We start from the raw sequence: 1,017,160 nt of genomic DNA, 5'->3' as shown, positions 1-1,017,160 counted from the left end.
TTAACATTTGTTTGGTTTACTTCAAACACTGTTGCCTACATTTAGGCTGATATTAAATTGGCATTCGAAGATTTTTTTAAATATTTTATATATTTTTTAATTTTATTTAATTCTTTTAATATTTTTTCATTTTTTTAAGTTTTTTATATTTTAATTTTTTTTTTATTTTATTTAATTTTAATATTTTATTATATTTTTATTTTTTTATATTTTCATTTTTTTTTATATTTTTTTTTAATTTTTTAATTTTTTAATTTTTTTTTTTATATATTTTTTATTTTATTTTTTTTTTATATATTTTATTTTTTTAGTTTCTTTTTATATTTTATTTATGTTTTATTTATTTTTTTTATATTTTATTTGTTTTTTATATTTTATTTATTTTTTATATTTTATTTTTTTTTTTATTTTTTTTTATATTCTTTTATTTTTTTTATATTTTTTTTATATATTATTTTATTTTATTTTTTTAAATATTTTATTTTTTTAATTTTTTTTTTAAATTTTTTTTTATATTTTATTTATTTTTTATTTATTTTTTTTATATTTTATTTTTTTTATTTTGTTTTTTTTATATTTTATTTTTTTTTTCTATATTTTATTTATTTTTTTATTTACTTTTTTTATATTTATTTTTTTTTTTATATTTTATTTATTTTTTTAATTTTTTATTTTTTTTTTATTTTTTATTTATTTTTTTAATTTTTTATTTTTTTTTTTAATTTTTTTTTTAAATTTTTTAATTTGTTTTTATTTTTGTTTCTATAATTTTTTAAAAATAATATTTAAACATTTCAAGAGTACACCCAACCAACTTGCCAACGTCAAATTTTTTTTTCCAACTCCACCAATGAAAATCTGAAAGCCAAAAAATATGTACATTCGAAAGTCATACATACTTACATTTAAATATATAAATATATATAGAAACTCTGCTTCAAAGAGGACTGCAATACACGACTATGCTTTTAACACTTATTTCACTTTTTTACTTACAACTATAATAATATTATCTGACTGTAAATGTGTAGTAGTGATAACACAAATCTAACGACTAGAGAGGACGAGTCGAAATGGAGATTTTGTATTTATTTTCGAATTTTACACTGTTTAAGAGGAAATTCAAGAGAAACTAACAACAACAACAATATTTATACTGTAATTTATAAATGTCTGCTATTTCTACTAAACGTGCAAAAAAAAAAACAAAAACAAAAATAACAAAAAAATGAAAATGTCATACAATTATAAGCTGATACTAAACACTTACAATAACAACCAGCAACAACTAAAAATGTAATTAGCAAGTTTTTTAGTAACTTTTATAACAACAACTACAAAATGTAAAATGAAACTAACAATAACAAAAAACACACACACATGAAATTTGTGCGCAGAGTTATCACTGAAAGTCATAGCTGAGAAGAAGAAAGGAGAGCAGAAAGCACACGGCAAATATGTATGAAGAGATAGTTGTTGCATAGCTGGACATTTCTAACAATTACTTGTAATAATCTTTTTTAAATGTACCTAAAACTAAATGAAAACAAAAAAAAAAAACAAAAACAAAAAATCTATGAAAAATAAATTAATGAATAAATATATGAAATATTAATTAGCGTAATTGCGTGCAGAAAAAGCAGAAAAAGCGTCAATAGTAATATAATAAATGAATAAATATAAATGAAAAATGGAAAAAATAATGAAAAGTAGCAATGAATGTGTATACATACATACAAACAAAAATATTTAATATTGATGACTTTTCAATTTATACTTAAAAAAAATTAAGCTGCAAAAGCAGCAAGAAAATAATTTAATAATTATATAAAAAAAGAGAGTAAACTAATAACAACACTAACAAACAATAAATACAAATGTAGATTTCTTGTGTACTGTGTGTATGTGCGTGTCGATAGTTGCTGTAGTTGTAATACCCTTATGTGTATGTAAATCGAATATATAGTATATATATGTGTTTAAAAAGGAATATGCATAAATATGAAATGCATTATATTGTATGTAACTGTATGTTGTTGTGTGCAACAACAACAAAACTAAAACTAAAAAAAAAATGGAAAAAGCTGCAAAGCACAAAATACAGTCAAATTAGCGAAAAAGTGTGTGTAAATTAAAAAAAAAAAAACAAAAATTAAAATATATATACATCTAAACATACAAATTTATTTATTTATATATGCACATACATACAAACAATTATTTTGTATATGATTTTTTAAAGAAAGAAACGTTTAAGTTAGCATTTAAATAATTTGTATTAATTGTCGTGGTGGCACAATCAATTGTATGTGTGTAAAATAAAATTTGCATTACATTGTATTTACTACATATGAATAATATGTTGTTGTTATATAAGCTTAGCATAATTGTTTGTTGCAAAAAAAAAAAAACAAAATACAATATATGTGAAAAATGTATAACACACATACATATTTACAATGTTTGTGTGTATTATAATATAAATTGATATTATTGTAATGCATACATACATATATATTTTTTTAATTTAAATTAATATTTACTAATTTTATTAACATTTTTTTAAACTTAAATTATTTACTTGCAAAAATCAAACTTAATAATTTTATATTTTGTGCAAAAACACAAAAAGTATTAAGTTCCATTTTGCATTTATTGTACATACATACAAACACATTTATTGTTTATATCCAATTCGGTTGATTGCAATTTTGAAAACTTGTGCTGAGTTATAAAATAAATAAAACATAACAATAACAGAAAAACAAAATTACAATGTAATTAAAAAAATATTAAAATATATGTATGCCAAAATCTTAAATAGTGGGTTAACGAGATATTTATTTTAATATTAATATTTGAAGCCACTTGTATTTTTATAAATTTTTTGTTTGAATTTATTTTATTATTTTAATTTATTTTATTTTTTATTTTTATTTATTATATTCTTTTTTTACTTTTTATAGTTTTTTTAATTTTTTTATAATTTTTAATTTTTCCATATTTTAATTTTTTTTTTTTAATTTTTCCATATTTTTATTTTTTTTTTTAATTTTTTCAATATTTTTATTTTTTTTTTATTTTTTTTAACTTCTACATTTTTTTAATTTTTTATTTTTTTTTTTAATTTTTTATTTTTTTTTTTTAATTTTTTATTTTTTTTTTAATTTTTCATTTTTTTTAATTTTTTATAATTATTTTTAAATTTAAAATAGCGGTGATTTGTTTTTTGTTATTTTTTGTACTAAAAAGAAATTTATTTCATACATAAAAATGTACATTTTTAAATAATTATTTACAATAACAACTGTTTACCTGTATAAAGGTATATTTTTTAAGCGGCAATTGCTTTCCTGTTTCGATAAAAAAATAATTGTATAATTTACACGTAATTATTTTTAAGTTTATTAACAATTTTTGTATATTATTATTATTATTTTTTAATATTAACCATTTTTGTACATTATTTTTTAAAATACTAATATAATTTTATTTTATTTTTTCAATATTATGATTATTATATTATTATCTATCGTGTGTGTAAAAAGTGTAGGAATATTAAGCTACAATAGCAATATGTCATAACAATAATTGTAGATCAAAATATAAGCCATGAAAAAATTTTTGAAAAGCAAATTCGCAAATTAGCAAATTTAAACTTAGAAAACAGTGAGTGAGGAGATATTTTTGAGTAGAGATTTCAATATTTTTTTGAAGTGAATTGTGTTCTTCAAACGGAGTTAATTATGAAAAAAAAAAAATTTCATAAGTGTGGCAACACTAATTTTGTAAAAAAATTTTTTTCTTTTCAAACTGCAAAATTGACTTATTTCTCGAAAAATATTTTATTCGAACTTTTAATATATATATTTTCAAGTTTAGTTTCTCATTAAAATTTATTATATAAAAAAATTTTCGAAAATCTGAAAAAGGTTTCGCAATACGTTTAAATTTAAAAAATCCATTATCAAGTTTCTGAGAACAACAAAATTCTGAAAATAGCATTTAAAAGAGTGTTCGAAAAATGTTTACTTTTCGAAAATGTTCGAAAAAATTCGAATCGAATTTCGAATATTACTTTTTATTAAAATAAAAGCTTTACACTTTATAATAGTTCGCAATTATCTGCTACATTGCACAGACATTTTAAATTTTGTTTAGAAAAATTGATATTTGTATTTTGAAAATTCAATATTTCCGTTTTTCAAAAAAGAAAATTTCGAATATTAAAAATGTTCGGTGTATTTGCGTGTTCTAATTAGAAAACTCAAAGAACTATGCATAGTTAGTGTTTTTTTTTTGTGAATATAATTTTTTTAATTTTCGAAAATTTTTCTCCCAAATTTTTCGAAACACATTTAAAAAAAATATTGAAATCAACGCAAAATATAGAAATGATCACTCACAAAAACGAATATTCAATGTGAAAATAATGTAATTGAAAAGATATGAAGTGAAAACACTAACCACCCGGTAATGAAATAAATAAATAAAACAAAATATATAAGAGAAATTATTTATACATACAATATATTGGTACATATATAGTTATAATTAATATACAAGCATATATACATACATATAAATGTCTAGTCGTATTTTCAGTATTATGAAAATGTATAAAAAGCAAACAAAAAAATATCAAAAATTAATAAAAAAAATAATTAAAAAGCAAATATGTGAAGTAAAAAAAAAATTATTAAAAGAAAAAAAAACACACAATACAACAAAAAAGAAATCTCATGCATTGCAGCAAAACACGTGTCAACTGCATAACAACAATAAAAGCATATTGCGTAATAAGCGCTAAGCATAAAAACTAACCAATCAAGCCAGTCAAACAAAATAAAATTCTACAACAACAAAAACAAAAAAAAAACACAAAAATATATATACATATATTAAAAACCTTTTTAGAAGCATTTTTTAACACAAAAACTTTGTCTATAAAACTTAAAAAATAAAAAACAAAAGAAAATAGATTTTTCGAGAAAAACATAAAAACAAAAAATACAACTTATTTAACAACAAAGAAAAATCTATGCAAAAAAAAAGTATGTGAATAAAATGGATGTCTGTATGTTTTTTAGCTATTAAGTTTCTCGCATTAACATTAAAATAATATATGATAAATCATAAATATAAATAAATAAAAAATAAAACAAAAATATATATATATATTTGCATGCGTACATCATTGTTGTGAGCGTTGAGTGGCGTGCATAAAAAAATTATTGGCAGAATTGTAGTATTGTACATGTAATACGCAACAACAAAAAACAATGTACGCGCATACAAACATACATCTTTATATATATGTACATGCGTGGCAACAGTCCTACCGGAAGACACATGTCTCCAGTGAGCGCTCAAGTGCGCAGGCGCAAGGTGCACCATTTAAACAAACAAAAACAAACATTCATTATTCATACAAAAATTTATTTTATTGTGTATATATATAAAAATATATTTTTATGTTTTTTTATTTAATTTAATGTATTTAAGTTTTTCTTATGCATTATTATTTAGTTATATGATTTATTATATAATATATATGTATGTACATGTATATGGTTTTTATTGTCATTTCACTTGTACCAGTTTATGCGTTGTATTTTTGATTAAAGTGAACAAGTTTCAATTTGAAAATGGGGTTTGTCTTTATTATTTTGTTAAATACCCTTAATTTTATTTAAAAAAATATATATTCCATTACTAAATTTTTTAATAATTAATATTATTTTTTTCTGATCTGGTAACTCCAAAATTATATGGTTTACATTTGCACAAAAAAAAGATGAAATCTAAATTTTTTTCTTAATTCAATGGTATATAAAAATCGTTCGACAAAATTATATGACAAGTGTTATAAGGTTACGACTTAATCTCCTGAAAGAATTTAGTTTGGTCCAATACCCAAAAAAATGTCGATTTTGCCGTATAGTGTTATATTTTGAGGAGAGTAATGACATTTTAAGAGGACTCGGAAAGAATCGTATAGAAATCCAAGCCAATTATTGGGCCTAATCATTGAATCCGTTTCGAAAATAAAATTTACGATCACATTGAACTCACTTACCGACTCGTAAAATTACTAAATGTCGTAAAAATAAATGTCGCTAACTGCGAAATCATTGAATCCGCAAAATCGAAAATTTTGAAATTCGAAATCTATCCGTTGGTGAATGAGTTGCGGAAATGTGAAAGAAATAAACAATTTGGAAGCTTTTATCTAAATAATTACTCATGACGGACTAAATCATGTTTTAAATGGGTATTTTAGAGACTAGAGACAAAAACGGGCTAACAATAATAAATTAAAGATGTTTAAAAGCGATATAAAGTTGCCCACTCGAAATAGCGAAAGAATTTTTCTTAAAGAGCCTCAGGCGAATTAAATATTTTTATGGAAGAAATTTCACAATAGTTAATTGTCAGTTTTAATTTTTTTTTTAACAAAGCAAAAAGCACAGACACTTTATCAAATTTGTCGCTAAAGGTCGATAAAACAGCTTACGTTCTCACTTTGTGGTAAAGCAGTTTATCGACGGAATCAATGATTGCATGCACATTTTCGATCGAAAATCTCTATCGTATCGAAATCGAATTCGCTGCGGATTCAATAATTAGACTCATTATCTTTTGTTCTCTCTAGAAGACTAGTTAGAATCTACATTCAAGTATACATGTTGTATTATTTATTTATACCGAATAATCGAGCTGAACACCTAACCCGGTCAGACAGCAAACCATTGCTATGACGAACTAGCCCTAAGCACAAATAGCGTTTGAACCGATTAATAGAACAATTCGAATTTTTAATCCGTTTCTCATAATTTCTTCTCCTTAATTGGCGTAGACGAGGTTACATTCCACTCGTCCTTCCTTGTAGTTTAGTGCCAATTGGAAATCCCAATGTTTACATCACTACTTATGACATTAGATCATAGTCTTCTAGGAAGGTTTATCTTAGGATTCTGTATAATCGGTGAAATTTATAACCCCTTTTAGTAAAAACTGAGAGCCTCATATGAAATATGTATATCAAGCATTACTTCTTCATAGATTCCTGGTTCGTTTCCTTTTTGCTTTAACCTCAACTACACTATGTGTTCGGCCTAAATCGTTTTCTCAACAAACATAGAAAATTTAATACTGTACTATCCATTCTCCAAAGCTTCACAGTCGAACATGGTTGTGCTCTCTTCAATTATCTGATGGAATATCTAATATATAGGCACACTGTTTAAGGAGTTTTATTGGCTAGTCAGTAAAAAAAATCCCTTGAGTCACTAAATTGAATATTTATATTCAGCATTATTCACGATTGATCTTTAGATTGTTGGATAGTAAATTCTATCAGATTTTTTTTTTGTTATAATTATTTTTTGAGTTGTAATGAACATTATATTCTAGAAAAACTTATTTCCTTTTTTGATTTTCTAGTCAACTTAGACGCTTTAGATATTAGATCATCCTCGAACAGGTTCAGAAGATTGTTAAGTAATGACAAAACTGAGGTTAGGTATACCTAATCTTTTGTCCAAAAGAAATCGAGGAGTTCTTATAGTTTTATATTGCTCCCACTTTCGTTGATTATTTAAATATACGATTTAGAGAGGTTTGGAAAGCCTTTAAGAACACAAAATTAATCTATAGAAGAGCGTATTCGATTTAAAATTGCTATGAATTCAAATCGGTGATATTTTAAAGAGAAAAGGTGCAGAAAAAATTAAAAAAAAAAGTTTGATGTTTTGTAATAGACTCATAACATAAGGATTGAGTTTATTTTCCAATTCAATTAAAATTATTTAGTTCCACAAGAAATACCTTTTATAAGAAGATAATGAGATTCTCTTAAGTTCTGGAATTATATTTTGAATTTCTTTTTTAAGTTTTTTAAACATTTTTTTATTATTGTTTGTTATATAAAACTTTTTTTCCATTTTTTTTAGATTTCCATTCTTTCGAATTATTTATTCGTTGTACCAAAAACTGTGATGCATTGCATGCGCGTACAATGTTTTGCGTCAAATAAAAACAAATTGAAAACAATAATTCGTAACACTCAGCAAAAGCAACAACAAAAAACTGTAAACATATATATATATATATATATATATATGTATATATTAGTCAATGTCATTGGTCGTGATATTATCGCATCATTCAAACTTAGTAAATAATTTTCCAATGTGAATGTGAAAAAATAAAGTATTTATTAAACAAAACAAAAAAGAAAAGAAAATTCGATATAACAAACAAATAAACCAAGTGAGAGAAATTAATAATAATAAATTAACTACTAAATAATGAAAAATGAAATTCTAAGCTATCTTTTACCATTACTTACTGTCTAAGTTAGTTACGATTATTAATTATAATTCTTATGTATTACTATTATGAATGAAGCAAATATTTCTGATTACCAATTGTGATGCTAAATAAGTAGACAGTTGAAGAATTCTAACGATTGTCTATGGAAATAGAGTTGATAAATATGTATGTAATAATTATGGTGATTATTGCGTTTATGCGTATTATTTGATTTTTTATATGTAATTATTATTGAGTGCATTACAACAACAGAGTAATGTTGATATGTGTAATGATATTTCCAAATATATTTAAACGAAATACACAAGCATAATTAATGAAAGAAAATAACAAAGTAAAGCTGACACAACAAACGGTAAGATAATTAAAAATATAATGATAATTATATAAATAAATAAATAAATGAATGATGAATGCGATAAAACATTGAAAAACTTATTGAAATAAATACACACACATATATATGATAATATTATTGAATGAATAAATGAAATCGTCATTAATGAAAAATTTTAAATGTAGTGAAAATCAAATGTTTCGCTTTATTTATTGCTATGCATTTACTGATATTGTGGTGGAGTTCTAGATGGGGGGTATACAAATTTAATCAAATTTTATTTTGATAAATTTTCATACAAATTCATATTGTTTTCTGTACAGAATACTTTCTAAGTTGCGATTTGATGTGGTTGTTAAATTTTATGTGGATGAACGTTGGATCACTTCATTGAGGGGTTAGGCCGTTCTAGAATACTCCAACAAGATTTAAATTGTTAATTTATTCGGAAAATGACTAGCATTTCTCTCATTCATGCAGAATTATATTGATTTTATTGAAACAAAATGGCTGCGCAATTCGGAATCCCTGTTTTCGGGAGAGGGACCACCGGCGAGTGATTCTAGGAACTCGTGCTATCTGAAATGAAATAAAAAAATGGAACCTTAAACGACGAATATTTTTCTTTCACTATTTTGTTTATTGAATAATGTTTTTTGGTCCTAAGGAGTACTTTAGGCCAAAAAACGACTTTTGGAAAATCTCAAACTGATCTCAGACTTACTTATATATTTTTTGAGACGGTTAGCTTAAAAAACTGTCCGAATCAACATGCAATTAATGAAATGGTATTAATATGCATACTATCTAATGAGCCGCAGTACAAGACCTTTCCAACGTCGATAAAATTAGTGCTAAGCCTGTCGAAGCACCTTTTTTCGTATCACCAGTTTGAAAGCCTTTCAATTTGACATTATTACCCAGCTTCGAGTCCGCGTCGGTTCCAGTCACTTCGGTTTTTTAACTTTAGTCTGCCGAATGCTGGTCATTGAAGGAAGAAGTGCTTGGACGATTCTTTTTCGCCTTCATCTTACTCAACTTTAGCAACTAGTGTCTGGCTTGATTCCTAATAGCACCGCATGTGTGTCTATCTATTGGACAGTGACCGGTAAGCGCACCATTATTGATTGCAGCGAGATGAGTCTTCCTAAGCAACAGCAGCTGGAAGCAACGTTTTCGGTCCACCGCGGGCCAGAAGGATACCGCTACTGCACAGGTGTTGGCTGTTGTCCAGCGTTTGATGAGCTCATACGAAGCCAGTATATCCAGCACTCTAGAGCAAGTTGACTACGAACTAACTACCCGCTTCCACTCCGACAACAATGTTACCACGGTACACTCTTTTGCAAACTGGCCCGCTTTGCAGTTTCAAGTGTTTCCGCGGTGACCGGGTACCCACACAAGTCGGTTTGCAAAGTAGTTCGAAGCTACTGATAAAGTTGATTATTGATATGGATGTATATCAATATAACAAAAAAAATTACAAAAGCGCGATATTTTGAAATTCCCGTTATTTTTTGAACACATTTCGTACAACGCCGACGAAGCTACGGTTTGGAATGCAAACGCATTTTTGGTGCGCCCTGTTTCAGCAATCTTTGGAAGGTAAAGCGTTTCATTTAATTAGAAATTTAAAAAAAAAGAAATAAATAAAAAGGTCAGTTGAACCTCAGACATTTTTTCCGTATCAAAAAATTAGACCGTTATATTATTTATTTATTAAACGAATATACTTTATTTTTTTTTACAAATAATATATGTAGATATATATATGATACAATAAATGCGTATATTTGTATATAAACATACCCTCATACATATATAGTATATATGTATGTTATTATATATGTACATTATAAAACGTAATTATTTTGTGCATATTTAACATACAACTATAAACATACGCCACATTATTATTTACATAATGGCATTAAAATATACATACATACATATAAAATAATATTTTAAGCTTCTCAAAAGCTATAAGTACTATATATTACATAAATATTTACTGGTATATATATAAAAAAAAAAAAACAAACTTATGGTGTAAATATATGGATTCGTCGATTGCTTTACAAACATATTTTTATATTTCAAAAATACTTATATACCATATAACAGTAATTTTTGTAGTATTCATATATTTTAATTAATTTTTTTTTAAGTTCCTTCAGTTGTTTTGAAAGCGCTTTGTCTTAACTAAACTTTATTTTCCCCCAAATAACTTTTATCAATTTACATTTTAATATTGATATAGAAAAATATTTTTTAAATTTTTTGCATATAATTTACAGTTAACAAATATTTTCCATAACCCAGAAAATAAACGAAATTATTGCGGCATGCAAACTTAAATAAAAAACTGTTAAGAAAAAATCGCAAAAAAAAATTCAATTTCAACTGAAAATTCTTTTGTTTCCTTTCTGACAATAAAAGAAAAACAAAGAAATAAACACACAAACAAATATAGTAAAAAACATAATAATAATATATTGTCTATTTAGTTAAATGAATATTGTATGTGAATGCGGAAGGATTTCACGCCAAACGCACAAAATGGCCACCAATGGAGTTTTTTTATTTGCTGCTTGCTTTTGTTGTGCTTCAGAAGATCTTCGCTAAGCTCGGCGTGCGTCTGAAGGGATTCCATGAACTCGATGACAGACTGCCGAGACGACTCTTCGGCGATGTGGTCTTGAAACGTGGTTTTGGTTTTGTTGTGGTGCCCGTTGGACTTGATGAACCGGACGAAACGCCGGATGAGCTGGCAGCAGAGAGCGTGGATATGGAGCCTTTAGACGAAAGTGGCTGTGTGTTGAAAATAAAAAAATAAATTTTATATAAAAAAGTTAAAAAAAATATTGTGTTTAGACCTCACCTTCAGATAATTCCTATCCATTGGCGTAATGACTTTCAGCTCCAGCGTACTGCCACAGGATTGTATTAGGCGCACTACCTGTTGGTGTGAATACCATTTCACATCGATACCGGCAATTTCCACTATGAAATCACCCTCTTTAATGCCGCCCAACTGTTAAAAAATGATAATTAAAAATCATTCTTCATAAAAATATTTAACAACAAAGACTTACATCAGCTAACGAATTGATTTCGACATGCGCTATTATGACCGGCGCATCGCCACGCACATGAAAACCAAAACTCTCCACATCCTCTTTGTATTGACTGCAGCCAACTTCATGGCCCTCATTCGGCGTTGGACAATGACAGCGATAGTGTGCGTGCGCGCTCTCATGATAGATGGACGAGCCTTTCTGCAGACGCACACAGCGTGGCGCAGTCCAGTGACGACGTGCCGAGAAAATCGCTATCGGTCCAAGGCGCTTGAAGGGGTCCTCCACTTTGTATGATGTGAAATCGGGGCCGGTTAGGGAGAGTGTGAATTTCGAACAGGCTATGAAGTGGAAAGTAAAAATTAATTGTAGAAAATTACTCAAAAAATTACTAAATTCTACATTTAAAAAATCCAGCAGTTTTAGATTATGTTTTTAGTTAGACCAAACTTTTTTAAAGTTTTTTATATCAAACTTTTCGAAAAACGTACCTTCTGTTACAGCATCTATCACGTGAAAATCGTCTTGTATGTCATTCTGTGGCGCTTCTTCCAAAAATTTCTCATATTCGTCTTGTGTTTTGTAGTGGGCTTCTTTAAGAACCTGCGTCAGACTTAGTTTGTTCTGGGAAAATAAGAAAAAGTTATGAAAACTTGTAATAAATTTTGGAACGTTTTTCTTACACATAGAATCTACTAAGGGTTTCCAAAACAATAGAATAAAAGTGTATGAATACTGTATGTACGCATCTTAAAATAGGAATAGTGATTTGAGTTTTTATTTAGTAAGTCTTAAAAAGGATTTGGAGCTCTCTATTTCAGATAGATTTTATTCTACTAGCACTAGTTTTGGTCTAACTAATGTTAGCTAAAGCACTCGGTCAGTAGCATTTTTACCATCAAAAAATTCTTTCAAATAATAATTATTAAAATGACCGCATTGTTTGGTACTAGAAATGATACGGTCTTATTCGAGGCTTTTCGCGACTCTTCGTAGGACCTGTGACCGTCTTTACTTTACGAATCCCTAGCTTAGCTCCGAAATGTTGACACCGAGGGCTCAATTTAGCATTAAACAACCACTGGTAGCATCTAGTGCAGGTTGCGGAAACCAATCCATCCACATGGTTCTGGTTTACGACTAAAAATATGGAATCGGCAAATACGATACCGCATGACCACTAACCACTATAGGTTCTAGAAATTCTAAAATGCCCATACTTCGCAATTTCGAAATTAGTATGTATACATAAATTTGAATTTCGAAATTAGAAAATTTGGACAATTCGAATTCGAAAAATTTCGAAGTATAATTTATTTTCGAAAAAAACGTATAAATTTATTAACCGAAAATAATCAAATTTAAAATGAATATACATAAATTTTTATTTCCAAATTTTAGAGAATTCGAATTTGAAAATTTTCAAAGAATAATTTATTTTTGAAAAAAGACTAATATATTGATTAACCGTTAATAGTCCAATACGAAATACTTAAATTTTTATTTCGAAATTTTATTTAATTTAGAAATTCGAAATTTTATAGAATTCGATAATTTTCGAAGAACAAATTTTTTTCGAATTTTTTTTTTATAAATTTATTAATCGTAAATAATCGGATTCGAAATTAGTATATACAAGTTTTTATTTCGAAATTCAAACTTTTATGAGAATTCGAATTCGAAAAATTTCGAAGAAAACATTTTTTTACAGAAAAATCAACTGCAACTATTTATTAAGCGTAAATAATCAAGTCCGCGCATCTGCATAAATTTTACTACAAAGCGCGCGCATTCTTTCTCAAAAGATTTACAATTTCTCATAAACAATCAAGGCCAAACGATAAAATAGACTCCACAACAGCATATTTCAATAAATTACTTGCGCCTCTACAAACTTGGCAATGCACAGCGATGCGCGCGCATCAAACGTTGGTGGGCGTTTTGTGGTGTGCCATCAACAGACATGCTGTGTTATGTGGTGATTAACTAATGTCAAATGTCAACAACAATGCTGAATATGGCAGCACTTTGTGAATTGAAAGCAATGCGCAATTAGCAGCACAACAGTGATTTTATATAATATTTATATATACATATGTATAATCTAAGACTCACCTTCAAGAAACGGCACATGCGCTGCAGGCGTTGCGTTTCTTCATGACTAGCCAGCGCCTCCTTGAGATGGGCGCGTTTCAGCGCCGTCGCGCTCGCCGCATCCTCCTCGCTCTCTTCAATGGCAGCGGCGGCGGCGCGTAACGCCTCCCGCGCATTACCGATAAATGACTCGTTGGCGGTGCCGCCATGTGAGGTGGCCTGACTCTTCTTGGTGCTTAGTGACGACTTATCGGCGGCCATGTCAACGCTGCACGCCTCGTAATGGTGGGCTAGAGCTGCAGCGCAAATAAAAGCAGAGAAGAGAGAGAAGCGTGAATAAATAAAGAAGGTGACGAACGATTAGTAAAGCTTATGATTATGATTATTATTGAAATGTGCAGCGCTGCGTGAACACGTGCGCCATACATCTCTGATGTAAGTGTGTGCGCGCAAGGTAAGCCAGTCGCATTCCAAGCACGCCACAGCAACACAACAACATTCTCAGCTGCAAAAACGGCAAGTGCCACAACAACACCAACACCAACAACAATTGCTTACCTTTATAGAACTCCGCTTTGAGCGGCACCAGCCCAGCCCAGCACTCCGGCAAGTATGTGTGTGTGTCATTCATCTGTATATTTTTGTGCATTTCATTGTATTCGAGCGTCAGCTGCGCTGCCTCACCTGCCAAGTCTTTGAAGAGCTGTAAATATAATGCAAAATAATCAATCGGTGCATTAGCAACACTGGTGTCTCGGCACTTACATGACTGGACTCGGTGAGACCGAGCGCCTCGATTTGCAGCTGCAACTTCTCGAAGAGACACTCGCGTGCCTGTGACAACATCAGCGAGACGAGCACGTCGAGCACCTGCGGTTTCAGATCCATAGAGGGCGCATTGGTGAATGTGTCGTAGATGTGTCGGAAAATGCCGGCGGCGCGCAGAAAACTGTCCACAGCCGCATCCAAACCCTTCTCGGTGGTGCGATCATGGCGTGCACCGATTTGTGTGTAAATGGCGCCCAAATTGAAAAGCGTGCAGGCCTTCTCGAAGGCAATGGTGCGCTGACAGGAGGGTACACCTGTGGTTGGGAAAGCATACAAGTGAAATAAAACTCATTAGAGGCAAATCCTTAATTGAGTCGATTAACAAATCTATGCTTAATTATGATTGTACCGCCCACTTTTACCAGAACTTCCGTATTTGAGCAACTCATCGACCAATTTGAGCCAATTTAGTTCATATTATTTTCTTAACATCCTTAGATTACAGTTATAAATCGCACTAAGACCACGCTTACTTTCCCTATAACATAATACTAAATTTCATCCGATCCCTGATCAATTAATAAATCGGAATAAATGCCAATTCTCACCTAAAAAATGGTCGTATTTAGACTTTACATTTTCAAGACCCTCAGATTCCGAATCTCAGGATTTAGCTTATAGTTGTTTTTATACAGAAAATATCGGTCAATATGTAATATGAGTATGACCTGAACCGCATATACCTAATATAATAATTTTGGACCTTCTGGTTGACTTTAACGGTCTCGGATTGACTTTATGCTGAACGTTTTTTTTTGTGTATATAATTTTAATGCGATTCATTTGACATATTTCCTTTTCCACAATGTGATTTTGAATCTAAAATGGATGAGATTGGTCAAGACCTGGGTCAAGTTTCTTATATATCTACTATAATGATTTTCGCGCCTCATATTGACTCTATGACATTAAGCAAACATTTTATTTTAGGTAAAATTTGATTTATTGACAGAAATAGAAGAAGTTGGTTCATGAGTTCCCCTAACCTATATTTTCCCAAATATTATACATAAATATTGTATAAATTATTGGTTACTCACCAGTTAACGAATCGTACCACTCAAAGTAAACGCCCAAATTCCGATCTGGCGGAAAGAATCTCCGCTCAACATAGTACAGTAAATTGTAGTAACGGAAGAGAAGTGCAACGCCTTGTGCATCGCGTGATGGTGTTCTGGAAGCCTGGAGAGTATAAATATGAGAAAAATATAGTTCATGCAAACAAGTTCGTTGCTTAAGTCTTTGGTTTGACTGCAATGTATGTGGACTAAGTAATTTACCTGTCTGGTGTCTGTGATGTCGGCGATGGCATCCAAGTATAGCGATGGCTCCTCGCTATAATGTTCCAAAATTAAATCGGAGAAGGGTTCCATAAAACTGATCTCTTTTGTTTCCTTCAAGCCAAGCGGTATCATTGGCATGAAATTTTCATGGCTGTAAATGAAATGAATAAAAGGAGATTATTTAGCGCAAGAAATTTGTTGGTTTCTAAGAACTTAAAGAAAGGAGAATATAAACATAAAATCTGTTTCTTCTTCTTCTTCATTGGCTTTGTGTGGATTTTTCATTAATTTTTTATTTTATTTTTTATTTTTTTCCTTTATTCTTTAATTTTTTATTTAGTTTTTATTCCATAACAGCAATCAAGTGCCATTTGGCACTTTGACCCCAATCGCCTGCAGTTATTTGGGCCAACGACACAGTCCATACAAATTTCGCCGGCCGCAAATGTTCTGAGGCGCATTAGCCAAACAGAACAAAAGCAACAAAAGGCGCAAAGCTTTAATGCCATAAGACGAAACATAATGCGAATGTAATCTGCGAGATTTTCTCTCGCCGCGGCAGGCAATTTAGTGAGTACACCGGAGAGCTAATGCAGAATTGTGGTTTTATGTTGTTGTTTGCGGCGCGCAATTACCGCCTGTCTGTATATATACACATATATGTCCGCAAACTGTCGGACAGTCGTGACACGCTTTTTATGAACAACTCAACTGATAATACAAAATATCAAAAAAAAAAATTCTTAAAGCAATGATTTGCCGAATTCTCTAAATGAAGCTGTGCTACTCCACATACAAGCATGCGCGCTGCCAAAATTGTGACAGCACCCAATTGTCACAATCGCAAATAAATAATATTGCGCATGACATACATTTCCCATTTGTTCTGCTCCTAAATAAAGTCGCATTCTTTTAGTTTTGTATGAAGTACTCTTTCTTTGCTGTAGAGAAGAAGCTTCATTAAATTAGGCTGTGAGGAGACAAAGCTCAGCGTTGAAGCATTTTATTCGCACCTATTAGGCATCTTGGGCACACCTCTTTTGTTGTGTTATATGCTGTTGTTGTCAGATTTTAAGCTGCTGTTTTGTTGAAGTTGTGATTAATAACGGTGACAACTGACACACATCCGCTGAGCGTGTAACACACCTTGAAATTGCGCGGCATTGATTTGATTATGGCGATAATTAAGAGAGATGCACTTACAAAGGCAACAATGGAATTAATATTTTGAAAGAAGATGTTTTAAAGCTTTTATATATTTATTAACCTCCATATGTAGGGTTCTGAAAGTCTTAAGAGGTCTATGAACTTTTTTCTACTGGATTTTTAAGACATTTTTGAATAACAGAAATATATTTATAAATTTGTCATGGTGTATTTTAAAAACAAAAACAAAACAACTCAACTCAACTCTCTTCCGGTCGCAGCCAACCTGTTGACTACGAAGGATGTTTAATACAGTCTAAGTATTTTAGGAATCACGTAAGGAGAACATGCTATAATTGATTCCATATGTTCTGAAGTTAGAACAAGCCTTCAAAAAACATAGAGTATTCAATGTCAGATTACTTATAAGTAAGATATATCATTTTGATAGACGTAAGTGGTTTTATTATAAGAAATATTTTATAATAAGAAATTTAGTGGGTTAATTACCACTAAAAAGTGGCTTGAAGTGACTCCGGGCTCTGTACCAGGCGAAACATACATTCTTTAGCGGTTTGATATTTTCCATATAGATCATATTTAAATGAAGACAATTAATGTCAAAAGAGAGACGAAAATATCTTTCTAGATTATTGTAGGTATAATGAAGTTGAAATTGATGAAGTTAAAGTGAAGAATCCATCTTACCATCATGGGTATATAGTGAAAATGTGGATATAGGAATTTTCTGGATAAGCTGGATGCTGTATGAATTGAAGATTCTGAACAGTGCTTGGAGCTGTTTAATCGAAATAAAATAGGATTTTGGAATCGATATGTGACAACTGATGGAACTGGTGTCTGTTATTCGAATGAACTACTTGGATGAACCAAATACAAATTTTGAGTTGACGCAACAGTTAGCTGACATATGGTAGCTTTGCCATTTTGGTATGCGCATGGCAGAATTTGCATCGACTGTTTTGAAATGGACTATTTTATATAAAGCTATTGGAACCGTTTAAGGACAAAACGTCAGGAAACCACAGGTGATATCAAAATAGCAAAAATCGAACTTCGATTTGGACCCGGGTTCACCGTATTTTTTAAAACTGGTTTCAACACGTTTTTACTGTCCTTAGATCTCAAGAGAATCCTCACTGGAAGTAAACCTCGTGACTAGAACCTATTTTGATCGCTATAAATCAATCGCGTATCATTCTCGAGTGTTGATGTCTTATAAAAATATTTATTTTTCTTTAAAATATTACGCTTAACATAACTGTAAGCTATTATAAAACAATAATTTTATTTTTTATATTATATGAGATCATGCTACTGTTTAAATACCAAACAAGTTGAAATGCAATAACGGCAAGTCAAAATAAACCATAATTTAACCACTTGTGTGGTAAACAGTTTTGCTTAAATCACCTCATTGACCGTTCATATTGATTCTGTAATGCATTTATTGGCTACTACTTGATTGTATAATAACAAAAAAAAGTGAAAAAATAATTGCAGTGATAAATTAAAAAAAAAAATAGAATTGAAAAATACCGCAATGAATATGCGAAAACAATATCGACAAATGAATTTAGAAAATGTGAAGAAAAAAATTGTTTCACGAGCAGCAAAGTATTTATGAGTGTAATTATAATTGCAAATGTGCGATTGTTTATACAACAATATTATTAGTAAATGTAATTGTAGTTGTTGTTGCAAATGCTGTTAAGTAATCACAACTGCAGTGGCACGCTGCTAAACAATAACTAACAACAAAAGCAACAACTTGGAGCTGCAGCAATAAACAAGCAGCACCTTAATATGGAAAAAATAAAAAACAAAAATTAAATTAAAATAGAAAAAATAGTTGAAATAGCTAGAAAATGAAAAAAATGCTAAACATCAACAACAACAAATTGAAAATGTTAGAAAAATCTAAAACACCAGCGCGTGTCAAGCGGTTTGCAAGTCAAGCATGTAATCACAATAATAATAGTTGCTTAAAAAGCTAAAAAGAAACAAAAACAAAAACAAAAAGCAACAACGCTTAAGCAATTAAAGCGCTACGCAACGAGCGCCAAAAACGAAAAACGTTTATATATATATCTCTCTGCCATGAAAAAAACCGACAAAGCCTATGAAACACGCAAGCTCCGCGCACTTTGCGGTTAAGCGATAAAACTTAGATAAACAAAAATGTGGAAAATGCGAAAAAAGAAAACGTTGAAAAAAATTCCTAATTAAAAAAGATATGCACGTAAGAGATCAGACAGATTAAGTGAAAACAATGCAAAAAGATAACGGAAATTAATTTTTCATGCTGCAAAAGCGTTTAAATGTGAGATTTCGAACTCTTTTTTTTTTTTTTGCTGGTGAGCAATTTTTGGCATATTTCTAAACTATAAAAAAAATAATAACTATAACTATAAAAAAATGTAATCTTTAATTTGTTAGAAAATATAATTAAAAATAAATATTTTGTTATGTCATTAACCGTTGCAAAATGCGAATATTGAAAAAATTGGTCTAAAAAATTAAAGTTTTTGAAAATTTTCAACCCATTTTTTATTGTGAAAAGCAAAAATTTCCATTAGTTTTTTTTTAATATTAATTATTAATTTCAAATTATGAGTTGGTGCACATGTTACATATGAAATATGGACAAATAGACTATTTTGGATTCTACAGTTTTTTTAAGAACGGAAAATTTAAAACTTGAATTGCCAAATGTTATTCGAAAAAGGTTGAAATAAGTGGTGAATTATGTAAGAAGATAAATTAATATGACACTTCTATTCAAAAATACAATATGTTTAACTGTATTTTAAATAATTATGGAGTTGTATTCCGCTACGCCAACAACCAAAACGTGTTTTTTAATCCTTCAAAAATAACTTGAGAACGTTTTAAGCGGTTAGAGGAAATACTTAGTTATAAATTGTACTGAAGGAATTGATAAGTAAGAAGAAAAGGGTTGCCACCTGTTTGAAATCTTAATCAAAAAATTTATTAAAATTAAATAAATTTAAGAAACTTTTAGGTAAAATATTTTATTAGAGGTGTTGCCAGACATTTCAATTTTTTTAGTAAATTTAAGCTTATGAAATAAATGAAGTATTTGAGTATTAGTAATAAACTAAAAAATGTTTAGTATAAGAATTTATATTTAATTTTTGTTGTAGAAATCTTTGATTTGAAAAATATATATTAATTCCAATAAATTAATTTAAGAAAAACTAATAAAAAAAACTGTTTTTATTTCTAAAAAATTTATATAAAGAGTGTTTTTTTCAGACGTGTAGTTTTTCAATTTTTTTCGGAGTTGGTCTTTTTGACGGCTGTTACATGATTTATACTCAGTTTAGTTTGTCATTTCAATGTTTATGCTGACAAAAAGTGGTCAAAAATTAATACTCTCGGCGAAATTTATTTATTCGAGCCAGTCACTTGCCCGAAATCAATTTTAATATAAAATTATTTTTTTTTTAATAATAAAGTAATATTATTGGCCATAAAATTAAATTATATATCTGAGAGCCCCATGCCAAGAAAACACCCTTTACTTAAACAATTATTTTTATCGTTATGGACAAAAATAAATATAAATGAATACAAAGAGAAAATAGAAAAAAAAAATTTTTGTAAAAAAAAGTACCGTTAACAAACTAATTATGAAAAATAAATATTTTTTTGTTGAATGACAAAGTCAATAATTTATTTTACTCATGTACCAAGTTCACCGAGACGGCTATTTATAATATATTGAATAAACTTATCTCATGCTATAAATATATAAATACTCGTACATGCAAATTATCGCCAATAAGCCTTTACTTCTAATAAACGCCACACAAAGTACAAGCATTGACGCAAATATATTTATGCAGGTGTGCCGGCATGCCGGTATTTGTTCCTTATAAACACACATACACACACAAGAAATGAGAGAAATTTCGCGCAAACATTTAAATTCGAGATTCCAATAACAATAAAAAAACAACAAAAAGCACTTGTTATAATCAGCAACAGCACAAATATTAGCAGGCGCAATGAAAAATAAACAGAAGAAAAATTAAAATAACAACAACAAAATATATAAAATAACAACAAATTATATAAAATAGCAAAAAAAAATATTTTAAATAGCAACGGTTGGCAGCTTTTTGGAAGTTCCGCATGGTTGAGCGAAAACGCGCTTGACCAGAAATTACGACGCAAATGAGAAAAATGCGAAATAAATGTAGATAGGAGTATGCAGAGGAGACAGTGCGAAAAATTTAGTTGTGAATGATTAAATATATAATTATGGTTTGCTAGGAAAGTAAATTTGTGTTGAAGGAGTACACTGCGTATGAGTGACTTTCTTAACCCTTCAGGATTCATGTGTAAATAATTAGGTAAAAAATGGCAGTGGTCTCTAGAATTTCCTCATTTATAAACAATCAGTATAGGCATTTCCTCGTTTTGATACATATATATGTATAACTGTTATAAAATATAAGGTAGTGAACAATAACTTTTTTTAATGATAATTACCACAATTAAGTGTAATTGAAATAACGAAAGCAAAAATATCAGCAATTTATATGAGCAATTATGAAATAAATCGATAGAATTAGAACAATTACACAAAATAATATGCTTTTGTTGTTGTTATAAAGTGAACAGCAAGAGTTTATAGATGAATAGAGCTCGAGAATTTATTAAATCAGCTGTCTAATATATTATTTTACTATATTTCGCCTCTTTTTTCAAATCAAATATATTTTAATGACTTTGAAAAATAAACGAAAAAAAATTTATAAAAAAATATGTTATGGAAAAAAGTTTTTATGGAGAATTTTTGCGGAAAACAAAGTTTTATGAAAAAAAAATTTCGGAAAAAATTTGGTTTTTTTTATATATATTTTTTTATACTCTCGCAACAAATGTTGCTAAAGAGAGTATTATAGTTTTGTTCACATAACGGTTGTTTGTAACACCCAAAACTAAACGAGTTAGATATAGGGTTATATACCAAAGTGATCAGGGTGAAGAGTGGAGTTCAAATCCGAATGTCTGTCTGTCCGTCCGTCCGTCCGTCCGTCCGTCTGTGCAAGCTGTAACTTGAGTAAAAATTAAGATATCTTGATGAAACTTGGCACACTTATTTCTTGGCACCATAGGAAGGTTGCTTTCGAAAATGAGCAACGGACCACTGCCACGCCCACAAAATGGCGAAAACCAAAAACACATAAAGTGCCATAACTAAGCCATAAATAAAGCTATGGAAATAAAATTTGGTATGAAGGATCGTAGGATCGAAGGCCATATTTGGATGTAATTTTTTTGGGGAAGTGGGCGTGGCCCCGCCCCCTACTAAGTTTTTTGTACATATCTCGCAAACCAATAGAGCTATATAAACCAAACTTTCTGCAGTCGTTTTTTTAGCCACTTCCTAATACAGTCCAAAAATGAAAGAAGTCGGATAATAACCACGCCCACCTCCCATACAAAAGTTAGGTTGAAAATTACTAAAAGTGGGTTAACTCATTAACGGAAAACGTCAGAAACACTAAATTTCACATAAGAAATGGCAGATGAAAGCTGCACTCAGTTTTTTTTACAAAATGGAAAATGGGCGTGGCGTCGCCCACTTATGGGGCAAAAACCATATCTCAGGAACTACTCGACCGATTTTAATGAAACTTGGTTTGTAATAGTTTCCTTACATCCCAATGATATGTTGTGTCGCTTCACAACCACGCCTACTTCCTATATACCAGAACTTTGAAGACGATCTGAATCCTTTACTTTACAATATATAAAGTAAGCACTAGTGAAGATATCGGTGCAGAACTTTGCACAAATACTATGTTAATAGTGTGCCAGCCCCATTCTAAAAATCGCCGAAATCGGACCATAGGTTTTTAAGGCCCCATATATCGAATATGTGGGTCAAATTGTGTATTATATAATATAAATAAAGTTAAATAAATAAATTGCGAGAGTATAAAATGTTCGGTTACACCCGAACTTAGCCCTTCCTTACTTGTTTTCAATTTATTTTTTTACGAGAAAAATTTATTTTTTTATATTCAGTTTTTTTACAAACAAAATTTTATGAAAAAAAAATTTTCCGGAAAAGATTTACTTTTTTATATATATTTTTCAATTTATTTTAATTTTATGGATAAATAAATTTACGGAAAAAATGTATTTTAAATTTATTTTATTTACGAGAAAAATTTATTTTTCTATATTCAGTTTTTTTACAAACAAAATTTTATGAAAAAAAAATTTACGGAAAAAATTTACTTTTTTATATATATTTTTGCAATTTATTTTAATTTAATGGATAAATAAATTTACGGAAAAAATGTATTTTAAATTTATTTTATTTACGAGAAAAATTTATTTTTCTATATTCAGTTTTTTTACAAACAAAATTTTACGGAAAAAATTTATTTGTTTTATTTTTAAGTTTATTTTAATTTTATGCAAAAAATATTTTATGCTTCATAACTCTTAAAATTACCGTTGTCTATTACATTTTATAAACCACAAATTTATTTTTCCGTATTATAGTCAAACATTTATTCACATTAAGTCAACCACAAGTTATGCATAGAAGTACAGTAAAAACGAGAATATTTTTATGAGTCATTATTATTTACGGTACTTTGGAAATATTCGCATTTAGCACGCGCTATGGCTTACAACAACAATCGTTGTAATAAACGTGTACATTTATTATTTTTGCACAGCAAATTCCTCGTCTTAAAGTCAACAGCTAATTACATGGCTTTGGCTATGGGTTAAACTTATTACGACACTACACTATAGTATAATCGCATATTAACACGTTTTGGTGATTGGCGCAAAAAATTGAAGCAAATTACAAAAAAAATTCCAGCCATTCTCATACAAATAACTAGGTGAGTTTTAAATACCATTTTGTTCTATTAGTCTGTTGTGGAATTTATTTGATTCACGTGAGCCGTATTGTTTTGAAATTGATACGAACATAAAATGCCATTTATAGATAATAAAATAGTTGTAGTAATAAATTTTTGCAATCTCAATGAAACACTTCCTGGAATGTATGCCAAACAATGTGACTATAAATAAAATTCTTGGCGTGACAAGCGAATATTTAAATTTCTATACGTGTGTATACATATACTTATTTCACCCGTACTCACCTATCACTCTGATAGATTTCAACCGAAGAATTTAACTCAGCCAATTGTTCTTTCAGCAACTGTAAATTGGAATTGACAAAGCTCAGCTCGAGGGCAACTGTGTCGCGCAGCTTGCGATTTGTGGTGGCCTACAAATACAAATAAATAAATAAAGTAGAGGATTACTAAATTCTGCTTAATACATGCGAAAATACATATCCATATACAAAAATAAGATTACTCACTTTAAATAGGTTTTCAGCGCCTGCGCGCAGTCGCAGCTCCTTATTGATTTCCTGATTCAATTTGCAGCGACGATTCTGTAATTTTCCACGGCATGTGGCCGCACGCGGATCGGAGCCCTGAAGAGAGGAAAAAATTAAGAAGAATTAATGATTAGTCAACTGATTTTTAGAAGAAGGAATTTCAAGATATTTTATTATTTTATATATTTGTAGCACAGCAATGAGTCATACAATTAAATGAATACGCGAAAATGTAGCATAATAAAAATTCAACATCTTATGGCAGATTAGATATACATACATACACACATTCAATTATACATTATGTTCTGGGTTCTCAAACATACTAATTGGACTTGCTGGATAAATACTTAATTGCATCATATAAAGTTAATCTGAATTTTGGTGAAAATAATTCGCCTGATGACTCAGCTGAAATAGTTACAGTAGAAATAGTACAATCGGTGGGAAATTGGAATGTATATATAATATATAAGTCAGATTTATGTTGCTTTCCACAATTCATATTTAAGAGCAATGGTATGTCATCATATGCATGATTATATGACAAAAAATGTACAGCAAAATACTTAAGCAATTTAAATAAATTTGTAGCTAGCCATTGTTCTACCATAAAAAAATCGTTTCAATTTTTATACTCTCGCACCCTGTTGCTCAGAGTATCATAGTTTTGTTCACATAACGGTTGTTTGTGTCACCAAGAAATATAAGAGTTAGATATGGGGTTATATATACATAAATGATCAGGATGACGAGTGGATTTGAAATCCGGATGTCTGTCCGTCCGTCTGTCCGTCTGTCCGTGCAAGCGATAACTTGAGTAAAAATTAAGATATCTTAATGAAACTTGGAACACATGTTCCTTGGCACCCTGAGAAGGTTGCTTTCGAAAATGGGCAAAATCGGTCCACTGCCACGCCCACAAAATGGTGGAAACCGAAAACCTATACAATGTCATAACTAAGCCATACATAAAGTTATGAAAATGAAATTTAGAACATAGGATCCCATTAGGGAGGGGCACATTTGGATGTAATTTTTTTGGAAAAGTTGGCGTGACACTTATGGGTCAAAAACCATATCTCAAGAATTATTCGACCGATTTCAATGAAATTCGGTATATAACTCTTTTATGACACCCTGATGACACGGGTGGAATATGGGCGAAATCGGTTCACAACTACGTCTACTTCCCATATAACTCAATTTTGAATTCCATCTGATTCGTTCACTTTATAATGTATTCATAAGGAATCAATGAAGCTAGCGGAATAAAACTTTACACAAATACTGTATTTGAGCTGTGACATCACTTGTGGAAAAATTGTCAAAATCGGACCATGACTTTTCAAGGCCCCTGATATCGAACATGAAGAACTCAGTGCCTAAGGTTAATTTTTCACCGAAAATATAGGTAAATCCCTCAGATATTTTAATGTAATTCATTCCCTCTGAATTTTTTTCTTATAACAGTTTCTCTCTGTACCTGAAATGGTAAAAATCGGGTCATAACTTCCCTCAGATCCCATATACCTAATTATAAGTAATATTAAATTAAGTGAGCGTATAGTCTTCGATACATTGTATCTTGGTGGTGAAAACGAGTGAAATCGGTTTAGGAATTACCTCAGTCCCCATATACTATTTATGATGATTTTCGTTATTCTATTGAACTTTATACCAAATATATGGGTCGACTTGTGTTATCTTTATAAAATTACATCAATAAATTGCGAGAGTATAAAATGTTCGGTTACACCCGAACTTAGCCCTTCCTTACTTGTTTTTTCTTATTTTACACGCTATATTATTCTAAAGGAATTTTTTTTAGATACAGTATGCAAAAAAACACCCAATGTTTTCAGCGAAAATAAACATTTTCAAACCAATTTTGATAACAAAAACTAGATTTGGATGAAAATTTACTGCAGAATGTCAAATGTATTGATTTTTATATAAAAGTTAATAATATTTCCACAAAAACGCAAAATTCGTATTCGTACACCCCCAACTGACACCTGTAATCAATAGTTTAAATTCAAATTAGTACTTAGTGAGATATAATTTTTGTTTAATAACTTCGTACAATCGCCTTTGCATTGATTTCCTCAACTGTAAGTTTTGGGGCACTTTTGGCACTTTTTTCACAAAGTTGTTTCCGTCCCTAATATTGTAAATTTTCAACCCATTTTTAACGATAGACCATAAACTTTCAATTTGGTTTATATCTGGACTTTGAGGTGTTGTCTTTAGGTAGAATGGACAGTAGTAGAAATCCAAAGACGAATATCCAGAGTTGGTGAAACAAATATCGACCCCTCAATCCAAGTTTATCTGCACTTTGGTTGACATTTTTTCTTAGAATATCAATGTATTTCTTGGCACTCATTATTCCAGTGATTGGGATAAGTTTTCCTACTCCAGCTTCAGCAAAACATTCCCAAAATATGACGGAACCTCCACCGTGCTGTGGTGGGCAACCTAATGAAACGTTTACAAATTACTAGAATGCACAAAAATAAAGATTTTCGATTTTGGAGACATGTAATATTAGCAGATTAATCTAAATTTAATATTAAATATAGTTATAGAAGTGTAAAAGTATGGCATGACAAAAATAAATGTCTTCATCACATAAAGCTATTGCCCACAGTTAGCGTGGCATTAACAGTCTCATACGTATTATGAAGACCAATTTTGTACCATAACATAGTTCACGAATAACGTCCGAATGTTAATTTTTTACTGACTGTAAATAAATATCATTGGCTTAACAGAAGAAACATAGTCAGATCATATTACTATATGATCACCGAACAATTTTTTTCTTAATATGACTTGTTCACGGAAAATTATTCTAATAGAGAGACCGTTGTATGGCTTGGTGCATCACCCCACTGGAACAATTAAGTCCTCATGCCCTTCATATTGGATATTGGTATCGAAAAGCCACGATTGATAAGCCTGCAAATGATAATGAATTCGGCGTGCAACTATATCAAAGCGATTTGGTCTGAGGAGTCTCTTCAAGTGTGCTGGTACTACATATATGGCAATTTTGACTTCTAACATAGGTGAAGACATGAAGATATAAATATAAATAAATAAAAATATAAATATAATGTATAAGATGTAACAAAAAAAAAAAAGTATTTCTATTCGAAGTATAAGAAAAAAATGTGTCTATGAAACTGTTAAATATATAAAGAATATATTTTTTTGCATAAAATTTTAAGTATTTTTTTGCAATTTTCTTTTACAAGGTATAATAATAACATAAAAGCAAATGTTTTAGTAAAATTATAATATTTTATTCAATTCAATATTAAAGCTTTACGTTGTAATTAATTTACTTATATACTCACTTATAAATATATATCACAGCCCAATTAATGCTGTCCCATATAAAGTGAGTCTCCAAAAGCGGCCAATTAATGCAGAATTAGTTTAAATGTAAAATTATGGCGAACAAAACTCAACTTTTGGCCCACATAACAAAGTTGAATGGCATAACCATATTAGAGTAAACACTCACAAACTTACATTTTATGTATCTAGTATATCCACATAACGTATTATGGCATGTAAGCGTGCTTGCGGATGGACAGAAATGTCAACTGCCAAAAATGATGGACAACAAATGCTGAAAAAATAGGTGCATAAGCTTCATATGTAAATGTGTATGTTTGTATAAAGGTATTCATGTATGTCTGCAGACAGTAGGAAGAAGCAGAAAAGTGGTAATAGCAACAACAACAACACAACTGAGAGCCACCAACTGACTGACGAATGTCATCGCATGCAAATGGCAATCAAAGACACTGACAACGGAGGCGACACTGACAACAAAAGCGATGTGCTATAAAACAAAAACAACAACGCTACACACCAGAAACCAAGAGCAAGTCAACCGCACAAGCAAACTGCCGACAATTGTTTACAGCGAACCATGAAAATCACAATGTCGGATTGGTAAAGCGTAAAATGTAAATAGAACAACAATAGCAACAACTGTGGTACTGTGGTATGCAAGTAGTTGAACAGCGCGTCAAACAAAGTGTAACCGCAAGTACCAGCAAACATATATACATACAAACATATGTATGTATGAGTGTGTGTTTTTGTGTTGTCTATTTGCTTTCTGTTACACCCATTTGTATTACTGGTGGCTGGCAGTTTGTTAAAGAGTTGAAAAAAAAATTAAATTGGCGTCAAGACATCAAGCAAACACAGTTAAGAACACAAAAAAGGTTGTTGACACTATTTACATGCATGTTGTTGTTGTTGTTGTTGTTGGCGAAAAATGCTGTAAAAGCGGCAATTATTGACATACAAACAGAAATGTGTGTGTTTATTCATAAATTTCTATAAATTCATGTTATATAAATGCATGTATGCTTGTGTAGATATCTAAGTGGGGAACATAGATTATTGTGTTCGAAGCACCCACAATGTCGTTTGTAAGTATGTAGCTAGGTACATAACACATATTTGCTAAAGCTGTAAGCTCCAAGCGCAATAATAATTTCTTTAGCAAACAATATGGCAATATAACAAATAGCAAACAAGGCGCTCGGCAGAGGAATGGCGATAACCACAATACAGTATAGATACTAGTATATTGTCTATAGCCTCAATAATGAATATGGAAAAAAAAATTGAGCAAATAAAATATATTATATAAATATATATTTCAAGGTATCTATTTTAAAAAATCGGAAATCATAATTTCATAATCGAAATCAAATCGAAAGACAAAAATCCTCCTTATTTTCGAAGTCAAAGCACTCATTTTCGAAATTCGAAAATTAAAATTTTCAAAATTCAAGCACTTATTTTTGAAATCAAAACACACAAAGCCGAAAATTATAAAATCCGCAATCAAAGCACCTATTTTCGAAAGTCAAAAATCAAAATTTTCGAAATAAAAAAATTGCTTCTAAACTCTATCTCTTCATTATTGATGCCAATCATCTACAACATGGGACCCTTCCATCACAGTGAGGACATTCCTCTTCCTCTGTTGCTATCAGCTGACATTTCATTGAATTCTTCCCAATAAAATGCTCGACAGCCATTCGGACGTGATGTTCTAGCTTGTATAACTGCTGTGTTCTAAGCAACCATCAATCCACCTATTTTTAGGCAGAGTATTTCTCTAAAACAAATTAAGAATTACCGCCTGTGAATTTATTATTGTCGAAACTTCTGCAAAATCGTCGGAAAACTGAGAAATCTATGAAGATCAGGTACGAGGGCTGCTATATATATTTCTGACCTAGGCAACACTAAGTGTTGCCAGGTGCAATCTGGCATTTCCATTGGAAAGTTTGACATTTTTTAGCATAACATCACTCAGAACGTTTTGTCATTTTCGTGCGATCATTTTTCACAACTTTCGACGTGGATTATCGCGACAAGAGTGCATCGATGAACTAAAATCTTTGTATGGCCATCCTATAGCACTGTGAAAAACTGGTACAACGAATTCAATCATGGCCGACGCTCGCTCAAAGACGAATTCCGTGAAGGTCGTCCAAAAACAGCCGTTGTGCCAGAAAACATCCATGCCGTACGTGAACTGATAATGCAAGACCGTCATGTAACATAACTTCAGATAGAGGCATGCCTATGCATTTCTCCCACCAGCATACATTCGATATTGCATGAACACCTGGCCGTAAAAAAGGTTTGTTCTCGTTGGATCTCGCACAATTTGACAATCGCTCAAAAAAGGCTCAAAAAAAGTGCTTCGAAAATTGGTTTGAGCGCATGCAAAAGTGTATAAATCTTGATGGAGAATATTTTAAAAAGCAATAAAACCATTTTCGTTGATAAATATTCCTATTTTCATTATTAGGCCAGAAATATATATAGCAGCCCTCGTATACCGAATTCAGGCAGGAAGAGTTAAACACAGGTCTATTGGTTATATTGGAAGTGTTTTTCCAATTCTCTGGACGATTTGTCAAAACTTAAAGTATGGAAGTAAAGAATGGTATCTTTAAATTTGGACTTTCCTTTTTGAAATCCACATTAGTAAGACCGGTTCGTTCATTGATAGTGATATATAAACATTAATGAACTTATGGAACGCTTTATAAATGTCTAGGAACAACATTATTATGTCTATAATAGTTCATACAAACTAAGTTAATACTATTATTGAATCCAGGACAAATAGTAACCTTTAAAAATGATTTTGATAAAAAGTTCTTCCAGGGTTTAGAAGTTACATATACTCGTATGAAATTTGTAAATATATACATTTGTGTATATGTAAGCATAAATCACATTTACATAAAACCCCCAGATATTGACCTAGGAGCTTGAAAAGAGCGCTGTAAACAAAATCGCCATCAGCGCTTGTGCCACATAGTTAGAAGTTAGAAATGGAAAATGTGAAATGAAAAGCTACAAACAAACTGCTTTTGCAATAAAAAGCAAAGCAAAAGAGAAGCGAACAAAGAACAAGAAATCAGTCCGAAAGCGAGGCCAGTTGCCGCCACAAAAGTTGCGGCAGTGTCACTCACTGGCTTGAATGGAAACGGCGACTGTATGCGCGCCATCATCATCGTCGTGGCCGTCGACGGCCGCCAATACGTGCTTACCGCAAATGTCACGTACCCAGAACTCAATGCGCCATTGTTGCAAGCCAACGCTGGTGTTGGACGCTATGCCGCCAACGTCAACGTCATGACCAACAGTGTCATCGCCAGCACTATCGAACGCCAAACGGTGAGTGCACCCCACCGACAGCGACCGCCTGAGCTGTCAATGCACTCGTTTGTGGTGGCCAAGAACTCATGGAGTTTGGTCGGTCGGTCGGTTGTACGGTTAGTTGTTGTGACGGACGGTTGATCGTCGTTCGGTCATCTGTTGTGTTGATCGCTTTGTGGCCATTTATTTTTCTGTGTTGCAAGCAAAGTGTTGCACTATGCATTTGTCTATCTTTTCAAGCTAGATTTGTGTATTCTACACAAACACATACACCAGCACTCACATATTTACTTTATGGTTCACCCAGCACTTATTGCCGCATTTCATGCGATCGAAATGGTGGAAGCATTTAATGTTGCTTTTGTTTTGCTTTTTGTTGGCGGTGGCTTGTACTGTTTTAGCATGCTTTGTGTAGGCAGGAGCGCGTAGCTTCTACATCGCCCCCAACAATGTGATGCATAGTGCATATACGCGTATATGCTATGGTGGTAGCGCATTGGAGTTTGTTTTTCTCTAAATACATGCGCTCACGATAAGCTTCTCCAATTTTATAACATTGTCAGTTGCATTTAATTGCGGAAATAGTTAGATTTAATTAATGTTTGGTGTGAAGAACAGACTTTTCCGCTTTCCTGTCGCTGGCGTGCGCAGTCCGTTTAGAATATTTAATGGTAGCGTGAAGCATTTGAAGTTGCGTGTAACTTCGTGACGACTTGCAACGTCTTCCACAAAACGTGAGTCATAATTAAGACGCATGCGTTAGTTGTCAATTAGAACAAATTTATTTATATAAACAACTTTTTGTATTAATTGGAGAAGGCAGATTTATATTTCTAAGTTAATTTTTGAATTTTAGATTACAAAAAATTAAATTTCTTGGGAAAGTGTTTTTTTTAATTTAAATATTTTTTAAGTTTATTTATCTTCTATAATATAAAAATGAATCGCAAAATGTGTTGCTAAGCGCATAACTCGAGAACCGCTCAACCGATTTCGCAAATTTTTTGTTTAGAATTATTTTAGAGGTCTCGGGATGGTTCTTATATATATATATATTTGGCGTAGGAACCGTTTTAAGCGATTATAGCCGAATCCACCAGAGCGCGCCACTCATTCCTCCTTTTTGCTTTCTGGCGCCAACTGGAAACACCAAGTGAAGCCAGGTCACTTTGCACTTGGTCTTTCCACCGGAGTGGAGGTCGTCCTCTTCCGCGGCTTCCTCCAGCGGGTACTGCATCGAATACTTTCAGAGCTGGAGTGTTTTCTTCCATCCGTACAACATGACCTAGCCAGCGTAGCCGCTGTCTTTTTATTCGCTGAACTATGTCAATGTCGTCGTATAAATCGTACAGCTCATCGTTCCATCGTCTGCGGTATTCGCCGTTGCCAATGTTTAGAGGACCATAAATCTTGCGCAAAACCTTTCTCTCGAAAACCCCAAGAGTCGTCTCATCGGATGTTGTCATCGTCCACGCTTCAGCGCCATACATCAGGACGGGAATAATGAGCGACTTATAGAGTTTGATTTTGGTTCGTCGAGAGAGGACTTTACTTTTCAATTGCCTACTCAGTCCAAAGTAGCACCTGTTGGCAAGAGTGATTCTGCGTTGGATTTCAAGGCTGACATTGTTGGTGTTGTTAATGCTGGTTCCCAGATAAACGAAATTATCTACAACTTCAAAGTTATGACTGTCAACAGTGACGTGGGAGCCAAGACGCGAGTGCGCTGACTGTTTGTTTGATGACAGGAGATATTTCGTCTTGTCCTCATTCACCACCAGACCCATACGCTTCGCTTCTTTATCTAGTCTGGAAAACGCAGAACAAACGGCGCGGTTGTTGCTTCCGATGATATCAATATCATCGGCATACGCCAGGAGCTGTACACTCTTGTAGAAGATTGTACCCTCTCTATTTAGTTCTGCAGCTCGTATTATTTTTTCCAGCAATAGATTGAAGAAGTCTCACGATAGTGAGTCACCCTGTCTGAAGCCTCGTTTGGTATCGAACGGCTCGGAGAGGTCCTTCCCGATCCTGACGGAGCTTTTGGTGTTGCTCAACGTCAGCTTACATAGCCGTATTAGTTTTGCAGGGATACCAAATTCAGACATCGCGGCATAAAGGCAGCTCCTTTTCGTGCTATCGAAGGCAGCTTTAAAATCGATAAAAAGATGGTGGGTATCGATTCTTCTCTCTCGGGTCTTTTCCAAGATTTGGCGCATGGTGAATATCTGGTCCATTGTAGATTTTCCAGGTCTAAAGCCACACTGATAAGGTCCAATCAGTTCGTTGACGGTGGGCTTTAGTCTTTCACACAATACGCTCGACAAAACCTTATATGCGATATTGAGGAGACTTATACCACGGTAGTTGGCGCAGATTGTGGGGTCTCCCTTCTTATGGATTGGGCAGAGCACACTAAGATTCCAATCGTCAGGCATGCTTTCTTCCGACCATATTCTACAAAGAAGCTGATGCATGCACCTTATCAGTTCTTCGCCGCCGTATTTGAATAGCTCGGCCGGTAATCCATCGGCCCCCGCCGCTTTGTTGTTCTTCAAGCGGGTAATTGCTATTCGAATTTCTTCATGGTCGGGTTCTTACGGAGAGAAAAATTAGAAAATTTTCCTGAAAAAGTCTTAAATCCACAATTTTCTAATCACCCATACAAACAATTTGTGTCGTTAGTTTCGAAAAAAGTCGAGAAGGGCCATACCGATCTGGCTAATTTTAGTTTTGAAATATTTATTGAAGGCCAGGGAAGGATTAGAAAGTAAGTATGTATCGAAAAATTATGAGGAAGATAACAAGAAGATGATTTTATTTGAATTGACAACAAAATTATAAAAAAAAATACACAAAACAAAAAATAATAATATTTTGAAAGTTGTCATTGCTGCTTTGTTAAAATATTTGTATCATTGTTCAATTGTATAAGGCTGTGTCGATAGCCCAAAACAATTTGTAACAAGTAGGGAAAGGCAACCGAACATTTTATACTCTCGCAATTTATTGATGTAATTTTATTACACACAATTTGAAATAAAGTCCAATAGAATAACGAAAATCAGCATATGTAGTACATGAGGGTTGAGGTAATTCCTGAACCGATTTCACTCATTTTCAACGCCCAGTTATAATGGGAATAGGTGCAACTTGGCACCTGTTAGTAGACAGACAAACGGCAATTCGGCCTTGAAATTACTCATAAATTGCAAATCAACGAAACACCGGCCTGCAAAATCGCCAAAAAAAGAGCTATAAAGAAGATTATGTAGATATTCAAGTCGCTGGAGGCACTGCACAGGACTTTAAAAGATTTACGCGACAATGAAAATATTTTTGTTGAAGCCATGATTCTGTTGGCAGGTGATTTTCGCCAGACTATTCCTGGATCAACTGTTGCTGACGAACTAATCACATTCCTAAAATCATTTAATTTGTGGCGACACATAAAGAATCGCCTATTAACTAATAACATACGAGTGTTTTTCCAACAATATCATACTGCGATTGTAGAAATAGTTGAAAGTGGTAGCGACGCAGTTGACACCTCGATGGATTAATAACATTTTTAACGGGTTTCTGTCTGTCACTTCATGGCCTCGAAAGAGAAGTTTTCCTGACATGAAACCTCAATATGATAACCATAAATGACTGATTGAATGACCTATATTGGTGGTAAAACAAATATATCGATGACCTTAATGCGACAATTTAGAATTTCGGTCCAAGAGGGTTGACACAGCTACAAACCAGTATGACGTAGTCAATTATCCCAAACTGTTTAAAATTGCCTGAACTATCACCACTCACTTTGCAATTAAAAGTAGTGTGAGTTGTCATCATGCTGCGTAACATAAATAAACCTCGAGTAATCAATATCGTCGCCAAGATTGGACCAACTTAATTTAATGTATACCTTAGCCACAAAAACGTGTGGCCGGGTCTGCTAGTTTATAATAAAATGAAATCATACTTTTAAAATATAATATTTTATAGAAATTAGAGTTCTTGAAATCCGAAATTTCGATAGCGGCAGTGCATTTTTGCTTCAATTAACCTATTATAAAGACAAAACGAATGTCTCTTATTAATGCTTAAGGCAAAAAAAGGTTGATTATAGTCTTTTATGACCGATCTGTGAACTTTGGATAATCATAAAAATCTTAAAAAAATTCACTATAATATTAAATTTTTTGTTGATAGATAGACCTGTTGTATTCGAATATTGTATTCTAATCAATTAGAGAAAGCGGCAGCATCGTTTTTTAGGGAAATGATATCGATATCATTAGTATATAAACGTTTTCTTATGATTTTATATCTGAGACGCAAGCAATCGTCAACATTCAGGAAACATTTTTTCTCAGTAATTTTCAAAGTAACTCAACCACAATTTTATAGACAATATTTAATAAGCACTTGTCAACACTACTCTACTTTATTATTCTACGATATCCATTCTGTAATTATTTGCACTGATTTGAAGGCGTAGTGAGAATAAGAAGAATGTTCACACAGCTGTTGGAAAAACTACACTTCTAATCGTAGTAATCATCATAAAGTGCTTTAACTATAACAAAGTAGTATGACGACCATTTTGAGTACATAGATATGTGTTAAAATGACAATGTCAACAGCTGTCATACATTATGGAAATTCTCATCACCCCCCTAGTAGGGGTGTTAACAGGTCACTATCTGATTAAAAGACACGCACGCAGACTAGTAGTAGAAGAAGAAACTATAACAAATCTTCTATTCGGATGTAAGGCTCTCCATAGAAAAAGCAACTATCGGACACGGTTTCCTCGACGATTTGGCGGAAGTTGTACATATTAAAGTTTGTATGTTATTTAATTTTTTCAATCCCACTGGGTGGCTCAGATAAGACATAACACTGTGAGAGAGTTCCAGTTCTGGTGGTTTTACAATGGGATTCCCAAAGGCTTTGGTGCGTCGACAGACAACTACTAAACCTAACCTAATCTAGATTAAATAATTTTTTATGCTAATACGCTAGACAGACGGCAAAGTTATCCCCGATTAACTGCGCTTTTAATCAGTTCCAATTTTGTGGGTGACAGACGGCAGCAAAGCGAGTTATAAACTCGCATAACAGCTAATTGGCAATAATATTTCCATTTTGGTGAAATAAAATTGGATAGAAAGCAATTATTGCGGTTGTTAGCCGCACAAATAGTACAAAATCACTAATCATTAAAAAAAGAGATATAAATATGTTATTATTATTACTTCCATTATAGAACAAAATTAGAATGCGTATGTTTTTGTTTACATTTATTTGAAAAACATATGTCAGTATTGCATAAATTCATTCACAATAGATAAAAAGTGGCCATGTTTAACAATGTTGCCAACGAAAATGCCACGAACTCCCACTAACTCTCTAAAATTTTGAGAATTAAATGGGAGTTAGTAAACGGAGTTAACTGAGATAACTCTCGAATTAACCCCGATTAAAGCAGTTATTCCGAGTTAACGCCGCCGTCTGTCAGGGGTATAACCAAGATGCCCTCAACCCTCAACTATGGTCAAGAGTTTGCAATTTAGGTGCTTAATGCCTTTATACAACCACAAGGGTTAATTCCTTCTAATCTCTTTCTTTGTAAAATAGTACGAGTTTATTTGAAAGCAGTTATTAATACTAATAATCTAGTTTTAGCTAAAATAAAAGATATGCAACTATTAAAGATTCGCCAGAGTGACGGAACAGCATGACTTGCTATTATTTAATTTTAATATATTTTTAGTGTAAATAATACATTCAAAAAGATAACACTTCATATGAGCTCATGAGTTAACATAATATATGCAGTAAGGTACAAAAAAACAAGTCACTATACAAAATCGCATAAGCCTCTATATACTCCACATATAAAATACAAATATAGTTCAACTGCATTAAAAATATTTATTTAACTGCAAATAAACTAAAAATGAAACGCGAGTTGATAGGCGTATCTTAATCTCTTGCGAATGCTCGACTTATCGCTGAGGCTTTAAGCGAAATGCGGACGCGATAGTGAACGGTGCGATAAACGACGATTGCTTCATTTCCAGCAGCAACAACAGCAACAATATGAACAACAGCTACAACGACAACAGCAACAAGAACAACCTACCGCGTAGGCATAGAGAATAACAGCAACAACAGCGTATGCATACAAAACAACAGTGGCTTACAAAGTCAAGTAAATTTGCAACAATTGCAAACAATGCGATAAGCGAAGAATACACAAGTCGACAGGCGCAACGCGGCGTTACAAATATTGGCTGCTGGGCGCTGAGCGCTGATACCTACATACCAGAAATATACGTTTGTATCCATGTGTTGTTGCTAGTGCCATGTTGCTGAAGCGGAAACAATTCGCTCAGACACGTGATTGTGTTGGCATTCTACGGTAAAATATCGCAAAGAACGCTAGGTAATATGGAATATATGTGTGTGTTCAACACAATATTGCAATATTGCTGAAAAGGGCGTATAAACAGCGCCAATGTTGCAACAGAATGCCACATCGCTTCGCTGGCGAATCGCATACGCAACAACAACAACGATTGTACGCTTGTCAGGCACAATCAATATTTTCCGACTTTCGTTGGATATGTGTGTGGTCTTCTGTTTAACTTTTTAGACTTGGATATTTATTATACCCCATGCATCGATTTTAGTTGTGAAATTTGAAGAAAAAATTAGAATAAATTTTTTCAGAATATAATTTTCAAAACTTTCACAAATTATTTACAACTGTAAGCCTTCTTTAATAACTTTAACTTATATGATTGATATTATTTATTTTTAATTTTTGTACAGGTGGCAACTCTGCACAAAATTAATTTTAACTTCTTAAACTTCTAGTAATACCCATATTTCAAAAATTCGTTTGTTAAATTTTGTAGAATTATTTATTTTTTGGACCAGCTGGCAACTCTTCACTAAAATAAATTCAACGGAATACCTTCTTATACTTCTATTAATACCCATATTGCAAAAATTAGTTTGTTATATAAATTTTGTAGAAATAAATTTTTTGAACAAGTGGCAACTCTTCTCAAAAATATTTTTAATTTTCAGGTTTTTAAAGTTTTATTATTTCTATCGCGTTGTTTCAACAATATTCTTTTGAATTTAGTGTTGCCAACAGGTGGCAACCCTTTTAATTATATTCATTATATTTAACGCATTTAAGCACTTCTCAAAAATTTACATCAGATTTACCAATTAAGAACACTTATTGAGGGTATAATCCTTACTATATATTCTTTCTCTAATATTTTCGTATACTCAGACTGCAAGGTGGTCTACGTCACCATCGCAAGGGGAACTGAGTGGCTCGTCTATACTCGTATCGGAAGAAGGTTGTCAGCAGAATTCAGTTGACAAGCTCACCCAGCAGGCTTCGAAAATTTCAAAAATTTCAACACAATGTTTTTGTTGTTGTAGTCAATTAAAATGAAAGCTTAAGAACTGGGGTGTAGCCACAGCTAAATTAATTTAATAATAAATAATGTATGGCATACCATAATTAAATTAGCATTTTAACATGCCACCCTTTTACTTGAATGCACTTGTATATGCGCCTGTGCCTCTATCTAGAGGTTAGAATTTTCTTTCAGCTGGCTAACTGCATTGACTCAATCTGCATATATTAATTTACAACAAGACAACCTTTCTTTCCATTCAATTTGTTATGAGAACTTTTGATCATGAGAAGACTTGTAATTATATGAAGTATACGCACATGCGCGTTGAGAAACTGAGGAACAAATTTGAAAACTCTCACTGCTCATAAATAAATAAGTAATCTTTTGAGATAATTTTAAGTAGGGTAAAGAAATTTCATATAATTTATGGTATTAAGTTGATTTTACTGAGAAAACTAATGCTTTGGGAAGTAAAGAAGCTCAGATGTGTGATTTAAATGTGGGTCCACAAATTCATATTGGCAATTAAATTAAATTGAACTAAGCTTTGATTTTTTATTTTATCTTTGCTTTTTTTGATTTTTGAATCAGCCTCATTTTTTAAGATATTCGATTCAAGCTTGTACTCATCTTGTTATTTAAGCTTCGCGCTGAAATGTAGACAACATTTATTACACAAAATTCATACCTCGAGTTTAAAGAAGAATCACACATATACTCGTACTTTTAGTGCGTCATCAATCAATTTTTGCTTACTAATAATAACAAACATCACTGCTTTGAAGGTCTTTCTTTTTTTTACAATTATTTAATTGCTTATTTCTTCACTTTTAATACAATATTTCCTAGCTGTAGCCAACCTGTCTACACTCATATAAATATGTAATTAAAACACACAAATTATGTTAAATTAAGAAACAATAAATTCCTATTTAAAAGAAGAAACAATAAAGGAAGCAGCAAAAAAGAAGCGCGGAGCAAGTTAAAAATAACAGCATACTCGGTAGACAACTCTCGATTACGCAGAAGGAGTTGATACTTGATACAGTCAAAGGCGATTACCACGTCACAGCATGTAGAGATTTATGCGCATGAGTGTTGTTTATGTGGCACTACAAAATAAATTAAATGTAGTGAATAGAACAGGCCGGACACACCTACACTGCTGGAGTGCGGCGGTGTGCACGTGTTGTGGCGCGGAATGCGGCATGAAATTGGTGGTCGTCTATTGACGAAGTGATGAGCTAAGCAAGTTTCTTATATTTCTGTACTTATACTATGATTGTTTAGTACTCATGTACTGTGGTTTATTTCAAGTATTACCTATTTCAAATAAGCGTCTACTATCTTTACGGAGCTTGGTATTTTCAAAATCTGTTCTGTTATCCTTATTTTTAGACCCTAAATAACAAAATGAACCTATATTTGTGAGAAGTTAAGTGAAAATATAAACTTTTTGACAAAAGAGCACCGCTCAAAGATAGCATGCTGAGAAGTAGCGAATCGAACACTGCTAATAAGATATTAGATAGTAGGTTAAGGAACTACTATGACTGTTTGTTTAAAAAAATTAAGTATTTTTTAAGAAAAAATATAATTTTTTGAAGAATATTTGATGTGAAATAAATATCATTGAAACTACTTTCATTCATATTCATAGAAAATGTCTATAAGTGGTAGAACTGCCCCACTGTGCTTGAACTCATCTTTATTGTCGATTTGATTAAAAATTCCACTTTTTTATTACAATTGTTTAATTATAATTTTTTATATGCACAATTTGTTATTTGAATAATAAAACAACGCCAGAGAACCGGAACTCACAGCAGTCGTCGAGGGTAATTGCCAAGTACTTGAAGTGAATGAAAATAAATCGCATTAAATTCAATACGAAGATATTAAAAGTCAATTAGAAAGAATGTATAAAAATAATAATTTTTTCACTTTAAATGCGATTCTACGCAAGTAATAAATGTAAATCCACGGGCAAAAGTAATGAAAATTCAAATTAATAAATAATGGAATATTACGCAGTGATGGGAAAAAAAGCTTACGAAACAATCAAGCATATTTAATTACGAAATTAACCTTAAGGTGGCTTAAAAACCGATGAACATTATTTACAAACGATTTTAATGTGGCCTTTTCCGAAAAGGTTAAATGCGCATTCGGGCATAAGAAATATGGAGAAGATAAATTCACAAACCGTAATTAAACAAAATTGCTGAGAATTTATTATCTAAAAGTTGCTTTGGGCTGGATTTGGCGATGGAAAATCGTACTAAATCATTTAAGTAAACTCTAAATTCGGTCAGAATATTTAAATTGCTATCAATTCTTCCAAAAAAATCCATTAAATTTGTACTAAAATTTAATTTCAACCCTGTGAATAAAGAAGTTCCAGTAGCTCCTCAAAAATGCCAATTACCTTGCAAAAATGCTCGTGTCGTTCATTGAGTTATGAAATCGCGGCAAATCAGCTACTTAGCATTCCATACTAAACGTGATCAGTAATACATAAATCTGTATGTATGTGTGACTGTGGCTCATCAGTCGAAATTCCATTGAAATCGAAACTGTTTTACCGAAGGCTTTTCTGCTTTTTCGCCGCTTTTTTGCCGATAGTAGTCGGCGCTGAATAGCAAATAAATTTGGGCGCCTGCGTGGAATGGGCGCTTATTAGGCGGTTGTCTTTTTTTTGTTGGCACTCGGAGTGGAGAAAATGCTATAAATTTGTATGAAGTAATCTGAGTTAGCAGATAATACTAGTGCTATATTTATGCAGGTATTTTGTATGCCGTCGAATGTGAAATAAATAGAAATCACTCACTTTGTAGAAATGGGTGCTTGAATTGAAATGAGAGGTTACTTTGTATATTTTACAAGGGTTACTAAATTTGTTTCGAGATTAATAATTTTTTTTTTTAAATATTAGATATAAATTTTTGAAGCCTGGGTGGTACTTTTCTACTATCAAAACTACAGTGTGCTTCAAAAACATGTATATGCTTCAAAAGATTAGAAAAAAGTTAACCTAAACCTTTCGAGTATCAGAATGTCTCAGCAACAGTTACTCATGCCTTTCCAGTTCCTGAAATTCAAAAGTCAAATAATATATTACATATTCTCCTCTCATTATAATCATTCCAAGTCCAAACTCCACAACAAAAAATTCGGTAGCCACCCTCATATTATACCACACATAGTTATATGTATAATATAATTCCATATGCACTCGCCCCCATCACAACTGCTTGCTTTCATAAATAGACACATCTGTACACACAACACGTGCTGTATTTGTGATTTAACTTTGGAGACTTTAAAATTTAGTAAGACAAGTTACAAATTGACTAAAATTATAATGCATGTCATTGCCCGTCGTTGCTGTCAGCCATATTGATTAGATGCGATAAAGTTGTTGACCAACACGAAGCGTTTCGTAGCAAAACAAAAAGTGCCGCTGTCAACGCCAAAAACCACAACAAAAGCAAAAAAGGTGAAAAAACGTGAAAAGAAAAATGAAAACTAAAATAGGAATTAACAAAATTAATGATTGGCTTGGCCACAAAAGAAAATTATATGCAACTGCGAAGGTAATTGGCAAACTGGCTGCAATGACCTCGCCAGGAAGAAAAGTGAAAAAATATGTCAAACTCACTTTCATTGATTTCTCAATAGTTACTTTCATAAAATGATTATGGCTTTCACCCTAAAGGTTTGCTAAGGTTATTTTCGCGATAAGCACTTTTGACTTGTGCCTTCGGAAGTAAATGTATACCACGGTATATTAATATTCGCCGGTAATAAATTTGTTTAAAATATGATGAAACAGGAAGATGGAACTTTAGGTGAGATTCTACAGACACCGTTGTCACCGCTTTATTCAGTTATCATTCTATTAAGCTGAATAAGCCCTAAATGCCAAAAGAACCGGAAGAGTCGCTTATGAAGAAGTTCTCAATATGATTTATTCTGTTCTGTTTTTTTTTCTTAAAAAAGGTCGGCATTTCAATATTATTTCTTGGAAGGGACCGGTGAATGATTGGAGATAATGAAGAAGATAGTTTCTGAATGGGTAAAATGTCATAATTGAAGACCTTGTTTTAATCTACGCATGTGGATATCTAAAGGTTGCTCGTTACAGGGGCGAAGTCAGTTTGAAATCATTCCACCAAACCAGCGTCGAATAAGATTAAAAAGTGGTAACCCTAGATTAATAGACTTGCGAATGTATGATGGGAGGTGACTTTAACCACCTTTTATTAGTTTTAATTGTGTGCAAGATAAGTTTTAGGTCGAATCTAGGTAAGTAGAATACCAGTCTTTGAACATAATCGCTTCAGTACTCCGACAACCGTTCTTTATTCTACCAAGTTTAGTTATATCGACGATTTTTGATGATTTCTAGATCGTTGGGTATAATAAGGTTAAGATAATGAATAGTCTTCTGTACTGTCCAATCACAACTTCAGGGAAGCTAGACCTAAAGTTCATTTGCTCTTATTTGCTGTTCCATCAAACTTGTTCGATAAACTTATCGATTGGGTCCTCGAGTTATACCTAGGTTGGTCCGTTAGAAGATCGTTAGGTTTTGAATAGGATGCAACCGACTTGGCCCAAGCGAGTCTTTCTTTCAACTGTTTTACCTATGTATATAGGGAATAGTGAAAGAACGTGTGCTTGAAAATCGTCGTGTTAGAATAGATAAACATATAATATATAATAAGATATGGCCTCGAAAGGCAAATAAGAGTTATCGTTCATATTTGACGGGGAGAACTAAGGATTATTCCCACCGGAGTATGCATGAAATATTCTATTAATTGTTGGTTGTAATTACATTTAACCACTCAAGCTACGAAAATTATATTAAAATTCATTAAAATCCATTAAAATCTCGATTGTTTTCTTAACAATCATGTTTAAATGTGTTGAACCGTTAAACAATAATAAATGCATAAAATCTCACCGCTTATCTATTCCGAAATATGCATACTCATAATAGCAACATTATGTTACACTAAATAAATTTTTATTAGCGGTGTAAATGAAGCAGTGAAAATTATATGCAAAAACGTTCAACGACGTCTAACAGCTTTCCATTTATAGAGAGGCGGCGCCAACAGCACATTACATTGGCCTTTAATGCACGATAACTGCACTAAGTCCACCGTCACTTGAACGTCTCACGACAACCATACATACTCATATATCTTAAATTTATGGTATATACTTAATAATTCAGTGCACTTTCTTCTACACTACAGCCATCACGAGTCACAAATTTTTCAACACCGCCAATTAGCCATGCCAAAATAGAAAATTCACAAAAAAGCGGGCAAAAAGCGCGAAATGAATGTAAGCAAAATGCAAATTTGAATATTTATGGCTCGTTTGCTGGTGAAATGGACCCTTTCTGGCAAACACTTGCAGCAGCAGCAGCCACAGTCTGGCATCATGCCGTGCATCGTTAGACCGCATTGTGTAGTGGAAACACGAGCGATTGGGCTGCTGCAAATATGCAGATGAAGTGCAATGTGCATAAATTACAGCAAAAGTAGGGGACTTCGAAATTTGGTTGAGGTGGCATTCTATGCTAAGTTATTTATGTAGTTGCTTTGAAAAGTGAGGTTAGGTTAATGTGCGTGAAATTTCGCCTCAAAATTGAGAAATTTTTGAAATATTCCGGTTTAATTTCTTCAGATTTTACTGCTTGTGACTTCACATGGGCGTAAAATATAGACTGTAAAAATATAGATTGTATAAAGCCATCATCCGTTAAATATCTTCAACACTATGACTGTTGTCATTGTTCTGAGTTATATTGGCTGCGGTTGCTAACAAATTTTTAACTCCCTAGTATTTATTATATATTAAACTATTCCCCTAGTAACCCCTGAGTTGATTGGTGTCTACAAAGTACTTGATTTCCAAATCAAACATGTACATATAAGAGGTGTGTTCAAAAAATAACGGGAATTTTGGTTTTTTGAAAATATGATTTACATTAATGTTGTTTATATCTAAATAATAAAAATAAATAAATTATGCAAAATTAGAAATTTTTAAATTCCCGTTATTTTTTGAACACAGCTCGTATCAGTAAGTAGGCTGCCCAAAACCCATTTTTCAGATCATATTATAATACTTTTAAATTTTTAGATTATGAATTATCAAAAAGATCGTTAAATTTTCGAAACAAAGATGCAAATTTAAAAAAAATATGTAGTTGAAAAACCTGAGAAAGCCGATCTCCTGGGTATAAAAAAAAAATAAAATTTCAGCAAGCGTGACAAAAACAATAACAAATTTGATGTAAAATACGAAAAAAATTTAAATCCAAAAAAAATTATAAATGATTAATAAAACCAACAACGAGTGCATTGACCACAGCGACTATCAACGACAACTAATTTTACAGCCGGATGTCTTGCAGTCATTGCGGCTAAATTAAACAATTATCGGTAAGGTAATGCAAAGTAAAGTTGCAGTGAAATAACGAAAAAAACCGTTAAACGAAATTAGGATGATTGGTTTTTCCAAGCGAGGTGCTTGAATATAATAAAATTGCAAAAACAATTTGAACAGAAATATTTGTAAAATGAAGTTGTATGAAGAAATTGAGCAAATCAATTATTTACTCATGATTGTGTCCAATAATAGTAGCAAAAAACTGCCAAAAAATCATTCAAACTCACCGACCTCAACTCACAATTCAAGCGCGAAAAAATTGTGTGAAAAAATGCGTAAAACATTAACCCACAAATGTTTGCTTATTATTTAGCTGAAATGTTGTTTATTCGTTATTCCAGTAGTTGGTAAACCATTTGCATAGACCATCTTTCAAAGTTACTGCGACAAAAGCCGAGATTTTGCAAGGCGCGTGTGTCGCGAGCGTGTATGCCATACAATAACTGTTGTTTGCTGTTTTGTTGCTGCAATTTGTCGCCGTTTGGCCGTGAAGTGTTGGCGTTGTTGTCAAATAATGCCTCAAATCATTCGTAGTTTTTTAACCATTTAACCCGATCACATCACACACCACAATAGACATGGACCGGGCAATATATTTAAGCTGCGAACGCCACCGAAACAGCAGCAAACGCTCGCAGTGCTCAAGCTGTTTGTCGGCGGCAGCTTTTACAAAGCAAATTTAATTTTTTTCCTTCTTTCTCACTTTTCTTCATAGTTATTGCAACAAGTTGGCCGCATTTATGCAAAAATGCAAGGGAAAACACTTAAAGGGAGTGAGCGTATAAAAGAAAGCATTTGGCGGGTTTCCAAATCCGCTTTGGTTGCTAAAATGAAACGAAACTTTTCCATATTCCATTTGCATGGATAGAAAAATACACAACAAAAAACATGCCCTATTTGCTACGGTTTTTCTTTGGCAACAGTTATTAGCGCTATGGGAAAGAAAATTATTGTAATTTATACCATACTGACAGGCAGATATACTCGTATAAATTATATAAGCGGATTTTTGCATGTTTCTTGCGAAGAAATTGCAAATCTCGCAGTTGAACAGCTTAAATTTCATTTTGTAAACCTATTTATTGCTGCGAGTGGTATATGTATATGCTGTTATTTAGAGTATGAATTTTAAGCTTGAAATAAAGCAGGGCTTCCTGGGAGTCTTAGTTTTTTCTTCGATATAAATATTTAATGTTAGAATTGTCGAAATCTGATATGCAAAAGAGATTTTTCCTTATAATTTAGCAAACTGGGTCTCTAACTCGAGTTTAAGAATAGGTGTTTATGTAGAATTCTCAACTGTTTCATTGCTGTGTTTGATAAACTTAGAGTTTATATATTCATACTATGATAAACTGGTAAAACAATTTACAGTGTTGCCACATTTTTAAATTGAGATCAAAATCTTTCCACATAGAGCTGTAATCCTATAACAAAAGCGTTGTATTCAAGGCGATTTAGTTAAAAAATAAAAAAAAAACTGTATTTGGTAACCTCCGTCTTTATGAGTACAGTTTAATCTTAAACACAAAAATTATTAAAAAGAAAGATTATTTTCATTACAATTGATTTTCATCGCTTCACTTCACCTCAAAACGAATTTTTTTGATAATATTAAATTGCTTTATTTCTTAACTTCAGGCAACACTGACAATTGCATTGAGTTTCCATAGGAATTCTATGACTAATATACAAAGTTTGCACTACTTATATTAAAAATGAATTACTCTCTGTCAAATTACAAATCATTTTGGACAGTAATGGCAATTATACCAAAAAATAAAATAAAAAGAAAAAAAATACAATTTCATCATTTCGTTGTATTAGCAATTATTGTTATTACATTTCCATCAATTGAAATAAATGATAAGCGCATTAAGCATTTTGCACAAAACTAATAGAACTTTCTATTATTGCCGAGTATTTTTGTTAGCAAAAATGTCGTACAAATAAAACCGAAATGCAATTTGTGCTAATTTTTACCACAACTGAGCGATTTTATATTGCCAGAAATAATTTCTCTGCTCCTTCCACTTCCAAAATGAGTGCAAAAATATACGAAACGATACAGAAGTCATTAAAAACGCATTAGTTGGCAGTGATTGGCGTGTGGATGACCAATATTTTGAGAGCGCAGTAGTCAATACATATATTTCATCATTAAATGTTCACTGAGAACTAAGCAGCTGGCGAAGGGAAAGTATAGAATTGAGCGCTACACTGGCAAATTGAAGACAGAAAGTGATGGAATTGAGTTTGAATTGACTGAAGGGAAAACGAGTTGAGGGAAATTAGTTTACTTATAGCATAGCTTATTTATACAAAACTATTATTTTAAAACATTCTACGCTAAACTCCTTCAAATAAGTTCTTCGCTCAAATTAATTAAAAAAATTGAACAATTCCCACTTTTTAGTAAACAGTGAATAATAAGCTCAGTTAGTAAAGTCAGTTTAGACAATATTCAATGAAAAAGCTAAAACTCATAATATTATTTTAATATTATAATTATTAAACTCCATGGTAAACAAACGAGTTAATGAAAAATAATTTATTTATAGCATACCTTATGTATCCAAAACTATTATTCCAAAACATTTTACTTTAAACTCTTCAAAATTATTATTTTTTTCAAAGTGATTAAAAAAATAGTGAACAATCTACACCTTTTTTTATTAAATAGAAAATAATAAGCTCAGTTTATAAGACAATATTCAATGAAAAACTAAAACACATAATATCATTTTAATTTTATAACTATTAAACTCCATGTTAAACAAACGAGTTAATGAAAAATAATTTATTTATAGCACAGCTTATGTATCCAAATCTATGTATTATTTCAAAACATTTTACTTTAAACTCCCCCAAATTATTATTTTTTTTTCAAAGTGATTAAAAAAATAGGGAACAATCTACACCCTTTTTATTAAATACAAAATATTAAGCTCAGTTTATAAGATAATATTCAATGAAAAACTAAAATTTATCATTTAATTTTATTAGTATAACTATTAAACACCATGTTAAACAGACGAGTTAGTGGAAATTAGTTTACTTATCGAATAGCTTCTATATTCAAAACTATTATTAAAATATATTTAATGTTAAACTCTTCCAAATAGGTGACTTTTTCAGTTTTTTTTCCATATAGCAAAATAACAAATTCCAATCAGCGAATATTAACCATAAATATCTACGTTAATATAGAAAAATATTTATGATTTTAATAAAAATTGAGGTTACAGCACAAATAATTAATTTCCGTTAAATACCAAAACTCATTTGTGAACACAAATTCCAAAAGAACATTTCAATGCCATTGAAGAAACTTCTATTTACCAAAAAATATACATTATAACCATTGTCAACGCAAAATATGAAAGAAAATAAGTTAGTAAAGCACAATGGGTTGACATTAATTGCCACTTGTCGCTTTTATCTGCAGTCACAACAACTTTACACACTCGGATACATACTAATTATACACACACACAACAACTACACGTGGGTATTTAAAAATGCGAAAATGAAATGGGTGAAAGTAATTTTTTAAAGCGTTCGCAATTATTTAGCATATTCACAGCATCAATGAGTGTGGCTTTTGACTTCGCTTTGTTTACAAAAAAACATATATACATGCTTACATATTATCTTCTAGCTTTTTGTTTTGCGGTTTTGTCTATTTCGTGCTTTGTTTTAGTTTTGTCACTGCCGTTGTTCATTGGTTTTTGTTTAATGCATTCATAGCTGCATTGTTTTTGTTTTTCCCTTCTTTTTCTATTTTTTTCTGCTGCTGGGCATCATGTAAAGTTCTGCAGACTTATGGAAAAGAAGTAGAAAGTTATGCGTTTCTAATGGGGCAACACACACTAGCATAGCGCACAGTCATATGTGAAATGAAGACATAATTTTTTTTACAAATTAAACGGCAGACGTCAAATGGCTTAAAAAGCTTCAATATTGTGGCGCAGTGAAAAGGTAGCCTCGAAACTCATTAGCATCAATTTGAATGTAGCGAAATTTGAAACAAAAGCTGAAAAGTTGACCTATTGCCCAGCTGCTTGTTAAAGCAAAAAGAGGTCTAAACCGAAATATATTTATGTTAAATGACTAAATTATTAATTTGACCTGTATTTGAGCATCTCAATATTGAAATCGGCTAATAAAGTAGAAAAATATGCTATAAATGTCCTATAGTATATTTATGTATTAATTGTATAATACATATATATGTATTAATATACATAAGAATACTCGCTAATTGAAAATACATGTTAAAATACTAATATTGAGTTTAAGGTTTTGTGTCTAAAAAACTGCTAAGTGTTCTCATTTCAATTCGAGTTATGTTTCCATGGACACTAGAAAAGTGATGTTGCTTGAGAAGAGTTAAAAAATGTTTTTTGTATGGTAAACTCCGAAATGGTCTATAAACTCGAGTTTATGAAGACCTTCGATTATTATATCAGCCTTTATAGAAGAATTGAGTAGCTAAGTTTCAAAATAGAAAAAGTTCGAATAAAATTTTTTAATTTATTTTTAAAATTTTTCCGTTAAATTTTTTAATTACTGATTTGAGAAGGTTGAATCAGTTTTCTGATGATTATCGAGACATTTAGCTTATCCAAGAGCTGTTACTCTTAAGTCTTGTACATAATATTATTGTAAGTGGGGTAACAGTGGCGTTAATGAAGTTTTATTCGAGTTGAATATTTTTTTATCACTAGAAGGATCATTGAGTTTCAACTTTCAGTATCATAGGAGTCAACAATTAGTGCTATTGAAAAGTGCATGTCTAAAGAAGAACCATTTAAGAACCATACAAAATCTAGAACTGTGACGGATGAAGTGCTGCTAACAGAAGACTTCTTCTCGAATCTAAAATAGCAACTTTCAAGTCACACTTAAGCCGTCTGAATATCTGCTTATTCACATTAGTTCATTCATATTTAACAATCCATTGAAGTCATTTACTTAAGATCAATGTAAATATCATTAAATTTACAATAATTTTTTTCAGTGTAAGTAGTGTTATAATGGATATTTCCTCTAATCTAACCTACCAATTTGGAAGTATGACATAATTAATCTTCACCTCTTCTTATTCAATATTAGGCAACGCACTGATGTCTTTTACTCAAGATCAATGTAAAACTCATTAATTTTTCAGCAATTTTTTTCAGTGTAAATAGTATGAAAACTGCTCTAAAAATGTAAAATGCTATAAATAATGATTTACTGGCAAGAAAAGGCGGGCATCAACAGTGCTAACTAACTTGCTAACTAATTTTGACTATATACACATTATATATGTAGTATCTACTTTATTATATGTGTATGTATATATAAATGTTGTCATGAATATTTATGGTAAAAAACCCAACTACCGAATTGCGCAATTACCAGTTTCTACACATATATACATACATCTAAATATCAGAGCAAATACGAGCAAATTTATCATAGCAAGTAGTTCTATTTCTCATTTGCCCACTCTAATACCGGTAGGAGGATGGAGTCATATGTAGAAGTTCACGTAAGTGAGGAAAGTTTCTGACTGCCATTCACTTGGGAGTGGCCAGGAACGATTCTTTTACATGTGGCTCAAGCAGCTCACAACTTCCGGTCTTAGACCAAGTATCCTCTGGGTAGCCAACAGACATCCGTCTGGAAGCGAGCTAAAGTGAGAAGGCGAATCCCGCTTATGCGGTTGTGCGTAGGGCTTGGGACCCACCACATAAAAACGAATAACCAGTGAATAAGAAACACAGGCCTCGGATGAGAAACCCCCCTTTTGATGACGACCACGGCCTCCTGTCATCAAACAAACAGTCAGCGCATTCGCGTCTTGGCTCCCACGTCACTGTTGACAGTCATAACTTTGAAGTTGTAGATAATTTCGTATACCTAGGAACCAACATTAACACCGATAATAATGTCAGCCTTGAAATCCAACGCAGAATCACTCTTGCCAACAGGTGCTACTATGGACTGAGTAGGCAATTGAAAAGTAAAGTCCTCTCTCGACGAACAAAAACTAAACTCTACAAGTCCCTCATCATTCCCGTCCTACTTTATGGTGCAGAAGCGTGGACGGTGTCAACATCCGATGAGACGGCACTAGGAGTTTTCGAGAGAAAGGTTTTGCGGAAGATTTACGGTCCCTTAAACATTGGCAACGGCGAATACCGCAGAAGATGGAATGATGAGCTGTATGTGTTGTTCGACGACATAGACATAGTCCAGTGAATAAAAAGACAGCGGCTACGCTGGCTGGGTCATGTTGTTCGAATGGATGAAAGTGCCCCAGCTCTGAAAGTTTTCGATGCAGTACCCGCTGGTGGAAGCCGAGGAAGAGGGAGACCTCCACTCCGGTGGAAGGACCAGGTGGAGAAGGACCTGTCTTCACTTGGTATTACCAATTGGCGCCAAACCGCCAAAAGCAGAGATGCGTGGCGCACTGTTGTGGACTCGGCTATAACCGCGTAAGCGGTTTCTACGCCAGTTAAGAAGAAGAATACCGGTCGTGACTCCTAGTGACCGAAACAGCACTACCATTACATGCGCTTTAATGTAAATATATGTATGTATATCAAGTAGTTGTAATTGTTTATATGTAAACACTTTATAAATTTGTATGTATATTTAACTGAAAATTCCTAAATCACCAAAACTAGTCTAGCAACTACTGCGAATTTTGCGGCTAAAAACTGGTATTTTTTCAACGAAAAATCTTTATGATGCTCTTATAAATCAAACAGCCGATATTTAGAATTTATGTAAAATATATTTGGACCCATTTAATAGGCAGGTGAGTACTTTAAAGTATATATGTATGTGTATCATAAGTTAGTTAGCCGAAATACCTGTTCATGCCATGTCGCTGACATAACTAAAATTCATGCTAGGAAGTTTATATGTATGTATTTACATATATATTATATGAGAGTGTTATATATGTAAACATGCTTTTATAAACAAAAAAAATTGCGGCTCAAATTTGCCATAGTGCCTGTGTGACCCACTTACACTATCAAGAATAAATGTTTTGCTCAGCCGTCGCCGCTTGGCTTTGGGAAACTAGAAAACTTGACTTAAAATAAAAAAATACAGCAACAAATAGTATACAGGAAAGCTTGTTGGACGAATACCCTGTAGGAAAATACGAATCTTATTACACATATTCGACCCAATTAAATTCGGCTAATTACCAAAGAGATTTTTCAGTTACAATAGAAATATTAATAGATGAAAAGCTTTATTCATCTGCTTTGTAGATTCTTATGAGCAGTTCTTAAAGCTCAAAAAATAATTCAAAGGTTTTGAAACATCATCCAAGCAAGCCTTATCTTGAACCTAGTCTTAAGTCTTGACATTGAAACCACAACTCTCCTCTCAACAGTTGGGTACTAAAGAGCAATTCTCTATACCATTCCTTCTATTTGTTCTTCTTCTCCAAATACAGCAAATTTCCTAGAAACATTTCAGTTTGAAATACTCGATTTTCCAGTCTTCTAAGTAACGAAATGTGTTGTTGCCAAACGAAGTGTCCGGACGAAGAGCCATAGCAATTGCAAAATGCAAACTAAAATATTTCTACTCGCATACTTGCGGTTGGCTAATAACGCTTGGAATATGCAAATAAAAGTGGAATGACAAACCAAAAAAAAAAAGAAAAATAATTTGCAAGCACTTCACAACACTGGAAATTGTCAATGCACAAGTGAGCAACAGTTGATGTTGCTACTGCAAACGGCGGCACAACAGAGGCCGCTTTAGCAGCAGATAGCTGTTGTAGGAAGTGGGTACAATTTGTTAACTGTTATTTGAGAGGAAAATAAGTGCCGATTTTCTCATGCATATTTGAGTTATGTGTGCATGTATAAATATATTATTTATGAGTATTTTCTGAGCACTTATATTGCATTTTGAGTGTGCAAACAAATTGGGTAGATAAGAGTTTGGAATATTTAGTTAAATAAATATTGTTGTTGTTTTTATTTATGGAAGGCTTTTTGAATATTATTTACAAGTAGTTTGGCCGTTTTATTATATAAAATAATAAAAAAATAAAAAATAATAAATTAAAAATTTCAAAATATTTATTTTTTAATTTTTTATTGGTTTTTACCATCAGTAAAAAATGGAGTATTAATCAATTTGCACCATAAAGTTAATTTTTGGTATAAATTTTGACCACCTATAGTTATTGGACTTCATGAAAACACTCAATCGTGGCATAATTTACCGCATATAATATTTTTTGAAATAAGTGGCAACTCTGTTTCAAAACTTTTGTGTCTAAATATTTCTGAAATACTTTTTTTGAGAACTGTAGTACAATATTTGACTGAAATAATATATTTTAGGGAATAATTTCCATATTTTATATTTTATTGATGTGGCAACTCTGCTTAAAAATATTTAGAACCAAGTGTACTGATGTATGCCTTCCTATTTCAATTTATTTTTAATCACATATGCTTTAAAAAATATTTTAGGCATGATTGCCACCTTTTTGTATTGAAAAAGTTTTTTTAATATTATAAAACTCTTATATCTATAGTTTCCTTTGACTAAAATATATACAGTGCTTTCTACAGCCTAATATGTAGTCTATAAACAAAAATCATTTAAAATCACTTTCAAAACATTAAATTTGTATTGCTACAGCAAACAGTTTCGTCATAATGCGCCGCAGCACTGTAATTCAGCAGCAAAAATTTGAGAAAAATCCACAAGAGACCAACTCATGAAATGCCAGCTTGTTTACCAAATAACACTAAAATAAATTTTAAATATATCTACACATGTCTCTATGTATATGTATGTCTTTATATACACCCGTATATGTATGTTGTGTGCGCATGCCTAACTTGTCGTAAAGTATTTATTTAGCGAAATTCATTGCTGACATTCGGTTTAGAAAATTATGTGGGTCAGTTGGATGCCACTTCCAAGTGGCTGACGCTAAGCGTTTGCTGCAGTTGTAGCTGTTGTTGTTGTTGTTAGTGCTACCGCTGTCGCGCTATTTTATCAGCAACAGTGAGGCCGTAATGCAATGGCGGCAACTCAACTCAACCGGCATGTAACGACAGAGTTGCCAACACAAAAGCACACACGCAGCTGCAAAGCTAAATAAGCACATAGCGGCAAAATGCTGGCGCACAGCGCAATCGCACATAATATAAGCAACACACCTTATGTTTATATACAGATGTATATATATTTAAGTGTTTGAATGTGTATGTGTGTTTGTAGGTAACACTTTTTTGTGTGTCGACTTATCGCAACTGAATAAGAATATTTGCTGCAATGTTGTATGCTATACAGCAATAACAACAACAACAATGGAAATATCTAGTAGCACTAACGCATGTTGCCACAAAATGTGGCAGCGTCATTTGTACACGAAACTCTAACGAACATATTGTTGCCAAGTCGATTTTGTATATTTGTATTCATTTGTTGCTTTGCGTTTGTTTTCCCGCTTTGGCACCTTCTTCGTGTGCATTATTCGTGTGGAATTTGTAGTTGTGTGGTGGCGCAACGGTAAACTATTTGGGTGGAATTATTTAAATGTCTATGGCTATTGAATAGAATAACAAAAACAAAAACAAAAACAAAGCGCATTTGCATATCAGCTGTATAGCTGGTACAACTTGGAGCCACTGAAAGCGTTGCTAAGCAAACGAAAGACTTAAGCGACGAACTCGATTTTGATATATGGATGTCAGTTTGAAGCTACTGTGCACTGAAATGAATATTTGTTGGTGCAACAACAAAAAACCATTAATATAGATTTATAGAATTGAATTGCTCGGAAATTGTATAGTTTTTGTTGTAAAATGTAAGGTTAATTAATTTTTGTTCAAAAAAGAGGTATGGAAGTAAGTCATAAGCTTATCGGCAGATTATGGATATTGATTTTTATTGTATTATTTTTTAGTGTAATTTTCAGAGTCCAAACATTGTCAATCGTTTTAAATTGTTAAGTAAAGAAAATTAGAAAATAATCTAACACAACAAACTGAAAAAAGTTGGAAATATTTTTTTGAAGAGTTGCCACCTGCATTAAATAATACTCAATATTTTGTCAAATTAAAGTGCTAATAATTTAAAATAGGATATCAAATTAAAATTATTTAAAAATATTTAAATTTTTTTGTAAAGGTTGCCACATGTTCTACATTTTTATTATACAAGGAAAGTGGGAAATATTTGATATTACTGTAGATATTTGCGAAGAAAAAGTAAAATATTTATAATTAATTTTGTAGTAACTGTCTCAGCCCTCATACCTTGAGACAGCTTAATTTTCAATTCTAAACAATTATGTAGTGATAAGTTGGGAAATTTTATTTTTTAAAATGATATAATTCTCCGTGAGACAGAGACTTCCACAAGTTAGGGTGTTTCATCATCAATTTAATATTTAAGCAAAAAATTTTGGAGTTCCTATGAAAAAAAAAATTAATTAAAAAGTCAACAAACTCAGTTATTACTATTTTTCAAAAAAATTTAAATTTATAAAAAATATAAAAAAATTTAGATATTTTTTTTTTGCAAAAATGGTGTTAAAAATAAGAAATATATAAAAAAAAACCATTTAAATCAACAACAATAAATTTAAAACTTTTTTTAAACGGTATTCATGTATTTAAAAATTTTTTTTTTGTCTGTCGATTCTTTTTATCTTTTTCTGTACTAAAATTTTATACAATTGGAAAAAACAAAATTTCAATTAATTGAAACGAGTTTATTTTATTGCCCAAAATATCAATTAAACCACATTGCTGACATAAATTAGATTTTGGGGCAGCATTTTTGTTATTGTAAACCAATAAAAAATCTCAGACAGTTTATATGGATACAACTAGACATAATCAACTCAAAATTCGACTTGGACGCAAATATTTTTACTGTAGAAATTAAAAACAGAAATAAAAATAAAATAAATACTTGAAAATCAACTTGTTTGGCGCAATGAGTTTGCAAATGAAGTGTAAATCCATTGATTATCCATATACGTCAGCCGCCGAGTCTCTCGACTCACTGCTACTTACTCAATGAAACGCAAAATTAACGCTTTTTAAACAATTAGAGCCAACAACGCCAACACAAATATTTGCACAGCCAAGAATTAAGAATTTGAATGAAATATTTGAGCTGAAAAGAAACAAAAGAACCACTTCCCACACATAATTGCATACACACACATACATATGCAGTAGCAGAAACACAAGCGTTTTGCCGCATTCTATTTGCTTGTGCGAGTGTACACCTGTGCGCATGCGCAAAATTGCGTTGTACTTTTGATTACTCAGCGCTTATTTGCTTATGCTGTATGTACTTCTAGAAAAACAAAACGTTCGTCGTCTTTCATTAACTCAATAGGCATTTTATCAACGAAAAAAAGAAAAGAAAATGTCAGTTCTGTTTCTGTTTCTGTTTCTATTTTAGTTCTTTTTTGTGTGGGTTATTTTGACAATTGTCTGCTGTATCTAATGACCTGTTGTTAGTTGCGTTGACAGCGTGACTATAATTGGCGTTCCTAAGAATTTTCAGCGTAATTTTCTTTTGCAAAACAATGTACTGAGCAATTTTCATTAATGATTATATTCATTTTTCTTAAGCGTTTCCATTTAAATGTCAGCTGTGGCACAGAAAACAAAATTTAAATGATTTCTGCGCAATTTTTCGAAGACGAGGTCAAAGCAATTTTTTTTATAGATTACTTTAATATCAGTTTTCTCATAAACAATTTTTGAAAATTTGCTACAGTAGGATAGTAGAACGAACTATCATATGTGGTAAAAGGTGATTCAAATGAATTTGAAGAGAAACTGATTTTTTATTTTACTATTAAATATTATAATAGAAATGTTCATACATATTTCAGGTTGAAGACATATTTTTGAATAAAAAATAATATTTTGACTCATTTGAGAGGATATACACAGCGAGAAGCGATATTTTGTTGATTAAATTTTTAGTAAAATCTCTAAAACTCTTCTAATAATGTAGTAATGCTGTAAGTTGAGTTTAATTCTATAGAATTGTCTGCATTTTATAAACATAATAATTCAAAGCATCTTGATTGCAGAGGATGCTGGGAATAATGTTGATTTATTGATAATAACTCTTCAAATGGACAGAAAAATTGAGAGTAACTTTGCTACTAATACGATTCTAATAAGTAAGCAGTATTAGTTTGAAGGCTCTTAAAGGAGAGGATGGCAACACTGGCTTTTATATTTTATTAACCTCTTATATCTCATACAAATGATTTTCATATCAATACAATTTTCTCAAATTACTATGCCATAAATAACAAGCAAAAGAGCTACTCCAGTAATATATCAAGGCTACAATAGACCAAGGGCCTCAGTATACATTTTTAGCTCTTTTCTCCATAAGAGGCCTGATGAATGAGCTTCTAAACCTACAATATAATCACCTGAAGAATATTATAGTCTTATTTTGCGCAGTTCTGAATACCGATATATAATTATCGGAACTTTTCATAGTAACTACCGGAATTCTAAGGAATCGATCGTAGCTGAGGCAAAATATTGGGCTGCACATTTTATATTGCATGTACAGAATACAACAATGAATCAATCACAAGGCAAAATGAGCATTCAGATGGTAAACTCATGCAATCTTGGCATAATACATAAAATAAGCCACACAATGTTAATCTGGAAAGTGAATATGTTGTTGCACTTAGTCTCTTGAACACTTCTTTAGTAGTACTTCTAGTCAATTAAACAGCTTTCTTTTACTAATTTTAAAGTATACGTTTGCCGTTTAGCATCTATTCTTAGTCTGGAACCGATTTTTCGTTAATTCGAGCACTAACTTAGAGGTATGTTTTTCAATAAAAATTAGTTAAATATCCGTACAATGGGAGTTTCATAAAATGTTTTATTAATTATTTGTTAAAAAATGAAAAACCAAAACAAAATAATTCAAATGAGATAAATTCTTCTAAAATGGACCAATTTTGACACTTATACTTCAATTTGGTGCTGATCAAAAATTTTAAGCTTTTTTATAAAATTCAACATTTTTTCAATTTGCACATTTCTTTTGAATTTTTTCAAGTTTTATTTTTAATTCTGGTCCAATGTTATTTTATTTTTTTCTCATACTTCATATGTCTTCTTTATGTTGTTCGTTAAACCGAGTACTTACAAATCCCCGATGTTCGTTATTTACGGTACTCAATGTAACAAATTTGCTTGTTCGTTATAAGCGGTTTTCGTTAAAACGAATATTCGTTATTTCGGAAAACTATTGTTTATGAAAAAATTAAAAATATTACTATTCAAATCATTTCTGGCATATTTATTTAATAATATATCAAGCTTCAGTAAAGAATAATTCGGTATAAACGATCAAGCGAAGAGCTTAATAGCAAGATTATAAGCACTACTGAGTGTTCAAATATAGCTAATTTAATTGTTCTAATACACTGTTTATAAGCAAGAAGAGCACTAATATTATAAATTAATGATTATAAATCAATTTGCGCTTACCATTTGCTCCAGTTTTTGTATGTAATCCTTATTCATCTTCAGAAATTTATCATCAAAACACTTTTTACAAAATATTTCAAATAACACTGTTTTGCAACAAAAAAAAAACAGCAAGAGCTAGTATTGCAACAACAAACAAAAAATTTTGCTTTTATACTAATAAAACACCACAACTGATGAAACTAATAACAAAAGACTTAAGAAACGAACTTGATTGCAAAGAAATCACTTTTCTACAGAGTCCACAGCCGTTGTGACAAAACCGTTATATGCACACACACACAGAGAGATATATACGCAACATGCGCTATAAAATCACCACACTCATTTTGTATTATTGTACAATAATATTGTTGCATTTAAGCATGAACTCTGCTCAACTGAGTTGCAACAAAGTTACTGACATCACAACCGCCGTCGACGTTGTTTCCGTTGCAAGCGGACACTGCGGTCACTTACACTCCGATTTAACCGGGCAATTGCATTACGTTGCAACTGCCACTTAAATACAGTTAATTTCGCAAAAAAGGCAAACAGACAAACAGATAAGGAAGGTGCTAATTTTCAAAGTAAACACGGCGCACTGATTTTATTTATTTTTTTATTTAGGCGCTTATTAACAGACACAGCGCGTTCGTTTGCTTAGGCACTTCTTTTTTAAATATTTTTTTATGCAAAATATGATGCGCACAGCACAAACGTTACGTCCAGTCGGCTCAAGCGGCGAATTGAGAATCATTCTTGGACCAGCCTAATGCTGGCTGAGTGTGGCCAGCAAACCAGAGTTAGCGCGCTAAGCTGAGTCAAGAGCGCCAGAGCAGCGTGTATAATAAGAACCTGCAGCAGACACGGGAAGAACGGGAAATGGGAATGCATGTGTGTCTAATAAACACACACACACATATACATATGAAATTCTGTATGAATCTCTCTAGGCTTTGTTGAGCATCGAAGAAAGTTATCAATGGACCGTTGGCTTGCGCTTATTTCTTTTCTTTCTTCCTCAAACGCTTGCTTATTAATTTCGATGCTCGCCGCTTTGTTTATACACATATCATCTTCATTTACCTCTTTTGTGTTGCTCATTTCTCCAAACACTCTTCAACACTTGTTGGTCTCCTATTTTCTTCAAATGCAAACACAAAGCGTGGATAAGCACAAAAGCAGTGCGGACGCCGACCAAATCGATGAAGAGTGTGGCGAGAAACAGGTGGGCCGGCCTGCTACACTCTTAAATCGGCGCTAAAGAAGTAATTATCGTTGAGTGGCAGCGTTGGCGGCGCGACGGCAGCAGCAGTGCGCGGCGGACTGTCATTTAAGGCCTTTTAATAGTTGCCTGATTTCCCAGTTTCCCAGCGTTTAGGCTTACATCATGTGGCAACGCGGGCGCGTGGCTTTTGTTGCAATGTTTATAATATAGTGTATGCATTTCACCAAGTAGTGAGCAGCACCGTTGCATGCGTTTTCCGGTTCTTGTAAGAAGAAGTGCAAGCAGACATACATACTTATATACATATATACATAGAAACTTAGAATCATACATACATATTTAGATAATACATATGTACAACCACACACACAAACATATCTACAATAGAAGTACATTAGTACCAGTAATACCTGCAGTTTCATGCCGGCATTTATTTTATGTTTTATTATTATTGTTATTACAGCATTTTTCGTATGAACATATACATACACGTCTGTTTATGAGTGTGCATAAATGCTGTTTATTTCTTATTGTTGTTGTTTTTGATTTTTTTTTTGTTTTTTGCTGGAGCCATATTTAGTGTGGCATGTTTGGCATGTTGTTTGTGGCGTTAGTGATGACATTGCATTAGAGGTGTGGCTGTTCTTTGCTGAAGTAATGCAACATTGCAGCACAAAAGAACAATTATGAAAAGTAAATAGTGAAAAACATTTAATTTGGACAACTTATTTGTACAACAACAACAATAACAATTCTGACATGTACAGAAAACAACAAGAAGAGCAAATGAGCCGATTGTTTAACTTCATGAAGATGATTTGAGGTCATTTGAGTAATGCAATATCATCGTGGCATTGGTTACGCATTAACGGTAAAATTGTATTTTTCTTTGTTTTTAGTAAAAATTATAACAAAAAGTAAATTTTTCATAATAGTTTTATTTTAAATTTTTTTATTAAAAAAATGCGAAATCGTTAAAATTAATACTTTTTTGTAAAAATAATTAAGAAAGTTTATTGCAAAAATACTAGTTTATAGTGTTGCCAGCTGGTATGAAATTAAAACTTTTTCAAAGTATATTAAAAATTAATTGAAATATATATCATACTATGTACGTCGGTAGAAAATTTTAAGTATTTCACAAAACTTAAATTTACCCGTAAATTGGAGCGTGGTTGCCACATTACTTAAATTTTGTAATGTGGTTAAATTTTATATTTAATATACATATTATAACTTCTCCAACTCGAATCACCACAATCCATAAAAAAACTTCGAGTTAGAGAGACTTCGAGTTATAAAATTTTCATTGAAACATATAATTTTTCAAAAAGCTGTAAAATAAGATTTAGACACTGTTTTATTTATTTACTTGGCAAAAATTTTGATGGACATACGTTAAAAGATGTTTCCTGTAATTTTGTTTATTGTGTTTTACAATTGTTTGGCTCTTGGCGTCTATATCCCATGCCTTTGTTAGATGTTTTATGCAATCCATAAGTGTAATATCATATTTTTTGTACTCCTCCATACGAAATAGAGGGTTTCTTTTAAAACTCTGCCTCGATAGTAAAATTTTAAATTTTGTATTATGCTTTGACCAAAAAGTTCAATTTATGGAAGAAAATTTGTATGAAAGTTGCCTTCTATTGCCACTTCAAGAGTTCGAGTTATGGAGAACTTCGAGTTATAGAAGTTCGAGTTATGGAAGTTCCACTGTATATTCACAAAAAATTAAAAAAAAAGATATTTAATGAAAATAATGTTTTATTGGAAAACTCAATTTTTAGAGTTGCCAGCCGATTTCAAATTAAAATTTTTTGAAAGTGTAAAAAGCAAAATATTATCATTTTCAAAATAATGTGAGATGATATTATAATTAGGGTATTCACAAGGTGTCATATTGTGTCATATCGTCATATTGTCATATTTTTTTATGACTGTCATACCAACACTGTTGTTGTTTCACATGCAAAATTAAAATATGACTTATACAACACTGCGTGGTATGTTTCTTGAGTTCGCTATTCTATACCCCTACCCACTTGCTGCCGAATTTTTTCGGTTTTTTGCGGCATATGCCTAGTATTGCAGTAACCGGTTACTTTTTGGAACCGGTTTTTTTGGGACACACTCGTGGTAGTGTGGGCGGTCGGTGGGTGGGGCTTTGGGGCGTTTTGGGACAAAATTTCGACGAGTGGGTAGTCGGTTTTCTGTGAAGAACCGGTTTTTTTGGGTCGGTCAGTGGTCGGTTTTGCTCGTGCCCTTCTGCCGGAACACTTCTCAACCGATTTATACCGCACATTGTATATATCTGGAAAATACGGACATATATCTGGTTCTGGCCTCAGCCAAAATCGGCTGATCGCATATATATATTGATGATTTTTTATCGCGGATCGCGGATATATAGCATTTCTGTCTTCTTAATTTTTCACTACCAGCTGATTAATAGCGTTTTCTTTTCTCAAAAAAATGTAACATTTATACTGCCCTGTATTCGGATTTTCAAATTGTGGATGAAAGTTGACTAGCATAATAGGAAGACATTTCTCTGTTCTTTTATCACGTAAAAAATGGAAAACATTCAAAAAGGTAGTACAGCATTTGTATAATGTTGAAATATAAAAAGGCAGCATTTTCATTGAGAAAAGAAAATGCTATAAGTGTAGAAATATGACAAAATATGGCATACAACAGTTAAGGGTGCTCACAAGTGTCGTATTTTTTAAGAGTATTAAAATATGACATAAGACATAAAACAAAGCTTGCCTAAATGATTTACAAAGGTTTGATTTTTAATATAAATAGGAGCGAGGTTGCCACTTAAGCAAACCTGTAGAAAACGATAAAAAAAAAGTTTATTAAAACATTATTATTAAAAATTATCAATTAAAAAAGTATGGCGTTGCCACTTGATTTAAAATATTTTGTTATCATTATTTGCGAGAACATTTTTTCTACAAAAATTACTAAAGCCTGTAAAACTATAAATGTAAAATACACAGCGTAAACTTCTACCGCTAACTAAAAGAAAAATTGTTATAAAAAATTAAGAAACTTACAAGATAGAAAAAATAAGTTTATAATTTTTTTTCCAAATCTCATCGCTCATCCTACTACTAATCGAGCAAAGCGCTTTCAGCAGATTTCACATAAGAACACAATCACCAACAAATGTTAATGTAAATATTCAGATTATAAAAAAAGAACAAATTTACATTGACGAAAAACGATAAATTTTATTGCCTGTTATTAAATTCAATGGTTCACACGTCGCTGTAGCTCTTTCGTCCGTATTTTAAATCCATCCAGCTTTCACACATCGAGTTTGCTGCTTAAGTCTTTAGTCTTTAATGGCTTTTAGGTCGTATTCTACTTGTGTCTGCTGTTGCGCACTCCCTATTCGAGGCACATTAGCATATTTCTACTTCTATTTCAACTTCTGCTCATAAATCATGCTAGTAAATTATGCTTTTGATAATTTTGTGGCACAGATTCTTAGCCTCTAGGGAGTTGGTGAGAAAATAGTGAACAGATGTGAGAAGCAAGCTTCTCTAATATGTTGATAGTGTGTAAGTAGTTAGGGGAATATGCAAATTAAATTTATATATAATATGCCAACGTGTTAATTTTTTGGAAATTTATGTCTATAAAATATTGGTTATTAAGTCAATGAAGATATAAAATTTGGGGAAATGGTATTTGGTACAAATAATTAAGATTTAGAGAAGAATAGAATAAGAGAAGTTGTGATCCAGAAATGTACTTTTAGCAAGTTGTACATAAAATCATATTCATCGACTTCATTATTAATAGTTGAATCAAAAAATTATTATAACTAATATAATCGGTTACAATATTATGAAAAAACTGAAAAATTTTAAAAATATATGTGAATCCTATTGTCATTTCGGGATCCCGAAATAATTTAATTTTTAGCGATTCATAAGAATTGTGTTTTAATTCATTCATTCGTGATATATGCCGCAAATGATTATTGGAATTCTAATAAAATTGATTACAATTTTATATAAAATCTGTTAAATTGCGAAATATAAGAAAGCCCGAAATTTCGGAATTGAGATTTCGGGATCCCCAAATATACACTCTTCTCTCAAGTAAGAGGAAAATATAGAAAATGAAAAATATTACCAAATAGTTGTTGGATTTTACTTCACACCTTGAAAAGATGCATATTTCGCAACGCCCTAAAATTTTGAGTACAAAAGTCAAAAAACCAGTTAATCACACAAGTTTAATGTAATCAGAGCATAAAATTCAATTTTTGGCAACATATATACTTACATACATACATTTGTCTACAAAGCAGCTACCAACTCCCCAGCGTCTTCACCCAAGTTTCGCTGTCTGTTGACGCTCCCAAAGAAATGTAGAAATAAAATCTCAAATTGAGTTTATGCGGCAAATTAACGCATCGTAAACAGGCCGCCACCGTACATCAGCATAATTTGTTGCGTGCACAGACACATCTACAGCTGCGCATAGTGCTGTGTACAAGCAACGCATGCAGAAAGTTAAAGCACTGTTAATGATCTGCAGTCGCGTTTCGCATAAATATCTTTTACATTGCTTTGAAAGGAGAAGTGGAAAAGGCAAACTAAGCAAACTGGCAGGTCGTTAGATGCGTGAAATGTTTTTTATTTACATTTAAAAACACATGTGTAGCTATTTTACAGTGGGCAGTGACCATAGAAGATTTATGATTTTTTTTTAATATTTTAGAGTCCATATTGAAACGAAAAGAATTCTAAAACATTTGGAAAAATAATAACTTTAAATATTTTATTTTATAAAGATTTTAGAGAGATTATAGAGCTATTAGGGAGAGAGATGAGGGAGATAAATTATGAAGTTACTGCGTTCATTTGTCACCAACTGAATTTTGAATCTTCTTTCTTGTGACATTAGACGTTTTCAAACCGTCTTTACTCCTCTTTTTATAATATTAAATATTATTTTTTTTTATTTAAGCTCTCCTCTCTTGTCACAAGGATACCTCTTGCACTAACCACTTTCTTCCTTTTAATTTCATTACTCCATCTGTTTATTAGATTCACCACTCTCAAAATTGTGGCCAATAGAACGAATCATATAATTTCTCATACTACTACCACCTAAAACTCCCTCCCACTCTAATTTTCTTACGCACATTTCCATTTCATTACACCGTGCAACACCACACTGTATGTTTATGTATGAGTCTCTGTGTGGACCAGTGGTGCGTGCGGCCTAAATGCGCCAAATTACCAGACGCATAAACATTTGCAGTCGCTTGTGTGAATTTATGTTGGCGACGTTATATTTTTACGCTGCAAACAAAATTAGCAAGCCACACATACATATCTCTAACTGAGTGCCAAATAAAAAGACATGAATGCGAGACAACGCGCTTGCAGACAAATCACTTACAACACATACATACATACTTATTTTTAAACGAAATATTTGATTTGACTACATATATGCTTTGTAATATATCTTTGTTTGAGCCATTTAATTTCTCATATGTCTACTTAACATTTTTCTCTTCATCACCTTCTGCATCTACAAATATTTGAAAACTTTATGCTCTCTTCACTTCACATTTATTTGAATTTGTTTTTGTTTTGCAGTTTGTATGCGACTTTTATTTATTACTATTGTTGTTTTTGTGCTCTTTATTCGCACATTTATGATTTGTAGTATGTGCAATATTTCCCTTATGCCAAGCAAATATTTATGACATACAAAGCGCTATTTAAAATATCACAAATAATATCGCTTAAGTGTAAATTAAATTTATTGCTTGACATAAATATTTCCTAATGAGATTTCGAGTTGAGTTGTAGCTGTGAGTAAAGTGACTTTGATGCGCGGCGAATGAGCGGATTTTGCATAAACTTCACTTGCGTGCTCATATGTAATTTGAAAGAGTATTTATGCATACATACATATGAATGTAAATATTTATAATAAAAACTCATATACTTTTGCAAATTTGACTGCTATTTCTGAGCAATTGAGGTGTTGTATTTAAGTACCATTAAATGAAATTGAGCTGAGCCGGAGTTAAATTCTATACTCACGCTACATAAATTATAAAGATACTTGACAGATATTAGAGTGGTTTAAGTGCTCTTTCATTACATCAACTGTTGGCATTAAAATGATTTTGTAATTGTAATTTTAGCTTCATAGTTTACTCTACGCATACATTAAGCTATCAAATTTTTGCATAATTTAAATTATTTTGAATATTAAATATCGTTAATTCCTATCAGAGATAAAGTATTTCGTTTGTGGTTATTTTATGCATGACTTTGCCTAAGAAATTGCTAACAGAATGAATTTTTATAAATATCACGCGAATTTTTTTTTTGATTATCTGCTTAATCTTCTCAAACTGAAGTATATTTTCAAAAATTGCTAGTAATTTTTTTTTTAATTTTTTTTTATGAAAAAAAATTATAAAACATATCATGTAATTTTTTATATAATATATATCGTGCGACATTTTTTATCATTATCAAGACGGAATCTATAATTAACGATGGAATGTTATGGAATAAATTTTTTTTTGTTATTTGTCTGTATAAAGAAAAATACATTTAACGAACAAATAAGGAAAAGTAAGGCTCTAACCTTAAAATTATTATATCTACTTCACTCTTAACGGTGATTTTGCACTTAAAGAAAAAATATCTCAGACATATTGGGTATCGCACTCTCCAATAACAATTTCAATATTACAGTTGAACTTCCATAATTCTATAACACGAAGTTCTTCATAACTCGTACTCTGGAATTGGCAACAAAAGTAAAATTTCAAACAAATTACCTTCCATAACTTGAAGTCTTTCTAGCTCGAAGTTTTTTTGTGGATTATGGTGATTCGTGTTAGGGAAGTTCAAACATGAAAGAAACAGCCATTGCCTACATTTAGGGTAGACAAAAAATTCTAAAAACGTTGTATACATTTCGGAGTGCAAATTAATTGAAAAATGGGTTCAAAAAGGAGGTAGACTATATAAATAATTAAGTTACAAATCTAGAAGAGTATAAAAACATTTTATTGCAATATATTGACAATAAAAGTGTAATATAAACTGTGATAAACTCTCATAGAAGATGTTTAAAAGAAAATCTAGGCAAATATTAATTAAAAACCCTATATTTCAAAGATATATTAACAAAAGTTAACATTGTGAAGATTTTGAAGAGTTTGAAGATTTTAATAAAAGATCTATCCAAAACCTTACCATATTATTTCGAAGAAACTTATATTGGGATCCTACTGTAAGTTTTTATAATTAAAGTGGAAACTTATCACATGTTGATGCTCAATAAGTGAAAAATAATTTGACGTAATTTCAAAAATTAGGGAAACTCACGGAAATATGAAGTAAGCTCCATTAGCTAATTTTTTTTTTTACAATTTCAACTTCCCTTCCTGAAGGTTGCTTTAAAACAATAACAAAACTTGCATTAAAACAATTACGGTAAATTTGCTAAATGCCACAAAATAATCGATTTGCAATTTGAGAGCCTCATCATGCTCAATTTAGAACAATTGCAAGCACTGCACGCAATATTATCTAATATAACGGTCGAAATCCACAAACTGTGTATAAAAACTGCAGTTGCGATGGATGGACCACACAGTGTACCTAAAATCAGTATACAAGTGACACTTGAAAACACTCATCAACGGTAAAACAATAGACTTCAAAAGCATGTTGCGCTTCATAGCCGCAACGGCGCTCATTTGCGCTGTTTATCATGTGGCAACTACAAGTGCTGCACCGCATCCACCAACTACAGCAGCGCCGCTGGTGGGCAATCAACCAGCCTATGACACGAAATTCGATAACATCGATCTGGATGAGGTCTTGAATCAGGAGCGTTTGCTGCGGAACTACATCAAGTGCTTGGAGAATACCGGTCCTTGTACGCCCGATTCTAAAATGTTGAAGGGTATGCAACACATAACTGTAATCTTCTTCTTATTATACATACATATGTATATTTTGAGGTTTCGCCAATTTCAGAGATACTCCCCGACGCTATATCAACCGATTGCGCCAAATGCTCGGAGAAGCAGAAGCTTGGCTCAGCGAAGGTGACACACTTTTTGATCGACAATCGTCCGGAGGATTGGGCACGTTTGGAGCAGATTTACGATCCGTCCGGCAATTACCGTTTGGCCTATTTGGCGGTGAAGGACAACAAAGGCGATGGCGCGGAGAAACCTACGGAGGCGGTTACTAAGGCAGAAGCCTGAGAAATCAAACTATGATAACTGTATGAGAACATGGACCGTTTTAGGACTCAAACGAACTGCGTTGCATTTTTCGAGCTTATACCAATTAATACCTTATTATATGAAAATATAAATAGTTTAGACTGGCATTCCAAAAAGTACAAAAAAATATAAAAAGTATATCAAAAATCAAGCAGAAAAAATATTTTAACAAAATATTGCAAAACTCCTAGTTTTAGTGGTGAGCATGGTTGTCACCTCTTTGAAAAAACATTTTAAATTGAAAACTTATTTTATTTCTCCTAAGTATTTAAATTTTTTTTTTGTTAGAGTTGCCATCGGAATTATTAATTTATAAAATTCTTTTTTGATAGCAGTTGGTTGAGTTGAAGAATATTTACTTCTTATGAAAACCTCTATCTCAGCCTAAAGGTATGCTACAAAGCCTAAAGATATACTTCAAATATAAGTTAAATGTCAATCTTCACTTCCAAATGTGGAAAAAAGTTTTTTGAACTTCGAAAATAGCTTTTATGAGAACGTAGAATGATTTCGAAAAGAGTTGCTATATAGTAAAAAAAAAATTGGCACTTTTCGTAAAAAAATTTTCCTTTGAGAAAGCTGTATGCCGGTATTCTTGCAAACTGAGTTGCCATAAAATATAAAAAAATTAGTGTTCAGTTTTAATAAGGTAGGGTAATAGCTTTTATAGCCGGATTTGGTCTATCAACAATATACTCTTCATAGAAAACAAAGATCAAATAATGAAATTATTAAAACAAAAATTTAACTTTTACTACAGGGTGCCGAAAGTTACTTATTAGTTTTCGCATTATGAATGTACAAAAAAAGGAATTTTGAGGTTATGTGTTATTTGTGTTGAATAAAATCAATTCTAAAGTTATTAATTTAATTTACGGTACATTCAAATCAATTCTAAAATTATTAATTTAATTTACGGTACATTCTCTTCGCCAGTTGTATAAAATCAAACTAAACTCTACAACAACAATAAAAAACAATTAATATCTCTTCGCTTTTATTATGAAAAAGCGTAAAAAACAAATCAAATCTACAAAGAAAGTAGACATTTCCTTGAAAGCATATCGAATTGCTCACACAACGCAATCATTTAGAATTAATTATGTTTTTTTCATTGCAATTAGCAGTTGTAATTAATCAAATGGAAAGCATAATAAACACCTAAAAATCTGAAAACAGGTCCAAGCGGTCCGTAGAGATGCACAAAGACACGGCTGTGCATAAATAAGCAGCTTGATTAAATACGAAATGGGGTGCATACTAAATTATAATAAACTCAAATGAATTAATATACGTGTGTATATAATTAGAGATGAATATAATTGGTGGTTTTCAACAAAGCTGCTGGGCAGCATGCGCGCTTCCCAGTAGAAGTTGTGCCCAATTTCGCTCACACGCTGAGCCTATCTACTGCTAAGTGTAGTTGTATTTATATTTGTTGTTGGTTTTTTACTAATTTGCATACATCAACAAATATTGTTGTTGGACTTTAGTTGATATATGCTTTTTATTAAGATTTCGGTCACCAATTTTGTTTTGTTATCATAATTTTTTCTTCTTGCTTCATCTTCTGCTCGATTGCTTTCATTTCTTCAGCTTTTTGAATTGCCACATGCATACTATTATATATGTTTATATACGAGTACGCATATTAGTCTTAATATTTGAATTTTTATAAGCAATTTGAAGGCCATTAAATTAACACTATGCCAAAATTTCTGAGCTACGATTGTCTTTTGAAGTTTTGACTCTTTTATTTATTTAGTTTTTATTATTATTTTTATTTTTTTTTAATCTTTGATTTTATTGTTGTTCCTATTATCTGTTGTTATAAATTCCTCTGTGGAAAGTTGGTCCACACTTTAATGTGTTGACTGAATTAATTGATGCATTAGCAAACTATCTACGGTGTATTAAACAAACTTATTAGCATTTACATATACTACGTGAGCTCTTAAGACATACACACACATGTACATATGTAATTAATTATTAACGGTATAACCGTGTAGTTCACCATGTAGCCCAGCTTCTAATGTATCAAATTTACAGCGATTTTATTGTCTTCGTTTTCATTTGCCCAGTGAAGCTGCACAAATACTTATTGATATGTGCTCGAAATGAAAACCTGTAATGACTCAAGGAAAACTAGCTTACCTATAGACATTATAAACACCATAAACATTAATGGCAATAAATACATGTAGCGCTGTTTAAAATAAAAACAAAAACTATAATACTATCCCGTACCAATTAGTATTCCATTGGAACTATATGAGATGCTGTTCTTACTGAACTGCACTAGTTTGGATCGTGAATGTGATTTTATAATTTTTTTGACAGATGTGGGGTAAATGTCATATTAACAGCTTTGCAACTTCAAAGCTGTCACAATTCGACAGATTTTTGACAGTTGTGAGAAACATTTTTTCTAATTTTATTCGTCCTGAAATGCGTATAGAATATTACTAATATTATTTTTAGGGCAGCTGAGTTCAGTGCTGATTTCTTTAAAACCGTAAATAAATTTTTCTACTTACTGTAAAATATTTTTCCATTTAGGAAATCTTTGTTATTGAGTTATGTCATTGTGATGCTTACCTAGAAAAAAAAAATAATAAAATTAGTAAAAATATTTCAGTGATAAAAAAATCAAGTAAATAGAGTAGACAACTAAGATAAATTATAAATATATTAAGATTGATAAAAACTGGTAAATGTATAATTATAAGCAATGAATTTATGATGACTAGTAAATGAGTAAAAATAATTACTTAAGTAAAGAGAACATATATAAGTAGAATTTCGTGACTATTAGCTCATAATTACTTAAGAAAGCTTCGGAATGTGCAAAAAAAAGTTGCAACAAAATATGACTTAAAAACTTTTACGAAAAAACACATTAATTAACAATTAGTCGCAATTATTTTGTTGTTGTCAAGTGTATGGAGTAACATAAAATGCGAAATAAACATTTCCGCTTGATACTATCAAAGCTTAATGACGCTTATCTAATAATTTTAATACAAGCTTACGTCAACGTACAACTGACCGTAACTGTGTAATGCAAATTTCTATATATACTAGTACTGCTATCTATATATTTATGTAATATTTTTATAGGAATTCGTAATCGTTTATTTTTTTGCAATTTCTATACTATTTTCCTATTTTCTTAATCGCACATTAAGTTCCATTGGAGGCAAATAAAATAATTACACGACTAAATATGCAAAGATTATTGTAATCATAATTAAAATTATTTTTTTTTGTAAATATTTATTATGAAATGTTAGAACCCTTTTTTCTATGAGCTTTCATAGTTGTAGGTAATGAAGTGATTTCCGGGGATATAATGATATCATTAGGAAATACACATGTGAACTAAATGGATTAAGCCCAAAGAACATTTTAAAAATGATTGGAACGCATTTCAAACGATTGTAGAGACCAAAGTCTCTATTGAAAGAAATATGATTTGTCAGGAAGTGTATAGAATGAGCTTTCAAGCACAATAAGTGAGCTTTCACTATAATAATTCATTAAAATAATGTGAAGAAAACAATTACTTAATAAATTTAAAGCCTTTTAAAAGCTTCAATAATTTTCAGAGCTTTTGTACAATAATCCAATTTGAAGCTTTGATCTAAAGTTAAATAAAAAATCGAAGCTTTAATCATTTTAATTTTTTTTCAATAACCTTTGCAGCTTTAATATTAAAGAAATAATAAAAAAAAACAAGCTTTTATAATTTTCAGAGCTTTCACCATTAAGCTAATTAACAAATCATGTGGCTTTTATTGTACCTAGTTGTTGCTACCATATAAAATTGTACTTCAAGTTTCCTCATTTCATAAATGAGCTAAATATTCATTTTTGTTAAGAACCCTATTATTTTTACTATCCACCCTTCCCTCATTGCTTGCCATTCACTCAGGCTTGTCAATGCAAAGGTAAAAGGTGACAGGTTGTTAGACTTCTTAGCGTCAGTCATTGAAGACAGTATTTCGCAAAGTATATGCAAATGCATGCAAATATAAACAGTCATGTGCAATTTAGAATGTCTCAGTTATATTTTAAGACGACCATATTATGCCGTGAATAATATAATGAGAATTGAAAGGGCAGTTGTAGGGCTTCAGACCAGCAAAATAAGCAGCTATGTAGAGGGTTGGTTTTTTCTTAAGAAGCTTTTTACGCGCCTTTTGAGCTCAAGCTAACACATGTGTTGAATATTTGATTATGAAGACTTGCGCAATACTTATAAGAATGTAATTTGAAACATACGTAATGCCAATCACTTATGATTTATTGTGCTGTGCGGAGCTTATGGGTGTGATTATGCATATAAGTGAACATTTTTTCAAAGGGCTTTTTTTAAACCGTTTTACAATATAAGGTACATAAAGCAAGGAAATTCAATATTTCATGTTTTATGCCTAATAGAAGTCGGATAATTTGAGTTGCAAGCAAATTAGTCGAACGTGATATTAATATTGGATGAATGGCTGGTAATCATTTTATCTTTTCCAACGTGAAACCGTATACATATTTTAGTCGTATCACTCTAAACTTTATATTGGAAGTTTTTTCACCTATAAATATTTATTTATACTGAATATAATCACTCAGATGTGAAAAATTAAAAATAAAAGTTGTGAAATTTAGTAGTTTTTAGTATGCAAAAGGTGAGCTTTCACTTATCAAATTCATTAAATCAATTTGAAAAGCATAGCTGACCTAAGATTTAACAAATTTTGAAGCTTTCACAAATCTTAAATGGAGTAATATGCCGAATTTTTAGAGCTTTTCTCTATAAAACAATTAGAAAAGTTCTACTGCCTAAATTATAACAAAATTTGAAGCTTTCATCCTTAAGTTCAAACAAAGAGCTTTTGAAACCGCTTTGAGTTATAATAATATTGAGAGCTTTCACTCTTAAGTTCAATAAATAAGCTTTTGCAGCTGTTAAAAAAGTCGCAGTTAGAAGAGAAACGATTAGCGAAACCATTTTTTTCATAACTGAAGGTTTAACAGTTTTGATTATTGTATGAAAGAGTTTTGTTGGTCACAAAATATACGTAACGGATTTTTTGTGGTTCAAAAAGCCTTACTCAAACTTGTGGCAACGTTAATTACTTTAAATACGATAGATCCCTACAAGTTATTAGCCTTTAGTAAAGCAACCTTTGTACAATTGTATATGGACTCATTTATGCTAATCATATATAAATAAGTTCCGGTAATTATGGCGAACGGAAAGTGTAAGTGCGAAAAAGTGGGAAATTATAGCGTCAACAGTTCAATAACCAAACGCTAACGAGGTTACAAGCATGTAAAAAATGTGTTAAATAAAAGCAACAACACAAACAAACAGGTGTAATAACGTGTACCTTTATACATACATATAAGTATATGTAAAGTACATATTTATTTAGGTAAAAGTACATATACATTGGGTTATATAGCTTTACAATTTACTGCTAAATACCCAAGCGTAGTAGCGGAAACATTTTCAGCTTTTCTACTACAAACTGACAATATCCTTATACTATATAAAGTTGTAAAATAAGAGATGTAGGATATGCAGAAACGCCTAGAAATACAAATGATTAGCTTAAATTGAGGTCTATATAACAACAGCTTATATACTATATAGTAATATATATTTATAGTGAACTAAATAAACTATAAACGTACAAACACACTCACAGCTAACTTTCGTAAACGTAGCGACCTGATTCCACAAATGACGCCGTGGAAATGAGAACAATGGAGGAAAAGTAATTTGATAAAAATGATATATTACAAGCTATATACAATAGCACACACTATGTAGACATACTTTTCATATACATATGTAAGTTAATTGTATATGTGTGTTGCTCTATATTTATGGCGCTGCCTAGTAAATGCGCTGTATTTAGGTACCACACTGTTTCCCACTTGTCACAGGAAACCAGAAATATGTAGTTGGGGACGCACAAGAAACCTGTTGTGCCACAAACAGTGAAATTAACTAGGATTGCATTGCCATAACTTTAGTCACATTGTATACTTATCAACTATATAAATGTATGCACGTTTTTCCACCACACTTTTTTCGAAACATTTTTTCAACTCCACAACCCTCCACTACTGTCTGGTGTTTTTTGCGAGACCAATTCACACTCAATGAAATATTGTTATTGTACGTCTTGAACGAGAGCGCTTGAAGCGAGTTACAGTTTATTGGCTGAAGGGTTCGGTATCAATTAGCATAAATTTGAAGCGAGTCCCTTTTCTTGTTGGCAATTGAACGCTTGACGGATTACTTTATGGTTTCCGTGTTGAGAGGGAGACGAATTGCAAGACACTTGTTATAGAAGATAACTAGACTAAGGGTGTGGTTATATACTTAATTAATTAGTCAGTAGATTTGAATTTAACTTTTTTATATATCCTTTGTAAGGTCTATAAGTTTTCAAGGAAAAGGGAAGAAACTGTTTTTCAACTATTAGTTGGTAACAAATCAGTAGAGAACTTGGAAATGGTATTATTATCCGTATGACTTCACTTGTCTTATTTACATTTCTGGCTATTTAATGTGTCTATCACTCTCTCTCTTAGCGATCCTGACAACTCATGCTGTCTTCGCTCACTTTTTTACAAAAAAATATTGTATTACCTTAGGTGATTTTCTTGACGATGTCTCCCAGATTGCATTTATAAAAATTGTTAATTTGAACAACTTTATCAAGACCACAGGATGGTTCAGTAAGGACATGGTAGTGTGAAGGGATTCTAGTCAGGGTGGAGTCCCAATGGGCCTAAGTGCGTCATGCGACATCCACTATACCTACCTACCTAGGTGTTAGGTTAACACCCTAGGTGGCGCTATATTCAAACAGATTTATTTGAGGTTAAATTACTAAACTTCGATTTTGACAAACTCTCCACTTTAAGTAAAAAAATATTTCACCACATTTACAGTTTACAATTTGAGCATAATCAACACTATTTTAACTTCAGAAATTTCTTGTAAATTATTACAACATAATAAAGGAATGTATACCTCATTTGAATCTCTTTACATTTGCAGATTTGCATTTTCATTCCCCTTACGAACAACAACAAAGCCGACAAACAAACTTTTGAAATAAATTGCATTGAACCATGACGCGTGGAAGCTATAGGAAATGAGCGGAATATGCAATAGACGAAGAAGCGCATAGTAGCTGGAGTTATGAATAAAAAATTCGAGCAGTAACACATATTTAACAGAGTTTGCAGAGTTTGCAGAGAAGGTGAATTCGAAAAAAATTAAATTGGATTTTTCATTTGAAAAAATTATTTAAGTCTACAAATAAATCGTCAAATTTGGGCTATATTTCTAAATCAAATAGATCTTCTGCTAGTCAAGAGAAAAAATAACGGTAAAATATGTTAATTGGTCTCATTCTCTCTTCCATTGTCTCTCTCTCAACAATTAATTCGAACATACCACAAAATCTCTACTGATTCGGTATTGACAGACATAAGTTCAATCCAAACTAAATCTCATCAATTAAGTCTAACACTAGAGAAACTAAAACTGTTCCACATATTTCGTTAAATAACACTCTCAATATGCATAAATATTTAGCCCCAAACTCCCCTCCTCGAATGGTATGCAATCGCAATCATGTTGGCGGCGTTCATGTGGTTGATGAAAGAGGAGTGTCAGCCTGAGTGGCAAGTTGTTTGTAGTCAGTGAACTGGTTAGTTCAATTAAGAGCGATTGGATCGTGCAATCTACCATTGACGCTCACGCTGATGATTATGATGATGATGATGGCTATGGTGGTAGTGCTGCTGATTATGATTACGGTGCACCGCAAAATCGCCCAGTGACAATGCACCAAATGTTAGCTGTTTGCTGTGGAATGTGGCACATAATAAATACTCTGCGCTACATTGGCGGAAAAAAATAGAGGTTTCTTTGCGCTACTGCAGCAGTCAATGATAAGCCTATAACCGCAAGAGTTTTGCGCTTAAATTACTCGTGTTTTTCTGCAGCAATTTATGATTATTGAACGAGTTCGAGATTTTGCGTGTGTTTATGTGTATATACTTCTCATGTATAGAAGCTACTAGTTATATGTGGGGCATGCTAGTGGGTTGTGATTTGATGTTAATTTTATGTGGCAATAAAAGTGTGCTTTCAATATTTTATTGCTGATACATATTACAAATAGACTTGATTGAAATAGAAACAATAATTTTGGTTGGAAACATATGCTAATACTCTCTTAATTATGTAGTAAACTGTTTGTTGATTTTTTAAGTTTAATAGGTCAAACTTGGAACAACTACTTGACTCGTCTTATAATTCAAAAATAACTGATATTATAGACATCGGAGACTGAAAAATATAAAGTGTAAGAGAGAACTTCTCAGGAGTGACTCACCTACCTCCTCGGTAGGTAAGTTTATATAAAGATCTCGGCAAATTTTTTACCCGCCTGTTTAACAAAAACATGTCTTTTTCTCGGTAGGGTGTCAACTACCGAATTAAATTGACCTCTATACCCCGATCTACCATTCTCAACGGTTTGAAAAACACTTTCAATATGCGGATATGACTCCATATATTTAATAATTCCACCAAAGCTTTCAAATACTAAAATTTTGTAAACCCCTTAAACCAACACCCGCCATTACCGCATGTTGTGCCTCGCCTCGCCTCTGTAAAGGTTCGCTGAATCAAAACAATACTTGTCAAGTGAATTGATTGGCAAACTATAAATATTACAGAAATCGAAACTTCAATGTGAGATGCAATATTCAAATACGAGTATGCGTGTTGGAAAAACAGCGAAACGCATATAATTGACAGGTTTTTCGATGAAGTGCCGCGACGCGACGCTTTGACTACTGCGAACCGGAAACGCGATCAAGCGTACAAAAATGGTGAAGTAAAATATGAAAAGAAAAATAAAACCGATTTTTCGACTTTTAAGCATGAATACATATAAAAATATTATTTATATTTTTTGGTTTCAGCTTTTGTAGTATATATATTTTTTTTATTTTTTCTTTATGAATTTTGTGACAATTATTATTACGATTTTTAAAACTTTTTTTAAATTTCATGAATTTTAAATAATTTTTTTTTTATTTCAACAATGTAAAATATAATTTTTTTTTTAATTTGTACCATTATAGTTTAAAAAATTCATTAATTGTTAAAAAATTTTAATAATTTTGAATTTAAATAATTTTTTATTAACTTCTATGAAATTCGGATTTTTCATTTTATTTTTTACCTTTCTTAATTATCATGTAAGTAAAGCCTGTTTTTTTTTTCATTTTATTTTTTTGAATTTTCATTTTTGCGAATTCGAATTTATATTTATACTCTCGCAACCTGTTGCACAGAGTATCATAGTTTTGTTCACATAACGGTTGTTTGTGTCACCAAGAAATATAAGAGTTAGATATGGGGTTATATATACATAAATGATCAGGATGACGAGTAGATTTGAAATCCGGATGTCTGTCCGTCCGTCTGTCCGTCTATCCGTGCAAGCGATAACTTGAGTAAAAATTAAGATATCTTAATGAAACTTGGAACACATGTTCCTTGGCACCCTGAGGAGGTTGCTTTCGAAAATGGGCAAAATCGGTCCACTGCCACGCCCACAAAATGGAGGAAACCGAAAACCTATACAGTGTCATAACTAAGCCATAAATAAAGTTATGAAAATGAAATTTGGAACATAGGATCCCATTAGGGAGGGGCACATTTGGATGTAATTTTTTTGGAAAAGTGGGCGTGACACTTATGGGTCAAAAACCATATCTCAAGAACTACTCGACCGATTTCAATGAAACTTGGTTTGTAATAGTTTCCTTACATCCCAATGATATGTTGTGAAAATAGGCCAAATCGCTTCACAACCACGCCTACTTCCTATATACCAGAACTTTGAAGACAATCTGAATCGTTTACTTTACAATATATAAAGTAAGTATTAGTGAAGATATCGGTGCAGAACTTTGCACAAATACTATGTTAATAGTGTGGCAGCCCCATTCTAAAAATCGCCGAAATCGGACCATAGGTTTTCAAGGCCCCATATATCGAACACAAGGACCTCGGTGCTTCTAACCTAATATTATGGTTTCCAACTTTCAATGGACTTTATACAATATATATGACGAATATGTGGGTCAAATTGTTTATTATATAATATAAATAAAGTTAAATAAATAAATTACGAGAGTATAAAATGTTCGGTTACACCCGAACTTAGCCCTTCCTTACTTGTTTTTCATTTTATTTTTTGAATTTTCATTTTTGCGAATTCGAATTTATATTTTTTTTTACTCTCAATTTTCGAATTTTTTTATTGTTTTCTTAATTTTCTTTAATTAACTTAACTTTCATAAAGTACGATTTTTTTACATTAATTTGAATTTTCAACTTTTGAATTAGAGTTTCGAATTTTTAATTTTTTTTCTTAACATTCACGAAGAATGAGTTTTTTTTAATTTCTTTGAAACTTAATTTTTGGAACTCGATTTTCCAATTTTTTATTTATTTTATTTTATTTTATTTTAATTTTCATAATTAATCTTATGATGTATTATATGATTGTTTTGTTTTAAATTTTTATTCACATTCATTTTTTTTAAATCTCAGTATTTTATTATTTTTAAATAAAAAATAATGTTTTTTCTTTAAATTGAAACATTTTAAAAGCAAATATTTAGTATAATGCAAAAGCTTATCACACCATTTTGCACTTCAGTGTCAACACACAACATTCATAATAATATACTTGTTGTAGTTGTTATTATCACTGTAGAACAAGTTAATTTAGTTTGTACGGTCACGTACAGATTGACACACACGCACACGCACGCACAAAGATTTCTAGATACATAGATGGTCTGGTTAGAAAAGCACACAATGGCAAAGCAATAAAAACGAACATTAAGAATAAAAGCAACAACAAAAGCGGAAGGAAGACATATATAATAAAATGTTAACCGTTATGTATACGTATGTTTAACTGGCAGTTAAGAGATATGCACCGTTAGTGTTTGCACGTTTACAGACAGATATATATATGAACACACATACAATGAAACATACACTTATAACATACATATATAGAATAAATGCTGTCGAAGCATTTTGTTAGCGGGTTATTTATTATTGCAGACCCAGAGATATAGCTTCCCACAATTAGTGACATTGAGTATGATAGTATTTTATGGTCAGTCGGCCAATAAAAAATATATATGTAGGTAAGGCGAAAATGAATGGTGCTAAAGCACTAAGTATGATTAAGAAAAGGTCTACTGGTTCTTTATGGGTTCTGTCTATTCTAATGTGTTTTGTTTTAGAAAAATTCAATATATTTAAAAGCGTATGAATTAGAAAATGAATTATAACATTTAAAAAAAGGGAAAATTTCCCCAATTCTCGCCCAATTAAAATTACACCTCGAACGAAAATCAATAAATACCCTCGAATCGAGTATGTGTCTCAAAATAAAGCAAACAAACCGCAAAAATAAAAAAAATCTAAAAATAAAATTTACATAAATATTCGCAAAGTCACAAGTAAGGAATTAGCATTGCTCCGAGTCAAGTCACAACGACGTCAACGCTTACGTAGATGGCATCGAATGGCGCCAAATATTTAAGGGCATTAATGGCAATGAGAATGAGCAGCAGCAGCTAAGGCCTTAAAAGGCTATTGACAATAGTGAGTAATGTCAAACGGAGTTTGTTTGCATAATTAGATTGGTGCTTGGCGCTTGGCGCTTGGCTGTGACAACAATTAATCACAATTACGAAAAACTAATATTAAGTGGTCTATTTATAAATAGCTGTAGTAAATAAAATCTGATTGATTGTTTATGGGTATTTATTTTTAGAGTTTTGAAGCATTGGGGAAAAATTATTTATGACATATATGAGCTGTATATGATTCGCCACTACTTTGCTTACTGCTGTGAGCTCTACTTTTTAATAAAAAAAAATTACATGAGAGATCAAAAAAAAATGGTTAAGTTGAATACTAAGCCAAAGAGTAGAGTTATGGTTTGTTCTTTTCACCACTCTCTAAACATTAAGTGCATTAAAAAATGTCGATGTCATAAAGCTAGTATTAAAGTCGATATTAAGTTCGATTGGAATATTCTACGATTTTAGACCTAGTGTTTTTGTAAAAATTTTATATATCGGAAGTTTCTTACTAATATATCATAACAAATTCGTAGACTTCTACCTTTTATCTCTATTGAACCCGACTTCAAAATGAATATATTCCGATAAGATATCTGCTCAGAGAAAAAATATGAAATTGCTGTTGAAGTAAAAGAGTGGAGTTAAAATGTTTACAATATACATAGACTGCAATAGATTGCACTTCACACCCTAGTAGGTTTATTAGACTCTCAGAGAACTTCCAACTAGATCATAGAATCATTTATCAGAAGCATTAAGTACTTTAGAAGTTAATTTTTTTCATTTTTATACCCTGAACAGGGTATATTAAGTTTGTCACGAAGTTTGTAACACCCAGAAGGAAGCGTCAGAGGCCCTATAAAGTATATATATAAATCAGTATGTTGAACTGAGTCGATTTAGCCATATCCGTCCGTCTGTCTGTCTGTATATATATGAACTAGTCCTTCAGTTTGTATACTCTCGCAACAAAGTTGCTAAGAGAGTATTATAGTTTTGTTCACATAACGGTTGTTTGTAACACCCAAAACTAAACGAGCTAGATATAGGGTTATATATACCAAAGTGATCAGGGTGAAGAGTGGAGTTCAAATCCGGATGTCCGTCTGTCCGTCCGTCCGTCCGTCCGTCTGTGCAAGCTGTAACTTGAGTAAAAATTAAGATATCTTAATGAAACTTGGAACAATTATTTCTTGGCACCATAGGAAGGTTGAAAATGAGCAAAATCGGACCACTGCCACGCCCACAAAATGGCGAAAACCGAAAACACATAAAGTGCCATAACTAAGCCATAAATAAAGCTATGGAAATAAAATTTGGTATGAAGGATCACACTATGAAGGGGCATATTTGTTTGGGGAGGTGGGCGTGGCCCTGCCCCCAAATAGGTTTTTTGTACATATCTCGGAAACCAATACAGCTATATAAACCAAACTTTTCTGCAGTCTTTTTTTTAGTCACTTCTTAATACAGTCCAAAAATGAAAGAAATCTGATAATAACCACGCCCACCTCCCATACAAAGGTTCGGTTGAAAAGTACTAAAAGTGGGTTAACTCACCAACGAATAACGTCAGAAACACTAAATTTCACATAAGAATTGGCAGATGGAAGCTGCACTCAGATTTTTTTTACAAAATGGAAAATGGGCGTGGCGTCGTCCACTTATGGGTCAAAAACCATATCTCAGGAACTACTCGACCGATTTCAATGAAACTTGGTTTGTAATAGTTTCCTTACATCCCAATAATATGTTGTGAAAATAGGCCAAATCGCTTTACAACCACGCCTACTTCCTATACACCAGAACTTTGAAGACGATCTGAATCGTTTACTTTACAATATATAAAGTAAGTACTAGTGAAGATATCGGTGCAGAACTTTGCACAAATACTATGTTAATAGTGTGGCAGCCCCATTCTAAAAATCGCCGAAATCGGACCATAGGTTTTTAAGGCCCCATATATCGAACACGAGGGCCTCGGTGCTTCTAGTCTAATATTATGGTTTCCAACTTTCAATGAACTTTATACAATATATATGACGAATATGTGGGTCAAAGTGTGTATTATATAATATAAATAAAGTTAAATAAATAAATTGCGAGAGTATAAAATGTTCGGTTACACCCGAACTTAGCCCTTCCTTACTTGTTTTACTTACTTTTTCTTCCGTCTTTAGATTTGCTTAAACACATAGTTACTAAAAGAAATGCACCTGTGAAGGGTATATTAGCTTCGGTCCAGCCGAAGTTAACGTTTTTTCTTGTTTTTTATTAATTTTTGGTTCATCTTATATGAGAGTTGTACCGAGCTCTCTTGTGTTCTCCAATAAACTATTACTTTATGTCTTCTCAGAGAGCGAATTCAGGTTAAAGCGCCAAAAAAATTTTCATAAAAACAACCATACTTTCACTCGAAATCAGTTACGAATTCTTACTTCTTACATGAAAGTAAATAATTCACAAATCACCCGGCAACCTTGAACTGCTAATATCTACAAGCGAACAATATAATTAACTGCGCCTTTTATCACTATTATGACTTTTTTTGTTAAAAATACGAAATTAAAACATATATTTAAATGCCCTTAAAACGTGCAAAGTCCCTGAAACGCAATTGACAGTTGTTGATAAAATCGTTGTGGCATGAGTACACTGAGGTATTTACTTAAATGCAGTGTGTGTTTATTTACAGACCGACTTACCTTTATACTCATTTATATTATATATAATACTTATATATTATACTATATAGATAAACACACGAATACTAGTCAGCTGGTGACGGTGTGTCGTAATTCTTTTTTTTTCATATTTACTGCTGTAATGCAAATATTTCGGCGCCTCGACCACGTTTTGTTATCTATTTGGTATTTTACGTTTATTTTTATTTTTTACATTTTTTTATTTCATTCTCAAGCAGTGAAGCTAGCGATTTTCCAGTCAGTAAATCACAGCAAGCATATATACATACTCAAGTGCTAGTGAACTTTTACTGCACTCGCTCTTGAGTATGTGTCTGTTTGTAGTTGTTTTAACAAAATTTTTATAATTTAATTGTTCGCTCCAAAAAGCAAGCAGCCAGCGTAGTGAACTTGACATCTATACTAGCTTTTCTTTCGAAATGAGTTATTACAAAAATGCCGCAACGACGAAAATTCAAGTTCCACAAGCATATTTATTTAAACAGCTGTACACATATTTAATATACTTTATATACATGTATATATATTTTCAGTTGGTATATATATGTATATATCGAGGTGAGTTGTGTTGCACATGTAATGCTCTTGTAAGTGCGTCTGCTCAATTAGCTTGTCTGCCCTTTATTCGGCAATCTACTTGCATACTCTTATAAATAATACTTGTACTTGTACCCGAAAAGTCACCAGACCAGATAAGTGAAGGTTGGGATCGCAAATTTAAGATCTTGTAAGCGATCTTCAACTTTAGCACACTTAAATTTATGAACAAAGTATTTACAAGTAAGTATTATAATAATTTACAAAAAGTAATTATTGCAATGCGTGAATACGTGCTTGGTAGTTTTGAATAAGCTGAGATGTGAAATTGGGTAAATAAAAAAAATTAAAATTAAATTAATGTTCTGTAATAAATATTAATATTGTAAAAATTAAATTTTTATATTAAACATAAATAAAATGTCTCAAGAACTCATATTTAACGAAAATGTTTATATCAGAATGTCAATTTTATTATAATATTTTTTTATTATTTTTCGTTTTTAAAAATGTACTGGGAAACTAATTAACAACCCCACCAGTTGTCACATCCTCAGATATTATTTTCAAGTATATGCTTTATTCAAGTACAAGTGTATAAATTTGGAACATATAGTGAGTTGTGATCCCGAACTTATCAAACTGTCAAAACTATCTAAAAACGAGTTTTTACTCAGCAGGAAAGAATAAAAATACTTTTTATTAATTCTTCAGATACTTCAAACTACCAAAAATTGTATTTATTATAATTTATTTCATCTGTTAAAGACACTAGAACTATAAAGTTCTCAGATTTATCAGAACTTTTCAGAAATTCTTCGAACTAAAATTTATAAAATTTTATAAAGAGAGAAAGGTTCTCATTTATTCGCTCAAATGAGCTCTCTTAGTATTTTTTCGAGTACAAGAACGCTTTATATTAATGTTGCCATAAATTCGAACTCGTACCGGATGGCAAAACAATTGAACCTGTTATACAATGCGGTCATAAAGTCGATTACGTATACCAGTTGAATACGACCTGTACAACTAATATTGATATAATACAGAGCATCCAATCGAAAAAGCTTAGAGCAATCACGTGCTCACCATGAAGATACATTCGTAATGAAAATATCCACGAAGATCTTGGTATCCCAATGGTAAGGAAAAAAGTAGGGCACAGCAGAAAAAATATATATCTAAACTCCGTAATCACCCAAACCCATTGACTAATGCATTTTTGTAGTCAAACACGCTTAAAAATATGAGATCTATCTGCCTACTAAAGAGCATCGATTCATCAAAACATGCTTATCTTGTCTAGTTTTAAGGGGCACACCTAGTGTGAAATTTCAAAAAAATCGATTTTCGTATTTCGGTATTTCACCTTTAAAAATAACATATTAAAATTTAAAATCGATATCTCAAATAGTTTTTGAGTTATAGCAATTTAAAGAGCAGCCGCTCGGTAACAGTGAAAACGATCATTTTATCTTTAAACGCGTTTTTCTCGAAACAGCATTTTCGAATTTGCTGCAGTGATTACTCAAAAACAAAGGATCCGATGAATATCGAATTTTTTTACATGTTCTAACTATATATAGTTTCCGTACAATGACCTATCGATTTTTGATCTGATCAAAAAATCGAATTTTGGCAGGCCAAAAACGACCAAAATTTTAGGTAAAATTCGTCAATATTGTCAATTTTTGATTTTTTTTTATCGTAGGTCATTGTACAGACAATATTATCTAGTTTAACGAGAATTTTTTTTTTTTTTTCGATTTCATCCACGGAGAAGGCCGGAATCACTGCAGCAGTGAAGGACCTTTTTTTCGCACCGTTGGAGATCGACTATAACTTAATAAATATTTAATTTTTTTCTTCAAAAATTTCACTGTATATTCTTGAAACATGTATAAATATATTCTTAAAATTTTTAAATAACTGATAAAGTATTTTTTTTTTAATAAATAAATAAATTAAATAAATTTAAAACAATTTTTGGGTACCGAAATTTATAAATAAAAGCATATAGTGCCTATTGAAAGAGCTACTCCAAACCCTATTTGAAAAAGTTGTAAACTCCACTTTTGCACCTAACACAATATTTATAGCTTTGTTTTCTGTTATTATCGTTGTTGTTTTTAATGAGCGGCAAAGTTCACACGCAACTCACAAGCGCATGTCACATTCCACAACTTCACAAGTGTTCAATTAATCGATGGAATGTGCATCTACGTGTTAATTACCAGCAAAGGTCGCGTCAAATAACATTTTTAACGCAATCAAAATTAATTTTATTTATACATACATATGTACATAAAAAAAAACAAAATTAAACATAATAAAAAGCGCACAAAATTGTTTGAATTGAACATTTTTTGCTTATCTCATGCTTTATTAACGAATTTCGAGTTATTTTTGGAGTCTTTGTTGTCTTAAGTGCTCGAAAGAAAACAAATAAAGAGACATACCAGGGGTATATTTGTTTGTGTAAATGTATGTACGCGTGTGCAGCTAAATTGGCAAATCTAAAAAGTTGTCAAACCGAAACTACGATTTTTTTCTCATTGAGGTAGGCAAGCAGGTTTTTTCGATTTTGATGGGTGCAAGTGAATATATGTATATACATACAGTACTGATCACATATTTTCGCTCTTCCACACACCAAAATATTTTCAGTAAATCGCTAATAGCGATGCAATCTCTCTTCTTGTGTGCAACCACTTAGCCACTTAGCGCTAAGTTTGCTTACATATAAGCTTGTAGTAAGTACGAGTACACAGTGACATTGTAATGCTTATCAAATTTGTTACGAAATTTCTATGATTTTTTTTTCATAAAAATTATTTTTTTATCTTCATTTCACAATAGGCAACTCGTATTTGTAGATAAAAGGGAGATATTGCAACACATTTACCGTATTTACTAGTAATTTAATTGACTCAGTCAGCGGCGGCTGTTAATGCAATAGGGTGCCGGCTAACAATTGATAGACCGCTAATAGGAAAATAACTACAAGCGTACATATGTACATATGTATGTACTTGTAATGTATGTATGTATGTACCACTCTTGTAAATGTTTGTTATTGTAATGGTGTTATGCTGATAAGATAATTACAAGCATTTCCTCATACAAACTCAAATTGTTATCGATGTTAATATGTAATGGCCTTTAATTGGCTTAGGAAAACTTTCCATTTCAATGGTTATATGTTTACAACAGATATGCTGTTTATATATATATATATGTATATTGTTAATTTTGTTTACCTTAACGGCTTATGTAACCTAGTTGTTTAATATCGTTTGTTATCAAAAATTCATTTCCGCATATTTCCCACATAGCGTCTAGCTTTATTAATGTGGTTTAAGCTAGTTTTTTGTGAATAAGCAACTCCTTTAAATTATGTATATCGACGAATAACGAATTTGTGGCTTATTTTTAAGGATAATGTGATAAAAAATTATTCACTAAGATTACAAAAATTTTCATCGCTATTGATGCCACCAAACTATATTTTTGCTAATATCGATAAGGCGCATTGACCTAGATATTTATAGTTTTTTTGAAAAATATGTTCACTGTTTTTTTTTTATTCAATTCAATTTCTATAAATTTCATAATTCATAATTCTAATAAGTTCATTTCAGTTTCTCCTTAGCATGCTTTCAAGTATCAATTTAAAATGTAAGTTATCTGGGAAATCCAACAATACTATAATAATAATTACAATAATAATACTGGAAGTTTAATCGTGTAAATTCGAAGACTTCTAAAAGCTCTGCTTTTCAATAAAGCAAAACGTATTCAATACAGTTGGACCCAACTATATTTGGGCACCAGGTTCCTTGAAACAAACAGATCTCATGCGTAGAAAAAGCCACTTAAGAGAGTACCTCCAGCTGGCAGAAGTCTATCGTTAAAACATCCTTTCAGTTTATCTCATCCAGAAAGTACGCCAATAGTTCTCAATATCTCCAGTTCCCTACTACTACATAATACATACCAGTTTGATGACTTTTTTCATATGACTAAACTTATTGGAACCCCGACAAAACGTTCTTTACATCATCATAAATTAAGATCAACCAATATCGGTGAAGATCCTATTGATGTGGTTGAAATGAATGTACCTCTGCTTTTAAAAAAAGTTCCAAGTCCGACCACAATAAAAATAAGACTTGTAAAGCGATCATTCCTTAGCAGACGATAGACAAAATCATATGTGTATGTGATTGGCGTTGCAACCGTTTAGCCGGTTATAGCCGAATCGACGATAGTGCGCCACCTGTCTCTCTCCTTCGCAGTTTGGCGCCAGTTGGAGATCCCAAGTGTAACCAGGTCGCTCTCCACCTGGTCCCTCCAACGGAGTGGAGGCCTTCCCCTTCCTCGGCTTCCTCCGGCGGGTACTGCATCGAACACTTTCAGGGCTGGAGTGTTTTCGTCCATTCGGACAACATGACCTAGCCAGCGTAGCCGCTGTCTTTTTATTCGCTGAACTATGTCAATGTCGTCGTATAACTCGTACAGCTCATCGTTCCATCGTCTGCGGTATTCGCCGTTGCCAATGTTCTGAGGACCATAAATCTTGCGCAAAATTTTCCTCTCGAAAACTCCTAGTGTCGTCTCATCTGATGTTGACATCGTCCAAGCTTCTGCACCGTAAAGCAGGACGGGAATGATAAGCGACTTGTAGAGCTTGATTTTGGTTCGTCGAGAGAGGACTTTACTGTTCAATTGCCTACTCAGTCCAAAGTAGCACCTGTTGGCAAGAGTTATTCTGCGCTGGATTTCGAGGCTGACATTGTTCGTGTTGTTGATGCTGGTTCCCAGGTATACGAAATTATCTACGACCTCGAAGTTATGACTGTCAACAGTGACGTGGGAGCCAAGACGCGAATGCGCCGACTGTTTGTTTGATGACAGGAGATATTTCGTCTTGTCCTCATTCATCATAATGTATCATAAAATCTCTCAGTATTTCAACAGCGATTTAAAAATTATAATAGATCTGTAATCTTGTAGGAACATTGATAAAAAACAAAATAGAATTTCTACAATGAAAATATCTATGGTGATTCCATTTAAATGTTCGAGTCAAGTATACTAAAGCATTCTTTTAGTCTTTCTAACTTAGGAAAACTAAATATTTTGGGGATGCTAATTGGAAAGTTTATCTTCTGAAGAACGAACTTGAATTTCTTATACTACTAACTAACCATTATAGTGTTTTCTAGTAAGATCAAGCGGCAAATTTTTAAAATTGGAGGAAGATTGTTTACGGATAAGAGCACGTAGATAGGACGGGGTTCAATCTGTCTAATAAGGTTTCTCTAAGTAAGTGGATGGGGTCATAAAAGCACTCATGTATATTCATGTATATTCTTTCTAGTATTTATATCTACATTTCCAATTATAAAATCAGAATCACTATTCTCCATGCCGCTCAGCGTGTTTTACATGACATTAATGACATTTCGATATTGCGAAATTATGTTTCTTTCATTTCGAAGCCGCAAGTTATTAAACAACTGTCAATAACAAAAATCTGCAAAAAATGTAAAATGTCTTTCAGACCTCCACAGCGTAGAAATTCACCAAACGCTTTCTGCTTGTTAGCTAAGCTTGTTACGCCTACTTTATAAGCAACATACTTTGTATTTGTTTGCTTTGTTTTTATCACGACGCATTCGCAACAGCAACTACTCTGCTAGAGTAGCAGCCACCAACAGGCAACTGACTTGTTTGTCAGGCGATTTTCCTTTTAGTAAAAATTTGTACACCGCACCATATGTGGCGTGAAAAACCTGAGTGAAATTCCTTTTTACGCTTGCGCACGCATCGCACGAGGCAGCCGTTGGCCAGACAGTCAGCGCTGGCGAACTATGCATATGGCGAGCGCTTTTGACAACATTGTTGGGCGCAATCAAAAGCGGGAAGTGGGGCTAACCAAAAGCAGTGATGGCCAGACTTGGCAAATCATAATGGCACGACACCAACGTGTACCTGTAAGTGCCGCACGAGGCGGATATGGTGGCGATGCTGCGCTGTAGCAAACGTTGAAACGCTGGAAAGCCAAGCCTAAACGGGGCTAATAGCGTTTCAAAGGCGGCATGGGCGGTACGCATTTATGCCGATATACGATACATTACGCTCATACATATGCATGTAGTGCAACGCCTCATATGTTCATGTGACAGCCCTTTTTATTATCTTCGCTGTAACTCCAACCATTTTAATCAAAAAGGGCATTACTTTAAATGGCGCTTGGAAATTATGGCACTCTATTTGCGATTGTAATTATAAGGATACTGGAAACACCCAGCTGGAATTCTTATTAGTTTTTACAAGACAATATTATATATATATACTTTACTAGAAATAGTTTAAAGAACTATCATTATCCCACTCACATCGGTTCTTACAATTACTCATCACCAATTTGAAACTACAACCTGGTGTCGGTTTTGGCCGACCACTACAATTATATTATATATGGTTCTTTTCGTAAGCTTAAAATATTTTTGAATTATTAATGATAATTCGAGACACGAAGTTTTACTGAGTCAAATGTTAGCCAAAGATATATCTTAATAGTTACATGACCTTATTACACACACTTATTACTAATTGTGATCTACAGTTGGATCATCTCGGTAGTTGGCGCCATAATTGCTATATTCAAAAAATCCACATTTGAAGAATGAGACTCGTTGCCAGTTTGAATGAAACAACGTCGTTGAATCACAGTTTAATCATCTCGGTAGATGGCGCCATAATCGAGATCTTCAAAAAAGTCCACAATTTTGAATTAATTAGTTATAGTTTAACTAAACCATTTCAACGGTTCCTAAACTGTGAATCTCTTGGGAACGAAAGTTACTTAGAGGAGTTTCATGGTATTTATTGAAATTTGACTATTATCGATTACAATTTTCATAACATCGACAACATTTTTATCAGTTGTTGGCCCCATGATTTGTTTTAAGAAATATTCGCCGAACTAGGAGAGATCTCACTAATGGTGTGGCTGCTGTTTTAAGCATAGAAAGACACTTAGAGACCAATTTAAGCTCTTACATTGGATGACATAACCTCATAAAATGTCTGAATATTTGAAAATGATGTTGGAATAGATTAAAATCGTCCTACCGATAACATTTCGGATCCTATTAAGTAAATTAACTTCCGTAGTTTCACTTTCAACCTTTCGAAAATAGAGAATTCATGAAATGTGCACTAGGTTAGGGAAATGGTGGAAAACATGTTTGTGATTATGAAATAACTCATTATCTACAATGCACTCATAGAATTCTCTACAACAATAATAAAACATAAAAAAAAACACGCACAAAATCCCTATAGTATGTGAACAAAACAATTTCGTTTTGCTTGTCAAGCTAGACTAAATGCGATTTTAATAGATTTAACAATTAACTACGCATGTACACGCGCACCAATTGGTCAAAATCGGTACACACCCCTGCAAACATCTTCACTACATTCAAGCACACTGAGAGACCGCCGAACAGCACACGACCTATGCAACAGTCAAACAATTGTCTAAAAAAACTTGAATCAAATATTCTTAGTGTTGTTGTTTTAGTTTTACGTAAACCGGTTACGCATAAATGACAGCGATATCGATCTTGCGTCCAACCGATAGCCGCCGAACACCGAAAACTTTCATTTGAAATTTACAAAATTTCTCTTTACGGCATTTTGGTGGCAGGCAGCAACAACAACAGCGATAGCAACAGCAACTCACCTTTGCTGACGGGTGACAGCCGAAATGCATTGCGTAACATGACAGCAGGGCTCACCGTTTTTTTTTTTTTCATTCGTAGGCACTCTCGTTTTCATTTCTCCGCTTCACTGCTGTCTACCGCTTGATTTAAGAGAAATGCCAAAATATTGATAGCTGATATTGGGTTATGCGTTGTTGTTGCTGTTTCGTCATACGAAAGTGTGCTTACATGCGACGCATTGCAACCGAAACAAGTGAAATCTCACTTGGGAGTTATTGCCGTGAAACAAAGGTTAAAACAAATGTGTTAGCTGGACGGACAGCATTAGCATAACAAATGTTGGCGTAAGGAAGTTAGTCATTCAAATTTTGGCTAGAGGGGATTTCTTGACGGCGAAGTATTTGGAATATTATTTTAACAATTTGAATGAAACGTGTGTGTAAACTCCCTTTTATTATAGACTTTTTTGGAAGGCAGAATTGCCAATCTATCGCCACACAATCGGGAATTGACTTTGCTTACGCAAAAACATTTTTTAATTATTTTATTCCCCACTTGTTATAAAATGTGACGTTCTTTATTGTTAGAATACATCTAGATAAACGAGGCAATTAATTTGAGGTTGAATAAAAATTTCCATTCCAAAATTCACCACACCTATTTCATTTCAAAAAAAAAAAACACCACATATGGATTCATGTTATCTAACACAGATGAACTCACCACTATTACGAAGCATCACAAGCCCTCAAAAGAACCTTAAAAAAGGTAACGGTAGTTTTAGAGTTCAAATAATGTTTGAAAGGGTGACATTTAAAGGGGTTCCGGCTTAGTATCATTTGAGAAAATACTTTTATTAATCTATAAATACACCATACCAAATTTTTTCAACCAAATTCTTGGGTGCAGTTTTCGATCGATTTCAAGAAATATTAATTTTATATTTTAAGAAAATTTAATTGATTACAGTAATTGGCAGTAAATATTTTTATATCCTTTTCAAAATAACTTTCAGCCACTTATTTTTGCTTCAACTAACTTTAGTCACCTTTCCATACTTCCCAACCACCAAAAAGCACGTACCACTTATGTATATAATCACTTCTATTTCTGTCACTGGCTGCGGCGCATTCCTCGAAAATTGAATTTGAATTTTTTTTGGTCAATTTTCCACACAGCAAAACAGGTGCTTGCGTCTTAGGTCGGCGCTACTTGTTTTCATCTCCGCCAATACGACGACTTTCACCCATAAATGCGACTATAGATTAGCAAGTCTTGCTACTCGCCTATGCCATTACTGGCAACAGTTAGCGCGGCTTTAAGTTTTTATTTACAAATGAACACACCTTTGTGTACATACATAACGACACAGTGGATAAACAGTCGCGGCGACGGCGACAAGCGACAGCCTACAGGCAAAACGCCCAAAAATCATTTACAACCGGCCAAGCAACCAACCAACCAAGCGGAAAAGTGACTTTTTGTGCATTTCAATAAAATCGATTGTTGCTATTTTGCTCGGTGTCGCTTGCATAGTTCATTGCTTGTATTTTTATTTTCAGTGAACATATTTACATAGAAATAAACTTACATATATATACATATATGTACATACATATAGGCATAATGCTCGGTCCATTTTTTAAGATTTGGGTATTTTAATTACTAAAAATGGCAGGTGTAATGGATATGCTCGATTTGCTTTCAAATCATTTGCGCGGTAGCTGCTTTAATTAGCAGCACGCAATTCAAATACCTCTCTAGTATATCATCTCTGGTAGTTCAGAATAGCAGATTGAGTAGTAAGTTTTATGATTCAGCTGATTTTATGGAACTTCATTAATGAGTCCTAAAATTCGTCTCTATCCAAAATCAATATATTTATTGTCTATATTTTAGAGATTATACCCAATTGAAACAATTCTCGGAGCATAGCGACAGATGCCTTTAATGGCAATATTTCATCTATCACAAACCTATTAGTTAACACAAACAAAAAATAGGTCCTCTCAGTAAGATTTCTTCAAACTAACTGGGTTCCCGAAACCTAAGTCTAAGAGCGAATTTCTTATTTTTATTGAGAGAAATTGTCTTCCGATCGAAACCCCACAGAAACTATCATAATTATATTGAACATGCTACAATAAATTTTTTTTTGTCCCAAAAAGGTTCACATAATTTCCAAGAGCAGCCCGTGATTTCATTTTATAAAATAGGTTCCCTCGGTGTAATATCTTAAACTTAACTAGAATTCTCAACACCTTGGATCTAAAAGCAAATTTCATATTATTACTATTATTAAGTGTTAAAATTATATTTCGAAAAGGAATGATCATCCACTGGAAACCCCACAGGGACTAACTTACATCCATTGAAGATTCTACAATACATTTTTCTTATTCATAACCTAAAAAGCTTCACACAATTTACCACTGTAATCCATGATCATTGCATACATTACAAATCTAGTCCCCATATCACTAGTACAATCTCTAGTACTAGTTTTTCCTCTACAACCCTACTACGCCGCTACGCATTAGCTTATCTTAGTGTTTCTTTGCATTAATTGAAATATGTACATATGCGCCTCAGACGTCAATTGCAGCCGCAAGTTACATTCTATGGCGTAAAAACCCAACCCAACTGTTAGATTCTAATTACTTTTTAATTTTAATTCGCCAATTAAAAAATTGTCCAACCACATGTGGTTGCAAATGGTGGAAAAATTAAATGCAATTGCCAGACACCGTTGGAGAAACCATCTAAAAGTCATCGTGTGCCTGCGTTTTGCGCAGTCGAAGTGCCAACACGCCGAGATAGTGAGGCTGAGATCGACTAGCAAGATTTACTATTTACGAATGCAATTTACGCAATATGAGGTGTCTAGCGGAGTATGGACATGGAAATTTTAGTTTATATGCGTGTTTGCGTATCTCAAGTGTGTTTAAAGTGCATGTGAGAATCACCTATTTGACTGGGTACACAGGTGTTTCGAATTCCGCGACACGCACCTAAAAATATTTACCGAAATAAATAGAAATTGAAATAATCAAGTGGAAGAAACCAAAAACTTGAGAAAAACTTGTTGACTTTTTGAGATTTGTGTTCAACAGAGGAAATAGTGATACTATAATATTATCGAAATTTAATAATTGAAATGATTAAAATTAATTAAATCCAAGAAGAAAGGTTCTAACAGGAAGCTGCGTAAATCGAATCGACCTATATAGGACTTGAAGAGCCTCCGAAAACTCAAATGTTTATTTATGACTAACCTTTATTGAGTTCTAGAAGGCCATCATCAGAATTAAATGAGTCTTAAACAATGATCAAAAGTTCATAAATCCATAGTGAAATAGTCGTATACTGAAACAATACGTTTAAGGACAACTCTGTACTCAGCACGCTTATTAAGAAAGATGCTTTATGTGGGTTGATCTGACGTATGTGAGAAACATTATTTCAAAAGTTCTATAAGATTTTTATGAATTCAGGTCATATAAATTAGAGCATTGTAAAATTGTCACCTACTAGTAGAGCTTATTATCTGAAGACTATTGTGGAACCAAGTAGTTGTACTCATTTTAAAACAAGTAAGGAAGGGCTAAGTTCGGGTGTAACCGAACATTTTATACTCTCGCAATTTATTGATGTAATTTTATAAAGACAACACAATTCGACCCATATATTCGGCATAAAGTTCAATAGAATAACGAAAATCATCATAAATAGTATATGGGGACTGAGGTAATTCCTAAGCCGATTTCACTCGTTTTCACCACCAAGATACAACGTATCGAAGACTATACGCTCACTTAATTTAATATTACTTATAATTAGGTATATGGGATCTGGGGGAAGTTATGACCCAATTTTTACCATTTCAGGTACAGAGAGAAACTGTTATAAGAAAAAAATTCAGAGGGAATGAATTACATTAAAATATCTGAGGGATTTACCTATATTTTCGGTGAAAAATTAACCTTAGGCACTGAGTTCTTCATGTTTGATATCAGGGGCCTTGAAAAGTCATGGTTCGATTTTGACAATTTTTCCACAAGTGATGTCACAGCTCAAATACAGTATTTGTGTAAAGTTTTATTCCGCTAGCTTCATTGGTTCCTTATGAATACATTATAAAGTGAACGAATCAGATGGAATTCAAAATTGGGTTATATGGGAAGTAGACGTAGTTGTGAACCGATTTCGCCCATATTCCACCCGTGTCATCAGGGTGTCAAGAAAGTGTTATGTACCGAATTTCATTGAAATCGGTCGAATAGTTCTTGAGATATGGTTTTTGACCCATAAGTGGGCGACGCCACGCCCATTTTCCATTTTGTAAAAAAATCTCAGTGCAGCTTTCTTCTGCCTTTTCTTATGTAAAATTTGGTGTTTCTGACGTTTTTCGTTAGGGAGTTAACCCACTTTTAGTAATTTTCAACGTAACCTTTGTATGGGAGGTGGGCGTGGTTATTATCCGATTTCTTTCATTTTTGGACTGTATAAGGAAATGGCTAAAAGAAACGACTGCAGAAAGTTTGGCTTATATAGCTTTATTGGTTTGCGAGTTATATACAAAAAACCTATTTGGGGGCGGGGTCACGCCCACTTTTCTAAAAAAATTACATCCAAATGTGCCCCTCCCTAATGGGATCCTATGTTCCAAATTTCATTTTCATAACTTTATTTATGGCTTAGTTATGACACTGTATAGGTTTTCGGTTTCCTCCATTTTGTGGGCGTGGCAGTGGACCGATTTTGCCCATTTTCGAAAGCAACCTCCTCAGGGTGCCAAGGAACATGTGTTCCAAGTTTCATTAAGATATCTTAATTTTTACTCAAGTTATCGCTTGCACGGACAGACGGACGGACATCCGGATTTCAAATCTACTCGTCATCCTGATCATTTATGGATATATAACCCCATATCTAACTCTTATATTTTTTGGTGATACAAACAACCGTTATGTGAACAAAACTATGATACTCTGTGCAACAGGTTGCGAGAGTATAAATATACCAAAGGGAATGCTATATATTAAAGAGTAGTGTTGAAAGTTATAATTCATCATACTTTCGCAGAAAAATCTGCGTTCACATTTTCCCACTACCAAACAGCCCCTCAAGCTATTAACCAACGTCACGCCAATGCACAGCCCTAACGCTTTATATTGTTTTTCTCTCGGCATATTTTACACTAAACAATTAAATATTTTTCTACACAAACCACACACAAATTAACAACATTTTGCAAAAACAACACGCCAGCAAATTGCCAATAAAAGTGCGAGTGAAAAACACTCGCTATGCAAACAGTGCCACAAAACGCGGCAACAACAAATCTTAAAATTGCAAAAATAGCAAACAAAAAACGAGAAATAGCACTAAAAACAGCTATAAACAATGTTTATAACAAATGTGAGTAGCTTTCACAAAATGCAACAAGTTGCAGCGGCGAAGTTGCAATGTGGCGAAAAAATGTACATATATACGAGTAGGTATGTTGAAGCGGCGACAACAAGTTTGCGTTACAGTATGCCAACATTAAAGGTAAAAATAATTAAAAAATATTTATTTATTTCGCGGAATTTAATTGTATACATTTATATTAAAAATGTCTGTATGTATAGTCAAGCGTATAAATGGATTGTTGATACTAATTGGTCTTTGAAGACACTTGTGCCTATGATATAGAAATGACTGTTGAGGTGAGATCTAACCGCCTTAGAATTAAATTTCATTCATGAAATCGCGATGATTAATTGTTCATTGCTGACTGATAACCATTTTGATTTATTTATTTAAGTGTATTTGTATGTCTCTATGATTCTACAATGTCGTTCTTTAGAAAGAAAGCTGAGTTGACCGAAAAAAATTGTTGATAAAACGTTATTTACACAATTAATCACGCATAAAAAATATGTAAAAGCCAGTCATCGAGGTAGGTCAGGCGACAGGAAGACAGGTGTAGGCTCTACTTGCCCTAAAATTTCATAAGCTTATCTCTTTCTTTATCTTTTTTTACGCGAACAAGTGAAAATGTCTTATCTGAGAAATTTTTTGAATGTGGCTAAAATCATTTTTCATAAAAATATATTTTTGCTTGTTCGAGGGTGTTCAAAAAATAACGGGAATTTTAAAAGTTGAAAATGCAAACAATTTTTTAAACGTGTTTATGTATGGGCTCGGCGATTTTCACCCTGAATAACATAGGCTACATTTATTGCTAGAATCTCAACTTTATAGAAACAGTTACCAGGTAAGGGTATCAAAAAGACTCCGTGATTGAGAATCTTAATCTGAAACTGAAAATCGTCTTGCAAGTCATTTTCTTCGCATCGCAATCGCCTGCCAGAGAGTCGATCGTCTTTTGAAAGGTTTAAACCCGTGCGAAGCCGGAGCGGTCTGCTAGTATCCAGATATAAAGAAAACTTTAAAGAGCCGTCGTTTTACAAGCATGCGAGAAATCGTTAAGTCAAAGGATACCACCAAGAAGGGATACCATTTAGAAAAAAATATAACATTGAATGAATAAATATTTTTTTCGAGAAACAAAAATTCTCGTTATTTTTTGAACACACCGTATATGCGTTTGTATGATGAATATGAGTGCTTTATTTCTGTTGCCATGTCATAACTTAGCCAACAAGTTTTCGTTTCTCATTTTTAATGCGGCAAACAAAACAGTCAAAAAAAATTGCTTAAAAACTCTTTCGCGTGTGTTTTGTTTGTTGTTGTTGTTGTTGGCAAACCGTGCTTATTTCTTCAAACAATTATTTTCCAAACAAAACGGCTTAAGCATATGCGACGCACCATCTCCCCACCACTTCAGAGCAAATGCTTTTGCATAGCGAGCGCTGCTGCTGGCTTATGCAAATCTCACCTGTATTTCGAGATACGCGCACCATGCTTAACCATAGCTATGGTATAAACATACAAACAGACAAACATTTGTCTGCATATAAATTTATGACTCGCCGTCGACCCTCCGCTTTGCATTTGCATTTTTTTCACAACCCGTTTTGCTGCTCATTTATGCTTAGGACCACATACTCGTACTACAGCCAGTAGAGTAAGCTTTTCTTGGCCTGTTTTGCCGCTTTTTCGAAATCGCTTAACATCGAGCAGCAGCATGCTTGGCTGTTGTCGTTTGTGACGCGGCTATTGTTCCACAAGCTTTTGTCGACATTTTTCACTGTGATAACACCTTTTAGGGTTTCATGCTATTGTTTTTGTTGTGTTTTGGGTTTCTGTATGGATTCCAATGGGGAAATGTGTGATATGTAAATATTAAACAAAAATTTCCCCAAGCTTGCATTTTCAATTTGAAGTCATAAATGCATTTGAAGAGCTACATTGTACTGCCGGAGTTTCATCTTCATTTATTACAAAACCAAACATTTCGTTTTCATTTTGAGTTATTGAGGAAATCGCTCGTTATTTTTACATATTATATAAGATAATGGCATTGCAATGCGGACCTATAACTATATGTCTAGTGAAGAACAAGGAACTTCCATTTTTCTTATAAAAGTTACATACGTAGTCTTTCATCTAGTCTACTCTAGTTCTGATAGCCGAATGGTTGTAATATCTCCGCCGAGGTTCCAGAAGGCCTATTCGAAACTTCGTTAAGGTTAAGTTCTGATAGATTAGATTTTGAGGTCTGTCTGCTTAGAATCATTGATGTTTTAAGAAACATTATCCCTAAAAGAACACACGAAGTGCCATATGAATGGTTAGATGTTTTAGGGTTAATTCCTACAAATGAAATATTGTTGAATCGGCTATGTTCGCTGAGAAGGCTGTGAGACGGTAAGATATTCAGATTTGTCTTTGTTGTTTGTGAAGCGACAGAAAACCATTTTTCCAATCATTTTAAGGAACAATGTCGAGACGATAGACATGGACTGAATAGGAACGAAATCCGCGTACATTTCGATTATATGGCTCAGACGTCTTGAAAATGGTTTTGTTGTTATAGAACGTTAGTTGTGTCAAACATCATGTTTCCAAACAACAATGAGTTGGCCAAGAAATAGCTTCGAATAAGATTTCTAACGACAAAGTTTTTGTCGAACCACATAGAGCAGGATCCTTGAGTATTCGATCAAATCTACGCATATTCCTGAGTCTTAACGAGGATATAATTGATCATTGTATTATAAAAGCACACATTCAGTTAAATTTGACCTCGTGTTGGCTCAATATGAAATTGTATAGAGGTGATAGCGTAGATGTTTTAGAATGTCGAACTCTACTAAAGAAGTAAATGATCTTTCAAACTCCGTTTATTGTCGGATATGGAAAGTTTGCAATTTTTTTTAGGACTTCTGGAGAGCTTCCAAAATGAGTTACTGGCCTTACGGAATCTGTTCGACGGAATATATAGAGTTTCGGTGTATTGAGTAAACATTCTATTGTACCTCGAAGGTAATTTGAAGATCTATATAAAATATCTAGCATAACAAAGACTTTATCGTAAAGCTTTTCATATTTTACTGTAGGTACTCCAGAATGCTTTCTAAAATTTTTTATTTCCCACAGTTTTCTCTTTTGCTTATTAGCACGCAAATATGTAAAATAAAGCCAATTAAATATGTTAAATGTCATTATAGTTAATTCAAATGGCTAATTTGTTAATAAAGAAATAACGAAATGGCAAAGCAGGTGGAAGAAGAAAGAAAGTTCTAAAGCAGCGCAAATTAATTGTGGAGACATAAAGTTATTTTTGTTGAAGAGCTAAAGCACGGAAATCATAATTACAAAAAAAAAAACAAAAGCAAATGTCAAAAAAGTAATTTTAGCTATTTGAAGAGTTATTTTTTGATTTTTTAGCGTTATTGCTGTTAATAATTTTGTCACGCAACAACGAATAAAGAACAAAGAGCAAATTATGCTAAAAAAAGATTTCATATATTCTATATAGTATGCTATAGTAAAAGAAGCAAATGTGGCCAACTACAAAATGTTTACCGAAAAAAGTAGCGACACAGTGAACATTTAAGACTCAAAGAATAATAATAAGAATAAAAAAATTAACAACAACAAACCAAAAATTATGATTTAATGCCAGCACAACTGCCAGCGGTCTAAAAGTCACCTCAAACTCCAAAGTCACCAGCAACAAGTTAAAACAAAAACAACAACAATAACAACAACCGCACTTAGTGGTTAATGCAAGTAAATTCATACGCCAAGTGGCATGTGTTGTTGTTGCTGTTGTGGCTACGCGTCGGTAACTGCACGCACACACGAAATTGGGCATCACGTAATTTCGGTGTTCGGTGTTCATTGCTCGGTGTTTATGTTATCATAATTACGGTGTGAAGTCGCTCGAAGTCGCTCAAAGTTGGTGATGCGTTGCAGAGGAGCAACAGTGATGAACAAAAAAAAAGAAAAAAAATAAAAAAAAACCAATAGAAAATAAAAAAGCAATGCAATATTTTTTCCCAAAAAAGGCAGCGAAGTGCTTAAAGATTGTCGGCGAATTTGAGAATACACGCAGTGTCTAAAACACATACATGCCCTCAGCTGTGCCTCTGCGTAAGTATGAATATATAGGGGACAATGTTCAAACACCCGGTATGCTCATAAGTAAATTAGTGTCAATAACCGGGATACATACATACTCCAATGTAGATGCTCAGCATTAATAATACTTAAGAAGGGGGTGAAATGTGCTTGAAGGTGAAGTTTAAGTTGAAGCAGTGACCTGTAGGCAAAAGTAACCCTACAAGAATTCCTGAATTAGTTTCAAGTAGACAATTTCAGTGATTATTTAATTTAATAATCAGTATATTTGAAATAGTATGTTCAAAAAATAACGGGAACATTAAAATTTCCAAAAATTAAAAAAATAGAGTTTGAGAAGTGTTTCGACGATTGGAAGAAGCGCTGGCATAAGTGCATAATATCGAATGGAGACTACTTTAAAGGCGACAACGTTAAGACGAATGAACAAATAGTTTTCTAAAAAAAAGTCCCGTTATTTTTTTTGAACCTACAAATCATTAAAGGTAATACTAAGACCTTTATATCTTTAAACCTATTTTATAACTCTTTTGTAGCTTTTTTCCGGATGCTCTCCGACCTTTTTTATATGTGAGCAATGTTTTATTTTTCTTAAATGAAAAAGTATTTTCAACAACTGTTGCCTACATTTAGGCGCATATAACATTTTAGCCAAGTCACATACCTATGAGCCATTTTGAATTTCCTTCTTTCACTAAGCAAAAAAAGTATCCTCTTTTAAAAAGATTATTCCTATGCAAACTATTTAATTAGGCTATTTCCCTACAGGGTAGATCTCCAACACCAAACCAACCATAAATGCCACCGAGATTTATATAGATTTAACTTGACTTTGTTTTCTGGACGCATCAAACGGGACGGGAAATGTGCCAGTAATTTGACTCACATTATTGTTAGTTTTTTTTCAAAATTTTAAGCCAAGAGGCACACGCATAATGACGCAGTTTGGCTTTTCACAAAAGGGTCAATGAATCATGTAGTTTGTCGCCGGGCATCAACACCAATACCAAACAGCAACAGCGACACGAACACCAACTGCGTTAATGGCAGCGATGCGGCGCACACAAGTGTTTAAGACCCTTATAGGAGCTTGGCAGCAGGCAAAGTGGTAGTCTGTAGACTGCCGGTTGTTGATGTTCGGCTGTTTCAACGACATTTTTGTTGTAGTTATTGCTATTGCGCTACTGTTCTTATGCCCACAAGCGTAACCGAGACAATGAATGAATGAATGAGTTCTGAAGTTACCCGTTGGCCGTCAGGTAGGTGCCACACTTGAAAGCACTTCACCAGCACAAAAACTGTCGCTGCGCTAGCAGGAAGACACCTACAAGTACAAGTATTGTATTTACATTTTTAATTTTTTTTCCATACTTTCTGCGGGTGTGATTCTTTTCACTTGCAAGTCCCTACGCTTCAGCGGCTGCGGGTGCTGCGCAAAATTAAGGAAATGCTTAATAAGTGAAAAAATAAGTCGGGTAAAGAAAACAAGAAATGTGCATTTCAAAACTTTATAATTAGTTTCGAGGTGGTGCCTTACCGACCGCATTGTGCGCATGCGCAGACGGCACTTGTTATTATCATATGTAATTTACGATATATGTTAATAATATTCTCTCACTCGAGACTTGTACGAGTAAAAATAGTTTGCGAGTGTATAATTACGTTTTCGTGTTCTGTAACATAAGTACATATAAATCCAGAAACAACACCAGACTACATTTCTAGTAAGTGTTTTTCTAGATTTAATTGCCCGCGTTCACGCTCGGCTGAGTTTGGCGCTGAAGCGTTCATTTGCGCTATATGAAAAGAGGGAAGATCAGAGCGAAGACATTGAAAGATTTCCAGGAAAACTATTTTAATTGAAAAATAAAGCAGATATTTTGCAAAAAATTGAAGCAGATGAATAAATATTATTTTTGTTCTTATCGTCTTGAGTCTTGTCTGAGCTCTTGATCACTTCTACAGAACAACAAGAGATTTTTTGTAAAGCAAAAATTCAAATGTGAATAGTTATATAAAAAATTAATTGATTTATAAAATCATTTAATTATTCCTTTCAATTATCGATAAATCGATATCGATTTTACTGATCTTTAAACACTTTTTATTTCAAAAATATTTAAATGACATTTAAAAACTGCCGTCTCGATAATTATGAATTACATTCTAAAAATTAAAACTAACTAACCAAATTCTAATTTTCTTCAGCTTCAGATTGTTATTGACACCTCTTAGGAAATATCGAAAAGCTAAGTTATATTCAAATATATTGACAGAAAATATATTTTAATTTAAATCACAGAGTTTGAGTTAATTTATCGATAAAATTATGGTATCGATCAGCTTAAAATTGTTATCGATTTTTTTTGGAAATATCGAAAAGAAAATCAAATATATTTTTCAACATTAACTGGAAAATATGAGGTATTCGTGATTTATCGATAACATTTTGGTGTCGATTTGCCATTTTTCTTTCCAGACTCTAACTTCCTTCAACTTAAAATTGTTATCGATAACTTTTTAGGAAATATCGACAATTGAACCATGTTTCAAGACTAACTTGCATTAAAATACTTTAAATGAATATAATTCTTTCCACATAAATTACAAAATTTGAGTTGCTCAAGATGTATCGGTAGTCTTTCAGTGTCAATTTGCTATTAACACCTACATTTATGTCTTCAATTTAGCAAATGCGCTCGGAAATATTGTGATTAACGTTTCCTTCATACAAAAAATTATTTTATTTTTTAAGGTTTTTAGTTCTTTCTTGAAGATTTGCCTTTCTTCTTCACTTATATCGTCAAAAAAATTGTTCATTGATTTTTCTAAATCAAACAATTATTTTCAAAATATTTAAAGGAAATTTATTATACAAATATTTTCATACAGAAAATCGAAAAACCAAAAAATAATATAAATATTTTTGAAAAATATTTTCCAGCTAAAAAAAGAAAAAAAAAATGGTACAACAATTAGTTATATAACATATTTATAAGCTGATCGGTACACACATTGCACTAAAAACAACATGTCTGAAGTATATTTAAAATCATTTGAATAACATTATCTTGCTCTCAAAAAGTTGAAAAACATTTAAAATAGCTGAAAAAGTGTCTCACTTTATATAAAACTATTTGATTAGCAACAAAAAAAACATAAATAAATAAAATGCATTTAATTTTCTTATAGAGTTGTTTTTTATAATCAACTGCCACAACCTGTTTGTAGTTGCCACCAAAAACCACCTAAAATATTTTAATTGCACATTTATATACAAAAAGTGCACTGACGAACATCAAATCTGTAAATAACCCAAACTCATTCATGCGACTGTTAGCCGAACGGACGGAAAACCACAACGTCAAAAAGCTCGGATCGTTCGTATATACATACATACAAACAAAGATATATTTATATCTACATACATATAGACATACGTCAGATCAAAAATCATTTGCTGCTAAACAAAATAGGTAACAATAAAAACAAAGCCAACAATGGACAACAACACACACTCATAAATACCCCGAATATATAAACCTGCATGCCTTATATTATATATGTATGTACCTATGAACATTGTACTATACTCGTACTCGTACTCGTACTTGATATGTGAATGTTGGAGTACAATCACAAAGACTGGTTTTTTCGGTAGAGATAAAAAGCCCCACAGACTGGCTGGCTGGCACGCCGAATGGCGCATAAACCAATACTTTTAGAGCCACTGCTCGCCATTGGAAACTGAAATGAATTTAAAATAATAATAATAACAATAAAAACAAAAACAAAACGCGTTCATGGCGGAAAAACAGTGAGTGGCACATTTTTTGTTGCTGTTGTTGTTGTTGCACACATCAACATTTCAATCGCCTGCTGCTGCCACCAAAAGTGCATAAAATGTGGAGCTGAAAATGCTGAATGAACGTGTACAACGCTTGATTCCCCTGGTATTACGTTTATTGGTGTGTAGTGAAAGGGAAAGTGCGTTTATTGTTATTATTATTGTTGTTATTGTTTTTTCTTCTTTTATTTAATTTTTAGTTGTATAATGTTTTATTTAGCCTTTGCAAGTTAATAAAAGAGTCTAGAACAAGCAGCTAGTAATTGGCACTTTCGCGAATTTTGCCTCAAGGCACTTCAAATGGTTTGAAGTGAGAAATCAAGTGCGTTCTTTGTAAATACATACAAATAGCTTTAATGTAAGTGAAAGTGTATAAAAAATTTTATTCTAAAATATGTCCAAACAACTTCTTAACGTTTGTGAAATTAAGTTATGGTTATTTTGCATACATGCAGTGCCGTAGCTGAATTTTTAATAGAGGGGGATAACTCAAAATTTGTTTCGAACGGTCTCTTTGGCAATACAAAGTCGTGTCACGTCGGGTTTTAATGAGTCAAGCTCAGATGCCCCATAAACGATTACATAAAGCATAATGCGTCGAGCGTTCACAGTCGGTAGGCATCTCAAAAACCGTGTGGATCATAATCTGCATGAAATATTGTCCATAAGAATGGCTTTGGCCCGTTGGATGTCGTGTTTACTCCCTGCGGATCCGTAAGAGCACTTCAAAACAGTGTTTCAATATCTCCAAGTACTATTCAAAGAAGTTTCTGTGTCGTTACGTTACCATTAACGCAACATGAGTATATCGAAATATACTAAAACAGTCAAATTTGTGGATCTCAGCCGGCGCACTTGCTCCGAAGATGAAGAAGGCTCTTCTATCAGCCAAAAATGGAGTTCGGAACCTTTTTATGGGGTTCTCAAGATGTGATCTACATCGAATATCTAGAGAAAAACGGTAACAAGGATCTGCTATATGAAATTATTGGACGACACCTATTTAAACCCTCATTCCAAAAATAACGAGAACCATGGTATGGTTAAAGAAGTGTCTAATGTAATGATCCTGGTACTATGTTGAGAATAAAATCGAAAATCTTTTCGTTTTTGTAGGCAAAATACTTATCGGACGGCCCTCTATAACTTACTTTTATAAAATTTCGGCAATGAAATTGCACTTTTTACAGCAAATAATGGAGTTTAGAAAAAAAGCTGCTGAGATTTAAATAGTTTTAGTCTTTTCTTAATAATATTAAAATTGAGTGAAACAAGTATTTGTTGTAGAATTTCTCAAAGAATGACACAAAAGAATTATTAAATCTATGTACTTAGTATATAGAGGTCTAAAAAAATATTTATAAAAAATAGTTTTACTTTACTTCCCATAATTATTTCACTTCGCAATCATTTTGTTACTACATATTCCCATAAATTGTTCATTAACTTTTTTCAAATATGTTGGCAATCACTTTTTAATAATGATTAATGAACGATAATTACGAAAACTTTTTCTAATTCAAAGCCATTTAATCGATTATTGTTCTTCCTGCAATTTAACTGAGCTACAAATTACAAATACAACACACACACACACACACATTGGCAGTAAGCAAAAAATTCCTTTTCCCAAAATACAAATACACAAACACAAGCAAACACTACAGAGTGTTAATAAAAAGTGAAACTCACCCGTACAAAACTGAAAGATAAATTGGCATCTGAGTTGTTGCTGTTGCTCTTGCTGCTGCTGCTGCCGCTGCTACTGTTGGCCGTATCGGCGGTGCTGCTTGAAGATGTGTTATCCATATTGTTGGTTTGTTAAAGTACACTCACGGTACGGTTGGAGAAGATGCTGTTACCAACACCGTTATGTTATTCTGTTGGCGCTATAACGTACTAAAACAACCAACAACAACAAAAAAAATTCGCATGTAAATACGAGTGCTTGTTGTTGTTGTTAATTTTCTTGTGTTTTTTCTTTTTGTTGTTGTGCGAAAGCAGATACCTCTAAGTTCCGCAATGGACGTTGGTTTTTCACTCTCACTCGCGCACCTGTTCACGTCTTCCTCGTTGCGCGGCGAGTATTTATGCACTCACACACTCTAACAACTACTCAAACACTGACACACAAAGTGTATATGTGTTTGTGCGATAAAAAATATTCACTTTCAGCGTGTTGCACAGCAGTTGCAATTTTAATTTTTCGCTTTTCAGATTTCTTTGCTTTACCGCTAAAAATGCATAAACAATTGTTAGCTCGCTAATTTCTGCACTGAAAACTCACTTAATTCTCGTTTTCGATTGCTAATAATTTTTTTCAATCATTTATATACGCTTGCACCGATTTTTAATTACTTTCCATAAATTTGCACAAAATCAAGCAATGAAAACACACGAGCTGCTGCCGCACTTGTAAATGAAAACCGAAAAACATGCACTGGAACCGCGGAAACGCGCACGAAATGGTCTAAACACGAATGTGTTGCGTATGACTTTTTACACTGTTGTTGTTGTTTAGCGGCTTTTCTTGTTTGCCAATTTGTTAATTTCTTCCGAATGGAGATCACAACAACTACCACACATGTTTTAAGCTGCAACAGCCATTGAGTTGTTCTTGTGTGGTGATCTGGAAAGTAAAAAGTGAAGAGATTTGTTAAAATAAGTGATAGTAAGTAATTAATTACTATAATGAGTCGTTAGATATCGCTAAAATTGCAAAAGAACAAAATGGCGAATAGACAAACAACTGGTATAAACTAAATTAAATGGCATAAATCAAGTAAAATTGGAATAATTTGTCGTTATACCACTTTAAATAACTAGTATCCCTATAGTCCCACTGATTGAGCACAATTGCATAGTTTTCAGCTAATACGAGGTGTGTTAAAAAAATAACGGTAGTTTTCGTTTTTGAAAAAAAAATTATTCATGCATCTACATTAATCTTGTCACCTTCAAAATAGTCCCTATTCGATAATATCCACTTATGCCAATGCTTCTTCGAATCGTCGAAACATTTCTCAAACTCGATATTTGGGAAAGCCTTTGGCTCTTTCAGCGATTTCTCGTTTGCTTGTTAAACGACTGCCCTTTAAGGTTTTCTTTATTTTTGGAAATAGGAAACAGTCACACGGAGTCATGTCTCGGAAATATGGAGGATGCGGCTCCGTTACAACATTGTTTTTGACTACGAATTCCCGAACAAGCCACGAAGTGTAGGCTTTTAACAAACGATAATCGCGAAGTACATAAAAACGTGTCTAACCTTAGCGGCTGCTGCAGACAAAGTAAACAATGAACACTTTGTTGAAAAATGTATCGTACTTCAGGGGACAAATCTAAAGGTATGTCCTTTTTATACGCCTCTCGGTAAATCGTAATCCTCTGACTACGGAAAATTTTCATAAGCTTCTCTTAGAGAATTTAATGAGATCATTTAATTTTTGAATTATCAAATTTTTATTTTATTTTTTACAATTCCGAGTTGGATAGCATCTGTCATATAGGCTTGACCGAAATTGTTATATACCTTTGAAATAAGAGCAAAACGGATGATGCGGATGATACTTTTACTTTTTTAGTAAATTACAGTTAGCTCAATATCGAAATTCGAAAAATGGAGAAATTACTTTTTACACATTTTTTTTGGCTATTACCCTGTAAGTAAAACAGATGTTGGAAATGTTTACACTTCCTCTCCAAAAGCTTAATGATGATTTTTTGCACAAATTTCTGTACTTTTCGATATATTTAACAGTGAGGGATTGTAAACTTACTTAAGTTCTCGGCCATCTCTAGCCCAGACTGAAATATTACTAAAATATTTATAACCTCAAAGAACAAATAATCATAATATACATATGCACTGTGTTTCGTAAATTCAAGTCCGAACAACTGTTGAAGCTTTAAATACTTGCAACCGAGTATAATTGGAATTTTTATAGGTTATGGCCTTAGCTAAGAACTGATAATTTTTTTTTAATTTTTAATTTTGGTATAATAAAGATAAGATTCTACAACTTTGTTGCCAAAAGGTTTAGTGTGTGTAGAATGTATAGCAAAACTTGGCTGTCAATGGAATGCTGAAAAATATCGAAAACGCTAAAAATAAGTGCAATGATTGTCGTACAATGTAAGTACTCACAAATAAATGCGCCGATAAACTCCAAAGTTGCTGTTATCAATTTCTTATCATATAACAAATATTCGAAATAAAGTTAATACTGACTGCCAGCAAGTCAAACAATTTACTTTGATGATCAAACGTTATTTGAATTTATTTTTAAGGTAATTATGATAAATCAAGGTTGCCACCTATTTCGAAATTTTTAGTTAAAAAGTTTAAAAATAAAAAAAATACTACAATCTAAAACTGTTTAAAGAGTAAAAAAGAAATAATTTTAAAAGGATTGCCACCGATTAACTTTTTTAAAGTAAATTTAACAACTTAGAATTAAAATATAAACATCATAGTTGTCGAAATATGAATAAAGAAGTTGGTTACAGAAAAAAATAATAAAACTTCGTAGACTTTTTGAATAGAGTTGCCACTTATTTGAAATTTGCAATTCAATACAATTTTTAATGCAATATAAGAAACAAATTAAAGATATTCAAGAAGTTTAATAATTTTTATTCAAATTTAGCAAAGATTTTATATCCATTTAAATAGAGATTTTTTACATCATACTAGTATAGAGGTTTAAGAACATATTTTTGTGAAGGATTGCCAGCTGACACACACTTGTGAAATTTTTAATTTTATCATACGGTTTAGTCTTTCATTTTCTATTGATTGTCCTTTCTAATTTAACATTCAATTACTAAAGTGTACTTTAAACCACCTTCAGTTAAAATAAACACTAATGTCTACCATTAAGTGCATTCATGAAGTATTCTTATCATAAGATAAGCGAGTGAATGGCATCGTCGCTTCGATCTCCACGACAAAACTACACAGGTACTTGAACCATAGTGTCGGTTATCGCTCCTAAGTAGTAAATAATACGCACATAAACTTCAGATCAATGGCGCAATCACTTTAATTGTCATTAAAAACGAACGTTTAAACACATTAAATGGCACAAAAGACTAATTACGTATGTATATAAAGATACGAGTATCTACTAGTCATAGTGGAGACGAGTATACAAATTTATTTTAATGATTTTTCCCAACAATCAATCAACAATTTAGAGTCCAACCACCTCACATTAAGTATTGGCGATAAATCACAGCAAAACAAAAATGAAGCGAACGGACTACTCATCCGCAGTGGACCACACCCACCCGCCTATAACTATAAAGGCGTTTTAATTCAATACAAAAACAAAAACAAAGCGCAGAAATGTAAAAAATAAAAATCACACACGCACGTAGACACAACTCAAATAGGCAGGTAGTTAATACCCGGCAACCGAAAGCTTCGTGTGAGGAAATATTTGTTGTAAACGTGTCAATATGATATGCCTTAACCCTTACTGCATGATTCGCCTTGAACTTGCTTAAATAAAAATTGTGATGCGTCAAACACTTTATGCTCATTTAACTAAAAATTTTTTTCTTTGAAAATATTTTATCTTGCTGCAGATCACTAGCAAAAGTTTACGTTTGAGATTAAATTCTTCTTCTTAAAGCATTAAAGTATTTTCAAGCATCATTGCGCCTGCGTATGTGTGTGTGTGTGTTGATTGTGATGTATTGTTGCTTGTACCTACAATCCATTAAGTTTACTTAAAAAATTTATGTTAGCTACAGGCGCCAACCCTTCTTCAGATATTTTTGTAGTGTCGTCATTGAATTTCTGATGAATCAAATTAACACTCAAATAATTCGCACAAATATACAAAAACAAATTTAGGTACATATGTATTTTTATTTCTAGAGTGACCACCATAGGAGTGTCGCCGTGATACTTCACGGTTATGACCCGCAGGCGTTGAGTTTTTCTATCAAATTGTAAGTAGGAGTATGGAGCATAAAAAATATTCCATAAATGACTTGAGGCACTTTAATAGAAAAAATATTTTGTATTTTATATTGTTAAAAATGAACGAAAGTCTGGGAGAAGATAAGAACTGAGAAGCTCAGGGTTGTGATTATAAGTGTTCCCTTGATTACTTCTATTGCAAACCCGGGTTTTTAGAATTTGTCACAGTTTATGAAAGCCTTTTGAACTAATACGTCCTTAGTGATCTGATGATGAAAAGCTCTCCGAAAGAGTTCTGGGATTTTATATGTATTTCAATGAAAAGCTCTCCAGATAAGAATTTAGAAACTTAGACTTATAAGTGTTCCCTTGATTACTTCTATTGCAAACCCGGGTTTTTAGAATTTGTCACAGTTTATGAAAGCCTTTTGAACTAATACGATCCTTAGTGATCTAATGATGAAAAGCTCTCCAGAAAGAGATCCGGGGTTTGATATGTATTTCAATGAAGAGCTCTCCAGGAAATCGTCAGCTTTATATTAAATTAACTTTGGCATCACAAATTTCCTTTTAAGGTAAGTATTTCACTTGATAATACCATTTAGACCATATATGATTAATACAATTTCCGCATGACTCATTTTTTATATTTTAGTGGTGTTTATACGGTAATTAAATAAACACTTCTACTATATTATCATTTGCAATATCATTTATGTAATCCTTATCAACAATGCTTATCTCACATTCATTGTTGGAGAATTTCGTCTACATATGCATGAATGAAATGATGTGTAATTCTAAAATTTCCAAATCATTTCCATTTTTTGTGAAATTATAATAGATATTTTGATAACAAATTAAAGAAAGAAGAATTTATGATTACAAAATAGATATCAAGTCTCAAGAGCAATTAAATTCAGCAAAAATGGAAATAGATTCTACTAAAACGGAGATCAAAATCCGAATGACATTAAAAAAAAATAATGAAGATCCGATCAAAACAATCCCTTTTCACGGAAAGTAAAGTCCTTCCGATTTTCTATAATACAACTTTGCCCCCGCCGTTTTCCAATAGATGTCTCTAGGGTCAAGCACTGGTCGATTACATCGTTTTATATCGATCTTGGACATTTGTGTCAACATTAACCCAACAAAATATTTGTAGAGATCTGTTTGCATCCCAAACTTATTCTCAACTGAAAATGTCACTTTTTGAACCGAATTCTCGACATTTGCGGGAAATTTTGCCTTTCCTTTTTAATTCGAAGAAAAGTGCGGCTGTGCCTCATCGACAATTGTAACCGTTTTTATACAAAAAAAAAGCCTTAAATTTACAAAAAACGGCGAAAGCAAAGTTGTAGACCAATAGATTCTGTCGGTCGAAGATCATCACTAAAATAATATATATCTATGCATATATGCAAATGAGTCCAAAATGACAACTGGTTGGTACCAGTAAATAATATAATAATATAGGAAAGAATAACCTTAACCACCAAGGAGTAATTTTCAAAAATTTAGTATTTTTTATATAAAAAAATGTAATTTTTTTTTCATAGATCCAACTTTTACCCCTTATGGCATCTAGCATATAAGTTTGATCGAAATATGTTTTACACAATTGAAAGAAGAACAAAATTAAGATTATATTGATATTTTGAATATTTATAAGATTTATAAGCCCTTATTCGAACTTCGAAGGCAAGTTTTCGATTTTGGAGACTATCTTCGAAAATCGGAGAATGCACCTATTTTACTTATGACTCGATCTCCCGGAAAAAAGTAGTTTGATCCAATACCCAGCCGAGGGTTGTACAGTGTTATTTATATATAATAATAACCGTATTATTTATGACTTTCTATTGTTAAAAATGTATTTATTGTTAAAAAAATATTTTTTTTTTAATTATTAATATATTTATAATATTTTGTATTAAAAAAATGAAAATATTTTCAATCAAACCTGTTTAATTATTTTTAATTTATATTTTTACTTTTATTAAATTTTTGTTTGCATTTTTCACTATACAATTTATTTATTTTTTTCTTAAAAAAAGACTTGCTCTAGCGTTTTCAACACAATTTCCCATAAATATCAACACATCTATTCTCAAAACTTTAAAGTTTGAACAACACAAACACTTCTTCGCATAGTAATTTTTTGCTTTATTGTTGTTGTTGTAGTCTAAGCATCAACATTCCACAACACTGGGGATCAACCATTCACACCCACAACTGAGTTATTTGCACCGAGCGCGCCTTAAATAACAAATGTCGGTATGTTTACTTGCATACATATATACATACATACACACATATAATATATGTATCAAACTTGATTTATTTAAATTGCAGCCTATTTTCACTACAATTAAGTGGGTTGACTGCATTTACACAGCATACATACATATACGTATGAACATATCTATATACATCATATATATTTATTTACCTTCCGGTGAGTTGAAATAACTCTTCCCAAACGTTCACAGTTATTATTACACGAGTATGTGTATTATATTTATTTATTGTTTGTTGTTGCACTCTTTTCCACGTATTGTTGTTATTGCCACGCTATGTTAGACACAACTAACTGTTATTGTTGTTGTTATTGCTTTTGATTAAACATACGAATTGTTGCACAATGTATTTGAATTTTATACAAAAATCATAATTTATTTATATTTATTTATTGTTGTTGTTCACTTTTTTCGAATCGAAACTGTAACACGACTCAATCGTGGAATTTGACACCGCCTCAGCACTGAGCAGTGCGCCCGTAACTCTGTTTGAAAACCACTTGTAAATAAATATGCTACGAAATATGAATTGGGATTTGGATTATGAGTGGGTTATATGTTGATACAACCGCCGCGTATCGAATTTTCACGTCCGCAATTGTCGCTGATTCGTTAAAAACTAAACCGAATTCGATGGCTGGCCATGTTAACTGTGGTGAAATGTCAGTTGAATTAAAGCCATGCACGTAAAAGCAACTCACCTGGTGAGTTTCCAGTAGTTAAAGGGGAGCCAACTAGACAGAGAGTGGTAGAGTACGTGAGTGAGATACAGAGAGCGCAATAGTTGGGTGCACCTGTTGTATGTCGACAGTTTGAAGCTCAGTGTAGTACTAACTGCTGCAATTTTGTATGCAGTTCGTTGTGGGAGGACTTACTCTCTTTCTCACTCAAGTTATGCTACACTTTTTGGCAACTACATAGTTGAAATATGTGAGTAGTGATGGAAACATTGTTCAATAAAAGTTTTAATACTGTTTTTTTTATCATATTTATACAAGGTGTGTTCAAAAAATAACGGGAATTTTAAAGTTTGACGGGTTTGGAGAGTCCAATTGTCAATTTTTTTGCATTGTTCCTGCATTCTTTGCCAAAAACTGTAACGATGCTCCAGCATTCATACTTGCCACACATGGCTCCGTGTGACCTTTTCCTATTTCCAAAAATATAGAGAACTTTAAAGGGTCGCGGTTTGAGTGTTAAAGTGTTTTGACGATTTGAAAAAGCGCTTGCAAAAGTGTATAATATTGAGTGGAAACTATTTTGAAGGTGACAACATTAAGACGAATATATAATTAAAAAAAAAATGCCCGTTATTTTTTGAACACACCTATATTGTATGTATTACTTACTAGACGATAAAGGATTGTATCCAATAAATATGCGGAGAGAAAGAAGAGACCATTGTTAACGGCTTGTTCTCAAGGACCTTCTACTCTTGATTTTCTTGGAGTGGTTATAGAAAATCAAACGGTGAGGACGATACAGACAGATGTGATCAAAAAAGGTGATTCGATAAGATCCAACGTTTTATTTGCGTTTTATTTTATGAAGACCACTTGAGCAGTTTTCCATAATAAAGATATCTAAAGACAGATTTACCAGCTTTATGAGATTCTTGGCACCTAGTACATCCTATCAGTTTGGTAAATGCATAGAGACTCTAACAGACTTGATTAATTTTGATGCATTGCTTTTAATCACAGCTTTTTTGACGAGTCTTGTAGATGTGGGGGAAATTGTTTTTTGACTAGGATATTGCCATAGTTTTCAATGCTTGCCCAACCCCAGCTTTTTTTTTTTTGATTCATGATTGTTTCGTAAATTTCAATTTGGTCAAGGTCTAACGGTGTCTGCAAGTCTCAACGCTTCGAACGGAAAGCTCATCCTGCTTTCGTGGACTCATGAAGCGGGCATCCATCACCACGATGGTGACATTTGCTGTTGTGCCTATGAGAAAAGGCAGTCTGTATTAGGCGATCTTTGTCAGAATCGATTCCTTGAAGATCTCTAATACATATTTGCTTAATTGAACACGAACTTTTTACATCCGATATAGATGTCGCTGCTGTTGTCCACAGAAATTACACAGCAGTATACGATAGTGGGTTGGTTCCTAAAAGTAACACTGCAGTCGTGGAGCGTGTATCAATGGAGAACTGTTGTACCCAGTTTTGAGGTCTTAAGGTACTACTAACCGTCACTGACAATTAAAACCTTCTATATTTTGCACTGTAGGATAATTTTAATTTTGAAGCGTGAATTTTAATTTATTCTATAATGTAGTCTATTTAAAAAAACTCAATTTTTTTTAGAAAAAAGGATTTTTGTTTTATTGAATTAATATATATCATTTATACAAGCTCTTGCAGCTTATAACGTTACACAAATATCTGTTGTTGTTTTATGTAGAGGCAATTGTTTTCTTTTCTTTATGTATGTTATGTCTGCATGCATGTAAGTATGTAAATCAAAAAAAAAGTTCTTAAATATTCGAACAAACACAATTTTTGCATTTTTTGTCTTTGCTAATTTGCTTTTCACACAATTTCTTTAATATAATTTTCAATTATTTATTTCTTATTTTTTTGTTTGTTTCATTGCATATCTAATTAAAATTTTTATTTGTTTATGTCGCTGCTGCTGCTGCTGCTGTCGCTGCCGAACCAATGCACACAAAGTGACGCCACAACGGTGTGGTGTCAGAGGATGGCAGACGCAGCATTTTTAATTTATTTTTATTAATTTTTTTTTTTGTTTTAAGTCAGTCGGAATTATTTACGAGTAAATACTACATTTGCTTTATTTAGACTACAGCATATAGCATATACGAGTATGTATGTATGTATAAAACTTCAGTGAATACAAGACGCGGCATAACGGAACGAAACATAAGAAAAGCTTATGTTGCACGTACGTTGCGTAGTGTGTGTGTGTGTGTGTGTGTGCAAAATTGTGTTTTAAATAAAAGTTTAATTATTTCTTTAATTATTGTAATAAATTCGCAATTCGTAGCGTTTTCTATGTGTTTCAACATTTTATATGCGTACGTATTGTATGTGTGTATGCGTGTGTGTTTCGTAAATGGTTTTGCGCCTAAATTTACAGTTTGCTATGCATAACGGAAATTTTTGCAATTCTATGTATGTATGTATATGTGTTCAGACAGTTTTTTTATTTTGCTTATACATATATGTTTGCAAGTATGTATGTATATATTTGTTAATGGTTTTAATTCTAACGGTTCATTGTGGTGAATAACTTGTATTTTGCATAAATATTCATATTATTAATTTTCACTCAGTGCTTTCGTATGTAACATTGCTGCTCAGCAAACGAGTAGTTAAATAGTATGCTTATAATAAAGTTATACAGTTAATTTTTTCGATTTTATGAAAATTTAATATTCGAATTTCGTGTTGGCCGTTACAGTCAGCCAAAATTACTATATTTTTAGTAAATATTTTATGGTGAAAATGAAAACATAATTTGAAAAGACATTTGGCTAAAATGTTTTGAAAAATTTTCAGTTAATTTTCTTCCAGTATCTGATTATTTAAAATATTTACATTATTTAAATATTTTTTTTATAATTTTTTTCATTATTTCTTTCTCAGTTTTTGAATATTTAACTTTTAGATAGTAATCCTCTATTTTGTTTTGAATTAAATTGCTTGCATTGAAAATTTATTTTTGTAATTTGAGGTTAGGTAAAGAAATTAATGTTTATTTCATTGAAAAACAAATACCATTAACTAATTAAATTTTGTTGTATGCTTTTATAATGACTATACAACAAAATATGTATTAAATTTTTTTTTTAATTTTTTTATTAAAAACATTATTTGTACTAATACTTTTGCAAATTTTGATGTAATTCTTTTTTATAAAGAACAAATTTTTATAACTACTTTTTATTTATTTTTTTGCAATTCTTTAATGAACAAAAATTTGTAATTCTTTTTTTATAATGAACAAAATTTCAATTTATTTATTTTTTTTTTCAACTTTAAATTAATTTTTTTTTTGTTCAAATTTTAATTTATTTATTTTTAATAAGCAAATTTGTGTTAATGCTATTTTTTGTAATGAACAAATATTTTATTGAATTTTCAGCACAGTTCAATTAATTTTTTTTCATAATTTACATTTTTTCATTTCATATTTTTCCAGATTCGTAAGGTTAGGTGAGGCACTCTTTGAAATTTCTCTCATTCTATCAACAAAATGTTTGAATTGCATAGAAAAGAAGTTTGCTGATAAATATCTATGTATATAACAGAGCTTTAATAAAATTTGATGCATTATACAACAAATATTAAAAAAATATAGTTCGCAGAATTATTATTTTTACAACCTAAAAACCGTTTTTACCCTTAAAACAAATATTTTTTATAGTAATTAAGTTGAAAAAAAATGTTTGGTAGAATTATTATTTTTTATAGTTTAAAAACCTATTTTAAGCATAAAAACCACTTTTTAATTTAGTAATTGTTGTAATTATCAAAAAAAATATTTTGCAGAATTGTTATTTTTAACAATTTGAAAACCTTCTTTTACTCATAAAAATATATTTTTTGATTGAAATTGTTGTAATTAATTTGAAAAAAAAAAATTTTCGAAGGATTAGTATTTTTTTACAACTTAAATTTTTTTTTCATAAAAAACATTTGGTAACAGTAACTCTTAAAAAAATTAAATAGTTTGAAAAAAATTTTTTTTGCAGAATTATTTTTTTTTTTTAACTTTAAAACATTATTTTTACTTATAAAAAATATTTTTAATAGTAATTGGTGTAATTTATTTGAAAAGAAATTGATTTGATTATTCTGCAGATTTTGTATTTTTCCAACATAAAAACATTTTTAACGCATGAAAAAATATGTTTTAATAGTAATTGTTTTTAGTAATTTTTTAACTAATAATATTTAATAATTTTTTTATGAGTTGTGAACCACTTAGACTGTCAGAATTGAATACTCTTCGCATAACATCATTTTTGTGTTTGACTTCAAAATTTAAGAGTGTATAATCGAAATCAAGCGTAAAATATTTTAATACCAAAATCAAATCATCTAACAAATATAATTATATTAAAAAACACTACATTTGAAAAAACAATATTTTCCACCAATAAGTATGTATGTTTGTATTTCATCAAATTTCCTTTTTTTTAATTATTAAACGCAGACTGAGCAGCAATGTTTACAAGCTAAAAATTAATTAATATTTATTTTTCCAAAATTTGTGCAATATACATATTTTCATTTTTGTAGGTTTGTGTTTATATGTAGATATATGGGTTTATAACTTCAATATAATTATTGCATAAATTTCTTCTTTCTTTAAATACCAAACTAAAGCATACAAGTTTGGTTCGCAATTCTCGCAAAGATACAGGTTTAGTTTAATAAACTTAAGAAATACATATTCAAAAAATTTAATATCGTTTTAATAGCAAAATATTGTATATAACAGTTGTTGATTATTTTTATTTTCAGTTGCTTTTTTCTCCGATTTTCACACTGAATATAAATTATATATAACGTTTGATGAAATAGATTTGCATCTACCGTTAGCGAACGGCAACGTGAAGCTAGCTTTGATATTACTATTACATTTGCATTTTCATTATATATGTATGTATGTTTGTAAGTAAGGATTTTTCAGTATTATTTTTAATAGTTATGTTTTTCTTCTTGTTATTATTATTTCTGTAATTTAATTTTTTTATTAAGGAAACAAAGTATTGAATCACGCGGCAGCTTCACATTTAATGAGTTTAAAAAAAAACTGTTGCCGGCAATGCTTAATACATTTTCTATTTAAAAAAATACTATTTTTTCGCAGAATTTTTTTTTTGCCGATTTGCGCTTGAAATGTACGAATGAGTGTTAATCACAATTTAATGCTAATTATTTGCATATGTATGAGTGAAATTATGAAACATATACTACATCACTATAATATCGTTTCTTCTTATAAATTTGCAGTTATTCTATTATATATTAATATAAATATATATATATTTATATATATATGTATGTAAGTATGTAAGTAAGTGTGGGCGACACTACTGAGCATGTGGTTAACTATGCATTGCTTGGCGAACTCAGAGCGCTACAAACGCTAGTGATGCTGGCTTGGTGTTAGTTGTGATTGCCGTCTGTTGTTATGTTGAAAATTGGTGTATTGAATTGGTGAACTCAAGGTGACAATGCTTCAATGGTTATTTCAAATGAGAGTGTGTTTTAGGTGATGAGTTGAATATTGGTGTTGTCTTGCTTGCGGGCGGTAGTGGTCTTGGTGTTGTTGTTTATTTTGTGATAAGGTTTGTGAGTGGGGACACTATTACGCAAAGTCTTTCGCTATGCAAAGATGCTAGGGTGGTGGTGGTGTGGGAGGATGTTGGAGGTGGTGTAAGAATTCGCTTTCATTCTACTTTAAATGCCGAGACTGCAAAAGAAAAAAAAAAACAAATAAGAAATAAGAAAATGCATTAAATTTCAATAATTTATAATTTTATGGTATGTTCACTAAAATACTACAATTTTATACACAAACGCACACATAATGGTTCACTACACTACGCAGACACGCGCTAATATTAAAGATAGGACTCAATGTAGGTATGTTTAATTTATAATGAAATAATTTTCATATTACGATTGACAAAGCCTTTTTTGAAGTCGGGAGATGAGCTGAAGATTTTTATTTTGAAAAAAAAAAAGAGTACTAACGGTATAAAAGCAGTGATGTTGTTGTGCAGCTGCAGAACTGATTAAAATGCATAACAGAAATAGAAAATTTCGAAAAGAATGATATTTAATTTCATTTTATAAACGGAATGTGAATTTTTTTTATGTTATTTTTTTTTTTTTTGTGAGAATTAATTTATTTGATTTAGTAATCAATTTTAATTATTTATTAGCTGCAAGGCGCCTTCAGGTATTTATTTGTGTTGAGATCATTTTTTTTTAATATTGAATTTGTAGTTGTTGCGGTTAGGTTAAGGTTTATCATTTGAACACTAATAAATTTTTAACATTTTAAAGAAAAATCTGCACTTCAGCAATTATTTAAAAAAAAATTAAAATAATAAAAAAACACAATACAAACATATGCCTACCGGACATATACTTTCAAAGAAAAACCTCAAACATTAACGCATTTAAAACTAAAAAGCGGTGAGTACATACTAGCATTGCGCATAAAACATACATGTCACTCAACCACACACACACACACATACGCTTAAACATACAAAATAGCTATAAATCACACACACAACTAGCTATACATATATAAAATATATACAACATACAATATATGTATACAAATATACGTAAATTTAGTCTTCAAATTATTGCTTTTTTTGGAAATTATTTTGAAGTTTTTAAACGAAAATTAATTATTTCACATTTTGCTATAAAAGTGTGTGCTCAAATATAATAACTTTCTTTTTGTGTTTTAAAGCGGGTTTAATACGTTTATCGCCTATAAAAGCTGAATAAAAGCAGCTGGTTGCCAGATTTAACACGTACATATGTATATTAGTTATTGCATATATATACCTATATATATATATTTCCTACAACGCTAAGACAACTACAATGTAGTGCTGAATAATTGCTCTCTTGCTCTTAATAATTATGTATTTTATGCAACAGATTTTTTTATTTGTTGCCTTAAATATACATATATTTGAGTACATATTTCTAGTTGAGTATATATTAATTTGTTATATAGATAAATTGAATATTTTCACGTGTACATGTCCTAACTTATTTGCCTATATATTTGCTTTATTTATTTCAATTTATTTTTTTTTTTTTAATAATTTATTTATTTTTTTTAATAATTTTTTTATTTTTTTTAATTATTCCAGAAAACAATTATTATAAAAGAGGCATTTACTTGGAATATTTGTGCGTACTACAATTACTACTCCTCCCGCGTTAAGAATCATTTATTTCATTCAACCGTTATTAAATATAAGAAGAAGAGCTTCAAGCGGCAACCATTTTATATTGGATTTAAATGCCATACGTCTTTTATGAGAAATTGTATGAGAATTTATTGTTATGTCCATAGCAAATGCGTTTAAATTTTTGAGTTTGCCTTAATTTGTAACAAAGCTTTATTTATATATTTTTCACAAATTCCCTACTTATTTAATAATAACCCACCTAACGCATTTATATTTAAGAAACACACACTAGAATGTTCACGGTTGCTAATTGTTTCAACATATAATTTTTTTTTACCACGTCATCGGTGGGGAACTAATTTTGGTGGCATTAATCGTATTCAAAATTTAATTATTCTTTGTTTTTGCATATTGGTTTTCAGTCCACATTTTTTTTTAAATATCAAAAGCGATGATTGCAACAGGGTGCTAAGGCTACATTTTCTGTGTTACAAAAACAAGGTGATTTAACTGACTTTATGTATTTGATAAAGTCAATGTAATAAACAAATGAAATAATTGCTTTTTAACAAAAATTAATGAAATGCTTGTGTAATGATACGAACACTTTAAATTAATAAAAAAATAATAATTAATAACATAACCCGTTTTTCCAAATTAGTAATTAAATTAACCTCAAACAAGACATATAGTTAGTGAGTGAAAAGTTAACTGAAGAAGTTTTAAGCGATGAAGTGCGAATCTAAATTGATAAGCAGTTGGTTACTACTTTTTACGCAGTATTTAGCTTACCAATACCCGTCATTATAACAGTAAATACAAATTCGCACAATTCACTAAAATATACGTTTGAAAGTGTTACCTTTCAGTCGCGATTTTTTCCTAAATACGTGTTGCAATTAATAATCTTCATTTATCGACTAAACATTAACACACACATAACACGTATGTATGTATGTATGTACTATATAAAAAAAACTTGTTTACTTAATAATAAATACATATATACGACTGCAGTGATCAATTATTAATTTGAATACGCAAATTCTTACATTCTAGAGCCCTTCTGCTGTAGCACTTTGGCGCGATCGTTCAGTTCCAATTCACGACCCGACGTTGTGCCGCATTCCTTCGAGACTACGCATAAAAATTCATTATTTTCGAATGGTCCATAATTCGTATATTGCATTCCGACACTAATTAATTGCTCAAAACGCCAACCATCCGATAATGTTGAGATCATCTATTTAACAAGAAAATTAATTACATTTTATTACTCAACATATAACTAATTATAGTGCTTTGGCATTTACCTGTGTTAACTCTTGCTCACGACACTGCAATACACGATATACACGCTTTTTATCGGCTTGTGGACGCTAAAGTGATTAATAAGTATTATTGCATTGCTATTTAAATATATTAATGACACTCCCACCTGATCTCTATGATTTATACACTCCTTCAGTAATGTTATCAGTTGTGTGACATTATAAAATTCGGCTTCCTCCAGAACACCTTCCTCGGATACACCGTCTAAAACGAGTTTACCATGTCGCAAATAGTTCAACACTGGCGCAAAATATTTCGGGTCTCTATCAATCAGGTAAGCACCTGTTTCATCCTACAAACAGACCAAGCGATAAAATACACAGTAAACAAATATAGCAGAAATGAACTTATGAAATAGCCTTGTTGCAGTGGTGAAGGTGCATTGAATGAACACTATCACCACGTATGTATGTATATAATGTGTGCAGGTGAAGTAAAAAACCAAAACAGAAATAATCAAAATCATTATTTTAGCATAGTTCGTTTGACTTTGAACTAAATAGCAAATTGGGGCGCATTTTTGTTTATATGCGCTGTTACATATAAGCTACCCCTGCTACTTATTTGCACTGAATATAATGACCTGCTTAGGTGCAGATAACTGCACGCATATCTATGTGGTATTAACAGTCGCGTGCAGTTTTTCGAACTGTCAAGGAATCCAATTTTAATCAATAAGCAATATTGGCATTTTCGAATAAAGTTTTATACTTTTTATACGCCAAATTGGTTTGTTTTCTTTTTTAACACTTGTTTTTGCTGCTTACCCGATCTGATATTAAATCACAATCTTCTTGTATTAGACGTGATAGAAAAGAATTTGGGTCACGGGACAGCGTTGTCTTTGTTGTAAGGAAATATGTGCCACCCACATTTAGCTTCACCCACTGGTCTGTGCCCTGCTTTTTCAGCATTGGACTTTTTCGTGAATTTATATTTATTGTGGTCATAATTATATCGGAAAGTATTCGAATTTTTCCTTTTTAAACTTTGAACTGGAAATCTGCAATTAAAAAAATAGGTATTAATTAAATTGAAGTACATGAGCTATACAACAAATTCCACATGTATGCGCACCTGGCCAATAGCTGTGTATATTTTCTGGACCACGTACTGTTTTTGTGAAGGATTGATTATGTACCACAGAATTCGTTGCAACTGCGTTCTAATAGAGCAATAGGTACCAGTTAACCTTCAGCAGAAATGGAACGTTTACCCCGTTTTTATAAACCGAACTCTACCCGGACAAAGGTGCAATTTATGGAGCAATTATTTGCAGCAATTTTCCTTTACTTATAATTACTTCAAAATCTCTGGCACTCAATACTGCTCTGCCACTTTTTGTTATTCTTCTCTTTACGAATATATTATCTTTTAAAGGAAATATTCCAATTTTATCTTATAATTCTTCACAATCAATCTTAGTAATCAATTCCGACACAAATTATTTTTACTATTTTAATAATACAGATTACATTCCTATTCACCACTCTTCATTCAATAATCACTCGTTTACTTCTTTTTCCTTAAAAAATGTTTTTCTTTTCTGCCATTCATTTCCTTATCGAGTTCATTCGCAGTCATATACTGCTCTCGCTCTGACTCAGAATATTGCAGTGTTGCATTTTAACCAGTAAAATAAATTCAGATCCATAATTCGATAGATATTATTTTTTTGTTAAATTTTACTATTATTTGTAAAGAAATAATTTCAAAAGTTGTTTAAATATTATACAAGAATCTACTATTCAGTTATAATATATTTACTTTAATTAACGCTTAGAATTTGTAAATTCTTATAAAACTCATCTGGCTGCATTGTCCAATTCACACACATGGGAAAGAACTCACCGGCTAAATTCACTTATCAATTATACATCAGACGTTAAGCTCACAGCAGGTACATTTTTTATACGTGTACGAATATAAGTAGTGAAAATATATATACATTATTTGTTGCTAATAATTCATAATATTTTTTTGCAGTTCAAGTTCTACAAAGTATTTAACAGACTTCAAAATGGCCAGCCAAGAGGTAAATATACTAACGGTTAACAGGGTGCGGCCAATTATGGCCTGATTTGCATAGCCACAACCTGTACTTGTTTAAACTTTGACCTTGTAACTTTCTTTATAGGATTTTGATAAAGCCGCTGAGAATGTAAAGAACCTCAGCTCTACACCATCCGACAATGATTTATTGGAACTGTATAGTTTATATAAACAGGCAACAGTAGGAGATTGCAATACAGGTATGTCAATTTATACATTTACATATACATATATATTTTCCCAAAGTTCCTAGGTGGAACCCAGGGCCTCAATAACTATTGATAGTAAATAGTAATTATAATTCTTATCTTGTTCTAGTAATTTTAAAGCTATTACGATTAAACTAGTAAATTGATAATGTTAATTTATGATGTTATTTCTAATACATTTCTCTGTACCTTTAAAATTTGTTAAACTCAAATGCATATGGCGTGACTCAAGTTTTCAGTGCAATATTATCGGTTCTTATCTCTTATATATATGCATGTATTTGAAACTATATTTTAAGTGGTACTATTAATAATTTTTCTTTTTTTTTTTGTGGCATACAGATAAACCCGGTTTCTTGGACTTCAAGGGCAAAGCCAAGTGGGAAGCATGGAACAATCGCAAGGGTACATCCCAGGATGACGCCAGAAATGCTTATGTGGAGAAAGTTAAGGCTTTAGTACAAGCTCATGGACTGAAAGCTTAAGCATATTATAATAACAAATATACAACTGAAATTTTGAACCAAAAACATGCTATTGAATAGCAACTTAATCATTTACCAACAAATTATTGCATTTGCTATATATTGGTATCTAAATTTTGCAAACATTACAAACATTAAGAAAAAAGCCGTCTATTTTCACACGCACTTTAATGCACAAGTTTTTTTGTAGTTTATTAACATGAAAGTAGATTTATATAAATCTTTGTATGCTTTAGTAAATTATAATAAAAGCAACTATCGAAAATAAATTACGTATACATTATTGTAAAAATATTTAAAAATAATAATTCATTGAAGGAGGAATGTGTAGCATATTGACAGCATAAATGCCAATTCCATTACATTGTTGACAAAATCTCATGGTTGTGAAGGAATTGTGACAAATATATTCAATAATGACACGTCATATTCACGTTTATACTTATAATACAATACAATACTTTACACTTTTAGTGTAAAAATACCAATTCAGGTGAACATGCTATGTCATAAAATTATAAAAGAAATGTAGTTACTTTTTTATAATAACAATATCGTTATCCTTATATGCGTTGTTTAATGTATAACCAATGCTATTATGATTGTAAGCCTATTGAGGATACCTCCTTTTGTCACGATATTTATACACATATAATTAATGCTTTTACAATGCTCCATTAAGTCGTTTCTTTGCTTTTTGCGGCGTCCTGCTGCAATTCTCTAGAAGCTCTTTGCCTTTCGTAGAATTCCCGTTGCAGTTCTCGTAAGTTGAGTTCTAATGTCTCCACTACCTCGAAATTCATTTCTTGACGTGCTTGCTTTATGTAGCCCTTAATAATATTTATTTGTTCAATCAGCGGATCTTCACTTTGTGATATATTTACTGGTTGCGCCGACCAATTATCTAAGGAACGCAAATCAGACTGCAAACGAAAATTAATTAGCAATTAGTATATAGTCCACAAAATTAAAAACAAAAACTTACCCCGTAAGCATAATCATTCTCGTTATTTACTCTAGTTTGAGTACCACTGGCGTTGTTTGCCAACGCTTGTCGTTCATATGCTTCCATTGCTTGACGCCGTTCAGTTTCAATACGCTGCTCGGCCTCCATTCGTTTGCGATCTTGTATTTTTCGTATATCTTCTTCCGCTGGTAGCGGTGGTATCGATAGAATTTTGTCTTTGATTAGTTGACTGCATGATAAACGTATTGATTTTTTTAAGGCCCCTTCTCGGCTACCTTCTTGACAAGGTATAGCTAATATACGTTTACTGCGCAAATCGATAGCTTCAGCTACATGTCCAATTTTCCCTCTTAACGCACTAGCATCGGCAATGGTGAAGATTGACTCTCCCTCGTACAGACTGCATACAATTTTTGAATACATTTCTATGTCGGGCAACACGTTCTTGCGCAATTTTTGTATATCGGCATAGATTTGAGAAATCAGCGGACGGCATGTACGACTTTCATGCATTTCTTGCCGAATTTCTAAAAGCCACAAGCAATGATCACAGGAACGAATACCTTGGTGCTGTGGATTTGACTTATTAGCTTCAGTTGAATTTTGCACTTCTTTCGTAGCTTCGCTTTGGGACGTAGCCAAACTGGCCAGTTGCACTATATAATGAGCGTAATATTAATTTTAGCATAAAAACAAGGAGCATGAATTACTTACATGCAGTTTCTATTGGAAGGAACTTTGAGCAATCATTGCACATAATACTTCCGCACAAACGGCAGTGATGTTGGCGACGTGCAATGTGGAAATTTTTAGCACAACTTGGGCATAATTTCACTGAGCTTCCATCCAACCATGTAACAATCTGTAAATTCATAATTAATAATGAGTAAATAAACTTTATTTACTAATTAAATATTAATTCCTACATTCCGTTCATGTTGTTTTCGCAGCACTGGATCCATTGGTAAATTTGTTAATAACTTATGTAGTCGTATAATCAATTTATTCGTTTCACTTGCATATCGCTCCAGTCGTGGGTTTCTTATCGATTGAAAATACTCTAAATGGTTATACTCCGCACCAACTTCTTGGCGATCCATAAAATTGAAGACATTCATACGTGTGCGCGCATTACTCATCTTCATCCCATTATTATCCATACCCGATGTTGCATTGGTCGCAACATTAACTGCTGTACCGCCACTACTTCCGGCACCACTAATTGTCGCATTTTTGTCGAAGCTTCTGGACAGGTCAAATGTTTCATCGAAATTAAGGATTTTATTTTTAGCCTTGGAAATTATGTCTTTAAAAACTGATTTAAGTGCGTCCTGTTGTTCCGCATGCGATCTTTCGAAATGCACAGTTAAGAATTCAGCTGATTTTAGATCTTCTCTACAAATTGGGCAAAGGAAACCTTCCAAGATTTCGCAAGATTCGTCATCATCTGGTTCTCCAAAAGGATTTGACATTTTTTATAACTCACAGTTCGGTTCTTTAACTTATTGATTTATAAAATTATTAACCGTATAAAATTATAGAGGCAAACACATTTATTCGGAAGTAAATAACAATCAATCGTATGTGGGCGTTTAATTGCAAATTTACAAGCAAATCAGCTGTTTGGCGTATTAATCGAGAAAATATCGATGCGTTGTTTTTGTTTGCTATCGAATTTGTTTGTTGACAATTGATCAATCTCAGGTTCTAATAACCTGCTGTTACTTGCAATTATGAAACCGATAAGCTTTTCTACAATAAATGAAATCTTAAACAAAATGTAATAATTCAAAATAACCTTAGGAAATTGCAATTAAAAAAATTTCTTTATAACTGATATTTGTACATCACCAGCGAGAACCAATCAGCAGAGTCTATTGTGAACGAGTGACTTTAGTCACGGACTTTCTTTTTCCTCTATTCGGATGGTTGATTAAAATTTTGCTCGTAATAAATATGGTTTTAAAACGTACTTTAATTAAATTTTAATACTGTATTATTATATTGTTTGGACCAAATCCCGTGTCCGTTATCGAAAATGCACAAATATTTGCGATTTCCCAAGTGAAAAGATAAACGAAAAATTGTTATGCTGCTGTAGAAAAACAACACAGTGTAGTGCGAATAATAGAGGTGGAGTATTTTGATACATCAAGAGGGGCTGGTGGGGCAGTGTATAAAGATTTAGTACGCTGCTTGATGAAGCTATGCTCAAATATAACTACAATTTCAAAGCGCAAATATCTGTAATGACACTGTAAATAGATATCAAAATAAGGTGTACTATCCATATTCGATACTGGCCACATCAACATTGTACTAAATGATAATAGTGGATGATAACTGTGCGTAAATGTATGTATCTGTGTTTGTATAAATGTTTATGCTACCTTGACAAGTGTATTTTAAAATTTTCCTTAAAAGTATTGGACTAATAATTTACATTTTATTTTTAGATTTAAATAGTTTTTTCAAATGTACAACACGTCAAATACACAAAAACACTGCACAAGTGCAAAATTTTATTCACATTTGTGACTAATATTAAATTGATAAGAAATTCCCAACAGAGGCTAAGTTGATATCTTAAGCCAACGACAACTACTGCGTTCAATTATCTATAATTTTTAAATACATACTAAATGAGTTGGCTACGTTCTAGCCCGCTGCGGCAGAGTTTAACACGCAACAACGGAAATGGTATATCATTTCTTTCTTCAGCGAATGGTAATGGTGCTAGTGGCTCTGGCACAGCCACAGCGCTAAGGCAGAGACCAATAGACGCCGCAACAGATTGTGATCCACGAGCATGTTACGATAGTTTTTGTAAACATTGGCAGCAGGCCTACGAAATCATACAACGTTCAGAGCCCGGACAACGACTGCCATCACACGATGATGTATTAGGCGTTGTGTCACATTTAGACTTTATGGTGACACTGCTGCTGGTGGAACTACATCATTGCAACAAAGTTACATTACCTACCGCTGATGCAGCACCACCACCTGCGCCATGTTTGGAATACATGTTGAGTGAAAATCTACTGGATAAGTTATATGAATGGGGCTGCACAACGGGACGATATGCTAATGCAGTACGCTTGGAACAATTGAAATTATATGAACTACTTGTTAGTCACTCCCGACATCAATTACTCTGTCACGAGCCTTTCTTAAGGCCACTTTTGAAAATACTCGCCTCAAGTCAAGGTGAAATTTTTCCACCAGATTTGGAAAAACGTTTAGTAATATTGCTCAATCAACTGTGTGTAGTATTAATGCAAAATGTGCACCTGCTGGACTTATTCTTTTTCTCGGCGGAACAGGAGCAGCACAAACAAACAACCAGTGGTGAAGAGTTACAGCGCACAAACAGAAGCAGTTCTGGCACGAAGTAAATATATTCAATTAATTTACTGTTTTTAAGTGCTAACTTTTATTTTTCTATATTTTTTACAGTTTCATAATATTTTCCTTACTTATACCATACGTCCATCGTGAGGGAAGCATCGGTCATCAGGCGCGCGATGCACTATTGCTGTGTATGTCACTGTCGCAGAAAAATTCGAATGTCGGCACCTACATTGCTCAGTATTCATCCATGTGCCCGCTATTGGTGACCGGCTTAGGCGGCTTGTATTCACGCCTACCGAACTCCATAGAGATAACCTCTATAGATTGGCATCGTATAACGCCGGACGATGTGACGGAAATACCCGAACTGACATTGTTTATGAATGCTTTGGAGTTCTGCAACGCCGTGGTGCAAGTGGCGCATGAGATGATAAAGAATCAGTTGCTCGATTTTCTATATCAGGGCTTCATTGTGCCGGTACTGGGACCGGCAATATTACAGGTAAGCATATGCGTTCTATCTTCACATTTGTCGAATTGTCTTCGATTTGTCTGTGGTGTTGGTTCATGAACAATTTTATTACTTTTTATGTATGTTAGGTAACGCTTTGTGTTACAATTTATTATCTTATTGGTTCTAAGTAAATATATTTAAGGCAGAATTCACCTATGATTGTATATACATACAAATATATAAATATATGTAAACATTTGCTGTACAAATTTGTAACAAAATATTTGCTGAATTTTTTGTATGTGACTCACCCTGTTAAAAACAAAATTGTCAAGCAATAAATTTTATTTTATAATGTTGATTGTGAGTTACTAAGAAAAAACAAGACAAAAATTAATTTTTATTATCTAAATGTTTATTTCAATGTAAAGTGTTTTTAATCACATCAATTTCATTGCTTATATTTTCTTTTTGTATTCATTTAATTTTTTTTACTTTGCTAACTCCGCCGTGATCTTATGTATGTTATTCACTTTTATAAGTTTAATCAACACCAAGCGAAAAATCGAAACAATTCATTAATAATTTTTACAGACATTGAAAGGCAAACATTTCCAGACAAACATAGAATCACAAATATCGGCAATGTCCTATTTGGACCTCATACTCAGGTCCGTCACCGAACCAGGTTTAGTGCGCGCTTTTGTTAAATTCCTTTTGGACACGGAAAAATTCGATGGTGAACGCATATTAGACACACTAATCGACCGTTTGGGCTCGACGGATGCGAATTTATGTATGGTAACCATGGCGTTGTTCGATACATTGATCGGGTTGCATTGTGAGGATCTAATGCTGGAACTGTTACTGAAGTACATACTGCCCGGCAAGCATGTACCGATTTCCCATCGACACAAGATCAATAAGATCGACCCTTATATAAATACTGTCGAATTCTTTTTAGACCTAACGCCGGACGTAATGAAACGCGCACGCGAATTGACCAAGCACAAATCACTGGGCGACACCGTGACCACACAACCGGCACACGCAGCGCTGCCGTCACCCACGTCGACAATGAGTAAAACAATTGGCGCAAATTGGAACTACTATGGCCTGCATACGGGCACAAGTCTCTATGCCAACTTTCATGCGTATCTGTTCGAAGCGCACTGTCGCATCGCACAATGCAAGAACGCTTGCGCCAAATGGACGAATGCCTACAAGTATCAGAAGTGGCCGCCAAAAAATATGCGCGCACAACAAGCGCAAACATTGGAGCTGGTAAAACAGTTCTTCACTGAATTTAGTGTGGGCGCGTTGTCGGATGCTACACATGTCTTTGATAGTACGAATGCTATGATGAGCACAAGAGGTGCAGTGGAAAAATCAGCACAACCAGATAGCCTGCAGTCCATTGGTGAATCCAGTGGTTATGAATCGTTCAGATGGCGTCCCGTGGAAGATGATGGTGGCGAATGTAATGACTCGGCTGCCAATTCTACGATGCAAATGGTAAGCACAATTACGGGTGATGGTGAGTTGGACCACAGTGGTAGCAGCAGCAGCAATGGCAATAGTTTGGGCACATTACAAAAACAATATAGAAGAGAAGTTTGGCGTGTCTCCAGCAATAATAACGAACTACTACTCACTGACTTGGACTTTTCGGAGGATCTATTCGCGCAAGGGACAGTAAGCTTAGGTATGAAAAAATGAAAACTTATATTATTTGAAATTCAAAAATTGTTTTAAAACGATAAAACTTATTTCCTCTAGGTCCCTTCTTAAATGCGATATGGGGTAAACTGCAAACGTTCACCAGCAATACGTTATATGTAAATCTGCATCTCACTGGTTTGATAACGCGTCTCTCCTGCTATCCACTACCCCTCGTGCACTCCATATTATTGCGTCCAGATATAGTTATTACTTCGGATACACCATCTTTCCACCAAATGTTGCGCATACTGAAGCAACAAATCGATGCGGAACTGCCCATGTGTGAGGATTCACTTGAAATTGTTGACGTGGCGCGCTCTTATCTCATTGATCGTGAATTCCGCTTGATAAATGTACGTAAAGCCAGTGACAATTCACCAGTGCATATCGCCAAAAATACGCTGCCACCACAGCATCCCCAACAACGACTCGGTCAGCAAACGACATTTGCAAACATATCATCAGCGTCGCCGGTACAAGTGACGCCCTCCTCGTCGTATGATCCCTTCCGTCGTAATGATAATAAGCGTAAAAGCATCAGCAAGTCCATAACGAATATGTTTAGTCGCAAAGCTAACGGTAAGTTGTAAACGCCCACACAATACGTTATATTTGCCACACATATAGACAGCACACATCACAAAGTTGTCCGCGTCTCAATTGAACTAATTAGCAGCGCAATAACTTTTTGTTAATGGGAATTAAAGTTTTTTATTTTGTTTTTTTTTACATATTACCGCTATTAATTTTACTATTTTTTTATATTTTTTTTTTTTGGTTATGGATCTCAGTCATAATTTTTTATTTTCATTTCCATTATCATTCGAATGTATAGTTTTATTTGCATTATATTTTTCACTTACAATTAATTTAAAAATACTGAATGTATCACCATATGGCTTGGTGTTTTCTTTTAATATTAGTTCATTCATTTTCCATTTATTCTACATTAAATGCATTTTTACACATTGCACACTTTTGAATATTGAGTTGGGGACTTGACGAGATTCTCAATACAACAATTTTTAATATTAATTTAATAATATTTATTTAACTGTGAATCTTGTGAAGCCACCTATGTGACACATAAATTCTTTTGAACATCCAAAATACCAGTGGTAAAATAGTTACTTATTTTTATTATTTCTTGTATTTTCTGAATTCCTAGCTTCATCTGGCTTATCACAAATTTACGCATTCTTCACCGGTAAATATTTCACAGAAACAACAAATTACGTGATTTATCTTTGTACATATATGCATACCTATGTAAAACGTTCGCAATTTTGTTATTTTTATATACTTTTCACTTTCTTACGTGTTTGTAGTGTATGTTTGTTAGACTGTGTTTAGTACAAGTATGATTTGCTGTATATATATATTGCTTACTTTTGTGAATTTTTCTTGCGTTGTTAAACAATTGAATTTTGAAGTTCAACAAACCAACGAATTGTTTGTCTTTACTACAGTACCTATCAAATTGTCATACATAGCGGGAATGCGCAAAATTCTTGCTTTACAGTTTGAAGTGCACTCCATCCAGATTGATTTAAATGTTCTAAAGCAAAACAAAAACGAAAATGTATTTAAATTCAGTGATTTATATTCGATTGTAGGGAAAAAGTTGGCATTCGCCATTCTAATTTAATTTTATACAAACATTTTACTAATCATTCGTGGGAATGTAAATATCCTATTGTTTCTCTGCTTACTATTTTTTTAAGTGCCTTAATAACTTAGCTGGTGATGGTGTTTATTTAAAGTAATTAAAATATTTAATTTAATCAGAAGCTTTAGCAGATATAATTCTTTAATAATTAGCGTGGATATTTATTGATTTACAATGCCATAATATTTATAATAAACCAATTTGTGTTCTATCTGAAAAGTAATTTTCAAAATAGTGTAGTGCTTGCTTGAAAATATTAATTTTTAATATATTCTATAAACTAACTACATATTTAATAATGCATGTCCTTCTAGTTTATTGCTATATATTTTCAATTATGATAAAATTAGAGCTAAAAGAATTATCAGAGCTCATGTAAATTTTCTTTTTAGAAAAAAATTGGAATATTTGTAGAAATCTTTAACTAAAAAAAATAATTACAATATTTTCTGGTGTTGAAGCTCAATTAATAATTTGTTTTTAAATATTTAATAGCTATAATATACTTGTTTGTTGTTATTTTGCTCATATCTTTGATAGCGCTTAACTGCCTAACCTCTAACCTTCATATTGCACTTGTTAACTAATCACTATATTTGAATTGCGAATATCTCCCACTTTTGCACATACCCGTGATTAAAAAAACTTTGTCCACATACATATCGCTATCATTTTAACGCCCGCCGGTTTATTTTAGGCGGTTCAACGGGATCACCTTTCTCCAATAACGGCAGCAGCACAACAACACAACAGCAAAGCGTTTCCAGCACGCGTGAAACAAGTTTAACAACGATACCCTCAACTACGGAATCCGCTGAACAATCCCATGAAGTCGCTGGCGCGCACAGTAGCCAATTGGCGAGCAGCACAACACCGTCCAACAACACGCACAATACGCATACAACATATACAACACTCGTATCGAATAGTAGTGTCGCAACGCTTGGCGGCACCGGTTCGGAACCTGTCTCATTGGACTCGCTCTCATCTATGGGCGCTATAGCGAATACAAGCGGCACCGAACGCACACGTGATCTAGCCTTATGTGCGGTATTACTTGACGAATGGCTGAAGGAGTTGGCGGCGATTGCACAGGAGCAGAGTGTGGTATTGATTAATGAAAATATTTGATGGTTGTGTAAACGGCGTCGCGATCGCAAGGTATGTTGCTGACTGGAAGTGTTAGTTGTGCGCTCTAAATTAATAAACATACATATATAACTGTATATGTACTATAGTATGCATACGATTGTACAGATTCGTATAATAAAAGCTTTATCCTTAAGGAAGATTTTGTAAATGGTTGAAATGAACAATGCCAATTAAAAAATTATGATATACATAAATACATATATATACATACATATACTAAATTGGTTGAAAAGCAATTTCCAGTTACATTGTACCTATATTATTTAATTTTTATTGTATATTCCCATTTTTATAAAAAACAAAAGTAAATAAATATTAATTGTAAGTTTTAGCTACACAAAAAATTTGTACACAAAGTTAATGATGCTTTCATAAATAATTTCTGAGATTCTCCGCAAAGTATTTTATTATGCTGTTCAATTATTATTTTAATATTTGTTATAATTTATAAACTTTATACAAATGCGATACTATTGGTAACGAGAAGAACAAAGAAAATGCTTTCAAAAATATATTCTATTTATGATTTGTATATTGTTATAGAATAAAAACAAATTAAAATTAGGCGCAAAATATTAAGAAAAAATCGAACAAAGCAGAAAGTGCCTCATAACTCCGTGTGTACTTTTTTCTACGCATACAAACAAAAAACAAAAACTAAACAAAACTTTAAATTATGCTGAGGGCGTGGTGTTGTCAAATATAAAGAAAATGTGGTATTTTTTGAAAAAATTGCTTATACAAAACAAACAAAAAATTAATAAATAAAGTAGAAAAAAAACATTTACATGTAATATAAATATATTTATATGTAGTTGTAATGCAATTTGCTGTAAATCCGAACAAGAAAATGTATCCATACAATCCCATACATAAGCCAGATTTATCATGATTTTACATATTGTATTATATATATTATTATTGTGTGAAAATTAGTTATACTTGATTATTTTGAAAATGCATGTAAAATGTATATAAAAAAAGATTACATCGATTTACTAATAAAATCCAAAATAAGCAAGTAGTATGAACCCTGGTCCGATAAACAAATTGTGTTTCTAGTTTGCATATTGATCAAATTACATTGTTGAGTTTATCATTTCGCTGCTTCTTTGGTATGGCGCCCAATGATGTGTCTGTATTACGGCGTTCCTGCAGTGATACATCATTTACATCGTTTGCAGACGGTTTTGTAGCACGTGCAACCGTTGAACTAATAGAAAAATTACACATATTAAATATATACTAAAAGCCAATACTACCAGATATGCAACGCAATCGAAATTAATCACACATACTTACCGCATTTTATTTGCCGCGTAAAATGCGCCCTCCACAGTGGTTAGTTGCTCCCTCAACTCCAACTTCAGATATTTTGGCTCCACAGTTGTATCAACTGCATTAGTATTGTCTTCTTTATCCTGGAAGACAAAGTGCACAACGGCGGTAGGTACGAAATCCAATTCCAACAGCGTTTTATCCAAAGGCAAGATATATTTCGGCGGTATGGTAACTATAAAAATAATGTAGCATTAGCACATTAATTTTACACAAAATTTTGTTGTCACAATAGCAATTTGCCACCATATCACCAACTAGTAATAATAATGCATAACAAACACTCACACAAATGAAAATCTGATCGATCGTCATGCAAAAATTTTCGCACAAAATCCATGACGTCTGAAACTTTATCGATGGGCTTGAAAATACCCTGTAAAACAAGTCGATCTGGGAACTGAATTCTTATCACACAATTCTTGTACTGCGCAATTTTATTTAACATGGTTTTCTGTCCTTCCAATTGACGTAGTCGTTCCGTAAGTAGCGGTGCATCTTCTTCACCTCTGGATGCCTTCTTTAAATCACGTAATACCAATTTAAGATCTTCAACTGTTAGATCGAAAAATGAATCTGGCAATTCCTCAGCTTGAGTTTGTGTAGCGTCAAGCGAATATAGTACTGCATTCCGTTCGCCGATCTAAATACACAAAATTCATAATTAAAATTGATATAAAATTGAGGTTTTGTAGTACTTACAATATTTATTTCGGGTTCTATATCCATTTCGGCATGATCGTCTTCATTATCATTGTTGAGGTCCTTCGCCGAATCCTGTTCATGCCTTGAACTTTGTATGGAATAACCAATACCTGAACCCCAGTCATATTTCGGCTTTTCTGGTTCACTCTCTTTAGCCAGCGCTGTACTTGCGGTATTTACTAGTGTTGCGTCATTTTCAGTGTTTGCATCAGAAGTTGATTTCTTTAAAGATTGCACTAAATCTTTTGTAATTTTGAAACCACCACCACCACTGCCACCATCTTTGTTAGCATTTGGTTGTGCAGTTATTGCCTTTTCTTCATCTTCCTTTGGCTTTTCCTTAACCGTAGGTGGTATGTAAACGTTAGCTTGACTGTGGAAAAGTGAAAGGCTCAATAAATTATTTCAACTAAAATTTTGTTACACACTTACGATTTCAAATCCTCAGCGGTTTTATCTATTACACGCACCATAGCACGTCCCTCAATAATACCTAATGATTTCAAAGTTGTTTCCGCCATACGTTCTTTTCCGATAATTTCTTGACGCATATAAATTGCGACTGGACTTGCATAGGTTTTTAGTACCTCGGAGCCAAGCTCTTCTATAACCTGCCAGAGGCTATTGCTTGGTTTAAACTCACCCTGTACACGAGAACCATCTTCTAATTGTATGCAAATGTTCACCATTGACTCGGTTCTTCTGCGTTCAGTTTGTGACATCTCCAATAAGCAATTGTTCGGTAGTCCACTGAACCGAAACATTTGCGTAAGACCAACCTCTTTATTATGATGTTTTAAACAATGCTCATGACTGTCTAACCCATGTTTTTGGCAGACCTCTTCCAAAATCTAAAAATGTTTTAGTTGAGCAATGGATCTTATGGAATGTGATTGCAAATAATATACCTGTAGAATGGTTGTGTTAGGTGTAACTTTTACATTTTGTCTCCGATTAGTTGGTGTCAGTACGGTAACTTTTCCTTCCATATTTTATTCACTTGTAATATATATGTATATATTTAATTTTACAAACCACGTCAAATTTCGCCTGCCGGCTTAATATAAATTGCACTCAGACAAAAGGTAGAAACATAAAAATTCAATGTCAAGCAAATTGCATATATTTGTGATTGTAAAATTCGAACTGTAATGTTGTTATTGTTTCATTAAGAACACTTCAAAAGAAACATAATAAAAATATCATAAGCACTACAAAGAAGGAGTAAAATGTCGTTTTACAGCTGACTTTAGTGTTGAATAAGTTTTAAAATTCTTGTAGTTTATTTGGAAATACATATATATAATAATGGATATGATTTTAAAAATAAAACAATTTAAAAAATTTTAAATTAAAAATTAAGTTATATACAGCTTTAACTTAAAAATAATTATCAAAAAATGTCAAATGCTTAAACTAATATATTATTTTACAAAAAAAAAAAATATAAAAGATAGCTTTACTTTAACGTGAATAACTAACTTCGTTACATTTAGAATAAAGAAAACAGATTTTGTTTAAATTATTTTATAAAAAATTTTAAAGTTTGAGAGCATCACTGTAAATGCAAATCAATCGATATTTAAGAGCCCGAGGTCAATCACATCTTTGTTTTTTCCGTAAACAAGCAGCAAAATTTTCTTCGCATTACTTTTGAAATATTAAAATTAAAAACGTTTAAAAAACTTGTAGAAAAACATAGCGCAGCAATTCGAAGAATGGCTTGGCGCTCAGTTGGTGCAGACAATGCAGATCTAATTAGAAAAATGAGGGGTAGTTTGAAATACGAATTTATGGAATTAGGATGTACATACATTGTATATGTATATTCTACTTGTTGCAGATTTTGGAATCATTGCTACTGAAACAGTAGCTCAAGCAATGATGAAAACAGACAGAAAGTATTACTCTCCACGAAATCCGTATGTGGATGCGCCACAGTCAATTGGATTTGGTGTAACTATTTCAGCTCCTCATATGGTAAATTAGTAAAACTATTATTCATAAAAATTTTGTTTAAATTTATGTGTTATAATAACAATAATTTTTTATGCATATTTTTATTCATGTTTATTTATTTATATTTTTTATCAGCATGCTTTCGCATTAGAATATCTGCGTGACCACCTACGCCCTGGCGCTCGTGTTTTAGATGTTGGCAGTGGTTCAGGATATTTAACAGCTTGCTTTCTGCGATATATAGAAGAGAAAGGTAATGATCCCAATACAAAAGTTGTCGGCATTGAACATCAGCCAGAACTTGTTGAGCAATGTGTACGAAATCTCCACACTGATGATCCAAAAATGCTAGATTCTGGAAAGCTGATTATTTATGGTGAGTATAAGAAAGCTTTAAATAAATTTTTCAGCAAAAATCTTTAACAAATATATATCCAGAGGGCGATGGCCGTAAAGGTGTCCCAGAACACGCTCCCTACGATGCCATCCATGTCGGTGCAGCTGCAGCTGTAACGCCAACCGCTCTTTTAGATCAATTGGCAAATGGAGGGCGGTTAATTGTTCCCGTTGGTCCAGAAGGTGGGGAACAATATATGACTCAATACGATAAGGATGCTGATGGCAAAGTAAAGGAAACACGTCTTATGGGAGTTATGTATGTGCCGCTTACAGATCTACATCGATCTTGACGCGAACTAATTCTAAAAGTGGTCGCTGTAATGCTTATTACGGGACTAATTTTTATCAAAATATGGTCGAAGCTACCAAACGAAGACAGAGCTTAAATCTCGCATATCGCTATATCGCTATCAGCAAGTATTTTGGTCTAATATAGTATGAACAGGCTTTAGTTGTTGCACCATCAATGTGAAAACATCTCTACACCAAAATGCAAAATATATGTATTAGCTGTATCACTTAAAAATATATGTATGTATTCTGCTGGAAAATAAGTTGTTTTTATTGTTCTAGAAAATTATCTACATCAGAAAGGAAGTACCTTATTCTGATTTTTCATCCCTTGATTTATTTAATGGCGTTCAATAACCACTTGTTCTTAGACTGGTTACTGGAGCAGTCTTTAATGAGTGTTCCCTTTAGCAAGATATTTAAAAATATATCGATACTAAAGGTCAACTATAAATAATCCGTTGCTAGTAGAGACGTGCGCTAAGATTTTGTAGGCAACTCTGAATATCGGATTTGTTTATATTATTTTGATTTTTGTTATTCTATGAATGTAAATGGAATATCAATGTTTTCTTTTTCTCTACTCTATTTGTTAAAACCGGCAGTTTCAGTATATAATATAACAGTAGGGTAAATGCTCGCACATTCAAATATTCTGTAAAAGGTAAAGACGTCCATCGCAAACTAATTAGTTTAATTAAACAAAAACAAATAAATTGTTTACACTTTTTCAAGTAAAAACTTTAAGACGTCCAAGATGAAATTACCACAGAAGGAAGTTGAATGTAAAGTTCAAACGTTACCACCCTCTCCGGAAGCAGCTGATGCTCCTGAAAGCACTGAAGATTCAGAATTATTGCTAAAAATGCTTTTGGATGCTTTCTGGAAATTATGTATGTTCTTCTATTGATGCTCTTTCATCTTTTCTACTTGTATGTAATATTGGTTATACTTATAGGGGCCCAGCTAAAGCTTGTAATATCATTTGTAATGTTTGATCTTGGTGGTTATCAGTTGATTGATAGGCTTGTGCAATGGAGTGTCCGAAACCCTCATACAGCCATTTGTATAGTTGCAGCATTTTTGGCTTTTTTACTGCCATTTTTGATAATGTTGGGAATTGGACTTTCAACTCTATTGATGACACTTACCGGATTTTTAGTTTTAGAAGGTATACTCTACACTATACTGATTTGTATTGACCCGCATTTTAAAATTCAATTTATCTCTTTAATTTCAAGGTGTAATATTGTCCATAATTGCAATGCTACTAATTGGTTGTTTGGGATCTCTGATTCTAGTAGTGCTATTTTTTAAACAATTAAATAGAATAAAATAAAACTACATTAATGACATTATATTTGAAATCAAAAGAACTAATGGAAAGAATGTTACTATTAAAAAAGAATTATTAGGTTGTCAAATATCTGCCTTTTTGCTTTTTATTCAATGGTTTATAAAAAGTGTTACAGTCGGATTTACATGGACAGGAACAGGTGGTAATCACTTGGCGCGATGTCCGGGCTATATCGTGAATGCGATAAAACCTCCCATCCGAGCTCCCGTAGCTTCTGACGAGTCATAAACGAAGTGTGGGATCTGGCGTTGTCCTGGTAGAAAACTACATCTTTCCTGTTGACCAATTCTGAACGTTTCTGGTTGATCACCTGCTTCAAGCGGTCCAGTTGTTCGCAGCAGATGGTAGAATTAAGCGTCTGGCCATATGGGAGTAGCTCATAGTAAATGATTCCCTTCCAATCCCACCAAACACACAGCAAAACCTTCCTGGCCGTCAAACCCGGATTGGCCAATGTTTGGGACGATTCACCGCCCTTCTAGCACATCTGTTTTCGCTTGATATTGTCGTATGGGATCCATTTTTCCTCGCCAATCACCATCTGCTTCAAAAATGGGTCGAGTTCATTCCGTCTCAGCAGCATATCGCAGACGTTGATTCGGTCCAGAAGGTTTTTTTGCGTCAAATCATGCGGCACCCAAACATCAAACTTTTTTGTATATCCAGCTTTCTGCAGATGGTTTAAAATGGTTTGGTGACTAACTCCCATCTCCTGGGCGATGTCACGAGATGCCACATGCCGGTCTAACTAAATGTTTTCCATGATTTGATCGGTATTTGTCGTCACAGGTCTTCCGTCGGCTGGCTTACCCATGGTGTCGTTTTCACCCGCTCTGAATCGTCGAAACCATTCCTCCGCAGTTCGAAGTGATAGACTACCATCCCCCAAAGCACCATTAATCTCACGGAACGTTTCTCTAGCGGTTTTGCCTTTAACGAAGGAAAACATTTAAAATAGCGGGAATTTCGGCGTTAGTGAACTCCATGTTAACATGTCTATAACTGTTGAACGCAATATCCAAATTAATCATGCATAGCGTCGTGCATAGTCTGTGATGTCAAGACCTTTCAAAGATATATAGTATTGTCAGACACGAGCTCTGTAGCGCTTTATACATAGACGAGAAATTCAAAAAACAAAAAAGCGGAAGGGAGATATTTGACAACCTTATGTTAAATTATAAGTATGATTGGAAATTTGTTCTGTTTATTGAAAAAGTATTTGAAAAAATAAAAGTAAAAGTATAATGAATTTGTGAGTGATTTCTTCAATGAATTCAAATCACAAAATTCAATGAACAATGAATTCAAAGGATTAAAAAAATCAGAAAAGTAATTGAAATATAAACAAAACATCAAATGATTTGATCTAATCAAATTTGTAAGGCCTTTGATATTATTTACCGACACTTTTAATATTAGTTATAAAAAAAATAATTTGACTGAAAAGTTGTATGAAAACGATATTTCTACACCATAGTTATCGATATTAATAAGAACTCAAAATAAACAGCGTAAATGCAGCTCTACCTATTCAGCACTTTCACGAGCGACGTTGAATATTTCAGCAAACCATTCGTGTGGTTTGCGTGAACTCGTATTGTCTCAAAAATTTTCTCCTCCGTGAAAATTTGTTTTTTATAATAAATAAGTGCATTAAATTAATTGAAAAGTGTGAAAAAGGGTGTTCTTATATTAACTAAGCGGTAAGTTAATAAATGTGATAAGCAATATATGAATTTTCGTTTTGTATCGATTTGTAAATAGTTGGGTATTTGGATGTGAAGTGTATTAGCTGGAGGTGTGGTGCATAAAAGAGGTGTAACGAAGTCTCGCACTTGATGTTGTTGCTGCCTCTGCTGGTGCATTGCTTCGTATGTATACATGTGTAGTCATATATTTGTTTTTACTTGTCAAAACGTTGCATTCACCATTTCTTACACATTCCAAAAGCAGTTCTTTAGAGAAAACTTCTTCAATACGTATTAAATAGTTCAGTTCGCTGATATAGCATTATATTTTTGAAATAATGACGCATAAATACACATGTTCATGGATTTGGAATATATTTTGTGTATTTACATTTTAAAACCAATATACTCTCAGCTATTATTTGTTAAATATACGTCTAATTTAGTATTCACATCGGTCTTTGCCTATTTCTACCTGTATAAGAAGAAATACAATACACATAGTAATTAACCTGCGGCAAGTCTTACTGCATTTGAATAGTAGCCATCTTGAAAATACAAGAGATAGTAATCGCTGCCATCTTATAAACAAAATTAATCAGTTCAAGCTTATGTGTAAGGAGGATTATCATTTTGTTTACAATTGATAAATTAAAAGTTGAAAAATCTAACTGGAAGCTATGATTGAAAGTTCATTTTATTTATGTAATTCTGTATTGCATATTTCTTTACATAGGTTATTCATAGATAACTAACGTTCCACAAGTCGAGACTATTTCCTGCAGGTAAATAAAACCATGCAAGACAATAGAAATGGATTGACTACTGTATGCACTATTCTTTAACATGAACCGTCTTAAATAGAGTTGCCATACATAATGTCGAACCATAAATATTATGTCATACTCTAGATATAATATAAACACAAACTTTTTGACATTCTTCTCAATTAAATATATTTAGTTAAAGTTATTTATAAATGCTCGTTTCTGCATGTCTTTGATTTTCTTATGAAAAGAAATGTAAAAATTTTTATATAATCGTATTGGTGGTAACTCTTTCGTTGTGCTGACCTGCGCTTGTGCACAATTCTTGCCTGCCTCATTGTCTTGCAAGGACCGATTGCCTTTTGAGCTTCTATGGCATTTTTGTGTTTTACTCTGCAGTTCGTTGTCGGCTTGTATACATCAATAAACAAACATATCGCTAAAACTTCAATTAGTGTAAAAGTGAGTTAGATTTTATTATTATACAGCTAAAACCAATAAACAAAAATACAAAATAAATATCTGGATACACATATACACAATTAAGTGTATGCAAGTATGTTAGCATAGTATGTGTGAAAACGGAAATACCTTAGTGGTGCTGAAATTAGTTGACAGTATTGCTTTTAAAGCTACTTTAGTGAATTAAAGTTATTACTTCGGTGAAACGTGTTCCTAAATACAGTGGAACTTTTCTAATTTGAAGCACCATAATTCACAAACAACTTCGTGTTAGAGAGACTTTGAGTTATAGAATTTTCATTAAAACAAAAAGCAGTAAAATAAGATTTATACACAGTTTTATTAATTTACTTCGCAACAATTTTGATGGACATACGTTAAAAGATGTTTTCTGTAATTTTGTTTATTGCATTTTGCTAATGTTTGGCTATTGGCGTCTATATCCCATGCCTTTGTTAGATGATTTATGAAATCTATAAGTGTAATATTATATTTTTTGTTCGCCTCCGTACGATATAGAGGGACTCTTTTAAAATTCTACTTCGATAGTAAATTTTGTATTATGCCCTGACCACAAAGTTCGATTTATGGAAGGAAATTTGTATGAAAATGGCCTTCAAGTGTTCGAGTTATGGAGATCTTCGAGTTATAGAAGTTCCAATGTATATAAAAGTGTGGATGGATGATTCCTTTTGGGTTTTATAGTGTATTTATTTATGGTTATAATTATTAATTTTAATGTTATTAAATGTAAATTATTTTTACCTTTTTTTTAGGTGTGGTGTGCTCTTCCTAAATCACCAAGATGAGTTACATGCCAGCGCAAAACCGTACAAGTAAGTTAAAAATTATCGAAACTTTAAACGCCTAACTGTAGGCTTAGGATTAGGTGTATGTAATTCTAATAAAATATATATGGTACTTACATTGTGATAGTTATTTAAAACATGCGTATATAAATACATTTAAAGAGATGTGCATTCAATTAGAATAAAATAGACATTTTAATCAAATTTCCTGTTGCTTTGTATATTGTTTACCTTTTTGGCATCTCTCAGGCGGTCAATCACAGGGTTTTCCCTTAAACATTATATGTATTTCAAAGATAATTTTAGAAATTGCTGATATTACATCCCTATAAGTAAAAAGTCACTAAATTGATTACACATTCAATTTGTTTTCCGGAAGAGTATAAAAAAGGGTTGTAGTGTTTACAATATGGACAGTTTCGTTCATGAAAATAGCAGCAACACGCATTGAGTATGGTCTTAAGGGCTAAAAGATCTCTCTTTAACCTATGTAACAAAAAATATATAAAAGATACAGTAAAGATTGGAATTTATTATTTCATGTGATAAAATATACAATTTTTATATTGTATTTTAATATTTCAAGAAAATGTATTAATTTCAAAGAAGAAAATGTATTAATTTCAAAGTATTGCAAGTATTCAACATGTGTTGCTATTTCCTCCAATCATATATATTTCACTTAAATATATGCATGTGTATGCTAACAACATATGTGTGAAAATTTTAAATTTTATACGACAAAACGCGAGTGCTCAAACATTCACACAGTTCTTATAAATTCTAAAAGTGCAGTATGGAATATATCGGAGTTCTTATAAATTATGTATATATATATACGCCTACTTGTTAATATTGCAAACGCATTTTTTTAACAACGTTTGGTGGAACTGTGTTTATACTTGACACGAGCACAGAAGTGGATAGGATACATATGTACGTGAGTGCATGTGTGCGTGCCACCCCCATTTTAGTTCGATGTGAATTTGTGCCAATACTTTATTTCAAAGGCAATTGATGTGGACTTTTGCCAGCAGACATTTTAAATTAACCACTGTCAATGAGCGAAATGCATGCGCATGCACGCGTACAATTCTGAAATCTTCGTACATATTTGCATATGAGTCTAAAAGTGCTTTGGGTGGCATATGTCGGTTGGAAAATTTTCTTTATTGCCAAGCTATCATTAAGCCAGCTGAAGTGCTCTTGTTATGCCAGTAATTTGATGAAGGCGCATTGCCAGCCTCAACTGGAGTATACAAAGGAAACTTATGCCTATATATTACATTGTGCGCTCTTTAGATCCTTGTTGGCCATTCACACTGCAATGTCTGCGCTTTTGACATGCCGTAGTGTTTGCTTTTTGCTGCCACTTTTTTCGGTGGTCCTATATACGTACATACATAAATAGGATTTTTTTTACCCATTTTGTATTCACATAGTTTTCCGCCTTTGGAGTTGAATATTACACATACATACGCATGCATCTAGTATGTTCATGTTTGATTTGTCGTTTCTACCCTGATTGGTGGCTGGTAAACTTTGCCGGTACATAATCGTATGTATGTAAGCATTTATACCCCAAATAAAAATCATTTAAATAAATAAAACCGACAAATTTGTTTAGCTAATGCTTTTAATTTGACTTAACATATTCTCAAATATTTTCCGTCCTTCCTTTTGGATACATCAATTTAGAAATTCATTTATACTTTAGATTTGAGAACAAAATTATTCTGCTTGAGTTAATATAAGAGAGTAGTAGTGAAGCTTAGTAAATAGAATTACTTTTTTATTGTTGTTGTATGGGATTTATACTAATTGCTGATCTGATTCTCCGACTCTCCAATTTTTGTAGAATGGAATGCTTCTTATATTTATTAATCCTGGTCTTTTTGATTAATGCCATTTGTTACTAAGTCAATTCAAATAATTTCACAACCTAGTGATATGAATAAACCAGTTTTAAAGACAGCATATAGAAATTTGTTTAATATATTTCTGGCACATCAAATTTCTACAGAAGATTTCAAAAGTCGTTAAGAGACAACGATAAACTTTACAACACACTATTAGACCTGGCACTATAAAATACATTAGAAATGTAATATGTTTAAATTAGAAAAAAGTTTACTCTTTAATAATCATTATCTCTTCTGTGTGTTTTTAAGAATATTAAAAAGTAAAAAAAAAAACATTTGTGAGCTTTTAGGGTCCATTAAAATTCAATAACACAAATCATACTTTTGTCGCAATTTTTTTTATGCCCTCGATATACACTCACATCACCACACCACAACGGTGCGTCCTTTTTACAGTTGTGGTTTCATTCATTTGTATGAATCGTTGAATTTTAAACTGTCTGGCTTTAAAGATTTTCCTTCGTTTCAAGTGTCTGGAACAGCAGCAGACCAATATGTCTGACAGCATCAATATCATCATCAAACACTTTATATGCGCACAAATGGCTTTGCATCAGCAAAATTGTTCTTTTGATGGCAATTCAATATGTATAAATGTAACTGAACAAGTGTTTGAACATCACAAGGCCTTGGATATGGTTAGCGAGAGACATCATAACGAATATGAAAAAAAATCATCGTCATCATCATTATCATTGCAATAATTTTGCGCTGTTCACTTTAAACGCTTAAAAATGTACACAGCTTCACGCTGCCAAATCTTCTACTTCGATTAATTTTTTTTATCTCGCTTGCCTTGCAAACAACCCCCGTTACGTTTGGGGTGTGGGCTGCCAGTAGGCGGTGCGGTTGCCAGACCTTTTGTCAGCACAATGCAACTGTTGTCATACTAACAAAGTGTGACGACTCGACTGCCGGCTATGCTCACTTACTTACAGACACATACAAACCAACCTGACCAATGCACTTTGGTGTACTCTACCGTTAATATTTACATACATATTTTTATATATTTTTTCTTAACTTTTTCCTAAGAAAAAATTGTTTATGTCTGTGTGTAGCAATGCTGTCAACATATCTGTTACCGTTGTTTTGCATTCTTTTTGCTTTGTAATTCGAGTTCTTGTCACCGCGCTTTGTAATGTTTTAATGTCAATGCTGGTTGTGTTCCTTTCGTTGTCATTTTGTGACAATGTGTCGTAATATCCGTAGTCAGTCGGCCCTTCCGGTCATTTAGTTTACTTTAAAATAATGCTCTCATTCACACTATTCGCATTTTACCTATGTGAGTTTGGTTGAAGAAGTGTCAGTGACTGCGCCTACACATTTCTACCTTATTGTTGTTGTAATTTTTTTTCTTTTAATTTTTCTTGCTAGAAATTTAATGTGTTCACTTTGCGAGATTCTGCAGTATAATAAGTAATTAAGCGAAGTAAAATGTTCCTTAAAATGCAAACAATTAAACTGTTCCGGTTCCGTATCGGTTGCATAGATCTAAATGAAGTCCGAAAGGTACATGTTTAATCCTAACGAACTGCTCACTGCCTATTTATCACATGTTCAAATAAGTTTCGTTAGAAATATTTCTTGAGATGCTCTGAAACTAAATTTATCAATCAAGTGTTGCCTACATTTCGGCGTGCACATCAATTAGACATTGTTTAATTTAGAATGACAGAGATAAGCAGGACATGAATAGGATTATTTTAAATAACATTAAGGATTTAACTAAATTTATAACAAAGAATTTGAAATAAAATAATATTTGAATTGTTTTTTAATATTTTATTTTTCATATTTTCTTTTTTATTATTTTTTTTTGTATAATTTTAATATATATTTTTTTTTATTATATGAAAATTATAATAGATTTTCTAATAATTTATTTTAAAATTTGTAATTTAAATCTTTCTCCTTTTTGCCCGCCTAATTTCAGTGTCGCATAACAATCAATACAATCCTCCGGACCTGCCGCCGATGGTCTCGGCCAAGGAGCAAACATTAATGTGGCAGCAGAATTCGTATCTCGGCGATTCTGGTATTCATTCCGGTGCGGTCACACAAGTACCATCGTTGTCGGGCAAAGAGGATGAAGAAATGGAGGGAGATCCACTTATGTTCGATTTGGATACTGGCTTTCCGCAGAACTTCACCCAAGAGCAGGTGGATGATATGAATCAACAGTTGAGCCAAACACGTTCGCAGCGTGTACGCGCCGCCATGTTCCCCGAGACATTGGAGGAGGGCATCGAAATACCATCGACACAGTTCGATCCACAACAGCCCACTGCAGTGCAGCGCTTGTCGGAGCCATCCCAAATGCTAAAGCATGCCGTAGTAAATCTGATCAACTACCAGGATGATGCCGAGTTGGCCACACGTGCCATACCCGAATTGATAAAATTATTGAATGATGAAGATCAAGTGGTCGTCTCACAGGCCGCCATGATGGTACACCAATTGTCGAAGAAAGAGGCTTCGCGCCATGCCATCATGAATAGTCCCCAAATGGTAGCCGCTCTAGTGCGTGCTATTTCCAACAGTAATGATTTGGAGAGCACCAAAGCTGCCGTTGGCACGCTACACAATTTGTCACATCATCGTCAGGGCTTGCTGGCTATCTTCAAAAGTGGTGGCATACCGGCTTTGGTGAAATTGCTCTCATCACCTGTTGAGAGTGTGCTCTTCTACGCCATTACCACGCTACATAATTTGTTGTTGCATCAAGATGGTTCGAAAATGGCCGTACGCCTGGCTGGCGGTCTACAGAAGATGGTCACCTTATTGCAGCGCAATAATGTGAAATTCTTAGCCATAGTTACAGATTGCCTGCAAATTTTGGCCTATGGCAATCAGGAGAGCAAATTGATCATACTGGCTTCGGGCGGTCCGAATGAGTTGGTGCGCATAATGCGTTCGTACGACTATGAGAAGTTGCTGTGGACCACTTCGCGTGTGCTGAAGGTACTCTCCGTATGCTCGAGCAATAAGCCAGCCATTGTTGATGCTGGTGGCATGCAAGCTTTGGCTATGCATTTAGCCAACCCGTCACCACGCTTAGTGCAAAACTGTTTGTGGACATTGCGTAATCTGTCCGATGCAGCCACCAAGGTAGATGGACTCGAACCACTACTACAATCCTTGGTACAGGTACTAGCCTCGACGGACGTCAATGTTGTCACTTGTGCCGCTGGCATACTTTCGAATTTAACTTGCAATAACCAACGAAACAAAGCCATCGTTTGTCAAGTTGGTGGTGTCGACGCACTCGTACGCACCATTATAAATGCCGGTGACCGCGAAGAGATCACCGAGCCAGCTGTTTGCGCTCTGCGTCACTTGACTTCGCGTCACGTGGACTCGGAATCGGCACAGAACGCCGTGCGTCTCAACTACGGACTGTCGGTGATTGTGAAGCTCTTGCATCCACCATCTCGTTGGCCGCTCATCAAGGCCGTCATCGGTTTGATACGCAATTTGGCCTTGTGCTCGGCCAATCATGCACCACTGCGCGAACATGGTGCCATACACAATTTGGTGCGCTTGCTAATGCGCGCATTCCAGGACACTGAACGTGTAAGTAGTCAAAGAAATTGCCGAAAATATTAAATTTAACGAAAATTTATTTTATTTGCCTGCAGCAACGTTCATCTGTTGCCACGACTGGTTCGCAACAGCCAACCGCTTACGCTGACGGCGTTCGCATGGAGGAGATCGTCGAAGGCACTGTTGGTGCTCTACACATTTTAGCACGTGAGTCGCATAATCGCGCTTTGATACGCCAACAATCTGTCATACCGATATTTGTGCGTTTACTCTTTAACGAAATTGAAAATATACAGGTAAGTCCACAATGCGCCTATTGCATTTGGAGCACAGTTATCTATTTCTAATGTCTCTTGCAGCGCGTAGCCGCCGGCGTACTCTGTGAGTTGGCCGCCGATAAAGAGGGCGCCGAAATGATCGAGCAAGAGGGCGCCACTGGCCCGCTCACTGATCTATTGCACTCGCGCAATGAAGGTGTTGCCACCTATGCAGCCGCTGTGCTGTTCCGCATGAGCGAGGACAAGCCACAAGATTACAAGAAGCGTCTTTCTATTGAATTAACCAATTCATTGTTGCGCGAAGACAACAATATGTGGGGAAATGCTGATTTAGGCATGGGTCCGGATCTACAGGTGAGTCGTCAGTGTAAACTCAGTGCACTGTAGCACCCTTTGTGAGTTTTTAGCGTGTAAAAGAAAAAGAAAAAAAATCGAAACCCCTCAACTAGCGTAGCGTAAATTAGACGCTAATCTCTATGTAAGCTTATCTAAAGAAAACAAAAACAAAACTCGAACGAATTGGTCTGCTCAAAACTCTCTGTATGCGTATTTAAAGTATTACAACTGTTTACTTGTGTACATACATACCTACATAAATAAATATAACCCCAGTTCACAATTCTTTATTTCACTTCAACATACATTTTGTTTAGTAACTTTATTTACTTAGCGCATAGCGGAAACTGTAAATATACATATTGTAAGCGATTGTGCTTGGAAATTATGATTTTTATTTCATTAAACAATAGAAAACATTTTAGTAAAATTATAAATAAAATCCCACGCAAGTAATAGGCGGTCCACAAAGAGGTTCACTGTCGCGGTTTTTAGTGAATTTATGAATATTTTTTTTTTTAACTTTTATATGAAAAATTGGCTAGTAAAAATGCATATAGAAGATAAATATTTAGATATTAATCTTCTAAAATTAAGGTTCGAAGCCCGGACACCTTCCTCATGGTTTCTTTCTAAATTACTAATCCAAAGCACTTAAGTTAACAGTGAGCCACTAAAAAATATCCTTACAGGACCACTATAGTTTCATTGGCATAGCGTAGTTATTTGTTGGTTTTGCAATAATTATTTAGCTTTTATTTTATTAATTAAATTAATTTGTTTTTAATTAATCATATTTTTTTAAATTAATTATACTTTTTTTATTAATTAATTTATAAATTTTAATTTCTTATTTGTTCTTTTTTTATGTACTTCGTTTGTAATACACAAATCACAAAAACAAAAAACAACCGTTCACCTAACTACCACCACACCGTTGCATTTATGTTGACAAAACACCGAAATTTGTGCTAAAAACAAAACGATGCAAATTCAAAACAAATTCGCATAAACGAAATCACGAAAATCACTACTACCATCGCTACAAAACAATTAATGAAATTTGAAAAAATAAAAAAATATCACCACTGCAACAACAACCTTGTCCAAAACACCTGTCCAATTGCACATCCTTGGAAATCATTTGTATCCTAACAACAACAACTTTTTGCAATTTTCGCAATGTCACACAGGATATGCTTGGACCCGAACAAGCATATGAAGGTTTATACGGGCAGGGCCCGCCGAGTGTGCACAGCTCACATGGAGGTCGAGCATTCCAACAAGGTATGTATGATGAGTTCCCAGACCCTCTCGCCAGTTAAACTAAAAACAAACAAATAAAAAAAAACAACAACTAAATTAAATAAAAATACAAGTTGCAATATTTTCCGTTAAATTGCGGTTGTTTTCGTAAATAACAAAAATTCGTTACAACAGCATGACGTTCGTCAAACTAATACGACACGAAGAAATACGAATTACGAATTACTAAAAAATATCAAAATTCATTAACAGCGTAATTGCGTAACTGCGTTTGAAAGCTGCCAAAAAAAAAATATATATATAAAGAAATTGTTTTTTTCTTACATTTTCTTCAACTCACACACATTACATTGCCAGATTTCAGTAAACGTCTAATTACCCCATAATCATCATCAAACCCCGTTTAATTGAATGTTATAAACAATTTGTAAGGAGTTTATATAGTATAAGCTTGTTTGACGTTTTATCAAAATACCAAAGAAATAAGAAAAAAATATTTGAAAAAACTGCTTCACATCAACCGAAATTCGGGAAAAGCACAGTAACATAAAATAATGCACACAAACCCGTTGCTAAATATGCGTTAAACCTAATGAATATACACACAGTTTTGATCCTGAATATTCGGCAACGAAGTGAAATATTTTTACTTTAGAGTTATATTTTAAAAATAAGCAATGATTTTGATATTTTTCAGTGGTATTAATTGTTGCCTACATTGAAGAAGATAAATGTCGAAATGTATTAAGAAAGAGTAATAAAAAAATGTAAATACATAAAATAAAATAAAATTAAATTAAAAAAATAAAATTAAAATAAAAAACAAAAAAAAATAAATAAATAAAATACATATAAAAATGAAATTAAAAAAATAAATAAGATAAAATAAAAAATAAATAAAATACATAAAAAAATAAATAAAATTCATAAAAAAATAATATTAAAAATATAAGTATAAAAATAAAAAAAATAAAATCATAAAAAATAAAATAGAAAAATAAATAAAATAAAAAAAAAATAAATAAAGTAAAATAATAAAATAAAAAATAGTAAAAGTTTAAAATACAGTTCATAATATTAGAAAAAAAACTTAAAAAAATAATAATAAAAATTAAAAAAATAGTCATTAAAAATTAAATAAATTAAATTAAAATATAAAAATTATGATTATTGCGCTCTAGACATCTAAAAAAAAATAAAAATAAATAAATAAATAAAATACATAAAAAATAAAATAAAAAATAGTAAAAGTTTAAAATACAGTTAATAATATTAGCAAAAAAAATCTTAAAAAATAATAATAAAAAGTAAAAAAAAAGTCATTAAAAATTAAATAAATAAAATTAAAATATTAAAATTACGATTATTGCGCTGTATACATCAAATATAAAATTCAAAATATATGCTTAAAGTTCGTAAAGTTCTGCTTTCATATCATAAATATTTCACTTCAATGTGCTTTTTTAATCCCCGTAATAATATTTTGAAAAAAAAAAAATGATAATAATAATGATAATAAAAGCTTGTTACCATCCATGCATCCTAAACCACGTTACAAATTCCAACGCAAGTTGTAGTATTGCAATTCCCTCAAAAAATCCGAGTTCAATCATCCCAAAGTTAAATGCGTTATCTCCATTATTTCTATATTTTCAGTTGATTTCCACGATTTTTTCAGTTATTAATCAATACAATTAAAATAATCATATAACAATTAGTGCGTATGCATAATTTAGAAAGGGTTTAACTAATAATAATTCATATGCCAATTATGCTCACTCATGCCATGCTTTACCATGCCATGTATTGCCATGTAGAAGTACGCTCTCACAAAGCTAGTAGTGTAGTGTAAAACCAACCAATCAACCAACATCCATCCATTCACCAACTCACTCATCCAAACAAAGCAAAGTTTTAAGCAAACGATTCAATTACCTAATAAGTAGACGTAAAAAATGTGCAAATAATATCGTAACGAAGAATTAACCAAACGTTCTCTCTTTCTTTCTCTCTCTCTCTCTCGATCGCTCGCTCGTTTACTCTACTCGCTAATTCTCAACGGATCGCTTGCTTGCTCGTTAATAAATGTAAACTAAAATGCCTATTAAATACTTAATGATTATGCTAAATCTGAATCTAAATCTAAATCTGATACTAAAACGAAACAGTTAAGCCAGCCTAACATATATCATCACTAAAAATAAATACAATCTCTGAACGATAAACGAATTTAAAGCAAGAAACAAAACCAAAAAATTTACATAATTATTTTAACAAATATTAATTTAAAGATAAAATATGAAACAAAAAAAAGTCGTAAAAATTTTAGTCAAAAAGTTGAGAAAAATAAAATTTATAGAAAGCTAAGTAAAATGTATTAACTCGTATACATGTATACCTTACTCAAAGTATTCGTAGTCAAGTAAGATTTACAAGTTTTGCATTGCGAGCAAGCACAAGTACACACTGCATTTCGAAAACAAAAGCAAGAAAAAGTACATAACAAAAAACAACTGTAGCATACCCGTCGAATGCTGTAAAGCTAAGATTACTCATTCGAAATCTATAAACCAAATCAACAAAGAAACAGCCAACCAGCTTAGGAATGGCACACGCTTAGCGCGACAAGCAATGACAAATTCCCCAACATAGGTGACTAAAAAACAAAAATGAATTTGTTGTGCTTTTTTTTCAAACGTACCGTTATGAGATTATACTTTTGCTTTCGTTTTATAATTTACCAATTTCATAGACTTTCGGTATGTAATTTAAATTGAATTTAGTGTGTAGTAAGTTGGCAGTAGATTTATTTCGAATATTTTTGAATTTTAATTTACCTCCTTTGATTTCGAATTTAAAGATTTAGCATAGCATTTTAGTTCTTCGTTAGTCTTTTTGCAGTCTTATTTTGTGTACATTTGACTTTTGCACACGTTTTTGTTAAATTTTTTAAATGAAATTTGTGTACATACTTATATACATATATACACAAGTATATTATATATTTGTTTAATCCCTTAGTGCTTAAATTGTAGCAATTTTTGTGCATTCATGTTTTGCATGGCTTTTTGACACTCGTTTTAGTTCTTGGAGGAGCTTATTTGCTGTTTTTTTGAAAATATCTACACTGAAAGTGAATTTTTCGAAATCTAAAACAGTATTCGATTAGAAGTTTAAATTTAATAGAAACAACCCACAGAATTCATTAAAATAAATAAATTTGGTTTTAATTTATTTTAGCTCAATCGATTACTGATGATTAATCGATAATTGACATCACCATTTTTATACTGTAATGGGTTTTCATAAAATAAAAGTTGTAAATTAAGAAAAGGATGTGCAATTAAATTATAAATTAAAAAAAATAATGTGTTGATGTGAATTCAATACTTAAGTTTTTTATATAACTACCGATCACTAGCCACTAGGGAAGAACACTATTATCCGTTCGCAAGACATTCGTTCTACGTAATTGGAACGGACCCGGATTTCTTTTCGGTCAAGGGCTGTCAAACCGGCAGCAATTCTCAAAATTATTTGGAGAATGTTTTATGCTGCTACAACAATAACAACAACTATTCTATTCTCAAAGTCACAAGCCAAATGAAGTGATAATTCTTGTTGCTAGTTGTCAAACAAATTCAAATTTTTCATTAAAACATTCCGAGTTCAAAAATAATTACATATGTACATGAAAATATTTTCCAATACATTTTAACAGTTCATCACACGATCTAAATATAATAAGACTTCATCCCAAAGTGTTTTTGTAAAATTGCATGAAAATACTTGAACTGATTTGTTTTGTTTTTTTTTATATTTTTTTTACGATGAAATCAAATTATATTTTACGCAAATGATACCTGATTTTTGCATGAGTTTGTTATGTAACCAAAAAACCAAGTCCACTTGTATAGAAAAATGTGAAATTAAATTTAATGTAAATTTTTTAACAATATTTGTATACTCACACACTATGCCGCTCTTTTTCCCCACAGGATATGATACTTTACCAATAGATTCAATGCAAGGCTTGGAGATAAGCAGCCCAGTTGGCGGTGGTGGCGGCGGTGGTAACAGTGTGCCACCAAGCGGTGCACCAACTTCACCATATTCTATGGATATGGATGTCGGTGAGATCGATGCTGGGGCCTTGAATTTTGATTTGGATGCAATGCCGACTCCACCAAATGACAACAACAACTTGGCCGCTTGGTATGACACCGATTGTTAATAATCTAATATCAATAAGATTATGAGAAAACAAAAAAACAAAAAAAGCAAAAAGCGAAAACAAAAACAAATTTTAAAGTCGACTCAACTGTTCTTATTTGATTTAATGAGTTTGTATTCTTTATTTACGATAGTATTAAGTTTCTGCTTCCATACGAGGATTAAGCTTATGAATTACTCCTTTTTACATTCATACATATATACATGCATACACTATTTACATTTTATAAATACAAATTGCTTTTTTTCTTTATTAAAACACAACACATACAAATTTTTTCGGCATCTAAAAACCAAAAAAAAAAAAAATGCATTTTTATTTACATCTACCACAAACTGTCGCATAATTAAGAAAGTATAGTTACACAACAACAACAATACATACATACATATAAACTAAACGCATTTAGAAGACTCAAATATTTAATGGGCTCATTCATGTGCATCGAATCTTAAGTCTTAAAAAACATATAGTTACATATACAAAACCGATTAAGTCTTAAAAAACATATAGTTACATATACAAAACCGATTAAGAAATTGAAAATTTGAAAATTAAAAATTAAAATAAATTACATAACAAATAAACGACACATCAATCAATATCTATTGAACAAAATCAGCCACGAATTGAAAGGAGTATTAACAAGAATTTTTGTAGTAGGAATAAAGTGAAGAATTACTTAAATGTACAAGCATATCCGCAGATAAGTGACATACATACATACATAATTATTGAAGAACTTACAAATTACACATTTGAATATGTGGTATTTTTTTCATGCAAACAAAAGAACATTCTTATCTGTAACAAGTGCAACCGTAAGCGCGATATGAATAAATATGTGAGTGTTTTCACATTTTATGGAATTACAACTCAAATTGTGTTTAATTAAAGGAAATCGTAAGTATGGGTTAATGGAAGGCGATGAGACGATAATGATTCTAAATATTCCCATATAAACCAGATGAAGTGAAGAGTGGTTACAACAACTTGTAACACACCCGCTACTGGACGTTCCCACTAGAGTCAGGCTTATGTAGTCTAAAGAAATATTCAACCGAGGGATTAACCTGGGCATCTTTCTACAACATTTTTTTAGCGATACAACACAAAATTAGCCAGGAATTCAGTCGAGTATTGGGATTTCAACAATTGCACTTTCTGGTGCCTTGATTTTACTAAAATTGTTTTATTAAAATATATCTGTTATACCATTGATACAATGTTAGCGTTCTCTTCGTTAAAACAAAATTATTTTAGGTAGGAATATGTACCGTAGATTTTAAAAACTAATTTGTAAAATAATTTCGGTATAATAATATTTGTAGTTAGGTCACCCTGTGTTTGGTTTCAGTCTATGCTTATAATTTGGACATTAGATATTATTGCCGCATTTATACAAATTAAAAAAAAAAATTACAAAACTGAAACCACATATTATAAATACAATTACAATAAAGTCTAAAAAAGAAACACACATTTTTTAAATAGTTCGATATTTAATATATACATTATGTGTAAACATAAATGAAATTTACACTATTTCACATTTTACAAAATTCGTTTACAACAACTAATTGGCAACCCTTTGCGGCACACAAGTGCTGTTCGCTTGAAAAGAAATGGCCCCACGGATTTTGACGTTAGTCATCGCCGCAGAAAAGAAGTAAAGAAATTCCAATTGTCCACGAATTTGCGGCTGACAATATAAATTATATTATTTTCAACTATTTAACTGTGAAGCTGAAAGTGAAATAGTGTATAAAAACAAGATAAATAACGCAGTGATTGGTTCTGCAAGAGAAGTTATTGAAAGCAGTAATCGTTGGTGGACAAGTCAACATTACTACAAACAGAGGAAATGGATAGCAAGGGACGCAATGTTATCGTGTGCGATAATGGAACCGGTGTATGTATTATGGTTTATAGGTCTGACCACACCTATCCAGATTTCGTTGTTACGCGTAGTGCTTCAAAAATGCCAAAATAAATATCACTTAAACTTATCACATTTAAGCCTACATTAGTGACACTTTGCATTGAAGTGTTTGTTTGGTTGTTTGTGTGTGACAACTTGGCCCTGTGGACATGCAAAGATGCCCATAGCAAATTTTGTACAATTGCTTTGATACGTGTGGCCCCAAATTGCCTCTTGTGCAGTGTTAATAAATGTTTTCTGTTTTTGCTTTATGCGTACATATGCAAGTACCTATCATGCTAATACAATGCTTGAAATCAGTTATATTGCATTAGTCACGCCAAGTGGTTATTGAAAGCACCCATAAATGGGACTTTCTTTATCTGCTTTTTTATTATCTATGTCTTTGGGTTTGCTTACAATTCAATAAATATCTGAAGTGATGGCTAATAACATGCTGTTGTCGCTCGTTATAGGCATGTAAATTCCATTGTTCATTACAATTCGCAATATTAATTAATTATTTATATTAATAAAATTAATAAGTTATAGAGTTGTGTATTTTAAATATGCTCTTTGTTATGTTAATATGTTGTTGTGCTTATTGGTTTTATAAGTAAACACGAACACAATAACATTTTTCTTAAAAATTTAAAGCTTTCACGTACCAAAGTTTTTGTATTGATAACACTCGCTTTGCTGGTCATAAATATATTTACATGCATACATATGTATTTATGTACTTTTATATTACTCAAATATTTTATTTATCTTTTATTTATACTTTTAATTTATTTTTAATAATTTCTTGCAGTTTGTGAAATGCGGCTATGCTGGCAGCAATTTCCCTGCGCACATATTTCCCTCCATGGTTGGCAGACCGATTATACGCGCGGTTAATAAAATTGGTGACATAGAAGTGAAGGTAATATTGAAATTGTTGTATGAAAAATTTAATATTTACGGCATTAAGTCTTTAACATATTTAGAAGTGATGTTTTTATCAACAATTTGTTAATAACAAATAAAATGAATTGTTGATAAAAAACTTAGTATTATCCAGTATGTGCGCTATAGTTTTTCTTATTACATACATACATAAATTAAACATTAAAAAACTGAATGTAACTAAAAGTTAAGCAACTATTACAATTATATTAAAAGACTATTCTTACGTATTTTTCTGTTCTTTTCATTGACTTTTTTATAAATATTTTTACAGGATTTACATGTCGATGTAAGTCTCTAGTTTTAGTGACACCATTAACTATAAAATGTGAACAAATTAGATTACTTAGTTTAATTTAGAACTGCCTTTAGTATATAGTATAACTGCAAAATGTCTTGTTAGTTACTAAAATATGAAATGTATTATATATGCAAGTGTTAAGTGTAAACGCTACGCAAACCTCTGCAGCTCTTGTAAAAAAAATTGTTTGCTACACAAATTTCTACACGCTGAGCCTACCTATTGACTAACTCGTTCACCTTGCATATAAAGTCTCTGTTAGCTAGAAGCATCTCTTATTGTTTACTGAATGTTCCAACGATTCTAATATTATGCTAGTTTGTTTATCTCTACTGTTACTGTGTTTCAATTCGTGCAAAATATTTTTCGTGTTTTCATTAAAGTGAATTATTTTATTTTATGGTGTACAAAGACGTTTAAAATTTCGTACTAACAAATTTGCTAATACTAACAATTTTTCGCATGTCAGTGTTTGTTGCAATCGCAGCTTGTGTTTGAAAGAAGTGAAATAATTTTTTTTTAATAAACTGAGTTATTAGATAAAATAGAAATTAAAATAAATTGTTAAATTATAATTTTTTTGTGACAAGATCAGCAACCTTAACAATCATATGGCAACCTTAAAAACTTTTGTAAAGTGTTATTTGAAATATCGCTACTAAATTATTAAATATATTCAATTAAATATATAAAATATAAAGTGACCTCATATTGCTACTAGCTTAAACTAGTATTTGAAGGAGACTTATAAAAGTTCGTACGTACTGAAATTTTCAACAAAAATTTTGCGTTCTATCTTGCTCTCTCATATTTAGACTCCCTCCAAGTCTTACTTAGCTTAAGCCAAGTGATTCTAAATGTATATATTTGTAGTTGCAAATAAGCGCAGCTGAAATCGCGACTTAAAACTAGCTAAACGCGTTATATACATACATACATGTATGTATATTGTTTGTACAGTGTTTCAGCATTTTCCCCCTTGATTGATTGATATTTGTTATGCGTTCTATAAATCGTAATTTATTGTATGGCATGCTACGTTTACTAAATGCTTCTATTATTGGTGTCGCACAACAAAACTTTTACAGGATCTTATGGTGGGTGATGAAGCGTCACAGCTGCGTTCGCTCTTAGAGGTGTCCTATCCCATGGAGAATGGTGTGGTACGCAATTGGGAGGATATGTGCCACGTGTGGGACTACACTTTCGGACCGAAAAAAATGAATATTGATCCAAAGAATACAAAGATACTGCTAACAGAACCGCCCATGAATCCACTGAAGAATCGCGAAAAAATGATTGAAGTGAGTCCTCTATTATTTTGTGAGACGGTGATTTCTGCAATTTTAAATATTATACTCTCACTTCGCAGGTAATGTTTGAAAAATATGGCTTCGATTCGGCTTATATTGCAATACAAGCGGTGTTAACGCTGTACGCGCAAGGTCTGATTTCGGGTGTGGTTATCGACTCGGGCGATGGTGTGACTCACATCTGTCCGGTGTACGAAGAATTCGCATTGCCACATTTAACCAGACGACTGGACATTGCCGGTCGTGACATCACACGTTATCTGATTAAGGTTAGTTGTGTTTAATACTTTAGTACTAGATTTAGGAAAAATAATTTTGAAAAAAAAAATTTATTTTGAAAAAATTAGTTTTGAAAAATCAAATAATTTTGAAAAAAAAAAGTGTTGAAAAAAAAAAATTTTTGAAAAAAAAAATTTGAAAAAAATATTAATTTTGAAAAGAAAATTATTAAAAAAAAATGCATTTTTATTTCATCCTCCTTATAGTTACTGCTGCTGCGTGGTTACGCGTTTAATCATTCCGCTGACTTTGAAACTGTACGCATGATGAAAGAGAAACTCTGCTACATAGGCTATGACATTGAGATGGAGCAGCGATTAGCGTTGGAAACCACTGTGCTTGTTGAGACTTATACGGTATGAAATACACACCAATTCCAATATAATTCTTACAATAATAATTATAAACTTTTTTCGGATTTCAGTTACCCGATGGTCGTGTGATAAAGGTAGGCGGTGAGCGTTTTGAGGCGCCCGAGGCGCTATTCCAACCGCATTTAATAAACGTTGAGGGGCAAGGCATTGCTGAATTAGTGTTTAACACAATACAAGCGGCCGATATCGATATGCGCCCGGAATTGTACAAGCATATCGTGCTATCTGGTGGTTCAACCATGTATCCAGGTCTTCCTAGTCGATTGGAACGTGAAATTAAGCAATTGTATTTGGAACGTGTGCTCAAGAATGATATAGATAAATTAGCGGTACGTAATTGCAAATGAAAGAGTTAAATAAATAAAAGTTAAATATATTTCTTTTTGCAGAAATTCAAAATACGTATTGAGGATCCGCCACGGCGAAAAGATATGGTGTTCATTGGTGGTGCTGTTTTGGCTGAGGTGACAAAGGATCGCGACGGTTTTTGGATGTCGAAGCAGGAGTATCAAGAACAAGGACTTAAAGTATTACAGAAACTTACGAAGAGCACACAGTAGTAGCAAGGGCCAAAAACAAAAACAAACAAACAATTATGGAAAACTAAAATTTAATATTGTTAGCAATACAAGTTATACCTACAGCTGCGTTTTGTATTATGTTTATATAACTTGTAATACTACATATATGTATATTTAAGTTAAAAAATGACAAGACAGTACTGTTATCTATAATTAATACTTTCAAACAGTCTATTATTAACAAATCTGTATTTATAAAATTGATTATTCCTCACTCGCTTTTAACTTAGGAGTTTCTAATCCCTTTCCTTTTCTTTTTCTATTTTAAAATAAAATGGTAAACATTCGTTTTTTCTATGACTTGCTCGCCACTATTGCCGTAAGATACAAATATTTACATATACGCTTTGTGTAGGAAGGTAATTTAAAAACAAAAAAATGCATTTAATTTTTGTGTGCGTAAGCTATGAGAAAAACCATTTTTTTAAATGTACTGTAAACTGTAAAAAATTTACTACTACTTCTATCCCATTGTATGCCAATTCAAACTTAGCACGAAAACAAATTTTCACTGTTGCTATAATTTAAAAGATAAAAAAAATGAAATATTTTTATTTAAACTAATCGGACATTGGTTGTTTATTAACTAATTGGTAAATAGTCTAAAAAAAATAAATGGTAAGCGGGTTTAACTAGTCGTTGAAGTGGATTTGAATTGAATTTACACTGTAAAAATAATAGTAAAATAATAAAATTGAAAGTAGTTTAGGTCAATTGAAACTATTTTAACACAATGCCATAGATACATACAAACAAACGTATTATATAGTAAAATTACATATTTTCATTTGTTAGCTTGCCTAAATATTTTCCCAAAACACCTTTTCGCAAAATATTAAAAAAATGTTTTCCTCAGTTAATTGAAGTTCCCACAACATTAAAAAAAAGTTCGACTAAAGCTTTGAAATTTTTTTTTATTTAAAGGCAGTAAATAAAACAGCGGCTGCTGCTGTTAGACTTTGATTAATATAAACAATAATAATAATAAAACACTTAATAAATGAATTTTAGATATTTGAAATAAACTTTCATTCGAAAATCACCAAGAAATGCAATCTAAATGCATACGTGAATCATTCATTGTCGTCGGCATTCAAGTTTTGACGATTGTCTTTAAGGGGTCCTTGTCCTTTTCGGAAATAGTCACTTCACAGTCACCTTTAAGCATATCATAGAGTTTGGTCTCAAATTTACGCAGGAAGCCGCGCTCCGAGTTGCTGTGATTGCACAAAATCACTGAGGTGTTTTGATGATTGGCATCCAGTAAATCGTGATGAGACATTTCGCCAGTTATGTAAAGATCTGCTTCGTAGCCTTTTAGCACAGATGCACCAGAGCCGGCACAAACAGCCACCACTGTGATTGGTGTTTCCAAAGTATGATTTGTAGCCAATGACAAATGTACATCGAGACCAATATGCCTTTGAACGCTGGCCACAGCCTGACCCAAAGTCAGCGATGTGGTGAATGTACGTCCGGCGCCACCAAACTCACCACCCAAGGGATTGGGCTGGAAAGAGAAAATATAAAAAAAATTATTTCGTTAACCATTTCAGTATATGAGTATAGCACCACTGTTTATTTGAGCTTCAAGAAACCATACATCATCACCACCAAAAATAACACAATAACGCACAGTGTTTACATAATTCATTTTTTATATTTATTTATTTTAGATAAAATAGGCTTTAAATTGGAAATACATATTTGCATAAAATTAATAACCGCCACGTCCCGGTGGTGGAGCGCGCATCATGCCGGGTGGTGGTCCGCGTAGTGGTGGCCCACCACGACCCATACCACCGGGCATGGGTGGCATCACGCCGGGCACCATACCGGGTAAGGGCGCACCAATCATTGGATTGCGTGGTACACCTCTACCCATTGGTGTCATATGTTGTTGTGCCGGACCGCCTACACCGCGCACAGGTCCTTGTAAACCAGCTGGTGCCGAAGCAATATTCACAGGCACACCACGTCCCGCAGCACGTCCTAAACCAGGTCCGGCAACTGCACCGGGCATGGGTACACGCGGTAATCCCTCCTCTGGTGGTGGTGGTCCTTCAACGGTCAATGAGACTATATTATCACCACGCAAGAGTACAAAACCTAAAACTCGTTTCTCTTCACGTTCTGGCACTTTTGAGTTTTTCGAACGTATTTTACGAAATTCCTCACAATCTCCAAGTATTAAATTCATGTGTTTGTCGAATGCTTTGAATGTGCCAATAAAAGTGCGCGAGTCTTGCAACATGATCCGCACCCTATAGTTAAGGTGCTGGATCATTTTGTTATTCTTTCCAATCGTCTGCAAATTAATAATATTGTAAATGCATTTATTTATAATTTGTTTATTGTATATAACTTACCATGGCTGCTAAATTATTGTAGCAAAAGCAGCGAAAAATAAACGATTATATGCCGAATTTTTGGCGTTTTGTGAAAGAGCTGTCATACACACCGCTTTAATGAAAATATATAGTGTTGCCAGCCGTAAGAAAATTGTATTTGCACAAAACAATTCAAACAGTGTTGCATTCACACTTGGAGCTGCCACACGTATTTTGATTTGGATTGTACTTTTACCAACACAGGATATAACGGCTTTGCATGTATATGTGCATCTTTGTATTGTAAAATATTAATTCGTAATTCTTTTCGAAATTGCTTTTCTTCATTTTTTATTTTTGTGGTTTAGATTGAGTTTATTAAGAGTGAAATTTATATAATTCTACTAATTGTAGTTCCAGCCGCATGATGTTGTTATTGTATCGTTAGTAAATGTGTTTCAAATAATGTGTGTGAATTTTTAGTCTTTGTCCAGGTACCTTCCGGTTTCGTAGATCCGACTGTTCTTGTGTTGTGTTTTAGATAATACACCCGCCTTTAGTTTGGATTTGGAAGTAGACAGCTCAAAATGAATCAATTTTCATGCTTGTATAAATTCAATGACAACAATAAGCACAACAACATATAAACATCTATTGATATGCTTTCTTTCCATCCAGCAGACCAATGCGGAATAGTGGTTAGATTACGTACGCAGAAACAGTGTTCCAAACTAATTCCGACTAACAGCACTCAGAGGACTCGATTATCATAAATACAGCAAGTCACGATGGACTCGATTATCATAAATATACTGCACAATGAGGAAAGTGCAAATGTCTACCGCTGCATGTTTTGCTCTTCAAAGTCGCGGGGAAGCGGATGATATTCGCAACTACAATAAATAAACACTTCCTGTTTGTTTGTTCGCGAAATCTAAGAAAATAACTGTTATGATTCAGTTTATTCTGCTTAATATGCGCCAAATGTTGTAAACAAACTCTTCAAAACAATTCGAATGGCGGGCGGCATGTGAGTAACCCACGTACCCGTACCCAAATGCGATTATTACTCACAACAAACAAGCAGAAATCTATATGTACGCGAACATACGTATCGGTCGTGATTATTAAATTGATAAAATAGTGCAATAAATTATTTAAAAAATTAATCTCTGCGATAAATTCAGTAGATGCATGTACTATAGGCAAAGAATACTAAGACATGCCTACACCTGCTACTGGAATTTACTATTTTTCCCAACAAGACGCGCTACTTAAAGCAACGTGGTAATCTTCGGACCTAGACATGGGCGTCGGGCGGTGATTTGTTGATTTAGAAGTTAGAGGAAATTTGACTTTTCTGAATAATATTTCGAAAAAGAAAGTTGAAAAAATCGAAAAGTTGGTGGTAAAAAGTTTGGGGATATATATACACTGGTCTCCTACATGTGGAGGGCATTTTGATTCACTATAAAATTGGATATTTATAGAATATTCGAACGCCTATGACATTGGTTTATATGAGAGTACGACTTAAAGTTCGTGGAGTCAATTTTGTAAAGATAACGGTCCTAAAAATATCGTCTTTGTAACCTAAACGAGTAAATCTGAGAGATACGATAGCAAAGATTTCGTTCAAAGTGTAAAAGAAGTGTTAAAATCAGTTAATAGGAAATCTTGAAACAAGATTACAGTGACTCATTTCAAGACGACACACGACTTATCGACGTCATAACATCGGAGAAAACTATTTGGAAATCATAAAGCTACGACTTAATCCCACGCAATTATACAGCTGAAATTCGTGATGGAATCGCTGCGTATCAGTCAAATGGCTAATCTTCAGCCGATTAGAGCGGGGAACATTTAGCCATTGAGGCCCCTCTTGCAGATATTTATTGACATGCCTGTAGTTTGTAACCATATGCACATCATATATAATATCAGTTGGCATACATTCATAAAAATAAGTTCAATGGTTCTTAGGATTTTGACGCTCGATAAGGTATACAAAACGTCTGCGATTACTGTGAGTGCTCATTTCGAAGTGAAAACAACATGAAACAAGACGTTAATTTCAACAGCACAGCGCTGATATTTATGGTCATTATTTGTTTGACCATACCGAAGTGTTACAACAGCGAAGTTCAAGGACAATATGGCCAAATCGTAGGCGTGTGGAATATTACCTACCAAAGTGGTGGCAACGAGCAGCTCCTAACCATTTCGAAAGAAATACAGTACGTGGATTTAGTAATATACGATGTGGATCTAAGTTCCGGCAAAGACTTCTACTTCGAAGTCCACGCGGATAACCCGAAATTGGCGTCGATCGAGAAACGCATCGAGCGTAGTGAGCTAACGGGTACGCCAGCCTCATGGCAGGGCGCGGTGCCGGTACAAACACATCACTTCGGTTTTACAAATATCTATGTGACGGTACATACGAGCGATGGCGCCAACGTGGAGCGTTCACCGAGCGACTTAACACTTATCATTGCGCGCCGAGAGCGCTTGGATGAGAAGATTTTCACTTACACCGCCTCGGCGTTGTTGTTGTTGATGTTCTTGAATTTGGGTGGCGTGTTGGATTTGCAACGTTTGAAAGAGATTGTTTTGCGCCCAATTGCTGTGTCCATTGGCTTTGCTACCAGTTACATTTTAATGCCACTTATCGCTTTGGCGCTCGGCTACTGTTTTCTGTCGCAGTATCAGGAGCTCAAATTGGCGCTTTTCTTCACGGCGCTTTCGCCCAGCGGCGGTTTGGCAAATATTTGCGCGATTTTCCTCAAAGGCAATGTGAATCTCTCGATTGCCACCACAACCATCAACAGTCTCATGTCGCTGGCGATATTCCCGTTGTGGATACTTATACTCACACAAACGATCTTCACAAATACCGAACTGGACGTACCGTTTCTGGATTTAGCCGGCAGCGCTTTGGCTTTAGTTTGCGCCATTGCCTTGGGTATGCTGTTACGCTTCTTCTTGCCGAAGACGACTTCGTTGATTTTCCGTTTCCTCAAACCGTTCTGTGCGTGCCTCAGTTTGTGTCTGATTGGCATGACGGTGGGCATAAATGCGTTCGCATTCAAAGAGCTAACGGGCATGGTAAGTAAAAATAATTGAGACTTCATTAAGTTAATTGTTGTCTAATAAGTTCGTTTCTTTTTCAGATTTTCTTAGCGGCGCTCTTCTTGCCCATACTCGGTTATTTGCTCTCGTATGGTATTTCAATATTGCTGCGTTGCACCGCAGCTGACGCGCTGACGATCTCTATCGAGACGAGTGTTCTAAATATGACCGTGCCCATTATGTTGTTGCAACATTGCTTCGACGAAGTGCGCGCCGACTTGACGCTCATTGTGCCGATTACGGCTGCGCTGATATCGTTGGTCATGATGATTGTCATTTACACCATTCGTCGTATGTTCGGTCTGAACAAGAATCTTGATGGTGATGCTTTTGTGTCACAAGTGGAGCTCATAAGTTTCGAGGACTATAATAAGGAGGAGGAAGTCACAATAGGACATATAACATTTCGCAATAGAAAAAGCGTATTTTAATAGGCAAAAGTTAGACCATATAACTACTGTATTATTTATTGTTCTTAAATTTTTTTAAGCAAACGAAGCTTGCAATCACTTGCGGGTTCAAAATTTACGATACGATTTCCGTTCAGCATACTAAGCAAGTATTTTTGCTATATTTTTGATTAATTTATAATCGACATACCCTCATGAACGGTAATTCTATACTCTTTAGTACAGTTCGAGGTATACAATTTATACGATTAAAATAATATATACGAATTTTTCAATTATAGCTATTAAATATCTATAAAATTATATAGGCAACTAAGTAACGATAATCGATTTTTATATGCAAAAACAGTCTCTGTATACTCTTAAGACATGGCAAGAATTAGAAAATAAAATAATTTATTGTAATTATAAAAAGAAATAAAAGTGAACGAGAAACCACAACAACAAACACCTTAATTGATTCAATTAGCAAGCTTTTCCAATACTTATGCGAGATGTGTTAAAAAAATAACGGGAATTTTAATTCTTTTGAAAAAAAAAATTTCTATATAATGTGGACGATTAATGTTGACGCCTTCAAAATAGTTCTCATTTGATATGATGCACTTAAGAAAGCGTTTCTTTCAATCGTTGAAACACTTCTCAAACTCGGGACTTTTGGAATCTCTTTCGGTTCTTTCAGCGATTTCTTGTAGGCTTGTAAAATGACGGCTTAAGGATAAATAAAAATAAAATGATAAAATTCCCGTTATTTTTTGAACACACCACATACGTGATTATTGACTAAATTAGTGAGCTGTCTGAAGCGCTTGATATTTTCCAATACAAATTTTCGATCACGTACAATTTTCTTTGAATCATCTGATAGAGGATTTTGGTAAATTTTCATTATACTGCAATTCACTTAATGATCGATATATGTATGTGGTAAAAGGAGAACCGGGTACTCTGCGCACTATGGAAAGATATAGGTCGATTTGATTATCAACTAAATTTGGTTCAAAACGGTTGAGTAGTTTGTAAGCCAAAACAAGGACTATTACCACGATATTATCTATTAATTTTCCCCGCCAAACAATCTCGCCTATTAAGACGTCGTTAGGTACACAAAATTCAACTTAATTGTACCATGAGACTATAGTATTTTATTAGTTAGCTGTAATGGTTTGTTTATATATATTACGTACAAAGCGTAATTCAATAAAGCTAATTTAAAAAAATACAAATATATAACATGTAGACACACATAGCTAATTCATAATAATAATGAAGTAATTGAGATCTTATACGCGGGCTGAATAGTTAAATGAGCGTTTAGTGTTTTCAGTAGAACACTATCAAAAATAGGTGTGATCATGTTGGCGCTGCTGGTAGTAGTAAGAACGCTTTTGTAGAAAATATTTGTTTCAGTTGTTAATAACAATGAAAACAATACAGTGGATACTGATTAATTGGACTCACATTATTATTTATTACTAGCTGTTTTTGATTTGTCACACTTCAGAAAGTGGAGAATCGAACAAACAAATGGCATAAATCATATAAACTGGCATAATAGAGAAAGAGAGACTGGTTAACTCTGATTGGGACATTTTGGAGAGGTATCGAATCGAACAAACAGGTGACTAATGAAATATATAGATTGGCATAATGAAGATAGGGAGAGAGAGAGAGAGAGGAAATAATATTATTTTAATAAGGCATACTTAATTTTAATTACAACATAGCAAAATTCAAAGTAAATGAGCAGAGAAATGACGAATCGATTACGGCTTTTATTATATTTGATTCTACCAGATAACTCTGTTGTTGCTATGTTATGTGAGAAGTGGCGAAAATGTGTTAATTGATTAACGATATCTTAATTTTACTATTTAATCGTGAAATTTACAATACATGAGAGTATTTGTAAGAAAACGAAATCATATACAAACATATCTGTTAATAGATTACACAAATTTAGATTAGTTCCGTTATCCGGTGAATTCTGTACATTAGTTCCCTGAATTCAGAGCATATATTCAAATGAGAAAAACTAAAGGAAATGCATTAAAAATAATTGTAATTTCTACGAAACAAATTAACATGCATTTATGCGGTGTAATTAGTCTTTGTTTACATTTGTCGCTACCAAAATGAATTTTAATGTACGTGGGTTGCCGCTCATATTTGTGGTTGTGGGTAATTTCTGTGTTATTTTATATCATTACTGAGTAATTTGACATGTTTTACTGTAAAAGCCTTCAGGATTATTTAATAATTTTTGTTTTTAACAATAAAAATATGAATCATAAATATTAATTTTTCTAAACTTAGAACAGAAATACAACCAGAAATCCTCGTACACTTAACATAAAGATAATATGCAGATTATTTTGAAAACATCAAGATCCTATAATCTATCGAAAAAACACAACTAGAACAGAAGTTGATTGAGCAACCCTAGTACAAAGTATACGAACAAATAATAATGAGGGATATGATAAATGTTCGTAGCTTTATTTGAAACATAGAATCGAGAATTCTTAATCAATTATTTTAGAAAGAATATGTCGGCTGATCAAATTTCATACACTTCAAAATCTAGATTATAAAAAACGTTTTTCTTTTTTATACTCTCGCAACAAAAGTTGCTACGAGAGTATTATAGTTTTGTCCACATAACGGTTGTTTGTAAGTCCTAAAACTAAACGAGTTAGATATAGGGTTATATATATCAAAGTGATCAGGGTGACGAGTAAAATTCAAATCCGGATGTCTGTCTGTCCGTCCGTGCAAGCTGTAATTTGAGTAAAAATTGAGATATCTTAATGAAACTTGGAACACGTGTTCCTTGGCACCATAAGAAGGTTAAGTTCGAAGATGGGCGGAATCGGACCACTGGCACGCCCACATAATGGCGATGACCAAAAACACATAATGAGCTATAACTAAGCCATAAATAATGTTATGAAAATAAAATTTGGAACATAGGATCGCATTAGGGAGGGGCACATTTGAATGTAATTTTTTTGGAAAAGTGGGCGTGGGACCCCGCCCCCAAATAGGTTTTTTGTATATATCTTGCAAACCAATACAGCTATATAAACCAAACTTTCTGCAGTCGTTTCTTTTAGCCGTTTCCTTATACAGTCCAAAAATGAAAGAAATGGGATAATAACCACGCACACCTCCCACACAAAGGTTAGGTTGAAAATGACTAAAAGTGCGTTAACTCACTAACGAGAAACGTCAGAAACACCAAATTTACATAAGAAATGGCAGAAGGAAGCTGCACTCAGATTTTTTTACAAAATGGAAAATGGGCGTGGCGTCGCCCACTAATTGGTCAAAAACCATATCTCAAGAACTATTCGACCGATTTCAATGAAATTCGGTATATAATACTTTCTTGACACCCTGATGACACGGCTGGAATATGGGCGAAACCGGTTCACAACTACGCCTACTCCCCATATAACTCAATTTTGAATCCTTCTGATTCTTTCACTTTATAATGTATACATAAGGAACCGATAAAGATAAAGCGGAATAAAACATTACACAAATACTGTATTTGAGCTGTGACATCACTTGTGGAAAAATTGTCAAAATCGAACCATGACTTTTCAAGGCCCCTGATATCGAACATGAAGAACTCAGTGCCTAAGGGTAATTTTTTACCGAAAATATAGGTAAATCTCTAAATAAATTGCGAGAGTATAAAATGTTCGGTTGCACACGAACTTAGCTTTTCCTTACTTGTTCAAATGTATTCGTCCCTCGATATTAAATGAAAACCCACAAAACGACGACTTCCAACAAATCAAATAGTTTATCAGAAGTTTTTAAATCTCAAAGCATCCTATATTTCTTAGTCATCGGTCATAATACAAAGGTCAGAAGAATATATATAGGACCTGATATTTTTTCTAAATTTTCTTTCAGAAAGCTAGAGTTAATAAAAACTAAAAAACACCTTTCGTGAGTCCCTCCTTTATGCATTTTTTTAGTTGTATGATGTAAAATGCACTTAATTTGGATTCGAAACGAGAATGAAATGAGTTTGAATTTATTGAGCTCTCCCTGCTCTCTTTGAAAGCTTTTGCAGCTTGCTCTACAAAAACAATATGTTTCTTATATGCACTTGAAAAAAAAAAGAAAAAAATGTATTAAAAGCTTGGCTAATAAAATTGCGAGCTTTTCCTTGATTATCAGCTGGTGTATAAACTTGATTAAATTATAAAAACGCTAGTTTTGCTTATCTCCGAGAGACATGTGGTAAATATGCATCAATAAACATGCCCAGTGGGTAAATTGAAGTTTTACCCGTACTAGCCTCTTTTTGAAGTGTAGTGCCTTTAGTCTTCAGCTTTTATATGACCTATACGAATTTTAGAAAACCACTTAAGAAACCAAGACAAAGTTCGACTTTAAATAAATTTGTCTAAAAAAGTATAGTGGTACATATATATATTCGAATTTAAAGATTATGTAAGCGCAGTGGTAAACTGTAGTTTGTGGCTTATATCTTAACCACTTCAAAACAGTCTAAGCGGGTCCCAACTAGGTAACGATTCGTTACTATTTCACGTCGGAATATTATAAACAAAAAATTAGATAAATTTTAATATTTATTTCTATTAAGCTTTATATACCTTCACATGCACACACATGCATCCACACATGAGAAAATTATGTCGAGCTTTATTTTGTGACAGACTTTATTAAAATGGAAAACAAACGGGTTTGATATTTAGTTGCGAAAATGCACTGAAAGCGGTCACCGTCGGCTTGTTCTGCACTACCGAGATGCAGATCTGTATGCAAATTGGATAAATTATACATTTAGATTTATTGTCAACAAAAGTGCCCAAGTTTTTTTGCGCGAATTGAGTGCGAAAACTTACGATTAATTATACGAAGTGATTTTTTATGTTTTTTTTTTATAGTGGAAATGAATACAAACAAGTAACAAGTAGTAAAAAGTGAAATGTAATAAATAGTGTTCAAAATAAACCTAAAATTAATACAACAAAATTTATATAACCGGAAAATTTTAAACATATTGAATTAATCCTTAAATTATTTTAGGCATTTTTTTATAAAAATATGTTATTAGGTCTACAACTTTGCTTCCGCCGTTTTTTTGTTTTTGTAAATTTAAGTTTTTTTTGTATAAAAACGGTTACAAATGTCGATGAGCCTCAGCCGTACTTTTCTTGGAATTAAAAAAGAAAAGCAAAATTTCCCGCAAATGTCGAGAATTCGGCTCAAAAAGTGACATTTTCAGTTGAGAATAGGTTTGGGATGCAAACAGAGCTCTACAAATATTTTTTTGTGTTAATGTTGACACAAATGTCCAAGATCGATATAAAAAAAATCGATTTAATCGACAGTGCTTGACCCTAGAGACATCTATTGGAAAACGGCGGAAGCAAAGTTGTAGACCTAATAAAAAAATATAACGGTACAACAATTGTGAGTTTTTTAATAAGTTGGTTGTTGGTTGTTGGTGATCGTTATACTAATTAGAGATACAGTTACTTTTTGGATTGCAGTAGGAAGTGGTCTTGATTTTTGACCAACTGACTGACGACAGCATTCTACGAAGATATTATACTGTCGTTACAACAACAAAAATACATCATCCATTTCCTTTTTCCTGCTTTTTGAGGTTATATCTTCCATACGGTTATCTTGACATGAGATATAGGGCTTTTCATGGATTTTACTCCAGTAAAGTGATTCATATTTTGTACATATTTTTTGTGGGTACTAGAATCCACTAGAATTTTAGAAAATAGGGGATTCTAAAAGGTAAATGTATAAACAAATTCAAACGGCTTTACGAAGCTTTTTTTCTGATAATAATAAATTTTAGTTCTTGATTTCTTTTAAGTTCCTTTTTTATATGGGATTTGTTTTGAATAAGGTTTTTTTTAAACTCTCGGGATTACTTTATGATATTTGTAGGATCGTTTCGAAAGATATGGAATATATAAACAAGATATTATGGAGTCTAATTTTAACAAAAATAATTATAATACAGGGTTAAGATTTCCCCAGTGTAGGCACTTTGAAATTTTTGAAGGCTATTCGACCATTTTTGTACAAGTTTGTATTACTATCTGTTGATTAATGAATTTATTTTTGAACTATATAAGCAATACTGAATGTTGTTATTGCTTGAGAAAGGTGTTTATTGATATAGCTAAATTGATGAGATTATTTGATTAGACTCTCGTGCAGTTTAAGTAATTGAGTGTGACAACAAAACATTATAAGCAACGAAAGCTTAGATCAAAGCGAACAAAAAACTTTACAAGTTTTTGAGTGGAAAATAGTTAATATTTCATTAAAATATGTAAAAGTAAATATTTTATATTAAAAATGGTGCTAAAATTCAGTACAACTTATTTTCAGAACAATTTTGCAAAATCACCATGACATAAATGTAATCTCAAATAACGCGGAATAATTTCAGTGAGCCATAAATACATTTGAATACAAACAAAGTGTGCGTGTGCAATACAAATTTATTTATGCATGTTTATAAACTAAAAGCCAACTGGTTAGCCAATGGTTAGGGAGACGGCAAAGTGTTTAAAGTTATCGGAAAAAGTTAAAGTTAAGCCGCAATAATGATTAAATAACCAACACATACACACAGCAATTGCGGCCGGTGTGCTGCCTACAACTACAAGAATCAAAACGTGCGCACTTTAAACGGCACAATATTATGAACTGATCAATTAACAAGTTATTCCATAAGCGATCTCGAGACGGTGAACACTTGCAGCGCGCTTGGCTTGGCGTTGGTGTAACCGCAGAGAAATTGTGTGTGTGCGCTCTTGCAAATCCTTTTGCCGAAAACAAAATTATTTAAAGAAAGCAACAACAACAACAAAAACGAAAAGTGAAAATGCAGCACTTGCTGCGCTACTTAATGCTAGTCGCAATCGGCGCGGCGCATGCTGTCAGCGGTGCGGTGAATAAAGCTGATAGAGATCACTTGCAGCCGCCACTTTGGGCTGTGCAATTTGAATATGAACAGTTAAATATGACAATGCGGAATGCGCAAACGGTTGCGTTCGTTATCACGGCCGTTGAACCGGCTTTGGGTAGCACTTACGAATTTCATGTGCTGAATGATAACGAAGAGGTCGCGCGCTTAGACGCCGTCGAGACGGTGTTGAGCAATGTGAATGGCGTTGTAAAGGTCAAAGGTAATTTCACTTTGCATGCGACGCTTTTGGGATATACGCACGTTTATGTGGAGTTGAGACGCGCTGGCCAGGAAACGGCACGTTCTCAGGAGGTTTTGAGAGTTATTGTGACGCGTTCCATGAATTTGGCCGATATCATTTTCAATGTTGCCATTGCCTGCTTTGTGATGGTTATTTATGTGAATTTTGGCGCCGTTTTGGATTTGGAGGATCTCAAGCGCATCGTTATACGTCCCGTTGGACCGGCTATCGGCTTGTTTTGCCAGTTTCTGGTGATGCCTGTGCTTAGTTTTCTCATTGGTTACTTTCTCTTTCGCGAAATGATCGAATTACGTTTGGGCTTGTTCTTTTTGGGGGTGTCACCAGCCGGCGGTTCGTCGAATATATTCGCCGTGCTGCTGAATGGCAATCTCAGCTTGTCCATCACTATGACTGCCATAAGCAATCTGGCGGCTTTCGGCATGATGCCTTTGTGGATCTTTACGCTGGGCGCTTTGATATTTCATGATGGTAATTTCGCGATTCCTTATAAATCGATAGCCTCAATCTCTTGCACGTTGGTTGTGCCGATTGCTATTGGTGTTATGCTGCAAAAGTATGCACCAGAGCTAACTAAAAAGATGTCCAAGTTGCTTAAACCTATATCATTGGTGCTTATATTGGCGATAACGATTTTCGGCTGTGTGCTCAATTCGTATATGTGGAAGCTGTTCACGACGAAGGTGAGCGAATTACCGTTTTTATATGAAAAATATATATTTTAAACTATATTATGTATAAATTATTAAACAGATTCTCATCGGCAGCTGCATTTTGCCATGGTTGGGATATGTAATTGGCTGGCTTATTGCCACAGTTTTGCGTCAGCCACCTAAAGATGCCATCACGATTGCCATTGAGACGGGCATACAGAATATTGGCATTGCAATATTTATGCTAAACTTCACTTTGCCACAGCCACAGGCCGATATGACGAGCGCGGTGCCAATGGCCAATTCGATGGTGACACCGCTGCCACTGCTACTCATCTATTTCTTGAAATTGTGCTTCTGCCGTAAGAGCGAGAAAACAGTGGACGCCGAGGCAGCAGCAAAGGAAGCCAAAGAAAGTGAGCTAGTTACATTTATAGAGAATTGGGTGGAGAAGGTGAATTCGAAGTATCCACAGTGAATTGCGTCAGTCGTTTGTGATCAATATAGTTTTTTTAAGTTAAATAGTTGTTATTGTCATTATCGTTAACTTAATATAAAAATGTAGTCATTACACTTTTTATAGGGAAGAACTTGTTCTCTACCGCACAATTTACATAGACAATTTTAAGGCACTCATTTAACTTATTTATCAGTTCACTAAGTCATATAAATTTTGATAAACAAAACTGATATTATTTTTTATAATACCTCGTTGAATTATTTTTTTGTTTTATCTGTGGGATTTGAGTGTCAATAAACAACCGATTGCTTGTACATACATACATACGTAGTAAAATTGTTTTGCATTATTGTTTTTGGATAAATTTTGCAATGCGATATTTCTTTGCATTTATTTATATTTATATTAAAACGCGGTATGTGAAAAAACAATATTTGTTTTTGCATTGTGAGTAGAGAAAGAAGTATGTGCTCATTTTGAGTAATTTTGCTTTAAAAAGTTTGTTGTTTCTACGAGTATAATCTTCATTGAAATTGAAAGCACGTAGAATGCAGTATACACAGAAATAAACATACATTAAATTGAAGAATTTTTGTAAAACGAGTCACAATATTAAGATTACACACATTTTTCACAAATTTCACATTAGCTTGATAAAGACTTTGAGAATACACTTTTTTTAATTCCATAAAAAAATACTTTCTCCAGTAGGATTTTTTAAGATTTTTAGAAAACACAGCTTTGTCTAATTATATGAAAAAAACCTTTATATGTTACGTTCTTTAAACTTATCTTACCTGAATTGGCTGCATGTCAACACATGGCAATGCAGATGAAAGCCAATCGTTTACTCCACCAGGAACGGCATCCCAGGCAGTGTGCGGTGAGTATAAAGCAATACCTTCAGCCAAGCAAATGGAAACGATGCGTTCCTTCCAGTTTCTATAAAAAAAAAATGTGTTGCAGGCTACATAACACAAGCAAAGAATATGTGTCAACTCACTTTTGTGTAATACGTTTAAGTGGCGCAAATATTGGCGGATGATAAGACACAATTAGGTCAGTACCTTGATCGACAGCTTCTTGCATTACACTCTCGGTCAAATCATTGGTCAAAAGAATGTTGCGTATGGGTCTAAAACAGAAATAATTTATATATTAGATATTGAGTTGAAATCACAACATTCAAGCACATTACCTTGCTTTATAAGGCTCGATCAGCAGACCAACATTGTCCCATTTCTCTGCCAAATTGCGTGGAGCAAACTTCTCCAACTCCGATACGACGTTTTGCAGTGTTCTTCCGCGGGGCATTTTGGATAATGTGCGTTTAAAAACCAAAGACGCAGTGTTATTAAGTAGATTGGTAAGCATAAAATAAACTCAACGTATGCCGAATTCCACTCAAATTTCTTAAAAAAATAAATACAAATATGTACACGATGATGATCTCACTGCAAAATAAAAAACCGGCAAGGGCAAACAAAAACAGCTGTTGCGTGCTAGTGATGAGAATAAATGGTAAATGCAACAATTAGCATTGGAGTTATCGATTGTTGAAAGAAGTGTTTTTAATGAATACTGATGTGGTATAATGGTAAATGTATTTAGGGGAGGTGGTTTGGAAAATATCTTTTAATTGTGGTTTACATTTATTTAATAACAGCTGCATTTTTGACATTTCTTTTTGGTTGCAATATTTCACAGCATAACATCGATGGCTTGTTATCGATAATAATGCATTGCTCAATCACTGCTCTGCAGATATAATATTGCGCAATAATATTGATGATATATTGCAGTTGTCCAATTGTTTATCCAATAAGATATGTTAAATTTGGCACTGTAAACGTTCATAATGTTATGGCATTTTCATTAAATTGATGTTAATGGTATTTTATTAACATACTCTGCTCTGTTGAATTATAACAAAAAAATATTAAACAAAAAATGAAAAAAAGATTGCGAATTTAGTTTTTATTAAATATTATAAATTTATAAAAATTTATTTTATGAAAATCAATATTTTTCGATCGAAAAAATGCATATAGGGAAGTTGTTTATGGTTTCTTCCTTGGTTTGAGAAATAAAAACAAATTCTCAAATTTTATTAATTTTCTGTGTTTATATGTATATGAATGTATTTTAAATTCTTCACTAAATTCAGTAATTCAACCACAAGTGTTTTTTCGTTCTTTTCAAATAATTTTATTAAGTACTTTATTTCAGTTTTTCTTTACGTACATTACAATTTCAAGTAATTATTTAATTTTAGCTTAACAAATAAATAGTATATATATTTTATTCAAACTCTGATTTATGTATATAACCTCAGATATATGGTTTTTGTAAATTCTAATAAGATTTTGACAAAAGAATACTTTGGTTATTGCTGTATATAGCTTTTTTTCTTTAATTAGACTTCTACTTGTTATTGAGTAATTTAAGGCCATATTTTGCGTTTCACTCACTTATTAATTTATAATAAATATATAAAAATTACATGTAATCGCAACGAAAGTAAAACATCAATATTATTAACACTAACAACTACAAAGCGACATTTAATATTAATTGTAATTGATCCTTAGAGCATTCCATGCAGCATTAGCGCGCGCTAATTGCCTTTTAATTAACATTAGTTTAAGTACTTTAAGTTTGTGTTTTTGTTTTTGCTTTTTTTTTTTTTGTTTACTATACTACTATTTTATAAGCCACTTTGCGGTTTGAAGGCCACACCCAAATATACAAAATTGTAATTCAAGTGTTTCGTCATAATTAAAAACAAAAAAAGTAATTATATTTATATTAATTAATAATATATTCATTTAATTTAGTATTATATTAAGTACATGTCAATTGTATTGAAGGCATTTTACAGTTATTCGTTGCTTAAATATATGTTTATATGTATTTTAAGTATTTAACTATGCTATACTTTAGATTTAAGTCTTTTGTTTTGTCAAGCATAACCTCAAAATTAGGCAAAAGTCTATGAAAATGTGTAAAATTACAATTAATTGAGACAATTAATGACTTACATAGATGTATGTATATATGTATATGTACTATGTAAGTGCAAAAATAATGTCTGCTTTCGTTTTTATGAATAATATTTTACAATGTTATTATGTAGAAAAGCTTTGGTATATATTTTGTGGGGTTATTTGATAAAATAATTAAATTTAATATTTTAAAATATTATATTATAATGCTTAAAAGCTAACAGTGCTTATATATTTTTGTTTTGTTTCACTAGTAGCAACAGTGGTGGCGTATATATTGTAAGCAGTTGCTATTTAATTATATAGTACATAGAAATCAGTTGGATTTGCTTTGAATATCAGAGCAGTATAATTATTTTCGTTGTTGTATTTTAATAAAATATTTAATAAATATTTTTTTTCAGTTAATTTTACGAGCGTCAGTAGTAGTTTGCAGGCAAAGATCGTATCCCAGTTGACCGTTAGTAGTTGCGCCGTTAATATTTTCCAAATAAAAATGCTTTGCAGCGAGTTCTGCAAGCATTTTTGTAAGAAAATAATTTTAAGCGCCACTTATGACAGCTGGCAGAAGATCTTTAGAAGATAATTTTCATAAATTTATATGAATTTTTTTCTTTTACTGAAAAATACAATAATACATCCTTTTTCCAGGCTGCCTGCCTTGCTGCTTAACGGCTCCAAGTTTATAGCCGACTTCCTTTTTTACAAAGAAAAATATACACATCCTTTTTGTAATATTTTGTTTAACCGTTTTGACTAGATCAAGTCGAGCGTAGCGAATGCCGTGCGTTGGCTCAGCTACAGCTGACTTGCAACCGAAAATGTTACCATAAACCCGACTGCACTGAAGCAGTCCCACCCATAGCGCCTTACTTCTCCACACCCAACAGTTTGGCCGCTTCATCGGGAGATGAGAGTAATTTATTGAGTATACCTTGATCGCTGATGCCCAACAGATTCCCAATCAAATCGCTGTGCAGCCCATTCGGTTGTTCTTCGCCGATATTCTCCTTTTGTTCGCCAGCCAAGTTTGAGCTGCGCCATTCGTTGGTTTTGCTCAGCAGCTCCTGTATTTTGTTGGTACGCTGCGCGGCAGCTGTCGCTGTGGGCGCCGAAGTTGTCGTAGTTGCTGTAGTCGCGTTGGATGAGGTATCCGTCGAAGTGGAAGTTGGTGTTGGCATTTGTTCGTCATCCGAGAAGTCCGAGCCACTGTTACCCAATGCGCAGGTGCCATCACCACCGCCGACGCCATTTTGTCCGCGACTTGTGTGCTTCTTCATGTGTCGCAACATGCTGTGCTTCAGCGTGAATTTGCGCAGGCAGATCTCGCACTGAAAGGGCCGCTCACCAGAATGTGTGCGCATGTGTCGGCGCAAGTCTTCGGTGGACCAGAAGCGACGCACGCAGAAGGCGCAAATCACTTTTCTGTTTGTGTAGGCCGGTAGTTTTGGCAGTAGCGCAAAGTTATTCGCTTCTTCGCCCACACGTCGTTCCTCCTCTTCGAGCAGTTGTGTCTGGTTGGCTTCGGCATCGCTGACGATGGCACCCTTGCTTAGCAGTAAGGTGAATTCGGGCGCATGTTGCTTCTTGATGTGCTCCAGGCAGTTGAAGCGCTCGGCGAAAGAGTTTTCACATAAATGACACTTGTATGGCAAATCGGCGTTGAGCTGTGAGAGATTCTCTTTGGCGCGTGCATCAGCCTCGGCGCTGCTGTTCGCGTTTGCGGCGGCGGCGCTCATTGAGACATTGAGCTGTTGTTGCAGTTGTGCGACAGCCAATTGTTTTAAGAGTTTATTTTGTTGTTCCTTCTCCTGCTGTAAGCGCTGCTCCTTCTCACGGCGTTCACGCTCCAATTTCGCCTCTTCAGCTTTGCGTTTGCGCTCCTCTTCTTCGCGTTGCCGTTGCTGTTGTTCGATCTCCTCCACTGATTTTGGCACCGGTATCGGCTCGCTGACATCTTCGGTTGGCACATAGACCGACACCGCGGACTCAACGTCGCCATGCTTGCGCAACAAATGTCGATCACAATTGCTTTTTGTGGTGAAGAGCAGTGGACAGTGCGAACACTTGAAGGGTTTTTGGCCGGTGTGCGTTAGTATGTGGCGTCGCAGCGAGCTGGACCAGGGGAACATGCGTTGGCAGTAGGGGCATGAGACACGGTTTGGCGCCAGACTATAGGCTGATTTCTTTTTCGGCTCGGCCGGTGCAGCGACGTCTTCGGTGCCAGAGTGATTACTTTCACTGGCGCTGCCGGAGGCCACCAGTCCCTCTTCGTCACTTTGTTCCATATGATTGGCTACATCGCTGGGACGGAAATAATTGTTGAATGAAACGGCATTGCTGGTAGCATTGTCTACCAGTTTGGCAACCGGCACCAGATCTTGCGATTCATCTTTGAAGGGTGAACTGGCCACCTCTTTCAGAAACTTGCCCACGGACTCGGCTCGTGCGATCATGGCTTTCATTGTGTTGGCTGGCGTGACAGGCGCCGCTGGAGCTGCCGGTGTGGTAGCTGTTGCAACGGTTTTAGTTGTTGTGGGCTTGGCGGCAAAGTTGGGGTTGGACTTGCTAGTGGTTTGATTTGGCTTCTGACCAGTTTTCTTCGCCTGTTCCAGTATGGTTTCGGCAACCTTTTTGGCGGTCTCATTGTTCGACTCACTGGCGGTTGAAGGTGCAGTCTTCACTTCCTCCACAACGGGTGCTGGCGTTTGAAATTTGCGCATATTGTCGTAGTGTTCATTTGACAACTGCAACTCTTCGTCTTCTTCATTGTCGTCAAGTATCTCCTCGACATCATCATCTTCGTCATCCTCGTCAATAATCAATTTGGGCTCATCATCTTCAGCGGTGCCGTTAATGTTCGTGGACTGACCCAATTGACTGAATGGAAACTGGAGCGCATTAGGAGGGCCCAGTGGTCCGAGTGCAGCGCCGGCAGCATTCAACAACATATGATGGCTATTGGCGATGCTACTTGAGCCGTGCGCTAGCGCTTGTTGCAGCAAGTCGGTGTCCTTGTGTGCCTTCAGCTGCTGCGCCAATATAGCATACTTAACCTGCTCCGATATGGGTGAAGCACCGAGACCATTCCCTTGTACCTGATTGGCGGTGTGCGCTTGCGCAATTGCCGCCTGCAAATGTGAGATGCTGTTCATGGCCGTTGCGCTGCTGGCGCCGCGTCCGCGCATGCTGTGGTGACCGGTGCGGTGACGTTGTGCGTAGTACTGTGGGTGTTGTTGCTTGACATGACGCTCCATATTTGAGCGGAGTGTAAAGCGTGCGGAGCAATGCTCGCAGGCGAAGGGGCGTTCGGTGCGGTAACGACGCTGCTTCTGCTTCGGCATGAGTACGCCGTTCTTGATCACCATCTTGACTGGGCCACCTGGCAATACCGTTGGTGGAATGTGCGAATGACGCGCCATATTCATGCCGCTATTCGGTGGAGGTGGCGTCATCATTGACGTGGGCAACATTTGATTCATCAGATTGACATCTGGTGTGCTATGGGGATGTGTGTTTAGCTTGTCTGCCATGAGCGAGTTCAAATTCGGTAACATTGGTGGTGTCATGTTTGGCGGTGCTTGCATACCTGCTTTATTCAAGTCCAAACCAGGTGGTAGAAATGGAATAGCAGCAGGGTTGCCGCCAAACATTTGGCTCATAAGTGGTCCAAAGTCGGGCATGAACGGGAGTTGCGTGGACAAACTCCAGAGTTCCAGCATTTTTGGCATATTTAAATTCTCCTTCACGTAAGAGAATAAATCAAGCTTCTTCTCCGGATCAATAACATTTTCCGTTACTTGCGGCGCAGACGCAGTAATCGTCTCCTTCTCGACTGGCTTAGCTGTAGGTTTCTTGCTAAGATCCAAAACATCCATGCTCAAATCGATAGGTGCTGTCTCGTTGGACGACGCTGCTGTGCGTTCTTCGAAGGAGTCATTGTAGCTACCAACCGAACCGGTTGATTTGTCCAACAATTGCTCTAAACTCTTAACTTGTATCTTTAAGGGTTTGGCAGCAGGACTTTCGGCGGTTAAGATTTCTTTAAGATGTGACACGGGAGTTGAACGATCTTTGGGATGATGCTGCTGATACTGCAACTCCATATCGTCATCGAAATCGGGCGATGAGAACATATGCAGCTTCTTCGCGGGATCATCGCAAGTTGAGTCCTCGGATGGATGATATATGATGGCACGTTTGACCTCGTCGCGTGTAGTCTTCGCATGTCTATTACGTAAATGGCGTTCACAATTGGCCTTCGTGGTGAAGGCATAATTGCACTCGGCACATTCATAGGGCCGATCGCCATTGTGTGTACGCATGTGACGCACCAGCGCAGCCTTATCGCATATGGAATAAGGGCACATGTTGCAACGGAATGGACCAGCTGGTCCAACTGCGCTCAAATGCACACGATTGTGTCCTTTGAGTGCACGCAAGTTCGGAAAGACCGCTGTGCAGAGCTTGCAAGGAAACTCACCGCGCAATTTCATTTTACGAAACTCGGATGTGAAGGCATCTTGCGCCTCCTCCTCGTCTTTATCCAAACTATAATTGCTGGATGGTGTGTTCACCGATTGTTCGAAGTTCTTCAGAAAATTTGATGTTGATGACGACGAAGTCATATTGAGTATCGACTGTATGTCTGCAAGATCTTTCGAGTCATGTGACTGTTGTGACAGCAAATTACTTGTTAATTGATCTGCTGGCTCTGCGTCTGCTGCCTCGACTTTGATATCGGTATTGCTCACGTTCAGCGAATCCACTTCATCGTGTGTGGAATGCTGCGGCGAGGGTAGCGACATCAAACTCTGCGCGCAGAGTGGCTTCTGACTCTGCAGATACAACTGACGCAAGAAGTTATTGCGTATTTGGTTGGTTTTATCCTCAATTTCGGCTTCCGTCAAATGCGCCGGTGCAAAACTGTCGCTTAGACTGCGACTACGCCGCGCATGGCGCAGCTCGTTGGTATCGCAGTCGCGTGCATGCAGCTCCAAAGCGTCGCCATTTTCAAAGCTCTGACCACACTTCACACACTCCACCAACGGCATTTGACGACTGCCGAGCAAGCGCTGCGTGCACGGATGCAAGCTCAGCTGGCGGTGTGTACGAAAGACGACCTCGCAATGACGGCACTTCGCGGGTATATCGGCGTGCTCGCTGTCCAAATGATTGTCCAGCGCGTGTGTGTCGGCAAAGTCGCCCGCATTGCAGACCGGACAGACGGGGCAGGCGAAGTATGGCTTCTGCTCGACGTCCTCATCATCGTCAACATCGTGGTCATCCGCCGACATGACCGATGCGGAAGAGGATGCGCTGGTTTTTGTCGTTACCATTGCGCCAGCGTCATTATTGTGACCGCCGATGCGCGCATCAACTTCATCCACATCCTCGCCGATTATATTGTTGTTTATGGTGGTCTTCATGCGTCGCTTCGCCGCTGCCAGCTCGTCGGCGTCGCCATCCGCTTCGTCATGTTGTTCACTGCTCTTTCGCTTAAAATTACCTAAACGATTACGCTTCGCGTTCATATTGTTGTTGTAATTATTTGTGGCATTGTTGTTGATATTGTCGTTGTCATTGTTTTTGTTGTTGCGTTGATTATTATTTGAGCTATGGCTGATGGCACTTGATGAGGAGTCTGTTGAGCAACCGCCATCACTTTCGCAACTTTCTACGCCGCTACTGTGTAAGCGTTTACCATTAACACCTACACCGTTGGCTGTTGGCACAGTGGTGGCAGCAGTGGCTAATGCCTCGGCAGATGCTGTTGATGTTTTGACACCACCTTCACCAATCAACAAGCCATTACTTAATTGCGCATAAGTGTTGGTGGCTGAGGCGAAAGCGTCGGTTCCGCCACTGCTTGTGAGCATACTTGCTGTATTGTTGTTGTTGTTGTGACTATGACTGCTTTGTTTGGTTCCATTCGAGTTGCGGCGATGATGATGATTGTGCTGATGCTGTTTGTGTGTGCGCATGTGCCGATGCATGTTGCCGTTGGTGGTGAAGGTGAGGTGACAATATTTGCAATTGAATGGTCGTTCGCCTGTGTGCACCAACACATGCCGATCAAGTGAGGAGGCCGAGGAGAGCACCTGTAACGCAGAGCGCAGAGAGGAAGAGAAATGATAGAAAAGAAATTTAAATAATTGTTTAATTGGTAAAATGGTTGCAATAGAAATTATGTTGGAACCACCAGAAATAATGCCTTATGGCAAATAAGACGCGTGATCTACTTGAAATTCGTTCCATTCGAGTTGGATAGAATTCTCAACTGTTTCATAAATTTTCGAATTTTGAAAATGTAGAAGAGACTGTTGTAGACTCTTCAGTAAGTAAAGGAACCCCCAAACCTCCTTTTAGTTCTGTCTTCTTTAGAAAAACTTGTAAAGAATCATTCATGAGACTATTCCCTGCTCTGCTTCCACCACTTTTCCCTTTCTTTCTTATAACTATTACACCCCCAAAACTCCACTTACCTTGGAGCAAATAGCACATGTGTAGTTCTCCGTATCTCCGGAGGCGTAATTGTGACAGCGTATATGATTCGTGAATTCGTGACGGGTCGCCGACACCACATCGCAGATAGTACATACGAACTTCATGTCCTCACGATCTCTATCGCAAATACCCGATTCGGGACTGGATACCGAGGCGGAGGAAGCAGCCAAACCGGCACCGCAGCCACGCGGCGAGGACGCAGCCGACGACGAACTGTGCGAACCTGTCGCCGAGACCGAACCCGAGCCTGATACCGACGCCGATGAGTTATGCAGTGCCGGCGTCATGCTAATTGCCTTTGCTGTGGTTGATGGTGTCGTCGTCGTTGCCGCCGCTGCAGCCACTGCTGCTGCTGCCGCCAAAGACACAGCCGACGCATTTAGGTAATGACTACTACAGCTGGCGTCCACAAAACCAGACTCATTATTATTGGACATTTGTTCGGAGGCCGAGTGGCTGCGATTGAAACGGAACTTCTTGCGCAGCGAATTCGGATCGTCCGCATTGAATTCCAAATGTACGCTGGTGCGTTTGTCTAGACGTGGCGCTGTGCTGCGACGCTTGTGATGACGCTGTGATCGCGAATTGAGTGCATTCAGTTTGTTGCCGCACTGTTCGTCATCTGGCGACTCCTCATCGTCATCGTCATAATCATTCGCCTCATCGGAGTCGTTGATGTGGCCGTGCTGGTGATGTGGCAGTAATGTTGTGGTGGCACCACTCACAGCGGTGGTGGCAACTTTTGTAAGCACATCATTGCTGTTAATTCTGTTGTTGTTGTTTGTGTTGTTGCTGGTGCTGTTGGTGTTTGTATGCGGCGTCGATGTGGCCGATGAGTGTGAGCTTAGCTTCTTCGGTGTACGTCCCAAATCCAAGTGTTCCAACGATGATTCCGATGTTGTCGAATCACGTCGTTCCATCTTTGTGACGTTCGTTTGTATGGCATCCAGTGCGGATTGTGTGCTAGCGGCTGCTGTGGCGAGCATTTCGTTGTTCTTATTCGATAGAATTACGTTACGTTATGTATATGTATGTATGTGTGTGTGTGTGCGTTTATATGCAGGCGCGTGCCGTTCGTTGGTTGGTTGGCTCGTTGTTGCAGTTTTGTTGTTCAAATAAATATATTTGATGCATATATATTTATTATATATATATATTTATATTTCTGCGAAACTGTGATATATGCGAGACGAGTCTGAAATAAATCTGAAATGAGAGCAGAAATAAAACGGTAACGTGATTAGTTTCTTCGATCTGTATGCGTTGAGATGAAAATATATCTAAAATGTGGAGACAAGTGTGCGCTAACAAAGTGGTGAAATTGTAAATATGTATGTATATAAGTAGGTTTTGCCATTATGTAATTTTGGCATTAAGAAAATATATGTTAACCTTATCGCCTTTCAATATGACCACAAAAATTTATATGTATGTCACGCTTTTGGCGTCCGGATTCTGCAGTGAAAGAGCGCTTGCTGTTTTATTTTTAGAGTTATTATTAAATATATTTTAATGCAAATTTCAGATTAATAAAGTGTAGAATTTAAGGGAAAAATATTTATATTAAAATTGAAATTATAACGGTAAATACCAGAAAGAAACAATTTTACTTAAAAAATTTATATTCTCATTTATAGCGTGCAGATTTCAGTAAAAAATTGTTTATATAAAAATAAAAAGTATAACGGTAAATACAAAAACCACAAAATATTTCTTTTTAATCGGCAATGATAATGGTAAATAAGAGAAAGAAACAATCTTACTTAAAAAATGTATTTTCTCATTTATAGAGTGCAGATTTCAACAAAAAAATTATTTACATAAAAATTAAAATTTTAACGGTAAATAAATAAAAAAGATTATTTTACTTTGTTACTTATGCTTAGGGGATTTTTTCGTAAAAAAAGTCTCTTCCTTCAGAAAAAATATTGTTTAAAATTTATAATATACCGCAAATAACGGTTTTATGTGTAGAAAATATATATTTAAACAAACATATGTAAATACCTATGTAAATTCATATACAATATATATTACAACCATACACACTATAAAAAGTACCCACTGTAATACACATGTCAACATCTATGAACATACATACATACATGCATACATATGTACAAAAAAATATGTCACAATAAGCCCTCTAACAACCATCGTTAAAACAAACAAACAACACAAACGAATATTCGAATCGTTGCGGCTGTGTAGCCATTGGCCATCATCGACAGCCGTCGCAACGGTAATGTCTTCTGCGACTTCTTCGTTTTATATTTCTTGCTTGCATACAAACAAACACACATGCTAGCAGCAGATACACGAGTGTGTGTAGCAACAAATAAAATAAATACAATATCAAGTTTGAAATCTACGAATGCGACGAATTCGATCGGGTACCAGCTATTTCATGTTTACATACATACATATGTTACTTGTGATTAGACAAGAGAGAGCGAGCTGCTGTCGGCCTATGAGTGTTATCTTGTTGGCTATTTTTCGTGTCATATGTTTGTGTATGTGTAGTGGCGTTTGTAGATATGTATATTTATGCTGACATACAGACATGTACGATTGATATAGAGGAGAAATAAACAATTAGAAAATTTATTAAGGAATTTTGATAGGATGAAATGTGAAATCAATTTAGATGAATGTATGTGCAGTTACAGGTAACGTTTAGAGTTTTAGATATTTATAAGAAAGTGTGTATGGAGCTATATGTTAATTAAAGTTCAGATAGTTAAATTGCCAATAATTTAATTGATATTTTAATTAAAGTTAAAATAATAAATAAAAAATAATTTGAACTACATACAAAATATTTATTACAATTAGGAAGAAGTGTACAGATTTAAACTCTTCTACCGACGGAAAAACCAAAAACAAAAAAATATTTATCATTTAGCTTTCTAAGCTATTAATTATTAATTTATAATGAATTTTAAATGATTCAGACTCATCAACAATTACATTATATATCTATATGTATGTATAGATATATACATTAATCTAGTTATGTTTGCTACTCCAAAGCATGTTCTGCAATACATATTTTGTTTGCCTCATCAATATCGCTGATAAGCATTTATCGATTTACATACATACATATATCTAAGCAAATTCTTATCTTATTACATATGACTGGGTATTAACATACACACGTACATATACACCTAGCTAAGATTATGACTACCGTTCGCAAAAAGTGGAGCGCTGAGTCATGTGCAAGGTAAAATAAATTAGATTAGAACTAATTACGTATATTGATTTCCCGCTGTAAGCACGATTATGAAGATGTATATATATAACAGCTTATATACAGGTATAAACTCTCAATGGCCGCTGGGCGGATGCAATTTTATGAGTAAGTCATAAAGCACAAATCGCATTCTTATTGCTCTATATTAGCGGTGTGTGATGGTTACAAATTTATTTGTGTATGAGGACTCGATTGCAGTAAATAGAAATGTATATATACTTTATATATCTTTGTGTTTTTATTATTGTAACAAGTACATAGCCAAAGCCGCTTTGACAAGCGTAAAGTATTTTGTATATTTATTGGGATTTAGTCGTAGAGTTTCATTTATAGGATAATATTACAATAACTGTTTCTTTCTCACTGCAAAAAAAATTTTTTTAGTGTGAAAAATTCATACGGGAATATCGCACGAATGCAGAACTGATTAGAAAGGGATATTCATAAGCTTTTAAACTAGATACTTTGGAAAAGAGTCTACTTTTCTAAACCCTAAAAGGTTTCAAAAAGATTTCAAGAGCTTTTATTAAATTGGTAAAATGCGTTTCTACTCTTTTTATGCTTATTTCGAAATTGAATGAATTTTTAATTTTAAAATTGAAATATAATTTTGGGCGATAAATAACGTATTTAATAATAATAAAATATTAAACAAAATGGATGTATATTTAATTAAAAAAATATGTAATTTTAGAAAAAAACGTATATTTATTTCTAATTTATATCTTCAAGAGTTATAAATATTTTACTTTTTTAGTATTTTTTATACATAAAACAGTTTTTAATAGTTAAACAAAAATTTTAAAATATGTTAAAAGGATAGCGTTGAAAAACACCACCAGTAAGATCCCAAATTTGTAATTGGAACTTGTAGTTCTCCTAATTTTTTTATTACACCAGATTATCAAATGAGTTAATTTCAACATTTTAAATATTTTTTTTAGTTTTGTTCGTAACATTTTTCCAAGATATATTGGATATTTCAATATTTTACCGTTATTTTTAGAAATATATTTTATAAAATTTCTTATCATATTTTTAATATCTATCTAGAGTATTAAATGACACTGATTTAAAAAAAAAAATATAAATCTTAAATTACCTTTTTGTTCGCTAAGCTTTAAAAATATCGTTCCAGATTTTATTCCAGCTTGTGTGTTTGAAGTGCAATAAAAAAATATTTTTGTTCGTTTTCACTTAAAAATGCGCTTAATCACAGTTAATAATTTGTTTATATTACTATTTTTCTTTAGTAATAGTTAGCTGTATTTTTTAGCTGTCTTAAAAGCGCAAAACTGTTTGGTTATCCTTTGGTACTACGTTGCACAACTGCACTTATATTTTTCAAAAAATTTTGTGTTTGTATATTTTTGTTAGATTAATTTTTTTATTCAATATTTTTTGAATCTTAATTTTTTATTTAACAATGTTGTTCTTGTTTTTATAATTTTTAGTTAAACTTATTTGGTTTTTTAGTGAGCACTCTCGTATTTGTTTGAAAGTAATTCAGTATTGCAGCAGCGACGCACAATTTGCAGATGAACACTTTATGCTTACACAAAAATGTTTTTTAAATAATTTTTTTAAATATATTTTCTTAATATATTTTTATGGACAATATGATGTGTAGTCTTATTTATATTTTATTATTTTATAATTTATTTGTGAGCATCCACAGCACTTAATAAATATTGTTTTCCAATTTATTTTTTGTTTTATCAAAGTTCCAATGTGTTCACTTCACTTCTTTCATTTATTTGGGCAACTTCACTTTACATTACATGCCACTATGAACTCAAGACTGTAGCTGAAGCTGTCTGTTGAGCAAACCCGATATTTCGATCGATGGATGTAACCACGTTCACGGGCGCACACGGAATGATACATTCGCTTCACGATGAGTTTGATTGAAGTCGCGCAGCTGGCACACGCAGCTCAGCGCAGCAGCAGAATGCGCTGCGGTTCAGAGTAGAGCAAAGCACAGGCAGCGCAGTGCGTCGCGCACGCAATGAAGACTGGCTGCAAGACGATTGAACTAACAAAAAGACACGTTACACACGACCACAAGAGATGGGCCGGAGACGCAAGCAATATGTCTGCTTATCTTTTATTTGATGTTGTTGTTGTTGGTATTTAACAGTGCGACCTAAACGTAAAACGGTTATAACGAAAATTTGTTAAATATTTCTTTTTTAATATATCACTTTATAGTTGTTGTTGTTGCACTTTATTTTATTTCGTTCGTTGAATTCACAAGTTCGTAAGTGCATCCGACGGTTGTATCACAGAGTGCGCAAGCAATACTTCCTTTACCGTTTGCCAGATGAAAGACGACTGTTGCGAGAGTCCATCCACGGAGTAGTATTTAAAGAAAATTGTAAATGCGAGTCAACGCAAGCTGAGCTGAGCGCATGGGTGAGGTGGTTGAATTGCGGCAGCGGCAGAACCACAGTGGGAAGCAGCTCTTTTTCTCAGCAGCAGTAGCAGCAGCACACCAACAAATCTAACTAATCCCAATTGAGAGTAGTGTGAATAGCAGCAACAACATCACTACACAGCAATAACAACAAACAACCGCAGACCGAGTCGACTGCTGCCGACGTCCAACCCCAATTGAACTGTTGAGCGCGACTGGTGGCTGCTTGGATCTGGCTGGCGCGCAGAGCCACAGCAAATACACTACACAAACAACACACACACACACACAATTATGTGAAGAGAGCGCGCTCGCGTATGCAATCAAGTAACCGGAAAAAGCGAACAAAACAAAGCAGAATTATCTACGAACCAACACACACTCATACGCTTTAGCTCGTGCTTGTGTTGGTAGGATGATTCTCTGTGTGCTGAAGACTGTAGATAAACTGCTGTTCTCGCAAGCAGAGGAAGCAGTTATCGGTTGTGTTGCTCGCAAGCTGGCACACGGAAGGGGAAATAATAAATATCAGTGAGTATGAGAGGCAGAGAAGCAGCCATCATTGGAGCTAATAGGCTCGCTGAGCGAAATACGAGCGCGTCAGAGAAAATAGGATTAACTTTTTGGCGTTGGCATCACGCGGTGGAGTATGCGCTCCTGGGATTGGGTAGGCTGTGAGGAGTTGCAGCAGCAGAGGCACAGCAGATGCGAGAATGCCTACGCGCACACACATGCAAAGCACTCAACTATATTTACATATTCATTTAGTTTGAACTGCTATGCCTTTGTTGTTTTTGTTGCTCGATTTGTTTTCTATTTGCTTTTGGTCTCCACCGCGTGGAGATGGTGCAAGCTGGAAAATTTTCATTTTGCCTCATGATTAGGCATTAAGTAGTGCAGGAGCAGCATAACTGCTAGCATGCTGCGCTGCGGCACATAGCCAATGAGGCGAAGCGAGACAGCAGCAACACCAATGACGTGGCCGCGTCAGGAAATGGAGGATGGTAATGCCCTTCGTTTGCGGATTAAGAGGGCAGTGTCTTCTTGATTTGCTGCTGGAGAAAAATGGAAAATGTAAGAAGATTGTTTGTTTTTGTTTTTGCAGATATTCCGTTAATTATTGATTCTTGCATTTCTGTTATATATTGTTGTATTGTTGCGGCATTAGAAAGGTACTTCTTGAGGGACTATAAATAGCCTATATTGATATTATTTGATTGAACTTAATTATTTTTTTTTTTAATTCTGAGTAAAGTTGAAGAAGAAGCACATACCGTGGCATTCACTTGTTTTACATTTTTTTACACTTATATGATAAATTTATTTTCTTAAAGTATTTTTTGTATTAAAATATAATATTAGGTAACTTTTAATATTTATTTTTTTTAATATTTTTTCCGAAAGCTTTATAAAATTATTTAATTGGAAAATTATAAAGTTTATAAAAATAACCTCATTTATATAATATTAACTTTAAAATATATATATATTTTAATATCTTTTTCTTTTAAAAAGTTATTTTTAATATAAAAACCTAATAAAATATTTATAAAAAAACTCAATAAGTTTAAAAAAAATATTTGTTTTCAAAAATATGTTTCTCGTGGAAAAATTTTATGCTTGTACTAAAAATTTTAATTTTCTAGTTTTCAAAACAGTTCCCTTGCCCTTTAGAATAAATAGTATTTAACATTTACATTTACGTTTGAAAAGGGACCACTGACAATTAATGACTTCTTTTCAATACGGTTATCTGCATAAAGAGATCAAAGTTTCAAGGTCAATGTGTCTCAAATGTGTCTTCACCGAATGCCTTCAATTATGAAGGGGGGTTGAATTTGAGTGAACCGAAACTTTTATACAAGTATTCACGACGTAATTTCATTATTTTGCATTTATGCATTTGAGTAAGTTGAATGCAATATTTTAGTGCATTTCGTGAAAGTGAAAAATAAATAAAAACAAATTGGCGCACAATTTGTATACAAAAGTTTATTAGTGTAGATAATATGTGTACATATGTATATGCATCTATGAACTTATGTGCTTATAATTTTTCCTGAATTGAATTTTGTTTTGTATTTACGTAAGAACTAGCGGTAAATGATTTATATTCAAAACTATTTATATTCATTTCTAACAATTTTTATTTGCATTACAAATGTATTAGAGTCAAAAGCTATAAGTTAATAGCTTTTGCTGAGAAAGGTGAGTAGATATGATATATAAGTTTTTTTGTTTCAGATTAATTAGTTGTAGCATTTTATTCTCCGTTTCTTACTCAGTCTCCAGTAGTATTGCATCACCAGACTTATTATATTTCTTTTTATATTCAATCTATATTTAGATTTAGACTAAAGATGGAACTAGTAAAGTGACTTTTTATTCCATTGACGTCGATTTTCTTAGCAAATGCCAGCAGACATTTTATTTATTATTACCAATTTTGATAGAGTTGACTCCGGACCGCCAGGCCTCTTTTTATTTTAAATTTAAATATTGTATCGCCTGTTTCATAACAAAGAAGCTCTGAGCGTCACACCTTAAATTGTAAAGACGCTCTCTTCTTAAGATATTAGTGGATTTTCAAGCTATATTTTAAATGGTGACTACAAAATAGCCCAATCTAGCTTTGAGATCTAGGCTCCACATTGGTTGGTTGCTCAATCTTATAAAGATTGCACGAATACTTTAGAAGTGGATTTTATTCCACGCTCCATCACAATTATTTCTCCAACCATTGAATAGACTCTCTTTAAGCTTCACACCTTTGTATTTTTACATCAAAAGGCCTCAAATCCAGTACCACAAAGAAACACAAGACTCACATTTCAAATAAGAAACTTAAAGAATATGAGTAACGCTGCAATTTGGAGCGCTAATGTACCGTTGTTCAACTGCGCCATATTCTAGCTGCCAATTTTTCTGAACGTTCCCAATAAATTCCAACCGATCAAATTAACAATTATAATATTTAATTCAAGACGACACAAAACAAAAACAATAGGCGAAGAAGAAGCAGAAGCAATAAAACATATGAACGCTGACGGGTTCATTACACCCAAATGGCAGTCGCGGCGAAGGTGATTTATAGACCGGCTACTATAACACTTACTGAAGACATGTTTGGGACAACAAAAGTGTAGGCGAGTGGGCATTCAAAGCGGGGGGAGGGGTGGTGCGATGGTGGCGCAAGGGAAGCGAAAACTTACATGCGTGTTCATTTCCCATTAAAAAATTGCAATTATAGCACAAATTTGCGGCATGAAAAGCAAGAAGAAAAAAAAACCGTAATAACAAAAAACAGCTAAACGCTTTCGATTTCATTCGCCGCGGCGATGCGCTTTGCAATTGCTTGGGTGGGCGGGTAGGCAGGTGAGCGCAATTTGCTTTGTAGCCGCGGAGGCGGAAGTGTGGCTATGTTTATGTACGCCGTCGCTAAATCGTGGCTATAACACGTGTGTGTGTGTGTTTGTGTTGTATATAAATAATCGCACACAAACCTGCGGTCGCATATTTAAATTATATTAAATGTGTGGCCGAAGTGTCAATGTTTTCACTGTTATTTTCAGTTGGCTATTTTTTTAATGTTTTTACTTTTGTTTTTGCATTTTTACTTTGCCGCGTAATAAACGCAAAGTTCAAGTGCTCGACAATTTGCCATAGTTATTGCGCTTTTTGCTTTTTGTTTTGTTTCAATTTTGTTTTTTATTGCACTCGCTGGCGTTTCTACGCAAATTCCATGCCATTCCGTTGTGTCAGGCGGTAATTACAACCCGTTTAGCCATTTAGCAGCGTTTAGCCGCGGCATAATCGTCATTAAAGTCGGTAATTATGATTTTCGTGAGAAGAAATTCACTTTCGTTCCCATTCATTCAGTCATTGAAACTGGTATTCATCTAAGCATTTGGCCTTTCTTTGTGTATTTTCTTTTGTAGTTTTTGTGCTTTTTTTCGCGCAATTTAATGCAATGATAGAAATGTTTTCCGAATTACAAGTGCACAGTGTGTAAAAATAGTAATTTTTGAGAGATTTTTAATCTTATTATGACCATACAGAATATATTTTAATGCTAACATGTCTGTTTATTCTTCATTGCGTCAAAATTTGGAAAGTAGCGAATCGAACAAAAAACTGATATAACTCGTATAAACTAATATATAATCGGTTGTACCAGTTTAAAGAGGTTTATTTATTATTCGCCTAGTCTTCGTCGTTGAAATTTAGAAAGTAGCGAATTAAACAAACTAGTACAAGTCGGGTAAACTGGCATAATCGGTTATACCAGAGTATAGAGGTATCCATATATTATTTATTAATGAATTTTTTTCGTTTCATTGAAATTTGGAAAGTAGCGAATTAAACATACTACTGGTATAAGTCGTATAAACTGATATAATAATATATTATATATGTATGTACGTATATTCTTGGTTTGGAATTGCAATGGATAATATTGTTGTTGTTTTCTAATCCGAGATTTTTACATGAGAGCGGTGTCAAAATAGCTATCAGAGCAGAGTTGCATATTAAATAAAACACAATGTAGCTGTCCCCAAATATTTAATGTTTTGCAGCCTAGGGACTGGAGTAAATAATAATCGGGGTGGATCCCAATTATTTTTCTTTCCAAATGATGATGAAAAGTAATCTAAATTTTTCGCATATAACATTTCGTAAAAAATATATCGCTAACTGTTATAGAAGGAGTTTCCATATTTTTAAATGTTTGCTTCTAAGCAAAGTGGAAAACTGGACCGTTTTCGAGAATACATGTTTGGGACTTCTTAAAGTTTTAGGTCGAAATTTGGTGTAATATTATTAATTCTCTCTATTTCATATACCTTGAACTTTTTTTGACGAGAAATCTCCACAAGCTTCAACTAATGAAGTCTCTAGTAAACTATTTCTAAGAATACTTTCGAAAATTTAAAGAATTTTGAAGAGTATGGAATTTTTAACTTTTGTTGTTGTTTTATTACTTTATGCTGCTGTTGATATTATTTTTTGTTCCACTGTGCGGCATCATAATTATAACTTTTTCTTGTTTTCTTTTCATTGTTTTTGCATTTCTAATTCACGGCAATGCTTTCGTGTGCCCTTTACAGCATTGTTGTTGTCGTTGTTGTTATATGGTGTCGTGTTAATTAATCTAATATTTGGTATTTAGCAAATGTGAAGTACCCAACAACAGCAATGAACTCCACCACCTCAGAGTCACTTCATTTCACACCTTCAGCGCAAGTCTGCTCTGCGTCTGCGCATAGTTAATTTACTGTCGAGTGCTGCGGAGCGTCAAATTGTAATCTGAAACTCGTGAGCAGTTGAATCTATTGTCTTCACTATTACGGTAAATAGTGTAGCGCCACCGTGCGCCGACTGTTGCTTTGGCAAATTGCTAAGTGCTTCTTTCATACTTCAAGGGCTAGATGAGGGGGAGAAGTGCGGTGAGGGAGTTTGTTGGGAAAAAGTCACTCTCTGCTGTATTTTTTTGTCACTTTTCATAAGTGTTTCCTTTTTTAACTATTTTTTCTAGTCACACATTTCTACTAGTAGTTAGTAGTAGTTGTTGTTGTTGCTGCTGGTGTAATTAAATCGCATTGATAGTGATTTTGTTCAATTGAAAAGTTGCCATTAAACTTTGTACTTTTGATTTGTACATTTAATCGCAAACGGAACGCTCGTACGCTGTCTCCGCCCGTGTCTCCGTCCGCGTTTGTGTGTGTGTAGGCGTGTGTTTGCTGATATTTTGTTTCGAGTGCTTTTGTTTTGTAGTTTTTTTCGCAAGCATGTGCTTTGTAGCTATAGCTATCGACAGCTAGATGGGTAAAGTTGAGCGTGTGAATCAGCATTGTTCAATTTTTTTTCGTTTTAGTGTGACGTTGTTTGATTGAAATTGTTTGTTGTTGCTTGTTATGTGTTTGTTGTTACATAATTTATTGTATTATAGTGTTTGGTAATGCTTTCATTAATATGTATTATTGCAATTTTTTAAGATACGGCAAGAATTTACTTTCAATTATAGAAATATTTTTCAAAACTTTTTGAAAGAGGCAATTAGGCGAAGAATTTGAGCTAAAATACTTAAATTGGGAGAGAGAGAACTATGTGCATCAACAATTATATCTAAAAATATCATTTTGTTTCCTTGAAACTCTTCTGGAACTTTTCAAAATTTTTTGTCTTCTTGAATTCCCAAAGCTTCTTCTTAAATATATTTTGTACTCTAAAGCATACCGACTAAGTTATCGATAACTCATTATGTTTCAGCGATTTTGAGATTCAAAATGAGATTATTTCCCTTCTCTTCACAAATCTTATAAAGAATTAAGGCCTTTTTAAAATGTGAAACGTCGTTCAAAAATTCACAAATTCGACAAACAATTCGACGAGTAGATGACTTTGTTGTTGTTGTAGTATCATAAAACGTTTTGTGGCATACTACTGACTTTCATCAATGGAACGTAAACCCGCGTTTTATATTTCGCAAGGATCCAAAAATATTCCAAGCGCAGTCAAATCATTCCACATTTCAGCTTTTATACTCAGTAGATATTCCATTCCAAACTTTTGGTTCTAAATACAATCGGAACTTTTCAGCCAGCACAATACCATTCATCGCCATCTTAGACCCTGGGCCTCCGTATTGGCTGATCGGGTATTGATGAAGGGAAGAAATAAGCCGAATGAAGATTTAGTTTCAAAAAGGAAGCATTCAACGACTAATCTTTATGTAAGTTGATAAGAAACCCATAAATTTCAAAGAAAATTTGCTAAATCTGAGGGACTTAAGGAAAGATATATATATTTTGCCGATCCCACAATGACAGATCTTAATATTTGCTCCAACATAGAATCTATCAAATAGTTTTAATAGTCAGTTCTTCGCCTGAAAATTTCCCAAAAAAAAAAAAAAAACTAAGTATACGATCTACGGACTCATTAATTTTAAAGTATTTAATGCTACTAGCACATTTAGTGGTCGTAGAGAACAATGAAGATATCTTCTTGAAAAAGGACAATATCATAAGTTCCGACGAAGAGAAGAAACTACTTAAAGAGCTTTCAGCTATCTTCTTCAAGAAGAAATATTGCATAGTTCTCATCAGCTTGGCTCCTCAAATTGTCAGATTAAATCTTATACTCTCCCTCTAAAATGCAATTATAATTGCCTTTTTGAAAATAACCTCCAGAACTTAATTTGGTGTGAAAAGAGTTAAAGGACTCACAGGTCAAATAAATACATAAACAAACATTCAAATTACCCACAACCAAAGATAATTCAATTATGAGCAAACGGACACGCTGCTGCCGAAAGTCTGCAGTGTAAACAATGCATGAGACTGAGCACAACAACCAGCAACTGGCGACAGCCAATAAAGAACACGCTCGCAGCTCAACAACAGGTAGACCTGAGACGTGTTAATTAGCACGCACTGCAACGCAGAAGATGCAATTGTTTGGCTGGCCTACACGCAATTAGCGTACAAAGCAACGTCATCTACGAAGCATCCCGACGCGTCGACATGACGGCTGCATATTTGCCATTATCAAATTGAGACAAGAAGTCCGTCGTCATGGAGGCCGGATGGCGGACTGCGGACGAGTCATCTACTACTGTCGCGATGCTGTCGACGCTGACGCCAATAACAGCCAATGCACTAGCTGCTGGCGCTGTCGCTGCCGCTACGACTGCACACGTATGAATGACCAAACAAAGAGGCGTGACTTATGTATGAACACAGCGGGGCAACTTCGCATTTGGCGTCCCGCCACTCTCGTGCTAATCACTTGTTTTTGTATTTTTTTTTTTGTAGTTGCATGTTAAGTGTGTTTATGCCATAACATTCCGGCTACTTCGGGCTACTTAAATGTATTTATATGTATGTTTGTATGTATTTATTTGTTGGTATTTATCGCATTGCTGGCACATTTCGTCTAAACAGTCGAATGGCCGAAATTCCGAAATTCCAAGTTGATCGATTTATGAGCAGCAAATATCGAATTGGGTAATGTTTTCTTTGGTTAATTTACGAGTGATTGCGGAGAAGCCACACACACGCTGGCCGACGGCTGCAGATAAATATGTTTGTATGTGTGTTGGTTGTATGTAAGGTAGGCAATTATGATGCCACTGTGTACCGGATATGCAAAGGAAGGACAACAGAAGCTGATGTCTGTGTGTGGATCTAATTGACTCATACCCAACGCCGGAAGGTCGCATTGATTGCGTAGTAAAACAAGCAAAAAAAAAAGGAATTCCGAAAAATAAAAATAAAAAAAAATTGGAAAATAAAATCGAAATGGTCATTAACAATTTTATTATGTTTGTTTTTGCGGTTGACTATGTTTACGACATTAGTATAATATTTTGTTTTTTTCGCTGATAAGATACTTTGCGCCCTCCTTTTAAATGCGCATGCTACGACACATATACACACACAAAAATATACATACAAACATGTATATATCTATTATTGGCGCTGTATTTGTGACTTCATTCATATGTTTTAATTTCTTATTCATTTTCTTTTGCATTACTTTGGGGCTTATTGACAAGTGTGTACATACATATCTATTGATGTGCAATACCTATGTATGCAAGGTAAGACTTTTTAGAATTTCTTATGCATCACTAATGATTGCTTTGCCATAAAAATGCACGCAGATATTTTGTAAGTATGAATCAGACGCGGGTATTTTTTGTTGTTGCTGTTTTTTTTCTGCCAAATGCCCTGATGTCTATGCGAGATTGTTATTGTGTAAAACAATTACAGTTTAATCTGTGGCGTGAGGATATATTATTCAAGTCAATAATTGATATATCCTTTATTTAAGACAGGAAATTATTTAAAGTATAATAAGTAAGGGTAAAATGAGGAAAAGAGAGAGTGGAGTAGTTTAGAAGAGTTTAGTAGAGAGTTAAGTAGACGCTAGCAGAAAGTGGTTTACTTGAAACAAATCTCAAATCTATCAATTGAGTAGATCTGGAATCGAGGAGCTAATGCATTATTTAGAGACAAATGTTTCTATGTTATTATTCTCTCCAAATGAAGTTTATACAGTCAGTACACGAGGTGTCTTCAAAAAATAAGAGGAATTTTCGTGTTTTTATTATTTATTCATTCGTCTCCATGAATGTTGTTGCTTTCAAACTAGTTCCCATTCGATATCGTGCACTTATGGCAGCATTTCTTCCAATCGTCAAAACACTTCTGAAATTCAATTTTTAGGATAGTCTTTGGCGATTTCTCATATGCTTGTAAAACGAAGGCCCTTTAAGGTTCTCTTTATTTTTGGAAATAGGAAAAAGTCACACGGAGTCAAGTTTGGCGAATATGGAAGCTGGGACATCGTTACAGTTTTTGGCAAAGGATTCAGGAACAAGCAAAGAAGTGTGAGGTTTTAACGAACGAAAATCTCCAAGTTCATAATAACACGTCTAACTTTCTGGGATATGTATGAGTATATCAACATAATAAAAACAAGCAAGGAAGGGCTAAGTTCGAGTGTAACCGAACATTTTATACTCTCGCAATTTATTTATTTAACTTTATTTATATTATATAATACACAATTTGACCCACATATTCGTCATATATTTTGTATAAAGTCCATTGAAAGTGGGAAACCCTAATATTAGGTTAGAAGCACCGAGGTCCTCATGTTCGATATATGGGGCCTTGACAACCTATGGTCCGATTTCAGTGATTTTTAGAATGGGGCTGCCACACTATAAACGTAGTATTTGTGCAAAGTTCTGCATCGATATCTTTACTAGTGCTTACTTTATATATTGTAAAGTAAACGATTCAGATCGTGTTAAAATTTTGGTATATAGGAAGTAGGCGTGGCTGTGAAGCAATTTGGCCTATTTTCGGAACATATCATTGGGATGTAAAGAAACTATTACAAACCAAGTTTCATTGAAATCGGTCGAGTAGTTCCTGAGATATGGTTTTTGACCCATAAGTGGGCGATGCCACGCCCGTTTTACAAAAAACGCCACGCCCGTTTTGTAAAAAAATCTGAGTGCAGCCTAAATATGCCATTTCTTTTGTGAAATTTAGTGTTTCTGGCGTTTTTCGTTATTAAGTTAACCCATTTTTAGTAGTTTTCAACATAACCTTTGTATGGGAGGTGGGCGTGGTTACAATCCGATTTTCTTTGGACTGTATAATGTAGTAACTAAAAGAAACAACTCTAGAAAGTTTCCTTGATATACCTTTAGTAGTTTGCGAGATATGTACAGAAAACTTAGTAGGGGCGGGGCCACGCCCACTTCCCAAAAAAAATTACATCCACATATGCCCCTTCATAGTGCGATCCTTCATACCAAATTTTACTTCCATAGCTTTATTTATAGCTTAGTTATGGCACTTTAAGTGTTTTCGGTTTTCGCCATTTTGTGGGCGTGGCAGTGTTCCGATTACGCCCATTTTCGAACTTAACCTTCTTATGGTGCCAAGGAATACGCGTTCCAAGTTTCATTAAGATATCTCAATGTTTACTCAAGTTACAGCTTGCACGGACGGACGGACAGACGGACGGACAGACAGACATCCGGATTTGAACTTTTCTCGTCCTCCCTGATCATTTTGATATATATAACCCTATATCTAACTCGTTTAGTTTTAGGACTTACAATCAACCGTTATGTGGAAAAAACTATAATACTCTCGTAGCAACTTTGTTGCTAGCAACTTTGTTGCGAGAGTATAAAAATTTACAATTGGACTTTTGAACAATTGGAAATTTTAAAATTCTCGTTATTTTTTGAACACATATCGATCTTTTATTTCAGAAAATATTTCTTACAAATAAATGTATCAAAGCGATTTCGAAAATTATATTTTTATCACACAAGATTGGATTTCATTTGAAAACGTCCTAAAATTTCATATTTTTAATTTATATGAAAATATTTCTTTTTACTATCCCTCTTTTAACACATATGATTAAATTTTTATGTATGAATAAACTTAAAGCTTATAAGAATGGTCGCTACACCCTTTTTGGTTTTTAAGAAGTTTCGCTGTGAGTTCTCTGTAGGAAAAATACAAACTAACGAAGAGAAATTGATCAATGTCTGTTTTAAAGTGGGAATTCTTTAGTATACATATATGTATATCAGTGACTTACTCTCCTGCCCAACTCACATGAGAGCGTACAGTTCGCAATTTTTAAGTAACGAGATTCAAAAAAGCTCTTCTTAACTGGCGTAGAAACCGCTTACGCGGTTATAGCCGAGTCCACAACAGTGCGCCACGCATCTCTCCTTTTGGCGGTTTGGCGCCAATTGGTAATACCAAGTGAAGACAGGTCCTTCTCCACCTGGTCCTTCCAACGGAGCGGAGGTCTCCCTCTTCCTCGGCTTCCACCAGCGGGTACTGCATCGAAAACTTTCAGAGCTGGGGCACTTTCATCCATTCGAACAACATGACCCAGCCAGCGTAGCCGCTGTCTTTTTATTCGCTGGACTATGTCTATGTCGTCGAACAACACATACAGCTCATCATTCCATCTTCTGCGGTATTCGCCGTTGCCAATGTTTAAGGGACCGTAAATCTTCCGCAAAACCTTTCTCTCGAAAACTCCTAGTGCCGTCTCATCGGATGTTGACACCGTCCACGCTTCTGCACCATAAAGTAGGACGGGAATAATGAGGGACTTGTAGAGTTTAGTTTTTGTTCGTCGAGAGAGGACTTTACTTTTCAATTGCCTACTCAGTCCATAGTAGCACCTGTTGGCAAGAGTGATTCTGCGTTGGATTTCAAGGCTGACATTATTATCGGTGTTAATGTTGGTTCCTAGGTATACGAAATTATCTACAACTTCAAAGTTATGACTGTCAACAGTGACGTGGGAGCCAAGACGCGAATGCGCTGACTGTTTGTTTGATGACAGGAGATATTTCGTCTTGTCCTCGTTCACCACCAGACCCATTCGCTTCGCTTCCTTATCCAGGCGGGAAAAAGCAGAACTAAGCTCAAAAAAGCTCAGTTACAGTAAAACAATAACAGCTCGTGTTTAGAATTACATTATGTGAATTTTTCGGAGAGTCTGGCATCATAAATGCATAGAATATGAGTAAAAGTTGTTATTTCGAATTTTCAAAACTAACTAAAAATAAACTATTTTGGAATGATTATAATAATTTATCATTTTATGAAAATTCCTACAGGCCACATACCGACATCGTTAATACGATTTCTATATTATTTGTGCAAAAGTAATTATCATTTGTGTAAACAAGTAAGACACAACAACGCGCATACCTTTTTCCATCTAATGACGAAGTGATATAAAATCTCCATGTCGGCAATTTTCTGAAGTTTTTATCCGACTGTTCGTATCTACATATGTCAATAAGCGGCTAATAAAGCTGTTCCCTTTAGAAAAAAATTCCATTCGAAGAGCTTATTGAGTTAATTGCAGACTTATTTATACAATTATGAACTTCTTTTTTAGACATTTTAAACATTCATCTAAGATTTCTTCATATTCAGCCAGTATTTTATTAATACTCACTTTTTTTGTATCCTAGGAAGAAGACCAAATTAATTTAGTATATTAAGGGCGAACTTTCTCAACTTTGTTGTTGTTTTTGTCATTGCTAACTTGGCCTAGACGACGGAAATTCGAAATTTCGAACATTATTGTCATATTTTATTGTGAAGTTGGATGCTAAAGGGAGAAATATGGATGAAGGAGGAAAAAAATTAGAAAATCATATGAAATATGGTTAAAAAATATATTTTCGATATCATTAAATGGCTTTCGAATAGCTGATGACTTTTATGAGAAACTTATTTTAGCTCGAAAAGTTCGATGGAACTAACCTGAAGTGATGATAGAGCCATTCAAGTTACTCGAAGCTATAATTTTTATCAATAACACAGTTACTTTTCATTTCGTTCAAATAAGTGAGAGTTTACTGTATAAATATATATGTATGTGGCACAATCGGATTTCGCACAACAGCGCTTGAGAACACTAAAAACCATGAATTTATGTATTTTTATAAACAAAACTTTTTATTTTATACTACAATTAAATCTACCATAATTACCGTTATTGTTTTAAGCCATGTGGCAGTCGAACAGTTGGATTCTGCAGCCACAAATATATACTTACATATATAAAGCTCTGGTAGATATGTGTTTGTTCTGTCTGATCTCACTTCTGGTAAGCGCACAAAGTACAAAGTCACGGCTAACTTTTCACGTTCAATCGAAAGATACAACTGAGAAATGATCTCGACGCGTTCTCAGCTTTCAATGGAGATTTATCAGTCGCACAGACAAAACAAAAAAAAAATATGGTAATTTGGATGCGCGATTGTGAGCTTCAATACACAAGCAGACAAACAGTTGTGGATATACATATGTACATATGTACGAGTATATGTTGTGTTTATTGTTTTAGTTGCTGTTGTTATTTACCTTTTTTTGCGCTACGATTATTATTGTCGCTCTGTTTGCTTAGTATGTTTGTTTACACAAGTGTAATTGCAATTGTAAAACGAAAACGTGAATGATGAAGATGGAGATGGAGATGGAGATGGAGAAAAGCGCGAAGGTAAGCACTGGAGACTGTGAAATGAAAATAAATTAAAAAGGCAAAATAGCAAGCATCTAACACAAAACACACATACAAATATACAAACATATATACAAACATATCTCTTTATGTAAATGCCCCAACTGTGTGTTGAGAAAAGTTTTGGTCAAGTCTAGCCAGGCCTGGGAAAATGCGATCTCACTGATCTTTCATCATAATATAATGTCAATGTGTTCGAGCGTGTGCTCGCGTTTCAACTAGGCCTTAAGCCCTGATATATTTCTATGTATGTGTGTTTCTGTGTTTATTTGTTAGCTTGTTTGTTTGTGGTTTTTTATTATTATTTTAATTAAGCCCCAATTAAAGTAATTCGAGAGACGCGCATTTGAGTGATTTAAATCAGATAAAAATGAACGTCAATTTAAGTGGAGGAGAGTAGTGAAAGACACTTAAAGAAGATTTATAAAAGGTATTTACATACATATGTATGTGTTTGCAATGCTTGAAATGCTTAAAATATCTGCCATAAAGCAATAATTTCAAACACATATTTACAAACATATGTATATCTATACTCTATATGATTTTATTAAAAATGCAAAATTTTTAGAAAATTTTTTTATGGAGAGAAATCTTCTCATAGAAATCTCCTTGGAACATTTCCTTTTTTTCTTATTAAAAAGAAATTAAAGCCTTGATATTGTTGTACTCTCGCAACATGTTCACATAGCGGTTCTTTGTGGCAGCACTTGTTGTCAACAGCCATATCTTAGGACTACTCGACCAATTTCAACGAGCATTGGGGCGTAATTTTTTTTACATTTTGATTTTAGGTCTTGAAAATGGGCGCAATTAGTTCATAATCAATTTAGAGTAACACAATTTAGAGTTCTATCTGATTCTTTCACTTTGCAATATATAAAGGAAGTACAAATGAATAATCCGAATCAAGGATCTCACTTGAACTACTTCCTGCCTTCTGTGGAGACTTCAGTAGTTGGATCTCTTGTATAGATAAAGAGCCTTGAACACATATTTATGTTGGTTAGGTGTTTTATTTATATATATTCTCGCTAGTTCACCAGATTGTTTGAGGTTGTGAGATCCGAGATGTTGTAGCTTTGACAGAATTGTTGCGAAGGTATCCACTGGCATCCAATAGTGTTTTTAACTTTCCTGCGCGGGCATCCATTCCTAATATTGTTGAGGTTCAAAATCTCACTCGACCTGTGTCACTACTTATGACTCAATTTTGAAACTGAACTGGTTCAATATTACCCTTGTCTCCGAAATTTACCGTAAAAGCGCCATTATTTCGGAGATTATCATCCTTGTATCTTCTATATTCGGACGATTCAAGATATTTGACATTAAAATTCTGTTCATTTGCTTTTTATTACACCCGTTACGCCAGCAAGCATCAACAAAAATTATTAATATTTACCTCTTGCACTCCTATAGATAAATTGTAGATAATATTTCTATATTGATCCTTTTTAAAGTCATTTACTCATTGTTATTGTTGAAGATACCAATGTAAATGCAAAATACTAAATACATACATATGTAAATACAATATGTTGCAACATCATGGAAAGTCCAAGTACCAACAGCAATTACAAACTCTTGTAGTATTTGCAGTGCAAATAAATATATTTAAATACGAATGATGAAAATGATGAAACAAAAGAAAAATGACCAAAAACAAAAGGTAAATACTCGTACTACGGGCCAAAACTGATAAGCGCTCGCGTTTTTGTTTACAAACACTTATTGCCATATTGTCTGTCATATGTCTGTCAGCTCATACATAAAGACACATGGATGTACACATGTGACATCACTTATGCAACGAGATAGCCGAGATTAATGTCTGCACCCGCTTTAGCCGCATCGCCAGCAGCAGCGGCGAACGCTTTCATCATACATACGAGTATGCTTAGCGCAAGCGAGCTGATAAGACAGGAAGTGTGAAAGTGAAAATCTCATTTTGACATTTACAGTTCCATGTACCTGTGGAGCAATGAATGAGTTTATCTTGCAAGTAAATAAATATTTATTTATACGTCAACCTCAACATCAATTGCATGCTGGTAGACATACATATGTATGTACGAGTATGTGCGTCTATATATGTATGTATGTATTTTTGTATGAATTTATTAACAAATATTTCACTGTTAATACACATATTTGTCTGTATAGTGAAGGTAGTTTAAAGGAGATGCTAATAAAATATATTGCACGTCGGTTATAGCTGTTTTCCTTGCGTGATGAAGTTCAGCGATTTAAAGAAATATATGATTAAGAGACCCCTAAAAAGTTCAAATATAAATACGGAGATCGGAAATAGATTATATTCCTTTTTTTATTCATGTATTGATATAAAATTTGATTGACGTTTTTATTCCATTTCCGCTAGTTCATTTTTATATCTGATGGTGTGAGATTCGATGAATTTTAGCCAATTTTATCCAAAAATATGTTAGATTAGCTTCGGCGGCACTTATGTACACTCTCTAAATCATCTTCTATAGTGTTGATATGTATGACCGAGGAAGCCATGACTTCAGTTTCAACAGTCCAACATTGGACCCCTAAAATTGGCAGTTAACAAATCGGTTTCTATCTCAGATATGAAATTTATCAGAAGACCCTACAGCTAAATTCATGGCTTCAAAGAAATTAATTTTGATTGGATAATGCCAAAGCACAAGACTGAGAGTTCCTAAGAGAACGCTAACAAAAGATTTTCTTTCATGGATTTTCTCAAAGTTTAGATTTTTCAGTAGGCATTGTTTGATACTACTATTGTCTATAAGTTTTTTTTGATAAATATTCTAGAACTCATCTCTAAGAACAATAATTTAAACTTTGAGCTACTCATATGAGAATTTGAGAGATCGGCAATTAAACTTAATGCCCTACGGGACAGACTGAGATAGAAATTAAAGTAAAGAGAGAAAAGAGAAAATGGCTGAAAATGGTCGCATTTACGGTGAAAAGATCATCAACAAAGAATCGAAAGTGGCTTAAAGAGTAGGGGGAAATGTAGATTTGACTAAGAATTACTTCCATAACAGCACCAAATATGCAAAATTTAAAATTTTGGAAAGCTAATGAGATCCAGCAATTATTACAAGATATGTCTCAAGCCGAACCAGAAAACAAAGAAGAAACCAAAGTAGAATTTGTGAGCAGATCATATATTTTAGAGCCTTCTCCGGGGATTGTGAATATCTATGATAAGCAACGTCGTAAACGAAATGGTTTTTCATATTTTTACAGTGATTGTATATGACGCCTTAACCTTCATTCATCCATGGCGTCGTGAACTAATGCATTTCTGTCAAACGGTCTCCATAAAAAGTAACGCGGCGATCTATCTTCATCTCTATTTTAATAATAACAAACACGATTTATAGTAAAATAATAATATTTTGGAATTTCGATCAGTTTACTCTAACTTAATTTTTTCTAAACTGTCCTCCATTATTTGACGCTTCATTTCGGCTATTCATAATTATTTGCACAAATTTCCAATTTCATAGATGACTTTATATTTCACCGTTTTGCAAGTTCCTTATCTAATCTTGTTAAACGGAATCGTTTGGAATTTCTTTGCAGAGTCTGATGAGATCAATTTTATAGCGATCATGCGTAGTGCATAAATAAAGATAGGCAATGGGTATAAAATCGAAATCTAAAATTCATACCTACATATATTTCTAGGAATATTCACATACTCTAATAAAGAAACACATTGTTCTCGACTTTATGAAACAACAAATTTTTGTAAATACCAATCATATCTGAAGGTCTATATATTTATACATTAATATATATATATATGTGTATGTCGAAAGAGAATAAATGTCATGCAGTAAGCAGGTGATTCTATAGCTCTCTCTTACGTAAATCGATCGATTTTGCTCGAAACGTCAGTAAGCCTTCCTGCTTCACAAACACCCGCACCCGGCTGCCCCACTGTCATTGAAGTTTTGAGACTTTTATCTCGAAATAATTTTGAGAAGTTATTTACCTACAGAATTTACATTTAATCCATAGCAATTTATCATTCTTAAAATCAAATTGATAAATAAGCTGAGTCAATAACTAACGGGAATGTGTGTACATTCGTAAATACATAAAGAGATACAGCTCATGTGGCGGCCTAGAAAAGAGATACTTTTTTTGTTTTATTACACTCGAATTGCTCTGATGTTGCCGGCCATGATTTCTAGTTGGCGACAGGTGTCGGTGGTGGGGTGGTGTATAATGCGGGGGAGGCTTCGTGGGCTTTAAATCGAGGAAATGATGTAGACAAATGGAAAATGCGAAATAAATGATCAAACTTGGATAAAGTTGGTAAATAGAGCAAACATTAGTAATAGTTAAGTACACTCTCTTGTACAATCATCGAGTGGGTCGCTGTGTTACTAGGTCTTGTGAAGGGAAACTTTAAAAAGTTGTATTTGCTGAAGGATTAGAAAATATATGAAATTTTAAGGCGTTTTATATCATTGTTTGTGTTGCCAGCGAGGAGTTTTTAAAATATTGCCCTATATCTTTGGTATACCGATATGCAAAAATGATCAATAAATTAAGCAATTATTAGGTATATCGGAGCTAAGAAGAGTTCTGAACAAAATTTATTCGCTTTAGCAAGATGTTCTCTTAATTTCATTTAGATATCCGACAAGTTCGGCATCATCTGATGTTTCCATATTCGGTGTCTTGGGCCTCGAACATTTTTAGTTCGAATTCAGTAATTTCCAAACAGTCTTTTAAGAATATCAAGTAAATGCTGTGTACGAAATTTGGTTCAAATTGGTCGAGTAGTTGCTAAGTTTGCTGAGGTATGGAATTTCATTTAAAGTGGGTAAATTTTTAAACGGATTCAATCCCTTTTAATTTTAATATATATGATGTTTTTCTTAAGAGAGATCTTGTAATGATGAGCTAAAGAAATTCCTAAACCGATTTCACTCAAGGTACACTATATACAAGATATACAAGACTATATGTTTGCTTAATTTTGCTGAGATATCTCAAATATTAACCGATATATGCGGAATAAAGCCCGCACAAAATTAGGTATATGGGAGCTAGGGGAAGTTCTGATCCGATTTTAATCATTTTTGGAACAGAGATGCACAATTAGGAAAAAAAAATTTCCTCTGAATTAAATTAAAATATCTGAAAGATTTGCCGATATTTTCGGTGCAAATTTACCCTTAGGCACTGAGTTCTTCATGTAGATATCCGGGGCCTTGAAAAGTTATAGTCCGATTTCGAACATTTTTCCATAAGTGAAGCCACAGATGATATACAGTATTTGTGTAAGGTTCGATTCTATAACAAGATGTTCTCTTAATTTCGTTCAGATATCCGACACGTTGGCATAAAGTCAACCATATCATCTGATGTCTTCATATTCGGTGACTTGGGCCTTGAAAATGTATAGTCCGACTTCAGTAATTTTCAAACTGTCTTTTAAGAATATCAAGTAAATGCTGTGCTCTAAATTTGGTTGAAATTGGTCGAGTAGTTGCTGAGTTTGCTGAGGTATGGAATTGCATCTTAAAGTGGGTAAATTTTTAAACGGATTCAATACGGTTGATTTTAATATTTCTGATGCTTTTCTTAAGAGAGAGCATAATTTTGTGATGAGGTTGGGAGTGGTTATTAAAATGAATTGTTTCCACGAATATTCACTAAATATTATTTTGAATTAAAATTTTATTTTTATATGAGGTTCCAATCGAAACCAGGCTCTCCTTACTTATTGTCATTTCATAATTTAACGAAATGGTACATTTGCCCGATCCACAATAACAAAGTGAAAGCATGAAATACCCAAATAAATATTTGAATTTATATCTTCGGAGGTTTGCGGGTTTAACTAACGAATATTAGTGATGGTGACTTGCAATTTTTTTGTTGTTATTATTAGTTATCAACTACGTATCTGCCTTAACGGTAGGTGTTGACGTCGCATTGATGTTTTTGTTGTTACATAGTGCTTATCTTTAATTCCAAATTTGTCGATTTCACACCTCCAGATGCCCCATATACGTAAAGCAAATTTCCTATATATATTTGTATGTTTGGCAATAGTATATAGGTGCATAAATATATATTAGGCGTGTTCTCAAGGTTATGATGACATTACAATTTATGACTCTGGGTGTCACGAAACTAATTTAAGTAAAAAGTGAAGTTTGACTAATTTTTGTATAAATATTATAACTTTTTATCTTCTTTTTACTTTTACGTCAACCGGATTTCTATAGCCGAAATGTACTCGGGTTATTTCCTTAAAAAAATGCTTGATAAAATTCGAAGCTGGACTTTAGATGGACCTGTTTTGTTAGACAGCTTCTTTGCCAAATATCGTGAGAAGCAGTCAGTATTGGACTTCTAGTTTTCAGTTCTCAGTAACTGTATCACCCCTAATGTACCCCGAATATTCGCACCTGCACACACTTAGAGGCTGTTGATTGCTCGTGGGTAAATCCCGTAATATCGATCATGTACATCAACACGATCTACTTTCTCAAGAAAAAAAATCAAGAGATTGCAATTCGGTAATTAAAAAACAACTTCGACCATTGGTTCGTTGAGGAATGGGGTATGAGGGTGTGTTCCATATGTGTACTACTTGCATTTTATTATCTTTCGAAAGCGGTGGCTGTCAAACGTATGGCCTTCTCATTTTTTAGTCACTGATGATTGATAAGTACTGAGACATACATACGTTTAAAGAATTATATATACTGACATATTAATATCTTTAGCTGATGGACCCTCTAGGAAACACTGTGAGTTTGTGTAAATTAATATAAAGTTAAAAATTCATCAATTTTACTTCGCTTCAATATTCAGGGATTGAGAAAATACAGTTTTTACTAAAAATGCCGAAACATTTCGGGATCCCGAAATTGTAAAATCAAAATACCGAAATTTCGACTTAAAGCATCAAAGTTAATCAAAATGTATAAATGTTTGAAAATTTAAAATTTATCGACCTTTAACTCGATGCAATATCTGAGGATTGGAAAAATAGATAATAGCTGTCATCGATTGGCTAACTGCTATAGACAAGCCAATCGAACAAACTTTCCAAATTTCCATACAAACTGGCAGCACTGAAATCGAATTGTATATACTTGGTCGCACTGAACTCTTCAACCACCGTCTATATCTAACGTTTTCTGCAACAAATTTAATTTTTATTAAAGTTTTTTATTTAATAAATTCAATACCAAAATACTAACGATTTATCTTCACCTGCACTTTTCAATTTCAAATTTGTGTATAACAATTTTTATTATTTTGACAGTAATTTGTCCTTTGAGCCGTTCACAATAGTAAAATGGTTCTAAAATGAGTAAAACAAAACTTGGTAGCACTCAGCAAGCGACTATTGAAATTTTAATGAGGTATTCGCATACTCTCCAGAACGAATTCAACTAGATATCTTTGTTGTTGCTTTCACATGTAAAATTTTTGACAGGCGAGCAGCGCTCAAAGATAGCGAGCAGAGAAGTGGCCAATCGATGGCAGCTAATGTTAGTATTCATTAATCCTGAACATATTCGGGGTCTCGAAATTGAAATTTTTTTAATTTATTTAACTATGTTCAAGAAGTGAGTAAATATAATTACTACAACAAATCCCGAAACTTTTCGGGATCCCGAATTCAAAAATTAAAAATCCTAAAATATTTTTGAATTGAAAAACTTTATGTATTAAAGTTAATTAAAAAGTATAACAGTTTGAAATATCTACATATATAAATGTTTTGATATATATAGCACTCTCTTATCTCCAGACTTTCCCACTGGGTCTGTGGATATTAAAATCTTATGGGTTTTTCGTTGTTCTATTTTATTTATAACTTCAAATGAATTACGTTTCGAAATCGAACAATGTGACCAAATCATAAGCGATGGCAAACGAACAGAGAAATATAAAGATAGCAAAGACGTGGACTTGGATGGACATTGATTAAAAAGCTATGTATGTACATATGTACGAGTATATAAATTGACATTTTGCACGCTCATCGCCGATAACAGTTTAAAATAAACCATTGATAGAATGCCGCAGAAACTGTGACAAATTTGCAGGTGAACGACGATTTATCATCTTATCAGTAGATTCCGCCCGCCTTCGGGTCGTCATGAAAAACGATTGCGAGAGTACAGAATTTCAAGGAAAAAAGTATTAACCTGGAAATCTATTTATTGAAAATACATTTCTATTAGATCTGTACGAATGTACTTACTTGTAGATATATACATATGTATGTATGTGTAGTGAGCAGGAAATAGGGTGGGATGTTTATGGCTACAAATTTATTGCCTCATAGTCGTTCAATCTTTATTTACTTAAATATTTATTTTAACACCTGCAAGCACAAAGACAACAGTTATTCTTTAAAAAATATACTATGTACTTGCTCTGCAATACATATGTATCTATGCACATACATTCATACATAGATATGTATTTATCGATTTTCGGTATTTGAAAGTAAATCACCCCTTCAATCTGTGTGACGTGTTTCAAATGAGTAATTCTATTAGATTTGGTTTTTTTGTGGGATAATGTGCTCATACTTGTACAAATATTGGAGTTATTGCTGGAAATGATTTACTGGCGTGGTATTTTGAAAGCCATTGCTCAGGTTAATTAGTTATGTGACTAAAGTCTTAGTAAAGTTCTGTGCTTATGGAGATCTCAATACCCTCTGGAACATTTTATGGGTTCTGAGCATATTTTTGTGAATCATTTTAAGTCTATAGCTCCTAAAGAAGTTTTTTCTCGTTTTTTAAGAAAATTACGTAGGATTTGAAACAATTAACATTGATTAAAACTCGATTTTAGAAAAATAAACCAAAGTATGTGTAATTTCATTTGGAAGATCCTGGTATCAATGTATATGAAATTTGAAATTCTCTCAAGAAACGGTTATAGCTCTTTTAAACTTTGTAACAAATTGAGCTTCTAATGGGGGAGTCATAACGACGATTTGAAGACCGCTCACTTTTCATTCCTCGATGTTTCGCCTCGATTTGGCGCATATGGAACTTGTATACCCGATTGCACTAAGGGTCGATTGCATACTAGCATAAGTTCTGAAACTATGGTAATTTATTGTTTAGCATACAAAATAGAGAATCACGCTTCAGGGCAAATCTAATTACTAATGAGCATGGAAACATCTGAGACAAGAGGAAACATTCGAAGATAATGTAGTAGAAGTTGTAGATTATGATTTTTAAATACGAATGATTTGAATTGAGATTTTAATAGCAGATCGGAAACCTGAAAATATATAGTATATAGTATATATATATATGCTATATAAAGCTTCTTCTAAGCTATGCGGATGCTGAAAGTATATGAAAAACGTATGAAGGACCAAAAAGATATCCAGGTTAATCAAATGAGCAACTAGAGTGCGGGTTTACAAACGAAATATATTTATTGTTGATAGGCTTGTGAAAGAGTTATCTTGAATCAGAGCAAGAAACTCGGACTTCGGTAGAGACAACAAGGTTTAACTTAACATTAACGATGCTTCGCAGCATAAGCTCACTCCTTAAAACAGACTCAATGATATTTCTGGGGTATAGTAATTTGAGGCAGGGGGTTTCAATGGATTACCATGACAGTGACCGCTATAGGAGTACTTATAACGGGTGTTTTATTTTAGATGCATGGTTTTTAATGTGACAATACTTTTTTCGGAGTTTTTCTGTTGACAGCTTTTACGTTTGCATTTCATAATGATCAGTCTTATTGTTGCTGACATACGGCCCCAATTGCTGCAAAGAGTGGTCGGAAAGCTCTCGGTTGGAATTTATTTGAGCCAGTCGCGGCGATCACATGTCCGACATCATTTTTAAAATATAATGGCAAACCCTTATCTTTATCTTTAAATGCCATAATTATTCCTTCTTGGAAACCACTTGTCTAAAAAAAAAACACTATTTATAGAAATTACCACTAAAATGATCTCATATTAGCTTTTGATTTCTTCTATTGAAAAATGAAAACTTTTAATTTTTTTTTGATAATAATTTCTGGTGTGAGAGTGCCAACAGTCTTTTCAGGCTTGCTTCATATTTGTACCTGACAAAATTAATACCTTTTAATAAAAATTGTCCATATATTCCAGTGAATTTGTACCGACTGAAATCAGTCGTGTAATACAATTATGTAATTAATTTTATCAATATGTATATATTATATATACCTTCAGAATTATTGCAATATTTTATGACTGTATTACTTGTTTGTGCAGTTAGATGAGAAAATTGTAAAATTGGTGCAATTCTTTAATGCCACATTGACATTGTGATAGCAATAAATATATAATGGACACACTAACATATAACTACATTTATACATACATATATATGTATGTACTTATGTGCACTAACAACACCGAAACGTGTGCAAATCCATTTGAAATTTATGGCGCCTTTTATGGATCCACCGCCAAAGTCCCAATCAATTCGAATGTGTGGAGTTATTGTGCATCTCGGTCGATACGGTCCTATCGCGCAGTTTGTTTACCCAATGTCCAAGCGTCTCTGGCTCTTGCGCGCGGAATTTATGCATGGAGGAATGCAGGCGCTATGTTTGTAAGTGTGCATGTGTGTGTGTGTGTTTGTGGCTCCGCGTGCTGATTGACTTTGAGCGACGCCCCATTTGTGCTTTTTCTATTATTTATTTACACTAAAAATGAGGAGCAGGAAAATTTATTATTTCTAAAAAAAACATCAAATGTTTGTATGTATGTACCCTAAGCAGCTTTGGTTGTGCTTTTAAAGTGTCATTTTTGTAGTTTTTATTGACCATTGACGGCGCTAATGCGCCAATACGTTGCACTAACGCTGGCAATGAGACGAGCACCGCTAACGTTCGCTGTCGTCTTCAAAGTCGTTTCTCATTTCGGTTATCAGCTCGTACGTGCCTCTTCTCGAGTAGACGAGAGTGCGATGGCGTTGTATTGACTTAGCGCGCATTGGCGGTTACTGAAGCTACATATATACTTACATAAATATATATTTACCGGTCCGGTGCCACCATCAGTAGTCGCCGCCACAACAACAACAATAACAACTATAATGCCAACAAAGAACACATCACTCTTGTGTTCTTAAATACCGGTCTCGTTTAGTGAATTGATAGATTGTCATTATTGAAATTCAGCTCCACTCCACTTGCCATTTTCGAATTTAAGGCCTTGACGAGCAGCAAGTCATGTGATTTGTTGGTGATGCGCCGTCCATTGGTTGGTTGTGTAACATTCAATTCCATTGCATTTACAATACAATTCTCGGTTGTTTATTAATTACGTAAATGTAATGCACGATGATTCTTCTGGGCTCCACGTGAGAGTGTATATATAAATAAATATACATACCTACATATGTACATATATATTTCCGAGACTTTGCGGTACTCATTTTTCAAGCAAATTGAGACAGATCCAATCCGCTTGGTGTGCATATGTGATCATCGAGCTAAGCGACAGGAAGCAGTATGTGCTTGGTCTAATATTTCGCTTAGAGACAACAAATTTTTGTAGAGTTCTTTTGCGTTTTCCTTGTAATTACGGAGTGGAAGTGACTGGTTGTATTTCTTGCAGACTCTGGGTATTGTTCAGTTTAGGCCGTGGTTCAGCCGATGGTTCGTTAAATCTTTTCAATAGCTTCTGTAATGGAAACCAGTTTTGAGCTTTAGTCGATCGAAACACTTGCCATAATTGGAAATCGATACAGCTCAAGCGTGTAGCAAATCCATTTTAAAACACCACGATGACTATTCCATCGAGAGTTTTGTAGCGAACTATGCTCCATTTTTATTAAGATCTAAGCTACGATTCTCGAGAGCTTTTCGAAAAATCGCGATTAATTCTCGAAACTGTCTTCAAACAATAGCTAGCCTCTATGTTTTCAAACTGGGATGCGATTCTTGATTTTGCAATGCTGCACAATCGACTTTTTTACTCTTTAATCATCTTTGTTCAAGCGATTGCTGCTGCTTGTTCTCTGTAAGATATAGTTGCCAAGATATCGATAGTACCTCTGAGTTTGCTTATATTGATATCGATACATTTTTCTGTATTCTTTTCCCCCAACAAAAACATAATCTTTTTTATCTTCAAGAAAATCTCAACGCCTATGAAAACTATACTTTATGAACATTCAAAGATAATTTTTGAACTTTTGACAAAGTAGTTCCAACATTTGAGACAGAGGTTTTAAACCACAGATCTTATCACCTTTGTTATATATATTTTTTCCCGTAGTTCCTAGGTGGAACATAGGGCCTCGATTCGGTTTCGTTAATTAGAGGGTTTAAGATGAGTAGGTGATTAGCCTTCTGCATACGAGCCTAGTTCCGGAGCTGCCGGTTTCGCCTCTAGGCAGGCAGTGACGTAGAAGTTTCCTTCTAGCGGGTGCTTAGGTTATACCGCCTTTACTCGGTTGTCAGAGCCTCGTTCGTAGTGACGTTTGGGAGGGTTAGGCTATGTTTTCGCATCACCAACCACATTTGCCCAATTTTTGGTATTAGCTGAAATGGCCCCCATCACCTTTGTTAAAATAATAAAATTGGGTGATAATTTGAGGTGGAGTTTAAGGTTGTATGTGTATGTGATTGGCGTTGCAACCGTTTAGTCGGTTATAGCCGAATCGATGATAGTGCGCCACTTCTCTCTCTCCTTCAAAGTTCGGCGCCAGTTAGAGATCCCAAGTGTAACCAGGTCGCTCTCCACATGGTCCCTCCAACGGAGTGGAGGCCTTCCCCTTCCTCGGCTTCCACCGGCGGGTACTGTATCGAACACTTTCAGAGCTGGAGTGATTTCGTCCATTCGGACAACATGACCTAGCCAGCGTAGCCGCTGTCTTTTTATTCGCTGAACTATGTTAATGTCGTCGTATAGCTCATACAGCTCACCGTTCGATTGTCTGCGGTATTCGCCGTTGCCAATGTTCTGAGGATCATAAATCTTGCGCAAAATTTGAGTTTAAGGTTAATTGCTTAAAATTGGGTGATAGTTTGAAGTGGAGTTTAAGGTTAATAGTTTAAGTGTTCAACTAAATAGTGAGGCTTGCAGACAATGGACTGGAGGTATTTCTCAATGTTCTGCATATGTCTTGAAGAGAGTAAGACATTTACAGAATCTTCGTAATTCTTTTTGAATCCATATATATAAAATCTGAATTTCTTCTCTACTTTAGAACATCCTTATGATTGAGGCAGCGTAATATTCTCACTGACTTTAACTGTTATATTATTAAGTTATTCCAAGAAAAATTATGGTTATCTGCTAATAATACTAATCTATATTAAGAAAAGTGTTGTTTTGAATGACTTGGCGAGAGATAACAATTATATTAGGCAGCGTTCTTCGCATTGGTCATTCATGAATTTTTGGTGTCGGTGTGATCGTCTAAAGTTTTTGGAAACAATAAAATTAGTAAGATTTGACGCCAATAGAAATGGTGATTTACCCGCCAAGGCATGTGATAAATTACTCTCGACATGATAATGCAATACTTAGAATTTAACAATTTCTCTTCTGAGGAATAACAGTACTGTAGTTTTCTTATCTAATGTATAAAAAACTTTTATTAGATGTCAATTATCGATTCATCGACAACTCAGCCAAGGGCTGTGCCAGGTTTTATGATCTTTAGAGGGTATGTAATCATATACTATACGTATGAAGATCACCAGATATACATATATATATGTATGTATATGATTACAGGTGCATATATGTATATAAATAAATAAGTAAATAAATAAGGGAATGATTATATCCCTTGCGATTGTGTGGTGATTTTCGAAATTACAGCTATGCCGTAAGTCGAAAAGTAAACATTTATTTATATACATATAAATAACTATATTTGTATATGTGTATATATAATTCGCACTTCCTTGTGCTCTAACTGTCATTGTCGGCGCCTTGACGCTGCAAGTAATTCCCCTTTCAATGCAAAAAATCGAAAATCTACAAAAAGTGGGGCATATATACTTACATCCATATATACATTTGTATATAGTATATAACGAAAAACTTTAACACTTTCTGTATAATTCTGTCAAAGCTGCCGATAAGATATTTTGACTGATGATGTGTTTTTTTCCGAAATGCGAGCCGCTGCTCTGTGCGCTCAATGGCAATGACTGTCTAGTCTACTATACACTTAAATGTATGTACATAAATATCTACATATGTATGTATTTAGTGTAGACTCACCTCGCTGGGATTTGCACGGCATTAGATAATATCTGTGCGATTCGAAATGTTCAAAGTTTTCTGTTTTCTCTGCTATTTGCTGTAAATATGTATGAGTTTGCAAAAGGGGTGTGCGACGAGAGGCGGCTGTCTCAATGACGCCGCTGTCGAGAAGTGAAATAGTCGTGCATATTTGTATTTCTTTATGTACTCATGAATTTGTCGATTTGCTCTGGAATTCATTTACAAAAACTTCGCTACAACAACAACATACAAAAAAAAACACAAAAAAATAAAGCAGAGCAACAAAAATATAATTAACACAAATTTAATTAACTTAAATATTGTTGTCTCAAGTATTTGCTCAAAACGTGTCCGTGGTGATGAATAGCTTCTGTGATGTTGTGCTTAAACGATTTTAGTCATTACGGCGTGATCGATTAGAGCGAGAGCAGCCATTGTGCGATGATAACCGAGCAAATGGAACACAAAGCAAATAACATACATCACATAATGTATTAGAGAAATAGCTGCAATACTTTAGAACAACAAAAAAAAAACGATTTGAAAAATTTATCTTTTCGAGAATTTTTACTGAAAATGTATTTCACAAATGCTCGTTATTGCTCACGTATTTATTATGTTTATTTGTTGTTGGTGTCAAATGATCACATTACCAGAATTTACATTTTTCGATGGACATTTCCAGTTATATAACAATATTTCGACGCCTATTCATTTTAACGATCACATTCTGGGTCTTATTAGCCTTTTCAAATTTTGAATAGATGACTTAAGCATCAGCAACGATAAAAAATAAACTTCAGCATATTTTTTAGAGTGAGTAAGACAGCTTTCTAAGAATCTAGTAACCAAACGTATGATTTATTATATTTTCTAAAGTTCAGTCTAAAAACAAAAGCCGTTTTCTAAATGTTATGTCTTTGACTTACCCTGTGTTTTTTTGGTCTTATCTATGTAAATGTAGTGGATCAGTTGATATGATCATTTATCAATGGAACGGGTTTCTTCTCATTTTGCCTGCGTTTAAATTTTCTGATCAAATGTTTCGTTATATATTTTTGCCGATAGAATCTTCGTTACAGCAAACATGAACTCTTTAGAAAACTATATAGTCTCCAGAACTTAAGACCGTTATATTTACGAAGCCATCCTCTGTTACAGTGTAAATTATGGCGTATAATATCAGTGGGAAGAGGTCGTATGTAGAAGGCCACGACGATGAGAATTTTATATTTGAGTCTAAATCTTCCCGTGAACGCGGTTCTTCTTTTCATTACTCCCAATATTGCATATGGGATCCTGCAAATTTTCGATTGTCCTTATATGGTAGGTGGTATGCTCATAAAATAACGGGAATTATTTTAGATGAATGAATAAATTAAAAAAAGAAGAAAATTCCCGTTATTTTTTTTTTAAATATACCATATACATACATATATCAACATGTCTGGATAATATTGGAAGAATATAAAATGTTTTACAGTGGGGCCCATATTTAACAATTAATAAAACAATCGGCTCATATTTCTTCATATATCCTATACTTCATATATCGTTTATAATGATTTCGCTTCTCGGTCCTGACCGGATTCGGTCGAATCACAATATAGAAAAATTGGTTAACATCACCTCCCGACCCCTATACATATGGTGTGTTTACTGACTATAATTGGACTATTTAACTAGATATTCAAAGTATTAAGCTAGGTGATTCAGTGAAAATAAGTATATTTGAGTTAATTTCAATCAGTTCGCCTAATAATGAATATTGATTTTTTACGCAAGATATGATTAGTCACAACTGATAAAGTCTCAAGTAAATTGAAATTTTAATGAATTTCGCATAAAAGAAAATTTAATAACTCTCTGTGACACTAGTCATGCTTTTTATTTTTAGTGTCATGTAGTCAAATGTATTTCAGTGTATAACTATGCAGTTTGACGTCAATAGTAAAACGTGATTAAGTTAGAATTCTTAAAACAAAACTGTTTATCTCTTGTCAAACACTTAGGCTGTGATTTTCAGTTCAACCTGGAATTAGGAACTTATATACATTATATATTTACATTCTCATATTTACAGTAATACAAAAGTATATACCATTGATGCCATTTTGCTTAGAGAATAACATTTCAATTTGATGCATTCTAACTGCACTCATGACTACCCCTTCCTCCTCCCCCACTCTCTCTTTCTCTCTCCCAACTCATGTGATAAAACTAATCCCCATTGACATTCGAATAAATTGTATTTTCGTTTTGTTGTTTGCTAGGAAATCACATTGAAATCACTAAGTCTAGACAACAAGCATGCTCTTTTATCATCGCCAACAAACGATCATCAGGTGCTCCAGCTGTAAAATCTAAGTACAATAAATAATGTGTGCATTTGTTGTTGTTGCTTGTTTGTTTGTTTATGTAATCGCCTGTTGCAAGTGCCGTTATATTATTTATTTTATTGATTATTATCACATGATTGTCGTAAAACTATTTATTACAAGGCACAAGATCATCAGTTCGATTGATAAGATCATAAAAATAGTCGCAATGAATTTCGCATTTACGCTGACAATGTATGGACAACCATCTGATTGCCATTTGCAATGGAATATGCAGTCATATTTATGAGTTATTAAATAATAATAGATAAACGTTGAGCGGTGCAACACTCACGGGTGTGTAAAACTGAATGAAGGAGGGACAATAAACCTGAGTCAAAGCGAGCGTCGCCATATAACATGTACTATTGTGGCATACTGTTATGCTGGCAAGTCAAGGATGCCTATAAAATGGGCGAGAAGAGGGCTCGAAGCGGTACGAATTTATATAGTTGGGTTCTATGATTAGTTGGGTTATAGATTCTGAAAACACTTTAGTTTACATCGATTCTGTTTTATTAAAAAATGGCGTCTCTCAGATAGTAATAAAAATTTCTTTGTATCTGATCAGTCTTGTGGTTCATGTAAAAAATCGTGTTTTCTTCATCTATGAGACAATTTCAGAAAGAAGATCCAAAGATCATATTTTTCGATGACTATTCGTCTATATACCAATATTATATATTACAACTAGGAACTATCGTTTTCAACGAATGATCTTGGAGTACTAAACTTCACTTAGCACTTGATCCAATGTAAATGTATCCCTAGATTTGTCTGAAGGTTAAACCTAGGAGATATGAACGCAAAATATGTATTTCCGTCGTCCGTTCTATAAAATAAGACACAGCATTAATGTCATCTCACATTTCTTCGAGCAACGCTGATTAGAGCTCTAAAGTCCTTGTGTTAATTTGATCACGTAAGCTTTTGAGCTGAGATCGTTATCTTCTTCCTTTCATTTTTATGCGTAAATGAGACTGTCCTGTTTGCTTGATATGGAGTAGGTCTTGGTTGGGTTCAGTTTAAATGAGAGTTCAGTTTTAAGAGAGTCTTGAGAAAATTTGAAGTTTCTTCGTCGTAACATTTTAAATTGCAGTTCTTTCTGAAAGCTGAAACGTTATATAAATATTTAAGAATGGGAGGGCCATTATGTGGATTGCATACTATATAAAAAATTAATAGAATCCCGTTATAAAACTTAAATATTTATTCTTTCACTTAATTTAATACTATAACCCTCACTAGTCATTCGGTATTGTCAAAGCACATCCATGTAAATACATACATACTTACTTAAGTACATGCATTCTGTTAAAACAAATGGCCGTGATATATTCACATTCTCTTCATCATGGTGGTCATGTGGCATTGAGGGTGGTGGGTGGCAACTAGGGAATGACTACGTGGATTCTATGTAAATATGTAGATGTATGTAAATAAGTATGTATTCATGTGTGTATGCTTTTTCTCCCCTACGATGCCAGCAGTAAGCAGCAGTTCATTTGAATGTCGTTGCGATGGCGCTGACCTCGTTGTTGCTACAATTGTTTCATACTTTATTCTGGGTACCACATACATATACATAGTATATATGTAAATATATATGCACCTATGTATGTATATATGTATATAAAATGAATTCTATATATGTTACTAAGTTTTTGCTTTTTCTGTTGTTTTCGTCGTTGAGATGGTGCGCATTTTAGTTTAGTTTAAGGTTTCCACTTACACATACATTTGTACATTTCTAAGTATGTACACATGTATATGTATTTAAACATATTTACCGACTTCTCGACGTGCTCATCACTCAGGTTGAATAACAACGTCGAGAAATAGGGGTTGCGGTGGAGCATCTGAAATGAGTGCATGAAATGTTGGGCGAATGTTGATTGCTAAGCAATAATAACAATAACAGTATCTACTGTGTGTTTGTAGATTATTCTGAGTGTTGGCATAAATCCCACTACTGATATCATATTGAAGATTTGAAGAGTTAACTTTTTAGAAAAAATATATGACTTTTTTTAATATAAATAAAAACAAATAAATAAATTAATATAAGTAAAAATAATACAATAAATACCTATTTAATCAAAATTATAGTATTTTAAAAGATTTTTTTTAAGGAAAATATTTTATATTTTTTCTAAATCAAAAACTTTTCTTTAAAATGAATTACATTTTCTTTTCTAAAAAGACTTGACTTAATGATAATCATAATATTAATAGGTTTAACTTTTTCATTAAAAAGTCTCTATTAAAAAAATCATTAGAACTTATTGACAAAGAACGGCGTTTTAACTTTGAATGCTAGATTCTCGTGACCTCTGCGGAGCGATCGGTTCTGTAGCCCAATATAACCTAAAATAATTATATACAGTCAAACCTGCTTACCTTACCTTTAAGCTTATCACTTAATGACAGTACTTTGATTTTACTTTTTGACATGATGCAGAGCAGAACTTTCCTTCGCAATTGATAACTATAAAATGAGTGAGTCCGACAAACAGGACGGTAAACAAGCACACGTGTCCATTCGAAAAGAATGCCATAGAGTAACAGCATTTTTAGTTCGTACGAAAAAAAATACAAAACAATGGTCGGAAGTTTCACAAAAGCTAAGAATAAGTAATAAAATTGCAGATGTTAAACTTGTAAATATAGTTCCTCTCTCGCTTATAGAGACCAGATAAGTAGCAGTCTCACTTAAGAAGGTCTATGAGGCAAAAACGACTCTCTCTTACAGAGGTTTTTGTTTCTCACTAATAGAGGTTTTGGAAGCTTAAAATGACGGGTCCTAGCTATTACTCCCACTTATAGAGTTTTCTTACTAATCCAGTTCTCACTTATCCAGGTTTGACTGTATATGTTGTGTAGGGTATATTGAAATAATCCCACAGTAAGAATTTTCACATTTTGGTTCAAATAAAGGAGAAAAGCTAGTGAATAGCCCATGAATATTTTATCTGCTATCAGAGAAGTCGTCGTTACTCGTATATGGCAACATTGAGTTCAATACATATACTACCCACACATATATGTTTGTATATACTAATATATACTAAGGGATGCACCTCATTGGTGACAAAGGAAGCAATACAATTGAAAATATGTGACTTATTCCAAGTAAAAACATATATTTCCATATAATCATAAATAATAAATGTAACTTTATTATTCTTAACAAATAAGTGAAACCTCTCTTGGACGGACACTCATCGTAGAGCGATTTTTGTCGCCCAACAGCGGTGTCCGACTAAGAAAGGGTCATTTGTTCTAAAAATTTAACTTGGTGCATGAAAAAATGTCCGGTCAAGGGTGGTGTCTGTATAATAGAGTTGTCCGTTAAGAGATATTTCGGATTATATTTTTAGTTTAGTGAAAATGAATTGGAATATTTGAGGAATATGACTGTGCTAATGGATAAAAGCGAAAGCTACAAAAATATATTCTCTGAACGATATGGACCCTTTCTTCATAGTGAAAAGAGGTACATTGACCGGAATACTTTAAAATCTCTTTATTTGTATTGTAGCAATATTCCATTACAATTATTTTAAAGAAAAATCGATATATTTTGAAATTTAATGTTCGATAATTCCACACAAAGTATCATCGTTGTAAGAGAATAACAGGAAAAACCATAAAATGAAGTTGACCAAGATAGTTGACTAAATGTTCTAAAACTATCAAAAGAACTCGTTAAACATATTCTTCATAGATTCATTGTATCACAAATAAAAAAAAAACGATGGTAAAATTGCCTGGATTAGGCTTCGAATTGCTTCCTCATCCACCATACTCTCCGGGTTTTTGGACTCAGACCTCAAGTGAAGGCTTGTTGAAACGCAATCTTGAGACAATGAAGATGTATTCGTCCTGGTTGAGGCCTATTTAGAAGCAAAATACAAATCATACTACAATATGTCATCGAAGAATATGTATTGGAAGAACGTTCTTATTATTCATGAATGAAAAAAAAAAATATTTTGAAAAAAGAACTTTTGAGTCTTCCTTGTACTTGCATGATATAAAATATAATACAGATCAGATCCTTACATTTCTTTCGTATCTGGATTCAACTCCTAGTTGCCATATTTGTAGTTTTCCTTTGGGACTTTAAAGCAGCAATATTCTAGAGGAGTTCAATGACATCCTCATATTTCAGAAAATTACAGTAAATAAATTTTAGAGTAGAATATAATGTAGAATATACGAACAGGGGTTAGTATCAGGGCGCTATCAGCCGTCAGAGCAAATCAAACTCATTTCCTTGCTTCATTTTGAAACAACCAATACCCGTACACATATCATATACAAATATACATACAAACATATGCACATATATAGTTACATTTAAGTGTACGTATCCACCTTTGCGTGAAGGTGAACGTCGCTAACTGTAATTGTATGCCACCGAGAGAGATTCACATCACAGCAGGCAGCAGAAATCTAAAAAAAATATTGATTTTCTCTGGCCATCACGTGCTTCCACCCCCACACTCAAGCGCCGCACAAAACTACAACAAACAAGTAAGGTACTAACTAACAAATCCCCTTGATGATTGTGCTGTAGTGACAGCGGTGGTTGTTTGTTGTTTGCGTAGCGTCATGCTACAGTTGAGAAAAACAGCGATGGCTAAAAGCTGATACCAACGAGCAGCAGAATTAGTCAGCAACCAACATACAGCACAAGGGGCGTATAACACAGCCCACATCATGAGGAAGAATATCAACAGCAACAACAACAACGCGACGAGTAGAGCAGCCATCAGCCCACAGCAACCCCCAATGCAATGCCACTTGCCACAAGCCACACGCTAGAGGATAGCGAGAATTTATCACAGAAACATCAGAAATTCAGAAGAACTTTTGTACATAATGTACACACAGCGATATACATATATACAAGAGCAGCATATAAGTATATATAGCAAGTACATAAGTATATATATAATGTTGATGTGGTGGAATACATAATCATAGCTCACACACATATATACTTTCCAAAGAGAATCGGCCAAGGCAACACAAAACTAACAACAACAACAACAGCAATAAAGCACTACTGATGTCTACAGTTGAAATCATTTCGGCTGAGGACGCACTTGTAAGGGCGTCTAACCGAAAGCAGCGCTGTGGCAGGTGGGTTGAGCTCTGCGCCTCACTTCCATATACATATGTACATACAAACAAACATACAGCTAAATAAGTGTGCGACTATTTTTAGTGTATCTGCAGACTGTACGTCCGTACGACCGCTAACGAATTCATAGATTTTAGATTTTTTCTTAGAAAAGCGAGAAAATCCAATTAGGAACGCGCGTCGAGGGAAAGAATTCACCTGTCGTAATTCTCGTAATTTCCTCCGCCAACGCGCTGAGGGTGCTGTCGCTGCTGTGTGCGTGCTAGCTGTTGGGGTGCCAAGGGGGAGGGCGCTGAACTGATAGTTGTCAAGGCCTGATGCCATGACTGATAGTAATGTAGTTCAGCGTTGAGGGAGAAATTGTGAAATCCGAAATGTGAAGTAGGCGAGATAGAAAATCTGAGTTTATGCGGTGGAGTGAAATGTCTGTGGGTTTTATTAATGGCGCGTTCTAATTTTATGGATTCTAAAAAAATCTTACTTAATGTTCTAAAGGATAACTTGTCTTACTAGTATATACAAAATCTCCGAGAAAGCCTCAGCAAAATATTTATGATAAAAAGTTTCTAAAATAATATATCAGTCCGAACCTAACTTGCTAAAGCTTCATGGAGGGAAACTTGGGGGGTATTAAAACTACAAGAGAAGCTATTAATGCTGACCTTGGTCCTTCCTTAACTGAGGACAATTTAGCACCTACTAGTAGATACCGTATTAAAAAATGAGACTCTATTGAAAATTATGGTTCCTGTATCAGTCCAGTCTTTAGATACCACTTTCCTGTATGGACTTCAATATAAGGTTTTTACAGCTCATCGTTCCTTCTTTTGCGAGTTTCACCATATACATCTTCGGTAAACACTTTCTCTGGAACTCCTTGAAATCTGTTCCATTCATCAGTGTCCCCGTTTATCAGTTATAAGGATAAGTTAAATGATGATTTCTCGAGAGAGGACATCATTTCTCCATTTAACCAGTCTAAGAAGTACTAGCTTGCGAAGGTGATTCTACATTGCGTTTTTGGGAAATATGATTGCCAAAGTTATATTTGAACCTCGAAACGTAATTCTGATAAGAGCTACTGGTGATACATGGATTATCAAATTTATCGCTCGAGGGATTGATTGTGGCAAGGACTTTGTAATGTGAAGGTGAAGATCGTTATCTTTCTTTAAGTTCCTCACCGCATCGAAATAGCTTTTTAGGTAGCTTTTTCAAAACAGTATTATATGACCCAAATTGAGAAGCTACTGGTTTTTAGAACCAAAAAAAAGTCCGCAATCGTAAAAATATTAAGCAATTTTGAAACTTTCGAAATTTTAGCTACACAAAATCAAAACCAAAAGACATCCTCAGCACGCTTTGTGACCTGCACTGTATAGCTAGATCGATATAATTTGCATATTGAGTAGCCGATAAAAGTAACTTGGTAATCTATTGTTTACTCCGACTTCCTGCTGTCATCTGCTGTTCTCCGCTCGTGTCACTGTCAACGAAAAACAGTCACTACAAATAGCGTCAAGGATTTTGGCATGGATTCAAGAAATTTCTTGGAACAACTAGCGACGGCGAAAAATATTAAGATTTGTTATTGGTGGGGAAAATTTAACCATACACAATTGTGTGCGTATATGGGCTACCCAGTTAACCAATGAAACACTTGAGAGTGAAAAACGAAATGTATGAAAGCTTATTGAAAGCTTATGGTGAAGTCAACTATATAGGTTATTTAAATTGTGTGGGACATCTTAGGGTAATACTCAGGACCTTAGTTTAATAGCAGTTTCAATACAAATTAAAAAGTCGAAGCCCAAAATGAGAACTTGTTTTCATTCGTTTTGATTAGCTATTTAGAAGCGGCTTAAAAATTGTCGGTCCCTTCACTTGTCGTATAATACGAAGGCGCATATCCATATGAAGTAAGAGTATTAATCGTTTAACAGTGATGTAGTGATAATTATATACATATATATTCTAAACATTTCATCGTCATTCTTAACCTATTGTCATTGAGAACGGGTCCCAACTAAAAACTTTATATAATATAGTTCATTTTACGTGAAGTTATGGAAAATGGGTTCAAAATTTACATAAGGAGTCTATTTTGATTTTGAAGAATCTATTGAGGTCTTCGAAAATATTCGCCGCGTAGCCTTTTCAAGTAATGACACAAGCTTTATGCCTACTGGGTGACGCTATACTTAAATACACATATTGTCGTCCATATTTTACTGCGCCGCCCCTGTTTGTACCGCGCCCCCCCCATTGGTTTGTATGCAATTTCATCTGCAAGGATTATGCAACAAAGTTTCTGCTGCCATAAAACGGCAGTTGCGACAGTTTTTGTTTTTTATTGGTGCAACATTGCATATTGCAGCAGCAATAAATTCTGAAATATCTCGGCGAATTCTTCCGGCGTTCCGATTGTGCGCACGATGGCCACACACCGCGCGCCCTCTGCCCTAAGCCACACAATGCCGACTCCGACGATGGCGGGTAAAAACGCCTAAATGCGAGCCAAATGTTGCGCAACGCCAACGAACACAACTTAACTGCGCTGAGCCATGGATTTCCGCGAACGAACGGAGGCGCAAGTCAAGGTAAAACAGCATATACTACAACGAACGGATGGCAGATACGTGCAAGGGGAGTTGAGGACGCAGCTCGTTTGTTGTTGGTGGCGTACAGCGGCGCGAGGAAATGCAGTTGCTGCAGATTGCAGTTTTTGGAATTTTCTCAAATTGCAAATGCGATAAGTTGGCACAAAAATTGTTTTGCCAGAATACACTCTCCTTGCCTTGTGGCCCCTTGCACCCTTTCCGTTGTGCTCGACGGCAGGTAATTTCGCCTGATGGCTGCATTTGCATTGAGTCCGTGTATTCGCAGATATATAGTATGTATATATATACAGCTACTTCTATATCTCGCAGATACACACGTTCGGACTTGATTACAAACTTTGTGGCTCACACACACACAAACACTCGAACAGATATACAATGGCACACAATGGTGGCAATAAATGCACTAAAGCGCGAATGACAGCTAGCAATAACAACAACAAAAACTGAAAATAGCAAATGCAAGCAAATAACAAGAATTTATTTTTTGGTGGTTTCGTTTACCCTCGATTGGTTGTCGTGGCGACGTTGATTTTATGGAACTTTCGCATCAAACGAATGCGGGCGCTTAGTACGCCATATGCTGTGCGATGTTGCCAGCTTGTGGGAAAATGAAATTAAAGGACTTAAATTATACATTCAAATAAGACAGCAGTTCACGATTCTCTAAGTGAAACGAGATAAAGAGCAGAAGTTAGAGTGGTGATAAGAAGACTACAAAATTGATTGAGTTATGGAGGCTAGGATTCACTTTCAATCGTCCAAAGAGTGATTTCAAAATATATTCTTTATGGAAGAACTATAATATTACGTTCACGTAAAGATACCGTCTTAGTTAAGAATCTATAGAAGTGGACATGAATCGAGAAACAGAAGAGGAAATCGTCAAACCGAAATGTCTGTGATCGGAAAAAATTGAAATTGAGACGTGGAAACGATAAATAATTTCTATCGCTTTGCCTTTCAAATGTAAAGACACCTGCTGCCTTATCTTTTCTCTGTTTTAATGAGACAACTATAGGTATTGTTTTCTGGAGGAGCCAGTCGACGGTATTAGGCGAACAAAAGTGAAAAGGTTGACTCAAAATTGGTACCGCGTAGTACGGATTGAACCCAAAATGTTTCCAAAAATCTGCAATGTAAAATTCAATTCAATAATTATCCTTATATTTCATCTCTATTTACGTAGCATCGCAGAAAGCAGGGTAGTCGTCGAAATTTTCTAAAATATCTTTTAAAATAACCGCCTTCACACGACTAGACTGGAAAATGGGATAGAAAAAGGCTCTTTGTAGATCACAACCCTCTCATGCTATTGGCAATTGGGCAAAATTCTAAGATCTTAGAGATGTCTTTAGAAAAATAAATAACAAAAAATGGTGTGGGGGTTAAGGCGAATTAGAGCAAAGTTCATTATTGGAAACCAAAAAAGTGGGCAAAAAACTCCAGTTATTGGAGCTACGTGAGAGTAATCTAAGAAGCTTTCTTCATTATTTTCCAACGATTTTTCATTTTAATGAATACTAAAGGAAGTAGTTACCAGTAATAGATATTATTATGGATATTATTTAAAATTCTCAAAAGATTGATGAATAATATTTATTATTTTATAAAATAAGATTTTTAATTTAAAATTGTTTAGCTGGCAACTCTGCTGCCATCATAAGAAAAACCCATCACATACAAATACATTCACACACACACACACGACTAAAATATGCAGACATCATTGGCAATACGGGTGCAAGTGCTCGTTGGATTGGGTGAAGTACGATTGGCGGTGAGCAATTTAGAGCAACGGCAGGTCGCGCTATCGACATCATCCATCGCCTGTGCCATCCAACCCCCCACGCTATGGCCATCAGCGTAAGTGCGCCATCAACGAGCTCAACACTGTACCGAATTTAATGCGCAACAGCGATTCAGCAATAAACTGCTGGTGCTGCAGATACGAGTATACTACATGGGGAAGACAAACACACATATGTATGTACATAAATGTATGTTTATATATTTGCATATATGAGTATACATATGTACAGAATTAAATAAATGTTTTATGAAGTTGTTTGTTTGTATCGCTGTGGATGTGGAATTTCCAAGCATACGCAACGGGCTTCTCTCTATTGTACAACACAATTCGAGGAAATGATTTCACTGGTATGTGGTATATAACATATGTATATACACATTTATATATTAGTAAATAAGATCGAGAACACGCTTTTTGTACCACCCACCAAGCCAACAGCCACTATTCAACCAAGAGACCTTCCACCACCCTTCTCAAGCTTCCACTAGGCCAGCCAAGACAATCAATGGAGGACATCAGTGCGCAATAAATTTCTGCAAATTTCCTACCAACAACTTCGGCTTTCATGTGAGTTCTCCCACCACCCAACACCCACCACTAGAAAGTAGATGAGCACCATTGCACCCACCCAATAGCAGATGACACAAATCTGACGAAGAAATGAGGGTTTTCACGAATCAAAGTATGGGCTCATCAAACCAACCCTCAACCACCCATTTGTGCCATTAAATGTAATATCCGTAGCAAATGCGACGCAATTCAGTTGTGGCTTCCTTTTTTCCTTCTCGTAAGAGTAATCAAACACTTGTCATGTGAAGTGGGGGTTGCGGAAGTGGTCATTAAATAAAAATCATTGGTTTCAGGTCATCACAAAAAAAGTTGTATAGACTTCGTCATTATGCTGATGATGACATGTATATACAGCAATTTGTTTGAGGGTTGATTACTGCAGCAGGTGTAGAGTGGAAAGTGGTGGCGGCATTAGTCCTTAATCAACTACAAAGTATACATGGACACTTATTGAGGTTGATTAAAAATGATCTCTGTGGAAGCCTACTCTATGGCAAGCTCAAAATTTATACTGAAAATTCGTTTATTTCCTTACTTATTTAGGAAAGTTTCACATAAGGTCTAATGCATTCCAAAAACTAACGTTATTGAACCATTACTTCTATCATATGAACTACTAAAGATCTCCGGGTATGATTTTATATATAACAAGTAAGGAAAGACTATGTCGCAATTTATTGCTATACTTTTATTAAGATAACAGACAATTTTACCTATATATTCGGTATAAAGTCCAATAGAAAAACGAAAATCATCATATATGGTATATAGGCTGAGGTAATTCCTGAGCCGGTTAAACTCATTTTCATCACCAACATACATTATATCTAAGATTATATGCTCATTTAATTAGGCTAAGAAATTTCGTATATTACCCGAGTTATAAGCTTTAAGTCCATTGTATTTTTGAAAATCTTATAATTAGCTATATGAGAGCTAGGGGAAGTTATGACCTAATTTTAACCATTTCTGGTACAGAGACACACTATAAGAAGAAAAAGATTTCCTGTGAATTAAATTAAGATATCTAAGAGATTTACCGATATTTTTGGTGAAAAATTACCATAAGGCACTGAGTTCTTCATATTCGATATCCGAGGGATTGAAAAGTTATAGTCTGATTCGACAATTTTTTCTGAGTGCAGCTTCTTTCTAGTATTTATTCTGTAAAATTTAGTGTTTCTGGCGTGTTTCGTTAGTTAGTTAACACACTTTTAGTAATTTTCAACCTAACCTTTGTATGGGAGGTGGGCGTGGTTATTATCCGATTATTTTCATTTTTGTACTGTATTAAGAAGTGGTTAAAAAAACCGACTGCAGAAAGTTTGGTTTATATAGCTATATTGGTTTGCGAGATATGTACAAAAAACCTATTTGGAGGCGGGGCCACGCCAACTTTCCCAAAAAATTACATCAAAATATGCCCCTTCATAGTGCGATCCTTTGTACCAAATGTGTTTTCGGTTTTCGCCATTTTGTAGCCGTGGCAGTGGTCCGATTTTGCCCATTTTCAAGATATCTTAATTTTTACTCAAGTTACAGGTTGCACAGACGGACGGATGGACGGACAGACAGACATTCGGATTTTGAATCGCCTCGTCGCCCTGATCACTTTGGTATATATAACCCTATATCTCGTTAAGTTTTGGGTGTTACAAACAACCGTTATGTGAACAAAACTATAATACTCTCTTAGCAACTTTGTTGCGAGAGTGTAAAAAAGGTAAACATCGTCTTCTATTAGATAAAAAATTCCAAAGAATATTCCTTAAGGAGTTGATAAACAGTTTAGAACTTGGTTTATAGAGTTTAAAAAACGTTTATCGAGTTCATTGTTTTTTTTTTTCAAAAATTAATTTTCCCACCCAATGCATTTGGGATGTACAAGTGGCGTGACTTCGCAAAGGATAGAGGCAACTGACGAAGTTTTGTGTTCTTGGCCAAGATCGACCCACGGTTGCAGTGCAAAAAAAGAAGAAGAAAGTATCCTAAATGGTCTCTCAAATATCACTACAAAAGGTCCATGTTCTGATTTAAATTAAGTGTTAAACTATGGTGATGAGTCTCGGACTCAAGTTAGTACTGTTGCCCACTTTTTTGTAAAGTCTTTCTTGAAGACTTCGGTGCCAGTCCTCTATCTTAAGTAGTTTTAATTTAGCTAATATTAATCGACGTCTGAACTTAGAGTCAGAAGCTCAATTTTAACTAAGAATCAATTTAGCTGTCCAAGCTAAAGTCAATTAAATTAGTAAATGCGCTTTAAAGAAGAGCAGATGCACACAATATTCTTAAATACATATATATACATATTCAAATCATCATGTTTTTCGAAAAGTTCCACAAAATACCTGCGAAAAGTAAATAAGACTCGGAGGGGAAAGATAAACAAAAAACAACAAGGAGCTTGTCTTGCCAGTTCCTTTGTGGCAATGGAAAAATTACATCATACAACAACAACAAGCAGGTGACAGCCCTCATAAGTACATAAGAAGACCACAAAGTAGGAAAATACCGAAAAAACGTAAACACCAACAACAAAGTGCACATAAAGAACGCAGACGAAGAATTGGATAAAAGTTTAAGTTATTTTTAGAGGAAATCGCCAGCAGCATTAACAACAGCAACAACAACACCAACAGCAGCAGCAATAAACCGCGGCCGGATGGATGGGCAAGCCGAAGAATAGACGGATCGCGGGCGTCCATCAAGAGCAGCCAATCGGAACGAGTCCCGCACAAACTCAACGTCATCCGAATAAAGTGCTAAATTATGTACAAGCACGTATGCAGCTCACACATATGTAGCTATATAATGTGTATGTATGTTTGTTTGTGTGTTCGAGTATTTATGGCCGCGTATAATGAGATAAAGTCGGGAAGACGCACTAAAAGCAGGAGAAAAATTATTTTTAGATGAGCTATACAAGTCTGCTAAGCCTGCCATGTGAGTAATGGAGGGAGGAGTAAAGTAAGTTGTTTTTGTTGTTTTTTATTATTTTTTGTTTTGTTTTGTTGTTACTTGTTTTGTAAAAGAAGACGAATTATGTGTCTGCATGTGTACTATACTTAGTCAAAGACGGGCAGACGATAATGTATATGGAGATGAGAAGATATTGTGTGTAGATATCAGACTATTTGTATGAATGTTATAAATGGAATACTCACATATCTTGAATCTTTTATATAGTTGGGGTTATCAGGTACAGTACTCTTTTTTGGTTTTAGTTAACACTGATCCACAAGATTGCGAGTTGTATATGGAGATGAGAAGATATTGTGTGTAGATATCAGACTATTTGTATTTATGAATGTTATAAATGATATACAAACAGATCTTGAAGTTTTTATATAGTTGTGGTTATGAGGTACAGTACTCTTTTTTGGTTTTAGCTAACACTCATCTACAAGCTTTCTTAAAAACAAAGGAGAAGTCAAAGGGGAAGGTGTGAGATGTTTGTCTATGAAAGTAAGACTCTGAGTTCGGTATTAAAAAAACAAAAAATCGTATACAAAACAGTTCTGTAAGACTCTAGCTGGAGAGTATCCAAAGAACTTTAAAGCTAATGTGTCAACCAATTGGTTTGAATTAAACATATTCAGCCATTTTGAGGAATTTTTCTTCACAGTTTCATTTATACTTACATACATATGTATATACGAATATGTAAATACATATGTACTTAATTTCAAGATGAGTAAGATTTCAAGAAGAATTTCGCTTTCTCACTTTGAGTCAGCAACCCGAAAAAAAATCAATAACCACACACATGCTGACACCCATGCCAAGCAAATCGGTAAAATAAATCAGCAAAATGCTATAAAAATCTACATAAAAGTACGCGACTATAATGAGATCGTGCGCCCGGCAAAATTGAACGAAACAAAAAATCTGTATTGCCAACCGGACAAAAAGCGCACACGATTCTGAAGTTCAATGGTGGCGCGAAAGCGGCGATGAGGCAGAAAGCGAAAAGATCGAAAAAACAATGAAAAGAACCAACTGAGCAAATAGCAACAGCAAAGTAATCCACAAGCAACAACAACGAAAAGCTGAAACAACAATAAGAGCTAAAAACAACAACAAAAGCTGGTAAATGGCTTATCGTATCTCATTGCTGACAGAGATTGATCGTGATTTCGTTGATCATTATTAACAGCGTCAGCACGATCTTAACGATCGGGAGTTGGCGCTACAGATCGCTACCACTAACTGACAATGTTGCAGTTATTATTGTTTTTTTCAGTCGATTGCTACCGGTTAGTGGGACCACGCCGGCGAACACACGACTAACCGGCTAGACTGAGATATATACATACATATACAGATACATATGTATAAAGCCACGCGTGAACCAATCGTTCATTCACTTGCTGTGCGCACGCGGAATCAACGGCAACAGCAACAACAGTAGTAGCAGCAGCCGCCATATATGTATACCACCCGCCTCCGGCAGTCGCCATCGCAGCAAGAGATTTATACACACGTACATACAGACATACAGACATATATACTACATATGTATATATAGCTACTGATTTGCTCTCAGACGCGCCAGCGTTATTTTTAGCGTCGTCTGTTGGCGTTCGTGTGCTAGCAGAATCAATTGTGAGCATGATCATCTTCATGGCTTCGCTGGCCTCAGCATATGTGAGAGAATCTCTGTTGGCTGATTCTGCGTCACTTTCGTGTGTGTAAATATGTGGGTTTCAGTGTGTGTTTAATTATATGGGCGTTTGTTGTCATGAGCCACCATCATCCAGCCGGCCGGCCGGCCGGTCACCGGCTCACGAATGTGCTGCGATTTATTGTGTGCGCTCCACCATTTTCTCCCCTTTTTCTTAATCTGTTTCCGTTTGTATTCATCTTATTACTTTTATTTTTATTTTTTGAATTTGTTTATTTTTTTCTGTGATTGTTGTTTTTGTTATTGCTGAAGCTGCTGGTGTTGTATTATTTATTTGTTGTGTTGTGAATGGTTGTTATGGTAATGGCGGTTGTGCATGTGGCGGGGCTTGGAGTAGAGCTATTTATGTACATATGTACTTATATACTCCCAGCGTGATCTGTGTTGATTGTTCTTCTTCGTTTGTTGCTTTTTGGCTTTATTTGTGCTCTTTAGCAGTTTGTTGTTGCTGCTATTGTATGTATTAATGAGACAGCATGTAGACATTTGCAGGTTTTTTAAGTACATACATACGCATGAATTTGTGTACATATGTATGTATGTATGAATATGAATTTAATTCAATTTACATACATTATAAAACGAATTGGGGTGCTGCGCTTGCTCCTAATATACATAGTTAGTAGACTACAAAGTATCTGAACAATTACACTAGGGTGGGTCGATTTTGTGGTAAGAATTTATTTTTGGGAATTGGTTCATTTGAAATATTTCAGCAAAAACTACGCAAAGGTAATAGATAAATTTAGTATAAATAGTTCTGATAAAAGAATTAAGCTAAAGGTAAATTTTTGATCAAAACTTTTCAGTGGAACTGAAGCGTGGGGAGTTAGGTGTATGAGTATGCTATTTTGAAAATTATATATGATATAAGCAGTATTTATAATGGATTACTCATCATAACCGTCAGGTCGAAAACTTACCCTTGAAGTCTTTAGAAAACAGAATATATCACGATAATTGTTGAACCTTTATAATTTTTTAGAGTACAAGAAGTCTAGAAATTCATCTCAGTAGGAAGTATTAATTATTTAATGCGTCAATGCCTTATACAAGTCAAGCCGCTATTGAAAATATCTGATTTATAACAATATATAAGAGGAAGTAAATAAGTAAAAAAACTATTAAACCTATTTTGATCAAGGTGCAAGTAATTTTCAATACAAAATTTGCCCCACCCTACTGTTTATAGCCACAGCACCCTCCACACATACCATATTTATACAAATTATTACTCGCATACCTTAGTTTTAAGTAGATATTATTAATTTTTTCGTATTCTTTTTGCGTCAGTCTTCTCATCTCAAAAGATCTTCGCAGCAAGAATTCTTTTTCTCGAAACAGTCATACTTTTTAGCTGGACTTTTTTTAAACATTTTTTAATTTGTAGTTAGCATACAAATATATTAATTACAGTGGTGAACATTGAAATATGAACACATAAGAAAATTGTTTTTTTTTTTTTTTTTTTTTTTTTTAATTTAGTCAATTTACTATTTAAAAATAATCTATTAGAACTTTGTGAAGAATATAAGAAAATTTTATGTGATAATGTGGGACCTACGAAAAATATGTTTATTATAAAAAAAATAATTTTAAATTAAATTAAAACTATTTTTTACATTTCTCTTCCTCAATTCAATGCCCAGCACTGTATATACCACCTGTACTCCTAGCATTTCATCACATACATATTTACATATATGAATGTTTTTGTATTTACGGATACACCTGTGTCCACTCGCCACCGCATGCTACGCGTTGGCATTCATTGTTCTTGAATTTTTTTCGCATATATTTCTGTGTTTTATCTACTTCTTCTGCTTTGGCAAGATCGCTCAAAGCTTTATAGGCACTTTGATCTTGAATTAGTTTGCTTGACTTGCTGCTAACTGCCCGCACGATCGTTCGTACATTCGTTCGCTCTGTACTTACGAGTACCCCGTTCGATGTGTGATGATGATGCCTCCAGCGAGGCGGATGTGTATGTGGACAAAAAGAAAACAAGAAGAGGAAGACGTACATGTAGACAGACCATATCAACGTTAAAGGAAGACAACAACGAACAATGGGCCACTGAGATTACAGTGACGCTAATGAAATTCAATGAAAGATGACCATAAACTTTAAAATTGTTGCTTTGTTTTTGTTGGTTTTTGTTGGTTTTTTATGCGTTTTTTTACATTTTTATTCTCTTGATTCTGCTGCCACACGAACGTGTTTTCGTAGCGTGAGAAACCGGGTTCTCTTCTCTGTAGGATGTAAATGCAAAATGTACCAGAATGTCTACAAAAACAACAGCAATAAAAAAGAACTTTTATTTTCGCAAATGTACCCACTAATTTTCGGTTATTAAAAGTTGAACAACAACAACAACAATGTGTTTGGTAAATGTTTTGGAATGTAGCTAGCATTAATTAAATTGTGTTTATTTCGCACAAATTGTTGCTCATCATTTTAGAAATATTATTGTAGAATTGCAATTGCTTTAAGACTGAATTGCAATTGCATTTTTTGGTATTTTAGTCTTCTTAATTTTTATAATAATTTAATATTTTATAAAGGTTTTTATTGCCCACATATGTTAATGTTTAAGCGAATAAAACGGTACTAAACCAGCAATACACTTCCAGGGTTAAACGAGTGACATTAGATACTGATTATATGCTATGTTCGTTAACCTCACCATTTCTCAGATACATTTCAGTATTTCAGCTTGAAAAGACTGGATAAACAGAGAAACAGCTAATGAAAGTTATTGTTATAGAACTAATAACGATACTTGTAAATAATAAAAGCTTTATAAGAAGTCCTTGCGGAATAATCTCTCAATTTCGGTAATAAGAATCCACTCGTGTATTGTACGATTTCGTAACATGTTCGTTTACAAGAATAGAATACAATCAAAATCTTTATAAATACCGATCCCAACCGGTTCAGGTCGGGGAAAGGAAAGCCCTTGGCCGGATACAATCCGATCCAATTCCGATACCGCAGATCCGGCTGTCTTGCGAATTGGCCCTCTCGTTAGCTGACTTCGATGAATAGATTTGTTTTTGTCTTTTCAACCAGGTCTAGATAATCGATACAACAACAACGAAAGGTCTTTGTGACTTCCTCATTTCCGATATTTCTGATCTTCTCTCCTTTTCTTTTGAAAGAAAGTAGAGGATTTTCCATATGATTTATACTCCTATTAATCTCATGTCTTTACCCTTCAGTATCGTGAGATCGGTATTCTTCCGTATAATATTATCTAATAAAAACTCGCTGATGTTTTCAAAACAGTAGAAATAAATGATTCTTTCGAATTTAACCTTAAATAACCTTTAAGACCCTATAGGAAATCACTACGGTTATCGCTCTATTAAATATAATGTAGTGGGATTTTTAAGGTCAAATTGAAATCAAATATGCAGAATATGATCGAACTGATCTAGTTTTGTGATTAGTCATTATTTTCGATCTTTATTTTGAGATTAGATCGTATCTGGTACTAATTTATCATTGTAAGGCTGTAATAACTTGTATAATTTGATATAATGAGCAATTGACGAAATTGGATTTCACGGTCTCTATTGTGTTCATATACAAGTATAAACATACCTAATAATAAATACATTTACAGTCTTAACATAAGCATCAAACTGTCAAACTGTAATTTCATTGTACTCCTACAATAAAGAGCAGCGCAGCACATAACATAGCATAGCATAGTTACTTTTGACGAGTTCAACACAGTTAATTCAAAAATTCAACAACCGACAAAGAGGTCTATAATCGTTTCTTAATTAACGCCGGGGCCCATGAACGACAGTTTCCAACAAAAATAATAAGTGAAATTACCGTTCCGCTTGGCTAAGGATCAGCAGTAACAGTAGCGCACGAGCAGCAGACTGCCAGACAACAAAGAGCTTATAATGTGAACCAAAAGCTAAAGAGGCCAAAGAAAGTGTGACCAAGAGGGAAGACATGATGGAGAATACCTATACATTAGAGGTGGGGGGAAGGGGGAATCAAATTAAATAAAGTAGACGACTTAAAGATGAGGCCAGAAAGAAGAGATCCACATATACATATTTATATATCAAGATGTACATATGTATGTATCACTATATGCTATAGGTTTGACTCATATGTAAATGCTTTAAAGTTCAAACGCAATTGGCGAGCACCCAAACGCATATAAACAGCGAGTAACTGTGAGTCTGCGCACAGCGAATTCGATCAAGCGCGCGGTATTGTAGCTGCGTATATATATATATGTATGTATGAGTTAAGTGCAACACGCGCCATAAAAGCACACACACATGCTGCCAATGGCGAAAGCAAACGTTAAAGTGCGAGCGCAAAACGAGGCAAGTGGCCCGGCAGTGGCATCATCATCATCAGCAACGCCAGCATGGCAATCATTTACAAAAACAATGACAACAACACCAACTAGTCATCATCGCAATGCCAAGTGTACGGTTCCATCAGTTTTCCACCTCAGTCCCTGTCGCCGCAACATGCCCCCACCGACATCAGTGTAAGCACACATGCGCTTACCTTTCGTCCGTCCGTCCATGCACGTAAGCATCTCAACGCTTCAACGATTTTCCACTCTGCGCCAACAATAATGGCTTTTCACTGCTAGCAGACGTGACGCACATAACCTCAACACACAGTTTGTTGCTTGCACTGGGAAGAGACCAGCACCACCATCAGCACCACTGCGGACCGGCTTTCCATAGAGCCTCAACAAAGATGCATCAGCGAATGGAGATTAAGCGGTTAAACTGGCTGGCTAACTGACTGCCCGATTGCCGTTGCTCTCTGGCTTTCTATGCTTGACCAAATAGCCAGCCGGTCGGTCACCACACAACGGCGCCATTCAGCCACGGCATAACCCGGCAGCCGTCCAGCACCAGAGGGACAGCAAGCCAGCCACCGCACTGAACCCAGAGAGATGCAATCATTAAACTCTCTGCGGCTTTGTTGTTGTTTCTTTACATCAATGATCACTGAACCGTTTACGTTTTTGAACTGTTTCAAGGTCTGACTGTAAAGCAAGAGCAGCAGCAATGTCGGCCTGGTAGACAACCACTGTTGTAGCCATGAAGCTCGTCAGTTGTGACTGCGTAGCATCTCCCCTTCCGCAAATGAGTGAAACATTAATGTGAATCACATATGATTGTTGTTATGTAAATGGTTTGTTGTTGGTTTTGCTTTTTTAGAAATGCGGTAGATGCTTTGCGTTAGCTTAAAATGTAGCGGGGTTGCCATTTAAAGTTTTTTTGAGCTCGATGAGTTCACTGGAACTATGATAATTATTGTTTTCGATAGAGTTCTCCAAGGAATAATCACTTTTTGGAGGTTTTTAGCGATTTAGATCTGAATTATTCCTACATATGAAGAGTCTTACAGTATTTAAGCCTCTTCGAGACAGTCCACATGTAATTCATTTGAGAAAAGTAATATTTAACACTTTATTGCTTTAGTAAGAACTTCAGCCTCGGTCTGAATATCCAGTTTTACAGCATTTAAGCCTCTTCGAAACAAATCTAAAAAGATGAATAATATTTCAATACTTTATTGCCTCAGTTCCTAACGATCCAAACAGTAGCAGGTGTCCATTTAATTCCACTTGAGCAGTGGTTGAGTTTCGGGAAAGTAACCCAAAGCTAAGGTTGTACAAGTTCCAGTAACACTGGTCGAAATGCATGTGGAATTCAAACAATTTTGGCCGACACGGCAAGACTGTCGCATATGCCATAGTGGGTTCTGTCATCAATAGAGAAAGGGGAATATTTCTTACGCTCTCAGCCATAACTGCTCAACATCTATGCAAGCAGCAGTTTCGAACGCTGTAACCAGTAATTGCATGAAGAAAGTGGAAAGAGGGAGTAATGCACAAAAATTGTTGTGTCTTTGGCGAGAGGGTACAATGTAATTTATAAACTAAGCCAGCTTTTCTACTAAATTTCCAACTGATAGAGGGGAGGAGTCTTCTATAGTAGCGCACCTCGTTTGGTTGATGTAGCCATAAACGAGGTTAATTTGTATGCTTTAATAAAGTAACCAGCTTCTAAAGACTCAACTAAATTTGATCTTAGTGTACTGACCCAGTCACAGCGAACTTCTGGTTGGAGATTTTTTTACGAGATAGAAAAACTATGGAACTATTTCAATAATGTCGCCATTGAAGTAAGGATGAAAGGTTGTTCCATGGTTGTTCCTGGATTCGCTGTCGTAAAGCCTTTAGCTTAACATCAATTAATTAAAGACTTTTAATTAGAAACTTCGCTTTGAATTATTAGCAAAGGTTTATAAGGACCATGCTGAAATGCCTTTGGATTCATAATGCTATTCACTATAACTTATTTCTTATTAGATCAATAAAAAAGTACCATTTTGTTACAATGAATCATGAAAAGAAAGCTCTATACATACGTACATATATAATAGAAATAGTGACAGTAAGTGTCCTTATCTCACCGACCAAAACCGCCCCAAATAGGTTTTTTGTACATATCTCGCAAATAAATAGAGCTATATAAACCAAACTTTCTGCAGTCGTTTTGTTTAGCCATTTCTTAATACAGTCCAAAAATGAAAGAAATCGGATATTAACCACGCCCACCTCCCATACAAAGGTTAGGTTGAAAATTACTAAAAGTGGGTTAACTCACTAACGAAAAACGTCAGAAACACTAAATTTCATATAAGAAATGGCAGATGGAAGCTGCACTCAGATTTTTTTACAAAATGTAAAATGGGCGTGGCGTCGCCCACTTATGGGTCAAAAACCATATCTCAGGAAGTACTCGACCGATTTCAATGAAACTTGATTTGTAATAGTTTTCTTACATCCCAATGATATGTTGCGAAAATAGGCCAAATCGCTTCACAACCACGCCCACTTCCTATATACCAGAACTTTGAAGACGATCTAAATCGTTCACTTTACAATACATAAAGTAAGTACTAGTGAAGATATCGGTGCAGAACTTTGCACAAATACTACGTTTATAGTGTGGCAGCCCCATTCTAAAAATCACTGAAATCGGACCATAGGTTGTCAAGGCCCCATATATCGAACATGAGGACCTCGGTGCTTCTAACCTAATATTATGGTTTCCAACTTTCAATGGACTTTATACAATATATATGACGAATATGTAGGTCAAAGTGTGTATTATATAATATAAATAAAGTTAAATAAATAAATTGCGAGAGTATAAAATGTTCGGTTACAGCCGAACTTAGCCCTTCCTTACTTGTTTTTGTTAGTATTTATTATATCTACATCTATCTCTATCTATCATATTTATGCAAGTTGTTGGTTCGATTGGGTACTCTCATTAAGAACATAAGAAGCTAAGTTCTATGAGATGGAATAAATTCCGATATGCTTAAATTTTCTAGTCTCTGAAACATGTTTTAAGAGACTTTTAACCCTCCAATGAACCAATCAAGAATATGTTATCCAAAAAAAACTAACAAAGGAAAAGAAAATTGGGAATTTCATACCAAGTAGATTCTGAGAAAAAATATCAAGATTTTGATGAATCTGCCGAAAAATAGCTAAGGCAGTGGACTCCACCCCGTATAAAAAAATCGTACATATCGTAATTACAATTTGAAACACAACTATCTATGCTTACATGCATACATTTGTATGTAAATGCATAAGCGAAGGTGTAGGTGTTCTAGACTGACCGTGGATGATTCATTAAAGTGAGTCATTACCAAGTGAAATCGTTGATTTGCGCTTCCAAAATGAAGTGGATCTGAATTATGCGATTGCACATATACAAACATACATACATACTTACATACATGGACACAAGAATACAAAAAAAAAATTCTATGAAATTTAGTAATTTGTAGCAATTCATATGAATTTATACGCTTATATACTTACATATATGCACACTTATATACACACACATACATGCATGGAAGTACCTTTGCATAACACGTTTTAATATCGGAAGCAAAATCCGCACCTTCACAGTCAAGAAGGTCAAAAGAAAATTTCGAAACGACAGGACAGAGACTTGACAAAAAGGAAGAGAAGAATGAAACAATAAAAAACGGGGGGCGATATTAAGTGAATGTGTGTGAGTGCACTGCGTTTTTGAGGCTGAAAAAGACGTTAAAGGAAGTGAAGCAGAACGTTTGTGTGGCTTCCTTTTTTACTTCCAACTTCCAAAAGCAACAACAACAACAAAAAGAAGTTAATGAAAAAACCGAAACATCTTCAGTGCTGGCGTTCCTATAGCAGTTACTCACACACATCTAAACATACATATGTATATATATTATATGTAGAAGTATATGTATGTAGATTAATGCGCAGTGAAACGTTTGTGTGAATGTGGTTAAGACAAAGAGCAAATGCAACAAGGGATAATTACATTTTAGCCAAGTTATTTAATATATGCAAAGGCACAGTTCCTGTCAAGTAAATTATGCAGCTGCGGAAACAAACAATGCTCTATAAACATATTATACATATATGTACATATTTTACATAAATGAAAATAACTGTACATAAGACTTTTAACGCATCAATACATACATTTTGAGAATTGGTGTTATTTGAAATATTAAGAAGCTTTTACACCTTAAATGTGAGAAGGAACTCGAATTTGACTAAAGATTAGTTAAGAAGAAGAAAGGATCCGAAATTTATTTTTTTTTATTTATTTAATTTTATTAAGATAACACATCGTTTGACCCATATATTCGGCATAAAGTCTAATAGTATAGCGAAAATCATTATTTGTAGTATTGAAAGCTGGGTTAATTCCTGGGTCGATTTTAACGATTTTTGCCACCAAGCTATAGTATACCTAAGATTTTATGTTCACCTACATATGTATCTATACTACTATTATAAAGAGAAAGGATTCGTATGTATGTTTGTAATGAATAAACTCAAAAACTACTGTGCCGATTTCAAAAATTCGTTCACCATTTGAAAGCTGCATTCACATCGCGTAACGTAGGCTATATTTATTGCTTGAATTTCAATTTTCTGGAAATAGTTCCCAGGTGATGGTATCAAAACGTCTCCGTGATGGAAAATCTTAATCTGAAAATCTTAATCAGAGAGCCGAGTAACAAGCGCTCGCAGCTGCTTGCTGAACAAGATTTCAAAATCACCCAAGTACCACCGAAGCGGTCTGCTAGTTAACTTATATATATACAATATAAAATACACCGAAAAAAATCTAATATTAGGAAATTAAAGAACCGTTTTTTGGCACAGAGACCCACTATTAGAAGAAAAAGATTCTCACTGAACTACAATAAAATATCTGAGAGATTTACCGATATTTTCGTTAACAAATTATCCAATTGTACTGAGGTCTTTATGTTCCATAAATGGGTCCTTGAAAAGTTATAGTCTGATGTGGACAATTTTTAAACGAGTATTATTTGAATTTAGTTTTATTCCGATATCTTCATTGGTTTTTGATTATACTATATTGTCAGATTTAGAATAAAATTGTGTTATATGGGAAGTAGGCGAGGTTGTGAACCGATTCCGATTTTCAAACTGTATCATCAAAATATTAATAAAAATAGGCCATCAAAATCTGGTTCACATCAGTTCAGTGATTCCTGAGATATGGTTTTTGACGCACAAGAAGGCGGTATCACGCCAATTTTAATACTAATTTGAGTGTAGTAATATTAATTTGTTGGTGAGTGTAATAATCGCAGCGAGAAACATTGGTTTTAAAAACATTACCACCACCACAGGTTCTAGGTATTACATTCAGAACTCAATATATGAATTTGGGAGTATTTCGAGATTTTTTAGTTGATACAATATATCAATTTTATATATGGTTCTAATAGAAAATTTATTTTATTTTCTTCTTGTGGAGTTTAACTAACGATATATAACTCTCTCAGGGTACATGCACCGCTGCTTTTCTAACTAGACATTCTATAACAGTGGCTCATCCTTTCGTACGGAATAGTAGATTTGAAAGAATTGGATCTTATATAGTAGTGGGTAGGGAACTTTAGCAGTATATCTGAAACTCCTACGAATTTTTCAAAAGAAGTATATTTTTGAGCTCAATAATATGATTATAATATGAGAATTTGATACTACAGCCTTAGTGATTTCTTCAATCTTTTGATAAATGATATACAATTCTCAAGTATTATATATTAAAAAACAAACATAAATCATATGTTCACAGACTTCGCTCGACTCCAAAAACAGAAATGATGAATTGACAGATTACACGTGTAAATATGTATGTATGCCATCCATATGTCAGTATGGATGTATGTATGTATGTACACAAATTAAACATAATACTTTAATAAAACATTTGAGATACTTTACGGTAATTGTATCTAAATTTAATGTCAGCATATGGGATGGTAAAAAGAATACAAATAAATGACTTACAAACTGCAGTCATTTATATAAATATACAAAAATATATGTACATACGAATGTGCATATGGTCTCTACATACTTACATAAATGCTCACCACCGGAGACGCGCGGATCACCTTACTAAGTAAACAGAATTTGCAATTTTTTAGCGTAAGACAAAAACAACAACAATATTGAAAGCATTCCCAAAGTTTTTAATCGCACTTGCAAATACAAATGCACATCTACATACACACATACATATAAACAAAAGTAAAAACATAGGTACATATGTACATATATAAATATATAAGCATTCATATTTAAGTTTATGCAGGTTGTGGGTGTGCGGAAAAAGCATCTGTTTGCAACAAGATGCGGCCCAGATATACACACATACTTACAAACAAACATAAATAGAAGAATTGCAGTCGCTATAGTGCTCAAAACAGACGCAACAACAGGAGTACGCCAATAAAATGAGAATTTCACGCACTTCCTCTGCCACCGCCGTAGTCACCGCTTCTGGCGCTAAGTGAGTAATATGACACCGTCGACGCAATGTTGCAACAATGCGCGGCAGCCGCAGGCAGAGCGTGCACTAAAAAACTGTCGTGTAAATATAAACATCTCGTTGGAATGTGATCGCTTGCGGATCGATTAAATGCATCATCTGTGCTCCACACGCGTGTGTCTGGGTGTGTGTCCGTCTGTAACGCAACTGCTGTTTGAGTTGCTGTTGTTGGTGTTGTTCTTCATCGGCAAATTATATGAAGCGTGTGATGATGTTGAAACACCAACAACGGATGAAATGACAGAATCAATAAAGCCAACCGTCAACCGATAAAGTCAATGTAACCCCAAAAACAAAGGCAGTTCGCGGCGTAATGATAATGTTAACAAAAACAAAAGCAACATGAATTTCTGCAAAAAAGTACGGAAAATGTGATGAGTGGGAAAATTGAATTTTTTAACAATATTTCGAATTATGTAAATATTTGTGTATGCACTGAAAGAAATTTCGAGGATTTTCTTTAATTTTATGTTCTCAAGATTAATGTAGTATTGCTTAATACCAACAGTTCAAATTAAAAATCAATTGAGCACAGTCAATACCAGTTTTTCATGGCTTCTAAAAAAGTTTCGTTCCTCATAAAATATATCAAGTATATATTTTTTTCAGTGTACTCAATAAAATCCACGAAAAATATGCCGAAAATGATACTGAGTAGTAGAAAATGTGAAAAATATCCCTTCATCATTCTCAAATGGTCGCGTGATGTTTACTTTTTGGCATACAAAGTCAGTGCACGTGACATAATTTCGGTTGAAAGCGGAAAACATTGGAGTTTACTTAGTGTTGCTATGTCATTTATGTGGGAAGATATTTTTAAATACACCAACTTATATACTAAGTTTAAATGGGGTATATTAAAGTGTTAATCATGAAACTGATTGATTGAAGGTCAAGCGAGGTCAAACGATAATGAAAGAGATACATATAACAAAAGGACAAAAATGTATATTTTTAGCGATGAGAAGAATACAATGGAACTTCTCTATCTCGAATCACTATAATCCACAAAAAAACTTCGAGTTAGAGAGACTTCGAGTTATAGAATTTTCATTAAAACCAAAAATTTTTCAAAAAACTGTAAAATCTAGATCACAGTTTTAGTTATTTACTTTGCATAAAGTTTTATTTAATTCGTTAAAACATGTATTCTGTAATTTTGTTTGTTGCAGTTTGCTACTTTTTGCCTCTTGACGTCTGTAACACATGGCTTTGTTAGATGATTTATGAAATCTATAAGTGTAATATTATATTTTTTCTTCGCCTCCGTACGTTATAGAGGAACTCTTTTAAAATTCTGTTCGATAGTAAAATTTTAAATTTTGTATTATGTACTGATCAAAAAGTTCGATTTATGGAAGGAAATTTGTATGAAAGTTGCCTTCTATTGCCACTTCAAGAGTTCGAGTTATGGAGAACTTCGAGTTTTAGAAATTCGAGTTACGGAAGTTCCACTATATTCTTTATTTTAATACTTATTCGTCCTTTCAATAAGTTTTCACATTCTCTTCCTTCAGTTTCTTTTATTATACCCTGAACAGACAGGATATATTAAGTTTGTCACGATGTTTGTAACACCCAGAAGAAAGCGTCGGAGACCCTATAAAGTATATATATAAATGATCAGTATGTTGAGCTGAGTCGATTTAGCCATGTCCGTCTGTATATATATGAACTAGTCCTTCAGTTTTTAAGATATCGTTTTGAAATTTTGCAGATGTTATTTTCTCTTCAAGAATCTGCTCATTTGTCGGAACTGCCACTATATCATATAGCTGCCATACAAACTGAACGATCGGAATCAAGGGCTTGTATAGAAAACTTCCGCATTTGACGTGGTAGCTTCACGAAATTTGACATGGATTAGTAAAATGTTTTCTTTTTTTTTACTTACGTCTTTAGATTTGCTTAAACACATAGTTACTAAAAGAAATGCACCTGTGAAGGGTATATTAGCTTCGGTACAGCCGTAGTTGACGTTTTTTCTTGTTTTGATTAAGAAAGGCTATACAGAAGCTTTGAAAGTCATTAATAAGTATTCAGTGCGATCTCAGATATATTAGAGTTAGCCTTAGTCTAACTAAAAACTTTCCAAAACGTAAAAAATAAAATATTAACCCAAAGCAATGAGCAAGTTGTTTACATAATTCAGAGATCAATATTATAACACTAGATATAAATTTTCCCATGCATGCGTAGGAATTCACGCGTTCAATATGTTCGTAATGGGTCGAACAAAATCAAAATAACAAAAATGATACTGTACGGTGTAACAATGCCCCAGCCTCCATATTCGCCTGACATGCATCTGTGTGACTTTTTACTATTTCGAAAAGTAAAGAAAACCTTAAACGATCATCGTTTTGTAAGCATACGAGAAATGGCAGAAGGAGTCAAAGACGATCCCAAAATCGAGTTTGAGAAATGGTTCGACGAATGGAAGAAGCGCTGGAATAAGTGCATAATATCGAATGGGGACTGTTTTGAAGCCGACAACACTCTTGTAGACGAATGAATAAAATTTTTTTTTCAAATAACGAAAATTACCGTTGTTTTTTGAAAACACCTCATATATGAAATCTTTTGTCAATTTGTAATCGTGGTGGTTGACACGAACATTTCAAATGGTACCTCCATACTTACCTTGCTTACATATTTCTGCATACATATTTCCGTAATCAAGCGTAGAAGAACATCAATTAACTGGCACCTTAAGAAATCATCCACCAAATTACAAACATTAAAATAGAAAAAACTTGAATTTGCACCATAAAATTAGAAAAAAGAAGGCATTACGAATGTTCCCTCGTGCCACAGCTTCGCAGTAACCCACACATTAAAAAAAGAAAAATGTCTAGAATGCGCGCCTACACCGTGGCGAGTGTTGAGGCAGGTGTTTTCCAATTTCTTCTGACTTTTATTTCTTATGACTCTGCAGACATTTGAATGATTATATACACACATTACTATTTACATGCAAATGCATTTAATTACAGTCATACATATATACAGACACTCATGTGTGAGCGTTTTGCAGCCGTTTAAAGCTATTAATTTGTTGTTGTTGTAATTTTTCTTTCCCCATCTTTGGCATGTGCTCAAACAGCAACGTAGGTTGATGTGTTTGGCAGCCAAGGAAAATAGTTTAATTAATTGAATATGCATACATACATATATATTTACATAGATTATTCAAATTCACAGTTCACAGTTCACTGTTCACACATACACATGACATTCATAAATATATTTGCAATGACTCAAAAGAGGGTCAATAAACTCACAGAAAAGTATTTGGTGATTCTTCAATCTTTCTTAATAAAAGGGAGGGGGTAAAACAACTGTAACCCAGAGTACGAGGTGTATTAAAAAAATAAAGCGGATTTTAATTTAAAAAAATATTTATTCATTCATACATCTACATTCATGTTGCCTTTAAAATAGTCGCCATTCGATATTATGCACTTATGACAATCTTCTTCCAATCGTCGACACACTTCTCAAACTCGATTTTTGGGGTATCCTTTAACTATTTCAGCGAATTTACATATGTTTATAGATCGACGGCCCATTGGTATTATCTTTTCTTTTGGAAATAGGAAAAAGTCTCTGGCGTATTTGGAGGCTGAGGCATCTTTACAATATTGTTTTCGAGTTCCGAAAACTCGAATGTTTGTTACTCCCACTAGTCGCATATACATATATATGAACAATTGCATTCTCTATATAAATGACACCCACAGAGGATTCACTACTGACTCATGAACAAACTTATTATGTTTTTATGAGCGCAAAATATTATTAATATTCGTAGAATTCAAAAATTGCAGCAAAAATTTTATTTCGGAAATACCCAAAAAAATGACCGCTTTTTTGCGTTAGGTCAGTTCTTCTGCCTCTAAACAGATTTGCGTGTTTGTTTGTTTGTGTTTTTGTTTCTTTGCATTTTTAACTCGAAACCACAAAGCTAGTGTTTTCACCTGTTGGGAATTTAAAGTACGTATTTATAGATGTATGTGTGTAGATACATTTATAACCACATATGTTGACAACAAGTATATGTATGTGACCATGCAATATTGAGGCAATAAAAAAATGATATACCTACTCTTATGAGAGTTTATTACTAACTCACAATTCATTTCTCTTGTTATTTATATCCTTTTTGTGGAATTTCTTCTTGCTCAGCAGCCCTTTTCACAGCAATTAGGACCAATTATTAATCATTCTCCAATCCAATGAAATAACAACGCCTATATATTGATTTTTATGAGGTCTCACGTAAAAGTGATTAGCTGTTTATTGGTATAGCTGACCAGTAAGGCGTTGAAGAACAACTTCAAACGGTGAGTTGTGGTTAGAAGAACTTGTTGCTAGCCTATAATGCAATATTCAAGCTTTTATAAAAAATGGTTTGTTTCAAAATAAGGAAATTAGAATAACCCAAGCAATACTAAGATTATTAATTCAGTGGAACTTCCAAAACTCGAACTTAACTCGAACTTTATAACTCGCAGATATCCATAACTTGAACACTTGAAGTGGTAATAGCGTTTAGAAGCCAAATTTCATACAAATTTCCTTCCCTAACTCGAATTTCTATAACTCGAAGTTATTTTTTTGGATTATAGTGATTCGAGTTAGAGAAGTTCCACTGTATATAGTAGAATATTAGTCCTTTTAATATCTGAAAGTCTTCTCCATATCAATTCCTGACTGGGTTACTGCTTCGTAGTCGTTAACTAATTATGATTCTTGTATATTATTATTAATAATCTGAGAAGTTCAATGTTTAATCACATACGAAGAAAGAAACAGGCAATTTGACTCTGCGGTTGCGAAAATTATGGTTACAAAAAACTGGCTAAAGACTGTGTGACAAAATCATGCACAGCTTCAATACCAACCCTCTAGGGAATAAATTAATTTACACAGTGTGGGGAGTAAAAGTTTAAAACTCTCTGAGAGGACTACGACCTTCGATTTTTGCAACTCACAAGCCATATCTGATCCGATATTTCTGTAGTTTCATATAGTTTCAAGAATCAGGATGCCAGGATTAAATTATCGGGACCCGGATTTTTTAAATTTCTCAGGGTATTTTCGGGCTTTTGCGTTTAATTTTAAATTAGAAGTGTGATATTTAACCACAGTGTTCGTAATATTATGTTTTCTGCCTTCAGGGAATCGTTCGTATAGATTTTCAGGACCCCGACATCCTTTGATATTTAATAGTTAGTTATTAAATAACACTGACACTCATATATTTAAGTGTGATTTATAGTTTACTTCAGAAACAGTTTCAAACAAATTTAATACTTATTGATAAATGTTAATCCCGGTTTAAGTTTAGGCGATCCCGAGTCATGTTCCTGAAATGTGGGAATATAATATCTCGGGATCAACTATTGAATTTAGCAATAAACATTTATGGTATTTTACAGAACAGAAGATCACAGACATACATATAAGAAAAAAGGAATTATCGGGATCCCGAAATTATAAATTATAAATTTCATGATTTATTAGACTGATCCAGGATTGCGTGTCCTTGTTGATCCTTGTTGAATGCATATTCACTCAGTAAAATTTATGCAGTAGTTAATTTATAAAAGTTGAACAGCTGATGCAGCAGCTGACAGTAGCCGACTAATTGGTTGGTTAAGCGATTTCTGTATTGGGGAAACGTTGGACCACAGCTTTGCGGTCACTTTTGGCTCATCAATGCAGTCATTTGTGGAGATGCGCAAGATTGTATGCCAGCTTTAACTGTACACATACATAGACACATACACCTTGAAACAGGGTGGCCATTAAGCCTGAAATCAATGAATGTGCAAAAAAACGCAAGCTGTCGAACACTTCACAAGACACAGCGAGTGGTTCAACTCAAAGCTGCATAAATTCAACTTTCGCATCTGGCGATTTTTTCATTTAAATAAAACAACAACAACAAAAATTTAATATGAGTACACGCAAATTTCTGAAAACGAAATATCAATACCAACAACAACAACAAACACCAAACGAAAATCGAATCAATAAAAAAATGTAAACAACGCCAGCAACAACAATTGCCGCAAATGCGATAACAACAACAATCGTAACAATTTAACGCAAAGGTTTTCACGCGAAAATTCGTGTTTGGAATTTCAACGATTGACTTTGTTTGTTATTATCACGTTTTGTTGTTGATATTTGATTGTATGTACCTAGTCGCTATCAATATATTGCGTTAGTGACTAACTTTGTTGTTCGCGCTGACTGCCATCGTACAAAATTCGCAGCTGCCGCCTTGCTGTTGTTGTTGATGATGGTGGTGTAACTACTGGTAGCGTTTAGCCCTCAATGAAATTTATTTCATTGGTTGTTGATGTTTAGTTTGGTGCTAATATCTGTTAGTTTTTATAGTTACACGTATTAAATATCAGTCCGGTTTCTAACTAGTTCAAAATAGAACAAAAATCTAACCAGTTGTTTAATAGTGCAAAACAACTTTTTTTATATTACAAAATAGGTAACTGTGAAAAATAGTAAAAAAAAATGTCAATTGCTCCAAAACTCATCTTTTCGGACTAGTTAGTTTTCAACCCAAAAGTAACCAGTTGTAAACCAGTATTGTGCAATCTGCTGTTTCATTTGTTGTTGATGTTTAGTTTGGTGCTAATATCTGTTAGTTTTTATAGTTACACGTATTAAATATCAGTCCGGTTTCTAACTAGTTCAAAATAGAACAAAAATCTAACCAGTTGTTTAATAATGCAAAACAACTTTTTTTATATTACAAAATAGGTAACTGTGAAAAATAGTAAAAAAAAATGTCAATTGCTCCAAAACTCATCTTTTCGGACTAGTTAGTTTTCAACCCAAAAGTAACCAGTTGTAAACCAGTATTGTGCAATCTGCTGTTTTAGTGCCTACTTTGTTTATATGTGTTTATTTTCGTACATATGTAATTTATGGCTGCTGTTGTGTCTTATGTACATATTTTGCTGGCATCATTGCATCAGTGTCACAGCCAAAATTAATCGAACAACAAACTCAACGAGTAATCACAATCAAAGCGAGATTTCTCAATAATTCGTTGATCGCTTAAGCGCATATTGATATCGACAAAATTTGTTGTTGTGTTGTATGTGAGGGTATATACATTTGTGTTTGTATCCATTAGGGTGACTCTAAAAAATAAAAAAAAAAAAGTTTGATCAGTTTTCAGAGAGATATTCTTTTTAACTTGTATAAATATATAGATATTATTTTCCAGTTCAGAGACTATCGGTCTCAGGGGTATCAAGTTCGCTGAGTATCTTAATGGTCGGATTGATTGTAAAATGAAAAGTCAACAAAGGTGTTTTTTAGACATGAGGTTTTCAAGAAGTAATCAAACGCATTTAATTAAATCTTATGACCAAGAATTTCGATCTATTATTATTATAAGTGTGACGCAGAGTGACCCCCGTGTCGGGATCGGATTAATTCCAGCCAAGAGATCAATCATTTTCTTTTTGCAGCATTTATAGTCGTATATCAGGATCAAACGTTGTTCCGGGATAAGTCTTTTCAATATGAAATGGCAAACCGAAATCGAGCAACAGCAACAACGGTCACGATGGCATCAACTTTGGACATTGGGTTAGGTTAGGTTGGTCTGGTAGGCCTGCAGGCCACGCATAGACCAGTTATGGTTCTTTGCGATACCAGAATAGAGTGCCTTCACATGTTACAACAACTTTGGACATTCTTCTTCTTCTTTACTGGCGTAGAAACCGCTTACGCGGTTATAGCCGAGTTCACAACAGCGCGCCACGCATCTCTCCTTTTGGCAGTTTGGCGCCAATTGGTAATACCAAGTGAAGACAAGTCCTTCTCCACCTGGTCCTTCCATCGGAGTGGAGGTCTCCCTCTTCCTCGGCTTCCACAAGCGGGTACTGCATCGAAAACTTTCAGAGCTGGGGCACTTTCGTCCATTCGAACAACATGACCCAGCCAGCGTAGCCGCTGTCTTTTTATTCGCTGAACTATGTCTATGTCGTCGAACAACACATACAGCTCATTATTCCATCTTCTGCGGTATTCGCCGTTGCCAATGTTTAAGGGACCATAAATCTTCCGCAAAACCTTTCACTCGAAAACTCCTAGTGCCGTCTCATCGGATGTTGACACCGTCCACGCTTCTGCACCATAAAGTAGGACGGGAGTGATGAGGGACTTGTAGAGTTTAGTTTTTGTTCGTCGAGAGAGGTCTTTATACGTTTGCTGTGGTCGTCATCAAAAGGGGGGTGTCTCATCCGAGGCTGTTGCTTCTTATTCATTGGTTATTCGTTTTTATGTGGTGGGTCCCAAACCCTACGCATAACCGCATAAGCGGGATTCGCCTTCTGATGTCTGTTTAAAATTTTTTTTTGTTTTTTATTTAAAATTATCACGTACTTGAATCTAATCTAAGTAATAATTAAAAAAAAGCAAAAACCAAAAAAAAACAAACAAAAAAATTTGAAAAATACAAAAAAATTAAAAAAAATATTAAAAAATAAAAAAAAAAAACAAAAAGGGATTAAATGTCTGCTACGTCCACGTCGTTAATCCTGGGTTACGCTAAATTCTGATAATAATAGTGCACAAATCAATGATTTTTCATCATGTTCTGACTTGGTTTTTTATTTGTAGCTCATACAAATATTGCTGTCCCAAAATTCCCTTTGGGGGGAAAAAAGGTGATGAAATAAGGAACATTTTAAGATATTTTCGAAAAAAATCGAAGGGGGCATAAGTTGTTAAAAATCCCAAAAAAAAATTTTTTTTAATTTTTTGCTATGAAATATTAATTTTAAAAATTTTTACGATATACAGTTTCAAAGTTTGAGAAATTCTGTACCAGAAAGTCACATGGTGTTTTAAAATCTGTTCATTAGTTTTAAAGTTATGGCGGTTCGAACATTTTTTTACAAAAAACTTTGGCCCCTGATAATATGGCAACCCCGCGTTACACAGACCTAAAACCATATGTTTTATTTTAGGTTTTACATGTACTAACTATAAGATATATAATTGCCAAAGAAAATAAAGAACTTTTTTTTTCAAGTGGCTTTTTTTTCCAGAGAATGCCCCATATGACTCCATCTTCCATATGTCACTTTGGACATTGAAAATAAATTAACCTTAGACTCTCCTTAGAAGAATTTGAACTTTTATTTCCAAACGAACCACATTCAGCATTTCCAATGAGCAATAGCAATAAACTTCCTATGTTTAAGGTCCACCCTAATATATTTACATGCATTGATATCTATACATTGTATATACGCTAACTTTCGTTAAAAGGTGCTATAGATACATACATACATACATAAATGTATGTTATAAGTAAAATTATAGATATGTATATGAAATTAAAACTTTGCTATATTCGGGTGACTATTTGCTTAAACATATTTCTATATATGTTTGTATGTACATACTTACTAGTACGAAAGTGCCTACTAATTATAATTATATCACCGTAAACAAATTATTTATAGATACCAATATTTATTTTGGTGATTTCTCAGAATTTAATCGGCGGTTTGTTTTGAAACTCGTACTTAATCACATATATGTACATATATATGTTGGTATCATATATATGTATATGTGCATGTGTATGTATATATAATTCTTGTACATAACATACACCTGATATGCATATTGAAGTAATGTAAAGCATATTGTATGCTTACACTTGATACATTTGTTTACAATTTTATTTATTTTGTAAGTTTAGTCTCCAAAGCTGAGTCAATAATCCAAACCACTGACTCATAAGCAACGGGTTTTTTGTAGATCATAGAACGATTTTCTTATTTTGTTCGACTAAAATGTTATTAGTATTAAAATATATAAATTTCCCAAACAAGTAGAGTATGTTTTCAGACATCTTTAGGGCCTATGAAGCTAGGTTACGTTTTCTGGTTTTAATGAAAAAAAATAAAGCGAGGTTAGAAACTCAAATTTATATTTTGAGGATCGGTCTTCGTTTTTTTCAAAGATCAGTTAAAGCCGATAACCTAAAGTATTGTCTTACTGGTCAAAGTTTTTCAGAAAACAACTAATTCGAGCACAAAAAACAATGATCCGAACTTATGTTCGTGATTTGCCTACAAACAATTCAAACGAGTGTTAATTTTCCCACGAGTGCTGAGGGACTGAGTAGACTTTGTATTTACAGATCAAAACAGGGTTAGATCGTCGAAAGGGCAGCCTTTGACCGGATAAAATCCGGGTCAACTCCGGTAACGTAGAATCAAGTGCAGTGGGAGTTGAAATGCAATGAGTCCGCGCATGAAACTAATCACCTCTTTGCATGCCCAACGAACCTCACTCATCTAACACCCCTTTCCTTTTGGTCGAACCCCATGAAAACAGCATGGTTCCTAGGCTTATGGGCTTATGCTTTCCATATAACAACAACAACAAGGGACTGAGTAGAAGATAATGAGATAGAAGATGAGTAGAAGATATGAGTACAAAGGTTAAAAGAATATGAAAGGCTCCCAAATCATATGTACAAAGTCCCATAACCACTCTTAATGGCTTACGTCGTCCTATTGGATTTGCCACTACTTTGCTCCCTAGTAGTCAGGTTGCCTCCCTTGTAAAAAAAAATTGCATATTAGAGCGGAAGTAACACAGTTATTGAATTGACTTCAATACATGAGAGTATGCCGATAGAGAAACACCCTACTAAGTATCATTATTGTATTCATCCAGTATATTTTAGTTATACCAGTAGTGTTTTCGATTCGCCAATAACTCATATAAGTTGATCTTTACAGATGAATGCTCACAAAAAAGTCGCTGAACACAAAAATGAGCACAAAAGTATATCTGAAAATATTCTTTGCACCATATAACATCATTTTCATCATAAAAACTAAATAAATAAACATAACCTCAAATCTACAATTTTTAATTACTAAACGGTGTCTCAAATCTTAACTTGCCCTAGAAAGAGTTGTAAAGTTCACAAAAAGATATCTTCATCCACAACATGCTGACTCATTTATGCGCTACATTACATACTCGCATATACAAATGTACATATATGTACAAAAATATGCATGTATATATGCAAAAGTGTATTCTTCACACTTAAAAAATGTTTTCTCGCTGCTCCTACCTTTGTCTTACTCAACTCACAGTTATTGCAAACAATTGATTGCACAAATAAATTATCATATTTCAATAAATTTTCCTCATTCCACCATCCACTTGAGCAATTGCCCAATGACGACGCGCTGCACTCCGCTCACCTGCCGCCAGCCATGCAACGGACATCTGTATTTCGCGCACAATTACAACTCAGCATACATATAAACACACATATATGTACATATATACAGATACATATGTATGCATGTATGCATGTGTGCGCTTGGGCCGTTTGTATCAGATCTTCTTGCATGATCATCACTTTATCGCCGAGTGACGGGCGACTCAACTCAACTGATTGGCGGTGATTGCATTCTGAGCTGCCAGGTTATTGACATATCGAAATGCAAGAGCATTACAAGCGACACACAAACCTCTGGAAATGCTATACATATGTATTATATATAATGGATGTGTGTGTGTGTGTGTCTGCATAAAGGTATAAAAATATCATATTGTTTATGCGAAAATACTCGTATTAAATAAGCGCATATTTTCTTTGTCTCGCCAATTTGCTCTTGTTTTGCGTCGTAATTATTTTTTCTTAATACCCATCACAATTTTGCTGATTGATTATTTTGGTCATCCGCTATAAATTTGCTATGCAACAAAGGTTGATTGAACTCGCGATATTTTGGTCACACTATGGATGTGAGAGGGGGATTTCTCTTTTTTAGAGGGGTTTCGACAGGTTTCTGGTTTGAAAGTAGTTATGGCTATTAAGAGCAATCTACGAGGTATCTTCGAGGGGGATCTTTGACATACTCGAAGTCGTATTTCCCAATAGTCAGCTCAAAAAGTCTTTCTGATATATCTTCTACGAATTTTTCCAAAAATATTTCGCTTTTTGTATCCAACTAACTTCCTTATAAGAATTATATGGATGCCTGTTCACTATCATATAGTCATTGTACAAACGTCGTTCACCGAGGTTAACAATCTTACCGAATGCCAGTTATGGAAGTTGTTTGATAGAAACCGAGACAGAAACCTTCTACTTGATTTTCCCTCATTTGTGAGATCAAGTCTGAAACACTTTGGAAACCTAATGTACGTGAGTTCAAAGGTACTAGATCTAGTCGCTAGAATCGTCGCTTTCTGTCTTTAACTGAGGAAATCCTGGACTAAATATTCCTCCATTATATAGAACCTCTCACTGTTTCGTAGTTTTTTTATTCATCTCCATGTGTTCCGAACTCATCATATAATGCTTTAAAAACTTCATTACAAACTATTTTTACATCGAAGAGTTACTCTCTTTTCCAGAAAGCCTTCTTAAATGCCTAATCATTGGCATATTTTTTAAATATTTCTCAGTTGTAACGCTGTCGAGTAAAATGTTCCTTAAGAGCCTTTCTCAAAATCAGACTTCGACTTAGAAGATTTGAATTGACCTTTTGAATTAAACTTGAATAGAATTGGGAAAATGGTAGAAAAGTTTCATAACTTTTCCAGAACCAGATGAACCGAGACGGAAAAATGATCATAAGACTAACGCTGGAATAACTAAAGCTAAGTCAATGATTTAGTTCCGAGAAAACTGATTCCTTGCTCTCGTAGACTACCAAGTCGAGTAAAATACCAAAGCGCCTCAATGTATGTATCAATCCTTAAAAAATTAGGAAGCTCATTCCACTAGGTTACCAATCATATAACTCACCGTTAACACATAAACACACATTTTTCTTGTCTAACAAGCCTACTCTTCTAACTTAAATAATAATAAAAGAAAAATGTCATCAAATTCCTTATGCAAACAGCTTTCATAATCTTAGAAATGTTGTTATTTCAATTCGATACGCAAACAAACGTCTGCTGCATAATGGCAATAAATTCCGACAAAATTTCATATTGCGCCACAATTTAAAAATATATCGACAGAGTCAATGGCGCAAACATGAGAACAAAATCCCTCTTAAAATACCAATTCCACAGAATACACATCCATCTTGATTAGATAAGAGACGATTTGAGTGTCGACATGTATGGTCAGCGACACCCCGCCTCACCTGCTGCTACACCTTGTGGTGGAGAAGAAGCAGAAGTAGAGAAAACGTAGATATTGCTTAGAAAATCGAATCGATTCATTGAAAGCACAAGGCGAGAGCACGAAGCTATACATACATATATTTATTTACAAATGTACGTATATTTGTAGTTATTTACTATATGTGTACATTTATATGTGCTATATTATTTTTATAAAGGGTGTCTTTGAGGAGGCACTTAAGCTATTTAAAGTATAACTAGTGTTTGATCAACTATGAAAAATACTCGGACTGAAAGAATATTCAGCGTAACCCCGAGTCTCGTTTAAGATGTAGATACTTCTGGTAAGGAAAAAACTTACAATAAAAATCCGTTAGACTTCCGGAAAAGTTTTCAAACTAGTATGTCGAAAAAAAAAATCGGATAAAAGGTGTTCGCAAATACTCTGAATGATATTCTCAATTAGTAGTCCAGAATAAAAATTTAGCCTCGATTCATCGAGAACCAAGCAGAGAATCAGGGGCATGAGCTGTGATAATAGAGTTTATCTCAGATTCTGGAATAGGTTTTAGTGGCTTTTTTCGTTAAAATGCAAGTCCCTCCTTACGAACCCCAACCTGAAAATATCTTAAGATGATCGCTAGAAAATTTTAGACCACCCCCATACCCTCATAAAATTGAAAGAAGGAGAGAGGGTATATCTGCATCAAGAACTAGTAGATTTCCAGAGAAGAATTTTTATATATTGTAGATATTAAGATATTGTAGACACAGACTTAGCGACTACTTCAAAAAATATTTAAGAAATCAAACACATACCTCAAGTGCCTCTATAAAGTGGCCCTATATAATTACGATAAGAGAAGTAGAAATACAAAATTAGGAAAGATAAAAAGTGAACGATTAACTCGAATAGATGGACTAATACATACATATATACATATATAGATACCATACATAGTATCCATTCAGAAGCGATACTTCTGCTGAGAGCAAGCATTTTGGATGAACTCCATCAAATAAGAAGCCTGCATTCTAGTTCAATTTTATTTATTGTAGATATGTATAAGCAATAACAAAATGGTACGCACCTATGTAAACCCTACTATACCAACTCTTATTTCAGCGTCTCTGTTTTCTTATCGCCAGAAATGATGGTGATTGCTGGAAAGAATTCTGTTTGTCTGCAATGAGGGTCTATAACTGTGATGAGGTGTTACGCGTGCAAATACTGCGTTCTTATATTGCCTCGCAGTGGATATGATGGCCGTAGCAGCAGCGTCACCCGATGCCGGCACACACCTATACACAGAGTGGCCACTGCGTCGCGCAAGGCGACTGGCGTTGGATTTCACACGCGAATGCAAATAAACGCACAAATACAAATATACAAACATATAATATACATAGTAACATAGTATATAAAAATAATGATGTCGAAAAAAGTATTTATTGTTTTGTATGTGTGTCTGTGGGTGTCTTCTTGAAAGTATAGCATTGTCCATGCAGGTGTGCAGCAGCCAAAGGGGCTACGTGTGAGCATAAATGGGCTCATTAGTAATACTTGGAGGTCTTTGAATATATTATACATATGTACCGACATACATATGTGAGTACTAAGCATACTCTGTCAACATTATTACGTTCATTCAATTAGGTTTTTGTTTTTGCTAAACTACAATATATAATTAATTGAAAAAAAGCTGCGGGTTTGATATGACAGTACTGGAAATCCCCGTACGCACAAGATTAGCAAACACAAACATATACAGACACATAAATATATTGTATTTGCTCGACATAACATTTACTTGTTGTTGCTTTGGGTTTTACTCTTATTTTGTAAAGCTTATTTTTTATATTGACACTTTTTTGCACTCAAATAATCTCGCAAAAAAAATGAAATGTATTACTCTTAAGTATGTATCATAATTATTTTTATTATTTTTGAATATTATTATATTTTTGAATAAATGGAAATTTCTTCAAGAATCCAGTTATATAATCAATAGTAATCAGAGGCACAGAGTACTCGTACGATCTTTAAGATAGTAGTAAAATAAGAGTCCATATTTTTACGCTTTAGACTTTTAGATGCCAATCCTAAACAATAGCTTACATCAATTGGCATTTCGAGCAATAAAATGGTTGAAATCATATAAGCTGCATATTATCAAATATAAATTTGTGGACTACAGAAGGAAATATCATAACTCAATGACGAACCGATTACATAGAAGAGTTGTATTCATAACATAGACCATAGCGAAGGAAGTTATCTGAACGAATTGGATTGGAAGAAAGGTCTTGAATCAATCTTGATCAAGGTATTATAATATTAATTCTCAAATTCGGTCTTATGAATTTTCACAGAATCCAGAAACATTCAGAATCTCCAGATCTGAGATTAAAACTATTCTTACAAAGCTCAGATAACTAACTCATATAAGCTAACAGATATATATCTAGATGACTCTTAAAAACAATGAGAGTAAAAGAAGCTCTTCCAAGTATGCAAGAAATATAAAGTGCAAATTTGTACTGTTATTAATCGATACAGAACGTGAACGCTTTTTAGTTATATACATAAGTACATAATTATATAACTCATCTATACCCATTACCAGTGACGACCAGCTCGAGATGTTGCTAACTGTCTCCAAATTCAAGTTATCACATCTTCAATATCAGCTTGTTAATAAGAAAATAATATAATAATTTAAGTACGTTATCAACCTACTAGATTCTCTAAATCAAAATAAGAGTAAGTATTTTCTCAGTCGCCTGCAGCTCGAGCAAAGTCTAGCGCTAAGTGTATGTAGATGCCATCAAGCTTACTAGCTGCTCACCAAATTCACACAGATACGCGTGATAACTCACATAGATACTCAACCAACACACACAAAGAAATATGCGCAACTGCGCTTGCTCTCGCGCTCAGCGAACGCTGTTCCCCTGCTCAGCAGCAGCGGTAGCGCAGCGTTCATTCGACGCTCAACAGCGCTGCGTCGGTTGACTCTCGCTGGCTGCGAGCATCCCAAATAGCAAAGCGAACAAAATCAGAAAAGTAACAACAACAAGCAAAGAAGTAGCGACAACAACAATAAGAGCAAAGACCGCTGTTGCGCGCCGCGCGCTCCACCAAATGCTGATAAATTGCTGCTTGGCAATTGGTGGACGCGCAAGTCACCGTAAAAACGGAAAAAGAAACAAGTTTTGAGATAGACTTCGGCTGAGCGCAACAATTGGGAGATGACTCGGATTCTAGTTCTTGAGGTGGCTTGGAGGCAGTGCTATTTCTTTACATTCTTGTTGTTGCTATTGTTTTCATTTCATATTTTTTTAACATTTTTTTAACGATTAGTTTTTCTTCAGTCTCAGCGCAGGATGTTGGGGGGCGGTGATGTTTATGACTGGCAGCGCAGCGCTCATAGCAGAGGTAGCGCGCAGTTTCTAGCTTCGGTTGGCTGCTGGCCAAATCGGGTTTTTCAGGGCGACGTCCTGCGCCCGAACACCGCTTACAGCGCGACCCCCCGCTCTTCGTTCTAAATAAGGCGAGTTTTTTAGAATGTGGCGTCAGCAAACGGATGTGCTGTGCGAGATGCCTGCTGCCGGCAAATGCTATCCCTCTTCAGCAAACGCTAGTACATAACTCCATACATATATTTATGATACATACATACATCTAGAGTTATATAGTTCTATCAGTGCCTCTTCTTGTCTGAAGATGGAGCACCAAAGACGCGGATGGCTCTGTAGAACTAACAGGGAGCGGTTCTACGAGATGTGTATGACCAAACAAAAGCGTCGGCTCTTTCTATACATACATATATACAAGAAATACTTGTCATTCTGCGTGTCATTTGGCTGCTGTCGTCGTCTTGGTGGTCGTTGGTCCTTGTTTCGCTCAGGTGAGCATTAGATACATATACTATATAGTATGTAGATATACTAAAACGAAATATCCAGCACGCGTGTGGAGCGTATTCACAATGCGCATGCGTTCTGCTGCATACATAACCTCAACGGGTGGTTTGCACTCGCTTTTTGTTTGCTACTTTGTTGAGTGTGGGTGTGTGTATATGCAAGTAACTATGTATGTGTATATGTGCTCTTTTATGTATCTCTACAGATGTTGAAGACATGGCCGCAGGATTTTCGTCTCATTTCATGCTTCAGTGAGTTATGTGTATGCGGTAGATACATATACATATATAGCTGGGTGTATGTATATATGCGCTTATATTTACTTTTATGAGTCAGTTTACAGAAACATATGTTTGTATGTACATATGTGTATAAAATATAGTTATGTTACCTTATTTACACATATGCAAGATTTGTGGATGAATATCTGACATGTGAAATAGAATAGTATATGGCATTTAGGGTCGCAGCTTTATGCGGAGGGTGTGGCACACGAGTATATAGTTTAATACTGTAAGATAAAATTTATGCTTTCATGTGTGTATGCTTATACTTAATAAAAAATAAAGATAATAAAGTTTTCTAGTAGTTTGGTAGTCGAAGCATTTGTGCTATGCGCTTTGGTGTATTCTTCAAATGGAAAGGTCCTTCATGCTTAAAGTAATTTTTAAACACTTGATGACTATTTTGATTAATTGTGAATCACATATATGGATCTAATACTCGAACTTATGAACCTGCAAGTGTTGGTCACATAACTTCCAACTCTCATATAAAATTAAAAAAATCTTGTGGAAGGGTTCCAGATAGAAAATTATTCACAGTGAAGTATTACTGTTAACTCAACTCGGCTTCTTTAATTATTATTTTCGGGCAAGGTAACTTCAATTCTGTGAAGCAAGTGTCTTACTCTTTATTTTCAATTATTGAAACAATCAATTCTTGCAAAAAAATACATTTTGTTTAAAAACTGTTTTGGTATTATTTTCTTAAAACTTACAAAATTTACGAAAACTATAAAATAAAATTTTTGATAATGTAAATAAATTTTTGAGAATTTGAGATTTAAAAAAAATATATATTTATTATTTCAAAAAAAATGTTTACATAAAAAAAATAATTTTGTTTCTAAAAAAAATTAGAATTTTTATTGGGGAAAAACGTTATAGGGTCTTTAATTCTTAAAATTATTAAATTAAAATTATTAATTTTTTAAAACAATTTTTTTTTTTTTTGATAATGTAAAGGACTTTAGCAAATTTGAGTATTTTTCAAAAAAAAAAAATTGTATACAAAATATTTTTTTTCCAAAAAAATTTTGGAATTTGTTCATACACTTTTGGGACTTTTGATTCTTAAACATTTAAGTAAATTGCATAATATGCAAAGATTTTTCCAAAAACAGTTTCATGTTTTTCAAAATTATTTAATTTTTTCCAAAAATAACATTTTTTCGAGGTCTTTAATTCTTAAATGGACGAACAACTGAAGTTTGAAGCAAAAAAATAACAAAATTTTTAGAATAATCTACAGTTAACAGCTGATTGAGATCTCGAAATTAGCACTTATATGTAATAAATTTCATTAAAAAGAAATTGACTCCCTTCCTAAATTATTTAAAATCGTATTTGTATGTACATACGTATGTACGTATCATATACTCCAAACTCTTGCTATAAGTGATGCATTCAGGTAATCATGCTGACGTATTCAATGGAGGGCAAACTGCTATGCATGTATAAAAGCATAAATAAATACATTTACATACATATCTTTTTCTCATTTCACTTCACGCTTTTTGTTATGTACAACTTGTGCTTTACCGTTACCTTAGCAACTGACCACCAATACTACAATCAGACCAAAAAAAAAAACAAGCCAGTATCCAATCATCCAGCCAGTCATGATGGGTCGCTCTCTCAATTGGTACACCAGTCAGTCAGTCAGTCATACTCAGTATTTATCCCAACCACGAATATGTTATTGTGTTGTCTTCTTTGCACCAACATTCGCATGCGGCAGATAAATGCTGAAATGCTGAGCAGTTGGCGCTGTGGTACATGAATAATTTAGTGAACATTTATTGATTGATTTCAAATGGCGTCACGACGCAGCAGCGGCCAATGAGTGGTTATATACATATTTACTGACATATAAGATACTTCAGTGGTTAAGTACTATTTGAAGAATGATTGGAGAAGAAGTTAAGATTGTTTAGTGAAATATTTTGGTAAGAAATAATAGTATATATGTATATGTATGTATGTATTTATATAAGTAAAATTATATATAATCCGCATGCCTGTCCATGCTGTGACTCCACCCAAAAATTTCTACATACCTCTAAAAACGCTTCGGAGAAAGTGATGAAAGAAAATCATTTGAATTCGAAATACATTATGAATGATAAATTAAGCAAAAAAACTCACATTTAGTGACCTAAGCCTAACTTAGAGTTAAAGCTTAGCGCTTAAGCAAATGAGCACAAACAAAGCTATAAATATACATACATACATACCCATGCGAGTCCAAGTGGTTCTACTCCGAAGTGCGTTCGCCTTGTGCTTATAAGAGTTTATATGTATATTTGTCTGTCTTTTATATCTTCATGGATCCATAGTGGACGCAGCGCGTTTCACTTTGCTGCTATTGTTTGGCGGTGCTTTAAGTGCGTGTGTCTGTATGTATGTATGTGCATAAAAGTATCTATAAACACCTAAGCATAAATACTTTATAGCTATTAAGTACCTTTTGTATACTGTGTGTATGTATATATGTACATATATGCGTGTGCTTGTGTACAATTGCGACTTCTAATGCAAAGCATGAACAGAAGTATCCATAATAATTTTTTAATGGTCAAGAGAACGGTATGCTAACATTTTTTCGGCATTTCGACTACAAAAGCAGCACGCAGCAATGGCCACAGTAATAACAACAACAAGAAGAACAATAACAACCAATATAAATAGCTTACATAGCTGTAGCAGTGACTGACCGTTGGCTGTTTGGCTACAATGGACAATATTGTGTGGCATATTGCTTGGTGACTTCGATGGTGACAGTGTTGCCACTTAGATAAAACTGTTTAAAATAAAAGTGTTTAAAATATTAAAAAAAAAATTGGAATTTTTTTATTAAAAAATTTTGTATTTATTATTTGCATTTAATAAATTTTTCGAAAAAAAAATAAATTTCCAGAATATTTTTGGACGACGAATTTTATAAAAAAATCTTTATAATTCTTTTTTATCCAATTTCACCCCTTTTTTGAATTTATTCTAATCTTTTAAACCAGAAAAGACTCTAAAAAATATCATTTTTATAAATTTATTAACAAGGTCGTAACTATAGGGCTGTGAAAACTGAAAAAAAGAACCTCACAATTTATATATATTTTTTTATGAACCAGCGAATCTGTCTAGACCTTTCATAAAAGCATTTAGTAGATTCCAATTCACTTATCAAGGGTTAAAATAGTTTATATATCCAGAAGTAGGGCTTTCATAAGGATATTTTATTAGTCAATTTAGAATTTAATAAATTTTAAATTACTAGAAGACTATTTTCAGAAGCTTAAGAAGCTTTTATTGAGCTTGATCTAAACTTTATATCCAATAACCTCACTTTTTTTAATTTTTAAAAAGTAGCTTTCAGTGGCAACACTGTTCCGCAATTGCGTGACTATACTTAACCATTTCTGCTGTTCTTATTTTTGTTAGGTCGCGAATAACATTATGATGTTTCATACACAGCCCCACATATAATACATACATACATAGATACATACCCACATTCAAAGCCGATTTATATGAAAAATGTTTGTGCTTGTTGTTGCTGGTGTCCAAATATGTAATAAACCCGCAATAGACTTTAATGATCATTCTCAAAGGTGATGTGTATGTACATATGTATATACATATATACGTATATAGTTATGTACTCTTATATATGTATATATCTGCAACTGTTGATGGCCCCTCATATAGTTGGTTAGTCATTATCGGTTACTTCGATACTTTGATGAGGCATAAAATATTTCGTTGAGATTTGTTTTGTTTTTGTATCTTTTTCTCCATTTCAATGGTGCGTTTCTTTATTTTGTAGCATAAATCTTTGGACAATTGGCAAACAAGTCACGTGCTGGCATTTGGATGCCAAATAGTAAAAGCGTACATAATTTGTCAATAGCAGTATGTATGTATGCATGTGTAAATAGCTGATAGTACACGAATATGTGGGGGAATATGCTGAGTAACTGAGGTGTATGTACTTGCATACATATAAGGCTGCTGTGAGCTTCATTCAATAGGCAAATATTTATGTATTCGAAGTAAAGTTTATGATTTTCGTTGCGATATTAGTGAAAGGTGGTCATAAATAAAAATCAAATAGATAAGAAGATGATAGCTGCTTGTTTTTTATACATATGTATACATATATTTATGAAAAACGATTTGGGAATTAAAATAAAATATTATTTTTGTTAGATTTGAGGAAAGTAAATAGCAACCTTAGGATTTCTTTAAGAAAAATGTTCAAATTGGTTTCTATATTAACAAATATAGTATGTTTAGACACATTTGGAGAAACAGTCTTCTATGAATGCTTATGTGAAGTTAAGTGAGTAGATATAAGGCAGCTTTCACGCTTCGACAAAAAACGCTTTTTTATGTCACTTTTTATTATAGTATCTAGCAAAATGTGATTAAAGCCTCAACCAGAAATCGAATCAAAATCCTAAAGAAAACATAATTTTTTTTAATAATGTGTGTTTAAAAAATAACGGGTATTTTCTTAATTCGTTCATTCGTTTACATTATTGTTGTTGTCTCCGAAATACGATATTATTTACTTATGTCAGCGCTTCTTCCAATCGTCGAAACACTTCTCAAACTTGATTTTTGGGATAATGCTTGGTTTTCTCAGCGCTTTCTCGTATGCTTGAACCACCGCCCTTAAAGTCACACTGAGACACAGTTTGAAGAATACGGCGGCTGGTATTGTTTTTACCAAAGAGTTCACGAACAAGCAACGAAGTGAGAGCTGTTTGTACACGAAAATCGCCAAACTCATAAAAACATGTCTAACCTTTGCGACTGCTACAGACAAAGTAGCAATAGAAAATTAAAAATCTTTTTGGGTACTTAGAATTGCAAAACAAACAAGTAAGGAAGGGCTAAGTTCGGTTGTGACCGAACATTTTATACTCTCGCAATTTATTTATTTAACTTTATTAATATTATATAATACACAATTTGACCCACATATTCGTCATATATATTGTATAAAGTCCATTGAAAGTTGGAAACCATAATATTAGGTTAGAAGCACCGAGGTCCTCGTGTTCGATATATGGGGCTTTAAAAACCTATGGTCCGACTTCGGCGATTTTTAGAATGGGGCTGCCACACTATAAACATAGTATTTGTGCAAAGTTCTGCACCGATATCTTCACTAGTGCTTACTTTATATATTGTAAAGTACACGATTCAGATTGACTTCAGAGTGGGAAGTAGAAGTCGTTGTGAACCGATTTGGTCTATTTCCACAACATATCATTGTATGCAAGGAAAATATTACACACCAAGTTTCATTGATATTGGTCGAGTAGTTTCGGAGAAATGGTTTTTGACCCATAAGCTGGCGGAGCCACACCCACTTAAAATTTTGTATACCGATTTGGGTGGGGCCCTTCTGTACCTTCTTTATAATGAAATTTAAGGTTCCTGGTATTTTCCCTTACTGAATTAAAGCATTTTTAATGGTTTTCAACATAACCTTTATATGGGAGGTGGGCGTGGTTATAATTCTTATCTCTTAGCAACTTTGTTGCGAGAGTATACAAATTATATAAGTTATGTTCGATTCGCCATTTTCCTGCTCGCTAAGTTTGAGCTCCTCTCTCTTTTAAAATACCTACATATAATATATATCTTATTAAAATAGAACTGATTTCTATTTAATTTCTAACATATTATATCAGTTTAGACCAGTTCCAATTTTTGGCGAATAGAACACAGCTTTTATAACTTCTGTTAAACAAATGAAAAACTATATCTATATGAAGCGCTCTTCCATGTGATCAATGCAATTAAGATTAATGAACGCAAAATACTCCAACGCAACTTCAACTCAAGCACACAATTCGTCAAATAGACTAGGCTAATTTCCAAGAATTCCACTGATTACACAACTCTTAGAGGATATAGGATGTCACAAACAAATCAAATAAGACACATATTTATTTGAGCACAACCATATATGTATATATGCATAAGTATATAATTATGTACAAACATATTGTATGTAAATATGCGCAATCTACGAAGGTGTTTGCCATTATAGTTATACTACACTTTCAATATGTGTGTGATTCAAGCATCTGCACGAGAGTGACGGTAATCACGCGCAGATACCTGGATTTTCAAGCACAAACACACATATACATATATGTATATTATACATATGTGTTTATGACGTAAATATGTATGTGTCGCATAAATAGATTTTGTTTGCTTTCAGATAAGACTCGGTTATTTGTTTAGTGACAAAAGAATCTGTCAACACTAATATTATTTTTTACAGCTTGCTTGGTTGATGCCACAAACAACAGCAACAACAACAGCAAATATAACTATTATACATACAGACAGCCGCAAATTGTGAGCCATCGATAACTATTTGCCAGGCATTTGTGGGTGTGTATGTATATGACCACATACATGTATCTCTCTAAAACCTCATAGCTCCAAAGACACACCAACACACACAATCACTTGCCTTCATATATCCACATTTATTTGCTCACTATATTTGAACTGATTAAATTGTTTACCGTTTGTGGTTCAATCGAACACCTTTACGCTGCGCTGCGCTGCAACGGTCGTCCAACCTCCGCCATCCGCGCGCCGCACTCTCGGCTCCACTGCATGAGAAGAGCGTCTATGGTGATTTGCTTAGAGGCGCGGCGTCGGCTGTGGTGTTGTGGGCCTCCCAAGCTGTCGCGCCAGCGTTTTATAGCTTTATGTTTTTTTTTCTATTTGTTTCATTTATTATTTATACTTATTACTATTTCACCTTTTAGGTGGAGTTGACGCTGTCGCACGAGATAAGTTTCGTTGATATTTCTATGTTCTTTCGCCTCAATTTCATTATTTACTTTAATTTCAACGGTTATGGATTGATAGCGAGGCGATATATTTGGTTGTATTCTATATATGTATATATTATATAAGAGTATTTGTAGACCGCTGTGTGGCGTATTAGAAGTTAGACCTTTTTTATAGCCTTCAATCAGTTAAGCCATCTGCCCCAGATGCAAAAGTTTCATATCTCCACTTCAATTTGATTTTATTGAGCGTTCAGTAGAAGCGCTAGATAACAGTTTTGAAGTGCTAGAGAATAAATACATACATACATACATATATTATATGTGGTATATATATGTATTAATGATTATAAGAAGAATTCTAGTTTTCTTTTTAAAATTTATTAATTTATTTCATTTTATTTTTTATTGGTATAAAATATATTTTTATATTATCAATGAGATTTAAATTAAGAATAGATACTACTAAAGTACCTCGAGAACATAGGTACATCGTTCTCATACCTATGCGGGATATGTAGGGGGACGAAACTGGTAGAGAAGAGGCAAAATGAACATTTTCACGGCTGGATTGGAGTTCAGAGGGATGGTTGGTGGTGTAGTCTTCTGTAAGAAGCTCGCCACTAATGGCAGTTTTAGGTTATCGGACCACAGCAGAGTGTTTCAGTGTGTGTTCAGGGAGCCGTTCATTTACTCTGAAAGCGGAACGTCAACACTGGCTTTGCAGTCAAGAGTAGTGAAGAGGTCCTTAACTCACTTTCAATATCATCGGAATACTTTAGTATTATACTCGTCTGTGTACCGGGTAACAGTGCAATCGCAGGGAACTGCAAAGCGGATGAGCTTGCACGTAAGGCTCTAACCGCTATCTCTGCGTACTGGGATCTGACCTCACGATTAACCAGCATCTGAGCGCCTGAGTTCTTTCGTAGGAGATCCATTGAACTACTTGCTCTCAACAAGACGATATTGAAACATCAAACCACGTCCTCCTTTGCCGTCCAGCTTTCGTCAGATGAAGGCTGAAATATCTCGGCAGCATTAGTTTTGTCAAATCGGATCATAAAGAACGGCCATTTTTGATGGCCAAGTGAGATCCATGGACTACGCCCTTTAACCTAACCTAACCTAACTAATAGATTAGCATTTTAACACTTATGCATAGTCGAAGGTTCATGGTGAACTATGCACATAATAGTGGCAGAGATAAAGAGAAATCAAGAAATCCATGAAGGAAGCAACAATTGTCTCATTTATTCGAAATTTTCGTCAAGCAGATCATCCTCAAAGAAAAAACTGTGAACTAACAAAACTTAAGCTTTCATAAGCTTTATTGCGTGGTATTCCCAATAGTGAAATAGCAGAGAGCAAATATCCAAAAAACCGGAACTTGGGTGTAAACTTACCAAGTAAATAATAAACGACAGCGTACAAGTTTCCGGATAGTCTAAAAAACTTGTTAATAAACATAAAGACGTAAAAATATGATTCATAAATCGATATATCAAAAGTGCCGCCAAACTTTATGGACTCGGAAGAGCGTCATCTCAGAGTAAATATGTACGCACTAATAACTTAACAAGTCCATGCAAACATATAATATAAACCACAAGTCAAAAAGGGGAACTTGTTAGTTTCTACCGTCGAACAGCATCCGGCGAGCCGAAGTTATCTCTTAACTTGTGTCTTGTGTCATTTAATATTTACTTTGTGTTGTTGTAGTACTTGTTGACATAATGTGACACACACTAAACCCAAGTCTCAGCATAGCAACATGTTATAGCCGTTTTTCAGGTGAATTTGTCATTTTTTGTCCAAAACGTCAAATGCTCTCTAAACTCACACACGGCAATAAAAGCACGAAGAACAAGCAAAACAACAACAAATAGTAAATAAATACAGAAATATTTGTAAAATTAAGACTTTGGTGTTGCTACCGTTTTTTGTTGTTCTGCTTTTTATTTCACTTTTATTTTTTAACACTTTTGTTGTTGTCGTACTTGAATCAGCGTTTAAGCCACTTCATGATTTTATTTCTTCATTCATGTTCTAGTATTTTTTTGTATTTGGCTTCCAACATGTTACTTTAAGTTAAACATGTCGAACGATTTTTAGAATCCACCGGATGAGCATTGAAGATCTCACAACCGGCACCTTACTTCAACGCAGATAACTCATTCATAAATCTGGAATGAATGAAGTTGCATTTGTTGTTGTTGTCGGTGTTGTTAGTCGGCTAAGATGAAACGCTAAAGAGTAATAAATGTCAGGCGTGTAGAGTGAGCCATTTCTTGCGAAGTGTTGTGAGGTGTTCTTCGAGAATTGGCTTAGTTTACTAACTTAGATCAAAGACTCGCTCTCAAAAGTCAGATGTTTATATGAAGCTAGGAGGAGAATTCCAGTAGACTAAGAAGAAAGAGAAATTAGTAAAATTAAGCATACCCTCATTAAACCACAACGTAGAGTAACAGAGGTTAGTTCGTTGGACACAAAATTGAATTTAGATGTGGAACTAGAGTCTATGTTGAACATAATGAGCTCCAAAGTTGACTTTTTTCGTGGAAAGAAACTTCTTTGATTAAGTTAGGTTAGGTTCAAAGGCTGACCCTTGCGATGGATCTCACTTGGACAGCTTAAAGCGCAGGATAGTGATGCCAAAGGACTTCTGAGTATGGATCGCAGAGAAGACCCTTACAAATCGTCATAGCGCTTTGAATCTATCACAAATTGCATGAAGCGACTAATGTTTTTTCCGGCAAGTTCACTTGTTTCGCCAAAGGTAGAGCTACCGATATGCTTCAACCTCAAGCATGGGACCGTTGGACAGTGAAGGAGGCCTTTATGTTTTCACCTCGCCTTCATATGTCTATTCTGCTTTGTCCAGTGAGTACTTCCACTACTGCGACAATACTGATATTTTGAGAATTTTGAGAACAATAGATTTGTAGAAATTTGTACATCTCAGTTGGTTATTCAGACCAAATTTGGCAAAATTGACAGGAGCGATCGTTAGATCTTTGAATCTACTATATTTAATAGGACTTGTTTGAGTGTCCCCTGAGGAGCTGATGGATTTTTTTATGCAGATCCTTCGTGAAAACAAGAGGTCCATTGAAATTTTACAACTTCTGCAAAAGAACCAGTGTTGTAACATTCATCCATACATTCCATGCTGAAGACAGATCCAAGTATAAAAGATCTTAAGATGTTAGGGGAAGAGGACTCGGATTACATAATTTTTTCATTAGAAGAGCGACGGTAAAATATATATTAATTAAGCTCTTCGAACTGTCAACATAATTTTAAAGGTTTCTCAGTCGTGATATTACAAATGAGAGGAAATAGTTAATTTTGGTAAAATATACCTTACTTAACTTCCTCTAATTTCAATTCGCTGAAACAAAACTCCCAAAAAATATGAATAAATTAATTCAAATGAAATTATATTCCAAGGGTCATCGATCAAATGTGACCTTTGCTGCCAATGCGTTGCTCGCAAACCCACACAAACTCTGAGAAAGGTCAGTGAATACCGTTTCTACGAAGCACAAGCGAACTAAAAGTCAATATTTCGGTGTCTTCAACACTTCGATGAAATGACCAGCTGGCAGACGCTCACGAAAGTACACTGTTATTTGATACACACGCTGATGCAACATTGTCCACAGTTCGATACTGCCACAAAGCTGTCCAAAGAAATACGGACAAGTGAATGAGAGAAAAGAGACAAAACTACTGAAGCATTATTGTCATTTCCGACTTCCGATCGAAGTCTTGAATTACCCGCTAGTAAGCTAAACCGCATGCAACTGTGTCAAAACGCTCGCACAGAAAAGGCAAAAAATTAAAGGAGCAAAAAAAGGGTGCGGTAAAAAATTGGACCAGACCGATCATTTGTGCTGACCGGCTGAGTGTAATCGATGCGTTGAGCTGAGCGTCTTCGGTTGCGTATGATTTCCACTTGATTTAACGCTTTTAGACACTTTTAGTCACAAGAAGATAGTGGACTGAGAGAGAGGAGGAATGAGCGGGGTAGTGTAAGGTACATATAGGCATAGAGGTGATGCGTAATTCGATGCCGTGCATTTATCCCTTGCTCACACACTCAACTCAACACGAACTCGAACTCGTAGAGGCGAGCTGACAACGCTACATCTCGTTACAGACACCCGGCCGGGACGGGACAGATGATCGCCGCGTATTTTTTGTAATTTTTTTACTGTTGCCAAGAGTCGTTAGCCGGTTCGTTAACTTGTACTGTCGGTCAATGGACGTGCAACGCAAGGAAGCGCAAGTGTCTGAACGACAGGTGCTGCGGCAAGGGATGCCACCACCAATCAACAACAACAACAAGAAAAGTTGAGGAATTGTATTTGTTGATGTTGTTGGCGTTCTTTGTTGTGCAACAGCAGCAGCGTGTCGGTTGCAGTGCGTGGATGTTGCACCTTTCTGCTGGCAAGTGCAGTGTTGCATGTAGATGAGGGTTGTTGCTGTGGTTGTTGTTGGTCATGATCAAAGGAATAGGCTCACTCACATACAATCCAATGTTTTGTAAAAAGGACCTGCTGCAGTTTGTTTGCCGCTCATTGTGCTTGCCACATCGTGCCTCCCCGCTCCACACCTTTATTGGCTGCCACAAGGAAATGTTGTCCGTGTTTATCCAATGTATACAATTAGTTTACTCGCTAGTTGTTTGTTGTTATTATTACTATTATTTCTGTATTCTCCGTTTGTTTGTGGCAGGTCTGGATAATACCGTTCATTCAACCGTTACTAGCCGTAAATGTTTGTATGTGTCAATTGTGTGGCATCTGAGCGGGTCACAACACTTGTTCTTCTGAGTTCAGGATGCGCATTCTTTTTTCGTTTTGTTGTTGCTTTTTTCTTCCTCTCCGGTTGTACGTCAGATCAATGAACCGTCTGTCGTTTGGTTGTTTAATTTTTTAATAACACATATTTTTTTCTACTACAAAATTACAATTAATGACAGTCATAGTTGCTAAGAACGGGCGGTCAATGTCAGCTGTTGGTCTTTTTTCTTGGCGGCGAGTTCATTAACTTGACAGTGGAGTCTCCTCCATACACTTGTTACAAGCTATAAGAACGTTCACCTGTTGTAAAGGTTTTATGTAGAGCAGCTGGAGCTGTAGTACTTCGAAACACGTGCCTTTGAAGTCCATCTTACGAGGAACCCTGTCAATATTAAACAGTATTCTATACGACAAAAGTTCCGAAGACTTCATTTTCGTCACATTTTTTTTGAGACACTACAGTCCAGGGGTGACTGACCATACGGACACGGCTGGAAACTGTCAAACCGTTGAGCTTCTAAAGAAGAACACTTTCATAGTCGGAGCTCCGCTTTCTGACGGTCTAGTGCTGACGGAATGCTGAACTTGGCAGCTTCGGTCAACCGCGAATCCAGTCGCCTCAATGGATTTTGGATCGAGGCGAGATCGAGGATACAGGAGGATCTCTTGATCCATAGACCGAAGTTTCTGGCCTAACAATGGACCGGTGTTTCGACTATCTATGTGGTATTTCCGTACTCTCCGTCCAGGATCAGCGCCTCATGTTCAACTTACAGTTCATCACATTAAAAACGTTGATCGGAAACAACAGTATATCCAAAGTTTCTCTTAAGGAATTTTATTTATCAAAGATGTCTCACGATATGTCTTTTCAATGGAAATAATCAGAATCTATATATAAAGAGTTCAATAGTATGAGATCCAAACGTACGGTCCGCAAAGATCTGGAGTCTGCATTTGTAAATCGGTGCCGGTGATGGAGGTCGTGCGATGCATCTGAAACAGTCGTACCAATTTTTTTTTTTAATTTTTGTAAGTTTCTTTTCTTTAACTAAAAAAATACCGAAGAAGTTATAAAATTACAAATTTTTTCCAAGTTTGAAAAAAAAAACTTTTTTAAGAAAAAAATTGACTTTAAGTTGCAAAAGAAGTCGTTTAAATAATATTTTTATCCAGATCACTTTGGTTTTTTTCGATCGGTCATATATTATTTTTGCTATCGCCGGTACCGTTTACTAACACTTGTGAAAATGAAAACTCAAGAAAACGCGCTTTAAAGTCTGCCTGAGCATTCGCACCTGCTCGACGCTCGGCCACTAAAACTGCTCTAGCTTCGAAGGTATGTCGAATTGGCCTCTGGAATTTTAAAGACATATTCTTGGATAGTTTTGAAAGAGATTTAAAGCAAAACAAAAAAATCGATTTTTTGAAGCCTTTAAAGCAGACTACTGCCTTAAGGTAAAGTTTCTCATAAGATATAAGGATATACGACTGTTTTCGCTGGATGATCTCTAATATGTAATGTGTAAAATTCTCAAGTATGCTGTATAGAGAATATTAAAAACAACTCTCTAGTATTATTATTATAATATTATAAGAATATCCTTAGTCCCAAATTACAAGTTCCTTCCACAGGAACGGCAATGATTCAGCACATCAGTATTCTCTCATTATTAGGGGGATGGGGTCATATGTAGAAGTTCACGCAAGTGAGGAAAGTTTCTGATTGCCATTCACTTGGGAGTGGCCAGGAACGATTCTTTTGCATATGACTCAAGCAGCTCACGACTTCCGGTTTTAGACCAAGTATCCCCTGGGTAGCTAACAGACATCCGTTTGGAGGCGAGCTAAAGTGAGAAGGCGAAGCCCGCTTGTGCGGTTGTGCGTAGGGCTTGGGACCCACCACATAAAAACGAATAACCAGTGAATAAGAAACACAGGCCTCGGATGAGAAACCCCCCTTTTGATGACGACCACGGCAAACGTATAAAGGACTATGATTTGAGGGCATGCACCTGGAATGTCCGGACTCTTAATTGGGAAGGTGCCTCTGCCCAGCTGGTTGATGTCCTCATACAACTAAAGGCTGACATCACCGCCGTCCAAGAAGTGCGATGGACGGGACAAGGACGGAAGAAGGTGGGTCCTTGTGACATCTACTACAGCGGCCATATAAAGGAGCGCAAATTCGGTGTTGGATTTGTGGTGGGAGAGAGACTACGTCGCCGAGTCCTGGCATTCACCCCGGTGGATGAACGTCTTGCCACAATCCGCATCAAAGCGAGGTTCTTCAACATATCGCTGATTTGCGCCCACGCCCCAACGGAAGAGAAGGACGATGCGACCAAAGATGCTTTCTATGAGCGCCTAGAACGCATCTATGAGCGCTGCCCCCGCCACGATGTCAAAATCGTGCTTGGCGATTTTAACGCCAGGGTGGGTAAAGAAGGTGTCTTTGGCACAACAGTCGGAAAATTCAGCCTCCATGACGAAACATCGCCAAACGGCCTGAGGCTGATCGACTTCGCTGGGGCCCGAAATATGGTTGTCTGTAGTACCAGATTCCAGCATAAAAAAATTCATCAAGCAACGTGGCTGTCCCCTGATCGAAACACGCGCAATCAAATCGATCACGTTGTGATAGACGGAAGACATGTCTCCAGTGTTTTAGACGTGCGTACGCTCCGAGGACCAAACATTGACTCGGACCATTATCTAGTAGCAGCAAAGATACGCACTCGCCTCTGTGCAGCAAAGAACGCCCGTCAACAAACACAAGGAAGGTTCGACGTCGAAAAGCTGCAATCACAACCGACAGCCGAACGATTTTCTACTCGACTTGCACTCCTGCTCTCTGAGAGCACTCATCAGCATCTCGATATAATGGAGCTGTGGAACGGCATCTCAAACTCATTGCATACCGCTGCAGCCGAAACAATTGGTCTCCGGCAACGCCAAAAAACCAGTTGGTACGATGAGAATTGTCGTTCCGCAGTGGAGAGAAAACAGACTGCCTACCTCGCAACGTTGCGATCGACCACAACACGTTCGGGGTGGGATAGATATCGAGAACTGAAGAGGGAAGCGAGACGCATTTGCAGACGTAAAAAGAAAGAGGCCGAAATGCGTGAGTATGAAAAGCTTGAAAAGCTGGCCGACATGGGTAATGCTCGAAAATTTTATGAAAAGATGAGGCGATTAACAGAAGGTTTCAAGACCGGAGCATTATCATGTAGGGACCGAGAAGGTAATCTGGTAACGGATGTCCAGAGCACACTGGGATTATGGAGGGAACACTTCTCCGACCTGCTCAATGGCAGTGAAAGTACAACACCAGGAGATGGCGAACCCGATTCCCCAATCGATGACGATGGAATAGATGTTCCATTACCCGACCATGAAGAAATTCGAATAGCAATTACCCGCTTGAAGAACAACAAAGCGGCGGGGGCTGATGGATTACCGGCCGAGCTATTCAAATACGGCGGCGAAGAACTGATAAGGTGCATGCATCAGCTTCTTTGTAGAATATGGTCGGAAGAAAGCATGCCTGACGATTGGAATCTTAGTGTGCTCTGCCCAATCCATAAGAAGGGAGACCCCACAATCTGCGCCAACTACCGTGGTATAAGTCTCCTCAATATCGCATATAAGGTTTTGTCGAGCGTATTGTGTGAAAGACTAAAGCCCACCGTCAACGAACTGATTGGACCTTATCAGTGTGGTTTTAGACCTGGAAAATCTACAATGGACCAGATATTCACCATGCGCCAAATCTTGGAAAAGACCCGAGAGAGAAGAATCGATACCCACCATCTTTTTATCGATTTTAAAGCTGCCTTCGATAGCACGAAAAGGAGCTGCCTTTATGCCGCGATGTCTGAATTTGGTATCCCTGCAAAACTAATACGGCTATGTAAGCTGACGTTGAGCAACACCAAAAGCTCCGTCAGGATCGGGAAGGACCTCTCCGAGCCGTTCGATACCAAACGAGGCTTCAGACAGGGTGACTCACTATCGTGCGACTTCTTCAATCTATTGCTGGAAAAAATAATACGAGCTGCAGAACTAAATAGAGAGGGTACAATCTTCTACAAGAGTGTACAGCTCCTGGCGTATGCCGATGATATTGATATCATCGGAAGCAACAACCGCGCCGTTTGTTCTGCGTTTTCCAGACTAGATAAAGAAGCGAAGCGTATGGGTCTGGTGGTGAATGAGGACAAGACGAAATATCTCCTGTCATCAAACAAACAGTCAGCGCACTCGCGTCTTGGCTCCCACGTCACTGTTGACAGTCATAACTTTGAAGTTGTAGATAATTTCGTTTATCTGGGAACCAGCATTAACAACACCAACAATGTCAGCCTTGAAATCCAACGCAGAATCACTCTTGCCAACAGGTGCTACTTTGGACTGAGTAGGCAATTGAAAAGCAAAGTCCTCTCTCGACGAACCAAAATCAAACTCTATAAGTCGCTCATTATTCCCGTCCTGATGTATGGCGCTGAAGCGTGGACGATGACAACATCCGATGAGACGACTCTTGGGGTTTTCGAGAGAAAGGTTTTGCGCAAGATTTATGGTCCTCTAAACATTGGCAACGGCGAATACCGCAGACGATGGAACGATGAGCTGTACGATTTATACGACGACATTGACATAGTTCAGCGAATAAAAAGACAGCGGCTACGCTGGCTAGGTCATGTTGTACGGATGGAAGAAAACACTCCAGCTCTGAAAGTATTCGATGCAGTACCCGCTGGAGGAAGCCGCGGAAGAGGACGACCTCCACTCCGGTGGAAAGACCAAGTGCAAAGTGACCTGGCTTCACTTGGTGTTTCCAGTTGGCGCCAAAAAGCAAAAAGGAGGAATGAGTGGCGCGCTCTGGTGGATTCGGCTATAATCGCTTAAAGCGGTTCCTACGCCAAATATATATATATATATATTTTATTACAAAAAACCTCTAATACCACGCAATTCTTATCTATTAAATACTCATTGGCTTCCGTTACATATTAAGAACATTGAAGGTGAGTCGGAAATACGTAAGGTCATACATGAAGGTCAGTCAGCAAATGGGCACAAAGAGAAAAAATCATTGGGAAATGGTGATAGGATATGCAAATGGATTTTATGGCAACTTCCTTAAGGACTTTTATGAGATTTTCAAGCAATAAAATTAAAGCAGCGCAGAAAAGCAGATCAAAGTAGACGGATTTCCGGTCACTACGTTACGCTTTCTACTACTCTACTACTACCGTTTAAGTAGCTCGATTAAAAATCTATAAAAACTGAACTCAAACACATCCGCTGCCAACTCACAGTGCACTTCATAAATACATGCGCTGCCACGGCTTATAAATATTCAAAATTGTCACTTAGTCACCGTGTGTTTAAAGGCAAATAAATAGTTCCGAACATCATTAGCTCATTGTGTGTGTGTAACCTTACTTTGTGTGGCGAGTGAATGTACGCGCTTTAAATGAAATAAGCGAATGCATCTAATTAACCCTTAGGTGATCCTTGCGTCCGAGCGCATTGCCTTACAGCCGCATAATAATCACACACACACACACACACACACCCATATTGTATAGGTATTACTCTTTCTCCACACACACTAGCTCGCTCCCTAGATGGCGTGTGATCGCTGTGAGACAAATATTTTTTCCAACTTTATAGAATCGCAATCGTTTCTGTTATTTCAAATTGTTCCGTTTAATTTGTCTCCATTTCATTTTAATTATTTTGCATTTTGTTATTGTTTTTATTTCTCGACATTTCACAATCGTCGTCGGTCTCATGTAAGCGTCTGCATATTTATGACGATCGTTTGGATTTAAGCTACTCGTTAATATAGACTTGCACTAGGCTGTTTACTTGTATCTCGCCTAAAGGGGTCGTTTAAATTAAATGAGCGATCGCATAATCTATTCGAATTTGCATAGTTTAGTTGAAGTGAAGCTCCACTCAGCTCAGCTCAGAGGGTTCGATAGTCTGACTTCTAGTCGCTCAATGTGGCGGGGATGTCTACGGGTGCACCTCTCAATCGATGCCGTTCGTTGGGGTGAAATTATTCCGCATTGATCGTGCAGTTGAGGTGTGATGAGTGCGTATAAATTAAGTTCTATAGAAAGAGGAACGCATAAGCGAACGAAGTACAACAGAGGCATTGAGTTGTCGAGGTGATAAAATTACTGTTTTAAATTTATCAGCTGTAATGAGTATTCAGTAGTTTAAATATGTAAAAATATAGACAGTTTATGAGAACTTATCTGAAAGCGTTAATTTTGTTTTTATGGTCTCATATTTTCTTCATCGTCGTTCGGCATTTCAACTATATGAAAATCCCCTGATTACATATAATATTCAGAGATTACTAGAAAGTAGGCGCTGACCCCTAAAGCAATGATAAGTGAAATTAAACTAACTCAAGGTCTAAGGAAAAGATACTCACGATATTAGAACGCATTTGATTCCCGCAGAGCTCCTGTCATATACCTTCTTTATGAGGAATCGTATGTCCTGGTATGTCTGAAATCGTTCGTCACCATAGTGAAATTTGTACCCGATGAATATTTTTGGTAACATACTCTCAAAATGAAGTTGTCTATAATGACCAACTGAAATGAGCCGATGACGTTCCGATGCCAAGCCATAACATAACCCAAGTAATCTCGCAAATAAGCCGGATGAAACTTATCGATACTGGGTCAAAGGGACGTCGCGACGATTGGACACGACAGCTATTAAATTTCTTTAATGACAGCTATTTCCGATAAAAATCGACCGGACTGGATCGACCGAAAATACGTAGGCTCTTATAATATTCTTCAGTGGACATTATTTCCACTGTAACGTAGGTTGCAGATAGTATTCCCTGTTAGAGTTCTTGTTCCTATAACCGAAATTAATTTTATGAAATCGCGATCTTAAGAAGAAGAACCGACAGTTTTCGAAATACAAAAGTCAAAGTTAACTCAGCAGTATTACTTGAGGCCAAAAAATATCGAAACAAATACATAGGACTTTCTCTGAACTTGGCTCCCATCTTAATATCCTCGGATTCATTAGCAAAATTTTGAACCTGCTTCTTGATGCCTAAAAAAAAGATCACTTTAGATCACACTCCAGGCAAAAAATTGGCTGCTGAAGTATAATGAGCTTCATTTGAAAGATAGTTTCGACCAACCGAGCTTGCATACTGGTAATCAGACAACAGCCCATTTCATATCAAAGCCTCGATCGTAATTTAACCAGGATTCTTGAAACTCTAAGGATTCCAAGGATAATTTCGTGAAACTCCCTTAATATTAGGGAAGTCGGATGGTCTCACTAGTTAGAAATGACTGCAGAAGCCAAATGGTTGCTCTTGAGAGACATTTTAAAGATCCGCGGAGTGTTCTGCTAGACACCTCGTCAAGGAAATACAAAAAACAACGACAGAAACTCTCTCGATAACATTTACGAATGTCAAACATGCAATCGACATGTAAACCCGAGGGTCAAGAACCGCAGTTTGGCTGCGCTGCATACAAAATTTAATGGCAGCTGCGCAAACTAACTCAAATGGCATAAGCTCCACAGTCACATGAAGAACGGAGGGACTACATGTTGCAATCTTCCGGCTGCTGGCTGCGTAGGCGTATATAGATGAATATCTGTATGTAAGTAAGACTGCATAGCGCACTACCTGCATGTATTTGTACATTCTAAGTTCATGCTCGAGCGCAAAATTTATCTCAAGCATTTCCTCTTCTTTATGATGAATTCGACGAGATCGGCATACAAATCGTCGAATACGCTGCGCAGCGCTTGAGCTGGCGCATTTTTATGCATGCGGGCGTAAGTAAATCTCAGTGCGCATGCGCATTAGGATGACAAGCGAAACAACAATAAAACAACGAAATGATAAACAAAAACAAAAAAAATAAAAATAAAGAAAGAAATAAAAGAAAAACTTTCGAATAAATCTTGACATGAGATGCCATTAAATTGGTACTCTCGTTGACTATGAAGACCGCGACACGCGTAAATCTTCGCACTTTGTTTGCTGCGACGCGGCTTTGTGGCCGCTTTTCGGGGTCGCACTACATGTGGTAGCCGCAAGACGAGCCGAGACGCGTCGACGCATCAATGCGGACGGGACCACTTCTGGAGACGCGTCTCGACAGTTTTTCCGTCACTTGCTGTAGCCGCTGCCGCTGCTGCCACATTAAGTGGCGCATACAGTGTTGCATACTAATTACGCTGCGACGTTCGGTTATTTGCGTGACGCGAAGCGTTTGCGGGTGTTGGGAAGCGTCTTAATAGATGGCTGACTGCGCTAGTTGACTCTTGCTGTGATTGCGACTGTGACTCTGTGTCTCTGTAGCTCTGTGTCTCTGCGGCTCTGTCGATGTCTACTACGAGGCATTGAGATGTGACCGCGTCTCGTATTCGGATGATGTTGATGGCGATCGGCACATGATCAGCGAACGTGCATGTAAAATGGTAACAGTTACAGCAAAGCATCTCAAAGTGTCTACTAATCGCCTGTCATCTCTGGTGCGAATTCGAAGCGAAAAATAATGAAAACAAAAACAGTTAAAAACGAGGCAAATGCTGCGCATGCGCGACACTTTTGAATGATCGGTAGCCATAGTACAACAGCAATAATAACAGTATGTACGCTCAAGAACGCCCGCTGTGACATTTGTGGGAATAGGATGAAGGCCTAAAGCGGAGTAGCATTAATTTTATGGCCAAAACGTGAGGATGCCACATGAAATGTTCACAAGGCAACACATTTTTTGTTTTTGTTGTTTTTTTGCTTTTTTCAGCGTTTTTGCCTACCTCTTCAACGCTTTATTGCTATTGCACTTGTTGTTGTACTTTTTTCATTGTTGTTGTTGTTGACGCGCAATTGAAATATCAACTCGCTTTGCTTGTTGTGTGTGCCTTACGTTCACATTTGGTTTATGACGACACAATCGATTTACGATTTGAACGAAGGTCTTTTCACGCTGCTCACTCCGCTGTAGTTGTTGTTGTTGATATTATTTTTTTTGTATTTTTTTCTCTTACAATTATTATTCAGCACTTGTGACCAACACCAACCAACATGCGTATATGATGCAACGCTGCCAAGATTGTTCGTCGTAAGCAATCGTACGCCCGAGATCCAAACCGATCCGTTGCGTGGGCACACGAACCGACGTTGCAAGTGAAATGCGTTGCTGCACACATCCTGGAAAGAGGTCAACATGCTGCTTGTTTTCATAACTTTTTATTGTCATGTTGTTGTTGTTTCCTTTTTTTGTAGCCCCACTCTTAACAAATTCCTGTCAGGTCGTCTCGGCTACTCGGCAGTGTTCATTGTGTTTTCTCATCAGGTGTACTGACTGCTGCTGCACTCACATTGTGTTTATTGTCGTTTGTGGTTAGGCTGTGAAATATGAGACCTTCTGTGAATTTCATTTCATCCATGGGCATCCCATCCACTACTTGCTTCAATCGGTGCCACCAGCCTCACTTCGTGTAGTGTAAATTTTTACAGTTTAACTGTTTTGTATGTTTTTTTTATTGTCTCTTTTTTATGTAACTATCTCTATATTCTCTAGATTCGCCTGAGTTGCACTTGTTTGCGGTTGCTTGTTTAGGCATCCTGAGGAAGTCAGGTGCTTAATTGTTTCCGTTTAAATTGATATCTTCATTTTTTTCACTCTGGTTTATTCTGCTTAAGCTCATATCTTTCCAATTGATTTTTTGTGTCAATTTCTTTGTTATGTGGTTGTTGTATTGTTTGTTTGATTTTATTTCTTTTTTTTAATTGGAGATCATCTCATATTTTTGGCTTCTTGAGAACTTGTGAGTGAAAGTGTAGTGGAATTCAATAAAAATGTATAAAAACGAAAGGAAGACGTGACTGATTTCGGGAGTAGCCGAAGATGATCTCGCAATTTGTAAGAATTAAAGTATTTATTTTTAATATTTCGAAGAGTCTGCGAGAGTCTTTTTAATTTTTATACTCTTGCAACAAAGTTGCTAGAGAGTATTATAGTTTTGTTCACATAACGGTTGTTTGTAACACCCAAAACTAATCGAGTTAGATACTCGTATAGAGTTATATATACCAAAGTGATCAGGGTGAAAAGTGGAGTTCAAATCCGTCCAAATCCGTCCGTCCGTCTGTGCAAGCTGTAACTTGAATAAAAATGAAGATATCTGGCACACTTATTTCTTGGCACCATAGGAAGGTTGCTTTCGAAAATGAGCAAAATCGGACCACTGCCACGCCCACAAAATGGCGAAAACCGAAAACACATAAAGTGCCATAACTTAGCCATTAATAAAGCTATGGAAATAAAATTTGGTATGAAGGATCGCACTATGAAGGGGCATATTTGGATGTAATTTTTTTGGGGAGGTGGGCGTGGCCCCGCCACCATATAGGTTTTTTGTATATATCTTGGAAACCAATAGAGCTATATAAACCAAACTTTCTGCAGTCGTTTTTTTTTGCCACTTCTTAATACAGTCCAAAAATGTTAGGTTAGGTTAAAAATTACTAAAAGTGGGTTAACTCAAAAACCATATCTCAGGAACTACTCCACCGATTTCAATGAAACTTGGTTTGTAATAGTTTCCTTATATCCCAATGATATGTTGTGAAAATAGGCCAAATCGCTTCACAACCACGCCTACTTCCTATATACCAGAACTTTGAAGATGATCTGAATCGTTTACTTTACAATATATAAAGTAAGCACTAGTGAAGATATCGGTTCAGAACTTTGCACAAATACTATGTTTATAGTGTGGCAGCCCCATTCAAAAAATCGCCGAAATCGGACCATAGGTTTTTAAGGCCCCATATATCGAACACGAGGACCTCGGTGCTTCTAACCTAATATTATGGTTTCCAACTTTCAATGGACTTTATACAATATATATGACGAATATGTAGGTCAAAGTGTGTATTATATATATATATATATATATATTTGGCGTAGGAACCGCTTTAAGCGATTATAGCCGAATCCACCAGAGCGCGCCACTCATTCCTCCTTTTTGCTTTTTGGCGCCAACTGGAAACACCAAGTGAAGCCAGGTCACTTTGCACTTGGTCTTTCCACCGGAGTGGAGGTCGTCCTCTTCCGCGGCTTCCTCCAGCGGGTACTGCATCGAATACTTTCAGAGCTGGAGTGTTTTCTTCCATCCGTACAACATGACCTAGCCAGCGTAGCCGCTGTCTTTTTATTCGCTGAACTATGTCAATGTCGTCGTATAAATCGTACAGCTCATCGTTCCATCGTCTGCGGTATTCGCCGTTGCCAATGTTTAGAGGACCATAAATCTTGCGCAAAACCTTTCTCTCGAAAACCCCAAGAGTCGTCTCATCGGATGTTGTCATCGTCCACGCTTCAGCGCCATACATCAGGACGGGAATAATGAGCGACTTATAGAGTTTGATTTTGGTTCGTCGAGAGAGGACTTTGCTTTTCAATTGCCTACTCAGTCCAAAGTAGCACCTGTTGGCAAGAGTGATTCTGCGTTGGATTTCAAGGCTGACATTGTTGGTGTTGTTAATGCTGGTTCCCAGATAAACGAAATTATCTACAACTTCAAAGTTATGACTGTCAACAGTGACGTGGGAGCCAAGACGCGAGTGCGCTGACTGTTTGTTTGATGACAGGAGATATTTCGTCTTGTCCTCATTCACCACCAGACCCATACGCTTCGCTTCTTTATCTAGTCTGGAAAACGCAGAACAAACGGCGCGGTTGTTGCTTCCGATGATATCAATATCATCGGCATACGCCAGGAGCTGTACACTCTTGTAGAAGATTGTACCCTCTCTATTTAGTTCTGCAGCTCGTATTATTTTTTCCAGCAATAGATTGAAGAAGTCGCACGATAGTGAGTCACCCTGTCTGAAGCCTCGTTTGGTATCGAACGGCTCGGAGAGGTCCTTCCCGATCCTGACGGAGCTTTTGGTGTTGCTCAACGTCAGCTTACATAGCCGTATTAGTTTTGCAGGGATACCAAATTCAGACATCGCGGCATAAAGGCAGCTCCTTTTCGTGCTATCGAAGGCAGCTTTAAAATCGATAAAAAGATGGTGGGTATCGATTCTTCTCTCTCGGGTCTTTTCCAAGATTTGGCGCATGGTGAATATCTGGTCCATTGTAGATTTTCCAGGTCTAAAGCCACACTGATAAGGTCCAATCAGTTCGTTGACGGTGGGCTTTAGTCTTTCACACAATACGCTCGACAAAACCTTATATGCGATATTGAGGAGACTTATACCACGGTAGTTGGCGCAGATTGTGGGGTCTCCCTTCTTATGGATTGGGCAGAGCACACTAAGATTCCAATCGTCAGGCATGCTTTCTTCCGACCATATTCTACAAAGAAGCTGATGCATGCACCTTATCAGTTCTTCGCCGCCGTATTTGAATAGCTCGGCCGGTAATCCATCGGCCCCCGCCGCTTTGTTGTTCTTCAAGCGGGTAATTGCTATTCGAATTTCTTCATGGTCGGGTAATGGAACATCTATTCCATCGTCATCGATTGGGGAATCGGGTTCGCCATCTCCTGGTGTTGTACTTTCACTGCCATTGAGCAGGTCGGAGAAGTGTTCCCTCCATAATCCCAGTGTGCTCTGGACATCCGTTACCAGATTACCTTCTCGGTCCCTACATGATAATGCTCCGGTCTTGAAACCTTCTGTTAATCGCCTCATCTTTTCATAAAATTTTCGAGCATTACCCATGTCGGCCAGCTTTTCAAGCTTTTCATACTCACGCATTTCGGCCTCTTTCTTTTTACGTCTGCAAATGCGTCTCGCTTCCCTCTTCAGTTCTCGATATCTATCCCACCCCGAACGTGTTGTGGTCGATCGCAACGTTGCGAGGTAGGCAGTCTGTTTTCTCTCCACTGCGGAACGACAATTCTCATCGTACCAACTGGTTTTTTGGCGTTGCCGGAGACCAATTGTTTCGGCTGCAGCGGTATGCAATGAGTTTGAGATGCCGTTCCACAGCTCCCTTATATCGAGATGCTGATGAGTGCTCTCCGAGAGCAGGAGTGCAAGTCGAGTAGAAAATCGTTCGGCTGTCGGTTGTGATTGCAGCTTTTCGACGTCGAACCTTCCTTGTGTTTGTTGACGGGCGTTCTTTGCTGCACAGAGGCGAGTGCGTATCTTTGCTGCTACTAGATAATGGTCCGAGTCAATGTTTGGTCCTCGGAGCGTACGCACGTCTAAAACACTGGAGACATGTCTTCCGTCTATCACAACGTGATCGATTTGATTGCGCGTGTTTCGATCAGGGGACAGCCACGTTGCTTGATGAATTTTTTTATGCTGGAATCTGGTACTACAGACAACCATATTTCGGGCCCCAGCGAAGTCGATCAGCCTCAGGCCGTTTGGCGATGTTTCGTCATGGAGGCTGAATTTTCCGACTGTTGTGCCAAAGACACCTTCTTTACCCACCCTGGCGTTAAAATCGCCAAGCACGATTTTGACATCGTGGCGGGGGCAACGCTCATAGATGCGTTCTAGGCGCTCATAGAAAGCATCTTTGGTCGCATCGTCCTTCTCTTCCGTTGGGGCGTGGGCGCAAATCAGCGATATGTTGAAGAACCTCGCTTTGATGCGGATTGTGGCAAGACGTTCATCCACCGGGGTGAATGCCAGGACTCGGCGACGTAGTCTCTCTCCCACCACAAATCCAACACCGAATTTGCGCTCCTTTATATGGCCGCTGTAGTAGATGTCACAAGGACCCACCTTCTTCCGTCCTTGTCCCGTCCATCGCACTTCTTGGACGGCGGTGATGTCAGCCTTTAGTTGTATGAGGACATCAACCAGCTGGGCAGAGGCACCTTCCCAATTAAGAGTCCGGACATTCCAGGTGCATGCCCTCAAATCATAGTCCTTTATACGTTTGCCGTGGTCGTCATCAAAAGGGGGGTTTCTCATCCGAGGCCTGTGTTTCTTATTCACTGGTTATTCGTTTTTATGTGGTGGGTCCCAAGCCCTACGCACAACCGCACAAGCGGGCTTCGCCTTCTCACTTTAGCTCGCCTCCAAACGGATGTCTGTTAGCTACCCAGGGGATACTTGGTCTAAAACCGGAAGTCGTGAGCTGCTTGAGTCATATGCAAAAGAATCGTTCCTGGCCACTCCCAAGTGAATGGCAATCAGAAACTTTCCTCACTTGCGTGAACTTCTACATATGACCCCATCCCCCTATGACGAATATGTAGGTCAAAGTGTGTATTATATAATATAAATAAAGTTAAATAAATAAATTGCGAGAGTATAAAATGTTCGGTTACACCCGAACTTAGCCCTTCCTTACTTGTTTTTATTATTATTTCTTATTATTATCGTTGTCGAGTTTATGAATTTTTTTACCTCATTTTTTAATATACAAAATACTAATATATAGCAAATGAGATCCCTTTCCAGTTTGATTTTGATTAATAATGTAATATCCCAAATATTTACTCTATAGTCCACCTATCTAACAGAAATTATATGAGCACTAAAAAATGTTAATGGACCCATGTCTTCGTTTTTTGATAGAGAATCATATGCTTTCCAGAAAACATGTTCCGTTAAGTTTATCTATTTATTTATAGACCTATATGATCTCTATAAAGTCAACCATGATTTGAACAGATTTCTTCCCATTTTCCACCAAACCCCCCAAACAGGATCATATGAATTCTCATCCAATTTTTAATGAATATATGGAGTTAAGAGGAAGTTATTGACCAACTTCGATCAATTTTCGGTAAAGATCAGATCGTTTCATTGTTGTTGAGAGAGTTAAGTACGCCCATCAAAATAATAAAGCCTTTAAAAAAGCAGCAAGTGGGTGTGGTTTGAGTCAGATTTATCCCGATAGTTTTTAGAATGTGAAATTTTACCAAAAAGTTAATAATACGCCGCTAGTGCAATTTTTGAACCGATACGCACTTGGATTATTATATTATTATTCATATATAATATCATTCTTATCAAAATTTGTCGATCCTGATATTGTTTTCTAGATTTATATCGCAGTTTCAATATTCTATCACATTATCGGTATATGAGAGTTATTATGAAAACTCACACACTTTAAATACATCAATATCAAATCTGCTCTATGCTCTGAGCCATTCCATCAATGTCAAATTTAAGTTTCATATCTTAAGGGTGTTATAGTTATATCTCCATCCATACATAAGTACATATCTTTATTTTAGAAATCAGTATCATCCCTGTAGATGCTCCTATCCAAGGATTCCTACCTGTTAATATGTATCCATCGCCTTTCATTATCATTCATTTAAACTGTCAATAATAAAGTCTAAAGTCCTAAATAGTATATCAACGTACATAAAATTTATAAAAAATATACGTTTGTATATACTTAATGACAATTATTCACTCAAATAAGTTAATTTATGAAATCAAAAGCTCAGCAATGCTCCGCTGAAACTGGGTTAATTCATTAATTTGTAAATTTATTACCGCGTTGATATGCCTAAATTATTATGTTTCTTATCTATCAAAGTATTCACATTTATAAAGCTACTGACAATTCGCTCCATTAATATACAAAGTGCGAAATCAACTCACTCACGACGACGACTATACCAAACCGAATTGTGCGATAATATCCAAAGATTGTACGCTAATGTACAGTTGTGGACAGCTGATTGGGGATGTAAAGTGAATTTGTTGAAGTTGAATTTGATAATTAATAAAATTACGCAAAGCAATTTAAGTTGTACGTATATTTTATATGAGGTCTAAGCTTTATAAATTGATAAAAGAGGTTAATGGTATTCCTAATAAAAAATTCTTCGATGCCAATAATGATAATAATTATGGGGTTCATGTAATTAAGATCATATTGTCATGGCTAGTTAATCTAAAAATAACTTTAGAAACGGCTAAACTACCTTATATAAATATGAGTTAACTAGATAGCATCATTCAGTAGTCAGATACCTATTGGTGCTAGTCTTTTAGGGCGATATCTGGTTTATTCGATTCAGCATCCAAATTAACAAATATCTTCCAAGTTAAAGTGTTACCAAATCCGGTTTTGAGGCGTAATAGGAAAGCACAGTTCCTTGTTTCTTCATATGAATATGTAAATTCTTATTTTGACGACTATTGTTCTGCCACCCGCCTTCAAAAGAACAAGCAAATGGACTCAAAAAATTTTGAAATCTTCAGACAATATCCCTTATAAACTTAAAGTCTTCCATAAAGGAGATATACCTGAAATTCTGAGACCATATCTTCTTTTAAGTCAATCTAGTCAATCTAGCATCTCAAAATTAATTTTTATAAAAAAGTTGTAGAGATATGAACTTGAAATTTGGCACGATCGTTAAGGAGATATGGTGAAAGACAACTAGTTACAACTAGTGTCAAAGGGGACTAGTTCCGAACTATCCTCAAAAACACTAGTTGGGGACAATTTTTTTTACACATTTATATTGAAAATTTCTTCTTTTTTTCTCTTCTAACTAAAACTAGTCGATATATTGATATAAGCACCCACATGCCATTTCTATAAAATTCTTCAAGTTTCGTACTTTAGTTTTCGATGATTCTTTGCAAATGAGAAAAATAAAAAGCTAACGTTGTTTCTATGTTAAATTTATTGATATCTAAAACATAATAAAACGAAAAACTAAAACATTCAACGAAAGTTCTTAAAAGAATTGAAAATATTCAAAACAAGATATTAATATTTGCTGAGTCTCTTTTTCCACAGGATCTCAGATACATTGCGGTAGCCATAGTTAATTGTTCCGAAGCTACATTTGATATTAACTCTTTGCATTTCCGTTTTTGTGTACTCGAAGCACTTTCAGCAAACTGTTTTTCTCGTCTTCCGCGTTGAGGTATTTGTTTTGAAGCTGATGGTGCGTGATCAAGAGCAAAATCAACAGCAGAAATTTTTGAACTTAGCCAAATAGCATTGTAATGCATAAATCTTGCTTTATCACGGTGAGATTTGCTCCATCGCGTTTGAAATTGGAAGCAAAGCTTTTTTATACGATCTTTAACTTTGGTATCGTCAACATCTGGTCCAAAAATTGATATAACGTGCTTTTCGACCGCTTCTGTTTTTTCACTTTTCACCTTGCTTAACCAAATCCAAAATAGCTCCTCTCGCGATATTTCACTCATACTAAAAAAGGCAAAAAATGGGCAGGATTTTATTTTTTAAATTTGTTTTAGGCACATTAACAAAGATTCTGCTGGCATTCCCATCACGGAACTCCGTGGGACTTGGAAGTTCTAGTCTATCAAATATTTGAAAATTTTAAAATTTGTCTTACCTTTCAGGTGGTTATAAAACAATTTTTTCAAAATACTTGAGTGCAAAAATAAATATTGTATAAAACAAAAATTTTAAGTTTAAGTAATAACCTTCAATACAAAAAATATTTTAGGCCAAAAAAACCACTCACAACTCAAACTTTTGTGATCAATGCAAGCTTGCAAATCAATTGTAGCATGCTATGCAATTGCACGTGTTTGATAGGTGTTATCACGCCAGTAACATTTTTTTTATTCTCTTTTGTGTTTGTTTTCGTAACAATTGGGGTATCTTCTCACGTAAAAAAAAATATGAGCGAGTTACGAAAACATTTTTTTTTTTTTAATTTCGAGATGCTAGATTGACTAAATCTCACACTGTGCAGCGGCTACGCTGGCTGGGTCTTGTTGTTCGAATGGACGAAAGTGCCCCAGCTCTGAAAGTTTTCGATGTAGTACCCGCTGGTGGAAGCCGAGTAAGAGGGAGACCTCCACTCCGATGGAAGGACCAGGTGGAGAAGGACCTGTCTTCACTTGGTATTACCAATTGGCGCCAAACGGTCAAAAGGAGAGATGCGTGGCGCGCTGTTGTAGACTCGGCTATAACCGCGTAAGCGGTTTCTACGCCAGTCAAGAAGAAGAAGATAAAATGCAAAATTTGAACTGGAAGGTTCTTATAAATGTATGATATTTTGGATATGTAAAAATGTTTCCTGAAAACCATAAAGAATCTATTATCAAAAATTGTTTTCCTATTAAGCTACCCGCAACTGTGCTCAAACGAGCAACGAGTACATATGTAGATAACTATGCAATTCTGTGTAAAAAAAGTACATTTGAAAGCTGGCGCTTTTGGCGTCGCCTGATAGTCAAGGAAATGTAAATAGAAACCAAGAATGAGGAACGAAGAAGAAGAACGACATTTGAAAACCACGAGCAAATAATTTTATTTCTTTCGGTTTTTCGCCTTACTGAAATAACAAATGATAACACAATTTGAGTAAAATGGAAATAAATACAACACTGTAATCTGCGCTTTCCCACGGAATAGCGCGCCACACGCCGTGGCCTCCAGCGCAAGTAGGTACCGTTGCGCTGGCAGCAGATAAGACGAAGCGTTTAGCAGTCATTTAATTACGAACAGCACAGCACAGCGAAGGCTGATCACTTGGGCGGCCTAGCAACGCGATCGCCGGCCGCATGCAGATCGGCTGGAAGGGGTGCTGCAAACACACACAGACACTCATAGATATGGGGATGGGAATTTCAGTGCATTTGTGGAGCTGCCGCACTGAGACTATATATGGGGCGCGCGGTGAGGCAGGAGAGCGGCATGCACATCACGATACCGCGACTTGGTGACAAAGTGTCACGTTACGCGCTGACTCGTCCATGTTCGTTACCTTCGTACGCTTTCGGTGTGTTACAATTTGTTAATTTATGCAAATTAAGTGATTGCTGCACTTTATTTACGACGACTACTTAGCTACCACAGAGCTTCGCTTCACATCACAGCGCTCCGATGCGCAAACCCTTCACCATGGCCACGGCGTTGGAACTCCCCCAAACGAACGGTGCTATTAACCAGTGGATTTACCTTCAACGCTGCAACTTGCATGTGTAAGCATGTACACATATTTATAGATAGATAGGTAATGAACGAGTGACACGGTCGCTTAGTATTCATTGGCAATCAGTGAATTTTGCTCTCAATACATTTTTATGACTTTTTATTGCATTGAATGCAGCGCTTACGGTTTTGTTGTTGTTGAAAAACAATAAGAAAGTGTTCTCAATACATAAATTATATTGAAAATGTGTAAACATTTTTTTTAAATAATTTTAGGCAAAATAGTAGTATTTAGTCTAAGAGAGTAGAGAATCGAACAAAGAACTGGTATAAATTATAGAGACTGGTATAATCGGTTAGTCGGTTATTGAATTCGAAAGTAATATTTGAGACCCTAAAACTCCAGCTCACGGATATCATAGGCGTATCTTTAAACCAAACTTGAGGTTGATCTTTAATCGAGAGGATATCTAAAATTGTAGACCGGGACTGAAAAAGCAGATTTCCTACAAATCTAACAAAGTTTCAGCTACTTAACTTCTTTGTATGGTATTGACAAGCTTTTGATAGTTTTGGTAACTGTAAAATAAAGCTTCCGAATGTTAAAGTTAGAGATCACCAATCTCGCCATTAGATTTATTTCTTCTTAATTGGCTGGAAAGAGAGGCCACTCATATTTTAGAATCATTTCTGGTAATGGAATATTCTTTAATGATTTCCCAATCAGTATTAAATTATTTTCTTTCGATTTTGGACTAAGACCCAATCTCATCTGTAAATATCGAGTGATTCATGTAGAGGTACTTGTTTCAATAGCCTGTTTTTGACCGATCAAGCGTGAGTTGTGTCAAGCTGTTATGTTATTCAGTGTTGTTCGGCATTTCATCATGGAAATATTTACACCTGAACAACGTTTTCAAAAACACTCTATGAGCTCTTGAAAAGTTCCAAGAAAACCCGACGTTTTCGAGCCAAATTCTGTTCTGCGTTGAGGCCCATTTCTGGGTCAATGGGTATGTAAACAAGCAAAATTGCCTGAAGAGATTCAAGAGCTGCTATTTCATCCAGAAAAAAACAAAGAATTGATGTGGTTTGTGGGACGGTGGAAGCATCGGAAATGACGCCGGTGAGAACGTAACCGTCAATGGCGACTGTTGTCGCGCCATGATAATCAACTATTTGATGCCTGAAATTGAAGCTCGTGATCTCGGCGACATTTGGTTCAACAAGACGGCGCCACCTTCCCACAAATAGCATCAATCAATGGATATATTGAGCGAACACTTCGGTGAGCAAATAATTTCACGTTTTGGGGCGGTTTTTTTCCTGTTGAGATTTGTAAGTTCTAAAATCTATACGCACAATTCCGCTTCGATTCAGGCCTTGGAACAACACATCACGGGTGTCAAAAATTGGACTCAATGGATGGACCATCAGAGACGTAGCCGCGGCCAACATTTGAAAGAGATAATCTTTAAAAAATTAATGCCAAAGTTTTTTCTTTCAAATGATAATAATTTCTATTAAATTTTGTTCTGTGTTTATTTTTCTTAAAAAAAGTAGGAAATCTCGATACAGATCACTTTTTATCTACTAAGACCATTAAGCGTCACTGCCTCTAACTGACATACTTTATTTAACGATCTTAAAACCTCTTATAAGTCATTGCTTCTTGTGGTTCTTCATTAGATGATTGTTCTAAAATCGAAACAACTTTTAGTTCTTCAATCTCAAATATTTATTATTTTTGCATCTCAAGCACGATGTCCATAATGGAATTTCATGAGGCTTCCAAGACTTTAGCACTCAATTGCAGTCATATTGAAATGTACTTACGCACATATTAATGAGCCACCAGCGGCGATAAATTATCCACAATTAATAATCTAAATTTCCCCCATTTTGGGTTAAAAGAGAAATTTTCGAACGGCAACCTTAAACGCAGACGACCTGGTTGAAAGTTCGATGACACGCCCATATGTGGACACAAAGCATAATTTCACCAAATAGTCAAAGCAACCGGCCGACCAAGGCACAGTAATGACTTAATGAATACGACATCTCATACTCTCACCAAAAGAAAACGCAACAAAAACAAAGAATATTGTTGTTGTGCTATTATAAGCTTTTAATTAATAAACCAACATATTCGAAACCAAAAATCATGCGTCGTCGGAAAAAGACGAGAAAGACAACTGTCTATGGGCGACCAAAGACAGACGCTCAACCAAATAAGCGACTACGACGTATCACTTGGATCATATTAATTTTTTAATAACGCACAACGCGTCAATAAATTTCTTTTTCTCAATAGTTTCAACACGATTTCCAAATAAATATTAACATAACTGTAAGTGCGCGCACACACACAACGATCGCCTGAGTGGTAGCAGCGGCGGCGGTGGCTTGGTGGGCCGTTGTCTCGTTGGTCTTTTGCCGCTGGCCTCATCCGCCGCAGACATTCCAATGCAGCTTTCGGGCGAGCGAACAGCCGCCAAAATGCCAGTCAAACATACCAATCGCCATAATAGCTTGAGCTATAGAGACACGGCTAAGGCGTCTAAGCATGCGTGTGGCTGCGTAACATGCGCAGACCGCGGGCGGGTGGAGCCACATAAGCGCTACAACAACAGTGACTCAAAGTAAAATCGAAGTGAAGAAAATGTGTGTAGTCTCGCATTCATAAGAGCCACAGCCGTCCAATGAAGCTCACAGCTCCGACAACCATCCATTCAAGTATCCGCACAATCATCAACAAATCTCCAAATCGATACATTGGAATGACGGCCACAGCATATACGGATTTCTTATGCTCCCACTTCTGCTGCTGCTGTTAGTCAACGCGCCCAAGTTGGTGTGCCCGCCTTCATTAGAGATTCATCAGGTGTCCAAAACGAAAATGTGAACATGCCAGCCGCGACTGCGTGGATGGCCTTAGTCGGGGCGCTGCAGGTAGCAATCATCCGATCACGACAACAACTCAACCAACAACAACAATAACAACGTACTTCGATGGCTCTTGCATACATACGAACATGGCCCTCTTGAGCAGAGCTCCACCGCCTAGCCAGCCATCGATGGTAAGCGGCGATGCACACAAGAGGTAGCGAGTCGAAGCGACCAAACAGACTCGAGAGGCAGCGTGAATACACGACACCGAAAACCAATGCGCATCGATTGCAAGTATGGCTGCTGCTGCTGGAGCTGGTTTCACCGAGGTTGCAAGCCCTGCAAGCACAGCCGCGCATGCACTCACGCATTGCTGCGTGGATTTGTCGATTTCGACGACTTTCTTTTCGGCTGCGTTCGCCCGTCCGTCTGTCCCCAAATGAGGTGCACACTGAGCTCGCGACGCCAAAAGCTGTGGTGCTCAGTTGAGATTCGAACAGTGATTGGCGTTTGATTGGCGCGTCAGCGTATGGATGTGATCGTGGTGGTGGTTAGTGATGGGCTCTCGGCCCTTTTATGGCTAATGGCCATTTCGTTGTGGCGTCGTTTATCGTTTGTTGTCTTTGTTGTTGGTTTGCTGTGGTTGGGTTTATGATAACTGTACGTTTGGTATGTGATTGCTTCTGCTTCTTCTTCTCCTTTCATATCGCTACTCGCAAGACGTACGCAAGAAAACCTTCATGAATATTAAAATCAAAGCTGTGCCATGACCGACAAATGGCTAACCAATAAACGCGTCTCGAACACACACGAACTCACAGCAATGAATGAGCAATGGAGTCCGTACCATAAGTGAATATGAAAGTTGTAAAGATTTGTCGTACCAAAATGGTTGGTTGAACTGAAAAAGTTTCGGAAGTCTTACATCCGCTTGTGGAACCTGAAAAAAAATATATTTCTGTAGACCACATCATGACCTAAAAAGTATGAACATATGTTATAAAGTCTGGGTAATAATTCTTTTGTAACGGTAAATGCACCGTTAACTGTAAATAAAAAATAATAAAAATAATTAAATTATTTGTGTTGCCTATTTGAAACCAGTCAATGAATTGGAAGCATCCGCCAGATATTTTCGAAAACAGCTCATGTCTTGGACTGGTTTTACCACAAATAAGTAGATCCTTCATGCCTTTGTGATTACTATCAAGCTCAGATAATAATATTCTGGGAACTGGAAATCTATCAGGCAGTTCAATTCCTCCAGACAGGTCATCTCTGAGAAGACTGTTATCTCCTCTTCGTAAAAGTATATTAAATCTAAGGCAAATTAAGGTTTCTCGAAACTGCAATTCGTTCGAACGACCGGTTTATAAAAATTCAAAGCATTAAGACAAAATAGTTCTGGAAGTCAATTTACCAATTAGGATCTGATATGCCTAGATCTCAACATCAGTTAATTCTATCAAAAATAGTTCTGGATATACACGTATTCGAACTGAACTAGACCTCTTCAGAAAAATATCTGCACAGAAGACTTTCTTATATTTGGAATAAATTACCAAGATTTTTCAAATTTGTTTAATACCACCCACATCTAACATTTCCACATTTGCATACTTTAATAATAACCACCAAAACATACTTAAAACCCCATAATTACATCCATTAACAGTTAATCCATACCTTTCATGGTGTTTCCATATTCTTTGGTTGCCTATGATCCGCCGCCGCTTTTACAGGAAGTGAGTACACAATGTATTTGCCTCTTTATTTTCCATATTTGTGCGTGAGCAGCCGTTAAATGGCTATGCGAAGAGACGCGTCTGCGCGGTGGACACGTGTGACGACTGCATGCAGTTGCCTGCTGGCCCATTGACTATCCGCTTCTTAACGATTGCGGCTAATCACGACAATAGGTTAATTGCGTTTGTTGGCCTCAAGAATCGCGTAGAAACGGCGAAGAGCGGAACTGTTGAGCGGTGATTGATTTTGAATATTTATTGTTTATTTTCGATTTATAACGGATTTTATGATTTTTATGTTTCTGGACTTCCATCAATATTAGGAAACTTATATATGAGTAAGCAGAAATGTAGTTTATGTAATGGCTTCTTCAAATGACTCGAGTATTAAAAGCTTGAGGTGGTATCGAATATCGAAGATTAGTAAGTTATGAAAAATGTTATGGATAATGACATCAGCACAAAAATCTTCAGCACATCGTAACAAATCGAGGATGTCGCCAGAACTCTGGTACATGAGTCTTAAATTAACAAAAACGATGTCGAACGACTTTAAATACCATATTCTTCATATTCTTCCCATTTGACCTCATTATTCCTGTCCTCAAACCTTTAAATAATGCCAGCTGGAAGGCAATTTAGCGGCAATCAAGTTATCATTGTTAGAACTGACGCATTTGTTGAAGAGAATAAGACTTTGACTATAAAACCGGTATCGAGAAGTTGGAAGATCACTATAATCGATGTATCGATCTCGTTTAAAAAAATGTATTTTCTTTAAAACGTTAGGAACTTTTAGGTTCATATTTTATAATTAAATACAACCTGAAGAATCCTCAGATACATTGGATCAGATGCGACAGGGAATGTTGAGATATCATGATGTAAAGTCTGTTTTCGATCCGAACCGAACATAAAATATTGGGAGGAATACTGTAGAAAGACAACAGAAGAGATGGAGACCAGAACGACTTATTATTGAAACGCCAAGTATAAATGGCGTATCTTTAATTACTATAATCAAATTAGTCGAAAAGACGGATCTCATTATATTCGATTCGTAGCTCGACAACAAAAATCGATTAAATCGGTCAATATGTAAGATATGCTTTTACAATTTGGAGAGAACTTTTACTGGCTTTATTCCCTACATACTAACTCTTCAATAGATTATCCAAAAAGGAAGAAATCAATGTGAAGGTCCACACCTTGTTACCAGAAATATGTATATGTTATTATATTATTACAAACAGAGAGTATTCTTTTTTTTTTTGATTTGAATAATTTTAAGCTAAAAACTCTTTTCATCTTTCATAGACATAGGACATAAGGACCATGGGATTAATTAAATGTTGTTTGTAGAGGAAAAATTATTTTCCCCATCATATTTTCGATTTGAAATCTTTTGATAAAACAAAAAAGAATGTAAACTGTTCGACTATATATCAGATTCGACATATACGATAGTAAAGTCCACCAGAAGCTAATGATATTGGGTATACAAACCATGTTCAAGATCAGGACCGTTCTGATTTCCCAGCTTCCAAAAATATTTTCACAAAATAAATGGAACCTTAAAAACCGTAATTTTACAATCATATGCGAAATCGCTGAAAGATCCAAAGGCTATTCAAAAAATCGAGTTCGAGAATGGTTTCGACGATTGGAAGAAGCGCTGGCATAGGTGGATAATATCGAATAGTAGCTATTTTAAAGCAGTAGTCTGCTTTACAGGCTTCAAAAAATCGATTTTTTTGTTTTGTTTTAAATCTCTTCCAGAACTATCCAAGAATATGTCTTTAAAATTCCAGAGGCCAATTCGACATACCTTCGAAGCTAGAGCAGTTTTAGTGGCCGAGCGTCGAGCAGGTGCGAATGCTCAGGCAGACTTTAAAGCGCGTTTTCTCGAATTTTTTTTTTTCAAACTTGGAAAAAATTTGTAATTTTATAACTTCTTCGGTATTTTTTTAGTTAGTAAAGAAAAGAAACTTATAAAAATTAAAAAAAAAAAAAATTTGCTTCGACTGTTTCAGATGCAACGCACGACCTCCATCACCGGCACCGATTTACAAGGGCGGACTCCAGGCGCTCCAGAAAAATACTTACAACTTTGAAAAAATTTCAATATTTTTTAATAATAAATATTGTTTTTTAAGCCTTAAATATAGTACACTATCGTCTTAAAATTCCGTTTACCGTAATCATTTCCTTCCCTTTAAAAAATAATTGCTAAAAAACGCTTTTTTTCGGCTTCTAAAGCAGACTACTGCCTTAAATTAATATACACGAATGAATAAATATTTTTTATTTTCAAAAACAAGAATTACCGTTAATTTTTGAACACACCTCGTATAATCACATATTTCCAAGAAATGAAGTGCAAATTTTTGCAAAAATCATTATAATTTCCTACAGAGCTTCAATTTGAAATCACTAACAATGATATTTATGGTACATATATCAAACGAACATAACGATATAGCACCGCCTAACGGTACGCGGTCTGATAATTTCAACATTGACGCTGTGGCTTGGCTAATTAAATCAAATGTTGTTATTATTTAATTAATTAAAGAATCTGTACATTTAATACTTTTGATGGTTGATTGATTTCTGCCATCATAAGTGCTGAACAAGCGTGTTAAACAGACAGATATGTCGGCATGTACATACATACATATATACTTAAACATATATTTATTTATATTGACATATGTATAACGCAATCGTACAAATTTAATTAGTCACACTTATGAGTGTTAATATATACACCGTAATCGTATATATGTGTAGCTAACAAGGCGCACGAGTCAAGTGGTGGGCACATCCTCAGTGATAATTGTTATTGTATGCTTACATAGGAGTGTCTTCGAAGCTAAGAACCTGCGCCGGATATGCAACTATTTGCACTATTCTTTTAGTTATAATACATTTGTTGTTATTGTTGTTGTCTTAAACATATATATTTATTATTTTTTTATTAACAGTTTGTATGCCGTGCCGTTGTTGTTAATCTTTGTCGTTTCCACTTGTTTTTTTTTTACAATTCCAACACGCAAAGATCTATCTATGAGCGCACCGCCAACGATCATTCGCCGCGCAGAAACCTTGATTTTATTTATTTCAATGCAAAACAAAGTCTTGTTTATTGCAAATATCTACAATTGTTTTTGTACCAACAGTGCGCTCACGAACGGATAAAGCAGTGATCTTAACCTCAATATTGAGGTCCTTGAGATTAACACTACAAATAGTGCTTCGAAGGTTTAACATGAACCGTTTTGATTTTAATATCATTCAAAAGTAACAGGATTTGTTCCGAAACCTTTGTTAAATGAAATAACTGAAATGAAATCTATTTCTATTTTTAAGGTTAGTAGTTTTCAGTAACTTCAGGGTAAATGAGAGAGCTTGATAAATTTTTTGGAATATTTTTTTGTGTAAAGTAGGACAATAACAGTTTCCAATTGGAAAAGTATTCTCCTTGAACCCGGGATTAATTCTAAGACTCTTAATACAGTTTGACTAAGAAGTCAGAGCAATCATAAAAGAAAATCGAACTCAATGGACTAGAAAGGATTCATCTTGATAAATTGATAACCACCAAACCACACACCTTGAACAAGTATCCCAGCTTTAACGTTAAAAACTTTAGGTCTGAGAAAATATCGATGTTGAAGCTATTCTCTCCCCTCTGAACGCCCCATTTACATAAAAAGATAGACAATTTAGGTTCGTTCAATCATGGTTAGAAATGTCTTTAACCCATTCCCTCCAATTGTACTCGCTTGGGTACAGAAAAATATCATGTTTTGTTTTTTTAACCAATTGAGTACATTGGACCGAATGGGTTTTCTGTACCAAAGCGATTCCAATGGGAGGGAATGGGTTAATAATTTAGACACCTCTTAATGTTCGTATAATGCAATTTTACCAAATGTACGGCACAACAGAGTACTGTCGGCAGAATTTATACCCGAAATTCCCGTTTTCAAAACTGCGCGAAACCAAGGACCAATCTTCAAACTGACAGATCCCAGAGTCAGCAGAGAAAAACTAAACTAACAATAATTGTGGATAATTCTCGAACTTAAAACTCAAAATGATGTCAGTTATTATGGTTCCAACTCTAAGATTAAAAAAATATATTTTCGATATTTGTCGCGTACTTATGGTATGCCCGTAAGTGGGTAATTGAGAAAGCGGTGATAAAAATTAGACAAACCGCGTCAGCTCACCACAAACAAAAAAAAAAAACACAGGAAAATTTCCGTTACGTTATCACAGATGTATTCTTTCTAACCACATGCTATATGGATTTCTTTAAGAAGCCGCTGGAAATTTTTATATTCACCTTATATGCTGTTCCAACAAAGGAAAGAGTTTATCTACCAAATAAGCAGATATGATGTATGTATGTATATAATCTATCTTACAATTATCAATATGTATTTATGTCCGTATATCTGCATGTTTTTGTAACTGCCATAACACACATGGTATTACTAGGTACTCATTTTTTTCGATCAAATTGAAAAGTTCAGTGGATTTCTGTAGCTGCGTGTTATTCTCATCCGGATGTAATCGTTAGTTTTATGGATATTTATGCGCCTACGTGCCACATCGCTCCGAGTAGCACGAGCGAAGATTTTTAATTAAGCAGGAAGTGTCAAGACTCCAACGGCACTCTTCTTCATTCATTCTATCACTTTACACACGCACTTATGGTTTCTTCATTCCACCGTGGCTACCTACTTATGGCCAAACACATGCTACCTTACAACATACTCATGTAAGTGGCAAGAATTCTTTTGCGTCTTTCTCTCAATTTGGTTTGGATTTTTACTGCAGTCCAAAAGGTGTCAACTTGTATGTGCCAATAAAAAGCCAACTGTCATTTGTCACCTTATGATAATTGCAGTGACAGTCGGGCATATGGTAACGGTACTTATTTTTAATAAAAATATTATAATATGCATATCTTGATTTTGTAATTTTTATAAGCAGCATAATAAAGCAGAAAAAATATTGTAAGTCTTATGTGATCAATGTACTATAGAGAGAAGAGAGAATTAGTGAATTGTCATATATTATATTTAAATCTGACTAAATATTCATGCCTTGGGTACTAAACTCCGATAAAATTTGGGCTAATTGATAGCACAGTTTATAGATTGTCTTATGTAGTAAGGTTAATTGCAAGTAAAGAGTTTAGATTCATTGATTCGTTATTGAAAGTGAGAGAAACAGTTCGTGGATGGTCATGTATGTATGTGATTAGCGTTGAAACCGTTAAGTCGGTTATAGCCGAATCGATAATAGCGCGTCACTTCTCTCTTTCCTTCGCAGTTCGGCGCCAGTTGGAGATTCCAAGTGTAACCAGGTCGCTCTCCACCTGGTCCCACCAACGGAGTGGAGGCCTTCACCTTTCTCGGCTTCCTCCGGAGGGTACTGCATCGAACACTTTCAGAGCTGGAGTGTTTTCGTCCATTCGGACAACATGACCTGTCTTTTTATTCGCTGAACTATGTCAATGTCGTCGTATAACTCGTACAGCTCATTGTTCCATCGTCTGCGGTATTCACCGTTGCCAATGTTCTGACCATAAATCTTGCGCAAAATTTTCCTCTCGAAAACTCCTAGTGTCGTCTCATCTAATGTTGACATCGTCCAAGCTTCTGCACCATAAAGCAGGACGGGAATGATAAGCGACTTGTAGAGTTTGATTTTGGTTCACCGAGAGATGACTTTATTTATTTTTTTCATTTGCCTACTCAGTTCAAAGTAGCACCTGTTGGCAAGAGTGATTCTACGCTGGATTTCGAGGCTGACATTGTTGGTGTTTTTGATACTGGATCCCAGGTATACGAAATTATCTACGACTTCACAGGTATGACTGTCAACGTGGGAGCCAAGCCGCGAATACGCTGATTGTTTGTTTCATGACAGGAGATGGTCATGAAACGCTAAATTCCTCTCTGTACGCGGTCTAACCTTATCAAAAACTAACCCTTGAATTTTCAGGCTTCAATTTCTTGACGAATATGACTCAGCAATTGAGAGTGAGTACTTCAAGTCTAGGAGTTCTAAATATTCAACTAAAGTACTGAAAAGGTTTGAGTATACTAGGGGGCTCATCTCAAGGCATATTTCGTTTGTAATAATCATAAATAGTTTAATTGCTCTTCAAATTCCGTAACGCCTTTATATAATTTAGGAAATCTCGCTTCTCTCCCCTTCTCTCTCGCCCTCTCTCCCTCAATATCTGTGTCTGAAATTTCTGGCGAAACAACTGAATAAGTTGATTCATAACAGATATTTTAATAATTTTTGCGGTCTATTGGACACAACAGTGTCAAAATCCGGTATGTGTCCGGTATGTAATCACAAGCATAATTTTGAGCCGAAAACCAAAAGATATTTATTAGTCAACTACAAACTCTTTTTAATTTTTCCCACTCTGAATCACCAAAAACTATTTTATAACCCATACTTATGTACATATGTATGTATGTATGTATGTAGAAACATCGAAATATATTAAAAATAAATAGTGCCTGAGAGTAAATTAAATTCTTTAGATAACTACGATAAATATTGACACAATCGCCTAGACGTGGAAAAGCAAATGAAATGCTTGTTTATATTCGCCACTCTCCAATGAGTATGTACATATGTTTGTATATATGAATGTATTTAGTCGTGTGTTTTTTGTTAAAAAGTGGTCAGAGTGGTAAGATGGTCATCTTCTCGGCGCAACATCTCTCTGGCGTTTATCAAAAATCAATATTTGCGCATAAACGCTACGAAATGTGGATCTGTTGCAATCAGTTTACAAAAACAAATTGTTTAAACACTCGCAAAGAGATAGCGCAGATTTGAAAAAAAGAAAGGCAGAAGTGAACAAAATTGGAGATGAAGTGTCATGCATGCTGATAACATATTGATAAAGCAAATAAATAGAATTTTGATTTGTACACGGGGTAATACCAACCATGTGCTGGTTCCTGTTGATGTAGAGAACGTAAGAGTTGTGTTTTTTAGATACAAGAAGAAGCAGACGACAAGCGAATGCTATTTGATAGATCTCTGGTTAGAGTGTGCTTAGTAACGCTGTCAACTATCATCTGTTAATTGACTCTACTTCCATTTAGTGGAGGCTACACCGATAAGAACAAAATTAAAGTTGGTAGAGGCCTTGGAGACCCCTATCAGATGACTTTTTCTTCTAATTAGATATTTTTCTCGATCTTTTTTGAACTAATGACTCTTAAATAGTGGTATCGTATTGAACGAACTCGAGTTTTTTGATGTTTGATCAAAATTCCCAAATTTTTTACCCCTGGACCCTCATGGACCTGATATAACCTTACATAATTTATTAAAATTCAAAGAGTACTGTATTGTCTGATGCCTCTGAGTGAATAAAACGAAAAAAGTCGACGATAAATTACCAATCTGAACTATTTCTCTGTATTCAGCATTCCAAGTAAGATTGAATATGAGATGACGGTAGCTTCGTTCCATTAAATTGTATCTGACTGTTTTAGAGAAAGGAAATTACTTAAATATGACAAACATATTTTGGGAAATACACCTTCTCCTGAAGGCTAGTGGATGAGTGTCAGTATTTAGTACCGATGAGGATGAAAAGACTTGAAAAATCGAAGAAAAATTTGCAAAACTGGTGTGTTAGTGATAAGGAGGTTCCCATCAGTTATTAGTCATCTACTCTACACTTCGAGAACATTTAGAAAAAGAAAAACCAGAGGAAGCATAAAAAGTTAGAAGAATCAATAGAAACCAAAGTCAAAATTCAAACAAGTGGTTTAGTTGGTTTTGACTACTTGAATTTCCTGCGATTGTGAAATTCTATAAAACGACACAAAATTATTATTTTTTTACAATTTCGCTATATTTATGTAGAAGCCAAACTTAAAGTTCCGTTTAAGTTCATAAAAAAAATTTATTTTATATAATTTCCGGATGTATTTTGCATATAAAAAATTCACTCGCCACACAAAGCTCAGCCTCAGCAATTGCGACCAGATCTCAAATATCCGCATTTATAAGAATTTGGCAAACACATGCGCCGCGCTTTTTTCGGCGTTGCTGCTAAGGGAAATACGAATTTTAAGATATTTGAGATCCAACCGCAAACATACGAACATTTAGTGCATACATATGTACATATATCCACATGTATATATATGTTTGCAAGTGTATCTGGGGAACATTTTGGGGGGAATCGTATCACATCCGAGGCAGCAACGTGATAAGGCAAGTGCTCAGCTTCAAGGCTGGGAAATTATTGCTCTGCGGTTTCTTCTTACCATCAAGTGGCTGACTTATGTACTATATACAATTGCATATATATATGTATATATACCTACATATATGTACTTTGAGTTATTTTCCGTGTTTGTTTTTAATCAAAATTTTGTCGTTGCTTTGGAAGCTGACTTGATAAGAAGCAGAAGCAGAATTTACCGCAAATAATCAAGTCAAACTAACAACAACTTAGCAGATTTTAATTTTTATATTTTAGTTGTAAAAATACATACATGTACTCGTAGAGCGACGAGAATTTCATTTAGACCGGTAACCACAATTGACGTTCAGCTGATAAATGTATGAGAAGAAGTGCATACACAATGCTTTGTGTATGTTTGTGTATATTCTTAATTTCAACAGATTTTTTATCTTGAAGAAAAGTTTAAAAAAAATTAGGCGTTATACTTAGAAATCTACATATGTATGTATTATGAAAGAACCAAAAATTAAATAGAATTTTGATATTCATATAATTTTTTTAAAGAACAACTTTAAACTTTTCTGAAATTGTGGACTAAGTTCATAAAAATTAGAAAATCAAATTTTTTTTTCTGTCTGAATCACTCAAATCAGGTATTCTTTACAGATTCCTCTTCTTAATATTTCATTCAATAATGTAAAATTTTAATTTCCAAAATGTAGCATACATTTCGGAGCGCAGGTAAAAAATTTAAATTTAAATTCAAAAAATAAACTTGAGAGTTATGTATACTATTCACACTATTTTCTATTTAGATATGAAACGTGATAACAATTTTTTTTCGTTCAAAAATATTTTCCTTAAAAGTTTTATCAAAGACTGTGGTCCATCTTCCAACTTCTCGAACTATTTTTTCGAAAAATAAATTTAAAAGAATAGTATTGAAAGCGAAGATAATAATGTAATCTTCCATAAATAATATTATAAACTATGTATGTGCTGAGCCTGTTTTGGGATTAACGTTGGACAATGGAGATCCACCAGTAAGACCTTTCTCCAATATTCAAAACTTTTATTTGGATAAAGTTGAGACAAGTTTAGAAAAATTAACTTTCATGAACTTATAAAAGCCATATTTTGATTAATTTCGGAACTTTATTTTATCCATATGGTCAAGAGAAGACTTACAGAGAGCATATTGCTTGGAGCAATTTGTACCAGACCAATATTTTAAAATGAGGTTTCATAGACCATATTCGTTTATCTTATTCATACGAACGAACAACAGATCGGAAAAGATATTTTCCCAATAGTATCTCACATTCCTCACATTATGGCTGTAATATAGATACAAAATCGTTCTCCAGCTCAAAATTTATAAGATCAATGAGTGTCAGAAACCGTATGACGATACAAAATATTGCTAAAAAAGGGATTATTGTTGATGTTTTATTAAGAAATATACAGATCCGATCCATTAACATAGTACAGACTCTCAGGACAATGCAACATCTCTCGGAGCGTCTTGTTAAGGCGACCAATGGAACAAGCTCAATTTAAGTGATGCAAGGAGCAACTTAGATTAAACTGGCAACTTTTCTATAAAGTTGAAATATTTTGTTCAATTGAATCTGATTACAAATAAGCTTCTTTAATCACTTGAAACAAAATCGAACTCAAGACAATCTCTTTTTTGACATTCGAACTAAACTAAGCTTTCCATTTCTCTCGAACTCTAGATACACAAAAAGTCATAATCAAACTAACGCGTCTAATGTCTTTGAAAGATATCTAATTGGAGTACATATATCAAAAAACAGTTACACTTACGTAGAAACTTACTCACTTACTTACGTGGATCATGTGTGAAATGTGATCTTCATAGTTTCTGTTTTAAGCACAAACCGTACACCGGTTACCCTGTAATCGCATAACACTTTTTCTATGTCTCTTCGCGTATCCAAAAAATGTTTTTTATGCTACAATTAACCGAAAAAAACGAGTTCACTCTTGTGACAATTTAGCATCACAATCTCCCATTAACACCAAGTGCAGAGTAAAAAAAACAACAACATTAAAAGTATTAAAATTGTAGCCGAAAAAAGTCAAAAATTCATAAACGAAATTTAAGTTTCTCAGCACCTTTCGACCCCACCATGTACCGTGTACCGCTTTAAATGCTCCCGAGCCGAGTGCATGCACCTCACAAGCAACGCGCAAGATCCGGAGATGGACGCCAAGGGAGACGCGTGGTGTGCAGAGGCCGAAGCCGGGCGGCGGCGACGACGACGAAGTGTTTCCCAACTTAGATAAACCGAAACATGATCTGCAACTTATCCGGCAGCTTGGCAACATCATATTCCAGTCATCGGCAGTTTCACACCGTTGGTGCAGCAGAGGCGGCGACAGCGCTTTAGTGTAGCAAGTGATAGAGCAATTAAAAAGACAACTGACCAACTTGTTTGCACAACATTTCCATTTTTTAATTTCTTTTCTTTCTGCTCTTTTTTTAGTCTTCTTTTGACAAGCTCTCGGTACAAGCAGCCCCGCCGCTACTTCAAGCTGCTCTGCTGTGGTGCTGGCTTTTTGGTGTCGTTCGTTGATTTAATAATTTTTAATATTTTTTGTTGTGAAAAGTGTTGCAAAACTGTCGTAAAACGTCATTTAATGACAGCCACCGAACGAAAAAGCAACGGCGTAAGCTGTGAAATCTGTGGAAGTATGCGCTGTTTGACCGGTTCCCAAGAGTCAAGACTGGGTTGGACAGATTGGTTGCATATTTTCGCTGAGAACAATTTGTCGCTGGCATTTGTCTTAGTTGTCGTAGATCTTCGTATGAAAACCTTATTCTGAATATGCAGGAAAACTCGGATTTTCTCAAAATGATATTTCTAACGCAGATGAGATCTTCTCTTTCTCTATCAAATAAAATGTATCTTATTTTATCGGCATCTAGAACAGTGAACAGTGAGAGTATACTCAGATCTACCTAGCAATCTGATTAAGGAGTCGGAAATCCATGGTCTCAGAAATTCTTGTTAAAGATCAGGTGATTTATAAATACCGTCATGCTGTTGCATAACCCATAAATTTTAGAGTCAGCTACCAAGTCTTATCTAAGTCACTGAATTCTTGCGTGCTAGTACCAGGCGCCTTGGCGATCTGGCATCGAAAGAGCATATTGAGCGCTGGGCGCCAATCTGTACTTGCTAGGCTCCAATATCATCCTAGTCCACTGTGTAATGCAAGCCTTTTGGCATCACAAAAGACTAGTTAGATCCTGCAATCTATGCGGCGGAGATCACCCCTAAACCTTACTTATGTTATAAGATGTAACCGTATATAAAATGTACGAAGACGACTTTGTTATTATTTTGTTAGAAGAGTATACTTTGAAATCATCTCAATTTGGATGAGAGAGTTCGAAGTAGCAGTTTAATATACTTCACTGATCTGTCAGCAACTCAAACTGCTGGCCTTTTGGTATCTTGATCGGGAAGTAATGAAGATATAGAGGTGGGCTCAACTTTCTTATACTGGAATGAAGCATTAGAAGAAGATATTTTTGGATCCGATACAAAATCGTTTCTGCCGACTAGAAACGGCTGATGTGTTGGCTAAAAATAACGGTTATTTTTAGAATTGTAGGGTTTGTTTTGATGTTATCTCACGAGAAATATAAAATTAATCCGACATGTTGCCATCAATGCTTGATTTTCGGATATTCTGGACATCTAAGATGCTACTGATTTATAGTCTGTAATTGGCCGGATCTTTAATAAAGATTTAACCAGATACGACCAAATTCTTAATTGCGAGATTCAGCAATATCGATCTGACAGAATGAAAGCTCGCAAACGAAATTAGCCTTCGAGCTCAATCAGTGGAGCTAAAAAAAACAAAGGAGACGTTAAGACCGTTATAGAACTCATAAATTTATTGATTAAACTCTCAACTGGAAGCTGCATATATGTTAAAACATTTCACACCAATTGACCAGACAATTGGGGAAATACAAATAAAAGCAAAGGATGCTCAGGATACCTACTTTAAGCACCTTAGAATAACAACTAAGCACTCTAATTACTCAACAATAACAGCGGGTGCATAAATCCACCGCACCGCCAGCCGAAGACACTCATACAAGGCCGTCTTACATAGTGTGAACAAATGAAATCGGCGATTTTTGACACGCAACCACCCGAAAGGATAACGCTAACACAGCAGGATATTAATATTTGCACTGCTGTCAACGCATCAAGCCTTTTGTCATTTGTCAGATTTGGACATTAGAAGACGAAATGCCTCATGTGTCTATCAACGAAATCACACAGATCAATGAGCATTGTACAAAGCGCGATGCAAGAGAGAGGGCTGCTGCGGCGCTCAAAGACGCGGATACAAAGGGGCAGCAAGGATGCTGTGTTTATGCATGCTTTTATTAGATCCGTGCATTAATTGTTATGCTTTTTTTTCGTTCTTTGTGTGCGCAGACGCAGCAGCCCGCAGGCAATTACATGCAAATATACTTACATAAGGTCAGGCGTGTAATGAGCTCAGACGCTGAACCCAAGCAGGGAGGTGAAATGAGAAATAGCGCGCTAATAAATCAAATAAGCGCAGGACATCACTGAGTTTAGGTATGTAATACTCACACTCGGATATATTTGTTGGAAATGTGCGCGCGCAATTTTCTTAACGGACAGAAAAACAGGTTTTCATTGAAATGCCGTTGCACGCGTATTGTCCAACCTTACAACCGAACTTCCACACACAACCTTCTTTTTACTTTATTGAAGTCCAGTTCAGGACGCATCCCTTCGGACCTCACCTTCAGCCTTCAACCTTTTACGCGCACACTCGTGTGTACCTTCGTGTAAGCAACTGACGAAGTTCTTATACCTTATGCGATTTAAGGGTGGCTCTCTCACTCGGCATTCCGTCACTTCCTTGCTTGTCATGTCACATAGATCACCAAATGCTGAACTTTTCATCTTAAAAATAAACTATTTTCATGAGCTTGTTTAATTCCAATTTGTCAATTTCCTGTTTGACCCACCACTCAATCTCTCGATGGCAGCTGAGCACATTAATTGCAGGGTTGTTTGAAAATCTCGACGAATCTGCCGTAAAATCTCGTGTATGTTTAATGGTTTTTGTGAACTCTACAGCATTTTGGGGTTAAAGTGTCTCATTTTAAAGGGCACAAATATGGGCGCTTTTAAGTGGATTTTGTAGGGTTGCAATTACACACGGTAATATTTAGCTAAGTGGTAGGCCATTTAAGAAGGCGGTGTCAGGAAATGATCTTTAAATTGATCGTTTTTCATTTGCGCACGCACTCTGTGGTAGTGGAAGATGGCGTAAACACACTTTAATATTAATAAATTATAAAAATGGGAAATATTCAAAACAGTTTATCCTTTTATAATAATGCAATGATTGAACATCAGTTAAAAATGTCACGAAGTTGAGCATGGATGACCTTAGAAGAATTCTTCTGAATGCATGTTGAGATTTAAATTTTTGACTTCCATTTGAAACGCAAGAAAAGGCTTGGTAAATTGGAGCTTCCTAGTTGATCGTCTAGGAGTAGGATACCACTATATAGAGCTTATTTAAATCATGTAGGATCCTAAGCATGTTATCCTTCCTTAGATGAATACCGCTTCGAAGTATTTATAACAAATTTTAAGTACTCACCAATGATCCAGAACTGATCTTCTTCCATGATCTTCAAGTTCAAAAGTTCGACAAAATTCGCTCGATCTTCTGTTTTATTTCTTAAGTACGTCTTAATGTTAACCTACAAATTTAATTACTCTCTTGAATAATCAATTCAAATATCACACGATCAGAGATCACTCTGTATAAAAAATACTTCTTTATCTCCGAAAAACGGGTTTATTGAATTTTGTGATTGATCTCGGCGAGGACATAGTCAGGCAACTCGGCGAAATCGGCCGTATTAATCTAAGAAAAGTCACATTTTATATAACTAATCTGGTTCATTAGGATTCTGTTTTCAAAGTTGTTCGAGGAGAATGTTCGGTGGAGAGTTTAAGACTCTCTGGGTGTTGATGATCATGAATTAATCAAGCAAAGAAATATAGAATTAAATATCTAATTTAAATCCGTATAAAAATTAATAAAATTCCGTTACTCTTATTTCAGATAAAATGAAATGATAATAATACATATGCCCAATCCCAATATCCTGTTTTACTTAATCTAAATGAATTCACATCTTTTGTCGACTAGACTAGTCTGCAACAAATTGGAGCGTTAAATTTCACCATTCATATGCAAATGATAAGCGCAACGAAATGCCGATTAGCTGACCAGTGTCCAGTCCTTGGAATAAAAAGTTCCCGCCAAATATTGTAGTACGAATGTGTAGCTCATGCCCACCAACCCACAAAATTCAGTTGCGCATATGTGTGAGTATATAATTAAAAGAGCTCATCTATTTCTTAAAGCAACAAAGAACGAACAGGCAAGTCTTGCGGTCAAAACGACCGTTACACAGTTGTTTGCACGATCGTCAAACCGCGAACACAAACATATGTACACACGAGCAATAAACGAGCGCAACAAAGTGACCATAAGAAGCCAATACATTTACAAATAACGAATTGAAGATATGCAGGAGCGTATACTACGTGCCGCGTTGCACCTTTTTGCCGCTCTAATTTTGATACTCCCTATCTTCGTCGTTATCCTTAAATTACCTGTGATGTCCTGCGCGCGATCGTAAAAATACGTTAAGCATTTTTTTACGGGCGCTGTTTTGCATTACAAACATAAATATGGAAATAAGAAGAAATATGGAAAGTGGAAGACTTTGCAGCCGTTGACCTCTTCGTTTTTCATACTTCGCTGGTAACTGATCGTCATTAAGAAGAGGCGATCAATTCGATATCTCCATCTATAATTTCACTCTTTGTCGATAATAAAGGTCCATAGAGATTTGGCGAAACGCACGCCCCAAATAAGCTCCAATAGTTCGAGCAACTGTTGTTCAAGATATCATTTATATGACCACCCGAGTTTCAGCGAAAACGTCCGCCTTGTTGATTCAGTTGAGTTTACTGCGAGGTTGTACTTGAATAGGTTGTACTGCATGGCAGTTTCTTTCTGTTCTCATGGCAGCCGGCTCAAAGTAATCGGAACGGACCAAATTTCTATAAGGTCAAGATCAAGTTAACACAAATTACACTTCTACAACAACGGCTACTTTAGTGCAACCATTCTCCTAAAATTCGAACAAAAGAAAAAACTATAATTCTGGATATAAAGTTGACTTAGACAGTACTGGGGGTTCGGTCTTGTAACAGAACTCACACTCGAGTCATTATGATCTCTCGAACTCTTTGAGATCTCTCGAACTCTTTGAGCTGATATTGCATAATAATGTTCGAGCCGTAGAATGGTACAAATCGTCTGAAGCCTGAAGGATCGAATAACTGAAAAACAAGAAATATAGTAAAGCTGTAGATTTAAAACTGCATTGTGAAACATGACGAAGTCTTGTAGATCAAAGTTTACTATCTTCGCAGGTTCGTTTACATCTTTCCATCAGAGAAAACTATTTTAGAAGAGACTTCTTACGGCAAGCTCTTAACTTCCACTAAAATTTCTAATTTCTGGCAAATATTCGCCGAGACAAGATATAAAGGAAGATCATCGGCAAAGCTCCACAACGGTTCTGCATTTTGCTTTTGGGAATTATGTTTCAAGCCTTCGAAATACGGGCGAGTTACAGTAGTCGTTATTTATTTGTAAAATTTGGGCTATAGAAGCTACCTCAAACATTTAGCCAAGAGTCAATTATAAAAAGTCTTCAGAAGTCTAAAATCATGGTATATAAAGACATATACCATGGATTAGAGGTTAAACTAAGACAAGATTGTTTGGCTTATCTTTGTCGAAGAATTTCATACAAGAGACCAAGTGGATACCACTTTAAACAGTCTATCTGCCAATCTAACTGCTTTAGACCATTTGTTTGTTCGATTCACCAATCAGCAATATTTAATAATTAATCATTTTAAAAGGAAAGTCACCCAGCCTCTTAAGCTGATGATATTGCTTTGACCTCGAAATATTTACTTAACTTCAATAACATCTGAATTAAAAATGGCAGCAGAACCCCCTGAACGACTCAAGAACACTCTTAAGTAAGCACTTCAAACTTGTTGAAGTGACAGCACGCCATTTTTCCCGACATTTATCATTTTGAGATTGAAATTGAGGCGAAAACCCTCCCATTTCGAAGTTAATTTCCGACAAAACTGGTCAAAAGCCAAACGAGCAGCAGCAAAGAGCGCGTAAAACATGGGAAATAAAAATACGACATAGAAGCACTTCAAGGCGCACCAGGTGACCTCTCGACTAAGCAGCGGGCATGCAGTGGAAACTAGATCAACCCTCTTGCAGGAAGACGATGCCGGAAAAAGTTCCCAGCGCAAAGAAGACACAAGAATAGCAAAAAGGTATTGAAACAAAAACAAAATAGCAACAAAAAACGAACGGTTCTATAAAAACACTTATCCTGTTTTCGGACATCTCAAACTGGACACATAAATAATCGAAGTGATGGGAAATGCAAATTAAGTGCAAACTGACCCATGTACCGTTTGCTATCAAAAGCAGAGCAGAACAGTAGTTCATAGTCGACAGCAGTTACAAGGACGAAGGTGAAGTTTGCCTTTGGAGTAAGACGGTGCTATACAATTGGATTAAAATTTGAATAATGCCATTGCAATGCTTGCCGTTATTTGCTTAAAGTTTTCACTTTTTATCTCTTCGCTTGACCATTGTCCAGTTTCATTAAGTAAACAACGGACGGCAATGAAAGAAACATCGTAAGAATGGTTATTGAAGTCTTCAGCTCGCAGTAAATGCGCGGTAGCAAGTAAAGCGTTTAAGGGTTAGAAGGGTTGAATTCGGACAACAACAATGACAACAGTCATCCCATAAACATTTCTTTGCTCGTCCATCCATACACGATCTCTGGCGATCTCTTGCCATCGCTTATCATCTTTGCACCCTCTTCAACTGCGCACACACACACACACATACACACACACGTGGTTACCATGTAATCTACAAGCAGATATCTTACCCATCTAAATAGCTGCTCTCATTATAATGAGCTTGGCTGTGGACCTTTGTCGGCCAATGGTCAGTTAGTTGACCGGTCAGCGGTGGAGGGGAAAGTTTGCGGATGGCATGAGGTAATTTATGCGTTCACTGCGCTCGTACGTTTACCGGCTGACTTTGGCCTCATTTGAATATTAGTTGGGCTGGTCAGCGTAACGAATGCACCGTTTGATCCGCTGTGAAATTGTTGGTTGCGCCTGTGAAATTCGCTTCATCAGAGGCCGGTTAAAGGACAATCTGAAGTCCGAACCTTCCAGCTAAGTTCCTTCGCTTGACCGCTAAGCATGGCCAACCCTGGCGGCAAAGCTGTTTCCGCCGTGTTCTCATCTTGAACTACAACATTATTGCTATGAACTCATATTTCATTCGTGAAGATCTCTACATATGTAGTCGTCTTGTGCTCGGGGTAGCGGTCAGCTTACCTTGCCAGGCAGCAACAAGCGTATTACAATTTGATCCTTCGGGTTACACGCAAAGACCATAGCCAGTCAGAGGAACACATTTTAAATTAGTTTTATTGCTGCGTAATTTTTCTTGGCGTCATTAAGATGACCAGTTTATGGTCGTTGCAGTTTTATGGATGAGGTGTTTATGCATTTGTTGTTCTCGCTGTAATAGTCATTTAATAGTTTTTTAGCATTGGATGAGATGAGCTTATTTATATTGCAGTTATACATATTTAAATAGAGTTTAGAGCTTTGATGGGTGAAGCTCCAGATTAGATATAGTTTAAGATATGGTAATTATAACCCGAATTTTCAATTTTGTAAGGACACTGTTTATAAGAAAATTAATGCTGTATAAACTTCGTCGAATACCTAGTCAGGAGTCAATAAATACATAGGTACGTGTATATGGGGAAACGAAATTCCCTATAATTCCCGAAAAATTAGAGGTAAAACAAGGCAAGGTAAAGTAAGGCAAGCATTGAGTTTTAGCTTATATACGTAGAATAAGTGATCGCAAGATATCTAATGGATACCTCTTTACTTAATCTTACCTCATGCTATGTACATATATCTAATTATGATTTTCGATATATTGTTGTATTCACCCATCCCGAGAGTTGGGCGTTTATAGGGAAGTCTCTCAGCATATTAAGCTGATGATATTGCTTTACCTGGAAATATCCTCAATCAATAAGGGTACTGTTTATATAAGCTTTATATATCTAACAACAACATCTTTAGTTCTACAATGAAGAAGAAGAGAACCATATGAGATTTCAATAGCTCCATAAGTTCAGAGGAATATTATAAGTGTTAGCGATAGCTGTATCCGATAATGAAGTTCTAAAGGTCAGATTTTAGAGGCTTTGAAAGACATTGAGACATATTACCATGACAAAAGCTCCAACCCTAAAGATCTAGTTCTAAAGGTCAGATTTTAGAGGCTTTGAAAGATACATTTTACTCAATAGTTGAAAGTGAAAAATTCCTCTTAAACCTTCGAATTGGGAAAGTAAAAGGAATTATGCACTATCAAAGAGTTCGGGCTGATATGATAGGTCAATGCTTATTCATCTTAGCAAATAACCTGTAGATTAGTTTAACCAGGATTTAAATGAACTGTCATTTAATTATTAACACGATACATAACTCATTCAAGAGGAAATTTGTTTCATAGTTTTTTATTGAGAAAACTGTTGATAATTACGTTAGTGCTCTCATTAACTAAATATTCGAATTTAACTATTTAATTTGGATGATTAATTGACTATAATCTAAAGTTATGCGACAGTTACAGTCAAAGATAGGTTATAAAACTTAACATAAAAATATTAACTGCTGGTTTAAGACAAAAGTGAAGTTGTAATCTCATTTTAAATATGTAATTAATATTAGTCTTCAAATTAATTAAGAGTATAAATCATCAAAATCAACGAATTAGCGCATGACATAGTCAATTGCTCTCCGGCGCTTTTCACTTTTGAGGTTAGGTTTAATTGATAAATCGTCTACTTCTTGATTTTTCACGAAAACGCGAGCAATTATGGCAAGGAAGTATGGGCTATATGTAAACGAAAGTGTTTGAGAGCATGTATGTATGTATGTAAGAGTATTTATATATGTATGTTTGTATGTATTTAACGGGAAATATAAATAAGAGCAAGTTTGTACTTATATATATATACGAGTATGTATGTACTCATGTATCAAAACAAAAATCCAACGATTAAGCCAAGTCATGGCTGAGTGTCATAAAATACTTCCTGTCTCTGAAAAAACGATGTTTCACCAAAAAAAAAAACAACAACCATAGCAACAACAACATCGAAAGCAAAAGCAATAAAAAAGACGAAACAAGGAAAAGCATCGAAGAAATGTGGCAAAATATGAAATTTGTTCCGCTTTGAGAAGACGACTTGAGCTAAATAAGTGCACAACACTTACATACATACACATATGTAGGCATGTATGTATGTATATATGTATGTATGTATTAGTACATAGCATGCCTTTTGGAGCAGTAGGAAAATTATTGGCAAGCAGCAAATTACTAACGATATTATGAAAACTAAAAAGGCAACAACAACAAATATTAGTACATAGCAAGCTGCTAGCTACAACAATAATAACAACGACAACAACAAATACACCAGAAATCACAATTATCACGTGCAACCATGAAACTGGTACAAAAATCCGCTAAGCGCAGACGCTCGCAGCAACAACAACAACAGCAAGGCAAGAAGTAAAGAAAAATTATTAAAAAACAACAACAAAATAAGCAAAGCGCCGCAGAATTAAAACACTTTCGTTTTCATCAACGAAAAATCAACTCATGAAATAATTGCAATAAACCAACAACAACAACAAAAAACATAAATGTTGTAATTACAGTAATGTTGAAAAAAAAATAACAAAAACAAAGAATAAGAAAAAAATCGCGAAAAAGTGAATTAACGCGGAATCGTGTGCGCGCAGACATTTTTGAAAATGTGGGGGAAGTAAGCGCGCCAACAACAACAACAATAAACACTATAACAACAATTTCAAATATAATAACAACAACAAATACACGCAAATCATTCAAGATTTCAGTTGATGGTTGATGTTTTGCTGGCGCCAACGCTTGCTGAATGCTATGTTGTTGTTGTTGTCGCTGTCTGACTGTCTGCTAGGTGCATACGGCCATAAACAAACAGTAATAGATATATATGTGCACATTTATTGCACATACATGCCGTCAATTGCATTGTGCAGCCTCATAAATGCAGCAAATGTTGCGCGTGCGCAATCGAAAGCGTCAAGCGCCACACGCCGCACCGCCTCTCCACAAGTGCCGCACGCCGATCGCCAAGTCGCTGAGCACGAAATGTGGAAATTCGAATCCAAAACGTCCATCATTGGTGAACGGACCAGAATGGCAATGATGATGATGATGTGCGCGAGCATATATATCTATATTATATATATATTTATATACATATATATATACTTGCATGTGGTTGCAAAAAGATAGCGCCGCTGATCAAGACGCGGTTGGCTCTCGACTTGCTGATGGCGCTGACGATGGCGATGGTATTGGAGCTGTTATACATTACTATATACATACATACATACATACACACACCCACACACACAACTTTGCTAAGCGCGCTTTGGCTAACTTTCCGACATGCGAGGCCGCTGCCAGCGTCACTTTATTGCTAACTGGCCAATATTTATGTGCATTTAAAGCTGATATATATGTATATATATATATATCTATGTATGTATGGCTGTCTGCCTGTCTGCTAAGAGCTTGGCGTGTGCTTGTTGTGCCAATAGCTTTGTATAACAATAAAAATTAATTAAATCTTAGCCAACTCTTTAGAGCAACACCAACAAATTGCTGCATACACACTCACCCTCATGTGCATTTGGTTGCCCAAGCGCCTTATTGCTGCTGTTGTTGTCTATGTATATTAATTTTATAATTTGCTGCACACAACAAGGAAACTGCAACAACACATGACGTATCTCCATCGTAAATTATGGTTATTAATAAGAGTATTTTATAACTTTTCAAGTATTATTGCACATATTGGTTAATATGCCTATATGTGTAACGGTTAGTTTAACCGATTGTTGGGCGATGCTTCAATTAAATAAAATTTAATAGTTTAAGGAATTTTTACACTTTGATACTAACAAGTTTTCTTCATCTGGGGTTCACTCTTTGCCCTATTTGTTTAAATTCTTGCTCAAATTGTTTTGATATTCCTTGACCCCCCTCCATCTGTCTCTCCAACTTTCACTTCCCCTGTTACTCTTTGTTTATTTTTTAAATACATACTGGCAGTCAGTACTAGTAGATACTGACCCACTTGAACGATCACTTCAGAGTAAAAAAAATATAGAGAGTCTTATTTTAAATGTGTGAGTTCTAAAGCTCCCTCGGGAATTTTCGTTTTAAAAAAATATTAATTCATTCGCCTAAATTAATGTTGTCCCACTTCTTCCAATCCCCAAAACACTTCTATAACTCGATTTTTGGGATAGCCTTTGGCTCTTTCAGCGACGGCCCTTTGAGGTTATCTTTATTTTTGGTAATGGATGAGAAACAAACGGTGTCATGTCTGGCGAATATGGGGCCCTCGGCATCGTTACAGTATTGTTTTTGGCCAAGAATTCACGAACAAAAAAGTGTGAGCTTTTAAAAACGACGCCTAACCCCTCTCCAAGCCCGTGGAATTTTAAAATTTCCAATTTTTTAACACTCCTCGTATATTTTAAGTGTCTCGATACCGGAATTGTGGGTTCATTTACCTTCTATTTCTTCTTTAGCAAGATACATTGACTGCAAGAATGTATTGTTTTCCCCATAGACTAGGAATTATTCAGAAAAAATATTAAGCCCCTTCATTTCTTAAACACTTAAGCCACATTCTCCAGTATTCGCAAAAAAAGAGCATTAAAAATCAAAGTAAAAAAAGTTCAATTGTTGAAGAAATATATAAATCTTGGACCTAATGTATTGAAATTCTTGGTGACAATCAGGGCCTCAAATAAAACTGATAGTGTGTGTCAAGAGTATTATATATCTCTATCAAAATATTTTCTTGAATTATTAATTAAAGAAGTGTTATAAACAAGTCTCCTCATATATAGTTATTAATGTCATATTTAAACGTTATAGGTATCTTCGGTTCACCATTCTTATAATCTGTTGTAGATGTAAAAAGCACAATAAAGTTATACAGTGAAATTTTATATAAAGGAGTATGTAGAGACCTCAATATATTATTAAAATTTTATATTTTATATTATACCAGTTTATGAGATTTATACCAATTGTTTATTCGATTCGCAATTTCTTGAGCTTTAAATTAATCCGTGAAATTTTGTATAAGAAAGCATATGGATTTAAAGTGTTCTTCGCTCATGTATTTCTAGTTTATTATACCAGTTTTTAAGATGTATACCAGTTGCATATTCGAATCGCTACTCTCCAAAATTTAACAAATAAAAAATAGCTAAATTTTCACGTATAAAAAAACTAGAATTACATCTGCGGAAAAAATCATAACTCCCCCACTTAAAAAGCACTTGAAGCGAATGCGTGTTTAAATACCCAGCGCGCCACGGTAATTAATTATAATGCAATAAACATCATATTTCTTGTATAATTACATGGAAAAAATGATGCAAATGCAGCGAACAACAACAAAGCGCAAGCATTGAGAAGCAACTAGGCGTAAGCTGCATTTATACCACTTCCCGCTGCCGACGCTTTGAGAAAAAGCGAAGAACAGCCACACACTCGTTTGTGGAGCTTGTGGGTAAACGTATTGCGCTTTTTAAATGTTTTCATATCACATACAACAAACATATACTATATAATTGTGTATAAATAATCATGCATGTTGTTGGCAACACTTTCAGTTTCTTAAAAGCAACAACAGCAAAGAAATAAGTAAAGACCAATGAAGTAATGAACATCGTCGTAATTTTGCCTTTTGAAGTGATTCGAAATAAAATCGCCATTTATATATAATTTTTATAGGTTAATTTAAATATAAATATACTCGTACAATTATTAATTCTTAACTACTAAAGGCTTTCTTCTGATGAAAGTATGAGACTATTTTTGAAAAAGAAGAATTGTCATTTCTTATTCAGAAAAATTAAAGCAACTACTCGAGCCTCCATTTTGTTATACCTGCAGTGTGGTGAATCAAACAAGCAACTGGTAGAAATCTCATAAACTGGTATAATTAAATATAAATAAAATATTATTAATAATAAAATATTATATCACTATAATACATTTTAAGCACACTGTGTCTCTTTCTCCTTTTTATCTTCAGATATGGCCAGTAAGATCCACAAGCTTTGTTACACAAGTTACCATCAAAAAATTTATAGATATAAATCGAACTAAGTGTTACCTCAAGGTATTGGCAGTATTCCAAGGGACCTTGTGACTTCGTACATAGTGGAATCGATTGAAACTTATTTATCAATAATTGAAACAGGCATTTCGTCAGTCCTCGAGAGCTTAAGAACTTCAAAATTTCTCTAAACTTTTTTCAACCATTCGTAGATGGCTTAAAACTAACAGAAACATTGATTCGTTATACTAGAAAAGTTTAGATGCCTTATCCCTTCACTAGTAGCTTTTAGTCAACTATAGACCAGAATCGATTCACTCTCATATCCAGATAAGATAACTGTACCGCAGTTGATGTCATGTCAAAACACTGACAAGCTCCCCCATTTTAGCATTTGTGACAATTTCTTTAAAAAATGCGATTTGGCGCCACTGAATCATCGAAGAATGCAAAAATCACAATGAAAGAGCTTCGTTCAAAGCTGGTAATGACATTTTTTGAATATATTTGCTTAATAAATATATATATGTATGTGTTTATAGATAATTCTCAAAACTTATATGACTTTTTATTAGAAAAGCTTATTGACTTGTTTGCTGAAATGATTGGTTTCTTTATTTGCTGATAAAAGTGTCAAGAAAGTAAACACAATATTGAGTTCGGTTATAAAGAAAGTCTTTGTAATAAAATTGACTTGACTTTTGGATGATGACAATCATTTGGAATGTGGTACCTGTTCCCAGAATGAAAATACCTTTGCAATTTTTATTGCGTAGATTTTTCAGGATTCGTGTGATTTTTAGAGATAATATTGGTTGGGGTTCAACAGTAGCAAGTTGATCGATAAAGTTACAGCGATAAAACTCAAATTTAATCAACTCGACTGCTTTGAATTCACCACATTACAAGTGGAATAGGGAAATAAGGATAGAAAAAAAAAGGAACTCAGGTTATTTTCGAAATGTGCCTAAAAAATTGTATATATTTTTTTTATTATGAAATGCTTCGAATAATTTACTAACAAATCCAGTCTTGTAAATAGAGGTCCCTTCCTTATCATATTCTAATTAGTCTTATCATATGCTTATAATTATCTTTCACCTGTTTGATACCGATGAAGTAGTATGAGCCAGTCTCTTGATAATCACAATATTTATTTCCATGATTATTCCTTTGAATTCTGAGATCAGCGTCCTCGCTGAGGACAAAATCCGGAAACTTAATCTGCTATATTTTATACTATACTTCAGAAGAAGAAATCAGAAATTTGGAAGGGGGTAAGTAGCTTCTATCTGAAGTCTTTTGATATCTTTAGAATAAGGTTAGGTTAGGTAATAGGGCTGATCCTCACGACAGAGCAACGAGAGATCGCACTTGGATAACTAAAGTCGCCGGTCCTTTGCGATGCCGCAAACTCATAGGTATGGATGTAATGGACCCTCAAGAGATATGTGTTCGGGTCAGTTCATCGGGTTCACCGAAGTTCATACCAGCGTGCTGTTTTAGTTTCAGTCTAGCAAAATATGAACAATGGAGGAGAAAGCGTCTAGTCGTCTTCAGAATAAACTTGTACCATAAGGCAACATATAAATATATTTTTTAAATATTGTTCCATCTTTGTTACATTTCTTTCATAATAAACCGTTAAATTCTGTAAAAACACGAAAGACAAAGTGAAGATTCCAACGCAAGATCAACCCCTTCTGATCTCCAAAAGAAATTAATTGCTAACTGCTCGCACTAACAAACTGTTATGTGGGTATAGAAAAACTTTTATATTCCTCCGCAAGTGCCTTCGAAGGCAAATGAATGTAAATTGCTTTCCTTTTCATGACTCGCCATAATTTTATTATCCTGAAAAAGTAACCGTTCACTTGACAAGGGATAAAAATAACTGCTTGCGCCGAAGTTACACTCGTAAAGCCAAGCAAACATGTGTACATAAAGACACCCATAAGATTATAATGCGGCAGGATCGCAGGCCAGCACAACGACAGGTGGCAACAGGTGCAACATCCCTAATGCAGCAACATCTTTGAATTGATCTCGTAAATAAAGGACACGTGCGGTCAGCGTAGCGATCGCATCTGCAGCGGAATCCCCCAATAAGGGGGCTCAATGACTTCGCGGCAAATGCATCAACATCAACATCAACAAGTCCGGAAGACAGGATACACGCAAGAAGTAACAAGAACCTGCATTCGAAATTACCAACAGTTGCAACAAAAGCCAGTACAACGCGAGAGAAGACAGAAGATGTTGCAAAAGGATAAACATCCCGTCCAAGTCGAGCCAACGCTGCAGTTTTAACCCTTTCTATTACTCACTTGCGTTTTGTGTGGCTCGGATCAGTGACTTCTAAATTGGCTGCAGCAATGATCTGCCGCAACAACTGTTATCCCCAGCTTCACATTTCGCAATTGCAGCTTGCAGATGATCACCGCAGTGGCTAAACATGCAAGCGGGCCTGGAGAACTCGCAAGGACCGCTATGCATGCAAGCGCAGTGTCTTTGCTGTCTGTTGCAAGGTGCGCACGCGCCACAAAATACTCATTACAAGTGCTCTTTGGTCTTTCTTTGTGTGTGCCCGCTTGTGGTATTAATGGTTTTTCGAATGGCAAATGATCGACGTCGGAGATTAAGGATGTTCGCGTCGACTGCAAGTTGTTGAGGGGACTCAGGCTCAACGCTTTTTATGTTTTGTAATTAGCTGTAACCGCGAGTGCACACCGTGTGGCAAGCAGTTGTTGGCGGCGGCACGTGGATAATAGTTAGGCTAAAGAAACTTGTTGATTTCATGCGAAGAAGTTGTAACTCATTCTTTGAGCATTTCTTCTTTCGATTGTCGCCAATGAGATCTCTTCATAATTGAGGATGAGCCTTTAAGAATTTAAACGCTACTCTACTACTAAATTTTATAAAGCTGACGAAAGACCTTGAGATCTTTTATTACTTCGAAGACATTTGCAGTCAATTGCTTCTCTTCTCAAGTAGACCTCCAAGAAATATTTCAACTCTTCCTGTATTGACGAAGATTATATATCGTAGAGTTCTGGGACATTGGAAAATATTATATAATATCCTATTTAATATTTCAAGGAAGAACGAATACTACAAAGTAGGATCTTTACTTATGCTCAATTGAATCCTTTGAACGTAGATAATGTCAGAAACAGATGAGTAGACATTGGGAATGTTAGACAGAAGTATTATACATATGTATTGGAAAGTTCGGGGATTATAAATACAATATCGGTTACGTCATTTCTCCAGGTAAAATACCCGTTGATTCTGTGATGTTCGGTTGAACTCAGTTTAACCTTATGTAAAGAGATAGTAGTTTTACAACTACTCTCGGTTTGATGAAAAGACCTTAAAATTAGACTAGGAGCCTTATTTGACTTAGAAGCCGATTTAATAAGAACTCAAGTTTCGGGATTATACATTCAAGAAAACTTAATTTACAACTTCAAACTGAACAGAAGTATTGCGTGCCGATCTCAGATCCCTCTTGTCAAATGAAATGTAAGTAAGAGGGATCCGTTAATTATGGTTCTCCACGGGATCTATGTGTGCACACATATCTACATTTGGAGTATTAAGAGAAATGAGGCGATTTAATAAGAACAATCCTTTATTTGATCTTTACAGAATATTTTTTTTTGAGACCTCAGTGGGTTCCTGGGGTCTTCATTCCCAATAATCTTTGAGAATGACAATTTTGTTTAATTATTGTGATCTTTGATGAATATACCAAATTTTATTTTGTGTGTTCCTGAGATCTTCGTTCTCAATGATCTTTAAGAATTAGGGAATTTCTTTAAATAACGTGATCAATGTTCAATTTTCATCAGTTTCGACGTTTTTCTGCTTGTTTTTATGAAAATATGATTCAACTCAAATGCCGTAAACTTCATAATATTCAAAATGCATGAGAGTTGTATTACCTGATTCACTACGTATCTCCACACGTCTGTGCGTTCGGCTCAACTTCTTCATCTCCTTGTATGAACAGCTGAATGAGTGGCTATTATCCTTAACGGCTGCACCACCACCACCAATGTCGGCTTTACAGTTTCTTTTGCTTCCCCAACCGAATGCGACTTGTTTAGCGATCGTTTTAGCCACTGCAGGGCTATTGACCGCTACAACGTCGCACGGCACCGCTAGTGGCTGGGTCAATGGCATGTGCCAAGAATAAACTAACGACTGCTGTTTAGCGCTACAACTGTTGGCAACAACAACTTCGTTCACTTTGACTTCAATTTCAGCTTCGATTTGTTTTTGTGGTTTTTTGCCGTAAAACAACGAAATTAAACAGTTCAATCGAGTTGTTGTTGGTACGCGTTTCCGCCCTTAATTTCTACTGATTTATTATTATTGTTGTTTTTGCCATAGCAATTCTTTTTTATTTTTTTTTGTTCGGCACACAAATCGGTTATCTGGCTACGGCAAGGTGTGAACACGGCTCACTCGCTCGCTGCTTGTTGTTGTAGGGGTTGTCTGCTCTATTTTCGGCTGTATTTTGCGCTGCTCTCGTTTTCTGTTTGGCTGTTTGGCTGCGTGGTTGCCTTGACGATACGACCAAGTTGGCGCGAGTGCACGTCTGTTGGTTCCATCAAAGCGGCGCTCTGTGGCATGTGTCAGTCTGACAGATTGTTTAACTATCTGGCAGATGTTTTTTATACTCGTATATTAGTGCGGCCCCCTTCTTCTTCGTTGCGGTCCTCGTTTGTTGGTCTTTAGGGTGTGGGCGTGGGCGTTGGCATGCGTTGCTAATGTTGTTTAAAAGGTGCGTTCGAATGCTCACAATTCTATGGATAATTAGGGATCAAATGCGGATAAACTGCAGCATTGATGCTCCCTTTTTTCGGCGCGCCACTATTGAAACTGCGGCATAAATCTTTAAATTGACTTAAATTGATTTCGGCTATCGACTGCAAGATGCTAGGTCAATAATTGGAGGGTTCTTTTTGATGAGCTCGTCATAAAATTGTCAGTGGTTTATAAGGTAATTAATATGACAGTTATTATATTAGCTCGAGTTCGGGCTCCGAACTCTGTTATCTTTCTATTAATTCTCGGTGTGTAACATATTCCAAAGCTCTTCCTTTTCTTAAAGCCAACATCTCTAAATTGTTTTATCCTCAGTTCAAGGGTTAATATTCTGGGGTTACATATGTTTTCTGTTTGCTCAATCAATATTCATTTGACATCTACTGTAGTATTTCGGATTAAAAATCATGGGCCACAAAATAGTACATGTAATCGGAGCTTTATGCATTTAGTAGTAGTGAGTCAATCCAATATATTTTACAATCAATCCAATATATTTTAGAATATGTCCAGAAAGTCTTTTTTGGATTCTGCAAAGCACTTGTAAATGTCCAGGATAAACTTTTTTAATGCTTCCCTTAATATATTCATTACTACTCAAAGGAGTTAATCGATAATTTCTAAGGTGAAGATATTTTTAAAGTTATAAAAGAAAGTTTTCATAGCAAATTCTGAAAGGAAGGTAAGAACTGAGAAAAAGTCTAAACAAATAAAGAGGATAGGACTCGGAGAAGTAGAGTTACAATAGCTCAAATTGAACTTGAGTTTAAGTACGAGGATGTTCGATATCTTTCAAGTGGAAGAATTTGGTATTGAAAGGAATGGTGTGAAACCATTCCGGGACTGGAATTTCCTCACGCTAACATGTCCTCTCTGACTCTGTGGATTTGATAAGGCTAAGCAATTCAAAAAGTTTTATGTGAGCAACTTCCGAGACATTTTCAAAGAAACCCTGATCGATTTTTCTCTTGTACACAGCCTTGCAGTCGCATAGAAGTTTTTCTTCTGATATTTCGTAGCAGCTTCTACTGTAAAGTATCCCCAATCTACTGATGTTTTTTTTTTCAATCAGACAGTGTTCTGTTAGCAATCCTATTCATAAGTCCACATATAAATCATTTATTTCATTCTGTCTATATTTTTCGGCTTGTCGAAGAAGTCAGCGATTGTTTTTACCAGATTCAGCCAAATCTATAACATATTCATCTACTAATTGTCTACAAGTTGCCAAGGACATGTGTCTTTCCTATTTATTGAAATCCAGTTGTAAGATTGTGTCTAATCTGATTAGTGCATCTGATTCATAGTTTCCAGGAATCTCACTCTGTCCAGGAACCCATTGTAGGTAAAAAATACCAAAGTAATCTGACTATTCGAACTCTTCATATATATATATGTATATGTGGATGTTATGTATACATTTATATCTCCATACATATAGCTCTGTATGTAGTTACTTATTTATCACCTTGGTCTCCCTGTGTACATCGTTCATCTGCTGTACGAATATCGATCGTCTGCCCAACTTCCAGCAACCGAGGTTGTCTTTTACCGAGAAACTTTATGTACACACATAATACATACATATTTACCCAGAACATAGCCGTACTCGTATAAACTCATTCGTGCTTGTCCTTCTTGCTCCTATAGTCTATATACTTCTATACTTGCATTCGTATGAATGTGTGTCTTTGTGCACCCACACTTCCTGTACATCTCTACAAACTTATTTTACCAACTTCACCCTCCGAAAAGGTAAATAAAGCAGCCCACACGATGAAGTTGGAATAAAAAGCAGCCAAACGAGCGAAACCGAAAACTAAACGGAAACACAACGGGAGCAGCGTGAAACTTCATCAAACGACTCAGTGATGCCTCACCTGCCGGTCTCAGCGTGCTCAGTGTTCACCCCCATACAAACTTCAAGTTTTATTTGTGGGATGTGTGTGTGGAATGTTGACAAGCCAGCAAAGCACGCAAGGATACTGACACGCAGCGCTGCTGACTTCGACTTTGCTGTCAGCGCAGCCTATGCGGAGGCCGACGTAAGCTCGCAATGAGGTTGCGGGGGTGTAAGCGTGAGGTCGCAGCGTCGAGGTGGTTGGCCGCGGGGCAGTTGGGTGTACATATCCTTGTACTCTGCGTGGCTGGAAGCAGCTCTGCAACCAGATTCAAGTTACCTGATATATGCCGATGGTCTGCAGCCCTAGCCTGGTCTATCTCAGCGTCGGTGCGAGGCACAAAATTGATAGTTTGTTTATTGTCTGGTGACTATGTACACATATCTACGTAATATGCTTTTCTAAGTGTGTATAACGGTAAATATATTCCACGTGTGTGTATGTCGGATAGTTGTTTTTGGTTTGCGACGCACTCGCTACACTCACCTGGGAGGGTTGAGAAAATCGATAAATACACAGAATGACTCTCGTTCGTTAGTATCCTCAGTTTTATCCTTGAAGCTAAAAGCGCGTGGCTGGCTAGCGAGCGCTTATTTGATTTTTATCTTCTGCGGCTAGTATGGGTGGAAATTTAGTTATAATTTTGTATCAAATTAATGCGTTGCTAAGTTTTTTAGTACTGAGAAGGCAGTTATTATCTGAAAAAAGTGGTGTCATGGACTAGATTTTTGGTAAGACGAAGCAAGTTAGATCTATAGAAGCACATCGAGAGTAAACATACTGAAAGGGTCCGAGGTTACAACTTTCCTTGGCCGGATATAAATCCAGCTCCTTTCCGTTCGTTGGAAAACCCAACATTCGTGGTATAATTTGTATATTCTATAGTGCTAACTCTGTTATGTCGATAGAAGAATAGTATTTCTGTCTCTTTATTTGATGATAGTATATACTCTATTTCTTTATATCTTTGTTCAGAACCAGTTAAACCTGGTAGGATAAAATGTACTAAAGCAGAACGATCCTGAAGATATTATATTGATATCAACGCCAGTTGGTGCTAGAACTGATTATAAATCTTGTTAACTTGGATGTGAGTTTCAAAAAGTATGAATTATAAAAACCTTTTAAAGAGATTTCTAAACGGCTAGAGTCAAAACAATTTTCCAGCTAATTTCAGCTTCAGGATCTCCAGTCTGTAACGGCGTTTCCTGTTCAGTATCATTTCGGGACAGTTTCAATACTTCGGGACCATTTCGGGACTAGTGAAAGATCACCTAAAATAAATTTGCCGTAAATTTTGACTTACAAGAACAATTTTTTTTTATACTTCTCCCATCAAGGGATTTATACGATAATTCTCAAAATAAAAATAACTAAAGATTTAGAATAGCATTCCTAACGAACTTGGTAAAGCAAATCAGAGAGCGACATTGCTACTTTTAACAGCCGGATGTAATTGTTCGCGCTCATCATCAATAATTAAATTATTGTGTTGATAGCTAACCTTTTTCCACTCCCACTTTGGTCTCCCAACAACTTGTAGCATAACCATAACGGATAACCAAACAATGTGGCAACATTAACGCACTTGAAAACATATGCTCAAATACCAAATACCACTTAGTCCTTGCGGCCGAGCAAATTCTGTGTCTGATTCATTGCACCGCTCGGACGCTTAAAGCTCTCAACGTTGGATTGGGTTGGGGTGGTAATTGCAACATATTGCCTAAACAAATGCTGCCAACCCCCTTAAAATGAAGGTGTTCCCACCCAGTTGCCATTGTTACAGTTTACCGTTAGCGTTTGCACTGTGTGTTTGTATTTTTATTTGTGTTGTTGTCAAAAAGTCATTGTAAATCCCACATGTCGCACACCCGTTGAGTAATGAGCAATGAGCCTCAGCGATCTCGTGTCCGCTTTGCGTGTTGGCGGCTATTATCTCGTGTCACAACAACAACAAAATTTAGAATATATATATATATTTACATCCCACAGCTATAAGAGATTAACGGCAGCCACCCCTGCATAGCGGTCATGGTCTCAGCTCAATTCAGCACAGCTCAGCTTGTTTGTGCCACACCCATTTGTGGCGTGAAAATTCAAGAGTCAATTTGTTGTTTTCTCGCATTTATTTGCTCATTTGCTCGTTGGTGTTGTTGGTATTCGTATTGTTGCTGTGCATGGTTCTTGTTATTGCTGCCCATATCTGATGCTGTTACTATGTCAGCAACTTTGCTGTTATTGTTGTTGCTGCTGCGTGTGTTCGGCCGTGTCGAGGGTGGTTTTGCGCCCTCATTTACCGTTATGTAAATATGTCAGGTCCCCGTTGGCATCTCTTTTGTGTGGATTTTGGTGTGTCAAATGCTCGAGATATTATTTTCATGAAGGCGGAGAGGGTGAACTCTTACTTAGGGTGGCAGGTGGTGGTCTGTTGTTGTGCCGGGCCCCTGATTATCGGATGAGACGCGCCTTTTTAGCATACATTTTTCATTCAATTTGCTCTTCATCATCCCACTTTACAACGTCTAATGGGATTGCAATGATGACTTTTGGCTCATTCCAGTGAACTCTATTAAATCTCTTGTTGTTATTGTTGCTGTTGTCGGTTTTGTACTCATTTGCGGATAAATTGCGTGAAATGAAGTAATCCACGTGGCGGCGGCGGCGAGGAGTCACCAAAAAGGTCATTCAATTACAAAGGCATTAATGCATGGAAATTATTTCGGTGATGACAATGATTATCCTGTGAGGTGGAGGGTGAGCCGCTTATACCTATATTGGTGTAAATATGGAGGTGTGTTTGCTGTTGAAGAGATGTGCGATAATAGGAGGTAAATTAACTTGGCAAGTGAATCGCTCAAGCGCGTTTTATTAAGTTTCTTTTATCCTATGTGTTTATTATTTTCAAATAATTTTAAGCTTGCTTATTAGATTTGAAGAACCATGAATATGAAACACGGTCGCCTCTTCCTTCATGAGTAATTTTATGCAGTTCTATGAGAAACTTTCTGGAGTTGGATATACTCAAAGAAACCCTTAGATTTCAGATGTTCGAATCTGGCTTTGAAATTTAAGTAATGTACAATTACTTTGTAAGAAATTGATTGTCTTCTGTTATACTTATTCACCGATCCAAACTCAGTTCTGAGTAAATTACTCACTAGTCCAAATTAAGTAAAGCCGAGATCTCTAATTTTCAAAAGTATAGGTTCTTGAAGGATCACTTGGTTCTGATCAGTAATATAGACGGGATAGCAATAACAATGTCAGTCTGGAAATCCAACGCAGAATCACTCTTGCCAACAGGTGCTACTATGGACGAACAAAACCAAACTCTACAAGTCTCTCATCATTCCCGTCCTACTTTACGGTGCAGAAGCTTGGACGATGTCAACATTAGATGAGACGGCACTAGGAGTTTTCGAGAGAATGGTTTTGCGGAAGATTTATGGTCCCTTAAACATTGGCAACGGCGAATACCGCAGACGATGGAACGATGAGCTGTATGTGTTATTCGACGACATAGACATAGGCCAGCGAATAAAAAGACAGCGGCTACGCTGGCTAGGTCATGTTCGAATGGATGAAAGTGTTCCAGCTCTGAAAGTATTCGATGCAGTACCCGCTGGTGGAAGTCGAGGAAGAGGGAGACCTCCACTCCGATGGAAGGACCAGGTGGAGAGGGACCTGGCTTCGCTTGGTATAACCAATTGGCGCCAAACTGCCAGAAGTAGGGATACGTGGCGCGCTGATTTGGACTCGGCTATAACCGCGTAAGCGGTGTCTACGCCAGTCAAGAAGAATAAGACGGGATATATTCAAAAGTATACTTGAGAACTTAACATCCTTGCCCTGCCGGATTCATTAGGTATTGGTTAAGCTACTATATAAGGCCCAAAAAGTTAACTAGCTGGAAAAAGTTATAATTTAAGTGGGTTATGAAGGAAATCATCCAACGTTACGACATTTTTGTATATGAAAATCTTCAAAAATACATTATTTCATTGTTAAGAAGATACGAATAATATTTCGGCGGGATTTCACACTTCAATTGCATACCTTCACATTGTAAACTATAAAGACTTGATAACTTAGTTCGTCAACAGCCAGGTGGACACGCGCGTAACGCATCCATCCGTCCATTCTTCCGGTTTTCCCTTCTACACTGCATTCTCTCATCTGTCCCACAACATGTGCTTGAGTACTTCATTCGATTGTGTCTTCGAAAGTGCAGCGACAAATAACGACTTGTTAACAATAAAAAAAATAAAGAAACAATGTTGTTGTAAGCAGAGGGCAAGCTGTAGAGCTAGAGATAACAGCAGCAAGCAGGAACCCGCATTCTGGCCAAGAACTGCACAGCAATGCAGTCTAAATGCGCGCCACTTTATTTCAATTCTGGTCGTCGAACTTACGTCCAAACTACACACAGTTACATTCACGAAGACGAATCGAAGTGCCGCGTGGAAGAGGAAGCAACAGTCAAATGGTAACATCTTCGGAGAGTTGCTATCTTTTTGTGTGCAGGTTGTAGCTGCAACGACGGCAGTAAAAAGCGGAAGGGCGCGCATAAGACGCGCTGCATCATGGCATGTTTCTTCGCGCTTGAGAGGGCACGTGCCCTACCGAGCCGCCACCGCGTTGCTGTTGCCGATGGCAGCAGCAGAAGAACCATTAACCACCTACCAACTGTGAGTGTGCAACGAATGGCGCGTAATGTGGCATAGAATTGTACGAGTACGAGGGTCATCTTGACTGCCGATAATAAAGCGTTGATGAACCCATATGACATTCATCTTTTTTCAACTACCTGAAGAGACTAACCTACAATCTTACATTTACATCATGCGCTCCACTAAATTATTGCACTTTCAGGCTCTTTCTTTTGTTATTTGTATTTGCTTTTGCACTTCTTTCATTGTTGTATTTAAAAAGTGTGGGTCATCCATTGAAGACTATTATCGAACTTTGATGGTTCTATATGTTATGCAATGTATAGGCTTTCTAAAGTAATCCATAAGGTCCATAAGTGGGAACAAGTCAAGAACTAATCCCAAAGGGCAGTAAAATCTGAAGCTTTAAAGCTACAAAAGCTTATAAAATCCCTAAAAATGACTTGATTGGTGTCTTGATGGCTTCTGCTCGATTTCTGTGAATCTATTCGATATTTCGGAAGACTCTTGAACGACTCTTAAATCGGACCTGTCATCTAGAAAAATCCGAGGCTTTGTAGCAATGCTTTGAAGTAACTCAGAATGTTTGGAGTTGTGGTTTACTAACAGAAGATTATTCTTGATTCTTGACCTTAAGAACATGATAGACCCTATTTAAATATAGACCTACAGGACACAAGTATCCATAAATTGGACCATCAAGATCAAAGATTAGCTCATTTCTAAAGTAATATAAGGAAAAATAAGTTAAGAACTAGTCCAAATTCTATCGCTTCGAGCGCAGTTGCTGTAGGTCTTTATTGAGTACTGCTCGATTTCCGAACGTCTCTTTAAAATTTCGGAAGAATCTTGAACATGCAGCAATTTGTTGGATAACCCCAGGAAAGTGAAGTCAGACCTAACCACTAGGAAAGCTCAAACCGAACCTACGGAAATATAATTTGAAGTAAGATCGAAGTTGGAGTTCTAGAAAAGGGGCGAAAGTTTGGCTGCTGGACTTTCGACAGAAATTTTTAGACCAGATCCGGAACAGAATGGCAACCAGGCAACTTCTTGACAAATTTCGAAGTCTTACCACCCATTAGGTTACCGGGTAAATGAAGTTCTTTCCTCAGTAATTTCAGATAAGTATTTAAAGAAGCTTCTCGTTGTTTGTTGAGTTCTATAAAATGGAGTCTCCTCAATTCTAATAAATTAAATATCTACGCCAAATGTGCTACAATTTTAGAATACCATACTACAACAATTCTTCAAACCTAAGAAGGGGAAACGCGAAGACAAATACTTCTGATGACATTTTGATAATGAAAAAATAAATAAAAGTTACTTCACAGCACTCGAGAAGATAATTTGATTTCATTTCAAGTACGATTACTTCGTAAGCCATTTTCGTGCCTTATGTTGCTTGCGGTCACTGCGCGAAGAGGGTGCAAATGGAGCGCGTAGCCCAGGTGTATGCGAGGGTTCGTCCTCACTGAGTGTCACTTGTGTGTGTGTGTGTATTTATTTTTTCTAGCGCTATTATCTTTGTTATTATTTTCTGTTATGTAAGAAATGCGACAAGAAGACACATTGGCTGCCGCACGTGCAGCAGAATGCTAGCGAAGACACCACTACTTTAGCTCACAAGAGTTACACTAGCAATTGTTCTGGCGTGAAGACGAGCCACCACTTCAGCGCTCGCCAATATCGAGTGTCCAATGTGATTGAATGACAGCACGAGTAGCGTTAGGGTCAAAGGGTACCAACTGCAATGATGGCTTCCGGTTGATAATTAACGTAAGCAACTTCTTCAACAATTGTCGGTGGCTTCTTTAGCTCCGTCTTTTCGAACTGCATGTAAGCCGCATAATTTCGTAGGCGCAGCTGTTGAGCAATAGTGCGCTAGCTATAACCTGCGACCCTCTTTGATCGAATTTCGGTTGCAGCGACTGTCAACGTGATGTCAACCTCATTAAAAGCGCATTGCCGATAATATCCCAATTGTAATTCAACGGTATTGGTAAGACCATATGGGTCGCGAGTCCGTATTGCGCGGAATACCTGCAACTGCGCGTCTTCCGAACGTCTTTTGATAACTTCACGACGCACGCTGTTAATTTTCCGAACACCGCTTGACACCTTAAGCTGCACATATGCGGTTTCCACACAGTTAGAAGGCGCAATTTTCGACTCCCTGTCGTCCACATGCTGCGTGCACCACCGCTATGTCACCGACCGCTAATGATTGTGCGCATGCGTCGAAGTCATTGCAATTGTAACGTATTTTCGACACGTCAGCGTTCAAAGGAAGAAGCCTCAAAGATTGCCAAAACAAAAAAAAAAACAAGAAAACAACAATTACAACGCAAAGAAGTCACCTGAACGCTAGCTCTGTATGTAAGTGAAGAAGACACACCGTAGAAATTAAGAATACCAGCGCCGCGTTCGGCTTCGTTGCACATTTTGATTATATTCGTGTGTTAAGTTGGTTGAATTAGGAAAAGCCATAAAGTTCATAATATGGCGGGCGGGAAAGTATTTACATATGCTCTATATGGAATCATATAGATACCACATGTCTTTCCGTAACTCCACTGCTTCTAAGATAACTCGAGTTTTTGCATATTTATCTACACCACTGTCTACAGTTGTTGTTATTCTTTTTCTCTGTGCGCGCTCAGCATAAAACGGTAAAGCATTGTTCTGCTATTATCAGTCTTTTCGGCTAAAGCCTCATAAAGCTTGGGAAAATCTTTTCTATGTCATGCGGGTGTAGTCGCATTCGCATTCGTTAATCGCGCCACGCCAAAGCTCTTAACCGTGGGAAGTTTCTGTTTTTATGGCATTTAAGAAGTCATGCGTCTAATTGCGGGGTTCCATTGAAGAGATAACTAAGCTGTGGAAATTTGCGGCTAAATAAATACAAACAAATTCATTATGTTTACATATGAACAGCAAGAAGACAAAAATGTTGTCGAATTCTTAATTTAAAATGACGCAATACGGATTCTCCCGTCTTCGGTCTCACACTTCTTCCGCAATTTGAGCGACCCATGTGCCTACCCCATGTGATAGCCTACACGTGTAGAGCTTCGGCTTCTCTCTTCTTTTTATTCGCAACGTGGAATTCCTCAACTAATATGGATGTTTCAAAACTCTCAGATCTTTTAAATTTTTATAGACATACATATCTCCTTGAAGGTTCAAAACATTTACTTGAAATTTTTGTCTTGTACTTCAACATAGAAACAGGAATACCATTAGGAGGAACGGTGTCAGGGTTTGAGGGCACTTTATATTGAAGACTCGCTCTCTAAACAGATTGTGGTAAAACGATGAACGCAATAGTATTCTAGGAGCATACTATTAAACTCTAGTATTTAGATCGTCCACAGTCCACACAGAGTGGTCACCGCTTTTTGCAGAAGTGTTGCTTTCGCTGGAACTTCATTAAAAACCCCATATTGGTCGAAGAATACATTAAATGTTAGCCTTTATTTTGACCATCCGAGCTCTTGAGCTCCAGAACTCTTGAGCTTCAATCTTTTCCCAACACTCCATAAGTTAGATCATATTTTCATTAAAGGTTAGACTTTATTTTGACCATCCGAGCTCATGAGCTTCAGTCTTTTCCCAACTCCAAACGATAGATCATATTTTCCTATAACCCTCGATCATTGTGATTACAGAAGTTAATGCTGATGGATGTCCAATCTGTCTAACAAAATCGCGGTTCTTGGTACATTTCTTTATTCTCTTTTATCTTTTCTAAATAAATATTAAATAAATAGTTATTAAATTAAAATTAATGCTATTTCACTACTGTCTGACACTATTAATTAAGCTTAGGCCGGTATGCTGAAGTTAATGCGCTTCCTTCGGCCGTAGGGTTTCGCGGTGGGTGCCTCAGCCTCGTCACCATCGGCGCTGCGACCGAACAGACCCCAGAATGGGCGCGGCGTGGTGGTTTTATTGATAATAATGCAATTGACATTCTTCTCGTCGTTCACAGTGCCGGTCTTCGTGTACGTCTCGGACTTCGTATACGTATTTGTACCTTGATCGGCGGAATCCTCCTTATTTAATTGTTTATGTTTGTGATTTACATTGCTCAGATTGTGATTCTTACGACGATTGGCTGTCTCGCGCACACGATTAAAGCTGCCACTCTGGTAATTGGGACGTTGACGACGTCTCTTATTGTTGCTCGTGCCACGTCTAACAGGAGATTGCTTGCGCTTATTGCTTGGGCGACGACGATTGACGTCCGATCTGTTTGGACGTTTTGATGGACGCTTGGAATGACGGTTTTTGTTAGACTTTCTGGCAGGTTTGCGAGAAGGCTTTCGCTTAGGTTTTCTCGAAGGTCTACGCGATGGTTTTCGTGAAGGCTTTTTGGATGGCCTCTTTGATGGTTTTTTCGTAGGTCGCTTTGAAGGTTTTTTCGAGGGTTTTAGCGTTGGTTTCGGTTTCGGTTTAGCTGTGGGCTCCTGCTCCTCAGACGTAGCCAAATCATAATTTCCTTCATAATCAGCCTCAGCCGGAGCATATGGCACAGGATTATCCTCACCCGTCGACCAAATAGCTGTGGTGCTCACAGGACTAATTTCTTCTTGATATAATAGATGGGAATCTTCATCACCATAATCATCGCCATCAAGCTCGTCTTCTTCATATTCTTGTTCCACCGGCAGCAGTTCAAAAACTGCGTGTGTCTCTGGATTCACCTTAGGCGGTATATTGGTTTGTACAATTACTATGCCATTGTTGTTGGTGGCATCAGCATCCAAATTTGACTGTACGCCATTTTGCTGTGCTACTTGTTGTTGTGTGACCTGCGCGACTACCGGTAAATTGAGTGTGGCTTCGCCTCCCTCCTCAACCTCATTTTCATTCTCATTCTCATTGTCATCCTCTTCACCTCCTTCATTTTCATGTTCTGCCATGTTTTGTTCTTCCTGGTCACCGCTATCTTGGAGTATGCCAAACACACCTACCGGCTCATCGGCTCTCACATCATTATCATCCTCCTCATCTATGGAAACAGCGGTGTCGATGCCATCTGGCGCCGTTGAGGTGGATGTCATAATCTCATCATTCGATTTGTCATCCTCTTGTCCGTAGACGGAAGAACGTTTACGTCTACGTGTCTCCACACATTGTCGTCGTCCACCATTTAGCTGACGTCCTTCAATGTAGAAGCGCTTAACTTCGATTTCATTGCCTTCATCATCGACTTCGACGAATGATTCAGCTGGATGGATAGAAGAAGGAAAATTGTTAATATTATAAATCTTTAGAATTCTCAATTATGTTTTCAATTTCGAAAGCTATCCTGTATAAACTTGTCAAACTCGAGCTTTCATTTACTTAATGTTCTCATCTTGAACTAGCCAGAAGATTAATTGAAAGCCAATTATTTGAAGAATGGATCTCTATACTAAGTCTATGAATTGTATAACCAGAAATACCTTTATTCATTACAAGAAAATATGATCTAAGTAACTCAAAACTCGATCGACTTTATATCCGCCCAATTACTGAAATCTCCCAAATTAAATAAATAATATAAGAAATTAAATGGAAAGTAATATGACAACTCAAAGGCACATTTTAATGAAGTTAAGGCGGCTCAATGAACCGTAATGAACTTAATTTAACAAATTAAGAAATTATTTCTGTTTCATGTAGGACATTTACTAATTAATTTAATTAATGGACTTAATTTAGTAATTTAAAAATTATTTCTGTTCCATGTAGGACATTTACTAATTGACTCAATTAAGAAGCAGTGTAAAACCACTTTAAAGTGAAATATACATATTGTGTCTTGACTTTAGATTATATTAATTTTAAAATTTAATTTTTCAATTAATAAATGAAAACACTTCAAATAAACCGCTTATATAATATTATTTTATAAAAAAAAAATAATTTAATAAATTCTGTGAGTCTGTTAATCGAACCACACCACAAAATCGTCTAAAAAAATATTTTATTGTATTTTATTCTTTTTTTGATTTTAAATTGGTTGAAAAAATTTTTTTTTTTAATTGAAAAGTTTTAAAGTAAAAAAAACATATTTTAAAAATTATAAAAAAATATTTTTTTTCAATTGGATACAAAAATTTTCAAATATTTTTTTCTTTTTGTTTTAATTTCAAATGAATAATTTTTAAATAAAAAAAATATAAAATAAATAAATAATTATTTAAAATTGTATACAAAATATTTTATAATTTAAAAATAATTTGAAATTTATTTTTATTATAATTTTTCAAAATAAATTATTTTAATTTATAATTTCAATATTTTTTTTTATTTGCTCATTTAAACAATATTTATTTTTCAAAAAAAAAAAAAAATGTTTTTCTGCTTTAAGACTTGAAGAAAATATTTTTTTATATTAATTAATTTTTAATTAGATTTGAAAGTTAAATATATCATTATTTATCTATTTTTTTATTTTATTTTTGATTTTCATCAAAAAATAATTAAATATAATTTTTAATTTGTTGATATCATTATAGTTTTCTTTAATTAATTAATTATTCGTTTTTTTTTATTAAATTTTAAAATATTTTATGATTTATGAATCATATTGTAAATGGTGACATTGTCAAAATTAAATAAATATAATTTTATAAAACAAATAAATTATTTAATTTGTTTAAAAATATTTATTTTTAATGCACTTTTAGTCATACAAGGACGAAATGATGTCCTTCATTTAAAGTTCTTCAAATCTGTGATTGAATAATAAAATTTTACTTATTTTTTCACAAAAAAATATCCAGCTTCTAGATTTTTGAAGCACAATTTCATTAATTTCAATTTTTCAAATCACACATTATCCTTGTATCCTTCCACTTAAAAATATTTTCACACAAGTGTAAACACATACATTTCACCAGTGCCGCCGTCAGACAGATCACCAAAAATAATAAACACCACAGATGCTGCCTCATCTTCGTTCGTTGCACGGACAGATCGAACTAAAAATCAAAACTAAGCTCAGCCAGGCCAGTGACCGCACTTAAATAAACTCGCACTGATTGAGTTACAGAAAAGAACAGCAACAACAACAAAGCATATTAAACATAATTTTTGCATATTTGTTTAATCATCCGAAAACCATATTAGACACATATGTATGTAAATATTTTTATATCAACCCGCTAGCATCTGCTGCTAACTGTTAAGCTAACGCTTCTTTTTGCTTACTGTTTCTACAAGAAACCGCAACATTTCAAATTCATTAATTATGCATATGCCAAGAAATATGCTTGGCTCTAACTCATCTCTATGTTTGTCTGTGTGTGTGTGTGTGCGTTTGTAAATGTCTTCACTAAGCATCTTCTATTTATATTTAGTTTCTCCAATAAGCGCGCCAAAACGCGTACGCTTAAGCTTAAGCTTTCTTCAACAAGTCAACAAGCTTGCCGAATTTTGGGTCAACAAATTGAGCGATGATTAATCGTCGCATTCTTCCCGGTTTGTGCGGTAACTCATGTCGTGTCTTAAAGTAGAACTAGATACAACAACTATAAAGCGCATGAAGATAAAGCAATCAATTGAAAATAAATTAAGTAGCTAAGAAGACGCAATTTTCACTATCGATCATGACTAAGAGTTAATTAGACACACTCGTGGCATCAAATTTTGTATTCGTATATATTTTTATATGAAAGCCCCAGGCCAATCTCCAACACGCCCAGCTTTCGCTGAATGAATTTATGCACAACGCTTTCATGCAGATTTTTATTGGAAATATTAGCATAATTCGAAGAGAGATAGTGAAATTTCTAATGAAATAGAAAGTACCGCTCATCATATCACCGATTTTTTTGCCAACTTTAGTACAAAGTATTTATGTACATATATATATTTACATATATATTTGTAAAACCTTATATTTCAGTCCAATTTTTTTTTTGTAACTAATTTTACATTTATTTCGCATTTGACAGATAATCACACAAACGAAGATAGATTTCTAGGGTTTAAGGTCGAATTTCATTAAAAAAGTATCTACGCCAAAGTCACTGACCTTTATTTTGTCTTGATTGAAATCGTCTATAAAATCCATCGAATATGTGAATAAATACAACAGTTATGGTGTGGCGAGTAGTTTATGAAGAAAATCTATCGAAATGTCAAAATCTTTATTAATTTTGAACGAAATTCATTTTCATTTCTTCCTTCATACCATTGACTAAGCTATTATGGATCCTTATAAAAAACATATAGAATTTCCTACAATGCAAAGTTTGTATAGTAGGATGAAAGCTCGGCTAATTAGATAAAAACTCGCTTTGATGAAGGCTCGCTAAACGAATTAAAGCTTTGCTAGAAATTAAAGCACTCTTAGTTAGATGAAAGTCTTCTAGTTAGATGAAAGCTCACCTAATTGGATGAAAGCTTACCAAGTTAGATAAAAGCTCAAATAGTTCAATGAAAGCTTTCCTAGTTGGATGAAAGCATACCTAGTTAGATGAAAGCTAATCTTGTTGGATGAAAGCCTGCTTAGACGGATGAAAATCTACCTAGTTAGATAAAAGCTAATCCTGCCTAGATGGATGAAAGGTTGTCTAGAAAACTGGGCTCGTCTGGATGGAAGCTGGTCTTGTCAATTATATTGGTATTAGTCTTCTATATTTAATATATGCTCGACCTTTTTTAGAACTAGCTTAAATTTAAATGTATATATTATATAATTAAGTGAGAAATAAATCGTACTATAATGAAATTCTGAGATTTGATTCCTTCTAAATCAGAAATCAAAACCATCTTTCCAGCAACGAAAATATTTAATACCTCATCCCTAGAGATACGAAATGCAGAGGGACTTGATGCCAACTCGTCAAATTGAACTTCGATGGTCAATTTTATATTAAAATTGTGAACCTGGAACGTTGCCTCGATTAGGCAGTTAGAGATCAAAAGAAGAAAAGCAAGGCAATACCTTAAAGATAAATTTTCCCAAAGGAACATTAAATGGATGGATGTATGTAAATATCATAAGTTCACCTCTCACCTCCAACCAAAAGTCTCCATTGTTGTTGAGGTCAAATTATGCATAAATTCCAGCATTCCAACATATCCGCGCATGCTCGTGCCTGAGTTTCTAATGCTTAAGAAGACTGTCCCTAGCGCGAATCTAAGTACTCGTACAATCAAACATACTCGTACTTACAATAGGGACGCATAAAAGTAGATAAAATATATTCGAAATGAATTTGTGTGGCATTCTTTCATATGTCTTCACACTCACTTCAATCTGTAGACCGGGCCCTTTTCCATACATCCACAACGGCTACACGCCGTACGCTGAATTCTAATGAATGGCGATAAATTTCCCGGTAGCGATCACGCGAACGCATCCAATAACCGCAAAGAATCACAAAAATCAAAGAGTTTCGAGACGCTGAAGCCGTTGGCTGGCTGATGGATGTCTGTGCCACGCATTGTAGGTGAGCGACTGAGCGGACTAATAAAGCGGCGGCGGGAAAGGGGATTCCACGCGCTGTAACGGCTAGTTTATCGAGAAAAGTTATCAAAGATCGATCGGCAATGGAATTCACAAGTGGCCGATGGCAGAGAAAAGCATACAGCGGACCGACGCAAACTCTGGGTGATGGTGGAGAGTTGGAATCAAAGTCGAAGGCGGTGGGGATCAAGCGGCAGCCGCAGTGAAATGCTAAAGAAATGCTGCTGCACGTTGACCAAAGTCGCTGGTGTTGAATAACAATTCGCGCAACGGCAATAAAAATCAACAACAACAATAGAAGTGCGTTCATCAAAAAGACAAACAAAGACACTCTTGTGTATAATAAATTCAATCATCTTGCATCGCCGACTCCTCAAAGCAAACACACAAAAGAAGAAGAAACAGTAGCAGTAGCGTCTACAAAGACACGACGCGGAAAATTCCAACTTCTATCTGTGCTCAAGCAACGAAGACGCACCTCAAACGCTACTGTGGCACCAACACAAGAACACTCTTCGAGTGCCTCGAGAAGTTCTTTGCCGCAGACGCATTTTGTACACTTTGTGACTAACTGATTTCGTATGGAGGTGTTGTCGTCGATTCCGCATCGTTCAATGTTTCCTACTCGTGTGCGTGTTCGCTTGTTCAGCATTTGCGCGCTTCAATTGTTCTTGCTTTGGCCTTTGGTCTTTGGAGAATGGCTTGAAGCGCAGCTGAGCTGTTGAAAGAATTTCGTGCTTTATCTGCTGAGGAAACGGTAAATAAAGCCATTATTCTTTTATATGAGTATATTAAAAAATTATTACCTCATATATTTGTGCGAAAAATATTATTGTTTCCCTAATAATTTACAAACACTTCTTTGAGTTTGTGCAAATATTTCCATAAAGTGAAAGAAATCGAAATAAAAGTTAGTGAATAACATCAATTATGTGTAAATTTATTTAAATTGAACATTTAATTTTACATTGCATAGCTTCTTCTTCTTGATTACCGCTGTATCTCTTTTTTATTTGATTACTTTCGGATACTTTGACCTTTGACCGAAGTAACCAAAACCATTTAAGTGTCTCTCGGCGGCGCAAGTTAACATATGAAATTTGATGCTCAAAGGGAAGCCAGGTCCTTATAACTTAGTCTCTTCAGCACATTCCCTTCTTCTTTTCCTCGGATAAAACCCCACATAGACTTGCAAAAGTTGGACAGCCTAGAATAGTGTTCTAATACGACTCTACTTCGGTTTCCTCTAGATAACTTTGACAATTTACGCGTAGATTCAACCTCACGGACTGGATGCCGAATTTTTACGTCTACGATTGGGTATTCGCGTTCATCGTCTTCTAGCAGGCTTTCACAGCTAAATATATATATTTGACGGAGAAACCGCTTTAAGCGATTATAGCCGAATCCACCAGAGCGCGCCACTCGTTCCTCCTTTTTACTTTTTGGCGCCAATTCACCACCAGACCCATACGCTTCGCTTCTTTATCTAGTCTGGAAAAAGCAGAACAAACGGCGCGGTTGTTGCTATACGCCAGCAGTTGTACACTCTTGTAGAAGATTGTACCTTCTCTATTTTTAGCTCTGCAGCTCGTATTATTTTTTCCAGTAATAGATTGAAGAAGTCGCACGATAGTGAGTCACCCGGTCTGAAGCCTCGTTTGGTATCGAACGGCTCGGAAATATCAATTACATTTTAGACACCATATCTTGTCAATCGTTGCGTCTACTTTATGATTCAGGCATTTCTCAATATTTTTGTTTATAAACTTTATAGAGACATATTCCACCACCAGTATCTGAGATTTCTCTTAATTACTATATATTTCGGAGAAGGAGCGTTGGTTATATATATTTGAGCTCTAGAGGGTTCTTCACTTTATCGTAGGAGTTTTAACTGGTCCTTGTGAACTAGCAAATATAGAAGTGAAAAATCTCTGCAGACTTGTAGTAGGTGCAAGGCCGTGAGTCGATAGTCTTAATATTTTTCATAATCCAAGTATGTTTACCTCTAAGAAATTAATAAATACCTTATTTAACCTACATATATATGAACACATAGTTAACACGACCTGTCGGACCTGGAAGTACCCTATGAAATTTCGCCGTAGTGGAGTGTTGTGAAGTAGTCAGAGTAGAGAATTTTTGCCTTTTTCTGGAGTATCTGAATGCTTTTTAAAGCCTTTGAGAGTGAAATCAAAAATGATTTCGTAGTTTCATAAGTAGGTCTTAGGGTTTATATAAACTTACAAACTTTTTTATAAAAAAAAAACTGAATTCAGTTACAGTTTTAGCCACAAAGATGATTTACGCGCTCTATACACAACATACAAATGTTTACATATATATATTTTTTTAATTTAATTTATTTAATTTTTTGTCGCATGCCATTTTTCAATGGACAAAATAATTTGCAATTACTGTCAGCTGCGTAGTGGGCGTGAGAAGCATGCGCGAATGCTGACAAAAGCGAATGGGAATTGGAATGGGTGGTCAAGACAATCATAGACAGCGAGTTATCATGTACAGAAGTATGTATACAGATGTATATGTATATATTTATATACATATATGTATGTATGTATATTTGCTGTTCGTTTGATGTATGAATAGGAAGCGGTAAATTCAGATTCTGCCGATTTTTATTGCCTAAATTAGACTAGAAATGATGGAAAAAATGTCGATCGAGCTCGAAATCTGCGAATTAAGCGAATATTGACAGTTTGGTGGAGCATACGAAAATTATGTACTAGTAGCTGATGCGCAAAAAAAGATTATATAAGAGCTTATATACATAAGTATATATATAAATACATATGTACAATGACTAAACTGAATAATAAAATAAAAATAAAAAAAAATATTTCATTGCAATTGCCAACAGCAAAAAAGGAAAAAAATAACAATAACAGCACTGCAATAAATCCGAAAATAACTGCTGCACGCACGCATGCGCAGTTTGAAAATCTGCAATCGAAAAATCACCATAAATACACGCGATCAATATCCGTCGATGGTTGATGGGCTGATGGACTGACTGATGGTGGATTGTTGATGGCCAGCAACAGCGCCATCACAACAACACACACACACATGCGCACTGCATGCATTCTAAATATGCATATAAATGCATAGCGGCACAGACACACACACACACACGTACACAAGCGAGCGTCTGACCCAAAATGCACGATCGTCGTCGCCGTCGTCGCGGCCACCAAGGTGAGCTCCGAAGTAAACAGAAAAACCGTAAATGAAAAAAAATCACAAAAAAACAACAGCAACAACAACGAAAATGTGTGTGTGTGTGTAATGAACGGCCGCTGATGAATATGATCGTCGTCTCAATGATTTCTTTGTAAGTGCGCGCGCATGCGCAGTATGCCCAGCGATTGCCTACAACAAGTACCTTTGAGCATTGCAAACTCAAGCGCAAAAAAACAATAACACTTTGCCAGTTGGCGCTCTGCATATCGCACACACAAGCGGACCGGCGAACGCCTTGAGTGCGTTTTTGCGCATGCGCAACACGTTTTTCGGTAGCCGTCCGCAGACACAAGCAGCAGCAATAAAATCAAGTTGAATTTGAGTTTCATCATCATCATCGCCTCCATTGGAATCGCCATAAGGAATGCGCCGAGTTGTTGTAGTTGCTGCTTGTTGTTGTTGTTGGGTGAATGCTTAAACTGTAACAATACGCACATACCAACTGAACAGCGGCTGCGCATGCGTAGGTCAGCAGGCGCTTTCCTTTGCATACATTTTTGCAAGTAACATTGTGGTTGGTGGTTTTGAGTTTTTTATGAGTGCGAAAATACAACGCTGGGATTTACAATGCTCGAGTACATAATACGACAGGTTAATTGATTGATGCTTTTGAAGAAAAAACTAATAACAACTCTTTGGACCAGATATAATTTAATATGTAAAAAATATTAAACGAGAAATAGCCACTCTTCGGACTACAACAACTTTTGTATAGTCTGAAACAACTCAGAGATCATATCACATTTTTACTACCACACTCTCACTTTCCGAACTTGAAAGCCATCTTGCTTTCAATTTTTGCGAGCAAGAAGTGTTTCAAGTTGATGATCAAGAAATGATCAGCTGAGTGCAGAGTTTTCCAAAAGTCTCGAAAGTCTTTACAGTCGTGGAAATAGAGAGCAAAGAGAGCTCTAATCTCTTGTAGACTTAAATTTATCCTTCGTAATAATTATTTAGCTGTTGTCTTTCTGGTCAGGTTTCAAACTGGTTTTGGTTAATAAAAAAAGCTTAATTCCTTGTATTAATGGAGTATGTTGAATTGCTTTCCAAGACGATCAAAACTACCGGTTCCCCAAGTACGATACGTATTTTTTATAAAATTTTCCTAATCTTCAAAACTTGTTGGGACACAATATTCTTCTGAACCTAATTAAATCAGAGATATCATCTTGAACTTATTTTGTAGAATATTGGTAATGTGGTATCACCTTGATGTTGGACTCTCGTATTACTAATAAAGCTAAGTTTCTACAAGCACTGAAGCCGTCTTTTAGAAATTGTTCTTAATATAAAATAAATCATTTATGAGTTTCTTGCCATCGTTTGTTACCTGCACCATGAAATGCATCATCGCTCTGTCTTGACTTGAACTGAACATTTTTACCCGTCCATTTGCTTTATAGACATGAGATCCCATAAATTCACACAAAGTTATAGAATACGTGTATAATTTTATAGTCAGATTTGAGCTCTTCACGTTTTGCAGCAATTTAATCACACATAGATGTCGCTACTGTTACGCAAGTCTTAACAGATAGATGTCGCACAGAAGAGTTTGTGGGAAGCCATTTGAAGCGGCGTAGTAAGGATGGATCATATGTAGAAGTTCACGCAAGTGAGGAAAGTTTCTGATTGTCATTCACTTGGGAGTGACCAGAAACGATTCTTCACCACATGGTTCAAGCAGCTCACGACTTCCGGTTTTAGACCAAGTATCCTCTGGGTAGCCAACAGACATCCGTTTGAAGGAGAGCTAAAGTGAGAAGGCGAAGCCCGCTTCTGCGGTTGTGCGTAGGGTTTGGGACCCACCACATAAAAACGAAGTATCAATGAAAAATCGACGAAAGCCTCGGATGAGACACTCCCCTTTTGATGACGACCCCTGCAAACGTTTTAAGGATACTGATTTAAGGGCATGCACTTGGAATGTCCGGACCCTTAATTGGGAAAGTGCCTCTGCCCAGCTGGTTGATGTCTTCATACGACTAAAGGCTGACATCACCGCCATCTAAGAATTGCGATGGACGGGACAAGGACGGAAGAAGGTGGGTCCTTGTGACATCTACTACAGCGGCCATATAAAGGAGCGCAAATTTGGTGTTGGATTTGTGGTGGGAGAGAGACTCCGTCGCCGAGTCCTGGTATTCACCCCGGTGGATGAACGTCTTGCCACAATCCGCATTAAAGCGAGGTTCTTCAACATATCGCTGACTTGCGCCCACGCCCCAACGAAAGAGAAGGACGATGTGACCAAAGATGCTTTCTATGAGCGAAAAGAAAGTGTCTTTGGCACAACAGTCGGAAAATTCAGCCTCCATGACGAAACATCGCCAAACGGCCTGAGGCTGATCGACTTCGCTGGGGCCCGAAATATGGTCGTCTGTAGTACGCGTAACCAAATCGATCATTTTGTGATAGACTGATGACATGTCTCCTGTGTTTTAGATACGCACTCGCCTCTGTGACTCTCGCCTCAAGACTATTTCTGGAATATTTCTCAACAAGACTGCAACAACAACAACAACCACAACACCAACAGTAGAATTTATGATCAATTTGAAAAGGTACGTAACTCAAGTTTTTTTATGAAATCACACTCCCAATTCTTGGAACCAAAAAGTTTCTAGTTTATCAACAAACTCGTTATCATTCTGGAACACTTTCTTTAACGTAAGCCAACAATTAAAAAAAAATGTTTAATGAACTTATAAAGGTCTCAACTCAATTAGATCCGAGTAGAAACAAACTAATATCATTTTTTGAGGATAAGTTGTGGTTCGACTCGTTCAGGCATATACATTTGCTTATCTTTGAGCGATTCTGTTATTATAAACAATTTTTTTTCATAATTTTAAACTACATTAAATAAAATAAATAAATAGTTGTTTCTTTTCAGCATATTTCACATTCTTTTTAAATAAAGAAAGTACTATTTTGTTACACAAAAGCGCTTAGCATACTAAAAATATTTATATTTCACTTTTCAAGTGATTCTGTAAACCTAAGTTAATCTTAAGGTATTTTCATTATGGAAAATATGAATTTTCTAAACACTAATTTAATTTAATTGGTGTGTATGTATGTTTTAATACTAACTAAAAAAACATGCTTAAGATTATGATAGAACTACATAACAGTAAAAAATATAGTTAAAAAAAAACTTAAAAAAACAGGTTTTTAAAAGACATCAAACTAAAAAGTGAAAAATAATTCTTAATATAAGCTAATAATAATAATGAACGAATATTCTTGTATTACTGTGAAAATAGCGTGGAATGCTCGATATATGAAAAATATGTAACTAAACACCCCACGCTTTTCATACAGTACATATACATATTATACATAACCTCAGAGAACCAATATGGCGGACAACGATTTTTAAAATTCATCGGCTGCGCTTGAAATTCGCTACTCAGGGGTTTTCGGGGTCACGAATTACGAATCTGATGTTAGTTCTTCACAATGCAGAATGGTGCATCCATCGGAATCCCTTGAAACTCGTTACTTGGGGGGTTTTCTGGGTCGCTGAATATGAATTTGACGTTACTTTTTAAAAATTCAAAATGGCGAACCAATATGGTGGAGACATTTCAAAAATTCATCATATTGCATACGCCATTTTGAATTTCCAAAAACCGACACCGGATTCGTAATCAGCGACCTCGACTTCTCGATCAAGTTCTATTGACGACTTCATGAATTATTCCTTCTTAATCGTTATATCTGCGTTTTGTTGTTGCACTTGCTGCAAACGTGCCTCTCTGGCTTCCTTAGATCCTGATCCTCGGCTTTCAGTTGCATACTGACGCATTTGCTGTAAACGAGTCTCTCTAGCTTCCTTAGATTCCGATGATCGGATTGCTGCTGCACGCTGGCGCACTTGCTGTAATCGAGTCTCTCTAGCTTTCTTAGATTCTGACGCTCGGATTTCAGCTGCATACTGGCGCACTTGCTGCAAGCGAGCCTCTCTGGCTTCCTTTGATTCCGATGCTCGGATTTCTGCTGCATGCTGGCGCACTTGCTGCAAACGAGCCTCTCTGGCTTCCTTTGATTCCGATGCTCGGATTTCTGCTGCACGCTGGCGCACTTGCTGCAAACGAGCCTCTCTGGCTTCCTTCGACTGCTTGGCTCTATAACTTCTCATATAGCGTCTTCTTTTCTCCTTTGTGTCCTCTATATCACTTAAGTCTTCTGAGGATCTTTCCGTGCTTACACTGAGTTTTGTTGTCGTTAATTAAACTTAATTTATTAGTTTATAATGAACAAGTTTTAGTGAAAAATACAATACGACGTATAGACTTTTTGAAAATCTATATACATACATATATTTCGCTTAAAATTTTAAATTAACAACCGTATACTTCTCGCAACACAGTTGCTAAGAGAGTATAATTGATTTTTTCACTTTACGGTTTGTTTGCAAGTTATAAAACTAAACGAGTTAGATATGAAGTTATATATACCAAAGTGATCAGAGTTACGAGTAGATTTGAAATCCGGATGTCTGTCCGTCCGTCTGTCTGTGCAAGCAATAACTTGAATACAAATTGAGATATCTTAATGAAACTTGGTGCACGGGTTTCTTCCGCAGATGGGCGAAGTGGGACCACTGCCACGCCCACAAAATGACGAAAACCGAAAACAAATAAAGTGCATAACTAAGTCAAATATATGTAGCTATAAAAGTAAAATTTGGCACAAGGGATCACACTAGGAAGCATATTCAGATTTTATTTGGACTTTTTTTTGGAAAGGGGCGTAGCCACGCCCACAAATAGGTTTTTTGTATATATCTCGAAAACCAATAAAGCTATGTATATAAACCAAACAACACTTCCATTTGTACTTTCATTATGTACCCCATTACACACCATAAAAAAAGGGAAAATGGACCAAAGGTTAGGTTGAAAATGACGAAAAGTGCGTTAAGGGGTTATATACAGTTAGAATTTTCAAAAAATCGATTTTTTTTTATTTAATTTTCTTAATGTACAGATATTTAAGAATACACACAGAAAATTTCAGAAAATTTCGTTCCGGTGAATATTTTCAAAGATACAAGCAAATGAAAAATTTGAAAAGGCGTTTCAGAGTGCTTTTAAGTACAAGGTCCAAACTTTAAACGCGTTTTTCTTAAAATGGTGTTTTCAAAGTCGGTGACCAACATTACTCGAAAACGGCTAGACCGATTAGTCTCAAATTTTAACACGACCTTCTTAAATATATTTTTTAGTAATTTATCGAAGATTTTTTCTCTCCGATAAATATTTTTTTTTATAAACAATTTAAGGCCGAAATTTCGGTGAAGAATCGATTTTTTTTTTGAGAAACCGCCATTTTGTCAAAAATTTTATTTTACTTATTCCTTCGATTAATTACTAGATTTAACATTATTTTAACGAAATCTGTTTGGTTTTTTAATTTCGGATGATCCAGTTCCGAGATATAGTGGTCACCGCAAAACGTCTTTTTTGAGAGGAGCTCCTGGAGATCAGCTGTAGCTCTTTTTCAAATAAATATTTTTACTAGTACTAAGTCTTAAAATACAGTTAAAAGATACCATAATATGTGTATAAATTTTTGGATCAATAAATTAAAAAGTTTTTTCAGAAAAAATTCTGGAAAATTCACTTTTTTTCGGCCGTCTAACTGTATATAACTCCTTAACTCACTTACGGAAAACACCAGAAGCACTAAATTTTACAGAAGAAATGGCAGAAGGAAGATGCACTCAGTTAAAAAAAAAAAATAGAATATGGGCGTGGCGTCGCCCACTTATGGGTCAAAAACCATATCTTAGAAACTACACGACCGATTTTAATGAAATTCGCTAGATAATATTTTCTTGACACCCTGATGAGACGGATGGAAAATAAACGAAATCGGTTTACCATCACTCCTACTTCTCATATAACTCAATATTGAATTCCATCAGATTCCTTCACTTTACAGTATATACATGCATTAGGAACCAATGGAGATGGCAGAATGGAACAAAAAACAGAAATACTGTATTTGAGCTGTGGCATCACGTGTGGAAAAATTGTCGAGATCGAACTACCACTTTTCAAGGTCTCTGTTATCGAACATAAAGAACTTAATGCCTAAGCGTAATTTTTAACAGAAAATATCTGAGAAATTTTTATGTAATTCAGAGGGCATCTTTTTCTTCTAATAGTGTGACTCGGTATCAAAAATTGTTGAAATCGGGTCATAACTTTTCCTAGCTCCCATATACCTAATAATAGTTTTTTCAAAAATACGGTGGGCTTTATTCCACATATATCGGTTAATTTGTGATATATCTTAGCAAAATTAAGCGAGCATATTATCTTGGACATAGTGTACCTTGGTGGTGAAATCGGTTCAGGAGTTACCTCAGTCCTCATATACCATCTATGATGATTCGTTATTCTATTGGACTTTATGCCGAATAGATGAGTCAAATTGTGTGTTATCTTAACGAAATTTCAGCAATAAATTGCGAGAGTATAAAATGTTCGGTTGCATCCGAACTTAGTCTCTCCTTACTCTTTCTTTTACGATATTTATCAATATTGTGAAGTGAAATATAAACGAATATCACGCATATAAGTCGCACTCTCCGCTATTAGGTTCGGTGACAATTTCTGAAAAGCTCACATCGACGCGACATCCAAAGCTTAGAACAAAAACCTAGTGGGGTGTGCAGGCAGAAGTGAAAACTTGTTGGGCACTTTTTTGGGTGAGCATTTTTAGGTGCGCTCGCGACATGAGAAATGGTACATAAAAAATCAAATTTATTAAAGCAATGTGGGCACTTTTTGAATGGACATGAAATACAATACAATAATATAGAAACTATATTTGAAGGAAGTGGTTTTATTTAAATGAGTAAATACATATTAGTAAAGAGTAAATACAAAATTTATCAATTCTCATCCATAATTTCAACAACTCTTACATCATCATTATCAGCATTATTATCAGGATTTTCAACAAATTCTAAAACTGAAACAATAGGTATATGGTAACTAAAGTATGAAATGAACAATTTCGATTTAAATCTATTTATAGATTAGTAGTTTTGTATTTTGTTGTGCTAAGATTGCACAATCATTGGACACCGTTAAATCAAATTCTTCATATAAAAATTCAATTAACGATTGATTTTTGACAACTGGTAGATGGACCAGCGACTGACGTTTGGTCAGCTGATAATAAATTTAACGTTCTTCGTTTATCTCTGTATCGTTTACAATAATCTTTGTTCGCTTGTTTCGCCAAGTCTGACTTATGTGGATGTTTCTCTCTGTATCGATTATCATATTCTTTTCTTTTTTGTTTTCTTTTTTCTACTTCATCCTCATAAGTGGAGTCATCTGTCGAGTTTTTTCTTTTTCTTTTTCGTGTATCATTTGAATCATCCTCATCCATTTTCAAGACAGATCTATAATCAAAAAAAAAAATAATAATAATAACTGTAGCCGAAGAAAGAGACAGCTGATATATACCTATGCGTATACTAATAGTATTGTACACTATTTTAAACATATATGTACCCCACGTGTTTCTCATTTTTTAGATAATTTTATTTAATAACGTTTTGCATTTGTTTATGAACAAATTTTTAATGTGTACAAAATATAGTAACACTATAGTATACAAAAGCACAATGTTTTTATTTATTTTATTAACACTTTAGATTGTTTTTTTTTTTTAACACAATACCATAGCAGCAACACAAGTCAAATGAAATATTTAAATGCATAAATTTTCCGTTAAATATTCATTTATAAAATAAATATAAAAAACTCTCAATCTCATCTGTCGCGAGAGCACGAACGAATGCCTACCCAAAGAGCGCGTATAGCATGCAGCGCTCTAACATACCTATACACTCTGAGTATACATAATAGGTATGTAATCTCGTCTGTCGCGAGAGCACGAACGAATGCCCACGCAAAGAGCGCGTATAGTATACATATATTATAAGAATACACGCGGAGTATATTTGTGTAAAATCTCATCTGTCGCGAGAACGGCTGAAAATGCTCACCCAAAAAAGTGCCCACTCTTCACTTTCACTTCAAAAAATAGTTTTATACGACTTCGGAAAAGGTTGCGATAATTGTTTAACGCTTCAGTGGAGAGGGAATAGCGTTGAACAATTAACGCGAGAGAAAGATAGTGAATGAGAGTAAAGCAGAGAACTTAAAGCACTTGCCATGCTTATGCTATTTGAGCAATTCTTGTTTTTGTAGAACAATGTTTAAATTTTTGGTTGGTGTCATATTCACATGTGTACGCATATTTTTCTTTCGTTTCTGTTTCATTTCTACGAATTCTCAACTATTTTGTGTGACTTTTGCGGGAGATTTCAATGTAAATTTCTCATTGCCAAAAGCTGAACCATTACTGGCATTCCTCAGAGAGAAATTTTCATTAGAAATGATCAATGGAAGAAATGATCCTACGACAAAAGGAGGTACGACTATTGATACGGTATTCGCGAGAAATATTGATAAAATAGATGTAAGACATTTCATATCGTATTTTAGTTATCATAATCCAATTGTAAATATTATAGATATCAATCCGTCAGAACCCAGAAATGATAATTGATTTGGACTTTGCTTTATAAAATGTGCATAATAAATTTATAAAATGTGAATTTAAGAAAGTGTCGGTCATTCCACCATATTTTTATCCATTCCCTCTCGCTAGTTTTCTTTCATACAAAATGATATGCATTTCTTGGAATATCACTAAGAAGTATAACTTCTTCCGCGCGTAGGGACTCCATGCACCTTTTTTTCGTAGGTGTTTAATGTAGGCGTTTTGATGATAAACATCTGAATGTTATTTGACATTATTTCTCTTGGTGGTTAAACTTGTGAGCGCCGGCTTACAGTGTCGCTCAAATATCAAATATCAAGTTTCAGTGCCACTGAAAAATGTTACAAACAAACATACTAGGGAAGCTAATAAAAGCGTATTAAAGAAACAAATTAAATAAAGTCACAAACTCCGCTCTGTTTTGTAAGTAGCACTAGTCTATATATACATATATATTATTTCAATTCTGTTGCCTTGAAAAAACAGTGTTTCGCACTCACTCTCACTTACTTTGTAGTAAATGTTTCACTTGTCGCCGAAGCTGGACGATATTTTTCGAAAAGCGCCGTCAATTTCTCCGCCGGCACAGATGCGCCCACACCATAGGCCCAATTCTTCATCACCACATTCGAGTGACTGTTGCTCATGTTGATGTCCATAATGAAACGTTCGGGGAACACCGACTCATTGGCGTCGGGATTCTCACTAACCGACTGATTCAGTTCGGAAGGTGTTTTAATATTGATTTTGCGCGTCGGCTTGATGGCGCGATAAATTTCCGCCAAATGTTTGTAATAGCGATGATTGAGACGACAACGATTAGCTGGATCACGTGTCGCATAGAGCCGATAGTTTTTCAGGGCGCATTGGAAGGCAAAACGGCATGCCGTCACTGAAAGGAAACACAATTTATATGACATAATTTCATTATTTACTCTTTTAAGTGGCAGCTTACCAGTTGTGCGCATTTCGAAGGCGACTTTCTCCCACGCTTTGGCCTTCTCGCCCTCGGTGGCCTTTTGATAAATCTGCGGATAGCGACGCACGGTCATGATGACACGGTAAGCGTCAATGTCGGGTATTTTCTGCAACATCGGATGCGCTGTTTCCTTTTTCGGCAGGAATCTCTTCGTTTTCACATCGATATTAAACTTCTGCTCTTCTTTAATGCAACGTTCGCATTCGTCAATCATTTTGTTGCGCACAATATAGTAGAACGGCTCCATATTGTGATATTGCTCTTCGATTAAGAAATCCATTTTGGCCAATACGCGCCACCATTCCAACGACCATTTGTTGTCGATGCCGATCTCCAAGTCACGCATGTATTTCATGAAGGCGCTTTTAAATAGTGTCCAGGTGCCGAACCAGACTTCTGCAAAATAATAAATAGTTTTTATTACAACGCTAAAATTAAATGACTGCAACGAAATTATGTGACGCAACAAAATTTCGTCACGAAAGTGTAACTTCAGTGTATTTATAGACATAACTATTTTTTTTTTAATTTTAATAGTTCGGTGTAATACATGTTTTTTAACAAAAAAAATCAAGGTTGCCACCTATTCGAAAACTTCAAGTCTAAAAATTTTATAAGCTAAGAATCAGTACAAAATCATATCTACATATATTGTATATAACTGTAATATTTATTGTATTTAAAATTTTTATATCATATATTTTTTATGGAGTGTTGCCAACTGTGTGAAATTTTTAATTTATTAAAATGCATAGTTACAAAACTTTTGTGGAAGTATGGGGGAGTGGAGGTTCGCAAACATTGAAAATTTTTCCAAGCTGCTTTATAGACTGTTTAACAAAATTTATTTTCAATGAGTATTTACAAAAATGGTTGCCACTTTTTCCAAAATTTTTAAAAAGAAAAATGATGCAGCTATGAAATGACACAATATGGGTGTTAAAAAGAATAGAATTCAGAAAGCTTTTAATTTAAAATATTTTTCGACTAGTGTTGCCACATGTTTCAAATTTTTTTTTAACGAAATTTCATAAGTAAACAAACTACTGCAAAATGGATATCTAAATAAAATTATACGTAAAGGTGTTCGGCTGGTAATATTTTTTAAGAAGTGTTGCCACCTTTTATAATTTTTTCTACGATTTAAATTAATGTCTAAAATAAACTGTTATAATATGGATAATAAATTTAACCGTTTTAAGTAAAGATTCTGACGGATAAATTTTCGGGAAGAGTTGCCACCTTTTTTATTTTGAAAATTTTAATTATTGAAAAAAATATAGTTTCTAAAAATTGGGAATTTTATAAAAAGCCTATTTTTTGAAATTTATTTTATTATAATTTATTAAAAAAATTTAACTTACTGTTTGGTACATGTGGATTACTATTTATGGCTGCTTGCCAATCGGCGACAAAGGTCAATTTCTTGCCGGCTACACGTGGTATGTGCTTGGTCTGATCTCGAATATTATCGAAGAACATCTCTACAGCATCTTTTGCAAATGGCAAGCGTAGTTGAGCTTTGGAGAATTAAAAAAAATGAGTTTAGAATTTTTTTTTTGGTTATTTTGAGGTTAGAATTTTTTTGCTTATTAACGAAGTACAAAGAAAGTATGGAAAGTATGTATGTCTCACCTGCTTTCTCATTGAATGTTTGAAAGAATGCGTAATTTTCGCGCCACACATTCATGCCAATTTTCACTGGTTTCGTCAGCTCCTCCATGGGCGCAATTTGTGGGAAATGTGCAAAATTTTCCGACAAGAAGTTCCAACAAGCCTTGCAGATATGCACTGTAAATTAGGAAAATATAATTAATTATGCTTTAGGACTTCATACATCCAATAAATGACTTGAACCACAGCACTGCGTCGCAACTTACCCGGCAAATTGAAGCGCTTAGCCAAATACTGCCAACAACTGTTGACCTGTTGCGGTTTATTGTAGTCCTTCTTATGTAAATATGGTATGGAGAGCACCTCGCGTATCAGCAACGCCGTCGTGCTCATTGGCAGTGAGTACTTCTGCTCCAGCGGCGGCCCGTGCACCACCAACTGATTGCCGTTCACCGAACTGATCAGCTCGATCATGATTTCGTTGGCGTTCAGCTGTGAGGTGGGCGTCAAATGTGGACGCGCCAACACGGTAGCGGGTATTTTCGACTCGAGCGATTGCACCTCCATGATGGGCAGCGACACATTCGCTTGCTGCAGCGTGGACACCGGCAGCACCGGATTCGGCAGCGTTATGATCGTATCGGTGAGCGTATTGGTGTCCACACAACTCAATGGCGGACACTTGGAGATATTTGTATTATCCGGCAGTGAAAAGGGCAGATTAAAAGTACCCGACGTGGGCGTCACAACAACCGTGGTTGGTAATTGGGGAGGTGTGGTGTGCTGCGGCGCGGGCGGTGATGCACCGGCAACTGCCGTTATTTGCAAACCTTTATTGATGAAGGGCGCTGCGAAGGCGGCGCGCGGTGCCAAACTCACAGCCGATACGATCTTCGGCGTTTTTATTGTATCCAAAGTTATTGTTGTACTTTCGTTTAGTGCAATTTCATTTGTTGTTGGCGGCAGCAGCTGAGCCATATTGGTGGTTAGGAATTGTGTTGACGCCTGCAGGTTAGACTGATTCTGCTTCGTGGGTAACTTCGACTGTGCCTGTATTGGCGTAAGCGGCAGCATTTGGAATTGTTGTTGTTGTGTTTGTTGGACGCGCGGCAGCGTTATGGTTTGAATTGGATTTTGCAACGCCGCTGGCGTTTGCAAGCGTATTTGTATGGGTTGATTCGGCGCAGGCGTGGCGGGTTGCGCGTGTATTTGTATCTGCGGACGCGTTTGTACTAACATCTTTACGGGTTCGGCTTGCAGTTGCGCCTGCGATTTCACGCGTATTTGCGGCGAACGCGCTTGTGGATAAGTCGTTTGCGCATCCTGTTGTATAACGGGCGTGGCATGCATCTTCGCCGGCACTTTTGTGACAGTCACCACCAAACCGTTATTTGAGACAGTCGTAGAACTGGTTGCTGAGGATGAGGCGATGGCGATATCTAACGGCTTTTTGTGTTTTATTGCATTTTTAGGCGCTTGACTCTTAGTTTCGATTATGGAAGAACTGATTTTGTCTTCATCCAAATTCACCGATATCGGCACGATGGTGTTAGGCGTTAGCGGTGCATTCGGTGGCGGCGTTGTGTTGTTGTGTATTGTTTTTACTTCGGTTTGCTTACTTTTATTTGCGTTGTCTGTTGAAGGTTTTTTTAGGTCATCAGCGCATATGGAGGACAACATGAGCGCGCCAAGATTAGACTTTTTGGCGCGTGCGAATTTCTGCACCTTAGACAAGGCATACAGTTCCGTTATAATAGTTTCGAAATACCATTTGTCTTGCAGTTGATAACTGTGTTTGCGCATGCTCATTAGTTCCCAATAGAACAAGCGTAAGATGAGCCAAGTGGTCTCGCACTGCCCAGGAGTGACAGCACCGCCTAAATGTAGACAAGGAAAGTAGCATAAAAACATTGTAGATTGCGCTTGAGATGTTCAAATTAGTTACACTGACCTTTAGCCTTTGCCACATCATTCCAGAGTTGTGTATACTTAGCGGTATCGACTTCTTCGGTTTTGTTGACCATAATTTCGGTGTACGCAATCACAGTGGGATGTTTCTTCATGGCAACCAGCAAGCTGAAGATATTCTTAAAGTGATCGATCGGCTCATGCCAGTCTTTTTTGAGGAAGTAAGAACTCTTATAAACCGTTCTTGGCCTGTAAAGTGTTACAAAAATATTTAGTTATGTGGCTTAGACTTAGTAATTCTTCTGTAAAGCATACATTTTAAGTATGTGTGGCTTCATGAAATGCAGCATACTCTCCAGTTCGGTTTGTGGCTTCGTAGCTAAGAGCTCCTCTTGCAAACGACGTTGCATAAGCTCCCATTCGTAGCGTGTTTGTATTTGTATCCAACATTTCATTAATTTGGTGGCTAAAGGAATGCAAGAAGCTTTTAATTAAGACATCTACATTTGCATTTAAACCAAAATCTTACCTTTATCACCCACTTCATTCGCGACGGCATTCCAAATGATGCCCTTGCGCCGGTAATCATCATGATATCGATGTAAGCTGTCGTATATCTCTTGGTAACATTGTAAATTGTAGATCAAGCGTCGCATTTCCGGCGTGATTTGGAAATACACCTTCTGGTGCTTGGAAAAGACCTTGGTTATGTTCGGTGTATCATCGTCCAAGTCGATCACCTCCACATCGTCCTCCAACAAAACTATGTCATCATCTTCGGTTGCAGGTTTTGCAACAGGCGTTGCTTCCTTCGCCTCCATCTCCTCGCTAAAAGGCAGTGGACAGCGTACTCTAAGCAGCGTAATGAAAAAAAATAATAAATTAATTTTAAAACCTTTTTCTTGCAAAAACACTCCACTCACTTGTCGGCTATGAAACGCCAGAGAAAAACTAATTCCGTTTCGAATGCCATAATTGGACGACGTCGGCGCTTCATATTCGCTTTGTTCGCAAAGAATTTACGCAACCGACGCACATATTTCTGATAAGCATAACGTAAATTCACCCAGGCATTCTTGCAGATATCAGCTGTGGAAACAAAAAGAATACAAACATAAATGAGATTCATTGTACACAAAGCTAGATCTCTTCATATTTCTATATGTTTATATGTATGTATGTGCTTACATACCATCACAACCCATTCGTTTTGCAATTTTCTCCCAAACTTCGTTTTTTGCTTCGGCACAACAAAATTGTTTATGCTTTGGATCGTAAAGTATTCGTTGACGTCGTACGTGCCTTATAAGGCGTTTGTGGAACCACGCATTTTGCTTGACGGAATCTTTGGACTCCTCATCTTCAACTATGAACATGTTGTAGACTTCGATAGGATCGGTTATAGCTTCAGTTTCGGAAGGTGTCGGACTCACGGCCTGAAATTTTAAAGAATAAAGGAATAGTTTACATATTGGAGTTGTTGGTTAAGATAAACATTTTCGATAAATCTTTATAAATGTAGAAAAAAAATGGTGCGTGGAGTCCCTACGCGCGGAAGAAGTTATACTTCTTAGTGATATTTTACCACAGTATCCACGTCAACCGGCACTTTTTTAACCTGTCCATACACAGTAGTTTTCCGAAATATAGAACACATTAATTGTCAGGCCTGATCATTACATCGAATTTTTCGTTAATTCGAGTACTCGCTTATTTTTCAATAAAAATGAGTTAAATATCCGTAAATTGCAGTTTAATAAATTGATTTATTAAATTATTTATTTCTCACGTTTTCGTTGCCGGTACTATTGGTGTTTTGCTCTGTATCCTCGGTTATACTCTCGTTTCTTTGCCGTGATGGTGCGGCCCTTTTTAATTCTCGCTGAGCTTTTTTCTGTGCTCTATACTCTTGCTTATATTCTGCTGTTGATTTCCTTCGTGGTATATTCCTGAAATGTATACCACTACTTGTAGCGGGTCCTGCAAACGTTGATGGATCAACACACGTAGAAGGTCCAGCAATCGTTGATGGATCAATGCACGTCGAAGGTCCACCAATCATTGATGGATCAACTGTGATCGGAGGTCCAGCGGTCATTAATCCATCAACAGGCGTTGAAGGCCCAGCAGTTATCGGTGAATTGACGATCGTTGATTCATCAGTAGTTATAGTTGCTTCCGCAGAGATTGATGGAACAGCAGACGTTGCATTTTTTTTACGCGCTCGGTACTCTCTCAGATATTCACGCTCTGCTTTCTTTTGTGCTCGGTATTTACGATAATATTGTGCTGTTTTCCCTCCTCTTGAAACACAGGATGCACTGTCTTTTTTCGCAGACGTTGAATCTTTTTTACGCGCTCGGTACTCTCTCTGATATTCACGCTCTGCTTTCTTTCGTGCTCGGTATTTACGATAATATTGTGCTCTTGAAACTCGGGATGCACTGTCTTTTTCCGCTGACGTTGAATCTTTTTTATGCGCTCGGTACTCTCTCAGATATTCCTCAGCTGTTGATTGACTCGATTGACTGTCAGCTATCATTTCCAATTTCTCCTTTTCCCACTCTGCTTTCTTTCGAGCTCGGTATTTACGATAATATTGTGCTGTTTTCCCTCCTCTTGAAACACGGGATGCACTGTCTTTTTCCGCTAAAGTTGAATCTTTTTTACGCGTTCGGTACTCTCTCGGATATTCCACAGCTGTTGATTGACTCGATTGACTGTCAGCTATTATTTCCAATTTCTCCTTTTCCCGCTCTGCTTTCTTTCGAGCTCGGTATTTACGATAATATTGTGCTGTTTTCCCTCCTCTTGAAACACGGGCTGTACTGTCTTTTCCCGCTGTAAAATCAATTTAAAATCAAACCATTAAAATTTTTGCCAATCCAATTGATATTAGTTTCAAGAGCACAAGTTTAATGCACAAGGTGCATCTATTAGAGACAATTGAAATGTTCAAGAGAAACTTACCATCACATAACCTGGAATCCGCTGTGTTATGCATATTATCACTGTCACTTATTTTATTTGTACTCTCGTTTCTTTGCCGTGATCGTGTGGCCATTGCTAATTCTCCTGCAAACGTTGATGGATCAACATTGATCGGAGGTCCAGCCGTCGTTAATCCATCAACACGCGATGAAGGCCCAGCAGTTATCGGTGAATTCGTCGTGATCGTTGATTCATCAGCAGTTATAGATGCTCCCGCGGAGATAGAGTACCTTATATTTAAAAATTGTCTAATTTTAACACGTAATTTCTCGCTATATAGTGGATTTTTCATTTATATTTTGCACTTATTATACACTTACACTTCACTACTTTCTTTCCATATATGTATTTATTTTATATTAATTATTTAGAAATTTGCTTTAAATAAGCATTTTAATTTTTATTCATTTTTATCAATTCACACAATAACAAAACGGTTGCATGCTGACGAAAAATAAGCATTGTCATATCTAAACAAATTTCAAATGAATCAAAATAAATAAAAAGGAGGGATTTTACCCCTAATTATATCTCGGTGTGTCCTAAGTCGCTTCGCGTATAATTACTTTCTGCATTGGCGGCCTTCGGCCGCGCTTCAAAAAAATAACCCTGGCCGAGCCAATACCGGGGATCATCAAAGCGATGGAAATCACAACTTCTTTCGAGTAGAACTACTATAATTATATATATTCTTAATCTGGAGGATTTCCTCTATCCAACCATACCCACTTTATTCCCGAAATCGTGGGATGCTATACTTAAGTTTTCCCTTATATTTCCAGAAAGATCCTTTTTCAATCAATTTATCTTGAAATATAGACTTTATATAATATTCAACTCTATTTCCTTCACAATTTAAATAAACACCGGATCCCAAGATCCATCCCCGACTATGTAAATAAATACTTCCGTGCAGATACATTCGACTCTTTCTAACAGCCAACAACAGTTTTCAACAATCAGCTGTCAGAGAGTTACCAGCTCTTGCTCTTGCTTTGCGCAAACAAATACATTCCCCTGATATTTTGCTCTATCTCCCCCCTCCTACTGTTAACAGACGCTCTCTTTGTGTGTTCTTCTTTCTACAGCATTCGCACACATATGTATAGCACACCATTGGCATAATAGATAATTTTCATGACATTTTAACTAACGAAATTTAATGCTAATTTCACTTACATTTTTATCACACATGCTTCGTAGATCAAACTTCGTAGACCAAACTTTAATTTTTTATTAATTTTATTTTAATGTAAACAACGAAAATCACCAACACGTTGCACAAATGTGAACTTACGAATTGCCTCGTCAAAAGCAGACTAAAGCGAAACAGAAACAACACAGTGAAAAAATGTGAGGCGAACGCCTATAAATACACACATACGCACACGAAGGTAAATCGTATGCTTTGAGTGTACAAACAAACACACGAATGAGCAGCGCACATGTTGAATATCCAGCAATGCTCTCTGTTTTGCCAAACAAGCGTATATACAAAGCTGTAAATAGCGAACGAATCTATGTTACTCTGCTCAAGGCAACTGTTAAACGCAACAGCGGACAGGCAGCAACGGCGAAGCAACGGTAGCATCGGTATTTGCTATGCGTGCCAGGCACTCAACCAGGTGCTCATGATTTCTGAGCGCAGTGCTTATGCAATTCGTGTGGAATGAAATGCAAATGAGAGTGATAAAGTAATGTTGTGCTCATTTCTTGTTATACAAGTCTTCAGTGAGATTCGGGATGATATAGTGAGTCGAAAAATATTTTTTTTTCGTATAAAATCGAGAATTATTTTTATATGTAAACGAAAGAGATAGCGGATAATTGTGTATTTAAATACAGCTGTGGTCATTATAATGAGCATGGTAGGGAATTATAAATATTAGATTACAGATATCTCAATGGAGTTAAGTTTCAATTTGACTCATGCCAATTGTGGTTCGAGCAACAAACGGGAAGACCATATTGTGAAATTTATAAACAAATTTAAAGAAACTTAGATGTATTCTCATGTAAAATTGAACTTATCATGGAACATATCTCGCTAAAACGAATCTCTTTGCTTTATATAGACAAATATAAGTATTTAAGCGTTAGAAATCCTTGCAAACATTCATATATTCTGAAAAACTAAAAACTCGTTTCTTTATATAGTAATATTTTTATACTCTCGCAACATGTTGCACAGAGTATCATAGTTTTGTTCACATAACGGTTGTTTGTGTCACCAAGAAATAAAAGAGTTAGATATGGGGTTATATATATATAAATGATCAGGTTGACGAGTGGATTTGAAATCCGGATGTCTGTCCGTCCAAGCGATATCTTTAGTAAAAATTAACATATCTTAATGAAACTTGGAACACATATTCCTTGGCACCCTGAGGAGGTTGCTTTCGAAAATGGGCAAAATCGGTCCACTGCCACGCCCACAAAATGGCGGAAACTGAAAACCTATACAGTGTCATAACTAAGCCATAAAGTTATTAAAATGAAATTTGGAACACAGGATCGCATTAGAGAGGGGCACATTTGAATGTAATTTTTTTGAAGAAGTGGGCGTGGCCCCGCCCTCAACTAGGTTTTTTGTATTTATCTCGCAAATCAATAAAGCTATATAAACCAAACTTTCTGCAGTCGTTTCTTTTAGCCACTTCTTAATGCAGTCTAAAAATGAAAGAAATCGGATAATAACCACGCCCACCTTCCATACAAAGGTTAGGTTGAAAATTACTAAAAGTGGGTTAACTCACTAACGAAAAACGTCAGAAACACTAAATTTCACATAAGAAATGGCAGATGGTAGCTGCACTCAAAGTTTTTTACAAAATGGAAAATGGGCGTGGCGTCGCCCACTTATGGGTCAAAAACCATATCTCAGGAACTACTCGACCGATTTCAATGAAAATTGGTTTGTAATAGTTTCCTAACATCCCAATGATATGTTGTGAAAATAGGCCAAAACGCTTCACAACCACGCCTACTTCCTATATAGCAGAACTTTAAAGACGATCTGAATCGTTTACTTTACAATATATAAAGTAAGCACTAGTGAAGATATCGGTGCAGAACTTTGCACAAATACTACGTTCTAGAAATCGCCGAAATCGGACCATAGGTTTTCAAGGCACCATATATCGAACATGAGGACCTCGGTGCTTCTAACCTAATATTAGGGTTTCCAACTTTCAATGGACTTTATACCATATATATGACGAATATGTGGGTCAAATTGTGTATTATATAATATTAATAAAGTTAAATAAATTGCGAGAGTATAAAATGTTCGGTTACACCCGAAGTTAGCCCTTCCTTACTTGTTTTATATATAAATCATACTACTTATACTGTGGACAGGATGATCGTTACACACATGTAAAGGAAACTATACCTTAAATACTTATCTATATAATCATATGTTAAGGAATATATTTGTTGTGGTTACACTAAAAGGCGCATAGTATGTGCATAGTTGTGAACTCGGCTATAACTGCGTAAGCGGTGAATGGGGGAGGGAAGTGAATATATAACCTATTCTTTCTAAATTACAGCTTCACCCTCTGCCCGCAAAGACTTGGTTTCCCTGTTACCGCTAACAAGACCCTGTCGACCGATCCTTCAATCTACCCAGAGAAAATTTTGTTGCCCACCTGCCGGCCTGGAAGCTCGCATTCACAGGCCCAGGATCGGACCTTAATGTAAGAATATTTAATGTCTAATTGAAACGTCTCACGAAAACAGGATCTCCTGGATCCAGATGAACTACAATAGAATTTAGGGTCGGACCACACTCATCAAATATCAGATATGAAATAATATATAAATACTATATCTCTCTCTGTTTCGCACGCAATAGTTTTCACGGAACCATAGGGTTTCATAAATTGTTTACACAACGGTTTTCCCTCTCTAACCTCAAACGATACAAGGTAATCCGCTCTTTTTCATTTCTCATTGCATTCCTCTATTTGTTCATTCTCCTCCATTAAATCTATTTTAAATAATAAACAAGTTAATTGTGTGGAAGTAGACTTTTATTTTCTATTTTCTTTGTGATATTTTCCGATCGCTAAAAATGCCTCATGTCGTCTCGCCCAAAACATTTCAACGAACTCAATAAATGAAAAATAAATACACATACATATATACCCATATAAACAAATCAACCAACCACCAACAGATGTGTGGCTCGCAGAACCAGAGAATCGTAAGAAAATGTTATTTACAGAATCTCAACTGCTCTCTCTTAACATTTAACATTTCGTATGTACATAGAAAAGTAATAACATTGTGCTGGCAACACGTGCGTTGCTTCTCTAGATGAGTTGCCAAATTTTTCGTTTATTATGACAGGGTTGCCGCAATTTTATTATATAGCAGTATAGGACTTTAAATTTAAAATATAAAATTTGCATAATAAATATGATTTAATTATAAAGCCGAACCATACATTTTAAGATTAGTAGTTTGGAAAAAATCCTGATTAATTTTATATAAAGTACAATAAAATTCACGAGTATGTGAAAATATCTTATAAAGCATTATTCAAATAATTATAATAAATAAATAGACAAGCTTAAAATATAAAATATTTTATGTAAATTCAAATTTGACAGCAAATTTGATTACATTTCCAAAAAATGCCACAGCAACCTCCTCTTTAAGTACCAAGAATTTTGCGAATTGGCAACACTGATCAAGCAGAACAGCAAGAGATCGGGAGTCACTTCGTCTACCGTAAAATGTAATCGCTTGCGCAACGTTATGTTACCCTTGTAATTACATACAGACATAAATACATTTGTAACTGTATAAAAACTATGCGAGCGCGAAAAACTATGTACACACCTTATTCGCCACCAAAAGCAAGAGACAAAATAGGAATGTTGTATACATAGTACTGTTAACTCCATATGTGTTTAACATTTTACACAAAAAATATACAATCATATATGTAAATGTGATAATCGGGAAATTTCTGTACTTCCGACAATTTTTTTGATTGAATTTTAATTTGAATGGCTGTGAGTTGAACTTCAGTCGAAAGTGAGTTTCTCCATGTTACTTGCGTACCACATAGCTTACTAAAGGCCGTTGCTAAACTCAAAAACTTTTAAAAGAGAGTTCAAAATTGTATGCTCCAAGGATTTGTGACATAGCGCAAGCGGCAAGTAAATGAAGTTAACAATTTTAACAGCACAACCACCCTGAAGTTGGCTGCTCTTACATTGAAATACATTCACTATTTCCCCTCGTATGAACTGTGTACTTTGAAAGAAAGAGAAAATCTAAAAGAAAAAAATACTATAAATCTGAGAGGTCCGGGGTCAAAGGTGTTTGGGGTGAATGGCGAACTATTTGAACCAAAGATATCATAATTACAAATTCTTTCGTTTCTATGAAAAATCAGTTGCTTGATCATAGGTTGTGAACATTGCTAACTGCAGGAACCTTTCGAACTGTGCTCAGCACAACTGGTACACATAAATTATAGCTAAATACTTAAGATTGGTTAAGCTGACAGTGTTGGAACAATTTATAAAAGTGCTTATTTTACAACCTCTAGCTCTCTCTAATATTATGTCGTATTTTTTCTTGCTCGATCAGAGATTATGATGAACAATGTTGGAGATAGTGTCATACCATTACTACGATTTCCAAGATTCAATTCGCCATTTTTCTCATGAATATATGTATGTTTTACTAGGTAGAATATGAATACTAGATGTTTTTGATCCTAGATCATCGCATGATCCCTTAATACCATTTCTCTTTTTACTTTTTTCTGTATAAAAATTATTGTAAAAACAACATTCTTGTGATTTTAATTTTATAAAATATTAATATTTTGTGGAAAGGAAAAGTCCTTTGTCGTATATACCTAAATTAGGGCGATTCGGGTCTGTCGAATGTCTGTAACGGCTCTTTCTATCTTTCTTCTTCAACTTCTCATTTAGCTCATATACTCCATAGAAGAGCACCGCATTTATGCTCTCTTCTCCACTTGACCAACCAACAAAAATCAGGAGAAAACATGAACTTTCGCAAATTATTTAAAAAAATATAGAAATGGCTCTCCACAACGCATCATAAAGAGTGCGAGCAATCGTTTCTTAATCGATTACCAACAACTAATACAAAATGGCGTTCGCTTCTCGCATCTCTTTCTAATGCACGGACAATCATTTTTAAAAATCCACGAACTTGACAATTATCAAGTCATTCGACTACCGAAGTACTACTTTTCTCGTCATTCTCTCACATATCTCTCTCGCTCAACGTACAATGGTCTCTTTCGATTGCCGATTTTTCCTTTCGCTTCGTTCGTCTCTGCCATAGCAAAAGCGAATAGATATCATCACCACTACACAAGCACACACACACATATGTGTTATAAATTAAAACGGAATTCAGAAACTGTAGGTGGCCAATTGCTAGCGGAACTTTTAGTTTGTGGCACACAACAAAATTATTTATATTTTCAGTTAATGCTACAACTTACCATTTCTTTATTCACTTCCGCCGACATTTTGTGCTACAAATTTACGTCACACTAAACTCTTTTTTATTGCTATTAAAGCATAGAACTCAGCGACATTACGTCCCAGCAGACGTTCAATACAACACGACAAAAGCAAACTGAAAGGCAAACAACAAAGCATACAGTGATGAATGACTAAGAGCAAAAACCTGTAAATTGCGGATAATGGCGGGGAATGTGTGTACTCAAAAAGATTCCATTTAACATAAATGTTAAGAGCAGGCTTAACAGTCGCACCATTTTCTCTGCAAATTTCCTGTCAGAGGAAAGACGAGTTTGTTTTAATTCTTGCGTACACTGGACAAAATTGCAGTAAAGATTGTGGTTTCAGTTAATAGTTTGATATATTTTAAAATGTATATTCTTAAATTTTACTAATTTTATTTTAAGTAAAATTTCATATAATTATTATAATTAAATATTATTTATGAGCAAAGAATATATATACTAGAACTTTACTTCATTTTCTTTCAGTGTAGTTGTAAAATTAAATTATTTCATTTTGGTTTCAGTGTGATATTGAAGGAACCAGTAATAATGCCCTACAATCAGCTTGAGAGATTTACTCACTTGGTGACTCTGTTGAAAATTGAGGTTATATAGTTATATCTAGAGATTATTTTGAGGAAACTAAGTGAAGAAATTGTTAGTTGAGAGAATACCATAAGCTCTATAAAAATTTTAAATTTTCCACTGTCAGTGATTTAAAGAAAAATTTCTCACATGGTTTTGGGAAATGTATCCTTTTTAGAGTTGTTCGTGTTCTAGATCCATCAAAATTATTCGAACCGATTTCAAAGTTTCCAATAAGGAATAAATTGTGTATATCCGGCTCTAGCTATAAACCTTTAAATTTTGCCGCGAGTTATAGCTGGCAGAACACTTCTGTTCTTTGTTAACTAAAATCGTTTCAAGAAACTTACAGCTTCATTTTCTGTAGTGTATAAACAAGTCATTAAATGCCGGCAATGTTCACATTTTTTACATTTTTCGTATTGGATTGAAGCAGGATAGATATATCTATGTTAACTCATACTTCCATATACGCGGATCAACGCAGCGCAAGCAGTGAAGATACAAAAAGAAAATTATAAAACTCAAAAAATGGAAAGAGAGGGGCAGGCAAACAACAAAATCAACAGAGAAATATTAAAAGCACTAATACGAAGTTTTAGAGTAAATAAAGTGATAATTTATGTTCTACGAATATTGTGATAAATATTTTATGTGACGATTTTTACAATAAACATTTTAAAAATTCAATTCTGTAATAAATTTGTAAACAATGCAGCGTGCAAAAACAAAGCGCGGGAGCAGCAGCAAGAAGCAGAAATGGAAAACAGCTGATTTCGCGCCAATGCTAGCACATGCAAGCGTTCAAAGCGGCAGTAGGTGTTTTACTAAATCCTTAAATTACCACGATTTCTTTTAATTATGTTATAGTGCAGTGTAAATAGTTTAAATAACAAATTGAAATGTTCAACATGCCTTTAATACGTTGCAGTCTGCAAAAAGTGCGCTGTGTATACCAATTGGTAGCTAAACAAAGCAGAGTTAGTGCATCTAGACTCCCACCAGTTGCAACGGCATGTTTTCATCTGAATCATGCAATTGCTGCTAAAGTTTTTGTTGACAAGGAGAATAAACATGCACATGACGTGCTGGTGCAATCATTGAAGCCTTATCAAATCTTCCGCTTGGATACAATTGCACAACCTGCAAATGTGACTGATGCAACAGAATTGCCTGCACTAGTAACAACTTCGGACCTGTCAAATGCCACTTTTGAGGAAGTCTTTGATACATTCAACGCTTTAGCACATTATTGTATAAAGACAAACACCTGCATTTCGGACAGTCGTTTTCAGCACTTTTGTGAATTTTTCTGTGAACAAACGCATAAACTCAGCGATGAGCAGTTGTTAACCGCGCTACGACTATTATCCCAATTACCAACAGAGGCTACAGTGCGTGAATTAAACTTTATGCAATTATGGAATAATTTAGATGTTGAATGCTGTCGACGCGTTGAGCGCTGGTCCAGTGATGAGCTACTATTGGTTTGTGATGCTTGGTATACACTGAATTTGGCGCGTGTATCTGAATACGTCTGGGAGGCATTACGTAAATTGGGCCGCAAGATACGACGTATGCAACCGGAACAATTGGTGCAAGCAATGTTCTACTGTAATGTGCTGCGCCGACCGGTGTTCGAAATGTTTGATTTTGAAGTGAATCTGGCACGTTTTGCCGACACAATGTCTCTGCAGGAGTTAGGTGTTATGTCAATGGGTTTCTTCAAGACACAAACACCTATACGTAATCCTGAGTTGCTGGATCACTTGTTCAAACGTCTAATAACGGAAATACAAACAGTGGACGATATCACATTGGTGTCTATATTAAAAGTGCTGCGTTATAGCAGTAAAATTCCACAAGTCCCACAAATTATGGAGCTGATGGAGGTCTTGCAAACAGAAATATCACGCATATCACTGATGAGCTGCTTGCATGTGGCGCTCTTCGGTGTGGAGCTGCAGTGCTGCCATGATGGCGTCTTAGAGTTGGTGCTACAACGCTTCAATCAGGACATAGGAAACGCACGCTTAAAAGATATGGAACGCATTTGCTTGGCAATCTCTGTGTTTAACTATCGTAGCCCAACCGGTGTTGAGCAAGAGCTGTGTGCTAAAATTCTATCCCTACTTGAAACCAAAATTGATGAAATTATGAAATATCCACGTTGCTTCGTCGCTTGCTTACATTATTTGACTCTTTGTGGGCATTATAATGAAGAGATGATTACATCTGTGCTAGATAAACGTTTTGTGGATCTCGCTTATGGCAAAAATGTGACCATCGGACGTGAAATCTTTAATTTAGACTCTTTTGTGAAAATAAATTTGAAAGATTCGAACTATACGGGCAATCAGTTGACGGAAAAGAAGCGTCATTCTATGGGCAAATTGTTAACGCAGTATATACCGCAGCGCAATCAAAAATTCAGATTAAACAAAACTGACCGCATACTCTTGGAGATCAAGGAGACGCTTGAGCGAATATTGCGTCCAAATACATTAAAACATATACTGCCACATTTCGAACGTCCAGATCTCGTTGTGTGCTACGATAACAAGCAGCGTCACGCCATACCGCTTGCAGCTGACTGTCCGGTGGACTATAGTGGTAAATTAATGTGTTGTTGTTGTTGTTGTAACGACTATAAATTAATATAAAATATCTTTTTTATTCACAGGCGCTATTTTGACACGGGATCTGCTTTTGGGGGATTCGGAGAAAGTTGATGTGGATACCCTCGCTATTGTTATAGTTGGTTGGAATAATGTCGTCAAGGATAAAGAAAGATTCACAGGATTATTTGATATGAAACTGAAGCAATTGCGGTTGCTTGGGCACAAACCAATTTTGGTGAGTTTGTTCATATGTCAATAATAATTTTTAATGAGTTAGGTTAGGTTTTTCCATTTTAGGCATATTTAGCGCATCAAAAGCTTATATTTCATATTTAAATGCACATTCATTTATTTTCCACGCTTTGCAAAACAGTTATTATACTAAATTGTTGTTGTTTGACTTAAAATTAACAATCAATATTTCTTACATCTACTTAATTATTTGCAGATATATTGGCACGAGTGGCGCACACTAGAGACCCCCATGGATCGTCAACAATTTTTAAAACGAAAATTAGCCAATACAATAAATTTGTAACAGTAAATGTACAAAAACATCTATCTACTAATAATAATAGTTAGCCAAATTATATACCTAAGGAACACAATGTAAAAGAAACAAATATTGAAAACAAAAAAAAAACTATTTTTTCTTCTCCGTCGGCACGCTCTTCGGATCGAATCTATCGTGCAACAACTTCTTCGTATATTCATAAACTACGAAGAGTGTCGCTGTTGCGGGTATCGTGCGTAACACGGACGGCAACAGCCCATTGTAGAGTGCTAATACGCCCTCCTTGCGCACAATATCGACGCCCACCGTTAACATGCCGTGATCTAAATTCTGCACTTGTATGCGACTCTTGATGACATCGGCGGGGAAAATCATTGTCCACAGCATAACACCGCCAACTGCGCCAGCAAACATGGTTCTAAGTGGACCAATTTCGTCCTTTGTTTGACCGGGTCTGCAAAAATATGGTTCAAAATTTGTATTTCAGTTGTCGATTAAGCGTCAAATATGCAACTTACTTGGTGAGTAGGTCACGCGTTAACTCATAACTGCCGAAGAAGAAAAAGTAGCCCGGCATTTCGCGCATAAAAGTCGACGTGAGGCCGCGGAAAAAGCCCGGTAGACCTATATACAAGTCAAGGAGGAAAAGACAAATAGTAATTTTTAGTAAAAAAATATGCATTTTTATCAACACTAACTCACCCTCTGCTTTGTAGATGATTTTTGTTAATTTCCAAGGCGTCATATGCTCGTTCGCCGGTATGCCAGGGCAACATTCCGATGACTGAAAGTTTGCAAGATTTAGTAAAATGAGAATTACAAAGCTGTTACAAGTTTCTTAACATATAACTGTATAAATTTAATATCACCCACCTCACGTATCGCCTGCAATTTACACTTCACCAACTCGGTGGGACACAGCGTAAATGTCGAAAAGAACGCCGCAAAGAAGCCAGCAAATGCATTCTCCGTTGTATTCAGTTCACTGTGGTGCTCTTTACCCACAAGATATCCCACGAAGGACTGACAACCGCCATAAGCCGCAAAAAGCACAGAATTCTCGGCGACATTAGCTATAACGGCCGGTATGCTGCCCGCGTACAGGCCATGAAATATGCCATCCTTCTTATAAGTGTTCACAAAACACTCAAACATGTTCTTGTATAGGAAGGGGAAGGTTTGCTGCTTCACTTTAACTGTGTCCAGCGGTTGTGAGACATATACCTGTGCGGCGCCACCTGGTGGGAAAGAACGAGAAAAAGAAGTTTAAAATTAATTACTGTTTGGGAACATGGAATTTATAATTTGTCCGGAAAGGAAACCAGTTCAATAGCCTAACAAGTCTTTTACGTATAATAACAACAACAATATATAAAACGAGTAAAAATGGCCCACAAGGTAGGTGGTTTTGTGTTATTTTGTGTTTTCCTTCATAAATCAAACAGCTGATAAGTAGTTTGTATTATCGTATGTGAATCGAATTTGGTATTTACCAGTACCTAACATAAAAATAAACACTTGAACTATATTTGCGCGTAGTTGAAGATAAGCAGATTATGACTTTGCCATAATTTTGCTTTCTTGCATATAAAAGCAAACAAGATCAATCTTTAGCACCACAACAACAACAGTAATATTTAAAGATTTGTTAAATTTATAGCTTACATTTTGATTTTGGAAATTTTGAAATGAGGTTATATTTCGTATTTTCGAAAAAATATAACCTTAAATTTCGTCAGCAAATACCTCCAGCATAATGTTATGTTATTTAAGGCTTAAAAAATGAAATTCTGAGAGAGTTTAGTGGCTTCAGATACCGCCTACGCTTAAGTGGTCTCTTCATGCCTTATTGAATCTTCTTTCTATTCGATTTTGCTGTCTATTTATGTATCATTGATTCAGTGCTCTTTTCAGTAGACACAATTTTATAAGCCTGATCTTTTTACCTGGCTCCAAAATTGCCTTTGACATTGTTTTTTTGCGTATACTGCTGAAGTTGGAAGCATTGATCTGGTATAATGTTGTGTTTTTGTTGTTGTAGCGGTATAAAATACTCCCCAAGTAATATTGCGAATTCTTATCAAGTTGAACACCCTTGAGAGCAATAAATTCGACCCCGGTTCCGATACGAGGAACCAATTTTCTTGCTCAAAATGCATTTTTGCTAATTTTGCGAATATTTTATTTAAAAAAATAAATGAATACTAAAAATTTAATAATTTTTATAATTTTTCTTCTAATTTATTATTTAATTAAAAAATGTGAAAAGAAATATTTAATAAAAATTATTTTAAAAAAATATTTAATTAAAAATATCAAAAGAAAATATTTGTTTTTATTTAATTAAAAATATAAAAAAAAACATTTAATCAAAAGAATTTAATCAAAAACATTGAAAAAAAATATTTGAACAAAATATTTAATATTTCTTTCTAAATTAAATTCAAATTAATGATATTGAAAATTAATATAAAATTTTTTCTTATTCTTTTAATTAAAAAAATTTAAAAATAAATGTTTTGTAAAAACTATTTTAAGAAAATATTTAATTAAAAATATGAAATAATTAAAAATTAAAAAATATATATAATAACCAATAATAAAAAAATATATAATTAAAAATATTTGAAAATTATATAAAAAAAATTATTATTCACCAAAAATATTAAAAAACACATTTTTAAGATTTCTTACTAAAAATAAATTCAAATTAATGATATTGAAATAATAAATATAAAAATATATATTTTTTTTTTGCAAATTCAGTTGTACTAAAATATTTTGAATGGTATATAGCCAACAGGAGGCTTGACTTTCTTATCTTCCGTTCTACAGACAATCGGTTTCACGGGATCACTACTAACCCGGATTTATATTTCGTCAGAAACTGACAATTCAGCCAGCCAAAAATATTTGGTAAATAATTATTGACGCTACAACAACAACAACATTCTTATCAAATTACTCAGACAAAACATTAAACTCTTTAAGAAAGCTTTATTCACTCAGCAACAAATTTCCATTTCGTTTAGATTTTTGCATCATTCATTCATTAATTTTCAGCATTAAACTGTATGTTTGTTGATAAGTATATATATACATGCATATATACATATGTATGTACGTAAAGAGTCGCGCTAAACGCTTTGGTGTCTATATGTAGCTTTTCGTTCGTTTTCCTAGCAGCACATGTCGGGTTATGTCAGTTTGTATATCCGCAAATATATATATGTACATATGTATGTACTCAGCATGCGTCCACCACTTACCCAATGAGCCCGCCACAAAGTCAATCACACGATTTTGCATCGCGCTTGGCGGCGGCGGCGGTGGTGGCTCCGGCTCCTTTCTCCACCAAAAAACATCCATTTTATCTTCACTTGCACTTGCCTACTCGGCACTTAGATGAACATGCAATAACAAAAAAGTGATTTCTGTGGCTAACTATACTAATTTACTCTAATTATCAACAGGACCGCCGTTTAATAAAGCACTTGGCACCGCAAACTTTTCCACACAACAACAACTTATCATTCACTTTTAGTCGTGTGATGAAACTCTCGAGACCCGAGCGGAGCGTCAAACGCGATACGCACTACTTCACTGTTCCGTTTGAACGTTGATCAGCTGAGCACGACTGCCACCGCGCGATTACTGTCGAAGACTGCTCTGGCGGCGAGCAATTCCGTTGCTGTTGATCGCTTATCAGCGTGAGCGCCAAAGAAAGGTTTCTATACGTTCTTCGGAGAGTATTCGCGCGTTCTCTTGTGTTCTCTTTATTTAATATTGTTTAACGTACAGCAATAATATATTTAATCGCTACTCAATTTTTTTCTAACGTTTTTAGATGCTTGTCAATGATTCAAGTAGCTATATTTTTGCTTTCAATTTTTATTTTTGAACTGATAATAGCGTTGAAGTGTATTTCATATCGCTGATAAGCGATCTTCATTTAAATTTAAAGTTCAGTAGCGATTATTATTTATTTTTTGCTTCTTAGAAAACGTTTATTTTGAAATGATTTGTTTCTGTTTCTGTTCATTGACTTTGAATGACAGCAGAAAATATATAAATAGGAAAACATGTGGTTACGAATTTTTTGAAATGGAATACAAAAAGTTAATACTATTAAAAGAGTTCTTTTTAGCTTTAAAAAAAATATTATGTACTTAATTTTAAAGATTTAGTAACTAAGAAGTCTAAAATCGTACCTACCCTTATTTATGATACAAGTTTTTAAACGTTCATCGATTTAAAATATAAAAAATATTCAAATTTTCTAACCGTTCCACCTAAACCTACTTTATTTATCTTTCCTCTTCTAGGCTTCTATAAATATCATGTCTCAAAGTTTGACTTGTAAGAAATACCTCCCCAACGAAACGAAACTTCTAATATAATTCTCTTCTTCTTCCATTTTTCATATTTGGTACAAGCGAAACCTTCGACGGATCCACAATGAGCTTCAGAATCGATCGAGACATCCATAAATGAAACGAACTGTCAAATTCTTGGTTATTGTAAACAAACCCATCTCTTTCTTTCATTTATGACGTCACAAAGTAATGTCTTTGGTGTCTAATGTATTTCTAATATTCCAGCTCCAGCTATTTCTTCATTTTACAAGCTGGTATTTCATTGAAATTCAAGTGAGGTCCAATTTTTTTCTAGTCGATTTTTTTTTTTAATTCAGGGGTCGAGACTTCTATATGTGCCTTCACCATCTGGTATTGCATTAATTGCTTTAATATTATTGCTTCTGCAAGTCAGCTTTAAGGTCTATCCATTTCATTCGCCTCATTATAAAACATTTGAAGAGTGGAGAATATCTGATTGGCGGTAGATGTGTCAAGTCGAAAGTCAAACCGATGAGGTTCTAACAGTTTTTTTTGGATATAGACTCAACAATTTGATTTTTCCACGACGATATGAATGTCACAGAGTATAGTACTTAAGTTTTACTGAATTAAAACCGAGTTTTTATTACAGGAGCGTGCTCGATTGGGAATTAAGATTCATTGTCTCGTCGTGTATTTAATTGGTTTCCTTTTTCAGCAGATGAAAGCATTGGCTTCTCTATAAGTTCAGTGCCCTCCAGACGTCTTCATCATTAATAGTCTCATGTTTAATAGAGCCTAGATCTCAACATCGTCCTCGGACGTCAGTAATCTTCGTAATCACGTATTTTAGTTTCGCTTTTTAAGATATTCTCCGAGTTTTTGATTTTCTCTAGATCATGCTCTCTTATTAAGTATCGATTTTTTCTCAAAGTAAATATACCTCTTATACATTAAAGACTAATAAATATTTTATACACGGTCCAAATAATAAAATCATAAAATTTTCAACATTTTACTCTGGAAAGTAGAACCCGTTTTAACCATCGCAGGCTTTGTAATAAATATTGTTTAGTAGACATTAGAGTTCTTTGAGTAATTAGGTTGTTGTCGATTCATATGGCAGAAGCCCGGAGTTCCATAGAAGAGAGGGAGATAATTAATACAAATTACGGAATTTACAAAGTGTTGAAACTGTTTCCACAATCGGGCAGTTTCGTGTGGTGAGATCGATCTCTCGATTTACGAAAGATCATGTTTGAAAAATCCGAGTAATTTCAATGAAAGACTAAACTATATCAGTATATTTAAACTTTGAAGCAATTGCTCTTGGAACCAAATATGCCCTCAAAAACAATTAAAAAACTCTCGGAAATCTTTGCTCCATATGTATGTAATTTAGGTTTATTGATTTTTGTATTTATTCATTTATTTATACGCTTGTTATTGTTTGTGGTATATAATGTATTAAATGTAATATTCATTTATTATTTTATGTATATATATATATATATATTATATATTTATATGTATGTTTATATATATATATTTATATATGGTGTATTTTTGATAAGTAATTTACACGAAATGCTAACCATAAGATTCTTATATTTTCTAATTACGTTACATAGTACTAAACTTCACTAAATTATATTCATGTATGTATGGTATATATTATGTTTTTGAAGTTATATGTAGGAGAGTGTTTCCACGCATGCGTGCGTTTATAAAGTATGGGAGACCTTCTTAAGTGACAATTAAATACATTTACATACAAAATTAGCGGTACATAGCTTATCAAATACTAAATACATACACTGCACCAACAAAGTTTAGGTGCATAACCGATCTTTATCCGGTCTAATCGTCGTCTAATGAGAGCTATACGCTGCCAACACATTCTTTTTGTTTAAAATTTTTTAGATTTCCCGCCACAAATCATAGCAAATTACATACATATTTATGTATATATGTATATGTCTATTTGAGTGAGTGTGTGTGTGTATATACAATATTGTTAATTATTTTTTATTAATTTAATATTTTGCCTTTGGAAGCAGCGCTAATTTCTGTTTCTTATGTAGACAATTTTTGTTGTTTTTCTTTTAATTTGTATACAGCTTGAGATTAATTTCCTGATGTGCGGTATTAATGTCTTTAATACTTATTTTTATTTTTATTTTTATTTATTTTTTTAATTATTTATAATATTTTTTTTTTTAATTTTTCATATTATTAATTAATTATTATTTTTTTTTTCAAAATAATAAATATTTGAATAATTTATATTAATTTTATTTATTTAATAGCTACAATGCCTTACATTGTCTGGTATTAGATACTTAAGTATTTTTCCTATTGTTTTATTATACATTTTTCTTTTGAATTATACAATGTATGTGTAGTGGTTATATGCATTGATATATAAATATATATTATACATATTTTTATTATATATATCAAATATATTTTTGAATATTATTTTTTTTAATTTTTTAATATGCATTTTATATTTTGGAAGTGCATATGCAAACCAAACTTTCGTCCAATAAATGGTATAACTGCTATCAAAAAATTTTAAATAATTTTTTAATTAAAAATCATAATATTTTAATATTATAAAATATAAAAAATAAAATTACGAAATTAATAAAAATATTAGAACAGTGCTTAAATCAACGGAATTAGAAAAAACTCACTCGGTCCAGTACTATTTTAATGTCTTGAACTATATCTATTAGGTATAAGGTTTTTTCGTCGAAAAAAGACCTTTTTTCATGAATTGTTTTAGAAAAAATTATTGCTGTAGGTTTATTTTACTTATTATTATATGAAAGTACAACATTTGAAGGATACTTAAAAAAAGTTTTATCGAAAAATAACGAGGAATGACGGATTTATCGTCGATCTCTGCAGGCACCTCGAAAAGAAGTTTTTCTGCGGTGACCAGCCTACAGCATTACTGGATCATCCGAAACCAAAAAATCAAAATGCTTTCCTTAGTTTATTAGTATATCTTTCAATTGACGTCGAGTTTTTTTTAATTTTTAAATTTTTGGTACCATTTTCAAGCCAAAATGACGATTTTCGACGAAAAAATCGACCTATTTGTTATTGTAAAATTGTTAGCAATTAAAATTTTTGGAAAAACTCGACCTCGAGAGCTATATATATGTAGAATATTTGTTCAAAATTTCAAAACGATCGATGCAGTAGATTTTCTGTAGGCTGGTTACCGACTTTAAAAATGACATATTTGGGAAAATCGACGCAAAGTTTTGTACACTCAGCGCAGGTAGCTGGAAGGCGCGCAAATGCAAGTTAGAGGTACCGTTATTCAACCTGCTGTAACTTCGTTAGTTTTTCTCCGAATGACCTAAAACTTTAACACAATATTCTTGAGATGTTGATGGTTCAGAAAAAAAAATGGAAAAAAGTTGTCAAACCTTACCCCCCCCCCTTAATTTATGAAATCTATAATAGAAATCCAAAACCGAATTGTATGAATGGATATGAAATGGATTTACTAATCTCAGTGATTTGATATCTCAAAAAAAATTTTCAATTTCTATGAAATAATTTGAAAAATTATACTCCCAAATTTTGTATTCGAAGTTCAAAAACTTTACATGTTTTAACTAATTGATTTTCGAACAATACAAAAATAAATGAAATTTCATATTGGAAAACATTTTATTCGAAATTTTCAGTAGAAAATGGTTCGAAACTCACATATATTTTGGGTAGTTTTCGAATTGTTTGATTGGATCACAGTAAATGTGCTTGAAGAATTTCGAAATTTTGTAAACTTCTTAATATATGTGACCTGGTCTACGGAAAGGGGGCTTAGGTGTCAAAATTTTTTTTTTTTTTGGATTCTATCATGTGAAAAAGCATCTCATCCTCCATCCGAATCAACTAAAAAGTGAAAATTGATTTTTTGACACCTAAGCCCCCTTTCCGTAGACCAGGTCACATATGTATGTACGAATCAGATTACCGAAAATAATTTTGTTCTGATATTCGAAATATATTCTCTTGAATTGAAAACTTGTTTATCATATATGATGTCAACTGTTTTCAATTTTCGAAATATCAAAAATATGCTATCGAAATTTCGAAGTTCAACAATAATTTTCGAATTGCGGAAATATTAAATATCGTGGCTGTGATATAATGTAAAAAAAAAATGATTTTTTTGTAATCTTCCTTTGGTCTTATTGTTTTTTTTTCATAAAATAAATATTTTTTTATAATAATTAATTATATTTATTTTTTATGGTCTGTCTCGAAAATAAAATATGTAAATAAATAATTTTTTAAAAAATTTTTTTTTAATCAAATCAGTATCGTAAAATTTACTGCTAATGAAATCAAATAAAAGCTCTGACCCTGAAAATGAGCAGATCACTGATAAAAGCAAATTTGAAAAATAAAATAAAATCACGTGACCATTAATCTAAATTTTTAATATAATATTTTTACTGTTTGCTTTCCATGCATTGTTTAGCGTTTGTTTGCTCTTTACTACTTTCTTCTATATTTCGTGTTTGCTGTTTGTACTTGTAATCTTACGCTAATCATGCTTATACAGGGTGTAAAAATAGCGTCCAATCTGCGTTACAGTATTTTTTACACAATATGTTGCTTACTTTTTCATAATATTTTTCCACAATTTGTGTTTTTGAATATTTTCATGCGATTATTTGAGATATATTCAGTGATTTTTACAGGCAAGCTTTGGCGGCTTAGCATTTCTTAGCGGCATTTTTAGCAAAATCGCTGCGCATTACAATTTTTTTATAACTGCAAATTGTTATTAAATATTCTTCAATTAGATTATTTATATTTTCTTTAATATCTTTTATATTTTTTTATATTTTTATTTTATAATTTTTGTATATTTTTTTATATTTTTTTATATTTATTTTATATATTTTGTATATTTATTTTATGTTATTTAAATTTTTGTGGTTATGTATTACAAGTTTTTTCAATATAAAATACATTTGATCATGTCTGTGGAGTAGTTTAGGGTGTGGCGTTTGGGTCTCTTCTAAGATTTTTTTATTTGCAAAATTTTTTTTTTTTATTTTTTTATGGTTACAATTATATTTATATATATATTTTTTTATATTTATTGTGTATATATAATACAAAGTTTATTTATATATTTATTTATTTTTTTTTTTAATTTTACAGCTAAGCTTACTTTGCTAAAAACATATTTTCTTTAATTTAATATTTTTTATTTAAATATTGGCACATAGTATTTTTTATAATTATTTAATTATTTTTTAAATATTTATTATTTATATTTTTTTATTACATAAACTAAAATGTGTAATTTTTTTACTTTGCAATTCATTATATATAGTAGAGTTCTAATTATAATACCACAAAGGGAAAGGAACAAACACATTTATTAGTTGATTATAGACATTTTAGGACATACATATATAAATAGTACATTAATACATAACTATACAGTAGATAAATCAAATATTAAATAAATACTTATTTTTGAAAATATACATATACTTCAAGCCATTAAGTGGTAATTAATTACATTAATGAACAGTTATTTTAATAAATGTAGTGATTTTTCTGATATTGTATGCTTCTAGTTTCACAAGAATTTCTACGGAAAACAAAGTGCTCATTAACTTACATAATTCCATTTTTTAACTACTCATCCTAAAGGTATGCTTTTAATTTTGAAAAACTTTCGAAGTCGATTTATCAGTAGGATAACTTGAAGTTTTTCCAGATATTTTACTATAAAGAATTGAGAGTTTGACGCATAGAAAACCACAATAATTTCTCTACATCAGAAATATTACCAATCAACCCTAGAAACTAAGCTCAAAAATTTGCGAAAATTTTATGACTCCTAAAAGCAGTTAAACGTAACTGAAGTAGGCCTAGGAATTACTAAGCAACTTAGTTGATGAAATGGGCGATAAAAAATTGTTTCCGCGAGATATTCAAATTTTCCAAAAGCACCGCAATTTTCTATTTTCGCTCGTAATGTGTAATATAAAGGAACAAATTATAAAAAAAGAAAGGAAAATTATGTAGAAAATTATGTATGGAAGTATTTTAATCACTTACACATAATTCTGTCTACATATACCCATACAATAATATTTTTACATCAATATTCTTAATTAAATAAGTGTGTCTTAAGTACCTACAACTTTTTCAAAGAATTATTTGCGAGCTCTCCAAAGTTACCTATAAACTCATCGGGAGTTTCATTAATTAAGGTATCCTATACATATATAAGATACCTTTCTAAAACTACTATACAAAGACTTCACGACGATCTACTCTTAAGTTTAGTAGGCCAACAAGCGGCGAAACCAATATCATATCCTTTCTTGTTGTGCTTTAACCATCTAAGTAAAATATTGTGCCGGGTTCTAGAAATACTACGGAAATTAAACATTCCGTTGCTAAGCTTCATTCTACCATACAAAGAGCCCTTGGAAATGCAAAAAGTAACTTCCATCAAGCAATAAGATATTTAATGGTTCCAGATCCAGAAACAGATCCATATATTCTTTGCGATTTTTTACTGCATATGATCTTATCGTAATCACAGAGAGGAACTCCGAAGCAGGAAGGAATTAAATCTTTATTCTAACCAGTTCAGTTAATTCCGAAGGAGACTCACGCAGTGACCTTATTTCCTTTCGAAACTTCCTCCACGCAGAACACAACAGAATAAGACGAATCGAAGGTTTTGGATGACTCAGATGATTGGATAATGAAGGCAATAATACCTACAAAGGATTTGGTAGTAACTGTCATGATAGAAATACTCTCAGAGGTTTGAACTTAGTTTGTATTCAATTTTGGTCAGAAACCGATTTCTAATCACTTTTCCATGATGGCGGTCATACATAAGTCGACAACTGAAATATTGCAAGTCCGTCCTCAAGTCTCTACTAAATGTTTTTATTCACTGAAAGCACCATTCACCTGCTCATACCTCTACATAGCAATCAACCAACCATTTTCACAGTCCGCTCACTTTTAATAATAAGCCGGGAAGGGATGATAGTTTGATGGATTGGAAGCATGATGATTAGCCGATGGCAGTACTGGTGGACGCACACCCGGATGATAATTGCCTGATGCGACCTGATGGTAAGCGCCAAAACTACGCGCCATATGCCGATTTTGCGCCGACTCGCCGAGCAGACGTGACTGATCTGTGCCCAAGAGCCGGTTGTTTTGCTCCATCAGCAGATGAGCGGTGGGATCGACTAGTAAACGATGCTGATCAGCAGCAACATTGGATGCGGCCAATATGCGATGCTGTTCCACGGTAGACAGTAGGCGATGATGCTCCAAACTCTCACGGCTTTGGTGTTGCATTTGCGAGGAGAGGAACGAGCGATTATTGCCGACGGACATGTTGGTATTCGGCGTTAAGTCGAGGGAAGCCATGCGCAGCATATCGTGATGTGGATGATTGTATGGCAGTTGTGGTGGTGATGGCACCACATAATTAGCGGTGCGACTCAAATCTACCGAAGTGGTTTGATCATGATCTTGTTCGCCCAGTTGATCGGGTAGCATATTGTGCATGGCCGATTGGTGTTGTTGCATAGCCAATTGGCTGGAATGTTCCTGCTGTTGTTGATGTTGTGCAGCGACAGCAGCGGCGGCCGCCACAGCTGAACTGTGATGTTGTTGCTGCTGTGTCTGTGCTTGTTGCGTTTGCTGTTCACGTTCGGAGAGTATATCGTAGATGTGATGATGATAACGTCCGATACCAGGTATATTGGTGCTGGCGCTGCCCGGCAACTGGAAGTTGTGATGATAGTTCGAAGCGCTGACACTGGACCGTGACATGTCGAGTCCTTGCAAGTCCGACAGATCGTTGGCGGTGGGCGCAGTTGCGGTATTACTATTCGCGCTGCGATATTCTGCGGGCGAGTCGAGCTCTTGGCTGTTGTACTTGAGATTCGCCGCATTGGCAGCCATACTCTCGTACTTCGTGTACATGAGATCCATTTGCGATTGCGAGAACTTCATACGCATATCTTGCCCGGAGCTGTGTGGAGAGGTTGGGAAGTCAATTTGAGATTCTATTGCTTTCGCTATATGCACGTACCTATTTTGTGGCATAATACTGTTCTCATCATCACTAGACAAATGTGGATTATGTCCGATCGCCTGCCGTCTTTCATTCTCATGTTCGGCGCGCTTATGTCGCATCATTTCGCCATTGAAATTGTAGCGTGGTATAGACGGCGACGATGCGGGCGATATGAGCTCATGCTCCGGATATGCGCTGCCGACACTAGATGCATTGCGTCTATGCCCCTGCATTGTGGGCAAAGGTGAGGAAGCTGATATGTTATTGTTGCTGTTGCCACTGGCGCTATTACCGCTGCTATTACTGCCAGCGGTGCCGGGACCGCCGGGTGTGCCGTTAGCACCCGTAGCATTCGCATTGCTGAACATGCCATAATCGCGGCCAGGCGAGATGGGTTGCGGCGTGGGCGGTGTGCGATGATGTACCGAGGCGAAACCGTCGGAATCTGTAGCGCCGCCACCCAAATGCTGTGGGCGTGGCGTGGAGCTGGCATCCACATCGACGTCGTTATTATTCTGGTTGCTCTGAGGATTTGTCGGTGTCGAAGCATTTGGCGATATGTTGCAGGAGGTCATAGCGTTGCCTGAGTTCGGGAACATTGGCAGTGGTGGAATTTGCATGGGGAAGCTACTGAGATTCTTCATCATCTTCAGCTCATTCTCGAGGTTGTCAATACTGTTTATGGAGTGGTGATTGGCGGCAGTGTCTGTGTTGAAACGATTCGTTTCGTTGTCCACATGATGCGCGCTCATCGGACTGTCGGTGTTAATGTTCGAGTCATTTGGTACCTGGAATGAAGAAGTGAAAATTATAAATTTACACTGTAGCTTTGTTGAATTTGAACCAAAAATACGTACCTTCATGTCACTATTCTCCGAATCGATCATGTTGCCCACGGAATTCAAAGCCGCCTCAACCAGCATGCTCGCCGATGTTGAGGCGCCCCCAGCGCCGCTCAGTCTTGCATTTGCATTGTTGTAAAACGAACTCATAAACGATTGTGAATGCGCCAACGAGTTCATTTGCAACTGTGCCTCCTCCGCTTGGTGTCCCGGTGTGTTGTTCGCACCGGCGCCCACCATATTATTTGTATTGCCATTGCCCGTGTTGACCACATGTCCGCCAGCGCCAACATTACCAACCACACCGCCACCACCACCGCCGCCGCTATTGTGATGGTATTGCGCTAATTGGTTCTGGTTATTATTATTGGATTCGACCACATCGAGGAAAGATGAGTTCTCATCCTCCTCACCGCGATTATTGTGATGCGCATGACTCGCATTAGCGGAATTCATCAGACGCGCTAAGAAGTCACGATTGTGACCAATCAATTTGTTCGCATCGTCTACTGAGCTGGGTGGCACCGCAAACGGTGGCATACCCATATCATTGCCCACACCGACGCCAACACCGCCACCATTACCGGCCATACTACAGGCAGCCGCCACAGCTGCAGCGCCACCCATAGCTGCAGCGACTGCTGCATCAGTGTCTACACCGCCACCAACACCAACACCAACACCACCGCCACCACCCATGCCACAGCGGTCCACCGTGTTAACACAGTCGCGCGAGAGATGCCGATCATCGCCACTAATCCATTTCTTGCTGCCTTTACTCACAACCAAATTCTGTCCCAAAGCATTCATCCCCGCGTGATGGCGGTAACCGTTATTGTCGTCATGCGTCTCACCATGTCCGCCATCGTGCACATCATCCGTGCCATTATCATCCTCGTCGTCCTCTTCGTCATCGTCATCGTTCAGCATACCCGCCACTGCATGTCCACTCATCGCCATCGCGTGGTGCTGACTATTCAGTCCGGTCATCATATGCATTTTGGTAGGATCTTCTGCTACTGCTGCCGCACCAGCACCGGCCATCGCCGATACAGCGGCAGCGGCGGCGACCACCTGTTGGACTTGTTGTTGTGCGGTCAGTCGCTGCGCTGTCGTGGTCAAGAAGGATTCGACGAGACTCAATTGTGCATTGGCTTGCTTGCGACGCACCTGCTCCATATGCTCGTCCTCATCATCCTCCTCCGTGGCGTTGCCAACACCGACGCCGACACCAGCGCCGCCAGCAACAGCACCCATGAGATTCATACTTGGTGTTGATGGTTCTTTCTTTTTCTTACGTTTCCGGCTGCCGACAACCTTTTCGCCGAATATGCTGGAGATCTTGGATGAGAGTAATGAGAGATTTGGTTCATTGCGGCACAGATCTTTGATTGATTTGCCCGATTTCTTGATGGCTTCGAAGATATTGTCGTCCGAGAACTCGGTGTCGCTTTGTATGCTCGAGCTCAGTCGCGAGTTTTGATCCTCCAAACTCTTGCGACGACGGCGCGGCGCTTGTTCTGTGTATATAAATAATAGTAACCAACGTATTTAAGAACGAACTCACATGCAGACTTACCCAAAAAGTCCACTTTCATGCCACCGGAATAAGCATCAAAGGTATATGCGACACTACGCTCAATCCGAGGCATTTGCTCCTGTGTATAGTTGTGCACCTTCTTGTAATGGAACTGAAGACATTGCTTCGTAGTGAAAGCGGCATTGCATTCGGGTTCCGAACATCTGTAATGTTAAATAAAAACAACCGTTTTGAGAGCACGCTGTCAAGTTACTTGGTATCGAAGAGACTGTATTAGTTCGAATAAAAAGCGAGACATACTTGAATGGCCGTACGCCGGAATGTGTGAGCATATGTATTTTCAAATTACTGCGATTCTGGAAGAGCTTCTGACATCGCGGACAACTGACCACCGTCGAGTTGCGACTGTGCACCTCCTTGGAGTGACGCTGCAGCGCGGCACGTGATCCTAGAAGTTTTGAACATAATTTACACTGAAAATCTCGTAAAACTTCAGCCATATCTAAAATGAAATTTATGAAGAAAATGAAATTTTGTGGTGGATTGTGGTGATTTTGAAAATGATAAGAAGGAAAATGAGCAAACATAACATATTACAAGAAAGCGGTATTTCGTTATTGACGTAGCATTAGTATAGCGCTACCGGTGGTGTTAGTATTGTTCCATAAGCGGGTATTATCCAACTAGTACATATGTAGGTTAATATGTTCTTTGAAATAGACTACAATTAGAGGTTAGTAAGTTTACATTTTCGTATATACATACATTTGTTATTATATTTAGTATACTATTTTGTTAGTTACATAAGCAGTTAGTTGTAAAGACTAAAGGTTATTGGTTCTAAGTCTAAGTTAAGGAAGTTCATATGTAGGGCACGGAAGTCAAGGGTATTTTATTCCGTAAGAATGTTGAGAGACCACTAAGATCTACCTTTCTTTAAGTTTAATGCGGCAGACGCGTGGACTAAGCGGTTGACATTATCTCGTAGGTCTCCGTGGTGAGCACCAGCAAATGACCAGCGAATGATCGAAATTATTCTTAATATAATATATTTGGGTGCAAAGTGTGAATCAAACTATACGACATTCCAGTCCGTTCTTTTCGAAACCATCTCTTTTCATTCCATAATGTACTGCTTATTTCACTTTGGGTGCCGTGCTTTCAGATATTCATACATGAGATCTCACTATAGGACTCCACAAGAGATAAGGGAAGGAAAACAATTCTGGAGGTGTGTTCTTCCTCTATGGGATTCGCCATAGAATCTTATCCAATCTAATCCCATGTCAAGAATAACTTTGAATGATAAAAACAGCAGTAAACTTTGTTCCTGACGAGAAGTAAAAGTTTTTGTAAATGAAAAAGGCTGTTGGAAGCTCAGGCTAAGACGTTGCAGCCTTTATGCATAAGTTTTTTCGTGGATCACAAAGATTCATCCAATGTCGTCTAAACGTATTGTTCTACGAAAAATATTTGTGAGACCTGGGGGGTATAAGAAGCTTCTAATACGGCTATTGTAGTGATTTCGAGGGTTCTTAATTGATTTCTTCAAAGCAAAGGCTTCAGGAAGGAACCCAGGTAATTTAAGATCTGCTTTCTTGCTTAGATCTATGAAAATTTTACCGGCGGTATATTAATCTACGAGTGGAGGCCGGTTAGGTGACAAATTATAGGTTCTGTCTGGTATTAGGTTTTACCTATTCTATTATTTTATAGACATTATAGACTACATTGATATTTCTTGTCTGGAGTGGTTATAGGCACAGTCGATACTATCGAGTTTGTTGAGATTTTAAGGAATCCTACTTGGAGGAGTAGGAAAAATAGAGTCTGTAACACAATTTATTTAAGGAGGAGACTACATTCATCCGCGTTCTATACCTAAAATATCCGAAAGATTTTAGGTCTCATTTCGGGTTGATCGCTTTTCATTCAAGGAAGGGTTGTTGATGCCTTGTCTACAGACTAAGTAGGCCTATAAATCTGCAAGCTGTAGCTCAGAACTAGTTTGCGAGTTCTTCGAAAAGAAAATGGTGATTACAAAAATTATGAAAAATATTTATGAATGTGAAACAATATGGCAACAATGTTTTATCCAATTTTCGAACTTAATGCGAGAATATATGTGATGATGAATGTTTGTTATGTGAAGCGAGTTATGGCATGAATGTATTAGTACTGGCTTACAACAACAAAAACAACAAACCCATACATACATACATCCGTAAATATTTATGGTTAAGTACACGCAAACTACAGTTTTGCATTACAAAGCACTACTACAAATACGCGCTGCATTCACTGCGGTTACAATCACATACACACACACACACAAACAAACATTGAGCGCGCATTCAAATGTGACCGCACAACTACCGGAAATGACGATTTCAGCAACATCTTACCACTGTGCATGCGCTTGATGTGAGCCTTGAGCTTTTGCGGTTGGCAAAATTTACGACCGCAGAAATCGCAAAGTGGTCGCGCACGATTCGGATTGGCCGCACAGCCGTAGGTGCGATGCATTTCCAAGTAGTTGAGTCGCAGGAAGAACTTGTTGCAAAACTGGCATTGGTAGGCGCCTTTGCCTTCGTGCTTCTCGGCCGCATGCTTCATGATGTTGTCCTTGCCGAGCACCGCTTCGCCGCACACCTTGCAGTGGTACTTGCGTATGGTGAGACTCATCGAGGGATCGTGGAAAATCGAGCAATGCGTGCGATAGTAGAGCGGATGGTCGAAGCGTAAATTGCAGCCGCCACAATCTGTGTGGGAATAAGGGGTGGATTACACTGTCAAAATTATATATAAAAAACGTTATTGTACTCACTCGTCTTCTCCGTGTGTTTCTTGCGCCACATCGTATTGCAGTCGTCGCTCCAGTAGAGCAGTTCCATGCCGTTCTTCACATCGCGACAGGTGACGAAGAACGCTTGCCGTTCTATCGAGACCAAATTCACATTGCGCTCCTCGTAGCTGGGCGCCGGTCGTATGTAGCGCAACCAATTGGAAGTGTTCGGATTGTCGCAAGACAACAGTTGTGACAGCTCCGCGCCCGCTTCGCAAATTTCGAATATCCATTTCATGTCGCTGCCTTCGCGCACATCACTGCTCTGTACCGGTTGACCAATAAGCGGTCCCAACTTCGTATATGAACGCACCTCGGTACGCGCGAAAACTCCCGTCACATTCGGTTCGACATTATGCAGCTCGAATTCGGCTGGCACCGAAGCTTCGGCGAATGTTATCAGCGGTTTCGTTTCGAGCTCAGACATTTGTGACGTCTCATCCATATCCTCGTCATCGGGATCGTGATCTTGTTTCGCCTGCCGTTGCGCATCGTGTTTTAATTTAGCCAAAGCTTCCAAATTCTTACGTTCTATCCACTCGGACAAATCCACGGCATCGGTAATGATACCAATTGCTGTGCGTAGTGGACAGATTTTATAGTCGTGCGTGATGGAGCATTCGCGACACGATTGCTGCGAACGAAAGGCAATGTCGTGTTCGTCCTCCTCTTCAACGAAATTCTGTTCGTTCTTCATTTCACGCGCCAGTGCTTCCTCGTCCATTTCCTCATCCTCATCGTCCCCATCGGTGTCGCCGTCGAGCTCATCTTCATCATCATCCGCAAGACTGGTGCCCAAACTGCTGAATGCATTATTCACTGGCAGCGGTGTCGCTGCGGGTTTGGGACCACGTTTGCCTTTCGGCTTCGCCCGGATGTTGCTGGTTGTGGCCATCGCAGTTGGTGCATTCAGTGTGGGTGTTGCCGTAGCTCCTACACCAGCGCCGCTATTCGCATCGACCACATCGCCGATAGCCGCTGCTGCTACACTGACAGCAGCAGCAAGTGCAGCTGCGCTGGTGGGGTCAGCGCCAGCAGTCTCTGCTTCAGCGTCCTCATCATCATCTTCGTCGCTGTGATGTTGCGTTTCGAGTTCATCTCCCGCCTCACCTGCTTTCTTCAGACACAATGCATTTTGATGCGCTGACGCTTTTGTGGCGCCCTTCTCTTCCAGTTCGCTCTTGATCTTCTCCGCTATGCGACAATCCAACACTTCAGGCAAGGTATCAGTGGCTGCACCGCTCGCATTTGCGGCATTCTTCATCTTTTGATCGTGTTTCTTCGCTTTGGCGGAGAAATTCGAAAAGTCTTTTATTTTCGGGAAGCCATTGAGCGCGTCACTGAATTGTACGCGCTTTTTGTATTTCCTGCGTGTCGGCGCTGGTGTTGGTGCCTCGCTGCTATTCTCAGTTTGACTTTTGCTGAACTCCTTCACGCTGAGATTGGGCTCTAGTTTGAAGTTGTTGGCGAAACTCTTTGTGGGTGTTGTGGGCGCTGAGGGTGGCGGTAAGCTGTGGCGAAAATAACGATACAAATTGTATTATTGCTTAGAAACCATTAAGGATATAAAAACATAAAAAATAAAATAATTCTCTTATATAGAATCGGACTAATCTTTAAGTTTTGAGCTAGTTATAACCTGTGAAGTAGATAGATTTTTAGGCACTGGGTTTTTATATTGGAAATATTTCAGTGGTTTGACACTGGCTTTCTGAATTCGACCGATGGTTAGGAAGAGTTTATATATAATATTTAGTTTCATCGGAGGAGCAGTCTTTGGTCTTGGTCATTTTAAGATTTTAAAATAGTTTAGTTTACATTACTTGGTCTGTATTGAAATCATGAAGAGCTTTAACAAACAAAAGGAAGGAAAAGGTCAATTTATCTGAGTTAATATATGGTAACTAAGTCTATGTTAGCTGAATAATATTGGGTGATCCAAGTTGAGGAACTTTTTTTGACAGATCACGCGTGAGTCGTGTCAAGCTATCATGTTATTTTTGATCAGTGTTGTTTGGCATATCATCATGGACGGACATACACCTGAAAAACATTTAGAAATTGTTCAACTTTATCACGAAAATTTACATTGGCGCGTGTTATGGTCAACATAATTGGCCTACTGAGTCTACTATTCACAACACCATTATCCAGCTTGAGACCCAGAATAATGAATGATTGGATAATATTCGACCGATTAGACCACTTTCAGCACGCAGTGAAGATAAAAAGACCATGGAGAGTCGATTCGGCAACTCGGACTGACGTATGGAACGACTTACCGCAAGATCTTAAATTGAAAGCGTACAAAATACAGCTTGAGCAAGAACTGATCCTTCAACCTACCCAAGCGACATCGCTTCGCTCTATGGGTACTTGAAAGGTTCCAAGAAGATCCGATGTTTTTGAGCCAAATTCTGTTCAGCGATGAGGCCCATTTTGGCTCATTTCTTGGGACGAAGAGCAACCTGAAGAGATTCAAGACCTGCCATTTGATCCAGAAAAAAAACAACGATTTGATATGGTTTGTTTGCCCATATTTCAAAATTATATTGGTGAAAACGTAACAGTCAATGGCGACCGTTATCGTGCCACGAGAACCGACTGAAATTGAAGCTGGTGATCTCTACGACATTTGGTTTCAACAAGACGGCGCCACTTCCCCCTCATTGCAATGAATGGACCTATTGAGAGAACATTTCGGTAAGCAAATAATTTCACGTTTTGTGCCGGTCGATTGGCCACGATGATGGTGTAATATCACACCGTTAGACTTTTTCATGTGCGGATATTTAAAGTCTAAAGTCATGCGGACATTAGAATCAGGCCTTGGCGCAAAACATCACGCGGCTCATTCGCCAGTTACCCGTCGAAATGCTCGAAGCGGTCATCGAAAATTGGAATCAACGGTTGGACCATCTGAGACGTAGCCGCGGCCAACATCTGAAACAGATAATCTCTGAAAAAATAAATGCCAAAGAATGTTCTTTCGAATGGCAATAAGCATTTCTCGTTAAATATAATTTTTCTTTGTTTTTTTTTCTTTAAAAAATTGGGGAACTCGAAATGGATCAACCTTTATATAGTTAAAAATTCATTGTGGAATATACCCTATATGACTACCATGGCTCCTGCATTTGTGGAAATCTTTTGACAGCAGTACCGAGGTAGGCACCTAAGGGGGTCGGACCTGCAACGCAACGCTTAAGAGCCGCACCACTTCAGGTGGCTGACAATTGCAATGCGCGCTTGTTGCTACCAACGCTACCATGGCCATTGCTACCAAAAGCGCACAAACACAACTGTACACCGAATGTGCGATTTTTTTTTAGGTTTTTTATGTTTGTTTTTGCCTTCGCATGCTGTTGTCGTGCTTGGATAAGCCAGCAGTGAATACTAGAGAACAGTGCATGGCAAGGCAGTTTGCATGCGCTTGTGCAACTGCTGAATTTGAATTTTCAACATTTGGGTTGTTGTTGTTGTTGTTTGCATTTTTGTTTTCGCATTTCGCCAAAAATCAACTACCGCAGGGTCGTATGCAAAAGACTACGGCAGTAAGTGCATAATGTTGTATATGCCACCGTTAGTTTGTGTGGATATATACTGTTAGTGTATGCTCGTATGTACCGTTAGTGCGCATATGTGCCGTTATACCGTGTATGCGTATAAGTAGATAATGCACAAGAGCCCGCGAGTGCCTGAATGCACTTGCATATGCATACAATCGAGCGAGCAGCTGCAACGAACTTGTTCATATGTGAGTATGTGTGTGTGTTTATGTATGTGAGTTGCATACTCATAGTTGCCTTAACGAGCTCATACGCCTTGTAGGTCCATGGAAGCATGCAATTTGACGACTGCCAGCACTTGGCGAACGCTGATGTGGCATTGCGAATTTCGCGTTGTTAGTCTATATGTATGTGGCATGCAACACTGCAAAGCGCAGCAATAAACATACACATAGCGAGCACTCACACTGCTAGCAATGGCTGTTCGCTTGGTTATTTAGCTGCTTCGTGTTTTGTATTTCCGCTTCCGCTAGCACGCTATCATCAGCACGCATTCATGCACAAAACACGCACGCACACACACACGCGCGTACATGCACGAACGGCGATAAGAGTGCGCCGCGCTGTATTCCTTGGAGTCACGCACACTCGCATACACATACCGACCGATGCAAACGCGGACTCTTGCAGCCCGCATATCGACTCTTAATGCCAAACAACAACAACAACAACACATTATATACGAGTTATATCGCTGCTTCACACATATGTATGTATGCCGAGTCGCATAGTCGCATGCACTCGGTTGGCAAAGTGGCGGCAAAGCTTTTGTCGCGCATACAAACCATTCGCGCATGAATCGCCTTTTATATTGTCGCTCTTTTGTGCTTCTTCGCCTTTCATTGCATGCCATAGTTGTTTGTTGCTTTTTTTGTTATTTGTTGTTGTTGTTGTTGTTGTTGTTGCTCGCCCGCCAAGTGCGCAGCCATAGCGGATTGTTTAATATTCGAAGTCATTATGCACACGCATTGGCATATCGCTTCGGTCCAAAAGGACGAAACATACGCGGTCTTTGCGGAGCCATTCAAGCGTTATGCGGCGTTGCAGAAATCCAGTCAGTATCCGAAAACTGACATTTACCAGTAGACAATATTATGCACTGAGCACTAGAGACGGAATGCATCATCTTCCTTTATGTTAAATAATAAAAGCTTAAACTTGATACTGCTTATTTTATGAGGTAATTAATCTTCCAATGGTATATTATGACACCAAGAAGAGATCAATTTTAACACACAGGCGATTATATACAAAGTTTGTTTATTCCCAAAACTAATTAAATCAATATTCGAGCTTCAGAACTAAATAACTGAACTGGTTGCAAGATTTTCTGGTATCTATAGCCGAGTCGTTAGTTCTAGTCTCCAGATTGAATAAAACTCTGAAAAGAACCGAAAGGTTATGAAAGTGGATACGTGAAGTCACATCTCCGCTCACAATAACCCTAGAAGGTGGTAAATACAAAAAAATCAACAATCTATGAAGCTTTCAACTAATGACATCCTCGAAACACCTTTTGATAATTTCTTGAATAACATAAGTAACTCTATCAGTGAATGATTTCAATCATCATTTCGAGCATTATGACTAAGAGAGAAGATCTCCCCTACGGTATTGGCTGGTATAAAAGAAAAATAGAATCGTTACCAATTCGACAAATCATATTAAAAATAAACCGTCAATACTCTTTGGGTTTTAATATTTCATTCGTTGTTCGTTCATTCAAGGTATTCATTCAAAGAAAACCCATTAAGATGAAAGAGGATGTGAAGTAGGAGTTCCGTGTCAGAATCGCAGTTCAATCAAAATTGTTGGTCATGAAAGGAGACTTAACATTGATTTAAAACCTAGTTAATTGAATCCGACGATATAATTGCTGATATCCTTATCTAGTCTAGTTCCCAGATTGAACGGATTGTTAGTATTTTCTTATGCCAAATTTTTGATGTCTTTCAACTTTTATTCCTCGTTTGAGCTGAGGTTCAACAGTAATTTATATTTAAAGTTACAGGAAAATAGTTTAATGTAGTAGATGGCTGTTAATCCAACCGGCGGGCATGCTCTCGAATTCCGATTAATCGTAAAACACCCCAGGAAGATGAGTGCAAGAGTGCTTAAGATCTTCTCCATAAAGATATGTCTGTCCTATAAGACTACTGCCATGGAAACTGTCATGGCGCAAGTACTGATGTTTTAATGTTCTTCTCTATATATATTTCGATTGGTCTATTGAGATCTTCATACAAATACCTCAACACTGAATTGAAGAAGTTTATGCTGAACTTTATCTAAACGAATAGCATTATGACCTATTTTTCAACAGTTTTAGGTTACAGATCGCTTCATACTTTTATAAAGCAGACCATCATAACGTCAGCCATAAGTTTTTGATCTTGAGTCCGTTGTTTGCAGTCTAATTAATTCCTGGCGAAATAATTAAAAACAGTCTAAAAGTGAATCACATATTTCCACCATTTTTAAACAACATTGGATCTAGGATAGTGGAGATATTTTCGAGTTTGAATAGCGGCCAAATAAAGGTCTGATTTTAAATATACCAATAATAAATAATTTCGATGAACCAAATTCAGTCCATTTTGGTATCAGAACATCCAAATACCACAACATTTTCAGCGTGGTGGCAAGTCTTTGATCTTAATTCCGATCAGAACCAAATTTAACAATGTTAAGGATATCACTCTGCGACAGCCAATAACAAAAAAATAATCTTAATATTTTCGTGGGGTATTATCAATATCTCTAACATTTCTAAAACATAAACTTTTCTTAATACTCACTTCGCCAGACGCTCCGTATCATTGTCGGCGAAATTCAACAAGTACGTTACGAACTCCACATCGTTTTTGAACTGCAGACGCGTACGTGTGTGCTCCCACTTTTCCGCATTCTTGGTGCCGATATAAATATTTTTACTATAATTTTGATGGCGATACTTTTTACGCTCACTGTGGCCCGAACCCGTTGTGCCAGCCGCGCTGCCTGCCTCGCTAGGCGCACCGCCGCACATGCTCTCACCACCAATGCCAGCCGTGATACCATTGCCACCACTGCCACTAACACCACCACAAAGGCTACCATTACCGCCGCCGCCACCACCGCTGCCACCAATACCGATGCTATTCGCATCACCCGCACCGATAACGCTGCCACCGCCACCACCACCGCCCAGCGCGGCGGTAGACGAACTATTATTGCTCAAGCTAGCGCTACTGCTGCGTGCCAGTTCATTGCAATTGTTGCCGCTGCTCACGCCTAAAGCGCTATCGAAAAGTGCACTAACGCCGGTGGCACCACTTTGCTGCGTCGCGCATTGGTTGTGCGACTCTGTAATGGCACTTGTCGACAGCGCATTGCCGAGACCGCCCGCAGCGCCGCCACCATTGCTGTTTGTGCCATTGGTATTTGCGCTGGCAATCGCGGCCATAAGCAATGCATCCGCAGCGCTGTTGCTATTGTGATGACTGTTGTTATTGTTGCTGCTGTTGTTAGCATTAACTGCCGCGCGATGTGCGTCACCCACACCCATGCCATCGAGTGCGCGCATGCCATGACAGACCATATCGTCGTCATCATCGTCCTCGTCGCCTTCGTCATCTTCACTGCTGGCGTTGCTATTGTCATCATTGTTGGTGTTGTTGTTATTATTGTTAGTTTGGTGCGCCAGATTGCTTTGGCTGTGGTTGCTACTACTGTTGTTGTTATTGTTGGTGGCATTATTGTCAGCACCATCTTTGCCATTACTAATATTGCATGTATTAACTGGCGCACCAGAGCTCACATCCGCGGCTGCATTGGACGCGTTCGGCGTTTCGAGAAACCTGTCATTGTCAGCGGTCACACTAGCCAATGCATCTGTGACAGCTCGCAATTGTCGCGCTGTGACATTGAACGCTGCATTATGAGCGTCATCATCCCCCTCATCCTCCTCTTCATCATCATCCTCGTCGTCATCGTCGCGACCGCCGCCTTCCTCCTCCGCTTTCGTGCGTGTTCGTTGTTCACGCCGTCCTGTGTTTTCAGCCTCATTGATTTCTTCTTCTTCATCGTCGTCATCATCCTCATCAACGTCGTCGCCACCATCACCAGCAGCGTCATGCTCCTCTTCCTCCTCGTCCTGCTCCATCGCGTCGCCGTTGACTGCATGCATTTCACCGCGCCCACTGCGCGCTCCCGCATTACTTGCTGTTTCCGCTTCCCGGCAACTCGCATTATTGCTGTTGTTGCTGTTCACTAAATGATTACTACTATTTAATCTACTGTTGTTGTTGTTACTGTTACAGCTGTTAATACTGTTGCTGGTATTGTTGCTGGTATTGTTGCCGCCGCCGCCACCCCCACTGCTTATATTATTATGCAGATTCGCGCGATTGAGGTATGATGGCGGGCGCGCCTGTATATCGGAATTGTCGGAGCTGTCATTGAAGTCGAACGCACTGAAGTCTGTCGTCGCGTTCGATTTGGACACTTCGTTGGTGGCAGCATCAGCAGCGCGTTGCGTTGCGCTACGTAGTGTCGCCGCATGTGTGACCAGCTGCGCTTTCGCCGGCTTTGTTGCTTTCGGCAACGCTTTTCGCTTTGTCCGCGTCACTTTGGCGTTTTATGAAAAACAATTTGTGTATAAAAATTTCACGCCACTATGTGAGGCGCGCGTGGCGTTGCCTTACAATTTGCACTTAAAAATTATATTTTTAAATTTGAACGAGCACACTTTTTGTGTTAAAACAACTGTATAGCGTGCTTGAATGGCATTTTATACACGCGCTTGATTCGATATTTTTTTTTGATATATTTTGTTAGGCGCTCTTATGTTTCACCGCGCGCTTTGGCCACAATCAAAGCGTTTACTATAGTTTAGCACAATTTTTGCATTTTTCGTAATTTCGAGAGCCGCGCTGCCTTAACTTTCCACCGCGCGTATAAAAACCGACTAGCGCTGAAGTTTCGTAGTAGTGTGGCGTATCCTTCACACGCAGGAAGTTAATTTTCCTCTACTTATTATTTCTCTCACCACTAGCGCTTTGCACCACACTATACACCAACACCATTCTATTTTCGCACGCACACAACCGCGCGCACACTTCCTTCAGCACTTTTGTAGTTTTCTTTCTTTGCGCTGTGCTTTCAACTTTTTCGTGATTTTCTGATTTTCTTTTTTCTTTCACTTTTTCATACACTTTGGTATTTTTGTTTTCATTACATTTGATTTTGCTTCGCTTTCATCTATTATGCTGCGTCTCACAACATACCAACACACACTCTCACACACTAGCGCCTAAGCGCGCACGTCGCTCTCCGCAACACACAATACAAAAGCGCTTTCATACGCCAATTGGCATTGCCGCTCATGCCTCTTACACACACAGCTGACGCTGCGCGTCGTCAATTTCAGCTTTAGCTTTCTGATTTCGATTGTGATTCAGTATCAGCAATTTTTTCGCATTATTCCACTGTGTCCGTCGTTGTTTTACCTCTGCGCTTTGTGCGCGTACATATATACATATATATAATAACTATCTACACCCGCGCCGCTTCGATCCGCGTGTTGCGACGCGTTCGCTGTATGCGCGTCGCGTCGCGGCAGCGTACGAACACTTTTGCTTTGTATAATGGAGTTGAGCGTAAGCGCCTCGTCCTTATGCGACGCAGCAGTGCCAGATTTCTTTTTTTTTCTTTCTTATTTGCCTTGTCTCTTGCGCCGCTAATTTGCGCCTATGTCTATGCTATGTTGGCTGTTTGCCTGTGTCTGCGTCTCTAAGCTCTGGCTATAGCGAACACTCCCTAAATGGTGCTGCTATTTGTGTTGACGGTGTTTGTCCGATAGTGTTGTTTGTCGTTGTATTACCGTTATTGTTGCTGTTGTATTTATGGCCAACACTGTGCGCTGCGTGCGTATCGTTCGCAATGTGTGTGCGCCGCCTTCACTTCCGTTTTCAGCTTTCGCGTTTTTCGCGTTTGATATCGAATTTTCACTTGCAGAATTACCTTTTTACTATTAAAAATCTTTAATTTTATTTTATTTGATTCGTTTGCATAGCACTGCGTGTCTCTACGCGTACGCGTCGCGTCATTTTTCACCTCCAACAACGCCCATAAATTCGCGCAGCAGCCAAAATGTTCTAATACCAACACGGCTGTCGCGGCACCGTAGCGCCTCCCCGCCGCGCTAGCTCACGAGCTGCACGGAACGGCTGTGCCAAGGTTTTCGTTACTTTTTCCCGTTACACCGCGCGTTCGCGTGTATATTTTTCACGCATTTTCGTTAACGAAATTAAATTTCTGTCTACTTTCACGCGTTGCCTGGCACTTGAAAGAAAAAATTTTCACTCCACCGCTCTACTACTGTCGCTGCGCCTGCTGGCTGTTATGTCCTTTGTTCGCGAAAGCACTCGTCTTCTTAGCCACCACGAATTATTTGCAATATCATCAACACACTCGTACACACAGGCGCGTTTCAAACGCTTTCTTTCTTTAATAATGCTATAAATTTCATATTTTATTTATCACCAATTGTAAATTCACACTTTTTCCAGTAATTTCGCTTTATATATTTTTTTCCTTGGCCACACATCAATAAATCTGCTATTAAAGTCGTCGCTATATTGCAACTGTGTGGCTGGGAAATTTTTTCTTTCGGTATTTCGTGTCATTCGCCGTTTTGCAGTCGTCGGAATGAAAAACGTTTTTTTTTCTGCTATTTATGTTGCCTGAAAGTTGCTGTCAGTGCGAAAGTTTATCGCCTGTTTGCCTCTCTAGCCGCGCGACGCGTTGCTCTCGCGCTGCTGTGCCAGCCTGCCGCCCACTTCCTGCCTCATCGTCCTTCAGCGCCGTTGTGCTCCCCCAAAATAGAAAATACAACAACGCGCCGCTCAGTTGTCATACAAACAAACGCGCTGTCGCACGCGCGCCCGTCGGTGTGTGTGTGTTTATGTGTCCGGGGTGCTGTCGCGCTGTACTCCTTGACGTTGTCAGGACCCTCCGCATCAGCGCCCCCCGCGCGGTGCTATATGTGCGCGCAATTCATTGCCTTGTCTATGTATGGTATACTCCATAGCGCCGTCACCGTCCTTCATGGCGTTGCGCTACGCTTGGTTGTACGCGTACGCTCATTTGCTCTCGCGCGCATAATTTTTCCAATGTGTTGGTCATAAATCGAAGTTTGCTTTATGCCCGAGTGTTGTAGCATCGTCGCGTACAAGTATTTATCGTCGCGCCACCGCGCTGCCTCCTCGCCATCTTAAGCGCCAGCCACCCGCATTCGTACGACCCACCGCTGTGTTTTTGCTCTTGCGTACTCATCGCTTCGTGTCGCCGTGTCTTCGCAGGATGCTTTACGGTTTGTTATGCTTTGCTGTTTGTTGTGTATTCGTGTTCGCATTCTAGCCGCGTTGTGCTGTCATTGTGTTGCTGCTTGCCGCTGCTGTTTCCATCGTGGTGGTAGTCTGCTGCCTGTGAGAGCTTTCCTGTCATATATTCGTGTGGGTGGTTGGGTTGCTAATAGTTTCTTAGTATTCGCTTCCCTTCAGCTCTCTTTCTTCTTCTTCTTCTCTTTTGCCGTTTCGTTTGTTCACACTTTTCGCTGTCTTTGGGTATATGTCATTGCCTTGAGGGTGGTTTCCCATGAAGGCTCCACTAATTTTCTTCATTTCTCTTTTATGTTGATTTTTACAATGAGAAGGTATCCTCAAAAGAAAATTGAATTGTGACAGTTAGTCCTTGCGTTACACTGATTCTAGTACAATTATTGGTAATCTTTTACAAAACCTGCAATCCTTTAAATATATTAAAAAAAGGAGATACCGTTATTATCGGTCCATCATAATAAATTCTTTTTTTTAAAACAGATATTGATTTCTTCAAATAAAAGTGGATGTTAGAATACTATGAAAGACTAGATGCAAACTTACTGTAATTCAATGCTAATCATGGGAATCATGGATGGTCTCAGGCATCCAAAGTCCTTCTCTCTCTCAAATACCAGAACTTTCCAAAATAAAATCAGACAGTAAAAGCTCGTTAGTGCCGCCAAGTACTTTGTCAAATGTTTTAGTGTAACTTTAATGGCGTGTCATATTTCATTCACTTTCAGCTGTAATTCTTACCAAGTTTAAGAAAAAATTATATTTTAACCAAAAATTAATAATCAGAAAAAAACCTTTTAAGGTTTCAAACAGAAGAGACTAATTGAGTTTGTGTAAATTCGTGATCTCTAAAATCTCCATTGAACGAAAGTATGTAGGTTTAGGTAGGTGATACAAATTCGATGCTATTTGAGGTTATGAACGCATTTGGTCCTCATTACTAAGAACTGCTTCGATCTTCGGGACCTCTTGTGACTAATTTAGCTTTAGGGGTTCTTTCTAGAATCAAGTCAAATCAAGAAAGGAAATTGGTTTTATGGAGTTTATTATTTGGCTTTCAAATTTCTTTCAGATTGTCCTATCGCCCCAAAGGAGTTTCAGAAGTTACCGGATGTTGCTACGATGGTGGAATACTTTACAATATCGCTATTCACAACATTTGTTATCCGATATTGCTAAGCTATATATAATATGAATACTGTCCCCAAATGAAAGCAGAATCCGAAATAAATTTCAAGAAAATTTCAGCGACATTTATCTTCTTAATCTGAATTGAGATCTTCTAAGATCTGAATTCAAAAAGTTGAGCATTTCAAAACCCTTTTGATCACGCATAAAGTTTCTGGTTTTATTTAGGGAAGTTCATGGATTGTTGGGATGGATTCAAGCAATATACAGAAGAGTGAATAGTTGAAAAAACCTGAAGTAGGTCCTTAGACTTTCACTTTCCCAAAATAAAACTGGTTTCTTGTTCGACCTAAGCTTCTAGATCTCTAGATATAGATAGATCTCTAGATATATAGAGATCTGTAACGAACTGAATGATCCCAAATAAGATTAATTGCAAAATGTTCATTAGTGAAATTTGTGGTTGGGTCATTAAGAATAATAGCTGTCCTTGTAAAATATATTCTAAACTCATGAAAATTATCTTAGCTAATAAAATAGATTACAAAGGACTGTTGAAGCTGTCTATGTGAAATTCTCTGCTGTCGTGGAGATCTAACCCTTGACCTAACCTAACCGAATATAATCGGTTAACTTTCGATTAAGAACCTATTAATTTTCCATAAGCAAAAGATCAGTTGTCGATTAGAATAAATTCATTTTCGATCAAGAATCGATCATTTTGCGAATCATCGATTAATTTTCGAATATTAATCGATCAATTCTTGAATAATAATCGATCAAGTATCGACTAACATATAATAATTTTTGATTAACAGCCGTTTTATTTCCTATTAATAATCGATAATTTAAAAAAATAATACATTATTTTCCGATTAATAATCGATTAATATTTCGATATTATCTTATCACTGTAATCCACAAAATTTGAGCTACTCCTTTACAAAGCGAATCAACTTCTTTTAAAGTCTCTTTAATTACTAAACTACACCCTTTATTCTTCCATCAATACCACCAGCTGCGTACAGATGTCGCTCATGTGCTGCCTTCGTTGCAGATTTTCCAAAACTTATTCAGCACTCAAGAGAGAAAGAGAAGAGAGCGCTTCCAAAATTTTTGACATTTGAAACCAACGAGGAAAATTGTCAAAACGCTGTAACGACACACACAAACACACACATACGCATGCCAAATTGGAGGGTGGCAAATAATAATAGTAGTCACATGTAAAATTCGATAACCAGCAAGTGTTCGTTCATTCAGTGCACATACGCTAACTTGGGAGCTACAGTGTGACAGACGCTCGAACCGACCGACCGACCGATCGAGTGGTGAGTCTACGTGGTGGGGTGCATTGCAAAACAAGCGGAAGAAGAAGACGAAGCAAAAGTGGAAGAAATGCAAGACAAGTTTACTTTGAAGAACAAAGAAGTTGTGACAATCGAATATGAAATGCAAATAAATGTGCAATAAAATTGCCACGAGCAAACAGGCAGAGAGACAGACAGTCAGTGTTTCAGTGTTGCAATCGCACCGACTGTGTGCAGCCCTTAAATTGCAGGCGTAAAGTGTGTGTGTGTGTGTGTGTGCGCTTGCGAGGGAGTTTGACGTACGTTGTTGAGCCAGCAACCCTCCGACTGTAAGCAGTCTACGAGGGGGAATCAACCTCAGCAGACACACACACGTCTCAAAGTGTAAATGGAAAGCAAAAAAAAATTGTGGTTGCTTTTGTTGTTGTGCCTGTGTTGACATTGGATATTGAATATTGAACGGAAATATGTCAAAATAACACAGTTGTACTTGCAACGCTCTACGGACACTCAGTGAGACCGTCAGTCAAACAGACAGTTAGTGCGTGAGTGACGTGTCACACGACAGTGCAACAACAAAAAGTGTAAAGGATTTTTGTAAAAGTAAAAAAAAGTGTATTTAAACAACAAAAAAATATATTTTTTCTTTCTTTTTTACTTCCTTCGCTTTGCTTTGTGCGCTCATACGTCATACGCACCGTGTTTTGTTGGTGGAAATGTTGAGCAAATAATTTGCATTTGACACGCTTGACATTGAAGCGCCGTTATGGTCGACATATTGCCGTGCAAGTGTAGTGTTTTCTATTATTTTGTACGCGACTGTCGTTTTGTGAAATTGTTTAAAAAAATATAAATTTCTTGTGCCACGATTGTGCTTTCGATGTGCGTGGTTTTTCTACTTTCTGCAATTTAATTTTCGTGCGTTAGTCATAGCATTAGAAATTAGAAAAAAAAATTGTTGGTTCCGTTAGCGCAACATGTCATTTCCATATTACGAAATGTCAAAGGCATAATTTTCATGGAAATTCCCTAATGAGGCGAGCTTTTAGGCGCTCTCTTGTGCAGTGTTGCCAGTTGGTTTTGAATTATAATTTATTTCCAATTTTTTATGAGGAGGACAGAAAGTATATATCTTGTTGTTGTTGTAATGTCATAAAATGTTCGTTAAACAGTTTTGAAGAATACCATTAAAAGAGGGTTCTGATAAAAAATCGGTATGTTTCAGTAACTTATAACCAATTTTTGTGGTAATCGAAAAGCAAAGCGACATCTGTATTCTGGCGTTGTTTTTGCGAGCTATGAATAGTCTATATATGCTCAAGATTTGAAATCATTCTCATAAGATTCGTCGGGGACTTACTAATAGCTCTTAATCCGTATAAAACCTGGTGATCTAAGTCCAAAATTTCTGACAGCTTGAAAACCAACTTCAATTCGAGAGTTAAAAAGTTTCATAGGTCATTTCATACTTCGAAAATATAGTCTATAAAGACTAAAATCTCGTATTTATCTTCTTCAAAGATATTGGTTGGTTTTATTAGAAGGTTCTAATTGGAAATGAACTGAAATCATGAAGCCATTTATAGAAATTCAGTTCTGTTTCTGGCAAGTAACATAGGAGATTATACAGTTCACTATCTCTGATTCTTCTCCAAATGAGAGAAGAAACTAGCAGTCTTTGATATGAAAAAAGTCTGTTGACGACAGCCAGAGACGTCAATTTGTAGTATTTAAAGCATCTTCTTTTCCGAACAATCAGAAACCTGAAGTTAGATACTTTCGTGAAGCTTCTGTTTTTTATGGTTTCTTTTTTCATAAATTCCAGTTTATTCACCACCTCTCTCTTAGAGATTGTGTTTACAACAAAAACAAATAGTCGAGCCCTCAATATGACATTGAAAGATGTGGTGACAGAAGTGGTATAGTTTTGTTCCTGTGGACCCTGCTGTGAAGCTATACCTGTCTCTTTCTACGAAATCTTCTAAATTAGCCTCTAATTATAAAGCGATTTTTTAAGGAACAATATTATATACGATAAATTTTCGTAAGAAACAGACTGAAATTTGATATATCTATAGATTTTTGGTGTCTTCATTTACTGCAAACAAATGTTTGACTATTTGATCAATCAGAACGCAAGTTTTCTCTTTCCTTTCATTCATTGCGTTAAATCACAAAAATCTGCAAAAATCAACACTCTGGCAACACTATGCCCACCTCGAAGCTTTTACGCACCCACCACCACGTGCACGCCCGCTCACACACAGGTTCCATGCGCTTTCTCACTCTCATAATTTTAACTCTCTTTTGTTCAGCACGTTTTTCCACAAGAGCACAAGCGCGCTCTCTCGCTCGCCTATTCAGCACCCTTTGTCACGCACATTTCGACTTGCACTCGTCGCCGTTATCCTGACAGCAATGCATTTGCTATTGAATTTTTTAGTCCTTCAGTGAACTCGGAGCAGCAAAGTGTCCAAAAGCGGTGGAAAACACGCGACCAAAAAATCTCTCCCAAAGTCACTACAGCTAATTAGACAAAGGAGTTAGTTCATATAATAGAAGCTAGAAGAAGCAAGAAAATTCAATACAAGTGAGCGCAACAAAAAAAAACAACAAAAGCAAAAACAATATCAATTAATTATTAACGGTATTTTATAATTAAAGAAAACGCGTTTTTTAATGAAAATTAAAGTTATTAAAGGAAAAATCTTTTAAGCGCAAATTGTAGTCCGCCGAGGCAGTGAACCATAAAACGCAATGTAATAATATGAAATAAAGTGAAAGAAGAAGCAGCGAGGAAAAAAACACGATTTAGTCATAAGCTATTTGATGTGTTGTGTTGTGTGCGTTTGCTTCGTGGTTTTTGTAGTACGACGACGACGAGGACGACGACGAAAGGAAAAAACTCCCTTCGTGCCACATTGTTAGTGCTTTTCGTTGCTGGCTGGCGCTGACTTGTGTGCGTACGCGCTGATTTTCTATGTGTTTGTGTGTGTGCGTGTGACTGTTGTTTGCTTGTGACGCGTTTTGGTGTGTTTTTGCATTTTATTATATTTTTTTTTATTTTTTTTATAAAAAAATTAATGTAAAATTAAAAAAAAAGGAAAAGGAATTTAAAGAATTATTAAAGTAAAAATAAATTAATAAAAATATTAAAAAAAAAAAAATAATTTAAAAAAAATTAGAAAAATGAGAAATGCAAAAAAAGAATATAAAAAAATTAAAACAAATATTTATATATTTTTATATTTTTAATTTTTTCTTTTAATATTTTATTTTTATTTTCGTATTTTTCTGTTTTCTTTTCAATTGTTATTGTTGTTTTTATAAAAAAAAATATTTTTTTCATTTCTTTTGCTTTTTCAACGCCTTCAGTGATTTTTCGTTCATGCAACAACAACAATAACACTTTGTGTTCTTCATAGCTCGGCAATTTGTGCACTTTAGTCCTTCGACTATTTATTTTCGACATTTTGTTATTGTTGTTGCATAATTTTTGTGATTTTTCGGTGGTCTTACGTGAAAGCGTTTTTTTTTTTTTTTTGGTGGCTTAAAAGGGTTTAAAAATAAATTATATAACTTTTATAATAATTTATTATATTCAATATATTTCTGAAAAAAAATTTTTATTCTGAAAATTGTTTACGGTGTAAAATTAAATGTATTTGAATTATACAAATTTTTGAATCAATTTTATGAAATTTTTTTCATATTTTCTTCCTATTTTGCTGCCAGCACTCACTACTATGGCAAAAAAAAATCATATTTTCCTTTTATTATTGTTGCTTTTGCTTTTTGTTTGCCTGTGCTGATGACGTCGTCGGTTTAAAAATGTCTTCTTTTTTGCTTTAACGCTGTGTGCTTGTATTCTTTATACAGTTTTTTGCTATTCTTTGCTGTTTTTGTGTCACATTTTACCCTGAATGTCGTCATCCAGTCGCCGCCAAGCGTAATAAAATGGCAATACAACAATAAAAAAGCCGTAAAAGAAACAAAAAAAGTCGTTGCTGCTGCAAAAACACACCAACAAGCGCGCAGTAATATCGATTAACTAATAAAAAAATGTTAATAAATAATGAAAACAGTAATATTTAATAAAAATAGATTTTGATTAAAAATAATAACAACAATAAAGTAAACGAATAGCAAGCAAAAGTGCATAAAAACGCTAACGGAACTCAGCAATCAATCACAGGCGCGCCGCCAAGTGCACTACACGTCGAACCGGAAGTGATATTTGCGTGCGTGTCGATGTGTGTTTAGCGCAGCGACGTAAGCTGAGTGCTCAGCTGAAGCGCAAATACATACATATATAGTATATACGCACACTGTATGTGTGTATGTGAATTTGAATGTTCGCTAAAGCAGCGCCCTGACAAGTCCAACTAGAAAAAATCAAAATATAAAAACAATAAAAAAGTTAATAAAAACAACACCAAAAAAACTCGAAAAACCCGCATTTGTTCATTCCGTGCTTTTGGTGCTTTTACGTTGCCGCAACTGTTTCCGCTTCCGTTAATGCACAATCCAAGCACGCACCTACCGCATACATACTATGTACTAGTACTCATAATCTCCATTTATTAGCATATAACTACACAAATACTCGTACATGCGTTTCGTATGCCACGCTTTGAACTTGTCTAACTGTTAATGCACTGCAAACACGCAAAATGTGTCAAATCAATCAATTAAAATGTGAGCGCAACAACAAAAAAAAAAAATACACCACCTCTTCATACTTGCATATTAAACATATATGTAGCAACTACAACAACAACTTCCATTACTACAACAACTACTAGCTAGTATTCGTTAGCGTTACTACTCTACTATAATATACCCTAGTCGTTCGTTCGTTCGTTGTTTTGTATATCCTTTGCTATAGTCCTTTGAATCCTGCATATAATTAACCTTTGTATTACAACAACAAGAGTAATAAAAGTAAAAAAATAATCACTACTCACTTACCTACCACACGCATCTTTGGCGTACATGAAAACTGTAGTAAAAATTACAACAAAAAAGTAATTTGGAAAATTGGAAAAAAAGAGAGAAAGAAAAAGTCACTTCCTCTCGCACTTTTCTTTGTCACATTCTTTATTAACTACTTTTTATTTATTTAATTCACACGTTACAAAGGAGTTAATACTTATGTACTTGCATATCCTTTTCGTGTTCTTCGAGTTAAATTACTGTTAAGTACTGGGAATTACTTCCCCCATTACTCATAATCGGATATTATATTTTTACCGTTATGTAATTACTTCTGTAATTAAGTGTCTTCCTATATTTATGCCCCCTTTATAAGCTATTGATTTCAGAAATAGTTCTCAAAAATATGTTTTAAACCTTTTCTAACACAATTTACCACTTCCGACTCTTTAGTATTGTTTAAGAGAACATAGAACTTCGAGTCTCGAATATATTGGCCAGCAGGATTCAAAATATTACCAAATATTTAAGTCGACTTAAACAAGTTTAAGAAATTGCTTCCGATAAGCATATTTTTAGGGTCTTTTCTTTTGACTCTTAACCCTAAAAAATTAAGACTGAAATGAATGTTTTCTTTAAAATAGTTAAGTTTCCTATCTAAGATGTAGTGTATGAAAATTCTTTCTACTACAACATCCAAGTATTGAAGTTAGGTACTTGTTGATTAAAAGAAGCTCATTTGGAGTTAAAAATTCTTAAATGGATCCAGATGGGAAGGACATACATACAGATATGTTCCAAGAAAGTTTTGACGAGTTGGATTGAGATCTCTGAAAACTTCCGAACTCCCGAAAAGCATCATAAAAATCCACGTTGGATTCAAATCAAATATTGGTCTTGATTGAGTTCTCAAAAAATACATCTAAAATTTTTGTTTCGCAAATTCTTATTTACCAAAAGTCGAAGGAAGAGATAATAGCGACATAGTACGAAGTTTTTCATGATCATATTCGATATTCGTCATTTCAATAACTCAAAAGTTCTGGAATTCTTTAAAATACGACTCTACGGAAATGTAAAATCTCATGGTTCATTAAACCAATGGTTTTCTAATATGGAATTCCTACTTGTTCACCTTGACTTCAATTCCAACATCTTTCGTCCGTTTTCATCTCCTCTTTGGGGTTTGTGTTCAATATTACTCGATAATGGAAGCGATTGTAGTTTGATCTCCTTCCACGAGTCCCTTTGATTTTATAAGAGCCTTTTCTCGAAGATTTGCCATTACTTGCTGAATATCTTTCCATACTTATATACCGAGTGAGATTCAAGCCCACTATTATTGAAAGGATTGTCTTACACAGAAAGCTCTTCTTCTATTTCAAAAAATGTGATATTTGAATATGTATATTTTATATATCTTCTGATACATTTAACTGACCTTCCTTGTCTAAATGGTCTCATAAATTGGATCAATATTCTTAATCGAACCTAAACTAAAAAATATATATTTTCGAAATTTTGTGGAATCAACTGCAAAAGGGACGTTGACTCATAAGACACTACTCAATTGCATATATGTATACAAATTATATTTTAAATAGAAATCTATGGTATTAAAAAAAAAAACAAAAACAAAAACATTTCTTTTTTAAACAAAAACCTTTTTTTAATTTCTTCGATAAAATTTTTTAATCCCATCATTATTGTTCATTAAAATATTCAAAAAAGTTCATAAAAATCAAGAAATTTACTCTCTTTGTGCTCTCATTAAAGAAATATACTTTCTCGTCTAGTCTCTCCTGTTATCAAAATACTTTACTATCTCATATTGAAACTCTCTTTTGCATGCTTTGACAGTTAAGTTAGTGTTTTGATTAATTTAGCGTTCGAATTAATAGATTTACCATAGAATATGCACAAAAGACTCAAAAAATAATTTTCCAAAATTAAAAAAATTAATTTACGAAAAATAATTGATTCCAAAAAAACTTTGTAAAATAACTAAAATATCGACTGGATTCGTTCGTTCTCTCTCATACTAACTATAAACAATACTGTCAGAAAAAAAACCTAAAAAATATCTCTCTCACAAAACTCTTTATCTATGTTTGTTACTAGAATATTTATGCATAAATAAAAAAAACGGTTCTCATTAGTAGCGTTAACACTGTTCTCCCGTTCTTTTCCAGTCGTTTGATTGTACTTTCCCGTGATTGGTTTGACGATTGATGTAGTTGCGTTTCTTATAAATATACTATTTGTTGGTTATTTGACAATGCAAAAACAGTAAAAAAAAAAAACAAAAATCAACTTAATAATTACTCTTACGTGCTGTTAGTTGAATTGCCTGTACAAGTTTAATTGAGAAAAATTTATAAATTTAAAAAGAAAAAAAAAACATATACATACATACATACGTTGTTCGTTCGCTCGTTCGTTTACACTACTGATTTACAACTCCTGATTCCTTCTATATCTACTACCACCACTCGTTCTAAAACTTCTACAAACTCGTTTAATTGAAATACTTACAACAAAAAAATATAATTTAAATTAATAAAAAATAATAAATAAAACGTCTGCTTTGTATCTTCCTTCCCCCCACAAAAAAAAAAAAAAAACGACGCTTACGCCGAACACATCATACACAACCGATTTGTGAATTAAAGGTGAGTGATTTTAAATATTATTATTGTTTAATATTACAAAAATAATATACAAAGAATCTTAAAATATATATATGTATATACATTATAATTCTTTATTTGTACCTCTCTTATTGCCTCTCTTAAAAGGGAAAAGCGGAAAAGAGAGATATTAAAAATCCATCCAGGAAACTAAAATGAAAAGCTTTAAAAAAATTATTTTTGGTGAAAGTCTTCTGTTCTAAGCTCTAAAAGTGTGAAGAAGCCGAGATTGCTCATTAAAACTAGTTTAAGTTAAACTAGAAAGACAGAGTCTATATCTCTCTCACGAGTTCTTTTTTTGTTCCTCTCTCTCTCTTGAGATTATAGTTAGAACTTATAAGACATTTCTGCCTCAATACAAGTATATGCCTAGATAAAACTCCTTTGGTCCTCCTCTTCCTAAGTGATCTGCACTTTTTGTCCAAGTTACGCGACTGTCCATGTTATGCAGCGAGTGTTCAAATTATAAGGGTGTCCAACTTAACAGGTTTTACTGTAATTCCCTTGCATTCAGAAAGGTACCGAGAAGGTTAAGGAAGCTAGGAACTCTATCAAGAGACTTTTACCATTCCCTTTCATACAGAATGGCATAGTCTCTTTCTCTTTCACACGAGTTCCATTCTTTTGCTTTAGGCTATAGTCCACCTCACTACCCGTATATGCCTAGACTATAGTCTGAAAAGCACCACAATGAGGTTTAGACTGCTCTCTCTAAATGATCTTCCCTCTTCTGAAAAAATATGGGTATAATCCATTATTATGAAAACTAACCTGTAATTAGAGACATCCAGAGAAACTCTTACCACACCCTTGCCTTCAGAAAGGTACCGAATGCGGTTAGCAGCTAATATAGACCAGTTCGAGACCATGCAGTAACAGCTAAGAGAAATTGAATCGTAAAATTGAGTGACTTAACTGGTTTCTTGAGAAGATGCTCCCGACTAGATTCAATATTTTAAAATATTTCTTATTTTCAGACTCACTTTCTCCAATTAATTTCTTGAAAATATCAACCCAATTTCGAAAGTGTTTAATCTACTCAAACAACACTTTAGGTGAATGAATAAGTGTCTCCAATTGTATTCCTCTTCATGCCATTCATAATTTAAATCTTCGCTTTCGCTGGAATATCGAAGTTTGTCCCTCAAGGGTTTACTAAGGGTCATGCGACCTTTTTTCCGAACATCTGAACTTTAAACTAACATTTTGTACAGCTTTAATTGTGTATATATTTATGTAAATATATACAGTTATATGTATATAAATGTAGTGAAGTTGACTCACCACAAGTGGGAAATCCTCCTTTACATAAAGGCTGAAAAGGCGTCGAATTGTCGCAAAATGGTGTCTGCTTACAGGCGCACAGAGAGTTAACAGACACCACTACAGCTAAATAGCATATGTTTGTGTGTATATGTAGCAAGTGTCTTCTGCTTGTGGGTTAGCCAAGTTATTTATAGATTCTTGAACCAGCAACGGTCACTAACACATAATTTTTTCTGGTATTTATAAACCTTTATATATATGTATATGTATGCGCCTGTGTGTATGTTAACTATATTATATATGCCATAAGCATTAGTTTGCGATTGTCTTCGCCAGCGCCAGATACGAGTAAGACCCCAAGCAGATACCAGAGCACATTAATTTTTACAAAAACTACAAAAACACATACATACTTGGTTCAAAGACAATTTTATTTTGTGCTGGTCCGCTGTTGTTGTCAGAGAAATGGAAATTTATTGCAAATTTGGTTTTATTCCTTTTTCTCATACATTGCCATACTTTAAGCTGGCTCAGCAGCATACAGCTGGCTATTTTATACGCTCGAAGGCGTTCTAACTCTCTTTTGGGTATGCAATAACAAATATTTTACATGCGAAATTATTACACTAATAAAATGGATTCATATGTAAATGTCAATTATTTTGAAAATTCGGTTACTGTTCCCACATTTATCTCGGTTTGTTGGATTTTCTTGGATATTTTTGTAATATTTTTTTCCTTCGAAGTTTTGTAGATAACTTTCTTAGGATTTTGTGTTGTTATTAAAAGGATGCAAGCTTATTTCTCTACATTTTCTTGCTTTCATTTAAAATATAAAGAAATATAATATTCTCATAAATGTAGAACGCCATAATAATACCATATAATAATAATTGCCTACATTTAGGATTATAGCTAAATTGATGTCTTGTTTTAGCGAAGTCACACACCTTATTTTCTGCTTAATTTAAGAAAAAATTGTTAAAAATAAACGGAATTGTGTAGTTTTACTTTCAGTTGATCCAATTTTTTTTCATTTGTAATATTTCAGTCATTCTATACACTTTTTAAATAAAAAGAATTGTTAATCCTCTTCAAAAATATTTACTTTCAACTGTAGACCTTTTTAAGAAAGTTCAGCTAATAAATAATATTGTAATATTTGATAATATTTAATTTTTTTAATTAATTTTTTTTCGATAAGATTATATAAAATTTCCAACTGTTAGGTTTATTAAAACTCTTTAGTTTGGTTTCTATTCTGTATAAGATTCATTCATGTTCATCTTGTCAATTTCAATTACATTCATTTTTTTTAAATATGTGGCAACTCTCTTCGAAAATTATTTTAGCTACTAACTTTTTAATATTCTGTAGCTTGAGGCCAATTCCAATTCCAATTCACAGAAATTATCCTAAATCATCAAATGTATGGCAACACTCCTAAAAAATCATTTTTGGAAATTAAGATTCTTAAACCTTTTCAATTTGATATCCATATAGTATTATATTCGTTCATCTTGTTTATTTTAAAATTCATTAAAATTGTAAATAGGTGGCAACTCTCTTCAAAAAATATGCTTGATTGTAAAACATAGAAAAATCGAAAAGATTTATACCCAACAGTTCGTTGACATTATCCATTGTTTTGCATAAATTAAAAGAAAATAAAAATGTGGCAACTCTCATAAAATAATATTTTCAATTGTTAGCATTCTTAAACATCTTTAATTTGATGTCAATATTTGCTTTATCATTTCAGTTTTTTTACCTAAAATTTCAGAACAGGTGGCAACATTCGAACTTATTTTTTTTAACAATTTGAACTGGTATCGGACTAATATTGGTATATTGCAAATAAAAAAAATTAAATATAATATATTTTCGATTCCTCCTTGTTCTCCTTCATTCAATAGACGATTTACTAAAAATTACTAAAGCCTAGACTCTATTTATCCATAACTAATGTTAATTTCCAGACTTTCTATACGAAAGTGGTTGGAGAAAAGCAATTAGTGCAGTGAATTATATTTTCCCTATATTTCTTTATTAACAACTAATTTTCTCTATGTACATTAGGGTTGTACTTAAATGTAGAAAATAATATACGTTTTTGTATATTTCGCAAATTTCAGATTTGAGTTTAGCTTTCCAATAGAAATATGTTGTAATAAAAGAAGAAATCTTCATTTAACTTTTAGTAATCACCCTAATGCACAAACATACCTATTTATTTACTCACTTATCCCTAGTTTTTGTTTACCCTGCAGTGTAAGTGTGTCAAAGTCAATAATTATTTGTAATCACAAGCTCATCCCCGTAAACCAACCTTCAATTTATGACAATTTTTCGTACCAATTTTTTCCCTACTATTTTCTTTTCTTTCCCATTATTGTTGGTGTTGTAACAAACCATTTCCATTTGCGCAGATAATTGTATTAACATTCAATCAGGCTTTCATATGTATATGTGTGAGCAGGAAATATTTATGATGACTCATTCATCGTTTTGGTTGTATGTGTGTGAGGTACATATGTGTGTGTTCGAAGGGTGGGTGGTAATGATTTTACTTTTTTTATGTAGACAGCAACTGGATATGAGAATGCTTAAATGATTTGTCGTATCACGATATTTTTCGCTATTTTTTTCTTTATTAAATTTTCATATAGAATGATATATGAATTTCAATTTCACACGAAAAAACTTTGGAAAATGTTTACTTTCTACGAAGAAGAGATAATATTTTTTCCTTTCTCTAGATATAATACTATGTACATTTATACATATATATTCTATAATATTCTCAAATATTTTTAAATATATATATGTACAGCTAGCTAGAATAATAGCTTGCTTACACCCTTTAAGCTATCAGTTTTCATCACTAATATTTTATACAGCAATATCCTTACAAGCTACCACATACATATAGTGCCATTATATTGTAGTTGATATATAATTATCAGACTTTGTATTAAATCAACAAGCAATTTACTTGAAATGAATTATATACAGCAACATATAAACATTTGCGGATTAATCTAACCTAATCTAATTTTATAATCAATATAATTATAGCTCACATTAGAAAATATACATTAGGGTGGTGCCACAAATATTATACAAATTATTTATAAGGGTGTTGATGTAAAACAATAATATTTTTTCAATGAGAGCACCTTAAGATAATTTTAGTTGAATAAATAGAGTAATTTAATAATAACTACTCGGCTGCGTATTGGACTAAACTATTTTTTTCAGGAGATGAAGTCATAAGAAAAAAGTATATTCTCCGATTATCCAAAATCGAAATATTTTTATTTGGCTTCTAGTTCGAAAAATACTTTAATTTTAATATACTATTTATTACATAAAATACAATGGAACTTCTCTAACTCGAATCACCATAATCCACAAAAACACTTCGAGTTAGAGAGACTTCCGAGTTACAGAAGATAATTTGTATGAATTTTGAGTTCTATTGGCAATACAATAGTTCGAATTATGTAGAACTTCGAGTTAGAGCAGTTCGAGTTATGGAAGTTCAACTGTAGTTACAAAAAAATCCAAAACTTGGAAAAAATCTAAATTTTCCTCTTAATTAAATGGTATATAAAGCTTTTCGGCCACTATATTCTTTCGTAACTCTATTCTGTAATTAATAATATTTATTTTTAAAAAATATTTTTTTCGAACTGCGTAGCTAATATTTTGATTTAAAAATATATAATAGTTTATTAAAAAAATATAAAAAAGTTTATAAAACAAAAAATAATAAAAAAAAATTAAATATTTTATAATTTCGTACCACCCTAATATTAATAAACATCATGATATGAGTTTAATGACCCCACCAACCACTCTATTAAATCGATTCGACTATTTCATGTTACTACAACTAAATAAGTCAGAGATAATGCTAGTTCATGCACAGGCGTGTAGTGTCGTATTGTCGTAAAGTAACCGTGACTGGCAACGCTGCGCTGGTTTTGGGGATGTTAATAGAGACATTAATGCATCAAGGTCGATACATTGATGTTGTGGCAGTAGAAGGAAGCATTCTATAAAAAATTTTGTAGAATGCTGACATATTGAGAGACCTTGGCTAGATTGAGGCCCGGGCCTATACAAGACACAACAGTCGATGAAAAGGTTCAAGGGATCCGAGAACTTGTTTTTTATGGTATTACAAACACATAATTTCAGATTCGTGAATACTAAAATATTTACAAATCTGGGTCCTTATTCCTTGTAGATATGATTATATGAGAGTTTAAGGTTCTTAACAATGCAGTTTGCACCAAAATGAGTTACCTTAGTAAAAATGAGTCAATGAAAATATCGTTAGTTATAGATGGGATCACAAGAATTGTATGGACGTGGAGCGTGGAGTAACCAGGTTGCTCTCCACCTGGTCCCTCCAACGGAGTGGAGGCCTTCCCCTTCCTCGGATACTGCATCGAACGCTTTCAGAGCTGGAGTGTTTTCGTACATTCGGACAACATGACCTAGCCAGCGTGGTCGCTGTCTTTTTATACGCTGAACTATGTCAATATCGTCGTATAACTCGTACAGCTCATCGTTCCATCGTCTGCGGTATTCGCCGTTGCCAATGTTCTGAGGACCATCTGATGTTGATATCGTCCATGCTTATGTATCATAAATCATCGCATCCCGCGGTCATCAAAAATATAACCACTCTAGCCTGAGGCCCCCAAAAAAGTCGCGTCGGACATTTTGACGGTGCTTCATTTGACCACTTAAGTGGAAAATATGGAAATTTGTAAATTTAAAATAAATATAATTTAAAATATCGGACTCTCTCCGATTACACTTCTAATCCAAGAGTCAAAAATATGCAAATATCGAGCTCTAAAATTTATTGCAATTTCAAGTTGATCTTTCTCTTATATTTTCTATCGAATTTTGCATACAAATTAGAATCGCACAGGGTTCCACTAAAAAGCTATCAAATAAACTCTGACAACAAAGCACCTAAAAACTACTTAAAAAGATATATGTACATATATATGTATTGCTCGCTGGTGCGTGGAACCTTTTTGTATCCTTTAGTATCCGTTAGTCCACTGCTTTCAGGCATCAACGCACATGCCACTATTAATTTAACGATATACTGTATATGTGTAAAATTTGATATCATTCATTAAATGCAAATACACCGAGCAACAACAACAACAGCAACAAACACATAAATGTAAATATGTTAGCGAACAAATAAATTGTGAGCCGGTGGCATGGTGTTCAACGCCTGGATATCAATTTCAGCTTAAGAAGTTTCGCATTTTTTATGCTTTTGCGCTGATTCAGCGTTTTTACACACACAGTTTATGTGCTCCCATAAATAACGGCAAATTCACATGGCAGCAGGCGAGAAAAAAAAAATTACCCAGCAAGGCAGGCAAAAATTAACGAGCGAAATTTACATGGTCATTTATTATTGACAAACACGAGCCAAAAAGTGATTTTCGAAAACCGATTTAAGTTACTTACGAGTATGGCGGCAGCTGGTGTTTGGCGGAAACTACAATTACTTGGCGTACATATATGCGAACGACTGGCGTGACTCTGAGGTTATGTCTGACATATCAAATTACTTACTAATCCGATAAAACGTTTATATTCCCGTGTATGTGGGTTTATATGTAGGCAATAAGTTCTGTGCACACTAAATTATTAAATTTCAGTTGACAGCATTTCAGCGAAGCATTTTTCGAAGTCTAAGTGGAAGATTTTTTTCCTAAAATTTTCTATTTTTGCTCCTAAAATATATTTTAAATATTTTTGCAATTTTTTATTTCCTCATGTAAGACTTCCTCTCTCAGCATTATTACCACTCCTTTGAAGAAATATTCAACTGCATATTACAAAAATGTTCAAAATTGTTGTTTTTACTTCTCTATGTGCTTTGATGCATTAAAACCAAGTCCAACCACAATGCAACCCAATTTCACATGCACTGACACATCTACACACGAACAGACAATTCTGTGGACAGGTGTATTCGGTTTTACATGTCTAACTGTCTGTCTGTCCGTCTGCCTGCTTTCGCTAAAATTATACTTTTGCGCAAAAATATATGCTTTATGTGGTTGCTCACAAGGTGGAGCATGTGTCTGTGATTTACTACGTGCTATACTCTTGTATTCCTCTCAGTTTAGAGGCATATCTGGCACATTTTGTAGGAGAAAACACAAAGTAGACACAGAAAGGATGTATGTACACAATGAAATGACGTTTAAAGAACCCAGACACTTTGATAATCAAAAATAATAATATTAGGTTGTCAAATATCTCTCTTCAGCTTTTTTGCTCTTTATTCAATGCTTTATAAAAAGTGTTACAGTGATCGGATTTAGTTCAAATATGCAACTTCATAATACCCCACTCGTAGAAGCCCCCCTCCTTATTTGCGAAGAACTCGGACAGTTACTTTTCACAAGCCTCTTTTGAGTTCAACTTTACAACACCAAGGGCGTTCTCCATGGACGGGAACAGGTGGTAATCACTTGGCGCTATGTAGTGCCATATAGCCCGGTGGATGCGATAAAACCTCCCATCTGAGCTCCAGTAGCTCCTGACGAGTCATCAACGAAGTGTGTGGTCTGGTGTTGTCCTGGTGGCACTACACCCTTCCTGTTGGCCAATTCTGGACGCTTCTGGTCGATCGCCTGCTTCAAGCGGTCCAGTAATTCGCAGTAGATGATAGAATTAAGCGTCTGGCCATATGGGAGCAGCTCATAGTGAATGATACCCTTCCAGCCCCACCAAACACACAACAAAACTTTCCTGGCCGTCAACTCCAAGCTTGGCCACGATTCACCGGCCTTCGACCACGACCATTTTCGCTTGATATTGCCGTATGTGATCCATTCTTCGTCGTCCAAAAATGGGTCGAGTTCGTTCCGTTTCAGAAGCATATCGCAGGCGTTGCTTCGGTCCCAAACATCAAGCGTTTTTGTGTATCCAGCCTTCGACAGATGGTTTAAAATGGCCAACTCCCATTTCCTGGGCGATGTCGAGATGCCACATGCCAGTCTAACTCGATGTTTTCCATGATTTGGTCGGTATTCGTCGTCACAGCTCTTCCACAGACTGGCTTATCCATGGTGTCGTTTTCACCCGCTCTGAATTGCCAATTCCTCCGCAGTTCGAAGTGAATCCCCCAAAACACCATTAATCTTAACCTTTCATAACTTTCTATAGCGATTTAATTTTAGCCACATATGGTCATTTAACTACTTTATGTAAGAGTATCCAGGAGATCATCATGATATTTTGTCAAGGATAACACTAATTCCTAAAACCTTTCAGAGAGAATTTGTGGAACAAAATTATAATGATGGTATAGTCTAATTGTGGTCAACATAGGAATTATAATTTTTCTGTTAGAAATATTGATGATGTTTTAGAATGATGAAGATCGAAAGATCACTTTTATTGTGTTTTGAAGTGAAACTATGTAGTTGTAAAGTCAATGCAATGCAACGAAAATGTGTTACGTAACTAAAAAACGTCACGCTAGTTTCTATGAAACTGCAAAATATATGGACTAGTTTGAATAATTTTAGTAGATTTTTTTATGCAATACTCAAATGATTTAAAAAATATACATTTTAGTTTCATTTTTTGCACCCTTATTGACAAGAACCCACTTAAAATTACCCGTAATATATTTAAAATTTATTATAATACAATCTAAATATTTAACTACACTATTTCCGAAACAAGTCGTGGGGTTGCCATTTAAACTTATCAAGTGTCATCAAATTCACGATTACGCAGCAGAATTTTAGTTTCAACGCGTAAATCTCCGAAATGTAGCCGACAAAGTGCTGCAGAACGTTTAGCAAGTACACACTTTTATGTGACTTCACGTTGACTTCTTCGCCCCGACTAAACCCAAATGCGTCTCTCCACTAATGTGTGTGTTGGGGTTAATCGAAGCGATATCATTAGCATAATGAAACCATACAATTAAATGTAAATATTTTACATGACACACCAACTCAAGCTCAAGCTGAGGCACATGCGATTATGAGCGCTGCAAGAAATCACTTGAGCGAAGCGACAACAAACAATTACAACAAACAAACATATTCGGCTGCTTTTGATAGCAAGCTATGCAAACTATTTGGCTAACGCCAAACGTAAAACGGACGATTGAAGGCGAGAGATTTCATGCTCAATTTAGTGCATGAGCTGAGCAAGGCAACAGAGCAATAGCAACAACAAAGCAGGAGGTCAGCCGCAACGGACCTCAACGCACGAGCCAAGCGAGCACGCACCCACCTTTTATGCGCCGAACTTATGACTCAACTATGATTGTCTGTATGTATTGTGTGCGGTTAGCCAAGCGAAATCTTCAAAATTGTTGGGCAAGTCAAGCCATCACCACCAGCCGGTCCGTCGCACGGGCCGAAACTCACGAAACACACGAACTATGAACATCTAGTCATCTCCATTCTGCTTCTTCTCAGTCCTCAGTGTTCTGCCAACTTTTTTGATTTTGTTGTTATTGTTGTTGTTGTTTATGTCATTTTCGAAAGTTTCGTCGGTTCGGTCTTAATTTGACTTTGTAGATATATTTTTGTTCGGGCATAACTTTGTACCAAAATTTGTTGGTATGTATGTGTCTCTGTGTTGTTTCGTGTTGTCAAGTCGCCAAACCTATTGCTTGTTTGTCCTGTCTCGGACACTCTTTGAAGTTGCGTCTTCTTGGTTTTGCTGCAACCACTTCTTTTGTTTGTTTATTGCTGTTGTTATTCTTGTTGTTGTTGCTGGTTATATTTTTGTTGTTTTTGCTTTGTCAACACTTTTCACATGCAAACAATGGCCGATAAGCGGCGGAAGGGCTGCGGCATTGTGGCAATCTCAGCAAAAGTCAAAATTTTCTCAATGCCACAAGGTAAATATGATGATTTGATAGGCTCTTTCTGGTGGAGAGGGAGTGTGCGGCGTTTCATTGTCAACAGTGTTGGTCACTTGTAAGCTTTAAATATATTTGTTTATTAGAAAGTTCTTATCGCCAAATGTGGCAGTGCTGTCGCTTATCTGTTGTAAATGGCTTCAAACTTGAATATTTTAATATTTGCTTTCTATTTGTTGGCGAATACAGCTGCAATTTTTGTTGTTATAGGAACAAAGCAAATGTCTGTTGAAAATTCCGAAAATTTAACGAAAGGATTTTCAAGAAAAAATTACAAAATAGAAGAAGGTAATCTTTAAAATTATTATAAAGAACATCTTTGTATTAAGAAAATAGTTTTTGGTTGAAGAAGTCTTTCCTTTTAGATCCAAATTATTCAATTCTATCGATTGTTCCACACAAAATGATTTTTTTTGTTAAAAGTTTGTCTGAAAACCTTTGACCGAGTTATTAGTGACAAATCTCTTCAAAAAATAGTCTATTTCAACCTTTTTAGAACTAAAAAACTCTCAGCAAAAACAAAATACTTAGAAGTAAACATGGAATAATTTATATTTTCTTTCAAATGGATCATTGATGATACTAGAACGCAGACAGAAAGCTTTGTTCGCGAGACTAAATCCCAATTGTTACTTTCATCTCATTTTGTAGACAGTCATGGTCATCTCAAGGCTCATTCTAATAAAATCCGAGTTTTGGGAACAATTAGTACTATAATGTACTAGATTGAAATCAAATCTTTTAACTGTACTTTATACTCATTTCACTCGAAATCTATAGTAACCTAGAACTAACTATTCTCAGGACTTGCCTTGCACGAGATTCGGTTAGAGAGAAACTCCTTTGTTAGGAGTTTCGAAGACCGCCAAGAGAAGAGTTGTTGTTGTAACGCCTGAAAATATTATTCCAATAATTTTAAACAATGCTGTCGATTTGACAGTCTTTGACCGTATAAAATTCAAGGTTCATGCCGATTACGTAGCCCCGACTGTCTTGGGGACAGCAACATAATTGTTGTAGCCATCATGAATTGGATACTATACCATATTATACTGTACTAAAGAGAGCAGAACTATAAAATCCATGATCGAGATCAGCGATATGTCGAAAGCTTAGTAATCACAGTAGTCATACATTTTTGTTATTTCTTGAATCCTGAATCAGTCCTATGACGATGGGGTTGGTAAGCCGCCACCTCTAATTTTATGTAAAATAGAAGCAAGAGTGGTTTTTCTGTTTATGCCAAATGTTGTTGTAGATAGTGGTGATATTTGTAAAGGATCGACTCTGAGTACGCACTAGACTCTGCTTTTCTACAAAAGTCCTACTGAGAACTTTGCTATAAGATGAATCTTATAGTATCTTAGCAACAAAACATCTGGATAACCTCAGCTATTCTATTTTAGGTTATCTTACAACCTTTACAGGCTTTTGATATCCTATAAATCCATATATATAAAAAGTAGTCTCTGAATGTCTCTTCTCATCCATCCCTCAACCAAAGTGACATCTACCCCGACTCTCAAACTGAGTGCAATGGTCAAACAACGAATGTAGGGTTCACCCGTAACGCAGGGTTCACTTGTATGCAATTAAAGACCCTCAATCAAATATGTTTTAACAAGCAGATGAAAAATATTAACCCCCATTACACCAATGTAGTTGTTGCTTTCATACAAATGATAACATCGCTTACAATTTGAGTTACGCCCATTGTGTTCGGTCGGTTTTTCCACCAAAACACCAAAAAAAAAAGACCGTTTCGATTGTTGTTGATAATTTAACTTTTGGATTACAAACAAACACACGCGTGTAGACTAACACACACACACTCTCTCACGCCGCAACACTTCGTTCGTCACTTGATTGCTAACAATTTCCAAGCGAATTTTATCGATTTTCCTTTGCGGCAACACAAAGGCGCCACACGGCGATTGACACTCACTGCAAATTGGATATGAGTGTGGGTGCAAATACATATGTATTGAAATTAACTTGTGTTCGTGTGTTGTTGTTGTTGTATTTGAATATGTGTTTGGCGGTGGCATGCCCGACAGCGCAAGTTGTTCACTTGGTTGCTTAGTGCGCGCTGTTTGTTAATTTTACAAGCTTACATGCATACATAATATCTGCTATGTATGTAAGACTTATTTGTGGTGTGTTGTTGGTATGTAGTGTGTGTGTGTGCGTGTTAGCGGCGCGCTCGATGACAACAGTTACCAGCGCTAGTGATTTCAGAGAAACGCGGTTGGCTGTCGAGTGACTTCAATGCGAAATATGTTGACAGGAGGGTTAGGGTGGTTCTAAAATGTGTCTAAAATCTGTCTAAAATGAAGGTGGAAGAAAAAAATATTTTCAAAATTTATATTTGGATACTAAATATCATAAGCAAGGTTATCAAATATAAATTATAGCGTTACTAGATCGCAGATAGACATATAAGTCGGAAATTTACCGTTATAGTATCGATTTAACCCTCACAATCGAGTTCTAAGCTATACAGCTATTTACACCGACATTGCCGATCGATAGGTCTAAACTGAATATGTATAATATTTTATAACTTTTTAAGCACCACCCTAATAACCAAAAAATAGTAACCTATATACTAGGGCTCTTAAAATTATTCGATTAACCTGAAAACCGATTATTCGAATATCCGGTTTGTAACCGTTCGTACGAATATTAACCGGTAAGCACTATTCGGTTAGTCGCAATGTTCCGACTATTCGAATAGTCGTTCTACTGCGGTTATTCGAATAGTTATACTGTCACTATTCGAATAAATGAAAATTGTTTGCAGTCTAAAAGCCTTTGATTTTCCAGATATATGTCCGTATTTTCCATATATATACAATGTGCGGTATAAATCGGTTGAGAAGTGTTCGGGCAGAAGGGCACGAGCAAAACCGACCACTGACCGACCCAAAAAAACCGGATCTTCACAGAAAACCGACTACCCACTCGTCGAAGTTTTGCCCCAAAATGCCCCAAAGCACCACCCACCGACCGCCCACACTGCCACGAGTGTGTCCCAAAAAAAACCGGTTCCAAAGAGTAACGGGTTACTACAGTACTAGGCATATGCCGCAAAAAACCGAAAAAATTCGGCAGCAAGTGGGTAGGGGTATAGAATAGCGAACTCAAGAAACATACCACGCAGTGTTGTATCAGTCATATTTTAATTTTGCATGTGAAACAACAACAGTTTTGGTATGACAGTCATAAAAAAAAACGAGTTTTTTGTTAGTTTTAATGTTTCACTTTTTTCAATAAAAATAAGAAAATTAATGAACTTGCACTATTCGAATAGTCGACAACGAACGGTTAACCGAATAGTCGAAAATGAGCGGTTAATCGAATAGTCGATGACTGACGACTATCCGAATAGTGCAAACCGAATATTATTATTCGAATAATGCCCTATTCGGTTAATTCGATTAGTCGAATACCAAGAGCTCTACTATATACATATTTATGTGTTCATTTGTTTCTTATAATCGAGCTACAAGCTATATATTATATTTGATCGTGTCATTAACGATCGGGGGGTTTCGACTTTTAAGAGCCATCCTAATGTACCGAAAGTATTTTATTATAAATGTATATGTATATTAGATATATGTTTTCTTGCCTCCTTCGTGTTTAGCATATTTATTTAATGTCTGCTATGCTACATTCTGCTCGGTTACAAGTGTTAACTGAAATGGTCGCACAGTGCGTATGAGTGACGTTCATTAGTTTAGGTATATATATTTAACATACTTACTATGTATTTATATGAGTAAGAATATGCTTTTATACATTATATAAATACATATACAATTATGCAAACGGTTCTTATATGTTGAACATATGAATGAGAAAATTAATTTACTTGAATATTCATTTCAGCTTAAATTGCGTACTTGTAAGTTTTGGTGAATTTGTGTATTATTATTTTATAGCTGAAGCTTCATTAGTTTAGCTATTTCAACCTACAATGTGGTCTATGTGGTCAGCACCCGCCATATAGAGTGCATTGCGTTCATTCTTGTTTTACCTTTGTTAAAAATAGTTGGCAACGCTACTAAGAACATTTTCAACAGTAAAGTATAAATATACTTCAAAATTTTTGTTTGATTGTTTTTTTTTAGTATTTTTTACTAAAATTATTTATAAATTTTATTTAATATAAAAAATATGAATTTATTCAAACCGATGTACAAAAAACGTTAAACATTTTTTCATTACACAGGAGTTATTTCTGTGACACCTTTCGACATTACTTTTTTAAACCCTTTTTGCACTGTTTGAGACTTATCGTGTCTTGTATCCAAAAAAATATTACGATTACGATTACGACAATCTTGAAGTAAAGTAACCAAAAAATACATTAGTTCGTGACATCAAAAGCGAAAGAGAGACTTTTTTACAGTTATAAAACATTAAGGGGCACACCTAGTGTAATGGCCTAAAAAAAAGGTGATTTTGGGGAATTTTTATTAAAAAAAATACTTTATCAATTATTTCAAAATTTTAAGAATATATTTATACATGTTTCAAGAATATACAGTGAAATTTTTGAAGAAAAAATTAAATATTTTTTAAGTTATAGTCGATCTCCAACGGCGCGAAAAAAGGTCCTTCACTGCTGCTGTGATTCCGGGCTTCTCCGTGGATGAAAACTAAAAAAAAAAAAATTCCTTAAACTAGATAACATTGTCTGTAGAATGACCTACGAAAAAATCAAAAATTGACAATATGGCGGCGTTTTAAAAAAATAGTCGAATTTTACCCAAAAGGTTGGTCGTTTTTGGCCTGCCAAAATCTGATCAGATCAAAAATCGGATGTACGGAGAACTATATATAGAACATGAATCGATGTTGATCGGATCATTTGTTTTTGAGTAATCACTGCAGCAAAATCGGAAAATGCTGTTTCGAAAAAACCGCGTTTAAAGATAAAATGATCGTTTTCACTGTTACCGAGCGGCTGCACTTTAAATTGCTATAACTCAAAAACTGTTTGAGATATCGATTTGAAATTTTAATATGTAATATGTATGTAAATATATGTTGCCTACATTTCGGCACCAATTTTATTTCACAATCTCGGATATAATTATTTATGAAATTTTTTTACATTCTCGAGGGATCAAATCTTCATTTTTGTTAATTATCTAATAAAAATTTTGAAAAATATTATTTTTTTTATTGTTTCGTTCTTTAAACAGTGTTGCCAGATTACTTCAAATGGAAATACAGTAGTTTTCCGAAATAACGAACACATTAATTGTCAGGCCTGTTCGCTATATCGAATTTTTCGTTAATTCGAGTACTCACTTAGGGGTATTTTTATCAATAAAAATTAGTTCAATATCCGTAAATTGCAGTTTAATAAGTTTTTTTATTAATTATTTGTTAAAAATTTAAAAACCATAACAAAACAATTCAAATCCAATAAATTCTTCCAAAATGGACCAATTCTGACACTCATACTTCTATTTGGTGCTGATCAATAATTTTTATAAAATTCAACATTTTTTCAATTTGCACATTTTTATACTCTCGCAACCTGTTGCACAGAGTATAATAGTTTTGTTCACCTAACGATTGTTTGTGTCACCAAGAAATATAAGAGTTAGATATGAGGTTATATATACATAAATGATCAGGATGACGAGTGGATTTGAAATCCGGATGTCTGTCCGTCCGTCTGTCCGTCTGTCCGTGAAAGCGATAACTTGAGTAAAAATTAAGATATCTTTATGAAAGTTGAAACATATGTTCCTTGGCACCCTGAGGAGGTTGCTTTCGAAAATGGGCAAAATCTGGACCGATTTTGCCCACAAAATGGCGGAAATCGAAAACACATAAAGTGCTATAACTAAGCCATAAATAAAGTTATGAAAATGAAATTTGGAACATAGGATCTCATTAGGGAGGGGCACATTTGGATGTAATTTTTTTGGAAAAGTGGGCGTGACCCCGCCCCCAAATAGGTTTTTTGTATATAACTCGCAAACCAATAGAACTATATAAACCAAACTTTCTGCAGTCGTTTATTTGAGCCATTTCCTTATACAGTCCACAAGTGAAAGAAATCGGATAATAACCACGCCCACCTCCCATACAAAGGTTAGGTTGAAAATTACTAAAAGTGCGTTAACTCACTAACGAAAAACGTCAGAAACACCAAATTTTACATAAGAAATGGCAGAAGGAAGCTGCACTGAGATTTTTTTACTCAGCAACTCAGCTGCACTGAGATTATCTCAGGAACTACTAGACAGATTTCAATGAAATTCGGTATATACTATTTTCTTGACGCCCTGATGACACGTGTGAAAAATGGACGAAATTGGTTCACAACCACGACAACTTCCCATATAACTCATTTTTGAATTTCATCTTATTCCTTCACTTTATAATATATACATTAGGATCCAATGAAGATAGCGAAATAAAACTTTACACAAACACTGTATATGATCTGTTGCATCACTTGTGAAAAAATTGTCAAAATCGAACCATGAATTTTCAAGGCCATTGATATCGAACAGGAAGAACTCAGTGAATAAGGGTAATTTTTCACCGAAAATATAGGTAAATCCCTCAGATATGCTAATTTAATTCATTCCCTCTGCATTTTTTTCTTGTAACAGTTTCTCTCTGTACCTGAAGTGGTAAAAATCGGGTCATAACTTCCCCCAGATCCCATATACCTAATTATAAGTAATATTAAATTAAGTGAGCGTATAGTCTTCGATACATTGTATCTTGGTGGTGAAAACGAGTGAAATCGGTTTAGGAATTACCTCAGTTCCCATATACTATTTATGATGATTTTCGTTATTCTATTGAACTTTATACCGAATATATGGGTCGAATTGTGTTATCTTTATAAAATTACATCAATAAATTGCGAGAGTATAAAATGTTCGGTTACACCCGAACTTAGCCCTTCCTTACTTGTTTTTTTTTTAATTTTTTCCAGTTTTATTTTTAATTCTGGTTCGATGTTATTTGATTTTTTCCTCTTTCTTCATATGTGTTCTTCATGCTGTTCGTTCGACAAATTCTCGATGTTCGTTATTTACGGTACTCAATGTAACAAATTAGCTTGTTCGTTATAAGCGGTTTTCGTTAAAACGAATATTCGTTATTTCGGAAAACCACTGTAATTATATTTAATATATTGTTACAACTTGTTGCATAAAATTTAAAATAATTTTATAACAATTAAATATCATTCTCAACATCAAATAAACAATTATCGATATTTGTTTGTGCGTTAATTTACTTAAGCATTTGCCCCATTTAAATTAATAATAATTTAATGCACTTTTGATGACACTTTGCAAATTGACTTTGACGCTACAATTTCGTTTTCATTGTTTTTGTGTGTAATTGTCCATTTTCATTATGCAAATAACTGCACTTTTTTTTGTTTACTTTGTTTGCCGACACTGTTACGCTAAATGCACACGACAATTATGAAAGTGTTCATTATGAATATTTAATGTTGGGTGTCTACGCAGTTTTATGATACTGTTCCACAAAATTAACTGTTATTTACTGTAAATTAAGGGTTATTACATTAGATAGAAGTACTTCAAGGCAAATAACAATTGTTGGATTAAATTTTCAAATTCGTTCTTCTCGCATTTATACTACAAGACATCTGTTTATATTATAATTTCAAGAATTGTCTCAACTATTTGATGATCTTGAGATCTAGGCTTGAATAACAAACGATTACAATGATGGAAAGAATTATTCAATAATGAAATGAGATATATGAAGAATTGAAGATCTGGAAGTTATCATGTTACCCTCGTAACAGCATACATAACCTTATATACTACTTATATACTACTACTACATCTGGTCCATCGCAAAAACAAAAACCGTCAATGAATAAACCGTCAAAACAATGCGCAGATAATGAGGCTGACAAATTGAGGCCACTATGTCCGGCGAAATGCAGGATTAAAATATGCGCCGAGTGTAAGTAAGTGAGCCAGGCCAAGCCAACAATGAGCAAATCAGCAGGATAAAACTACAAAATAGCGAGAACAGTGTGAAAAGCGGCTTGGAGGAGCTATGGACCAAATTACTAGCGCAAATGAAGGCATGGAGAGTAGAATAAAATATTATGAAAAGTATGAAAAATCACGTATTCTCTTCTACTTTCGCTTATGCCACAGTTCTAGTGCTTTCTACTCGGCACACTTAATGATTTGTATATTTGTTGGAAAGAAGCAAGATATATGCAGCCGTCACTGGCTTTGGCTCAAACTCATTATCCTTTCGTTGTTGATCATTGCAAATATTCACTCGGCTTTTGCTCATTTAGCACGGAAGTAACGTTTTGCAAACAAAAAGTGTTGCCCCATTCAAGTGAGATACTCGAAAGTTGCCGCGTGATTGCAGCAGGGAGAGTAATGGTAATTTTTAATCCCCAACAAGCAGCTAAAGCGCGAAATATACATATATGTAAACAAAAAGTACCGAAGTGTAATATAAAAAGCTTCAAAGATTTGCAATACGCCGTTGATTGCCTCCGTTGACTTACTGACTCGCTGACTGATTGACTCGGCAACCGACTGACTGACTGACTCGTGCGCATATAAGCTGAAATAAATCATAAATAAATTCACGCGCAACAACAATTGTGTGTACAAGTAATATTGCTTTAAAATCGTTGCATACTTTTAAGCGCGCACGCTGTGCAAACAATTGGTTCGACTGCCTTGCTTACCTTATGATCTGCTCTACATGTGCTGCGGCTTACATCTCACACGCTTCAATTGCACATTATTTTTGACTTCATTGTGTCGGTTTGTTGGAGCTTAGCAAATTCTGCGCATCTTTTCAAGCATAACTTTTTATCGCAAATATATAACGCTTTTATTAGCTGTTGCCGAAATTGACTTGAAGATTGTTTTCTGTTTTTATGTAGTTGATTTGAGTTGAAGCGTTAAAAATGAATATGTAAATCATGCTGAAATTTGTACAATGTTACATGGCTACATGAGTGACAGCTACTTGACTGATAAGTCACTCCAATTCATAAATGTAAATCTCATAAAATATTTTCAGAAAATTTTGATTTTTCTTACGACAATAAATCGACTGAAGCACCTAAAAATTATTTAAATATCCTTGGTTAGGCAATATTTCCCACCCAGTCTACCATATTTTGATTCCCTAACATTCATATAGTGGGTTGAGCACATCTGATCATTTTCTGGATTCAATATTTTCATATCAGTATATTAAAATACAAAAACATTATAATTATTGCCCACATTTCGGCGCAAATTTCGTCTCAAAACTTCAAATTTATTTTTATAGTATTTTTATTTAAACTTTTAGCATTCAAATAGTGTGATAATTACTTCAGTATGCAACATTTTCCTAAAGATATATTAAATTGAGAAAATCAAATAAGTGTTGCCTACATTCGGGGTCAGTTACGTCTTAAAACCTAATTTTTGCTGACATTTTTTTTTCAATTTAAACTTTTAGCAATATTATATAAATTAATCACTTCAGTACCCAATATTTTCTTATAGAAATATTAAATAACGAAAATCAAATAAGTGTTGCCTACATTTCGGCGCCAATTTTATTTAACAATCTCCGATATAATTATTTTTGATAATTTTATTACATATTCTAAGGTTCATATCTTCATATTTGTAAATTATCTACCAGAAATTTTAAAAATAATAATTCGTATTGTTTTGTTCTTCAAGCAGTGTTGCCAGATCACTTCAAATTTAAATAATTAAAAAAATGTATTTTAAATACATTTATATAGAAAAATGTTTAATTAATTTTTAATAAAGCTGCCAGACTGTTAGAATTTGCAAAAAATAAAATTAGAGAAAAAATATAAAATTTACAGAAACAAACAGAAATAAAATAAATGAAATGTTTAGAACTATTGGAACAATGACGTTTTATTTCATAGGGTTGCCATATAGAAAAAAGTTGAAATATTGTAATGTAGAAAAAATGTGAATGTATGAAATCGACTGAAAATGAAAAGAGATAACAAATTTAATTTAAACATAAAGTTACCGGACAATAAAAAATAAATTAAATCATCTGGCAACCTTGATAACAAAAAACAAGTAAGGAAGGGCTAAGTTCGGGTGCAACCGAACATTTTATACTCTCGCAATTTATATATTTAACTTTATTTATATTATATAATACACAATTTGACCCACATATTCGTCATATATATTGTATAAAGTCCATTGAAAGTTGGAAACCATAATATTAGGTTAGAAGCACCGAGGTCCTCGTGTTCGATATATGGGGCCTTAAACAATATACAATATATTTTATGGTCCGATTTCGGCGATTTGTAGAATGGGGCTGCCACACTATTAACATAGTATTTGTGCAAAGTTCTGCACCGATATCTTCACTAGTACTTACTTTATATATTGTAAAGTAAACGATTCAGATTGTCTTCAAAGTTCTGGTATATAGGAAGTAGGCGTGGTTGTGAAGCTATTTGGCATATTTTCACAACATATCATTGGGATGCAAGGAAACTATTACAAACCAAGTTTCATTGAAATCGGTCGAGTAGTTCCTGAGATATGGTTTTTGACCCATAAGTGGGCGACGCCACGCCCATTTTCCATTTTGTAAAAAAATCTGAGTGCAGCTTTCATCTGCCATTTCTTATGTGAAATTTAGTGTTTCTGACGTTTTCGTTAGTGAGTTAACCCACTTTTAGTAATTTTCAACCTAACTTTTGTATGGGAGGTGGGCGTGGTTATGATCTGATTTCTTTCGTTTTTGGACTGTATTAGGAAGTGGCTAAAAAAAACGACTGCAGAAAGTTTGGTTTATATAGCTCTATTGGTTTGCGAGATATGTACAAAAATCTTAGTAGGGGGCGGGGCCACGCCCACTTCCCCAAAAAAATTACATCCAAATATGCCCCTTCATAGTGCGATCCTTCATACCAAATTTTATTTCCATAGCTTTATTAATGGCTAAGTTATGGCACTTTATGTGTTTTCGGTTTTCGCCATTTTGTGGGCGTGGCAGTGGTCCGATTTTGCTCATTTTCGAAAGCAACCTTTCTATGGTGCCAAGAAATAAGTGTTCCAAGTTTCATTAAGATATCTTAATTTTTACTCAAGTTACAGCTTGCAGACATTCGGATTTGAACTCCACTCTTCACCCTGATCACTTTGGTATATATAACCCTATATCTAACTCGTTTAGTTTTGGGTGTTACAAACAACCGTTATGTGAACAAAACTATAATACTCTCTTTAGCAACATTTGTTGCGAGAGTATAAATATAAAATTAAATTAATAATAAAAGAGCACACGAGTTACATATTTCCATTACAAGGTTACCACAGATCATTTTATAACACTCACTAAATAAAAGTTTTCTTAAGAAAAACCCCGCTCTTGGAATAGTAATAATAATTTTCCGCTTTAATGCAAACCGCAGCGTCTCTAGCACAAATTTTGTAATTGGAATTCCTCACTTGCAACTGCCTTGTCTTCCAGCTGTTCACTTGATATCTAACGGAAATGAGTAGATGTAATAAACTTTCCAACCAACCGACACTTGGTGTAATTGTATGTATAATTAATTCTCATTACAAGCAGACAGTGGAGTTTACCGTTATGTAGTATGTATGTGCATGTAAATACTTTACATGCTGCACTAAAGACCTAATCTGCAAGACGAGTGTAAGTACTATTTGCCGACTAACATACTTACAGAGAGACAGAGAGACACACATATATCATGACATCATTGAAATTCTTTTCCGTTGTTTATGTAGTACATTTTTCAGCTGTGAATCTAAGCGTCAAATGAGCTTTGCCAAGTGGACGAGACGACTTCGTCCTTGACTTTTAGAGTGTTTTCTTTTCGCTTCGTATTTTTTCGCATTACAAGTTTGTAATTATTATTATTTTTTTTTTTTTGTGATAGGCGTGTTAAGTATGTTTGGTATTTTTAGATACGAAATGTTTTTTTTTTCGTAATACCTTCAAAAATAAAAAAGAAAATAATTGTTTAATCAAAAACAACTTGGCAACTCTATTATAAAAATGTTCCGCTTTCAGATTATTAAAAACTGACATACTATTTCTTATAGAAAAAAATTGTATTAGCTTTGAGAATCCCTCTTCTTGACTAAATTTTTTTTAAAACATCTGGCAACCCTTTTAAAATTTTTGTGTAAGTAAATTTGTGGATATTCATATATTAATCTAATACCAATCTAGTAAACATTTTATTAATTAAATTTAACTGAAAATTATAATTTATTCTTCCATAAATGGCAACCCTGTTGTTAAATAATTTCCGCGAAAAATTTTAAAAATTATTTTTTGTTGGTATGTCTGTGTAACAATGTTAGTATTAATATCATTTCACCCAAATATATTTTTCCCTCATAAATGGCAACTCTGTTATTAAAAATATTGATCAAAAATCTTTGCAAATTATTTTTACTAGTTAACCTAAGTAGTAATAACCCATAAAATTATAATTTCTTTCAAAAATATGAAGTCGTTTAAATTAATTTTCAATTAGATGGCAACCTCAATTTTGTTTTATTTTTTTAACTAATTGGTCGTCACTGATATTGCCATAATTTCTTGTAAAAATTAAATAAATTTGTTGTGGTAGTATTATAAATTTGTTAAAAAATTTTGCTCAATTAGGTGGCAACCTCAAATATATTTTTATTAAATAATTGCTCGTGTGAAATATTATAATTATTGCTTTCAAAAATAAAATAAAATAAAATACTAATATAGTGTTATTGAAAATTAGTTAAAATTTATTTTCAATTAGGTGGCAACTCTAATTTTTTTTTTTTTTTTTTTTTTTAAATAACTCCTTATGCATAATAATACTCTAATTTCTGCCAAAAATAAAATCAAATAATATAATATTTGAATAAATTTATTAAAACTAATTTTCAAACAGCTGGCAACCTTCAAAACACAATTTGTTAGACTATATACACAGCTTTTAAGTAAAAACTTTCTTTTAACATAATTTGTTTATGTATTTGCATACATTTCTGCTACAACATTTGTAAATATCTCCACCTTTGTTGTTATTGTTGCCGTTGCTGCTTTCATTACAGTTAGTGTCAACAAGCAGCGCAACATTAACGGAATATACGAGCTCGCAAGTTCACATGAACTGCATTTATTTACATTTTTATTTGTTATTTATCTCATTTTGCTTATTCCTCCACCTACAACCGTTTGGCGCGTCGCATCTTCAATTCTTCTACGGTGTCTTCGTTGTTATTTACTCATTACAATTCAGTTTTGTTGTTACTAATACATTCATTTTCTGCGCTGCGCTGTGTGGAGTGTCTGTGCGCCAGCTTTTGTGTCAATGTTTACCAACAACTTCAAGCGAACGCTTTCTTTCATTTCATTGCATATCATTTGGCGCATTTGGGTTGTGCGCCTAAAAGCACACTCCAAATGGGTATCTGTACACGTTCACGTCAAAGTGTCCGCACAACAATCACGCAGCGCACGCACACACACAGCATTTCGAGTGTGAATCAGTTTCTGCAGAAACATACACTTAGGCGCATAGCAATGTATGTGTGTCTCTAGGTATTTATAGTATGTATATGTAAATGTGTGCGAATGATATGTAGATTTGAAAGGGCGACGCACACTTTAAATTCTGTTTCTGTTTTTTATGTTTCGTGTCGCAGCACGAAGGTCGTAAACTTTATTTCGAAATGTGTTGCATACTTTTGTGCGTCGCATTCAATTTAATTAAATGCGCATTGCATGTGTATGTGTGTGTGTTTTTCAGGCACGTTCCTAGTACATATAAGCTTATGTGTTGATTTCTTACAAAAATATATGTGTGTTTTCGTCTATTTTAGTAGCGCTTGGTGACTCTTCGTGTAGAAATTACTTAAACAAGTGGCCTGCAATTCCGCCGACTTCAATTAGCGGCAATATGCTGGCAGCGCGACGTGACCTTTTAGGAGATTTTAATGTCGCATGCGATTTTTTTTGTTACTCTGATGAGGCGCACATTCATTTTGAGTCGAATTTCATGAAATGTTTATATGGAAATATTTAATAATTTATTCTAAAATATGAAAACTGCTTTATTTTATTTAATTTAATTTATTTCATTTTATTTTTTTATGTTTTTTGGTATCACAGATTACTTTTAGTTTATATAAACTGAAATGTGCAAAGTAGTCTATTAAATAAGCAAAAAACTGCATTTTCAAGAGTTAGAATCTACAATTAATCTTTCATTGTCACCGATTAGTCCATCCTCCAGTGCGTGAATCATTTTAGTAGAATAATACTGATATCCCTATTTATCATTCACAAATTAATTGAATAATATCCTGTAATAGCCTTTTCGCACAGGAGTTAATTGGTCAATTAGCAAGCGCTGATTCAGATCGATTTACCATATAAAATAAAAATCTACATTAATTCTTAATCGAATACAAATTGAGTTGAAAATAGCAAACAGCTGATGATAGAAAAAATACAAATGCAAATATATATAACTGCCCAAAAGAAGATTGGCGATTTTTTAATGAGAAAGGTGTTTTTAGTAGTAATATTGAATAACAGCTGATCGTTAATCGAGTAGCTGACTGTGTGAAAGGCAAAACCTGGTTTCTCAATTATAATCTCAATGTACTAAATTAATTTGGCTGTGTGAAAAGGCTATAATATTCTCTCTATTCAATAATACTCTCACTGAAATCGACCACTCAATTGACTTTAGAGGAATTCTTCTGAATAGTAATATGATATTCGCATTTGAATGTGGAGACGAATGATTTCAGTACTTCTCCGAAAATCGTTGAAAACATTATGTTCTCGAGAAATGCGAAGCTAATTTCTTATATTTGAATAGGTAAAAAAGTAAAAGAAGTAATCCTCGAAATGAAGTGAAAAAGTCATTGAGTTCGAACCTCTTCTCGAGTAGAAGTCCGGACAAAAGTATTAATTAGAGGGATATTCAAAATTAGCATAAAAGTGTTTGAAACTCTTTCGAAGAAAAAATTGGTCTAGCTTAGCATCATGAATTATGGAACATGATCCAGAACACTTTTGTTAAAATTTAAACCGAGCTTAGGTACTCAGGTCTAAATATGGAGGAATAACGCCAGGGACTATTCGAGACGAGTTGATATAAAATTTTTCAATCAAATGTCTCTTTAAAAAATATGCCTTTGAAAAATGCTTTCCAGAACTACTTCATTTTATCTGAAGTCCATTTAGAACAATTGTATGAGTAGTTGTACATTGTTTAGAGTGGCTCAACTGTTAAGTCTTAAATGAAATAAGTCAAGAAGAGGTGTTTACCATAGGTTATGAGATAATGATGGATACTATTATTTAAAAAAAATATTCAGAAATTAAAAGTATATTTGATAATACTATTCTTCTTGATTTCTGTGGCTCCTTGAGGATCATGGACCGCTTATATTTCTTAACGTTGCAATTGACATTAGTTCGTACCTTTTTTCGTCTGTCTATATGCTTGTCATAAAGCTTGAGCTGAGTCCGTAATTCTTACTGGTGGAATGGGCCAACAAACATTTATTATTCTCTCTCTCTCTCCCTAAAAACTTACCGATCTAAACAGGTTTTGATCGCCGAAATAACAACTTTTGACCGCATAAAATCCGGTTCAATTCCGGCATCCTAGAACCGGCTGTTGTGGAAGGTTGTGGGAATGAACTCTCTCTCTCTCTCTCTTTTTCACTTATGCAGTGTACCAGAGATTGTATCTACCAAAATTGACAGCTAAAAGGAGCAGTGCTCTCAATTATAACGAACTGGGACCGTAACAATTCTCGAATTTCTTAAATGAACATTAGTTTCTTTTATAACTTTTGTTTCTTTTTTTATTATAATGACTTCAGACAATTATATTAGTTCTTCTCAAGCAAATTTATACAGCAACATACTGCGCTCTCTACTACAAAGTCTACTTATAATTCTAATTTCACTCATAAATAATATTTCGAAATTCGAATTTCAAAAGGAATCATTATAGCAGCGTCGCCTGCTGCGCTGCCAACTGCACTTTGCATTCAAATTACTTAATTATGATAAAATGTAGCGGCAATAATAAAAAAGAAGTGCCTGAGAAATGGCGAAGCATTTTAAAGTGAATTATAAATTCCAATGAGCGACAGGAACAGAGACAGTGAGACAGAGGCGGACAAGCGTCACTTGGTCGCTCCGATGGTGGCCGGTGACCGGTAATTGCGAAAGCCTGGCGAGCAGATGGAGGCAGCCGGACGCGCTTGCGCTTATGGCCGCGGTCAAGGCTTGAGTTATTGCACTTACGCGCTTTTCGCAACGATATTCCTCCTGTAAGAGTAGGAGAGAGTGTGTTTGTATGCTGCCGCTGCTGGCCTCTCCATTTCAAAGCGCGAATGCATTGCAATTAATGTTGTTGGACAAAAGTTTCGCTGCCACACGCCGGCGTGATTGTGCGCTAATGGTTGGCGCTGGAGGAAATGCGGAACCTTGAGCGTTGAGTGAAGGCGGACGGACATTTTGAAGTGATGGCGCGTCCGCCAGCAGTGGTAACAGGCAGTCAAGTGCAGGGCAAGTGTTTTACTTACTTGCATTAAAAGTGGCTGTGTTGCGGTGTGTACCCGTATGTGTGTGTTCGTGTTTTATAAAACTTTCGACACACTCTCTGACCGGAAATTAGCTGCTCGTTCATGAAGTGCACCAACTATTGCTTGCACTTACGCGCTTTTTCTCCATTTTGTTGATTTATTTTTGTTTTTGCTTTTTTTCCATCACAACTTTATAAATAAATTGCGCTAAATTAAAATTTAAATGTTGCAGAAGTCTTCACTCAACTTCGGACGCTTTGTAAGTTGAAGCCGAGCTACTCATTTGTAACTGTAAATGATTTAGTTTTGGTTTTTGTTTTTAATTTTACTTTTTTTTATATTCTCTTTTTTGTCTCTCTTTCCTCCTCTCTTTTGCTGTTTTGCTGTCATCTGTTTATTAAATTAAAGAAGCCGTGTTGTCCGCAGTGTTCTTCTAAGTGTCTCCGCAAGCCAGAAAAGAGTAAAAAGTAGTTAAAATTCCTTTCTTCTTACATTACAAATTGCTGCCAGCGTTTTGTGGCGGATTTGTTCAACTTCGCGGTTGTGGAAATTATGCTGCAATTCTTTAAAACGCATTGCCTACGCAACAAACAGTGTTGTCGACTTCCTGTTAATTTGGCCAGCTTCCGTGGATGAAGATATTACAAATCATGAAAAAAAATGAAAAGAAAGAATATCCGCTCGTTAAGAATTTTTGCCGTGAAGATTGATTTTTTTCGGAGAAAATACGATTTTTCTCGTCGAAGATGATCCAAGCTAGTTCAAGGTGAAAGTTCGATATTGGAAAGGATCGATATTAACAGATTCATGCAGGTCTCAGTCACATAATGGTGACTTAATAGAGCTATGTGCCAACCAATAATCAGTCTCGAAGTAAAGTAGTCCGCTACTACTCAATCTTCCTCGTCAGAGGACTGATCGTTCACCAAGTACACTTTATAACCGCGATAGAACGTACCCAGAACATAACCTCAGATCTCAGATCTCTCTCAGTCTCCAAAAGTAATTAGAGAAGCTTCATGCTGCTTCAGCAACTATAAACCCATAAAAAAGGTTTATAACTGTCTACACCTTATTCTTTATGGGATCATGATAAAGAAAAACGCATTAAGCTCTAAGGAAGCAATTATCTTTGTCCTCTACACCGAAACTTTACGTGAGAGCAGTAGATCCAATAGGCAAGAGTGGTTTTAATCAAGATCTGTCTGATTAGCGTAATTAGCTAGAAAGTACATTCTAATACATTAGAGTTTACTGCTGGGTTCGTTCGAGACTCCAGTTGAGTTGTGCGTCGGCAATATAAAAATTCTTTTAATTTGTTGATAGATGGCGATTCAATTAGAGGCATAATGATGTCAAAGAATACTCTGATAACATATGTATATGGCAACAAATTGTGTTTTAAAACAAAATTAGGTATTTTCGAAAAATACGGTACACGAAAATTGCGTAGATTGCGGTACTAAACGTAAGCTGAATATACCATAACTAATTCTAACTATCTCATAAGAATTTATGGTATATATTTATATTTAATTACCTAAAATACCGAAATTAATAATATTCGACACTGCTTATGATATCAAAACGAGAAGTAATGTAACAAAAAATGTTGAACCATTTTATTCGAAAATAAATTCATTCTAAAAATAATAATTTCGAAGTTTTAAAGCCTAGTCTATCGAACTTTACCGAAATTCGGTACACCAAATAAAATTCGGTAAATTTTTTTCCGATAAATTTTTATTAAAAACTAGAAATGTTGTTTTGAAGTGTTATGCATCGGAATTTAGCAAATTCAAACCTTTTTCAATATTTGTCTACTACTAACAAATGCTAAAATTATTATCACCTCTTATTTAGATAAAACTATATACATATACATATTTCTATGTTTTGAAGTGCTTTTTCACAAAATATGCCGAGAACAGTACAACAATCACAAAATTCGGTACAACTTTTTTGATTTATTTTGAATTTAAATGCCTTGTTTATCGAACTTTACCGAAATTCGGTACACCAAACATAAAATTCGGTACATTTTTTTTCGATAAATTTTTATTAAAAATTAGAGAAAAATGTTTGATGATAACAAATTTTAACAAGTTAGTTATGCATTTCGTTGTTTTGAAGTGTTATGCATCGGAATTTAGCAAATTTGGTACACTTTTTTCAATATTGGTCTACACTAACGAATGCTAAAATTATTATCAACTCTTATTTAGATAAAACTATATATATTTCTATGTTTTGAAGTGCTATTTCACAAAATATGCCGAGAACGGTATACCAATCACAAAATTCGGTACAACCTTTTTTGATCTATTTTGAATTTAAATGGCTTCTTTAACGAACTTTACCGAAATTCGGTACACCAATCATAAATTTCGGTAAATTTTTTTTCGATACTGTTGGGAAAATGTTTTAAAATCCAAATTTTAAGAAGTTAATTATGCATTTCGTTGTTTTGAAGTGTTATGCATCGGAATTTAGCAAATTCGGTACACTATTTTAGATGCTTATGTACTATTAATGAATGTTAAATGTATTAGAAGCTGTTTTTCGAATAAAACTTTAGATATTTTTATGTTTTGGAGTGTTATTTCTCAAAATATACCGAATCCGGTACAGTAATTATAAAATACGGTATAGTTTTTTTATTTTGAATTTAAATGGTGCAAATCACGTTTTATTTATACAATATCTTCAATTATACTGTTTATTTTTATTTTTTTGCGCTTTCAGTAAAGTCGGTACATATTCGGTACAAATTCGGTATATCGTAGTATTAGTAAAAATGAACTTTTGATCCAACTCAAATATAATTTTTAACATATAAAGCGATTTCAATATTCTTTTCGACTTTAACTCTACATTTAATTATGCATATATTCTCACTAGCAAATAATTAAAAAGAATTTGCTTTACTATTGCTCTCACACAATAGTGCCTGCCTGCCTGCTGACGTGCTTCATTGATGTCAGCGCTGTTTTAATGAATTTGTTATTTTTTCATTACTTTTTTTTGCAATTTTTACTTCGCTATTTCACTGCTCGTCCCGCCATTCCCCAGTGTTCGTTATATTATCTATCAGTTTGACGTCGTACATTACATTGCATAATGTGTTTGCACTATCGACACATATTCTTTTTACATTACATTTTAGTATATTTTTACAGCTTTATTTGCTGCTTTTCTTTTCTTTTCCGTCTTTTTTGCCTTTATCGCACAGTGTTTGCTTTTATACTCAACAGTTTCTGCTCGTTTCATTAATTTTAATGAGTTTTCGTTTGGCTTTAACAATTTTGCTGACGTCCATTTTTCATTACATTTCGCTCTGTTCTGCTTTATCTGTGATTGTTTTCCTTTTGCTGTATTTTATGTGTTTTTTTGATAGTTGCTGCCTGCGCTGCCTCGTCCTCGACTGGTTTGTGTCACTTCAGTATTCACTTTGCTTCTACATGGCGTATACGTAACTCATGGAGAGATGGCATATATAAAGGATTTATATGTGTCTACAGCCTTGGCAATTGCCGTGCTCATATCTCACACATATGCATACATCCACACATGTGCTGCTGTGCGTATGTATTTGTTGTTGTATTTGCCTTTTTTCCGTTTGTTAATCTCACGTGTGCTTAACTCGATTCACACCATTTGCAGCTTCATATATTGTTTATCTTGCCGTTTGTGCTTTCAGTGTTGTTTTTCTTGTTTTTGTTGCTTTTCTCTTGCCTCTTAATGCCTCTGCTGTCCTGTTTGCTGTCGTCACTATCTCCGCCTCCGGCTTCCGTATCTCATTCAAATCGCATTCTAATTTATTTCTCTCGCCACTGTTGTAGGCACATTTCTTCAGCCCCCACACTTCTGGCTCTTTTATGTTTGTTTGTGTGTGCTCTTTCTTTGCTTTGCGCGCACTTATTTATTTGATTTATACTTTTCATAACATTCATTAAGATTTTATCAATAGCAGACTTTTGCTGCTCCGTTTACTCATGTGTGTGGGAGGGAAGGCATGCATATAAACAAAGATACATCTATATAGAAATGCATATTATATATTTATCCACGGATAGTCATTTATGCTTCACTTTTTTCAGCTTTTATTTACTCAATGCATATATACATACATACATACATATATATAAGAAAAATATCATTTAATTTCTTAGATACATGAAATATTTAAAAATATTTTTAAATAAAAAAAAAATAAAATTAAAATTCATTAATCATTTTTTTTTAATTTTTTCCTCATTAACGCTGAAACTCTTCACTTCTTTCGAGAAACTGCTATGTTTAGTATTTAAACTATCTAAGGATATACAAAGGATAGTAATTGTTATTGTCGGAACATATTTCTAGCACTTAATTAAGCCTACTCTTAATAAGAGATGTGCTCTTCGAATGTCTTCTAGATGAATTTATATACTTGAAAATGAAAACTTAGCCCATAAGCGGCCTTTTCGCCTTTGATGTCCTTCAAACTCCTGGATAAACGTGGCGTCATCCTTGTTGAATATAGGAAGAATGAACTTCACTGACCTCGTTTAGGGTAGATAAAAATTATAAGCTCTGGAATATATATAGGAAGGTTTTAGACTTTAAACCTATTTTTTATTATATTTAATTAATTAATAAATGAGAGGACAGGTAGCATGAATTCCTAGCCGAAAGCAACTCTGAAGCCAGTGCTAAGCTTATTATGCTCCCAAGTGAGTCCCAACTAATTACCTTTCAAAAAACCGATGGATGAGATAAAATTTCCAAGCTCCGATATAGCTTTCTCCTGGCTAGCTCATAAATTTCTTATATATTACGTTTAGGATGATGCCGATTTCATTTTACCAAGTTTCTAAAAGTGAGATCTCTGTCTTAATTACACTTTTATAATGGTTGAACTTTGGACCCAACATTATTGACTTATTACATTTCTGTGTCGTAGTCTAAAAGTCTTAATTGTTTAATTACTACCCAGAAAATAATCAGTTTCTATCCTGTTCGAAGCAGAATTTGAAAATGAAAACTTAAACCCTTTACATCTCAGTAGGCACTATTAAAAGCCTAACTACATCTCCAACATTAAGGAAGCTCACTTAACTGTTTAGTATAAAAAGCCTTCATGCCTTGTAAAGGATAATCATCGATTTCGCCTCTTATTTATTAAAAAAACTTGTTAATAATTGAAAGGAGAACTTCTTTTTTCTTTAGAATTATCTTTCGAACGAATGGCCTAAACTACGAAACCATTTAACTGAGGTCTTATCCACAAAAGTAGTGTTAGGAACCGGTAGTACAAAATGTATAATGGGTCGAATAGGAATTCTAAAAAGTATTTGCCTTCAAAATCTAAAACTGGACTCAATGCATGATGAAATATAATAATAAAAAACCGTTCATAATTATAACTTAAAATTCATAAACCGGTTGAGAATTACAAAACAAGTTGAATGAAAATACTTACAATAGAATATTTTTACTATAGGCGACTGATGCGTGAAATTTCAATCTATTTCTAGATGAAGAAACTTATAAAAAATGCTAATAATTACTTCTCTTTTTCTTTTCAGGTAAGTGCTCGCAAATCATTAACGGTATTGGTAAGCTTTATATAGAAATATACATGTTATTCATAATTAAATTTGTAGCGTGATAAAAATATATTCTTTGAAATGTTTAGAATTTTCCTTCCTACTATTAATTGAGTCAATTAAACAATAATTCTTGTCCCACATATTTTTACTGCAACTTATACAGTTTTTTTGTTGTTACAACCTTTTTGTTGTAATACTAAATGAGTTATTTTTCATACTCTCTCTCTCTCTCAACACACAAACTAACCTCAATTTTTAATGCATACCAATTAGCCGACACTTTATATCGCATGCAGTGTGGTAGTCACAAAAATTCCGAAAAACATGCAGGCCTACTCGATTTGTCTAATTTACAGTTTGAAATTTAACAAAATCCACATTTACGAATTTACAAATTAGTTGTGGACTTAATTCGGTTCGCCAGCAAACTCTACGCTTTTCGTTCGCATTTGTATGTGTGTGTTTGTGTGTCTGTCTAACTGCAGTTCATGTGTGCTACATATTTTGCGGCATAACAATTACAAATAATAGCATAGCTATAACAACAACAACAGCAGCAAAAAATGTTGTTATAGCCAAACTGGACTAGCGGGAAGTACGAGTGAAACATGCCACAGAACACGAACCGCAGGATAATTAATGGTTGCATGCCACAAGCGTTCGTGTGTGTGTGTGTCTGTGTGGGGAAAACATATACTTGTGCATGAATCTAATGAACAGATTGACTAAAAGTGGCCTTTAGGGAAAATTTTTTTATTGTTTTGACTTTTGACTTCAAGCAGAGAAGCGGCACTCATTTGCAGACACCCTTTATATTAGATATACTTTATAAACCCTGACAACTCGGTTCATTATTTTAAGTCTATTACCAATTATTAGTTCATCAAACCTAACTCTTCCAGAAAATTAGCGATTCTCAACAAAATATTTCCTTCGGGGTATTAACCCAAAGTCATTTGGGCTGTGTGGCTGTCTGTCCGAGTTTGCTTCTATTTTGGAGCGCATGTGTGTGTATGTGTTCTGCACATTTATCGTCGAGTGGCATCTTTGTGCGCACAATGCAACAACACTGCAGTCGCATGCAAATAAATGATTTATACTTTCAGTGACCAACAAACAAACCCATGTACTATGAAGGTACATATGGATATACCTAACTGCACATTAGATTGCATAGCGTTCAGTACTCGCAGTCGTTTTTTTGTGTTGTAGCAATTTGATACTGCACAGTGGTCTGAAATGCTTCATTAATAGCAAAAAAATATTTTTTTTTTTCAGAATATTATTTTTACTTAGTCAACGGCCTTTTCAACCTCGAAACGATACTGACAAAAAGTTTTCTGTATATCCAAGGCGTTAACCCTGATAAGACGGTGTCTTTTCGTGAAAAAGAATTACATTTGTGTGTTTTTAAGTCCGCTAGCTGCTTTTGCTGGAATTTTAAAACTTTTTCGAATATCGAATTCGAATTTATTTGTATCATCGTGTTTATTTCCGCTTATTTTTTCAAGTCTCAATGATTTTTGAGTGACTTAGACTTTGACCCAAGGTCAGTGAAATCTCAATAGAACCATTTGCAGAAAAGAATTGTAGTGTTTTCTTATAGAGTTTTTTTCTGGAAAACTACTAAGAAATATTTGTCACATCGAAACAATTGAAACCAATTTTCGTCATATTTATTTAGCATATTGAAAATATGTGGCAACCCTAAAATTTTTATGATATTTATAAAGCTTTCCAAATGTTATTTTGGAGATGTACATTTTGAATAATGCATTTAAATTTTTTTTTCTGAAAAAAATAGGTGGCAACCCTAAAAGTTTTATGATATTTATTAAGCTTTCCACATGTTATTTTGGACTATTATTGCCTTAAATTTTGAAGAATGCATTAAAAAAATTTTACTTAAAAAAAAGCAGGTGGCAACACCGAAAAAATATTTGGCTTTTATATTTACTTGTTATATTTTGCTTGTGAAAATATGCATTCTCAAAGAAAAAAACAACTTAAATTTTAATTTTTTATAAAAAATGGTTAACATAATTAAGGGACATATGGCAACCCAGTTAATGTAATAAAATTTGCAACAAAATATCATTTTAATATAAAAATTGCTTCTTATCCAAAAATTATGTAAATAAAACTTGTTGGCATTTCTCCAACGAACATGTTTATTCAGCCCACTGTGTTCGGTTTTGAAATTGGAGCAGCGTGCTGACCAGCCGCAATAATTAGCAAAATATCAGCAAAGCACACACACATACTCACACTTTCAACGTTTGGTGTATTTAACAATGCGCTGAGACACACCAGCAAACACATTAGTATTAGTTTCATTACTCTACTGCATTATAAACACACATACATATGTACCTATGTAGAGGGCAGTATGTGTTTGGCCGAAAAATATTGAGGCATGCATATCCCTTCCTTCTATGCTCCTCATCCTTTGTTTGTAGCTGAACAAAGAGGGAGTGGATTCTCCTTCATTCAATCTGTCTGTCTGTCTGCTGCTTCTGTTGACAAATTATGTTCAAACGAAGAATGGTGTTTGTAGACACCCTTTAACCAGCCACTTTGATTTTTCTATGCTTGTGTAGATATGCATGTGGCTGTATGTGAAACAGATTATTGAGTGCATTGAAAAATTGTGACAAATTCTTTGGACAGCGTCCAAGTGTGGCCATCGAGTGTCTCGACTCGTATGTATATCCCTTTATGGGTATATATGGTAGACATGTATGATGACTACTACAGTAATCTATGCGTAGATACATTTAAGTGACAAATTTGGATTTTGTTGAATATAAATTTGGAGACAATGTCTTCCGATAAACTAGGATCTATCTCGATAGTTCAGACCCTATATTTCCTTACCACAAGAGATAGGTTAGGATGTGTTAGACCAAAGGGACAGATTTTCCCGACTGCAAAGAATCTCACTTAGACAGCTTCAACTGTCTTTTTTGGCACTCAAATACTCCTCAAATAGACTCTCACAATTCGACAAAGCGCCTGGACTTTACTAACGGGTGATTTTTTTGAGGTTAGGATTTTCATGCATTAGTATTTGACAGATCACGTGGGATTTCAGACATGGTGTCAAAGAGAAAGATGCTCAGTATGCTTTGACATTTCATCATGAATAGACTTACTAACGAGCAACGCTTGCAAATCATTGAATTTTATTACCAAAATCAGTGTTCGGTTCGAAATGTGAAATCCGCTTTTTTATCGACAAATTTTGTTCAGCGATGAGGCTCATTTCTGGTTGAATGGCTACGTAAATAAGCAAAATTGCCGCATTTGGGGTGAAGAGCAACCAGAAGCCGTTCAAGAACTGCCCATGCATCCCGAAAAATGCACTGTTTGGTGTGGTTTGTACGCTGGTGGAATCATTGGACCGTATTTTTTCAAAGATGCTGTTGGACGCAACGTTACGGTGAATGGCGATCGCTATCGTTCGATGCTAACAAACTTTTTGTTGCCAAAAATGGAAGAACTGAACTTGGTTGACATGTGGTTTCAACAAGATGGCGCTACATGCCACACAGCTCGCGATTCTATGGCCATTTTGAGGGAAAACTTCGGAGAACAATTCATCTCAAGAAATGGACCCGTAAGTTGGCCACCAAGATCATGCGATTTAACGCCTTTAGACTATTTTTTGTGGGGCTACGTCAAGTCTAAAGTCTACAGAAATAAGCCAGCAACTATTCCAGCTTTGGAAGACAACATTTCCGAAGAAATTCGGGCTATTCCGGCCGAAATGCTCGAAAAAGTTGCCCAAAATTGGACTTTCCGAATGGACCACCTAAGACGCAGCCGCGGTCAACATTTAAATGAAATTATCTTCAAAAAGTAAATGTCATGAACCAATCTAAATTTTATGCGTTTTTTTTTTTAAAAAAGTTATCAAGCTCTTAAAAAATCACCCTTTACATAGTTCATAAGTCGGCTTATGTCAATTCCAGTCAATTCGGTCCGCAGAAGGTTTGCTTACCGAGGTGTTTTAACCTCAGTCTGGCGAATGCTAGACATTGAAGGAGGAAGTGCTTGGATGATTTCTTCTTGCCTTCATCCAAACAGCTTTGGAGACTTCCGTCTGGCAAGATCCCTACTCTCGCCGCATCTGTAGCCATTAGACGATGTCTAGTATGCACACCTATGATTGCAACGAGATGAACCTTCCTAAGAGAAATCAACTGGAAGGACCGTTTTCAGTCCATCGTGAACTGCAACTAGTGCTGGTTTTTCGCCGACGTTTGGTGAGCTCACGCGAAGTCTGTATGTCTAGTGTTCTAGTTCAAGTGGACCACGGGTTATCACTCCGTTTCCACCTACGGTCGAGCTCTTACTCTCTTGTTCCAGATTAAAATACAAATTGATAACTTTAACGCTTATATATAAAACGAATTTCGTCCGACTCTTTTCTTTCGTCCGTGTCTTGCTTACAGTTTTCAACCTAATTTCTGTTTAATTGCCACGCGTATTTTCATGAGCTTTTTCGTATTTCTTTTATTGTTTCTCCTCTATAAATAAATATATATAATTATTTGTTTTCTTCATATTTCACTTGACCAATTATCTTTATTTTGCGCTTACTTCCACCGCTACTGACCGGCTCAGTGTCCAGCTGCGGCGGCTTCTTTGTACTCATTTACTTATCTCAGCTTTAACAACTCAATTTATTTCGCATGTTTACTTATCCACAACGCGCGCACTGTTTACACTGATTCGCGCGCTCGCCTTCGGTCGCCTACAGCTGCTCGCGCTGCCCGAGCGCTACACGCTTGCGACGTGACAAAGCTGGCCTGAAAGAAAAGGGCTATCCACACAGCTTGTTGATGGTTTACTTACATTTATTTACCGTTAATTTTTGCCACTATCATACTAACCACCGCTACATACTCGCTCGCACTCTATTTCCCCAATGGCATACATTTTTGCCGTCGCTCTTTCGCTGTGCTCAGCGCATTATGCTGGCTCACGTTTTTCCTGCAACTGGCATGCTTGTGCGCCTCTTGTTATGCTACGGTACGGTCGCACACGCGGCGAGTGCTCGACCACAACGCCTCGTGCAGTTCATTGGCGGTCCTTGGGGGACAAATTTATGTGTCAGCATTACCCGGACATGCGTTTGCGCTGTGGCGAAGACATGTCACTTTACGTGTGCACGCGCTACTATATATACATACATACATACATATATATATGTGTGTGTGTGTTTTTGTCACTTTATTTTCGAGTTTTTTGGTTTTGGTTTTGTATTTCCTCTGATTTCTCCATAGTTCATATTTCATGCGGCCACTCAACTTGTAGCCGCTTGTGGCTTTCCTACTCATAGCTCGGCTATGCTTTCCGCCAAGCAAGTAGCCATGATGGATCGTATCGGATTTGCAACAGACTTTAATGTCATTTTAATGAGCTTCGTTGCGTTCTTGTTTATTTAACAATCATAAATCTCCGCGCGGTTATGAAGTGAAGTGGGAGGTTTTGGGTGTTTGTGAGCCTCTTTGTGTGTGGGTGTGTATTTGATGGGTTGACTTCATAGTAGTTGTAAGGAATTATTGATTACAAATGAATTATTATACCTCAAATGGAAAGAAACCTGCAACATATTCGTAGTGATTTATGTAATCTCTAATCGAACATCTAAATTAGAGATTATGTAGAACACTTCAAGTGGCTAAGGCGAATATTTTTTTCATAAGAGAGGGAATATAGAGAACACGTGTTGCAATCGAGCGCTGGCAATAACTATGTATACCACTTTTGTTGTTGTTATTCCTTCTAAGCGTCTTGTGGACCTTAGAAACGAGTGTAGCTTTAGGGTGTCTAATATTATTTTAAAAGGTGGGAACCGTCTTTGATCGAGTAGTTCTTAAGGCCTATTGAATACTGCTTGATATTATCTTTTTGAACTGGTTAAGATATGCTATGTTAGGTTATATGACTGATCCAATAGATGGGGATCACACTCTCGGCAAACGCTCGACAATAATCAGTTCCCTTGCAGTAGCGTGCTATTTCTGGCCCGCAGTGGATCGTAAACGGACCTTCTAGCTGCAGTTGCTTAGGAAGGCTCATCTCGTCGCAATCATTGCTGCGCATCGTGGCCACTGACCAATATTCACACATGCGGTGGGATTAGGGATCAAGGTAGACGCTAGTACCTAAAGCTGCTTGTAGGGACGAATATGACTTGTAAGCATTCGCAAGACTAAGGTTAAAACACCTCGATAGACACATTTTCGGCGAACACAATGAAGTGACTGGAATCGGCGTTAGCCAATCTTAGAACTTTATAGCTTTTACTTAAACTCTAGAGTTCAAGATCAATGGCGAATCAAAAGGGTCTTGGCGTAAGAATTGTTTGGGCGTTACAAAGGACAGTTGAAGATGTCTAAGTGAGACTCCTTGATTTATACATTGACCTTAAATAATCTAACCTTGCACTTTAGTTACTAATAACGGACTTTATGAAACTTGAAAACTCCCATAATTCAACTAAGTGCCTTAAGTACAACAAAAATATACTTAAGCGTTCTATTTCTATTCCCGCAAGTTGAACTGGATATCTGAAGGTGTGATATGAAACGTGTTTTATTCTTAATCTTGCAAAACCGACTTCGCTTGTGCAAAGACTAATGAAAACCCGTACAACTAAGGAAAACGATCCTTGCTTAAAAGACATTCGAATTACTACGATTTAGCTCGAGTCAGTGCAATCTTGGGACTCGCCAACCTATCTTGAGACCCAGCCAATGTACCGCAGAGCCGACAGATCTGTTCTCATTCTACTGTTAGTGAGACTTCGCACTTATGCTAATTTCCTGCCAGCCAGAAAAGAAGGCAATACTTTCGCAAAAGATACTAGCCCCTGTTATGGGAGTTTTATTTCTGATATTGTTAAAGATTCAACAGCTCCGTGTTCAGACTTTATGTAGAGCCAGCACTCTGAGCATTAACAGATTTCAATGGATTGAAGGTCAGTTCTTTCACTTCTCTAAGCAGTATAAATTCAATACATTCAACCGTCTTCTTCTTTTTGAGAATATTACTTTCCAATATATATTTGGGTCGTCTTTATATCCATTAAGAGCAACACATTACTTGGACTTGCTTAATCTTCGGTACAGTATAGTATGAAAAAGACCTATACCATACACTGTAAGATCAGACTTCGATCTATGTGGGTCTTTCTCCTCCAGTACATCTGGTAGACCTTTGGATCCCCTAAAACCATTCTCACATATTCAATTCTTCTCTATACCTCCGTCTATATGGGTCTTTCTCCTTTACTATAATGTCATTGGAACCCTCGAAGCCCTCTTCGTATATTCACCTCTTCTTTATAGCTGTTACGAGGTGGCTTTTATATTGAATGAAAAACATTTTCTTCGTTAAAAATTCCGTGGCTTTAGAGTATTGTTTATCACACTTAATCCCTTATGCAGTTATATATTTATATATTCATTACAAAAAAGGCACACCAAAAGCACAGAAGAAGCTATCAAAATCAAAAAGAATTAAGTCAACACAAAGCAGTATGCAAAATAAATACAAAATACTCAACAGAGTAGAAGAAGAAGAAGTAGACGACACCAAATTTGTTTAATATCTTCGGATTAACGAACCATTCGAGACAAAAGCACACACCCACACACCAAAAATGTTGCGGCGCAAGAAATGCAATTTGTGTAAAAAGTTGGCGCACAACAACAACGCAAAACATTTCGACCATTTACTGTGGCAAAGCTGGCACTAAATACACGAGTATACATGAGCTGAGTGCTGGCGATCCACAGTCTCAAATCAAGCTAACCTAAGTCAAGGCTGCCGAAATGCTATCGCTGGAAACCAAGCGAGCACTGGCCACCAAGCCGCCAAGCAACAAGGCGCACTGGTAACATTTATATTTTAATGCTGCATACATTTAAATGCAAATATAAAATAAATAAACAACAACAACGGAGACAACAACAACAACAGGGGCATCACAAATATTTACGATTCAAATAAAAAAGTTGCAAATGGCAAGTTTTAAAACTTCATTGTTATTTTGGGGGACGACACGAACTGGACACACGCCATTGGGACCGTGGCAGCAACAGTGTGTATTGTTGTTGTTGTTGCTTTTACGCGTTCAACAGCGGTCGCAGTGTTAGTGGGTGGTAAAAAACAATAATAATAATAACAACCTTGGCATTTTCGCCAAATACAAATACAATGCAATTTACATAAGTATATAGACAACAACAACAACAGCTTTGACCGTCCCGCTGGATTTAGTCTACTTTTTTTCAACCTGTTTTTTATGCGTCGCTCAACTCATCTCCGTCAAGCCAAAAGAGATGTGAATGTGCCGGCAGCTGTAAAGCGCCAAAGGCAATGTCCTCAGCATAAATGTAATGCAGTCAAATGTAATCGAATTGTTGCTCACATACTATGGTATATGCAAACACCCAGTAGGAAATTCTTCGGATTTCTTAAAAGTTTGTTTTTGTCCAAAAAATTCGTTTCCCTGTTGCGTTATTTTTCGAATGGAGTCTGGTTTTTTCAGTCCGAACTACCAATTTGAGATGTAGAAAATTTTCGGGATCCCAAAAAATTATAATTTATTTTTGAAATAAAACCGATTTTTTCTTATTCTGTATGTGAAGGCAATAATTTTGTCTTAAATTAATAAAACTCGTATTTGTTTTGCGGAGTTTTTCGAATTTTTGATTTTATAATCTAAGCTACCAACTTGTGCACTAAAATATTTCGGGATTCCGAAGAATTATAGGATATATCTGGATGTAATTTTTTGGGAAAGTGGGAGTGGCGTTTTTTGTACTTGTAAACTACTAAAGCTATATCAACCAAACTCTCCACAGTCGTTTCTTTTAGGTACTATCTTATACAGTCCAAAAATGGAGGAAATCGGTTTATAACCACGCCTACCACATACAAAAGTTAGGTTGAAAATTACTAAAAGTGGGTTAACTCACTAACGAAAAACGTCAGAAACACTAAATTTCACACAAGAAATGGCAGATGAAAGCTGCATTCAGTTATTTTTACAGAATGGAAAATGGGCGTGGCATCGCCCACTTATGGGTCAAAAACCATACCTCAGAAACTACTCGACCGATTTCAATGAAACTTGGTTTGTTATAGTTTCCTTACCTTCCAATAATATGTTGTGAAAATTGGCCAAATCGCTTCACAACCACGCCTACTTCCTATATACCAGAACTTTGAAGGCGATCTGAATCGTTTGCTTTACAATGTATAAAGTAAGCACTAGTGAAGATATCGGAACAGAACTTTGCATAATCACTGCATTTATAGTGTGGCAGCCCCTTTCTAAAAATCGTCGAAATCGGACCAAAATTTTTCAAGGCCCCATTTATTGAACATGAGAACCTCAGTGCTGATAATTTTTTTACCGAAAATATAGGTAAGTCTCTCAGATATTTTGAAGAAATTTGTAGGGAATATTTTTCTTCTAATAATATGTCTGCGTGCCAAAAATGGGTGAAATCGGGTCATAATTTCACCTAGCTCCCATATACCTCATATTAGGGTTTCCAACTTTCAATGGACTTTATACCATATATATGAAGTATACATATGTGGGTCAAATTGTGTGTTTACTAATAAAAATTAAAAAAATAAATAGCGAGCGTATAAAATGTTCGGTCACAACCGATCTGAGCCCTTCCTTACTTGTTATTTATTTTTTTTTTATCCCATTAACATTTTTTTAAGCGAAATTTACTTGTGACTATAATCAAATTCATATTAATTTATATATTTTTTTAAATTATTTTTACCGTTATATTTTATATGTAGTATAATCATTATAATTTTTTCATTTCAGCTATATTTCTATTATTTTTTTTTCTAAATTATTTTTTTAATACTTCAAATTTTGCCTACTGGGTAAGTCGACATACGAGTCGTTGAATTCTTAAACACATTTCTACCCAAACCCTCTCGTCAAGCGGCTTCTGCCAAAAGTATAGGGGAGGAGCACTACTGGCACAACGCTTGGCCTTTGGCGCTATAACAACTTCAATTTTATTTGACTGAATTTTCCAAACATTTGGTGTTTGCGCTCGCATTTCGTACAACTCGTCGCCTGCTTCATCGCATTGTGATTGTGTCTGTGATCCGTAAATATCAATATACATGCAAAACGAGCTGGGATTTTGTGTGCCAATAATGGGAAATGTGGGGTTGGGCGAGGGTCATTACATGCCACAGACACACACACTCCCATATCTAGACAGGATGTGTGTGCTGCATAATGCAGACAGCAGCTTTTTGTTCGTTCACTCGCCATTCAACTCAATTATCCTTAGGGAATGCCGTTTTGGAAAATGAACTTTTGACTCTTTGATTCGAGCCGCGCACACACACACTTAGATATATGCGCTCACATATGCTTAAGCACATTAACGGGCGTGCGAGTATACATGTATATGTATACTGTTATAAAATGCGCTTGAACTCTGTGTCTATATCTATATACATATATGCAAGTATGTGTCTCCCGTCCCACTTGCCTTCGGGTTGAGGTTAACGCCGAAATTTGCTCGCTCAAATTCATTTGTTCTCAACTCTGTCGCCACCACTGTGGTTGTTGCAGTTGCTGTTGGCTTTTCAGGGATTTTGTTCGGCTATTTGCTATTAGTTATTGCTCGTCAGCAGCCATTTGGCGGTTCATTAAAGCCATTGCTGTCGTCCATTTGCGGCAATTTGTGCATAGAGAGTGATAAAATGTTTCGTCGCAATCGGTATTTGCATGCATTTTATGGAGTTAGTTGCTCTGCGGATACGATCTCAATTGTGTGGAGGTCACAGTGTTGTGAAATGTGCTCGAGAATTGGTACACTAGTGCTTGAATTTTTAATAAAAAAATTAATGGATGTGTTGATAAGGGCATTCTGTTGCATCGAAGTTTGAGTTTAGTATAATTTTTCTTAAAATTTAACCAAAGTCTGGGATAAAACAACCTTGATCTTCTTAAATTTATGGTAGAAATTTGTCTCAGGCCTTCATCTTTGGCTCCATCTTAGTAATACTTAGCACCGCACATACATAGGTTCTAAGTAATCTTAAGTGATTCTTCCTCTTCGGCACTGAAGAATCGTAGGCATTTTGCAATCATACCAAGCAGGTTTAAATTTTAGATCCTTAATTAGCGCTGACAAGTCTGACTAGTCTAGGTTCCCATGACAGTCGGTTAAACGTAACCGGAACGGACCTAGACTTTTATCCGACCAAGCACTGTCAACAAAATTATTTGGGGAATGTTTTCTACCGCTACCTCAACAACAAATAGTCTATGAAAGGGGAAATAATTCGGGCTGGAACACTCAAATCTTAAACAAAATGTATAAATCAAAGATGATAGATAAACATATTCATATTGATTATCTGATTATTGGGTAATCAGTAGCTATTCGAGGCATTTGTAGAGATACCATGGCTATGGTATTTATTCATTTTAGATTCCTACCATTAATTGTATTTTTACTGACCTAACTGAGTAATTTTACTCAACAGATAATAAGGTCATGGTTTTTCTGGATTCCCAAAATGTATTAGGTCTACAACTTTGCTTCCGCCGTTTTCCATTAGATGTCTCTAGGGTCAAGCACTGGTCGTTTAAATCGATTTTTTATATCGATCTTGGACATTTGTGTCAACATTAACCCAACAAAATATTTGTATAGATCTGTTTGCATCCCAAACTTATTCTCAACTAAAAATGTCACTTTTGGAGCCGAATTCTCCACGTTTGCGGGAATGTCTCTAGGGTCAAGCACAGGTCGATTAAATCGATTAACTCGTTTTATATCGATCCTGGACATTTGTGTCAACATTAAACCAACAAAATATTTGAAAAGATCTGTTTGCATACTTATTCTCAACTGAAAATGTCACTTTTTGAGTCGAATTCTCGACATTTGCGGGAAATTTTGCATTTCTTTTTTAATTCCAAGAAAAGTGGCTCCTCAATATTTTTAACCGTTTTTATACAAGAAAGACTTAAATTTACAAAAAAAAAAAACGGCGGAAGCAAAGTTGTAGACCTAATATATGGAATTCAGGGATAACGCTATCGATAATTATCGGTATCGCTCTAAAGATGGTAAATCTATATCGGTAATGGTTGATTTTTGAAACTATGGATCCTATAAGAAATCTACCATACTTTTGTGAAGTTCCGAAACATTGCTTTTATAAAAAAAGCTATTTACTAATATTTTTGTAAACGAGAGCCGAAGCTTTAAAAAGTCTCAACAAGCTATAAGATCGATATAAATATATAATTATTTGAAATAAATTAAGGGGTTATATACAGTTAGACGGCCGAAAAAAAGTGAATTTTCCAGAATTTTTTCTGAGAAAACTTTTTAATTTATTGATCCAAAAATTTATACACATATTATGGTATCTTTTAACTGTATTTTAAGACTTAGTACTAGTAGAAATATTTATTTGAAAAAGAGCTACAGCTGATCTCCAGGAGCTCCTCTCAAAAAAGACGTTTTGCGGTGACCACTATATCTCGGAACTGGATCATCCGAAATTAAAAAACCAAACAGATTTCGTTAAAATAATGTTAAATCTAGTAATTAATCGAAGGTATAAGCAAAATAAAATTTTTTGACAAAATGGCGGTTTCTCAAAAAAAAAATCGATTTTTCACCGAAATTTCGGCCTTAAATTGTTTATAAAAAAAAAATATTTATCGGAGAGAAAAAATCTACGATTAATTACTAAAAAATATATTTAAGAAGGTCGTGTTAAAATTTGAGACTAATCGGTCTAGCCGTTTTCGAGTAATGTTGGTCACAGACTTTGAAAACACCATTTTGAGAAAAACGCGTTTAAAGTTTGGACCTTGTACTTAAAAGCACTCTGAAACGCCTTTTCAAATTTTTCATTTGCTTGTAACTTTGAAAATATTCACCGGAACGATATGAAATTTTCTGTGTGTATTCTTAAATATATGTACATTAAGAAAATGAAATAAAAAAAATCGATTTTTTGAAAATTCTAACTGTATATAACCCCTTAATAGATACAACCTAAAACATCATCCTTGGTGCTGTCCTTATTGCACTTTGATAAATGGGCAAAATGAGATTTTAAACAACACCGATAGTGATCTAAAAACTATAATCGACTTGAGATGGTATCGACTATCGATGGCTTTTCATCTCTAACTAAAAGATCGAGGAATTTCGGCAGAAGAATTGTAACGCATGTTCCTTACTGTAGACTGATTCTTTAAATTAGTGCTATTTTTTGTTGGGATCATATTTTTCGATCACATTGGTATCCGTTCAATATCGTATGTTCTTTTCAAATAAGTAAGATTTAAATAAGATCTTGCGAGGTCCACAATGTACTTACGTCATCTCGAAAACTTCGCTTGAAGTATTTTCTTTCTTTACTGGTATCTCTTGATCACTTTAAGTGCAAATTTATTCAACGATTGTTACGATCAGCTGTTCCATTCTCGAATCAAGCGCCTATTTCTGCTCCATTTTGTACTTAAGTTGGTATTGGGTGTCAGCTATACGAACCACATGTGCTTTTCTTGTCTTGATAGAATTAATATACTTCTGATTCTGTCCGTCTATTACTGCGTTCTGTTCAGAAATTCATTAACTCACGAAACATACGAAGTGTGTGTTCAGAAAATAACAGTTTTTTGAAAAAATAATTTATTCAATCGCTTACATGAATGTTGTCGCCTTTAAAATATTCCCAATTCGATATTATGGGTTTCTTCCAATCTTCGAAAACACTGTTTAAACTCGATTTTTGGGATAACCTTGAAAAACGACGGTCCTTTAAGGTTCCTGCATAAGTCCAAGCAAGTCAAAATAACTTATGTGTTTACTATTTGCGCTGGAGGACCTAACCTAACTTAATTTTTACGAAAAAAAAGTTGTTTTTTCTTCGAAGCATATAATTACAAATTCAATAAAACGGGAGTTTATTCACCTCATCGATTGCTGTCATAGACATTTGCCATTAACTATAACTACTGCATATCCGGTGGGCAATAACAATAACAATTGCATGCTATAATAACGGTATATACATATATATATAATTTATAGTATATATATTTATATATATATATAAATCCGTTAGCTTCCGTTGGCGTGTGTAATAAATTAATTGCAGTGTCGGTAGTAGATAGAACAACCATTTCGTGGAATAACAGACAGAATAAACATGCAATAAAAGTAAGCCACAACGCTACAACAATTACAAACAAACAAGCAAACACAAGCACACAAGCGGATGTGTGCATGAAAATCTTTTTCAAAGTAAAAGCCCTAAAGCCCTCGGTAAATATTTGTGCTCGTATGCAGATAAATGCTCACCCAGCCCCCCCCCAGCTAACTATCCTTCCTCCACTTATGCTTTGCCGCTTTGCCACTCGGCGACACAGGAGACACAGACACACACACACATATATATGCGCATGTGGCGAATTGCAGGTGGCAAAGCATTAATTTTCATTCTAGTTACCCTGTCGCTGGCAGAGGAATTGAAACAAAAATTATGGCACTTCACTGAGAATTCATGAGTTTCCTGTTGGCGCTCGCTACGGACACTCGGGCGCAAAGAGCACACGGGTGGGCAGCTAAATCACAGTCAAAACACGAGGCAAAAAAAAAATACAAAAATAAAGTAAAATAGAGCAAGTAATAAATGCATGCAACCGAAAGCGGAAAAAATTACAAAATAATAAAATAGAAAATGTGAAAATAAATAATTTGGAAAATAAGAGAGCGAGTTGAAATGGGCGCATTTTTGTGGCTTCCGCTGTGGCAGTTGTTGCGGTTGAAAGCCCGGAACACACAAACCGAATGCATTTATATATTCTATACATATATACATATATGTATGTGTGTAAAGATAAATGCATTCATGCAACTTACTGTGGTTCAAGCAGTATGCAAGTGCGGCAGACAATAGTTACTCCCATTGAGGGGCGTTCGCTCGCTTTGTGCCTGATAGTTTGCCAGCAATGGCAGGGAGAAGCAGAAGAACACAGCATGTGACTTTGAAAGCCAGCATAAAAAGTCAACCAAAGAGACACTACAAGTATTAGCCTCTGCAAAGCAATGTAAGGAGTAATTGCGGTGGAGTTAACCTCAAACAACTAAATGTTAACTAGCCGAAGACTTACTGCGAAGAGATTGTTAAAATGGCAGGTGGCTTTAAATACTGGTCGATGGAATACAAATCATTTTCTTAAATACAATGAGATTTTGCTTATTTTATTATCAAATTCTATATTTAACTTGTTATCTAAACTTATAAAGGAAAAAAATCAAATAACTATGATTTTCAACTACGCTTTGCTGTAGTTCTTAGGCTGACAAATAAAAGTTTAAATTTTTCAACAACTCCGAAACAGCTTTGGAGTTATATTTTCAACGAATTTTTATAATTAAGCACCAATAATATCATTACTATCATTATATCTAATACTTTAAATACCTAAATGTAGGCAATACTTTATTTGTTACATCAAAGCTGAAACGTTGCCTACATTTCGGCATATTTATCAAAGTCATACACCTACTTGAGGGTTTTGTGTGGAGAAATTTAAGTTTTTAAACAATATTTTGAACAAGCCGCACCACTTTATACTAGTCGTTACTTAAATAGTGTCCGAACAAGATTCTAAAGCTGACATAGTACACAAAAACTCTCGAAATCGTTGCATTATTAAACGACTGCTTGAGATTTTAGGCTACTGGGTGTTGCAGAAGTTCCTAACACAATTTATAAATCCTTGAACATATCGGTATACGCTTGAAAACCCTAAAATGAAACTTAAAACAATAGTTGATGGAGGAACACATCGATTTTGATTCAAGGTTCGTATAAATTATCACTGTTCTTAATGGCACTTCGGGTTGAATAAACTATGGAGTAGTAAAATGTTCTTTCGACCAATAAAACCATTCATTGTGTTAATGTTACCCGAATTTTTCATCTCCAAATCCGTTGTTGTGCAGATACCAGAGGGGGATTTCTGGATACGAATGAAGCTTTTTAATCCTGCCGTTTTGATCTATCTTGAAAATAACTCTTATTCGAGGTGGTAGATTTCACGCGATAGTTATAATCACAGACCGTGAGCTTACCGTTCCTTGATCACTTAGTGGTAGACTTCCTCACAATTCTATGGACGATACCGTCGGCTCACTGAGAGCTCCTCCGCTGTCATGTCTACGACATCAGCCTACAGCGTGGGGAGTTTGATTATGCATGAAAGTATACATTCTTAGTATGAATGGTTATTTGATGTCGTCAAAATCCCCCATATGCCGCTGGAGGCATTGGCACTCAAGCATTTTGAAGAATTCAGTGTAACCAAAACCTCACTGAGATTCTCCCTCCAGACGATGAACCCTACTCGAGACTGTTTATAGTTTATTCACAGCTACACAGCTAATTTTATTACAACCTGGGACCCGTCCGAGACTCGCAGATAATTCAGTTCCTTGACCGGAATACTAATACTTAATAAGGGTCTCTTTATACTCGATTTAGTGGTCATGTATAGCAAAAGCATAGAATTAAAAGCTGTGGCAACAACCGTAGAGGCCTTTCTGGAAGTGTTTAAAAGAAAATCATCCGAGAAATACATATATGAGTTTATACTCTTTGACATCGCTGAAATTATCAAAATTCAAACTGACCCAATGATCCCACTCTGAAAGTATTTAGTACTACAATTTCAGCTAGAAGAGCGGGAATTTTTTTTTTGTTTCACTCAATGTGTCGAATTGATATCGACTTTCAAAGTAAGCAACACCTTCCGTGAACTCGGTTATATGCCGTTAGAAGGTGAAAGAAATTACTGAATTTTTATTTACATTTCTAAACTTTGCTCCTAGTTGTAGGCAACGTTTTTCTATTACTATTTAAAACTCTTAACGTTGCCTACATTTAGGCGCAATTGTAAAATTTCTTTATATTTTGTCTTAATGAATTGGAAAATGTTGTTTAATTTATGATTTTATATTTTATTATTGGATAAACCTTCATGAAATTTGGTTTTAAAAGAATATTTGTATATTTAAATAAATATATTTAACTTTAATATTTTATAATAATTAATTGTTTGTATTTCTCTTTGCAGGTATGTTTATTTTGCAAGCAATATGTTTTGGTAAGCCAAGTCAAATCAATTTATTTATTTATTTGAAAATTGAACAACTATATTTAGTATTATTTAGTTACAATATCATGATTTACACTAGCTACACTAGCTACACCTAATGAATATTTAAAATATAACAAGCCTAAGGTGCCTCACTCCGCATTTTAATACGCTTCCAGCTCTGAATTTCAATAAATTCATGCACAAAACCATAATTAACGGTATAACGTGTAAATTCCAATAAACAAGCGCTTATTACAAATACAACAGCAAGCGAATAAATACAAATCAATTTGCGAATTCACGCCTGCTTTCACATTTTAAATTAATAGCTGAAATGAATCAGCACTTGTCACCACTTATTAAATACACATTAAATGAATACGCATACGTTTGGTGATTGGTGATTAGAAACTATTTCGAGAATTAATTAAAGCGTGAAATAAGCCGAAGCACATGTTCGTGTGCAATGCAATATTAAATTGTATAGAAAATTATTTTAATTGCAATTTATCTGCTTCCAAGTGACTAAACACCGGCGGTCAAAGCGAACGCTTGCAATGGCCAAGCTTACCGAAGTTATCAAATTAAATTCTAATTAGAAGGCATTAAAACTCTCACACGCACACACACTCGCTCGCTCACTCACACACATGCATAACTGTACATTTTGAATGCATTTCATGTTGCTCATCAATTTAATGATGATTTATGATGCATGGAAATTGTGATTTGACACCGACGCCAACATATTTGCCTTTACTTTTCACATTATCCCCGAAAAGTCAATTGGCACTTTCGCAGTGTGTGTTTGTGCGTGGGAAGAGCTTAAGCAATCAATCAATGTTTTGCCTTTGTAGTGGTGAGTTAAACACACCAACATACCAGTAAACGGCCATTTTGTGTGCTCTGCTCTTTGTGTGCGACCGAATGATATATACTTAATGTCGAGTTATTAATTATTCAGTTGCAATAAAGCATAGCCAATACATATGCTTTCAAATATGTCATGTCATTCGTTGTTGTTTGAGAGTGCGCTTCGCAATTTTTTTGTGTATTATGAATCTGTGACTGAATTTGCATTATTTTTAGCCACTTTATTGGATTTTTCAAGTGGATCAAGTGGGATTTAGGATGATTTTTATATTTTGTATTATGTTATTGATATTTTTTGCTGTTACTTCTAAAATTAAAAATAAATAATTCACTAAAATTTTTGCATAAAAATCCTATCAATTTCAATTCACAAAATCAATTATTGTAATCCAAAATTTATTTGCTGTAAATATTTTAATTTCTTAAATATTTTTGCAATATCTTGATAGCGGTGTGCCATTTGACTTTCTATGCTATGTATGTAGTTGCTGCCATAAAAAAAAATATTTCAAATTTGTACTATGAAGCATATAAAATAAAACTGAAGCGTTGCCTACAATTAGGCGTTTAGTTAAATAATAGTTGTTATATGTCCTCTGAAGGCCCATTGCATCTTGTTGGTTATTATTTCAGGAAATAATCAGATTAACTTAAGTGAAATAAGGGTATTATAGTTCCCATTAAACTTTTGCTTGAAATTGGTTAATGTATGTATTTACCAGTAGATTGTCAATGATTCGTAAAACATTCGCCAAAAAACTCTATACAAAAAAAAAACTGTACCTGAGTTAAGTTTTTCTAAGTTGAGTTACGTTAAGTTAAGTTACGTCGCGTTAAGCTACGTCAAGTTTAGTCAATTTGTGTAGAATTTATAGATGAAAACAGTTAAATTGAATAACATGATTTTAAGTTATATTGTATTATGTTAAGTTACGTTAATTTATTGATCTACAACTTTGCCTCCGCCGTTTTTTGTAAATTTAAGTTTTTTTTGTATAAAAACGGTTACAAATGTCGATAAGCTTTAGCCGCACTTTTCTTGGAATTAAAAAAGAAAAGCAAAATTTCCTGCAAATGTCGAGAATTCGGCTCAAAAATTGACATTTTCAGTTGAGAAAAAGTTTGGGAAGCAAACAGTTCTCTACAAATATTTTGTTGGGTTAATGTTGACACAAATGTCCAAGATCGATATAAAACGACTTAATCGATTTAATCGACCAGTGTTTGACCCTAGAGACATCTATTGGAAAACGGCGGAAGCAAAGTTGTAGACCTAATAATTTATGTCGACTTGAAATCCAATTTAGTGTTATTTCCGGTTAAGTTTTATTAAGCAAATGGTGATTTTTTAAACGTTTTTCAGAATATTATTATGATAAACAAATGTTACTTATTTTCTGATATTCAAAATTTTTTTAAATTAAATGTTCACTGATGAGACCATATTTTGTAATATTTTCGTCAATTATATTTTTCCCATAATTTATAACTCTTTGCCAAAATTTGTCACTTTAAAATATTTCCAGAATAATGAGCGAAATTTTGTTTTAAAAGCTTTAAGCTAAATTTTTTCATATTGGAACCCTTTGCGATAGGTGACAACTCGGTTTCAATTATGTGGTTAATTCATTGTTTTATATAAATAAAATAAAAAAATTTTAAATAAAACAGTTTAAGTTAAAAAATAACAGTAAATTGTATTAAACTATATATACCGAAAATCCCTGAAATCCCGAATAACATTTATTGCCTACCACTAGGCGTATCGCAAAATTTAGCGAAGACACACACCTGACGCAATTTTAATTAAATATTCCAACTTTTAATCTCAAGATTGTCAAAAATATATTTTTATAAAAAATGTTATTCTAAATAATTGGTAATACCAACCGAAGACCATAAAATTGATTGAATATTTGTTTTTAAACAGGTATCCAACTCTCCACATTTTAAAAATTGTAATATTTAATTTATTTTATAATTATAAAATTATAAATAGTTGGCAACCCTGACGAAAGTGAAACTCAGTAAAATACTAGCGAATATGTATCAAATGGAAAGCAAAGTTTATTTATTTATTTTTTTATTATTATTGTAATTTAATATACATGCATCTAATATTATAAACCAATTGCGCTGCCGTGGATTTTCATAAATTTTCCACTCAACGAAATAATAAAATCATAAATAGCGTACGCATTTAAGCCAGTTAAAATATTTAACGCCATTCTGCGAAATGCGAAATGAAAGAGCAGATCAAAGTTATTATATTATATAATACAATAATAAAAGTGTGTTAAGCCCACATGAAGTTAAACAAAAGCGCAGACAAAAATATTAACTTTTGCATAAACATATATAAAAATATGCATATATGTATGTATGTGTTGTATGCAGGTGTGTGCGCATGTGTTGACAAGTCGTTTATTTGCTTATTCATACAAAGATTAAAAATGGAAACATGTATTTTTAATTGGAAACGCTTATCAGGATTTGGAGTGGTGCCATTGTAGCGCTGCAACTCATTTGCATACACAAACACGCACACATACAAATGTGTTGCAAGGACATTCGCTCACTTCGCAGCCGAGCGCCTATCTGCCGAGGTCTACTCTGGCTTAATAAACGCTTCGACAGCTTGCACATACACACATACAACAACAAAAAAGTCACTGTACAACATGCCAACAATAAGCGCTGTAATAACTAAAACAACAACAACAAAAAAGGTAACAATGAAATAAACAAATAAATAAACAACAAACAAACAACAGCAATCAAAAGCAAAAACGAGCCGAGTGCTTTTTTGTTGTTGTTTTCTGTTTTTTTTTTTTTTGTTGTATGCAAACACTAACACAAAATCCAGTTAGCTAACCGAGCAGTCAAATGGCAACAGCCACAGCAATAACAATAACAACTAAAGCCACTATCAGTTGGTCTCTCAGTTGGCGCGTCAGCTTAGTCATTCGTTCGGTCCAGTCCATCAGGCGGCTATTAAGTGAGTGTTGTATGCGAACGGTGAATTTTAAACGTTAACCAACGGGGTTGTTGTTGCTATTATTATTGTTGTGGGTGAATTATGACGGCATTTTGGTGTGGCTTAACGTGTAACTTTTTAATGACAATGCTGTGGTGGATAAGCGAAATTAATCCTCTATGCACTGAGATGTTTAGTTACGCATTAGGGATATATACTAATATAAACGAGGTCCCAATGTAAACCATAATCATAGAGAACACTGCTAGTCTACTTCAGTAGAGTACATTGACGAGATTTCACCCTAATCCACATTCGTTTTCATGCAGTTTCATCAATTGGAATGAAATATTCACTCTCCTCAGTAAATTAGAGTCAAAGGATCTCTCGATATAATGCACTTAAAGGAAAGATAGTTACCAAAGTAGTCTAAAATCGATACCTAGTTTACAATCAAGATATTACTGACGGTTTTTCGTAATTGCTAGGTTCACAAGCACCTCTATTGAGTTTGTGGAAGTTTAAAGAACTTCAGAACACTATGCTCAGCTGTCTGACTGAGACTAAAAGAGAGTGAAAATGGTCTTTCCTTAATTCCTCTTTACTTGTGGAATCGAATATTTATTTCCTGAATAATATTTCAAAGCTCTCATTTCTTCCTACAATTTTCTAACTTTCGTCGTTCAATAGTATTTCTTTCCTTTCTTTGATGTGGATCCGTTATAAGAGATTTGGTCGGGAGAAGAAATTATTACAGAGTTCGTTATATAATCCGATGGTTTGAAAGCTTTAAGCAAACCTAATATTTTAGAAAAAAAACGTTTCATGGGCCATGTACCTACTTCTATCTATTATTGGAGCTTCGTGAAACTTTCTCATTTTTTCAATTTCCTTAAAACACATAAGGTTGATGCTTAAAATATTACTACGAAGGTCTTCCCAGAGAAAAATGTTCGTTAAAGAGCACAGAAATATCACTGTTTGACCAAAAATTTCGTAAACTATATCCAAAGACCCGTCGTCGGTAATGACGGGCTATGAGATGTTGATAAAACAACTACCTAGGTGTCGAAAACCCCATTACATTGATGCAGTGTTTTGGATGGAAGCTTCGTGACCAAAAAAACTCGGCGCTTTCCTACCTCCTTCAGAAAATTCCGAAGAGATTCATCAAATAGTCTGTGCAGTTATTTGAATTTAGCTCTGCTAGTTGATCCCCAGTCGAAGGGTGATCACTCCAATTCGGACCTTCACGAATTTTATAGGATAGAATTGGACAAGTCTCTAAAATAGTCATGGTAGGATGGGAGTGGGTCTTCTTCGGATTCCATCGTTTACCCGAGGAGCCTGATAGATCGATTGTATCGAATTCTTTATTTATTTTCTTTTATGTTCTTTTCTCGCCACTTGGAAGCGTTCCATGAGTCGAAAACTCTACTACTGTGATGGATGAAAGCTTTCTTGACCAAAAAAAACTCGGCGCTTTCCTACCTCTTTCAGAAAATTCCGAATACATTCATCGAATAGTCTGTGCAGTTGTTTGCATTTGGCTCTGCTAGTTGATCCGCATTCGAAGGGTGATTAATCCAGTTCGGACGTTCTCGAATTTTGTAGAATAAAATAGGACAAGTCTCTAAAATAGTCATGATAGGATGGGATTAGATCTTCTTCGGATTCCGTCGTTTACCCGAGGAGGCTGATAGATCGATTGTATCGAATTCTTTATTTATAGTTGTCATCGAGTTTTTTCTCACCACTTGGAAGAGTTCGTAAACCCGACGTTCCGCACCAAGAACTTTCATCGCCTTTAACTTTTATAGAATACGAAGAGAATATTTTATATTGATACCTCAACAACAACATGCATAACAATCTCGCTTGCCGCCAGAAATTACTTCATCTTGTCCTTCGTTAATCCTCAACCGAAAGCCTATTACAGTTCACATCATTTTGCCACATGAAACATTGCTGCACTCGAAAGTGCTTGAGTTGCTTCGTTGGTCATTCATTTGCTGACATTTCGAAATATTATAATGACTTTAATATCTCAACAACCACCGAACATGAAAAGCCCATAGAGCGAAGCTGATATTGAACACAGAGGCCATTTAACTGCAGCAGCAGCAGCAGCAGCAACTTCCTGCCACACACACACATATGTACTACATATGTATATCAACTGTTACATATCACTGATGCACAAAGCCTTGTGCATTTCACAGAACGTCAGCAGCCAACTCAACGGTACATTGACAGCGGCAGCCACTTGGAACTGCACGGCACGGCTCGGCGCCAACTTGCAACATGTGGCACTCAACGTCACTTAGCCAACTGTTGTCAGTTGCAAGGTGTATATAATACACGAGCGTTGCAAATTTATTAAGGCTCACGTGTGACCCTGCGTGCGTGTGAGTGTGCGTGTTCAAATTGGCTGAATTTAATTTTCGTCATTAAATGCGAATTTTCATTGCACTCGTTGTGTTGTTGTTGTCGTTGTTGTTAACCACGTTGGCTACTTTGCTGCTGCAATTATTGTTGCAACACACGAGTTGAGTTGCTGCAAGTGGCAGGTAAATCTTTCACATTTAACACACTTAACGGGAAAATCATGCGAAATTGGCTTGTATGCAAATCCGCCATCAGCAGCATTCCTCGCCTTCATCCCTGCGGTCCTCGCCTTTCGTTGCACCGTTGCACCGTTGCGCCATTGCATATTGCTGCTGACCGCAAAAATGTTGCAGACAACGCATTCACAGTTTATTGACGTGTTGCCTTTTGGTATTCCCGGCAATCGGATCTTCGTGCGCGTTCGTAACAATGCTTGTGACCGTCGGCATGTTGCGCATTCCACATGCATTTTACTGTTTTTTTTCATACAAGCGTGCAACATGTGCCACGTTGGTATTATTACTTTGTTGAGATAACGTTGGTTCAATAGCTGCAAATGGAAGTTAATATGGATCAGAGCTTTACGGTATGCTAAAATCTCATATTTTAGTCACGTCCGTCTGCCGGACCCCCGAGACTATAATTGAAGTCTCCAGTCCAAATTGATATTGCATTAAGTCGTTATATGATTTACTCTGTGAGAATAATTTGAAAAATCAAGACAAGACCACGCCTACTTCTGTTATAACGGTACTTTTAAAAACTATAGGCTTCTTGATAAATGAGTAAATTAGTGACCTAGAATGCTTAGAGCGGTCATTACTGACGGGACCAAAGAAATTAAACGTACAAAATTGTCAAAAGAGTGAGGAATGTGGAAGACTGAGGTCATTCAGATCAATTTTTGGTTCATATAAAAATCATTCCATTGATCTCAACCAAATCTCGGATGATGTTAGATGCTGTTACCAGACTCTTCATTACAATGGCATATTGATACTGAATCTGTCACCTCGGGACCTTATTAAAAAAACCTGAATAAAAATCCGTTAACTCCAGAAACCTTTTAAAGACTAGGTAAGTCCCCTACCGGATTGTTGGTGAGTAAATATATATCAACGAGGGCAGGTTCCATTCGCTAACTCAGATTTAGGTATCTAGAACGTCGCATATAAGTTCCAAATCGGGCATTTGCGCATATGGCCTCCGGTACTTCAACTTGGTCGGTTCTCTGAGACGAGACGAAAATATTATCTCGAAAGTGTTAAGAAATTTGAAGACCCAGTAGGGAAGGACCAACTATAAACTGAATGTGATGGATCAGACTCAGTTTTTAGCAATCCGTCGAATCCTTACCAAAAGACTCTGCTTTCCGTAGAAGTCTTAAGCTTTATGGACTTTTTCCAATTTTGGTATTTACAAAACGTTCCGTACGGCCCGAACTTAGTTCCACCTTACATTTTTGTGCATTGCCTTGCGGCATCCAGTAGTGCCGGCCTGCTGTCGGAGCATTGTTGCACAGTCGATCGCTTTTGTCGTGGCATCGCTTCCGTGTGCTTGGACGCGCAATAAATTGCCACAGTTTATTTACGCTGCTTTTCGTGTGGCGCATTGCGATTTGTAGCCGTGAGAGTAAAGCACACACACATTTTCACACAGAGAGATACAAGCAGATGGACCAGGACTCGCGGCGTCACGTACTCGTTCGAGTGCTGCACTTTACGTTGCGAATCCTTTTGCATTCGTTTGCAATTCACCGTTACGCGGCGGGCATGCGAAAGCGTTTGTGTGCGTGCGTGGCACGACACATAAAATGCATGAAGCGCGGCGCTGAAGAAGGCACTGCGGTGCAGGAAATTATTCCGCGTTTGCATTTGCGCCCAAATGTGTGGAGCACACTCCAATGCAACGCTTCATATGTAAGGGTGTTTGTGTGTCGCAGTATGGGTTTGCCCGCAGTCTCCAAAGTTTACCCAGCTTAATTCCACACGCTCAGCGCTTTACCCAAATATCCATTGCACAGATTTCGCCTTTGCTTGCAGCGGCGTGCCTGCGCTTGTGCACTCAAAGCTGGTGCCCAAAAACCTTTGTTGAAAGAACTTTTCTGCTGGTCACTTTGGTTTTCAGGTAAATATTTATTGCAGTCAAAAGCTGTGTTAACTGCGCTGCGGTTTCAATGACGAATTTAGGTCAGACAATTTCTCTTTTTACTTTATCACAAGCCACATTTGCGTTGCGTTGCTAATGTTTAGAGACCACACAAACAAAAAGTTGCAAAAAATTGTCAAAAAAGTTATTTTTTTGTTACTTTCCAAAATCCCGTATAAAGTTTTCAAAATAAATCGCGAAAGGTTTTAAAAAAGACAGCAATATAACTTATTTCGAATTAATTTTAGTTTTGGTACTCACCTAATTACTTATAATTTAAGTTGGGTGGCAACATCGTTACATTTTTTTCAAACATCACTTAGATATTAGAGTTTAGTTAGTTTTTCGAAATTTTACATACGTATATATTTTTGAAAAAAATTTAAGTTATCGTGGCAACCCTGTCAATGAATATATATTGAAATGAATATATAATGAAACAAATATAGTCAAACTGTCGTTGTATCAACAGCGCTTTAGTTCCAAGCTATTTAAAGAGTTCTGTGAAAGCTTTAAGCTTTCATTGAATGGTACCAATATAATTCTACTCTAACTTATAGAATACTCCGATATTGTAGGAATTTAAGATGCAGATGAACTCGTAAGGTCACGCTCTGCGCCTATTTTGAAGAACCATAATCAATTTAGAATCCTTGTAATTCCTCCTCTGGAATGTTGATTACTAAATTTTTTATAATTTTTTATCAGGACCGAGTCCGAGTAAATATTATAAAGCACTTCTTGTCTATTATCCAATTGCAACATTTTGAGATATTTTATGTGAATTTGTCTTCTTTGAGAACCTATTCTATATATTTTTTAAAGTTGGCAACCCCGTAAAAATATGTTTGCTAAACTAAACCACAAATGTTTTTGTAAAAAATGCATTCAAAATAATTTTTTATAGGTGGCACCTCAATACACCTCTTTGTTATACCAAAAGTAAAAAAAATAAATAAAATTTTATTTAATTTTTATTTTATTTTATTTAATCCATTTTCATTATTTTTATGGAAAGTTGGCAACCCCTTTCTCTGATATAATGTATGAAATTTAATATAATAATAATTGTCGATTTTTATTGAAAACCTCACCCCCCAAGTTGTATTAAAGCAGTGGAAAATATTTTTATGATTAAAACTTTTCTTTTTTAACCAGGTGGCAACATTTGAGAAAATTTTAAGTATGTAGTTGGACAAAAATGTGTTTTCTTCTATTTTTTGGCATAATTAGTAACAAGGAATGAAAACATATTTTTTTGGAAATCTTCTTTCAGAAAAGTGGCCATTCTACTTTGAAAATTTAAGCTTCGAATACAAAAAAAAGTATATAGTAACATACAAAATTTTGTTTTATACAATACCAACGAAATGTAATTTTATACTTAAGATATTTGTTTCGTCCAGGTGGCAACATTTCGATTTTCTTTTGAGTAAATTCTAAAATATAAATTTTTCTATATTTTTGCAAATTCTCAATAGGGAATGAAAATGCATTTTTCAACATTTCCTTTTTACAAAAATGGCAACTCTATTTCGGAAATTGAAGCATATTAAATGAATAAAGAATATATTAACTTTGAAAGGCATACTCATACAAAATTTTTTCTTATCTATTATCATTTGTCGCGAATTTTGTAACACCCAGAAGGAAGCGTCGGAGGCCATATAAAGTATATGATCAGTATGTTGAACTGAGTCGATTTAGCCATGTCCGTCTGTCTGTCTGTATATATACGAACTAGTCCTTCAGTTTTTAAGATATCGTTTTGAAATTTTGCAGATGTTATTTTCTCTTCAAGAAGCTGCTCATTTGTCGGAACTGCGGATATGGGACCACTATATCATATAGCTGCTATACAAACTGAACGATCGGAATCAAGGGCTTGTATGGAAAACTTCCGCACTTTACTACATATCTTCACGAAATTTGGTGTGAGTTATTGTTCATAGAAATAATTTAATCTCCGAAAAAATTCTTCAGATCGGTTCACTATAGCATACAGCTGCCATACAAACTGAACGATCGGAATCAATGGCTTGTATGGAAAATTTTCGTATTTGACGTGGTATTTTCACAAAATTTTACATGGATTACAGCTTAAGGTAATAATATAATCTCCGAAGAAATTGTTCAGATCGGTTAACTATATAACCTGAATGTTTCTAGCAAACAACCCGGCTAAAAAGAATTAGTAAAATGTTTTCTTTTTTTTTACTTACTTTTTCTTACGTCTTTAGATTTGCTTAAACACATAGTTACTAAAAGAAATGCACCTGTGAAGGGTAAATTAACTTCGGTACAGCCGAAGTTAACGTTTTTTCTTGTTTTTATTGTATCTAATAAATATTTGATGGCAACTCTGTAACGAAATTTTACTGCAGAAAACATTTGTCGAAAAAAAGATAAACTCTGTGATATTAACGTAGTAAACTCCTTGACATTTTAGAGAACTCCATAGTTTATAAATCTCGGACAAGTCTTCATTTCTATTCACAGAAGCTTTAAGTTAATGTCGCTTCAGTAAGTATTTTTCTGTGATTTTGGAAACAGTATTCTTGTAAATTTTACGGGCATTACTGTGGAGTGAAGCCATGAATTAATGTTTTTGGGCATCAGTGGACCCATCATTACGGTGAACTTGATCCAACATTCTTTTCTTGTATGTCCTCGAACTCACATAAGGAGCTTTCATAAATATACCATAAAAACTTGTTTCGTAAAAGCAGTAAAATCAAGGTCTTTACTCTAATTCATCTACATCTTTCAGCTAACTTTATGTATCAGCCTGTTTCTTCTTTGAAATCCTTTTGCCAGTTTTCACTCTACCCACATTTACTCAACACAAACCGCGCTTTCTTGTAATCGCCTCGTCAACTTTCGAAATTTCTTAATTATACCCATAATTTGCCTAAAGTAAGCGGCGACTACGCCAAAAATACAAACACAACACTTGACGAGGGATAATATGTAAAAAGGACGAAAATCATTTTAATTAATATTACAATGTCAACACTTGAAAGTAATTAGAAATGCAATAAAAGCGCACAAGTGAAAGGCACCAAACGAAAAGACTCTTATTGGAGAGTGCAGGCAGAGGGGGGCGAGAAGAGAACAAAGCCGCAACGCAGCGAGCCAGAGGATTATGAGTGAGCAAGAGTGAAGGAATTCGAATATTCCATTACTGGCTAAACATTCCCATATTGTGGACCACAAACACACTGAGAGACAAACACACACACACATGCGCGCATTGAATGTAATCCCTTTTAGACAAGATGTTTGGTAAGACAGCTGGCAAAGAGGCTTAACGTCGAGCGCTGAGTGACAACTGATGGTGTACAATTGAGTTTGTGTGGCTTTCTATGTTTGTTCGTGTGTGTGTGTGTATTTGTATTGGAGTAACGGTAACCGGGCACCGCGCACAAGTCTCAAATTGTACTAAAGCTAATCAATGTCGCTTGGCTTGCTGCTTGGTGTACGCCAAACGGCGGCGCGCAGTCGACAGTTAGCCGTCGTCGTCATCCTCAGCGTCGTCATCGTCATCGTGCGTTGACAATTCCATTGAAAATGATATTTTATTTAACAACCACAACAACAACAACTACACTACAAACATACGAGTACAACAATATGACACCGATATCAGTGGCCGCAATAACTACATGTCTAATGCGCTGGTTAGTAGTACAACAAAAACACAAACAAACACACGCTTCTGGTATAAAGTAAGCCATAAAGGACTTGCAGGATGTGCTGGCGGATGGGCGTGCGGGTTGGCGGTGCGACGAAGGACATGCAATCATGTTCAAATGACAACGAGCACAATGTAGACTAGTTGCACGAACGGGCAACAACAACAACAATAGTAATAATAACAAAAACAACATCGAATTACAGCGTAATGTTGTAACGTGAAACAGCTAAGGAAACCTAAGCATGAATAAGCAAAAATAGAATATAGAATAAAAGTTAAATGAAATAAAGCGAATTTAACAATACAAGTAAATACAGCAAAAATAAATACAATAAAAGTAAATACAAGTAAAACAATGGACTGAAAATGGCTTCGCAACTTAAATGCAAACAATACAAAAATATGCGATTCACCGTTAGTGAACAGGAGAAGACAACACAGCAGCGACAGCAGGCAGAGTGAGTGAAGAGTGCGCGCAGACAATGGAATGCATACTTATTTTTTAATGTCTTCTTCACAAGTCCACACACACACACACACACACAGAGGCTCAGAAAGAGAAATAAATAAATAATGACAATTGTTGCAATAAATAGAGCAAAGGAATGTTATAAAATAAATACTTTTAGTTGGAATGCTATTAGAGGCAAGCCACTAACGGTATGTTTACAAATAACCAAGGTACACTGAGAGATTACATGAGGGTTATTCAATGAGTAGATGGAAGGATGCTCTTTTGGGTAATTTGATAAATAAAATTAATCTAAGACTCAGTCCCCACGCTGGATATGGAACCCCAACAATCGGCTACAATCTACTACTCGAGAGCAACTACTTTGTCCACCATTACTGCTATACATACATATATTCCAAACCTTGACAAACCCCTTTATCCACCACTACTTCTATACATATATTACAAACCTTGACAAACCCAAAATTTATCCTGTAAGCAAAGAGTCCAATCTTAATACTAATCACCTCTTTGTATTCCCACTGAAGTCCACTCATTTCACTAACCTCAGCTTTCGTTCCATTAATCTTACACGCCTTTATATCGTCCAATTCTCGTGCAAACAGCTTGTTTCCTACCATTAGATTACTTTGAAAACAATGAATTTACCTTGCATGCAAACAGGATTGTAGATTACCGCTACTACAAGAACGACAGCTCGAAAACAAAAGTAGAATTATGTAGATAAATATTAGTGACTATATTAGAAACAGTTTAGTCACCAAATTGAGGGCCTAATGTCTAAAATTGACATAAAAATCCCTTTAGATCTTTTAGAAAAGATATGTTCAGTATTACTGTGAAGCAACTCAGTTCGAAGATTGTGTATCTCAAATAAACAGTTTATAACTAGAAAGCATATTTCGAATACAGAAAGTTAAAGTCCAGTACTGGGAATGAAGCTACGATATAACACAGTACTCTAGACTTCAAGGAACATGTGAATTAGAGAGCCTTTTTTGAAAAAAGAATGTAGTAACTGTGTTCAAAAGGAGATGTGTTAGGGATGGAGATTTTACTCACAGATATGTAGGATGCTAATTACCGTCCCTATATGTCCTTCTGAACAGATTCTGAATACTTAAAGTCAGTTAAAAGGTTTTCGAAATTTCTTTGCTGGAAAATGATCTTTTCGCCGTTGAGATTTTTAAATCCAGTATTAATGATCATTTGGTTGATGAGTATTTTAATAATTTTGGGGTTAACTGTGTTTCTAGCTCAGATTGCCATGCATTTCAATTTCTTTCATAATATAGAGGTGGGGTGCCGATTAAATTGACAGTTCTTCTATAAGTGATAGATGGAGTATTTTATAATTCCTTAAGACATTTCTAAAGTAAATACCAATTGAAGCCGACTACACAACTTACTCTTGCTTTCATCCCAAAACATAGACAATAGTCTGAGTTCTCTTATAGACCTGGTCATCAGTTTTTATGCTGTCTAGATCTCTGTTCCTCTTTATTAGCGCTCGAAATCGCTTCGATCTACAGTTGATTCGTAATTATCTCTTAATTTCTGTACCAAATGTCGTCAAAGTTGCCATTCTCCATATGATCTTTCCAATTTAAGATCGGCTTCACGTTTCCATTATAGGTACATACAGGTTCCTATCTTTTTCTAAAATCAAAATACAAAGTTTTGTTAAAAAAGTTTTTTCTTTCAATATCCGAGCCTTTTTTTATTGATTTTATACAATCTCTTGAGAACCTTAAACTCTAGCACACACCACAAATTAAAGTTATGACAACAGACATTCTCTGGAATCACCCATTACAACACATATTAAAGCACAACCTAAGAAAAAAACTAAAGTAAAACAAATAAAGTAAACTTAAAACAATCGCTACTTTATTAACTCTGTTTCTGCAAACAAGCTTTTGTATGTCCAAGTACACACACAAACTCACACTCCCTCAAGTAAACCGCTCACCCGCCGAGTGCTGTTGCCGGCAGGCATACACAGACCAGACACATCAAAACTGCCCATTAGTTAGGTGTATTACATTGTCACACGGCGAACAGGAAGGACACACTTGCCGACTACTCACAGCGGGCGGGCCTTTTCAGTTTACGAGCACAAGCCTATAAATAGACCAGAAAAGGAACACACATACAGCTTACTGGCCGGTAAATATTAACTGACAAACTCAATAGTTGTCAATTCTCTTGTTGGCATTTAAAACGAAGACACGATAAGTTTATGACAATTCTTATTTTATCTCGTAGCCGGCTCCTTTTATGTAGCTATTTAAAGTGTGGAACAATGTGTTGCTATTACAAGGCGAAATGTTGCTTTGTTTCAAAGCCTGCTTTGTTGCGTTTAAAAGGGGAAATAAATGCCATCAATGCATTATAATGGCAAACAAGATATTGATATGATGGCAGTTTGTAGGAATTATTAATTTTTTCGTTTCTGCGGTGTTTCGAAATTATGCCCAAAAGTTCTGGAAAGTTAGTAATTTTCGCTTAAGTTTGCTGAGAATTATAGGATTTTATTTAAATGTATGAGGAAACTTCAAATACTTTCTCATAGAAGAGCGAGAGAGTGTAAGACATGGACTAGTAATATTTTACATAGTATTTGTACCTTAGTAAATACTTGACTGCCATTTTGTTTGTAGTATACCCATTGGATTAAAATTTAAAATAGTAGAATATGGAACGCTTCTCCGCTCGAGGCACTTTTTTTTGAAACTTTACCAAAACATTTCCAATTCAACCAAGATATTTGGTCATATGTGTCTGTTAGTGAATCTCAAATCAGATCCTCAAACAGTATGAGTGTCAGAAACCATAAGTATAACTCTACTACGAATTGGTTTCGTGTTGCCCTCGTACGTCCTTTTATACCCTATCCCTTAGAGTGCAATTCTACACCAAGCATTCCAGACTTAGTTCTGTTCCAGACCTTACCTTTTTTCGTCAGGTGATTACAACGAAAATTTATAGAAGATTTCATACCCAACATCATAAAAACCAAAACTTGAATTCTTTCAACGAATTTCCTTTCCTCGAAGCAGAAAGGCATATTTGGTAATATGTGTCTGTTAGTATATCTCATTGAACTCAGATCAAGCAGTATGATGGTCAGAAATCATAAGTCGAACTTCTACCACGAATTGGTTTCGTATATTCCCTTTTACTCTATTTCTTAAAGTGCTGTTCCTTACCAAGCAGTCTAGACTTAGTATTGCTGCGATTACAATGAAGATTTATGGAAGAAGATACCCAATATCTTTTAGACCTAAAATTTGAATTCTTTCGCCGGATTTCCTTTCTTCGAAGAAATGTTTGAAAGAGGAAGTTGTCTCCAGATTTTTCAAGCCATAAATCATTGATTTTTTTAATGTTACCATTTGACTCTCCGGATCGAATTTATGATGAACCCATGATGATGATGTTCGACCAACTTTAAAGTGATATTTTCGATTTCGATTATAGTTACGGATATGGAGTCAGTATAGTCTCTTTTACAGCAGCTTTTCTTCTTCTTCACAACATCGATCAAGATGGGAAAAGTCGTTCCAAAAAATGTGTTTATAAATATGTTTTTTAGTGAAGAACTGGAGATTCTCATTAACATATTCGTCCATATTTTCAATGTTTATAGAGACAGAATTAGGTGTGGACCAGACGTTCCATCAAGGAATTTGATTTATATGTATAGAGAGATTAAGTGGTCGTTCCTACGATAGATCGCGTCTATATAACCGGCATAGACCTGTATTAATGTAAAGCCAAGGACTTTTAACTCGGAAGCTTTTTTTCAACTTATTTAAGGGGGATTTTATAACAATACAACAACAGCAAATATGGCGGATCTAATAGAAATATGACATAATATCCTACAAAATAAATAAGAAATCAGCAAACTACGCCGAAATTTAAATTTTTATTAGAAGGTGTTTATGATGGATAGCTGAAGGTCTTTAAATAGTTAGAAAATATTCGAACTAGTGTGTGTAGCTTGTCTCATTAAACGTAATAAAATCATATTCGAAAAAAGTCATAAAGGCACAAACGCACTTTTTATACTTTTTGTTTCGTCCTTCGAACTTCGACAGCAACAATTTTTTTTTGCTCTTGTTTTTGTTTTTGCTTTTTTTTAAGCAAGTAATAAAAGAAAAAGCTTTTGGGTCACACATGCGAAAAAGCCATAAAATATTGTGCTTGCATGAAAACACATACATATATCAATATATACAAACACACACACACATGCAGACCCATAACAAATCACATTAAACGCCCACCCAACGCTACAAGCAACAACAACAACAAGAATTTGAGCTTATTTTGAATTGCGCTGCCACGACGAAGGCACATGTGTGTGTGTGTGTATTGGTGAGTATAAATATAAAATATGGAGGCCCGAGCAAATGTGAAGTGAAACAATACATTAAACTGAAAGCTGAAAATAACGCACGCACTCACACTCATACACAGACATATTATGTGTGGTGCCTCTGGCATAATAAATGTTTATGCATAGCTATGTGCATGTGTATGGGTGTATGTACGTCTGTGTGTTTGTGTGTTTGTATTGGCTATGCGCAAACATTGCAAATCATGTCCACTGCGGTACTCGTTGACCACATGCAGCGAGCCACCAAAGTCACAATGACGAACAACGCTTTGGAGGGGAGCAACAACAATGCGGTAAGCCATTAGTGGACGCTTAAAATGCAATCAAATTCGATTAATTTGCGAAATTCATTAAAAATGCATACAGTGAGTTTGTATGTGTGTGTGTGTGTGTGTGTGTGTGTGGCGAGTGAAGCACTGTTGTAGAGCAACAATGGTGACCCATGGAAATCAGTATCAGGTGTGTTCAAAAAATAACGGGAATTTTGAATATTTTATTTTTATTTTTTATTAAGTTGATATAGATGTCGCTGAAGAACGATTATAGATTTTCAGTTATATTCAGAGCCGTTGTTTTACAAGCATACGAAAAATCGCTGAAAGAGAGCCAAAGACTGTCCCAAAAACCGAGTTTGAGAAGTGATTCGAGACAAAAGTCGAATAGGGACTATTTCGCAGGCAACAATAATTATATGCACTGATGAATAAAAGTTTTTTCAAAAAAACGAAAATTCCCGTTATTTTTTGAACACACCTCATATGTGTCTATATGAGTATATGGTTGTCTAATAGCCCTCCAACAGCAAAAGTTAGGCAGCTATGTTGCCATAAAGCAAACAATTCGCTGCGATAACAACAACTACATGTGCCTGCTAGTAAGTTACACCCACTTTTGGTGGGAGGGCGTTGCACATGTCGACTTGACTTCTGAGCCTAATTGCAGTGGAAAAACTGCTGAATGTCATAATTTTTAATATTGCAAAATTGAGGTTAAGTGCCTTTGTTGCATTATAGAAGCTTATATGCATACATACAAACATATAACGGTACTTGAGTGTATGGATTTTTAATGAAGTAGCGAAAACAAATAAATTAATAAATAAATAAAGACAGATAATCGCCTATATACATATAAATATGCTTTCAAATGAGTGCAGTTATAAATCTAGCTTATACTGTATAGTATATACACTCTCTCAGCTGCTATCTACTTAATACATAAAACATAGTATATATGTATGTCAACGCTTGTGCTTAATACTGCGAAAAGTAATTAAATAAATCAAATTGGTTGCTCTTGACAGCTAAAAGTAACTGTGGCAGAAAAATAGTTAATTAATTATAACTGATGGTGTTGTGTGATTAACGGTATTTTTAGTTAGATTAGGCACTCACACACACGCTCATAAATATACGAGTGTGCGTATGTGACAATATTTATGGTCGCTAATTATTTGCATTTAACAAAGCATACCTTAAGGCGCAATATATTTGCTTTAAATATCTGTATTTATGCTTACAATGATTTTTGCGTTTCTGTGTTGTGTTTGATTATTATGGGAAATAAGAAAGAAAATATTTATAAATACCTATATAATCTCACTCCGTTCTCCAATTCGAACCTAACCTCACTATAAGGTTTATAGATCCTCTGAACTGCAATGTATGTAGTATTTATGTTATGGTAACCGATACTATTAAGAGAGTAGTATGCTTGACCACTCCGGTTTCCGAAGAATATACTCTCTAGAGAGCTTCATAAGTAAATATAGTACTCAATGCTTGAAGTTATTTATTTGGTTAGTTAAAATTGACGTCTAAAGAGCATTTGACTACTAGAGATGGCATCAAATCATTATTATTAGCATCGCGCTTTTTATTCTTGAAGCTAGTATCTTACTAAATTACTTTTTAAGAATTATCTCGGAAATATCTAATCATTCCTATTAATATTATACAGTTTCCATCTAGTATCGGCATTCTCTAGAGCTCAGCTCAGCCGTTTGTTTTTTGTATTGTTGTTGTATCTAAGGTCTGCTAATATTTATTGACCTCTACCTCAAATGCCCAAAATAACAATTTAAGAGTGCCCTCAGAGGCTCATCACAGCTCCTCTTAGACAAGAAAGTCAGAAATCTAAGCTCTTGTGAACCAGATCGAAAGAACACTTAGCACAAATACTGCATTTCTATTGTGAACTTTTCTCAAAATCGCCGAAATCGGAGTGTAACTTTTCAAGGCCCCAGATATCGAACGTGAGGACGTCAGTGCTTGAGGCTGATTTCTCAGAAATCATCCGAAATTTCTCAGATGTTCTAAAGAAATTCGACAGAGATGTGTGCCTTGTAATAATAAATCTCTGTGGCAAAAATACGTGAAATAGGTTCATAACTCCTCCTGGCTTCCGTATACCTAATATTAAGGCTTTTCAAACATCCGGAGGGCTTTACATATACACTGTATATATCGGTTAATATGTGAGTTATTTTAGATATATTTTATGAGCGTATAGTTTTGGATATAATGTATGTAGCCCTGTGACAAAAATAGTTGAAATCGATCTGGGAATTCGTCCTGGTTCCATATACTGTATATAATGATTTTTGTTTCTACACAGCGCCAGCTGATTGCTCTCGCTGTTTGCTCTCTCTCTCTTCTATGCATTCACTCTTCTGGCAGGGTTACCATCTCGAGATTTTTAGGTTCACTGAACCTTTAATAAGGCACCAATACGGTTTCTGTCAAAATACTCAAAATCTATTTGTTATAAAATGGCATAAAACAATATACATATTTTATTGTTTAAGCATTTTACTAATGGAGAATATAAACAAAGAAATGATTTTGCTAGTGGCTAAGTCACAGTGAAAAGCACGTACAAACTTTCCAAAATGTGAAATCTTTTGCATTATACTTTCTCAAGATTAGAATTTGCAGAACTATAATGCTCTGTGCATTTTGAATATCTTGATGCTCCACATATTCATTTTCAATGTTTCTTATTAGATCGTTTTGTCAGGCCGTTTGACCTCTGCATGTCGTAGCTGCATTATATGAGTAATATTCATACACTTATATCCATATTTTTTATATTCCACTCCATTGTATTAAATTCGACCAACGAATATAAAAATTCGCACGAAAATATTGCAGGCACGAAGCGGAAACCAAGTACACGGCATTAAAATGCGAGCTGAAGTTGAGGAAGAGGAAGAAAATGGCCAAACAAATATGTGTATAAAAATGAAATAAAAAAAAATAAAATGAGAATGTGAAGAATGTAAAATAAAGTTGAAGGATTTCCATTGTGAACGTGATTGAAAATTGGGGTCAGCTTTCCTTGTTGACAACTCGGCCGCTGTCACCAGCCAACCAACCAACCAACCAGCCAGCCGACCAGGCAGCCTTCGTCGAGCTGACAAAATCTTGATGCGACGCCAATGCAGTCGGTAGAGTGAATTCAACACTGTTGTCCCCGCACTGGCGATACTCCCTTGACACCCTCCACTGTCACCATTTCACCATTTGTGAGTTGCTGACTTTTCGCCGCTTTCACCAAGTCAATTTGCGCACGAGCTCAAGTCGGTCCACGGCTACTGCTGCTGCTGGTGCTAACTGGCACGTCGCGTTGCTGTTGTGGCACCTCAGCTCCTCCGACTGCTCACGCCGTCGCCGCCGTTATATGGTTTTAAATGTATTTTATTTTAAAACCACCTCAAAAACAATAACAACAAAAACAGCGGCGTAAACTCACATGAGAGCGACTCCGTTGTATTGCGTTGTGCCCTGGCACTGTCCTCGTATTTCATTTCATTTCATTCTTCTTTTTATCCCATTGCAAGTCTATGGGATTATATCGAAATGGAAGTTATTTTGGTAGCCAGTCGGAATTGTTAAAATATTGTTGTTGAAATTTAAGCTCGACATAACGTTGACGATGGTCACTTATTGTGCCTCCTCTTGTGCCTCCAAAAGTATCGTCCTGTTGCTTGGTTGGCAGCTGTGTCTGTGGGTAGGTGTTGGGACAGCGAAATGCGGGACCGGCACGTTTCGTAAAATAAATTGTGATTTTTATGCGTTTCTTCTGTGTGTTTCTTTTTTATTTTCTTCTTCTTCTTGTTGGTTTGCAAATAATTTGATTTAATGGACTGATTCGATGTCGTCTTGGTCATTAAAAGGTAATAATTTTTGGTGCATATTTAAGCATGAATGAATGTTATTGGAATATATTAGAGACTCTCCCCCAAATTGTGTCATAAAAATGTCTTCTTTTCTCCGAATTCATATTCAAAAGATTACCTAACATTGACCGAAACTCTGGATTTTCTTATGATTTATTTGAGCTAGAGAATTGAAGAAGAAACTATACCTTAAAGACCGTTCCGCCAACAGTCGGTACTACGGAACAAAACGGACCCTGAATTATCGACAAAGATTGTATGGTTCCGGAATTCGTTATGAAATTTTTCAGTTAAAGGACTAAAGGAAACTAGATACGAGGTTAGACGATCATTAACGTTCCTTCCGCATATAGTCGGTACTAAGGAACCGTACCGATACTAAGAATTTCCGAACAAAGACTATAAACCTCTAGAAATTCTTATGAATTAATTAATTATTTGAGCTAAAAGACTGAAGTATAAATGAGGACCAGAGACAATTAAAGGCCGTTCCGCCAACAGTCGGTACTATGGAACCAGTCGAACTCCCGAACTCTCGAAGAACCAACTTTTATGCGGAAGATGACGCTGTGGTCTGGTTTGGTCTCAAAATAACCAGAGGTTTCTACAGAAGAGAATATTGAAGGAGTCCTTTAATTCTAGAACTCTCTATCGCAGTTATGTGCAAACTGACGGATCGATGAAATGTCTTTCAGGCAGGAGACGATAGAGGAAGTAACAAGTCATCCTAAGCAACAGTGATACACTCGATTTCAAGGTCCCAGAACTTACTGGTATGACAACAACTTCGGAGAAGATTCCTCTAAAAAGTGTACTTGAATTCTGTCAAAAGATTCTATTGACTCTCGTTGGACTGTCTTTCTTTCTGTGCCTCATCTTTCAAATAATCAAAGGATCTGTGCCCTTAAGCGAAGACCTTTAGTTGGTAGCAGATCCAAGAAGAGCTGAAAAATTGGATATTGCTATGGAATATTGGAAAAATAGTGGTCTTTCGTTATCGGAGTTAGCGGCCGCGTGTTATGGTTAGAGATACACGACGATCCTTCAAAGGATCCAGAATCGTTCAGACCGTTTTCTAATTAATATCAAAAGCTCGTTGGTAATAATGAGTATTCTTCAAGCTTACTTTGACCAATAAAAAAATTCCACAAATCGGTTAGTAGAAACATCAATTTTTTCGGATATTATCAAGACACACCCAAAGAATTAGAGGGGGAGCTATTATGCAACTCAAAATACAACTCTCTAAACCTCTCTTTTGTCGAATGAAACTTTTCTCCCTCAAAATTGTTAGTCACTCTTTGCTTCATCGTTTTTGTTACACCTAACTGGTTGGCAGTGTCTATCGAAATATCGCACTTCAGCCACGTCATTTGTCATCACAAAAGTCGAAAGTTTCGCAATTGAGGTGCCACTGTAGCCGGAGAGCAACAGGTTAGCCAAACAATTTTTAATTGCTAAATAAAACTTTTGAAAAGCGCGCATACAACAACAACAGCAATAACACAACAAAACAATGTAATAAAAACCCATAAAAAATTAGAAAAGAAACCGCTTACGTTCAAGAAGGCGTGAAAAGAATGACAACAAAAAAAAACAAGAATCTCCGCAAACCGGAAGCCAGTGAATGTATAAAAAATAATTTACAATTACACAGCGACCACCACTTGCACTCCGTTTCATTACACCTAACAAGCTGTGAAAGTATCCGACCGTCCATTCATCTCTTCGTCCGTCCGTCCGTCCGTCGGCTGATGACCGTGCAACACATTGTAGCACAATGTGGCTGTGTGACTGCCGCTGCATTTGCCGCTCGCTTAAATTGCACCACAAGTGCTTGAGTGTGCTGCGAGTCCTTGAGGTGCGTTCCACGCCATTAAAAAGTTTACCTAACTTTCGACCCACGCCTCGTGCCAAGCGACCGAAGCATTGGTAGCTGGCTGGCTGATGAAGTGCCGCCACTTTTCGCGCACTCTTTGTTTCAACAACAGCTGCTGCTGCTGTGTAGGCGTGTGTTTTCAACAGATTTTTCCGTTATGCGAACCGAAGAGTACACCACTTCCGCACTCACAGCCGAACCCCTCTGCCCTCTCTCGCTTCGGATGTGTGTGGCGCCAATTGCCTACGCTTCGTTTTGCTCTTCAGCACCAAAGTGCGGTGGAGGGAAGCTGCCATTTCCATTGTGTGCAGGCAAACAATGCAACTAATTCGATGGCTGTGGCGCTCACAATGCAACACTGCAACCACACAGAAGCCTACTCTTCCCTTTACCTATGTGCTTCCAAAGCTCTTCAAGCTCGCCTCGTCTCGCAAAGTGTGTGACATCGGGCAAAGGTGAGTTGCTGCAGGAATAACAAGCGTAAAAATTGCACGAGGGGGTTAACGGTGTTGAGGCGCGCAGAAGTGCCGACTGAAGTGAGAGCGCGCCAGGTGTTAGTTGCCAGGGGTTAAGAATTGGCGGCGGAAGGGCGCAATTGCCGGTAATTTTAGTGAAGTTTGCCCTTTGTTTTGCATTTTTCGTAACGGTAATAGGTGTTATTTGTTATTGTTATTGTTGTTTTGTTCTCATAGTTTATGTCTAGCATTATAGTTATTGTTGGTTTTTCTGTGTTTGTATGTCATTATGCTGCCTTTCATTTTTTTCCTGTATTCATTTTCTTCATTTTTTCAATGCTTCTCCTTTTTGCACTTTCTTACGCTGCAAATCTCCTTCAAAGCGCGCGTAATTAAAAAAAAGTGCAAAAGAATGTATGGAAAATTATTTTTCATTGTTGTTTTTCTTTTCTTTATTCTTTATTGCTACATCCGTGCAAGATATAACTTTATATTTATCAAAGGGATTTGAATCTAAGGGGTTGTAACATTAGTTCTTAGAGACTATGGAGATCTTCACAGTGTAATATTTTATAAGTGTTAATGAAATTTTGGTCCTCTAGGATCCAACTTAATCCAAGCGGAAGTACTAGCAAAAACTTAAGCAAGTCGTTGAATCGATGGCATTAGTGACCGAAAGTGTATATTTTCCGGATGTTTATGAACCTTAAGCTCCAATATGAATCAAAAACAATAATTTCATATATCAGAGGGTTTTCTTCAAAATAGAGATTATTGGATTTACCCAATGCTCACTAATAAATACCTAAACTCTAACGCACAGTCTTTCTAAATAAATTACGATCCCGTCTTTGTTTGGAGCGCGTGCAAATAACTCCAATTCCTCCTCAAAACTCCTTCTCATATTCAAATTTTCCCTGGCAATCAAGATAATATCCTCTTTCTGCGTATCGGCCAAAGGCATCTTTTGTAGCATGGCAACAGTAAAGGATGTTGTTAGAAATAAGCGACTGCAATTCTACTAAGTACCAGGCCACAGGGGTATCGAGGGTAACGAGGTTGTACACGAAATTGCCAAGAGATGAGTAAAACTGTCATCTAAAAACGTGCTCGACGTAGGTAAGCCCATGCACTGCCTATATGATGATCTACACAGAAACTTGATAAGAAAGTTCAAAGCCCGCTGAAAGGATCTGCCGGGATGCAAAACTGCAAAAGTTATGTGTAAAGCAGTAGATCAGAAATACACGAAGTTCTTACTGACGGTCGATAGGAACATGGTCGGCATACTCACTGGTCACAGTCTGGTGGCAGCGAACGCTTACATGGTGGGACTGACAGATAGCGAAGAATGCAAGAAATGTCAGGAGCAAGATTCCAGAGAAACAATTTAACATCTGTTCTGTGCTTGTCCCGCAGTGTCAAGGCAACAGCTTCAGCACTTGGGGGCTTTACAGTACGATAATCTGAAAGAGATATCGTTAGTGAAACCACATCACCTTTTGAGATTCGCGTCAAGCGCAGGCATTCTAAAGGATGACGGCACTCCATCTAGTAACGCAAAGTACCAAACTCGATCTATGTGTGGCTCATTGGCCTACCAGATTAACCTAACCTATTTTGCTTTAGCCTTGGCTTAAAGGCGTTATTTTGTTTTAATTCGGGTTTGATTACAAGTCATTTAGGTACTTAAAAAACGTAGATTTCTGATGAATTTGGCTGAAAAGGGTGAGCGGCTTTTCAAATCTATTACTTTGGTCTTGCACTTCTTTGCTTGCGTTTTAAGGATTTTAAGTATTTTAAAGTATTTTGTTTTTGTTAAATGGGATCGTCAACAATGCCTTTCAGATTAATTTCACTGAATTTATTACTAATTACTTATTTAAGGTCACTATGAACGCATGTTACCACATAAAGGTTAACATTTTATGAAACTTGGAGAAACAGATCTTTTAAAAAATACTATTTGTTTAATAAGAGATTGAATTACTAGCAAAAACATACTATTTTATTCTGTACCATATGTCTAAATGACACTATCGAAGGGTTAAACTTTTTGTTACAGTCTTGTCTAACTTGATTCATAACCATAGTTTGATGGATAGAAATTTGGCTCCATCCCAGAGATGAGGATTTATATGAACGTCTTCATTAGGGTCAATATTACCCAATGTGATTATAGAAGGGTTAATATTTTTTAAACCAAAATCGATAGTTTTCAGGTACTGGATTTCATGCGATAAAAAATTATATATGTATATTCGCCTCAATAATACCCCATGTCGATATCAAAAGGTTAAAGATTTTTGACGATTTCGTGTAACCAAGCTTAAAGCATTTGATGTTAGAGAACTTTAAGCCAATATGGAAAGTTAATCGAAAATTTGAAGCAATAAAATAATTCTGCCATTATACTAAGCCAACTGAATGATATTTCCTTATTGATTTCATGTAAATATTACTGCCTAAAACTAGTTTCAATGTCTTATTTTAAGTTTTCAATATTCAATTCACTTTATATTTCAACGTCAGTTCACTCGGGTGCGTGTGTGTGTTTCATTTTGAGAATTTATCAGAATTGTTATTCAAACTGTATTTGTTTGTTCATGCAATTTCAAGCAACTGTGCAATGCATCCTTTTGAAGGATTCGACTGCACTCAAGCATTAAAATGGTTTATACAAATACATTTATATAAATATATAAATTTATCATATGTCTTTCGTCATTCATTTGCTAGCTTCCCAAAAGGTCATATTATACAATTTAACTGCGAATAGCGGCAACTCAACATTGCATTCATTGCAAATAACCTTTTTATTGCAAAATCATCAACTGCAATGCTCAGCCACACATTTACCGAGCCGAAGTCGTAGGCACCACAAGCATATTATCAATATGAGCGCACAATGCGGTCACACAACAAACACATACAAACACACAGAGGCACTTGCATGGATATCTCTGAAATGCAGTGTAATGTGTTCTAATCTGACTTTGTTTGGCCTGCACTCATGTCAATTAACCTCTTTCGCTACTTAATTCTAAACTCAAATCACTCAGACGTTCGCACATGAATTTCTCTACTTACACTCAGTCTCTCAGCTCCTCCTTAGTTAATATTCATGCATGTTCCGACAATGATAAGTACTTTGAAGACAGCCGTTGTGTGTTTGTGGTCTTTTGCCCCACAATATTATTCGTCAGAATGGATTTTTTCATCTTTATTAGCATTTAATATCAGTCATATGGAAATGATGATTGCTTGTACATATATGAGTAAGCGTATGTGGTACACTGAGAGAAAAATTTCGTACTAAACTGAAGAGAAATGAGGTATTCACTTGTGAAGCTTTCAGCTCAAGCTCATACATTTTAAACACAAATTATACTGGACCGTCAAGCATAGTCGTCTCAACAAAAGAGCATAAAAGAGCCTGATGACTATACCGACTTCTCGTGTTGTTGTCATCTCCTTATAGTGAAACCCCTTCCAAAGTTGCGATAGGTTCCTAAGATGGAACCGTTATCTTAAATCCGACTCTCCAAGGCATAGCTGTCTTCGTAAAGCTGTCTCTCTAAATCAGGACTGCTTCTACGAAAGAACTATCATCTCAAGTTAAAAAGTTTATTTTATAAATAGTATCTTCTCAAGGCAAAGTCGTCTCTCTAAGAAAGAGCTATCTGCTCAAGGCAAAGTCGTATCTCTAAGAAAGAGCTATCTTCTCAAGGCAATGCCATCGTTTCAAGAAAGAACTATCTTTTCAAGGCAAAGCCGTCTCTCTAATAAAGAAATATCTTCTGAAGGTAAATCTATATATCTCTTCTATTACTATCTATTCTATCTATTACTGATGATCTCCTATCTTCACATCAAAATGTTCTTAGGAAGCTCGATATTATATTTCCTCTCAGTTTATTTCTCTCAGTGCTACAATCGCTGTCACACTCTTCAACGTCACAATCGAAACAAAAAACGCAAAAAAATAACAATAACAACCCAAGACCCCATTCGTAGTCGCGCTGTAATTTTTACTGCCACGAGAGCGTGAAATCACATGCTAATTTGGTTGTAGCGCACTCCAGCGGCTGCCTGCACTGCCAGGCGCACTCATTCCCCCTTCACTTCACACTTAGACGTCAGCAAGTTAGAGCTGCAGGAGCAGCAAAGTTCAGTGAAAACAGCGCTCATTGCAAATGCATTATCCTTGCCTAACATCCTTGAACGTTTTTGCTGCTGCTGGTGGTGCTTAAATGCTGATATGGCAGCCGCTGCAATGCTTCCCGCACCGGATGCAGACTGACAAGGGAAGGAAAAGTGAAAAGGGGGGAATGCAAAAAAGGGCGAAATAAGCAAAAATGCGCGCATGCCACGTGTATTTGTAAGTGTGAGTGCATGTGAGTGCTCATATGTATGTCTGAATGTGTATCATGAGTGAAGTGCGTTGTATTTACGACGGCATGCAGTCGAGCTTATGCCGAATGCTGTCGAATCAAAATGTAATTACGCCCACTTAATTCACGCACAATGCCTCAGAATCCCCACAAACACTCACACATACATATATGGAATTTATAATATATATGTACATATATATGTGTGTAGTTGTTTATTGCCGCCGCGAGCGCGCCTTTGTCTGACGCTACTCACTTTAATTTTTCCCCCATTTTGCCACTTTGGAAAGTTATCGTCGTCGCTGCATTGCCGAGCCGCTGATTTTCGCTGCATTAATTCATTTGCATTTGTTTTACTGTTTGCATTTTTTGTTTTGTTGTTTTTGTTTTCTGTTGTTTGTGCTTTTCTGCCAACGTTTTTGTTTGCTGGTAGATTTTGTTGCTTTCTTGCACTTTTCAAGTGAATTTTATTATACACTTCAACACATTCGCAGACCAATAAGCGCATTGACACATATACATACATATTTATATGCAAACACACACACTAAGGAATAAAATGTGTGAGTGCCACCATGGCGTATGAGTAACCTACAGCGGCGTATTGGCAATCAGTTTGGAGCGACGCGTGTCCTTGGCGTTTTAGCAACGAGCGCTTGTAGATTGGCATTGGCAGCGTGGCAAACGTGTTAAAAGTGGTGAGCATAGAGAGGGGTATATTGAGGAGAGTAGAGAGGGTAGAGGAGGGTAGTAGAGAGGTGCGGAGTCGCAAAAGTTTTTCGCGGAAAATTCGTGCGAATTTTGCACTTTTCAGCACATTGCCAGCAATTGTTGCGCAATAAGTGCGTTAATATGCGCATTGTGGTTGTTGTTGTTATTATTACTAATTTGTTGTTATTGTTGCAATTTTATTTATTGCCAGTTTTCATTTCGAATGGCATTTTTGTTGCCAAATTTTGTTGTTGTTGTAATTTTTATACCCTGAACAGGGTATATTAATTTTGTCACGAAGTTTGTAACACCCAGAAGGAAGCGTCGGAGGCCCTATAAAGTATATATATGTATAAATGATCAGTATGTTGAACTGAGTCGATTTAGCCATGTCCGTCTGTCTGTATATATACGAACTAGTTCTTCAGTTTTTAAGATATCGTTTTGAAATTTTGCAGATGTTGTTTTCTCTTCAAGAAGGTGCTCATTTGTCGGAACTGCCGATATCGGACCACTATATCATATAGCTGCCATACAAACTGAACGATCGGAATCGAGGGCTTGTATGGAAAACTTCTGCATTTTACTACATATATTCAAGAAATTTGGTGTGAGTTATTGTTCATAGAAATAATTTAATCTCCGAAAAAATTGTTCAGATCGGTTCACTATAGCATATAGCTGCCATACAAACTGAACGATCGGAATCAAGGGCTTGTATGAAAAACTTCCGCATTTGACGTGGTATCTTCACGAAATTTGACACGGATTACTGCTTAAGGTAATAATATAATCTCCGAAGAAATTGTTAAGATCGGTTAACTATATAACCTTAATGTGCCTAGCAAACAACCCGGCTAAAAAGAATTAGTAAAATGCTTTCTTTTGTTTTACTTACTTTTTCTTACGTCTTTAGATTTGCTTAAACACATAGTTACTAAAAGAAATGCATCTGTGAAGGGTATATTAGCTTCGGTACAGCCGAAGTAAACGTTTTTTCTTGGTTTTATTTGTTATTGTACATTGTTGTTGTTGCACAAACATATATGAATACATACATATTTTCTCTCAGCTGCGTGCGCATTGAGTGCATTTTGACGTAATCAAGTGTTTCATTGTCATTGTAGTTGTTGTTGTTGTTGTTAGTTAGTTTGCTGTTACGCTTTTGTTGCAGTTTTCAACGTTATTTTGTTTTTTTTTTTTTTCAACAAACACACTCTCATAGCAATTGCTGCCATTCGTTGCGGTTGCTGCTGCTGCTGCTGCTGCAATTCACTGTGTGTTTGTTGTTTGACAGTAATTACTTTTTTTAATGTTGTTGTTATTTTTATTGCTTTCATTGCAGTTAGTTGCACATATTCCAACTATGGGTTTGTTCTAGTTGTTTTTTGTGTACCCTTTTGTCGGGAACTTGTTCTCGCTACTGTTAATCGCAATGGCTTTTTATTTAACCAGTTTAGTGTAGCATACATTTAGGCGCCAAGCATAGTTTGTCGTTTGGTGCTTGGCGCCATAGTGTTTGTGTTTCATACAGTTATTTTGCGAAAAGTTGTTTGGGGGGTAGGGGGGAAAAAAGTTTTCGCGTTGCAAACATTTTCACCTAATTTCTACATTTTTTAACCGTTATTTTAGTGGCATGCCACAGAAAGTTGCACAAAAATGTCGTCTCATATGTGGCACATTACATACGCCAACTGAATACATTTAGTTGTAGACATGTAAAGGAGACTAGTTTGCAAGTAGGTTATGCTGGTGCGCGGAGGGATTTCTACTTTTTTACAGTTATTTTATTATTTTTATTTTTTTGATAAACTTTTTGAGTGCTTAAATTGCGTGCTTATCTACACTCTAGTAAATATTTTGGAAGCTCTTTTTCTCTGTTCACAGTGCTGGATAACGGCGGTATGATTTGTTGGAATTACAATTAGAGCATCTAAATAAGTTATGTTGTATGTATGTATGTGATTGGTGTTCAACCGTTTAGCCGGTTATAGCCGAATCGATGAGAGCGCGCCACTCCTCTCTTTCCTTCGCAGTTCGGCGCCAGTTGGAGATTCCAAGCGTAGCCAGGTCGCTCTCCACCTGGTACATTCAACGGAGTGGAGGCCTTCCCCTTCCTCGGCTTCCTCCGGTGGGTACTGCATTGAACACTTTCAGAGCTGGAGTGTTTTCGTCCATTCGGACAACATGACCTAGCCAGCGTAGCCGCTGTCTTTTTATTCGCTGAACTATGTCAATGTCGTCGTATAACTCGTACAACTCATCGTTCCATCGTCTGCGGTATTTGCCGTTGCCAAATCTTGCGCAAAATTTTCCTCTCGAAAACTCCTAGTGTCGTCTTATCTGATGTTGGCATCGTCCAAGCTTCTGCACCATAAAGCGACTTGTAGAATTTGATTTTGGTTCGTCGAGAGAGGACTTTACTTTTCAATTGCCTACTCAGTCCAAAGTAGCACCTGTTGGCAAGAGTGATTCTACGCTGGATTTCGAGGCTGACATTGTTCGTGTTGTTGATGCTGGTTCCCAGGTATACGAAATTATCTACGACTTCGAAGTTATGACTGTGAACAGTGACGTGGGAGCCAAGACGCGAGTGCGCCGACTGTTTGCTTGATTACAGGAAATAAGTTATGTTAGAGAAGATAATTATAATCACTTAATCAAAGAATCATCGAAAGCCGGAAATGTGAAACTTTAATCCACTAAATCTAACCAAAACCCAACACAAGAAGCTCCAACCACCAGATAAGGTATTTTTTTGTGGGACTGACAAGGTAATGTGCATAAGTCTCCTATATAGCGCAGAATGACTGACTCCTAATCTCTTGTAGATGTTTCAGTTCTGTTATAATTAAAGCTGTCGCAAAAGTTTTGGGTATAAAGCAATATATATGCCAAAACATCTTTATGTAGAAAGATCACATCGATTGTGGTTCTCAGATTTTAGTAACTCTATGTAGACACACTGTTCAATATATTTTTATTGGTGCGGTGATCCTCCATTGTCTAAGTCTAAACTGTTAGCCACTAAATGAGCTTTATTTATTCTTTAATTGTTTATAAGTAACATAGTATGCCTACAGACCCCCGAAACTACAAAACTGGTAATAACTTTCAAGCAAATATATCCAGCAATTTAGTAATTAAGTGAAACTTAGCAATTATTCAACACTAATAGTGTTACTGATGTATGGGAGTTCTCACTTAAAAATATATCGAAATCGCTCAGTCAAAAATTATGAAATTTACCTATCCCGGTTGAATTTATACCGAAAGTCTCACAATTTAAAATTTATTTCAAAAATATAGGGAACTGGACTAGATCTATACCAACACTGAACCTATACCCATATACTGAACATGAAAATTTTCGACGTAAGGATGGACTATAAAGAAATTGAGATCGGTACTGATCTTGATCATGACCCTATACTCCCAATAGAATAATCTGTCTATAATAATATTTTTTTTACAGTATTTGATCCATTCACAATAGGAGAACTTGCCGCAAAATAAAACTTAGAAGCATTGGAGAGAACGATTATAGTACTTTAGGAAGATATCGGAAAATACTCTCTTGAATGTCAATTGTTACTTTTACATGAAAATTTTTTGACAAGAGAGTGGCACCCAAAAACAGCGAACAGAGAGACAATGTGAAACGAACTGGGCTATTTATTGAGGACAACACTTAATTTGAACCAATAGCGAAGTGGATTAATTGAAAGTCAATCACATCAAGTAAATTACATAAAAGGATTTCTGTTTTTCTCTCAAAAAAACAAACACACACTTAAATTAATCCACTGTGTAAATTAAAAAAAAATCTATAAATTTCCATTATAAATCATTTACAGCAGTAATATAAGAAGATCGAAATTTTTTCCATATTAAATTGTTAATTAAATGAAATAATCTTTGATTGTGTATTGGAAAATAGCGCTTGAAAAAAAATATAATCATATTTATTGGCATTGCTGCTATTTACTTTGCACACATAAATGATTTACTTAAATTAAAATTGAAAAAAAGCAAAAATTGCGTTCATGCAACAAAAAGTGAGCGCAAAAAGCAATAATTTCAACGGAATACTCTGGAGTCCAATTGGTTTCATAAACATAAAGGGAGTGCACACAGCACAACGGAAAAAAATTGTTGGAAATTATATTTATTTGTATATATGAAAGTGTGTGCGTTTGTAAAGGCAACGTTGAGTGTGCAGTGTTGCATTCGTGAAACCAGTAAATTCATTTAGTTGAGTTTAAAGCGAAAATCATAATATGCAATCAACTTAATTGAATTAGTGGACACATTCAATAAGCCAAAACATAATAGAAATGATTCAAAAAAATTAGTATGTAATTTAATATTTACAAGCATGCAGTTAAGAGTAAAGCCGTATAAAAAGTGGTGAAAAACTTAAAAATATACAGCAAATTTATTTTATTCGAAAAAATGCAAATATTTTGAGAAAAAATCACGAAATTAGTTTGAAATTCATTCGTGATTAATAAAGAGATTTAAATACTAGAAAAAATAATATATGTAATATAAGTTTGATAACTAGATGAAGGCTAGTGTTGAGTTGAGTTCTACTCACTGACACATTGGTTGAAACGTTGTAAACAAACTGATGCGGAAATCAATACATTCGGTGTTCGAGGTGTGTTCAAAACATAAATGGAATGGAATCATTCGTCTTTTAATGTTGGCGCCTTCGAAATGCAATGATATTATGCACTTTTGACAGCGCTTCTTACAATCATCGAAACACTTCTTCAACTCAATTTTTGGGTTAGCATTCGACTCTTTCAGCGATTTTTCGTATTCTTGTAGTACGATGGCCATTTAAGGTTCTCTCTATTTTTGGAAACACACTACGTATAGTGACTAGGCGATTTTAATTAATTTGCGACATAAAACCTTGAGGTGGTCAGAAAAATTTCACTCATAATTTTATAAGCATATCTTACATATTGACCAATTTAATCGATATTATATCAGTTGAAGATCCTCATACCAAGTATTTGGAGGATAAGAGAATCGCCGATTTCAAAATGACAACCTACTTTCTCAAAGGAAAAAAGTCAGCCGGGAGAACTTGGGGACAATTTCGAGGTAGAAGGTAGAGAAATAGACAATCAAAATACTTGGCACTTGGCTAAGTGATATAAGTAGACAGGATTGAAAATAGGATAACTTGTGAATGAGGCGTGGCAGTAGACCGCTTGGTCTCATCATCTAACTATACTTGAAGGAAAACATGATCATATTATGAACCAAATCTCATGCAAATAAGTCCAATTGATTACAATATCTTGCCAGATCAAGGGTACCTTCAAGATTTTCGTTATTTTTCCTCGAAAATTGTGGTACTTTTAATGCTTGGTTTTTACAAGGTTTTACACAATTGTCCATCGGAGTTTTATATGGTGAAAATATAAATACCAACAAGTTTTTCTATAAAAAGTTCGGTACTTTTTTCTTTTTTCTACATATTATATTATATAAAGCAACCACGTCCACTTTTAAAAAATTAAAAAAATAATATTTGTATATTTTCTCTCTCGTGGCTTCTCTCTTCTGACAAATATCGATTTTTTTAATCTAATTCATTTTCAATATTTATATTATATTAAGGGGTTATATACAGTTAGAATTTTCAAAAAATCGATTTTTTTTATTTCATTTTCTTAATGTACATATATTTAAGAATACACACAGAAAATTTCGTATCGTTCCAGTGAATATTTTCAAAGTTACAAGCAAATTTGAAAAGGCGTTTCAGAGTGCTTGGACAAGTACAAGGTCCGGCGGCAGCGCGTTTTTCTCAAAATGGTGTTTTCAAAGTCGGTGACCAACATTACTCGAAAACGGCTAGACCGATTAGTCTCAAATTTTAACACGACCTTCTTATATATATTTTTTAGTAATTAATCGAAGATTTTTTCTCCGATAAATACTTTTTTTTTATAAACAATTTAAGGCCGAAATTTCGGTGAAGAATCGATTTTTGTTTTTTGAGAAACCGCCATTTTGTCAAAAAATTTTATTTTGCTTATACCTTCGATTAATTACTAGATTTAACATTATTTTAACGAAATCTGTTTGGTTTTTTAATTTCGGATGATCCAGTTCCGAGATATAGTGGTCACCGCAAAACGTCTTTTTTGAGAGGAGCTCCTGGAGATCAGCTGTAGCTCTTTTTCAAATTAATATTTCTACTAGTACTAAGTCTTAAAATACAGTTAAAAGATACCATAATGTGTGTATAAATTTTTGGATCAATAAATTAAAAAGTTTTCTCAGAAAAAATTCCGGAAAATTCACTTTTTTTCAGAAATTTATAAAATAAAAAAAAAATAATTTTCAAAAATTATTTAGATTTTGAAAATTTTAAAATTTTCATAAATATTAAAAAAAATGTTAATAATGAATGATAAAAAATATTTTTGGTCTACAACTTTGCTTCCGCCGTTTTTTTTTTTAGAACAGCCTCACCGTACGTATTCGAAAGCATTCGCTGAGCCTCAGCCGCACTTTTCTTGGAATTAAAAAAGAAAAGCAAAATTTCCCGCAAATGTCGAGAATTCGGCTCAAAAAGTGACATTTTCAGTTGAGAATAAGTTTGGGATGCAAACAGATCTCAACAAATATTTTGTTGGGTTAATGTTGACACAAATGTCCAAGATCAATATAAAAAAAATCGATTTAATCGACCAGTGCTTTACCCTAGAGACATCTATTGGAAAACGGCGGAAGCAAAGTTGTAGACCTGATACATAAAAAAAAATTCAAGAAATGTTTTTCTAGCAAAATAATTGAATCACATTCATATATGACAAATATAATTTTAAATATTCCAAAAATTTAATTATTACCCACCGCTTGCTCCCCCTCAGGCTTGCAGCGTATATTCACCATATGTCAACTGCTGGCACACCAAAATGTCGCATTACCATCAACGGCTGTCAGCATTCGTCATAAGCGCTAATGATGACTGACATTACTGTGCCAATTTGTTTAAAACAACAAGAACAACAATAAAAGGCAAAAATGATAAATTGGCGACAGCGCAAAAGCGTACAACGCAAGCTGAATGTGTGTGTGTGCGTTTTGCCGGAAATTGTTACTCATACGCCACGGCCAACACACAGCAGTCGCTTTACACACGCTTTTATAACTGTGGTGTTAGAGTTTGTGTTTGTGTTTGTTCGTGTTTTTGTGCTGTAACAATGCAGCATTTCACAATTTTACAAAAATTCGCTCTTCAACTTTTCCGGCATTTTTGCATTGAACGCACATTCTGCTTTTCTAATGCGTTTTAAGCCAGCTATTCAGCCATAAGCTGGCTGGCTAACATATATATATATATATATATGTTATATATATAAGGATGGTAAATATTGACAGCCTCCATTTGTGTGGCAACTTGGCATCTCCACTTCTACGAAAAACGTTGCGCTTTTATATAATACAGCCATTTTATAATATCGAAGTGACAATGCGCTCGCTTGAGTGTGAAGGTGTGTGTGTGTATGGCAACGTCCTTGAACTGCAATTGCTTGTGCTTAGAATGCATACTAGAGGTAGCAACGGTGCGCTGCAGGCATGCAAACACTAACTGCATACAAAAACGCTTTCCACACACACTCTGCACTTCACTTCACTCTGCAGCAGCAGCAGCACAGCTGACAATTCCATGCCAATAATGGCAAATCCATTTGATCATTTGTTACCTAGCACACCACAGCCATCAGCTATGCAAGCACTCGCACTCAAACACACGCACACACACACACTGAGGCCATCACAAATGCATTGATAATACATGCAGGCATTCTTCTGCTGAAGCGCTGCTACCGCGTCTCTCGTCTCTTGGCTTGTCTCCGCTCACGTGCCGGGCTTAACTGCTTGCCGGGCTCACATGTCCCAGTTTAAATTCGTAATTTCTGACATTTTTACGTGAATTGAATTTGCTCTCGTTGCACTCATGACTCTCATGACTTTATAAGCGCCCATTCAATGCCACAGAGGTGCATGTGTGTGTGTCACACATATTCACATTTGATTGCATTATGTTTTGTCTGCTTCTATGCCTTTTTCTTTTGTTTGTATTTGTAGTTATATTTGTTGTTGTTGTACTCTCTTTATATTGAGTTTGATTGCATTTTGTATTATGGCTTAGAATTGCTGGTTGATTTCTAGCCTTCTTATTGCTGTACTTCCATTTATTTATCTTTGCTTGTCTATGTTTTTTTATTTGTTTTGTTGTTGTAACTTTTTGATTGATTGCTTTCAATGCAGGGATTTTTTCAATTCAATCAAATAATGTGTGCTAACGCTGAGCTTTTTTTGTTGTGAATCCACTCGATAATATTGTATACAAACATATGTACATATGTCTTTAGATATAGATAAACGTTATAGATAAATACAAAAAGTCTAATAAAAAAGAACCACACATTTTTCTATTTCAACCACTCCAACACTAGTCGTTCTTGAGCCTCTTTACTTTTATACCTATTATAATCCATTCTACTTCTTCTTGACTAGCGTAGATACCGCTTAAGCGGTTATAGCCGAGTCCACAACAGCGCGCCACGCATCTCTCCTTTTGGCAGTTTGGCGCCAATTGGTAATACCATGTGAAGACAGGTCCTTCTCCATCTGGTCCTTCTATCGGAGTGGAGGTCTCCCTCTTCCGCGGCTTCAACCAGCGGGTACTGCATCGAATACTTTCAGAGCTGGGGCACTTTTGTCCATTCGAACAACATGACCCAGCCAGCGTAGCCGCTGTCTCTTTATTCGCTGGACTATGTCTATGTCGTCGAACAACACATACAGCTCATCATTATAATCTATTGTATCAGAAAATATCAAACAGCTGGCAACTCTCCTACAAATATCTTAAACAAAAATTATTTTTTGGAGCTGTTTATTCCAATGCTCGCATTGTATTATTTAATTGAATATTTGAAACAATTAAGTATGTAAGTGGCAACTCTACTCAAAATATCTCCAACAAAAATCATTCGGAATACTGTTGTTGTTTATGTAAATGTTTATACCGTCCGTAATTTGATATTACATCAATGGCATTGAAATAAAAATTTTGAACCAGTGGCAGCACTGCTCAAAAATAATTTTATATTTAAGCTTACTAAACAAGTTTTAGTTTGATTGATCTCACATATTGCAATAGTAAATTTATTTGATCAATTAAATTAATTAATTAATTTCGAGCAGGTGGCAACTTTCCGACCAAAAAAATCTCAAGTTTTCCAAATCTTGCTTAGCATAAAGACTACGCTGTGATTTTTTTAATAAAATGAATTTAACTAAAACTATTGAAACATGTGGCAACCCTTCTCAAAAAATGTTTTCAGCTGTAAGTTAATTTTAAACTCTGCAGTTTTAGAATCATAATATAATGTCAAATTAATTCTTCTTATTTTTACAAACTTAATTTTAATAATTCTGTGGCAACCTTTTAACTGAACCTTTTAACTAATGCCCTCTCATCTAACCAAAAGTGTCAGAATCATTATTGGTATCAAAAACCAAAGCTCAGAAAGAACTCGACCAATTCCAACGAAATTTGGTACATAATATTTTCTTAGCCATGAATAACTGGACGAAATCGGTTACCAAACACGCCCATTTTCCATTTAACGCAATTTTGAATCCAATATATTTCAGATCAGTTATCGAAAATGAAGACCTCAATGCCTATGGATACAATTGTACTGAGTAAATCGATATACTCTCAGGTATTTTATAGAAATTCAGAGTTAATATTTTTCGAGAATCGAGTCATTACTTTCTCTAGCTCTCATATGCCCATTATTAGGAACTTCAAATTTACAGTGGGCTCATACATACATCGGATTATCTTGCATATATAGTAGCTTGGTGGCAAAACTTAGGGAAATCGGTCCAGGAGTTACCCCAACCTTCATATACGAAATATATATTTGATAATCTAATGGCCTTCATACCGAACTAAGGGTCAAACTGTATGTTATCAACATCGTTTCTTCATTCCGATTATCGAAATAATTTTTTATAGCATACTTTTATGCGCGACGTGAATCATTTTCAATATTACAAAAAGTATGCCAAAACCTATGTATTTGATTTTTGGTAGTAGGCACCACACGGAAGGTTCAAGAAGCGTTATAAGGGTTCCGAACAGAATACAATTGAAGTACGGAGGACTTGATCGATTTTATATAATTACTTTGGACTGTATAAAAGTCATGGAAGCAGTGGTTCAGACCTCACTTACATTTTTATAAATTTCTAGCAATTCTAATAAGACTTGAAAAAATTTTAACCCTGAGACAAGACAAGAGAAAAGAATCCTCTAAATTTAATGATTTCGAGTAACAAAAAAATTCCTGAATTAAAGAAGCTTAAATAACAGAATCAACCCTGCCAGTGATTTTTAAAAGTTATATACATATATATATCTATAACTGTATGTACCTATGTATGTATGTTCGAATGCGAGTAGACCTCAAAGCCACCAATGTGTCCACCAATGAAAGCGTAGAGTTGAAGCCTGTCAATCGATATTAAATTACAAACTATAACAAGCAACAACAACAAAAACAAAAGCAACAACAAATAGTAATAATAAAAATATGCCACAATGGACAACAGTTACTCGTACCATATTGTAGATAACAGAAAAGTCCGTTGAAATGAAGCGGAAAAGCAGGCGACATTAAGGAAGCTATAAACCGTTTGTGGCTGGAGCCGGCGCAGCGCGGGAGATGAAAGATGAGCGAGTGTAACGTAACGGAAATATGCTTCGCAGACAGTGATTGAGGTAAACGACAATACGATGATACCGCAGATACGGAAACATTTCGCAACAGACTGTCTGCAGTTGATGGCTTTCGAAGCAATATAGAATATTTTATGACCGAAGTGAAGGCGCTCACTTAACGGCTTCCTGTGGGCACGCTCGATGATAAAAATAAATAATAAACTAGCAACGAAAGGCCTTCGTGTGTCAATTAATTTTTGGAATTTAGAAATTCGAAACTTTTTTCGCTGAAAAATAAAAAAAAAAGCTATTTTGAGAAAAGAGTGAGAGAGAGAGAGATAGAGTGAAAAGTAGAGAGAGTATGAGGAGCTGAGTTTATGCCTGCAAAGCATACTTTTGGGCACTGTGTACTCGCTGCTGCACTTCAATTAAATTACGACAACGTGACTTTATCTTTTGTATTTAAGTTGCTGCACGCTTGCCTGCTGCTGAGCTTTCGGAAACTTTCGACTCGCTTATTGGGAGGCCCCAGCAATGTTGGCATCTTTTATGCATTTTATGCCAACGTCGTCGCTGGAGTCACTGTGCACCGGGGGAGTTGTGGCAGAGCAGAGCAGATGATGAGCATAGAAAGCAGCTGCAACAACAAAAACATTCACTTAAAACAACAACAGCGAAAAGCAACAATCAAGCAGCTGCTGTTGTAGCCTCAGCTGACATCTGCTCTCACAAACACAAACACACACATACACACAAACACAGGGAGCGATTGTTAAAAATATATTTTTATGCGAATTCACGGCAAGTTTATTTACAGTTATGCAGCGTTGCTACTATACACGTAGCATGCCACTATATAATAGATATGTATATATACATATGAATATCTGTCTATGTGTTGGCACGCTAAAGTTCTGCCGCTTTACGCTCGGAATTGTTGCAGCTGTTGTGGCATCTCAAACGACGAACTTTTTCACAAAACTTGCGCTCATCTGCAGCTGTAGTAGTAACCTGCCGGCTGCGGCGTCGCCTTCCCACTGCGTTGGCCCATTGCCCTTGTCAGCTATTAAGTTTGCCAACTGCTGCTATGCGCTTTGCTGCAATGCTATGTACTGCAGCATTAGCATGCAAACACACACAGATGCACTCAGCAACACTAACAACATAATCTGTGTACAATTGTTAATGCAGTTTTGTAGTTGTTTGCAGCTTGACTACTTTAGACACCTTTGCTGGGCCTAAATAAGTCGTTATGGGTACGACGGAAGGCTTAACCCTCTAATGATGACCGAATTTGATTAAAAAGTTGATTGAATGTGACTACGACTATATTGACTACAATGACTGTGACTGTGACTAAATGTCTTAGTTAAGATTTTTACTACGACTATATGAACTCAGATGGTTATGACTGTGACTGGCTTCTCAATTTAGATTTTGACTAAGACTATAACTATGATCTGGAATAAATAAAAAAAAATATTTTATTGAATTATGATTATTCAGACTACGACTAACTTGAGTTAAAACTGTGACAGCAAAGATTTTTGCTCCGTCAACTGCGAGCAAAGGGAATGAGAATGACTATGACTATAGTTATGATTGGAACTATCACACAACTTGTAATGAATAAGACAACTCATACAATCTGACGACGATTATATAACTGTCGATGATAATTTTTATGTTCTTTAACTTAATACCGATATGAGTCCATTCTATGACCAGGCAATGGTTATGACTAATATTATAGTAAAGTTCAGCTTAAGACTTTGACTGACTTCTTAACCAAGTTGCTGACTAAAACTACGATTATTATGTAGAAAATGGAATTATGAGTAAATTTTATGACTAAAAATTTAGTCGAGAACATAATTAAAGTCACATTTATAAAGGCAATTTTAAAGTCAGAGCAATAGTCATCATTAAAGATTTATCAAAAAAAAAAATGTATAATAGACATACATCAGAGATCTAAGACTATTTAAATACCTAACTAAAACTAAATCCAACTTTAACACGATCTTGATATTATTTCGAAACACTTTGACTTTTAGATTAGTTAGAATATGTATATCTAAAACTTGTATATAGTCTCTGTCTTAATGGCGAAAATTTTAATATATTTTTCGGTTACTACTGTTATTGTTGTTCTATATAAAAAAATCTTTACGACATTTTCGGAGTGTTACCTCTCATTTTTGTACTCTCGATCAAAGTTGCTAAGAGAGTATAATAGTTTTGCTCACATAACAGCCAAAAGTAAACGAGTTAGATATAGGATTATATCCGTCCGTCTGTCCGTCCGTCTGTGCAAGCTGTAATTTGAGTAAAAATTAAGATATCTTGATGAAACTTGGTACAGGTGATGCTTGGCACCATAGGAAAGTTGCTTTCGAAAATGAGCAACATCGGATCACTGCCACGCCCACAAAATGGCGAAAACTGAAAACACTTAAAGTGCAATAATTAAGCCATAAATAAATCTATGAAAGTAAAAATTGCTATGATGGGTCACACTATGAAGGGGCATATTTGGATGTAATTTTTTTGGAGAAGTGGGGTTTTTTGGAGTGGCCCGTCCCTACTAAGTTTTTTATACACATCTCGCGAACTATTTAAGCTATATCAACAAAACTTAATATAGTCGCTTCTTTAAGGTACTACCTTATATAGTTCAAAAATGGCGGAAATCGGATTATAACCATCCCTACCCCCCTTAGAAAGGTTATGTTGAAAATTACTAAAAATGCTTTAATTCAGTAAGGAAAAGCAACAGAAGCCTTAAATTTCATTATAGGGAATGTACAGAAGAACTGCACTCAAATTGGTATACAAAATTTTAAGTGGGTGTCGCTCCGCCCACTTATGGGTCAAAAACTATATCTCCGAAACTACTCGACAAATTTCAATGAAATTTGGTTTGTAATAGTTTCCTTACATCCCAATGATATGTTGTGAAAATAGGCCAAATCGCTTCACAACCACGCCTACCTCCTATATACCAGAACTTTGAAGTCGATCTGAATCGTTTACTTTACAATATATAAAGTAATCAATAGTGAACATATCGGAACAGAACTTTACGTAAATACTGCATTTATAGTGTGGCATCGCTATTCTAAAAATCGTCGAAATCGGACCAAAAGTTTTCAAGGCCCCATATATTGAACATGAGGAGCTCAGTACTAATAATTTTCTTTAACCGAAAATATAGGTATGTCTCTCAGATATTTAGAAAAAAATCAGAGGGAATATTTTTCTTCTAATAATATGTCGTGAAAACGGGCCATAACTTCACCTAACTCCCATTTACGTAATACTAGGGTTTCCAACTTTAAATGGACTTTATACCATATATATGATGAATATGTGGGTCAATTTGTCTGTTATATTAATAAAATTAAATAAATAAATTGCGAGCGTATAAAATGTTCGGTTATACCCGACCTAAGCCCTTCCTTACTTGTTCGTATAGAAATTCGTCTCTTTTTGAGTTACTTAGATCCAACTGTTGAGTGAATGACATCATAATTATAGATTTGTATGCTCAATAATGCTTAAGGCATGCGTTTTATTTGAAGTAATCACATTAATAATAGATTTTACTATCACTTGAAGCCCAAAAGTATGCTAAATTTATTACTTACTACTTTGTTTAACTGTATTATTATTATTGTTATTAATTCATGCAACACAAAATCTGTCACTGACAGCATTTGAAAGCAAAACTAAAATTAGGATTTGCCTATAATTCAACACAAATTGTTGCAGAACAAAGCGCCCGAAGAATGTCTTAATTTTACTACACATAATTCAATAAGCAATTAAATGCCAAGACACATATACACATACATGGATAATTGTAATACAAATGAGTATGACAAATTAATGTGGCTTAAGTAAAATGGCTTCAACGCAAATAAGTCGAAACTATTTCAAATGGGATTTTACTTGTTGTAATGCCAATAAGAATGCAGCACACAGAAATCCATGTGTATGTGTGTGTGTGGATTTAAATATTATGGAAATTGTAGCAATATCCAGCAGTTAACAGCAACAAATGATAATACAATACAAAAAGCAACAACTAACACAACCACACAACAACAACAACAAATGTGCTGTCAAACTTTGAAACGCTTTGAAATTTATATTTTCTCATAAATGAAAACTTGTTATGCGCAGCAGTTAATTTGTGTGTGTGCGAGTGTCTGTATGTGTGTGTATTGGGGAAAAAGTTGACAAGAAAAGTGTGTCTATGTGTGTGTGTGCTGCTAACAAATGTCCTGTGGAGCGATATACAAAATGCTTAAATTTACACACATGACTGGCGCTCACATAACTAGAACTAGCGTGAGGGAGAGAGAGAGTGACAAAGAGTGAGAGCGAGTGCCAGGATATACGAAATCTTTGTCCCCCCCAACAGCAGATTACCAGCAGTTAACTGGAATATCCTTGCGTTAGTTTGTGACAAAACTCTACAACAACAACTACTACAATAAAAGCAATGGCAGCAACAACATCACACACACACAAAAAAGGTCTGTCTATACATAACGGTAACAACGGTAACAATAACTAGACAAATTATGCATGGTTGCAAAAGTTCATGATATGGCAATAAAATAACCGAAAGTCAATGGTTTTGCCTTTCTAGCCGAAAACTTTACTGCTTCTCTGCTCTTCGCTTCTTTGCTATTCTGCTGCTCTGCTACTTTCTGGTATTTTCTGTTACAAAAGCAGAAAGCGTAGCGATAAGACAATATAAAATAGACAACAAATTGCTGCGCTCGAGCTGTTTTAATTAAATTTTCACTTTTGTGCTATAGTCTTAGGCAGTAGAAGCAGCAGCAAAGGTGTGCATGCCATGGTTTTTTTGGGTTGTGTGTGTGATTGTGTGAGTGTGTATAGGATGGTTTATGAGATTTGTGTGAATTTTTGGCGAAATGGAAATTTCAGTAGCCGAAATAGTTTTTATTTTAACTGCTTTTTGGTTGTTACGAGCTGTTTTTCACAGGCTCTTTAATGGAACGAGATTTTTATTTTTGGAAGCTGATTTCTGGCGTTATTTTTAAACGTTGTAACGCATTGAAAATAGTTTCAGTATTCTTTTAAATTGAAAAATTAGGCTCTCACCGAATCTAAAGACAATTGAACTTCTAATATTAAGAAAGTTACCTAATTTTTTTTCTCATTGGTAAACTATTGGAAGTCCTATAAATAGACTGAAAATAAAATATGTATATATTAGGGCTCTTAAAATTATTCGATTAACCTGAAAACCGATTTTTCGAATATCCGGTTCGTACAAATATTAACTGGTTAGCACTATCCGGTTAGTCGCAATGTTCCGACTATTCGAATAGTCGTTCTACTGCGGTTATTCGAATAGTCATACTGTCACTATTCGAATAAATGAAAAAAACATAGCGATTTTTGCTAAGGCCAAAACCAGACCATGTCCGTATTTTCCAGATATATACAATGTGCGGTATAAATCGGTTGAGAAGTGTTCGGGCAGAAGGGCACGAGCAAAACCGACCACTGACCGACCCAAAAAAACCGGTTCTTCACAGAAAACCGACTACCCACTCGTCGAAATTTTGCGCCAAAACGGCCCAAAGCCCCACCCACCGACCGCCCATACTGCCACGAGTGTGTCCCAAAAAAACCGGTTCCAAAAAGTAACCGGTTACTGCAGTACTAGGCATATGCCGCAAAAAACCGAAAAAACTCGGCAGCAAGTGGGCAGGGGTATAGAATAGCGAACTCAAGAAACATACCACACAGTGTTGTATCAGTCATATTTTAATTTTGCATGTGAAACAACAACAGTGTTGGTATGACAGTCATAAACAATAGCGAGTTTTTTGTTAGTTTTAATGTTTCACTTTTTTCAATAAAAATAAAAATAATAATGAACTTGCACTATTCGAATAGTCGACAACAAACGGTTAACCGAATAGTCGAAAATGAGCGGTTAATCGAATAGTCGATGACTGACGACTATCCGAATAGTGAAACCGAATATTATTATTCGAATAATGCCCTATTCGGTTAATTCGGTTAGTCGATTAGTCGAATACCAAGAGCTCTAGTATATATATGTAGGTCCAATTATGATGAATATATATAGCCAACACTTATTGAAATTTTAGTTTACGCAAATTGAAAAAGCCCTAACGAAATGTATTTTTGACCAGAAAGAACAAAAATGTATAACAGCTGATCGTTAATCGAATAGGCGGCTATGCGAAAGGTTTCTTAATTATAATCTTAATGTATCAAATAATTTTGGCTGTGTGAAAAAGCTTTAAGTGGTCTATAAAAATAAACAATTACATTTCAAGGCTGGTGAAATCTAGCAAACCTCGGCTTATTAGCAAAACATTCGTTGTTAATGCCAATTTTTTAAGCTTTAAGAGCAAAAGTAGATATCTAATGTTGTCTTTTTCGTCTTGCACAAAATAAAGGCAACATTTCAGAAATGTATAGCATAAGTAAAACATTGCCTACAATTTGGATGGCTATCAAATGTTTTCTAAAAATTTAGTCCAATACCTAAAATCATAATGAAGTGAATTACAATTTTCAAAAGTAAATTCAAATAATATAGATATGCGAATTTTTAAGATATGTTATTTGAAATATATTTTAATTTTTTCGATTTATTTTCTAAAATTGTCTCCATCTTTATTAAAAAAAAAAATATTTTTTTATTCGCACAGATCTGAAGATTTGCCAAAAATATAAATATCTCTGAAAATAAAGAATATATTTATATTTTCCCATAGTTCCTAGAACCGAGTAAATGCAAAATCATGTTATCATCAGCGAGAAGGAAAATTCAAGGTCTCTGCCTAACCATAAATAAAAGTGGCAGCTCTGAAACTAGGCTCGGTTGCAGAAGGTTAATGACCTACTGATCTTAAACCCTTTCATTACTGAAATTAAAAAAGCATCAACATTTTTTCTTAATTCTATATAAGTTATACACCTTATAAATTATATTTTGTATTTCTTTAATTTTTGTATTCTTTTAATTTAAACAAATTTAAACGAAGTTAACGTTAAAGTTAATTATTATTATTTAAATATAAAATAGTTTGCCATATTCTATCGAAGTCACACAACTATTACCGTTCTTATGAAAGCTCTGTGAAAATCAAAAGCTTTCTTCAAAAGCTCTCAAAATATTAATGTGACCTATTTTAAATGTGTGGCATTGAATCCATTATTAGTATTATTTTATTATACTTTCTTTTGAAAGCACTGTGAAAATCCAAAGCTTTCTAGATATCAGGGAAAGCTTAGGACAGATCCTTAGTTTCTCCACAATAAACTCGAATTAAATATAAAAAAATAAGAAAACAATAGTTCACTTTTCAAACATATAAAAAAGTTTGAAAGTCGAAAAAAAGTTTCGATAAAAATTCTAGAAAATCAATAATTTTTGATTTTGAATTTACAAAAAATATTCAAAAAATAAAAAAATTAACTCAGCTGTTAAAGATTTTTGAAAGCAGAAAACACTATATATTCAGCATAAATTTAATTTGTTATACAAAATAAATTAAGTCCCTTTAGACAAGTTGCATTCCCAGCAAAGTGCAGCACCTCCCATCAATGTTAGAAAAAAGTCACGTATACGCCATGGCGACAAGCGCTTTTAAATTCATGCTACAATCTTCCCCCTTTTAACAGCGCTTGCGTTCAAACCTTTGTAACGGTTTTTACGATTCCGTGTACGTGCACGCATTTCACGTGGCGCTGCAAATTCCTTACCTACAGCAACGTAAATTCCCACCGCTGCCTCCGCCACCGCGCAGTCAATACCACCTGCCAGGTATTGAAAGTAGCGAGTGCTATCGCATTCAATGTTCGATTGGAATTGGGAGCACTGCACTCTCGGTCGCGCTTGAAATTGCAAGCGGCACTTAATAATTCCGTGTTTCAGGTGAAGAACTCGCGCATATTTCATTTTTCCCATTTACCGTATTTTTTGTGAATACTTTTCTGGTTTCTTTTTTGTGCTTCTTTTTATTTTTTGGTTTTCTTTTTTTTTTGTTTTTTGTTTTCTGCTTTGTTTGTTTGTTGTTGTTGTTTGGCAACAATTGTGGCAGTAATGTCGATTGCTGTTACCGTTGAATTTCCACCAATTTCACCAGCTTCATTTCACCATTGCTATTGAATTCGCATCGCTGGCGAATGGCAATGAATTTAATTCACTTTGTTGTTGTTTTTGCTGTTGTTTTAGTTGCACAAGTACACACTCAGAGATGGGTAAACAGTGGAAAAAATAAAGAAAAAAGTACACGAAATCGAAGCAGAGCGAAAGTGTTTTTTCATGTTTCTACTTAACACACTTTTTGTTCGTTTTTGCATTCTTCTTTGTTTGTTTGTTTGTGTTTGTATTTTTGTTGCAAAATGCAGTGTGTATGTCTGTGTTGGTGTTGGTGTGCTGAAATATTGGTGGTTTATTGATGAATGGCCATTCAATATTTATAGCTTTTATTTCTGGAATTATTGCACTTACACTACCTGGCTTGTAAGCGCCATTCTCTGCAATTGTGCTGCGCAAGTGCTTGGTAACTGTACATATATACACACATATATTTGTATCAAATTGTATACACGCTTATGTAAGCAATCAGTTAACGACTTGTGCAATGTTTGATTTGAATTTCAATCCAATTTTAGCACAATAAATTCGCATTTCTTCGAAATTAAAATTTATTTGCATTTAAGTGCGAATTCTATTTGGATATGTGATATTTAAATATTTATAAATTTGTAGCAGAGTGTATGTTCTTTAATTGAATATTATATTTTATTAAACTTTTGAAAGCTCTGCGGAAATATAAAGTTATTTGGCATTGAATCCATTATCAGTGGACATGTTATTATACTTTCTTTGAAAGCTCTGTGAAAATCAAAACCTTTTTTCAAAAGCTCTTTAGATATCAGTGTGAACTCTATAAAATATTTTGTATTGAACCCAATTATCAGTTAAGGTGTAATTTTATTATACTTTCTTCGAAACTTTTGAGAAAATCAAAAGCTTTTTTCCAAATCTCTTTAGACATCAGTGTAAACTCTATAAAATATTAGAAATATTAATGGCGGTGTCATTTTATTTTACTTTCTTTGAAAGCTCTGTGAAAATCAAAAGCTTTTTTCAAAAGCTCTCTAAAAGTCAACGAAAGCTCCACAATAGATAGTTCAAGGTAATTTTTGACTGAAATCGACTCTTTTTACAATGGAAGTTCGATGCTACAACTTCGAAATTTTTTAAACAAAAAATCCCTAGGAATACCTGTTTTGTTTATCGATTCACATATTGAAAATGAAGTACCAACTAAAAGCGGTCAAAAATGAACTGGAAGTTTATAGTAAAATTCCCGTTATTTTTTGAACACACTTCTAACTGTGCTACAATTCCGAAATCTTTGAATCCATAAAAAATTTTAACTAATTTATATTTTTATTGTATATTTCCAGGTGTAAACTCATCCAATGTCATATATGTGAAACCATTACTTTTTATGGTAAGTGAATACATATTTAACATTCTCAATTTTACTTTAAAATTAAATATGAATAGTTAAAGCTTTGGATAAGCTAGTCCTTCAAAGCAATCATAGATTACATTAAAAAAACTGGTTTTCGAAATCACCGATCCGATTGTTAGTAACTTATGTCATATGATATATATGTATGTAGTTCCGAAGAGAGCGCTATTCAACGATTCGTATATTTCAAAAATGCTCTTAATATTTTTAGAAAGATGGCAAACCTGTCCAAAAAGTTTACTTCATTAAATTCATAAAATAAATGAAATCTTACTACACAGCTGTGGTAAGGCCGATTATGACATATGGGATATTGGTACAAGTACGCAGTAAAGCGTATGGTATGTTTACAAGAGCGGCATGTATATGTATCAGTGGAGCTCTCAGAACAACGCCGAGCCAGGCATTAGAAGCGATTCTGTATTTACTACCTATACATCTATTCTGTAAGCAGCAGGCGGCGAAATCGGCCATCAGACTGAGAGAATCTTCGCTACTGCAAAACTGCAATAGGGAACATTCCAGTATACTCGGCAAGTTCCCATTTCTACCAAATATTACGGTCTTTCGAAATCCTATAGAAATGAATCTAAACTCGGACCTACACATATCCTGCCCCTCTAAAGAGGAGTGGGAAATGGGAAAAGTGGACAAATATTCAGAGATAAGTATCTATACAGACGGTTCAAAACTAGACAAACGAGTAGGAGGCGGGGTATTTTCAGAGAAACTTGATACCAGAATCGCTTTCCGGTTACCGGATTGCAGTGTTTTCCAAGCAGAGATCACTGCAATTAAAGAAAGCCTACACTCTCTGTCAAAAAGAGTGCTAAATATTTGACACGCTTTAAAATTACTAAAGTCGCAAAGAATATCATCGCAGGTATTGAAAGAATGCTTGGATTTACTAATGACAATGACATCATATTTCACGATACACCTGCAATGGGTCCAGGGACATAGTGACATTCCTGGAAACTGTGTAGCAGATGAACTAGCCAGATTGGGCACAACACTGCAGTGGGATGCTTATAAAGAGGGAATTTATATACCTCTGTGATCGTGCAGATATCTAATAGATAAACATTCTGTTGATACGGCTGAATCACAATGGAAACAATCAACGACCTCCGTAAGTTGATTGCTGATTGGTAGACACTCCAGCAGACTGGGGTTACCTTTTAATGATTACTGCAGAAGCTGCCAAGAAGAAGAAGCTCATATCAAATTGTGTGAACTTTTTCACTTTATTAAGACCACAGCGTGATTCAAAGATGACTCTATAGTGTGAGGGATCACAGTCCCAGTGGTGTCTAAATGGGCCTCCCAACGGCCTAGATGCGTCGTTTTGACAACCACTTAACGTACCTACTATTCTTGTATATCAAACTGTTAAAAAAACATAAAATATATTTTTGAGAAGGGTTGTCACCTTGTAAGATTATAATTTTCGTTACTTTCGATTTTTTTTATAATTTTTTTTTTGGTGTTCATTTGTTGAATTCTTTTATTTTTAATATTCAACAGTATGAGCATACAATGAATTTGAATTTACGATATCGATAGTAATATATAAATTTTTAAGAGTTTAATCGATTAATAGTTGTTATCGATTATTTTTATTATTCATTTAAAAATACAGAAATAGTGAAATAGTACATAATGAAAATATTTTAATGGATTAGATCAATAATTTGATACAAAAAAATCGATTTTTTTTACATTTAAGAAATCAATTCTCTAGATGCCTCCATGGCCAGTATTGAATTGAAATTGCAAATAAGCTTGAGTATAAATGATTGCTTAATTATCTACAGATTTTCATCCTCACTGAATATTTAATATCTTCGCAAACCAGATTTTTGGTTGGTTTATTTCGCACTCATTCGAAAAACAAAGAAAGCAAAATAGCATTAATAACTGGATATATTTGTTTTTGTATGTATGTACATATATTTTAAATGTATAACATTCCGAAAGTACAAAAACATAAAATCGAACTTATCGCAAGCTATGCAGAGTATTTACGTTTGACCACAAACGAACAGCTGATCATTCGTTGCATAAAGAGAAGGCCACATTTATGTCCATTAAACACTCACACAGTTCTATATATATATGTATGTGCATATACTTATATAAAGGTATGTGTGTGTGTGTTTGCAACCATAAATATTTGTGTGTTGCATTTCACCGAAACTTCACCAGCCACAAATGCATTGCACGAATGGTTGGCATATATTTATGCAAGCATAAATACACACACACATACATGGATATAAACAGTTATGTATTACTGTATGTGAATGTTTTTGTGTGTTAGAAGACAGCTAAAGTCTCAACGGAATTTCGGTTAACGGAATTTGTAACATTCTACTATGTCAGCAGGCGTTTTCCTTTCTATGCCACATCGAAATACTCTAACACACAACACCAACAACAACAGCAAATGTTCAAATTTATATGTGTCACTGTGTGTGTGGGTGTTTATGTGCCATTTTTCGTAAAGCTGTTGAGTCGTGTACAAAATGTGGAACTCTGTGGAATGCAAACTGCAATTGTATACAATTTGTATGGCGTTGAAGCGGCAAGAGAGCTACAACAACAACAACTGTAATAGCAACAACAACAACAACAAAGACAGCAAAGATACGCTAGGAAACGCCAAAGGCAAACGGCGGCAGCGCACACATGCATATATATGTATATATATAAATACAAAAATATTTGTTGTATTTGTTGTTGTTATCGTCTATACTTTACTTTACTCACACATATCCGCTGCTTATAACGCTTAACGCAGCTTATGCGCCTTGAACTCGGCAATATTTCACAGCTTGTTCGTTTGGTTTCCTTATCTGGTTGCCTTCATCATCATCTCCATTTGCGCTTTTGGCTGTTTGCCTTCTTCTACTTTTACATCTCCCCCACTTCGCTCTTCTCCTTTTTTTTTTACTATTATTACTCGTTTTATTATCGCGCTCTTCTTTACTCTATTTCATTTATTTGAATGACTACGCTGCTTACGCTGGTATTCGCCGCACATAAACAGCGCTGTTTAAATATTGTAAAACAACAACAAGAATAATAACAACAGCAACAGTATCAACCACATTATCTCCAAAATATTACACTTGCATGCTGTTGAGCAAGTGAATTTCTGGTGAATTTTTGCGAATCATTGGCAACAGTGTTGGCGTGTTTGTGCAAACACACAAGATGGGTGTGTATGCTCGAGTGTGTTTTCATGTGTATTCTTGTGAGATTGTGTATGTGTGTGTGTACGTGTAATTCCATTGGTTTCGCTGCAAAATATTTGCTCGAGTTGCGTGAAAAATTGCCGTAGCACTCGAATTGCCGCTTCAACAGTTCGAGCGTGTGAAACTCCAACAGTGCTAGCAGGCGTACAACAACAATTGCTTGAAGAAGCGGTTATCTCAACATTAGGGTGAATTAAACTGCTTTGAAAGGAAGTTTTCATTCATACTCATATGAAAGCATTAGGAAAATTTGTATATATTTTTTTTTTTAAATGTTTGCGATCGATAATTGTTCGATAATTATTTATATGAATTCCAGCGAAAAATGTTATTCCATCTTTTTTAATTTTTATCGATTTGTTTCGAATTTTTGATAAAAAGGTATCGATAATTATTTATATGATTTCTAGCGAAAATTTTTTACCAACCTTTTCGATATTTTATCGATTATTTTTTTCGAATTTTTGAACATTTTATATTAAATTTTTCTCGATTTATTATCGATTATTGTAATGAAAAGTATCGATAAATATTTACATGCTTTCTTATGAAATTTGTTTACCAACTTTTCCGATTTTTCATCGGTTATTTTTGTGAACTTTTGAAAATTTTATATTAAATTTATTTCGATTTTTAACGATTATTCTTTTTAAATTTTTGTAATGAAAAAGTATCGATAACGATCTGTATGCTTTCTTGTGAAATTTTGTTACCAACTTTTTCGATATTTTATCGATTATTTTGCTTCCGCCATTTTCCAATAGATGTCTCTAGAGTCAAGCACTGGTCGATTAAATCGATTTTTTATATCGATCTTGGACATTTGTGTCAACATTAACCCAACAAAATATTTCTAGAGATCTGTTTGCATCCCAAACTTATTCTCAACTGAAAATGGCACTTTTTGAGCCGAATTCTCGACATTTGCGGAAAATTTTGCTTTTCCTTTATAATTCCAAGTTTTTATACAAAAAAAAACTTAAACTTACAAAAAAAAAACGGCGGAAACAAAGTTGTATATTCAATTTTTTTTCGCCTTTTATCGATTATTTTTTTCCAAAATTTATAATCGATATTTTTCGATTTTTTATGTTGATAACTAGCGTTAATTATTCCTATGATTTCTTTTGAAAGTTTGTACACATTTTTGTTTTGATTTTTTATGGATTATTTTTTTTTTTAAATTGTTGTAATTTTAATTTAAAAATTTTTTTGAAATTTGTAATCATCGCCCAACTTCTGGCGGTTTAGACTCAGTAAAATAAAAAGTAAAAACTAAAGCTAGAAATGATAACGAAAAAAAACGATATACGAAATAAATATAGGTTTTTTATTCTTTCAGATTCACATTCGAAAAAGAATGACCTCACAAAGCAATTTGTATTCAAATTCTATTGTCTTTACGTTGGTGGTGTTGATTTACGTTCTTAGTAGCCTATGAATTTAGAATTAAGAAAAGTATACTGAGTTGAGAGATCTGTTAAGCTTATTAAAACTCCAATATCAAGCCCGAAATCTGTTTGTAATATCCCAGGCGTCACAACTTTTGGCAAGTAGGCTACACTTACGACTTTAGTCTTTCTGATTCAAACATAATGTAACTCAATACCTCTTTATTTGACACTGAAAGTGGAAATAGAAGTTATTAAAATCCCTCTCAACATCCTTTACTAAATTTCTGTCAAAAATTGTCGTGTTAGTATTTGCTTTTAGCTGTTGTAATGTCGGGGACAGGGTTGCATTCGAAGTTATTGAGCGGAATTTATCATAATAATTTTTAAATAATATATGTTAGGTAAGTTTTCAAATTCAATTTCGGTAGGTAACTTCTATATATTTTTAATAAATAAACCAAAGTTGTATTTAAAAAAATTAGTAGACATTATTAGGGTGGTATAATATTAATAAATTTTCAAAAATTACTGTTTTATTTTTATCATAACCTCCAGAGTTATATTTTACTACAAAACAAATGCATAAAATTCTCAAACTGGATCCGGTAATTCATCGGATTTTATTTTTCATAAAATAATCTGTATTTATACTTAATAATTAAAAAAAAAAAACATTACATAAGGTTAATATTTCAAACATTTTGTAACAAAATAATTACTTATATTCTTCTCTGAAAAATATATATTAAAATTCAGAAAATTAATTTAATTTCAAATTCCGTTTATCTCGAAAAAAATCCCACCCACCCTAATGCAATTATAAATGCATAACGATAGTTACTTATGAACCAATAAAATTTATATATTAATATAACATTCCTTCAACATATCACAACCGACAAAACATTCACATTGCACCGCGACATGTGTCCTTGTGACACATTTTCACATTTTCTTCCAACATTTCCCTGACATTCTCACTACAACTTCCCGGCAACAGGAATTGTGTGTGTGTGCGTGTGTGTGTGTTTGACACTTGCCTTGTTGTCACTTACAACTGCCACACTGCCACTCCTTGGTAATTTTATTCAAACGTCGAGTCATACCCACTTACCTACATTGCATTACAATGCCTTACACACACAAACACACTTGTATATAAATATGCATGTGTATGTGTGTGTGTATATATGGGTTTCCATGTCTTATCCGAGCCGTCACACCTTCGTTGGTAGCGGATGTCGGGCAACAAACGGCAATGCAGGAAATGCGATTTCGTCTGACCTGCTGCCAAATGAAATCGAAATTGCCAATTTTGCTTTGCGAATTCTATCCATTTAAGAAATATAAACTTCACCGCTGACGCTGTTGACATTTTTACCGTTATTCAACAACAACAATTGTGCTACACTGTGCTGCTGCTGCTGCTGTCATGCTGTGACCATTCAACGAGTTCTCCCACTCGTATGCGTCTAAAATACGAGAAATACAGGAAATTTTAGAAATACATCTGTATCAGTATGTGTGCGTGATGTTTTTGGTGTAGCGGTTCCTGTAATACGATAAAAAGATTTACAGCAAAAGAAATTCTATTTCAATTGCATTTCGATGTTTTTAGAATTCGAAACCAAATAATGTGCGAGCATTGAATTTCGTGCTTGAATACAACAACATTACTACTACTTTGTTGTAGACACACAAAAATAAAAAATGGGTGGATACATTTTTTATCAACGAACTCGGTATATTTCATTCGTATCGGCAACTCAAAAAAACGGACACTTCTTCAGTAATGCCTTAAACTTCGTAAGAATATTTGTATATTCCAGACCAAATATACAGAGCCAACCAATCACATCGTTAAACCCTTTTTTGTCGAAGTAAAATTGTATGCCAAAAGTAAAATGTTAGTCGACCTAATATCATCAAGTTCAAGCTCACCTAGCTATGAACTGAATTATGGCTTCCCTCTTGATAGTGCCCGAATGTTTTCAGACATTTTCAATTCTACACTATTTAAAGAGACTCATACTAAGACCTGCACCTATCAAATTTGGCTTCAGTTCCAGAGATCCCCACTTGAAACCACATCCAAGCACTGGACCTACAGTAATTGTCTTCAGTTCAAGAGACCCAGACCAGTATCCTGACCCAAATCCTGTACCTACCATAGTTATCTTCAGTTCAAGAGACTCTAACTTGAATCCATTTCCAAACCCTGGACCAACATTACCTATCTTTAGTTCGACATACCCAGATTTGAAGCCACACACAATCCATGGAGATACCATATTTGTCTACAGAGTGAGAGAGCCAGACCTGGTTGCAGTTCAAGACCATGAATCTACGGATAAATGATTTGCATGGCTTACCTTATTGACTTCCACTAAGCAGAATTTTTGTAGTCCACAAAGTTATTTGGCTAGAGAGGATTCAGCTTTGAAAGTATTTAATACGGTGTAAATTATTGATAACTTGACAAGAGGTCGGCTCAACTATATAGTATAAAGAGAGTAACGATAAGTACAACATTGCGAACTTGGAAATAGATCCTATTAATAAGAACAAGAAGAAAAACACATTATTCAAATATACTTGCTTTCCATTCCTAACTCGCTAGAAATTCTAAACTCTGACTGGTTCTGAATCGTCTGAATTTTATTGATAGTCCTTCTTATACTTAATTCTGCGAAACATCAAAAGAGTTGTACCTCACCAACATAATTGTGCACCAGTGTCTACTTTCAAAACTTTCCTCATTCTAAAAGATGTCTCTCTAATGCTCTTCATCTCGAGCCTGTTTTAAGAAATTTTGAGTGAGTTTAATTAAGACATGAACTTTCTTCAGGTTTGGTTAAGTTTAAACTATCTTTGCGAGATGGAAATTTCACCAAAGCACCTTAGTCCACATTGATTGTTGATTTACGGCGGCAGACTAGTCCTACCAGCTTTAAGCTCCAAAGAAAAAATTACGGGTTTTCATAAGAGGTTTTCTATTGACTCAACAAAAAGCTTACTAGAAAGCGAAAGAACACGAAACTTTAAACTGTTCTTAAAAGCTTTAGCTATCTATTTTCACTACTAAGGATACTACCAAGCCCCATGTAGTAACTCCAAAATTAGTAAATCTTAAAAATTTCTCCTAAAAATATCCACTTTAAAACCAGCGACTGCTTTCAAGCTTTAATGCGCCAACATTTTGGCGGCATTCCGACAGAATATTCAAAAGCTATGAAAAGTTGCTAAAGTTTCTGCAGCTCGAAGGTGGCAGGGCCCAAAGCAAAATTCAAAAATACATTTAACATTAAAGGAATTTTCTAATGCTTGCATGTATATACATATATGGGTGTGTGTGTGTTCACAAATATATGCGTCATTGTGGATGCGAAGCACGTAAGATATTACAATTCTGCGCTACAATCCACTGTAAACAGCAAACTGTTTCACTCAAATGCATATTTCGCAAACACACACACACACACACACACACACACACACACACATACACATATATATAATGCATATAAAGCTGTAACGGTGTTATTTTTGTTGTTGTTGTTGTTTTTCGGTCGACGAGGTCAGGCCAACAAGTCAGTTATAAACGAGCACCTTCAAAATTGTTCTTTACAACTTTTGTTTGCCCCAAAGCGTTTTTTTCGGGCTGCAAATTTTCAAACATGATAATACATGCACGTGTTTGTGTGTGTATTTGTGAATATTTATGAGTATGTGTGTGCGCAAGTCACGCGCTGAGAATATGAGTTGGTAAGGCGAAAAAAAGAATGGCAAGAAGACTTTTCGAAAAATGTTTGAAGTATTACAGAAGAAGCTTTGTGCGGAGTGAAGAGAAGAACGTGTGTGTGTGCGTGTTTCGTAGATGAAGCTGTAAGCCAGGACTTGTTTGTGTTTGTTAGTGTGTTAAAGTTAGCCGGCTTGTTTGCTGCTGACAAGTTGCCAGGCGAGGTGAAAATTTACTGCTCTGCGGTGTTGTGTTTATTATGCAGCCTGAAGGTATAAATTTGACGCGCTTACATGTGTAGGTGTGTGTGTGTGTTTGTGTATTTACACTGGCACAGCTATGAAGATAGCGAGACATGTGAGCATGTGTTTTATGTTACAATTTTGTGGCTGAAAATTTTGAAAATATATTATTTTCTTTAAAGTTCGCATGAGCTCACATTGTTGACATGTGATCTAGGAGCTGGTAAAAGCTTTAACTGTTTAAAAAATGCGTGCAGTTTCAAAAGTTTTGCTTTCTTTTCTTTGGAGTTCCTTTTCAACTACTCATATTAAACCTAAGAGCTTCCACCTTCTCAGTTCAACAGTTGCACATTGCCACAAAGGTAGCGTGTTTCCTTTCCTTGAAGTTTCTTTCCATATACCCATAACCAGCCATAGAAGGTCCATCATTTCAGGGTCAGCACCAACAAATACTAAGACTTAGATCATCTTCAAAATAGTCGAGTCTACGCAAGTGTAACGCACTTATTTCAGTTCAAGGCCCACAGCAACAATGGAACTCTCCAATAGACGTCATATGCCTCTTCAAGTACCACCTCAAGCCAATGTTAAACCAACAGTGTCGTAAACCCCTAAAAACCCCTAAAAGCTCACATATGTAGATCCTTTCTTCCATACATCTTCGATCAAAACGTTTTCCCAAACACACCGAGAGTCGTCTAACTTACAGAAATATTGGTATACGTTTAATCCATCACTATGGTCTATAAGTCGCTGCCTTTACTCTTCGAGCGGCCCATTTTTCTTTATACATCGAGAATTAAATTTTTTAGGAACATGTATCATTTAAATTCAGGGATCAGAGGTCCGGCTTCAACGATGAGCAACGATGAGGAACTCTAAAAAATAGTATGAAACAAAATCAATTCGAAGTCCCGGTCCTGTCAAAGTTCTGAGTGTCTCAGGCACTCAATAACCTGTAAATTCAAAATTCCAATCCAGCCAAAGTTCCGTTTGTCTCAGCTGTTGGACGTCTTAACAATTCGAAGCTCCAGTCCTGTCAAAGATCCGAGTGTCTCAGGCACTCAATGAACTTTGAATTCAAAATTCCTGCCCAGCCAAAGTTCCAATTGTCTCAGACTCTCAATGTCTTAGAAATTAAAAGTTCCGGCCGGGTCACAGTTCTGATTGCCTCAGAAGCTTGATGTTTTATCAATTCAAAGTTCCTGTCCATCAAAGTTCGAGTATCTTCAGCATTTAATGACTTGTCCATTTAAAATTTCCGTCTTCCCTTTTGCCCTCTTTATAGTAGCTTCTTATTTCCAAAATCGAAGTAGGTACTTCTGACAAAGAAATTACTTCTATTAAAAGATATTAAGTACTTCAACTTCTTCGGAACTCATTCCTTCATCATCACTCCCAGTACAAACTTAGATATACTCATGAGGACAGTAAGCATCCAATATTCAGTTCCTACATGGATAACCTGAATCAGTATATAGTGGGAGCGGGAGGAACTTAATCAAAATGTACCCAACACTTCCTTGTCTTCATTTTTATACTAAGGTAAAACGAGAAAAAATGCAATTTAATACAAAAATTAGCTCCAAAAGTTCTCGAACTCCTATCGAGTCTCAATTAAAAACGCAAAATTATGAACTATCACACTTGCTGTTGTTGTTGCACAGTAAACAAATTGTTTAACGAATGCAACTTAAGTATCACAAACTGCACTACCATTGCAATTAATCCTGCAAAGGAATTAAAAGTTTCAATCCACTGCAATAAAACTCCGGAATTGAGCGACAACTCTCTGCAAACGCCAACTTCAAATGCCACGCACTCAAACGACCATCAGCGCTCAGCTATCGGTCTCATAAATCTTGACGTTTCAGCAGTTCGTTGTTCTCTGACAAAGCGCGGCAAGCAATGTTTCTTCTGTCCTTTATGACTCATCGACAGCCAATTTGTCACCAATGAATCATCAGCGCCACAATCAACGAAAGAAAGATACGGAGGCGGCGAATGGCGACCGGCGGCAGTCGTCATACAGACGACAAGCGGCCCATTTGCCAAATTTGGCCATCGTTGCGAAAATTCCAACTACGATGATTCACTATTAATTTGGCAACAGATTATTTGGCAAAGTTACAACAGTGATGGCGCGGCGGTGGCTGGGAAGGCGTTGTGACAAATAGGAGATGAGGCGCGAGGGCGACAGCGACTTACTGTACCTCATTAAGGCCGCGAGTGTTGGTGAAACTTTAACGACTGTTTTCGTGGAGATAAAACGCGACGCGTAGGGTGTTTATGCCGTTGCTTTGTATTTCAGCGCGCCCTTGCCGCTAGTGTGGGATTTAGCGGGTGTTATTTTGGGGGGATGTGAGATTATAGTTAAAAGTTTTAGTTTCGTCATTGCTTTCCAGGATTATTTTGTTTCATCTGGCCATTTAGACTTGTCGGATAATGTTTCCTATCCTGCAATAAATTAATAGATTTGATGAGCTCTAGACGGACCCATGTCTATTGCCAAGACTAAAAGTTCTCCTGGAAGTTCTTGATTATCATAGCTATAAATCCTGTTTTTTCCAGCTTATATAAATCCGAATGTTGTGGGATTGAACTTACTGCTATCGAAACGGTACAAGTTTACATACTTTTTATGTTCCCAATATTCCCAAAATATGATGCTTAGAACAATGAAGTCTATCATTGTCAAGTTGCTGGCGCCAAGTCTTTCGAACTTCTTCTAAACTAAGAAGAGTTGATGAGCTTTCAGAGTACGGTTTTCATATGGTATGGTTTTCAGAAGAAACCCAATATTCCACATACAATAGAGTTATTCCATTGCTGCCACCCAGGGTCCAACAGTCGTCCTGATAACCTCGAGAACACCGTAAAACATACCCACTGTATACAAAGATCTTGTTTGGCAAGCTGTATTACCAGTTTTTATCAATCCTAATAACCAAACTAACCCAAATAGTGGTTTGCAGTCCAAGAGTTAAGGCCTTAAATAAGTTAAGGCCAAATATCAATGACCTGAGGAATTACTTATAAAACTAACCTAGAGGCTATCAGTCTCTCTATATATACTCCTGAATAGCTAAAAAAACTTTTAATGCATTACAACTGTTCTTCAAACGGGAACTACTCTCGTCTTGTAAACTCGGAGTTATCCGATTATGTTGACATAGACGTGGTACAAAGCCAAAAATGTGTTCGAAAAATATGGCAACCCTGCACAAAAAGATTTTCAGATAAATGAAGAGAGAAAGAATATGTTTTTTATGCGCTTCCCAACAGATCCTAATAAAGCACCCCTTATAAAATTACATAAGCCAAAAGCAACATAATCACTTCAGTTGCAACAACCTGTGCCGCGACATGTTGCCAACTTGGTGGCGCTCTGTTCTGCTCATATTGTGATAAAATAATTTCTCCTTATGTGGGACTGTGTGTTTGCCTTAATCTGAAGCATAATTCCAGCAGATTACAACATTTTAATTAATTAAAAGCATTAACCATAGGCAACGAAGGCAACGAAGGCGTCGCGCAGCCAACAGTTTTGCAACAGTTGTGTTGAAAGCAACGTCGCGTATTTATTTACCTAATTCACAGGCGCGAGAGAGAGTCTTGCAGCGCCTTTGGATGCCAATGAGCGAAGCATTGCGTTGATGGCGCTGACAAGTTGAGGTGGCAACAGCAGCAGATAAAAGTCCTCATTAAACAAAGTCCTGACCAAGAAAGTAAAGTAATACGAACAAAAAAACGTTGCAAAGGAAATTCACACAGCAACAGAAGAATAAATGAGCTCACAAGAGCTGGTGGAAGACAGTCGGAGACGCTTGCTTACCTTGAAATGAGACTTTATTTTTAAATATAATATGTCTGTATGTATGTATGTATGTGTGTATGTGCGTATATTTGTACAGTTATTTATAGAAGACGTCACTGTGGTGTACCCCCAGACTCGCGACGACTTTCTTTATTAAGCGCATAAGTAAAAAGTTTTTCACTTTTCTTGCTATTAACAAATCGTAAAGCATAAGGAATTACAACAGATCTGCTTAAGGATATACATATGTGCGTGAGAGAGTGTCTGCAAATGAATTCAAAGCTTGCTGAAAAAAGGGCTCCCATGGTGCACATGACAATAAACTCATATGTACATATGTATAACACACATATTTACCGTTATAAACCCTTGTGGCTTAAGTAAATTATGAAATTAAAGGATTTGGCAGAGAAAAAGCGCTCAAAAACAAATCCTTAATCGATTGCAGTTGCTTGCTTTGACTGAAGAAAGATAAAAAGAATTATTTTAATTTGCCAGAAATGCCTAGCAGTCATAAAAATATTTGCTTTTATCTTAGAAGGGTTCATATGGAATGCGGGGAAGGGTTTATTTTTAACTTTTGCAACTTTTGTTTAGACCTTAAGGCTCAAATAAGTTATCTTGCCTTATTTTACTTAATATTACGTGACACAGTTTTTTTTTATCTTGGAGTCAAAACTTTCGCCGGAGTTTCTAAGAAATAATTCGCGCAAAATCTTTTATTTTTTTTTCTATCAATAGCCCTTACGATAGGAAAGGATTGTCTGGAAGCACTGTACTGTACTTTTCACAAACTATCACTTTTAGATATTGCATTTATAATAAATACTTTTTTATTCACTTACAACAACAATAAAAAATGTATGAACATATAAACTCGAGTTTAATCATAAACACTACACTCAAACACAGTGTTTGTCACATACCAAAAATCATATAACTCGACTAAATCAATGAGCAAACTCATTGATCATGATCATTTCTCATAAACACGAAATATTAAACTCGAGTTTAGCTTTAAACTTACAATACACCCGTTTGATGAGCACTATAAAGATACAAGTTTTTTTTTTAATGTGTACAATAAATGATAATATCAGACAGACGCATTAAACTCGAGTTTAACGTAGACTGGGATCTATTGCTAGAAAATCTCCTCATAAATTTACAAAAGACATAAACAGGCTGCTTTAAACTCGCCTTAAAGGCTTATAAATATACTCCTAAAATTAGTACTTGACAATTAACAAAACCTTAAACTCGAGTTTAACAACGAATCGAACTCAGTATTGGACAGGTTTTGAAAAATAGCTGCAAATATTATATAGGGAATATTTCGCAGATTTTTTTACAAACATAAATTCTTTAACTCCAGTTTAACGTCAAATTTATTATATGGGAAATAGTGTTTTTTTTTTTTAATATACAAATGATAATGCCAGACAGCATCTCATAAACACTCTATATTAAGTTCAATCTCAACGACGAATCGGATTTACTGATAGAAAACCTCCTTATAAATATCCATAAAAGATAGACAGAAAACTTTAAATACATGTTTAACTTTCGATCGAACTTTTATTACAAAAATTTCAAAGAATTCTTATAAATCTTCGGCTGTAATTAAGCATACTTGAAAATTAGTCATAAACACAAAACCCTAAACTCGAGTTTAACAACTAATCGAACTGATTATTAGAAAGAAATACATATTTAGAAGAATATTTATACCCTGAACAGGGTATATTAATTTTGTCACGAAGTTTGTAACACCCAGAAGAAAGCTTCGGAGGCCCTATAAAGTATATATATAAATGATCAGTATGTTGAACTGAGTCGATTAGCCATGTCCGTCTGTCTGTCCGTCCGTCCGTCTGTCTGTATATATACGAACTAGTCCTTCAGTTTTTAAGATATCGTTTTGAAATTTTGCAGATGTTATTTTCTCTTCAAGAAGCTGCTCATTTGTCGGAACTGCCGATATCGGACCACTATATCATATAGCTGCCATACAAACTGAACGATCGGAATCAAGGGCTTGTATGGAATACTTCCACATTTTACTACATATCTTCACGAAATTTAGTGTGAGTTATTGTTCATAGAAATAATTTAATCTCCGAAAAAATTCTTCAGATCGGTTCACTATATCATATAGCTGCCATACAAACTGAACGATCGTAATCAATGGCTTGTATGGAAAATTTTCACATTTGACGTGGTATCTTCACGACATTTGACATGGATTACTGCTTAAGGTAATAATATAATCTCCGTAGAAATTGTTCAGATCGGTTAACTATATAACCTTAATGTGCCTAGCAAACAACCCGGCTATAAAGCATTAGTTAAATGTTTTCTTTGTTTTACTTACTTTTTCTTACGTCTTTAGATTTGCCTAAACACATAGTTAGTAAAAGAAATGCACCTGTGAAGGGTATATTAGCTTCGGTACAGCCGAAGTTAACGTCTTTTCTTGTTTGAAATAATAATCCTTAAATTGGACTTTAACGTTTAGCCTTTAACTCGAGTTTGACGCCATTTTTCTTTCATTCAATTATGATGATAGAGCTATTTCATATCCATGGTATTGAAAAATTATTGAGTCACAAATTTAGCTTCGTTCCTTTAAGATTATTCGAAATATATGTTTTCAACCTCAAAACGCCACCGAAACTTTATTAGTTAATAAGCCCATCTGTCTTAACTACCTTTCCTTCACGTTCTTTCAGAGATAACCACAGCTTAAAGAGCTTGCTTGGTCTCTTATGTTTAAAGTTGAGTACAGAGAGCGTCCAGAGTTCTTCTGCAATGCAGATTGTAGTTAAATACGATTTGGCTCTAAGCTTTGTAGTATAAATACCACTCTTGTGACATTAAAATATACAAAAACTGGAAGTGAACTCAAAACTTCAAAAAGTCAAACAAGTAATTAGAAGACGTAGAACCCAGCGCGCTGCCATTAATTAACTTCAACCTAACCCAACACAAATTAGTGTAGCATTTATCCACACATATAAATATAGACACATACGACTCCCCTCACACCCGCTACACCACATGCCGCTGGCTTTCGCACACTTTCGCCTGTCAATCAGCAAATTAACTTTAAAATCTGATAGTTTCAATTAAAATTACAGACTTGCACAGGCGCTTTGCCGCCAAGTACACGCGGCATTACTTCCACTAAATTACACCGAGCATATGCGCGCGAATACAGGGTGACAGGCAGGCGGTGTGCAACGTTTGAGGTCGCAGCAACGCATCGTAAATGACAGCTTAATGTGGCTCAGTGGCAAATAACACATGAAAAAAACGAAAAGTGCAGCGGAGTCATATGCAAGCGATTTATTACAGTTGAGAGTAATGTCAATATGACAACAACAACAATATATAAATGCAACAACAACAAAACATATGTACTTAACATAAAATGCAACGCTGTGTGGTGTGACGCGACATGCCTTTGGTATGCATACAAATGTTGCAGACTGTTAGAGGGTGCATATGTATATGCGCGTTCATTCATTGTGCATTGGCTGCATTAGGCGGTGAAATTCCAAAAATTATATTATAATTTGCACAGCAATGCATTTAAAATGTTTGCGGTTTTGGGTTATGCGCATGCACAAATGCGTTCCATCGAAGTTCACATGTGTCTATATATGTAGATATGTATGTGCGCTCTCTTTCATATATTGGCGTCAAGGACTTGGCAATTTGGCACGCACGTGACTCACATGATAATCAAGTGTGGCAAATTTATAGGGTAAATTAACACAATGATGGCTGTGACTCAAATGTTGAATTGCCTCGCATGCTTGCAGCCTTACAGCCTTTCAGCTGTTGAAAATAGATTTACAATTCTTTTTTGTAGCATTTTTTCATAGTTTATTATCTCATTGCGTCTTTGTTCTATTTTTTCGCCTATTCGCTTGACGTTATTTGCACGCTTAGAGAGTGAAAAAAGAAGAAAAAAGTAGCATGCTTTTAGGCGACATAGCAAATTTATCGCTTCTGCTTACTTTCCATCACCCTCTCTCACACCACTCTTAAATATACAATGATTTTTCACTAGCGCGTGTGTGTGTGTGTGCGTGTTTGCGCTGGCGCTGACATTAATGGACTCTGTCGCAGACAAAGAAGACGCAAAAAAAAATTGTGACATTTAAAAGAAAAATGTTGAAAGGAGTAAGTTGTTCGCAAGCGCAATGTACGTAGAAAATGATTAAGTCCGGGAAGCGTGGAAGTGGTAGAGGAAATGGCACTGGCCTCTGTTCTGCTCGCTTGTCTAATGACAATTTATTGATCCAAGTAATTGAACCACTAATCCATCGCTATTCAGCCGGCAAATTTTCATTCTCACCAGCTAGACATGTTTTTGCAGCGCAAACAGAGGGTTTCTTTGGAGTTCGCTGGTAGTTTGGAGGAGGTTAATGGAACTGAAAAAAAAATTCAGATAAGAAATAAATCTAATATTATTTAAGTATTGTCAAGTTCTTTCTATATGATGGCGAAGGCACAATAAATCGTACTTTATTTTAATTTTTTTTGTTCATGATTTTTTTTTTCTAAAAAATCGAAGCACTTATTATTCAATAGTGCCCATATGTAGGCAACGTTTTTTCATTTCGGCACTTATTATTAAACCTATAATGTTCTATGGCGTTGTCGTCTGGTGGAGGGCACTCGAGAAAGTCACACTAGCTAAGCAGCTGGAGTGTGTCCAAAGAGCGGCTCTCATTGGAATCAGCGGAGCGCTAAGAACAACACCAACAATGGCTCTAAATGCCATCTTACACGTCGCACCTGTTGATATAGCCGGAAGGTGCACTGCGGCAAAGGTCGCTGTCAGTCTCAGAGACGCTGCGTACAAAAGAGGGGCATTCTGAAATTCTCCGTCGGTTCGAGTGTATCCCTGACTACTTGCACCACTGCACCGCGGAACCGTCCCCTAGAGGTTTCTTCTCTGCACACGTACCTACGAGGGATATGTGGGAAGGTAGAAGTCAATGGAGGAGAAGTGCAGTCAGCTTTTTCAATGATGGATCGAAGCTAAGGGGAAAGGTGGGTGGGGGAGTTTTCTGCAGAAAGCTCTATATCAATACCAGCTTTAGGCTACCTGACCACTGTAGTGTCTTCCAAGCAGAGGTCGCTGCGATTAAAGTGGCAGTAGACGCACTGCTCCGTATGGTGACCTTTTTTAGAGAGGTATGTATTCACTCCGACAGCAGGGCGGTAATACTGGTATTGGAATCGATGACAGTACGCTATGTGCTAGTTAAGGAGTGTCTTAGATCCTTATCAATAGCTTCTAGCTATTTTGCGATCCGACTAGTGTGGGTACCCGGTCACCACGGGATCGTTGGTAACTGTAAAGCGGACAAGCTTGCAAGGGAGGGTACCCTAGCTACATTGACGTCGGAATGGGACTACGCACGAGCTCGTCAAACGCTGGTCAACTACCAGTACTTGTACAGTGGCGAGGTCCTTTTGGCCCTCTGTGGAGCGTAAGCGGTCCTTTCAACTGCTTTCTCTGGACAAGGTCCATCTCAGAGCCATCATGGGTGTACTTACTGGGCATTGTCCAATGGGTACCCATGCGATGAGACTTGGGATCGTAGAGATGGTTGTATGGAGGAAGGCGAGATGGAATCATCTAAGCATTTCCTTCTACATTGTCCAGCTTTTGCCAGACTGAGGTTGAAACACTTCGGAAGGCCCTTTTTCGGCGATCCTAGCGAATTGGCTAGAATCGATATTAGCCATCTAGATGAACAAATGAAAAATTTCTGTGATGTTTTTTGTGATCCCATCCATGAGTCCCCAAAAAAAATGTTATGTGGACTAAGCATTAGTGACCCACTTCAGCTAAAGCTACTAATTTTGACATCAAAAAGTTTTCGGATTTCTCATAGTGGAAACCTCAATATCAGTCTACCAAAAGCAGTACAGTCATGAAGAAAATTTTGAGATATTTCCACCACGCTATTTTCTGGACGTCTTAGACAGTGTGGAAGTCTTGAATCGAGGTTATTAATCGAATAATCACTGCTTTGAGCGGCTAGGTATATTTGTATATACGTGGGTACCTTATTGAAGGAGCTCGCGAGACAGAAGTACTTTGTTACCCCGTCGAATACTCAAAGCTCGCTCTCTAGTTTTCTTATTTTATTTATTTTTTTTCGAGATGTTTATTTAGTTTTCAATAATATTATCTAGTTTCAAAAGGTTTTACCAAGAAAAAATATTTTTTTTTTCATTTTTTTTACACAATTTGTTAAATATAGCTGATTTCTTTAAATCTTTTTTTATATATAAAGAAAATTTTGTTGCTATTGAAGTTAATTATTTTCATTTTTTTTATAAAAAAAAAATACTAAAAAAACTTTTAAATTTCAGAATTTTTTTTAAATTTTTTTCTAACACTCAATAATTTCCTAAAAAGGGTTAAATTTAACTATATACTATCACCACACCATTCACATTTCCAGCGTAAACACGAAGGAGTCACACAGAACATGCGCCGACCGCTGGTGATGTAATAGCGTTAGTTGTTGCCAACAGTCGTGGCGTCTCCATAGTAAATAGCCGTTTGTATGAGTGCAAGTGTATGTATGTATGTGTATGTGTATGGACATCCTTTCATTGCTGTCAATAAACTGCCTTTCTTCGGCGTCCTTCTAAGCAAATACACAGCAACTAGCACACACAAACACACACGCAAACGGAGCAGCAACAGCACTTGGCTTGTGCATAGTTAAACTGCTAGTCACTCACTCGCCAGGGCAAATGTAAGGAAGGAAGACACGCGACAGTGGGAGCGAGGGTGGGGTGAGAAAACTTTGTTAATACACATTGTGTCGTGCATTCTTTTTCAGCTGTTCCGCTTTAGCGTTCAATGAACTTGACGCGTCACACTCACACACATAGTCTTGCGTGTCCATCAGCAGGCGCTTATAACAACAACAGCAACAACAAGGCATCCAAACGCAGTACAAAACGCGCTGCCAGCAAATCAACCACACACCACCACTCACTGCTCACTTCAACCACATTGATTGTTCCGCTGTTGGTTGGTTGGTTGTTGGTTGCTAGCAGAGAAGGAAGGATAGAGAGGGTGTGTGTGGTGAGGGGGGTGCGCGTAGAGTGGGTGAAGGCTGTTAAATTTTATACTTGCCAAGTTTTTAATGGATTTGTTTTGTATCTGGCGTCTTGTTAGTTGGTTAGCCGACTGTCTATCAAAGTGTCTATATATATGTGTGTGTCCATTTATATCTATGTGAGTGAGTCTGTATGTGTGTGTGCTAGTTTCATTCTCACTTTTCTCGTCATTTGTTGTGGCATAATAAAGTTGAAATGCATGCCATGCCATGAGCAGATACCACAAGTGGCAACACAAATGCACCATTAAAATATTTTTATTAGAAAAGTGTGTGTATGTATGTGTATGTGTGTAGACACAGTTATATCCAATATTTCAATTCTTCAAATCTACAAATCTTCAAAATTTTCCCAAAGTGTTGCGTGATTGTTAGCACTCTTTGAGCCGCACTCAGATTTGCCATAACAATTTCATGCGTACAACAACAACAATCATAACAAAAACAACAATAAGAAGAGGAAGAAGAGTGATAAAGTGCGCTACCAAATTAATTGATGCTATCAACAAGCGCAATCAGGAACACACACACACATACACATAAAGAAATAACTAAGCTTTCACTGGCATTCTTGATGAGTTTGTGAGCGGCATTTTATATGCCTACTTACCCGAGTAAACAACACACACACACACACAAGTGAATATACTTAATATCCTTAATTCAACAACTGTTGCTCCAGCAAGCTCCTTTTGTGTTCGTCGCCACTCGGACCATATGTTGTGGGTAATTTTCTTTTAATAATATTAATTTCAGAACTTTTCACGCACAAACACATGAACACCAACTCACACACATATATACACATACATACATAGGTATATAAGTAGGTGAGCATGTGTTTAAGCACACGCAGCTGCGTTCTACAATCACGTTCAGGCGTTTCTTTCCAATTTGTAGACTCAATTTTCACCCAAGAGCTGAGCAAGGCAAGCGCTTCGCACAGTTCACCCAGCTTGGCTGTGTGAATTTAATTGATTTAGCTTGTGCACAAAAGCTCAGCCAGCCCAGCAAGTGTGTATGGCCACTGAGTGTGTTGTGGATTATGGCGTGTCACGCATGAGTCTTGTAGTTGCCGGTGTGGCAGGTGACTCGGTATACGCGCTAGTGCTATATTAAACTTCTAAGGAACCTGAAATTAAAGTACCTGAGGGATTTTTATAATTCAATTGTAACTAAATATAACCTTAGAGTTGCTTATTGTGCTTCAAGCATAGCAAGGAAGTACTTTTAGCTTCTTTCTAAGCAAAACAAGTCAGCTATGAGTCGATTTCGTAGTCAATACTGCAACATGAAGAGCTCTTCAACTATCCTTAAGAGGTTAGGGGTAGTCAGAGACACGAAAAAATGAGAATTTTCAGTAATTTTTTTTGCTATTAAATCATGTTATTTTACAAAAGTAGTAATATGGCATTATTATGCAATGTTTGGACTTAAAGTCATACAAACAAAAACTTATAATTTCCAAAGTTATAGCTGTCTGTGTCGACACAGTTTCAAAAAAAGGCCTTGCGGTGACAATCATAAGTCCTTGGAGATTCATCTAAAATCAATCGGATTAAAAAAAAATAGTTTTATAAATAGATAATCCTGGGCCTGAACCAAACTTTTTTTTCCAAAAATTAACAAAATGGCGGCCTCAGGAAATGTTTTTCTACATTTTCGGGAAAAAATCATCAAGTTAATTGGTCTTAAAAAATCGAAAAATCTTTGGTTCAGAGGCCTGAGTTTATTATGCATTCTAAAAGCTGTAGAAATTTCATTAAAATCAACCGAGTAGTTTTCGAGTTACAGTTGTCACCAGTTCAAAAAACATAGTTTTGAGTAAAAACTTTCACACTAGCGTGTTGAAGTACTCGAGCGCTCGTTGTTATTTGTCGAATAACTCTAAAAGCAATTATCGGATAAACTTCAAATTTTCAGTGTATATTTTTAAGATATTACACTTAACGAATATGCAAAAAAAAAATGATTTTTTGAAAATCCTGACTACCCCTTACAAAATTATTTTTAGGAAGAAAAATTCTTGCTTCACAGTCTATTTTCGAACTGCAAATATCTCACTATATGACACCCCAAGAGAGAGAAAGTCAGCTCTTATTAGGTTTTAAAAAAGTTTCAGATTATAATCCTTACATTATTTTATATACAATCCAATCTGAATTAGCAGCCTCGTATTTCATATAATTAATTTCCAAAAGACATGATTATGCATGATTATGACAAGATTACTGAATGAATGAATGTACTTATTTATATTATTAACCCAAAGAACCTATTGAAAGTATTATCATTCAAGATATTTTTATTGCTCTGCGAACAGATATAGGAGAGAATAGAAATCAATGTCAACTTGGCAAAGCTTCAAGATATTTCTAAAAAAAACCGAACTAAATCTGGACAAATAAAAAAAGTTCTGATTCAGCAAAGTTCTTCTATTAGATCAGAAATTAGGTACTCGACTAGGTCTGTCTTCTCGAAAAAATTTAGACTTGAGCTGGGAATTCTTTTGGTTTGGATAGCATCACTTTCCGGTTAATTCGGGATTCACAGGGGTTGTATCGAACGCTTGGTTCAGTATAGATAATTCTGAGAACTTCAAGAATCAAATTTACGTTTTAATCAGAAAATATTCTTCAAAAAAGATTTCAAATTAAGGAAAAATATTTAAATCTTTATCAATTGAAAGAATTTAGCAAATATGAGTCGAGTGATTCATAATCCCCTCTGAGTGAATAGAAAACATGAATTTAAGATTGCTTTTTCCAACTCTTTCATAAAATGAAGTACAGTTACATTGTGCGTAAGCCCATATTTTTCTGTTGTCTGTGGCCAACAATGAGCCTAATTTCTGTAGGAAATTAATGCTCAACGCTTTACAAGCCTCATTTCATCCTAAAATAGGGGACTGTTTGTTTATGTGCGTGTGTGTGTCTGTGCGAGCAACAACCACAAATCTCATCGTACAGTGATAATCCATTAGATACACACTCCGCCTTAATGTAAGCGTGCACACAAATGCAAATGGAATCATTTTGTGCTCTACGCTTTATCTCTATGCATTCCAACAATGTGTGCTAGGGTGGTTCTTAAACGAAATTTTGAGATTTTTTTCAGTTTCACGCTCGAAAGCCCCACTTTTTATAATAGGGTGGTTCTTTAACTAAACGAAATTAATTATTTTTCCTAGTCTAACCATCTCAATGTCAAAAGCCCGGGTGCAGATATAACTTTTAGCCATATTCTTTCAACTGAATATGGTTAAGACTTACGGGAAGGTTCAGATTAATTCTAAAGTGACACAATAAATTAGAATCGCGTTTTTGACATCCGATCTCTACTATCCATAAGAGTATGTCTGAAGATTTTACATATAAATTTAAAATTTAGTCTTCAAAGTACTTTTTTTTGATTATTGGTTCTTGCCTGAGACATTTTACCCAACTCCAGTCTTAACCAAGTCTTATATCCCATATCTTCCACTAATGAAAATCTTATATTTTCTTATATTGGTGTCTTCCAAGAGATATAGATATTATTATGGACTAATTTTGAAGTTTGTGACCATAAAAGTAACGACCTTCAAGAAGTCCAAGTAAAATGTATGTTCCCACATTTAAGCACCACCCTAATACATGCCAAGTAAACACTTACCTATAGCAATACGCATGGAAGACGGAAGCCATGCTACATGTGGCATGTCTCAAACGTCGTAACTGTTGGATAACGGTTGAAGCGAGAGCAAAAAAGTGCGAATGAAGAAAAAATTGTATTTTTCGGCTGTGTGGTCAGCAAAAACCCAAAGAAACAGCAACAATTCCATGCAATTGCGGCGTCTATGGGTTTCTTGATTTTCCCACTTGATCCACATACATATGCACTCACCTTGAATACGCACACACATGCTCATATGTATGTAGGTGTATATAAGATATAAATGTCTACTTCCTGGCGTTCCAGCGTCCATAGCACGTCCATGCATGAGATTGTCTTCTCGTGCTGGCATTTAACTGCTACTTTCCACTTGATTCAAATTCTCACATTTCCGGCTTAAGCGTTTATAAGTCGAGCGTTTATTTCTCTTTTCCGTCTTTTATTTTGCTTTTGCTGAAAGGAAATTGCGGTTAAATGGCGATAAGGCTTGGTTTGCTTTGGTCAGTTATATACATACAGACATACATATATATTTTAGTGTGTATATGTGTCTACGTGCGTTGCTCGTTTTCAATGCATTTGTGGCTTGAAAAATTGGCTTTATTTTGGTAATTCATTTTTACCATGCATTTTTTTATTTTTGGCTAGAATGTTATTAAAACCTTACAGCGCTGCATAAACTTATTATTTTCCATAATCAACTTACTACTTTAGTCTGTAAAAATATTCGGAATTTTGCATTGCCCGCAGCGATTAAAAGTGGCTTCTTTTTAATTGCATTAAAGCTACAGTGTTGTGCAGTGAAATAGTAACACATTTCGAATAAAATTGTTGTTTGACTTAATAATAGATTTTTTATACAATAAAGCACAACAATTGATGACAATTAGAGTTCTTCTGATACATAAGCTCTTCGAAGGCCCGACGAATTGTAAGATTAACAAATGATGATGAAGATTAAAATGTTTGAAAGGTCCATTTGAAATATTGATAAGGAACTATCAAATATATTTTAGAAATTCATATTATGTGACGTCACTTTCTCGAGAATGCCCTCTCGTTGTGCTTGCGTCCCATAAAATAATCAATGAAGGTCTTGAGCTCGTATAAAACACACGAGTCTATGCCGCGATGTCTGAATTTGGTATCCCCTCAAAACTAATACGGCTATGTTAACTGACGTGGAGCAACAGCAAAAGCTCCGTCAGGATCGGGAAGGACATCTCCGAGTCGTTCGATACCAAACGAGGTTTCAGACAGGGTGACTCACTATCGTGCGACTTCTTCAATCTATTGCTGGAAAAAATAATACAAGCTGCAGAGCTAAATAGATAAGGTACAATCTTTTAAAAGAGTGTACAGCTGCTGGTGTACACCGATGATATTGATATCATCGGAAGCAACAACCGCGCCGTTTGTTCTGCTTTTTCCAGACTGGATAAGGAAGCGAAGCGAATGGGTCTGGTGGTGAACGAGGACAAGACGAAATATCTCGTCATCAAACAAACAGTCAGCGCACTCGCGTCTTGGCTCCCACGTCACTGTTAATAGTCATAGCTTTGAAGTAGTAGATAGTTTCGTCTACTTGGGAACCAGCGTTAACAACACCAACAATGTCAGCCTTGAAATCCAACGCAGAATCACTCTTGCCAACAGGTGCTACTTTGGACTGAGTAGGCAATTGAAAAGTAAATTCCTCTCTCGACGAACCAAAATCAAACTCTACAACTCGCTCATTATTCCCGTTCTGATGTATGGCGCTGAAGCGTGGATGATGACAAGGTTTTGCGCAAGATTTATGGTCCTCTAAACATTGGCAACGGCGAATACCGCAGACGATGGAACGATGAGCTGTACGATTTATACGACGACATTGACATAGTTCAGCGAATAAGGCAGCGGCTACGCTGGCTAGGTCATATTGTACGGATGGATGAAAACACTCCAGCTCTGAAAGTGTTCGATGCAGTACGCGCTGGAGGAAGCCGCGGAAGAGGACGACCTCCACTCCGATGGAAGGATCAAGTAGAAAGTGAACTGGCTTCACTTGGTGTTTCCAATTGGCGCCAAAAAGCAAAAAGGAGAAACGAGTGGCGCGTCTGGTGAATTCGGCTATAATCGCTTAAAGCGGTTCCCACGCCAAAAAAATATATATCTATGTTAATGAAGAACACATCGAAAAGGGTAGAAATTCAGCAAAATCCATCACTACCACACCCTTATCTCCCCGATAAGGATGTTTCAAAAAGTCAGTAACCATCAAACTAAAAAAAAAAATGAGGAGGAATAGTAATAATCTTAGCGCATACATTTTCTTAATGGAAAACTTTTCGAAGCTAAATCTAAATCTTGCAAGAAATCTTCGGATTAAATTATTATTTCAAGAAAATAAAGTCTAGTTATTAGAATCTTTCAGATAGATATTGGTATGTCTCCATTCTGCTTTAAGTCAATCCTCTAAACTCAAGGAGGGAAGCTACGAGTTTAATGTAACTCCATATTTAAAGATTAAATCAAACAATTTATATAATAGATATAACCTTGAAATCAAAATTGTATCGAGTATAGCTGATTTCGTCGTGGAAATCTTTAAAATATCGGGTCATTAAGCTAAAATTGCTAACAGAAGACAATGTGATGTCAGGAGGACGGTAATTTTAGAGCTTGCAGAAACTTTCAGAACACTTTTCATTAAATCCTTTTTCTATATAATTTCCTAGTTATCCTATGTGGGAAATTCTATCGGTCGGGAGAATTATGTTGTGAAAAATTCGGACTCTATTAACTCTGATAAAAAAAAATTGTGTCTCCAATAATATGCCAAGCTACTGTACCAACTATGCTTGCTACCACGCGACCAACAAACTGCCTATTTTGTTTAAATGAAGTTTAAATATTTTAAAGAGCATTTAAGCTGCTCTACACGGCGGCCGTGTAAATACCCAGAGGGTTAACTTTTTATTAAATATGTGCAGAAGCACACACACTTCACCATGCACAACGAACGCCCTCAACGCCCATTAAACGGTGGCTGTACATATACACACACACACATAGAGAGACGCATGCATAGAGTGGCTTCATTAGGCAAATTCGCCGCTTCGCCATTTATCGCTTCATTGCTGCAGCAGCAACAGGCCTGTTCAACACCAGCTCTAACCAACGCTACAAATGACGGTTTTATTAAATTTTAATTTTAAAACACTTTTCGCCTGCGTGCAAATGGCTGGGTAGTGGAGCTGGTGAACGCGCATACAAGGCTGCATTCAACATAAATTTATATACAGACATATATGTAAATAAATACATATGTAAGTAAGAATGTATGTAAATATGTAAGTGATGTATATTTGTATGTAATAAACACCGTAATTTGGCTTTTGTCCCCACAATAGCGCCATTTATACGCGCTCGTATTTTCCATGAGTACTCTTTAAATGCATTTTATAAATTATGCATTTGCGCCTGTATGTATGTATGTGTGTGTGTGTATGTATGTGTGTGTGTGTGTGTGTGTGTGTGTGTAATTGTACAGCGACATTTGTAGTTGTAATTGAATTTCAATTGGCGGATTATATGCACTTAAGTGGCGCTTAAAAACATATCGGTGCCACTTGAATACAACAACTTGACATATGATGAACGTTAATCTACATATAAATAAATAAATAAATACATTATTTAAATATTATATGTACATGTGTAACAACTATGAGAGGGCTCTCAGTAGGGGTGACGTAGTAGTACAGACTGGATTATTGTGTTTGATAGGGAAATTTAGTGGCGGTCTATAGAAATGAGCATCAAACCCATTGCAATACTGGAGATTCAGAGAGATATACTTTTTTCTTAAAAAATTCGTTTGTTTGAAGAAAGAATTTTACCAGTGTCCTAACCCCAAATGATCTTATACGCTAGACAGACGGCAAAGTTATTCCCGATTAACTGCGCTTTTAATCAGTTCCAATTTTGAGGGTGACAGACGGCGGAGTTATAAACTCCCATAACAGCTGATTGGCAATAATATTTCCATTTTGGTGAAATAAAATTGGATAGAAAGCAATTATTGCGGTTGTTAGCCGCACAAATAGTACAAAATCACTAATTATTAAAAAAATATACATAAATACATTATTATTAGAACTTCCATTTTAGAAAAAATTAGCATGCGTATGTTTTTGTTTACATTTAATTGAAAAACATCTGTCAGTATTGCATATTTTCATTCACAATAGATAAAAAGCGGCCATGTTTGACAATGTTGCCAACGAAAATGCCACGAACTCAAACTAACTCTCTAAAATTTTGAGGATTAACTGAGATAACTCTCGAATTAACCCCGATTAAAGCAGTTATTCCGAGTTAACGCCGCCGTCTGTCAGGGGTGTTAGATCATTAAGTTTCTGAAAGAATAACGTTGAGAATAATGGACTACTCAATATCCCGGGTGCTATAGTATAATAATATATGTATTAATCCAAATTTCTATAACGATTTCTAGACAATCTCTCTTTGAAACAGTAATATCTACAAAGAAATTATTCCATTGTTACCACAATCACCAAAGCTCCATATGATTAACCTAAAGAGCTACTTCGGGCATTCTCTTACTGAGTTTTTCACACATCCTCTTTCAAAGTATTCACCAAGTTCTTCCACTCTGTTTTAGCTGAAATGTGTATTGGAAGTGTTGTTACTTCAAGGTTCAAGTCAAAGTTAACTCTTCTTAATGAATCGTATTTTATATCTAGTTCCCTTCGCTTTCTCAATTCAAAGAACCGCTGGATAACAAAGCTTCATTAGAAAATGTCTGGCTTTTTTATTTCAAAAAACCATAATAATAATAAACACAACATAAGATATCATAATTATGGAAGCTTATCACATATGCCTGGTAAAGTAAATTATTCAATAAGATCCATTAGTAAATTATTCAATAAGATCGTCATGAACTAGAATTAGAATTTTCGTAAAATGTATTTCCGTGAGATTTCTACGATTTTTGCGATATTTTAAGTCCAAGGAGAAATACAAAAAAAAAATAATAATTTCACTTTTTCCAATGGCCGACGAGTTCAAAAAACGATCTTATAAAGAGTACGAGCTGAAAGCAAGATGAGACTGCGAAAAACGGAGAAAGCTTTCAGACAAACTAAAAATATAAAACACACCAGATCAGGGCTTTTAGCTTTCAGCACTTATTCAGCTTAAAAAAATTATAGCTGTATATAACGATGCATGCTGGTGCGCCTAAAAGCCTTGTACCGAATTTCACCCTAAATCTATACTACTATTATAAAGAGGAAAGATTTGTATGTATGTTTGTAATGAATAAACTCAAAAACAACTGTGCCGATTTCAAAAATTCTTTCACCATTGGAAAGCTATATTCACCCCGAGTAACATAGGCTATATTTATTGCAAGAATCTCAACTTTCTGGAAATAGCTCCCTGGTGAGGGTATCAAAATAACACCGTGATGGAGAATCTTAATCTGAAACTGAAAATCGTCATGCAAGTCATTCTCTTTGCATCGCAATCGCGTGCCAGAGAGTCGAGTATCTCCCAAGGGGTCGAGCTTGAGCGTCGAGTAGGGAGCGTGTGCAGCGGCTTGAAGAACAAAATATTAGAAATATACAACCTCGCACAGGGGTCGAGCTCTGAGCGTTCCCAACGCCTTCATAATCAGAGAGAAAGACAGTGGACACCAAAGATTAGAGGCCGTAATACAGTTTTAGCTCTTTGCAAATAAAATATAATTTCATGTTCGAATTTTCTTCATTTTACTTTTTTAAAATGGACCCAGGGAAGAAACAGGAAAGTACATACATATGTAAGGGTGAGTATGTATAAGTGTGTAAAAACTTATAACTTTTGAAATGTTTGTTTAAATCCGTGCGAAGCCGGAGCGGTCTGTTAGAAATATTTTCTAAATTGTTTAAAAAAAATAGAATTATCGCCTGTTGTTTATATTAACTAACCTAACCGTAATTGTCTTCTATACCACACCACTGAAAGCCTTCTATAAACAACAGAGCGATATGAAAGCAGTGAAGTGGTTCTATTTGCTCTTCAAATGTTATCAGGCAGGTTCTGTAATTCGCTTCCGAGTGAAATTCAAGCAAATTCACTTTCAATCCGATTTGGAATATTTGGTGTACTGAATTTCGATTTCAATTTTCAAATACCATTTTTTTTTTTAATTTTCACTTTCACTCGGATTGCAGAACCTGTCTGTATTTCTTAAACTCCTTCACCTATTCCAACCTGTTGGTATAGGATAATAGCATATTCATTCTGTTGGGCAAGCTTAAATTTTAAAACTAATTTCATACATTCAAAAAATATATTCTCTGCATAATAACTTAGGCAGCTGTTTACTGAAATGTATCTTTGTGATACCCATTGCATCACCAAAGACTACTTCCATACACATCGAACTACTTGTTGTCAAGCCACTGTTGCAGTTCATTTATATAACTTAATAGTCGATTCTAGCAAAAAGCACTCAAACAATGTCTTCAAGAGCACCAAATACATACATATTTATTTGACACAGCCTTCTCTTTCCTATCACTAAGCCACACACATACAATGAAAGACATTTTAACATCACGCCACCCCCAAAGGAGTAGAGAGTTACCCATCTCATGTCATTAGCGATTGCCAATCGTTATTGCCACCTGTCAGTTATGTTTAAAAACCATTAATAACGGCAGTTTCAGTGTGTGAAGATAAACACGCGCACATATATATATATATATTCATGTACATATTTATCTGATGTCTATATGGAAATGTATGCGATTAGGCTGAGCTGAGTTGAGTTGGCAAAGAAGCAGCGAGAAGACGAGCAAAAAAGTGAAGCTTACGAAAATTTGTTTTTGCATGCATAAATATGTATTTGTTAGTGTATTTGTAGCTACACATGTAAGCTTGTGGAGACACGAAAAAAAGTGTGTGAAAAAGTGATAGCGCGGCTCATACTTGCAGACACTTTGTATTCAGAGCGTGCAAAGTGATGTTTAGAAGCACTTGAGATAACGGTGCAAGGAGTTTGTATATATATTCATTATACCTATGTATCGGTATGTGTGTATGTGGTTAACAGTAAAGGTATAAAGCTTGCAGAAAGCTTGTTGAGTCGCCTCTATGGTGTCTTCTGCAGTATACGCTTACTTCAGCTTATCGGTTTCATATCCCATGAGATGCTTACACACACACACACAAATTCCTTTGTTCTGCACTCATAACTCCTGTAATCGATTTTAAAGCGAAAATCTCCTCACCGCGCGCGCCAGCAAACCACTTTAACCCTTTCGTGTTGGCGAACTTGTAATCCGTCGCACACTTACCGCTCCCCCGCTGTGGCCCAGGGGTGAAAAGCAATTGCCACTCGAGCTGATTTGTCTGTTATTGGGCGATTTGTTGTGTTGTTGGCTAACTTCAAAAGCTGTACGGGGGCATGTGCTACATGCCTCTATGTAGCCTTAGCTCCATCTTCTTCCGCATTTTCTTTATCTTCTTACGCTTCTAATAATAGCTTTGGGTACAATTGTGTTTGTTGGCAGACGTCGCTTGTGCCGAATTGTTTACCGACTTTCAATAGAATCTCCATTTAATTCGATTAGTCCGAACAAATTTCGTATGAATACTTTTGGTGAGTCTCTTCATGGAGGGAGAGTGAGAAAGGTAGCTTAAAGTGTTCTGCAGTATGTATGTAATGGATATTCACGAAATTTCGAGTTATTTATGCAACAACGATTTTAATGCAGTTTAAAATGGCTAAATAAACGGAGTTGCTTTGCCTTGTAAGCTTGTAAGCTTTTATGTGTGTATGTTGATGTTGTCTTTACAAGCTATAAAATACCGTTATTCTAGTGAGTCTCTACTCTCAAAAGGCTTTATTTTAATCTGAAATTTCGGTGAATTGGAAATTTGTGCAAGCAAAATTAGTTCGCCTTTGTAATAACAAAATAAACTTTTAAACTCATTTGTTGTTGTTGTGTTTGACGAAAGCTGAGCTATCGATTTTATTGGCAACTCAAAAAGGCAATTTAAGGTGTCTGAGATTATGCTAATGATTTGAAATAATAAAGACTAAAAATTAAAAAAAAGCTTTCAGGAACAAGTAAAAAGCTTTAAGCTCGTTTAGAATACAAAAATTCCAATAAGATATCAATTTACAATCTCTGTTATAGAATATGTATCAGGCGAATCTGCTCTTAAAAAATTAGATTTTTAAAATTTTTTTTTAATTATTACCGTTATGCATAAAATGAGCTTAATAGACATTATGCAGAATATATATTTTGTATTTATTTCTATCAATTGTGAGCTTTTATGCACCATAAATACGAAAGCTAACTTAATTTTTTATTCCTTGTGAGCTTTTAAGAGCTTTTACGGAAGTACCGCAATCTTTAAAAATTCCTTGTTATGCAGAATATTTATTTTGTATTTAATTCTATTATTTGTGAGCTTTTATGAACCAGAATTACTAAAGCTAATTTAATTATTAATTCTGAAAGAAATGCCTCTTTCCTATCGATTGATCTAATATTATATAAAATATAATTTTCGAACATTATTCTACCAGATCAGTTTCAGATCTTAAACAACAACAACAAGTGTATAGCATTTAGGTCTACTCTGCTGCAGTTTCGAGACAGGGTGTGTTGTTAATTTTCAAAATGGAGGTTAAAAAGTCTAAAAGTCGGCTAAGTCATAGGTCCAAAACACGCTGGATTAAATAAATTTTCTGAGTCCCTTTAATCCAAAAACACCTAAACAATTAAAATCACGAATAAAACATATTATTTAATCAAAAATCCGAACGAAGCTTTAAGAGCTTTTATTGGGAAAGCTTTATTAATTTGCTTGAAAAGTTAAAAAAACAAGAGGAGAACCTGTTGTTAAAAAAAAAAACGCATGAAGCTTTAAAAGCTTTTATCGGCTTGGCGTGACTTACTTGCTTGAAAAGCTTAAAAGCGCGTAGCTAAGAGGCTTAAATAAAAAAAATTAATTATTATTATATTTTTCCTTTTGGTTGAACCTCGCATGTCATTTACTAATGACTTCAAAACATTTTTTATTCACTGAACTCCCTTTTGTACATATTAACCGCTTTAAAGCTTAATTTCCTTTGCGGCGTAACTTAACCTATTAAAACTGCTTTCGAAGTATGAAGTTTAATTAATTGTAAAGTGAACACAGTGAAACAAAACTTTAAGTCAGAATAATCAAGAAATATTTCGTTTCCAACAGAACGCACAAATAGAATTAAACAAAACAAAGAAAAAACGAAGAAACACACAGAACAAAGCCAAAGCGAACGTGAAAAATGGCCAAAGACCAAAAAAACTGCAATTTCATCTTCGGTCGGTATTTAATTTCAAGCTCACTGAATATTTTCACTTTCAGGCAAAACAGAAAATATTACAAGAAAAAATACGAAGTACATGGTAATAACAACAACAACAACAGCCAAACGCTTAGCGCCTATGGTTGTCAGAAAAAGGAATTTGCAATTAATCAAGTGGCAGCAGACGCTTTGTTGTTGTTATTGCTGCTGATGTTGTTGTTGTGCTACTGAGTAAAAGTTTTGCACAAAAGCATTTACCGACATTGACGCGAACGCACAAGAAAAGCCCGCAACAACACCAACAACTCGACGAACACTAACAATTGGCAATGAATAAGAATGGCAGCAGCAGCGAGCTTTTGGTGAAACTTTAACAATAATAAGGCGATGAAAATCTTCGCCTTTTTTTCTTGCGAACGAACGGTGGTAGCCTCAGAAAGTGAAAAAGGGTTTGTGCCGCTTTGTGGCTCCCGTGCGGTGCGTTAAGTGAGTTAAATAGCGCCGCGGCAATACTTTTGGGGTTAATAATGCCAAGCGGCGGCGGCGACTAAGGTCTCTTCGTGTGGCGCGTTTTCCAAAGATGACAAAACGATTGTAGTGAGCGGTATAAGCAGGAGAAGCTGCTTTGAAGGTGAACAATTGGTACAGAGATGAATTGAGGATTACTTTCTTTTACAAATTTATGCTGTGTGGATTCAAGATATTTTTAAATATAGACACTTTTTTGCTTTATGAAAAGGAGCTTTTAGAAGCTTGGTTCGATTTGCACTCAGAATTTAGAATATTAAATGTATAGTGATTGATAAAACTAAAGGGTGAGATGACATTGGATCCAAAAGAAATACATATGGTGTCTAATTAGGAACTCATAGACTCCAATATTCATTTCTCTTGATAGATTGAGATTGGAGATACTGTTAGGAACCTTTCGAGGAACGTGTTTATTGTTAAAACAGCTGAATGAATGAATTTTGAATGAATGGATCACAAAAAAAACAACCGAAGCTAAAGAAAACTCAGGCGTTCTCAGTCGTTATTTCAGGAATCTTTGGTATATGGTATTTAAGGCAGTAGTCTGCTTTAGAACCGAAAAAAGCGTTTTTTAGCAATTTTTTTTTGAAAGGGAAGGAAATGATTGCGGTAAGTGGAATTTTAAGACGATAGTTTACTATATTTAAAGTAAATTGTAAGTATTTTTCTGGAGCGCCCGGAGTCTGCACTTGTAAATCGGTGCCGATGATGGAGGTCGTGCGATGCATCTGAAACAGTCGAACCAATTTTTTTTTTTTTTTTTGTTAATTTTTATAAGTTTCTTTTCTTTATGAACTAAAAAAATACCGAAGAAGTTATAAAATTCCAAATTTTTTCGAAGTTTAAAAAAAAAATCACTTTTTTAAGAAAAAAATTGACTTTAAGTTGCAAAACAAGTAGTTTAAATAATACTTTTGCCAACTTCAACTACTTTTGTCTAGTTCAAATAGAAGATAATTTAATACTGAAGCTAGATCACTTTGGTTTCGATCGGACATATATTCTTTTTGCTATCGCCGGCACCGTTTTCTAACACTTGTGAAACTGAGAACTCGAGAAAAAACGCTTTAAAGGTCTGCCTGAGCATTCGCACCTGCTCGACGCTCGGCCACTAAAACTGCTCTAGCTTCGAAAATATATCGAATTGGCCTCTGGAATTTTTAAGACATATTCTTGGATAGTTTTGGAAGAGATTTAAAACAAAACAAATAATTCGATTTTTTGAAGCCTGTAAAGCAGACTACTGCCTTAAAACAACAAGGAAACAATTCTTCATTTTGCTAAGAATATTAAGCAAAGAGGACTTCGATGTGTTCTAAAGGAGTTACATGGGTTTCGTGAGTTCAAAATATCGATTTAGCTTATTAATTTCTACAATATTTCAGGAATATTATCCTAAATTTTCAAGTCGAAAGGAAATACAGCCTTTGGCAGGTGTGCGCTCCAAGTCGGGTATTATTGTTACTCAAAACTTTGAACGCGTTTTTCTCAGAACCATGTTTTCAAAGTCGGTTGTCAAATGTTCTCGAAAACTACTCAACCGATCTTGATGAAATTTTGGACACATGTTTATCAATTTTGAACTTTTTGCGCTACTTTTCACAGAGTTTGTACTTAAACCAAGCAACTGAATTTGAAAGAGCTTACAATATTTTTTATGAGAAATATGAAATATTATACATGAAAGAGCATGCTATAAGAAGAGTTCTGACAACCTTAGAACCAAACTAAATTTTATACGAATTAAATTTTCTTTTATAATTTATTGGACAAAAAATTTAAAAACGGTTTACCAAAATTCTAGATTGCTACTGACTTTCTACTTTAAATTCTCACCACCAAATTGTTTACCTAAGAACTGCATTAAATCAAATTTATTTATTTTCATTGAAATTTACGCTTTAGTAAACCAACACGTATATATAAATATGTATGTATGTATTGTAGATATATAATAGTATCGTATATATACAAAACTTAGTTAAAACTCTATACAATAAAAACTTGCCTTCACAGCGTTGATGGCGATTTGAAGTGCTCTTGCGCCTAAAAGCATGCACACCATCTGCACACTCGTGCCAACCTGTGCGGAAACACTGAAGCTATTGATTACAAAAGAAACTCCTTTCTCCTCACATACATAGATACGGTATATAGACACGAGAGTGTAGCAAAGTAAGAACTTTTCCATCAACAACTAGATACCTGCACACACCTATAAAGCTTTGTTAGTTTTCACGCCGATATTCAAGTGTTGTTTCAAGTGTAAAAGTAAAACAAAAGAATGTTTTATTTCCAGCGAAGTCAATATTATCGATACGTAAATACTTTAAAATAATTATCATCAAATTTAAATGCGATTCGAGATAGTATTTCTTGAAAAATTTACAACATTCGAATAGGAAAAATATATAGAATTCTAATCTTATAAAATGATGAATATACTTTAATATAAGTTCATTCATCCTTACATGTAGGCAGCCAAGAGAAGTCTGTCCGAAAGATTCGCATCCGTTGGATCTGAAATCCCTACAATCACAAGTATTGTGCTCTCAAACGGCTGAGAAAGAGAAGAAGTAGAAAGTGGGACCTTTTCCTACTTCATGTTCCCAGTAACTGAATGCACCGTTTCTTTTAATATTTAACCAGTCATACCTAGGTGCTTATATGTTCTAGAGATATATAAGTGACCTAATTTTAGACTGAACCTAAGTTGATTAAGTTCATTTAACAAACTTGATTATACAAATTTTGAAAATCCGAATCTGTGCCATATTCTAACTCTTGTTATTCAAAGGGCGCTCTCTTTATAAATATTTAAAAAGTTAGGAATCTTATATTGAAGGGACCTATTACAAAAGAGGAACCAAGATTTTCAACTACGTCCAACTAAGTTTTTTAGGACTTTTCTGGTGGTTCCGACGTTTCTTCAGGAGAACCCTTAAAAGAAGAAAATATTGGGAGAGTCATCGACGGATTTACCCTTATTAATGGTTCCTCAGAGTCTATAACTCTAATTACTAGCATAAAAAAAATTTAAGTGACATCTGTAGCCCTTGATAAAAATAGTTTTTAGAGAATCAATTGTTTAGGACCTATGCTAACGGACAACTAAATTTTCACTCTCTGAAGACCGATCTTCTGAAAGCTCAAAACGAAATATTTGGACCATATCCGTTGAGAATAAAATGTCCAATGTTAATATTGTCAACTCTCTGCCATAAATGTCAGCAACATTTTTCTATCCAGGAATAAATATTGCTGTAAGAATATTTGGTGAAATTTATCAAACGAGAACAAGGCTCCACCTTTAAAATCGCAAATTTTTATATACTACATATGTATATACATATAAATGTATATTATAATAAATAATAAATTTGATCTGAGCTATAACCATATTTTCTCTTTCTCTCTCTTACTCTCTTTTCCGCATCCACAACGAACAAACTCAACTACAAATGTCAAATGCACCGCTGAATGTGTGAAATGCGCGAACCGTTATACCGTTAATTGTCAACACGCGTATACAGTGCATTGGCAATAATAATGGTAAGCACAACTACAACAACAACAATAGCTGCTGGACAACCAACGAGTAGCTCAAATCATCGTTCACATCATCAGCAACAGCAACAACAACAACAGCAGCAGCCAACAGCGGCAGCGGCGACACTAGGCACGACCGCAAATACAACTGCAACCGCAAACAATTCCAATTACCAGAGATCAGCAACACAGCAACAGCACCAACAACAACAACAACAACAACAGCAGCAGCACACACAATCGTATTATCATTCATCATCGTCAACGACACACAACAACAGCTATTACAATTCATTAGCATTAAACGGTGTTGGTGGTAGTGTTGGCAGCATCAGCAACAACAACAACAACAACAGTAGCAACAGTAATAGCAGCCGAAACAACAGCAACAAAAGCAGAGTTACAACAAAAACCACTGGCGCACCAAGTGCCGGCGGCAACGTAACGGAACAAGAGAGTGTTGTTGTTGTTGGCGACCACAATACAACACACCACGCGACACGACCTTCACCGGCACGACGCAACGTTGCTGGTGGCATTAATACTATTGACGACAGTCAGCCGAGCAGCAATAGCAGCAGCGCTACACCCACAACAACAGCAACAGTAACAGCAGCAGCAGCATCAACAGCGACCAATAAATTGACACGGGCATTGGAGGAGGAAACCGCAAGCGTTGAGCAACAGCAGCCACAAAGTCATGAAACGACAAGCGACACAAAGTCACCAACAACAACAACAGCTGGAACTGTAAATTTATCACAAGCGCTACTCTCCAGCTCGCCACCACTACTAAACGATCAGATATCGTTGTTGTTTCCCAAGTGTAGACCGCGGCAGTTGTCGCCCAACGGCAATCAGCCACAAGTCAGTCGCAACAGCAGCGCATCCAGTAAAAGTCAGAGTCAAGAGCACAGCGCGACTTACAAGCAACGCTTGAACACGAGCTTAGAACGCGATAACTCATATATTGAATCCACAGAGAGCACACGCACCGCCTCACAGCCGCCGCCAACAGCGCCTCCAGTCAACTACTACAAGAGCGTCAATATTATCACACAGTCGCCGCCACCGCCCTCCACGTCTTCGGTCTCATCGGAGTCGCTGTCGTCGGTGACGCCACGCATTTCGACTAATCCCTTCCTCAGTCACACCGACAACGTGGAGCACGAGAAACCATTGACGCGCGCCATCACGCGCACACAGCACAAATACAGCGAGGAGGATAAAGTCACATCGAGCGTACGTCGTGCAACGCACAACGACAAACTTAACGAGGGACATTACAACAGCGACGTCGTTGAGGACGACGACAACATCAACGATTTACAACATATAGAGGACGAAGAGCTGCCAGTGCCCACGTATCCGCCTACGTTCTATTATCACACGGAGACCAAGCACTCGCAAGGTCCAACGCGTCAGCGCCATCATCAGACCGGTGACAGCAACAACAGTTACGAGATGCCGCGCAAACGCGCCAGTTATGGTTCGCACCATCACCAAACTCAACAGTCGTACGGGCATTATGGGAACTCCACAACACAACAACAACAGCAACTGCAGCACAAACAGTCCAACAACCATAATGGATCGAACGGAGCTCCGGGTAACTTGAACCAGAATCCCTTCATTAAGGAGAGCAACTACTGGGATACCGTAAGACATGTGAATACAAATGAAGCGTTGGCCGAAAATACCGACACGCGCTTGTCCTCACACTACAATGAGTTGGCCGATGCGGAGGAGCAACATGAGATACCAACGCCTGTGGGTACACAGTCTTCGGGTTACGGTCCAACAGCGACGTCCGGACCAATGTCAACTGCAGCCCCCATGAGTTCGGCACGGCGCTCATATCACCAACAACAACAGCAACAGCAGCCTTACACAAACTCCGGCTATAATATGCCGACGCGGCAACAACTTAAACAACAACAACACATCAGTCGTCTTGGACGCAATGCGTTGGAGCCTGCAGCTGGTGAGCAATTCATCGAATCCACTACCAAACGCAGCTATCACGCGAAGCAACAACAGATGCAAAGGCAACAACAACAACAGAATAGTCTACAAGCCGTGCAGGATTCTTGTGCGGAGGGTCTCACTCCGTTAGCCAGTCATTATCTATACGGTAGTAAAACATCGTTAGACCAACAACAGCAGCAACAGCAGCATGTAATTAGCGTAAGCGATAACAGTATACTCGTAGAACGTGAGATAAGAGAGCGTGACCGTGAACAGCGGGAACAACGTAAAGCCGCGGCCGCTTATGGTGAATGGGAAAGAGAGAGGGAGCGTGAACGCGAATGGGAGCTTGAATGTGAGCGAGAACGCGATAGGGAAAGAGAGCGCGGTAGGGAGAAGGAGAAAGGCAGAGAAAGAGAAAAGGAACGCGAGCGTGACTATGAAAGGGAACAAGTTCGTTGCAGAGATCCCTATGCAGGCGGTTCGCAACACTATCAAGCGGGGAAACATCGCAACGCTATGAAAAATATTAATGTTGGTGATACAAATGGACATAATGGGGCTGGCAATGGCGAGATGGTGGTCTTCGATGATATAACAGAGAGTTGGCAAAGTGAGTATATGTATTTATTTTATACAATATTTGAGCTTTTGGTTTTTGAAAGTGCTTTGATGAAGCTTTCGGTTTTAATAAGCTTTCGTCAAGCTTTGAAGATTTTTATGTATTTTTTGTTGGAAGTTATTATTGTTTAACTCCAAAGCAACAGTAGGGTTTCCTTCACCAACTCAACCATTTCCTTCTCCACTTTCAGACTTGAGAGTAACAACCGACACAAGTGCCCCCACACTTCCACCTGCGTCGAAACGACAACAATTTCAACAGCAACAACAACAACAACAACACCACAGACAACCCACATCCTTGACACTGGTGGATAACAAAGAAGACTATGCTGAAGAAGACATCAACGACCAACATGGCGTTATAGAGGTAACCGGAAGTCACAATACAAGCAACAACAACACGTCAATAATGTATAAGGAACATCCAAAGAGATACTTGGATCGAAGTAGTTACACAATGCGCGCAGTCGAGACGCGCCACGGCATCATAGGTGAGTTACGAGTTTGGCGGTTCTCAACTTCTTCTATTCTTCTTAAAGCGAAACCAACAAGTGTCACTAACACTTACAAATTTATATTCCAGAATACGAGGGCTCACCGCGACGCATTGGCGGTCAGGCAGTTGTCATCGCGCCCACTGCGGTGGAAGATGAGGTAGAACCGGAGCCTGCAGAGGAAGAAGTTGCAGCAGAAGTGGCAGTATCAAATACACAGCAAACGAATGACCGACAACAGTTGACAAAGACGGCTACAACAACAAACACCACCAATAATGGTGGAGGCGGTGGCAGCAGTCAACATACCAACACAACAACAACCACGCACAATTCACCACAACAGCAATATCCAGCGCGTCCCGGTTTTCCACAGGTAAGACTCTACTGGTAGACCTCTCTTACTCTCCTCTATCACTAAAATTATTTCACATTTTAGCGTATTATTTCACCGCCACGTGAGAGCACTCCACCAAATATGTTGCTGAGCCACAGCAACTCTAAACACCAACAGCAGCAGCAACAACCATCACCGGATTATCAGCAACCACAAACGCTGCCACAACGGCAATCTTCACCGCCCACAACATGCACTCTGGACAATAACGCCGAGGATACGAGCAATGACGTCTCCGAGATTGGCACCATTTCCGATTTAACCACACCGGAGGCCATATCCACATCGGGTATACCGACCACGCCCACTTACACCATCGACTCGCCGGCGGTTAATGCGTCTAACAACACGGCAATGCCGCCAAGTGCGAGCAATGCGGTGTGCAAGCCGTTGACGACGATCGGTAGCAGCGCCTTCAGCATACCAACCAAGTCTTCGACGTTCGACTACCTCTATGAATTCTCCGAGACGCGTAAAGTGCTCGAAGAGTTCTTCAAGTGTCCATCGATGGACGATCGACCGATTGAGAATGGCAGTGATGTCGATAGTATCGTAAGTTGATAAGCTATAGTTCATGATAGGAGACTAAATTTATTCGAGGTCCAACTTCCAAGAGAGAATGGTCGCTCACAGAATTTTTAACCATCTTGTTACGTAAAGAGCTCTGTTCGAAGGTTATCTTCGATCTCTTTGTTAGTTCATGAGTAATTTTAGTCTGGTATCTATCTATCCAATTGACTAGAGAGTCCATCAATAACTCATGTTGTTTCTTCTTTTTCAAGACATGAGTCCATTCGGTCCGTTTTTATACAGAGCTCCACATTTTCATCTCACAGAAACTTGAATGAAATGTTGACTTCAGTCGAAAAAATATAACCTCAAATTCGTAGTTTTCATAAATTTTATATATTTCCTTCCAGGACATCCAATATGAATTCCATAGCAATTTGGATCGTGGTGGTGTTGACGATGATGAAATGGACTCGCCATCAAATGTGCATCTCGATGCTGATGAAGATGAAGACGATGAAGAGGACGAAGATGAGGATGACGATGATGATGATGGCTTAATGGGTGTAGATATGGATGGTATACAGCCACAGCAGCATCATCATCAATTACAGCAACAACACAACAACCAAATGCGACAATTGCAAACAACAATACAACAACGCAACAATCAGCGTGAAACACAAATACATTTGCAGACATCGCCAACACCCACACTGTATCGTCAACAACTATCGCAACAACAGCAACAGCAACAACAACACGCTCAACAATATCTGCAACAGCAGACACCACAACCGCTGCAAACAACACAAGATGCCAGACAGCGGAAAACTCAATCACAACGTCAGCAACAACAACAACCGCAACAACCACAACAACTCAATAACAGTAGCAATAATAGCAACAGCAATAGCAACAATTACAACAATTCGACAAATGTGCAACGGCGCCGCTTTACCGCTAGTCCATTGATGCGTGACTTCGACTTCTTCTTGGACTCGGCCAGTCGCAGTAGCGGTGAGCAGTTGGATCAACAGGATGGTGTTAATCATAATCAATTGGATAATCCGGGAACTTACCGTTATTCGCCGGAGACAACGGACTACGATTCGAATTGCGGCGATTTGGATAGTAAGTTGTAGTTTATAAAAAAAAAAAAAATTTGTAGCTTTAGACCATATCGTGGTAGTATTTGAGATGGTGGTAACAGTGGTCGGATATAAATTCGGTCGGATCGTTCCTTATACATCTGCCGATTGCCGTAGGAAGTATTCCATAGGAAGGATCGACCTCTATTGCTCAAACGATACCTAGTTCCCTAGTTCCGGTATCCCGATTTACTAGTTTCATGGATTCGAGCCCAAACTGATCTGTCGCTTAAAAAGGAGGACCTCTTACCTTTATCGTCAACCCAATTAATTTTTTTATTGATGGCTACAGATGTTCTAGATATTATAGTCCACAGAACCCTGTGTAAAATGAGTTCTTGAATACTCTCCTTCGTTTATGTTTTCCTTCGTTTATTTTGCGGAGATCGTCGTATGATAATAGTTCGAGGGTCACACAACCATTGGTTCGGAAGCTCAACTTTGTCCGTTGCATCCGTCTATACATCCACTTTCCAACTCAAGGTGTTCAGTTGTAAGCCAGTGACTCATAATTTGTATACCAATATTCCACTTTTATTAGCTATACATATATCGAAAGCCTTTTATCAGAAAACAAACTAAGACTCAGAGAATTTTCAAAACCACTAACCATTCCATTCACTTAACAGGTCTCTCGGGTGAAATCAATGGCGTCTCCACATCTTGTTCGAATTACACGAAATACTATGCCTCCAGCATGCCGGTACTTGAGGATGGCTTGTCGTCGGGTCATACTTCCGATACGGAGAACCAAAATAATCTCAACAACAATTTGCAGCAGCCGAGTGCCGCGATACATCACAACCCCATCGGTAGTGGTGGCATATCGATGCTGATGGACATGAAACGTTTGTCCACCAACAACAGTATAAACAGCATGAATAATCTCACCATCTCGACAACCGATGGCGGTGGTGGTGGTGTTGGCGGCGAACCGCGCAACAACTCAATATCGTCGAATATTATACACGACACGGCGTATTTGCGTAAAAACGATAGTCCCACTTCGGCGCTGGGCATGCACGAGGATTCCGGACGCGATTCGGTGCGCTCGAGCACGAAGCGCGATGGACGTGAGCGCGAATTGCTTGGACAGAGTCCAACCAGTAACAGCAATAATAAAGTATTCAAGAATATCGATCCAGAGTTGGACTCACTGTACTCCATAAGTATGTTTGGCTTGAGTTTAAGATTGTTTTCTTCCCAATTTAAGTGAAGCGCGACACTAACGATATTTTTTCACATTACCACAGGTATTTTCCATCGTCCCGATATGGTGCAGATGACGCCACCACCGCCGGCACCCGCACCACATCGCAAACCGAACATACTCAGTCCGGAGCCGGAGATCTTACAGCCGACGCCCTACAAGGACAACAACTCGCACGCAGCGCCAACAACCGGCGCCACTTCGCCCATCACTGCACTCGGCTCAGCGATCGGCTCCAACAGTGGCAGTGGCGTCACATCGGTGGCCTCGGCTATCAGCTCAACACTCAACCGCAACAAACTACACAACACACAACATCAGAGCGGCAGCAGCAGCAATGCACCGTCGGTGCTGAGCAATACGCTACGCGCCACGAATCCATCGCACACGCAAACGCAACTGCTACCAACCACACAAACGTCGTTGCCATCAACACTGTCACAATCGCAAACGCAAACGCAATCACAACCGCCACCACCACCCATACCCGAACGCAGCATGCCGCGTACGCCTTCGCCTGTGATGAACTCGCCCGTTTGGCTGCCACGCCATTTGGATAATAGCGCCAACAAGAGTCTGCTCGCCACCTCGCCGGGACATCATTCGAAGAATTTGAGCGCCGACGAAGATGACGTGGACACCGATCTCGAAACGGATCGCCTGCTCGGCCATCAACGCCTCGACGATCAGGGTTACTACGATGAGAACAAGTCGTGGGAGTCGCGCAAACCACGCTCCTCACTACTCTCGAAAATCTCGCCCAAACAAATGGCGAGCACCAAGACACGCAACGGCTACAATGCCTTGCTATCGACCATGCCCGAAATCCCACCGCCAATACCACCGAAGAATTCTACAAGTAAACTGCTCGACATTGATGGGTCCTTGTCATCGTCGGAGCACAGCGATAAGTCGCCCATCAAATCCATCGATGTACAGGATTGCGTTGTGGGTATGGGCAGTCCGGGCGGCTCCGACGGGTCGGCCTGCATCAGCGGCAACTCGAAGAAGGAGCTCGATTTGTCGACACTCAACTCGAATGGCTTGGCCAACAGCGGCGGCAGCAACAGTGGCAGCGGCAGCGGTAGTGGTAGCGGTACTGGTAGTGGTGGTGTTGGTGGTGGCCTCGGTCTCATCGGCAACACCAGCAATGCGAATGGCAGTGTTGGCGGCAACGGTGGCAGTGCCAATGGCAGCGGTGTCGGTGTGGGTGTCACTGGCAGTGGTGGCGGCGGTGGTGGTCACAGCAGCTCGGCCGGCTCGAATAGCACCAGTGGCGAGAAAAAAGTCAAAAAGAGTAAGAACAAAGAAGGTAAATGTATTGGGTTTATCTTCGCGCAAGTAGTGTCGTTATGCCAATTTTAGTCAACATTGTTGTTGTTACTATTAGAATAGCATTGTTGTAAATGGGCGTACAGCAGCAGCGCGAGTTCTGTTTAGTTAGACTAGAGTTGAATTGAAATGAGATGCGATGAGTTGCTATGTATTTGTAGCCGATGTAGACGCGTGACTCGCGCCGCTGCCGAACACTACCAATGAGTTCGTGTAGAGAGTTTTCGATAATTTTTCAACAAAATTGCATCCAACAAATTGTTGTGTAGTAGTCTCGATATACATACATATATTTTTCCAAATTCTCTTGTGTGTTCGTATTTTTGTTAATTTTTCTTGTTTCGTTTGTTTCGAAGTTCGTTTGTAGTGTTCGTGTTGGTTGGTGACTGATGATGGCGCCCATTTGCAGTTGTTATTTTTTAATTTGTACAACACGATCGATCGACGATTTTCTATTTCAACTGCATTTTTCTAGTACAACTGAGATATTTGCAACATTCTGCTAATCTGTGATAACTCTTATTTTTGCATGCGTTCCGTTACGTTCGTTTCGTTTTCTAACGAACAACAAAAAACCAAAAAAAAAAAAAAATCAAAAACAAACAATTATGTAAAACTGCTTTGAAACCGCCGCATACTTTGTAAGATAATATTTCTAAATGTTTTTTATATTTTATACATACGTACGTACTTATATATTTTTAGTGTAGTGTCCGTAATGCAATTGATGATTGAGGGGGTGTGAGAGAAGAGTGGAGTACAAAAAAAACAATTTGGAAAAATATAAATTATATTTTTTTAGATCTTCGAAATTAGACATACTAATTTGATATTGATTTTTATCGATTAATCGATTTTACTTTGACTATCGAAATTTCGGAATTTTTTAAACCGATTTCACGATTTCAGTCATCGATAATAATTTGTATGTCAGTTCAACGTCTACTTTTATAAATACTACACTGTTATAGTGATGTGCACTAAATTTTCGACTTTATTTTTATATTTTTTTAATTTAAAATAAATTATTTCAATTATGTTTTCAAAATTATATTTGAGTGAAAAAAAATTTAAATTATTGATTTTCATTATATTTTGGAAAAATATTAAAATAATGTTTATACTAGTTTAACGTTTATTTGTATGATCCGTTATCCGTTATCTTTTACCGTTTTAGTGATATGATTAGAAATAATAGATTTTATTTTGTAAATTTTAAAATATTTTTTTTTTAATATTTAACTTCATATATCGATATTATTTATATTTATTTAAATTAAATTTTCTAAAATGAAATTTGAGATTTTCTCTTATACAAGAAATCGAAAACGCTTACTTTTGAAAGTAATACTAATATATTTTTTAACCGGTTCAGTGATGTGTACTACATAATCGATTTTATTTTAAATAAAAAAAGTTAATTTCAGTCGTTGCATATTTAGATAAGGTTTTTCAAAATCATATTTGAATTTTTCTGTTTAACAAAAAACCTAAAATTATCGATTTAATATTTTTTAATGAAAATAATTTATTAGTTACAATTTTAATGCCAATGGATATAATTAATATTACAAACATACACTTTTTATCATTTGAACGATAAAAATCGATTATATTTTAGTTATTAAAAACATCTTTTTTAATCGATTATTGAATTTCATGCATCGATAATAATATTTCTTTAGTTAAAGTTTTTCAAAATCGTATTTGAAATGTTCTGTGAACAAAAAATCGATTTTCCAAACTTTTTGGATTAAAAATAATATAACTTTCGAACATTTGTTATTTTTCTCTTCTCAAATAGTCGTTAAGCTATTGGTAATCGATTATTTTTTCTTTACTTTCAATAATTAGTAATACGAGTACATTCGAAAGCGGTTAGCATTAAAAATATGTTCGATGAAGAAAGAAACAAAATAATCGATTATCGAATAAATCGATAAAATATCTATTAATACAAATTCAATCCAAAATAAATATAACCAAAAATATTTAAACTTTGTTCGATTACAAAAATTTTAAAATGAAATATCGATTAATTTATCGAAAATAATTTTTTAAAATAAAAAAAATTATATCATATATACAATTTCCTTAAACGATTTTGAATGGTCGATAAATTTTTGATTTTAATTTTGAAGGTATTTTTTAAGATTAACCCCAACCACAAAAATTGCATCACGGACACTTAGTAATTGCTTTATATTAGAAATTTTACTATAATTAAATATGAAATTGAAAGAAGTAGTCAAAATATTCTAATTAGCTATTTAAATTTCTAACATAATTCCACTTTTACCACCCGCTAACCTCAAACCATAAACTACACCATCCAACAAAAAACTCCCGACCAAAAAATAGGTGGCGCAGTGCTTATCGAGGGTGTACTCTTCCGCGCCAAGTATCTCGGCTCCACGCAGCTCGTTTGTGAGGGCCAACCCACGAAGTCTACGCGCATGATGCAAGCTGAAGAGGCGGTCTCACGCATTAAGGTAGGTCGTCAAATGAATTTTGAGCACTTGAAAGCAAAAAAAGGTGTTTATGGTAGTTTCAATTGGCTAGTTCTTGCTAATCATAAATTACATTAAAACTGCATGATATAAATTTTTAAGCTTCAAAAAACGAAGAAATTGAGTATTTTAGGTTAATTGAAGTTTTTAAGCTATAACTCGTTTGAACAGTAAGGAACTACGAAATTCCGTAAGGACAGGCTTAAAACTTCCTAATTTAACGATTTAACAGACTTTGGAGAGTAGCGAATCGAACACACAACTGAACTGTGTTCAGCACAATAACAATGTAAAGTCGGTAATCTTAAGTAGAATTCCGTCAATAAAATGTTTTTTAAATTTAAAAATATTTTCAAATTGAATTAGTCCCGTTAGTTGATCAAGACCTCAATTCAAGTATTTTTCGTCAACACAAATATTAATATATCACATGTATGTAACTGTTAACATTGAATATGCTTTGTATTTTCATGAACATTCTTCTTATTGCACTGCGGGACCCACTAAAGGCCCTGGTAAGTAATCGACTCATTTGTCATGTCATCACTTGCTTTGAAAAACTAGTTTGAAAAGTAATTTGCTCGCATTACTTTGTTGCTTCAACCTCTTCAAATATCAAATAAACTCAAAACCCTTACCCACTCAACTTCCAGGCACCCGACGGCGATGTACAGCCCAGCACCGAGGTGGATCTCTTCATATCAACCGAGAAGATAATGGTACTCAACACCGATCTCAAAGAGATCATGATGGATCATGCGTTGCGCACCATCTCCTACATAGCGGACATTGGTGATCTGGTGGTGTTGATGGCGCGACGTCGTTTCGTGCCGCAGGACATTGACGATGCGCCCAAACCGAATCGTACACCCAAAATGATCTGTCACGTCTTCGAGAGTGATGAGGCGCAATTTATCGCACAATCAATTGGACAGGCCTTCCAGGTGGCCTACATGGAGTTCCTGAAAGCGAACGGAATTGAGGATCACAGCTTTGTCAAAGAGATGGACTACCAGGAGGTGCTCAACAGTCAGGAGATCTTCGGCGACGAACTGGAGATATTCGCCAAGAAGGAACTGCAAAAGGAGGTCGTCGTACCGAAGGCTAAAGGCGAAATCTTGGGTGTAGTCATTGTGGAGAGCGGTTGGGGTTCTATGCTGCCCACCGTGGTCATAGCGAATCTCATGTCGTCCGGCGCTGCGGCGCGTTGCGGTCAATTGAATATTGGCGATCAGTTAATAGCCATTAATGGCCTGAGTTTGGTGGGACTGCCGCTGTCCACGTGTCAGACGTACATAAAGAATACGAAAAATCAAACTGTGGTGAAATTCACAGTGGTGCCGTGCGCACCCGTGGTCGAGGTGAAGATCAAGCGTCCCAACACCAAATACCAATTGGGTTTCAGCGTGCAAAATGGTGTGGTGAGTGACGAGGAAAAAAACTGAAATTGCAGTGCAAGATTTATTTTGGAGTTTCTAATTTTGTTTTTAACCCTTGCAGATTTGCAGTTTGCTGCGTGGCGGCATCGCTGAGCGTGGTGGTGTGCGCGTCGGCCATCGGATTATTGAAATCAATAATCAAAGTGTGGTCGCGGTGCCACATGAGAAGATCGTCAATTTGCTGGCGACGTCAGTGGGCGAGGTGAGTGAGATTTGGAAACATTTGTATATAATTTTTGAGACTTGAAAATATTTTTTGACGGGGTTGCCACCCATTTAAAGTTTTTAAACCCATAATGATAAAATAAACCAATTAGTTCATTAATTTGAAGAAATGGATTTGAAAAAAGTTTAAGATTTTAAAATAATTTTTGATAGAGTTGCCACCCATTTAAGATTTACTAACCCATAAAATGGTTAAGTTAAACCAATCAGTACAATATGGATAACACACTATAGCGAGATAAAAATTACATGAATTTTAATATTTTTTAGAGAGGTTGCCACCTATTTAAATATTTGAAGTCCATAACTTCTACAAAAATTTAATAATATTGATTTGCCAATATACAATATTGGTATAAAAATAAAGCAGTTTATTATAGTTTTCTGTTGGAAATATTTTTGAAAATATCTACAGAGTTGCCACCCGTTTTCGACTCATAAACTGAAATTCAACCAAAAAATTAATAAAGATACAATATTACAATATTGGTATTAATTTAAAGAGATGTAGGGTAGATTTCTAATGTCGATATTTTTGAAAAGGGTTGCCACTTGTTTGCAATTAAACCATATTTTAAGATGAATGAATTATTGCATTATGGGTATCAAATTAAAGAGAGTTAAAAGAGGCTAAATTTAAGATAATTTTTAAAAAGGTTGCCACGTTTTTGAATTATTAATTGAAACATGTTTTTTATTGTCGCCCTTTTTGCAGATTCTAATGAAAACAATGCCGACATCAATGTTCCGATTACTTACCGGCCAGGAGAATCCAATTTATATTTAAGGCAAACGTTTTTTTAATAAAAAATAAATAAATAAATAGTAGATAATAGAGATAAAAGTAAATATTATAAAACTGGCTAAAATATATATTTACTATGCTGATGAAACCAAAAAAAAAAAAAAACTATTGAAAATACATAAACAAATAAACATATAAAAATATAAAATTAGTTGCAAGTCACTTCTAGCAGTTTAAGCGAAACTTCACACCTGTATTTCCAAAGAAAAAAGCTAGTAAGCATAATTAAAAAAATAAAAAATAAAGAGAAACCCCAATAAAAAAACCAAAAAAAAAAAATTAAAAAGAAAAAATAAGTTTATAAATTGTAAATTGCAGTTGGTTAACTATGCTAAAAGAATAATAAAAAAACTGTAGCAAATGAAATTAAATGTTCATTAGAAGCGTATAACTAAACAAACATAGATACATACTTGCATATACAAAACACATATAAAATATAAATTGAAATGCATAAGAAGCAAAAATTTGCAAAAGCGTAAATAATATTGATAAATTGAGAAACAAAATTATTAACACGCATAAATTGACTAGCAGCAGAATAATGCATAATAACTGTAAAGCATAAGCGTTCTAAGCGTAAAATAAAGTTAAAATGAAAATGACTAGTAAAGATTTCCATGTATGTAATTACCCCATTAGCTGCCTAACTAACTAGCGTTCTCTGCTCTAATATAACTCACACACACTCATACACATGAAAACACACACGCATATAAAATATATTTATACAAAAAATAAGAAATAATAATATGCAATATACAAAAAAAAACAGTTATGAAACACCGCCATTAAAGCCACACAAAACTCGCGTTTCACAAGCAAACATAAACACACACACACATATATACAACTAGCAAAATTAAAGTAAATATTAAAGGAATATAGAAAAAAGGAAAATAAAGCAAAAAAAAGCAAACAATTTAATTACTTTAGTTATACTAATTGTTAGCATATTATACAAAGCAAAAGCAAATAGTGTTGAGAGATATATACAAATAAACAACAACAAAAAACTTGCATACATACCAACATACATAAATATATTATATACACACACATAGTAATTGAAGTAAAGAAAAATATTATTAAAATAATGAGAAAACCACAAACCGATTAAACCACAAATTTCAAACACAAAAACCAAAAAAAAAAAATCAATCGTGAACACGTTGACCTTTTGCAGAATTCGTCCTTACAGTGCTAGCATTAGCTTAGTTGCTATAATTATACAAATACATAAATTAATATATATGTACATCAAATTACTCACATACACATGCAAAACATACTATATATTTTCTAGTTGAAAGCGTTGCATATTACAAGTTGAAATGTACATATTGAAAGGATAACTACAAGAGAATTATTTTTAAGCGGTGAATTTTTTATACTTTTTTTTTAGTTTTACGCAAACATTTTTGGCAATTTTTTAATATTTTTCAGTGCTGAAATCATTTTCATCTGTTTTTTAATGAACTATATACTTCTTTAAAAATGTATTAAATTATTTTTTATAAATTTATTTATTTTAAAATATTATCTGAGAATATATCTTGATGTTTATCTGACGAATTTTTGTTCGATTCACATGTCCCAAGTGTTTCACAAGTTAGAAAACAAAAATAATACAGTCAATAGGAATAACATCAATTGAATTTTATTTGTTTAAAAAATATGAATATTTATGGAGTTGATATAAATTATTTGTTAATCACAATTCACCTAAGCCTACATAAAAAAATTTCTATTAATTACAATCTAATGAACAGAGCCATACCAGACGTACCAGTAAGCTACTGAAGCTAAGCACCTAACTTTGATGAGTAAAGGCAGGTTCCAATAAGTCCCACTAGATATGACTTACCAGTAAACTGGTTACTGCTGAATTAAAGCACTCATTTATAATTTTTATTGTCACAACACTGTACGGAAGAACAAAAAACAACTTTATCATCAGAAATAATTATTACAAAAGCATTTAAGGGAAACTGTTTCCCAACAATATTTAAGGTGGTCACACTTTCGGTATATTTAAATCTTATAAACCTTTTGGCATTTTCCGTACGATGTTAAACATTTAATTAGCTAATTTCCTTTTATTATATAGTTATTTTTACTATATTATTGGTTTATTAACAAACATTCGTTGTCTTTTAATTTTTATACAATTTAAACGAACTGTCACTTTTCAATTACAAAAATGATTTAACAGCTGTAGACAAATGTTGCTAACAACATGTTGCGGAAATGTTGGCAACTTTAACTATATACAGTGTGACTCAAATATTTATTTCTGAATTTCTTGTACACATAACTGAATTGTGCACTAAATTAATAAAATATTTTTAATTAAATTAAATTTAAATTTAATATAATTTAAATTAGATTAAATAAAAATGGGACAGAAAATTAATTATTTAAAAAATTTTAAAACCATTTTTATACTTTTTCTTATGTATGAAGCAAAAAGAATAATTTAAATATAAATTTCTAATTTTTTTTTATTTTTTCCTACTTAATGACACAATTTTACATATATTTATATGTGCTTACACATAAATTTGTACAATAGCAAGCAAAAAGCATATAGTTTTGATATAAATATGGTGTGTTAGCAATAGCAAATGTAGCGTTGAAACAGAGTACATAGACACATACATACTTACATAAATATATATTTACAGGCATATGGAAGCATATATATTTGAAATTCCTTGTAGATTGTACGTTGTAATTAATAATTCAGTAGCTTGCTGCTTTGTATTTAATATAAATAAAAATGCGACTTTAAATTTATTTAGCAAACAGTGACGTGTAGAAAAAATGTGTGTTTCAAATATAAAAAACTTTAAAATATTTTAATTTTACTAAAAAAATAAAAAAAAAAATAAAAAAAAATATTCAGAAAAATTTTTAAAAAAGTTTTAAAAAAATTTACAGAAATTTCTTTTTTTAATTATTTTTTATTATTTTTTTTCTAATATAGAAAATTAGCACTACTTAAAAACACTAGCCGTTCATTGACACTCTGGTTCCTTAATTAGACACTTATACTCGTAATAATTCTAATATTTTTTAAAGAATTTGTTACTAGATAATATTATTTTAATTTACAAATTTTAATTTTTCAGACTTAGATAAAAAATATTAGAGCTTTAAATAATTCTAGTATTATTTTCTTCTTTCAAAAATATTCTAGAATTAGATAAAAAATATTAGCGCTTTAAATAATTCTAGTATTATTTTCTTCTTTCAAAAATATTCTAGAATTGTTATTATATTTTTTTTAAGTTAAAATTTATTTAATTAATTTCTATTATTTTTTTTATATTTTTTTTATTTCATTTTCCATTCTTTTTTGTATATTTTTTATTTTTTTTTTTTATTTTTATATATTTTATATTTTTACTTTTTTATAATAACTAATATTTTTTTTAACATTATTCCTCCAAAAAAATTATTTCAATGAAATACATACATACATACAAACATCCATGCATAGACTATCTGCCTTCTGTTAGTGTGTCTTAGAGTAGTAAAAATGTATGTTTGTGTTGTTGCTTAGATCCTATATACATATTTAGAAGTACATATAAAGGTTATATAAAAAAAATCGAACGCTGCTGACGTCACTAGAGCTTCTTACTTTTGAGTTTTTGTATATACTTGCATACACACATACAAATATTAAAGGAAAACACACACACACACTTGCAAAGATTTGTATTTGATTCCATTAAAAAATAAGAAATATTGCAAATATTTTTACTTTTCACAAAGAAAAAATTATAATTGTACCTATAAATACACACACACACTAAGAAATCTTTTTAAGCGCCTAAATGTATGTTTTGGAAATACGAGAAGCTGCAGTGGAAAGGAGCAGAAGAAAATATTTAAAATGCAATTTTGGAATAATAAATTGCAAAAAAAAAAGTTTGTAAGCAAATAAATTATAATTTGTTACTACTAAAAGAAAAATCAAAAATTATGTAAAAATTTTGAAAAAAAAACTTACAAACGCTTGCGGCAAGTTAATGTTAAAACAAGAATACTCCTCAACCCGCTCTCAAATGACTCTGAAAAACTTTGTTAAGCTAAAAACACACACACACACACACACATACATACATACATACATACTGTACATAATGGCATAGGCTGCAACATTATGTAATTGTACACTCATATTATTGTAATAATCATTGAAATGTTTATTTAGTAACTATTGAGAATTGTATTGAATTTGCAAATTGTTTATGAGCAGATCTCTCTCATAACTAAAGCTACTATATACATACAAACATACATACATGTATACACAAACACACACATAAATAACAGTAAAATTATCTACACATGTTTACATAAGCTATATATATATATACAAATATATAAATGCATACTAGAGAAACGCTGATGGTAAAGAACCACATGACACACACACACACACAGACATCTATGCATTAAATACACAAACAAACCAAATATAACCACATAAATATACAAGATTAATATTTAAAGTATAAAAAACAATTGTGTTTCATTTCGTTTATCATGCGTTGTTATTGTTGTTGTACGACAACGGGCTTCAGTAGTGTGAAGTAGCACTAGGGTGCTCTGATATGATTTTAAAATTTTTTTTTTTAATTATGCGAAGATACTAAATACAGAAACTGAAGAGATTTACTAATACTGACTGGTAAAAAAAATCTAAAAAAATACAGTTATGAGCCTAGAAATTTTGGTAAATTATAAATAACATTTTTTAATTAAATAATATAACCATGAAAGCACAGGGGTTTCAACATGCTTGCAAATATTTTTAAATATTTTCTATTCAGATTCACGTCTCAATGAAAGTATCTTTAATAATAAAAACTTTATTTATATAAATATTTTTTTCTCCAACTCTAGCTAAGACATAAACCTCGGTGGAATTATTATTATTTTCTCCGCCACAAACCATAACACAGGGTGTTAGTAATAAAAAAAATCAATATATTGTTGCCGTATGTTAGTTTTATAAAATTTAATAAAACGTCCGCTTGGCATAATAATTTGAAGTTCTTGGATGGAGAAATAATCCTGCAGAAAGAAAGCATTTTAAAACATTTAATATACATTCAAAACAACAACAATAGCGGATTTTCAAATATTTTCAATAAAACTAGAATGCAGTAGCCAGAAGTTCTGCAAGCTCAAAACAACTGACATTTTCAAATTTAATATTATTAGATTGTGAAGTGGGCGCTGAAAAACAAATGTTTTAAATTATTTATTCAGAAACTCAGAAAATATTATACAGTATAATTTACTTTCGAATCATTATACAATCAAGCCGCTGACACTAAAAAATCAATAGTCATTTTAACACTACTGACGATCAACGATCTACCATTTAAAAAAAATAAACATTTCTTTTTAGAAAAATTAAGAGCAATGGCAACACTATGTTCAGTGTAAACGGCAGCATGCCGTTCATTCGAACATCTAAGCAGAGAACTTGTTGTTGTTGTCGAAACCAAGCAGAATTCATGGCAGAGAGCATAATTATTCGCATTTCGTTTTTTATAGTTTATAAACAGAGCACGAAAAAATTAAAACAAAAGCATTTCCAATACAAATTTGAAGTTCGAAAATTTTGGTATGCCCGAATATATATAAATATATTTGAAATACACATTTATTTTACCTACATACGTATAACATATGCCCTTCACCATCACACTATGCAAAATATGCAATCGTAGACACGTGGAATCCTCCATTGAAACTGTTGAAATTTCCTTCATTTTGTTAAAACCACTGTTGTGTTGAAATTTCGTAATAACGTGTTGCAATCAAAAATGTTACCTTTCCCATATGTTTTATTAATTTTGGCGATATTTTCCCCCAATTTGGCAAACCAGTAGCTGTTTTGCACAACGTCACCACTGTTTATCAATTAACATTAACACGCGGTTTGTTCAATAGCCACTCAGCTGACGTCATCGTTTGCTTTGCCGGTAACGAGAGCAGCGCATGCGACGTTTACAGTAGCAGCGCAGCAGCTATACACATTAACAGCGCTGTTGACGCCGCTCTCTGCAGCTGGCAACCCAATTCGATGTTGTCATGTTGAAATTTTCATCAGAGATTCACCACACGAAAAGTATTTCTGATTTGCTTATGGCTCCCACGCAATGATTAGCCTGCCATTTTTAGTGGCAAACATAATTAAATACACATTTTAAAATACATACCTCACTTTTGTTTAGCGGAGAAACCTGTTAATTTTTTGAAAACTGTATAATTCAACTTAATTTATTTTCGCAAATTTATGCTTTAATGCTGCCACTCTAATTTTAATAATTTTCACATAAACCTTTTATAATTCATAATTTTAACAATAAATAGGTACGTTGCCTTGAGCAAAACGCAAACGTAAAAAACGAAAGAAAAGGCAATCCAATTGCCCAATTCGACACTTCGCTCCACTGCCTATTCCGTTTTAGTTTTTTCCTCAATTACGGCTTTTGTTTGCAGTGAGATATACCGCCATTCCATCCGGAGTCAAATGCAAAAACGCAAACACACAGATGAGCATACGTAAACACATATGTGTGTACGTACGTACGTGTATGTACAAGTATGTATGTCCGTCGTGCGCTTTGTTATTTATGCTACGCGAATAGTTTCCGAGCATTGGAGAGTGAAGTCGGCAGCACGCCGCTCTCTGCCACGAATACCTCTCTCTCTCCCGTTTGTGCTGTTGTTAATGGTGCGCTCTGTTATCACATAGCGACCGACATAACGCCGGAGCGGTATACTGAAATGTATTTATAAATATTTTCGCGAGTCGCCGCAAGGTTGATACGCAAACAGAAAGTATACAACAACAACAACAGCAAAGAGAGAAAAACACATTCTGGTTTAACGCTGCTTTGCTGCGCTGTCTTGGGCTGTGCTGCAGCCAGCGGGTCATGCAATGGCAATAGACAATTTGCAGTTGATTTCAGTTGCTTTTCGGCTTTCAGTGAGTGCGTTTGGTTTTTGGTGATTTTAGTGAGTCGGTTTGGCCTGGGTTTTGGTAAAACGTTTGTCGTCGTCATCGCCTGGCGCTATCGTCGTTGTCGCTAGTTAATTCGTTTGCTTGCCTTGCTCTCATTGAATTTCTGTGAGCGTCGAAACCGCAGCAGCAGCAGCACCACCACCACCAACAACAGTAGTAGTGATTGTATTTTAATTTATGTGATTGTTGTTGTTGTAAGTGGATTTCACACAGCATTCGTGTGTGCCCTCGAAATTTTTGAAAGCTACAGCCACAGCAACAGCAGAAATCAACGTTGTCGTTGACGACGTAACCACCAAACATTAACATCATCATCATTGTGTTTTATTTGTGGATTGAGCTGCAGCAGCATCGAATAGCTCACCTCTTCGCAAAGCCAAGCGTAGTAGATTTCACATACTAAGTGCATACATACAAACATAAAGAAAAAACAACAAATATACAAAGCAAACGTATAGCCGTAAAGCAGCAACAGCGGACGGTATCAAATTAATCTTTTTTTAATATCAATTCACTGTTTGAGCATAGAGTTGCCGTTGCAGTAACTCCGTAAGGCTGCCTTTTCCAATTTTTGTATGGTTTCACAATTGTCGTCGTCGTCGTTGTTGTTGACGCCGTCGCCATCACTCTGACTTTTTCGAAGCCTATCAAGTCGTCTACGTTTCTTCTATCTCTCATATACATACGTGTACGTAGGCCGCTCAACCATAGCCATTCCACTATACCACAAGGTGTGGGGAAATCGATCGATTACGTAGCTTTGCATATGTATAACGTGAGTGTGTGTGTTTAAGTGATTGGAAACAAAGTAGAAACAAAAAAAAAATCAAGTAAAATTATTGCCTTTTTATTTTGTGTGTTTCAATGTGCTGCTAAGCACAGAAAACTAATTGTAAAAACGGCAAAACAAATAAATTCAAACTACAAAGAATTATTAAAAAAGCGTAAAAGCACAATTAAACAACAGAAAAAAACAAGAAAAACCTAAAATAGTGAGCAAAATAGAAACATTTTTATTACGGCATGGAAAAATCAACAGATTCTGCTACAACCCCACCGTCGCCGTCGCCATCAAGTGCTGTTGTCGGCGGAGCATCCTCAGCAACGAGGACGACATCATCACCGTCAAATGATGGGGTTGCAAATCAATGTGACGGCAGAAATGCCACCTTATCCAGCTACGTGATGCCACCACCCACATCTAGACCAACAAATAATATTAGTAATAAAAATGCAAGTATAGGGTGTGGTACCACGTCAACATTATCAATGTCATCAGAAAACAGATTAATAACGGAGCATGTGGATACAGCAGCAGGAGCTGCTAACGCTGTTATTTCCGCAAAAACGGCCTCCAAAGTTGCAGCCTCCACCTCCACGAGCAACGCATCGTCTTCGTTGTCGTCGTCGTCATCGTCATCATCACCATCCACAACAACCACCAACTCCAGCACTGCAAATAGTAATGGTTCTGCAACATCGTCAATAGCTGCCGCCATGGCGAGACATAACGCATTCATACTACCCTCGCGCACAATGCCTATGAACGGCTCACTTGCCGCCACCACATTGCAGCACACATCCTCGCCACATGCTCTACAACTACCCCACATCAATTTGAATATAAATACGACGACTGGTGGTAACTTTGGTGTGACGGTGGATCCACAAATCTCGGTGGAGAATTTAAAGAAGATAATTGCCAAGAAGCTTAAGGTGGCCAAGGATCGTATTTGCTTGTTGCACCGTGAAAAGTGAGTACCATGAATTATTTTAAATAAGATTTTACATATTTTTATAAATATTTTTTAATTGGTAGGCAGTGATAAGTGTTGTGTATTGTGTTTGTACTACAGCAATACAAAGGGTTAACCAGATTTGTGTTTTTTGTGAACTCTTTAATTGTGTACATACATATAATCTGGAAGAGTGACTTCAGCAACAAAATGTCTTGCTAATTGCAAATGTGTATCTAAGTGTGTAGTGTGGAAAAATCCAAGCTTTAATCCAACATTGATTAACTGCCTCCTCCACCAGTTATTAACACTATTGATTCTCTACGAAGCCTAAGCAAATAGCTCAAACCAATATAAGCGTTGGCTGGTGGCAGCATGCGTTGGTATGGAAAACGAAATGGCCGCATTGCTGGCCACCATTCTCTCTGTGCCGCACATTGTTCGTTGGCTATATGGCGCGCTTGTACACCACTGTAAAGCTTATACAGACAGACATTCATATACGAAATATGTACATGATTCCCTTTTGACAATTGAAGTAGGCTGCCTGTTCAACACAGAGCCATTGCCAAAGCAACCTCTACAATAGCAGCATACTTGCTGTGCTTCCATGTATCCACATTGTACATACATATAGACATCCAATTTCGTGTTGTAATAGCTCCCAACCAGCGAGCTCTTTGTTATGCTTTGTGTTTGTCGTTGCCGTACATACATACTTCCATATAAACATACAATACATATGTATATATTGTACTTGTTTGCCATGTTCATTTGTTTGCTGCTGTCGCTGTTATGCTTTGCTGCCTCTCCAAAGTGCTCCGCGCTATGTTGCTTGCTGCCTGCCTGGTGGTAACTATGCAATATGATGCGGCATACAGTGTTATTTTATGACACTACTATAGTGATGCCCTCTTCCAATCCAGTTTTGCTCTTCCATATTTCTACACTCTTCCTTTAGTTATTGTGTAGTACATTTGTATGTACATGTGTATAAACAACTTCCATGCTGCTGTTGTGCCCGGTGGTGTAGTTAGTAGGAGTTTTAAAGAACGAGAGAAGTTGTTGAAGCAGTTGAAAATGTGTTTAAGTGGTAGCAAAGCGGGAATTGAAGCGTGTAAACCTTTTGGACATTGATTTTTGTTTATTTTTTTTGAAGCAGTAAATGCTTAGTGTGGATTCTAGTGGTGGTGCAGCAGGTGATAAAAATCTTGGTGTGGTTGTTTCCATGTATGTTTGTATATCATTTCTGATGAACGAATTTACTTGCTTTGTTCAGGAGGGGATTCTGTCTTTTACAAGAACATACAAGTTTGGTATGAATTTTGAGGTTATAAAAATCCAAAATAATATTTAATTGCAATTATAATTAATTTTTTATATAAATAATGTAACAAAAATTGTGATTTATTTGATATTGCGTTGATATAGCTTTTTTCGGTGTAAATTGAATGTTATTCGATTTTGGTGATATTTTACAACTCACAATTTTACTTATAGTAAATACTTATAGTGATAGTTGTTGTTGTTCTATCGGCATAAAACATTCCTCAAATAATTTTAAAGAATACTGCCGATTTGACAGTCGTTGGCCGGATAAAAATCCGGGTCCGTTCCGGTTACGTAGAACCGACTGTCAGAAAACATTCCCCAAATTATTGAAAAATGTTCACGAGTTAAAAGACCGTTTATAAATCCGCGTCCGTTCGAGTTATACAGATCTAATTGGCATGGGAACGGTCTCAGTGTTAACTCGTAGAGCTCAAGGTTTTGTGGATTGTTTTGAAATCATTTCGCTAAACTTTAACTTAACTCCAATCAAATATAAAGATCCTGTAGCCGCACAACAGTCATACTTTAAAATTCAAGGCATTACTCCTTTTTTAAAGAAAAATTTTGACTGTATCTCAGGTTAGCTTGATCCAGGTTGTATACATAAGTGGTGAGTTGAGATCATTTATTGTGATTATGGTGACAGCACTAAACCACTCATCTAATACCTTTCTTTAACAATGGACTAACCCCATCACAATCAGAAAATGTGAAAAAAAAGAATCAAACTCACCCTTAAACAGGGTTGAAATATAGAAAACAGCAACAACATGCACTGACATCAAAATACACGCTGAATTCGGTTTACAAAAGGTAGAAGTGCCAAGAGTACTCAAGAAAAATTACAGTTAAGAAAAAAATCGTAACACCTGTGTGAAATTCTGCAACTAAAATTGGAATATATTTTTTCATTTTATTACATTTCATAACCTCAAACAACAACTATATAAAATGCGTTTCATTAAAATTTAGTTTGTGCTTCTTCTTCTTCCCACCGTCTTATTGCCATTCTGCTCGCCAGTGCAATTGAATGAAACGACGATTTCATATGCGTAAGAGCATGTGCCAAGCAAATACCACGCTTCCACTCATAAATTCACCTACTTACACACACGCAAACCCCGCACGAATTGCATGTGTACGCATATCTATTTAGCAAATCTCCAAATCTTTTGAAAACAAAAAAAAAAAACGAAAAAGAAAGTCAAAAAGTCGAACAGCAAAAAGAAAAGCAAAAAGTCAGTATTGCATAACTTCTATTCTAAGACAACAGGAATTGCAACAATAAGAACAACTGCAGGCCACTACATTATTATCATCATTATCGCCATAAAAATATCAAAGTAAATATAAAATCGAGCAGCGCAGCGCACTCTGACGGCGCTGACAGTGGCAAAATAGCAACAACGTGCAAATAAATGAAAATGACAAGATTACTCGAAGCTGCGTCGTAAACAAGTATGTACTACCTACCTAGACCAAGCAGCAGCAGCAAAACCGCAAGTGCCGGCAAAAAATTCGTAAATTGCGCTGGGCGCCAACGGCAGGTGGTGGGATCGCAAATGGGGGAACTTCGGCTGCTGCACAAACGGGTGGTCGGGTGGCTTGGTCGGTTGGTGGAAATCGTTCATTTGCCAAACGGGTGTTTTCGTTGTAGTTGTATGCGTTGAGTTTGTATGCACTCGGGCGCGATCGTATGCACAACGTGTGTGTGCGAGTGTGTGTGCCATTTGATACTGTTCTGTATATGTATCTATTTGTAGCGTCGTCTATTCGAATCATTATTGTCGGCTATTTGGCGTGTATTGCTTTGTTCGTTTCGCTTTCGCTGTCGTCGCATTCCGCTGCGCCCACCATATCGCCCCTTTGCTGGCGTCATAGTGCGCCTATTGTACGAGCAATTCAATAAGAGAACATTAGCAATTGCAGCTGTAATTACATTGCATTTAACTGCACAATACCATTACACTACACAACTACAACAACAACAATAACAGCAACAGCGCAGCAACAATTTGTACTAGCAAAACACCGCTCATACCGCTCATACCGCAGCTAATATCAACGAATGGCGCGCCCCACCGGCAAATAAGGCTAAAGTTCTGTGTTCTCGCGTCATTTTTTATTCATTCATTCTTTGTGTTTGCATTTTAATCGGCGCTTTTTTGCAATTCACTTTTTTCTCGTTTTCATTCTATATGCAATTTATTTGATTTGCTTTTGTTATTGTTGTTGTTATTGTTGTTATTGATTGTGCATTTGCAATCATATTTGTCCACTGCATTAAAAATCAGTTGCGGTCGCGCAAGTTCAAGTAAAGTGACAAGACAAAAAAAAAGAAATGAAACGAAGGCATAAGCTTGGTGTTCGGCTGCGCTCACTGCAAGCGCAGCAGTAAGTATGCTTTTGAGTAATTAAATTTTACTTTTAATACAGTTTCTAATGTTTACATAACTTTCTAGAGAGTATTTGTCTTTGTTTGGAACTTCCGGCCACGTGATCTCGCAAAATTCAGAAGTGGTATCATCTTAGAAACCTGAGAGAAAGAGAGAGAGAGAGAGAGCTGTGTAATAGTTGATTAGTCTGGATTGCACTTAGTCAATTTTGTTCTGGACTACTACTTAACTAGACTAGACCCTGGTATATCCAACGGATGTTGCTCCTGCATCACTCATGAAAACAGCTCCACAGGGTACTGACCATATCTTGGCATGTCTGCTTAAATCCACACATCGACCACCTATTTTCCTGAGATCCAATCATATCATCTAGTGCCCTAGTAATAACGCGTGGATCTATCATTACTTCGAGATCATCTATATGATATCTAGAAGACTTCGATGACAATTGACCTACCTTTCCTATATATATGGTTGTAGCTAACGTTTATAACTACAACAGCAAGGCTTGATTACACTTTTTAGAACTCTGAAATGAAGTGAATAAGTGTTATAAAGTACTGTGTCTCAGCAAAATCTTTGAGAGAACCTCAAGTCGCGGAAGTGCTTAGTTTTATGTACCCTAGGCAAATTATTGACAACAATATGAGCAACTACGTGCCCTCCCCAATTCAATTTCACATTATTACATAGCTAATTAAATACAACACAACAAATAATATTCAAATTCTATGCCTCATACAAACTTTCGATAAACCTTGTGCCTTTTAGGCATCATGTCGTAAGTTCTTCCGTGTATCTCACATTGCTTACATTTCATATGCATTTAATTGACGAAAAAATTCTTCCTGTTTACAACAATTAAATGCATCGTTTGATGAGCATACTCACCACATGTGCGAGTATACCGAATTTCATTAGATGCGTTGCTTTGCTCTGATTCTGCGTCGCATCCGTACGTCATTTGCGTCAGCTATGGCGACCGGGAGTCAACGAAAGCACCTTCAAATGATAAGAACGCATAGTTTGCTCTTAACACCATGAGTTTTACATACTCGGTACGCGTCGCGCATTGAAACTCTCCCGTATTGCGCTCTCACGCCGGCGCGCTTGGCAGCGCTCAGATTACAAATTACCTAAATGCTTTTTCTTGGCGTGCATTTAATATTTTTTTCTGAGCATTAGCTTACTTTAAGGTGGAAAAGGCTGTTCAACATTGCTGTCTAATGTTGCTGAAGCAGCTGCGCTTTTTCGGCTATCTGCTGCCACACGCCGGCACAATTTTTTTTGCGGTTTATTTTTGGATGATCCGTGGTACAGAGATACAGCTTTTAAAGTTTTATTTTCTGCTTCTTGTTGTTGTTGTTGTGCTGTTTTGCATATCTGCTTTTCTTTGTTATTGAGTTAGTTGTTGTTGTTGTTTTGCAGCTGATAGTGTTGTATGGCCCTCGAGATATTTTTTTGCAATCTCTTTTCGCTTCTTTTGCTGATGATGAGTAGTATGGCAATGGTCGTATATGTCTGTATGTATGTAGCTGCGTCTGTGTGTGTGTTGTATGTTGCTACCATGACGCTGGGTGTTGCTGTTATCGTCAATTTTCCAGCCACATGCAAGTCATATTCGACCAAATGTGCTGATATACATAACGATATTTTTGTATATATGAATTACGTGCATGAAGATAGCTACTAACATACATATGTTTGTATGTCTGTCTGTATGTTTGTGTTGTGGCTTCATAGGCATGCAAGCAACACTTTCCTTTGTTTCCAATCAACAACGGGTTTACTAGCTAGTCAGCCAGCTAGCTGACTACTCTTATCTTTTTTACTATTGATATCAACATCTATGACTATGAGGGCAGATACGAGATACTATGTGTCGAGTGTACAGCAAATGCTTCCGTTTGTGTAGTAGACACACACACACTCACAAACATATTTAGTGCTCATGGTGGTTAAGTACACACATGTACATATGTACAGTGCCTACACATGTGTGAATTTATGGTCCAAGAATAGCCATTTTTAGTATACTAAATCTGTTTGTATTCGCTGCACACGGCCGCCAATATACATAGCAAGCGCATGCTTATATACATATATAAAAACAATTATGAGTATATAGCAAGCGTCAGTTAGTCAGGTGTATATACACGCGTGTAGAGATACTCTAACAACTGAAAACGTATACTTTCCGTTACATACATACAAATATACAAAATACAAAATACAAATTTCGTCTGTACAAATATTACGCCCAAAAATCAGTATATACACATATTCATATATGCCTCAGCCCATTTTCAACCGATTCAATTGTATGTAGACACCACTCCTTCGTTGCCTGGTTACAGCATTCTGTGCGCTTAATATTCGCATTCTTGCAACACGCTGCTGCTGCTGCACACTGTCTCGTCGCTCAATTATATTTGCTTTCAAACTATTATTATTTCTTGGCACATATGCTGCGTTATACATACATACATTCATATATAACTGTATACACCCGTCTAATTGCATCTTTTGCTCTCCAAAAACTTACATAACCTGCAATTATTGAGTGCATTATACACAATAATATATTGTATGCGAGCACTGGTAGCGGCATGAATATGTATAAATAAACATATATTTGTTGCTGTGTCAAAAATTTTTGAAAAGTTTTTCAAGTTTACCTTTTGCGCTTTGCTAGTTTCCCTTCTCCATTGTACATACATACAAACACAGAAACATGCCTGTACATACCTCTACATATCTCGGTGCTACGAAAAATGATAGCAAATGTTACTTTTTATATTTATTTTCCTGTTCATTTTCATTATTTTTTTATCATTTATGACACTCCATTTCATTTCGTTTAACCCATTATTAAAGCGTTACTTATTTACACATTTTCGTTTAGTTACCCCTAAAAAAGTGAATGTGTGTGGAAACGTTGGATAATATTATATACTTCTGAGCATACATACATATATACAAATGTACTTATATATACGTACATATCTACAAAAGCGTTTTTACCTTTCTAGCTACTACATATTTACATAGAACTACCCAGCTAACCCAGAGAGTGAAATATCTTCAACATTTGAGAAAATTGTTGATTTCAAGTTGATTTTCAACTGTGTTAACTTAAAGTTAACTATTGCTTAAGTGTTAACTATAAGCTTTTTACTTTGATAGATAAATTATTTGCAGGCAAACTGCTTAAAATTGCTTAAATAATTGAAGGAAATCTCTGTAAAAGTACACTTTAAGTTGTTGCTATTGATTTTTTTTGTTGAGAAACTATTGAGTATTAACTAAGCACGCTTGATAAAGCTATTTAACTAATAATAGTAATAAATTGACTTAAGATTTATTGTTTACAAATATTAATAGTTTGCTGGGTAGCTTAAAGCGCACACTTTTATAATTCTAAAAAGTTTGCGCTTTAAGTTAAATGTATTTAAAACACAGTTAACACTCTATTGAAAAGTTAAGTTGCCAAGTTTGAGACATTCTGAATAATACAAACTTAGATTGTATGCTAAGGAATGAAATTAATTGAAAAGTATTAAAATACAGTGTGGTCGATAGTGCCTTAAAAGGAGAGAACATATTTAAGGGAATATTGAAAATATGTTGTGGTTTATTTCAAATATTTATTACTACAAAACTTTCTGGAACCCTGTGCTTACCCTATTTTATTATGAATACGTCCTAAATTGTTTACAATCGTCTTAGTTTTGAAATAATAGAGATTCGGGTTGAAAAATTCTTTCTTCTTTCTGATTATTGTAGTCATTTGCTGTAGAATCTATTATTTGTAAACATTTTCCAGATTTTTATTTTTCAATTTTGAATAACCTTTACGATTTACACTTTATTTTATATTTTATTATTATTTTTTATTTCCTTACATTTTAATTTTTTTCAATTAAACATTTTTTTTAATTTTTGACACTTCTTAATTTTTGAAACCTTTTTTTTTATTTTTTATTTTTTTTTTATATTTTTTTTTTAACATTTTTTTTTAATTTTTTAGAAAATTGCTTGCCTTGCCAATTTTCGCCGTATTCTGCGAATTTAGGCATATTTAATACCTGCCCGCTGAGTAATTGCCGCAGCAAAGCGGTTTGTATGTATTTATGTACATGTGGATGTGTTTATTAAATGTTTGCATTTAATTTTATGAGCTTGCATTTATGTGCATTTTTATTGTCAACAAACACTCTTTTAACTACCTTAAATTATATCTTACCAATTTTTATTGATGTAAACACGTGTTTTCCACAGTGTGATGAACCTTCCAGCTTCCAGCTAAAAGCTGTGAATGGGATTCATACTTATATAAAAATACTTATTTTCAACTGAAATATGGCAGTGAATTGAACAGAAAGGCTAAAAATAAATATTTTTTTCTAATAGTATGGTCTACTCATAACCTCCAAATTTTTGTTAAAATGTAATTAAGTGAAAGTAGAGAAGAAAAATCTAAAATTGGTAAATTAACTTAAAAATATTAGAAAATTTAAAAAGTATCAAAAATTTTTGTTCTACAGGTTGTTCAAACACTTTTTTTTGTAAATCCGTAATTATTATTAAGTTATTTAGAAATTAAAAAAAAAATACTTTTTTGTATTGATCTTCCTCAAAAATCTTTGTTCTAGTCAAATATATGCAAAATTTTCAAAAATTAAGTTAAGCCTTTTTTATAAAATATATGTATACAATACTAATTATTTGTACCAAATTTGAGTTTTGACACTAAAAATTATTTATTCCAATCAAATTAAGTCTCAACTTAAACTTAAAATCAAATTTCCAAAATTCACAAAAATCGAGTTTAACTGTTTTAAATTAATTTAACTTTGAGTTTTTTAATTTTTTTTAATGTTAATTTGTTGTATTGAAATTAATACTATTCGCATCCAAAAAATATTTTATTTTCGCCTCTTCGAGTTTAAATCACCGCAGGCATTGAAGAACAACAAAGAAGCTTTCTTCATTAGCAATTTAGTAATCAAATGCTACTTTTCGCCATTTTAAGAATTATTATTATTTTGTTTTTTGTTTTTCTATTACACAACACATTTTCATTTGTGTTCTATTTTCGCTATTTTAGTTTTATTTTTATATATTTTTTTACTATTCTTGTTGTTGTTATGTTTTCGCTAGCATGTAGCGTAGGTTGTTTCGCACTCTGCTGTTTAGCTACGCTTTGTTATTATGGTAATAATAATTTTTCTAACGAATTCATTGTTAGTTATTGTTGTTGCTAATGCGCTACGCTATTCTAAGCGGCAATAAAATTACAAACATATGGACATAGTACATATTTATAAAGCAAACATTTACATAGATTTAATAGCAAATGAAGCTTTTTTCATGTATGTATTATAGATGTGTGTGTTTGTGTAAATATGTAAGTGTGTGTGTTCTCTTTTTTCTTCTCAGCTAACTTTTGCCGGTTGCTAGCATCCAACAACCGTTTCTTATTTCATCAACGTCAACCGGCTGCTGCTGCTTGTGCTCACTATAATTATTTGTTGTTTTTGTTGTTGTAGTTTTTTTAGTTTTCTTTGTTTTGTTGCTGACGTTGGTTGGTGGCGATGAGCAATGAGTGTATTAGATACAATAACCGTACGCCTCCTAACAAGTTGTCATATGCTTACACGGCGGATATATACACACATACATATTGAGCTGCAACACCGGCAGCTGTGCAACTGCAGTTATTTTATTAACGGTGTTTTTAAAGCTGCATATAGATATCGATTGTGCAGATTCATTCTCTGCGAGTGATCAAAGAAATTTCAGCATTCCACACGCACACACACGCCTCTGCGTATAATGATAATTTATATAAATTAATAGCGAAAATAATAAAGAAATTCATATGCAACAACACCTGTTCTAGACATATTAGAATAACTGAATTGTGTACCTGTGCACATACAAACACAAAAACGTGAACAATTCTCTTCCGATCGTGAACACTATATACTACGCCGGCTTCACTGTCCGGCAACAACGTAATGACGCCTTACTTAGAAACACACACAGGGGCATTTACCTAATGTGCTCGTACTACAAATACTCACTTTAAAAAGAGAAAGAAAAAAAAAACAAATCTGTGTGCAAAAATCTATTTATTCATTAACAAAAAGTCGGCTTTATCGGCATGTGGCGATGAATGTCTGTGTATATTCAAATGCGAGCAATTCACTATAGTAAATCTACAAGTGGAAGAATGTGTAAAAAAAACGTATGAGCCGAACTTATGGTGACTGGTTACCAACTAGTGTGTTTGTAATAGATCTGAGACCGATTTTTATAATTTTTTTTAAAAAAGAATTTATTTTCAGAAAAAAGCCCAAAAAAAAATTATAAAAATTTATAATAAAAAAAATATTTTTATAAAAATATTATTATATATCAATAAAACTCAGGAAAATTAAAATAGATCGATAATAATAATATTTAAATAATAATATTTTTTATTTTTATTTTATTTATTTTTTTATAAAAGAATATAGAATACATTACAAATTAATACAAATTAAAAATAAATAAATAATAAAATATAAAAAAATGAATAAATAATAAAAAATATAAAAAATTAATATATAATAAAAAATAAGAAAATTAATAAATAATAAAAAATTATAAAATTAATAAATAATAAAAAATAAAAAATTAATAAATAATAAAAAATAAGAAAATTAATAAATAATAAAAAATTATAAAATTAATAAATAATAAAAAATAAAAAAATTAATAAAAAATAAAAAAATTAATAAATAATAAAAAATAAAAAATTGATTAATAATAAAAAATAAAAAATTGATAAATAATAAAAAATTAAAAAATTGATAAATAATAAAAAATTATAAAATTGATAAATAATAAAAAATAAAAAAACTAATAAATAATAATAAATAAAAAAAATTAATAAATAATAAAAAATAAAAAAATAATAAATAATAAAAAATTTAAAATTAATAAATAATAAAAAATAAAAAATTATAAAATTAATAAATAATAAAAAATTGATAAATAATAAAAAATAAAAAACTAATAAATAATAATAAATAAAAAAAATTAATAAATAATAAAAAATTATAAAATTAATAAATAATAAAAAAATTGATAAATAATAAAAAATAAAAAAACTAATAAATAATAATAAATAAAAAAAATTAATAAATAATAAAAAAATTAAAAAATTGATAAATAATACAAAATAATAAATAATAAAAAATTAATAAATAATAAAAAATCCAATACTTTTAATGTTCAACTAGATATAACAGATCCGTGTACTATTCGCAATTATTCTAGATTAAAATTTTTTATCACTTTCCGCAATGATTACTATTATATGAACTCCTGAAACACCTTATGAAACTAGTGGTTCGCTGAGTTCAGTCGAATTGCCAATGACTGCTGGGTTGCTAAGTATGCTCTAACTAGACAAATATTGTACTTTCAATTGTTAGATATTTTCTTAATTCATAGGCACTACACAGTCATTTACTATATATTTACATATGTATGTATATGTATGTAAGTATCTATGTATTGTATATGTATGTACTTATCATTGAAATGACGACATTAGTAAGAAACGTCGCATAAAAATAAAGTATAATAATAATAAAGAAAAGAGCTCAGCAAGATTTTCAATTAAAACCACTTGAATGATTTCATACAAATACACAAACATACATAAATATATAAGGAGGAAGTACTAGGTAGTTGGACTTCTGAATTCTTGCACAGAAACTAGGCGCATATAATTAGAAAATATGTTGTCTTTAAGAGCGCATTCTTTGTATGTATCTACTACATATATATTTTATGTGTGATTCTGTATACCAAACAGGTGCGCCAAGAGCCCTTATTAACACGTACATTTGCTTAATATTATCAACGAATTTATAAAGGGAGCGATAATTAAATATTTTATTGTCTCTTCAAATTTTGGGCCTAAACCCATCCAATTTCTTATGCTGACTTTCGAATCCCAACATTTCTTCCCTTTTTTAATATTTTCTCTCCCGATGATCTCTCATTTTCAGATCATCTGTTCTCAAATGCCTTACTAAAACATTTCTTATGCGATTTCTTTGTTCCGTCACCTAACTGAAACAGGTTTTTGTAGCGCTTTGTAATAATTATTTTAATTTTTTCAATACTACTACATCACATTCGTTCTATTATTGAACTTTTACAATAAACCCTTTGCAAAACAAGCACGACCCACCAATCCAGCGCGTGTTCCGGCACAACGTCTAATACTTATAAACAGATTTATATTGTTTCAGCATGACGTTTGGAAATAGATTTATGTAGAAATTTTACGAACTATTAGCAATTCAACGGTAAAATGTAAAACAGCTAAATTAATGGATGACGTCTCACCGGCGCTTTGTGGCGTTTTCTTTGTAACAAATTCGATATTCATAAACCAAATGGAATGCAAATAATTGTAGTGGAACTGTGGCGTACTGTGAAATAATGCATAATGCAAGTACCGTTGCTTGGTGGTGATCAGTCGTGATCAGTGACCGCAAATGTATATAGTGAATAACCGGGATTGCTAAGTAACTTTTCTCCCTGCTGCTGCTGCTGATCTTTGCACTTCATAAGTAACGGTAAAGGTATTTTGCTCCACCAGTAGTTGGAGCCTTGAGGTTGATCTAATGCTGCGTCGCAATATCTCTGCTGTCTGTCCACCCACTAACACTCACAGCGGTACATTTGGCGAAACCTTTCTTGGCTATCATCTGTTGGCTGGTGCTCCCTTCTTTGTGTCTTTTGTTGTTTGTGTTGTTGTTTTATTCGTTTTAATTTCGCCATTCTTTTTTCATATATTGTGCATGAATCGATAGTTCAAAATTAGAACTTGTTTGTCTTCTCGGCGCGCTGCTGCTGCTGCTGCTTGTTTCTTTGTTCGTCTCGCTTGTTATATTTTTATATATATTTGCAACAACAACACAAAGTATTTGTGTGTGTGAAGATTAATTATTGTAGTAGTTAACCGGCACTGGTTTTTTTCGCTTTGTTCCAAGCGGATGCGTTTTTTCCCTTCTAGTTTGCGATTATATTTAACCGAACAGCAGATACATACATACAAACACATATAGACACTTTGTTTTTGTTTCTAATTTTTTTTTTTAATATTTTACAGTGATTTATTTGAAATAATTTTGCATATAAAATGATTAAGTAAAATTATTAAAAAAAATTTTTTTGTTTTAATTTTTTTATGAAAAATTAAATTGTGTTTTTTTAAGAAATTATTATTTTTATTTTTTTTTAATATTAATAATTTTTTTAATAAAATAGATTTTGAAATATTGTTTAATTTTCTTAATTTTTTTATTATTTTTTTATTTATTGTTTTTAATTTATTTTTATTTTTTAACAATTTATTCTCATCATGACAATTGTAAAAATTAAAAATTATATATTTTTTTATTTTTATTTTTAATTTTTTTTTAATATTTTATTTCAAGAGTTTTTATTTAATAAATTTGTGCAATATTTGTTTTATTTATATTATTTTATATTTTATTATTAAAAAGAAAAATGTTTTATATTTTACAAAAAAATGTTTTATATTTTTTTTTACTTTATGTTGTTTTTTATATTTTAATTATTTTTATTAACTTTGTTATTAATAAAGTTATTTTTTGTTATTTTAATGCTCTGTTTATTTTTTTTTATTTTTTTAAATTAAATTTTAAGAAATTTTACGTGTTTTTTCACCCTTACCCCATACTATACACTTAACTTAGCTGCGCTTAGCTGTCACACTTTAAATAAATATTTATTTATTGACTAAGTTTATTTCCCATTAAATTTAATATATTTCCTTTGTTCTGTTACACATTTCTGTGTGCGTTCGTATGCATAATAGTTAGTAATATGTTTTTCTTTTGAAGTGACATTTCATTCAACCACTTTTGACGTAAGCGTCACTACGATACGATAAGTACGCTATCGCTTATCCGTGATTCTAACATACGTTAAAGGGTTCACAATATACGGTGTGCCTTATTTGGTAATATGTTTTGTATGAGAATACATATCTACAACTAAAAAAAGTTTTTTTCCTTTTATAAGTAAATGAGTTTTTGACGATATTCTTATTAAATATATTTTTTTTCGGTAAATAAGCGAACCTTTGCGAACGCCGATCGTAGGTACTATTGATCTTTTATAAGTTGCTTAATTTCTCCAATAGGCTCCATCACCATTTCAGTTATTTTTTACAGAATTTCTAAAATCTCAATTAAGCTAACTTAAAGCTCCTCTCACTCTTTTTTGTATTCTTTGCCATTTTTCAAACACACAATTGTCAATTAATTTGTTGTTTCTTTTTGCATTTGTTTTCTCCTCATTGTGACTTTGTTGTGCTGGCCAGTGTGTAGCGGATTTGAGACGCTTTGACTGACTACTAGAACGAGAACCTGAATGGGGAGAAAAAGAATCACATTATTTGTTTATTTAGTTATGTTGCGCGCTAAGCCGGTTTATTTTTTAGTTGTTCTTTGTTTTGTTTGCTGCATAAATTTCAGTTCGACTACTTACAACAATGCCAATCGGGAGCGAGAGAGCGGAGCCACAAAAAAGTGTTGATTATTTTTTGTGCTGTGAAAAGAGTGCTCTTGGGTATGGTGCCGGTTAGAGCAGCTGTATGAGCTCCGATTGTGTTGGCGCTCAGCATAAGTTGAAATAATATGCAACTTGCAGCAACAACTATGCAACTTAGTACAACAACATATGGTTTTGATAAGACAAATGCTATAAAATGGCAGAGCAGGAGAGCGGCAATAATGAGAGTGGGCGCAATGTTACATTCTGCGAGTTACTAAATTTAATTAAAAGTAGCACAAATACAAATTTTAATTAATTCCGTGCTTTTTTCGAGTGCCCTTTAGCTCGAGTTTGGGTTAATTTTCGTAAGTTTGTAAGTTTTCTTATTCCAAAAAGCTTTAGCGCTCAGCTAAACGTTTGAATGACAAAAGTTTCTCTCTTTTTTTAATTCACTTCACTTCACTTTTTCTTATCGAAGTTAAACCACCGTGTACCTTAACTGCTTTGGGCTACCCTACCCATCAGCAAAATGGTGGCAATCGACGCCGCACACGCCAACACTTTTGCTTCGTGCACCTCAACTCTTCGCGCTCTCTCGCTGTAGCCATCTCCTCAACAGTCATCTTCACTCATGCCTCAAAATCTATTGTGTCGCATACATTGAAGACTACTACAAAATCGGTATGGAATGTTATGTAGGTGAGTCTACTTTGCGACTAACTTCCCTTAACTCTCGTACTCGTCGGACGTTTGCTTTAATTTATGCTTTTGTTTGACTTTCCATATGTACACGACTACACGCTTTACCAGGCAAGAATCTGCCATGTACTCTGCGCATATAATATCAATAAACACACATTTGTATTTGCCTAGATACTCGGGATATTTGTACTTACTTACTTACTAAGATTATCTTATGCGTTGTTCATTCTTCGTTCTTCAGTGCTTCAGTGCTTCAGTGCTTCACTTTGTGCCACACGTTGCTTTAACCACTTTTCTCTAAATTGAATGTCATGACGGTTGATGTTGTTGGTGGTGTTTTCTCTGATGCAGGTCTTCTTCTTGTGCCTCTTCTTCTTCTTATGCCAACCACGCTACCTCTTTGTTAAGTCCATCCAATCTATCGCATAGTGTGTCGTATCGCCTCTAGTAATAGTGGCTGCCGGTGGTGGAATTTGCTCTTTATTCCGTATTGCCATTATCATAGTCGTAAATTTTCTATATTGCTCCGCTGCTGCTGCTTCTTCTACTGTTGTTTCTTTACATTATTTTCTTTTAAACTACGCCATTACTTTTTTTATACACATAATCTCAGTTTTATGTTTGATTACAAGCATCGCAATAGCATTCTTGCTTATGTTTCTTACACTACTTACGGTACATATACCCTGCTGACATATAAATCTTGTATGTAGAACACGGAGGAAAGGGTTTCTATAGTTCCTGGTTGCGTCATTTTGTGCTCTGCGTCGCACAGCGGGTGTATCCATTTTGTGTTGGCTTAGCAGCATGCGGACGAATGGCTCTAATAAATGTTACTCTCGAAATCATCTCATTAATACCGTCGAAATTAATATTGGTTACTATAAACTCATTAAAAAGCATATTTCCGGTTTTCGGAAAACTTTTAGGGGTGTTTTATACGTGTTACTGCTTCTGTCGTCGAACCAAATATTTTTAGGGGTGTGAAAACTAGTTAAAAGCGAGTATAGAAAGCTGTTTTAGAAGATGAAGAGCAAATTTGACCAAAATCATGTTTCAAAGGCTACTTTGGTAATAATCTAGTTTACTTCTTTTTAAGTATATGTATAACAGAGTCGAGTGAAGAAAATCTTTCGTTTCGTCTCTGTTTTAAGCTGCCTCTAAACCTCTGAGGAATTGTAGGCGATGATTTTCCAAGTCAGAAATCGGCTATGAAACTTATAACCCCTTAGAACTTCAACTGTATCGAGACTATTATATGTCTGGGAGCTTAGAATATCTATGAAGAGAACAGTTGTAATCAATAATTTTGGAAAACAGCGCAAAATCATAAGTTCTTTGTTCCAATACAAGTAACATAGCTGAGCAGAGCGCAAGAGATGTGTATTTGGAGATCTTATCCGAAGCTATATTGCCTAAAAAGCACTCAGGCTCGAGTTTCATCACACATTACTTCAATTGTTTGTTTCAAAACCTAAGCTAAAAAATTTTAACTGCCTAAATGGAACGGGTCCTTTCTGATAAAAAAGCAAAATTTTTGACTTGATTAGCGCCATCTGGCAAGTCCTTTTTTCTTATATATTTACATAAATAATCAGGATTCAAATCTTTATGTTTCTATGTTTAGAAAACAATCCGATAAGATTGAAGTAGATTAATTTGTGAAATTCCAATTTGTGGGATTACATCATTAACTTGATTAAAAAAACATGAAAATACAACCCTGTTTTTTGTTTACTTCAATAATTGTATTAAGTAACTCTACAATAAAAAATGCATTACTGTGAATTTCATCGGTTTCCATACTACTTTTATTTCTTTGTGTCAACTCCTTGTAGCTCATTGTTCTCTCCCTTCTTACAAAATCGGTTGTTTTATTCATATTGATTGTGGTGCTTTGTCACCATATCTAGCCCTAGCTGCTGCGCTATGCATCTCAAAAGGAATCATTGTGAGTTAGCAGCAGTTGAGAAGAGGCTGTTTAAGTGCGCACGATAAAGAGAGAGAGAGAGCGCGCGAAAAACCAGGAAGAAGGATATGCGAGCGCACTTCCTTGCTATGCAGCATGCCCAAAAGCCATCTTTTTTTATTGTTAATTATATACGGACATTTGCAGTAACTGTAAATGTTACTTTACCTTGAATTGAATTGCAAATACAACAAATATTTTTGCTGCTAAGCACTTTCTTTTTGTGTGTTGCCTTTGTTCGTGGCTGTTGGTGGTAGCACCTTGAATAAAGTTAAAATCTACATTTACGTACTTGGATGTATGTTTGAGTGTAGCTAGCAACCACCAGTTTGACAGCGTGTTTAATTTTATGCTTGAAGTCCATATTTTTTGGTTCTTCTCCCTTCATATCTACATTTAACATATGTATATTCGTATGCAGCATAATTTTTAATTTTTTGGCATTTTTAATCTCTCTAAAAAATTGCAAATTTAAAAAAAGTATTGGCTTGCATTAACTTCTTTCTATACTTTTTCAATATTACAGCGTCTCAAAACCAGTTTTATGCTGCTTTGTTGTGTTTTATTTATAAAACTCTCCCGCTTGCATGCATAAGTGCATATGTACATCACATGCTTTCTTTTCATACTTTACCTTTGTTGTGGCAACACTGTCGCATAACATGTTATTGTTGTTGTTGTTATTTTTTTCATTTAGTTAACCCCCTACCGACAGAACATGTTGATGACCCCCTCCAACAAACTAACCGAGCGTTATCAATCTTCTCGCCATTTGCTTCATTTACCGTGCTCTCCATTTACTTGCGCTTCAACTCACACACGCTTAACATAACATAACAACTCACATACAATGTCTTATGCTTCATACATTTTCTTCCCCCCAAAATGCAAACACACTCCACTCCCTAAACTCTCTTCTTTTTATTGTTATCACATGGAGAAAAGTCGATAAGCCATAACAGCGCTTAAAAATGCGATTTCTCCTTTTCCATTCACTGTACGCTAACAGACGTCGGCGCTCTGAGCTGTCAAAATATGCAGCGAATCTAATGTAAGTGATAATGTTAATGTTAATATTGCTCTGTCTGCACATTTACAGCGCGCTGCTTGCGTTCTTGATTGCTGCCACTGCTATTTAGTAGTGACTGCATTGTAAGCAGCGCTGTTGACGGCGCTGCCCTCTGATGCAATCATGTTGAATTTCGTTTGTGACAAAACATAAATACATATTTACAAATAAAAGTGGGAAGAAAATCTGTGGAAATCTGTGTCTAGTGCAGAGTCTGCTTATAGGAAGTGTTTGTTGTTGTTGTGAAACACACTAAGTGTTGGGTGGTGGTGGTGGGTCGAGCGTGTGTAGCTATGTGCAACTACCTTTTTTTTACCTTTCCTCGTGCTTATTTATTTGTTTGTATGTGCGCTGTGTGGTTTAAGGTGTGTAGACGGGTTGAACACTGCATACAGTTTTATGTACAAACGTTCATACATATGTACATATACAATACATATCTACTGGCTCTAAGGGCGGTGCTGCCTATTGTTGGCAATCAACTCAGGGGGGTGTGTGAGCGTTGGAATTTGATTTAAAGGACAAATCGCTTGATGCTGATGGATGGAATTTATATATGGAAGCGTGTGTATGGATTATGTATGTATGTATGTATGGCTGCTCTTATGTGTTTGTGTGTGTGTTTAGGTGGTTTTTGCTCAAATTTACAAATGTTATAATACAGTGGCGAATGCTTGAAAGACAATTTTTTTTTTTTAATTTTTGTTGTAAGTTTTTGGTTTATTTAGTGGTTTATTTAAGGAAAATTATGTAGAATTTTTTTTTTTAATATATTTTTTTTTTTAATATTTTTTTTTTATATTAACATGATTAAAAAACACTTACAAATATTTAAAAAAATTCAAAATTTGAAAATGATTGTAAGAATTGAATTACATATAATTTCGGTTATTTAAAAAAAAAATTAAAAATTTTACACTGCAAAAAATTAATTTTTATTAAATTTATGTAAAACAAAAATATTTTGGCGATTAATTTAAAAAATACCGTTATTCATTTTAAGACAAAAACTTCAAAAAAAGTTTAAAAATCCGAAAAGCTTTAAAAGTGATTTTAATAATTAAATTACATATAAAATGGTTATTCGCATTAAAAAATTAAAATTTTGTATAGTGATTTTTTATCTATATTTAATTTTAATTATTTTATAATTATTAATTTTCTATTATCTTTTTTACATTTTTCTTTATTTTTTTTTTTTAAGTATTATTTCTTTTTTTAAATTAGTTGTATTCATTGATTCCACTAATTTAACCCTTCATAGGCTCATTAATCCAGCCAACACTGTAATTAACCACTTCTAATGCTTTCTCAATGACTAACTGTAACTATAGAAAATACAAACAACAAATTGCATTGTGAAATTGAGGTTAAGTTCGAATTAAATTCTCTAAGGCACGTAGCATCGAAAAGGTTTTCTAATTTTTGAATGTCAGCTAAGTGTGCGTGTTTACATAAATATGTACATACATACGTAGTAGCAAATGTAAATAAAATCAAAATTTGGTATGTACGTCACATAAACGGGTGGTTTCCTGTGTGTTTTCGAGCTTTTCCACGAAAGCGTAACTTTCGCACTACAACAACTGACACGCGCACACACACACACGCATACAAATACATTTCGTGGTAAATATGATGTAATGAACAAACTCACGCACATTTTCACGCACTGACAGTTGCGGTGTCAAAGCCAAACCCAGTCAACCCAACAACACGAGTACATATTGTCGCACACACCGAGACGGCCACAGCCCAGTTTCACTAGCAGGCCCCAAAAACAGTTTTACTGCAATTTTCTGCTCTCAACTGTCTCGTCCGCCTCGAAACACAAACTCAAACTCATTTTCAAATTTGTTGCACTGCCGCTCACCCCGCGCTGGCCAAGCCTCCTTGTTGTGCGGCCCACAAGCTCCGAAGATTATGCCATCGTCGTGTGTATCTATACCGAATTGTCTTTTGTATGTATGTAAATATTTAATGACAGTAAGACAGCCAGGCAGGCAGAGACAAGGCGAGAGCAACACGCGTACATTTTGATTAACGAAGCTTTGAAAAGCATTAGAGCAGACCACCAGTCGGTCGGTCGGTGAGATGGTGCAAAGAGTTATTGCAATATGCAAGTATATGTCAGTAAGTGAGTGTGTGCGTGTGCGTAAATTCATGTAAAAAATGCGTGCGTTTAAAGTTTTCGAAAGCATTTTCACACGATTACTGTACGAAGCTTACATATCTGTGCTGTGTTCGTTAGTTGGCACATTTGTAGATGAAATCATCTAAATTGAAGATTACACAAATTTGTATTATCGTTTTCTCTCTATATTGAAATTTTAGTTTCTTTCCTTTTCGCATGTAATTTTCCATTAGGCCTTAATGTTGCTTGGAAATTTCTCTGAATTCAATTTTATGTATGTATTTTCTCTAGAGATTCTTCGAATAATGTGTCTCCGAGTGTTATAATAGGCTTCACATCCAAAATTTGAATTTATAAAATTCGTGAAAGAGCTATATGTAATAGATTCATATGTTAAGTCTCATTACCAGGTCCGAAAGTCTTCACAATTATTTTTTATGTTATATATATTTTTCGTGGTTTCCTCAAATATCAAATTTTGCTTAAAGGAAATAGTTCGCTACAAGAATCTATAATATCTCGAATATCTTTTAACCGATTTCAACAAATGATATATCAAATTAAAAGAATTTAAAGCAGTTATTTTTCAAATCTAAGGAATTTTTTAATCAAATCATAAGTTTTGGAGATATTTCAAAACATGTTTTGATATGTCTTTCATATGATATTTCGAATTAATATTCGCCTAAGGATTGCCACCTCGTCTTTATTTTTCTAACATTTTTCGGAAAGTACGTCAGTACAACAACAACAAATGTTTGAAAAGCTAATAAGTTTGATAATAAATACATCGTTTTTTCATAATTTCAATGTAGTATCGTTTCAGTAAAAAAACCCCTTATAGAGTCCCTATTTAACTAACCTTTGGTTCCTCCAATAGCTTCAATAGTCGATTTTGTCCTTCAATTATTGTTGAACGGTTCTGTCGAGTTAAAATTTGTCTCGTCTTTATTTTTCTAACATTTTTCGGAAAGTACGTCAGTACAACAACAACAAATGTTTGAAAAGCTAATAAGTTTGATAATAAATACATCGTTTTTTCATAATTTCAATGTAGTATCGTTTCAGTAAAAAAACCCCTTATAGAGTCCCTATTTAACTAACCTTTGGTTCCTCCAATGGCTTCAATAGTCGATTTTGTCTTTCAATTATTGTTGAACGGTTCTGTCGAGTTAAAATTTGATGTTTCACAAATCTTCCAGCATATTTTTGATAAGAAACAGATTCTTACCAAGTTCTATCAGTCGTTTGGAGGTGTCTTAAAACTTTTAAGACCCAACACCTATAGAGGAACTTCAAGAAGCTCAATAAGAATAAACCAGGAACCTCGGATGACCACACATAAAGACCAGATCTCGTACCACAATTGCAATTAGAGAGTAGATATATTTTAAGAGACCCATAGTGCCAGTTAAAGCTTGACTTGACCTCAATCATCGAGTAGCTAAAATATTTGATTGAATACAGTAAACCGACATAAAATCAATCAATTCAAACGCGATATTAATAACGTAAGATAATGTGACAGTGACGTAAGACGCTTATAAAAAGACGCTGACACACATACAAACATACATCTCTATAAAATCAATTAACTGCACTTTTGTTTATATTCATAAGGAGACCGATAAGTTTTGAACCACATTTGTTGGAAGTTTGTTTACGCGCCTTAAAAACCTGTATAACAACGGTATCAATGGCAACAGGACAACACTCGGAACATTTCAATGCACCAAAGCGACACCAACTGACACCGGCCACAGCACAGCAACGCAGCAACAATATATTGTAGAACAACACAAAAATAGTTGCACACACTGATTGCTGTCGTTTGTTTTTGTATTACACATATTTTTTTTTCTACACACTGCGACTGCAAATTCCTTACAAAATGTGTTTGACGTACATAAAATGCTAGGCGACGCTTGCCACTTGCCACTTTGCCACATGCGACCTATTAGGGCAATCGTATCTTGTCTTGATTATGTAACATAATATCCTTGAACTTTTTGTTGTTGTTGTTGTTGTGCACACACGCAGTTGTGCATTGCATTGTTTTGCGGCACAGGAGCTTTGGCGCCTACTTTTGACTTTGTTTTGGAACACCATTCAAGAGACCCAAACAAATAGCTCAAATAAGTAAATACATACAGACATACATACATGTTTTATTGTTTGGTTTTGTATTGATACAAGTGGCAAAACATCTGTTGCAAGGAAACGTACGTCAACGTAGAAACATACATGCATATATACATACATACATTCACATGCAAATCTTTAACTCTGTTTGCTAGACTCCCGCTTGTTGCTATTGGTTTTAGTATGTTTTTGTTTTTATTGTGATTTTTTTAATAAAAATTTTTGTTTTTATTAAAAATTTTTATTTTTTATTTTTTTTTTATTAAAAATTTATTTTTATTAAATTTTTTCGGAAAAATAATTTTTTTTTTTTCTAAAAAATATTTTTCTTTATGAACCATTACCATTATATATACCTATTGGTTCAAGTGTTCATTTATGTATATATGTATATATCCATATAGTATACCTTCCTAATTGATCAGCAGCTTTGTTAGGTTGCAGTGCACTTTTTAACATCGAATTAATATTCGGTTGCTAGGTTAAGCCTTTTGATGGTGTAAACTCATAACGTTGGTTATCCAAACAATAAATGAAATGGATCAACAAACGCAAAATCGACCAAAACAACTCATATAACCACAGCAACAAACCGAGGCGTACGTACCAAGCACCTAATAATAAGTTGCCAAACAAGGCAACCGTTTGGTGGGTCTCCAAGTGTAATCGAAAGATGCCTAGGAGATGTCCTTGATTCGAAAACGCTCACAACAAATTGAATAATTAAGCGCATAATGCTTTGATATTAATATTTAATATTTGTTACTTTGTTGTTATTGGAGATTTTTGGAGGAGGACAAAAAAAAACTGAATTGCTAACTTTGGAGATTGCTTGAATTGAGAGTGTTTTCTTGCGATCACATGGTGGTTTTTGTACTTCTAATGTTGTTTTTGGCATGTCTTCTTCATTCACCAGTATCCTTCTGGGTATACATCCTTTCTATATTTTTTAAATTTTTATTTTGTAATTTATTTCAAGCTTTGCCAAACTGTTGTCGTCTCAGAAGGCTCTCATAGTTCGAAATTTCTACCACAATTTGTAGTATTTTTATTAAGATTATATTGGAAATGCGGTAAACAGGTTATGTTTCGACAGTTTCCGTAGTATTTTTATTTTTTCAAAAATTTTACAAGTATAAGAATCGTTGTTCTTAGTAGCTACCCGTCTCCAGATGATTACAGTTTAGTCCAGGTCATTGCAGTGTAGTCCGTAGAAATATGAGTAGAACGCGCATATTATAGATTTTTGAGGAATTAGAATTGGAACCACATCGTATATTATCTTCTTAGTGTCTCACTTATTCCTTCAATAATCCTTTTAAATAGTTTTCTCCATCAATTCGTGATATGTTCTGAAACAGTCTAAATCCGATGTAATTTGAACGAAGCTGGATTGTTAATGGTTCAAGAGGTGTCACGAGCAATAATATCTTAAACCCTTACAACAGTAATAAAGTCATGTTATTGTCTTAAAAATATAATTGATATGATATCTTACCAAAACAGTCGGTTCTACGTATCCTGAACGAAACCGATTGTTATTCGTTGAAGTAATGTCACCCCTAAACTTCACTGGAGAAGGTTTAAATACTTACAACAACAATAATAAGTTCCAAAATAGACTAGATCCAATGTAATCTGAACGAAGCTGGATTGTTATTGTTTCAAAAGGTGTTACAAGAAACTTCATGGAGAATTTTTTTAAACACCTACAACAGCAATAAATTCATGTTGTTGTCTTAAAAATATAATTGCTATGATATCTTACCAGAAACAATCGGTTCTACGTGATCTGAACGGACCTGGATTGTTATTCGTTGAAGTAATGTCATCTCAAAACTTCTCGAGAATGTTTATACACTTCCCAACAACAATAATAAATCATGTTGTGTGACTTTTTGTTGTCTCCAAAAGAAAAAGAGAGTGTCTTCAATAATATCTAAAATTTTTTATCTTCGATATACACTCTTTAGTTATCTTTACAAACTTCAAAATTGACCTTCAACATTAATTAAATTTTCTACAAACTCTATTTGCTGATAATTTATCTTCAAATATACTAAAACCAAAATTTTTGAATTTTTGCTGCACCCTGTATGTTAAAAAAACTATGTCTGATAACAAAACAGCATAACTACAGACTGTAAAAATAAAAGAACGAAAACCACAAATTTAAAAATAAATGCACTCGTACAAAGTTATATGCTTCCATACATACATATTTACATATACTTCTATATAGTTTATGTATGTATGCATGTACATATATTTTCCCTTATTTTATATCTTCTATAGGCACTTGTTGCGTACAAAATAAAATAAGCCTTTATAATTAAAATGTACAGTTGACAATTTTATTTCTTGCAACTCAACTTGCTTGATATGCTTTATGTACTATATAAATATATATACATACATTTGTAAGTACATAAGCATTTTTTGAAGTATTTGCACTTTACTTGCCAAGTAACTGCAAAAAAGACGCACACAAAAAAATCAAAAATAAAACCAACAACAAGCACCGTGTAACGGAAAAATAACCAAAAATGTAAAACGGAACACGAACAACAAACAATACTAAGAACAACAACAAGAAGAAGAACAACTAAAATAAATAAATGAATAAATAAAATGCGAATTAAGCTGATAAAGCTGGAATTTGATTAACCTTTTTTATTTGCATTCTGGTGTTGCAATTCGACTTTATTTGAGGTGTAAATAAATGAAACGACAGAAAATGCAGCAGACACTGATGTGCGTGTGTGTGTGTGTCGTCTTTAAGACAGTAAATAGTATATATAAGTGGCTGCAATATATAAATTTATAGCAACATTGTAGGCTTCTGTAAATTGAATAAAAATTAAAAAATAAATACAGTAGTGTAAAATAAATAGTAAAAAATAAATAGATAAATAATTTTAAACTTTTTTAAATAATAAAATTTTTTAAATACAATTAATATTTATTTTTTTTTATATTAAACAAAAGTTTTAATATTTTTTTAAATTCTTCTCTTATGTTTTCAGAGTAGAATATCTAGTTCCATTACTTTTTAATAAAAACAATTTTCTGCATAAAGATTGTTTTTTATATATTTTGAGACTCATAATCATAATCTGAAGTTCATGATACCATTTTTTCGAGTAATAACATACATTTTTACTACTAGATGTGCAACTTTAATAAAAGATTTTGCCTACATCTAGGCGTATATTCTTTGTTTACACTTTGGTATTATATTTATTAACCCTGGAAAGTCATGCCTCGTCGTTTCGACGACGCGAGTATTTATTTTGTACAAAAGCCGAATGAATCAGGGCTGTGAAAATTTTATTTATTTAATAAAAGATTTAGGAAAAACTGTTTGATATTGTTTTATTTAGAAGATATATAAACCAGGTAATGTGAATATATTGATTTTAGTAGGTTTTGATAGGTAGGATAATATATTAAGGACTTTGATTAATGCCGTCGTCGAATCGACGAGGGATGACCTCAACTTTTTAAAAATAGCGATGACCTTCCAGGGTTAAAGTTCAGAACCTATTTAGCTAATAATAATGTTGGTTTTCATAAATATTTGGTAAAAAAATATTAAAATATTAAAATATTTTTTCCGTTTTTTTATTTATTTTTATTTTTATTTATTTTTGTTTATTTATATTTTATTTTTTATTTTTTTCTTTTTGTAAAATATGTTGAATCCATGCAACCATTTTTAGCAATTACACGTGTAGTTTGTATGTACATAAATATTTCTGTCTAGGCTGATTTAACGCGATCTCGAGCAGCGTTCTAGTTTTGCAAATTTTTTCCCCAACAAAGCGCTCGTCGCCGTTGTTTACTATTAATTAAGCACACAATTCAACTCAATGCATACAACTTTGTGTCAATTTAAATTTTGCACCTGCCAATTGTAGTTGCCAGGTTTTTTTGAAACCTGTTGCATACACCAATATATGAAGAAACTATGAGAACGATGGTGGGAAGAGGGGTGTAGGCAATTAAAACAAAGCAGCGCATCAATTCAACTTATTTAAGACTAAAAACTGGCATTCGCACAAATATTGAAATACAATACAACAACAACAACAAATACATTCATACAAATATCTGTATGTTTGCCCGTATTAATCGAACAACTCTCGACTTTTGACACTTGGACGACGGAGTTGTCAAGCGAGCAGTTGAAGTGTTGAGTGCTTGAACTGCACGAAGATTTAATTTTTCGCATTAAATCGTAAACAATTACAAACAAACACACACATAAGCACAAATGTACGTCTGTCAGGTTTTCAGTTTGTGTTTTCTTCATTTTTTTTTTTTTGAATTTGTATGCAACACCAATTTGTTTAAAATCTCAATCTGAACTGTTTAATTCATGTAAATTGTATTTTGTATTTACATACAAAACAACAAAGAAACACACACTCATGCTTGGCGTGAAGATTAACAAAGCGTCGACTGTGTGTGGTTAATGCGAAACCATTAATACGCAAATCAGTGCATTCACTTTTCGGCGACAAAATTCTGTACTTGCATTTAGTAAATTCACTTTTCAAGTGATTAGCGCATGAAGTGCAAAAAAAAACTTAAAAAAATTCACTGTCAAAGTTTAAATGCTTGAAAAATTATATATTTCTGTTATATTTCGGGTGCTTAAGGTCACTAATATCATATTAAGTTCAGTAGTTAATTTTTTTTTTAAATTTAATATATTAAATATATTACGCATTTTGCTTAGTTTACTTCACAACAAATTTTCTCCTAAGCACATAAATACATTTTATGCAAACAACATTGAAAAAAAATTTAAATAATGAAAAGAATAAATTTTATGTAAAAAATAGTATAATAATATAAAAATAATAATAATAATAAAATAAATATCTGTAAACCCAATTTAAACAAAATATGAAAATTAATAAATTTTTCTATATTTTTTAGATTTTAAAATTTTTATTTAGTTTTACGCTCTTTACACAATAAATTTTAGTATTTTGTTTATTTTTTTTTTAAATTCAGAAATTAAAAAATAAAATAAAAAATCAAAAAATTTTAATTCAGAAATTAAAAAATAAAATTAAAAATCATAAACAAAAATTAAATTAAAAAAAATAAATAATATATTAAATAAATTAAATAAAATAAAGAAATCAAATACAAAAATTTAATAAAATAAATAAATTAAATTAAATTAATTAAAAAACAAAATAAAATAATCAAAGTCAAAATCACAATTTCACAATCTTGTTTGGCAAAATTAAGTATTAATGAAATGAACATCATATTCAATAATATAAATATTGAAATATTCGAATAATTTAATTTAATAATTTTTTTATTAAAGTATTTTAAATCAATTTTTACTCTTTATCAGAAATATATTTTGTAATAATTCTTTGTTTTTTATAGTGTTTAAATATTTTTTAAAAATTAAAACAAAATTATTATTTTTTATTATTATTGTTATTAAATGCTGTATTATTTTTAACGAAAATTAATTAATGTGTATCTCCTTTTTTGCAGAGAACTACAAGATGGCACATTAAAAGATAATAATTTAATGGATGGCTCCAGAATTATATTGATACCAAATGTAGAGACCGGCTTACTGGTAAGTGAAAACGAAATTTTCAAATTGAAAAGAAAAAAATATCAGAAATATAATTATGAGCAAATAAGGGTTAAAAGTTAATTTCACTTCAGTTAATCGCTATAAAAATATCTTATAATTCTCTATATAAAATATCTTCAAAATTTCTATATAAAATATATCAAAATGTTGTGATATATTCAGACATCATTTATTCCTCTGAATTTATATATCATACCTGATGGTATTCGGATCTAATTTTATATAGAATTCTGTTGTAGACCTTCATTTATTTGCAGTAAAATATAAGATATAAAAAATATATATTTTATTAACTAAGAATTTCATACCTTTGAAATGGCTGGTTTAAAGCCAGATTTTTGAAAAAAAAAAATATTTTTTTAATATTTTTATTAAAATATAATTTTTTTAATATTTCTTCTATAATAAAATTTTATTCCTAGTCAAAAACTCGATATACGTAATACAAAAATTATTTTCTTCAAACAAAAATTTACGAAAATATTTTTTGAATACAAATCATTTACTTAAAAAAATATTTAAAATTATTCAACTTCAAAGTACAGTTTATAACAAAAGTGTAGACCACTTTAAACTGCAACTGCTACAAATCGCACAATTTTCCATCTCTACACGCAAACAAAGCAATTTTGTTCAGAATCAATTGCAAACCAATTGCAATATTGAAAGCAAATTTGCTAATTTTTTTTCGTCAAATACAACAAAATAATTTAAATATATAATTGCAGCACTTATACTAACTTCAATACTTGTATTTAAATGACAAAGACGCAGCGGAATATTTATGAATGCCACTTCAATAAAACTTGTTAAGTGCGCCAGCCTTTCTATAACGCACGCATATATACATACATACATACATACACCTGAGTTGTTTTTGTTGTTATGCATTTTTCACCAATACCTCCACACCAACAACGCCTTTGTTCAAAAAAAGCGAAACTCGCCTGCGCGCAAATGGCAAATTTTTAACCAAAATTTCAACAATTTCATTTCATTTTAGTCAGACCTGCTTGACGACCTCGCCATAGCGACACTACAACAACAAAATAAAATACAACAAACAAAAGCAAAACATGAAATAAAATGCCAAAAAGGCAAAAAAAATATATTTTTTGAATTAAATTTCAATTAACTACAAATCAACTATGAGTGAAACGCATGCTTAAATAACTTCGAATTCGAAATTTAAACGCAACAACATATGTAGATATGTAGATATCTATGCATATACTTTTGTATCTATTTCGTACTTGACACCAGTAAATCCACTGCGTGTGCTTTATGTGTGTGTGTGTGTGTTAAATTTATATCAATATCAAAAACCAAAAAACAACAACAACAACAACAGTCAAAACACACAGCGTAAAGCGACAAATCGGCGACGCTTTGGGCGATTTTGCTGATCACTTTGACGATGAGGGCGTGCGTTTGTGCGCAGCCGCATATGGCTAATTCAACCGCGCTCGCCGCTCAACTTGCCTAACTACTGCACGACGCTTCACGCATATGCAGGCATGGTGTGAAATCCACCGGTAGCCGTTGCGCAGCTCTTTGTGCTCTGCGCTGACATAATCGCCTTTGTCGGCCAACGGCGTTGTTGTTGTTGGTGGCTTTCCAAAGAGACTTGTTGGCGTGCAACTGCGACTACGTCACCAGCTCCCCCACCGACCTGACATCCACATATGTACGTACAATGTGGTTGGATGGCTTGACAACTGGTCGCTTGAGCTCTCTTGTTTAGCCAGTTCTCGTGCTCACTCGTTTGTGCATAGTTGTAGTTGTCATTTGCATTTGTATGCATTGTTGTTGTATAGTTTTAGTTTTTCGAAATTTAATATGACGCTTCGTTGTTGTTGTTTTTGTTTTTGTTTTTGTTTTTTTTATGTTGTATGTGCCCGTATTCTTTGCTTGATAAAAAAATAAAAAAAAACTCCTGTAAAGTATGTCAACTAGACAACATTGTTGATAACCTTACTAAAAGCTTGTTCAACACAAAATCGCTAATTTGATAAACAAAAGTACTGTGGAATACTTGGAAAATTGCTTGCCCATGAATATAAATACTTTTGTATAGAGAACACTTCAAATTATTAAGCAGCAAGCCTTTACTGCCTTTGAGCTTTTTTGAAGCTTTCGTGAAAAAAGTTCTTGAAAACATGTTAAATTAATTTGTATGAAAAATTATTTGTAAAAGCTTTTTAAGCTTTTTTTAAACTTTCACTAAAGCTAAACTCTAAATTACTTAAAAGCTTTTTAAACTTCTACTAACCCATACTCTATATAAAACGCTCCAAATTTGTAAACAGCCATGAGCTTTTTTGAAGCTTTCGTAGAAAAAACTTTTAGGCTATAAAGCTTTCACAGCAAAAGTGCTACAAACAGCCAAAATCAGTTATTGTAACAATTTACAACAACAATTTTCGAAAGCTTTTACCTTGAGCTTTTTTAAACTTTCTCAATATTTTGCGTTTTGGCAAATTATTTATGCGGTTTTAAAGTTTTCTTAGAGTATTACATGATAAAATAAATTCTGCTTTAAAATTTGACAAACGATTGAGCTTTTCCCGAAAATTTTAAGTGAAAGCAGCCATATAGGCTTTGTTATGAGAAACATTAAAAACCAAAGCACCAAAGACCACAATTATTTAAAAATAAAGTCCAAATAAGCTTTCAAGCCACCCATTTTTCACTGCTTCGTAGAACCGCAAGTTTTTCTCTAACCCAACTGTCATGTTGCTAATCACTTCATCATTACTTAACTGTAGCAGTGACCTAAAGAGAAGATGTAGAAGTATAACACCGCTAGTTCAGCGCTTCTCACTTGAACACCGTAAGCATTAAAAAGTGCAAGCCTTTCTCTCAACCAGTCTTGTCTTTGCTGTAAAATCTATACTAACTGTTACGGTGTCACGTGTCTATCAAGAAAGCGTCATAAAGGTAAAGCGGCTGTAAAACCCCGTTTACTGTCAGTTGACTTTCAAAGCGTTTACGCCAGTTTTCTCTATTCTCTAAGCCATGTACACACAGCACACGTCGAAGACACGCCATAAACTAGAGCAAACTGTTAACGCTATGATTACCCAATTCTTCTGCAGCGGTGTCTTTTTTCTTGCTGCCAGTTTCTCCAGTCATCTTCAGCTGGTTCTCGTAACAGTGTTTGCCGTATAATTTGCTCTTTGCCGTTGCTTCGTGCTTTTTACAGTACGAAATAGACGCTTTCGTAACAACGTTTCTGGCACAACTAACTGCGCGACGACGCGCTGGCGAGTAGCGTGTTACTCCATATCGGTGTCTTCAATTGTTATGGGAAGTGTTTTTTTGCTGGAGACTGAGCATATCTAGTATAAGTACAACAACAATAAATATTGTAAAATGGTAGTTTTGATTGTTATTGTTTTATTGCTGTTGCTATTTTTGCAACTTCCAATGATTACTCTACTCTTCTGTGTTTGTATGCATGTATGCGTCCGATTCTTCTTGTCCACATTTAGCGCTGCTGTTATCGTAAAACGTTTAAGAATTCTTTATTCTCAACGCTTGTCACCGTTTATTCCCCGCTTTTCTTCTGCTGTTCTTTTCGTCATTTCCTCTAACTGGTGTTGATCACTTACTCACCTACTCTGTACTTCCAGTCTGTTTTTGTTGTTATTGCTAATGTTGTGATTTGTTATTTCGTCTCTTGACCGAATTTCCGAGATAATATCGTCACGGGCATACTCCACGTACATATGCTTTGTATTGAGGACAATAACGGTATTTACTTTGGTTCTTGCTGGGCATTTTGTAGCGCTCAACAACGCGCATATTTCGTTTAATTGTATGAATTTCAATTCGGTTTGGTTTGTTTTCTTCGGCTACCTTTTGTTCTATCTCTTTTCGAAATGTCTTTTTAACTACTAATGCTAATGTTCTCGCCAACACCGTTGCTTTTGTGTAGCAACTGTTAGATTTTCGGTGCTTGTAGAAGACATCACACATCTGTTACGTTCGTTACCTATTGGATACAGCGTTTTCGTGAAATATTTGCATAACATTTGCATAAATCAACGCGCGGGATGTACTCTATTTGGTGATTAATGTATTTGTAGAGGCTGTTGTGGATTTGTATGTGTAAAGATTTGAAAGAAGTTCTTATTCTACACCGCAAAGATTAATGTTGCAATAGTTAGTCTTTCGACATCATCTCGGTCTTCAGCAGTCTTAATGTATCCCAAAATCTTGATTCTTCTTATTTCGTCATTATTCTTTTTCTCTATGACAAAATTATAAATTTCGGTCCACCATATAGTCCTTGAAATTACATTTGTATTATAGAATTTTGAAAATTGAGTTTAACGGCTTTTAAAGATCAGACGAGGTTTCACACAAGCTTCTTTATTTTGATTGACTATTGGATAGTATAATCAATAGTTCCAAAAGTATAACCTGGGATTAAAAAGATTACGCGTCTAAACTTGACTCATCTATCCCTTCCTTCAATACTCTACCAAATATATTCTCATCTGAAGTATAGCGTGAGAAGCCTGCAGAAGCGGTATAGAACTTCTTTTATTTCGGTCTTCTATGGATAATAAAGGGGTATGGTTAATAAAAGTCGAAGAGAGAAGATTGAAACTTAAAAAAAACCTAGAGTTATGTTGTTTAATCATTATTTTTCTGAGGTATTTCCGGTAATTGCCATTAATGATAGAAAATAAACGATTTTCTTGAGAGCAGGAGTATGTCTTAACTAAATATTTAGTATAGTACCATATCAAAAATAAAAATATAACCTCCAAATTTAGTGTAAGCTGTGGTATTGATAGAACTTGAAGTAAAAGATAAGAATTAGAAAAAATAATAAAAATCTCTTATTTTCAAAAGCTGTCTTCTGAAGAAAAAAGTACATTTTTACCACATCAACACCACCTAGCAGTGGTCAATTTACAAAGTATATGTCAACTTAGTGCTGTAATAAATTCTAATAAACAAATATTTTAACGCTTTGTATTCTTGTAATTATAGAAATTCACTATTTTCCTTTGTTTATACATACATACAAAGCACTTGATTTGATGCAAAATAACGCACGCCCACCATTGACCAAATATATGCTTAAATCAGAGTAAAGACAGGTGTGCTCGCACATCAAACACTTTCAAATATCAATGAGACACAGACAGCAACTCTTTGTGGCATCAAATGCAATTCATTCTATATACCGTTGCTTACAGTTATTAATCATCTAAGCACTCATTTGGAGATATATACACATGATCTATACTACATCTAAAAGTCTATGCACCGTGTGCTTACAAAAATAGCTAAGCAGTTTGCTAAAAATAGCGTTATACTTGCGCACATTTGCATATTATTTGCATGCAGTGTACAGCTGCGCCTATATGTATGCATGTATAAATGTATCAGTGTGTGCGTGTTTATAAATGCCAATCATCATCACCATATTGAGATCAACGTTGACGCGCTCGCTCGCCTGTCATCTAGCTAATACTGCCTTTCTTTTCGTTGCTTCTGGAGAAAATATGAAGCGACACCAATTCGAAATGTCTAAAAATGGCATTTTGCAGATGACATTCTTAATGAATATACTGTATATACTGTATATTTGTTTACGGTTGACACATGTGTGGAGCGATTAATGGTTGCGAATTTTGTGAAAAATATATGCATTAAAACCATTAATTAATTTTGATGTTGTTCTTGAGTGCGTTTTTAAATTTATTTTGTAATTTTATTGTATGGAAATGTTTATTTTTTTTGTTTCCAATATATTTTTATTAACTTTTTTATTATATTTTTTTATAATAAATTTTTTTATAATTATTATTTTTTTTGTTATTTTAAATAATTATTTAATTTATATAAACTTATTTTTTCAAAATATTTTTATTTTTCTAAATTGTTATAAAATTATAAGTTTTTCATTAATTACATAGGCCAACAATCAATTTGCTTCTTTGAATTTATCAACTGATTCTAGTTAATGTGGGTGCGCTGAATTCAAATCTGTAATCAGTTTGACTCTATCAGCTCTAGTTTTCATGATATAGCTTTTTTATACCCTACACTTGACTTATGACCTTAAAAAAATAAATTCAAAGAAGCAAACAATTTTTTTAATTTTGTCGGGCTGTGTTATTATCTAAATTTTTATAAATTTAAATTTTAATTAATTTATTAATGTTATAAGTTTTTTTGATATTTTATTTTTTTATATTTTTTTTTTTTATATTTTATTTTTTTTTTATATTTTATTTTTTTATATTTTTTTCTTAATTTTTTTTTTTTTATAAAATATATTTTTATTACTATTATCAATAAGTTTTTAAATTTTTTTAATTTTTTAAATTTTCTTAATTCATATTTTTTTGTAATTTCTTAATTAATGTTTTACATTTTTTAATTTATTTTTAATTTTCCGAATTGTTATACATACTATTATTTAAATTTTAATTTTTTATTAAGCATTATTACACATTTTTTAAAATAATTTATATTTTTTTCATTATTTTTATTATATTTTAAATTATTTTTATTTTATATTTTTTTTTTTAAATTATTTATATTTTATATTTTATAAACTTTTTTAGATTATTTGTTTTTAATAATTTTTTTTTATAAAAAATATTTTTTTATTAAAAAAATGAATTTTTTAAATTTTTTATTACTACTTTTAATTATTTTAAATTGTTATACATTATATTTTGTATTATTTTTTATCTATTTATTTATTTTTTTAATTATTTTTTTTTTTTATTTATTTTATTTTTTAATTTTATATTTTTTTGATTGTTATTTTCGAATTAAATATTTTTTTAAATTTCATATTTTTCTTTAACTTTCTCCCTCACATTTCTCACATGATTTTTGTTTTTTTTTCTTGCACTGGGGCGTATAATTTAGACGGACATTGGCTGCTGCTAGGAATTGCGTTGCAATTATCGCTTATTGTTATTATCACCATTTTTCGTTGTTTTTGCCCAATTTATGGACTGCGCTTAAAGACTTTCTGCAATTTCCGTTCATTAAAATTAAGCAAAATTCCTGAAGTTCTTGTTTTCTTTCTTCATATTGGCGCTCATACTTCATCGATTTTCCATCCACCCTCGAACGTGGGCGCCGTGTGCTTGCATCAGCAAAACAACAAAAGCAGCAACAACAACAACAATTTAGTGTACAACTGTTGTTGGTGCGAGTCATCCAGCTGACAAATAAAGAATCAATTAAGCCAAAAATAACAGCGTCAAAAACGCTCATAACAACAAAGACAAATGCAAATAAAATGTGAAAAAAAATAAGAGGGGAAAAAATTATCGACGACAGCAACAATAATTGCAACTGTCTGTCTGTTGTGGTCTGCATATCGCACACACACTTGTGTAAAGATATTAACATAAATTTGGTGCCTCGCCTCTGCTTTTTGGCTGTGACCATTCGTAATTTTTTTGGCAAATAGATTTATGAAAATTGCTCGCATAGCATGCAAAGTGCAATGGTAGTTGTGCCCCGGCTGGTGCTGGTGCTCCTGATGATGGTGGCGTTGATGGAGTGAAGGGTGCGATTTTCGTTAAGTTTTTTGCGACACAAAGAAAGCAGCGGCGGTAGCGACAGCAGCAGCAGCCGCCTTACAAGTGCCTACTCATATTCATATACTTATGAGTTTATATGTATGTCTTTAATGCATTCAAGTACAAAGAATGCAGTTGAGTTGAATTTGAGTTGGACAGTAATAATCAAAAGTAATGTACTGATGACGATGGACAGCAACAATACAGCTTCAGCGGCTGCATCAGCAATGGCGGGGGCAGTCTGGTGGAGAAGGTGGCGTCGACGGCGGTGGTGTTGTTGGCCGTCAAGTGCTCAAAGTAGCCAACAGCAATCTGTGCGGTAGCAGCACGAGCCAAGACAAAGATTTCAGATTTCAGCTGATGATGACAAAGAATAAAGGGAGCACAAGCTTCTTTTGCGCTTTTTTCTTGATATGTATTTGTTATTGTTCTTGTTGTAATTGAGTTGTATCTGCTGTTGCTGCTCCGCTTATCTACTCCATTCAACTTTTGTCTGTCCGTCCGTCTGGGCATCTCGGTGCGTCTGACTGACTTTGATGCACTTGGCGAATGGCAAATGGTGCAGTGGACTCCAACCGCTGCGACACGGGGTCGAAGTCGATTGACGATTACAGCTAAAATGTAATATTAATACATGTATTTTTAATGGCTCTTTGTTTTGCTTACCACTATAAATACATTTGCAATCATACATATGTACATACAATCAGATATAAGTATGTCTTTAAACAGCTGATGCGCTGTTGGTGTGTGTGGTATGAGCAGGAAGAATGTTGTCACGGATCATATATTTTGCATAATATTTTTGTAATCTTTAATCGAATATGTATTAGCAAAGAATTTTTTATCATATGAAATCTGGTTATAAGGAAAATTACTAGTTTGAAAACTTCCTTCTTATTAAAAGTCTTCCACTCAGCTCAGCTGAACTCTTCTAAGTACGCTAAGACACTCAAATACATACATATACATGTTTATATCGGCGTGTTCTTCAATTTTTATTATAAAAACTATAAATATCTGAACCCCAAAAACTTGCAGGATCCCGATAAGTTTCTAAACTCTGATAAATGTTCAATTTGACATCATGTGTAGATATAAAATTAAGTATAATGATCTTTTCTAAAAAAAACTATAAAAATTTAGTCCCGAAATTTTTCGGGATCTCGAAACTCTGATAAATGCTCAATTTGAGATCATATTTATATATAAAATGGCGTAGAATGAATAAATTTATGTTTTAATGTCTTCTATTCTTACCAGAAACTTATAAAAATATTGATCCCGAAATTTTTGAGGTTCTGGAACTTATTGATTACAAATCTTGATACAAAGAAAGTCTTAGACTGAGACTCATCTTAGCTCCATTCATCAAATATCCTTACTTTTGTGTTTCTGAAGTATACATAAGTTTCTATGAAATAATTCCTTTCTTCTCAAAAATTGTCAAAAATTTCAAATTAAGACCTTGAAGAATTTTTAAGGTTAACAGATCATGCTGTAGATGTTAGAAAGATGTCGAACTAGCTACGTATATTTAAGCAGTAGATTCGAATCCAAACTGTTTGATTTTTAAACTGTCTGTGCTTTCTAAACTCAATATCGAAATTACTAAGCGGACAAAAAGAAAAGAACTCGATCACATACAAAGATCAACGCTTCCGAATTCTGAAATGTGTTTCATGTCTGGTGGAGACTGACAGTATTAATTTTTTTCCGGTGTTGTGGAATAACAATTTTATCTCTCTCTCCCTTTCAATTCATTCTCTTTACCCAGTATATATGTATGTCGCAGGAACAAAAAAAAATTACCGAACCTTTGTAAATTGCTTTGTTCTCCTCTAAAAATAACCTAAATAATAATGGGTTTTCTATGCATGTCACATACTCTTTTCAATTATTCAAGTCGTGCTTCTGGCTAATCTCAGTTGAGCACGAAAAACCCCACTACTGGTGATTAAATTTCCTTTCTTAAATGTTTTTTTTTTGTCATTCTTTTTTGCACTACCCTTAGGCTATGCGCATAGTGTTACAATTACTCAACTCTAGGAAGCGCAGTATTTCCGCAAAAGTCAAAATGCAAGCTAAAAACATCTTGAAAAGAAGTATTTAATTAAATTTAGACTTTCGAAAAACTTCAAAATCATTCTCAAATTACGCTCCAATGCGCTATGCACTCAGCCTTAGGCAGTTGACGAATGCGCAACGCGATGACATCGTTCGTCTGTATTTTGACTGTTTTCTGAATTACTCAGCGTTCGCTCGTTGAAGGGTGTTGGGGGCGCTAGGTGGCGCGCAACAATGCTTATATTGTTAATTGCTATTTTATATATTTTGATAATGCATCATTACAGATTTTTTATAGCCTCCACAATGCTGGTTGGCTTTGTTTACGTACAACGCTTGTTGACTGTTGACTGTGTTGACTGCTGGCTGTGGCTGTGGGTTTGGTTGAATTTGAATGTCGGCTGATTTCGGCATTTTCGGTGTGCTTGTCTACTAAGCTGTTTTGTTGTTGTCATCGCCGTCGAATGATATTGGTTGGTTGTGTGGTCATCACAGAGAAGCTATAAGCTATACAAAGTGTCTGTCAATATCATATTGCCTACCAGTAGATTTGTATATGTGTGCGTTGTTGTTGTTACTTGATTATTTTCTTTTTGTTTTTGGCATTTTTTTTGTGTGTGTACGTTATTTAAACGAATTTAACATCTTGTTTGACTGTATTGGTAATTTGTTGTACCTTTGACTGGCATTGTTTCGTCGCGCTGCTGCTTGCTGCTGTTGTTGTTGCTGTTGGCACGTTGTAGTATTGCTTTGTTCACAAATTTACATTTTTCATACAATTTGAAGCTTCTTCAACAAATATTTACATATTCAATTTGGTGTGTCGTTCTTTATTCATACACTCAGTTGTTGTTGTTGTTGTTGTGCACACATTTACTATAAGTATTATTGTTATTATTTTTGTGACTTTATGTTTTGTGAATTTATTTGTTGCAGTATTGTTGTTGTTGTTGTTGCTGGCTCATCAGATCGCTTTGTTTTTATTGTCGTATATTTCTTGTTTTTGTTGCTACTGTTGTTGTAGTGCTGGTGACGCGCGAACAAAGAAATTCCAAACCCAAATTCAAATTCCAAGCCCGAACAAAAGCAGCAGCACAATGACAGCACAGCAGCAGCAACAACAACAACCATATGAGCGAGTATGATTGACAACAGCGTTGAGCGACGAACGTTGAGCGGCGTCAAAGCAATATTCTACTGTTTTATATCAATGGCTTGGCGTAGTTGTTGCTGTTCTTGTTCTTGGTTGATTTCTACTAGATTGTCTAGGCGGCTATCTTTGTGGAGTTGAGTTCTCTGTGTGTTTGTTTAATAATATTTTGCAAAAGACGATTCTCCATAATAGTAAATATGTATGTGTTTTTGTTGATAAATATTAATCAAAAACCATTTAAAATTTAATTAATGTATTCTGCTGGTTCTTTTATTGAAATTAAATACCTCTGCATACAGCTACAAATTCCGTTATTGCATACACATGTGTATACTTAGGCGTCACTGATAAGCACCGCAATCCAAGGCGCTAATTCTGCCAGTCAATATCAGCTTATGGCAAATAAATTCTTGGTTCTTATCACCCACCTGTCATTGCTAAAAGCCGGTAGTCGCATGTATTTACACACAAATATACATATAAATTAGTAAATCTATAATTTTCTTTCTCACTTTTGAGACTACTAAATTATTTAGATTCTTTAGATTTATTAGAAATTCTTCAGTTATTCTAAAAAAATATTGTGAATTTTTGAAATTATCTGCTTTTTGACAAAATATATTGAGCATAGTCGACATTGAGGTATTTTTTATGTGTCCGCGCCAAAATGTAGGCAACACTTTTTGACATTTACTTGTCATTTCTACATTTATCTAACAAAATCTTCGTTTTTTACCTCTTCATCGCTATATTTATTTATGTTTCACTGTTAAATACTATTACATTTAGTGATTGTGTTATCAAAGCCACAGTTTTAAATGTACGCGCCAAAATGTAGGCAACATTTTTTTTTACATTTTACAGTTTTGTACGCAAAAACCATAATAAATGTATTAGGCGTTAAAGGGGGAAAAGTATGTGCACTTATTTTAACATTTACCTTAAACAAAAATTATTCAAAAATATGTTTTTTTTCAATAAGATTTTTTTCTTTATAATAACTGATAAAAAGAGCGAGAGATATTTATATGTGAGGACACTTAATTAACTTAATCAACAGATGTGTAATATTGATAGCAGCTTTTTGAAACAAATATTTATGTATGATATTTCGTGTTATTTGATAGCAGTTAACTAATATGGTATGAAATTTGAAATTTTACAAAATTTTTCATTAAATGCTTTAAAAAATTTTTTATCGAAGTAAAAAAAATAAAAATGAAATAAAAAAAAAAAATTATCGAATTAAAAAAAAAATAAATTAAATTAAAAAAAAATTTAAAAAATTTTATAAAAAAAATATAATATAAATTAAAAACAAAAAAATTAAAAAAAAAATATATAAAAGTGAAATAATAATTATTTTAAGCGTTTTTTTAATAAAAAAATATAAGAAAAAAATTTTTAATAACAATTCACAAAGAAATTCTGTAGAAAATCTCCAGGCAGGAGTGCTGCTATTTAATTAATTCTTTGCTAAAGGTAAATAACTAAATCGTGCGAAAATAGTAAAATACTTCGACTTCCTAATTGAAAATTGCAATAATGCTGTATTATGTAATTACTCTGTGCTCCGATAGTATCCATTTCTTATAATTAACCTCATTTATCTCCATTTTTATGACATTGTCACAAACAAAAAACTAGTAAATAACAACAAAAACACGCTTTGCACGCAAAATATTTCTTAAAAAAAATATGTACATACATATATAAGATCAACAGGTAAACTACTATGTACATATAGATATGGTTGTTGGTATCTCTGTAGATATTAATTTTCACAGTTTGTCGTAAGCAAAGCAAAAAAAGCAAAAACAAAAACCACAAAAAAAAATAGTTTGCCTTTGTTTGCGCGCGAGAACTGATCTTCGAAAACATGCTCAGTACACACTTTTTGAACAAAGAAAATTAACCGAAAATATGCGAAGAAGTACAAACAATAACAAAAACAAAAGCAAAAAATTAGCAAACAATAATATAACTACAAATACACATACATAACTGCAAACTATACAGTATACTGTAAAAGTCACGCACACAAGCGTAACGCCAGCGTGTGACGCCCACACACTTGCAAAGCGAATTTGTTTACTTTTTGTTTTCAAATACACATACACTAGCACTATGTATGTATGTATGGGTGTGTGTTTAGTTTTTAAATTAATAATATTTCGACGCGATTGCATGTGTCGCTGTGCGGCTCTCTAATGACATAAATGCAAAACCACACCTTGAATCTTTCATTTTATTTATTTACTAACTTTGCGCCTTTGTCGTGCGGTTTTGCGCTGATATTCATTTCATTTCAATTATTTGAAATGCCTAGCTGGCGCTAAATAGTAAATAGTTAGCGTTGTTGTTGTGTCCCTATATATGTTGTGTCCCTATATATATATATATACATATGAACAAAGGTAGCAATAGCATGCACGTACTCAATTAAAGTTATAAATGTTGCCATTGATAACACAACAATTTTGATGCTTTGCACTATGACTATCGTATTTTTTATCAGCGTAACTCTTTTTACGCCATAACTGTACTTAAAAAATTCTTTAGAGCGCTCACTTCAGGTGCTATAGTCACAAAGTATGAATTGATTGAATTATTAGATAATAATAGTGTAGTTATCAGGTTGTAAATAACACATCAATCAAGAATTTGTTGTTGAAATTGTTATTTTGTACTATAGCCACTTGATTTTTTTGTGGAAGCGGTCAGTTAGAAGAGAAATAATTTAATTTTTTACTAGAAATTGCACAAAAATTTAGAAAAACAAAATTAGTTTGTTTAAATTACTATTTTTAAATGTTCCACAAGTTCATAAATGATATAAAACTTGTCAACATATGTTATAAACCGTCCGAGAATTACAGCAGTGAGTGTTACTTGAACGAAATCACTCAGAAATATAATCTACTAACCGCATTTTTGGCATTTTAATGTTCCATAAGTTCATAATAAACACAAATAATATAATAAATGTAGAATAAACCGCCCAAGAATTACAGAACAGTGTTCAACTTGAACGAAATCGCTGAGGAATATGATCTAATAACTACATTTTGATATTCCATAAGTTCATAATCATATAACAAATATTTAATAAACCGTAAATTTTGACATTTTGATATTCCATAAGTTCATAATCATATAACAAATATTTAATAAACCGTGCGAGAATTACAAAATCGATTTTTTCTCGAATGAAATCACTAACAAACTAAGTGCCAAACAATTATGTCATACATATTACCAACTATAGTTATGAACTTCTCTATATAAAACACTCTAAATTCCTTATTACCTAACTGTTTTCCACATTCTAAGCGTTCTCATTTCATTTTCCATCTCTAAAGTATAAAGTTTTCCGACAACAACAAATGTGAAAGTTTACACGCCCTACACACGTTAAGTTTCTTTTACTGGCCTGGCCTGCCAAAAATGATTACATCACTGAGGGGAATGTGTCACACACAATAACTCCAAATATAAAACAATGAATTAACTGTTGTTGGTTGTTGTTTTTCTGTAGGGTTCTCACTATCACCGCACCACACCCAATCAAACAAAGACAAAGGAGACAAAAATCAGTAGCCAACGCACGTTATTAACACATTTTCTTTCTTCTGCTGCGCTTCTCCTCGGCTCCATTCGTTTATTTTCACTTTAAAACACCTGATCTCGACAAGCGTGGCAACGTGTTTGCGGTTGCATTTAGCTAACGAGTTAATTAATATCTGACTTGGTGTGTAATGTACATATGTAACCTTAAGGCATGGTGTCATTGAGAATTTATATTTATTTTGCATATTCAAGCATTTTTGAAATGAAGTATGCGAAGAAATTGAGGGAGGGTCTGTTAGATTCTGCATTTCGGGATCCCGAATTATATGCATCGGGATTTTTACAATTTGTTAATTTTATTGTTTATGACTTAAAGCAACTTTTAAAATTTCGGGATCCCGAATTTGTTTCATACAAGTTTTCGGAATCCCGAAAAAATTTGTCTTCTCTAACTACACTGAAGAGCAAAACTGGAACAATAATTACATAAATGAACTTTGATGTACTGTATTTCATAGAAGGATTATTTGTTTTATTATTTTTTTAATATCTCGTTTTTAGGTGGGTTGAATTACCCTGTGACTAAAAAAAATTGCAGGAAATTATGTGGCAGGCCTAAAAAAAAATAAAAAGTATGGCATAACTACATTGTTCCAGTTTTGCACTCACTAAGTAAACGTTGCAATTTAATATTCAAATTGAAATTTCTGGCAGAAATTTGTATTTCTTTATTGTGTTACGGTTAAATTCGTTTACAATGCGTGGTGTAAGTGAAGAAATTAAAAGAAAAGTTGAAAGATATTTCTCTGCTGGGAAATCTGCCCGCGTTATTGGCAAGGAGCTCAAAATCAGCCATACAACGGTTTTGCGGATAGGAAAGAATAGCAACCTGGAAAGGCTAACATGCAATAAGGGCGGGAGACCCAAAAAAATTCAAATTCGTGAAGCTAGACATGTTGGACGACTTCTTATATCCAACAAATTGACTACCCCAAAGCAAGGACTACCGCTTTTAACGCAAAATGTTAGTGTCTGGACATTGCGTCGCGCGTTGAAAGATGCTGGTTACAAAGCGAAAGAGAAGAAGAAGAAACCTGCATTGACAAAAAAAAATGTTTCAGCCCGAAAAGATTTCCTGGCACGCCACGAATACTGGACGTGTGATGACTGGAAACGAGTAATTGTAAATGTTAATTATTTGTGGACAGTCTTTAGTTTTTTTGAATTTCTTTAAGGTAATTTGGTCAGATGAGACCAAAATTAACCGATTCCAGTCAGATGGCCGCTCTTGGTACTGGTCAAACAACTCAGGACCACTTCAACCCCATCACGTAAAGCAAACTATAAAGTTTGGAGGTGGATGTTTAATGATGTGGGGGTGTATTACGCAGTATGGAGTTGGTCCCATTGTGAAAATCGATGGAAAGATGAAAAAGGAACAATATTTGGACATTTTAAAAACAAATTTGCCGATTGCTATGGATATGGTTCGCTTACGGGAGAACAGGATTATATTCCAACAGGACAATGATCCTAAACACTCTTCGAAATTAGTGCAAAATTGGTTGAAATCGCAAAGTTTTTCAACAATGAGGTGGCCTGCGCAGAGCCCAGATATGAACCCCATAGAGAACTTATGGAGTTATTTGAAACGGCAACTGGCAAATTACCCGAATCCACCAAAAGGCATGCAGGAGCTTTGGGAGCGCGTCGAGGACGAGTGGTACTCAATTTCGCCAGATTTTGTACAAAAATTGTATGAGAGCATGCCACGAAGACTGAATTCGTTAAAAAAGGTGAAAGGATTGTGGACGGACTACTAAACTAATGGAAAAAATATAATTTTTTGTATGGGTGCAAAAGTGGAACAATGGAGTTTTGCCACATTTTTGTTATTTTTTTTTTGTTTCACGAGTGAATTTGTCAATTTTTTTTAGTTATAGTGTATTTTAAACCTGTATGAAAATAATATATTAACATTTTTTTTACAAAAATATATATATGCTTGCAATTTATTGCATCAAAGTTCATTTATGTAATTATTGTTCCAGTTTTGCTCTTCAGTGTATAATCAATAATTGCAGTAGCATGACATTTTATTGAACACCACATCTTCGATTTGCCACAAAGTCACGCCTCTTAAAATAAAACTAAATGCCACATTAAAGGCTAGTTGAATATACAAAAATGAAGATAATTAAATTTGTTGGAAACTATTAATACTTAACACGCCTTTTAAATGAAGCTTAATGTGTGTATGTATGTACATAATGTCTGTAGTAAGCGTACAGGTGCTTGGGTGGCGCGCGTTGAGTTTGAGTCGCCTGTCATGCGGTCGTTTAGTGGTGACTCCACTGCTGCTTGGCCGTGCCGGGCCGCCACATATGGCGGATGCCGTCAGCGTCAGTTGTAAACGAAGCGTATAATATGTATGCACATTTGGATTTTATTGGGTCACTATGTCAATAAGCTTATTAAACAAAAAATGAAATAAAATGGAATGCAGGGAAAACAAAAGTAAAAAGCGTTCATAATTACGAAGATATGACGATGATGAGCAGCATGATGGTAAGGCGAAGAAGAAGAAGCGTGTTTGGTGTGCTCAGTGGACAGTAGCAATGTGTCAAAACAAAAGTGATTACTACACTTGAAAATCTACTGGCTTTTGCTTGCTTATTGCATATATTATATGTAGATATATATATGAAGGACTTCCAACAACAACAAAAAAGAGTAATAATCATAATAATTACGCTGAAAACATCACTTGAAACGAAATGGAAATGATTAATTAACCCAGACCTTTAAAAAATGCGGGCACACATGTGGTGAAGAAGAGAAAATGGCTAAAAAGACGCAGCAAACAACGACAGTCATCGCAATGCAAATATATATTTACAGACATACAAACACACACACACACTCAAAAGAGTGTTGGAGATGCGATACTTTTATTGCAAAATTCAGCAAATTTCAACAGCAGCAACCTCAACGTCGCTCTAAAATTAACAAAAAGTGAACAACAACAAAAATTCACAAAAAAATAAAAACAACAAAATAAATTTTGCAAAAATCACACAACAACACTAACAAAGGCCTCTGACAGTCAGCGCCAGGCGCTGCGCTTGAGGGGGGTGTGGGCTTACGTGAGGCAAATTTGAAACAAAGACAGCGCGCAGCGCACACACAGAGAATGCCAAACGTGTTGAGCGAGCAAGCAAATGAATGTTTATATGTATTTATGTATATATGATATGTCTGTTTGTATGCGTTTAGCCAGCGCATGGAAAGTCGAGCAGTCGAATTTAAAATATCTTCAATGCCAGCGATATCGAAATAATTGTACATATAAATATACACATATGACAACAAAAACAACAACAACACCAACAAAAAGCACGCAAAAAATCTGCACACAAATATTAGACAAAGACAACGGAATAATAATAAAAAATAAAAATAAAAAAATGAAAAAAAAATTAAGCAAAAAAATAATGAAAAATGTGAAATATTCACAAAGCGATAAGCTGTTGTTGGTTAACTAGCGCTAGCGTCAGCGGCGCTACATGCGGCGATATAGTCGGAGCCGGTGCAATTGCTGCTCTTGCTGATAAGTGCGCGCTTTTAACTGGCGGCGCCAAGGTAATCGAACAATTTTAATTTCTTTTATTGAAGTGATGATATTAAAAGCGCACACACATACTTACTTAAATACCATACATTACATATATACACACTTGCGTTTGAAAGTACATACTTCTTTGTCATCGGCCATTTGATTGCGTAGAAATTGTGGAAATTTGCTAAGCAACAAAGCACACGCCTTTGATTTCAATCACCGCCTGCATTTAATCACCGCAATTGATCGGTGCGGTCAGATGTGTTGCGCCGTTTTGTTCGTTAATTACTCGGTGAATATCGTTAAGGTATTGCCTTATGCGTTTGCTGTTGGGCACATAATTGATGAATGAGGTATTGATATTTCATATTTATATCTTAGAAATATTATACACGTGTAGTGCCTCTTTAGTTGGAGTTTCCTAAATTTAATATTTTATTTTTATTTATTTTTTTCGTTTTTTGATATTATTTTTTTATATATTTTTTTAATGTTTTTCAAAAAGTTTTTTATTTTTTTTTATATTTTTTTAATATATTTTAAAACGTTTTTTATTTTTATTTTTTTTTTGTAAGGAAATTAGTGATTAATAAACAAAAAATATTTTTATTTTGAAAAAAGTTGGGTTATGTTTTATAATGTTCTTTTTTTTAGACAAGAAATAGATGTTATTTATGTACTAATCTATAAATATTATTTATAAAAACATAATACCACCATAGATTTTTCCAGTAATATAATCGATTAAATTGAGTTAACACCTTAAAGGACAACAATTCGATAGGCGCCTTCAGAAAAGCTTGATAGAATTCACCCATACGACATTTCTGAGGCTATATACATATACCTTATCCTTTTGGAACAGCTAACTATGTATATAATATAGCCCATAACCTCATCTTTTTTTCAAATACTTTCAAAGTAACCAATTTAATGCTGAAAATAAATTAAAAAAATTGTCATATAATATTTTTCAAATATATGTATCTCGTAGTAGTACTGATTTTGAGCTCAAAAGAATGAAAAAAAACTCTCTTTTCTGTTGAAATAATTTCGTACCAATATCATTTCTACTTTGTAAACATTGCTAAAAATAGTTTACTTTACTGCTTTCAGCATAACCTCAAAATCTGTTTTCGATATTATATCCGAAAGTAACAAAAAAACTTTAAACATATTTTTTTGCTGTAATTCTTTATTCTTAATAATTGTTGAAATTTACTTTCGACTGAATATTAGTTTGAGAAATTGTTTTCTTTTTTTCAACTCAAATTTTAATATATGATTTTTTACTGAAAACCATGAACTATTATATGTGATGTGATTGGCGTTGCAACCGTTTAGCCGGTTATAGCCGAATCGACGATAGTGCGCCACCTGTCTCTCTCCTTTGCAGTTCGGCGCCAGTTGGAGATCCCAAGTGTAACCAGGTCGCTCTCCACCTGGTCCCTCCAACGGAGTGGAGGCCTTCCCCTTCCTCGGCTTCCTCCGGCGGGTACTGCATCGAACACTTTCAGGGCTGGAGTGTTTTCGTCCATTCGGACAACATGACCTAGCCAGCGTAGCCGCTGTCTTTTTATTCGCTGAACTATGTCAATGTCGTCGTATAACTCGTACAGCTCATCGTTCCATCGTCTGCGGTATTCGCCGTTGCCAATGTTCTGAGGACCATAAATCTTGCGCAAAATTTTCCTCTCGAAAACTCCTAGTGTCGTCTCATCTGATGTTGACATCGTCCAAGCTTCTGCACCGTAAAGCAGGACGGGAATGATAAGAGACTTGTAGAGCTTGATTTTGGTTCGTCGAGAGAGGACTTTACTGTTCAATTGCCTACTCAGTCCAAAGTAGCACCTGTTGGCAAGAGTTATTCTGCGCTGGATTTCGAGGCTGACATTGTTCGTGTTGTTGATGCTGGTTCCCAGGTATACGAAATTATCTACGACCTCGAAGTTATGACTGTCAACAGTGACGTGGGAGCCAAGACGCGAATGCGCCGACTGTTTGTTTGATGACAGGAGATATTTCGTCTTGTCCTCATTCACCTCCAGACCCATTCGCTTCGCCTCCTTATCCATGCGGGAAAAAGCAGAACAAACGGCGCGGTTGTTGCTTCCGATGATATCAATATCATCGGCGTACGCCAGGAGCTGTACACTCTTGTAGAAGATTGTACCTTCTCGGTTTAGCTCTGCAGCTCTTATAATTTTTTCCAGCATCAGGTTAAAGAAGTCGCACGATAGTGAGTCACCTTGTCTGAAACCTCGTTTGGTATCGAACGGCTCGGAGAGGTCCTTCCCAATCATGACGGAGCTTTTGGTGTTGCTCAACGTGAATTTACACAGCCGTATTAGTTTTGCGGGGATACCAAATTCAGACATCGCGGCGTAAAGGCAACTCCTTTTCGTGCTGTCGAAAGCAGCTTTAAAATGCTTTCATCCTTATACCGAGATGCTGATGAGTGCTCTCAGAGAGCAGGAGTGCAAGTCGAGTAGAGTATTTCGTGGCTGTCTGTTGCGATTGCAGCTTTTCGACGTCGAACCTTCCTTGTGTTTGTTGACGGGCATTCTTTGCTGCACAGAGGCGGGTGCGTATCTTCGCTGCGACCAGATAATGGTCCGAGTCTATATTTGGTCCTCGGAGCGTACGCACGTCTAAAACACAGGAGACATGTCTTCCGTCTATCACAACGTGATCGATTTGGTTCCGCGTGTTTCGATCAGGAGACAGCCAAGTAGCTTGATGTATTTTCTTATGCTGGAATCTGGTACTACAGACGACCATATTTCGGGCCCCAGCGAAGTCGATCAGCCTCAGGCCGTTTGGCGATGTTTCGTCATGGAGGCTGAATTTTCCGACTGTTGTGCCAAAGACACCTTCTTTACCCACCCTGGCGTTAAAATCACCAAGCACGACTTTTACATCGTGGCGGGGGCAGCGCTCATAGGTGCGTTCTAGGCGCTCATAGAAAGCATCTTTGGTCACATCGTCCTTCTCTTCCGTTGGGGCGTGGGCGCAAATCAGCGATATGTTGAAGAACCTCGCTTTGATGCGGATTGTGGCTAGACGTTCATCCACCGGGGTGAATGCCAGGACTCTGCGACGGAGTCTCTCTCCCACCACAAATCCAACACCAAATTTGCGCTCCTTTATATGGCCGCTGTAGTAAATGTCACAAGGACCCACCTTCTTCCGTCCTTGTCCCGTCCATCGCACTTCTTGGATGGCGGTGATGTCAGCCTTAAGTCGTATGAGGACATCAACCAGCTGGGCAGAGGCACCTTCCCAATTAAGGGTCCGGACATTCCAGGTGCATGCCCTTATATCATTATCCTTAAAACGTTTGCAGGGGTCGTCATCAAAAGGGGGGTGTCTCATCCGAGGCTTTCGTAGATTTTTCATTGGGGGGTGTTTTTATGTGGTGGGTCCCAAACCCTACGCACAACCGCATAAGCGGGCTTCGCCTTCTCACTTTAGCTCGCCTTCAAACGGATGTCTGTTGGCTACCCAGAGGATACTTGGTCTAAAACCGGAAGTCGTGAGCTGCTTGAACCATGTGGAGAAGAATCGTTTCTGGCCACTCCCAAGTGAGTGACAATCAAAAACTTTCCTCACTTGCGTGAACTTCTACACATGATCCCATCCATCCTATTATACACTGAGGATAATATCAGGCTATTCTGATTATAAGTTAAATATGACTAAAGAAATTTATTTCTGAAATAGTAATTTGCCTATCTCTATTTTGTGCAACAAATTTTCTATTTTATTGAAACGCTTACTTATTTGCATAAATACATACATACATACAATATATGTACTATATATCACAGCTATTAGGCACAGCGTTGAAACAAAAAGAAACTCTCCATTTTCTCTGGCTTGATTGAAATATGCAATTTATTATTTCCATCGGGACGGCACACAAATCTACAATTGTACACACATACAATAAAATTAAATGAAAAATGAAAACAATAGTGTATTCACATACATATGTACATACATATTAATATGTATAAGTATAAGTAATAAGCGCTGCACTTTTGCTTTCATTTCGCTTGTTCGCATCTACAAACATACATACATACAGATATACAAAGTCATAATAAGCCGTAGAAAATGGTGAAAATGAAAAGTGTATCTATTTTGGTGTGTATGTACATATGAAATTTACAAAATAAATTGTAACGCGACGATTAATGGCTTGTAGCTACAAACAAACATATATACATATAGAAATGTGTAATTTTTTTCTACATTTATATTTAAATTGTGCCAGCGTAATTTTCTTTTTTTTTTAAATTGATTTTTATTTTATTATTATTTTTGACTGCGGATGAGTGAGTGAGATGAACGAAAAATATGTATTTGCATGCGTGTTTTTTGTTTGGTTAATTTAGTAGATACAGCGTGGTTCAGACTCTAGAAAAATTATAAATTAATTTTAGATGCTTCTGGAAGCTTATACATATTTAAATTTGTCCATTTAAGATTAATGTTTTTCTCTAGTTGATCTAACTTTTTAATAAAATTTTATAGAAGATGACAAGTGACAGCTGACTGATTGCTGACAGTAGCAATTCAATAAATAAGCATCTGAAAAATTTAAATCTGGTTCAAAATGGTTGACTTTAAGCGATTCAAAATCAATATTTAACATTTTGCAAACTTAAATTACTCTGTGCCTAAGATTTTTGGCAAAAATACGAATTATATGACAAGTGACAAATGATAATTGAAAACGAAATGTAATTTCAGCTGAATCGAAATTTAAAATTTACTTATTTAAGGTTACGAGTTATATCTATGGCGTAGTTTAACTTTTTTTATAAAATTTTTAAGCAGATGACAAGTGACAGATGACAGCTGACAACAGCAATTCAATAAATAAGCATCTGGAAATGTTAATGTAAATAAATTTCTTTGGTTTGAGGCGATTCAATTTCTATATTTAGCATTTTGCAAACTGAAATTACTCTGTACCTAAGTCTTTTGACAAAAAGATGAATTATATGACAAGTGATAAATGAAAATTGAAATAGAGCTGTATTATTAAGTTAATTTGAACTTTAATTTGACTGCTTACTGATTTTCTATGGTGTAGTCGTATGTTTTTGGTAACTTTTTTATGTAGCTGACAAGTGACAGCCGACATCTCGATATACAAAAAAGTATAAAATTGAAAAATAACCAAAAAAAAGAGATGATTTTAGACGATATTGTTTAATTTGAAGGATTTGTGAGCTAAAATTCCGCTGAGCTTAAGGTTTTTAACAAAATTATCAATTATATGACAAGTGACAGATGACAATTGATATTGAAATTGAAAATATCTATTACTTAACTAATAGATTTTGGAGAGGATCGTATTTAATACGTGAAATAAAGAAAGTTTCGGCCAAAATTTCAAAAATGTATTACAGTGTTAGCCAAATTAATGGTATCACATTAAAAAATATATTAAAAATAAATTTAATGATTCAATAAAGCCTTCATATGCCACAATTATGTACATTTGTATGTGTCAATATGTCCAAAGTGCAAATGCAAATGTCTGTATGCGTCAAAAAAAATTTATATGTAAGCCACAAAGGCATTACATCAGCTGCATACAGCAAAAAAAAAGCCACAAACAAAACTGAACAAAATAGAAATCAACCGCATAAATAAGTTTAGCATGTCGAACTATGTGTTCACTAATGTGAAATGCAAATTAAGTTCGCACAAGTCGCATTTCGAAAACGAAAACTAATAAACTAATTTATGTATGTGCATAGGCTAGTGTGCGTGTGTGTGTGTGTGCATAAATAAAATGGTGGGAAAAACTTCAAACCATTTTAAGCTATCTATTATCTATTTGAAAAGCAAGAAAAAAAAGAAACGCGCCGTAATTAGGCGGCCATGTCAGACAACCACCAACGCTGTTGCTGTTACTCTTGCTTTTGCTGTTGCTAAGCGTGTAGCCGCAAGCGTTTTTGTGTACAAACGCAAGTTTTCCAAAATACAAAAACAGCGTCACCACCAGTCGTGCGCTGGTACACATAGCCATGGTGATTGTATATTATATTTGTATGTATGTATGTATGTATTTATGCATAGACGAATTTTGTATAATTTGTATTTAATTCGTAGTCGTCGCGTACCAGCTTCAGCTAAGCGCTCGTTTCATGCACGCATGCGTAAACGCGCGTACTGCGCAGCTAAACGCTCAAGCGTTGGTGAGTACAAGGCGCAAGCGCAAGGGTAGGGTAGCGCTTGCTGGACAGCCAGTTAGTCAGCAAGCAAGCGGCCAGTCAAAGCCAACGAAAGAAAGTTAGTGGTTTGCCTTTCTGTTGTTGTTGTTGCTGTTGGTTGCGTTTCTTTTCTTTTGTTTTTAAAAAATTAAAATTTGTTTTCAGGTTTTCCTTTTCTTTGTTGTATTGTTGTTGTTTTCCATAATTACATGCATTTACGAAAAAAGTGTACCAAGGTCAGGCTGCGCCAGTTGGCGGCAGCGCACACGCGCGTTCATCATGTATGTGTTTTTGTTGTTGTTATACATATATACTATATAAATATGTATGTTTGAAAATCCGAAAAATCCACAAAATAACGCACAAAAGCCGAGCGATTGACAACAAAAAGACACACCAGTTGCGTCATCAGTTACAAGCGGCATGCCTGTATATATGTATGTATGAGTAGTCGAGAAATTGAAACAATAAAGCTTTTATACATACATACATCGTGTAAAGATAAGCAAAGGTAAAAAGCGTGAAAATCGACACAAACGAATTTTGACGACGAAAAACGCTAAGCGCCACACAACGTGCCTCAGTTTATTATTATACTATACTTACATACATATCTACACATAGTTGTAGTATAGTACACGCCCATGTAACTTTTATGCCTCCAACCGATCCACTCATAAAGATAAAGCGTGAAAGCTTAGCAGTTTACATGTTCGTATTACATTAGTTTTCTATTACACGCGCCAACCGGCCTCTAAACACTCACTCACATACATACAGACACTTCATATTTGTCGTCCAATAAATAATTTTGCTTTAGAAAAATTTTGTTTCGTTTCACAGAAGACACGTGTTTTTTGTTTTGTGTTTTATGTCGAAAAACCGGCCGCAACTGGTTTAATATATATCTATCTTTTATATTCTTCAATTCATTTAATTGATTATCTAATTGTGCGTTTAGTCTAAGGCTTGTTGTATTGGATGAATTGGATGAGATCACCTTTACTCGCTGCTAATATACTTTTAAATACAATACTTGACTTGCGAAAGTTGGATTTATGCCACTTAAAGTATATTATAATAGAATATTACTCACCTAGGTGGGCTGAAGGCGGAAGCTTTTGCAAATTTTTGTACACTAAAAGCTTAGAATACTAAAATCTTACAATACAAAAAGCTTTAAAAACTTGGAAATAGCTTTTTTAAAAACTTTTCCTTGAAAATAATTTGTTGAAGATATTTCCTATCATCCTATCCTGAAGACGAAAGCTTTTCAGACGTATTTCACATTACAACTACGGCTAAAAAAGCTTCGAAAGCTTACAAAAAGCTCTTAGTATTTTGTAAAACTTTAACTTGGTAAAGATTTTTATCCTCTCTATCATCGAGAAATTAGTGTTGAACTGAAGGCGTAAGATTTTCAGACGTTACAACGATACCTATAAAATTTGGAAAGCTTTCAAAAAGTTCACAAAATTTAAAAAAAATTTACTTTGGAAATAAGTTGTTACAGATACGTGGGCGGCTATATATGTATATTTCTGGCCTAATAATGAAAATAGGAATATTTATCAACGAAAATGGTTTTATTGTTTTTCAAAATATTCTCCATCAAGATTTAAACACTTTTGCATGCGCTTAAACCAATTTTCGAAGCACTTTTTTTGAGCCTTTTTTTGAGCGATTGTCAAATTGTGCGGGATCCAACGAGAACAAACCTTTTTTACGGCCAGGTGTTCATGCAATATCGAATGTATGCTGGTGGGAGAAATGCATAGGCATGCCTCTATCTGAAGGTATGTTACATGACGGTCTTGCATTATCAGTTCACGTACGGCATCGATGTTTTCTGGCACAACGGCTGTTTTTGGACGACCTTCACGGAATTCGACTTTGAGCGAGCGTCGGCCATGATTGAATTCGTTGTACCTGTTTTTCACAGTGCTATAGGATGGTGCTTCATAGCCATACAAAGATTTTAGTTCATCGTAGCACTCTTGTCGCGATAATCCACGTCGAAAGTTGTGAAAAATGATCGCACGAAAATGTTCACGAGTTAATTCCATTTTTTGGCCGAGATAAATTTTTTAATTCCCAGTAAATAAAACAATTCACGATTAAATGACAAAACGTTCTGAGTGATGTTATGCTAAAAAATGTCAAACTTTCCAATGGAAATGTTAGATTGCACCTGGCAACACTTAGTGTTGCTTAGGCCAGAAATATATATAGCAGCCCTCGTATTACGTTTGTCAGGTTACAACTACGGCTAAAAAAGCTTCGAAAGCAGAAAGCTTGCAAAAAGCTCTTAGGCAAAGCTTTCAAAAAGTTCACAAAATTTTTAAAAATTTTACTTTGGAAATAAGTTGTTACAGATATTACCACTCACAACAACAACAACCGATCCAGTCAATAATGATTGACTGAATATTTGATTTTAATGCTGGATAGCCTAGCCTGTGGTTAGACCTCGAAGAAACCAGTGCTCTTAACTTTTAGCTGTAAGAAAATAGGTCCACGACCAACTGAGTTGAAAACAAATTCTGTTTAACTCTCAGGCGTCTGGAAGGGTTAAACTTGTCGTATTGGTAGTCTTATCAATAGCTCTTGAAAGTCAATAATTTTTCCAAGGCAATTCGTTGAAATTCTATATGGAAACTTTAAATTGAAGAATGGACCATTTAAAGGCTGATACTAATAGTTATTTAACGTTATAACAATTTAAAATGTTTATTGTTCCTTTCTAAAACAATAACAACAAATAGCTCCATACTTTTCATCCTTGTTACACTATGCGCTCAGCCTTATGTTTGGGCGTGAAAGCGCTTACTTGGGTGTACGCGTTTATGATTATATTCCAACTAATAATAAAATAATAATAAATCAATTTATTAAAGCAAACATTAACCGTTATTTACATACTTTTAATTGTTTTACACAAACAAACATATTTATTTATTTGCACTTTATTGGCGGCAATAGTATATATTTAAAGCATTTTTATCTTCATATATATGTATATGTATTGCATGCGGGTGGGTGTGTGCATTGTATTTGTTGTCATTGAAATAATTTTTACGCGCAATTCATGCGTCCCATTTACTATATGCATACACGCCCACGCCCACATGCTGCCCAGCGCAATTCATTTAATCATTTGCAATGCGTTTTATTTGTTTCACTTTACGACGCACACACACACACACTGTATATACATATATACATGTCTCTTGTAAAACCAGCAAATATGTACCGTTGGCGAGCGGACGCGCGCATACACACGTTGGCGTCCATAAGGTGGCGGTGGCGGTGGCGTAAGAGGGGGCGCAATGCTAGCCGCTGACAGGCAATCAAGAATGAAATCATTTGGTGACGCGCGCGGTGGCGCTTTTCTTTTTTGCACTTTATTAATGAGAGCGCACGGACATACATACATACATACATATGGGCAAATGCTTGCTTATACTCGGGAAGAAATGTGTGTTTGTGTGCCCACAACCATGTGCATGCAATGCGTTTTATTTACTTATGACACTGACATTGACCCACCTACGCGGCAGTTGCTGTTGCGTTACTGCCGCGCTGCCGCACCGCGCACTCAGTTGATCATTCATGATGCGCCGCGCTGTTACTTTAATTAAAAGTGCCAACTACAGACAGCCGTGTGTGTTTTGCGCATTGTTTTTTCGCACATTTGTTGTTGTTGTCTGCGCTGTTACATAAGCGAATTTATTTTTATGCCTATATATGAGCATATGTCCGTATATTTGTCGTTTTTACTTGCATTCGTCGCTTGGTAAATATGTGCACGCGTCTGTAACGGAGTCCCGGCACGCGTTATATTGACACAGCGCCACACCCACAAGTGTAGTTGACGCGACGCTGCGTGCGACCACCGACTGTTTATGAGCGCGCTGCATTACTTGCAGGATTTTTAGTGATGACGCGCGCGCACTCACTTGTTTGCTCATAGTTACATTCATAAGTTGTTGAGTAGAAGAATGGCATAACTCAAAAATTTTAAATTTACAAAAACACAATTAATTTCTCGCTCTCTTTCTTACAGGCCCAACGTCCCGAGAACACCGTCATGCAGGCTTTGGAGTCACTCAACGACTCGCAAGTGAATGATTTTCTCAGCGGCAAGACACCATTGAATCTGAGCATGCGTCTCGGCGATCACATGATGCTCATACAATTGCAATTGAGCACCGTGAATCCGGCTAACGGCAGCAGTTCCGCCAATGCAGGCAGCAGTTGCACTGGTGGCAGCAGCTCCGCCGCATTGCGCGCACGCTCCAGTCAACGCAACAATCGCTCTGCTTTAGCGGCCGGCCACAGTCACAACCACCACCATCATCATCATCACCACCATCACCATCAGCAGCAGACAACAGCTGGCGCGAGTGCTTCCAACAACACGTCTGCCACAACCAATACAGCAGCAACAACATCAAATCTCGTCGTCAGCCAGCAGCAGCGCAGTAATGGCAATGCAACAGCTGCCGCACGTCTACCAGTCAGCAGCAATGGCACACTAAAGAGCTCCGATCTCAGTTCGTTTCTCAGCAAGCGCGACTATGAGAATCTGCAGAGCATCGTGAAGAGTATTGCCATGTCACAACCAGCGCGTCTGACATCGCCGCCGTTGAGTCAAATGCTGGCGCAGCATGTGCGTCAATGCGCGCCGAATGTGCCCTCTTCACTGGCACAGCCGGTGACCGCCAATAATACAGGCTTCCACGGCGCGCGTTCTAACGATACGACGGACAGTAGCGCCGCAGGCGCTTCAACACTGCTGGAGCAGTCACCCATCAAATCGCTATCGAATCTAGTGTCCAGTCCAATTAAAACGGCCGCCATTAAGAGCATTCCCATTGCAAAGGGTGCTTGCAGCGGCAGCGGATGTGAGAGCAGTAGCAGCAGCTCAGCGTCCAGCAGCAGCGCTATGGACACAACATGTCAAGATCCGATCGCCGCTAAGCTTACCTCGTGTCTGTGCACACGTCTCAATGGCGGCGCGGCCGATAAGGGCGACAGCTGCATGGACACCAACGCGTGTGGCACAAGCGCTGGCAGTTTACCAGCCACAAGCACAGAGGCAATGATTACAGAGTGCAGTAGCGCTGTTGAGGCGCAAACACCAACAACATCATCCGCATTGCAGAAGCTGGTGTCTGGAAGCGGCTGCAGCACGCCCGTCGCGGCTACACTACACAAAACGGCTAATAATCCCATAACGCGCTCGAAGCACCGCAGCCATCACCATCACCACCATCATCATCATCACCACCACTACCATCATCAGCAGCAGCAACAACAACAACAGCAGCTAAAGACGCTATCGCCGTTAGTGCGGCCAAAGGCCAGTTCGAGCCCGCTGCCGCGCCCCATACCGTTGACTACGCGCAGCTTGGAGGACAGCGGACTCGGTGCTGATGCGGACACGAAAATCCCGACAGCACCTACTACAAATGCTGGCGCCGCCGCAACGACGCCACTCTCCTCAACAAAAACAACACCAACAACAAGCACAACTGCAGCAAATGGCGCTGGCGAATTGGACGATTCCGGCGTTACAGTCTCAGATTCGCGCACACTTGCCGAGGCTTCGCGCAATCTCACACAAACGCTGCGGAAACTCTCGAAAGAAGTATTCACCAACAAGATTGATCTATCCAGCAGCGAAGAGGCACCGCGCAAGAGCAATTCAGGCGCTGTTATTGAATCGATGAAGAACCATGGCAAAGGCATCTACTCCGGCACCTTCTCGGGCACACTCAACCCAGCGCTGCAGGACCGTTATGGCCGCCCGAAGCGCGACATCTCTACCGTTATACACATACTGAACGACTTGTTGAGCGCAACACCGCAATACAGTCGCGGCGCGCGCATCAGCTTCGAGGCGCCAAGCGGTTCGTCAGCGGCCAGCGGCGCTTCGGGCAGCAGCGGTAGCGCTGTGCATGGCATACGCAGCAAGCAGGTGAGTAGATCGCACGCATACATGCAAATTTTATATGAAATCCTTTACTAATAATTCTTAAAATTGCTTGCAGCTCTCCTTGAAGCACCACTATCACCACCACCAGCACTCGCAGTCCTGCGTGAAATGCCTCAAGTCGCAACAGAACTCCAGCAGCAGCAGCAGCAGCGCCTGCACTTACGGCGAATGCAACGGCCATTATGCCGGCGCCAAAGCGGCAGGCGCAACAAGCAGCCGCAGCAGTCATGCCTGCTGCAAGGACAGCGCCAACAGCGGCAGCAGCAGCTCAAGTGCCGCCAATGAGCGCACCGTTTGCAATTGCCGCTACCGCAACAACACGGAGACGGGCGAGCGCGAAGTCGAGCAAATGTGCCAGAAATGCACAACCGACATGGAAAACACCAAAACCAAGTCGAAGATCGATCAGCTGCGCCAAGTGATGTTGCAGAGCAAACAGCGGCGTGAAGCGCGCAAACTGAAGGGCTCCCCATATGGCGCCCGCGCAGCCGGCTCACCCGCCAAAGCGGCAACCACATTAGCGCCCACCGCTACCGCCGTGGCTGCGGTCTGCGCTAATAACGTCGCAACAGCTACGTCGGCTATGAACGCGAATGCGCCGCAGTCTTCCTCGTCATTGAGCACAACACAACAGTTGGCGGCGGCAAGCAACAGCAGCCAGAACACAACGGCGCCCAGTGAGGTATCGCCCAATCATATTGTGGAAGAGGTGGACACGGCTGCTTAAATTCTTTTTTAATTGTCAGCAATTGCTGCAATATCCAACAACAACAACAACAGCTATAACTGTGTACATGAGAGAGCTCATCATTTAATTGAATATTTGTCCTAACTTGTAGCATTTATTAGTTTATTCATTAGTGGAGTCCAAACACCCTCAGCGCTTTTGAGCAAAAGAAGTGCAAAGCAAAGAAAATTAAAGCAAAAAAAAAGAGAAAAAAATAAAAAATTTGCAACAATTATAAACAAAATTTAAAGCAAAAAAAATATTTAGTGAAAGAAATGTTTAATGACGGCAGCGCGCAACAACAACAACTGAGTCAACTGAATTTAAAATTTACAAATATTTATTAACAAAAAAACAGCAAAAATTATGGTAATTTGCAATTAAAAAATAATTAATTAAAATAAAATTGCTAAAAATAATTAACTAAAAATTGAAAATATAAATTTTCGTTTGTTAAATTATACAAAATATGAATTTTGTATTTTTTACTTTATAAGTAGCGGAAATTGGAAATGTATATGTAGACAAAATTTAAACCGTACTATATTAATACACTAAATTCGCTGAAATAGAGAAAATTATTTAGTTAATTGCAAAATTATAAAAAATAAAAACGCACTTAATATAAAAAATAATAATAAATTATAAATAATATATTGCTAAATGGTATGCAAACAAAAACATTTTTGAACTAAATGCTGAACAAAAATTCATTTAGTTAGTTGACACTAACCTCAAAAAAAAAATGCAAATTTCGTGAAACTACTATGGCAGGCTAAAATTTTGGAAAATTTGCGTGCGAAAAAATACAAAATAATTTAATTAGTTTAATGTGAAACTTGTAATTTATGTAAATTAAAAAATTAAATGGAAATTTTGTCCAAAAGAATGCAAAAAACGCAGAAGGAATTTTTTAAAGTAGCAGTTTTGAGCACTGCTGCACGGCAACTTATGGAAAATTAAATAAATTTTATATTATTTTTGTGTACCATTACTATTTGTGACTAGTGTACGCTGGCTGCTGTTAAACTTGCAAGAAAAAACACTTTTTGTACGCATTTTTTTTGAGTATTTAACACTTAAATAATTTATTTTTTGAAGTCACTACCATTTTGACTAAACATTTGTACAGTGGTTGTAGAAAATGCGAAAATATTTATTTTGAAAAGCAGTTTTGTGCTTCTGAAATTAATTTTCAGTAAATTTGTACAGAATTGGCACAATTAATTTAAATCAAAAGAAAAATTTTGTAATTAAAAATAAAAAAATATTGTACAATTTTCTTTAATTTTTTCCAAAATTAAATTTAAAGTTTTTTTCGGAAATCGAAATTAAAAAAATATTATAAAGTAAATTAAAATTATACCACTGTAAGTTAGAAAATTGTAAAAACTAAATAAATATACGGTAGTGTATAACAGTAAGTTACTATAATATAACTAAATTATAGCAAATTCTGTTATTTTCGAAATTAAATTTTTAAAAATTATCATGAAATTGAAAAACTTGCACCAGTTTAAACCAGAAAAGTTACACAAATATAAGCGTATGTTTGCGGGAACTAGTTGCTATAACTAAAATTTGACAGTAAAAGTTGCTGTAATGAAAATTATGGCAAACAAAAGTTGCTTTAATAAAGATTATAGCAACAAATATTTAATATAACTGAAATTGATGCAAAAAAATTTTGCTATAATAAAAATTTTGGCAACAAATATTTGATATAACTGAAATTGATGCAAAAAATGTTTGCTATAATAAAAATTATGGCGAAGACTAGTTGTTATGATAAAAATTATGGCAAAACATACACGCTATAACGAAAGTTATAGCACAAAAAATGGTTATAACGCAAATTATGGCAAATAATAGTGGCTATAATAAAAATTATCCAACAAAAAAATTGCTATAATAAAAATGATGGCAAAAAAATAGTTGCTATAAAAAATTATGGCACACAAATTTGCTAGATATTTACGAAAGAGAATTAAATAAGTTTGCGTACTCAAGAAAATCATAATTTTGTGCCAACAAAAAGTATTTTTTGCAAAGAAAAAAATAATTTTTCCATTTAAAAAAAATAGTGTTACTAAATTTTATTTGCGCACTAATTGCAGCGTTTTGAACACAATTTACTATTTAATAAATAAGTAATAACTACAACAAAAAACATACATACATACAAACAACAATAATGTTTACTAAAAAAAACAATAATTTATGCATACCGCTGTCGTGTTGTATGTATGTAACTAATTAACAATTGTGCAATCGTTAATGTGTCTGTGTGTGTGTTTACAATTGTTCATTTACAAAAAAAGAAAAATTTTATTAATTTTTATGTTTAAGCCTAAGCGTAGCAATGTTATATAACTATGCTTTAGTTGTTGTTTTTCCTGTCTTGTTTTTTTTGCTTACAAAAACTACAACAAAAAATAATACATTTTATATATAGAGAGAGCGATTTATTTTTTTTGGGTATATGAGTTATTGTAATTTTGTTAGTGTAAAATTTAGCGTGTACACACCCTACTAATTCATAATGAATTTTTAAGTTAGACGAGCGGCGGGAGCGCAAAATAACAAAACGTATGTGTTTTTGCTAGTAACTACCTATGCTACTTATATAATTAATGAAATAAATAATTAAACGCATAATAATGCTTAAATTCTATTTTGCATATTAATGAAATGCATTCAATTGCATATATAATATCGAACTGTATGTATGTTGCGCTTTAAAAAAGAGTTATGTATGTATGTAGTAAATAAAGTTGGTTTTTTTTCTGGTTTTTTTCGAAGACCAGTTATGTTTAAAAATTACACACACACACTTCTATATTAATATACTATATAATTATAAATATATATATGTATAGTTTTAATTGTTCCCTAGGCACTACTGCAAAGTTTTATTGTTAAACCTTGATTAACTAAATCTTTATTCTAACCTCAATTGTTTTTGCTCGCCTCATCAACGAGCACAATTTATGTATACAGCTGTTAGTGTTAGTAAATAAATTTACTTTTATGCTAAATTTGTAACACTTTATTCTTGTTTTCTCTCTCTCTCTCTCTCTCTCTCTCACACCTTCTTACACTTTCTCTTTCACTTGATATGTTTATATGTGTTGCCTTTGTCGCCTTTGAATTGAAAATTATTCTCGCTTTATATTGCAATTTAGTTAATTTAATTTGCAATTTATGTTAAACAATTTTATTATTAAATATTTGTAGTTACATACACACATACATACATATGTAAACTTATATATATAAACTACATACATATATGCTATTATAAATAAAAAGTTTATGTAATTGAAAATAAAAAAACTTAGTGAAATGGTATATTTAGTTTGAAGAAAAAACAAAAAAAAAAACGAAAATTAGTTTCATTTCGAAAGTCAAGTGTAGTTGTTCCACTGTGTTATTGTTGTTGTAATATGAGCAGAATGTGCTTTTGTGCTATTCTTGGTCTCATATAATATTCTAAAATCGTCGCAAATCTTAAAAATTTTAAATTTATTGTAGGAGATAGTTGTGGAAATCATCGAACCCGAAGAGATAATTTCGAAAATAAAGTACTTTTCTACTCTCGACCAGACCTTGTGAACAAAATATAGATTAATGTTACTGGATTCACTCGAAAAAAATATATATAAAATTTGTTAGAAATTCTACATTTTATTATTCTATTTCAGGTGTCTCTCAGTTTCTACTAAAGTTCTAAGATATTTTTCACCTCATTTTTATTCAACCAATCTAACTAATGAAGGACTTTTATAATTTTTGTTCGTTAGTTTCAGCTAAACAGTCCTCGGCAGGCTCCCGATGAGACTTCAAATCGTGGGTATTTCAAAAACATATTTTTTTTATGTTTTCAAAATCTAAAGAGATATTTAAACCGAAAACGAGGAGCCCTTTAAAGTGGCCTAACAAATGTTTTCGAGGGGCATAGTGTTATGTTTTCGATCCCAAAAGTGTGTTTTGCCCATAACACAATGACCTCCATCAAAGAATGTATAATAATTTTATTTTATTTTCATAATTTTATTTTATTATACATTCTTTGCTCCATCTCCTCAAATACAATCGTCGAAATTTTCATAGCATACTTTTAGGCGCAACTTCAAATATATATTTAATGCTCATAGGTTCATTAAAGGCGAAGTCAACCGAAATATATATAAACAAAATAAGTATTTTCGAAGCCAAAAATGTATTATATTCGGTACCAAAAAGTTTTCCGATTCCATCAACAACTAAATAATTACTAAAAATCTGTGGCTTTATTAGTCAAACGAAGAACAAATGTATTTTACTAGCGACACGACAACTATTCGGCGAGGACTCGAAAAATAAATTAAAAAATATGTTCACACTATTCTACTATTACTATTCGTGTATATAATAAAAAATTAACCACTTATATAATTTCAGTATCTACAGTGAATATATAATATATATCTATAAGTATATCTTATACAAGTATTAACTTATACAGAAGGTAAACCAGAAGTACATCACCTTGGACTGCATAGTAAAATTTTTTGTATTGTCATAAGTAGTAAACATTTACATATTTAGATATGTATATATGTATTTGGAGTGCATATTTACAAATAAAAATTGGACACAGCTTCATAGTAAATAACAAAAATAAAATTAAAATAATAATATAAAAATATATTTATTTATATATAAAATTACAATAATAAGAAAAAAATAAAAAATATTATTAATAATAATAATAATATAAATTGTATGAATAATTCCTTTGCTTTTAGTAAAATACTGCAATTTGTTAATATTGCGCACGAGACATTGTAAACTGGTTTAGTTTACAAATATAACAGTATTTCATGATTATTATACAAATTTACACATTGAAAATTGTAACAATGTTTGAGGTGTAATTTCACTAATAATTATATGAAAAAAAAAATAAATATATATAAAAAAATAAAATAAAACTTATAAATAAAAAAATGTTTTCTTTCAGTAAAATAACATTAAAAATCTTGAAAACCAATATATAATAAATATATTTATATAAGAATAAATATATTCCAAATATAAAGAATACACAAAATGTACGCTCATAAAAACATAAAAATAATAGTGAGTAACAAAAATAAAAAAAAAAATAAATAAATAAAATTAGAAAAGGAATAAAAACAGAAATAACCAAAATTATATTAATAAAAAGAAATAAATTGAAAAAAAAATAAATAAATACAACATTTAATAAATAAAAAAAATAATTTTTTTCTATAACTAGCACCAACTTGGGTTAAAAAGAGTAGAATTTTCAACAGTTTATATATAAGTACACATATATACATATGTAACTCTATAATTAAGGTTTGTATGTATAAAACACGCTAGAGAAATTTAAAACAAAATACTAAGATTAAATATTGGAATAATTGAAATAATTGTGCGAAATAAGTGAGACAAGCTGCTAAACTTACATAAAAACAAAACAATTATACACCCTTTGCAACTTGTTGCGAGAGTATAAAAATGTATATATATATATATATATACATATAAAAGAAATAAAAATAGAAAAATAAAATAATTGAATAATATAATAAAAATATTACATATTGTACAACACCACATCTTTATAAAATCGCTGCAAAAAGGCAAAATACTTGGCTAACAATATGCGTAACACAAAAAAGGAAAAAAAAAAATATATATATACATATAATAAAACTCGAACAAAAAAATACTATATTATATATATTAAAAAAATAAAAAAAAATTATAAAAATAAAATAAAAAAAAAACATAAAAATATTTAAAAAAATTAAAGTATTGCAAATAACATTAAAAACCTTAAAAACCTGAAAAATACCAAAAAAAAATTACTACTAAAACATAATTAGTAGCATATGTTTCGCTGATTATAAATTTATTACAAAAATAAATAAACGGAAATACATGTGTAAAATTGTGTTTGGTTTCTTTCATTAACTGTAAATAATTGCAAGTAAGTATGATAAATAAACTAACACGAGCCATTATTTGGAGGTCATATATTTTATTTTAATTATTAATATTATTTTAAAAACTTTATTATTACCAAAAAAATTTTTATATTTTTTATTTTCGCTTTAAATCCTGCTAAAAGCTATGTCATGCTAATGTTCGTAATAATAAATTAAATCTAGAAAAAATAAAACCAAGAAATATAAAAATTAATGCATTTTGTTATAATAAAACATCAACTCGGAGATATACGCCAAGGCCAAGAATTATTTTTTGTTAAGTTTTTATTATTTTGTTATTAATTTCTTCACTTTGATAATCCCTAACAGCTAACAGGAAGAAAAATAATTACAGTCCACGTCCAGTAATACGAAAGCTCCTTTATGCGAATATCCAATAATACGAATGCAATATATTATACAGTTATACAGCCTTGAGATCCAACGCAGCATCACTCTTGCCAACCGGTGCTACTATGAACTGAGTAGGCAATTGAAAAGTAAAGTCCTCTCTCGACGAACAAAAAGTAAACTCTACAAGTTCCTCATCATTTCCGTCCTACTTTATGGTGCAGAAGCGTGGACGGTGTCAACATCCGATGAGACGGCACTTGGAGTTCTCGAGAGAAAGGTTTTGCCGAAGATTTATGGTCCCTTAAACATTGGCAACGGCGAATATCGCAGACGATGGAACGATGAGCTGTATGTGTTGTTCGACGACATAGACATAGTCCAGCGAATAAAAAGACAGCGGCTACGCTGGCTGGGTTATGTTGTACGAATGGACGAAAGTGCCCCAGCTCTGAAAGTTTTCGATGCAGTACCCGCTGGTGGAAGCCGAGGAAGAAGGAGACCTCCACTCCGATGGAAAGCCAGGTCCCTCGCTTTGCTTCGTATAACCTATTGGCGCCAAACTGCCAAAAGGAGAGAGGCGCGCTGTTGTGGACTCTATAATACGAATAAGAACAATTTTGGCTTCGGTATTACGAAAACACTTTTCGTTTTCTTTCAGTAGGTTGTGTTCTTTTGATTGTTTTATTTTCCTTTTTCTTTGTTCAATCTGCAAATAATATTTTTGGCGATAGCATTAAGCTTTTGTGAATTTTTAATGTGTTTTTCATGGATCAGAATGCAGTTCAACTTTCAAAACTACATTTCTACAGCAATTTTATTCTCAATAGTTGTGACCTCGGCATCAAAGAAATCATCGTGACCACAAACACTTGCCTTTACTAATGAACGTGATTCCAAATGAAGCATTTAATGACAACAATTTGACCGCTTGGAATAATGAGAATATCGTCGACGATATACTGGCATTCAGTGGCTCCAGCTGGCAATTGTGGAGCCGAATCTTCAAAGGTGAATAATGTGGTTTAAATTTACTGTTTTCGAAAATGTTTAAGTGGTCTGTTCAGAATAACATTGACAAATCCAAAACGCTTATATGAGTAGTCTACAAGAAGAGGACATGTAAAGAAATTTGCATATAAAATTGAATCGTCAGATTTTAATGACGGAATTTCTGGCAAACTGATGTGCTATGCTAATGTACTTCTTTTGTTCAACATCAGATGCAATTTATGATTTTATATACACGGACCGATTTACGTAAACACGAATGAACAAAAATTTATATGTTTAGGATTTGATTGTTTTTTTTTTTTTATTTTAAGATATTTAAATTAAAATATTTTTTTTGCATACATTTCCTTGATTTCTAATCTTAATATAATTTTTTTTTTAATTTTTCAATTTCACGAATAGCATATAATTCGTATTATTGGACTTCGACTGTTGTATATTCAATATTTGATAGCTGGTTGTAAAATGAAACAAATTTCCCCAATTTTAGGTACTAAAACTTAATTTGTCCGAGGAAATATTATCTTAATTTCACTAAAGTAATTTATTAAGTATTTAATTTAATTTATTTATAAAAATCGCCCCAACAAGAGTATATTTATTAGACAAATTTTCCGCAAATAAGTTGAAAACAAATAAAATATTTTTTTTTTAATACAATTTCTTTACATTTATTCATTTTAGTTTACACAATTTACTTTATTTCATTATTTTTTACAATATACAAGAGTGTGTGTTTGTTTTTTATGTATTTATATGTATACAAGTACAGTTAAGATTGTAAATAAGTTGTTATTGTTGTTGTTTTAACCACTACACTGCATAGCAAATTACTCAAACAGCATCGTTTTAAAAGCAAATTATAATAATCTCTATGTAATATGCGTATATATATATGTACATATATATTAAATGGTATATATATATTGTATACGATATAAATTATATATTTGGAAGTATGATACATACATACATACATAGCTAAAATAGCTAATAATTAAATAATAAACTAAAAAACAAATAAAATATGTTGCAGTTCATTAACGCCACTTTTACAATTCACTTTTTACTTTTTACCGCCAGCACCAATTTACAAATATACATACATACACACAACTTAGTTCAGAGCGAGAGCAGGAAAAGAAATATACATATATATATGGTATATATACATATGTACGTATTCTTACTTTAAGCAACACAAAAGCAATTAAAGTAAATAGTTGTTATGTTAAAAAAAGATCACCAAATTATATATATGCTAACGAAAAGTATTCACACCTAAGCAACTAACTTTGAAGTCGGAGAATTTCGTTTTTGATTTTTTTTTGTATTTTATGATGGAAGCGCACAAGTGGTAAGTGAGGTTTTAGTAAGTTCGAGAAGGTGATTTCTATATGTTAAAAGTCATAAAAGCGCGGAAATATATGCATTAAACATGCGTAAGCAAGGTAGCAAACGAATTAATAAAAAATAGAAAATTTAAACGACCTTTCCTTGAACTTGATTTCACAGAGCTTTGTCACGTTTCACTTAATTTGTTGTTGTTATTTTTTTAAATGAAAATACACAGTTACAAGTACATTGCACTTCACTACTATCCCCTGCTACCATAAATCACACCTTTAAACACTTCAAAACTCATAAAAGCTCACTTAGCACTTGCGCTTTCTCAACGCTTTCCGAGATGTCGTTGTTGACGGCGTTCTTAACATTACCACTATTGACTGCTGTTACTATTCGTTTTTATCTACATACGATCTACTGCATTTATTTACTTATTTTATGTTTTGACGATTTGACGCATTTACGAGCCGAATTGCTCTTTCGCCTGATCGATTGGTGCGAACTCGTAACTGCCACGCCCATCGAATTGCAAATAGTAATCGTGATGCGTCCACAGCGACTTGCGATGCGACACCGTGAATAACGTGATGCCTGCCTCACGGCAATAACTGTACATTTTACCCTCAACATCCACCGAGACGGCGCTGGTGCATTCATCCAAGATGGCGAACTGCGGACTGTGATAGAAGAGACGCGCCATCGCTATGCGTTGCTTCTCACCACCCGACAACACATCAATCCAATCCTCAATGGCATTCAGGCCATTCTCGCGTTGCTCCAAGTAAGTGAGCTGTACAATGTCCAAGTACTTCATAAGATCTTCGTCGCTCTTGCCGCTGCGTATCATTTCGTCGCGGGTGTGTGGGTAGATTATCTAAAGAAGATAATATAAATATTATTATAATATATATAAATATTATAAAAAAGTCTACACTAGTCTCCAAAAGTCTCCACTAATATCCAATTGCATATATTTACCTGATCGCGTAGTGAGCCCAGCGTCATGTATGGACGTTGTGGTATATAGAAGAGTTTACCACGTGGTGGTTTCGTCAATTTGCCACCCCATGTGGGCCACAGCTCGCCGAGTATGCGGAATAAACTTGATTTACCACAGCCATTTGGACCGCACACCAGCACATTCATGCCCGATCTGCCAAATTTGTTTTATTAATTATTTAATATATAACTATTTATCAGTTATGTATTAATTATTGATCAGACTGCCAACTCTCTACTTACTTAACCTCAAAGCTCAGTTCCTTCACGAGCACATCACCATTTGGCGTAACGAGTGGCACCTTCTCGAATCGTATAATATTATCCACGAATGTCATAATACCCTTATTCGGGCCGAAGCAATTGTCACCATTCAAAACGTTATTCACCATGGTGCGTTCGTAACGTCCCTTATTCAGATCACTCAACACTTTGATTAGTTCGGTCATGCGCGCCGTGAAGCCTTAAAAATTTAAAAATAATGTTAGACGACTGATGAGGATAACTGTTTATAAAATATCTTACCAGCCAAGCGCGACATCTCGCGACCAGCCAATACTAAACGACCGATTGCTTCGGCTAATTTCACCAACATTCGACCGTAAGTGTAGTAAGCCTGCGAATAGGGGAATAAATTGTGGTTAAAGAAATATAATATGATTATGAGAAAGTTGTTGTTGTAATCTTATTGGGAAATTTTAGTAAAAAAACTGGAAAGAAATTATTGAAGACGGTCCAAAATTTTAAATTTTAGGTCTCGGAGCGACTATGGGATCGATTTATATAGTAACGCTCTTCCTCTCTCTACAGGTCTACAATTTTATGTCTCTGGGCCAATCTGAGATCTATTCTACGACAGTAGAAACTAAGTTTGAAAAAAAATCCATAAAAAAGAACCAACCTGCAAACGTTGACCGCTGTGTTCGCCCGACAACAAGGGATGATTGTCCGTGAAGAATGGAATTGATACTGCATAAAATCCGACAATTGAGGCGAAATCTGGAGAAAACATGAAAATTTCGCAAATGAGAAAATGCACCGTTAAGTTAAGTTAAATAAATCATACTCACATTTTCCCACAATATTATCGACAATACCCATGCTAACGCGGAATTCCAAGAATTTACGTAGATGTGTGCGCAATTTCGAATAACTGGCCAGCAGCGTGAGCTTCTCGCGTGTATTGCCCTGATAGAAGGCGACCTCCTCGGAGTTCGTAATCAAACGACTATTCACATAACGGAATTCACCTTCCAACTTTTGCTCCTCCACCGTTAGACGACCGGTTGGACGACGCAAGCGCGTGAGGACGATACCGGCGAAAAGCAAATACAACATAAGTATGGAAGGAGTCTGTGAAAAGGAGAAAGCAGAGTGAGTGGAATGTATAAGTAAAGTTTAATGAATGAATTTACCTTGCCACCCAGATTGACCGTTAAGCGATAGACATAGATAAATATGTCCAACACAGGCTTGCTGATATTCGAATACAAATCTGTAGCGCTCTCACAGAATTTATCGATGTCTGTGGTAAGTAATTGATCGGCATTGGCTATTCTATTATCCAAATTGGACATTTTGTAATACGTGTAACCGCTGTAAAGTGTTCGAGAGAGAGAGAGAGAGAGAGAGAGAGAGAGAGAGGGGAGCAGTTTAGTAAAATTTAAGTAGAAATTATTAGTATTTTTTTTTAAATTACCTCAGATACTGATTGTACAGATGATGTGTTAGATTTGTACGGAATCTCAACTTCAATTCACCCAAACTCCATTTCAGCACATTCGTGACAACTGATATCTGTTGAGAAAGTAAGGTATTATTTTTAATATTGAAATAAATTTATATTTGTAGTACGCACCATTGGCAAAGCGGCTAAATACTTGAGTAGCGCTGATTTGAATTTATCTTTGTTCATGTGTATGATCGTGCTCTCCACCACAGTGGCATTCTGTATCATCCAAATATCACTGACAGAACGACCGATCAGGGAAGCGGCCACCAAGAACAACAAACCGCTTTCAACGCTCCAAAAGCGGGGTACGAGTATGGCTGGAATTAAAAAAAATGAAGAATTATATTATTATTAAATCTTAAATGATATTAAAGTGGGTTTGAAATATGAAACATAATGCCCTGTTTACACTGCATATTTTTTATTGCTTTGTAAGGAATTTTTTTGACAGTTCATAGACAGTTCATGACATAAGGCAATGACATAAAATAAAATAAAATAAAATTAAAAAATAAAATTAAATTAAATTAAAAAATAAAATAAAATTAAATTAAATTAAAAAAAAAAAAAAATTAAAAATAAAAAAAAAATTGAATTAAATTAAATATTTAATAATTTTTATATAAAAAAAAAATTTAATAATAAAAAAAAATAAAATAAAATAAAATAAAATTAATAAAAATTAAATTAAAATAAAAAAATTAAATTAAATTAAATATTAAAAAAAATAAAATTAAAAATAAAAAAAAATAAAATTAAAAATAAAATTAAATTAAATAATTTTAATATAAAAAATAATTTAATAATAAAAAATTAAATTAAATGAAATTAAAAAAAAAATAAAATTTAATTAAATTAAAAAAATAAATTCAATTAAATTAAATTAAAAAATAAATAAAATTAAATTAAATTAAAAAAATTAAATTAAATTAAAAAAAAAATAAAAGAACATAAAATAAAATGAAATTAAAAAAATTAAATTAAATTAAATTAAAAAAATTAATTAAAAAAATTAAACAAAATATTTTCAATAAAATTTTATAATATTTAAAACAAATTTGCGTTTTAAAAATGGTTCAACGGTATATTACAAACATATCCAGGCTCTTTTGAGGTTAGTCATATATTTATTTTTAATAAAGGGTGGTTCAAATTCACTTCATTAATTTTGGTTTTGAATTAATTAAATTGAAATTAACTTTTCTCTGTAACTAACTTTTTATTGATTTTGATTCTTTAATTACTCAAGTGGTATTTAAGAGGCCATCTCACATTTAATGCTAGTAATAGACTCCTAGAATCCTAGGAAGCAACCAAAATTTTTCAAAAACGTGATTTTGAGATTGTTCAACGATTAATAAATAATATATAATAAATAATAAGCGCAAGACCACGTTCTAAGAAATTTCGAAACCTCCATTTTCCCTAAAAATTGTGGTCCAAGTGCACGAGGAAAACATAAGTATTAATTACTAAAGGTTTCAAATTAAAAAAAGAGCTCAAAGAGAGCTTCTAATGACATTAATAATGATATCAAAAGTGAAATACGAAAGTGAAATCTTGCTTTCAATCAAATATATATGTACTTTGAAAAACTTTTCAACATAAATAAGTTAAGTTTTCAAATTTGATTTGTTGTAAAAATTTGTTTTGTTAATGAAAAAATTGAAAAAAAAATTACACATTTATAATAAAATAACTTTGTGATTTTAATTTTAGGAAAGCAATCAAAATTAAAGTGAGTACTTTCTGTTTAAGCAAAAATTATGTAATAAAACGCTTTCTCGCCAACTTCAACACACACAGAGAATAAATAGTCCAAATGACAGTCACAGCGGCCATTGTCATAGCGGCACTCTTTCAAATTGTCTTGCGCACATCCTTCTTCTTCGAGCAAGAGAAGGGACTCTGTTCGCCGGCACCCTCACTAGCCAGTTGGATATTCCTCATTGCGCTGTTGGATCTCATCTCGGATCTATGTCTCTATCCGGTGCGTTACATGCATTTGCCTTACTTCTGTCAGGTGATTGTCGAGACGATTGTCACCATTTTGCTAACGGAATTCGGCGCCATTGTCGTCTGGTGCACGCTGGAGAAACTCTTTTGGCGTTTAATAAAATCATTTCTTCTCATCATGGGCATGTCCACTGCAACCTATGTGAACCATGAGACACTCATATTGGGGCTCTCGACTACCTCCATCAGTTTGGGCATTTTAGCGTTTGTCGGTCAGGCGACCGATCACTTTCACATGATACGTAAGAAGTATCAACGTATTGAGCGTAAGGTCACGCTGAACCTGGAAATGTTCTGGGATTATGTGAATGGCAGCAGGAACTCGCGTCGACGTTGCAAACCCATGTACGATTGTTCATCGGAAGATTTCGAGGAGTACTCTTGTCCGAAACGTCGACGCAAACGCCGTAGATGTTGAGTTGGAGTGCACGAAGTTGTCGGAAGCTGTCTACGGCTCTATGCCTGCGGATTCCAGCAAAGTGTTATGTGGCATTCTCTTCGAGCTCTTAATATGTATGTCTGTGTTTATGTGTAAACTTTCTATGTGTCACTGAATGTACTCGTATGTAACCGTTAGTATGTGATCGTCCCGAAAGATGAATAATAAAATGCAGTGTAGATTTTCATTGTTTCTTTTATTGTTGTTGTTTTTATATTTGTATTACGGTAATCGTGCCTACGTCAAATACGATCTGACAACGTCGAGCGAATATCGCTGAGCAGCGGACAATGATAGATCCCTAATGACTTCGAACGGTTTACACTTGAAGAGATTTCTACGGATTTCTGTTTATTGCGAGATCAATTTTCGATGTATAATTCTTTAAGATCCCATCAACTGTTATATATTTTGTCCTTCAACCTTTTCAAGAACCTAGATTCTTAAATGGTTAGGCCCTTATTCTTACCAGACCCGTGTGAAATCTGATTCGTTATTTTACATCTGGATTTAGAGATCCCTTTGAATTAACTAGAAACTCAAACAGATAGTTAACTTCTCTTCTAACTATTCCTAATGGAAACCGTAAGGTCCTCTCCTTGTACTCATCAAAACCCAAAGCTTTACCTCTTTGATCAATATGATCCAAACTATCGCAGAGAGATCACCCAAGGTGTTTCTGATCTGTACGATGACAACCTTGAATATTATCGGCAAAACAGAACGACCTGAGCAATTTGAAGAAACAATCCCTTGAAAACTAGTACTTCAAATATAGAAATCATGTTCGGTAGCTTTCAGTATTACCTTCCTAGGTCTTGTATGACAGAAACAAATCCAAGTGGACTCTATATAGACTAGAAGGTATAAACATAGTACCAAATAAAGGTATATGTATTAAAATTGAGATCTGAGAACTATTGGTCACGTATCGAGTTCCCGATGTTCTATCTGCTCAGACATTGTATCCGGTAAATCAAGAGTTGTTGTGAAAATTACGGTAATGAAAAAAGTTGATGCTTGACAAGTTCTCTATTATATTTATTCAAGTGTAATAGTGTGAAAATTCAATGATAATCAATTTCCTGACTGAAGTTCAAGAATATGCAATTCAACTTAAGGGTGTATAAATCAAGAAATAAGTCTCATTATTACAAATAATACAATGTATTTACGTGCGATATAATAATTTTGAAATACAAAGAACCATTTGAAATATAATAAAATCAAAAACGTTTGTTGTCAATCTCGCCCGAAGAATGGATAACACACACGAAGCCTCGTTTGAAGCCGGCATTGCATTACAGTGATTCACAGTGAAAAAACGTGCTAAACAGCACTTTGTTGCTCAACCATTCAACTATTCAACCATTACAACAACAATATTCTGCGACTACATTATTATATTACACAACTCGGCTGTTAAATGGTCGAGGCAACACGCCTGTTGTTACAAAACAAAGCGAATGAAGCTACATATGAGTACAATACCGCTCAGTTCAGAAAAAAGTGTTAATTTATCTACGTAACAACTGTGATTGTTATAATTAATGTTCATGCATAGTACGTATCTAATTACAGTGGTGTACAGATAATTGGGAGCAGTACGAAGGAAAACATTTTTCCTTACAACAAATTTGGCTTCTAATGAACATCGTAAAGTACATTCATACAGAGTCTACAATGTGGATATAGTTTTTTTGTTTTCCGGTAATTTTTGGACAGATTTCCGACAATAGAATTTTTTGTAATTTTAGAATTTTTCATAATGAGTATATTTTTTTCAATTCTAATAAAACCAATTTGACTTTGAGGTTAGCTATCAGAGAACATAACGGTTCTTTTCTTAACTTTCTCATCAGACCTGTAGACTTGTATCGGATATATAACCGGTATCGAACTTAATTTATGCTTCTTTAAAAACAAAACAGCGGCACCACGGAAGAATTCTTTAAAAAGAGTTGGAATAAACTTTATACAATTAAGGCAGTAGTCTGCTTTAGAAGCCGAAAAAAAGCGTTTTTCTAGCAATTTTTTTTGAAAGGGAAGGAAATGATTGCGGTAAACGGAATTTTAAGACGATAGTAAAATATTGAAATTTTTTCAAAGTTGTAAGTATTTTTCTGGAGTCTGCACTTGTAAATCGGTGCCGGTGATGGAGGTCGTGCGATGCATCTGAAACAGTCGAACCAAATTTTTTTTTTTTTAATTTTTATAAGTTTATTTTCTTTATGAACTAAAAAAATACCGAAGAAGTTATAAAATTCCAAACTTTTTCGAAGTTTGAAAAAAAAATTCACTTTTTTTAAGAAAAAAATTGACTTAAGTTGCAAAACAAGTAGTTTAAATAATATATTTGTTCAACTTTTTTAGTTCAAATAGAAGATAATTGAATACTAAAGCTAGGTCACTTTGGTTTCGATCGGACATATATGATTTTTGCTATCGCCGGCACCGTTTTCTAAAACTTGTGAAAATGAAAACTCGAGAAAACGCGCTTTAAAGTTCTGCCTGAGCATTCGCACCTGCTCGACGCTCGGCCACTAAAACTGCTCTAGCTACGAAAATATGTCGAATTGGCCTCTGGAATTTTAAAGACATATTCTTGGATAGTTTTGGAAGAGATTTAAAACAAAACAAAAAAATCGATTTTTCGAAGCCTGTAAAGCAGACTACTGCCTTAAAGCATTATTAAAGGGCAACAAATCTTCCAGAAATAATTTTATATATATGAACAAATGGGTTCAAAGGTTGAATACTTTTCTCAAAGAAGCGTTCAGAGGCGTCTTACAATTAAACGTTACTGCAATAATCGGAAAGAACTGAATTTTTTTTTATTTCATCAATGTTTAAGTAATATCTCCAACTATAACAACAGCAGACGATTTAAAGCTTGTAGAATTCTTTTCTTATCAGAAATAGGACTTATTATATCAGGTTGCACTATTTCTATGTACACCACTGTATCTACTCGTGGATTTATATGTACATAAGTAAGTTGCCGTTTGTTATGAAGATGGTGCTACACAATATTTCTTAAAGTCACACTCTTGAACATTAGCAGTGTTCTAATTAATCACAATTGACAAGTGCACGAGCGAACATGAAACGATCGTAAAAACATTTGTGCAATTTATTTTATCGTGAAGCCGACATGAACAGCGTTGAAACTCAGTTATCCAAGCACAAAGCAACAAAAGTGTGGCTTAAAACCAGACAACGGATTTTGAAAATGTGCTCCCTGGATTGTTTTACGGTATCCGATTTTTTTCTAGGCCTGTCAGTTTTTTTGGACATTCTTCAATATTCAAAAATATTTATTGTTTTATTCTGAACCCCAAAAAATAGGGATACCACTTATAAATAGATTTAATATTTTTAAGTGCTTTTTTTTAATTTTAATCTGCAGACAATGTCAGTTTTTCCAAAAAAAAAAAATAGTTCAATTAAAACTTTGGCATTCATATGTCTATAACATTTATTATATTTAATACATATTTAATGACAGACCTTTTTACCAAGCTTCAACCATAGCCACCAATTACGATTAATTATTATATATGGAAAAATAACAACAACAATTAATAGAGCATGGCAATATTTTGAACTATTCATTCAGACGGAATAATTGCTGATATAATATCTGAGTGATTAACGGTAAATCGTTGACGTCATTATTTATTACATTGATCATATCTGATTATATCATTATTTTTGTAGGCCGAGATAGATAGAATAAATAATATTACTATTCATAAATAACATGGCAACACTATGACAGCACATCAGCAAATCCTGCTTTCTGCCAGGAGTGCTGAAACGTAGATAACACAAAAAGGAACAGCGAATATTCATATAAAGAACACTTTAATAATTTTTATCCCGACGTGATGATATGCTTTTTCCACATTTTTAAGTGTTTGCTACGCTGATAACCGCGTACGTGGTCGCTAGCCCTACAACCAATTGGAGTCACTTGGGATTTTCATAATTTTTTTTTTTTTTAATTTCAGGAGTTAATTTTTGAAAAATATTGAGTTATACTTACGCAAAAGCTGTCGCAATTGCTTGAAGAATACCGCATTGACGTGAGCTTTTGTGCCCTTTTTGTCTTTCTTCTCGGCAATTGTGTATTGTATTTTGTCCTCATAGCCCGGTTTTCTGCAAGGAAGAGAAACGAAAATAAATATTTGAAAATTGTGAAAAAACTTGGTTCAAAATAATTACGAAATAAAAATAGAGAGAGTAAAATCAATCAATTTTGAAGATATAGCAAACTCCGACATGATTTTTAAGATTTTTAAATGATTTCTCATATACTAACTATAACGGTGGACTATCTCACACAGTCTTTATTTAATATAAAGATTTTAGAATAATTTTTGATCGTTTTTATAGGGTTGCCCAAAAAATTGCAAAAAAAATATTCGTTGGCTCAGTGAAAGAATGAAATGAAAATTCGTTGGAAGCGCACACAGCAAAGAGTGCAATTTAGAAAACTCTATTGAGATTAGATCATCCAATCAAGCGAAAATATTATATAAGGTCGAAAGGACCAATTCAGTTCAAACACTATATGTCAAGAGAAAGTCTTCGCTTCGTTTTTCCTAGCAAATTAATAGTTCCAATTCCTCTATAAAACTGAACACTTTAGAGTTCCCCAAAACTGGGTTTACCTATATTTCGATTTTGAAAACAAGAAAGCTTTTTATTTCCGAACTTTGCAGCATAATCTGTACTAAACCACTCAGTAATTAGAATTTTTGCGTTTTAATTGATTCAAGTTCGTGTTTCTATTTAAAGAAAACAAAAAGGAATAGACAACAAAGCAAGCGCGACTTAAAATGCTTATCGCGCCTAAGTGAGACACCGGTTCAAAGGTTTATTTACGTTTAATGAATGGTTCCATTAATTAACTCGTACAAATGCCATTAAGGGTGCAAAACTTTAAACAATTCAAAACGAATAAATAAATCAAATAGGAATTGGTTTAGAAAGAATTTGATAAGAAGAATTCAGTATTATGAATTTTGCTTAGAACTTGATTTACGACACGTGAAGGCGTTGTCTTAAATATTAAATTCATTTATTATTAATGTTTTCACACTTTCAGAAGTAAAAAAATATATGTAAAAATGGACTACGATCATCGGATCACTCATGAAAGTGGCTAAAGTCACACATGCCTGTAGACCGATTCTGGAACTGATATAGTTAGTTTCTGATTTTATTCTTTATATAATTATACAATTTTCATAACGATTACATGAGAGATGGACGTGATTACGACCCGATTTGAACTCATAGCTCCATTTTGTTATTGCCATAAGTCAGTTATATTCTATATATATTATACGGATACGAATAAAATAATTTACATCGAGGGTCTTGATATGGAGAAACTAAACAACACCGAATATTATTTAGCGTGGTTGGAACTTTGGAAGAACGAAATCGAGTACAGATTGAAACATTTCAAGAAGAAGAAAACTTGATTTTTATTAAAACAATGAGAAAAAAAAAAATTAAATGCAAGTCGAGACGGACAGCACAATATAAACCAAGACCACAGCAAAATATTATCAAAAAGAATAAAAAAAAAAAAAAGTACCATTTTTTGGTTATTTGAATGCAATCTATTTTCTAAATATTAATTCAAAATATTAATTATGTGCCCATAATCGGCAAATCAACTGGCCATATGGCCGCCTAAACACTGACGTGTATATTTGCAGATGTTTATTTTTTTATTTTTATTCCCTTCTTCAACTACTCTGCTTCTTCTCCTACTATTTTTAATTTATTTTATTTCTTGTGATTAATTTAGTTATGAACTTTGAACGCCAATCGGCAATGTAGGAGCAAATGAGGTGATTCGCCAAGCGAGCAAGTGAGCAAATACAAATACAAATACAAGCGATGTGCCGCTTCGGTGGACACTAGTGTTGTTGCTATTGTTATTATTGTTGTTGTTGTCGTTGCTGTGTTAACATCGTGGACATTGCTTGTTTTTGATTTCATAGATTGCCCGCATTTTGCACTCACAAACACACACACACACACACACACACAAAACAGTAGTAGTAGCATCTTATCTTTGATAAAATGCAAAAATATACATATAGTTTGTACATACATATATACATTAGTAAATACATATTTATATTTGTGCATGTATGAAAATATTTACTATCACATAGTAGTAGAACAAATATTGCTGGTGCTTTACATTGCAATGAGTTCACTCTGCCGACTGAAGTTGAGGTTAGGTTTGTGAAGTGCTTGTAAATAACACTAGTCGCGAAAGTACTAATTTATGATGAAAAGGAGTTAGTTGTAAAAATATTCAAATTTTATTTTGATTATAAAAAACCTACCTACCTACCATAAAAGAAAATTATAAATTAATATAGATCTACAGCGTACTTGTCTTATACAGGTTCATCAACTTTCACTACTTATTCCTATGAACAATGACTACATATGAATTATGTGGACTACTATGGTTTCCTCATTGACAAAATCAGTTAAAGGTTTGTATATATTATAAGGAATTGCAGTTTCAAGAAGGGAACATGTATCTGATTGGTGATCTATAGGTCGAGGTACCGTCATAATTCTTCCAAAAAGATACAAATGAGAACCAAACAGACATTAGACCTAATTGAAATCAATTGCACGAAATTTTTTAATTGCTCGTGTCTAACCGCTGATAGGTCGGATGTATTTTTGGTATCTTCAAAAAATAACGGGAATTTTCATTTTTTTTTGGAAAAAAAAATATGTATTCATTCGTTTATATTTATGTCATCGTCTTCTAAATAGAACCAATTCGATATGCAGCACTTATACCAGAGCTCTCCAATACTTCTCAAAATCTTTGTGTTTGGAAATAGAAAAAAGTCATACGGAGCCAGACTCTGACGAATATAAAAGCTGGGGCATCGTTACAGTAAGGATTTTGTACAAGAATTTACGAACAAGCACGAAATGTGAACTTTTTTTGATGGATTCAGCTGAAAATTTTATCTTACGTATTGGACTCTCCAAATCCGTGAAATTTTTTAAAAATTCCCGTTATATTTCGAACACGTATGCTAACTTAACTCAAAATTTAGCGAAAATTAAAACAGTTGAAATAAACAAATATCTTCTGTAAACCTTTTTACTCTTCTTTCTTGAATATTTTTCAATACTTGTATCCTAGTCCCCAACTGGTGGAACAGTCTTCATTAGAAAGTAAACTATTTGCAAACCAGCTATATTTTAGTTCCCAACTAGTTGCATCACCGGCGTGGTGTACACCCAATTGCCCAACGATTAAACAAACTATGCGCGCCACCCAGTGTTGATATGCGAACTTTTACTAATATAGCAAAATATACCATAAGTATATATAGATAAATGAATTGGTAATTTCTCAACAGGTTCTCACCTGTCGAAATTTTTGCCAACTAATAAAGGCAAAATACATACAGACATGGCATTAGAATGCTGGGCAACAATTCATTTCTGGTTTTTCGTGCATTTCAAAGCAATTCAAATTGGGGAGAAGAAGAAAGACGAGTGTTTAATTTGTAAATACAATATTTTGGATGAAATATATTTTTGATGAACGAAATATTTTTAATGAACAAAAATATTTTAAATAAATCTTAAAAATGAGGTTAATTTTAAAGTTATAAAACTATTGTTTTTGGTTTTCTTTTTTAATATCGCTAACCGCTAATCTCAACTGATTAGCTGCAATAAAATTAACAATACACTAACAACTGAAAGTCTATCGCCCCCCGTTAGGCATGTGCGGCAATTATTTATTGTATTGTAATTTGCCATAAAACTATAAAAATAATCATAAAACTAGAGTGTGTTTAATATTAATAATTTATATTTTATAATCTTAAAGTGGCGGCGGCAATTCAATTCTGCAATTACAAACATTAATACAAACACACAATAACAGTATTTTTTTTTTTCAAAATAATTTGTACTTTGACATTCCGTAGCGTGTTTTCTGATTACGTGTATATTTTCTTAATGAACTCGTGTATATATTCGGCAATAAAACACTCAACAGACATTAATATTCTAAAAAACGATCTACGTAACTGTAGATACAAATGCACATACATACAAACATATATAACGATCACAGTTCATTTTTAAACTTCCGTGTTTTTTTTTTTGTTTGAAATTCTCTTTTGCTCAAAATGCGACATTGGCCCGAATGTTTGGCAATAGGTTTATGACACCCACTTGACCATTGACACTTAGATTGTTGCAGTTCGATTATGCATTTATAATACATACAAATTTTATATAGTTTTTACCAAACAAAAGAAAAAACAAATATTTTAAATCATCGAGGAAGCAATAATAAGATTTAATTTTTTTAAGGTATTATTTTTAAGAATTTTCGGAAATAATTTTAGTAGAGAATAAAAATATAAATAAATTATTTAAAATTAACAATAAAATGTTTTTATTTTATTTTTATATTTTTACATCAAATATTAGATTTTAAATATTAGAAAAAGAATATTAAAAAAAAATAAATAAATAAATAAATTATAATTTACATTATTATTATTTTTACGTTAAGAAGTATTTAATTTTAAATAAAAAAATATAAAAATATTAAAAAAAAATATAAAAATATTAAAAAAATAAAATAAAAAAATACTAAAATTTTAATTTTAATGATTAATTTTTTTCATTTTTATTTTAATTATTTATAATAATATTTTTAAAAGAATATATATTTTTTTTATGTAATATATTTTATTTTTTATTTCTATCAATTATTTAAAATATAAAAAAAAAAAAACATTAAAAAAAATATACGAAAAATTCTCTACTACTACAACAACAAAACGATTTAAAAAAACATAGACTTTAGACAGTTTTGATGTTTCCAATAGTTAATTAATTAAAATCAATGCAATTAAATACGAAATAAACTCGGCATATCAGCTGAAAGTCTTCGATGTCATGGTTATGTAAATTTTATAGACTATACATAAAAGAGAGTAAGAAAAAAATAAATAAATTTGGTTATGTAACCAAAAACCGGCGGGCATGATGTATGTAATTTGAAAACAGCCGGTTTCTTTACAACAACAAAACTCTAATGACTGTTTGTACATACAAACATACAGTATGGTATGTAGTTAAAAGGTGAAATTAAGGGAAAGACTGCACGAAAGTCCAGAATAAAATTTGTGAACTTATTTATGTGGACTATACGTTGTTGCTACTATACACAGAGAGTATTAATTAAAGTGAAGCGTTTTGCATATATACCTACGAGTATGTTTAATACTATATAATTTTAAAACGATTTTGATATTGTGAGAAGTAAATAAGGAGTTGTAAGTAATTTTAAACGAGTTAGTTTTTCGATAAGATTTTATTGCCGCTATAATATATCACTCAGAGCTATAATGAGAAATTTAATATTTCCTCATAATTGCATACTATTTATTTTATTTTCTGTTTGCTAACCACAGAACAAAATCATAAAAATGAGTTCTGAATAAAAACAAAAATCAATAATTTTTGAGTTCAGTTGAAATGAATGTAAGTATATTGATGTATAAGTTGATATTCATGTGCATGAAAAGAAAATGTTTTCAACACAATCAACTCTCCCAAATCATTAAAATTGATTTTAACCATTGGCTGCACCCTACAGAGTAACTAAAACATAAACAAGCACTTCGAATGCAATTAAAAATGTGAAGTGGAAAAGCAAAATTAAATTTAAAATTAAATAAAATGAAAATTTATAAAAAGTCTAAAGTTCATTCATGCACAAATGTATGAATTGAAAATTAAAATTTCTGTTCAGTTTGCACATTGAGTCATGCGTCAACGACAAATTAGCTTTGTCACTCACTTTATGGGCACATTTGATAAAGTTCTTTGTAATCACATATTACCATGTGGAAAAAAGTACATAGTTATGCACATACATAAATACATAGATAATGCACACAAATCGATATAAGTATGTACAAGTGTTTAAAGGCGTTCCGTTTGGGCGTTATGGAATGCTAAAAACTATGATATTAGCATTTATATACATATGTAGTTTTTAGTTAAATATTTGAGACATTAGACACATTTTACGTTAATAATTGTATACGAGTTCGTTTAGAGCTCCAGACAAAGTATATGCATTTATCATGTAAATTTCCTTAAAAATTTTAAAACTTAACTAACTAGCCAGTAAATTTCAGAGAATTTCATTTATTGTACACACTTAAACACTATATACGAAGTGCTGTATAGATTTATTCACATACATATGCTTCAAAAATCCACAATTATTTAATATATTACCAAGAATTGATAATGATAAACGTTTTTACACACATTTACAATTATGTGCATACAAAAATAAATATTCAGATATGTATAAATATGTTTTATCTTGTTAGTTTTTATAATCTCAGATATCGTAATATTTTATCAATGCCATATAATGTTGGGTGACGTTATAAACGAAGTTGAAATATAATCTATATTTCGTAGTGGTACTTTTTTTTATTAACAGTTGTGGTAGTCATGCCTACATTTCTTTATTTACACATTTTCTATTTTTATTTTATCATATGTATTTGAATATAAATCATTTTCTATCTAACTTTATTTTTAAATTTATATTTATAAAGAATTCACAGTTATCACAGAAGTGTTTTTAGTTAACCTTTTACTACTATTACACTAAATATCGTTTTAGTTTCGAATATGTGGAACATACTCAGGTTCAGGGTGCTACCACATTAACATATTAACACCACTTGATTATTTATAAGTTTGATTTACGGCATTGAATATATAAACTTATTAACATTGCAAACCATTTAACAAAACATTAAGAGTTGCTCATTAGTAATTAGAACTATATCATATTGCCTGCCATAAATAAATCTATAAAAATAGTATCAAGCATTTTAAGTATTTAAAACTAAGTGTTGTATTTTAATAAACGTAAATGTAAACATATAGTGTATGCGTAAGTAAATACTAAAATATGTACTTTAAATATAGCACGTTTGTGTAATTAGCAAGCTATAATGTCCTAACCTTTGATTCAGCAGGAATGGAAAACGGTGTAATGGTTGAATTACAAGTACATTAACTTTTCACTTCTCACAACAATAAAAAAATAAAAATAAAATCAGGCGGCACTGAGCATTATACAAATTCAAATGAGTGCATCCATTAATAAGAGTGCTTTCACAGCTTTACTAGGAATAAATGTAAAAACATATGCCTTTGAGTTGGAAGAAATACATTTTGGTTTAACTTGCAATAGTTGGAATACCCTTCCATATGTGTATGCTGCAATTTTTTAATCCAACAGCAATTGCATGTTTCTTCATGCAGAAATCGAAAATGGAAAAAGTCAAATGGCCTAAATAACGAAACCAAGACGAATACAAGAAAATGAGGCATAAAATTGCAGTAGTGAATGTGCTAATAGATGTTTGTAAACAAACTGCACATTAGTGCATTTTACGCTCGTATGTAAGCACTTATATGCACTCTTATGTATATATACAAAAACAATCCATACATATGCAATGCATATATGTAAATACTTGGACAAATCTCTGGACAGCGCACAGATTGTTGCCATACAACTTTGCAGCACGCTCAGCTGATCGTGTAATCAAAAGGGAAGACGCAAAAAGCTGGTTCCAGTAAAAAAAAAATACTTTGGATAATAGGCATGCATACACATATGTAATATTGTAAGTATGCGCCTATAATGGAAAAAAACTTGCTGCACATTTACTACTATGTGCAACGATAACGTTGCAATTATTGTTGTTGTATTTGTATTTGTGAAAGATTTATACGATGCTGTAAATAAAGGCTTAATCAAGATTAGTTAGATATCTATTGTAGACAGAATCGAATTAAAGTGGTAAATAAAAATCTATAAATGAGGAAAATTAGGTTTAAAAAATGTACAAATTACTAAAGATAGTAAGCTGAGCATGACTGGCATTAAATAAACAAAGATGGCAGTTCGAAATTAATAATATTTTGCATGTATTTAAGTATAATATAATTGCTTTAAACTTAATGATGATTGGCTGCTCAGACGCTCAACAACAACAAAGTGATAGCATCAGCACATTTGGGCATTTGCTTCCGAGGTGTTTAGTCTAAATGCTTGCACTTGAAAACTGGTAATTCGCATGTTGGACATTTTTTTCATTAAGTGTTATTAAAAACCGGAATATTGCCTTTATGCACATGCAAACACATAAGCAATTCGGTTAATAGCAGGTGAAGTAAAAACTTAGCGCCAAATTTATTAAATTTTCAATGACAACGTTGAGGTTTTTGCAAAAATTTCACCCTCTGTGATAGGATAAAAATATGAAGAAAGTAACAGCAAATAATTAATGAATAATCATATTTGTACATGTGCATGGTTGTTTCAAAGTTCACACTCACCTACGCTTGCTGGACATTTTGCCATAGGCAATTATCCAAAGAGCGGCAGAAACACCCGCCACTCCCACTATGGCGCTCTGATTTTGTGTTATTTTACTTAACGCTGGTGCCATGTTTGCCAATTACGCCAATTGGTGTTCCACAGGGTTTGTATTTTTTACAACGTCCAAACGTACTGTCACACGCCTTTTCGCCGAACGCTTCAAACACTTGAATACGTCCAGAAAATTCACTTATTGTTAACCGTTTTATCTTTTTCTACGCGTTAACTCGCGTTAATAGTAGAGAACCTAGTAAAATTTTTTATTCACTTATCTTGAATTTCCGCCTTATTTCTTTGCACAGCAAGAAAGTAAATTTCGCACCTTTTAGCATGCGGAATGTAGTGAAATACTTCCCTTTGTCGCGTTAAAAACACTAACAAAGAATTTTATCATCGGGTTTTGTTTTATGTGCACGCGTTCTTGTGTCGATTTTTTTTTATTTGAAAACCGTACAAACTGCTGAATAAGTTATTAAGACCTATCTGAGCAGTTAAATTTCTTTATTTTGCGCAACATCAATTCCACTTCAACACCACATCCACTTGCTCCAACTAAAGTAGAATTTATAATACTGTTATACTGGGCTCCAATTGCTATGACAAACGATGGACAGGCGCTTTTTGCTGTGAACAACTGTCAAGGCATTCCTTTTTGTCATAGTTTCGCTCAGAGTTGCCAGCGCTATTTAATTTAATATGAAGGTGAATCTGACAGCTGTAATAATTATTTAATTTTAATATTAATAGAGACTTATTTATATATTATTTATAATAAAAATAATATTTTTATATCTCTTTAAATATAGCATTTAATCGATTAATAGCTTAAACAAATTTAATAGAAAATATCAAAAAAATTAGAAATTCTCATTTTCATTTGATATATTTTTATAGTAGTCAAAACAACCATGAGATATATTGACATCTAACTTTCAAAATTAATAAATTATGTTTTTATTAATTTCAATTAAAAATTATATCTGATATATATAGAGCAAAATTATTCACTTGACACGATAGCAGCAACCCTGTCATATTCAGCAATTCAGCGTTAACCGATTGTGAATCGTTCAGTCAATCGCCATATTGATTTTAGACGAAAAATCTCAAGCAGCCACATTGGATCGTGACATTTAGTTGAACTAAATAGAATAAATTTTCTCAGCTCTTTCGGAGACCTCAAGGTATGGAAAATTCAGTAAAAGGTGCCTCATTATTTTTGTTTTGTATACGTCTTGGCAAAAAATTGAAAAGGAATGGAATTGATGGATAATTCAACAGAGTTGTCTAGGCGGTGACGATTGCTCGCGAAGTTCTTTACATGGGGGGTTTAAAATAAAATTACATAACATTATTTTTGACTTGAGTAAGTTTTAAATGTGAACAACTCGTTTACAGCCTTAAGTTAAAGTGTATAAAAACTGAAAAACAAATATTTAAGTATATATTTGAAGAGATAATGAATTGAAAAATGCACAGTTTGGGAAAACACGAAGTATTCATGCCTTCAAGTTCATTTTTTACGCAGGAATTTTTAAAAAACGTTTCCATGAATAGGACACAACTATAACACGCTGAGCCTGCAAATATATAATATTCAACAGAGAATTCACAACTATAACTACAACAGCATTTGCACTGCATAACAAAGCCGGATAAAGTAACTTTGGAACGAAGCATTTGCCAACCAAACACACGGTAGTGAACGCTTGGTGCTTCGCAAAAGTGGAAGAATACAGTAAGAGCGAACATGTAATGTCATTTTTTTAGCATTGAAATACATACATTAATTTCATATATTTCTTTAACACTAATCGTTAATATTTTCTTGTTTCCAAATTTACGTCAAAATTTCTAAATACGAATGTCAAAGACAAGCACTTTGCTGCACTTTGATAATGAACAAGAAAATATGTCGTTTAAAGAAAACAAAAAAAAAAAAAATACATACTAGTATTCAATATCGTATAGAGATTGTTATGAGTATAAAAGCAGGACAAGCCGACATAGTAATGTGATTTATTAAAAGGGCTATAGTTTGAATTACAGATATAAACATCACATCCAACGGCCGACAAAGTAAAAAGCTAAAATGTCTTCTATGAGTCACCGACAGAAACGTGATGTTGGATATGAACACGATACGCGGAGGGAAGAACGAAAAAGACGTAGCCGCTCCAGTAGTCGTTCGCGTCATCGTCGCTACCATGACAGTCGCTCATACAGCCGCAGTCGTAGTCGTTCCATAGACTACCGAAAGCGTCGTAACGACAGACGTTCACGTAGTCGTAGTCGCAGTAAGAGTTATAGTCGTCGCGATAGACACAACTCTAGTCGACGCTATAGAGATTCGCGTAGTCGTAGCCATTCTCATACACGTTCACATCGTAGTAGCAAAAGGGATTCACGCTCACGCAGCCCAGACAAGCGCTCACGCAATATCGCCGATGCTGATCGGAGGCAATATGATAATGGAGCTAAGCATTCTACGAGTAATTCTGCGGAAAGCAGCCGTTCTAAAGCAACAGATTTTGACATGCAAAATACTGATTTGCAACATTTACCATTACCTAAGCGTGAACCCATCGGCGCATATTACAATCTCGATGCAGATGAACCAATAGATAAAGAGCGTATACATCGTGAAATGGAAGAGAAGTTACGTCAGGCACTTGCTAAGGAAGGCAAGGTGTATCCACCAAAAAAACCGGAGGCTTCACATCCAGTATTTGCAAATGATGGCTCGTTTTTGGAAATTTTCAAAAAAATGCAAGCCCAACAACAACATGTACCAATTGCTACTGCGCCTGCCATTATAGCGCCCATCGTCGCGGCTCCTGTATTAGCGTCTACCTCAAATGCCGCCACAACAACTGGCAAAGTTGCACCACCACCGCCGATGGTTGGACGTCGACGAGGCGGAAAGATACTCAAAACCGGTGTGGTGGCCAAGCCAAAAGCTCAAGCTGAACAAAGTGATGATCCGAAAGACTTTTGGTCTTTATACTTGGCCGAAGTTAACAAATATAAAAATCATGCTTGTGATTCCGACGGCGGCACACGGCCACTGGTTAAGTGAACCTAAATCGGCGTTAAATAGAACTTGAGTGACATAAAGAATACTTCGAGTTTTCCACTAATATGACATGAATTCTGTGCATAAACCTTATATACCAATATATATACATATATAGACATAAATGATAGGAGTTTATTTTAAATTGAATTACGAATCAATTCCACTTCTTCAAGTATCCTGTGAATAATTTTCATTTTAAAGCTAAAAGTAGTTGTAAGTTTTTATTTCATTTGTAGGTTAAGTGGGTATTATCTTGGTGTAATAGAAAGAAATAACTGCATGCACATTACCAACAACAAATGAGTTTTGGAAAGCAAACATTTATTACTTTCTATTACGTCATGTTTATATGTATAAACAACGTACATGGATTTTATTGTTGTGTTAATTTATGAGTACGTTTAAGTTCCATTTTAGTTTCCTTCTTTTTACTAATTTGCTTAGCATTCTTTCATATCATTTTAACATTTCTCAACTAATTTTCTATCATCAACTAACATTCATGCATTATTCTCGACACTTTTTCGTTTGCAAAAATCAAAAAAAAAATATATATATATACATATATGAATATTACATAACATGAAGTGATTGATTGAAGAGCAGCAAGAAAATTGCCAATGTCGAAAAAAGATCAAAAGAAAGCAAAAGAACCCGAATATAAGGTGGAAACAGTTCCGATGGATCCACGTTTTCCCAATACGAATGTAACACGGCATTGCTGGTTTTCCTATGTGGAATACCATCGTTGTCAGAAGAGTCGTGGTGAAGGGCATGAATCGTGCGAATATTTTCAAAAAGTTTTCAAAACAATGTGTCCAAACGCCTGGGTGGAAAAGTGGAATGAACAACGGGAAGCCGGTGTTTTTCCAGGCAGAATTTAAGTTTTTATACTTTTATTATATGCTGTAAATTGTTGTTAAATGACACCATCACTGCTACACCAGCAAACTGTCAAACGACTCAAGACACACACACGCATTAACACACAGCAATACTTACAGCCATATAGAAACATATTTACAATGAAAAACCACTTTTTCACATATTTACTATAAATTTCTTAAATAAAATCGTTTTTTAGTGTGGAAAAGTACATAATTTTTCGGTACACTCCTTGCATGAGTCGACAAAATAATTTTCATTTGCAATGAACTACAATGTGGCAACTACGCATGTAAGGTACACAAAAAATATTTACAGTTTCGCCGAAAATTTTGCTTAATTACAATTCATTTTCTTTTGATTTAGAGAAAAAATTAATTTTTCGGTTTTCATATTTTTTATATTGAATTTTTGTATACTTTAATTTTTATATATATTTTTTTTTATAAAAACACACTTCAACAATTCTTATATGTATATCTCTAAGAAATACATATTGATTTGTGCTATTCAAAATATAAACATATATAATTAATATATGTACATATATACTGATTGTAAACGAAATTAATCATAATCATACCATTAAGTGACTAACGTAACCGATTTCTCTTGTATATCTTTGTATACCGTATATTTTCCATATAACCATCATCAAATATTGTTCGTTCGTTCGCTCGCTCGCTTGCTCCTTGGCTTTGCCCATTTCTACTTGTATGCGTTTAATTACATGCAGTAATTTATAATAAACACATTTCCCATGTCTAAAAAAGGCAAAGAAAAAACCATGACGTACAAAATGGAAACTGCGCCCTTCGATCCACGCTTCCCCAACCAGAACGTGACTCGTTATTGTTATCAATCATACATTGACTACCATCGCTGCCAGAAGGTGCGCGGCGAAAGCTACGAGCCATGCAACTACTTCAAGAAAGTATTCTCATCGATGTGCCCCAATGCTTGGGTGGAGAGATGGAATGATCAACGTGATGCCGGTACCTTCCCTGGCAGAATCTAAATAGGCATTTTTGTGAGTGAGTGTGTGGGATTGCAATAACATCGCAGAATTCCATTGAACAAAACAACAAACACACTACGGGGGAAATTCTAATAAAACTACCAACTATAAAAAACATAATACACTCCCACAACTATATAATTATGTATTATTTACGTAGAAAGTTGTTTCAATATGCGAGGCAGATACTGGCTATTTGAATGTCATGATTATAATTGAAACTGAATGAGTTATGTAATGATAAATAAATAAATATGTAACATATAAAAGTAAAGTTGTTTTTATTTTACTTATTTTTCGTGTCTTACAAGAGGTCTTCGGCGGCGAGTGGGATTGAGAGAAGTAAAAATATTTGGAAAATGAACTCGAATTTATATTCGAGCACAGGCTGTCAGTTCAGCAGAGTTCCCGAGAACTATAGAGGAAATTAAAATTATTACAACAACAACAACAACACTAGACTAACTAGAATGAATTTGACTTCATATTCCACTAAGAACTGTCAATAGCATTCCGCAAATAGTTTATAGGTTGTATAACAACAAATACAAAAAATACAACGGTTTTTGTTATTGTTCTATATGTCGAATATGTATGTTTGTAAGTTCCCGATTTCAGAGTATTTTTGTCTAATTTTACAAAATTAGTGCATAATTTTAGGCGCAAATTATTGCCTATCGGAGAACATAGTAAGTAAATCGCTGTTGCTCCCCCCACAACCGTTGTAATATTTGTTGTAGTTAATATACATTTTATAATCGTGCGACGGGGTTATCCTTACAAAACACTACGCTGTTGAAAATCTTATCCAGTACACACACATACTTTTAGTTTAAAATTTCAAAATTTTGACTCTTTACTTTTAGTAAACTGTCTGTATAAAATAAATTAACAAAATATATATGGATTAATGTAGACATTTTTTGTGTTTACGATATACAGCTTATATCTTTACATTTTAATTTTACAATATGTTTACCATTATTATCTAAGGTAGATTATAATCTATGTAAGTGCAGTTATGAAACAATTACAACAACAACAATAACTGTCTCTTTTGTAACTCTTTATAAGAGCTTATTTGTAACAATTCCCTCGCCTGTTTGAAATTAAATATATATATGTATATATATATAGGGTTAATACTTGATACTCAATCACAGGAACCATCCAACCAGCCATCTCGCCACCTCTCATTAACTTTCGAACAATCGAATTGTGTTTTGCCCAGTTTTACATTGACACGGTTGTGGAACTTGCACAGCCATTGTGAGAATTCATATTGTGAATTCACCTGCGCCGGATGTTCTTTGAGGCTATAATGAGAAAGCGTATTAAAGTATGTCATGTAAGTAAAGCGCAATTGCATCATTCAATGCTTACTCTTTGCGAAAATCTTTGGCACAATGTTCGCATGGGTAGACACGTGACAGCACTTCCAGAAATGTTTTCATATCACGCTTTTGATTGTCCGAGGGATTGTCTTCATAAAATGCCGCCATTGTGTGTAATAAGCCCCAGGTGGCACGTCCCAAAGCCACCTTATCCAAGGGACAGCCATTTCGTGAGGCCGGACTACTTTCGGCTGTTTCCTCCTTTGGCGCATCCTGCAAGATTTCACATCACTTATTATCGTGTAGTTATGAAACATTTCAACACATTTATATGTGATGTTTTCAAGTTTCTAGAATGTACACAACACTTACCGCCTTATGAAATATTTGCCGTTGTTGTTTTGACCAATATTTAAAATCTGTACATGTGCGACAATTGTTATCGGGCTTGGCAGGCGCGCCATAAGCATCGTGCTTGGACATATTTCTTTTCCAAATAAGTTGCAGTCAAAATAAATCAAATAAAATTTGAAATTTTCACCCTTTTATTTATGAAAGAATTTATAGCCGCAATCGCTGTCAGCTGTGATGAAATGTCAGAATGGCTTAAACACACGCACAAACATTTGCCAAAGAATGTGAGGTTATGAGAGAATACAAATGCCGTAGCTGACGCCAACTAGTAACGCCGTTATAATTGTTATCTCGGCATTGTTTTCACAGTAAATACTGTTTAAAATATTTATTTATAATTATTTGTAAAATAAATAATTGAAAATATTTGTTTATTTTAGTTTAGCTGAATACTTAAATGAATAATATTAGCATTTTGCTATTTTATTTTATTGATATGTCACGGAGAATATGGCAACGCCAACTAACGGAACGGAAACTGTGGGAAACGTATTTGTGAAATGTCATTAGTTAAAATTAAATTCGCGCAAATTTGAGGGCGTTTAGATTTATTTTGTGTAAAATTTATTGAAAGTGTTCTGAAGTGTTTGAAATGACATTATTATATTATAAATTGTTTAAACTGAAAGCGCGCATAGTTTAAAGTACATGAAGATATGTGGTTAGTTGATACAACTTAAACAAAAAAGATGTGTGAATGATGAAAAGCGGACGCCACCCTTCAGTGAACATTTAAACCAAATGTACACAGCAATTCCATCCATAGCAGTAATATACATATACTGATTTACAAAAATAGCACAGAATTAAAAGGTAAACGATTTGTAAGTTATAGCGTACATATATATAAAGTAATCTAGAAAATGAACACACATTGGCAAAACTAACCTTTTAGATAATCGGATAATATTTAATAAGTAATTGTAGTAATAGATAAATGTTATAAATATATATATGTACATGTACATGTGTATAACAGAGTCTTTGGAAAAAGCATACATAATGTCAGATCTGTTACCACTCACAAATGTAGCTTTCTCTTGTGCCATACAAGAGGTCAGCAGTAGCAGCGATCTTTAATTTATACTTATGTATATATTTTTTTTTTTAATATTTCTATATACATTTCTTTTAAAAATAGTATTTCTGCAAAATATGTATCTCCCTGTAATATTTTCATTGTTGCTTGTTTATTTCTTTCAATTTTTTTAATCAAAAATTGCCGGCTTGTGTATTATAGTAATAATTGTGCACTATTTTTGAAGTGTGTAATAGATGTGTAAAAAATCTATATAATGTATAACTATGTGCAGATGTGAACGTAATTGCGAAATTGTTTACAATTTAAACAGACGTGCGGCTTATCAATGCACCGGTGCATCATGGTGTACGGTCATATTCGTTGTGGTAGTTCATTAGTTTATCAGTGAAATGCTGACACACTACATATGTACACTATTATAATTTGATGAGTTAGAATATTCATATTAGTAAATTTGTTGTTTTTGAAAATTTGTAATCTTTTTTGGTTGTTGCGATTATATAACGCATTGTGATTGAGGTTAGGTGTGTAGGCTCGTAGGAAGCTCAGCCTTGAAGATTTTTTTTATGCAGAACTTGACTCTGAACATAATTGTTGATGGTAGATATTTACTATCCTCATTATTATCTTAAAAAAATTTTTAATTTTGACGACTTGTGGATTAGTGCAATTTATTAGCGTTATTCCGTTGGGGTACAATAAAGTTTATATTAAATTAATCACAAATATTTTATACTGTTGCATGTATTATATTAAATCCGTATCAGTTTTCCTTCTTATTCCCGGAAAGCACTTAACATTGCAAATTTGAAAGTACTATGTCCATAGCACGTTTCTATTATTGGTACCGGAAATACCTATTAATATTTACTGGTGCTACGCGTTAGCTTATAAATATGTATACACTTAGCTATGTAGCATGTATTTATATACTCGAATATGCTGTAAGAGATGCTGAGCTTTAATAATTATATTATTATTTTTTTATATTTTAAAATATTCCGAACGACATTTTTCATAGCAGCGGTATGTTTCTATGTAATAAAGGGTGGCTCATTAGCTAAAAGTTGAAATAAAAACATTTTTTGAAGAGAAAAATATGTTAGGAACTTTTTTTCAGTAAAAATACATTTATTTCTGTTTAACATTTTTTTCAAATTGCAATTTAGAGATTTATTATTATATTATAAAATTTATATAAAATAAAAAAAAAACAAGTAAAAATTTTTAAGTTAAATTAATTTACATTCTACATTTAACCAAAAACCCACCCAACACCCTGTACACGCGTTTATGTGCTCTATAATTATTGCTTATAAAATTTTAACCTTTTGAAAAATTAATTGTAACCCTTTTCGAATAACATTTTGAAAAAATCCCACTTGAAGTACAAATAAACTGCGCTTTAAATCAGTGATCTAACCATAAAATATTCAGTCATACGCCGGTGTTTACAAATATATGTATGTATGTATGTATGCTTGCACTGATCTTTTTACGTCAAGCTTCTACCGTAATTAGCACTACAGATGCGCTGCGAGCGTTTGAATGCATCTCTGTATGTTATTTTGTGATTAGAATTGAATTCTGTGTTTACCCATCAAATCATTCATATTTGCTATTTATATTATTAATATATTTATTTTTTACTTTTACATTAATTTTTTAACTTTACTTTGTGTACTGCGCTTGGGTTTATTGAGTCTATTTGTTGTGTCTATTTGGGTCGTACACCCTTTATGAGTTTTTAAATGTTATAGATAATGATTGAAGGTCGTAAAAATGGATATCAATCTCTTAAGTCTGAGTTGATTCTATTATAATGAATTATAATGAAAAACTAAAAAAAAAAGATTTTTAATTCTAGCTCTATAAAATGAGATCCTCTGATTTGAACTATGCCATATTTCCTTTGCAATATTGTTTTGATTCTATAATCGCGTTTTCGATTTTTTCCCTTCCTTACTTCAATATCGGTAATGAGGTCGGTATTGAGCAAGTCGATAAGGGTTCGATATTTAGATTTCTGAAGAGTTTTCTAAATATTTATCGCAAAAACTTTTGTGGATGGTGCGATATATTGAAAAGTATTCTTCCTAACCCAGTTTATACCGAGATATTTCTGATTTAACCATGGCACCCTTTTTCACCCAGAAATTACATACAATGTGTTCGGAATTAGTTAGAAAATTTAGTTAATAAATTTATTCCTGGAAGAGCAAACCATACATTTTTGTGAGTCGATCACGGGAAACCCCGGATTTATATCTCCGAGGGGGAGCTACATTAATAGTCTCTTAGAACAGAATCCATGACTACCGGGGACCAAAACCACATCTTCATATCTCTGGATGGAATTAACATATCTCTAACTATCTTAGAATATGTCGTCAAGAAGTTAAAGGTTTTGTTTACAGCAAGAATATGATTCCAGTGGCAAGGGAAGAAATCACTCGAAGAAATGATTATTATTTAATGATTTTTTTTCACTGACTGAAATAGAAGTCTCACATTAAATTTTTTTGTTTTTGTGTCTTGTTGTTCTCTTACTCTTTGTGGAGATTCCTTTATCTTTTATTTATTAAATGGAGAGTTCGTTATAAGCCGATAATGATGAATAGATTTGCAGAACACTTCTTCAACTTGCTGAATGGCAGTGAAAGTGCAGCACCAGGAGAATGCGATCCCGAATCTCCAATCGTTGGTAATGAAACAGATGTTCCATTGTCCGACGATGAAGAAGTTCGAATAGCAATTACCCGCTTAAAGAAGAACAAAGCGGCGGGGCCGATGGAGTGCCGGCCGAGCTGTTCAAAGGACTGATAAGATGCATGCAACAGCTTCTTTGCAGAATATGATTGGACAAAGACCCGACGTTGTGAATCTAACTTTGCGCTGGTTAATCCATGAAAAGGGAGATCAAACAATCTGCGCCAATTATCGTGTGATAAGCCTCCTCAATATCGAATATAAGGTCCTATCCAGCGTACTGTGTGAAAGACTAAATCCCACCGCCAACGAACTGATTGGATGATGAGCTGTAAATAAATTCAAAATATTAAATATAATTAAAAAATTAAGTTTTATAAATTTTGTGCTACAAAAATGGAAGTTCTAATCCGATTAAGTATTAAATTTCAATTGGATAACTCGCATGTAAAGTAAACAAACCCAAAAAACGACTTGCAACTGAACCGGATATACAATTACAATAATTTCTCATTTAAAATTCCAAATCGAACGAAACCAATCAATCAAACACATTACGTCACCATAAATCAATTAATCGCCCTATGTAGGGTATTTAACACAACGCTGCGCTGAGACATTTCAATCAACAACATTTTGCCGTGAATTCAAAACGATTGAGATAGTGCAAAGCACAGCAACAACAACAACAACGCCAAAGACGTACAAATAATCTCGTGTAAATAAGCAAAATGGAAACAACAAAGATGCATCTCCGATTATTACCAGTTTGCTTTCGCATCGCCACAAATTTGCTTGCATCGACAATTTCCAAACAATAAAAGCCCAGCCACCGCAGTGCCACCAACCAGTTTTCTGTGAATGTTCTGTGAGACACCAGCAAAACTGTCGGGAAGATGAACAAGTTTACGGTAAATTGAAATTGTGCTGTGGAAGTTATTATAGAATTTAGAATCAAACGTTCTTCTCTTGTATTTTGCAGGTGATTTTCGTTACCTTAGCCGTTTTGGGCGCCGTTAATGCTTATGGCGGCGGCGGTGGTGGCTCTAAATATGGTGGCGGTGGCGGCTTAGGACACGGCGGTGGTGGTGGTAGTGGTGGATTTGGTCCTGGAGGTGGTGGTGGCGGCTTTGGTCCAGGAGGAGGTGGCGGCTTTGGACCAGGAGGAGGTGGTGGTGGCGGCGCTGGTGGAGGCGGTGGTGGAGGCGGTGGTGGTGGACATGGTGGTGGTGGATTTGGTCCCGGAGGCGGTGGCGGTGGATTTGGACCCGGAGGTGGTGGTGGTGGCTTCGGACCAGGAGGCGGTGGCGGCTCTGGTGGACACGGTGGTGGTGGACATAGTGGTGGTGGTGGTGGATTCGGTCCCGGAGGCGGTGGTGGCGGTTTTGGACCAGGCGGCGGCGGTGGTGGCGGATCTGGCGGTGGTTTCGGTACAGGCGGCGGCTTTGGTGGTGGCTCAGGCGGTTACGGCTCAGGTGGCAGTCATGGTGGTTACAAAAAACATGGCTATTAGATTTAAGGAGTGATTAAGCGTCTTTACTCTGCTGTGATTTTTTAACTGTGTACATAGTTTTTTCTCTTGGAAGAAATCATTCGGAATTGCTTGGAAGAATAAATTCGTTTTTTAAATAACTACCTCATGTGGTTTTTTGGTAATTTTTGAAAGACGACTGCTTAATTAACTTATTAGGATCGTGTAGAAATGGTCGAAGGTTGTAATCTCGGAATTACCTAAGTTCCTCCAACTATAACTTAATACTACGACTACATAGGTTAGGTTAAGTTAAGGTGTAGATCTCCGCAACTGCAGAGCGTCTCACTTAGATAGATTCGACTGTCTTTTGTGGCACCCAGATACTCTTGACGGATCGTTAAGACCCTTATAATTTGACAAAGCGCTTGGATTCTAAGTTCTTAAGTCGGTTAATGTCGATTCCAGATTCCAGTCGATTCACACTTCGGTGAGTTCGCCGAAGATGTGCGTACTGAGATGTTTTAATCTAAGTCTGTCGAATGCTGGACATTGAAGGAGGAAGTGCGGCGACTACATAAGACCTGGGTTCAATCAGACTTCTAAGCAAAATCTCTAAGCTTTTTTAGATAACGTTCCAGAGAAGGCAATGACAAACCTAATTCTTGTATTTTTGTATTTGTATTAGAGCTCTTGGTATTCGATTAACCGAATTAACCGATTAGGGCATTATTCGAATAATAATATTCGGTTTGCACTATTCGGATAGTCGTAAGTTGTCGACTATTCGATTAACCACTCATTTCCGACTATTCGGTTAACCGTTCGTTGTGTTTCTATGTTTATTGAAAAATGTGAGACTCATGAAAAATGTCCACAATTGACATTTTCACAAATAAAAACAAACAAAAATCAAAGGCTGCTTGGATTTTAAACAATTCTCATTTATTCAAATGCACGCAGCGGAGCAACTATTCGAATAGTGGCAGCAGAACAACTATTCGAATAATCGTAGTAGAACGACTATCCGAATAGTCGTAACATTGCGACTAATCGAATAGTGCTAACCGGTTAATATGTGTACGAACGGTTACAAACCGGATATTTGAATAATTGGTTTTCAGGTTAATCGAATAATTTTACGAGCCCTAATTTGTATATTTGGCATAGGCAAAACATAAAAATAATTAAGCTTTTTCATGAAAAAATGCTTCAATAGCTTTTATAGACACTTCTTAAGCCATATAAACTTAAAGACTCTTCCCAAACCGTTACTTTACCGTAAACAACACCATACACAACCAATAAAACACAGCTGATGCTGTTGCGCCTACAACAACACACCTGTAACACCTATTACAAAAAGCTACTTTGGCGCGCAAATGAAAGCTCCTTGGCCTGATTAAGCAACTAGCTTCGTTAGCTTTTTGCGCTCTTCACACGACGTTTCGTCAAAAAAGCATACACATAACTTTGTACCAAAAAAGCTTTTGAGAACATAACGGTGCCTAAATAACTGACCAACATGCAACGGTTAGTTTAGTCTTCGTGAGGTTCTGTTCGTATTAACAACGTTTCAATGGGAGTTAAAACGCGCCGATATATAGTGAATAATAATACTGAAAAAAAAGGGTGTTTAGTGTTTGAAACAACAACAATAAAAACAACAAAAACAAACACATAAAAATACTAAAATAATATAAGGAGATTGAAAGCTGACATTCTTGGCCAACACGCACACACTGAAGCGCGCGCGGCGGGCTGCCTAGCTGGCTGGTTGACTGGCTAGTTGGTCACTGCTACTACCGTTAGTTTGATGTGTAGTGTGTGTGTGTGTGTAGAAACATACATAATTGTAGTACTATAACGGTGAAGTGCACGCGCTTCTTCTACATACTCTGCTATGTAGTATCTTAAGTGTATATACGTATGTATGTGTTGTTGTGACGCACACATTAACGCTGCGCTGGTATGTTTATGCAATTACAAAACAAAATATATAAGTAAAATGGAAAGCGTTAGAAAGTGAAATCATCACCACCCCACGACGACGAGTTCCAACGAAGACGAGTCTTCAGTAGTAGTACTTAGACTGCCAGCTACTTTTGGCTCGCGTATCTGCGTAGGCACACACTCGCTCGTGAATGTGTATGTGTGTTAGTGTGGTTGTGGTTGTTGTTGCGGAACATTGAATCTTATATAAGTTGTGTAAGCCAAAAGTAGAAGAAGCAACGGAAAAACGGTGGAAAAAAAATAAAAAAAACAAGAAAAGCGTAAAGCATAGTAACAACAACAAAAACAAGAAAAAAAGCCCGCAGCGTGAAAGCCACTTAGAGTAGACGAGAGGTGGAGAGGGGAAACTAATCCGAGCGAAAGACAAGAACAACAAAAAACAACAATATTGAAAGAAAACACGTAAAATAACAGTAAATAAAAAAATAAAACAACAACAACAATACTTGTGAAAGCAAACATGCCACGGCAGTGAAAGCAGAGTAATAACTACAAAAACACAACAAAAACCAAAAAACTCAAAGTAAGCACAACGAACGTTTTCCTGTTAGCGCCACGATTGCTTGCTTGCCGCTACGGCGCTCCAAAGCAGCAAGCTTCTTAGCAACTCCTACAACAACTTAACTCCAAATCAAATAAAGCAATAAATCGTGTGCCCCCGCCGGCCGCCTTTCTAAGCGCCTTTTCGTGTGGAGCGCGTGGCAGGAGAGCACCGCCAAACGAGCTTACCTGTTTCGCAAGAAGTCGTGCCTGCAACACACCGACCGTTAGTTATTGCGAATTACCGTTATGAGGGGGCTGAATGGGCTGTAAGATGGTTTTGGCAAATTGTTGAGCCGCAACGAGGCATGCGAAATGTTGTAGTAAAATTAGAAATTACAATATTACAATAACAATAAAAAATCCGTAAAAATCAATGTTGTGCAATTTAAAAAGAAAATAAAATTTTACGCTATGCAATGTGAATAAAAATGTGAAATTGTCGAAAAGTGTTGCGAATTTTAGGTGAAATTTCCAAATCGTCGGCAAATCACGCTTTTAAGTTATTAAAAATTCAAATAACCGAGTAATAGTAAATAAAATGATAAGTAACTACTATATAATAAGCTTAAACAACAACAACAATAAGAATAACAAAAACGAAATGCGCATGAAAACGATTGCAAATCATAAAGCATGAAATGAAATTTTAATTGTTCGGTGCCGTTAATCGTCGGTAAGAATACTCGTATATCTAACGGTTGTAAATTGTAATGCGATTTAAGGAATTAAGTGAAAAGTTTACAATAACAAAAATTACGAACTGAGCTCATGCCTTGGCAAATTCAACAGGGTGTGTGTTAAGTGTGCTTAAGGTGAATTTGAATTGAGTGGAAATGATTTGGAAATGGAAAAAGAAAATTTAATGTTATTTATAAATAAAATAAAATAAAATAAAATAAAATAAAATAAAATAAAATAAAATAAAATAAAATAAAATAAAATAAAATAAAATAAAATAAAATAAAATAAAATAAAATAAAATAAAATAAAATAAAATAAAATAAAATAAAATAAAATAAAATAAAATAAAATAAAATAAAATAAAATAAAATAAAATAAAATAAAATAAAATAAAATAAAATAAAATAAAATAAAATAAAATAAAATAAAATAATGAAAAAAATTAAAGCAATGAAAAAATATGACTGATGAAATACACTTGAGGGAAAAAAACGTAAAACATATTTTAAGTACAATTAAAAGCGAATGAAGTAAAATTATTATTTTTTATATACAATATATTTATTTTAATTAAATGAAACCAGTTAGTTTAATAACTCATATAAAATGAATTAAATATATGTAATTATTAAAAATAAATTAAATAAACAATAAAAATAAGTATAAAAAAGGATGTACAATTAATTAAAAATAAAAACAAAATAAATTTAAACAAATTATATGAAAATAATTTTAAGTTTTAATAATAAGAATCTAACTAAAATCATGTAAATATTAAAAATAAATTTAAGAAATAATAGAGTTCAAAAAAATAATAATGTAGAATGTATTAAAAAAAAAAAATTGATAAAAAAATTTTGATGAAAAATATTTTTGTTAATTAAATCAAAATTGGGTTAGCGCAATAAATTAAATATTTGTTAATAAATATTGTATTTTGAATTTAATAAATTTTTATTTAGGAAATGAATGAAAAAAATATATATTAAAAGAATAACGAACATAAAAATAAATAAATAAAAAAAAAACATAAAAAAGTAAGTAAGTAAGTGAAATATACTCAAAAAAAAAGTAGTGGTATTGAAAATGAAACAAAAAATGAAATTACGCAAAATAATTTTCAAAAATTATAAAAAATAGAACAAAACAAGAAATAAAAAAAAAATTATTTAAGTAAGAATTTTAAGAAAAAAATTTATTTAGCTACAAATTAACAAGTCTAATTAAGAAAAAAAAAATTTAATTAAAAAAAAAAAATATAAATTGGTGTTACATAAAATCAATGTATAATTTGCGTTGAATAATATATAAAAATAATAAAATAAAAAGCAAATACATTTAATAAGATAAAATATTAAAAAATAGTTATTAAATGAAAAACCGAGCAACTTAAAAAACTTAATTTAATCGTGGTATAAAAAAATCTGTAACTGTATTAGCTGAACACAAACAACATATTTGCTGTTACGCTAGTGCAAGTATTTGTTAGTAAATAATCCTAAAAGTACATAGTTAAAACAGCACTAAAAATTAGCTACAAATTGAGTAAATGCCAGCACTATGCGGTAGCTTATATAACGATAAATAACGACCACTTAACGGCAATATTAAATATTAAATAGTAACCAATGACTACTACAAATTTAATTGTGCTTTAATGTGGTGCTTAAGTGGAGAACACAAAAGCGGTCAATAATAATAACAATTATGTCACAAATATTAACGAAATGTGAAAAATAGAAAATGCAAGTAAACGCTAAACAAGACGAACAGGTAAGTTAAACACTAACGCATTTGTTTGACTACATTATTTACAAAAATATTCGCAAATTTGTGCAGCATTGTTGGCAAATGTTAAATATTCAAATTTAGCTGCAAATATACCGAAATAGTATAAAATTGCATGCTAATTTTTAGGAGAATAGCAGAAATAATTTAATTAAATTTATCTTTGTAAAAGTCTTTGAACTCTACGTAATCCATAATCAAACATATTTTTGAAATTAATTCAAATTTGACTAAAATTATACCAAAATTGAAAATGTTGCCTACATCTAGGATTTTAAAAATAAAAAATTTAATGTTGCCTACCTTTAGGCGTATTTATTATATCGAATTTATCCGAGCTCTCTTCATTGTTTGCGCATTGGAACTCTTACTCGATTTTTCTCAACTTTGCAGACTTCTTCGCCTTTAATACCTCTAGTACTCGACTGTTCATTTCCATGCCTTTTTTTTTGCAAGAAATTTGTGTAATGCTGCTAAAATTATTTTGATAGACATTTTTCTTTATAGCAGCAAGCACTTCAAATAAATTCCACTGTCTCCCAAAATTATGCAATCTCAGCAGACTTAATATTTATGCAATAAAATATCAGCTAAAAAAGTTAGCTTAAATACATAAAGGGTGATTTTTTAAGAGCTTGATAACTTTTAAAAAAAAAAAAACGCATAAAATTTGCAAAATCTCATCGGTTCTTTATTTGAAACGTTAGATTGGTTCATGACATTTACTTTTTGAAGATAATTTCATTTAAATGTTGACCGCGGCTGCGTCTTAGGTGGTCCATTCGGAAAGTCCAATTTTGGGCAACTTTTTCGAGCATTTCGGCCGGAATAGCCCGAATTTCTTCGGAAATGTTGTCTTCCAAAGCTGGAATAGTTGCTGGCTTATTTCTGTAGACTTTAGACTTGACGTAGCCCCACAAAAAATAGTCTAAAGGCGTTAAATCGCATGATCTTGGTGGCCAACTTACGGGTCCATTTCTTGAGATGAATTGTTCTCCGAAGTTTTCCCTCAAAATGGCCATAGAATCGCGAGCTGTGTGGCATGTAGCGCCATCTTGTTGAAACCACATGTCAACCAAGTTCAGTTCTTCCATTTTTGGCAACAAAAAGTTTGTTAGCATCGAACGATAGCGATCGCCATTCACCGTAACGTTGCGTCCAACAGCATCTTTGAAAAAATACGGTCCAATGATTCCACCAGCGTACAAACCACACCAAACAGTGCATTTTTCGGGATGCATGGGCAGTTCTTGAACGGCTTCTGGTTGCTCTTCACCCCAAATGCGGCAATTTTGCTTATTTACGTAGCCATTCAACCAGAAATGAGCCTCATCGCTGAACAAAATTTGTCGATAAACACATTTCGAACCGAACACTGATTTTGGTAATAAAATTCAATGATTTGCAAGCGTTGCTCGTTAGTAAGTCTATTCATGATGAAATGTCAAAGCATACTGAGCATCTTTCTCTTTGACACCATGTCTGAAATCCCACGTGATCTGTCAAATACTAATGCATGAAAATCCTAACCTCAAAAAAATCACCCGTTATTTAATATATTCGCCTATACATTCTTGTTGTTGTCAATATAAATTATGCATGTCAATTTTATAAACATTTTTTGGCAAAATATTGAAAATTACAAAGCTCTGGGGAAATTACAAATATTTACACAATGTTGCTGGCTCTTTGGCGCCAAATACGCTTAACGATTTGCATACACAATTTGTGCGGCTAAAAAAATATAATACAATTTTAATTTTGCTATGCAACGTTTGTGCATGTGCATGTCATGTGGACGGAAACAATTTTCAATATTCAAGTAAAATAACTCTCGGACAGAGTTTCGTCTGTTATTGCAGCGAGTTTCAAAATATCTTTTTTATTCGTTTGACTTTAGACTTGACTTGTATTGCAATGGATGTTTTTATTGCATTACTCATGCGGGAAATAAATTAAAGTTTTATAGAAAATTTGTTGGTATACCGATTTTAATATTGTATGACATGGTGTATGAATGATCTGCTTTCTTCATTTCACTCTTTTTGGAATACAATATACTCAAAATCAGAATAGATTAGAATCTAATAGTGGTTTAAAGCTAAAAAACAGCACATGTTTTGTACATTCATTAATTATTTTAAAAATCACTTCATTACATACATTGTGAGTTATTAGTTATGACATGGCGTATGAGTGACATTTATCTTTTGAGTCCCAATTATTGGGGTTAGTATTTATTTTACTTGATTTATACTTATTTTTCATAATGAACAGACTTACAACGGAACAACGTTTATTGCTGAAATACGGCCTCAATTGCATACATACATATGTATGTATTTTGCCATTTCTTGCGTGGGTTCATTTTAAAGAAGTAAAATGAGGAAAATTCGAACATGAAATTATAATTTATTTGTAATGAGCTAAAACTTGATTACGACCTCCAGTCTTTGGTGTCCGTTGTCTTTTTCTCTTATTATGAAGGCGTTGGGAATGCTCAGAGTTCGACGCCCTAGTGCGAGCTTGTATATTTCTAATATTTTGTTCTTCAAGACGCTGCACACGCTACGTACTCGACCCTTAAGCGCGTACTTGGAGCGTTTTGAAATTTTTCTCAGCAAGCAGCTGCGAGCGCTTATTACTCGAGTCTCTGGCACGGGATTGCGATGCGAAGAGAATGATTGGCAAGCAATTTTCAGTTTCAGTTGAAGATTCTAAATCATGGAGTCTTTTTGATACCCTCACCTGGGAACTATTTTTAGAAAGTTGAGATTCTAGCAATAAATATAACCTATGTTACTCGGGTTGAATGTAGCTATCCAATGGTGAAAGAATTTTTGAAATCGGCACAGTAGTTTTTGAGTTTATTCAATACAAACATACATACAAATCTTTATATCTTAATAAAATAGTATAGAGTATAGATTAAATTCTTGGCCATAACATTAAATTGTATATATTTTATTCCTCCTTTAAAATCACGCGATAATTTATTTTAAAAGTGTTGGAAATAGTAACTTTTGAAGAATAAAATTAAATACCATCAACTGATATGACTCGGCGTATGAGTGATTTCCTTTTTTAGTTCTATGTGTATAACAGTCTTTTTTAGTAAAATCAAACAACTTAATAAAAATACGTTACAATAAACTTGAAAAAAATGAGAAAATATTCAGAAGAGACGAGAAAATGTTCATTTAATAAATTATTTGAAAATTTATGGAATATGAAAATCATTAGTTATGACACGGCGTATGAGTGATCTTCCTCTTTTGTATTGTAATTATGCTTAAACTTTTTCAACTCTTTCAAAATCGAATAATTTAATATTAGTTTAAATTCAACGCTAAGAAATTTTAAAATAAATCATCTGAATACCACTTGAAGATGAAATTCGTTCGTTAGGAGTGCCATGACGTATACGTAACTCGTACTATTTCTCACTTAAAATTTATATGATCTACCTGTTGATAATGCAATTTGTCTACTGGAGTAGGACTCTTCCTTTGATATTTTAATTGATCTTTGTTAAGCTTTTGCATTTTTCAAAAAATTTGCTTATCGAACAAAAAAAAAAATAAATAAATACTAAACGAGTTGTATTCAAAAAATAACGGGAATTCTCGTTTTTTGGACAAAAATATTTTTTCATTCGTCTGCAATCAAGTTGTCGTATTTAGCTCCCATTTCATATTATGCACTTATGCAAGCGCTTCTTTCAATCGTCGAAACACTTCTCAAACCTGATTTTTAGAACAACCTTTAGCTCTTTTATAAGAGCGCATGCTAGCCATTTAAAGTTCTCTTTATTTTTGGAAATAGGAAAAATCGCACGGAGTCATGTTTGGCGAATATGAAGCCAGGGGCATCGTTACAGTATTGTTTTTAGCCAAGAATTCACGAACAACATGCTCCTAAAAACATGTCTAACCTAAATTTATATTCCAAAAAAGTATAAAAAAGCAAGAATTTTTTAATAAAAATTCCGCTACGAAATTGTTTAAACCTCAAAAAATTGGAAACCCATTATATCACTTCAACTTCAATTTTACACCGCTATATAATGATTTTTGAACAAATTCTATTTAAATTTGGAAATTGGAATCACAAAGAAGAAGGCCTAAACTCAACAAATGCAAACATATTTGTTACCAATCACAATCATTTACAACGGAAAAGTTTATATTCTCCAAAACAAATATTTCAAGAAGTTTATGCTGAAGACAAGCAACTACACTAATTCTACTAAATACGCTTGTAGCAAAATATGACGAACAGTTCAAAGTATTCACTGAACTTTCTGCAGAAAAAAAATAAATTCTGTCTTAAGCATGAATAATTCAAAAGCAACATGTTTCTATTTATAACTCTGCGTTTACAAGCGAAAAGCGCTTATGTCGGTTCAAGAGATTTATCATGTTTTATCAGTGCTCAAATTTGCTTTTATGCTACTATGATGGCCGCTTAAGGCTTTAGATAGCAAAACTACTACAACTAAACCACTGATAACCTCAATACTAAGCTACAAAATTCTTCAGAATTACACAAAATGAAGTTTGCCTGTTTAACCATTTCGACAGAGTATTGTTTGCCATAACTAAGCAGCAATTGAATAAAATAACCAATACGAGCGCATATTTATTTATATTACCCAAAAAAAAAAAAAATAAATGAAAACAAAAAAGTGGCAGAAACGCTGAATGCTTTAAACATAGATTTGTAGCTTCTTTGTTTTGCATTATTTATGAACCGTTGGAATATTTTGACCACACAAAAGCGAGTTCATTGAAATGTGTTGCATTGAATGGCGTTGTCATGAGTAATATCTATGCGCTCAAGGATAACGCGAACTCAACACACACATACACACCAATACATCCATACAAACATAAAAAAATGTTTCTGAAGTTTGAGCTTTGTGCTGCTAAATGATAAATAGTTTATGCACTTTGTCTGACTCGATGCTTTGCATAAATAACTATGAAATTGCCTTCGCACTCAACCACATAATGAATAGTTTTATACCCGAGGGGCGGCCAGCTTGCATAAGCATATTATAGATTTGTTGGACTAACGGTAAATATTTATAGAATTTGACTTTAAGACTTTAAGTGTCAGCTGAAATGTTATGAGGAAAGATGGATGGAGTCGGTTTCGGGAGAGAATGAGGTTCGAATTTCAGTTCAAACTTCTAGTAAAAGTGAGGTTATATTAACGTAGACCTGTGATCTCAGAGATACCGTTCAGCATACTCACGGACATATTCTTGGCCGAAAACTTTCTTGAAGAGAAGACAATGAAGCTTCCAGGAACCCGTCGGTTAGATTCAAAGCTTCGAACTCATGTATGGATTGGATTGTGGGAGTTTGAGTACACTAAGAAGCTTTAAGCTCGTTGTTTCTGATTTGAAAGAACCTACTTGGAAGACCTTTGATAAAGCTTTATCAATTATGTGATGAGATTGGAGAAGAATCGAGTACAGGTTCTGGGCTTTGAAGCGAATACTTGACATTACTTCCATTTGAATCCAGACTGGTTGGAGCAGTTGGTGTTGTTTGATTGATTGTTGTCGTCGACTTCCAGACATTTTCGAATTCTTACGTTTTTTAGAACTATTGGTACAGCTACGGGCTTATGATTGATAGAGGTAATTAATCTAACTAAATGTTTAGAAAGGCTGCCGGGTTGACAGTTGTTGGCCGGATAAAAGATAGGCTATGAAGACCCGACTGGCACAGGAATGGTTTGATTTCCTTCTCGAACTGAAATTTACTTAGTTTTAGCTGTAATAACACTATGAGAACACTTCCTATCGGGAAGCTCGCCAGAAGATATACGCGAGAGCCTCCACATCCACAATTATACGGTTCCATACTTACTTATCACCACCTTACTCAAAATTTTTCGCTTATTTTTTCGTCTCCAAAATTATTAAACTAAATATTTGCATAACGGTTTATGTACCATATTGTATTCATATCATAAATAAATGTACAATGACATGCATTTGTCAAGTACTATTCCAACGCATTTGCATTGAAATCGCTGAGAGCACTCCTACTCGTATGTCGTCCGACGGTGGTGACCGACGCATTTGCCATAAGCGGATAATACAGACTAAGTTCATTTAAAAATTCGAGTAATTCTGTCATTTTATCGTCTGTCAGTTGCCGCGCTTCAGTTAATCCAGTGGGTGTAATAAAAAGAAACACGCTTTGGGTGACATACTCGTATACTTGTATATGTATGTATGTACTATGTGTGTTTGTAAAAGCTTTTTGCATTCAGAAAATTTCCATCGCTTGTCTATATTTGCATTTATTTACGTACTTGTTTTCATTTTCGCATAAAAAGCTCGAGGCGAATTTTTGTTCTACACTTCATTTGTATAGCAAGCTAGATTTGTATACCAGGCGAACAAATGATACAGTTTGAAGTGTGAGTTTGTGGAAAGAGTTCAAGGTCTAGAATATACTGCTTTCCTATAGTTCGGTTGGAAGTGGAGATCTATTATTTTCGAATCACTTTCGGCATCGTTTGATTTGTTAGAATATTCTTTTTCACGAAATCAAGGTTAGAATTAAACCAGTCTGCATGTGATTGGCTGCTGGAAACCAAAATAATATGATTCTAGTGACTTTATAAGCTCTCAGCTGAGTAAGAAAGAGAGACTCAGAGACCATCTTCTCTCTAGAAAGCATTGAAGAAGATGCAATAACGATTTTTTCGTCTCTCAATTAAATTTTTTCTCTAATCTCAAAATCTCTAAACTGGGTTCCACACTGAGCAGGTGGTATAAAGATTTTTAAAAATTTAGTTTGGAAGCTCTGATGTCCACCAAACAATATCGTGAAGCATCTCGGCCGATATCGGAAGTGGTACAATTTGGGCTCTTGACATTTCAGGAGACAAAATCTGTTAACTAACGGGTATAATTCATAGATTTCACTATCTTGACGATACAGGTCTAAGTATTTTTATACTCTCGCAACAAAAGTTGCTAAGAGAGTATTATAGTTTTGTCCACATAACGGTTGTTTGTAAGTCCTAAAACTAAACGAGTTAGATATAAGGTTATATATACCAAAGAGAGCTGAAGAGGGAAGCGAGACGCATCTGCAGACAAAAAAAGAAAGAAGCCGAAATGCGTGAGTACGAAGAGCTTAAGAAGCTGGCAGACAGAGGTGATGCTCGAAAATTTTATGAAAAAATGAAGCGATTTAACGAAGGTTTCAAGACCGGAGCATCCTCATGTAGAGACCAAGGTGGTAATCTGGTAACCGATGTCCAGGGCATACTGGGATTATGGAGGGAACACTTCTCCGACCTGCTGAATGGCAGTGAGAGTACCACACCAGGAGATGGCGAACCCGATCCCCAATCGATGACGATGGAACAGATGTTCCATTACCCGACCATGAAGAAATTCGAATAGCAATTACCCGCTTGAAGAACAACAAAGCAGCGGTGGCCGATAGATTACCGGCAGAGCTATTCAAATACGGCGGCGAAGAACTGATAAGGTGCATGCATCAACTTCTTTGCAGAATATGGTCGGAAGAAAGCTTGCCTGACGATTGGAATCTCAGTGTGTTCTGCCCAATCCATAAAAAGGGAGATCCCACAATCTGCGCCAATTACCGTGGGATCAGCCTCCTAAATATCGCCTGGATAATCGACAACTGACCAGATATTCACCATGTGCCAAATCTTGGAGAAGACCCGTGAAAAGATGATCGACACACACCACCTTTTTGTCGATTTTAAAGCTGCTTTCGACAGCACGAAAAGGAGTTGCCTTTACGCCGCGATGTCTGAATTTGGTATCCCCGCAAAACTAATACGGCTGTGTAAGACGGTTGCAACGCCAATCACATACATACATACAAACCTAAGTGATCAGGGTGACGAGTAAAGTTCAAATCCGGATGTCTGTCTGTCCGTCCGTGCAAGCTGTAGCTTGAGTAAAAATTGAGATATCTTAATGAAACGTGCTCCTTGGCACCATAAGAAGATGGGCGGAATCGGACCACTGGGACGCCCACAAAATGGCGAAAACCGAAAACACATAAAGTGCCACAACTAAGTCATAAATAAAGCCATTGAAATAAAATTTGGTACAAAGGATTGTTTTAGGAAGGAGCATATTTGGATGTAATTTTTTTGGGAAAGTGGGCATTTTGTACATATCTCGTAAACTACTAAAGCTATCAACGAAATTCTTAGGAGTCGTTTTTTTGAGGCACTTCCTTATAAACTATATTATAATATTAGATCTGTTGCACTCCCTCACAGTTATCGCTTCCTACAGCGTTGAATCCATAACCTCACATTTTTCTTGCCACTCTTAGTTGACAATTTCCTACAGGGTACATACGGACTATACTTTGTCTATGTAAATTTTAATCTTTTTGGCCTCTTCACTGAAGTTTGCATGGTTGGCTTTTGCCGCTATTTATCCATGCTTGCTGGGGCACTCTGTGGTCATCAATTTAAAAAGCGCCAAAATGATGCTTTCACTTTTGATATTTTGCCATTCATTGTCCTCGCTTGTTGTATATAGTTTGTTTTTGTGTTTTGCTGGTCATGAAGATGAAGAGCCTACAAAAAGCAGATAAATAACTATGAAAGGAATAAGCAACTACTGTGCGCTAGCTCGACTGAAAGCAGCATATTCACCACTCGTTTTTCTCTATATTTCTCTGTTTTTTTTTTTTTTTTTTTGGTCATGGCACTTGACAGCCATGAATGGCAAATTCTGCTGTCCTCACAGTCATTGTAGTCAGTCTGTCTCATTAACGAGCGAAACGAACGAACGACGGTACGACCGCGTGAAAGCGTCGTAAATGATGCTATTGCCAATGCTGTTGCTGCTACTGGCTCCGCTTGTGCTTCTCTAGCTTCTCTTCAATGGGCTCCATGGTACAGGCGAAGGCTTCAAGTTTTCGCCAACACTTTTATGTCACTCCCCGCTCATCTCTTCCCCACTGCTACGTGGACTTGCATGAAATGCTGTCGTAAAATAAAGTACATTGCAATAAAGGCGTACAACAACAACAACAGCAGCAACAACATTGTTGCGCCAAGAAGTTTCTGCCAAGCGACTTTCCGGCAGCCTCAATGTGTGCGCGAAATGCATTTTAGACGCTCCGGTACGGGTGTGTGTGTGTGTGGGCGACAGTATGTTTTATGTAATACATACATACACGCGTTTACAGTTACTCATTTAATTTTCAACGTTGTCACGCCACAAACTTAAGACCCCGCTCGACCCTACCTCTCTCTTTCGTGGAGAATTCGCTTTATGCCAGCACCAAATTGCTGCCATTTTTAGGTGGGTGGTTGTGTGGGAGTGTGTGTGTTTGTCTGTGTGCGCGCTTTCTCATATTTGCACCAAAAATCTTGTAATGAACATGATTAATGATGTTTTGTGCGAAAATCTGTTGTCTTGTTTACATTTCAAGCATTATTAATTAAAACTAATTTAACTTTTTGCGCTAACCAACTGCAATTACTACATGTACAAATGTGGCTGCGAGGTTGCATTTCATCATCGCAAAAGCGTGTAATTAAATAAAAGTAAAAAGTATGCTGCTTCTTTTGCGGTTTTCTTATTAGACGCTTTCGTGAACATGGTCTTCTTGTGGTTGTTGCTTACTTTTTATTGTTGCTTATGTATTTTTAACGTTTTCAAATAATTTACAGTTAATTTGCAAAGTATGCTGAACGATAGTATTTGAAAGAAAATAATTTCGGGTATTTAAACCCCCATATATTGTGAACGTTTTTCTCTCTCTTTAATCGCGATTGCGCAGTATAATGAGATTTTGAATATAAAATATTCAATTGCCGTCTTACACTGCCGAAATAACAAATTTTTTGGGCTCTTTTTGTATTCAGCACTTTATTCAGCTAACGTTCTCTTAAGCTGAATAGCTGCTGAATGTCGGAAAATCTGAAAATACAAGTTTGAAGTTACGGTCTAAGTTTAGTATATATCACCACCAATCACATTTCACCTTTGCTTGTAAAGTTCCACTCCATTCCGTATTACAAAATGCGTGAGAAGTTATCTCTGCTTCTTCATAACTCCAATAAGAATTATATTGGCATTTTTTGATTAAAGTCAGTCAAAGTTATCATAAAACTGAGCTCTGCCCATCATTCCGTGCTTTGTAATATGTTGCTAACTAGTCAACATCCATGATTCTACTACAGATTTACTTTTATCGAGAACTTTGGAATTCTAAATGCTCAAACATATTAGATCTGCATTGGATTATACATTGCTTCCAAACTACTCAAGAAATATATCTGACGCAACCGCCATTATCTCCTCTAGATAATTAATCATTACTTCAACAAAAAATTAAGAAATTTTAAGAATATTAGTTTCGTTCTCCCTGCTCCGATTTAACTTCTCCTGTTTTAGAAAAAACAAAATAAGAAATAAACAATTTTCACATTGTGGTACTTGTACCTGACATCTTAATCACCTGCTGAGAATCTAAAAACTTTCCGAAAAAACTCGTTAGCAAAGTTTTCTTATTTGAAATAAATATAATGAGATGAGGGTCAAGCACAAAAACAAAGAGTAAGGGAGGGTTAAATGTGGCTAAACAATTTTAATACATGTGAATTATTTGTTTCAAGAATTTCTGAGACCAAAAGTTGACCCAGATACAATTTATTTTAAACATATTTGAAAAGTAACGTTATATAGAGAATGATCTCGGTTTGTCAGTCGGATTAATTATACGAAAAATATATATAAAGCTGAAAAAAATAATTTATAGAATAGGGTAGAGGGGCGTGGGTTTGAAAAATAGAATGATTAAGAGTGACTAATAGCTTTATAAAGCACTTTTTAATCAAAAATATTCTTGAAGGTTGCAGAACTGACACGCATTTCATAAAATTTCAAATTAGCTTCGATTGGGATTTGAACCCAAGACATCTAAGACTGGTAGACACGCGCTCAACCTACTTGTGGGGATTGAAAGAAGGACGCATAAGAAATTGGGTTAAGTTTATTGAAGATTTTACAACGTTTAAGAGTTTTATGAAAGATGGACGGAACCACACCTATTTTTATACCCTGAACAGGGTATATTAAGTTTGTCACGAAGCTTGTAACACCCAGAAGGAAGCGTCGGAGGCCCTATAAAGTATATATATAAATGATCAGTATGTTGAACTGAGGCGATTTAGCCATGTCCGTCTGTCTGTCTGTCTGTATATATACGAACTAGTCCTTCAGTTTTTAAGATATCGTTTTGAAATTTTGCAGATGTTATTTTCTCTTCCAGAAGCTGCTCATTTGTCGAAACTGCCGATATCGGACCCCTATGTCATATAGCTGCCATACAAACTGAACGATCGGAATCAAGGGTTTGTATGGAAAACTTCCGCATTTTACTACATATCTTCACGAAATTTGGTGTGAGTTATTGTTCATAGAAATAATTTAATCTCCGAAAAAATTGTTCAGATCGGTTCACTATAGCATATAGCTGCCATATAAACCGAACGATCGGAATCAATGGCTTGTATGGAAAACTTCTGCATTTTACTACATATCTTCACTAAATTTTGTGTGAGTTATTGTTCATAGAAATAATTTAATTTCCGAAAAAATTCTGCAGATCGGTTCACTATAGCATATAGCTGCCATACAAACCAAACGATCGGAATCAAGGGCTTGTATGGAAAATTTTCATATTTGACGTGGTATTTTCACAAAATTTGACATGGATTACTGCTAAAGGTAATAATATAATCTCCGAAGAAATTGTTCAGATCGGTTAACTATATAACCTTAATGTTTCTAGTAAACAACCCGGCTAAAATGTTTTCTTTTTTTTACTTACATTTTCTTATGTCTTTAGATTTGCTTAAACACATAGTTACTCAAAGGAATGCACCTGTGAAGGGTATATTAGCTTCGGTACAGCCGAAGTTAACGTTTTTTCTTGTTTTTTTTTTTTTTTAATTTTTCGATTTGAAAATTGTTATTAGTAATTCGTTTCTATGTAAATTAGAATCCAATTGAGGAATATTCACTCCAGCAGTAGAATTGAAGTTTGAAAACGTACCGCTATATTGAATGTAGGCGTGGTTTATGATTATGGTTCCCTAAGCTCCATGGAAATTGTGAAATGAGCATTTTATTGCGCTATTCATCGAAGTCTTCGTTTTACGACTACAAAAAACCGTTAGTTGTACAAAACCTTTATACCCTCTCTACATCATGCTACGCTTGGTTAAAAAAATCCAACCGCGACACAAATAAACAAACAAAAAAAGAAAGAAAGAGGAATGTTGGTTTTCCATCAACTATTCGAAACTTGCTAAGAGTTCGCACGGTGAAGGGTAAACTTGACTGGGCTAAAGAAAATAGTTTTTCTTCCATTTGAACTAGAGTTGTGTGCGCAGAGCATATACTATATATTCTTTTTTTTTTGCAATTTCCCACAGTTTCAGTTTCTGCTTGCCAAGCTGGGGCCACTTCGGGCTCTAACTCACACTTGCACTTTGCTTGGGTCAGGCGGTTTTCCACTTGATTATTTATTTTGTACCGTCGTTTTTCAACGGTATTTGTTGTTGAACTTTTAGTGGCGCGCCGTCTGTTGCCATTTCTGTGGCATTTCAATATGCATGCAACAAAGTAAAAAATGGAAAAAAATGAAATATAAAAAAGGTTAAAAGAAAGCGTGGAATAAACATTTTTTTATTTTCTTTTTTATTTTCACTTTGCTCTAATTTCTTTACAGCATTGAAAGCACTCATTCTCCTTCCCGTCTGTCTGAATTTGCTTAGTCGGTCATTTTGTGGTGGCCAGACTGCTTACTTAAGGACGAAAGGATTGCCAGAAATAACGAAAGAAAGCACACACACACACACACCAACATACCCCTACAAGGGAGAGGAAGTGAGGCCACGCGACGCTATCGAGAATGTGCGCTATTCATGCGAGCGAAAAGCGTGTAATGTGAAACTCCATTTTATAGATTTCAATAAATGTATATGTGTGTGTGTGTGTGTTGAGCGCGTGTCCTGCCTGCCCTCGTTGTGGTCAGTCAATATGTAGGACACGCTGGTGTAGCAATGAAGTTCCCATGCGATTTCGAGAATGAAATTGGTGTTGATTAAATGTGTATGTGTGTGTTCAGCAAAAACATCTCGTTTGAAGTGTAATAAAAATGAACTGTGCATTCGCGTGCTTATAAATCATAAAAAAACGACACTCACAGCGCTTTCCCTGGTACGACTATGTGTGTTTGAGTGTGCGTCACGCTCGTCGCACGTCGTGCCACTGGACCACAAGTCAAGGCGTGCAGCGTTTGAGCGCAACGCTGTGTTTTTTGGGTCACGCACCTGTGGTCGCAGCGCATGTGAAGAACTTTCTTTCACCGCAAACAACAACAAATAATAATACTGTGTGTGTCGCAAATGAAATAAACACATTAGCAAATAAACAATAAAACTAATAAAACAGGGAAAAACAGTGAAATAAATTCATTATAATTATAAGTGCTGCGCCAACTAATGAAATGAAATGAAATTCGCCTCGTTAAAAATCCCTGCTGGGAATATTTGTGAAACTTCGTTCAAACAATGTTAGAGCTTAATGCGCTGCAGCGCCTAAAAGTATGCTAGCAAAATATTTTTTAATGTGAATAGCGTTGTATCGTTAGTTGAATATAGCCAGAGAGCAAGTCCGCTTAATAGATATATATATATATAGAAAGATAACTAATTATTTTCAACAAACCACCAAGGCGCTTAACGCGGACTGCCATTGTCGGTAAGTGCTGTCTAATTAATGAACTCATTCATTAAATTATGATTTAGCGCAGACTCATTAAACAGTGAAGTGGAGAGAACAGTTTTGAAAAGATAAACACTCATAATTATGAATATATATTTTTTATAATGATAAGGTTGTAGCATCGTTGCGATTTCAAGAAAAAAATTAGAAAATTTCTGAACAAAATAAAAATTATATTCTTCGCGCTGAAATGTAGGCAACATTTTATTTGGTATTTATTAGAAGTCAGAGAAAATATTTAGATATAATACTAATTGATTTTCTCGCCTAATAATGATTTGTTCATCGAGAAATCCAAACTTTCTAAATGAAAGAAAGACTTTATATAATTACAGTTTATTCAATTTTTTTTTAAAGCAAACGGTGGTCTACGAAGTGTGTTAAAAAAATAAGGAAATTTTGCGTTTTTTGAAAAAAAATATTTATTGATTCGTCTATTTTAAATTTGTCGCCTTCAAAATAGTTCCCATTCGAGAGTATGCACTTATGTCAGCGCTTCTTCCAATCGTCGAAACAGTTTTTAAACTCGTGTTTTGGAATAACCTTTGGTTCTTTCCGAGATTTCTCGTATGCTAGTAAAACTACGTCCCTTTAAGGTTCTCTTTATTTTTGGAAATAGGAAAAGGTCACACAGAGTTTTGTTGGTCGAATTCTGGCTGTGACATCATTTAAGTATTGTTTTTCGTTGCCCAAGAATTCTCGAACAATCAACTTAGTGTGAGCTTTAAACAAACGAAAATAACCAAACTGGTAGAAACACGTCTAATCTTAGCGGCTACTACAGACAAAATACAGCGTAAAATTGTATCGTACTTCAGAGACAAAAAAAAAAAATACAATTTGACTCTCCAAACCCGTGTAGTAGAGAGCAAAGTTTTCCGAGAGAGGAACTATTAGCATAAACTAGTCTCTTTGATATATTAACTTTGCGATAAATTGTAGATTTTGAGAAAAATATTTACTCAAATCGGGTTGGACTCAACCAAAAGAAAGATCTGGTAAAAAATCAAGTAAGATTTAGATTAGATTTGGATTTATTAGAAAAAATATAAAAAATTAAATTAAAGGGGAACCTCCAATGGGGACTTGTAAATAAGAAGGTGAACTCTGAGGACATTCAAACGATAACCGGAACACTAGAATATAAGACATTTTTCAGAACCTTTCAAATATTGCTGCTTCTGATATCTAATTGAATCCGGATCAGACCTTATTTGCTAAGATTGAGAACTCCAAAACTCATAGTCATAGAAAAATAAATACTCTTGATACCAATAAGAAGGCTTTAAGAGTCAAGACGGTGATTGGTGATACTATTACGCTAAAATTTCTGTGTGCAGGGGTGGGTGTTAGAAGGGTAAATAAAGGACTTCGTGGCATAGATATCTCGATTATTGAACATTTTATGTAGAAATATTTGTTCGAAATATCTTAATCCGGCAAGTCCCACATCCATTTTATTGTATAGATAATTGGTGGTAAAAAAAAAACAAAAACACATGTTACAGCGCAAATTTTCTCTCCTTTAACCACCTATTCGGTCTTTCACTCTCTCACTTTCTCTAATTTTTAAAATAACAAATCCAATCTGCATCCAACTCTAAAGTTTGCCAATCGCTATAAATTATGTTTTACTGTTTCTGACAAATTCCCTGTACCTATTGATGTAAACACACACAGAGAACTCAATATTCCTTTATGAATTATCGCTGCGAGTCCCTGAAGTCTGTTAGCTACATACTTCTAAGAGACGCTGCAAGTAATGCACAGTGGGTGGTTAATTGTCGCAAGCAAATCGATTGTTGTGATGGCTTACGGTTGGGGATACAACTTATGACAGTTGTAAATTGTAAGTGACCTCCTTCTCTTGTGACAGAAATAATTCGCACAACTTGCCCTGTTGTTGCTGCTATTATTGCGGGTGTGGATTTCTTAGAAGCAAATCGAACATGAACAATTCATAGCTGCTATATATTTCTTAGTAGATACACAATATAACCTTAAAAAATAAAATAAAAATAAAATAAAAATAAATATATACTATATACGAGTGTAGAGAGAGTGACGCAAAACTGTAAAGTTAACCGTGTGTGAACTCGTTCTCACATATTTATTTGAAAAATTTATCTTATTGTTGTTGTTGTTGCTGCTGTTATATTTATTTGTTATGCGGTATTTTTTATTGCCATCTTCTGTTTGTGTCGTGCGCTCCGGTTTGTGTGTGTGTGCGCGCTTGAGGTGAGTCAGCAACGGTTGCGAGCAGTCGAAAATTTATGATTTGAAAAGATGCTGCCATTACTGGGCAAGGACAGTACAATTTAGTAAATATTGTCTACGGTTTTCGGTAGAATTCACTTTCATCTGTGTATGTGTATATTTTGGTGTAATATAATTGAAAACATTGAAATGGATTGTGAACAAATTCTTATTGCAGATCATAACTTCAATAAATCAAATTTTTCTGCTATGACATCGCTCGTTTTATTATCGCAATATTTTTGAATTTTTATAATTTTATTTATGTTTAAAACATTTATCTAAGATCTCTTACTGGAGCTTTTATCTGCAACGCGTTTTAAATGAAATTTATGCTTTGAAATTTCTTTCGGCTTAAATTTGTATGTAAAAAAACTGAAATTCTTGCTTCGCTCCTAAATGTAGGCAACATTTTTTAGAAGCTTGTTAAATACGTTGCTTAGTGATTGAACTTTATGGACAGGTGTTGTTTTCAGTGGCGAAGAATTAAATTGAATTCATTGCGGACATCAAGGGTTCTACCGAATCAAAGAAAATGCTGAAATTTCATTTTAAAAATATTATTAGTTCAAATCGTGACATAAAGATTTATTGGTGGATATTTTACGAGATCCTATCGACTATGAGTTGTGGTGTTCCCGATCTTAGTATTACGTTCTTCTGGCAGAAAGTTTGCAAACAAAAATCTTCTATTTAAATGTGTCCGATTTAGCCTTCCGGTTATCGATTGAAGATCCTCTGTGTTCAACTTCTAATTGAACTGTCGTATATTTTAAATAAAATAGATCACGGGTTTGTATTTTCTGTTGTCTGGGATATTGATATTTATGTTCCAAAAAAAAAAAAAAATCTAGTGGGATCGAGAGGTTATCAGAAAAAAATTCTCAAATAATTTGGAGGTCTAATCGGGTTATTTAACTCTCTTCCTTTTCAGTTGCTATATTTGGAGGTTATTATCGATAACATTGTCGGTAAAGTGCTGCATAGTATCGCGGTCAAGTCTATACTGGAAGGAGTTTGACCAGCTGGAATATTCAGAACACAAATTTCACAGTCATATGGTTTCAAGGTTAGAACTTCTGGGGAGTCAAAATTGTTGGAGAGTTAGTTCTTGTTGTTAGTTCAACTACAACGAGTTTTTGTCACCGAATTTGATGGAGTTTTTATTATAGATATTTTTAAGAGGTGTTCGGCAATCCTGTTTAGACTGACAAATAACATAATAGTTAGTTGGAGACATGTACTCTTTCAGTTATTTTTATTTCTTCTTGAGGCAATTGACATAACTAGGGTTCTAAGCTGTGGAAGGATCTTGTGTAGAATTTTCTTTTGTTTATACTCTCGCAACCTGTTGCACAGAGTATTATAGTTTTGTTCACATAACGGTTGTTTGTGTGACCAAGAAATAAAAAGAGTTAGATATGGGGTTATATATATATAAATGATCAGGATGACGAGTGGAGTTGAAATCCGGATGTCTGTCCGTCCGTCTGTCCGTCTGTCCGTCCGTCCGTCCGTGCAAGCTGTAACTTGAGTAAAAATTGAGATATCTTAATAAAACTTGGAACACATGTTCCTTGGGACCGTGAGGAGGTTGCTTTCGAAAATGGGCAAAATCGGTCCACTGCCACGCCCACAAAATGGCGAAAATTGAAAACCTATACAGTGTCATAACTAAGCCATAAATAAAGTTATGAAAATGAAATTTGAAACATAGGATCCCATTAGGGAGGGGCACATTTGGATGTAATTTTTTTGGGGAAGTGGGCGTGGTCCCGCCCCCAAATCGGTTATTTGTATATATCTCGCAAACCAATGAAGCTATATAAACCAAACTTTCTGCAGTAGTTTTTTAGCCCCTACAGTCCAAAAATGAAAGAAATCGGATAATAACCACGCCCACCTCCCATACAAAGGTTAGGTTGAAAATTACTAAAAGTGGGTTAACTCACTAAAAAAAAAACGTCAGAAACACTAAATTTCACATAAGAAATGGCAGATGGAAGCTGCACTCACATTTTTTTACAAAATGGAAAATGGGCGTGGCGTCGCCCACTTATAGGTCAAAAACCATATCTCAGGAACTACTCGACCGATTTCAATGAAACTTTGTTTGTAATAGTTTCCTTACCTCCCAATAATATGTTGTGAAATAGGCCAAATCGCTTCACAACCAAGGCCCCATATGTCGAACATGAGGACCTCGGTGCTTGTAACCTAATATTAGGGTTTCCAACTTTCAATGGACTTTATACAATGTATATGGCGAATATGTGGGTCAAATTGTGTATTATATAATATAAATAAAGTTAAATAAATAAATTGCGAGAGTATAAAATGTTCGGTTACACCCGAACTTAGCCCTTCCTTACTTGTTTCTGATTAAAGGTTTTACATTTTCTGAAAATAGTTTAAGAGACCTCTGATTTCTCTTCGAAAATTGCTCTTTAGTATTTTTATAGAAGATAGGACCATATGTCAAGAGTAATTGATTGATGGAGGGTTAAAAGGATATAGAAAATAATTACTTTAATTTTTAGTACAGGTCTCTAAAATTATTATCGACCATTTTTTTCACACAAAAGGGGTAGATTCGTTCACGGTTTTGTTCCTATAATCAAAAAGTATTACAATACATTTTTATATGTACTGCAATGTGCGATTCTTCGAATTCAAGCCGCACATCCTTTAAAATTTAATTGGCCACAAATTATTTTCAGAAATAATTGTTTATTTTTCGCCACATTTATTATGAAATAATTAACAATAATAATGACATAAATAAATGAAATGTTTCGCAACGCAAATATTTACACAATGCATTTCGCTTGTAATCACATTGATTAAAGATATTAATAACAAGCAGACACACATACATACAAATGAATATAAGCAAAAAGAAAAAAAATAAAATAAATATTTATGAAATATTTATGTACATATGTATGTAGCACAGTGTATTGCTAGCACTATGTGGCAGCAGCGAGAAAAAATATCAATTTATTTGCAATGAGGCCACTTTCGTGCAGCAATAAATTAAAATCGACAAACATTTTATAATTTCAATTCACCAGGTTGTTTGCTGTTGTTGTACATATTTTTCATATTTTTAATTTCGATTTCGAGTTCTCCTTTTGTTTTGATTTGTGTTCACTTCGTTTCGCCGCTTTTTGCACGTCTCTTCTTCTTTGTTGTTGTTGCGACAGTTGTCAGCTGCCAGCTGTCATATTTTCACGCCACATTCTCGCTTTCATAACTACGATTCTTGCTTGCCTGTTTGCCGGTCGCTTTCAAAGTGGGCCAAACTAAAGTGGCATAAAAATGTTTTTGTAAATTATGCACGCGATTTACTAAAGTCTCTCAGATATTTCTATGTGTTTGTATGTGTATGTGCTGTAATCAGCATATTTTATTGGTTCTATTAGCGTAGCGTATAAATATCAGAGCGCATAGCAGCATAGCATATTGCGGGACACTTTATTAACATAGCTACAATAAATAGCATAAATATAGGGTGTTTTGAACACACAGATGTTAATATTTTTTAAATAAAATTTAGTACTTCAAGCTGACAACAACAGTTCAAAATCGTATTAAGCCTTAAGCCCTATGCCAGATTTTGTTCATTCAAAGATTAAGTGTACCGTTATTTTATAATTGAAAATTCATCCAAAACCTACCGAAAGAAGTTTGATTTTTGAGTTTTTATATACTCATAAGTGTCGATGACCGTAAATGATAACTACCAAGAGATTGAGCCTAGTTCACAGGGCAGAACCTACTTAATCTGACTGATGATCGAGGAACAATTAGTCAAACTAGCCCTTCGGCGAGCATATTAGTTAATTCGATTATTAGAAAACAAAGCCATGAAGGCTTTTAAAGAATCGACGAGCTCCAGACTCATATATAGTTGTCTGTAAGCCATGAAAATAAGAGGTGTGTTTAAAAAAAGATCGGGAATTTTCGTTTTTCGGCAAAAATATATATATATATATTCATTCGTCTGCATTAATGTTGTAGTCTTGCTATAAGTCCCCATTCTATATAATGCACTTATATATGCCAGCGCTTCTTCTTAAACTCGATTTTTTGGATGGCCTTTTGCAGTTTCAACGATTTCTCGAATGTTTGTAAAACGACGGACGAAAGTTCTTTTTATTTACGGGAATTGGAAAAAAATCACACGGAGCCATGTCTAGCGAATTGGGACATAACTTATAGTGTTCTTTTTGTTCAAGAATTCACAAACAAGCAATGACGTGTGACCTTAGCTGCTGCTACAGATAATGTAAACAATGAATAAAGCTCAAAATCTTCTACTTACCATTCCCGTTATTTTTTGAATACACCACTTATTTAGACACTTAATTCTTCAATTCTTACTGCAATTATTTTATTTATTTTTTGTTGAGAACTGTTTAGAAATCAGTCACGTAATGCTTTGCCTACATTTAGGAGCATTACAGAACAGCTGTTTATATTTTAGCGGAGTCTCATATCTAATGATACGAAGAATTTCATATGTGATCAAGATAAAAATCGGATGAACTAATAATTCAACGAATAAAAGAAAATAATTTGTTAAAAAAAATAATCAAATGTATTAACAACACCTAGAAAGGTCACCCTTTACTTATAAACTCATATATTTCGCACTGCTTTCTTCATGTTGAAATTTTCCACATGACAACAGCGCCTCACCACACCGCACTATAGAATAACACAAGTATTCGCGTGTATTCGCTCTCTCCTCTACTCACTGCCAACGGACCTAATATCCTGTGCGGCGGCGAGTCAGGTACCTGCCATGTGCGCTAGTTGACTTTCTTTGGCATTTCTAGCATTTTGACAGTTTCATTTTAATTTTATGCCAAACGTCAGTTTACTGCTTTTCGCAAAGTTTCACTGTTGTTAGGTAGCCACGCTGGCGCGACAAGATTACATTGAATATGCCATGAAATGGGCCCCTATTGGGAGGCATTCATGCATGCGCTGCGCAACTTAATAGATTTATATATACTCATAGACATGTGTACACTGTGTCAAAGTAGTAGCGGTCCTTTGAGTTGCCGCTTTCGTTGAAAATCGATCGGTCGGTTCATTGGCCGTGCCATAAACGCGCTGCCGTGATATGTGTGTTCATGTTTATGTGTGCGCTTATGTTGTGTGCTTCATAGCTAACAATTTATGCACTAACTAACTGTATTGTGTGGAACAAACTCCGATCTCTAAGCATGCGGTAAGTAGCGTAGAATGGTATTTTAATTGCGAAAAGTTTTCCGATTACGTTCTTCGCTTTATTGTCGAGGAATTTCACTTTGCTAGCAATTTACGAGGTTAGTTTCGAATGTGCATATTTTTTTGGGTCAAAATGGTTAGTAACTCATTTGTATTAGCTGTGTTTTATTGGATAATAGGAGACTATAAAATTTGTTATTTCTTTTTGTTTTGCGTGGAGAGAATACTTAGAAGCATCTGTTGACAAGTATTTCCATGATGACAATGTTTTCAGAATTGCTACTGGTTCATAATTGAATATGAGGCGTGTTCAAAAAATAAGGGGAATTTCCAAAAGGTCAGCTGACAAATTCTAATTTATTATGTTGATATTAATTGCTTAATTGGACGTGTTTGGCGGTTTCGTGACAGTAATAATGCCCCATACTCCATATTAACCAGACATTACTCCTTGGGACCTTTTCGCATTTTCTAAAATAGAGAGAACCTAAAAAATCGCGGAAAGTTACCTATTATAACTTATAAATTAAGTTACTGCATCGGTCCTGGAAAATCTGATAAAATTCATCGGTCAATCATAAAATTGATAAATCATTATTTGCCATATAAAACACTTAAACACTATTTTTAGTGTTTACGGCCATGAAATTCAACTTTGAGACGATATTTGGTCTTTCTCAAAATTTTACAAAACAAGTAAGGAAAGGCTAAGTTCGGGTGCAACCGAACATTTTATACTCTCGTAATTTATTCAAATATTTTTATTAAGATAACACACAATTTGACCCAATTTGAAAATCCTATAATTAGGTATATGAGAGCTAGGGGAAGTTACACTATTAGAAGAAAAATATTTCCTCTAAATTAAATTAAGATACCAGAGAGATTTACCGAAATTTTCGATGAAAAATTACCATGGGGCACTGAATTCTTCATATTCGAAATTCGGGGCTTTGAAAAGTTATAGTCCGATTTCGAATTCTTTCACAAGTGATGCCACAGATCATATACAGTATTTGTGTAAAGTTTTATTTCGCTATCTTCATTGGTTCCTTATGTATATATAATAAAGTGAAGGAATAAGATGGAGTTCAAAATTGAGTTACATGGGAAGTTGTCGTGGTTGTGAACCGATTTCATCCATTTTCCACACGTGTCATCAGGTCAATAAAATATTATATACCGAATTTCATTCGAATCGGTCGAGTAGTTCCTGAGATATGGTTTTTGACCCATAAGTGGGCGATGCCACGCCCATTTTCCATTTTGTAAAAGAATCTCAGTGCAGCTTCCTTCTGCCATTTCTTCTGTAAAATTTAGTATTTCTGACGTTTATAGTTAGTGAGTTAACTCACTTTTAGTCATTTTCAACCTAACCTTTGTATGGGAGGTGGGCGTGGTTATTATCCGATTTCAACTAATTTCATGGTGTGTGGTGGGGTACGTAAGAGAACCGACTGCAGAAAGTTTGCTTTATATAGCTTTATTGGTTAGCGAGATATATACAAATAACCGATTTGGAGGCGGGGCCACGCCCACTTTCCCAAAAAAATTACATCCAAATATGCCCCTTCCTAGTGCGATCCTTTGTTCCAAATTTATGACTTAGTTATGGCACTTTATATGTTTTCATCTTCGAAAGAAACCCTATCACGGTCCCAAGGAACATGTGTTCCAAGTTTCATCAAGATATCTAAATTTTATTTCGGATTTTGACTCGTCTCGTCACCCTGATGATTTTGATATATATAACCCTATATCTAACTCGTTTAGTTTTAGGACTTACAAACAACCGTTATGTGAACAAAACTATAATACTCTCTTAGCAACTTTTGTTGCGAGAGTATAATAATATTTTAAATTAAACTCAGAGTTTCTCAAACTAAGCACGAAACAGTAAACTAGAGTTTATGTATTATACTTTGTAGTATTCTGAGTTATATTTATTGAATTCGGTACTAGCCGGTTAGTTTATCGCACTTAGATAACACCATTTTCATTTAGGTTCCTTCATCTCAAATTCCCTATAAGCATTCCTCAACACTACTTCAATGCATTCCAAAATATTTCCTGCATAATACCAAACAAGAAGCGGGAGAGCGTATTACTTTTCCTTAGTCAATTAGGTTCCAAATTAAGCTATGCCACCTTAAAATGGCGCTCACTGCACTCTGAGCCAATTTATTTTTTGAATTATTTTGAATTTTGCCAAACTACTGTGTGCATGCAAATCTTCGTGTTCACGGTCGTCAAGTGGCTATGTCATCGCCAAATTATATATGCGCAAGTACGTACATACACTCTCCTATCGAGGGAACACGTGCAAAAACATAAGCAACTAAGCATCGAGCAATGTCTTCTTCGAGTAGCACAACATGTGTGTGCCGTCATCAGTGAGGGGTGACGCACTCAACGTGCTGGAAGAAACTTAGCCAAGCGTTGAGTGCTCGACTCATGGCTCTGCATACATATTGTGGGTAATAAATATTTGTACTAGAACAAGTCTTATACGTCTTATTTGAGCAGAATGAACGTTGAATTTTTGGGGCCCAGATTTGTGAGGGGGCGCACAAATATTATTGAAAGATTATAAAATTTGACAATACTGTTTCTAATTTTTAGTTAAAAGTGAATAAATGTGGAATTACTAAAATGTCACATCAAATAAAATTTTCTTTCGAGTCCTTCGGTATAGTATATTATTTGAGCTAGGCAGAATTGTTGGCTAATACAAGTACAAGTTCCTCTTCTAACACTATTTTGCTTGGTAGACATTCCCGGTCACATGTTTAAAGAGAGAAGAAAGTGATCGAAACCCGCGAAAATCTTGAAGATTAATTATTCTTGGAACCTCAATCAGAAGTTTGGTCTCAATGAAACATAAAGAGGATCTAAAATGTTTTTTTATTCTTTATTGTTCTGGGACATCGGAGTATGGATTGAATATTCGAAAATACTTGGATACGCTTAGTTTCTTAAGGGGATCTGTTAGGGTAGGTTGAGTTAGGATATACAAATTTATTTTTGATCAGGCTTATAGAGATTACAACTATTAGTTATTCCTGAAACATCAATCACAATTGTGGTCTCAAAGAAACATAAAGAGGATCTAAAATAATTTTTTCTTTCTATCTATTCTTTATTGTTCTGGAGCATCCACGCAAAGTTTGATCGAAAATATTTGGACGAGTTTTGTTTCATAAGTGCGGTCTGTTAGGGTAGGTTGGATTATGCTATAAAAGGATATGTTAGTTACGACGGGTTATATTAGAAATCATTCTTCTTCTTCTTGACTGGCGTAGACACCGCTTACGCGGTTACGTATCTCTCCTTTTGGCAGTTTGCGCCAATTGGTAATACCAAGTGAAGACAGGTCCTTCTCCATCTGGTCCTTCCATCGGAGTGGAGGCCCCCTCTTCCTCGGCTTCCACCAGCGTGTATTCATGTTGACCTAGCCAGCGTAGCCGCTGTTTTTTTATTCGCTGGACTATGTCTGTGTCGTTGAACAACACATACAGCTCATCATTCCATCGTCTGCGGTATTCGCCGTTGCCAACGTTTAAGGGACCATAAATCTTCCGCAAAACCTTTCTTTCGAAAACTCCTAGTGCCGTCTCATCGAATGTTGACACCGTCCACGCTTCTTCACCATAAAGTAGGACGGGAATGATGAGGGACTTGTATAGTATAGTTTTTGTTCGTCGAGAGAGCACTTTACACTCGCCTCCAAACGGATGTCTGTTGGCTACCTAGAGGATACTTGGTCTAAGACCGGAAGTCGTGAGCTGCTTGAGCCACATGCAAAAGAATCGTCCCTGGGCACTCCCAAGTGAATAGCAGTCAGAAACTTTCCTCACTTACGTGAACTTCTACATATGACTCCATCCTCCATTCAATTCATTAGACTCTTAAAAAGAAGTACGGTTGAAATATCTTCAATTATATATTATAAGCCTGCGCTAAAGAAGTAGAAATCTCGATAGATTGTAAAATAGCTTTTGGCTCTTAAAGTAGAAACATTTCTCTTACAACTTTCTGTACTTTGATTGTAAAACCTTACTTTTAATATTAGCCCTTCGGCTATACCACTGGGTCACCTTGACCAGAAAAATATTTTTAATAAAAGAAGAGTTAATACAGTTTTATCAGCCTTCCTGGACTTTAAAGCGTCTTTAATGCCCTACTTATTTGTTATTAAGCCTGTGTTAATAAGACTGGGTCGAATTGAGCCTCAGAATTTTGAGTTTTTGAAAATTAATTGTGTATGCTTTAAGGGAAGTGTTCATAAACTATTGCTATAGTTAAACAATCTGGAATATTAGAGGTCACTTTCTGAGCTTCAAGTGGTTGTTAGGGCCGTTGTCATTTTAATTAACCCTGTGCTAATAACAATGCGTCAAAAAGACCCTCAGAGTTTTAAGGTTTTGAAAATTAATTTATAATTTTTAAGGTAAGAGTTAATAAATGGTTGCTATACGTGGTCTATCTTGAATTTTAGAGTTATCAATTTACTATTAACACGTCGACAATGCTGCAGGGTCATATTGACCGGAAATTATATTTTTTTGTATTTTATTTTATAAGCTTTAATTGAAAAATTAAAAGAAGTAGATTTATAGTTTATAAGTATTTTAGAGTAAATTGCAATGAAGTTCAGACTTAAGAGTGATGTTCATTTTCACATGACATCCGACGGGATGATAAATACTTATTTAAATTTTTTTTTTAATTTTTACGCCCCTTTAATAGCTTTAAAACGCCACTGTCCTTGTACACACTGTGAGTGCTGATCAACAATTATTCTCAGCAGATATACATATACATATATACGTTTTAGAGGTCACCAGTTACACATGTTGGCACTTATAAATATGTATGTAAGCTACCGTATAAATATATTTATAGCGAAATCTGTATGCAAAAATTGGTATTAATAATGCATATGAACATGTATTATAATGATTTTCACTTGCCACCCCGCACATCACACTGCACACTAGCAGCTAACAAATTGTAAGCTGCTATACGACAGCTGCTCCTTCTTGACTTGTGACGGCATGCAAGTGTGCGCTTGTGTGTGTGTGTTTGTTCGTGTGCACAGTGTACTGTTTACCATAAGCTCAAGCAAAGTAGGTTCTTATTCCTTGCCTAGCTTGCTAATCGCTAACTCGTGTAGCTAATAAAATATACTTAACAATCATAATAGTGAATGTCAGGCATACTACATATACACTCGTGTCAACTAATAAGCGAGCTCGTGTTTGTATGTGTGTTTTTGTGTGTCTGCACTTGACGCTTTTGATGCGTGCAAACTTTCAAGTGACCGATATTTGCATTTATTGATGGTCTTCAAGTTTTATATATTTACTATACCTACACTTGAGCTTGTGAGAAAACACATATGTACTCGTATGTCCTTAATATAAACAAATGCCTGCGTGTTCAGTAGCCTTTGAGAAAGTGTCCTTTTACTTAGCGCTTTAAACACATAATTGCTTTTGTTGTGCGCTTTAAGTTCTACGCTTTAACTGTTTAATACTTTTCCTTGTTGCGCGGCACTTGATCACTTCCGGCCATATTATGAAAAAAAGGTTACGTATACGCCACGGCGCTTACAGCTTTATTACTTGCCGTGTTGTTTTTATTTTATTAAATGGTTTTTAAATAAATTTAAACGTTTTGTGTTGTCATAAAATAGTTGTTGTTGTTGTTTTTTATTTTTTATTTTTTTTTTATTTTCACTTTTACTTCATTTACCTCATATGTTAGCACTTATAGCGCACACATCCGTAGTAAAGCTTAAACGTTGGTAAAGCAATATGCATTTCATTAATTTAATGTTCGCATTAACGAGCAGTGAATTAAGAGAAATTGTCATTGCACGCGTGTTCATGAAGTTAAATTAACTCATTTGGTTATCAAGGTTATAGAGAAGTATATGTGAAGGTGTTGCGCGAAGGCTGCGGTTTAAGCTTTTTTGCCTTTTTACGAGCTCGACAGCACTTTTAAGCTTGAAACAGCGTAGCTTTTGGCTTTAACTCTTACACAACAAAGTCACTTCAGTAATCGATATGTAAATTTATACACAGATACTTATAATACAACCCGCCAATTTACCCTCACTGAAAGCACTTCAATTGTAGGCGTAATTTGCTTATCAATCAGTACAAAGTGTTGTATTGCTACAAGGTGAAATTAATGTATTGATTAGGCTAGAAATTTTTATACACTGAGTATATAGTCTACAACATATAATTTCACCCGCAGTTGCATGTAGTTCGCATTGTAATTTCCCTTATGACCTGTATAAACTCCATATATATAAATTGTGATACCGTTATATGTGTCTAGCTGTATGGCTACATTTTAATAGCTGTTTGTCAGTGCTGCTTGTAGCACTCCCTTGTGCTTGTAGCAATGCTCCAAACGGTATACATTACAAGACCATTAAAATGTCGGCAGGAATTTAGCTTGATTTATCGACAAAATTATGGTCTGTCTGTTGGGGGAATAAAGTTATAAATTATAAATTGTTATTTTAAATAGATTTATTCTTAAAGTAGCGCTAAAAGAAGTGGAGTTCAAAGTTTAGTCGTCTCTTTGGGGGTAATGAGTTTGAATTCATGAAACAGCGTTTAGAAGAAGAGCAGTACTGCTTAGCAACATCTGAACTAAGGTCTTATGGGTTTCTAGCAAATTTTAAGATGAAGATATATGTATCAGTGGTATGGAGTCATATGTAGCAGTTCAAGGAAGTGGGGAAAGTTTCGAACTGTCATTTAATTGGGAGTGGCCAGGAACGATTCTTTTGCATTTTTTGTTTTAGACTAAGTATCCTCTGGGTAGCCAACAGGCGAGCTAAAGTGAGAAGGCGAAGCCCGAAGCATTTTCTCCTCAATGAAATATCAAACAGAGTCTCGGATGAGAAACTCCCTTTGATGACGACCCCTGCAAACGTTTTAAGGATCATGATTTGAGGGTATGCACCTGGAATGTCCGGCCCCTCATTGAGTCAGGCCTCTGCCCAGCTGGTTGATGTCCTCATACGACTGACATCACCGCCATCCAAGAAATGCTAAGGACGGGACAAGGACGGAAGAAGGTGGGTCCTTGTGACACCTACTACAGCGGCTATATAAAGGAAAGCAAATTTCGTCTTCGAGCCCTGGCATTCACCCCGGTGGATGAACATTTAGCTACAATCCGCATCATATCGCTGATTTGCGTTCACGCACCAACGGAAGAGAAAACACGATGTGACCAAAGATGCTTTCACATATTCGTCATATATATGGTATAAAGTCCATTGAAAGTTGGAAACCCTAATATTAGGTATTTGGGAGCCAGGTGAAGTTATGACCCGATTTCACCCATTTTTGGCACGGTGACATATTATTAGAAGAAACATATTCCCTCTGACGTATTAGTAGTAACCTTTGTATGGGAGGTGGGCGTGGTTATAATCCGATTTCCTCCATTTTTGGACTATATAAAGAAATGCCTGAAAAAAAAAACAACTCCTGAGAGTTTCGTTGATATAGCTACAGTAGTTTACGAGATATGTACAAAAACTTAGTAGGGGGCGGGGCCACGTCCACATTCCCAAAAACATTACATCCAGATATGCCCCTGCCTAGAACAATCCTTTGTACCAAATTTTTATTTTATTTGCGTGGCAGTGGTCCGATTCCGCCCATCTTCGAACTTAACCTGGTGCCAAGGAACACGTGTTCCAAGTTTCATTAAGATATCTCAATTTTTACTTAAGTTACAGCTTGCACGGACGGACAGAAGGACGGACGGACAGACAGACATTCGGATTTGAACTTAACTCGTCACCCTGGTATATATAACCTTATAGTTAACTCGTTTAGTTTTAGGACTTACAAACAACCGTTATGCGAACGAAACTATAATACTCTCTTAGCAACTTTTGTTGCGAGAGTATAAAAACAAAGAAGAAGAAACAATTTCTAATCAATAATATGGAGTTTCAGTAGACCAATTTCCCGCTGGGCTTATACATTTTTTTTGTGTATGGCAGTTACCAATTCACCTGTGCCCATTTCATATACGCGAACAAAAAATGAAATCGATAAAATTTTATCACTTTTAAGTGCACGTACGTCTATATGAGCACAACTACAACAACTATGCATGCGACGTGGACTATTTTATAGGTTAGCAATTTGGATGAAATGAAACAACCCATGCCACACCCCACACACACAAACGTTTACACATACAATGTGATACATTTTCATATTCACTATAGATATGTTCGCTTTGCTGCGTTTATACTTTTGTTGTTTCTTGTTTTCACGCGTGGATATATTCGTACAACAAAGTTGAATATAGTTTTGTTCATAATTTGTTAAGGTAGACGAAAGCAAACAGCTTTTTTGGTGCTTACGTTTGATGGAATAGAGGGTGGCCACCTACGCATGCTTACACGCTCATACACACACACGCCCACAAACTTATTTGCATATGCATTAACCCAAAAGGCCAGCTACACTATCTATTAAACGATAATTTCCGACACACCAGTCAGCCATACCTTGCTTCCCACCGTCTACGCTTTGGGCTCAGACCATAGTTTCCTTCAAGCAAGCATTGGGTGAAAAGGTGTGGTGTCCGTTAGAGAATGTCTGTTTCGTGTCCATCACGTTCATGCCGACGAATGACCAACGGTACTGGTACTGACTGACGAGTTGCGGGTCAAACAGCAGGTGAAAGAAAAAAACAAACAACAACAAGACGTCATTATCATTATGAAAATGTTAATGTGTCAGCAGTGAAGTGCCGTTACAGAGCCCCCACGGCATATGGACGCTTGCAGGCGAAGTCGCAAAGCATAACGGAGAGAGTGGAAAGGTGGGGTGAGAGAGGTTGAGGGCTTTTAAAGTTAAATTAATTGGATTTTTTGTGTGAATTTAGTAGAAGAAGAGCAAAGGTAGTGCAGATAATAAGGAGAATTAAGTGGGAGAGAGAGAGCGCGCGTAAGAGAGTGAGCGGAAGGTAGCGAAAGTGGAACCTAGTAGAGCACTAGTGTCAGTGACAGGGTACCAAGTAATAGCTCACGTTGGCATGAAGACGTCAAAAAGCCGAGTCGCAGCAAAAACAAATGAAAGCAATGAATGGGCGTGAATGGTAATTCAATTCAACTAATTACGCATCGACAGCAGAGCACCAGCACACCCACACACACACACTATAAAACTTTCATTGCCAGCAATCCATAACGTGCGGCTGCGTTGAAATTGACAGCCTTTGCATGGCAATGAAGCCAACGAGTGAGTGTCCATCGTCGGGCGTCATACGGTGCCTTTGGCTGGCTTGCTGGCTCGTGTAATTATATATGCAATTGCGGTAAAATGAATATTAAAAGTTTTATAGCAAATATGCAAAAAAGTTTTGCGGACACGCAGATGCATTTGCAGATTAAAACAATGAAAGTTTCGGTTGATAAAATAGAAATGGTCTTGCCGCTTGGAAATGATGGTGGAAAAAGGTGTTGGCGGAAGCGGAGAATTTTTATATAATTAAAAATAAATATGTAAACACTTCAAAATGAAAATGAAAAGGATGGATGGAGGGTGGTTGTGCAATAAATAAATAGTGAATTCCACAACTAATCGGCAAATGGCGAAGTTTCAAAGCGAAACGAAACTTGTAATGTCAGATATATCCTCAGAGACTAGGCTTATACTTAAGGTCCACCAAGTGGTAGTTACGTACAAAACCCACTTCGACACGGTTAATCCGACATATTGTTTGATTAACATCTGCAGAAATGGTGACAAGGCAATTTCAAGATTGACCCCAAACCAAGGCGATCAATACATAACCAAAATTGAACGTTTGCTTAAACATCTCGTATGAAGAATATTCTCATATAAAGTTCGTTACCTGTTATTCTATTTAGTAGAACTAATTATTTTTCTTACCAAGTTTATATTACTTCTGTTTCGTTCTCAAGTTGGTCGTATGCTGCCGAAGAATGCAGTAGGACGACACCTATTGCATATCACTACTGAATGTCTCTAACCAATCCTCATCTCGTTTTGGCATGATGCGTAACCTTTTCAAGCCAAGTGAATCTGACAGATTATTCTCTATTTCGTTATATCCATTGCTTCTTTATTGATCTAGTCCTTGGTTTATCAAGAAGATTTTGTTTAATTTCATTCCGAGCTTTAACCTTACTTATTCCTTTTAATTGAGAAGATCTTATAAAGATCGCAGTGATGAAGTCATTTTAGACGATCTTCTGAATGGTGGCCACTTTCAGCGCTGTTGACTAATCTCCATCGCCCTACTTCTTAACTTTATTTATATTTATAAAGTAAAATGTATGTATGTTATTGGCGTTCAACCGTTTAGCCGGCTATAGCCGAATCGATGAGAGCGCGCCACTCTTCTCTTTCCTTCGCAGTTCGGCGCCAGTTGGAGATTCCAAGTGTAACCAGGTCGCTCTCCACCTGGTCCCTCCAACGGAGTGGAGGCCTTTTCGTTCCTCGGCTTCCTCCGACGGGCACTGCATCGAACACTTTCAGAGCTGCAGTGTTTTCGTCCATTCGGACAACATGACCTAGACAGCGTAGCCGCTGTCTTTTTATTCGCTGAACTATGTCAATGTCGTCGTATAACTCGTACAGCTCATCGTTCCATCGTCTGCGGTATTCGCCGTTGCCAATGTTCTGAGGACCATAAATCTTGCTCAAAATTTTCCTCTCGAAAACTCCTAGTGTCGTCTCATCTGATGTTGACATCGTCCAAGCTTCTGCACCATAAAGCAGGACGGGAATGATAAGCGACTTGTAGAGTTTGATTTTGGTTCGTCGAGAGAGGACTTTACTGTTCAATTGCCTACTCAGTCCAAAGTAGCACCTGTTGGCAAGAGTGATTCTGCGCTGGATTTCGAGGCCGACATTGTTGGTGTTGTTGATACTGGTTCCCAGGTGTACGAAATTATCTACGACTTCGAAGTTATGACTGTCAACAGCAGTTGTACACTCTTGTAGTAAAATAGTCCTGTTAAATATTACAAAAACACTTACAAATAAAGTTGATATAATCGTTTGAATGATGTCAAGTGACAATCGTGGCGAGTGGGATCATGCGGGAAGCAAAGTTTAGTTAAAGAGAATTTAATGCAAGACAATTATTGATGACAACCACTAGTAACACAACCGTTAACAAACACTATGTACATATATATGTACTTGACTTAGTACAGTTAATTTAGAATAATCTAGATATTTCGGGATCTGAAAATTGTTCTTGATATATTTATTATAAGCATAGCATTATCATAGTAGTTGGAATACTTCTCTTATAAAAAATACTTTAACTAAATTGAAAGATTTCTTTTCCAGCAAAAAATATTGGGAGAAATAGGTAAACTACTAGGAGGTGTAAGACAGTTCTTGTCACGTGAAAAGCTTGTTATGTGTAGAAATGAACCTGCACGGTGGTCTATGATATTAATTAGGCACAGCATAAGTTTTATTCTTGTGTACATGGTACGAGTCTAGAGACTATCTCCTTCACTTTCCAGCTTTTGCCAGACTGAGGTTGTAACACTAGTTTCGGCGAATCAAATGAATTTGTTCGTTTAGATATTAACCGCCTTAACAAATTTGTGACAGACTCCAAGCGTTTTATCGACGCTTAAAGATCTGTGGTATCTACATATATTTTAGAGTTTGCGTCATCACAAAGGACTGGCGATTTTAGCTGTATAAGTGAGAGATCTATTGGATGAGTCCTTTAACCAAACCTAACGTAAGATCTAACAGTCTTTTTCGGTATTTGATGGAGTTTTCGACTGGTCGTCCGAGATACAAGATTAAACGTTTCTTAGGTTTGAAGTCAGAACAGATTTTGTAGCTCTATTCTAATAGAGTACTTTTGATAAGTACTGTAAAAAAATTTCCGAAGTTACAAAAATTTTACTGTAGTTTCGAAATTCGGGATCCCGAACTCTGCTACTAGTTGTTTCATTAAGCTTTCACATCTACGAACACATATTTAGCTCATCAAATGCCAATTACTCCAATTGTAACAACAGGACGAGTTGGACAACAACAAAAATAAACATTTGAAAAAGCAAACAACAACAACAGCAATAGAATACAGCATATAACAGACTTTTCTAAAGAGCGAAAAAACGACCATTAGCTCCATTTATGTTGCTGTTGTTCTTGTTGTTTACAAGGGCTTTAGTGAAACGTCAAGGGAAAAGCGTAATGAAACGTAGAAACGTCATTAGGATGGAAGACAAACAAGTGAAAAAAAACCAAAACGGAAAAGGCGCGATGTAACGGAGCACATTTAATACATTTGACACATGCGAACGAGAACCAAAAATGCAAAAACAACAACAGTAACAACACAAAATTGAAGCGCACACAGGGTGTCTCATGAACATGACAGTTAACTTACGCGTATTTTGCCAATGCGAAATTGTGCAACAACAATGAGGAAATCAGAGACGACTGACATGCACAACATCCTTGAAATGCTGCGACAGGATTATTTTTACACACCACAAAACAACAACAACAAGAAGAAACAAAAAAAGCCACAACAGACAAAAGTAAAGCAAAGACAATGAAAGAAGGGGAGCGCAGCAGACGGGCGGACGAAGCATTGAAGGCAAGCGCAGATTGTCAGTGAAACAGTGCGACAGTGGCAACACCATTGGTGTGCGAAATGTGTGCGCTGTCGTTGGAAATGGAGCGGACAGACGGACGGACGGACGAGCGCACATTAGATGCAGACACAGCGATATCAATTTGTAGTTGTAAGAGCGGTGCAATAGGCAGCTTGGAAGGACGATGAAGCGAGGCGACACTGACACGCAGACACATTCAACTGACACTAAACACTAAACACACTCACACATATATATTTCCATTTTTTAAACCACACAACAGCGCTTTGCTTTTGTTACGCGCACTTTTGTTGGCTTCATTTGACGATGACGACAACGACGTCGACGACGCCGACGACGCCAACGTCACTTTTTGTTTTACAGACATGTGATTTTTTGTGTCCGCCTGTCGTCTTGCTTAAAGTAAATCGTTGCTGATGGCGCACTGTTGCGACTTTGGCTGGGAAAATCGTGTATTTAAAAGCTCTTTCGTCGTTTGCAAGTATGATCTCACAAATTTATGTAATCCTTTGATGTGACTAAACACTTGAGTTGCAAGACAAATGAGCGTCGGATATTAGATTGCGGTTTACAGTGCACAGCGAGTGAATGGCGACTTTTAAGACTTGACTTTCAAGTGTATAGTTTAGTATAGTTTAAATTCTATAAATCTGTATGTCTACTTATACGCTTAACAAATTCAGCTTAAGTTGAAACTAGACTACAATATCAAAGAAAAATTCGAAATTTCTCCCCAACTTAGGAACCAAGAACTCTTTTGGGTATCCTCAGTATTTGTTTAGCAATACCAGATAGGTTAAAATTTCAAATCTTCAAAAAAAAAAAAATGTTCCATATGATGCACGAAAAGAGGCTGTATATTAAAGACATCTTTACATTTTACTTTCTACGATTTCAAACAGTTATCTAAAATTCAATCTACTTATTCCAATATACCCCAACTATTTTCATGCAAAGTGGATTGGATTAGAATATATTGTGAACGGTGAAATTGCATATTGTATAATTAAGAGCCCTCGAGACGCTTCATTAAAGAATAATATATATTTTTAAATGATTCTTCCTATGTACGGTCGATCTTTGTTGTGTTGAGTGTGCCGAAAAACTATTGTTTATGGGATCAAGCTTTAAGTTTATATTTGTCCCTGCTATTTCTGCAAGGATCATAGAGCCACTGTGGTTTCTATAATCATGTGATTTAAGATAGATGATGACCGGTCCTGCCAACGGGTCTCCAGACCGGCACGTGGGCAACAGAATTTCCTCTGTGCGGGTTGAAGGATATACCGCCTATGTGCCCGGTTGACAGAGACTTGCAGCCACAACAGGGATCATCAAGTCACCCACGAATAGGCTGCAAGAAAGGAGAGGTTTTTCATTCACTTCTCTCCCCCATTAGATCACCAAATTAAGCTTAAAGGGTAATAACTCTTGTCGACCATGTAATACCATTATTAAACAGATCCATTAGCTGAGACTTTTAAGATGTTAATTGAATCAACTGGTTTAGTGTTTAAATGTATTTAATCCAGCTTAAACAATAAGTATCTCTTTAACAATACATTTTTATTCTCGAATAAAATATACTAACTTCGCAGTACTCCGTAGAGGCTTATAAAGCAATAATGAGTTGATAATTGAATAATTAGTTAATTGCGTTATGATAAATTGAAAACAATTAAGGTTTAAATAGTTTAAAATCAATTAATTTTAGTCTTAAATGTCGTTTTGGAAACAGTGGAAGTTCTATTCTCTCTTCTACTCTCTTTATATACATCCCTTTCACTTTATCATGACCAAAGATCTCATTTAGGATTTTTCAAAACCATAGGTAATAAAAAAAAATGTTGAAACTATTTGTATTTAAGATTAAATATTCCAAAACTATACATTCAATTCTCTCCAATTACTCTTTGATTCCATCAAATTTCTTCAAATATTCGCAATTAATCCAGTGTGCCACACATGATGGCTGTCACTTTACCCTGCCAAAATATAATTGACTAAGCCCTTAAACACGCCCATTTGTAATATTTACAAACGCACTAAACTAAAAGGCACGCAAAAATCCCAAAAACAAAATTAATGCCACGCTCACAATAAATTGCACGAACGTTCAACAAATTGCGCCAACACAGCACAAACTGTTAACCTCAAATTTGACTAATGGATATGGATTATGTTGGACCTTATCAATTAATTGAGTAGAACGCATCATTGTGGTTGTCACACATCACTCATAGCTGGATTTCGACACAAAATAATATATATATACATACACACATGTGTCAAAGTGTGGTTATTTGTGTTTAAAAGCCGTTAACTGCATCGTTTCAATTTTGTTCGATTCGACATTGTTGTTGCACTAACTGTCACTGTTTCCGGCGTTGAAATTGCATTCTGTCAACGAAAGGTGACAAATGTCAACAGTTTACAGTTTAAGCGAACATTGAAAAATGCCGCTGCAGTCGACAGCCAAAAACACGATGCCACAAAAACTGTTATATTCGAAAAAGTGTCGTTTGGAAAAATATACAAGTAAGGGAGGGGCTAACTTTGGGTGGAGCTGAATATTGTAAAGTTTTAAGAATGCAATTCAGAAGAAAAATAATTATTTAATTGGGTATATTGGGGGTTAGAGGAAGATATAGACCGATTTCATAAATTTTTGGTATCAGACCACATTATGTTTGAGATCACATGTTCACTTAATTTCTTACATCATATATATAAGAGTATATTCACCCATATATTCGGTATAAAGTCAAAAAGTCATAGGTATAAGGTGAATGGAAACGATTTGAACCGATCTCATCTACTTTATTCATTAAACCAAAGTATGCTCTGGAACCCATTTCCATACCTTTTCTATAAAGATAACTTCCGTCTTGACCGACATAAATGGTGGAAAGTCAATCAGAATAATGAAAATCATTAAATTAGGTATATGGGGTCTAGGAGAAATACTAAACCGATTTTTATCAATTTTAAGCGCCAGGTCAAATTATTATCGGGAAAAAACACCCACTTAATATTATACAGATATCTCACAGACTGAATAATATTTTCGGTCTAATATCAATCATATACATTAAGGACCTCAAATTGGTTATCAGGGTCCCGACGAATCATACTTTGATTCCGACAATTTTTTTTATGAGAACTAAGACACACACAGGCACTATTTGTGTTTAGTTTCATTTCCCTATCTTCAATAACACTCTTTGTAATATATATTTTGAAAGTGAGAGAATCTGATGGCATTTAAGATGGTGTTATATAGGAAGTAGGCGTGGTTTCTATCACGATTTCGTAATTTTTACTCATATATTAAGGCAAGTATGTTGGATGCGTATCAAGCATTAAAACATTTCGATAAGTATTCGAGAAGCTTTTAATTAAGACCTATTTTAGAATAGAGTTCCCACATGTCAAAAAATTTTAACCGGAAAAATTATTATAAAATTTAAATTGAGAGTTATTCGGCTTTAAAATACTGGCTGTACCAAAAAATTGTTCTTTCATTCATTTTCTAAACCAAACGCCAGAGTGAAACCCTCATACATGTATGTATGTGAAACCTTATATTCTTGCCAACGTCATTCCAATCATAGCTGTTTCTTTTTTTTAGTTCACGGTTTCGTTGCGGCCAAATTAGAGGTTTAAAATTTCCACCAAAAGTGTTTTTGTAATTTTTTCGCTTCACTTTTTGATAATAGTACGAATAGTTTTTCACCCTTGAACCGAGAAGCTGGTGCTCTCTGCTGAGTAACGGCATTGGAACGGCATACAAAAGGCAACAGAAGGACCACATATGGGTTGGTTATACAGTCTGTTTAGCTGCAGTATTCTATTCAGTACAATGTGTCTGAATAGTTTGGTAGTGGGTGGCCTGTGGGGAAAATCCATTAGTTGGTCATCGTGGAGGGTGGAACAAAAATATACAAAAAGAAATGGAAATAGTAGAGATCCCAACGTAACGTAATATTAGAAAAAAATAACATAACGTGGTTTTATATAGGATTATCCGAAAAACGCTAAGTACTTCGGAGAGCTCTTCCGATATATTTTCTATGCAACTTTGCATCCAATTTTTTCCTACAGGCCACACTTAGAAAATCCGTATGTGGTAAAAAAATTGTGTGTGTTGGCGCATCCGAATTGTGTTTTCATGTAAACGGGATGCGTACAGTACTTGGCGCCACAAGGCATTCGACACTCGGTACTTCCCTTTCCTGTTATTTTTTTTTTGGTTGCTCCGCCTCTCCTTGCTCCTCAGCTTGTTTTTTTTCGACTGCTACTGTCAATTTGTAAATACAGTTCGCTGCTATAGCGGAGTTCCTTTTATATTTTAGTTTACTGAATTCATTTTAGCTACTCTTCTATTTCGTTTCATGCATATCTGTGCTTTTAGTTTTGCTGTTGTTTTTGCAGCTGGCTATTCAGCCGTAAGCGCTGAGTGCTTTAGCCATTACTATGGGTTACCCAAATACAAGCTTTTAGACAAGTTTAAATGGGGTGACAGTCGGAGCCAATTAAATTGAGTGGATTTTAGGTTTTTCCACTAAAGTTTGGCGTACCTTAACGTAACTCCCGGAAAAAAGTATCCTGCTCTAGAATAAGAATAACTTATTTGCATTAAAATAATGCATTATTGAGGTCGCAGAGTTGGGGGTTAACTAGAAAACATTGGAGTGTTGGCTCGAAACTCAGACGCAGTGAACTCTAAATGGAGAGAGTCGTACGGAAAAGTCTTAAGTCTAGTATGCGGCTCTGTTCTTCGTATAATATGCAAAAAAGAAGAAGAAGCATAGATCACCGGTGTAATCCGGAAGGATAGAATATATTCATATACATATCTCTGGAGCATTATTTTTGGTCGAAAATAATGTTTCCTAAACCTTACCCTTATTGGCAACGGCGAATACCGCACACGATGGAACGATGAGCTGTACGATTGGTGCGACGACGTTGACACATCATGGTCATGTTGTACGGTTGGATTAAAACACTCCAGCTCTGAAAGTGTGAAGGACCAAGTGGAAAGTGACCTGGTTTCACTTGGTGTTTACAGTTGGCGCCAAAAAGCAGAAAGGAGGAATGAGTGGCGCGCTCTGGTGGATTCGGCTATAATCGCTTAAAGCGGTTCCTACGCCAAATATATATATATAAACCTTACCCTAGGGCAACTCTCATGGGAGAATACTGTATCTAAAAAGGTACCATTATTTCTGGTAGAAAACGGTTAATAGAAAAATGCCCTTCTTCTGTTAAAGGAGACATTTTTCGAGAGTGCCTTGTCTAATTTAGGTTAGGTTATGTTACATGCCTGTTCCAATGGATCTCACATGAAAAGCTATGATCGCCCGTCCTTTGTGACATCGTTAACTCTTAAATAGAAATAACCCAGACCTTCAAGAGTCAACAAAACGTTTTTAGTAAGCTACGAATTTGTTAAGGCGGTTAATATATATTCAGACTAATTCATCCGGTTCGCCGAAACTGGTGCTATCGAGATATTTGAACCTTAATCTCTCGAAAGCTTGACAGCTTGATGGCGTCTCCACAATATTTGGATAGATAATAATGGCGTATACATATGTTGTAGGACAAATTATCTTGATATTTCCTTAGCTTTAGCTGAACTACTATTGTGAGATTACGGTTAAAGCTTCTCAGTTTTTCAATTCTTCATGGGAATTATTTGATATTAGTATTAATCTATGTACTTAACAAATTTCTGATGTGCTGAGGATAAAAGAGCCGCCCTCCTTTCAAGGGTTATGTATCATAATTGATTCTCGATGTGGTATCAAACACAGTAAACCTAACCTAAACTTAATAGAATATATTAAATACTATTATCTTGAGATGAAGTTCATGGTATCTCTAAATTTTTGTTAGGGTGTGCTATAACAGGGTAGTCCCAAAGTTTGTAAATCATTACAATCCTCATTCATATACAGTTCTATATTTCTTAAAACCCGTTGATTTCATTATTTTTTCAGTTTTCCGTTGTATTCCATTTCTATTTTTAACTCCAGCCAAAAGTGAATTCATATTTAATATAAAGTATTCAAAAAATAATTGCTCTCTATATTGTTTCACTTTTACTATAAAATGGTTTACTTTTATCGTTGCTGTCCAAAAATATTGTGGTTAATCGAGCGCCGACCTCCAGCGCTTAGCCGACTATTATGACTTTTTCAAGCGGATTCTGCTGGCTTTTACGGAATGCTGTTGCCATTTGCCACTTGTAATGAAATCAAAATATATGCATTCGTATATATACATATATACTATATATAGATTCGCTACTGTCCATTTGCACTTGCAATTTCAACATTTATTTCTTTTATTTCAGACCCACCCCGCTGGGTGAGTGCGCGTGAAACGAGAGCGCGCTACTTTAATTGAAAACTACAAATAATATTTTTTTTCGCTGGCATTGAGTTGAGTTGACTGCTTTGTGTAAATTACTATCCGCAATTTGCGAGTTGTGAGAAAAAATCGCATTTTTTATTTGTATGCAAAATAAATTAATAAACAGTGAAATGGGGGTCTGTGGCTATGAATAACAGCGCATAAATCTTGTAGGGGTTGGGGGTGGATGCAAGTTTTGTAATTATTGTTTTCGACATAAATTAAATTCTATTTTTTATAAATAATATTTGCTGTGCGAGCATCCACACACACACAGATGCGGCGAATATTTACGCGATTTAAGAAATTGTCGATTATTTTTTTGTGAAATGCAGAAATTGGAGCTTTGTGGGCGAAAATTAAATATGCAATTTAAATAAATTGTTTATAAATAAACAATATTTTCAATTGTATGATATGTATGTGGGTGGGAAAAAAGTATATCAGGTCTTTGATTCGACAATAGATTGAATTGCAATGAGTTAGCTTTGAATTGGCGGGCTCACAATGGCTTCAAATATTTCCTTTCCATTAACACTCATTAGTCCTTATTTATTCTGCATAAAATTTAGGTCCTTTTGAGTCAATCTTTTGGACGGTTCTTTAAATTCTTGAAACAAAAGAAAACTCTTCACCTTCTAAATTACAACTCTGTCTTGAGTACCGCACCTAACATAACTCATCAACTCCATCATCATCATCAGTGATGATCTCGAGACAAATATTCACAATCATTCACCAACAAGCAGCTAACAGAACCCCACGTCTGTGCTGTTATGACGCATTTTCAGCGCACGTCTGCAAGTAATTAAACTGTAATGTGTGTGTAACGAGTACAATAATAGCAATAATACCGTTGAAATATGAAGTTAATTTGAGTTATTGATGATGTGCTTCGATGCCGGTGCCCAACTAAATTATATAGGCGCGTACATGTCGGCGATGAACATACACGTGCAGTTACACGCTTACTTACAGAGTGTCTGCATGTTGATGGATATGTGGCGTTATGTAGTTGCGAATGTATAAACTAATACGAGGGTTGCGCTGGAAGTTGAGAAGTCGAGCAAAAATTGTTGGCAGAGAAAAAATTTTGAATATTGATTTTTGTAAATAAATTTTACTAGTGGGAACTACTTAGGTTATGAACTGTTTCGAAGTGAAAACTATTAAAAAAAGAAAATAAATAAAAAATATTTTGAAATTTTATTTTGAAAAAATTTCGAAATCTCAAATCTCGAAAATCAAAATTAATTGTTTTTACAAGAAAATTATTTCCGAAGTAAACTAAGAAAGTTTTTGATATGTTTTGAATTTTTTTTTTCGAAATTTATTTTGAAATTTTTTCGAAAGATACTTTGAAGTGAATATAATTTTTTGAAATAAACACATTTTGAAAAATTTTTGAAATCACTTTTCAATGGTTAAAATCCAAAATAAATCGAGAAAATGTTTTTTTACTAAATATACTATTTTTTTAAATATTTTCTTTGAAAATTTTTCGAATTTTATTTTCAAGTGAATATTATTTTTTTATTTTAATTATTTAATTTTTTCACAAATTTTTTTTTTTTTTTAATGAACCTCCATAGTGGATTTGCCTACATGGAACTCAGCCAGTAATGTACTTGCTCTTCAGTTAGCACTTTTGCACAGTTGACGCTTTGATGAAAGTTAATTTATTATGTTACAATGAACTTCGACACTCGGAACTCCTGACACTTACACATGCATAATAACACAATGAAAGCGGCAAGCGCCAGTTACCTTTAAGTGGAATATCGACGAGGTGGCAGATGAACTAGAAAAACACCTGTTCATTTCGACATGGAGATACATTTAGTTCAAAGGAAGAAAATATGAAATATACATACAAATGTATAGAGAGATGTGTGCTTATGTGCTACATACTTTTTGTGGTGAGTGTAGGTGAGCTTTTTTTTAGTGGAAAATACTTATAAAGGTCAAATATCGGTCTAGTTTCGTTGATTAATTTACACAATCCTTGAACAATATTGGTCAGGTTCGAAAAGGAATCCTTGACTATCTTGAATAGTATGGTGAATATATCAAACGAAACTCACCACACTGCTAAAATATAGTTCAAACAGTGCTTTATATCTCCAGTTGTAGAGTCTTTGTGGTCTTCTGAGATCCTTTATTAACTGATATACTTTTTAGTCTTCTCACAGATTAGATTCTTTCGTTTTGACAGACACTGTACTCATCTAAACACGTACAGGTGCATAAAATCTCATGTATGAAATCACCACTGCATACACATGTGTACATACGAGTCCGATGTGGCATAAGGACAAGTTGATTAATGATGCGTCTAAAAGCTAACCATTTACCAAGTGCTCTTAACTAGATCATGAGCGCATGTGTGTGGGCTACATTGTATTTCTATTTACTCGTATTTTGAACCTTTAAGTGCTCGAAGTGATAAATGCTTATTTAAGCGATGATATTTACTAGAATATAAGCAAATGCTTGTACTATATATTAGTAGACATATATGTATCTTATGTATCTTCTGCACATAGTTGTGTGGCAACTGATTTCATTTTCCTTTTAAGACACTTCGCAAAGAAAAGGGAATTAAATTGAAATTCAATTCGTTTAGTTGGAAACTGAGATTCGAGTGAAAGAAAGCGAGTGTGTAATTGGATATTGTGTTATATAATTTCATTTATCAATATAGTTATAAGTATATAGGATGTGTGTGGTCGTTGGTCAATGAACTTTGTTGGATAGATAGCGAGGTTGTTGTTGAAAGAGAATATATAGATACAAAAATAAAAAATAAAATACAATAATGAATATATAAATAATATGGGTGCATTAAAATCACTTATGATTTTCCATTAAAAATCTTTTTCTTTCTCTTTCAGTTGAAACGTCGACAAATCTTCGCGGAAACTCTAAACTAGAAAATACAAAGTAAGTACTGTACCGTATTCCATACAAATGCTTGTATATTGTATTATTTTTTATGAAAATAAATACTAAAAGATCAAGATGACCGTAAATCATAACCTACAAAACAAAGTCACGGAACTCTTATGATACTTTTATAACGGATCGTGAACTACAGTTGGAAGTTCTTATGGTTTCCTTTGTGGTTTTCAAAAAACTCTGAGAATAATTTGATGATTTTATTATATAAAGTCAAAATACTATCAAAACACTGGGAAAGAGGAAAGGAAAATTTCAGATTGCTAAGACCTAATTCTTCAGTTCTGCGTCCAAATTTTAGTTGCATTATTGGGAAACACAAATTATGGTGTTTAAGACTATTTGAAAGGACAGTTTTTTAATGACAAACTTTGCTTGTGTCAAAAGGTCTAATAAACTCGAGTTAGTGGTATTAAGTGAATATATAATAGGGCTGTTCGAAGTCCCTAGTAAGAACTGAGTGAATTATTCAACTAATTTCTGATGTGATGGGATGGTCGAAAGTCTTCCAAGCGATTATGAATTGCAAATAAGTTAGAGTTCAAAACTGATATGTATTCTGTCCTTTACTGTAGATCAAATAGTTAAAGAAAATACCAAATATTTCCTATAATGCAAGAAAGCACGCTTCATAGGTATAGACATAACTGGAACCAAAAGTATTTTGTTAGTAAAAAAGTACGCTATCGATTCTTAGGATGAACTTTGGCTATTAATTTAACATTCGTTCTGCAAAATATAATGATTCTTTTGTGCGAATGTGCGAAATAGATTCATTCTGATAAAAGCCTTTAAGAGCCTTTACTGTCTCCCCAATATTTATAACCAATTTCTAGCATAATTTTCCTTGTTCTTAATAAATTTGATGTGGACTCTCATAACATAAGTTTAAAGGATTTTATGACCCTTATTAAAAGCTTCATAGAAGTTCCTCTTAACCGATTAGTAATCGTTTTCGATTCACCTGATCAATCCTGAACTCGATGCTTGAGTTCTGTGCAAACCATGTAAGTGTTTTTTGAAAATGTTCCACTTAAACTATATACAAGAGAGTGAATTGAATATAATCACTATTTGAGATTTATACCAGTTGTGTGATCGATTTGCCACTATCCAAAGATTATACCAATATATGATTTTATACCAGTTGTTTATTCGATTCGTCACTTTTCAAGTTTTGGTGAATCGGAAACTCATTTAAAGTGCTAAATGCGCTGAAAGACTTTGCTTATATTAAACGTTGTGAACCCTTTTATTTGACCCAAAACCGGCAGTCGGTCGAAAATTTCAAACTTTACGAATTTTGATGAAGTCTTTTTGATATTTCATTTTCCATATTTAATTTATATTTGTGAGATCCGTTTCCAGTGATCATCAAATTCAGCTGGGAGACCACAGACTACAGCAGACTTGAATTAATTGACATTTGCAGCGTTGCCAGCTAATTTCAAAAGTCATAAACTTATTCAGCAGCGCATTTCAATATTTATGAATGTAAATGTCTACTTCTGCATGTAAGAAAACTCATCTTCTCATATTCTTTACTAAAATTTAGATATTTGCATTAAGAAAGCCATTTCTACATTTAAATCAAGCTCATTAGACTTAAGTAGACAATTTGCATTATTTTAATGGGACTTTTACAATTCAAGACATTTCTATTACATACACAAATGTAAGTAAGTCTTTCGACAGTGACTCCACGCGAATCAAAGCTCATTTACATTTTAATTGAATTTTGCACATTTCCGGTGGCGCGCACAAAAGTAGACTATACAGTTAATGTGATGAGCGTAACTATTTGACTGTGTGAGTGTTTGGCGGAGCATATGAATTTAGCGAAAGAGTTAGAAAGTGCAAGACCTTGAAATTTTATTACGACTGACGAGCTTTTTAGATATTTGTATGTATGTGTCTGTGTATGTTTGTCTGTGTGCCATGAAATGAAGTGGAATTTATGAAAATTGCTTCCAAGTGCTCACACGAGTGCCTAGTCGAGCGCTAGAATGCACCAATCAGTTTTGGCTCCACAATTCAAATTGCAGGCAACTCAACAGAAAAAATACAGTTACATAAACACATCACATCATACTCCTTTCCGACGTCAGCGGCCTCTATCGGTCAAAGTGTTTCGTGTAGGTCAAGTGCTGCTTGGTTGTGGGCGAAGGCAAATTGGCGCAGTGCGAATTGCATTTTAATGAGTGCACTGAGTAGCACTCAGCAGGCGCACACACATACACTCATCTACATAACTGTACACACACATACACTCATACACTCAGCAGGCTGCTTAGGCAAATCGAAATGCTGATTTCCTCAACCACTCGTACGGTAATCGAAATTATCACACTGCAAAGTACTCACTTTGTTGTTGCTTTTACTCTCTGCGCCGGAGTTGTGATGCTTGCGGGCGGTCGCAGCATTAAAACTGGCTCGTTGACAGCGGAAAAACGTCGTAATGAGACTCATTAAGCGCACATCCGGCGTGGATGTGGATGCATCAACCATATGGCGGCATGCAGCGGCGTCGCTTCGACATATGATGGCTTGTCGCTTTTATTTCCAATACTTTTACTGCTGTTGTTGTTGTTGTATAGCCCTCACCACAAACACATTAACACACACAGCGGTTTTCCGGTTCATCTGCTGTGCCTAGGTGTATATATTCTGATATGTGATTGTGTGGCGCCTAAAATTCGTTTGGTCTTTCGATTTCATTATATTGACAACCTTTGACATCTGCTGGCAGCTCAACTTGAGTGTTCGGAAATTCGCATATTCGTTTTTCGACACTAATTAATGTGGTTTTTCGTCAGCTGCTCATGTGTAATTATCGGACACACACTGGGGTATTGTTTTTCGGCTGCGACTGCTGGTATTCTTGTATATATTTGAATGGTTGGGGCGCTGTTGACATGCTCGGGTGTTTCGGTATCAAATGGCAAATGGCGAGTGGCAAATGTTGGCCTAAATGCGTAAATATTCGGCTATGTGCTTTGTGTGTAAATTGACAAGCATTGTGTGTGGTGATGGCTGTTGTAATGAAATGCTTTTTGACAAAAAAAAAATGTGTAGGATCTAATAGCGGATGCCGCAAGCCGTGGTTGGTCGAACAAATTGAACAGGGTTGCATAAAAATACAAATAAAATATAATTAATAGCTCTATATAATCTCTTGTTGCATGTAAAAATGGTAAGCAAAATTAGATATATCTCTTATGTGAATAATTTGCCAGAGTTTCGAAAGAACTTTCAATTTCTGATATACAGTTAAACTTCCATAACTCGAACGTCTATAACTTGAAGTTCACTATAACTGGATGTCTTGAATTGGCAATAGAAATCAAATTTCATACTAATTACCTTCAGTAACTCGGAAGTCTCTCTAACTCGAAGGTTTTTCTGGATTATGGTGATACGAGTTATGGAAGTTCCACTGTATAATATATAGGATATCGTCAAAAATTAAGTCCTAAATATCCGAATTCGTTTACGATTGACTATCGGGAACTTAAGAGCTTTCGTTAGCTCTTTCAGTCAAAGATACAGCTTTGCAATGCTATAATGACTCATGTAACTTGAATTTAAACTCTAAAACTTAAAATATTTCATTGTTCATTTTCACAATTATTTATGTTACTGAAGTTAACGCGTCTTACATTTCGCAATTCCGCCTAAATGTAGGCAACATACGAGGTAAGTTCAAAAAATAACGGGAATTTTTGTGGAAAAAAGTTGTCGCCTTCAAAATAGTCTCCATTCGATACTACGCAGCGCTCCTTCCAATCCTGAAAACACTTCCTAAACTCGGGTTTTTTGGGATAGCCTTTGGCTCTTTCGGCGAATTCTGGTATGCTTGTAAAACGATTTTTTTTTTTCATTTTAAAAAATAGAAAAGAGTCACACGGCGAATCATATCAGGCGAATGTGGCGGCTGTCGCAGCGTTGGTCAAGAATTTATGAAAAAAAAACTACAAAATGTGAGCTTTTAACAAACGAAAATCGCCATGCTTTCGAAACCCACGAAATTTAAAGTTTTACGATTCCTGTTATTTTTTGAACACACCACATTTACTTTCCTAGAGAGTTAACTATTGAATCGGCTGTTAAATTAAACACATGGTCAGTAAATTTGAAACACATTTCGAGATGCCTTATATGAACTTATATATTATTTTGATATTATTATATTTCGAATAAACATTTTTGAAATACATAGGTTAGCTAATCAATTCGGAATTAAAATTCGATGTATATGTGTTCGATTAATCGATATTCGATATAATTGATAAAAAAACAACAATCAAGATTCGAAAAAATCGACATTAAAATTACTTATCGAAATTTGATATAATCGATATAAAAATCCTCTCTCTCTTGACCTCTAGTCCACAAACGAATCATATACGAAATGCCTTCTCCAAAAACTAGTGATTTTCTGGTAAAATGAACTAGTGATACTGATAAATACATTTATTTAAGTACTGAAAAAATTAAAATGAATCTTTAAACTAGCACAACTACATACTAAAAACGTGTAAATAATTTTTTTACGTCTCATTTCAGAAGTCACAAGAAATAAGAATTATATTTTTCAGCGTAGATTTTATTGTTTTCGCCTTTTTTATTATGTTTTCCTGTTAATAAAAATAAAACCGACTTTATTTATTGTCTAGTACTTTGTTCTCATCGACTCAATCTCTCTCATTTAACTCTCGCTCTCCTCACAGACTTACATTCTTTCTGACGATTATGAAGTTTGAAAAAGTTTTTAAAGCTTTGAAAGTTATACTGTTGTATCGTTGTATCGCTTAATTCTTTCAGCAAAATATATGGGGAGACATACGCAAATTTGTAAATATATAGACATACATACTGATATTCCTTATCTTTTCAATCATTCCCTTTTAAATGCCTATTACGAACTTTTTTAAAGCGCTTTCTTTTCCAGTTTAGGTAAACTTTTTATGGCAGAAGATTCTTTTTAATCGATTTCTTTTTCCTGCTTACTTATTTACATATCTACATATATAAAAATCTACGCATATAAACATGCCAGTTCTACCGACATACCTAAAAATCTATTTACTTTTTAATTTATGCGCGATTTTCTCGCTTTTTTTGCGGTCTCTGTCCTTCTCTGCTATTTTGTTATGCATGCATTCCTTTTGGTTTTACATTTTTCTTTCTATTTTTCGTTGAATTTAAATAAAATTGCAATAGCAGAAAGCTTAATTGAATGTTTTAAGGAAAAAATTCGCTGAAATAATGTAATTATGATCGCGTGCTGAACTGGGGTGTGGCTTTGTCCATACTCTTTTAACTTTATTGTTATTTCTTTTGTTTTAATTTATGTATATTTGCATTTAACACAGTAGCAATTTGAAAGCAAAAGTGGAGCAGCACACGCGCTGTAAATTAAAGTATATTTTTTTTGTCAATTTAAAAAAAAAGCTTAAGTCGATTTAAGCTAATGTCCGTATTTTGCTTTCTGGTAAACAACTTTCCATATAATTTGACGCTATTTTGTAGTGATTTGTGGTTGGAAATGTAATAATATTATTTATGATTAAATACGACAGCGTAGTTCGAGTAAGTGTACTAAAATAGTAAAAGTAAAATGAAAAAAACTTACATCGACTTATGCTTTTTTTTAATAAAATGCCACAGTTTTATAGAATAATTATTATTACTATTTAAAACAGTTTATTTTAATAGCTTTATTCGTAATTGCTGTTAATAACATTTTGCGGTGTGATTTCATAGTTATAATAGATTTATAGTGTTGCCACCTGCATAAAATTTTTAATTGATTTTATTAAAAATATAAAAATAAGTATAAACAATCAAGCAATAATACAGTACGGATTTGTGAAAAAAAATTAAAAGAGTTGCCACCTTAAAAAAATTTAAAAATAAATAATATAATTCTTTCTTACAGCATGATTATCGAAGTAAATAATTTTAAAAGACTTTCAGTTCAAAATATTTTTGAACAGAGTTGCCACCTATTTCAATTATTTAATTCAAAACGCATGATTTTTTGTGACAACATTAGCTTATCTCAAAATAACTATAAATTGTAGCTATTTAAAATATGAAGATGTATTCAAGCAGATATCACATTGCATCAAAAACCATATTAATCCACCAGATATGTATGTTTACTTAACTTCATAGCTCAGAAGCACTTTCAACAAACAAATTTATGCTACTTCATATATACCGTTACAAACTCACAATTTTAATCTGCTTTTTCGTTTATTTATTCGCAAAATTGTCGAGTTTAATACGAGTGCATGCAATATGGTATTTGTGCGCTTGAGCTGCCACAGCAGAAAATTACTCATACGCACCGTAGACCATGAGAGCGTTTAGTTGGTATTGCTTACAAGATTGCAAACAATATTTGCTACAGCATAACGTATTCACAAATACATATGAGTGCGTGTGTGTGTGTGTGCTTGTGAGTGCATAAATTCTGAGAGGGCATTAAATTACACACATTTTGAGAAATGTAAGAAGCTTAGTGCTGTGATGTGGGGTGTACCATTGAATTTATAGATGATAGAGATTTAATATTTTACTGCATAAATATGAGAACACATGTTATGCTTTAAAGTGCAATGAGGCAGAGGTATGTAAATTTAGAACACTCTAATAAAATTTATTGTTTTAGATATTGTTATTGTATTGCTACTATTACCATATTCCAAAATTTTGGTGACCCTCTGAAGAGGTTTAGGTCGGCTTATAGTTTGAAACGTTTATAAATAAGATTGCCGTATGTTTAAAAATATATGAATTTTCAACTTAAGTGGTTCAGTTGATAATATTTATGAGTAACGTTGTCATCTGTTTAAAAAAAAAATTAATAAAAAAATTAAAATTAAAATAAAATATTACAATAGCAAAATTTATCAAAGCAAACAATTTTAAGAAGATTTAAAGTCGAAAATAGTTGTAAAGAGGGTTGCCACATTTTCTAAAAATAAAATTCTTAAAATATGTATTAAACGTAGAGAAAGTAAAGAGACTTTGCTTTGATTCCAAAGCGCATTAGTCAAGAAAATATCTTTAAATATCAATTGAATATTATACATTGCCTACATTTAGGCGCAATTGCAAATAGTAAGACGAATCATTGTAGAAACCTAAATAATTCTGAAAAGGCAGAGTGCAATATTTTAAGGAATATGTTTTACAGTTTAGATTCAAGACATTTTATTTGCATAGAAGAAATTCTAAACATGAGTCATTAATGAATAAATAGATAAAATTTACATTGAAAAAGATTAGGAAATAAACTTTGATTTATATTTTGTATGCGTTACTAATACTGAGATTCACTTTGATAAATAAATAATGTAGACGGGAAATCATAAGAAAAAAATTCCAAAATGAAGCTTGAGGTCATCAGACTACTTCAATAAAATGATCTTTGTGAAAAAATTAAGCATTGTGAAAGATAAAATCTATAAGAATAGTGCATTGGAGATCTTCCTACATGCTATAATATTGTAAAACAAAACTTGGTTGCCGAGTTTTACAGACTTAAAGAATTAATAAAAAGATTGATCTGAAAGATAGTCGACTAGAACAATTACTTGTCAATATAGTTGCCTAAACGAGAACTGTACGAGGTGTTTTCAGAAAATAACGGGAATTTTAAAATTCAAGTTGTCCAAAACTCCAATTGTCCAATTGCCGATTTTTTTTATTTTTATTCTGATATACTTACCACTGAAGTACGATAATATTTAAATTATTTTAAAACTCAAATTTCGTTACTTGTTCGTGCATTCTTCGAAAAAAAAATTTAGTAATAAGAGCCAAAAGCAATCCCAAAAATCGAATTTGGGGAGTGTTTCAACGATTGGAAGATTGCTCTCATAAGTGCATAACATCGAAGGGGGACAATTTTGAAGATGACAGCATTAATGTACACGATTCATTTTTTTCCAAAATTTTTCCCGTTATTTTTTTAACACATATTTTATATAATGGCTTGTTCTAAAGAACTTTTTTTTACAAATAGCTGTAGTCAATCGAAAAAGAATTATTTTCTGCCGCATTTTTATTGTTCACCTATAACCTATAATCAGACTAAAAGCCATCAAATACGAATTACAATACAGTAATCAACGAATGACAACTGCAATTACGAACGGTTAAAACACTTAACGACCACAAACGAACAACTAACCGCTAACCGCTGACCAATGGTACTTTCGAAGCATTCGCTACATATTACCATTGACAAAATTTGCTGCAGTTAAACATATATTTTTCGTTACATAAACATTTATACGTATGTAAAATTGAATTACATATGGGCGCCAGCGAGAATGATATTGTAATACATATGACTCTGTATGTTCTTCCATGTGTCTGTGTTTTTGAAAATGTTGGAAAATGCATGTAAGCAACGCGATGACAAAACCGCAAAAAACATCACGATTGGTGGCGACAAACTTCAGCAACAGTGGCTGCAAGTGCCACCACTGACCAAGGCACACCAACAACTGTCTGGCATAAGTGTTGAAGTATGCACACAAGCCATGCCATTACTAGCATTCTATGCGGCGATAAAGTGAAAATTGCAAAAATTATTTAGAAAAAAAAAAACAAAAACAACTTTAACAAAAAATACCAAAAAGTTTAGTGTAACTAAAAAGTAGTGCAACAAAAAAAAAATAAAATATTTGCAAAAAGTCAAGTGGCAACGCTTGGAGTTTGGCGTTGATAATGCAAAAACTATAAAAAAAGCCACGCCACGCTGCTGAGCTTCCGCTTGAAGTGTCCTCATTGAGGCAGCACACATTGCCGAGTATGTGCTTGTATCCTTCTAATTACATACATACATACACACACTCAGTATTAGTTGTTTTTTTTTTTGTTTGACTAACTGCAACCAGCTGCTCACACACACACACATACATACACATACGGGTACTTAATAGTTTGCAACTTTTTGCACGACTGATAAAAACGACAAAGTTCATGCGGCGCGCAACGAATGCAGGAAGGTATAAAAAACAACAGCAACAACAAGTACAAAAATGAAAATAATATAAAAAGTTGTACAGCTACGCAGCCAGCCCTTGAAAGCAGCAAGCAGTGCCACCACCTTACTTCGCTGGCTGTTGTCATTAGAGTTGTATTGTGGCATGGCACTGTGGGACAAAAACTTTGAAATTTTGCTCAATTTTTTTTACAATTTTAGGGTAAAATTTATATATGTTCGAATTTATGGAAATTTTGACAAACTAATTTTACTTGTTTTTATACCCTGAACAGAGTATATTAAGTTTGTCACGAAGTCCCAGAAAGAAGCGTCGGAGGCCCTATAAAGTATATATATAAATTATCAGTATGTTGAACTGAATCGATTTAGCCATGTCCGTCTGTCTGTATACGAACGAACTAGTCCTTCAGTTTTTAAGATATCGTTTTGAAATTTTGCAGATGTTATTTTCTCTTCAAGAAACTGCTCATTTGTCGGAACTGCCGATATCGGACCACTATAGCATATAGCTGCCATACAAACTGAACGATCGGAATCAAGGGCTTGTATGGAAAACTTCCGCATTTTACTACATATCTTCACGAAATTTGGTGTGAGTTATTGTTCATAGAAATAATTTAATCTCCGAAAAAATTGTTCAGATCGATTCACTATAGCATATAGCTGCCATACAAACCGAACGATCGGAATCAATGGCTTATATGGAAAATTTTCGAATTTGACGTGGTATCTTCACGAAATTTGACATACTGCTTAAGGTAATAATATAATATCCGAAGAAATTGTTCAGATCGGTTAACTATATAACCTTAATGTTTCTAGCAAACAACCCGGCTAAAAAAAATTAGTAACATGTTTTTTTTTACTTACTTTTTCGTACGTCTTTAGATTTGCTTAAATACATAGTTACTAAGAAAGAAGGGTATATTAGCTTCGGTACAGCCGAAGTTAACGTTTTTTCTTGTTTTTTATCTAAAATTATATTTTCTCTTTATAAAAAATATATATTTTTGTTACTGGTTGACTGCCAGAAGACATATACGCTAGAAACGAAGTGAAGACAGCTTACTCCTTGATGACGGTTTTGTCAACTCGTTAAAAGTAAGTAAAAACTGAGTCGAGTAGGGTTTCGTTCGTTTTATTCCAAGTTAACTGAGAGCAAATCCCATTGGGAACAGATATTTGAATAGATTTTCTAATATTGAGGTTAAGTTTCTTTCATATCTATTAGTAGTTTTTCAAAGAGATACTTATATATTTGCTAAAAAAGGACCTAAATACTATTGAAAGTAGCGTTATAATTAGATTTGGTTCAAACATAGTCTCTTTAGAGTCAACTCTGAAATTCTTGCCTAGTTTAAGATATCTCTCAGAAATGACAGTACGTTTCGGAGCTTTGTAAACCAAAGCGAGTTTCTCGCTTAACTGATATATTCTTCAGCCGATTCTTCGAGCGAGTTTTTTAGTTAAAAAATATGTTCAGCTATGCTATTGGAGAATTAAGAATTATACAATTTCCATGACCTCACTGTTCGCTGAAGTCTCTGGTTCTAATTTTCACGAGAGCTATGTTATATTGAGACTTAATGTTGATAAAAAAACACTACCAGATAGACAAAAAACTAAGTTCGGATATTTTGAGGTTAGATTTTCAGGAATACCCACTTCGAACCAATATACCCATTGCATTGATAAAAAATGATATGAAATATTTTAATATCATATGATTAGTATAACTTTTTAATTCGAGAACTAAATTTTGCAATAAAAATACTTTTTTCTACACAGAGCGACCTCTATTGGCTTCAGTTGCTTAAACTAAATATAAAATTTTATTTAAAAAAAAAAATGTTGTTCACATTTCCATCACTCCCAGCCCACTGTATGTATGCGTGTAATATGGAAAAATTACTCACTGGCTGGCAAGCAATTAGGAACATTATTTCAGGCGCTTCGTCATGCTTTACAAACTTTAATGAGAAAATACGCGCAAATTTACACTGTACATATGTATGTATGTACATATATAAGAGCCGTTATATAAAAGCGCAAGTGAATTTGCATACCATATGTACATATATATACATATCTAACTTACTACAAACAAATTAGCCACGCATATTTGGCGAGTTGCCAACCATATGAGTACAAAAAAAAACATTCCAAATGTAATTATAACTGTATAAAAACTAGCTCAATAATCGAGTGAAAACTTCGCAAATTTAATATAAACACAGAGTTGCATGTTAAGGTGACATTTTTAACAGCTATTTTAAATGGTGGGTTTGAAAGCAAAGTTGTTTGTGAAAATTACGTGGTTTAAGCGGTAAGAATTTTTATTTTTTCATATTTTTTTTAATATACACCCTTCAAAAATATTCATCCTAGTGCATCTTTGCTGTTAAGTAGTCCAAGCCCTGTAGGAAATGCTCTAGCAACACACTTGATAACTTCGTTTTCTCGCTCGCTTTCCTACTGTGTACACTTCGCTATACATTATACATACTCGTACATAGTATATATTTCTAAGGAAGTAATTATCCTCCGCTTGCTGCTCCGCACGTTCTAATGAAAATCCTTGAAAAGTTTAAACATTTTCTCTGTTCACATTTATGCAGGTCATGCGTTGAGTGGCCAATGCGTCATTGCGTTGCAGCAGGTCGTCGGTTTACTTGGAAGCCATTTAATATATACTCGTACATAGTTGCTTCATTTTAAAGAGATCAGGAAGTTATTTTGATAATTAAAGCACCATCAAAAAAATAAAATAAACAAGTAAGGAAAGGCTAAGTTCGGGTGTAACCGAACATTTTATACTCTCGCAATTTATTGAAGAAATTTTATTAAGAAAACGCACAAATTTACCCATAAATTCGGCACAAAGTTTAATAGAATAGCGAAAATCGTCATATATAGATATGAGGGCTGAGGTAATTCCTGAACCGATTTCATTCAATTTCACCAGCAAGGGACACTATATCCAATACAATACGCTTACTTAATTTTGCTAAGATATATCACATATTAACCAATACATATATGCATAATAAAGCCCAACGAATTTTTGAAAAACCTATAATTAGGTATATAGGAGTTAGGAGATGTTGTAACCCGATTAATAAGTTTTGGAACAGAGACACACATTTTTAGAAGAAAACAAACTCGTCTGAATTACATTAAATTAGCTGAGAGATTTACCCATATTTTCGGTTAAAATTTATCCTTAGGCCCTGAGTTCAACATGTTCGATATCTGGGGCCTTGAAAAGTTATAGTCCGTTTTCGACAATTTTTTCACAAGTGATGCCACAGATCATATACTGTATTTGTGTAAAGTTTTATTTCGCTATCATCATTGGTTCCTAATGTATATATTATAAAGTGAAGGATTCAGATGGAATTCAAAATTGAGTTACAAAGAAAGTAGTCGTGATTGTGAACCGATTTCATCCATTTTCCACACATATCATCAGGGTGTCAATAAAATATTATATACCGAATTTCATTGAAATCTGTAGAGTAGTTCCTGAGATATGGTTTTTGACCCATAAGTGGGCGATGCCACGCCCATTTTCCATTTTGTAAAAAGATCTGAGTGCAGCTTCCTTCTGCTATCATTTCTGTGAAATTTTGCGTTCCTGACGTTTCTCGTTAGTGAGTTAACGCACTTTTAGTCATTTTCAACCTAACCTTTGTATGGGAGGTGGGCGTGGTTATTATCCGATTTCTTTCATTTTTGAAATGTATAAGGAAACGGCTAAAAGAAACGACAGCAGAAAGTTTGGTTTATATAGCTTTATTGGTTTGCAAGATATATACAAAAAACATATTTGGGGGCGGGGCCACGCCCACTTTTCCAAAAAAATTACATTAAAATGTGCCCCTCCCTAATGCGATCCTATGTTCCAAATTTTATTTTCATAACTTTATTTATGGCTTAGTTATAGCTCTTTATGTGTTTTTGGTTATCGCCATTTTGTGGGCGTGGCAGTGGTCCGATTCCGCCCATTTTCGAACTTAACCTTCTTATGGTGCCAAGGAACACGTGTTCCAAGTTTCATTAAGATATCTCAATTTTTACTCAAGTTACAGCTTGCACGGACGGACAGACGGACGGACGGACAGACAGACATCCGGATTTGAACTTTACTCGTCACCCTGATCACTTTGGTATATATAACCCTATATCTAACTCGTTTAGTTTTAGGACTTACAAACAACCGTTATGTGGACAAAACTATTATACTCTCTTTAGCAACTTTTGTTGCGAGAGTATAAAAATCCGAAAAGAACCAGCAACATTTCATAAAACGTCTGAAACCTCGGTTTCACATGAGTTAATGGAAAATAAATTTAAATTGAATTAGACGCATTCTAGCAGGTCTTTGATCACGTCTTCATTGGCTGGTTTGGGAATAGCGCATGAGAGAATTTCGTAGTAAATGAATCTCGCTTAAATGCCTTTAAAATTGTTATGCTATTACTCTATAGGGGTTGTTTGATAAATGTCTAGTTTTTTGGAATAAAAAATAATTTAAGAAAAAAATATATTTGAATGTGCTTCACGGATCTCAAGTCATTGCAATACATTACATCCACCCGACGATATTTTTTTCATTTCATCAAACTTCGATGACCTTCCGATTTAAGTCAAACCTACTTTAAATAAAATATAATAGACAGAGAAGAAGAAATTTCGATAAGATAATCTATGAGGAAACGATTCCTTATCTAGTTCCTAAAATATACTTGAGTTTCTGACACTAATTTGATCTTAAGATCTCATAAATCAATGTAGAACCTACCTCGAAAGATTAGGAATTAAGTTAGCAGGTTTAAATTTTAAGGTAGAAGAATTTTAAGAAAACTTGGAAAAAGTAAATCCTAAAAATATAAAGCCATGACTTGTATTCCCGATAAAAGATCGACGTTCATGCCCAATTTCCCGCCTACCTAAGATCTAAGGATTTTGTTCACCTATGGAAATTTTCAATTAGAAAGAGAGCAAGCTCGACGAGGGAGCGATTCCTTTCCTAACACCTAAAATTTAAAATTTTTTTTATCTTGAGACTTCGAAGATCCACATCTATCTTTTCTTAAAAAAAAAGCTAGCATTATACTTCCTGCTTAAAATTTTCAAGTAATCTTTGCAGATAAAATTTTCAAAAATCCTCCGATTATCCACCCACTCTCGTAGCAGCAGCAAGCCAACTTCTTTCTTGGATTTTGTTTGTGCGTGTAGGCAATTCATGCTCCGGCGCTCTCTTTTGCTTAAATTATTCTAATTACACTTGAATACATTTTCCAGCCGATTAGGCAAATCGCATAAGATCACGTCTCAAATTGGTTGTCTCGCACAGGGGAACGTAGCTTGCGTTCAAGGAAAAGCTGAGCTGTGTAATAATCCAAAGTCTGCGATACAAAGTTGTGTATATACATATGGTACAAGTGCTAGTGCAACACTTTCTCATAATGTGCAAATTAGTGGAATTTTCTTGTATTTATTTATGTAAATTATACCCACAGGGAGTTTCAGTTAGGCCACTTTTCTTTGGAAAAATTGTATAAAGTTGTTCAATAAGCTGTTGTTTTTTTGAAGAAGCTGTAGGCGATGCGAAGGATATTAGAAGAAAATTACTTAATATTTGTTAAAATAAATAAAATATTTCAGTTCAGTTTTACTGAATTTGTTAGATTTTAAGTAGCTCATCATCATAAATGCAGTTGTGGAATTGATGAATCTAACACAGTCAGTTGGTAAAGTTATAGACCTATTATATCGTAGTAAACCTGACAGCGACAGATCTGAGACTGTGAAGGAAGCATGGCCCCATCTGTCACACGAGTAAAATGCACATGACGTCAAACAGTCAGCTGGGAAAGTTATGGGTGAATATTTTATGATGGGCTCACTGAAATGAGGAGGTTTCTGAGACAGCAAAGAAATGTTATTTAATGTATACAGAGTCTCCAATGAGAATCCAAAATTCGTTCAAAAAATAACGGGAATTTTAGAATTACCAGTCGTCCAGAAATCCCATAAAATATGCAATTTTGTTAAAAGCTCACACTTAATTGGGAATACGTGAATTCTTTGCTAAAAACAATTCTGTACCGATGCCCCAGCCTTCATATTCACCAGATATGGCTCCGTGTTACTTTTTCCTATTTCAAAAAAAAAAAAAGAAAATAAAACTTTAAAGGTTTTATAAGCATACGGGAAATCGCTGAAAGAGTCAAAGACGATTCCAAAGATCGAGTTTGAGATGTGTCTCGACGATTGGTGCATAATATCGAATGGGGACTATTTTGAAGGCGACAAAATTAATTTAAGGGGACCTCCCATTCTCGATTTCAAACTTTGACGATTTTCAATGGGCTGGTAAATGAGCATAAATTATTTTTTTGGGTTGTAACTTTGCATATTTGAAGACTTAAAAAAAAAGAAAACAAATTTACATAATTTTTTTTATTGTTGTTGTTTTTTTTGTGCAAACAAAAGCCCTTCTTTTCGCCGGCGCATGTGATTTCCACTCACTGGAACATCTGAAACCAAAAGTTCCAATTAGAAAGAGTACATGTTTGGCTCAGGTATGAACAAGGATTATTAATTTCGAACAAAAATTAACAAAATGGCGGAACTTTGAAAATTTTTTCTTAAAAATCGCATTTTTTCAGCTACAAATCAATTTGAAATGTAAAGAAGATCTTCACCGATTTTATTTATCCTAGTTCATACCATAGAAGTCCCTCATCATTCCCGTCCTACTTTATGGTGTAGAAGCGTGGACGATGTCAACATCCGATGAGACGGCACTAGGAGTTTTCGAGAGAAAGGTTTTGCGGAAGATTTATGGTCCCTTAAACATTGTCAACGGCGAATACCGCTGAAGATGGAATGATGAGCTGTATGTGTTGTTCGACGACATAGATATAGTCCAGCGAATAAAAAAACAGCGGCTACGCTGGCTTGGTCATGTTGTTCGAATGGACGAAAGTGCCCCAGCTCTGAAAGTTTTCGATGCAGTACCCGCTGGTGGAAGCCGAGGAAGAGGGAGACCTCCACTTCGATGGAAGGACCAGGTGGAGAAGGACCTGTCTTCACTTGGTATTACCAATTGGCGCCAAACTGCCAAAAAGGAGAGATACGTGGCGCGCTGTTGTGGACTCGGCTATAACCGCGTAAGCGGTGCCTACGCCAGTCAAGAAGAAGGAGAAGTCCATAGCATAGCTATATATGTATAGAATAACGTATTCGATTTTGCAACCGATTGGATTAATAGATTTGAGTCATGCGCCACTCGTTAAAATACTGTTTCGAGAAAAACGCGTTTAAAGTTTTGAGAAGCAATATCTTGGGTATAAAACCTACCTACACTTCCACCATTCTTGAATAGTTATAGGTTCGAATTAAATAAAAAAAAAACGATTTTTTGAAACCGAGAATGGGGGGTCCCTTAAACGAATGAATAAATATTTTTTTTTTCTAAAAAATCTAATTCCTATTATTTTTTGAACAAACCTCGTTTCTTTCAAAATCGAAATATTCTATTTAAAGTTATATTTTCTAGCGTGTTAAGAAAACACTGATTAGCTTAGTGCTTATTTAACGTGTGTGAAATATTTGTTCTATTGGCAACTAGTTACAGTTCTAATAATCGATTTCCACATTGAAATATGTTGGTAAAATATTTTAAATAACATTTCATCAACAACAGTGCCTCAAAATTGTATGCAACCTTCTACAACTGCTCCCTCTCACCGACAATTTTCTAATGAACCATCTCATGACGTGGTATTTGTTTAGAGTACAGTTATCTTCTTGAAAGCGCACAAAGCCCAGCTATTCAATGAAGAATGAATGAGCGAAGAACAATAAATCAACTCAGTTTATTTGCTTAACATAAGTAAGTACAATAAGTACTGTAAGTAAGTAAGTAACCATGTACTCATCAGTGACTCGAGTGCAACAATATTCTCGAATTTATTTCGTGGTTGGCCTTACTTAAGTTTGTACTGTTATCTAGCCACGAACTCATGTAGCGTGCGTCAAGGTGGCATTGTGAGTCTGCTCCACAATATTTCTTTGCATCACCACACTTCACTCTCATCTGCACCAAACATCCGCATGTCTCTGACAATGCTGACAACGGGCGGTACGCTTTGTTTGCGCAAACTGCTTGCAGCAGTAACCACAACAACAACAATGGTAGTTGGAGCAACAGCCAACCAATGGCAGTAGCAACAAGTGACGCACTACCTCAGCTAACGGTAGTATATCTGATGACAACAATAAATGTCTGTCTGCTACCTGGCAGGCCACTAACTACACGTATCTTGTTGGCCAACCAAGCAACAAGGCTGCCATTCAACGTCGCATACAGTCCGCAGACCGCCTACCAGTACGCACTCACTCTCCTTTGGCTTTCCTCCCCTCTTCGCTTTTATGATGGCTGTCTGCCGAGCATTATCATATTCTTTGCCCAGGTATTGTGGCTCGCGTGTATCCACAACAGTGTTGTACTCGTATCATCTACCGTTACATTGTTGTTACTTCATTTATGTTGTTACGTTGTTGTTGTTGCAGCTGACATTGTTTTGTCCATACACATTTGAGTACTTTTGGCTTTTATTGCAATCGCAGCTGTTGACATTCTCTTTCTTTTGCTCATCTATCAAGGACATGTTGCTGAGCTCCTGAGTTGTTGGTGTATAGCTGCCGACTTGGTGTGTTGTTCGTCCTGCAAAAATGTCTCTGAAATGGCATTCTTCATTACCCGGTTGTTCCTTCAGCTAACTTAGAAATATACATGCAGAAACATGTTTGTGTGTTTGTGTTTGAAGATTGTTCTTCGCCGAAACAACTGCTCACCTGACCTTGCTGCTAATTTGCTTGCTGCGAGTATTTGCTTCATTAAGTGTACGGAGTTTAAAGCGAAATGATTTTATGTTAGACTGCTACATATTTTGGGATTTGAAATTGGTTTTTAGTAAGAAAATGTTCTAAGAAATTTTGCATTTTAAATTAGTCTCACCTATCTCTAGGAAAATCTACATTTCTTGGGTTAAAAAGTTTTTGCTTTCAATATTACAACTCTGCTCGACAAACTGTCTTTGTAATATAACCGAAAAAGAGAACTATTCGAAATATTATTGTTTAAGATTCTTCCAAAATTCGTATGTAGCGTTTTTAGACCCAGTCAAACCTACTAAATGAATGTTACGAACTGTGAGCCCTTAACTCGAAGTTTTATTTATTAATTTGTCCTTACTTTTCACTTACAAGATGTATGATAAGATGACTGATCCATATCTAAAACTACTTATATTCCCTCGTCTTAGTAGACAAAATCCGAAATCCTCAATAGAACCTTCACTATTAAATGTCTGGTACTATAGAATCCGTTCCGGTATTCATACTTTCATCTCATCTCTTGTTTTTTGATATCGATCTTCGCTTACAGATAGCTAGAAGGTGATCAGCTTCGGTCCATTTTAAAAAGCTGTAATAATTCAAAGGAGTAGTCTTTGGTTACATAGTACTCTACTTCAGTAATGGTGGGCTTAATGCCGTGTAGTGGTTATTTGAACCATAAATTCAACGCCGTGGTCCCACTCTTTCATATAGACAATACATTGAACCTCGCATTTACCAGGCGTCCAGAGGTGTTTACTATAGTCGATTCCGCGGTACCTGATGGACCTGCCAAAGATTATCTTTTTCGAAGATCTAATCAGGTTTGGATCGGTCAGTTGTAAGGTACTTTCTATTGAAACGAAGTTGGCAGCGTCATCCTAGATCGTTCTAGAACAATCCAAACTATCGCTATTTATTGCTCATAAATATATCGATCCGCTTGTTTCAAGATAAACAGCTTAGAGGAACCAACCCTACTAAGTGAGAAATGGAGTACTGTACTCTACTAATACTCACTCTTTCTGTCTCTCTCCTCCTTTTTAATAAGATTCTAGGTTGATTGTTTTATCCAGAATCAGGATTACCTTACATGAAGACTATCACAATAACCGGGTTTTCATACAGTTATATCACAGTAACTACATATCCTCAAGCAAAAATTCAATACCATAGCACTTTTAAAGGACTTATATGTAAGCTTTTTACAGAATATTATTTGAATCTCTTGAATCAGGGCCAAAAATCTCTGTATGAGTCACATAAGCTCACCTACAACCTTGTTTGCTTGAATAATAATGCCTTGAAAACTACTTAAATTTGTACACACATATTCAATTCATACAATAAATAGATTTGATTATAGAAATATTTCATCCTTCTTTACCCTCCCCACACCTCCTGTTCCAAACAGATTTAATTAATCACACTTTCTCATATACAAAAGTGCTACTTTTTGCTGTTACCCACTTTACAATTTACCTTGACATTCTGCCATTTGCCAAATTTATTGCAGTAACAGCAGCAACAACAACAGCAATAACGTAGCGGTTACAAAAAGCGCTTAGCAAAATGACAAATATTTCGTTTTGAATTAAATTGCATCTATTAGCAGAGCGCACAAAAAATCAACAACAACAAGAACAAGAACGTTCGCGGTGAAAAGAAAGGAAAGTGAAAACGCTCACAAGAAATACCTCAACTTTTTTATTTGTCCCGTTACAAATCATTGCATTCGACACGTTTCGCTAGCCAATAATTTTAGTTGATGGTTTCGCTTCTGGAATGCCATGCTTAAGTGAATGTATGTGTGTGCGACAAATCGTGGCCGTATTGGCTGGCTGGCTGGCATGACAATGACATCTCTGAGTGTTGTGGCGCCCACTTTGAATTTGAGTGTTGAGAAAATAAATCAGATTTTTTCTACTAATTCACCTAAAATGGCAGACTCTTGCGGTCGCCACGGAGCTGTCACTCGCTGTAATATACGTATATAATGTATGTATGTATGTATATTTGCTTCATAGGTATATTTTGCTTAAAAACTTTTACGTCACCACTCGCTTTGTTGTATTTGTATTTATTCTGAACAGCCTGCTGTTCAAATTTCAGCACTCAAAATAGTTGCTTCTATTACTAGCACTTTTTATACACCCGGAATATGTTGCAAGAGAGTATAATAGTTTTATTTGCTTGAAGGTTATTTGTTGGCTTATAAGCTGAAGATTTTAGTCAAAACAGTTTCCCTCCGTTTGTACTTGTAAGAGATATCTTGTGACAACCTAAACTAAACAAGTTATTCCATCTTATTACGAAGATTGGGCTATTTAAGTGTCTTCAGCAAGGGTGATCTTCGACATGTGTTGCATGAAAATGGTATTTTAAAAATAATAAATTAGACAGTTTAAAGTTAGAACCGAAATGGATCCCAATTGGTCTTTGTTGCATTTAAACCGGTATCTATACGGTTTTCCTTAAGTTGACCTCAATTGTTTAGACCTTCAAGTTTCAGAAGATGAGATCTTAGTATCCTTAAGCGCTGGAATGACTACTTAACTGCATTTCTAAAAAATAAGACTTTTTGTCTGTAGACCGTGGAAACTACAACAACGTAATTTTTTGGCATGTCTTGTGTTATAGATCCAAGTGCAGAAATGCAACTCACAGCTTAATTGAACTGTGTTTCTGCAACCCTTAAGCTGTCCAACTTGTCCGACTTTTCATTTAGTTCCATGTCTATATGATTGGATACCCATATGATGTTTACTATTTCTCTTGTTTCCGAACAGCTCCGGCTAAATCGATTGGGGTCAATAAAATAATCGGTAAAAGAACTAGAGTTCCAAACGCTGGACATCAAGCAGTACTGTGCAGTTGCGGGATCCTCCTGACAGGCGGTGATGTGACCTTCTAGCTGCTGTCGCTTAGGAAGTCCCATTTCGCTGCAATCATTGGTTTGCTTACAGGTCATTATTCAATAGGTGCACTTGTGGCGAGATTAGGGATCAAGCCAGACGCTAGTTGCCGAAGCTGCTTGGAGGAAGGCGAAGAGGAAGCATTCAAACACTTTCTACTTTAATGTCCAGCATTCGACAGACCTTGGGGGAGCCCAGCGAAGTGACTGGATCGACATTAGCCGACTTAAGAAAGTTGTAATAGAGTCCACACGCTTTGTCGAATCCTGAGGTCATGTGTTAGGGATACGTTAGGAGTATTTGGGTGCTACAAAGCACGATCAAAGCTGTCTAAGTGAGATTAACCTCAGTTGTGGAAATCTACAATTTGACCTAACCTAACTGGAGTTCCGTAGAGTTGGCAGAGGAGTCTAACTTTAAGAATTTGTAAACGATTTTTGTTGAACTTTTTTTTTAATAAAAATTTTATTAATTTATATTCTTCCTGCAGTTTTCTAGAATATACAATATTCGTTCGTTCGTTCGAGCTCAGTGTCACCTTACTGGCTTTTCTTTGCAGTTACCGAGCTACTATGCATTCTTTTCTTCTAAGTCACCTTCGCTGTCGCATTCTGTAATTTTTTAGTTTCTCAATAAATTCCACAGTTGGCGTATATTTTTCATTGTCAACTGCCACTTAAATCAAAATTCTCATTTTGGTTTTCTCGATTTGAATTTCCGCTTGAACTGCGGTTGTGGGCCAGTCTCTGGCAGGTGGGTGGCTGGTAGGACGATAATGCTTCACTCACCTTTGTATGAGTACTAAGTTTAATGTTGCACCACCCACAGCACTACAACTACAGAACAGTCATCATCATCAACAGCTATATTCACATTCGCCTTCATCACCATTCAACCAAGCAACCAACAACACCATTTCAATGAGCCAAACGCGATAGCGTCGTTGGCACTGGCAGTGGCTGTCAAGGTCGCCGTGTCGCAGCAAAGCTTCCGGCAGAGGTGAACAGGAACCGAAATATAAAGAGAACTGAAACAGAAAGCGGGCACAACGAGCAATGACAAAAACACCAACACACACATACATACAGACATTTTCACAAATGATTGCAATGAAAACATACAAATGGTTTGTAGTCGGGGTTTTTGTATAGCAATAATAATAACAACAACAACTACTAGTTGCAGGTGCTGGCGGAAGCGTACATTCAGTTTGCACGTTGTTCTCTGTTTTCTGTTGTTTTTGTTTTTATTGCATTTTTTGTGTTATTTTTTATTTTATTTCACTTTTAGTGCATATATTGTAAGAGTATATAGGAAGTGCCTTGAGCGCAAAAAGCCATAAGTCAATATTATGAAGCAACGGTAGTTAAACGAAATGCAAGAAATAGCAAATAGCGAAAACAGAAACAGAAACAGAAAGTCATTCATACATACATACTCTTGCATACACACATGTGTACATACAAAGCGTTGACAATTAGGAAATTCTGGGAAAGAACGCACACACATTTGATAACACACATATTTGTGTAGTTGGGTTTGTATGTATGTATTGGTTTATATGCATGTTTTTGCTTGGCTTTTGTGCTTTTCTGTTGGTGCTTACACTTATACATACCGCTATATATATATATCTGTTCACATAACGTTATAATGCAATAAAACTAAAAGCCACACTTAGTACTTGTATATATACTTACATATAGTGGTTAATATTTGCTAAATATATGCTTGGCGTGGTAAAATGTCTATGAATTTTTAATACCAAAATTTTAAAATGCACCAATGTGCAATGTACAGCTATTTATAAATAGCTTTGCTAAATATAATAGTTTGCATATTTCGGCACTGAAGCAGATAGGCTGGCTGATTTAATATTTTTCACTCCATAAATATAAAGGTATACTGAAATTTATTTTTGGATGGATCAGTCTCACAGTTTCACGAATTAAGATATATCAACAAATTTAACTTTTCAGAATATTTTGAGATGCGAGTTTTAAACCATTAACTTATTAATCCCATATAATGTATTGGTTTTAAATTTTGAACTAGTGGCAACTAGAGTTCGACCGATTGACATTTCGAATGCCAATAAAATTGATTTTTTTTATATTTTTTATTTTCATATTAAGATTTCCTCTATCTGGCATAGACAGAATGTTTTATCATAATAATAATATCATAATTATGCAACGTTTTGTTCGACAACTTGTTGAGGTTTTGAAAATAATTTCATAGTTGGTTTTGAGGCGAATCACAAACAAGTTCAAGAATACCCCAAACGTGCTACCGGTGCTCTTCTGTTGAGCCACTATTGATATGCTGATATGTGGCGTTGTATTGATGGCCGCCTTTGGGCAATTAATTTCTTCAGACAGTCCCATTGTTGGCAGTATAGGTTCGAATTAAATTTGGTTTAAGAACAATACTCTCTGCCAAAACCCACCAAGCACATGACTAAACTTTCCTTGCTGGACCAACGTTTGCGACAGCTCACCGCTATTCCACTACGATCGTTTTTGTTACTGGAACATTTTTCATTAAGGGGTTAGGGGTAGTCAGGATTTTCAAAAAATCAATTTTTTTTTTTTTGCATTTTCGTGTAATATCTTAAAAATATACTCTGAAAATTTTAAGTTTATCCGATAATAGCTTTTAGAATTATTCGACAAATAACAACTAACGCTCGGGCACACCAACACGCTAGTGTGAAACTTGAAATGCTTTTTTCTCAAAACTATGTTTTTTGGACTGGTGACAACTGTAACTCGAAAACCGCTCGGTAGATTTTAATGAAATTTCCACAGCTTTTAGAATGCATAATAAACTCAGGCCTGAGCCAAAGATTTTTTTTTCAAAAATTTCGATTTTTTAAGACCAATTAACTGTTGATTTTTTCCCGAAAATCTAGAAAACAATTTCCTGAGGCCGCCATTTTGTTATTTTTTTTTCAGGCCCAGGATTATCTATTTATAAAACTAATTTTTTTTTATCCGATTGATTTTAGATGAATCTCCAAGGACTTATGATTGTCACCGCAAGACCTTTTTTGAAACTGTGTCAACACAGACAGCAATAACTTTGGAAATTATAATTTTTTTTTCAAATTTCTGTGACTTTTGTATAATCATGCCATATTATTACTTTTGTAAAATAACATGAGTTAAAAGCAAAAAAATTACTGAAAATTCCCATTTTTTTGTGTCTCTGACTACTCCTAGCCCCTTAACAGTAACCATCCACAAAAAAAAAAATACATCGACTTTGTTGCTATTTAATAGCTATTAATCGGAATCGATATTGACCATCAATATATATTTGTATGCATTCATTATTCATTATTTATTTCTGCTTTTAGACTAAGAAACATGTATGTATTTACTGAGCGTGTCTTTTCAAAGTTATACTAAAAGTACCGTTTTTTTTTTTTAATTAAACATTTGCATGCGTACCTCATTTGATACTTTTGAATCATTATTTATTTTAAAGTGATTTTTATTGAAAGTCAGATGGCACCTCCATAGTATTATTTTATATAAAACTTGATTAGATAATCTTCTTTATACTATATCTGTATTTTGAACTAATTTTAAGTATTTCAGCATGTGACAACCTAATTCGAAAAATATTTGTATGTTTTTATGTCGAGTGTGTTCCAGAACGTTATATTTTATCTACTTAAGATATGAAATGCCACAGCCACCATTATTTATTTTTATTAAGCTATATTTCACCCATATCTCGCATACTCTTTGTTCGGCGCCTTAAATTATATTTAACATGTTATTAGCCAAAAATATTGCCTACATTTCGGCGCATAGTTCACAAGTAGTCAAGCCTCAAATTTGAGTGGAGAAAGAAGATGAATAATTTTCTTTCTTGTACTTGTAGTTCGAAATATTAAAGAATCAAACTTCATAGCGAATCTCTCAATTTTTGTTTGTAGAAATGCTTTGCTTTTCTTGTAGGACAAGAATTGTGTATTTTTGAGCTAGAAACAATAAATGAATTTTCCTAGTTTATTTAAGAAATCAAGTATAATATATAGCTCTAAGGGTCAAGTATATTGAAATCAATTTTGAGTACATAAGACTTTATAAATTGCAACTTTGATAAACGAAGACCTAATAAACATGTTAGTATTATTTAACTAAATACTTGTGTACTTATGTATATGAACCTTCAGCAACTTAATATAACATTTAAAATATTTTCAACTGCATTTTGCTCTACTTCTGCATTATGCAATCATAGTTTAAAATCGATCGATATTTATTAACTGGTTTGACACAGTTTCTGCCCGAAATCTCATTAATCCATGATTGGCTTTACTACGATTGCAGTCAAATAAATCAAAACGTATGTATTGAGGCGGAATTAAGTGCGTCAAGCATTAATTGAGATTTTAAGTACTTTGAATTACAAATGTGGTAATCAACGAATATTGGGACGTAATTGAATTTGAAATTTTGCATTGCAATGTGCATTCAACTGATTATATATGGACATGTACATGTTTATACAGATTTACATTTGTTAGAGCAAAAAATGGCTCACGTAAATATGCATTTGTGAGGTAAATTTGAATTGCTTTGCTTTTAATTACTGCAGATGAGTTAAATTATTTAGATAATAAACTAAATAGCTCGTTAATGAAATGCATCATTTGTTAATGTAATACCACTAATTAAAGTTTGGCAGTTGCTGCGATAAGTTTCTCTACAAGAGTCCATAGGCATGTAATAATGAATTGAACTAATGCTTTTAATGCTTGAACAGCAAAGCAAGATATTGCAACGATGTTAGAGGAGTTCTAAAAAACCGTAGCAAGCATGGGCGACGCCACGCCCATTTTCCATTTTGTAAAAAAATCTCAGTGCGGCTTCCTTCTGCCATTTCTTATGTAAAATTTGGTGTTGCTGACGTTTCTCATTAGTGAGTTAACGCACTTTTAGTCATTTTCAACCTAACCTTTGTATGGGAGGTAGGCGTGGTTATAATCCGATTTTCTCCATTTTTGGACTGTATAAGGTAGTACCTAAAGTTAATGACTCCAGAAAGTATCCTTGATATAGCTTTAGTAGTTTGCGAGGTATGTACAAAAAACTTAGTAGGGGGCGGGGCCACGTCCACTTCCTCAAAAAAATTACATCCACATTTCCCCTTCCTAGTGCGATCCTTCATAGCAAATTTTATTTCAATAGCTTTATTTATAGCTTAGTAATGGCACTTTAAGTGTTTTCGGTTTTCGCCATTTTGTGGGCGTGGCAGTGGTCCGATTATCCCATTTTTGAACTTAACCTTCTTATGGTGCCATGGAATAATTGTTCCAAGTTTCATTAAGATATCTCAATTTTTACTCAAGTTACAGCTTGCACGGACGGACAGACATACATCCGGATTTGAACTTCACTCGTCACCCTGATCACTTTGGTAACGGGTGATTTTTTGAGGTTAGGATTTTCATGCATTAGTATTTGACAGATCACGTGGGATTTCAGACATGGTGTCAAAGAGAAAGATGCTCAGTATGCTTTGACATTTCATCATGAATAGACTTACTAACGAGCAACGCTTGCAAATCATTGAATTTTATTACCAAAATCAGTGTTCGGTTCGAAATGTGTTTCGCGCTTTACGTCCGATTTATGGTCTACATAATCGACCAAGTGAGCAAACAATTAATGCGATTGTGACCAAGTTTCGCACTCAGTTTACTTTATTGGACATTAAACCAACCACACGAATGCGTACAGTGCGTACAGAAGAGAATATTGCGTCTGTTTCTGAGAGTGTGGCTGAAGACCGTGAAATGTCGATTCGTCGCCGTTCGCAGCAATTGGGTTTGTGTTATTCGACCACATGGAAGATTTTACGCAAAGATCTTGGTGTAAAACCGTATAAAATACAGCTCGTGCAAGAACTGAAGCCGAACGATCTGCCACAACGTCGAATTTTCAGTGAATGGGCCCTAGAAAAGTTGGCAGAAAATCCGCTTTTTTATCGACAAATTTTGTTCAGCGATGAGGCTCATTTCTGGTTGAATGGCTACGTAAATAAGCAAAATTGCCGCATTTGGGGTGAAGAGCAACCAGAAGCCGTTCAAGAACTGCCCATGCATCCCGAAAAATGCACTGTTTGGTGTGGTTTGTACGCTGGTGGAATCATTGGACCGTATTTTTTCAAAGATGCTGTTGGACGCAACGTTACGGTGAATGGCGATCGCTATCGTTCGATGCTAACAAACTTTTTGTTGCCAAAAATGGAAGAACTGAACTTGGTTGACATGTGGTTTCAGCAAGATGGCGCTACATGCCACACAGCTCGCGATTCTATGGCCATTTTGAGGGAAAACTTCGGAGAACAATTCATCTCAAGAAATGGACCCGTAAGTTGGCCACCAAGATCATGCGATTTAACGCCTTTAGACTATTTTTTGTGGGGCTACGTCAAGTCTAAAGTCTACAGAAATAAGCCAGCAACTATTCCAGCTTTGGAAGACAACATTTCCGAAGAAATTCGGGCTATTCCGGCCGAAATGCTCGAAAAAGTTGCCCAAAATTGGACTTTCCGAATGGACCACCTAAGACGCAGCCGCGGTCAACATTTAAATGAAATTATCTTCAAAAAGTAAATGTCATGAACCAATCTAACGTTTCAAATAAAGAACCGATGAGATTTTGCAAATTTTATGCGTTTTTTTTTTAAAAAAAGTTATCAAGCTCTTAAAAAATCACCCTTTATATATAACCCTATATCTAACTCGTTTAGTTTTAGGACTTATAAACAACCGTTATGTGGACAAAACTATAATACTCTCTTTAGCAACTTTTGTTGCGAGAGTATAAAAAGTTCAAAAATACATCGATGTTTCGATGTATCGATGTTTTAATGGCCGATATTTTTGATTTCGATGGGTTTTGAAGAAACATCGATACATCGAACCATCGATGTTTCATTTCACGATGTTTGCATCCCTACTGACAAGAGGCCAGAGAACAGATATGGAGAGCAGCTAAGTGGCGAATCGAATACGCTTATTCAAATTCATTAAGTTGGTAAGCAACCAAGCTGACAGCAGTCGAATTCCATTTGTAATCAACAATCAAGAATAATCAATGCAATCCCTAGAGCATATTTAGGCGCCGCGTAGAACATTTTGTTTGCAATGTAAATATGTATACGAGGTGTGTTCAAAAAATATTGGAAATTTTTGTTGTTTGAAAAAAAGATTTACTCATTCGTCTACATTAATGTTGCCGTCTTCAAAATAGTTCACATCCGATATTATGAACTTCGGCCAGTGTTTCTTCCAATCGTCGAAACACTTCTTAAATCTTCGGATTTTTGGGATAACTTTAAGCTCTTTCTGTCATTTATCGTATGCTTGTAGAAGTCTATATTTTTGAGAATCGGAAAGGTCACATGGAGTCATGTCGGGCGCAGTCTGGAGACTCGGACATTGTTAAAGTATTGTTTTCGAACAACCAACGAAGTGTGAAGTGTTTAAACAAACGAAAATCGCCAAGCTCATAAAAACACGTCTAATCTTAGCGCCTGCTACAGAGGAGCAGTAAGCTAAGAATACAGCCGAAAATTTTAACAATTTGATTTTTGAAAATTCCCGTTATTTTTTGAACACACCCCACATATCAATGATAGATAATTGTTTGTATGTGCTTTGCTATTTGAGTGTTTGCTTGCTCATTTATTCATTTGTTCACTTGCATAAGCTTGATTCCCCATACGCATTGTTTGTGTTGTTTGTGTTAGTGGTGGTCAATTAAATGTTTGGTTTGTTTGCCAATTGTTTATTAAATATTATACCGCATAATACATTTACTTATGTATGTGTTAGTTTGTATGTGTGTGACACTAAGCGGAAATTACAATTACAATTTACCACATTTGTCATTGTTGGTCAATCGAGCGAATGCGAGTGCTCGATAATTCGTATAAATAATGCATTTAGATAATTGTCCAAAAATGCATTATAAACTTCAGAATTCGTTAAATCACTGTCGTAGCTATATACAGAAATGTGTAAAATAAATGTAGTGAGAATTTGCAGTGAAAAATTATCATGCGTCACCAATTTTCAAATACCAATTTCAGCATTCCCAGGCAGCTTTAACTCACATATTTCTACATGGAACATAAATTTGTTCTTATTTTTGTATATGTATGTATTTATGTTCGTGTTCAAATTTGTTTGTATTTTTCGCCACAAGCATGTTTAGTTGTTATTTACATATTTAGTGGTCAAATACAAGTGATATACATTAGTCGCATACTCGTGCAAGTGATTTATTTGCAATTGCAATTGCGTTTTTCTATGCGGTTTCACATGTGAACTTCTGTGCATATGTGTGTATGTGTGTTTTTGTGGTGTGTATGCGTTCGGCATAAATTCAGCTTGACAATTTACCAAAAATCCTTTTGACTTATTTTCCTACAAATGTGGTTTTGTTACTACAATTTTCATGCGATTTCAATTTACAGTTAATCAACGGAATTACTCTGAGAAATTTTGTATTTGTAATGAATTACAGTAATTATTTGGTAGAGAAAAACGAAAGAATCGTGTGAAGTAATCCAGAAATAGTACAATTTGGTTAGAGTTCGAACACTTCAAAACCACTTTCTTGCACTTTCCCTGGACTTTTTTATTGCACAGAGCACAACTCCTCATTTTTTTTTTCAATTATAAATAATTTTGTATGGCACTGTTCACATTTTTGGAGACATCATTTCTTCGAACGATCAACAGTAGAAAACCGATCCCCATTTTCAACATTTTACAACAAACGTGTCAGTAAAGGATAATATTTACATTTTCTTACACTTATGCCTCAGAATTTATAATTGCTTCCTCACTTTTCGAAACCATCTAGTTGATAAAGTCAATCTGAATTTGTGGTTATTACTCTTTGTCAACTCTGAGGGTCTCATGTCAATCTTGACCTCTTTTATCTAAAAACTTAAAGATTGAAATCTAATAACAAATAATAATGGTTTTCTTATCTCTTTGAGAGAGATGATCTCTGAAATTATATATTATAACTTCGAATATTCATTTTGTCTCCCGATAATGTTCCAAAAGGATCTCTATATAAACGATAAGACTAACTTATATGAGTAACCAATATCTCTAGTTTTACGCAATTCGTGTTTACTCTTTTGTTTCAGTTAATGTAATAGATTCCTAAGATACTAGATACAGAAATGTACAAATTAAGTGAGATACAGAGTTTAAGGTCAGACCTCGACAAGCACTGGTTACTCAAATTTACAAAATTTTTATGAAGCAAATTAAAAGACAAGTAAGGAAAGGCTAAGTTCGGGTGTAACCGAACATTTTATACTCTTGCAATTTATGGAAGAAATTTTATTAAGATAACGCACAAATTTACCCATAAATTCGGCATAAAGTTTAATAGAATAATGAAAATTGTCACATATAGATATGAGGGCTGAGGTAATTCCTGAACCGATTTCATTCAATTTCACCAGCAAGGTACTATATTATATCCAATACTATACGCTCACTTAGTTTTGCTAAGATATATCACATATTAACCAATATCTATATGCGGAATAAAGCCCAACGAATTTTTGAAAAACCTATAATTAGGTATATGGGAGCTAGGAGATGTTATCACCCGATTTTAATAATTTTTGGAACAGAGACACACTATTGGAAGAAAACAATTTCCTCTGAATTATATTAAATTATCTGAGAGATTTACCCATATTTTCGGTTAAAATTTAACCTTAGGCCCTGAGTTCAACATGTTCGATTTCTGGGGCCTTGAAAAGTTATAGTCCGGTTTAGAAAATTTTTTTCACAAGTGATGCCACAGATATACAGTATTTGTGTAAAGTTTTATTTCGCTGTCTTCATTGGTTCCTAATGTATATATTATAAAGTGAAGGATTCAGATGGAATTCAAAATTGAGATATAAGGAAAGTAGTCGTGGTTGTGAACTGATTTTTTAACCGTGTTGTCAGGGTGTCAAGAAAATATTATATACCGATTTTCATTGAAATCTGTCGAGTAGCCTGAGATATGGTTTTTGGCTCATAAGTGGGCGATGCCACGCCCATTTGTCATTTTGTAAGAAAATCTGAGTGCAGATTCCTTCTGCTATTTCTTTTGTAAAATTTAGTGTTTCTGACGTTTTTCGTTAGTGAGTTAACCAACTTTTAGTAATTTTTCAACCTAACTTTCGTATGGGAGGTGGGCGTGGTTATTATCCGATTTCTGTCATTTTTGGACTGTATAAGGAAATTGCTAAAAGAAACGACCGCAGAAAGTTTGGTTTATATAGCTCTATTGGTTTGCGAGTTATATACAAAAAACTTATTTGGGGGCGGGGTCACGCCCACTTTTCGAAAACAATTACATCCAAATGTGCCCCTCCCTAATGCGATCCTATGTTTCAAATTTTATTTTCATAACTTTATTTATGGCTTAGTTATGACACTGTATAGGTTTTCGGTTTCCGCCATTTTCGAAAGCAACCTCCTCAGGGTGCCAAGGAATATGTGTTCCAAGTTTCATTAAGATATCTTAATTTTTAGTTAAGTTATCGCTTGCACGGACGAACGGACAGACATCCGGATTTCAAATCCACTCGCCTTCCTGATCATTTATATATATATAACCCCACATCTAGCTCTTTTATTTCTTGGTGACCCAAACAACCGTTACGAGAGTATAATAAGATAATTCTTCTTAAGATTGGTCAATTCATTACAGCCTAGTCGGTCGATCTGAAAGACAAGATAGCAGCTGAGAGCGATGTGTACTTATATATTATGTTTGGTCTGTACTGGACCATATTTCACAAGAAACAGGTTTACATTGTAACAGGAGGAACAGAGTTTTGACTCTTTCTTATATTAATGGTGGAGAGTTTTGTAATCTTTCCTCATACATATAAAATTAATTTATAAGATATGAGGTCTATTCCATTATTTATATTCGTAAATATATTAAGAGAAAGAACTGACTGTAGATCATCAGAATATTCAAGCTATATGTTCATATTCAGTAGTTGAAAATTTTACTCGAAAGTTCACGATAAATATTCGGCTTGGTCTAGATTAGATTAGTAGAGATTATAACTTTCAGATTTTTTTGGTCGAACCATGTATTTTTACACGATATACATAGATTGAATACAGAATTCTTAATAAGATTTATTTATGAGCTCATCGTCTCAACTTTTTCTCTGTTTTCAAATAGAACATTGATGAACAGAACTCGGAAAATATAAGCCGCCTAGAAATTCATTTTTTAATTGGAACTATCGATGAAGAAAGCATTTTCATAGACTTACTGTAATCACAATAAATTGATTGCATTTGCTAATACGCACATATAGTATATATATATTTCCACTTCAGCTATATGCCATAACTATGCACACGAACACTCTTATACTTGGATAGGTAGGTAGCTATCCATAAATTTCAATATTTCCACTACATTCTCCGACACAAAAGAAATTCCCATTGAAATGTTGCTGTCGACAAAACAAAATGTTTTGTTTTGTTGTTATACTTACTGGAAATGAGAACGTCAACGTCAACGCCGAACGTCGGCTTTAGCGTGACTACATAGACGCAATGTCTGCTTCAAGGTGTAATGGTGTTGCTAAAGTCAAAATCGATTGGTTTAGTGTCAGCTTTTGTGTATAAATCGATTGCGGTGAAGAAACATTTACCCTGACATTTACAAGTCTACGCGACTACATACATACGTATTTACATATAAACATTTGTATTTGGATTTGTTGTGAGTGGGAAGGCGAAGAGACCGTGGTAGAAATGTACTACATAGGAAGGAATGATATTTGTATAAGTAGTGATAGAACAGAGGGTGTTTCAAATTTTCAAATCATTTCGTTCACACTGAGTACAAATCATTTCTGTTCAGTTCGTGTAGTCGAACCAATTCATTAGAACTGGTTGGAAAAGAGGTCTTATAATTTTTTATTGAGAACTGCGTCCATCTTTAGTTATTTTAAGAACTTAGATTTTAAGTTTCTGATGATCCATAACATTACCGTTGAGTCTGAAAGGACACAACTCTCCAACTGAATAATATTATTTTGATAAATTTTGGTACATCTCGACGAAGAATAATACTGTACTTAGGTCTTCGAAAAATACAAAAATTTGAACGGGAATGGATTTTTCCTTTCACTAATTTAACATTTTTTAATAAACACCTCATTGTTCCTCGAACACGACTCTAAAGATCTGGAAGTCTATAAGGTATTCTTCAAATTCCTGTAATAGGGTATACTAGTTGTTTTCCTGACCTAGTCTGGGTATCCATACTACCCTCTCTAAAAAGGATTATTCATCAAAATGTATTGATAACCATGCTAATCTATCATTACGTTATTTCAGAATACTGAAATACTGATACTGAAAACTTGAGGCTTTAAATATAAAGATGTGAACTTCAAGACGATCAAAATGTCACAAATAATTCTATAAATTGCCGCAATATCAATGACGTCTTAGCACTTTAAGCCGCTTCGCTTGCCATTACATACTAATATTTTCATAATCTCCGTCTTACCACACCTTGAAGTCTCGATCCTTTGTATATATGTAATATTTATGCATATTTCGGCTTTTATATATCAAGAAACATATGAATATGCAACTACATTTGCTGTCTGTCAAGAGCAGACACACAAATACACGCTCAGAGTTGCCACTGCCAACGTCTATTCTTTGGAATTGTGTGGAAAGCCTGCAGCTGAATGCGAATCACTAGGTAATATCAATTTTGTTGCGCTGTGCTATGCACTTTCAGGAATTACCTTTGTCATGTTCAAAAGGCGCTGTGTGTGTGTGTGTGTGTAGTTTTTGCGTAAAATTTCTGTACTCGCACTCACTTTGCACACACGTCGACTTCCTTAAATTCCGCCAAGCGGAAGAATTCTGCTGCCTCAATTTGTGTAGGTGCGCAGATGAATACTTACATACATGCTTTGATATGATGTGCTGGCATTAAAGAAGACGTATTTTGGGCACTTTTTAAGGTAATTATTTAAATATGCTTTCGAAAATACCAACTACTTGGTTAAGTGGAAGTAAATGTTGAAGAGATAGTAAAAAGAGGTTAAAAAAGCGTTTGTCAATGTAATAGCTAGTCTGAGTAGTAATATTTTATTACCTCAACCACGTGTAATAGAGTTGTCAAGACTATTCTTTCATATCCATCTTTGATACAATAAAACTTTATTTGTCAGCAGTTATTTTAGAGGCAGTAGGACCACAAATTTTACACAGTAATCGCCCAGTTGAGACATGTGGTTGTTCGTCGTTGTAATCCAACGAGGAAATACATTACTTAAGGACAATGGCGCCATCTATCGCATCTAAATCTCTAAATTGCTCGCAATTTTAGCTACGAAAGCTATAGATAATTAAAAACAAAGTAATCCGTATTAATTCATTTGAAATTCATTGGATGATGTCATATTTAATTTGTTTACTAAAAGTTCTTAAAAAATACTTTCAAAACAATATTTTCTTGAATATGTTTTATTTCATATTTTCGTTGTAATATTTGATTTATGCTGTCAATATAATTGCGTTAAAATTTTAAATAGGTGGCAACATTTCGTACAAAAATTTTCAACTACACATTAGGTTGAAACAGACCTCATCTTCCTCCTCACGAATGTTGATTAAATTTTGAATTTATTTTATTAATTTAAATATTTAAGTTATTTTAAAAATGTGGCAACTCCATTATAACTATTAGCTTGTTTAGTTGAACTTTTGCAGTTGATTAATGTTGATTAAAATTTGTAATTATTTTCTCAATTTATAGTTAAGTTAATAGTTAATTGAAAAAGGTGGCAACTCCATTATAACTATTTCCTTTCCCAAGCTTTGTTATTTCGGTCTATATTGTAATATTTCTTTATGCCTCCAAATTCTTAAGTTGGAAATTGTAGACATAGTAAATTGTAAAATAAGTGGCAACATTTTTGAAAAAATATATTATAGTTGTTAGATTTTTTAAACTTCTTCAATATTTATTTATATTTTTTGTTATTTCTTAAACTTGCTTTTTATAACCGCCTTTTAATTAAAATAAAAAAATAAATAATATATTACAAACAGGTGGCAACCTTCTTCTAAAATACTTTTAACGAGAATTTCTTATACATCTATAAAAATTGTAATTATACACTTGCAACAAAGTTGCTCCGATAGTATTATAGTTTTGCTCACATAACGGTTGGTTGTAAGTCCTAAAACTAAACGAATTAGATATAGGGTTATAGATATCAAAATGATCAGGTTGACGAGTAAAGTTCAAATCCGGATGTCTGTCGGTCCATCCATGCAAGCTGTAACTTGAGTAAAAATTGAGATATCTTAATGAAACTTGGAAGACGTATTTCTTGGCACCATAAGAAGGTCAAGTCCGAAGATGGGCGTAATCGGACCACTGCCACGCCAACAAAATGGAACCGAAAACACAATAAAGTGCCATAACTAAGCCATAAATAAAGCTATGGAAGTAAAATTTGTTATGAAGGATCACACTATGAAGGGGCATATGTTGATGTAATTTTTTTGGGGGAAGTGGGTGTGGCCCCGCCCCCTACTAAGTTTTTTGTACATATCTCGCAAATTACTAAAGCTATATCAAGGAAATCTAGAGTCGTTTTGTTTTTAGGTACTGCCTTATACAGTCCAAAAATGGAGGAAATCCACCTCCCATATAAAGGTTACGTTGCAAACTACTAAAAATGCTTTAATTTAGTAAGGAAACCCAACAGAAACCTTAAATTTCATTATAAAGAAAGTACAGAAGAGCTGCACTCAAAATGGTATACAAAATTTAAAGTGGGCATGACCCACTTATGGGTCAAAAACCATATCTCCGAAACTAATCGACCAATTTTAATGAAATTCGGTTCATAATATCTTCCTAGCTTCCCAATGATATGTTGTGTAAATAGTCTAAATCGGTTCACAAAATATTAGAATTATGTTATCAATTTAATTGAATAAAATATTACAAATAGGTGGCAACCTTATTCAAAAATATTTTCAACTACAATTTTTCTTCTACATTTATAAAAATTGTTATGTTTAATTTAGAAATATTAAACAGATGGCAATCTTTTTTATTGCTCTTTAAAAAATATATACATATAAGTATGACATTTATTCATTTGAGAGCCAAAATCTCCATAATTACATATACTTTTATTGTTGTTGCATATTTTTTTCAACTCTTTCAAAAAAGGATTCACTTTGACCTCATTTGCTTTCAAGCCTTTAAACCATTTTCGCACTTTTGCCAGTTGATAGCTGGCACCAAAATTATTTTACCGATAACTCTTAACCTTTAGAAGCATTGTGGTGCAATAAAAATACTATAAACTTGGGTTGAAAATTATTTTGCAGCAATAAATCGCGTTGAAACTGTTAATTTTGTCGTAGCTGAGACCCTAAATATCAAGGGTCCGATGTGTAACAGGCAGACATACACAATGAAAGCAGTTGTGAGGAGAGAAAAATATAAAACCAACCTCTTGGGTAACAGCAAAATGGGTATGACACTCTAGATAACCCTAAAAAACAACAAAAAATCATCTAAAAAAATACAAAACACATTTAGCTATTGTTTGAGCTGAGATATGGGATAACCACTACAACCGAAGCCATTAATCAGGTCAACTGTGTGTGTGTGTGTGTGTGGGAAAAGAATGCCACTACAAATTTACTAACCCATATATGACTATTATGCGGCGAAGCAAAAGCAAAATGAATAAAGGGAAAACATAAAAAGGCAAACCATCAAATTCCACTGGAAATTGGTGCTGAGTACATATATATTTATGTATGTACTACAGTAAGTGACACAGCCACAACAAATCAATGACCACAAAGTAAAAAAAAAAAAGAAAACAGTGCTCAACAACAGCAAATAGTGGCATCTATTGTGCTTTTTCCACCAAGCTTTCATTCACACAAAGGGCGCAAATTAGCGCTAAAGGTGAATTGAAAATGAAATGGAAAAAAGCGCAACAGTGAAAACGAGTTTGTATGCTGAAGTTGCACGTGTAACGGTTTCGTAAAATACTAATTTCTATTTGCACACACAAAGTAAATAGTATTTAACGCCTTTACTCACGCGCAATGATCACATATGGAGCCACAATGTGTATTGTGTGTTGTACCTATGATATGTGATATTTGCACACACACACACAGAGGGAGAAATAAGTAAATATTAATTCTAATACTTGTAGCATGATTACCACGTGTATATATGTTTGTATTTGGTGCTAACTAAATGAATGAATGCAAGCACATAACCACATTGCTTTGCCTTCCACGTACGTATATATTGCTAAAGGGTGCTGCTGCTCACATACATACAAGCATAAAACACACACGCAGCGAGTGAACACTGTGTGTGCTCACATGTGGCAAATACAAGCCAACAATGGATCTTTTTTTTTGTTCAACGGTTTTCGCTTCCACACCGTTGGTTGCCGCAGGGTTAAAGGGTTTCTATGAACTCGTATACCTGTGTATGTATGTATGTATGTATCTATATGTATGAGTGTGTTGGCATGAAACATTGCATGCATAACACAGTTCCTGCTTTTACAGACATTTTACATACATTTAGATGTATTTGTGTAGCCCCGCACTCTTGTATTCATGTACACCCATCATTGGCCTAAACTCTTGTAAAAAAATTGTGTTACGTATACGCACTGTCCGCACGCCTTACTCATAATATTTTCATAAGGCATTTGCTTGATTGCTTTTGCCAAGGGAATTGAAATGTGTAAAACGTATTGTGTAACACTGTGGCTATGACAGGTGGAATACATAAATGTTATTAGCAAAAAATAACAGTTTCTCATGTGTCTTATGCATTAACGCGGAAGCAATTTTTTGTAGTGCAATTCTTATTTTTTGCTTTATAAGGCGACCAATGTGCTGTATTGTTAAGAAATGTGTGGTTTTTCCTTGCTTTTGAGCAGTGACACTCAATTATTCTCTAAGGCTTCGCAGCATACATTTTTCGGGACAGAAATCTGAATGAATTTCTGATAAATGAAATGATACGAGTGAATATTTTCCAGAAGTTTGAACAAATATCGGGTGGATTTTAGAAAATTATTGGTTAAGAAGTTAACTTTATTATAAAAATATGATAAAAAAGTGACTATCGCGTATGGCTCGAATAAATTTCAGACGAGAGACCCAAATTTCGACCACTTTTTACAGCAGTTGGAACCGTATGTTAGCTGCTCATTATGGAATGGCAAACATACTGAGTATAAATCAAGTAACAGCTGCTAAAAAGACCAACTCCGAAAAAAGAATTGCCTCATTTCCACTATTTAAAATACTTAATACAATTTTCCTGGCACTGAACGATTAATCAGAATACCTTTTCGAGAAATATTCATTATTTCTTATATTCTGTAAATGAAAATTATTTATATGAGTAGTATAACAAAGATTTTCGCGTTTATCAATTAACCGGCCTTTGCTCGATTAACGCGCTGATTTAAATCGTTTTACTATTCAAAAAAATCTCATTTTTCTACATTAATTTTGAATCGAATACAAAACAAGTTGAAACACATCTCAACTCTACGGATTGTTGTCCACGCTGCAAATTTGACTGTTTTTATTGATAAAATAGCAATCAGCTAACTCAGAAACTTATCAACTTCTTATGAACAGCAAAAACAAAATTGCATAACATGATGGTTAGGAAGGCAAAAACTGGTTTCTCATTTATACTTTATCTTGATGTATTAAATTAATTTGGTTGTGCCCCCGTTGTGGTATAAATTACTCATACGACAGGGTCTACTGTAGTCAAACTCAATAAAGTTACTCATACGACAAGGTCTACGGTAGTCTAACTCAATAAAGTTACTCATACGACAGGGTCTACTCTAGTACAATTCAATAAGTTACTCATACGACATGTATAACTAATGTATAATTAAGTAAGTTCAAATATTTTTCATGAAAGTTGTTGTAGTAATACATTTTTATTTCAATAACTAGAGCAAGTTAAGAAATAAAATTAAGATTTATCGGTCTAACATACACAGCGAATACCGCATGGCTTAATAAAATGTATGTCAATTCCTAATACAGTGGAAGTTCCATAACTCGATGTTCTCCATAACTCGAACTCTTGAATTGGCCGTAGAAGTCAAATTTCATACATTTCCTTTCATAAACCGTACTTTTCGACCAGGGCATAATCGAAAAAATAAAATTTTACTATCGACGCAGAATTTTAAAAGAGTCCCTATATTCGTATGGAGGCGAACAGAAGATGTGATATTACACTTATGGGTTTCATAAATCAAGTAACGAAGGCATGGTATACAGACGTTAAGAGCCAAACAATAGCAAAATGCAACCAACAAAATTACAGAATACATGTTTAAACGTATTTACATAAAACTTTATGCAAAGAAAATAAATAAAACTCGGTATAAATCTATATTTTCCAGCTTTTTGAAAAATTGTATGTTTTAATGAAAATTTTATAACTCGAAGTTTTTTGTTGTTTATGTTGATTCGAGTTAGAGAAGTTCTGTAATATTTCTTTTTGTGCAAAATCTTGAAAAAAATATCTTATTAATTATCTGATTTTTATTTTAAATTTTGTATACAAAGTAAACACAAAATATATTGAAATTGAATTTCTGTATTTATTTTTCCAGATATCTCAGCAACATTGAGTGCTTGAACGAATCTCGAAGGTATGTAATGTTGAATAAACCTAATTTATATATATTTTTACATAATTAATAATAAAATAGTAAAAATAGTATCCTAATACCCTTTCGTTTGAAATAAAAAAAAGCTAAAAAAAATTTGAATAGAGATGAGACCTGTTTTAAATTTAAGTTTATTTAAATAAAAAAATTTAAAAGAATATTCTGTTAAGTTAAAGTGGTTTAAGATGGACAAAATTTTTAAGCAGAATAGCCAGCACCTGTTGATATTACCGGTAGGTGCATTGCGGCAAAGGTCGCTGTCAGACTCAGAGACGCTGGGTACATGATCGGTCCCAAGCAGAGGCACTCTGAAATTCTCCGTGGATTCGATTGCATCGCTGAGTACTTGGACCACTGCACGGCGGAACCGTCCCCTAGAGGTTGCTTCTCTGCGCACGTATCTACGAGGAATATGTGGGAAGGAAGAAGTCAATTGAGGAGAGGTGCAGTCAGCTTTTTCACGGATGGATCGAAGCTAAGGGTAAAGGTGGGAAGGAGAGTTTTCTGCAGAAACCTCTCTATCAACACCAGCTTTAGGCTACCAGGCCACTGTAGTGCCTTCCAGAGGTCGCTGCGAATCTTTTAGAGGTGTATGTATTCCCTCCGACAGCAGAGCGGCAATATTGGCATTGGAATCGATGACAGTACGCTCTGGGCTAGTTAAGGAGTGTCTTAGATTCTTATCAAAAGTTTCAGGTCATATCAGCGCGATCATTGGTGTACTTACTGAACATTGTCCTATGGGTACCCATGCGTTGAGACTTGGAAGTGGAATCATCTAAGCATTTCCTTCTTCATTGTCCAGCTTTCGCCAGACTGAGGTTGAAACACCTCGGAAGACCCTTTTTCGGCGATCCTAGCGAATTGGCTAGAATCGACATTAGCCGTCTATATAATATAATCTTTTAAAAATTGTTTCTACTGGAGTTATTTGTGAGAATTCTGCTAATGCCTTTCTACACCAACAGTTATAACAACGAACAACGAATAAAAAATTGAAACTAAATATGCTCACAACCAATTTTATACGCCAGCATATGGTTATATGGAACCCTTGAAAATATTAAACTATTTTTATTATCGCCAAAAGCTCAATACTTTGCATATGCCTGCTTGTTGTAAGCGAAAAACAATATTGAGTATTAATTAAATTTTTTTGTTACCCATTTTTGCACGCATGCAAAAGCATATTGTTGAACAATTGTCATTCACACGGATATGAATAAATGCAAGCAAAACAACAAAGTCACACACGCATATATTCTCTTCTATATACATGCATATGATTGTGTAAAAGCATATTCAACAGATACGCAAATATTGTGTGCAAACGCAAATACAACAACAGCAAATATCAGGCAAAACAGCAGCACACAGCCGCTTGCTGTAAGGTCAAAGTTCATCTTATCAATTGACCCGCGTGCACAGCAGCAGCAAAACAGAGCAAAAAAAAAGGTTAGCAAAGAGTAAATAAATTCGCCAAAAATGCGATAGTCCGATTGCTATTGTTAATGTTGTTGTTGCAGCTATTCACTCGAGTGGCATGTGACAGGTCGAAAATACATTTGAGTTATCGTATTTCAGAATACAAATGCGAACGCGTTGTTGTTGTTGTTGTTGCTGTGCAGATTTACATACATACATTTATTTGTTGTTGCTGTTGTATGAGTGTTTGTGTGTGTGTCATTGCGTAGCCTCAAACGCACGTTCGCCAATGCAAATAAAGTTTGTGCTCCGCTGGTAACTTTGCCACAAGTTTGTTTAACACTTTCGAGACGGTCAACGTGTAGCAAAAGTATAATGTGCTTACATATACATACACACACACACACATAAAAGTAAATATGTAAATATGAGTATATTGTGAGTGTAATACTTAAGCATATGAGCATAGCTTTATTTTCTCTTTTTTTTCTTCCTCTTCTTCTGCATAACGAGCGAAGTTGGTGCTCCTTCTACTTCTACTTAATGCCACTCACACAGAAGACCTCAAATCCACTTTGGCGCTCCACTTGAACACTTTGTTGTTCTTATATTTTATTATGTTGCAAAATCTAATGCTTTAAATGCTGGACCTGCCGCAGGATTATTCAGCAAATGCGCTTGACGGGTTGTCTTGCTATGTTTAGTTGGCTGTATGGGGCTCAAAAGGTTGATGCTCAGTAGGAAATTAATGACACTTGGTTACAAAAATTAAATATATTATATTTTTTTTAGAAAAGTGTTTTTTCTAATTTTTGAAACAAACAGATCAATTTGAAGGAATAAAAAATTTCAAAAATTTCGAAAACTCTGTTGCCGCATAGCTTAGATTGAAATTGAGAAATTTTGAGGACTATATAAAGGTATTTTTATAACTACTAAAAATTATATGCTTCTCTGAACTAAAATGTCTGGAACATAAAAATTATTCATACGAGCTCTACTTGTGACGATGGCGTATCTTCGTTACTTTTCTGTGAATATTTAAATCTCAAAAGCTACTCGACTAATATTTACTAATTCTGCCCTATAAAGACAACTTGAGACAGAGAAAATGAAAAAATCAGGTCAACACCAAAGAAATTAATTTCAAATCCTGTAAAGAAGATATCGAAACTAAGCCTTGCCTCTAATATGAACTAATATTGATCCAATATGACCAAAGTTGGTATATACGTATATACAATATATCTCCGAACTGTCCTAGAAGAAGTATTTCTGGAATCAGAGAATCCATGTAGTGTGTTCAAGAAATAAAAAAAATCGAAAACTTTTCGAAAATTGAATCAATATTTTTCGAAATATAAAAATTTTAATTTTTTCGAACATCCAACATTGACTTCTTATGGCATCCGTCATATTAGCAAGAACGAAAAATGTTACAGCAATGATATAAGAAGAATGTAGATTATATCCATATTTTGAATTTTTTTGAACCTCCTATAAGTATGAATCATGAGTTCCAATAAGCTATATTTTCGAACTTCGAAGGTAAACATTTCGATTTTAGAGGCTAACTTCGAAAATCGGAGAATACACATACTTATGACTCAATCTCCCGGAAAAAGTAAGCTGGTTCAATACCCAGCCGAGTGTTATATAGTGTGACATATCAGTGAGTATATGAGAGATCCTAGAGCGAGAAATTGTTAAAGTATGATTCGCTGGCAATTTCTTACAGTGTCCACAAGTCACACACACCACACTATAAAAGTAGTGGTAAATTGAGCTAATTTTATTAGCTACAAAAGCCTAGCGTGTGCCGAAAGTTAGACACAAACGAGAGTAGTGGCTCGTAAGCGAAGCATCTTAGACATAAAGACATAAGCAAATTAGTCATGCTTGTGCTTGTGTGCTTATATGCATAATAGCATATAAAAGTTTCGACGCATTTAACGTATGTAATGGATTAATTTCGTAAAACAAATCGCTTATGACCCAAACGAATATACATTTCTATATATAGAGAGTTGTACTACAGCGTTAATGCTAAAGTTTGCAAAGTAAAAGCAAACAAAGCGCAATTTGTTTTCACATCACGATTGGATTGCTGAAATTATTTTAGACAATCATATTTGTGAATTTATTACTTCGAAAGTAGTGCTCTTATGGCATATATAAATTGTATGTATGTTTTGGATTTTTACAGACTCAAGTGAATTATTTATTTATGGTGGCGTTTTATCCTTTGAATGTGAGTGATTTACTATTTTACGTAGGATAAGGAGGACTGATTTCGTACTTCTAAATATGTAAGTGTTTAACGGTAGTTTGGGCAAGAATATACAATTTTATAAATTTGTAGTTGTTTACAATGATAAAATAGTATATTACTTATTATCCAGGCTTTTAAAGACTGAAAATATTTTAAGTCCAATGCCTTTCCTAAGAGTGTGCCGTCAACTCACTTTCGAAACTTAATCCATTAAAATCGGTTGAGAGAGACGGGTATATCATGTTGCAAGTGCAAGCTCAAATGCAATTTTATTTAGCATATATTCCTCAAATATACACAAGTATATACAATTTTCTCTCTCCATATTTGCTTTTATCACTTTTTGCTTTCCAGCTGCGTCATTTTTATTTAATTTTCTGCTTAATCCCATTGGCTTTGTTACTCACTTTGGCGCACTTTTGTATGCACATTCGCTTTTGTTTTGTATTATTTATTTGCAAATGGATATTGTTTAGCAGGAGAAAAGCTCTTGAAATTTATTAACAATATGTGCTTTAGTTGCTATTGTTTGTCGAGTGTTCATCTGTATTTGTTTTGGTTTCAATTTTTGATTGAGCAATGCCAGAAAATTTATAGTGAAATGTGGGTTAACTGTGATAAAAGCAATATTTGTCGGGTTATTTTCTTATGATAAAATATCACATTTTCTCTAAATAAATTTAAATGGTTGGGATTTAAGTCATTTTAGTCAGACATTTTGGATTTTTGCAATAATTTTTGACAATTTTTTTTTTTGTAAATTGAATGTGAGACTCTATTTTAAAACAATTTTATTCAAATTTATACGTCACTCAATTTTTTATTTGACCTCTTCCTTATCTGGTTTTGAATTGATTTGAGGAATTTTTTTTTGATGATTTTTCTTATTATTTTTTGTGGAAATTTTTTTAATACAAACACAAGCTCAAAAAATTTAATAGCAATTTTTTTTTAAATTTAAAATCAGGTGGCAACTCCTGTCGATTTTTTTGTATTAACATTTTATTATATAAGCTTTGCTATCACTTTATTATATTAATAATTTGTGTGGATTAAAAAAATTTTGGAAAATTTATGAAGTTGGCAACCCCTTTCCAGTTTTTGCTAAAATTCAAGCCTTTAAAATATCATAACCACACTTTATTGCGTATCTCTAAATTATTTGTTTATATTTATGAAAACACTTTTATTCAAAATAATTGACAACTCAAATTTTCTTCTAATTTTGTCAGTTGGCAACTCTGCCAATAATATTTTTGAAAAATTTTTCTTACTATGCTACCTATATTATCTTAAAAATATATTTTTTCTATACAATTTCTAAATTAAATATGGCAACCCTACATGTTATATTGTCTATTATATTTATTTATTCATTTTTAAAACCTCTCTCCATCTTTGAAGATATTCGGATTCAAGCAAACTTTCTGTTATGCGTAAAAAATTTAGACAAATGTCTACATTAACATCCCTCTTTGTAAAGAATTTGTAAAATACACCGTTAATCATACGAAATTCGATTATCCCAAAACAACTCAATAACTCGCCGACAACTCATTTATATTTCGCCTAAAATGCAATTTTTCCAATTTTTTCGCAAATTTATTTGCACGATTTGCTTTAAACATAATATTTATGAGACCAATAGACACTTTAACGATGACTTTATTATTATTATTTTCGTTTTCCCTACGTGAGACCCCACAACACGCAGTCCAAACACACATGACATGCCGCGTATTGAGCCCCTACACGCCGGCCAAGTACCCGGCCGCTGCTCGCTTTTGTTGGTCAATGAATTGTATGAAAAATTGTTAGATCGCTTCAGCGTCGCAACATGAAAGATTGTTTGCCGAAATGGCCGAGCTATGACATAAATGGCTTCGCATAAATTTCTTATGTCTTCTTCTGTACCGTCGTATTTTTTGATTAATGGCCATAAGGTACGTATACTGCATGGCGACAACAGCAAGTCAGCTGAGTGTAAACAAGAAAAAATGTGAAAAAAGATTTTGTAAGGAAGCGAGTAGAAAAAGTCCGCACGTCCGCCGGATGAACACGAAATAGGTGAGATGATTTTGACAGGAATTAAGCGTGTCAATCACAATAAATTTTTACGTTTGACTTCAATGTTGAACGAAACAATGTTGCTTAACGAGTTTGCTGGCATAAAATTGACTATAAAATGTTATGTCTTAATTATGTAAATATAGAACAATACCCGATTGTTTGTGTGGGGTGTAGATGAGTGAAGTGAAATGTTGTGTTCTGGGAAGAATTTACCAAATATTTGTTGAAGAATATATATAATAGCTGAATTGTTCATTGAAGAACTATATGATAATTATTTGCCAGTTTAGAATCAAGTAATAATTTTCGGACAAAGATACTTCGGTTTCTTCAAGTAAGGTGTTCATAAATGGAAGCCCTAATTGCATATTATCCGAACAAGAACTTTGTGTTTTATCTATTTTATCTAAAACATATAAGAGTTAACTGTTAATAAACTCTTATAAAGGGAGATCCATTTCGAAATCCCCAACCTTTTTAAAGAGATACATACTGAAAATTCAAATTTAATGGGGTATGTGTACTATCATTCTAAAGAGCATTCTTTGACATTTAGTTTTTAAAGATTATCTCTTTCAAATGTTGGCTGCGGCTACGTCTCAGGTGATCCATTTGTTCAGTCCAATTTTCAACGACTTCTTTTAGCATTTCGATTGATAACTGGCGAACGATACGCGTGTAGTTTTGCTCGTATAGACTTTGTACTTTACATATCCCCACAGAAAATATTATAACGTTGTGATTTCACACGATCTTGGTGGCCAATCGACCGTCTCAAAATGTGAAATTATCTGCTCACCGAAGTCAATAAATCCATTGATTGATGCGATGTGTGGGAAGTGCCGTCATGTTAAAACGAGCTTCAATTTCAGGGATCAAATAGTCGGTTAACATGGCGCGATAGCGGTCGATAATTTCATCGGCCCACAAACCACACTATCCGTTGCTTTTTTCGGTATGAAATGACAACTATTGAAGCTCTTCTGGTTGATCTTCGTTCCAAATGCGACAATTTTGCTTGTTTACATACCCATTGAGCCGGAAATGGGGCTCATCGCTGAACAGAATTTGGCTCAAAAACGTCGGATGTTCTTGAACTTTTAAAGAGCCAATAGAGCGAAGAGATATCGCTTATGGTGGTGATGGTGTTCCGAATAGGACGATTCATCAAATATTTAAGAAATTAATGCATTCTACGAGTATAGTTTGCTCTCAGAAAGATAGCCTCGAAATAGGAAGTTTTCCATGGGTTGGACAATAATGAGTTTCATGTGAAATTAGTTACAGTAGATTTTTTAGTCACATTCTTCCTCGTCTATTATTACGATTATTTCCAAGTTAAGTTAATTAAATTTCGCGGTTTTGGCTTTCAATTGAAATCCCGAAAATATATATATTTTTTTAGAACTTATTTTATCTATCTATCTATATATATAAAAATGAAACCCGTTTTCCGTTGTCACGACACAGCATGAAAACGGCTGGACCGATTTCACTAACTCTTTTTCGTGTGTATTCCAGGGAGATTGAGGATGGTTCTTATCGAGAGAAAATTTAAAAAAATTGCCTGAAAAAGTCTAAAATTCACATTTTTCTAATCTCCCATACAAACAATTTGTATTCTATAGATATAAAAACGAATTGCTGTGCGTTAGTCTCGCAAAAAGTCGAGAACTGCCACACCGATCTGGCTAATTTTAGTCTTGAAATATTCGAGCATGGCCAAGAAAGGTTTAGAAAGTAAGTAAATATAGAAAAATTGCGCGGAAGATTGCAATAACAGAACTTTATATGAGTTGACAACAAAATTAAAGAAAAAGAGAAAACAAAAAATAATAATATTTTGAATGTAGTCATTGTTGCTTTGTTAAAATATTTTTGTCATTGTTCAATTGTTAAGGAAAGGCTAAGTTTGGGTGCAACCGAACATTTTATACTCTCGGAATTTATTGATGTACTTTTATTAAGATATTACACACAATACTGGCCCATATATGTATTCATAAAGAAGAATAGAATAACGAAAATCATCATATATTGTATATGAGGACCGTGGTAATTCCTGATACGATTTCAATCATTTTCACTATCAAAGCATAACGGGAATAGGGGCAACTTGACAACCTGTTAGTAGGCACACAAACTGTACATTTGGCATTGAAATTACTCCTAAATTGCAAATCAACGAAACACCAGTTTGCGAATTTTCCAAAAATAGCGCTATAGCGAAGATTCTCCAGATATGCAAGTTGATAATTTGGGAAGTACGGCGCATAAAAAATCACTTATTTATACATACAAGTGTTTTTGCAACAAGATCAAACTGCGATTGTAGAAGCAGTTGCTAGATATTGGAATTGGTAAGGTCACAGTTGACACCTCGATGGATTAATAACATTTCAAACAGATTTCTGTCTCTTTTGTCACTTTCCGGACATAAAACAAGAATATAATACCCATAATTGGCTGAATGAACGACCAATATTGGTCGCAAAAAACAAAGATGTCGTTGATGTCAATGCGACAATTTAGAATTTCGTTACAGAAGAGCTGGCACGGAAACAAATTAGGATGACGAAGCCAACTATCCCAAAGGAATTTTATAATCATTGGAATTGCCTGGATTATCACCACATAATTTTACATTTAAAAGTAGCATCAGTTGTCATCATGCAACATAAATCAACCTCGACTTTGTAATGAACTTTGTATCGTCATCGAAGCCAAGATTGATTATATATCTTAGCCACAAAACGTGTGGCCGGGTCTGCTAGTTGCTTATATTTATCATTATTATTTTCTTCAGACTCTCTTGTGAGAAAAAGTTCTCACTGTAAGAATTTTTCAATAAAATTTTCTTTAACAATCAATCAATTTTTTATAGCAATTAATTATTTGGCTGCAATTTCCTTGATTTGTCCTACTTTCAAATTAATATATTATAGAAAAAAAAAATTGCATTGCATACATACATACTTACTCCATCAGTAGTATTTCTGAAGCAACGTTACCTTACTTTTGCTCAATTCAACTTAATGGGCAATTAACTTAACAAATCGATACCGTGACTGCACACTTTTATACCCACACATTCAAACAAACAAATACAAATAAATTTCCACACTTTAATGAAGATAAATATTTCGAAATGAAAGTTCATATTGTACATATTATCTATCAATTTATTGACAACACTAATCCATAATCGATTCGCATACAAATTGAAGGTCATTGTGCGTGTCAAAGGTCAGTGGATTAACGTGTTTGCTTTGGTCAAATGAAATGACATTGCTGGAATTGAAAAATACAGTCATCATTTTTAATGCATATTATTAAAAAGTAATTCTGGTCAGGTGGCAACGCAAACTGTCAAAACACACGGCACGCGTGCACACAATCCCATTATATGGTAGATATATGTATATATAATATTTGCTATATTCATATGCATTTAAGTAATTCAGGTTGTCGAGATGGTTGTGGCGACAATAATTTGTGCATAAAATACATAGGAATGCATAAGTAGTCAAATAATATGATTTTTCGTATTTTAATTACTAAATGCGTTTAATTAGTTTAATCGTACCAATTTGCATTAATTGCTTTGATATATTTGGTGATTATCTCTCGCTCTATCGCTTTTCATATAATTTTTTCTTTTTATTATATATTATATTTTTATTGCCTTAAGTAGTTTGAGATTTGTCTGTAGTAATTCAATTAATGGCCCTGAAAGCATGCTTCAACTGCTTGATTGCACACTTAACTTAATTTCATTAAATTCGAGTTATGCAAATCTTTTGATAAAATAATATTAGTTTATTCACATGCGTTGAAAGCATATTAATTAGTTTGTATTGAAAGATATTTGTTCGTTTGAAGAAATTGTTGGTTGACGGGGCGTATGAGTAACATTTTCATACAAAATTTTTCTGATTTTATATAATTAAACTAGCAGACCCCGCCACGCGGCTGAGTGATTCAAGAAGGATTTGAAAGACAAAATTTAACACAAATTAACATAACATTTTCATAACATATTTAATAAATAGATACTTTAAATATTTTTATTTGATATACATATACTCTAAATGTCTTTAATCGTAATAAATCACAGTTAATGTTCAATGAAGCGCCAAACGATGTACAATATTTTTGGTCAATCGGTCTTTGTTAATACAAATAAATTTGATGGTCTTCCCATTCGTGAACACGCTTCGTATAATTGCCCATTGTAGAAACATGGATTTTCCAAGTCTAATCCGCAAATATACGATGTTATTTATAGTCATCGCGAAAGCTAAACGAATGGGAAACTGTAGTCTTTTAAATGGTATGGGAGAAAACAATTTCTCCTTTAAACTTTTCTGTCAAAATAGTTGCTTCAAGAACGTTTTCAGTAATTCTTTTGATCACCAAACGTGTGCCGTTGCATAATTTAGGAGGGTTTAAATTACGCAGTAGAATAATCGATGATCCAATTTTCAATCATAGATTGTGTGGCGGCATTCCTGATATGTATAAAGAATTTAAAAATTCAATTGGGAAATTCACTGTCTCGTTTTCTTCTACAGTAGCATCGATAGACTTAAATGACATTAAATCACTTGGTTATAATTGTTGTATCTGGTAGTTAATCAGATCAACATCAACATTTTTCGCTGCTAAAATTGCACGATTACTAAATTGATTTAAATAGTTATTTAGTATATCTGGGAAGACACTCTCAATCAGTTCATTTATAGTTTGAACACGGTATAGAAATTATCTGGCAATCTAATATGTTGAGTATCTTGATGAAATTCTATTTCAACGTTTAGTCCTATTTAATGCTTCGAGTGCTTCATTGCTGCTAATGTATCTACCCATTTGGTAGCGTGCTATTTCATAATTTGCGTCTATATTTTGTACTCCAAATATGACCAAATCACTGCCCTTATTAATGTACTTGTAAATATATTTGATTGATTTGACAGAACTGCAAAGCTTAGCATTAATATGAGCCTTGGACGTTTTGGAGAGTAGTGGTGAGTATGGTACTACCCATTGATTGTCAATTTCTAATTGGTTAGAATTTGAAGTTCTAATTTTGTATGTATGACCACCATTATCAGCGTTTCTGCGGCGATACAAAATTGTGGAGACGATTAATTTGAATATTTACTATCCTATCATCTAAGTTGGACCAAATTACATGCCAACTTCCATGAATATCAGTTGACTCGTTTTTGAGTTCATTCGGAACATATACACGGACACTGGATTTTTATATATTAAGATAATTAAAATTTTCAACTTTAATGTTAAAATAAATACTTTTTTAAATCACTTTTCAAGCATATAAGACACCACTCTTTACTTTTAATAAGGTTCTAGAGTCAATTACAAGCTTGATATTCCTTTGTACCCACCAGAAGCGGGTAAAGATTGACTAAAAATTATGAAATCTGCCATGACACTTATACATTTAACTCTCTGTTTAAACATACAATAACAACAACCAAAGCATACTTTAATAGTCAGTAAATATTTACTATTTTCATATATTTTTCTGCTCGAAAATGGCAAATAAACCAATTATATTCGCTATTTACTATAATTTTCTGCAGCAGACACATATTATTGGCTTATCTCGCACCGCCGACACACTACTCAAATAACTGTCAAAAGCAAATACACGACGGATGACAGTTGTATTTGCACGCACAACAGAGCCAATTGTGCGCTCACTTGCCACTTGCTGTGGACGTCGCTCTTACAAAGCGTTTGCACAACTCAAACTGGAAACTGAGGGGGGAATCAATCAAAACAGTTTCACTCGAAGAAATTATTTGAAATTATTATTGTAATGACAGTTATACCAATGTAATCAAGCGAGCCACAAAGCAGCGTAAACACAAATGCGAACACACATACATACTGACATTTCTCTAGGTATATGTATGTTTATGTGTGTGAGTATTTACTCAGAATCACAACACTATTTGCTAGCAGATTTCATTGTTTGCCACATTAAACTGTGTGCTGCCATTGTACGGGATATATGTATATGTATGTCTCTCAGTCTCATCTGAATGCTTCGGCTAACTGAGCCATAAAAATGAAAGCGCATCAGAAAAACAATATTATTGCAGTCGCTTGAAATGAAAAACAATCATAAAATAAATTAATAAATAAGCAAATATGTGAGCAACAAAGACGTCTCGTCGCCGTGTGGCTGGCTGGTAATTGAGAGCCCCAAGCGAGTGGAATGTGAGTTGGCTTCCAGCTCCAACGCAGTAATACTGCTGCGACGCGGCAGAAACTATGGCGGCGGTTGGAGTATTGTTATTGCCAAATATGAATATTATACAATGGCGCGACGGCGACACTGTCAACAATCAGTGGGATCTGTATTATAGGTGGGGGCAGATGTGGTTGCTTTAAAAACTATCAAAACGCTGAAATCATAAATGAAAAGTTGAATTCGCATTTATTTCTTTAACCGGCGCTGTGGTTGCTTACGATGGAATTAAATTATTTCTGAAATGTAGGAGGTTTTATGGAGTTCATTCGGTCAACTCAGTGTAATATAGGTGGATATTGCAAATGTGATGTGCTTTTATCTCAAACTTTATGAGAAATTTTATGACGAATACTTTAATGTCGTGTGTTGATTCAGTTTCGTAGTATTAAAAACCGAAAATATAACATGAATGTTCTGCGGCAATGATTCTCTATATAGTTCCATTCGAGCTTTTCTGTCGGAATCTTGGTTATAAAATAATATGATAAGCCTTTGTTTAACTGTGAAGTCTTTAGCTTTTTAGTAAATATCCAATCGACAATAAATGCGATCCAGCGCATAACAGATGTCTCTTTGCGTAACAATATGCCGACATATAAAATTGGAACCACATTGGAAATATTTCATTATTTCCTTGGTATTATTTAAAATATTATGAAACCCCAGTCAAGTTGGTTTTCTGAGCCGCTGTCTTCGATCCCGGTAAACTCATGAAGATGGTTCTTCTTCTTGGCTGACGTAGACACCGCTTACGCGGTTATAGTCGAGTCCACAACAGCGCGCCACGCATCTCTCCTTTTGGCAGTTTGGCGCCTATTGGTAATACCAAGTCAAGACAGGTCCTTCTCCACCTGGTCCTTCCATCGGAGTGGAGGTCTCCCTCTTCCTCGGCTTCCGCCAGCAGGTACTGCATCGAAAACTTTCAAAGCTGGGGCGCTTTCCTCCATTCGTACAACATGACCCAGCCAGCGTAGACGCTGTCTTTTTATTCGCTGGACTATGTCTATGTCGTCGAATAACACATACAGCTCATCATTCCATCTTCTGCGGTATTCGCCGTTGCCAATGTTTAAGGGACCATAAATCTTCCGCAAAACCTTTCTCTCGAAAACTCCTAGTGCCGTCTCATCGGATGCTGACAACGTCCACTGCACCATAAAGTAGGACGGGAATGATGAAGATGGTTCACCACCATTAAATAATAAAAATGCTAGCGCTAGACCTCAATAGTTCTAGGCATACCATCGACATCTCAACTCTAGAACAGTATGATAAGAACGGAAGAATATGTTGAGAATGACTCTAAGCTCAGTATTCTAACTTTTATAATGTTAAAAAATAATGTATTATGGACTGAGGGAAGTGCAGTCCTCTAACGATGATCGAACCAAGTCCCTTATCATGATATTCCCAATAGTACATCAGTTGGATGATGGGTAAAATTCTCTGAAAGATTTGTAGATTTCTACGCATAAATACTGTAATTACGGAGGTAATATAAGTACGAGCTTGGTAACGATGTCTCAGGTTCCATATGCGCCAGCAATGGCTCCGGCTTTCACTTTTTCCTATTTCCAGAAATAAAGTGAACCTTAAAGGGCCGTCGGTTTACAAGTATTCTAGAGATCGCTGAAAGAGCCAAAGGCTATCCCAAAAATGGAGTTTGAAGAAGCGCTGGCATAAGTTCATACTATTGGATGAGGACTATTTTAAAGGCATCAATATTAATATAGACGAACAAATAAATATTTTTTCAAAATACGAAAATTCCCGTTACTTTTTGAACACACCTCGTACATTAGATGGATATTATAAGTACATTATCGTCGGAAAAAAATCGAGGAATTTAGTAGTTGGTTTATGTCGTTGAATACAATTGAGAAGGAGAGAAAACGGGTTCACACGAATTGGTGCTCACTTGGGATGATAAGATACGATATACTAGAACCAAATCCTTCAATAAAAGAAAAACCAAAAGACGAAACAGGGAATGTATTATTTCCGCAAGAAAAAAGTTGAAGTTTTCACAGGAATTCTTCTACACTAAGTGGTCTCCAAGAAGTAAGACAGAGAATATAGCTAGCGAAACTCTGTAGTATAACTCGTAAAAAATTTCCCCATCTTCTACAAAATGGCAAATCCTCCATTTATAGATATTTCAAAATAGCTCACACCCTAGAGTGTATGTATATATACATACATATATAAAATAAGCGTAAGCATCTGAGCGCCTGCACGCGCGCGTCTGTCAATCTTCCGCCACATATCCGTCATGCGAGCAGCCGACATGCGACAGGCAGGCAGCAGGGGAGCAGCAAGTAGCAATATTACTGTTGATGGCTGCGCTCGCATGCATAGGCTTGAAGGAGGGGGCAGTAGCTACGCTTGTATATGTTTTTGTGCGTGTGTGACTTTTTCGGAAACTTTTTGACAATTTTTATGTTTGCTTTAAATTTCATTTTGATGACGGATGTGACGTTATTGTCATAGCACTTTCACCATACACCACGCTATTGTTGCCATTACTGCTATTGTTGTTAGGGTTGTTGTTGTAATTATTATTGTTGCTGTGGCATACACAAAGTGATTGCTCGAAGACAACGGCAAATGTAAGTGAGACAATAAAAACCGAAATGTGGAGAGAATAACAAATGGCTACAACAACAACAATAGCGGCGGGGGGTAATGCGTGCAAAATGCGCGCAAAACGTTGCCACATAGACAATATGCATGGCTTTTGTGTGAATATGGTTGTTTCTGTGTGTATGTGTGTGTGTGTGTACTATGTACTTGTCATTTTCCGTCGCCAGCGGCAGCAATTTCGCTGTTTGCCATTTTTCCCATCACCATCATCATCATGAACAACAACAACAACACCGTCGTCACAATGCCTTTGTCACTTTGTTTGCTTGTGCTGTGTTGCTTTTTCCAGCGAAACCAAAAACCGTTATATTTATTTATTTTCCGTTTTCTTTGTATTGAACATATCACTATGCGGGAGAAACAGCAAAACAAAGAATTGCTGTAAATGTCAACAGTCAAATTGTGTTTTTGGTAGTAATTCGTAAATTTACGAAATTAAAAAAAAATAAAATTTAAATGAAATGTCAAAAATTTAGAATTTATGGCACAACTGACAGATTAGCCAAAGAGCGTGAAGTGGAAAAATGAATGCGCTGTCTGAGAAAAAAGTGTGTATGAAATTTAAATGAATTGAAATGGAAAATTCTTTGCCATTCCCTTTTACTGCTGTGTATTTAAATATGTACGCTTCTTCTATCCTCTTCTCATTTTTTTCTATTTCACTTTCCATTTTCTCTCGTCCCACTTTCGCCTCCACACGAAGCTTAAATGCGCAACAAAAGTGAAAATGAGTAGTGAAATTCCGTAAAAATGCCACTAGTAATAGCCAAAGAACAAGCTGTGTGCGCGTCCTCAAGCTGCCATAGTCTCCTTTTACCCACCTCCAGCAATGCTCTATGGCGCACAGGTAAACAACCCAGACAACAGCTGAACTATTCACGCGCTTAAAAATGTCAAAAAAGGTGCTGAGAGGTGGGGGGTCTACTTACCCTTGATACAGATGAACATTTTTATGCAGAAACACTTATATACCATTTATATATATAGACGAGATGTGTTCAAAAAATAACGGGATTTTTAGTTTTTTTTTTACATTTTAATATTTATTTATTCATCTACATAGCCTTTAAAATAGCCCACCATTCTTCTAATCGTCGAAACACTTCTGAAACTCGATTTTTGAGAAAGCTTTTGGCTCTTTCAGCGATTTCTCGTACGTTTGTAAAATGACGACCCTTCAAGGTTTCCTTGTTTCCTTACTGTTACAGTATTTTTTTTTTGGCCAATAACAGATTCGATGAATTTTTTCAAAAAATCGTCTGCCATTTTAAATTTTGAAAAAAAAAAACTGGAACCGGATTCGTAATCTGCAACCCCGAAAACCCCCGAATTGAAGCGAATCCGACGAATTTTAAAAATCGCTGTTCACCATATTGGTTGTTTGGGATGATTTCAAAACCCTCATCCAATGGGGTTAAATGAATCTCAAATTCGGATTCAGCGAGATCAAAAACTTATAGCACACATAGCAAGAGCCTCAGATGATGACAAAATTTTTTTCTTTGTGTTGTGTGTAATTAACGAACAACCAATGAAGTGTTTTAACAAATGAAAATCGCCAAGTTCATAAAAACACGGCTAAACTCAACGACTGCTAGAGACAAAATAAGCAGATAACCTTAAAATTTAATTTTTGTGAAAATTTGAAATTTTTAAATTCCCGTTATTTTTTGAACACACCTCGTATGTGTTTATTTGTTATAAATAGACGCGTCATGTGCTTTTGTTGTGCGCAACAACATTGAAAATCAACCCAAAACTGTTATAAGAGTACAGCAACAACAAAACTGTAAAAAAATTACAAAAAGTACAACAACAACCATCAGCTTGCTACTCAAGCGTCAGTAAGAAGGCCAATATTTATGTGTCGCCACAAAAGAGAGAGTGAAAGTTGGTAATATGTTTTGGGATGGCGGATGTGCTGGCAAACAAACAGAGATACACACACATATAAATATTTTAAAATACATATATACACTCATACAAACATACATACATACATACTAACATGCTTACAAGCATATGCGGCCATAACGAATGGAGTAAGTGTGGTTGGTTTAGCCAAGTGTTGCTTGTGTCCGTCCTCGTTGTTCTTGTTGCAGTTGTTGCTGTTATTTTTTTAGCATATTCTTCGTCATTCTTCGCAATCGCTTACCATAACTACCGACATTTGGTCGCAAACTTTGACCTTCTAAATTTTCTCGTTCTTCTACGTGCTCACTTACCACTAAATGTATGTGTGTTTGTTGTTGTATTGAAATTTGGATATTTTCGCATGCAAGCGCTGCTATGATTTTGCACACACCCTTGACATAGGGCCAATTGCAAATTGTAGAAATGACGTTGATAAATGTTACAGACTGAGGTTTTTTGAAATTAAATAAGCAACAAAAAAAATTTTTCTGACGAAATATTGGGTACTGCTTAGGAGTTTTTGTGGACTTGTAACTTATAAGAGTTATACGATTACTTAAATTTTTAAGAAGATCTTCAAAGAAATCTGATACTTTAACATTATTGTTATTAGTTGAAAAAATTAACTGAAATCAGTTTAAGGGGTTAGGTGGGTAAAACATTAAACGAAAAATATCTCGATAGCTAATGGATAAATCTAATTAATGAACGAAGGAAAAAAGAAAATATTGAAATTTGAATTTTTGACAGAATTTAAATAAAACAAGAAAAAACGTTAACTTCGGCTGTACCGAAGCTAATATACCCTTCACAGGTACATTTCTTTTAGTAACTATGTGTTTAAGCAAATCTAAAGACGTAAGAAAAAGTAAGTAAAACAAAAGAAAACATTTTACTAATTCTTTTTAGCCGGGTTGTTTGCTAGAAATATTAAGGTTATATAGTTAACCGATCTGAACAATTTCTACGGAGATTATATTATTACCTTAAGCAGTAATCCATGTCAAATTTCGTGAAGATACCACGTCAAATGCGAAAATTTTCCATACAAGCCCCTGATTCCGATCGTTCAGTTTGTATGGCAGCTATATGCTATAGTGGTCCGATACGATATCGGCAGTTCCGACAAATGAGCAGCTTCTTGAAGAGAAAACAACATCTGCAAAATTTCAAAACGATATCTTAAAAACTGAAGGACTAGTTCGTATATATACAGATAGACGGACGAACGGACAGAGAGACAGACGGATGTGGCTAAATCGACTCAGTTCAATATACTGATCATTTATATATATACTTTATAGGGCCTCCGACGCTTCCTTCTGGGTGTTACAAACTTCGTGATAAACTTAATATACCATGTTCAGGGTATAATAATCATTTTTTGATCAAAATTTCGGCATGTATTCGATCGAAAAAAAAATTGTCATTGGAATAAAAAAAAAATCAATCGCTTATTAACTGGATTAAATAAGACAACATTTTTTTTTTTTAATTTTGAAATTTTGAAACCCACCTAACCCCTTAATGCAACTCAACCAGAGCTTTGAGTAAAGCATGTATGTTCAGAAGGGATGGAAGCTGGGAATATAGATTTATCAGTTACCTTAGTTCGTGATCCTCAGGATTTCTAGAGTTTTTGATTCCGTTTTTAGAGAATATTTAGTGGCATTGAAGATGTTTTATAATATTAAGGATTGAAAACGGAATTTAGTAAAGTCTTGCACTTAGTGATGTCGTGAACCTTCAATGTACTTTCAAATCTACATCTGAAGAAAGTACTTACAAATTCGACAATCAAACTTGTTTGTACGGGTTTATCAGGGACCTCAAATACTGAGATATGTATATTGGCGTTGGTGAAGGAAATGACTATCATAATAAATTTACTTTTTGCGTACTTAAGGGTATAGTTTGAACTGTAGAATTAGAAAATAAGTCTTTTATGTATATCTGTCATGCATATGGTACCATAAATTTTTGATAATCGCACTATTGAAGTACTCATATTCACTAAACACTTATGAGACGAGTATTCAACTGAGTAAAGAACTCAATTTGCTCTTCAACAGCAATTAATTAAATAAGTTTGAAATTTCTTAATAAATCTGATCCTAAAAATTTTCAAATTTACTCCTCAAAATCGTAAAAATTTCACAATCATTTGATCAAATAGGCTAGGACTAGGTATATTAATATGCTACAATGAAAAAATATTACTCTGGAAATACTGAAAGCCTATTCGTGAAGCACTCTAAGCATGCAATTTATTCAATAAATCCTCAAAAATGCTTAACTATTGCTATTTTTATACCCTCGCAACATGTTGCACAGAGTATTATAGTTTTGTTCACATAACGGTTGTTTGTGTCACCAAGAAATATAAGAGTTAGATATGGGGTTATATATATATAAAAATGATCAGGCGACATAAATATATACATAAATGATGACGAGTGGATTTGAAATCCGGATGTCTGTCCGTTCGTCTGTCCGTCTGTCCGTGCAAGCGATAACTTGAGTAAAAATTAAGATATCTTAATGAAACTTGGAACACATGTTCCTTGGCACCCTGAGGAGGTTGCTTTCGAAAATGGGCAAAATCGGTTCACTGCCACGCCCACAAAATGACGGAAACCGAAAACCTATACAGTGTCATAACCAAGCCATAAATAAAGTTATGAAAATGAAATTTGGAACATTGGACATAGGTTCCGCCCTCAAATAGGTTTTTTGTACATATCTCGAAAACAGTCCAAAAATGAGCCCTTCCTTACTTGTTGTTGTATAATATTTTCTTAAAAAGAGTTGAATATAGTTTTAATTTTTCAATTATTTTTAGATTTTTTGAAGATTTTATTCGATTCAAAAGCGGAACATTTATATTTAATTTTTTCATAAACCAGATTTATTAAATTGCAAAATAAATCGAAAATTACAAAACTCAAGCCGTATTTAGTCGCCTTCAAAATAATAAGCAATAAGATAAGACAAATTCCTAAATCTCTACCAATTTAAAACATTTCATTTATTAAGAAGAAGTTCACACATTTTCAGTTATCATAATTTTCTTAAAATATTAAAAATGATTTAATTGCTCAATGCAATCAGGCTCAAAATAAGATGTTACGTATACGCCATGTCAAATGAAAAATGCAAATAAATGTCCGCAGCCGACAGGATGTTGCGTATACGCGCTGACAAACACACATGTCTGCTGATACGCTTCGATATGTGGCCACAAAAATAAAACCAAACGATGACGACACGCAGTCTTTCAGAACACGCACACATATACATACAAGCATACATACATACAAACATACATTGACACACATTTTTGCAGAGGCATTGCTGATTGCTGTAAAAAAATCCTTCGCTGCTGACACCATTGCCAATGTTCACTACCATTTTCATGGGAATGCGTGAATTCACCGCATTGCACGCAAACGTTTTATTGCGTATTGCTGTGCGCTAAAAGTAGGCACACACACGGGCACACATACACATCTACATTTTTGAACTTTTTTTCGCCTTCTTTTTAACGGCATTGCTTTTTAATGATCCATCGCCTTCTCTCTGCTTTGCTCGCGCGTGAGTGAGTGATGCACGCACACACACACACGCTGAACTTGTTCATACGTGAAATACATTTTTTTTTATTACGTCGCAATCACATTTTGATTTGAAGCGTGTACATAAATATTTTCCTTCGCTATTTATTATTCAAATAGCATTAGCGTGTTATTGTTTGTTTGTTTAAATGTAATAAATTTCCACACAAGTACTCTTGCATAGGTACATATTTATTATATATATGTACAGTAATATATTGATATCGTGTTTTATAATCAGTAAATAGTACTTACGCCTTGAAGTAGACAATGCCAAACATTTGCGCGCTAACTGTTAAGCTGAAATTATGGTGATTTCATGGTATATACTCGGTGATATTTTTTTATTATTACGATTCCAAGAAATGGTATTTTTGAGTTTTATTATACATGCGATATTTTTTAAATTCAATTGCGTTTGAAATAATAACACTGTGATAGTCAAAAAAAAAGACAAAACCAAATTCGACGGTTTCCCCCTATTTCGGGTCCTACGAATCGAACTGCATCATTACTTTTTTGAGTTACAATCATGGTTTCATACAAAATTTTTTTTGGAAGTTTTTCATCAAAGTGGCCCATTGTAAGAGAAAGGCACTTTTTTCTTCGGTCTCTAACTTTTTTAATGTTGACTTTTTTGGTAAACTTTCTTTGGCAAAGCTTCTCAGAATAAGTCTGTCTTTAAGTTCTTAGAGGACTGTAAACCCCAAAATCAATGTTTTTTGTGTCCTTATAACCAATATGTCGAAAAAACTGAAATTTAATCCATTTTTTTAATGTTTTTGCCCTCAGGTTTCGTCAATATTTTAATTTACCCTTTGATACTTATACATTAAGTGACATCTTGTAATAGTAAGAAACTTAAGCAAAGACAACGTTCTGAGAAAACTAACCATTAGAAAAAAAAACTTAACAAAATTTGTATTTTTTAAAAAAGCTACACTAACTATGTTTGTATGCTATTTTATTCTTTTTGTATCTTATAACTGTTATCATTAAGTATCATAAATTTGTACACAATATTTAAATTAAATTTAATAAGACATCTATCAATGTCCAACACAAATCAGCAAGCAACGAGTCAAGCTTTTTTCCGCTGTACCAATGCTCAAGGGGGCGGCGACTTGATGAAATCTTTATCCATGCTCATCGGATTCAGTCGGAACTTGCTGCTCAAAATGGTCCTTGTGATGGTGAAAGAAATAAATTTTTAAGGACATATTCACACCTATTTCTTCAAAAGCGTCTACCATGTCATATACATATTTTTTCCAATCTTCAGACCGGTGCATTCCTAAGCAATGGTTTATAATGTGATGGGGTGTCACTTAATGTATAAGTATCAAAGGGTAAATTAAAATATTGACGAAACCTGAGGGCAAAAACATTAAAAAAATGGATTAAATTTCAGTTTTTTTTACATATTGGCTATAAGGACACAAAAAACATTGATTTTGGGGTTTACAGTCATCTAAGAACTTAAAGACGGACTTATTCTGAGAAGCTTTGCCAAAGAAAGTTTACCAAAAAAGTCAACATTAAAAAAGTTAGAGACCGAAGAAAAAAGTGCCTTTCTCTTACAATGGGCCACTTTGATGAAAAACTTCAAAAAAAAATTTTGTATGAAACCATGATTGTAACTCAAAAAAGTAATGATGCAGTTCGATTCGTAGGACCCGAAATAGGGGGAAACCGTCGAATTTGGTCTTGTCTTTTTTTTTGACTATCACAGTGTTATTATTGTTGAACTAAATACTTTATGAACAATATATTTATATAATGTTAGATTTATAAAGTCAAAGTTTTTTATAATTTTTCATGGTGCCTTTCTTAGAAAACAATATGATATAGCTTATGAAATATTTTTCAGTCTGCATGTATTTAATAGAGGCTCATATATATTTTTTTTTATCATTTAACAAGAGGAAAATGTACTTTTTCAAGCTGGTAGAGGAGATAACACTCAATTTCACAAAAAAAAAATAATTATTCGCCTCCTTGGACTAGTTGATACAGATAATTAATCTTTCACAACACATTTTAAGGCTAATGATATCAAAATATAGTGGTCCTCGAAGGATATGGTGTCACCTATAAAAATTTGAAATTACAGTTTCTGTTACTATAAGAAAGAGTATAGCCGCTTCGCTTTTTACGTGTGAACCAACTATCGGAAGAAAACATAACGCCCTGAGATTGTTGTTTCCACCATTGCCTCTTCAATCACCCTTCCTAAGTTGCTAAAGGTACTCGGACTGGATAAAGCAATGAAAGGGTCGTAATGTAGACTTCGTATTTAATTTAATCTAATCTAATTATCAAGTATAATATTCTTACATTTGGTGTCGCCAAAGGCCAACATGCACTCTAATAACTATTGAAATGGATTAGGCAAGGAAATAAGTCTGGTTTAGAAGCCGAAATAAGCGTTTTTTTTTAGCAATTTTTATTTGAAAGGGAAGGAAATGATTGCGGTAAACGGAATTTTAAGACGATAGTGTACTATATTCAAGGCTTAAAAAACAATATTTATTATTAAAAAATATTAAAATTTTTTCAAAGTTGTAAGTATTTTTCTGGAGCGCCTGGAGTCTGCACTTGTAAATTGGTGCCGGTGATGGAGGTCGTGCGATGCATCTGAAATAGTCGAACCAATTTTTTTTTTAATTTTTATAAGTTTCTTTTCTATATGAACTAAAAAAATACGGAAGAAGTTATAAAATTCGAAATTTTTTCGAAATTTGAAAAAAAAAATCGCTTTTTTAAGAAAAAAAAATTTACTTCAACTTGAAAAACAAGTAGTTTAAATAATACTTTTGTCCAACTTTTTTAGTTCAAATAGAAGATAATTTAATACTGAAGCTCGATCACTTTGGTTTTTTTCAATATATATATACATATATCCTATATTTTTTTCCTATCGCCGGCACCGTTTTCTAACACTTGTGAAAATGAAAACTCGAGAAAACGCGCTTTAAAGTCTGCCTGAGTTCGCACCTACCTGCACGACGCTCGGCCACTAAAACTGCTCTAGCTTCGAAAATATGTCGAATTGGCCTCTGGAATTTTAAAGACATATTCTTGGATAGTTTTGGAAGAGATTTAAAACAAAACAAAAAAAATTGATTTTTTGAAGCTCGTAAAGCAGACTACTGCCTTAAATACATAGAAATATTGCTTCAAATTTAGAGACTTCCAAAAGCGCAAACTGTTTTCCAAAATCCTTGGACATTATAAGTGTGGGCCTACAATATTTTCAAAATCATAATAAAGGTATAATACTAAAATGTATTTGAGTCAAAAACCATATCTCAGGAGCTACTCGATCTATTTCAACATATTTGGTACATAAAATTTTCTTGACATCCTTATGTTACGTATGGAATATGGGAAAAATCGGTTTACAATCACGCCTTTTTTCTTTATAACCACCATTTGAAACATCGGAACAAAACTTTACACTAACACTGCATTTGAGGCGTGGCATCTCTTACTGAAAAATTGTCGAAATCGGACTATACCTTTTCAAGGTCCCTGATATCGAATATGAGGGCCTCACTGCATAAGAATAACTTTTTACCGAGAATATCGGTAAATCTCTCCGATATTATATAGAAATTCAATGCGAATCTTATTTCTTCTAGTATCCACTCAAAAATGATTGAAATCGGTTCCATATACCTCATATACGGGTTTTCAAACTTCCGGTGGAGTTTATATCGATATATTATATGTATATCGGTTAATATGTGGATAGGTAGAATCTTAGATATTGTGTAGCTTGGTGGCGAAAGTGACTTTCGTTATTTTAATGGACTTTAAGCTGAATTTACAGATCTAATAGCGTGTTATCGTGATAAAATTAAATAATTATACAGCGAGAGTATATAATGTACGGTTGCAACCCAGCTTAGTCCTACTTTGTTATAATTCGTTTAACATAGTGGTTTCACCAGTTTCTTCTTCAGAATTCTTAGCTACCATAGATTTTCGAATTTGGTTCTGTAGTTTATAAACTAAGAATCCAATATAAGATCGGTTCTCTTTAGCAAACCACTTGCGTCTCACAACTGTTTCATTGATTTCTGTTACTTACTTTGCTTTAAGTAATTACTTACAAGCACTTACTTCTCTCTTCTACCTGTTTATCTAAAAATAAAAATAAAACAACAAAAACAACCTTCAAACATCAATCAATTTCACTCACTTTCGGCGAGTTTCTACGCAGGTATGTGTGTGTGTGTGCGTATGTCTATTAACTCGCAACGACGACGTCTTGACTTTGGCGACGCGCAACAATCCACGCCATCAAAACAATTTCCAACACCAGCGACTTTTCCCCTCCCGATCCCTGCACACAACATTACCTGCCGGCGTCGCTGTTGCACACACACACACACACACACACACACACGTGTGCCTTTAATCGACATGTTAATGACGTCTTTTATACGCGCTTACTTACGCACACTCTCAGCTCGGTGTTAATTTCATGTCTGCCTTCATGCTTGCCACTACCGACCGAGCGTGAGTAATGCATCTTCATCGAAAATCACATTACTTCGGTCACCACGCTATTGTTGTTGTTGTACGCCCACATTTAAGCGTTGTATGCAGTCATTAATGGTCTGTCTGTCTGTCTGTCTATCTGTATGTCTGTTTGTTTGTTGGTCTCGTTTCACTTTAATTTTATTTGTTTTCATTTCGTTATATGCTTCGTTACGTCTCAACATACTACATATATTTGTTGTATTGTTGTTTTTGTTGTTGTTGCCTATTTCTTCATATGTTCTGCAAGTTTATCGATGACGACAGCGACTGACACCATGACACCGCTGGCAGTTCGAGTTCGTGCTGGCAGCACATAATGGATCGCTCTGCCGTCTACCGAATTCGTCCTTTGTATTTGTTTGTTATTGTTGTTGTCTTTGCTATTTTACTTCTCGCGTTTTTTTTTTCTCTGTTGATTTCCATTTTAATTTAAACCGCACCAACATTTCGTGGCGAATAAAGTTTTCGTTTGGCGAAAAGCAATTAAATTGTTTGGTTATGTTCATTTATTGAGGGACATCGGCGCAACACTCGTACACTGGTGCGTAAATTCGGTTCGGTTGTCTCCCGAAAGTTGTGACAACTCAATTTCACTTTATTTGAGTTGCAAATTGTTGGAAGCAGAGATTCACAAGGACTTCGTGCGATTATATGTTGTGTGGAACTTCATTTTGTGACATTTTTCTTTGGCAACGTCTTTTAACGCTGTAGTTTTCCGGGTCTCTACGAACTTTATTAATTAAATGTGATGTTCTGTGTGCATTTAGTGAGCGGAGTTGTATAAATTGCTTTTTTATGTTAGGAAATGGGTTCCATTATTTGTTTTTGGTGTTTTAGATTCTATAGCTTTATAAAACTATCTTACAAAGTCAGCGATAGTTTCAATAAAAAAATATTTTCTTTTTACCGCAAAGCTGCGCTACTTTTTCTCAAATGTACAAATATTATAACTCCTAAGAGCCTTTTCGAGGTCGTAGATAATTTCGTATACCTGGGAACTAGCATCAACAACACGAACAATGTCAGCCTCGAAATCCAGCGCTGAATAACTCTTGCCAACAGGTGCTACTTTGGACTGAGTAGGCAATTGAACAGTAAAGTCCTCCCTCGACGAACCAAAATCAAGCTATACAAGTCGCTTATCATTCCCGTCCTACTTTACGGTGCAGAAGCTTGGACGATGTCAACATCAGATGAGACGACACTAGGAGTTTTCGAGAGGAAAATTTTGCGCAAGATTTATGGTCCTCAGAACATTGGCAACGGCGGATACCGCAGACGATGGAACGATGAGCTGTACGAGTTATACGACGACATTGACATAGTTCAGCGAATAAAAAGACAACGGCTACGCTGGCTAGGTCATGTTGTCCGAATGGACGAAAACACTCCAGCTCTGAAAGTGTTCGATGCAGTACCCGCCGGAGGAAGCCGAGGAAGGGGAAGTGAAGGAAGCCGAGGAAGGTCCGTTGGAGGGACCAGGTGGAGAGCGACATGGTTACACTTGGGATCTCCAACTGGGGCCGAACTGCGAAGGAGAGAGAGAGGTGGCGCACTATCGTCCATTCGGCTATAACCGGCTAAACGGTTGCAACGCCACTCACATGCATACATACAAGAGCCTTTTCGCATAGGAGTTAATTGATCAATTAACCGACTATTGCTCTAGATCGATTTACCATACAAAACAAACTTCTCATTTTGATACATTAATTTTTAATCTAATACAAATCGATTTGAAAAAGGAATGCAACTCGGCGGGTTGTTGTCTTCACTGTAAATTTGGCTGCGTTTATGGATAAAGTAGCAAACAGCTGATCAAACTTATCAATTTCTTTAGAATTACAAATATAATGTATAACAGATGATCGTTAATCGTGTAGCCGACAGTTCGAAAAGCAAAAACTGATTTCTCAATTATAATCATAATGTATTAATGATTTAAAAAATACTTTTTTCAAAGTTCTCAGTGCATAGAAAATTACTTCTTGATAATAAAAAAAGAACAATGAGGACAGATGGTAACTCTACTTCTTGAAATAAAAAAGAACACTAAAGACAGAAAATAAGACAACTCTTTATTTTCAAAAAAATATATGTGTCTGCTCTTTCGACTTACTCTATTTAAACTTCAGGAAAATATATTTACCACATAGAGGCGCCCACGTGCAATTAGACAGGAACCAAAAAGCTCCCTGATAGAAAATATCATCTCGAGAGTGCTTTGCTTCCGTAATAATAGAGTTTGATTGAGTATATGCGAGATAAATACTGTTAATAACACACTACATAAATACAAATATAAAATCATAGTGATCCAGATAATATATTCCAAAACTTTCTCTTATTCAGCTTTTCTTCAATCCAAAAATCATTTATTCTTCTGAATCCATTCTCTCAACAATAAGAGGCCATTATATTATTGTACTTAATATTACATAGTTTTACTGGCTTCATTATACGATTTCATTTGTAGAGTTGCCACCTAGTTAAAAGAATAGTTCTTGACTTGTTTTATTCCGGTATATAGGATTAAATTCGGCTTCTTAGGGACAAAATAGGTTTTTCGAACAAAGCAAGAAAAAAAATATTAAAATCTTAAGGGTTGCCACCTAGTGAAAATGAAAACCATGCAGCTTTTAACACAGTACGTTCCAATAGTAAAGTACTTGTAAAAGCCTAACTATATAGTATTGAGGTGTCAAAATAGGCTTATAATCAGACACATTTCGTAGTATTAGTTTGTAGTTATCAAAGAAAATGAACAAACAGGCTATAATATTATGAAATATGTCCAAAAATAAAGCATTTAAACAAATATTCCGAAAAAAAATGTAGGAATAGAGTTGCCACTTATCGAAAAAATTTCACAAAATATATGCCGAACTTCGTAAATGTCATGACCGATGTATGAAGAGCTGAAATTTATAATTTTTTTAATTTTTACAAAAAATTTCCCACTTAAAGCTGAGTTTAAATATACTACTTCAATAAACATAAGCACACAATGTTTACACTCCAACGACAACATAAATAAATACGCATTAAATAAGAATATATTTTACATTTATAAACACTTAGTACATTTATGAACCAGGGTGCGCACTTAATGCTGCTGATGCGTGCGAGTATAAGTCATCATTTTAAGACAGTCGCCGCCGTCGCTTTAAAATACATACAACACCTGAGGCATCCATTTGAGCATTGCAAGCAAACCGTTACACTCGCTTGCACATCACTCACACGTTTGCACACACTCGCTGCCTTTGTTTAAGATGCTTGAGCTTATAAGCGTGTATTGTCAGGATTTATGTATATAGGAGTATGTGTAAGTACCGTTCGTACCCGGCTATGCGAAGCAACCTTGAATGCGGACAAGTGTCATTCGACATGAAGACTTCTTTGTTCGCAGGCACACGGCACTCGTATGTGCAGTTATGTAGATATATTTTTATAATCTTATTCATATTCACCTGTATTTGAAATGCGTCGTGTACCAAGCAGTTGCCAGCACACATATATTCTCGAGTCGTAATCCAGCTTTCAGTGTATAAATGCTTAGTATTCGAAAACGAGACAGCTCCGTCAAGGCAACAAGTGCCATGTACTAGTTAGCCAACAGCCAGCATAGTCATGCACACCCATTTACTCTGCAAGTAGTACTCTTTTCTACCTTTTCGAATAATAGATTTTGCTAACTCATTGCTGTACATGAAAGCTTGCTACCCTTTAATGGATGATGAGAATATTGCAGCGTCAGCTGTTATTTCCACCATTACAGCGACGCATAAAATGTCTAGTAATCATAAAATTACCTCAAGTAAATCTTTGGACTTAAAGTCCTTGCCTTATGTAAATGTATAAATTGAAGAGAAGTGAGTGAGAATGCTATCGTAAGGTATATGAAACATTCGATCCTTCAAAGTTTGTATTCAGCAAAACTATTTAACTCGTCTAGTCAGGAGTTTGTAAAAGAGCTCATAAATAGAACCATCCTCAGACAAGTAACAACTTCAACGAAAGATAAAAAAATCAAAAATTTTAAAATCAATCAAAATATACTCCTTGCTCTATTCCGTCCTCTCAGAATCTACCTTTCATCTAAATATTGTGTTTTTGCAGCTCTTATTATGGTTAAAATTTCTAACGAACTCCAATGGGTTCGTTGAAAGATTCATCTTTTTGGCACTATAACCGTGGGTCGGTCTGGGCCAACAACACAAAAGTTCGCCTTCCATTGGATGCGTGGACGGCCATGCTTCCGTTGTCCACCTATGGGTCTCGAATCATAGTATCTTTTCACTGGAGCATCGTCTTCGATACGTACAACATGACCTAACCCAATCATTCGTTGCCCTTAACTATACCCATGTCGTCGTAGATCTCATACAGTTAGTGATTCCATCGTCTTCGGTAATCCCCGTTCACGTGGACGGCTCCAAAGATCTTGCGAAGAACGGTTTCCTTGAATGCTCTAAGTGCCATCTCATCTCTGGTTGACATCGTCCATATTTCTTCGCCCATCCTAAAGTAGCACCTTTTGGCAAGAGTTATTGTGGACTTGATCTCTAGTCTTAGATATTGTTGGTAGTATTTTTGTTGGTTCCGAGATAAACAAAGCCCCTAGTTTAGTAGTAGTTTCCAAGATGCGAGGAATTTTTGTGTGCGGCCTTCAATGAAATCTTAATGAAAAAAAAATTAGGTGTGATAGAGTTAGTCAGAGGATTTAATTAAGAAAATCACTGTTAAAACATAATTTTTAACTAAAGATGGATTTGATGACCGTTAGACTACTTTTTGTGCCGTGGCATAACCCATTTAACATTTAACTTTTTCTTTGTTTTTGAATTATGTCTACATTGAGATAGCTGATTTTAGATAAAATATATCTTTAACAATCGACCGCCGGTGACCGGTGCAGTGCCTTCAGAGGTAAATGATACGGCTTGAGCTATTTTTCGCTCCAATTTATTAACAACGGCTTTGAATGGCAGAAATTCCCTATAGAGCTTTCTCTCTTAAAAGGCTTCACAGAGTCTATCAGATTCGACTTGATACTTATAGAGCCCTCAATTTGTCAGTTAACAACAAAACACATATCACAAATGGGTGAGAAAGCATTACCAGACATCTGGAAAGGGACCATCTCTGCGATCCTAAAGTAGTTTGGATATGGAAAAACCCTTTCAAGAGATTATTTAATGAATTTGATGCAGTTGTATGGAACCTCAATGTTGAGATAGTTTTACAGAAAACGCTTTTCACCTTCCTGTATATTCCCGACAGCCTATCTTAGTTATTATCTCTCTTTCCTCTCATCAAAAACAGTTCGTATAACTGAAACCTTAACTGTACAGATAATCTTATGGAAAGGCTTTGACAATATCCCGTAAATTCTCTCTCGCAAATCTTAATTGAAATCTCACTTTCTCTCCTTCTATCTCTCTCTCTCTCTTCAAAATCATTTCGAATAATTATCCTTTTCTATAAATTGTTATTCCTTTATTGTGCGCACATGAGCATTCGTTCACCCACATAAATTAGAATTCTTGTTAATAACACGAAAACAAAGTCGATTGGTAAATAGTGCCACCTTTTCCAGGAAACCACAAACAAATTCTTGGAACAATTCATTCTGCCAAACACACACAAATTTTTATTTATTTACACAGAAACTTACATATTTACATTAACATTGGCATATTTGTTGGCTACATAGCCATTTGACCGACGGCATTGTTGTAATAAATAAATAAAAACTTTTGTAAATTTATTGCTTACTAAAGTCATTACAAATCGTTGGTTACGGCCAGCACGCACACATATACAAGTATATAATAATATTATTTAGTCAACATGCATGTAAACATTTACATATATATTTTCCTCTGAGTAACACAAGTGTGCTTAGCTGTCATGTATATGTAATCCAGTATGTGTGCTCGCTTATTTATTCTGTAATTAGACTGCGCGTATCGCCTCGCAACTCACTTGACGTCTGTCACTTTCCCTACTCAGCTGCTCAGTCGTGTACTCACTCACTCAGGCGGTCGCTCGGTCATTAGAAGCAGCCGTTGCGTGGGCTAAATTAATATGTCTCAACACCGACAAGCTTACTCTCTTGTACTGGGTACTTGTAATTGTACTTGTACTTGTAATCGTACATGTATTATATTGATTATAATCGTAATCGTAGACACTACACATGCGTCTACATTTGCTTTGTGTGTATTTGTTTGTGTATGTGTGCCCATGTGTAAGTATTATAAAATGGACTTCTTGCCAAGTTGAATGCACGTAAATTTTCGTATAATTACGGAAAACTTACTCAACTGTCAGATTTTAATTACGCACACAATTTATGCGCTGGTCCTTTTCCTAATCCTCTTATAATTTAAGGATGCGATTAGTCACACATGTCGCAGTTTCTTCTATGTAGGTGCTTGGAAAGAGATAGTGAAGATGTGCAGACAATATACTTCTTCGCTTGTTGTTATCTTATATTAAATATATTATTTTAAATACTTTCGGAAATGCTACAAAGATTAATGTAATGTTTTATGTAATTTATTACACGTTGCGATAAATTGATTTCCGATTGTCTTTTTGTACTTGTTTCGAATAAAAATTGGTTATAATGTAACTTGAAACACTAATGAGTCTAAGACCACAGATGGTATAGGTGCCGGACTCGCGGGACCACGAGGAACTATCATGGCGAACGAATTGTCATCATCAGTGATAGCCAGGCGGCTCTCCAGGCACTATTATCCTTCGAAATAAACTCGGGGTTGGTCCTGGACTGCATTGAAAAACTCAATAGAGTGTGCAGCAACAACAAACTAACACTGTTCTGGGTACCGGGACACAGAGGTATACAAGGCAACGAATAAAAAATAAGTCACTGGCAGTCAGACTTGGAGATAAATTTGATACCCTGTTCATGCAATACTGTCCTATTGTGAATAGATCTCACTATGGAACGGGCAGCATCCACTTTGTGCAAAGCTTTCGCTTACCTTAAGCGTCGATATTCCATTGATATCTTTAGAATATCAACTTTCTCCATCAACCTCATTTTATGTTCATTCCAAATCATTTTGTAGATTTTTAGATGTTTTAATCCGTAATTGTTTCGTCTTTTGGACATCCACTTAATTCATCTCTTTCGGGGCAAAAAACCACATTCGAACGCTTGCTTTGCCTGGAACAGAGCTCGGATAATGCTTAGACAGATAATCTTTGGTATTTGTAGTACTTCGATGTGATCCATTTATTTCACAATTCAAGAGACTAAGTCATTCAAAATTATATAACTCAAGAACCAATTGTCTGAATGAAATGAAATTTATGAAAAACTATATTCATAAATTCAAATCTAATGAAATTTATACAATCGTTCTATCATGGAAACCGTAAAAACTTTTGAGATCTCCTAATATACATATATAGGGTTCATTTGGATGACAAGAATAAGAGTAGATAATTTCTTCAGTTAGATATGAATTAAGATTAATGACTATAATGGGGAGGTTATGTATATAGAAAAGAGCTGAAGAAAAGAAATAGAATTTGGTAAAACAAAGCACTTTCCAGTTTAAGATAGGATACGGGTGTGTTCAAAAAATAACGGGAATTTCTGTTTTCTAAAAAAAAGTTATTAATTCGTCTAATGTCGTTGCCTTCAAAATAGAGACTATTTCGATATGCGATATTATTCACTTTTGTCTGCGGTTCTTCAAATCGTCGAAACAATTCTGAAACTCGATTTTTGGGATAGCCTTTTGCTCTTTGAACAATTTCACGTGTGCTTGTAAATCGACGGATCTTACCTTATTGTTTTAAACAAGAAGAAGTCACACCGTACAATATAAACAATCCACTGCCATAAGGTCAAGTTGTTTTCAAAAGCACAAACAAACGAAAACAATGGACACTTCCCCCTCAAAAAAAAATTGGAATCCATTCAACAATACACAATAGCATTTGCATCATAAAGCACACTTCCATTTACCATTCATCGTTACTCGCTTGGAAGACATTACCTAAGAATGCACTTCACGTGCTCACTTTATTCAAGTTCCAAACACAAATATTTATTTATGCGCATAATGCAACGCGCTGAAAAACATGTGAAATCCGCTTCCTCAGCAGCAGCAGCAGCAGCTATCTTTTGTGCATAATGACAAGGAACAGCAAGCAAAACGATAATATTATTTTGGCAATAAGCGCCGTTGGCAAGCGAAGCAACATTTCCCGCATGGCCAAAGGCGTGCCGCGTCAGCGAGGTAGTGCTGGTGCCTTAAGGACGCCCGAGGTAATGTGAACTGGCCTACAACACACAATTGACTATGGCAGTGGCGGCGCCAGCGAAAGAGGTGCCAATAAACGAGTCCACATAACTGCTATCTGTGTAAAGATGTGTGTGTGTGTTTGTGTGTGACGCATTGAATAGTTCAGCGGATGGTCGGACAAGCGGTTCGGTAGCTTATCTGTGACCTTCGCAGTGCATTTAAGTTGACATTCTGTTTGCTTATGCACTTCTGCCAAAATTTATTGCCAACTTCCCCAACCAAAAAGTAGGGCTATCATACACACACTGCCATACATACGACTGCATATCGCTGCACAGCTGTGGAATTCCAATATTAAAGTTGCGCCAAACTGAGAGGAAATATTATGTAATGCTGAAGTTCACACATACTACGTATATGTAGGTATGAGTACATACAATGAGGTGTCCAGATGGCAATAATTATACTTTGCAGAGCTATCAAAATATATTATAATTTTTCACTTTTTCGGAAAATTTTTACGTAGTTCGGACTCATCTTCGTGGGATTTCAAACGATTAACCAAACTCTTGAAAAACTAAGAAAATGTAAAAGCAGCGAGAGTATTAATGAAGACCAAGTCAAGCTAAGATTATCCCTGAAGACCCAAAACTTTTAAGTCCATAGAACTAGATAATCGTTTTATAGCGTCAAACAAAAATTAAATCCGACGATCACAGAAGTGTCTGTCATGCTCCAAAAGTTTCAATACAACTAATGACACTTTGAAGCTATTTTAGATCTGGCTGACCCTATAGCTATAGCCCCATTTAACTTCTGTCAGAGCATTCCTGTTCAGAAAAGTGTCAAGTGACTATTTGCATCCGGCTCTCCAAATTTAATATATGTGGATAGCCTTATATATATGGAACGTACAATGGACCTAATGATGGCAGAAGTGCGGCCGCTTAGGTTCAGACTCTATTTGCCCTCCCCTTTTCATCCAACCAACCAATCAATATGATGATTAGTTTGGAATTAACTCTCGCAACTTGTTAACTCTGTTGTTGCTAATATTGAAATCGTTGTTCTAGCCCTAATTACTTTTTATTGGACTGTCTCTAGAGCTCATTTTTTCATAGAAATAGAGTTCTTGTCGATATTGTTCGGCTTCTTTAGAATAATTCTTAAAGGTTATTAATAGAGCGACGATTCCCACGCTGCCTCATATACATATATTTATACGAATGAAGCATTGCATTTAAAGAGTCCCATTTTGATGTTTCTAGACAGTTTTACTGCAACATAGTGTGTAGGATCGATAATTTTCTTGTATGATATATTATAGATTACGGAATGGCCTTCCGTGGTCGTGGTCTTATGTGGAGTGGAGGTGTTCAAGCATCGGAGTCATTTTATTTGAGAACTCGTGGGTGATACCTTGTGGAATACAGGCCGACATACCGTGACAGTGGCCTTCATATATTATATAAAACCAAGCAATTTTGGGATGTGTGACGACTGAATTTTAAAACTTCTTATTTAATTCCTAGAACAAATAGTTTACAAGCCTATATACTAACTCCACAGATCTTCGTAAGAGGTCTCCGACAGTAAGCTATACACTGGTACGAGCTCAAAGTTAAACTTGTAGTTAGTGACTCATGGGATGAAAGAACCGAAAGTGATTTAATGTTTTATGAAATTCTCCATTATATTATCGCCTGGTAACCCTACAAAATCTATCTATCGCGCACTTGGCACCATCTAAGCTTTGCTTCGACTTTTGGACATTTCGTTGCACTCGTCCGATATTGCCAGTTTGCTGGACGTTTGCGTGTTTTATCGGCACATTTGGCATATAAATCTAAGTGTAACTACAACGAATACTTACAAATAAATGAAATAAGAAATCACTTAGTGTATTTGTATGTGTGTGGGAGTGAAAATGTACCCACGTACTGCAAGTGCTCGCTTCCTTTGCTGCGAAATTCGCTTTATGCCTTTGTTCGCCACTTTCTAAGGTATTACATTACAATGCGGATGTGGGTGTATACGAATCAAACCTCGACCGAATTGCATTTTAAATAGTTTATATTCACTTCTACCACACATACTCGGTGTGTGAGCTTGTGTGTAGGCCATCGCGGCACTTAATGTTACGCGGAACAATGTCGCGTTGTATAGCGCTGAATAGACGTGGGCGCCAGTATGTGAAGTACAAGACTCAAATGACGTATTGAGCGCCATTTTGATAGACTTGCTCGGGAAATGTTTTTTCTTTCGCATTTCTATGAGTCATTTCAAATAGTTTTAATAACACATCAGAGTACTTTCTGCGGTTCTGTTGCTCAAAACTTGCTAAATGTTTCGCGCCTTCTAGATCCACCTATGTTGCAAGTCCACCCAAAGATTCGACATCATGGAATACCTCTATTCTTGACATAATCGGAAACTGAATTCCATCTGTTCTTAATCTATAACATGATTTCCAGTCTTAACCTAAGGGGACCCCCCCCCATTCTCGATTTCAAATTTTGACGATTTTCAATGGGCTGGTAAATTATTTTTTAGGGTTGTAACTTTGCATACATTTATTTGAAGACTTAAAAGAGAAGAACAAAAATTTACATATTTTTTACTGTTGTTGTTTTTTGTGATCAAACAAAATCCCTTCTTTTCGTGCGCGTGTGATTTCCGCTCACTGGAACATCTGAAACCAAAAATTCCAATGGGATTAGAAACGGGATTTTTCTTGTAGAAGGAGTACATGTTTGGCTCTGATATGAACTAGGATTATTAATTTCGCACAAAAATTAACAAAATGGCGAACCTTTGAAATTTTTTTTGAAAATCGCCTTTTTTTCAACCACACAACAAGTTGAAAAGTAAAGAATATCTTCACCGATTTGATTTATCCTAGTTCATATCATAGCTATACATGTATAGAATAACGTACTAAAATTTGGAACCGATTGGAATAATAGTTTTGAGTAACCTCATGCGCCAGTCTAAAAACACTGTTTCGAGAAAAACGCGTTTAAAGTTTTGAGAAGCAAATTCTTGGGTGTAAAACCTACCTACCTTCAATCTTCAATCGGCTATATCTTCAAGAGTTTTTGAAATTTTCACTTGAAATTCATTCTTGAATAGTTATAGCTTCAAAGTAAATTAAAACAAGTAAGGAAGGGCTAAGTTCGGGTGTAACCGAACATTTTATACTCTCGCAATTTATTTATTTAACTTTATTATATTATATAATACACAATTTGAACCACATATTCGTCATATATATTGTATAAAGTCCATTGAAAGTTGGAAACCATAATATTAGGTTAGAAGCACCGAGACCCGCGTGCTCGATATATGGGGCCTTAAAAACCTATGGTCCGATTTCGGCGATTTTTAGAAAGGGACTGCCACACTATAAGTGCAGTATTTATGCAAAGTTCTGTTCCGATATCTTCGCTAGTGCTTACTTTATGTGTTGTAAAGTAAACGATTCAGATTGTCTTCAAAGTTCTGGTATATAGGAAGTAGGCGTGGTTGTGAAGCTATTTTCACAACATATCATTGGGATGTAAGGAAACTATTACAAACCAAGTTTCATTGAAATCGGTCGAGTAGTTCCTGAGATATGGTTTTTGACCCATAAGTGGGCGACGCCACGCCCATTTTCCATTTTGTAAAAAGATCTGAGTATAGCTTCCTTCTGTCATTTCTTATGTGAAATTTAGTATTTCTGACGTTTTTCGTTAGTGAGATAACCCACTTTTAGTAATTTTCAACCTAATATTTGTATAGGAGGTGGGCGTGGTTATTATCCGATTTCAACTATTTTCATGGTGTATGGAGGGGTACGTATGAGAACCGACTGCAGAAAGTTTTGTTTATATAGCTTAATTGGTTTGCGAGATATATACAAATAACCGATTTGGGGGCGGGGTCACGCCCACTTCCCCAAAAAATTACATACAAATATGCCCCTTCATATTGCGATCCGTCATACCAAATTTTATTTCCATAGCTTTATTTATGGCTTAGTTATGGCACTTTATGTGTTTTCTGTTTTCGCCATTTTGTGAGCGTGGCAGTGGTCCGATTACGCCCATTCCCATTTTCGAACTTAACCTTCTTATGGTGCCCAGAAATAGGTCTTCCAAGTTTCATTAAGATGAAACTCAATTTTTACTCAAGTTACAGCTTGCACGGACGGACAGACGGACAGACATCCGGATTTGAACTTTTCTCGTCACCCTGATCATTTTGATATATATAACCCTATATCTAACTCGTTTAGTTTTAGGACTTACAAACCAACCGTTATGTGGACAAAACTATAATACTCTCGTAGCAACTTTTTTGTTAGCAACTTTGTTGCGAGAGTATAAAAAAAATCGAGTTTTTGAAACCGAGAATGGGGAAGGGTCCCCTTAAGCAAGTGCCTTAACAAGTGTCTCTGTTTAAGATTTCAAAGAAATTTCAGTTTTTATGCGCCCTTTCTGAGTTGATACGACCAGGACTTCTCTCTATGTATCAAAAATTTTTATTTAAGTTGACAATGTATAAAATGCTGTTCGTCTCTACTAGAAGTTCAGTCCAATTATTATATATACTTCCGATCTTCATGAAACAAATGAATGGAAGACAAAAAAATCAAAAGTTTTTACAGAATGACTACGAAGCTTGTAGTTTCAATTTTAGTGGTTCTCTATTCAAAAAAATTCGTATGCAAATATACATATATCATAGCCAATCAATTGTTATGGCGAGTACTTACTTTTTCGGAAGCTTACTGCATACTATATCTCAAAATTTGCTGCCTAACAAATATTTTACGTTTGTTATTGTCTTGTCTTGTGCTTTTTGCTGCAATACGCCACAATGCAGCGTCATACATATATATATATCTGTATAATTATATATATAGTCATATCATATAGGCATTCATATGACTACTTACCCTTTTCTTTTGATGTTTGCGAGAGGAAACCAACAAAAGCGTAGTTACATATGTACAAGAAGCAGTTGAAAGGCAATATGTAGCAGCGGAGAATTTTCATAAAGAATACCCACAAATTTCAAAACAACTCTTGTAGACACATTTACATATATTTATACTCACTGATGAATGAATGAATGCCTCTTTGTTCTTGAATATATATAAATAAATATATGCATATTTCTCATAACTGCATATTGCTGTATGTATATATTAAAACGAATGTAAATACAAAAAATTCCTTTGAAATAATTCATGCTGAAATTGAAATTTCAACTTAATTTAATTCATTTTATTCGCAAATAAAGTGATCCATCATGTGTGAAAAAGACAGAGTAAATACCTGAAGTCATAAAATTTAATTGTACTTGAAGCAGATATTCAATGGCAACATGAAAAGTGCAAAGTGTTGCATTAAATTCTTTTCATAATTGAGTTCGAGAAAGCCTTAAATTAAGTTTCACAAGCTTTATTCATAATTTGGTCAAGGCAAAAATACAATAAAAGTATTTCTTTTCAGAATTTTATTTTATTTACATATAATTCAATTTGAATTTAATGCTTCTCTGCTGTGATTGTATTTCGCATCATTTACTTGCAATGTATTCAGAATTGGAGTCAAAGATTTCGTTCTTCAATTAATATTTTGAAGGCTGTTGATATCTCCTTTCATCTTTTCTCACAACTGTTGTCAAGTTAAGGTTTTCAAAGCTATCGCAGACATGAGATTTTCCAGCCCACGTTGTCAATGGCCGTCGATATTCTGATCTGATGTGGAGCTCAGAAGGTTTGGAGGAGAATGTTTGTCACTAAAGCTTTTCAATAATCATAATTTGTGCATCCAACTTCACGTTAAATCGACACAAATTTACTTTCATGTGCAAAGAGTCTCGTCATAATCCATTGCTTCTAGTCTTGGCCTTACGAAGACAAAGATCCGAGAAATATAGTCTTTTATGAATGCTTCAAGCGCCGCAAAATGTATAACATCGAAACCACGAACAAGAATACGGTCCAGATTTAAGGCTAGCGGGATGATTCATGAATACGAACCGGGATATAATGAGCGAATTATTAGTCTCTTTCCAAATTATCCTTGTCTTTACAAAAAAAAAAACCGCAAAAACAGATTAATGTGAATTTGGTGGTTTCTAGAAAATAATTTTTCATAATGAGCTCCTGAAGAGTGGTGGGATATATCGTTGCATCACTGTAGACTACAGAACTGTTTGATGTTACAGCAAAAAAGTTCAGATATGTGTCCTTGATCTACCATTAAGACACAAATCCGGTAGATGTCGCATTAGCGAACACAATTTCTCCCGATGGGACCGAATGTTCGAAATTCGAACTCGCTTGCCTTATATCATTATCAGATTGCCTTTTGATCCGATCCATAGTCTTAATATTAGGTCTACAACTTTGCTTCCGCCGTTTTCCAATAGATGTCTCTAGGGTCAAGCACTGGTCGATTAAATCGATTAAATCGTTTTATATCGATCTTGGACATTTATGTCAACATTAACCCAACAAAATATTTTTAGAGATCTGTTTGCATCCCAAACTTATTCTCAACTGACAATGTCACTTTTTGAGCCGAATTCTCGACATTTGCGGGAAATTTTGCTTTTCTTTTTTAATTCCAAGAAAAGTGCGACTGAAGCTCATCGACATTTGTAACCGTTTTTAGCCTTAAATTTACAAAAAAAAAACGGCGGAAGCAAAGTTGTAGACCTAATAATTTTAATTTGGTTTCAATTTGATGGCCATCAAAACCATGAAGTGCATGAAAAATGGAAAAGTTGCACCAAGCATTCAAAATATTATTACATCTCTTCATTAAAGCTCGCAATAGGGAGTATATTTTTTCGATTTCTTCCTCATTCGTTTGCTTTTAGAGATATTGACATTCTTCTTAAGATGTTGTGTGATGCAAATGATTTCTAATTTAAGCTCACTTAACCTAACCTCACTTTCGTAAGTGCTAAACTTACAACTGTTAATCCCACGCATATGTCAGCCTGAGTTGCCATTAATTTTTATATTTTCGAATAATAAATGCATCCACTCTATATTCATATACATATATTATAAATTGAATTTTGTAGTATGTACACTCGTAATTAAGTAAGTAAATTTTCCTAACTTTTTTTCTGGTTAAATAAAAAACAAACTTAATTTCCTCCACCGACTGCATTCGTTCGCACGCCCGCATGGTACACACACTAAAAGCATTTCGGCGGCGAGTGTTTACCGCGCATAATTTTTGCAATGCCGCAAAACCATAAAACCGACAAAGCAGCATAAAACGTAAAACCGAAAAACAAAGTGGCGAAAATGAAAAAAACCAAAAAAAAACGGTAAAAAAGCAGCGAGTGAGTACACCTACAAGCGAATACTCGAAGCAACAGTGTCAGCTAAGCGGATGCTAAGCGGATAACAAGCGCAAGTTCGCGTCGCAACAAGTTGGCAGGCAAGTATGAGAACGAGCAACGCTAACGAGCATAGACACACACACACTTACAAGTAAATAAGTGAGCTTGAATACAAACAAAAATAGTCGAGTTCTGCTTTGCCACAAGCGCGTGGAAATAACGCATATTTGAGCTGGCGCTCGAACACATGCGTACTCGTACTTAAATTCCCGGCGTAAATAATTTTATGCGCGGCGTGTGTGTGCTTGCATGAGCGTGAGTGGCTGTGTGTGTGTTTGTAACGGTAAACTTGAATGCCATTATGCGTTAGAGGTCAAAGTGCATTCAACTCCCCAAGGAGTGATTTGGTGACTTTGGCGCTGAAGTTTTATGCTCGAACCACGTGGCATTGCTAATCCATTGCGTTGCTGGTTAGATGAGTAAGTGTTTCTAGTCTTAAAAAAATTATAGTGTGACATTTGTGAAGCTAGAAAACCTCCTGCATGTGTAAACCGCCTAAAGGACTTCTCTGAAAAAATCCAAGAGTTGTACTTCCTGTAAAGAGAGACCTGGCTTTCAGTTCACTTAGGGCTTATCTTAAACAGAAAAGATCCAACGAAAAGATACGAAACGTCTCGCATCAGAAATCTACATTTAGTGTTTTAAGAAGTTTTTGGATCCTGAAATTCCCGGTTGTCTTGACGCTATATCGAATTATGGTGGTTCGAACCTCAATAGAAGATTAATGAGGGAGTTGACTTTGGTTCAATAAACATTATTTCTTGGCAGTGGTCTCTTTTCAGACATACATAGCGTAGACCCCATAAGGAATCCGTAGTATTGGTGTTGCTTTCTTTGATATAGATTTTTAGATAAGACTCATAGGTTAAAAAAAAATAGGTTAAAGAAACTGAAAGCGTAGTAGCGAATGAACTAGGTATCCTCAATTCATTATAACAGGACTGTAAGGGCAGGACCCTCTGATGGTCTACTTTGAGAGATCCGGGCCTTAAAAGAGGTTCATATCCATCTAGTTCTATGTTCATCACTCTGTAGCTAAAAGTTAAAATATATTTCTGAGTACTGCCGTCGAAGTTTTCAGTGAGATAGTATGGGCTTATTTTAAAATGGGCCTCCCAGAGGCCTTAGTGCATCGACAGACAACCTAAACATGGTATGGGTTCAGCATTTTCATAATGACAATCTCGTTCTTTTGAGATTTAGATGGAAGCATCTGAGATCCTAAGCTTATATCCAGGCTTTATTTTTATTTAAATCTCTTTTCCACACCCGGAAGGTCGGAGGATCACTATGCATACAATAGCTTCCAGAGTGTTTCTGTCGTAAAAATAGAGGTTGGTCTAAGCTTTTGCTCAAGTAATAATCAGACTTTGAAACAAAAATATTTTTTTCTTTCTATTTCCAATGTAAAAATCCTAATGAAAACAACACATCTAGCTACTTTTTAGCTTGAACCATGCATTTTTAATGCAAATCACCAAAGCTGAAAACACAACAAATAAGGTTTAAGATTTGAGAGTACTCAGAAAATTCGCACGCCCACACAATTCGACGCAACACTCACAGACTTTAAAGCTAAATAAACATTATTTTCACATTTTAAATGATTTTCCGTCCCCATGAGATTATGCCCACATAATAACGGTAAACACATACTCGTATGAAGGTATTCGTATAATATATAGAAATATGCTCTTATGACTGTATTTGACATACATCAAGCCGGCTGACATATTGTGTGTGTGTAGGAAGAATATTTACAAACTCTCCTGAAGCGAAAGCAATCCTTTGGGGAAATGATAACCATGAAAACGCATTTCTCACACACTCCGTCGGTCGACGTCGGTTAGCCGCACTTTAATATTTAGGTACCTTCGATGTTGGTGTATTAGTATATATGTATATTGCAGGCGTAAGCGATGAAACACACACACACTGAGGCGTGCCATGTGGGTTGTTTGAATACAGTGAGTGTGAAAGGTGTGACGACAAAATATTTAAATTTTAGGAAGATAATTTCTTTATAATTTTTTCGATTTCTGTGAGTTTAACTTTAATTTTTAATTTTTGAATTTCATTAAAAAATATTAAAATATTACCCAAATTATATCAGAAATAAAGATTTTGACAATAATTTGACACTAGCAGCATCTGTCGGTATCTTAGACCTATAAACTTCTCCGAAAAGCAAGAATAAATTGCCCAATTTAATCGAAATTTGATGAATTGCTTGTGATAACAGTCTATATATCACGATTTTTATCTAAAAAAAATTAAATATTCTAAGTTTATATTTTCCCACGAACAATTTCGTATTGTACTGTAAAATGTAAAAACTCGTTAGTCAAGTGTTCGAATATATGTTTGCTGGTATAAGAGCATGTTTACATATTTGGCTGAGGCTTGATTAAAAATGTTGTTCACCACATCACCGATGTGTGAGTACACACCTTTTGAGTATATACCGTTACAGACACATTTCTGATGTACGTGTATGCCTACTAATTAAATGCAATCCCGTGAGGTTCAACTTTTCAATTAGTGTTAATCATTTAATTGGTTTTTGTTTAGTTATTTTATTAAGAGCTTGGCACACCTGAGTGTTCGACGAAAAAAAAAAAAAACACAGCATACAGTTAATGGCATGCCAACATTCTTTTACATATTTGCAGACAAAATACACAAATTGATATGCTAGTGACTGCTTTGAATGATTGAATATATATGCAGACATGTCGTGAGAAATGTTCTATTGATAATCGAATGTGATTCATAAAAACCGAGATCTTCAGTGGCATAAAATGTAATTGAGTAGCGTAAACCTAAATAATAGATTACTACCTTGTGACGTCACTTTAGCAATATTCTCTGAGAGGGAAAAAAATCACAGAATTTTGACTGAATATTATAACAGCGAAGTTGACACTCCAGAAATCTAAAAAATATATTTGGAACTGCTACAAAATACTATAAGAATCGGCAGTTGAAAATAACTTCTTAATCATACAGGTATACAACAAATATCTCAGTATCCAGTTCTTTTTGTAAGTCATTTATTTTGTCTCTTCTCTCCTTCGCCGAAGATCTTTCTGAAATATGATATGCTCTTAGAACGATATTATTTAACCAACTTTGAAGAAGAATTAAACCAATCATTCAAGCTTTAAACAAACAAAATCGCACAGCCATATTAATTTCATAAAGTAAGATTAACCCTCTCATGCCCGAATTAAAATGGGCGGAGCTAACATGTTTTTTAGGACAGATATACATATATTAGTCTTAACTCAAATATGCAGTGATAAAAATTTCAAAGTCCTATGTATCCTGGTTCATTAGTTACAGGATGTAGCTTATAGGCACTAATTAATTTATTATAAATAAACTAAACACTCTTCCCATGACATTTTTTTTAATCACCCTCTTATCTTTACTTATTTATATAGTTCACTTTGTTTTAAAATAAAACAATTTTTTTTTATGTTTTTGAACACTTTTGGTATAACCACTTTAGTATAACTTATTTTGCAAAACCGATTTTGACAATTCCACTCTGTTGAGAACGCATTCTGAATGAATATGTGCTCAGCTCATAACAGAAAATGTAACTGTAAGCTTGCACTACACATAAGGCTACATAATTAAAAAAAACCGCTGGTGAAAAATTAAAAAAAAAAACAAGAATTAAAAGTCAATAAGTTGCCTATAGGCAACATTGGGCATGAAATGGTTAAGAAGAAACCAGTGTTTGTCTTTCACACAGCCGGCTAATCGATTCACGATCAGATGCTTTAATCGAGCAAAGGCCGGTTAATTGATCAATTAACTCCTGTCCGAAAAGGCTATAAGGACCGGTCACCCATTCTCGGAATAAGTAAGTTTTTTGTTGGTTTTTGGTGAATCTGAATCTGAATCTGAAATCGCCACGAATAAATTAAAATGTCTCATAGCGCAGTTTGCGAAGTTTCCGTTCAACAATCCTTGTCTTCAGATGTCATTGAATCTATGTAATTTCGCCACTTCGTTAATGATCAAATTAGATTTTTAATTGAATTGAAAAATGGGTATATATGGTCCTAACTTCACATTCCTGTTCATGCAATTGATATAAAAAAAAATTATTTTTTGAAGTCACTTCTTTTGTATCTTCACTCTTCCTCAAAATATTTATCCGAAATTTTATAAACTTTTGGATCTCTTTAGATCTTATCCACGAATTAAATTAATCATTCAAGCTTGAGACAGAATTCGCAAGGAAATATTGGCGACTTGTTCGCGGAATAAAAAAGTGTTTGAAAAGAGTATAATATAATTCTTATAACTAAGATCTCTTAGCATGATGACAACTCGAACTACTTTTAATTGCAAGTGAGTGGGGATAGTCCAGCAATTTAAAATAGTCTGTGGGATAATTGAATACGTCATCCTGGTTTGTAGCTGTGTCAACTCTCCTTTAACGAAATTCTAAATGGTCGCATTTAGATCAAAGAGATCCTTGTTTTTTGACCACCATTATAGGTCATTCAATCAGCCATTTATGTTTATTATATTATGGTTTCATGTCAGGAAAAACACGATGAATAAGCTCCTCTTTCGAGGCCATGAAGTGACAGAAACCCGTTAAAAATGTTATTAATCCATCGAGTTGTCAACTGCGTCGCTACCATTTTCAACTATTTCTACAATCGCAGTATGATATTGTTGGAAAAACACTCGTATGTTATTTGTTAATTGGCGATTCTTTATGTGTCGACACAAATTAGATGATTTTAGGAATGTGATTAGTTCGTCAGCAACAGTTGTTCCAGGAATAGTCTGGCGAAAATCACCGGCCAACAGAATCATGGCTTCACCGAAAATATTTTCGTTGTCGCGTAAACCTTTTAAAGTCCTGTGCAGTACCTCCAGCGACTTGAATATCTGGAAAATATTCTTTATAGCTCTTTTTTTTTGACGATTTTGCCGACTGGTGTTTCGTTGATTTGCAATTTAGGAGTAATTTCAAGGCCGAATTGCCGTTTGTCTGCCTACTATCAGGTGTCAAGTTGCCCCTATTCCCATTATAACTGGGCATTGAAAATGAGTGAAATCGGTTCAGGAATTACCTCAACCCTCATGTACTATATATGCTGATTTTCGTTTTTTTATTGGACTTTATTTCAAATTGTGTGTAATAAATTGCATCAATACATTGCGAGAGTATAAAATGTTCGGTTGCCTTTCCCTACTTGTTACAAATTGTTTTAGGCTATCCTTATACAATTGAACAATGATAAAAATATTGTAACAAAGCAACAATGACAACTTTCAAAATATTATTATTATTTTTTTTTTTTTATAATTTTGTTGTCAATTCAAATAAAATCATCTTCTTGTTATCTTTTTCAGAATTTTTCGATATATACTTACTTTCTAATCCTTCGCTGGCCTTCCATAAATATTTCAAAACTAAAATTAGCCAGATCGGTTTGGCCCTTCTCGACTTTTTTCGAGACTAACGACACAAATTGTTTGCATGGGTGATTAGAAAATTGTGGATTTAAGACTTTTTCAGGAAAATTTTCTAATTTTTCTCTCCGTAAGAACCATCCCGGTACCTCGAAAAACATTCTAAACAAAGAATTTGCGAAATCGATTCAGCGGTTCTCGAGTTATGCGCTTAGCAACACATTTTGCGATTCATTTTTATATTATAGATATGGATCCAAAATAACAAAATATTAAATAAATCTTATTTATATGTGTTTTGCGGATTTCTTTTGGAAATATTTCAATACGAAGAAATATTAGAATAGAGTTGCCAACTATAGAAAAAAATTTAAATTAATAATTTAAATAGAAACTGTTAATTTTTTGTGCTAATTACACTAAATTAAAACTAATAATTTACCACCTTCCTTTATTTACAGTTATAACCGTTAATGACACATAAACCGTTAATTACCGTGCATAGACACTTCCGAAGCAAAAGCTTGCGCTCGGCTGAAATGCCAAAAGAAAATCAGGCAGCCAAATGGATTTTCGTAACGTTGAAAACAACAATAAAAGACCTAACAAACAGCAAAAACATCGAACGCGGTTAAAGTGGCTGAAGCTCAGATAAGTCATAAAAAATTCAGAATTCATAAGACAACCGTTAAGGAGGATGCTCCTTTGCGCCAAGCGCAGACAATGTACACAATTTAATAAAGTGGAAAATATATGAAGTGAACATAACGGTGGTAATTAGCGAAACCGTTAATTGCTTGAAGCGAAAAATAAAACAATAACAACAACAGCAACCACAATATAGTAGTAGTCAAAGAACATCTTCCGTTTGTAGAGGCGAAAGTGCAGCCAACGTCTATGGAAATCCAATTGCAAAGACTTAGACCAACATTGCAACAACAACAACAGAAACAACCACAACCATACCGACTGCAGTCAAGACAGTTAGAATACACCAGCAAACAACAGAAATACAAACAACAAAAGCAAAAACTCCAACTAGTACAACTGCAACAACAACGACAGTCTCAACCACAACCACAGCCACAGCCAGGAGCAGCCGTACCACAGAGCGCGAACTCACGCTGTAGTTGTTGTAGTTATAATGACGAAATTAGTTATATGCCTTCTATTTTTCGGACTATTCGCCATCCAAACGGTCGGCCACATGAACAGTGACCCAGCGCCAGGTCGCTCGCCTGGACCACCTCCCGCCCGACGAAGTCTCGCCGCAGCTGCACTGCCACCCGTTGTGCACAACGCGAGTGCGGCAAATGATGCTATTATCAAGACCAACACAGTGACTGCACCGGCTCCTGCATCCGTTACTCTCACCACAACGGCGATACAAAGCGAGAGCCACAACAACAATGGGGGTACTGGGCAGTATGCCGCGCACACCGCGGTCGACCGCAATTACGGCAATAATAGTAACAATAACAAAGATGGGAACGCGGTTCAGAGCAGCAGCAACAGCAATAATGGCAACACCAACATCAACACTAACAACAACAACGAACAACAATTAGTTTCCCGTAACACAGAGTTAACCAACACCGACGAGATTAACATCAATTTAAGCAAATTACCCTCGAGCAGTGACGGCAGTACCGCTGCGGCGGCGACGACGGTGTCCGATTCCACTTTAGGCCGCACCGCCGAGCACTACACATATGATAATTTGGCGCACATGGCGTCGGCGCGTGTGGCAAATGGCGGAGAACTCTCGAGCAGTTCTGCTACAGGTGCCGCCGCGGCCGCTGAAGCGCTAATTGCGCAGCAAACAAAAACGAACACCATCGGCAGCAACACTAGAAGCTGTCATGATGGCTTCAGCGATTTCCTCAACGATGTGGTCGACGTGGAGGAGGAGGAGCAGCCGGAGACGAATGGCGCGGATGCTTTCGATGGTCGCGCACCGGTGGGTGGTCATATGGGACATCATTTGTTTATCGATTTGCGGCTGGAGCATCATGTCTTCGAAACGTCAGCGGTCGGTATCAATTGTGGGCTGATGTATCAAGGTAAGTGATGGTGGGGGAATGTCTGAGGTAGAACTTTACTTAGTCAGGTGCTATATTTATTGTTTATTAAATTCGTTATTTGCGTCTTCAAGTAATTTTTGAAACATGGATATTGATGCAAGTCTTCAGATATTGCAGACAATTGGACGACCGGTCGTTATAGTAAACGAGTTGTAGACCTTCCATTATACTGTACTATCTCAATATTATTATACAGCAATCTCAAGTTGGCATCCACTCGGCTCCTTTCTGATATCCATATTTGCCATCGTGTTATGACATTCTAAGTTCGAGTTTTTTATACCTTTCAACTTCGTGGAATCCAATCGAATCGGCTTGATTCCCGACAGTTCCGTTGCAAAACCCTCTTAATCAATCAATCATGAATAACATCAGTTAAACGCACGCATAACAAAGTACCTAAAAGAGCTTTAGACCTTACATTAGAACGCTTTGGACTCCTTTTGGCGTCAACTACACTCGGCTCCTTCCTGAAATCTTATGACTTTCCCAAGAAATATTTCGCACCGTTACATAATCTCTAAACCTCGAGGCTTTGCATTTCTTGGAATCCAATCGCAACTGCTTGGTTTCTCGGAACTTCCTTTGTAAAACCAACTTAACCAATCAATCACGCAGAATATCAGTTAAACTCACGAATACCAAAGAAAACCTGCAATAAAAATAGTTATTATCGAACAATGTAAGTCCCGGTGGCAACATTTCAAACGTATTCAAAATCTCAATTTACCGTATACAATCGAAGACTGCATATCGGTATTCTCTGGCAATGAATATGCTTGAGTAGCTGCTCATTAAAATTGTTCACATTCATACATAACAAATGTGTGGAACTCGCTTGGGGCACAAACTGATTTGTTCAACACGAACGCTCAAAGCAACTGTTGCTTGCCAGCGTCAGCTATGTCGGCGGTGTCGACGGGGTTGACGGGGTTGACTGGGTCTAATAGCTTCTACAAATGATGCAGTACCATCATCAACAGTTATTCGCTTGTCACTGCATACAACAAACACATTTATGGTGTGTTGCAGTGCATTAAAGTCCTTGCCACTTGTTGTAGCTGACAACACTGCAATCGATGTCGAAGTCAATGTGACATTTTCATTTTGAGCCACTTTTACAATCGTCCCCCGAAGTGCTTTTGTGCATAAGGGTGGTTCAGAAATCTTTTGTAGGAATTTACAATAAAAATTTCCGCTAGTAGGCGTGGCACTCATTTGATTAAGCTTCTTAAAAATTCCAACTTCCAACTTGTTTAAGAACTACATGTATCTCTTTTAGCAAAAAAAATCAACGGCGCTCAAAACTAAATTATTAAAAATATTATAAAAGGGGGCGTGTCAATACTCCAATATAATTTATATTCTCGGTTAGGAGGCAAAGTAGCTTTAGCTAAATTTTTTGTAAGATAGTCAAATCAGACGTCAAAGACCACTTGATATGAACTCATTACCATTTCGCCTGTATTTGAAATATCGAAACTCGAATAATTTGTAGCTTATTTCATTTTAAATTCCCACTATATAATGGCACACCCTAATATACTGCAAGTGTCAATATTTTTAGCCATATGTCTCTACAATGTACCTACTCATACTCGTACTTTAGGCAAATGCAACAAGCAGTCACAACGACGAACTTGAATGGGCATAGTAAATTGGGATTTGATATTTTCGAGTTGACAGTTAAGTTGGCAGCCGATCACTCAATTGCACAATGTAATTACAGAGTTATGCACTTATGCCAGATGTTTGTGAATTACACAGGTGGCTGTGGACATAGATGGACGATTATTCTCAATGCAACATAGCATTAGTACTCATAAGTACATACATAAGTACTCGTATGTGGATTAAGATATTCAAGAAAAATTTATACTATTTACTACTATTTACTCACATGACTGTTAAAGAAATTCTATAAATAAGATGGCATAAATTTTTGTCCACATTATAAATGGATTTATTTTAAAAATAGTAAGGAAAGGCTAAGTTCGGGGAAGTTTTAGAGGAAATTTTAATCCAATTTCATTGACTTTTAGCATTAAACTAAGGTATAAGAAAATATAATATTTTTCTAAGATAACTCGCACAATGTCTGATATGTTCGGCATAAAGTTAACTAGAATCGGGAAACGCATTATATACAGTGTCTGGGGGTTGAGGTGATTAATTTTCGGATTTCACTCATTTTCTTCATAAAGCTACAGTACATCTACGATATAAAGATAAAGATTGGGTCGTTCACTAAGTCATTTTGTTTGAATAAAACAGCTGATCTTATTTTATTTTTTGTCACCCAACTTTTGTACCGCTGGTATAGTAAGGCTTCTTTGTAAAATATTTTGGAATAGTTTCTGGGTTGGAATTGTTGTTGGGTGCCGTATCGATATTTCACTGTTTTACTATCAAAAGAGTAAGAATTCAGTTCAAGCAAACCGAAAATTATGTGATTTGTTGACCAAACGCCAATGCCAAAATTGGTTTACAAAATTTCGTTCCGGCAACATCCAATGAAACCGATTTGGATATAATAAAGTCGTTGATTGATGCAAATCATCGTAAATGGCAAAAGGGATTGGATCAAATTGAAGAATATAAAATTTCATAAACTGTATACACCCATCTCAGCTCATCGTATTTTTGAAAATCCTATAATTAGGTATTCTCATATATTCATATATAACCGAAGTTATGAACACACTATTAGAAGAAAAATATTTCCTCTGAATTAAATTAAGATACCTGAGAGATTTACCGACATTTTCGGTGAAAAGTTACCTTGGGGCACTGAGTCCTTCATATTCGATATTCGAAAAGTTATAGTCCGTTTTCGACAATTTTTTCACAAGTGCTGTCACAGCTCAAATACAGTATTTCTGTAAAGTTTTATTTCGCTATCTTCAGTGGTTCCTTATGTATATATTATAAAGTGAAGGAATAAGATGGAACTCAAAAATGAGTTATATGGGAAGTTGTCGTGGTTGTGAACCGATTTCGTCCATTTTCCACACGTGTCATCAGGGTGTCAAGAAAATATTATATACCGAATTTCATTCCAATCGATCGAGTAGCTCCTGAGATATGGTTTTTGACCCATAAGTGGGCGATGCCACGCCCATTTTTCATTTTGTAAAAAAATCTCTGACGTTTTTCGTTAGTGAGTTAACTCACTTTTAGTAATTTTCAACCTAACCTTTGTATGGGAGGTAGGCGTGGTTATTATCCGATTTCAACTATTTTCATGGTGAGTGGTGGGGTACGTAAGAGAACCGACTGCAGAAAGTTTGCTTTACATAGCTTTATTGGTTTGCGAGATATATACAAATAATCGATTTGGAGGGGGCGGGCCACGCCCACTTCCCCAAAAATATTACATCCAAATATGCCCCTTCCTAGCGTGGCAATGGTCCGATATTGCCCATTTTCGAAAGCCTCTCAGGGTGCCAAGGAATACGTCTTCCCAGTTTCGTTAAGATATCTCAATTTTTACTCAAGTTATCCGTTGCACGGACAGACAGACATTCGGATTTTGACTCGTCTCGTCATCCTGATCATTTTGATATATATAACCCTATATCTAACTCGTTTAGTTTTATGACTTACAAACAACCGTTATGTGAACAAAACTATAATACTCTCTTTAGCAACTTTTGTAGCGAGAGTATAAAAATTGTGTTTAAATTGCACCAAAAAAAACGAAATTATTTAGTGAATTGGACTATCTAAAATCACAATATGGGGGCCCGGTGAGGAGGTATTGAACAACTTATATGAATATTTTTCAAATTATTATGAGGAAAATATGTAAACTTCATTTCATTAAGATATCGCAAAATTTACTGATTTCAGTTTAAAGTTAAATACATGCACTGGTGATCATATTCGGTATTTAGGGACTATGGTTTATAAATTGTAAATGGGAAGAGTCTGATTAAATTTTTATTGTGTCATATAATAAGTAAGGTTTGATGTAGTTCGATGTCAAGAATATGTTACCTACCAAAGCTGCTTCAAATGGGTGAAGTAGTTGCTGAGATATGAAATTGCATCTAAAAAGGGATATTATCAGGCCTATTGGCTCAAGTTTAAGCGATTCACAGATCTCTTGCATAGCTTGTTGAACGAATAGACCGACAGACATTCGTAATTCAGTGCGTCTCTTCATCATGTTCACTCGATCAGCTGTACGTGTTATTAACAACAGTTGGGTAAAAATATGTTTTTTTTCATTTTTTAATTATTCCTCAACAATAAAATAAAATTTAAATAACGCTGTAAATATCTTTCCACAATCTATCAAGTGTTCAATGTTACTTGCTAAACCCTGTATGCAATAACAACAACTACGGAAAAAAGTGCTAAAAATAATATTTAGTTTAATTTGAATGCACGGTTCGGTCACGTACGAACACGTTGCGCGCTCATTGCCATGCAAAAGTTTTATTCAGCATTTATTTTTATTTTTCCAGCGACCCAAGCCTTTTGAATAAAATTACTCACTTTTTAATCCGAAAAAAAAAATAAACAAAACGTCCAGAGCTTTCATGCCGACTGTCCAAGCCTGTCTGCCTTTGTCATTTGCAGATATGTTTGTTAATAAATACAAACACACACACACATCTCACTGTTTTTTTTTCGAGTTATTGCAAAAAAAAAATATTGAAAAAGGTGAAAATCTATAAATTCATCTGCCAACAGAAGGCAGCATTCATATGAAATTTGTTTTGTTGTTGTTGTTGTTGTTTGGATTTTACGTGCGCGGAATAGCAATGCTTTGCTTACTCAAACGCGCAGTGGATAAAAGAGGATAATGTGTAGCTCAACAAATTGTAATTGGGTAATAAATATTTCAGTGTTTTCATTGCGACCGGCAATTAGTTTTCCTCTTGCGTGTGTTTGGAATCGCGTTATTATGAGTATGCTTTCATTTCATTTTGTTAGAAATTTCCACGGAACTTGGATTATTTTTATCTTCGAAAACTGCGAAGTGAAATTGATAAATTTTGTTGAATTTCTTTTTGCTTCTTTCATTAATTTACATGCTATGGGCTTTGTGGCTCTAAGATGTAATGCTGTTAACAAAGCTTGATTTTTATTCTTTTATCTTAAATTTAGAATCATTTTCGTTGAGTTGGGAAACGGTAGAGAAGTACAGAATTTTGAAATTATTTAAGGAAAAACAACGTAATATTTTTAGGGGTGCTCAAATCTTTCTTGAAGGTTACTTACAATGTTTTTAGACTTCTTTCACAATCCGTAATGGCACCTTTGAAGAAATAACCATATTTTGACAATATATCCCGCCTTTTTGCTATACTGCTTTTTGCTATTTTCAAAAATAAAGAATGAAAGACCCAAAGGCTATCCCAAAAATCGATTTTGAGAAGTGTTTCGACGATTTGAAAAGGCATTGGCATAATATCGAATTAAAAATATTTGAAGTTGATGAATTATTAATTAAATTAAAAAAAGGAAAATTCCCGTTATTTTTTGAACACATCTCGTATTATATTTTGTTCATTGACATATTGATAATTTCAAGACTTTTTCGTCAGTTCTCGCATCGTTTCGTATCTTTGTCAAAGCTCAAACAGCACCTAAGGATAAGAAGAAAACTGACATGCGTTCAAATTTCCCAGTGCTTATAACGTACTGTAGCCTCTCGGAAAAGAGCCAAGATCAACTAGCAGAGTAAAGTTAAACTATTGTTTAAGTCTTTAAAAAAATGTTTTCCTATGAGTTCTGTATCTATATAGTATTTCTTAGAAGTGGTACATACCTTAGTCTATAGAATTGGCAAAAGTGGAGACAGAGATTGATTGGCAATATTACTTCCTTTCAGTTCCCTTATTTATTGTTAAAAATATCCAGTTTCTATTAATAGTTCTTTATTTTGTGATGAATTGTCATCAAATTTCGTCCAATTAAAGATCGGTTCAAGAACTCAAAAGTTCGTCTGGATCGCGGTTAAGCAAGTTCTCACACAGTCGCTTTTAGCTATCGAATAAAAGACGTTACGAACACTGGTCTGGGATGTTTAAATGGATATCCAATTCGTATTCTGTTTATTCAATTATTTGTTGAGATGTCTGCAGAACCAGAAAATATTTCGCCTTAAATGAGTGTTGAAGATCCTTTAAGCTTCTATTATATAACATATTTCAATAATTGACTACATAATAATAATGTATAATCTCAACAATTAGCAGACCTTTCTCCAACTAGAACAATAATAATATGCAAAGAACTATACTAGCCAACATATACAAGGCTGTTCTTTATTCATCACTGTCAATCTTATTCCACCACTCACTAAATATTTTATAGTAGTTTATTGTCAGGGGTCCATCGAGAGAATCAGAGTTATTTATAGTTATCTATCTAATATTTTAAAGAATTCTCGTTAAGCGCTCTTATTTTCTTCACCTATCTCTTTCTCACCCATTACTTTTTTCTACTTCGTGGTCAAAACTTATAGAAATAAAAACTACTATTTCATTTCCTTTCCCGCTCTCATTTCCTTCATCTGTCTCACTCACTCTCATTTCTCTCTCTCTTTTCGTGTTTGATAGTATCATGAATAATTCATACAAATTAAATCTGGACCATGTAATGACACCACCATGAGCATAAACTTAAGAATGAATTCAAATTGATATTTTTTTTAAATTACCCCAACCACTTACTTACACGCCCACTCAGTGGGTTTAAAAGGCGGATCCACAATAGAAATGTATATTCAAAGTGAAACCTCGCCGCGCCGTAATTTTATTCTTTTTTCATTCGATTTTTTTCATTTAAGCCAATGTTGTAACTTAATTTCACTTGCTGGCAAATGGCAAATAAAAGTAAATATAATTTGTGCTTCTCATATTTCCAGTGCGTCTGATGACATACGCCAAGCCAACAACGCCCCAGGCAGCGGCCGGCCGTACGACACGAGCCGATGCTGATGCCGTTGCCGCACAAGCGCAACCATTAGGCGGCTCCGCCTTTGTAGAAGCCAACACCACCGCAGAGAATACGAGTACAAAAGCGAAAGTGAATAGTCAGGAAGACATGAGGGACCGCAGCAATATGGCTAATTTCGGCAATGACAATGACAGCGGCCCTGACGGTGTTGGTGATGGCAACAAGCTGCATTACACGGGGGAATTTTTCGTGGAAACACTCTCGACATTAAGCGGCCGCGAACGTGGCAGTTTTGTTGATCACCATTCAGCAGCGGCGGCGAGCAACAAGTTGCCAATTTCATGGTTCAGTTCACTTCAGCGCAACGACGCCAGCCATAACGGTGATGATGCGAACGTCGACGACAACGACGATGATGATGACAGTCGGGATTTCGAGGCGGAAAAAAATGATTTCAACTCGGCCCCAACGGCGTCGGATGAGCAAAATTTCGCTTTCGGTCATAATTACGATGCCATTGGCAGTGGCCATGGCCACTTTCAGCAGCAACATCAGCAGATGTTTGCCACCAAGTGGTTGCAACAAAGTTGGGATAAGGCAACTAATCGACGGTCACAGAATAACAACAGTAGTCGGAGTGCTAGAAAAATGTGTCCAGAAAATAAATGGCATGGTAGCGCGAAAAGTCAACAACAACAACACAAAGGAGGAGACCGTGACTCGAGCAGCACCGGTAGCAATGAATATCAAGCACGACACCGCGCATCGGGTGTGGGGAGTGGAAGTGGCAGTGCACGCGATGACAACAGCGCCAGCGGAAATGAGGTGCACACGGAGTCTTTGGGCTTCTGGATGTTAAATGAACTATGCGAACAGGATGATACCATCGAATTCAGGTGAGCAAACTAAAGTCCCTTTTGAATTGCAGATGAATAGCCATTAAGGTGGGCTGTTGGGGAATTACTTGTGTGCGTTTGTAGGCAGTGCATTGAGACCAAGGCGATTTTCGGTTTAGCGGCACGGTGGAGAATTTAAGCATTTTTAAATTTGCGGTGGAAGTTTCATAACTGATTTTTAATCGGTACCAAATGGAGTCAAGTATACTTGCTTAGAAATGAACAAACCATAAAAAAAACGATGAGGCCTTAAGTCCCAATAGCTAATACCATACCACTTCTTTGTATGCAATGCATACCGGGAGAAGGCTGATGTGGATATAAATACTTTCTTTCCTAAAAGAGATCATAGTATAATCCGAAATGTAATATAAGGGATGTGGATCAATATAAGACAATCTATTTTTGATGGACTCATGAATTAATGAAGTCTGTCCTGATCAGGCTAGAACTATGACTTATCTTATTTAGATCCACTAACGATTTATTTCGTGATAGAAGTGACACCTAAACCTCTTCTTGACTCCAATAGCTAAGCTCGAATCAAATAAATATATTACTGGATCACCGGTAGTCACAGGCACATTTTATATTTTGAGATTCTAAAAACGCCTGATGAAGGAAGAGTACCAAAGCTATTATCTCGCGATCTTAGAATCTCAAATATTTAAGACAAACAAACTTAAGAGATAAAATAATGATTAGATAACTCTTGGACACTTTCTTTTTAAATCTCTCTTTCGTATCCAGCTTATTTAGTATTTTCTTTATCCATTACACAGAATGTGAACGATTTAGTAGTGATAGTAGCCTGATGAATGAAGTGCTTGATCTCGCGTTCTTGGAACCTCACATAATTAAGAGAAACGGGCGGACGAGACTATATTGGGTTCTTCTAAATCAATAGTTACTAAATGCATATATAATAATTTGGACAGATCAAAAAGTTATATTTTTTTGCTACGAGGTTTGGTTAGATTAGTAAAATTGCCTTTATTTTGAAAAAAAATAGGACTTTTACTGTAACCCCAGCATGAAGCTAAAAAAGAAAATGGAAACTATTAAAATAGAAAAGGAATGTGGATATTATGTAGAAAGGCTCTTATTTTAAAACAAAGGCCTTCAATAGACTAAATTTATAAACATCCGATTATGAATGGTTTCGTCCCAGAAGATCCCACTGCAACATATACTTTATCGCCATGTCTTCATTGTTTCCTTGTCTTCTTCTGCCGCATGTGAATCATAATTGCTCGTTTACTGCCACAGAACCACAACAATAAAAGGAACGCACAATCGCAAGAGGAGTAGGACTCCTATGTATATATGTATGTCTGTGTGTAATGAGCAGATAATTGCCAGGTCATAATTGTGGTTTGCCTCTACGAACGAAATGAGCAAAGCGTAGCAGTTAATTTAATTTACTTTGTATAGGAAGCGCAGCGCAGCACAGCGTCCATTTGATTAAATCATCATTTGTTAGTAAAACGCGTTTAATTACGAGTAGATCTGTTGTTGAAGTGCGTGCATGAGTGTGACGAGTACTCGAAGCGACCAGCGTCATTAACTGTTATTTATACGCAATTAACCGACAAAATGAATTTAGTACCAGCTCATCTAAGTTCTGTGGTTTGTTGACACAAGTCCATCACGGGCATTAGCTTTGGTGCTTTGGCTTTTGAGTGGCTGAATTCGGTAGACAAGTAGGGCATTATTGTTGAGGAGGCGAGGTCATTAGTGTTAGCATAATGTAATAAACTGCCCGAAATTTGTGCAAACCATCAAAATCTAGATGGATAAATAAATTTGGTGTTGATTGCTAATTTATACAAAAGGCGGTCTAGGTAGCTACTGTTAGAGTTTCGTTAGCACCTGCTGGGTGAACATGTAAAGATTTTGCATATAATACTGCGATAACTCTGAAATGGAAATTAAAGTCCAACTATATCTATTAGTAGTAGTTAGATTTTCGACACTATGGGTGACCTCGTATATACAATTACAATGACTCGCATATGATAGTCTTGCCTCAGAACGTATGGGGTTTCTTAAGTCTAAAATCAGAAATCCACTAAATTAGGTAGAAGGAAGGTAAAAAAATGTATTCGCTTGTCTTGAGTGTACACTATGTCCATTAATCTTCGATTTCGCAGCTGATCTCGGTTCATATTAAGCTAAGAAAAAAATATAAAAATAATTGAAAAAAACAGGAGCAGCTTGAACTGTGGAATTGTCGATCTGTTCATGAACAGCATCACGCTTATCGTTACAAGAAAGGGACAGGAAACAGTAACCATAATTCTATCCTATAGTCTCTTTAGTATAAGATTCTATCTTTGGGTTATATTACTATTCGCTCAAAAATACTAAAAAATCTATTGTTAAAGGCTTCTTCTAAAGGTATGGTCTTTATATTTGACTTTCGACACAAAAATTCCGCTGGGGTTCTCACGAAACTCATTTCAATATTCTACGATTGTACGAGGATTGTATAAGTAGCCGAGTAGTGCCAGAACTCTTTTAGTCTAGTTATAGAGAATGCAACTAGTATTAGATTAGGCTTACCAGTTATAGGTTGGAAGAGTGGTTAGGGACTTTTTAGAAGGATATCCCGCACCATCAAGTTCCATAGACGAATAACCTACTGCCCTTTACAGTAGTCGAAGTACGTCCTCTTAAATAATAAAATTCAATTTATTTCTAATTTAATTATTTGAACTCAAAAATATATATTTATCCCAAATAAAGATTCCTTAGGTTTTACCAAGTTACCAACTAATTGCTATTTCCAGCAAAACTTACATTTCAGTAGAATTCCGTATAAAAGTACGCTCGAAATTTCGTTATTCCAAAGCCAAATTAAACTTGGCCACATTTCAACTTTTACCGCCACCGTTGCGGTAATGCGTTGAATTTCAAAGAAAGGATATTTTATGGTGAAAACTTGGACTTGAACGTCGGCAAACTGAAAAAGTTTCAGTTCTATTTATTTTCCTCAATTCCTTTTACACTCTTTACTTTTCATTTGGTATTTTTTTATTTTACTCTATTTTTTGCAGAGTGTTTTTTCGTGCGACTTTTGAGAGTGACAGTGCTGGGGACACAAAAAGTAGTAGTAACAACAACAACAACATAAACAATGCCAACGGCAGTAGTTACAGCAGTAACACGAACAACAACAATGGCAACAACAACAACATGAAAGTCGACGCACAACATGTGGTGTTCAAAAAAACTTTTAAATTTCAACTACGCAAAGGTGAGTACACGAGACACATTGCAATAACAAAAACAATAAACAATAATGAAAAGGAAATGCTGAAAAAACAATTACAAGAAAATTTTAACAACACAACACGACGAAGTCCAAGTGGAAAACTTAACAAATTGCTTTTAAGTCTTTTAATTGCTCAAAATTGTAGGTTCGTAGAAGGAAGAATTCTTTATTTTCAATTCTTTGTTCCAGTTGAGGTAGTGGGTGATTGTTTTAATTTGTTTTGCATAAATTTCGTTAAATTCCGTATAATATTCATTGTAATATGCGATTTTCTTCACAAACTTGTGTAGGCTGCTGGCATTTGGACTTTAATTGCGCAGAGTCGATGAAGAATACACGGTATTAATTTTATAAAGTTCCGACTAAATTTGATTTCCTTTATATAAGCAAAAACGCCAGAAACACTAAATTTAAATAGACAATATGATACAGAAAGCGTACGCTTTTATTTGTATAAAAAAATTTAAAATAGGTGTGGTGCCGCCTAAAGAAACTAAGAAACCACTCGATCAATTTCAACCAAATGTGATACATATCTTTTTCTCGACATTCTGATGTTATATTTCCAAATCTAGAAAAATCAGTTAACAACCACAACTACGTCCCATGTAACACAATTTTTGATTCCACCTTATTCGTTCACTTTAAAATATATTTATGATTAATATCATCATAATATAGTAAAAAAACTGGAATAAAACTTTGTCCAAATCTTCAGTCACCTATACTATAAGATCATAGTCATAGTCATATTTCAAGTCCCCAGATATCGAACATAAGGGCCTCAGAGTCTCTTGCTAATATTTTCCTTATATAAATGTGTCCATGTGATAAAAATATGTAAAATCCGGGAAATCCTTCTCTAGCTTCCATGTTCATTTTATAAGGATTTTCAAACGTCAGGTGAACTTTCCGTTGTACACATTGGTTACTATGTGAGATATCTAAGCAAAATTAAGTGAACGTAAAGTATTGGATACAATGTAGCTTGATGGCGAAACTAGACGATATCCCACCAACAGACTATTTTTCATCATTGAACCAAGTTCTTTGTTCAGCGCTCCAAATCTTCAATAAATAGTCAGTCACTTGTCTCTCAAGGGTTAGGCTTGAGTTCTACGCCGGCCACTTTCGACAGTTTTAGTTAGTTGGCGGCTGAGATCAAACATTTTCTTTGCCAACAAACGATCAAACATTTTAAGTCTGTATATTTATTAATTCCCTTCTCCATCACACACACAGACTGCCAATTGCTGTTGCGTGAAGTCAACAGAGGCCACTTGGACTACACAGCACTTCCATTGTACAGCAACGATTGTACCGTACATTTCCCTCCGTATCGACTCTTTGAGACTGAACACAACCACAACAACAACAACAACAACCCAAGTGGGACTGCGAATGCCGCCACTGGCGATATCCCACCGGCTGGTATACTCGTCGAGCTCCAACGACTGAATGTGCCATGCAACAGTGGCGGATTCATACGCTTCAACGAGCGTACGCGCTTGTGCGGCAAACTGGAAGAGCTGAATGCCGCCGATCGCAGCTATCACTTCGATGTGCGCAGCCAAACCACAGTACACTTCCATAAAAGTCCAATGTTCAGCCTCAGCTATAAGCTCGTGGACTATTGTTACAACCTAACGACGAGCAATCAAAGCGGCGAGTATTATGTGCGACCGAGTATGCGTGATGCGGTCGAGTGTTACTTTCGTATACACCTGCCGTATGGCAATCGCATCAGTCTAACGCTCGTGACGAACAACGACAGCGCGATTCTGCAGCCGAATGATGGCATACAACTAAATGCCGCCGGCGAACAAGACACGTTCAATATCTACACCACCGAAGGTTTACAAATCGAGACACAGCGCATAAATTTGACAGCGCTGAGCGGCAGTAGTGGGACGAGTAAAAAGGGTGGCGTTGCAACGTCGGTCTTCAGACGCGCCGAACCCAAAGCGGCGGCGAGAACGCAAGCGCAAGAGCAGAGCGCATACACTTTGCGTGCGTATAATGCCTCGCGTGAGCACGTCAACAAGCGTTCCACAAGTTCGCTGGACGGTTTCCTCAGAATTATGGAGAGCAAAATCAAAGAGTTCAGCTTCGCTGCGAGCGGCATGTCACTACAGGGCGCGGGTGAAATCTCTAACTGTGATGGTGTTATAGTGAAAATATTCGAAAGCGATAACGCACGTTGGTCTTATTGCATAAACGATACTAATCGCATGCAAGCCTTCATTCTAACCTCAACTGGCAATACACTGAATATACATCTATACAAAGCGACGCGCTTAAATTACAACAACCATATACCGCTTATGTTAGACACAATGCCGGGTTTTGCCGACCACAACACCCCCATTACCTCACTGCCCACAGTTTATCTGTCGTATGCGGCGCAACCCATACCAGAACTCGTCGCCAGCTGCGACTTCGGTTGGGTCGCTATGCAACAGTTTTGCATAAATGCCATCGAAGTGGCCATGTCGTGGCCCGATGCGGAAGAGCATTGTGTAAACTTGGGCGGTCACTTGGCTTCCGTACGCAATGAGCAACAACAACAAATCATACATGAAATCCTTTTTCGCAGCCCCGGCTATGATGATCAGAATGCCTATTGGGTCGGCGGCTCGGATAGCAGCTATGAGGGCGACTTTCGCTGGAGCGATGGACTGCTGTTCCAGTACACAAGTGAGTAGAAAATTGGAATAAAATAAATACCTAAAATTATAGGAAAATGGCAGAGAGAAATGCGTTGTATATTACACGAATGAAGAGTTTTTGCCTTATATGAAGATGAAGAGATTATCCTTGGGTTCCAACCAGGAGCCAAAAAAAAATCAAAATTTCATAATCTCAATTTTTAATCTCTTTCACACAGACTGGTTTCCGGGTTGGACGGAACACAGTCACTACAATAAGCAACCTAATGATGATGGTCTCAGCAGTCAAGACTGTATCGAATTGCGTCGCTTTTTTCGCACACCACCGGGTATACAAACGAATCGCAGTCCATTGACGAGCTCATTTATGTGGAATGATCGCGATTGCAGTGCGAAAAACTTTCTAATCTGTGAGCGACCGATGAGTGATGGTAAGTTGGATGGAGAATAATAGATCAAGAGAGAGAAGGAGAGATAGTGAGAAAGATAGAGAGTATAAATAATATATATCCTTAGAGAGAGAGAGGGATGAACCATATAATACACTGCCTTTCAAGCAGTCGGAGAACAATGGATCAAGAGAGAGAAGGAGAGGTAGTGAGAAAGATAGAGAGTATAAATAATATATATCCTTAGAGAGAGAGAGGGATGATTTCAAGCAGTTGCTCTCTCTCTTGGTCTCTTTCTCTTCCTGTATCTCAATAATTCTTAGAGTAATTTTTTCAATACTTTCCCAAATGTCCCACAGATTCCTTGAGACGTAGTTGGATAAACGACTGCAATAAGACTGTCTCCTTGACCAAGGAGCATCCGCGTGCCTCCATTTGGAGTCCATCGTTTCCGCGACAATATCCCGATAATGCAAATTGTTTTACAACAATAACAGCGCCAACGGGCTATCGTGTTGTCATCGAATTCGAAGAGCTGGTGATCGAGAATGAAGCGGGGTGAGTATTTACAGTGCTCCCAAAAAAGAATTAATTGCTTTAAGTCTCATGTGTTCTTTTTCCATATTCTGCTCGCAGTTGTACCTATGACTATTTGGAAATTACCGAACCGACGCACTACGATAATTTCAAAACTACAAAATCTTCCAAAAACAAAAACACATTAAATATAAATAATAGTAGTAAAAGTAATTTAAATATAAATAAAACATTTCGAAAGCGAAGTTCTTATGAGAAACCTAGCCTTAGTTCATCGTATACTATGCCTACGTCTACATCTACAACTACATATACATCTAGTAATACTAATGCGAACGCTTATTCTAATACTTATACAAATTATGCTAGTACGAATGCTGTAAATAATATAAATACGAATGTGAATACGAACTACAACACCAACACCAACCCCAACTACAATAACAACTACTTGTATTCGAATAGTTACAACAACTACAATCTCGCGCAAACGAATTACCAAAAACTCCTACACATCTTCTCGAGTCTCTATCGTCCGCACACGAATTACCTAATACAAACACCCGATTATCCACATGGCAATCCCAATTATCCAACGAATCATCACAATCGTTTGCGCGTGGAGTCAAATGCAGAAACGAACGCCTTGCCGAAGCGCTTATGCGGCGATTGGAGTTCCAAACTGAAGCTGCTGCGTCACGTCTCCACCGGCTCCTATTTGGGTTTGCATTTCGTGTCCGATTACTCGCATCACTTCGGCGGCTATAAGGCAAAAACTTATATGGAAAATAGTGAGTATTGCTTTTGAGATAAACTACAACAACTCATACATACTATACATTTGCATACAATAAGCACGAAAGTGTTCATGAGGCGCCTCATGTCAGCTACGTTCTAATACTTGATCCTACATTACACTATATGAATAAATCGATTTTTTGCTGGGTATTGGACCAAACTATTAAATTTGGATTTTTTGTAGCTATATCCTTAATTAATAATACTTTTTTTTTTTTTAATTACCTTTTTCGAACTTCGAATCCAAATATATGGAACTTAGAAAATCAGAGAATGCACTTTTTTACTTCTTAATCTCCCGGAAAAATAGTTCGGTCCAATACACAGCCGAGTGTTGTACAGTGTTATGAAAACCAGTTAAAAGCATTTATTTCACTCTAAAATCATATACATAAATTCGTTGGCAATTCAATTCTTTTGCATCTCAGTACAGTTATTTTTAGAAAAATTTCGTTAGAGCTAGGAAAATATCTCATTCCACTAAATGCTTGAAACTTTTCCCGTCTTTAGAGTTATTTAGACTGTTTACAAGGGGGTTCTTAGATGTGTCGAATGGCAATCTGCTTATTATCTATATTATTATATTACATGCTAGTGATTTTGGCTTGTGAGAGCAAAATCTAGAATCAATAAAATTATTTTCAGAATTTTATCCCTTTTGTAATCCATCCAATACCTCTTCCTATTTAGGTAATATTTAAGCCATTCACTCTGTATGTATATATGTAATTGGCGTTGAACCGTTTAGCCGGTTATAGCCGAATCGATGAGAGCGCGCCACTCCTCTCTTTCCTTCGCTGTTCGGCGCCTGTTGGAGATTCCAAGTGTAAACAGGTCGCTCTCCACCTGGTACTGCATCGAACACTTTCAGAGCTGGAGTGTTTTCGTCCATTCGGACAACATGACTTAGCCAGCGTAGCCGTTGTCTTTTTATTCGATGAACAATGTCAATGTCGTCGTATAACTCGTACAGCTCATCGTTCCATCGTCTGCGGTATTCGCCGTTGCCAATGTTCTGAGGACCATAAATATTGCGCAAAATTTTCCTCTCGAAAACTCCTAGTGTCGTCTCATCTGATGTTGACATCGTCCAAGCTTCTGCACCATAAAACAGGACGGGAATGATAAGCCACTTGTAGAGTTTGATTTTGGTTCGTCGAGAGAGGACTTTACTTTTCAATTGCCTACTCAGTCCAAAGTAGCACCTGTTGGCAAGAGTGATTCTGCGCTGGATTTCGAGGCTGACATTGTTCGTGTTCCCAGGTATACGAAATTATCTACGACTTCGAAGTTATGACTGTCAACAGTGACTGTTTGCTTGATGTGTGTCGATCCTCTTTTCCAGATCCAAATAAGGTCCAATCAGTTTGTTGACGGTGGGCTTTAGTCTTTCACACAGTACGCTCGATAGAACCTTATAGGCGATATTTAGGAGACTTATCCCACGGTAATTGGCACAGATTGTGGGATCAGTTGACCATTCACTCTGGATCACAAAAATATTATGTATAATTTCACATAGACAGACAAATACTCTTAAGTAAAATTTCAGGAATAATCCTTGTTTCTAAATTCTAAGATCTTTTGGAAAATCGGCAATAATTTCTGGCCGACGTTTCTCACTAGTCTTACCACGATAATGGACGCGAAATTTTTTATATTACATGATGGTATTACAGACATGTTGATTTGACTCTAGAAGATCACTTTTTGGGCTGGTTCTTTTAACTAAATGATCTTAGCTGATAAATCAACTTGGATTGCTCATTAGGAAATCAACAGGATTATTGGCGAGATAAGGTTGCAAACGGTGGTATGAAAATGGTCCGACAAGACTGTCATCACAAGACTCCCGAAATTTTATTCAAACTTAGAAACCTTTTTAAATTAATTGAATATCATTAAAATCAATGTGTCCTTTCTTCTTCTTTTTTTCATCTGATAATAAAAATTATTTACCTCTTAAAGACATTAAATTCGAAGTAGGTACTCTTCAAGAATCAGTTGACCTTCCATGCAATAAATCAACAAAAAAATCATATCTTCTCACTAAAATTCTCATTTAAAAATTAAATAAAAAACAAATATAATATCTATTATAACATCGAAAATTTAGCTTACAAAAATATATTGGAAATTACAACCGTTTTTATTGCTTTTATTATGGTTTCGAAAAACCACTTCGAATAAAATTTTTTAATATGCTTAAAACTGTTATTACATGTGTGTATGTTTGTCTCGATGAATGCAATTTCAATTAAAATTTTATTCTGAGTAAATATGTACATATGTATATGTAAAGTAATTACTAATATCTTTAACTAACTAAGTATTAACTTTGGTATTCAAATTAACAGCTTTTGTTTGTGTCTATATAAAATATTTTTAAAAATACTTAACTATGTTTCAAAATTATTTCGTAAAACGTGAAATACATACATAAGTATCTAAGTAGGACTCTCACTCATTTCACAAACATATTGTCTGTCATACATCGAAATCCTAAAGCACTTTCTGCAATAAGCTTTGCCTTAAAACACTCTCACCACTTCTTCCACTTCCTTCAATTTCATGCATATCACTCACTCTCTCTCTCTCTCTTTCATACTCACGCCGTCTCTTCTTTCTCTTTCTCTCACACACATTCACTTATATATTACTATTGTAAAATGACTTTTACTTTTACCTCGTATTGCAACTATTTTCTACGAAACTTAAATATTGAACAATACTACTAGGAAGTTATACGTTCCGTGGTAAGTCTCTCCAGTGCCACATGTACTCGTAGATGAGTGTGCTTTTTTCGGCATTATGCATACCCTTTAGGGATTTTTTCTTTTGAAAAATTAATAAAACAAATTATGTTATATTTCCTACAGGGTATGTATGCATGCCATCAAAGTCATACAAGCACACAACGGCCGCAGTTATTTTTTGAATGTTTTTGTTTTATTAGATTTTTCATTTAGATTAAATATTTTTTATTTAGTCTTTGATATAACTTAGCTATTCGCATGCATGTTTACCTTTAATTTAGATAATAATATTTGTTTTAGATGCATTTCTGTTAGATGCGTGGAGAATTAGATAAATCAGTTTCACATAATTGTTAAAATAATATATATTTAAATAATTTATTTTCTGTATTTTTGTATACACAATAGTTTTATAGTTTATTAAGACACCGAGAAGACACAAGATTTGTTTACATAAGAAAATATAAATTTTTCACAAGAACAGTTTTCCAATTTCCATAAATTTCGATTTTTTGAATTTCAGAATAGACTTTCATTATTTATTTAATGCGCATTTTTCTCTAGTGAATCGATTTTTCAAATATTTGAGCTCTTCCACAAACAAAATATCGATATTCTTTTAGATATTTGGCTAATGTAAATTCGAGCGATGCTCAACTCAAACTCAAACATATAAGTTTTAAATAATCTACTCTCTTACCTTTTTTCCATTCTCAATCACGAACTACTACTCTTGATAGGGCAGTTGACATATTCCTTGTTCTACAACTGATACTCTCTTACATATCCACAAAAATAATATTCTGAAAGTAACTAATTGTCCTGTCTTTTGTGTCCTCTTCCTGTAGAAATTTAGGTATAACCTCTTATACATGTCTTTCGGAAGCCGTTTATTTTGGTTCGATTGAAATGACCCTAGTGGCAACGGTCTCAGACCTATTGGAAATCAACTGTGGTTAGAAGAATGAAATTATATAACTCTTTAGGTTTAATTTATTGATTCTTAAATTGTTCAGGGTGGCGAATTGAACAAAAACTGGTATAATCATATTACGATAGAATAGCAACGTGGTTGGTTATACGTGGTATGTTAAAAAAAAATACCGTTATTTTTATACCCTGAACAGGGTATATTAAGTTTGTCACGAAGTTTGTAACACCCAGAAGGAAGCGTCGGAGGCCCTATAAAGTATGTATATATATAAATGATCAGTATGTTGAGCTGAGTCGATTTAGCCATGTCCGTCCGTCCGTCTGTCTGTCTGTATATATTCGAACTAGTCCTTCAGTTTTTAAGATATCGTTTTGAAATTTTGCAGATGTTATTTTCTCTTCAAGAAGCTTCTCATTTGTCGGAACTGCCGATATCGGACCACTATATCATATAGCTGCCATACAAACTGAACGATCGGAATCAGGGGCTTGTATGGAAAACTTCCGCAGTTTACTGCATATCTTCACGACACTTGGTGTGAGTTATTGTTCATAGAAATAATTTAATCTCCGAAAAAATTGTTCAGATCGGTTCACTATAGCATATAGCTGCCATACAAACCGAACGATCGGAATCAGGGGCTTGTATGGAAAACTTCCGCAGTTTACTACATATCTTCACGACACTTGGTGTGAGTTATTGTTCATAGAAATAATTTAATCTCCGAAAAAATTGTTCAGATCGGTTCACTATAGCATATAGCTGCCATACAAACCGAACGATCGGAATCAGGGGCTTGTATGGAAAACTTCCGCAGTTTACTACATATCTTCACGACACTTGGTGTGAGTTATTGTTCATAGAAATAATTTAATCTCCGAAAAAATTGTTCAGATCGGTTCACTATAGCATATAGCTGCCATACAAACCGAACGATCGGAATCAGGGGCTTGTATGGAAAACTTCCGCAGTTTACTACATATCTTCACGACACTTGGTGTGAGTTATTGTTCATAGAAATAATTTAATCTCCGAAAAAATTGTTCAGATCGGTTCACTATAGCATATAGCTGCCATACAAACTGAAAGATCGGAATCAAGGGCTTGTATGGAAAGCTTCCGCATTTTACTACATATCTTCACGAAATTTGGTGTAAGTTATTGTTCATAGAAATAATATAATCTCCGAAAAAATTGTTCAGATCGGTTCACTATAGCATATAGCTGCCATTCCGAACGATCGGAATCAATGTCTTGTATGGAAAATTTTCGCATTTGAGTGGTATCTTCATGAAACTCGACATGGATTACTGCTTAAGGTAATAATATAATCTCCGAAGAAATTGTTGAGATCGGTTAACTATATAACCTTAATGTTTCTAGCAAACAACCCGCCTAAAAAGAATTAGTAAAATGTTTTCTTTTTTTTACTTACTTTTTCTTACGTCTTTAGATTTGCTTAAACACATAGTTACTAAAAGATATGCAACTGTGAAGTGTATATTAGCTTCGGTACAGCCGAAGTTAACGTTTTTTCTTGTTTTAACATACTTCGTATTACGTATACGCCGTGACTAAAAAAATTGGATTTATTCTTTATAGTCTCTTATGTCGCTTTCAACTCGTTAATTTTAAGAAAAGGGTAAATTGAAGACGGCTAATTAACTCTTTAGCTTTAATTAATTGCTTTATAAAATGTCAAAAGTGTTGAATCGAACAAACTGTTATAATAAAATCAAGATAGAATAGCAAGTGTCCATATTACTCAAGACAAAAATTATCGAATTTATTGTTTCGTATTTTTGTATTTCAACAATTTTTTTATGTTTCTTGCCTGTTCAATTTTAACTCTATTATATTTATATTACTAGTATATTATGTATTTTATACTAACAAAAATTATGTACTAAATGTTGTATTTAGCTCTAGTTTTATTACTAACATTAGTAAAATATTATAAATTTTTGAATATTTCTGAGTAAGAATACTAAATGTCCCCTGAGTGAAAAAATTATACAAATATTATAATAATGTCCCTTAAATACAACGGAAGATATGCTCTTCTACACACCAACACAAACAGCATAGTGCTTTCCAATTACACACTCAATCTAATAGAAACAGATATGAAAATGAACAAAAATTAATACCAATAAATCCAATATATGTATGAATGTTTGTAGGTAGTGTATTGCACGTTTAACCAAAATTATAAGATTTGCGTGTATTTGTGCGTGTGCGTGTATATATGTATATGCACTAATTGCGTGCTAACTTGAAGCTGATATCAAACTGTTGCTGGACTTTTTCTGCATTGAGCATTTGGCAAATATTTGAAAAAAAAATTATCGCCTGCTGTTTACCGAAATTAATCGATTATCTGCGCTTGCACTTTTCCCCATTTCCATTTACAGCCGCCTCCGAATGCGCCAACGAACGCTTGAAATACTACAATGGTTCCTGTTATCTGTTCATTTCCTATCCGGAAGTTGATTGGTGGACGGCGCAGCAAGTTTGTCGTGGCATGGGCGCACAACTGTCGTCGGTGTCGTCCGCGGATGAGCACAGGTGGATTCACGAAGCATTTATTATGCAGTGAAGCTACTAATAAACCGTTATAAACTGTTATTTGCAGATTTATTACATCGAATATACGCAATCAAATAGACTATTCGCCGCAGCTGATATATTGGCTGGGCGCCGAGCTGGAGAAAAGCGGTCAATTTGAGTGGACCGATGACACCAGAATGAGTTTTCAGGTATTAAAGAGACAAGTATATTCTGTAAAACTACATTTAATATTTCTTCTTTAGGGCTGGTTACCCGGTCAGGGTCAATTCGAAGAACTGCCCTCGGACGCCATCTGTTTGGGTCTGCAATGGAAGATGTCACCAACGCCAATGCTGCCATCGGGCCTCTATTGGCAATCGCAAAAATGCAGTAAAGTCGGCGGTTATGTGTGTAAGAAGGCAAAGGATTCTTTCGGTACATTTTCCGCCAACAATCTAACTATAACGGGTGCTGAGGGCAGGCTGGTGTCACCAGGTAAGCTATTTAAATTTTTAAGTTTTGATCTTCAATTCCAAAGTCCTTGAGACTCTTATTTCTTAAAAAAAAATTGGGGAATGAGACAACTTTCTGTACTCACCCTTTCATCTAACTAAGAAATCGATTTTAAATAATGGCTCTTTCAATGATTGTACAGTAGTTCTTAACCTAAGAAGACTACATACCCATACTTTGAAGAAAATCCATCCATTAATTTCAATTTTCTTTCCGCCGACCTACTCAGCCTACCCCAGCACTTATCCAATTAATCTGGACTATTGGGTGCACATCAAAACACCGGAACGCACCCGCATAATACTGCAGTTCCAGAAGATCGATCTCGAGCCACAGGATGAGTGTCTCTACGATTACGTTAGCATACAAGACTACGAATTAGTCTCGCACATAACATTGGAGCCCGGCAGCAATCCACTACCAATGGCCATGCTAACGTCAGAAGAAGAGCCAACATCCACGGACAATGAAGTGAGCTTGGACGCATACGACAACAAATTTAGTCAAAGACCAAAACGTAGTTTAAGAAGAAAAAAGCGTTGGAGCTACACGACCACCACCAACACTGCCACAAATGAATATACACAGCGAGCACATGCGAAGCAATATGAGAGTAGCAAACGAACGCACAATGGTAGTCAATATTTTAGTAGAGAATTGCTTGCAAGCAGCAGTTGGATGAAGAACACAGCCGGCGGTACAATAACAAAATATCAAAATCCTAAACATCGTCGACGAAAAGCGAAAAAATTGGCGCGACGCAAACGTAACAGTATTTTAGCGGATGGTGAACCATTAATGGTGTCACTACCTGTAGATAATGCACAATCATTCCTGCCATATGTACGCTGGTGTGGCACACACACCGCCAACATGTCGAAATTCGACTTTGTCTCCAGCTCCAATGAGGCCATGCTGAATTTCCACAGCGATTATTCGGTGAATGGCATCGGCTTTGCGGCCACGTGGAAGGCCATCGATGTGTCGGGCTGTCCACTACAGACACTCACATCACGCGAAGGCACTGTCATCAGTCCAAATTATCCACATTTTTTACTCAACAACTTGAATTGCGCTTATGTGATACAAGCGCCGGCGGGCAGACGCGTCTGGCTCGAGTTTAGCGAGTTCGATCTGAAAGTGGATGCAATCTTAGAGGTGGATCTTGGTAGCGGTCTCCTGCGGCCATTTCATACCAGAGCACTGCTGAGTGAGGGCTTATTCGTCAGTGAACGTGAACAGCTGCGCATCCAATTTCGTACTGGTCAACATCCGCGCGGCAAAGGCTTTCAAGCGGTCTATCGCACAGGTGCGGCAATGATCCATTGAGATTTCAATTACTTTCCTACTTTCCTTTTAATATCATTACAGTGGCACCGCTGGAACGTCGTGAGCGCATCATCAGCTTGCAGAACAATTCAAGCGGTTATCTCTATCAACTGAATTATCCACATGCAATGCCGGAGAATGTGGACTTTACGCATCATTTGGTAGCACCATTCGGCCAAAATATCTTGTTGGAACTGCATGGCGTTGAATTCAGCGATAATGGCGGTTGTCCGGATGGCGGTCTTCTAGAGGTAATCATATTTATATTATTGTCAGAACTTAAAGGTCATGAACTATGCGATGTCTCAACATCACTTCGTGGCAAATGGGTCAAGGAAACCTGAACTAATCTTGTGTATAAATAATCAGAGGATCACTCGCGAAGAAGTAATTGTGCGCCAGTTCGGATTTATTAATTCGGAGAAGTTAACATGAACTCATCTCCCATCAGTATCCTCTGGAGCTTTGGTCAATTAAACCTATCTTTATCATCCCATATCATATCCAACATTACTACAAATTAACCTCTTCCATTCCACTTCAGGTCTTCGACAACTACGCCGACAACAATGGCACAAAATGGCAACTCTGCAAATTCCAACCACCAACAACGCTTCCGCAAACCGGTCCACCGTTACACGCAGCAGAGCGTCCCAATGTGGCCTATGACTATTTGCAACCGCAGGACCTATTCTACAGTCGCAGCCATTCGATGTTACCACCTTCTAAATCGAGTAGCAGGCTTCAGCTTAGAACTGTATCGACCACAGCGCCACCTGTGTACATAACCTCATATTTGAATACGCTGCACATACGCCAACGCACAGGCCAGCACTCGAATACGTTGTTAAATGCAACTGTGACCATACAGTGGGGTAATTTTTAATAAATTAAAAAAAAAAAATCTTTAAAAAAATTTTAATTTTCAAAAATTTCAATTTTCATTTATATGCAGACAACACTTACAAAATGAAATTGACTGCTGGTGAAAAGACCGTCGAGTCATGCCAACCGAACCCCTGTCAGTTCAACGGCAAATGTGTGCTCAATAACGGTTCGAACTACTGTCAGTGCCAGGGTCACTATACGGGAAGGTGAGTATTGTAATTTTGTTAATTTTTTTTAACTTTTTAGAAAAAAAAAAAAAAAATTTCTTAGATTTTGCGGCTTGAATATTTGTGAGCTGGAACCATGCGTATTTGGCAAATGTGAGCTGACTACTAATAGCTTTAAGGTGAGTCTAAGAACTCTATTATGATGGAGCTATAGAATTACAACAATATTTGTCATTGTCCTCTCTAGTGTCAATGCCAGCCTGGTTACATGGGTCACACATGTGAGTTAAAGCAAAGACCTTGTGCCGAGAATCCTTGTGAAGGTCGTGGCGCTTGTTTCGAACGCAATGGTGGCTACTTTTGTCGGTGTGTATAATTTATTTAATAATTTATTTAGGAGATACCAAAAATATTATGAATAATTTTCAAACAGAAAAAATTCAAAAATATCCGAAAAATTAAAAAACAAAATTTTTAGAAATCTTCCAAAATTTGTTGAAAATATCCAAACTTTGCTCAAATATCAAAATCAGCTGTTTAAAGGATTCAATGTTCTCTTTGTCAAACAGCTGTCACGCCTGGTGGGAAGGCGCACGTTGTGAGCGTCGTATGCTGCATATACCCTATAAACCGTTATCGGAACGCATGTTGCAAGAACCATTTTGGTTGGGTTTAATCACGGTTTTTGTTGTATTAGCTGTCATCGGTTTGGTTTGGTGTGCGAAACGACATTTTCCGGAGAAAATCGAAAAACTACTCGCTGAGGAAGCGGATCGTAATCGACGTAAGTGTTTCTATATTACGTGTTATGTATATTTTTTAGGTTAGAAGCTAGTTTATAGTTATATGTATAAATATGTGTTTATTTGTGTATATAAGTAAGTAAGATTAACTGTTAGTCATTATATATAAACATGATATGACTCTAAAAAGCGCTCGGAAAGCACACATTTAAGGAGCTTATCTTCAAGATTGTCTAGAGTATTTCAAGACCTAGATTGATGTTTATTGAGCAGTATTGCTTCTATAAAAATCAGTAGATATGTGAATATATATTCTTATGTGTGTGATAGTTAGATATATAAGAATTATCGAGATATCTACATATATTTAATTATGTTCAAAAAATAACAGGAATTCTAGAATTTAAAATATCTATGGTTTGGAGAGTGCAATTGTAAAAAGCCGCTATGGTTTGACGTGTTTTTATGGCAATTTTCGTTTCGGTAAACTTCGTTGATTGTTCGTGTATTCTTGGTCAAAAACAATACTGTAATGATCCCAAATCTTCATATTTGCCAAGGATGACTCCGTGGGACTTTTTCCAAAAATAAATATACCCTTAAAGCTCCGTCGTTTTACAAGCATACGAGAAATTGCTGGAGGAGTCAGAGAATATCCTAAAAATCGAGTTTTGGAAGTGTTTCGACGATTGGAAGAAGCGCTGGCATGAATGCATAGTATCGAATGGGAACTAATTTGAAGATGGCAACTTTAATGTAGACCAATGAATAAATATGTTTTTCAAAAAACGAAAATTCCTGTTGTTTTTTGAACACACCTCCTATATCTATATCGCATATGTTAAGCATAGATTACATAACTATGAGTATAATAAGTATCTATATAGATATCTGTATTTACGACAATCGCTAGCAAATGTCTATTTTTGTCCGATTACATACGATTCTTAATTTTTTTTTTTTGGGATACTCGTGTATGCTCTCATTTTGCAAATTTGTGCAACAAACTTTTTTCTACCACTTACTTTGTCTCTATCTCTCTCTCTCTCTCTGTTTTTTTCTCTTTTCTCTCTCTCTGTTTTTGTTTGTTTTTGTGAATTTTGATCGAAACGTTTTTTTCTTCATTATATCTATATATACAGCACCTGGTTCCATACATGGACATCATCATCACACATCATTACGCGAGCAATTGCAATTTACAACTGCCATACCACAGTCAACCGGCAATATAGCACCGGGCACACAGCGCTCCATATTCAACAGATTGGGTATCAGAAAACCGTCACTTTTGAGCCTCAGCAGCCCCAATCCAATACCCGGAGGGGGAGGGGCAGCAGCGCGTACATTTTCACTTGACGATCTATTACGACCGCCACCCCGACGTAAGATAGGCTAAATTGAGTTTGAGTTTGAGTTTGGAAAATCAAAAAACCAAAAAAGAAATCACAAAAAACAAAAACTTTAAACAAATTTGCAAGCACAAACCAAAAATCAAAAATCAAAAAAATTGTTGAACCAAAATATTTATGAACCCTTTTTATATAAAAAAAAAAAAAAACAAAAAACCGTTATATACTAAGAGCAAATTACTCCACCGCAACTCACTTCAAGCGTTGTATTACTATCTACCTGTTTCTTCCTCTCTCTCTCTGTCTCTGTTTCACTCGCTCTCTCACTCTCTTTGTCTGTATCTGTCTGTCACTTTTCCCTAACATATGTATGTATAAGTTAACCTTTATATGCATATAAGTACTTGATTGGTTTATGATTCGTATTTTTATCAAAATATTTCATTTTTTTTTTGCAAAATTTCCTCTTAACGAATATCTCGTTGTGTACACACAGTGCTGTATATCCCCCCCTCTCCTCAAACAACAAGCGTTACAGTTTTGAAATCAAAATTTTCCATCACTTACCTAGAAAATATGAAATTAATGCACACATTATTTATTTAAGTCACATCACCAACATATTCATATACCCTGTATATACTCGTATGTATATATGCTTGCATTACATAAAACTTGCACAAAATAATAAAAAAAAGTATGTTGTAAAAATTTAATAAAATAATAATCCTATAATTCTGCACTCTGTACAATGCCTATTGAATTTTGCTTAGAAATAAACAAAAAAATGTAAAAGTTCGTTTTCCCAACTAAAAAGCAACCCTGAACCAAGTATATATTTGTTTCAACTCTCCTCTTAGCACCTAATCGTCTAAAGCACATACTTTACCATGTACATACATATTATATATAACCCCATAAAACTCAAATATAACTGTATTAATATATTGAAACTAAATCCCAACTTTTATACATCTAAGCTGTATAATATTTAGGTGCTTACACTAGCTACTAGAACGCTTCAAATCAGCTTTTGCTTCTCGACACACAGTGTAATTCGTAAGTACCATATTAAATCGTTTGATAGATCTATATTACTGAAGCAACGCGCTTTAAAGTCAAGGTTACTCGTCAAGGTTAGTCGGATAGAAAATCTAACGAAGAACGAAGGGGGTTCTTTCCAAGTAATGGACTCAAAAAATCGAAAAAACATGTCTAGAAACGGTAGTAAAGTGATTTTTTAAAATTCGAAACCGTTTTAAAGATACAGCAGTTAGAAGTGGAAACTGTTCAGAGCGCTGAGTTGCAGGCTTGAAACTTGGAACTCGTTTTTCTTTTACATTTGAAACTCTCGTCCATCACACATATCTCTAAAACGGCTTGACCAAACGACTTCAAATTGAGTACACACAGCACAAGTTCCCTAAAGTTCTTTTTTTAATAGCAAAAAAATAAAATAAACAAAGCGGTGGGGTTCAGAACGCTGTAGCACATATTCTACACAATATTTTTAACTTAAAATGTATATTTATACTGTCGATATATCAATCAATGGTACGAGGGCTGCTATATATATTTCTGGCCTAATAATGAAAATAGGAATATTTAGCAACGAAAATGGTTTTATTGTTTTTCAAAATATTCTCCATCAAGATTTAAACACTTTTGCATGCGCTCAAACCAATTTTCGAAGCACTTTTTTTGAGCCTTTTTTTGAGCGATTGTCAAATTGTGCGTGATCCAACGAGAACAAACCTTTTTTACGGCCAGGTGTTCATGCAATATCGAATGTATGCTGGTGGAAGAAATGCATAGGCATGCCTCTATCTGAAGGTATGTTACATGACGGTCTTGCATTATCAGTTCACGTACGGCATCGATGTTTTCTGGCATAACGGCTGTTTTTGGACGACTTTCACGGAGTTCGTCTTTGAGCGAGCGTCGGCCACGATTGAATTCGTTGTGCCAGTTTTTCTCAGTGCTATAGGATGGTGCTTCATAGCCACACAAAGATTTTAGTTCATCGATGCACTCTTGTCGCGATAATCCACGTCGAAAGTTGTGAAAAATGATCGCACGAAAATGTTCACGAGTTAATTCCATTTTTTGGCCGAGATGAATTTTTTAATTCCCTGTAAATAAAACAATTCACGATTAAATGACAAAACGTTCTGAGTGATGTTATGCTAAAAAATGTCAAACTTTCCAATGGAAATGTCAGATTGCACCTGGCAACACTTAGTATTGCCTAGGCCAGAAATATATATAGCAGCCCTCGTAATAAACTCAAAGTTCTAACTATTTACTGGTCGTAGAAAAGTAATTCTAAAAAGTCTCTAAAAACAGGCCGTTACACGAGATGACCCCCTTAACCTCTTCAAAAGTACGATACTATTCAGGAGTAGTAATATCAGTAAATTTTAATCAACAATCATTTAACCTCTCACGTATGGACATTTTTGGAAACTTATGATTCTGAGACAAAGACTCTCTGATATTCGATTTTACAAAATATGTATGAAACGTTAAATATTTAAGTGAGTCCTCTCGTAGGTTTTACAGAATATCAACGTACATAAAACAGACTGAATCCTTTCACTATAAAGTCCTTTTTACTTAAAAGAAAAACGATTTTGAATATTTTAGGTTATATTTGAATGAGTTTATTTGGAACTTATCTGAAGTCACACACAATGCTCACAATGTTTAGAATCGATTATGTACCGATATATTCATATATATATTACATATAAATAACAGAAGAGAAAATTATAAAGACACAAGATCGACATTGCCAATAAAAAAGGTACTGCCTGGAGAGCAATTGATTTGATTTGTATCTAATTTATTAAGCTCTATACTGTCAAAATGTATTTAAATTAGAAAAGGGTTACTTAAGAAAAAATAATATTGGATCTTTCACTAAGTAATTTCGTTTTTTAGTTGCAAACACTGGATTTTTATTTTTAAAATATTTTATGAAATTATATGTTCGCCATTTTGATCCAATAAATTTTGCAATTTCCCACCATTTGCATCGACCAACGACTTCAAGATACCTAACAGAACATGTTGTATCCTCAAAAGCGAAATCCAAATCCAAACCAATTTTAGCATAGTCATTCGGTCAACACATCACATGATTTTCGCATTGCTTTTACTGCATTTTTACCATTTTTGATACAAAATCAGTAAAATATGCCGAGAATGTTTTCGATGTTCCATCATCGATAGGGCACCAAACAAAAACTATTCTAAAACTTTCACAAAAAGTCTTACTATATCAGCTGTTCAAATATATAACGATAAAACGTTTAAGTGTGAAGTTGGCTGTGGAAAAATTCAATAAGATCAGCTGTTGCCATCAAACGAAATTATTTAATGAACGATCCAATATACTTTTAGACTACACATATATACAACATGTATATATATACAATGTTGGTGCTTTTTCGCCACAGATTTTCTTATTGGTTGATATAATATTGTCGCCTAACATTATACCAGTTACATAGCTTAAGCTGATTTTATTGCCTTAAAATATGCTTCCAAATCCAGCCATTTCAATCAAACGCTATAAGAATCAGGGCTCGAAAACTTGAAAAAAATTGCTTCAAAAGTCTTGCCATCATTTAACCACAAATTTAATACAAACTTTATTATATTATATTTAACTGCATATGTATATAATTTCATAATTTGGTCAAATAAAGCAAATCTCAACTATGAAATATTCAATCGAACCCAATCAATCGATCGAAAAACCCGTACCCGTATCTGACAAAACGACAAAACTACTCTTGAACGCCAAACGAAAACTGTGTACTTTTGCGGCTGCTGGTGGGCGTAAAATAACTAACTTTTTTACTATGTAGTCTTAAACTGTATTTTGTGAATGCTAATTTAGTTTCGAAAACAATTAAAGTTGATTCAATTTGTTTTTTATTTACACATTTCCATGTAGTTAGCTTTGATGGAGGTATGCCTTGTTGATTTCAAACTAGTTGTTCTACTAACTATACAATCATGTTTCATACAAAATAATTACAAATACATAATCACCGCATTATTTTTGCACAGATAACTTTAAACTATTTGAAAAATATTCTGCTTGTTTAACGATACAAATCACATATGAGCACTTGTTTCTAAAAATATAGCACCATCTAATATAGGTAACTCTACTTTAAGGTGAATTAATACCGTAGACATTTCTGGAATCATATCAATAATATTTGGAATGATAATTTATTACTCGGTGACATCTGCAGATCGCAAACCAAGCTTCGAAATATTACAGTTACTTTTAGTCTGCAGAATAAAGCAATACGAACTCATAAAGAGCTGTGCTCCAGCAAAATAAATTATTTCAGAGTCTCGCAAGATATTAGGTCTACAACTTTGCTTCCGCCGTTTTTTTTATGTAAATTTAAGTATTTTTTTTGTACTAAAAACGGCTTAAATGTCAATGTTACTATTGTCGATGAGCCTCAGCCGCACTTTTCTTTGAATTAAAAAAGAAAAGCAAAATTTCCCGCAAACGTTGAGAATTTGGCTCAGAAAGTGACATTTTTAGTTGAGAATAAGTTTGGGATGCAAACTGATCTCTACAAATATTTTGTTGGGTTAATGCTGACATAAATGTCCAAGATCGATATAAAACGATTTAATCGATTTAATCAACCAGTGCTTGACCCTAGAGACATCTATTGGAAAACGGCGGAAACAAAGTTGTAGACCTAATAAATCTAAATGATGATTTCTACTTTATATCCTGATCAGTGCTTAACACCTATGAAGGTCTATTTAACGGTTCCTATATATATTTTTTTCGGTTCCTATGCTTCCGTAGCCTGACAAAATCAATATGTTTACGATGTGATACGGGTCTATAATTTTGAAAACAATAAATACTCTAACCAATGTTGTTTGAAGTTTACTTTGGAATAGTAGTAGCCATTGTTCTTAGCGTCCATACTGATTCCACGATAGATAAAATTATGTACGACAACTAATAATTAACAAAATTGATCCAAAAGGATCCATGATTACAGACAACCAGGTCTTAAAAAATATACGATTGGACCTAGGCCTAGATCCTGAACCATATTCTAAAACTAGGATCAAACTAGCCGACACAATATTCTAAAAAGGTTCTTATAAACACAAAAAAGTATATTCCTTAAGATTTAAAGTAGAGTTACCTGTCTATTTTCCAATTTCCCCGCACATAACACCACCAAACACCACATTACGCTTTCACAACTGCTTTTTCTCTCCTCTTCACTCACTTTTATGTAATTGAATGTGCTTTATTTACCTAGCATTTGTTTGTGTTTTATATGTGAGACAACTTTGTAGTTACATAAACGAAGCATAATCATCGACTAACCACCGTTAATGTATGTCCAAAATCTCTCACGCTATCAACAGGTTCGCCATCGCCACGCAAGAAACGCAACAACTCAACGCCGGTGAAGAAAAATGCTGCCGAAAAGAAACAAATATTACAACAACTAGTCTCACCGGCAACTAATGTGGACAAACCGAAAGTGAGCCTCGGTGAGCTCATCAATATGACGGAGAATCGTTTGCGTGCTTCGACCGGTAATGTGGACTCCGAGAGCGATGTTAAGGAGACTACATTCTCAGAGAACTCCGGATCGCTGACATCGACCAATGTAGCGAATGTGGCACGCACAATTACCGATCCGAAACTGGAGAAAAAGGTAACATTCGCACGATTGCTGAATAAAGTATCGGCCGAAATGAGCTCAGGTTCGGATATGGATATTGGACATATGACGGTGAGTGTGGTAGCGGGCGCTAAGTGATCGGTAGATGATTGCTGACGTTATGAGCTTTTAGAAAATCTTAGTTTAGCTTCTGTGAAAGCTTGAAAAGTTACTAAAGCGAGTTTTAAATTCTCAGGCAAAAAAATCTAAGTACTTACGTCCATATACTGAGGATGCGGAAGAGAGCGAGGCTTTTCTTTGAACACTTCTTACACTAAATAGTGCTTATAACCGCTCCACTCTTCATTACACAATGAAACAAGTGCTATTTGTTTGCACACAACTGTAAATGTACGAATTTAGAGTTTTAGCGCTAAGAGATAACTAATTTAAAGTCTGTCTGTCTTCTACATGTCAAATATAAACGTAAGCATTTTTGTCTGAAGGCGCATAAGCTTTTAAGTCCGTTGTCAAATTTTCGAATACTTTTATAGGTTATGTAATAGTGAAATCAAATTATGAGAACATCACCGCACGTATCATTTGTTATTTACTCTTCCTGTCATACTCGTATAACTTTGTACGCCTTCACTTACATTTTCTTCTTTCTCCCCCTTCTCCCGCGCTACTCCCTCATCACCACTGCACACCCCTAGAATACACGGAACTCGAGCGCCCTCAGTCTGCCCACTGATTTACAGTTTCGCGCCAGCTCAGTGCCTCCGTCACCGTGCACAAACGATATACGTTCACCGCACAGCACCTCATCGAATCAGGGTAGCGACTCACTATCCAGTTCCGACTTAGCACTCACCGATTTCGGTTTGCGTTCCATGCAGACCAGTGGCAGTGAGATCGGTGGCACAAATCACAATGCCCATCTGACGCTCGGTATTGCCGCTGGCTTGGGCGGACCATCATCACGTAGTCGTATCGGCACAATCGCACGCCCGAAAGTCTCCAGTGCCGACTCCATTTTAGCTATGTTCCGTAATCTTGCTTCCTCCTCATCATCAAATGCAAATGCCAATGCAATAACAACTGCCTCAAGTACCAACACAAACACTGCTAACATAACGCATAGCGCCTCTGTATATGTATCACCAACAACAACCCCAACCGCTTCTAGTCCACAAGATGATGCACCCGGCGATGATGAGTCTTCGACCTCGTCTATGCATACACCGGTTAGTTTCTCGAGTGGTCCACCCGATTCGCCAGTATTCTATCGTCAAACCACAATTGAGGTGCCCGTACTCGATGTTCTTAATGCGCACAAATCTTCATCGACACCATCGTCATCGAATTCGTCATCGTCCGCGAATTTGTTGCACCCACCGACCATTTTGCTAGAGATACCCAGCAATGGCATAAATAATAAATGTCTCTCGCCCATACGTGAGATGCCTACACCGATGCCATCACCAGCACTCACACCGATTATGCCACGGCCGCAACGTTCAAATAGTCCGATATTCCAAGAAGATCCACTCTCGATCGGTGATTACAGCGACGATGAGCAGAAGAGCATACGCAGTGACTGCAGTGATGAGCAAATGTCGGTGAGTAAAATTGTCAGTACATAACCTGTCTTCCTCTATTTGTTAATATAATATTTTATTATCCAAATTATCTTATTGGACAATTCTGCAGTTGAAATATCTTCAATTCACTACCAAGTCCGCTTGCTCTTTGTTTAAATACCTTGGATTTGGTTTAAATACCTAAAAAGTCTGAATATATCAATGAAAGGAAAACCTATATATTTTAGAAACAAGGCGGATTGGAAGAAAAATTCAGAGAATACATCTATGTTGCTATCCATTGTCCATTGCACAAAAAAGTGTTTTTTAATTCGATGTGTTGGTGGTAGATGTTGAAAAACCTTAACTTTCAGTTAGAAACATTTCCTTAATAATTTCCGATCTTATTTAATGACCACGTCTTCCTGGACTTTTAGTAGATTTAGAGATTTGTATTCATTAATAATTGTATTTGCTATGATTCAAAGGCTCTGAAATTATTCCTTAACTAACCGGTCCCAACATAGCCTACTAACCCATTCGTAAGGCAGCTTCGTGGTCAAAAAGTAATAAATCGCTTATTTTGAGTCCCGTTTTCTGCATTTTCAAAAAAAAAAAAATCTCTTAAATGCTAAAAGGAAGAGAATAATCTCTCGATAGGATTGTTAAAGATCGACATAGCGTTAAGAATTTGTGTATGAAGTCTTCGTCACTCGAATCATTCAAAGTCATCTCTTTTCAACTATCTGAATGGGTTTACTTTAAAAAGATCGGTTCTTAAACTAAAAACTGAAATTTAGGTTGGACCCAAAACTAAAAATCTAACAACACATAATTCTTCGTCGCATTTAATTCTTCATTCACATATAATTTGAACGTACGTATATTTTTGAGTGTGTCCTTAAGTGAATATAACATATAATACATTTTGAGACTTATTTATCAGGTTAAACATTTTTTCTTAACAAACACAATCAACGCAGATTGACTCAGATGATGGTATAATTATACAATTCGGACGCAAAAACCATAGATGGTTTAGCTGAGACACACTACAAACCACTTTGTTGCTATGTAATATTATTACTTTACTATCGGACATGCTAATTATTCATATTTAGTGCTAGTCTCATTCTTAGTAGATTAAGATTAAAGCTAAATTCTCTATATCTATATAAAATATTCGAGGGAAGTGGGTATCTAGATACAGGAGGCCGAAAAAATGAAGTAAAATTAGACTTTAGCAAACAGAAATGTTTTATAAAACAATCAGAAAGAAAGAAAGTCTTAGCTTATCCTGAACAACCCATAAACCGATCAAATTTGGCAGTCTTCACTGTTTTCTGAAGCATCCTTCATAGAGAGCCAGTCATCTATCTATAAGTTAGGAAAGAATATACCAAAAACTATAGTCTTGACAAATATTGTCAATATAAAACTTTTTTATGGACCAATAAGCAGATTCGTTCCTTGAAAGATCTAAGAACTTACTTCATTGGAGATTATTGAATTAGGTAGACTTAAGAATATTATATAAATATTCTTGAGAGGTCCCCTATAGTGCTTAAGAGCTCTTGAGATAACACTAAAAGCAAGTAGCACGAGAATCAAGTAGGTATACATACATCTCAGAAAGAACATTTTGGAGTTAGTACGAACATACGACTATAGGGAAAGGGTGAAAGATATCGTGTTTATCGTCAATACTAGACAAATTAAAGGATCCATATGAATATAAGTAAAGAGATTTCGAGATAAATTTCGACTCAGTGGAGCATAACTTGTATATCCTCATGGATTAGATGGATTAGAAACTAAGACTTCTAGCCCTACTGTAGCAGCATCTACACTCTTTATTAGTATCATTTTAAAAGGAAAGACTCATCACATTGAGTCCATTCATTTTCCATGTAATTTATAGAAATCAGTCGCATTGCTTTCTTCTGTGCTCTGCTGCTTCAAAATCATTAAAACCCGTTACAAATCAGATGTTACTTCATCTCTAATGTTGCATTTTTCGTTTCTGTTTTTCTCTCATAAACTTTGTACAAGGAGAAGATTGTACTGGATCTGCATACGGGTAAAACGCATGTCATTATTGATAGCGATGTGGAGACAACACCCACTGACACCGCAACCACCTCAATGGCTGGTCAGAACCGGGGAGGAGCAGATTTACTGAATAAACTACCGCTTTTGAAATTCTCACCACCGACGCCGACAACAAGCGGTCTCCAAGCGACTAATAGCGAAACGAATGCTGGTGTAGTGGCTTTGAAGCCACCAGCGATTGTCATCGATGTGGAACCGCCGACACCGGAGGAGAAAACACCACGACCACGTGATCTAATCATACCAACATTGACGGTGGAACATCCGAGTCCAACGCGAAATCGTCATCCGATGATCATATTCCCGGGATCACCGCCACCGCAACGAGCCAGCATAGGTGAAACCAGTTTTATGTTTCCAAATAAGCAACAACAAAAAAGGTATATAAGTAGTGCACATTGCTTTTCGTTTCTTCATCTTTCGTTGTTCCTTACTGTGTTCGACATTCTATTAATCATTTATTTACTTATATATTCACACTAATTTAATGTACAGTTGATTCCTTAGCTTCATTTAGGCGAGCCATTCACAGCGTTTTAGTTCTTTCTCTCACTTATGCGAGCGCACATGTTGCAATGTACGTGTGTGTGTGTATTAGCGAATCCACCCACTAAATCACCTAGAAGTTCATAGCTTATCGTTTCTAGCCTGGAAACTAAAATAATTCTTGAGTTTCCAAATAATTTTTAATATCTCATCTTCTCTCCTGACTCTCTTCGGCAGGCTCTTAAAACAATTTGAAAAACCGAACTCGCTAGAATTTCCCTTCGTACCGCCAATGATTACCGTCACTTCCAATATGAGTGAACTGGAATCGGATACCGAGCCATTGTCACCGGCCACGAAAACCGGCAATCCAGGCGGTTTGATGCCACCAAACCCGGTTGGTATGTGCTACCTGAGTCCATTCACGATGTGCAGTCGTGCGGATCGTACCATCTCCGAAAGCAATCTCAGCTCTTCCGGCTATTCGAGCATGGCCAGCCCAGGTCCGAGTCGTTGTGGCTCTAGCAATCCATTATGTCCCGGCGAAATGGATGAGCCAGGCAGCGGTCACTCCGGTGGCGGTCTTTCCCTGCATGTAAATCTTTTGAACCGACGTAAAAACTCCGCTTTAGCCAGCTGCAAAGAGAACATTACAAATGGTAAAAGTGCGAGCACTGAAAGTGGCGCCACCGGCTGCAGTACCGATCATTTGCATAGACCACGTTCCGATTCTGAGACTTTCTCGGATGAAATCATATTGGAGTCAAATGACGAAGGCATTGGCACCGACCACGTCGACGAGCGAATGGATGATTGTCGCTTGAGCAGCAATCGCTTCAAAACTCTAGGCGCTTACATGGCCGAGCACGTGCTAATCGAGGTGGATGAACCACAACAAACGGCAAACACGAGCAGCGTCAGCAGCACGGGCGCAACCAATCAAATGGCACAGCTGCAACTGCCTTCTATTGTGATACAAATCGATGGTAACGAAAAGGGTCTGTCGCCGGTGTCGTCACGTTCGGAGAGTCCGCTGAGCGAACGCGCCAGTATGGGTCGCTTTTCACCACATTTCTATGGACGTAAGGATCAATTGCCTTTCACCGATTCAGATGGGCTCTACGACTTTCCCTCGTCCGATGGTAAAGGTGGCTCCTTTACACATCAGCGTCGCAGTAGCAGCAAAAAGCGTGAACGCAAATCATCAAAATGTTCAGCCACACAATCGCCCACAAAGCAACAACTCGACATACCGAGCAAGGAATCGTTGACGGCGACCACGACACCAAGCAGCAGCACACATACTTGCAGCAAGCATTGCCTCTCGCATCATCATCCCTGTCCAGCTTCGGCTGTTACCACACGGAAGAGTCCTAAGAGACGACTCAATAGCAGACCACCGGTGGCGAGCAGCTCCTCCTCATCGGAGAGTCTTGTGTCGCCCAAAGAGTTGGCGGCCTCACGACCGCTGCCTCGACGTAAGTTGAAGCGGATGATGAGTTCGCAAAGTAGTTTAAATTATTTTTGGAAATTACAGGTCTTAATTCTCCGAATCGTGAGAAGCGTCCACGGAAGCAGGAGAGCCTCAGCGAAGAAGAGGTGGCCGATGTAAGTATTTTTAGGAAATATATTAGAATTTACTTTTACGATGTATATATATATATTTGTATCTTTGTTTTCCAAGGCTTTGTTACGTCGTATCTCACCCAGTATTGTAAAGGAAGACACTGAAACTGTCAAACCGAAATGCAAAATAAATCGTCTGCGTGCGATCGGAAATCAAATAAGGTAATGATTTAATAAGTTTGATTAAAAATTTAAAATTTGTTCGTACTCAAATCGTCCACAACAACACTTTGATTTGTGAGAAGAAGGGCTTTTCTCGTCTATCATTCGTAGTACAAAGGAAGGTATATATAGTTTAGATCACTTAAACAAAAACTTCTTCAGTTCCGTGTCATTTAGGTTGTTTTTAGACACCAGTTCTCGTTCTTAATCTATTTATGCCCACCTTTTCAGATTTCTTTTCTCCTTTACTACCTTCTGGGTTACATAAAGCAACGGCTAGGAATTATATGTAGTTCAGACCACTGCTCTGCAAGTGAATTATGTATTTCTCGATATAGACTATTGGGCAGTTAATGCTGACGAAACCTTCTGAGTCTGGTATTCCTTCTAAAAATGGCCTAAAGATGAATCAGTATACCAATTATCGTTTCTTGGATGAATAAGCCTTAATTTCGTAACTGAGAAAAAAACAATATTTACAAGATTGAACCCTTTTCTTCGAGGCTTTTAGTTCAGACCTTACTTATATAACTGAGGTTATGTTCATTTTATCCGATCTCAGCATTGATCGATATCAACTTAGATATAACATTTATAAGTCCATGTCATATCGCCACCGATCTCCCACATATTTTACTCGAAAAACCTCAAGAAGTTTTTGCTAAATTATAATCACTTTCTTTTACTGCAGATTTTTGCGTCGCCTGAAGAAGTCTATCAAGACACGTGAGCGTTTAGCTTCACCATCGGACAGTTGTCCTGAAGAGAATACCGACGATATGGACTCACCACAGGCCACATCACCGCTGCTACAACCGGCGTCGCCCAGTAAGACCCGCATCGCGTTGTGTCGTCAAAAGCGGCTGCCTAGCGGTACCTACGGCATCACAGCGGCGGCACTCAACTCAAGCAATTGGAAGGGCATGGATCGTAGTCTCATCGGTGATGATCTGAATAGTGATTAGACAGATGTCACTAGAATGAAATCGACGAGTTGGTTGTATTTGGCACGTGCCCAAAAAGGGCGTGGCGTAAGGCTGAAATTTACGAATATTACGTAATATTTAAATGTATTTATGCATTACTATAGTGTAAAGTGTAGTTGTATAGATTGTAGCTTATCAAAAGTAATTAGAAATATTTAAGTGTAGTTGTTTAAGTTAGTTAAATATGGAATTGATTTTTCGTGAATGTAATGCAGTGGTAAGTATATAGTTAGTTATACATATATATATACATAACATATATGTTTAATTAGTAGTAAATATGCATAAGTAACTGTGCCCAGTACTCAGTACCACACTCACTCAAACACAGCTGCATATGTGAGAGTACAGTATTTACAATGCAACTCACAAGCTGTGCTGTGCGCCCTTACCGAGTATAAATAATCACGCCTAAGCCCACATGTATGTATTGTATGTACAGTTGTAACCGAAGCAATAGCATTGCAAAAGCATTCTAAAGTCACACTTGAGCCACACGAAATCCTCAAAGATGCTACATACATATGTAAATAGTTATTTATGTAAGAGTCTAGTATGATAATAAGTATTTAAGTTAAGTACTAAATTAGATATTAATAGGTGAAATGTGCTCAACAATTTGCGCTGTGTTAATTTTGTTTGATGATAAACTAACACAAAAAAAAAACAAGAAATTAGATAAAAAAAGAAAAATAGAATGCCTGGTGCCGCATGTTGTGCGGGTATAAAAAAATAAGTACGGTCTGTATTATGGATTTGTAATTAATTAAAGAAACAAAAATGTGTATTAAGAGAAAAAATATTTTACAAATTTTATTTACATACATAGATATCATTTTTGCTCTCAATATTTTTACAAATTTTCCGTCAGCGAATGGCAGTACATTATTATAATATATTTCATAAGTAACCCGTGAAGGAGCTCATTTATAATACCATAATTCCATAATTTTTCTAACTTTATCGAGTGTGTTCAATGTCAAATCATAGGGTGGCTACATAGCAGAGCACATAGCAAAGCGGTCAATATTTGAAGAAGCCTGCAAAATATATACTGGATTCTAACTATTGTCATCTAAATGTTTTGAAGACTGCCAAAACTTTTTTTTTTTATTTAAAAAGCAACAAATTTCTCAAAATCGGTTCATTTTGTACTAACTTCTTCCATCTCTACTATATCATCACATTCAATGGGTCCAAATATGATTGTTAGATGTCCCACACTTTTCCTCGATAACATGATTTTTTAAAATTGAATCGGTTTATTAAAAGCAGCAAACCGAAAACCGAAAGGATAACTCGTGCTCTACCTCTTAAGGGGTTAGGGGTAGTCGGGATTTTCAAAAAAAATTTTTTTTTTTCATTTTTGTTAATTGTAATATCTTAAAAATATTCTCCGAAAATTTCAAGTTGAAGCGATAATTACAAATAACAAAGAAAGCTCAGGCACTCCAAAATGCGTTAAATGCGTTTTTCTCAACACCATGTTTTTTGAACTGGTGGCAACAGTAACTCGAAAACCACTCAGTAGATTTTAATGAAATTTTTACAGCTTTTAGAATATTTAATCCTTGGCCGGATGGAAACTTTTTTGTTTTTCATACATTTCGATTTTTTAATACCAATTACCTGTTGATTTTTTCCCGAAAATCTCGAAAAAAATTTCCTGAAGCCGCCATTATGTTAAGGGGCTATACCAGTGTGACATTTTCAAAAAATTGATTTTTTTTATTTTTTGCTTATTCGATAGTTAATACTAAACAATGACCTACGATCTTTTTGATTTGATTGGGTTTTGATTATCAATTTGGCATTAAAAAAACTACAATTTTTAACCTAAAAAAACGATTTTTTTTAGAACTATGTCATTTTGTTAATTTTTGATATTTTTGAGAAATCATAGGTCAATGTATAGGAAATATCTTCAGCTTTAATACCGTTTTCGATTTTTTTTTTTGTTTCAGCTACTCATTCGGCTGCAATCATGTCAGCAGTTGAGGAACTTTTTTGTTTTGGTACCTCCCAAGACAGCACATAACTCCGTTATTTTTCAATATTTTTGTAAAAAAAACTCAAATATAGCTGAAAATATGCCTTATTATGTCCAAAAAACTTTGAAACATTCGATCGAGTACTTTCTTAAAAAAAAAAAATCACGAAAAACGCCTCATTTTTCATGGGTTACACTGGTATAGCCCCTTAATAAAAAAAAAATCGATCAAGCCCAGGATTATCTATTTATAATTCTAATTTTTCTCATCCGATTGATTTAGGATGAATTTCCAAGGATTGTCACCATAAGGACCTCTTTTGGAACTGGCTCAACGCCAACAGCTATAAATTTAGAAATTATAATTTTTTTTACATTTTCGTGATTTGAAGTCAAAGCATGCAATATTAATAGCAAAAAAAATTACTGAAAATTCTAATTTTTTCGTGTCTTTGACTACCCCTTAGCCCTTAAGTATAATCGGCAACCCTCACACATTATATTATAGTCTGTGGATAGCGGAACCATATTTTATAATCTCAGTCAAGAGATCTCGGTATGGTTCTGAAAAATGTGAAGAGTGCATTTAATTACCCTGTAGCTCCTGAGGGTTTGAGAGGAAACAAATTCCGGTTGAGGATGCTCCGAATTGGCGAACACATGCAGTGGTTGATTAAGGGAGCAGCGATTCCTTTTTTGGGAACTGCTTTCCTGAATGCTGCGTGTTGAGATTTTGATAGCTTACTTTTCAAGAAGCTTTCGTAATGCTCCACTATCTGTTTTTGACGCTTAATTTCTTCCTCATTAATTGAGGTCCTAGCCGCCTGATCCTTTGCTATCTTACCTAGTATAAAGACTGTCATCTGTGTTGTTTTTTGCGCTAATTCTCTTCTTTAGATACTAGTGCACTGCGGTTGCTGCACAGGGCAGCTTCGGAGGTGGAGTGACTGCTGTCAATACCAGTTTCTATGGCTAGTACATCCGATAGAACTCTAAATCGTTTCCTGACTGGAGGCGAGAAGGTTCTCTTCATATGATTTGTGATTAAATCTGTATTCCGATATGTCATAGTTTTTGTCGATGTTCCTCTAAAGTATACTTTAGTCACAAAATTATTATTTTAAATATATATTTTTAGTTTTTCATGACAACTCCATCTTTTTTTAATATTTTTTATTCATAGTTCGTATAAAATATTCCAAGCCCAAAGCAATATAAGTAGTTAAGAAAACATGACTATGCAATATAAGGAAATAAATTAATAAATCTATGCATAAGTTAAGAAAAATACGAAAATAACTAAAAAATGAAAATCTCGAAACGAAACCAAATAAATTATAAACATAAGCCAGTAGATAAGCATTAAAAAGTACTGTTAATGCAAAACTGTTGTAGTCCTAAATGTGTTAGGATTAGACATAACGTACATATATAAATATTATATACTTAAGCCTAGCACAAAGTTAAGTACAGTTTGACATTCACCTAGTTATATATTCTATTTGCAAATGTAGATATTTTAGATTACATGGAATTTGCATTCAAAAATAAGTTTAATGTAGTTAATAATGCACTTTGCAATTATACAGGGTATATACACCCATATAAAATTATGAAGCCCATCGAAGAGAAAATAAAGGCGCCGCGAATGCTTATAAGTTATTGATATTTTTTTTTTTTTTTTGAGGTTACTGAGTTGTGTTTGTTTAACAAAAAAAAAAAATAATAATAATAGTGCGGATCGTAATGAAAAGATAACACAGGCCAACACTCAATTTGAATTTATCAACTGATTCTAGTTAATTTGGCCGCGCTGAATTCAAATCTGTAATCAGTTTGTCTCTATCAGCTCTAGTCTCATGACATAGCTTTTTTATACCCTCCACTTAACTTATGACCTGACAATATAAGTCGAGGGTACAAAAAAGCTAGTTCAAAGAAATTTTTGCATTTTATTTTATTTTCATTAAATTTATTTTTATTATCAAATTTTAAAATAAATTTTAACCGAAAGTACGAAAAATATTCAGAAAAAATATTTCTTTTATTTTTATTGATATATACTAAAAAATGAATTTCATATATATAATATTTATGTAAATGTTTTTGTAATCCTGCAAACACTACAACAAATACATTAAATGAAAAAAAAAATCAGTTCATTAGCTCTCATTTCTCACACATAATGACTAGACGACTAGGCGTATACGCAACATTAAGGCAAACACAAAAAATTGAGTATGTAAGTGCAAGAAATAATTCTCTTTTCGCGTTCAGATTTTAATGTTAAGCAAATTTTTGATGATGGCTTATTGTATTGAGACTGATTTTGTAATAAAATAAAATAAATAAATTTAAAAATAAAAAATAAGCGAATGTGCAATTGGCGAATGCTAAGCAATTGCAATACAAAATTTAATGAAAAAATATAAATTAATCAATTAAATGTGAATAGTTGTGAAATGATTGCAATATTATTTTGTGGTTAATTAAATTTAAATAAAAGTGAAAAGAAAAATATTTGCGGTTAGTTGCAACAATTTATGAAATTAAAATTTAGCATATAAATAAATTAAATATATGTATATGTATGTATAATTATAAGCTGTTTAAGTATTTAAACTTTATTTGTTGTTATTTGCACACACAAGAAAAAAAAATATATATATATATATATATAAATATTGCAATAAAAAAGAAGCTGCAAGCTCGGCTGGCAATCACATATATAACTAAGTTGTTGTTGTATATTTACAACAAATACAAATGCACACTACCAAATAGCTAGCTAGGCAAATAACTAATAAATACACAAACACAGACATATACTATTCACAAAAAACAAAATTTTGCATTCAAAGGTAACATAACCTAAAATTGCTGCAACAACCACATTCATGATTCGAGTTCTTAATGTGAAGAAGAAGAAGAAATCTTTCAGTTTAAGCTAAGCTCACATGCGTAGCTGAGTACATGAGCATAATTCAATTTGCTTCTAGAAATTAAAAAAAAAAAAACATGAACAAGCAACATTAAGGGGTTATATACAGTTAGACGGCCGAAAAAAAGTGAATTTTCCAGAATTTTTTCCGAGAAAACTTTTTAATTTATTGATCCAAAAATTTATACACATATTATGGTATCTTTTAACTGTATTTTAAGACTTAGTTTTAGTAAAAATATTTATTTGAAAAAGAGCTACAGCTGATCTCCAGGAGCTCCTCTCAAAAAAGACGTTTTGCGGTGACCACTATATCTCGGAACTGGATCATCCGAAATTAAAAAACCAAACAGATTTCGTTAAAATAATGTTAAATCTAGTAATCAATCGAAGGAATAAGCAAAATAAAATTTTTTGACAAAATGGCGGTTTCTCAAAAAAAAAAAATCGATTTTTCACCGAAATTTCGGCCTTAAATTGTTTATAAAAAAAAATATTTATCGGAGAGAAAAAATCTACGATTAATTACTAAAAAATATATTTAAGAAGGTCGTGTTAAAATTTGAGACTAATCGGTCTAGCCGTTTTCGAGTAATGTTGGTCACGGACTTTGAGAACACCATTTTGAGAAAAACGCGTTTAAAGTTTGGACCTTGTACTTAAAAGCACTCTGAAACGCCTTTTCAAATTTTTCATTTGCTTGTAACTTTGAAAATATTCACCGGAACGATATGAAATTTTCTGTGTGTATTCTTAAATATATGTACATTAAGAAAATGAAATAAAAAAAATCGATTTATTGAAAATTCTAACTGTATATAACCCCTTAATCCGATAAGCACACAGCCTTTAGAATAAAGCGAAATTTCGCTTAATTTATTTTGATTCGATGAATTTTTAAACATTGCTATTGTTGTAGTAAATATATATTTCAATAAATTTTTTAACAACTTTCGTGCAAAAACACATTAAACACCTACACATACATATGTACATACACAAATTGTACTATATACTAAATGTGCGTGTGTATTATATGTAACTATTAGATAAAAAAAATTCTGTGATAAAAGTTTCAAAATACGATCCTTGCAGAAAATTAAACGGGTATTAATAACAAAAAAATAAAAATAAAAATAAACCAGCAACAACACTTTACACAACATTTTATGCTTCTACATAATCTATACGAGTACACTAAATGAGCAAGTCTAAAGGCATCCTATAGTGAAAGTAACAAACAGAACAAAAATAACAGGAAAAACTAAAATAATTTAAACAACTTGTTGAAATAGCTCAAAACATCAGTAGAGGCGAATGACATACAGTTGCTAGAAAAAGAAATGGGACAGAGCGATAGCAAATATTTATTTTAATTGCAGAAATATAATAAATAGTTATGGAAGGAAGATTTATGAAAGATGCAATGCAATACACTCATCAGGACATTTTATTTTTATCATCAAAAATTTTTCAAAAAATAGAACTAACCTAACTGAAACTAGAAGTTTTAGGTTAGCTTAGGTTTTATGGCCCCCTGTGCCCCAAAAGGAAACCCACTTAGACTATGAAAGATAGAACCTTGTGAAGCCAGAATCACATCCCTTGGTTATTAAGGCTCGACGAAGCGCCCTGAACCTACTACTGCAAAGATTTTTTAAGGCTCAAAGACCAATTCTGAGAATTATGACGAATGTAAATATTCAGATTTCTTATTTTTTTCTAAACAATTATTTAATTTTTTAGTGTATCAAAGCTTCATTCAGTAATAAACACTTTCAAGTTAAGCTCAACCAAAGAGCTTTCATAGAGCTTTTCTTTAGGGATGTTTTTGTGAAAGTTTGTACAGCTCTCAGTCACTACTTTGGAGGAATATAGTTAAAATGCGTGCTTTTTGAAAGTGGATAAAACTATTAAAGATATTTTAAAATATGTTTCTTAAAGAGGAAAGTCCATTCATCGTCCAAAAATCGATTTTTTTTTTTTTTGATAAACAGAAAACATGAAGAGCGGAAAAACAAATTTTCGAATATTCACGAAGTTATAGGTTGTGTTATGGAACGGACTTTGTATTCTAAAGAGCGCGTAAATCTAAAGGCGATTATTTCGAAACTACATTTTTGAAATTTATTGACCGATTTCTCTGAAATATGGTGAGGCTTCTCTCTACATTACGATCGGAAGGTTAAACCTAAAATTTCAGAAATTTTGCGTTTAATAAACATAAAATACCGTTTTGTGGTCAAAATTAGCCCTTCTAGTCTTGTTATATATTAAATTTGTATCCTTTTATTTTAATTTTATATGTTTATGCTTTCCGTTAATATGTCCTAAAAAACAGTTCAATTTTTTTTTGTTTCATAAGAATGGTTGATGAGTGATAAATAGAACAGTTTGGGAACTCGTGTCGTAGGCAGCAGACAAATAACTATATTAATCCTTTAATCTAGTGTTAAAGTTTAAAAACAATAAAATTTTTTTTTAAACGACTTTAAAAATTTGTTTAAGAAATTACCAATTTTCAGGCTTTTACATGGACTTCCCCACTTTAGAAGTAATTGATGATGTATTTGATATATTTCATGATTATTGACGGTTTTTCTTTCGGATAAGATTTTCAGCAACTTCATGTTTTTTTTTCAAAACCGATATCGTGTCCCATTTCTCTCACAAGCGACCGTATGCCGATAGAGAAAGCACTACATACTACTGCATACCTGCATACATACATACATACAAATCTATGAATGTATGAAATAAGTTCACTGCAATTTCAAAAGTGGTATCTTAAATAGTGAAACAAAACTAACTAAGCTAAATATATAAAATTAAACTAAAATTATATATTTACAAACAAACAAACAAACAAAATATACTATATACCATATATATAGCTAAAAAAAAATCGAGTACCCGTTCTACTAATTGTGACAAATGAAGGCGAAACTAAAGTGAAAATTATAGAGCAATATTTATTTTCAAAGCAAAAACGAAAACAAAAACAAAAAAACCAAAAGATGTGAAAAAAACCCGTTCGTGTCTAACTGTTAATACGAAAATATTATTATTATAAATGATATACATATATATTTGGGGTAGAGGACCTAGAAAGAACAGATCGCACATCCTCCACAAAAAAACCCAAAAATATACAACACTTTCACCTAAAATAAGAGTTTAGTCATAATTGCAGAGCATAGAAGAGAGCAAAGAAATATTGAAATAATTTTTAAGCAGCGAACGAATTGTACTAAAGTCTCATTTTACCGTTAGGCATTACACACAAGCACAGTGTTGTCTGCAGAAAATGCAATAAAAGTTGGTAAAAAAAAAAAAACAAAAGCAAAAACAACTAGTTAATAAATTATGCATATTATTGCAATTCAAGTTTAGCTTAAGGTAAAAAATAGAAATAAAAATAAAAAAGAGAATAAATAATTATATACATAAATACATGCATAAATGAATAAATAAATATATAGATATATAGATATTTAGGCATATTTTTTCTAATGCACCTTCAACTCTCACTCCCACACACTCACACCCACACCGTATAGTTCACTTATCTAAAAAGCAAAACCACAAATATGTATTGTAAAAATGAATAAAAAATAAAAATAAAATTAAAAAACAAAACTAACGCATGAGACAACAAAAAAACAAACTCATTAGATCCACGAACCCCAATAATGTCCGGAAAATAAATGCAATTGTAAGAATACTCGTATGTTCGTATGAATAAACCAAATTACGTTGAAAATAAACAAATTCTGTTGATAAAGAGTGATCTTCTATTTCTGTAAAGCAATTTCTAAGAAAGCGGTAAGTATGGGACTAAAAATTTTAGGTTAAATAAATACATAATAGGGAAAAATTTACTTATTTTCCAGATATTGAACCAAATCAATTTTTTTCGGGAGCCCATTTTTCGAAGTTTGCTTTCAAAATCGAAATATTCACCTTCGAATTTCGACATTTAGCTCGCTGGAAACATCATTATTAATTATAGTATAGTTACCAAAAAAGTAAAAATATAGGTATAATTAACCTATAATAACTTATTACATCAATGGTGTATAACATTTTTCGATCAATCAAACAAACAAAATTAAAAAAAAAAAATTTCGAACATTCAACTTTAATGCCTTATAAAATCAGTCATATAAGCTTAACCGAAATAGTTTATTAGGTCTATTAGGTCTTTATTAGGTCCTTTCCGCCGTTTTTTTTTTTTGTAAATTTCAGTTTTTTTTTGTATGAAAACGGTTACAAATGTCGATGAGCCTCGGCCGCACTTTTCTTGGAATTAAAAAAGAAAAGCAAAATTTCCCGCAAATGTCGAGAATTCGTCTCAAAAAGTGACAAGGATGCAAACAGTTCTCTACAAATATTTTGTTGGGTTAATGTTGACACAAATGTACAAGTTCGATATAAAACGATTTAATCGATTTATTCGACCAGTGCTTGACCCTATAGACATCTATTGGAAAACGGCGGAAGCAAAGTTGTAGACCTAATATATACCATTGAATTAAAAATAAAAATTTGATTAAATCCATTTTTTGGATTTTTAATGTATATCTTGTAATGAATAATAATTTTTTAATAAGCTTTTTCCGAACTTCGAAACTTAAATATTTCGAATTGGAGGCTTACTTCGAAAATATGATTATAAAAGTGTCTACATCTTCAAAAGACTCTCCACAATTATGACCACTAAATGTTTTTACTTTATTATATAAGATTTTCATAACGTCAAGTTTAATGACAGTCGTTGTCAAACCAACGAAAAGGGTTGTCATCACTGACAGTTCTCGGGATGAATTGACGACTTGCTGCCGTTCAAACTTTTTTTTTCTAATCGGTGGAGGAACTAAAAAATGTTAGCGTATTTGACTTGTTGTCAAATTGGTGTCATTAAATTTGACATTGCAAAATCACCGGATTATTAAATAAATGAAGGTAAATAAGATTTGAGAGGTATTTCTACTATACCGCCGCCTAGCGCACATAGATCAAGATCTTCACGAATACAGGGACTCTCACTTAGATTACTTCAACCATCTTTGGTCTTCATCTTTGACAGTTCTTGTGGTATGGATTTATTTTTGTTTTAGATATTTCACGTTCAAGAAATGTATCAGCCTATTTTGTTTCCAAATGGTTAATTTTAATCAGCCACTCCACGGTTGCATGAGGTCTCAGGAGTCGTGAAACGAATTTAACGATTTTGCCACCAATTTGGGATTTGTTTTAAGATTTCTCTAACAAATTTTTAAGAAAATATTCTACAAAAATAGTTATCAGCTAAAAAGAACCCAGGTGTCGGACAGTAGTGTCGAAATGAACACAACAAGTACATGAAATGGGTCGGACTCAAGAAGACCGATAAAATGAGACTCTTGAAAAAAGTATTACAAAAGTCCTTCCTTACAACCGACTATTCCATGGAAATTTATAAATTTATGTTATACATATAATGATGTAACATATAAAATTGAATAACAACAACACTATTTTCGAATATAAGAAGAGCAATAACAACAAAGTCATTTTGTTAAACAATTAATAAATTTCAATTTTATTTCGAAAACAATATTTTTATAAACTTACAGAATTTTCTATTTTTTATTTTTATTTTTTTCTGCTTCACACTAAATTATTTTATATACAAGCATTAAAGTATGTAAATATAATCTTATATTTATATATAAAGTAGTAGTCGATGTTAACACGTAAATCAGTAAAGCATTATTTATTTAATTTATAATTATTTATGTTTAATATAATTAATTATGTTAAATGTAATAATTCAAAATATCAGTTTTGATATTTAGAATTTTGTCAGCATATTTTATTTGTGTAAATACGGAAAATTGTATGTATGTAAAAATCGCAATTTCGTCAATTAGTATTATTAGGCATATGGAGACAATTTACTAATTGACTCAATTAAGGCGTTGTAAGAAAGGAGTCTGAGCTTCAAAATGGAAATAAATTTAGAAAAGTATAAATTTAAACATTTTATTTGCAATTGTCAATGAATTTAGAAAAATAATAATTCTTGTAATTTAATAAATAGACATAAATGTAAACGCGCACTTACTGACTAACCTTGTAATCTCAATATGACACTACAAAAGCTAGTGCCGCTTACAGCTGTTTGAATTGCATATGTTGAAAATAATCTCTATTAATTTTTTTAAATTAAAAAATTAAAATTTTTTTAAATTTGAAATTTAAATTTTTTTGAAATTAGAAATTTAATTTTTTTTTATTAAAAATTTAAAAAATTTGAAATTAGAAATTTAATTTTTTTTTAATAAAAAATTTAAAAAATTCAATATTGAGCTTTAACAAATTTTTAATCAAAGAAATGATTAATGATTAATAGCTATTAAATGAATTAGTTATATTGTCCAGAAATGTTTTAAATATTTTTTTATACTACTTTTTAATTATAAATTTATAATTTTTAAACAACACAACTTATTATAATTAATAATGTTTTAAAAACTATATGGTACTTACAACTAAAAAAATAATAATAAATTAAATTTATTAATAAAGTATATTAAATTAATACTTTTTAATAATTAATTAATTTAAGCAAAAAAAAAGAATAGAATTAATTAACTTTCAAGCTAAAAATAAATATTTTTTATTAATTTTTTTTTTCATTTAAAATATTTAATTTTTTATAAATTTTCGTTCGAATCAAGCAAATATACACGTATAGAGTCCGACAATTGATACGAATCCACTTTTATAATTTAACGGTTTTTTTTTAATTTATATATTTTTTAGCAAAATTTTTCTTTGTACATATTATACATTTAATTGTAATTCAAAAAATCTCAGCCTAGTGGTATAAATAGCAAGCGTATTTAAGTGCAGTAGATTTTCAAAAAAATATTTAAATATCGTTTTCTTTATATGTTTCATAAATATATTTTAGTTTCTGCAATTTATTTACTTTTTATTTGAACTAAAAATACTATTTCTAATACAAATATTGCGTAAACTGCCAACTTAACTGCTGTAATTAATCATAAAATTATATTTATTCCTTTGTAAGTAGCTTTTTATACTTCAATATATATATGTACATGCATCAAAAACTTAAAAATAATATTTATACTTATATACAGTGTATTTAATTAAAAATACATAAAGCGTTTATGCACATAAATACATACATATAAATTTATAAACTAAAAACAATTAATGCTTTGCTTAATAAAGGCACTTGACAGACTTTTTTGTTTTTGATACATAAATATATTTAAAAATATATATATATTTATATTTCTAGCTGCACTTTGTTATTGAACAGTGAATTTGGTTTGTAAGGCGCTCACTTTAAGCGAGGGAAATGTGTATATAAATTGTAGTTTTTAATGAGCCACAAAATGTGTAGGTTATGAAACTGCTTTTGGTGTTCTGCTCTTTGCTGGTTTTCGTTATTTACGCATAAACGCCAATTCACTGTCCTTTAAAGCTATAATAAATATTTACTAATACCGTTGTGATGTAGTAAAATGTGATTTGTGTACCACTGCTTCTCTTTTCTTTTCTTTTTCTTCTTTGTTTTTCTCTTTGCTTTTGGTTTGTTTTATAGTTACGTTAGAATTTCATAAATGAAATTTACATTGCAATAAGCTTGCTGCAAGCAATTTGAAGCTAATATAAACCAATAACTTTTCAATTGCTTAAAAAGTTAACCTCACTTTTTCACTTCACTGCAATTTGTTGTTAGAAAAGGACACTTCAGTGCTATAATTTATAAATAATGCGCACATGTGACTTTATTCTTGCCTCTGCTGTCACTTGTGCACTCTGCATTCACACACACACACCACTTCTAGGCGCCACGCACAAAGTTTACAAATCCGCGTGCGCACCGCAAGTAGTACTTCCTTTAAATTTTTTTTTTTTTTTTTTTTTGAAACGCCATAACACTAAATGTTCAACACTTTTATGCGATCTACCTCATAGCGGTTACATAATTTGCATTATTCACATTCATACCATTGAATGACTGCCGATTAGTCGGGTGTACGTAACCATCGTCGGCGGCAAACGAGATCATGAATGGTTTTTCGCTGGCATTTGTTGTTGTTGCCAATGCGCTTGGTTGCACATAACCGTCAACGATTTCAGTGTTAGGCAACACATTACTTTCCCGCGACTGCTCCGCAACATTTAACAGTGTTGACATTGTCACATAGCCTGTTTCTGGCACGCCCGTCAGCGATTGCGTGTTGTTCAAAGTCAAGGGATCTTGTACACAATAATCCGACACATTGCTAACCAGATAATCGGTTATGTTGCTATCACAATAACTGGTTTTTGTTGTGTCCGAAGCGCGACGGCCGCTGTATGCGCTATTGGAGTCGTTTGAAACGCTTGCGAGTAAGCGGCGATTTTCGCTTTCATAATTATTTGTTTGTATTGACTTCTCATATTCACGTTGTTTGTCATCGGCGCGGTTCACCATATCCGCCAAGGGATCGGGTATCTTACAGTGTATCGACGCCATTGCGTGGCATCTTCTATAGACGAGCAGGCCACATATGAATACGAATGAAGTGCCCATTATGATGCAAAATATGATAATCCATAGTTTGCTATCCGTTTTAACCATTGCAATGCATATGGAGTTGAAGGCGTTCGCCTCAACCGATCTGTATTCGGTATGTGCACCACTTGTTGGCATAGATGTGGCCTCAGCACAAGCCAATTCATAACTACCGGCTATAACATAATGATCCAAGTTGTTGTTCTGTTTGCCAAACTGCTCCAGTTGTGTGTCCGTCTCATTGGCGTAGGCGATATTAACGCTACGTACGCTAATCGCATACTTGGCATTGTCGTTATTGCAATTTGGTTTGCTGATGGTGCATTGCATGCCACGGTTTATGCGCGAAATATAACGCACTATTGAATCGTCATTCAATTTGGTCTCGACAATCACTTCATAGTAGTCCACACGGCCCGACGGCACTTCGGGCTCTTGCCAGTGCAACACAACGTCATGCTTTGTCTCTACAAATTTGGTCGCTGTGGGACTGGTGGGCACTGCAAGCATTGGAAAATTATAAAAAATTAGAAATTAAAAATAAATTAAAAATTTAAAGAAAATTACAATATATAAAAAAATTAAAAGAATAAAAAATAAATATTAAAAAAAAAAATAAATATTAAAAAAAAATAAATATTAAAAAAAAGTATTATTTAAAAAAAGTTACAAAAAATTATTAAAAAAATCAAAAATTTAAAAAATAATTTAATTAAAAATTATAAAAAAATACATTAAAAAAAAATAATTGTATTAAAAAATTAAAAAAAAATTAAAATTAAAAATTACAAAAAAATTACAAAATATAAAAAAAAATAAAAGAATATAAAATAAATATTAAAAAAAGTATTAATTAAAAAAAGTTACAAAAAATTATTAAAAAAAAAACAAAAATTAAAAAAAATAATTTGATTAAAAATTTAAAAAAAAAATTACAAAATTAAAAAAAATTATATTAAAAAATTAAATTTAAAAAAATTACAAAATATAAAAAAAATTAAAAGAATAAAAAATAAATATTAAAAAAAGTATTAATTAAAAAAAGTTACAAAAAATTATTAAAAAAATCAAAAATTATTTAATTAGAAATTATAAAAAAATTACAAAATTAAAAAAACAATAATTGTATTAAAAAATTAAAAAAAAAATTAAAATTAAAAAAAAAATTAAAATTAAAAATTAAAAAGAAAAGAAAAAATCAATTTCAAAAAAAAAAAAAATTATGAAAAAAATTAAAAAAATTTAAAGGAAAAAAACATTTAAAAAGAATTCAAAAAAATTAAAATTAAAAAAAAAATATAAATAAAAAAATTTAAATTATAATTAAATAAAAACTAAAATTTATTATTGAAATGTAAAAATGCAAATTGCAAACGTGCAACTTACCGCCCACAAGCGTTGTTATATTCACACAATTGCTAGGCTTCGATGCAGCAACGGTGAAAGCATTTATGCAAATCGTGTAGTTAGTAAAACTTGATAAGTTTTGTAGCGTATACGATAAGTGTTCAATGCCGTAACGTTCCCCGCGCTTGTTGCGAGCAAAACAGTGTGGACCGCCTATGTTTTTGCACCACACCTTATGTGCTTCACCATTATAACTGCAATAATAACGAATAAAAAATAAATTAAAAATTGCATTTTTTGCAGTTAAATAACGGCACACTCACGTTATAATGTAGTAGCGTATATGGCCATTGGCTTTTTCCGGCGATTGCCATGCGAGCGACACCGATTGACTGGTTATGTGCGCAAAAGTAAGATTTATTGGCGGCGTGGGCGCTGTAAAACAATAAAAAGTCATTTATATATATTATAATATTGTATATACATATGTAGAATTTAAAATCTCTCCACATACCGCCCTCTTCCGTCTGCAACAACAGCTCATCGCTTCTGGGACCCGCCTGCAGGTCGGAGTACATAAACATTTCGATTTTGTAACTCGAATTTGGTTGTAGCTGCGCAATATCATATTTGTTTTCGCTTTTGTCCACATTTAGGTGCGTGTGTTTACCCAAACACTTCAGTTCCTTGGCGGATTTCGTTTGGCAATAGCTAATTGTATAGCCCTTGATAAGCGAGGCGCATACATTGACAAAACTCCAACGTATCGTTATCGTGGTGGCATTTCGCCAAACCATTTTCGGTTCTAATTTCTCGAGATCATTTAGCACATCCGCCGTGCACTTCGCCCAATGCATGCCCGTGTAATAGTCGGCGTAATTGGCGGCTACCGCTAAGACCAACGGTTGACTTTGTTGTATGGTAAAATTGCGCGCACTCTTATCTAGCTGCGTAAAACCGATAATATTCTGCAAACAAACAGACAAACGAAAATGCTTGTACAATTAATCGGCTATAAAAATGATAAATAAAAAAATGAATAAAAATATGCGGTGAATCCCCGAAATTTTTGCACGACACACACGAAGTGTATTATAAAATCAGAATTATATTTTTTTTTTATATTCGAAAAAAAAGTGTAAATAAGCGTTCGTTTGCGGAGAATATAGCCGTTTATGACATGTTTGAACAACCTCGAATGCATTTCTGATAAAAATTAACTACTTTTAGGGGGATTAAGATAACAATAACCTGCTTTATACACGATCGACCATCGTCTTGAAGCATGCTCAAAGCTATTTGGAGAATATTTTATACATCTACAACAACAACAAAGTCTACACTTCGAGGGGGTGGGTTTAAGCATTTTTTTTTAATATTAAAATGTGTCCTTAATTAATTAAATATTAAGATGCTTCCTCCTCAATATCATTTTTCGAGTGCACAATGTAAGAAATTATTCGAATAACCTATTTTCGAAAATTAAAAAAAAAAATAAACTAAAAATTTAAAATGATTTCGAAAAAAATCGTAAATCAAAGAAATAGTAGCTGTACCATAATTAATATAACAAATATGCTTAATCAAGTGCAAAATTATTCGAATAACCTATTTTCGAAAACTTAAAAAAAAATTAATCAAACAAATAGTGGCCATATCATAATTAATATAACCTCAATATGTTTTTTCGAGTGTACAATATTCGAAATTATTCGAATAACCAAATTTCTAAAACTTCAATAAATTAAAATTAATTTCGAAAAAATTTAAAACTGAAATCTTGAACTTAACCTTCATAAAATTCATGTTTTTGTAATGTTTAATATCTATAAAATTCCATAAATATTATACATACATGACACTCATTGGAGACGACACTTTTCGGTTGACACCAAAAGACCGTATAATTCTCAATACCCAGTGGATCTTCCGGTGCATTCCAAAACAAGGTATATGTGCTATTCGCAGAGTGATAGACATTTCGTATGCCCAACGGCGTTCTGTTGTCGTAATGTTTCGGTAGCGCAGGCACATAAATGCGACTACTACGCAAAGACACGCCCATGTCATTGCTGCTCCATAAGCTGAAATCATAACTGTGTGCGCTGTTCCAGGGTAAAGCCACTGTGGGCACTGTCCTGTGTAGCGCTGGTTGATTACTAAAGAAAAAAATATAAATAAAGTAAGTGAATGCTTATAAAGCATGCAAAATAAATGTCACACTCACACTGCCACGCCTTGCTCCTTCGCCAGTTTCACAATATAATAGAAATCCGAGCCGTTGCGATGATATTCCGCCATTGGATACCAAAAGAGACGCAAATGCGTCGCATTCAAGTAGAAACTGCTCACATCAACTGTGGGCGGCACTTCGGGCGCAATCGGCAGTGTGCGAAAAACTTTGCTGTATGCATCACTCCATGTCGCCGCTGGCATACGCATCTTTATGCGCAAACTTATATTGTATGCATAGTAGGGATAGGGCAACTCGTCGATGAGCAAATTAAATGCTTCATGATTGTTGCATCTCAGGCAGGTGTACGTCTTTGTACGTTCAAAGTGCGGCGATTGCAAGCTCACTTCCATTTGCAAACGATTCAGCCTGTATGAAGAGTAACGCTCCATTTCCCATTTCAACGCACAGCTGTTTGTAGACATGTCCTCCACGCGAAAGTTGCTAATGGCGGGTTTAACTGTAAATTGGAGAAAATTAAAAATGTAGTTTTTTGAATTTAAAATTTGAATTTTTCGTAAAACAAAAATAGATTTTCAAAAATTAAATACTTTCAAAATTAAAAAAATAAATTTTTGAAATTAAAAATTAAATATTCTCGAAATTAAAATTTAAATATTTTCCAAATTAAAAATAAATTTTTTTTTTTAAATACAAATTATTTTTTGAAATTAAAAATTAAATATTTTTCGAAATTAAAAATTAATTATTTTCGTAATTAAAAATTAAATATTTTCGAAATTAAAAATTTATTTTTTGAAATTAAAAATTAAATTTTTCGAAACAAAAAGAATTTTTTTTTAATAAAAACTAAATGTTCTCGAAATTAAAAATTAAATATTCTAAATTAAAAAATAATTATTTTCGTAATTAAAAATTAAATTTTTAAAAAGTTTAAATTTTTTTTGTTATTGAAAATAATTATTTTTTAATTTAGAATTTTTAATTCAAATTAAAAAAAAGATAAAAATTAAATATTTTCGAAATTAAAAATTAAATTTTCCGAAATTGAAAATTAAATATTCTCGAAACTAAAATTAAAATATTCTCGAAATTAAAATTTAAGTATTTACGAAATTAAAAATTTATTTTTTTGAAATTAAAAAAATTATTTTTTGAAATAAAAAGAATATTTTTTTTTAAATAAAAACTAAATATTCTATATATATATTTTTTTAAATAAAAACTAAATATTCTCGAAATTAAAAATTAAATATTCTAATTTAAAAAATAATTATTTTCGTAATTAAAAAATAAATTTTTTAATATTTAAAGTTTAAATTTTTTTGTTATTGTAAATAAAATATTTTCGAAACTAAAAATTAGATATTCTCGAAATTAAAAATTTAAAATTTTCGAATTAAAAAAATTAAATATTTGTCGAAATTAAAAAAATCAATTTTTCGAAATTAATAATTATTCAATTTGTCGAAATTCAAACCGATTATTTTAAATTTTAAGTTTAAACTTTCGCACTCACCAATCTCTTTGTGATTTATAGTGAAATTCTGTGTGATCACACCCAATGTATTGTTGCTGGTCAAGCGAAAATTGTAAAACTCAAAATTGGGCTTATAACTGCCATCGTCCAAGGTAAAGTTACAGGTGCCTCTGTCGCCTTCTTTTACCAACTTTACACAATTTAGTATATAATTCTGTGAATATATTGTGCGATTATCAGCCGTTCTTGCCTTATTATTTATGATTTTTTTTTAATTTTGCGTTTTTTGTTATTGTTATCGTTTTGGTGCCACATTAGTATAGTTAGATTTGTATAAACAATATACGTGCATTCAAATTGTAGTGGTAGTATGGTTTGTTTGTTTGTATGTGTGTGTGATAACAAATAGTAGTTGTTGCAGTAGTAGGTGTTAAACGTGCCGATCATTCAATGTTAGTAACAAAATATATGTAAGTAAATGACATGCAAACCCAAAATGAAATAAAAGTTGGTAATTATTCGAGAAAACAAAGAAGGTTAGTGAAATAGGAAATTAAATTCTAACATTTATTAATATGAATATACATATGTACATCTACGTATTTGTATGTTCTTAATATACGGTACTTCTATATATGTATAATAAATGAATATTCGCACATAACAGGAAATCCCGCCAAATCCCGCAGTTCAAACGAAATATTGTACGTTTTATTAGCCTAAATGGGCGCAAATTTGTTTCCAAACGTGAAAATATTTTTTATATACAAATAAATGGTTTTTCTATATAACTAATAAACCTTATTGTGCTGCAATAAACCCATTTTAAATGTTTCATAGAAACTTAGGTTTAGTAAATGCTCATTTTTTTTTCATATGTTTTATAGAAGAATAATATTTTTTTTTTCTTTAATTATTTTAATATTTATAGTATAACAATTAACTATTTTATTACCAAGTGCTATATAAGTAAATCATATTACACATAAACATACAATAAATGTTAGGAAATATAAGGAAAAGGAGTACGCATGCTTGTATGCATAACAATTAGTGCAATTATCACATGCATGATCTTTAATCACCACAATGAAAAATTAATAAGATTGTTATTATATTTTCTACTTAATATTTCCATATAGATATGTTCATAAAAACAACTAATTACATGTATGTATGTATGTAAATAATAAATGCATTGTGCAAAACATTAGCATACTAAAAACTATATTAATTAATATATTAAAAACTTACAGCATTTTGCGTTATATATTTCAAATTATATGTGGTCGGCACCATATTCTGTGGAATTGTAAATTGGCATGTCATGTAGGTGAAGTCAAATGCCTGACAGCCAAAATCTTTAACCGCGGTGGGCTTGGTACCTACAGCAGATAAAAAAGATTATAAGTAAACACTTCTCTTTTTGATTTGCACATATCTGTATCTAACAATGCAATCAATCATTTTTTTTTTTTTTTTGCATAAATTAACTTACCCACAATGACGTCCGTGCTGGCAATTGCATGTTCACCACTTTTGCACGTGTAGCTCGTGAATTGTTCACGCGCATTGCGTAGCATATAAACAATTGTTGTTTCATTAATGATCTATGGACAAAAGAGTTTGTTTAATAAATTACAAAACTGCTGAATATAAAATTTCTTTTTATTTACCGCTATATTTGTGTTTACAGCCGCTTGGTTAGGATCATCTGTCGTAAAATATAATGAGGAACTATTTTTCCCATCGAACACTTTTAAGTTCATGCGACATGTGATGTTCACATTTTCACCGATTTCGATTATAATCCGAGGGCTGATACCTAAAAAAATAAAATGAACATATAATTATACGAGATATTTGTAATTACATATATGTTATTATTTAAATGAATCATACATACCACCTGGCGATTGCGCCAAAATATTGGAGATTATACATAGTGTGCAAATGCAATAAATAAGGGCGTAGAGAAGACATCTGAAACTGTAATAAAATATTTTGAAAATAATCATTAATCAAATATATGAAAAATGTTTATAATATTTAAAATTAAATTAAATAACAAGAAATTTGATATACATATATACGCAAAAGAGTTTATCTTCTATTATAAAAAATTTTAAAGCTGCTAAGATTTAAGAAAGTAATACAAAAGTTATTATCTAAAGCACGTATAATTTGTTTATTTTCATTATCGTATTTACAATTTGCATGCCATTAGCATCCGCAGAGATCACACATACATACATACATTTAATTAATATGCAAATATTTGTTCAACCAAGCCAATGGGTTGCAAATTAATTCACTCATTTTTATAGAAGACAGTTCGCAGAAAAAATATAATCTTAATGGAAAAACATTCGAAATATCTGCTACAGCAAACGTTTAAATAACAATGATCTTAAGTATTTCTCTGTCACTCGAAACGTTTTTTAAATAAATTTCTTCGCATTTTAAATGTATAAAAATAAACAGTTCCAAGAAAGCATTAAGCTAATACCGTATTCGTCGAATCATGCATATTTGTTATTGTCTTCACTTTATCTTGTTTTCTGTTTTTCTTTTTGTTTGAGTGCTACGATCTACATATTTCATTTGAAAACATAATAAAACATTTTAAATTTGGTATTGAAAAACAAGTTTACCACTGTTGCACATTTCAACGGAACGCTATCATTATATTGGAGCTGATTCCATTAACATATACACAAACATATTGGCGCATATCTATTTGTCGCTTCTGTTTTTGTTCCGTGCTATTTACACTGACACACTGCATATATCTACATACCATATATACATATTTCTATTGGCTACCTACACTTTATCTAAATATACTGATGTATATGCATACGGTGCCCCTCTAAATTACCAAACCAACCTAATAGTACTCACTTCATAGCTTTGCGTATTTCCTGTGTTAAATGATAATATTCTACGAATTTTGTAATTGATAAAGCGATACGTAAGGCAGTTACTCCAATGAATGAATTTATTTAGAACACAAGCGTTTTAAAATCTGAAATTTAAGGATTTGACACGCACGAAAATATCGCCTCCATTACGGCGCAACACCATTAATTTTTTTTTATCACTTTTTTCACACATTTATAACCAAATTTCGTTCAATTGTGCTGTTTGTAGCGAACTCATGTTGCACAATTATTTGTTTTCTTTAAATTCTGTATTATATTTAACACCAAGACACAGAGTAGAAAATAAATTTATTCGGGTAGTTGTGATAAATTCTGCCCACACGAACAAAACAATGTACCAAAAGCAGCTATCGTTTGTGTGTGGATACTCTCGATTGTTTCATCGTTTTATTATGTGCTTGCGCGGTTTACGACCTTTTCTTTTATGTGTTGACTGATATCAAATGATAAATATACCATGTATCGATAACAACCGATTACTAGAAATACCATTGTGAATGATTAAATTAAAACATCAGCTGCGTGTACTCTTGTTTTGAAACTCAAGGCGGCAAAAAATAATGAATTTTTTCTTTAAAGAAAGTGTAAAATTTCACAAATAAAGTCACAAAGCCAAACTAACAAATAAACTTATGCACAATTACAATAAAAAGAAACTATTTACTTTCGCAAATATCATAATATTAAGTTATTCTTTAAAAATTTATGATGATGCTTGAATTTTTGCTCCACTGTGAATGCTTTGACGTCTGCACGCAGCGGAAGCAATCCTTACTTTCTTGAACTGTGAATGATCTGCGAATACACATCATAGACAAGAACCATCAAATTACACAAAATAGCAGTTGGCCGGTGAATTAAAATATTTTCTATAAAGCTAGTGAAGAGTTCGATAAAAAGAGCTTCAAAACATTGCAGTCGGTTAAATAAACATTAATATCTCATCATAATTAGTTAAATTAATTCCCTCGAAAGTCTGCAATTGAAATTAAGTTACATGCATATGCCGGAAACGACACAGATTTAACGTAACGATATATTAAGTGGAACTTTACGTGGAAAAAATAGTAGATCCCATTGGATGTCCGCCTAATATATGTATCTCAATTGTCCTTAGAATATGGAAAAGAGGGATACTTTTGCAAAAAATTAAAGAAAACGTTTAAAATATACTATTATGGCGCCAAAGACATAGAGTGTATTAAACTTGTTCTTATTTCTTATTAGCATTTAGCTAGTTTGAAGAAATCCAATAAGACATACTCACATTTTAGTGAAATATTTAGTTTAGAAACATGTTTCCATGAGTTCATACAAGACGAGCTTGACAAAAATCATATTTAATTTCAAATATCATGGTGGAAATTACTAAATAGTTAGCGTACATTCCACAGATGCGGATCGTTTCTCTGAAAGTGTAACTTAGTAATGCAAGTGAATTAACACGTCCAATTGCACATAGAACTTATCTGGCATATGTACTCCGCAAAAAAATAGAAAACAAGTACTGTTACCCAGTTCCTAAGCCATGTCTCAGCTAAAAATAAATTTCAATGAAAGTAAAAGCCGCTTGGCATAATCGTGTCAAATGATCTCTTATCTTGATAGCAGTCGAATCACTTGAGTGTGCGGATCTCTAACCACCAATTGTTTACACTTTTATTTATAAAAGACAAATGTACACATAAAATTAATTTTAAACACATTCATAATATTTACTTTGGCGCTTCGTGATCTTGACATAGCATAGTAACAAGGTGAAATGTACAAGTTTCTATAGTATACCACTATATAAGAAGCATCTACTTTTAAAAGCTTTCCTTTCAACTATTATGTCCTTTTTATTCGAGTTTCTGAAGAGGCTAATAAAAATCACACGTCACATCCCACATTGTTTTCCTGTTTGATTCTTGCTTTAATGATCAAAATGTAAACAGCTATCAGCTGAGCGCGAAACTTCCCAGACTTTATTATATTTACTTTTTGTGATAATTCTATGTCTGCGTCCATTTCTTTGTTTTTTTATGTTGTTTATAAAAGCAGGTGGTTTTCTATTTACCGCAATTCTGCTGCTTTAATATCTATTTTTGTCACAACTGTACCGTCTCACGCAAATAACTAGTATTACCGTGGATTTATCAGCCATTCCGGTTAACACCGGACTTTCACTTCAAAACAACGCGAGGACTATCCCACTTAGAAAATAACACCATATTTTATTAATTAAGCCATTCTGAACCGCGTCGGCGGTATTTACTTGCTGCCAAATGCTTCTATTTATAAACATAACACTGAGATAAACCGCCAATATAATAGTGATTTCTTTTCTCGATGAAAATGCTGCCCTATTATATTTCAAAATTATACACATGCTGCATTACCTCTTTGAATGCGTTCCTTTTTTACATGATAAAAGGACAATAAAATGTCTTCCTATTATGCTGGTCAAATCTCACTCACAATTTGAAATCCCGAGTACAGGGCAGAATAAATGTTACATTTTTTTTAAGAAAAGAAAACGCTATAAAAGTGCGGGGCAAATGGTGGCTCGAAAAGTACTTATCCCACGTAAGAATAAAAAAAATTGGAAAAAGTGCTTCTTTTAACTCATCTGGAAAATACGTTTTCTGAAGGCTTCCAGCATAGCGCCTAGGAGGCCAAATTTTTGTAAAATATGCTAAATCGGTTCGACCAGTTTAGACGCGGCGATGTCGGTGGTGTGAACCGGTGCGTTTTCTGGGTTATTGCGCCAAACGAGAGTCATATCCTGTCCGCCCAAAATGACGGTTTTCGCCTTCTATAATATTCTAATTTCGAATATTTCCAGTAGTTTTTCTGTACTGTCCTTACTAGGTACCGTCTTAGCTATCTCACGGACCTTCAATCTACGGTTTGTCAAAACGAGATCACTTATGTTAGATTATCTTCTGTGGTATGTGTTTTCGGGGCAACCAAATTCAACTTAAATCAATAGTGTCAGCGGATGAAGTGGACTTAAGGCGTTAGGTGGGTTTCAGAGTCTAAAAACAAGAGTATTTTTACAATTTTTGTTTAATATTGGTCTACAACTTTGCTCCCGCCGTTTTTTTTTTTGTAAATTTAAGTGTTTTTCGTATAAGAACGGTTACAATTGTCGATGAGCCTCGACCGCACTTTCCTTGGAATTAAAAAGGAAAAGCAAAATTTCCCGCAAATGTCGAGAATTCGGCTCAAAAAGTGAAATTTTCAGTTGAGAATAATTTTGGGATGCAAACAGATCTCTACAAATATTCTGTTGGGTTAATGTTGACTGTCTAAGATCGATATAAAACGATTTTATCGATTTAATCGACCAGTGCTTGAGAATTCGGCCCAAAAAGGGACATTTTCAGTTGAGAATAAGTTAGGGATGCAAACAGATCTCTACGAATATTTTGTTGGGTTAATGTTGACACAAATGTCCAAAATCAATATATAAAAAATCGATTTAATCGACCAGTGCTTGACCCTAGAGACATCTATTGGAAAACGGCGGAAGCAAAGTTGTAGACTTAATATATACAATCACATATTTCATTTAAACAATTCAGCGTATCAAATATGTATGTTTATACAGTTTTTTGTTTAAAAATTCCTAAAACTCCAAACAAAGGTCTTGCGGTGGACATCATAACTCATTTTTTTTCATACAAAATCAATGAACCAATATTTCGATAGTACATGGATATGTAAATCTAGTTAATGAACGAAAGAAAAAAGAAAATATTGAAATTTTAATTTTTGGATTTTTGAAAGCTTGTTTGCCTTTTCACTTTTCTTCTTTCACTCACTTTTTTTGGTCAAATTCCTTCGTTCATTAATGTAATAATGTTATTCCAAAGATGTGTGCAAAATTTGAATAAAATCGCTTCATAACTAAATATATCTTAGAATATTACTCGGATTCATTTGATATTTTTGAAAAACATTTTAAACCTATATTATACTATTAAAAAAGATAATATTTCCTTTTTTTTTAATTTGAAACCCAACTAACTTCTTAACACTTATAGAACCGCCCTGAAATGTGTTTAGTACCCTAGTATTTTATGTGCATGTGCTTGTGTATGGCAATTTCGGCACTTTAAACATAAATCTATTTTTAGTTCATAACCAATAGGATTTAGTGATGTCTCCGATAATGGAACTTGTTTTGACTACGTTATCCGCGTACATATATAGATATCTACATACATACATATGTATATCTGAACAAACACCAGAAGCACGTTAACAGTTATTTACTCAAGTATTATCTCAGCATCTTCCGCCTAACGCCATACCTTATTTGAGATATGTATATAAGTTAAACGGTGAGGGATTCTCCATTGGCATTTGATAGCAGTTAGCGAATGGGTTGAACAACTAAACACGGCAGACAAAGTGAATCTGTGGCGGTCCTTAAGTGAATTCGTTGTGTGAAAAGCGTAGAACGTAGGCAAAGTGTATAATTTCGGTTATTTTTTTAAGCAACAAAATGGCGAAAGACATTAAAGGGGATATGGTGGTTATAGACGAGGCGCTCGAAAGAACTGGTGAGAATTGCATGCAGTAATTAAACTATATATTTTAAAAGGGAAAATTATATGTGTTGCAAGATATTCAATCCCCAAAGATTAAAAAAAAAATAAGTTTTGAAACAAAATATAAACAACTCTAATGAGAGAAACGTTATAAAAGGACCTCAGTTCCTGAAGTCAACACATTTATGCTCAAATTTTAGTTAAAATATTAAATAACGGCGCATTTTTGGCCTAAATTCGTAATGTGTCGAGCGGTTATACTCATAAACCGAGAGATTGCAATTTTAATTGGTCGGTCTTTGTCGGCTAAAGTCAGAAAAACATTTTAATAATTATAAAATAATCAAATCTAAGTGTTTGTGTGAAAAATAATAATTAAACTTTGAAATAACCAACAAAAAATTCATAAAAAATCGAATATAATATTTCGATGAAAGCATACAATGTAAACATGTGTAACATAACCTCAAGAACAAAATTATTGTCATACCATTCACTAAATGTTTGACAGAGCTTCGCAACCTATTATTATGTGCGTTTCTATTATGTTTCTGACTTATCATTACACTACAAATTGAGATCTACAAGTTTTTAAGTCGATTTCTAATGCATGGTGACATTCTATGAGTAGCCTTTTCAGGACTCGTGCAAAATGCTTTCGTTTAAACTAATTTGTACTGAAATTTTCTTTTTTTAATTTTTAACCGTCTTTACTATTTACGATATAGTTCGAGTTCACACTAGCGATTTTAATATAAATATTTTTTTTTTTATTTGTACTTCATCCATTTTTTGCATATTTTTATAAAAAAAAATGCTGTCTATCTTCCTTCCCACAGGTTTTGGCAAATTTAACATACTTTTGATATTATATTCCGGTTTCGTGCTCAACACTGTGGTTCTCGAAGCGGTGGGCATTAGCTTTGCACTGCCCGTCTTAGGATGTGATCTGAATTTAACTCACCAGGAGCAAGGCATACTAGGCGCTGTTTCTTTTGCCGGCGTCATTGCGAGTTCACACTTTTGGGGATTTCTAGCTGATACACAAGGTCGTAAGCGGACAATGCAACCGGCATTAATTTTGGGATTTATCGTTACTGTCTGCTCAAGTTTATCGCCAAATTTCTTGACCTTCGCTTTGCTTCGATTCTTTAATGGAATACTGTAAGTATTGTAATATATGCTTAGAATTAATTAAATATTTTGCAGTATTAACTAAACATAAAAAATTCTACAATTCTGTTAACAGCCTCTCCGCTTGTTCCGCGACGATTTTCGCTTACGTCGGAGAGTTCCATTGTCAAAGAGATCGCAGTCGTGCCATACTAGGCGGTGGTTTGATAAATGCGGCCATTTCAGTATTTTTCCCCGTCATCGCTTGGATATTCATCAATCAAGAATTTGAAGTCTACGTGCCATACATTAACATAGTTTTCAAGCCATGGCGTTCGTACTTCCTGGCATGCGGTGTGCCCGGATTTGTTTGTGGTGTGATAATGTTTTTCTTGCCGGAGAGTCCAAAGTATCTACTATCTGCTGGAAAGCCAGAAGAAGCTATAGAAGTATTAAGACTCATGCATAGAATAAATATCGGGAGCAAGGATCCTGACAGCATATACACGGTAAGTCTTTCTAATTCACAAGTGTCGGTATACTTAGCATTTTTTAAATTCCTTTAAATTTTGTAGGTTACTACCTTACTACCGGACGCCGACACACCAATGCTCAAAGTGAAAAGTTTAGAAAAGAAGAATCTCTTCATATCCATTATGCAGTCTATGTGGCAGCAAACAGCGCCACTTTTCATGCGCGAACATCTACGGAAGACCTTTCTGTCTAGTCTGATATTGTTTATAATATTTTTTAGCGCTCATGGCGTATACATGTGGTTCCCGTATATTCTAAATAACACAATGCAATATACCGAGAAGTTTGCCGAACCGAAGCGTATTTGTGATATTATCAAATTCGTACAATCGGGAAATCTTACAAGTGTGGATGAAGATGTAAGTTCTATTATGAGGTCTTGGAACAAGGATGAGTTAATGATTTAAAAAACAAATTTCAGATTCCAACAGAAACGTGCAGAACAACTTTGGAAATATCAACCTATATGCATACCATATTCCTCGAAGTTATATATGTGTCAATGCTGTTAATCATTATGTTCTTCATTAGTAGATTTGGACGTAAACCAATGCTTTGTAAGTACCAATAAGGGCCTCAGTGTAAATATGATTTAATAATGAATTTTCTTTTTTGTAGTCATATGCCTTTTCATTTGTGGAGCTTGTGGCATATTGGCCTTTACCATACAAATTCCCCTGCTAGCCGTTTATTTCTTGGTCATTCAGCTTTGCTGCGGCTGTTCCATATCCGTGCTCAATGCCATTGTTGTCGAAATATTCCCAACACATTTAAGGTAAATAGGCTAAGACGTCTGAAAACTCTATTACTATGTTGGTTAAGGGTTCATTTCGGGGATTTTTAGTGGCATAGGTCTTAAATAATCCCTCGAAATAATTCCCGAATTCTCAATATAATGTATTTTAGTAAACGAATCATAGCCTCACCTAATAGTAGATACACATTTGAACATATTTGTACTAAATTCTTTAATTTCTAATTTATTTCAGGGGAATGGCTGTTTGCATATCTCTTATGATCGGACGTATTGGAAGCGTCGTCGGATCCAACATTTTGGGCTTACTCATTGAAACACATTGCGAGATGGCGCTTTACAGTCCAGCTGTAGCACTAATTATTGCGGGCGCTTTGGGATTCCTCTTGCCGAGTGCAAAACAACTAGTTGCCAAACCAAAAGACCTGGAGAATACTTCATAGCTTACCTATCAATTCAGTCGTGTTTTTACGACAGATACAAATTTTATTTGGTATACAAAATTTAATTAATTAATTTAATTAACAGTAAATATTATTTTGTTAAACATTTACTGTGTAAATAGTTAATATGTATTTAAGTAAGGATAAATAATAAATGTTTTATATTTTTCCTAGTTAAAGTATTTGTTGTAACAGTTATTTCCCGTAAGATTGACACTTTAGATTAGAATTGCTTTTCACTAAAGCTCCAGTATACCCAGTACTTTTCAATATATAATTTAAGCATTTTTTATTTCAAAAATTAAACTTTGACCCTTTATAACATCTGTCATATAAGCTTATTTGAAAAGTTTTATACATCTTTGAATTAAGAAGAATATTTGGATTATATCTAAATTTTTGAATTTTTTAGTAGCTATATCCAGTAATTAATCATATATTTTTTATACTCTGAACAGAGTATATTAAGTTTGTCACGAAGTTTGTAACACCCAGAAGGAAGCGTCGGAGGCCCTATAAAGTATATATGTATATAAATTATCAGTATGTTCAACCTAGTCGATTTAGACATGTCCGTCTGTCTGTCTGTATATATACCAACTAGTCCTTCAGTTGTTAAGATATCGTTTTGAAATTTTGCAGATGTTATTTTCTCTTTAAGAAGCTGCTCATTTGTCGGAACTGCCGATATCGGATCACTATAGCATATAGCTGTCATACAAACTGAACGATCGGAATCAAGGGCTTGTATGGAAAACATCCGCATTTTACTACATTTCTTCACGAAATTTGGTATGAGTTATTGTTCATAAAAATAATTCCTACTGCACTGTCCAGCTTTTGCCAGACTGAGGTTGAAACACCTCCGAAAGCCCTTTTTCGACGATCCTAGCGAATTGGCTAGAATCAATATTACCAGTCTTAAGAAATTTATAACGGATTCCAAGCGGTTTGCTGAATCTTAAAGGTCTTTGATCCACGGGGAGTTTTATTGGTACCACAATGGACAGCGCCAGGCTGTCTAAGTGAGATCTTTCTGTCTTGCAGAGATTTCTGCCTACAAACCTAACCTAACCTAACTATAACATATAGCTGCCATACAAACTGAACGATCGGAGTCAATGGCTTGTATGGAAAACTTCCGCATTTTACTAAATATCTTCACGAAATTTGGTGTGAGTTATTGTTCATAAAAATAATTTAAACTCCGAAAAAATTGTTCAGATCGGTTCACTATGGCATATAGCTGTCATACAAACCGAATCCACCAAAGCCATCGACGGTATGTACTGAGTAAATCCAGTAGGGTAACATAATACATTTCTAGTTTCGTAATGGACATCTATTGTTGATGAAATTCTAGACGATCTTCATTATAATTTTGATACATAACTTCAGTTTTTGTTGTTGTTGTGACGGACGATTGGTTAGACATATTGTCATAAGTTAAATTTTTTTTAACATTTCGCTTATTGACAACATTTATGAAGGACGACGAGGCACACTCCTTGACAGTTTTTCCATAAATTTATTTTCAACATTTCACAAATAAAACACTTTTGATCTTGTCAAAGCTCCAAAAATACAAAAATAAAAGGTCGAACAAAGCTTATCTATTTAGCAACAACAAACCATATTTGCAATATTAAAATTCGTGGGTACCCGGGGATACCCGGTCTCTAAGTGACGTGGAAAAAATGTTTTAACATAAGGGTTAAAATAAATTTCAGTGAAAGTAAAAGACACTTGGCATAATCGTGTCGAGTGGTATCTTATCACTTGAGTGTGTAGATCTCGAACCAGCAATTGTTTACACTTTTATTTATAAATGACATACATATGTACAAGTGGTTTCCTATTCACCACAATTCTGCTGATGCGCAAATACATACAATGAATATTATGAGGCCAAAATATGAAGGTGAACTTCGCCAAGCTTCTGACAATGGTGCAAATACAATAGAGACCACTGCCAGTTGAGCCCTTTACAGATATGAGATTTTAATATCTTTTTTTTTTTCTTACGCACATAACTTATATTGCCGTAGATTTATCAGCCATTTCGGATAACTCTGGACTTTCACATTTAAACAACGCGAGGAATTTCGCACTTAGAAAATAACGCCTTCTGTTAATTAAGTCTTTCTGATCCGCAGCGGTATTTACTTGCCGCCAAGTGCTTCTATTTATAACTTTAACATTAAGATTCAGATAAACCACCTACATATCTAAGAGTCTATGGCAAATGGCGGTTCGATAAATACTTAGCATCAAATTTATTTCTCAACAAAGTCTCTTTTTCCGATACCCTTGCCTCAGCGTTGATCTAACTTCTTAAAACTCGGCTTTATAAAAGTCCGAATAACGCCTAGGAGGCTAAACTTGGAGATCATGGTAGTTCGGTTCGACCAATTTGGACGCGGCGATATCGGTGTTGTGAGCCGGTGCGTTATCATGGTCAGCTATCACCTATCCGGTCGACAATCTTCGTTTTCTACAGATCCATGTACATTGGTTCGAATGTTACTCGATCTCTGGTTTGTCGATGTTCGCAAAACGACGAAAAAACCTCTTCGACACCCATCGTTGACTTTTACCACATTATCATTTGTGATTGGTGTTTTTGAGGCATATTCATTTTTTGGCAGGTTTTCTGTAGCATCATCGGGTGGTGGATGCTAGGCACTTTTCGAAACGCCCTCGTGTATGTATACTATCCAAGTATCTATTTTCAATTCATAACCAATATAATGGAGTGATGACTGGTTAAAAGTAGAGAAGTAACGTGGGCTCCCAATATATTCAACTGTTTGTAAAGAAAAAAGATGCTGAGATGAAAACATCGTTAAACTGTCGCCAGTCTAAACTCACACGCGAAATAATGCAACTAAATGACAAGAATACTAGTATAATCATAATATACAGATTATATAAAATCTGTCAAACTTTGGAGAGTTGCGAATCGAACAAACAACCATTAAAAGTACACAGTAATAGTGTGGATACTCAAATAAATCTAGCATAACGGCTGGGAAGATGGCGGTGCTCTCTGAAACTATTTGAATAACGGTATAAAATGCAAAATATTTAATTAAAATGCTCATTCTCAACAAGATTTATACGAGACGTCACATTTACTGTCGTCATTGTAAATATTTGAGTCCAACACGAGAATTTATTATTTGTGTGGACCGCAAATATGTTACGTCTGTACACAGTACAGCTGTACTATTTTAACATAACTGTACACGCCTTTCTTCAATGTGCTTTTATATACATAGTATTACAACCGATTAAATTTTATTCGCTAGATTTACCTATCTCCGACAATAGAACTTTATTTGCTTACACTTATGTATATATACATATACAAACACCAATATAGTATATCAGGTGTAATTACATTTATTTGTCTGCTTAAGAAGAGTGTTTAGAAAACTTTTCCTTTAAATAATCAGTCAAATTTTTAATCACACACGCACACTTACAGGCAAACACACGAGAAGCACGTTAACAGTTATTTACACAAGAATTATCTCAGCATCTTCTGCTTTACCCCATACCTTATTTGAGGTATTTAAATAAAATCGTGGGGGATTCTCCATTGGCATTTGCTGGCTGTTAACGATGGGGTTGAACAACTAAACACGGATGACAAAGTGATTTTTTTTTGGCGGTCCTTAAGTGATTTTGCGAAAAGCGTGCTAGAACGTAGACAAAGTGTAGAATTTCGGTTATTTTTTTTTCAAAATCGCGTAGCTTCAAACAGTGACTCAAGTAACAAAATGACGAGAGACAATAAAGATGATACGGTGGTGATAGATGAGGCGCTCGCAAGGACGGGTGAGGATTGCTTGCTCTATATTTTAACTCTATATTTTAAAATGGAATAGCATATGTGAAACTATCATCGAAGGAACTAAAAATTTTATTTTCGATTTTTGAAATAAAATATAAAAAAAAAAATTTCAACAGAAGCGGTTTAAAAGGACATCGGATCCTGACTGTTTCAACACATTTAGCCAACGTAACGTTAGTTAAAATGTTAAATAACCGCACATTTTATCTAAAGACGTCATGTGTTGAGCGGTTCAATTTACTAAACGATGAATTTGCATTTTTTATCAGTCGGTTTCAGTTAAAGTGAGAAAGACGTTAGAGAATTGTTAAATAATCAAATCGGAGTGTTTCTGTGCATTAACAAGTGTGAAATAATTAAAAAAATTAAGAAAAATTTCGGCATCTCCATTAAGTTCAAGTTTCTTCTTTTAAGTTTTTTTTTTTTAACTTTTGCTTTTAAAAACAATCTATTATGTAATTCCTCGTGCAAATTTTTAAATATATGTGAACATGTGTAACTTAGCCTCAAAAACAAAATTAATGTTTTAACATTCTTTAGATGTTTAGCAGAGCTTCTCAGCCTATTTGTGGAATGCGTCTTTAAGGTTTTTCGCCAAATTAATGGAACTACAAGTTTTTTGAGTCGGTTCATAGGAAATGGCGAATTTCTATTAGCAGCCTTTTCATCACTGGGTGTCTTCTCAATATTAGTAATTTTTTTTTTTAATGTTAGTAAGACCCTGAGACTGAATCCAATTTATTAAAATTTTTCCTAAAAGAATAACATTTTTGTCAACCGAGTACACTATTTGCGATAGAGATTTTAATATAAATAATTTTGTATATCATTCATTTTTTGTATGTTTTAATATTAAATAAAAAATGCTGTCTATCTTCCTTCCCACAGGTTTTGGCAAGTTTAACATACTCTTAATTTTATATTCCGGCTTCGTGCTCAATGTTGTGATTCTCGAAGCGGTGGGCGTTAGCTTTGCCCTGCCCGTCTTAGGATGTGATCTGAATCTATCTCACCAGGAGCAAGGCATACTAGGTGCTGTTTCTTTTGCCGGCGTCATTGCGAGTTCACACTTTTGGGGATTTCTAGCCGACACTCAAGGTCGCAAGCGGATAATGCAACCGGCATTGCTTCTGGGATTTGTCGTTACTTTCTGCTCAAGTTTATCACCAAATTTTCTGACATTCGCTTTCTTGAGATTCTTAAATGGCATACTGTAAGTATTGTAATTTAAATAATATATTATAATATACTAGCCACTCAGAGAAAGTGTTAGTCGCAAAATATAGCTCTAAGAAAAAATTAGTGTTAGTCTTACTTAACTTCAGTAATCCCCGCATAAGTGCCCCTTCTTAACAAGTAAGACTTGTGAGAGACTCAATGAATCCCGCTCACCGATGTATCGAGGTACTTTCCAAGTTGTTCTCAAATATTTTGATCTTTTGGAATGTTATATGTAAATTTAGAGAAAAATCAACAATGCCGCAAAATATGGCCACTTAAGCGGGAATGGCACTTAAATGGGTGAGCATTTAAGCGGGGATCACTGTATCTATGATTGGTATGAAGCATATCTTTTTAGGATACCTTTGCCATTAGCGAGTTAGTACAAGCCATTAGCGGAAGTGAACTCGAATCTTCTTAATTTTATTTTTTCCGTTTTAAATCGTAATTGGTTTCGGGAGTTGAATTATGGATATACTTGTATAATTTGAGTGAAATCTTAACAAAAACAACGGAGGTAGCGTCATTTTGAGACCAGTAATTTGAGAATGCTTGAATAAAATGGCATGAAGCTTAGACCGTAATTAGAATTAGACAAGGGTAGATAATTTTTGTTCGGTTTCCCGGGTAGGCTAAAAGCTGAACGTTCCCTAGTTAAGCTAGTATTATACCAAGGACAACTAATAATAGTAAAAGTTACTGGAAATCAAAAACATTACAGTATTAATTAAACATAAAAATTTCTACAATTCTGTTACCAGCCTCTCCGCTTGTTCCGCGACGATTTTCGCTTACGTCGGAGAGTTCCATTGTCAAAAAGATCGCAGTCGTGCCATACTAGGCGGTGGTTTGATAAGTGCGGTCGCCTCAATATTTTTCCCCGTCATCGCTTGGATATTCATCAATCAAGAATTTGAAATCTATGTGCCATACATTAATATAGTTTTCAAGCCATGGCGTTCGTACTTCTTGGCCTGTGGTGTGCCCGGATTTATTTGTGGTTTGATAATGTTTTTCTTGCCGGAGAGTCCAAAGTATCTACTATCTGCCGGAAATCCTGAAGAAGCTATAGAAGTTTTAAAGCGTATGCATAGAATAAATATCGGGAACAAGGATCCTGACAACGTGTACACGGTAAGTCTAAGAAATATTTTTAAACAATAAAAGTAACATTATTATATTTCCTCTAATATTTGTAGGTTACTACCTTACTGCCGGACGCCGACACACCAATGGGCAAAGTGAAAGGTTTAGAAAAGAAGAATCTTCTAATATCTATTATGAAGTCAATGTGGCAACAAACAGCGCCACTTTTCATGCGCGAACACCTACGGAAGACCTTTCTGTCTAGTCTGATATTGTTTATAATATTTTTTAGTGCCCATGGGGTATACATGTGGTTCCCGTATATTCTTAATAACACAATGAAATATACCGAGAAGTTTATCGAACCGAAACGCATTTGTGATATTATCAAATTCGTACAATCGGGAAATCTTACAAGCGTGGATGAAGATGTAAGTTCTATTATGAGGTCTTGGAACAAGCATGAATTAATATTTTCTTATAAATTTTTACAGGGTCCAACTGAAACGTGCACAATGCACTTAGAAATATCAACTTATATGCATACCATATTCCTAGAATTAATATATGTGACCATACTGCTGCTCATTATGTTTTTCATTAATAAAATCGGACGTAAACCCATGCTTTGTAAGTACCAATAAGGACTTCAGTGTAAATATGATTTAATAATTAATTACTTTTTTGTAGTCATAAGCATGTTTATTTGTGGAGCTTGTGGCATATTGGCCTTTACCATACAAATTCCCCTGCTGGCCGTTTATTTCTTGGTCATTCAACTTTGCTGCGGTTGCGGCATATCCGTGCTCAATGCCATTGTTGTTGAAATATTCCCAACAAATTTAAGGTAAATAGCCAAAGGCGTCTCAAAACTCATTTTCCATTCAAGTTTAGAGATAATTTCAGCGATTTTAAGTGGTGTAGATCTTAAATGTATTGGTATTCATTATATCCGAGATTATATACAATTAAAGGTCAGAAGCTTCGAATGTTATCGAAATAATTCCCGAATACTCAAAAGAAGGAATATTAGAATTTTTGTAAACGCTTCATCTAATAGAAGACACGCAATTGAACATATTTGTATTAAATTCTTTAATTTCTTTCAGGGGTATGGCCGTTTGCATATCTCTTATGATCGGACGTATTGGAAGCGTCGTGGGATCCAACACTTTAGGTTTACTCATTGAAACACATTGCGAGATGGCGCTTTATAGTCCAGCGGCTGCACTAATTATTGCGGGCGCTTTAGGATTCCTTTTGCCAAGTGCAAAACAGCCTGTTGCTAAACCAAAAGATCTGGAGAATACTTCATAGTTTACCTATTAATTTAGTCGTTTTTTACGAAAGAAACAAATAGTGTTTGAATTAAAATAGATTGTTGAACATTTACTGTGTAAATATTTTATATTTAAGTAAGGATGTATAATAAATATTTAATATTTTTCATAGTTAAAGTATTTGTTGTAACAGTTATTTCCATCAGGATCGAGTCTCTAACTGAAATGATATATTATCTAGGACACTATGGAATAAAAGTTATTGGCAGTAACTTAGAAGCTCGAGCTCATCCTCCACAATGGCTGTTGGTTTGACTACCAGGACATCGTACAATTTAAGAACATGGTGATTATCTCATTAGAAGATTGGAGCTCGTGTAAAATTTAAGAAAGTACAACTTTGTCGAAGCACTTTAAAAAGAATTGATTGTATTCCTCAATGTACATGCTCCACCAGAAGAAGGTATTACTTATTTTTTTATTTTTATTTTTTTTTTTAGAATTTTCGTATTCTAAAGGACGACTTTATTTGGAAAAATTTGGCCACAATACATCTGAAGCTAGAACAACTGGTTGGCCCCACCAAATTAATAAAAACACTCTGACCACTACGAATGAAAACTTACGACTTCGGTGCTCCTCGAAATTGTGGCGAGATGACAGACAATGCAAGCGAAGAGGAAGACATGCCATACACAGCAGCCATGAAAAGCAGAAGTTAGTGCGGTGCATTCTTGTACCCTCTTCACTATAAAATTTAGTGCTTGTGCCGTTTTTCGTTTGTGGTTTAAGGAGCGCACCTAGTGTGAAGTTTCAAAAAATTTCAATTTCAATTTCAATTTCAAATCGAGATCTCAAATAGTTTTTGAGTTATATCAATTTAAAGAGCAGCCGCTCGGCGGCTAGAGAGTCTCATTAGCTACGAGACGTACTTGAGGTATTGTTCAGAGTCTACTGTCCCTTCCAGCCCATATAACACGATTCCGGTTTCTATTGTTGGCTCTCAGGTATACTAAAATATATCATTATAATAATTTCTAGAAATTTCTAGCAGTATTCACCATAACTAAATTTGTTCTTAAAAAATGTATCCGTAGATGCTCTTTCTTATAGTGATCCTCTGTACGGAATTTCATTTTTATGGTTGAATTTAGCTTAGATTAGATTCTATGGCTGTTCCCAACAAGAGGAAACACACTAATGGAAATCTACGTAGGTTTTATACTTATACGAAAATATCAGCTAATTCGCGAGAATGTTCAAAAAAGTGAAATACAAGAAATATTAGCTTAGAAGGAAATGTTGGGATGGATCCACTTCGTCCTCCTCCAACCAAAATGAAGTTGAAGCGCGTGAGGATTTTATAAGGCCCAGGCACACACTTCTCTAGATACCCAGCCGCCCTTCACCTTCCGGCTATGTCTACGTATAGCACTCGTGGGTGAGTGAGAAATTGAAATTGAGTGCCAATACATGTCGTTGTGATCCGAACAAGCCACTCTTTGCACACTCACTATCTTTTTTTGTGGCTTAGTTTAAGTATAGGCATTTTGTGTGGGTAGCAATAATCTGATTTTGTCCATTTACAACCTCCTCAGGGCTCAAGTAATACGTCTACCTCGTTTAGTTTCAGGTGTTATAAGCCTTTAGGTGGACAAAATCTATTATAATCTGTACAAAATAGTGCAAGAGTATAAAAATAAAACATATACAGTTGAACTACCATAACTTCATCACCATAATCTACAGAAAATAACTTCGAGTTATAGAAGTTTTAATTAAAACATAAAATTTTTCAAAAAGTAAAATATAGATTTATACACAGTTTCCTACTTTTTATAGAAATAAACACAAAATTAATTTTTTTTGTGGAATATTTATTATCATTCGAAAGAACACATTTATTTTTTAAAGATTATCTCTTTAAATGTTAGACGCGCCTACGTCTCCCTTGAGTCCAATTTTCGATTACTCGTTCGAGCATTTCGACTGGTAATTGGCGTTTTCCTCCAAGGCCTAAATCGAAGTTGGATTGTGCACGTAGACTTTAAACTTTACGTTTAGACGTTGTTCAGGCGTAAGTCTTTCCATGAGGAAATGCCAAAACATACTGAACAAAAATAACATGACAACCTGACACGTCTCACGACTCACCTCAAAAAAGGTTAGTATCTCTACTAGGATCACCCGTTATAATCAGGCGTTCATCTCTGCTAAAAATAAATTTCCATGAAAGTGAAAGACACCGTGTCAAATGGTATCTTATCTGTTGTTGTAAGTTATGAGTATAATAATATTCACTTTTAAGAGCTTTCCTTTCAACTATTATGTTCTTTTTAGTATGGTTTCTGGAGTGGTTAAACTCGTACGTCACTACACTTTTCCTGTTTGATTCTTGTTTAAGGCTCAACCCACGCCGGATTAATCAAAACATTTTTGTCTCGGCTTGTTCGGTGTGGGTTGTCACATATGAAGCTATGGGCTGTTGTCGTATCAGATAGGAAAATACGCCTTCACGAATCCGGTGTGGGTTGAGCCTTACTGACCCAAATGTAAACATCTATCAGCTGAGCGTAAAATTTCCAAATCTGTTGATTTCTTATTTTATTTTTTGATAAGTCTTTGTTTGCATCGTTTTTTATTATTTTTGTGTGCTCTCTTTGAAAGCAGGTGGTTTCCTATTCACCACAATTCTACTGATGCGCAAATACAAAAATGGGACCCAAACTGCATCGAGATTATGGCAATGGTACTTAAGCAATAAACACTAATGCCTACTACTATCATATGAGACATTTACGGTTATCTTCATAGCATTTTTATACTCTCGCAACAAAAGTTGCTAAGAGAGTTTTATAGTTTTGTCTACATAACGGTTGTTTGTAAGTCCCAAAACTAAACAAGTTAGATATAAGGTTATATATTCCAAAGTGATCAGGGTGACGAGTAAAGTTCAAATCCGGATGTCTATCTGTCCGTCCGTCCGTACAACGTACCACTGCCACGCCCACAAAATGGCGATAACCGAAAACACATAAAGAACTATAACTAAGCCATAAATTATGCTATGAAAGTGAAATTTTGTACAAAGTATTGTTCTAAGAAGGGACATATTTGTATGTATTTTTTTTAGAAAGTGGGCGTGGCCAGGCCCCCGCTAAGTTTTTTGTATATATCTCGTAAACTACTGGCTATATCAACTAAACTCTCAGGAATCTTTTTTTTTCAGAAATTTCCTTATATAGTCCAAAAATGGAAGAATTATAACCACGCCCACCTCCCATACAAAGGTTATGTTGAAAACTAGTAAAAATGCTTTAATTCAGTAAGGAAAACCAACAGAAACCTTAAATTTCATTATAAGGAAGGTACAGAAGAGCTGTACTCAAAATGGTATACAAAGTTTTAAATAGGCGAGGTTCCGCCCACTTATGGTTCAAAAACCATATCTCCGAAACTACTCCACCAATATCAATGAAATTTGGTTCGTAATATTTTTCTTGCATCTCAGTGATATGTTGTGAAAATAGGCCAAATCGGTTCAGAACCACGCCTACTTCCTATATACCACAACTTTGAAGTCGATCTGAATTGTTTACTTTACAATATATAAAGTAATACTACATTTATAGTGTGGCATCGCCCTTCTAAAAATCGTCGAAATCGGACCATAATATTGTAAGGCCCCATATATCGAACATAAAACCTCAGGGTTTTTAATTTTTGTTTTACCGAAAATATAGGTAAGTCTCTCAGATATTTTGAAGAAATTCGGAGATAATATCTTTCTTTTAATAATATGTATGTCTCCGTGCATAAAATACCTGAAATCGGGTCATAACTTCACCTAACTCCCATATACTTAATATTAAGGTTGTCAAACCTTCAATAGACTTTATACCATATATATAATGAATATGATGAATATGTGGGTCAAATTGTGTGTTATATTAATGAAATTAAATAAATAAATTGCGAGAGTATAAAATGTTCGGTTACGACCGAACCTAGCCCTTTCTTACTTGTCATTTCTATTTTTGTCACAACTGTACGCGCTTACGCACAACACTTACTGTGGACTTGTCAGCCATTTCGACCAACCGTGGACTTTCACTTCTAAACAACGCGAGGAATTTCGCACTTAGATAATAACGCCTTCTTTTAATTAAGCCATTCTGAACCGCCGCGGTATTTACTTGCGACCAAGGGCTTCTATTTATAACATTAGCATTAAGATTAAGATAAACCACTAACCAAAGAGTGTATAGCAGTGGCTGTTCGATAAGTACTTAGCCTATAAAAGAACAGCGAATTTTTAGGATGTTTTAGAATTTCTGGTCATTCGTCTCCGATTTCTACCCGCTGAATGAAATTTACAAAAATAAATCGCACAGGTCCAAATCTGAAGAATAAGCTGGATCGGTACTACTAATTTGGACGTTCAAAAACTACTGTGTCAGGGATGAGCCAACGTGGCATACATCGTACCGACAACTCTCCAAAGCTTCTGAGGATAAATACTTATCAGACCGCCTTCGTATATTTTGCATGTGTATGCCTGTGTAAGCTACTTTCGGCAATTTAAGCATAAATCTATTTTTAATTCATAACCGATACAATGGAATGATAACTAGTTAATACTACAGAAGTAACGTAGGCCCTCAATATATTAAAGTCCTCACTTGAAGAAGATGCTGGGATGACAACTTTGTTAAACTGTCGTCAGTCCAAACTCTCACTCAATCTAATGCAACAGGAATACTAATATATTTGTTAAATTTTGGAGAGTGGCGAATCGAACATGCAACTACTAAGCGTTAAAAGTACTAGCGTTGGTATCAAATAGAGCTAGAATGACTGAAATGGTGCCTGGGAAAATGGCGATAGACCTTAATTTGCCTACGTACATATGTATTTACAAGCATTTGTACAATTTATTTATTTGTCCGCTTAAGTAGAGTATTTAGAAAATTTTTCCTTTAAGTAATCAGTCAAATTTTTAAGCACACCATCACATGCGTATACACAAACATACAGACACATGCAAGACGCATGTTAACAGTTATTTACCCAAGAATTATCTCAGCATCTTCAGCCTAACCCCATACCGTATTTGAGATATTTAAATAAAACGGTGAGGGACTCTCTATTGGCATTTGCTGGCAGTTAACGAATGGGTTGAACAACTAAACACGGCTGACAAAGTGAATCTCTGGCAATCCTTAAGTGAATTCGTACTGCGCACAGCGTAGAACCTAGGCAAAGTGTAGAATTTTGTTTTTTTTTTTTCAAAATCGCGTATCCCCGAACAGTGACTCAAGCAACAAAATGTCGAGAGACAATAAAGAAGATACGGTGGTTATAGATGAGGCGCTTGCAAGAACGGGTGAGAATTGAGAATTAATTATTGTAAACTCTATATTTTCAAATAGAAATTAAATGTTGCAAGATACTCAATCTCGAAGCAATTCAAAATTTATTATTTTGATTTTTGAAACAAAATAAAAAAACCTTCAACGGAAGCATTTTCTTTAAAATGATATCAGATGACTGTATCACAGCATACAACACATTTAGTCTTAAATTTTTAGTCAAAATGTTAAATAACGGTGTATTCTTGCTAAAGACGTCATGTGTCGAGCGGTTCTATTTACTAAACAATGAGTTTACAGTTTTTATCAGTCGGTCTTTGACGATTAGAGTGAGAGAAGCATTAGAGAATTATTAAATAATCAAATCTGAGTGTTTTTATGCAAAATTAACAAGTGAGAAATAACTACAAAAAAAATTAGGAAAAATTTCGCATTTCCATCAAGTTTTCTCAAGCACTTCTTCCAGTTTTTTTAACGCTTTCCTTAAAAAAAAATACATTGTGTAATTACTTGTGCAAATTTTAAAATGCATGAAAAAGATTCTGCGTATATTTCGGTGAAAGCATATAACGTGAACATGTGCAACATAACCTCAAAAACAAAATTAGTGTTTGTTTTAACATACGTTAGATGTGTGGCAGAGCTTCTCAGCCTATTTGTGGTGTGTGCCTTAAGGACAAATTAATGGAACTAAAAATGTTCAGTGTGGTTCCTAAAAAATAGCAAAATTCTTTGAAATGCTTTTTAATAGCAGAAATGCGCTCTCAGCTTATCGGAATTATGAAAAATTGTTTTCATACTCTCGCAACAAAAGTTGCTAAAGATAGTATTATAGTTTTGTTCACATAACGGTTGTTTGTAACACCCAAAACTAAACGAGTTAGATATAGGGTTATATATATCAAAGTGATCAGGGTGACGAGTGAAGTTCAAATCCGAATGTCTGTCCGTCCGTCTGTGCAAGCTGTAACTTGAGTAAAAATTAAGATATCTTGATGAAACTTGGCACACTTATTTCTTGGCACCATATGAAGGTTGCTTTCGAAAATGAGCAAAATCGGACCACTGCCACGCCCACAAAATGGCGAAAACCGAAAACACATAAAGTGCCATAACTAAACCATGAATAAAGCTATGGAAATAAAATTTGGTATGAAGGATCGCACTATATTTGGATGTAATTTTTTTGGGGAAGTGGGCGTGGCCCCGCCCCCTACTAAGTTTTTTGTACATATCTCGCAAACCAATAGAGATATATAAACCAAACTTTCTGCAGTCGTTTTTTTAGCCACTTCCTAATACAGTCCAAAAATGATAGAAATCGGATCATAACCACGCCCACCTTCCATACAAAAGTTAGCTTGAAAATTACTACAAGTGGGTTAACTCATTAACGAAAAACGTCAGAGACACTAAATTTCACATAAGAAATGGCAGAGGGAAGCTGCACTTAGATTTTTTTTACAAAATGAAAAATGGGCGTGGCGTCGCCCACTTATGGGTCAAAAACCATACCTCGGGAACTACTCGACCGACTTCAATGAAACTTGGTTTGTGGTAGTTTCCTTACATCCCAATGATATGTTGTGAAAATAGGCCAAATCGCTTCACAACCACGCCTACTTCCTATATACCAGAACTTTGAAGACAATCTGAATCGTTTACTTTACAATATATAAAGTAAGCACTAGTGAAAATATCGGTGCAGAACTTTCCACAAATACTATGTTAATAGTGTGGCAGCCAGATTCTAAAAATCGCCGAAATCGGACCATAGGTTTTTAAGGCCCCATATATCGAACACGAGGACCTCGGTGCTTCTTACCTAATATTATGGTTTCCAACTTTCAATGGACTTTATACAATATATATGACGAATATGTGGGTCAAATTGTGTATTATATAATATAAATAAAGTTAAATAAATAAATTGCGAGAGTATAAAATGTTCGGTTACACCCGAACTTAGCCCTTCCTTACTTGTTTAATTTTAGTATGACACTGAGGCTGAATCCACATCCTACAGATGGCTTTCATTTCAATTAATTTATGTTAAAAATTAATTTTTAATCTATTTTTTCCAAAAAGAATATACTTCTTGTAAACCGAATTCCCTATTTTCGATATAGAGGTTTTAATATAAATAATTTTGTTTAGTTTAATATTTTATAAAAAATCATTGCTCTCTTCCCACAGGTTTTGGAAAATTTAACATACTCTTAATTTTATATTCCGGTTTCGTGCTCAATGTTGTGGTTCTTGAAGCGGTGGGCATTAGCTTTGCCCTGCCCGTCTTAGGATGTGATCTGAATTTAACTCACCAGGAGCAAGGCCTACTGGGCGCTGTTTCATTTGCCGGCGTCATTGCCAGTTCACACTTTTGGGGATTTCTAGCCGATACACAAGGTCGCAAGCGGACAATGCAACCGGCATTACTTTTAGGCTTTGTCGTTACTGTCTGCTCAAGTTTATCGCCAAGTTTTCTCACCTTCGCTTTGCTCCGATTCTTTAATGGCATACTGTAAGTATTGTAATTTATACTCTAATATATTGATTTCTTTCGCAAACAGACTGTTAGATATTCTAGCTCATTCCTTTGATTGTGAATAATATTTTATAAATTCTGATGTCAAGAATATGTTATTAGTCCTTGAAATATAATTTTTTTTTTGTTTTAAATCGTAATGGGATTCAGGAACTGAATTGTGGATATACTTGTAGAAGGCAGCTAGTAATAATTCTTATATCTCACTTTAGTGTGAAGCCTCGAAGCCATCGTAATCGTTTTCATTTTGATTTCCTAATTTGAATGAAATCTTAACAAAACATCGGAGATAGCATCATTTTGATACCAATCATTTGAAAATGATTGAATAAAACGTCACGAAGCTTTGAACGTCATGAAGCGTTATTAGAATTAGACCTTCTGTCTATGCGAACTATCCTCAATCTATGCGATTGATATATACCATATTTCCGTTCGCGGTTCGGTATTCCTAAAATCTTAAAAAATAATTAAATATTTTGCTGTATTAATTAAACTTAAACATTTCTACAATTCTGTTAACAGCCTCTCCTCTTGTTCTGCGACGATTTTCGCTTATGTTGGAGAATTCCATTGTCAAAAATATCGCAGTCGTGCCATACTAGGCGGTGGTTTGATAAATGCGGCCGTCTCAATATTTTTCCCCGTCATCGCCTGGATATTCATCAACCAAGAATTTGAAGTTTACGTGCCATACATTAACATAGTTTTCAAACCATGGCGTTCGTACTTCTTGGCCTGCGGTGTACCCGGATTTATTTGTGGTTTGATAATGTTTTTCTTGCCGGAGAGTCCAAAGTATCTACTATCTGCCGGAAAGCCAGAAGAAGCTATAGAAGTATTAAAGCGTATTCATAGAATAAATCTTGGGAGCAAGGATCCTGACAGCGCATACACGGTATGTATTTAAAAATGTTTCTAAACAATAAAAGTGTCGGTATGCTTACAATTTCTCTATAATATTTGTAGGTTACTACCTTACTGCCGGACGCCGACACACCAATGGGCAAAGTGAAAGGTTTAGAAAAGAAGAATCTCCTAGTATCCATTATGAAGTCAATGTGGCAACAAACAGCGCCACTTTTCATGCGCGAACACATAAGGAAAACCTTTCTGTCTAGTCTGATATTGTTTATAATATTCTTTAGCTCCCATGGCGTATACATGTGGTTCCCGTATATTCTTAATAACACAATGAAATATACCGAGAAGTTTATCGAACCGAAACGCATTTGTGATATTATCAAATTCGTACAATCGGGAAATCTTACAAGCGTGGATGAAGATGTAAGTTCTATTATGAGGTCTTGGAACAAGCATGAATTAATATTTTCTTATAAATTTTTACAGGGTCCAACTGAAACGTGCACAATGCACTTAGAAATATCAACTTATATGCATACCATATTCCTAGAAATTATATATGTGGCCATATTGCTGCTCATTATGTTTTTCATTAATAAAATCGGACGTAAACCCATGCTTTGTAAGTACCAATAATGATAACAGTGTTAATGTGAATTATTAATTTTTTTTTTGTAGTCATAAGCATGTTTATTTGTGGAGCTTGTGGCATATTGGCCTTTACCATACAAATTCCCCTGATGGCCATTTATTTCTTGGTCATTCAACTTTGCTGCGGTTGTGGCAAATCCGTGCTCAATGCCATTGTTGTCGAAATATTTCCAACAAATTTAAGGTAAGTAACAGAAGGCTACTAATTAGTTTGACTGCAGAACTATTGTCTCAAATGTAAGGGAATATTCCCGAATTCTCAAAAGAAGGAATTTTAGAGCTTTAGTTAACGAAATATACCCTTTTCTAATAGTAGACACACATTTGAATATATTTGTATTAAATTCTTTAATGTCTTTCAGGGGAATGGCCGTTTGCATATCTCTTATGATTGGACGTATTGGAAGCGTCACGGGCTCCAACATTTTGGGTTTACTCATTGAAACACATTGCGAGATGGCGCTTTATAGTCCAGCGGTTGCACTAATTATTGCGGGCGCTTTAGGATTCCTTTTGCCAAGTGCAAAACAGGCTGTTGCTAAACCAAAAGATCTAGAAAATACTTCATAGCTTACTTATTAATTCAGTCGTTTTTTCACGAAAAAAAAAACAAATTTTGTTTGAAATAAAATATAAATTAACTTAAGAAACAGTAAAAATAATTTTGTAAAACATTAACTGTATAAATATTTAAGATTTAAGTAAGGATACCTTATATTCTTCCTAGTTAAAGTTTTGTTGTAAAAGTTATTTCCATCAGAACCGAGCCTTGGAGTCAAATAATAGACTATCTAGGACCCAATTGAATACAATGTAATGGATAATAACTTAGAAGCTAGGTGGCTAAGTGGTGGTTTGACTACCAGGACATAATTATTTTAAAGTTAAGAAAAACCTCACAAAAAGTTTTCACAGATATTACATTATAATATCTCTAGATACGAAGTTTTAAAAGAAAGCATCTACCAGTCTACTAAAGAGCAACGTAGGACTAACAGATCAGCCACTTCTTTGAGCGTGTTCAGCTTTTAAATAGTTTTCAATTTTTTTTTTTTTGCTCATGCTTTTGGAGCCTAAGCAGGAGCAAGATTCAATAAATAAAAGAAATATAAATGTAAATAAAAAAGAAAAAAGTTTATCTGTAAGCCAATCTAATGTGTACTAATTATTTGGGAAACAACAGAGAAAATGTATAACTAATGTAAACCAGCTATCATCTCAGCGAAAAATTAATTTCAATGAAAACAAGGGACACTTGGCATAATCGTGTCAAATGGTATCTTATCTTGAGGGTAGTCGAATCACTTGAGTTTTCCTAACCAACAATTGTTTACACTTTTATTTAAAAAAGACAAAAGTGCACGTTAAACTAATTTGGTAAACATAGTCATCATATTTACTTAAACAACGTCTCGGTTCATATCTCGCTTCGTGAATTAGACAGCAACAAAGTAGAATTTTATACGGTTCTATAATATAATTAAACAGTTTTCGTACTCCTACTTTATTATTGGAATAATTAGTTCATTGTTTAAAAAATCTATGAGTTACAGATAAGGGTGTTACCTCTATAAAGAAGTTCTTTTAACAGCTTTCCTTTTAACTATTTGGCCCTATTCCCCTTGTCGTTATCGGTTGAAAACGAAATAAGGACATCTATTTTAACGAGAGCGAGATAGAAACTATCGCAGATATTGAAAATTACGAATCAGAAACAGTTTGAAATTGTAATTTCTGAAATGGAAAAATATCCTGCTTATGACAAAGGTCGAGATAAAACCTTTAAGTTTCGATGTTTTTCGGAGGGATATTTCCAAAATAATAGGAGAAGGAGTTAATAAACAGCTGTTGCGAATTTGAAGCGATAAGACGCTAGAAGTATCACTTATTTTAGAAAAATGTTTGGAGGACGCAGATGTCACCACTACTTCTATCGGTATACATGTCAGCAGTCATATACTGATAGCTCCAACAAGTCTCCAATAAATAAATATAAAATTATAATAAAGATGGAAGACTACAATTGTTGTGCAGACAAACGGAAGTGCAACAAGCACAGTGCCGTTGTTAAGGACAATAGAGGATAGCGTAAAATCCATTAAGAACTACTTTAAAGGTGTGTCTCGTTACATAATAATAGACTTTTTATTGGAAGAAGAGCGCCTCAATGTATGCTATATAAAATATAAATCCAAAAGTGAACACACTTTTTTACACATTCACTATTCTAAAACGTAAACAACGACAACAACAGACTTGATGTAAATACTTCAAGATTACGAATTTAGGATTTATTATTATAATTACTTTTTGTGATAATTCTATGTTTGTGTCCATTTCTTTTTTTTTTTTTTGTGCTCTTTTTCCTGCTCTTCTGGCAATGATAAATAATAATACTACTGTTGAGGCTTTTATAGAATTTAAATGTCTATTTTTGTCATGACTATTCTGTCTTATCAGCCATTTCGATTAATAACGCCTTCTTTTAATTAAGCCTTTCTGATCCGCAGCAGTATTTACTTGCCGCCAAGTGCTTCTGTTTATAACCTTAGCATTTAGATTAAGATAAACCATCTTCTAAAGAAAACATGAAAATGGTGGTTCGACAAGTACTTATGGCACATAAGAATAACAAAATTTCTTTTGGTTGAAGCGACACATATCGCGCCAACAGCTTTCTCATGTCGAATATTTCAAGCAGGACAGAATCCACGAGGTTTCATGATTGATGATGATGGTTGCTGCGTTTTTAGAATAACTTAATACTTTTGCAGGTTTTCTTTAGCACCATCGGCTGATGGTGATCGGAGCACTTATCGAACCGCCCTTATATACATATGTATTTATACCACCCAAGTATTTTGGGTCGGCAATTTAAGCATAAATCTATTTTTACATTTATGAATTAAAAATTGTTAGTTTAGTTAAGACTATAGAAGTAACGTAGGCCCTCAATATATTCAAATATTTGTATGGCAAAGATTCTAGGATCACAACTTTTGGAGATTAGATCTTAGATTTTGTCAAACTTTGGAGATTGACGAATCGAACAAACAACCATTCAAAGTCAAAAGTTCAAAAAAAAAAAGTTGATATTCAAATCAAGCTAGCATGACGGCTGGGAAGATGGCGGCGCTCTCTGAAACTATTTATATAATGGTATAAAAGGCAAAATACGAGTATTTAATCAAAATGCATACTCTCAAAAAGATTTATACGAGACGTCACATTTAAATATATATATTCTACACAGACATATTTACGTTGACATATGTATATCACTGTCGTCACTACAAAAATATTAGTCTAACGGGATAATTTATTATTTGTGTGGACCACAAATAACTTAGTTCTGTACACTATATAACTGTACTATTTTAACACAACTATATATTTTTTTATATAAATAGTATTGCAGCTGATTTAATTTAATTCCCTAGCTTTACCTATCTCGGACAATGGAACTGGTTTTGTCTATGTATGTATATACAGTAAGGGACTAAACTATTCACAAAAACCCAAAAAATTCAAAATTTAAATATTTCAAAACTTGGAAGATATGAGGACTCGGGAATTGTAATATTTGCATGCATATACCAAGTACACCTTGCTCACAGCCCCACGCCATGAGTGATAATCCACCAAATATCATTTTATGACATACATATGTTGCGATTTAGAAGACCAATTCTCTTAGCGATACACGTCCCTAAACATATATCCTTCTGACTCTATGCAGTTCATTTTAAGCTTATTGGATCAAATGAATTTACCCAGTTATCAACAGTAAAATGTTCATTATTTTTAGCGAATTTTAAACAGGTCTCACGAAGTTCTTTACATAAAAATTGCTTCTTTGTTATCGCTCTGGCCATCATGCCGTCGTTTTTTCGCAATTTTCGTATCGTCTAGTGTCAGACATCTACCCTTATCAACTTTATTAGTCTCCACGGCGGTGCCTGTAGCATCTGGAGAGATTAGACGCTTGGCTATTCTTGCTATTGACGAAGATGACGACCCTTCTTTTGGGGGAATAAATAATTACATTGTATTTTGATCTAATGGATGCATTCAAGGGATATTCGGTATTTTCTTATAATTTTTTCATAGGAAACACCATTCTTTATTTCTTCTATCATATTCTTCTTCACAGAAGATGTGTAGAGATGGTATTATATTAACATTCAGATTACCAGATATTACTATATTCATGCACAGTTTAGTCTCGTACTGTATAAGTAAATATGCACTGTGCGTCATCAGGATAGCGCCCCCTAAGCATGCTTGGTCGGTACCAAATATTTAAGTATATGGATTGGAGCCACAATTTGCCTCAAAATAAGCTAGAAAATTTTAATGTTATAAGAATCAAAACATTACAAAAATTTGCAAACGAAAATTGTGTCATCAGGATGCTTAATTGTTCAGTATTTTTTAAATTGTTGTACAATTTGGGAAGAAGACTTGTTTTATCTGTGGAGGAAAAATCCATTATCGAAATGGTTCATGTGGACTGTTTTTGCAGAAAAGATTTTCAATTTTCTTCGAAATAAAGAAAATTTCGAAAGAGCTTCAAATGTGCCAATAATCGTCGATTAATGGAAGCAGGCGGGCGGTGTATACTCAGGGAAGCTTCAAATTATTACGAAAAATAATATTAAATTAATCAAATCAACTACTAAAAGAGTGGTTAAGGAACCTGAGCGTTTAAATGGCAGAAACTAAAGAAAAATACCTCTTCATAAGTTGCGAAAAGAAATTCGTCTAATTATTGTTCGAACATGGAGCCATATCATATTATGATACCCGCGAATTGTAGTTTTTAACGCCAAACAGGAATGCAATATAACCGAATTCGAAAAAGTGGATTTCCAGCTTTTTTAAATATTTTTGGCAATCTAGAATCTAGAATGAAATTCAAGGCACAACAATGCCTAAATTCAGCTTGTCCGGTCAGAAAAAGTTGGCTACAAAGCCAAAAAGTCGATGTTCTGGAGTGACCGCCTACTCCCCAAATCTAAATATTATAGATAACGTCTGGGGATGGTTGATTAGAAAGGTATATGAGAGTGGAAAGCAATATACCACCAAAGCGGAACTAATCGACGACATAGGACGTGTTTGGTTACACTAGATTTTATTAAAAAACTATAGGGTTCTCTCTGTCAACAAAGAGAATACTTTCTGTCAACAAAGATGGCACCGCCCATTATTAATTTCAGTTAAACATATTCTAATTATAAATTAAAAATGTTAAGTTTAATTTTTCATATGAAATAAACGAAAAAAAATGAAGTTTGCGTAGGAGGCGATATCCTGATGACGCAATTTTCGTTTGCAAATTTTTGTACTGTTTTGGTTTTTAACTCATTAAAATTTTATAATGAATCGTATTGTGTCCTTTTCTAGCTTATTTTGAGGCAAATTGTTTAAAGTATTTTAGAAAAAAAATGTTAGCTCTAACCCAAATACTATGTATAATATTGGGCATACTTGGGGAGGCGCTATCCTGATGACGCGCAGTGTATATATATACAAACATCTGAATATTATAAATATTATTGTATTTAGAAAACTTTTCCTTAAAATAATCAGTCAAATTTGTGAGCAAATCATCATACGCACACACGCATACATACAGACAAACACCAGAAGCATATTAACAGTTATTTGCCCAAGAATTATCTCCGTGTTTTCTGCCTAAACTCATACCTTATTTGAGATATGTATATAAATAAAACCGTGGGGGTTTCTCCATTGGCATTTGTTGTCAGTTAACGATGGAGTTGAACAACTAAATTCGGTTGATAAAGTGAATTTTTGAGCTATCCTTAAGTGAATTCGTAGTGCGAACAGCGTAGAACGTAGACAGAGTGTAGCATTTCGGATATTTTTTTTCAAAATCGCGTAGCTCCTAGTAGTGACTTAAGCAACAAAATGTCGAGAGACAATAAAGAGGATACGGTGGTGATAGATGAGGCGCTCGCAAGGACGGGTGAGAAATGCTTGCAACATATAAAAAAATAATACTTGTCACAAGACATCCCCAAGTATAAAAACTTTATTTACGATTTTTGAAAAGAATATAAAAGGTTCATTCGACGAAAGTATTATAAAAGGATCTCAGAAGTAGAAAGAATCGGACAAATATGACCGATGCCGTTGCCAAGGCCAAATAATCTGTCGGAATCTAGATAACACTCTATTTGATAGAACGAGAATGCTTTCTTTAATTGCCGTAATCTGCACATGGAAGACACTGCAGTGATCCGGTAGCCGGTAGGGAATTCCGGTATATGATTTTTCTGAAAAGGGGGAGGCTATGTTGAAGGTTGACTTTAAGTCTATTTCTGAGTAATTTAGAATGTCCTCCAAATTTCTGCACTCATAATTGTATATACATATGTAATTTAAATAAATTATGAAAAAACATGTTGTCTTCCCATAGGTTTTGGCAAATTTAATATACTCTTAATGATATATACCGGTTTCGTGATCAACACTGTATATCTCGAAGCGGTGGGCGTTAGCTTTGCCCTGCCCGTCTTAGAATGTGATCTGAATCTATCGCACAGGCAACAAGGCATACTAGGCGCTGTTTCTTTTGTCGGCGTCATTGCGAGTTCACACTTTTGGGGATTTCTAGCCGATACCCAAGGTCGCAAACGGACAATGCAACCGGCATTAATTCTGGGATTTGTCATTACTGCCTTCTCGAGTTTATCGCCAAATTTCCTGACCTTCGCTTTGCTACGCTTTCTAAATGGCATACTGTAAGTATTGTAAATTAAACGATTGAGTTGTAAGAGGCATGGTTTTAACACTGGTGGTTACTCTCCAAGAAGGTATAAGTAGCAAAATATCACCCAAAGAAATAGTTAGCCTTAGTCTTACTTAACTATCTGTGAATGGTGTAAAGCGCCTCTTATTAGATTACCTTGCCAATGTATTGTATTAGCGGATGTGAGCACGAACCCCTTTATTCCTGATATGAAATTTTTCATTTTAAATTGTAAATGTTTTAATCCTAGAATGTTCACAAAAGTTCCCGCACTAATTTATAGCAAATATTATTAGTCCATAGCATAATTGTTTCAATTTATTACCCAAATCTCAAACTGAATAAACCGGACCATTGTCTGGAGCCGATGAATATTGTGGAGTATTGCTTGACTAAACCAACAATTCACTTTATTCCTTTGTAAACAAAAACACCGAAGGTAGTGTCATTTTGATACCAATAATTTGAGAATATTTAAATGAAATGTCTTGAGACATTGACAGTAATTGGAATTAAACCCAAGGGTCTCTCGATCAGGTAATAGACAGCCCGTATAGTTGATTTAAATATGAGAGATGTCTTTTAATTTTGCCAATCAAAGCGATCCCTAACAGTTGTTCTCGAGGTTCAGTGTTCAAGAACTAACGCTTCAAAGACCACTAATAATAGTAAAAGCTACAAGAAATCAGAAAACCTCTTAATATCCTAAAAATAATGAAATATTGTACATTATTAGTTAAAGATATGTATATGCAAATATAAAATAATAATTTTTACAATTCTGTTAAAAGTCTCTCCGCTTGTTCCGCTACGATTTTCGCTTACGTCGGAGAGTTCCATTGTCAAAAAGATCGCAGTTGCGCTATACTAGGCGGTAGTGTCATAAGTGCGGCCGTTTCAATATTTTTGCCTGTCATCGCATGGATATTCATCAATCAAGAGTTTAAAGTTTACGTGCCATATATTAATATAGTTTTCAAGCCATGGCGTTCGTACTTCCTGGCCTGCGGTGTGCCCGGATTTATTTGTGGTTTGATTCTGTTTTTCTTGCCGGAGAGCCCGAAGTATTTATTATCTGCCGGAAAGCCAGAAGAAGCTATAAAAGTATTAAAGCGTATTCATAGAATAAATCTTGGGAGCAAGGATCCTAACAGCGTATACACGGTATGTATTTCAAAATGTTTCTAAACAATAAAAGTGTCGGTATGCTTACAATTTCTCTATAATATTTGTAGGTTACTACCTTACTGCCGGACGCCGACACACCAATGGGCAAAGTGAAAGGTTTAGAAAAGAAGAATCTCTTCGCATCCATTTTGCAGTCTATGTGGCAACAAACAGCGCCACTTTTCATGCGCGAACATCTAAGGAAAACCGTACTGTCTAGTCTAATATTATATATAATATTCTTTAGCGCTCATGGCGTATACATGTGGTTCCCGTATATTCTAAATACCATAACACAATATACCGAGAAGTTTACCGAAACGAAACGCATTTGTGAGATTATCAAATTCGTACAATCGGGAAATCTAACAAGCGCAGTTGAAGATGTAAGTTTTATTATGAGGTCTCGGAACGTTAATAGCGGAAGCGTTAATAATTTAAAACACATTTTTCAGAGTGCAACTGAAACGTGCACGATGCATTTGGAAATATCAACCTATGTGCATACCATATTCCTAGAAGTTATATATGTGATTATGCTGCTAATCATTACGTTATTCATTAGTAGAGTTGGACGTAAACTCATGCTTTGTAAGTATCAATTAGGTCGTCAATGTAAACTTGATTTTATAATAAGATTTATTTTTTTTAGTCATAAATCTTTTGGTTTGTGGGGTTTGTGGCATATTAGCCTTTACCATACAAATTCCCCTGCTGGGCATTTATCTCTTGGTCATTCAACTTTGCTGCGGTTGTGGCATATCCGTGCTCAATGCCATTGTTGTCGAAATATTCCCAACAAATTTAAGGTAAGTAGCAAAAGAAAGTCTCAAAACTCAATTACTATATGTTGAGGGATAATTACGGGGTTTATTTAGTAGTATTCGTCTCGCCTTCAGAACTTGGGTCTAAATGTTTAGAAAACTTATTAAATATGTTAATTGTAGCAAGGAAAGAGGAAACTACCTACAGGGTGCCTTTCTCAAACATAATCCACTAGACTAAAGTTCGTAATCTTCCGGTTCTAACAAAGTAATTGTTGTATTACGTCGAAGCTAGAAACTTTTCCGCAAATATAGATAATATTTTTGTTTATAAGAAGTATGTGTATAAGTTCTGGTAAGCCAACTCTGATCGTTAATCGAATAGCGAACGGCATTTTAGAATTCTAATAAACGAATCAATGTCTCACCTCATTTCTATCAAATTCTTCAATTTTTTTCAGGGGTATGGCCGTTTGCATATCTCTTATGATCGGACGTATTGGAAGCGTCTCGGGATCTAACATTTTAGGTTTACTCATTGAAACACATTGCGAGATGGCGCTTTATAGTCCAGCGGTTGCACTAATTATTGCGGGCGCTTTAGGTTTCCTTTTGCCAAGTGCAAAACAGGCTGTTGCTAAACCAAAAGATCTGGAGAATACTTCATAGCTTAATTATTAATATTTGTTTAAATAAAATTAAATTAATCTAAGAAACAGTAAAAATTAGTTTGTTAAACATTTACTTTGTAAATATGTAACATTATATTAAGTAAGGATGTATAATAAATTTTTTTATATTTTCCCAAGTTAAAGAATTTGTTGCAACAGTTATTTCCATCAGGGTCGAGCCTGAGACTCAAATAAAAAAATAAATCCGAGGTAAATTGGAAGTTCAAATTTATATACGGTTATCTCTAAACACATTGTTCAATGGCTTGGTAAACTCCTGTAAAGAAATCCGCTTGAAGAGAACAGATCTACCAGCCTACTAGAGAGCAACGTAATAGCAAAACAGCGCAACCACCTCTTTGATTTGTGTCTAGGTTTTAAATAGCTTTAAATTATTATTTGATATTGTTAGGCTTCAAAAGAAAAACATGGTATCTCTAAACTAATCTAGTGTGTACCATATTCTTTGGGAAACAACACAGACTTCTTTAAATCTAGCACGTGTATAAATAATTCGCAAAAAAAGATAAAAAATATTGTTACCTTTAACTATTGCTAAGCCAAAGCATATTATAACTTATGTAAATCAGCATTTGCATAAATAAACAGGCGATCTTCTCCGCTAAAAATAAATTTCAATGAAAGTAAAAGACATCGTGTCAAAGGGTATATCTTATCTGGATTGTAGTCGAATCACTTGAGTGTGTAGATCTCTAACCATCAATTGTTTACACTTTTATTTAAAAAAATAAATAGTAAACATAGTCACCATATTTGCTTTGGCCACGCCTCAATTCATATGGAGCTTCGTGAATTTGATATTGGATAGCAACAAAGTGAAATGTTACATGGTTCTATAATATAATTAAACAGATTTCGTACTCCTAATTGATTATTGGAATGTTGAGTTATAGATAAGGGTGTTACCTCTATTTAAGAAGCTTCTACTTTTAGAGCTTTCCTTTCAGCTATTCGCACGTTGTGGTAATCATTTAAAAACGAAATAAGAACGTCTATTTGGCAGAACAGAAGAAGCTGTTGCAAATTCGATGCAGTTCAGTAATCAGCTGAACCACCAGGTGAGTGGTCGGATTAACCGAAAGCGATGAGACGTTGGAAATAACACATATTTTTGAAGAAAGTTTGGAGGGCCACTACTTCATTGGGTATAACCGCCAGCAGTGATACACCCATAGCTCTAACATGTCTCCAATTAAGGGAGGGGTTTGGGTTTTCACTTTCGAAATTTTTTTTTTCGAATTTTTTGTTTTATCTCATTGTTAAACATTTCAAGAATATGTTCTCAAAATTTTAATCCGATCTAAGCAATATTCTTGAAGTTATTGTTTAATTAGTCTCGGAGCCTTTAACGATCTAACTCTAACCGCTACGGCTTTAAACGCGTTTTTCTCAAAACTACATTTTTGAAGTCCGTGTTCACTGCCATTTGAAAACTACTCGACCGATCAAACTTGGTACACATTTTCTTTATATAAAAAACCTCCCCCCTACGTTTAGTAAAATTTTTTTTAACATTAAGGGTGTTTCCCACCCTGAATATGGCGGAAATTTTAGTCGAAAATAACGGTTCACACTTTAGATGGCCGTCAAAAATTTATTAATACAAAAAAAAAATAATCAGAGAACTTTTGTTTAAAATTTAACTAATTTTTTATGGTTTTTCATTTTCGGATAATTTCCGGCCGCGTTACAGTGAACACCGCAAATCGTTTTTTTTTTTCAAGACGTCCTAGGGGAAACTCTGTCACGGGCTAATGGTTTAATATTTTTGCATGAAAAATTTACAGAACATAGTCAAAACTATGCTCAATAATGTATAGAAGGTTTGAATAAAATTGCTTAATCGATATTTGAGATAAAAAATCACAAAAAAAGTGTTTTTTTTTGCGCTGAAACCCAGACCCTTCCCTTAATAGAATCAAATAAAGTTGGAAGACTAAAATTTTTGCATAAACAAACGGAAGTGCAACAAGTACAGTGATACCGTTCCTTAGAGTCTATAGAGGATAGCGTAAAATCCATTAAGAACTACTTTAAAGGTGTGTCTCATTACACAAGAAAGAGGTTTTTAATGAAAAGAAGAGCGCCTCAAAGTATACTATATAAAATATATATAATCTTTTCGATAACTTTTTTTTGGCTTTACGATATACATACATACATACTTCGAGACTACGAATTTAGGATTTATTATTATATTTACTTTTTTTGATACTTCTATGTTTGCGTTCATTTCTTGATGTTTTTTGTGCTGAAGCAGGTGGTTTTCTATTCACCGCAATTCTGCTGATGCGCAATACAACAAACTTCCCCAAACTTCTGGCAATGATGCAAACACAATAAATAACAAGGAAAAACGTTAACTTCGGCTGTACCGAAGCTAATATACCCTTCACAGGTACATTTCTTTTAGTAACTATGTGTTTAAGCAAATCTAAAGACGTAAGAAAAAGTAAATAAAAAAAAGAAAACATTTTACTAATACTTTTTAGCCGGGTTATTTGCTGGAAACATTAAGGTTATATAGTTAACCGATCTGAACAATTTCTTCGCAGATTATATTATTACCTTAAGCAGTAATCCATGTCAAATTTCGTGAAGATACCACGTCAAATGCAAAAATTTTCCATACAAGCCATTGATTCCGATCGTTCAGTTTGTATGGCAGCTATATGCTATAGTGAACCGATCTGAACAATTTTTTCGGAGATTAAATTATTTTTATGAACAATAACTCACAGCAAAAATCGTGAAGATATGTAGTAAAATGCGGAAGTTTTCCATACAAGCCATTGATTTCGATCGTTCAGTTTATATGGCAGCTATATGCTATAGTGAACCGATCTGAACAATTTTTTCGGAGATTAAATTATTTCTGTGAACAATAACTCACACCAAATTTCGTGAAGATATGTAGTAAAATGCAGAAGTTTTTCATACAAGCCCTTGATTCCGATCGTCCAGTTTGTATGGCAGCTATATGCTATAGTGAACCGATCTGAACAATTTTTTCGGAGATTAAATTATTTCTATGAACAATAACTCACACCAACTTTCGTCAAGATATGTATGTAGTAAAATGCGGAAGTTTTCTCATACAAGCCCTTGATTCCGATCGTTCAGTTTGTATGACAGCTATATGATATAGTGGTCCGATATCGGCAGTTCCGACAAATGAGCTGCTTGTGGCAGAGAAAACAACATCTGCAAAATTTCATAACGATATCTTAAAAACTGAAGGACTAGTTCGTATATATACAGACGGACATGGCTAAATCGACTCAGCTCAATATACTGATCGTTTATATATATACTTTATAGGGCCTCCGACGTTTCCTTCTGGGTGTTACAAACATCGTGACAAACTTAATATACCCTGTCTGTTCAGGGTATAATAATACTACTGTCAGTTGAGGCTTTTACAGTTATAGAACTTTTATGTCTATTTTTGTCACAAATGTACTGTCTAACGCACATAACTTTATTACCGTAGATTTATCAGTCATTTCCTTCAGCGCTGGACTTTCACATCTAAACAATGCGCCGAGTATCGCACTTAGAAAATAAGTGCGACATTTTAATCCGCAGCGGTATTTACTTGTCACCAAGTGTTCCTATTTATAACCTTAGCATTAAGATTAAGATAAACCACCGACCGAAGAGTGCATGAAAACGGCGGTTTGGCAAATACTTATAACACAGAAGAAGAATAACAAAATTGTTGAAAATTTACATCAACAAAGTCTCTTTTTGATGCGATAAATTTGCCTCAACGATGCCCTAACTTCTTTAACCCGGTTGAAAAATACGTTTTATGAAAATCCGTGTAGCACTTAGGATGCTAAATGTGGAAAGTATTGTAAATCGGTTCGACCAATTTGGCTGTGGTGATGTCGTTGGTGTAAGCCGTTACGTTGTCATGGTGGAAGAGCACTTTTCCTTCGACAAATGGGAAGCATTTTCATCTTCCACAGAGCCAGGTGAAGTCCACAAGTACGAATGTTACTTGACCTCTAGCATGTACCAGTAGGTCCATGTTTCGTTGGAGGAAAACTCATTTCGAATATTTCAAGCAGGGCTAACATAAGCACTTATCGAACCGCCCTCGCATATGTATACTACTCAAGTATTTTGTGTCTGTGGTTGTGTTTGTCTATGGCAATTTCGCCGATTTAAGCATGAATCCGTTTTAAGTTCATAACTAATACAAAGTAATGATGACTTGTAAAAACTATACAGCTAAAGTAGACCCTCAATACAACAAACTATTTGTATGGCAAATATGCTAGGATTAAATCCTTTGAAGAATGGATTTCAGAATTTTTCGCAATTTTTGTATCGTCTAGTGTCAGACATCTACCCCATCGAGCTCCTAAACAACTTTATTAGTCTCCACGACGTCAGCCAGTCTTTCTTGGGGACTAAAGAATTAAATTGTGTTTTGATTTAATGAATGAATCCGAGGAATTCACTATACACAAAGAATCAAAGATTACCAGATTGATGCCACTTCCAAGAAATTTTATTTTATTCAATTTAAATTTTTCATATAATCGTGAACAGTTTAGTCTGTTACTGTATAATTAAATATATATACAAACATATGTATATCAGGTGTAATTACATTTATTTATTGTCTACTTAATTAGAGTATTTAGAAAACTGTTCCTTTAAATCAGTGGTCGGCAAACTCATACATTCAGAGAATTTATTTCGTGAGAGTGTATGAGTGTTGAGAGCTACTCAGCTGACCAAGTGTTATGTTCTGCTGGTCCCAAACTTTTTTAGAACTAGTGAGATTTAGACCAATACTGGTTTCCTAACAATCGTTTTTATCAATCAATCAATTGTTATTACTGCTTAGAAATGTGTATGAAAACATTATATATAAATCTGTAAACCTGACCTGACCTGACATCGCTTCTATGGTGTTATAATGATTGCAAGTACGTGAATTTCACACGTACCCTCAGTGTGCGCTCCGCGGGCAAAGGGCTGCCGATCACTGCTTTAAATGATCAGTCAATTTTTTAAGCACACCATCATACACACTCACCCATACATATGGACAAACACGAGAAACAGGCATCAGCATCTTCTGCCTAAACATATACCTCATTTCAGATATCTATATAAACTCTCTTTTGGCATTTGCTGGCAGTTAACGATGGGGTTCAACAACTAAATTCGGACGACAAAGTGATTCTGTAGCGGTCCTTAAATGAATTCGTAGTGCTAGTGCGACAAGCGGAGAACATAGGCAAAGTGTAGAATTTCGGTTATATCTTTTTTTCAAAATCGCTTAGCTTCTAGTACTGATTCAAACAACAAAATGGCGAGAGACAATGAAGAGAATACGGTGGTGATAGATGAAGACCTCGAAAGGACGGGTGAGAATTACATGCAATTATAAATCATAATATTTTAAAATAGAAAATTATATATAGTATATACCCAGATATTCAGTCTCCAAGGATTAAAAAATAAATATATTAACGATTTCTGAAACAAAATATAAAAAATTCTAGGTTGGCGTGTCTTCCAAACTGACAGTGACCTGCCAATCATCTCTTTCATTATTTTCGTGGAGTTTCTAAGAGACTTTAGTGACTTTAAAAACACTTCGCTATTTGTGAATATAAATATATTTCTTTGTTTTATACTCTCGCAACATGTTGCACAGATTATTATAGTTTTGTTCACATAACGGTTGTTTGTATCACCCAGAAATAAAAGAGTTAGACGTGGGGTTATATATATACATATAAATGATCATGATGACGGGTGAAGTTGAAATTCGGATGTCTGTCCGTCCGTCTCTCCGTGCAAGCGATATCTTGAGATATCTTAATGAAATTTGAAACACATATTCCTTGGTACTCTGAGGAAGTTGGTATTGAAATCGGACCATTGCTTCGCCCACAAAATGGCGTAAACCGAAAACCTATAAAGCGTCATAACTAAGCCATAAGTCAAGTTATGAAAGCAAAATTTGGTATAGATGATCACATTAGGGAGGTGCAATTATGTTATCTAATTTTTCTGAAAAGAGGAAGGCAAAGCATAGGATCAAATTTAGTTTAACTTCTAAAGGATTACAAAAGTCCGTGATATTTCGTAGAAACGGGAACTTGCTGAGTAATTTAGAATATCCTTTATTGCCACTGACTTGTATTTTATGAAAAAACTTCTGGTCTTTCTACAGGTTTTGGCAAATTTAATATACTCTTAATCATATATTCCGGTGTCGTGCTCAACACTGTGATTCTCGAAGCGGTGGGCGTTAGCTTTGCCCTGCCCGTCTTAGAATGTGATCTGAATCTATCGCACAGCGAGCAAGGTATACTAGGCGCAGTTTCTTTTGCCGGCGTCATTGCGAGTTCACACTTTTGGGGATTTCTAGCTGATACATAAGGTCGCAAGCGGACAATGCAACCGGCATTAATTCTGGGATTTGTCGTTACTGCCTTCTCAGCGTTTTCGCCAAATTTCGTGACCTTCGCTTTGCTGCGCTTTCTAAATGGCTTACTGTAAGTATTGTAAATCAAACGATTAGATTTTTCTGTCTTATATTGATAATTTGATCACTGAGGTATGTTACATTACAAGAAAGTATCAGTAGCAAAATATCACCCAAAGAAATAGTTAGTAGTCTTACTTAACTCTCTCGCCTCTTAGTAGATTACCTTGTCAATGTATTGTATTAGTGGATGTGAGCTTGAATCCCTTTATTCCTGATTTAATTTTTTTTTCATTGTAATTGTTTAAATGGTTTTCGGAGAATATCTAGGAAATAAACACAAACTGAAAAAACCGGACAATTGCTGGGACCGATGAAGTATAACTTGACTAAACCAACAATTCACTTTATTCCTTTATAAACAAAATCATCATAGGTAGCATTATCTTAATGCCAATAATTGGGGAATATTTCAATGAAATGTCTTAAAACATTGACCGTAATTAGAATTAGGGTAAAGTTTTTGTTCGGAGCATGTTCTCTCGATCAGATAATAGACAGCTCGTATAGTAGAGTTGATTTCTAAATGAGAGACGATGTATGTACAAATAAAACGATTTCTAAATTTCTATTAACAGCCTCTCGGCATGTTCCGCGACGACTTTTACTTACTTTGGAGAATTCCATTGTCAAAAAGATCGCAGTCGTGCAATGATTGGCGGTAGTTTCATAAGTGCGGTCGCTTCTATATCGCTTCCCTTCATGGCAGCGATCTTCATCAATCAAGACTTTGAAGTCTACATGCCATTCATAAATATAGTTTTCAAGCCGTGGCGTTCGTACTTCCTGGCCTTCGGTGTGCCCGGATTCATTTGTGGTTTGATAATGTTTTTCTTGCCGGAGAGTCCGAAGTATTTACTATCTTTCGGAAAACCAGAAGAAGCTATAGAAGTATTAAAACTCAAATACCGGGAGCAAGGATCCTAACAGCGTATACACGGTAAGTCTTTAGAAATATTTCTAACCAACAAGTGTCGAACATTTACCATGTTTTAATATTACCTCTAAAATTTGTAGGTTACTACCTTACTGCTGGACGCCGACACACCAATGGCAAAAGTGAACGGTTTAGAAAAGAAGAATCTCCTAGTATCCATTATGAAGTCAATGTGGCTACAAACAGCGCCACTTTTCATGCGCGAACACCTACGGAAGACCGTACTTTCTAGTCTAATATTGTACATAATATTCTTTAGCGCTCATGGCGTATACATGTGGTTCCCCTATATTCTAAATAGCACAATGCAATATACCGAGAAGTTTGCCGAACCGAAGCGCATTTGTGATATTATCAAATTTGTAATATCAACCTATGTTCATTCCTTCTTCCTGGAAATTATATATGTGTCTATACTGATGATTATTATGTTTTTCATTAGTAGAATTGGACGTAAACCCATGCTTTGTAAGTACCAATAAGGACCTCAATGTAAATGTGATATATAACTAATTGTATTTGTTTTAGTCATAAATCTTTTGAATTGTGGAGTTTGTGGCATACTAGCATTTACCATAAAAATTCCCCTGCTGGGCATTTATCTCTTGGTCATTCAGCTTTGCTGCGGTTGTGTCATATCCGTGGTCAATGCCATTGTTGTCGAAATATTCCCAACAAATTTGAGGTAAGTAGCAAAAAAAGTCTCAAAACTCATCCGTTTGAATGCAGAACTGTGGTTTTAAGTGTATTCAATATATACGAGATACAACTAAAGGTCGTAAGCTTCGGATTTTTTTAAGTAATTCCCGAATTATATTTGTATTAAATTCTTTAATTTATAATTTCTTTCAGGGGTATGGCCGTTTGCATATCTCTTATGAGCGGACGTATTGGAAGCGTCATGGGATCCAATATTTTAGGTTTACTCATTGAAACACTTTGCGAGATCGCGCTTTTTAATCCAGTTGTAGCACTAATTATTGCGGGCGCTTTAGGATTCCTTTTGCAAAGTGCAAACCGTCAAGTTGCTAAGGCAAAAGATCTGGAGAATAACTCATAGCTTACCTATTAACTCCGTCGTTTTTTTACGACAGATACAAATTTTGTTTGAAATATAAAATAAATTAATTTAAGAAACAGAGTAAAAATTAGTTTGTTAATCATTTACTGTGTAAATATATTTAAGAATAAAAAAAAAATTATATTTTTCCCAATTAAAGCGTTGGTTGTAAAAGTTATTTCTGTGAGGATCGAGTCTGAGCCTCAAATAATAGAATATCTAGGATCCAATTGAGTAAATATTATTGGTAATAACTTGAAGCTCGTGCTCATCTTCCTCAATGACTGTTGGTTTGACTACCAAGACATCGTCCAGTTTATGACCGTATTGATTAACTCTTTGGCAGATTCGAACCGACTCGTTTAAATATCTTAAAGTTAAGTTCGCCCTTTTTGACATGAAATCAAAGCAGTTTTAAAATAACTCCAACCAATAGGAACAATACGATCCTTCGTTCGGTCCGCATTCAGAAGGAAATAATATAGATTAGATATTCACTAAATCTCCAACTTTTTGTTATTGGTATTTTCGAAGTAAAAGTCTAAAGTAGAAAAGTTTAATGGATGCTATTGGCCGTTTAAAATGCGAGGTAATTTTGAAGTTCAAATTTACGGTTATCTCTAAACACATTGGTGAATGGCTTGGTAAACTCATGTACAGAAATCCGCTTGAAGAGAAAAGATCTACCAGCCTACTAGAGAGCAACGTAATAGCAAAACAGCGCAACCACCTCTTTGATTTGTGTCTAGGTTTTAAATAGCTTTAAATTATTATTTGATATTGTTAGGCTTCAAAAGAAAAACATGGTATCTCTAAACTAATCTAGTGTGTACCATATTCTTTGGGAAACAACACAGACTTCTTTAAATCTAGCACGTGTATAAATAATAAGCAAAAAAAGATAAAAAATATTGTTACCTTTAACTATTGCTAAGCCAAAGCATATTATAACTTATGTAAATCAGCATTTGCATAAATAAACAGGCGATCTTCTCCGCTAAAAATAAATTTCAATGAAAGTAAAAGACACCGTGTCCAATGGTATCTTATCTGGAGGATAGTCGAATCACTTAAGTGTGTAGATCTCTAACCACCAATTGTTTACACTTTTGTTTATAAAAGACTTATGTATGAACACTTTAAAATAGTTTAGTAAACATATTTGCTTTAGCCACGCCTCAGTCCACATGTCGCTTTGTGAATTTGTTATTGGATAGCAACAAAGTGACATGTTACGTGGTACTATATTATAATTAAAGAGATTTCGTACTCCTAATTTATTATAAGAATGTTTAGTTCATTATTCACAAATTTTGTGTTACAGATAAAACTGTTACCTCTTTATAGGAAGCTGGCTCTTTGAAAGCAGGTGGTTTTCTATTCACCACAATTCTGCTGATTCACAAACACAATAATTGTTATGAGGCCCAAACAGAAAGCTGAACTCTGCCAAGCTTTTGGCAATGGTAAATAATAATACTACTGTTGTCGAAACTGTACTGTCTAACGCACAGTCATCAGTTCGTTCAGCGCTAGGCTTTCACTTCTAAACAACCAAAAAAATAACGTCTTCTTTTAATTAAGCCACACTGATCCGTTGCGGCGGTATTTACTTGCTGTCAAGTGCTTCTATTTATAACCTTAGCATTAAGATTAATATAAAGTAACTACCGAAGAGTGTATGGAAATGGCGGTTTGATAAATACTTATCCCACATAAGACGAATAACAAAATTTTTGAAAAATTACAATTTATTTCTCCACATATTCTTCTTTTTTTGATACACTTCGCTTAGACATGTCCTAACTTCTTTAACTCATCTGAAAAATACGTTTTATAAAGGTCTGTGTGGCATCTAGGATTGTAAATGTTGAAAATATGTTAGATCGGTTCGACCAATTTGGGCTTGGCGATGTCGGTGGTGTTAACCGTTACGTTGTCATGGTGGAAGATCACCTTTTCTTCGCCAAATGGGAGCCATTTTCATCTTCAACAGAGTCAGGTAAACTCCACAGGTTTGAATGATACTTGATCTCTAGCATATACCAGTAGGTCCATGTTTCGTTGACGTCACTACGCACTAGACGTCACTATCCTAATAACAAATACAAAGTTATGATGCCTCGTTAAAACAAAAAAAGTAACGTAGATCCTCAATACATTAAACTAATTATATGACAAAGATGATAGGATCAAACCCTTTGGAGATCAGATCATAGATTTGGTCAAACTTTAGAAAGTGTCGAATCGAACAAACAAACATTAAAAGTCAAAAGTGATAGCATTGATAATCAAATCATGATGAATGGATGAATCCAAATTCACCAAAGTTATGTTAACTGATGGTATTAACTTTCACTAGAGACAAAGAAGACCAGATTGATGTCACATCCATGAAGTTTTATTTTATAAATTTTTTTTTCATGTATTCTCGAACCGTACGTAAATATGTATACAAATATCTGTATTTCAGGTGTAAATACATTTAATTATTTGTCTGCTTAAGTAGAGTGATTAGAGAACTTTTTCTTTAAGTAATCAGTCAAATGTTTAAGCAAACCATCACACGTACATACGCATGCATGCAGACAAAACACGAGTAGCACGTTAATACTTATTTACCGAAGAATGATCTCAGCATCTTCCGCCTAAACATATACCTTATTTCAGATACATATATAAATAAAGTGGTGAGGGACTTTCCGATGGCATTTGCTGGTAGTTAACGATGGGGTTGAACAACTAAATTCGGACGACAAAGTGATTCTGTGGCGGTCCTTAAGTGAATTCGTTGTGCGACAAGCGGAGAACGTAGGCAAAGTGTAGAATTTCGGTTTTTTTTTTCAAAATCGGTTAGCTCCTAGTAGTGATTCAAGCAACAAAATGGCGAAAGACAATAAAGGGGATATGGTGGTTATAGATGAGGCGCTCGAAAGAACTGATGAGAATTGATACAACAATAAATCTTCATATTTAAAAATGGAAAATTATAAGTGTTGAAAGATATTAAGTCTCTAAGTATTAAAAAAATATATATATATTAATGATTTCTGATTTCTGAAACAAAATATAAAAAAAATCTTTCGGGAGAAGGTAATAAAAGGACCTCAGATCCTGAGTTTTTTTAGTTAAAATGTTAAATAACTGCGCATTTAATCTTAAGACGTTATTTGTCGTGCGGTTCTACTTACAAAACGTTGAATTTGCTGTTTATTAATCAAATCTGAGTGTTTGTGTTAAATGTGAAGACATGTGAAATAGGTATTAAAAATATTAAGAAAAATTTGGGCATCCCATCCCATTTAATGTTTCGCAACCAGTAGTTGCGATTCTTTTTCTATAGAAAGCCTTACATGTGTATAGATTATTTAACTCTGGACAGCTTCTACAGTTTTAAATTACAATAGTCGGTATACGTGGCTCTCTTCCATTCCCTTCAGGCCACGCTTGTCTGTTTGTTGAGCAGATTGTTCCAATATCTGCAAGTATCCAGAGGTATGTGAATTCCCGCTTTATTAGCATCTAACTGAGAGCTAATGCCCAATTTGTCTAGTTCACCTGCTTCGCAGTTTGCAGGGGAAAGGAGAATTTTCAGAAATTTTTTTTGCTATTAAATCATGTTATTTTACAAACGTAATAATATTGCATTATTATCCAATGTTTGGACTTAAAGTCCCGAAAATTTGATTTAAAAAATTATAATTTCCAAAGTTATAGCTGTCTGTGTTGACCCAGTTTCAAAACAAAAGGTTCTTGCGGTGACAATTATAAGTCCTTGTAGTTAGTATAGTTTTATAAATAATCCTGGGCCTGAACCAAACTTTTTTTTCAAAAATTAACAAAATGGCGGTCTCAGGAAATTATTTTCTAGATTTTCGGGAAAAAATTGGTCTTAAAAAATCGAAATTTTTGAAAAAAAAAATCTTTGGTTCAGGCCTGAGTTTATTATGCATTCTAAAAGCTGTAGTAATTTCATTAAAATCTACCGAGCGGTTTTCAAGTTACAGTTGTCATCAGTTCAAAAAACATAGCTTTGAGAAAAAAACATCTAAAGTTTCACACTAGCGTGTTGGAGTGCCCGAGCGCTCGAGCAATTATCGGATAAATCGGATCGGATTTTCAGAGTATATTTTTACACTTAACGAAAATGAAAAAAAAATGATTTTTTGAAAATCCTGACTACCCCTAACCCCTTAATTGCAATAAACTCCACTTGGAAGCCACTGCAGTGATTCGGTAGCCAGAAGACAATTATGGGGTCTAATTTTTTTTAAAGAGGAAGGCTATGTAGAGGATCGAATTTATATTATCTTCAAAAGTCCGTGATATTTCGTAGAAACGGGAACTTGTTGAGTATTTCCAAATGTCCCCTATTGCAATTGTCTTGTAGGGAAGATTCTCTCAATCTAAGTGTCGATTTTGCTGACTGTTTTGATTGATTTACAAATTTTTAGTTCTTAAATTTAAATTTTTGCACTCATAATTGTACGATGTTTTGGATGCTTTAATATTTTATGAAAAAAAAACTTCTGGTCTTCCCACAGGTTTTGGCAAATTTAATATACTTTTAATCATATATTCCGGTGTCGTGCTCAACACTGTGATTCTCGAAGCGGTGGGCGTTAGCTTTGCCCTGCCCGTCTTAGAATGTGATCTGAATCTATCGCACAGTGAGCAAGGCATACTAGGTGCTGTTTCTTTTGCCGGCGTCATTGCGAGTTCACACTTTTGGGGATTTCTAGCTGATACACAAGGTCGCAAGCGGACAATGCAACCGGCATTAATTCTGGGATTTGTCGTTACTGCCTTCTCAAGTTTAGCGCCAAATTTCCTGACCTTCGCCTTGCTGCGCTTTCTAAATGGCTTACTGTAAGTATTGTAATTTAAATGTTGGAGTTGTAAGAGGCTTTAAAAAAGCATGTAATGAGGGGAATAGGTTGTATCAGCTTTACCAACTACAGAATGATGTTTCCGAGAGATTGCTTGGCTTTTGTCAGATCTCTTTTTGTCTTATACTGATAATTTGACTATATTACACTCCAAGAAAGTATTAATAGCAGAATATCACCCAAAGAAATATTATTCAGAACATGTTCTCTCGGTCAGGTAATACACAGCCCGTATAGTATAGTTGATTTCAATATGAGAGACGCCTTTTAATTTTGCCAATCAAACCGATCTCTAACAGCCGCTCTTCGAGTTCGGCGTTCAAATATTGAAGCATCAAAGATGTATGTATGTACAAATAAAACGATTTCTAAATTTCTATTAACAGCCTCTCCGCTTGTTCCGCGACGACTTTCACTTACCTCGGAGAATTCCATTGTCAAAAAGATCGTAGTCGTGCTATAATAGGCGGAAGTTTCATAAGTGCGGCCGTCGCTATATTGATTCCCATCATGGCAGGGATCTTCATCAATCAAGACTTTGAAGTCTACGTGCCATACATTGATATAGTTTTCAAGCCATGGCGTTCGTACTTCCTGGCCTTCGGTGTGCCCGGCTTAATTTGTGGTTTGATAATGTTTTTCTTGCCGGAGAGTCCGAAGTATCTACTATCTGCCGGAAAGCCTGAAGAAGCTATAGAAGTCTTAAAGCTCATGCATAGAATAAATATCGGGAGCAAGGATCCTGACAGCGTATACACGGTATGTCTTTAGAAATGTTTTTAAACAACGAAGTATCGGTATACTTACCACTTCTAAAATATCCTCTAATATTTGCAGGTTACTACCTTACTACCGGACGCCGACACACCAATGGCTAAAGTGAAAGGTTTAGAAAAGAAGAATATCTTCGCATCCATTATGCAGTCAATGTGGCAACAAACAGCGCCACTTTTCATGCGCGAACACCTACGGAAGACGGTTCTGTCTAGTCTAATATTGTACATAATATTCTTTAGCGCTCATGGCGTATACATGTGGTTCCCTTATATTCTAAATAACACAATGCAATATACCGAGAAGTTCACCGAACCGAAGCGCATTTGTGATATTATTAAATTCGTACAATCGGGAAATCTTACAAGCGTGGATGAAGATGTAAGTTATATTATGAGGTCTTGGAACTAGGATGAGTTAATAATTTTAAACAATTTTTACAGAATTCAACAGAAACATGCAAAATGCACTTGGAAATATCAACCTATGTTCATTCCTTCTTCCTGGAAATTATATATGTGTCTATACTGATGATTATTATGTTTTTCATTAGTAGAACTGGACGTAAACCCATGCTTTGTAAGTACCAATAAGGACCTCAAGTTAAATGTGATATATAACTAATTTTATTTGTTTTAGTCATAAATCTTTTGATTTGTGGAGTTTGTGGCATACTAGCATTTACCATAAAAATTCCCCTCTTGGCCGTTTATCTTTTGGTCATTCAGCTTTGCTGCGGTTGTGTCATATCCGTGGTCAATGCCATTGTTGTTGTTGTTATTTCCAACACATTTAAGGTAAGCACCCAAAGACGTCTCAAAACTCAGTCGTCTGACTGCAGAACTTTCGTTTTAAATGTATTCAATATATCCGAAATTATATACAAATAAAGGTCGTAAGGTCGGGTTTTATTGAAGTAATTCCCCTATTCTCAATAGAATCAAAATTATGTAGAATTTCAGGAAACGAAACATAGACTTACCTAATAGTAGACAGACAATTGAATATATTTGTATTAAATTCTTTAATTTCTAATTTCTTTCAGGGGTATGGCCGTTTGCATATCTCTTATGAGCGGACGTATTGGAAGCGTCATGGGATCCAATATTTTAGGTTTACTCATTGAAACACATTGCGAGATCGCGCTTTTTAGTCCAGCTGTTGCACTAATTATTGCGGGCGCTTTAGGATTCCTTTTACCGAGTGCAAACCATCAAGTTGCTAAGGCAAAAGATCTGGAGAATAACTCATAGCTTACCTATTAACTCCGTCGTTTTTTTACGACAGATACAGACAGATTTACTGTGTAAATATATTTAAGAATAAAAAATATTTTATATTTTTCCTAATTAAAGTGTTTGTAGTAAAAGTGTTTTCCATCAAATAATAAAGACTCAAATAATAGAATTTCTAGGATCTTATTCAGAAAGTATTATTGGTAATAACTTGGAAGCTCCAGTTCTTTCTCCACAATGGCTGTTGGTTTGACTACCAGAATATTGTAGTTTATGAAAGAAACGATTAACTCTTTTGCAGGTAGCTGCTTAAACCAGCGAGCGCACAGTGATTCCCCCCATAAAAATTAAAAAATCTATAGCAATATATTTTGACAAAATGTAAACGAATGGTCTCTAAAATGACCAAAATTTTATATGGTAAAACAGTTTTACTTCAAAATCTTATGGGACTTTCTAAAAATAAATCGAAATGTGAGTGCATGTTCATTTTCACAGTGCAGCGAATACTTCTCAACTAAAGGGGATATTCAAAGTGGTCTGTCGAATCCTTACGTTCCTGAATTGGAATGAACGTTAATGTATTTTTAAGTGAAAGGTATATAGTTTATGTCTCAATAATAATAAAAACTAATTTGTGTTGTATTTTTTTAAATGAATGCTTTTCTTTACCTTGCTTTTTGTTGATTTTGTACGCGTCTTTATTATGATTAGTTAAAGTTTTAGTTGTATTCTCTCCTCTCTCCCCCTTTGACTTTTTTGTCCAGTTTATTTGTGGGTATCTTAAGTTAATATAAAAGTTAATGTTTGCTGCAGAAATTTGCAGATATGTATATACATAATCTACAATACACAATATACTAACACCAAAGCGGTACAAAGCGGTACAAAGGATCACATTAGGTAGGTGAATATTTGGATAAAATTTTTTTGGTCGCGCCCATTTATGTTTTTTTTTTCCAAATCTCATTAACTGCTAAAGCTATATCAACCAAATTTTCTGGAGTCATCTCCTGTAAGCACTTGATTATGCAGCATGAAAATGGTGGATATCGGATTATAACCACGCTCACCTCCCATACAAATGTTATGTTAAAAACTACAAAGTGCTTTAATTTAGTAAGGAAATGCACCAGAAACCCAAAACTGTATCGTAAAGATGGCACAGAAAATGTGCATTAAACTTGGCATAAAAAATGGACAATGGGCGTGGCGACGCCCACTTATGGATTAAAAGCCATAGCTCAGGAACTACTCGACCAATTCCAACGAAATTCGGTTGACAAACTTTTTTTCGCCTCCCAATACTAGTTTAAAAATTGGCGAAATCAATTTAAAACATTTACACCCTAATTTTTAAGTTCATCTGAAAGTTCATCAAAATCTCTTGTTAAATATCTAATTATAATGTCTTATTAATAATCTGTATATGTATATATGTAAAGAAGGGAGTGAACCACGCCTTTTTTACAAAGTTTAAAACCGAAAATAACAAAATTTTTATAACTTGTCCCGATCGTTCCTATGGGAGCTATAGGATATAGTCGCTCGATGTGGAAAATTTTGTTATGACATATTTAGAATATTTTTCAAGATTTTTGATGAAAATTTCATAGCGATATCTCAACGGGAAGTATTTATGGCCGCGGCTTCATACAAGCGGAACCACTGTGGAGTGATCGCTCTTTAGAACACTGCCATTCAAAAACTATTCAAGATACGATATTTTTGAAAGTATAAACTATGCAATGCAAAAAGAAGCGAAGCGTATGGGTCTGGTGGTGAATGAGGACAAGACGAAATATCTCCTGTCATCAAACAAACAGTCAGCGCACTCGCGTCTTGGCTCCCACGTCACTGTTGACAGTCATAACTTTGAAGTTGTAGATAATTTCGTTTATCTGGGAACCAGCATTAACAACACCAACAATGTCAGCCTTGAAATCCAACGCAGAATCACTCTTGCCAACAGGTACTACTTTGGACTGAGTAGGCAATTGAAAAGTAAAGTCCTCTCTCGACGAACCAAAATCAAACTCTATAAGTCGCTCATTATTCCCGTCCGATGACAACATCCGATGAAACGACTCTTGGGGTTTTCGAGAGAAAGGTTTTGCGCAAGATTTATGGTCCTCTAAACATTGGCAACGGCGAATACCGCAGACGATGGAACGATGAGCTGTACGATTTATACGACGACATTGACATAGTTCAGCGAATAAAAAGACAGCGGCTACGCTGGCTAGGTCATGTTGTACGGATGGAAGAAAATACTCCAGCTCTGAAAGTATTCGATGCAGTACCCGCTGGAGGAAGCCGCGGAAGAGGACGACCTCCACTCCGGTGGAAAGACCAAGTGCAAAGTGACCTGGCTTCACTTGGTGTTTCCAGTTGGCGCCAAAAAGCAAAAAGGAGGAATGAGTGGCGCGCTCTGGTGGATTCGGCTATAATCGCTTAAAGCGGTTCCTACGCCAAATATATATATATATAAACTATCGAATAAGTAAAAAATAAAAAAAACGTGTTTTGAAAATGTCACACTGGTATAGCCCTTTAAGCTAAATCATAATATATTATAACTTATGTAAATCTGTATTTTCATATATAATCAGGCGATCATCTCAGCTAAAAATAAATTTCAATGAAAGTAAGACACTTGGCATAATCATCTCGAATGGTACTCGTATCTTATCTGTAGGGTAGTCGAATCACTTGAGTGTGTAGATCTCCAACCACTAATTGTTTACACTTTTATTTAAAAAAGTGTTGTGTATGTTAAAAGAATTTAGTAAACATAGTCACCATATTTGCTTTGACCATGCCTCAGTTTATATGGCGCTTCGTGATTTTGATATAGGATAACAACAAAGTCATATGTTACATGATATAGATGTACTATAACTAAAAAAAATTCCGTGCTCCTAAATTATTATAAGAATGTTAAGTTCATTATTTAAAAATTTTCTGAGTTACAGATAAGGGTGTTACCTCTATATAAGACCCTTCTACTTTTAAGAGCTTTCCTTTCAACTATTCGAGAATTTACAGTGGTTACACACACATGTCCCTTCACTTTTTCTGTTTGATTCTTATTTTATGTGATTCCTTTTCTGATCAAACTGTAAACCGCTATCAGCTGATCGCAAAACATAATATATTTTTTATATTCTTTATTAAATTTACAATTTTTGGGAATTCTATGCTTGCGTCCTTTTCTTTGTGTTTTTATTGTGCTCTCTTTGAAAGTAGGTGGTTTTCTACTGCGCAAATACAATAAATATTGTGAGGACCAAACAAGAAGGTGAATGCCACCAAGCTTCTGGCAATGGTAAATCATAATGCTAATCTAACAGTTGAGGCTTTTACAGTTATAGAACTTTTATGTCTATATTTGTCACAACTGTACTATCTTACGAACAGATATTTGTATTGCCGTGGATTTATCAGCCATTTCGGCCAACCCTGGACATTCACTTCCAAACAATGCGAGGAAATAACACCTTCTTTTAATTAAGCCATTCTAATCCTCTGGGGTATTTACTTGCCGCCAAATGCTTCTATATTATATTTATTATTCCTTAGTATTATGATTAAGATAAACTTCCTACCGAATAGTGCATTAAAATGGCGGTTCGACAAATACTTAGCCCACATTTGTCTGCAGGAGACTTTCTCTTAATTGGATACACTTGCCTCAGCCACGCCCTAACATTTTTCCCGTCTGAAAATACGTTTTCTGAAGGTTTGTGTGGCACCTAGGATGTTATATGTGGAAAATATGATAAATCGGTATGTCGATGGTGTGAACCGTTACCTTCTCATGGTGGACAAGCACTTTTTCTTTGACAAATGCGAGGCATTTTCATCTCCCACAGAGCCAGGTTAAGTCCATAGGTTCGAAAGTTACTTGACCTCTAGCATGTACCAGTGTTTCGTCGGCGGAACTACGCAAAAACTCATATTTCAAGCAGGACATAACATAAGCACTTATCGAACCGCCCTCGATTATGTATACTATCCAATTATTGTGTGTGTGTGTGTGGCAATTCCGGCGATTTAAGCATAAATCCATTTATGTTCATAACCAATACAAAGAAATGATTACTTGTTAAAACTAGAGAAGTAACGTAGACCCTCAATGCATTAAACTATTTGTATGGCAAAGATGCTAGGATCAAACCTTTTGAAGATTCGATCTTACATTTTGTCAAACTCTGGAGTGTGGCGAATCGAACAAACAACCTTTAAAAATCAAAGGCGCTACCATTGATATTCAAATAGAGCTATGATGGCTGGAAATATGGCGGAGTTCTCTGAAACTTTTTGAATAACGGTATAAAATGTTAATAAGGTAATTTGTATGAAATTTGACTTCTATTGCCAAGTCAAGAGTTCAAGTTATGGAAAACTTCAAGTTATGGATGTTCGAGTTATGGAAGTTTAAATGTATATATACATTAGAGCTCTTGGTATTCGACTAATCGACTAACCGAATTAACCGAATAGGTCATTATTCGAATAATAATATTCGGTTTGCACTATTCGGATAATCGTCAGTCAACGACTATTCGATTAACCGCTCATTTTCGACTATTCGGTTAACCGTTCGTTGTCGACTATTCGAATAGTGAAAGTTCATTAAATTTCTGTGTTTATTGAAAAATATGAAACTCATGAAAAATGCGAACAATTGACATTTTCACAAATAAAAACAAACAAAAATCAAAGGCTGCTTGGATTTCAAACAATTTTCATTTATTCAAATGCTCCCAGCGAAGCAACTATTCCAATAGTCGCAGCAGAACAACTATTCGGATAACCGTAGAACGATTATTCGAATAGTCGTAACATTGCGACTAATCGAATAGTACTAACCGGTTAATACTCGTACGAACGGTTACAAACCGGATATTCGAATAATCGGTTTTCAGGTTAATCGAATAATTTTAAGAGCCGTAATATACATACAATATATAATACAAAATACGAAAATGTAATCAAAATGCATATTCTGAAAAAGATTTATACGAGACTTCACATTTAAATAACGCTAACGTTTACAAACATATGTATTTATATCACTGCCGGCATTGTAAAAATTTGAGTCTAACGGGAGAATTTATTATTTGTGTGGACCGCAAATATGTTACGTCTGTACACTGTATAGCTGTACTATTTCAACATAACTGTACACGCTTTTCTTCAATGTGCTTTTATATACATAGTAGTACAACCGATTAAATTTTATTCCTTAGCTTTACCTATCTCCGACAATAGAACTTTACTTGCTTACGTATGTACACACCTGCTCAAAATAATAGGTACACCAAAATTTTTCAAACAAAACACTTGAAAAATAATTTTTAACGGGTGATTTTTTTGAGGTTAGGATTTTCATGCATTAGTATTTGACAGATCACGTGGGATTTCAGACATGGTGTCAAAGAGAAAGATGCTCAGTATGCTTTGACATTTCATCATGAATAGACTTACTAACGAGCAAAGCTTGCAAATCATTGAATTTTATTACCAAAATCAGTGTTCGGTTCGAAATGTGTTTCGCGCTTTTTTATCGACAAATTTTGTTCAGCGATGAGGCTCATTTCTGGTTGAATGGCTACGTAAATAAGCAAAATTGCCGCATTTGGGGTGAAGAGCAACCAGAAGCCGTTCAAGAACTGCCCATGCATCCCGAAAAATGCACTGTTTGGTGTGGTTTGTACGCTGGTGGAATCATTGGACCGTATTTTTTCAAAGATGCTGTTGGACGCAACGTTACGGTGAATGGCGATCGCTATCGTTCGATGCTAACAAACTTTTTGTTGCCAAAAATGGAAGAACTGAACTTGGTTGACATGTGGTTTCAACAAGATGGCGCTACATGCCACACAGCTCGCGATTCTATGGCCATTTTGAGGGAAAACTTCGGAGAACAATTCATCTCAAGAAATGGACCCGTAAGTTGGCCACCAAGATCATGCGATTTAACGCCTTTAGACTATTTTTTGTGGGGCTACGTCAAGTCTAAAGTCTACAGAAATAAGCCAGCAACTATTCCAGCTTTGGAAGACAACATTTCCGAAGAAATTCGGGCTATTCCGGCCGAAATGCTCGAAAAAGTTGCCCAAAATTGGACTTTCCGAATGGACCACCTAAGACGCAGCCGCGGTCAACATTTAAATGAAATTATCTTCAAAAAGTAAATGTCATGAACCAATCTAACGTTTCAAATAAAGAACCGATGAGATTTTGCAAATTTTATGCGTTTTTTTTTTTTAAAAAGTTATCAAGCTCTTAAAAAATCACCCTTTATTTAATTTTTTGAGAAATTATTCATTAGATATCTACAAGTAAAATTAAAATAACTTCAGGATCCAAGCACGCTACATAGTCGAATTCAGCCTGCTCAAAATAATACGTACACATTATTAAATTATGATACAAATGATTTAACATTATTTAGTAAATAGAGAGTACATCGACCATCATCACGGATTGGTTTACTAATTTTTTTGGACATACTGGATGGATCGCAAGTCCTACTTCTCAGTTGAAGAAACCCTACAAGTTCCAGCTTAGAACGATTTCCCAATTGCAATCAAAAAATTTTAGTAAGAGGTTAAACTTTTCTTTGAAATCATGTGTGTATATACATACATATACAAACATCTGTAAAAAAACTTTTCCTTTAAATAATCAGTAAAATTTTTAATCACACTATCTATCACTCATACACACGCGCACACATACAGACAAACACAAGCAACACATTAACAGTTATTTACTCAAGAATTATTTCGGCATCTTTAGCCTAACCCTATATCTTATTTTAGATATTTAAATAAAACGGTGAGGGATTCTCCGATGGCATTTGCTGGCAGTTAACGGTGGGGTTAAATAACTAAACACGGATGACAAAGTGAATTCTTAGTGCGACAAGCGGAGAACGAACGAGTGTAGAATTTCGGTTATTTTTCTCAAAACCGCGTAGTTCCTAGCAGTGCTTCAAGCAACAAAATGGCGAAAGACAATGAAGATGATGCGGTGGTTATAGATGAGGCACTCGAAAGAACGGGTGAGAATATGCAATAATACATCTTCATATTTTGAAATGGATTATTATATGTGCAACAAGATATTCAATCTCGACGGAATTAAAACATTGTATTTTCGATTTGTGAAACAAAATATAAAAAATCCTTCAACAGAAGCACTATAAAAGAACCTCAGATTCTGACATTGAACCTTAAATTTTAGTTAAATTGTTAAATAACGTCGCATTTTTTTTTTTCAAAAGACGTCGTATGTCAAGCGGCTCTAATTATTAAACAATGAGTTTGCAGTTTTTATCGGTCGGCCTCTGCTCGAAAAATGTCTGGAATAAATTTAAATAATTATAAAATAATGAAATTTGAGTGTTTGTGTATAAAATGTTAAGACATGTGAAATACATAATCTGAAATAGTTGAAAGTTCTTTGGTCCTCTACTTCGACTTCTTGATAACCTTTTGCTTTCAAAACCACATAATAGATTATGGATTAGGTTACTCGTGCAAATTTAAACACACAGAAACAAAATTATCAAATTATAAAAAAAATAGTTGTTGTCAGAGCTTTACATACACCTGGAATGCGCTTTAATGTTTTGGAACACATTACGTTAGGTTAGGATTAGTGGACCTTTGGAATGTCTGTGGTCTTGATAAAGTTGAATAATTCGCAATGTTTTATATGTGCAACTTCCTCGTTGATGTCGACCGAGACCAATAGGTGCGACTATTTGTATATAGAAAAACTTGCATTCGCATAGAATTTCCCAATTTCGATTAGATCCAACGCAACTTTAGCGATTTTTTTTTTAATTACTTAGCTATCTGTGGAAGACTGAACATACCGTTACAATTTAGATCCACTCCCAAAAATCCGTGATATTCGTTAGAAAGGTGAACTTGCTGGGTAATTTAGAATATCCCATGTTGTAACTGACTTATAGGGAATATTCTTTTGTCGATTTCTCTGACTGTTTCGATTTATGTGTTGCATTTTTAATGTTAATAAAAAACGTCTTGTATTCTTCCCACAGGTTATGGCAAGTTTAACATACTCTTAATTATATACTCCGGTTTCGTGCTCAACACTGTGATTCTTGAAGCTGTGGGCGTTAGCTTTGCCCTGCCCGTCTTAGAATGTGATCTGAATCTATCGCACAGGCAACAAGGCGTTCTAGGTGCTGTTTCCTTTGCCGGCGTCATTGCGAGTTCACACTTTTGGGGATTTCTAGCCGACACCCAAGGTCGCAAGCGGACAATGCAACCAGCATTAATTCTGGCATTTGTCGTTACTGCCTTCTCAAGTGTGTCGCCAAATTTCCTGACGTTCGCTTTGCTGCGATTCTTAAATGGCATACTGTGAGTATTGTAATTTATTGAAAATAATGTACTAAATCTTCTAATAGATATACCCGAATTTTTATAGGAATGGTTTTAAAGTACCATGTAAAGAAGAGGATAAATTGCATCAGTTTAACCTACTTCAGAATCCTGAGCTCAATTTCCGCTATGGATAATTTATCGGCTAATATTCCACTCAAAGAAAGTGTTAGTCCCAAAATATTACCCAGTTCGTCTTACTTACCTCTCTGTGAATGGTATGAAGCTCCTCTTTGTAGAATACCAATGTATTCAGTTATGTCAATGTCTTGTAAAGGTGGATGTGACCTTGAATCCCTTTATTATTTATTTGCATTTTTTTCGTTTTAAATGGTAAATGTTTAAATTAAATTGTAGGAAATGATATTAGTCCATAGCGTAATTGCTCCAATTTAAGAGTCTATCACAAACCGTAAAAAACTGAGCGTTGTATGGGAACCATTACTAGACTGATAGATATGTTGGAGCATTACTTGGCTAAACGGTGGTTTTCCGACCAAAAATTTACTACATTCCTTTGTAAACAAAAACAACAGAGGTGGTCTCCTTTTGATACCAATAATACTTGACTGTATTTGGAATTAGACCTCCTGCCTTGTAGAGAGCATGTTCTCTTGGCAGGAGGTCAGGTTACCTAGGTTGAGTGACTGATTATTTAATATTTTTAATTTAAAAAAAAAAACGAACTCAAACAGTTGTCTTTTTTAAGTCCAATGTTCAGGAATTGACGAATCGAAAAAATCTAATAATAGTAAAAATAATTAAATATTTTACATTCCTAGTTAAAGATATAAACAAATAACAAAAACATTTCAAAAATTATGTTAACAGCATCTCCGCTTGTTCCGCGACGACTTTCGCTTACCTTGGAGAGTTCCATTGTCAAAAAGATCGCAGTCGCGCTATACTAGGCGCTAGTTTCATAAGTGCGGCCATCTCTATAATCATTCCCATCATGGCAGGGACCTTCATTAATCAAGAGTTTGAAATCTACCTGCCGTACATAGATATAGTTTTCAAGCCATGGCGTTCCTTCTTCTTGGCCTTCGGTGTGCCCGGCTTCATTTGTGGTTTGATAATGTTTTTCTTGCCGGAGAGTCCAAAGTATCTACTATCTGCCGGAAAGCCTGAAGAAGCTATAGAAGTATTAAAGCGTATGCATAGAATAAATCTTGGGAGCAAGGATCCTGACAGCGCATACACGGTATGTTTTTAGAAATGTTTCTAAACAATAAAAGTGTCGGTATGCTTACAATTTCTCTATAATATTTGTAGGTTACTACCTTACTGCCGGACGCCGACACACCAATGGCCAAAGTGAAAGGTTTAGAAAAGAAGAATCTCCTAGTATCCATTATACAGTCAATGTGGCAACAAACAGCGCCACTTTTCATGCGCGAACACCTACGGAAAACATTTCTGTCTAGTCTAATATTGTACATAATATTCTTTAGCGCTCATGGCGTATACATGTGGTTCCCGTATATTCTAAATACCATATCACAATATACCGATAAGTTTACCGAATCGAAACGCATTTGTGAGATTATCAAATTCGTACAATCGGGAAATCTTACAAGCGTGGATGAAGATGTAAGTTCTTTAAATCCACCTTGGGTCAAGATTAGTAATTTAATAATATTTGCATACATTTTTACAGGGTCCAATTGAAACGTGCAAAATGCACTTGGAAATATCAACCTATATGCATAGCATGTTCTTCGAAATTATATATGTGGTTATACTGCTGATTATTATGTTTTTCATTAGTAGAGTTGGACGTAAACTTATGCTTTGTAAGTATCAATTAGGTCGTCAATGTAAACTTGATTTTATAATAAGATTTATTTTTTTTAGTCATAAATCTTTTGGTTTGTGGGGTTTGTGGCATATTAGCCTTTACCATAAAAATTCCCCTAGTGGGCATTTATCTCTTGATCATTCAGCTTTGCTGCGGTTGTGGCATATCCGTGCTCAATGCCATTGTTGTCGAAATATTCCCAACAAATTTAAGGTAAGTAGCAAAAGAAAGTCTCAAAACTCATTCGTCTGCATGCAGAACTTTGGTTTTAAATGTATTCAATATATCCGAGATTATATACAACTAAAGGTCGTAAGCTTCGGATTTTATTGAAGTAATTCCCGAATTATATCTGTATTAAATTCTTTAATTTCTAATTTCTTTCAGAGGTATGGCCGTTTGCATATCTCTTATGATCGGACGTATTGGAACCGTCTCGGGATCCAACATTTTAGGTTTACTCATTGAAACACATTGCGAGATGGCATTTTATAGCCCAGCGGTGGGACTAATTATTGCAGGCGCTCTCGGTTTTCTTTTGCCGAGTGCAAACCATGTTGTTGCTAAACCAAAAGATCTGGAGAATAACTCATAACTTACCTATAAACTCAGTATTTTTAGAGGATAATTCAGTTTTAGATAGAAATATTGTTAAAAATAAAATATAAATTAATTTAAGAAACAGTAAAAAAATTTTGTTAAACATTTACTGTGTAAATATATTTAAGTAAGGATAAGTAATAATTTTTTTATATTTTTCCTAGTTTAATATTCTGTTCTAACAGTTATTTTCTTCAGAATCAAGTCTACGACTCAAATAATATATAATTTAGGACTCTATTGAGTGAATTTTACCGAGCTCTTCCTCAACAATGGGTGACGCTTTAACTATTAGGACATCATCCTTTGTGTAAACTTTATGTTTATTAGCCATTCCAAAGCCCCAGTCTAACTTTTCGTTATTTCGAAGTAGAAAGCGTTAAATGAATAAGCTTTACGGTATAAAATCGGAGGGAATTCGGTTAGGTGAGAATTAAATTGTTTAATACAGATATTTATACTATAATCTTTGGGAAACAACACAGCCTTATTTAATTTGCTTCAAATTTTCTAAACTTAGAGGTAATTATTACTCATACATACGCAATATACATTTACGTTTTACTTTCTGCAACATCATTTAATTAATCACTTAAAAGTTTACTTACTTTTCAAATCAATTAGTAATGCTATAAAATATTAATTCAATTCATAAAATACTCTTATTAACATATAATTACACTGCAGCTGTATAATCAAACATATAATTGTTTGTATGTGTGCAACATTCAGTTCACACCTATCACACTGTAGAACTAACTTTGTATTATATCACATTATTGATTTTCGAAACTATTTTAATTCACCACAATCGGCAATGACAATTTTCTTCATTGGCCCACCGCTCGCACAGCCTAAAGCTTCCATGGCTTTAACGACTTCCATACCTGGAATGACCTGCCCAAACACCACATGCTGCCCATCCAGCCAAGGTGTCTTTACAGTGCAAATAAAGAATTGTGAGCCATTTGTATGTGGTCCGGCATTTGCCATCGATAACACACCGGGTAAGGTGTGCTTCAGCTTAAAGTTTTCATCTTTGAATGTATTGCCATAAATGGATTTGCCACCAGTGCCATCACGGTTCGTAAAATCACCACCTTGACACATGAAATTCGGTATTACACGATGGAATGTGCAGCCCTTATAGCCGTATCCCTTCTTGCCGGTACACAAAACGCGAAAGTTCTCAGCAGTTTTGGGCACAACATCCTTGCGGAGCTGGAAATAATTGAATTTTTTTTGGGCTTTTATGTAGTACAGCGCCATTATAGCTCGAAACTTATGTAGGCGATTGATGCACGGTAATGAGTTCTACAATATGTGCATATGCCTTGAGATGCTTTGGATGCTTATGGTTACATGCGTGTAAAAGCTTGCGATGTCTCTGTAGCAGTGCATTCGAATGTAGAACTACTACTATTTGTTATATTTCAATATTTTATTTGAAATGATTCAGAGGAATTATAAACAATTTCATAAAATAACGTAGGCAACATAGAGTTCATTCCAATACAACAACCAAACCAAACTCACAAAAATATATATGTAAAACTAAATTCAGTAAAGCAACAAAGCAACTTCATTCCATAACGCCAGAGTCTGCAATCATAATCTTGCGTTTGGTCTTGCCAGAACCCGAACCGAAACCTTCTATCTTCTTCACTATATCCAAGCCCTCGATGACCTTGCCGAAAACTACATGCTTATCGTCCAACCAAGCTGTCTTCACAGTACAAATAAAGAACTGCGAGCCGTTTGTATTCGGACCAGCATTGGCCATTGAAAGTGTACCGGGGCCTTCATGTTTCAAGGAGAAATTCTCATCTTTGAACTTGGGACCATAAATAGACTTGCCGCCAGTGCCATTGTTATCGGTGAAATCGCCACCTTGACACATGAAATCCGGTATGACACGATGGAACATGGAACCTTTGTAACCGTAGCCTTTTTCGCCAGTGCATAGAGCACGAAAATTCTCACAGGTTTTCGGTACAACATCTGAACGAAGCTGTAATTTCGGAAAGTTTTATTTACTTTTTTTAGTAATAATTATTTCAAGTAAATTTGCGCAAAACAATGAACATATCCGGACAATAAACGATACCTACAACTATGTCAGGATATGTCTGCTCAAATCAAAAAAATCTTGAAGAAACAAACTGTTATAACTGAGCCTTGAAAACTATAAAATAAAACAAAATATTGTGATTATTCTAATAGAGTTCCAAATTGAATTTTTATTCGCTCATGATAGAAAAAAATAAACTGCAGGAGAATCATTAAACTCATGTTTCCAAATACTTTACTAGAAAGTTATGAAGTACCGTTAAATTTAAATGCGACAATGCTGCTTGAATGTTACATTATACTTAGCTATTTCTTTTAGCTTTATATATATATATTTATATTTTAGTATGTGTTAATTTGTAACGCTGCTTAAAGCGCTCCAGACTCAGCGACGACAATCTTCTTGCTGGTCTTGCCAGACTGTGAACCCAAACCCTCAATAGTTTTAACTACATCCATGCCTTCGACAACCTTGCCGAAAACCACATGCTTGTTGTCCAACCAAGCTGTCTTCACAGTACAAATAAAGAACTGCGAGCCGTTGGTGTTGGGTCCAGCGTTAGCCATTGACAAAATACCGGGTTCGGTGTGCTTCAAGGCGAAGTTCTCATCAGCAAACTTAGCGCCATAAATCGATTTGCCACCAGTGCCATTGTGGTTTGTGAAATCACCACCTTGACACATGAAGTTGGGGATCACACGGTGGAAACAGGAGCCTTTATAACCGAAGCCTTTTTCGCCGGTGCACAAGGCACGGAAATTCTCAGCAGTTTTGGGCACAACATCGGGGCGGAGCTGTAACATATTATAATTTTTTTTTGATAATGATTAGCATTTTCGTTCTTTATTTTAATTTTTGTTTATTTACATATTAGACGACACAACACACAGCAGACTTGAGAGATTTCCATTTGATATTCCACGCACATAAAGTCAGGCAACAAAATCACTCAAAACAAATATAATATTATTATGCACATAAACTTAAATACATAAAGGTAAATGACAAATTTGCATACACATAGTACCGTTAAATTACACACACCACTCATTTTTTCATTAGAAACATTCATACAAATAAAATAAGCAATTTAATTTAATATAGCACATGCGTCAATATATATTAGAAGATTACAGAACTCATATTCAATTATTCTAAATTTAAATTGTTTTTATTCCAATTGTCCTGAATCTTCGATAAGAATTTTCTTAGATGTTTTGCCCGATTGACTGCCAAGTGCTTCAATACGTTTGACAACATCCAATCCCTCCACTACTTGTCCAAAAACGACATGACGATTGTCCAACCATGTAGTCTTTACGGTACACACAAAAAACTGTGATCCATTTGTATTTGGTCCAGCATTTGCCATAGATAGAATACCGGGTCCGGTATGTTTTAAGGTGAAATTCTCATCATCGAACTTATTGCCAAAGATGGATTTGCCGCCAGTGCCATTGTGTTGGGTAAAGTCACCGCCTTGGCACATGAAATTCGGTATGACGCGATGAAAGCATGAACCTTTATAACCGAAGCCTTTTTCACCCGTACATAGAGCGCGAAAATTTTCAGCAGTTTTGGGCACAACATCTGTGCGAAGCTACAAAAATGATGTAGAATAGTATTTTGTACAAAGATGTATAAGCGAACCTCCTGCATAAGTACTAACTATACCAAATTGTATTAGTAAAAATCACTTTCAAATTTCTGACTCATACAACAGTTTCGCATACTCACAATAAAATAAGTTAAAAATGTAAAAAATACATACATATGTATATACATGCACGCAAATTTATAATCTCAAAGCTTAAATTAAATATTTGTTTGTAAAAAATGACATCAAATCAAATTTGCGTTACGTAAGCTACTTTATAAAGCTTGGTATAATAAACAACAAAGTGAAATATTCAAATGTGTTTGTATATAAAGTTATGACTCAATAACCAGACACCTACAGTCGCAAAAACGTTTGTGGAAAAGTAGAAAGGTAAAAAACGGGTTAAATAACTATCCATTACGATTGGTTCCAAAAGGATAGCTAATCATTTCGAATTGTATCGCAGCGAAAGTTTTGCATACAAATATTAGTTAGAGGCATGGGTCTAGTTGTGGCCCAATTCTAATTGTAAATACCATAAATTATTTAAAAATTTCGATTATAGAGCGAGTATTTGTTTGAAAAGTTACCACCTTTATTTATTCGATCGATAGATAGCTGCTATTGGCATACAGGATCACGTTGTTTAAATTTAAACGAGAACTTTTGAAAATGGTGCTAATGTAGCTAGGTATATTAAAGCATGATAGAGGACAATTTTGTAAAATACCTAATTAAACCCACACATATCCATACCCGGTTTATGCAAAATTAAGGACAATAGGCGTACACTCATGACAGGTCGCGACATTATTTACTGTTCAACCAAACATGACTACATCATTTACACATATGGAGATTACATATGTATATTGCACGCATTACTATCGCAGACATAAAAATTAGTATACTACTATTGTAATGACATGGTATGAAATTGCAGCAATTATTTAGCTAAAACGATTTGATTCAACAGATTTTTTACTATAAATTATTTCACGAGGTTAAATGCATTAGAAATGTGAATTTTGAAATATGTGGGGTGGGTGCAATAACCAACCACCTGCGACAAAAACAAACAGAAACAACAATATAGATGCTTGGATACATAAAACATTTAGAATAGTGTGGCATTTCATTTAAAATTTTGCAGATTTTTTCTAAAAGTTTTCACGAAAAATCATTGAAGAAAAATATAAATAATATCCTGCAGGCTTACATTAAATAAATTTTTTATTCGAAAGTATTTTTAAAAATTTTTAAGTGAAATATTTAAGACTGTAGAGGCTGCATTACATATGTACATATGTATATTTATTCAATATTTACATACACAAACATGGGAAAATGTGTATAAGCTAAGTGGGGTATTGATATCTAAATGTGGTGATAGTGATATTTAATAATTTCATCAGGTTTCACTCTGCGATATATCAACTAGCTAAAAAAATATAATATAGTAATCAATTGTACATATGTATTCGAAAATGGCAGCTAAGATAAATTAATGATAATTTAAAAAAAATAGTAAATGAAAATAAAAAAACGACATTTTCCAAAAAGATTAACGAAATTATTTAAAAATTGCATTTGTATATAAATATATGTACATTATAGACTTAAACAATTAACGAACATTAAAATCGCAACATATACACCACAAAAAAATCAATATTTAAAATTAAAACTTTGGACACTGCCCATAGAAATTATAGATACAAAAGGTAGGTAACATATCCCCATCCCTTTCTGGTGCCATTTACCAAAGTTGTCGTGCAATGCCATTTACAACTTGTTCACTCAAGGTCACATGGTCATTTCGGCTACACACGTTTATTAAGTATACACGTGCATTATGCATATACAAATCACAAATATGTAAAATTGATATCGATGCACACCACACCAAAACACAAAAAAAAACTTAGGTTTTACAAATAGCTAAAAGTGGGTTTGGTGAAGTCGGCAATGGAAAATTACTATCAGTCTCCCCTTTTAGAATACTACTCACACACAAACATGCCTATACTTATACAATTTAACACAAGCAGAGCCGCAAACATCGGCATTTACACGATTTCAAGTCAATCAGCGTGAACACCCAACCGAGTATCCAGCCGGCCATTAAACTACATATCATTGGAAATGATTAAATTCAAAATGAGCCGATTAAAATCAAAACCTCAAACCTTTCAAATGCAATACAAAGAACACTTTCTAGACTGTTGCGAGTTAACACGTGTCACTTTTACCTGAGAATACCCTATTTACTCCAATTATAAGCGCTGCAAGAACTACTAGTAAATACTCATGGGGGAATTAATTAGCTCTTAAATATACAAAAACAATACTCCATTTACTGCAATATATAAAATTAAATCAAATATCTGTAGAAATAAATTATAAACAGGCCACTTAACCGAAAGTTGGCGTCATCGGCCACCGCATAAACCAACACACTCAAAATCCGGCAAAGCAAGAATGGCGTGTGTATTCTCGTATGTATACGTATGCGCAACGATGTAGAGAAATTGCAATGGGGCCCCGCCAATCGCTGCTACCAACATATGTATATATCCACATACATGTAAATTGCAATTGTAATCACACATTTCTCTCAAATTAATCGTACTTTTTCACATTCCATAATATCATCATAACCTCAAACTTAAAAATGTTGCTGCTCCTTTGAAATAACACCTCACAATTTTTAACATTCTCACAATCAATTATTCACTTAAACCACGATCATTTCTACACAGCTAATTAGCCAAACTTATAATTATCAAAAAATTTATGTTTCATGCATCAAATTATGTATCTCATGAATTTTCATTAGCATATGGTGATTGGAAATGCATTGCTTACCTCCATGACGATGCGTCCAAGCGGCTGTCCGTCAGCAGTCATATCGAAAAATACACGGGGAAGACCCATTTTGCCTTTATTGCTTTTACTGCTGTTACTTGCGAAACGAACACCAAGAAATCCTATTTGAGACTGAAATTCAAAATGAAGCTGCCCGACTTCGATTCCGGTTTGTAGAAAATTCGATTTTTTTGCCAAGATGGCGAGCGGTCGTTGCTGGCGGCAGCAGCCTCGTAACAGTGTTGCTGTTGCACCGAAAAGCGCCATTTTCACTCGATAACAACACGTGAGAATATATAAGACCGATTAATGTGGAACACAGTCAAACTCTAGAACACACCCAGTAAGGGATCTGCAGCCGTTGTATCTTCTGGATAATAGAAAAAGGATTAGCTTTTTTATTTACTGTTTGCCGGTCACGTTTAGTGTTACCTAATCATTTTTCTTAGCGATGGAAAGTTCGTTATCGCTTGTGAAAAAAGCATCACTACAGCAAGCATGCTTATAACGCAGGGTTGATATTTTTGCACTAGGGTGGCTTATTCAAAGAATTTAATTAGCAAATATATATTATTTATTACTTAAATATTTCAATATCATAAAGCTGATAATAGAAAACAATAAATTTAAAGAATAATTAAATTTACCTACAAATTGAATGCTTATCCGTTTATAATCTCTCACATTGAAAATGCAATGAAGATCTATAGAAACTGTCTTTACATTGAATAATTTTACAGCCTAAGCAGCTCTGTGGGTTGCCAAATTTAAGTTTTTATTTACATTTTTTAACCAGTGACATTCAATAGATTTGGCAACATTATCGCTCATACTGGACATCGAAGGATGCATTTGCTTTGTTGAAGAAAACACCAATTTGACAATCGAGTATATATTTTGTAAGAAAAATACAATATTGAATTTTTCAAATCTAAAAAAGAAATTAAGTTTGTCAAAAAAAGCATATAGATATTTCTAAAGCTATAAATTACAAGTTCAAAGCTAAAATTAAGGTACGATATCAGGATATGTTGACCTTCAAAAGAATTCACTCGTATCGTAAATAACAATTGCTTTAATGATTGTCTAAATGAAGCACAAGACAGCTTGAAAATTTTTGATTTTTATACAGAATGCCCATGGGAGCAGAGCCTGTTTATCAACCGACAACCGTCTCGGTCTCCTATGAGCCACGACCAGGAAGAAACAATGCTCGTTTACCATTTAAAATATTGCGGAATACGCGATTTCAGGTATTACAGCAAATTTTTTTTTTTATTATTTTTAGCAAAGTGTTATGCAGTGTAAATATGATTAATGTTTATTAAAGTGGAAAGTAATATATCTTTTCATTTAAAATAATCGGTAAAACGAGTAGAACCGGTAAAAGATGTATTTTCATTTTCTTTATTTTTTGTATTCCCACAACCTCCTAAATTTATGCTTTTATCAATCAAAAGATACACACACGCATAAATTGTTTAAAAGCGTTTAAGCTCAATTGTTAAAGTGAATTGTTTACACTTTCCAATACTCAAATATAAATATACATACATATGTGCGTTTAATAATTCTGCAAAATAACGCGCACCGTTGCAGTGTTTAGTAAAAATGCATTCATTCATACATTTATAATAAGTCGTAAATTTATAATAATTATAATAGTAAATATATATGTGTTTGGTTACTTAATTCTAATAATATGCGCTTGTTACTTTCAGCTGTTTATGTTGATTATTGGACTTTTGTCCGTTGCAACTGGTTTGGCCATATTTTCTAGCGCGTACGACAGCATGCCCAGTAACTTATTTTACAATAAGCATACCGAAAATCTGCCCGACAACGATATTGTGATAATTGGCCACCAAATCCCAACTGGAATTGTTGTTTTGTGTGCTTTTCTCGTGGTAACCGGTGCGATGTGCATTGGTAAATTGAAGCATTTCAATATATTTTTTTAATTTTATTGCAGTTTTTAATTTGATTTAATTTGTTGCATACTTTTAGGCGTTTATCTAGCTGTTGCCGACTGGCGGCGCCATTGTATTTGCCGTTGCCCACTGTTTGATAAGAAAAAATCTTTAGCTCGACAACTGCAATGCCAAAACGGTGGTGGTTGTGGTGGTGAAGGCATAATGGCGTTAAATCCTTCAACAGATCCGCTTGTATCGCACACACAATACGCACAGATATCGGAGCTGCCACACCGGTGCGATGAAGAAGAACGCAGAAACTTGATGCCCGACAACAAAGATTGGTGATTTTATCATTTATCGTACATAAGCAGTTTTTAGACAATTACACCATCTATTATTAGCACACATGTATTTATATATTTAAAAATGTTCTTATTTTTACAAAATTGCAGTCTCAGCAGCGCTGAAGAGTCGGATCGCATGTTGGAACCCGATCCACGAATTGTTTTGCGGCCAATGGGTCGCTTAGATGATGCTTAAGAGCGACGGAAAAGGTAGAAGTGAATGGGAAAAACTGTGCAGCTGGCTGTCGTATTAAATACAGTAACTTTACTGTCGTTTTAAACGTAGAGATTCTACGAATATTTTGTGTATCCACTAAATTATTACAATTTGAATTATGTTAAGCTAATTAGAGCTGTGTTTTTCGTAAGTAAACACTTGTTTTGAATTTTTCAAATGCATTGTGACATTTGTTATTCCACGTATATTCTAATTGTAACTAATTTTCACAAATCCAGATTTTTAAACATTTAATTATATAGTCTATTAAATTTTAAATTGAGAATTGAGGTAATCTCGTAGTTGTAAGCTATTATATTTATCGCTTAGACACAAAGTTCAGCAATTTGTTGATCCACGCACACACACACACACGCATACATATAATAAATTCGTGTAAAATTAACATTTTAATAAAAAAAAAATAAAATTGTATTTGTAATTACCTACAAATAAGTAACTTTAAATTATTAGTACTTTTGGAAAACAACCGTTCGCATATTTATATAAGTAATATTTAAAATAAAGCATTAAAGCAGTACACAAAACGAAGCTCGAAATCATGCGGTACTGTCAGTCTTATGCATTAAATATTTTACTCTAAACGTATTTGTTGTATTTGAATTAAGTACGAACTTTGCTTTCCTAACCAATAAAAATGGCGTAAATACTCATTTTTTAAAACAAATAACGATTTTTCATTATTTATGATATCTGAAAAAATTATGTTACAATATAGGTAAGTTCCTTAAAACACTTTATTCTAAACTGCAGTGACCTAAATACCACGATTAAAAAAATAAGAGCCACAATAGGTACAACGATGACTCCAGCGAACTCACCCCGGACGATTATAGTCCGTAGAATCTTGTTCCATACGCTCCATAACCTTTCGGAGTTTGTTTATGTTGATACAACAACTACAGCAATGTACTCTAACTGTTATATATATATATATTTTTTTTTTAAATAATAGTACAAAATAATTTCCGTTAGCAAACCTTTGCAGCTTTTTATTTTAAATATATTGTATTTTTGTATTTTCTCAAAATTCATTAAATATTTATTTATGTGTATATGCATTTAATATTTAGCCAAAGGAATATTCACTCGTAACATGTCGTATTTAAAGTTATCTTCGCGTTGATGGGGGTAAATAGTGTAAATGTTTGGATAAATATTTTCATGTTCACATAAAACCAAAAACACGCATAAAACCTCTTATAATATTATACCAATGTTATTTCCGTAATAAATGCATTTTTAGTCTTCCATTGGTTCTTGCTGTTCATCATCTTGTTCATTTTGTTCAGTTGTAGCTGTTTCTGCCTGCTCGGTTTCAGTTTTGTTAACCTCACTTTTATCAACGGCTTCTTTGACCTTCTCAACGTCCTTACCAGCGTCCTTTGCTTTATCCTTTTCTTTATTCTTCTCTTTCTCTTTCTCCTTCTCCTTCTCTTTTTCTTTTTCTTTTTCCTTCTCCTTATCTTTGCTTGACTTGGTGCCTTCTTTAGTTTTGTCCTTTACATCCCTCTCTTTATCTTTATCCTTATCCTTATCAGCGTCTTTGTCGCGTGCGCTAAATATTTGAAATAATTTAAATATTAAAATTAATTGAAAAAAAAAACCGTTAATCCGCCGGATATATTACCTATCAGATTTATGATCCTTGTCTTTTTCACGACTGAAGAAGGGCGCTACACGACTGTAAATAAGCGAGAGTGTGCTATGCTGATCGCGATACTTGCGCTGCAATGAAAGAGGCGTTAAGTAAATACAAACTTTTATAAATATAATACCAATCTAACTCACATTCAGCGCGAATAAATCTTGATCTGCATCGGAGAGTTTACGTGTTAGACTTTTAACTTCCGACTGCAAGTCTTTGATTTTATTGCTCGACTTGGAATGATCGCGCTGCAAATCTGTGTTTTGCTTTCTGAGATCGTTATACAATTTCTCCAAATCGCCATAGTTCTTTTCGGTGCGTTTGATTTGATCCAACAATTTACCAACGTGTATGACAATGCCGTTATAGGTGACCAGGCCTAAGCAACAGAGAGAAAAACAAAAAATATATTTTTTTTTAATATTTACAAAGAAATGTATAACCTATAATATTATGTAATTACCATCACTATCATTCGTGTCGTTAGTGGAAACGATTGCGCTTTCCTCACTGCTAACCTCTTTCTCCTTATTCTGTATGTATATACAGTTGCCCTGTGCAATTCTCTTCAACTCCTCACTGGGTATATCATCTGCATCCTCAATTTTGGGTGGCGCTTCAGTGGACTCTTCCTTATCGGTGAGTTTTCTAAAAGTTGAAGATACATTAATTGCACAATTATTTAACACAATTATTTTAAACAAAATGCATACCGATAGTAAAATGATTGACGTATAGCGAGTTTTCCAAGCATGCGACGTATTTGGCCACGCGATAAATTCAAACCCAACACCGTGAATAAAGCCTCCAAATCTTTCTCAAATATATAGCCACAATGTGAGGTGTCAAAGTAGAGGAAAGACAGCAAAAGTTGTGGCTTCACCACAACCATTTTCTTGTCCGCAACATGCTCGCGCTCTCTCTCCTTGCCATTGGCGCCCGTCGACCTGTGTCTGCGTTCGCTATCAGCGTCATCGACAATACTACGTTTTGACGCCCTACGCTCCGATATGGATTTACCGCTGCTACCTTCAGCATTGGATTTGGCATCGACAGAGGTCTTTGACTCCTCATCGACTTCCATGGTTTGGCCATCATCCGTTTTATTGCCACCATTAGTGCTCTCCTCCGGTTTATCTTTGGCGCCTTCTGTGCTCTCGTTGTTTTCCTCCTTGTGAAGATACATCTCTTTATAGATATTGAAACCGAAGTCGCGCATTAACATTTCGTTAAACAACTCAGCGAAAATGGACACCTAGTTAGATTTTAAATGTAAAAAAAATATATAAAATTTATAGGTTATGTTAGTGGAAATTATCGATAATAGCTGCTAAATAAATTTTAATATTTATTAACATCAGACATAATGTCAATAAAAGGAAAAAATTTTATTGCTAAACATTACTGCGCCACCATAATCAGTTCCCACGACAGTCGGCTCTACGTAACCGAAGTGGACTCGGATTTTTATACGGCCAAATCTGCCAATTTAGATATCCACAGAATTATTTGCGGAATGTTTTCTACCGCATTAAAAACAATAACAACAACTGCTCATATACTAACCTCAAAGAAGCGCTCTTTTGTATCCGATGGTCCATAATCCAACAACACCGACAATGACATAATTGAGCAATCAAATTTCTCGCCTTTAACAGTTTTGCTGGGTTGCACAATGATGTGCTCTTTAGCTGGCAATTTATAACGGCGTGTTAAGCGATATTTCTCCTTTTCGTTCAACTCTCTGGGTGTTTCCTGTAAATAAACAATGTAGGTTAGGACGTTTGGAAAACAAAAACAAATATAATTAAATTAAGAAAAAAATAATTAATTTAGATTAAAAACTAATTTAATTAAAAAAATAATAATTAAATGAAAAAATAATTAAATAAAATTAAAAAAAAAAGTAAATTAATAAATAAATTAAAATTAATAAAAAATAATTTAATTAAATTAAAAAAAATAAATTCATAAAAAATAATTACGTTTAAAAATATTAGTAAAAAATTAAATTTATTTACATAATTTAATAAAAAATAATAAAAAAAAAATTGGAAAAATTATTAATATAAAAGTTATAATAGTAATATTATAAAAAATAATTAAAATGAAAGACAGAAAAAAATATTAATTAAAGAATATTATTAAGGTATTGTTTGAAAAAATAGCAAATAATTAAATTCATAAAAAATAATTAATAGAAAAGTAATAATAATAATATAGTAATATTATAAAAAATAATTAAGATGGAAAAATAATGTAATAAAAATATAACAGTAAAAATGAAAATAATAAATTAAATTAAAAAATATAATTATTGTATTGTTAAAAAAAAAGAAAAAACATTTGGAAAAAAAAATTAATAGTAAAGTAATAATTATATTATAAAAAAAATTAATAAATAAATTAAATAATAAAAGATAGATAAAATATATAACAAAATTAAACAAAAATAGTATTTCATCACTCACCTCCGGGTTTTTGCTGGAATCATATTCATCCAGTATAACAATGTCACTCATATCAACATCAATAACATCATTCCATTCCTCCTGTTCCTCATTCTCTTCATCCTTGGGCTTTTCATTTTCCTCTTCTTTCTGTACGACATCTTCAGTTTTAGTTTCGGCTTTCTTAGCACTAGCCTCGTCTTTTTTAACGGGCGTCGGTTGTGCTTTGGTCGGCTCAGGCTTTGGCGCTGTTTTCTTTGTAGCCTTATCCTCTGCCTTTTCGGTGGTTAGCGCCTTAGCTAGGCGTGCCATAATAATATTACGTGCACCTTAAAAGGCATACAAATTGTTAATAAATATAGAAAAATATTTATTTTTTGTTTTAATTATAAGCTACCTTTCGGTGATAGCTTGCGTGCGGCTAATTCATCGCGTATTTCCTGCACCTTCAACGACTTCAGGTCCAATTTGGAATAGTGTGTAGCTTCCGGTTGGTCATTCTGAAATCAGCGACAGTTATTAAACTGAAATGCGCAAGAATTCGTTCAAGAAACTTTTGTTTTTTTTTTTTTTTTGCTTGTTTGCAATTATACATATTCATATTTTTTTAAGCTAATATAAGTATTTGTTAACGATATACACATAAATATGCACAATTGGGGTCGGTCACAAGGTGTGTTGATTTACCGTTTGCAGATGACCAACAATTTGGTTGATATGTACTTTTTTATTTTTTTTTTTGTTTTGTTTTTTTTTTGCAATTTAATATATTCAAAGCGATATGAATATGAATTTCAATTTGTACAGAATCGGCGCATAAACTGTATGCGTGCTAACTAAACGGAGTGTGGTTCGGTTTTGAAAATCGGTCGTTAGGCTCAAAATAATATTATTCTGCTTTATAGCAAGTACCTGCTTGCTGACAACGGTACAAGTGTTTACAAAACTACATGCATAGGTAATGTAAAACTGCTTTGTCCTATTTTTGGTGTTCAACGACAAAGCGTATGTGGTCCAACTAACTATGCGCTGCAGCTGGATAACCAATTTTTCGTTTTATACGCGCTTTATAGGAAAGCAGGCATTGGAAAGCATAACCGAATATCAACGTACGTGTACAAAAACGGTAAACGACGAAACAAAAAAAAAAAAAAAGAATGGTTCAGTAGTACTACAACGGCATACATACAAAACATACTAAAGTATCGAGAAAAAAAGAACTTATTTCTGTTAATAACTTATAATTAGCATTTGCATGTGTGCATTTAGTTCATCACTGTGGTCGCCAACAGCGCTCATTTCTACCTCCTCTATAGTAATAACTTCCGCAGTAGTGTCCGCAGCACCAGCAGCAGCAGCATCGTCGTTTCCATTTGTTGTGGCAGTTGTTGTTGTTGTTTCCGCATCAGTTTCATTGTTGGCAGCATCCGCCTCACCCGTTGCAGCGGCAGCAGCTTCAGCATTTGCAGTGTCGGCATCACCAGCAGCAGCAGCATCTTCGCCATCACCATTCGATGTGGCATCAGCATTGTCATTATTCGTGGCACTTATTGGCGCGATGGCATTCTCCACAGCATTCTTGTAGACTTGACTCAATTCTTGCCATTGCGCTGCATTCGGCATGCAGGAATGCACGTCGGGCAAATAGATAACAACAGTTTCAATACGCGGTGGTGCGTCCTTCTTCTTGTGATCTTGACGATGATAGTGAAGCTCCACAAAGCGATACCTAAGCAAACAATATCGAACAAAGGAAAACCCCAAACGATATGACATCGTTAGTCAAGCGGCGTTTGATGAAGCCCACGGCAATCAATAGCAACAGCAGCAGCAGCGGCAGCGGCAGCGGCATCATTGATGATTTGTTGTTGGCATGTGTGTTGTGAGTGGTGTGTCATCAACAACAACAATGACGTACAGTTGTTGTTGGGTGTTGAGTTATCACATCGTACAACAATGAGAGAAATAACAAAATATCAGAGAAGGAACGCAGTTGCAATTAGCCAGCCATCGGTTCCAGTTAAGTTAACAAGCCGAGTGCATGCATTTTGGTTGATTTGTAGGTTTCGGTGCAGCACGATGATGTACGCATGTTGATGATATATGTTGTTCAGCCGATCCGTTGGTTTGTAGTTTGCCATCCAGCATGCAGTTTGTGAATTTGGTTTTTGTTTATATTTTTATTGTTATTGTATATAATGAGTGCAATCACCAGTGAAATGGTGAAGCAAAGCAGACGCATTTACGAAACATGGAAAAGAAAGAAAAAAATCATAAGGAATGTGGAAAATTTTTATGTGCACGAATTGTTGTTGTTTTTTTAGGTTATTTAATTTGTTTTTTTTTTTTTTGGTTTTTGTAATGAGAGTAGGGAAACGTGGTTTACAAACGCGAAAGATATATGTATTGACATTAGGATATAAATTTGGTATTCGTTGCAATAAATTTTGTACACCTTTGCTGTAAAGAATTATACTTTGTTAATAATAAATACAATAAGTTCAAATTACTACATTATATATGTATGTCACAACATAGTTTTAAGCAGAGTCATATTGGCCATTTAATTGTACTAAATAAAAAAAAAAAAACACGTGAACTAAAAGTTAGTGAAAACTTTTCAACGCAAATATTTCGTTTACAAGTATTTTAGTTGTGTAGATAGTAGAGACCTAACCAAGTCTATAGTTGTTTGGCACGAAATATGAGTAATTGTATACTGACATATTGTATGCTTGTAACATGCTCTCGCTTATATAGTATATTACTGATTTAATATTCAATTTAATAAACGAAAAATAATAATCCTAATAATAATATTAACTAATATTTATCGTACCCTATTGAATATGATGTACTACTAATCAAGCAATATATAGTGTAAATAACATAAATCCGGAAGCAAATTGCTTTTTATGCTAAATTTCAGGGGACATAACCTTAAAAAAGAAATAAACTATTTAAAATGTCTGCGATGCCAGTTATAGCAACTCGTGTTTTTTTTATTTGTTTATTTATTTACAAGAGAAATAAGTACTTCACAAAATTTAAAACGCTGGCTACGGAGGCCTTCGACTCGTGCTATGCCGAGAAACGCTTCCTACTGAAATTTTCGTCTAAATTACTTGTCACAAACACACTGAAGACATAAAAACTGGAAATTGGAATATTGTGAAGCATTAAAAATAATTTAGCAGCCTAAAACAATCTTTTGTAAACTGCCAATCGAACTGCAGGAGTTCTCTAAAGGATATTTTGTATACTTGAATATACGTTCTCTTTGAAATTGGCTATTTTGCAAAACGCGCTTGACAGCTATGAAATAGTAAGAATGAAATACATATTATTTTAAATAACTAAATAAATTAAAAAAAATGCTTTACAAACTTTGCTTCAGTTAATATTTGCTTTCGAAAAACTGCCAACAACTCCTATACTACATAAATATTTTCCACAACATGGTAAACTTTCTCGACATACTTAATTTCGAACGTGAATTCGATACAATTCAGTACACTTTAAAAATATCTGCAAATACATACCATTGCGTGCATTGCGATAGATCGACGCCAGTCAAAGCTTTGCAAGTACGTATAGCTGTACGTATTAATACCGCCGGATCCTTATCGGGATTCTCACCATCGAGCGAGGGACTCCATGGCCCACCAATGGCCATAGGTTCATTACGTCCCCTAGTACCTACGAGGAAACTAATCAAACGCGATGGATGCACTGTACTATGTTCGTTGTCGTTCTCGTCATCGTCAAAGCATTTCTGATAAAGTTCGGCGATCGGTGGACAGGCCATTAGCATAACCTTAGCTGAATATAAATAATCTGCATCAGATGGTTCGGGTATATCGTCCTCCATGCGATGCATTATATGAAACTGGCATGGACGGCATAGTGAGAAAGCATTTTCAGGTGTGAAAACTTTAGGCCACAAGATGTTAGCATGAAAGAAGTCCGATGGAATGTACAGTTTTGTGTAACGTTGACGTAGTTCTTGCAAATCGGCCGAATTACTGCAAATAAGCAATTAATAATTAAGTGAACAGTTCTTTAGCGAATATAATGCTATCTTTTTGTGTGTAACTTACTAGGCTAGTAAATTTGTAGGTATTTGCACCATATAACGGCGAATAGCACGTGTACGTCGTCCCTTCACTGGTGGACGATGTGGACTGCGTTCAACACGATCACCACGGTCTCTATCACGTTCTCGTTCGCGTTCACGTTCCTTTTCTCGCTCCTTTTCACGTTCACGCTCGCGTTCGCGATCTCTACGTTCCAAAGCGTGATCAGGCTTGCCATCTGGGCGTGCACGATCTCTTTCGCGTTCATGTTCACGATCTCTATCATGTGCGCGTCCTATGCCTGACATGGTGCGTTCACGACTTCTTTCGTTATCTTCACGTCGACGTTTTCGATCTCTTTCCAACTGCATAAGGGAAAAATTTAATTTAATTTTAATAAATATTTTTTTTTTTTATTTTATATCCACTTACATCTTCGCTGTCACGGCCGCGAATATTGCGATCACGTTCTCGTCGGTCTCGGTCTCGATCATTCCTTCTTTCACCACGCATAGGGGACGGATGCCGTGGTGAACCATGTCGTTGTTGTAACTGCATCTGCGCCAGTTGGTATTCATTCGGTGGTGGCACAGCATTATAACCGCTTCCGCTTCTACCGCCACCGCCGCTTCCCATTAAAGGTGGCAGTTGTTGAGTTTGGTGCGACATGTTACCACTGTGGGAATATTCATTATATATTATATCTGTTTCATTTGCGTTTTGAAAATAAATAATGATTAACTTACCCCATTAGTTGTAACAACGTTGCATTCCACTTAAATTGTCCAGTTGTTGAATAGGATGCTTCAAACATTACGCGATCACCCAATTTCGGTATGGCGCCCTTACAAGCATTACGATAGAAGAAGACTTCATCATTGATAAGTCCACATTCGTTATTGATTTTTGTTACGGTGCCTATAGAGTTGGTCATAGTTTGGCCACCGGCATTGGGTTGCTGAAATGCAACTGGGTTCAAAGTTGTCGCCCGCTGTTGAGGGTAGGCTACAGAGGGTGCACCGCCGCCACCACTACCACCTTGCGAAAAAATGGCCGAGTGTCCGAAAGCAGATTGTGAAGGAGCATGCTGTTGCTGCATAAACATTCCACCTTGATTAGCACCTCCCTGATAAAAACCGCCTTTTCGCTGCCAAGGCTGATTTTGTTGGCCACCGTAAGACATTTTTCTGTCTTTTTCAAAGCAATTATTATTCGCAAAAATTAAAGTTTTATCGTTGAAATTACACGCTTATACACTTTTCTTGCTATGCCGATAATTGCAGTTGTCAAACTCGACAGGGTGTTGTCTTGCAAAACTCAGTATTGCATTAACATTGTAGTATTTCTGTTAAGGGTATTCACAACTTTGGCTTCTATGCACTGTGCAGTTGATCAAATATTATGGGCTGTGAATGACTTTTGTGAAAGTATATATGTATATATTTTATGTAATTTTTAAATTAGTGAATATTTGAATTCTTAGCAATCAGGTGTAATATGCGTTTAAAAAAATTAATAATAAGTGAAAAGTTTAAAATAATTTTGTAAATAAATTGATTGGTTACCGAGATAAAAATTTCGAAGGAGTAAAAGAAAGAATATATGTATTATTTTTTTAATTTCTGAGTATCATGTTCAGAACTTTCGAGAAGCGAGTAAATTTCATATGTTCAAAAATCGTAAATATTGCTCGATATCAAGCAATATCTCTCATGAATCATGCTCTGAACGATGTGTTATGGAAAGACCACCATTGTATCAAAATAAATACCTGTCAATTCAATTTATTCAAAATTTCTAGTTATCAGCTTGAGAACAAAAGTAATCGCACCATTGTTACCGGATGTCCGGTGGTAACAAACAAAAGGTACCTTTGTAATTTTAGTAGCGGATCCTCAAGACTAAATTACAAGCCAACAGCTCGCGATGAAACTATTGGTTGGTAAAGAAGCCATTTGCAAAGCTTTCGAGGAACCTGAGAAGTCAAGATGGAACTTAAATATAATAGGAATATAAATTTGATTATGTCAGAAGTTATCCAATAAAATTATATAATACCAACACAGTGATAATGATCATAACAGATACCTTAGATTTTCAGGAAACATCAATCAAATAGAAAGTCGTTCAGAATAAAATAAAAATCAACAATTGAAGAATTTACATTCAAGTCAAGAATTTACATTTATCATAATTTTTATCGCAAAATTTTCAGTCAATAAAATATGACTCGTCAGCGTAGAGAAGTCAAGTATTTTGCAACTAGTAAGATGATATACAAACATACACACATAGCATATAAATAATAGAGACATGTTGCTAAATATTTGCAGGTGAAAATAATCCACCCAGCAGCATTGAGCAGATCGTTGTCTTCATCAGCCACATATTGATAATACTAACCTTTCCGATCTCCATATTTCTCTCTTTGATCGTCTTATCCGAATATCAAAGGGCGGTCATATTCCGATGTGGACGTCTCAGGTATTGATAAACGCAAACCGTTATTTTTATAAGTTATCAGTGACATAATTGCATACTTACAGACGTGGCGGACCACGCGGTCCCGGTCTGGTCTTTAGAATACCATGTGTAGATTTCTGCGTAAAAGTTGATTTGCGTACGACCTCGTACGATGTGCCGGCGCAGGAAATACTTACAAAAGATCACGTGACAATTAGTCTGGACGCAGCGGTTTACTATCGCATTTTCGATCCCCTACTGGCGGTAATACAAGTGGAGAACGTGCATTTAGCCACTCGCATGTTGGCGCAAGCGACGCTGCGGAATATAGCCGGACAGAGGCACGTAATGGAATTGATGTCTGAGAAGGATTCGGTCTCGATGGCACTGGCGGCGTTATTGAAAAGCGCTTCAGCACCGTGGGGAGTATATGTTGAGCGTGTTGAAATGTGAGTTTTTTTAGATTTTTCACAGTCATATAAGTTCTAAATATAATTATTTGTATTATATATCGAAATGCATTTGCAGCAAAGATGTACGCTTGCCACTACAATTGCAACGTGCCATGGCCGCTGAAGCCGAAGCCATACGTGAAGCGAAAGCAAAAGTGGTTTCCGCCGAAGGTGAATTAAATGCCTCGAAATCTTTGAAGGCCGCTTCCGATGTTATTGCCTCCAATCCCGTCGCGCTTCAGGCACGATCACACCTATTCAAACATCTGAATACTTTTAATATCACTTTTATGATCATCTTATATATAGCTGCGCTATTTGCAAACCCTAAGTCTCATATCGGGTGATCAAAATAAAAATATCATATTTCCATTCCCCGTGAATTTGATAAGACAACTAATGCTGAGCAAATTTAATGAACCTAGTGCGTCAAGCTCATCCAAAAAGAGACTTTCAAGCAACCCAAAGGACGAAATCGGTACAGGATTTACTTTATTGCTAAACATTTTCAATGTCATTGACTAATTTATTTAATATCAAACAGAAATTAACCGTGATGTGGACGAAGCTCTCGAGGAAGCATATAGGGTTTTGGACAGCAGAAGAAGAATATCACAAGAACAATAAATAATTGTTGCTGTCTAATAGTAATATTTTAATCTTTGTATATTCTCGACAGGGTTTTGAAATTATTCGTAATATGTGTACAAATGTTTATAAGCGTTTTTTAATAAAGAACTTTTTAAAAATGATTTATTTTTTGTTTTAGTTTTCTACAAAACAACTAAACTATTGATTGTAGTTGATATAGTATGTACTTGGACTTAGGGCTGCAGCCCGCACATTATTAGATGGATGTACACCATGATAGTAAGACCAATTATCACATACGGAGCAGTGGCATGGGCTGACAAGGCTTCCCTCTCTGTAGTGAAGCTAAAGCTGGCCAAACTGCAAAGGCTGGCCTGTGTTTGCATATGCGGAGCGATGAGGACATGTCCCACAGCAGCGATGGAGGCTATCCTAAACCTCACCCCACTGCACTTTGTGATCAAGCACTGCGCCGACCAGACCATTCTGCAAATTACAGCGGACGGTTATGGTAAAGGTAAAGTAATATCATCCAGGAACATGATGGAGATTGGCGAGCGACTTCCTCTAGCACTCCTTCCTAGAGATCATACCATCCGAGAAACAAACTTCACTAGGATATTCGAGATCGAGAGGAAAAATTGACAACTGGAACAGTCAGGCCTTTGAGGCTTTATTGGGTAACAATATACTGCATTGGTATACTGACGGTTCCAAAACGTCTAATGGCATAGGTGCGGGAATAACAGGCCCTCGCACTAAACTCTCTGTGCCACTGGGTGCTTTTCCTAGCATTTTCCAGGCAGAAGTTTATGCAATATACCGGTGCGCTTAAATAAACATTCAGCGTAGGTAACATAACGAGAGAATTGCTATCATGAGCGATAGCCAGGCGGCACTAAAAGCGCTTTCCTCATACGAAACGAAGTCCCGCCTGGTTAGAGAGTGCATGGATAGACTAAATTATCTATCATCGTGCAACAAAGTTCACCTCATTTGGGTGCCGGGACATAAGGGGATAGAAGGTAGAAATTGCAGACGAGCTCACTCGTACAGCTGCTGCAACTATACCGACCGGGCCAGAACCCTTCCTGGCAGTGGGCCCCCACACTATCCGGGATATGTTTCGGGCAGAGGAAAAAAGAGTTAGGGAGGAGCATTGGCGTCACTCAGCTGGTTTGCGTCAATCAAAAGGCCTATTGGGAGGTTATAACACCAGAAGATTCAAGTGCTTAATTAACCTCCCAAGGTGCAAACTAAGAGTATTGGTTGGTATATACACGGGCCACTCACTGTAAGCTCAGGACACATTTCAATAATCTGGGCTTGGTCTCGTCGCGGACCTGTCGCTTCTGTGACATGGAGGACGAAACTCCCCTGCACTTACTGCTGGAATGTGCAGCGCTTCACAGAAGCAGGAGCAAAAGTTTAGGATATATCATCCCAATAGAGGGGCGCATCGTCTCGCTAAGTCCTAATACTATCCTGGAATTTTTCAGGGTACTGGGTCTTATGGAGTCGCTGTAGACTTGGAGAGGGCACAATAGACCACTGGTCGTGGTGCTTACCTCAAATTCATTATCTATCTATCTATCTAGTATGTACTTCCATACTTATTTTAGATCAATGTATAGATATTTTTAAACTCTTTCAGCATTTTGAACAGCATATACAAGTTTTTCCCTTATCAGTTGTTTGTAACATCTAAAACTAATCGAGATAGATATATAGTAATATACAAACTACAAAAATTTCAAAGTCGGGCTCTGATAATGAACGAGGTCAAGACGAAATAACTTCTGTCATCAAACAAACAGTCGACGCATTCGCGACTTGGTTCTCGGTTCACTGTTGGCAGTCATAACTTTGAAGTTGTAGATAATTTCGTCTATCTTGGATCCAATAACAATATCAGCCTTAACATCCAACGCAGTATCACTCTTGCCAACAACTGCTATTTGGAGTGAGTGGGCAACTGAAAAGTAAAGTCTCCCTCCCATGATACGACACTAAGAGTTTCGAGAGAATAGTTTTGCGGAAGATTTATGGTTCTTTGAACATTGGAACGATGAGCTGCATGAGTTATTCGACGATATTGACATTCATCGAATAAAAAGAATGAACGAAAATGCTTCAGCTCTGAAAGTGTTCGATGCAGTACCCGCTGGTGAAAGTCGAGGAAGAGGAAAACCTCCACTCCGTTGGAAGGACTAGGAGGAGAAGGACCTGGCTTCACTTGACATTACCAATAGGAGTTAAACTGCCAAAAGAAGAAATGAATGGCGCGCTGTTGTGGACTCGGCTATAACCGCGTATGCCGTGGACATGACAGTCAAGAAGAAGATGAATAAAAAGACAGCGGTCACACTAGCTAGGTCATATTGTCCGAATGGACGAAAGCACTCCAGCTTTAACGCAATATTTGACGCCTACTCGCGGTTAGAAGCAGAGAAAGAGGAAAAGATCCACTCCTTTGGAAAAAACAGGTGGTGGAGGACCTGGCTGCACTTGGTAACACCAATTGGCGCCAAATAGCGAAAGGGAAAAGTGAAAGAAGAAGAATATCAGAATGTCGAGTCTAGTTATAAGTACGTCGCAGAAGTATGGCGCTATATGACTGTAAATGAACGAGAGTATATTGTATGAATTCTCATGAACAATCTTCTCTTTGAATAGTATGTTATGAAAAGATCGTAAACAGAACTTATATTTAAAAGCCTTTTCTCAAATCCAGATGTGTTCTGCGTTTTGTTTAAGTTGCGCTCAAAGCAATTGTTTCGTCGCCTGAAAAAAAGAGTATGGCAATCCAAAATATTGTCCCGTTTGATAGAAGATCAAAATAACATAAAAAAACATTTCACTTGACAAATGAATAAAACAAATTTTGTATAAATTTACATATCAGTCTAAATACAAAATTTCTAGTTATGAACGATAGTAATCGCGCCGATGTTACCGGACGTCCGGTGGTAACAAGTAAGTACCCTAGTAATAATAGTGTATGAGCTTCAAAAATAAATTAAAGCTTATTTTAGCCGAGAATCAAGCCACTAGTATAATCGAAAAAATTGCATTTGTGAGTTCGTTCATTTTGTTTTTAGTGTTGTTTCCGATTTCCATATTCGTCTGTCTGGTTGTGATGGTGGAATTCCAACGTGCTGTTGTGTTCCGTTTGGGACGCTTAAGGTAACCGTTGTTCTCAAATGCTTACAAATAAATACATGATTTAAGGATTTATCTCTATATGCATGCAGGAAAGGTGGTGCACGCGGTCCGGGTATATTTTTCATATTACCCTGCATAGATAATATCGTCACTGTCGATTTGCGTACGGCTGCAATTGATGTGCGGCCGCAGGAGGTGCTTACAAAAGATTCAGTGACAGTGACACTTGACGCTGTCATCTACTACAGAATACAGGATCCGCTACGCGCGGTAATACAGGTGGCAAATGTTATGTCCTCGACTATGCTCTTAGCACAGACGACGCTACGAAATGTTGCCGGCACAAAAATGTTGATGGAACTGTTGGCCGATAAAGAGTCCATTTCCAAAGCTATCGAGGATATTTTGGATATTGCAACCGATCCTTGGGGTGTCAAGGTGGAACTGGTTGAAATGTAACTATACCGTGTAACTGTAGTTAAGCGAATAACATAATTTTGTACTTTCCTTGTTTCGCTGTTTCGCTCTTTACAGCAAAGACGTTCGCCTTCCCTTTTCGCTGCAACGCGCTATGGCCGCCGAAGCGGAGGCGACACGTGAGGCCAAAGCAAAAATTGTAGCTGCTGAAGGTGAATACAAAGCGTCGGCTGCGCTGAAGCAAGCTTCCGATATAATCGGAGTGAATCCAATTGCATTACAGGTATTTCGATTTGTACTTCTAACGAAATGGAACTAATTTTTTATTTTGTTTGTTTAGTTGAGATATCTGCAAACAATGAACACAATTGCGGCGGAACACAATACCACAATCATATTTCCGTTTCCGATTGAGCTCATGGACATTTAAGTATGTTAATTGAAGTATGGAACGAGGTGATATGTAATGATGTATATAATGTATGTGCGAGTATATTAAATGTGAAGTGAAACTAGTGAAGGACTTTTTAATCCTTGTGGCGAAAGTGAAAGCACTCGACAACGGAACTTTTAACTAATGAACGTTACTTATGACAGAACGATCACAGAAATCCCACATCGATTGTAGAGATCTTTCCATAAATTACTCCAACTGCTGATTTTGGTAATTTGATCACAAGCGAATAAAACGTTCAGACATCTGAATAGTCTTAATCTCTCCTCTGACCTTATTGAAATCGATACTCACGTTCTGACGGACGGACCGGAAGAAACTGAAATGAGTGAGACCATAGATCTAATGGGGGTTTTCAAATTATCACTAGCCAAACTAAAAATTTCTGGTGAATCACGAAGTCATATCACCCCTTTCTTATCAGTATTGGCAAATAGTCGCTGTCATCAGCGATCTTCCGAAGTTAAGCACCAACCGACAGTCATGATGATAAATCACCTAAAGTAAACTCGACAACGACTTTTTAAACATCTCAACAACCATAACCACATTTCAACTGGAAATGCCTCCAAATTTTTTTTTCGATTTCCGGTAATACTTTTTGCGTTCTACACTCTTTTTCATACTCTCGCAACAAAGTTGCTAGAGAGTATTATAGTTTTGTTCACATAACACCTAAAACCAAATATAACACCCAAAACAAAACGAGTTAGATATAGGGTTATATATACCGAAGTGATCAGGGTGAAGAGTGGAGTTCAAATCCGAATGTCTGTCTGTCCGTCCGTCTGTGCAAGCTGTAACTTGAGTACAAATTAAGATATCTTGATGAAACTTGGCACACTTATTTCCTGGTACCATAGGAAGTTTGCTTTGGATGTAATTTTTTTGGGGAGGTGGGCGTGACCCCGCCCCCAAATATGTTTTTTGTACATATCTCGCAAACCAATAGAGCTATATAAACCAAACTTTCTGCAATCATTTTTTTTAGCCACTTCTTAATACAGTCCAAAAATGAAAGAAATCGGATAATAACCACGCCCACCTCCCATACAAAGATTAGGTAAAAATTATTAAAAGTGGGTTAACTCACTAATGAAAAATGTCAGAAACACTTAATTTCACATAAAAAATGGCAGATGGAAGCTGCACTCAGATTTTTTTACAAAATGGAAATGGGTCAAAAACCATATCTCAGGAACTACTCGACCGATTTCAATGAAACTTGGTTTGTAATAGTTTCCTTACATCCCACTGATATGTTGTGAAAATAGTCCAAATCGGTTCACAACCACGCCTACTTCCTATATACCAGAACTTTGAAGACGATCTGAATCGTTAACTTTACAATATATAAAGTAAGCACTAGTGATAAGAGATATCTAAGATATCGGTGCAGAACTTTGCACAAATACTATGTTTATAGTGTGGCAGCCCCATTCTAAAAATCGCCGAAATTGGACCATAGGTTTTTAAGACCCCATATATCGAACACGAGGACCTCGGTGCTTCTAACCTAATATTATGGTTTCCAACTTTCAATGGACTTTATACAATATATATGACGAATATGTGGGTCAAATTGTGTATTATATAATATTAATTAAGTTAAAAAAAAAACAAATTGCGAGAGTATAAAATGTTCGGTTACACCCGAACTTAGGCCTTCCTTACTTGTTTCCTTATCGTTTAAGATTAAATTAGGGGATTACTAGGGGTAAGTTTATAATTAGCCATCTAAAACTCATTTCACTCTAGTTCAATCCCTTTGAAACAGTCTGTCTGACTGTCCTTCCTTGTCCCTAACCTAAAAATGTAAACAAACCTAAGATTGATTTGGTGCCGGTATAACGTTTAAAATGTGAGAGAATTTATTCATGTTATTTTAGTTATAATGGTGGCTTGGTGCCCGAAATTGTTGAAATCCCCTAACCACTAGGTTAAATGGAATCGTTTTTGGAAAGTCAGCTAATACAGTTTAAGCATTAGCAATGGCTGGCAGTATATTTTCGTATATCCGGATACCCTCCAAATAGGTGTCTGCCTGCAAGTACTCATCATTAGCATGTAGCCGAATCGGTGTATGCGCCATTGGAGAGAAGCCCAAAGCGGGTATATTCATTTGACGCACGTAACGGCTATCAGTGACGCCGGGTAGCACTGTAGGGCGTATTTTCAAATCACTGCAAAATATTTCAATTAATTACATTAAATAAATAATAAATACTTTTCTGCAAACTTGTGCTTACAGTTTTCTCAACGCATTTTGCATAGCAACCCAAAAGGGGTTAGTATCATTTATAACAGTGGCCGGCGTCTTCTTGTCTTGCGTAGGGAACTTGATTGCAATATCACCGCCAGCTTCTTCACACCAATCTTTGAGCTATGATTATAAAAAATAATTAAATTTTTTTTTTTTATTTTCATCATTAGAACAAACCTGCTGTTGTAGTGCCTCCAAATCTTCATCGATACTCAAGCGTAGATCGAAAGTTGCTTCAATCACAGGCGGTACAACATTGTTCTGCAGCCCACCCTTGACTACTGTCAAATTAACGGTGCTCACATTACCAAGATCCAAAGTTGGATCGCTCTCTAAGAGATCTTCTGCCTTCTTTCTTAGCGCCAACATTTTACCGAGAATATATTGGAATTTTTCAGCCGCTGTATTCTTATGCAATAGCGAACCATGCCCCGTTGTGCCGCTGATAGTGAAATGCACGTCTAATGTAAGAGGGGGAATAAATAATAGTATTATAAAATAATAAATTATAATACCTACACCATATGGTCTTTTCCGCATAGTATACTTTATACTCATCGTTTACAGTCGGCGCACCTTCGTCTAAGCAAAAACCGACATTCAATTTACAAAAACTATCCGTTGGTACGAAACTTTTCATACCGAGAACGCCACTTATTTCCTCATCTAAGATATTTGCAAAATTTAAGGCGTTCAAGTAACCTTTTCATCCAAAAATAAGCTTCTTACCAGGCACAAAAGTGACGTGTATAGTACGCTTGAATGTGGCGCCCTTCTTTTTAAGCGCTCGTATCGCTGCCAGATATTGCATGCCCACACATTTCATATCCTGTGAACCGCGTGCAAATATGCGTCCTTCCTCGTCCATTTCGGCAGCAAATGGTGGATGCGTCCATTTTTCCGGATAGACCGGCACCACATCCATATGCGAATTGAGCATTATCGTTGGCAGTTCAGGTTCTTGTCCCAGCCATGTCATAACAAGTATGGGCTTGTTGGGACCGCCGGGGTAGTATATTTCTACGGGTAGTTCTAAATCTCTGGCCTGTCTTTGTAAAAACTCCAGACATGGTGCTATTTTTTATGAAAAAAAATTTTAAAATTTAAAACAAAAATATTTTATATTAAACTTGCTGTAATCAATGTCCGGATGTACGCTCGGTATCCGCAAATATTCGCGAAATAATTGTATCTCCTTATTGTGCTCCCAGTCACTCATAATTTCAAGTTTGCCGATTCGCTTATATTTAAATATTATAAATATGTTTATTAAAATATGTAAGAAAGACTCTTAAGAAAGACCACCAGGCCAGTGCGTTCTACTAAAACTGTTTTTCATTTTAAAGTACTTCTGATTATATATCAATGCAGATAGCAGAGAATTGAGTACATGTATTGACTCACATATATTTTGTAGAAACAATTGAAATTTATCGATAACAATATAATATAATCGATACCAATGACTTTTGTTATAATGTTTAATGTAAAAATATTTCGTGGCTACATAAAAATCAAATAAGCTTGTGAAAGACTGTCGTCTAGATAAATTGTAAATACCAGTCTTTTTTTTTTCAAAGTAGTTCGAACTTTCGAGCAAATGTTGTAGTAAATTTTAGAACACCAATAGCTAGCAATCTAGTGATTTCAATTTTTACTGTATGGAAGGTAAATAAAAGTGCTGAGGCGTATAACAAATCTGTGGTAATTGATTTATAGAGTAGTTTGAATTTTGTTCGAATATATACATTCGATTTTGTTAAGTAGCGTAAAAAAGTGTTACGACCGTTTTTAAATACAGTGGAACTTCTCTAATTCGAATCACCACAATCCATAAAAAAATTTCGAGTTATAGAATTTTTTTAAAACATACTATTTTTCAAAATGCTGTAAAATATAGATTTACCCACAGTTTTAGTTATTTACTTCGAAAAAATTTTATTAAAATACATTAAAAACTTTATTTCGTAATTTTGCTTTTTTCACTTTGCTTAGCTCTTGACGTCCAAGCCTTTCTTATACGGTTTATGAAATCTATAAGTGTAATATGATATTTTTTTCGCCTCCATACGAATATAGGGAGTCCATTGAAATTGTTCCTTGGTAGTAAAATTTTAAATTTTTGTATTATACCCTTGTCGATTTATGGAAGGAAATTTGTATGAAATTTGGCTTCTATTGCCAATTTAAGATTTCGAGTTATGGAGAACTTCGAGTTATAGAAGTTTGAGTTATGGAAGATCCACTGTAATTAAAATTTTATTAAAAATCAACAAAAAAATATTTCAAATACAAAAATAGACAATTTTTATCGAAAACTTTTTCGTTCGATAAATGATTTATCGATATACAAACTCATTCAATGTCAGCGCTATCACTTTTGATTTGCATTTGTGCTTAGAACGTTATTTTTAACTGTTGATAAGCAACGAATTGCATATTGCTGTTGCTTTGTAATCCGTAGTTAAACAAATATATACTATTTTTTTATCTATGGAACTTATCACTATCCTCATATCATCATAAACAGGAATAAACAATGCATAAAATATAAAATCTGTAGACATTCAAAGTTTGTAATTAGACTTAATGAGATGCATTTATTATATATGCATACATACATATAATACAGTTTATTTTACTAAAGTTGTGTATCTTTGTGAAGTTGTTTAAGTACAAGGTTCCGAATCTAACACCGGATTTCTTAGAAGAGTGAAGCAAGGTGAAGAAAGTATTGGAAGGTTTAGTTTAAAAAGCCAGAAATATACTCAAATACATATATAATTAAAACGGCGAAAGCTTTCATTTGATGTTCTTAGAGAGATCTTTCGATACTAGATGAAGTTAATGGAGAATAGATGACCCTACCGTTAGTTCCACTTTTTCACCACTTTTCTAATATGAGGTGGATTCAAAAAATAAATGGAACAAGAATCATGTATATCAACATAATAAAGAAATGTGTACAATTGAACTCTGCAAAGCCAGGAAATTTAGAATTTTGAAATTCCCGTTATTTTTTGAACATACCTCATATAGTCAACAATGAGACCTGGTGTTCAATATTTTAATCTTAGTTAGTTATTTTATCAGCCTAGAACATGCACTTGGGATAATCTTGCAAAAAAGAAAAATCCAAACATTTCTAATATAAAATTTACACCGTGATATCAATTAAAAAAAGTATTTTTTATTTTATTTTTAAACATTAGCAACAGCCGTTATAACGTTTTTATAAATTTCAATGCCTTTTAAGTAGACATCCGCTTGCAGAAATTCATCGTGATCATGCAACAACACGGGTGTATTATTTATGGGTGAAAACCCGATAGCGGGTATGCCTAGACCGCGTATATAAAAGCTATCAGTGCCTGCGGGAAATACAAGTGGTTGGATTTTGAGGTTTCTAAAATATGAAAAAATAGAAATTTACACTTTCTTCATTTTAATTAAACATTTTGCAGACTTACAAATCTTTTATAGTTTTCTCAAATGCTACCCAGTACGGATTGGTATTATCAATTTTTGTAGCTTCAACCTTGGGTTCATTTTGCTCATACACAATTTCCACACCGCCGCCAGCTTCTGCGCACCACGCTTTGAGCTTTAAGACGAGAAATTCGTAAAATCAAGAGATTTTAAATTTTGGAACATAACCTCACAACTATTATCGGCTTACCTTTCTATCAAATACATCGTGTTCCACATTCAATGCCAAACGCATATCAAACACCGCTTCAATTGTCGGTGGCACCACATTACTTTGTACACCACCCTTAAGAACGGTCAAATTGATGGTGGTGACATCGCCAAGCTGCAAAGTTGGATCTTTATCTAGACGCTCGACTTCGTGTTGTCTAAATTCGAACAATTTATTCATAATATAGTTGAGTTTCTCGCCAACAGTATTCTTGTGCAACAACGAACCGTGTCCAGCAGTGCCGCTAATAATAAAATGCACGTCTAAAAGATCATAATATTAAAAAAATTAAAAAATGTATGAAATATTTTTGCATTGGGTATAACTCACGCCAAAGACTTCTTTCCGCATAGAAAACTGGAAATGTTGCGTCGACTGAAGCAATGCCTTCATCGAAACAGAAACCAACATTTAAGTTTTTGAACTCTGCGGACTGCACAAAGGCCTTCATACCCATTGGACCACTGGTTTCCTCGTCTGTAAAGTGTATGCAATTTCAACATAGTTCAATACCATTTTCATTTTACGGTTTTTACGAACCCGGCAAAAATGTCACGTGTACGGTGCGTTTCAAGCTCACGCCGTTTTTACGCAACACCCGTATCGCTGCCAGATATTGCATGGCCACACATTTCATGTCCTGTGAACCGCGCGCAAATATACGACCCTCCTCATCGATTTCAGCAGCGAAGGGTGGATGGGTCCATTTGTCGGGATAAACTGGCACCACATCCATGTGTGAGTTCAACATAATTGTCGGTAGTTCCGGTTGTTGTCCCACCCATGTAATTACGACAACTGGCTTGTCTACACTGCCGGGATGATACACCGCAATTGGCAAGCCTAACTCCTTCGCCTGCTTTTTAAGAAAATCCACCGTCGGTGCTGTAAACAAATATTTTTTTGGGTTATCAGCTTATTATGTGTGCTATTATTTTTAGATCTGATAAACGGTGGTACAATTTCGGTTACATGTTTTTTTTAGCAAATTGGTTAAGGATATGTCGAAGTTTACAATTGAAATGTCAGATGGCGCGTTTGCCAGCACTAAAAGGGTGTAAACCCATAAAGATAAATAAAAGTATTTGTAGTAAGTCCTTCTTAGATTATAAAAATTGTGGAACACATGGCTTAATGGTTGAAGTAACTGACCGATTATGAACAAAGGATATCCAAATAAGGAAAGTAATTTAACAAATTTTATTTCAATTAGTTTTTTATACCCACCATAGTCTATATCCGGATGTACACTTGGTATACGCAGATATTCACGAAATATTTCGATCTCTTCATTATCTTTCCAAGCGCTCATTTCAACAACACACTGCAGTTATAATTTCTCACTAGAAAAACACTTATCGCTTAAGATGAAAATTGTGCTGTTACAAATTCACTTGCATAGAATAAGAAGAAATCAAATAATAATTTTATAATTGTTATAACATTCAAGTTATCAGTAAATATAAAAATATTTTTTTTTAATTGTTTGCAATTTTTGCTCTTTAAAGCTTCCACTCTTACTAAAGAACTGTTTTCTTATCTGTATTATTATCTTTATGATAGAATTCTCACATTCGAAAGAATTCAAGTTGAACACTCACAAAATTCAAATGCATTGAATAAAATTACTCAACTATGTCCCGTTGGAGAGAACCTTGAATACTGAGTAGTTGTGCCGATTTGTTTGAATATTTATGCAAATTGATACGAAATTGTTGAAGCGTTGACCACTGCAAAATCGAGCAAAGAGTGTATTTGTGTATGTAAATTTATAGGTAAAGAACTAGCAACCACATCTATTTTTATTCGACCACAATACAGTTGTGGTTTGTTCAGAAAATAACGGGAATTTTAAAATTTCAAGGGTTTGGAGAGACCAAGTGTCAAAAAAAAAAATTGTCGCTAAATTAGACGCGTTTTTATGAGCTTGGCGATTTTCGCTTGTTAAAAACTCACACTTCGTTGCTTTGTGACTTTTTACTTTTATTTCTAAAAATAAAGAAAACCTTAAAGACCTGTCGTTTGTCTGTAAATACGAGAAATCGCTGAAATAGCCAAAGACTATCACAAAAATCGAGTTTGAGAAGTTCTTCGGCAATTGGAGGAAGCGATGGGATAATTGCATTGTATCGAGTGAGGGGTATTTTAAAGCCGACAACATTAATGTTGACAAGGCAAAATTACCGTTATTTGTTGAACACACCTCGTAAGTATTTATTCGCAAAATTTTGAATAACCGTAAATAAAGTTAATCCAGATAGCTCGCTGAAGGCAGTACTCTGCTTTACAGGCTTCAAAAAATCAATTTTTTTTTGTTTTGTTTTAAATCTCTTCCAAAACTATCCAAGAATATGTCTTTAAAATTCCAGAGGCCAATTCGACATATTTTCGAAGCTAGTTTCTCGAGTTTTCATTTTCACAAGTGTTAGAAAACGGTGCCGGTGATAGCAAAAAGAATATATGTCCGATCGAGAAAAACCAAAGTGATCTAGCTTCAGTATTTAATTATCTTCTATTTGAACTAAAAAAGTTGGACAAAAGTATTATTTAAACTACTTGTTTTGCAACTTAAAGTGAATTTTATTTTTTCAAACTTCGAAAAAATTTGGAATTTTATAACTTCTTCGGTATTTTTTAGTTCATAAAGAAAAGAAACTTATAAAAATTAAAAAAAATTTAGTTCGACTGTTTCAGATGCATCGCACGACCTCCATCACCGGCACCGATTTACAAGTGCAGTCTCCAGGCGCTTCAGAAAAATACTTACAACTTTGAAAAAATTTCAATATTTTTTAATAATAAATATTGTTTTTTAAGCCTAAAATATAGTACACTATCGTCTTAAAATTCCGTTTACTGCAATCATTTCCTTCCCTTTCAAAAAAAATTGCCAAAAAACGTTTTTTTTCGGCTTTATCTATTGATATCTTCAGAACTTGTTGCGATTTTTTTTTTATATCTACTGTAACATCTGGATCTCACAAGATCTGTGGATCCCATCCACGCCTTCATATCCCCTATTAAAATTTTGAAATTGTTGTCTGTTCGCCAAACATATGTATGTATGTGATTGGCGTTGCAACCGTTTAGCCGGTTATAGCCGAATCGACGATAGTGCGCCACCTCTCTCTCTCCTTCGCAGTTCGGCGCCAGTTGGAGATCCCAAGTTTAACCAGGTCGCTCTCTACCTGGTCCCTCCAACGGAGTGGAGGCCTTCCCCTTCCTCGGCTTCCTCCGGCGGGTACTGCATCGAACACTTTCAGTGCTGGAGTGTTTTCGTCCATTCGGACAACATGACCTAGCCAGCGTAGCCGCTGTCTTTTTATTCGCTGAACTATGTCAATGTCGTCGTATAACTCGTACAGCTCATCGTTCCATCGTCTGCGGTATTGGCCGTTGCCAATGTTCTGAGGACCATAAATCTTGCGCAAAATTTTCCTCTCGAAAACTCCTAGTGTCGTCTCATCTGATATTGACATCGTCCAAGCTTCTGCACCGTAGAGCAGGACGGGAATGATAAGCGACTTGTAGAGCTTGATTTTGGTTCGTCGAGAGAGGACTTTACTGTTCAATTGCCTACTCAGTCCAAAGTAGCACCTGTTGGCAAGAGTTATTCTGCGCTGGATTTCGAGGCTGACATTGTTCGTGTTGTTGATGCTGGTTCCCAGGTATACGAAATTATCTACGACCTCGAAGTTATGACTGTCAACAGTGACGTGGGAGCCAAGACGCGAATGCGCCGACTGTTTGCTTGATGACAGGAGATATTTCGTCTTGTCCTCATTCACCTCCAGACCCCCGAAGCGGGAAAAAGCAGAACAAACGGCGCGGTTGTTGCTTCCGATGATATCAATATCATCGGCGTACGCCAGGAGCTGTACACTCTTGTAGAAGATTGTACCTTCTCGGTTTAGCTCTGCAGCTCTTATAATTTTTTCCAGCATCAGGTTAAAGAAGTCGCACGATAGTGAGTCACCTTGTCTGAAACCTCGTTTGGTATCGAACGGCTCGGAGAGGTCCTTCCCAATCATGACGGAGCTTTTGGTGTTGCTCAGCGTCAATTTACACAGCCGTATTAGTTTTGCGGGGATACCAAATTCAGACATCGCGGCGTAAAGGCAGCTCCTTTTCGTGCTGTCGAAAGCAGCTTTAAAATCGACAAAAAGGTGGTGTGTGTCGATCCTCTTTTCTCGGGTCTTTTCCAAGATTTGGCGCATGGTGAATATCTGGTCAGTTGTCGATTTTCCAGGTCTAAAGCCACACTGATAAGGTCCAATCAGTTTGTTGACGGTGGGCTTTAGTCTTTCACACAGTACGCTCGATAGAACCTTGTATGCGATATTTAGGAGGCTGATCCCACGGTAATTGGCGCAGATTGTGGGATCTCCCTTTTTATGGATATACACAAATAATATATACATATCATTCATAGAATTGATAAGATTACCGAATAGTCGTCCAAAAATGAGAAATATATATACATATCGGTGACGTTTAAAAGCATAATATCTGCATATTAATATGTTTAATATTTGAATATAATTTCGCAGTTAATCTACATGAAGTGTATTGCACTCATTCACAAGAGAATCGTAGACTCTTATCATAGTGACACCACAATTCATTCAATGGAAATGATAACGCATATAACAGTTATTGTTGTGATAATGCATTATGAATAGATAGCTTGCATGGGAAAGTAATAAATGCATGAGCAGTTGCTTCCAAGTACATTTACACTTAAATAAACGAGTTTATATAAAGTATATATTTATATAATGTATATACATATGTATATGCTTATAAATTTGCTCAAAAGTGTTGTGGAGAGCATACACTCGACAGAAGGCAAAAAGCTACCCTACAAGCAATTACACATCTCTAAATATATTTAATTAATTTCCAATTGCCTTCAATAAATACTTTTCCAATAAAAAATGTAATTATATTATAATATTTGTTTTTATATTCAACTTAACACCATTAAATCAACAATAACATACAATAGTACAATCAAACAAAAAAACGGAAAAAATCGAAACTAAACATTTGTAACAGCTGGTATAATTTTTTTATAGTATTCAATTCCTTTCAAGTAAACATCCGCTTGCAAGAATTCATCGTGATCATGCAACAGCACGGGTGTGTGGTTCATCGGCGAGAAACCAATGGCTGGAATGCCAACTTGACGTATATAACGACTGTCGGTGCCACCGGGGAAAACGAGCGGTTTGATTTTCAGCCCACTAAAACAATGAATAATATTTTTAATAAAATAATTAAAATAAATAAAATAATTCAAATTAATAAAAAAAAATAGAGTTTATGCTTACAGCTCGGTTGTCGCTTGCTTGAAGGCCAACCAGTAGGGATTGGAGTCATCGATTTTTGTCGCTTCCACTTTGGGTTGTTTTTGTTCAAATTTAATTTCGATGCCGCCACCAGCTTCCTCACACCATTTATTTAGCTGCATGGAAATTTTCAAAATATAATTAATTAGTATAAAGAAGAAGGAAAATTATGTGTTATTCTATCAAAAAATAGGGTTTAGGAATCAATAGTATTTAATCTATTTTTTGCTTAGAAAAAAAAAAAACAAAATTACTTATTGTTTGACTGTTTTATTGGGCTCTCGGACACTTTGGGTAGGAAGAAAATCTACGGATTTGAAGGTAAAATCTATCTCAGGATTCATATTAGATCCGCTCTACTCGTATCACTCTTTCAATTCCCACCCTTGCTGAGGAAAAAACGGCGAATGAATTATTTTCTAAGAGTGTTGGCTTTATTCTTCAATCCATGAAAACCTTGAACGAATAAAAATCCAGATCTAGAACAATAAAATACTTGAATCTTATTGTCTCGAAAATACTTCTTAATAAATTAATTGACTAGTTGAACTAAAGAGTTGCGAGTCTTTATCATATTAAAGAAGCATTACCATGGAGGTTTTAACTGCATGGCACCAACTTCTCGACACATTTTTAGGGGATCAAATAATATAGTAAGTATCGAAATTAGGCCCGGCAGATTGGATCAAAAACCCAAAAATGGATTGTCATAAAACGATTATTGTGGTCAAGAGATCTAAATTAAAGTGGGCTACCTCCCGGACCGGAGATACATCTCGAGTAACTTTGGTAAGAAACTGATAATTATTGCATCAAGACCTCAAGACTTAGTTGTCTAAATTTTTCTTCGCATCGGCGGAAATCATACTTAAACCCAACTTAATATCCAATGGTATGACTAAAACACTGTTTGCCGTTTATAGCAACATATATAGCTTCGACTTACCTGTTTTTCGTGGGCGTCATGATCAACATGCAAAGCTAAACGCATATCGAAAACGGCAACCATTGTTGGTGGCACCACATTGCTTTGCACACCGCCATTCAGACGGGTTAGATTAATGGTTGTGACGTCACCAATTGAAAGTGAACTATCGCCTTCTAAACGCGCCACTTCGCGCTGTCTGAATTCCGACAATTTGTTGAGAATATAATGGAGTTTCTCACCAACGGTATTTTTATGCAACAACGAACCATGGCCGGCAGTGCCGCTGAATATGAAATGGACATCTGGAATATAATTCATATTATATAACAACAAAGTAAATAAATAATAAAGAAATCGTCCGATACTTACGCCAAATACTGCGCTCCGCATAGTAAACTGGGAAGGTTTCATCCGCCGAGGCGATGCCTTCATCGAGCGAGAAGCCAACATTTAATTTTTTATACTCATTCGATTGTACAAATACGCGCATGCCTTCTGCGCCACCGATTTCCTCATCTGCAAATAGTTAGTTAATTATTTTATAGTCAAGTTTATTATTTGATAAAAAGTTTATCACAAATACGAATGCGTCGCGTACAAATCATAAAACACTTTATATGCACACAATGAGATTAGTACTCATACGTGCCGTACACGTAAATACATATTTATTTACCTGGCACGAAAATCACATGAATCGTACGCTTTAGGACCACATCGTTTCGGCGCAGCGCCCGTATGGCTGCCAGATATTGCATGCCCACACATTTCATGTCCTGCGCACCACGCGCGTATATGCGACCCTCCGCGTCGATGTCGGCGGAGAATGGTGGGTGGGACCACTTTTCCGGGAACACCGGCACCACATCCATGTGTGAGTTCAAGACAATCGTTGGCAGATCTGGTTGTACACCCACCCACGTTATCACAACGACCGGTTTGGTTGGACCCGCGGGATAGTAAATCTCAATAGGTAAACCCAAGTCGATGGCTTGTCTTTTCAGGAATTCCACGCAGGGTTCTGAGGAGATAGGGATTTATTTTGTAATTTTACGAATTTAAGGTTGTCATGGAGGATGTTTTTATATCATCTATGGGATATGAGAGTTCTAACGAAAGTTAAATTGATAATATTTTGTTTTTGTTTTTTTTTTTCAGAACTATAAAAACTCACGAAGAGTAAACGTTTACGGTACTTATGTTGACGATATGTATGGCATACGAAAAGAATTTGAAAACGTTCTGAGATTTCGAAAACTTTGTTTCTTAACATCGGAATTGTTTCCATTATTTTGCCAAAATTTGTCCAATAAAACCTATCACTTTCATAAGAACTCGTATCTCATGTTAGTTTAGCACTTTCTTAGAATTATATACACATTATACTTACCATAATCGACGTCTGGATGCACACTTGGTATACGCAGATATTCACGAAATATTTCAATCTCTTGATTATTCTCCCAAGAGCTCATTTTGCCGTCAAAATCTATATACAAAATAATTGGAATTACTAGTATCGGGAACTGTTCACTATTTTATTAAAAATTGCAGAGCTGAGTAACGGTTCAAATGTCTCTTTAAAGCTCAAAAAAATTGATCGAGGATTTAACCGTTTTGAAAAGTAAACAAAGTAGTAACAATGATTCAAGGATAGATAGACGTTGAGATAGAGAGGGAATGAGATCTGAAGTGGACTCATACGAAACTTTTGGAATTTTTACTTAGATAGGTATCCGAAACCGTTCCTTAGAGTGTTAAGATAAATGAGATAGAGAGGGAATGAGATCTGAAGTGGACTCATACGAAACTTTTGGAATTTTTACTTAGAAAGGAATCAGAAACCGTCCCCTAGAGTGTTAAGACAAATTTGTTTTGTCATTCTACTACTTAAATTTGTTTGTCAAAATTATATACACCATTGGAACACATTTCAAGCGCGGCAAGGTGTTCCCACGATAGTTATCGAATTGACCTAAAAATTTATATCCGGTCGAGAAAAGACACTCCAGCCGTTTTTAACAAAAGCTTAAGGCTAATGATTTTTATAGCTGCAGCAACAATAGCAATAATAATGGAATATCGCATTGAAGCAAGTGTGTTCAATATGCAACGGTAAATAGCATAATTTATATATGTAAATATCGTTTTTATGCCAAATATTGGCACATTTACCGCTGTTGAATATTGATAGACAATATATCTCTCATGAATGATCCAGATACAAATGTATGTTGAACGCCAAAAAAAAAAAGAATTTTCGACAAAAACGAATATTGACTTTATTTTCACACAAATAAAAAATCAAAAGTGATAAAATGGGTGACACTCGCAGCTTTTTAGGACAGCATCACGATCGCTGACAATTTATATGGCAAACAGAGCAAAATTTAATTTTCCGTTGGCAGTAAACACATATTTTTTTTAATTTGTAAGTTATCACACATTTTATATTGTTAAGAAACGTCGAATCACCTTCTTGCTTCGTCTTGTATTAAATAATATATTCGTGTTATATTATTTCTGCGCACAAATCAGCTGTGTTTTTGCTTGGGGAAATACGTATTTTCCTATTACTAGATTTTCTTTAATATCATATACACACAATCGCGAAGTCGCTTTTAATACTGGAGAGTTGGACCGATACGTCAGAGTATTTAAGCATTTTGCACACCAGCCGATAAGCAAGCATACGCTTTACGAACGCTTGTGGGCATACGAAGCTGTGAGATCTGTGAGTAAAGCGCCGCAAATGTGTGTGATAGACCCTTTAGGGAAACGCGCTAAGTTACTTATAGTGATAATTGAACAATATGAAGGCGATAATGTCAATGTTAAATGTTTTAAAAATAATAAATTCGATCTATAAAGAAATACAGTTCGGTGTCGAGCAGTTTTTATAATTAAAACATAAATTTTGTGTCTAATTACGACTTTTCCAATACGGTATATTTTGTAAACACTCATTTCTTTTAATCGTTTATGCTAATAAAACACATATTCACACGGCAAACGAACTTTCACGAGATCAGCGAGAGTTTTGTAATGGGTGGCTCAGATACCTATAGATTATAATTTTGATAAAATGTGAGATGGTCGAATAATTTTGAAATAAATGGAGAGACCTATCAGTTATAAGCTGATTTCTAAGCGTTAGAAATTTGGGAGTGATGAATAGAACAAAAATGTAAAAGAAAACAAGAAAAAACGTTAACTTCGGCTGTAGCGAAGCTAATATACCCTTCACAGGTGCATTTCTTTTAGTAACTATGTATGTGTTTAAGCAAATCTAAAGACGTAAGAAAAAGTAAGTAAAAAAAAAAGAAAACTAAAAAAAAAGTAATGCTTTCTAGCCGGGTTGTTTGCTAGAAACATTAAGGTTATATAGTTAACCGATCTGAATAATTTCTTCGGATATTATTTTATTACCTTAAGCAGTAATCCATGTCAAATTTCGTGAAGATACCACGTCAAATGCGAACATTTTCCATACAAGCCATTGATTCCGATCGTTCAGTTTGTATGGCAGCTATATGCTATAGTGAACCGATCTGAACAATTTTTTTGGAGATTAAATTATTTCTATGAGCAATAACTCCCACCAAATTTCGTGAAGATATGTAGTAAAATGCGGAAGTTTTCCATACAAGCCCTTGATTCCGATCGTTCAGTTTGTATGGCAGCTATATGATATAGTGGTCCGATATCGGCAGTTCCGACAAATGAGACAAATGAGCTTCTTGAAGAGAAAATAACATCTGCAAAATTTGAAAACGATATCTTAAAAACTGAAGGACTAGTTCGTATATATACAGACAGACGGCAATCGGCTCAGTTCAACATAATGATCATTTATATATATGTATACTTTATAGGGCCTCCGACGCTTCCTTCTGGGTGTTACAAACTTCGTGCAAACTTAATATACCCTGTTCAGGGTATAATAAAATGTAACAAACTTCCGGAGAATAACATTTATTTTGATACCCTAATTGATACGAAAAGTGGTCGAACATATTCGAAAAGCGACTGACTGGATCACTTGTCTGAAAATATTCAGCCATAATATTAAATTCTATCCGTTTTATTTCTTCTTATAATTCAAATGTCTAAAAAAACACCCTTTATATGTATACAAAGTGAACTTTGGCACAAAATTCAACTCAATTTTTTTTATTACATATACATTTTATAGCAAGAGGAGAGAAACCGATGATTTTAGTATTTGTTTCAAGTCTAGATAATTTTTCCTCGAAGGATCCAAGCGTTCTTCTTTCTATCTCAAATTTATTATTCAAGAGGCTGAGTGATTATTTTCAAATATTTATTTTTCATAAATTTTAATTTGTTTTTGAACCAACCATTACAGCCACAGGCATACCTCTCTGTTTTGGCTTTTCTCATTTGAAGGCAATGTTTTGGTTTATCTATATACTATGTACATATATCCAAGTGACATAATATGTATAATAAGCGCATAGCTTAATATACATATGTACATACAAATATATGTACATCATGTATTCCTTGATAAATCTTATCACAAGAGATTTTCGAGTAACATAAAATTGTATGGTCCATAAAATTTATATTACGTCTGGTTGTAGTTTGTCTACTTATAATTATAATTATCAAATAATAGCCAAAAATTATAAAATTTAGTTTTCCCTAATACTTTGCTCACTGTGTATCAACAGCACAAAATTAAATTATTTGTTTTTTCTCTATTTTTGTTTTTGTTTTTGCTCTACGTTGCGAATTGTGCAAATCCCAAATGATTGTTGAGATAATGCAAACCGGCATTGAATGTGTATTGAGTAGAAACAATAACAACAGCCACCTGTAAACATTTACTGCTCAACGAATGCCGAAAACAATAAAAAAAATAAATAAAAATCAGAGAGAGCGAACGAGAGATTGCTTTTATAAATAAAAAGAGTCTGTCACTCTTATTGTATAAAAAATTAAAATTAATTTTTAAGAGCAATTCTCTTTTGTCTCACAATCAAAGTGTAATTTATGAATAATTTATTTTTAAATGCGAAATGGACGGAAAAATGTGAAAATCAAACATTTGCTGAGAGCTCGTAGTTCTACAGCGTTTTCGATTTTTAAATTGTTTGTTTATGTTAGAAATAATTAAATAAATTTCTTTCTATATTCTTACAATAAAACAAATACATCGCTCTCCTCACAAACCACAGATTTCTCAGAGTTTTTTCGATTACTTTTTTCTTGGATAATTAAGTTTCAAAGGTAAAATAAATATGAAATTAAGATGGCTTGCGGTTACTTGTTATCGACGCCTTCTTTTAACCAGCCAAGTAAAAAAAAAAAAAATAAAATGATTTGAAAATTCAACAATAAAGCAAGTCTAAATCATTTAACAAATGTTAATATTGACAATTTGTTGTGGAAGAAATGATATAGGATTATTTGAATATATAAAAAACTTGATATTGAAATTTTCATAGAAAATGACTCAATCTCCAGAATCACGTTATTCATGGGGATCACTACCAGCGACGTCGAATCTAACAATCTCTTGCTAATAAAGACGGCATCTTAATCCACATAAGTAGGTAGGGACTTGTAAAAAGGTTCAAATATTGAATATTTCTGTATATTTAGGAAAAAAATTGGATGGGTTTAAAATTTTCAAAATTAAAAAAAAAAAATTATTATCTTATTGAATAAAAATAAGATAAAAAAAAATTGAAATATTCCCCGGATCAAATCCGAGAAATTTCTAAGAGATACCCTTTTTTGAAGTTCCGTCCATCATCGGCCACATCAGTTTAAATGTAAAACTTTAAACGTGTTTATCTCAAAACTCAATTATTTAAGTCGGTGGATACGATTTCTCGAAAATTAATGAAGCTTTTTTCAGATTTTGTAAACATTGAAATAACTAGTTAATGAACGAAGGATTTTTTTTATTTTTATTGCAACTATTTTTTTCAAACCAATGCATATATGAAGAAAATTCAAATTTCAATATTTTATTTTCCCTTCGTTCATTAACTAGATTTATCCATTTAATATCGTAATATTTTTGGTTTATTGTTTTTAGATTAACTAATAATGCGTTATGATGTCCACGGCAAAACCTTTTTTTGGGCACGTCATAGAAGATGAGGTGCCAACGGCCGAGTTTTCAATTTTTTTAAATTTTATTTATTTTTTTTTTTCATTTTTCTTAACCCCTTAATAGATAACGTTATAATGAAGATACTGTGGAATCAAGTACCAACGTCACATGGTTTGAAAAACTGACTGACCCGAACGTTTAGATATTACAACAAATGAGATCGAAAATTTTGTTTTACCTACTAACTAAAATTTGTTTTAAGGAGCTTTCGTAGCCTTTAAGTAAAAAAAACCATTTTCAGCCGATTTTATTGGTTGTTCATCTATAACGAGCAATAACTTTAGTACAACAAAGTCACGTAACTGCTATCAAATAATCTTTCTACGCGTTTAAGCCTAAAAGAAAATAATTTAATAAAAAAATTTCCCTTATCACTTTATTATACAAAATATATATAATAGAATAATAATCAAGCGAAGAATTGCAAATTAAAACAGCATTTAGCATTTGCAACTGGATAAATAGCAATTGTTATCACTTGCCTTAATTAAGCGCGCTATCAGATAATCGCTACTTAATCTTAAGAAACTGCTGAATAATGCTATTTAGACATTTCATTTCATTTGCACCAATACACAGGCAAGTGGAAAATTATACCTGCGACACTATAGTACACTTTGAAAACCACAAAAACTAAACAAACCTGTTGCACGAGTGGTGTGTAGTTGTAGTGACTATTTTTGTTGCTGTTGCTGTAGTTGTAGTAGTAAATAAGGGGCACATAAATTTAAATAAATTAACTAAGTAAATTCGTTGATCAAACAACAACTTGTTGAAACTGTTCTACTTGTATTCATATGTCGTTGCAGTTAGCCTCACCTATGTACACATAAGTGATAAGTGCATGGCGGCAATACCCAGTAGGGAATTTTTGAAGTTGTGAAACGAAAAAGTAGCATTAGCAAATTTTGTGTTTGGAAATAGTTGTTGGTGCATTTATTTATTTTAATTTTAATTTTTAATTTTAATTTTAATTTTAATTTTAATTTTAATTTTAATTTTAATTTTAATTTTAATTTTAATTTTAATTTTAATTTTAATTTTAATTATAATTATAATTATCAATTTTAATTTCAATTTCAATTTCAATTTCAATTTCAATTTCAATTTCAATTTCAATTTCAATTTCAATTTCAATTTTAATTTTAATTTTAATTTTAATTTTAATTTTAATTTTAATTTTAATTTTAATTTTAATTTTAATTTTAATTTAATTTTAATTTTAATTTTAATTTTAATTTTAATTTTAATTTTAATTTTAATTTTATAATTATAATTTCAATTTTAATTTCAATTTCAATTTCAATTTCAATTTCAATTTTAATTTTAATTTTAATTGTAATTTCAATTTCAATTTTAAATTTAATTTTAATTTTAATTTTAATTTTAATTTTAATTTTAATTTTAATTTTAATTTTAATTTTAATTTTAATTTTAATTTTAATTTTAATTTTAATTTTAATTTTAATTTTAATTTTAATTTTAATTTTTAATTTTAATTTTAATTTTAATTTTAATTTTAATTTGACAATTCGAACACCATTAATGCGAAAAAAAATATTTTCCTTTAAATAACCTAACCTAAAAAAACCTAAAAAAGCCTCAGAAATATTTCGTACCATTGATTCTGATTTCATCTCTTTTTTGAGTTTTTGAAATGAGTGGTCAAGTTTAAAAGATCTTTCCTACAGGCTGTTGTGTATAAATATATGTACAATCAAGCAATCAGCTGTAGTACTTGAGCACTTAGAATGTTACCCAGTAATGAATGACTATGAAGTCTTAAAGCATTTCTTCACAATCAATCTGAAAGAATTAAAAAAAAAAAAAATGTCAGTAGAATGAAAGAGCAAAGTAAAACGCATGAGATCATCTTTGACATCTGAGTAAAAATATTTATCGGGTTTCTATAAATCTAAAAATATACAGTTGGCCACCAAATTGTTATTAATTTTTCAAACTTCACTGAAATATCACTTTTGGAAACGCACACTTCAACTAGTTACCAACTAGCAACATTTAGTACACAATTAGAACACTATTAAACTGACACCAACGCACTACCGGGTATATACGACTAGTACAAATTGACATAAATTTTTGTTTAAATACGTTAAAACGCCAGATCGTTGTTGGAAATTGTATTCAGTGCATTGTTGAAACTCGGTGTTGAACGCTGCTCTAGAGTAATATAAAAAAAAAAACAATGGCGACGAAAGCAGATTGGGAGGCCAATGAGGAGATACAATATTTTCAGGAATATCTACAAATACCAAGTGTGCATCCAGATCCCAATTACGGTATTTTTCGAATATAATTTTCCAAGTTTAATATAATTTATACACTCTTGTTGCCATAGAACCATGTGTGGCATTTCTGAAACGGCAAGCCAAATTGCTCGATTTGCCCATACAAGTGCACTATCCCGCTAATGAACGCAATCCAGCGGTGATCTTAACCTGGCTAGGGAAGGATCCCACGCTGCCAGCGATACTTTTGCACTCTCACATGGATGTGGTGCCCGTATTTCCGGAGAATTGGACACATCCACCGTTCGGCGCTGAAATCGACGATGAAGGACGAATCTTTGCACGCGGCACACAAGATATGAAATGTGTGGGTATGCAGTATTTGGGCGCGATACGTGCTCTCCAACGGAGCGGTGCACAATTTACACGCACAATTCACATATCGTTTATCGCAGGTATGTATGTACATATATCTGAGTATGTATGACTGTTTAGAAAATATCAACTAAAAGTGTTTCTATGAGATTCTATGCGAGAGTAGTATATAGAGATAGTAGTAGTGACACAATTGTTGTTAGCTATTTGTATTCATTAACTAATCTACGAGTAGATCTTATCGAAGAGTCCGCTGTAGTTAGCGCGTAGTTTATGTATACGATATATTGGCTGGGGGTAAAAATTTACCAATATATGTTATATGACAATTTTACGTTTGACTGTTAGCGGTTCTTATTTGATTTGACAATAACAGCTGTTTTATTAGCAACATAGAATCGGTTATCGATATAAGTAAACATGTGTATTTGTTTGAAATTTATATAAGAATTTGAAACTGGTATGTTTGTTTTTATACTCTGATATATACACATAGTTTTGAGGTATTCCTTTCAAGTAAACCCGATAATATTTGGTTAGCGACTTTCACTAATTACATTTATTAAGTTGAACTTATCACTTGTTTTTCTTAAATTGCTATAAACACTTTTTAAATTCACAATAAATATTCTCTTTTCGTAGCTCACAAAACAATTTGGACGTCCTTAACGTTTTTTTTTTCTAGGTTATAATATTTCAAATTTTATCTGTATTGAGATTAAAACCGTTTTCTTAATACTTTTCTTTTTTCACAGCAAATTTGAAGACCAAAAATATTTTCGTTTTCGTAAGTTCTAGAATTATGTTTAATTTTTTTTTTTCAATTTAACATAGACGAGGAGATGGGTGGTCGCTATGGCATGCGCCCATTCGTGCATACCGCAGCTTTCAAAAATCTGAATATCGGCTTCTCACTAGACGAAGGTTTGGCATCGCCCACCGAAGAGCTGCCCGTTTTCTATGCCGAGCGCAGTGTGTGGCGTGAGTATAGAGCTTATTTTGGCTGTTATGAAAAACAAAACCCGAAATTCACACAAAATTCTTAAAAAAAAAACACCTCTCGCAGGCGTATATTTTCAGATTTCTGGCACAGCTGGACATGGCTCACTACTCTTGAAGAACACCGCTGGCGAGAAACTCAATTACATTGTCAACAAAATGATGTCTATGCGCGCACAGGAACAACGCAAGTTGGAAAATAATCCGGAATTAACTATTGGCGATGTGACCACAATCAACTTAACGCGCGTTGGCGGTGGCGTACAAAGCAACGTGGTGCCGCCGTTGTTGATGGTTTGTTTCGATGTGCGCTTGGCGATTGATGTGGATCAAGTGGAATTTGAAAATAAGGTAAATGTCATTAAATTTTTTGTAAATTTATATTTTAATTAATTTTAAATCAATTTTATACTTTCACCTATTTTTCAACTATTAAGCTACATCAATGGTGCAATGATGTTGGTGGCGGCATTGAACTTGAGTATGAACAAAAGCGTCCGCGTGTCGCGCCAACAGCCACCGACAAAAGCAATCCATTTTGGGTGGCATTTGAAAGTGCCACGCAGGAATTGTAAGTTTTTGTGAAATTACTTTTTTATTTTATTTTATATTTAACTAATATTGAATGCACTTTCAACAGGGGCTTAAAAATATCCAAGCAAATTTTTGCTGGTGGCACCGATAGTCGTTATATCAGAGAAGTCGGCATACCAGCTTTAGGTTTCTCACCGATGAATAAAACGCCAGTGTTGTTGCACGATCACGATGAGTTCATTAGAGCAGATACTTATTTGCGTGGCATTGAGATTTACAAGAAGATTATAGCAAAATTAGCTGAAGCTTAGGTTTATCATTTATATAATATCTCTGTATATGAATGTATATCTATGTATTATAGTATTTATATTCGTAAAAAGTAAGTAAATAAATATTACCCTTGTTTATCATATTAGCATAAATAATGTAGTATAAAATAAAGGAACTCACTTATATAAAAGTGGTGTTATACTGCCATAATCCATATACATATGTAAATGATGCTGCATCAGATAGCACGTATATAATCGAGTGCTGTTAGTAAGTAATGTGTTATTTATTGTTCAGGCGTACAATTTATGCACTTAATTTGCTGCAAAGCACTCTTAGTAACAGAATAAACACTTAAAACAACGTTTGGCATATCGGAAACGGAATTCGCGCGTTATTTCCGAAAGCACTAATCTATGACACATTCCCACTTATACAAATTGCTTTAAATTACCAAGGAATAGAGCTTAATCGTTTGTTTAAACAATGCACCATATATTAATATTATTGTATATAAATATTTATAAAATTTTAGATATTTTTTTACAATTGTTACATTTCGAACTTTACGATTGCTAAAAATTAAGTGAATATTTTCTTGTTCTTCTGGCATCAGTTGCTGCCATTCACAATAGTCATTGAACTTAAAGCAAGGTTGTATTTTAAAAGTGCTTGCTGTTAAAAGAACTATCAGAAACGTTGCATTAAATCATTATTTTTTATAATAAAAAGAACATACATTTTATATATATTTATACTGTTTTTGCTATTTTTTATGTTTTATTAATTATATTTATTGAATAAATCATTTTAATACAAAATATTATTGTTGTTCTACTCTTTACCTTGACCACAGCGATTCACTATTCCACGCGATATGGCAGCGCCATACAAACACTCGCTCAAGTTGTACATAAGTAAAGAAAGTGTCAGAATAGCGCGTTGTTATATACACTTTTTTGTCGTCTGCGAAGACGGATTAATTTTGCTACTACGAAGTTAAAACAGTTTATTTCAACGTTCGAGTGTTTTTCAAAAGTGAATCAATGATTCAAATATAAAGTGTTGCAATTTCCGCAGTACATACAGTTGAATAATCTTGCTGCAAGCAAGACCAAACGCATTTTTCCCATAATCGGAACGTGTAAGCAAAGCGTACGGGCGTCAGATCAGACGGCAGCCAAATTAAGGAACAAAGCTAAAATGGTGTGAAAATATTACCGGAGACCGGGTTTTTAGTGTGCATCGGTCGTTTTTAGCTGAGTGATTTCGTTGATTTTGCGTTTTCATATTTTCAAGATTTGTTTTGTTTAGATTGTGTTAATTTTAAGAATCTCTTCGATTTTTCACAATTAATACGTTTCACATATATACCAGTATATAAACAAAAGGCTAAGGTAAGTCTACAAACGTATCGAGTACTTCCTTATTTACAACTAGGCACATATGCTTGCACATATGTACATGCCATATTAAATATAAGTGGTGTTAGGTAAATATTGCTTGCATATGTAGCAATTGAAAGTCATTTATATTATTTTTACTTTTTTGTTGATTTATTGACGCACTAAGTGCCATTGACCGCGGAAAGTTCTTTGCCACATGCAAATGCTGCCAAACAATAATTTCTAAAGTAAAAAAATTTTAGTGGAATATGTTGAAGAATATATCCTTATTGGTATACGTAAATCTGGAATAATAGTGCGACCTGTTATATTAAGCAAATAAATTCTTAAATTTGCCATATACTGATAGTGTTTAGCTTTTTTGGCAAGCATGACAAACCAAATTTGGTTATTTATGTGCATACTAGTAAACCAATACTTTTAAAAATAATATTTCTGTCTGGATTTTGTAAAATATTAAAATTATTATCAATGCATATTTCTGAGACTCATAAATTTTATGTGCATTTGTAGTTATGTCATCAACCGCCAGCAAAAGAAAAGAGATCTACAAGTACTTAGCGCCATGGCCGCTATATTCAATGAACTGGAGTGTGCGTCCCGACAAACGATTTCGTTTAGCATTAGGTAGTTTTATAGAGGAGTACAACAACAAGGTGCAAATTATCAGCCTCGATGAAGAAACCAGCGAATTCAGTGCTAAGAGGTAATTGGAAAGTTAATGCATTTGGTTTCATATCGAATAATAAATTTCCTAATAATTTTTCAGCACTTTCGACCATCCTTACCCCACGACGAAAATTATGTGGATACCAGATTCTAAGGGAATCTATCCTGACTTACTAGCGACCAGCGGTAAAACACAACAAAAATTATGTCAAATAATAATATTTTTAATAAAAAATTATTACATTTTCCAAATTACAGGCGACTATTTGCGTGTATGGCGTGCTGGTGAACCCGTCACACGACTCGAATGTATATTGAATAACAACAAAAATAGTGATTTCTGCGCACCGCTGACATCTTTTGACTGGAATGAAGTAGACCCGAATTTAGTTGGTACCTCATCCATCGATACGACGTGCACAATCTGGGGCCTGGAAACAGGGCAGCCCCATGGACGAGTCTACGTATCCGGACATGTGAAAACACAGTTGATTGCGCACGACAAAGAGGTCTACGACATAGCCTTTTCCCGCGCCGGCGGCGGACGTGACATGTTCGCATCGGTGGGCGCCGATGGCTCTGTACGAATGTTCGATTTGCGACATTTAGAACATTCGACGATTATTTACGAGGTAGGAGTGTGTGAAATATAATTCAATTGAAATAATTCAATATAGAAATATATGAATTAATTGTTTTTGTTTTTGATGTTAGGATCCAACACATACGGCTTTACTGCGTTTAGCCTGGAATAAACAGGATCCAAATTATTTGGCCACAGTAGCGATGGATTCATGTGAGGTTATTATTTTAGATGTTCGTGTTCCTTGTACACCAGTTGCAAGACTGAGCAATCATAGAGCGTGCGTTAACGGTATTGCGTGGGCGCCGCACAGGTAATTCATTTGAATTTAAAATAAGTGAAGCAATTGTTTATAATAAACTATTATTGTCTTGCTCTTTCTTAGTTCCTGTCACATATGCACTGCCGGTGATGATCACCAAGCACTGATCTGGGATATTCAACAAATGCCGCGGGCAATTGAAGATCCGATATTAGCTTACACAGCCGCCGAAGGCGAAGTGAATCAAATACAATGGGGCGCGACACAGCCCGATTGGATAGCGATTTGCTATAAGAAAGCATGTGAAATACTGCGTGTCTAGAAGAGGCGTACGTTAACTACGATTATACGCATGCGCACATACATATTGCAACGTCTCATCATAATTTCAACAAAAACAACAACAACAGCATATTTACTGTAGCGCATCTGACGATAATTACAAGTATAGTTACTTATTCTATTTTTTTTTTTTTGAGTTTGACACTAAAGCCACAAATGTAAACACACAACAACATATGTACAAGCTTTGCAGCTAGGTTTGCGAAGTTTATTAGCGTTTATTGAAATTTAAGCGTGTGTTGCAGTGTTGTATATTGTTCATTTTATTCAAATATGTAATTGCCTGTATTTATTTGCTTTAGTTACTAATACACATAACATATAACTTTTAAGTTTAAATTAAGCTTAGCGAAAGAAAAATACAAAAAACAAATAAAAATTGGTTACTGTTTTTATTTTACAAAAATTCAATGCTTTTATTAATTTTTTTTTGTTTTTTTTTTATGTTTATTAATTTTTTTTTTTATTTTTCTAATTTTTTATTTTAAATAAAAAAAATATAAATAAAAAAAATTTTTAACACAAAAGACATTTTTTTTAAATAAAAGAATATTAATAAAAGAAGTTTAAATTAAAAAAAATTTTAACACAAAAGAAATTTTTTTACATAAAACAAACATATTTTTAATCAAACAAATTTTAAATAATTAAAAAAAAAATATTAAAAATTAAAAAGAAGATTATTTAAAATTCTTATAAATTAAATAAAATTTTTTTTAATTATTTAAATTTTTTTTTAATTATTTCAAATTTTTTTTTAATTATTTAAAAATTTTTTAATTAAAAAAATGTTTGTTTTTTGTAAACAAAATTTCTTTTGTGTTAAAATTTTTTTTTTTAAACTCCTTCTATTAATATTTTTTTATTTAAAATTGTTTATTTCAACTTTTTTTATACATATATATTCTTTTCTATTTATATTTTTTTATTTATATACTTTTTTATTTTTTTTTTTTAATTTTTTCTTTTAATTTTTTTAAATTTTTCATTTAATTTTAATTTTTTTAATCAAAAATTTTTCTTTTTAATTTTTGATTTATTAAATTTTTTTTTATTTAAACTTTTCTTATTTATATTTTTTTTACTTATATATTTTTTATTTATATTATTTTTATTTATATTATTTTTATTTATATTTTTTTATTTATATTTTTCTTATTTATATTTTTTTTATTTATATTTTTTATTTAAATTTTTTTTATTTATATCTTTTTATTTATATTTTTTTATTTATATCTTTTATTTTTTTTTAATACTTTTTTTTAATTTTTTTTATATTTTTGCTTACACATACATATTCACACACAGCCAAAAAGCAAATGTTATGCATATAAAGCAAATCATCATTTCTCTAAGCAGTTTATATTTTTATATTTGCTAACAAATCCGCCGCAACGTGTTAGCTGTCCGCTACGGTGTGTTGTCCGTTATTTTTGTTTACGATTCATTACAAACCGTCATGATTAACGTATGCAATACTGAATCTGTTTAATGTATGTATGTACGACAGACAATAGTGCTTTGTGTGTGTGTGTGTGTGGCAGTGTGAAAAAAACTTAAATTTTGTAATTTAAAATTTCATTCTTTCCTACGTACATACATACACACAGACATACCGTTTATAGTGACTCAAGAGCGTACATGATTACAACAACAAATTGAAACAGTAATATTATATAAATATATATAATGCAGCAGTGGAAATGTGACTAAACCTAAATTTAGCAATTTAGCCTAGCAATACGAACTATACATTTATACATACAACAACAGCAACATAACATGAGCCAGAAGCCACATCAATAGAACTGATTACAACTTACTAATAAAACTAATTATTATCTACTCGTAAATGCAATGACAAAAACAAAAACAAAAAATAGTATATATATGTATATATATATATATACATACATACATACATATATATATGTATGTAATTCTAATTTTCTTTATATATATTATTATATCAGCAATGCGAACCGAATCGAAACATAACGTAAATGAACTACACACACACGAAGCAGTCAAGTAAATAAAACATAAGAGCAAATGAAAAACAGCAAAAAAAAAAATAGTTGCACAGACTAAGCGTAATAAATACATATGTAGAGTAACTGCAATTTCAAATGGTACCATTAACAGTAACAAAAGAGAAAAGAAAAAACAAAACAAAAAACCAAAATAAAATGTAATACAATTTAACAATATTTTGCGAGAGAGAAAACAAGATTGTTGCCAAAACCAAAAAGCGTAAATAAAAACAAATACAAAAAATAAATAAATAAAAAGAAAAACAAAAGACAAAAGCAAAAACAAGAACAAACAAAAATCAACAAAACTGATGCAAAGAAATTCAAATACACATTACTAGCAACTAAAGACATTGTAGTATAGGAGTGCTCCCTAACAACAACAACAACAACAACAACAAAATGAACAACCACCTGCTAAACAACAAATGAAAACAAAGACATGTGTATGTAAATTTATAAAAAAAATAACAACAAAAAGTTCATCGAATGCATGTTACATTGTATGTAGTATATTTTCGCATAAACATTACGTACAATAAGGTTTCGTCGCAATCAATTTTTTCAAAGGTTTTTCCAGCTTGTTATTGTATTTAAAATCAGCAGAAATGTTTACATGTATGTTTGATAATTTTACTCGGTATATTTCATTTTTTGGTTAGCCAGAAAATACATTTTCCATATTCCTTAACAACTTTAAAGTTTAAAATATTTACTTTGCACATTTTTGAAAAAAAAAATGTTTCTGTTGACGATTTAGTTCGAAAAGTATTAAAGTGGTGCGCCTAAAAGCAATGCAATTAGCTGTCGTTTAAGACAAGTTCGAAATTTAATAATATTTTTTTATCATTTATTTTAAAGAATTTGAAAAAATTTGATTTGTACTTCAGTTATTGCATTTTTATTTTACTCCAAAACAAAGAAGTTCGACAAGATTCTTTATTATTTTTATTTTGTTTTCACCAAATTTTTTTTTTTTCGAATTTTGTTTAACACTTGTAGATTGCCAAATTTATGCTCTCAAGCTAAGTAATGAATTAGTACTTGATTTCTATTTTGGTTTAACGCAATTTTAACTTTCGAAGTTAACTTCGAATTTTGTTTAACACTTGTAGATTGCCAAATTTATGCTCTCAAGCTAAGTAATTAAGAAGTAGTAATTGATTTCTATTTTGATTTAACGCAATTTTAACTTTCGAAGTTAACTTCGAATTTTATTTAACGATTGTAGGTTGAGAAATTTGTACACTAAAGCTTAATATTGAAACAGTAGGTGTTTACAATTCACCGAGTTTCGAAAATATTCGTATATAACAAACAATATATATATTTTTTTAATTTTATTTAAAACTACAGTTGAACTTTCATAACTCGAACTGCATGAAGTTCTTCATAATTCGAACTTTTGATTTGGCAATAGAAGTCAAATTTCATACAAATTACCTTCCGTAACTCGGTAGTCCCTCTAACTCGAAGGTTTTTTTTTTGTATTATGGTGATTCGAGTTAGGGAAGTTCAACTGTATTTTTGAAATTAAATTAATTAAACAATTTCAAAAACAAACATTTTCTGCGTATTCAGTACACCAAAATTTAAGCATTTTTTTAATATAACATAGCATACTTTTAGGCGCGCAAACAATTTGTCGAAATTTAAAGGTAGAATACATAGAGAATTTTAGATTTTATTTGCTTTTTTGTTACACTTTTATTACAATTTTGTGCGATTTATTAAATTATTTAATAAATATCCACTTTCGAACAACCCTAATGCGCCACCTGCATAACCATAACCACAACCACATACTCAAAAAAAAAAATATTTCTCACGCACATACTATATGCATACATACATATATAAATGTAAATTAGTATAACCGCTGTAAATATACATAACTGCAATAAGATATATAGAATACAACAGAAGCCATAAATACATACTTACATAAATACATACAAACATACTCGTGCATACATACATAGCCTACGAGTAAAATAAATCACCGAAAACAAAAACAAAAACAAAAACAAATTAAGTACATATTTATTTTGTATGAAGAAAATTCAATAAAAACAAAAAAAAAACAAAAAAATATTAAATTAAATTTAGCATTAAGAAACAATCGAAATGTGTAAGCAGCAGAGAAGGAAGAAGAAGAAGCACAAGCGAACAAAACCAAATGTAAACAAGAATGGAGAGGATTAACAACTCAAATTCAAAGTTGATTTCAAAACGAATATTTTACGCCTTCAGATATCAGTATGTTAAAAGAGATACAGACCTACTTTACATTTTTTACAAAAGCAAAACCGAAAACCAAAAACAAAAGCAAAAGCAAAAGCAAAACAAACAAAAAATGCAAGAAATAGATGAAATCTATTATTTTTATGAGTATGATTAGAAGGAAGTAAAAAATTTAAAAACAAAAACAAAACAAAAGTGAGAAAACAACAAAAAAAAAATAAAACAAATTACAACAACAACAACACATACTTAGTATGCCGCAAGCAAAGCAAGATGTGAAATTAATTTTTAATTGCAATTTTTAAAGCAATAATTTATTATATAACGGTATCGATAGCAGAGAACAAACATTTTTGATTACAAAAACAAAAGCAAAAACAAAAACAAAATACAATAAACATAAGCAATTAAGCAAATGATAACCGTATAACAAGAACAAGTGCAGCTGAATTTATAATTTTCTAAAGGAAATCAAACAAAACACAAGACACAGACGAAATGCAGACAGGGGGGTAAACGGAAACATGAAAAACGCAGAAATTCAAAAACAAATTATTATATATTATATGGAATTTGTCAAAAACTTCACAAGACTCACATATACATACATATGTACAAGCAGATTTAATATGTGCAAGTGCATATGTATGTATGTGCGTGCAGTTACATAACAGTACATCAAAAGCAAAATTTAAAAATTTCATTTCGCATTTCACAAGTCAAAAAACAAAACAAAAAAAATGGACACACAATGCGCCTCACATACGAGTATGTAAGCATGTAAATACATATATAAACTCGATCAATGGATTTAATATGTAAGAAATCAATCTGTAATTGCGCGTTAAACCACATACATACATACATACATATTTATATAATTAATACAATGGGTTCCAACAACAACAACAACGTACACAAAAACAATTCTCCAAGTGGCATACATAGTATGCACATGTGTATACATATATACAATATATAGATATATATATATAATGGTAGTTGTACGAACAATTACTCACTGTACTGTAAGGATCCGCATGCATAAAGTCATACAAAAACAACAAATCAACAAACAAACATACATACATACATACATACATACATAGAAATGAGTACTACCCTTTCAAGAAATAAAGAAAAATGCGATTTTTATTTAAAAAATATATATATCAGCAGCCTTTTTTTATTTACTAAGAGGGCGTGTGTAAGAAATAGCTTAATCAATTAGCTCGGGTAGATCCGCGTGTTCGTCGCTGCATATCGTTTTTATATCCACAGTTCCTTTTAAATCCATTTTGCTGTGAATAAAAGGAAACGAAATTAATTGAAAAATTTTCATTATATTTAACGGTATTTTTAGTTTAGATTTGACGAAAATCAGCAGTAATTAGTCGAGGAACGCATTAATCAAAGCCGGAGGATCACTCTAGATTTCAGAAGGATTTTGAAACAGCGTTTTAAACGCGTTAATAAAATAATCATATGATAATCTGGTCTCCAAAACCGAAAAAGGTCCAAACTTTTATCCAGATAACGGCTGTCAACATTCTCAAATTCCACAATTTTTTCAGGAATGCTTTTCGCTTTCGTAAAATCGAAGCAAGAGTTGAAAATCATTAATTCATCAGACTTAAGAATTGTCAGACTGAGAATCAGTCCAGATTCCTGAGAGATTTTGAAAAATAATGTTGAAAACGACAAGAAAACGATCCTGTAACAATCCGATCTCAGAATGCGGAAAGGGTTCGAGCTTTTATCCAACTAAAGACTGTCAACATTTCCAAAATTTCAAAATTCTTTTGGGGAATGCTTTTTGCTACAGTTAACAAGGAAACAAGAAGTCAACATCATGGATTCACTAGACTTAAGGACTTTCAATCAGAGGATTACGCTATATTCCTGAGAGATTTTTAAACCGTTTGTTCAACCTTACAAGAGAATATTTCTATGACGATCGGGTCAACCAAAAAGGTCTGTATTTTATCTTTTTGGGAATCTTTTCCGCTACCATCAACAACGAGGCAAGGGGTGAACATCTTGAATTCACCAGTCTTAAGAACTGCCCTAAGGTTCATTTTAGATTATAGAGAAAAATTCGAACAGCATATTGAATGCGACAAGAAAACTTTTCTACGGCTATCGGGTCTCCAAAATCGGCATGGGTTCGAACTTTTATTCAGCCAAGGGCTGTCGACATTTCCAATTTTCCTAAATTCCTTTGGGGGCTTTTCTCTACAGACTTAAGAACTATCACACTGAAGATCACCCCAGTTTCCTGAGAAATTTTGAAGGTATATTAAACGCGATCTTGTAGCAATCGGGTCTCCAAAATCGTAAAAGGCCCGTACTTTTATTAGCCTAAATACTGTCAAAATTTCCAAAATTCCTCAATAATGTTTAGAAAACATTCCGGCTACAACACCAACGAGGCAGAAGTTGAACATCATCAAATCAATAGTCTTAAGAACTGTCCAACGGACGTCTCCAAAGAATATCGTCCAATATGCAATATCGTTGGATCACCGTTAATGCATAAGCGTCTTCCTAACTTTCGCAGAGACGCTTAGAAATTCTTCTTGAAGTAATTTATAAAGGTTACATCTCAGAGATATCGAGTGCTGTGATGACCTTAACCATGTTACTCAATTACCTCTTTCTTATTAGAAGAAGACTATGTCTATTCACTATACACACAATCCCAAAGAAATTAAAAATCATTTAGTTTTACATTAATTAATAATTACCTATTCTTTCCTTGTGTCCTTGCACTAACGTCCTTATTATCTGGAAATGAAAAAAATATATTTCCATTTAATATAAATATACTTATGCTCCTATTATTTAAAGTACTCAAAGATCTCTCAAATTCTTGAAGCAAATAACTTAAAGCTTTTAGTTGAACTAAACTGTCTGAATAAGGAAGACGAGAGTTTAGAAGTCTTACCTGATACTTGTGGTCGCAAGGTCAGCATCTCTTTAGCATGCAACTTTGGCATGTTTACCAGCAAATAACCCGTTATCTGCGATCGCTTGACGCTTGCCTCGGTGATATTGAGCTCCTCCGAGAATGCCATTTGGAAAATTTTCCCTTTCACTGTAACGCGCACATAATTCGACTCGACATCCACTTGAAGCTGTGATGTATCCAAGTATCTGTGGAGGAAAGGAGTTAAAGACAGTTGTAACAACTCTATTTTAGACACTCACTTGTAAACGCCGAGCTCCAGTATGTACTCATTACATTCGTCCTGCAAATTGAATGGCAATTTCGCTTGATTTAGATTGTAGGGTCGGCCGCAGGGCGCAAAGAGATTTACGGCACGTCGCACTGACTTCTGCAGCTCCGTCGTGTTTGTCTTCTTCTCACGCCCCAATTTATGATATTTGGCTATGTCCATGCGTGTCTCGGGGCAATGCTCACTTTTGGTGTCCCAAAATTTTTTCAAACGTCTATCTTCATCGTCGATTTGCGCCATTTCGCTCTCCAGCTGCGATCTCTGTTCGGCCACACGCACCCTTTGCTCGTCACGTTGCATGCAATAATCGGCTTGTTTTTGTACAATAACAGCACGGTGCGCCGTGAGCGACCTTTGAGCCTGTAACTTTTGCGACATTTTGATCTCCTCACAATCCAAACGATGCAGTTGCGGCAGCGTGGCCATCACGTAATCTCTATAATGCGGATAGTCACAGCATGGATTGCCAGTGAGTATGAGCTCGCGCAGATTGTAGTTGTCCTTCAAACATTCCACCGATGTGAGTTCGCCAATGAAATTCAATGTTAAATCTAATTTGTTGAGCGCTTCGAGTGCCTCGAGATTCTCCACACGTTCTATATTGTTTATAGCCAAATTTAAGTATTCTAATTTCTTCAATTTATGCAGATTCTCTATTTTGCCAATGAGATTGGACTGCAGCAGCAAAATCTTTAGGTCGCGACACCAATTCTGCAAATGCTCGATACGCTCAATGTCTTCCTGATGCAGCGAGAGCTCTTCCAGCGTGCTGATGAGACATTCATTATGCTCGCATTTCTTGCGCACCAATTCTTCTGTGACTGCAGTGTTTTGTGGAACATTTTTAATACCGTTATTTTTGATATATTTAACTTTATAACTTACTCTTTACCATTTCTTCGAAAACGCGTTGACTTTACTCACGTTTTGACAAAATGTTTGTTGCATAATTGTTTTTTTTTTGCTTCAAATAAACAAATATGACTGGGTTCGGGTTTCCTTGACAACAAATCTAAACAATAATTAACCCTTAACTAACCTCAAATTTTGTTGAGTGCTACAGTTTGTTGTGTCTCAGAACAAAGCAAGTTTAATTTTGGTTTTAGAACAACAAACTCTTGACAAAAGAGAGGCGTAACTTGGTTAAAGGTTAGAATTTTTTAAGAATATCTATGTAGAAAATGATTTTTTTAAGCCGTTCTCCGAGTTCTTCAAATAAATTTTGAAATTGGACGTTTTCAAAAGTATTGTGGGATCATCATTTCGGCTGAAAATCGTTATTAAGATAACAATGAGTTTAGATGAAAAGTTATGTAAGTAAGGAACGATTCACGCTTCCCGATTACTGCAGCGTTTTTCAAGCGGAAGTGGCTGCTATTAAAGCAACGCCGGATATACTGCTTCATAGCGCAACAACCTTTAGGGAGGTGGCGATCCACTCGGATAGTAGAGCGGTGATACTAGCCCCTGAGTTCATTGACCATGCGCTCAGGGTTGGTTAAGGAATGCCTATCCTCACTGTCGGTGTCATCGTTATACTTTTCAATTAGATTAGTCTGGGTTCCTGGCCACTGCGAAATCGTGGGGAATTGTAAGGCTGATGAGCTTGCAAGGTCAGGAACGACGGACCCACTATTAGAAACATGGAATCATGTAGGAGCTCCATTGTCCTACTGCGGTCTTCTATTGGACAGATGGGCTTCGGCTGAGCTGGGTAGGCGTTGGTCAGTTACCAACACATGTAGAAGCTGTATGGAGGAGGGTGAGGTGAAATCGTCTCATCACTTTCTTCTGGAATGTCCTGCCTTTGCGAGATCAAGAACGATATTTCTTGGATCTCACTTTTTAGAACAGGCTCGCGAAATAGCGAATATAGAAATTAAAAATCTCTGCAGATTTGTAGTAGGTTCAGGGCGCTTTGTCGATTCCTAATTGTTAATCTAGGGGGGAACCAGGGAAATCTACGTGTGTTTTCCCTTTGGGAAACAGCCTTACAACCTATCCTAACCTAACCTAAGGAACGACTTAATATGAGTTCTATAAGTTGGCAATGGTTCCTACATTTCCAAACACGATATTTAAAAGACTGTTACGAATAAGACGAATGATGTCAGCAGAACAATAGTGAAACCTCGTATAATGCTATCAAACCCCCGAATATATAGATCATAGCCCTAGCCTTTCTCTGCCAGTAGGTATATAGGAACAGCACGAGATCCCTCATGTAACCAGACAGAATTGGATTGAGTTGTGAAGATATGATAAAGCGGAGCTACCTTACTTCACAGGGTAGAGTGAACGATCTTTGAAAATTTTGTAAAAGTTAGCGAGCCCATAGAGATCGATGTATAGATTTTTGCTGCCTCGTCGCATATTTATCAGTGATTATCGCTAGACGATCCCAAATTTCTTAAACGCAATTACAAAAACAAAATTTTCGTTTCGTAGACGAGAAATGTAAATACATTCTAATTCATTATCAAGCTTTAGTGCTCATGAATATGAAAAGACATTTTTATACACACATACACATGCATGTATATTATCAAAAGGTGTTTTATATGCTTGGCATTTTTGTTATTGTTTTTGAATGTTTTGTTTTGTATTCATTAAATTTTGTCTGGGAGTTTATAGGGTTCAACGAACGCAGAAGAGCAGATATCGGTATTTTTTATTTTTTTTGAAGAATGTGCGCTAAAAATGCTTTGGCAACTCTGCTCTCAATTAATTTAAGTGCTAGTCAAGTGCTAGTAGTCGCCTATCAATATCAAGATGTTACTAATAAAGAGATTAGAACAATTGACGCAATTTTCTACGTGCACCAGCCAGCATGGACAGCCACAAAGATATTCTACGTCCACTTTCGGAGGACGAATTCAAAGAATTACTACAGTTATATCGGGCGAAATATGGCGAGCAAAACTACCATTACCTGTTGATGTACAATCAAAACAAATGGAATGAGCAGCTGAAGAATTTGAATTGCAATGTGAAAACTGGCGACGCAGCAGACATATGGTTGTCGTTCCGGAAAAACTTTTATACTTACCGAGATGGTGATTTTAGGCAGTTTGGTACCTATGTGAGCCTGCACTATGATATTGTAAGTATGCGGTTGCATTTTTAGCAGATTTCAAGTAAAATTTCAATCTTTGCTCAGCTCCAAAGCGTCTCATTTCACTCGTGGGAGCCAAGTCAGGCGGAAGTATTAAAGTGTTTGCGTGAAACTAATTTGATCAAGTGGCAAGAGGGGCCGTTATTAACAAATGTTGACCTTGAATTATGTGATGAGGTGAAAATGATCGCCATAGCGAACGGTGCAAGTGTGCAACGTGCGCGTTTATGCTTATTTTTAATATTGGAGCATGAGAAAGCGGCTGTTTATGCTTTGGAGCAGTAAGTGAAATTTGTATTAAATTAAAATATTTAGATTTTGATAAAATTTCCACTGCCGCTTATTAGCTTAAAAGCTGGTTACACTGTTGAAAAGTTAAGCGGCAATAATGCAGCACTCATACATGAGTTGTGGCCCAATAAGAAGGAAGGCTCATTGGCGTATGTACGCGGTCTAATTGAGTTAAATCAGACTGCGGGCATTTTTAGTGATACAAATGGTGAATTGGTTGCATGGGCGTTTCAAAATGATTTCTCTGGTTTAGGGTAAGCCTCATTTCGTTTGCTTAAGTATCTGATAATAAATAAATAATTTATTATTTGTTATACAGTATTCTACAGGTGTTGCCAACGGAACAACGTAAGGGTTTAGGCGGCTTTTTGGCTGCATATTTATGCAAACAAGTGGCCGCTGTGGAGCAAGTGCATTTATCAGCTTGGATTGTTAGTGAAAACTACAAATCGAAAGCGTTATTGGGAAAGATCGGGTTTAAGGAAGTGGCAAAGGCAGAGTGGATACAATTAAACAAAGCATAGTTAATGAAAAAGTTAGAAAAAAACATTTTTTTAAGAAATTAACAATTTCAGCAAGTAGTGTATATTACTAAACCAACTAGCATTATTGTAGTACAAAATTGGTTAACTAAACGAGTATTTGAAGAAATAAAAATAAATAAATAAACAAAAACGCGTTTTTTTTTTTTTAATTGCGTCACATGTTTTTATTGCTTGGTTTTGTTTTTTTTTTTGTAATACTTGCACATACAATTTGCTAACGAAAAATAATGTTAGTATAAATTCATACAAATTAGCCCTGTTTTACAGACACATTTCATTTACATTTACATGCTATAAATCTCGCTGGGAAAAGTTATTATTTATATACATATAGTTAATTATTATTGTATTACATACGCATACAATGATTTTACGTCTACTCCGAGACTTTATTTTCCTGAATTTAGTTGTAAAAAAATATTATATTTACACAGCTGAACAATTTGCTTAATATCGGTTTCTTTCTTAATATGCGTCAACAAAAAATATTATCTATCTACCTAAGCTTTACCTAACGGCTTTGTCTCTTACAACTACTAAACAAATATATTTTTTCTTTTAAATTAAACAAAAAGTAAACGTGTCGTCGTCGCACTGCCATTTGGAAACATATTCCCATTCGACAGCAAACTATTTGTTGGTACTGTATTAGTATTTGTGTATGGTTTTTCAGCACGCTTGTTGGCGAAACCATTTAGGTTACTCGACGTTGCACCCTGATAATAAGGGTCAAAATTTCCTTTGAGTGGTTCGTATTTAATGCGATGATTTTGCGTTAGCGGTAATACCGTCTCAGCCTTTCGTGACACTTGCTTAGCCTGTAAGTATGTTTTCGTGTAAAAAAAGTGTGCGAAAATTTAAATAAAAATATTTTTATTTTAATTACCCGATTATAACACAATACGCGTAAAAAAAGTGTGCGAAAATTTAAATAAAAATATTTTTATTTTAATTACCCGATTATAACACAATACGCCGCATATTGCTAAAGTCATGCCCAAGCAGTTTAACCACGTAACGGGATTGCCTAGAATAAACAGCGACACGGCTATCACAAAAATTCGTTTTGAGGCGCTCGCAACCGCATAAGTCAGTGGTGTAACTAATGAGAGCACATTAAAAGCTATAACATTCTGTAACCAATTCAAAACGCCATCAGTGAATAGCAACGCAATCACCCTATAATCGAAGTTGGTCTAAAATTGTACAGATAAGTATTTTTACTTAATTTTTATTTAAAAAATAGTCAAAATTACTCACAATAGCTGGATGTTGTATAACTTTAAAGCTGTCCACAAATATCCAAATTGGCAAGAACATAATCAACGCCAATTTACCCAACAACTGTAGAAGACGCAGATGATGCATGCCGGTATCCTTGAGGACCTGAAAAATGTGTGAGTATATGTTTTAATTGAAATAAAATGTTTAAATAAATACCTTTTTAGAGAAGATATTCTGCAGTGAAAAGCCCATCGTCGATATGAGCGCACTTATCAAGCCAACCATGTCGAATGAAATCTCGGTTAAGGTAGCTATTGCAACACCTGTTATAATTGGCACCAAGCTGAGGTACACAAGAGTGGGTTGCTTCTCACGAAACAGCAAACGTGTCAAGATTACAGTAAACAGCGGCATAGTCGCTTTAACTGCAAAATATATTTAAGCATTGTAACATGTGACGCTTATTAGTTTTTTAATAAAATCGTTTGCAGTTTTATAAATTATTCGCAATTTATATTTTTTTTTTTCAAACATATGGCGTTACTTTGATAACAGTAAACATTTTTTAAAAATAAATTCATATATTAAAGAACACACTTTTTTACCAATTCACAACATAATAAAGTCAGCCGCCAAAACTGAGCTTATACAACAAAAAATAAGATAAAAATTGGCACTCACATTTACACGCTTTTTTTTAATTTTCACATTTAAACATTAGCACATAATATTGTTTTTAACATTTAAACTTTATCACATAAAATCATTTAACACACAAACTACACATGTTATTAGTAAACAACAGGAGAAAAAGACTACCGACGATTATGGTACTTTTTTTACCACTCTTTACCACGTCAAAGGTAATAGTTAAACGTGTCAATAAATTTTGTTTACCAAATTTTGCATGCTCAAGATAGTGTTACAGATATCACTGGTCACTTACCCGTGTGAGCGTAGGAAACGGGCACTTTCCATAGCGAAATATGTGATGTCACCGATGCAAGAAACTTTCCCAATGCTAGTGGAATAATCAATCGCCAATAGTAACCTCTAGAAATGTTTTGGTACTTCCGTATACGCCAAAGATTGAAGAACGGTCCACTATACAAGGCTATACTACACAGTTGCACCATTGTCACCGTCATGGGGAACGGGAACTCGTTCAATACCATTTTCCCGATGACATTGTTGCTGGAGGAGATCACATACCACAGTATGCATAATGTTAAAACAGCCAGGACATGTCTGCTTGAGGCGTTTTGTAAACTATTCCGCATTTTTGTCCACTAGGCTACGTAATCACTCACACGTCAATTCAAGTGCAGCCTTGTACAGCCGTTTATTTTAATGAAAAGATTTCTACACTTTTTACCACATCCCTTTAATTGAAGGGAAAATAAAGGAACTACAACAAACTGACTTTTTGGCAGATTGTTTTAATAATTACGTTGACAAAATGAGAAGAGAGGCATTGCAAAATATCAAGCATAGGGTTACCAGGCGTTGGTAATGGCGTTAGATTCGTCAATAATAGCGGTACATAAAATTTTTCAGGTAAACTGTTGCATATCCTGACATTATTTATTGCTTCCGGAACTAGAGGATGTTACATGTATTTTGTAAACCTTCTTTGAATTTCCTAAGGTATAATGCAGTCCTCCAAGATGCATGAAAACATTAATTTTTGACAAGTAAAATCCCTCAATTATGTATAAGATGCGTGTATTTTTCAAAAGAACCTTAATCTGGCAATTATTTCAGAAAATGTGTCATTTTGGTTGTCAAATACGTTTTGCTAACTACACGCTGATTTTCATATAGCTTCGAAGTTTTTACGAATTAACATCGAATTACAAAATTAAAAAGTTATCTCAAATATTGTAAAATATATTTATTGCAAATATTAATTGAAATTTAAAACAATAAAACATAAATTGAAATTATTGCAAAATTGCAGCTGACCAGAGAAGTGTTGATGTAAACAAACAAGTCTAGGGTGAATGAGAAGAAGAAGCAGTAATAAAACGTGTGTCCATTTTTGCGTCTGTGTGTCGGAATTTAAGTGATTAGGCGCGTTACTCTAAAAAGAAACTAAAGAAAAACATTTCACATATATTTAATCAAGGAAAATTCGATAGTGAATGTAAAATATTTGTTTAACAACAATAATAAGAGGATTTTAATTATTGTTCTTTGTATTTGTTTATCCTTGACGCGTTCTTTGCATAGAACTATAGTTGTGTACATCATAAATACAAAAGCACGATAACAAATGTATTGTTAGAATTTCTTTACAACTTGTCCAAAGTATAATTTGTATACTCCAAAAGCCATCACATTTGATGTCGATATAACAACAGCGATACAGGAGTCGTACGATTTGTTATTATTTTGTTGAATGAAAATGGTAAGTACGTCATAGTATAAAGAGGCGTTTGTATTACCTTTGCCAAATTTTTTAGGCCTAAGAAAACTAAAAATAATTTGGCCCTACACACAACAATGGGCATACGTATTGTTGATGTGCCATAAATGGTTTTAAATTTAGGTAATAACAAAAAGTATAACTTCTGGTGCTCTTTTTGTTCTCTTGCCGGTAAAAAATATTGCTGAAACTAGTTTTATAGTTTACTGTCTTAATTTGCTAGTGCATTGAACCACTGTGCGTGATTTTATTCTTTGCGAGAAACCGGTTTCCTTACTTTTAGCAATTGTATTAGATGGTCATAAACTGTAACAATGTTATTATCTATATTTGTAAGCAAATCGAAAGCAAGATCACTCTTGCATATCAAAGTTGCTACATACCTATTCTAAGATTGATATGTATATATTTAAGTTAGTTTTGAAGTATGCTTCACAGCTACTTGAAGTAGTTATATTATTGTATTGTAATATCCACTTTACAACATTATAAAGCATTATTAATAATTTGAAAAAAATTTAATGAGAATGGTTGAGAACCACAACTAAAACTAATGTCATTGCTGTGCTTTCAACCGCAACTGCAAGAAATCATTAATATTAATTGTTGGGTATAAAAGTATACCATGACTATACATACAGTTTCGTATCAATATTGTTGACACCCACATCATCAACACCTCCACTTATTTGGTGTGCTTAGGCAACCGGAAATCTTTTCCATTGACATTGCATTGATTTTGTCTTGCGGGTCGCAGTCTGTTAGATCACCGCAACAAGACTACACGCACAGTCTCAAATATTCTATAACTTTAATAACATTTGAATATATCAATTTTGCCCTAATTACCTGATATGCGTGCTAATATACGTATTATAAAAGATTAATACATACACATCTTAGTTATACTAATTAGTGAGCTTTTTAACGCTTTACTCATCTCTCTTATCAAACACATACATACAACCAACTGTAGAGCTCTCCAATTGTTACACGTCGTGGTGCGCAAAAAGCTAAAATACAAACTCGCGCAATGGTCAAATCTGCAGTCACAGCCAGCAAGCCGAGCGCAGCGCTACTCGAGGCCAAACGCAAAGCAAAATTACTCAAAATGCAGGAACAAAGTCAACAAGATCAAGTGGTGAAGGATATCTTCCAGAATGTAAGCTGGCATATATTCTTTAATAAATGCTTATATATTTTTATATCTAAATAATTATAAATTTATATTTTTAATTAATTTTTCTTTAGGCTGTAAACGCAAAAACAATAATACAAAAGCCTACTGGTATTGTATATGATGAATCTATGGCGCAGCATCGTTGCCTCTGGGACGAAAATCATCCAGAGAGACCGGAACGTTTTACACGAGTGCTGGAGAGGTGAGTTAAATAAATAAATTTAATCAAAATAAATTTATTGAACCTATTATCATCTTATTATGAGCCCTTAGTATGTGTGAAGTTGAGTATAATATAGTGTTTAATCTTATCGTCTTTATATCGCTGCTTGAATGCAATTGTGTTTCGTAGATAAGTTTACGTGTATTTCGAATTAAAAATAAGTGAGATAACAGCAACAATACAAAACAAGTGTGTTGTTTCAACCACAAAAAAAAATCATAATAATGTGACCTGTGATTAAAGCCGTGTATTTTGATGCTAATGTGATGCTTCGCCGATAAGCTTATAAATTTAAAGCACCTTAGATAAGAACAGCAATGCTGAGTAAACAACATACTTATTTCAACAACAAAAATCATAACAACGTGACCTGCGGTTAAAGCCGCGTGATTTGATGCTGATGGCATCCAAATATAAACGCTTGAACTTTTGAAACGCCACGCTTTGAAAACGTCTTAACTAGGTTTCAAAAGCATAAAGTATGTACTGTCACTTGTTGTTGTTGTAGTGAGTGAAAACAGAAACACAAATAATTGTGAAGAATTGTCCTGATAAAAATCCTTGTTCATTCCGGTTATGTAGACCTGACTGCCATGATAAACACAAGCCTAGCTTTGCCTTCACTTTATCTGACGAGTATTTGAACTATTGCTATTTCATCAAATATTAATTTTTTTTTGTCACTTAATACAAATTCAAGTTAATTAATTTAATTTTTTATGAAAAAAATATATTATATCTTATAAAAAAAATTTTATATTTTATAAAAAAAAATTATATTTTTTCCTTTTGTGCTATAAAATACAGATGCAAAGAACTGCAACTAATTGAACAATGTCAGAGAATTCCATCACGTCGTGCGACAAAGGATGAAGTGCTCTTACTGCACAGCGCCGAGCACTATGAGCTGCTGCAACAGACATCTGGTGTGCAAGATGAGGCGGGCATGGAAGATTTAAGCTCAAGATTCGATTCAGTTTACCTACATCCGGTTAGTATTATTACAAGCTAATTGTGTTTTCTTCTTTGAATATATATTTTTTTTGCACTCAAACTTGCTGCAGTCCACATTTGAATTGTCGCTGCTGGCCACCGGTTCGACCATTGACTTAATTGAGCACATAATTAGCGGCAATGTACAGAATGGCATGGCGATCATCAGACCACCGGGTCATCATGCAATGAAAGCGGAATTCAATGGGTACTTTACAATTGTCTTACACTTGTATCTCTGTAGTTTCGAAAGTATGCAACGCTTGTGAATGTATGTGTCTGTGTATATTCCTCAGTTACTGTTTCTTCAACAATGTGGCCATTGCAGCACAATACGCTTTGGACATTTTGAAGTTAAGCAAAATAATGATCGTTGATTGGGACATACATCATGGACAAGGTACGCAGCGTTTCTTCTACAATGATCCAAGGTGGGTATATAATAGAATTTGTTGTGTATTTAATATAAAAAAAATCATTTACAGAGTGCTCTACTTCTCCATACACCGCTATGAGCACGGCACCTTTTGGCCGAATCTGCAGGAATCCGATTTTGATGCTATCGGTTATGGCAATGGTTTGGGTTATAATTTCAATGTACCGCTGAATAAAACTAAAATGGGCAACGGCGATTATTTGGCCATATTTCAGCAGCTGGTAGCACCCGTTGCCGTTGAATACCAACCCGAATTGATCATCATATCAGCCGGTTATGATGCAGCTTTAGGTTGTCCAGAGGGTGAAATGGAGGTCACGCCCGCATTCTATCCACATTTGCTAAGTTCGCTCATGAAGTTGGCACAATCGCGCATTGCCGTCGTTTTGGAGGGTGGCTACTGCCTCGATTCATTATCGGAGGGTGCGGCGCTCACGTTACGCACGCTCTTGGGCGGCACATGCCCCACGTTGGTGGAGAAATTGGAGCCACCCAGTGAAGTGATACAAGATACAATACTCAATTGCATTTATGCACACCGCCAATACTGGCGCTGTCTACAAATCCAGCCGTTGTACACTATGGAGGAGCTGAATAACGTGAATCCACAACCGAAACTGCATAAAGTCAGTCGGCTATTCATTGGCGGTCAACCGCTGCCGGAACGTTTTCCCACCAGGGGCACCGGGCCGGTCACGATACCCGAAGTGGTGGCACAGAACGCGAAACGCTTGCAATTCCTGAAACAAGGTAACTTCACTTTTGGTTTTTAATACTTTTTTTATTCGTTATGTTTTATTTATGTTTTCTTTTATCATGTTAGAAACCAAATTGTCGGCACCCAAAGTGCGTGTTTGCTATGTTTACGATGAACTGATGCTGCAGCACAGCAATACCTTTGAGGAGGGTCACCCAGAGCAGCCGGAGCGCATACGGCGTATCTACGAAATGCATGCCGATTACAAACTCACCTCGCGCATGCAACAATTGCCAGTGCGCATCGCTACCACGGATGAGATCTGTTTGGCGCACACGCGTGCGCATGTCAACTTTATACGACGCATCAGCGATAAGGATGAGCTGCGCGGCATGGGCGAGAAATATAATTCGGTCTATTTCCATCCGAAGACTTTCGACTGTGCCACTTTGGCGGCCGGTTCAGTGCTGCAAGTGGTCGACAAAGTGTTGACTGGCGAGGCGCGCAGCGGTGTGTGCATTGTGCGCCCACCCGGTCATCATGCAGAGCCTGATATACCACATGGCTTTTGCATATTCAATAATGTGGCAATCGCAGCGCATTATGCCATACGCGATCACGGACTTAAGCGGTAATATGCGTTATATTGATTTACATATGTTGGTCACATTTTTATATTTGTTAAATCTGAATTTTAGCGTTTTAATTATTGACTGGGATGTGCATCATGGCAATGGCACACAGCATATATTCGAATCGAATCCGAATGTGCTCTATATAAGCATACATCGCTACGATAATGGCACATTCTTTCCGAAGAGCAAAGATGCCGATCACGATGTGGTTGGCAAAGGTGCAGGTGTGGGCTTCAATGTGAATATACCGTGGAATAAGGTAAGTTCATTGTTTTATTTTATTTTAATTTTATTTATTTTTTTACTATATTTTTTCAATCCATTTTATTTTTTTATTTTATTTTAATTTAAGTTATTTTTTTATTATATTTTTTTCAATTCATTTTATTTATTTTTTTATTTTATTTAATTTTATTTTTTATTTTAATTCAATTTATTTTTTTATTATATTTTTTTTCAATTTATTTTATTTTATTTTTCAATTTTTTTTATTTTTTATCTTATTTTAATGTAATTTGTTTTTTTAGTTTATTTTATTTTTTTTATTTTATTTCTTTTATTTTGTATTTTATCTTATTTGTTAATTTAATTTATTTTTTATTATATATTTTTTTAAATTCATTTTATTTTATTTCAATTTATTTTATTTTTTATCTTATTTTAATTTAATTTACTTTTTTATTATATTTTTTCAATCCATTTTATTTTATTTTGTTTTTTAATTTTTTTTGTAATTTTTATCCACAGAAAGGCATGGGTGATATGGAGTATGTGATGGCGTTCCAACAGCTCGTAATGCCTATAGCATATGAATTCGATCCGGAATTAGTGCTCGTCTCAGCTGGTTTTGACGCGGCCATTGGTGATCCCCTCGGCGGTTGTAAAGTAACACCCGAAGCTTATGGTCTCTTCACACATTGGCTCTCCGCACTGGCGGGTGGCCGTCTGATTTTGTGTTTGGAAGGTGGCTACAACGTTCACTCCATATCCTATGCCATGACCATGTGCACGAAATCACTGCTGGGTGATCCGATACCAGCCATACACGTGAACGGCAATGCTGCACGTGGCCTTAGCGCTGCATACACCAGTTGCATCGAGACCATACAGCAATGTTTGAGTGTGCAGCAACGCTATTGGAAGAGTTTGGTCTTCAACAAGCGGCTGCCACAATTCGCTGGCGAAAATAACAATGAGGATTTTCTTTCTGCTACTTTGAAAAAATTAGATATCACAACGGATGAGGCGAAAGGCGGTGTTGGCTGTGAAAATGTCGCTGATACGGAGGTGGCGTTGGAGGCGAGCGGCAGTAAGCCGAAGGTAAAAGTTAAAACCCTAACTGAATTTCTCACCGAAAATTTAGAGGTAAATTGATCATTAACAGCATTATGTATACGCGAACACAATCACTAACGTTACGTTTTTGTTCTCTTACTTTTCATGACTGCTCACAAACAAACAAAAAAACATTAAATATTTGAAAAAAAATGAACTTCAAATCAAATGCATCATCAGGCTTTGCAAAATAACGAAATGTTCGCCGTTGTTCCATTAAAAACATGTCCTCATTTAAAACAGTTGCGCCCCGAGGAGGCGCCGAAAAGTAAGCAGCGTGTCTTTTGTTTTGTTTGAAAACACATTAATTCAATGTCGTGTTCTAGACTTTTGTAGGTTTGTCTCCAATTGTTACACTTTTAATTGTTCATTGTTGTTGTTATTGTTGCTTTCCCTTCTTGTTTTTGATGTTTACGCATTTTCATTTCAAATTTGTCGCTTCTACTTCTTTCGCTTTTCGTATGTGCGCGTGTGTTTGTGTGTATTTTATATTTGTTTTAATTTTTTGGAAATGTTTTTATTATTATCCTATATTCATTGTATATATGTATGTACATATTGTAGTCATCAACATACATACATATGTGTTTGTATATATTATAACACATACATCTCTGTCATTATATGCATGTTGCCAATAATTTATTTGAAATTTTCTAATTTTATTGTTTTATAATTTGCTTGTTTCAAAACATAATGTTTGCTATACTCCTCAATACGGTTGGCTGTTAGCGAAATTTGTAAAAAAGATAGAAGGAGAAATTTATAAAAAACAGTTTAGTAAACTGTATTTTATTGAAAATGCAAATTAAAATTATGAAATTCACCACTTTGTAGCTAAAAGTGGATTTTCGAAGTTATTTGGTTTAAATTAATTTTTTTGCCACTAAAAATGATTTCACAGAACAACACTCGGCTGAGTATTGAACCAAAAAATTTTTGTCGGGAGATTAAGTCATTAGTAAAAAAAGTGTATTCTTCGATTTTCGAAGTTAGCGTCCAATATCAAAATATTTGGATTCATTGTTCGAAAAAAGGACTTTTAAAACATTATTATCAGTCCAGTATTTTTCGATATAAAATTTTTTATTCTGTAATAATATGTTTTTAAGACCTTTTTTCGAACTTCGAATCCAAATATTTTGATTTTGTATTTTGGCTAACTTCGAAAACCAGCGAATACAATTTTTTTTTACTTGTCAATCAATCTCCTGGAAAAAATTAGTTACAATGCCGAGAGTTTAAATTTACAATTTAAAATTTTTAATTACACGCTTCTATCGATTATTTCTAATAGTGTTTTTCGAACATATTTGTTCATAATATTTTGTTTACACTTACAGTTTTATTCAAATCATGATTTCTTACTTACTTACTTATTTTGGGTTATTACATTTTTTTCGAACATTATTAGAGGGTATATATTATAATTCAAATCTGAACCTCATTTACGAACAAACATTTTTCGAAATCATTTTTATCAATATTTTATAAATATCGATTTACCATAATTAAAATTTCGTCATACCTTAAAATATAGATTTTCATATTTTTTTTAGATTTTCCTTAAAAAATTGTATATATGTACATATTACTATACAAAAAATAATATTTTCCTTAAAAGATTATATATATGTACATATTACTATAAAAAAAAAATAATATTTTCCGAACAATTATTTGTGATTATTCTTATATGCCACCCCTATTTCTGGATTATAATTTATTCTTTTTATTGCTTTTAATTCAATAGACAATATTTTTGTTATTTATTTATTTATTATTTTCGTGAAATGCTTTAGAATTGAAAAATTTCGATCTAATTTTCAAAATGTTAATGTATTTTCGAAAAAAATATCGAAATTTCGAAATAAATTCTTAGTATAATTTAAATTTAAAAATTCAATATCTTCAGTTTGGGTTTATGGTATTTAAACCACTATTTCTGTAAACTCTGCTCATAATTTGAGGTTAAAAACGGTATTTAAGCAAAATATTCTTGTTTAACACAATTATTTTGCTTTATTTATTATTTTTTTATTTTTATATTATTTTTTTTTTTGAAAATCTTACAGTTTTTGCACGCGCTGTACTTTTATGCTTTTTCAGCTTAATTTTATTTTCTGACCTACGTTTTACTTATTTTTTGGCTTTACAAAAATGTTTGAGAAATAGAAATATTATTATTTTTTTCTCTTTCTATTCCCAAAACAGCCATAGATAGCAATGCGCCATGCGAGCAATGCTCATCAACCGCCGAAAACTGGATATGTCTGAGCTGTTATAAAATACTCTGTGGTCGTTATGTAATGGAGCATATGCTTTTCCATAGCATCGAGTCAGCACACCCGATGGCGCTTAGCTTCAGCGATTTATCCGTTTGGTGTTATCCATGCGAGGCCTATATAGATAACAGTAAATTGCATGTATACAAAAATCTACTGCATCGTCATAAATTCGGTGAAGACATGGTGTGGTCATATCCAACGGATACTAAAAGCAATAACGGCAATGATAGCGACAACGATGATTACGATGCTGCTGATAATGCTGCGCATGTGTTTAGCATACAATTGGAGCCGAACAACTGACAATATCAGTTGCTACTGCTGACGACAGTACAAAATTATTTATGTACATCTTTTCCACCGCTTAGACATGTTTTCCATTTTTTCGCCCAGTACCTTTGGCCGTTGATTTATCGCCTCTATATTAAATTGTTGTATTACTTTTTGTCGAGTTGATGATTTATATATTAGACTTATATACCACATATATATATATATATATATTAATTACATATATGTATGTCTAGTTACTACATGCCTACCTACATACATACATACACTGCAGACTTGCGTTGACAACGTCTGTATATTTTTATTAAAGAAAAACAAAAAAAACACAATATTTTACTCACACTAACCAAAGACTTGAAAGCAAAAACAAAAAAATTATTAAAATTCTTATGTCTTATATGTGTCGGCATGCATTTTGATATTGAAAATTTTGTTGTACTTCAGCTGGTCGCAAATTATTAAGTTTGCTTGCTGACCACATTTTATTGTTAATCGACGTGAATATAATATATTTTTTTGGAAGCTACATACATATATCTGCTGTTAAGAGATTGTAAGAAAACTCAATACTATTATATTAAAATATTTAATTTCTATTTTAATAAAGTAATTATTAATTAATATATTTATACAAAACAAATTGGTTAAAAAAAAAAATTAAATACGGATACACAAATATGTATGTAGCAATTAAAATTATGACTGTTTTTACAAAAAGTAAAAAAAAGCAATTATTGTAAAGAAAATTTAACAAAATTAAATCATTTAATAAAATGACAGATCAAAAATATATTAAAAACGTTATTTTTTTGATTCAAGTGGGTCTAATAGCCTCGACAGATGAGCAAATTTAATGCGCCTTATGAAATACGAAATACGTGCGTATTAAAATGTTATGGTGACAAATGGCAAATTTTGTGCATTTATACAGCTGATTGAGGAGAAATCTGCCTATTCATTAAACAAATGTAACAGCACATTTTCGACGCTGGTTGTCGTTGTTGTTTTTGAAATTGCTCGCTGTTTGCTTTCTATCATCTGAAAACATTATAAATTGTGATTTGTGAATTAACTGAAAACCAATTTGAGGCATATTAACTTGATCTGCATATTCAAGTCATAGGCGGTGAGAAGACAAGCAAAAAAACTAAAACTTACCGATCCAAACAGGTATAGATCGCCGAAATAACAGCCCTTGGTCGGATAAAATCCGAGACAATTCCGTTATCGTAGTACCAGCTGTTTTAGAAATTGCCGACACTGAGCTGCTTGAGTTGCCTCGCGAAACCCTGGCCAAGTTCGTTCTAGATATTGCATGTTAATCTTCTACCTAACCGACATACCCAATATATGTCCTGCATACAAAGAGTACCACCTACCACCACTAACCACCTCTTTGCATGCCCACTAAACACCACTCATCTAACACCACTTTCCTTTTGATCCGACCCTGTTGAAACAGCTCGTTTCCTGGGCCTCCCATTAGATGACTTCGATGACAATTGAGTTAGGCTTGTCGGTTCAGGCAGGTTTGAGTAACCGCTACAAAAACAACAACATTACCAGCAATGCCATCACTTCAGAGAAAGCAATCTTCATTCTGAGAAAAACTAGCTCGTGAGTGCATCAAAAAGAACTTTTAAAGGAGCAATAACATATTTTTTGAATTCCCAAGCTTCGAATCTCTATTACGCATATTAAATTCATTAACGTCCATTGGTTTGGGTTCGTAATTCATATATCTGAAATCGACATTTTCTTAGCGTTTCTTCTTCTAATAGAAAATAACGGTTTTTACAAAAACTATTTTTTTATTTAAAAATATTAATTTTTATGGTTTTCTTACTTCCCATTCTAATAGAAAATAAAATAACACTACCGTTATTTTTGCAAGCAACAAAAAATAAAATAACGCTACCGTTATTTTTACTAACAATTTTTTTATGTAAAAATATTATTTATTTTTATTGTTTTTTGCTTTTTTACTCAATGGTCCTTTTTGTTTCGGTTGTTTTTTCTTTGTTTGTGTTTGTTCACCTTTAACAGCTTTTCCCTTTCGCTTTCTCGTCTTTTCTTGCACCTGACTGCTACTAGCTTCATCCGAGTCTGCATCAGCATCACTGCTTTCTTGCTCCTGCTCGTCGTGTTCATCTTCTTCATATTCAATAGTTACAACACCACGTTCTGGCTGCTTGGCTGTTTTCTTTGGTACAATATGCACTTGCTTTTTGTCTTCTTTGACGTCGTTGTTTTTCAAAACGAATGCGCCACCGAATTGTGTTAGATCCAAGATACTAAGGCAGGTCGGACGACAACCGATATTGGTTGTGCACAGCAGTTGCAATGTCCGTTCATTTACATCCACTTGCCATGCTTTCATTTCACCAGCGCTGCAAATATTTGTGAAAATAAGTGTTTAGTTTTTTGTTTTTAGGTTACTCACCTTGATATTGTTATTAGCGTGTCTTTATGGAAAGCCATCACTTTTACTCTTGTGCTGTGTGCTTCTGTAACATGTTCCTAACAAAATAAAAATGATCTATAAACAACACTTTGTTTTTTTTTGTTTTCTAATGTACTACCTTTTCTTCTTCTTCTTCCTCGTCTTCTGTCACTTCAAGCCACAATATTTTACCATTTTCCAAGCCAACCAAACACATCTCATCGGCTACCCAGCAAACACATATCGGCTTTTCTTTTGTCTTTCGACTCAACAAAACATCTGCCGATTTAATAGACCAAATCTCAGCGGCACGAAAACCACATAAGGTAAAGTAATCACCAGTCGGCGACCACGTCAGACAATCTGGCTGTGTGCCCAACGTGCTGCGACTTTTCAAATTTGTTCGATACGCTACACGTCCTTTCACCAAATTCCATGTGCATAATACACGATCGGCGCCCAGTGATAGTGCCAGCTTGCCGCTCGGATGACAACTGATTTGATTGACTGCTGCACCCTTGTGCGCCTTCCAATTACCCTCTGTGGCCCAAGTGTTTTGACGCGTCGCAATCATGCGCCCATCATCGCCGCCTGACAACAAATGTGAGCTGTCGGGCGTAAAAGCCAATGCGTTGACGGTACCCTCATGCGTTAAAATGATCTAAAATTTATAAAATACATGAATTAGAAATAAATACACTTCCTGCCTTGTTTTCAGTCTCACATTTGTTTGTTTTCTCGAACGCATGTCGTAGAGGAAGATACGGTCATCTGTGGCGCCAGTAGCCACATAGTGCCCATGTACTGCTAGACATTTTAGTGGACCTGCATGCGATTTATCCGCAAATGATTGCACAAAACTTACACTTTCATTTGTCACTAGTTTATAACCGAGGAGAAATTCCTCATAAGTTCCAACAATTACTTCCATCGCTCGGTAATGTTTATATTTGAATGTTTTCTACACCGGTTGACAATTGTTTAGCACGTGGGGAATACAATGAGAAACGAAACACACTAAAGCAGACACCAAGTATATCGATATTTCAAGCAGTTATATCGATTAACGATTGTATTAAATTCATAAAAACTTACATTTTGTAAAAATTTCAAGAATAGTAATTTAGTTGAGCTAACCACTTAAGCTAACTTAGACCATCGGCGGTGATTACAACTGATAGAGCGCGCTATTAGTCGATAAGAAGTTTATCTTCATAGAGATTTGAAGCATGGCTAACATTCAGATGAATTTTTAACCATTTTTCTAATATTTTCACCTTTTTTTTTGAAATTTTGAGCGCGCCTTTTCCCATTTTTTTTTAATTTCTTTTTTTTTATTTATTTTTTTTTAATAATGTTTACTACCAATTCTCTTTTGAGATTTCTTTCTCTTTTGAGAAAGTCTTTATTTATTGCACAGTTTTTAATTCAAAAGTACAATAATCAAAACAGTAAAAATTTAGTAGTTATGATATTTTTTAAATCTCAGAGAGGTTTCAATAAGTCTTATTGATATCTAATATCATACGCTGATAAAGGCTGACGCGTTTCATTTGAAAATGGAATATGCAAATGAGTTATATCGCACAGAATTGGCGTGTGTGAAGAACAATTTAGCAGCACCTGTCTCCACTCTTTGTCATCGGGATTATATTCCTCTATGACGACATTAAAGTCGGGAGTCAAACCAAAAGCTACAATTCGTCCTTCATAAACAATTGCGGAAATTTTTGCGATTTCGACCTTAGCATACATGACGCTTAATGGTTCAAGCTAAAAAAATAAAATAAATTTTTCATTGTAATTTTTGTGAGCGCTAAAACCGAGAATGTACAGTTGAACTTCCATAACTTGAACGTGTATAACTTGAAGTTCTCCATAATTCGAATTCTTGAGTCAATTTTCATACAATTTACCTTCCATAACCGGAAGTCTCTCTAATTCAAAGTTTTTTTGTGGATTGTGGTGATTCGAGTTATGAAAGTACAACTGAAGTTCAAGCAAAATTATTACGACAAACCCGTTTCCAAGTGTCCTCTACGATGTCATAACGTTCCATATAACTTTTTCCATTTTCCACATAACCACCAATGACGTAAATAGAGTTCAGATAGACAACCAACTGTAATTATGAAGAGATTTCGAAGATTTCTCGCGGCTTGTTTAAATGCATGGCGAAACAAAGAACAAACGTAGAGACACTGAAATCATCGAAATAATGGGACCAAAATCGGTAAAATTTAATTGAGCCCATCTATATTAACTAAAAATGTCGTTATGAGTTTTGGTGAATTTTCGTTGTTACGGTGTTACTCTTCCAGTTTGTTCTTCGTCTCACTAGCTGATCAGCTTTCACTGATCTGGTTGTACTTACGGCGGGTCTGTAACGTGCATATTTCATGCAACGCAATTCCGTCCAAGTATTTTTAGCTGCACTGTAGGCTTGCACTTTTGATACATTTATATTGGTCTTCTCATTACGGCCGCCAATGACATATAAACGGCCAGTGTCTTCGTGCGCAATTAAACCGACACCGTTGAGTAAGTAATTCATTTTAGGAATATTCTTGGATAAGCGCTTTTTCGTTTGTATATCATAGCTGTAGACGAATAAACGTGTACACTTAAGTGCGAAAAATGTGTATTTAAGAAATTCTACAACATTTCATTACCATTCCATGAGTTGTGTGGTATTTTTATAACGGTCTTGTCCACAGATAACATAAAGCAATCCATGGAGTATAGCACCGGTTCCACCAATACTTTGGGCCTCCCAGAATTTGAAATTACCCATATTGTTGTTGAGATCGAGTGAATAAATAGCTTCCGATTCTTGTGATATGAGGACTATGTGATTGTTTTGCGTGACCACATGAAATAATTCATTCCGTATGTGACATAAAGGGTAGCTAGAGATCACTCGCCTCTCGGGCACGATTTTCACAAAGTTTAATCGTTCCTGCAATGTATATGTATGTGTGTGTTAGTGTTAAACTGTGTACAGTAGAACATCCATAACTCGAACTCATGCATTGACAATGGAAGTAAAATTTCATACAAATTACCTTCCATAACTCGGAAGCCTCTCCAACTTGTATTATGGTGATTCGAGTTAGGGAAGTTCAACTGTATATGTTTATAAGTGTAAATTGTATAATGTTTATGTAATTACATTTTCTATATCCATTACGAGCAGTTCCGAAATTTTGCTCTTGTATTTTTTAAATGGTACTGGTGGCTCATGGCAGTGCTCCGCCTCCAGTCTTTTACTCATTCTTTATGTTGTGTTGTGCGGTAGTGTGGCGTTTTTTGTTTCGTCAGTAGTAGGAAGACTGTTGTGTAAATATATGTTAATTTTAAAAGGGTGTACTATTCATGGAGCTAGAGTTTTCGACAATTTTGTACAGTTATGTTTATGGCAGTGGCGTTTGACAGTATATATGTTCGTGACGTCATGAACTATGACGTTTGACAGTTCGTTTCGTTTATACGGTTGTCTCCTTCAATTGTGTAAGGAGAAGACGAACACTATATATACATATATTATACTTTGCAACCGATCCCTACTTGTCACGTTCAATAGCGTTAGAGAATAACGTAGCACTACTGCTGACATCATTCTATTATCGGTCTAACCCAGTGTTCGGCTCTGCTTGGCACAATTGTGCCGACTCAGATCACACGTACGCTTACGCTCTGTCGTTCAGTCGTTCAGTCGTTGTCCGAACAACACCGCGCATGACTATGGCACTTTGCACAAGTTCCCTGCTCGAAATACCTTATATTTATAAATTTAGGCTGTTTAAAGACAACAAGCTAATGTTTTTGTGATCTAATATATTTCTTTTAATAATAAATTAACTAAAATGAAAAAAACGAGTACGAAAATTCATGTTTTTTGAAAAAGAATGGAAAACATTCTCAAAATGGGAGGTTACAGAGTTCTCACTGGGTATCTTTTCTTTCGTGCTCACCTACACAGTCACAATTCCTTTCGTGCCGACCACTGGTCTAACCGCTCACTTGCATCGGTTTTTACTAGATCACGTAGGTTGAAATAGGTTATTTTGCCGGTATATATAGGAGACTATTTAATATACTTTATATATAAGAATTAACACTCTGATCGCTTGGCTTGGCTATGAATTGAAATTAACTCAAAGTTGGAAATCCGAGCTTAGCATTTTGTCAAAAATGGATTCTTTAACTGCATTCATTTTGTGATGACCTCAACAGCGTTCCATAGCACCAAGCATCGAACATGTTTGCCTCAAACGTTTGTGAAATTTATCGAAACGAATTTTCCTATTAAATCAAAGGAGGTGGAACTGAAGAAAATAATCACGGACGGACTATTTTTTTTTTGTTGCTATGCTTTTTTTTACGCCACCCCGATCATTCTTCGTCCACGCTTTTTATATTTAAAATTATATCTGAACAATTTACTTAATTTCACTATTGTTTTTTAATTTCACTAAATATTTAAACTTATAACTTCATAAACAAATTGTATGTGAGTATGCACGTATAAAAAATTCGGGGATTCCCGCACCAAAATGAAAAAGAAATCGAATGCTGCCACCCAAAACTGACACCAACCTTTCGTAATGAAACACAAGAAGAGACTGAACAAAAACCGAGTTCTTTCAAATACGACTAATAAGTCGGTATGACTGCACGATTTATGAATTTATATTATAAATATATATGTATATACATTTTATAACATAATTGTTTCAGCTGAGGTCTCTCTTCGTACATACATAGTCACACATAATACATATGCATATAGAATACATCACTTCTGTATCGCTGAAATTTTTGCGAATCGTACGAGTTGACGAGAGAGTAATAAAATAATAAATCACGATGTGCGGATATATATTAGAAATATGTACACTGTGCGTCAGTTGAATGAGTGCCATATTTAACAATGTTGCCAATGAAAATGCCACGAACTCCCACTAATTTCTCTACAATTTGGAGAATTAAATGAGAGTTAGCAAACGGAGTTAACTGAGATAACTCTCGAATTAACCCCGATTAAAGCAGTTAATCCGAATTAACGCCGCCATCTGTCAGGGGTATGACATATCTCGCACACACACTAACCGATACATACGGTATAAAGTCCACCGGAAGTTTGGAAATCCAAATATAAAGTATATGGGAGCTAGATGAAAAATTGGCCTGATTTTGAGCAATTTTGGCACAGAGGCACACTCGTAGGAAAAACAGATTTCCTTTCAAATTATTTAGAATATGATATATATATATACGTAAACGTCCGTCTAATGAAGAACCTGCCACTTTGTCCGTAAAAAGTATATCACCGGTGAAATTAGACCATATTAATCTCTCATCTCCTTGCCCTCAAGGAGAGAAGCCTTCCTCTTCAAAAGTGCATAATCTTTCGAAAATAATTACCGATAACCTTAAGCGGAAACCTATTCAGGATCCGCCTCCTATTAACTCTGAGTTTGTGGCAAAAAATTTGGTAGTAATACCTCATCGAAAATCAATTTTCGTTTCGAGATTCGCTTCGGATACCACAATCGAAGATATAAAGTTTTACATCTCGTCGAAATTAAAAATGAACGATATTGATGTCCTATTACTATATGCTGTGCATTCTTCAATTCCATCTGAAGAAGTAGAAGTTCCTCATGCGGACTTTATTTAATTTAAGTGCATACGAATTTGCATTAATAAATGTTCTATTTACCTAACTTTATCTTATATACCGCCTCAATCGGACTTACCTGTATATATGCATCATGCTTCTTTAATAAATAATGTTTTTTTTTCAATTGCTAAGAATACTGATTACATAATTGTTCTAGGCGATTTCAATTTACCGTGTGTATCTTGGAAATCTGTTGACGATTGCATTACCCCTTTTGCACTCGTTTAAGCTTTAATGAGTTTTTGGAAGAAATGTCTGAGATGGGTCTTAACCAAATTAACTTAATTTCGAACAAGTTTGGTAAATTCTTAGATTTGGTCTATGTTGATAATACGTCAACAGTTTCTGTGGTCCGATCTGATCCTTTAGTTTTGCCAGAGGACTCTTATCACCCTGCCTTGGAAATTAATATCGAAATCATAGACGAATTACTTATATACAACAAACAGGACTTTTGTTCTCGGTTCAACTTTGCGAAAGCTAACTTCAAAAAGATTAATTGTGAACTTTCTAAATTGATTTGGCCTGATTACAGTGGTAATATTGAATTAAATGTATCACATTTTAATGAAACAATTTTTAATATTTTTGAAAGATTTGTTCCGAAATGTTTTATTACCAAAAGAAAAAGTTCAAATTTGTGGTATTCGAATGAGCTACATATGTAAATTAAAAAATAAAAAAGCTCGTGCTTTTAAACTTTATAAAAAAAACTGGAGCTCTTGTTGACTATTTAAAATATTCTAAATTGCGTCGACAGTTTGAGGAACTTAACAAAAAATGTTATAAAAACTACATAATCAAAGTAAAATATAATACTATTCGTAATCCGAAATTGTTTTATGGTTTCGTTAACTCCAGATAAATGAAGTTTCAGAACTGGTTGTGTGACTCAAGTATGAGATTTAAGAAATGGTTTACAGAGCTCCAATAATGTGGTACAAAAATGGGTGCTCCGGTGCTTTCCCATTAAGGGTCACCGCAGTAGATGAAAATTTTTCATTGATCAAATGGCTGCATTCATAGAATGTCCATCGTTGAGGTTAGATTCGTTCATTGTTTGAAATAGCGCTTAGAAAAGAGCTCTGTGGTGAAATTTCTGGATGTAGCTTGGGGTTCGAGCTTTTGGGACCTAGATGAAGCTTCTGCACCATTTAATAGGTCGGTAATGAAGTGAGAAGGTAGCATATTTGACTAGATCCCATTTAGCAACGTATATATTAACTTTTATATTAATTTAAAGAAATCATACGACAAAGAAAACAATTTCCATTAAATTTTCTCTTAATTTGAAGTACTTTTGTATAATCTCCAAAAGAGCATAATTATAATTATTCAACCGTCGTTAAATAATAATACAATTGTTTTTTTAGTACACTATACTAATAAATTGTTGGTAGCTTTGCATTCTTTTCTAGTCTACGTCTCAATGTTATGCGCACTTATCTAACCTATTTAACAGCAGGTGGCGGTTAGGCATTGCGGAAATCGGGTTTCGTGTGTAATTGGAGGCCTTTTAGTAGCCGATAAGGGCATGAAATAATTTTCACTTCAAATAAAGTATTTAAAAATAAAAATAAATTTTCAGTTTAATTTGAACCATCAGCGACTAAATAACAGAAAAAATTATGAGCCTGCTCTTTTTAACAACAATTTTGGGTAAAGATTGGATTTCATCACATTATATTGAGGAATAAAAATATTTCTTTACTTTTAAATAATTTTTTCGACAAGTGCTTGCCTTGTGCCACGCCGAAATGGCACCCGACGAGGAAGACTATGGCCGCACATGGATGTGGATGCCAGATGGTGATGGCAATCCTCATGTTGCCTATTTAACTGAACCACCCCAGGATAGTCAACAAGATGATTTGCCCGATTTTGTAAATGTGGAGCTCTTTGATGGGTACTCTAGTCTTTCGGCTGTAAATTCGGATTCGGAATAAATTTACTCATTTACAGAGAAAATACGGCCAATCCAACAACAATGCAAATATCCGTGGCGAATCATACCAGCAGCGAGGGCAGGCATAGCCGACACAAACGTGATACTTGGGAAGAGATGGCGGGCAAATTCAATGCGGATTTGGATACGAAAATTCTGGTACACGGTTGGAAGTCGAGTACGACCAGTGATTCGATACAATCTATACGCGGTGCATATACGATGCGTGGGAATTTGAATATTTTCGGTAAGTCTCAGTGTTGAATGCGAAGCAAAGTCAATGCTTGACACAGGGATGACGATGTACTCAGACATAAACAGAAAATGTTCTCCGGCCAAACTCGACAGAGAAAGTACCAAGGGATATTAAAGTTGAAGGAGCGGACACTTTTAGAAGTCTAATAGATAAACTACTATTTCCTTAGAACTTCTTTCATTATCAATAACTTAACGGTTGCTTAATAAAATTTGTGCGCTTTTCAGCAATCAATTGGCGCGATCAAGCGGATAATATTTACTATCTGAAACCAGCACGTTACACTGTGCAAGTGGGGCGAGCTGTTGCTAAACTAATTGATCTACTGGTGGAGGAAAAGGATGCAGATTCCAAGCGTATACACCTCATTGGACATAGCTTAGGTGCGCATATAATGGGTTATGCTGGTTCTTACACGAAATATCGCGTTGGCAGAATCACAGGTGAGACACGGCTCTCTCATTGACACTGCACAAACTAAACTAAGTGATCACCAAAATTTAGGTCTCGATCCTGCCAGACCGGCCTTTGAGAACTGCAGCGGACCCGAGCATCACTTAGACGCCTCGGATGCGGATTTTGTTGATGTCATACATAGTTGTGGCGGTGTTTTGGGTTTTCGTGAACCCATCGGTTTTGTGGATTTTTATCCGAATGGCGGCGGCGCACCGCAACCGGGCTGCACGGAAATTTCTCAAATATTTAGTGCGTGAAAAATAGCTTTCCTTTTATTTAATAATATTTTAAGTTTTTTATATACTCTCTTTTGCCCTCCCACAGCCGGTTGCAGTCACGGTCGTTCGTATGAGTACTTTGCGGAATCTATACATAGTGAAAAGGGTTTCTATGCTGCACCGTGTTCATCGTTGAAAGAGTTAATCGGTCGTAATTGTACAGGAACTAAGATACTAATGGGTGATCCTGTGCCGTTGAGTGCGCGTGGCATATATTATTTGAAGACGGGAAGTAAACCAGGTTTCGCTTTGGGTTTGGCCTAATGGAGATATATTTTTGAGGAGACCGCTTGATTGTCTTCTACGAAAACGCAGTTTATGTATGGAGGGGAGAGTGCTATTCAATATAATAAATGTGTTTAAATATATGTGGAAATAAAGCAAATGAAACTGTAAAGTACTTTACCTAAATTAGCTGTATAAACATAAGGCTTCCGATGATATTTCAGAATTTTTAGAATCCCCTAATATTTCTTCTGATTGTCCCGAAGTTCTCGCAATTATACGCTTTGTAGATAGTTTAGGAACCACCAGTACATTAGTTCTATAATAACTGTTGTCCCAAGATCTATTTTAACCCTTTATACGGTCATTGGTCTCAAATAAGATTTATTCATTCTTTATGGGAAAGTTTCCACATTCGACATTTGAGAATATTAGTTATATCCATTACTATAAAAAAGCTCATCTTCGACAAAAAATCCTCCAGCAAATAAATTTTTGTAAGAGTATAGTAACGAGGAATTCGAAGGTACTTTCTTTGAAGACGAAATTTTAGTCAAACTTTTTATTATACTCTCGCAACAAATGTTGCTAAAGAGAGTATTATAGTTTTGTTCACATAACGGTTGTTTGTAACACCCAAAACTAAACGAGTTAGATATAGGGTTATATATACCAAAGTGATCAGGCTGAAGAGTGGAGTTCAAATCCGAATGTCTGTCTGTCCGTCCGTCCGTCCGTCTGTGCAAGCTGTAAAAATGGCGAAAACCGAAAACACATAAAGTGCCATAACTAAGCCATAAATAAAGCTATGGAAATAAAATTTGGTATGAAGGATCTTACTATGAAGGGGCATATTTGGATGTATTTTTTTGGGGAAGTGGGCGTGGCCCCGCCCCCAAATATGTTTTTTGACATATCTTAGAAACCAATAGAGCTATATAAACCAAACTTTCTGCAGTCCTTTTTTTTTAGCCACTTCTTAATACAGTCCAAAAATGAAATCGGATAATAACCACGCCCACCTCCCATACAAAGGTTAGGTTGAAAATTACTAAAAGGGGGTTAACTCACTAACGAAAAACGGCAGAAACACTAAACTTCACATAAGAAATGGCCGATGGAAGCTGCACTCAGATTTTTTTCCAAAATGGAAAAGGGTCGTGGCGTCGCCCACTTATGGGTCAAAAACCATATCTCAGAAACTACTCGACCGATTTCAATGAAACTTGGTTTGTGATAGTTTCCTTACATCCCAATGATATGTTCTGAAAATAGGCCAAATCGCTTCACAACCACGCCTACTTCCTATATACCAGAACTTTGAAGACGATCTGAATCGTTTACATTATAATATATAAAGTAAGCACTAGTGAAGATATCGGTGCAGAACTTTGCGCAAATACTATGTTAATAGTGTGACAGCCCCACACTATAAAAATCGCCGAAATCGGACCATAGGTTTTTAAGGCCCCATATATCGAACACGAGGACCTCGGTGCTTCTAACCTAATATTAAGGTTTCCAACTTTCAATGGACTTTATACAATATATATGACGAATATGTGGGTCAAATTGTGTATTATATAATATAAATAAAGTTAAATAAATAAATTGCGAGAGTATAAAATGTTCGGTTACACCCGAACTTAGTCCTTCCTAACTTGTTTAAATTTAGAACCTTTTAGTTGTACTATGTCTATCTACCTTTATTCTATATATATGTTTTAAGATTTAATTTTTAGCAAGATTATAGTAATTTGTGAGATTTATAATATAGATAATATGGTCCGGCAATTCCCATTTATAAATTCTGCGTTTTTAAAGTGCTGGAAAATACGATTTTAAATTTTTACTCAGATATCGCTTGTACAATAGCTGACGAACCAGAGAGAAAACTGGACATTAATTCTACCCGATGTTTGAAAAACCTACTGTTAGGTGTATGGGTGCTAGGGAATGACCCTATTTAGCACCAAGGCACACTATAAGAAGAAAAGGATTCTCTCTGAATGTCTATAAATTGTCGGCACGTTTATATATATTTGTATATACAGTTATGTTAAATTTTTCATACTTATGTTTTTGTATATAAGTACATATGTATATTTTCGCGCAAACATATCTACATATATATATTATGTACTCCTATGCATTTCAATTTAAGCTAATATTATCAAAATGCATTGCAGCTTATTTACAAATAATTACAAGTATCTACCCACCGAAATGATTGTTGTTATCAGCAATATGTGCACTACAACAACAACTAGTCGCCAAAGTGAATTAAAGCAAACGTTTACAAACGTTGGCGCATGAGTCACGCGTGGCGCTATGACCGCCGCTCACTACAACAACAATCGGTGAACGTTGAGCAGACGAACTCGAAACGTTTTCGCAACGTTTTGTTTGTGTATAAAAGTGGCCGGCAGCCGAGCAAGCAGCAGCAGTTGAGCAACGCAATCGACGGGGAAAACAGTGAAAACAAAGTCAAAGTAAAGTGTTTTTGTGCAGAAAATACAACAATAACAAAGGTGAGGAAAAACTTAAAAAGTCAGTGTCTTATTTTCCAACAAATATCACATAGCGTGGAGGATCATGGAAGCTGTAATGATTGATCCGGAGGCGGCGTGTTGTAGTCACGAACCGGCAACGGACAAATCAAAGCGAAGTGGTAAAGAGCAAAAATTATTGCAAAAAGCAGTGAAGAAAGCGTATAAAGCGCAGAAATTGCTAAATGAAGCCATTAAACGATTGGAAGCGTCGAATGAAAAGCAGAAGAAGAAGCATAAACAGTCGAAACATTTGGACAGCTCCAGCACAAGTTCTAGCACGAGCTCTAGCTCCAGTTCGAGCTCTAGCAGTGGTACTAGTTCGAGTTCGAGTTCTAGTGACACTGATGGTGAAGCCTTTATCGATTTGACCAACGAAGTGGGTAAACCTTCGAAGCGCCATCATGGACGTAAGCATTATCATGAACGACGCAATCGACGTGGACGTGATCGTTCACGCTCACGTTCGCACTCTCGTGGACGTTCTCGTGGTCATTCTCGCGGTCATTCACGTGGACGTTCTCGCGGACACTCACGCGGCCACTCCAAGACGCGTGATCTGGAGTTGCGTCAATTGTCGCAGTTTTTTCGTGGCGCCAGCCTCCAAACAGCTCCCCCCATTCTACATGGTCATCAGCAGCCGCCGCACCATCGACACATGCGATCACATATTAGACCCGCAGTAATCGGTGGAGGAGGTAGAAGATCACGCTCTCATTCGCACGATCATCGCAATAAAGGCGATCACAAGAAAAAACGTAAGCATAAAAAGCACAAGAGCGCTAAGGAGCAAGCAAAACATGGTGCGGCTGGTAGTGGCAAGGAAGCGCATGCACACCATGTATATTCAAATTTGCCATATTATTGGTGTTCACATTCGGGAGATCGTCCTCATATTGCACGCAATGAGTGCCACCGTTACGGCGACGAATACGCAGGTAGGCCTTCAACGGGACGTCCCTATAATAGTGTCTTTTCAGATATACGAGAACCAGCATTTATGCAACAACGCGGTGAGGTGGAGGGACTTCGCGGCCGTATGATGCCAGTATATTATGACGCAGTGCCCAACTACAGACGGAGAGCACACAGCGAGCCGCGTCATTAGAAGGAGTAGTGGAGGAGACGCTTTATACTATATACTATATACATTGACATATTCATATTTATCCACATATACATCATATAAAAAAGTCTTAAAATAAAATAAAAATAAATAACAAACAAAAAAAAAAAACAAAAAGCAAAAAAAAGAAGAAATATTATACCATATATCCAGTTATATGCAATATCTAATAATATAATAAAGGAAATATTATATATACAAATAAATGTAAAAAACATGTCTTCTTATTTAAAATAAAGGAAAACTACTTAATCTAAAGATTAGCATCTGAAGGAGCTGAACTGTTTTTAAGTCAGTAAAATTAATCGTGGGTCTAAAACCCCAACGATTGTGCGGACTCACCACTTCATATATGAGAGAATGTGTAAGTGAGTCGAAACTCTTACTCAGATGGTAATAAAAAAATTTTAAAATTGTTTCGAAAAATTGTTCTTTTCAAATTTCGGGATTAAATTATTTTTTCATTATTTTTTTACTATGGCGCGCTGTTTAAGAATTCCTCTGCGATATTAAAAAAAAATTATTTTCATTACAAAATCTATTGCCTACCTTTAGGCATACGACTTTATTATTTTGTGTATGAAAATTGAAAAAATATTATTTCCAAATTTTGTTTAAAAATATATACTCCGTAAGTAGTTAATTCTGAAATCTACACTGCGCCTAAATGTAGGCAATTTTCTATATAATATCAAATACAGAAATCTTTGTTCTTAGGCGTAGAGGCATTATGTGTATCTTAAAATCTAAGTTTTGGTTTATTTGATAATATCTGGCATATTTAAAGTCCCTAAAGCAATCGGAATGTATAAAATAAATAAATTCTTTAAAATAGAAATACCTGGGGACTTATCCCTTCTTATAGGGGAATTGGTAGTGTTAATTCAAACAAGTGAGGAAGGGTTACATTCGGGTGTAACCGAACAACTTTCGCAATTTGCAAGGCGTGGTATGGGGACAAGGTGTAGACCGATTTCTCCTATATCCTCCTATACATATGTATATGGTAAAATGAGTTAGTGAAAGATCTACACTCAAGTAACTGTTTTCACAAACATTTAGTACGATAATATTATCTTTGATCAGTTTGATGCAAGATTATATGTTCACTTCATTTGCTAAGATATTTTACATATTAACCGTTATATACAGTTTGATCCGATTCTATTCATTTTTGATATCAGGGCATACTATTTCTGGGATTTACGTTATTTCTGGTAAAAAAATCAGCTGAAGTCTTTATTTTGTTCGGTATTACTTTAAAAGTTATAGTCCGATTTTTAGAATGGTAGTGTCACGCCACCCATGCAGTATTTGTGCAAAGTTTTGTTGTAATAAATTCATTGGATCCTGACTTATATACTGCAAAGTGAAAGAATTAGATGGCGTCCAAAATTATATTATATGAGAAACTGGCAGGCTGGTCCGGCTTCGCACGGGTTTAAACAAACATTTCAAAAGTTATAAGTGTTTAAACACTTATACACACTCTCCCATACATATGTATGTACTTTCCCGTTTCTTGCGTTAAAAAAGTAAAATGAGGAAAATTCAAACATGACATTATATTTTATTTTCAATGAGTTAAAACTTGATTACAACCTCTAGTCTTTGGTGTTCGTTGTATTTCTCTCTGATTATGATGGCGTTGGAAACGCTTAGAGTTGGACGTCCTAGTACGAGCTTGTGTATTTCTAATATTTTTTGTTTTTGTTCTTCAAGCTGCTGCACATGCTCCGTACTCGACTCTCAAGCGCGTACTTGGGAGGTTTTGAAATTTTGTTCAGCAAGCAGCTGCGAGCGCTCGTTACTCGACTCGAACTGGCTTAGAACCATTGCCCTCATGGCAACTTTTGAATTGCTCTGTTATGATTTTTTTTTCTTAACAAATCATTTAATAAAACAATTTATTAAAATGCAATTTACGGATATTTAATTCATTTTTATTGAAAAACATACCTCTCAAATCAAAATCTAAACTAGCACTATATTGAGCTTTAATATATTCGAAAGCTGTTTATAAAGTTTAACTCTAGTTTTGAAGATTTTCTTGAGGTATTTCCCAGAACAACATTCAACAACATTCTGCAAAACTGAAATTACGCAATATTAGTAAATAAATACCGAAATTATGAAATTATTTTAATTTCTATGCGCTTAAAAGGTTTTGTGGACTTTCTTATTATAAATCGTATGTGTCCATATAAGCACGTACATACGAGAATAAATATGTATGCACAATATATGCAAATGAATTGCTGGGTTTGATTTACAGCTTACCGGCTTCGTATATTTTTGCCTTATCATGAGAACATAAGCAAAACAAAATGCCAGATACATAGCGGTAATATGTACTCGTACAAATGGCAATCACCTCTGTAGGGAAAACTTTAATTAGTTTAGTAATTCGTTATTTCATAACATTGCACAAAACAATTGATATTTTTTTAATTCATTTTGATTCGTTCACTTTGCAATATTATGCAATATGTACATATACATAAATCACCAACAAATATATTTTATTATTATGTTATTTTATTTTATTTCACTTTATTTAATTTAATTTTATTTTATTTTACTTAATTTTATTTCATTTCATTTCATTTTATTTTATTTTATTTTATTTTATTTTATTTTTATTTTATTTTATTTTATTTTATTTTATTTTATTTTATTTCATTTTATTTTATTTTTATTTCATTTTATATCATTTAATTTAATTTAATTTAATTTAATTTAATTTAATTTAATATTTTATTTTATAAATGTTTGGTATTTTTTTATTTTATTTAATTTAATTTAATTTAATATTTGATTATATAAATTTTTGGTATTTTTTATTTTATTTTATTTTATTTTATTTTATTTTATTTTATTTTATTTTATTTTATTTTATTTTATTTTATTTTATTTTATTTTTATTTTATTTTATTTTTATTTCATTTTATTTTATAAATTTTTGGTATTTTTTAATTTAATTTAATTTAATTTAATATTTGATTATATAAATTTTTGGTATTTTTTATTTTATTTTATGTTATTTTATTTTATTTTATTTTTATTTTATTTTATTTTATTTTTATTTCATTTTATTTTATAATTTTTTTTATTTTATAAATTTTTGGTATTTTTTTATTCTATTTTATTTTATGTTATTTTATTTTATTTTATATCATTTAATTTAATTTAATTTAATATTTGATTATATAAATTTTTGGTATTTTTTATTTTATTTTATTTTATTTTATGTTATTTTATTTTATTTTATTTTTATTTTATTTTATTTTATTTTATTTTATTTTTATTTTATTTTATTTTATAATTTTTTTTATTTTATAAATTTTTGGTATTTTTTAATTTAATTTAATTATTTTATTTTATTTTATTTTATTTTATATTTTTTTTTATTTTATAAATTTTTTGTATTTTTATTTTATATTATTTAAATTTAATAAGTCACTATTTTTTAATAGATTTCTCATTTCGCAATTTTGTCTTCAAATATTGTCATTCTTGTAAATTTAATTTTATTTCATTGATAGGAAAAGCTTCTGGAAGGAAATTCATATGCGTCTTATTTTCATATAATTTACAATGCATACATATACATGTACATAAAATATATTAGTAAATGAGTATATAGCAGAGTCACAAATTAAACAAAGATAACCCGAAGAGAATTTTGGTATAAAAGTGCTCACAATCCCAACAAATGACATCAGTAATAAGCAGTGCGTTCATTGAGACAACTGCAAGCAGCTACAACAAGTTTATATTGTGAAAACATATGTGTATATTTAAATAATATATATCCAAATTTGAAGTATTAAATATAGTGAATCCGAATGCAATTTCACAATAAAGTGTAAATCCACAAAGTGAAAATCAAACACCGGAAAAATTGCAAATTGATGTGCATAATCAAGTATTAAACAAATGCCAAGTGAGCACACAAAGTGAAGTGAAGAAAGTCAAGTGGGCAGAAGTAACAAAAATAGATACAAAAGAGAGCACAACAGAGTGAAGAGCATAAAATAGCCACATAAATAACGTAGCTCCAGCAGTGCGAGTGCATTGAAAAGAACATTGTCAAATTTTGGCAAAACACAGTGTGCGAGTGCGAGTGTGTGTGCGTTCAGATGGTAAATAACGGTGACCGTGATCTTGGCCTTGATGCGCCGCAATCGAGAGCGGCCGAACGGCAAGCGCTACGCAGTGCTATGAAGCGCGCTGCTCGGGCGCAGCGTCGACTTCACGAAGCCATTTATCGTGCGGCGACGTGCGGTGAGGCGTGCGACACGTCAAGTTCGAGTGAAAGTGATGGCGAGGGAACGGCATTTAGAGGACGGCGACGCAATGCCGGCGAAGGCGATGAAGCGCAATTTCACCATCACCAACAAGGACCCTGGACTGGTCGGCGTCATGGCATGCGCGGCGCTCATAGACCATGGGCTTCAATGCGCGGATTTGCATCAGGTAGGCATACCATGGGTTTTCCAGGTTGCGGTGCCGGTTTTCCAGGTATGATGTCACATCCACATCCCCACCCACACCACCATCACCATCATCATCATGGTCCACATCATCATCATCGTGGCGCTTTTGGTGATTTTCATTCGTTTGCCGGACGTGGTGGCCATTGTGGACGTGGTGGTCATGGGCATGGTCCATCGCCCGGCGCTTTTGGCAGGCATTTCCCCCACTTTGGTGGTGGTATGGGTCATTGTAGCGGATACCGCGAGAGGGCGCGCAGTGTACCCAGATTCTAAGCGAATGACAACAAGAGCGGTAAATTGGAACATTTTCACATATCCTCATATATAGTATATCTACTAATATATATATAAAAAAATAAAAATAAAATAAATATCAAAAAAAAAACTAAAAACAAAATTATGAACAACAACAAAAATTAAAGAATTTAATAAAAATAAAATGAAATTATAATTATTCAGCAGCAAATCATGTTTTTTATTTCATATTGTGTCCGTATGTTTCATGTAAGTATGTACATATGTATGTAGTTGGTATTATCAGTTAAGCTCTTGATTTCGATAATAACACAATGTATTTAACTAACTTTAGGTTCTGTTGTATTTCACAAATTTTTGAAACTTGCTGGCAAATTCTGTTTAAAGCACTTTTCTCACAGTACGATTTTGTTGTTATTAAAATCAGCACTAGTTGGCTTTCATAGGAAATAATAATAAAAAAATTATAGGCAACTGTTTGCTTACTTAATTACTGTAGTAATAATCTTAGAATGACTGTCAACCACAATATTTGTGCCGATGTACAATTGTGTTAAAATCAGTTGATT

General features: G+C 34.8%; 58 protein-coding genes and 4 long non-coding RNA genes across 116 annotated transcripts; 35 read left to right on the top strand and 27 right to left on the bottom strand.

Moving 5' to 3' along the window:
• Positions 1-11,142: 11,142 nt before the first annotated feature.
• On the bottom strand, positions 11,143-284,494 carry LOC105208857 (rhophilin-2-A). 4 transcript variants are annotated; one of them, XM_054230613.1, is made up of 13 exons: positions 284,485-284,494; positions 106,026-106,151; positions 24,517-24,633; positions 24,293-24,420; positions 15,954-16,107; positions 15,714-15,855; positions 14,611-14,927; positions 14,404-14,548; positions 13,867-14,141; positions 12,243-12,375; positions 11,770-12,092; positions 11,556-11,708; positions 11,143-11,485 (listed from the first exon to the last, which is right to left on the bottom strand). In XM_054230613.1, the coding sequence occupies exons 2-13, from the start codon at positions 106,140-106,142 to the stop codon at positions 11,282-11,284; spliced, it is 2,208 nt and encodes a 735-aa protein (XP_054086588.1). In that variant the 5' UTR covers positions 106,143-106,151; positions 284,485-284,494; the 3' UTR covers positions 11,143-11,281. The 4 variants fall into 4 exon arrangements, with proteins under 4 accessions (XP_054086588.1, XP_054086587.1, XP_054086589.1 ...); XM_054230612.1 differs by lacking the exon at positions 284,485-284,494 and adding an exon at positions 119,557-119,560; XM_054230614.1 differs by lacking the exons at positions 106,026-106,151; positions 284,485-284,494 and adding an exon at positions 70,785-70,817.
• Positions 67,620-68,395, top strand: LOC105208856 (putative odorant-binding protein A10). Of its 2 annotated transcripts, none has more exons than XM_011178921.3 (2): positions 67,620-67,916; positions 67,991-68,395. In XM_011178921.3, exons 1-2 carry the CDS (start codon positions 67,676-67,678, stop codon positions 68,221-68,223), a joined length of 474 nt encoding a protein of 157 aa, XP_011177223.2. In that variant the 5' UTR covers positions 67,620-67,675; the 3' UTR covers positions 68,224-68,395. The 2 variants fall into 2 exon arrangements, with proteins under 2 accessions (XP_011177223.2, XP_011177222.1); XM_011178920.3 differs by having other exon boundaries at positions 67,975-68,395.
• Positions 106,839-123,474, bottom strand: LOC105208867 (BTB/POZ domain-containing protein KCTD5). Its single transcript, XM_011178941.3, has 7 exons — positions 122,905-123,474; positions 122,595-122,830; positions 121,934-122,119; positions 121,809-121,874; positions 121,548-121,738; positions 112,721-119,021; positions 106,839-106,962 (listed from the first exon to the last, which is right to left on the bottom strand). Exons 2-6 carry the CDS (start codon positions 122,775-122,777, stop codon positions 119,009-119,011), a joined length of 639 nt encoding a protein of 212 aa, XP_011177243.1. The 5' UTR covers positions 122,778-122,830; positions 122,905-123,474; the 3' UTR covers positions 106,839-106,962; positions 112,721-119,008.
• LOC105208866 (acyl-CoA-binding protein) lies at positions 123,620-124,867 on the top strand. Of its 2 annotated transcripts, none has more exons than XM_011178939.3 (4): positions 123,620-123,727; positions 123,814-123,862; positions 123,965-124,079; positions 124,431-124,867. In XM_011178939.3, the coding sequence occupies exons 2-4, from the start codon at positions 123,848-123,850 to the stop codon at positions 124,571-124,573; spliced, it is 273 nt and encodes a 90-aa protein (XP_011177241.1). In that variant the 5' UTR covers positions 123,620-123,727; positions 123,814-123,847; the 3' UTR covers positions 124,574-124,867. The 2 variants fall into 2 exon arrangements, with proteins under 2 accessions (XP_011177241.1, XP_011177242.1); XM_011178940.3 differs by having other exon boundaries at positions 123,646-123,744.
• On the bottom strand, positions 124,727-127,271 carry LOC105208865 (rabenosyn-5). The gene is made up of 4 exons (XM_011178938.3): positions 126,467-127,271; positions 126,255-126,402; positions 125,559-126,196; positions 124,727-125,496 (listed from the first exon to the last, which is right to left on the bottom strand). Exons 1-4 carry the CDS (start codon positions 127,010-127,012, stop codon positions 125,251-125,253), a joined length of 1,578 nt encoding a protein of 525 aa, XP_011177240.2. The 5' UTR covers positions 127,013-127,271; the 3' UTR covers positions 124,727-125,250.
• On the top strand, positions 127,460-134,015 carry LOC105208864 (FHIP family protein GJ17503). 4 transcript variants are annotated; one of them, XM_011178932.3, is made up of 7 exons: positions 127,460-127,895; positions 127,997-128,934; positions 129,000-129,396; positions 129,943-131,053; positions 131,128-131,649; positions 132,239-132,277; positions 133,437-134,015. In XM_011178932.3, exons 2-7 carry the CDS (start codon positions 128,183-128,185, stop codon positions 133,868-133,870), a joined length of 3,255 nt encoding a protein of 1,084 aa, XP_011177234.2. In that variant the 5' UTR covers positions 127,460-127,895; positions 127,997-128,182; the 3' UTR covers positions 133,871-134,015. The 4 variants fall into 4 exon arrangements, with proteins under 4 accessions (XP_011177234.2, XP_011177239.2, XP_011177237.2 ...); XM_011178934.3 differs by having other exon boundaries at positions 127,461-127,895; positions 129,967-131,053; XM_011178937.3 differs by lacking the exon at positions 132,239-132,277 and having other exon boundaries at positions 129,967-131,053.
• LOC105208862 (tether containing UBX domain for GLUT4) lies at positions 134,774-137,128 on the bottom strand. The gene is made up of 6 exons (XM_011178931.3): positions 136,843-137,128; positions 136,367-136,785; positions 135,932-136,307; positions 135,518-135,872; positions 135,194-135,404; positions 134,774-135,104 (listed from the first exon to the last, which is right to left on the bottom strand). The coding sequence occupies exons 1-6, from the start codon at positions 136,921-136,923 to the stop codon at positions 134,966-134,968; spliced, it is 1,581 nt and encodes a 526-aa protein (XP_011177233.2). The 5' UTR covers positions 136,924-137,128; the 3' UTR covers positions 134,774-134,965.
• Positions 137,519-138,846, top strand: Pcmt (protein-L-isoaspartate(D-aspartate) O-methyltransferase). Its single transcript, XM_011178930.3, has 4 exons — positions 137,519-137,707; positions 137,778-137,914; positions 138,029-138,269; positions 138,332-138,846. Exons 1-4 carry the CDS (start codon positions 137,653-137,655, stop codon positions 138,580-138,582), a joined length of 684 nt encoding a protein of 227 aa, XP_011177232.1. The 5' UTR covers positions 137,519-137,652; the 3' UTR covers positions 138,583-138,846.
• LOC105208860 (uncharacterized) lies at positions 139,059-141,192 on the top strand. The gene is made up of 4 exons (XM_054230618.1): positions 139,059-139,213; positions 139,319-139,476; positions 139,542-139,754; positions 139,825-141,192. Exons 1-4 carry the CDS (start codon positions 139,128-139,130, stop codon positions 139,920-139,922), a joined length of 555 nt encoding a protein of 184 aa, XP_054086593.1. The 5' UTR covers positions 139,059-139,127; the 3' UTR covers positions 139,923-141,192.
• On the top strand, positions 141,488-156,126 carry LOC105208859 (armadillo segment polarity protein). 4 transcript variants are annotated; one of them, XR_008471179.1, is made up of 8 exons: positions 141,489-141,646; positions 143,637-143,696; positions 147,528-149,167; positions 149,233-149,433; positions 149,497-149,769; positions 150,945-151,038; positions 153,186-153,669; positions 155,016-155,209. XR_008471179.1 is itself a non-coding variant. In XM_011178923.3 (7 exons), the coding sequence occupies exons 2-7, from the start codon at positions 143,666-143,668 to the stop codon at positions 155,249-155,251; spliced, it is 2,475 nt and encodes an 824-aa protein (XP_011177225.1). In that variant the 5' UTR covers positions 141,489-141,646; positions 143,637-143,665; the 3' UTR covers positions 155,252-156,126. The 4 variants fall into 4 exon arrangements, 2 of the variants coding, with proteins under 2 accessions (XP_011177225.1, XP_011177228.1); XR_008471180.1 differs by lacking the exon at positions 150,945-151,038 and having other exon boundaries at positions 141,488-141,646; XM_011178923.3 differs by lacking the exon at positions 153,186-153,669 and having other exon boundaries at positions 155,016-156,126.
• On the top strand, positions 156,881-161,532 carry LOC105208868 (actin-related protein 2). Of its 2 annotated transcripts, XM_011178942.3 has the most exons (8): positions 156,881-157,163; positions 157,987-158,097; positions 158,395-158,409; positions 159,510-159,725; positions 159,794-160,003; positions 160,220-160,369; positions 160,438-160,716; positions 160,777-161,532. In XM_011178942.3, the coding sequence occupies exons 1-8, from the start codon at positions 157,116-157,118 to the stop codon at positions 160,945-160,947; spliced, it is 1,200 nt and encodes a 399-aa protein (XP_011177244.1). In that variant the 5' UTR covers positions 156,881-157,115; the 3' UTR covers positions 160,948-161,532. The 2 variants fall into 2 exon arrangements, with proteins under 2 accessions (XP_011177244.1, XP_011177245.1); XM_011178943.3 differs by lacking the exon at positions 158,395-158,409 and having other exon boundaries at positions 156,882-157,163.
• Positions 161,863-176,689, bottom strand: LOC105208874 (NIF3-like protein 1). Its single transcript, XM_011178951.3, has 4 exons — positions 176,402-176,689; positions 176,207-176,338; positions 176,001-176,145; positions 161,863-162,478 (listed from the first exon to the last, which is right to left on the bottom strand). The coding sequence occupies exons 1-4, from the start codon at positions 176,575-176,577 to the stop codon at positions 162,062-162,064; spliced, it is 870 nt and encodes a 289-aa protein (XP_011177253.1). The 5' UTR covers positions 176,578-176,689; the 3' UTR covers positions 161,863-162,061.
• LOC105208873 (small nuclear ribonucleoprotein-associated protein B) lies at positions 162,609-163,492 on the bottom strand. Its single transcript, XM_011178950.3, has 2 exons — positions 163,338-163,492; positions 162,609-163,276 (listed from the first exon to the last, which is right to left on the bottom strand). The coding sequence occupies exons 1-2, from the start codon at positions 163,338-163,340 to the stop codon at positions 162,686-162,688; spliced, it is 594 nt and encodes a 197-aa protein (XP_011177252.1). The 5' UTR covers positions 163,341-163,492; the 3' UTR covers positions 162,609-162,685.
• LOC105208872 (uncharacterized) lies at positions 165,325-167,213 on the top strand. The gene is made up of 2 exons (XM_011178949.3): positions 165,325-166,409; positions 166,475-167,213. The coding sequence occupies exons 1-2, from the start codon at positions 165,357-165,359 to the stop codon at positions 166,862-166,864; spliced, it is 1,443 nt and encodes a 480-aa protein (XP_011177251.2). The 5' UTR covers positions 165,325-165,356; the 3' UTR covers positions 166,865-167,213.
• On the top strand, positions 171,556-175,295 carry LOC105208871 (hepatic sodium/bile acid cotransporter). Of its 4 annotated transcripts, none has more exons than XM_054230617.1 (3): positions 171,556-171,644; positions 173,249-174,773; positions 174,844-175,295. In XM_054230617.1, the coding sequence occupies exons 2-3, from the start codon at positions 173,748-173,750 to the stop codon at positions 175,219-175,221; spliced, it is 1,404 nt and encodes a 467-aa protein (XP_054086592.1). In that variant the 5' UTR covers positions 171,556-171,644; positions 173,249-173,747; the 3' UTR covers positions 175,222-175,295. The 4 variants fall into 4 exon arrangements, with proteins under 4 accessions (XP_054086592.1, XP_028893934.2, XP_054086591.1 ...); XM_029038101.2 differs by having other exon boundaries at positions 171,571-171,800; XM_054230616.1 differs by having other exon boundaries at positions 171,571-171,817; positions 173,310-174,773.
• On the bottom strand, positions 177,867-189,954 carry LOC105208869 (uncharacterized). Its single transcript, XM_029038099.2, is given in 4 exon segments — positions 177,867-179,115; positions 179,117-184,309; positions 184,694-185,921; positions 189,077-189,954. Coding segments are annotated over 3 exon segments (6,492 nt in total). The 5' UTR covers positions 185,702-185,921; positions 189,077-189,954; the 3' UTR covers positions 177,867-178,824.
• A 53,370-nt stretch (positions 284,495-337,864) lies between the features above and the next one.
• On the bottom strand, positions 337,865-341,148 carry LOC105208876 (myb-like protein V). Its single transcript, XM_029038186.2, has 2 exons — positions 341,030-341,148; positions 337,865-339,379 (listed from the first exon to the last, which is right to left on the bottom strand). The coding sequence occupies exons 1-2, from the start codon at positions 341,091-341,093 to the stop codon at positions 337,971-337,973; spliced, it is 1,473 nt and encodes a 490-aa protein (XP_028894019.2). The 5' UTR covers positions 341,094-341,148; the 3' UTR covers positions 337,865-337,970.
• An 8,914-nt stretch (positions 341,149-350,062) lies between these two features.
• Positions 350,063-369,641, bottom strand: LOC105208875 (uncharacterized). Of its 8 annotated transcripts, XM_054230689.1 has the most exons (15): positions 364,155-364,294; positions 362,955-363,205; positions 361,998-362,825; positions 361,774-361,961; positions 361,177-361,420; positions 360,908-361,073; positions 360,514-360,836; positions 360,300-360,450; positions 360,028-360,233; positions 358,343-359,953; positions 358,098-358,253; positions 357,827-357,982; positions 356,439-356,858; positions 355,994-356,375; positions 350,063-351,099 (listed from the first exon to the last, which is right to left on the bottom strand). In XM_054230689.1, coding segments are annotated over exons 1-15 (5,598 nt in total). In that variant the 5' UTR covers positions 364,157-364,294; the 3' UTR covers positions 350,063-350,585. The 8 variants fall into 8 exon arrangements, with proteins under 8 accessions (XP_054086664.1, XP_028893957.2, XP_028893958.2 ...); XM_029038124.2 differs by having other exon boundaries at positions 361,774-362,825; XM_029038125.2 differs by lacking the exon at positions 364,155-364,294 and adding an exon at positions 369,481-369,616 and having other exon boundaries at positions 350,065-351,099; positions 361,774-362,825.
• A 971-nt stretch (positions 369,642-370,612) lies between these two features.
• LOC105208877 (FAST kinase domain-containing protein 5, mitochondrial) lies at positions 370,613-373,313 on the top strand. The gene is made up of 3 exons (XM_011178958.3): positions 370,613-372,705; positions 372,776-372,948; positions 373,162-373,313. The coding sequence occupies exons 1-3, from the start codon at positions 370,995-370,997 to the stop codon at positions 373,249-373,251; spliced, it is 1,974 nt and encodes a 657-aa protein (XP_011177260.2). The 5' UTR covers positions 370,613-370,994; the 3' UTR covers positions 373,252-373,313.
• Positions 373,045-376,909, bottom strand: LOC105208878 (mitochondrial ornithine transporter 1). The gene is made up of 5 exons (XM_011178959.3): positions 376,497-376,909; positions 374,101-374,465; positions 373,930-374,011; positions 373,746-373,851; positions 373,045-373,681 (listed from the first exon to the last, which is right to left on the bottom strand). The coding sequence occupies exons 1-5, from the start codon at positions 376,594-376,596 to the stop codon at positions 373,357-373,359; spliced, it is 978 nt and encodes a 325-aa protein (XP_011177261.1). The 5' UTR covers positions 376,597-376,909; the 3' UTR covers positions 373,045-373,356.
• Positions 376,910-379,604: 2,695 nt separating this feature from the next.
• On the bottom strand, positions 379,605-402,585 carry LOC105208960 (uncharacterized). Of its 2 annotated transcripts, none has more exons than XM_054230686.1 (8): positions 397,272-402,585; positions 390,887-392,415; positions 390,465-390,821; positions 388,360-388,561; positions 388,099-388,262; positions 386,535-388,039; positions 385,693-386,465; positions 379,605-385,632 (listed from the first exon to the last, which is right to left on the bottom strand). In XM_054230686.1, the coding sequence occupies exons 1-8, from the start codon at positions 398,639-398,641 to the stop codon at positions 384,606-384,608; spliced, it is 6,927 nt and encodes a 2,308-aa protein (XP_054086661.1). In that variant the 5' UTR covers positions 398,642-402,585; the 3' UTR covers positions 379,605-384,605. The 2 variants fall into 2 exon arrangements, with proteins under 2 accessions (XP_054086661.1, XP_054086662.1); XM_054230687.1 differs by having other exon boundaries at positions 388,360-388,507.
• A 9,214-nt stretch (positions 402,586-411,799) lies between these two features.
• LOC105208879 (uncharacterized) lies at positions 411,800-560,339 on the top strand. 4 transcript variants are annotated; one of them, XM_054230682.1, is made up of 13 exons: positions 411,800-411,897; positions 510,447-510,493; positions 547,215-549,811; positions 550,011-550,313; positions 550,406-550,692; positions 550,756-551,265; positions 551,634-552,357; positions 553,004-553,543; positions 553,628-554,896; positions 557,278-557,408; positions 558,080-558,847; positions 558,927-559,067; positions 559,806-560,339. In XM_054230682.1, exons 3-13 carry the CDS (start codon positions 547,231-547,233, stop codon positions 559,875-559,877), a joined length of 7,326 nt encoding a protein of 2,441 aa, XP_054086657.1. In that variant the 5' UTR covers positions 411,800-411,897; positions 510,447-510,493; positions 547,215-547,230; the 3' UTR covers positions 559,878-560,339. The 4 variants fall into 4 exon arrangements, with proteins under 4 accessions (XP_054086657.1, XP_054086660.1, XP_054086659.1 ...); XM_054230685.1 differs by lacking the exon at positions 411,800-411,897 and having other exon boundaries at positions 553,628-554,881; positions 557,287-557,408; XM_054230684.1 differs by lacking the exon at positions 411,800-411,897 and having other exon boundaries at positions 553,628-554,881.
• LOC128921872 (uncharacterized) lies at positions 533,310-561,893 on the bottom strand. The gene is made up of 2 exons (XR_008471190.1): positions 561,763-561,893; positions 533,310-534,239 (listed from the first exon to the last, which is right to left on the bottom strand). It is a non-coding gene; the product is annotated as an uncharacterized LOC128921872 (long non-coding RNA).
• On the bottom strand, positions 551,797-553,098 carry LOC128921873 (uncharacterized). Its single transcript, XR_008471191.1, has 2 exons — positions 552,985-553,098; positions 551,797-552,915 (listed from the first exon to the last, which is right to left on the bottom strand). It is a non-coding gene; the product is annotated as an uncharacterized LOC128921873 (long non-coding RNA).
• Positions 561,894-566,887: 4,994 nt separating the features above from the next.
• On the top strand, positions 566,888-632,177 carry LOC105208880 (midnolin homolog). 3 transcript variants are annotated; one of them, XM_054230694.1, is made up of 5 exons: positions 566,888-567,105; positions 567,835-568,706; positions 596,558-596,645; positions 624,946-626,862; positions 626,936-632,177. In XM_054230694.1, the coding sequence occupies exons 2-5, from the start codon at positions 567,976-567,978 to the stop codon at positions 627,605-627,607; spliced, it is 3,408 nt and encodes a 1,135-aa protein (XP_054086669.1). In that variant the 5' UTR covers positions 566,888-567,105; positions 567,835-567,975; the 3' UTR covers positions 627,608-632,177. The 3 variants fall into 3 exon arrangements, with proteins under 3 accessions (XP_054086669.1, XP_054086668.1, XP_054086667.1); XM_054230693.1 differs by having other exon boundaries at positions 567,830-568,706; XM_054230692.1 differs by having other exon boundaries at positions 567,299-568,706.
• A 3,440-nt stretch (positions 632,178-635,617) lies between these two features.
• Positions 635,618-654,621, bottom strand: LOC105208882 (ATP-binding cassette sub-family D member 3). The gene is made up of 11 exons (XM_011178963.3): positions 653,985-654,621; positions 645,556-645,668; positions 639,179-639,369; positions 639,020-639,117; positions 638,736-638,916; positions 638,391-638,673; positions 638,222-638,319; positions 637,846-637,936; positions 637,564-637,783; positions 637,300-637,474; positions 635,618-637,195 (listed from the first exon to the last, which is right to left on the bottom strand). The coding sequence occupies exons 1-11, from the start codon at positions 654,095-654,097 to the stop codon at positions 636,782-636,784; spliced, it is 1,977 nt and encodes a 658-aa protein (XP_011177265.1). The 5' UTR covers positions 654,098-654,621; the 3' UTR covers positions 635,618-636,781.
• On the top strand, positions 640,637-641,694 carry LOC105208881 (uncharacterized). Its single transcript, XM_011178962.3, has 2 exons — positions 640,637-640,790; positions 640,859-641,694. The coding sequence occupies exon 2, from the start codon at positions 640,875-640,877 to the stop codon at positions 641,484-641,486; it is 612 nt and encodes a 203-aa protein (XP_011177264.1). The 5' UTR covers positions 640,637-640,790; positions 640,859-640,874; the 3' UTR covers positions 641,487-641,694.
• Positions 654,622-655,070: 449 nt separating the features above from the next.
• Positions 655,071-658,433, top strand: LOC114803591 (uncharacterized). Its single transcript, XM_029038160.2, has 2 exons — positions 655,071-655,211; positions 657,695-658,433. The coding sequence occupies exon 2, from the start codon at positions 657,727-657,729 to the stop codon at positions 657,988-657,990; it is 264 nt and encodes an 87-aa protein (XP_028893993.1). The 5' UTR covers positions 655,071-655,211; positions 657,695-657,726; the 3' UTR covers positions 657,991-658,433.
• LOC105208883 (cytochrome c oxidase subunit 6B2) lies at positions 655,072-659,283 on the top strand. Of its 6 annotated transcripts, none has more exons than XM_054230695.1 (3): positions 655,076-655,211; positions 655,556-655,779; positions 656,077-657,618. In XM_054230695.1, the coding sequence occupies exon 3, from the start codon at positions 656,120-656,122 to the stop codon at positions 657,104-657,106; it is 987 nt and encodes a 328-aa protein (XP_054086670.1). In that variant the 5' UTR covers positions 655,076-655,211; positions 655,556-655,779; positions 656,077-656,119; the 3' UTR covers positions 657,107-657,618. The 6 variants fall into 6 exon arrangements, 5 of the variants coding, with proteins under 5 accessions (XP_011177266.1, XP_054086670.1, XP_054086671.1 ...); XM_054230696.1 differs by having other exon boundaries at positions 656,065-657,618; XM_029038154.2 differs by lacking the exon at positions 655,076-655,211 and adding an exon at positions 655,245-655,393 and having other exon boundaries at positions 655,556-655,765; positions 656,065-657,618.
• Positions 659,284-659,840: 557 nt separating this feature from the next.
• Positions 659,841-660,962, bottom strand: LOC105208885 (FAD-linked sulfhydryl oxidase ALR). The gene is made up of 3 exons (XM_011178970.3): positions 660,716-660,962; positions 660,393-660,616; positions 659,841-660,325 (listed from the first exon to the last, which is right to left on the bottom strand). The coding sequence occupies exons 1-3, from the start codon at positions 660,824-660,826 to the stop codon at positions 660,163-660,165; spliced, it is 498 nt and encodes a 165-aa protein (XP_011177272.1). The 5' UTR covers positions 660,827-660,962; the 3' UTR covers positions 659,841-660,162.
• Positions 660,963-661,070: 108 nt separating this feature from the next.
• LOC105208961 (uncharacterized) lies at positions 661,071-849,327 on the top strand. 6 transcript variants are annotated; one of them, XM_054230680.1, is made up of 28 exons: positions 661,071-661,570; positions 714,335-714,383; positions 754,029-754,067; positions 800,480-802,081; positions 808,986-809,913; positions 812,973-813,172; positions 814,433-815,887; positions 816,078-816,290; positions 816,608-816,806; positions 816,885-817,576; positions 823,688-823,841; positions 823,909-824,032; positions 824,087-824,318; positions 824,566-825,645; positions 825,708-825,916; positions 826,210-826,540; positions 826,621-826,759; positions 826,824-826,899; positions 826,968-827,086; positions 827,290-827,504; positions 828,606-828,734; positions 834,249-834,622; positions 835,207-836,112; positions 838,126-838,565; positions 838,909-840,149; positions 840,209-840,279; positions 840,356-840,459; positions 841,151-849,327. In XM_054230680.1, the coding sequence occupies exons 4-28, from the start codon at positions 801,163-801,165 to the stop codon at positions 841,422-841,424; spliced, it is 10,824 nt and encodes a 3,607-aa protein (XP_054086655.1). In that variant the 5' UTR covers positions 661,071-661,570; positions 714,335-714,383; positions 754,029-754,067; positions 800,480-801,162; the 3' UTR covers positions 841,425-849,327. The 6 variants fall into 6 exon arrangements, with proteins under 6 accessions (XP_054086655.1, XP_054086654.1, XP_054086653.1 ...); XM_054230679.1 differs by having other exon boundaries at positions 828,606-828,848; positions 838,132-838,565; XM_054230678.1 differs by having other exon boundaries at positions 828,606-828,848; positions 838,129-838,565.
• On the top strand, positions 665,147-666,143 carry LOC105208886 (uncharacterized). Its single transcript, XM_011178971.3, has 2 exons — positions 665,147-665,419; positions 665,491-666,143. The coding sequence occupies exons 1-2, from the start codon at positions 665,405-665,407 to the stop codon at positions 666,019-666,021; spliced, it is 546 nt and encodes a 181-aa protein (XP_011177273.2). The 5' UTR covers positions 665,147-665,404; the 3' UTR covers positions 666,022-666,143.
• Positions 849,328-853,826: 4,499 nt separating the features above from the next.
• On the bottom strand, positions 853,827-863,355 carry LOC105208887 (cytokine receptor). Of its 3 annotated transcripts, none has more exons than XM_011178972.3 (12): positions 862,886-863,355; positions 861,888-861,970; positions 861,658-861,806; positions 861,480-861,591; positions 861,236-861,366; positions 860,021-860,231; positions 858,535-859,000; positions 858,163-858,466; positions 856,822-857,275; positions 856,631-856,742; positions 856,347-856,561; positions 853,827-855,460 (listed from the first exon to the last, which is right to left on the bottom strand). In XM_011178972.3, the coding sequence occupies exons 1-12, from the start codon at positions 862,888-862,890 to the stop codon at positions 854,367-854,369; spliced, it is 3,336 nt and encodes a 1,111-aa protein (XP_011177274.2). In that variant the 5' UTR covers positions 862,891-863,355; the 3' UTR covers positions 853,827-854,366. The 3 variants fall into 3 exon arrangements, with proteins under 3 accessions (XP_011177274.2, XP_011177275.2, XP_054087032.1); XM_011178973.3 differs by having other exon boundaries at positions 860,021-860,195; positions 862,886-863,354; XM_054231057.1 differs by lacking the exon at positions 862,886-863,355 and adding an exon at positions 862,239-862,764.
• A 3,906-nt stretch (positions 863,356-867,261) lies between these two features.
• Positions 867,262-870,493, top strand: LOC105208895 (synaptic vesicle glycoprotein 2B-like). The gene is made up of 7 exons (XM_011178980.3): positions 867,262-867,479; positions 868,307-868,631; positions 868,717-869,089; positions 869,156-869,473; positions 869,536-869,671; positions 869,733-869,889; positions 870,104-870,493. The coding sequence occupies exons 1-7, from the start codon at positions 867,422-867,424 to the stop codon at positions 870,309-870,311; spliced, it is 1,575 nt and encodes a 524-aa protein (XP_011177282.2). The 5' UTR covers positions 867,262-867,421; the 3' UTR covers positions 870,312-870,493.
• A 3,416-nt stretch (positions 870,494-873,909) lies between these two features.
• Positions 873,910-877,893, top strand: LOC105208894 (synaptic vesicle glycoprotein 2B). Its single transcript, XM_011178979.3, has 7 exons — positions 873,910-874,154; positions 875,059-875,383; positions 876,153-876,525; positions 876,591-876,908; positions 876,972-877,107; positions 877,168-877,324; positions 877,587-877,893. Exons 1-7 carry the CDS (start codon positions 874,097-874,099, stop codon positions 877,792-877,794), a joined length of 1,575 nt encoding a protein of 524 aa, XP_011177281.2. The 5' UTR covers positions 873,910-874,096; the 3' UTR covers positions 877,795-877,893.
• Positions 875,240-894,785, bottom strand: LOC128922316 (uncharacterized). Of its 2 annotated transcripts, none has more exons than XR_008471544.1 (4): positions 894,296-894,785; positions 876,599-877,799; positions 876,150-876,531; positions 875,240-875,381 (listed from the first exon to the last, which is right to left on the bottom strand). It is a non-coding gene; the product is annotated as an uncharacterized LOC128922316 (long non-coding RNA). The 2 variants fall into 2 exon arrangements; XR_008471543.1 differs by lacking the exon at positions 894,296-894,785 and adding an exon at positions 894,127-894,257.
• On the top strand, positions 882,895-887,810 carry LOC105208893 (synaptic vesicle glycoprotein 2B-like). Its single transcript, XM_011178978.3, has 7 exons — positions 882,895-883,143; positions 885,326-885,650; positions 886,200-886,572; positions 886,644-886,961; positions 887,025-887,160; positions 887,217-887,373; positions 887,552-887,810. Exons 1-7 carry the CDS (start codon positions 883,086-883,088, stop codon positions 887,757-887,759), a joined length of 1,575 nt encoding a protein of 524 aa, XP_011177280.2. The 5' UTR covers positions 882,895-883,085; the 3' UTR covers positions 887,760-887,810.
• LOC105208892 (synaptic vesicle glycoprotein 2B) lies at positions 892,939-896,729 on the top strand. Its single transcript, XM_011178977.3, has 7 exons — positions 892,939-893,184; positions 893,638-893,962; positions 894,762-895,134; positions 895,206-895,523; positions 895,593-895,728; positions 895,790-895,946; positions 896,363-896,729. Exons 1-7 carry the CDS (start codon positions 893,127-893,129, stop codon positions 896,568-896,570), a joined length of 1,575 nt encoding a protein of 524 aa, XP_011177279.2. The 5' UTR covers positions 892,939-893,126; the 3' UTR covers positions 896,571-896,729.
• Positions 896,730-902,767: 6,038 nt separating this feature from the next.
• LOC128922160 (membrane transporter D1-like) lies at positions 902,768-905,291 on the top strand (the record flags this gene model as incomplete). The annotated part of the gene is given in 5 exon segments (XM_054231805.1): positions 902,768-903,123; positions 903,692-904,027; positions 904,310-904,518; positions 904,579-904,735; positions 904,903-905,291. Coding segments are annotated over 5 exon segments (1,266 nt in total), but the record flags the coding sequence as incomplete, so codon positions are not given.
• A 2,515-nt stretch (positions 905,292-907,806) lies between these two features.
• LOC128919731 (synaptic vesicle glycoprotein 2B-like) lies at positions 907,807-912,047 on the top strand. Its single transcript, XM_011178976.3, is given in 8 exon segments — positions 907,807-908,051; positions 909,655-909,979; positions 910,386-910,758; positions 910,837-911,154; positions 911,217-911,352; positions 911,413-911,552; positions 911,554-911,570; positions 911,819-912,047. Coding segments are annotated over 8 exon segments (1,575 nt in total). The 5' UTR covers positions 907,807-907,993; the 3' UTR covers positions 912,027-912,047.
• Positions 912,048-919,015: 6,968 nt separating this feature from the next.
• Positions 919,016-922,833, top strand: LOC105208890 (synaptic vesicle glycoprotein 2B). Its single transcript, XM_011178975.3, has 7 exons — positions 919,016-919,083; positions 920,092-920,416; positions 921,269-921,641; positions 921,713-922,030; positions 922,098-922,233; positions 922,295-922,451; positions 922,626-922,833. Exons 1-7 carry the CDS (start codon positions 919,026-919,028, stop codon positions 922,831-922,833), a joined length of 1,575 nt encoding a protein of 524 aa, XP_011177277.1. The 5' UTR covers positions 919,016-919,025.
• On the bottom strand, positions 921,706-924,115 carry LOC128922315 (peptidyl-prolyl cis-trans isomerase F, mitochondrial-like). The gene has a single exon (XM_054232356.1). The coding sequence runs from the start codon at positions 924,105-924,107 to the stop codon at positions 923,631-923,633; it is 477 nt and encodes a 158-aa protein (XP_054088331.1). The 5' UTR covers positions 924,108-924,115; the 3' UTR covers positions 921,706-923,630.
• A 145-nt stretch (positions 924,116-924,260) lies between these two features.
• Positions 924,261-929,822, bottom strand: LOC105208897 (peptidyl-prolyl cis-trans isomerase). Of its 3 annotated transcripts, none has more exons than XM_011178981.3 (2): positions 929,378-929,822; positions 924,261-924,849 (listed from the first exon to the last, which is right to left on the bottom strand). In XM_011178981.3, the coding sequence occupies exons 1-2, from the start codon at positions 929,642-929,644 to the stop codon at positions 924,421-924,423; spliced, it is 696 nt and encodes a 231-aa protein (XP_011177283.1). In that variant the 5' UTR covers positions 929,645-929,822; the 3' UTR covers positions 924,261-924,420. The 3 variants fall into 3 exon arrangements, with proteins under 3 accessions (XP_011177283.1, XP_011177285.1, XP_011177284.1); XM_011178983.3 differs by lacking the exon at positions 924,261-924,849 and adding an exon at positions 925,044-925,703 and having other exon boundaries at positions 929,378-929,768; XM_011178982.3 differs by lacking the exon at positions 924,261-924,849 and adding an exon at positions 925,634-926,509.
• Positions 929,823-930,177: 355 nt separating this feature from the next.
• On the top strand, positions 930,178-932,534 carry LOC105208898 (Movement protein TGB2). 2 transcript variants are annotated; one of them, XM_011178986.3, is made up of 5 exons: positions 930,178-930,390; positions 930,510-930,630; positions 931,099-931,306; positions 931,385-931,652; positions 931,746-932,534. In XM_011178986.3, the coding sequence occupies exons 2-4, from the start codon at positions 930,511-930,513 to the stop codon at positions 931,636-931,638; spliced, it is 582 nt and encodes a 193-aa protein (XP_011177288.1). In that variant the 5' UTR covers positions 930,178-930,390; position 930,510; the 3' UTR covers positions 931,639-931,652; positions 931,746-932,534. The 2 variants fall into 2 exon arrangements, with proteins under 2 accessions (XP_011177288.1, XP_011177286.1); XM_011178984.3 differs by having other exon boundaries at positions 930,179-930,390; positions 931,385-931,634; positions 931,746-932,530.
• Positions 932,535-932,837: 303 nt separating this feature from the next.
• Positions 932,838-941,353, bottom strand: LOC105208899 (cell division cycle and apoptosis regulator protein 1). Its single transcript, XM_011178987.3, has 13 exons — positions 940,796-941,353; positions 940,482-940,725; positions 940,074-940,414; positions 939,516-939,998; positions 937,279-937,702; positions 936,371-936,473; positions 935,995-936,302; positions 935,090-935,278; positions 934,237-934,778; positions 933,987-934,171; positions 933,667-933,902; positions 933,506-933,603; positions 932,838-933,433 (listed from the first exon to the last, which is right to left on the bottom strand). The coding sequence occupies exons 1-13, from the start codon at positions 941,230-941,232 to the stop codon at positions 933,118-933,120; spliced, it is 3,906 nt and encodes a 1,301-aa protein (XP_011177289.2). The 5' UTR covers positions 941,233-941,353; the 3' UTR covers positions 932,838-933,117.
• Positions 941,354-941,842: 489 nt separating this feature from the next.
• LOC105208901 (band 7 protein AGAP004871) lies at positions 941,843-943,716 on the top strand. The gene is made up of 6 exons (XM_011178990.3): positions 941,843-942,314; positions 942,383-942,533; positions 942,596-942,961; positions 943,041-943,206; positions 943,274-943,442; positions 943,509-943,716. The coding sequence occupies exons 1-6, from the start codon at positions 942,275-942,277 to the stop codon at positions 943,589-943,591; spliced, it is 975 nt and encodes a 324-aa protein (XP_011177292.2). The 5' UTR covers positions 941,843-942,274; the 3' UTR covers positions 943,592-943,716.
• Positions 943,717-946,312: 2,596 nt separating this feature from the next.
• On the top strand, positions 946,313-947,652 carry LOC105208900 (stomatin). 2 transcript variants are annotated; one of them, XM_011178989.3, is made up of 5 exons: positions 946,313-946,531; positions 946,657-946,741; positions 946,810-947,175; positions 947,255-947,420; positions 947,478-947,652. In XM_011178989.3, the coding sequence occupies exons 1-5, from the start codon at positions 946,483-946,485 to the stop codon at positions 947,565-947,567; spliced, it is 756 nt and encodes a 251-aa protein (XP_011177291.1). In that variant the 5' UTR covers positions 946,313-946,482; the 3' UTR covers positions 947,568-947,652. The 2 variants fall into 2 exon arrangements, with proteins under 2 accessions (XP_011177291.1, XP_011177290.1); XM_011178988.3 differs by having other exon boundaries at positions 946,320-946,531; positions 946,591-946,741.
• A 1,787-nt stretch (positions 947,653-949,439) lies between these two features.
• LOC105208902 (aminoacylase-1) lies at positions 949,440-951,189 on the bottom strand. Its single transcript, XM_011178991.3, has 6 exons — positions 950,989-951,189; positions 950,584-950,928; positions 950,374-950,520; positions 950,032-950,315; positions 949,841-949,974; positions 949,440-949,774 (listed from the first exon to the last, which is right to left on the bottom strand). The coding sequence occupies exons 1-6, from the start codon at positions 951,071-951,073 to the stop codon at positions 949,570-949,572; spliced, it is 1,200 nt and encodes a 399-aa protein (XP_011177293.2). The 5' UTR covers positions 951,074-951,189; the 3' UTR covers positions 949,440-949,569.
• A 1,835-nt stretch (positions 951,190-953,024) lies between these two features.
• On the bottom strand, positions 953,025-955,220 carry LOC105208903 (aminoacylase-1). 4 transcript variants are annotated; one of them, XM_054231252.1, is made up of 7 exons: positions 955,156-955,220; positions 954,782-954,897; positions 954,095-954,439; positions 953,885-954,031; positions 953,534-953,817; positions 953,325-953,458; positions 953,025-953,260 (listed from the first exon to the last, which is right to left on the bottom strand). In XM_054231252.1, the coding sequence occupies exons 2-7, from the start codon at positions 954,864-954,866 to the stop codon at positions 953,056-953,058; spliced, it is 1,200 nt and encodes a 399-aa protein (XP_054087227.1). In that variant the 5' UTR covers positions 954,867-954,897; positions 955,156-955,220; the 3' UTR covers positions 953,025-953,055. The 4 variants fall into 4 exon arrangements, with proteins under 4 accessions (XP_054087227.1, XP_011177297.1, XP_011177295.1 ...); XM_011178995.3 differs by having other exon boundaries at positions 954,782-954,915; positions 955,156-955,209; XM_011178993.3 differs by having other exon boundaries at positions 954,782-954,947; positions 955,156-955,170.
• A 3,277-nt stretch (positions 955,221-958,497) lies between these two features.
• LOC105208905 (aminoacylase-1) lies at positions 958,498-962,472 on the bottom strand. Its single transcript, XM_011178997.3, has 7 exons — positions 962,309-962,472; positions 961,224-961,322; positions 960,510-960,854; positions 960,203-960,349; positions 959,852-960,135; positions 958,888-959,021; positions 958,498-958,800 (listed from the first exon to the last, which is right to left on the bottom strand). Exons 2-7 carry the CDS (start codon positions 961,306-961,308, stop codon positions 958,596-958,598), a joined length of 1,200 nt encoding a protein of 399 aa, XP_011177299.1. The 5' UTR covers positions 961,309-961,322; positions 962,309-962,472; the 3' UTR covers positions 958,498-958,595.
• On the top strand, positions 961,429-961,742 carry LOC128922008 (uncharacterized). The gene is made up of 2 exons (XR_008471281.1): positions 961,429-961,565; positions 961,668-961,742. It is a non-coding gene; the product is annotated as an uncharacterized LOC128922008 (long non-coding RNA).
• Positions 962,473-968,115: 5,643 nt separating the features above from the next.
• Positions 968,116-970,569, top strand: Acy1b_0 (aminoacylase-1B). The gene is made up of 6 exons (XM_011178999.3): positions 968,116-968,284; positions 968,344-968,688; positions 969,443-969,589; positions 969,675-969,958; positions 970,045-970,178; positions 970,248-970,569. Exons 1-6 carry the CDS (start codon positions 968,191-968,193, stop codon positions 970,450-970,452), a joined length of 1,209 nt encoding a protein of 402 aa, XP_011177301.1. The 5' UTR covers positions 968,116-968,190; the 3' UTR covers positions 970,453-970,569.
• Positions 970,570-971,340: 771 nt separating this feature from the next.
• LOC105208907 (DDB1- and CUL4-associated factor 7) lies at positions 971,341-974,055 on the top strand. The gene is made up of 6 exons (XM_011179000.3): positions 971,341-971,811; positions 972,334-972,526; positions 972,590-972,675; positions 972,748-973,121; positions 973,204-973,385; positions 973,458-974,055. Exons 2-6 carry the CDS (start codon positions 972,336-972,338, stop codon positions 973,654-973,656), a joined length of 1,032 nt encoding a protein of 343 aa, XP_011177302.1. The 5' UTR covers positions 971,341-971,811; positions 972,334-972,335; the 3' UTR covers positions 973,657-974,055.
• Positions 974,056-979,097: 5,042 nt separating this feature from the next.
• On the bottom strand, positions 979,098-982,219 carry LOC105208916 (protein tilB). Its single transcript, XM_011179015.3, has 5 exons — positions 982,078-982,219; positions 981,164-982,013; positions 980,901-981,109; positions 980,701-980,740; positions 979,098-979,254 (listed from the first exon to the last, which is right to left on the bottom strand). The coding sequence occupies exons 1-5, from the start codon at positions 982,085-982,087 to the stop codon at positions 979,173-979,175; spliced, it is 1,191 nt and encodes a 396-aa protein (XP_011177317.1). The 5' UTR covers positions 982,088-982,219; the 3' UTR covers positions 979,098-979,172.
• A 1,707-nt stretch (positions 982,220-983,926) lies between these two features.
• On the top strand, positions 983,927-985,273 carry LOC105208915 (uncharacterized). The gene is made up of 4 exons (XM_011179014.3): positions 983,927-984,295; positions 984,353-984,588; positions 984,655-984,852; positions 984,918-985,273. The coding sequence occupies exons 1-4, from the start codon at positions 984,023-984,025 to the stop codon at positions 985,120-985,122; spliced, it is 912 nt and encodes a 303-aa protein (XP_011177316.1). The 5' UTR covers positions 983,927-984,022; the 3' UTR covers positions 985,123-985,273.
• Positions 985,274-985,318: 45 nt separating this feature from the next.
• On the bottom strand, positions 985,319-988,014 carry LOC105208914 (solute carrier family 35 member E1 homolog). 2 transcript variants are annotated; one of them, XM_011179013.3, is made up of 5 exons: positions 987,314-987,853; positions 986,584-986,792; positions 986,404-986,529; positions 986,100-986,339; positions 985,319-985,961 (listed from the first exon to the last, which is right to left on the bottom strand). In XM_011179013.3, exons 1-5 carry the CDS (start codon positions 987,645-987,647, stop codon positions 985,707-985,709), a joined length of 1,164 nt encoding a protein of 387 aa, XP_011177315.1. In that variant the 5' UTR covers positions 987,648-987,853; the 3' UTR covers positions 985,319-985,706. The 2 variants fall into 2 exon arrangements, with proteins under 2 accessions (XP_011177315.1, XP_054088561.1); XM_054232586.1 differs by having other exon boundaries at positions 985,798-985,961; positions 986,030-986,339; positions 987,314-988,014.
• Positions 988,015-988,171: 157 nt separating this feature from the next.
• LOC105208913 (histone deacetylase 6) lies at positions 988,172-997,124 on the top strand. Of its 3 annotated transcripts, none has more exons than XM_029038077.2 (12): positions 988,172-988,777; positions 989,772-989,957; positions 990,047-990,177; positions 991,006-991,189; positions 991,263-991,399; positions 991,488-991,622; positions 991,677-992,377; positions 992,451-992,955; positions 993,023-993,218; positions 993,707-994,324; positions 994,475-994,562; positions 996,509-997,124. In XM_029038077.2, exons 1-12 carry the CDS (start codon positions 988,769-988,771, stop codon positions 996,883-996,885), a joined length of 3,267 nt encoding a protein of 1,088 aa, XP_028893910.1. In that variant the 5' UTR covers positions 988,172-988,768; the 3' UTR covers positions 996,886-997,124. The 3 variants fall into 3 exon arrangements, with proteins under 3 accessions (XP_028893910.1, XP_054088559.1, XP_011177314.1); XM_054232584.1 differs by having other exon boundaries at positions 994,475-994,630; positions 996,509-996,719; XM_011179012.3 differs by lacking the exon at positions 994,475-994,562 and having other exon boundaries at positions 993,707-994,279; positions 996,509-996,719.
• A 1,669-nt stretch (positions 997,125-998,793) lies between these two features.
• Positions 998,794-1,000,335, bottom strand: LOC105208912 (p21-activated protein kinase-interacting protein 1-like). Its single transcript, XM_011179009.3, has 4 exons — positions 1,000,041-1,000,335; positions 999,456-999,977; positions 999,317-999,393; positions 998,794-999,263 (listed from the first exon to the last, which is right to left on the bottom strand). Exons 1-4 carry the CDS (start codon positions 1,000,245-1,000,247, stop codon positions 998,828-998,830), a joined length of 1,242 nt encoding a protein of 413 aa, XP_011177311.2. The 5' UTR covers positions 1,000,248-1,000,335; the 3' UTR covers positions 998,794-998,827.
• A 349-nt stretch (positions 1,000,336-1,000,684) lies between these two features.
• LOC105208910 (influenza virus NS1A-binding protein homolog) lies at positions 1,000,685-1,003,965 on the bottom strand. 3 transcript variants are annotated; one of them, XM_054232589.1, is made up of 6 exons: positions 1,003,916-1,003,965; positions 1,002,489-1,002,648; positions 1,001,989-1,002,275; positions 1,001,691-1,001,916; positions 1,001,337-1,001,438; positions 1,000,685-1,001,089 (listed from the first exon to the last, which is right to left on the bottom strand). In XM_054232589.1, exons 2-6 carry the CDS (start codon positions 1,002,588-1,002,590, stop codon positions 1,000,823-1,000,825), a joined length of 984 nt encoding a protein of 327 aa, XP_054088564.1. In that variant the 5' UTR covers positions 1,002,591-1,002,648; positions 1,003,916-1,003,965; the 3' UTR covers positions 1,000,685-1,000,822. The 3 variants fall into 3 exon arrangements, with proteins under 3 accessions (XP_054088564.1, XP_054088563.1, XP_028893945.1); XM_054232588.1 differs by lacking the exon at positions 1,003,916-1,003,965 and adding an exon at positions 1,003,869-1,003,912; XM_029038112.2 differs by lacking the exon at positions 1,003,916-1,003,965 and having other exon boundaries at positions 1,002,489-1,003,046.
• A 2,524-nt stretch (positions 1,003,966-1,006,489) lies between these two features.
• Positions 1,006,490-1,008,345, top strand: LOC105208909 (inactive pancreatic lipase-related protein 1). 2 transcript variants are annotated; one of them, XM_029038110.2, is made up of 6 exons: positions 1,006,490-1,006,661; positions 1,006,737-1,006,908; positions 1,007,022-1,007,194; positions 1,007,431-1,007,646; positions 1,007,708-1,007,908; positions 1,007,984-1,008,345. In XM_029038110.2, the coding sequence occupies exons 1-6, from the start codon at positions 1,006,631-1,006,633 to the stop codon at positions 1,008,199-1,008,201; spliced, it is 1,011 nt and encodes a 336-aa protein (XP_028893943.1). In that variant the 5' UTR covers positions 1,006,490-1,006,630; the 3' UTR covers positions 1,008,202-1,008,345. The 2 variants fall into 2 exon arrangements, with proteins under 2 accessions (XP_028893943.1, XP_011177304.1); XM_011179002.3 differs by having other exon boundaries at positions 1,006,499-1,006,661; positions 1,006,965-1,007,194; positions 1,007,984-1,008,339.
• Positions 1,008,346-1,010,585: 2,240 nt separating this feature from the next.
• Positions 1,010,586-1,011,884, top strand: LOC105208908 (serine/arginine-rich splicing factor 4). Its single transcript, XM_029038111.2, has one exon. It carries the CDS (start codon positions 1,010,758-1,010,760, stop codon positions 1,011,817-1,011,819), a length of 1,062 nt encoding a protein of 353 aa, XP_028893944.1. The 5' UTR covers positions 1,010,586-1,010,757; the 3' UTR covers positions 1,011,820-1,011,884.
• A 4,095-nt stretch (positions 1,011,885-1,015,979) lies between these two features.
• On the top strand, positions 1,015,980-1,016,609 carry LOC114803594 (serine/threonine-protein phosphatase 1 regulatory subunit 10-like). Its single transcript, XM_029038187.1, has one exon. The coding sequence runs from the start codon at positions 1,015,980-1,015,982 to the stop codon at positions 1,016,607-1,016,609; it is 630 nt and encodes a 209-aa protein (XP_028894020.1).
• The last annotated feature ends 551 nt before the right edge of the window (positions 1,016,610-1,017,160 follow it).

Source organism: Zeugodacus cucurbitae, chromosome 5, assembly GCF_028554725.1.
Source record: "Zeugodacus cucurbitae isolate PBARC_wt_2022May chromosome 5, idZeuCucr1.2, whole genome shotgun sequence".
In the NCBI taxonomy this organism is placed as follows: Eukaryota; Metazoa; Arthropoda; class Insecta; order Diptera; family Tephritidae; genus Zeugodacus; species Zeugodacus cucurbitae.
This window is presented reverse-complemented; position numbering and strand designations above follow the sequence as displayed.

Coding starts and splice junctions, on each gene's coding strand:
- LOC105208898 (XM_011178984.3), top strand. CDS start 930,511: ATGCCCATGGGAGCAGAGCCTGTTTATCAACCGACAACCGTCTCGGTC. Junction 931,307..931,384: donor AACCGGTGCGATGTGCATTG/GTAAATTGAAGC, acceptor GCATACTTTTAG/GCGTTTATCTAGCTGTTGCC. Junction 931,635..931,745: donor ATGCCCGACAACAAAGATTG/GTGATTTTATCA, acceptor ACAAAATTGCAG/TCTCAGCAGCGCTGAAGAGT.
- LOC105208900 (XM_011178988.3), top strand. CDS start 946,483: ATGAACGATAGTAATCGCGCCGATGTTACCGGACGTCCGGTGGTAACA. Junction 946,532..946,590: donor CGGACGTCCGGTGGTAACAA/GTAAGTACCCTA, acceptor AGCTTATTTTAG/CCGAGAATCAAGCCACTAGT. Junction 947,176..947,254: donor AAGGTGGAACTGGTTGAAAT/GTAACTATACCG, acceptor CGCTCTTTACAG/CAAAGACGTTCGCCTTCCCT.
- LOC105208901 (XM_011178990.3), top strand. CDS start 942,275: ATGACTCGTCAGCGTAGAGAAGTCAAGTATTTTGCAACTA. Junction 942,315..942,382: donor AGTCAAGTATTTTGCAACTA/GTAAGATGATAT, acceptor AAATATTTGCAG/GTGAAAATAATCCACCCAGC. Junction 943,207..943,273: donor CCAATCCCGTCGCGCTTCAG/GCACGATCACAC, acceptor TCTTATATATAG/CTGCGCTATTTGCAAACCCT.
- LOC105208895 (XM_011178980.3), top strand. CDS start 867,422: ATGGCGAAAGACATTAAAGGGGATATGGTGGTTATAGACGAGGCGCTC. Junction 868,632..868,716: donor CGATTCTTTAATGGAATACT/GTAAGTATTGTA, acceptor TTCTGTTAACAG/CCTCTCCGCTTGTTCCGCGA. Junction 869,090..869,155: donor ATCCTGACAGCATATACACG/GTAAGTCTTTCT, acceptor TAAATTTTGTAG/GTTACTACCTTACTACCGGA.
- LOC105208881 (XM_011178962.3), top strand. CDS start 640,875: ATGACAGTCACAGCGGCCATTGTCATAGCGGCACTCTTTCAAATTGTC.
- LOC114803594 (XM_029038187.1), top strand. CDS start 1,015,980: ATGGTAAATAACGGTGACCGTGATCTTGGCCTTGATGCGCCGCAATCG.
- LOC105208867 (XM_011178941.3), bottom strand. CDS start 122,777: ATGACCACAATAAATATAAATTCACGAAAAAGTCCAATGCTGAAAAAG. Junction 122,120..122,594: donor GTGATTTAATATCAGATCGG/GTAAGCAGCAAA, acceptor GTCTGTTTGTAG/GATGAAACAGGTGCTTACCT. Junction 121,739..121,808: donor GTGAGCAAGAGTTAACACAG/GTAAATGCCAAA, acceptor CTTGTTAAATAG/ATGATCTCAACATTATCGGA.
- LOC105208862 (XM_011178931.3), bottom strand. CDS start 136,923: ATGGAAGGAAAAGTTACCGTACTGACACCAACTAATCGGAGACAAAAT. Junction 136,308..136,366: donor ACCGCTGAGGATTTGAAATC/GTAAGTGTGTAA, acceptor ACTTTTCCACAG/TCAAGCTAACGTTTACATAC. Junction 135,105..135,193: donor TACGCGGCAAATAAAATGCG/GTAAGTATGTGT, acceptor TTTTTCTATTAG/TTCAACGGTTGCACGTGCTA.
- LOC105208890 (XM_011178975.3), top strand. CDS start 919,026: ATGGCGAAAGACAATGAAGATGATGCGGTGGTTATAGATGAGGCACTC. Junction 920,417..921,268: donor CGATTCTTAAATGGCATACT/GTGAGTATTGTA, acceptor TTATGTTAACAG/CATCTCCGCTTGTTCCGCGA. Junction 921,642..921,712: donor ATCCTGACAGCGCATACACG/GTATGTTTTTAG, acceptor TAATATTTGTAG/GTTACTACCTTACTGCCGGA.
- LOC105208908 (XM_029038111.2), top strand. CDS start 1,010,758: ATGGAAGCTGTAATGATTGATCCGGAGGCGGCGTGTTGTAGTCACGAA.
- LOC105208874 (XM_011178951.3), bottom strand. CDS start 176,577: ATGCTTACCAATCTACTTAATAACACTGCGTCTTTGGTTTTTAAACGC. Junction 176,339..176,401: donor ATCGAGCCTTATAAAGCAAG/GTAATGTGCTTG, acceptor TTTCTGTTTTAG/ACCCATACGCAACATTCTTT. Junction 176,146..176,206: donor CTTAAACGTATTACACAAAA/GTGAGTTGACAC, acceptor TTTTTTTTATAG/AAACTGGAAGGAACGCATCG.
- LOC105208907 (XM_011179000.3), top strand. CDS start 972,336: ATGTCATCAACCGCCAGCAAAAGAAAAGAGATCTACAAGTACTTAGCG. Junction 973,122..973,203: donor ATTCGACGATTATTTACGAG/GTAGGAGTGTGT, acceptor TTTTGATGTTAG/GATCCAACACATACGGCTTT. Junction 973,386..973,457: donor ATTGCGTGGGCGCCGCACAG/GTAATTCATTTG, acceptor GCTCTTTCTTAG/TTCCTGTCACATATGCACTG.
- LOC105208857 (XM_054230613.1), bottom strand. CDS start 106,142: ATGGATAACACATCTTCAAGCAGCACCGCCGATACGGCCAACAGTAGC. Junction 24,634..106,025: donor TATCTTTCAGTTTTGTACGG/GTGAGTTTCACT, acceptor TCCTCTCTTCAG/GGCTCCGATCCGCGTGCGGC. Junction 11,486..11,555: donor TGGATAGGAATTATCTGAAG/GTGAGGTCTAAA, acceptor TTCAACACACAG/CCACTTTCGTCTAAAGGCTC.
- LOC105208902 (XM_011178991.3), bottom strand. CDS start 951,073: ATGAGTGACTGGGAGCACAATAAGGAGATACAATTATTTCGCGAATAT. Junction 950,929..950,988: donor ACATCCGGACATTGATTACA/GCAAGTTTAATA, acceptor CATAAAAAATAG/CACCATGTCTGGAGTTTTTA. Junction 950,521..950,583: donor ACACGTCACTTTTGTGCCTG/GTAAGAAGCTTA, acceptor CAAATATCTTAG/ATGAGGAAATAAGTGGCGTT.
- LOC105208897 (XM_011178981.3), bottom strand. CDS start 929,644: ATGGCGCTTTTCGGTGCAACAGCAACACTGTTACGAGGCTGCTGCCGC. Junction 924,850..929,377: donor TTGGACGCATCGTCATGGAG/GTAAGCAATGCA, acceptor CCGAAATTACAG/CTTCGTTCAGATGTTGTACC.
- LOC105208876 (XM_029038186.2), bottom strand. CDS start 341,093: ATGAGGCAGCATCTGTGGTGTTTATTATTTTTGGTGATCTGTCTGACG. Junction 339,380..341,029: donor GACGGCGGCACTGGTGAAAT/GTATGTGTTTAC, acceptor CTATCCATCCAG/CTGAATCATTCGTCGAAGTC.
- LOC105208892 (XM_011178977.3), top strand. CDS start 893,127: ATGTCGAGAGACAATAAAGAGGATACGGTGGTGATAGATGAGGCGCTC. Junction 893,185..893,637: donor TGAGGCGCTCGCAAGGACGG/GTGAGAAATGCT, acceptor GTCTTCCCATAG/GTTTTGGCAAATTTAATATA. Junction 895,524..895,592: donor TAACAAGCGCAGTTGAAGAT/GTAAGTTTTATT, acceptor CACATTTTTCAG/AGTGCAACTGAAACGTGCAC.
- LOC105208866 (XM_011178939.3), top strand. Junction 124,080..124,430: donor AGTAGGAGATTGCAATACAG/GTATGTCAATTT, acceptor TGTGGCATACAG/ATAAACCCGGTTTCTTGGAC.
- LOC105208877 (XM_011178958.3), top strand. CDS start 370,995: ATGTTCAACATGCCTTTAATACGTTGCAGTCTGCAAAAAGTGCGCTGT. Junction 372,706..372,775: donor CTGTCCGGTGGACTATAGTG/GTAAATTAATGT, acceptor TTTTATTCACAG/GCGCTATTTTGACACGGGAT. Junction 372,949..373,161: donor TTGGGCACAAACCAATTTTG/GTGAGTTTGTTC, acceptor AATTATTTGCAG/ATATATTGGCACGAGTGGCG.
- Acy1b_0 (XM_011178999.3), top strand. CDS start 968,191: ATGGCGACGAAAGCAGATTGGGAGGCCAATGAGGAGATACAATATTTT. Junction 968,285..968,343: donor GCATCCAGATCCCAATTACG/GTATTTTTCGAA, acceptor TTGTTGCCATAG/AACCATGTGTGGCATTTCTG. Junction 970,179..970,247: donor GAAAGTGCCACGCAGGAATT/GTAAGTTTTTGT, acceptor CACTTTCAACAG/GGGCTTAAAAATATCCAAGC.
- LOC105208883 (XM_054230695.1), top strand. CDS start 656,120: ATGTCTTCTATGAGTCACCGACAGAAACGTGATGTTGGATATGAACAC.
- LOC105208913 (XM_029038077.2), top strand. Junction 991,400..991,487: donor ATGAAAGCGGAATTCAATGG/GTACTTTACAAT, acceptor TATATTCCTCAG/TTACTGTTTCTTCAACAATG. Junction 994,563..996,508: donor CCCCGAGGAGGCGCCGAAAA/GTAAGCAGCGTG, acceptor TTCCCAAAACAG/CCATAGATAGCAATGCGCCA.
- LOC105208880 (XM_054230694.1), top strand. CDS start 567,976: ATGGAAAAATCAACAGATTCTGCTACAACCCCACCGTCGCCGTCGCCA. Junction 568,707..596,557: donor TGCTTGTTGCACCGTGAAAA/GTGAGTACCATG, acceptor CCTTTTTTGCAG/AGAACTACAAGATGGCACAT. Junction 596,646..624,945: donor ATGTAGAGACCGGCTTACTG/GTAAGTGAAAAC, acceptor TCTTTCTTACAG/GCCCAACGTCCCGAGAACAC.
- LOC105208961 (XM_054230677.1), top strand. CDS start 801,163: ATGACGAAATTAGTTATATGCCTTCTATTTTTCGGACTATTCGCCATC. Junction 817,577..823,687: donor AAAAACTTATATGGAAAATA/GTGAGTATTGCT, acceptor TTCCATTTACAG/CCGCCTCCGAATGCGCCAAC. Junction 825,646..825,707: donor TCAAGCGGTCTATCGCACAG/GTGCGGCAATGA, acceptor ATATCATTACAG/TGGCACCGCTGGAACGTCGT.
- LOC105208903 (XM_054231252.1), bottom strand. CDS start 954,866: ATGAGCGCTTGGAAAGATAATGAAGAGATCGAAATATTTCGTGAATAT. Junction 953,818..953,884: donor TGCGGAAAGAAGTCTTTGGC/GTGAGTTATACC, acceptor ATGATCTTTTAG/ACGTGCATTTTATTATTAGC. Junction 953,459..953,533: donor ACGATGTATTTGATAGAAAG/GTAAGCCGATAA, acceptor CTCGTCTTAAAG/CTCAAAGCGTGGTGCGCAGA.
- LOC105208916 (XM_011179015.3), bottom strand. Junction 981,110..981,163: donor CTGGAGCTCGGCGTTTACAA/GTGAGTGTCTAA, acceptor TTTCCTCCACAG/ATACTTGGATACATCACAGC. Junction 980,741..980,900: donor CTTGCGACCACAAGTATCAG/GTAAGACTTCTA, acceptor TTTCATTTCCAG/ATAATAAGGACGTTAGTGCA.
- LOC128922315 (XM_054232356.1), bottom strand. CDS start 924,107: ATGGCGCTGTACTACATAAAAGCCCAAAAAAAATTCAATTATTTCCAG.
- LOC105208859 (XM_011178923.3), top strand. CDS start 143,666: ATGAGTTACATGCCAGCGCAAAACCGTACAA. Junction 143,697..147,527: donor GCCAGCGCAAAACCGTACAA/GTAAGTTAAAAA, acceptor GCCTAATTTCAG/TGTCGCATAACAATCAATAC. Junction 149,770..150,944: donor GCATGGGTCCGGATCTACAG/GTGAGTCGTCAG, acceptor AATGTCACACAG/GATATGCTTGGACCCGAACA.
- LOC105208914 (XM_011179013.3), bottom strand. CDS start 987,647: ATGCGGAATAGTTTACAAAACGCCTCAAGCAGACATGTCCTGGCTGTT. Junction 986,793..987,313: donor CGTTTCCTACGCTCACACGG/GTAAGTGACCAG, acceptor TATATTTTGCAG/TTAAAGCGACTATGCCGCTG. Junction 986,340..986,403: donor TTATACAACATCCAGCTATT/GTGAGTAATTTT, acceptor GTACAATTTTAG/ACCAACTTCGATTATAGGGT.
- LOC105208882 (XM_011178963.3), bottom strand. CDS start 654,097: ATGGCACCAGCGTTAAGTAAAATAACACAAAATCAGAGCGCCATAGTG. Junction 645,669..653,984: donor AAAATGTCCAGCAAGCGTAG/GTGAGTGTGAAC, acceptor TCTTCCTTGCAG/AAAACCGGGCTATGAGGACA. Junction 637,196..637,299: donor TGGGCTCACTACGCGATCAG/GTAAATATATGC, acceptor TATCTTCTTTAG/ATAATCTACCCACACACCCG.
- LOC105208879 (XM_054230682.1), top strand. CDS start 547,231: ATGGTAAGCACAACTACAACAACAACAATAGCTGCTGGACAACCAACG. Junction 550,314..550,405: donor GACGCGCCACGGCATCATAG/GTGAGTTACGAG, acceptor TTTATATTCCAG/AATACGAGGGCTCACCGCGA. Junction 551,266..551,633: donor GCAGTGATGTCGATAGTATC/GTAAGTTGATAA, acceptor ATTTCCTTCCAG/GACATCCAATATGAATTCCA.
- LOC105208875 (XM_029038124.2), bottom strand. Junction 358,254..358,342: donor TAAGCGCTTCAATTTGCCGG/GTAAGTTGCGAC, acceptor CCTAATTTACAG/TGCATATCTGCAAGGCTTGT. Junction 357,983..358,097: donor AACATTCAATGAGAAAGCAG/GTGAGACATACA, acceptor AATTCTCCAAAG/CTCAACTACGCTTGCCATTT.
- LOC105208915 (XM_011179014.3), top strand. CDS start 984,023: ATGGACAGCCACAAAGATATTCTACGTCCACTTTCGGAGGACGAATTC. Junction 984,296..984,352: donor TGAGCCTGCACTATGATATT/GTAAGTATGCGG, acceptor ATCTTTGCTCAG/CTCCAAAGCGTCTCATTTCA. Junction 984,853..984,917: donor AATGATTTCTCTGGTTTAGG/GTAAGCCTCATT, acceptor TTTGTTATACAG/TATTCTACAGGTGTTGCCAA.
- LOC105208905 (XM_011178997.3), bottom strand. CDS start 961,308: ATGAGCTCTTGGGAGAATAATCAAGAGATTGAAATATTTCGTGAATAT. Junction 960,350..960,509: donor TCATGTGATTTTCGTGCCAG/GTAAATAAATAT, acceptor AACTATTTGCAG/ATGAGGAAATCGGTGGCGCA. Junction 960,136..960,202: donor TGCGGAGCGCAGTATTTGGC/GTAAGTATCGGA, acceptor ATTATATTCCAG/ATGTCCATTTCATATTCAGC.
- Pcmt (XM_011178930.3), top strand. CDS start 137,653: ATGGCTTGGCGCTCAGTTGGTGCAGACAATGCAGATCTAATTAGAAAA. Junction 137,708..137,777: donor TCTAATTAGAAAAATGAGGG/GTAGTTTGAAAT, acceptor TACTTGTTGCAG/ATTTTGGAATCATTGCTACT. Junction 138,270..138,331: donor TGGAAAGCTGATTATTTATG/GTGAGTATAAGA, acceptor ATATATATCCAG/AGGGCGATGGCCGTAAAGGT.
- LOC105208887 (XM_011178972.3), bottom strand. Junction 861,592..861,657: donor CTGTAAACACAAATATAGCG/GTAAATAAAAAG, acceptor TTTTGTCCATAG/ATCATTAATGAAACAACAAT. Junction 857,276..858,162: donor TCGTCTCCAATGAGTGTCAT/GTATGTATAATA, acceptor GTTTGTTTGCAG/AATATTATCGGTTTTACGCA.
- LOC114803591 (XM_029038160.2), top strand. CDS start 657,727: ATGTCGAAAAAAGATCAAAAGAAAGCAAAAGAACCCGAATATAAGGTG.
- LOC105208894 (XM_011178979.3), top strand. CDS start 874,097: ATGACGAGAGACAATAAAGATGATACGGTGGTGATAGATGAGGCGCTC. Junction 875,384..876,152: donor AGATTCTTAAATGGCATACT/GTAAGTATTGTA, acceptor TTCTGTTACCAG/CCTCTCCGCTTGTTCCGCGA. Junction 877,108..877,167: donor CGGACGTAAACCCATGCTTT/GTAAGTACCAAT, acceptor ACTTTTTTGTAG/TCATAAGCATGTTTATTTGT.
- LOC105208910 (XM_054232589.1), bottom strand. CDS start 1,002,590: ATGAGTAAAAGACTGGAGGCGGAGCACTGCCATGAGCCACCAGTACCA. Junction 1,002,276..1,002,488: donor TCGTAATGGATATAGAAAAT/GTAATTACATAA, acceptor TATACATTGCAG/GAACGATTAAACTTTGTGAA. Junction 1,001,439..1,001,690: donor ATGCACGTTACAGACCCGCC/GTAAGTACAACC, acceptor TCATAATTACAG/TTGGTTGTCTATCTGAACTC.
- LOC105208899 (XM_011178987.3), bottom strand. CDS start 941,232: ATGTCTTACGGTGGCCAACAAAATCAGCCTTGGCAGCGAAAAGGCGGT. Junction 935,279..935,994: donor ATTCCAGCAAAAACCCGGAG/GTGAGTGATGAA, acceptor GTTTATTTACAG/GAAACACCCAGAGAGTTGAA. Junction 933,604..933,666: donor AAGATTTATTCGCGCTGAAT/GTGAGTTAGATT, acceptor CTTTCATTGCAG/CGCAAGTATCGCGATCAGCA.
- LOC105208912 (XM_011179009.3), bottom strand. CDS start 1,000,247: ATGGAAGTAATTGTTGGAACTTATGAGGAATTTCTCCTCGGTTATAAA. Junction 999,978..1,000,040: donor GTTCGAGAAAACAAACAAAT/GTGAGACTGAAA, acceptor TATAAATTTTAG/ATCATTTTAACGCATGAGGG. Junction 999,394..999,455: donor AGGAAGAAGAAGAAGAAAAG/GTAGTACATTAG, acceptor TTATTTTGTTAG/GAACATGTTACAGAAGCACA.
- LOC105208878 (XM_011178959.3), bottom strand. CDS start 376,596: ATGGATGTTTTTTGGTGGAGAAAGGAGCCGGAGCCACCACCGCCGCCG. Junction 374,466..376,496: donor CTTTGTGGCGGGCTCATTGG/GTAAGTGGTGGA, acceptor CTTTCCCACCAG/GTGGCGCCGCACAGGTATAT. Junction 374,012..374,100: donor AATTGCAGGCGATACGTGAG/GTGGGTGATATT, acceptor GCAAACTTTCAG/TCATCGGAATGTTGCCCTGG.
- LOC105208871 (XM_054230617.1), top strand. CDS start 173,748: ATGCAGCACTTGCTGCGCTACTTAATGCTAGTCGCAATCGGCGCGGCG. Junction 174,774..174,843: donor GGAAGCTGTTCACGACGAAG/GTGAGCGAATTA, acceptor ATTATTAAACAG/ATTCTCATCGGCAGCTGCAT.
- LOC105208960 (XM_054230686.1), bottom strand. CDS start 398,641: ATGCATGCAGTCAACGGCGACGCGATGGAGCAGGACGAGGAGGAAGAG. Junction 390,822..390,886: donor GAAACACACGGAGAAGACGA/GTGAGTACAATA, acceptor ATTCCCACACAG/ATTGTGGCGGCTGCAATTTA. Junction 388,263..388,359: donor TCCGGCGTACGGCCATTCAA/GTATGTCTCGCT, acceptor TTAACATTACAG/ATGTTCGGAACCCGAATGCA.
- LOC105208865 (XM_011178938.3), bottom strand. CDS start 127,012: ATGTCAAATCCTTTTGGAGAACCAGATGATGACGAATCTTGCGAAATC. Junction 126,403..126,466: donor GAAAACAACATGAACGGAAT/GTAGGAATTAAT, acceptor ATGAATTTACAG/ATTGTTACATGGTTGGATGG. Junction 125,497..125,558: donor AGAATGATTATGCTTACGGG/GTAAGTTTTTGT, acceptor TTTCGTTTGCAG/TCTGATTTGCGTTCCTTAGA.
- LOC105208864 (XM_011178932.3), top strand. CDS start 128,183: ATGAGTTGGCTACGTTCTAGCCCGCTGCGGCAGAGTTTAACACGCAAC. Junction 131,054..131,127: donor GCAAGGGACAGTAAGCTTAG/GTATGAAAAAAT, acceptor TATTTCCTCTAG/GTCCCTTCTTAAATGCGATA. Junction 131,650..132,238: donor GTTTAGTCGCAAAGCTAACG/GTAAGTTGTAAA, acceptor CTGAATTCCTAG/CTTCATCTGGCTTATCACAA.
- LOC105208885 (XM_011178970.3), bottom strand. CDS start 660,826: ATGTCCAAGCACGATGCTTATGGCGCGCCTGCCAAGCCCGATAACAAT. Junction 660,617..660,715: donor GGCAAATATTTCATAAGGCG/GTAAGTGTTGTG, acceptor GAAATCTTGCAG/GATGCGCCAAAGGAGGAAAC. Junction 660,326..660,392: donor GCCAAAGATTTTCGCAAAGA/GTAAGCATTGAA, acceptor TTCTCATTATAG/CCTCAAAGAACATCCGGCGC.
- LOC105208872 (XM_011178949.3), top strand. CDS start 165,357: ATGAAACAAGACGTTAATTTCAACAGCACAGCGCTGATATTTATGGTC. Junction 166,410..166,474: donor TCAAAGAGCTAACGGGCATG/GTAAGTAAAAAT, acceptor TTTCTTTTTCAG/ATTTTCTTAGCGGCGCTCTT.
- LOC105208860 (XM_054230618.1), top strand. CDS start 139,128: ATGAATGTAAATGGAATATCAATGTTTTCTTTTTCTCTACTCTATTTG. Junction 139,477..139,541: donor GGATGCTTTCTGGAAATTAT/GTATGTTCTTCT, acceptor TTATACTTATAG/GGGCCCAGCTAAAGCTTGTA. Junction 139,755..139,824: donor CGGATTTTTAGTTTTAGAAG/GTATACTCTACA, acceptor TTTAATTTCAAG/GTGTAATATTGTCCATAATT.
- LOC105208856 (XM_011178920.3), top strand. CDS start 67,676: ATGTTGCGCTTCATAGCCGCAACGGCGCTCATTTGCGCTGTTTATCAT. Junction 67,917..67,974: donor CGATTCTAAAATGTTGAAGG/GTATGCAACACA, acceptor GTATATTTTGAG/GTTTCGCCAATTTCAGAGAT.
- LOC105208893 (XM_011178978.3), top strand. CDS start 883,086: ATGTCGAGAGACAATAAAGAAGATACGGTGGTTATAGATGAGGCGCTT. Junction 883,144..885,325: donor TGAGGCGCTTGCAAGAACGG/GTGAGAATTGAG, acceptor CTCTTCCCACAG/GTTTTGGAAAATTTAACATA. Junction 887,374..887,551: donor ATATTTCCAACAAATTTAAG/GTAAGTAACAGA, acceptor AATGTCTTTCAG/GGGAATGGCCGTTTGCATAT.
- LOC105208909 (XM_011179002.3), top strand. CDS start 1,006,631: ATGAGCCTGCTCTTTTTAACAACAATTTTGG. Junction 1,007,195..1,007,430: donor TGGGAATTTGAATATTTTCG/GTAAGTCTCAGT, acceptor TGCGCTTTTCAG/CAATCAATTGGCGCGATCAA. Junction 1,007,909..1,007,983: donor GGAAATTTCTCAAATATTTA/GTGCGTGAAAAA, acceptor GCCCTCCCACAG/CCGGTTGCAGTCACGGTCGT.
- LOC105208868 (XM_011178942.3), top strand. CDS start 157,116: ATGGATAGCAAGGGACGCAATGTTATCGTGTGCGATAATGGAACCGGT. Junction 157,164..157,986: donor TGTGCGATAATGGAACCGGT/GTATGTATTATG, acceptor AATTTCTTGCAG/TTTGTGAAATGCGGCTATGC. Junction 160,370..160,437: donor TGCTTGTTGAGACTTATACG/GTATGAAATACA, acceptor TTCGGATTTCAG/TTACCCGATGGTCGTGTGAT.